This window comes from Equus asinus, chromosome 6 (genome assembly GCF_041296235.1).
Source record: "Equus asinus isolate D_3611 breed Donkey chromosome 6, EquAss-T2T_v2, whole genome shotgun sequence".
In the NCBI taxonomy this organism is placed as follows: domain Eukaryota; kingdom Metazoa; phylum Chordata; class Mammalia; order Perissodactyla; family Equidae; genus Equus; species Equus asinus.
Genome location: NC_091795.1, coordinates 79,170,919 through 80,218,780, shown reverse-complemented (window position 1 = coordinate 80,218,780; position 1,047,862 = coordinate 79,170,919). Strand labels below are relative to the sequence as shown.

At 42.4% G+C, this 1,047,862-nt stretch overlaps 25 protein-coding genes and 6 long non-coding RNA genes across 81 annotated transcripts; 17 read left to right on the top strand and 14 right to left on the bottom strand.

The window, feature by feature from the left end:
- Nucleotides 1-4,542: 4,542 nt before the first annotated feature.
- Nucleotides 4,543-12,961, bottom strand: SLC30A3 (solute carrier family 30 member 3). Its single transcript, XM_014850360.3, has 8 exons — nt 12,643-12,961; nt 8,949-9,130; nt 8,044-8,190; nt 7,794-7,947; nt 7,016-7,214; nt 6,662-6,767; nt 6,263-6,397; nt 4,543-5,369 (listed from the first exon to the last, which is right to left on the bottom strand). Exons 1-8 carry the CDS (start codon nt 12,735-12,737, stop codon nt 5,221-5,223), a joined length of 1,167 nt encoding a protein of 388 aa, XP_014705846.1. The 5' UTR covers nt 12,738-12,961; the 3' UTR covers nt 4,543-5,220.
- Nucleotides 12,962-13,654: 693 nt separating this feature from the next.
- On the top strand, nt 13,655-26,620 carry DNAJC5G (DnaJ heat shock protein family (Hsp40) member C5 gamma). Of its 3 annotated transcripts, none has more exons than XM_070512402.1 (6): nt 13,655-13,789; nt 23,850-23,965; nt 24,272-24,485; nt 24,682-24,826; nt 25,345-25,412; nt 25,611-26,620. In XM_070512402.1, the coding sequence occupies exons 2-5, from the start codon at nt 23,853-23,855 to the stop codon at nt 25,392-25,394; spliced, it is 522 nt and encodes a 173-aa protein (XP_070368503.1). In that variant the 5' UTR covers nt 13,655-13,789; nt 23,850-23,852; the 3' UTR covers nt 25,395-25,412; nt 25,611-26,620. The 3 variants fall into 3 exon arrangements, with proteins under 3 accessions (XP_070368503.1, XP_070368502.1, XP_070368504.1); XM_070512401.1 differs by lacking the exon at nt 13,655-13,789 and adding an exon at nt 14,105-14,288; XM_070512403.1 differs by lacking the exon at nt 13,655-13,789 and adding an exon at nt 22,911-23,033.
- Nucleotides 26,621-27,537: 917 nt separating this feature from the next.
- TRIM54 (tripartite motif containing 54) lies at nt 27,538-46,025 on the top strand. 2 transcript variants are annotated; one of them, XM_014850365.3, is made up of 9 exons: nt 27,538-28,089; nt 41,141-41,313; nt 41,853-42,024; nt 43,803-43,898; nt 44,584-44,817; nt 45,079-45,101; nt 45,212-45,336; nt 45,469-45,561; nt 45,888-46,025. In XM_014850365.3, the coding sequence occupies exons 1-9, from the start codon at nt 27,922-27,924 to the stop codon at nt 45,902-45,904; spliced, it is 1,101 nt and encodes a 366-aa protein (XP_014705851.1). In that variant the 5' UTR covers nt 27,538-27,921; the 3' UTR covers nt 45,905-46,025. The 2 variants fall into 2 exon arrangements, with proteins under 2 accessions (XP_014705851.1, XP_070368500.1); XM_070512399.1 differs by having other exon boundaries at nt 27,550-28,089; nt 45,082-45,101.
- Nucleotides 46,026-46,395: 370 nt separating this feature from the next.
- UCN (urocortin) lies at nt 46,396-46,938 on the bottom strand. The gene has a single exon (XM_014850367.3). It carries the CDS (start codon nt 46,936-46,938, stop codon nt 46,558-46,560), a length of 381 nt encoding a protein of 126 aa, XP_014705853.1. The 3' UTR covers nt 46,396-46,557.
- Nucleotides 46,939-48,152: 1,214 nt separating this feature from the next.
- Nucleotides 48,153-58,911, bottom strand: MPV17 (mitochondrial inner membrane protein MPV17). 3 transcript variants are annotated; one of them, XM_014850366.3, is made up of 8 exons: nt 58,830-58,910; nt 58,271-58,345; nt 51,218-51,333; nt 50,921-51,013; nt 50,720-50,815; nt 50,446-50,478; nt 50,131-50,183; nt 48,153-48,886 (listed from the first exon to the last, which is right to left on the bottom strand). In XM_014850366.3, the coding sequence occupies exons 1-8, from the start codon at nt 58,897-58,899 to the stop codon at nt 48,817-48,819; spliced, it is 606 nt and encodes a 201-aa protein (XP_014705852.2). In that variant the 5' UTR covers nt 58,900-58,910; the 3' UTR covers nt 48,153-48,816. The 3 variants fall into 3 exon arrangements, with proteins under 3 accessions (XP_014705852.2, XP_070368501.1, XP_044628060.2); XM_044772125.2 differs by lacking the exon at nt 48,153-48,886 and adding an exon at nt 49,467-49,683 and having other exon boundaries at nt 58,830-58,911; XM_070512400.1 differs by lacking the exon at nt 50,131-50,183 and having other exon boundaries at nt 50,245-50,478; nt 58,830-58,911.
- Nucleotides 58,912-61,337: 2,426 nt separating this feature from the next.
- GTF3C2 (general transcription factor IIIC subunit 2) lies at nt 61,338-85,014 on the bottom strand. 6 transcript variants are annotated; one of them, XM_070512385.1, is made up of 20 exons: nt 84,297-84,415; nt 75,828-75,957; nt 74,897-75,168; nt 74,412-74,733; nt 73,530-73,815; nt 71,550-71,644; nt 71,057-71,134; nt 70,813-70,911; nt 69,276-69,371; nt 68,991-69,102; nt 68,666-68,774; nt 67,007-67,032; nt 66,695-66,824; nt 64,657-64,801; nt 64,388-64,549; nt 64,108-64,195; nt 63,707-63,835; nt 63,029-63,181; nt 62,770-62,877; nt 61,338-62,469 (listed from the first exon to the last, which is right to left on the bottom strand). In XM_070512385.1, exons 3-20 carry the CDS (start codon nt 75,141-75,143, stop codon nt 62,251-62,253), a joined length of 2,604 nt encoding a protein of 867 aa, XP_070368486.1. In that variant the 5' UTR covers nt 75,144-75,168; nt 75,828-75,957; nt 84,297-84,415; the 3' UTR covers nt 61,338-62,250. The 6 variants fall into 6 exon arrangements, with proteins under 6 accessions (XP_070368486.1, XP_044628064.1, XP_070368488.1 ...); XM_044772129.2 differs by having other exon boundaries at nt 69,276-69,503; nt 84,297-84,413; XM_070512387.1 differs by lacking the exons at nt 75,828-75,957; nt 84,297-84,415 and adding an exon at nt 84,840-85,014 and having other exon boundaries at nt 69,276-69,503.
- A 3,399-nt stretch (nt 85,015-88,413) lies between these two features.
- On the bottom strand, nt 88,414-94,207 carry EIF2B4 (eukaryotic translation initiation factor 2B subunit delta). 15 transcript variants are annotated; one of them, XM_044772131.2, is made up of 13 exons: nt 93,830-94,207; nt 92,473-92,516; nt 92,015-92,150; nt 91,609-91,815; nt 91,248-91,330; nt 90,957-91,048; nt 90,600-90,714; nt 90,323-90,399; nt 90,061-90,163; nt 89,681-89,808; nt 89,365-89,542; nt 88,778-88,958; nt 88,414-88,653 (listed from the first exon to the last, which is right to left on the bottom strand). In XM_044772131.2, exons 2-13 carry the CDS (start codon nt 92,500-92,502, stop codon nt 88,454-88,456), a joined length of 1,530 nt encoding a protein of 509 aa, XP_044628066.1. In that variant the 5' UTR covers nt 92,503-92,516; nt 93,830-94,207; the 3' UTR covers nt 88,414-88,453. The 15 variants fall into 15 exon arrangements, with proteins under 15 accessions (XP_044628066.1, XP_070368492.1, XP_014705861.1 ...); XM_070512391.1 differs by having other exon boundaries at nt 91,609-91,812; XM_014850375.3 differs by lacking the exon at nt 93,830-94,207 and adding an exon at nt 92,899-93,032.
- SNX17 (sorting nexin 17) lies at nt 93,243-98,848 on the top strand. Of its 2 annotated transcripts, none has more exons than XM_014850381.3 (15): nt 93,243-93,377; nt 93,848-93,922; nt 94,883-95,000; nt 95,506-95,570; nt 95,852-95,962; nt 96,075-96,165; nt 96,317-96,404; nt 96,640-96,709; nt 97,001-97,093; nt 97,185-97,388; nt 97,526-97,651; nt 97,816-97,893; nt 98,044-98,118; nt 98,211-98,252; nt 98,344-98,848. In XM_014850381.3, exons 1-15 carry the CDS (start codon nt 93,315-93,317, stop codon nt 98,455-98,457), a joined length of 1,413 nt encoding a protein of 470 aa, XP_014705867.1. In that variant the 5' UTR covers nt 93,243-93,314; the 3' UTR covers nt 98,458-98,848. The 2 variants fall into 2 exon arrangements, with proteins under 2 accessions (XP_014705867.1, XP_070368499.1); XM_070512398.1 differs by lacking the exon at nt 93,243-93,377 and adding an exon at nt 93,417-93,542.
- A 108-nt stretch (nt 98,849-98,956) lies between these two features.
- On the bottom strand, nt 98,957-102,630 carry ZNF513 (zinc finger protein 513). 2 transcript variants are annotated; one of them, XM_014850378.3, is made up of 4 exons: nt 102,490-102,630; nt 101,803-101,952; nt 100,217-100,813; nt 98,957-100,127 (listed from the first exon to the last, which is right to left on the bottom strand). In XM_014850378.3, exons 2-4 carry the CDS (start codon nt 101,825-101,827, stop codon nt 99,301-99,303), a joined length of 1,449 nt encoding a protein of 482 aa, XP_014705864.1. In that variant the 5' UTR covers nt 101,828-101,952; nt 102,490-102,630; the 3' UTR covers nt 98,957-99,300. The 2 variants fall into 2 exon arrangements, with proteins under 2 accessions (XP_014705864.1, XP_044628069.1); XM_044772134.2 differs by lacking the exon at nt 102,490-102,630 and adding an exon at nt 102,201-102,401.
- A 343-nt stretch (nt 102,631-102,973) lies between these two features.
- Nucleotides 102,974-122,619, bottom strand: PPM1G (protein phosphatase, Mg2+/Mn2+ dependent 1G). Its single transcript, XM_014850372.3, has 10 exons — nt 122,233-122,619; nt 108,257-108,326; nt 107,676-107,761; nt 107,200-107,332; nt 106,102-106,517; nt 105,378-105,515; nt 104,799-105,033; nt 104,289-104,418; nt 103,901-104,003; nt 102,974-103,585 (listed from the first exon to the last, which is right to left on the bottom strand). The coding sequence occupies exons 1-10, from the start codon at nt 122,350-122,352 to the stop codon at nt 103,379-103,381; spliced, it is 1,638 nt and encodes a 545-aa protein (XP_014705858.1). The 5' UTR covers nt 122,353-122,619; the 3' UTR covers nt 102,974-103,378.
- Nucleotides 122,609-128,410, top strand: LOC106837052 (uncharacterized). 2 transcript variants are annotated; one of them, XR_006528927.2, is made up of 4 exons: nt 122,609-122,729; nt 126,502-126,695; nt 127,877-127,971; nt 128,267-128,410. It is a non-coding gene; the product is annotated as an uncharacterized lncRNA (long non-coding RNA). The 2 variants fall into 2 exon arrangements; XR_001399536.3 differs by having other exon boundaries at nt 128,215-128,410.
- An 8,253-nt stretch (nt 128,411-136,663) lies between these two features.
- NRBP1 (nuclear receptor binding protein 1) lies at nt 136,664-147,771 on the top strand. Its single transcript, XM_014850380.3, has 18 exons — nt 136,664-137,091; nt 139,850-140,079; nt 140,506-140,628; nt 140,805-140,906; nt 141,292-141,381; nt 141,534-141,574; nt 141,943-142,037; nt 143,543-143,626; nt 143,813-143,871; nt 144,033-144,131; nt 145,312-145,444; nt 145,624-145,729; nt 146,135-146,185; nt 146,283-146,418; nt 146,615-146,668; nt 146,756-146,819; nt 147,080-147,135; nt 147,219-147,771. Exons 2-18 carry the CDS (start codon nt 139,870-139,872, stop codon nt 147,321-147,323), a joined length of 1,608 nt encoding a protein of 535 aa, XP_014705866.1. The 5' UTR covers nt 136,664-137,091; nt 139,850-139,869; the 3' UTR covers nt 147,324-147,771.
- A 14-nt stretch (nt 147,772-147,785) lies between these two features.
- Nucleotides 147,786-149,490, top strand: KRTCAP3 (keratinocyte associated protein 3). Of its 3 annotated transcripts, none has more exons than XM_014850384.3 (7): nt 147,786-147,950; nt 148,091-148,275; nt 148,343-148,418; nt 148,723-148,799; nt 148,923-149,057; nt 149,164-149,276; nt 149,401-149,490. In XM_014850384.3, exons 1-6 carry the CDS (start codon nt 147,923-147,925, stop codon nt 149,269-149,271), a joined length of 609 nt encoding a protein of 202 aa, XP_014705870.1. In that variant the 5' UTR covers nt 147,786-147,922; the 3' UTR covers nt 149,272-149,276; nt 149,401-149,490. The 3 variants fall into 3 exon arrangements, with proteins under 3 accessions (XP_014705870.1, XP_014705869.1, XP_014705868.1); XM_014850383.3 differs by having other exon boundaries at nt 147,796-147,950; nt 148,359-148,418; nt 148,593-148,799; nt 149,398-149,490; XM_014850382.3 differs by having other exon boundaries at nt 147,804-147,950; nt 148,359-148,418; nt 148,593-148,799.
- Nucleotides 149,491-149,565: 75 nt separating this feature from the next.
- Nucleotides 149,566-181,788, bottom strand: IFT172 (intraflagellar transport 172). 5 transcript variants are annotated; one of them, XR_011504124.1, is made up of 49 exons: nt 181,595-181,772; nt 178,849-178,992; nt 178,519-178,631; nt 178,034-178,073; nt 177,664-177,729; nt 177,363-177,442; nt 177,067-177,154; nt 176,039-176,253; nt 174,745-174,868; nt 174,249-174,344; nt 172,927-173,088; nt 172,523-172,576; nt 172,195-172,298; nt 171,943-172,028; nt 171,072-171,137; nt 168,778-168,890; nt 167,758-167,925; nt 164,872-165,008; nt 164,525-164,632; nt 163,056-163,140; nt 162,670-162,762; nt 162,061-162,138; nt 161,570-161,818; nt 161,310-161,388; nt 160,980-161,100; nt 160,647-160,791; nt 160,031-160,120; nt 159,374-159,471; nt 159,066-159,201; nt 158,864-158,980; nt 158,126-158,268; nt 157,251-157,344; nt 157,034-157,098; nt 156,685-156,865; nt 156,336-156,445; nt 156,087-156,216; nt 154,157-154,255; nt 153,846-153,955; nt 153,653-153,716; nt 153,444-153,530; nt 153,029-153,145; nt 152,091-152,201; nt 151,778-151,972; nt 151,141-151,236; nt 150,863-150,922; nt 150,679-150,777; nt 150,218-150,371; nt 149,928-150,019; nt 149,566-149,717 (listed from the first exon to the last, which is right to left on the bottom strand). XR_011504124.1 is itself a non-coding variant. In XM_044772136.2 (49 exons), the coding sequence occupies exons 1-49, from the start codon at nt 181,631-181,633 to the stop codon at nt 149,628-149,630; spliced, it is 5,316 nt and encodes a 1,771-aa protein (XP_044628071.1). In that variant the 5' UTR covers nt 181,634-181,788; the 3' UTR covers nt 149,566-149,627. The 5 variants fall into 5 exon arrangements, 4 of the variants coding, with proteins under 4 accessions (XP_044628071.1, XP_014705854.1, XP_044628072.1 ...); XM_044772136.2 differs by having other exon boundaries at nt 151,778-151,897; nt 181,595-181,788; XM_014850368.3 differs by lacking the exon at nt 171,072-171,137 and having other exon boundaries at nt 151,778-151,897.
- Nucleotides 181,789-183,606: 1,818 nt separating this feature from the next.
- On the bottom strand, nt 183,607-187,100 carry FNDC4 (fibronectin type III domain containing 4). The gene is made up of 7 exons (XM_014850385.3): nt 186,648-187,100; nt 186,324-186,468; nt 186,122-186,237; nt 185,670-185,874; nt 185,106-185,195; nt 184,652-184,776; nt 183,607-184,219 (listed from the first exon to the last, which is right to left on the bottom strand). The coding sequence occupies exons 2-7, from the start codon at nt 186,442-186,444 to the stop codon at nt 184,184-184,186; spliced, it is 693 nt and encodes a 230-aa protein (XP_014705871.1). The 5' UTR covers nt 186,445-186,468; nt 186,648-187,100; the 3' UTR covers nt 183,607-184,183.
- Nucleotides 187,101-189,057: 1,957 nt separating this feature from the next.
- Nucleotides 189,058-208,419, top strand: GCKR (glucokinase regulator). Of its 2 annotated transcripts, XM_044772139.2 has the most exons (18): nt 189,061-189,242; nt 189,537-189,692; nt 189,847-189,915; nt 190,545-190,613; nt 190,996-191,069; nt 191,418-191,484; nt 192,713-192,807; nt 195,105-195,210; nt 196,411-196,529; nt 197,154-197,252; nt 197,489-197,586; nt 197,936-198,012; nt 198,391-198,487; nt 198,682-198,779; nt 198,874-198,957; nt 204,619-204,768; nt 207,436-207,570; nt 208,023-208,419. In XM_044772139.2, the coding sequence occupies exons 1-18, from the start codon at nt 189,183-189,185 to the stop codon at nt 208,191-208,193; spliced, it is 1,824 nt and encodes a 607-aa protein (XP_044628074.2). In that variant the 5' UTR covers nt 189,061-189,182; the 3' UTR covers nt 208,194-208,419. The 2 variants fall into 2 exon arrangements, with proteins under 2 accessions (XP_044628075.1, XP_044628074.2); XM_044772140.2 differs by lacking the exons at nt 204,619-204,768; nt 207,436-207,570; nt 208,023-208,419 and adding an exon at nt 199,498-199,760 and having other exon boundaries at nt 189,058-189,242.
- A 7,969-nt stretch (nt 208,420-216,388) lies between these two features.
- SPATA31H1 (SPATA31 subfamily H member 1) lies at nt 216,389-243,757 on the top strand. The gene is given in 6 exon segments (XM_070512380.1): nt 216,389-216,649; nt 225,122-225,200; nt 225,826-225,880; nt 226,089-226,184; nt 226,615-243,224; nt 243,227-243,757. Coding segments are annotated over 6 exon segments (17,382 nt in total). The 5' UTR covers nt 216,389-216,505; the 3' UTR covers nt 243,625-243,757.
- A 93-nt stretch (nt 243,758-243,850) lies between these two features.
- ZNF512 (zinc finger protein 512) lies at nt 243,851-274,205 on the top strand. 2 transcript variants are annotated; one of them, XM_014850389.3, is made up of 14 exons: nt 243,851-244,034; nt 244,565-244,623; nt 254,392-254,573; nt 255,259-255,354; nt 255,640-255,723; nt 256,381-256,505; nt 257,027-257,113; nt 257,797-257,895; nt 258,498-258,665; nt 261,060-261,254; nt 266,391-266,492; nt 267,422-267,484; nt 268,623-268,721; nt 272,213-274,205. In XM_014850389.3, the coding sequence occupies exons 1-14, from the start codon at nt 244,005-244,007 to the stop codon at nt 272,519-272,521; spliced, it is 1,698 nt and encodes a 565-aa protein (XP_014705875.1). In that variant the 5' UTR covers nt 243,851-244,004; the 3' UTR covers nt 272,522-274,205. The 2 variants fall into 2 exon arrangements, with proteins under 2 accessions (XP_014705875.1, XP_014705874.1); XM_014850388.3 differs by having other exon boundaries at nt 243,885-244,034; nt 254,389-254,573.
- A 2,727-nt stretch (nt 274,206-276,932) lies between these two features.
- CCDC121 (coiled-coil domain containing 121) lies at nt 276,933-280,307 on the bottom strand. Of its 2 annotated transcripts, none has more exons than XM_014850393.3 (2): nt 279,686-280,307; nt 276,933-279,229 (listed from the first exon to the last, which is right to left on the bottom strand). In XM_014850393.3, the coding sequence occupies exons 1-2, from the start codon at nt 280,165-280,167 to the stop codon at nt 278,275-278,277; spliced, it is 1,437 nt and encodes a 478-aa protein (XP_014705879.3). In that variant the 5' UTR covers nt 280,168-280,307; the 3' UTR covers nt 276,933-278,274. The 2 variants fall into 2 exon arrangements, with proteins under 2 accessions (XP_014705879.3, XP_014705880.1); XM_014850394.3 differs by having other exon boundaries at nt 279,682-280,306.
- A 5-nt stretch (nt 280,308-280,312) lies between these two features.
- On the top strand, nt 280,313-297,482 carry GPN1 (GPN-loop GTPase 1). Its single transcript, XM_070512379.1, has 14 exons — nt 280,313-280,462; nt 281,204-281,297; nt 282,911-282,950; nt 283,758-283,824; nt 284,539-284,576; nt 286,268-286,346; nt 286,555-286,649; nt 287,587-287,632; nt 288,297-288,443; nt 289,165-289,247; nt 290,809-290,848; nt 291,467-291,557; nt 295,418-295,525; nt 296,770-297,482. Exons 1-14 carry the CDS (start codon nt 280,352-280,354, stop codon nt 296,853-296,855), a joined length of 1,125 nt encoding a protein of 374 aa, XP_070368480.1. The 5' UTR covers nt 280,313-280,351; the 3' UTR covers nt 296,856-297,482.
- On the bottom strand, nt 297,458-309,699 carry SUPT7L (SPT7 like, STAGA complex subunit gamma). 3 transcript variants are annotated; one of them, XM_014850396.3, is made up of 7 exons: nt 309,562-309,699; nt 309,137-309,280; nt 308,284-308,384; nt 307,055-307,673; nt 302,930-303,254; nt 301,703-301,940; nt 297,458-300,156 (listed from the first exon to the last, which is right to left on the bottom strand). In XM_014850396.3, exons 4-7 carry the CDS (start codon nt 307,465-307,467, stop codon nt 299,894-299,896), a joined length of 1,239 nt encoding a protein of 412 aa, XP_014705882.1. In that variant the 5' UTR covers nt 307,468-307,673; nt 308,284-308,384; nt 309,137-309,280; nt 309,562-309,699; the 3' UTR covers nt 297,458-299,893. The 3 variants fall into 3 exon arrangements, with proteins under 3 accessions (XP_014705882.1, XP_014705883.1, XP_070368479.1); XM_070512378.1 differs by having other exon boundaries at nt 299,447-300,156; nt 301,606-301,940; XM_014850397.3 differs by lacking the exon at nt 309,562-309,699 and having other exon boundaries at nt 309,116-309,418.
- Nucleotides 309,700-309,714: 15 nt separating this feature from the next.
- Nucleotides 309,715-337,770, top strand: SLC4A1AP (solute carrier family 4 member 1 adaptor protein). Of its 2 annotated transcripts, none has more exons than XM_044772141.2 (14): nt 309,715-310,368; nt 310,588-310,783; nt 312,494-312,616; nt 313,397-313,457; nt 313,783-313,922; nt 318,622-318,782; nt 319,559-319,628; nt 319,997-320,183; nt 324,283-324,394; nt 326,505-326,742; nt 328,549-328,635; nt 329,339-329,406; nt 331,350-331,419; nt 337,434-337,770. In XM_044772141.2, exons 1-14 carry the CDS (start codon nt 309,715-309,717, stop codon nt 337,481-337,483), a joined length of 2,217 nt encoding a protein of 738 aa, XP_044628076.1. In that variant the 3' UTR covers nt 337,484-337,770. The 2 variants fall into 2 exon arrangements, with proteins under 2 accessions (XP_044628076.1, XP_014705876.2); XM_014850390.3 differs by having other exon boundaries at nt 326,505-326,745.
- LOC139045551 (uncharacterized) lies at nt 325,424-353,569 on the bottom strand. Its single transcript, XR_011504123.1, has 3 exons — nt 353,442-353,569; nt 326,242-326,307; nt 325,424-325,556 (listed from the first exon to the last, which is right to left on the bottom strand). It is a non-coding gene; the product is annotated as an uncharacterized lncRNA (long non-coding RNA).
- A 151-nt stretch (nt 353,570-353,720) lies between these two features.
- LOC139045550 (uncharacterized) lies at nt 353,721-361,920 on the top strand. The gene is made up of 3 exons (XR_011504122.1): nt 353,721-354,104; nt 354,814-355,044; nt 360,917-361,920. It is a non-coding gene; the product is annotated as an uncharacterized lncRNA (long non-coding RNA).
- Nucleotides 361,921-384,031: 22,111 nt separating this feature from the next.
- Nucleotides 384,032-390,987, top strand: LOC106837062 (uncharacterized). Its single transcript, XR_006528933.2, has 4 exons — nt 384,032-384,139; nt 387,411-387,545; nt 387,823-387,957; nt 388,171-390,987. It is a non-coding gene; the product is annotated as an uncharacterized lncRNA (long non-coding RNA).
- A 7,395-nt stretch (nt 390,988-398,382) lies between these two features.
- On the bottom strand, nt 398,383-505,449 carry RBKS (ribokinase). Of its 6 annotated transcripts, none has more exons than XM_070512373.1 (8): nt 505,317-505,449; nt 481,256-481,388; nt 469,633-469,696; nt 468,629-468,691; nt 465,594-465,758; nt 458,563-458,654; nt 453,097-453,285; nt 398,383-398,533 (listed from the first exon to the last, which is right to left on the bottom strand). In XM_070512373.1, exons 1-8 carry the CDS (start codon nt 505,409-505,411, stop codon nt 398,522-398,524), a joined length of 813 nt encoding a protein of 270 aa, XP_070368474.1. In that variant the 5' UTR covers nt 505,412-505,449; the 3' UTR covers nt 398,383-398,521. The 6 variants fall into 6 exon arrangements, with proteins under 6 accessions (XP_070368474.1, XP_014705889.2, XP_014705887.2 ...); XM_014850403.3 differs by lacking the exon at nt 398,383-398,533 and adding an exon at nt 415,837-416,393; XM_014850401.3 differs by lacking the exon at nt 398,383-398,533 and adding an exon at nt 417,670-417,973.
- BABAM2 (BRISC and BRCA1 A complex member 2) lies at nt 407,725-923,981 on the top strand. Of its 5 annotated transcripts, none has more exons than XM_070512370.1 (13): nt 407,725-407,792; nt 408,662-408,680; nt 509,150-509,301; nt 546,577-546,653; nt 591,184-591,278; nt 643,403-643,597; nt 665,678-665,752; nt 740,314-740,423; nt 833,802-833,901; nt 836,931-837,001; nt 839,830-839,912; nt 887,858-888,011; nt 923,657-923,981. In XM_070512370.1, the coding sequence occupies exons 3-13, from the start codon at nt 509,174-509,176 to the stop codon at nt 923,718-923,720; spliced, it is 1,152 nt and encodes a 383-aa protein (XP_070368471.1). In that variant the 5' UTR covers nt 407,725-407,792; nt 408,662-408,680; nt 509,150-509,173; the 3' UTR covers nt 923,721-923,981. The 5 variants fall into 5 exon arrangements, 4 of the variants coding, with proteins under 4 accessions (XP_070368471.1, XP_044628084.1, XP_014705886.1 ...); XR_011504120.1 differs by lacking the exons at nt 407,725-407,792; nt 408,662-408,680 and adding exons at nt 505,779-505,917; nt 843,219-843,319; XM_070512371.1 differs by lacking the exons at nt 407,725-407,792; nt 408,662-408,680 and adding exons at nt 505,834-505,917; nt 543,576-543,830.
- On the top strand, nt 407,756-416,142 carry MRPL33 (mitochondrial ribosomal protein L33). The gene is made up of 4 exons (XM_014850405.3): nt 407,756-407,792; nt 408,662-408,680; nt 410,404-410,510; nt 415,842-416,142. Exons 1-4 carry the CDS (start codon nt 407,771-407,773, stop codon nt 415,889-415,891), a joined length of 198 nt encoding a protein of 65 aa, XP_014705891.1. The 5' UTR covers nt 407,756-407,770; the 3' UTR covers nt 415,892-416,142.
- LOC139045549 (uncharacterized) lies at nt 792,315-861,495 on the bottom strand. The gene is made up of 4 exons (XR_011504121.1): nt 847,420-861,495; nt 827,419-827,537; nt 799,751-799,807; nt 792,315-796,593 (listed from the first exon to the last, which is right to left on the bottom strand). It is a non-coding gene; the product is annotated as an uncharacterized lncRNA (long non-coding RNA).
- Nucleotides 923,982-976,338: 52,357 nt separating the features above from the next.
- On the top strand, nt 976,339-999,856 carry FOSL2 (FOS like 2, AP-1 transcription factor subunit). 2 transcript variants are annotated; one of them, XM_014850406.3, is made up of 4 exons: nt 976,339-977,263; nt 987,290-987,541; nt 992,522-992,629; nt 995,098-999,856. In XM_014850406.3, the coding sequence occupies exons 1-4, from the start codon at nt 977,162-977,164 to the stop codon at nt 995,614-995,616; spliced, it is 981 nt and encodes a 326-aa protein (XP_014705892.1). In that variant the 5' UTR covers nt 976,339-977,161; the 3' UTR covers nt 995,617-999,856. The 2 variants fall into 2 exon arrangements, with proteins under 2 accessions (XP_014705892.1, XP_014705894.1); XM_014850408.3 differs by lacking the exon at nt 976,339-977,263 and adding an exon at nt 977,884-978,407.
- Nucleotides 999,857-1,028,308: 28,452 nt separating this feature from the next.
- On the top strand, nt 1,028,309-1,046,298 carry LOC106837071 (uncharacterized). 2 transcript variants are annotated; one of them, XR_006528941.2, is made up of 3 exons: nt 1,028,309-1,030,673; nt 1,044,643-1,044,764; nt 1,045,586-1,046,298. It is a non-coding gene; the product is annotated as an uncharacterized lncRNA (long non-coding RNA). The 2 variants fall into 2 exon arrangements; XR_011504119.1 differs by lacking the exon at nt 1,028,309-1,030,673 and adding an exon at nt 1,040,494-1,043,196.
- Nucleotides 1,046,299-1,047,862: the final 1,564 nt, after the last annotated feature.

Genomic DNA, 1,047,862 nt, shown 5'->3' with positions numbered 1-1,047,862 from the left:
AGGGTAATCTGCACATCTGCAACCTTAGTGCACTCTCACCCTGTCACCGTGCCTCCCAGACATCCTGTGTGACAGAGTCCTGATCCAAACCCTGCTCTGGTGCAGCCGGTGGGCGGGATGGAGGGGAGCAGAGGCGACCTCTGGGCCAACTTCACGGTCAGGGAAAAGCAAGTTTGCTGTTCTAGGATCTGAAACCTGCTTATTTTGGTAAGCTTTAACTGTCTTTTATTTCCTGGGTTTGGTTCCCTTTTGTTTCTCCCTAGGCTTTTGGCTACAATCATTTTAAAATTTATAGTCTATCTTGGTTGAGCCAAAGGGAACAAGAGAATGGAATTGGATGTTCAAACTGTTTGGGTCAGAGAGAAAGTCAGGCAGTAAACCCTGGGACCAGGTGCTATGGGCACAGCACCAAATGGGAGAAGGAAACTCGGACGGGCTGTACCTGGAGACCCACCTACCCAGTGCTTTCCTGTTCTGTTCTGGGAAGGTTTTTAAATTTTATTTTATTTTTTAAAAATTATTTCCTCCTTCTCCCCAAAGTCCCCCAGTACATAGTTGTGTATTTTAGTTGTGGGTCCTTCTAGTTGTGGCATGTGGGACACCACCTCACCATGGCCTCATGAGCAGTGCTAGGTCTGTGCCCAGGATCCAAACCACTGAAACTCTGAGCTGCCAAAGCAGAGCCCGTGAACTTAACCACTCAGCTACGGGGCTGGCTCCTATTCTGGGAAGGTTTTATGTTTTCTTTTAAGAATGGAAACTGTTCCATTCAAGGAGCCTGCAGCCTTTCCCTAGGAGCACAGCTCTAAGCTAGGGTAGGGGAGACTGTTGATGGCTGTACTTTCCTTCTCCCCAGTAGTGAGGCACCCACTTAGGAATCGACCAGAAAGTCTTCCAGGGGGCGTGGGAGTTCTCGTGCAGGAGGAGAGGTAGGGAATAGCTCAAGAGCAGCTATGAGATGTGCCCTTCCCAAGGGGGGCCACCATGGCCTCTAGACGGGTGCCCAGGGCAGAGGGTCAGCTCTGACATGAGGGAGACCTGTCTTCTGAGTGAGCTTCACCCAGGCCCAGTGAGGGCTGCTCCCTGGGGCTTTGGGATGCTGTAGCCAGAGAGCAGTGAGGGGGGTTAGGGCAGAGAGAGGGTAAGGGGGGGTGGGGCTGAGGGAGAGGCACAGGCTCTCACAGTCGTGGGCCCCTCCTTCGTCCCCATTCTCCGCACATGCTTTCTCTTACCAGTCCTGGAAACAGGGCCCACTTTGTCTGTGGGATCACTTGTGATCACGGCTGCATCTGCCACCCCAGGCTCTGCCCCACAGGGCCCTGGGAATGGCACCCCTTGGAACGTACTGACCAAGTGCTGATGAGATGGCCCTGGAGCTCACAGCAGGGACAGGAAGGCCCTGGGAACTCCCAGAGTTGGAGATGAAGAATCCTTCAACTCTAAAGGAAATGTCCTAAATGCAGTTCTCCACAGAGGTGGGAAAGTCTGTCAGGAAGATAGGCAGGGGTTTTCCTATCCTGACTCAGGTCCTGAGATCTCCTCCAGAGCCTTCGGGCTGCCTCTGCTATCACAGCATGGGCCTCATGGGGGCGCTCCTCTCCCTCTGACGGGGTCTGGCTCAAGGCAGCCAAGATGGGTCCCTAGCTCCTCCTTTAGATTGGCCTGCACTCAAGTCCCTGCAGGGGCAGCAGGGGCACTGGAAGGAGGTGGACACAATTTTATCACCCTGCTCTTCCTCCTGACCCCAGACCTGCTGGGACCTCAGCCCTCGCCCCTCAGACAGGAAGGAGCAACCTGTCCCAGGCCAGCTGGCCTGGCAGCCCCCAGGTGAGCAGCACAGTGAGGAGGGCAGGGCCTGCCCATCTACCCAGATGTTCCCCAGGCCCAGTCTCTGCAGCACGAGGCCTCTCGAATCCACACCCTCCCATTCTGGCTTTTCTGTCGGGCTCCTTGTCTGTCTCTCTCTTAAACACTCCTACAGCTACACTCTGTGTGACACACCTGTCTCCCTCCCTCCTGTCCACCTCACCCTCCTCTGGCTCTCCCTTTTCTCTGATCCCTCTCTGCCTCATGGCAGCCCTCCCCCCTCTCCTCCCCCTGGTTAATTAGCTGTGTAAAGAGCTGCCAGGGCTGGGCTGATGGATGGGCCCTTTCCTCTCTCTGCTCTTCCTCTGGCCTCCCCTTCGTCCTCCTCCCATTCTCTTCATCTGTCCCTCCACCACAGATTTTATCATCAGGGAAGGGCTCCAAGGGGAAAGGGCCTCTGGATGAGCAAGTGGAGGAGGTGGGTTGGGGAGATAAGAGGGGTGGTACAGGCAGCTCTTGCAGATAAGGATTTCCTGGACTCCCCCGGGAGTGCTGTATGAATGAGGGAGAATGCTTCTGATCCTCCGTCCTACCCTGTCCCTGACAGAGCCATGCCTGGAAGTGGGTGGAGAGGCAGAGTGGCATGAAGAAGGGCTGGGGACTTAGAGCAGTCAGAACTGAGTTCAAGCCTCAATTCTGACAGTTGTTAGCTGCGTGACCTTGGCCAGGTAAGCCTGTTTCTCCATCTGTAAAATGCAGATAATACTATCTCCCTCAAAGTGCTTTGCTCCAAGTGTAAGCTCAATCAATGTTGGCTCCTGTCCCTGCTGTCCCCTGAAATCTCTCCCCTGCATCCTGGGCTCCACCCAAAAGCTAACCCTTTCTTTCAGGCCCTCTATACACCAGGCACATTCACACCCACGATGTCCCGTAATTCTTTTTACAGTGAGGAAAGCTGGGGCACAGGGAGGCTAACAGAGTGTTAATAGAAGGCCGAGGCAGAACCAAGGAGCCTGAGTCCGGAGCCCCAGGATCAGAGTGCCAGGAGCAGCAGGTTGCTGGGATGGAGCTGAGAAAAGATTTGTTGAGAAACTCAAACTGGGCAAGAGCTTCAAAGGGGCCTGAGTGGGGTTGAGAGCCCTGGCTCTGCTCCTGCCGGTCACTTGCTGGGTAACCTTGGGGAAATCCTTTTCCCTCTCTGAGCCTCGCTTCCTCTTCCTCATTTTCCAGGGGTGTGGGGCAGAGATGGAAGGCAGGCTTTGCGAGACCTCTTTCTGCCCTGAACATTCTGTTCCCTTCCCTGCAAAGGGACTCAGCATTGTGAATATAGGGTGGGGCTGCCGCTTAAGGCTATTTACAGGGTGAAAATCTAGTCCTCATTTTCCCCATCCTCCATTTCCTCACTCTTCCCAACCCCCATCCCATCACTTGGGGCCTGTAATCAATGAGACGTAAAATGAGAAAGTATCAGGAACCAGCAAAGCATGGAAAGCAGCTGGGGCAGCCTCCACGTCGGCCACCAAGTCTGATGAACTGCCAGCGCTTCACCTCAGCCCAGCCTCTGGCGCCTGACTCAGGCCATCAGGCCAGCAGCGACTCACCCAGCCGTGGCTGGGCCCCCAGCTGGAAATCAGAGTGCAGAGGCCTATTTTCAACTAGTCCAAAAGCCTCACCTTAGAAAGAGTAATGAAATCTATGTGTATTGACACAGAACGATGCAGCCAGGGTGTATGCTTGAGTCATAACAGCAGGTTACAGGCTCTCGCCTATAAATGATCCCATTTATGTTATTATATAGAAGTGTTTGTACATATATAAAAATATGGGCAGAGAGACTCCAAACTGTGAATAGCAGTTATCTCTGAGAGTAAGATTGGAGGGGTAACGTTCATTTTCTACTTTATATGCTTTTCTTTTGTTGGACTCTTAAAACAAGCATATATTTATAATATGCTTTTATAATAAAAAAAGATAATTTTGTAGTAGAGATAGTTCCATTATGGGAGGGATGGCCTTGCAGAAATATGTATGGGCTAATGAAAGTGCTCAGTCTTTGCTTCAGGCTAAAATTCTTTCAACCTAGGCAGGGAAGGTCCGTGAATTCCCGCTGATCCAAAGCACAAAGTCTAAAATCAAAGCACAAAGTTTGATTTTTTTAAAAAGAGAAAATCAACAATCCCTTAATGAGCCTGGTTTGTAAGATCAAAACATGATTCTTGAGGCAAAGGGGGAATAATTGTAAGAGAGGTCTTCGGTGTCTGCCGCCCAAACCTGGACTCAGGGCCGGGGCACTGGGACTGAGGGCCCTCCCGGCACCTTACACCACTTGAGAACAAGGCCCACATCAGCACCGTGGTCCAACCACTCTCCCCCAAAGGGACGCAGCTTCCCTCCAACCAGCCTGAGGCCAGCGTGGCCTGCGGGAGCCTTTAGGAGTGACTCCCCAGGATCCCTTGGCTTCTTGCCTTCCAATTTTCTTCTGCAGCCAGGCCCAGGGCACACGGGGGCTCTCCCTGAGCCAAGGCCCCAGGCTCAAGCATGCTGCAACTAGGGAAGGTAGTAAAGGGCCTGGCGGGTTTTAGCCTCCATCAAAATGGATATTTGAGGGTGAAGAAGGTGGAGAGGCTGAGAAGGGGTAGGAGGGCTGTGGAAGTTCACTCCTGTGGGATTCCATCAGTTCCCAGATGACCAATTCTATTTCCCCCTCCTGAGGAGTCAGCACAGGGGCTGAAAAGATGCAGTTAGACACAAGTTTATTGGTGGAGCTGTGGCGGAGTCCTCCCTCTCTCTGGGATAGCCGAGGGGACAGCACCAAAAGAGGGATGGACAGACAGACCCCAAAACAGACACATGGATGGTGCAGACTCAAGAGACCATAGCACAGCCACACAGGCACAGAGACACACAGGCCACAGCACCAGGAAACACACACACACAAAGACAAAACCACAGGGCTAGAACACACGGACAAAGTGCACGCTTTGGGGCTCCTGCATAGACAGAGCGAGGACCAGATGGGGAGGGGGGCCCCTGCTGACCTCCCCCAGGCATAGGCACAACAACAGCACACAGACAGGCAGATGCCCCCAGCCAGTCAGCCAGCTTGCCACACAGACAAATGAACTGTATGGAAAGGACACTCTTGGCTCCTCAGATGGTGGGGAGCAGGGACCATGGGACTTCTACACCCCCAGTGCACTGATTCCCCCATTCAGCCTGACTCCCACCCCACCCCCCAACACATACTTTGGTCTTGCCCACTGGGGCTGGGGGCGGGGCAGTTGACAGGTGGAAGGAGGAAGAGAGTAAGGGGTACGGGCCCAGCTCTGTCCCTTCTCCATGAGCAGGGAGGCAGGTGCTGAGAGTCCGGGGCTGAACCTGGGCCTGGCAGTGGGGTGAGGGTGGGGCCGTGGCTCAGGCTTGGGGGGGCTCCCGGCAGCGCAGGCACTGGGCCATCTCAGGCTGGTACTGCTCCACCTGCAGGGTACAGCTAGAGAATCCAAACCGGGAGTGGAGCTGGGATGTGGCTTCAGCCAGGACAGCTTCAGGGTCAGCCGTGGAGTCTGCGGGAGAGTGATAAGAGGCAGCAGCTTCCCAGGGGAGTCCGGAACCAGGCAGGGGCCGAGATAAGGATGGGTGAAGGGGGACCCAGGGGCTGGTATGGAATTAAAGCCAGGATTGAATGGGGAGCTTTATATTCCTCCTGTATTGTACGAACAACGTGAAAACGTCAAAGAAAAGATTGAAAAGACTCACCCCTAATCAACCCTGCTAACACACCAAACTGTCCTTATTTTTCTATTCTCTCCTGCTCTTTTAGTATCAATATGCAGCAGTGTGTTTCAGTAGCCATACCACCCAATTTTCCAGGACAATCCAGATGTTAAATATTCTGTCCCATTGTCCCTCTAGAGTTAGTTACCATCAAAAATCCCACAAGTATAATATTTTTGGCATCCAAATTGCATGTCTCTGATTGCTTCTTGCATCTGGAAGAAACTCAAAAATCCTTTGTCAGCTTGTGAGTCACCATATATATTTTTAATAGCTGAATCATAATGTAGATATAATTTTATATTCAGCTTTTTTCTCTTAGCATTATACTGTAAACATTTTTCCTAATTGCCATACAGTCTTCATAATCCCCATTTTTAGTAGCTATGAGACACCCCACCAAGTGTACCTATCCTGCAGGCACTAGTGATCTTTTAAGGCTGGCTGATTCCCTGCACTACTTCAGGGAGGGTGAAACCTCCCCTAGAACACCCTGTCCAGGGCTCCTTGTCTCCAACATGCATGTGTGTGTGAAACAGAGACGGAGACAGAGAGAGAGATGGAGAAAGGTAGAGAGACTGAAAGAATTCCATTAATTCAGGCTATCTGCCTATGTTTGGAGGGGGAGGGGAAGGGAGAAATATTTCTAGGATGTAACCAGCTGGGGCCAGTGTGGACTCACCAATAGCCAGGTGTGCAGAAGCAACATGGTAAGTGAGCGTAAGGGACCACAGGTGCAGCTCATGAGTTGCCCGGACTCCTGGCACTGACAACAGTGTATCCCGCACAGGCTCAAACCCCAAACTTCGGGGGGTACCTGCAAGCAACACCCACCATGCCTTACTGTCAAGGCCGCTCCCGCTCAAGGGCAGCTCCCCACCAGACTCCACCTCCTCCATCCTGTACCTAGTCACCCTGTTGACCCCCGCAATTTACCCTGTGCCTAAATCCTCCTTCCAGCAATGGTCCCCATGACCCAGGCCTTCTCCCCACACTCTCTTCAGAGAAAAAGAGAGGCACCCAATGCTAAAATGAGGGCAGAGAGGACCCCAGGGGTGGGGAGTGGGGGCGTCTGATTTACCTTCCATGAGAACACGAAGAACATCTCGGAGGGTAGGAGCCGTGGATCCAAGGGCACAGATGGAGAAGAGGAAGGTGCTGACGGGGTCAGCTGCCTTGTACTGAGGCTGTGGAGAAAGAGTTCCCTAAGCCCAGTAAACAGAGAACTTTCAGAGGAAGATCTAGTGGCATCCTGGACAAACAGGACAGGAGAAGCCCCTAAGAATCCTACTGAGGAGAAAGGGACCATGACCTCAGGCCAGGACTCCAGGGGAGCAGGGAGCTGGAGTTGGGGAAGGGAGGCTGTGGGTCCTCGGAAGGAGGGGCTGGGTGTGGATGGGGGAGGAAGGCTGGCGCAGGCCTGCACAGACGGTACCTTGAAGTAGATGAGGACGGAGGCAGCCAGCACCCCAAGGCTCTGCAGGAGGTCCCCGAGCACATGCACAAAGGCCGCCCGGACGCTGGTGTTCCCCATGGGCAGGGGCTCCCCAGGCCCCTCCTCCAGCGGTGCATACTCTGCCCCCCTAGACCCGTGGCTGTGGGGGGGCCCAGCCTGGTGCAGCACAAAGGCCATTCTGAGGGGGAAGCAGAACAGCTCAGCCCAGGCGGCCTGCTCCCAGCCTCCTCAGCCCTGTTTCCACGCCTCCTCCTCTCACCTCCCCAGGACCCCCTTCTGCACCTATTTTCTCAGGCCCAGGAAGAAGACAACCTTGTCTAAGAGAGACAAATAGTGCAGCTTGGGGAAAGAATACTGGACTTGGTGCTGGAGACGTGGATTCAGATCCTGGCCCTGCCACAGAAATAGCTATGTGGCCTGGGCAAGTCGCCTGGTCACCTCTGGGGATCTATTTTATTAACTGTGTATGAGGGGTAGTACTACCTACCTCATGGTGGTTGTGAGCTTTAAATGAGTCAATACTGTTGAAAGCCCCTCGCAGAGGGGCTGGTACACAGTAGGCCTTTAACAAATGTCTGTTGACTCTGAATTTTAGGTCTCTATCCCAGTCCCCTTCTCAGGCATCCCCAGGGCAGAGAGTTGAGAACCGTGTCACGTGTTGCATGTCTGTCAGGGAGGGGAAAGCCAGCTCTCCCATCCTGGAGGAAGACCCCTCGCCCTGAGCCCCACATGGTGCCTGCTCCATACTGGAACGTACAGCAGATTGGCACAGACTGCGATGCTGGCGGTCAGCAGCATGGCACCCCCCTCGATGTGGTAGTCGCTGTGCAGCAGGCGAATGAAGGCCAGGTACAGGAGGATGCCAGTGACCATCCAGAGGGAGACCACAGAGGCCAAAGCCCCCAGAGTCTCTGCAGGGGGAGACAAGCTATCAGAGGCCTGCTCGGGACGCTGAGAGGTACCCTCTGACAAGATTGAAGGGTCACCAGGCCACGCAGGGGCCTTACCTGAGCGGTGCCAGCCAAAGGTCATGGTGCGGGTGGCTGGACGGGTAGAGAGCCAAAGGGAGAAGAGGCTGCCCATCATGCTGCCCACGTCTGCGAGCAGGTGGGCTGCATCAGTCATAATGGCCAGGCTGTGCGCCAAATACCCACCTGCAAGGGTAAAATGATGTACAGTGCGGTTCCATTTAGAAAATATCATGCAGTGTGTGTGTCTAGGCATGGAAAAGAGATTGGGGGGACATACACCAAAATGTGAATTGTGATTTTTCTCTGGTAATGGGATTACAGGTAGTTTCTACAAGCACACCTCATGTTATCATGCTTCGATTTATTGTGGATTGCAGATATTACGCAGAGGGCAAGACTCTCCACCAGTAAAAATATTACAATTCGCTGAAGGCTCAGATGATGTTTAGCATTTTTTAGCAATAAAGTATCTTTTAGTTAAGGTATGAACATTGTTCTTTTAGACAGAATGCTATCGCACACTTAATAGACTACAGTATAATGTAAACACAACTTTTATATGCCCTGGGAAACCAAAAAATTCATGTGACTCGCTTTATTGCAGTGGTCTGGAATCAAACCTGCAATATCTCCAAGGTATGCTTGTATTTTCTTCTTTTCACTTATCCACATTTCCTAGTTTTTCTACAACGACATATTTTAATAACAAGAAAATAGGACTTAAAGAGACCGGTTAACACTGAGAAGCCAGCCCTGGCCCTCAAGTCCCCTTGGTGCAGTCCGTCACCCTCGTCCAATTCCGGAGTCCTGGGCACCCAACTCCCCCATCCCAGCCATCTCTGTCTTCTCTGCCTCTCCACCCAGGAACATCCCTCAGACTCTGGATGGAGAGTTGCTTAGGCAGTTGTCAAAGGGATGGGGTTGGAGGGGCTTCAACTTACCGACCACCTCCCCAGCCATGAAGACACAGCACACAGCACAGGCAGCACATAGCTGCCTCTGCGCCTGAAGCCTCTCAGGGGTGAGACCCGGCTGAGGCAGAGGGTCCCTGTGGCAGTGGTGGAAGGGCATCTCCAAAGGTTTGGGCTGCTCGGAGAGGGGCTCTGAGGGCTCTGTGAAGAGACTGAGGTGGGCACAGGGTTCAACCTGGGGCCTGGCCCCCGGGCTGACCTGCTCCTCACTCCCAGGTCCTGGGTCCCCAAGACTGGCTTCATCAGATGTGATCCATCTCTCGCTCCTTCCCAAGGTCTGGTCAAACCCAGAAGGCTTGCAGACAGAGGACCACATGAGAGATAGGGGCTAAATGAAGAGCTCAGATCCCAGCCTCCTTGCCTTTCACACAAAGAGCCATAGATTTCCACACCTGGAAAGCACCTTAGAGATGGTCTAACACTTTATTAAAGACATTACAAGTATGAGGCTCAGAGATGGAGATGACTTATGAAGGACACACAGCTAGTTAGTGGTAGAGCTGAGACTAGACTCCAACAAAATCAGTTCCTTATGATAAGCACCATAAGGAATTCAAAATGAGCAGGACATCTTTCTGATCTTTGGAAGCTTTTGGTGAACCAGACAAATGTGTACCTAAATACTAAGATATGTAGCAGCAGGTAGCTATCACCATTAGAGTGGTTAAAGTGCTATCAGAGTTCCAAGGATAGAGGGACAGATTAATTCTGATGAAATCAGGGAAACAACTGAAGGAGGGAGGCACCATAAGAAGAGCCTTGAAGGATGGGAGGGCTTTGATAAAGGGGAGGTGAACACACCAAGCAGAGGCAATACACAGGGAGGGTGGTGTCAAAGTGTGGGCAGGACTCAGTACTGATCCTGGCCTTAGTGCCTCCCTCCCAGGTGCACCTCCCTGTGCCTCCACTCCCAGATCTTTTACTTTCCCTCTCTAGACATGCAGCTGAACTGTGGCCCTTTAAGAGAGGAGTGTAATGTTGAAACCCAAAAAGTCTGAGGCTCCTGGCCCAGAGAACTAATGGCCAGATTCCAAAGCTGGGGTTAGTCATGGGGAGGACAGAGTGCAGACTGTTATTTCCAGGGATGGTAGTGGTAGGAGCACTGGATTTGGAGTCTGCCACATGTTAGGTGAACCTCCAACCATACGCACCCTGTCACCTTAACTACACAGTGCCATAAGCCTCTGTTGACAAATGAATGGGGCTGAGGGCCTCACCGATGGGTGCCAAAGGCTGAGCTCAGGCTAACTGAGTTTCACGTCCAACGAACTACCTAACCTGAACCCCAGCAAGGAGAGAACCTTCCATAGAATAAAGGACCTAGATAGAAAAATACAGTCCTAGAAATACTCATGGAGGTGTGTCAGAATACCCATGAATAAAATGCAGGCTCCAGATAGCAAGGTGGTCATAGCAGTAAATCTGTGGGGAGGGGCGCTGGGGCCTTCTGGCTGAAGAAAGCTCTGCCAAGTGGGTGAATTGGAGTATGAGGGAGGTAGGGGGACATTTGGTGCCTGCAGGGAAAATTCAAGTATTGGTAGGTAGATTAATTTCTTGGAATTTCCTTCCAAGACTTAGAATCTGGGTGTGTATGACTCTAGGTGTGTTTCCAGAGGAGATGGGGAGATGAGGGTGGCTTCGAAACCCATCCTCATTCTTCAGTGAGGTGTGCCAGGCAGTGTATACACACTGAAGACCAGTCTAGTGGGAGAGACAGACGTGTCACAAACGACTTACTATGCAAGGAGAAGCTGGGGCCAGGAGGGTTATGAACAAAGGACTTTGGAGCACAGGGGAGGGAGTGAACAACTATAATGGAGGTGAGGAGAACGTCACAGGAGAGAGGCTGAAGATGAGACTTAGGTGGAGAAGAGAATGACAATGACAAGGTATAGAGCTTGGAGTGTGTGAGGAGTCAGGGCAAGGGCTGAGGAGGAAAGCTATCGGCTCAGAGGAACATAAAGGGAGATACACTGATTGATTGAACACATCTTTCCTGAGCCCCGAGATGACCTTGCCGATGTACTAGTCTGGGAGGAAGAGAGGAGAGATGGAAGGGTCCAGAATAGAGCAGGCCAGAGGCTCCCGGCACAAAATTTTTGAGGCGGGGTAGGTAGGTAGAGAAGAGCCTCTTTCAGAAAATACTGCAAGATTTGGTGACTAATGGTCATATGAGAATGGAGATGAGCTGGGTGTCAGAGATCCAGGTCTGAAGAGCAAACAGAGGCTGGGTGGCTTTGGGGCAGTGGGCAAGATGCCCCCCTGGCCCTGTAAGGCACAGCGCAGCCAGTCATCAAGGTAGCCACCCATCAACAGGCTGCTCCCTTTTGTTCTGCATGAATTGGGTACTAAAGAAGCCTCACTGTTGGTGTGTGAGTGGGTGTGTTTGTGGGGGGGCTACATGCTGTTTAGAAGGAAGGAAAGGCAGTTGTCTCTCCCTGGCCCTCTGAAACCCCCAACAAACAAAAACAAATAATGTTAAGCCAGGGTGAAGGGAGATGTAGGGAGGGGAGACAGGCCTCAAGCAAAGTCAAAAGGATATGTGAGGAGATGCCAGGACCACGGCTGGAGCCCCCACAGTCTGTAGTCCCCTGCAGGAAGGAGTCAGACGGGAAGTCTTCTCTCTCTTCTGCTAATCCACTCCCCCACCCACTCAGGTTTACAGCCCCCACCCAGAGAAAGAGCGAGAAACACACAGAGGCACCACGTCAGAGACAAAGGGAGAGGGGCTGGGAGGGGGAACAGAAAGATTGGGAAAGATGAGGGAAGAGAAAAAGCCTGAGACCCTGCCAAATTCTCGAGACAAACGGACGGTCAGCCGACAGACAAAATGGCCAGCGGAGGTGGCCGGGAAGGGCCTGGCGCGGCCGCTCCGCGGGACCAGGCGGGCAGAGCCGGCGGGCGCCGGGCGCGGGAGGCCGGCGGGACGCGGAGGCGGTTCTCCGGCCGCCCCCGGCCCGCTGTCCCGGCCGCTCGGCGCGCCTCATTTCACACCTCGCCGCCCCCGGCCCCGTCTGTGCGGAGCCGGGAATACCCCCTGCCGCCCAGACCGCACCTGCTCGTTCCTTGCCGCCCCCTCGCTTCCCCGCGGCCGCCCGCCCCCCAGGGGCCCGGAAGACCCACCGCGGAGCCCGGGCCCATTGCTGGCCCGGGCGACCACAGCTGGCCGCGGCTGGAGGGGGCGCCCCGAGCCCGGGCGCGCGGAGGGCAGGGCCAGGGGCCTGCAAATGGGGCTCCGAAGCCTGGGCGGCGAGGTGCTCCCGCCACCAGGGCCCCGGAGCAATGCGGACATCTGGACTCCTGGCGCGAACTCCGGCTCGACGGAGGGTTAGTCGCTCGCAGGGAAGTCGGACGCGGCGGGGGCGGCGGAGGGGTCCGGAGGCTTGGGGGGCGGGCCGGGGAGCCGTTTCGCGGGACCGGGAGGAAGAAGGTGGCCGGGAGCAGGTGTAGCGGGCTGTTGAGCGGCGAGGGTCCGGGCTGGCTGGGAGGGCCGAGGGAAGGGGGCTCTGTGCGGCCGGAGGGGACGGAGCACGGCGCCGCAAAGCCGAGGGAGCCTCGGTGCGCTGGGGCGGCCCGCCGGGGCCGCGCCGAGGGAGACAACGAAATAGACCGATGGCAGAAGGGTGGCACCCCCGGGCTGAGGGCCGGCCCAGGTCTGTCCTACCTCTTCAAACGCAGGCCGCCACCGGCGCCGCCGCGGTCCCGGGGGCTCACCAGGCGAGTGGTCTCCGAGCCCCCCGTGGCGGGAGAGGGTTCCATGTCCCTGCGGTCCTGACTGTCTAGGACCCACTGAGGGAGGGAAAGGCGGGGCCAGCCCCGCGCCAAGTCCGAGAGGCCAGCCGACCCCCGGACTCCCCGCAGGGCCGCGGGGCCACCAGAGTGGAGGGAACTGCGGCGACTGTGCGCCGGGAGTCCGAACTGCAGATCCCGCGGCCGCTGGAGCCCCGCCCCGCGTGGGGCGAGCTCCCCAAGCCCCGCCTCCAGGCTCCCCTGCCTCTCCTCCACGCCTAGGCCCCGCCCCCGAGCCCCACCCCAGAGCCAAAGCCCCATTTCCCTGTGCCAGAGCCAGGTCGGGGCGGCGGGAGCCCCCTGCGCCCCGCCGGGTTCTGGAGATCACCTCATCTCCATAGCCCCTCCCCTCGGCGAACTAGCCCCGCCTCCGCCCAAGCCCCGCCTACCGGCTCCCAGCCAAGCTCCTCAGGCCTGGGGACCTCGCCACCCACCTTCGCCCAAGGAATACCGCGCCTTGCACGCCCGCGCGGGTGCGTCGCCCCGCCACTCGTCACCTCTTGGGCCCAGGCCCCCACGCAGAGGCAGGAACAGGTGTGAATCCATTACCTATCTCAAGAGAACCAGAAAAAAAGTGGGGTGAGCCGTGAGACATCAGGGAGAACTCGAGGGACTCCGTCCAGAAATCTCTCTGAGGAGGATGTGGGGTCGGAATTAGTGAGCGAGATCTGCTGCCAAGCACTGTATGCTCATTACCATTTATTTTTATACAGAAACATTGGGTGACAAAAAGCTTCCTGCTCTCCTTCAATCCATTATTATCCCTATTTTTCTGATGAGTAAACTGAGTCCCAGAGGAAGAAGTGTCTAGGGTCATGCAGCCGGTGACTAAAGGGCTGGGCCTGGAACCCCATCCTCTTTCCTTTCTCGGTTCAGGGAGCCGCACTGGCGACTGAAGAGAGTGCGAGCCGAAGTCTTGTCGCTCAGAGGCTGGGGCAGCCAGAGGAGAGAGGAGCGGCACCACCTCTCCGGGGGCACAAGCCAGTGCTCTTGGAGGGAGCCTGCGGTCAGCTTGTCAGCAGGTGATTCCTTACCCCCGAACCTGTAGCACCTTCCCGGGCATTACTTCATTTTAACTAAAGTCCAGGGGAAGGAGTGACTTACAGCAAAGTCGGTGGGCGAGCCTGGAGTCGAAGCTTCAAATGCTCAATGCTCTCTGCCCCTCACGCCTGCCGCCACTGTAGAATGAAAGCTGGGTGGGGATCGGATGGTGCACTCCAAGCTGCGACACTCTGAAAGTAGTCAGGAGGAAAGGAAAGAGTGAGCATGGATGAGGAGGCGCGGAGGGTAGGAGTGGTTAGTGAGCCCAGGTAAGAAACCCATCAACCGCACCCTTCAGAACACACTGGGCGTCCTGAATTTAAGGTTCCAGGGATAGACTATCGGCCCCAACATTATAATGCCAAACAATGAGACCGTGAGTGCGTTTCCAAAAGAAAAAAAAAATACAAAACCCGGAGCACGTGCCAGATAGAGTGGTTGGAAGTGATGGGGTTAACCCGGGAGAGCTTCGCGGAGGAGGTAAGGCTTGAACGGATTAGGCAAGCTGGGCGGCGGGCTGGCTGTTCCGGCGGGGGAGAGTGCGGCTGGTGCCAAGGTTTGCGGGCGGCGAGTGCGAAGAGACCGTACTGCGCCGGGGAACGGTGCGCAACGGAAGCGCGAAGGGGTCTGCGCGCGCCCTGGGCGCCGCGCCTCCACCCACGCCGCGCCCCAGGCCCGCGCCAGCCTTTCCTTGGCGCCCTGCCTGCCACTCCTCGCCGACGGCCCAGCCCAAAGCCCACGCGGGGCAAGGGAGTGCGGTGGAGGTGGCTTTCTCTCTCCAACCTCCCCTATAGGCATGGGGCCTCAGTTCCCTCTCAGGTCATAGGGGAGCAAACTGAGGTGGCGAGAGGGGAAGCTACCAGGCAAGGTCATCTTGTGGTCCGCGTCAGAGCTGGGATGGAGCTCATGTCCTCGCCCGCTATGCCAGGGCCCCAGGCACATCTCGCCTGGCGCCGTCGGTTTTCGAAGCTCCGCACCAGAGCTGGGGCTTCCCTAATTCTGAGATCCTTGGAGCTGGGACGCAGAGGGGCCACCGCGCATTCCAGGGTTCGGATGCGGTAGCCTCGCCCCAAGCGTCCAGGGCGGGCGAGCTCGAGAATGGAAAGAAACTGCGGGGTCCCATGCGGGGAAGGGGGTTCCAGGCACACCTCAACCGATGACAACAGGGGACACGATAACAACAATGGCTTCCTCTGGGATTCCCTTCCAGAGCAGCCCACAGCGCGCGGACAGCAGCCCCGGGTGCCCGGGAGGGGGCGCAGACGCTGGCACGTGCCCGCCCGCCACAGGGCGGGGAGCCAGCAGGTGGGGACAGGAAAGGGGCGTCAGAGCAGACGGATTACAGGGCTGCCCTCCGCCGCGGCTCCCTGGGTATGTCGGCCCTTGGAACGTGCCGCCTCCGGAAACCAAGGGCACCGGCTGGGAGAATACCAACAGTTGCCTTTGCTTGGATTTGTATGCAAGAAAAGCCTAGGAGTGAAAAAGACTGCTTGCACGTGTTTCTCAAAGAGCCATCAAGCGGCCTTACGAAATCTTTGCAAAGGGTCCTCCTGAATTCCAGGCCTGAGGAAGGCATTCTGCAGGTGGATCTGACCTAGGAAGATTATGCAGGTGTTAGAAGGACAGCTTAGGACTGGTGCCTGTAGGGAATTGTAGTCTTGTAAGAACTATTCATTCAACATTTGCTGAACACTAACTTCCTGACATGAACCTTACCAAGGAAACTGGGGATTCCTGGTGAACAAAATAGACTTGTTCCCTCCCCGCCCCCCCCCCCCCCCCCCCCCCCCCCCCCCCCGGCTTTAACTTGATTGCAAGAGATTTCTGTTCTGCAGTCTTTTGTTACTGATTTACAGAGCAGAGGGTGGCAGAGCAGGTCAGAAGGGAGTTTCAGGGGGACCTAGGCTGGACCAGTTCATATTGGAAGAGGAGAACAAACCCTCGTGCTGAGGTCAGGATTTAGGCCAGGCTAGAGATCCTGAGATCAAGACTTGGAATCCAAGCATTGGGCAAGGATTAACATTTGAAAGGTCCAAACCAGGCTAAGGGGTCTGTGCCCCAGGGGGCCCAACTTCTACTCCCCTCTCTGCTCAGGTGTTACCTGCAGGGAGCCTCTCCTGACTGCCCTCTGGCTGGCTTAAGTGCCCCTCCCTGGTGCTCTCAAGGCCCATTGTGTTTATGTGATTTTAGCACTTACCACATTGTAACAAGGAAGTGGTTTCCTTCTTTGTCTCCTCAGGAGAGTACATGCTCCCTGAAGACAGGAATGCTCTTTCTCATCACCGAGTCCCCAGCGCCCCCTAGTAGCTCACACATAGTCCTAGATAAAGCCATCCCACAAAGGAGGAGCTGTTTGTCAGAATGGAAGCGGCATGGAGGAAGTAGGATTTTAGTTGGAGATGGAGAGGATGAGGGAAGGCTGTAGCTTAAATGTCTACCTCCCTGACTTTACGCTTCTTTTTCTTCCTTAGTACTTATCATATGGTAATTAAATTATTTGGGAATTACTTGTTTCCTCACTTGGCTTCCAAGATACCATAAGTTTTCCTCCTACTTCACTGACTGCTTATTTTCAGTCTCCTTTGCTGGCTCCTCCTCATTTTCTCAACCTTTTAATGCTGGAGCAGCCACGGGCTTGGTCATCCTCCTCTCTTACCTTCCAGCACTCACTCTCATGGAGACATCCAGTCTCAAGGCTTTAAATACTATCTAGAAGCAGCAGAAAGCAGTGGTTGTTGAAGCCGGATAATGGGGACATGGGCGATCTTGTACTATTCTATTTTTAAATGTGTTTGAAATTTTCTATTTAAAAAAACTTAAAAAATAAATGGTATTTATATGATGATGAGTCCAAGATCTCTCACTTGGAGCTCCAAACTCACATATGAAACATCACCTTGATCTCTCCTCTGTAACGTCTAATAGGCATCTCAAGCTTCCTTAGTCTAAACTGAGCTCCCCTCCATCACCCCCATCCCAAAACTTCTCTTTCAGCAGTTCTCCCACATCAGAACATATAACTCCATCCTTCCATTTGCTCAGGCCAGAAACCTTAGAGTCATCCTGGACTCCGCTATTTCCACCCCACATCCAATCTGTCAGCAAATCCTGCTGTCGCCCTTGTCCAAACCACCATCATCTGTCTTCTTGATTACTATAGTAGCCTCCTAGGTTGTCTTCCTTTTCCTACCCTTATTTCCCTGCAGTCTATTCTCAATCCAGTGGCCAGGCAACATAGGCCAGATTTCAGCACTCCCCATCTCACTGTCAGCCAAAGGCCCTCCAATGGCTGGCAAAGCCCTACACAGTCTAGTCCCCTCTGATCTCATGTCATACTACTCCCACCTCACTCCTCAGCCACTCTGGCCTTCGTGCGGGTCCTACAATACACCAGGCACACTCCCAGCCCAGGGCCTTTGCATTTCCTTATCTCTCTACCTGTAAGACACTCTGCCAGATGGCTTCATGACTGACCTAAGGACCTGCTTCAGGTTTTGATCAAAATAGCAACTTCGCAGGCCCTCTCTACTTATCCTTTTGAAAAATGCAATCTTTCCTCAAAAATTCTCTATCTCCAGCCCCTGATTTATGTTTCTCCATAGCCATTATTACCACCTAACATACTATACATTTTACTTTTTTTGTTTACTGTCTATTTCCTCCCACCAGAATGTAAGCTCCATGATGGCAGACATTTTTGTCTGTTTTGTATGCTGCTGTATCCCCAGCACCTAGAACAGTGTCTGGCACATGACAGCACCCAATAAATATTTGTTGAAGATATTAATGAATGTCTGTGTTCCATAGTAGGCTATAATCTATTAGAGCAGAAAAAGAGTTCGACCGATTATCATTGTATCCAAGGTACTAGGCATAGAGCAGTGCTCAATAGATATCTGTTGAGTAAGTGAATTGATTCATGAAAAGGACAATTCATGAAGGGAAATGGTGTGAGAGCAATGGGATAGAGGTGAGAAAAAACAGGAATATTTAGGGGGAAAAGACCACCCTGATTGTCATGGAAGGTTCACTTTAGGGCAACAGTAAACTGAGTTTGGAGAGATAAGTTGGTATCAAGTTGCAGAGTTCATTGCTGGATTTAAAAGGTTATTTTGCATCCTGTAGGCTATGAGCCAAGGAGAGGTAATGATGGAAGCGCTGCTTTGCACACATTGATCTGGTAGCAGTATCCAGGACAAAACTGACAGTAGGAAGAACAGTTAGAAGACTAGGACAACAGTCAGTGTGATATGGAAATCCTTTAACTGGGGGGCTTCAAGGCTGTGGGAGCCGAAAAGAAGGGACAGTTGAAAGAGGCATCTTGAGAAAAAAAAAAAAGACTTTTTGGCTTAAATTTGGGGGAAATAATGAGTCCACAGCCCAGTGATATTTGGGTTTTGAGCATCATCATTATCTTGGAAATAGTCATAACATTAACCTAAATAGAGAACCCAAGAGGAGCCACCAGTTTGGGGGCAAGATTATGAGTTCAGATTTTAGAGTGCAGTTTTGAGGCAATAGGAGGCTGGCATGTGGATGACACTAAGCTGACTCTAGAAGCATTGTTGTGACAGATGAAGCCATGGGCATAGCTTGGATCTCTCAAGAAGAGAGAGGGTACAAGCAGAAGCTTAAAGACTACACCATATAGAATATCCACAGTCAGGAGGTGAAGGAAGGAAGAGGAGCCAGCGAGGAGGACAGGAAACTGGCTGGAGACGTAGGAGGAGAACCAGCAACATGAAAAGATGTGAAATTGGTGGAGTTGAACAGAAAGGAGAGAAATGATTAAAGGCCCAAAGCCTCTTCCCGAAACATAGCCTGGTATTTGTCACTTTATTTAGACACACTGCCTGATATTCTACCAATTGTTCCTTTCGTGGTAGTAGGAATAAGACGGTGAGGCTATCAATAGTCTTTCTCACTATAAGCTGAATTACAGTGTTTTCATCAGACTGTTTTCCACCTAACCCTTAATGATGTGATCATTTCATGGAGGTAATAGTTTTTATTAGAAATGTTAAAAGGAGAGAAGTAAGAGGTAATTTTGGAGTCCTGACTGCTTGGAGAGGACTGCTGGGATATTCTGGATAGCCAGAGGGCAACATGAGGACATTGGGTAGAGGAACAAGAAAATGGGATTCTAAGAGGCAGGGAGAAGGATGTAGAAAGAGGATGGAAGGATACCAATGACAATTTGCAAATCTTATTAGAGGAAGGATCCTGATTTTTCCCTTCTTCCCAGGGACAAAATAAAAAGCAAATTCTCTCTTTCCAAAATTGGGACGAGACAAGATAGAAAGAATGATGATGATGATTATAATGACATAGCACTTACCATGTGCAAAGCACTGTTCAAATTAAATATTTAATCCTCTTAACAATCCTCAGAGGTAGACCCTATTATCTCCACTTTACAGCGGAGGCAGGTGTGCCAGTTAGCCTGCCCCTAGGTCTGCAGAGTCTGGGGATGCAGGTCAGAGAGGACAGGGTCATGAAGCAGCCTCTCCAGCTGGAAGCCCTCCACCTGCCACCCCGAGATGTCTGCCCCGAAGAGAACAAGCAAACTAATGGGGCCGGAGGTGGTGTTGGTCACATGTAGTATCTATGCCTTCAATTGGAGGAGGGAAAGAGGGACATTACCTGACACCCATGAAATGAAGTGACTATGAACTACAGCTAGCTCTGTCTCTAGACCTAGATTTTTTAAGTGGGAAGGGAGGTGGTGTGTATAAGGAGCAGTCATGGTGTAGACACTAAACTTGGAGTTGGAAGACTTAGGTTTGGACTTGACTGCTTGACCTTGAGTAGGTCAATCCTTCTCTCTGAGCCAAATTTTCCTCAGTTACAAAATGAAGGCATTGGATAAGAGTTAAGCCTCTGAGGTCCCTTCCAGCTTGAAAACTGTACAATTCTAGAACCTGGTGTTTGGGTATGACAAATTATGATCTCTCTCTCCCACTGCATATGTTCGAGCGCGTGATATTTTGGGTATAAATATGCCAATGTCTGCTGTCTGTATGTGTGTATTCCAGCTATATGACTAAAACTTTAGTTGTTTGTGGGCAAATAAGGGATGCTTCTTGGTTTTCTCCAAGAGAGACCAAATGGCTCTGTGAGGTAGTAAACTCTAAGATCACTGACTCAAGGTATGGCAGGAGGGCAAATGACTCCAGAAAAGGTTTTAGTCTGTAATTATTCTTTAGCAAAGTTATTTTTATTTTTTCCATTCTTTTTACAACCAAATATAATTCAGTTTTGATATCAACCCTGTGAAATGACACAGGTTTTTACAGAAGAGGAAAAAGAGACTCAGAGATTAAGTGACTTGTTCAAGATCACACAGCTTGTTAGAGCCGGAGCCAGAACTAAGATCTAGGGCTCCTGACTCCTGGCTTGTGTGTGCTTCCTATTCTGTGCTGGGTGTTAGAAGAGACCCTGTGCATAAAAAACAGAGTCAAAGGGGGTCTGTTTCTAGGTAAAGGCAAAGTGGAGAGCCTCTTTGGATGCCAGGCCACCTCGCCTGCTCTATTCCCACCTCTGCAGCCTACTGGCTGCAGTCACTTCATTCAGAGGAGAGGTTCAGAAGACCTAAAGATAATGGTTATTTCAAGGGCCACAAACTATGATTAGAATGTCAGAGGGCAATGATAAGCAGTAATAACATTCTGGAGCCTCTGCCAAGATGTGAAAGATGTTTACTAACTCTTCTCAGAGCCTAATTTGCCCTCTTTCTCTGGGCTCACTTCTTCAATAGGGCAGGGATGTGACCATACCACTTCTCAGGGCTGTGGTGAGGACCAAAGGAGATGATTAGGTAAAAGTACCTCTGAAAAGGCACACAAAAGTTTGCTCACTCATTCAACCAACCACCATTTACAGAACACCTACAATATCCCAGGAACTGTCTTAGGAACTGGAAGAAACAAGGAGCTCAGCGTCACCATTATTATCTCCCCTATGGCCTTTTTTCCCTTAAGCCCTGTGTCTCTTCTTGTCTAGTACCATATGAGGCAAGATGGGCCCTGTGGCCCTGTCGAATTCCTCAGCTAAGTGCTTTTGACCCATGGAATTCTTGCTATGTACCAACCTCTGGGCCTACCTGGAATCAGCAGAGGGCTCCCTCTGCTGTAGCTCATTCTACAAATCCTTAATTCACTCGTTGTGAGGCAGGCATGGTTCTAGATGCTGCGGATACAATGGGGAACAAACATACAAGGTCCCTGTCCTCGTGGAGTTCACTGTCTACTGGGGAAGGCAGAGCTTAAACAAATCAACATGCAAATAAATATATATTCACAAATCATGGTGAGAGTGGTGTGAGGTGGGGAGAGAGAAGTAGAACTCAATTTGGAAGGCCCCTCTGAGAAGGCACGAAGCTGAGATCCTCGAAGGATAAGAAGTGAGCCAGCAAATAGCCTGGGGAGGAGTCCTCCGGGCAGAGGGAGCAGGGTGGCCAAAGGCCCTTGACATGGGAGGGAACACGTGTCTTCAAAGATTTGACAGAAAAGCAGTGTGGCAGAGACCAGAGCAAGGAAGACAGTGGTACTTGATAGAGTTGGAGTGAGAGGCAGGGGCTGGACCACGCTGGGCCTGTAGACTGAGGTGAAGAATTCACTGTAAGTACACTTACTTCTGATGCCTTCTGCTCTCTTCCCAGTGCTAGTGAAGAAACGGCCTGGTTGTTTTACTAGTTCTACTAGGTGTCCCATGATGGTGATCTAAGTTTGGAGGTTAGAGAAATTTGGCATAGTACAAACCACCCCAAAAATTGTCAGTTTTAGCTCCTTCACTTCGGTAACTAACCTTTGAACTCACCTGCCCCAGAATCTATGAACTGGGTGGGTAATGCCAAAGATTTTCATCCCTATCCTCTACACTGATCACAGATCTACAAAGTAAAGGAATCAATTCAGTGGTGATTTTGCCTGTTGCATATGGGCTCCTTAGTTTGCTCAGATGGCCCACATCTCTTGGAGTGAAGGATTGATTTATCACCTAAAACCTGGAAGTGGAGGTAAATGTGCACAAGTAACTGTAATAAAGGGAAGAGAGGGATAAAAGCCACAAGAGGGGCAAAGAGAGAGATTACTGAAATAATAAATTCCTTCAGTTACATGTTATAGGAGCCATTGAGTGCTCCTCTGTAAAGAAAACCGATATCATGAAATGGCAAATATAAGTGGTGCAAACACTACCTCCTGTAGGAGACCACAGGAAGTGAGGCCAGGTAGAGAGAGGTGCTCTCATGCCCTGCAAGTGGGATGTAAATTGGTTAGGGATGTAAATTGGTACTTTTGGTACCTTTCTGGGAAGCAAGTTAGGAGTATGAATCAAAGGCCTCAAAAACATTTGCTTTGACCCAATAATTCCACTACCAGGAATCTACCCTAAGAAAAAAAAAGAGACATTTAAAGATTTATAGACAAGAATTTTCATTATAAGGCTATTATACCATCAAATGGTTAGAAACAATCCAATCTGGATTATATAATTACATTATGATACATACTCATGATGTAAAAGTATTTAAATCAAGTTTTTGAAAAACCATAGTGACCTTTGGACTCTGAGATATCGTTTCAAAAGAACATGCAAACTAATAATTACAATATAATAGGATAAACGCTTTGACACTGCAAGGTAGGTACAACTGGGGTAATGAAGGAAGGATTCCCAGGAATACTAACATTTGATGTAGGTCTTAAAGAATATGTAGGAGTTTCCAGGTGGAAGAGAAAGAAAGGACCAAGTGGAGACCCTTAAATTCAGAAAAAGAAGACCGGGAAGATAATACATCTCTCGAGAAAGTCTTGCAACAACCACACCTCTTATACAGCCACAGTCCGCAAGCTCATTATCATTCCGTTACTGAGTCGATGCGCCATGACGGTGATCGGGACGGGCGACCTCTCCCATGGGAGAGGACCGGATGCCTCTGGAGGCTGCGCCCAAACGTAGGCTGGAAACGATGGGTGGGGCTGAAACCGACTGTAGGCAGCCCTTGGCCGCTTGCCCCAGCAATCCCTACGCTGAGGCTTCCCGTTAGTGAAATAAGTCCCAGGGCCTCGTAGCCTCACCTCCCAGACCTTCCGGCGGCGCCAAAAAGCGACCAGAGTGTTGACGCAGCGCGCAAGCGCAGTGGGCGGCTGGACTCGGGTGAGAAGTTTCACGGCCTGATGGAGGTTGCATGAGGCCTACCGGGCTGAAGGCAGCCCCTCCGAGGTAAAGCGCCTGGCCGTGTGTGGAGTCCACGCGGAGGAGGACCTGGGGAACCCGAGCACTCTCCTCGGAGCTTGTTGCCTTGGTTCTCCGTGGCCGCACCCTCCCGAGCTCTCTCCCACTCTGGGGTTCTGCTCCCTTTTCCCTCGCTGGTCGGCCCCACGGCTGCCTCTCCCCACTTCCTTCTTCATCTCTTGAGTCATCCCTCTGTTCTCCCCACTGCCCCGGCTCTAGGGGGCAGGGGCAGGATGGTTTGAGAGGCGAGGCTGGGGGAAGAAGACAGTCTGTGGCCCAGCTGTGAGCATTGTCCTCTGTCCTGGCTTTTGGACGCTGACTTCTCTTAGGCAGCTCAGCTGCGGTCTGACTTCTTTCTCCCATGGCAACTGTGGATCCCTGATTCCTGAGCCACCTGTTAAGGGCTGGGGCGACGCTGGGCTTTCAAACCCAGCAATGAGCTTGGACAGGCCCAAGGCTGTGCTAAGTACTTAAGGTGCTAGTAGCTCTGGACAAAATCAGTTTCTTCCCATGGCGTGGACCTCCACCTGCTTACACCTCTCTAGGATGTGGGGTGTCTGGAGGTCTCTGTAGCTGAAGGACGCTGGGAAAGGTGAGGAGAAGATGTTCCTCTTTAAAATTTGAATTTGAACGTCTTTTCTGGTCACCTGCACGCTCCTGCTAGTCACAGATCCACTCACTTTGTCTTACACTTGTCCCTTTGTAGTCATTTCCCTGCCTAGCTCCTGAAGGCAAAGAGCTTCCTGTTCCTGGAAGTTCAATTCTCCGGGCCTCACCTGTAATATTTCTTCTCCTCTGACCTAGATCATGTCTCATGTGGATGAAGCAGCCCGCCGGCTGTCCAAAAGTGGGTCAACCCTCTATGCAGTGCTGGAGCTTAAGAAGGGTGCCTCACCTGAAGACGTCAAAAAGGCCTACAGGTTCACACCTCAGCCCCTCATTAAACCCCGGAATTTCCCCCCTTAAACGTTTTTCTTTCTCCCTTGCTTTCTGACCTATTTTTAAATCCCCAAGCCTTCACTTTGGGGCCAGATGGGGCCGTCCTCCTCTTCAGTGTGGTAGGGGAAGGAGTTTAGGCTTGGGCTCCTTGCCTCCATCATTTGTACCATGTCCCACGCATTCCTTCTTCACAATTTAGAGACCTTTGCCTGTCATTCATCCTAACCCTCCCTCCCCAGCCATTCCCCATCCTCTCCCCACCCTCCTTTTGGGTATTGCCTGGGTAGGAGACTGGCCTTGAAGTATCATCCAGACAAGAATCCAGGGAATGCTCAAGCAGCAGAAATATTCAAAGAGATCAACACAGCCCACGCCGTACTAAGTGACCCTAAGAAGCGGAAAATCTACGACCGGCATGGCTCATTGGGAATATATATATATGATCACTTTGGCGAAGAAGGCGTCAGATACTATTTTGTGATGAATAGTTGTTGGTTCAAGGTACACAATTCTTCCTAGTCCCTTAAGAATAAGGAAGGAGAGGCAAGCCTCCTCTTCTAGGACTGCTGACCCTCCCTTCCTAGGACAGATGTTTCCGTTGTCTCATGTTCTGGGTGCTGGGAGGATTGAGGGAGGGGAGTTTGAATGGAAATATAGAAGATCTGCTGGACTGAGGCCCTGCTTTCCTGTCTTGTAGACACTTGTCCTCCTGTGTGCTCTGCTCACTTGTTGCTGTTGCTGCTGCTGCTGCTGCTTTTGCTGTGGAGCACTCAAGCCACCACCTGAGGACGCTGCTAGGAGAAAACCCCAGCAGAATGTCCAGAGTCAACCTTCAAGGTCAGGTGAGAACTGTAGACAGGGACTGAGGTAAGAGCCGGCTTAGGAATGAAAGAAATAGTGGGGGGTGAGAGAAATGGTTGGGGGTGAATCTGTGAACCCCTAAATATGGGAGTCTCAAGTCGGTATTGGGGCAAGGTAAAGAAAGAGAAAGGGATACTCTCGGTTTCTGAGGGGCTTCTGCCACAAATTGGCAGCTTGAATGTGGTTTTGGCCTCTCATGATTGTTAAGGAAAAGGGGGTGGGAGTTAAGGTAAGGAATGGGATGAGAGAGTCTGCCTAGAAAAGGCAGTAGTTGAAGACAAGTTAGAGGATGCACCTTGTTGCGTTTCTCAAAAGGAGGGTAAAGTGTCTGAGATTATCCCCACCCTCAGACTTGACTTGAAACTGTGGGTTGACTGAAGTTCACACCAGTGCCACCTAGTGATGCTAATGTGTAACTACAAGGTAACTATTTTCTCATCAGTAGACTAAAAAATTGTTACTAAATATTTGTACTTGTGTTTTTCAAATTCCGTTATAGGAAACAAACAAAGTTCTAGAAGGCAAGATACTTATAGTGAAGATGATTAAAAGATGAAGAAGAGTAAGGTATGAAAACTGAAATGCAACAATAATTAAAGGAGGAGACAAGAATATACCCTAGCTTCAGATGAGTCGTTGGTGGAAAGTTTATATCCTTATAGTATGGACTGAAGATGTCTGTATCCTTCCCTATAGTGGGTTTGCTTTAAATTCCAGGTGACAATTCCTTCTGGTTAATAAGATGCCGACTTCTTCTGCCCCTAGGTGCCAACCCAGTGAGGGTGCCTTTTGCTGCCCAGCCCACTGGACACGTTGAAGAAAGGAGCAAGTAGCCCTGTTCTGACATTGACCCTGATTTGCCCCTCTTCTTGTAAGAATCCCAACTTCAGAAGCACTGATGGTGTCCATCCCAATGGAGATGCCATCTCTGTCCTTGATGGTGTCACTCACCCTGATGATACAGGGTCACTCAGCTACTCTTCTTTTTTAGCCCAGTTTTTTAGCCCCCATTTTAATCTGTTAGAGAGCAGCCCTCCCATCCCTACCCTTATAAGGTCTCAGGTGGTGGTGACAGACTTTTCCAGAGCATTCTTTTTCCTCTGCCTTCCTTGAGATTTGAGCCAATGTCAGCTGGTAGAGTCTCTGAGCCTCTTGGAATATCTCCACCAAGATCCTGATACCAAGCAGGGTGGATCCTGTCCCAGAACTGATGTGCCAGCTAACCCTCCTTTGTTACAACTCTGTCTACCAAACACTCTTAGCATCAGCCTCATTCCTAAGCCAGTATACCTTTCTGGGGCTCGTCTCACCTTCTTCTGGTGCCCATGCACTTGGCTTGCCAGCCTCATTTCATGCCACCATGAGTCAGCTCAAGAAAAGTCTGAATGCATTTGAGGCTTAGGGGTGGTCATGTCACCTTTAGATTCTCCCCTGTCTGCAGCTACCAGCACAGCACCCATTAGCATGAGTCCTGCGGGTCGACTGAAGTTCACGCTTCAGTGTTGCTTGCCTCCATCCTTTTTACCACATCTTAGGCAGGCTGATCACCATATATTTTGTTCTTAAAGCAGAGGCATGAAACGTGATAGGGAAAATACTGTACTTTTACAGACCCTTTCCCCACTCGTGCCTCTTGGTGCTGCCTACTTGGCATCCTCTCCACACCATTTATTTCCCATCCACCCAGGGTCAGAGCCTAGTGACCCCTCGAACTTTTCTCTCCTGACTGGGAGAAGAGCTAAGGAATGTTGGTAAATAAAAGAACTTTTGTCCAATCCAGTGCATATGTTGGGCCCAAAAAAGATAAATTGTGCCTGGGATGGGGAAAAAGTCCTGTAGGAGAAAAAGACAGAGGCGCGATGCTCCCATGTGAGGCCAGCCTGCCTTGGAGAGTAGGAGTCCAGGATGACTGCAGAGTTGGGGCAGAAGGTTCCCGGAGCCTTGTGATTATGGCTTTGTCAGTGCTCTAAAATTTCTCTGGAGACCAGTTCCCCTGGTGCCCAAAATAGGTCCCTGGCATTCAGGTCCTTTCTGCCCAGCTCGGCTTCTCTTGATTTCCTAACAAACTTAAAGTCCTTGGAGTAGCTCTGGTGATGTGGTCATGGACCAGAATCCCACACTTTCTCAGGGGCAAGCTCATGAGGTCATTCTAGGTCCTGGCACAACTGCCAGCTCTAGCCTCCTGAGCTTCTTTTCCTAGGGTGATATAAGAAAGGTCTGGGCAAGAAAAAAAATGGACCAGAAGTGTTGGACCAGAGCCTCTCTCTCTCTGGTCTCTGGTGCCATTGTTCTGAATCACAGAGGAAGAGGGCCAAGGGCACTGGCTAAGCCTTGGAGGCAGAAACTTGCACTGACAGTCCGTAAGGCTGGCAAGATCTTTCCTCCCACCCTGAACCACGTACAGTGCCTCGCGTCCAGGCCGATTTAGATTTTGTGTCACTGCCCTGGAGGAGGGGCCCGAGCCAGAGCACGGAGGTCAGGGGCTCACAGGAGTCTTCTGAGTGAGAGAGCCTGACACCTTTGCTGCCCACCTTTCCCCGTGAGCAGTGAAGCCCACCCCTGCTCTTGCTCAACGGAGTCACCCGTTCCTGAGTGAGTCAGGGTCACTCACTCGGTGACAGCTGTGGCTCGCCTTACATGAGCTAAATTGGGAGTTGGAATGTCACACAGATGCCCCTTGTTCCCCACCCCCACGTTAAAATTAATCTCCTCTCTGGGGCATGAGGGACAAACAGTGCTGCCCGTAGAGTGAACAAGAGTCGTTTGGGGAACAAAAGGAGAAATTTCCAGGGACATAGGCATTCAGGGAGGGAGGGATAGATAAAGCTACATGTGCCTGGCTGGAGTACAGAGCAAAGAATAGAGAGACAGAGAGTGTTCTGAAAACAGCTATCTAAAGACGAGGCGAATCGTTAGAGGAAGGGACAGGAGAGAGAGCAGAGCTATTTCAAGAGTGAGCAACAGAAGGGAACATAAGAATCCACAGACTGTCTGAAGTAAGCGAGGAAGGGTCCAGAGGCAGTGAGAGAAGGCCAGGACCGGGGCCAAGGCCAGGGTAGGCACGATCGCTGAGGGGATGAACTTCACAGTGGGTTTCAAGCCGCTGCTAGGGGATGCACACAGCATGGACAACCTGGAGAAGCAGCTCATCTGCCCCATCTGCCTGGAGATGTTCTCCAAACCAGTGGTGATCCTGCCCTGCCAGCACAACCTGTGCCGCAAGTGTGCCAACGACGTCTTCCAGGTGGGCCAGGGGTGGGGGCAGAGCCAGGTAAGGCAGTGCAAACTTGTGGGAGACTTCTCATTAGGTCAGAGCTGAGACCCCAGAAGGTGACGGGCAGAATGTTCTATGAGGTGGGTGGTGGCTGTCCTGGGTGAAGAGCAGAGGAAGAGCCAGGGTCATAGCAGATCCCAAAATAAGCATGAGTCAGCAGCTGCTATGCAGGCTGGCAAGTACAGCCTGTGCACGGAGAGCAGCTGGAATGCTGGTATCTACAGAGGAAAGAAGACCCCCATAGAAATTGGGAGGGAGGTGATCCTACATCAGACTATAGAACAGTCTTTTACTGAACTCTCCATTCCAGTTTGGAGTTTCAGATTTTGAGAACAATACGGAAAATCTGGAGAAAATAGCAATGAGATAATGAAACATTAAAAAATAAACACTATGAGAAAAGTTCATGATGACAGTGAAATTATTTGTATTTAAGGCAAAGTTTAACACACCCATCTTTAGGGGCAGAGTTAGACAGTGAGCAGAAGACTGGGAACTCTCCGCAACTAAAACTCAGGCCTGTGCGCCACTCCAGATTGGTCTGTAAAGGGGCCTGCTGGTTAAAAAGGATTGAGGTCACTTCAGCAGAGAAGGCAGAGATGAAATCTTACTTCCCAGAAATATAATGAGTTTGGATTTAGGCATGGTCATGGGGCAAAGCATAACTAATTCACAGATACCATTTTAGCTACTGGTTTCAAGAAGAAAAGCAGCATATCACAGGATGGTTTATTCCTAAGCTTGCTTTCTTGCCCTGTGCCACTGGTGTAGGTTCTAGTAATCTAGAAAATGGAACAAAGATCAGGGAGAGTGAGGAGAAGAGGTGCACACACACACAGACACACACACACACGCACAAAGACCTTGCAAATGAAGTAAAAACTCTGAATAGACCAGAGCTAGCTGGCTTACTATGCATGGGGCAATAAGGAACATCATGAACACATATTCTTCATCTATATCAGAAATTATGGGGAAATGTGTTGAATGCAAGTGATTTTTAACAACCAAGATAGTGCTTCCCTTTTAAGTTCTTTGGGGCAGCATGTTTGGGGGAAAACAATGGCCCAGCTAAGTCAAGCCATCCCCTAGCTGTGCCCTGTGACCCACCCTTTGTCTCTCTGCTGTTTACCATCTTCACTGAGTGCCCAGCCCCATAGTCTTTCCTGCCATCTTCCCATCAAGGCCCATTCCCATCTCCTATTCCTCTGCTTGTCCAAACCTGCCGTTATTTGGCTCAAGAGTGTCTCAGAGCCAGTGATTTTCCCTTTCTGGGGGCCTAGACTGACTGCTATGCCTGCTCAGCCCAGGCGTCGTCATGTACCAGAGGCTACGCCTTGTCCACCATCTTGGTTTTTCCCTTGCTCTGAACAGCTCTCTGAACATCCTTCAGGCTGAGATGCCTAGAAGGGGATGGTAAAAGGGTTTTGCCATTCTTTCTCATGAATTTGTAGTGAAACATCCTTTCATTAGAACCTGAAATATATGAATGTGAAGAGAAGTTTTGAAAGTGAAGATAACGTGTCCTGTAAAAAAGTGGTCAGAATATTCAAGTACAAGACTCACGGTATGATCGGGCAGAGGGACGCAGAGAAAGGTCTTGTATATGGAGGCTAAAAGATGTTTAAGTGACCTCCTTGTTCAAGCCTGTCCTGTGTATCCAGGCACACAGTTTTGGCTCCTTGAAGCTCTGGAATATTGATCTGGGCCCAGAGCGACCTGGGAATGGGTTGGGTCAAGCCCTGTGTAGAATATTTGGGAGATAACAGGGTTCCCAGGGCTTTGGGATGACTCTGTGGGTCTGGACTGACGTGTATCTTTTAAAGTGCAGAGTACCCCTAGGCCCTCTGAGGAGAGAAGAGGGAACAGCTCATTCCTTTGCTGCTTTATTTGGGACGGCCTGGTGGGAGGCTGACCCAGTTCTTCAGCTACACTTCTGTATATACATCTCAGTAGATCTCCCTCTGAAAGATGAGCATATTTAGTTTTTTCACACATTGCCTCCACATTTTGACAACTCTGGGCATAATAAGATTGTCTGTTTTCTAAGTATGGGGACAAGAATAGGACTTTTGGTTCCTCTATCTTAAAACCATTTATGAAGAATACCCTTAGAACGTTGCCTAGAAAGTTAACAGGACTTATAAAAGTGATACCAGTATATTATACATATATTTTTTTCAAACAGTATGAAAGTTTATATCAAGAAAACTGAATCTTCACCTCAGGCACTCAGTTCCCTTCTCCAGATGGAGGTAGCGATTGCCAACTTTCTTGGATTTCCTTCCAGAAATTTTCCATGGAGAGAGAACGTGTGTGTGTGTGTATATATATATATATATATATATATATATTTAAACTAGACCCCTTGTCTTACACCTGCCTTTGTTTACTTACTCTTGCTTAGTGGTTGTTCCATATTCACACATTCGTATCTGTGTCTTCCTTTTTAAATGGCTGTATAGTGTTCCACTGTGATGACTAGATCACGGTCTATTTAATCAATCTTCTCAAACATTTAGGTGGTGTCCAGCGTTTTGCTGTCCTGAAAACTGCTGTGATGGACAACAAACAAGAATTTTTGGGAATTGTGATTTTATAACATCAGGTTAACTAGAGAGCCAGGAAGGAAAATTTGAAAAATTAAAACATTTAATTGAAATGTTAAACAGTATTAAAGGTTTGGATGGAAATCATCCATTATCCTACCTCCTCCAACACAGTTATTTTCATGTTTGCATATTACTTTCAAGCCCTTGTCCCTATTCATATTTTTACATAGTTGCCATCACAATTTAACTAGTTTTCTTTAGAGCTGTAATACATCTCTCTGAATTTAAACAGAATAAAACACCATGTTAACCCCCTCTGATTTCTCCCTCTCTCCTTCCCCACATTTGCACCCACTCAGCTACCAAGCATTTTGACTAGAGGAAAGCTGTTGGGGTGGGAATTTGACACAAACATCTTCCCATGTGTTTCTGTATTTGTAAATTCTATTCACTCCTAAACTAAAGCAAGCCTTCAGTTTATTTTTATACCTGCCCCCACTTCACTGTGGGCACTTGTTTATGAGCTGCAACCTGTTGTAATTTAAAGGACAGCCAGAAAGCCTTGTAAGAAGGTTGTTCAGGAACAGCTTTTATGGAGGGTGTCCATTTAAGGAGCAATTTACAGAGTCAGGAATATCAAGACAGAGGCCGCCTTCTCTAATAAAGGGCAGTCTGGGAAAAAGATGACGTCTTTCACTCCACCGTGAATTCCACTTCTTTCTCGGTTAATTCTTAGGACCTGTTGTCATCAAGTGCAGGCCTGCTAGTGAAAATCCTACACAGCCTGCCTCTTCGACCACTTCCACCTGCTACTCAGGGCACTGGGACCTCCCCAGCCTGACCTTGGGCCAGTCTTCTTTATGAGAAATTGGTTCATTGACATTTTGTGAATTGCATTGACCTTGAAGCAGGATTAGGGATCTCACTTACTTTAGGGAAGAAACTTGGCTTAATGAGGAACACAAACCTAGACTGAGACTTAACCTTCCTGGGGGCTAGTCCCACTAGTTTCTTCCTTAATTTGCCATGTGATGTAAATCAGGCTATTTCACCCCTTCAGGGCTGTTTACACTTATATAGATTAGAAGGATGTTTTAAACTGATCTTTAATATCCTTGTAATTCTGATTTCACAAATTCAAGAAATATTATTATGAATTTCCATTTTTTAAGGGCTTTCCATTCTATTACTAGTCTCTCAGCTTGACTCACTCTTCTGCTTATCAGTCTTCCTTTCAGCCAGCCTCATTTCACACACCCCTGTGCCAGTCTCTTTGCTAGGTTCTGTCAGGCAGAGCCAGCCCTCCACTCAAATCCCTGTCCCACCCACAGCTCAGCTTTTAGCAACACCTGGATTCTCCTAAGGCTCTTCAACTTTTCTCCAAATGTCTGGTCTTCTGCCCACCATTTCCCCATGGTTTCTCCAGTATATTCTGAGGGTCTGGCCCAGAGGACCTACATGGTCCACTATTCATCATTGCCCAGGCCATCTGGTTGGGGGGAGATAGCCTCAACCTCCTTTGCATCCTGGACAGGTATCCTCAATTAGCATCACTCTGGATAGCCAGGGAAGAGGGAAAACATTCTGAGATAGATAAATATAGGTTTGATAGCGTAACTGCATTCACAGCGCATCTTTCCAGATGGGACATGTCTATTAGATGTTATGGAACATTACAAAGGTGCTAGAAGGCACCATACAGCCTAAAAGAGAGACAGCTTATGGCATGTATGCCACATAAAAGCCTTGAACATAACCTAGAATTTAATTCTATTTATTCCATTCCATTTTATCCTTCACAGTGAAGGAAAAACAGTTATTTCATCTCCAGTGGTTTTGTGTGCTCATGTATTTTTAAGGCATAGATTAGGATTATTACTATCCTAAATGCATGATGCCATTTGAGTTAGGATGGATGTTATTTCCATTTTACAGGGGAGAACACAAGGAAACAGGTTACAGCCACACAGAGGGACAGAGCAGGGACATAAATCTAGGTGTTCTGTTTCCTAGAATGATGGAATTTCCTCTACACATCACATCATTGGCACACGAAATTGTACTTTACAGTGCTGGCTTCCTTGTGTAAATGTAAGACTAAAAGGAAGAACAAAGACATTTATGTGTACACTAGACCTATCAGTTATTTCCCAGTCTTGAAATAGAAAGATAATCAGAAGCAGAAGATAGGTTTTTGCTCACTGGATATTAGTCAGCTGAGAAATCTTTAGCCCAAAGTAGAGACCGTCAGCCGTGGAGTGTAGTAAGGAGGTTGCCATCTACACCTTACTGTATAGAATTCCTATTTGTGGTGAGGCCAGCTAGGGATTTGCAATCAGAGCAGGAAGTAATCTCTTTTTGTACCATCTGCCCTTTGTCAGTTCGTGAAGCCTGTGGACCCTTTCTAAGGACAATATGTGTGTGGGTTTTTTAAGAACAATGTTTTTAAATGCATAAAATATATTACCTACGATTATAGAGAAAATCAGTTGCGTTAGAACACAGCATGCCTCCTCATGCATTCTTAACAGGGGTGATCTCTGTAATATTAAAAAGTTTTTATTGTGATTTGATTTTTTAATTTTTATTTATTTTTTGCTTTCCTGTAAAACTTCCCCCCAGCTTTAGTGAGGCACAATTGACAAAAATTACATATAAGATGGACAACATGATGAATTGATATATGTACTACATTGTGAAATGATTCCCACAATCAAGCTAGTTAACACATCCATCACCTCACATAGTTACCATTTTTTTGTGTCTATGGTCTAATATTCTCTTAGCAAATGCCAAACAAACAATATAGTATTATTACCTATAGTCACCATGCTGTATATGAGACCCCCAGGACTTATTCATCTTATTATTGAAACTTTGTGCTCTGTGACCAACATCTGCCCATTTCCCCCACCCCCAGCCCCTGGCAACCACGTTTCTACTCTCTGCTTCTGTGAGTTTGACCTTTTTACATTTGCAGTGTTAAAATTTAATGGGGAGGGGATGGCGATTAGGGAAAAGATGTCTAAAAAGTCTACTGGAAGGGGCAGTAATTTTAAAAAGCTTGAGAAACACTGGAATATAACTACCAAAATAAGTAGAACATGTTTGATAGAGTAATATATGTGCTTCTTAATTAAAACATTAAATAGTGAGGTCAAGCAGTGGGCCTAATAACTACTATAGTTTAGAAGTAGTGATAAGTGCAAATTATTTTTGGAGATTGGATCAACAACTGTAATGTTATATGAAAATACCTGTGATTTCTGTTGGTGACAAAGTCACAGATACTATTAAGACTACTGTGATTTGTTGCCTACCTTCAAAATTGGGGGAATTGCCCAATTTCTGCTAAAGGTTAATGAAAATAAAGATTTTTTTTTTCCCCAGCCAGGTTCACAGACCCCATGAATTCTTCTAGTCATGGATCTTTTGGGGGCTGTGATCCCCAGCTTGAGTACTCCTGCATTATAGGCACCAGCGTCTTCCTAAGCATCCAGACTTGAAATGCCAGAATTGTCTTTGACTCCTTCCTCTCCCCACAGCCCACTCACATCCCAGTGACTGCCCGGTTCTGCTGATTCCACCTTTGGCACCCCGTCTTTCCAGGATTGCTGCCACAGAGGGCAGGCCTCGTGACTTGCACTGACTTTGGCACGTGCTTCCCAGCTTATCTGTGCCTTTAGCCAGTCCCTCCCCTCCCATCTATCCAAATTACCTCTGTCAGATCAATATTCACTCTTATTTTCTCTCCCAGTTTAGAAATCTTGTCTACAAAATTAAGTTCAGATCCTTATGCTTGGATTCCTAGCCCTCCATGATTTTACCACAATTAAAAAAAAAAAACTCTTCATGGTAAAACCCACCTTTCTAGCTTCCCTCCATGATTCCCTCTGGTCTCCTGAAACTCTTTCCTACCTACCATCTCCTGCTACCTGTCTACCGTGTCTTCAAATGGTATCTTCTTAAACACCCCCTCGCTTGAACTAACATGGTTCTTCCCGGTTCCCCTAAGTGGTGTGTTGTCTTGTTGGCTCTTAGGGTACTCCAGCGCCCCTTTCTTAGTCACGTCACGACTGAGCATTACATTTTTAAACAGCAAAGCTTTTTTTTCCAAACCCCGAAGTCCTTGTACAAAATTTGGAAATTTTTTTTTTTAAAAAAAAAGGAAAGAAAGAATCACCCAAAATTCTATGATTCAATTAAAATTATTGCAAAAATGTTTTATTTTTCATAAAGTAATTCATGGTCTATACAGAGAAATTTGGGAAATGTAGATGGATAGAAAGAAGAAATTTTAAAAATCACCTGTAAATCTTATCACCCAATTCAAAATTGGGATCCTACTGTCTATAAAGATTTATATCCTGCATTTTCATCTAAAATCATGACGTGAGTATCTCCCCGTGTTGTTAAGTACTCTGTTAAAGTTAGTTGTACAATTCCATTAATAACTCATTAATCTTTCTTCTACTGTTAAAGAACTAGCATGTTTCTTATCTGAAAAAGCAATTTTATTGTTTATTCTAGTGGTAAGAATAATACAGATGTATTATATAAAACTGAAACCTTACCGATAATACCAATTGCAAAATGTAAGAACCCATCTAAACACACCAGGGCCATTTCAGAGATGGGACTTTAGGAACTGCTCACATCAGACCGAAAGAGGGCGCTACAGTGACAGCTAGGGGGAGGCACAAACAGAAGTGAGATACTAGATCACAAAGTCAGAGAGGGAGAGGGAGCCCACATGGTGTGAGAAGGGAGGGTTGTTATAAAAATCACCAGCTCCCTCCCCCCATCTCACAGGTACATACACACTGGTGAGGGTATCTGAAATTCCTACCATAATTATATCCATGAAGGCTCATTGCTCAGAGACCATCAGCCCTTGAAAGGACTTAGTGCTAAGTACAAATCCCTCTTTTCAGATCTGCAGAAATTGGGGCCATGAGGGAAATTATTTTCCCAAAGTCATAAATGGCAAATCCAAAACCAGATCTTCAGGCCAATGCTACCCTCCCCATATCATGCTGCATTAAATGCCCTCTGTTAAAATACAGAGATGTTACCAAGAAGGGGTAACAGTTTTATCCACATGTCCGGTACAGATGACTTTTTCAAAGTGGCCACCCAGCACCTGCAAAAGGTGTGGGACATAAGACAGATGAGTTTTGATAAGAGGAGGGAGTCAGGGAAGAGTTAGAGCAAACTTCCCAAACTTCATTCTCATGTCACCTTCCTGATTCTTCACCACCCGTACTACGATTGAATATTTCTCTGTAAAAGAACTCACATTTAAAGCTTAAATATTTACTTTATCCTCAGTCTAAGGGACAAAATCCATGAAAGTCACCATTTTTGTAGGCTGGTTATTTTTTCCAATATGCATTAAAATAAGCACATCAAAATTTTAAATGTCCATCCTCATACCTCCTAAAATCTTCATGCCTGTCATCAGTATGTATGCCATATTTTGAGAAACACTGAGTTAGCACATAAGTAGCACAGTGAGGTGGCGAAGCAACATGAGTGTTGTGCCATGAGCTAGAGGACCCTGAAAATTCCAAAATATAAGCTTTGCTGTTTTATTACTAGTCAAATTTAACGTAGTGCAAAAGAGTGTGTGTGTGTGTGAGCGCGCGCGTTTATATATATGTGGAGTTGGGTGTGGGGAAACATTGCTGAAGCAATCACAGAGGGGAAGGGATGTCCTGAGGTTAAGAGGAAAGCCAGCCAGCCAGAGGTAGCATGCGGCAGAAAGACTTGCACTTTGGAAGAGGGAAGGGACTCTGGGTTGAAGGGATGAACAGAGAAGCTGTGCTCAGCTGTGGTGTCTGCTTCAGGGCGCAGCGCCAGCCCTTAACCCAACTGTGAAGAAGGCAGAGGTGCAACCCTTCCCCATCACCTGCCCTCTGTGCTCTCTGGTTCTCAAAAAAAGTGTTCTTCAAACAAAGGATTTAGGGTGGACTGCCTGAGTGTTGATTGCCTCGCAGAGCCCTGAGTCCCAGGAGAATGGCAGCGATTAGCCAGTGGAATGAGCTGCTAAAGAAATTGCTTTGGCAGGTGGGGAAGTGGTGAAGAGGCACTGGGCCTCTCAGTCTACCTCAGGTCAACCCCCAAGATCCATCCTGACTTTAGGGAGTCTGGAGTAGGACCCTTGGCCAAGACATCCCAACAAGACCTGATTACTTTTTTTTAAACTTTTTTCTTTTTTAATATTGTGGTAAAATACATGTAATATAAATTTACTATCTTAACCATTCTTAAGTGTGCAGTTCAGCAGCATTAAGAACATTCACATTGCTGTGCAACCATCACCACTATCCATCTCCAGAACTTTCCATCTTCCCAAACTGAGACTCCATACCTGTTAAATAATAACTCCCTGTTCCCCCTCCTCCCAGACCCTGGCAACCACCAGTCTACCTTTTTTTCAAGGAAGATTAGCCCGAGCTTACATCTGTACCCATCTTCCTCTGCTTTATATGTGGGATGCCTGCCTCAGCATGGCTTGATGAGCGGTGCCATGTCCGTGCCCGGGATCAGAACCAGAGAACCCCAGGCCACAGAAGCAGAGCATGCAAACTTAACTGCTGCGCCACCAGGCGGGCCCAGTTCTACTTTCTATCTCTATGATCTTGACTATTCCAGGTACCTCATATAAGAGGGATTACACGGTATTTGTCCTTTTATGTCAGGCTCATTTCATTTAGCCTAATGTCTTCAAGACTGACCCACGTTGCAGCATGCAGACCCGATTACTTTGTCTCTGTTATTTTCTACTACAATCTATGTGACTTTTATCAGTATCCTAGATTCTGCTTCCTACTGAGTCAAATGTGAATTTTGTTTCTGTGTTGATAATATATTTTACTTGATTTCTTTCCTTAATTCTACCGCTCATTTTTCTTCTCCAGGTTTGATCACTTATATCTCTTCTTTTTTTATTATTGAGTTTATAATAGTTTACATCAATGTGAACTTATATCTCTTCTTTAATCAAAGATACTATATTTTCTTTCCTTAAAAATGTCAGATTGAAATTCTACTGTTTCTTGGAGCAGTTCTTCTTCTAAAGGGCATTCTTCATCTGTCCTTTGCTTGTCATGCTTTCTTTTCCCTATTCTTTTGGTATTATCTTGGCTTGCATCTCCTGGTGGATCCCTTCTGCTTATCACTCCTCTTTGAATAGGTTGGTTTTATCTGGGGCAGAGGGTGAATTCTGTACTCGACCCTCTGGCTACCTTGGCTTTCTTCCACTGTTCTCTTACATGTGAACTGGCTACCTGGATATTGTCATTGGTTTGCAATCTCTGTTTAAAAGTCCTTTGGCTTCCTTGGTGAATAGAGGGGCATGACCTGGATTAGTGGGCAGTTGAGTGCCTCAGTTTGGTTATGTTGCCTCAGAATATTTTTCACACAGAATCTAATGAATTACTTACCATGCAGGCATGTGTAGAAACATGGAAGGAAGTCTCTCCTGAGATTTGAGCTATTTCCTTTCTACAGACAAGCAGGTCATTCTGGTTGCGAGCTGGGCCCTTATAGCGTTGCATGACACACAGGGTTTTGATTCGATGGGTCATCTGTTGTTTATATCTGCTCAAACAACTTCAGTTCACAGTTGCACAGTTGATTTTTAGGCTGTTGTTTCTTTCCTTTGTGAAGGGTTGATGTGTGGCCCTTCATGACTCTTTTACTAAAATCTGTTTTGTCTGAGACTCAGAGAAATGAATGTTAGCTCTGGACATCGTCCTTCAATTGGCCTAAATTTTATTGTATCTGACAATATAGTATATCGATTTTTAGGACAGACTCTGGAGTTAGAGTCCCTGAGTTCAAACACTGGCTGTACCGCAATTATCTGATGACCAGGTGCAATTTATTTAACTTCTCTGAGCTACACTTTCCTATCTCTGAAATGGGACTAACAGTAGTACCTACTTCATAGAGTTGATATGAGTATCAAGTGAGTTAACACAAATAAAAGGACTTAGAGCAAAGCCTGGCATGAAGTGCTCGTAGATGTTAGCCATTGTTGTTATATTTCTTGTAGTCTAAGTAGGGGGCAAATCTTGATCTTCTCTACCATCTTTACAAGAAATTCTTGAGGAATGAATTCAGTAATATCTGGAAAGGCCATAGCACAGAGCTGAACACATTATAGGCCCTTAAAACACGTGTTGAATGTTAAATAACGAGTATAGAGAAAGGGCGCAGTGAGGGAGGGAGGAGGAAGGGAGAGGCTACCCAGGAGTTTGTCTTTGCTCTGGGCTAAAGCTTTAGAATATGCCCCTTTCCTCCCATTCAGACATTTTCTGAGCACCTTTGTATGCTTGCCACCAGCAAATCAAAGAGAAGTCAGATCCCCCCAGGAGCTTGCAGGCTTAGAGTTCTCCCAGCACCTCCTTCCTCACTTGGATTCCAAATATTGAAAGGTAATTGTATTAAGTAAACAAAAGCCCGGTAACCTTACACTTTAACCCATTCCCTAAATTCAACAATATTCATACAGTTGTAGTTATTGAGAAGGACAATACCCGAACACAGCCTTGGATAATCTCAAACTAATCCATTCCAGCTTTATGATGGGCTAAAGTGTCCAGTTCTTATAATTCTCAAGAAATCCCCCAAAATGTGATATTTGTGATACATCCCAGTAACTCTCCTCAAGATAGGTTGCCCACTGCACAATGGGGCTACATTTCCTGCCTTGCCTTCCTCTCTAGCTACCAAAGGTCAAACAAGACTGTGGACTTGGACGCCCTCTATGTGTTATAGGGCGTTACTGCACCCATACACGGGTCCCTCTGATGTATAGCATAAGGATTTGGAGAATTTTATGGAACCCAATTGCAAAAAAATACATCTAAATATGCAAAGTCACAGGTGACTATTCTCTCCATTACTCTCTTGGAGTCCGTGGTCTTTGAGCCAGTTAGGATTAGGTTCTGCTGTAAGTGACAGAAACCCCAAAATAACAATGGCTTAAAGAAGGTAAAAATTTGTTTATTCTCTTAAGTGAAAGTATGGATAGACAGTCCAGGACTGCCTCATCAGAGGTTCACTCCTTTTATCTTATTGCCGCTCTCACATATGGCTACCTCATGGCTCAAGAGGGCTGTTTCAATTTAAGCCGTGCCGTCTTCATTCCAGCCAGCAAGAAGGAGAAAAAAGGAGGAATAAGACATGCCCCTCCCATTAAGGATACTTACTAGAAATTGCACAAAACATTTCTATCTATATTCCATTGTCCAGAATGCAGGTACCTGGCCACATCCAGCTGGCAAGAAGGCTTGGACACATAGTCTTTATTCTATGTTTCTTACTAAAATCTCAGGGGCTCTATTAGCTACTATCCACAAACTGACTCTTCTCCAGACTTCTCTGCTCATAGTTTATGACCCCTCACACTTTGCACTTCTACTTGCACAAGACTTTGAGTGGCAACAATGTCAGCTCTTAGCCCAACTCCACAGGTCTTTTCAGTTCAAAAGCCACACATAGTCTAGCCACCTCAGCCTCTGTGTCTCAATTCCAAGTTCCTAGAGAGAAAATGTAATTGGTCTTGATGGGTCAGGCAATCACCTCCTCAATTCTGGATCAGTCATCTCCGAACTGGGGCATGGCAGATGGCAGGGCTCTCCCTTTTAGGATGGGATGGAGCAAGTTTTCTAAAAGGTGTAAGTGGGAGGAAGTGACGAGCATCTCTGGTAAGTCCTCCTTCTGAGCTTACCCCTATCATAACACCTAGCCCACGGGATGTAGTTGCCTGTTTGTTTGTCCTTAGGGCAGGGATGCATTTGTTATAGCTTACCCCCAAAGCCCAGTAATCCTGGAGCACTCAATGTTTGTTGCAGAATGAATAATCCAATCTAGTCCTTAATTTTACAGAGGTTGAATGCTTGCCCAAATTACCTAGGGCAGCACAAAAACCCAGGACTCCTGATATCCAGTCCCTGGAGTGACTTCCCAGAATTACCCAGCTGAATGTGGCTTGTCTGCCCCATTGTTCAGCAAGTGTCTCTGCTTGTGCCTCGGCCCAGGGCTGCAGAGAATCTTCCCTAGATGTGACCCATGAAAGCCCCAGGCTAGAGGACATTGGCTGCATTGCTCCGAGTCCATTTCCTGCCTGAGCCTTCCTGCCAAGGTCAATGTCTCCCCACAACTCCAAGCTGTCCCTTTTGGGAGATCCTGTCCTGACTAGGCCTTGACCAAAGCTAGGCTCTGGATGCAGGGACACTCAAGGAGGTGGGCTGAGTAATGGGGCAAAGGTGGGAAACGGGATCTCCATGGCCACCCGCCCTGAGCTGCTCTCAGAGGAAGGCTCAGCCATAGAAAAGAGCTGATGCTGCCTCCTCCACCATTCCCCTACTCCCTAGCCCCCGTTACCTTTCCCCTGCCTCTTCACAGTTCCTTCATGCCTCACTGTGCCTGTTCTCTCATGCGACCTGTCCCCACAGGCCTCGAACCCTCTGTGGCAATCCCGGGGCTCCACCACTGTGTCTTCAGGAGGTCGTTTCCGCTGCCCATCTTGCAGGCATGAAGTTGTCCTGGACCGACATGGTGTCTATGGCCTGCAGCGAAACCTGCTAGTGGAGAACATTATTGACATTTATAAGCAGGAGTCTTCCCGGTGAGCTGTCAGGGCCTCTTGTCTCTCTAAAGGGCGGGGCTGGGAACACAGCCGGGGGAACCATCAGGACCAGAAGGGAGGGGCTGAAATAATCAACCTGCCCCTTCAGTTTAGAGATAAGAAGACTGGACCCAAAGATGGGGAGGGACTTGCCCAGGTCACCCAGCTTAGGTGATCTCCGATTCCTGGTCAGTGCTCCACCTTCACTCTCTCCATCTGGGGAGGGGCTGGCGGTCCACCAGCAAGAGACTTGCCAACCCTCCATGACTTCCTGCCCTGTGGGACTTCCCTGCCTCCTAGAATAGAGACTATTCTTGGATCTAAGCCTCCTCTATCCCTTAGCTCTTTCTGTTCCTCAAATGAAGAGCACCATGGAAGTCACTCACCTGCCAAGCCATAGCACTAGCTGCAGGGGCAGAGAAGGTGGTGGTGATGGTTGATGGAGGCTGAAGAGAAGGTGATCATGGGACTCCCCCACTCTCTGGGCCCACCCCGGCCTGGACCCTGACCCTCCTGCCTTCTTGCCCACCTCCCTCCAGGCCACTACACTCCAAGGCTGAGCAGCACCTCATGTGTGAGGAGCATGAAGATGAGAAGATCAATATCTACTGCCTGAGCTGTGAAGTGCCCACTTGCTCTCTCTGCAAGGTCTTCGGTGCCCACAAGGACTGTGAGGTGGCCCCACTGCCCACCATTTATAAACGCCAGAAGGTATCAAGCAGCAGAGGGAGCAGGCATGTTGGGGCGGGGACATAGGACAGGGTCTCAAACTCAGCCTCTTACTCCACTTGGTTTTAAAGGTAGGCAGATCAGAGCTAAAGTCCCAGCTCTATGTGTGACTCAGTGTGTGACCTTGGGTAAGCAACTTGACCTCTCTGGGGCTTACTTTCCTCACTTGTAAAATGAGGATGAAAATGCCTACTTCTGAGAGTTGTAAGGATAAAGGAGATACTGGATGCAAGCAGAGACTTCGGTATGGTGGAACAGACACTCTCAAGGCCCTCTCACTATCACACAACTAGATTCTACATAAAACGTAACTTAAAAATTGTATTGGTAGGCACATAGGAAGTAAAGGAAATATCCAAGTAGGGGTAGGGTAGGGAGAGGAGGAGGGGAGAGTGAGCTGAGAACAGAACCTGTGGTAAGCACAGAAAAGGCAGGCTTTCCAAGAGGGCAAATGCTGGCAGTACTACTGGGCTAGAAAGATGAGACTATGTCTCCAAAGCCCTAAAAGTAGGGGGCCTGCAGTGAAGATGCCCAAGAATCCTGGTTAAACTGGAGTCCCAGGGACTAAAGTTGTCCGTTGTGCCACCTGGCTTTTGACAAGGCAAATGCAAATTCTGCCTGGAGGCAAAAGCCCTCAATTTAGGCCCTTGGGTTTTCCTTAGATTAAGAACAACAAAAAATTTAGCTCACAATTGAAGATACACAAAGAAATGTACCTCATGAGTGAAGTCAGCAGAAACAAAAATTATAGATTTAGACCTCTGAGGAATTCAGATATTGGAATTATTAAAGAATAGAAAGTCACTGTGTATAAAATGCTCTTTTAAAAAGACAGAATTTTTTTTTGTTAAGATTATGATAGTTTACAACCTTGTGAGATTTCAGTTGTACATTATTGTTAGTCATGTTGTGGGTGCACCACTTCACCCTTTGTGTCCTCCCCCCTCCCCCACCCCTTTCCCCTGGTAACCACCGATCAGTTCTCCTTGTCTATATGTTAACTTCCACCTATGAGTGGAGTCATACAGAGTTCGTCTTTCTCTGTCTGGCTTATTTCGCTTAACATACTACCCTCAAGGTCCATCCATGTTGTTGCGAATGGGACGATTTTGTCCTAAAAAGACAGAATTTTTAAGAAAGCAAGAATAGACTATCAAAAATGCAGATTTTGACAAAGAACCAAATAGAGGTTTTAGAAATGAAAATATGTGTTGAAATAAAACATTCAAAGGATTAATTAAATGAGAGATTTCTCTGAAGAATTAGTGAACAGGAAGAGAGGACTGGAAAAAAAAAACCCAGAATGCAGCACTGGGAGATGAGAAGATTGAGAATAAGAAAGTCTAACGTAAAGCTAATCGGAGTCACAGAATGAGAGAATAAAGAGAATGGAGAAGAGGCAATATTCTCCTAACAGATAATCAAGAAGAATGTTTCAGAATTGATGGAAGACACGAATCTACAGAAAAAGCATCTAGCCCAGTCCTGGCATTGGCTGGATATTTGGTGAATGTCTCTTCCTTTCTCATTCGGTGGTGAAGGACTTCCTTTCTCCACCTCCTTCCAAAATCCATACAATGTGCTTCCATATTTCTTGGATGGTTCTAAGCCCTCTAGATCTCTGGAATAGCTGCCCTGAAGATGCGCTGATCGTGGAGTCGAGGAAGCAGCCCTCTCCTCAGCAGCCCTGGCTGGAGTGGGAGGGGTGCAGCTGCAGACCAGGTCCTCCAGCCCTAACTGCTGGCCTGTGTGTGTGACAGACTGAGCTCAGTGATGGCATCGCGATGTTGGTGGCGGGCAATGATCGTGTGCAAGCAGTGATCACACAGATGGAGGAAGTGTGCCAGACCATCGAGGTGAGCCTGGGATGTATGGGAGGGAAAGTTTCTGGGCTCCCGGAAATAGATCACAAGTAGTGGGATGTGCTTAGCCAGGCTGCAGATTTGAATCCCAGCTCTTCTCCTCACTAGCTCTGTGACTTTGGTCCAGTTACTTTACTTCTCTGTGCTTTTTTTTTTTTTTAATTACATAAAATAATGATAATGAGAATGATATGGTAGCTACCTCACTGGATCTTTTTGAGAATTAAATGAGATATTACAAGTAAAAACCAGGGCCAGAGATATAAACAGCACTTACGAAGCTAGTTTAAAATATCTTGTTATCTGCAAAGAGAGTAGATCTTAAAAGTTTTTATCACAAGAAAAAAAAATTTTATAACTGTGTATGGTGACTGATGTTAACTAGACATATTGTAGTGATCATTTCACGATATATACAAATATTGAATCATTACATTCTACACGTGAAACTAATGTATGTCAATTATACTTCAATAAAAAATCGTGTTATTACTATTACTGAAACAATCTGGTAATGAGCAGTCCTTAGCTGGAGTTCTGGCTCTGCCACTAACTTGTGGTGTAATTAACAGGTCACTTTTCTTCCTGGCTATCTGTGACTTCCTATTTAGTGAGAAGTGGGACAAGTAACTGGGTGCTCCCTCAGCTATGAGGTCTCATCCTTGCTCCGGTCTTTCAGGACAACAGCAGGAGGCAGAAGCAGCTGCTAAATCAGAGGTTCGAGGCCCTGTGCTCAGTGCTGGAAGAGCGTAAGGGTGAGCTGCTGCAGGCACTGGCCAAGGAGCAGGAGGAGAAGCTGCAGCGGGTTCGGGGACTCATCCGCCAGTATGGGGACCACCTGGAGGCCTCCTCTAAGCTCGTCGAGTCCGCCATCCAGTCTATGGAGGAGCCACAAATGGCGCTCTACCTGCAGGTGGGCCCTGGGGGAGGGTGGCAGGCTGCATAGTAGCTGGAGTGGGGACCTGGGCACCTGGAGACCTGGGTTTGAGTCTTATCTCTGGTTCCTGTTTGCCCCAGGATGTTGGGTCAAGTCACCGTCTCTAAGGCCCTTTTCTCCTTAAGGAATTGGGACATACATCCCCACCTACTGCGCAGGACTGTGGTGGGCATCAGAAATGGGACTTTGCCAGAGGTTGGCACAGTGCTTACTCTCACCCTCCTTTCTTCCCTGCAGCAGGCCAAGGAGCTGATCAATAAGTGAGTAGGCGGAGCGGGAAGGGGGAGAAAGGGGCCGGGCTCCACTGCCATGGGGAGGCAGGTGAGGGTGCTGAGGCGTTTCCAGATGAGCCGCTGCCACCGCCCCGCAGGGTCGGGACGATGTCGAAGGTGGAGCTGGCAGGACGGCCAGAGCCGGGCTATGAAAGCATGGAGCAATTCACCGTGAGCGTGGAGCACGTGGCCGAAATGCTGAGGACCATCGACTTCCAGCCGGGTGAGGGGGCGAGGATGGGAGGGGGCAGCAGGCCTCTGGGACTGGCGTCCAGACCCTCTGGGTGGGGTTCAGGCCAGGCATGACGGCCAGAGAAGCAGAGACTCCAGCTCAGGAGGCCTGCGTTCGGCCCAGGCGCTTCCCGGGAGGAAGAGGATGAGGAGGTGGCATTGGACGGGGAAGAGGGCAGCGCAGGGCCCGAGGAAGAGCGGCCGGATCGGCCGGAAGGTGAGTGTGGCCTGAGGGGCCTGGCGGGGCCTGGCTAGTACTCTCCTGTCCCGTCCTCCGTGATTGTCCTCCCAGGTGCAGCAGGGACCGCTTGTAGCCCTTACTCCTTTTAAGTGCTTCCCAACTCCCAGCGGGAGAGGAGCGCCCCCTAGCGCGCGTGCAAAAGGACATTTTCTTTCCCGCCTCCCATTCCTCTGGGGCTTTGGACGACAAGGTTGGGTGGGAAAGTGGAGGAGAAATCCACGTGGCTGGGGGAAAGGGGTGAGCTGGGGTTCGGAGTTACTTTGTTTCTTTGGAGCGCCTGCTCACCGACTTTTCTTTCCCAGGCACAGTCCCGAAGTGACCCGCCCCCGGAGCCCGTGCCACCGGAGCCTGGCGCTCGGGTCTGCGCAGAGACCGCCGCGCCACCCAACTCGGCGCCCCGCCGCGGGGAGGGGCTCAATAAAAGGCTGTTGTGTCCCGACCGCCCCTCCTTTCACTGCTCCCTCTCTCAGCCTAGGCTTGGAGGCAACCCCATCACCATCCCGCCCTTCTCCAGATCTGTGACTATTTGGGGGGCGGAAGTGGAATGAACCCCAGTTGGGCACCTCCTTGATATCAGGCACGGATTCGCGAGCCCAGTGCCAAGGGAAAGGGGTCGGGGATGATGCGGCGGTAGCAGGACTTGAGGTCCTGGGGGACTTGGGGACGATGAGGACCACAGGACCTTGGCTGAAAGCCATTCTCGCGGAGCCCTCCTGCAGCACCTGGTTCCCTCCCGCCGGCCTGGGAGTCCCCACTTTCCCAACAGTTCTCACCCCGCTGGGCTTCCCGCGCCCCCACAACAGAGGCCAAAGGCTCTTCAGCACTTTTATTAAAAACTAGCAACGCAGAGAGTGTTCAGGGTATCCCTGGGCAGTTCTAGAGCTGTGGGACTGGGGCAGTTCCGGGCGCGCACTTCCTAGCCCAGGGGTGGGGGATGGAGGTCGAGGTTTTCGGGGCCCCGGACCCCGCAGATCACTTGCCCACCGAGTCGAATATGATGCGATTCTGCTCTGCGCGCTCCCGCTGGCTCTGCGTCCGCGCCAGCTCCAGCAGGGTCCTCAGCAGGTGGAAGGTGAGGTCAATGGACAGCGGAGGGTCGTCCCGTCGCGGCCGCTCGCCCGCGGTCCCAGATACCCATCGGCGGGGCCCCGCGCGGCGCGGGAAACGCTCCGCCAGCAGCAAGAGGAGCGCGCGGGCCCCGCTGCTCTGGTTTCGCACCCCGGGAATCCAGCGCAGACTCGGGTCCTGGACCCCGGCCTCCGTCACCTCTGGGCTCCACTGGCTGCTCCCCGAGCGCAGCTGTGCCAACAGCAGCAGCGCCGCCAGCAGCGCCGCGCGTCCCGCCTGCCTCATGGTGCCACCGGCCCTGGATACACAGGGGCAGCGCAGGGTGAGGTGCGCCTGGGACAGTCGCAAGTGGCGCCACCCTCCTTCCGGTGCACGTCCAGTGCTCTCGCCGGGCCCCTGCGGCTGCCTCCCGGTGCCCACAGCCTTCCCTCCAGCCCCAGCCGCTGCCCAGTCCTGTGCCACCCTTTTCTCCCTCCCTCCCTCTTGGCGGGTCTCGGTGGGTGAGCTGAGCGCAGCAGGGTCCTGGTGCTAAGGAATCTCGGGCGGACGCTCCGAGTCACTCACGGGTTGCCGGAGAGCGTCTGCACGGTGCAGGACGGAGCTCCAGTCTCGTCCCTCGGGGCGGGCTGAGGGCGCCTTGGGGAACTGGGGTCTGTCCTGGGACCGCCGCCAGCCTTTTATAGTGCCAGGACAGCTCCGACTGACGTCAGCGAGGAACATGCACTGACTGTAGAGCAATGACGGCCGCAGCTTCCACTCCAGCCAGTTGCGAGACCCCGAGGGGCACGCCACAGGACACGAGACTTCGCGTCTTTGGGGCTAGCGCTGGAAGCAACACCAGACTCAAGGGGGCGTGAGGCTGGCTGGAGTGTAAAGATTGCTCTGGGAGCCACGAAATTCCTTCACCCGCTTAGAACAGCCAGCAGTGACTGGAGGGCCGGTCCCCGGACTAGACTAGTCCAGATCTCCAGTCTTCTCTGGTACACGAAAGGGAGGCTGAACCGCGGGGCTGTCCGTGGTGCTGACCCTGTCCTCTGCCTCTAGAAGGGGCCGGAGACATTGGGAGAATGCCGTGCTGCTCAGACCCAGTCTCTTGCCCCAGCTATGCGTTCTGTAAACTGAGACGATCAGGAACACACGGCTGGCACTCAGCTGCCCCTTGGTACTCCCCAAGAGGCAGCTGAGGCAGCCTGAGTCTGCCAGGATTCTTGACCTTATTCCAGCTCCAGGATCTAAACTCTAGAGCTGTCTGACTGAGGCACCCTAAAAAGAGGGTCTCTGGCCTCAGGGTGCTTTCAGACCACAAAAGGCTGGTCCATCTGTTTCTGAGTTTGTCCCAAAGTGGTAGTTTAGACAAGTTAACACTTTCCTGGGAATCAGAGAAGCAGCATTTTTATATCTTTGATCTCCAGGTTAAGATCACTGGGTAGGAAATAAGGAAACATGGCGTCTTAGTTCATTCGAGATGCTCTAAAAAAAAAAAAAAAGCATAAACTGGGTGACTAATAAACAACAGACATTTATTTCTTACAGTTCTGGAGGCTGAGAAGTCCAAGATCATGGCACAGGTAGGTTCAGTGTCTGGTGAGGACCTGCTTTCTGGTTCATAGATGGCACCTACTTGCTGTGTCCAAACATAGCCTCTTTTATAAGGGTATTAATCCCATGAGGGCTCTGCCCTCATGCCCTAATCACCTCCCAAAGGCCGACCTCCTAATACCATCACCTTGGGCATTAGCTTTTCACCATATGAATTTGGGGGGTATTCAAACATTCACTCTTTAGCACTTGGGTTCAAGTTTCTACTCTGCCACTAAGTCATGATGTGGACAAGTCACTTCGCTTCTATGGACCTCAATGTCCTCATCTGTAAAGGAAGATTGGGCTTGGTGGTCTCTAAACTAAAGTTGACAAGATCATCTGGTTCAACAAATATTTATGGATGTGATGGGTTATAAGACCATTATAAAGGTTTTACTGATTTCAAAAGGAATCAGTTTACATTTTGGAGTGAAATGGGCCACTTCATGGTGCTAACCCCATTAAGTTCTGACTAGCAAATGGACCCTGTGAAAACTGATGTGCCCACTTTGAGGAGGTTGTCTGACCATTCCTGAGCCAATCAGCATCACTGCAAGGCGGAAACAACGGAGAGAGGCAGGCTTAGAGCTGATGTGCCTTCCAGGACAGGTAGGAGTTCCAGATAACAGCAACACACTGGACAACAGCCAACCTAAGGAACAGGAATGGCATCATGAAGAAAAGGAAGAATGAGGAGCAAGGGGGAAGAGATGGGAAGTGCAGTGAAAAAGGAGGGATTATCTCTGAGAATGTCCATATTTAGGTCTCTCTCCTTCAGCCCCCTATGGAAAGATGCATGGCTCAGACCAGAGGACAACCAGCTTAGGTTCTGGTAGTGTCCCAGAGCACTGTCTTCTGGACAAGAGCCTCAAAGTTAACTACCTCAGCAGCCATCTTGCCATGCATGGCTCTGCTATCCATACCCCTGTCCAGGCTCCTTCTAAACACACAAATCTGTCTGTCTTGTACCAGTTGAGGAGCTCTCATCTTCCAAAAATGTACTATCTGCCATCTGCCATACAAAATAGAACTTCCTTTTCTTTTTTAACTTTACCTTCCTTTAGTTTCAAAGAGTGTTGCAAGGACCCTAATGTTTAAGACTTGGTTCATAAGTCTATATTCCTTTTAGCAATGCTATTCATGTAAATTTTGACCACATTCCCCCTACAGAGTTTCATATTTTTCCCTGTTCTCAAAGCGCCCCTCACCTCCAATAATTTTAACTACTCATCTTGAGTTCCACTATATTTTTTATTGTGGTTTCAGCAACTACATTTATTATTAGGGTAAAATGCTACTTTGCAGTACAGTAACCCGACCAGGTTCCTACTTGGTTCTTTGGGCTACCTTTCTATCTAATCCAGGCTGCAGCACCCCAGGAACTGTCCCCGAAGCAAAGGTAGAGAGCTCAGGTGGGATGGAGACCAGGGGTGTGGAGCAGGACCCTCCCTAGGAAGATGAAGAAGGGCAATGGGCAGACACCCTGGGACAGGCTCTGTAATGATAAGAGGTTCTGAATAAAATGCTAGAGAGTCTGAGGAGCTCTGAACAGGGCAGAGTGTTCTGGAGGGTCTAAAGTAGTTCAAGGTTGGGGGCCGGCCCCACGGCCAAGTGGTTAAGTTCATGTGCTCTGCTTCAGCGGCCCAGGGTTTCGCTAGTTTGGACCCTGGGTGTGGACATGGCACCGCTCATCAGGCCATAGTGAGGTGGCATCCCACATGCCACAACTAGAAGGACCCACAACTAAAAATATACAACTATGTACTGGGGGACTTTGGGGAGAACAAGGAAAAATAAAATCTTTAAAGTAGTTCTAGGTTGAAATGAGAATCACTTCGTCTACAACTGTTCATAATATAGATCTTCCTTGAAGGGTAGGGTAGGGATCTGTCATACCTGTAATGAAGGGGGACCAGGTAGAAGTTGGCTAACTGCACAGCAGGCCAGAGCTACAAGAGAGAGAATGTAAATGTTGGGGAGCTGCCTCCATCACCTGACCCCCAGACTCACTGCCTTGTCTGGTCTTACTCCAACTTCTGTAGACAAGAACAAATTGAACAACCGGGTGAGCGCTTTCCTGAGTATGTGCCCACACTGGGAACAAGAGAGCAATCCCAACTGAGGGACTTCTATGTCAGGAGGACCCCAATCCCTGGGCACATCTGGATTCAAGGAAGCAGGAAAACAGGCAGTTGAGGTGTCAGCTCTTACATAGTAGTTGGTGATGAGGGCATCAGGATAATCCTAAGGAGACAGAGAAGGAACAAGTTAACACTTGCATTTCCAAGCATCTCTCACCTCCCAGTCTAAATATCACACATAGACTTCTGTTCGAAGGACGTATTTCTGCATCACACCCCCTCAGCTCTTCCCCTCCAGAGCCTGGGATCTAGCTGCACTTCACCTTTCTCATTCCACAAACCCTGCCTCATTCCCGACCTGCCAGTCTGCCAGCCAGAGATCTTCCCCACACTGTCCAGCTCACCCGCTGGAGTTTGGCCCAATTATCCTGGGCTGACAATCCATTGACTGCTCCTACCAGTGGGAGGAAACAGCCTAGAAAACACGGGGCAAAGCCCCCCTAGGGAAGAGAAATGAAAGTGCTGTGAGTAGCTGACCCCCAACACACCCACAACACACCCCCAACACAGCTCACCCTTCCCAACTCCCTTTTCCTTCTGCTCACCTGATCCAACAGCATCTTCTTTAGTGCATCCACTTTGGTGGTACCAGGGATGAGCCGGTCCAAAACCCTGTACCAGCCTCCTACTACAGGGCCCTGAAAGTAAAGCCCAGAGAGGGGAGCAGGGATGTAGCGAGGGGAGCTTTTATATCACAAAGTTTCTCCTTGAGTATTAGAAGCCAAATCCCAGAGGAAACAGAAACTCAAGGTTGGCTCAGATATGAGAGAGGCCAGGGGAAACAAAACAGAACTAAGACCACTGTCCAATCCACTGGCAGCCCTGCTGTGGGCAGAACTTACCACAAAGCCACAGCCCAGAGAGAACATGGTCAGAGTCCGGCTAGTCTGGTGTTCCCACAGACCTCTCCTCTCCACCAGTTGCTGTGAGATAACATCACCTAGACCCATCAGAGACCCTGTGAAAGGCATATGGGTGTTGTCAGGACACCTCCTGGGGATAGGCTGCCACTCCAAGGAGGGAGGTAAGTCCCCAAATGAGGCTCTGGCACTCTGAGCCCAAGGGCTTAATTCTGGGGCAAATGCTAGTCCCTTCCTGTTGCCTCAAGGATGGTGATACCTCTCCAAGGAGGGTGATATCTCATATGCATCCTGTTGGAAACTGAGATGGGCAGCCTTGAGCAGGCCAGGGCCTAATAACTCTGTATTGAGCAACAAAGGGAAGTCAGAGTCAGAAACTGCAGATAGAGCAAAAAGAATCTAAGGTATCAAGAGCTGAGAACCATGGACTGTTAGAATTGGAAAGGCCTTCCAGACAATTCCATCCAAACCCCTTATTTTAGAGATATGGAAATGAAGGTCTGGGACCTCACATAACCAGTAAGTGGCAGAGCCAAGGCAAGAACCAGGTGGCTTGACTTCCTAGACAGTGTTCTTTCCAGGACACCACACGATGAATAGATCATGTATAGAATGGTAAGGAACCCTGGGTTTTTTCCCCCAGTGCAAGGTAAGACCCTGACCGATGCCCTTCACCTTGGTTTTGGGGAGCTCTATTTGTGGAGAACAGCAAGAATAACTTTTTCTAAAACATGAGTGCTCAAATGGTCCCAGCAGGAAGATGACTGGTTTAGCTGGTAAGAGTCCCCACGAGGAAGAGTCCTGGTCACTTCTTAGCACAATCAGGTAAACCCAGACTTCCCCATTCACAACCTCAGATTGAGCTGGCAATAGGTATTATAGCCACTTCTCCCCCAGGCCTTTACATCCACTTCTCTTCCCCTCACTTGCACAGACACCCAGCTCCAAGCAGCACTAGTCAGATACCCACACCCACAAACCAAGACAGAAATCACCACTATTTACAGACCCCCTGTCAGTTATGGTGGCGTGATGGTTTCTAGCAAACATACATTTATAGGGCCACTTGGGAGTGACCATGTGATCTCCAGCTCGCCTGCCCATCTCACTGAGTAATGAGAGCCCCCCTCCAGCCCCATAACCACCACTGTCCTTGTGCCCTCAATTAGCACTGGGCAAACACATCCTTCAACCCAATTCCTTGGCCTGGCTGGCTCTGACGTCCGTGCTGGCTGCACACTCACTGCTCTTCCCCCGCACTCTCTGCACAGTCCTGCCCCTGAGCAGCCTCGTCAGAGGAAGCTGGGTAAGGCTGACAGCTAGGGCTGGGGCTGGAGCTGGGGCACCCATAGGTGACCTAGGCTGCTGGCACTCCCAGCCATGAAGCAGCTCTGGGACCCTCAGCACACCTGTTAAGGCAACCCTGCTTCCTCTCTCCCTCAAACTCCCAAAGTGGTGGAAGCTTTTCCCAGAACATGCCTACACACGACCTCCCAGAGGGCAAGGACAGAATCTTAGACATCGTTGTTCTCTTATCCCCTGCCACACCTAAAAGAGCCCTGGGCAGGTGCTCAGAAAATATACCAAGGAAATATGTCAAATGTATCACTCCAAACAACAGGACTGCTCTGAAAAGTCTAGCCCGAAGGACTGAAGGTCAGGCTCAAGGTGTGAGGACCAGTGGTACTGAGGGCTTGCTCCCCACTCATGCAGCCAGGACTTAACTCCCTCTCCCCCTCTGACAACTTGGGGTCACCAGCTGCACTACGGGGAGGAGGGAGCTGCTGTGGCCACGCATAAATGGCAGAGTGACCCTGAGAAGGCCCGGGCAGGGTGGAATAAAAAGGTGGTCACTTCTCAAATGAAGGGACTAACAGTTGAACATTCTGCTTTGGCAAGATGTTTACAGTTTACAAAGGGTTCCCACACATTTAATCATCACAAAAGGTCTGGGAGGTAAGGGGTCACACATCCACTTAATGTCTCTGAGAGATGAGGTGACGGTAAGGAGTGGAGTTGGGACCTGAACCCAGGCCTTCTCCCAGGGAGGAACAGGTCAGGGAATTCCCAGGACAGACTGAGACTTGGGCTCAGGGGCCAGAGGGCGCCAAGAGGCTCCTACAGCTGCTACTGGCAGGGGGTTCCTGCCCAAACAAGGTCCCAAAGGCCCACATATCAAAGACACTTCCTGGACTAATGCTCTTCCTTCCTCTTTTACTGCTCAGAATGTGACCACCTCTGGGGAGGGCAAGCAGCAATATTCCTGGGAAGGAAGGAGTCACAAAGAGAGGTATGTGTTTTCACTCTTCATGGTTTGCCAACAGTCACACAAGCTAAAGGCAGACCAGAAATGAAAACCAAAGTCCCTGACTTCTAGCCCCATAGTCCTGGCAGCCTGCAGCCTTTGAGAAAGATGGCTCCCAGGCCCCCAAACCACGCCCATCAAGCCTGAGGGACCACCAAGTGAAAGGGTAGCCACAGGAGTCAGAAGGTGGTGTGTAGCTCTGTAGCCCCTGCTAGTTCTGTCCATTTCTGACAGACCAGTGCCCAGAGGTTCCTCCTCTGCCTGCAGATCATCAGGCCTCCTGGCCTGCAGCAACTCCAGGGTGGTCTCCGGCTTTGGTCAAAGCATAGAGCAAGGCCTGCATTTCCAGTCCAAGTGATTGTTTGAACAGGAAGGGCTGCCATTCAGATTCTTCATTCCATCTTCCCCAACCCCAGGGCCCAAGCAGACCCAAACACCCCAGGCTCTGGGAATCCTTCTGCACATATTAGGTTGATCTGGATCTTCCGGTGCTCTGGCTCCCCTTTCCTTGGGCTTGTTTCCAGAGGGTTGAGGCTGGAGGCCTGCAGAGTCATAATGCCCCAGCCCCGATGAGGCAGGGCAAGGGGCTGCCGGGTAGTGGTGCCCCAATGCCAGGCTGGGCACAGAGCCCAGCGGGCAGATGCTGGCATGGGTGTGACATCATACCCCTGGGTAGGTGCCAATTCTCATGCCATCACTCGCCACCAGATCCAGCAGAGTAGCGGGGTGGGGGAAAGCCTACCTTTGAGCACAGATCTATTTGGGACCACTCCCTGCCCACTAGTGAAAAAGCCCCAACTTCATACCCTTTTCTTAAGCACAGGTCAGGGCAAATTCCCTATTTCCTCTATTTTGTTCCTCTTCTGGCTTTTGTGCATGGAGTTTTAAATGCATGAAAATAAAGTGTTAATGGAAGATGAGAAGGCAGAGGGGCAGGAAGTTGGAATGAGAAGCAGGGAGTCCTTGAGTGTAGGAGGCCTGGGTCAGCAGGTATAGGAACTGGCATGGGGCCAGTGGTGCTGTCAACACATTCCTCCCCAAAAGTCTCCAATAACTAAATAGCTGCCTGGGGCAGGGGCTTGGTCTGCCAGAGCCCCGAGGGAGCTGAAGTCCAGCAGTGAGAGGGGAGAGTGCATCCTCTTGGATTGGTCTGAATGCTCTCTCCATACCTGGCCTGAACCCGTCCTACAGCTAGAAATTGAGACAAACTGGAAGGTTCTGCAGCTTGTGAGGTATCTAAGCCCAGACAAGCTGGGGCTACACTTAGCATTCTGAGGCCCCAGGAGTCTCAAGTACAGGGCAGTACATTGGGAAGTGCCCCAGGTTCTAATGCTAGCTCCACTACTGACCATGTGAGACCTCAGTGCATGTCACTCCCCCCTCTTGCCTCAGTTTTCTTCTCTGTAGTATTAGTGGCTGGACTGGATGGTCTCTAATGCCTACTGAGCTCTCACTTCCTGGCTCAATTCAGATTCCAGGGAAACTAGTGTCTGCAGAAGCTCAGCTGCTCCCACAGCAGGACCAGGTGGCCTAAGATGGATGGAGCTGGGCCCTGGGCCCACTGGAGACCGGAAGGGTCCTCAAGAAAGAACAGGATAAGGCTGACTCAGACTCTGCAGAACACACAGCAGGCTGCCCTCCCCCTGATTCCGGCTTGGCCAAAACTGGGTGTGTCAGATACTTCTTTTGAACCATTTCAGATTTTCTTGATTCACTTCTCTCTTACTCCAGCCACTAGTGCAGTTCGATCTGATAGATTCCTTGCCTTAGGCCCATGCTACACCTGGGGCTGCGCTGTTGATGCTTTACCTGGGGACTATGCATGTGCAAACTGGTAGCACACAAGCATTAACATCCCATGTGATGAACCTTTGACCAATATGGAATGGGCGCTGGTGGGTAAAAGTTTCTCCTTTCTCCAGAAAAGACTATTCACCCATAGAGTCCTAAAAGGCATTTCAAAGAGCTTCTCTGTCAGTTTTAAGGGATTGAGTGGCCAGGTGCCCTAAGCAGTGTCCAATTTGATGATGCATCCTTATATCAGCTCTCCCTCTTCCCCCCATGGGATCGCTTCCTACTCCCTTACAAAGTACCTGCACAGAAGCTTCAGGCTCTGCTTTTCGGAGAACCAAGGCTAAGACAGTTATCCATGTTCAGATTTATGGCAGGTGGAACAAAGCCAACCCAAACACCACTATAAAAAGAATAGATTGTTGTGCCTGGGTTGCCAACACTCATACAAAGAGCCAATCCCTAGTGCCTTTTAAATTTATTCAGTATTTTTTGATTTCTAAAGCTTTTCACAGAGATAATCCCTACACTGACTGTGAGATCATATAACTAAACTCAAGTTCTAAATGAGGAAAACTGAGGCTCAAAGACATTTATTGACTTGTTCTGGTTCACACAGCTAAGTGCCATGGCTCTGAGATCCAAATCTTGATCTTCTAACCCCAAGTCTGAAATCTCTATTCTATTTTCCAGTGTGATCCCATGGGACCTTAGGAACTACTGTTCTGGGAGTCTAAAAACAGCTCAGTAAGCTAAACTTACCTCTTCCCTTTATTTGTAGTTTGATCCAAATACACTGAGCAGCAGGAAAGGAAAAGCCTGAAAGGTCTGGAAAAGTCTGAGGAAACTGCTACCTAGAGGTATCTTCAGGGCTGAGCTGAAATGTTGGCACAGCCTCAGGAAGACTGGGGGTGTGGAGCCACAAGGCTCGAGCAGTGACAGACCAGCACCCCAGTTCAGCCACACGTCTGCACTTGGGCCCCTTGGAGCTCTAGCTTCTGCTCATGTCAGCTGCAGATCCCTTGGGAGGGAAACACAAGGACTATCCTTCCCTCCCTATTCTTGATGGCCATGATGGGGAACCTTCCTTCCGGGAGTTAGGGGTCCTGAGGGAATTTGAGGCTGGGCAAAGGGCCCAGCGTGTCAGTTCCCATCACAGCCACACAGTCCAGCATGAGTCACCACACACGCAGCCAGGTGAGTCATGCAGGCTGACGGACACTCTGAGGACAGGACATGGGGTGGTTGGGCATAGGAGGCTAGAGAGGGGCCCAGGGAGGGGCAAAGGAGTCCATCCCTTGGCCAGTCACCTAGTGAAGTTTCTAGTGCTTATGTGGAGCTATTCCAGTAACAGGATCTCTGTTCCATCCTGGCTTCCATAGCCCCCCATCCCTTTCAAGAGTCTTGCTGTCAGAAGCCCATGGTCTTCATTAAAATTCTGTTCTCTTCCTCCAAACTAGGCAAGACCCCATCTTAACCTGATCACTCTTGCACTGCCTTGATAGTCATATCCTTCTAATCCTTCCCCCTATAAAACTTATTTATCTTTGTACCATCTGCTCTTACATTAGCTAATCTGCAAAAAGAAGATAGTAACAAATGCAGGTAAGTCACTGGGTTACCTTTGTGAGGTTGCTACTCAATCACTGGATTTGGAGTAAAAAAAAATTAGTATTAGTATACTGTATTAGTATTTAGTATTATGTAATTAGTATTTAATATTATGTAATTAGTACTTGATTAGTATATTGTTTGGGGATACATACATAGGTAGTAAAACTATTAAGCAAAGCAAAAGAATGATACAAACAAAACTCAAGAAAGTGATTATCTCTTGGGGCATATGAATTAGGGAGAGGCACTCAAGGGGTCTCAAAGCTGGGTACTGATACAGGAATATTGTTTTGATACTATTCAAACAGTGCACGTCTTAATTGTTCTTTTGTATGTTAAGATATATTTCAAGATAAAAAAATACTAAGGAAAATAAACTGGTGTAAGAGTCCTGATTCCAGCACTTATTAGGGTGTGATTTAATGTGGACTCAAGTAATCTTAGCTCGCAGACCTTTGTGGGGACCCTGTAAGATAATGTATTTGAAAGTGTTTTGCACACTGTAAAATCTTAGAGGAGTGTTTGTTACTGTTAGTTTTCTAAATTAAGGCCTTCTGGGGCAATGCCTTTCTTCTTAAGGAATGACTCCTCAGCTTTCTTTTTTTTTTTTAAGATTGGCACCTGAGCTAACAACTGTTGCCAATCTTTTTTTTGGCTGCTTTTTCTCCCCAAATCCCCCCAGTTCATAGTTATATGTTTTAGTTGTGGATCCTTCTAGTTGTGGCATGTGGGATACTGCCTCAGCATGGCCTGAGGAGTGGTGCCACGTCTGCGCCAGGATCCAAACCTGTGAAACCCTGGGCCGCCACAGCGGAGTGCGAGAACTGAACCACTCAGCCACTGGGCCGGCCCCTGATTTTATTTTTTTCAGGTTTTTAATTTTTCCTTCTTCTCCCCAAAGCCCCCTGGTACATAGTTGTATATATTTTTAGTTGTGGGTCCTTCTAGTTATGGCATGTGGGACGCCACCTCAGCATGGCGGATGAGCGGTGCCAGGTCTGCGCCCAGGATCCAAACTTGTGAAACCCTGGGCCACAGAAGCAGAGGGCGCGAACTTAACCATTCAGCCATGGGGCCGGCCCCCTCCTCAGCTTTTTGAGGACTTTCAGATCCTAGTTCACAGCTAGGCCAATTATGCATACCCTTTTCCTTAAGAACAGCCTTGGGGAGCCACCCTCCAAAACAGACTGGGGACAGCTTGGGATGACAGAGACCAAACCTTCGAGGGAGATGAACAGAAGAAAAAAAATGAGAGGTGCGGTGGGGTGAGCTTCTGCCTCCCAAATCAGCCTGCTCTGGTCCCACTCAGGTCCCAGAACACTCACCAGCTGTCAGGACCTGTACTTTCCACGGGTGAGCAGTCAGGGCCCGCTGGTATGCCCGCCAGAGTGCCATGCTTCCTGTCAATCCAAGAGGAGAGGGGTCACCCCCACTGCCCCTCCCCATAATCAGAGACGCTTGACTTTCCCTTGTGCCCACTCCCTCTCCCCACTTCCAATATGTCCTAAGGGGGCAGAGGCCTCAGGAGGGATGCTTCCTGGACAGCTTCCTGTCACTAGAGTCGCCTTAGACAATCAGGGGAGAGAGGAAGGCTGTGGGCGGCTATGGAATCCCGGTGGCAGCCACCTGCCACCCCACCCCCAGCCCGAAGCAGGGCCACCTGGGGTCCTCTGACCCGACCAAGGCACTCAAGAGGACAGGTTTGCTCTGGCTTTCACCCAGAGCCTGGTCGGTCCCCGCATTCACATTCTTAGTAGGAACAGCCCGCATCTTTCCTGAGTCCAACTCTACACGAGAAATAGAGCCTGGAACGGCCACAGGCACTGTGGGCGCTCGTGGCGCAGTGCACTTTGAGCCAGTGACTGCGGAACGCCGGCTACTCACCTGGGCACGAGCTCAGCCCCTCCCGCGAGACCTGAGCAGTCACAGACTTCCGCCACAAGCCCCGCCCCATCCGCCCGGCTGGCTAAGAGGCTTTCCTCTGCGCCCGGGGCAGGAGTGGGAGTGGACTGAGCAACTAACGCCAGTGGAGAGCGGCTCAACTCGGTCTGTGAGCGAGCCCTTTTCCAAGTGGACTGCACCAGGTCGTTGTATGGGGCTCGCCTTCCATATTTCCTTCCACCTGGGTCGGACCTTTGCCTCCGCCTCCCCTGCCCTCCCCGATGTCCGAGCCCCTCAACCTGGGTGGACCCTTACTGTTCCCTCGTCGCGGAGCTGGCCAGGGTCCTGACGTCCTTCTGTCAGGAATCGGTTTGGCGACTATAAGTGATAGATTAAGTGCGCGCATGTGCTGTTTTTTGTCCCTAGGTCTTCACTAGCCTCAATTGTGAGCTCCTGAATGGGTGGCACTGGGTCTTGTTCATATTTGTCTTCCTCAAACCAACTAATTCAGTGCTTTGTCCACAATAGCCTTTAGAAATGTTGCATGACTCCTCCGTGGAAAGCTAGGGATTATAGAACCTCAGGTTTAGGTACTGGTTTCATAACTAGCGGGCTATGCAGCCTTGGTCATCACTAGACTTAAACTTAAGGTTCCTCATCTGTGAAACGGAGGAGTTAGGCTATGTGTTTTTCAAACTGGGCCCCTCAGTTTTAAGGGTTTATGAGATGTTGGAGGGTGGGTATCACTACAGGTTCTTTACCTCAACTTTAAATATATATACTTATAAATATATATATGTGTGAGTGAGCCACTTTTAAACAAAGGGGCTCACAACAAAGTGTTTAAAAACCAGCAGATTAGGGGATTTCTTAATCCCTTTCCAGCTCTAATAGCCTAAAATTTTGTGAATATAGTACAACATCCTTTCTAGGATGATAGAAACTCCAAGATCCCTGTCAGACTAGCAGTCTTCGCTCAACTACTTCCAGGGAGTGCACACTTCAGGGGGCAGCCATATCTGACTCTTTCAGGCTCTCTACCTGGCTAGGTCCAGCCTCAACTTACTCAATTCCTATATGATTAAGGCAGTGAGAATCCTGTCACAGATACTGAAGACACAGCAAGGAAGCAAGAAAATATGTCACGTTTAACTACAGGCTGCTATGTGCAAAACACTGTGCTAGAGGAGTGAATTTACACTAGTAAACGTAACAGGAGACCGAACTTGGTAGGTTGGAAAGTTGTATTCTGAAGTCAAGATTGTCTAGGTTCAAATCTCAGCACCATTACTTACTACTTATGTGGCCTTATTCAGACTGCTTATCCTCAGAATCTTTCTTCATCAAGTAAAAGGGGACAATACCTACCTCATATGATTAAGTAACATAAGCAAAGTACCTGAAATAGATCAAGTGCTTAATAGACACTTGATTATCCTCTTTTCCTTCCTTCCCTCTTGTGAATACATGGGAGGGAGAGTAATTTTCACTGGAGAAATCTGGGAAGCTCCTTGGTGAAGGTGGGATTTGAGCTGGGACCTTAAAGGATGAATAGGTCTTTGGTGGAGACGGCGGAGAAAGGACACTCTTGGAGGGAAAAATGTGAGCAAAGGCACAAAGGTAGAAAAGTGCAGGAACTCATGGGTAGCATAAAGTGGATATGCTAGGAGGGAGGGTTGGAAGGGGAGTGGCCTGGGGAGAAAAAGGTTTACGGTAGTAAAAGAGAGCAAGAGCTGAAAGCATCTTCCTGATTTTCTTTTGGAGGTGGGGATGAGGGCAGAGACTCAGAAGCAGGAGCAGGGCTAGCAGCATCAACCTATGGCCTCAATAGCGTGGGTCTCCAGGTTCCATCTTTCCTACCACTGAGAGTGGGATTTCATGGTGTAGTGTCAAGGGGCTGCTGGGTAGAATAAGCAAAGCTTCTCTGCAAAGGAAGGCACTTCCTTATCGGTGAGCTTAAAAAACAATACTGGCATAATATGAGCTGGATCACAATAGGATGGTCCTTTGCAGTGGCATGAGTTGAGGTCCCTCTGCTGCTAATGGTCTGTGTTTCCTCCAGGTCTGTTTCCTCTTCTGTACAGGAAGGGAACTGAACCACTTGATTCCTTTCTTCTTAGAGAAGATTTTCTGACGTATGATAAATTCTCTACACTGAAGAAGCAGAAATCTGCTCCCAGATATTGGGCCAATCAGTCTAAAGTGCCACAGGGTCTAATTCCAGGAGGGCACTAAACTAATCTCCACGGCCTTCAATGGGAGCTGGCTGCATATTTTTCTCTGTTTCCTGAGGTCATCTGACTACTTCCCCTCAAGCCTCAAATAGTACTCCTATATATTCCAAGACTATGGTTTGCCTATTTCTCATTGCTGGGGTCTGTCTTTGCATAGGAGGCAGTACTGCAATCACTATGAGTCTGCAGCATCCCACAAGAGGACTCTAACAAGATGAGATATAACAATACATTACTGTACTTGGGTTCTAAACACCTCCTATAGAGAAAGCTGAAATAAAGTAGCTAAGCATGTTTAATAAGCCAACAATGTGACAATATCATGAAAGATCAAAAATCATGACGTGTAAAAGAATGGTTAAAGTAACTAAAGATATTTAATCTAGAGAAGAAAAGACTTGGGAAACACATGATAGCTATTGTTAAATACTTAAAAGGGCAGTCACAGGGAAGAATGACTAGATTTCCTAACACCCATGGTAAAATTTATAGAGATATACTCTCTGACTTGATATAAAGGAAGATTTTTTTTTTAAAACATGACTGTCTGGACTTGTTCACATAGGGTCAGACGACCAGTCATCAGGAATATTTCATAAGCAGGAGCAAGTAAGATCTGAGCCATTGTTCTATTGGTAGGGTGTTTCTGGTGTTCCTCAGCTAAAGAAGTACTACAAGCAGCTTCAGTTCAATAAATTACCATCACCCCCTCATGGGCCTGTGTGTTGGTTACTCTAAACAGGAAATTATGGAAGGCAGTAACATTGGATCCTGGAATACAGACAAACAGGCACCTTCATGCAGATACCCTTTCCAGTTCTCCAAACACCCACTCACATGTGGTCTCAAAAACACCCAGTACCTTTACTTAGCTTTACCCACTTCACAATATGCTCAATATGAGCAATTTGACTCCCAAGCCTAGGTCAGGCCTGAGTGTTTCTCATGAGCCATAGTTTTAGGCTGAGGAGCCTTGAGAGTTTGTGGAGGGAGAACCCCCCTGCCCGCAGGGGGCTGTGATGACAGAAGTCTGTGGAAGAAGAGGGCTCTAAGGAGTCCTCGGGAGGCAGGTCTAAAAGTCCAGGCCTGGCAGCATCACTGTCCAGGAAGGCCCCAGTTCCTATGGCTCTGTGCATGGGGGCCATTTGTTCTCGGCAGACTTCATTCCAAGGGTCCTGTGCGGACCATGACTAGGGACTGGGCAGAAGGCGGTGGCTGGTTAGAGGGAAGTCAGGCCCTTTAGTAGGGGAGGATGGTTGGAACATAGCACTGAAGTGGGCTCGGCTTTCAAGCTGCATACGGTGGCCCAGTGGGGAGGTGAGTCCACGGACAAAATGGATCCGAACCAGCCCTGACTGCCCCCCAGATACCAGCCATCCATAGGAGTCCAGGTTTGGGCTGAAACGTACCTGTGAAGAGAACAGAAAACAAAAGAGGTGCTCACAGTTGGTACTTTAGGGTGAGTCCTAGCTGTAAGAACAAAAAAATGAACCACGATCTGAAAAGACAGGACCACAATGGAATAAGAAAGGTAGGAATGAGTAGACAATGAATGAAGTACGTCTATCATGCTCTGGAGGGTGAGGTTGCTAGAGTTGTTTTCCCTTCTCAGCTGTCTCTGTGACCTTTTCATCTCCCATTTCACTGATCACAGGCCCAGAGTTGGGAGAAAACGAGAATGAAGGGTAGAGAAGAGACAAGGTTCTCACCTTGTGAATAGCCTCTAGCTGCAGCCTGTCCAGGTAGAGCTTTGAATGCCCCTCTCCCTCCTGCATGCGCAGCATTGGTTCTCTATGGAGCAGACCATGGAATGAACTCTGGGGAGGGAGGGTGTAATAGGAGAAAGAAAGTGAGCAGCTTCTTAGTCTGGCAGCTTTGCGCTGGAACTCCTTAGGATTCCCTAGTATAAAAGGACTAAAGTCTTCTACTTTTTCTAATGCCACACCCATTCTCCTGGCCTCAATTTACCAAATCTGTGTCTTGAAAGAGCAAGTAGTGATGGTTGACAGTTTCAGCATAAGTTCGAGCCTTGGGAGGGTTAGGGGTCCCAGATGAAGCACAAGAGTGGTCTTGACCTTCAGGACTGTCCTGATATGGCATCAGATCTGCTTTATATATAGGCTAGAAAGAAGACCATGAGATTAGGTTCTATAATACTGAAGATGGAATAAAAGTATAAGAGACAAAATTGAGGGGTTGGCTGGGTGGTGTAGTGGTTAAGTTTGTGCACTCTCCTTTGGCGGCCTGTGGTTCACAGTGGTTCGGACCCCGGGTGTGGACCTACACACAGCTCATCAAGCCATGCTGTGGTGGCCTCCTACATACAAAATAGAGGAAGATTGGCAACAGATGTTAGCTCAGGGCCAATCTTCCTCACCAAAAAAAAAAGAGACAGAGAGAGAAAATTGGTTTTGGGCAGGAGACTTATAGATGGAAGAAAGTACTATGTTTAAACATATGTTCAGAAGCACTAGGGTAGGGAAGATTATGTACAATTCTATACTAAGACTTTCAGGGACAATAGCAGGGCTGGGAGACCTAATACTAGTAGTTTGTACTCTACTACTGATCTGTAATACTAATTCGGGAGGCCATGGGGATTAGGACCCAACAGATGGTGCTGCTAATAAATATTCATATACATACGAATCTTCGCTCTACAGGTCGCTTGACATTTATTGGGTTCAGTGCCATATCAGGCAATATAGCTGCAATGAGCTCTCCGGATATATCTCCTGCGGCTATTGTCCCAAGCCAGTCGGATCCTGAAAGACTCTAATAGGAAGAGACAGATTTCTTTCATTCATTCATTCACTCACTCACTTATAGTCATTCAGTTCTGTGAACTGGTAACAACTGCACGGTCTGAGTGGGGAAAGACACACACATAAACAAAAATGAGTTTACCAGAACCCATGTCCCTGATGATGGTTACCACACACCTATCTTCTCCTTCTATCCAAAACTACTGCCTCTTCCTGACCACCACTAGGTGAGCAAAGGAATTGTTTTCCTGTGTAATGAAGATTTTGAAGAGAAGGGCTTACCCAGACGGTGCCTTTTCGAGGAGCAGTGAAGTAGGCCTTGAAACCAAGGTAACCAGCATCAATATAATGAATTCCACAGAGTCCAAAACTGTAGGCGAAAGAGAAAATAAAACCTTCCTTTTTCTAAGATTAGATTCATTTCTTCTCCCCGATTGCAAAATTCAAACTATCTCAGTCAAACAACTTTCAACCCTTCTCTCCCCATAACAATCCAGCACACTTTGCACCCCAACCCTTAGGGCCTGTTCCCAGAGCTCCTCTTATTTCCATCCTGCCGTACGAGGCATAGCAGTTGTCCTGAGCCACAGTGACACCATTATAGGGGAGAAGCCAGGCGAGCTCTGTACTCAAGAAGCGCTTGATAGAGTTTATTGGTTCATAAGGTCGTCGAAGGTCCCAGAATTTGATTTTCCGGTCACTTCCCGCAGAGACTAGGAAATGACTATGGAAAGGTGGGAGAAGAGAGAGAAGATCAAAGCTGAACCAATCTGGAAGAGTCAGCCTGTCCCAGTCTTTACCTCCCACATCCCCAAGTCTCTTATTCTATACCTGTTAGCTTTGCACCACTGAAGGGTACGCACAGCCTGGTCATGGGCTAGGAAACACTGGAAGGGGTAGAGCTTCAAGGAACCATCAGAGAGCCGTATCCGCTGCAGGGGTGAGTTAGTGGGAAGGTTCCAGAAAACCACCATGCCTGAGGTAGGGGCAGAATGTGTAGGTATTAAAGGCAGGTTCTCTCTTCCTTGCTCTAATTTCTTTCTCTGGGCTCCTAGGACCTTTGTCTTCTACCCTCAGATAGGATCCCTTATGAAAGGATATAGGAATCATCATTAGCTACCTAACATTCCCTCCAGGGTTTAAAGACTCAACCTGATATTTTAGCTCCAATTCTCATCAACAAAAAGTAATAGCTTAGGGGACTGGCCAAGTGGTGCAGCACTTAAGTTCAAACGTTGTGCTTTGGCGGCCCGGGGTTCGCTGGTTCGGATTCCAGGTGCAGGCCCATGTACTGCTTGTCAAGCCATGCTGTGGCAGGCATTCCACATACAAAGTAGAGGAAGATGGGCACGGATGTTAGCTCCGGGCCAGTCTCCCTTGGCAAAAAAGAGGAGGATTGGCGGCAGATGTTAGTTCTGGGCTAATCTTCCTCAAAAAAAAAAAAAGTAATAGCTTAGTCTGGGACCTGTAGTTGAAAGATAGGCTGAATGCACCCAGTAGCCTTTCCTCTCTACTAAATAGAAGTAAAGAGATTTTTAAAAAGCATAAACCTTCTAGGACAACGATTGACAAACTACAGCTCATGGGCCAAATACAGCCTGTCACCTGTTTTGGTAAATCAAGTCTGATTGGAACACAGCCACACCCTTCGTTTACCTAATGTCTATGGCTGCTTTCACTTAACAATGGAAGAGTTGAGTAGTTCCAACAATGGCCCAACAACCCACAAAGCATAAAATATTCACTATCTGGACCTTTATGGAAATGTTTGCCAACTCTGTTCTAAGACAAAGAGAACAGGCAAGGAGCAAAAGCAACAAAATGTAGAGGAACAGAAAGCAAATGGACAAACAGAAATGAACTCGGCTGACCCAAAACAAGCTGACCTCTGACCAGGCTGGCAGAGGAGGAGGTAATCAAAAGGATAACTTTGGTAAAAAAAATAAATAAATAACAACAACATGAATTAAAGAACAGTAAGAATTTCATAAATAATAACTGCAGAAAATATTTGTAGCTAAAACCTCTTTTATACATAAACTCAGGAAATGTATGAACCTTTCTTAAAAAAATTTACTGACAATGAATTATAGCTAAGCAATATAAATAATTCAGCAATGGAGGAGGAGACTGAGATGAAAGGACTGGTGGAGACACGAAATCATTTTAATATAGAATTAAGATTAAATAACGCTGGCAATTAAGACAAAACAGCATCGAGTATCACGCACTTTGACAATGTAAGAATAATACCACCAAAAGAAACACAATTAGAAGACGGAGAGAGGGATGATAGGAAGAAGTGTTAAGAGCACTAATCTCCTTACCTCCCTTGCAGAAAGTCTACCGACAATGTCTAAAAATGAAATTGTCACTTAACAACAACAACCTAATAACTCAAGCTACTTAACGTTATTTATAATCTTTTTTTTTCCTTTTTAATCTTAAAAGTGTCTTTAAGGAACCAATGTCTCTGTGGTAAAGGAACATTTACTGGGAGCTTAGCTAATCTTTCAGTTTCACTTGTCTTCTTCTTTAAAATTAAAGTATAATTAAATTTAATACTTTTCAATTTAAAATAACTTATAGCGTAAAATCTCCTTTTTATAAAACTCTTTCTCTCCATTGAATCTTTTTATCTTTATATATGCATACAGAACTCCATGAAATGATGTTCATCAACTCAATTATTTTTTCTGAGTAGAAAAATTCTAGTGACTTTTTTCTTCTTTGTATTTTTTTATATTGCTTGAATATTTATTAACTATATAATGCCCAAAACTGAACCAAAAGGAAATAACCACCAAAAACCAAGCATATATAAAAGTTTAAAGAGCAATAGCTCCTTACGTTTTGTTTTGTTTTTTACCATTATAGTATCCAGCAGCCAGGTGGTGGTGGGGCCGGGTGGGCATCCAGGCCAGGCTAAGGCACTGACCACACTCGGAGGGGTCCGAAGCTTGCACAGACCCCACCTGAAGGGTTGCCACACATTGTGCCTGCAAGGACAGAAGAGACAGGACTAGGGTTAGGGATACCCACTGTTTGGAACAAAGGCACAAATCAGTGTTCAATCCAGAGACTGGGGAGATTTTTCAGAGGTAGGAGACTCACTGTGAAATCAGTAAGGGGAGGCTCTGGAAGACGGAGCCTCGGCTAACGGAGCGAGTTCCTCACTCACCTTATAGATGGCGGGCTTCACTGCATCTGTGAGGGAAGAAGAGCAGTCACCGACGCTTTGGATCCAGAGCACTGAGGTCCTAATCAGGCCTTGCTCTTAGATCAGCACTTTCAATCATGACCTTCCCTTGAGCTCTTATCTTTCCACCATCAGAACATGAACCCATCTGTATCTGCTCATCTTCTTCTTTCCCTGTCACACCTGATAGCACCCTTCCTCCTAGCAGAATGGCTAGTTCCTCCACTCTGCTCTCTTCTAGTCCTCTCTCACCTTTTCTAGAACTCTGCTCATTTGATATCCTTCCTTTCTCCTGCATTATCCACTTTCTCTCTCCCTACTGGGTTATGTTCACATTCACACAAAAACGTGCACTATTGTCTCCTATCCAAGTCAAACAAACCAACAAAACGCTTCCTTTACCCCTTATTCACCTCCAGCCACCACCTTCATTTATTTGTTTTCCTTCACAGCCAAACTACTTGAAAGAATTTATACATTCTGTCTTCACTTCCTCACCTCTCACGCCCTCCTCAATCCACTCCTCCACCAGACCACCAAACATAGGATTTCTCAGGGTTCAAACCTGGGTGCCCTCTTCTTTACTCAGAACTATTGAAAAACAAATTCACCAAATAGGAGCTGCCTTTCCCTGACCCCTTCTTCTTGTTGCTTATCTTCAGCTCTATATTCTCTCCCTCTCTTTACAACAAAGAGTGTATTCATGTGTACGTGTGGTGGTGAGGGCAGGAAAGGACAAGGGGGGACACGAAGACTATGGCAGGGGAGACGAGTCCCATCTGCCAGCCTCAGCCTTTAACAGCTCTTTACACAGCCAATTAACTGTGGCAGCAGGAGGGAGAAGTCCTGAGAGCACAGAAAGAGAACAAAGAAGAGGGGGAGATGAAAGGTAATGTGTTGAAAGAGTGCAGTTATAAGACTGTGAAAGAGGGGCCGGCCCAGTGGCGCAGCAGTTAAGTTTGCACGTTCCGCTTCGGCAGCCTGGGGTTCGCCGATTCGGATCCTGGGTGTGGACATGGCACCGCTTGGCAAGCCATGCTGTGGTAGGTGTCCCACATATAAAGTAGAGGAAGATGAGCATGGATGTTAGCTCAGGGCCAGTCTTCCTAAGCAAAAACAGGAGGATTGGCAGCCGATGTTAGCTCAGGGCTAATCTTCCTCAAAAAAAAGTGGAACCAGCTCAGTGGCACAGCAGTTAGGTTCACATGATCTGCTTTGGCGGCCTGGGGTTCGCCAGTTTGGATCCCGGGTGTGGACATGGCACCGCTTGGTAAGCCATGCTGTGGCAGGCGTCCCACATATAAAGTAGAAGAAGATGGGCACGGATATTAGTTCAGGGCCAGTCTTCCTCAGCAAAAAGAAGAGGATTGACAGATGTTAGCCCAGGGCTAATCTTCCTCAAAATAAAAAAAAGTAACAATAAAATTAAATTAAAAATTAAAAAAAAAAAAGACTGTGAAAGACAGTAGCACTTGCAGGCTGCTAAAGAGAGAAGTCAAGAACAAAATCTGTAAAGTCAGAATGGGTGGTGTGACTGAGTAAGAGAGATTAGGCCTAGATGGGTTTCAGGGGAGAGGCACAGGCCCTGCTAAGCTCTGGCCACAGCTACAGTGGCCTCATTCCCCTTGCTGTGCTACTCACCTAGTGGCTGCTGAGCCAGCAGGGCCTCAGGATGGGGAAGACTGAACAGCAGCACCTTCCCATCTGAGCAGGCAAGAGCCAAGAGACCCAACCGAGGCAGGAGAGGAGCCTAGAGGGTGAGACCAGACGTGTGCTGAGGCTTGCTGCCTTCAGGCACCTCTCAGAAAACTTTTGAGGTTCTGGTCCCAGAAAATATGATACATAGTTGATGGAAAAACTCCATCCACCAGTCTCCCACCTCCCTTCCTCCAACTCTGAGAACGCCCAGGGCTTTTCTGTCCTGGCTCTGAGTTCTAGGGCCATTCCACAATCAACTGGGAGGTACCTTCCGAGGGGTGCCTGGAAGCTCCCATGCTCCACTGGGGCAGAATTTGAGGTCCCAGATGCAGCCATGGTCACACGCAATCCCATAGACAAAGTGGGCCCTGTTGCCAGGACTGAGGAGAGAAAGCATGTGGGGAGAATGGTTAAGAAGGAGGGGCCAAGGGCTGCCAGAGCCTGCATCCCCTCATCTCAACCCAGTCCAAGCTCTCCCCACCTGCTCTGCCCAGCTCCATCCTTCTCTCCTCCTCAACCACCCTCCCACGGTAGTGTCCCAGCCCCACCTCACCAGCTTTCTTGCTGCAAGGTCCCAAGGCCCCAGAGCTGGAGCAGCCCAGGACCCGAATGAAGCTGGCTCAGTGGGTGTGTCTCATTCATGTCAGGGCTGGAGAAAAGGGCCACATACTGAGAGGCTGCTGCCCCCTCTGGCACAGGGCACCAGTCCAGAGCCCAGAGTGGTCCCCCCGTGAAGAAGGACACATCCCAGCGCTCTGGGTGTGCTGTGATAGAGCTAAATCTAGAGAAAAGTGAATAAAGAAGAGTTAATTAGGTGAATGGATAAATAAACTGTGATACATCCAGACAATGGAATATTATTTGGCACTAAAAAGAAATGAGCTATCAAGCCATGAAAAGACACGGAGGAACCTTAAATACATATTACTAAGTGAAAGAAGCCCACCTGAAAAGGCTACATACTGTATGATTCCAACCAAATGACATTCTGGAAAAGGCAAACTTTGGAGCTAGTAAAAAGATCAGTGATAGCCAGGGACTGGAGTAGGGGGAAGGGATGAATAGGCAGATCTTTAGGGCAGTGAAAATACTCTGTATGATACCATAATGATGGGTACATGTCATTATACATTTGTCCAAACACATAGAATGCACAAGACCAAGAGTAAACCCTAAGGTAACCTACGGACTTTCAGTGATGATGGGTCATTGTAGGTCATCAACTGTAACAAATGTACCACTCTGGTAGGAGATGTTGATCACAGGGTAGGTTGTGTATGTGTGCGGACAGGCATACATGGGAAATCTCTATACCTTCCTCTCAATTTTGCTGTGAACTTAAAATTGCTCTAAAAAAATAAAAAAAAAAAAAAAAGGTGGGCTGGCCCAGTGGCATAGTGGTTAAGTGCACACGTTCCACTTCGGCAGCACGGGCTTCAACAGTTCAGAGTCCGGATGGGGACATGGCACCACTTGGCAAGCCATGCTGTGGCAGGAGTCCCATGTATAAAGTAGAGGAAGATAGGCACAGATGTTAGCTCAGGGCCAGTCTTCCTCTGCAAAAGGAGGAGGATGGGCAGCCAATGTTAGCTCAGGGCTAATCTTCCTCAAAAAAGAAAAAAAAAAGGTAATGAGGACAGAATGGGAGCTCCACCTCGAGCCAGTATGAACTGGCAGGAATATCAAGCAAGGGCCAGAATATCAAGAACAGTCTAGAGGTGAGAATAGTCCTAGCCACCATTTGTATTTTCCTCCTTTCCTTCCCCAAGTCTGTCTAGCTCTAGTTCACCTTCAAAGATGATGTGCTGCGCATTCTGGTTTACTAGTGTTCTCTTTAGGACCAGCCTGGCCAGGTCTATCTGAGTAGATGTGACCTTGTAATCTGGTTTGACCCTCAATTTCCCTAGCTTCTTGCAGTCAGTGATGAGCACTGCAGACTAGATAGGGTTGACCAGATGTAGCCAGGACTCCTACCCTTGGGACCAACTGGACCAGGATCAGGGAAGAACAGGGCCAATCTATCATCCCTTTCAACATTCATTTTTCCTATTTCTGTCTCCTCCAATCAGAAAAAGAGATGCAATCTTCACCTGTTTATTCGGTAGAGTGTGCCATCTTCAGGAAGTCCTTCACGTTGTACAGAAAACAGCGGAGACTTCTCCTCCTGCGGCAGGTAGGGAGCTGCCTCACTAGGGGAAGACAAAGGGAACGGCCTGAATTTGGAAGAGTATCACCCATCCCAAGATTCCCATTATAAATCTAGAGTTCTCTGTCACCCTTCTGTCTCCTGTGGTGTTACCCCTCCTAGGCTCTAGAAATGTCTCTTCAACTTACAGTTCAGATAACAAGTGCCACTTCCAGGCTAAAGGAATCCATTCTGCAAACTCCCAGTATGAATGTTTCTGTTCTCGGCTGGAGGAACAGAAGAAGCATTAATGAAGGAGGAGAAAAATTCTAGAGCAGTGCTGCCCAACAGAACTTTCTGTGATGATGGAAGTGGTCTATTATCTGTGCTGTCCAATATACTAGCTGCTAGCTCCAAGTAGCTACTGGGCACTTGAAATGTGGCTAGTGCAACTGAAAAACTGGACTTTTAATTTTATTTAATTTTTAAATTAATTTAAAAGGCCACATGCAGCTAATGGCTACCATATTGGACAGTACACCCTAGGGCTCTTGCCTTTGGATCAGTGCCTTTTAGTCATAAATGTCTTCAGTGTTCTGCCCTGTGAAAGCCTTCCATCTTTCCCACAGCCCCACTTCTAGATCGTCCTTTGCATTCCACCACACCCTTTCATCCCCCCAGCCCCCAGTCCCCAAGTCTCACTGGTCCTTGGTGAGATGGAGGCACTTCCAAACAGGAGCCATGATGTGATTTGGTAAGCCATTAGGAGCCACTCCCCGGCAGTGTGGCTTCTGCTTCTGAGGATCAAATTGAAGAGGTAAGGGAGAGAATTTTATAGGCTAGAGAAAGTCCCCAGGAGACAGCTTTCCCAGCTTTTATTTTTCCTGGCACTACTTCCCCTCTAACCTCTGCCCAATCACCACCTTAAGATTTATGTTTCAAACACTACAATGACTTCTCTACCTTCTGCTCCTACTCCTCCATCAAAACTACAAAACCTGTTATCTATTTTCTGTTCATCTTCCTCAGTGTCTCCATGGCATTGATTCAGAGGATTCCGATTTGCTTCTTGAAACTCCTGCCCTCCTGGTAGTCTCTCCTCTTTCCTACCTCTCTAATATTCCCTTGCACGCTCTCCCTCCTGATAGGTTTGGTCAATGATAGTATTTCCCAGAGTCCTGTCTTATTCTCAACACTCTATACACCTACTCCTGGTAATCTCATCCCATGTCCCATGGCTTTAACTACCATTTTTATGCCTGATTATCAAGTTTCATCTTTCTTCTTCTTCTTCTCCCCAAAGTCCCCCAGTACATAGATGTATATTCTAGTTGTAGGTCCTTCTGGTTGTTCTCAAGTTTACATCTTAGTAAATGTAAACTTTACCCAGTTTCAACTTTTCTACAAATTCTAGATCCCTACTGCGTGGTGCTGAGCCATATCAGAGCCTGAAGCAAAAGGAAAAATCAGTAATACAGTTCCTATCTGTTTAAAATTTTGATATTTTGTTCATCATAGATTTGTTGCATTAATTTTGATTTTTAAAATGTTGCATCAAAATATTTATCTTGATTACTGAAGGTTTTGGTGTTCCCTTAAGTGTGCACTTGAGACAAATAAGGCACTGGTCTCATATTTGTACATGACTGCCAATCAAATGTCTCCAAAGGGATGGCCCATGGCCCACCAGCACCTGTACCTCAACATGTCAGAAAGTGAACTCATCACCTCCCCCGCCCACCTTCACCCCTCCTGCGTCCCCCATTCTTCCTGTATTCCCAAGTTCAGTGTATGAGAGCACCATCTAAGCTGGAAACTCCCACTTGGTCCCTTCCTTCAACTCCCAACTCCTGTTAATTCCCTTGTAATCTCTTCAATCTGCCCCCGACCTTCTTTTTGTTCACTGCTTGATTCAGGCCCTCACTACCTGCGTAATTAAAGTAGTCTTCTAATTGTCAACTGCAAATTGACCTATTTTCCTAACTGATGTTATTTTTCTACTTAAAAATCTTTGTTGTATAGAGTTTCTGTTTGGGATGATGAAAAAGTTTTGGAAATGGATAGTGGTGATGGTTGCACAACACCGTGAACGCACTGTGTGACACAGAGTTGTATATCTTAAAACAGTAAATTTTATGTAAATGTCTATTTTACGACAATTAAACACACACAACCTTTATTGGCTCCTACCAATCTTAGTTTTTTCATCCTCTCTAGTTTAATCTCCCCCATCTCTTTACTCCAGGCCATATGCTGCAGCATAATCAATTTCTGGGAAAACCATCCTCTCTGGCACACTTCTATTCCTTTCAAGACCTAGCTCAACTATCATTTCTCTGTGAAGCCTAAGCAGTTAGTCACCCTTACTCTGTATACGTAAAGCCTTTTGTTCACTCCCGGTATAGCACTTATCACACTGTGAACCTTGTGAGGCAGGACTCTGTCTTATTCACATTTGTGTTTCCTAGCACAGAGTAGATGCTCAATATAGGAATGAATAATCTTATTTACTTACACCCTCAGCCCCACAATCTCAATTGTTTTTGAGGTTGTCCCTTTCTTCTTTTACCTATTTTGGCCAACATAGTTACTAGGCCAAAGCTTTCCTTCTGGACACCCTGCTGATCCCCTAATAATCCTACCAACTATTTCCCCATTCACTTTCTTGTCCATTCAGGTTACCCCTGAAGTAGGTCCTCGTGGGATGCTTCGAGGCACTGCAGGCTCGGGCTCGGAAGAGCTCTCACTTGGGGCCTCACTTTCTTCTCCATCTTCAGCCTCAACCTGGAGAACAAAGTCTTCGTCCTGTGCAGTATCATCCTCTTCTTCTCCACCTTGACAGGCTCCCTGCTGGCGGCTTTTCTTCGGTTTGGTAGGGCTGCTCACCTTGGGGCTCTCAGGACAGGACACTGGAGCAGGCAGGGCTGTTGAGAGCTCTTCAGCCAGTTCCTGGAGATATAGAAGTGCCCTGTGGGATAGGGTGGAGTCAGAGCCATACTCACAAACACTTAACTGAGAGCCCACTTTTCCAGACACTTGGCTGATTCTTATCTCACTGGATCCTCCCAGTGACCCTGTAAAGCAGCTATTAATTTCTCTTTCCCCTTTGACAGATGAAGAAACAGAAATCCAGGAAAGTTAAGTGACTTGGCCAAGATGTTTCAGATCACATATGTGGAATCTGAACCCAGGTCTTCCGACTCCAAGTCCAAAGCACTTTTCACTCTACCACAGTCAAAGATCATTGAGGAAGACAAAGAGAAAGAAGGGAAGGGCGCATTTATACTGATACATCTACTGGGCAGTAAAATTGCAATGAAGATCTGGAGGAAAGTGAAAAATGTGACAGGATACAAGACATGGAAAGAAACCTCCTAGATAGACAAATTTAGCAACAGATTAAAGTTGCTGTGGTAAGAGCTAGATTGCTCAAGTCCCCAGAACCCAGACACCACCCCTGCTTACCTGACACCTCACATAGTCTTCTCATCTCATCAATATGTGCCCCACCCTGATCCCTTCACCCCAACCTCCCTCCACCAAGCTGTGCCCCGCAATCCTTACACTTGGGCAGCCCTTCGGCGGGGTCGTTCCCCAGGAGGGGTCTCAAAGTCCTCAGGGGGCCTCTTTGGAGGTGGAGATTCTGGCTGATCTAGGCCTTTTGACAACTTCAGCAGTAGCAGCTCTGCCTTGGACTTTCGACCTCGTTTCTTAGGCATGGGGGTGGATAGAGGGTTGGATTGATCTAAGAGACCAGGAACCAGAGGGGCTGATGGAGGATTAGGTTGTTGGGGCCTTTTTGGGCCTTTCCGTGTCCTACCACCTCTCTTCCGGCCAGGCTTTGAGGCCCTAGGCTTTGAGACCTTTGACATCTCTGAAGGAAGATCTGTAGAGAAGAATATGGGTCTGTGAGACGGTACCAGAGCTCAAACCTCTTTGGAATAGATTATACCATACCCAGGTTTGTAAGATCCTGTGAGCTCAACCTGCTCTCTTTCATTTTAAGGTAAGCATGGGGAGATAAAAAGATGAAAGGTCAAGGTACATACCTTGCTGTTCCAGTCTGGAAAGGCTTTCCTGTTTTGGAGGGAGCCTCTTCTCATTAAGAGAATCCTCAAATCCAGGTAAAGGGGTAGGTAACGACATCTCTATGGAAGCCTCTGCACTGGTTGTTTCTGAAGAGGCCTTGATGTCAAACTGGTTTAGCACCTCTTGTCTGGGAGAGTCTACCACAGTCATGTTCCCCACGGGGCCGGCCTCCCCAAGGGCAGCACAGCCGACCCCGCAGGCATCCATCAGCAATCTCCTAAATTGGCTGCCCCTGCATATAGAGACATAAAATGAATAGAAGGTAAAAGTAATTTGCACTGGCTCAGACTTTTCTACTTTCTTATCTTTTCTCCCCTCACACCCCTACCCCAACCTGAAACCCAAGCTCCCTGATGATTCATTCATTCAACAATAATTACTAAGTATCTTCTATATGTCAGATACTATTTCAGGAACTGGTAATATGACAATAAGCAAGACAGACAAGGTCCCTGTCCTTGTGGAACTTACATGCTAATGGAGCTGACAATAAACAAACAAATAATAATAAAGCTACCATTTATTAAATGCTTCTATGTGCCAAGCACGGTACTAAGTGCTTTATTTACATTATTTAATTTAAAGCTCATAGGTTTCTTGTAAGGATATTGCAGTGAATGAACAATTATTTAACTCCTCTCCCTGAAACCCAATGAAATGAATCACCTCTCCCCCTCAAATAAAAAAAGAGAGAGAGAAACCACTGTTACGAATCTACAGTCACAACTTCCTAAAAGAGACTATAAAGAATAGCTGCCGGATACTATAAAATTAGATCAAGTTGAAGGAGATTGCCTTGAGCTAACTTCCATCCTTGTGAATATTAGTCAAACAACAGATTTATTTAAGAATAAGTAAGAGTTCTCTAGTGCCCTGCCATCACTCTCTTACCTGGATGGGAGAGATGGTAGGCTCTGAGACAATTAAGGAACATCCTACCACATTAAGACCTTTTCCACATTGAAGAATGGACTAAAAAACTGGTCATGAATCTTCATTTTCTTCAAACCCAGGAAATCAGCTATACAACCATGGACCAAAGTAAACCGACAGAGATAAATAAAACATTGATTATCAAACACAGAACCTGAGCAACACAGAACTCCACAAGCGCCCAGTTTTTGGCCAGAATAAGCTGCTTGTCTGTGTGACAAGGGGGAGAAATAGCTCAAATCCAAGGAAGGGACCCTCCATAGGTCTGTATATGTCTCAAGGATAAAGAATTCATCAGTCTCAGTGGAAAAGTGTGCTAATACAAATATCATAAGAAATATCATACAAATTAAAGTTCCCAACTGTCTCTCTTGAAGAAGCTAAAGTCTAACCAGATTATAAACTACAACAATAGCCAACCCTCTAACTCTGGTGCTAAGGATACAATATAACACCATGTGCTAAAGATGCAACGTAACAATACCAAGGTAAACAGAGTCAATAAGAATCCACCTACATAGTTCTTTGGTAAACAGCAACCCCTGACAGAACCACTTCATTCAAAATTAGTAATAAGCAAAAAGGATCCAAATGAGACCACATAAAGATATCACAGAAAGAATAAAAAGGACACAAACGAAAAAAGACGAAAAGCACCCTTTCAAAGAAAGACTCCAGAAATCAGAAGAAAATATCCAACAAGAGCTGTATACTTTCAAAAAAACCAAGGAATCCAAGAAACAAGAGATCAAAGAAGAAATAAAACAATGGCAAGGTACAAAGTGAGCTGGCATTCGGAAGGAAAGAAACTGAGTAAAAGAATTAAATCACTGAGGAGGATTGGCAGTAGTTAGCTCAGGGCTAATCTTCCTCACACACACAAAAAAAACAAAAACAAAAACAAAAAAACCAGAAGCCAGATTGGGGCCGGCCCGGTGGTGCAGTGGTTAAGTGTGCACGTTCCGGTTTGGCAGCCCAGGGTTCCCGGTTCAGATCCTGGGTGTGTGTGGACATGGCACCACATGGCAAGCCATGCTATGGTAGGCGTCCCACATATAAAGTAGACGAAGATGGGCATGGACGTTAGCTCAGTGCCACTCTTCCTCAGAAAAAAAGAGGAGGATTGGCTGATGTTAGCTCAGGGCTAATCTTCCTCGGTAAAAAAAAAAAAAAATCATAGAAATGAAAACCAGAGGAGAAACAGAATGTTGAAACTACACTGCTGAAAAGAGAATCAGTGATATGAAGGATAGGTTTGAGAAAAACCACAATGACTGCAAAGAAATAAAGGTCATTGGTGAGAAGACAGTATGGATGAAAAGAGAAAGTGGGGAGCCAACATATGAATAATTGATGTTCCTAAAGAAAAGAGAAGAAAAATGGGAATAGAAAAAAAATGTTCAAAAACAGAAGGAAATTTCCTGAAATAAAAAAAATTAAAAATAGGGGCCGTCCCGTGGCCGAATGGTTAAGTTCGCGTGCTCCGCTTCAGCGGCCCAGGGTTTTGCCTGTTCGGATCCTGGGCACAGACATGGCACGGCTCATCAAGCTGTGCTGAGGCGGCATCCCACATGCCACAACTAGAAGGACCCACAACTAAAAAAGATACACAACTATGTACCGGGGTCTTTGGGTAGAAAAAGGAAAGATAAAATCTTTAAGAGCCGGCTCTGTGGCCGAGTGGTTAAGTTCGCGCGCTCTGCTTCGGCGGCCTAGGGTTTTACTGGTTCGGATCCTGGGTGCGGACACGGCACCGCTTGTCAGGCCCTGTTGAGGCAGCGTCCACATCCCACAACAACTAGAAGGACCTGCAACTAAGATATACAACTATGTACCAGGGGGGTTTGGGGAGATAAGGCAGAAAAACAAACAAACAAACAAAAGATTGGCAACAGTTGTTAGCCCAGGTGCCCATCTTTAAAACAAAAACAAAAAAAAAAAGAAGCTGAGTAGTGGTGATGGAATAGTGTCCTCAGTTAAAAAAAAAAAAATCTTAAAAAAAAATAATAAATAAATAAAGTAAAAAATAAAAGAATACTTTCCTGAAACAAAGGAAGATCTCAGTCTATAGATCAAAAGGGCTTATGGTGTAAAAGGGAAACTAAAGAATCATCAAGACCAAGAAATATCTGAAGATACTAAATTTCTCCTATGAAGGGGAAAAAAAATCAGATCAGCCTCAGAATTCTCAGAAACATTTGATGCCAGAAGATAAAGAAACACTAGGAGAATCAAGAGAATTCTTTACTTAACTGGGATGTCATTCATGTAAAGGCAACAGGATGGCATTCTCAATATGCAAGTTTCTAGGAATTATAAATCTTAAGCACCCTTACTTAAAAAACATCCACTTGAAGCTCTAATTTAGCCAATGAAAGACAAATCAATACAAAGAACTTTCTAAGAGAAGTTGTGTTATGAAAAGATCGGCAGCTAAGCATTTAATCCAGTGACACATCAATCGAGTTTAAATAACCATGGTAACTACAGCTATAAAACAGACTCTAACTTAAAATTTTTTTTAAAGATTTTATTTTTCCTTTTTCTCCCCAAAGCTCCCGAGTACATAGTTGTATATATTTTAGTTGTAGGTTCTTCTAGTTGTGGTATGTGGGATGCCACCTCAGCATGGCCTGACGAGCGGTGCCACGTCCGCGCCCATGATCTGAACCAGTGAAACCCTGGGCCGCCCAAGCGGGGTGCGCGAAGTTAACCACTCGGCCACAGGGGCCAGCCCCTCTAACTTAAAAATTTTAAAGGCTGCACAATGTAAAAATACCAATGTTCTGATTGTAGTAGACTAAGACAAAAGAAGAAGTATACTAATTTTGCTTCTAAGGTTGATAAATTAAAAAATATAGGTTTATTAATACCATTTAGATGTTTAATAGACCTAAAAACAGTATACTATGCTGCTGCCAAAATACACAGTAGGCCATAAGAACCAGAAGCAACTTTTTAAAAGACCACACAATGAAAAACTGAAAATAAAGGAAACACACACAAAAGAAAAAAAAACCAACAAAGATCACAGAAGCAAGATAAAACATGTATTTTAACAACAAAAATGTATCAGATAAATTCAATCATTGAAAGAATAAAGATTTGGATTGACTTAAAAAGCCAAACAACTACATGCTTTTTAAGAGATGTCTCAAACAAAAGAACTCTACAAGCTGAAAGTAAAAAGGTGAATTAAAATATACAGAACAAAGGTAAGCAAAAGAAGAGAGGAGTTTTGATAGTAATAGCAATAGCAAAGCTGAATTCAGGGAAAAAATATTAAATGGGACAAAAAAGGAGCACTTTACAATGGATAAAAGTTCAAATCATATAAAAGACAGAAATGTCATGGACATTTAGACATCAAATAACATAGCATCAAAATACATAAAAGAAAACCTTCAGGAAATACAAGAACTACTTCTTTTAATTATTGACCGATCAAATATGTAAGGACAGAGAAGATGTGAATAAAACATTTGTCAAGGTTCAGTTACATAGAACAGAATCCTCGCTAGCCAGTTGAAGCTAAAAGGGATTTATTAAAGGGTATTAAATGGCTCACATCAGTGGTTCTCAAAGTGTGATCCTGGATCCATTCGTTAAAATGCAAATTTCCATTCCTACTCCAGGCCTACTGAATGAGAAATTCTGGGACGGGGTCAGCACTTTATGTTATAACAATCCCTTTAAGTGATTCTGATGCACACTCAAGTTTGAGAACCAGCTGCATAGAGGATCATTGGGAGGGGTGGGGCCAAAAACACTTAAGGAACAAGTGCTTGTCAAATTGGGAAGTTGTTTTACAGCTGCTGGTCCAAAAAGGTGGGAAGCCACCTGCCATAGCTGTTGGCTGTGTAAACAAGCTGCCTCTGCAATAATCAGAAAGTCACCTGACTAAATGGGGAAGACACTTCTCTGGGTCCCAGATCCAGAACCATATCACTGCCACAACCTGTATCAGCAAAATGCACTGCCTCCTGGTCTGCCTCTCTCCTCCCTAAACTCAGGTCCAAATTTGAGTTCTTCAAGAACACATTTGATTGGCAAAAGCTAAATCATATTGAGAATCTTGGGTGAAAAAAAATCCAGGAATGAAATTTCTAGCTTTCCAGAATCTCAAGTGGAGCTTGCTCATGCCCTCACATGCCACTTACCCCAGGGCAGAAAGCAGGATCAGTATCTTCCCAATTCCTCTCCAATGCCACTTTTAGACTAATAGCCCTCTCCATCTTATAAAAACCTTGTTCCTTGGGAAGCTCCTAACATTCAGCTAAACCACTGCTACTCACTCCACTGTCACATCCTGGACCTTGTCATCACACAAAACCTTTTAACCTCCCAAATCACTAAGACATCCTACTATCTGATCACAACCTCCCATCATTATAGCTAGACTGATCAACTACATCACTGTGTCTATTCTTCAACCATACCAAGCCACTAGCCATTGATTTCTCCAATTTCTCCCTGTGTGGGCCACAACTATCTAGTTTAGATTCCTTTCTTTTAATCAAACTCTTGTTGATATTATGAACTTCCTTTTTGTTCCACAGGCCTGGCAAAATTTAAGCCCTAGATGAACCAACCATCCATCTTCTCCACGTATGTATCTAAGCTGCCAAGCACTAGCAATCACACTTTCTCTTTATTCAGCTCCCACATCCTCTCCTCTCCAATATCTGATCCCCTGGTTCTCAGTAGATGACGTTGCCTCAGATTTCCAAAACAAAAACCAAAGCCATTAGATGGGATTACTCCAATTTCTTGTCAAGTAGCCTAACACTCCCTGCATCTGAACCCCTCATCCACTTTCTAAGGCCAAACCTTCCACTTGTGTTCTAGCCCCATTCTCCCACCTCCTACGGAAACTGGAGTTGTTTATCCTTTTCCTCTCTATTAGCTCCTTCCAAACTGCATTGAAATACATGTATAATTCTCATCTTAACACATATACAACTATCCTTCAACACATATTCTTCCTCCCTCTCACAGTCAAACTTTTAAAGAGTTGTCTGCCCTTGATGTTAATCAATCACCCTTCTTTATCCTAACTAGGATACTGCCCCCAAACCATCACTGAAACTAAAGTCATCAATAATTGCTGTGTCAATTAATCCAAGGGACACTTCTCTCAGTCTCGTTTAACTTGACTGCTCAGCAGCACTGACACTACTCACCACTGCTTTAGTGAAACATTCTCTTTTCTTGAGGAGCAATTCAAGTGCAGTAACCTTCCAGAGTTTCACAAATTTTCCTCGGTCTTTTACAGTTGTCTCACTCGCACCTATTTGGCAGCTTGTCCACAAACTCATCTCTTTTGTCTTTCCAAAGCATTTGACTTTTTGCTTTCTTTCTTTTTTAGAATTGTTTTAATAAAATTTTTAGTTGATACAAAATACTTGTAAATATGTGTAGAATATAAAGAATAACTATAAAACACCTGTGTACCCGCCACATTTCAACTTAGTCTTAAAAAACATAATAACTCTTTCACACTCAAATTTCTTTAAAATTTACATATATGTCACAATTATATAAATATAATAACAAATCAACTGACATAAAAAAATATTGGGAACCAATACAATGACTCGGCAAGAATTCAACTCAACTAGTGGGAGAAGAGTGACCAAGCCTACAGGAGAAAAGCCTACAGCCCTGGAGCATTCAGTGCCACGGGCATCAGTCGGTACATTTACAGAGAAAATGGGGGATGTCAGTTAACACAGGAAGCCAGTCAAACAGATATCAGTTAAAAAGAATTTCCATATATATCCTAAAGATATTCCATATCAGTGCATGTACATATATCTCATTCTTCTTAGATACTATCTGGTGTCCTATAGAATTACAGTTTATTTGGATATTCCTCATTTAATGGACAACTGGATTACAATATATTACAAACAATATTGCAATGAAATTTTAGTACCGATCTCTTCCTTAATGAGAAATTATTTTCCTGGAATAATCATCTGAAGTGCAATCACTGTATTGGGTTAAAGAGTATACACATCTCAAAACTTAACAGATAATGCCAAACAGCTACCAAAATGAAAATCAATCTATACTCCCACTAACTGTATATCAGTATGAATTGATTATCTAACTTTAACTTTTGCCAATCTGATGAGAGAAAGAATTCTTCCCTATTGTATTTATTTGCATTGTCCTCATAATTGAGGTCAGCAACTTCTTTTTATCTGTTGGACATCTATGTCTTTTATGAATTGCCTATCGATATAATTTGCCCAAATTTCTGTAAGACAAATCAATCTTTTCCTTACTGATCTGTAAAGTTTGTTATTATGCTGCAAATATTGTCTCTCTGTATCTACTGTTTAAAAAACTTTATTTATGGGGCTGGCCCCGTGGCCGAGTTCTCTGCTGCAGGCGGCCCAGTGTTTCGTTGGTTCGAATCCTGGGCGCGGACATGGCACTGCTCATCAGACCACGCTGAGGCAGCGTCCCACATACCACAACTAGAAGAACCCACAACGAAGAATATACAACTATGTACCAGGGGGCTTTGGGGAGAAAAAGGAAATAATAAAATCTTAAAAAAAAAAAAAAACTTTATAATGTTTCTTGCTAAACTGAAATTAAATTTTATGTTAAATTTCTCAATCTTCTCCTTTATGGCTTCTGTTTTATGTCTTAAAAAGGCACTTCCTACCCCACTAATATAAATATATCCAATTTTATTTTCTTCTAATATTTTTTCCAGTTTTGGATATTACACGTAGCTCTTTAGTCCATCTGGAATTTTCCTTACGATAAGTGATTTTCTTATTTCATATCTATCTTCCCTGAACGTTTTATAAGCTAGGAATCTTGTCTATCTGATTCACTTTTGTATCCAGAACCTGGTAGATGGTAAGTGCAATGATTAACCTTTGTTGATTGAATGACTAACTTGTCAAGGTACAAAAATCTCTTTAATAATTCACTTCTCTAGAAGACAGTAGCAGGGTATGGTGGCTAATTTCCGTTTATGATTTCACAATGCAGATTTTGGACACAAGTAAAAGAAGGGAGGCTTAGTAAGTTTGTACTAGAGTTTATAAAATTTTACATTTGCACCTCAACTGGTCTGGTTCCACGCTGCTCCAGGCTGCCAGCCTGACCTCCCCAGCCAAGGAAAGTAATTAGATAACACTGTTCCTCAAGTATGGAATTACTTTAAACATAGTTTGGTCTAATACACTGTTTCCCAAAGTGTTCCTATGGTACAACTGGTGGTATGCAAGATGATTTTAGTAGTACAAAAATGAACAATTTCATCTAATTGTGTTTTTATTTTACCTTGTATAAAAAAACTATAAATGGCCCATAAAACCCATGGTTTTATCTATGTTGCTCAGAACGAGACTAAAGCATTGAAACTTTAAAAATAAATCAGGGGGCTGGCCCGGTGGCACAGCGGTTAAGTGCCCACGTTCTGCTTCGGTGGCCTGGGGTTCGCCGGCCTGGATCCCCAGTGCGAACATGGCACCACTTGGCAAGCCATGCTGTGGTAGACATCCCACGTATAAGGCAGAGGAAGATGGGCACGGATTTCAGCTCAGGGCCACCTTCCTCAGCAAAAAGAGGATGATTGGCAGCAGTTAGCTCAGGGCTATTCTTTCTCAAAAAATAAATAAATATCAATTTAAAGAAAACTATTAAGAAAATAATAGTACAGTTGATAAGGGATAGCAAAAAAACGACGATGGCACAGGAATGACAAGCTTATATAACAATATGCCGCTAAGCCGAAGTCTTGGCCATACCCTACACCGCTCTAACAAAGTGAGTTACCAAAGGTAAGGTTGGAGTCGACACCTCTGTCTTCCCCAGCAGACCGCCGTGGGATAAAAGGACTAAACAGGGAAACATAACTGGCCCTTGGCTGCGCCAATGGGGTTGCAGCGCGCGGGGCACAACCCTCGAGGTTAGAAGAGCCTCATCGAGGAAAAGGCTGGGACACAGCAGAATGAGGAGATTGACCCGCTACCACTCTAGGGGTGATCGCCTGCCCTTCCTCAGTCCTGGCGTGGGGGCAGCTTTTACCACTAGCCTGTGCCGGAAGAAGAGCCCTGAGTTTCCAAAGCTGAGGACTACTGTAGGTTCGCAAAGTCGGAGGGACGCAATGTAAGCAGCGCTGGGGCCGGGATACAGGATACTGTGTTACGTACACTGCGTGGGGAAAGAAGGCAAGACCCGTGGTTAGTAGAGATGGGGGATGCACGGTTGCCACCGTGGGGAAGGAGGTGGGGGAGCATGATGGTTTCTGTAGGAGCGCAGGGGCTGGAAGTCGCGATGCTGTGCAGAGAAAGAATAGCGGAGCTGGGAGTTGGTCCCAAATATCATAGTGCTACCGAAAAAGAAGCGGGAGGAGTAATTGTGGGGCCCCCGCACAACCCGCTGCGGTACACTCACCCTCACCAAAGTCCTTCCGGAAGTCCAAGTTCGAAGATGGCGCCGCCTGTCTGGTCGCGGTTTTATGACGAAATCTGGTAGCTGCTCTTCATGGACGCACCCGTCCACCCCCCGCCCAGCGCATAAGGTAAACACGTGAGCTTGGTCTAGAATTTGTGCCCAAAGACGTTTTCTATTAGACTATGTATTCCATAATGCAGTGCGGCGAGAGTCCCCGAGCCCTTTCGGAGCGGGCGAAGCTCCGGGGCTTCATCGACACCGGGAACGCTGCATGGCCTGATGGGAATTGCAGTGTCAAGAAGGGAAGATTGACGCCTGCGCGGTGAGGGTCGTCGCGCCCCCGCGGGTTTCCCCGCGGCCTCTACGGGAGCCTCGAGTGTGCGGGCGCCCGGGCCTGGCTGTCGCTTCCGAGCGCAGAATGCTGGCTTCCTTTAAGACTACTGGGTCTCTGGCGGGCAGGGCCAGGCTGGATGTGAGAGTGTACCCGCAGGCCCGGCGCGGTTCGAGCCGAAGACAGAGACTGGGAGACAAAGGAATCCTTACCGCAGGTCGCCAGAGAATGACTCCCGTCTCCGCCGCGGGGCAGCCCCACAGATCCGGCCACTTGAGAAGTCAAAGATGGACCGGAGACAGAAACACAGTGAAAGGGGGCTTGGAAAAAGGGCAGGAAAGGGAAAGTACAGGAGCAGAAAAACCTGGCGTGGGGACGCTGCACTCGAGTGAGCCTCGGCCTTGGACCCTGGCCTTGGTCACACAGGCCTTGCCCCACTCCCTCCCTGGGAGATGGCCTGCGAGTGAAGAAAGAATGTAACAAACTTTTGTCCTTTCTTGTATAAATTTCACAGGTCTTCACATACTGAGCAGGAGAGTTCAGATATATAAATACAGACAGGAAGGGGTGGGGTAAACCAATCTTTCTCTTCCCAAATAGTCTCACCTATTAAATTCTCTTGGTTACACAAAACATTTAAGAAAAGCGTGGGAGAAGCTAGCTAAGACTTAAAAGTGGGAGTAAAGGAGCTCCCACACCACCCCTCTTAGTGGTCTAAGGGCAAGCTAAGGCTGCATTGTGGCTTAGGACCAACTTCTTTTCGAAAGCAGAAAATTCGGAGCAATTGAGGCTGCAGTTCCCCTAATACAACATATCTTCAGTGCTTGTCTGATGGCCAGCTCTAAGCTGCAAACATTTACTTCTATAATGAATCAATCTGTCTCCTCTCCATTCCTGTTACCTCAGATTGGGCTACCTTTGACTTGAACTACTATAAAATCTCCTTTTTATATTAATAAATGTATTTATTTTTGGAATAAGACATTCACATGGCTCAAAATTCAAGATACTTAGGGTATCAAGTGAAGACTCCCTTCCACCTGTCTCTAGCCTCCCAGACCACATCCTCACAGGCAATTATGTAATGTTTCTTGTCACAAGTCCAAGATATTTTAGTATTTATACACACATGGAAATACATATATATCTTTCCCTATTTTAATTCAAACAGCAGCTACACACACTGTCCTGCACCTTGGTTCTTTTAACTGAGTGTACCTTGGAGAGTATTCCATTTCTATACATAAAAACTTTCCTCATTCTTTGTTATGACTGCTTAGCATCTACTTAAATGAATGTAGTATAATTTAATTAGTCCCCCTACTAATATTAATGGATATTTAGGTGGTTTCTAGTCTTTTGCAATTATAAAAAATGCTGCTATAAATAACCTTGTATCTAAGTAACTTCGAACATGTGGAACTATATGAGTAGCATAAATTCCTCTAAATTTAGGTGCATTTGTAATTTTGATTAATAGGCAATCTTTCAAGTGATCAGTTTCTCTGCCTCTAATCTCTACCAGTTAACTTTCTAAAGCATAGAGCTGACCCTGTGGATCCTCCGCTTAATTTTGATAATTGAGTGGTATGCTCAATATATAAAAACCCATGAATTCATAATGATCTTTTTGAGAGAAAGCCAAAAAATCAACTACTCATTGTATACCACTGGAAGTAACTAGTGATCATTTCCTGAAAACTGGCAAGTAAAAGGAAAGAATTAAACATTTATCCTGTCTTTTCAATATGAATTATAATTTAGAATAACTAACTGATGAGAGCGAGTTCTTTATAGAAGATTATCAACTAGTCAATATGGAAAGAATGATACAATCAGGAAAAAAATCACCATTCTGCATCCTCTAATGAAATAATTCAGGCAACAAGCACCAGTGGATAGTACCACTAAAATGAAAGCTTGTTGGGAAACTTTAAAATTTAAAACTAAAACTGAACCCATTCAACACCAAAAACGGACCAACCAAACATTATTTGCCTCCTGATATGAGGCACAATAAAATACAATATAAAACACAATAAAAAGCTGGTTTCTGGAACAAGTCAATGTCATGAGAAAAGAAGGGAGGCTGGGGAGACTGCTTTTGATTACAAGAAACTTGACATAATAACCAAATATAATGTGTAGATTTGTTTGGCTCCTGATTTAAACAAACCAACTGTAAAAAAACCATTTTTGAGACACTCAAGGAAATTCGATTATAGATTAGACAACACTAAGAAAAAATTCAGTAAGTCTAATAATATTGTAAATTTCCAGATTTTTTAGAGATACACACTGAAGTTTGTAGGAGTAAAATCATATAATGTCTGGGATTTGCTCTAGAGTAATTTTAGCCAAGAAAAAAAGAGAAATGAAAAGAAAGCAAACGTGACAAATCTTGATAATTATTGCATCTGTTGATGGCAATTCTTTGTATAGTTCACTCTACTTCTGTGCTGCTTGAAATTTTTCAATAAAATACACACACAGGGTGCTGGCCTGGTGGCACAGTGGTTAAGTTCGCACACTCTGCTTCTCAGTGGCCCGGGGTTCATTGGTTCAGATCCCGGGTGTAGACATGGCACTGCTTGGCAAAAGCCATGCTGTGGTAGGCATCCCATGTATAAAGTAGAGGAAGATGGGCATGGATGTTAGCTCAAGGCCAGTCTTCCTCGGCAAAAAGAGGAGGATTGGCAGTAGTTAGCTCAAGGCTAATCTTCCTCAAAAAAAAAAAAAAATACACACACAACGGATGACTTTTTTTAGGCTAACCAAAATGGGTAGACTCACAATCTGGCCCCAACTTGACCTACCTTTGCAGCTTTATCACTCACTCTCCACATAAGCCTTGGTTCTAGTCTTACCACACTACTTGACACTTTGGGATTGGCTACTTATTTTAAGGTCTGTTCTGTCTTTGTGTTCAAGCTATTTCCTCTGCTGATCTGCCTTCCCATCCTTTTCCCATTGGGAAACATCTTATCCTTCAAAGACTAGGTCAGATGTTACCTGTGAAATCTTCTCCAACCTTACTAAATCTCCTGGATTATCCTTGGTTGCTTCAAAGAAACTCTGTTCATACTACTAGTAGAATTTATCTCATCCTGTAGATATTGTCTGTCTTCCTTTGCCATGAGGCATGCTCCTTAATGGCAGATAGCATGAAAGTTAAGGGCACAGTCTCTGGATCCAGAATGCCTGAGATCACCTGCTGGTTTAGTTAGTGGCCACGTTACCTTGGGCAGGTAACTTAACCTCTCTGTGCCTTAGCTGTGTTGCCTTGGCAGATAACCTCTCTGTGCCTCTGTTTTCTCATCTGTAAAATATCACTTCATAGAGTTGTATTAATCTTCCTAAATGGATAAAAAAGAGATTAGAACAGTTTCTGACACACAGTAAGTACTTAATACTAAGGATACTAAACATTCATATATTAATATATAATTATTTAAATATTAATATATCAATTTAATATAAATATTAATACAATCATAATACTAAAATACTAAAGATAGGACTCATTTGTCCTTAAGGTTCCTCCTCATATCTAGCTCAGTGTCTGGCACATAGATGCTCAATAAATGCTTGATGACTTGGATAGTTTTTGGCTTCCATACTGACCTTCACTTTGGCCCCAAAGCACTGGTATGGAGCTAGTCACTTGAGAGGGTCTCCACAAAGGTCGAGGTTGGTAGAATGTGCTAAGAGGGGTTGGAGAGTCTGGACTCCTAATCTAAGTGGTGGTGATGCTAAAAGAGATACAAAGGCAGCAGAGTTGCTGAGTGTAGGGAGTATGTCCTTTATTGACCCTGTGTTCCCCCACTCACTGGTCACTACTCTTGACTCGAAGGACAACAGGTACAGAACTGCAAGGGATCATTCCCAGCTCTGTGATCACCAGATCCACAAGCTCTGGGGGAGTCACATCATAGACCAGATTCAACAACCGTAGGGACGAGTGGTTCTGCCAGTTAGCCAGGGCCACACGTTCTCCTCGCTCACACAGCAGATCGTCAGGGTCATCTGCAATGGGAGGTGTATCCATTTAGGTACTTTTAGAAAACAAGTTGTAGTTCAACCTTGCCTGTCCCTCCCAAATCTTCTCAGGTCCCTGGAACCTTCTCTTATGCCCTTCTAGGCTCCTTACCTAGCTCATTAGAGACAAAGGCATCAGTCTGCACACGCTCACAGAACTTGTATGTCTCACAGCAGACCAGCACTGGCACATTATGGGCTCGTGCCACCAGAGCTAGCTGTGCCGTCCCTACCCGTGACATCACAGACCCATTGGCCAGGAGTGCGTGAGCTCCCAATAGCACCTTAGAAACCTATTTTGGAGAGTGGAAAGGGAGAGAAAATGTGATATGTGATCAATGCAAAATAAAGTTCCCCACTCCTGCCCACGACAACAATATTAAGACAATGAGTAACAAATCTTAATGATGGCTCTTCTTGGAAAACACCTGACCATTGACCCACCATACCACCCAAAGGAAAACTAAACTCTGAAGTTACTTTTGTCATGTTCCCTCTTGGTGGCTGCCAGTTTAATATAATGTTCTTGCAATAGCTAGACTGGGCAATAGCATGCTTAGATATTTTTTTCCTATTAAAAATAAACAGGATGTACAATCCTAACATTTCTAAGTAATTGTAACCTTAGGAAGGTGGGATTACGTCTATACTACTACACCCTCTTACTTCAATTTTGGAGTCCCTGTCCTCTGCCCTCACCTCTGGGAGCACATAGGAGGCTGCAGGAATCAGCAGGTAGGAGGCAGGGACCCCAGCACGGACCAGAGAACGTAGCGTGTGTCTTCCCTCCAGCCGTGGCCGGCTATCCACCACTACCACCCGAAACCGCCGGCCCTTAGTCCAAGCCTCCTGAAGAATTCGTGATACCAGAGATGAGCTGGAGCAAATGGAGAGGAGGATTCAGTTATAAATGTCACTAACTGATGGCCAGCTCATTTCTAAAGGGCAAAATGGTAGTCCCTTCTTCAGATCATTTCACTCCCCAATTTTCTCAGTCATAGGGTCTGGACCATACCATCCATATACCAGGATCACATCTCCATTACTGATCTTCTTATAAGCAAAGCGTGAAATTGCCTGAGATGCAAGCACAATCTTCTCTTGCACATACCGATCAATGGCTGCTCGAAGTTGTGACTTGGCCTAAATGGAGTGAGATGCTTAGGGAACAAGAAATGGACACATTTCTTCCTCTGACTATCATGCCAGATGTCTGAATATGTGTGTAATGATGGGCTCAAAGGGCACCCAAAGGTGGCACAAGTCAGACAGCTCAATCACTTCCTTAATCCTTGACTAGGACAGAACAGCCGCCTTGCCCCTCCTGGGAGCCCTGAACACGTTTCTCCGCTCTACTCCCAGGTGCATGCCTTGCTCATCCCTCATACTCATCACCTCCTCTTCCCGCTCGGAGCCGCTCACACTGGTGATCTCCTTGTTAAGGAACTTGATAGCATTGTACATGCTTGCTGACAGGGGACGGCACTGGGTCAGGAAACTGTAACAACATTTGCACTCTTTACCACTTACAAAGCTTTCACATTTTAAAGGATTTCTTTAACAAGAAGACAGAGAACAGAACAATAAAAATAGATGTAGAAGAGCAAAAGAAAAGGACTGGGCGAGGTGGGAGTGGACTTGAAGTGGTTGTCCTTACCTGAAGTAGGGCTTTAGTTTATTCACTAGGTCTCTTGAGAGTTCTTCATTGGGAGGTGTTGTGTAATCCTGAATCACCTACGGGGTACACAAGTTGATCAGCAAAATGCTCCCTAATAAAAGTCTCTGAAAGGCGGATAGGGTAAGCTTCACTGAGGAAAGTGTTCTGAGGGTGGAGTCACTGCCTCTCTCCCCCAGAGATTACTCTGGTGAGAGAAGCTGGGGTAGTGTTGGGGAAGATGGGGTTGGGTCATAAGAGGGAACAGGATGGGGCATACCTGCTGCAAGGCACGAAGCAGGGCAATACACCGGGCATTGGAGCCACTGATCAGGCCCTGGGAGTACTGCAGGCCGAGTCGCACCATGGCTGGGTGGATCACAGAGGATGGGATGCTGATGGGATGGCGGTGTCACACACATTTTGCAAGGGAGCTTGAGCACCTACTGCCCACCTGCCTGCCCCTGATGAAAAGGAACTTCCTTCACTAGCACCAGACACCCCCATTGCCTCTAGAGTTTTGCCTTGTGTTCATGCTTCTTCCCAAAGATCCAATCTCAAATTTCCAGTCACTTTCAACAAAAAGTTACTAAAACTCCTTAGACTTAAAAATTATGACAATTTTATACGATCCTACCTCATATACTGGGTCAGAGAGTTGTGTCTGCTGTACTGGGGTAGATGGGAGAAGAGACTGACTTTGGATCCATAGTCCTTTCGTGTAGGAACCTTGACAAAACAGAGGAACAGGACCAGTGGCCCAGAGATTAAAACTTATGGGATAAAGCTGGAAAGGAAGTAAAAAGTGAGACCACTTTGACTCAAATACCCATCTTTCTCCAGGGTCTCACTTTGCCCAGAGCACCTCTCCTCCCTCTATCCCATCTCTCTAGGCTCTTTCTGGCCACGCACCAAACCTACTTCCTACCTGTTGTCGCTCTGGTTTTTTAACAAGTCTTCGAAGAAGTGTGGGGTCATCAACCTGAGTGTGCTCAGGGACATGCTTAACTCCTAAAAGAAAATGATCACGTTTTCAAGACACTGTAGGTGATAATGAGAAATTTGCTTTTAGGGCATAAGGAACATCAAGAAAAATTGGACAAAGAGAGGGGAAGAACAGGGGAGAAAAGAGTAGAAGAAGAAATAGGGATAGGATGAGGTTGAGGGGAGAATTGGGAACGCTGGGAACCAAGGTGAAGAATGGGAGGGGAGAGCTATTTTACCATGGGGAAGCCTGAGCTAACATGAGAATCAGAATCAACAGAGATCTTGAAATGAAGGGAAGATACCTGAGGGGGTTTCTCCAGCTGTGCTGGGGTGGGCTGGAGGAGGGAGCCCTCCTTGTTCCCCTTTTCTTGCCTGTTTCAGGGCACGCTCAGCCTCCTGCTTGGCCCGCCGTTCAGCACGAAGTTCAGCTTTACTCCGACCAGCTGGAACTTTCTCCCCAGCAGTGCCCAACTGACTGCCTGGTCCCGGCAGTTCTTTGGTTGGGCCTACTAAAAGTAGAAGGAAGAGATGCCCAAGCCCTAGGCAGGTAATATCTACACCCCAGCGAAAGCATCTCTCCCTGCTTATCTAAACTTCTTCGCTCTTCACTTGCTCAAACCAACTTTGTCCTGTCTCCCCCTCTTCTCTCCCACCACATCCCTCTACCAGCTCCACGCCCCAGCCTTGTAAAAAAAAAAGCCCCCGCACCTTGACATTGGGCTGCAGATACAGCAGAGCCAGTTTCTGGTTCTGCCCCCTTTTCCTCCTTCCGTTTCTTCTTCTGCTGTTTCTTTTCCTTCCGAAGCTGCAGCTTCTCTTCTTGGGTCATCTCCCTCCCCCCTGTCTAAGACACAGACACAGAATACTGCTCTTCCCCCAACAATTCCAAAGGTGAATAAACACTACTGGGTGCTTACAAGATTCCCACAAAGTCCCTAATCCTCCATAACTCTCACCAGCTACCTGTTACAAGCTTACATCCTACAGGAACGAAAGCTTCTCCTCCAGGGTCAGAGTCACAAACCGTTAGGGCTGAAAGAACTGTAAAATCTCCTAGCTTTACCGAGAAATAAAGTGAAACACAGGTGAAGATTGGGGCGGAATGAAGCTGACACAGCCTTCTGCGTAGAGCGTGACAGGCGGCTTCAGAGGGCACCCTCACTTACCCCAGGCCGAGAAGAAAGCTCCGCCTTCATCCCAGATCCTGAGTCTGCATCAGAAAACAGGGCACAAAGTGAGCCAGAGAGGCTGCAGGAGGGTTTGGGGGGACTCGTAGTCGGCGTAGCTGGCTGCTGGGTCGGCATGACCAGGGCTCCGCCGCGAGGCAAGAGGCGAGCCCGAGATCCGCGTGGGGACGCAGTGCGCGGCAGGATCAAAGGGAAGGCGGGGGAGGGAGGAAGGAGGGGGCACCCACCCTTCTCACAGTGACCAGCCGGTACGGGGCGCAGGGCTGCGCCCGAGGCAGTGCACACCAGAGTCTGGCGTGGCACCGGAACGGAACCACAGGGCACAGAAAGGCTCAGGGCCCAGCAGTAGCCGTCTGGAGCCCGTCGGCTCGCGTACCTGTTTGCGCTCCCGGGCCCTTCACTCACCCTCGCGAACAGCCACAGCTACGGCAGCCATCACCCTCTGTCCTAGGCTCCGCCCGCCGCGAACACTGGAACTACAGCGCCACCTGGGCCTACACCCTCGGCGTGCAGCCACAAGCGGACTACCATACCCGACGTACACCGGGGCACCGCCCCCGGCTACGGGTCGCAATAAGGGCCATCTCAACTTTGGGCTCCAGTCCCGGCAGTTTCTTCTCGCCCTTTAGACTACGGTTCCCAGCATGCCGGGGAAGCTGCGCCCCAGAGCGGACGTCCCACCGCCCTTCCCACCTCCAATCTCAGGCCCTCGCCAAAATGGCGAGTGAGGCAGCGGGGACGCGCTGAGCAGCGGAGGCGAGCGTGCCAAGCCGCTGCGGCCCTCAGAGTCCGGAGCCCGACCGGGCCCTGCCGCAGGGAACATGCACTTTTCCATTCCTGAAACCGAGTCCCGCAGCGGGGACAGCGGCGGCTCCGCCTACGTGGTGAGGAGCGGCCGGAGCAGGGCTGGGCAGGGGCGGGGATAACGGGCCGGAGCCCTCTCCGAGCGGCCCCCGAGGCCTGGCCGCCACCCTTCGGGCCTTGTCCCAGGCCGCCGACTCCCGACGGCCTTACTGGGAGATGATATCACGTTTCAGATTCGTCCACAGGTTGCCCCAGCTCCTGTAGATCCTTTGTTCGGCCGCGTCGCCTCCCCCGGTTGGGCTGCGGCTACTTTGGTGGGCGTCACTGGCCTCTTCGGGAGGGAGACTGCGGCACGAGCGCACGAGTTTGACCCGGACTGGTCCTTGTGCTTTGGGACCTGGCCCTGGGGAAAACATACTGACAAACCCTAGGGAAGATCTCGGCGCGTTACTCAGGCGGAGCTGTGCGGAGGCAACTTCCGGCCAAGGTTCTCAAAGGGGTCTCCCAGAGCGTGCAACCCTAAAATGCTTACCTGCTTTTGTGTCCTCAGGCCTATAACATTCACGTGAATGGAGTCCTGCACTGTCGGGTGCGCTACAGCCAGCTCCTGGGGCTGCATGAGCAGGTGGGACTAGAACCCCTGTCTTGAGGCAGCATCAAGCCCTTTTCTACACCTGGGCATCAGAGTCTCCATTTCCCCCCTGGTCGCTTTCCCGTCGGCTGTAGTTTGTCTTTAATCATTGCCACGGGGGAGGATCTGGTGCTTTATCTTATCGGCTGACATTTCCGGGGAACTGCCTAAGAAGCTTATTGTCTGCTGCTCTTAACTGCTCCTTCCTATGCTCACGTCCTCCTTCCTGCTTCTCTGTCCCCAGTCCTACTTTAGCCTTTGCCTGTGCATGGAAAAACCGACCCACCCTCGCCCCCTGCTGCCAAAGTACATTCCTTCTGTCATCTGAGCTGCAACTTGAAATTCTTTTCCTTGCTCATACAAACCATTCACCAATTTCTTTCTGTGCTCTTTGGATCCTCTCAGTGCGTGTAGCTGTTGCAGTTATCCTTATGTATCTGTGATGCAATGTTTGTTCTCCTCACCAGATTGTGACCTGGTCAAATTACCCAATTTCTTTGGGGCTCAGTTTCTACAACTGAAAATGGACTGGTTGATCTGCAAAGTCCCTTTAAGTCCTAAGATACTTTGTGAACATATTTAACTATTACTTAACTGTTTGTGTATATAAATTTTCCTTATAAAGTCCTTTGTTGCCTGTGAGGGTTCAATGAACACAGTCTTGCTAGATAGTCAAGTGGTTCTCTAGGCCCTGGCCCCATACAAACCTTCCCCACACTGTGAATGGACTGACTTGTACACAGTAAGATAGGAAAAAACTTATATCTGGGACAGAGGAATGGCTCCCTTGGGATGCTACCTCTGCCAAAGGAATCATTTCCCAGATGACCAGGGTAATCAGGGGAGCAGGGACTGAGGGAAGGGAAGGGGAGCCCAAGAGAACATTGTGAGTGTAGATTGCCTCTTTTCATTTGCTATGTTTATGTGAAAGGTTGTATCTCTTTCTCCACGTAGCTTCGGAAGGAGTATGGGGCCAATGTGCTTCCTGCATTTCCACCAAAGAAGCTTTTCTCTCTGACACCTGCTGAGGTAGAACAGAGGAGAGAGCAGTTAGAGAAATACATGCAAGCTGGTGAGTGGTTGTAGGGAACTTCAGGCTGACTGTGTTGAGGACTGTGGGGAGAGGCTCAAAACAGCCGCTCTCTAGAAGGTGCTGAATTAATTCTGGGAAGCCTCTTCTTTGAGCTGTTACTTAACTAGCAAAAGTAAATAGCATTCAAGGATGCCCTGGGTACTAGCAGAGCAATTTGGGCACTAACATCTGTGAGAAGTACTAATATAACACGGAATAGTCTTAAAGCAATTTAGATTGGTGGAGAGAACTTAATTTGTATCTGATATACTTTAGATTAACATCCTTGGTATTTTCCTACTTCTATAGACCAATTAGATGGCAGCCAAGGGTGAGGCAGGTGAAGAATTTATGCAAACAGTGAGTGAGATGAGGCCAGCTAGGGGATGTGACAGGCCACCAGCAGCCCAGGAAATGGGGTCTGGGGGTACCTACCAGGAAGAGAACTAGGGTTAGCCAAGAGGGAGTCCTAAGTTACTGGAACATTGTTCTCTTGTCCCCACAGTTCGGCAAGACCCATTGCTTGGGAGCAGTGAGACCTTCAATAGTTTCCTGCGTCGGGCACAACAGGTAAGCCTTTGGGTGGGACCAAGATTTAAGGGAAGGACTTTCCTGTAGGGCCACATCATTTTAATGAGGTGGCTACAGAAGTGTCATCCTGGCACCTTTTTTTATGGATTGGGGCTTCTGCTGTACCAGTGAAATCAAGGAAACCCAGCCTGTAATTAAGCAGCTGAGAATAAAGATATCAGAGGGAGCTAGAAATAGAGAGTCGGGGATGGGTCAGAGCTGGGTGCTGGATATATGTTAACAAGGTGGTGCCTCCTATTCCTATGTGCGCTCACAACCAGGAGACACAGCAAGTCCCCACAGAGGAGGTCTCCTTGGAAGTGCTGCTCAGCAACGGGCAGAAAGTGCTGGTCAGTGTGCTAACTTCAGATCAGACTGAGGATGTCCTGGAGGTAAGGCACTTGTTCTTCACTGCCCTTCCTCTTCTTGCACCCCAGGGTCTCAGGCTTGGGGGTGACTGGAACCAGTCAGTATGATGAGCTGTACTTCCTTCCCTATCTCCAGGCTGTGGCCGCAAAGCTGGATCTTCCAGATGACTTGATCGGATATTTTAGTCTCTTTCTAGTTCGAGAAAAAGAGGATGGAGCCTTTTCTTGTGAGTTTCTTTGGACTTTACGGCTCCCTTGTGCTTCCAGTAGTGAATTTGCCTCCCTGTCTTCCTCTCAGAATGTGGCATTTCCTTAGGGCTTCTCTCTTGATTCCCTCCTCTTGAGTCTCATGGCATTTTTTTCTTTTTTAACCCATAGTTGTACGAAAGTTGCAAGAGTTTGAGCTGCCTTATGTGTCTGTGACCAGTCTTCGAAGTCAAGAGTATAAGATTGTGCTAAGGAAAAGGTCAGGGCTGGGCTTGGAGGGAGAGGGTGCTGGATTGGATTATTGGACCATGTGTCAAGACAGAATAATCTGGAGAAGGGGGTAGTGCTGGGTGTTTCTAGCAGGCCTCCCAAGCTTCCTCCTACTGTACCACCATTAGCCTGATAGTTCCAGATTGCTCCTGTTTTGCCCCTATTTTCCATTCTACCTCTTGCCTTACCCCAGCTTAGCCCCTTTCCACCCCTTGGCCTCACAGTTATTGGGACTCTGCCTATGATGATGACGTCATGGAGAACCGGGTTGGCCTGAACCTGCTTTATGCTCAGGTGAGCTTGGAGCTGCCTCAGAACCCTTCCCCTGAAAATGACTCTGGTGTCCTACTCTGCCAAGAAAACTCCTTTCATGTTTTTACTCCTAGTTCATGGGGAAGTTTCTAGCATACTATCAAGGCACCTGGCACAACCTCTACAATCCCTACTTTGATATTGTCAAGGACTCACTGTAAAGAGGTCGCTCAGGTGTGGGGCTAGGGGTCAGGCTGGACAGAGGTAACTGGACACTTTCCTTGGACCTCTGACTGGGAGCACCAAACCCCCCATGCCTTGTTTCTACTCTAGACAGTATCAGACATTGAGCGTGGATGGATCCTGGTCACCAAGGAGCAGCACCGGCAGCTCAAATCTCTGCAAGAGAAGGTCTCTAAGAAGGAGGTGAGCCCTGCCTCCCTGTCTCCTTCAAGGGGTTGCTTTCTCTGGGCTACCTCCATCTCCTGACCTGCCCCTCATGGTCACTGGGTTTCAGTTCCTGCGGCTGGCCCAGACACTGCGGCACTATGGCTACTTGCGCTTCGACGCCTGTGTGGCTGACTTCCCAGAGAAGGACTGTCCCGTGGTGGTGAGCGCAGGCAACAGTGAACTCAGCCTCCAGCTCCGCCTTCCTGGCCAGCAACTCCGTGAAGGTTCCTTCCGGGTCACCCGCATGCGGTGCTGGCGGGTCACCTCCTCTGTGAGTTGGGATAGGACAGGGAGGCCTTCAGGATAGGGGCCTGGCAAGCCTTGAGCTTTAGGAATGGGCTGCAGTGGGTCAAGGCGAGAGGGAGACTAGTCAGAATGAACTCAGCCTAATTCTCCTTCCTCTCCCAGGTGCCACTGCCCAGTGGAGGCACAAGCAGCCCAGGCCGGGGCCGGGGTGAGGTACGCCTGGAACTGGCTTTCGAATACCTCATGAGCAAGGATCGGCTACAGTGGGTCACCATCACCAGCCCCCAGGTGTGAGCCCACCCTCAGGCCTCCTCTGGAGCCCATTGCACCGTCTCTCTTAGATACCCAAGTCTAGGGCTTCCAGGACTCCATGTGAGTGGGAGCCCTTGTCTTAGGGGTGCTGGACTCAGAATGATCACTCTAGTCAGGCTGACCTCTCTTCTTGCCCTCAGGCTATCATGATGAGCATCTGCCTGCAGTCCATGGTAGATGAACTGATGGTGAAGAAATCTGGCGGCAGTATCAGGAAGGTAAGCAGCAAGCGTGGACCAGGCAGCTGAGTGGCTATGCTCTCCCTGCCTTTTGTCATAGGTGTGAGGCTTCTGAGAGGGAGGTGAAGTGATTGGGATTCCAAAGGGAGTGATCCTGCCCTTATCAGCACATCGTGTCTCCATCTCCAGATGCTGCGCCGGCGGGTGGGGGGCACCCTGAGACACTCAGACAGCCAGCAAGCAGTGAAGTCCCCTCCACTGCTTGTAAGTATTACTCCCTGGTCAGTACCCCAGCCCCCAGTCTTGTCTCACCTCCCCCAGTGAGGTCTGTGACACCTCTGCATTCTCTTCCCCAGGAGTCACCTGATGCCAGCCGGGAGTCCATAGTCAAACTCTCAGTAAGTTTCCCATGAGGGTTGGTGAGGCTTGTGTTGGTAGAGCATCTTAGGGAGGCTTGAGCCCTCTGACCCCACCCTGCCTTTGTTACAGAGCAAGCTGAGTGCCGTGAGCTTGCGAGGGATTGGCAGTCCCAGCACAGATGCCAGTGCCAGTGATGTCCACGGCAATTTCGCCTTCGAGGGCATTGGAGATGAGGATCTGTGATCTCCAGTGCTTGGATGTCTGCTCTCTACCCTGGAGGAATGTTCAGAAACTTGCCCTGTGCCTGATTCCCCCAAGCTGGGGGCTCTTTTCCTTCCTACCTTCCCCTTTCCTCCTCTCGGCCAGGGGCCTTCTAACCTACCTTCCCTTTCCCCCTGGGATGGCTGCACAAAGGACTATCCCCTCTCTTTTCAGAGCTGGCCCTCAATGCCAAACTAGCATTTAGTATTTTGCACAAAGTCCAAGGGACCATGGCTACCTGCCTTGGGGAGGAACCACAGCTCCCCCTAGCCTGCTTCTGGCTTCTTGGGGCCATGGGCCAAGGGGATGGGCAGAGGTCTGTGTATGGTCTGGCCCAGCTTCCCGTCATTAAACTCAGCCTGATTGCTGCCTACCTCTGGTTCCCTCTCACTGCCCCTGCTCCCCCCATCACAGCATGGACTGCTGTGCTAAGGGTGAGGCCGAGCTGTGCTTGCCACTGCCAACTCAGCATAGACATGGCTTTGTTAGTGTTTCCTTTATTATAAAGCACTGAAATAAGTTAAATAAACAGGTGGGAGGCTGGGCAGTCCCCCAGCCAGTTCCTCCACAGCCCCTGGGAGCAATAGAGGTAAATACAGGCCCTTCTCACTGAGCTCATGAAGTGCTTCAGTCAAGGCAAGGCCCCCTGGTCCACATGGGCCCCTGCCCATGGGGTTTGGGCTGGTCCATATAGTGCCTAGGTTAGTCTGTGTGGAGCCCCTGGCCAGCGGGGGTGGAAAGAAAAGGTGGCTTCTGGTCCAGCTGTATAAAACATACAGGAGAGTCAGGGCTAGTCCATAGGGCCCTGAGGGAGAAGGACCTAGTTCAGGGTGAGTCTGTATGGAGAGCCCGGCTACCAGTGGCACCCAGGGCTGAAGGACCCCGAGAGCTCAAAACGGAGGGAGGGCTATGAGGTGAGGCCCAGCCCTCAGAGGCAGAGAGGCCAGACCCTCCTGCCCCACCATGCCCATGCACCTTCTGGTGGCGTTTGTAGTTGTCCCAGTGGCCCGTGGTGTAGGCGCAGGTGGCACAGTGGAAGGGCTTCTCGCCTGTATGACGCAGCATGTGGCGTTTGAGGTTCATGCTCTGGTTGCAGCTGTAGTTGCAAAGGCTACACCGAAAAGGTTTGTCCCCAGAGTGGATGCGACCGTGACGCTTGAGGTTGGCCAGGTTGCCACAGGCATAAGGGCAGAGGGGGCACTTGTAGGGCTTCTCTCCTGTGTGGACGCGCTGGTGCCGTTTCAGATTATCCAGATGAGCAGAGGCATAGGGACAGCGGGCACAGCGAAAGGGCTTCTCGCCACTGTGTGTCTTCATGTGCCGGGCCAGGTGGTTGGGATAATGAGTAGCAAACGGGCAGAGGCTACAGGCAAAGCCTTTGTCACTGGGGCCCTGGGGCCCTCCACTGGCATCCCCTCCAGCTTCTCCTCGCATGCAACGCCCACACATGGCAGCTCCCAGCCGACTCCCCTCCCCCTCCTCCAGCTCTTGACCACAGTTCCGGCAGGTCCAAGGGAACAGCAGCTCTGGCAGTGGTTCTGATCCAGTCCCACATAGGCCCTCCCCTTCACCCCGCAGCTGCCCACAGTCTGGCAGGAAACTGGCACCACCTGGTGGCACATGCAGGCTCAAATCTGGAAGCAGCAGAGCATCTGTGGGGACAATGAAACCTGGGTTATGAATCCAAGTACCCTAGGGCCACCCACCCATGTGCCAGTTTCTTTGGTCCCTGGCTTTTTACCTTCAGGTCGCCGGGTCACTGCCCCCTCCTGCTCTGTGGGACTAGGAGGCCGGGTTGGACGTGGAGCACAGCAGTGGAAGCCACAGGTCGGGCAGGGAAGAGTGGGGGGCCTTGCATGGGTGCGCTGATGCCGCCTCAGGTTGCCCAGGCTGCTGCAGGCAAAGGGGCAGTGGGGACAGCGATAGGGCTTCTCGCCAGTGTGGGTGCGGGTATGTCGTGTCAGGTTGACGAGCTGGGCTGAGGCGTAGGGGCAGCGGCCACAGCGGAACGGCTTCTCCCCGCTGTGTATCTTCATGTGCCGCTTCAGGTGGCTCGAGTAGTGGGACACGAAGGCGCAGAGGCGGCATGAGTATAGTAGCCGTGGGGGCAGCGGGGGCAGCGGGGGTCCCCCACCCGGCCCTCCTGCCCTACAACACGGCCCCTCACATGTTGGCCCTCCCCACAGCCTGCAGGCTGGGCCTGGCCTCTCACCCCTGGCCTCCCCTGGACCCCTGGCTGGCTCCTCAACTTCACTCTCGGCACTTAATGCCCGGCCGCCCCCAGACTCATCGTCGCTCAGCCCATAGGGAAGCCCAGGTCTGGCTCCCAGAGAGTCTCCTGGTGAAACAGACATGAGAAGAGACATCAACATGGGGTAGGACCAGGCTCCAAACTCCCCTTCTCACTTGTGGTCTCCTCACTTGCTTGGCCCCACCCTTCTCCACTTCAATGATCCCGAAAATTAAATATGAATTGTCTACCTCTGAGCCTGGACTAACCTAGTGATGACAGAATTGTACCTAGTTTCACTTAATGGAAAAAGATCAAGGGCTCACACTGGACCAGAGAATGAAACGAATCAATAACGTAATTAACTGATTCTTGGTATAAGGAAGTAAAAATACACAAGGCAGAAGCCTGAGACATTTTTCCAAGCCCTATATCAGTAAGGTCCCTTTTAGTATGGAGCTGATTATAAAATAAAAACTATCTCAAAAAGTGAGGCAAAATTTGGAGGGAAGTGGAAACAAAAGTAATGCATGTGATACTACTACTAAGCCTAAAGGATGGATTCCCTCAATGACTTTCAAAAATATCCTGCATAAGTGAGTTAATAGTGCAGCACATTAGGATGGGGTGATGCTAAGATCGCAGGGAACATGAATATGGAAGGATACTTGAGGGTAGAGATTAAAACCTCAATACAAAAGGAGCTCATGCTGCAGGTAAAAGGGAGTTAGGTTAGACGTAAGTACTAGCTTGAATGAGAAGTTGCTTCCCTGAACTTCTTAAAAGTAAACTTACATAAGGAATGGACTAGGGAGCAAGACAAGGTTATTAAAAGGGCATTTAGTTTTAACCAGTTGCTCTGATTCGTTCACCGTATTTATACCTTCGGACCAGGCCCCAGAACTTCACCTGAACAAAGTGATGGAACTCACTGGACCATTAGGCAAATGAAGGAATCTGGCTCAAATCTAAACTAAACCAGCCAGACGTTGTGGCAGGAAACGGTGTTTTGCTCAGTGGCACTAAACCCTAATGCACCTCCTGAAGGGCTGGGGTTCCAGCAGTCACTAATCTTTAACCGAGTCCCCCAAACCCACCTTCAGAGTCTCTCTCAAAGCCCATGAGCTGGTCGCTGTTGCCGTCACCTTCCTCCTCTTCCTCCTCAAACTCCAGATCCTGGCCTAGTAGCAAATCACTCTCCAATACCAGGGACCCGGGTCCTTCGTCGAGGGAGTCTTCGGTATCCACTGAAGAGGGGAGGGAACTTGTAGATTCTCCCTCAGGAGCTGTGCCCATCATCCGCACCCGGGGAGCCAGCCCTCGAAGACCGTACTTCCCGTACTCGTAGACCCTCTCAGGTTCCCTTAATGCCTCTATGGGAAGCTGGAGTCCAGATCGCCCACCCCATCCCTCAGGAGTCCCCCTTCACCCCGACCTGAACCCACTCCACTGACCCCACCCCCACCGCCCCCCTCCGCGGCCCCTGACCCCTGACCTTTGACCCCCTCGCATTTCACGGGTTGCGGGTGGCTTTGCTTCCTTCGGGGCATCGTGACCGGCTCCAGCCCGACGCGCCTCCGGCCTGCGGCCGCCCGGCCCCGCCCCTCCCGGTTCGACCCGGCCGCCCGCCCTTCCTCTCAGGGCCCGCAGGTCGCCCCCATGCAGCGGCGCGGGCCCCGGGCAGCCCCCCGCCCTGGCCCTGGCGCCCAGCTCAGGCCGCTCCCGCCGCCGCCGCCGCGTCCATTCATGGAGCCCCCTACCCCCCTACGGAGACCAGCTGGTACCTCCGTACTCGCTTCCGCTTCCGCTGCCGCAGAGCCACACGGGACGCGTAGTCGGTAGAAAGCTGAAGCCGCAAAGGCTTCCACAGCATGACCAGGAAGTGATTGTAACGAAAGGAAGCGGGCGAGCCAATCAGGGATCAGATAGAACCGGGCCGGCCAGGAGGGCAGGAGAAGCCCTGCCCCTGGTTTCAGACTCAACGGCTGCCTGGCCTATCTTGACCCCTCCCCGGGGGAATGAGGAAATTATTCCTGACTCCAGGAGGGGGTGAGGACGAGCCGCGACGCCAGGCCAGCCTGCCAGCAGCTGGGAGAGTTACAATACCCGGGCCCCATCTCCCTGACACATACACACACATATGCACACACGCACACAAGCGCAGAGGAGCTCGGAAGATGCTACCGATGGGGCTCAAGTGTGAGGCCAGGGCACCCTGGGTGGCCCAGACAGGACGGCAGCAGAGAAAAAAGGACACCATGGGCACAATTAGGTTTTGGCCTTTAGTCTGAAAAAGTGTTGATTCAAAGTGTACAACAGAGAGCGGATGCAAGCGGCTGGGGGCCATGGAGCCGCTAATAAAAAAGAATGTCTTTAAATAAAGTTCACAGAGTAAAAACCAGAACCGCCAGTCCTTCCCTGCAACACAACAGAGCACAGGCACAGAACCGGTGATGAGCCCCAAGGAGCAAGGAGGAGGCTGGGGAGGACAGCAGAGGCTCCCAGGCTGCTGGGTGGAAGGAGAGCCCTCTTTGGAATGGGCTGAGTAAAGCCACCCAGCTCCCCCTGCACACCTTATAACCACTGCTAAGGCTAAAGGAAAAAGACAAAACTCAGTCCCAGGTCCGGAGGGGCTCAGAAAACAGTCTAGGTGGGCAGGGGTCTGGGCAACCGCTAGTCCCGCTTGGCCTTCTTCTTGTTGTCACTGTTGCCATTTTCTTCAGCCTCCTCAGTAGAAAGCACCCCCTCCAGTTTCCTCTTGCCACTCTCTGGCTGAAGCTCTGCTGTATTTCGGGGCTTGAAGCAAATGATGATGCAGGTCATGTTGTCACACCCTGTACCGTCCCCAGAAGTGTCAGGTGCCAGGCACTGATCCAGCAGCTACAAAAGGGACAGGGTAGCTCAGCTTCAGGGTTTGAACACCTTTCTGAGAACCTAAAGTGCCACAAGAGGGCTGGCCCTGCTGAGACAGGGTAGAGGAAGGAGGGGAATAGGCAACAGGTATCACAAAACACCACTTGCTAGTCTATGAGGCATAAGGATAAGTCAGGGAAATGAGGCAAGGTGGAACTTTCTAGTTGGGATTTGGCATCTGTCAGTAATTAATGCTATTCCCAGGCTCTGGTTTTAGCTCAAGTCAAAAGAGAAAACCTTGGCTGAGTAGACCAGACACCTCTCCTCCATCCTGGGACTCACCTCTTCTACGATAGATGACAATAACCGAAGCTCCCCATTTTCATCACGCTGGCTGATCTTTGATTGAATAAAGTCTATAACTTCCTGGCTGCTCATCACATTCCTGGGGTCAAAAACAATAGAATCTTCTTTAGTCCCACCAAGGCAGAGTAAAGGAGTATAGGTAGAGGTGACAGCCTAGGCCAATGTAAACACCTACAGAGACTATCCTCAGTTCTGCCTTAGGCTTGGGTGTCTCTATAACAAGAGGTCTGCCCAGGCACTAAAGAAAAGGTGCTGAATGCAGCCATTAAAGGGATGATAAAGCCAAAAGCAGCTGGCTCAAAGCCCGATAAGAGAAGTATGCTGCAGAAAAAAGGGAATTTTAGGGCATTCCACTGGTGCTCACCAGATGCCATCACAGGCAATGACCATGAATTCGTGGTCGTCAGTGAGAGTCAGCACCTTAATGTCAGGAAGGGCTGAAATCATCTGTTCCTCAGGTGGCAAGTTCTTGTTTCTCTTGTAGAAGTGGTCTCCTGAAGTAAAGGAATGGTTGGTTGATGAGTAGTTTGGGCACTTCCCACAGACTTGTGTTTGAGGCCAGTCAAGCCTTGCCATTCATTTCCCTTCTTTACAAAGTTCCATAATCTAGCGGAACAGAGAACTGCGTTCTAGTTTTTCTAATTTTAGCCCCGTCTTCAGGTTGCTGAGCCTTAAGGAAGTCGCTCACCTATCTTTTTCATTATCCAAAATGATACGTATCTTACCTATCTCACAGAGACATTTAAGAACAGAGGTCGTAGATACAAAAGTACTTGGAAAGGTACAAGGACTATGAAGATTAAAATTTGCTAGTAGGCAGTCTGAACAAAGAACAAGACCCCAGAAATCTTTCCCACAGTTTCCTAGCCCTTACCAATGGCTCTGGAGAGGTTGAGGCCCCCGTTGACTCGCCCATCCATGGTGACCTTGCCACCAGCATTCTTGATGCGTGCTAGCTCCACTTCATCCTCTGGTTTGTGGTCATAGGACATGTCTAAAGCTTTGCCAGCCTCAGACACCACACAGCGAGAGTCTCCTGCATTGGCTACAATCAACTGCTTCCCTCGTATCAGAGCCACCACTGCTGTTGTACCACTGTCAGAGCCAGGCTTAAGAGGAAGAAAGGGAGCATCAAAGGAGCTTCTGGACATGAGCTCCTCAGCAGTGCTCCCCTGACCATTTTCCTATGCCTTCTCCTCTCACTAGGACCACCAAGAGAGCTTTAACAAACAGGAGGAGCACAAATTGAATCTTTCCCGAGACTACAGCATGCTCCCTCCCTTTTCTGAGATAATTGTACCCAAAAGACCTCATTCCCCTTGCAGAATATCCCCCCCATGACATGACTTCAGTACCAAGATAGAAAGGAGATCCCCTGTCCCAAAATCAAAATCAGGGGATTCACATCTGCCTCTTGGCTTTTCCAGACTCACCGCCCCCCTTCCCCACACACCTCCTCTTTGCCTTCCATCCCAGGCACCATCATCTCCTCTTCTTCTTCTTCGTCCTCTTCAGCCTCCTCAGTGTCATCCTCATCTTCCTCATTCTCTGCCTCTTCACTGCTGTAGCCATCCTCTTCCTCACTGCATTCCTGCCAGAGGGATGACCCCAGGCTGCTGAGATGGGGATGACCCTCTGCTCCCCTCCCCCCAACTCATACTCAGAACCAAGAGGCCCTAGCTGAGCACAGGTCCTCAAAACACTGAAAGATACAACTATATGATCATCATGGGAAAATCTGGGAGAAGGGAGTGAGCTAGGATGGGCATAACTGATATCCTGAACTGGACTCAGCAGTCACTAGCAGGAAGCCCTGGGGAAGGTCAGGGCTGTCAGCCAAAACCACCATCCAGGCAACATGGCCAGAAAATAAGTTGCCCAGAGAAACACCCAAATATCCAAAAAAACAACAACCAACTTCCTGTTCCCTCTCTAGGAGACAGATTCTGAAAGGCCAGAACTAAATCTATTTGTTATAGTATCAATAAAGGAAGAGATAAGAAGGCTAATGGCACCTTGTTGGTGGAGAGAGAATGAATTCAAGAAAAGCTTGGAATATAGTGGGTCTTTGGGGATGGTGTCAAAATAGGAGAAGGAAAAGAGTCGAAAGCTATCCATGGCAACAAAACAGGCCCTATCTGAAAATTCAGCATCTGTCTGCTCCCACAGGCCCTTACCTCGCTGTCTTCCTCTTCCTCCTCCGCCTCATCTGACTCATCCTCACTGTCCTCAAAGAACTTGGACTTAGCAACTCGAGGCAGTTTCTCGGAGGCTGAAGAGCAGGAAGGCCCAGCCTCACCAGTGGGAGTGCCAGGCTCACCACCTTGGCCTGCCTCAGTCCCACGTTCCGAGTTGGAGGAAAGGCCTGTGTGGGTCTTAGCTGTGGGGCCATTTTCCTCTGAAGAAGTTTCCCTAGATGGGTCCTCAGGTCCTGCCTCCCCATTGAGGCCCTGGGACCCTGGTTCCTCGCCTGTCCCAGCTCCAGATTTGCTGTGGGGAGCACCCTTGTGACAGTTCTGCCCATAGCGTGTCAGCAGCTCTTCAATAGTCATGGTAGCCTCTTCATGCAGCAGTGCAGCCTCCTCATTGTCCACTGCAGGGAAGAGGCTAAATCAGCGCCCCCATGCCAGACTCCTCATGGGATCAGTCCCTCTCACTACCTCCACAGCCCTGCAGTCTTAGTTCCACTTCCCCACCACCTCCTACTCCTAAGGCTCCTCTCACTTATCAAGCCTCAGAACAACACTCCTTTGCTTCCTTCTCCTCAAGTACCATCTGCCTCCATAGACTTCCTTTGGTCTTTGTCTTTCACCCCCTTCTTAGTCAAAGGAACACTAGTTACTATATTTCCTCTATCACTTCTCATTTTTTATTGGTAAGTTGGAAACCCTATTTTGGCTGAGGACCCAAGAAGCCCACAGTGCTAGTCTAGGCCTATGGCCCAGGCTTAATGACTGGCTGCTAGGGTGAATGGCAGCTCCAGTCTTGAAAAAAGGTCATTTAAACATTAATAGGAACCAGAAAGACTCCATCACAGTAACAAAGGTAATGTATATAAAAATGTTTACAACTACAACAGTAGGCACTCAACAAAAGTTAATTCTCTTTCTTCTTTTCATAACCACATGTAGTACAGGAGAACATAGGCTTCTTTAATGTAAGGACCCCCCCAGGTCCCCATGAAGTCATCTTCCCTTAGAATTGATACATAAATAATATAAAGAATAGTTCTTTAAAATGCTGATTTCCTCTCAAACAAGGGATGCCACACTCACCATCATCTTCATCAGCTACTTTTTCTTTTTCATCCTCATCCTCAGTGGGTCGCCCTGCAATCTGTGCCAGCTCCTTAATGACTTCCTCAGTGGTCAGTTTGGCATCAATAGCCAAGAAGGCATCTTCCAAAGCCTGAATATAAGCAAAATAGTATAAAGCAAGTGCAGGAAAAAGTACAGTGGGCACAAAATGAATTGCCTATATATAATCCTGGGCACAAGGATGGAATGCAAAGTAGAATGTGGCCCACCACATTAGGAGACACTCTTATATAAATAAAAAACAGTTCATAGGTCTGGGCATTAACTAGGCAGCTCTAAAAAGGCCCAAGTGGGCATAAGCTCATTTTAAGCACAGAATTATTTAATAAGAAATGTAGTAAGAAGCCAGGTGGCAGTGAGAAAGGAAAAGCTAAGAAGTGAAAAACAAGGGAAAACCTATAGAAGTGAAGAATGAACACTGTAGGGAGACAGACCTTCTGTAGCTTGCCTTCTTTGTAGGCCTTCTGATCTTTGATGATATCGGGAAGATATTTGGCACAGTACAAGGCAACTTCTTCCCCTAGAAGAAAGGTCAGGTCACCCAGCGCACTGCTTCCCACACATAGAAAGTAACATAATATCTATATGCCATACTGGAGTAAATCTCAATGATTGAGGAGATGAGCATCTTCAGACAACTCAAATCTACTTGAAAGACAATGTTTAGGAAGTTCTGACCCAAAAAATAGATTTTACCATCACCTCTCTCAGGGCTATATTAATATATTTCTTGTCTTTTCTCACCTGTATACTTAGTTCTCAGTGAAAAAAAGATAAATGCTAATGTAGGAAGAGGCTTCTTGGATTAAAACAAGGCCTGGTGAGATTATGAACCAATACAATATCCTATAGGGAAGGAAGAAGGGCAGAGTAGAGAAAAACAGCACCAGGCAGGAAACGATATCTGAGGACCAGAACTTTGGAAATTATAAGAACAAAGGACCTCTTCTTGCCCCATAAAGTCTGGAATTGGGGTCCTAGAATGTTACCAATATGATTTGCTAAAGTTTCCTACCTCCATGTCCATCGTAGACGGAAAACATGGCTGTCTCACTGTCCAGCTCAGGAATACAGTTGTGAGCATCCTAGAAAAAAGAACAGCATAATTAGTATTTCTCAAGGTCAAAGGATATTCTTCCTTGTGCACCTCAGGTCATGACGATTGCCTTCACACCATAATCTCACTAACCCTTCCCTGGCTGACCTACATGGCCTAGAAATAAGAAAGGAAGATGGGATGATAAAATAAGAAAAGAAGTACAGGGTAGAAGAAAGGAAGGAAAGCAAGGGAGAGAACGGAGGGGGGAAAAGGTAAAGAAGGAGAGAGAGAAGAAGGGAGAGAAATGAATCAGGTCACTACCTCTGCAGTCTAGCAGCCTCAGCCTAGGAGATCTCAGTCCAGATGGCAGAATGTTTGGCTGTTGGAACTCTAGACCTGACCCTTTTGGATTTGTGGCAACTATGGGAAGAACCAGAATAAAGGATCTTTAAAGTCACTTCCAAACCAATTCTATGAACCAGTGAACTTCAAAGAAAATGTTAGGGAAAATAGCAAAAAGAGACCCAAGGGCATTACCAACCTGAAAAGTTTCTAGGAGAGTCCTAAGACAGACTAAGTGAAAGCATTAGAACTTTGCAAAACTGTATCCCAAAAAAGCACCATCTAAACAAATTATTCCCCTCTGTCTCAAAGTTTAACTCACTCAAGAAGTTACCCTCAGGCTAGGCAGAGGATATACTTACAAAAGAGTATCTTCCCAACAAATAACGTTATTAAACTACACTGTGTTTAGTACTTGTCAACTGGAATTTACAATGCCCCATATAATCAGTCTTCTTAATTCTTAACTCCTACCCCCAGCCGGAACTGAGATATCATTAGACTCTGATGGCATAACATATCATAAGTTTGCAATGGTTCTGCCATACCAACAATTTTGGCTGGAAGGCTGGGCTTGATCAAATACTTCTAATAATAAAACTCTGCCACCCCAAACTAATATTCCAGGCTAAGCCACAGTTCAACCAAGACTGTCAGATCTTGGTAAAAGTGTGCCTCAGCTGACACTGCCCCATCTTGGAAAACAACCCAACCTTTCTTTCAGATACTTTCTACAAACAGAAAGAATATAATCAACTATTTAGTTTAATTGATTAGCCTTATGTAAGTTAACAGTTCTCCTTTCTCTTTCAGGCATTAGCATTTCAAAATTTCTCACTGTGTTAATAGGAAATCTGAGTTCAGTGGTTTTTCTGTTGTCCCTGAAATAAGACTATGCTTTCATTACACAAGTCTAGAAAATTTATTTATTTGAGGAAGATTAGCCCTCAGCTAACATCTGCTGCCAATCCTCCTGTTTTTGCTGAGGAAGACTGGCCCTGAGCTAACATCTGAGCCCATCTTCCTCGTCTTTATATGTGGGATGCCCACCACAGCATGGCTTGCCAAGCGGTGCCGTGTCTGCACCCAGCATCCGAACCAGTGAACCCCGGGGCTGCCAAAGTGGAACGTGCGCACTTAACCGCTGCGCCATCAGGCCGGCCCCTTCCTCTACTTTTTATATGTGGGATACCTGCCACAGCATGGCCTGCCACATGGTGCCATGTCCGCACCAGGATCCGAACCGGCGAACCCTGGCCGCCGAAGCGGAATGTACTCCCTTAACTGCTGTGCCACCAGGCCCGCCCCTAGAATACTTATTTTAAGGTAGGGAAGCAGAGCATTGAAAAATAGCTAGTTTTGTATTTCCCTCTGATCGTCTCCAGAAGAAAATGCCCCAGAAGCTAATGGGCTGCCATGGATGGCTCTTGATGGCCTGTTTAAAGTCATCACCAACTGCCTCTTGGCCTCATCCTAAGTATCTGGAGAGCAGCAGAGACCAAATGCCATCTTCTCCCTCTTTCAATCACTCCACCACCAGCCATGCTGGCCTCTCTTCCCTCTAAGTCAGGGTTTATCTTACTGGGCCTTCCTCTCCTCTCACCACCATCTCAGCACCTTCTTGCCTGCCTTTATGATTGTCTATTGCCCCAGCATCCTCTACCAGTTACTCTCAGACTTTAATGTGCCTACGAGTTCTTTTGTTCACTCATTCATTCATTCATCAAATATCTGAGTATCCATTATGTGCCAGGATGAGTTCTGGGTTCTTGTGATATATCAGTGAATAAAAAGAAGACCCATACTTCATTAAAAAACTCACATTCTAATGGGGGATATACGGAATAAAAACAATAAATAGGTAGATCATATAGAATGATGGTATAATTCATATGGAAAGATGGTAGTGCTACGGAATAAAGAAAAAGTAGAACAAAGTAAGGAGGACTGGGTTGGATTACAGAAAAGCAGTGGGAGAATTAAATTGGCATGGGACACAGTGTAGTACAGGCATGCTAAACCCATAAGAAACTGTACCTCAGCTGTCACTACCTAAGTCATGCTGTGTGTCTAATTAGTTTCAGCAAAACAGTTGTGTCATATTAATGTCGATTTTAATTCTGTTGCCTTTGTAGTGTGGTTTGACAGAATGGAATTTATGTCCAGTTCTACGTTTGTACACATTTAAGTAACACAAAATTAAAATCATTTTACTGAATACTGGAGTTCCACAAGTATTGCTTTCCTTTAAGAAAAAAATCCATGGAAGATCTCCAAGACATTTTGTTAAATAAAGCAAAGTGCAGACGGATATATTTAGTAAGTTGCTTTTTGTATAAGAAGAGGGAACATAGGAATAGATATCTATCTTTTCATACTGTAATACTACAAAGATACACAGAAAACTAATAAAAGTGGTTAAGTGGGAGGAAATGAAGGTACAGAGGGATAGGAGTGAGACTGAACCATGAGAATGTTTAGCTTTTTCAAAAGTAAACTCGTATTTTAAAGACTCAATGTTTATTAGTAAAATTTGAGAAACTGGTCCAACTATTTCCACTTTTTTGGTAGAGTAGGGAGGAGCTGTCTTCACGTCCACTCCTTCCCAGTGGAACAGGAGAATCAACTGGTCTTTCTCTGTCCTGCAACGCTACTCTAGATCACAGCTCGACCATCTCTTTTGAACCCACAACTCTACTCAAAGCATCATTTTGATTCCCCCATCTGTTCCTCCTAAGAGCATGTGATCTTGAAGCAGAAGATCCATCCTCACCGAGCATACGAAAAAACACTTAACCTCAATAGCAATCAAAGAAATGAACATTAAAAACAGGGAAATGTCCTTTTGTGCAAATTAGGATGATGAAAAAGATTAACAATATCCAGTGATGATAAGAGCAAGGTAAAAACGCATTCTCATATCTTGATCAACAGGAACACAAATTAGTACAGCTTTCCTGCAGGGCAATTTGGTAACATGTACCAAAATTTCAAATGTGCACGCCCTTTAATCTAGCAATTCAACTTGTAAAAGTTTATTTTATAGAATAAGACGAGGATATGAAGATATGTATAAAAATGAAGATATGTATAAAAATGTTTATTACAGCATTGTTTATAATAAAATACAATTATAACCATCTAAATTTCCATGAAGAGATTAGATTACAAATGGTACATCCCTCCAATGGAATATATGCGGCTGTCAGAAATGATGAATATGTGTTAATTTGGAAATAAGTTCACAACATATTGTGATAAAAAGCAGAAAAAAAAAAGTACCTGTATGTATACGCTAGAAGTCTGGAAGATCACATATTAAACTTGGTGAAGACTGGGATTTGGATAATAACTATTTTCTACTTTTCTAAATTTTTAATTTTTGTACAATAATTGTTCCATTTTGAATAATGACAAAACAAATCTGTGCCCTGGCTTCAGTTGCCATGCTACCATATACTGCGTGATCTTTGGCCAGCTATCTCTTGGTGTGCCTCAATTTTATCCTCTATAATGTGGAATATCTACCTTACTCATATCATCACAGGACTATTGTGAGGATGATGCAATACACGTAAAAGTCCTCTGTAAACTGGAATTCAACATACAAATACATATATTCTGCTCTGAAATTCGGCACCTGGCTTACATTTTTCTTCTCTGTCCTTACTCTCAAAGAGGAATTGCCCACCATAAAGATTCATCTTATGCCTTGAGGTCTGTTCTAAGAACTACTCCACGTTACCTTCTCCTCCACTTGTCAGTGAGGCTTTGGATCTATATTGTCACTTGGAACTGTTGTATCTTCTCTAAGCACTTCAATTTCCCCCTTCACATCTTCGATCACAGCCTCCCTACCTTTACCCTTGCCTTTCTTTCTCTCTGTCCCTTTCTGAGCCAGAGCCAAGTATTTCAATGCTGTCTCCTGACAATTGAGAAAAACTAATCCAACCTTGTTTAACGGGACTAACTGCTTTCTTTACCTCTGAATCAGGGCCACTAAGTATTGCTAGTCATAAAATGTCATAAAATCATGTTGATTATGGTCACTACTTCCATTCAACATTTTTTTTTCTCTACTCTGCACTGACTCTTAAATTTATTAACCACAGCCAGTCACAAACCTTTTCCACACTGTTCAAGGTCTCGAAGCTATTCTCCTTTCACTCTCAGCAGATGAGCTAACTTCTTCACGTAGATCAAGGTCATATTTCAAGAACTACTTCATCTTCCCTATTCTACCACAAAATTTCTCCATAGCTTCATCTAACCTCTCCTTCACTTCTGCCTCAAATACAGTTATTTCTCCCCTCTTTCTAGATTAACATTTCTGCTTAAACTCCTAATCTCAAACCCTTCTTCAAGATCTTACTTCACAGAGCAGGCAAAGACCATAACAGTAATCCAAATAGTCAGTTTGCAGGCTTCAATTCTCCCCAACTATTGTATATAATTAAACAGTACAAACCATGTCAGCTTTCTTGAAAAGTTCTCTTGGGTTCTGTGAAGAATTACAGTTCTGTACCTCCAAACTGACTGTTTCTATAGGGTGTCCCTTCTCCACCTCAAACTTAACATATGTAAACAGGAACTCAGTAGTCTCCAAAAAGTCAGAGCTTCCTCTACCGGTCTTATTTCTGTCGATGGAATCTTAACTCTTCCAGGCAACACTTAACACTAGTCCTCCTTGACTTCCTGGCTGTCTTCCATTATCCATCACCGAGTCCTGAGGAGTTTTCCTTCATAACTTTGTTCCTGGATTACTTTACTTTTAATAGTATTTTAACTCCTCTCCTGTCTCTATTCTATATCCCCTGTAAGCTAGCCTACACATTTTCAGCTGCCAGATTAATCTTCCTAATATAACATTTTATTGCTAGAATCTTCAATGGATTCTACTGCATGTAAGATTAATTCCATACAACTTAACTGGCAATTTAAGGCACTCAGTCATCATTCTTACCAATCTCCATAACCTAATTTCTTAATTCTCATACCATTCCTCAAAAGAAACTACTCCACTCTTTTTTTTGGTGAGGAGATTGGCCCTGAGCTGACATCCGTTGCCAATCTTACTTTTATTTATTTTTTTTCCTCCTCAAAGCCCCAGTACATAGCTGTATATCCTAGTTGTAGGTCATTCTAGTTCCTCTATGTGGGATGCCGCCTCAGCATAGCTTGATGAGCAGTGCGTAGGTCTGTGCCCAGGATCCAAATCGTTGAACCACAGGCTGCTGAAGCGGAGCACAGGAACTTAACCATTTGGCCACCAGGCGGGCCCCAGAAACTACTCCATTCTTGACACTGACCACCCTACCCCAGCAAAGTAATAAGCATGCCTGCCTCAGACTCTTTCCTCCTATCCCTCCTTCTAATACTTTTTTCTTCTCCCACTTTCCTCCCCATATTTGTCCCCATTTATACTCTTTCCTTAAGGTCCAGTTAATCTCACCACCTCCAAGAGATCTTTCTCAATCATACCAATACTCTATGATCATTCCCCGCTCTGAACTCTTTTTTTTTTAAAGACTGGCACCTGAGCTAACAACTGTTGCCAATCTTCTTTCTTTCTTTTTTTTTTTTCCGTTTTTTCTCCCCAAAGCCCCCCAGTAAATAGTTGTATATTCTAGTTGTGAGTGCCTCTGGGTGTGCTATGTGGGATGCTGCCTCAGCTTGGCCTGATGAGTGGTGCCATGTCGGTGCCCAGGATCCAAACCGGTGAAACCCTAGGCCGCCAAAACAGAGCACATGAACTTAACCACTTGGCCACAGGGCTGGCCCCCGAACTCTTTTAATATATATTGTCTCTACCAATAATTTGACACTCAGCATAGGTTATTTGTATTGTTATCCAACATTCCATGGAGAAAAAGGGAATCCTAGGTCCAAAATTAGATTGCAAAGCAGCATGTGAGCAAAGACCGTCTAAATTTCTTTACAGCTCTGGCGTCTAACACTATGTTCTGCAACATAGCAGGACCTCCATGTTTGCTTATGCTGGTGAGTTCCCAGCTGCCTCAGGACAAACACCTTAAGGGTAATTCCTCCTTCATTTCCTACCCTAAACCTGGAAACATATCATAACATAACCACCATTGAGATGATGTGGAGGAGATGACTCAGAATAGAATTCACCTGAGTCACGGATCTTGGGCCTTGCCTTACCAAATCATCTATCACACAGACCCTTCTGACTTTCTAGACAACCAATGGATCTGTATTAATAAAGGCTTAGTTATCCTTCCTGATCTGATCTCAATCTCCTAAGGTTAAAAATACATCCACAACTATTCTCTGTATCACTGGATCAACCATTTAGAGTCATGATACATAAATTTATCTAAATCTTTACAAGTTAAGATAAAAAATTTGAAGGTGTTTGGGAAGGGAACTAAGTTTTTGGTTTTACAAAATCACATATTACTATCCAACTTTTAAAGTTATATGTATGTATTACCACTGTGCTATAGACTGAATATTTTGTGTCCCCCTAAAATTCATATGTTGAAACATAATCCCCAATGTAAGGGTGTATGGAGGTAGGGGCTTTGGGAGGTAATTAGGTCATAATAGAGGAGCCCTCATGAATGAGATTAGTGCCCTTATAAAAGGGACCCCAGAGAGCTCCCTTGCCTTGTGAGGACACAGCTAGAAGACAGCCATCTATGAACCAAGAAGTGGGCTTCACCAGATACCTTGACCTTGGACTTCCCAGCAGGATCTCAAAGAGATATCTGTACACCCATGTTCACAGCAGCTTTATTCACAAAGCCAAAAGGCAGAAACAGTTCAAGTGTCCATCAACAGATGGAAGGATAAACAAGGGCCAGCCCTGATGACCTAGTGGTTAAGTTTGGCATGCTCTGTTTCAGGAGCCCAGGTTCAGTTCCTGTGCACAGACGTACACCACTCACCTGTCAGTGGCCACGCCGACGCAGCAGCTTATATACAAAAAGAGGAAGACTGGCGGGGCTGGCCCCGTGGCCGAGTGGTTAAGTTCATGCACTCCGCTGCAGGTGGCCCAGTGTTTCGTTGGTTCGAATCCTGGGCACGGACATAGCACTGCTCATCGAGCCATGCTGGGGCGGCGTCCCACATGCCACAACTAGAAGGACCCACCACGAAGAATATACAACTATGTACTGGGGGGCTTTGGGGAGAAAAAAAAATAGCTACTTTAAAAAAAAGGATAAACGAAATGTGGTATATACATACAATAGAATATTATTCAGCCTTAAAAAACAAGGAAATTCTGGGGCTGGCCCAGTGGCAAAGTGGTTAAGTTCGTGTGCTCTGCTTTGGCAGCCCAAGGTTCGTGGGTTTGGATCCTGGGTGTGGACCTAGACCACTCATCAAGTCAAGCTGTGGTGGCATCCTACATAAAATAGAGGAAGGTTGGCACAGATGTTAGCTCAGGGACAATCTTCCTCAAGCAAAAAGAGGAAGACTGGCAACAGGTGTTAGCTCAAGGCCAGTCTTCCTCACACACACAAAAAAAGAAAGGAAATTCTGATACATGCTACAACATGAATGAATCTTGAGGACATTATGCTAAGTGAAATAAGCCAGTCACAAAAAGACAAATCTGTCTTTATATAAGGTACCTAGAGTAATCAAATTCATAGAGACAGAAAGTAGAATAGTGGTTGCCAGTGGCTGGAGGGGAAGGAAAATGGGGAATTGTTTAATGGGTACAGAGTTTCAGTTTTGCAAGATGAAAAGAGTTCTGGAGATTGGCTGCACAACAATGTGAATTTATTTAACACTACTGAACTATACATTTTAAAATGGTTAAAGTAGTAAATTTTATATGTATTTTACTGCAATTAAAAATAAATAATATTAAAAAAAATTCCCACAAAGAAAAGCTCAGTCCCAATGGGCTTCAGTGGTGAATTCTACCAACTACTTAAAGAATTATTACCAATTCTTCACAAACTCTTCCAAAATATAGAAGCAACAACACTTCCCAACTCATCCTATGAGGCCAGTATTATCCTGATACCAAAATCAGATAGACATCACAAGAAAACTACAGACTTAATATTGCTAAGGTAGCAATACTCAATTGATCCAAAGATTCAGCACAATCCTTATCAAAATCCCAGGTGCCTTTTGTACAGAAATGATCCTACAGTTCAAATAGAAATGCAAGGGACCCAGAAAAGAAGAAACAAGAAAAAGAACTAAGTTGGAAGACTCAAACTTTCCAACTTCAAAACTTACCACAAAGCTATAGCAACCAAGAAAGTGTGGTACTGGCATAAAAATAAGTATATAGATCAAAGAAATGGAATTAAGAGAAATAAATCCTCATATTTATGGTCAATTGATCTTCAACAATGATGTCAAAATAATTCAATGAGAGAAAAGAATAGGCTTTTTAGCAAATGCTGCTTGGACAACTAGGTATCCACACACAAAAGTACGAAGTTGGATACCTTTCTTACACCATAAAAAAAAACTAACGCAAATGGATCATAGACCTAAATGTAAGAGCTAAAACTATAAAACTCTTAATAAATCGGACTTCATCAAAATTAAAAACTTTTGTGTTTCAAAGGACACCAACAAGAAAGCAAAAAGGAAGCCCACAGAATGGGAGAAAATATTTGCAAATCATATCTTATAAGGGACTTGTATCCAAAATACATAAAGAACTCTTATATCTCAATAAAAAGACAACAAAGACAACTCAACTAAAACTGGACAAAGGATCTGAACAGAAATTTCTCCAAAGGTATAAATGGCCAATTAGCACAATAAAAGATGCTCAAACATCATTAGCCATCAGGGAAATATAATAAAAAACCACAATGAGATACCATTTCACACCCACTAGAACGGCTATAATAAAAAAGACAGGTGATAACAAGTACAGGGAGGACATAGAGAAACTGACACCCTCATATATTGCTGGCAGGAATGTAAAATGGTGCAACCACTTTGGAAGAGAGTTAGGCAGTTCCTCAAAATGTTAAATATGGAGTTACTATACAACCCAGCAATTCCACTCCTAGGTATACACTCAAAAGAAATAAAAACTCATTTCCACACAAAAAGTTGTACATGAATGTTCATAGCATCATTATTCATAATAGCCAAAACGTGGAAATCCAAACATCCCATCAACTGAGGAGTGGATAAACAAAATGTCCATAAAATGGAATAGTATTCAGCCATAAAAAGGAATGAAGTACTGATTGATTCATGATTCAACATGGATGACCCTTAAAAATATTATGTTTTGGGCCAGCGCCTTGGCTGAGTGGTTAAGTTCGCACACTGTGCTTTGGCGGCCCAGGGTTTCGCTAGTTCAAATCCTGGGCCTGGACACGGCACTGCTCATCGAGCCATGCTGAGGCAGCGTCCCACATGCCACAACCAGAAGGACCCACAACTAAAAATACACAACTATGTACTGGGGGGCTTTGGGAAGAAATAGGAAAAATAAAAAAATCTTAAAAAAAAAATTATGTTTAGTAAAAGAAACCAGACATAAAAGGTGACATATTCATGATTTCATTTATATGAAATGTTCAGAATAGGCAAACCCATAGAGACATAACGTAAATTAGCAGTTGTCAGGGGTTAGAGGAGGGGGGATAGGGAGTGACTGGTAATGGTTATCAGGTTTCTTTTTGGGGTGATGAAAATGTTCTAAAATTAAGGGGTGATGCCTGTACAACTCTGTAAATATATTAACCACTGAAATGTACACTTTAAATGAATATGGTATGTAAATTATACCTCAATAAAATTGTTTAAAAAGGGTCCTGTATACGCATTTTCAAGTACTATCTATGATTAAAAGTTGATATACTCCATCTTTGAACTAGATCTAGAGGGAAACAGAAAACAACTCCCCTGGAATCACTACTCAGGATATAGCATGTGATTAAATATCAGTGATGCTTTAAGTTCAGTTCTAAAGATTTGTGCTTCCAGACAGCATAATTTTTAATAGCAGCTTACAATGGCAAGGACTACTGATCAGATCTGTTAAATTTCTTTTTTTTTTTTTAATATTTTATTTTTCCTTTTTCTTCCCAAAGCCCCCGGGTACATAGTTGTGTATTTTTAGTTGGGGGTCCTTCTAGCTGTGGCATGTGGGATGCCGCCTCAACATGGTTCGATGAGCAGTGTCATATCCTCGCCCAGGATCCCAACTGGGCCGCTGAAGCAGAGCTCGCGAACTTAACCACTGGGCCATGGGGCCGGCCTCCCAGATCTGTTACATTTCTACACTCAAATTCAATTCCAAGATTGTACAATTCCAAGATGATAACCCAACAGAGGGTCAGGGATGGAGAAGCAGTAGTATCATCTGCCAGGGGATTGGGCAATAGAAATAATTTATGTGAAATATTCTTGAAATTTGAGGAATAAGTTCTGATTTAACTTCCAGTTGCTTGAGAACTTATAAAGGGACAGTATAGTAGAAAATAATTTCTCCATATTCAAGGGCATACATCTGATATCATTTCATACTATCTTTGAATTGTGAAGTATTGGTACTGCATGCTAATCAAATGAAAAGAATGCCCTTTTATAAAAGGTGCTTAACTGCATCCTAGACAAAAGAATTCTGATCTGGTTCAGTAAGTAAAAAATGCTTTAAGCTACAGAGATGAGACATCAATCTGAGGATCAAACAATAAATGCTCTTCAGCTTCAGATGCTCTCGCTCAAGTGGAACCCTACAGCATGGTTGTGGTATCTCATTTTATATTTTCCCCCATTAACATAATGATTGAAACTGTCATGCAGGTATCTTAAGAATTTTCAGCTCAACATTATCTATATTCAATTCTAGATGACCCCCTATGACCATTAATAACCCAGATATGGCAGCTAGCTTTCTCAAAATTATACTCTAGGTACTGATACTTTAAAAAAGGGCAAATATGATTTATAGAATTTTTAAAAAATCCTAACTCCCCACAGAAAGCAATTCAGTCACTTCCAGAGAAACTCACAACAAAAACTAAAAGTACCCTTGTCTCTTTAAGACTACATCAACTAAAACTGTTTTAGATTGGACTTCTCATTAGGCACCAAAAACTCAGAGCCTTTCCACACACATTTCTCAGGCACCCTTCCACAACCTACGTGTTAACCTCCAAAATACATACCTCAACCAGCTTGAGGGTCCCTCCAAACAATGGAGAAGGAAGAAGGGAAGGGAATATCAACTGTAGTATTCTGATTACCCCTCCTCAAAACACCCTGGTTCCACAGCAAGAGGGGCTGGAGAGGAGCAGAAAGTAGAAAGTGCCAGCTATGTCAGTTGCCATCCTTGCCTCAAGAGAAGTAGTAAAATAGTACTCCCTAAGGCCAAATCTATGCATCAGTCAGGATTTTAGCACCCTTTGTAATGTGTATTGGCATGACAAACTTACCTCAACTGAATCATTAGCACCAAGCAAATAACGTCAACAGACAATAAAATGGTAGAATTAAGCCTTAAAAGTTAAGAGAAACAGGCTTAGACTTTCTGAAAAGACAAGATTCCCTCAAGAGGCTAGAAGTCATAGTTATTTTCTTGCCATAGCAAAGAAATTATGTAATACTTTGGGAAGAAAGGAAACAAAGCCAGAAGGAAAAGTATCAATGCTGCAGAACAGGATCCCACACAGGACTTCAAGAGGATTCGATTAGGTACATCTATTCAAACAAAGTAAACTCAGAAACAGCATAACAGGCAGATTTTACAATCCTAAATCACTACCCCTCAGGAGGTAGATTAGGATGTAAGGAATAGTCTAGCAAGATCTCTACAAACCAAACAACCCCCAATGAAAAAAGTCATTTTCTAATTACCAGAGGAGAAACTAAAAATAAAAGGAAATGCCCTGCAGAGAAGAAGCAAACAGCACAAAATTACTGGGAAACAACTCGGAAAACTGAATATCGAAGCAACTCAATCACAAAGAAAACTAGAAAGAGTACCAAAGAACGGAAAAACCACAGTGGAGAGGAAAGTAGAAAATATGGAATGAGAAACCTGAAGAAAAAGCCTTACTGTGAGACCAAACGGTCACCTTGAATCTTACAATATTAACAGAAAATGCCATAGAAATGGAAACTCCAAACTACCAATTAACCCAAACCCCAGCCTTACATTAAGGCTTTCCTCGTGAAGCTATATCCAGATATTTCTATCAGTCAGACGACTACATTTACCAAGCACCCAGTAAGCTCAATACTGTGCACCACAGTGAAATATGAATGCAATACTTCAGGTTGATACAGATGATAAGTGTCTAGCAAGTGTCTTGAACAATTTCATCCAGGAGATTCTTTCCACAAGTGTCTTAACCTTTCTGGGCCTCAATTTCCAAGCTGTAAAATGTGGAAGACAAACTAGATGAGACGAACTATAGGATCCCCTCCATTCTTGAAATTGTATACCTAATGATAGAATTGTTTAAAGTCTGCTGCGAGTATAAAAGCTGAGTCTGAGAACAAACCATTTAAGTTTATACTGTCATTCCAGAGCTAACCACAGGGAGGAGTGAGGGATTTGAGGAAATTCCCAAGGGAGACGGTATTTGGCTGTTACCTGAAGCCCACCTACTAAGCAGGTAAACCCTCAATCCCAGATATAATTAGAGCATTTTCCTGGCCCCTCTGCCTGTATCTCACAACACTCTTCACAAAGACACCTCTTATACAAATCTGTCTCCCTTTCCTTCCTACCATAGTTTTCCCTGTTCTTTTTTGTAGTTTCACATCCATTTTGCCCAATACCACTCCTCTTTATCCAGAATTTTTCCATTTTTCTCTTTTATCCAGAGCGAAATTTTCTGGAAAAGAAAAATCAGCTCTCTGTAGGTTAGACAAAACAAAATTGATGAGATGATTGAAAATCAAGGAAACTATAAACTACAACGAGCACAGGCAAATGACAATTACCGCAGACGTTTTAGAGAAATCTCGAGTGAGAAAAAAACATCAAGCATAATAAAAAAGAAATTACAGTGATTGACACAACTCAAGTTTTCTAAAGGCCATAAAAGGTTCTGAAGAGAATAAAAACGAGTGACAATTCTTGGAGGTCAGGTCAAACCTCTGAAATTGACACTTGGTGTCCAGTGCCAGGCAACCAGGTGTCGAGAATTTGAAACAGACTATTTGCCCGGGCTTCCTTTCGCTGTCAAACTCCTCGCCCAAAGAGGCCTCTCAGATCACATATTTTTTTAAAAGTAGTCATTCACATCCATTCGCTTCTTCCTCGCAAAACTAAAGGAATAGTCCCTCTTTTCATCTTTACTCCCACACTAAACCGTTTAGAGCCTGGAGGGCTGGGCTGGCACGAGAGATGGCGCGAAGGCACGGGGAGAGGGCAGTCAGTGGGCGGAAGGTGCCTCTCCCCACATGGCCGAGCACTCGCCGCCAAGCTGGCCAGCGGCACACGCTCCCCAAACACCAGCAGCTCCCTCTCGGCCCCGGCCCCGCTCTCGCTGCCGCTGCCGCCCCGCAAACTGCCACTGCGGCCGCAGGCTCTCGATTCGGACCCTTCCCCGGGGATGACCCCATCCCCCCGCTCCCTTTCTCCGTCGGGTTCCCGCCCTGCAGCGGCCAGCCTGTGGGCCCTCCCGCCTCACCTCCATGGAGACGCGCCAGCCTTGCATGGCGGAGAAGCCGTAGGGCAGCGGCAGGCGCGAGGCGCCGACCCCGTCCCCGGAGCACTTCACCGTGTTGGGCTGAGAGAGGTAGGCACCCATGGCGGCGGCTGGCCGGCGGCCTCAGGGGCACGCGAGCGGAGCGCGACCCGTGCCGGAGCTGGAGCCCCGGGGGTGCGCGTGGCAGGAGCAGGCCAGGCCGCGCGGCCAACGCAAGGTGCCGGTGAAAGGCGCGAGGCCGGCCAGGAGGCGGTAACGGGACCGGAGCAGAGAGAGAGCGGAAGCGGAAACGGCGCCGCTCGAGACCCCGCCCGGCCGGCGCGGCGCGGCGCGGCGCTGCGGGCAGTCATTTCCTTAGCAACTCGCCCCGCCCGCGGGGCCAACGGCCCGCCCAACCGCCGCTCCCGCGAGACTGGAGCGGCCACGCCCACCAACGGCCGCGGCGTACCCTGAGTGGCCCCGCTGCCGGCACTTGGTCTGTACGTGTCGGTTGCTGTCCCCCCTTTCGTTCCGCGTACCCCGGCCTCTCGTGTGTTTGTCTGAAGTTCTTTTGTGTGGAACCCTGCGCTTCCGGTCCATCCTCCAGTGTGTCAGCCTCTTCTTTCCCCACCGCGCCCTCAGACCCCACAAAGCACGTCCAATTCTGTTCGATTAAAGTTAACTAGTATTTGTTCTGAGGGCACGAAGTACCTGGCCAGGCCTTGTGAGGCCTGTATGAGTAGACTGTGACAAGAGTCTTTTCTGACAAAAGAAAATGAAGACCTCGATCTGGGAATAATGTTAGAAGGTTTCAGGGTGAGGAAAGTGTAAACTGCGTTCCGGAGGACTTTTGAGGAAGCTGGCTGGCCTCCTTGGAAAGTGATTTTAAGTAGTAGTGTTAGATAGGATAGAGATGGTCATAGATGGATCAAGATGGGTGACTTGAACTTCACTGTTATCCTGGTGCAGCGTTTTAGGACTGTTGGTCTGGACTTTGTGAGCAGTGTAAACTGGAGGGAGAAAGTCTGGAGACTGGTTAAAAGGGCTCTTAATCTAAGCATGAGATGAGAAGGGCTGGGACTAAGGTGGTGGCAGTGGGAATAGAGAAGAAGGAACAAATTAGACAATAAGAAATCGACAGAATTTAGTAAGAGATTGGATTCAGGGGATGGAAGGGAGAGGAGAAATTCTCCAAACTGTGAACAGATTGATTCTTTTACAACAGAAAACTAATCACGGCTTTCTCCTGCTCTTCAGATAATCCAAATTCCTTACCGCAGTTTACCAGACCCGTCATGCTTAAACTGATTTTAGCATGTCTTTTCCACTTTCTCCCCATTTCCCCTACAACTCAAGCCTTCAGCAAGACTTCTTTGGGTTCCTCAAAAGCCATGCTTTCTGTTCCTGTCCTTTCACCCATGGAACACACACCTCCACACCTACCCCCTTTTATCATCACTTCCTCCAGGAAGTCTTCTGTAATATCCCTACACTAGTGTGTGGCCCCACTTGTCTTTCCTGATAGACTGTAAGTCTATATGAAGGCAGAAACTCCATCAAACTTACCATTGAATACCCCAGCATCCCTAGCACAATTCTCATCTGAGCTCATTTGTATTTAAATATTTGTTGAATGAATGAATAACACCAAGGATTTGACCCTGAATGACAAAAATTGGTGGAGCCATTAAGAATGGTGTGGTGTGGGTGTGTGTGCTAGTTTTGGGAGAAAGTGGTGGGTTCAGTTTAAGGTGACAAATAGATATACAAACATTGAAAATATTGGCTTAAATTTAGGCTGTGAGGCCTGCAGGTCATCATGAACCTGGATGAGACCTCTGACAAAGGCCATGTAAAGGGAACACGAAACTACTCAGCCTCCTTTTTTTTCCCCCTTAAGAATGGAATATGGCATTGTGGAAAAAGTGTAAATTTTGATATATATTACCTATGTGGTCTTTCACAAGTTACTTATTCTCTCTAGGGCTCAGTTCCTCATCTGTAAAACAGACATGAAATATCTAGTTTTCCAGATTGCTTTAAGGATAAGAGGAGTAGAATATAAAGTGCCAAGTTTGCATAAATGTTGCATTATTGTTCAATGACAAGACTACCATTTATTAAGTCTGCATATACACATGCTAAATATGGGATGGAAATAACATTATTACATTCACAAAAACTAGGAGATGGTCTGAAACAAAATGGGAGCAAAATAGACAAGGAAAAAAGTGGAAAAGGAAGTATGACTCAAGGAACAAATGAGGCACTGGGAGAACAGTGGTGTCTCAGAGACGGGAAATGGAGATACCAAGGAGGCTCATGGAAAGAGGTGAGGAAGAGACAAAGAATATGAGGATTATCCTCTCCCTACTCTGTTCCCATTTCCCCTAAACCACTATAGTACAATTCCAGGGACACAAAGTTTTCATGCTTTGGTAGGGAGCAAAAAATTTAACTGTAAAACCCCTCAAAACATGATATTCACAGATTGCTGTTCTTGAGCTTGTCTTTAAATTGTGAGCTTCAAAAATCTGACTAATTGAACATGGTAACAGAAGCAGCTCCTGAAAATATACCTTAGGGTCTGGCCTGACTGGAAAAAGGGTCTCTAAAATATATGGCAAGTTCATTCAACAACAAGGGATGAAGGCATGCATTGTTTGTTGTGGATAGAAAACAGCTAATTCTAAGCTTTTGGCAATTTCTACACATTCACAATTATATATCCCAGTATCACATTTGTTTTATTTTAAAGATTTTGTTTTTCCTCTTTTCTCCCCAAAGGTCCCCAGTACATAGTTGTATATTTTTAGTTGTGGGTCCTTCTAGTTGTGGCATGTGAGATGCCACCTCAGCACGGCTCAATGAGTGGTGCCATGTCTCGGCCCAGGATCCAAACCGGCGAAACCCTGGGCCGTCTAAGCGGAGCGCGTGAACTTAACCACTCGGCCCTGGGGCTGGCCCCTGTTTTATTTTAAAATAATCATTAGATTGCTTATATTTTCTTGCCTTTTAAATTAGTCAAACATTGAAGATAAACTGACAAATACTAGTCATTTTAAAAACCCTTTTTGTCTGTTTCTATTAGCCTCTTAGCCTCTTTCCAGTTAGCTCTCATGAGAAAAAAAAAGAAGGTGGCTTAAGCCAGCGTTTTTCAAACATGAGAAATTGTGAACCCCTGAGACATATTTCTGCAGATCCCAAGGGATTCCAGGGACCTAGGTGGGGCAACATTGTCTTAAAAGTTGAATGCTAACTTCAGAGTATAATGTGACACCAGTTCAATTGTAAATTTAAACATAAACTCAGTATCACTCAAAAATATAAAGTGTTAATCCAGATGATCCAAAATATGCTAATATGCTTATATTATGAAACTTAAAGCATAAAGTTTTAAGATTCTCACGGAAGACTCACAGCGCTTTGGAAATACAAGACCCCTAGAGGGTAACAGACCACAGATTGAGAAACCTGACTTGCACATGGAAGATGTTAAGTAGGATAGAATGAGAAAAGAGTGAGAAGTTGGGAAGTAGGTCCTCCAAGGCTCCTCCCCCTCCCAGGCTTTTCCTGGGGTTCCTAATTCTCTTTTTGACCCTTCACATACTTCCTTCATATCCTGTTTCTGATGACATTATACTATTCATAAAATATTATCTTTGGAAGCTCAGCAGTTTTGATACTATATTTCTTCCTGTGTGTGATTAAAAGTGAAAGATTGGTCTAGGAAGGAAGAAAAAAACTTGCGGGCAAGATTTAGGACTAAGAAAGAAGGAATACAGGTATTTCGAAGTTACTAGAAAAGAGAGCGGAAAGAGTCCATTTATGAGGTTCTGGGCTAGCACATACTCTTCTTTGTATTCATGTGTTTTAAAGCGTACCCAGTAAATGAAACTTCTTTTAAGGTCAGAGAAATGTTATATTTTACAGTTGCAGTTTTATATTTCTAGACGGTAAGACATATTCATTTTGAAACAGTCTGCCTTTACACAGGGAAATCACCAGAATGGGCCCTCTACACATGCATAAAGGAAGTACTCACCTTTATCCTAAAGAAAGTCATGAAATGACCATTAACCAAAAGTCAGATGTTTCAGACTGAGATGCTGGGGTTAATTTATTTATTAGTAATATAAATTGTGTCTTTTGCAGGACTGTGCCCTTGCAGGGAGAGAGAGATCATTTTTTTCCCCTAAATAAGAGTATAGATTGGAATGTCTCTTAAAATCTTTATTTGTTCTTAGAAGACCTATGTGTGTTTTTATCCAGGTGTTTACTCACAGGTGATCACAAAACTGGAGCCACCCTGAGGAGTGTGTCAATTTTATCTCCACACCTCACACAAGAGGACAGACTGGCCTGAACCACTGGTATCTCACAAAGTGGTGTTATGCACAGCCAGATTCTCCAAAGTCTGGAGTGTCAGTGATTCCTGGGATTGCATCAACCAGGCCAAGGTGGAGGTGAGTATTTCCTCCTCGCCTCAATACCTCAATCGGACCTTCTAGGGTGGCAATAAGCAGGCCTTGAACTGGAAAAGAAAGATTCTCTTTGGACTCATGCCTGTTGCTGGCATTAGGATTTCAAGATATGGCACAGACTAGAGATTCCTGTTGGGGGAAGTGGTCAGACTAAGCTGGCTCTACATTATCAGAAATCTGAAGAATAGCTACTTCTAGTAGCAGTCGTGGGCTGCTCTTTGTTTTTAATGTCTGTTCCTCTATGTCTTGTTGAATAGCCTGGACTGAGCTGAGCTTTGAGGAATAAAGTGAGGAGATCTATGTCCACTGGGATGGGGCTACATGGAGAGCCTGAAGGAGGTGGTGGCAAAGTTCAAGAGCAGCAATGGTTTGAAAGAAGGACAGTTGGCAAAAGCAATAGAAATTTCCAAAGATACTCTGTGGCACATTTAACCATTCCTTAGGGATTCCTCAAAATCCTTTAGTAACAGAACTCCTTTGCCATATTGGCTGCTGAGACCTGAGAACACCCAAATTGAGTCCGACGGATTGGCCCAGGAGAACCATAGTGTTGCTTAGGAGAGTTCTGCTTCTTCTTGTAGTCATGAGGAGAGCAAAAGTTCCTGAGGGTCACATCCAGGGTAACAAATGGCCTCACTTTGTAACCACTTGGCTCTCCAATTTGCTAGGGACTAGAGAACAAACAGCAGTAGTGGGAAACCTGCCATCTGGAATCCTGCTACTCTGTCCACCAAAATGGCTTTGTCTCCACTGGAAGATTGTTCTACCTACTCCTCTCAAATGGCTCTTTCCTCAGCTTTGATAGCTTCCTCACATGTATGTTTAGCTCAGTACTCAGCCAAAATCTTGAGAGGATCCTTCTGCAGATGCCATAGTTCTCTCTCTATGTAGCTCCACCCTTTCTGGTGCTCTGCCCCGAAGACGTTAGTCACCTTGGCCTCCCTCACCTCCAAACTCTGTCTTCTCAATGCAGTGAGATTGTCAGGCTGTGTTTGGATTTTCTCTTTCTACAAAGTGGCCTGGAAACTCTTTCTAGGCAGTAAGCTGGGGTACTCATAGGATTCACTTAATTTTTTTTCTCTTCTCTCAGGGACCACTATCTTGCACTGCCTGTTATCCAATGTCTGAAAACTATTGCTCATATATTTTGTCTCATTTTCTAGAGGATTAAGGCAGGAGGGTAAAGTTGGTCCATCTTATACCATCATGGCCAGAAGTGGAAGTTTTCCCAGGAAGTTTTATAAATTGTCATTTATAAGTAAGTCTTTCACTGAGATTGTGTGTTTTTTTAATTCCTTACTTGTTTCTGGTATAGCAAAATGTATTTTGTCCTCAGTCTCTACCAGTTTTACTGTTGTTTCATAGGTAATCTGTTTTTTCTCCTATCACTTGTAGCTTTCACAATTTTCTCTTTATCCTTAATGTTGTACAAATATCCTTATGGCATGCCTCAATATGTGTTTCTTTTATTAGTACTGAAAGCTTATTTTTAAAACTTCAGGACTGGGGCTGGCCCTGTGGCCGAGTGGTTAAGTTCACATGCTCTGCTGCAGGCAGCCCAGTGTTTCATTGGTTCGAGTCCTGGGCGCGGACATGGCACTGCTCATCAAGCCACGCTGAGGCAGCATCCCACATGCCACAACTAGAAGGACCCACAACGAAGAATATACAACTATGTACCGGGGGACTTTGGGGAGAAAAAGGAAAAAAATAAAATCTTGAAAAAAAAAAACTTCAGGACTAATGTCTTTCATCAGTACTTAAAAATTCTTATCTTTTATGTTTTTTAACATTGTTTCTCCATCATTTTCTTTATTTTCTCCTAGAACTCTCATTATACACATTGGGACTCTCAATCTATCCTCCTTCTTTCTTAACTATATATATCCTTGTGTCTCTGTATTGCATTCTGGGTGAATTAATTTATTCTTTCTTCAATTATACTCAGGTTAGAGCTCCTACTAACTTTTTATTTTCACCATTTTGTTTCTCTTAGTCCCAAACAAATCAGGCAAGGAGTTCCTTTGCTTGTTTTTGGAGAGGGCTTTTCCCAAGCTTGCTCCAATAATAAACAAGTATCCTTATCAGATTCTCTCTCTAGTTTTCTCATTTATTCTCTTAAGAAGGTTCTTCCTGGTAAATCTCTTCTCTTCTCTCCCAGATGAAAGAAACTTTGTAAAAACAAAGATTAAATTTCAAACTGAAAAGCCACAGGTAGGGTGAACAGAAGAAAATTAATGCCTATATTGGAAATCTTCAACTCTTACTACTAAAATGTGAGGCATATGTCACAAAACTTTTATGGTCCAATTTCCTATCTTCTGAAACTGGAGAGTCAGAGAAAAGGAAAGTTCTTCTCTGGATTGTTCTTTCCTCCCTTAACTGCTAGTTGAATTCTTATTCATCCTTTAAAACCCAGTTCAACAGACATCAGCCTTGTTCTCTGGGAAACCTTATGTATTAGTTTACTATGAGTGCTGTAACAAATTACCACAAATGGTGCCTTAATACACCGGATTTATTCCCTTACAGTTCTGGAGGCCAGATGTCCGAAGTCAGTTTCACTAGTCTAAAGTTAAGGTGTCAGCAGTGCTGGTACCTTCTGGGGGATCTAGGGAAGAATCATTTTCTTCTCTTTTCTGGCTTCTGGAGGCTGCCTGCATTCCTTGGCATCACTCCAACCTCTTTCTTCCATGGCATTTACATATTTTTCTGTGGTATTTATTTTTTTTTTCGGCTTTTTCTCCCCAAATCCCCCCAGTACATAGCTGTATGCTTTTAGTTGTGGCATGTGGGACCCACCTCAGCATGGCCTGATGAGTTGTGCCATGTCTGCACCTAAGATCCGAACCAGCAAAACCCTGTGCCACCAAAGCAGAGCACGCAAACTTAACCACTCGGCCATGGGGCCGGCCCTGCTGTGGTATTTATTATATTTATTTTTCTTCTGTAGTCAAATCTCCCTCTGCCTCCCTCTTTTATGGGCACTTGTGATTACATTTACGGTCTATGCTGATAATCCAGGATAATCTCCCCATCTCAAAACCTTAATTTAATCACATCTGCAAAATCCCTCTTGCCAAATGAGCTGATATTCACAAATTCCAGGGATGAGGATGTGGATATCTTTGGGGGGCATTGTCCAGCCTACCACCTCTTCCCGGGTATCTTTCTTACTCAGTCTATGGAACTTTACACACACTTCTGTTGTTGCTCTTGTTAAGTATTATAACTTTTTTGTTTACACAGATATCTTCCTAAATAAATGTGAGCTCTTTGAGGACAGGAACTTTGTCTTATTAATATGTTACCCTACTGCCTGACGTGGAGCCTGGCACACAGTCAGACTAGATAAATATTTGCTTAATTAAGTTGAATTTTGCTCTCTGAGTCAAGCCTGGCAGTACAGGTGTGAGCTGTAAAATAATGGAGTCTTAAACTATTAGTGCTAAAAAGGATCTCCAAATCCCTTCCTTATAGTCTGGATCTGTTTTTACAGGAAATAACTTTAGATTTAGTAAAGTTGTCTTTATTAACTACAACAGAGGTAAATTAAGTATATGAAAACAAGCAGAAAAGGTCTACTTTAGAGTTTTTAGCCCAGAAAAAGCTATGGAATGACCTGATCATTATTTTAAAATCACCACATCCCTATGAGATAAGACAGGTATTACTTTTATGTTAGTAAAACATAGAACAACACAAATAGTAAATGAATTTGATTTGAACATAATTGAATAAAATTGCGAGAATCAAATAATGTCAGGTGAATTCTTTGTTTATAATTTATTTTTCCCTTTTCTCCCCAAAGCCCCTCAGTACATAGTTGTGTATTTTTAGTTGTGGCATGTGGGACGCTGCCTCAGCATGGCCTGATGAGCAGTGCCATGTCCGTGCCCAGAATTCGAACTGGTGAAACCCTGGGCTGCCAAAGCAGAGCATGCGAACTTAACCATTCGGCCACAGGGCCGGCCCCTCAGGTGAATTCTTTTTTTTTTTTTTTGAGGAAGATTAGCCCTGAGCTAACATCCGCTGCCAATCGTCCTCTTTTTGCTGAGGAAGACTGGCCCTCAGCTAACATCCATGCCCATCTTCCTCCACTTTATCTGTGGGATGCCTACCACAGCATGGCTTGCTGAGCAGTGCCATGTTCAAACCCGGGATCTGAACTGGCGAACCCTAGGCTGCCGAAGCGGAACATGCACACTTAACCGCTGCACCACTGGGCCAGCCCCTGAATTCTTAATTTAGATGAGCTCTTTGGTTTTTTATTCCCCAGTCCCTCTATTTAACTATTATGTTTGTCTTAGAAGTTGACTCCATTTCTTATGACATGACAAAGGTATAGAACTAAATAATGTTTCCATTTCATAACATAAATAATGAAGCTCAGAGGCCTAAGTTATGAGGCAATGTCCCAAGGAATCATCCCTAGACAGGGATAAGGTGTGAGCTAGGGTAATGGTTACCATCCTTCAGCCTAATGACAGGCCAGGCTACCTGCATCAGAATCACCTGGGAAGATTCTTAGACATATAGTACCAAAGTCCTCCCCCACCCCTAGATCCAGATTCAGTTGATCCAGGGAGGGTCCTGGGAATGTGTATGTTTTAAAGTACCTCAGATAATTCACAATTATCAAGAAATCTAGGTTTCTCTTGGGGCTAGCCCAGTGGCCTAGTGGTTACGTTTGGCATACTCCATTTCAGTGGCCCAGGTTTAGTTCCCGGCCACGGACCTACTCCACTTGTCAGTGGCCATGCGAGGGCAGTAACCCACATACAAAATAGAGCAAGATTGCCAACAGATGTTAGCTCAGGGTGAATCTTCCTTAGCAGAAAAAAAAAAAAAGAAAAGAAAAGAAATCTAGGTTTCTCTTAGTTTGAGGTCCTACAGAAATGTAAATGCCTAGCTTGAGGTAAGGGAGCATTTTTGTCCCTTTGATTTTTTTTTTAAAAAGCCTCTTTTGGAAGAAAGGATTTACATCACATCCTTAGAAGAATTATCAGATTGGAGGTATGACTGGTGAGTTTCACATCGAGGAAGAAAAGCTTAGAGCAGAAACCCAGTACATTTTCCAATTTCCTGGAAGATTCTGGACAGTTTTATTGAGGTATGATTTTTACACCATAAGATTCAGTCACTTGGAATTCAGTGATTTTTAGTAAATTTATAGAGTTGGGCAACCAGCACATCACAATGCAAGCTATAGTCCACTTGGGAGATGAGGTCAGCAGGTCACTTGTGAAGCTTAGAATTAGGCAAGTAGATATGGGTAGTCTCAACACATTACCTTTCTTTATTCTACAATTATGTAATAAATTGTTCTCTGTTAAATGTTGTCTGTTTTTTGAATAAAATATATGTACATATAGCACAACGTTCAAAAGGCATAAATGGGTATATAAGAAGTCCCAACCTGTCACCCAGCCATCTGGTTTCTACTCCAGATAAATTGGTTCTTGAGGTGAATTACTGACCTGCGATGGAAATCTTTAGGCAAATTAAGTTTGAAATGACAGTGGAGCATCCAATATAATCTTGGAGTTTGGGCAAGAAGTAAGTGCTAGAGATAAATATATCATTCAGATGATATATTGGAAGCTCATCAATGGATATATTTTCTAAAGGATGGTGTAGAGAGACCAAAGAATATAACTTTGGGCACATTCATGGGCACACTAATAGTTAGGAAGGAAGAATAGAAAGTAAAGATACAGGAGAAAAAATTAGGATAAGGAGTTGAGAGAGAAATGAAATAAATCACTATTATAAAAGTAAGAGAGGAGTTTTAAGAACATGCTGTTCAGTGGTCCCAAATGCTAAAAAGGTCATAGAGAATGAGTTTGTAATAAACTGAGATTAAGGCTTCAGTAAAGATAGAGATAGGATGGGATTCACATTGTAGGAGATAAGCAGGACAATGGGATTTTCCTAATATATAAAGAGCTCTTACAAGCCAATAAGAAAAACATGATGAGCCCAGTAAGAAAATACACAAAGAACATGAACAGGCAAGAAACTAAAGAGAAAATGCAATTGGTCAATAAACATATGAAAACAATGGTGCTGGAACAACTGGACATCCATATGCAAAAAAAACAAATCCAGACACAGATCTTACACCCTTCACAAAAATTAACTCAAAATGGATCATAGACTTGAACGTAAAATGAAAACTATAAAATTCCTAGAAGATAACATAGTAGAAAACATAGATGACCTTGGGTATGGTGATGCCTTTTTAGATACAACACCAAAGACACAATCCATAAAAAAAATAATTGATATGCTGGACTTCAGTAAAATTAAAAACTTCTGCTCTGCTAAAGACAATGTCAAGAGAATTAGAAGACATGCCACAAACTGCAAGAAAATATTAGCAAAAGACACATATGATAAAGGACTGTTATCCAAAATATACAAAGACTCTTAAAACTTAACAATAAGAAAATAACCTGGTTAAAGAAAGGGTCAAAGACCTAACAGACACCTCACCAAAGAAGATATACAGACGGCAAGTAATATATGAAAAGATCCTCCTCATCAAATGTCATCAGGGAAATGAAAATTAAGACGAGATAGCGCTATACACCTATTAGAATGACTAAAATCCAGAACACCAATAACACCACAAATGCTGGTGAGGATGTGGAGCAACATGAACTCTCATACATTGCTGGTGGGAAGGCAAAACAGTAGAACAACTTTGGAAGACAGTTTGGTGGTTTCTTATAAATCTAAACATACTCAACTTATGATCCAGAAATTGCACTCCTTGGTATTTCCCCAAAAGAGTTAAAAAGTTATGTCCATGGGGCTGGCCTGGTGGTATAGTGGTTAAGTTGGCATGTTCTGCTTTGGCAGCCCAGGGTTCGCAGGTTCGTATCTCATCACAGACCTACACACGACTGGTCAAGCCATGCTGTGGTGGCGTCCCACATACAAAATAGAGGAAGATCAGCACAGTTGTTAGCTCAGGGACAATCTTCTTCACCAAAAACAAACAAACAAACAAAAACATTAAAAAAAAGTTATCTCCACACAAAAGCCTGCACATGGATGTTTACAGGAGCTTTATTCATAATTGCCAAAACTTGGAAGCAACCAAGATATCCTTCAGTAGGTGAGTGGATAAATTAACTGTAGTACATCTAGACAATGGGGATATTATTCAGCACTAAAAAGAAATGATCTATCAAGCTATGAAAAGACATGGAGGAGCCTTAAATGCATCTTACTAAGCGAAAGAAGCCAGTCTGAAAAGGCTATAAACTATGATTCCAACTATACGACATTCTGGAAAAGGCAAAACTATAGAAACAATAACAAGATTAGTGGTTGCCAGGGATGGGTAGGGAGAGCTCAGAAGATTCTAGGGCAATAAAAATACTCTGTATTATATAATGACAGATATACACGTGCTGTTATACGTTTGGCCAAACCCATAGAATATACAACAGCAAGAGTGAACCTTAAGGTAAATTATGGACTTTGGATGATTATGACAGGTTGATGTAGGTTCATCCTTGGTAAAAAGCATACCATTCTGGTGAATGATGTTGACAATGGGAGAGATTATGCATATGTGGGGGTAGGAGGTATACGGGAAATCTCTCTACCTTCCTCTCAATTTTGTTGTAAACCTAAAGCTGTTCTAAAAAAGTCTTAGGGACCATCCCGGGGCCAAGTTGTTAATTCATGTGCTCTGCTTTGGCAGCTCTGGGTACAGCGATTCAGATCCTGGGCACAGACCTATGCACTGCTCATCAAGCCATGCTGTGAGGGCCAGCCCCATGGCCAAGTGGTTAAGTTCGTGTGCTCTGCTTCGGTGGCCCAGGGTTTCGCTGGTTTGGATCCTGGGCGCAGACATGGCACTGCTCATCAAGCTATACTGAGGCGGCATCCCACATGCCATAACTAGAAGGACCCCCAACTAAAAATATACAACTATGTACTAGGGGACTTTGGGGAGAAAAGAGGAAAAATAAAATCTTAAAAAAAAAACAAGCCATGCTGTAGTGGCATCCTACATAGAGGAACTAGAATGACTTGTAACTAGGATACACAACTAGGTACTAGGGCTTTGGAGAGGAAAAAGAAGACAAAGATTGGCAACAGATGTTAGCTCAGGGCCAATTTCCTCAAAAAAAAAAAAAAAGATGTTTAACTTCTTCTAACTGAATACATATATGCAAATTAAAACAGCATGATATCTTTTTTTTTCTTAATATATCACTAAAGTTGAAAAGATTGGCAATACCCAATGTTGGTAAGGATGTTAGGGGGCAAGAACCCTAACATACTCTAGGTGGTATTGTTATTTGAGACCTTTCTGAAGAGCAAGTTGGCAATATCTATTCAAATTAAAATGTTCTTAGCCTTTGATTTAGCAAGCAATTCCACTTCTAAGAATGTAATCATTTTTGCAAGTAGGCAAAGATGTATGTAGTGGAATGTTCATTACAGCTTTATTTGTAATAATAAATGTTGGATACAACCCCAATGTCCACTGGTAGTTATTAAACACTGGCACATTTAGACAATGAAATATTCTACAATGGTTAAAAAATTAAAGTAGTGCTATATGTGCTGCCCTGGAAAAAAGCGAAAACAGTAAATTGAAAAAGATTATGTAGGGGCCCACCCAGTGGCGCAGTAGTTAAGTGCGCACATTGTGCTTCGGCGGCCTGGGGTTTGCCAGTTTGCATCCCTGGTGCAGACGTGGCACGGCTTGGCAAGCCATGCTGTGGTAGGCGTCCCACATAGAAAGTAGAGGATGATGGGCATGGATGTTAGCTCAGGGCCAGTCTTTCGCAAAAAGAGGAGGATTGGCAGCAGATGTTAGCTCAGGGCTAATCTTTATCAAAAAGAAAGAAAAAGAAAAACGGGAGTTTGAGGATGCCAATGGGTCCCCTATGCGCATTTGAAAAAAGAAGCTAGTTGAAAGGGAAAAGTTGATAATGCCAAGGCACAAACAGAAGAGAATGGGAAACGATAATGCTATTATCAACTGATATTTAATGAATGTTTACCATGGGCCAGGTGTTCCAATTGCTTTGGAACCCGCAGGGAGAAAAGGTTAATCCGGGAGTGGAGGAGGAACATCCTTTCTTTGAGATTGGAACAAAGTTTCTCAACCTCAGCTCCCTGAAATGATATGCTAACTTTGATGGGCTAATGCATTTTTAATAAATCTAAAATTTCATCCATAATTTTCATCCGATTTCTAAAGGAGGGTTTGAATCCTCTCTTTCAAAGGTAAAAGCATCAAGGAAGGAAGAAAGATTGATTTTTTAAATAAATATTTTGAAGTGAAAAAATGAGAGAGCTTTTGCCAAATATCCTTCCTATCAGTTGAGTAGGATTAGAGATTCCTTTTAAAGACAGTGAAATTTAGTGATTATGACATTCTCAAATTCTAATGATTGATTCATCCTCCTCCCTCTATAATACGTGTCTAATGGCAGAGTGAACTTCTATCCTTCAGGCTCTGCGTTTAGTTTTCACAGATCAATAGATTCATCCAGAATCTATCATCTTTTCTTTCCGCCTCCTCGCAATCTAAATTCTTCCAAACATTTTTTCACGGAAGTTTTCTTTGATGTATATTACTGTTTTGGATTCTGGACTCGGCTCTTAATCAACTTTCGGTAAGTAGCTTAATACCTCTGATTCAGTTTTTTTGTATTTGTCAACTGTCATTGAGTGATAATTTCAATTTCTTATTAGGATCAAATGAGATAACATCTGTGAAAATCCCTTGCAAAGTTTTGGCAAATAGTGCTATGCAATCAATAAACTTTAACTATTAATTTTCAGTGTCAACGTGTTCAGTAATTTTTTAAAGCTTTCTGAAGAATTGGTGTCCTGCGCGCAGTCTCGCTCCCAAATAATGAAAGTGGGCTGGGCGCTCCTCTTGGATTGAGGCTACGTCTTTCGCTCCTTTTGTCTTTCAGTCGGACTAGAACCGTCATGGCGCCTTCAAGAAGAGGGGGAAGGCCTTCCTTTCGCACAGCAGAAGCATCAGGAGCACCTGGACTGCACGGAGGGGTGGACAGAGAGACGACTCAGTCGAGACCGAAAATACCGTAGACTCGGAGAGGTCTCGGCCGGACAGGCTCAAGGGGAGGAGACCCGGTTGAAGACTATCCCTGCGAGCGACCGTCTACCCGGGGCACCGCCCACCCCGGCCGCCTTGTCCAATGGAAACCCAACGGCAGTGCGGCGCCGCTCATCTGTTGGTCCCGACGCCGCGAGGGCGGGGCCTGCAGTTCGGTTGCGCGGCGGAGTGCAGCTGTGAGGGAGTCTCTGTGGTCCCGGGCCCCGGAACCCGAGCTGGAGCTGCAGCGCAGGCTGCCGGGAGCGGAGTCGGGAGGTGAGCGCCGAGGGAAATGAAGGGAAGGCAGGGTTCGGCGAGAGGATGGGAGGATCGGCCTCTGCGGCCCGACGGGTCGGGGGGACCCTGGCAGGCGGGTGTCGAGGCGGCCCTGCTCACTCGGCGGCCCTGTTCACCCTGCGGCCCAGGCCCGGCCCGCCGGAGCCGACGGGCTGCCGCGGCCCCACAGTCCCTGCCTCGTCGACCTGCGCCGAGTGACGGCGGCCCGGAATTCTGCCGGCGCGGGGCCCTGGGCCCTGGCGTTCGTGCCGAACTGGGGCTGACGAGAGGCGGGGCCCGCGGCGGGGGCGGGGGCGGGGGCGGCGGCCGCGGCCCCGGAGGCCTGCGGAAGCGCAGCGTCTGGGCCGCGCCTGCTCGCGGGGGCTGCGCGCCGATTGCGCGGGGGCGTGGCCTGCGCCCTTGACGGCGCCGCGGGGCCGCCTTTGATGAGGTGGCCGCCGCTCACTCCCGGGGCCTGCCTGGCGGGCCTGCGCTCCCCTGCAGACACCCAGCAGGGCGACCTGTTGGAGTGTGCGGTTCCCTCCCTGAGCTTGCTTTACATCTGACTGGACAGTCCCGCAGGCCTCAGAGGCCCTCTTTGGACTGCTCAGGGGGAGGGCATCCCAGAGGCCTGTGGTGGCCTGCCAGCTGTTGCTACGGAGTTGAAATGCAGAGGGGCTGCACTCCAATAAATGAAAGTCTCGGAGAAAAACTTTGCTGGACAATCTACCTACATGGCTCAGAAGTGAACACGCGATGCAGCTCGGGGTGGCTGGAGGCGGCGAGGAGATTCCCTTTAGGGGCGTAAATGGCCTTTTCCATATGAGATCTCATTTAAACCTCTAAACAACCCTGGGACAAAACTCCCAGTGTTGCACAGGTTTCTTCATTAGTAGGGAAGTGCGGGGGATCTTGAGCATTGCCTTCACTTTGCCTACAGGGGAAAGACTGGGGAGGGAGAGGACAAGCACATTCCAACGGCATGTCTAGGACTGATGAAGGTTTGGCTTCTCTTGTGCCCTACTGTGGGTTCATTGTGCCCCGGGTCCAGAAGTTTCTTTTAAGCCCATTGGCTCCAGGCTTCTTGTATTAGAATTCCACTGGTATTTCCCATTGTAATCTAGCTGGAAATTTTACTTAGCTGTTCAGATTCAAGATGCATTCTATAAATATAGTTTCTCTAGAAAGTAACCTATATGAACTGTCGTACCATTTTCTTAGCTACTTTTTAGTGGAAGAAGGAAAATGATCTCTAAATCAAATTTTCTGGTAGATAGCTAAGACGTGTTATCTACTACGTGGATAGTAGTTTTCCTGGCTGGTTGAAGGAAATCTCTCTATGATAGGCAAGGACCCAGAAAATAACATAGGGAAATAACATCTTTCCAGATTTTCTCTGTAGTGCTTTTTTGTCCTCTGATATTTACTAGAATGTCATCTAATCAGAATCTCCAGACTTGGTTTCGACATAGTCTAGGTTGAGGACAGAGATGAGCAGAAGGGGGCATTCCAGAGTTCTAAAAAGAAATAAGGGCTTTTCAGAAAGATTGGTTTGTTCAGAGGCTTCTTCATTCTGAACTTAGAGGAGCAAATCTACTTTCTGGGACATTTTCATTCTGGAGAGCACTTCCTTGAGCCCAGCACACACAGGTTCTAACTCCTTCACAGCCTTTGTTTTTAGAGATATGGAGTAATATTCAGTGGTTGTCCTGTGCCTATCTGGACAAGTAAGTGACATTTAGCTTTTGAGAATTCTTTTCCTTCAAGTAGCCATGTCCCTGAGAAAATGTTATACTATATAGTACTTTTTCCTACATGGCAGTATGTTGAGTTATTTGTGCTTGAAATGAATGCCTTTGTTGGATCCAGTTCCCCAGAGAATGCAGCCTTTGAGCCATGTGAATGAAATGAAAGCTGAAAGTTTAAAGTCTTAGATCGTCCTTAAATTTGTGGCTCCATGGGTGTGAGTATCTCATTTAGTTTAGTCACTATTATATCTCAAGCATCTAGCCCAGTGCTTGGCCCAAATAAGTGCTTAATAAACATTTGTTGAATGACTGAATGAAAAAAAATGTTGCTAACCAATACCCATTTGCCACAGTCACATCACAGGGAAGGTGAGGTCATCAGGGATGAAGTCACTAACCGCTGCCAGTCACCTGGCCTAATAGTAGCCTCCCCTTGGACTGGCAGGCTCATTCTGTGTATAGGAGGGGTGGATAGTGAATGCCAACGTTAATTCTAGCAGAATAAATCAGCCGAGGGTTTCAGCTGAATAAATTGGCTGAGAGTGCTAAAGGTCCAGCCTTAAGGCTGGTTCAGTGGAACATTTTGGTATTTGCCATCATCTGTTCTGAATAGTGCCCATGTAGCTTAGTTCTTGAGCACAATGCAAATAGGGGTAGGTGAGGATTCACAGGGAAGGCTATGGGGTGAGTTAGTGCTGAGAAGGAATGGAGCCTCTGATTTCACTTCAATTTGGACCTTACTAAGGGGAGTTATACTGCCGTAAATCTTGTGTTTGCCACTTCTGGGTGGGTCATCTTCAACCAAGATAGCTCTCCTCTAGACTACGAGAGTAGTTAATGTTTCATTGTTCAGACAGGACTAATTCTGGTTTTGGATTTAAAGGAAACAAGGGAGGTATATGTTTTATTTTATTTTTAACCCCAGATGAAGTTATTAGGGGATTAAATCTTTATACATCTATCTTAACTCTCTCTGCCTTCTCCCTCCGACCTTGCCCCACCCAATGTAGGCCTGAGTGTTTGTTCCAGCATGTCGGAGGGGGAGTCTCAGACAGTACTCAGCAGTGGCTCAGACCCAAAGGTAGAATCCTCATCCTCAGCTCCTGGCCTGACGTCAGTGTCACCTCCTGTGACCTCCACCACCTCAAATGCTTCCCCAGAGGAAGAAGAAGAAAGTGAGGATGAGTCTGAGATCTTGGAAGAGTCACCCTGTGGGCGCTGGCAGAAGAGGCGAGAAGAGGTAAGGTGGTGGCAGTATTACTTTTGGAAGAGTGAATTCTAAGAAGTGAGAAGTGGAGAGGCAAAGTCTCAAAAGGGCAGAGGCTGGCCCCGTGGCAAAGTGGTTAACTTCGTGCGCTCCACTTTGGTGACCCAGGGTTTCACTCATTTGGATCCTGGGCGCGGACATGGCACCGCTCGTCAAGCCATGCTGAGGCGGCATCCCACATGCCACAACTAGAAGGACCCACAACTAAAAATATACAACCATGTACCGGGGGGCTTTGGGGAGAAAAAGGAAAAATAAAATCTTAAAAAAAAAAAAAGTCTCAAAAAGGCAGATCAAACTTCAACAGGTTGGAGCCTATGAGAAGATGATCGTATAGAGTATTAAAATGGAGGGTTCATGAGGTAACTTTAATTCCCTTTCATTTGAATTTCTTCTCAGGTGAATCAACGGAATGTACCAGGCATTGACAGTGCATACCTGGCCATGGATACAGAGGAGGGTGTAGAGGTTGTGTGGAACGAGGTACAGTTCTCTGAGCGCAAGAACTACAAGTTGCAGGAAGTAAGTAATGGTGAAAGGATGCAGCCTGTGGGGTGTTAAAGAGGAATTGGTGTTGGGAAGCTGACTGTGAGGAGAGTTGTCTTGGGTTAAGTTATTTCTTGGGAGGGATAGGGAATGGTTTTTGGGATTACAGTGCTTTCTGAACTCTGTTATCACACTGTCTCCCCTGTTCCCAGGAAAAGGTCCGTGCTGTGTTTGATAATCTGATTCAGTTGGAACATCTCAACATTGTTAAGTTTCACAAGTATTGGGCTGATGTTAAAGAGAACAAGGCCAGGGTAAGAACTTTTTCTTGAGCTTACTGCAGAGAGACTAGCTGCGTTTATTGTTTCTTTTACAGTCAGAAATTAAAACAAGGTAGTTTTGAAAGAAAACTGGAATCAGCTGCTGTGGAGATGAGAGTACGGCTTTGACCTATGCCTTTTGTCTGGTTATAGTCAGGGCAGAAATGAATGAACTTTCGTTTCCTTCTTTCTATAGCTTGTGTTGCTCAGTAGTTTTCATTGTCCTGTCAAAGCTAAGGAAGTGAAGCTAAGAACAAAAGGAGAGAAACTTTAAAAAAAAAACCCAGGCTTCCAAATTTAATATATATCTGCTGTATAGGTCACTAGGAAAAGGATCATTTCTACTGTAAAGCCTTATTTGTGTGCTTTGCCTCTCCAGGTCATTTTTATCACAGAATACATGTCATCTGGGAGTCTTAAGCAATTTCTGAAGAAGACCAAAAAGAACCACAAGACTATGAATGAAAAGGTATGGAGGGAGAGCAGACAAAGCTTTAGGCTAGTTTAGGGGTTTTAAAAGATTATGTTAATTACGAAGCTGGTCAGGAAGGGATGGAGGGAAGTGTTTGGAAGGTTAAGAGAGGAAATTACTCCTGACTGTTGGATCAAACTCTGTTCCAGGCTTGGAAGCGCTGGTGCACACAAATCCTCTCTGCCCTAAGGTAAGTAGGATCTGGTTAGTGTCTTGCCCATATTTATTCCTGATTTAGTTCCTCCAAGCAGATTTCAGGGCACTACTCTCTTATTCTTTTCTGCCTCTCCCACTTTCTTTGAGTCATGTTCTGTCAAGTTTAGGCCCCTATGGGTCTATTAAAGGGTCATCCTAATGCCCTAACCACGACACTGTTTCCCACCTCTTTCTCCTAGTGCTTATCCAGTTATTTAACTCATCAGGCATAATGGAGATTCAGAGTGTGGGGATTATCTTTGTGGTGACCAGCAGGAGACCAGGCCCTTGTTCCTCTTAACCCTTGGGTTCCCCCTGCCCTAATTTCCCAGTGGCCCCTCTAACAGCCCAGTGCCCCCACAGCTACCTGCACTCCTGTGACCCCCCCATCATCCATGGGAACCTGACCTGTGACACCATCTTCATCCAGCACAACGGACTCATCAAGATTGGCTCTGGTGAGGGGAGGGAGAGGTTCTGGGCAGGGGAGCCTCGGGAATTTGGGAACTATGGGGGTAAGATGAAAGGAATGGGGGAGAGCAGAGCAAAATTCTGAGGTATGGGCTGGTGATAAGAGGAAGGACCTTGCTAGGCATAATTCATAGGGAGAGGCCAGTTAATTAGTGGAGAGGGGGTATGGTCTAATCTTGCACCTTTTCGAAGGGAAATGGGTTAATAGAGAGATCTTGATAGTAGGTTGGGAAAGGGCAAGAGATGGGTGTAAGGTCTGACTTGAGCCCCTGGGGCAGACCCTACCAAAGGAGGTTCCAGGCTGTGCCTGCTGTGAGTGCTTTCATTTGCTGTGTATCTGTGTGCAGTGTATAACATTTCTGTGTGTTGTGTCTGTGTGTTTGTGTGTCCATTTGTCTGGGGCTTGGCTGCTCCATGGCTCACAACTTTTCTCTGTTTTCCTCCCTCCCGCTTACGGGCTGCTCTGTTCCCAACAGTCTTTCATAGGATTTTTGCTAATGGTGAGAGCTCCCTCTGCCCCACTTGGGGCTCTGTTTGTGCTCCCTCCGCTCTCCTTTGCGGCTGCCCAGTGCATGCAGTCGTGGGAGCAAGCTCTGTTCCTTTACCCGCCCTGCCTAATTATGCCTGCTTGGCCTCTGCCCCACCAGCCCTCCACCTGCTTGCCTTTCCATAACCTGCTTGTTCCGTGTGGATTCTGCCTGGCTGGCCACTTATGTCCTGGATTCTTATTCCCCCTCATCATCAGGCTGGTTCTCTAATTGTGCTCCCAGACTCTCTGTGACTTGTAGTCATTGTTTATGATCTGAGTGAGTCCAAACTGGGCCCTGCCCTGGTTCCTCGTTCAGTTCTGTGGCAGGCAATGTTGAGGAATAAGGTTAGAGCAGGGGTCTCAAAATTTTCGTGGATTGAAAGTGAAAGTGATTCAAGGGTATTGGTTCAATTTTGGGCTATTTTTGAGTTTCAGTCAGCACAAATGGGTAAGAAGGGGGCTAGCTACTTGGGTGTGTATTGTTAATCCTTCTAATCCATCTTTATCCAAGTTTCTGAGCTCTCTAATTATTCCACGTTAGGAAGGGCTGCCTGTGTTTTTAATGCTATTTGCAGGGTGGATGGAAGGACTAGATCAAACATTTTCCTGTGATCAGGGATTAAATGTACCTGGGCTTTGGGGAAGTTGAACAGGTCACAAGTGAAAGATTTTCCTTAGACTGTGTTCCTTGACTAACCCAAAGCCTGCATGTACCTGTTAGTTTAGTGTGGAGCTTTTGTTGCTGCTGAGTTCGGGACCTTAGATGAGAAGTGGTAGACCTGAGAAAGGGGAGGTAGGTGGTGTTCCTGCTTAATCTGTAGTTCATGATGGGAAACGGATAGGTTTGAGTCTTTTGAGGGTTAGAGACTTCAGGAGAGAATTGGGCTTTTGGGGGCCTCTCTTTGGAGTGAGACTATGCTTTGTTGATGGTGGTCAGATTGTGGGTATCTCCCCTACTCCCAGTGGCTCCTGACACTATCAACAATCATGTGAAGACTTGTCGGGAAGAGCAGAAGAATCTACACTTCTTTGCACCGGAGTATGGAGGTGAGGCATCCCAGTTTCTCTGCCTGTGCCCATCCCCCAGGTTTCCCACCTTATAACCTGAGGGACAGAGGTAACATAACTGAAACTTTCAGTCCTCTCCTGGCATACAAAAGGTGTTTTTAAGGCATTTCTGCTACTCCCTGCCCCCATCCTCTGACTCACCAAAGTCGTCTTTGTTTTCCCTAGAAGTTACTAATGTGACAACGGCAGTGGACATCTACTCCTTTGGCATGTGTGCACTGGAGGTTAGGAGACTGGGGCAGGGGTATTGAAAGGGGGAGTCAAATTAGAAGATGGAAGGGGGAAATGGAGGGAGGATGAGTAAGGTACTGGTCTTGAGGGAGTGATTGTGGGAGCCTTGAGGTTCTTAGGTCTCTACTTTTCCTTTTTATTTCCCTCACTGCAGATGGCAGTGCTGGAGATTCAGGGCAATGGAGAGTCCTCATATGTGCCACAAGAAGCCATCAGCAGTGCCATTCAGCTTCTAGAAGACCCATTACAGAGGGTAAGAATCTTCAGGATTGCTCCCTCCTCAACAGACTTCGAAATGTCTTCAGGTTCTTCTTCCTTTCTACCTACTGGAAATATGCTCTCTTCTAAGAGCAAGAGAACATAAAGCAGAAAGGACAGGCAAAAGCAGTGAACATTTCCCTAGGTGGTGCCTACCATGTTTTTTGTATACACACACCCAGGTTTAAGATGGGTAATACTGAGGTTGAAGGGTGTGTGTTAATTTAGGCTGTCTATATGGATGTAAACTACTTTGATGGTTACCTCAAATAATTGGCATACACTCTGAGACAACCATTTTGATATTTTTAAACAAATCAATCAGCTTGAATTAATCAAATCAGTCATTTGGGGTTTTCTATTTATATAATTTTAGTTATGGTACATGCTCTGAAATAATGAGCTAAGATTTAAAGACTATAGGGTTATGAATCAAGTAGATAGATTATAGTAAGTAGAGGCTAGACAGAAAGGTCCAAATAATAAGGACAGTTTGTAACTCAGATAAGTGTAAAAGGAAGCAGGAGAGAAAAGAAGGAAGACTAGTGGAAAGTCTTGAGGCTGGTGCGGAATAAGTTTCTAGTTCAGTGTTAGTGTGGGGTGTTCAAGTGGAAGATTAGATATATGACTTGTTGGCCTTTAAGACTGAAAGGAGGAAAGCAAGTTGTCATGGGACCTATGAGGTGGAAAAGGGAGTGGTTAGAGGAAGCTTGGGGAAATGAATTTAACACATGATTGGAGTGCACAAAGGACATTGTGGTACTGGGCTTGGGAAATAAAAAGGTGGTGAATATTACTGACACAACCGGTATATTTGGGAAGAGAGAAAGTAAATTTGGCAAGGGTTGGAGAAGATAAGCAGTGAGTGGGCTAATGAGACAGAGAGGTAGAAAATAAGGAAAAAGAAATCATGAGTTTGAATAGTAAAAAGAAGAGAAAGCTTGTAGTTGGAGAGTAGAAAAATAATTAAAACCAGAAAGACAGGGAGAGATACCTTTCATAGAATACCTTATAGTTTTCAAGGCTCTTTCAAATACCTTTAGCAATTTGTTCCCTCAACAGGTGCTGAGCACCTAGTATGTATAAAGCCTTGTGCTAAGTATAATGAGAGAGAAAGATGAACACAGTAGGGTGCTTGCTAGATGCCTGCTCCACTTCCTTGTTCCCATTTGTAGGAGTTCATTCAAAAGTGCCTGCAGTCTGAGCCTGCTTGCAGACCAACAGCCAGAGAACTTCTGTTCCACCCAGCACTGTTTGAAGTGCCCTCGCTCAAACTCCTTGCTGCCCACTGCATTGTGGGACACCAACGTAAGTCCCTTTGGCCCCCCTAGGAATTTTCTTATGGTCTGGAACCTTGTAACTATTACTGGCATGCTCTCTTTCCTCTTCTACTTCCAAAGGGATTCTTCACTCGTAGGACCCCTGTGCCTTCTGTGATATTAATCTGATTACCCCTCTGTAACTTCTCATTCCATCATGCCCTCCAGACATGATCCCAGAAAATGCTCTGGAGGAGATCACCAAAAACATGGATACCAGTGCTGTATTGGCTGAAATCCCTGCTGGACCAGGAAGAGAACCAGTTCAGACTTTGTGAGTAACTAACTGAAAGAGTCTGAAAGGGACAGATTGGTCACTGCTACCCTGAGCGTTCTGTCAACTATCCTTTTTTTCTTTTTTTTTGAGGAAGATTAGCCCTGAGCTAACTGCTGCCAATCCTCCTTTTTTCGCTGAGGAAGACTGGCCCTGAGCTAATATCCATGCCCATCTTCCTCTCCTTTATATGTGGGACGCCTGCCACAGCATGGCTTGCCAAGTGGTGCCATGTCCGCACCCGGGATCCAAACTGGCAAACCCCGGGCCGCCGAAGCGGAATGTGCAAACTTAACTGCTGCACCACTGGGCCGGCCCCTCAACTCTCCATTTTATGGGAATGGTTGAATCTGCTATTTTGCTTGTTTCCTTCCTTCCATCTTCTTGCTCTCTTTTCTCCTCCAGGTACTCTCAGTCACCAGCTCTGGAACTGGATAAATTCCTTGAAGATGTCAGGTGAGAGAAGAGTGAGAAGAAAGCCTTCCTTAGGAAGCAGGAGTGGGTGTCCTAAGGCATTCTCAGAGCCCATGTGACCTGTCTAATTTCCCTTTAGGAATGGGATCTACCCCCTGACAGCCTTTGGGCTGCCTCGGCCCCAGCAGCCACAGCAGGAGGAGGTGACATCACCTGTGGTGCCCCCCTCTGTCAAAACTCCAACACCTGAACCAGCTGAAGTGGAGACCCGGAAGGTGGGGCTATGTGGGTGTGGATGTCTGGTCATGGTGGGAATGAGAGAGGACATCTCAACGCTTTGTTCTTTAGAGGAAAGAATGCATTTCTGCTACCTGGCTGTCATGTCCTGTGGGCTGGAAAGGCTTCCAGTTGTTGGGGGTTTTTTACTGACTAGTCTCTACTCTAGTAACCCTCTCTGTCCCCTCTCTCTAGGTGGTGCTGATGCAGTGCAACATTGAGTCAGTGGAGGAGGGAGTCAAACACCATGTAAGGCTCAGGGCCAGGACTGCGTAGGGCTGGGTGGCCAGAGGGTAGGGAGGAGGAGCCTGATTTTCTGATTGTCCTATTCTCCAGCTGACGCTTCTGCTGAAGCTGGAGGACAAACTGAACCGGCACCTGAGCTGTGACCTGATGCCAAGTGAGTCTCTCCTTTTCCTCAGCATGGAGAGTCTACTAGTCTTATCTATGAGGGACATACTCAGGGGTGGGGAAGGTGACAGGGCACTAACACATTGACTCACATAGAATGAATATCTTAGTCCCTAAAATTGGAGGGTGGATCTGCCAATTTTGCTTGTATCATTCTTTCCCAGCCAGGGTAACCCGACTGGGGCTATTCGCAGGGCTCTGTGCCCCTCGCTCCCATGCTGTGCTCACTCTCTCCTGTTTCTCTGTCAGATGAGAACATCCCCGAGTTGGCAGCTGAGCTGGTGCAGCTGGGCTTCATTAGTGAGGTGAGGTTTCTGTCTTCAGCTGCCCTGGCTGCCTCCATTCTTCTCTGCTCTCAGCCGGTCTCACTGAGCTCTTCTCCCCCTAGGCTGACCAGAGCCGACTGACTTCTCTGCTAGAGGAGACCCTGAACAAGTTCAATTTTGCCAGGAACAGCACCCTCAACTCAGCCGCTGTCACCGTCTCCTCTTAGAGCTCACTCGGGCCAGGCCCCTAATCTGAGCTGTGGCTGTCACTAGATGTGCCACAGCCCTCCTGCCCCTTCCCCCCAGTCAGTATTACCCTGTGAAGCCCCTTCTCTCCTTTATTATTCAGGAGGGCTTTGGGGCTCCCTGGTTCTGAGCATCACCCTACCCCTTCTCCCTCTCTTCCTCCCCTCTGCACTTTGTTTACTTGTTTTGCACAGACGTGGGCCTGGGCCTTCTCAGCAGCCGCCTTTTAGTTGGGGGCTAGTAGCTGATCTGCCGGCTCCTGCCCAGCCTGTGTGGGAAGGAAGCCCACCGGCACTGGGGGAGCCGAGTTCTACAATCCCGCTGGGGCGGACGGGGCGGGAGAGGAGGGTGGTGCTGCAGTGGTGGCCCTGGGGGGCCATTCGATTCGCCTCAGTTGCTGCTGTAATAAAAGTCTACTTTTTGCTAAAAGCGTCGTGTGTGTTTGCGCCTTCCCCGCTAGGGGGCGCGGGGCGCGGAGGTTGGGCCTCCAGGTAGCAATCGGGCGGAACTGGCCTCTGGGAGAGCGAGGGAGGGGCCGGGACCAGGTAGAGCTGCCGGCGGCGAGGCGCCCGGGGACGGGATGAGGTGCTGCCGCCTCTGCAGATTCGGTAACTTCCGGCCCCTGCGGTCTCGTTCCCCTGCGCCTACCTTCGACCCCTCCTATAGCCCCTTGTTAGCGTGGGGCGGCCGCCCGGGGCCCCGCGGTTCCTCTCCGGGCTCAGGCCTGCCCCTCCCCCCTGCTTTGCAGACGCTGCCCGGGGCCCCCGGCTGCTTATGCGCGTGGGCCTCGCATTGATCTTGGTGGGCCACCTGAACCTGCTGCTGGGGGCCGTGCTGCACGGCACCGTCCTGCGGCACGTGGCCAATCCTCGCGGCGCCGTCACCCCGGAGTACACTACCGCCAATGTCATCTCCGTGGGCTCAGGGCTGCTGGTGAGCGCCGCGGGCGGGGTGGGATGGGGCTGCAGGAGGGCGGCGCGGAGCGCAGCGCGGGCCTCAGGCTTTGTGTCTTCCAGAGTGTTTCCGTGGGACTTGTGGCCCTCTTGGCATCCAGGAACCTTCTTCGCCCACGACTGGTGAGAGGGGATTCTGGAGCTTTAATGAGTAGGCCTGGAGTCAGGGAAATGGGGGCTTGACAGCTTCATCTTTAAGTAGGAAGAGGGGCCTCAAATAGAGAAACCTCAGGAGTCTACTCAGGGGGAGAGTCAGCCACCTCTAGGCTGCTCACCCAGATCTTGTGCCCTCATCAGCACTGGGCCCTGCTGGCACTAGCTCTCCTGAACCTGCTCATGTCTGCTGCCTGCTCGCTGGGCCTCCTCCTTGCTGTGTCACTCACTGTGGCCAATGGTGGCCGCCGTCTTATTGCTGACTGTCATCCAGGACTGCTGGATCCTTTGCTACCCTTGGACCAGGGGCCAGGACAAACTGACTGCTCCTTTGACCCCACAAGAATCTATGTGAGTCCATTCTCAGCCTTTTTGCAGTCCACATAGCCTTGGTCCTGCCCTTTTAATGTGCCCCCACTTTCCACTCCTGCCCTGCTCCCTCTTAGTCCCCCACCATTCCTCTTTGCCTTTTAGGATACAGCCTTGGCTCTCTGGATCCCTTCTTTGCTCATGTCTGCAGCAGAGGCTGCTCTGTCTGGTTACTGCTGTGTGGCCGCACTCACTCTACGTGGGGTTGGGCCCTGCAAGAAGGAAGGACTACAGGGGCAGGTAAGGAAGATGAACAGGAAGGGTTCATTTAACACAGATTGGCTGTGTTGAAAAGATGCTGAACTATAATTCAGGGCCAGAGTACTAACTCCACCCTCTTCTGCAGCTGGAGGAACTGACGGAGCTTGAACTTCCTAAATTTAAAAGGCAGGAAAATGAGCAGCTACTGGATCAAAATCCAGAAATCCAGGCATCACGGAAAAGTTGGGCTTAGGACAGGTAATGGGCCATGAGGACTGTGGCCTGGGAAAAGGGTGGGGGCAGGGAACCACTCTTAGAACTGGGTCGAGTCCTTTGCTATGCTGTTTGCCCTCTGACCCAGGCTCTCCCTCCTATCAAGCAGGTGCTGACCAGAGGCTCAGTCCACAGGGGTTTTCCAACTGACCCCTAGGATGATAGAAACAATTGTAATAAAAGAACTTTTTTCTTCTACTTGATTATGATTCTTTTGGGGGGAAAAGGACACTGGGCTGGTGTTGGGGGTGACCTTGATCAAAGAATACAGTGGTCTCAGTTACAAGACTTTAATGTGAGAGAATACGTAAGAAATTCTTCCCTGAGCTCTACCAGTTACTGAAAGGAAAAGCTGGTGCTGGGTAGCCCTCCACACCACTGACTGATGAATTTCAGCACATCCTGGCACACCGGGCTGTGGGAGGTCTGTGAGGACAAGGGAAGAAGATGAGAGGAACTCATTAGTGCTGAGAAAACATTCCTGATATAAAGACAATCAGCTCCATCTCAGTCTGGGGAGCAGGATTCAGGGCCTGCAGCTGCCTTCTTGACGATCCCACCCACCCTTCTGGTGGTTTGTTGTTTTTCTTCAGTGCTGCTCTCCCTACCCTCATCCTTCAAGTCTTCCTGTCTAACCTTGATAGCCATAAGGAACTTATTCCAGTTGTCCTTGTTAGCTGCTTTCCCTGGCCGCTTAAATTCAATTTTGTTCCTCAGAATGGGGTATCCTGTCGGGGAAGAAAAAAAAATGAACTGGGGTTTGAGAGGGACTGAGGAGGGAAAACAATGAGCAATTTTGGGTACAAAGTACGATGTTCTTGTCTTCTGCATCCTTTACTGAATCACAGTAAAATAGTTTCTTGATCCTGCCGTTTTTCCCTCCTTTCTACCCACCACAGAATATGAGGTGCTGTAGGGTTCTGTACCGGTAATGAGGCAGGGCAGTGCCCGAACTCCAGTGCTTGCTGCCACCAGGGAAGCTTCATAGGCACCGCGCTCATCCCGAGGCAGGACTTGTTCCAGCCGCTGGTCCATTGAGACTGTGAGCACCCAGTCTCGAACCTCTTCTCTCTGAGCCTCCTGGGAAGGACAGAGGGAGCAGCAGCTTCACGCAGGGCAGGGCAAGTGGAGGGTGGTGAGTGAGGGGGTTTGCTAAGCCATCATCCTGTGCACCACGTTTTACCCATAAATGAGTCTCCTTGGACTGGGGGTCACAGTCACAGCCTTAGCTTTTTCCTCTGAAGGAATGGTGAGGGCTGAGGCCCTTCCAAAGATGTTGCTGACTGATGCCCATTACAAAGGGTTGGGAAGACCAACCTAAAATGTCCTCTCTTCTCAGTGCACTCACACTGGTAAGGCCTCCCATTCTTCAGTCCTGTGCCCTTACCGGTATGTGCTGCTTGGCTGGGAGTGGCACCTCAAAGGGAATGTCTGTGTCCTGAAAGTCAGAGTGGTCAAGGGCATCCAGAGTGCCTTCTTCGATTGCCTGTGGCAGAGTGGGCAGCCATGAGATAGGCACAGCTCGTGACCGGCAAAACCTCCCAACCTCTGGACACAACTTGCCTACTCACATCAGTCAGATCCAAAAAGCGGTTGAGGAAGATGAATGCCATGTTCTCCCAGCCAACTGCCTGCAACACAGAAAAGTTGCAAGTAGGAGTGAGCAGCTGGGCTGGACACTGCTTTTCCAGGATGCAAGGGGAAGAATCCAGGAAGATACAGGAAAACAATATCTTCCATAACATCAGCCCACACTCAGCTCTGAACTACCTGAGCAGATGGGATAGTTTACTTTCCAACTTTTCATTTCCTTATTTCCTCGGCCCCACCCTTCCTTGTCCCAGCTCACCTTGGCAGCAACGCCTGCTTCATAGAAGGCCTTGTCTGCAGGTAGTAGTTGGGTGTGACGTAAGAGAGAAACAGAAAGCCTGGCGGCCACAGTTTCCTACAGATTAAAGTCAGAGCATTATGATCCTGGCACTATAGTGACTGGGCTACCAGACCAATATCTTATAACTAAGGCAACCACAGAACCAGAAAACCAACAATGAAAATTAAATTGCTCTGGATTTGAAGCAGTTCTGGGTCTTAGTTTTCTTCATCTGCACAAGAGAACTGGGCCTAGATTATTTCTAAATTTCCTTCCACTTCTAGAATTCTATCATCCTAGTATAGGAACTAAATGTACAATATACTATCATGAATAAGCCAAAGGTGTGTATATATTATAAGAGGTCAATACAGAAATCATGGGATTTGAATGCTTAAGCATAATGTGGCTGGAACAGTGTGAGCCCAGAGCTCTAAGAAGGTCAAAGGAGTACAGGAAGAAAACCATCTCAGCCAGGGTTAAAGATTCATTTAAAGAGAAGAGAAGCTAGGAGAGAAGTGGGCTGAGCTTGAGAATCCAGAACTTGAATTCATTCAACTTCATATACTGGAAGATGTGTCCATAAGACTGAATACTCCTTCTGCCTCCATCTCACCAGCTGTTTGACACTCTGGGCCGCAGAGCGAGTGGCATAGTAATGAGCAATCAGCAGCATCGTCTCGAACTCCTCATGGGCTGGAGAGTTCGCCTCACTGGACTTCACCAGGTTTTCACACTAGAGCAGAAGAGCCACAGCCTGGGTCAGGGGTCAGAGGATGCCAGGGCCATAGAGTGGTCAACTGATGGCCACCTGGACAGAGGAAGGTACAATACATCTGAGGGTAAAGGTTCATGTGCATGAAAGAAGAGACGAGGACAGGGACAGGTGGAGTAGCCTTTTCACTCTGTTGTTGACCGGACTTCCTCACCAGGTTGAAGAGGACATCCCGAAGATCAGCCCAGTTGTGATAGGCCTCAGCACTGTTGGTCCCAGGTGAGCTCACCATGTCAGTGAAGATCCTTTTGTAGATGTTGAAGTTCTGGAAGTAGAGGGGGAAAGGAGAGCTGAGTGAGAAGGGGCTAACTAGAAGAAAAAGTCAGTGGAAGTGGGGCCAAAGAGGAAAACAGGCTGTAAATATGTATGTGGAGAAGGAAGGGGACAATAATGCAGAAAGTGTTTATTATTTTTAGGGATGAGAAAGAAGAGTAAGAAAATAACTATTTCTTACTAATTGGTGCTTTGTGAGTGTGGGAAAATGTGTGAATGTGAATGCACAGTCACGGTGTTAATGGGCTAATATTCTAGAGAGCTGTGATGCTCAGATAGGAGAGCAGCGTTTATTCTCTGGAGGAAGTTAATAAGGCCCTAGAGGTGTGTGCAGGATTCCTCTCTGAAAGACTGTTCCCTGTGTATTAGCTAAGAGCATGGGGAGGTTGGGTGTTTCTTCAAAGGGTAAATTCTCCAGAGGCTGTATATTTCAGAAGAGACTAGGTGGGGTCTCTGGGAATGATACTAATGAAAGAATCCTTTGAGAAGACAGTTCCTGAGACGATGCGTAGTTCTTTTTTTTTTTTTTTAAATATTTTATTTTTTTCCTTTTTCTCCCCAAAGCCCCCTGGTACACAGTTGTATATTCTTCGTTGTGGGTCCTTCTAGCTGTGGCATGTGGGACGCTGCCTCAGCATGGTCTGATGAGCAGTACCATGTCCGCGCCCAGGATTCAAACCAACAAAACACTGGGCCACCTGCAGCGGAGCGTGCGAACCTAACCACTCGGCCACAGGGCCAGCCCCAAGATGGGTAGTTCTTGAAGAGAAGGTAAGACTTTCCTCGAGCAAACATTCGCCCCAAGGAGCAGGCTGGTACCTGTGGGTTAGCAGGGGCTCCGTGTTGCACATACAGGGCCAGTGCCTGGGCATAGCCACCTTCTCGGATCAGGTGAGTCGCATACAATGCTACGTACTTGTGCAGAATCTTGTAGTTCTGTCCCAGGGGTGAAGGAAAAGCATGGGGAGATTGGGATCAGTAAGACCAGACAGTGAGGGTTGGGTGGGGAGTTGAAGGTGTGGATTTGTTTAGGAGGCAAAGGGCATATACAAGCCAGGCCCAGGTAGGCCTTTGACCCCAACTTCAGAGTGTGAGAGACTGAACTCTCTGATGCTGATTAGAGATCTTTGGGGTTTGAGCTTTGGAGGGAGTAAGAGGGATACAGCTCTCGGGCAGGGGAGGAGTCAAGGGAAAATGTACAGAAGAGCTGGGAACAGGAGGAAAAGAACAGTACCTGCTTGGTAGCCGTGTCAATGCACTTGTCCCACTGGCCCTGCTCCACATACAGGTCCAAAGCAGCCACGACATCCACACCCACCAGCTATGGATCAGTTGAAAAGACACAGTTACATGAGGAAAGAGATGACACGAGGCGGAGAAGAGGGAGAGAATCTCTTGAGCCTCTCTGTGCCTTCTGCCTCCTGCTAACTCTGCAAGTCTCACCGAGTCCACTTTGCCCTGGTTCTTGAGGAACTCTTTATAATGCTGGTCCACATAGTCTTCATACCTGTGAAGATGTATCAGATCTCACATTTCATGGTCCAGGGACGCACACCCTTCCTGGGAGAACTTTCTCCCAGTCTTTACAAAAGGAAGTAAAAGAGAATTTCCCACTGAGGAGGGGTTGTGAGCTTACCGTGGATCTAACTCCTTGGCCACACGCTTGGCCTTGTTCCACTCCTCACCCTCAATGAAAGCATCGATCGCTTCCTTGACTAGGTCCAGGTTCAGATAGAGCTCTGCAGCCTGCATGGGGGGAAATCAGAGATTGGAGGCCATCTTTCCCCTTCACTCCCTAGTCTTTCCTCTGTGAGCTCTCCTGTTTCCCCAGAACTGCACGCCATGTGTGCCAAGAAACCCACCTCACACACTCTCCTGGCTGTAGATGTCACCATTCCACCCATCTCTGTAGAATCTATTTCTTTTCAGTCCCAGCACCCTACTTACTGCACTGTGCTTTCCAATTCCAATCAGCTGAGGTCCTACAGCCCGAACTACTTCCAGACTGCGTTGGGGAGGCAGAAACTTGATGGAGAGTTCGGCTGCCTGTGTGGTTGAACAGAAGATGGAAATGGGTAGGAGAGACAAATACCGCTGGGGCTCCTCGGCCTGATCTATTTTTTCTCTCCAGTTGCCAACTTTCTCTCTTGCACTCTCCCTCACCTTCCACGTTCCTGGGCAAAAACTGCCTCATGGTCCATTGTGCCTTTAAATGATCATCAGTGGACCTATCTGTTCCTCTCAGCTCATCTTCTTTCAGACACTCTCTTTGCTGTCTGAGGTCACTGCATTTGGTCCTGCCACCTTTGAAAAACTGGTTTCTCAAGTCTTTGTCACAAACAGAATCTTGGTAGCATGGTATAGAGAAAGAACTCCTAAAATATGAGTCCAGGGCATTCTGCAACTATTTGTGTTGGGCTTTTCTGAGCCTCAGTTTCTTCATCTGTAAGACTTATGGTGAGTGTAGATACGTACTGTCCAGAACAGAAGCACTAGTCACATGTGGCTAGTCCCAACTGAGATGTGCTGTAAGCTTAAATACACACTGGATTTCAAAGACACTTTAGTATGAAAAAAAGAATGTAAAATATATTGATTACATGTTGAAATAATAGTTTAGATATATTGGATTAAATAAAATATGTTAAAATTATTTTCACCTGTATCTTTTTTACTTATTTGAATGAGGCTGCTAGAAAATTTTAAATTACATGTGTGACTTGCCTATGTGACTTGCATTATTTTTCAGTTGGACAGTGCTGGTCTAGATGATCTTGGAGACACCTTCCAACCCTAAAACTCAGCAATTCTACAAACCCAAGTGTTCTATAAGCTCATTCTATTTCCATTCTGGTGCTGACATCCTGAGCAGATTTTAATTTCCATATGGTCCAATTTAGCTATAGTCTATGCTAAACCTCCTGGTCTTTCCCCCACCTATTCTTGCCTCTTTCTTTACCTGCCAAATCCTTCAAAGCTTAAAGTGCCCCCATCCAGGAAGCCATCCTCTGACTAATCCAAAGAAGGTATAGTCATACACAGACCCCAGTGGACAATGCCCGAGTAAGACACAGCAGATGCTTAGTAAATACTTGCTGATTAAAATCTGCTAAACTCATACAAGCAATCATCACTTCTTCTTTATACTTCCTTCCCCTCCAACTTCTAGGGGCTCTTCAATTACAAGGCCTCAGAAACCTAAGGGAAATTCTGCAGGGGCATCATCACACCAACATTTTATTTAGGGGGCTGATCAATCTTGCCCCCTCATAAGTCCTAATACCATATTTCCTGAATCCAAGGCACATCATTTAAACTACAGATGTATCCCGATTTCAAAGGTCCTAAAATGTGATCATATATATGTCTCAGAATTGATGAAACCTATTGGCTGGGCTTACTCTGCTAGAGGCTGCTTTTCAGGAGCTGCTGGGTAGAGGAGGAGCCTCTGCTTTCTTTGTGGCCTCCCTCTAGCCTCAGCTCCAAGGCTTGGATTTGCCCTTTCAGCTCCAGTCCCAGGCCCACCTCCTCCCTCACAAAGCCTCCTCAAGGCCCTCAGCCCACAGAGATCTCACCTTTCTCTAAACTCCACTTTGAATCACACACTTTAGTCTTCACTCAGATACAATATTAATTAATTGAGCCATGTGTTAGTCTAACTTCCCCCAATTTCTAGCTGTCAGAGTTCTATCTTATATCCCCTGTTGTAGCCTTCATAGGTTCTAGATCTAGCATCTAGCAAGCACTCATTACATACCTGCTACCTGACTGAAACAAAAAGACACAGGACGAAAAAGACGGATGTCTGAGAAGGAATGCTGGGTGTGAATGGAGGCCTGGGGAAGCGGAGGGCCAGGAAATGTGTGACAGGCCTCACCTTCATCCAGCACTTCTCCACCAGGCTGCTGCTTCCTGAGTCCCGCACTTTGAGGTAACAGTCGACTGCACGGCTATACTCTCCAGCCTGTTCCCAGTGTCGAGCTTGTTCCACTAGTCCCTCCATGCCCCTGTTGAGAGGAGAGTGCTTGTGACCAGGAATGGGGAGGGGCAGCATGGCCTATCCTGTGTACACCTTGTGACCCAGCCTCCAACCTTGCCAACATCTCCTGGCCGCCTGGCTTCATACCTGGCCCCCTTCTTTGTAGCCTCCCGCTCATACTCTTCCTGCAGAGCCTCCAGCTGGCCAGGCATGTAGTCCTTGCAGATCCGCAGGGCATCACTCCATAATCCAGCCTCCTGCTCAGATTTCCGGGTATGAGGAGGGCAGAGGCAGGCATGACAGCTTCCCACTGCCACACAGGTGCTATGAGCCACTGATCTCTGGGTCCTTGGATTCTCTCCTTCCTATTATCTCTCCTTCCCCCTCCCGAATGCTAACCTTCTGGAGCTCTCTCAGTACCAGGGGTCAGTGTAGCACTCTGTGGGCTCTCATCTCCTCTGACCCTCCCCTCAAGGCCCTGAATCCAGTGCCCCACCTTATAATAATTGAGGGCCAGGCCTGGTCTCTGGGCCCGAAGCAGCAGCCCTTCTGCTTTCTGAAAGTCCTTCTCCTCCAAGGCCCCCCGGGCCTGCCCCACGAGCACCTCGGCGACGCTGTCAGGGTCATGGGCCTCAGCCACACGCTGAGCTGCCTCCCAATCCTGGTTATGGACAAACCTGCTCCCAAATGAGATTGAAGTGTCAACAATGACAGGCAAACAGCCATGTCATTGAGGGGATATGAGATTTATCAGTACTAGGTTTAGATGAAGGTGAAGATGACAATGTAAGATCCTGGGGCCATGCCTGGGAGGACAGAATTAAGGAATTTATGGGGTAACTCACATGAGGACTGCTTCCTTGGGTTTACCAGCCCTGATGAATTCAGCTTCAGCTTCTTCAAATTTACCCTAGAGGGAGAGAAAGGCAGCCACACGTGATGAGGAGACTGGGATCACAGGCAACCCAGAGACACAGGAGGTTTGATGGGCAGTGGGCTGGGGATGGAAAGGAGGGCTCTGTGGTCAGGGTCAAAAGCAATGGAGAAGGACCACATCCATACCTCATCCTCCAGGTACATAGCGAATCTGAGATGAATCTCAGGGGTTTTGTGCTTGAGCGCCAGCCGAGAGAGTTCAAAAGCAAATTCAAAGGAGCTGAAATGGAAGGTGCAGATAAAGTATGCCTACTCAATACTTCCTTTTATAAGAGGAAAAGAGAAACAGCGGGCAAAAGAAAACAGAGACAGAGAAAGGACTGAGAGGAGGAAAGGGGAAAGATTAAGAATGATAGTTGATATGAAATGACAGAGAAGCACAGAGAGATGTAAAGGAAGACATGGATCAGAAGACACTTGGAAAGGCCTGTGCTTCCCCAAGACCAGCGGACTGTGAAAGAGTGGGAGGAAGGAGGGAGCAGGAGGGAGGAGGGAGCCTCGCAGCACTACCTGGACAGGGGTAGGAAGGGTTCTTGGTGCTCCCACCACCTCCTTCTGAGCCACATGCACATTAGCAGAAAAACAGTCTCTCAAAAACGAGTCAGGCTACCCTTAGTCTGACTGAGGCAGGACGACTACTGGTGTTCCTAACATTTGCTTAAGAAAAGTTCATTTTGCATTTAACAGAATCATACTTCCATTACTCAGAAGTAAGTCACTGGCTTAGTGCATTTTAGCTTTAAAAGCTGTTCTCTCTCCACATTTCTCCATAGACCAGCCAAAGATTAAACACTGTTCTGAGCCCCTGGGGAACAGGAGCAGAATTACTAATTCATTCTTGCCTCTCTGTTAAGTCCTTTCAAGGATCTCTCCCTTTCACATTTCTTCACTCTCACCTCAGTTTTTAGAAATGCTTTTCAGTTACCCATCACATTTCTTTCCCTATATGGAGGCTCTGTCTGGAACTAGGCCAATGGAGAGAAGAAGGCTTAGGGCCTCACCAGTTGTCAGCAGCGTGGTCAATAGCAGCTTCCAGGAGTCCCAGCTTATTAAGCAGTCTAACTGCAGCCTCTCCTCCCAGGCTCTTTGCCCACAGATAGGCCACATGTTTGTGGGCATTAGCTCCTCCATGAGCCTTGGCCACCTGTAAAGCAAAGCCACCTGGCAATCCTTCAACACAGGGGTACACGGTTACTCCCTTCTCATCTCTGATCTGACTTCAGCTTTGACAAGGATGAGGTACCTGTTCTAGAACAATAGGAAGAGGACTAACTTTCAGGGTCTCTTAACTTGCTTAGGGTCCAAGAATGGATTTCAGGTAGTCCACAAACCCTTAAAACTGTATGAGAAATACTGTGTATAGGTGTGGAGATTTTCTTTTTGTAAGACTGGCACCTGAGCTAACATCTGTTGCCAATCTTTTTTTTTTCTTCTTCTTCTTCTCCCCAATGCCCCCCAGTACATAGCTGTATATTCTAGTTGTAGGTCCTTCTGGCTCTGTTATGTGGGACGCTGCCTCCTGGCTTGATGAGTGGTGCTAGGTCAGCACCCAGCATCTGAACTAGTGAAACCCTGTGGCCACCAAAGCGGAGCATGTGAACTTAACTACTCGGCCACAGGGCCGGCCCTAGGTGTAGACATTTTTCAAAGACACTCACAACCAGTTTAGAATTAGATAGTCAGTTGAGAGTGGCAAAAGAAGGGTGGATGTACTCCTGAGTGTGGCCTGGAGTCCTTACCCGGTAGGCCTCTTCCCAAAGCCCATTGGACCGGTACATGTTCACTGTTGCCTTCCATTCCTGGGCCTCGAGGTAGTGATACTCAGCCTCTGGTAGTCGGCCTTCAGCCTCCAGCTCCTGAGGAAAGGTAGGTTAGAATAGAGAGAGGAGGAGGGGGAGCCTGTTTGGGGAAGAGACAGGCAAGAACAGGAGAAGGGCTCACCTTGCCCAGATGTAGGTGTGTATCACTGAGGAGATCTGGGTGGTGCTTCCCTACTAGCCGGATCATATCATCATACAACTTGTGCTTTTTGAACATGGTGATGGCAAGATCAGGCTCTTCCACTGTTACATATAGCCTGGGGATGGGAGATACACCTGGGACCTCCTAGACCCAGATTCCTGCTGTTAGGGTCCTAAGAGATCTTGTCACTGCTTTCTGGGCAGAAGGCACATATCCTCAGACCCTGTCCCTTCCTCCAGCCCTGAAGCCTCATCTCCCTCCACATCTCCTTTGGGGCCACAGCTCACCTTTCAGCCTCACGGTACTTGCCCTGCTTCTCCATCTCCTGAGCCTGGGTGATATAGAGCACTGACACATCTTCTGGTCTCATGCACTTCATCGCCAGCTATGTAGACGCACAGAGTCAGAGAAGCCTCACAGAGCCAGGTACCCCAAGGGAAGCGGAGGGACATGCAGAGTAGTCAGGGAAGTGAGGCTTCAAGGGAACCTGTTTTCTGAGGAACTCTGAACTTTCCCAACAACCACAGGAGTTTGGTTACTGCCACTCTCCTACTCAGTTCAGGGAATTCCAAGTCTGTAAGGAGCAGAGTAGGAACTATATTCTGCTAAGGCACGAGGGTCAGGGATACCCTTTGCTGGGGGCATACATTCCCATTACCTTACTCCTACTGTACCCACTGGGGTCTGGGAGCAGAAGCGAGAACGAAGTTACCAATGTGAACAGGGCTTCAGGAGTGGTACATCAGATTCTCCAGCTCCCAAGCCCATTCACTCTCTTCAGGTTTGGGAACAAAGGCCTCTCTTCATCCTTGCCTTTCCCGGAGGCTAGGGATCAAAGTTACCCAGACTATATTTTGGAACTCTTTCTCAGCTTTTAGGGGACCTGGTGAAGGGGGGAAGTCAGAAACTAAGGAAAGCAGCAACACAACCACCTCATTATCTACCTTGTGGGCTTGCTCCCAGCGGCCAGCTTGGGTGTACATGTCTATTGCATCTTTTGTCCGGTCTCCCTTAGTGTAGAGCTCCTCAGCAATCTGTAGTTGAGAGAGGTAGACGCAAAAGGTCAGAGCAGCAGCGTTAAAGCAGCCTGTAGGAGGAAAGAACAAACCTCAGCTGGGATGGAGGAGAGCCTGTGATACCATTATCGTATAGTAACAGTGAAGCAAAGATGACTATGGGTGACTCAGATTTTCTACTGTTTTGAAAAAAAGACCAGCTCAAAACAGTATGAGGAAAATACAATCAGCGTTTAAGAGGGCCTCAATTTCTGCAATGCCAGGCAATTCTATATGGTAACTACGTTGGAGTTATTCATGAAGAATCACTCATGCTGGCACACGAAGAGAGCTAGCGACTTACTTTCTGTATCTGGGAGAGGGGTCTGTGTCATGTTGGAATGAAATAGGGGAAGTAAATCTCTTTTTTTCTCATTCAGGGTGGTGAACTGTTGGGCCCCAGAAAGAAGGATATGTTGAGATGGCCCCCACTTCCTCTTCTAGATTCTCTCCCTGTTATCCTGTACTTCATTGCCTCAGGCTGCAGAAAGGGGCTCTGCCTCACCTCATACTCCTGCAGAGATGCATAGTGTTGGGCCACACGAGGATAATATTTGGACGCAGTGTTCCGGTCCTGTAGATCTAATATATAAATTGCCTTCTTCCACTGGCGGGCACCCAGGGCAGCCTCAATTGCCTTAATGGAGCACCTGGCATATTTAGGAAAGGCATAAATATGTGTGAGGAAAGAGAAAGATGGACAGAGGTAGAGACACCTCAAAAGCAAACTCCAACCTACATTTTGAGATCTCTTTTCTTTTAGGCCTTGGTGCCCTTACTTGCCCCATCACCTCTCACCTTATTCCCAAATCTCCTTTGCACCCCCATACCACCATACCTGGCTTCAATGTAATGATTAATGGCTGCATCAAGCTGCTTCTGCTGCACCAAGTGGTCCCCCCACGCCTCCTCCAGTCTCACCACCTCCACTGGGAATGCCAACCGAGCCAGCTCCACCGCTGCCAGAGATAGAGACAGCATTCAGCTTAGACTTCTAGGGAAGGGACTCAGGAAAAGTAAGACAGGGAAATGAGGTGTGGGATATAGGTGAGAAGTAGAGGAATGGAGAACTAAAGCCTGTCGACCTGGCTATAGATGCACAAAATAGGAGTTGGGGGACTGGGCAAGAGTCTACAACAGTGATGGATGGATTGTAGGTGGCTGGTACCTTTCATGAATGCGTTGCCTTTACAATAGCACTCTAGGGCACGCTGTGGATTTCGGATCTTCTCAAAAAGATCACCTGCCTGTTAACACATACCATATTACGACAATGATACCCCTACTACACAAAGAATCAAGTATCAGTCCCAAAAGCAAGAGACTTAGCCACCAGTCGGGAAGGGCTATGCACTCCAAGACTCCTCTGAGTATGAGAGGGGCACTGAGCCCTGGAGATAAGTGATAGGAATAGGAAGCCAGCCATACCCTTTCATACAGTTCCCCCTTGATAAGCGCTGCGGTGATGTGTTCTACCAGCTCTGTGTTGGCCAGCAGTTCCTCTTGGGTCAGCACCAGCCGAGCAGCTTTGGCAGGTAGCCCAGCTTTGAGGTAGAGGCTGATGGCTGCTAGCCCATCCCCTTGGCTCTCCTGCAGTTCACCTGCTCGCTCCTCTTGCTGTGTATCCATTAGCCACTGGTAGTAACCCCGGCGCAGCTTCTCCAGGGCTGGGTGCCCCTGGACATACAACAGAGAAGAACTAGAAGTCACACTGCTCCTTCCTACCCTGCTGCTTCCAGTGTTTCTCCAATCCCACTGCAGCAATGGAAACCCTCCCAGTCACCAATGTCCTAACTCCTCACCATATCAGGCCCCAGCCCCAACCCTGTTCTAGTTCCTATAGCCTTCTTGACAAGAGGAGGTTTCTGCTATTAGTGGAACCAAGATCTGAATAACTGTGGAGAAGACAGAACTGGTACCTTGGCCTCAGCCACAGCGATACACTCATCCCAACGGTGTAGCTCCTGGTACATGTCCATAGCCTCCTCAACAGCATTCTAGAGGAAGCCGGGCAGAGGAAAGAGGGACACCAAGAAGATACGAGGATGAGAAATCAGCAAGCTCTCCTGAGCCTGCCTAAGATGCCAGCCCATGTGGGCTAAAAGCCTCACCCTTTACTTATGTACAAGCAGAGGTGGATTTATTGTGCAAATAAAAGAAGCTAAGTTTTAGGGCACCTTATTTGCAGAGGCCCCTTCCCAGGCAATTTTTCTTAAAGAGGGTTCCTCAAATTGTATAAACTTCAAGGCCCACAAAACCTGGATCTATCTCCATGCACAAGAATTGCAAAGACAGGCTCTGGAGCACAGGGGGAGATAGTGGACTGTTTAGGAAAGAAAGATGTAATTATAAGGACTAACACAGAGGAGGAAATTAAGGACGATTGAAAGTACCTGTACAAACCTTTCTAAAAGTTCTCCCCAAACCTATGGAAGCCCAACTGACCAGTGCTCTTTCCTCTCCTGAGTTTGCCTTGCCTTTTTGCCCCTCTGATCCCCTCTTCCATATGGTTCCTCTTCTCCCATTACCTGTTCCAAGAAGATCATTTCAGCTAGCTTGTAGTTCTTCTCTAGCATGGCTAGACGTGCTCGGACCTGATAAAAGTCCGTTCCTTCTCCACCCTGCAGGGAAAATGGAAGTTCTGGTTATTCTGTTGGAGCTGCAGGAGCCAGTCTGTCTATGTGGGCTGAGACAGGAAGGCCAGAGAGACATGGAAGCTAAAAGACTTGGGAAAAATTTCACAGGGCTTAGAGGCTTGAGGTTTGGCAAGCAATTCTAAAATGGGCCAACCTGAGGGTGGAGGTGAGGTGGGCAGTGTAAATTAGTCACGACTGGAAAGCTAGGAATCATGGGGCTGAGTATTAAGAGAAATCTCAGCTTGAGAGACTGAATGAATTGGGGGGATAATACTTGCATATTCCCGAGACACTTGATCTGCAATCTCATTCGTCTCATGCAGGAATCGAGCTTTTGCTACATGGCCCAAAGCAGAAAAGCACCTATAGTATGGAAGCAATAATAGTAACTGTAATGTTATTATAGGATCATCATCAATTCATTGGCTCAGCAGATACAGACTGAACATCTGTAACGTGCCAGGCACTATTCTTGCCACTGGAGACACAAAGGGGATAAGACAGATAAGGGCCTTGATCGCAGGGAACTTACTTTCTAATGAAATCACATAATTAGTAAACAAAGATAATTTGAGAGAATAAAAAAGAAAATAAAATAGTGTGACATTATAGACAGTCACTGAGGTGACTATTTAAGTTGGTAGTCAGAGAAGGCCTATCTGAGGAGCTGGCATTTGAGCTGAGACCTGAATATAAGAAAAAGTCAGTCATGGCAAGATGAGCAAAAATTATTCCAGGCAGAGGGAACACCTAGTGCAGCAGGAGTGAGCTGGGCACACTCAAAGGGCCAAAAGGATGCCAGTGCGGCTGGAGACGAATGGGCAAGTAGGTGGCTGGTATGAGAAGGAAGCAGAGGCCAATATTGTAGAGCCTTAGGAAATGGAAAGGAGTCTGGGTTTTATACTACATGTAATAGTAAGCTCCTGGAAGGTTCTGAGCAAGAAAATGACATAATCTAATTTATGTTTTTAATACCTCAGCTGCTACGGGATAAATGGATCATAGGGGTATAAGCACAGATCAGTGAGACTAATTAAGAGGCTTCGCAATACTTCATGTAGGAGATGGGGCTGGTCTGTTCGAGGGTGGAGATGGTAGAGCTGGCCAAGAGACTCAGGATATGTTTTGGAGACCCTGGATCAGAGTCCCGAGAACTTGCTGATAGTCTAGCCACGGGGAGTATGGGGAAAAAGGGATCAAGGATGATTCCTAGCCAAAATAGTAGCTCTTTGCACAGATTCTCTGATTTTTTCTTCACTACCACTACCATTCTTCTCTACCATCTTACAAGGTAAATTTAATGATTATCCCCATTTTACATAGAGATAATCAAGAAACCAAGGCTTGGAAAGGTTAGTTAACCACTCTGAGTTTACACATGTTGGTAAATGGAGCCAAAATTTGAACTCCAAAGAGTGTCAGTCCCAAGCTTGTCCTATTAACTACACTCCTATACTATACTCGGAACATACACATCCATGCATGGATTGCAGGGTGTGGGTGTTCAAAACTTTGAAGGGGCACTTAGTTACAAGAAGGGGAAGCAAAAAACAATAAAAGACATACTTCTATAATCTAGGATGGGAGGATGTTTGGAATAAGTGTACTATGGAAGGGTTCTATGACATTTGTTGGCATGGGAAGGGAAGCAATGCCTTAACACTGAGCAGGAGCAGCCCACAGGTAAGACACCCACGTGCTCAGCCCTCCTGGCTGCCTGGCACCTCACTTCTACAGTCTACCTCACCTCTCAGCAATGTGTAGCTGCCTTGCCTCTAGTGCCAGTTTACTCAAGGTTTTCCACATTGCCTCTGTTTCTGGGGTCATTTCCAGAGTCTCCAAGAAGGCTGTTGCCCTGGAGAGGGAAGGAAGAAAAGCACAAGGGATGAGTCCAGGGTCAGGAAGACACGGAGGAATAGGGGTCATGGGGGAGGGGAGGGGAGGGCCAGGCATTTATTTGCCCTTCTCGTCCAGTCTCCTCCATGAATTGCCAGGTCGTTTTTAGATATGGCCAGTTTTACAACTCATCCCAGGTCCTCCTCTCTCAGAAGAGACTTTCCTACCACCTTGCTAGCTATCAGCCCAGCCCCTCACCGAGTGTAGTTGCCGTCATCAATGGCTGTTCCAAACTCGATAAGGCCTTCATCCAGTGTGTAGGCAACTGTAGTCACACCTTCGGTCACCATCACCTCGGTCTTTCCCCCGCCCCGCTCTAGACCTACAACATCACCCTGTAAAAATTCAATCCCCCCCACCCCACCCGAATACCAGGTTAGTGTTTCCACAAACTCAACTGAAGATCAGACCCACCCTCACCCAACCCTTTACTCTCACACTGAGGGAATTACAGTGGCTTTTGTTTTCCTAACATTTAGTTTCTCTCAAGCAGATAAAAATTCCTATCTATGATAATATCCTTGGGTTAAAGTACACTCACAGTTATGCCGGCACTAATGCCTGCAGGTAAGCTGGCAGAGTGTGGCATCCACCTCTGCTTCCAGCAGTACCATGAGTACATATGTCTAAGGGTCCTCCTGTTAAAATATAACTTGAACCTGGGACATACTTTTTAATGCATTGCTGGGTTCAAATGAAGAAATCACTAGGAATGCTTCCTACCCGCTCTTCCACCCTTCCTCTTAAAGAAAAGGAAGGAAGGGAGAGTAGGGAGGGAGGGAGAGAAGCAGAGTGGGAGAAAGAGAGAGGGGGAAAGAGAGGGAGAGAGAGAAGGGAGAGGGAGAGAGGGAGGGAGATGGGGAGGATGGAGGGGAAGGAGAGAAAGAGAGAGAGAAGGAGGGAGGGAGGAAGGAAGAAAGAAACAGAGAAAAAGATAAAGAAAGCTAAAACCTGAGCTTGAGAAAATGAACGGTGAGCAAGAGAGAAGAGTACAGTTGCTCTGAAGGCAAGCACAGTCTGAGGGGACTAAACCTTGGGTCCTCCTGCAGGATGGGGAGGCCCAATCTGAGAGTCCCTCATTAAACCTGACATCTTCTCTTCAGTAAAGGGAACAAAAGAGGTATAGGGCAGTAATATGCCTGATTCCTGCGGAAGCAAACACAATTCATCTCTGGAGGAAAACGTCCATTTCAGGCCCTTGGGATTCCAAAAGACAAGATCCAATGTAACATGAGCTCATAATAAAAAAAATACCAAAATACATGTTAACAAAACACTATAAAGGAGTAAATAATAACTATAAACAACAGTTTTGGACCCCCAAGGATTTCAGATATTAAAAATCACAGTTAAGAAAAAAAACAGTTACGGAATATAAAATAATCATGTGTGAAATGCTTAAAGACTTAAAAGATGAAATGAAAAATTAAGTAAGGAACAAAAGACTATCAAAAATAGGCAGATTGGAGAAAGAACCAAATAAAGCCTTATGAAAAATTTAATTTTTGAAGTAAAAAGCCTCAATGAATGGTTTAAATAGCAGATTAGACAATGATGGAAGCAAATTAATGAACTGAAAGATGTATCTTAAGAATTAACCAGAATATAGCATGGAGTGAGAAGGAGAAAGGAAATATGAAAGAGAGGTTAAAAAGGCAGAGAAGAAAAGACAAGAAATCTGATATATGCCTACTTAGAGTTCTGACGAAGAAACTGGAGAATGCGAGAGAAGCGACAATGTTTGAAGAGATAATGGCTGGGACATTTCCAAGACTGATAAAAATATGTGTACCCACAAATACAGGAAGCACGATATATACCAAGCAGGATAAATAAAAGGAAATTTATATCTAGACACATTGAAGTTAACTTCAAAACACCTAAGAAAAAGATTTTAAAAGCAACTAGAGAGAAAAGACAGATCACTTCTACAGAAAGGGTTGTTAATAAATTCTTAGACCAACAAAGGAAGTCAATCAAAGGGACAATATGTGCAAAAGGCTAAGAAAAATTAACTGTCAATCTAGAATTGGGTACTGAGTCCAAGTACCTTTCCAGAACAAAGGCTAAATTAAAAAATTTTCAGATAATCAAAAATTGAGTGTTTATCATCAAAAGACTTTCACTAAAGAAACTTCTAAATGATATTCTTCCAGAGGAAAAAGAATAACTCCAGAGGGAAGATCAGCAATGCAAAAGGAAAAGGTGAACAGAGAAACTGGCACTGTGATGATACATCTAAACAAATTCTGTCTGTATCATATAATAATGTCTAACTTTGGGGACAACAGAAGAGAAATAAAACAGTGGACAGCAATGGCAAAGGGGAGGTGATCAAAGTTAAAGCCTTTTAAGGTCCTTGTATTGTTTGCAGGGGCGGGGGGATTAGATGCTGATTAACTTTAAACTTTCTTAATTTAATGACCTGGTAACTGCTATAGAAATAGGATGTATAACCTCCAAACTGAAAAAGTGAAAAAAAGGGCATTTTAAAAAGGGCAAAACAAACCAAAAAATCCAACTTTAATCAGTCTAAAATGAAGCAAAAAAGAAAAAAAGAGATGCAGAAAAAGAAAGTATCAAGTGCTCTACCCACACCCACACCAGTCACTCTAGCCTAGCACAGAGGCCTCTCTTCTGTTTTCATAGCCTCCTCCCAGATTTTGGAAGATTACTGTGTGTGATGTTGTGTGGGACAGGAGAGAGGGTCTGATCAGCAGTCTGAGAAAAAAGGAACTCTGAAAGGCTTATAACAGAGAATCAGCATGCAAGGAGGTGTCATGGAACTGCCCCTCCTATCAGGGAGCTTCCAGCCTAAAGGAACTCCACATTATGACTGGGTGAATTCCCAGGGCCACTGTAATAGAGACCTATACTCCAAGGGTCTCATTTAATGTCAGGAATCTGAACAAAGGTGGCTCTGGGGCCCAGTCCACTGTGGGGAACGAGTCTAAGCTTCACTTGCCAACGCCATCACAGAGATTATGGTGGTGGGCTGAGAGAACCAAGTACCCTTCAGAGCCTCCCCAGGGCTCTAATTAATCAGCTTGACACTATGTCTGAGGTGCCCTGGTGTTGACATACCCTGATAGAGGACATGGTGACCCTCTCAGGTGCCTCAATGTTGTACCACACACACAGGCTGTTTCGGTTCTGAGCTACCAGCACATCACTTCCTGGGACCCACTGTACGTAGGAGCAGAAGTTGAGGATCATTGTCTTGGAGCAGCTTTCAATATCATATAGATGCAACTGAAGAAGGAAGAGGTAAATAACACAATTAAAAGGAAAGATGGGGTATCTTCTGATCTTGACCATTTCCCTAATGGTGAAATGTGTTGAGCTAATCCACCAGTCAGGTACATGCCAAATTTCAAAGCTTACTGACCTGCAACCCTTGAAGTTTATGCTGAGTTGGTATAATCTGACTCTGGCTAAATAAGAGATGACCAAAAGAGCAAAGTTCTACACCCTAGGAATTGAAGTTAGGCGAAGGTCAGACTTTCATTCTTAGAATAACTCTGGGCCAGAGTAACAGCCTGGATTACTAAAGCAAGGCCATCAGACAAATTAAATGGTTTGGAAACCTGTGATATGGTTTTTCACATCACAAAGAAAATGAAATGAAAAATCACCAGATAGTCTCCCTGCCCTTGAGGTTAAACTCTTTGGTGATACATATTGAGATCAGAATCAATAAGGGACTAGGAGACTGTCCTCAAGCCAGCTTCAATGCTGTCAAATAAAGGCAGCTGAAGAGCACTGGAGTAGTAGGCGTGGGCAAAGGCCAGCTAGGCGCGAGGAAAAGGAATGCAGGGGTAAGGAAGTTTCATGAGGGCGCAGACTGGTGAATGGTAAGACAAAAATCAACTTGCAAATTCCCCTCTTGACTTTGGTGCCATCATGATACAGTCTTCTCAAAGGTAATATAGGATGGGTTGTGATATCAGATACAAAGAATGTTGATTCTTCTGTGCCTTCTGCTATGCTAATGGCATAGCACCAAAAAATTATGTCTCATCCTGCCTCCCACAATCCCTGGTTGCACCTAGTACCACATCCTCTGTGAACCAGATATGGATAGGCCTTAGTAACCCTCCTCACACGAAGTTTCCGGTCCCTGAAGAGAAGCTTGTGCCCAGTCTCATTAAGTTCCAGCCAATCCACTCGGCTCTCATGGCTAATGGTGCCAATGTTGTAGCCACCAATCAGATCCACTATAGAGTAAAGGAGACAAGGTTAAGAAGTGAGATTCCACAGAATCACATACAGGGCATGAGGGAGCCTGCAAAAGACTGGCCTTACAATCACAGGTTGGGCTTTAAGAATGTCACATCAGTCTAGAGTATGGCACTGGGGAATGCAAATGGCCACTACAACATAATTTTGCTAAGATGTTAGGTTTCTTCTAAAATTGTAGAGGTTTTGTTTTTGTTTAACCCTGTAGTTAACTCAAAAGATCCAGACCCGTCAAGAAATGTGATTCCTCTTTGGGACTCTTGGAGTTGTATACTAGCTGATCAGAACTACAAAGCAACTGACTTCTGTTACTCCCCAAATCCCCTGGAAGGCAGCATTAAGTACATTAAGGATGAACCCCAGTTACAGCATACTGGTGAGAGAAAGCTGATGAACAAAATGACTTTGATGATCATATTGGCCCCAAGGAGTTACCTACACATTTGAGTGCCTATAATGTAAAAATATTGAAGGGCAAACAGTAGAGAAGGGACACAGACAAAACAGAAGGAACCTCTGAGTAAAGTTAGGCTGGTCAGTACAGAGGATGAATATTTTAGTTTGGTCTGAATCTTGTAGACAATATAAGAAACAATCACATTTAGAACAGACCACTCAGCATTGGCTAGGATGCTTTCAGGGAGTCTCCTGATCCAAGGCCACCACAGCTCTTATTGATATCCATTATTAACGAGCATGTGCCTGCCTGTTAGATGCGCTGAAGCTAAAGACCAAATGCCAGCTAACGTCTACAACTGAGAAGGCCAATTTAAAAATGAGTTTCCCTTTAATTAAAAAACAAAATGATAAAGCCATGTTTTAATGCCCAATCATAGAATCATAGAATGCTAGAGCCTGTGGGGACCCTATTTCTGTGAACGCTCTGAAATTATACACAAAATTATGTGTGTACGTATATTTTTCTGGGAGAGGATCTATAATTTTCATTAGATACTCAAAGGGGTCAGTGGCCCAAAAAGGTTAAGAAAAGAACTTTGTCATTTTACATACATTGAAGATGAGACCTACAGAGGGAAGTGACTAGTCCAAAGGCTCACAGCTCATTATTGCTGCTGGAACTTGGGCCACTGGACTATATTATTATTTCTATTACGAATACTTACATTTCTGAGCTCAGCAACCTGATGTGGAACATAAATTTCATGAAATGTAAAAATGCCTTCAGATCACACCCATATATATATGGAAACTTGATTTATGAGAGAGAACACTGCAAATTAGTGGGTGAAGAATGGACTTTCAATAAATGGTTAAACATATGGGAAAAAATAAAATTATATCCCTACCCACAATATGCACAAAAATAAATTCCAGGTGAAAAACAAAATTTAAAAACATTAAAATACAGCAGAGAAAAGACCTGAAAAATCACAAACTATTTCTTAAAAAGTGATAAAATGGACTACATCAAAATTAAAAATGTATGATCACTAAAAGACACCAAAAAGGAGAGAAAAGCCACAAGCTGAGACAAACTATCTACAATATAAACAACCATCAAAGGCTATACATGCATAGACACAGAACTCCTTCAAGTCAATGAGGAAAAGACAACCTGATTTTTAAAATAGGCAGTGAATATGAACTGCAATTCACAGAAGAAGAACTCCAAATGGCCAATAAACAAATGCACAATAAAAAATTAATACAGTGAGATATTATTTCACATACATCAGATTGAGCCAAATTAGAAAATCAGGCAATCTCAATTATTGGAGAGGATGGATGGGACGATGGGAACTCTAACTGCTGGTAGGAATGTAAATTGGCAGAACCTCTTTGAAGAGCAATTTGGAAATATTAAGTGAAACTGAAGATGAACTTCTTCTATGATTCAGCAATACCACTCTAGGTATAAACCTTAGAAAACTGAAACACTGTTAACAGTGAAAAACCAACAACATAAATGTCCATCAATAAGAGAAGAGAGAGAAGATCCAAGGTAATATAATGAAATGCTGGGATCTGACAGTACTGGGTATGGCTATACAAGTCATATTATTATTATTAAGAGCTAATATTTATTAAGTGCTTATGTACCAGGCACTAGTCTAAGTGCTTTTCATATGAGGTGGGTACTATTTTAGCCTGATTTTGTGAATGAAGAAATTGAGATACAGAAAGGTTAAGTAACTTACCTAAGATCACACAGGTAGTAAGTAGAGAAGTGAGGAAGTTTGACGCCAGAGCTCTGTTCCTAACAACTACAGTACACAGGTATATTATTCTCTATCCTTTTTGGAGAATACTATGCTATTCTCTATATTTTTCCTTTTTCTTTCTTTCTTTTTCTTTTTGAGGAAGATTAGCCCTGAGCTAACATCTGCCACCAATTCTCCTCTTTTTGCTGAGGAAGACTGGCCCTGAGCTAACATCTGTGCCCATTTCCTCTACTTTATATGTGGGATGCCTACCACAGCATGGCTTGACAAGCAGTGCAAAGGTCTGTTCCTGGGATCCGAACCAGCAAACCTCGGGCTGCTGAAGTGGAACATTTGAACTTAACCGCTGCACCACTGGGCTGGCCCCTATACTTTTTTCTATGCTTGAAACATTTCACGATAAAAAATTCACTATTAATATGTAAGATTTACAAATGTGAATGTTTGCAAAATGCAAAATAAAGTTTGTCATCACTAGTTACTAATGACAAACTATACAAAAAATAAGGCCTCTTCCAGTTCTAAGAATCTATGATCCTATGAAGTCTAAGCAAGAAAATTCATAAATTTGCTAACCATTCTTCTCTACAATTCACAATTTTCCAGCCCTAGATAGATGCCTACATGGGCAGGCCTATATATGTACCCATGTTTCTAGCTCTAGACATCTGGAGATAGACGCATACACATGGATTTAAACATTTCACATATCCACTGTAAGAGTGGGATCACACATTTACTTGGTGCCTCTCAGATTCCCGGATTCTCCACTGTGCACAATCGGTGATTTGCAAGTGCACTATAAACATCTATTCTGTTATTAAAACTATGAGGGAGTCTTACTCACCTATAGCAATAGTCTTAATATCAACAAGATAAGCCAGTTTCTTATTATCTTCCATTCCTTGCTGACACCTCTCATTAATACGGACACTGAAACATGAAGAATGAGATGAGGCAAAATGGGCTTAGGCAGTTCATCGAGGGCTCTGAAGCACCACACAGAGTGAAGTTTTTAGGTTAACCTGAGGACATAGGAGTTAGAAGTCAAAAAGGAATTCTTTTGGGTTTTAAAAATTTGAGAACCTCGGGGGGTTACCTGATGAGGTGAGGGTTCATGAATTCAGTACGTACAGAACCCAGGGTATCATTACTCCCATATTCCACCAGGGTTAGCTCTCCAGCATTGAAGATCATGCAAACCTGGGGATGAATGGAAGTGTTATATGGTGGAAAGGTTGCACGAAGAAAAACAGTAGAAGGAAGTGTACTGTCAGTTCAAAGCAACTCCCACTTTTCTCTTTATTCTGTTCCTCTGCCTATTTCACCCTCCTCCCTTATCTGCTGTCTGCCACTTGCCATCCTTCTAACACAGAAGCTAGAAGTAGGCTTATCAAGACGGTGATGGCGAATCACATTCTACTCACATTTTCATTTTCAAAGAAATACTTCTCATTGCCACCAGATCCCTGCCAAGCTACCTGTAAAGAGGGGAGAAGACATAAGAAACATGAGACAACTATCCAAGACAATGCTGAAAGAATGACAGGGTGGGAGGCAAAGAGAATGAGTTTGGGGGGGCTTTGAGATTGCACAGAAAAGGTGCTTTGCCAGATTTTGCCCATGTCCCTATGTTTCTGAGAGATGGCGTAAAAACAGTGGTGATTCATATTCTAGGATTCTAAACCTCCTGGGTGCCATTCCCTGAAACCACATCTCCAACACTAGAATGTCAGAGCTTCCCATGGAGATCTCCCCCTAGGAACCCTGGCCCCCCTGAAATAGCAACTCAAGATGCCCCATTCCCCACATCTCCGTTTTTGGTTCCTACCTCACTAAGGCGGTTAGTGTTCAGGTCCCCCAGCAGCAGCGTGTCTGACGTGTGGGCCACCAAGTAACGTTCCTTTCCCAGGATTTTCACCTCTTCCACCTCATAGCCATAGTGTGACTTGAGTACCACTCGGGTCCCCGATGATAGGTTCTTCACAATCACCTTGGTAAGGGACAAGTCTGAGTTCCCTAGGCTTCCCCCAACCCAAAAAAGGGATGAACATGCTGCGCCCTTTGCCCACCTCCACAGTGCTAAATATAGATAATATCTTGTTTCTTCACCTGGCCTAGGACATTGTTGGTAATAATGACACCTCACATTTATGTAGTGCTTTACTATTTATGAAATGCTTTCATATATTATTTCTTTTGATGCTCACAATATATATGGTTCTGAAAGTTCCACTGGGTAAAAACAATCACTCTCCCTGTGTTCCCACAGCTCTTTGTACAGACCTTTATGATAACTTTTACCACGGTGTACTATATTATTTTTTGATACATTTGTCTCCTTTGCTAGAATGATCTCTTCAATTAAGGGACAATGTATTTCAGATAATTATCTTTGTATTCTCAATGCCTAACACTGCTGCAACACAGAAAATGGATAAATGTTTCTGGAGAAAATAAAAGAATGAAGTAACCAATGAATAATAAATGGAAGGAAAAGATAGAGGTAGAGAAAAGAAAAAAGTGGGCTCAGGAATGAGGGAATTAACTTGCAACATCACACACAGTGAGTTCAGAGGCCCTAAAACAACAGAATTGGCCCTTGTAATCCTATTTATCATCCAGTTAACAACATATAGGTAGTGAAGTTTTAAACTGGGAGGATGTAAGCAGCAATCTCTGTACCCCTTAGGTCTGATGTCTAAACCTCTGCTCACAATAAGCTGGAAGAACTGTAGCATGAAAGTTGCCAGGGAGCTGTCCTGACACATTCTGTTCCCCAGAAGAGCTCTGCCAAAGGTTATTTTTTTTTTTTTTGAGGAAGATTAGACCTGAGCTAACATCTACTGCCAATCCTCCTCTTTTTGCTGAGGAAGACTGGCCCTGAGCTCACATCCGTGCCCATCTTCCTCTACTTTATGTGTGGGATGCCTACCACAGCATGGCTTGCCAAGCAGTGCCATGTCCACACCTGGGATCGGAACTGGCAACCCTGGGCTGCTGAAGTAGAACACGTGAACTTAACTGCTGTGCCACCAGGCCGGCCCCCAAAGGTTGAATTTGATACCGTGGCTATGGCCAGAAGGCAGGGAAGTATTACAGGATGAAAGTGCCGTGGCAAGATGTTGATGTGGCAGCCTATCAGCTGTTTACCTGGCTAGGGCCCACATACGTCAACTCAAACTTGTTCTTATAAATGCTCCTTCGGAGGCAGCAGTCAAACTGCTCCACTCCACCACAAAGTGTGCCCTAGAAGGGAAAGTGACAACATAAAGAGTAACACACATAGTACACACGCATGGGGACGGTATCTAGAGCTACTCTCAAAACCTAGGTTGAATTGGCAGTAAAAGGGCTGGTAGTTTTGGGAAGTACCAGAAGGAAAGAGGTGGGAATACAGGCCTCAAGGGCACCACATACTGAAGGGATGTAAGGGGGAAATCAGCCCTACCTATGCAACTCTCTGTCCCTTTTGGCCTTCAATAAAGTATGAATTTCTCTTCCCTGCCTTTAACATTGAATTTTTAGGTTGGGGTCAAAAGGGAAGAGGAGATTCTCTAATGTCAGGAGACAGTGCATTAGGATAAGGCAGGATTTTTCCCTAGTTTGGAGAAGTCAACAATGGAGAAAGAGGTCACTAGTAACACACCGCACACAGTCGTGAGCCATCCCATTTCCAGGCCAAGGCAGTGATAGTGTATAAGTTGGCAATCTCCTTGGGCTTTGCCTCTTCCCAGATGCTTCTTCGAGGGCTCCAGTTGAGTACCCGAAGCCTGAAATAAAGTATGTGGATTTTAGAAGAGATATGACCGAGCAAAAGAGTAAAAATGGGCTGATAACTGAAGGAAATTAGTCCTGCGTTATCAGAGAAGAAAGGAAATAAAAGAGAACAGGCAAGCTAGGGAGTCTAGTAGGAGAAGGACAACAAGGTTCAAAGGAAGTACGCTGGGAAAATCAAGTCAAAAGTAAAATGAGGTAAGAGTGATGAGAATGGAAAAAGAAACGAGATTGTGGCTGGTAAGAAAAATGAGCTGTTAGCAGTAGAGACACATGGAAAAAGAAAAGAGCAATGGTAGGAGTCAGGGAAGAAAGAAAGAAACATGAAGAGACACATATAAGATTGAAGGAGATAGAAAGACAGGACTGACAAAGATGGGGTTAAAAGTGCTTCAAGGAAGTAATGAGACCCAGACCTTAGCTGTTTCTCTACTCTTCCTTCTTTCATTCATTCACCAAACATTTGACCATATATCATGTACGAGATACTAATACAGGCACTGGAGATTAAAAAAATGAACACTATGGCCTCTTTCCAAGTGCTCTTCAATTTAGTCAGATAGGGGCTGGCCCCACCGCTGAGTGGTTCTCACGCTCTGTTTCGGCAGCCCAGGGTTTCACTGGTTCGGATCCTGGGCGCTGACATGGTACTGCTCATCAAGCCATGCTGAGGTGGCATCCCACATAGCACAGCCAGAGGCACTCACAACTACAATATACAACTATGTACTGGGGGGCTTTGGGGAGAAGAAGAAGGAAAAAAAAAGATTGGCAACAGATGTTAGCTCAGGTGCCAATCTTTTAAAAAAAAAAATTTAGCCAGATAGATACAAACACCAAATTATAACATAATGTGGTAAACACTAAGCCAGTCGTCTAGAAAGGGATGATGGGAACACAAAGAAAGCGGAGAGGAACTCTGCTGTGGAATCCCAGGGACAGGTATAGAGACACAAAGAGAGCAGGGTGCCTTTTGGAACTGCCAGCGTGCCAATGGATGGTGCAAGCAGGAAGAGGAAAGTGTACAAATTAAAACCTGAGAATCTCTTTCACATACGCTTGATTCTGATCCAGTATCCCACTCTAGCTGAGAATAACTGAGCAAAATCAAAGAATGTACACAGGAAAAGTAGGCAGAAGTAGTTGCAGTTGGAAAGGAGACCCACCTGTCATAACTTCCCAGCACAACAGATTGGCCCCCAGGACTTGCTGCAGCTGTGGTGAACTCCCGCTCCTGAGGGTCACGGCTATAATCAAACGTTTGTAGCACATGGCCTTCCTTTCCATAGGCCACAATCCTCCGATCACAGCCTGCAGCCACAATGCTGTTGGTTGCCCAAGCCAAGGCATAAGGTGGGCATGGGTGGTTAACCAACTTCCCCTAAGACAAAAGTAGAGGGTTTCAACCACTCTGACTCTAAGGACTCCATCCCAGGAATTTCTCATTCCCAGCATCTGACATGCTCACTCTGCCCAGCCCACATTGCAGAAATCTTTCTCCCAACACATGCTGATCCTGAAGACTTCAAACACTGTCTTTCTGTGTTATACTCACACACACATACATATGACATGTGCACACTTACTGACCTTGTGCTCAAGAGGAAACCTCAAAATACTTGTGTTGGAGATCTTTAATATGCACCTAATAAGGCCCCCCCAAAGGGAGCTGTCCTAAACATCAACCAATACTGTGTAGGCCCATGGGGAGCATATGGCTCTCATTTTTTTAGGAGGGATAAATTTAATTAAGTATTACACAAGTAATTCTTAATGTAAATGATTCAAATATTAGAGAATTATATAGACTAAAACATGAATGTTCCTTTTATCCCTCATCTTTTCCTTTTTCCCTCTCGAGAGTAAATCACTCTTTTCTTCTATGTATTTATTTACATAAATATATTTTTTACATAAATGAGATTGTTTTTCACTTTTCATTACTCTGAGTCTTTTTTTCCCTTTGTCTCAAGGACCCTTTCACCTGATTCACCCTTTCCTGTAAATATTAAGCTCTGGCCTCCTAAACTCAAATCCTCTCTGTGGCCACATCCAAATGTCTCTCTCCCTGAGGTTTTACTCCTCTAGCCTCCTCCCCCAGCACCTCTATGTAAATTCCTTAGATGTCCGACCTCCTCTAGGGGGGATCTTGGAATTTCCTTATCTCCTATCCCAGAGTATCCTTTATTCATACCTGTGACTCTCCAGAGCCTTCATCATCAAAGAAATACCTAACAATGGTGCCATCTGCATGACCAGAGAGAATTCCTTTCCCAGAACAACTGAAAAAGTAGAGAAAGAGGAAAGGAGAGAAATACAGGAAGAGTTATCTCACCAAGAAAGTCCCCTTTCTCTGTCAAACACTACCCTACCTGTGGTCCCTCCTACCAGTCCTCCCCATCTTTCATACTTTGGGCTCCCATCCCAGACTTCCTCATAGCTTTTTCCTACCATTGCCAAGCTCTTGGGATACCACTCTTCCTTACTCACTTTGTTGTCAGTGATACCACGTAAGAATCTGTCCCATAGATGGTAGATGATTTATTAGTTTTAGTGTTTGCTAAACGAACCTGAAAATGGGAGAATGGACACAAGTCTGGTTAGGCTACTTTCAATTTCACCCAGTTCTTAATTAAGAAAAGAAAAATAAATAATAAAAAAATGCCCTGGTCCTTACATATTCTCCCCCAGTACACAACTCAACCCTAAGGGAGAATACTAACCATATTCCTCTCTCCAGAACCATTATCCCCATCCACAACCTCTCCTGTGTTTCTCTTCCCTCCTTTACCTTCCCTTCAGCCAGTCCAAAGACAATGATGTACTCCGCTGGCCACTGCAGACAGGTAACAGCACTCTGTAAGGAAGAAATAATGAAAAAGGATAACCTTCTCTATGTAGGTTAGCACATTTATGACAACCTGAACCTGAACAACCTGCCACATGCCACCACCCCAATCACCTATAGGGAAGGAGAGGAGGGGACCCAACTGGGGCTCTAAGGAGGAAAGCAGATGATGAGCAGCCAGGCAGCACCATCCTTGCAGTAGGAAAAGTCAGATTCAGATGTTTAAAAATCCAATTCCTAGTTGCATTTATAAGCAGATATACTGATACATGGTTGCTCATCCTAGTCTCCCAGGGACTGGTTTGAACTTTACCGTCTGGATAAACTTGTTACAGATGACTTTCTTGTCACCCCTGCCAAATAAAAGGAGAGAAAGCATATTAAAAACCACTTCCATAAATAAATTGCCACAAGTGACGCTGGGAGAACGGAAGAAAGAGCAGATACCTTCCCTGGCCCACCAGTATTTCCTACCACTCTGCAGAAGCCCTAAAAGGAGGCATAAGAGGGAGGAGTCTGAGTAGCTTTGGAACAATAACAAAGACATAACATCACTCAGGGCTCCCCAGGATCTCAAAGGGCCTCCTTGCTGACCTTAGACTGGTTCCTCCAGGCATGGGATTGCAGAACACACGGGGCAGGCAAAGGTAGGGAAGCAACAACAGACTCTGGAAGGCCAGTGCCTCCCCTGCCCCAGCTTGGCTCCTCATCCTCTCTATTCTCCCTCCCCAGTGAGGCATTTCTTCCTGCCGTCCCCTTCTTTTCTGACCCACGCCATGTCCCAATCTCTATCCTCACCAATCTTCTCCAATCTTGTAGACATAGATGATGTTGTCGGTCTGTCCTATGGCAATTTTAGTGGAATCAGGAGAAAAAGCCATGCCCTTCACCATATAGCTCTTCCTGCCATACTAAGAGTTAAAAAATAAAGAAAAAGAAGTAATGAGTATATATGAAAGAGAAAAGAGAAGAAAAGGTGCATGTATGACTGTAATGGGCTTGAGGGATTTACACTGAGAAAAGGAGGGGCAGGCCATTGCCTATGACTATGGCTAGGAAGCGGGTTAGAAGGCTTTCAGGTTCATAAGGCCCCAAGAACAGGTTAAGGTACACAGGAGCCCTCTTCACCTTCATGTCAGCTGGTTTAGTGGAGAACTTATCTCTCCGCTCCCCATGTTCATCATACAGCAACACCACTCGGTCCACTGTGCAGACGGCAAATTTGGCATTGTTCTGGGACCAAGCCATGCACGTCACCTTTGCAGCTCCATCCTGCAGAAGCAAAGGGGGCAAAAATAAACCCAGGCACTGGTCTAGAATACCAAAAGCATTTCTAGTTCCCTTAGTTCTAGTGTGACTTAGGTCAATTTTCCTCCTGCATTTCTTGTTCCACTAGTTCTAGTCTGACTTTGGTTGATTTCCCGCCTATCACGGTCCTTAAAACAAAGAGATGAGTGTGATCCATCCTGGTCTCCAAGGCCATAAAACCCTGGACTGTGAGAACAAGGTGATTCTAGAAACCCATAATGCAAATGCACTAAGAGATGACACGCTAAACCAACTGTACCAATGTGTCCCTGCGATGGCCTCCTTGTTCCCCCATGTCCCAGGTCTGCTACTGAAATAAATTCAATTGGTCTGATAAGTTTTGGTCTTTAGCCATTCATTCAATTAATATTTTTTGAGTACCTTATTGAGAAAGACACTTGACCAGGGCTGAGACGGAGACAAAGATCAAAACAAGAATTGAATAAGATGGTGCAAAAACAGGAAAAGTCCCATAAGAGAGGTACATACAAAGCACTGTAATAGTTTGCAGAAGACAGATAATTTTATGTTTAAATAATTAACATTAAGCTTTGAAGAATGAGTGGGGAAATTGTCTGAGATAGAAGGAACAGCACGAGCAAAGGCAACTTCTGGTCAAGAAATAGTAATTTAATTTAGCCAAAAGTATCTTGTAAATAGCAGAATAGAGGAAGCAAGGCAGGGAAAACAGACTGAGGCCAGCTCAGGAAGGGTCTTCGAAGTGATGCTAAGGAGTCTGGGCTTACTTGGTAGTTAAGGGAGAGAGTGAAAGTTCTGAAACAGTAAAACAATCAGAGTTGAGATTTGAGATGAACAAGGCCATCTTGTTTTGTTCTTTTTTAACTATCCACTTCACCCAAATCAGAAGTGATCATCTCCCAGTGAATTATTTTTGCCACATCTGTCCCTTCTACCACCAGGGCTGGTCATCTACGGTTCTGCACTAAGGATTTTTCCCTCCTTGAAATAAAAAATTTAGCTTCTGCTCCAGTTGTTTGATCAATTACTTGGGCTCTAGAGCTCTGGCTTAAAGCATAATTGCTTTTCACTCCTAACTCACCAACCTCCAAAGTGAGAGGTAAAAAAGGCTTTTTTCATCAAAATCCTCAAACCAGAGTCAGAAAACAGCCACACCAACACCTTTATCACTCTCCAACTCTTGGTTACATTAGGTTAGAAGGGCTGAGGGCTCCTCAACAACCATTGCTGATCATCTTCCTTCATCATTTTGCCCAATCCTGGACATCTGGCCCTTTCCCGCATCATGACATCATCTTATTTTGAAAGACTGAAGGAGGATTTCATTTCCAATTAATCCATTAGGGTAAAGGAATCTTTAAATTACAGATTCAGCAATGAGCACAGCTCTCTTTTGTTCTAACTTCCTTCTATTCTCCTAAAGCCTCTGTAAAGTCTTCCTCATTCCCAAAATCAATCAATTCCCTTTTCTCTACAATATGTACCTCACAGAACTGTCGTGAGGATTAAGTGAGACAGGGAACAAAATAATAATAGCTAACCTTTAACAGCACTTCCCATAGACAGGCATTTTGATAAGTGTTTCATATGCATTATCTAGTTTTACCTGATAACTCAGGTAGATGCTGTTATTATGCCCCTTTTACAGATGGGGAAACTAAGGCAAAGAAAGGTTAAGTAATTTGCTCAAGTTTACATACACAGTTTGTAAGTGGCAGAACCAAGATTTAAATCCATGTTTGCCTCCATAAACCACAATCCTAGTTTTTTAACTTATGCTGCCCTGGTACATCTTAAACACTCGGTTATGGCAGATGTTACTCTCATTAGCTTTGCTCCATTTTGTCCTCTGAATTGTGAATGTCCTCCTTGTCTCTCAGTTTTCACAACGCTTTTCAGTTTACAATGTTCTTTTGTGTATTACTTCATTTAACTCTTACCCTAAATTCCTTAAGGTTGCTATTATCATTACTCCCATTTTCCAAATGAAGAAGCTGGGTGAATGCTTAGAGAGATTGTGCAATAGGGGCCAAAGTCAGTGGCATCAGGTCATTTACTTAAAGTAGTAGTGGTGCGAAGACTGGAATTCTGGTCTCCTAACTCCAAAACCCAGCCTCTCTTCACCATGTTTCTGGGCTCCTCCCCCAGTGCCCAGCCTCTTCTGAATCTGAGATCTTCACCATCAGAAGGAATGGTGAGGCCTTCTGCACTCCCTCTTTGGGGCTTGCACCTAAAGCGTTTATTTAATTCGATGTAGATTTATGTTCGTTGTTTACATGTGCGCCTCCTTCTCTAGTACAAGCCTCTTTAAGGCAGGGGCCATAACTGAGACAGCTCTGGATCCCTCAGAGCCCCAGCACTGGCTCTGGTGGCCACTGACGTTAAACGAAACGTAATGAAAGCTACAGTGGTTAGCGGTCCATCTTGCCTACTGAACACTCTATCGATGAAGCAGAATCCGAATTATCGCTACAGCCTTCCGTCTTCTGCACACAGTAGGCGCTCAACATTATTAAACTTCAGTCGTCCCCCATTTTTCTTGGAACGTTAAGGCGGGCGGGGAGGGAAGAGGCACGCATCTCCTCACCTGAGGGCTCAGCAGGGTCCTCAGGTGCTTCAACTGCATGATGAATACCTGTCTCTCAGACGCCACCAGACAGCGACAGCTCCCGTGGTTACCTGGACAACCCGCCACGCAGCCGCAGCGACACCCGCTTACGCAGATGCGACCAGAGCGCAACGCACGTCGCAAGGTCACCACGTAAACTCGCGGCGAAGCAAACAAAACGTGCGCAGGCGCAGTGGGCTCTAGGGCGGGACCCTCGAGAGGGCTTGATAAGCCCTCTCCTCGACCAACCCTGTCTCCGCATGCAAAACCAAGTTCAAGCCACGCCTTCAAGCCTTTAGCGAACTCTGGGTGCTACGCAGTCGTCGTCTTTCTCACTGACGTATGTAAGCGTGGCTGAGTGCATTCTTTTAATCCTCACAACCCTGGAGGAAAGCAGGGCAGTTGCCATTAGAGGCCTTTTACAGTTGACAGAATTGAACCCAAATAGATTATATGACTTGCATGGAATCACAAGGCTAATAATGATAGCTAACAGTGAATACTCAGTATGTGTCTGCCAAGTACTGTGCAAAGTGTTGTACATCATCATCTCATTTAATCTCAAAGCTACTTTATGAAGGGGATAGCATTATTAGATAGCATATATACCATTTTACATAATAGGAGACTCAGGATTAGAGGGGTCACTTGCCCAAGCTAACAGTCAGTAAAGGACGGAATTGGGGTTCAACCCAGAGCTGGTGCCTTTATAGACTCTTTATATTCCTTAATTCCCAGCTCTCTCTCTCCATGCTATGCTACTATACCTTGTGACACTTTCATCCTAAGACATGATGACGTGTCCAGAGTCTGAGAGATGAATTTTTTGAAACCAGTGGCCAGGGAGAGGTAAGGTACTCTACTTCTGAATTGGGTAACAGTGGATTAAAGACTGTTGCTTAGATCAGGATGTTTTTACGGTTTAGAGAGGAGGGCAAAACCAGAGTTTGGCTCACCTAATAGGTTAAAGTTAAATCCTGTGATACCTGAGGTTGGAACTTGGTTAAGTAGTGGATTGATCTTTGTTTGGACTGGGGTGTCTTTCAGAATTAATGGTCTAATTTCTTATAACATACCAGAGAGATCGAGATGCAGAAAAAGAAAGAAGAGTTACTCATAAGTCTCCTCTAAGGATCAGAGATTTAGAAGACCTGTAACCCTCCAGAAAGTGTAAGATATGCTGTCCAGACAGATGCTGGGTTCTGAAGCCTTTCCCCCAAAGTAGTTGCAAATGTCAACAGGTATTTCTCTCACTGGCACCAACCCTCCTTGGAACTTAGGAGTAGAGGACAGCCTCTATTTTCACAGGAAACAAGTAGGCCCCAGAGCCCAAATTATAATTCTGTTGACAGGGGAATTCCAACCCCTCTGTTTTATTTCCAGAATCTTCCTCTGGATATAGTGGCAGAGAGTGAATATAAACTCAATTATGCTTTACAATTATTATTGACTTTGAATGAACAGAGACAAAGACAGACAGAGACAAAAGGGAAAACGAGGGCAAGGAAGAGTAGGCATAGGAATGCACAGGATAGGAGCACGTGGCACTGAGGGCTCCATTAGTGTAGCTGCTCTTTCGTTTCTCCCAAGTCACATTCAGTCCTTTTCTGAAAATTAGCTCAGGGTTGATGGAGGAGTCAGAGGAACAGATAGTGAGGAGCTGGGCTGCTGATGTGGGCAGTGAAGACAAAAAGGCTCCTGGCCCTCTCATGTGACATAACCTTAGTTTCCACTGGTGCAGGAAGAATTTATATCTTCTTTTCCTCCCCGCCCCCTTCTCAACCAACAAAGCAAAAGGAACCAGGGCTTGGATTTTCTGTGCCCCTTTCTGGCCCCTCTGCACTCATTCCAGGCTAGAGAATTAAAGCAAACACCTTAAAATGAGAGTCTGCTCCTATCACATTGGTGGTGGTGTGAGGGGCCCCTGTGGTCAGGGGAGAGACAGCGGGGAAATGTCTTCAGCATACTATACAGTATACCATTCAGTCGGCTCCAGTTTGTCCAAGAACCTTTATTGGAAAAATGTCCAAGGGGTGAGATCACCAGCAGCTGGAGGGGCTGCCAGGTGAAAGGGGGAGCACCTGAGGCTCCATGGAAGACATTGGAGTAGTGCAGTGCAGCATCTGCCTCCAGGCCCAGACAATTCCTTTTATTTGCTGGGGGAGGGGGAGTACCCACAGAGACACCCCTCTCTTTAACCCAGAGGCAAGATGTGGGGGCAGCTAGGGATGCCAAGAGTCCTGATGCAGGTGAAATGGGGCCCCATTTGGGACCTAATGGGATAGGATTGAACAAAGGACTCTCCCCTAGACTTGGGGGATGGCAGGACATATTCCATCTGATACCACTCCCCAGGTCCAGGAGCGCAGATCCTAACAGACCTACCTTCTGGCCCTGCTCACAGTGGAAAGAGGATGGGTACCAGGCCTGAGATTGTGGGAGTGTCATTACCCTCTGGGTGACTGTGGGATCCTTCAGTCTTGAGCAGGTCACCATCTTAGGCTCTCCCTGACCCCATCCCCATCCCCAGGTTGTTAGTGCATCTGTGTTCTGGTTCTGTTTCTTCACTCATACATCGATGGTATTGATGGATGGTGACTTTTTCTGCGAAAGAAAATGGCTTGAGTCTCTAATTTCAGGAAGGTAATAGCTTCCTCCATCCCAGATTTCTATTCTCCCTCGTTTTTTCTTTTAAGACTGGCACCTGAGCTAACATCTGTTACCAATCATTTTTTTTATCTTTTTCTTGCCAGAGCCCCCCAGTAAACAGTTGTGTATTCTAGTTGCAGGTCCTTCTGGTTCTGCTATGTAGGATGCCGCCTCAGCGTGGCTTGATGAGCGGTGCTAGGTCCGCACCCAGGATCCAAACTGGTGAAGCCCTGGGCCACCAAAGCGGAGCATGTGAACTTAACCATTCGGCCACGGGGCCAGCACCCTCCATTCTCCCTCTTTTCCTGCCCCTCTGCCCTTCTCCCTCTCCCCAGCTGCTCCTCAGGGGCAAAATCACCCTTCCCTCCTTCACTGGCCCCACATCACCTGTCTTGTCCCCACTGGCCTTCCCTGAGGACTCTGTTCTGGCCCCTTCCCTTTCTCCTTGGGGTTGTTGTTGGAGTCGTTGTCCTTGATGATGTCATACTGACGGCAGAATAGCCCAATTACAGCTGAAACACAACAATACAATCTGAGCCTTGATCTCAACCTCCCCAGTCACAGCCTCGAAAGGCAGTGAGATACCCACACAGTTTCTAGAAAATCTAAGAAAATCCTTGAATTCCTCATGCCCATGCACAAACAACACCCTCTTAATCTTCCTGAGCTCCCAACAGCCTCTTCTCCCTCTCTTCAAACTTCTCCTGCTCATCTCCCTCAACTAAGCATCTCCCTGCCCTATTTTTCTCACCCCATTTTCTCCCAACAACCTTAACCACCTCTTGCCTTCACTGAGCCCCACTCTCTCAATCCCGGGTCCCCTGTCCAGATGCTTACTCACCAGCCCACATGAGCAACACCACCACAATGATGACCACTTCCCCCGTCTGCAGTGGTCGCTCTCCATCCAGACCCTCCACTGTGATATCACCTGAGAAGGAAGGAGAAAGACTCCAGGTTATGGGGAGCAGCTAGAGAGCTATATCTATGCAGACAGTTAAGGATGGAGATGCTGGGGATTAGAGTCAGGGTAGACTCATCACAGAGTTGCCCCTGGTAGCCCCTCTCTGGGACGCTGTTAGTGGACAGGTGGTTAGTGACCAAAAAGCAGGAGGGCTTCAGGTCAGGTACTCACTCATGCAGGCTGCATCTGCTGTGAACTGAGGTCGGGTAAAAGGAAGTTAAAAGCCCTCCCCCCAAATGATTCACTACCAGCCTGTCTATATCCAGTCCCCTGCCAACCTGCTTTCCTTCCTTTCCTGGCAGTACAATGAATTAAATCATCCATCTATTCATCTAAGCTAGACTGTTGCTTGCTTTGGGGAAGTAAACGGGAGGCTAAAGGCCAGGTAAAAAGCCACAGAATCCAAAGCTTTAGGGAGTGGGGAATAGCTGAGACCCCCACCTGGGCTTGAGCTGTTTGAGGGTAGCCGGTCAGAACCCTTGAGAGTTCGGAAGTGCACCCTGGGCCCTGGCGGGCTCTCTCCCCGAAGGCCGATGCTCCTGACCTGCACAGTGTAGTCGCTGTCTTCAGCCAGGCCCCAGAGGGCACAGGCCCGAGTGGTGGTGTTCACCTCCCTGATCACACGCTGCCCAGGGCCATTCTGTCGCTGCAGGGAGACGGGAGAGGAGAGCAGCTTCACCCCAGTCCCAGGTCACAAGGCTCAACCCAGGACTCCTGAACATCCAAGCACTCCAAGGGAGTAGGGTGAAAAGAGCAGCCTGAGCCAGGGAACACCAGCTCCGAGATTCTCCCACCGCTGGGAGCGGAATTTGGGGGTGGGGGGAGGGAGGTAACAGAAGGAATGTTCAGAGATCCAAGGACACAGGTTGGGGGAGCAGAAGGGTGATTCATACTTGCTGGGAAATGGAGTAGCCAATGACGATGTTGCCTTCTGGGACGTCCCAGGACACAGTGGCCGAGTTGGCTCTGAGGTGAGTGACTGTCACATTCACAGGAGATGGAGGCCGGTCTGTAGGTGCCAGTGTGTTAACAGGTTAACAGGTTCCACCCAAAGACTAGCTCAGGTTAACTCCCAATTCCTCCCCCTTTACTCACCTGCTCGCACAAAGCCCAGGTCACAGCTGACCAGCAGGAGGACTGTAGGGCTTAGATATGGGGACAGGGGCATCAGCGAAGCCATGGTCTCCACCAAGTCTGCTGGGAGACACTGGGGCATCCGCTTGACATCCAGGCGGGGCTCCTGGAGGTGGCAGGAGTTGTGGAGGGTCAAGGACTGGCTAGAACGCACGGGTAGGCAGCAGCTCTCCCGGGCTCCCCAGGGCCCACAGCAACCCCAGAGCCCCCCTCTTCCCCACGCCTTCCCTGCCCCCGCATCACCCGGGCGCCCTCTGTGCGCGGCTCTGCCCTGCCCACACTCACCTCCGCCGGTCCTCGCGGTCGGTCAGGCCTCGGGGGGCTGCTCGGTGCCCAGAGGGCGGCCCATCGCCCAACTCGGTGGCGCTGCCCCTACCCCATCCCGGCGCGGGCCCGGCGAGGGGGGCAGTGCGGGACCCAGCTGCGGGCAGAGGGCGGAGGCGTAGCGGGCGAGGGCGGCGGGGCTGCCCGGCCCCCAGAGCTCGGACCGGCCGCGTAGTCTGTCGGGGAGCAGGGGGCGGTGCCGGCGCGGCCTGGCGGCTGGCCTGGGTCCCCAGTGCGGGAGGCAGTGCGGCTCCTTCCGCCAGCCCCTGCAGCGGGATGTGACCGTCCCGGCGAGCCAGCCGCCGCCTTCTGCAGAGCTGGCCCCGCTCGCTCCGCCGCAGCCCGGCCGGGACGTGCGGCCCGCCCCGCCCCGCTGGGGTTCTTGCCGCGGTCATTCCCCCGCCCCCGGTTCTCTCAGGGCTCCTCCCACGACCCTCCCATTGGCGGCCTCCCGGGCCCCCAGCCCTTCAGATCCCGGCTCAATCCGCTGAGCCCGCGGGGGCGTGGGGGGAGGCGCAGGTGCGAGGGTCTCCGGCACCTGGGAGAGCCCCTCCCTCCGGATGGAATTAGCCAAAGTGGGAGTAGGAAGTCCACCTGCGGTGCAGGAGGGGACCGAGTGATGGAGATAATTGTTTTCACAATCGCCTACTTGTAGACTGCGTCAGCTTTTAAGCCTTTTCCCCATTCATAATCTGATATTGAGTCCCTTCACTCTCATTCATTCTTTCGTTTATTAAGCAAATATTTATCGAGCGTCTCCTATATGTCTCGCATGTTAAGAGCTGGAGATACAGCGATCATTAGGAGTGCTGGGTTCATAGGGGGACATATAAAGAGCAACGACCTATGTTTCTTTCTTAGCCCTGAGACTTCCTGTGTGGCCTTGGACAAACTGGCTAATCTAAGTCTCAAGTTTCCCATCTGTAAATCAGGGTCCAGAACCTCTCAGGGCTGTTGTGAGGATCAAATGAGACAATGTTGGAGCAAGGTGGTTATAAATCTTACAACACTGTGTGAGTGAGAGATTATTATTAATTTGCACCAATTTGTTAGTTACTTCATTCATTCAATAACCATATAATAAATCCTCAAGTTTTTTAATGCTTTGGTTGAGCATGAAATCTGGAGTCAGAACCTAGGTGTGAGTTCCATTTCTGTCAGCTGTGTGATCTTCAGCAACTAACTTCCCTGAGCCTCAGTTTCATCATCTGAAAAATGAGTGTCAATATTGTCTTCTTAGTGTTAATGTATCTAATGAGATACTGTATGTGAAAAATGCGTTGTTCAGTGTAAATAAATGATGGCTCGTATATTTAGGACAGATACTTTGGTTTCTAATTCTCATTGCAGTATTTCTATTTCTGTGACACTTTTCTCCTGTAATATCCAGTTCAGTGTGTGCACCCCTGGGGATCTGAAGCTTCTGTTGCCTTCCTTCTGAGAGGAGAGAGTGAAATGGGGCAAGTGGGGCAGGGAGAACTGTGTGTGCTGAGCATGTGATCAAGCCATGGCCCAGGTCCTCTGACCTCTGCTGACCCTGAGGACCCTGATCTCTGGCCTCCTGATGCATCCTGGTCCCAGAGCACTGGTGCCCAGGGATTCTTGCTGCCTTGACACTGGGCCTGGTTATTGTCTTGCACTTTCAGGCTGTAGCCCCTCCTGAGAAGACGGAATTGTGTCCGAGGTGGGTAGGGAAGGAAGAACATTTCCTCTACCCACTCTAGGTCCTTCTGGCTGGTCTACGAATTAATTGACATGAGACAGAATAACAGGAGAAAATCAAACAAAGCTTTATAAGATGTATATGGGAGAAACCCCAGGAAACTGTGTAGCTTGTCAGAATGTCCGGGGTTGTCATCTTAAATAGCATCTTCAGCTGAAGACAAAGGAGGATGTTGTAGGTAGTGGTTTGGGACTTCAAAGGGGAAGCAGGCAATTCACATGGAGATGGAAAAGCTAATGTTTGGTGAACAGAACTTTAATAAGAATGGGCTTAGCAAGGGCCCTCACAGGTTACAGATATCCAGAGTTATCTATGGTGATGGCCTGTCCTGGGGACAGCCTTTTATCTTAAATTTCTTTTAGGCAGTTAGGAGGGGAGGTCAAAGTTTCTTTCAGAGTCTTTCGTTCTTGAAAATAATCAAGGCAAAGAGACATATTTTGAGGTGGCCAATTCTAATCCCCCACAGGAGCAAGAGTAATGAACCTAGGCTCTTCCTCTTCAGGGGCAAAGCAGAGTCTGGGGAGTCTGGGGGCATGCAAAGAGGGACCTCCAGAGCTCCCCTCGGGGTGACCAGAGGGCTGAGGGCCTAGTGACTAAGAAAGGGTGCAAGCAGAGTTGCTCAGAGGGGGTGGTGCTCAGAGAGGCCAGGGTACTTGGGTTAATCATCACTGTGGCTCAGATAAGGCTCTGCCAGCTGGAAGCAGAGTTAGTGTGACAGAAGGGTTTGTGTGGCTGAAGAAGCAGGCACAACAGTGTGTCCACAGCGTGGGACCATGCCAGGCACAAAACGATTTCAACATGTGATTGAGACCCCAGAGCCCGGCAAGTGGGAGGTGAGGCCCCTTTTCCATGTCGGCCTTCTGCACTGATTCCTAGAGTCATTTCTCATCTGGACTTCCCTCCACCCTGGGTTTCCCCTCTGCCTCTCCTGCTTCCCATCTTCCTTCCTGATCTTCTTTCCCTAATGGGCCCAGAGTACCAAGTGCAGGCTAAATCCTTGGTATGTATGTGTTTGCATGTGGGCATATGAGTCCAAACACTGCCTGCTGACACTCCCACCTCCAGTTCAGCAGGCATGAATGAGGCTTTGACTTTCTGCCTGTATCCTTGTCCCCCCTTCCCTCTAGTTGTCTGGGTATGAGGCAGCCCTGCCAATCACAGAGAAGTCAAACCCACTGACCCGGGACCTGGACAAAGCAGATGCCAAGCAGATTGTTCAATTACTGGGGCAATGTGATGCTGAGATCTTCCAGGAGGAGGGGCAAGCCATGCCCACATACCAGGTGACCCAGACCCATCTCCAGGACATTGCAAATTTAGATGTCCTCTCAGACCAGAGTCCCTAATTTTTGAAAACCTGAGAGCCCCTCCAGCCCACCCCTCACCCCCAATCCACTATCCTTTTCTTGACTTCTGATTCCTGCCTTTTCCCTACAGCGACTCTACAGTGACTCAATTCTGACCACCATGGTACAAGTGGCTGGAAAAATTCAGGAGGTGCTGAAGGTACTAATTCTCCTTCTGCTCCCTGCCTAAACATCTGTGTCTCTCTACGTTTCTCTTTTCTTGGTCTCCATTTCTTGCTCTTAGAGATCTCAGTTCCTCTTTCTCCCAGTCCTCCCTCCTGCATCCTTATTGTCATCTTATTAATCAATAGTAATTATAATGACTATTATTTGCATAATACTTTATAATTGACAATGCACTTTCACACTCATTACCTTCACACAAACCTGTGAAGTTAGTGTTATTGTCTCCATTTTTTTTCAGATGGGAAAACAAAGACTTAGGATAATCAGAGTAGGATAACCAAGTACACTCAGCTAATTGCTGGGTAACACTGCTTTTATTAATTAATTAATTAATTTTTAGATGACAAAGCTGCTTTCAGTCCTTTCCGAGATCAGTAAGAGTTTGAATAAGTAGCTAAGCCAGAGGTGGGAGTCAGACTGAAGTTTCTTTCTCAAATCCAATGTTCTTTCTGCTACACCAACCTGCCTATGTTCTGTTCACTTTTGTGATAAGAGGAGGGTTAAGGAGTCTCTCCAATTCCTCTTCTCTTACTGGCAGAGAAAAAATATGCTTCTCCCAACCTGAGCTGGGCCCTAGCAACCTAGGCATTTTTCCTTTTTCAGGACCCTGAGGGGGGCCTGGTGGTGCTGAGTGGAGGGGGCACCTCTGGCAGGATGGCATTCCTCATGTCGGTAAGTACTCTGATCGCTGGTTTTCCTCCCTCTGCCTTCTTGGGGTGACCCTCAGAACCATAATGCTCATCATAGCTAAGCTCCTAGTTGAACTCCTCCAACCCTGACTCTCTTTCTCCATCAAAAGCTGATCTCACCATGGAGTCCCATTTTTTCTGAGCTCATCTGAGCCCCACCAGTCTGTTGCTGACATCTGTACATCCAAAGCACCCCCAATTAATCATCTCTAAGTAGCATCTTTAAGTGCCAGATTCCAAGCAGTACTGGCTTAAGCACTGGCCTAAAAGAATCATTATACAGCCTCTATCCTCTAGGTGTTGAAAATCCAAGATAATTGTTCCTTCACTACTGTTACTACTTCATATCCTCTCTCCCTTGACAGGTCTCCTTTAACCAGCTGATGAAAGGGCTAGGACAGAAACCTCTTTACACCTACCTCATTGCAGGAGGTGACACGTAAGTCAAGTTGGCCTATGCATATTTTGTTTGACCTGAATAGTGTTTTTCAGAAATTGAATTTAAATGCTTTTAGATGGAGATTGTGTCCAGTTTTCTTTGGTCCCCACCATTCCTTATTGCCTTACACTTGGCCCACTTCTCATACCTAATGTTGCCTGACTAGCCTTTGTAGGTATTTGAGTTTTTCACCCTACAGAGTGTCTATCATGGTGCTCAACAAATAGTAGATGCTCATTCAATGATAGTTTTCTCTTTTCATTCACTTCTCTCAAAGCAGCCTGCCCTAACAAACCATAGGCTTCTGCTTCCCAACCAGTGCCCCTGATCTTGAGTCTGTCTTCTTAGGTCTGTGGTGGCCTCTAGGGAGGGGACAGAAGATAGTGCCCTGCATGGGATTGAGGAACTGAAGAAGGTATGTGTTTTCCACTGACACTCAACCAGAGACCTCTGTCTGTTTCTCCTCATGGGCATATAAAAGCCCCAACATCTAGCCAAAGCCCATTCCCTCCCCTGGCCCTGGCCCTGACATCCCCACACAATAGTTTGTGTCCTAGAATCCTCCTGGTGGCTCTACTTTACCCATCCTCATCTCCTAGGTGGCTGCTGGGAAGAAGAGGGTGATAGTCATTGGCATTTTGGTGGGACTTTCTGTGAGTGTGAAGACAGGCTGGGTGGACAGGCTGGGTGGATCAATTTTACAGGGAAGAAGGGATGGGAGTGGAATAGCATGGAAGACAGTTTGACAAGGTGGGTGGTAGAAAACAGAAAGGGTTTGCACAAGGAATTTTGATTTTACTTTCATTAGGATCCAGTTGTATGAATGTGGGATGAGAGAGAAGGGATCCTATCTCAGAATAACCATGTATCGATAGGTTCAACAACCAAGATAGATGGACTTGTTCAGGGGTCAGCAAACTTTGCTGGCAGGTCAATCCAGCCAATGCCTGTTTTTATAAATAAAGATTTATTAGAACACAGCCATTTGTGTTTACATATTGTCTATGGTCACTTTCACACTACAACGGTAGAGTTGAGTAGTTGGGCAGAGATCATAGGGTCCACAAAGCCTAAAATATTTACTCTCTGGCTCTTTACAGAAAAAACTGACCCCTGGACTAGTCCCTTGCTACTTAGAGTGTGGTGCTCACACCAGCAACATCAATGTCACTTGGGATTTGTTAGAAATGCAGAATTTCAGGCTTCTCAGACCTACTGAATCTGAGTCTTCATTTTAACAAGATTCCCAGGTAGTTTGTTTGAGAAGTGGTGGACTAGATGACCTGAAGATTTCTCTCAACTTTGTAGCTCTCTGATTCTAAGAGTTCACTGGGCGGAAACTAGATTCCAACAGTGCTAGATATGGGAGGAGGCACACAAGGAGAGCAGGACATTGACCTCAAGAAGCTTACAGTTTGGTTCAGTAGTTTTCAAACTTTACCATGCAGAAGATTTCTTTGGGGGAACTTGTTAAAAACGTAGGTCCATGGGCTCTCCCCTTCAAATTTAGATCTAGTATGTCTGAACTTGGCCCTGGAATCTGCATTTCTAACAAGCATTCTAGGGGATTCTGATGCACATGGTTCTCAGGCAATGCTAGAGTAGCCCCCTCATCATGCCCTCCTCTCTCTCCTTACCATCAGGCTCCCTTTGTAGCAGGCCAGATGGACTACTGCATGGATAACCCAGCTGTCTTCTTGCCAGTTTTGGTTGGTTTCAATCCAGTGAGCATGGCCAGGTGAGCCTTCTGTATTGAAAGGTGGTGACTGGCCAGACCCCTGGGGGAAGCTGGGAGGGAACTGTTGAAATCCATAGCACAATCACAAAGGAGAGGGTGGGGTAAATATGGTCTTATTCACCAAATCTCAGAGTATTAAGGTGAATATGGGGTGTCCCTAAGCTTAGGAGAGTTTTTTTTCACTGATTGGTTTATTTATTCTCTTGTTTCAGAAAAGATTGTAGGCAGCTTACACAGGATATGTGAAATGCAAGAAAACATACATTCAAAACAGGGATTGGAGAGGCTAAGAATTCAGGGGCCAGAGGATAGAATGGGGTCAGGAAAATGTGTACCACAAAGATTTGTACTTTCATTTGAGGTGGGACCCAAGCATCTTTTCAAACCAGGAGTAGTGAGGGCTGAGCAGCCTCCTACTCTCCTTTGCCCAGCTCCCTTATTTTAGTGCCCACTCTCCTTCATCCTTCCAGGCACCACTTTGGTCCCCTCTGGCTGCTCAAATCTCCCCCCTACCCCACTGTTCCCCTTTCCTGAGAGCCCTGTGCCTTCAATTCATCTCCCTCTTATTCTCTATCTAAATAGTCACTTTGATCTCAGAGAAGGTCAGCACATTAAACCAATAGTGCTCAGGTGTGGTTCTGTGGATGCATTGCCTTCAAAGTGTTAAAAAAATAAGAAAGCAGATTCCTAGTCCTTTGTGTGAGAACTCTGATGTTGTAGGTTTGGGGTAAGGCCCTGAAACCTCTATTTTTTGAAGGCATTCCTGGAGATTCTGATGCACAGCCAGGCTTGGAGAACTCCGCTAAATAAACCATTGGAGTGGGCCACCTGATGAAGCTGTGGGCTTCCTGTCACTGGAGTGTTCCCGAAAAGGCTTGTTGATTAGTCAAGAGCAGATTTGTGTATTTAGTGGTTGTGTTGTGGAGAGGGACAGCCAGGTTGTTTCTGAGGTACTTTTTCAACTCCTAGATTCTAGGCTTGTAGTGTAATTCATACGAAAGTATAAATGAGTCTGAAATACTCTTAACCCTGATCCTTTTCATGGAGGATTCTCCTTCACCAAAAATGTATCTGCTGCAGTGGATGCTAATTTCAGGCTCTGTGACTAAGAGAAATGAAGGATTTCAAACAATGTAGGCGTGGAGATCTTCCAGTTGTTCCTTAAATCAGTAGCTCCCAATCTTGGCTGATCTTCAGAGTTGTCTGGAAAGCTTTTTAAAAACACAGATTTTGGGCCTCCACTCCAGAACTACTGAAGCTGCCACTCAGGGTTGGTGTGGTACCCAGAAATGGGTAATGTTGAAAAATAAAACTCCACAGGTGATTTTGATGACCAGCCAAGTTTGGGAATCTCAGTTTTAAACCATGCGATAAACACTGTTTCCTCTCTCTGCTGAAGTCTCCTCTGTCTTAGGTCCCTTGGAAGTGGTTTGAGGACAAATGATAGGAAACACTTTACACAGTAGGGATGTAATATGTGAAACTTGTTTGCCCTAGAAGTAATGCAGATAAAAATGGTTCAAGAAGGGATGGAAACTTTGTATAGATGGACTGATAAGGGGAAGCTAGGGAGGCCATGTATAGAGGTAACTCTTTGAGGTCCTGCCACAAAGGATGGTTAACAGATTATCCCCTACCAAAGCCAGCAGAGGTAACTACAGAAGACCATCATTCTTTGAGATACCATGGTTGCACCTAAGCAGACAACAAGCCTGTTGCTCTCTTGTCTCATTAGCACATTGTTTTGCTCCTGGTTAATTTATTCAAGAAATGTTTGCCAGCTGTTAGATGCTATGCTTCATACCTTGCAGCTTGATTCCCTCAGTAGGAACTATTATCCCTCCCTGATGTAGTGAGGGGTTATTATTTGGGGAGATTTCCAGAATATATTTACAGGAATGGGAAGGGCTTCTAATGGACTCTAAGACTCAAAATAAGGTGGCAATTTTGACATTCAGATGGCAAGCATTCCCCTGGGGGTCTATAGAGGGTGTGGCTAGTGTGGCCATGACAGTGGGACACGTGCAAGCACCAGGATACAAGAAATTCTGGTCTCAGGCTAGAACTGTAAACTTGAGTGTTGGCTTTGCTCTGGGCTTAAATTGCTGAATGGTTTACTCTCATCCTTGGGGTTCAGGGAGACAGTGCCCCTGTGAGCATCAGAGCACATCTCCCCAGGAAGTTGTTGACCTCTGACCCCAATCCCAATGTGGTCTTTGATCCTGACTCCAATCTGAGGCCCTTCCTTTAGATCCTCAAAGACAATCCCCCTACCTCTGTCTCTCCGTGGACCCCAGAAATGACCCCATTGAAGACTGGAGTTCAACATTTCGACAGATAGCAGAGCGGATGCAGAAACTGCAAGAGAAACAGGAAGCTTTTGTGCTCAATCCTGCAATTGGGGTAGGATCTCCCCCTACACTTGGCCCTGCCCTCACCTCGGGATGGCCTGCCACTTCCTTAGGGCCTCTGATTTTAGGTTCTCTTATAGCTTGTCTAAATTCCTGGCATTGTGTGTCAACCAAAATATTCTAAATCAAATCCTATTTTCTCATTTCCTTTTTCACCTTAAGATGTTTTATTTCTATCCTGACCTTGTTTCTTAAATCAGTAATCATTAAACACTTACATAGTCTAGGGCATTTTCTGTTTAAAGAAGCTCTTTGGCATCTGTGTGTAGAAAGTATTGAATAGAATGGTGAATTGCTTTATGTCTCTTTTATAGGTTTAAATTTCAGATATGAGCTTTAAAAAAAATGAGATGCAATTTTCTTCTTCTGCCTTTCTAATCCTCTCCAAAATTGGGGCGGGCCTTCTAAGCCTCGAGTGCTCTTGCTCCTTTTTTCTCTGGATTTCTCTGGATCTGCATCTCACTAGCATCCTCTGCCCTTTGACTTTACAAGGGCCTTAACCAGATCCCTGCCCCCACCCCTCTCTGCCAGTTGTGGACATGTCTGCGGCATTCTCCTTTATCTCCCTTTTGTGAGATAGGATGGCAGGAGTTCCATATCTTTCATCTTCCACATGCTCATCTCCCCTCCTCTTTGCAAGTGTTTACTTTTACTCTCCTTTTCTCAGACACTGCTTCTATCATCCTTTTTTGCTGTCATCTCCTTATCTGTTTGATGTGTTATGTATGTGAATCATTACAATGGCTGCCTCATTGGTCTGTCCAAAGAACATGAAAGGTGGTGTTTGGATTGACAAACTGCTATTAAAAAAATGGGGGACTATGGGAGGAGAAAGTTCTCAGGAAAAAAATCTCTCTCTGAAAAACCCTTATCCCCAGCTAACAGGAGACCCAATCACTGGGGCTTCCTCCTTAGAGTCCTGAATGTACCATAGAAATGACCAGAGGTGGCCTTTTCCCCCCTTCTTCTTCTCTCAGTTAAACCCTCAACCCAGCAGTCCTCCTCCCAGCACACTGGGATCACTAGCACCATCAAATGCATGCTCGGTGGCCACTAACCAGAGTGCATGTCCACTAACCAGAGTGCATGTCCAAGAACCACTAACCAGCCTGTGTGCCCAGTGGTCACTAACTAGTGAACTCCAGGGTTCTCCTTCCTCTCCCAATTCCTCCTGGTGTTGTCACCTCCTCAGCCTGAGGGTCTCAGTGGCTCCTCCCGGATGAAAGGTGGAAGCGCGACCAAGATCCTGCTGGAAACCCTGTTACTGGCAGCCCACAAGACTGTGGACCGGGGTATTGCAACATCTCAGAGGTAGGGAGGATCTGGATGAGAGAGATAAGAGTCAGGCAGGGGATGGGATAGTGTTTGTGGGGAAATGGCAGGTCCTGATCCAGAGATTGGGCTGGTGGCAACAAGACTGAGGCCCTGCCACTCCTCCCCTGGGAAATGAGCTGGCAGGGGGATGCTGCTGTTCTCACCATGCTGTCACAGGGTTTGGATTATTTCCGGTGGACCCTGGATTCCTCAGGGCCAGACCTAATCCCTAAGTCCACCTGGGCCATCCAAAGCTAACCTAGCTTCTGAGAGTCTTTGATATGGGGATGGTTCAGGTCATACAGGGTAGAGTTCATCCTGCCTTCTTCCCTTACCAGGGTCTCTAGCCTAGCTTCCAGACTGCTCCCTTACCTCCTCATCAAACCTCAGAGCCCATCCTCCTCCCAGTGCTCTCTTGATAACCTATCCTTCCTTCTGCTCTTTGGTGCTCTGCCCACTGAAGCGCTTTCTGCCCCTCCTGAACACAGTCTGGCTCTACTCACTGTGTCTCCACCAGGGACCAGCAGAACTTAGTTTTAAGGGAATTGTGCCTTTCCTGGGGTGGGAGGCTGTCTGAGGGGGCCCTGGGCCTGCCCTGGGAGCTGGTAGCCTTTCTCCCAGGTGCCTTCTGGAAATCCTGCGGACATTTGAGCGGGCTCATCAGGTGACCTATAGTCAAAGCCCCAAGATTGCCGCCCTGATGAAGCAAGCCAGCACTAGGTATGTGGAAACATATTTGGAGGGGGGAAGTGGCCTAGAAGGGAATGTCCTGAGAGCAGAGGAGACTCTACGAGACATGTTAACATGGTGAGGGGAACGGGCCTGCATGTTGAAGGCTCACAGTAGGCTTTTTGTTAGTTTACTACCGTGTTCTTCCATGTGCAGCTTTCTCTGATCGCTGGCCTTTTTTGACTGTGATCTCTCCTTTCACGTCCTGATCTCTGACCCATTCTCAGCCTAGAGAAAAAAGGCCGAGTGTATCTGGTTGGCTGGCAGACCCTCGGCATCATTGCCATCATGGATGGGGTAGAGTGCATCCACACCTTCGGTGCTGGTGAGAACCCAGTTGAGACTTTCTTCCTGATTCCTCCTGAACCAAACCAATTGGTCCGTTATCCAAACAGTTTCCTACTCCCACCTCATGGGAGTTCCTCATTCAATGTCCACCCTGCCCTATCTAAATAGTCATTTCAGTCAAATGCTCCTTCCTTTGAACCCCCACTCAGTCCTTGATCCCTTAACTCCCAGCCTTGTACTTAGCTGTGGCCTCACACGTGTGTTACTCCTCACCCTAATTCCCACCTGACACTTTCTTCCCAGCCCCATTGACATCCCCTCAAGCCTAGAACCTTCCTTTCCAATAAAGCCCATCACTCCTCTCTCCCTTTTCTTAAACTTCCCAGATTTCCAAGATGTCCGTGGCTTTCTCATTGGTGATCACAGTGACATTTTTAACCAGAAGGCTGATCTCATCAATCAGGTGGGAGGATGGTGGGACCTGGGGAAGTTGTGAAGATGACTGGTGTGCAGAAGGTGGGAGGAAAAGGGAAAGTGGAGATAGGTGGGCAGCACGATAGAACAGACAGTCTAGAGAAGGGAATGTGGCTTAGAGGTCATGAAGCTTTGGGGCAGCACAGTGTGGAAAGCTCTGGATTCACCCCCAAACCTGGCTCTAGTCTAGTGCTCTTCCATCAACTTGCTGTATAATCTTGGGCAAAACGCTTTACCCCTTTGAATCTCATTTTTTTCATCTGTAGACAAAAGTGCTGCATTAGATGTTCTCTAAGGCTCTCTTTAGTCTCCAAGTCTGTGCACTGGAGTTTTTCATAGGAGGGACTCTCATCTTCTTCTGCTCCAGGGTCCCCAGTTCTCCTTCTCCCAGGAGGACTTCCTAACCTCCATCCTGCCATCCCTCAAGGAAATTGACACTGTGGTCTTCATTTTTACCCTGGACGGTGAGAGGGATGATGGGAGTGGTGGGGTGAGGGGATGGAGGGAGTACAGTGACTCAGAGGAACTGTCATTTTTCTGGGTCTTAGGACACCTTCTCAGAGGGAGAGATGGGTATGTGTCCTTATGGACCCCAGAGGAGCAGGAAGAAGGGCTGAACAGCCAGCTTTTCAATTCCAATGCCCTCCCCCTCTCCTAGACAACCTCACGGAGGTGCAGACACTGGTGGAGCAGGTGAAAGAGAAGACCTCCCACATCCAGGCCTTGGCACACAGCACTGTGGGGCAGTCCCTGCCGGTGAGGGTCCAGCCTTGAGGAAGGGACCCTGGGCGGCAGTCACAGCAAGGCCTCCCTGGAGATGCCGCTCCTGCTCCTCTTTCTCTCTCTTCAGACCACTCTGAAGAAGCTCTTTCCCTCCATCATCAGCATCACGTGGCCACTGCTTTTCTTTGAATATGAAGGGAACTTCATCCAGGTATGGAGAATGAGAAGGTAATATCTGAAGTGAGGTGGTCAGAGGAGGAGGGGTTCCAGAAATTAGAAAACCCAAGGCTGGAGAGTAGAAAGCTTTGTCTGACTTCCACAAAGCCAGCTGGGCAAGTTCTTGTGTCACCAGGTCACTAGTCAGAATTTCCAAGGCTATGGCATTCAGTTCTAAGAATATGCAAAAAGTATAAGATAGGCTACCAATCACCTGACAGATACTCATTTGTACTTTATCACAAGTTAATTGTCATACTATAGTCATCCTCATTATCCAAGATCCTTTAAGGCAGATTTTTTGCAAGTTGCCCTATACTGAATTCACTGCACATAATGTTACGCTAATATAGTTCCTGCTTACTAACGAAATTATAATCCAGTACAAGCACTAATAATAATTATAGAAATAATCATCAGTTTGGGTGCACTTTGCAGTTTAGGGTTTGGAGTGGGCCTCAGGATGTCTAGGTGCCAGTTCAGCTCTACTTTGTGGCCCAAGGAAAAAAACCAGTTTTACATCTCTGGTCCTCAGTTTTCTCACATGACACCTGTCCAGGATCCATGGGGCAGAACCAAGGCCCTGAAGGGTTGCCCTGGAGAGACGTCGTCCCATCCATTATTGAAACCACCTCCTCCGGGAAGTTCCTGACTTGACCAGACAACAGCTGGCATTCTGCCTTACCTGCACTCAGAACTCATCGGAAGTCCCTCTCCCCATGAGCGGGGGATCCATGCTCCTTCCAATGTACATTTTTGTCTTCCCTTCCAAGTGGTGCTCATTTGTCACATCCTTACTTCTTGGCATGCTTTCCACATTCACTGTCTCCTTTGAGATCTCACATCTTCTAGGAAGTCTTCTCCAATTAAACCCACGTCATCTAGACCCCTCCTTTATGTTATATTCCTCTCCACACTTACAAGTTTCATTGTACAGCCCTAATACCTAATACACATATAGGCCTTTGTACTTTATAAAATATTTCATATATATTATCTAGTTCTCATAACAATCTCCTAAGGAATGTGTGTTTAATGTCCCCATTTCCCAGGTGAAGAAGCTGCAACTAAGAGATTATGGGATTGTAATCATGGCCAACACAGCTAAGACAGGAGTCAGGACTTGAACTGAGGTCTTGCGACCCTAAGTCCATGGTTTATTTCACCATAAAATATAAATTTCAAACATATCCATAAGTTGAGCCAGATTATTTTATTCATTCACTCAACAAATATTTTTAAGCACCTATCAAATGCCAGGTACTGTTCCAGGGATAGGGGATATACTGTGGAATATTAATCTGTGCTCTTTTAAAAAACTGTATTTTTAGGGGCTGGCCCTGCGTTGCAGTGGTTAAGTTCGGCACACTCCACTTCAGCAGCCTGGGTTCTTGGGTTCAGATCCCAGGCATGGACCTACCTCCACTCATCAGCCATGCCATGGCAGTGACCCACATACAAAATAGAGGAAGATTGGCACAGGTGTTAGCTCAGGGCTAATCTTCCTCAAGCAAAAAACCCCCCCAAAACCTGTATTTTTAAAGAAAATTGTAATTATATAACAAACATTTTTCTTGTGAAAACTTTAGAAAATGCAGAAATCCAAAGAAGAAAAAAGTCATCCATAATCCACCTTCTTCTAAAAAATCACTCTTAGACAAATTTTGGAGAATGTCTCATGTCCCTCTAGACTTCTTTTGTATGTATTTGTACAAAAACCCTACTTGACATGCTGTCTTTTACTTGCTTCTCTTCATTTAACATCATGAACACCTTTCTATACTAAGATATCTTCATTATCATTCTTAATGTCAGTGTAGTATTCTACTGTGTGGATATACCATAATTTGTTTACTCTAACCCCAAATGTCAGACATTGTAGGTAGTTTCAACATTATGGCTTTTGTTATAATGCTGCGCTGAACATTCTTAATCACACATTTGACTATTTCATTAGGATAAACCTCCAAAAATAGAATCACTGGGTCAAAGGGTATGTAAAATTCTAAGGCTTTTTGATACATATGGTCAAGTTGACCTCCAAAGAGGTTTATAAACAGATGAAGTGTAAAATTGCTTGTTCCTCCACATCCTTCAAATATTGGGTAGTATTGTTCTTTTTAATCTTCACTAGTGAGCAAAGCAAAAAAAAAGGCAAAGCAAAAGGCATTTTTTCATAAATACATACAAATATGTTTTTTTGTTTTTGTGGTTTTTTGCTGAGGAATATTTGCCCTGAGCCAACATTTGTGCCAATCTTCTTATATTTTTTAGTATGCAGGCCTCCAGCACAGCATGGCCACTAACAGAGTGGTGTGGGTCCACCCCCAGGAACTGAACCCAGGCTGCCAAAGTGGAGCATGCTGAATTTAGCCACTAGGCCACTGGGGCTGGCTTCCCATTTCAATGCTGTTTTAATTTCTATTTCTTTAATTACTATGGAGTTTGACTACTTAAAGATAAATTGGCCATTGAATTTTTTTCTTTATTTTGCTGCTTCACATCTTTTGGGTGTATTCACACACTCTTTTTTGGAGTATTTATTTTTCTTACTAATTTATAAGAGAGAGGGTATATAGCAAGAACAGTAGCCTCTTTTCCTGCTCTATACTTTGCCCCAGCTTATTATTATTTTTTATTTATTTTATATATATGTATATATATATATATATATACATTTTTTTTTTTTTTGAGGAAGATTAGCCCTGAGCTAACTACTACCAGTCCTCCTCTGTTTTCCTGGGGAAGCCTGGCCCTGAGCTAACATCTGTACCCATCTTCCTCTACTTTATACGTGGGACGCCTACCACAGCATGACTTGCCAAGCGGTGCCATGTCCGCACCTGGGATCTGAACTGGTGAATCCCGGGCCGCTGAAGCAGAATGTGGGAAATTAACCCCTATGCCATCCGGTCGGCCCCTCCTGTATTGTTTGTAGTTTTCAGATCCAAGATCCAACCAAGGATAATGCATTGAATTTAATTATCAGGTCTTTTTAGTTTCCTTTAATCTGGATGAGTTCCTCAGCCATTTTTTACGTCTTTCAGGACATTGATATTTTAGAAGACTAGACCAATTGTTTTCCAAAATGTACCTCATTTGGATTTCCCTGATTGTTTCTTCATTATATTCAGTTTAAATTTTTGGGCAGGAGTACTGCATAGATGAGGCCTCCATCAGTGAATCGCATCAGGAGGCCCCTGATGTCAGTTTGTCCTCTTATTGCTGACGCCGCGTTTGATCATATTCATGTATATGTATACATATGTATGTATTTGGCATTTCTTTCTTGTACAAGAGGTAGCATACTAGATATGCTTTTGCGCTTTAACTAGATAATCTAAAAATAACTCCATTTTGGTTTGTAGAGCTCTTCCTCATTGTTTTTACATTCATGTGCGATTGTACACGTGTAAGAGTTATATAGGGCATTTGGTTGTTTCCAATATTTTGCTATCACCAATAATGATGCAATGAATGTGCATGTATTGTTGTAACATTAGAAGTGTATCTCTGGAGTAAATTCCTAGAAGTATTAGAACTGGGTCAAGGATAAATACATACGTAATTTTGTTAGATATTGCAAAATTCCCTCCATAGGTGTTGTACCATTTTGCTTCTTGTGCCAGCAATATGAGAATGCCTGCTTCCCTACAGCCTCTTTGAGAGTTCAAGCTTTTGAATTTTTGCCAATCTGATAGATGAGAAATTCTATTTCTGTGTAGTTTTCATTTGTATTTTGCTTATCATGTGTGAAGTTGAGCATCTTTTCATATGCTTAACAGTCTTGAGCAAATCTTTTTCTTTGTGAATTGTGTGTTCATGTAAATACATGAGATATACTCGTTTTCTAATGGCATTATAATCTTTATGATCCCTTGATTTTGAGTTCTTTATAAATTAGAGACATTAGTCCTTTATTTCTGATATGTATTATAAATATTTTCTTTTGGTTTTAACCATGCAGAAGTCTTTATTTTAATTTTTCCGGTGTATAACTTATCAATCCATCTTTTACTGAATCTAGATCTTGAGACACAGAAAGCTCCCCCAGATTGTGAAGGAACTCCACCTGTGTTTTCTTCTAGTAAAAATGACTTCTTTTTTTGCATTTAGATCTTCAATTCATTAGGAGTTTATTCTCGTGTGTGGGATGAGATATGAACCCAATTTTGTATTTTTCTAAATGACTCTCCAATTGACCCAATATATATTTTTTAAGTTCATCTTTTTCTGAGAGATTTGAGATGTTACCTGTATCAGATACTCAGTTCCCATGTGCACTGTTTTATTTCTGGACTTTCTGTCCTGTTCTACGGGTCTGTCTATTGATGTGCTGGTACCATACTGTTTAATTATATAGGCTTTATGGTTTGTTTAATATCTGATAAGGTTAGTCCTCCCTTCATTATTCTTCTTTTTAATGATTTTCCTAGGTAGAATTGCTGCCTTTTTAATATATGAACTTGAAAATGCAGGTGTCCAGCTTCAAATTATGTAAACTTTAAAATATTTTTGTGTTAATGGCAGTTAATGGTATAAATGGTGAGTGATATAAATGGTTAACGATATAACTCAGATGTGATTGCTTTCTCTCCCGCAGGGCAGTCTGACATGCAGCCTACAGCATCAGTACTGCATACTAGCCAGCTTCATTCTGCTGGGTCAGATTTCTGCTCTGATACTCAGTGCCTTTGTCAATCACTTGTTAAGTATTTTCAATATACCCCCTGCCAGGGGTTTGTATGACCAGCTATTTCTGGAGTTCCAGAATAAGGAGGTAGAAGTAGCAGTAGCCTGTTTCCTCAGCCTGGTTAGGACCAAGTAATTAATTCCCTCAATTTCTTTACTGGACTCCTATTGTCCTCAAAGTGCAGTAATAGACGTTATAAGTGCAAGATATAAGGGCTAAGGACAGGTGATAATTAGACTCACAGTTCTGTGTGTTTGTACAACGTCTTAGTTTTCAACGTGCTTTCACGTACGTTATCTCGTTCATCCAGGAGATGGTTGTGGCAAAGCAGGAAATGCCCTCATCACTGACTCAGGAGGCCTGTCTGGAGGTCCTGATTCTGCGTCTCACAGTTACATGATGAGCTTATTCAAGTTAATTTACTTCAGACCTCTAGTTTCCATATACGTAGAAATGGGGTTAGAAAAACCTATTTCATAAGGTTGTTATAAGGATTAAATTGAATTCATTTTTCAACAAACACATATTGATCAGTAACCGTGTGTCAGCCATTCTCAAAAAGTCTGAGGCTCTGGAGCAGAATAAGATACCATCTGTGCGTTCAAGCAGCCTTTGGTTTAGCAGAATGAATCCCAGAACTTCCATTTCTTCCCCTGTCTGGTGACTGGGGAGCAAAAGGGAAGTTCTGGTAAGAGCAAAATCCTACTGTGGAAGGATTCAGAGAAGATATCTGTCTACTAGGGGTCAAAACCAAAAATGTGTGAAGCAACCAGTGTTGCCTGGGACAGTCCTGGTTTACGATAACTGTCCTAACACCTAAAATCTGGGCTGGTCAAACAAATTATGTCTGCATTTTGACCCCTGATTTTTGATCTCTGGATTCCTTCTGATACTAGGGCCTTGTTCTCCCTGCTGCCCTACTGTCCTCTAATTTTCAATACCCCATGTGTCTGCCCTATTTAGAAGTTCCAGCATGAGCTCAGCACCAAGTGGGTGCTGAATACAGTGAGTACGGGGGCCCATGTACTTCTTGGGAAGATCCTCCAAAACCACATGTTGGACCTCCGCATTCGCAACTCCAAGCTCTTCTGGCGGGCACTGGCCATGCTTCAGGTAGGACATGATGGGACAGGGCTGTTTGGGGCCTGGCCTCAAGGCCTAGGCTGTCAGGCTGTCATAGGGGGGCATTTTGCAGAGGTATGGAGATGTGTGGGGGCAAGGGCTGACTTTTCTCTTGTGTTTCTCCTCCTCTTTCCATCAGGCTCATCCTCCCCTCTATGGAGTGTTTGTGCACATGTGGGTGGGTGTTTGTGAAATTATAACTATTAGACAAGATTCTTTCAGTTATAAGTATGTGACAGAAATCCAGTTCATACTGATTTAAGCTAAACAAGATAAATGATTGGCTCATGTGACTGAACGGTTGCAGGGTAGCTAGATCCAGATACTCAAAACGATGTGCTCCAGAACTTTCAGCCCTTGGCCCTGCTTTCCTCTGTGTTGCTCTCATTCTCAGGCAGGTTTTCTCCATTAGGTGGCAAATTTGCCAGCAGCAGTGCCAGCCTAACATCCTACCAATTTAGCAACCTGAGTAGAGGGAGAGTTTATCTGTCCCTCTGGTTCCAGCAGATGCCTGGAGGAGTGCTCTCATTGGCTCATGTTGGGTCACATGCCCGTCCCTGCTGGAGAGCCAGTCACTGCTCTCCAGGGGAAAGCAGCTTTCTGCCCAGGCTTGGTTCATATGCTCTCCCTTCAAGATGGCAGTGGAGGAAGGGGTGGGAAGTGAGCCACAATCAAACAGCATGGCCTGAGGATGGGAGAGCAATAGTTCCCCAGAGGAAAATCAGGGTACTGATACCAGAAGGAGGAATGGATACAGAGCAGATAGCACAACAGATGATCATGAAAGTAGGGTTGCTAGATTTAGCAAATAAAAATATAGGACACCAGTTAAATTTGAATTTCAGATAAATAAAGAATAACTTTTTAGCATAAGTATGTCCCATGAACTATTTGAGACATACTTATACTATTTTTTTCATTATTCATCTAAAATTCCTATTTAACTGGGTGTCTTGTATTTTTGTGTGTGTGTGAGGAAGATTGGCTGTGAGCTAACATCCGTAGCCAATCTTCCTCTTTTTGCTTGAGGAAGAGGCCCTGAGCTAACATCTGTGCCAATCTCCCTCTGTTTTGTATGTGGGATGCTGCCACAGCATGACTTGATGAGCAGTGTGCAGGTCTGCGCCCAGGATCCTAACCCATGAACTCGGGGCCGCTGAAGTGGAGTGCACGAACTTAACCCCTACACCACCAGCCGGCCCCTAGTGTCTTCTATTTTTATTTGCTAAATCTGGCAACCCTACTTGAAAGGAATCCAACAATGAGCGCTTAGTGAACACCCGCCAGGTCCCTAAAACAACCTTCTCAAATGAGTAGAACCAACCAACCACCAGGAAAAAATGCTCTTCTAGTTGCTGGGGTTGAGGTGGGTAGGAGGAGCCAGAGGTACATATAATCCAGTTCTTGCCATCCCGGAGTGGCCTTGGAGGAAAATGGAGGAAAGACAAAACCAACATTTGAAACAGAGAACAATTAAGTGTCACATTGCATGATCCTTACTGAAGTCCAAAGAACTTCAAAGAAGGTAGAGTCCATATGCACGATAGCAGAAGAGAAGGTTCCATGGAAGAGCTGGTATTTGAGCTGGGCCTAGTGGTTATGCCTTGAATAGGTGAAGGACAGAAGGGCATTCTTGTTAAAAAGAACATTTACCAAGGCCCAGAAGGCACAATATGTCGGGGACACAGGTCTGACCACAGTGGAGAGTCAATTTACAGAGTAGTGAGGGATTATGAGGGAGCAGGAAGGGGAGAGATTGTGGAAGATTGAAAGCCGGACAGGAATTTGGACTTGCCAAATTTAGCCAGACCTGTACTGTCCAAAATGGTAGCCACCGGCCACATGTGGCTATTGAGTACTTGAAATGTGGCAAGTGTGACTGAGGAATTGAACTGAAAAATTTTATTTAAAAATTGAAGCAGTGTAATTTTTTAAAAAATTAAATGCAACTGTATGGTGTTGGTAGAACTATATTTCACTTCTTCATTGAAATTCAGCACCTGAATTGAGATGTGCTATAACTGTAAAATACACACTGGATTTCAAAGACGTAGTACAAAAATATCGTAAAATATCTCACTAATAATTTTTAATATTGTTTACATGTTGAAATAATATTTTGGATATATTAGATTAAATAAAACATGATTAAAATGTATTTTACCTGTTTCTTTTTAAATGCAGTGCTGGAAAATTTAAAATTACATATGTGGCTCACATTATATTTCTATTGGACAGTGCTAAGCTAGACAGAGGGGAGGGTGGTGACAAAATAGAAGCAGTGTTTGCAGATGCACAGTCTTGACAGCGGTGTAAAGGATGGACACAGTTAGGGAGGAAACCAGAGAGAGGAGTTCAGATTAAGATTACCAACCAATGGGGTTGGTGGGAAATGGCTGAAAATGTGACAAATTTGCTATTAATCCTCAGTTTAACCCAGCCAATCAAGACCCACCACTAACCCCTCTACCCCAATTTTTCTTTCTACCTGGGGATTGTGAGTTTGGGATTGCCTACAGGGATGAATTCTCTACAGCCTCTTTAGCCAGTCTTTGGGATCCCAGCCTCCCACTCTCCCGCTTCTTTCTCCTCCCTGAACCCCATTCTCAGCTCCCCTGGCCTTCTAGCTCAACACTGACCTTACCACTTCTTCCACAGCAGTTCTCTGGACAGCCCAAGGCTCCATGTATGGAGAGCCTCCTCCAGGTGATCCACTTCCCTCAGCCACTGTCGGATGATATTCGGGCTGCTCCCATCTCCTTCCACATCCAGGTTGCACATGAGAAGGAACAGGTACCCTGCTGACTGCTAGTCATTTGGCAAACACTTATTGAGTACTTTCAGTGTGTCGGGAACTTTGCTTGGCAAGGGTTTTACAAAGTTCAGTGACACTGCGCCAAGGAGCTCCCTGTTCATGGGGGAGACATGATTGTAGGTGTGAAGGGGTACTACTGGGATGCAGAAAAGGGGTCTTCAGTTCTGCCTAGGAGAGGAGTCAGAAAAGAGAGGGAAGAGGTCTTTGAACTGGGGTTTGAAGGATGAATAGGAGTTTTCTGGGCCCGAGAGAAGGTTTCTCTCTGCTCTTGACCCAGCTCATTACAATTTCTGGTCTTGATAGCTCCCTTCCATTCTTGCATCCAACCTGGTTGTTTGACTCCCAGACCAAATGCTCTAGCTGCTCCAGGCTTCTTCCTCAGATGACCTCACTTTCTCAGGCTTCAGTTCTCCCTGCCTCTTCCTTGCAGGTGATCCCCATAGCCTTGCTGAGCCTCCTATTCCGGTGCTCCATCCCTGAAGCACAGGCACACTTGGCTGCAGCTCCCTCCGTCTGTGAGGCTGTCAGGAGCGCCCTCACTGGGCCAGGTCGGAAGCGCAGTGCGGAGCCCCTTGAGACTCTTGAGCCTGCCCTGCAGTGAACCGGTGTTTCCGTGTGTGTGAAGGGGACCAGCCCAGCCCAGCCCATGGGGGCCTGCTGGGCCAGCAGCACATGTGGTGGGAGGAGAGGTACCCAGGGGCACCAGCAGCCCAGGGTGGAGAGAAAGAATCTCTCTACTTTGGAAGAGTTCTTGCTCCTGACTCAGTGATCTCCACTTTCACTGGCATATTCTGATTTCAGAAATAAAACTAAAAGGCTTGTTTTGGAAAGTTAAACTTCCACACTCAGTAAATCAGAGTCAATAGATCAGAGATGGGACAAGATGGGTGGGATGGGTTGGTCCCAATAGCAAGTTTGTTTCTTTACTTCTCCCCCCGTCCCCTAACCACATTAAATTGGCCACTGACCCAAACCTTATTCCAGCATCTCTACATCTCCCATCTCCAACATGTAGGTGTGCGTGTCATGCGCATGCACACACGCTCCACTCCTACACAGAATCACACAAACAAGGAGAGGCGGGAACTTAGGTAATTCCAGGGGAAGAGGGAAGAAGTTGTGCCCCCAACATAGGATACCCGGAAAAAAGACAATCCCCATTAATCATGACAGGATCCTTCTTACTAGAATGAACGCTACATCCACACATTAGACTATGAAGTGAGAGTTGCATCCCCTGCCCAGTGTTTGTAAGGGGAACGTAAGGGACTCTGGGGGTGCTGAACACCCTTTGGTGGTGGGACCCAATAAGCACTAGGAACCCCAGTCTGTACATTTTAGACTTCAGCTGTTACCTGTTTTGACAAATCAAAGGCACCCTTGCTCATCCCAGACCCATGCCATCTCTTCAGCGCCTATGACGTATGACTCTGATGGTAGAGGACTGGCGCCCCCTTGTGTGCGAGAAATACCCCGGTAATAGACACCCAGGCACTCGCTGAGGACAAAGCCTCTGTGAAGCTCACTTGAACCTTTAGGCAGGAGGGTGACTAAGGAGCCAAATACATTTTGGTTTTTTGAGGATAGAGTGACCAACATTTTAAAGGCCTCCACAGGGCCCTCCATATATCTGTGAGCCTCCTTCTTCCTGTTCTACGTCTACATTTACGTGGCTAACTTGGATCTTTAACCAACATCCCTTTCCTCAGCCATCACTCTCTCAGTGCCTTCTTAGTGGCATCCCTTTGGTTTTCATCCTCCACAAACACCTGTTCCTAACTCTACAACTCAAGATGGGTGAAATTAGGAAAGGATCCTGCAAAAGCTCTATGTTTCTCCTTACCCACAACTCTCTTCCATATGCTTTCACTGGGTAAATTCCTCTCTCATCTTGGCATCATGGGCAGGATCAAGTCAGAGAAGACACTCAGCTTTCCAGGGTCCAGGAAAGCACAGCATCCTTTGATCCTGTTGATGATGCCAACATGTGCAGTAGCACCACTCCCACATGTGGAATGGATATGGGTCTGATTTCCCCAAGGCTGGATGCAGAAGGACTCTAGAAGCCCAGAGTTTTTCTTTTTCCTTGCCAAGTAGTTGGATGGTACAAAGACATCAAGTGAATTCAATTCTTATACACTTTCATATGAGATTCAGGTGTTATGAACAAGGTGGAGTAGTGCTCACCTTGGGGGACTTTAGAGGCTGGATACGCTCTCTGGCTTGTGGAGGAGACAAAGGTGACTGAGATCTGATCCCTACCCTCTAGGAACTCACAAGCACATATGTCCAATTCCAATACAAGACAGAGAGAGCTGAAGTGGATTGGAACAGCAGGCTAGCTACAGAGAGCTGCCAGAGTTGTTTTGGGAGATTACAGGGTAGGCCAAGAATCAAGGAAAATTTTGGAAGAAAGGAGGTTGGGGTCAGGTGAGAGAATATCCAAAGAAAATCTGGGAATGTTTGGAGGCTTGCACTGGTGTGTGGATCCAATAACAGAGAGTCAGGTCATTGTCAGTGGAACCTGAGCTCTAAGCAGAGCTAAAGAGGTTCAAAGATTTTTTAGAACTATCCAGAGACAAATGGTAGGGTAACAACTTTTGCCGTTATTTGGAGAAAGCAAACATCTGAAGGCAAGAACAACTAGAGAGTAGTCTGTTGTCAACACAGGGCAGTAATTATGCTGAGATGACTAAAGGGTCTATCCTAGGAGACTGGTTGGATTGTGGAAGATGAAGGAAACAATTTCTTGCTACACCTATTTGCTGGATCAAAAATAAGAGGTGAAGGGGCAGAAGATATTTGGATACGACATATACTTCAAACTTAATATATAAAAAAGTGGAACCCATGATTTCTCCTCCAGATCAGCTATTCTTTTAATAACTTAGGTGGTCTTGAATATTAGACAGGATGATTCTAGGTCACATGGGAGAGTAAGGTTGAAGGAGGATGTTGGGACCAGATAGAAGACAAAGGGGCACCAACGTGGTTTCAGGGATGGGCCCTACAAGCACAACAAAATGTTTAAGATCCAATCCAAACTCAGGTATGGTTTGGATATATGTGTCAAATCCTAGGGCTGAGAGGACAGGCACTGCATTTAAGCAGTGTAAAGTGCTTCCATCCTGGAAGAGAGAAGAATTGGGCTTACCTGTAAACTGATGGCTGGGGTGCTATGGCATGGGAGAAAGAGATAGGAAGAGGAGCCTGGAGCATCTAGTAGTGCCAGAAAGTGAAGAAATGCTCATAAAAACAAAAGGATAGGGTCGTGTTAAAAGGACACAGGAGCCAACCTGAAAAAGCTCCCAATGACCAAATTTGGAAAAATTTGAGCAACAAAATAAATTATATAGTGTTGGACTATAACACAAAGTACAAAATAAGTATACATGAGTTCATACTGATATAACAAAATAATTGAATAAATAAATAAGAAGAGGAGACAAATCTTCCCCACACAAGAATTTTGAAAAATATATGTACATAGACAAACCCCCTCCAAGAGATGGAGCTTAATAACCCCTCACTCCCTAGAACCCCAGTGGGGCTAGACTTAGGGGCCTGTTTCCAAAGAACAGAGTATGGAAAAAGCAAAATAGTAGCTTCATAGTGGAGAAACCTGGCAAACATTCCCTTAATCAGGTAGTGGAGAATACCATCACCAGTTGATATCATGTACCACCTGATATGATATAATGAGACGGGCATGTCACTTCTGTGATGTTCTTCCCAAAACACGTCCTTAGTCTAAGCATAAGGAAAACATCAGCAAAACCCAAATTTAAGAAGATTTTACAAAAGATCTTCCCAGTATTTCTCAAAACTGTCAAGGTCATAGAAAGCAAGGAAAGACTGAGAAACTATCACAGACCAGAGGAGACTAAGGAGGCATGGCAACTAAATACAACATGGTACCTGGGTTGGATCCTGTACAGAAAAAGGACATCAGTGGAAAAACTGATGGAATCTGAATGAAGTTTGGAGTTTAGTTAATAGTAAATGTACCAGTGTTAATCATATAGATTTGACAGATGTACCAAAGTTGTGTAAGATATTAACATTAGGCCAAACTGGGTGATGGGTGTATGGCAACTCGCTGTATTATCTTTGCAACTTTTCTGTAAATCGAAAATTATTCAAAAATAAAGTTTATTAAAAAATAAAATTAATATTCCATATATGTGGGAAGGGGTAAATAGAGTTCAAATATTCCAAGGACCTTGATTTATCCATAAAGAGGATAAAGGTTTTGATTACTTTAAGAATTTGATATATTAAGTATGCGTGTTGCATTTTAAAAAGTATCCACTAAAAATGGGGCTGGCAAACATTTTCTGTAAAGGGATAAATAGTAAATATTTTAGTCTTTGCAAACCCTGTGGTCTCCATTGTAACAACTCAACTCTATGATTGTAGTGTGAAAGCACACATAGACAATACGTGACGTGAGTATGGCTGTGTTCCAATAAATCTTTTTTTTTTAATTTTTAAAATTTTTCCTTCTTCTCCCTAAAGCCCCCCCATACCTAGTTGTGTATTTTTTTAGTTGTGGGTCCTTCTAGTTGTGGCTTGTGAGTGGTGCTCAGCATGGCTTGATGAGTGGTGCTAGATCCATGCCTAGGATCCAAATCTGCGAAACCCTGGGCGGCTAAAGCAGAACGCAGGCACTTAACCACTTGGTCATGGGGCTGGCCCCCCCAATAAGTCTTTATTTACAAAAACAGGCTTCAGGCTAGATTTGGCCCACAGGTCATAGTTTGCCAAACCCTGCACTAAAAGAAAAAGAGAGAGTACAACTTCCAATTAGTAAAGTGGAAAATGGAGCAATTCATTAAAAAAGACTTTAGTTATCTAAATAAAAGGAAAGAAAGGACAGAAAAAGAAATATGAAACAGGACAAAATAGAAACTACAAAATAAACGAGTAGATTTTGATCCAAATACTTTAGTAATTACATTAAATGTAAATGGAATACATAATACAGTTAAAATCTGTTTTAGATGTGTCTCTTGTAAATAGTATATATTTAGGTTTTGTTTTCTATCCAATATTAAAGGCATAAAAAAGGTCAAAAGTAAAAGAATGGGAAAAGATAGACCATCCTAATACTGACCAAAAAAATTGCTATAGCAATATTAATATCAGATAAAATAACTTAAGGCAAAAAGTATTACTGGAGATAGAGGGTCTTCATAATGATCAACCATTTAATTCTGAGGGCTGGCCCTGTGGCCAAGTGGTTAAGTTCGCGCGCTCTGCTTCAGCGGCCCAGGGTTTCGCTGTTTCGGATCCTGGGCGCAGACATGACACCACTCGTCAGGCCACATTAAGATGGTGTCCCACATGCCACAACTAGAAGTACCCACAACTAAAATATACAACTATATACTGAGGGAATTTGGGGAGAAAAATCAGAAGAAACAAAAAAGATTGGCAACAGTTGTTAGCTCAGGTGCCAATCTTTAAAAAATAAAATTTAATTTACCCAGAATAAATTATGATTTTAAATAATTAAAATTATATGAAGCAAAAATCCATAGTACTCAAAGGAGAACTAAACAAATCCACAATCACAGAGGGAAATTTTACACACTTGTCTTAGTAATTGATGGAAAAAAGCAGACAAAAGCTTAGGAGTAATATAGATTTGAACATCAAGATTAGAAGACTTGACCAAGTGGACACAGACAGACACTATGTTTAACACCTGCAGGATACATCTTATTTTTAAGAATGCATAGACTTTTTAAAATTGACCATAAATTGGGAATAAAGTCTTAAAACATTTCAAAGGATTTAAATTAAAGTATATATTTGGAGCACAATCCAACTTTGTTAGATAACTAGAAAATCCTCATATGTCTAGAAATTTAAAAATGAACTACTAAATAACCTATGGATCAAAGAAGAAATCATTATGGGAAATAATGGGAAATTAGAAAATAGTTGGAAAAGAACGATAACAAAAATTCTCTGTATCATTACTTGTGGAACGAAGCTATATTAGTAATTAGGAGGAAATTTATATCCTCAAATGCATGCATAGTATTAGGGAGAAAGGGCTAAAAGTGAACGATCTAGACATTCATCTCAAGAAGTAAGTTAGGAAAAAAACCAGCAAAATAAATCCAAAGAAAGTAGAAGTAGGTATGTCAATTATACTTTATAAAGCTGGGGAGGAAAAAAGGAAGTAGAAGTAAGGAAATAAAGACAAAGGGAGAAATTATTGAAATAGAAAACAAACATACAGGGGCCGGCCCAGTGTCATAGTGGTCAAATTCGTGAGCTCCACTTGGGGGCCGGGGTTTGCAGGTTCGGCTCCTAAGTACAAGCCCAGCACCGCTCGTCAGGCCACGCTGAGGTGGCGTGCCACATAGAAGAACTAGAAGGACATACAACTAGGATATACAACTATGTACTGGGGCTTTAGGAAGAAAAAAAAAGAGAAAGATTGGCCACAGATCTTAGCTCAGGGCCAATCTTCCTCACCAAAAAGCACACCTGAAAAAAAAGAAGAAAACAAACATACAGAAAGTCGGCTCTTTGAAAGAATTAATTAAAATTGACAAATCTCTAACAAGATAGATCAAAGAAAAGGAAAAAAAAAGAGAGAGAGAGAGAAGACACAAATAACCAGTGTCATAAAAACCAAGGAGACACTACTACAATTGAATAAATTTATGTCAATATATTGGAAAATGTAGATTAAATGGAAAAATTACTGGAAAATATAATTCTCCAAAGCTGACTCAAAAAATACAAATTCTCAATAGTATTATAACTTTCAAATAAGTTGAATTTGTAGTCAAAAATCTTCACTCAAAGAAAACTCTAGATTTGTATGGCTTTGCCGAAAAGTTGTACCAAATGTTGAAGGATCAAATAGTTCCAATCTTATACAAACTCTTTCAGAGCATTAAAAAAGAGAAAACATTTCCCAACACACGAGTCTGGCATAAGCTTGATACCAAAAACCCGACAAGGACAGAACGAGGGGAAAATCACATGCTGGTCTCACTCATGAAAATAGATAAAAATCCTAAACAAAATATTAGCAACTGGAATGCAGCAATATATTAAAGACCAAGTGCCAAAGTAACTTCTGAAAATGTGTTCACAAGTTAATAATTATTAGTAATCAGAGAAATTTAAGTTAAAACCACAATGAAATACCATTACCACATACACTAGATTGGCTAAAATTAAACAGCCTGACAACACCACATGTTGACGTGAAAAGGGAGCAAGAAAAACTGCCATTCACCACTGAAAGTATTAATTGATGTAACACTTAAGAAGAACAGTTTGGCACTGCCTACTAAAGTTACACATACTCTGTAACCTAGCAGTTCCCTCCTAGGTAGATACTGTAGAGCAGGGATGCTCAAAGTGTGGCCCCTGGACCAACAGCATCAGCGTCACCTGGAAACTTATTAGAAATGCTGAATTCCTAGGCTTTACCCCAAACTCACTCAGTCAGCAACTCTAAGTATAGGGCTTAGTGATTTGTGTTTTAAGAAGCCCTCCAAATGATTCTGATGCATGTTAAATCTTGAAAACCACTGCCACTGAGAAATAGGAATATATGTCCACCAAGATACATGGACAAGCATGTTTTTAGCAGCATTGTTTATAAGAGTCAAACATGGAAAACAAGCCAAATGTCCATCAATATCATAATAGATAAGTAAGTTATGGATGGCTATATAATGTAATGAAATAAAAATAAATGAATCTCAGCTATACAAAATAGCATGGATGATTCTCAAATATAATGGTGAGTAAATGTTTAAGACACAAAGAATACATTTTTATATATATATAGAAAAAGGATCTTGTCAAACTGTACATACATGTTTCAAGAACCAAAACTGTACCTCCAGCCCTAATCTTTTGTTAGAACTCCGTGCTGGCATATAATTAGCACCTGCCACATAATGTGTGCTCAGTATGACAGGTTTCATGCTTTATAATTTTTGCAGTGACTGGAGAGTATTTCAGAATATACCATATTCATTTAACCACTTCCTTGTTGATGGACTTTTCAAGAATATTACTTTGGCTGCCCCAATATACTGAAAATTCTATGAGGTGAGAGACCATGTCTGTCTTCTCCTAAGACAGTGTCTGCTCTTCAATAGTTACTTAATTGATTTTCCAGATTAACTTCCCAATAAGAAAAAAAAACCCTGGCCAGTTTTCTTTATCTTTGTTATACAGAAATTTATTCCTTGTAAATTTTGTCTACAGTGAATTAACCCTAGGGAATCCAGTCAACTCTGGGTGTAACAACAAAATAAATATTCTAGACTTGGAAAATGAGACCATAGATTCTGGAGTAGAGTGATCCTCTAAGGTAATTTAATTTCCCTACATGACATCTCTTTTCTGTCTCAATGTAACAGCAACTGGGAAGTGTGTCAAGCCTTGGAATTAGGAAGCCATATATCTCACATTTTCTGTGAGTACCAGTTTAAAATATCCCAGCTTTCTTAAAGGTAATTGACCCTGTATTCTAATTTGTGATTTGGAACATATGATACCATACCTGGACCTGTAGGAAATGACTGGCTCCAGAGAAGATGCTTATAGGGCACAATAGACCACTTGGAAGGCCTCCTCCTTTGAAACCTGGCCTCCCCACCTTATCTCCTTTAGGATAAGGTGTCCAGCCTGATCCTAGGAGAGTTGTAAAGGAGCTCTTCCCAGAGCGTTGATTGTCAGAGCAGAGCCCATGGGCAGCTGCAGGAAGGAGCAGCAAAATGGGCATGGCTCAGAGAAGAGACTCAAGCTACATGCACATTGGCTGAATCCTGTCAGGTTCACCTTGGAATACCCATTGTGATGTCATATGGAGACACAGCCTTAAGGGAGAAGACTGTTTGGCTGAAAGGGGCATGGGGTTGAGTAATGGCGCTGATTTGGGGGCTGGCAATCCCACTGACACCATATGTCAGTTTTCTACTATTATTTGGTTTCCTTGTTTGGGGGCTTTGGGTACTGTTTTCCAGGAAACAGAGCAGGGAGCAGGTGGCAGCCAATCCAGACTCGGAGGTATGTGATGTAACACTCCCTTGAAACTCACTGCTCCCTGCCCCTGCAGCCATAGAAACTCCTACATTTTGGGCCATGGGAGGAGCTGGATGTGGGGGAAGAGGGGAGTTAACATAGTGCCTATGGATATGTTCCTATAAGTCACTCGCAATCTTTTTCCCTTCAATTCATTTCAACAAACCTTGAGCAACTATTATATATGGAAGCATACTAGACATTGAGGAAGAATAAAACACCATCCCCACCTTCCAAGAGCTCGAGGTGAAGTGGGGGAGACAGTCAGACACATATTTATATAACTCAAGGAAAGAGAAAGTGATAAGAGTTAACAGAGGTATAAACATTGCTGAAGAGATGGGAGGTAAAGAGAGTATTTGGAACTAGGGGGATCTATAAAATGCCTTCTGGGAGAGCTCAGGTTTGAGCAGTGCTTCAGAGGACGGGTAGGATTTTGAAGGTGGATAGAGTGGGTGGAAGAGAGTAGTGGAAGACTTCGCAGACAGAAGGAATAGATTGGGAAAAAGCATGGGAAGCAGAAGAGTGTTGGATGTGTTTGAGGAGAGGTGAAGGCACCTATCTGGATGGAGTGTAGAAGTGTAGAGAACTCAGTGAGAGAAAAGGTTGGAAAATTGATAGAGGTCATACCGTCAAGGGCTTTGAATGCTAGGCTGAAAACTTTATATAAATATTATTCTGTATGGAATTGAAAGACATCAAAGATTTTCAAGCCAGATAAAAATGTGCTTAGATCTGTGCTTTAGTGCAGTGCTTCTCAAACTTTAACGTGCATATGAATCACCTGGTGATTCTTGTTACAAAGCAGATTCTGATTCAGTAGGTGTGGGGTAGGGATTGAGATTCTGCATCTCTAACAAGCTCCCATGTGATGCTACTGCTGTTGGACTAAGGACCACACTTTGAAAGTGAGGCTTTAAACGACTCCAGCAAGTGTATATGGTAGTTCTCTCGTGTAGCTAAGCCAATAGGAGGCTATATTAATGATTTAGTGGGAAGGCGGGAAAAGGAAATGAATCAGAGCAGTAAGGTGGAGAAAGAAGACATGGATTCATTCCCCCAAATGTTTATCACCCACCCCCACCATGTGCAAGGCACTCCTCACACCGCTATGGATACAGCAGTAAATGGAAGAGACAAAAAATCCCTGCCCTCGGGGATGTGAAAGAGGAGGAGGGTACTGTGGTGAAAGTTTGGATGTGGAAAGTGAGGCAGAAAGAGAGGGAAGGGGCTGACTTTTTTTTCCTGATTGAATCTCAAACACGAAGAGTTAATTATAAAAATTATCATTGTTTTCCTATGAGGACTATACTCATCCTTGTGTCTAGTGTACTGCCTGGCATGTCATAAGTGCTCCATGTGCTTGTGAAATGAATGACTTCTCAATTTTAACCTTGAATGACTGACAAGATGATGGCATTTTAAACAACATAGGAAACATCAGACCGGAGAAGCTGTGAGTGTTGTAGGAGGCAGAAAGTGAACTATTACATTTGAAGTGCTTACAAAATGTATGTGGAGATTCATCAAGCAGCTCAAATTAATGGTCTAGATCTGTGCAGGCCAATCTGGTATCCACTGGCCACAAGCAGCCATTTAAATTTAAATGAATCAAAATTAAATAAAATTTAAAATTCAGTTCCCTAATTGCACTACCTACATTTTGAGTGCTCACACAAGGCTAGAGGCCATAGCGTATTGGACAGAGCCGATATAGAGCCCTCATCATAGAAAATTTTATTGGACGGCACGAGCCTAGGCTCTAGATCTTGGAAATAGATACGGCTATTGATATGTTTGGCCACAAAGTCCTTCAATTTTTTTCTCAGAATCATCTCTCAAACGCAGCAATCCAGAATCAGTGTCATTGTCTTAACTAGGACTTTATCTCTTGAACTATTTAGTCTCCTAACTGGTCTCCTACAAACTTTTTCCAGCCTAGAGCATAGACTCTGGCTCTGCAAAAAAACCCACAAACACAAAACCTCCCAGAGCTGACTGTGTCGCTCGGCTAAAAGCAACTAAACGAATAAAATCTCTCAGCATCCCACTGCTGGTAGCAGCATTCCCTAACCTTTTTGACTCTCAAACTTCTTTCACTGTCAAAATTTGTCAACTCCCTTAGGAATTTAAAAATCATTTTGTCCTTTTTTTCACAATATATAAGTGACGTTAAGTAAATAATATTTCATTTTACAATAGCATGTTTTTTAAAATGGCAAAGTTCATTTTAATATCATCTTTAAGAGTAAGCAACAGATGTCCACTTTTTCCCATGTAACAAGTGATGCATGATATTTGACCTGAAATTAACTGTAACGGGTATGAATTGTTCCACAACAGTTAGGGGTAAGAAACGGCAAATATATTTCTTTGTCTACATCAAATGTAGTCTCGCTTAAGCCTCCTATCACCGAGGTTGGCAAAAAGTCCAGTATGTTCTTCCTCCTCAATCTTTGTGTTGTGTAAAAACTCTGGATTTTGTGCAGTTTATCCAGAATAGCAGAAGGCCAGGTCCTTAAGCCATGGGAATAGCTATTGCATTTCTTCTTTGCCATCTGAAGGCAAAAACCGTGCCTCAACTCCTGTGTGCCAAGCTTGGTCACAGAGACCTTTGCTAAGGCTTCCAGTCAACTACATCTCAGCTCTTAACACCAGGAGGGCTACATTCGATGGGGCTCTGGGCCTCACTACCTGGTGAACCTGCAGCTTTCGCTGTTGTTTCCCAGTTCCAGGGAGCCAGCTTCCTTCTCTCACCCGTGGAGGCACTAAACACTAAACCTCAGGGACAATTCGGGTCAAAATCCTCCACAGGTCTAGTCTTTACGTGAGGGTTGTCTCTTAGATTCCTGCCAATTTTTTCAGCACTGAAACTCCCTGCTGTGGATTAGGAGAACCAAGACTGTAAGAACAAAGGCCTGGCTACTTTCTTTGGTGAGGGGAAACATTAGTTTTTTTCTCAGAAGGAGACAGTAATAAAAACAAAGTATAGCATAAATTACTCAAATCACTCTTCTACATAAAATAATTAATAAAATTTCCTACTACATATTTATGTAAGAAAAACTTTTTTTTGCCAACAAATATACTTCTTATTGAGGTACAATTATATACAATAAAATGCACAGATTTTTTTTTTTTTTTTTGAGGAAGATCAGCCCTGAGCTAACTGCTGCCAATCCTCCTCTTTTTTCCAAGGAAGACTGGTCCTGAGCTAACATCCGTGCCCATCGTCCTCCACTTTATACATGGGACACTTACCACAGCATGGCATGCCAAGTGGTGCCATGTCTGCCCCCGGGATCCAAACCGGCGAACCCCGGGCCGCCAAAGCAGAAGGTGCGCACTTAACCGCTGTGCCACTGGGCCGGCCCCTAAGATGCACAGATATTAAGTGCACAGTTTGATGCACAGTGCACAGTTTTGGTAAATTTATACACCCATTATCTAAGACACTGCCATAATCCAGGAAAGTTCCCTCCTGTCCCTTTCTAGTCTGTCCTCCCACTCAAAGGCAAACTCTATTCTGATTTCTACCATCATGGATTAGTTTGGCCTATTCTTGAACCTTGTAAAAATAGAATTATACAGTATATATTCTTTTGTGTCTGGCTTCTTTTGATGAGCATAATATTTTTGAGATTGACACACGTTGTTGAAAACAAATTTTAAAGTGACATTATATCATGCTTGTTGGTTTGGGGACCCAATGTATACTGAAATGTAGAATAAAATTTAACTACGTGTTGTGGCATAAATAGACAAAAAATTTGCTTTCATGACCCAGTGTCTGGACCTCTTGCATACTGCATTTTAAAAGTCAGTTGATTATTTTTTATAATTAAAATATACCTATATTGTATGATAAAGAAGGTTTCAGGATGTTAATTGCACATGACATATTGTTGATGTGGAATCCAATTTCCAATAGGAGAGGAACTGCTTGGCCATATGGTATGTATGTTTAATTTTAGTAGATGATGCCAGTTTTCTAAAGTAATTATACCAATTTACACTTCCACAAGTAGAGTATGAGAGTTCTAGTTTCTCCATATTCTTGACCACACTTGGCATTGTCCACCTTTCTCATTTTAGTCACTCTGGTGAGTATATTTGGTATTGCATTACAGTGTTAATGTGCATTTATTTCCCTGATGATTAATGATATTGAGAAACTTGTGTTTACTGACCATTTGGAAATTCTCTTTTGTGAACTGCCTGCTCAGTTCTTTTGCCGATTTTTAATGATTGGGGTGTCAGCCTTTTACTTATGGATTTGTAGGAATTCTTTAAATATTATGGATATGAGTCTTTTGCTAGATAAAAGTATTAAAAATAAATGCTCCCGTTCTGTGGCTTACCTTTTTACTCACAATGGTGTGTTAACGAACAGAAGTTCTTAATTTTAATGAAATACAATTTATCAATTTTTGCTTTTATGGTTAGTGCTTTTTTTTAATGTTTCCAATGTAAGAAATCTTTACCTACTCCCAGGCTGTGATGATACTCTTCTATGTTTCTTCTGGAAGACTTTTTTCTTTCACATTTAGATGTATAATCCACCTCTGATTACTTTTTGTGTATGGAGTGAGGTAAGGATCAGAGTTCTCTCTCTCTCTTTTTTTTCCATATAGATATCCAATTCCTCTAGTAGGGCAAAAACTAGGGTGAGATGAGTGAGGCAGTCATTTTGGGCACAAAATTTAAGGGACACCAAAAAACTTAGTAATCAAGATAATATTTAACATGCTACTATTAAAAAATCAAAATAAATGTGGAAAATCTATAATGACCAAATATTAAAATTTTAAATCTGACCTCACACTTGCATGACTCTGCCTCACTACCTCACCCTAACCCTAGGCCTTTCTTCTAGCACCATTTATTGAAAAGAACATCATTTTTTCATTGAATTGCCCTGGTGATGCTGTCATAACTCATTGAATTGCCCTGGTGATGCTGTCATAACTCATTGAATTGCCCTGGTGATGCTGTCATAATTATATGTGTGCATCTATTTCAGGACTCCCTATTCTATTACATTGGTCTATTTGTCTATCTTTGCACCTATATTCACTGTCTTTATTAATGTAGCTTTGTACTAAGTCTTGAAATTTGGTCGCAAAAATTTTCCAACTTTGATCTTCTAAAGTGTCTTAGCTATTCTAGGTTCTTGTCATTTCCATATAAATTCTTGAACCATGCTGTTAATTCTCACACAAACACATGTAGGATTTTAATTATAATTTCATTGAATTTGCAGTTCAGATTGAGGATAATTGACATCCTAAAAATAATGAGTCTTCTGATCTATGAATATATTTGTTTCTCCTTTTATTTAGGCCTTTTTAATTTTTTCAATAATATTTAGTTTACAATAAAGAGGGTCTCTTGAAGCTATTAAAAATGATTTTTTCTTTTTTATTAGAGAAATTTTCAAACAAATCAAAAGCACATAGAAGCATATAATGAATCTTCATGAATCCATCACCTAGCTTCAACTCACTTACCAGATTATTGTGAAGCAAATCTCAGATAATATAATTACAGTCATAAATAAATATATATATATCTCTAAAAGATAAAGACTCTTTACAAAGAAAGTACTTAAGTGCAATATCATTATTACACTTAAAAATTTAACAATGATTCTTTAATACTATCAAATATACATCAACATTTCAAATTCCAACTGTCTCATAAATGATAGGAATTATTATTTACAGTCTGTTTGTTTGACTCAAGATCTAAATAAGGTCCACACACTGAGATTATGTGTTGTGTTTCTTAAGTCCCTTTTAATTTGCAGATTCCCCACCTCCATTTCTTTCTTATATCCTTTCCATTTATGTATTGAAGAAATGGATCATTTGTTGTCTGGAGTTTGGCAGGCAGGACTTTGCTGATTAAATGCCCAGGTTGACATTTAACATGTTCCATTGTCTTTGTATTTCCTGTAAATGGGGAAGTTGGATGTACGACATAACAGAATTAAGTTTGTTTTTTGGGGGGAAAGATTATTTCATAGGTGATGATGATCATCAGGAGGCACATATGGTCTAGTTTGGTATCGTATTTTAAATGTCATTTTCTAAATGATAGTGATACTTGGAAATAAAATAGATATTTCTATATTTACCTTTTACCTAGAGACTTTGCTAAATTTGCTTATCAATCCTAAAAATTTATCTCTAGACGCTTTTCCAAAAGCATATTGTGATATTTTACACAATCATATTGTCTGCAAATGTTATTTCTTCCTTTCCAATCCTTATGCCTTTTATTGACTAGGACTTCCAGTACAATGCTCAATAGAAGTGGTGATAATGGAGATCTTTATCTTTTTTTTTTTTTTTATGGAGAGGAAAGTTTTCATTAACTCACCAGTTACGTGGAATGTTTGCTACATAGTTTTTGTAAATATTCTTTATCAGATTAAGTAGATTTCCTTCTATTTCTAGTTTGCTAAGAATTTTAGCATGAATAGCATGAATGGATGTTGAATTTTATCAAGTGCTTTCTCTGCCTCTATTGAGATGCTCATGGTTTTTCTTGTTTATTCTATTAATCTGCTGAATTACAATGAATTTTTAAAATACTAAACCAATCACGAATTCCTAGAATAAATATAACATGTTTGTGATGTTGTTCATGATCCTGTTTAAATATTGTTGGACTAAGCTTGCCTTTTGCCTTAGGGGCATTATCAGCCCAGGACCCCTTTTATTTTCAGTTTGAGGGTTCCTGGCTACACAGTGAGTATAAATTAGTATTCCAAATTAGTATGAGAATAGACTCTTGGTTAAAATTCTCAGAGAAGGCTTTTTTCCCCCACCCAGAGCTCTCAAGCTTCCTTGTCTGGTGGGCAGATTTTTTTTTTTAGCCACCTTTTTACTGAATGTGTGGTAATTTGAGAATTCTGGCTTTTTTCCCTGGGGTCTCAATTCCAAATACACACTTCATACAGGCCTTGCCTTTTGTTCCTACCTAGCTATTATCCCAAGTCCCTTAGTGACTGACACTGCAAATGACTTAGGACATTGAAGTATCAGCTGACTTTCCGCTCTTTGTTTTTCAGTTTTCTCTTTGTTTTTGGCCAGGAGATTTCTCTTATTCTCTTGTGAGGAGCTAAGTTCTGCTTTAAAAAAATGTTGATTGTATTTTATTCAGCATTTTCAAATGTTTTTTAGTGGGGTATTATTTAGGTCTGTGATATGTAGAGATCATTTTGAGATAAAAATATGGAAAGATCATTTGTAAATATATAAACCTATATTTCAACATCAGTTTTTCCTTGCTTGTTTTTAATCAATGGCACATGATGGACATAAATTAAATAATACATGACTAAGCATAAAATCAATTTAAAACTGTCTAGGGGCTGGCCCCGTGGCCGAGTGGTTAAGTTTGCACGCTCTGCTTCGGTGGCCGGGGTTTCGCTGGTTTGGATACTGGGCATGGACATGGCACCGCTTGTCAGGCCATGCTGAGGCGGCATCCCACATAGCACAACCAGAAGGACCCACAACTAAAAAATATGCAACTACGTACTGGGGGGATTTGGGGAGAAAAAGCAGGAAAAAAAAAAGAAGATTGGCAACAGTTGCCAATCTTTAAAACTGTCTAAAAGTTAAAACTTCCGCTGCAGCTAGGGCTATTCAACTGAGTGAGTGAATCATGAGCACATTCCTGAATACCTGGTAATTGTGTATGTAGGCTTTTGTAAAACACTCTTAGAAACTGATGTCCTGATTTAAAGGGAAGAAATAAAAAATAGTTTTATTGAAATTGTAACAAATGTAATTTTTGCCTTTAAAATGACCTGGAACACCTTTGCAAAAAACCCAGGAGTTTATACTAACTACTAGTTGGGAAATTCTGACCTATAGGACAAAATAAAAATTCCACAATTTGGCATAATCTGGCTTCCACCTACCTTTTCAGCTTTATCTTTCACTACTTGGCAAAAGTACACCTGACAATCATAACTTTCTAATCTCGGTGATGTTCCCACTTGCCTGGAATGCTCTTTCTTCACCTAAAAACTTTCTGCTGATTCTTCAAACTCCAGTACAAATGGCCACTTCTTGAGTAATTCTTTCCTTCTCTCCCAGGCAGTTGATCACCGTCCTCTGTATTCCCTAACACATATATTTCTGTTACAGCACTTACCACATGGTAGTGTAACTTACCTATTTAGACATCTGTTTTCCTACTAGTGTAAGTTTTTAGACTACAGGGATCGTATTCATCTTTGTGGTCTCACCACCCTATGCAATACCTAGAACTTAGTAAGTACTCAATAAATGATTCATGAATAAATGAATGAGGTAATTGTTGCTGTGGTTATGGATGCCAACAGTATTAATACTGGTGTTTATAAGATGAAACGAACTGTCAATAAACTCTAACCTAGAACATTACCTGATTTTATTTTTTCTTTTTGTGCCTCTCTAGACTTCAAAGCAGCATAAATTGAAAAAGATCCAGAAATTTACAGGTCAGAAAGACCCTATTTTTTATTCTTCAGCTCTATGCTAATGACAGATCAACTGTAGGTCTGCTTTAAGACTCTAGACTTTAATAGCAGGTGGAAGGAGGGAGGTTGAAAAAGATTATGTAAATGCAAGAAATGTGCCTATTCATTCTAGCATCTCCACTTCCAAAGAGATGTCAACAGCTCCATCATTCTTTCTATGCTTCCTTTCCCCATGCTTCCTTTCCTAATCTCCTTTTGTACAAAGTTCAAAGTATCAGGAGGGAAACTTGGTGAGATTGGAGAATGAAGAAGGGGTAACCACCAAGAGTTTGACGTGGGAAGTTTCAGTACTTTTTTCCCCTACCATAGACACTGGATAGACTGCTTTGGAGGAAAAGATATGTATTGTGACCTCTGTTTCCCCTACTCCAACTCCCTACTACCATGATTATTCCTGCTCTTCCCAATGGCTTACATCTACTACATGGTGAAGGCAGCATAGTTAGTTAAAAGACAAAACAAAACAAAACCTTGAGACCTAGGTTAAGTCTGAGCTGTACCACTAATTAGATTTATGATCTAGGCATGACTTCACTTTTGTTTCCTTATTGTAAAATAAGGGGGTTGGACTAGGTGATGTCAATAGTCATGATGCTAATAGATTCTTCACCCCTACACCCAGCTCCTCAGTGGGAAGAAAATCTCAGGATGGATTGCACTGATTCTAACCTGACATGGTAAGTCAAATTGATCTTCACTGTGTCTATTCTTTCTCTCTTCAGCCTATCCTATTGATAAACTCTGTAAAAGTTAGGAGTAAGACGCCTGGGACTCTGTTTTACTTCCCTCACTGTCTCCTTTCTAAGTTAAGTCTCTCCTCTTATTGATTTCTTACCAGTACTTCAATATCACTTCAATTACACTGACATACTCTGTTGTCTCCAGCTTTTCAGGACTCCCTGTGAGATGGGCCCAGGAATACATACTCTGGTCAATGGACAGGAGTTTTCAACACATCTTCCAATACCTGGAAAGTGCAAGGTCAGGGGATGTAGTTTCTAGGTGGGGATTGAAGGTTGTGGAGCTCTAATGAGGGAGGAAGGAGGGAATTGAAGAAGGAACGGAAGAAGGGAGAGATTAAAGGAGGGAGGGAGAGGGAGAAGAGAGTTAGTTAGTCAATCACTTAGCTAGTTAGTTTTGACAGTGGGGAAAAGTTCTGGCTTCAGAGGAAGTTTAAGAACCACTGGTCTATGGATCATTTCTGATTGGAATGGGGGGACAGAAGCCTCCCTTTGTGCAGGCGGAGGAAATTCTTTCCATAAGTAATTGATGTTGGGAGAAGCAACCTTTTTTGTTGTTGTTGTTGTTTTCCCAGGTCAAAATATTTTGCACTTGAATTGGCCATTATCTTTCCCTTTTCCTACCTTTTCCTGCTTCAAAGAAAATGGAAATTTTTCTCTTTATTTCTTAGATCAAGTCTTATGGAACTGTGTTTGCCTGAATCACAGGATATGATTACTTCTTCCTTCTCCTCCATTTTTGTGGCTCAGGAGCCTGCTCTACCCTGTTGTGACTGTAAGAAGGCAAAACATTCTACTGACCACAGCATCTCTTCTGGATCATCATGCAACAACTCCAGGCTGTCTCACCGTTCTGTTTTTTCTGAAAGAACCTGGCAATTCCGGAGACATAGTTTACCTATTTTCCCCCAAAAGCAACCTTCTGTGTTCAGGAACCTAGGCACATCCCTGCCTCCTTTTCAACTCTCAGAGCTTGAGAAGTCAAAACTATCTCAGAATTTGGCAACTCTTTCACTCTTAAGACCTCAAAGCTCTTTTATCAACTCTGTTTTTGAATCCCCAGATCTCTGCAAACAACAAGAGAAAACAAAAGATGAGAGAAGGAGCAAGAGTCATTTGACATCAGATCATGGGCCAAATTCTATTTTCAAGGAGAGACCGCAGTTCCCAGAATGGGCTCCAATCCAGCTCTCTCCTTTGGCTAGGTTGGAGTTAGAGGGACATATGGCTTGGAAGGTTTGTACTTTGCAGGAACAAACAGTTCCTCCACCTGTGAGGGAATCATGGGCAATGCTGAATTATTTAATTGAGGTACAAGGAAGAGTCCCTGAACCAGAGAAACCCCAAATCCAGTTATCTATGCCCATTCATCAACGCACTGAGCAAAATATCAACAATAAATCCCCAGGCCTTCCATCATTTCAGCTTCATGTGGACACTGGAGTGGAATCTGGATTAAATAGAACAGAAACAAAAATTTCACAGTCAGTTAACCCAGGTAAGCAGTCACAACCTGGGGATGGCCCCCAAATCCTTGGATCCAGGCCCTCAGTTACACCAATGGGCACTCCACCTCCCAAAAGTTTAGGAGTTGACAAAATTCAAAAGGAAACCACTTTACTGCAAAAGGACCCAAAACATGTGCTAGAGCTTAGTATAGAGCAGAGGGTCATAGGTCTTCCAGAAAAAAGGGTACAGCAGCATAAGACCCAAGTGACTAATGTGGAATTAACCCCAAGGGTACCATATCAAGTCACAGATAGCATAAAAATAACTCCATTGGCATTACTTCAAGTCATGGATTCAATGGGGATGATCCCAGAATCACATACAGAAGTGATAGAATCTATAGGTTTGTTCCCATGGCCACCAAATGAAGTTGTGAAACCAATGGAAGCCATGGAAACAGTGATTGTAAGCCCCAAACCACCAAATCAAGTTATTGAATCAGTGGAGGTAACCCCAAGACCTCAGCATCAAATTATGAAATCAAAGAAGATGACCTCAAGATCACCGAATCAAGTCACAGATAATGTGAAGGTAACTCCTGTGGGATTACTTCAAGTCATGGATTCTATGGGGATGATTAAAAAATCACATCCACACATCACAGAGTCAGTGGGAATGACCCCAAGGCCACAATCTCAAGTCATGGAGTCAGCGAAACTGAAGACATTGTTGGGCCATCAAGTCATACAACGAGAAAAGATGAGTCCAAGGCCACAATGTGCAGTCATGGAAACTATAACACCAGGGCCACAGCACAAAGTTATGCAATCAGCGGGCACAACCTCAAGGCCACAAAGTCAAATCATAGATCCACTGAAGAGTACTCCAGGGCCAATAAGCCAAAACACAAAATCATTGGAAATTATCTCCAGGCCATTGCATCAAGTCATGGATTACATGAAAGTAACTCCAGTGGCACTATTACAAACCATGGATTGCATGGGAATAATTCCACCAGCACATGTTATAGAATCTGGGGGTTTGATCCAAAATGCACAGTCTCAAATTGCAAATTTAACCCCAAGGGCAACTCAACCAGATGGTTTGACTTCTTCTAGCTTTCCAACTACTACTGGTCCACTTGGAGTTGTAGAATCTGTGGGCTTACTGCCAAAGACATCATCTAAAGTCATGGAATCAGTAGGGACGATTCCAATGCCATCACATAAATCCATACATTCTCTAAAGGTAATCCCAATATCAGTGGAGTTACCCATGGGAATGACCACAGCACCACAGTCACATGTTGTAGAAACTCAAGATTTGACCCCAAGGCCAATATCTCAAGTCAAAGAATCTCTGGAGTTGTCAACTCCTGGGTCATGGATTCAAATGCTAGGCTCTGTAGGGATGACTCCACAACCACATCATCAAGGCACAGAATCTATGGCATTAACCCCAGGGCCACCTCATCAAGTCATGGAATCTTCAAGGTTGACCTCATGGCATCAAACCCTGGAATATTCAGAGATGAGCCCAAGGCAAAGCCATCAAGTTATAGAAACTATGGGATTGACCTCTGACACATGGCTACAAATGAAGAAATCTACAGAGTCCACACAGTCAAATCATCAAATGATGGAATCTTTAGGGACAATCCCACAATCACTGGGTCAAGGCACAGAATATATGGGAATGAGCCAAAAGCCACTGCATCGAGTCAAAGAATCTGCAGTAATGACTACTACATCACTGCTTCAAGGTGTGAAACATATGGGGGCGAAGCCAATGCCACAACTTAAAGTTACGGATTCTATGAAGTTATCCCCAAGACTGCAAAATGCAAAATCTGAGAAACTGACCTTGGGACCAGAGTTGCAAAGTACAAAATCTGTAGATATAATCACAGGTTCAGTCTCACAAATGGTAAAATGTGGACAGCTGATCCCAACTGTGAACTCGATAGAACTGGCCCCAGAACTCCAACTGCAGAGTATAAAGTCTAATGAGTTGGCCCCCACACCACGGCTGCAAAGTGGGAAATCTGTGCAACCAGCCCCAGGGTCTCAGCTTCAAGGTGTGAAATCTGTCCAATTAACCCTAGGACCACAACAGCAAAGTGAAAAATCTGCTGATTTAGCCCCAGCGTCACAGTTGCACAGTAAGAAATCTATAGATTTGACCCCTAGTTCATGGTTTCAAGGTATGGAATATGTTCGTTTGGCCCCACCACCAGAGTTGCCATGTATAAAAACTGTGGAGTTGAACCTAAGACTACTACAGGAAGATATGAAATCTGTGGAGTTGGCCCCAAAGCCATGTTTACAAGATAAAAGATCTGAGGAGATAGCCCCAGTAGTACTGCTTAAAGATGCGAAAACTCTCCAAATAGCAGAATGTAGGAGGTTAATCCCTGAGACACAAGCAGAAGGTATAGAATATAAGGAGCCAATCCCAGGGGTACACATTCAAGCAGTAAAATCTGTAGAGTTGAACCCCAAATCAAATCATCAAAGCACAAAACCTGAAGGATTGACCCCATGGCATCAAGCTTCAGAATCTTTAGGGATGATCTCAGAGGCAGGATATCAAGAAGCAGAAGCAAAGTTGACCTCTGACACTTGTCACCACGTGAAAGAATCTATGGGGTGGATACAACCATCTTTAGGAAATACCCCAGGGCCATTAAGCCAAGCTTCACAATCTCTGCAGATGAACTCAATGTCATCCCAAGGTACTCTTGAGACAATGCACCAAACTGTAAAAGCCTTGGGGAAAACTCCAGTGTCACAACACAAAATACAAGAACCTCTGGAATTGGTACCAGGATCAGAGTGGCAAGGTATGAAATCAGAGGTGTTGACTCCAGAGTCCCAAGATATGAAGTCTGTTCATCTGAAGCTAGGACCGTATTCAGACATTGTGAACCATGAGGAGTTGATCTCAGAACCACAATTTCAAAGTGTGAAATCTGTGCCATTGACCTCAAAACCACAGCCCAGAAGTGTAAAATCTGAGGAGTTGACTCTAGGGCCGTTAACGCATGATAATAAATTTGTGAATTTAACTGCACCACTGGAAGAATCTAGGAGGTTAATTCCTGAGACACCGTTACTACACACTGAATCAAAGAAACTGACCATGGAACCATATTTACAAGTAATGAAATCTGTGGGTCTAACTTCCAGACCAAGGCATCAAGGCACAGCACCCGCAGAGTTAGCTTCTGAGATTTGGCCACAAGAGGAGGAATCTGTGAAGCTGATCCCACAGCAAGTCATGGAAACTTCTGGGATGATGCCTAGGCCACATTTTCAAAAATTTTTAGACATGACTCCAGAGCTAGGCTACCAAGACATGGAAACTGTGAGGCCACCTTCAGAAGATTTGCTCCAAGTGGTATTAACACAAAAACCAACAGGTCAAGTTATAGAATCAGCAAGAATGACTTTAAGGCCCCATCTTCAAGTTACTGAGTTGTCAGAGATACCCCTAACGTCAGAATATGAAAACACAGAAACTGTGGGGTTGGCATTGTTTCAAGCTAAAAACATCCAGGAGGCAATGCCAGTACGACCATATTTGGAAAAAGAAGCTCTGGAGTTGACTTTAGGACCAAGGATGCAATGTGAGAAATCAGAGCTACTACCGCAAAATTTGAAATCTGTGAAGTTAACCTCTGAGTCATCCCCATTAGTGGTAGGACCTAAACAGTTTATTACAGGACCAAAACCACATACTGAGGAGTTGACCTCAGAGCCACAGCTCTGGGGAGTAAAGTCCAGGCAGTTGGACCCAGAGCCACAATTAAAAGATGTGAACTATGTTAATTTAATTCAACAGTCAACTACTACTGGAGTGGGAGAATGTGAGAAGCTGATACAAGAGCCAGCGCGACAAAGTATAATATCAGAGGAATTGGCTAAGGGAGCACAGCTCCAAGGTGTGAAAGTGACCCTAGGGCCACAGCTGCAAAGTATCAGATTTCCCAAGTTATCTCCAGGGCCACTTCTTCAAGGAGAAAAACCTGCAGATTTAATCTCAGAGTCCCCACATGAATTGACCCCAGGTTTCCCAATGCAAGAAATCAAATTGTCAGATTTTACTCCAGGGCCAAAGCATCAAAGTATTATATCTGCACAGTTGACTCCAGAACCACAACCTCAAGGTATGACATTTGTGGAACTAAACTCAGGACCATGCTTGCAGGATGTCAGATTTTCTGATTTGACCCCAGAACCAAAGCATCAAGATTTCAAACATGTGCAGTTTATACAAGGAACACACCTTCAAGATACAAAGTCTGTAGGGTTTGTAACAGAATCATCTTTGCAGGTAAGCCAAGGGCTCCCAGTTGAAAATATGAAAGCTATTTTGTCTATAGACGGATCACAGTTTCACAGTGTGAAATCTGTGAAATTGACCTCAGAATTACAATTTCAAGGTATGAAATCTGAGGAACTGAAGCTAGGACCAACACAGCAAGATGTCAAATCTTCTGAATCGACTTCAGGGCCAAAGCTTCAAGGTGTCAAATTTGGGGAACAAACCCCAGGATCAATGTTTTATGGTCTAAATTCTGTGGAGATGACTCCAGAGTTAGGGCTTCAAGATTCTAAATTAGCAAAGATGTCTCCAGAGCTTCAAGTCAGGAAACAGGTGGGGCTTAACCCAGGGCCATGGCTAGAAGATGTAAAATTTTGTGATCTGACATCAGGAACTCAACCTCAAGGTGTGACATCCTCAGAGTTAAACTCAGGGCCACAACTACAATGTGTGAAATTTTTTGAGTTGACCCCAGAGCTAAAGACGCAAGGAGGAAGATCTAGGAAGTTGACCCCAGGACCTGAGCAACAAGGGGTTAAGCCTGAGATGTTAGTACCAGAGCCAGTGTTTCAAGGTATGAAATGTGTAGCAGTAGACAAAATGTCAAGCCTTAAAGGGGACATTTCTTCTAAATTAGTCTCAGAGCTACAAACACCATTTATAAAATCTATGACTATGACTTCTAGGCTACAGGTGCCAAGTGTTAATGATTCTGAGTTGACCAGAAGACTACAGTTACAAGGTATAAAATTTTCTGAATTGGTCCAGGGACCACAGTTGCAAGATGTAAAACCTGTGGAGCGGACCCCGACCTCAAAGCTTCAAGGTTTAAAATCCGAGGTGCTAACCCAAGAACTACAGCTGGAAGATATGAAATCTGTGGAGATAACCCCAGGGCCAAAGTTGGGAGGTATGAAATCTATACAGTTAACACCAAAGCCACAACTAGGAGATGTCAAATCTATGGTGTTAACCCCTGGGCCACAGAAGAGAGGTGTGAAAGTGGTGGAGCTGACCCCAGGCTCAAAAGTTCAAGGTTTAAAATCTGAGTTGTTGATCTCAGAGTTAGAGATAGAAGATGTGAAATCTGTGGCCTCAACTCCAAGACAATGTCTAAGAGGTATGAAATCTGTGTTGCTAACTCCAAGTCCACAGATGGAAGATGAGAAATCTGTGGAGATAACCTCAGGGCCACAGATAGAAGACGTCAAATCTGTGAAAATCACCCCAGATTCCAAGCTTCAAGGTGTTAAGTCTGTTGAATTGACTCTCCATTCAAGAATTCAAGAATTCAAAACTGTGGAGTTGGTCCCAAGAACACAAGTGCAAGATGTGAAAGCTGTGGAATTGAAACTTGGGCCAAAGGTGCAAGGTGAAAATTCTGTGCCTTTTGCACCTAAGTCATTGCTCCAAAGGCCTCAACTGCAAGGTGTGAAACCTGAGGAACTGACTTCAGAGCCACAAATGCAAGATATGAAATTTGTGGAGGTTACCCCCTGTGTAAAGCTTCAAAGCTTAAAATCGGTAGAGAAGACTCCAGATCCAGAGCTGCAATCTCTGGATTGTGAATCTGTGAAGTTGACCCCAAGGCCAAACAAGCAGGTACCTAAATCTGTAAATGTAACCAGAAGACAAAAATTTCAAGGAGCAAAATTTGTGGATTTAGCCCCAAGGCAACATTTTCAAGGGATGGCACTTGTGAATTTAACTCCTGGACCAGAACAGGATGGTGAGATATCTGTAATCTCACCAGAGCAGCAATGTGTGAATTCACAGCAATTGAGGAGAGGGTCTAGGTCAGAAGATGAGATGTCTTTGGGGTTAATTCCAGACTTAAAATCTAAAGGTGAGAAATTAGTAGACCTCAACTTTGAGTTACACTCAAAAGGTATGAAATCATTTGAATTGACTCCAGAATCAAATATTCAAGGTATAATACCTAAGGAGTTCAAACTTAAATCACAGTTGCAAAGCATAAAATCCCCCAAGTTGACCCCAGGCCCACTGTTGCACCCAGTGAAAACCTCAGAGTCAACTTCAGAGCCACAGCTTCAAGGTGTGAAAACCGTTGAGTTAAAACAAGAGCCACAGCTTGAAAGTATGAGATGTGTTCAGTGGATACCAGGACCTAACTTCCAGGATGTGAACTCTGTAAGGTTAAATCTTGGGTCACAATCTCAAAGTGTCAAATCTGCAGAGTTGAAATCTTTGATACAGTTAAGAAATGTGAAGTCATCTGAGTTGACTCTAGGGCCAAAAATTCAAGGTGCAACATATATGGAGTTCAACCTTGGGTCACAGTTGCAGAGTGTGAAAACCCCTGAGTTGCCCCCAGGATCACAGCCACAAAAAGGGAAATTGTTGGTGTCAACCTCAGAGCCACAGCTTCAAGGTGTGAAAACTGTGGAGTTAAACCAAGAGCCACAGCTTAGAAGTATGAAATCTGTTCAGTGGATACCTGTACCAGAGTTTCAAGGCATAAAATCTCTGCTAAATCTTGGGTTACAATCTCAGTGTGTCAAACCAGCAGAACTGAAACCTTTGATACAGTTAAGAGATGTGAAGTCATCCACACTGACCCCAAGGCCAAAGCTCCAAGGTATACCCCAGGAACATCAGCCGCAAAATTTTGATTTGAAACCTTGTCTTCAGGTTAGAAGTATAAAATCACGTGACCTGACTTCGAGGTCTAAGCTCTGTGATATAAAATCTCTGTTATCCAAATCTAGGCTTCACTTGCATGCTGGGAAATCTCCTAAGTTGACCCCAGGACCACAGCTTCAAGTGAAACCCTTACAGTCTTTCCCAGGAACACAGCTTCAAGGTGCGAAGTCTCCAGTGCTTACCCAAGAACCACAGCTTCCTGAGGTGAAATTTGGGGTATTAAGCCAAGGGTCACAATTACAATGTGATAAAAGTATAGAGTTGAATTCCCCACTACACTTGAAAAATATGATGTCATCTGAGTTGACTCTTCAGACAAAGCTTCAAGGTATGAAATCTGAGGATTTCAACTCTAAGCCACAGGTGCAAGGTCTAAAATCTTCTAAGTTGCCACCTGAGATGAAGTCCCAAGATATGAAATTTACTGAGTTAAACAACAGCTCACCGTTGCAAGGTATAACATTTTCTAAATTGACTGTAGGGACAAAGATTCGAGGTGTCAAATCTACAGATTTCAACTCTGGGCCATTGTTTCAAGGTATCAAATCTTCTGAAGGGACCTCAAAGACAAAGCTTCAATATGTAAAACATAATGAATTGAGCCCCAGTCCCCAGTTGCAAGGTGTGAAATCTTCTGAGTCGATACTGGGGACAAAGTTTCAAAAAGTGAAACCAGTGGAATTCAAGTCAGGCCTACAGTTGCAAGATATGAAGTCTTCTAGCTTCATCATGGGTATAAAGCTTCAAGATGAAAAATCTATGAATTCCAGGTCTGGACCACACTTGCAGAGTGTGAAATCTTCTAAAGTGATCTTAGGGGAAAAGCTTCAAGGTGTGAAATCTGTAGAAGTGAAATCTGGTCCAAAGTTACAAGGTGAGAAATCTTCCAATTTGAACCTAGGGAGGAAGTTTTCAGGTGTGAAATCTGTAGAGTTGGACTCAGGCCCACAGTTACAAGATATGAAGTGTTCTGAGCTGATCATGGGTATAAAGCTTCAAGACGTAAAATCTATGGGGTGCAGTTCTAGACCACACTTTCAAGGTATAAAATCTTCTGAGGTGATCCCAGGGACAAAGCTTCGAGAAGTGAAATCAGTGTTCAACGCTGGACCACAAATACAAAGTAAAAAATCTTCTGAGTTGACTCAAGAGACAAAGCTTCAAGATGTGAAATCCTTAGGGTTCAACCATGGTGCAAAGTTACAAGGTGGGAAATCTTCTGATTTAACCCAGGGGAGGAAGCTTCAAGGAGTGAAATGTGTGGAGTTCAACCCTGAACCACAGAGACAAGGTGAGAAATCTGACTTGACACTAAAGTGGAGGCCTCAAGATTTGAAATCTGTGGAATTAAAGCCTGTTCTACAGTTACAAGGTGTGACATCTGCTGAGTTAACACCAGAGACAAAGCTTCAAAGCGGAGAATCTGTGAAGTCCATCACCACACCAGTGTGGCAAGATATGAAATCTTCTGAGTTGACTCTAGGTACAAAGGTACAAGATGTGAAATCTTCAGGGTTCAACTCAGCCCCACAGTTACAAGATAGGAAACTGTCTATGTTGACACAAGGGGCACACCTTCAAGGTGTGAAATCTATGGAATTCAACCCTGGGGCAAACGTGCAAAGTGCAAAATCTTCTGAGTTGTGCCTAGGAACAAGGCTTCAAGGTATGCAGTTCAATACTGGACCACAGTTGCAAGAGATGAAATCTGAGTTGAGCATGGAGATGAAGCTTCCAGATGAGGAATTTCTGGAATTCAACCAGGAACCTAAATTGAAAGGTGGGAAATCCTCTGAGCTGAATCCAGGGCCACTGCATGAGTGTACAAATTTTATGGCATTCAACACTGGGCCAGAATTGCAAGGTGTACAATCTTCTGAGTTGAATCCTGGGCCAGAGTGTCAAGGTATAAAATCTAAGGTGTTCTGCCTTGGGCCACATTTCCAAGGTGTGAATTCTTCTGCATTCATTTCAGAACCAAAACTTCAGTGTGTAAATTCCATTGGATGTAACCCTGGGCCACATTTGCAAGGTGTTAACTCTTCTGAATCATCTTCAGTTTCAAAACTTCAAGAAAGGAAGTCTTGTGAGTTGAATCCAGGGACAGAGATTCAAAATGAGACATGTATAGTGTTCAACCCTAGACCACACTGGCAATGTCTGAAATCTGAATTGATTCCAGGGTCAAAGTTTCTAGGTGTAGCACCTCTGGAATGTAACCCTGGGCCACAGATACAGAGTGTAAATTCTTCAGAGTTGAATCCAGAGCCAAAATTACAGTGTATAAATTCTATGAAATACAAACATGGACCACGCTTGCAAGTAAAATCCTTTGAGTTGACTTCAGGAACAAAATGTCAAGATGTGGGCTCTGAGGTGAATCCAGGGACAGAGATTCAATGTGAGACATCTATGGTATTCAATTATGAACCATATTTGCAAAGTTTGAAATCTGAATTGATTCTAGGGTCAAAGTTTCTGGGCGTAGCACCTTTGGACTGCAACCCTGGGCCACATATGCACTGTGTAAATTCTTCTGAACTGAATCCAGGGCCAAAATTACAATGTGTAGATCCTATGGAGTGCAAACTTGGACTACCCTTGCAAGGCGCAAAATCTTTTGAATTGACTTCAGGGACAAAATGTCAAGGTATGAGATGTTCTGATTTGAACCCAGGGCCAGAACTTCAAGGTAAAAAATCTGTTATGTTCAACCCTGTGCAACATTTACAAGATGTAAAATGTGAATTGACTGCAGGGACAAATTTTGAAGGTATAACATCAACTAAGTTCAACTGTGGTGCAGAGATGCAAGGTATGAATTCTTCTCAGTTGAATTCAGGGTCAGACCTTCAATGCACAAATTCTATAAAGTTTAATCCAGGGCCACAGTTGCAAGGCATGAAACCCTCTGGATTGAACCCTGGCTCAGAATCTCAAGGTACAAAATCTATCTTATTCAACCCTGGACCATATTTCCAAGGTGTAAAATCTGCTGAGTTAACTCCAGGGACAAAGTTTCCAGAAGTCCAATTTTTGGACAACAACCTTGGGTCACAGAAACAAGTTATACAATCTATGTTCACTTTGGGCCCTCAGTTAAATGGCGTGAAATCTGTGTTATTTTTACCAGAGCCACTACTTGAAGATGTAAAGTCTGTTAAGATGAAGAAAGAGCCATTGCTTTGTGGTGCAAATTCTGTGAAATTGATTTCAGGCTCTGAGCTACAGGACTTGAAATGTGGGGTGTTTGCACCAGAGCTGTGTTTTCAAGATGTGAAATCTCTGGAGTTGAAACCAGGGCCACAACCTCAAGATGTGAATTGTAAGAATTTGATTTCTTGCCCTTGGCAGAAATCTATGATGTTTGTATCAGAGCCATGTTCTCAAGAAATGAAATCTATGAAGTCAAACCTATTGCCACAACCTCGAAGTGCGAATTCTTTAGGGTTGTCATCGTGCCTCAGCTCACAAAGTGTTAAAGCTGAGGTCTTTGTACCAGAGCCATGTTTTCAAGATGTAAAATCTGTAGAATTGATACCAGGGTTCCAACAGCAAGGTATGAATTGCCGAGAGGTGATTTCAGGAGGGCAAGGTGTGAAATCAGTGGTGTCAGCATCAGAACCAACTAAGAAGTTCATACCAGGACCAAGGTTGACTAGTGTCAAATTTTCAAATTTGTCTCCAGAATCACAGCAACAAGGTGTGAAATCGATGGAGTTTACTCCAAAAGCAAAGTTGCAGACTATAAAACATGTGAAATTGTCTTCAGTGTCTCTACAGCAAGACACAAAATCTGTGGAGTTAGCACCAGGGTCACTGCTTCAAAGAGTGAAATTTGAGAAGCTAACTCCGAGAACAAGCTATCAAATGACTGACTCCTCTGAGATAATCCCTAGGCCAGGGCATCAGTTTGTAAAATATGCAGAGACGATCCCAAAGCAAAGGCATCAAGTCCCTAAATCTGAGAATTTGAATTCAATGCCAATTTATCAAGTCACAGAACCTTCAGAAATGGCACAAAAGTTGGCACATCAAGGCACAGAAACTGTAGAGAAATCTGTAGGGTTGAACCCAAAGCCAACAGGTAAAGCCATGGAATCTTCAGGGATGCCTCTGGAGCTGGATCTTCAAATACCAGAATTTATTGATCTGTCTCCAGTACTAAGGGATCAAGGTTCTAAATCCTTAGAGTTAACTCCAGATAAAAGCTACCAAATCCCAGAAACTCTGGAGTTGCTCACTCAGTCATGGCCTCAAGTCAAGGATTTGGGGGAATTATATACAAGGTCACTACAGCAAGTTGTGGAATCTGAAGGGATGACCCAAGAGCCCAAGTATCACATTACAGAAACTACAGGGTTGACTTCCAAGGCTAGGCTGCAAAGGGAGGAATTCCTTGGAATGACTCCAAAGCCAAAAAGTAAAGCAACTGGATATCCAGAGAGAACTCCAAGGCCCGATACTCAAGCTCTAGACTCTGTGGAGGTGACCTCTGAGAAAAGACTGCAAAGGGAAAAATCTGTAGCATTGATTACAAAGTCATTACATCATGTCCCAGAATTTTCAGAGATGACACCAGGGCTAGGATACCAAGTTCCTGAATCTGTGGAGTCAACTTCTGAGACAGGGCTACAAGTGGAGGGACCTATGGAATTGATTCCAAAGCCATGGCATCATGTGGGATCTTCAGAGATAATATTAGGGTCAGGACATCAAATTCCAGAATTTGTAGGTTTGACCTCTAAGCAATTGCTTCAAAGGGAGGAATCTTTAGAGTTGCCCCCAAAGCAAACAAATCAAGTTGCAGGACAAGCAGAATCTGTAGAGCTCACCTCTGAGACATGGCAGCAAGGGGAGCTATCAATGGGACTAACACAGTCACAGAATCAAAGTATGAAACATTCAGAGATAGCCCCAGAACCACTGGGTCAAATTACAGAATTTATGAGGATTAGTCCAAAGCCACTGGATCAAGTCACAGAATCTACAAAGACACAGCTCCAAGTTGCTCAATCAATAGGAGTAACCCCAGTAGCCCCCCCAAAAGTTGCTGAATCTGTGACAGTGACTCCTGGGCCACCACTTCAAGTTGTGAAGTCTGTAACATTAACACCAGGGCCAACCTCTCAAATGAGAGACTATGTTGAGTTGATGCCAAAACTGCAAGATGTAAGACCTTCAGAGTTTACTTCAAGGCTATGGTTGCAAAATATGAAATCTAAGAAAATCACAGAGCCAAGACACCAAATTTTGGAAATAATGGAGTTGACAGGGTTTCAAATTGTAAAGACTATGTTAATCCCAGGGCCACCACTTCAAATTGTAAAATCTGAGGAATTAGCACCAGGACCAATGCCTCAGGTTGTAGAACCAACAGGAGTAGCCCTAGGATTGGGGCTTGAAGTAATGGATTGTTTGGATTTACTCCCAAGGCCACATCTTCAAGAACTGATAAAACCTGTAGAATTAACTCCAAGGCCAAAGGCTGAAGTGAAATCTGCAGAATTAACCTCACGGCCAACATCTCCATTTGAGAAACCTACAGTATTGACCCATGAACAAGGGTTTCAGCGTATGAAATCTATAGGGATAAAAGCAGGGCCTCCTCAAGTCATGGAATCTGAGGATTTGAATCTAGGACAAGTGTATCAGAATAGGGAATCTGAGGAGTTGACATTAGGGGAAGAGTTACAAGTAAGGAACTATTTCTCTAGGTTTCTATACAACTCTTCTAACTCACTCATCTCAAGCTCTATCAAAACAACATCTGATTTAGGAGGCCTTTGGGATTCTGAGATGCCAGAAGTATCAAGAACCTTGGATATAAAAAACCCTGGGAGAGATATTTTGCAGCCTGAAGAGTCCTTTATAGACCCTGCTATGATACAATCTTCAACACTTCCCTTGTCTTTTTGTAATCAACCCTCTGATAAGACAGCTAACACTGTAGAAACCCCACATTCTGAGATCCCAGGAGTAGATGTCACATCTCAGGAGAAGACTAAGAGTAAGCAGGTGGAGGAGCTAGAGAACTTTCTCCAAGCCCTCTCCCAACATCCACCACAAAGCTGGAAATCACCATCTAGGACCTTCCAGGCAGGATCAAGGGCTCGAAGAAGGCTTACCTGGTCTGTCCTGGGCAGACAACGGAATGTCTGGGAGAATCACTCCTGGAGGCAGCGACTACCTAGAAAATATCTCTCCAATATGCTAATGCTAGGGAATGTCTTGGGGACCATTATGGAAAGGAAGCTTCGTTCTCAAACATCTTTAACAGAAAAACCCATTGCAGATACCCGTCAATCTATTCAGAATTTATTTGGGGTTCCAGCTGAACTGATGGAATTTTCCCAGAGTCTGCTAGAGAAGGGTCAAGGTACTATTTCTTGGCCTTCAGTGGTCAAAAACTATATTCAGAGGCATACTTCATGCCAAGGTCATGAGAAAAGAATGGCCTTAAGGATGTGGACACGTGGCTCCATGTCCTCTATAATACAGCAATACTCTGGGACTAGAGTGAGAATAAAGAAAACAAACTCAAAGCTCAGTGATATATCCCAGGAAGTCATTCAGCACATGCCTGTTTCATGTACAAAGGGCCAGTTTCCTACCCCAGTAATGTCAGAATCTACCTTCAATATATTTTTCACTAGGAAAGATCCTGTTCCAGTGGAAGAGAGTGAGAACTCACAGAGTGATTCACAGGTGAGGATTTTTGAGTCCCAACACTCCCTCAAGCCAAGTTATCTTTCCCAGGACAAGACTGACTTCTCAGAACGGTTCCAGCTGTTACAAGATCTGCAGCTAAAAATAGCAGCAAAAATGTTAAGGAGTCAAATACCCCCCAATGTACCTCCACCTCTAGCTTCAGGTCTGGTCCTACAATACCCTATCTGCCTACAGTGCGGCCGATGTTCAGGATTTAATTGCTGTCATAAATTACAGGCTACTTTTGGGCCTTATCTTCTTATCTATCCACAGCTCCACCTTGTAAGCACTCCTGAAGGCCATGGAGAGATTAGGTTGCATCTTGGCTTTAGGTTGAGAACTGGGAAAAGACCCCAAATCCCAAAGTATCATAGAAAAGACAGATCCATCACACCAAGGAGTCCTATATCACCATCACTAAGGAAAGCCAAAATCTATGCTCGAGTCTCCAAGAATTCTACTTCTACAAGAGATTTCCAGTCTGGGTCTTCCCAGTCTCCTACTCCTGTACAAGTCCACATCAGGCGAAGGCAATGGGGCAGCCCTGACCTAGCAGGAAAGACAGAAATTAGAGATCTTGGGCATTATGAATTCACTCGAGTTCACTCTCTACCAGTAAGTGACTCTGAAAGCGATCAGGATGAAAGATGGGCTACAGTAAGAACCAAAAAGACCCATGATTCAAAATATCCAATGAAAAGAATCACCAAGAGAGTTAGAAAGCAAAACACAAAGTTCTACACAAACAGTAGAACCCTAATACAGAGTCCCTTCAGGGAATTACCAGCCCAGTTAAGAAGGAAGCAGAATGGAGCATCTCAGACAACTACTGCCTCTCAGACAACTACTGCCTCTTTACATAGACAACCTAAGAAATCCTCGAAACCCAAATTCATTCAGCTGCTTTTTCAGGGCCTAAACCAGGCATTCCAAACAGCACATAGAATGGTGGCTTTTTTTGAGCAAAAGCCTGAGAAAAGGACAAGACCAGATTATTTGCAGTCAAGGAAAAACTACCATCCAAAACAAAAAGCCAGAGACTATTGTTTATCAAGAGATATCAAAAGAGACAGGACGCCAGTTGTCAAGCGACAGCCAACTGACTCAGCCACTAAGCAGGAGAGCATATTGTGGGGAGAAACAGACCAATCCAGATCAGCTCAACAACCAAAAAGAGATAGCTCTTTCCGACACAGGTCTATCCAAGTGCCCAAGCCCACAGTTTCCCAAAGAAATACCACTTTCAAAACCACCTCAATCAGACCACCTTTGGGTGCCGTTCGATATGACAAGAGCAGCAGAGCTAAGAAAAATTTCTACAGAAATGAAATCTCTAGCCAGGAGTCCAGGAACTCCAAAACAAGAACCAGAGTTCAGGCCCAAGGGAGAATCCTCCGTGGTTTTCCCATGAAGAAAACCTCACATGGTCACCTTAAAGAGAAACCCACACACAAGGAACGAAACCATCACAGCATCTACAAGGAAAGAACCCCATATAATTCCTCTGAAAGGAGCCAATGCAGTCCCTCTGAGAGAACTGGTCGCAGCCTCTCTGAGAGGAGCCATCACCGTCCCTCTGAGAGGAGATGTCGCAGTCCCTCTGAGAGGAGCCAGCACCGTCCCTCTGAGAGGAGCCATCACCGTCCCTCTGAGAGGAGCCATCGCAGCCCCTCTGAGAGGAGCCAGCACCGTCCCTCTGAGAGAAGCCATCGCAGCCCCTCTGAGAGGAGCCAGCACCGCCCCTCTGAGAGGAGCCATCACCGTCCCTCTGAGAGGAGCCAGCACCGTCCCTCTGAGAGGAGCCATCACCGTCCCTCTGAGAGGAGCCATCGCAGCCCCTCTGAGAGGAGCCAGCACCGTCCCTCTGAGAGAAGCCATCGCAGCCCCTCTGAGAGGAGCCAGCACCGTCCCTCTGAGAGAAGCCATCGCAGCCCCTCTGAGAGGAGCCATCACCGTCCCTCTGAGAGGAGCCATCGCAGCCCCTCTGAGAGGAGCCATCACTGTCTCTCTCAGAGATGTCGCAGCCCCTCTGAGAGGAGATGTCGCAGTCCCTCTGGGAGGAGATGTCGCAGTCCCTCTGAGAGGAGTCATCCTTGTCCCTCTGGGGGAAGCCCTCGCAGTCCCTCTGAAAGGCCAACTGCAGTCTCTTTGAAGAAACCCGTCGGAGTCCCTCTGAGAGGAGTGGACACAGTCATTCCGAGAGAATCGGTCACAGTCCCCCTAAGGAAAGACTCAAGCACAGCTCCCCAAGGGAGAGGCCCAGACATAGTTTGTTTAAAGATTTCAGGAGTTACTCAAACATAAAAAAACCCCCCAAAGCAGGGCAAGTTTGGAGGCCTGAAGCTAGGAGACGAGAAGAGATCCGCCCCCATTATTCACCGACTCGCTCCGGTCTCCACCGAGTGCCCTTTCCTGGCTTCTTTCCCGCTCAGCCACTGCCTCCACTTTCCGCGCCCTCAACAATGAAAGAGCGTCCACGTCTCTCTACCTGGGGGGAGCGGGGCGGGAATGGGTCTGTAATTTCTCCATGATAAATAAAGGGGCAATCATTGATCTCCTTGTGCATCTAGGACCACCAGTCTTCAGACTTGGGGGAGATGGAGGGTGGAGGAACTTCGTCGCGCAAACGACTGGAGCGAGAGGGAGGGGTCCCGGGGTCAGATAAACCCCACCCACTTTTTCCCGGGTCCTACAACGCAATCCCGGGGCGGGGTCTCAGAGGCATCGGAGGGGGGGCTCGTCACGTGACTCACTCGGGCTGCAGCCCCCTCGGAAGCAGCCAGGCGGAAGTAGACGTTCCGAACCGGGCTCGGCGGCGCCGACTCCACATCCGGGAGAGGAGAGGAGAGCGGAAGTGGCGTTGGTCTGGCCGGAGCCCTTGGGTGAATTGGTTAGGCGTGGAGAGGGAGTGATGTCTTCCAGACTCGGTGCAGTCCCCGCCGTGAGTTTCTCGGTTTGACCGTTATGCTTTAGGGGTAGCGCTGTCGAGCCCGCGACACGCGGTACCTCGCTTTTGTCCCAGGCTCACAACTGGTTTTATCAGAGCCATCGTAGGCCCCACCCTTGTGGGTCAGATCTACCTGTCCCCCCTTATTTCCCCAAATCCCCACTTTCGGCTGCCTCTTCCTCTCCTACTTGGACTCAGTTCCTCGCCAGATTGCCATTGGTTTCTGTTCCTTTTGCTATCCCAGTACCTTCCATATCCGTTGTTCTCTCTTTTCACCTCCCTTTTAGAGCCTCTTATCTGGGACAGGGGTTTGAGAATGGAAGAGGTGAAGGCTCTGGTGTTGTCACCTGCCTTGACTCTCTAGGAAGATAGGACGGCATACTTTTCCTAAAAAGTCTTGCCGCCTTCCGTTTGAGGTAGTTGCCCCGGGAGAGCTTCATTTCTTCTGGGCACGGGGAATTTGTCTTTTTGTGGCCAAGGTTCAGAAGTCCCTATCATTCACTTATGTGCTTGCGATTTGCTAGACTCCGGGACCCACGTCCTTTAAGCAGCAGAGGAGCACGAGGATCGTGGGAGCTAAGAAGTAAGTGAGGTTTTGTGAGGTCCTTTTATAATTGTGTCGCCAGCGCCGTCCGATAGAACTTCCTATGATGATGAAAATGTTCTGTATCCGCACCGTCCAGTACTGTAGCCACTAGCCATGTATGGATTTTGAGCACTTGAAATGTGGCTAATGTGACTGAGGAACTGAATTTTAAATTGTGCTTAATTTTAATTAATTTAAATTGAAATAGCCACCTGTAGCTAGTGTCTGCCTGATTGGACAGTGCAAGGCTAAAGCTAGTGTGGGGGAGAAAAATCTAGCTTGCAAAAAAAAAAAAATACGAGTTATAGTAAAAATGACTCAGTAGTCCTGCATTTCTTCGGACATCAAATATGTACTCAGGAATACACTGATGATAAATGGGAAAGACTGATATGTGGGAGAAGACTGATGAAAAGACCCATGAAAAATACATGGGAAAAACTGATAAAAGTGGCTGTAAGAAATCCTTGTGTTTTCAAACTACTTGGCTTCAACAGTGGTGTGTTATTTTGTATACTGAATGAGCTAATCTTTTCCATTTTTGTTAATACAGAAAAGATTTTTGTTAACTAGATACTCGTTGGAAGGGATTAATTCATTCAGATAGCATTTACTGAGTATCGACTATTTGCCAGCTATGTAGTAGGTTAGATACAGAGATATGAAAAACAGAACTAACAGTCTAAAGGGGAGATAGGCAAGTAGATCAACACAATATGGTGTAATTAAGTATTTTTCAACCGGAATTTAGTATAGTCTTTGTGGAAGGAGAATGATAGTTTGGAAGGGAAGGCTTGCCAGTGCAAGTCACTCCTAAACAGACTTGAAAGTCAAGGAATAATTCAGTTAGCCGAAGGAAAAGGTATTTTTTCAGAAGAGAGAACAGAATGTGAACAGGTAAAAGAGTTTAATGAGATAGCAAGTGTGTAATTGGTAAAAAAATATGAAGATTAATGAACCTTCACCTGTTAATTTGAATCAGAATCATTGAGGTTAGAGTGTTGGGATTATTTTTTTTTGGTGAGGAAGAGTGGCCCTAAACTAACACCTGTTGCCAATCTGCCTCTTTTTGCTTGAGGAAGATTGTCCTTGAGCTAACATCCCTGCCGGTCTTCCTCTATTTTGTATGTGGGATGCTGCCACAGCGTGGTTTGACCAGCAGTGCATAGGTCCATGCCTGGGATCCAAACCACAAAGCCCAGGCCACCACCGAAGCAGAGCATGAGAACTCAACCACTATGCCACCGGGCCAGCCCCGGAATCCTTCTTTTTAACTGGCTTCCCAGAAGATTGTGAAATTTGAGAATATTGCTGAGAAATGAGACTAGTAGAGAGTAGAAGATCAAACCATGGAGAATATCACCTTTTAAGGATTGGGTAGAATAAAAGAAGGCTGTAAAGGATACTGAGATGAACTAAAATACTCTTCTAATGAAATCGAAATATTTGCGCCTATAGAATGAACTAGAGGTTCTTAAAAATTCTTGGTAGATCAGAAAGGAGTTGAAAATGGGTTAAACTTTTCATCTTTGTGATCAGATGCTGAGAGTGAAAGGTAGTGCTACAGACAGCAAATTATAAAGTCACTGCAATTATGATAATCATTGTTTGAACCAAAAGCTTTTTCTTGTCATATTTATGGAAAGGGAAGTTTGAGATTAATCTGGTTTTTAACAAATAATCAAATGCCTTGGTTTGATAGGTAGATAGTATAAAATACTTGAGAATTGTTTCTGTTGAGTCCTTGAAAAATAAAAGACAGAGACCTGGAGGGAGGGATTCCCTAACTACGTTGAATGAATCCCCAAGATGTTAATCATGCTGATGATCTGAAGTATTGATTTTTTTACTATGCTCATGCTTATTCATGAGAGGGGATATGGATATATCTGAGTCCTACACTGACAGTAAAGAAGTTCCTATAAAGACACTTTCGTAAGAGGAGTCTCCTGCAACTTGACTGTTAATGGCCTGGTGATACTATCAAATCTTTCTAGTAGAGTTTGTTCTCATTGTTTGGGATGGTGGGTTTTGTCCCTAGAGGACTGCCAATTCTCGTTTAAAAATTTTTAATACTTTTTTTGAGATATAATTGAAGTACAATAGACTGCACATATTTAAAGTATACGCTATGATCAGCTTTGACATGTAAGTACCCCTGAACCCGTCACCACAATCAAGGTAACATTTCCATCTCTCCCAAAAGTTTTTTCGTGTTCCCTTACAATTCATTTTTCCCTCTACTTTTGTCCCCAGACACCACTGGCCTGTTTTCTGTCACTGTACAGTGGTTTGCATGTTCTAGGATTTTATATAAATGAAATAATACAGTATGTTTTCCTTTTGTGTGATTTCTTTCACTCAGAATAATGATTTTGAATGAAAAATAGTTTTTATTGCTGAATTTGTGTAGACATCTACCTTGGTAGACATTTGGGTTATTCTCATTTTGAGGTCCTTACTTGTAATAAAACTGTTTTGAACATTTATGTGCAAGTCTCTGTGTGGAAAAATGCTCTCATTTCTCTGGATAAATACCTAAGATGGTATTTATTTGGTGAGATGGTATTTACCATCTTAGGTTGGTTGGGTCATATGTCAGGAGTATGTTTAACTTTTTAAGAAATTTCCCATTTTCCTGGAGACATGAACAGACATTTCTCCAAAGAAGATATACGGATGGCCAATAGGCACATGAAAAGATGCTCATCATCGCTGATCATCAGGGAAATGCAAATCAAAACTACACTAAGATATCACCTTACACCCATTAGAATGACAAAAATATCTAAAACTAATAGTAACAAATGTTGGAGAGGTTGTGGAGAAAAAGGAACTCTCATACACTGCTGGTGGGAATGCAAGCTGGTGCAGCCACTATGGAAAACAGTATGGAGATTCCTCAAAAAATTAAAACTAGAACTACCATACGATCCAGCCATCCCACTACTGGGTGTCTTCCCAAAGAGCTTGAAGTCAGCAATTCCAGAAGTCCTATGCACCCCAATGTTCATTGCAGCATTATTTACAATAGCCAAGACATGGAAGCAACCTAAGTGCCCATCAACAGACGAATGGACAAAGAAGATGTGGTATATGTATACAATGGAATACTACTCAGCTGCAAAACAGAACAAAATCATTCCATTTGCAATAACATGGATGGACCTTGAGGGAATTATGTTAAGTGAAATAAGCCAGTTAGAGAAGGATAATCTCTGTATGACTCCACTCATATGAGGAATTTAAAAATGTGGACAAAGAGAACAGATTAGTGGCTACCAGGGGAAAGGTGGGGTGGGGGGTGGGCACAAAGGGTGAAGTGGTGCACCTACAACACGAATGGCAAACATTAATGTACAACTGAAATTTCACAAGATTGTAACCTATCAGTAACTCAATAAAAAACAAAAAGAAGAAAAAAAAAAAGAAATTTCCCATTTTCCAAATTGGTAGTAGTAGTTTACATTCCTGCCAGCAGTGTCTGAGAGTAAGTCTTTAATTTTAGCTAATTTACTGGGTGTATAGTGGTATTTCATTGTGGTTTTAATTTGCAGTTTTCTGATGAATAATGATGTAGAACATCTGTTAAGTGCTTATTGGCTATTCATGTATCTTCTTTTGTGAAGTGTCCGTTTGTATCTTTTGCCCATTTTTAAAAATTGTTTGTTGTCTTGTTGAATTGTAGTATTTTTAAAAAATATATTCTACATGTAATGGTTTGTATTTCTTTTTTTTTTTCTGGGAAAGAGTCACCCTGAGCTAACATCTGTTGCCAATCTTCCTCTCTTTTTTTTTTCCCTCTCCGTAGCCCCAGTGAATAGTTGTATATTCTAGTTGTAAGTCCTTCTGGTTCTTCTATGTGAGCTGCCACCACAGCATGGCTACTGACAGATGAATGGTGTGGTTCTGTGCCTGGGAACCAGCCTAGGCTGCCGAAGTGGAGCTTGCCAAACTTTAACCACTAGGCCATCAGGTCTAGTTCTGCATTTCATTTTCTTAATGGTGTCTTTTTTTTTTGGTGAGGAAGATTGGCCCTGAGCTAACATCCATTGCCAGTCTTCATCTTTTGGCTTGAGGAAGATTATCCCTAAACTAATATCTGTGCCAATCTTCCTCTATTTTGTATGTGGAATGCTGCCACAACTTTCCCTGATGAGCGGTGTGTAGGTCCACACCCAGGATCTGAACCTGTGAACCTGGGCTGCCAAAGTGGAGTGTGCAAACTTAACTACTACACCACTAGGCAAGCCCCTTAGCGGTGTCTTTTGAAGAGCAAAAGTTTTAAATTAATCACTGTATTCTGTTAAAAAAAACTTTGCCATCCCTAATTGCAAAGATTTTCTCCTATTTTTTTTTTTTTATTTCCAATTCTGTCCCTTTTCCCCACATTTCTTTGGATATCACCTTTGTCTTAACTTTTTTTCTTTTTGGTTAGGAATATTGGTCCTGAGCTAACATCTGCCCCAATCTTCCTCTTTCTTTTTTTTCTCCCCAAAGCCCCAGTACATAGTTGTATATCCTAGTTGTAGGTCATTCTAGTTCTTCTATGTGGGATGCCACCACAGTATAGCCTGATGAGTGATGTGTGGGTCTATGTCCAGGATCTGAACCGGCGAAAACTTGGCTGCCAAAGTGTTCATGAACTTAACCACTTGGACATGGAGTCAGTCCCTCTCCTGTGTTTTCTTGTAGAAGTTTTATATTTAGGTCTATGACTCATTTAGAGTTAATTTTTGTGTATGGTGTGTAGTAAGGATCATTGTTAATTTCTTTCCATTTATATATCCATTGTTGAAAAATCTTTCTTTTCCTTTTTCAGTTGCCTTGGTATCTGTGTCAAAAATCAATTGAACATATATATGTGTGGGTCTGTTCCCTATTCTATTCCATTGATGTACATCCATTGATGTACATGTATCTATCTTTTTGCCAGTCCGAATTGTCTTAATACTGTATCATTAGAGCAGGTCTTGAAATCAGATAGGGTAAGTCATCTAACTTTGTTCTTTTTCAGAATTGTTTCAGCTATTCTAAGTTCTTTGCCTTCTTATATAAATTCTAGAATCAGTTTGTCAGTTTCTATAGAAAGAAGCATGCTGGAGTATTGATTGGTATTGAATCTATAGATCAATTTGGGGAGAATTGCCATTTTAACAATAGTGAGTTGTCTAATTTATAAGCATGCAATATTTTTCCATTTATTTAGATCTTCTTTAATTTCTCTCACCAATGTGTTGTAGTTTTCATTGTAAAAGTCTTGGATAGGGGCTGGCCCAGTGCCTAGTGCTTAAGTTCATGCTTAACCATGCTCTGCTTCGGTGGCTGGGGTTTGCAGGTTTGGATCCCTGGCGTGGACCTAGCACTGCTCGTCAAGCCATGCTGTGGCAGCATCCCACATAAAATAGAGAAAGATTGGTACAGATGTTAGCTCAGGGCTCATCTTCCTCACGAAAAAAAAGGCTTGGATGTCTTCTGTTAGATTTGTTCCTAGATATTTTATGTGTTCTTTATGTTATTGTAAATGGTATTATTTTTATAATTTTGTTTTCTAGTTGCTTTTTGCCAGCATCTAAGAATACAATTGATTTTATGTGTTAACCTTATATCCTGCCACTTGCTAAATTCATTTTTAGTTCTAGTAATTGTTTTGTAGATTCCCTGAGATTTTCTTTGTAAACAAACATATAATCTGCAAGTAGTTTTACTTTTTTCCTTTTGATTTTTATGCCTCCCCTTCTTTTTGTAAAAAACCTCACTGCAATGACATTCAATAATGGAACCATCTAGGTCTGGAGTTTTGTTTTTTTGAGAAGATTTTTATAAATTCACTTTCTTTAATAGATACAGAGCTTTTCAGATTTTCAGTTTCTTATGTCAATTTTGGTAAGTTGTATTTCTCAAGAAATTTGTTCATCTTGTCAATTTATTGGCATAAAGTTGTTGAAAGTATTCTCTTATTTTAATGTCTGTGTGATCTATGATAACAACCCTTCTTTCATTTCTGGCATTTTTTTTTCTTGATCAGTCTAGCTACAGGGTTGTCAATTTTGTTGATCTTTTCAAAGAACTAGATTTTCTTTGTTGTCTGTTTTAAAATTCATGAATTTCTCCTCTTTCTTGGATTTTTCCTTTTATTTACTTTGGGTTTACTTTGCTCTTCTTTTTAAGGTATCTTAAGATGGAATCTTAAGTCATTGATTTTAGATCTTCTTTCCAATATAAGCATTTAGAGCTTTAAGTTTCCTTCTAAGTACTGCTTTACTTGCATCCCACAAATTTTGATATGTGTTTTTTGTTGTTGTTCACTTCAAAATATTTTTGAATTTCCCTTGTGATTTCATTTTTGATTGGTGAATTTTTTAGAAGTAGATCATTGAATTTCCAGATTTATTTTTTATTTTATATATCTTACTATTCTTGATTTCTAATTTAATTCTGATGTGGTCAGAGAATATGTGTATGATTTTCATCTTTTTAAGTTTAAAGTTCATGGCCCACCATATGATCTCCCTTGGTGAATGCATAACGTGCACTTGAAAAAAATGTATATTCTGTAGTTGTTGAATGTAGTGTTCTGTAAATGTCAGCTAGAGCAAAGTGGTAATAGTGTAGTTCACATGTTCTGTGTCTTCACTGAAGTTTTGTCTAGTTCTATAAATTCCTGAGAGGAGGAGGTCTTAAAATTTTCTACTAAGAATGTAAAATTGTCTATTTTTTGCTTCAGTTGATCAGGTTTGCTTTGTATACTCTGAGCCTCTATTATTAGACACATCCAGTAATTATGTCTTCCTGATGATTTCTTACTTTTATCATTATGAAGTATCCCTTTTTATCTCTATCAGTACTCTTTGTCTTGAAGTCTGTTTTATTTGATATTAAAATAGCCTCCAGCCTTCTTGTCTTTGCTGACTGCATGGTGTAATTTTTCCGTCCATTTACTTCTAATCTATATATGTTTTTATATTTAAAGTGTGCCTCTTATAGGCAGTATATACTAGCATATTGCCTTTTTATTCACTCTGTCAATCTGGACTTTTAACTGAAGTGTTTAGACTATACACATTTAAATTAATTATGATATGGTTAGATTTAGGTCTACTGTTTTATTATTTGTTCTTTGTATCCTGTATTTTGTTCCTCTATACCTTGTTTTGGATTATTTGAATGTTTAGTGTCCCATTTTAATATATCTATTTGATTTTTAGTGCTCTCTCTCTTTTAGTGGTTGCTTTAGGAGTTACAATATACATACCTTTCCTTTCACAGTCTATTTATAGTTAATATCCTACCGCTTCACTTAAATGTAGAAGCCTCATAACCATATAGATTCCTTTAACCCCCTGCCTTCCAACCATTAAATTATAGCTGTCGTATCTGTTACATCTACATATATTGAAAATCTTACCTGATAATGTTAAAATTTTGCTTTAAAGAGTTTTTTATATTTACCCAGCTATTTACCATTTTTGTTGCTTTTTCTTCATTCTTAAAAACTCAGATTTCTCTCAGGTAATCATTTTCCTTCACGGAATCATTCCTTCCTGGAATAATTTTCTTTAGCATTTCTCATTAGAGCAGGTCTACTGACAACAAATTTTCTTAGTTTTTCTTCATCTGAAGAAATATTCCTAAAGGATGTTTTCACTGAGTATAGAATTTTGGACTGACAAATCTTTTCTATCAGGATTTTAAAGATATTGTTACATTGTCTTCTGTCCTCCTTGGTTTCTGTTGAGAAATCCATGATTATTTGAATCATTGTTCCTGTACGTAATATGTCAATTTTTTCTAGCTGCTTCCTAGATTTTTTTAAATCTTTGGTTTAGAATAGTTTCATTAAGATGTGTCTAAGTGTATTTTTCTTTGAGTTTATCCTATTGAGTGTTTGTTGAGCTCCTTGAATCGGTAAATTTATGTCTTTCATTAAATTTGGGGCATTTTCTGCCATTATTTTTTTTCCAAATATATTTTTGTGCCTCAATCTCTTTTTCCTCTCCTTCTGGGATTATAACACTTAAATTAGACCTTTCGATATTGACCCACAGGTTTTGGGGCTCTGTTGACTGTTTTTCAATTTTTTTCTCTTCTTCGGATTGGATAATTTCTGTTGATCTGTCTTCCAGTTCATAGATTCTTTCCTCTGTCATCTCTATTCTATTACTGAGCCTATCCAGTGAGTTTTTATTTCAGATATTGTATTTTTCAGTTATAAATTTTATTTGGTTGTTTGTTATGGTATCTAGTTTTCTGCTGATAACTCCTACTTTTTCCTTTATTTCACTTGTGTTTTCCTTTATTTCATGGAACTTAGTTATAATAGCTGCTTTAAAGTCTTTGATAGTTCCATCATCTGGATTATCTTGGGGTTGATACCTGTTTAGCATCTGTTCCTTTGAGAATTTCTCACATGTTCCTAGTTCTTTGTGTATTGCATAATTTTGGAATTTATTCTCACGATTGTATTATTTGTATAGATTCTGTCTTTTTAGAATCTTCTGGAGTATGTTGCTTTTTTTATTTTAGCAGGAAACCTGTTTAAGTTCAGATCATAAGTTCAGTCTTACCCTCTGAGGGCATTGGTTCAATCTCAATTTTATTCTTTGAGTCTTTGCTAGGATGGTTTAAGTCTTGTCTTGTACGCCAGGTCTGTAACCTAGCTCAGGGGTTAGTCTGAGACTTTTTCAGGTGTTTCAAATCTTATTTTAGTTCTCCAAGCTTTTGATAGATTTTGGGTCTGTCTCACAGTAGCAGCTCAGGGCTTAGTCTGAGACTTGTGCAGTTTTTTCAAATATTATTTTATTTTTCAAAGCCTTTGCTAAGCTGGTTTTGACAATATACATACCTGTCCTTTCACAGTCTATTTATAGTTAATGTCCTACCGCTTCACTTGGACCACACTTTGAGAACTGCTGCTCTATTGTGTCCTCATCTGCCTAGAAGATACTTTGTAGTTACTCAGTAATGTTTAACTATGTACTGACTAGTCTTAGATTTGGGGATTTGGGTCCAGCTGTATACCAGACTTCTGTGTCCACCTTAACTCATACAAGATAGCACCCTTACTTTAGCTATGGGAGCAAAGTATCATGTTGTCTCAGTAAGATAGGGCAGCCCTGTTATCAGGATTTAGGGAAGAGGCTAAGGGAGAAGGAAGATGGATCAGACTGGAGCCTACAAACTGTTTTTTTCCTTCTTTATTCTTGGGGATACTATTTAGTTATTGTCTTTTCTGTCAGAAATAGGGAGGCCTGAACATACTTGATTACAGATCTGGGGGATCTTCTGAAGGGTCACAGAACGCCCTGTTACTTTGACTACTTTCTTTTCTTTAATGAATCTAGGAGGGATTGCCTGCTTGGGCTGCAGAGTGATCATTTACATGGACTGCTTACTCTTTCTGATTACAATGAAGTGTAATAATAATTGTATATGTTGTGTTAGATCAACCATTGTAATTGTTAGAAGATTCAATCCAAATGCTGTTTTTATTATCACGCTTCTGAACATGATGTAATCTACACAGAATTTGAAATATATTACAATGTGCATATGAAAGCTATATAATGTTATAATCCAATGTTACTGCAATGAAAAGTAAATAAAAATAAAAATACTAAATTTCCTAAAAAAAAATATTATCAGGCTCCTTAGTTTTTTGCACAGGTAACCAACTGGCTTATCTTTAATGATGTAAAATAACTAATAAGAACTTTACTCCAGACCCTCCTTTGTGGTATATATCTTTTGTCGTGTTACTAGCAGGACCCAATGCTCCATAAAGGATAATAGTTTCCAGTACACTATCCCTCACGATGACTCCTTAAGCGGCTCATCATCTGCCTCTTCATGTGAACCAGTGAGTGATTTTCCGGCATCCTTCCGAAAATCTACCTACTGGATGAAGATGAGAAGGATCAAACCATCTGCTACTTCCCATGTTGAAGGTATCGGTGTCTTAATCCAAAGGCAGAGTACTCGCTAAAGTTATATTTTGAGGTAGCTGTTGTAAATGGCTTTTAAAGTATTAGGTACTATATATGTATTTCTCAGTAGTGATTAAAATTTTTAAGGTGTTAGGCTATCGCATTCTGTTAGCTTCGTGAACTTTGTATTTTACAGGGTGAACTTCTGCTGATCTTCTCTAGTTTATACTGTATCAGCTTTTCCTCTTCACATGATTTGAACTTCTTTCCCATTGTTCTAGTTTGATCCTCTGTTGAGGGTGTAGGGGCTGGTGTAAGGATTATTCTGGGTAGAATTTTCTTGATGATCATAGTCTCATAGTCATAAGGATCCTTAGTAGCCCTTTATCTTGAAGAATTCTCCTACTTCAGTGTTAGCCTCGGATAAGAGCAAACAAAGCACACTGCCTGAAGGCCCTTATTATTTATAGGGAACAATTGATCACTTGGAATGGAGAACAATATAAAAGGAAAAGGGGAAGTTGATTCAGTTAATGAAAAGTTATACCAACTTCCTTAAAAATGTCACAAATACTTCTGTGAGGCCTGTTCTTGCTGATGATCTTACCCGTTGATAGTCTTGTGAATGACGTTTTGAAGACAGGCCTAGATGTTCACTTATAAACCATACTGAGTTCTTTTGTTTGTTTGTTTTTGTATATTTCAGGGTCAGGTGGAGTATCAACCAAAGGAAAAAGGAAACCCAGGCAGGAAGAAGATGAGGACTATCGAGAATTTCCTCAGAAGAAGCATAAGCTTTATGGCAAGGGACTCACTTTGCTGATTCTTTTTTCCTGTGTGCCTGGGCTTTATTCTTTGAGGGTAAACGGGAGAGAGACCCTAGGTTTTGGCCCTTGAAGCACTTTTGAACCTTTTGAATTTTCTGACAAGGTTTGGCCTCCGTCCTGCCTTATTTTACCCTTTGCTTCTGTCAGTCGTTTGAGGGAGTGGGGCAGAGGGTGTTGAGAGTAGGAGGGAAGAGATTTGGGTACTAGAGAGGGGTTAGCAAAGGTGCGCTGTTGGGCTTCAAGTTTCTGTCTTGCATCAGGGAGGAAGCAGCGGCCTAAAACTCAGCCGAATCCCAAATCCCAGGCTCGTCGTATTCGGAAGGAACCACCAGCTTATGCGGCAGGTATGCCTTCTGCTGGGAACTTTGTGGGATCTAGTGCTCTCACTCTGTGTTTTGTTGTTGTTGGTAAAGGAATGATGTACCAAAGCGTTTCATTAAGGAGGGAGTTATTAAGGGCATGAGTTTGGAGGTCAGTCAGATACTCGTTCAAGTTTTGGCCCTTCATTAATTTTCTGACCTGCTTCTATTTGTTTCAGTTCTGCAAGCTTCAGTTTCCTGTCTCTAAATAGGGATAATAAAGGCAGTCAGAGTTGTTGTGAAAATTAAATGGGATAAAAACATTTAACAAAGTCTCAAGCACATAGGAAACACTCAGCACCTGGCTGTTACATGTCTCAGTATCGCATTACTGTATGCTGTATGAAAACTCACCCACTGTTAGTTATACCTCAATAAAGCTGTGAAGAAAATAGTGCCCAGTTTTTTAAACCACTGGGCGTTGGAGTGGTTCTCAGATGGTTTTTATCATGAGGGATTGAGGAGTTTAAGAAGCTCCTCACTGTCTGAAAAAAATTATTTCTACAAGTTGTACACAGCAAGAGCCTCTTCCCCAGGAAGAGGAAAAACCATTTTATGATACTTTTCCTAAGTTCTGGGATTGTGCTTTTTGTTTCTGGAGAATACTGCAGATTATAAGGTGTTCCTTTTTCTTCTTTGTAGGCAGTTTGGAGGAGCAATGGTACTTAGAAATCGTGGATAAAGGCAGTGTCTCCTGTCCTACCTGCCAGGCAGTGGGGAGGAAGACCATAGAGGGCTTAAAGAAACACATGGAAAACTGCAAGCAGGTTAGATATTTTGTGGCATTTCATAACTGTTACGATCTTTTACCCAAACTTTAGACCTCTGGCACTGTGGTGGATACGCTGATTACCATGGAGAAGCGGCAGCATTGTGTCATAGGGAAAACAGACTTTGGCCAGACTTGGGTTTGAATCTTCACTCAGCCACTTACTAGTTCTGTCATTTAGCTTTTTCTGTGTACAGCTTGGTTTCCTCATTTATAAAATAATTACTACCTTGTGTAGTTTGTGCGAGGATAAGAAAGAAAGAATACATGCTAAGTACTTACCCCTTACTTGGCAGATACTGGCAGTCAGTAAATGGTAGTTCTTATTATTTTATAAATGAGTTGCCTTTACTTCTTTGCTCTTGAGGATGTGACAGTGAGTTTGTGGGGTGTTGAGATTCATTGACTATTGAATTTAGAAAATAAAGGAGATACAGATGAGAGCATTTGGGTAGGATTTTGTGACATTCTGTTTCTCTCTTGAACAGCCTGACACTGAGTAATATTTTTTCCTTATAGGAAATGTTTACTTGTCATCATTGTGGGAAACAACTTCGTTCACTGGCAGGGATGAAGTATCACGTCATGGCAAATCATAATAGTTTGGTAAGTCTGCCTTCTGTCGTGTATGAGCCTATGTGGTATTTGGATGTCTTTGCTTAGGTGAGTATAGGTAGCTCAGTGGAGATGGCTAAGGCTCTGAGATTTTATAGGGGTGTGAATAAGAAGACCTTTTTTTTTTTTTAATTTTTATTTATTTATTTTTTTTATTTTTATTTTTTTCCTTTTTCTCCCCAAAGCCCCCCCGTACATAGTTGTATATTCTTCGTTGTGGGTCCTTCTAGTTGTTGCATGTGGGACGCTGCCTCAGCGTGGTTTGATGAGCAGTGCCATGTCCGCGCCCAGGATTCGAACCAATGAAACACTGGGCCGCCTGCAGCTGAGTGCGCGAAGTTAGCCACTCAGCCATGGGGCCAGCCCCAAGAAGACCCTTTTGATAGAAGAGTTATGCACAATGAAACCTTTGTGGAGAATACATAGGTATTTTGGGGTTTAGGTTAGCCCCAAAGGTTCATATGCTGGGAGACAGAGGCTTAGAACTCTTCTTTCCGTTACATTCACTTCCTTGTCTGTCTAGAAGATAGAGGAAGCCAGGAGTCAGATAGCTTAGACTTCATGGGCATCAGCTTAGGTGCTGGTCCAGTCCTTGATTCTCCTATGAAATAATTTTTTTTCTGTATCTGTCTTTTCCATGAATCATCTGCTTCTTTGCTTCTCTTGCTTTTTAGCCCATTTTGAAGGCCGGAGATGAAATAGATGAGCCAAGTGAGAGGGAACGGCTTCGAACAGTTCTAAAGAGACTGGGAAAGCTGAGGTGCATGCGTGAGGTAAGAGCCCAAGGACAGCAGCACCTTCTGTCTGGAGTCTGTGTCTGTCTGTTATTCTTTTCTATTTCTCCTCCTTCTCCCTTGTAGACTTGGTTCTGTGTCATCTTCCAGCATGAGAGTGGTTCCTGCTTTTTCAGGTCTCCTGTACTCATTAATAGTTCTTTATTTTCTTTCTCATCTCCAAAAATTTATTTTTCCCCCCTTTCCCTTTGTTCAAAGGTGTTTCTTTACCATCCTTTCTTTAGTGTGATGAAGAGGATCCTAGTAATCACACTGTGAGAAACTTTGATATTGCTGGGTATTTGGTGTTGGGGTGGAGTTGGATCATAGACCAAGGAGGAAGCTCTGACACAGAGGAGGTCCACAGTTCTGGTTTATTGAATGTTGACTAAACTGTTTGACTACCACCCTTGGGGGTAGATAGGATAGCCATTGGGCCAGGGACAAGGAAGGGTTATGCAAATGGGAAATGTTGGAGAGCATCTAGTGGTATTAGAGGGTCTATTTGTATGGTGTGGTTGAGTGCTTTGTGGCTGTTTAGAAATTTAAAGATTATGTCAAAAGATGTAAGATTATAGTTTAGGCCTCTCTCCTATGTTCAGAGTTGCTCTAGTAGCTTCACCAGCATCATGGGATATCTGTACCATGTCAGAAAATGTGGCAAAGGGGCTGCAGAGCTGGAGAAGATGACCCTAAAATGTCACCACTGTGGAAAGCCATATAGATCGAAGGCTGGACTTGCGTATCACCTGAGGTCAGAGCATGGGCCTGTGAGTACTGATTACTTTCCCGACCCTGTTTGGGGATCTATTCTCTGGTGACTGCTTACCCCTACATCTTCCCATACTTCCTTGTTTCCTCACTGGTATCCCCTTTTAATCTTTGAATGCTTTAGTTCTCTCTTCCTTGTGCTTCCTTTGTTCTCTTATTTCTGCCCTTTGAACATTTTTACGTTAGAGAAATTGAAGTTCAGTGTGTAGTCTGGGCAGAAGTAAACTCATTATTATATTATTAAATCTAAAGACATTCCTCCTTAGCTAGAAATTTTGTGGGAATCTGTCCAGCTGGTTCCTCTATTCCAATTTTTTTGTCTTCACTTTTTTTTCCCCTGATTACATTTCCAGGCTCCCCCACCTTGTGTTTTTTATAGAGTTAAGTTTCAAGGTATAATTTACATATGGTAATTAATATTCAGTCTTTTTAGTATACAATTATAAGAGTTTTGACAAATACCTACAGTCATGTAACCACAACCATCAAGATATAGAACAATTTGATCATCCCCCTAAAATTCCCATGTGTCCCTTGGTAGTCAGCTCTTCTCCCCAACCCCAGCCCCTGGCAACCGCTGATCTATTTTCTGTCCCTATAGTTTTGCCTTTTTCAGAATGTCGTAAGTGGAATCCTACCGTATGTAGCTTTTTGAGTCTGGCTTCTTTCACTGAGCATAATGCATTTAAGATTCATCCATGTGTTACATGTATTATTGACTTATTCCTTTTTGTTTTTGTCTAAAATTCCACCGTATAGATGTTTGACAATTTGTTAATCCATTCACCAGTTGAAGAACATTTGGGTTGTTTCCAGTTTTGGGCAATTATAAATAAAGCTGCTATAAACATTCACATAAAGCGTTTTGTGTGAAAATAAGTTTTAATTTCTTTGGGTAAATACTTAGGAATGGGATTGCCAGGACATATGATAAATGGATGTTTAACTTTATAAGAAACCACCAAACTGTTTTCCAAAGTGACTGTGCCATTTTTGGATTCTCACTAGCAAAGTATGAGAATTCCGCTTGTTTTGCAACCTTGTCAGCTCTTGCTAGTGTTGGTTTAATTTTTAAATTCATTCTTATAGGTATGTAGTGGTATTTTACTGTGGTTTAAATTTGCATTTCCCTAATGACTAATGATGTTGGCCATCTTTTCATGTGCTTATTGGCAATGTCAGTCTTTAGTGAAGTGTCTGTGGCAATCCTTTGTTCATTTTATTATTGGAGTTTTGTTGTCTTACTATTACATTTTGAATATATTCTGAGTTTTTCATATATTCTGGACACAAGTCCTTTATCTCACATATATATGTTTTGCAGATATTTTTTCCCAGCTTGTGGCTTGCCTTTTCATTTTTTATAGTGTTTTTCAAAGAGCAGAGTTCTTAATTTTGAGAAAATTCAATTCCTTTTTTCTTCTTTTATGGATAATATTTTTGTTGTGATATCTATGATATCTTTGCCAAACCCTACATGCCATTTTCTAGTACCACTGTAAAAAATCACCACAAAATTAATGGCTTCAACAACACAACTGTATTATCTCACAGTTCCTTCGGTCAGAAGTCCACGTAGAGCATGGCTTAGCTGGCTCCCCTGCGTCAAGCGTCACCAGGCTGGAATCAAAGTGTCAGTAGGGCCGTTCCTTTCTGGAGGCTTGAGGGGAGACTATTTCCAGACGCATTCAGATTGTTCAGGAATTCAGTTCCTTACAGATGTAGGACCTCATTTACTTACTTGCTGTAGGCCAGGAGTTGATCTTAGTTTCTAACGGCCACCTGCATTCCATGGCTCAGAGTCCCTTTGTCTTCACATCAGCAACAGTATTGAGTCTCTCTCATGCTTTGACTCTCTCCTGCCTCTTCTTCGGTCACCTCTTTCTTAGTTAAAGTCAACTAATTATGGACTTCAATTAGATCTGTAAAATATCATCACATCAGCACCTAGATTAGTGTTTGATTGAATAGGTGAATACTGTAGCTCAGCCAAGTTGACACATCAAAAAACCCATCACACCCAGGATCACAAAAATTTTCTCTCTTGGTTTCTTCCAGAAGTTTTATAGTTTTCGGTTTAACACTTAGGGCTATGATCCATTTTGAGTTAATTTTTCTGTGTAGTATGAGGTATGGGTTGATATTCATTTCATTGTATATGGATATGTCTTGACTTTTAACCAGTTTCACTTATTACAACAGAACAGATTTTATCCTGCTAAAAAGCTTTATTACCAGTAAAATATGCATTAAGATGGTGGAGCTTTATGCTAGTGGTTAGCAAGCTAGTAAATAGCTCTTTTGATATTTAAAGCAGGGAAAACAGCCTTTATTCCTTGGCTCTGATGGAAGCCACTTCTCAGGCCTGTGTTTGCTATGTCTCATTCTTGCAGATCTCCTTCTTTCCAGAGTCAGGACAGCCAGAATGCTTAAAGGAGATGAGCCTGGAGCCAAAGAGTGGAGGCCGAGTTCAGAGGCGTTCTGCCAAGATAGCTGTATACCACCTGCAGGAGCTGGCCTCTGCTGAATTGGCCAAGGAATGGCCTAAGAGGAAGGTGCTTCAAGATCTGGTACCTGATGATCGGAAGGTAAGGTAGAAACTTGTATTAATTTTGAATCACTATGTCTGATACTATGCTGACTACACAGAGAGGTCACTGCATTCGAGTGAGTACAAGATAAACAGTATCTCGCTTCTTTGTCCTTGGAGATGGAGTATGTCTGATCCAGCTTCAGTGTTTGGATTCAGGTGGGTCCTAAAGAGACAGTCTGTTTCAGAAGTTCCTTAAGGAGCCCCCTTAATTTTCGACCACTACCAGAGGGAACTTAAATTCCCAGGTTAGTGTTTTGCTTCATCTTTGCCCACTGTATTTCCACTTTGCTAGTTCATATGTAGTAGTTTATATTTAGTTTAGGTAAGTGCTTTCAGTTTGTTTTTGTAGCAACAGAGTTCCTCTTCCCATCTACTTTTTTTCCATCTAAAAGCTTATGTAAAACACCAGTATTTAAAATAACTAAAACCAGGGTTCCTCTGAGTAACTGGGAGTAGTGAGCCCAAAGCCTTGTCTACTTGGCCTTGGCCTTGATACTTTGTCATTCCCCGCCATGGCCCCAGGTGTACTTCTGAGGGGTGCAGAACCCAGCTTGGAAGCCTTTGGTTTAGAATAGGTCATAAAGGGAAGGAGCATTATTTGGCCAAGAGGAGAAAAGGGATATATGACTATAGGGTAGTCATGGGAAGGGGTTGGGGGATATAAAGTAAGAACTAAGATCAGAGCTAAGGACCAGTTACTCTCTAGGATGTCAAGAAGAATAGCTTAGATTTGGCCTCGGGCTTTGACCCATGTGAGAGGAATGTTATGTGTTATAACAAAACAGGTCAAATCCTAGAAGTTACCACTTCTCATTTGGCCTAAAAATCAGTCTTATTGGTGTACAAGGAGTTGAATCCTATTTTTTAATATCAGAGCATCTTTTATTGTTTCAGACTTATTGCTGCTTTTTTCCTGCCGTAGGCTAAAGTACATGTTTATCTAAATACAGTTTAAATGTGAATTTTGCACAGTGATATGTATCTTGTGATACTGCAGTCAAATTGCTTTTACTGTGCGTGGTAGGGAATTTGAAATAAATATTTGTTGGCTCATGGATAGGTTTTGTAGTCTTATCTAGCATGTAGTTTCCTAAAATCATCAGTTTTATATTTTTACAGTCTAGGGTTAAAGGCATTATTTTATTTTTTAAACATAAAATTTATTTTTTTGAATAGATAATATATTCCCATGGTTCAAAAGTCAGAATGATGATAAACATTGAGATATCTCACTCTCACCCCATCATTGTTCTATTCTGTCTCCACAGTTAACCATTCTTTTTAGTTTCTTTTGTGTCCTTTTAGTGTTTCTTGACGCAAATATAAGCAGTATTGTCTAGAAAAACCTCTTGTGTTTTCCTTTTCTCTCACACTACCACCACACTCACAGCACTTCTGACACCAGATGTGTGGGTTTTTCCCACACTGACGAATTTTCTGACACTAGTTGGATGTCCTACAATTTAGTTCAGTTCTGACACTATCCATCTGGAGTTAGCTTCAGATCCTACAAGTTAAGGGCTCAGTCCCACAAGACTGCCCCAACTTTAGATGCTAATCACATGTCCCAGGTTGTTACCTGTACTTCTGAGGCACTGGTTCCCATGACCTCCTTATTGAGTTTCATAATTTGTGAAAATGGCTCACAGAACTCAGGAAAACACTTATGTTTACTGGTTTATTATGAAGGATATAATCAAGGATACAGATGAACAACCAGATGAAGAGATACATAGGGTGAGGTCTGGAAGAGTCCTGAGCACAGGAGCTCCTGTCCCTGTGGAGTTGGGGTACACCACCCTCTTGGCACCTAAATATGTTCACTAGCCCAGAAGCTCTCCAAACCCTGTAATTTTGGGATTTTTATGGAGGCTTTATCAGGTAGGCATGATTGATTATTAACTTCATTTCCAGCCCCTCTCCCTTTGTAGAGAAGAGGGGATGGCGCTGAAAGTTCCAAGCTTCTAATCATGGCTTGGTCCTTCTGGTGACAGCTTCCTTCTAGAAGCCCACCAAGAATCACCTCATTACTACAAAAGGCGCTCCTGTTACCAGGAAACTCCAAGGGATTTAAGGATTTAGGAGCTCTGTGTCAGGAGCCGGGGTCAAAGACCAAGTATTAGCAGGAACTGGGGGCAGAGACCAATATATATTTCTCACCATTTCACAAATACATATTCCCTGTTAAAAAAACTTTTTACTTGAAATAATTTTAGACTTACAGAACAGTTGCAGAATTAGTACAAGAATTTCCATATGCTCTTTACCCAGCTTCCCTTCCCCTAATGCCAATATCTTACATAACCATAACTCAGGATACCATCATAGGATGCCATCAGGAGCCCACATTTAATTTTCTTTACTGTGTCTCCCTAGTCTCCTCCAATCTGCGACAGTTCTTCTGGTTTTCTTTGTCTTTTATCGTTGACACTTGAAGAGGATTGGCTGGTTATTTTGTAGAATGTCGCTAATAAGTGGTGTTTTCTCACAGTTAGGTTGTGGGTTGTATGTTTTTGGTAAGAATGCACTGAAGCAATGTCGGCCCTTCTCAGTGTATCACATCAGGAGGTATATGATGTTGATGTGTCTTTTTACTGATAATTAACTTTGACCACTTGATTAGGGTTGTGTTGTTCAGTTTTCTCCATGGCAAAATTATACTTTTCCCTTTGAATTTAGTGACTATTTCACAGGGAGATTGAGACTGTGCAGCCAACCTTGTCTTACCATACTTCTGTTCACTGACCTTAGGATCCATCAGTGGCCTGCTACAATTATCACTGTCATGTTGGCTTAAGATGATTTTCTGTTTCCATCATTTTTTTCTGCAATTATTAATTGGAATTCTATTGTGAGAAAGATCTGTCCTTTTCTTCTGTTAGTTTATATCAGTATGGACTCATGGATGTTTACTCTATGGGTTATAATCCAATGCTATTATTATTTATTTTGCTGCTCAAATTGTCCGATTTGGCCATCAAGAGCTCTTTCTGGTGGGCTTCTGTATCTTTTTGCTGTGACCCTGTCATTTTTTGAGCACTTTTTAATTCTGACACCATGAGATACTTGAGGTTCATCTCACATTTTTCTTGCCCCAGCTCTGGAAACTATTTCTCTAAGGAATTCTGGTCCCTTTTGTTGGAGAGTATATTTAGAAACCAAGATTTGAGCGCCAGGTATACTCATTCCTCCTGGAGTGTCATAGCTTCTGGGCCCTCTTGGTGGAGAGAGCTAGGATACATGTGTATGCATGTTCATACACACATACACACACCCTCTATTTATTTCTCTGTCTTTCTATCTACATATATTTAAAGCCATGGTACCTTCAATTCCAATCTAGTACCACAAGTTTCATTCTTGCCTTCCTCTTTCCTTATTTTAACTCCTTTCTCCATCAACGAGAAACCTGGCTCTCATTGTCTGTGTTTACTTTGCTCAGTCCTAGTGTAACATAAAATATTATTTCAAAATTGTTAACCCATACCCCTGTAAAAAACACATTTACTAACTAGAGAACAATATTTGTGTGTAGTTCTTTTTATCTTTAGTCTTAGAGTTGTATATAGTCAAAGTACTATTTTCAAAAGTTAACTTAGGTTGGGGTTCTTTTTCCTACCCCCTTCATTATGTTTCTCACTTGTCGTAAATAGGTTTCACATGTCACTACTACTACATTTGGGGTTCCTCCTGCATCCTATTTAAACTGTTGATTTATTTGTGGGGTTTGTGCAGCATTATCATAGTTCTAAAAGTCAGACCTATACAAAAGGGTCTCAGAGAAGTGTCACTGCCCCTCTTCCCATCTATCCTGTTCCCAGTCCCCTTTTATTTCCACCCTTTTCCCACCCTGCTCCCCCCAAAGATTACCAAACTCAGTAGTTTCTGGTTTGTCCTTCCTGTATTTTTATGGGATGGATGATCAAACACGTGAGTATTTTCTTATATCCCCTTCTTTCTTACTATAGATACCTTTTTCACTTTGCTTTATTTCGCTTAAAAATATATCCTGGAAATCAATCTAAATGTGTTCATAGAGAATATCCTCATTTCTTTTTTATGGCTGCATAAATATGATAGTTTATTATATGAATATAATGGTTTATATAAATAGTCCCTATCACCGTGAAAGGAGTTTAGATGGACCCACATACACTAACTGCAGAGGAGAGGAAATGCTTATAAATAGAGCCAGCCCTGTGCTCTGGTTTCTTTTACGGTTTACCAGAGGTTCTTTAGGCGACTACCTTCCTTACTTTCTCCCTTACCTCTATGGGCTTTGGTTCTGTTTTTCTGTCGCAAAGAATCAGCTTCTTTTCAGATACTTCATTTTTCAAGCAGGAGGATTGTTTATTCACCAGAAGTACAGCTGTTGCCCATGATGGACTTTGTAAGAACTGTCTCTACAGGTGCTATCTATTTTCTGGAAACTACAGTTATAGTAGTTGTAAGACTAACTTGTGTCAAAGCATGTAAAAGGAAGTGCTAGAATAATTCTACTTTTGCAGTCTAAGTCAGATTATAATTCTGTTCCCTAAGTTCCTCACATCCTTGTTTAGGTTGAATCTTAGTTTTTTTGTGTTAGAATTTTTAAAATATCAAAAATTACCATGATATCATTGAAGAAAAGTGAGAAATGCAGACAAACAGGGGAAAAGACATTAAAACCTCTCAAAATTCTACCACCTAGAGAATAGAACATTTTGATTTATAGGCTTCTAGCCTTTTACCCATGTACATATATTTCTATTGAATATATTATGTGTGTGTGTGTGTGTATATACATACCCTGTATATATATACATGTTATATTTATATATACTATATATAGTGCATATTTGTATCCCTCTCTTTTTTGTAGCAGATATTTTAACTGTCACTAGCTTTTTCTTAAAAAAACAGTAGATGAAGTATTATATCTGAAAGTCTCCTGTCCTCTGTTACAATTGAAACTATTTAAGACTAAACAATAGACAACTATACTTACCAGTTTCAGGAACTTTTCAAAGGTTTTACATGTTATAATTTTTTTTGTATATGAAAACATACTTGTGGAACTCCAGAATTGCATAATCTGCAGAGTTGTGGTTGGAAGTTGAATTCCTCCAATAAGATCTTTCTTGTCTTGTAGTTAAAATATACTCGCCCTGGGCTACCTACCTTCAGCCAGGAAGTACTACACAAATGGAAGTCAGATATCAAGAAGTATCATCGCATTCAGTGTCCTAACCAGGTGGTTCTTTCTCATTCATTTATTCAGTAAATGTTTATCAAGGATCTGCTATTGTTTCAGTTATTTATTCCTTCATGACAAAGCACCTGAAGACCTTAGTGGCTTAAAACATCAATTATTTTATTTGTTCACAATTCTGTAAATCAGTAATTCTCTCAGCATTCAGAGGGCAGTTCTTCTGTTGTACATGGCATCAGCTGGGATCTGCTCATGGGTTGCATTCAGCTGGAAGCTCAGATGGCACCTGAACGTCCAAGATGGCTTCTCTGCAGCTAATTCACTGGGACGTTGGCTCTCCACATGGCCTCTCTTTGTAGCCGATGTAGTTGGATTACCAGCAGGGTACATGGCAGCTGACTTTTCAGAGAGAGTATTCTGAGTGCATGAAAGCAGAAACTGCAAATTGCTTAACGCTTAGCTTCAGAATTTGTTCAGCATCATTTCCATAGCATTTGTTGGACAAAGAAATCACAGAGCTAACCCAGATTCAAAGGGAGGGTAAATAGCTCCACTTCTTGCTGGGAAGAGTGGCAGAGAATTTGCAGCCGTCTTTAATCTACCACAGCTGTATGTGCAGTACTTTGGAGAGGAGTAGATACACAAAAAACAGGAAACATTTGCACTAAAGAAAGCATATTAAAAAAAATCTAACCATGCAATTTTCTGTGTTTCTCTGTCAGAAGAAGTACCAGGGAAGGGAATGTTTTAAGCTTTTCCAAACAGCTTGTTCACCTCTTTTTCTTTTACCTTTCCTTCATTTTCCTTCTTGTTTTTGTGTCTTGCATGTGAATTCTTTTTCCGCTTGGTTTGTGGTGCAATTTATTGGGCTTCTTCCTCCAAATGTAGAGTAGGTCAGTGTAAATAGCCAGATTGCTAAGAGAAGGATGCCATTTTGTGTAGTGTTCACATTATTTCTGTTTCTTTTTCAGGGTTGTGAGGCTGTCTACAGTAGTGTATCTGGCCTTAAAGCTCACCTGGGCTCTTGTACATTGGTTTGTAACTTTCTGATGTATTTATTTTAACATGACCTCTAAAGTAGTCTGATGTGGAAGAGGATTCAGTTTAGGTGAACAGCTAATTGTCCTGTTTGCTATTATCTTCAGAGGCTGGTTTAGTTTTTTATGTTCAAAAGATTCTTGGTTTGTTATTGGGTGGGATATGCCAGGTTATGTCCAAAATGTAGAAAATCCCAATGTACTATAAGTCGTATCAGTGAAAGAATTTGGAGAAAAATGTATTAGTTCTGAGTCCCTACCAGGGATTTAACTTCTTCACCTGAGCCTCTCCCACACTGGGCCTGGCCTGGCTTATTGGGCCCTTAACTTTCTAGAATCAGCTTACGTGTGCCTGTCTGGATGGGTGAAGATCCTCTAAACCCATCTAAACTATACTGGCCTCTGGGGATAGGAGCTGGAATCCCTGGGTGTCAGGCTAACAGCCATTCACCTCACTGAATCTTTTCCATGTTGACCCAGGTTCCCTGCAACCCACCAGCCATGGGGATTACTGCCACTTTCCAATCCCATTCAGAAGTATCTCCTCACACAAAGTGAGCACCATGGAAACCTGAAGCTTCAGGAGGGGAGAGAGGTCTCAGTTCAAGGCAACAAGGGAGTTGTAGGCATCCCAACCAGATCTGTCCAGGAATGGTTAGGAGTTTGTCATCTTGATTTACGTTTCTGAGTCCTTAAACTAGGTGTAATGGATGGTACTGTTCTAATTCTGAATTTCCAAGGCACTCTTTGCAGCAGTGGATTATAGTGGGAAGAATTACACATTGGTGCCTCTGGTGAACTTCAGGAGTTTGATCATATTGGGTGAAGAACCAAGGGAATCTGGAAGTGAAGTGAAAGAAGCAAGGGAAGATAGAAAAATGTGACGTATTATAAGATAAAAGTAGGAGAACTTCGGGTCATGTTGAGGGGGAGGGGTGAGTGTTTGGAATAGAATTGTATTAGGATAGATTTATATGCTGGTTTTCTTAAATATATTGCTGTTTAGGATTTTCTTCCTTCTTACCTTTGCTGAAGTAGAATCCCCTCTTTTCATCTCTAACAATCCCTACACATGGCCCAGGTGTGTGTTTTTTAATTTACCAATAATTCTCTTTTCTTTCTCTCTTGAAAATAGGGGAACTTTGTGGCTGGAAAATATAAGTGTCTTCTCTGTCAAAAAGAATTTGTTTCAGAGAGTGGTGTCAAGTATCACATCAACTCTGTCCATGCTGAGGTGAGGTCCCTGCTTTCCCACAGTGCTTTTGTAATCCTGTGGACCTTATACATGCGCCGCAAGAGAGGTGAATTTTCTGCCTGTTTTTATGGGCTAGGACTGTCAACGAAAGTAACTCTAAAGTGGGTACCTGAGACGTTGGAGTTAAAATACTTTCTAAAATTAGATGCATGATTGTATTTTTCTATGAAAGCATTTGAAATCAGTGTGTCAGCATCCCTGAGCTCTTCTAATTCTGATATTCCAATTGAATCACGTGTTTGGGAACCAGGCTGAATTTACACCTTTGGAATTCTTATTTCACAGCAATCTCTATATTTCTCTTTTCTAGTATTCTGACATATTTGAGCAACCTGTTTTTAATGCTGTTTAAAATACTGCATAGAAAGAACTATAAATGACATTGTTGAGACAATTGGGGAAATTTGAATACTGACTATTCAATAATAGTAATGTGTCAGTGTTAATACTCCCAAATGTGATAATTGTTTTGTAGTTAAGCAGGAGAATGCCCTTGTTCTTAGGCAGATACATGCTGAAGTAGGTAGGGATGAAGTATCGTGTTGTCCACAAGTACTTGCAAATGGCTCAGCAGAAGAAATGAAGGAAGGAAGAAAGAAAAGAAGGAAGAAATAAAGGGAAGAGAGAGATTAGCAATGGTAAATCCAGGTGTTCATTGGACTATTGTAACTTTTCTGAAGGTTTGTAAATTTTCTAAATTAAAAAATAAAAAATTCCGTATAAAAATGATTTAAAGTTCAGAAGGTTAAGGGTTTTCTCTTGGGGAACGTTTAGTAGTAGTACAGGTGGACAGAGAAATTGTTTCCTGTGTAGTTAAATAGCATTATTGCAGAAGCTCAAGGAGTAGTGTCTACGTCCTTATGGAATGTCTTACTGCAGACACTGTTGTTGCCTGATGAGGAGAAACAGTGAGCGTCTTCAGCTGTTCTCTGCCCTCAGATGTAGTAGTTCTTAACAATGCGGGCTTTAGGTAGTGTCATCAAATGTGCTTCCTCTTGCTTTACTGGTTTAGGCTTTGGGAATCCCTTTCCATATCTGAGATTTCTTCTAGGCAGTCATATCTTTTTTATAATAATAGTGTACCTTTTTATGCTTCAGAAAGTATTTGGAAGATAATTATCTCCTTACAAAATCTGGCCTTTGTATAGTTAACTTATTCTCCAGTTTCTTCCTAAAAAGTTGAAACCAACCAAGCACTTGTTCAATGATTTAGGCCTGTATTTATGAATTATATGTAGTGGTAAAACATCTTTACTCTGTTCCTCCTCCTCTGTGTCACATTTTCTTACACTACTTTTTTTTAACAGAAATTTTCAAACACATGAAAATGACAGAATGCTATAATGAATAGGTTTAACAGTTACAGTGTATGCCCAATCTTCTTTCATTTATAACCACACTCACTTTTCTTGTCCCGTAGAGGCTTATTTTAAAGCAAAGGCCACATACCATGTTAGCTGCACATGCTTCTTTCAATATATGTGTCTAAAAATATAAGGACTTCTAAAAATACGTAACCACAACCATCATTACACTTAAAAAAATTAACAGTGATTCTTTAATGCCATATATCCAGTCATTATTTAAATTTTCCTGATTGTCTCATAATTCTTTTTCGGAGTTGGTTTATTCAAATCAGGACCCAAATAAAGTCCAATATACTGCATTTGTCTATTTTAATCTAGAGTGCACTATCTAATAGAAATGTAATGTGAACTGTGTACATAATTTAAAAATTTTCTAGTAACTACATTTTAAAAAGTATAAATAAAACAGGTGAAATTAACTTAGTAATGTATTTTATTTAACCCAATGTATCTAAAATATTATCTTTTTAACATGTAGTTAATAAAAAATTGTTAATGGGGCACTTTTTGTTCATACTAAGTCTTTGAAACTTGGTGTGTATTTTACATTGAAAGCATATCTCAATTTAGAGTAACCACATTTTAGGATCTCATTAGCCACATGTGGCTAGTGTCTCACTGGACATTGTAGGTCTAAAAGTTTCCCCTTTTTTGTTTTATTTAATGTTTTATTTTTGGTGAGGAAGATTGGCCCTGAGCTAGCATCTGTTGCCAGTCTTCCTCTTTTTGCTTGAGGAAGATTGTCCTTGAGCTAACATCTGTGCTGACCTTCCTCTGTTTTGTATGTGGGATGCCACCACAACATGGCTTGATGAGTGGTGTCTGTGCCTCGTATCCGATCCTGCAAACCTTGGGCCGCCAAAGTAGAATGCACAACCTTCACCACCACACCAATGGGCCGGCCCCTCCCCTTCCTTTTTTTAAACAAAATTTATTTGTTGAAGAAACCAGGTCATTTGTCACATACATTTACCCACATTCTGGATTTTGCTCATTGCATTCCTGTAGTGGTGGTCCTCTATCCTGGATATTTCCTACACAGTAATTATTAGACCTAGAAGACTAATCAGATCACCTGATTTAGACTGAAGTTTTTTTTTTCTTCAAGTATATTTTAGGGGCTGGCCCCGTGGCCGAGTGGTTAAGTTCGTGCACTCTGCTTCGGCAGCCCAGGGTTTCGCTGGTTTGGATCCTGGGTGCAGACATGGCACCGCTCATCAGGCCATGCTGAGGCGGTGTCCCACATGCCACAACTAGAAGGACCCACGACTAAAAATACACAACTGTGTACCAGGGGGCTTTGGGGAGAAAAAGGAAAAGTAAAATCTTTAAAAAAAAAAAAAATTTCATAAATTGGATTATGTTTCCCCCCAGCCCTTAATTTTTTTTAAACTGAGGTTCAGAGAGGTTAATTAATTTTCCCATCGTCAGAGAGCTAGAAACAGAGCTGGGACTTGTGCAAAGGCAGTCTGGCTGCAAAATTCATGCTCTTAACCACTACGCTGTCATGAAATAAAAATCTATGGCCCAGTGCTTTTACATCTCATGAGGAGATTTTTACAAAGGAGATAAATGGGTGGGATAATGCTAAGTAAACAGACTTAGTAGATCACTTAGTGAAGTACTCAAAATCATGTCTTACACAATAAATGCTTATCATGACTTGCTCTGTATTCAATTTCTCCAGTTTAAAATACAGAGTTCTGGGGCCGGCCCGGTGGCGCAGCGGTTAAGTTCACACATTCTGCTTCTTGGTGGCCCGGGGTTCGCCAGTTCAGATCCCGAGTGCGGACATGGCACTGCTTGACAAAGCCATGCTGTGGTAGGCGTCCCATGTGTAAAGTAGAGGAAGATGGGCATGGATGTTAGCTCAGGGTCAGTCTTCCTCAGCAAAAAGAGGATTGGCAGTAGTTAGCTCAGGGCTAATCTTCCTCCAAAAAAATAAATAAATAAAATAAAATACAGAGTTCTAGGCTATGGTTCCATATCTCTTTCCTCCTTACTTTGTTTTGCCCTAACCATGCCTCTTTTCAGTTCTCACCACACCCCTTTATGCTCTCCATCGTGTTTTGATTGGATGATGTTTGTATTTTGCCTCTGTAGGACTGGTTTGTTGTAAACCCAACAACAACTAAAAGCTTTGAAAAGCTGATGAAGATAAAGCAGCGGCAGCAAGAAGAAGAAAAGCGAAGACAGCAGCACAGGAGCAGAAGGTCTCTAAGAAGGCGGCAGCAGCCTGGCATTGAGCTTCCTGAGGCAGAGCTGAGTCTTAGAGTAGGGAAGGATCAGAGGAGGAATAATGAGGAACTGCTAGTGTCAACCTCCTGTAAGGAACCAGAGCAGGAGCCAGTGCCAGCACAGTTCCAGAAAGTAAAGCCCCCAAAGACGAATCATAAACGAGGAAGGAAATAGGCAGGCAGTGTAAAAGCGCTCCTAGGAGAGTGGATGTGATGCTGTTGTCACGGGGACCTGTGCTGGGAGGACTGAGTCATGGGTGCTGAGTGAAGAGAAATTTACTCTTGCAGCTGTTTGTTGTGTAAGGCTGTGACTTTCTCAGCTCCTTCCTCCTGTGTAAATTTCACTGTTTTCCCTCCTAATTCACTTTCACTCCCCGGCCTTCCCTTTTGGTAGGTTTTCCTGCTGTTCCTTATTGGAGTCCTCTTGTTTTTCTCTTATCTTGTCCAAAGAACTCCCTCTAAGGCCAACTATAGGCCCCTCTTGCCCTGTACAAGACTAAGAAATCTGTTTGGTTGTCCTTTCCTTCCTGGGGTGTAGAATGTTCTTGGAAACTCCATTGATTTAGTAGTCACTCCATCATGTAGCTTATAAAACAATTCCAAACTAATTTTTTAAAGCCATGCTGATTTATCATTTTGTATTTGTGATATAACAAGCCTAGAAGGTAGTACTCTTGTCACTCATGTAATAAGATTATTCTGTCTCCTTGGGAAACTAACTTTGTGGAGGCTGTTTGTTCTCTCAATATGGTTTTAGGATTGAAAGTAAGAAAATGGACTTAGAATGAAAAAACTAGAACATCCCTACACTGGTTTTACTGGGAAATGCTTTGTTTGTTTGAAGTAGCAGTGACTAACAAGACCCACAGGCATGAAAAGCAGCCTGAGGAGTAGTGTGTCCCAAACATTAAAATGACTGGGAAAGAAGCAAGTAGAAGAAGCAATAAATACTGCCTCAACTTTCTTGAGGCCTCCTCTGTTGCTGTGATCCAGTGCCCTCTTGAAGCTTGTTTTGCTCCCTCAATTTCAAGGACTGAGAAATATCACATTGCCTCTCATGTTTTGAAACAAAATCCTCTTCCTGGTAATGCCCCTAAGATTGGTAGCCAAGGTGCACATTCTTCCCCTGGACTTGACCTCACTAGTTACTCTGCACTCCACTAAGTCCTCATCCCTCCCTTTAGCCAACCTCTGAATTTTCTGAGAATATTGTCCTTCATCATCTTTTATATATGGAGTTCTGTCCTCTTTATATCCTGAGACTTCGACACCAGATGTAGATATTTATCTGGAGTTGGAAAGAAAATTTCTTTTTCTGTACCTCATGCCTACTTGATAATGTCTAATGGGCTATTTCTCATTGAGGCTAGCTTTCTCTGGAGCATTGGTTAGAGCAGCTCTGTTGTCGTGTTTCTAGATTCTCTTTCTCTTTTCCATAAATAATGGTCTTACATATTCTTGCCAATTTTTGTGGCATATGCCACATAAAAAGCAAGGGACCCTTAACCCTGATATGGACAAGTACTACCTTTTCAAATTCTGAAAGACTATTACCACTCTTTAACTCTGTTCTCTGTGCTCCTCTGTATAGCTTTAAATTGTGGGCTTTTGTGAAGACCACTTTCAGATAAGGGAGCATTGAAACCTGATTTGGATACTGCCAGAATAGGTAGTTTTGAAACAAGTGAAGGATGTGGTATATACACTCTACATTCTCATTGGCAGTTGCACCCTTAAAGCCCTTTCAGTAGATGAGGATTGTCAGGCAGGAGAAATGAAGAAGCTATGTTAATTTCTGGTGAGTAAGATTTGGGGAATGTTTGGCAATGACAAAAGAAATAAATGACTCTTGGTTAGAATGATGTTGCCAGTTGTTCATTGACTCTGACCTGTTACTTGACTCTTTGCTGACACGGCATATGGGGGTAAGAAGATGGCTAGAGATGGGAATGAATTTGAAATAAGTACCAAGTGCATTTGTCTCAGTAGTTCTTTAGCTTCTAAGATCTGCTGGTTAAAATGAATAATTTGAGACTAAAGTGAATTAGTATCGGAAACTTGCCCAATCTCATCCAGGGCCCTTGTAGGCACTCCTTCTGTTGTTCCTTCCTGAGGCCAGGGATCAGCAGGACTCGGTATAGACTATCCTAATCATACTATGAGTTTTAAAGGTTTTTTTCATTAGAACAATGAAAATACCAAGAGACAAAACCAAGAATGATTACTGCATTATTTTTATAGTAGAGAGATACTGGAAACAACGTGTAGAAGAAACTCTTAGCTCTTTCCACCAAAATGTGCTCTCACCTTGCAAAGCTAGAAGATTATAGGGACAAATGGCTAGACTGCATTTCCTGGCCCTCCCCCGCCCTTCTCCTGTAGTGAAGGAGTAGCCAACTAATTTCTCTCCAGTGGAATGTGACTGGAAGTGATGTATGTCACTTCCAGGTACTTCCATGCCTGCTTTCCACTTCCTCAGGCTAGATGCAGATGATGAGGCGGTTCTAGCGGATGGTAGAGCACAGTGGAAGATAGCTGAGTCCCTGAATCACCCTATGAAGGACCACTTGCCTACCAGGAACATCTGAGACTATTATATGAGCAAGAAATAAATGGTGTTTGAGACATTATACATTCTTGGGTCTCTTTGTTAGTCTACTCTAACACATAACCTAATTGCTCATCATCAGGAGAATGGATTAAACTGTGAAATAGTTATACAGTGGAACTATACAGCTATAAAATTAACTAGAGTTGCTTGTATCATCATGCATACATTGCAAAACCAGTGTCTGGGAAAAGCAAATTACAGAATACATCAAGTGTACCTTTTATATAAGGCTTAAAAACATGCAAAAACAATGCTCTATTGTTTTTGAGTATATATAAATATATTTTAATATATTTAAGAATAGCATGAAAACATGCCCAGGAATGATAAACACCAAATTTAGGATAGTGCTTCTGGGATCCAGAGGGACTATAAGGGAATTTGTAAGTTCTTATTTGTTAAGGTGGATAGTGAGTTTGTTATAGTTTCTGTTTTTTTGTATGTCTGAAGTATTTTAAAAAGCAGTTTACACGAACAAAAAAGAAAAACATATTTTGCTCACCCCCTTCTAAAAGGGAACATGAGAAATTTTCTTTGACACTTTTTTTTTATTGAGGAAGATTGGCCCTGAGGTAACAACAGCTGTTGCCAATCTTCCCCCGCTTTTTTTTTCTTCCCAAATCCCCAGGACATAGCAGTATATCCTAGTTGTAGGTCATTCTAGTTCTTTTTTGTGGCATGCCACCACAGCATGGCTTAATGAGTGGTGTGTAGGTCTGTGCCCAGGATCCGAACCAGCAAACCCCAGGCTGCCAAAGTGGAGCGCACAAGTTTAACCACTCAGCCATGGGGCCAGCCCTGGGACATTTTATTTCAGCTTCATCTTAATTTGATTTTCCCTTCACCATGTAGTCTGCTCTCCCCCATGTCTTCTGTTCACGTCTTTCTGTTCCTACTGTCCCAGTCTGAACCATCACCACCTCTTGCCTAGACAACAGCTTCCTAATTGGTTTCCTTCTGCTTTTTACTGGCTTGGATAGACGGACAGCTGTAGTGAATTTTTAAAATTGTATATCAGACCTCATTCACTTGCTGAAAGCCTGATGGTTTCCTAGCTCACTTAGAATAAAAGTCACTCCCTTTACCTTCTCCTACAGGGCCCTCTGTGCTCCTACTGCTGACCTGTTTAGCCTTGTCTTCCTCTGCTCCACCCGTGTTCTCTGACCGTTCCCCAACTACACGTTAGCAACACTGACCTTGCTGTTCCTTGAACCTACCAAGTTCATTCCTGTCTTAGAGCCTTTGCATTCACTGTTCCCTCTGCCTGGAATAGTTTCTGACTCAGTTTTTCACTGTAGGCTTCATTTTATCATTTAAGTCTTAACCTAAATTTCTCCTCAGAGGTCTTTTCCATCTAAATGCACTTTATGTAACATCACCCTGTTTAATTTTCTTCATAGTAAAGCAGACAAAAAGTAGATTGAGATCTCAGTTGGCCAACCTACTGCTCACTTGCTGGTATGGATTTCAGAGTACCTTTAGCAGATTCTCCCTTTAAAATCTTGGAGCCCCCAGGGCCTCACTCTGAAAGGGACAGCCACAAGCAGTACACCAGATCCATTATCTAAGATAACAGGAATTAAAAATAAACTGAGACAGATGGAAGTTACCCACTCCTGAATTAATTGGGACAGCAATGGCAGGAAGGGAATTAATAGAGTAATAAGATTCTCGATCCTTCTTTCCAACTCTGTTAGCCTTAGGTATATACTTCCCTATGGTTTTTTGCATCCGCAGAGAATAGGGCTTCAAATTTGTCTTGGATACTATGTTTTTCAAGTTCAGTCTTTCTGTATTTTCAGCTCATGAAGTTAAGTATTCAGGTTAAGGTGTCTGCATCCTGTCTGAAGTTCTACTTTCTGCGTTAAAACAGCCGTTTTATTATTTGCACTCTAGTATGAATAAGACATGCAGAAGCGGTAATGAGAAAAGTGATAAGTAGAAAATACATTGGAACAATAATAAAATCAATGGATAAGTTATAATTTAAAGTTTTTATTTTTAATAAAAAGTGCTTAATAACAAAGTATACATTTAACAGAAAAATTGTTAAAGCTAGAAGTTAAAGGTACATTGAGGGAGAATCATTTTTTAATCTAATTTTAAAGGAATTCACTTTACATACAGATAAAACTGGAAATTCAGGAAAATTATTTTGAAGTTTTTTGTCAAAGACTATTTCAGGAAGACAAAGTTGATTATATTTTCCCATAGAGGAGCAATGTTAAAATATGGGGTTATATTCCTATACTAGGATAAATCACTAGTCTAACCATCAATAGGTCATAAGTGCAAAAAATATAACTACCCTAAAAGTCTATACTAATTTAAAATACTATTCCCAGTTCTATTAAATAGGCACAAATATATGGCACATGTTAATTACAAAAGGCATTTCATGTACTATTAAGTGCACATATAGTAAGAAAATTAATAAAACTAAAGTACTATATTTAACATTATGTAATCTTACTTGTCATCTTAGAATTTAGGATGTTGCTAGGGAAATAGAAGGTACAGAACTCTTTAAAAAGTTGTCCAAATATTTTTAAACTTCCTTTTGATACATTTTCTGAAACAGAGGCACTCAGTCACCCCATTAATACTGGAAATATTTCTTTACAGAAAACATTTTCAAAAGTAAGAGTTGACCTAATATACATCCCTTTATCTTCTTTTCCCTTCTCAATTTACTCAGAGCTGAAATTGTAGGGGCTGCATCAGACAAAAGGCCATTCCACCTAGTGGTTATTGAACTTGCTGTTATTAGAGTACTTTTTCACTCCTGAGAAAACTACAGAAGGAGCTACCTTGTCGCTGGCACGAACTTATAAAGAGCTTAAAAACACTTTGCCTTTGTGTGCTGAGTTGGCCTAAAGGAATGAGGATAAACTGATATTGGTTGTTTACAGAGCAGAAAGCACTGCATAGTCAATCTGAAATGCTATCTCTCAATGGTGCTTTTTTTATAAAGAGATCTAACTTAGCTAGATGAAATAAATCACCCAATTGTTCTTTCACTTCCTCAAGGTGGTTTTCTTGAGCTAGTTTAACGTATGGATATTTGGCAAATGGTATTAGGTTATCTGGAGGTTTGAAGAACATCCTGTTTATTAACAAGAGCTAATTAAAGAAAAACCTAGTTAAGTGTAGCCAGTCGCACAAATCTAGCACTGCTGGAAAACACCTAATCCTTCACACTAACACATCATGATGGATATTTTACCATAGGAACCTGAAATCCAAAAGTCTTCCTAACCAGGTTTATGTGGCACCTAAGAATACCTGCTTCAGTCCTTAATCTGTTATTTTAGGAATTACTTTGGATTAATCCTTGATTTGGTGCCTAGGGGAGGGGTCAGTGTGGTCTTTGGAGCTCCCTGTCCTTTTGGGCACCAACTGTGCCTTCCTTGCAGTCGTTGCCTCCCCCTAATTAAGCACTCCACATACCACTGCTCCTGCTGCAGCTGCTGCTTCTGATTTTTTAACTGGCTTTGAGTAGCCTGCAACTCCTGGTATTGCTGGTTTAGCTGCAGGAGCTCCTTCTGTAACTGCTGGTTCTCTCTGTGGATGTCATGGTAGAACTCAAAACCATACCGCTTGGCTGCCAACTCCAAGTGCTGGGTCTTCCTTTTAAGCTCCTTTCTTTCTCTTTTTCCCAACTGCCTCATTTCTGGCTCACTCAGTTGTTTCTCCAGTAATGCTTTTTCCTGGAGGAGCTGGACCTGGATTTCCTGTTTCCTTGCTGCTGTCTCAGCTTGGGCTTTCTTTTTCTCCTCCAGTAATGTCTGCATTTCTCTCTCCTGTTTCTCCTTTACTATCGAAATATTACTCATTGCCTGCAACTGCTGCTTCAAATTGGATTGGATCTTTGCCTTCTGCAAGAGCTCTCTTTTAAGCAGTGAAGTTTGCTTGGCATATATGGAGGCTGATTCCTGTCTCCTTCGTTCAATCTCCCCACGTTTTTGTAAATAGTTGTTCCACAGCTTGTCAGGTTGCTTTCCATACTCCTCAGTTTTCTTGGTCAGGTATTCCAGAAAGAATTTGTTTTCAGCCTGGACAAGTAACTTTTCAGTGCATAGCTGCCTGGTTTTCTCCTTCAGCGGTTCCTGTTGGATTTGAGCTTGCTTTATTTGCTTGTTCAACTTCATCATTTCCACCACTGCCTTTTCTTTAAACCTCATCTCTGCCTTTGTTAGTTTCTCTGGCTTGACAAAGTTATTAATTAAATTATGATACGGTGGGAGAGAACTACCAGAATCCTCAGCAAACCTGAAGGAAGAACAAGCAGTTCTTAACGAAAATTTAGGAAATAAAAGAAATGCCCAAGTGTACTTTAATTCATACAAGAAAATATTTTTGAGCACCTATTATGTTCCTGACGGTGTGCAAGGCAAGGGGGCTACAACTAGGGGCAAAAATGACCAGAGTGGAGTTTACAATTTACAATATGCATTCACTACAATCCTGTTAAGATTTCAATTTTAAAGAGGAGAAAACAGGTTCCGAAAATTTAAGTGACTTGGCCACGAATTACACCACTAGCAAGTGGCAAAGCCCGGGTGTGAAACCCAGCTGTTCTGACTTTTACTGAACACTACAGCAGCTACGAAGGGCCACAGGAACAGACTGAGTGCTCGGGAGTAGGAATAAATTTCTGGGCTCTTTCACCACCTTTCCGGTTGCCGAGGGCACTACCGTGGAGGCAAGCCTCTCTTCAGTACCTACTTGAGCGGGGAATCCGAGCGTTCATCTCCAAGGTCATAGTGTGGTTCACCGAGGGTGACTGCCAAGGAGCTAGCGCTAGTGTCAGGGGCCGGCGACACGCGGAAACGGCGTCCCCGTGCGGAAAGTTCTCGCAGTTTCTCCTTTCTGTGCTCAACGGGTCTCGGGGCTGCCCAGCAACCTCCGGGGTCGCACGTCGCCCCAGGCCTGGCCCGCCCGGCTCTGAGCTGCTTAATCTCCGCTGCTGCCGAATAAGCGCTAGCAGCCGATTCTCTGACGGCTCGGTTCCTCGCTCCTTGGGGGCCGAAAGTGAAACACACGCTGCTCGTTTTCGTACTGCGGGGGCCCTTCCCTCGGGATCCCACCTGGTCTGGCTCTCCTAGGCACCAGAACTTGGCTCTTCCCAGGCCATACCCTACTACGGTGAGCGCCCCTTTTTCTGCCCCCCTCCACCATTCCTCCAAGCGTCTCCACTTCCCCGACATTATCACTAGTTGGCCCCAAAGCCGGGTCAGGACAGAAGGTACTCCGGCGCCAAGCCCGCCCCTTCGTCCTTCACTATCGGGTAGATTCGGTTGGCTGGGTTCTATCCTTCGCAGCCCAGAGAATTGTGGTCGTCTCTCTAGCCACGCATGTCTCTATGGTAAAGTGGGCGGAGCCAGGGGAAAGATGGCGGCGCCCGCAGCTGCAGCTGAGCCTCAGGCTTCCGGGGGTCCTCGGCCCCTAATGTGTCTGTTGGTGTTGGGAATGGCGGGATCTGGGAAAACCACCTTTGTACAGGTGACATACACGGCACGGGCGTACTGGGGGCGCGCAAGAGGTCATCTGTGGCGGGCGGAAGGCCAGGGAGAAAGGGAGGTCTCTCCGGGGAGTTGGAGGGTACCAGCGCTTGGCTTTCAGGAACTTGTCAGTAACTCCAGTTCCTTCCTCGGCGAAGCCTTCTCGGACGCTAGCCTGGGTGTATTAAGTCTCTCTTCTGTGCACCCTCAGTGCATACTTGGTACAACTTACCGCGTTGTACTGGAATTGTCTTACCGATAAAATTGCCAACTCCTGAAAGGGAGAGGCTTGCAAGTAACTCTGGCAGTTAATACAGTGCTAGCACACAGGTGTAGATTGGCTAAAGAATTATTTTTTGCGCGCCTACCATGTTTCAGGGACTGGGGATACAGCGAAAACGAGATTGACAAGGTTCGCGCTTAAATAGAACTAACGTTTTAGTGGAGGAGATAGAAGAAAACCCCACGCAAAATAATGTGATCAATATATAATTATATATATAATATGTAATATAATTATAAAATAATAAGAGTAGGGGAGGCTCTGTTAGATGGGTGATAAAAGTAACATTTCAACTAAGACTTGAATGTTGGAGGTGGACATCGGGGGCGAATATTTCAGGTGGAGGGAAATTAAGTGCAAAAGTCTTCAGGTATGGTCGATAAAGGAATGGAAGTTCTCTTTTGTCCCCTTATCATGCCCCCATTATGTCCCACCATCACTCTCCTCATATCTCTGCAGAGGCTCACGGGACACCTGCATAGCCAAGGCTCTCCACCTTATGTGATCAACCTGGACCCAGCTGTGCATGAAGTTCCCTTTCCTGCCAACATTGGTAAGTAAACTGTACAGAACTGTGTGCAGTGCCTCACAGAATGGAAAGCCTCCAGACTGCCAGTCTTCAATGCTTTCATTTTTTCTGAACTACCTTTACTTCCCTTGGATTTGCTAGAATCCATAAATAGCCTTCTCCCTTATTCACATCTTCTCTTTGTTTACTCCCTCTTCTTTCCTAAATTTCTTTATTTCCTTACCATTCACCTTTCTCTCTTCCTTCTTTCTGACACTATGTTGTCAGGCTAATGTTATTTGGGAAAATGAAGTGATAGAAAGTCGGTCCTTTCACTTCTAGGCCATAAACCCTTCAGCAGGCTCTGATACATAAACCTTTTTTATTTAGTTTCTTTTCTGAAAGTTTAATTAGAGTGTAAGGGTTCTTGTCTGGTACTTCACGTATTCATCTGTAGGAACCTTGCTTCCACTTCTAAAGTTACGTGGGAGAATGTGTGTGATTATGCATATGTGGGGTCCCTAGTTATCATCAGACTTTAAAAGGAATCTGTGACTATAAAAAAGAATTAGAATGGATGTGATCCAGTGTCATGATTCTTAATAGAATCTGGGCTTCCTGATTTCCAGGCTGTCTCTGTATGCTAATCATCTCCCTCCTTATCTCTTCTTAATCCTGTTAAGCTGCTTGTACCCTAAACATAATAATAAAGGAAGACCTTGTATTAAGAAGCAGAGATCATTTTGGTAAGAGTTTGGGAAAAAATTGCCCATCTTCTCACTTAAAGGATGGAATTCTAATACTTGATGGAGTAGGTCTACAAATTAGTAGATAGGTTTAGTTAGATGTTACTGGACGTATTAATTGTTTTCTAAAAATCATGTCTTGGGGGGCCAGCCCTGTGACCAAGTGGTTGGATTCTCATGCTCTGCTGTGGCAGCTGAGGATTCCCTGGTTTGGATCCTTGGTGCGGACCTACACACTGCTCATCAGGCCATGCTGTGGTGGCATCCCACATAGAAGAACTAGAATGACCTGTAACTAGAATGTACAACTATGTACTGGGGCTTTGGGGAGTAAAAAAAAAGAAAATCATGTCTGCATTACCTTTGTTACCAGTAAGCAATTAGTAAGAAATAAGTCTTTTTTCTTGACTTAGCTCCCTTTTTCTATGTGTATGGTCACTGATAATGTATTTAAGTTCTATAAAGCTTTTCTCCTTGTCTCAGATCATCTCTACCATAACTTGAGATCTCCTAACCTAACATTTTTCATGGGTTACATGGCAATTATCCTTTTAAGAAAGGAAACCAGTGTGAAGCTGGAGAAATTAGTGGAAGAGAATGCTGACAAGAGAAGCCTAAAAGACTAGTTTCAGTTTTTTGCTGATAGGGAAAGTACTTACAGGGCATCTTTTGCCCTTCTGTTCTTCTCCTCACAGTCTTGTTTCTTTTGCTATCACAGTTCAATGATCTTAGCTTAAAAATTTAGAAAACAAATTTAAAAGTGACTTAGATGCCAAGAGAGAAACTTATTTTTTTTCCTCAGAGGAAGCAGACATGGCTTGAGTGGCCTGTTGGCTTAGGCTATTACAGATGGAAGATCTCACACTATATTTTTTTTATATTTTAAATTCCAGTTAATTTTTTTCCCTCCAGATATTCGTGACACTGTGAAGTATAAAGAAGTCATGAAACAGTATCCTTTTCCTCACCTACTGCAGTGTTCACTCGTCTTTGGCCAGTTACTGTCTGTATTTTATGGCTTTGAAAGAATGTTTTTGTGTTTCCTTGTGAAATATACAAGCAAAAGCATTTGATTGCTTTAAGATAATTTTGGTAAGAGGATGGAAGGTGAATGTGGGGAGAGATATTGTAGGTGATTAGAAATACTATTTCAGCTTGTGATTTCAGTTTTCTTACCATCTTCCCTGGGCTGTTGTAATTAGCACAGAGAAAGAGAGGCAAGCTGATGATGTGTCTGGATCCCACAGGGTAGTATTCCCTTGGAGGATACATCTGTTGGTCACCACATCTTCAGACTAGGAAACTCAGAAGTGAGTAGGTTTAGTATGATCAACTCTTACTACATTGCTGTGTGAAATGTGTACTTTCCCTGTAAGTAAATCTAGGTAGGAACATTAATTATAATCAGCATGTTGCTTGATTAGTGAGGATCAGAGCAAGGAGTGTTATATAGATGATCTTAATGGCTAATGCCAGCAGGCTGTCACTGCCTGATGGATCTGTCTATTACATTTTGGTCACTTTAGTTTCTTCATTTTGACTGACCATCCCTAAAATGAGGAAGACCTTGATAATAAATGTTTTCCTATGAGGTTAAGGTTGTGTGGTACATACCTTAAGGTAGTCAAGGATTAGCTTGCCAATATCCATTCATGGAATGCTGATGTTATAATTCTGTTTATGTGAGTGATAGCTTATGTATGAATTTTATCATCTAAATTGATCTATAAGCAATTTAAATCCTCAGCTAAGTGTCTAGATATGGACTTGGGCCCAATGGTGGCATAGTGACCTCACTCAATCTCTTCGCTACAAGATTTGATCAGGTATGTCTGTCTTTACTTACATAAGCATGGCTAAAACCTGAGACTCTTAAATGCTTTAGCTTCATCACATTGGGAAAGAAGAGCAATAAACCAGGATGTAAATATAGAAAATAAGTAGGCATTTTGGGAGACAGAGAAGTAGGCTGTGAGAGGACGATCAACGTTGTGAGACACTTCACATTTAATATTTGTGACAGCCAATAAAACAGAAATCCAGGAAATCTGGGTTCTTTTCTTGATCTGTTATTAGCTTTCAGTGTTACCCTGTGGATAGAATGGTGGGTGAGGGAGTGGGATGGGCTAATAGGCATGGGATGCAAAGATAATGGGGCTTTTAACTTTTGACAAACAGTTGTCATCAGTTGGGTTTTCTTTGTCCCTTCTTCTGTGAGTGTTTTGTAATCATTAATTTTTTACCCTGATGTTATTCTATGAGACAGGCTATTAACATTTTACTGAAGCACCAAGAGAAATGACTTGCCAGTGACAGATCAAGTCCTCAGCTTCTCAGGTCCTTGCACTGTGCCCTAGGGTGTTGTAGTGCTGCTGATGTGGCTGTGTTTCTTTGGTTCAGTGAGTTTATTAGTGTCCTAAGAATGAGAATATAGAGATTCAATAATTAATGGTGCCTTGGAGGCAGGCCACCTTGGAGAGGGTTGTGTGATTTTTGTGTTGAAATTGGATCCTACTGGAATTGGCATCTTTTTCTTTTAGGTGATGAAATTTATTGAGAAGGCCCAGAACATTTCTAAGTAAGTGATTTCAGTTAATGCTAATATTTATTGCTCTTTAGTTGACACTAGGTTTTTTGAAGGATTTTGGGATACCATCAAGCTCTGAAAGGATGTAGCTTGAGATGAAACCATTAGAAATGAAAAAAAAATGGGCAAGAAAATCATTAAGATGCTATACGGTGTAGAGCTAAATTTAATAGTATCCCACCCCCAGTCACTTTGGTATATGCCCATGGCTTCTTAGGAAATATTTTGAGACTTAGTCCAAATTCGGTTGTCTACCTGCCTTCTCTTGGGAAACCATCCTTGTTGGCATTAAAGTCTCTGAAACACCTTTCTAACCCTTGTTTAAATGAATATAATTTACATGATTCAGAGAGAATAATTATTTTTTAATTTAAAAAGTATCAAAATATAAAATAAAATATGTTCTTATTATCCACAATTAACTGTTGTTAAATCTTTAACAGGTTTGCTTTTTTCCAAAAAAGAAAGATAATTAATTTTTGTAAAAAAGGATATATGCTCATTGTAAAGAATTCAAACCACATATAACATTTAAAAGATGAAATTATCCCTCACTAGATTCCCACTAGAAATAACTATCATTATTATTACTATCAGTGACTGTCATTCCACGTTTCTATGCATAGATAGAAGGATGGATGGATGGGGTGTTTCACAAAATTGGGATCATACTAGAGGTAGTTTTTTAAAATAATAGCTTTATTGAGATATAAATTCACATACCATAAAGTGCAGTCCTTTAAAGTATATTATTTAGTGGTTTTTAGTATATTTACGAAATTGTGCATTGATCACCAATATCTAATTTCAGAACATTTTCCTCATTCCCAAAAGAAACCCCGTATGTATTGGTGATTATTCCCTATTCCCCCTTTCTCTCGGCTCTTGGCTGCACCATTTTATATTCCCACTAGCGAAGTGTGAGGGTTCCAGTTTCTCCACATCCTCTCCAGTGCTTGTTATTGTCCTTGTTTTTCATTGTAGCTATCTTAGTATAAAGTGGTATCGCACGGTGATTTTGATTTATTTTTCCTCAATGATTAATGATGTTGAGCATCTTTTCATGTACTTATTGGCCATTGCTATACGTTTGGAGAAATGTCTATTCAAATTCTTTGCTCATTTTTAAAAGCAGCTTTATTGAGATATAATTCATATACAGTTCACCCATTTAAAGTGTTCAATTCAGTGACTTTTAGTATAGTCACAGACTTATGCATGCAACCATCACCATGATCAATTTTAGAACATTTTCATCACCTCAAGAAGAAACCCTGTATTCTTTAGTTATCACTTGTCTATCCCTCCATTTCTCTCTCCCCTCCACCTTCCTCAACCCCCACCCCAAAGCAACTGGATAGTTTCCCCAGAGATGTACGTTCTGGTTTTGCTTCTCCCTCATTTTTAACGCAATGTATTTCTATAACTATCACAATTTTCCCTCTGATCATTTGCAGCAATTTATGGACTGCTGCTCATGCCTATTAGCATGAATTTTGGACATTAAACATAGTCTAGGTGAATGTGGTATGCATTTTAAGAGCAATGGGAGGAAGTTAGACTTAGCAGTATGAAGAGGTTATTCTAATCTTGGATAACCAGATGTTTAATGTTTTGTGTGATGGAATATCTTTTAGCATTGCACAAGTATAATACTTATTTAATTGTTTTTCTTGACACAGATATGTCTTGATTGACACACCTGGACAGATTGAGGTATTCACCTGGTCAGCTTCTGGGACAATCATCACCGAGGCCCTGGTAAGTTTTCTAGGACTTGTTACTAAGAATAACTAGAGAGCTAGACTGGGTACGGATCTTTTTATTGCCTGACACCTTATATGGAAGGGAGTTACAGAGCTCTTCATACCCTGCCTAAAGTGGTTCTCCCTTGCTAAGGAAGGTAGGAAAAGTTTGGGGACAGGTCTTGAGCCGTCTTACTAAAGCTTTGATTATTTTGTGGCTTTAGGCATCCTCATTTCCAACGATTGTCATTTATGTCATGGACACATCACGAAGTACCAACCCAGTGACCTTCATGTCCAATATGCTCTATGCTTGCAGGTAATTGATTATTGGTGGGCATGGTATTACATCAAGGTATGAGGCCTCCTCTTCTTTTCTTTTGAGTCCTGAGTGCTTACCCCTAGACTTCTGCTCATTCAGATTTGCCACTCAGTTTAGCGGCAGTGAGTTGGGGAAGAGGCACATGTGTTGTTGGCATTCTCTTTCAGCAACTTCTCATCTTCCTCCCTTGCTTGTTATAGAAATAGGTGGTGTATGAATATTAACCTTCTGGTAGTTGCTCCTGGTTTAATGAAATCCAAGTCTAAAAAGAACAGAACCCTCTGGTCTAAGTGTTCCTTTTCTGTGTTATGATAGGTAGAGTGAGATTATAACATGAGGAGAGATTATGAATAAAAAGATTTGTTCATAATTCTGAAATGCATGGGTTTGCCCCAAGCGTAGTGCAAATAAGAGAGGAAGGACATGCCTCACTGGGCTATGTTAGTGCATTAAACCTAGGAGCAAGGCAGACCATTATTAAAGCTGAGAGAATTTGATCTGGGGGATACACAAAAGCCATCACCGACATTTGTCTCCTCTAATATGATTAGGGATGTCTCTTCTTATTAGATGCTAAAAATCCTAATCCAGATAAAAATCTGATGACCTTCACATTATTTTATTTTCATGTTAATTATTTAAAAGACAATTATTTGGTGAAAACAAGCAAACAGATACACAGAGAAAAAGGATCAGTATCAAAATATTACTCCAAGAAAGAAGGAGAGAGAGAGAGTGTGTGTGTGTTGCTTGCTTGATGGTGACGGTGGTTTCCCTCTTGAGAGAGGAAAATAGGTGCGTGCCGCATCAGAAGGGAGACCTATATTTAGAATCAACCCATTCCCCTTCTCTTTCCTCAGTTCTCACACTGACACTGGGCAAACAAGAGCTTAAGTGCTTTTGCTAATAATATGTCTTGATGTTTGATTTTCAGCATCTTGTACAAAACCAAGCTGCCTTTCATTGTGGTTATGAATAAAGTAAGTGGATCCTCCTGTTATGATTCAACATTTCTTTTCATTAGAACCTTGTGTTATCAGAAGGTTTGGGTAGGTGAGGATTATTTCAGATGCTAGAGAGCAGATTCAAGCTTAACTGAACCAAAGCCATGAGCACTTCTAGGAAAAAGTTTCAATCAAGTTGAAAGAATATTTATCACTGTCTCCCACCCAGAGTTATTTTAGGCTAGGTAGAGTAGCCCCTCAACCATGGCGTATAGGTTACCCCACAGAATCCAGGCTGTGTAAATCGGGGAGGGACTGCTAGTCTGTTGGAAGTGGCAATTAAAACATACAAAAACAAAACTTCCCTGTCGTTCGTTGATGGCGAAGATGCAAGAGACTACTTGACTTTAGAGCCTGGAATGTGGTGGCATCCACTGCAGCCATGGTCACTTGGTAGTGAATAGTGAAGGGTCTGCATCAACCAAGAGAACACGTATCTTAATTTAATTATTTACGCTATTCAGCAGTCTTGGCTCTTTGTGGCTTGTTGCAGTGGAGAAGGAAATGGGGGAAGCAGAGAAGAAAATATATGAATGATTGCTTTTTGCTGTCACCAGTTAATTAAAAAAAAATTTTTTTGCCATTATTTGGTGTCTAACCTCATGTCTGGTTGCTGATAGTTGACTTCTCTCTGGTACAGACTGACATCATTGATCACAGCTTTGCAGTGGAATGGATGCAGGATTTTGAGGCTTTCCAAGATGCCTTGAATCAAGAGACTACATATGTCAGTAACCTGACTCGTTCCATGAGCCTGGTGTTAGATGAGTTTTACAGCTCGCTCAGGGTAAACTTTCTCTTGCTCATACTGACAGTCTCTCCAAATAACCTTTTAACCCATAGGGCTGGCTTTGCAAATGTCTTAGAAAGAAAGTTCCTTACATTCTGAAAAGTAACTTTTAAAGCGTTGCTTATTTATAACTGGAGGTCTAAAAGATAAATAAGATAGACCCTACCCTCAGAGAGTTTATGGTCTAGTTGGGAGAGAAGGCTACACACAGAATTGAGACGTGATATATTGTGGTAAATACCTTGAGAAAGATTGTAAGTTGGGCCTGATGGTGGGGAGGGGCAGATCACTTTTTATGTGGGGGATTTTGGAGCATATAACATTAGAGGTATGCTTTGAAGGAAGGGTAAGATTTATGTAAGCAAAAGTAGGTATGGGCGGCAGGGAGTATGTTACTTGCCCAAGCAAAGGCATTGAGATAGTAATTTTTGTAGAGAATAGTCAGTGGTTTGATTTGATAGGGAATAGATAAAAAGTCCTGCTACTTATTCAGTCCTAATTATCTTGCTTTTTCAGTTGTCTATTTTTCATAGACTTATTTCCATGACTTTTGACTAGGCATGCTGTTTTGTTTTGTGTTAGCTTGTCTGTTTGTCAGAGGCTTTTTAAAGTATCTACGCCTCTTTTATGAAGATTTTATAACATTTGGACAAAATAACGTACACCATTTAAAAATATACTGTTGTTTTCTCAGTGGCATTAATGATACTTTTGGCAGGTGGTGGGTGTGTCTGCTGTTCTGGGTACAGGCTTAGATGAATTCTTTGTGCAAGTCACCAGTGCTGCAGAAGAGTATGAAAGGTGAGGATAAAGGAAAATCCTATTGCTGACATTCTTACTAATCCACAGTTCTGATCTGACAGCAGTTTTGCCAGGCAAAGCATTTCGGTTTTCAGTTGTATGTATTATTTGTCCTGCATATGTCTACTGGATCTGACCACTCTTAGGGGTAACAATTTTCCAGTACCTTTTTTTCTAAAAAATAAGAGTATAAAATCTTCACTGTATTGAATGATTAAGAGCAGGAATCATCAGACTTTTTTTGTACAAAGCCAGATAGTAAATAAATATTTTGGGTTTTGTGGGCCATATGGTCTCTGTTGCAACTACTCAACTCTGTCTTTGTAATGCAAAAGCACCTAGAGATGATTTGTAAACAAATGGGTATGGCTGTATTCCATAAAAATTTGTTTACAAAAACAGGCAGTGGGCTGGATTTGGCCTGTTTGCCCCACTGACTGATTCCCAATTAAGAACATGGACTTTGGAGAACCAGCCCTAATGGCCTAGTGCTTAAAGTTCAGTGCTTACCACTTTGCTGGCCCAGGTTCACTTCCTGGTTGTGGAACCACGTCACCCATCTGTCAGTTGCCATGCTGTGGCAGCAGCTCACATAGAAGAACCAGAATGACTTACAACTAGGATATACAATCATGCACCGGGGCTTTGGGGAGGAAGGAAAAAAAAAAAGAGGAAGATTGGCAACAGAGGTTAGCTCAAGGTGACTCTTTCCCTGCAAAAAAAAAAAAAAAAAGAACAGAGTTTGGAGTGAGACAGGCATGGGTTAGATTTCTGTTTCTTCCGCTTAATAAATGAGTGACCTTAGCAAGTTTTCATCATTTGTAGATCAGGAATAATAGCATTTATTGCTAAGGTCAGTGGTAGGATCATTTGAGAAAATATATCTAAAGTACCAGCACAATTGCTGACACATAGTAAACACGTATCATAATAAATGATGGTTAGAACTGTTGTCATGGTTAATACTGGAATTCCCTTTACCTAAAGGAAAGTGGAGTCAGAGCACCTATACACTTTCCTTAGGCCCGTGGCCTGATAATTGGCTGCTTACTAGCATGTTCCTTTGGCTTCATACTTAACAAGATCCTAACAACCTCACTGTGGTTTTCAGACACGTATTCTGATTTTGATTCATTAGACAAGGGTTTTTTTTGTGTGTGGTCAAAGCCTCAGGATAGACTCTTTTCTGTATCCTTTCATTGATGCCCAGATAAACCACATAATTATATAGTGGACTTCCTGAGCCCAACAGGCCTAGGTTCTTTTACTCATCTCACATGTTTTTCCAAATGAATGATGAGCTCATCAGTCATGGTCTCCAGAATTAATCTTTCCAGCCCAGCAGTCAGTCTGTTGTCTCTTTGCTGGTTTCAGGGTGGGGCAGGCACCTTGGCTTTAATTCCACAGGGGTAGAACCTCAGTGACTCCGACTTGTTACATCTGATGTTCAGTGAGGTAAGATCTACTGTTATTGTCAGAATCGTAGGAAAATAGAAGTGATCTGGAGGTGAGCAGGACAAATTATTAAGCAGAGGAATTTAGAAAGTGTTTCTGTTTCCAGGGAGTATCGTCCTGAATATGAACGTCTGAAGAAATCACTGGTAAGAGAGGGGGCTATTTGTGTATTTTAGGGCCACTTAAAAAACCACCTCAAACCATGTACTGATCCTCCTGCCATAAATGCTTTTGTTTTGGCTGTCATATCTTTTAGATGTGTGTTAATTTAAATTTGTAAATTTGTGTGTGTGCTGTCTCGATGCAGAAAGGCCCCTTAATTATTTTTCTTCTTTTTATTTGATTTTTCCTGTCATATATGCTAAGCCCTTGTGCCCCACCCCCACCCCCTACTCCAATGTCCACTTTAAGGTTAGTTGTAGAATTTTGTTTAAGAACTTGTGGTTCACAACTCTTATCCCAAATTTTCAGGTTTCCTGCCCCCACTGGCTTCATTGGGCCTTCCCATCATGTCTATTTGAGGGTTCTTTTGATTTGCTTTTGTGTCCAGTTTCTGAAACTTAATTCAGTTTGCAGAGCCCTCTGGTCTGAATTCCTGCTAATCTGGGTCCACACTGTTCAGTGTTTCTGTTCCCATATCAGCCATCCATTAGCTGCCTCAGAGTTTAAATAGCCTGTAGTATTTGTATAATGGGTCATCTCCAGTTAGAAGTCTGACATCTAACTGGGACTCCTTTTTTAATCTGACATTTTTCTCTCTACAGGCCAGTGCACAGAGCCAGCAGCAGAAGGAACAGCTGGAACGCCTTCAGAAAGATATGGGCTCTGTAGCCTTGGACGCAGGGACAGCCACAGGTATGGAGGGTCTATCGGTGTTAGGAACTAAAAGGAGGGTACACTTATTTAAGAGAGAGAAAGAGAAAAGGATAAAGTAAATGTGGTATTTTCTATCGATTGATCAATCGATCAATTGATCTGTCTATATCTAAATCTGTCTGTCTATCTATCTATCTATTTATCTATCTGTCTGTGTAAATCCTGGGTCTGCATTGTATTTACTTAAAATGTCTCTTAGTCTTCTTTGGTCTGGAATGGTTCCTTAGTCTTTCCTTGTATCTCATGACATTGACATTTTTGAAGTGTGCAGACAGACATAGTGGTATACCTATATCTAACACCTGTGTTAAAGAGGAATTCATGGGGCTGGCCCTGTGGCCAAGTGGTTAAGTTCTTGCACTCTGCTGTAGGCGGCCCAGTGTTTCGTTGGTTTGAATCCTGGGCGCACACATGGCACTGCTCATCAAACCACGCTGAGGCAGCGTCCCACATGCCACAACTAGAAGGACCCACAACGAAGAATATACAGCTATGTGCCGGGGGGCTTTGGGGAGAAAAAGGAAAAAAATAAAAAATCTTTAAAAAGAAAAAAAAGAGGAATTCACCATATATCTCTATCTATCTATCATATCACATTCACTTTATCCATATTTACTTTTCATATATATATATCTATATGATTTGGGAAGGCAAACCCCTGAAAGTTGTATACAGTTGCATCACTTTGGGTTATTCCTTGTCAGGTAGTTTTTCTTTTACTTTGGCAAGGTACTTGATATCTACTTTATTTTTTAAAAAATATATATATTTTTTACTGTTTATTTTGACTTAATTTCATATTAACAGAAAAGTTGCAATGAATAGTACAAAGAATTGCCATATAACCCTTCAACCAGATTCCCACAATGTTAATATTCTATCACATTTACTATATTCTCTTTCTCATATATGTATGACTTTATATTTTATATAGATATATGTATCATATATAATTTCTTTCTAAATCATTTAGGAGTAAGTTGCAGACACAGTGAGCCTTTACCCTTGAATACTTCAGTCTGTTTCCTAAAAACAAGGGCATTATTTTATATAACCTCATTGCAGTTATCAAAAATCAGGAAATTAACATTGATGCATTAGTTATCTAATGTATAGACATTATTTGGAGTTAGCCATTTGCCCTTTATAACAGGAGAAAATCCTGGATCTGCAGTGCATTTAGTTGTCATGTCTCTTACTCTCCTTTAATCTGGAATGATTCCTTATTCTTTCTTTGTATTCCATGACACTGACATTTTCGAAGTGTACAGGACAGTTATTTTATGGAATGTTCCTTGATGTGGGTTTGTCTGATGTTTCCTCATGATTTGATTCAGGTGGCACATTTTTGGCAGAACTTTACAGAAATGAAGTTGTGTTTTTTCCATATGTCATATCAGGAGGCACACAGTGTTGATTTGTCCCATTACTGGTGATGATAACTTTGATCATTTGCTTGAAGTGATATCTGCCAGATTTTTCATCATAAATTTATTATTTTTTCCTTCGTAATAAGTATTTTATGGGGTGATGCTTTGAGATTATATAAATATCCTTTTAATTTTAAAATGCTCACCCACTGGTCTTAATATCCATTAATGTACTAGGGACAGTATCCATTTTTGTGTCATACATGTTGCAGATATTTTCTCCCTGTTTGTCAGCTGTCCTTTGACTTTGTTCGTGGTATTATTTTGCCATGCAAAAGTTTTTATTTTGTTTTGTTTTGATAAAGTCAAATTTATTTATTATTACAACTGGATTTTGAGTCATAATTGGGAATCCTTTACTTACACCTCTGTTAAAGAGGAATTCACTTGTGTTTTATTAGAGAATTTGTAAAATGGTTTCATTTTCTGCATTTAGATCCCTGACCCATTTAGAGTTTATTCCTAGGTATGGTGTGAGGTACATATGATCTCTGTTACCTTTTTCATAAAGAGTTGTACCCGCACTATTTATTAAAAAGTCTGCCTTTGCCTCAATGATCTCAGATGCTACCTGTAACATATACTAAATTTCCATGTGTACTTGGGTATATTTCTGGACTACCAGTTTTATTCTTCTGGACTGTCTGTGTGCTTGCAGCATGCTGTTTTAATTATGTAGAGGCTCTATGGTATGTTTTAATATCTGCTAGGGCTAGTCCCCTTCATACTTTTCTTTTTTTACTGTTTCCCTGGGTATTCTTGCATGTCTATTTTTCCACATGAACCTAAGTATCAATTTATCTAGTTTGCTAAAAAAGCTCTTTGGTATTTTTATTGGGATTGTGTTATTTTCATGAATTAATGTAGGGAGAAGTGACATCTCTATGATGTTGAGTTTTCCTATCCAAGAACAAGGAATGTATTTATATTTGTCAAGTCTACTTTTGTGTCTTTCAGGAGTGTTTCCTTGTGTACATTTTGCATATTTTTTGTTACATTTATTTTAAGGATTTTATCTTCTGTTAGTGATGAAAATGGGATTTTCTGAACCATTATATCTTCTAACTGGTTATATTGGTGTATTTAAAGGCTCTTAATTTCTGTATATTAGTCTTTTTATCCTGCCACTTTACTGACTTTTTTAATTGTTCGAGTTAGTTTTGTCATTGATTCTCTAGAGGCTTCTCAGTTGGTGCTCATATTTAAATATATACACCCCACCCATGCATGCTTATTGATGAACTGATCTTTAAAGGAGTGAAGTTCTCTTCATGAAAGATATTGTTATACATCTAGTAGAGAACAGCAGAACCACTTGGAGGAGGAGATACTGGATACTGGCTGGGTTTACCAGTTAAGTGATCTTGCCTGTGCCATCCTTGTTGCACACCTCAGCAAAATAAATTTCTATCTGCCATGGTCCTTTGGAAAAACTCATGAATATGTGAAATGGCAAATGTTAAATTTACTGCTTGCAAAGGATCTGCTCTCCTCAGATAGCCTGTTCAAGATTGGGGGAATTTCAGTAAATTATTTGAGGAATGTCACAAGTATAGTTGCATAATTCTTAGTTAGGCACAGAATGAGGCATTGACTGTCAGCACACCATGTCATCATCCTGTTTCAGGCCCACAGGCCCCTTGAGGTTTGCATCCCTTGATGTTGCTGCTGTTGGCCACCCTTTTTCTCTAGCTGAGCGCTCTCAAACCTCTTAGGCTGCTGAAGAGAGTGGTCATGCTCCCATGTCTTTAGAATACTTGGCATAGGTCGAGGTTCTAGTAGAGACCACCTCCCGCTGAATCTCCTGCCCAGTAATTACTTGATTAGACTTTTTCTTGATAATCGGGACTCAGCCCTTATTTGGTTTCCCTGGGTTGGGAATTTCACCTCTACCAGTACATTCGATTTTCCATTTTTTCCCCTCTCTTTTTCTTGAATAATGCCCTGGCTCCTCTACTCTAGATCATTTCACCGTGTATTCTTTTCAGGCTCTCTCTCAACTTAAATTTCCACCAGGAAGCTTCCTTAGTTCTCCATACTTTTACCCTTGACTGACCAGCCCACTGGATCTGCTCAAATGTCTTTAGCCTTCATAGGAAACACCATAGCCTCTTCCAACCTGTCAGCTAGTAAAAATGAATGACGTTACTATCAAGACAACTACTTGAGAATCCTCAAGTTAAAAATGACCTTTTGGATTTTGGGGATCATGATAACACTTTGTGAACTAAACTAGTATAGAAATATTAAGTGGTATTAACATTACATTTAGAAGAGGTGGGATCCTGCCTTTTATCATGACCACTTTCATCCTTCCAATTGATAATCATAGTTACTTATTGGTTCATAATCACCTTTTTGAGGAGGCATATGTTCCTGACATGCTACTGATAGGTGTTTTCTCTGTAGACAGTTTATCTCCTGTGCTGGACCCTTCTGACTTGATCTTGACTCGGGGAACCTTGGATGAAGAGGATGAGGAAGCAGACAGTGATACCGATGATATTGACCACAGAGGTAAGAGGTGGCTGAGGTGGCTCTTGAAAACAGAATAGCTGCTTATCCTCACATTGTTTGCTTAGGAGCATCTTCTTGTTGAGAGAAGACCTTAAGCACACAACCAGTAACAGGGGAGAGAGGAGATGGTAAAGATATATTGAGAGTTCCTGGCCTTCCTACTGAATGGTTAATATTAAGCTGATTACAGGCCTTTTATTAGTCTCGTGTCTTCTCATCTTTGGGTCCTAACTCAGTTTGAAGAATCCAGGCTTTTTGTTTATTATAATTATTGTTTCAAGAACACGTAAGGAGGCCTCAGCAGAGCTAAATCCGTCAGAAGTGACTGTAACATTGAGGATAGAATGCTCTGGAAACCCAAAAGTCTTCCTTCCACTGAGCATAGTTTTAAGGCCTATGAGCAGAATCTCTTTCTTGAGACAGCCCTAAAAAAGGTCCTAGCTATGACCAAGAGCAAACTTCTCTTTACTCCAGTGTGTTGGATGCTAACATGTAAATTGCCTCATTTAATCAGATTTATTGTGGTAAATTTACAAATAGTAAAACCCACCCTTTTAAAGTGTATAATTTGATGAGTTTTAACACATATATGTAGTCTTGTAATCACCATCATAATCAAGATACAGAACACTTGCATCATCTCAGAAGTTCCCTGATGCCCAGTTTTAGTCCCTTCCTGCGTACCTAGTTCCTGGCAACCACTGATGTGATTTCTGTTCTTATAATTTTGCCTTTTCCAGAATGTCATAATTGGAATCACATTATTTAACTTGCATTTCTTTTCACTCAGTCTAATGCTTTTGTGATCCATCCATGTTGTTGCATGTGTCATCAGTAGTATGTTCTTTTTTTATTGCTGAGTAATACTCCATTATGTGGATGTACCACAATTTGTTCATCCATTCACTAGCTGATTGGCATTTGAATTGCTTCTAGATTTTGGCTATTGTGAATCAAGCTGCTATTTCATTCATAGGTCTGTGGACACGTTTTCATTTCATTTCTCATGGTTAAAAATATGTAGGAGAGGGACTTCATTTTAGTTATTTTATAAGGGAGGTATTCTCCCCACTTATATTTTGGGCAACATGATACATAGAACATGCTTTTGGGAGATAATTCCTTATTGGGACAATTGAACAGTTTTTTAGAAATACTGTATCTGATGGATTGGTGACAACAACTCTTATCCACTTATCTACTGGGAGAGTTTAAAAAGAATTGACTTTCTTTTTTCCTTGCAGTTACAGAGGAGAGCCATGAAGAGCCAGCATTCCAGAATTTTATGCAAGAATCAATGGCACAGTACTGGAAGAGAAACAACAAATAGTTTCTAGAAGACAAAATTTTGGAACACTGTGTGAAGGAATTATCCTTACCTCTGACTGGGAGCTAATATAAAGGACGAGTTTGTTCAGAATAGCAGAGTTTCTCTTAGTAGGGAAATCTCCTGACTTGGATGAAGCCAAGGATAGGAGACATTTGGATCTGGCAGGTAGATGCCACTTCCCGTTGGCCTTTCCCTTGGATTTCTGCAAGGAAGGATATTCTGACTGTTTTTGGATGCTGATATCCCTTCAAGTCTAAAACTTCAAGTTTTATCATTTGAAGTCAAATATTTTTGCTGCTGATGGATAGAAGAGAGAGAGAACTTAGTGTTCACGTCACATCTCTGTTAATAGGCTGGATCTATAGCCTCTACTGCCCCAGCATCTTGCCCTTGAGCCTGCTCCACAAGTTCCCCTCCTTTCAGCAGAAAGGCAGAGGGGAAATATGAGCTTGTCCAGAGTGGCAGTGCAGTCTCCTTGGCAACCAATCAATGTTGGTATGAAATGTGCCTCACACTGGGTAGCTCATTATAGAACACCAGCTTTGTCGAAGAAAGTGAGCAAAACATAATTAACGAGTAAGAATCCTGCTTTCAATGATGACTTGGATAAAGAGTTTTTTATTTTAACTTTGTTGTAAGCCTGCTTGTCATAATTTCAAATAAGAAAATTAATCATTGCAAATAGCTTGACTTCTTTTCAACAGAGGTTTAAAGCCACATGTCCAGACCGGTCTCAATAAGGAGGTGATGGTTACTCAAGTTTCCCATGTACACATACCTAGTAACCAGGTACAGAGCCAGGCCCTGTTTGTATTGTACTTTGAACTTAATGCAAAGTATCCTTGGTGATTTACTCAAAGGCCGTAGATTTGGGTCAGGTGCACATTCCATACATAACAGCCATGGTGAGGGTTTGCCTTGCCCCCAGAGTCCTCACAGTATCTTAAAACATAATACATTTCTCTTAAGGAGTTTTATCCCTGCCTAATCTGTATTCTAATTCAGTGGTTCTCAAAGTGTGGTCTCTGGACCAGAAGCATCAGCATCTCTGGGAAATTGTTAGAAATGGTACACTCAGAAACTGAATCAGAAACTGTAGGGGTGGGGGCTGGCAATCTGTTTTAATAATCCCCCCAGGGGACTGGTGCATGCTAATTTTGAGAACCAGTGCACTAACTCAGCCTGTGACATAATCCCAGGCCAGATGAATCTCAGGTATTGTTCCTCACATGACCTGCTTTACCAGAGTATCCTAACCGTGACCATTTGGTGCCTTTTCTCCAATTTAAACATTCTAAAAATAAAGTATTTTATTTTACCATGAATTATTAATTTCAATATTCTGTAACTGGCAAGAACCACAAGTCTAAAAGTTTGAACCTTTTCTTGAAGAGGAAACTCTTTGCACAGCAAAACTCTGAACACACCTGGTTTTTCCCCTTAGTGCCTTTGAATACTTTTTCCTTAAAGAATAACTTGTCTAGCTTATGCTATAAGCTCCATAAGGGCAGGGACAAAGTTTTACTCATCTTTGTATCCCTTGTACAGGACCTAGTTCATAATAGGTACTCAATAAATGTTTGCTAACTGAATGGATTAAATACTAGATGGCTACTTACATAAATAAAAAAGGGAAAATGAAGCTAAGCCTGGAACAGGAAGGGTCTGGTTAAGTGTGCTAAGTATGTACCATTAGGAAATTTATAAATGATCTGATAATTTAAATTATAACTTCATTTTGTTGCTGTTGCATTCATCTTTATTCTCAATGCCTGGGACATTTCAGGCACTCGATAATGTGCTAGTTAAAGCTGTGCCTTAATTCTTGGTCTCTATTAAAAGGGTACCCTAAATTTCACAAGACTTGTATTTTGCACCCAAAAACCACCAAAACTTAAATAGTGTTTAACATGCTGACATCCATTACCAAGGAATAAGGCACACATTTGCTAATTACTCATAATTATTCCAGTGCTACATCATTTTCTTAATAATTACTGTTTGAGACTATCAGATGCCAAGCAGGGCAGATACTGTGGTGCATGAGTAATAACAGTAAAGTTGTTCAGGACATGATGTAAAGTAGAAAGCTGCATATTGTTATCATTTTAGAGGCTGCGAATCCAGGAGAAGCACAATGTGCAGATGTAGAATCCTGACAAAGGAATGGACTGGTGTTCTGTGATGGCTAAGCAGATGCAACAAACGAGATAAGCACAAATCTGTCCTTGGACAGGTCCTTTTGCTTCATTCACAAAGGAGAAAATGAAAGAAACAACTGAAAAAATGTACGTGGTAATAATATAAAATATCTGAGTGGAAATAAAAAGGCTAGGCATAGATGGAGTAAGTCTAGAGAAGGAAGAAGAAAATTTGTGGATGAGATAGGAGAGGGCTGTCTGAATAAGCAAAATGGCTTATTCTGTCACCACAGATCTGATTTTATGAGACTTCATGGGCAGCAAAAACAGTTTTAAAAAGACTACTGATAGGTAAGTTGTGCAATGTTTGGCTATTTCCAGTTAGGTATTAGTACTGGATTTCTAATGACTTGGACCAAAAATGAAGCAAGTTAAAAGAAAAAATTGACATTTGATATCAGCATATATTTACTTGTGAGTCTGTTCAGGCACAGGTTTGAGGTTTATTAACATCTCAATCTTCACAACATCCCTGCAAGGTAGGTCAAAGCGGTGTGATTCTTCTCAGTTGTGCATGAGAAACAGCTCTAGAGAAGCTAAGTAACTTGTCTAGCCACACAGTAAAGACAACGGTCAGGGACAGTGCTTTGGTTTCCTGATTACCGTCCCAGCATCATGATCTGTCTGTGAAAGGTGGCTTGGTTGGTGTGGAAAACTACATAAAATGGATGTAAAAGTAAAATGCAAACTTGTTTGGTTAAATCCAGTTCCACTGAAATCAGGAAAATCCACTGTGTTTAAGAGTAAGAGTCAAATCACTGTTTATGGAAACAAATTTAAATATATCATGGTTTTCTGTTGGGTCGTACAGGTCTGGACAGAAAATCTCTTTTCCTTTTATATTTTCCTCATCCTCTTCTTGCAGCGCTGGTTGAAAACAGGGGAGGACCCCATAAGGCTATCAGTGGAGTGGGAACCATAGCTGCTGTCTGAGTCATCAGGGCTCTGGGGAATCCCAGCTTCACTCATGCCTGACATGGGCTCCTCGAACACATCACTGCCCAGCACGCCATGCCCAGAGACATTGCCTTCTTCACTCTCTTGAGGCTCCATTTTCACATGGGCCAGATTCCAAAGAGGGGAAGCATTTACCTCTGTACCTAGAAATGGAAGAACAACAAATAACTAATGTTAAGCCAAGGATAGAACAAAGGAGAATGAATAGACCACCCAGGGCAGACTGATGGCCCTTGAGCTCAGTTTTCACTCTGACTCTCTACTTGGCTGTAGAATATGGTTGTTATTCTCTGCTTCAAAAAGTTACCAATTCTGAATATCTTCCTTTTCACTTCTTCCACCCTCCTTTACCCCACTTCACCCACCGCCATTTTCCTAAACCAGGGAAGTAAAACTATGCAGGAGAAAGATTCCCTGTCTCCTGGCCCAAAGGCAGGCACGGCTATGGGGCTCTTGTTCAGTCGTTAAGAATGCTTGACCTTCCTTCCTTCCTTTTACGCAGCTGTCTTGTTTTCCAGTCTTTTGTTTGGGTCCCTGGTCCTCTCTTCCATTATGAAAAGTTAATGATCACTACAAAATGCTGGCAGCAGTTTCCAGGCTGCTAAAAAGAGACATGGCCCCTTTGTCTGCAATAGTTTCTCTTTGGCCCTCCTGTCTGTGTTCTAGCAATATTGTTATGTGGTTATTGCTGCTTCCATGGTGAAAGGCTTTCTGTCCAACACCTGTAAAAATGTGGCCTAATCCTGTTTTAGGCCATACTTGAGGATTTGCTATTTGTATCATTTGTGCATTAATGAAATGACAATTTATACTTGTAAAGAACTGAGTGTCTAGGGGTTGGCCCGGTGGCGCAAGTTAAGAGCGCACGTTCTGCTTTGGCAGCCTGGGGTTTGCCAGTTCGGATCCCGGGTATGGACATTGCACTGCTTGTCAAGCCATACTGTGGCAGGTGTCCCACATATAAAGTAGAGGAAGATGGGCACGGATGTGAGCTCAGGGCCAGTCTTCCTCAGCAAAAAGAGGAGGATAGGCAGCAGATGTTAGCTCAGGGCTAATATTCCTCAAAAAAAAAAAAAAAATTAAAAACTTTGTAAAAAAAGAACTGAGTGTCTAGACTAGTTTGCAACCTGACCTACTTAAGGATCGAGTCATCGTGGTTCCTAAAGTAATCAGAGAGTCTATCTACAAAAAAAGGCCAGCTGCCTCTAACTGGGTAGCTCTATTTCAATCCCTTTCAGCCCCAATTTGTTGGGGGTACTCTAGCCAGGAAGCCCAACTACTCAAACATCCTAGAGCAATTAATCTATCTGGAAGTTGTCTTAATCATTTGAGTACAAGCATCAGGAAAGACCAATACAGAATACTAAGGGAAGAAGGGAACATCTGCCCACCCAGCTGGGTCAGCTGAATTAACTCTGGTAATCAATAGGATAACACATAATGCATCTACATCCTAACTAGGAGTTATTTTAAAGAACGCTGGTAAAGCTGTGCTAATCCTCTCTTTACTAATTACAAAGAGAATGCTGGTATCTCGAGTTCAGTGAAGCTATATTTGTTTTTAGACTTTCCATTCTCCTGCCCACCCTCACTTTTATTCCTCCATCTTCAGAGCTTGATTCCAAAACACAAAAAGTACTGAGATTGGCAGATCTCCCAGAACCAAAGTGAGTAAGTTGATTCTTTTACTTGAAGCCTGCGGCGAAGCCTCGACCTCCAGGTTGGATGGGAAGCGCTCACTCTGAGCCCCAAGCACTCCCATGGGCAGTGACTGGTCTCCAGAAGCAAGGTCAACCTCCAGTTCCTCACTGACAGGGAAGGCGATGTCGCTCACAGGTTCCTCCTTGATCTTTACAGGCTTAGTGTCCTCTGTGGCCTTCTCAGGATTGACAATCCTTTCATACTCTTCAGAGAGTTGCTTACTAATCTGTTGGCAAGCAAGAGTCAAATTTTCCAAGGAAATGTTAACAGCAAGTTGGATAGTCCAATTATGACATCCCATGGAAAAGCCAACAGAATATGAATATGAATAAAGCATCCACTGCCAATAGAAGGACTTTGTTTAAGGTGTTGAATTTGCATTTGCAAATGATAAGAGATACATAAAGAAAATTTGTTTGGCAGAGTGGGTCATTAATTAAAAGTTACATAAAGGTGAAAAATAGACTACGTTAAAGATAAAGCAGAACTGGGACAAAAGATCACATTTTTGGCTATAAAAACTAACAGCTGACATATGTACCCTAGGTGGATAATGAATGGTGCAGGAAATCTGGATCACTTAGCAAAGACTCTTTTGTTGGGTGTTAAAATTTCTTATGATAGTTTAGATTTGGGGAAACCAAAACTGAACAAATGACTTGCTTAAGGCCACAGGGTTGAAGAGATTAGATTATTTCTGGTTCTAACCAAAAATGGTGTCTCTCCCCACTCCTCCACCCTTGGGCACAATATCACTTCACTCTGTGTTGTTTTGCTTTTCATAGCACTTAACACCATCTGAAACTGTTGTGATCATTATTTGTTTACTTGTTTTTGTTTCCCTCTCAGGAATGCAAACCTGAGGAACTTATTAACTGCTGTATCCTGTTCCCTCACCCACAAAAGGCCCTCAATAAATATCTGGTGAATAGAAGCATGCTAACCACATTTTCTCAGACTCCATATACCTACCTGTCTATAATTTCTTCCAGAGGAAGTATTATCAATAAATGAGGCCATTCATTGACTAAAGGAGGCCCGTGGGTCTGGTCAGGTCAGTGATGGGGTCAATGAAACACAGCTAGGGCCATAAGGAAAGCAGGTGAAGTCCACTCTGTTCCAAGACCTGTGCTCTGTGCTCTAGAGCAAGTGTGGGATCCTGCTGAACACCTTAGACTACACATCTTTATCCACTTCCCCTCAGGGTCGCCTCACCTGTAGCATGTAACTGTGATAGTCCTTGATGCGGTGCTGCCAGAACTTCTGGAGGGAGAGCACACTGCCAATGCCCACTTCATGGAATACCTGCTCCATAACGTCGGGGAAAGGAGTCTGCCCCAGCCGAGCCTCCCGATCCACGGCGAAGCGCAGCAACTTGGTGAACTTCAGGCAATACTCATGTGCCACATCAGTTAGGGTCTCCAGGACACTTTCATTAGCACACTCAAAGCCTGCATGGGCCAGGATTGTGGCTACTGCCTGGTAGAGGAGCTGCCGGCAGGAGTGCCAGCTGAGTTCAGTCACAGGTTCCCCTTTCCCACTGAAAGTGGAGACATGGTAGTGTTATTAGTGCTCTTGCAAAGGGGTGACCCGTCCTGTCTCCCTAGGAGTTTTACAATTCCAATCAAACCACTGGCCCAGCTTTCCAGGGGAATTCTAAGCAGGTTACATAGCCCAGTTTCATCTTGCTGCTGTCAGGGCATGTCTCAACAACCCACAGACATATCTCTGAGCTCCTCTGATTACATAAAGGTTGAATAGGCAATACATGTCTATAATAAACAGTATAAAGGGGTATATAGTGAAAAGGAAGTTTCCTTGTACCAACTGCTCAGTTTTGATCACTCTTAGGATCTGATTAATTTTAAGAGTACAGCTCAAATACAGCTCAGTGGTGCTCTAATTATTTCATCAGATATAGTTTCCTCACATGCCGGGCCATGTATGAACTTTCAGAAATACATGGTCCAAATGAGGAGATTCTTATATAACTACAACAGACTATTTGTAAAACTGGGAAAGCAACTTAATTTTATAAAAGCAATTTAAAACATATACAGTGTACAAAGCATTTTTATCCTATCCTCTGCTGTAAAATGGTAGAGTCCAAATTATTCTATTTGGCAAGTGAGGAAACTGAGGTTCAGAGGGGCTGACTTGCCAGTTGTTTAGATATTAGTAATAAGCGGTGGAGCTTCTGACTCCAGATCCCATGTTCTTCCTAACACACCATTTTGCACCTAATCACTACTGTAGAAATCCTAATCTTTGCAAGAAAAAAACACCTCAAGAAGCTGTCTGACTTCATAAAAATAACTTGTGTGTGTGTGTGTGAGGAAGATCCGCCCTGAGCTAACATCCGTTGCTAATCTTTCTCTTTTTGCTGAGGAAGGTCAGCCCTGACCTAACATCTGTGCCCATCATCCACTATTTTGTATATGGGATGCCACCACAGCATGGCTTGATGAACAGTGCTAGGTCTGTGCAAGGATCTGAAGCTGTGAACCCCGGGCTGCTGAAGCAGATTGTGTGAACTTAACCATTATGCCACCAGGCTGACCCCAAAAATAACTTTCAGTAAGCTTCTAATAATTTACCTGTCTCCTGAAATCTCCTATCTTCTGCCTCCCTCTGACAAAAGAAGTACATAGATAAAAATAAAATAGGGTACAGAAAATTACTCTTCCCTGGTCCATACTTGGTATGCGTTACCATGTGCTGTACGAGAATGCTTGAGGAGCTATCCACCTACTTTACTATTATCTGCTCAGCTGCAACTACTGCCATTCACATAATAGTTGAAAAATAAGAAAATCAACTGCCAAATAACTTTTCATTTACTATTTCCATTATCATTTCCCATAGCCAGCCTCCCTGGGCCAAAAGCTAAAGGCCTCAGAAGTGCCTAATAAACAGAGAGAGCTAAACCAGTATTGCTTTACTTGAGTAATATATGGACCTATTTCAAAGGAAAATAATTATTTTGGCACCTCCACAATTGATATAAATTATTTTTGTTACCTTTTTTTTCTTTAAAGGTAAAGGTTTCTTTTTTTTTTTTTCTTTCTGAGGGAGATTCACCCTGACCTCACATCTGTTGCCAATCTTCCTCTTTTTATATGTGAGCTGCCACCACAGCATGGCCACCGACAGACTAGTGGTGTAGGTCTGCGCCTGGGAGCTGAACCTGGGCCACTGAAGCAGAGCACACCGAACTTAACCACTAGGCTACCGAGGCTGGCTCCACAGTTCTTAAAATATGTATAAAACAAACCAGGCATAAACTTTTGATATTCATAGCTCCTCCTAACAATTAAAATTGGAAATTTGACACAAAACTACAAAATTCTAAATAACAGCATCCATTTAATATGAAGGATGATGTTATTTTGTTAAAACTAAATTGCCCTCAAAATGTAAATATGGTACTGACTGCTACAGAGCCAGTTTTTTGAAGTTGGGCATATCTGTACTAATATGTGCCAGGCAGGTAATCACACAGTTATCCCTCCTGTTTTCACTACTCCAACTTCAGAATCTTTGATTATGCAATGCACAATGACATCATCTGGCCTTCAGCTAGGCCAGCTGGAACCTTTATGTATAAGTCTATTTCTGCTCTTTCCTCATTAGTTTGGGAAACTTAAAATAGTAGTAATTATTATCATCAATAGCCAGATGCAATAAGTGATATACAATATTACTTATGTAGTATTTTTGCCAACATATTTAAATCTGAATCTAATCTTGAGAAAATAATCAGCAAATCCAGTAAGTGGAACATTCTACAAGACAAATGACCTGAACTCTTAAAAAAAAGATTACTACCATGTTTTTTAAAGAGGAGGAAGCTATTCTGGCTTAAAAGACACTAAAGAGGCATAACAACCAAATGCAATGCATGAATTTTTGTTAGGTCCTGGATTGGGGAAAAATACATCTAAAAAAGTTATTTTGGGGGGCAGGCCCTGTGGCTGAGTGGTTAAAGTTGCATGTGCTCTGCTTTGGCAGCTTGGGGTTCATGGGTTCGGATCCCGAGTGCGGACCTACTCCACTCATCAGCCATGCTGTGGAGGCATCCCATGTACAACGTAGGGAGGATCAGCACAGATGTTAGCTTAGGGCAAATCTTCCTCAAGCAAAAAAAGAGGAGGACTTGCAACGGATGGTAGCTCAGGGCAAATCTTCCTCACATAAACACACAAAAAGATATTTTGGGGATAACTGGATAAATCTGAATATAGACTTATTGCATGATACTATTTAATTAGTGTTCACTTAATTTGGTATGATAACGGTATTGGGATTATGTAGGAAATTTTATGTAGGAAAATAAAATTATTCTTATCATAAGGGGAAGAATTTAGGGGTGAAATATTGTAATATCTGCCACTTTAAAATATTTGGCAAAAAAGTGTATATGTATGTTTATATACATTTGTATATTTGTGTGTATATGTGTGTATACACACACATATGTGAGAGAAAGTAAATGTGGCAAAATGTTAAAAATGGGTGAATGCAGGTGAAGGGTATTTGAGTGTTCATTGTATTATTATTTAAACTTTTTTATAGGTCTGACAAATTTCAAAACAAAAAGAAAAAAAGTAATTTGGCACCCAACGCAAACCTACCCACTGAAATCTAGTAATAGCACTAGGTTATAATGCAGTCATTCAGAGGATCTGAAGCAGGGCTTCTCAAACTTAAATACACATATGAATCTCCTGGAGATCTTATTAAAATGAAGATTCTGATTTAGCAGGTATGGGTGGGGCCTGAGACTCTGCATTTCTAACAAACTCCCAGGTGATGATGATGCTGCTGGTCTTGGACCAGATTTTGAGTAGTAAGGATCAAGAACATTTTTATATCCTTATTTCTTAAATTGTGTTATCAAAATGAAAAGACACAATTAAAAAATTCTTATATAGAAGTTGTAGATTTCTAATAATATGAGAATAAGTCCATGAATTTCAGTTTGAGGACACTGAGCTAAACCCATAATATACATTTTAAGTTAAACAGAAAGACCAGACTCTGAGGACTATGAGGCCATGGCCTATTTACATACCAGTGTAGTACCTTGCTCTTAGTAAAGTACTTGGCACACAGCAGGCACTCAATAAATATTTGTTGCATCAGAAAATAAAAAAATACAGACTCTAGATTTGGAAAATCAGGGTTCAAGTCTTAGACTTCCCACTAACTACCTGAGCAACTTTGGCTAAGTCAATTATTCTTATCCTCAGTTTCTTCATGGACATATTATTACATGCTTAATAGGGTTGTTGGGAAGATTTTTTGAGAAAAGTAAGATATAGCAAAGCCTTGCCTTACCGATAAAAGTCACTCTCTGGGTCACTGTGCCGGATCTGGAATGGTGCATTGGGATTCTTACAATCTAAAGGAAGGAGGTCATCAGGAAGAGGAGGTGACCCAGGGCAGGAGGGGAGAGGTTCACTCTCTTCAGTCTTTACACCTTCCGTCTGTTGCTGATTCTGGGCCTGAGCTGTGGCAATGAGGTTGCGCAGACGTCGGTTGTGCTGGATAAGCTGAATGGTATGGATGGTGAGGCTGCATGGCTCTGAGGGGATGTCCAGCATAGTAGGGGGCTTGGGCTTGTTGGCTGAGGGTTGGTGCAGGGGTGGGTCATGGACTTCCACCAGACGGAACTCCCGTGGGAGCAAATCAAAGGAACTTCTGTTGGTCTGGCTTGATGAGATTGGTATCTCTCCCCAGTATCTCAACATTTTGGGATAAGAAAGGAAAAGCTTTCAAGTTAAATGTAGATGATATCCCAAACTAGTGTTTTTAAATCTCTGGCAACTGTAGGTTATAGGCTTCTGTAGTGAAAAAATATGAAGTCTAGCCAGTTATTTACTTAAAAAGTAGGCTGTTCAAGATGACTTAGAAAAGTGTCAGTGTCAGCAATACTGTAGGACCAAAGATGTACTCCCTGAAGAAATTAAGAGAAATATAACTGTTAGATGCCAGTCATCACAATCACATACAACGACAATTCATATTAGACTGAACCACAAGGTGGAATTTGCCTCGTTAGTAGACTAATATTTGGGGCTGTAGTGTCCACGTTTTCCATCTCACCCCCCTACCTCATTACTAGAACTACCATCATGCCCAATCCTGAACAATGTGCAAGGAAAGATACTTAAGTGAAACCTGGAATATTTCCCAGTATTTTGACACACCTGTCCTGGATCAGCAGGAGAATGGGGACTAGAGCTAAAGATAGGCAGAGGTGGTTCTTAATCTGTGTATATCAGGCCTTTTAACTGGTCCTGGTGAAAAAATTATAAACCACTAATCTAAATAGTCTTATGTGTTCAACTTCTGACATACAGAGGGAAGAAGCTGAGAGATTTCTGCCGCCTCTTAACTGGTATTCCTTCTTTTAGTCTCTCCTTATATCTAATCTATTCTCTACAGTGCTGCTAGACTTAATGCTTTTAACTCAGATCTAATGGCTTCCCGTTGTCTTTGGAAAAAGTCAGTCAAAATTCTTTGCCTTACCATTCAACAAATTTTACAAACTGGCCTCAACTCACCTTTTCAGATTCATTGCCCATATGTCTCTTCAAATTCAACAAACATTTACCGAATGCCAGGTATTATGTGAGGAGACAAAGACTCAGGCAGGATCCTTCACCTGAGGTGAGGGAGGAAAACAAACAGAACATTTCAGTATGAAAGTGTGTGGTAAGTGCTGTTCTAGAGGGGCAGACCTGGTGCACTGGGAGCACAAAGGAGGTGCTTCCTGGAGAAAATGACCACCTTAGTTCTAATGGTATCATACCACTCACTTTAAGAATGCCATGCATTTCCACAGTTGACCCTTTAAGCTGTGATCCCTGTCAGAAATGCCCTGCCACCCACCACATCCCTGGCAGACTTGTATTCATTCTTAAGTATAGCTTAACTCACCACCCTCCATCACCTGCCCAGTACCTCTCCCTTCATTATATTCTCACCGCACTTTGCGTGTCTCTGTCATAGCATATATCCCTGGATTTAAACTAGTACTTATCTCAATTTTATTCTCTCATCTGTCCCTCACAACCATGATCTTGGTACACGTCTGGCACACAGTAATATCTGGCATTTACTGAGCGCCTACTATATACCAGGCTTTGCCTTTACTGTTTAATTCAATTCTCCCAACTACCCTATGAAGTAGACGCTATTATTCTCCCATTTTCCAGATATAGAAGCTGATGCCCACTGTCTTGCCTAATGTCGGGAACGGCTGAGAGGGAAAATCAAAATAGCCTCGAGTCTGCACTCTTAAAAACTACACTATGCCGCCTCATTAACTGGTTTCGGAAAGAAGAACAGAATGAACGAACAAATGAATGAACAAAATGACAGAAAAAAACCAACCGCCCTCTTCCCTAACTTCACCGAAAGGAGCACGAAGGGCAGGCACCAAGCCGAAGCAACGCCCAAGTCGCTCGAGGGGGTCCTCGGTCACGGTCGGCAGGTGCAGGCGCCAACCACAGCGTCCCTGGGGTCTCCTGACGCTCGGAGCAGCCGGCAGGTCTGGACCTGGATGGAGGCACGGAGGCGCCACTATTCACTGCCGTGTCGCAGGACGGCACTGGGCGGCCGTACGACTCCGAAAGGCCGGAGGCCAGAGACGCGTCCGGCCCGGAAGGCTGGTTTGTTGATTAGTGGGGCAAGCCTGCCGGAAGCGCTTCTTCTCAATCAGGTAAGCCATAGGAAGTTATTACAATCCGGTTGCAACCTCTAAAGATGTCCCCATTCTGACAGCAGCCCAACCGCCTTTTTCTGTTTTTCTCTTCTTATGATCTTCCCGTGATACTCACCTCTTCACAACGCTGTGGGTCGCGAAGGAGCAACTCCACAAGCGCCGGCCAGAGAGGCCGCTGGGAGCTGGGGATAGGGAGGCGCGGAGAGGAACGTAGAGACCGAGGGGTGAGGTTTCCCAGGAACAGATTTTGAGGCTGCACCCGGTGAGGATGGCTGATGGTTCCGCTCAGTCGGAGCCGCTGGCTTCGCAAGAACTCAATAGTGACTTCAAGAAGCCAGCCCTGCCGGTGCCCCCAGCTGTGCGGGGCAAGGCCGCGGACACCAATCCTTCAAACCCTGAGGAAGTGAAGAAGGAAAGGCCCACGCCGCTGCTGGACCCCGATTCCGGGAAGCCTGATGTTCCCCCGGACAGCGGGGAGACGAGGAGTCCACCCGAGGAGCAGCCGCGGCCCGTCGCAGCGGCTCCTCCCCCTGGCGGCCCGGCCCGGGCCCCCCCTTACCGAGAGCCGCCGTGGGGCGGCCCTGCCACAGCCCCCTACAGCCTAGAGACCCTGAAGGGTGGCACCATCCTTGGCACCCGGAACTTGAAAGGGACGAGTTGCTGCCTTTTCGGGAGACTGTCTAGCTGCGACGTATGCCTGGAGCACCCTTCGGTATCTCGGTATCACGCCGTGCTGCAGCACAGGGCGTCCGGCCATGAGGGAGAATGCGACGGCCACGGGCCCGGTTTCTACCTCTACGACCTGGGAAGCACCCACGGCACTTTTCTTAACAAAACCCGCATCCCACCCCGCACCTATTGTCGCGTCCACGTCGGGCATGTTCTTCGCTTTGGAGGCAGCACCCGGCTCTTTCTTCTTCAGGTAAGTAGAAAAACCTAGAATTGAAATCTCTGGCGTGCACCAGGCTGGGTTCCTGAGCTCTTGAAGCTTTCGCTGAGGGAGGAGATTCTCCCAGTTAGCGATTACAAAAGTGGAGGAATGTGGCCTTTCATCTCCAGACCCCTATACACATTGCCATGTTTCTGAAAGCGAGTTCAACAATCCTGAACTCTAAAAGAACTCTTTCACTTGGTTCATCAGGGACCAGAGGAAGACCGAGAGGCAGAATCCGAGTTGACAGTAACCCAGTTGAAGGAATTGCGCAAGCAGCAGCAAATGCTGTTAGAGAAGAAGATGCTAGGAGAAGACTCAGATGAAGAAGAGGAAATGGACACCACTGAAAGGAAGAGTAATACTAGTAGTCAGGATGATGAAATGGGCTGCACCTGGGGAATGGGTAAGAAATTACAATTGCTGCCAGAGGTTAATATTTAAAATTCATTACTAGTGGTATCCTTAAATTTTTCTTTTTTATCATACAGGTTTTCATGATTCTATGAGATATATAAGACAAATACCGTTTGCATATGAAATTATCAAAGCCCAGAGAGATTCATTAACTTTTTTGATGTCAAAAAATTGAATTATGAGGGCCGCCCCTGCCAGTGGTTAAGTTGGGGACTTCCCTTCCGTGGCCCAGGGTTTCCCCGCTTTGGATCCTGGGCACTGACATGGCACCACTCATCAAGCCGTGCTGAGGCAGCATCCCACATAGCACAGCCAGAGGGACCTACAACTAGAATATACAACTATGTACTGGGGGGCTTTGGGGAGAAGAAGAAAAAGGAAAAAAACGATTGGCAACAGATGTTAGCACAAGTGCCCATCTTTAAAAACAATTATTAGAAAAAATGAATTATGGGCACTATGGCTTTCTTTTCATGTGTCTTACAATACACTCCATTGTTCAAAACTCTTCCTCCGCATACAATTTATTTTTACAATTTTAAAAAATAAGTACTGGCCTTTATTATCTCTGGAGGTGATGGAACTGTGTTACATTCAATCAAATAAAATGGAATGTCATTCCATATAGGATATTACCTCGAACTTTTTGTACTTTGTGTAAATACCCTGAAATGTGAAATAACGAGTTAGGGAAAGCTGGTCCTTTAGCCAAAGGAATAAATTGAATTTTCCATAACACCAGACATTTTGGAAGATGGGTCTTTAGGAGCTAGGAATATAAAAAGATAGAAAATGGCCTTAATATGTTGTTGGGAAGACAGGATAAGTATTATGAAATTACTTGTAAGTGCCAGACAAAAGCTAGAACTGTAAGTATGCTAGAGTAATAGTTCAGAGAAGGGAGCCACCACTGAGGGCTTAGACCTGCACTGTCCAGTATGGCAGCCACTAGCCACATGTGGTTCTTGGGCACTTGCAGACTGGCTAGTCCGAATTGACATGTGCTGTAAATGTAAACTACAAAGACCTAGTATGAAAAAAGAATGTGAAATATTCATAATATTGTTATATTGATTACATGATAATTTCACCTGTTTCTCTTTTTTAATGTGGCTACTAGAAAATGTAAGATTATACATATGGCTTTCATTATATTTTTGTTGGTCAGCACTGACTTAGATCTTTGGGAAAGCTTCTAAGTTTCTAAACAGAAGGGTTTTGAGCTGGGACTTGAAGGAAAAGAAAAGTAGTCCTTGGGAAGCTGAGCATTGGGAGTGGTATTTGGGGCAGGGATCAATGATTTTAAGGGAGTAATGAGTAGACCAGTCCATTTGGCAGCTATAACAAGCATTAGGAAATTCTGTTGGAGGTGAAATATTAGACCTGGGTGTGAGAGAACAAAAGTGCCAGACTGAGAGCTTAGATTTTTTTTCTGTAGAGAGTATGGTAGGTAATTTTGCTTTTAAAATATAGTGATGGAAAAAAAATAAGGTCCATGAAAACAAGTTTTAACTTGTCACACAATTGAGAAAACCTGAAGATGTTCTTACTGGTGGTTTTATGGTTGACCTTTCCAGCCCCATCCCTTTCTTTTCATGACCGATAACTATGTTTATGCAGCCTGAAAGAATAATGGGTGTCTTTCAGAAAGGCTCTTCTTGTGTCTGATTGTCTTTTCTTTCTTTCCCATATCCTGTAGGAGAAGATGCTGTAGAGGATGAGGCTGAAGAGAACCCCATTGTCTTAGAGTTTCAGCAGGAAAGAGAGGCCTTTTATATAAAGGATCCCAAAAAGGCTCTCCAAGGTTTTTTTGACCGAGAAGGTATGTAAATAGATTCTGATGCTGCCAGTAAAATGTATCCACAGCAGTGTTGTTTTCTAGATCTTCAGATATGCAAATACTGTATTTTATCTGCTCTCCTCCTTGTTTAGTTCTTGCCCTTGTGGTCAGTTGCTTCAGGTTTATTTTGAAAGTAGTAAAAATCTTGTCAGTCTTTCTCCCCATTTTGGAAAAAAGGAAGTACTTTTCCTGACTTGTCTCATTCTTCTCAGAAGATCCTAGACTTGGGTAGTGGAGAGATTGACCCAACTTCTTGTAATTTTTTGTTTCTAATTCACTTGATCTTTTGTAATTCTTGACATGGATTTTCATTTTATATGATTAAACAATGTTTCCACAGAGAATAGTTTTAGTAGAGATATTTTGAGAGAGCATCTGTGTGTGTGTGTGTGTGAATATATATATGAACTGGTTGTGTTCTGCACTTAACATTTATATTTCTAAATACCAGGCAACTGTGACGAATTAACAACTTAAGTGTACAACTTAGAAAAAGTGTGAAAGCTACTGTACAGTGGTCAAAGCTCTGAGTAGAGAGTTGATTGTTTTGATCTGAGTTTGCTTTTCTTTGCCTCAGGCTCATCCTAATTTTATTATCAGATCATAATCCCTAGGAATGAGAAGTGAAATGCTTTGAAATTTAGTATTCAATTTGGTATGGAAACTTGATATTCTTATTTAACCTCTGCTCTCTTTTTTCTTTGTATCACTTAATAATTTTCAGATGCTATTAATATTGTTTGGTCTTTCTTCCTCCCACAGGAGAAGAGTTAGAGTATGAATTTGATGAACAGGGACATAGCACTTGGCTCTGTAGGGTGAGGTATGTTCTTTTCTCATAAATGTCCATTTCTGGAAAGTGGCCAATTTCAGGTTTAATTTACGATTATAGACAATGACCCAAAGAGTAACTTTAGCCTTAATTTTAGACTATTCCTGAATTCGGGCCTTGATGGTTTAGTAACACATTGTTGAGGGGTGGGGTGGGATCAGTAAGAGGGAAGGAAAAGATTTGACGTCTCACCTTGGCAAGATGGAACAAAATGAACTGAGAGATTAAAAAACATGACTATTGTCACAGCATGTTAGTTTTTTTCATGAGAATTGGAGCTTAGTGCTGTGCTATAATTCCCTCCAAACTGATGCAGATTACCTGTGGATGATTCAACTGGAAAACAGCTGGTGGCTGAGGCCATTCACTCAGGAAAGAAAAAAGAAGCAATGATCCAGTGCTCACTGGAAGCTTGTCGAATCCTAGATACTTTGGGATTGCTGCGGCAGGAGGCAGGTGAGTATGTTTTTTCATTAAAAAAAAAAGAAAGAAAGAAAGAAGGAAAATTTAGTACAAAAGGTAACAAGACCTTTTTTAGGGGGAAATGTGAATTGTACAAAATTCTATGAAGTGACAAGAAAAAATTCCCTATCTCAATAGCCTAAGGTAGCCATTGTTTATTTATAAACAGACATTTTCTGTGCATGTGGATGTGTGTTCAGAACTAGATCCTTTAACAAAAAACAGATACGCGTATACAAATGCAGTTATATTACTTAGACTGTTTTGTGACTTATTTAACATGAGACTCTATCATGGATATTATCCATATCATTGCATTTAAAAAAAACTCTGGTTATGCCATCATTTATTAATAAGGCTTATGTTTTTATTTACTCTAAAATTAATTTTTATTATAGCAAAGTAATTTATGTGTAGTTTAAAATTACTAAAGGCTTAACACTAAATATACTTGTTCCTTATGCTGCCCCTCCCCAGTCTTCATCCTTAGAAGGCTTTTAACTCTTTCAATTATTTTTTCCAGCTTTTAAAAATATCCATATTTCTAAAAAACAAGAGTATACTATTATATTTTGAGCCCTCCTGGGTTTTTTTTGTTTTGTTTTTTGTTTTGTTTGGTGAGGAAGATTGTCCCTGAGCTAACATCTGTGCCAGTCTTCCTCCATTTTATATATTGGATGCTGCCACAGCATGGCTTGATGAGCAGTGTGTGGGTCTGGGCCTGGGATCCAAACCTGTGAACTCAAGGCCGCCAAAGCAGAGTGTGCAAACTTAACCACTATGCCACTGAGCCAGCCTCTTGTGTCACTTATTTTAAATGTTATCTATTGACTCTGTTAAATTAGTTATTTAGTATTTACATGATTATGCTTATGCAGAATGTTGGTCACAACTGAGCAGTTTTATCTCCTTGTTTTTCCTAAAGTTAATAACTGTTTGTTTTTCATGTGTTTGATTTTTTGGGGGTATTTTTTTTGGTCCCTCTTGCTCGTTCTTCCCACACCTTTCAATAGCCTTTCAGTGTATTTTTCTATATGGTCATTCACGTTAGGTAATTTATCACTTGTGATTTTTTGGGAGACACTTCTCCAAGGAGCACTATTCTCTCTCTCTCTTTTTTTTTTTTTTTTTTTTGAGGAAGATCAGCCCTGAGCTAACATCTGCTACCAATCCTCCTCTTTTTGCTGAGGAAGTCTGGCCCTGAGCTAACATCTCTGCTCATCCTCCTCCACTTTATATGTGGGACGCCTACCACAGCATGGCTTGCCAAGCAGTGCCCTGTCCACACCTGGCATCCAAACCCTCGAACCCCAGGACGCCGAAGCAGAATGTGCACACTTGACCACTGCACCACTGGGCTGGCCCCCACTATTCTTTTTTTTTTAGGGCTTCCTGCTCTCTAACCCTGCTGCAGAACTGTCATCTGGGACTTCATTTTGCTGTCATTCTTGAGATTTCCTTTGTGTTTCTCCAGGGTTGGATTTTCTGTTTCTCGATTCTCATATTTCTTGATTTATTCCATTGTTTTAGTAGAGCACACCTTCTGTAGTTTTAGCAGGTTAAAAGCTGACACAACAATAGAGGGCATGGATGATGATAGTTTTCAATGGATTTCACATCTTTCATTTTTCTTGGTCTACTGTCTCGTTTTGGTGGACATGCTCTCGTGGATTCTGAGAAAGGCTGTATAACAAGTAAACTTTATTAAACCCTCCATTCTAAAAGCATAATTATTCTTGCTTTACTCTTGGTTAATGTTTGGCTGGGACTAGAATTCTAAATTGGAAATAATTTTCCTTCACAACTTTGAAGGTATTGCTCTTATCATCTTACATCTAGTGTTGCTTTGGCCTCCTTAACTGTTCAGATTCCTGATCTATTGTATGTCATCTTTTTTCTCCAATGCTCGTTAGAAGTTTGTAAGAATGTCCGTTTGTTCCCAAGTTTCTGAAACTTAACTATCATGTACCTTTCTATGGGTCTGTTTTCACTCATTTTCTGGTATTTGTTGGATCCTTTTGATCTGGAAATCTTGACAGTACAGGAACATTTCTGGAATTATGCCATTAAGCATTTCATCCCTCTGTTTTCTCTCTTCTCTCTGGAATTTTGTTATTTAGATATTGAACCTCTTGGATTGACCATCTAAGTTTCCTGTCTTTTTTTTCCTTCTCTTTTCTATCTCTTGCCTTTTTGTTCTTTCTGGGAGATTTCTGCAACTTTATCTTTCTATTTTGCTATTGAGATTTTAATTTCCAAAGCTCATTTTTGTACTTTGAGTATTTCTTTTTAAAACATAATATCTTGTTATTGTTTAATGGATTCTCGTCTCTTTGCTAATCTGTTTTCTCCAGGTTGCTTTTTCTTTTTGTTTGGTCTCTATCCTGCATGTTAGAGATTTTTCTTAGGTGTTGTGTAGTCCTTGGTTGTATATTCTTATCTCGGGACACAAAAGGTGATTGACAGCTTGGAATATATAGGTGAGGCTTGTTAACTTTGAGCAATGCTATAGAATGATGTGGGTGGCCTTTTGTTGGGTAACTCCTCATGCAGGTATCCTTAGGTTTTTCCTCTTCTGCTGGCAAGATTCCCTAGAAAGGACTCTTTCAGTCCCCTGCATGAAAGGAGGGGACTGGCTGCCAGCACTCATAGAGCTAAGTGGTGGAAGATGGCTGAACGGGGTGTCAGCACCCTGCTCTCTCAGGACCCTGCTGGTTTTAGCATATAGTAGCCATGCCCTCAGCTGTACTGGTCAACCCACAGTCCAAAGACTTTCTGTGTTACCTTTTCTAGAGATTAACCCCTCTATTTTTTCTAGGGGTGGGAAGGAAGTGAGTAGGGGGGAGGATCTGTTTCTCAACAGCTTTTACTCAGTTTTCCTTTTTTTAAATCATGGCTATCTATCTCTGCTTCCACATCCTTTTGAGGATTCTGTAGTCTAATCAGAGTGGTTCTCAGCTTTCCCCACTGTTGTTTTAGGATTCATCTTTTTTAGTTCTGCTATGTTAATTTCAACTCATCTATCTGCTTTCTAATTTCCAAAAATTTGGTGTTGTGTCACCTCTCCTATTCTCCTTGTCCTTCTAGATTAGTGTCTTTTAAAAAAGATCGCTTTCCTGCAGTTTTAGTAGGGTATGGGAAGAGAGTCAAAATTAGATATGTATGTTCAGTGTAGCATCTTAACTGGAAATTATCAGGTTTATATTAATAAGGAATATTTTGGTTGCAAATAATAGAAACCAAATTCAAACTAGCTTAGGGGGAAAGGTTATTGGCTCTGGAAGGTGGGAAGAGTAGCTCACAGGATTGAAGGAAGAACTGCATGAACCAGGGCCTCAAGTTCTGGAATCAGAACTTAGTGCTACCAAACCAGAACTCAGTATCACCAGGACACATATAAGCTCAGATAAGCTGTGTGTGTGTATCTGTGAGTGAGCTTGTCTCATCAGGGCATGGTTTTATTTTGCAGACAAATTTTACCCCATGCAGAAAAGCTGGCTGCTTACAGCCCTGGATTTATATCTTCCCTCTTGAATAACCTCCTCGGAAACAGAGCCTCTTTTCTCCTGTATCTGAATATAAATATGAGGGAAGGATTGATCTGGCCTTGGTCACACGATTACCCCTAATTCAGATGGAAGTGGGGAGGAGTTCTCTAGAGGAAAGGGGGTACTTTTACCAGAAGAAGGGGAATAAGATGATGTAGGGTAGACAAAAAAGTAATGGCTACCATAGTACCCTGTTGATAGGTTTTCCAGATTTTCACTGTTACGAACAATGTTGCATTGATATCTGTAGGATAAATTACTATAAGTAGCTTGTTGGATCAATTACATTTTGTTGGATCAATTACATGTTGACAGATGTTGTAAGATTGAGCATCAAAAAGATTGTATCAATGTACATTCTCACCAGTTGTTTGACAGTTCCTTTCCCCATCCCCTTGTCAAATTGGGCATTGTTAATCTTTTAATGGTTTTTCTAGTCTAATAGGTGAGAAGTGATATCTCATTATTTTAATTTGTATTTTTTTAATTGTTAAAAAAAGTTTAACATCTTTTCAAATGTTTGTGGGCATTTGTATTTCTTTTCTGTAACTTTTTATTATTCTTTCTTAAATTTTCTTTTGGATTATTGGCCTTTTCATCATTTATCTTTCTCCTTTTTCGCTCATTGATTTTTGAGAGGTTTTTGTTCATTAAATAAATTAACCCCTTGTTTTAAATTTTCTATTTTGATAAAATATACGTAACATAAAATTTACCATTGTAAGCATTTTTAAGTGTGCTGTTCGGTGGCATTAAATACGTTCACATTGTTGAGCAACCATAACTATCATCCATCTCGGAACTTTTTCATCATCCCATACTGAACCTTTGTATCCAATAAACACTAACTTCCCATTCTTCCTCCCCCTAGTCGCTGGTAACCACTGTTCTACTTTCTGTCTCCATGAATTGGACTACTCTAGGTACCTGATATAAGTGGAATCATGCAATATGTGTCCTTTTGTGTCTGGCTTATTTCACTTAGCATAATGTCTTCAAGGTTTAGCCCTTTATTTTTATATGTAGTTTGGCAGCTTGTTGATTCTCTCTTTCAGTAATTGATGATATTTTAAGCTGCTTGCCTACTTGCCTTCTTTCTTTTTTTTTAAACATACTTCGTTATCACTTATTTTATCTACCTCTAGTATCTCGGAAAAGGAAAGCCAAGAACTGGGAAGATGAAGACTTTTATGATAGTGATGATGACACGTTTCTTGATCGGACTGGCCTGGTTGAAAAGAAGCGTCTGAACCGAATGAAGAAGGCTGGAAAGATTGAAGAGAAGCCAGAGACCTTTGAATCATTGGCAAGTTTTATTTATAGAAGTAGCAGGAGTGGTTTAATATTTTTAATAAAATAATGTATTGTTTAAATTTGTGTTACAATTAAAAATTTAAAAGTAGTGGCATTGAAATCTGGTACTGAAGTATAACTTTTGTGATCTGTAAATTTGGTGGTAACAAACAACTAGTCTTATCCAAGTTGGAGAAAAGTTTGGCTTGCTGCTGGAGACTCTAAGCACCTTTAGGTGGATATTGATCCCTTAATGAGCATTCTTTGGATATGATGTTACCCCCTCAAAAAAGAGGAGAAAGCTCCAAATTGGGACATTCTGAGGTGAAATTGACTTTAGGCTTCTTGCATCAGGAATCATGAAAGGAATTTTGAGGAGTATAGTTTGGTGGTACTCTTAAACTGTAAATCCTTCATGAAATTATCGTAAGGTGGTATGTGTTTTCACTATATTAAGTAGTATTCAGAGCTTAAAACTACCCAACATTAATCCTTTCGATTCTTCACTGAAAACAAATGCCTTGAGGTCTTTCTTTTGAGTAAAATAAAGTCTGTATTCCGTACATTCATTCTGTGTAATTCTGAGTTCTTTAATCAGAAATTAGTTCAATTAGAATGAAATAAACAAATGAAAAATCTTAACTCCATAAGGAGCAGGTTTAACTGGACTTCTGAATTAATCCTCTTAAAACTTGTAACAATAGTGAAAATAAGAGAAGGAAGATAAGGAAAACTACCATATTTTGAAAGAAGAAAAGCATTTGCTAACTCTTAATTCGGGTGTTACAGGTTGCAAAGTTAAATGATGCTGAAAGGGAACTCTCTGAAATTTCTGAGAGACTGAAAGCCTCAAGCAAAGGTAATGTAATGAATCATTAAACAAATATTTATTGAGCATCTGCCATATCTAGTGCACTATGCTAGGCACTGAGGCTACATTGGTTAATAAGATGTATCATGCGGAATATGGAGCCTTTCTAAGGAGCAACAAAGCGTTTTCGAACTAGAAAGAACTTTATAAATTGTTTGGTGTAACCTCTTTTTTAATAGATGAGGGGAGTGAAGCCATTGAGGCAAAGTCTCCCAGCTATAACCCGTCCTTATTCCTAATGTCAGTAAATGTCCTCTGTCTAGCTTTGTGTTAGTGACTTTTCTATGGAAACTTTGGCTGAATTTTAGAATATTTAGGGCCATCTTCTAAACACGTATTATCCCTTTCTTGGGCAGCTCTATCAGAGTCGTCATCTCAGGACTCTTTAGATGCGTTCATGTCAGAAATGAAATCAGGGAGTGCGTTAGATGGTGTGTCCCGGAAGAAACTTCACCTGAGAACTTTTGAACTGAGGAAAGAACAACAGAGACTTAAAGGGTTGATAAAAATTGTAAAGCCAGCAGAGATTCCAGAACTAAAAAAGTAAGTCTTAGTTATACTTGGAATTTTAAATAAGCATTTTTGCATAGATCACATTTTGAATTCTATCTTTGTTTTCTTAATCATTTTTGAATAAAAATAGAATATAAGAAATGCTTTAAAGCACAGAAGGCAGTGGTTTCATAACTAAACCCATTTCATTTGTGACTAAAAACCCATTTCATTTGTGAAGTATAGACTGCTACAGGATTTTTAGAGAAAACTATATTGATTTCTGTTTCACTGGAAGGCTCTGAATTTTTTTTTTTTTTTTGGTGAGGAAGATTGGCCCTGAGGTAACACCTGTTGCTAATCTTCCTCTTTTTGCTTGAGGAAGATTAGCCCTGAGCTAACATTTGTGCCAGTCTTCCTCTATTTTGTACGTGGGTCACTGCCACAGCATGGCTGGATAAGCAGTGTAGGTCTGCACCTGGGATCCGAACCTGTGAACCCAGGCTGCCGAAGCAGAACATGCTGACCCAACCACTACACCACCAGGCTGGCCCCAAAATCATCCTTTTGTTGTTGTTGTTGAGGAAGATTTGCCCTGAGCTAATATCTGTTGCTGATCTTCTTCTTTTTGCTTGAGGAAGATTCACCCTGAGCTAACGTTTGTGCCAGTCTTCCTCTATTTTGTATGTGGGTTGCCACCACAGCATGGCTGATGAGTGGTATAGGTCCACACCTGGGATCCAGACCCATGAACCCGGGCTGCTGAAGTGGAGCATGCCAAAATTAACCACTGTGCCGTGGGGCCAGCCCTGAAGTTTTTACTTAATCTTTTAGTGCAAAATAAACTTTTCGAAAGAGCAACATGCACAAAAGGCTAATTTCCCTAATATATAAAGACCTGTAAATGATAAGTAGACAACCATCCACCAAAGAGAAAAATGGGCAAAGGATATCAACTGACAGCCCACTGAAAAAGAAGTACAAATAGCTCTTAACTATATAAAAAGATACTCAGTGTTGCTCATAATAAGAGAAATACAAATACTACAATGTATACCATTTTTTATCTATGATTTTAAAACCACAGATGAAAAGATATGAACGCAGATTGTCATTTTAATGCTTGTATCTGTCATTCCTAAGAACCAGTTGACAATAATATATTTAAATACTTTTTTCTTTCCTTTTTTTTTTTTCTGAGGAAGATTTGCCCTGAGCTAACATCTGTTACCAGTCTTCCTCTTTTGGCTTGAGGAAGATTCGCCCTGAGCTAACAATCTGTGCCAGTCTTCCTCTATTTTGTATGTGGGTCGCCACCACAGCATGGCTGCCAACAAGTGGTGTAGCTCCGTGCCCAGGAACTGAACCCAGGCTGCTGAAGCAGAGCGTGCTGAACTTAACCACTAGGCCACCAGGCCAGCCCTTTAAGTACTTTTTTAAAAGTGTAATTTCTTCCTTTAAAGGGGGAGAAAGTGTAATCCCTGAGGTTGATTTTATTGTTAACTTTGATTTTGGGGAAGTTATTGGAAGAGATTAACCCAAATCCATTGCAGACATCCAGAAGATTTTTGAGTAATTTGCAAATAAGATTTTGAGAATAATTTTTCCCAGACTTGGCTAGTATTTGTGAGCGTGTGTATGTTTGTGAGAGAGAGAGAAAGAGAGGGAGTGCCAATCTTTCCATTTTGACAATATTTTAAAATTTTGTTCTGTATCATCTCAGCAAGTTTGAAACCTTTGAAAAGGTTGAGTAGGTTGTTGTAGAAATAAGTAACCCCCAATGAGCACAATCCAGGTGGGCATCTCAAAAAGTGGTACTGCCTAGGTGGGTTCACTCCCTTATGAAGGTAGTTAACTATAAAAAGTTTCTTATTTTCTTTAGATCTGTGCTGTCTAGTACAGCACCCAGGAGTCACATGTGATGTTAAAATTAAATAAAATTAAAAATTCAGTTCCTCAGTCACACTAGCCACATTTCAAGTGCTCAATAGCCACATGTGGCTCATGGCTCCTGTATTGGACAGTGCAGATACAGAACATTTCTGTCATTTCAGGAAATTCTGAAGACAGTGCTGCTTTAGTTTGTCAGTAAGCTTTTATTCAGCCCCTCACCCCTGTGTACAAAACCTGTAACTTGATGCTGGAGGCATTGCAGAGAAGAGTGTCTAGGTACTGAGAGGCACTTCTTATAGAAATGTAGAGAGAAAATGTTTCTGGAGCCGTTGATCATCTGTACAGAAAATTTATCCCCAAATTACTAGCAGGTTTACTCAAAGATTTATGTGTAGTTTGGATATTTAATATAGTGATCAGTCCACAAAAGTCTGTTCAGCCCAAGTGATATTTGAGTTACCTTACCAATAATGAGGAGGCAGGTTAGCACAGGAGTTAGACTTCATGGGTTTCATTCTCGGCTCCATCAATTACTTTTTGGGCATTTTGAGGCAAGTTATGTAACTTCTTTGATCTTTGCTTTCTTCATCTATAAATTAAAAGTAATGATGTTGCAAAGATTAAATGAACAGTGTTTAACAAAGTGATGGCATATATGTATTATTGTTGTCATCATTGTCATAATTTTTACTGTTTCCGTTATTACATGAGCAACTATTTGAAACATCTTTTTCGGGGAGAATAGGTAATACTCAGGAGGCATAGTCCAGGGTAAAAGTGAGTTTTAATTCCAGCTCTGTAATCCTTTAACTTGATAAGTCAGCCTGGTGGGGTGTTCTGAGCTAGACCACATCTATCAGTTTCCTCCAGAGCCTCCCCTCCTGCTCTCTCTGGATCTGCCTAGTTTCTCCTCCCTTTCCTACTTTAGATATTGGCCTTCAGATGCCATGTATCTTATTCCTCCTCTGCTCGCTTGAGTGTTGAACTTCTGAACTTTCCACCTAACATCTCCTCTGTCAACCACGAGCACCTCTTGATTTTGATCCCATCTTCTGCTTTTTCATCTCCTTTGGGTGTCTTTGCATATCTTCCAGGCCAGCCAAGCGGTTTAGTGGAGTTGAAAAATATCCGTGCTGCTGTTACCTTTGTCTTTCTATGCTAGGACCTTCATGAGGCCTGTGGGGAGGGGCTGTGAAGCATCATAATTTGGCAAAGAGTCTTTAAGGCCAGGCAACCAGCATTCTTCTGGTGGCCTTAGCAAGGCGATGGGTCTGTCTCTGGTAGAGAGAAAGGAGGTGAGGATAAGCCCAAGAGCCCCACTGAAGGGTACAATTTAAGTGAAAGAAGGCAGTAGTGGCAACTGGGGCTTCAGGGTGGAAAAGGATAGTCACTTTGCTGATGGTCACTGTGAGTCAGGAGTGCTGGTGCTGTCCTTATATTCCAGAATGCAGGGCTGTCCTGTGGTCAGTGTGAAGAAAGCATAGGGCTTTCTTCCCTCTGTCTCCTCATGCTACTTTGTCATTGTTACCTCTGACTACTCTCTGAGTTTCTTGTCAGCTCAACTGCCATCCTTTTTGTTTTTGCTCTGCTCTTTTTTCCCCATCCTTTTCTAAATTCTGCAGTCTCTTTTTGCTCTTTCTCAGCTTGACCCTAGTGGGCTTAGCTTTCATAACTATGTCCAGCCAATGAGACTGTTGACAAGCTCACCAGTTGCAGGGTCTCCCATTATGTCTTTATTATTACTCACCATACAGGATATCCTGCCTCCTGCCCCCTACCCACACACCACTTTTTTTTTTTTTTTTTTTAACTTCTGTGCTCAGAGCTGTTTTGTGTGGTTGTGGTAAGTGTGTACTCCAGGTAAGTAAGGCACTGTGAGTCCTCTTCAGAGGTTGGTGGAAAATGGGGCTTTAAACCATGAATCCATCTCCTGCCTCTTAGTGGGGATGGGGTCATGCTTATATTTTCTCCTTTGCCAGGGCCCTTTGTACTGTGGGCATCATTTTCTGAATGTGAAGTCATATAGCATGTTGCAAATTACTAGACCAAGGTAGCAGCCTCAGCTTACCCTTAATAGCTCTCTGTCTCTGACAACGCTTTGTTGGCCTGAATATCTCTTTCTTATTGGTGTATGCTTAGATGTTCATCTTGTGGCAATTTTTGTTTTGCCAGAAGTTTCTTTGACTGTGTCTTGATGTTTTTAGATAAAACCTTGGCCTTACTGGAATAGATATATATAATTATTCTTTCTTCTTAGGGCTGAAAGTCAGACTGCAGATGCACAAAACAAAGCTAAAAAGCTTACATTGCCTCTGTTTGGTGCCATGAAAGGAGGAAGCAAATTCAAATTAAAAACTGGAACAGTAGGGGTAAGTTGTGGGTCTAAGGTGTTAAACTTTTTGTTGTTGAGTTATCCTGAGCTAGTTTTCCTCTTTTTTTTCGAAGCTCAGATGACTTGTTCCATAGTAATGTGAAAAAGGACTGTTGGCTTGGTATGATCACATCTATCCCATGACTTGGTACTTGGATTTTTCTCTTCAGCTTAGGGTTATCAAGAATAGATGAATCAGTGCTGGTCTGGTGGCATAGTGGTTAAGTTCACGCACTCCACTTTGGTGGCCCAGGGTTTGTGGGTTCAGATCCCAGTTGGAGACCTACATACTGCTCAGCAAGCTTTGCTGTCGTGGCTCCCCACATACAAAATAGAGGGAGATTGGCACAGATGTTAGCTCAGTGACAATCTTCCTCAAGCAAAAAGAGGAAGATTCGCTATAGATGTTAGCTCAGGGCCAATCTTCCTCACCAGAAAAAAATTTTTTAAAAAATTGATGAATCATTTCATGCCAGTCAATTTGCATGTAACTGATTTGTAAATTAGAATACTAATTTATTAATTTGTGATGAATATTGCACTTAAGAAAGGGTCTCCTATGTTAAATGCTTTTTCCTGGTGGGTAGATGTTGTAATATTCAGACTCAACCAACATTTGTTAGTAACATAGTCAGTACACCTGGCTCTGCCATATGGTTTTCCTTACTTCATTTAATCCTTCCAACACCTTATGATGTGTGGGGATTATTGCCTCTCACAGGTGAGGAAACAGAGTCACAGAGGTTAAATACAAGATCACACCATCATTAAGTAACTAGACTGGCAAATCCAGGTCTTCTGTCTCCTGAGTTTTGTGATCTTTCTGCTATCCTCTAATACTTCACTGATATATGTTTTTGCTTTATGTACATCCTTATTTATAGATTCCGCTTTTAAAAGGTTTTCATCACCCCAAAATGCTGAACCTTGTGTATTAGGGTGCTAGGGCCGCCATAACAAAATGCCAAAGACTGTGTGGCTTAAGCAACAGAAATTTATTTTCTCACAGTTCTGAAGGCTAGGCGTCCAAGATTAATGTGTCAGCAGAGTTGGTTTCCTCTGAGGCCTCTTTCCTTGGCTTGCAGGTGGCTGCCCTCTTGTTGCCTCTTCAGATGGTTATCCCTCTGTCCACTTGTATCCCTGGTCCCTCTGTCCCTGTTCTTATAAGGACATCAGTCATATTGGATTAGGGCCCCTCTCTAACAGCCTTTTTTTTTTTTTAACTTAATCACCTCTTTAAAGACCTTATTTCCAAATACAGTTACATTCTGAGGTACTGGGTGTTGGGACCTAAACATATGAATTTGGGGGGACACAGTTCAGTCCACAACACTGAATTAGGGTAAACTTCCCTGTGGTGGCAGAAGTCTGAAGTGCCAGCCAAATGTTCTGAGTGGCTGTGTGGTTTACCTGAGGTGGAGGCTTCTCTGTGAGGGTGGTGGAGGGAGGAGGTACTGACGTTTTAGTTAGAAGAAAAACTACTAAAAAGCTCTCCTTAGAGGATTACTGAACTAAATCCTGTATTTAAAAAATGATATACTTTGGTACCTTCTCTCTATTCCTTAAGCTGTGATCAATCTTTCCTAATAATTACTTTTATTGAAAGGTCTTGGATGCTTGGCCTTATTCTTCAAGAAATGTCTTCCTTTTCTTCAGGATCTATTTTACTGATTTACGTGTGGTGTTCCCTTGAAACTGTGTCAAATCTAAAATGAAAAAGCTGCACTAATGATTTATTTCTTAGGAATGTGCGTCTGATTTACTCTCTAGAAGATTTTGTAATGAATTAAGATCTTTTAACATCATTAAGGGTAATAGGACAGAATTCCTGTAGCTGGTACTCACTTGGAATAAATGTCTTGGTTCCCCACAAACTGTTTTAAGTGTTTCATGTTTAATATTCTTTTGACCCTAAAAAGTAATAAAGATACGTGTTAAAGGTCCATAGATGAGTAAAATTTCAGGTTAAAGTCCTACTTTCAGCACACTCATGCAGGATTTATCAACCTAGAGAGGTTACATGCTACACATTTAGCTTAACTCCCTTGAAGAGATTTGTCTCTTTGTCATTATGTAGAAGTATTTGTTCATGGTTTTGTTTCCTCTAGAAGTTACCCCCTAAGCGTCCAGAACTCCCTCCAACTCTAATGAGAATGAAGGATGAGCCTGAAGTAGAAGAGGAGGAAGAGGAAGAGGAAGAGGAAGAGGAGAAAGAAAAGGAGGAACATGAAAAGAAAAAACTGGAGTCTGGAAGCAGCAGACTACAGCAGGAGATAGAGCCAGAAGCAGCAGTACAGGGAACAAGTCCTCCCACCGATAGCACATGTTCTGGAGAAACAAAAAACCGTGGTACTATCTTTCTTCTCCTTCTTGTGCTATTCAGTGGGGCATTGGCGTTAATTGTGGATAGGTTTGAAAAAGCAAAACCAGTTCTTGCCTGTGCATTTAGACTTTTTGATATTTTGTGATATGTGATATAGCTGACTCTTTGGGAACATACTTTCTTAGTCTTTCTTTGACTGCACATCATTATTTATCCTCATTGTAAAACAAGGCAGATATTTCCAGTCTATTCCAGAATTATGGAAAATTAAAAACTGTGGAATCTGAAACCACAGCTGCTGTGGACCAGTTCTGAGCTGCTGTTACTGTATGACTGGAGGGCAGTGGAATAGGGCAGAGGATGGGGCCTGATCAGGTGGTCTCAGGATAAGCCTCCCCTTACTTATTTTTTTCCCCATCCCTAAAGCAGAGGCTGAGCATAATTATACCCACTAGACATACCTCTCAGGAAGCATGATGTCCCGTTGTCCATGGTACCCAGCAGAGAAGTTCATGGTACCCAGCAGAGAGCATGTAGTATTCACCCACCTCAGCAAAGGTTTGATGAAAATTGACGAAAGAGAGAACTGATTGGTTTTTAAATGTATTTTCTTCTGATTGTAAAAGGAATGTATGTTCGTTTTAGAAACTTTAGATTATATGTAAAAGTCCAAAGAAGTAAAGAGAAATCTCCCTCAATCATACCCCCAAGGATGATTATCTTTTTAGTATTCTCTTATCCCATGTCACCTGCAGGGGTTGTTTTCCTGCAGGTTGGCCAGATTCCTTAGCAAGACTAAGACTGCACAGAAAATAGGGAGCATGAGAAAAACAAAAAAACTGGCATTAAGTGTGTGTGAGAATGCATGCATGTGTATTTCTGAACAAACCGGGCTTGTCTGCATAAAACCTCAGGCCTGGGACCTAGACCTTCTCTTGAATCACCTCCAGTTGTTGAGAAACAGAAAAGTTACTGTTTCCTCATCTGCGAGAGGTAAATCTTTTGTTTTTGCATTCTCCTTTGTTTAGTTATTGGCAAGATGCTTGGCCTTTTCAAAAAAAAGTACTTTTCCATACTTTTTTCTGAGTCTGGTCTTTGATCCATGTGTTGTGAGGGTGGCATATGAACAGGTCAGTAGAAAGGGGAGCAGTAAGTATTGTATTTTTTTGTTTAAGGCACCAAAGTAAATATGTGTGTGTAAAAATAGCAGATTTTAAAATTTGGTTTATAAGTACATTCATTAGTAAATCTGAAGCTGGTTAGGGCTTACTCCATGCCTTTTCTTTTTTTTTAACAACATTGGGATCATATTGTACATGCTATTTTATGACCTATTTTTTTCTGTCTTAAAACATTCTTTTAAAATGTGGTTTTAATAAGGGGCATAGTGGTCCATCACATGCATATCCCATTATTTATTTAATCAACACCCTATCATTAGACGTGTAAGTTATTTATTAGTTTTTGCTATTATAAACATATTTGTATATAGTAAATCTTGGTTCTGATCTCTGATTATTTTCTTTGAACATGTTCCTAGAAGTAGAATTTCTAGGCCAAGGAATATGTACATTTTTAAGGCTTTTGGTAAGTATTGCTAAAAACTTTTACCTCAGAGTTGGCCAGTTTTTAAAGTGGAAAATTGGTGGTTCTCTGTTAGTCGTCCAGAGGCACATTTATCGAAAACCTAATTAAGGTTAGTTGAAGCGAATGATAGTAAAACTGGATGATTATGTATGTAGTTAGCTTTTCTTGCTTTTGTTTTTGTTTTCTTGGTTCCCTACCATGAATTAAATAATAACCATATGCTTTGGTTCTGCCTTTTATAGAAAACATGTCTCAACTCAGCCAAGTGGAACAGAATAAAGATTATCAGGAGATTAGTGGAACAGCTGCACCATGTGAGGAAGCCTCAGGCAAGTGTAGAGCCGACTCCATTGCTGTTCTGCACACCAGCAGCCAACTGGTGCGTGGAGGAGGGGCTGGTGGCTGACCTGGAGCAGCCCAGAGAAGGGCCTTTCAGGCACTGGATAGATGCTGCTGCCAGGGCCCTGGACAAAATTGGGATCTATGAGAGGTTTATGTTTGGTGCCATTCCGTTTGCCTTTCTTGACTCCTCTTCTGCCTCCTGGGGTTCCCTGTCTCTGACCCACAAAGCACCTAATGCCTTCATGCTTCCTCTGGCTGTACAAAGGCCTCCACAGTTTTACATCTAGAGTTGAATATGTGCCTCTCATGGCAGTGATTCCAAAACTGTTAAAAGAAATTAGTTGAAAGGTTGGCCTATTAAAAGGACTGTGTTTTTCTGGTTTTCTGTTGCCTTTAATTGTAATGGTTAAACTGTAGAATAGTAAAGTCAGCCCCATTTTCCTTTACCTTTTCAAATCGTGTGATCATATTCAAGCTTGTAGAATAGCCTTAGGATTTGAAAACTAGGGTTATAGTGAGGGAAAATTCTTTCTTAATATAATCTTTACAGTAGTAGAAGGAACTTTTGAGAATTCGATTGTTACATGTTTTCTTCAATAATTAAGATGTTCTCTTAAGAGGAATTTTTCTTTTCTATTTTACTTATTCTGAAATAGCTATTGCCTCTTTTTTTTCTTTTTCTTAAATTAGCATCAGAGAATGAATATGAGAAAAGCAGAGATGAATTGAAGAAAAAGAAAGCTCCCGGTCCAGGCAAAGTAAGTACTTTAGTCATAATCTTTACTTTCTGGAAGTAAAAACAGATCTCCTTGTCGTAGACCACATCCAGAAGAGTGAATCTTTAGGAATTGTCTTAGTAGAGTTCCCAACTGCCTTTTACCCCATCTTCCAGAAGTCTGGGCTCTCTTTTATTTTTATTTTTGAATTTTTATTTTTTGAATTCTTTATTCTTGTCTCCATCCACCTTATTCCACCTTATTCCCTGTTTACATACCTCTTTTATTAATTTGTGAATCTTTCTTCGTATCCTAGTATGCCATACAAAGACACTTGAATAATATATTCTTATTTTCTTCCTTTTTTTTTTTGAGGAAGATTAGCCCTGAGCTAACATCTGCCACCATTCCTCCTCTTTTCACTGAGAAATACTGGCCCTGAGCTAACATCTGTGCCCATCTTCCTCTACTTTATATGTGGGATGCCTTCCACAGCATGGCTTGACAAGCAGTGCATAGGTCTGCGCCCAGGATCCAAACCAGTGAACCCCAGGCCGCCGAAGCAGAAAGTGTGAACTTAACTACAGTGCCACCGGCCCATCCCCCTTTATTTTCCTCCTTTTATTACACAAAAGATAGAATGTAATGTACTGCATTTTACCTCTTGATTGTTTTTACCTATCATGGAAATCATTGTGTATCAGTACACTGAGCTTCCTACTGTATGGATGTACTCTATTTAGCCAGTTCCCTACAGACGGATACTTGGGTTGTTTCTAGTTTTTCTTTTTTTTTTTAAGATTGGCACCTGAGTTAACAACTGTTGCCAATCTTCTTTTTTTTTTTCATTCTTCTCCCCAAAGCCCCCTGGTACATAGTTGTAGATTCTAGTCGTGAGTGCCTCTGGTTGTGCTGTGTGGGACACCACCTCAGCATGGCCTGATGAGCAGTGCCATGTCCACACCCAGGATCCAAACTGGTAAAACCCTGGGCCACCGAAGCAGAGCGCTTGAACTTAACCACTCAGCCACAGGGCCAGCCCCTCTAGTTTTTTATTATAACAGTGCTATAATGAATAAACTTGTGTATATATAATTTTGTATGGATACAGTAAGTTCCCAGAGGTGGGATTGCTAGGTTGTGTCAGGAGGTACCCAAGACCACCTTCAGGTCTGGTAATTCACAAGAGGCCTTACGGGACTCAGCATATGGCTGTACTCCCAGCTATGATGTACTGCAGCACAAGGATACCAAGCACAGTCAGTGAAGGGAAAAGGCACATGGGGTGAAGTCTGGGAGAAACCAAGCACAAGCTTCCACGGGGTTTTTTCCCAGTGGAGTCAGACAAGATGTGCTTTCCCCAAGCAACAAGTTGTGACAACTTGTAAAATGTTGCTAGCCAGCGAAGCTCAGTAGAGACTGAGCATCCAGGATTTTTAGTGGAGACTGATCACATAGGCACTTGCTGCCTGGCGTGTACCCAAATTCAAGAAGGAAAGCAGGTGTTCAGCATAAACCACACTGTTTTTACAAACAGTTTAGGCACAGTGAGCCATTCTTATCAGTTAGGGTAGTAGGAACCTTCCCAAAATCCACGTTCCCAGATGCCAGCCAAGGACCAACCTTGCAAACAGGCCTTTCAAAGGAGAGCAGTCAGACTTGCTGTGTTAACTCTTTTCTGCACCTAGATCAAAAGGCAAATGCCACATTTCCTTCTACTGGGGTTATACCATTTAGAACTTAGACCTGTGTTAACTGGCCCTTTTAAAAAATATCACATCACTCAGATTGACTGAAAATCAGCTTGTTGAGGCTTTACAGAAAAGAATCAAGGTTCAGAGGGAGAGAATGCTCTCCCAAATAGGTTACTTATGTCAAAATCATTAATGGAAACTATTCTTAGTTTTTGTTTGCTGACAGGCATAGGGACAGTAATTACTGAGTTAAAATTCTTTTGAGTAAAATAACCTGTGTTGTTTTTGCAGCTTCCACTAACACTTTCATCCAAATATCCAGAAGATGATCCAGACTACTGTGTGTGGGTCCCACCTGAAGGTAGATTGTTTTTATTTTTCTTTTCCTTTAAGATTTATTTATCTATGTTTTTGAATAGGTAATGTATATTTAAGGTTCAAAATAAGAAAGTTATAAGAGTATGTGGTTAAAAGTCTCCATTCTAGGGGAATAGGTAGATTAAAAGATCTGAAGAGACACGTAAAGAAAATATAATTTCTGGACCATGTTTGGATCCTTATTCAAACAAACAACTGTTAAAAAGATTATAATCCAGTCAGATAATTTTGACCACTAGCTAGAAACTTGATGATACTAAGAAATGTTTAACTTTTATTAACTGTGAGTGACTTTGAGTTAAATTTTTAGAAAATGTCCTTGTCTTCTAGGAACATGTTACAGAAGTGTTCAAGACGGAATGATATCCCAAAGATGAGAGTTGCTTTAAAATAATCCAGTGGTGGAGGCTCAGGGAAGATAGGGGAGGAGTACTAGACAAAGCAGGATTTGCCACATACTGATAATTGTTAAAGCTGGGTGCTGGGTGCATGGAGGTTCATTATATTTTTCTCTTTGCTTTTGCATATTCAGTAGCCCCCATCTTGTCCATGGGGGATATGTTCCAAGACCCCCAGTGGATGCCTGAAACCACAGATAGCACTGAACCCTATATATACTGTTTTTTTTCTATACGTTATATACATATGATACAGTTTAATTCATAAATTAGCCACAGTAAGAGATTAAAAACAATAACTAATAATAAAATAGTACTGTAACAAAATACTATAGTAAAAGTTACCATAGATCTTTGCAACCTCAGCATACGATTTTTTTTCTTTTCTTATTAAGTCAAGAACTTTCACCTTTTCACTTAAAGGAAGCACTTTACTGCTTCTCTCTCTTTTTTTTTTTTGAGGAACATTAGCCCTGAGCTAATTACTGCCAGTCCTCTTTTTGCTGAGGAATGGTGGCCCTGAGCTACCATCCGTGCCCATCTTCCTCTACTTTATATGTGGGACGCCTACCACAGCATGGCCTGCTAAGTGGTGCCATGTCTGCACCCGGGATCTGAACCGGCAAACCCCAGGCTGCCTAGAAGCGGAACAATGCGAGCTTAACTGCTGTGCCACCGGGCCAGCCGCATACTGCTTCTCTTTGGCATATCCAAATTGCCAACATCACTCTTATGTGCTTTGGGGCCATTAATAAGTAAAATAAAGGTTACTTGAATACAAGCACTGTGATACTGACACAGTCGATCTGATAACCAACCTGACTACTAAATGATTGACGGGCAGGTAGCATACTGGACAAAGGGGTAAGTCATGTCCCAAGTGAGACGCAGCAGGATGATGAGAGATTTCATCATGCTACTCAGAACGGCATGCAATTTAGAACTAATGAGTTGTTTATTTCTGGAATTTTCCATTTAATACTTTTGGACTGCAGTTGACCACAGGTAACTGAAACTGTGGAAAGCGAAACTGCAGATAAGAGGGAACTACTGTATTTTAAGTTTTCTTTAAAGTGACAGAAAAAGTCTTGTGGCTGTGTGTCAGGTACCCAGTTTTTTTCCTCTAAAGACAACCATATATCAGTTTCTTAGGATTTTTTCTGTATATTATATAAAATTCCTATGTAGGCAATAAAATACGTAATATTTCATGACTTTTTTTACACAAATGGAAGCACATTCTACACCTTGCTATTTTGTTACATATAGTGTATTACTTAACACTATATGGAGATCCTTTCATAACTATAGATTTTTTTAAATTAATTTTTAAATTTGTGATATAATTGACATAAACATTTTCAGGTGTATGACATAATGATTTGATATTTGTGTGTATTGTGAAATGATCACCATGATAAATCTAGTTAGCATCCATCATCATACATAGTTACAAAATGTTTTTGTGTATTATGAGGGCTTTTAGGATTTGCTCTCTTAGTGACTTTAAAGTAGGCAATACAGTATTATTAACTATAGTCACCATGCTGTAGATTACATCCCCATGACATATATTTTATAACTGAAAATTTGTACTCTCTGACTCCCTTCACTCATTTCCCCCACCCCTGACCCCCAACCTCTGGCAGCCACCAATCTGCTCTATCTGTGAGCTTGGATTTTTGTTTGTTTTAGATTCTACATATAAGTGATACCATACAGTATTTGTCTTTTCCTGTCTGACTTATTTTGCTTAGCATAATGCCCTCAAGGTCCATTTGTGTTGTCTCAAATGGCAAGATTTCATTCTTTTTTATGGCTGAATAATATTCCGTTATATATATATACACCAAATTTTCTTTATCCATTCATCCATTGGTGGACAGTTAGGTTTTTTCCACGTCTTGACTATTGTAAATAGTGCTGCAGCATACATGGGGGTGCATATATCTTTTTGAATTAGTCTTTTTGTTTTCTTTGGATAAATACCCAGAAGTGGAATTGCTGGATCTTATGGTAGTTCTATTTTTAATTTTTTGAGGAACCTCTGTACTGTTTTCCATAGTGGTTGTACCAGTTTACATTCCCACCAACAGTACACCAGGGTTCCTTTTCCTCATCCTTGCCAACACATATTTCTTATCTTTTTGATAACAGCCATTCTAAAAGGTGTGAGGTGATATTTCATTGTGGCTTTGGTTGGCATTTCCCTGATGATCAGTGATGCTGAGCATCTTTTCATGTACCTGTTGGCCATCTGTATGTTTTCTTGAAAAGATAGCTATTCAGATCCTCTGCCCATCTTTTAATCAGATTGTTTGGGTTTTTTGCTATCGAGTTGCATGAGTTCTTTATCTATTTTGGATATTAGCCCCTTAACAGATATATGATTTGCAAATATTTTCTGCCATTCAGTAGTTGCCTGTTCATTTTGTTGATGGTTTCCTTTGCTGTGCAGAAGCTTTTTAGTTTGATGTATTCCTACTTGTTTATTTTTACTTTTTTTGCCTTTGCTTTTAGTGTTAAATACAAAAAAATTATCACCAAAACTGTTGTCTAGGAGCTTACCACCTATGTTTTCCTCTAGGAGTTTATTGTTTCAGGTCTTAGATTTAAGTCTTTAATCCATTTTGAGTTAATTTTGTCTACGATGTAAGATAGTGGTCCAGTTTCATTCTTTTTCATGTGACTGTCCAGTTTTCCCGACTCTATTTGTTGAAGAGGCTATTCTTTTCCAATTGTATATTCTTGCCTCCTTTGTTGTAAATATATGACCATATATGTATAGGTTTATTTCTGGGCTCTCTATTCTGTTCCATTGATCTACATGTCTGTTTTTATACTAAACTGTTTTGATTACCATAGCTTTGTAATGTAGTTTGAAATCAGAGAACATGATGCCTCCAGCTTTGTTCTTTCTCAAGATTGCTTTGGCTATTTGGGGTCTTTTGTGGTTCCATACAAATTTTAGGATTGTTTGTTCTATTTCTGTGAAAAATGCCATTGGAATTTTCATAGGGATTGTATTGAATCTGTAGATCGCTTTAGGTAGCATGGACATTTTAACAGTATTAATTCTTCCAGTCCATGAGCATGGTGTATCTTTCTGTTTATTTGTGTCTTCTTAAATTTCTTTCATGAATGTCTTACAGTTTTCAGTGTATAGATCTTTCACCTCTTTGGTTAAATTTATTCCTAGATATTTTATTCTTTTTGATGCAATTATAAATGGGATTACTTCTTAATTTCTCTTTCTGATAGTTTATTAGTTTATAGAAATGCAACCGATTTTTGAATATGATTTTGTATCCTGCAACTTTACTGAATTCGCTTATTACTTCTAACAGTTTTTTGGTGGAGTTTTTAGTCTTTACATATATATTTCTATATATAATATCATGTCATCTGCAAATAGTGACAGTTTTATTCTTCCTTTCCAATTTGGATGGCTTTTATTTCTTTTTCTTGCCTAATAGCTCTGGCTAGGACTTTCAGTACTATGTTGAATAAAAGTGATGAGAGCATCCTTGTCTTATGCCTGATCTTAGAGGAAAAGCTTTCAGCTTTTTACCATTGAGTATGATGTTAGCTGTGGACTTGTCATGTATGGCCTTTATTATGTTGCGATAGGTTACCTTTATACCCACTTTGTTGAGAGTTCTTATCATTAATGGATGTTGAAGTTTGTCAAAGGTTTTTTCTGCATCTGTTGAGATGATCATATGATTTTGTTAGTGTGGTGTATCATATTAATTGATTTGTGGATATTGTATCATCCTTGCATCCCTGGAGTAAATCCCACTTGATTATAGTGTGTGATCCTTTTAATGTATTGTGGAATTGAATTTACTAATATTTTGTTGAGGATTTTTGCATCTTTGTTGATCAGGGATATTGGTCTGTAATTTTCTTTTATTGTGGCATCCTTTTCTGGTTTAGGTATCGGGGTACCGCTAGCCTTGTAAAATGAGTTTGAAATGTTCCCTCCTCTTCTTTTTTTTCGAAGAGTTTGATAAGGATCGGTGTTAATACTTATTTGAATGTCTGGTAGAATTCATCAGTTAAGCCGTCTGGCCCAGGACTTTTGTTTGTTAGGAGGTTTTTGATTACTGTTTCAATTTCCTTACTAGTAATCGATCTGTTCAAATTTTCTATTTCTTCATGATTTAGTCTTGGTAGGTTGTATGTTTCTAGGAATTTATCCATTTCTTCTAGGTTATCTAAGTTGTTGGTGTATAATTATTCATAGTATTCTCTTATGATCCTTTGTATTTCTGTGGTATCAGTTGTAATGTCTCCTCTTTGATTTTTGACTTTATTTATTAGAGGCCTTTCTTTTTTTCTTGGTGTGTCTCGCTAAAGATTTGTCAATTTTGTTTATCTTTTCAAAGAACCAGCTCTTAGTTCCATTGATCTTTTCTATTGTCTTTTTAGTCGTTTCATTTATTCCCACTCTGATCTTTATTTCTTTCCTTCAACTAATTTTGAGCTTCATTTGTTCTTCTTTTTCTAGATCCTTGAGGTGTAAAGTTAGGTTATTTGAGATTTTTCTTGTTTCTTGATGTAGGGTCTATCACTATGAACTTCTTTCTTAGAATTGCTTTTGCTGCATCCCATAAATTTTGCTGTGTTGTATTTCCATTTTCATTTGTCTCAAGGCATTTTTTGATTTCTCTTTTAATTTCCATTTTGACCCATTGGTTGTTCAATAGCATGTTGTTTAATCTCCATATATTTGTGAACTTTCCAGTTTTCTTCTTGTAATTAATTACTACTTTCATGCCACTGTGGTCAGAAAAGATCAGATCAGAAAAGATCTGATTTCAGTCTTCTTAAATTTATTGAGACTTGTTTTGTGCCTAACATATGATCTATCCTGGAGAATGTTCCATGTGCACTTGAGAAGAATGTATATTCTGTTTCTTTTACATGGAATGTTCTGTATATATCGGTTAAATTCATCTGGTCTAATGTGTTATTTAAGGCCAAATTTATAGATTTCTTGTTCTTTTTTTGTGGCAGCAAAGTTCTTTTTTATGGTATGGATATACTTTTATTTATTTAACCAGTTCCCTCAATGGATATTTGCTGTGGTTCTAGTCTTTTGCCATTACAAACAACTCTGCAGTAAGTAACCTCTAACATATGTAATTTTGCAAGAGTAGAGGTACATGTGTAGAAAAAAATTCATAGAAACTAACAGGCTGGATCAAAGGCTATGAAGATTTTTAGGATATTATCAATTGCATTCTACAAAGATTGTAGAGTTTATGCTCATACATACACCCTTCAGGCAATTTGTGAGATGCTTATTTCCCCACATGCTCATCACAGGTTGCTTTTTCTATGGAATGGGTTCCTTATATACTACTAATTAATAGAAATTAAGTTACTGGAAATGTTTGCTTTTTATCTGCTCATAAATGCTAGGGTCGAAATGAAAGACCGTATTTTGAAATTGTACACAAAAAGTAAATTTCTGTCATAGAAGAAACCTCTTTATTTGTTTTACTTTTTGTCCCACTGATGTCTAGATATCTTTTCCTCCTGATTTTAGAAGAGTGAATGTTTTTCTTTCTTTTTTTATACTCTGATCTAGGCCAAAGTGGAGATGGCAGGACCCATCTTAATGACAAGTATGGCTATTGATTGCTGCAGAATCCTAAATGAAGACCTTGTGGACCATGTGACATGGGATATTTGGGATAATATATCAAATTGAATGTCCAGAGAAAGGTGTTTAGATGATCATTTCTAACATCTGATGACTGGCCTTTTCCTCTGTGCTCTTCTTGACTTCCTAAATTTATCTACGCATCTGATTCTCCTGAATTTGGTATTTGTGTTTCAAATTGTTTGTATATGTATATAAAAAGGAACCATATATTTTGAGAATTAGTATAGTGAGAGACATGACTATTAAAATGAGAAGGTGATGTGGTGACGTCTCTTATGTTTATTTAAGGCCACAACATCTTTCATTAAGCTTTAGGGACTATGCTTTTCCTGAGCAATAGGGTGCTTCTGGCAGTTAGGCTCTAGGATTCACTGATACTATCTCCTCAAATAAGTGTTGAAATATGAGGTCATGCCGTGTGTGTGACCCTGGGTATCCCTGTCATTCTTGGAAATAAAAATAGATACATAGTGGGGACTTCCTGCTCCCTCCCACTATAGTCCTCCTGCCAAGTTTGAGAACAGACCCTGACTTATCAGTACACAGTTCAGGACCCTAGCACACCTCTTGCACTCAGGCATCAGTCCTGATAAAAACTCAGCCCTGTGAATGCCCTGGATTCTGACCAGTCAGATTAGTCACTCCTCCTCCTGTGGAAGGGTTCCAATAAGGTCATAGAATGAAAAGCTGGATGTGTTCTGCCCAGTGTGGGGCTTCTCAACTCTATGGAGAGGGGAATAAAAGTTCCGTCTTCTCTGGAAACATGAAAAAATGCAAAAAGTTGTCTTACCATTCTCCCACCCAACCCCCTCATCGTTAATGCCTCACTTCCATAGGAAAGGAAAGCCTAAGAGTAAACGCAAGGCAGAAAGCATGTGGATTAGGCTGAAGGCAGTCATGATGAACAGGGAGGAGAAACGCTGTTGCCCAGCTGAGGAGTGGGTGAGAATGGTGCTTTCCTAATATGAATTGTACACTATGCGCGAGATAGGCAGGAATCAGTAATGAGGAACTTCAGTTACCCTGACAGATGTGGGAAGTCTGGTTCACTAAAAGTGACATCTTTCATTTCTCAAAAGACAATACTGGTATTGGTATTATGAGAAACTTATTTTGGAGTTCATTTAAACCAACAGGGCAGAACTTGTTGATGAGGTAAGAAGTAACAGGAATTTGGGGGCAGTGACTGTGCCATCTTGGATCAAAACAGTGGACAAAGTTCTGAGCCAGATTAGTATGTTCAAAGACAAAACTCCTTAATCAAACAAAATGGTATCTGGGATCCTAATACTTGAATAGGTAAACGTATACCTGCTTTGGTTGAAGTGAGGGCACAGAGATTGGATCTGCACACAACACAGACATATGCACACACACTTGCATGCATCCTGTCCTCCTCACTCTGTCTCACGATGACCCTGAGGAATCCTAGGGGCCCCTCAGAGCATAGCCTGCCTCAGGAAGGCAGATTTCTAAATATTCTGGGGATGGTAGGTATGGTACCATGTTTAGAAACCCTGAAAGCAAATAGGACTCCATATACCAAAATAAAATATAAGTATGTAACTTGTACAATTAACATCCAGTAGTCAGTGGACTTTTTATTGCAATAACATTGGTTTATAACATTATATAAATTTCAGATGTACATCATTTTATTTCAATTCCTGTGTAGATTGCATCATGTTCACCACCCAAAGACTAATTACAATCCATGAGCGCACACATGTGCCTAATCACCCCTTTCAGCCTCCACCCCCCTTCCCCTCTGGTAACCACCAATCTAATCTCTGTCTCTATGTGATTGTTGTTGTTTTTATCTTTTACTTATGAGTGAGATCATACGGTGTTTGACTTTCTCCCTCTGACTTACTTTGTGTAGCATAATACCCTCAAGGTCCATCCATCTTGTCACAAATGAGTGGTTGGTGGACTTGATTGAAGAGACCTGCATGTGAGTGTTAGCTCTCTTTGACTGAGCTGGAGACTTTGGGGACATGACCTGCATTCCATGAACCTCAATTCTGTCATCTGTGAAGCAGGGACAGAAATGTTTCCTGCTCTTTGAACCTCAGGTTTGTTCTAAGAATCAAATGAGATAATGTAGAGGATGTGCTTCACAGGGCTTTGCAGATGTTACTCATTACAGACGGGAGACGAATCCCAGCATCTGGGCCTGACTCCTCGTCTGTGAGAGAGGAGGTGATATTAGATCAGTGATTCTCAACCGTGGCTGCACATTACAATCACTAGGGGAACTTTTTAAGTTCTTAATTCCAATGCTTGGACCCCACCTCAGATCAGTTTAACCAGAATCTCTGAGGTGATCCCTTTTAAAAGCACTCCAGGTGATTTGAATTTTTAGCCCATAGTGGAGAAACTCTAGAGCATGGTTGGCAAACTTTTTCTGTTAAGGGCCAGATATTTTAGGCTTTGTAGGACATACAATCTCTGTCACAACCACTCTGCTGTTGGAGTGCAAACAGCATAGACAATACACAAATCAGTATGGCTGTGTTCCAATAAATATTTATTTATAAAGATGTGTGGCAGGCTGGATTTGGTGCACAGCCTATAGTTGGCCAACCCCTGCTCTGGGCTAATTTATCTTCAAGGTCTCATCTGGCTCAAGATGTTCCTCATAACACCTTTAGGAAGTAATATGTGTCCCAGTTCATGGATATATGAAAAGTTCTATTCAAAAGGCTAATTATCCCTTCCTGAACTATATGGGTTGCACTTTTATGGTTACCAGAAATCAAGGTAATCCAGTCTCCTTTTCTCAGAAACAAAAATAAGGTTATTAGTCATTACAAACAATACTGTTACAGCAAGAACACAGTAGGTTAACCGTAAGCAAGGTGTCCCAGGTGAGTTGTCCTGGTCTCTGCAGAGTTCTGTATCATATCTGCCTCTATATTTAAAGAGCCGTTGGAGTGTTAGTGATGGTGAAATAATCAGATTTGGGCTTTTGAAAGAACACTCAAGCTACAGTGTGGAGGAAGGATAGAAGAGGGCGACAGTGCAGGGAGATGAGTTACAAGTCTGCTGCAGAAGTCCTGGTGGAAGATATGGCAGCTTGAACTAGTGGAGATTCTAGATGGAAAGAGGTAAATGGGTCCTAGCAATATTTTAAAAAGTAGAATGGCTGAGACTGACTGACGGGTTGTCCGGGAGTGAAGGGGAAGGAAGGCTGGAGGGTGATTCCTAGATTGCTGGCTTGCACTTCTGAATGGGGGATGGCATTATTCATTGAGATAAGGGGACACTGGAGGAGGATGGAGTGGAGGTGAAGGAGATCCTAAGTTTCATTTTGGACAAGTTGAGCTTGATGTCTCTTTGAGACATTTAAGTGACAATGTTCAGAAAGCAGTTGGATATAGAGGTCTGGGTCTCAGAAGAGAGGGCTGGAAACAAGCTGCAGTCTCCCACTACACAAAGCAAAGAGTTGGGAGAACCAGCAGGTGAGGTTAAGACCAGGTGGCAGGCAGGGATTTTTTAGGCAGACTCCAGTCTTCGACAGCTGATCCCCCTATTTTGGGTATTGGGAACCAAGTTTTTCTAGGTTATGATTTCATTTACTGGGGGAAAAAGGTAAATTAAGTGCCACAGTGAGCAGCATTTTGGACAGAAAAAGTCGGGGGTGTGTATTTAACATTAAAACAAGTGTTTTTGTCCACTTTAGGAAATTTCTAAGAATTTTGCACAGTGCCTGGTGCATTGAATAAATGTTTGTTGAGTGCCTGCTATAAAATTTTCCCTGGGGCCAGCCCAGCAGCGGTTAAGTTCACACGCTCCGCTTTGGCGGCCTGGGGTTCACTGGTTTGGATTCTGGGCGTGGACCTAGCACTGCTTATCAAGCCATGCTGTGGCAGGCGTCCCACATATAAAATAGGAGAAGATGGGCACAGATGTTAGCTCAGGGCTAATCTTCCTCAAAAAAAAAAGAAAAAAATTTCCCTGGAATTGTCCCAAACTAGGATAGGAAGTATGAAGCCTCACTATCTCCTTGTAGCCCTTCTTTACCCGTTACTTCTCCACTGGAACTGAATGGAGTTAGCCCTTTGGGGAAATATGAGGTAATTCCCAACAAACTTTGAAGCTATTAGCCACAGCCTTGGGATCTGTTGCTTTACTATTGAAATGCTGCCACCTCCCAGATAGGGTGTAACAAGTGGCCAGCAGCTGTGGACGGCTTCCTGAGAGTGGGAGCCAGAGGGAAGCCTCCCAGCCCTGTGGCAATCAAAAGCAGGAATCAAAGCCCCTGGGTTGGGGCGCGGAGTTCCCATACATGGTTTGGACCAAACCAGGTTTGCTAGACTGCTGGGAAATGACCTAAAACTCTCCTTGACCTTTGGGGGATAGGTCACAGCATCAAACTGGTATGGTCTCTTCTTGTGACAGGCAGCTCTTTGATCCTGAGATTCCTCACTTGATGTGGGCATTGAAAATAATTTTCGTTTCTTCTCTGCTTGCTGAGCAGACTTCGCCTGGCTTTGCTTTTGGAGGTTTGGCACAACCACAGTCCAGGGCGGGACTGAGACTTCTATTCCGTGGGAGACCAGAAATCTCCTCCCCCCGCCTCAGTTGGACCTGGCTGTGGTGAGGCAGGTTGGGGGTTCAGCACGTGAGGGGACAGTGGTTCCCACTAAGGGCAGCTCCACCTTCCTTATCCCGCATGTCAATCTTATTTCTCCATGTAGAGGTTTTAAGATTCGTCCCTCTGCATTGCCCACTGCCCTGACTCAAGCTCCCCTCACTTCATGACTCCTCCCAGATCTCCTTTCCTCTTGTCTCTGCCTCATCAAGCTCTCCTCCACGCCTCTGAGTTATCCTAAAATGCATCCCCTTTGCTCTGAAATCTCAAAAGGTTATCCATGTCCAAAGGGTGAGGTCCAAATTCACTTGAGGCTTTAAAATCCCTTATCATAGGATTCTTGTACTTTTTGATCGTTATAAACCCCTCCTCCCATGCCCTGGTCTCTTCCTTTCTGCCACCTGACCAGGTGTACCTGACACCCTAGTAATAATAGATTATTTGCCCCAAACACACCTTCTGCTTTTACTTCTTCCTGTATTTTCTATCAAGCTTTGCTGTCCATGGCCTCGAGCGTTGGTTTCCTTGTCTATTAAATAGAGAAAATACTACCTACCTCATAGTATTGTTAGGGAGATTGAATAGCTGAGATATCTATAAAACCCTTATCCACGCTTGACATATAATCGGCTCCCCCAAAGTGTAGTTATTATTAGTATCGTTGTGGTCTTCCTTGCTCATGTCTGCTAGGTAAGGGCCTACTCATTTTCTGAAAGTCCAGCTTAAGTCTCACTACCTTCAGGAAACCCAATTCCTGTGATTGTCACTAACCTCTCCTTCCCCACCAGCCCTATAGCACTTTATTTCTACTGTTATAGCCCTTACTCCAGGAGCCTGGCGTCTGTTAATTATATGTGTGCTTGGGTTATTTATGTTTGTAAGCTTTATGAGTTCTTGAGGACAGGAAATATATATCTTATTTTGTACCCCCACCCTTACCCCATGGCGCCTGCCAGTTCACAAAACAGATGCCCGGTTAACTGTTGCTTTAAGTGAGTGGGGGTTGGAGGGCAGGTCCTAGTCCTGGCCCTTCCTACCCTTGAGTTTTCTGGGCAGAGAAGGGACACCTCAGGCCGCCTTCATTTCCAGACCTTTCTGCAAACAAGCTGGACAATTTAGCAAGGTTAAAGCACACAAAGGCCTGGCTTCCTGTCCTAGTTGGGGTAAAACCAGGTGGAGCTACCCCTTCCCAGCAGGGAGCTTTGGTTTCCAGCAGCTGGCTTTAATTTGGGCTTTAAGTCCTCTGCTGGCCCTGGAAATCTCCATCTTGAGGGTTGGCTCTGGTTTCCTCAGGCTGTCACGCACACCCTCTCAAAAGTCAATGCGACTATGGCAGGAAGTGACCACAAGAGGGCAGTAAAGATCCATTACTATGCAGTAACTTGCACTTGGGGCTGAAAGCAAGAAGACAGATGTTTTAAAGCAGAAAAAAAGAGTAAGAATCAGAGAAGAAACGCAGGATTCTGAAATAGTTAAAGGCGGCAAGCTGGTTCAGCTCATCAACATCTTCCCAGGCCTAAGACCTGGAAGCAGCTTTAGTCAGGGACCCTGGTAAGGCCCAAATAGTGCTCCCCAAATCTCTTCCCTACCTATTTCTGGTGCTTAGTTCCACCTGGAGAAAGTCATAAAGCCAGTGTTCTATGGAGGGGTTTGGGCATTGCCTACTTAGTACTCACACACTCCATTAGAGCTTTGTCGTTTTTTACAGAGGATTTTTCACACCCATCTTCCCCCCACTTTTATTGAGGTATAATTGACAAAAATTGTATATAATTAAGGTGTACAACTCAATGTTTGATATGTCATACCCATTTTAAAAATCTGAATCTCCTATTAGTCTTAAAAAGTAAAAAGAAGAGATGCTATCACTTCTGTTTAAGGAAATTGGGGCCCAGAAACATGAAGTGACTTGCTCAAAGGTGTGCGAGTTTGCGGTGGAATGAAGTCTAGAGTTTCTCTGATTCCAGGTCCTTTGCTTATTCCTTCTAGCTTTCAGTTGTTTATGTTTGTAGCTTTATGAGTTTTTAAAGAGGAAGGACTACATCTTATTTATCTTTGTATCTCTGAATGGTGTCCCCTGAACCTTCAGGACTATGACTGGGTGTGTTGTAGAAGGCCCTGCCCCTTAGGAGTTGGATTCCGTGATCTCTCTCTTATCCTCCATGACTCAGTAATTCTGTGATTTTGAGGCACAGCCCTACCAACGACAGTACTGGCCCTGAACAATGCTAGTGGCTGAGCACTTCACCAAGGGCAACCACTTGGCTGCCAGCCTGTGACGATCCATTCTTAGTAATGCAGGGTGGGTGTAAGACAGTGGGACAGTTTCTCAAAGTGTGCACTAGAATCTCTGGTGTTATGACAGTTGACTTTAGGGGAGGAGGATGAAATGTTTAATTTTAGCAATTACACGTATAAATACATACATGTATTATTTATACATATACACACGTGTATTGTTGCTTAGATTGAGGTCATTTTTTTAAGTGAGTTTATTTAAAGAAAAACATTAAGTAAATAATAGTACGGTGGTATGCGACAAAGCAAAAAGCATGAAGCAGGTGTACCAAGGACTGAAATTCAGGGAGCCGTGATGAGGTGGAAAGATGTTGTAAGTAGAGTCACAAAACAAATTTCAAGTCTAGCTCTTTGACCCTTAAGCCATGCAACCCTGATGAAGTTGCTGACCTTAAATGAGCCTTACTTTTTTCATCTGTGAAGCTGGAAGAGAATTCTTTCCCTGCTTAACTCAAATGAGAATAAATGAAAGCACACGGAAGCCTGGGAAACCTCTGTGCAAATGTCCGGTGGTGCGAATATCCCAGTTCCCTCATTTACTAAGGTCTGTCCAGGACCTCCTCTACTGCCACAGAGGATGCCTCCCAAAATCCCAAGGACTGAGTTCAGTTCAGTTTCTTGTCCATTCCCAGGTCTGCCATTCTGAGGATGGAGACGAGGGAGGGGCTGGAGAAAGCCTGGAAATAGTCGGGCAACAAGTCCCAACACATGTCACTGTTTGCTTTGTCATCCTGATTCAATGACATCATACAAGGAAGGGAGGGAGCAGAAGGAGCTGTTCTCATCCAGATACCTAAGGAGGCTTCTGACATCTACTGTTTTCCTTGGCATGAGAGGAGCAGGCGCTGGGCTGTGATTTTTAAGGTCTGAGCTAATCTTGGAAGTGAAGGAGAAGAGCACCTCCCACTGCTGGCCAGACTCTGCTTCTTGGGGAGCTGCCTGGAGTAAAGGGGCAGAGGGGGCTACAATGGGTATCAGAATCCAGGCAGTTGCCCCTGATCCCTGGAGAGCCTCCAGAATACACGGTCTTGTCCCCAGGTTCTGAGCAACCTTAGCGCTATTTGGGTCAGTGCTGAGAGCTGGCATGTTGCCCAGTTAGGGAAAAAGAGCCTCAGGCTAGGACAGCTCCTGAATTGGTTCTTAGCCTGGTAACCATGGGACAGCCAACTAGGGTTGACACAGACTTCAATGACCCCAGGGGCCAGAGTGTCATTGTCACACACTCCTACATCCTCACACACTCGTAGTATTCAGTGAATGTTTTCTGAGCACCTACTACGTACCAGGCCTTTTGGAGAAGCAAAGCAGCCATGTGTATCAAGAGCCTGCGTAGGACCTTAGACCTACTAAGGACCTTAGAGTCGCCTTTTAGTCACCAGGATTCCCTTGTGTCATCCTTACCCCATCCCCTCTACCACCCTGGGCTTAATTAACGTTTAAATAAATTATTTTGTTGGCCACAAAAATTGCAGTTATTAAGTATTCATTTCTAAGTTTTTGGTAATCAAATATTTATGTAACTGCAAACAAGTGCTTCTGATCAACACAAGGTGATAATTAGCATTACTACACTGAATTAGTATCCAGTCAGACAAAAGCCAAGAAATTCAGCATTTTAGCTATGCCATTTATCCTGGTTGGGTTTTTTAAATTTAAAAAGTATCTGACAGACTACCTGGCAGTCAGTTCAAGGTTTTAGAGGTGGTGATGTAACTGCTGGGTTTTGAAGGATAAGCAAGAGTTCACAAGCAGAGAGAGAATGATGCTGCAGGCAGAGGGGGCAGGATGAGCCTGGTGCTGGGCCCAACACCTCCATCCCTGGGCTGATCAAGTGGATCGGGCTGTGGCTTGAACTCAGTGGGTGGAAGCGGAGGTTTGGAATACAGCTAATGAGGGTGGAGATAAGAACTAGAAATTTTATGGTTGAATGTTCTTGTCTTTCCACATCACAGACCTGGAGAAACCGAGGCAGGAAACCCCAGTGGAGTCCCTTTGATTCCCAAAGGCAGAAGGAAAAGACAGCAAAGAACAAGCCAAAACTCTGCCCCAGAGCTGGCCTGAAACCTGTCTCCCACCCTGGCTGCCCCACCCCTTAGCTCCAAGAGCAAACGATTTTTCTGTGATTTTTTGGCTCATCTTATAAATGTTCCAGAGTCAGAACAGGCTGTGCCATGGCTGAAACAAACGTGTTGAACAAATAAACAAGGCAGGCTGCAGGGCTGGGGAAAGCACTAGACAGGGAGCCCCGACCAGGTCCATGGATTCTGGCATGTCTGTCCTGAGCCTGGGCCTCTGCTTCTTCCTTCAAACATGAGAGGGAAGAGCATGGGATTTTTGGGGTCCCTTCCAGCTCTGTGATCTAAACAAGCTGCCCACAGAGGGGAAAACTCCAGAGCTGCCAGTTCAGAAGTAGCCTGCTTCCTTTTCACTACATAGTGCAGCTAAGGGCTGGGAGAGGGGAAATCTCCTCGTGGCAAATATTGAAACCAAGGGACACCCATTCACTTGTTCACTCATGAAACCCTATTGTCCACTCCGTGCTGGGTGCTGTGCTGCCCCTTTCCTCAAGGAGCCACATCGAGTTAGAAATGCACCAGCAGAGGAGAGAATGTCACAGTTCCCTGCATGCACCAGGATCTTGCCCACCTCAGGGCCTTTGCTCCTGCTCTTCCACCACCTAGATTGCCAACCTCTCCCTGCTTTTTGTTCTTCAGTCTCAGGTTAAATGTCATTTCCTCAGTAAGGCTTCCCCTGACCACCCTATATGTGATAGGGCTCCCCATCTCTTCTGCCGCCCTCCATTACTCATGTAGAATTTATGGCAGTTTGTCATTGCATGTCTGCCTGTTCATTTAGTCATTTATTTCCCATCTTTTTGACTAGTGTTTAAGCTAGGTGAGGGCAAGAATTCTGTTTGTATTTATCACTTCTGGACTCTTAGCAGCAGATGCATGTGGGATACGTGAATTATACATTGGCATGTGCCAGACTTTTCACATAGTCTACCTCATTTAGCCCTCTTGACAACCCTAAGGGAGAGGGGTTATTATCCACATTTCAGAGCAAAGAGACAGAAGTCTAGGGATGTTAAGGGGCTTGCAGTTGGCAGAGCTGGGTTGAACCCTGTGTCCAAGTCAGGGCTCTTTCCACTTCACCACACTGCAGGGGCAAATGACGTGATGCTCTGTGCCTGGCTCTACCTGACCCCTGGCTCCATTTTTTTCTTTTGCACTTTTTATTTTGAAATAATTTCAATTTACCAAAAAGCTGCAAGACTAGTACAAAGAACTCCTGTGTACCCTTCACTCAAGTTCACCGAATGAAAACATTTTGCTACATTTGTTTTAATATTCTCTCTCTCACTCTCTGCCTGTTTTTACATGTTTATACTTATTTTCTTTTCTTGAACTATTTTAGAGGATTGCAGACACTATACCTCTTTACCCTTAAATACTTCAGTGTTAATTTCTCGAGAACAGTGACATTCTTTTACATACAATCAAAATCAGGGAACTTAACATTGATATAATGCTATTATTGAATGTGCAATGCATATTAAAATTTATCCAGTTGTTCCAATAATGTTCTTTATAATGATTTTTTTTCTAGTCCAGGATCCAATCCAGGATCATACGTTCCATTTAATTGTCATATCTCTTTAGTTTTTAATCTAGAACGGTTCCTCAGCCTTTCCTTCTCTTTCACGACATCGATATTTTTCAAGAGTACAGGCCAGTTGTTTTGTAGAATGTTCCTCAGCTTGGGTTAGTCTGGTGCTTGCTCACAATTAGATTCAGGTTAGGCATTTGTTTGCAGGAACCTCACAGAAGTGATGCTGTGTCCTTCTCAGTGCATCATATCAGGAGCCACATGATGTCTGTTTGCTCCAGTCTTGTTGGTGTTAACTTTGATCACTTGGGTAAGGAGATGTCTGTCAGGTTTCTCCATCATAAAGTTACTGTTTTTTCCCTTTGTAATAAATAAGTAATTTAGGGTGAGATACTTTAAGCCTGTGAATATGCTGTCCTCATCAAACTTTTCCATCCATTGATGATTCTTGACTGAATCAATTATTAGCATTACAGTTTCAAAATCGAGACCTTGGTTCTGATTTTAAGGCTGGTGTCTTTATTGCAGGACAATAGGGTAGGATGGAAAGGAAGAGGGGGCAAGAGACAACATTTAGTTCTGTAAATAGTTGGTTTCTCAAATGTCTATCACGGAAAGTAGAAAGCGAGTGGTACTGACTTTCTAACCTTACTAAGAAAAAAACAGAAGAATCAGACTGGATTTTAAATGATAATAGATGTTACTTCCTAATGGAAGAATGATTTCCACTTACCTAGCACTTAACTAAATCCCAAACACCACACGAGCCATTTAGTAGACATGATTCCATTTAGTCCTCATAACAACTCTATGAGATAGTGTTATCTAAAATTTATAGATGAGGAAACTAAGACTGAGACAAGTTAAGGCATTTGCCTAAAGTCATACAGCTAGGAATTGGAAGAGCCTGGATTCCCACTAAGATCTGTTGGGCTCCACAGCTCTTGTTCTTTTCCATGGGAAGGAGCTCTGGGTCGTGTCGTGACATTCAGTATCGACACACATTCCAGTTTTCAACTAATTCCCAGCTTACGAGTGAGGTATCCTCCCAAAGTGGATGTTAAACTGGGGATCTGAGTCCTGCAAAGAGGCTAGTGAGCCCAGGGTAGTCATCTTCTGGCACCAGCCAGTGGTCCTGGACTATGAGCAGCCCCCTGGCTGGGAGCGGCCTGGCAGGATCTCCCGCGTGCTCTGCTGCCACCCCCTTCAGCCCAGGTGGCAGAGCCATCCCCAGACATTGACTCATCAGTTCCCCTCACCCAGCATTGCTGCGTCTCCTGTGCTTAAAAAGGCAGGAAACTGAACTCCGGTAGTTTAGAAAGTCTTTCAACAATAAGCTTGATTAAAAAGGGATTTTCCAGTTAACCCTGGAGAATTTCAATTAACCAATGCCTTATTGTATTCTAGTTCTTTGAAATGTGGTAATCTATGTTCGATGTGTATTTATGGTAAATCTTGTTAAACAGACCAGACGATTTGTTAAACAGGATTTCCCCACCATTTAGGATAAGCCATAGGACCACAGAAGCACTGAGGTGAGAAGTCTATAGGGATCTTTTAATAAGATCTATCATTGTACAGATGAGGAAACTGAGGCCCAGAGAGGGGATGTAACTTACTCAAGGTTACACAGCTCATTACTGACATACAGTAGTCCTCCCTTATCTAGGGGGATACATTCCAAGACCTCAGTGGATGCCTGAAACCACAGATAGTACCAAACCCTACATATACTATGTTTTTTTCTATACATACATACCTATGACAAAGTTTAATTTGTAAATTAGGCACGGTAAGAGATTAAAAACAATAACTACTAATAGAATAGAACCATTATAACAATATACTGTAACAAAAGTGACTGTAGATCTTTGCAACCTCAGCATACAATTTTTTTCTTTCCCTATTAAGTCGAGAACTTTGACCTTTTCACTTAAAGGAAGCACTTTACTGCTTCTCTTTGGCATATCCAAATTGCCAGCATCAGTACTCATGTGCTTTGGGGCCATTATTAAGTAAAATAAGAGTACTTGAACACAAGCACTGCCACACCAGGACAGTTGATCTGATAACTATGCGGGCTGCTAAGTGACTAAGAGGTGGGTAGCGTATCAGCGGGATCCACTGGACAAAGGGATGATTCACATCCCGGGCCGGATGGTGCAAGATTTCATCATGCCACTCAGAACGGCTCACAATTCAAAACTTATGAATTATTGATTTCTGGAATTTTCCATTTAATATTTTTGGACAGCAGTTGACCGAGGGTAACTGAAACCGTGGATGAGGTGGGACTACTGCAACGGTAACCAGAAGCTGCCAGTCCAAAGTGATTTCTGCCGCACCAGGAATAATGACAGCGCAGGAAACCTTCCTGTCCAGGGTTACCTGCAGGCTGAATTTAGCCTGCAGCTGTGTGTGGTTGTTCTGCACAGTGTTTTAAAAGTTGAGAAATTTCCCATAAAAATCCAAATTTGGTGTTTCTTTTGAAAAACTGGAAAATCTGGCCACACTGGGCCCAACAGCAATGAAAGGGGCTGAGGAGCAGCAGCCCCTCTAGACTGGGGACGAGGAAGCTAGATGCCATGTCCCACCACTCCTTGTCACCGCACACCGGGCCCACCTCGCCCATTTCATGACCTCCCGGACCCTCTAGGCATTAGAATTTGGGGTCTCTGCTTTCTGGTGAAGGGTGCTCCCTGGCTAATAAAAAAGAGGGCTTAAGTGAGCCAGAATGAAAAATACGGGATACAATGAGGAATCAGAAGCACTTGTGTTAAATGCCAGGGGGCAGCGCCAGGGGGCCCGGCTGGCCCTGGGCAAGCTCAGATCAGGGGCTGGGAAAGAGCTCCAGGAACTTCCCATTTAGGTGAAAAATGTGAAAAGCTAATAACAATAGGAGAGATATCACTTGGCAAAATAAAATGCACTGGCAAAGTGTATGGAGCAGGCAAGATGTGCTAAAGCAGTTTGGATAGTCAAGAAAGTTATAGTGGACGTGGGCCTTGATTCAGAAGTTAACCTGTTTTGTTTTTTATTTTTGTGAAGAAGATTAGCCCTGAGCTAAGATCTGCTGCCCATCCTCCTCCTTTTACTGAGGAAGACTGGCCCTGAGCTAACATCCCTGCCCATCTTCCTCTACTTTATATGTGGGATGCCTACCACAGCATGGCTTGCCAAGTGATGCCATGTTCGCACCCAGGATCTGAACCAGTGAACCCTGGGCCGCCGAAGCAGAATGTGCGCACTTAACTGCTGAGCCACTGGGCCGGCCCCCGTGAAGTTAACCTGTTTTAAAAGATGGAGAGAATCTGGGCAGAAAAACCAACCAGGAAGCTACTGTGACCATCAGAGATGAAAGCTAGGGTTGGTGAACGGAAGTGGGAAAGGGAAGGAAGAGACGGATGCCAGAGAGAGACCCCAAATGGAGGATAGACAGGATTTGGTGCCTTCAAGGAGGTGGAAGGAGAGGGAAAGAGAAGAGTCAAAGTTGATGGAGCCTTTGTGCCTGGGCAACCAAGAGAATGTCAAACCCCAAACAGAAAAGGGAAGCCAGGAAGGAAGCTGGTTTGGGGGAAGATGAATTCATTTCTAGATATGTTGAATTTGAGATGACAACAGGGCTTACATTTAGAGTTACGTTTATATAGAGAGTTGCCCATTATAATGGGCAGTTGAAATTGGGGACTGGAACTCAAGAGAGGTCAGAGCTGGCAGCCTAGAGGAGATAGCTGGAGCCACCAGAATCAATGAGATCCCAAAGGGCAGAGGACGGGGAACCGAGGGTAACATGATGAACCCTGGGTAACAGCCACCCTTAAAAAGGCTCGGAGGAGGAAGAGGAGCCAACGACAGAGAAGGAGCGAAGAGGCAGGAAGCTTGAGCTTGAGAAGAACAGCCCTCTACAGGGTCAGAACGTGTGTCCCTGAAGTCAAGAGGGCAAGGGCTGAGAAAAGGTCCCTGAATGGACAAGTAGGAGGGCGTCACACTGAGAATGCATATTTAGAAGTGGAGGCGACTCTGACATTCTGGAGACATCTGACCAGGCTGGGAGAAAGAACTGAGACGCGAAGCAGAGGGCACCCCAGAGGAGATGCAAGGTGAAAGGGAGGCAACTCTGAGGTGGTAGGGAAGGTGGCCACGGAGAGGAGGAGATGGGGGGTCCCTTTTTAACACCTGGGGGAACAGGGAAGATCCTGAATAGAGATCAGATTCCAAAGGCTAATTGCTGTATTAGCTGCTCTGTATTTGCCTGGAGACCGGCTCTTGACTTCTCACTCATCATTCTGGAGGTATCTCATCTCACATCACTTCCTAATTTTGGACTCATTTTACCTAACTGCGTTTTAAAAAACAAAACTTTATTGGGTGCTGCCCATTCTGAGGGGCAACACATTCGATCTGAGTGATTCAGAAGTAAACTGGCCTCTCCCGTGACAGAGAAGTCCCTTTGAAACATGCCTCCCCTTGCATCGCCTCACGTAGTCCTGTGAGAGAAGCTTTATCATGAGTTCCCTTGGTGCAAACGAAATGGAGGCTCATGAAAGTCGGGGTACCAAAGCTACTAAGCGTTGACTATAACCCGAGTCTCCCCGAATCCGTGTGCAGTATCCTCTCCGCACCAGACTCAGGCAGGAGCCAGGTCATGAACCAGACGGGAGATCCAGGGGCAGGCCCACCACCCCAAGTAAGAGCTTTACAACCCGACCTCCTAACTTTCTTTTGCCCATTTGGGGGTGAAATCCTTGCACATAAAAAGACACGTGAAAACACACATAGAGTAAATATAATGAGGCCAATTACGGGGGTGGGGTGAGGGAGAGGAAGGGACCAGTGAGTGTCATGGGGAGGAAACTGGCAAGAGGAGCCCCGAGCTATGGGATACTCATGGTGAGCTATGGGATACTCATGGCGTGTGAGCTGGGGCTTTTGACCTGGGTCCTGGGACCCCTAGGGTTCCACGCTCAACCCTGACATTATAAGCAAAATTATAAGCATTATAAGCAAATAGGCAGTGTCTATTTGTGTGTGCATGGGTTTGCAAGTGGACACTTTCCAGAGAGAGGGTGCATAGCTTTCATCAGATTCTGAAAAGGGCCCTTGTCTTTCCCCCCCCCCAAAAATAAAGTTGAAAACCACTGATTTGGAAGCATCTACAGCCCCCTTGGTCGATCTGGGACATAATGGTATAATTTATACCCGGTCCTTGTCATTTCTTCTAAATCCTTGCCTAGAAATATATTCTAGCTAGACGTTCACCCTGCACAGGGGGAAAACCTCTCCTCCTAAAAGCCTCTTTAGGGGCCGGTCCGGCCGTCTGAATCCCTGAATCCCGGGAGGGAGCAGCGCCCCAGGAGGGTCGAGCCGCCGCTGCCAGGGGGCGGGAGGGGGAGGCTGCGGGAGCCGGAGCGGATGTCACGGCTTACCTCAGAGCCCGAATTAGAAGGCTGAAAAAATCACAGCAGGAAATAATGCGGTGCCTAAAATAGAAGCATCCACTGGGAGGGAGGCTGGCGAGTGGGTGCCATTTGAGGCTCCTGCCGAGTCCTCCCCAGCGTCGGAGGCGTGTGGATGCAACCGGGCCAGAAAAGGCCAGAAAGGCAGAGGCTGCATTTCTGCTGGGGAAGTCGGGGTGGGGGAGGGTGGGAGGGGAGGGCCGTTTGCTCAGTAAACAGCCACCCTCGGAGGGGAAGGAGGGGCTGCCTGTTCTGGCCAGGGGCCCTACTTGTCCCCGGTGCCATCCCCCTTCGCCTCCCTCCTTCTTCCCCCTCCCCCACAGATTCCCCTCCCTTCTCCTCTTTGGTCTCCCACCTTCCTCACTGCCTCTGGCCTCCCCCTCCGCCCCCCCCACCCCACCCTGTACTTCTCTACCACCCTTCCCTCCCCTCTCCCTCCCCCAAAGCCCCCTCCTCTGTTTTCACCCACACCAGCCCCTCCATTTCTACTCCCTCTCCCCAGCCCTTGCTCCCTCACCTCCTAGTTTCTGAATCGAAATCACCTTGGCCTCCAGACGGGAAGCTACCTGGAGGCCCTTGGTGCCTTCCTGGGCAATCCAATCAGAGGTCATTCTAGGAGCAGGAACCCTCAAGGTCAGCCTCCACCTTCCCGACTTCAGAACCCCTTGCCGTCCCGACCCTCGCACCATCCTGCCTCTGTGAGCCTGCCCGAGCCTGTGCCTGAGGAAGGGCCGGCAGCACCTGGGCCCCTGCCTCTGTAGCGGTTGAGAGGAGCAAAAGCTCTGCCTGACACTGGGCTGACCTTCCTTTCCCGACCATGTCCACAGGAAGGCTCCTCAGAAAGGTGCTCTGACTGGCTGTGAGGTCTGCCAAGCAAGGGCCCTGGTGCTGCACATGTCGCTGAGACCCAACAGCCATATACAGAAATAGTAATTGGCAAGTACTTAGGGAGCATTTATACCTCCCCATTAACTCACAGTCTTCATAACAAGCCCCTAAGGTGGGTACTTTTATTATCCGCATTTTACAGATGACAAAACTGAGACATAAAAAGATGAATTAACTTGGCCATGTTTGCAGAGCTGGTCAGGGGGAAGAGCCAGAATTTGGCCCCAGAGATCTGACTGCAGGGTCCTACTCCTGCTAATTTCACACGCTGCCGTTGCTTCTCAGCTTAGTGCCCTTCTGCTCACCTTTTCTTTCTAAAAAGTGATTTTTGTTTATGGTTTTTTGTGTGGTTTTTTCCTGAATATAAGCATAACATATTTGAGATGCTAAGCATTATGGGTGCTTGGAGATTTCAGTTTTTAAAAAATCAGATATTCTTATTTTTACTTCTCAGGGTGTTTTTCCCCCAGCTGTTGCTCTACTGCAAACAAGCATTCTCATTTTTGCCAGTTTCAAATGCTGTGCGTCCTCATCGCCATCTGGAATGGAACGGGCATTCATTTGTGCTCGAGCACGCAGCCCCCACACATGCGTGTGCCTATGGTTCCCTCCTGCATCATGCCCTTGGCTTGCTCTGGGGTTAATGGCTTATGATTTGCCAATTTGCATGGAATTCTCAGGAAAGGTATGTGGCTAATGTGGCTTCACACAGGCTTTGTTCCCTGGAGGCTGGGAGTTATTGGAATAAGTGGTAAGAAATAGTGGCTGAGGTTGTGGGTGGGGACTAAGAGAAATGTCAGAATAAAATAATAATATAGTTAACATTTTTTAGTACTGACTAAATGCAAGGCTTTGTGCTAAGCATTTTACAGGAATGATCTCATTTAGAGTGACGGTAACCCTGTGACATTAGTAGTATCATGACCGTTTAACAGAAGACTCGAGGTCATGCAAAGCTTAGGGCTGGGCTTCTGATGACCGAACCAGCACTCTAACTGCAAATGATTAGGGGCTGCTGGTTTCTGCAAGTTTTTTTCTCCAATGTGGAAATATCTTTGTCATCTTGCTAATTATAAAAGTAATACATGCTCACTGTGAAAAACTAAACGCAGAAGTATATAAAGTAAAATATAGACGTCCTTCCCCACGATACCCCTCTGCATAGACTTTGACACTCTTATGCATTTTAAGGTAACTGGTATCACATTATCGTACTCTCCAGTGGACATCTTTACAGGTATCAGTACACTCGGTGATTATTTCCAAAATTCTCGAAGGGGAATTGGTGGGTCAGAAAGTATAAACATTTATGTTGTGGTCACTTGTTCAACTGGACATGGTATACAATGAGAGGAAAGGTGCCGCTAGGTCCTTGTATTGCTGGTGACAGTTTAGTTAGTATAATCTTAGAGAAAGCAATTTGTTGACATATATAGAGAGACTTTTAAAAATGTTCACACTTTTTACCTCAGAGCAGTTCCACTTTTGGGCATCTGTCTAACACCAAGAAATAAATAAATGAATAAGTAATATTTAGCATTATGATAGCCAAAATTTGGGCATAACTTAAATGTCCTTAAATAGGGGAATGATTAAATAAGTCATGAAAAAAAATTATGACCATCTTCTTGCTGGAATACTATATAGTCATTAAAAATGACAGTTATGAAGACTCTAATAACGTGGTAGAAATGCTTAGAATGTAAAGTCGAAGGAAAAAAGTAATACACAAAATGATATGCACATATGATTACAATTGTGTAACAAGACACTGTAAAGAAATAGTAGCAAAATGAAATCAATGATTATATCAGAGTGTTGGGATTAATGTGGTTTTCTTTTTCATTCTTTCTGTCATGTGGTTTGTTTTTGTAGTAAAAATTATATTTGTTTAAAGACTGGAAAATAGATGGAAATTATCAAAGGAGTCTGCTTCATTTCTCCTCTCTGGATTTGAGTTTCTACTTCTATAAAAGAAGCAGTTAGACTGGAAGTTGACGACTTTTAAGTGATCCCTGTTCTGATATTATTTATTCTCTGATACAAGCAGGTGGCTCTTTCTGTTACAGATTCAAAGCCACATTCGGTCTTCACACTGAAAATGGACAGATCAGACTAGACTGTGGTTTGTGACCATTAGCTCAGGCTATGCTTACATGTGTCGAAGTCTCCATGTTAATTCGATGAAGAAGAAAACGGAATGTTGTTTGAGTAACTCACAGATGTAACTCTAGGCTCAGTGTCCCCCCTGGAAGGGCCCCAGACGTGGGAGTCCTGGGACTGCATGTTTGAGCAGTGACTTCCTGGCCCATCCCAGTGTTGAGGGGCTGAGTCCCCTACTGGCTCCCTCATTCTCCCTTCTGTGAGCCAGGATGCTGATGGCGTGTGCAGCTCTCCCAAGGCCATACTGGCCCGCTCCTCTGCAGTGCAGGGCCTGCGTGGAGACTGTGTTTCCTCTGCCAGGTGGAGAGCAGCTTGAAGACAAGGACTGGGTTTTTATCCCCAGTACCTCAACAGGGAGTAAGTGAGGCAAGAAACCCTGTGATGTGGGGGACCCAGTAGGATTTCACTTAACCTGTGAAATAAGGGAGGCTAGCAGTCCGGGGAAGCATGTCATGACTTCACTGATCTGGAAGTGTGTGTGTGTGTGTGTGTGTGTGTGTGTGTATGTTTGGGGAAGGAGGGGCAAGGCTGGAAGAATGCCACTCTGCCGGCACAACCTTCGTCAGAGCCCTGGAAAGGGCTGAGTGGGCTCTGACTCAGCTCTGTGACTCACTCTCTGCGTTGTCGTCTCCATGCTCTGGGCACATCCTCTGGACCATTTCAGCTCAGCTTGGAGTGGAGGAGGCGAGATTTGTGCCGGCAGCTACGGATGACTCACCCTGCTGAGCTGGAAGGAAGGGGCCAAAGCCCCACTATCCTGCACCTCCAATCCCTCCCACCCCCCCAGGGGTTCCTATGCAGCCCCAGACCTCATGTGAGCTTATGGCTGCTCCACTAAAGGCCCCCCACCTAGGCTCTGCCCACCCACCCACACTGCCCTGCCCAAATTACCGTAATTTCCTCGGTCCCTTCACATGGTTGTTTCCTGTACTTCTTGTGGGCATCTGAGGTCAGCTCAGAAGGAGGCTGTGAGGCTTTCTGGGACCACCTAACTGCCATTTTGCTCTTCACCTCTCATGAAACTTTCCAGTTTACAAAATAGTTTTACATTCTTTTTCTCGTTTGATTTTTCCTGAGACCCAAGGAAGCCTGGCAGGGCGGTGGTTATCACCATTCTACAGGGAAGGTCGAGGAAGGGAGGTCAAAGAAATAGGAAAGGGATTCGTGAAGGGCGTTGAGGGCTGGGGTGGACCGAGGCTTGCCAGGGAAAGGGCAGGGCTATCAGGGAACTGTAAGGCGTTTGGTTGGACAGTTGACTGGGGAAGAGGGATGGTGCTGGCTGGTTTGTGACATGATAAGCAATATGCCTGATGGGGGTGGAAGACAGACAAGTGTTTTGATTTGATCCCTGGACCTGTGGGAAGCCGTTGAGGGGTTTCAGCAGGAGACCCTGGGTGTGGCGTGGCAGGGAGCCTGAACAGGGCTGAGCAGAGGCTGTCTCTGTGGTTCAGATGAAAGCGGATGGTCCGCCTGTGGGCAACGGCTCCTGGACTGGTGTCAGTCCATAGTGAACTGTATATATTTAGTCCACTGTGAAGGGGACTGGAGCTCTCTGTAGACGGTGACTGGTGCCAGGCAGTGGGTGAGAGGGACCAGGGAGGGGCGCTAGGGACACCGACATGTATGAGCTGAGCAAAGGCAGGTGTGGTCCCTGTGACAGGGCCTTCACAGGAGGAGGACATGTCCTAACGTTAAAGCCCCTGCCCCACCGCGACCTCCATCGATGTGGACAAGGCCCTACGAAGAGACATTTTATTCGTGCCTCACAGAGGCTCAAGGGTGAAATGACCTGAGGGGACCCCTGGTTCTTCTCTCTGTCCTGGTCCCTCTTCTCCTGCCACTGAAGGCTGGGCTGCACAAGTCACCACCCTGGAACTGAGGACACAGCCTTGGCAGGCAGCCAGCAAGTGGCCTCTTGGGAGAGTTCCCGGAACCTCCAGTGGGCTGTGGCTGCAGGCTCTGGGAAGGGGCTGGACTCCCTCAGCCCTTTTAGCCCTTGTGGGGGCCGGGGTATAGAAGGGGTAGAGTTTCCAGATAAAATATGGGATGTCCAGTTAAATTTGAATTTCAGATGAACAACAAACAATTTTTAGTATAAGTATATCCCAAACATTCCGTGAGACATACTTATATTTAAAAGGTATTTGATGCTTATCTAAAATTCAAGTCTAACTGGGTATCTGTCCTGTATTTTTATTTCCTCACTTTGGCAACCCATAGAGGTGCCTCACTGCCCCTGCGTACCAGGACCTTGGGGATTTTCCTTTGTCAAAGGCCATGGTAAGACCCAGCCTCTGCATCCCTCAGCCTGGCTTGGTACCTCGTGTGGGGCTCAGTCACATGGGTAGACAAGCTCTGTCCATGATGGCCTTCCAGCCTCTGGCTCAGCCCAGCAAGCATCTAATCCAAGCTACTGTGGCCTTCCACATGACAGTGGCTCCCCATCTGTGCCTCTGATCGTGAAGCCTAACAGATGAGGGAACCAGTGCTCTCCCGCTCTGGCCAGCAGCATCTGCCAAGGTGCTGCATTCAGGAACAATAGGTAACCCAGGAGCCTGCAGCCCTCAGCCAGCTGGCAGCTTGCATTGAGGGGCCAGGGCTAAGGACTGGAGGAAAAGGGGGCTGTAAGGTCTGCCCTGGGTCTAGGGAATGAAGGTAGTGAGTGGGGGGTGTTCGGAGGCCTACTGTTGGAAAGCCGCAGTGCCACACCTGGCCTGGGCTTTGTAGAGTTCAAGGCGCTTTCCCATGTCTAACCTCTTTTGATCCTCACCATATTGTTGTCAGGTGAGCAGGAAGGGTATTTTTAGCTGCCTCTCCTTTGTGGATGAATGCACTGGGGCTGAGAGCGGTTCAGTCTTTCCCCAGAGTCACATACCCAACATGTGAGAGTTGAGGCTTCACCCTAGCACAAAACAAAGTGATCAACGATGCTCCAACTCCAAGGAGCCCAGAGGTGATGCTCTGGGTAAAGTTCCTCCATCTCAACAGTAGGGGGCAGACCTGAGGCCTTGCTTTGAGAACCGGGTGGACAAGTCCACAACCCTGCCCTGGCCGTAGGCAAAGAAGACAGGCCAGCAGCTCTCACTGGTGGAGCTTGGAGAGCTTCCTCAGGATGCATCTTATCTCTACCCCTTCCCTCTCATGGAGAGGGCAGCAGAGATCTCAGTGAGGACCTCCTTGGGGCGGCAAGACAGGGTTTGAGTGCTGTGAGCGAGGTGCTGGGTAGATCGCAGTAGAGTCTTGGTGAATGTTGAACCAGACTTTGAAGGAGGAAGACAGCCACTGTGTGTGTGGCCAAAATTGCATGGGCGAAGTTGCATGTATTTATTCTACAAATATTTCCTGAGCATCCACTACATGCCAGACACCATGCTAGACACTGGGGATACCACAGGATAGAACAAATATGCACACACAGATGCCTTTCTTGTCAGATTGTCCTTTCTTGCTGGTGAGTTGATTATTTTGACCCCAGCAAATGTAATGCAAAATTCAGCCCCTCTACCAGCTTCCAGAAAAAACTTTCTCACCAAACATGGGGTGGAGGATAGGGGCATGGGAGGGTTAATTTTCCTGTGGATTTACCGGGTCATGGTGAGAGGCCATGTGGCTCCTCTCACAGCCGCTCACCTGTGAATCCTCGGTCTAAGTGACCCTTCTGCCAAGTCTCACTTTGGCTCTGCAGTCGTCCCGGGGCGCAGCTCCCTCCCTCCACCTCCCACCCCTGAGCTCCCAGCCTGGGCAGCCTTTCTCCAGCAGTTTGCTTATGGACATCCAATCTTGGGAAGGAAGACTTTTGTCTTGTTCCTCTCTCCCTGTTTGGCTTTGAAGGACACAGTCTCTTTCTGAGGTAGGGATGTTGTCCCTTCCCCATTTCTGCTTCTCAGAATTATTCCAGGGTGAAATGAGCTCTTATCTGAAAAGCGTTGTCCTCAAAACTCTCTAGCACCGTGATCGTGTCAACCAGAGACGCACTCAATGGGAGTCTTTCTCTCAGTGTTAGATGAGCCAGGGGAAGACGAGGCCCCAGTGTTTTACGAACTCGGGAGATGATGTCCCTATGGGAGTAAAGGCTAAGCTGCAACTCTTTAATTTTAGATTGGGTGTAATTTAGCACCTCGTTCTCTTTTGTTAATAAAATAAAACAGTAAACACACACTACCATCTTTACCATCAAAAGAACATTGACAGACTGTGTTTACGTGTTTATGGTGTGTCTGTCTCTAAGAAGCTGCAACTGCAATGTAGATTTTTAACAAAATGAGTTTTCACTCACTGTTGGGGGGGTAGGATAATTAAAAAACAAAAAGGAGGATGATTCTTCTACTGTGTGGTCTTTTCATTCATGCCTTCTTTCTCTTCCTTTTCTTTCTTTTTCCTTTCTCCCTTAAAAGAGAGACGTTGACCTATCTGTTAACATAGACCTCGGCCATCTGTGACAAGGACAAGGCAGAGAAACCCGTCCTAAGAGTGTCTGTGTTGACTCTGCGAAGACTCCAACCTGGGAGTCAGGCAAATGCTCCTTCTGTCTGCTGTGCCCAGGGCCTGGCTTGCTGCTCTGCTCTGCCCTCTCCGAAAGGACCTCCTGTGTGATCTGGACCCTAGAATACGGTGCCTAGGATGAGAGATGTGTGAAGGAGGAGAGCAAGGAAAGAGAAAAGAAAAGGAACAATGAGAGAGACTAGAGAATCAGGTCCCTTGTGAACTCAGGAACAAGGATAACAGAAAAAATGGTCATTTATACATTTTAATCAGGAGTTCAAATCTTTCGGCTGAAAGTAATAGAAACACAACTGTAATTAGCTTGAGCCTCAAAGGGGACAATGTTGGCTCACAGAAGCTGACCATGGGGACAGCAGAGAGGGAACAACTGGGTTCAGGGAGTGGATACCCTGGGGACTCATCCTCTCCTCTTGGCTGTTAGTTCCCCCACAGCTCTCAGGGCTGTGCCAGAGGAGGGAGCTCTGCCCGCCAGCTCCAGGTAGAAGGTTCTGGCAAACAGCGACACCATTTTTCCGTTGTCTGGTTTCAGAAATGTTAAACCTTGATACTCTCAACCATTGGTGAAGGAATGGGAAAACAGAGACCCTAATGCTCTAATATACTGCTGGAGGGGGTACAAATGGTCCCAACCACTTTGGGGAGAAATTTGACTACCTATTATGATTTTAAATGTGGGTACTATTGATTTGATGATGCCACTTCTCAAAATCCAGACCAGTAACTCTCACACATGTGCATAAGGAAATATAGGCAAGGATGTTATTTGAGGTGTTATTTGTAGCACAAAATTAGAAATAACTAATGTCCATTTTTATGGTATATTTCACACTCTGAAAATATGGAAACTGTTAAAAAGAATGAAATGTCTACTGACATAAACCCCGAAGCTGTCTTGATAAATGAAAAAAATAATTTGCAGAATGATACATACAATATGGTATCACTCAAGCGTAAATGAAAACAAAAACAAAAGCTTGAAATAATAATAGATATGTCTACATGTATGTTTATAACGTATATTTCTAAATGTCTCCAAATGCGTAGAAGACGGTCTGGTGAGGGACTGAGATTAGGAGTGAGGATTGAAGGAGACTGTCAGGTGTGAATTTTTTCGGTGATGACATATTTATGTATAGTTTCTGTATTTAGAATTAGAATTTAAAAGGAAAAAGCTATGGAAGCATTCTGATTGGTTCAACTTGGGTCACGTGACTGTTCCTAGCCCAATCCATGTGGCCAAGGGGCCTCTAGGGTTCTATGACTGGCGCCATCTGGGTTACCCACTCACCCCTGTGAACACTGGAGCAATACCCATGATCGGCAGCTCCTACTATCATTACGTGTTATAGTGGGGAGGGAGCAATTACCCCAAAGAAGGGAGGTGCTGTGCTGGGGCAGACAAAATGGTAAATCTCCTCTATAGTGAAAGCATTTGGGCCAGCAAACGGGGTTGCGTGTGTCATCCGAGGCTGAAATACTTTGTTCAGTATATTTCTATTACTGTATAGAATAAGGATTTGTTCTGCTCACCTCTATATCCCCAGAACCCACAAAACTTCTGGGTGCATAGTAGGTGCTCAGCTTAATAGATATTGGTTAAATGGAGACACCACTACTGTAGTCTATGATTATTTTAATAATCCACAAATGGACTAGCTGACAAAGGCAACTCCTTCCAATGCTCTCGGCAGGGGCAGAAGGGAGAAAGGAAGAGGAGGTCAAATTGCCCACTCAGGACTCCTCCCAAGGCCAAGGAGTCACCACGATACACACCTGGGACAGTCTGACGATGAGCTGGGTGAGGTGTGGGTTGGGTGGGGGGAGTGTGTCCTCAGTCACTTACACGTCTCATGATTAAGTGGTGTTTCCTCTTCAGGATACTGAGTTTGCAAATGTTCCCTCAGCTGATGATATTCTCGCCGATCAGCTCTGGGAGATGGGGCCACAAAGGAAGAGAAGATGGCAAAAAGGGCCGGGTCACCTAGAGTGGGTGACCCTTGTGGGAGTCACCTAACTCACCTGAAGCCTTTCCTCATCCGCAGAGTGAGGAGGATCTCCTAAAAATCTCTCCCTTAGCTGGTGCGGAACGCGTCCCTCTGTTATCTGTTGTGTTATAGACGTAGACGCATCAACCGAGACCCTGAGAGGGCTCATTCTTCTGAGGGAGCCCACCATGGAGAAAGAAGAGCAGAGTCCCAGGGACTGAGCCGTGGTGGGTACCCCAGAAGGGAAGGAAGGATTTGTAAAGGGCACAGTGAAGGAAAAAGAGGTGCTCCAAGGGGAAGAAAACCAGGAGCTCAAGGTCAGGAAAGCCAAGGATACCGATAGTGTTGACACTGGTGCTGTTGGAAGGAGCCCTTTGGGGCCCTGGAAAGAGAATTGTTCCAGAAAACAGGTGAGGCTGGAAGACAGTCTGCAGCGGAGAAAGAGGAAAATGGCTTCCAGTTCTCCTTTGAGAAGTGAGAGAAGGCATTTCCCTCGTCCTTGACTCTCCCAGCCGTACCTAGCCTGCGGGGTGGACCCTGGGAAGACTGACCGGGAGTCCTTCTCTTTTCCACCCCTCTCTTGGGTCGCTAGGGGAACAGCTGGCCTGTCCCAGGTCTCCAGCCATGGAAGGCTCAGTCCAAGCCCCAGGCCTGTCCCCAGCCCTTGTCACCTTCTCTGCAAGGAACCTGATCCTGCTGGGTCTTGCACCCACTCCAACCCCCTACTCCCAATGGGTTGAGGTCCTGCCTGGAAGGGCCTGAACAGCTGGCACCTTTCTTCCCAGGCCTGGCCTCCCCAGGGCATGATGGCAAGATGAGCTTCCCTTAGACAGGTCCAGAGCATGTATGCCCCAGGTTCTCTGTGTCTTTGACCATGTGGTCATCCTCCCTGGGTTCTCTCCTGCTGTGCTGACACTCCTAGCCTCCTCTGCTACTGAATTCCCAGAATGCTTCTCACCTGGGCACATTTCCTGAGTGGAGAAATAGGATTGTCTTTTTTTTTCTCCCCAAAGCCCCAGTACCTAGTTTGTATATTCTAGTTATAAGTCCTTCTAGTTCTTCTACGTGAGCCACTGCCACACCATGGCTACTGACATACAAGTAGTGTGGTTCCACGCCCAGGTGCTGAACCCAGGCTGCTGAAGTGGAGCATGCCAAACTTTAGCCACTAGGCCATCAGGGCTGGTTCTAGGATGGTCTTCAGACAGAGATTAAAGTATTATAATATTATATAAACATATACACAAATATATAATTTATAAATAGTATAGTGTTATAATATATAATATACACATTTCTGTATGTTCTATATTTTGAGGTTGAGGCTTTACCATAGATACACAATTTTGTATCTCCCCCATTTTTTTTTTCATGTAACACCAAATCGCAAGCACTTTTCCAGGCCATAAAAGACTTGTGAAGGCATTTTAATTAAGGACGGGAGAGACCAATGTATATTTGTAGGCAAAGGAGAAGGTGTGAGGGAGAGAGGGAGCTCCTAGGTGCCCCAGGGTGAAGGAGTTCAGCCAAGAGTCCAGGTAGGGTGGGGCCAGAAGGGAGGGCGCCAACATGGGCTGGGCTGGAGGTGTCCTGGATGAGGAGGCAGACTGCCCCTGCTTTTACTGTCTCTCCTGCGCTTGCCCCACTGACCCCCAGACAGTGACCAGGCAGTGAGTCCACATTCTTCAGGTTCAATGGATTTTCTGGTTGGAGAAACTTGAGAATTTTAATTGTTGCAACCAAACCGACTTAGTTGCTGAAGGTTGGGCTGTGTTTGACTTGGCTGAGTGGCTTGGCTGAGTCTAACTTGAGGAGCCAGGGGAGCTAGAGGTGTGTGTGCCTGGTGGAGACTAGAAACCCAAGCCAGATGGCCCATGAACCAAGCAGATCCCAGGATGTATTTCCAGACACCTTTCCTTCACTCCCCACCACCCTGTCCCCTCACCAGCCCTGTTGTCTCTGACCATCTTGACTCCCACAGCTGCGATTCTGCACCAACGGACACCTCCACCCTTGCTGTGGTCATTACCCAGCATTTGATGAGTGTCATTCATTCATTCAACAAATATTTATCGAGGGGCTGGCCCGGTGGTGCAGCGGTTGAGTTCGCACATTCTGCTTTGGTGGCCCGGGATTCACTGGTTCAGATCCCGGGTGTGGACATGGCACCACTTGTCAAGCCATGCTGTGGTAGGCATCCCACATATAAAGTAGAGGAAGATGGGCAGGGATGTTAGCTCAGGGCCAGTCTTCCTCAGCAAAAAGAGGAGGATTGGCAGCAGGTGTTAGCTCAGGGCTAATCTTCCTAAAAAAAAACTCCCCAAAAAACAAATATTTATCGAGCATCTACTGTGTGCCAGATACTATGTTTTGCTGTTGTTATAAGACACATTCTTGTTCTCAAGAAGCTTCCATCTACCCAGCAGCCTGCTCAAGGGACTGCAGAAATCATTGAAACTTTTGCATGGGTAATAGACCCTTCTGTGAACTGATGACAGCTTTGCATAAACCTCCCCTGAAAAATACACACATGCACAGAAATTTGCATACAATTGAGAGCACACCAATCTCCTGAAGCCCATTTATTTATTTTATTTTCATTTCTTTTTTTTTTTTTTGCTGAGGAAGATTCACCCTGAGCTAACATCTGTGCCAGTCTTCCTCCACTTTTTAGTGTGTGGGCCGCCAGCACAGCATGGCTGCTAACAGAACAGTGTAGGTCTGTGCCCAGGAACCGAACACGGGCCTCTGAAGTGGAGTGTGCTGAACTTAACCACTAGGCCACCAGGGCTGGTCCCTCCTGAAGTCCTTTTATGATTTAAGGGTCTGTGTTCCCCAAATTGCAAACACTTGATCTAATTTGACCCTCTCATTTTATAGCTCAGGAAACGCTAGAGAGAGAAATGACTTGTCCAAGGTCATACAGTGGGTTGGGGCTGAGCTGGCCATTGATGCCAGGACTTCTGGCTCCCCAGACACAGCTCCCCCAGGCCTCCTCTCCCTTCCCTGCTGGCTGGGAGACCCTGGCTGGAGAGGGGTCCTGGGCCAGTTCCATGTTCAGCTGCCAAGCCTCCAGGCCTCCCCCCTCCACCACCCCTCTGGCTCCTTGGGGGTGTGGACCAGTGGTCAGGAGCTCCCTAGTCGGTTGCTCTGACCCTGACCACCCCAACTGGTTCCCCCAGACGTCAAGGGAAATGTTCTGGAGGGAACAGGATGTGTTTTGCTGCAAAATCACTTGTCTCACAAGATGATTTGCATACTGGTGGGGACACAAATGTCATTCCCTGCCCATTTCCTCCCTAGAGAAAAGTGTTCCCATCACAGCTCCCCCCCGGGGAGGAGGCAGCTGTGTGGGCCCAGCCTTCGCCCAGGGACAACTTCCTGATGGGGGAATCAGACGTTAGTGAGGGCTTCTGGAAGCAAGGAGGCTGCTTTCTTGATCTCTCCCCACTCGCAGGGCTTGGCTGGAAGGGGGCTTAGCTCTGGTAAATAACCCACTCCTGGGATTCCCAGGGCCCTGGGCATCTCCCTTGCTCTTTATTACACTTTCTTGGAGTTAAATTATGAAGATTCAGCTGCTAGAAGAGAGGCTTGAGGTGATGTTAGGTGAAAAATAATACATGCTTAGTATTTGCTGTGTGCCAGACATTGCTCTAAGCAGTTTACTGTAAAGTTATGTAATCCTCACAACAACATAGGTGAGCTTGGTTCTATTATTTTTTTCCAATGTCTACATGAGCAATCGAGGTTCAGAGAGGTTAAGTAACTTGCCCAAGGTCACACAGCTGGTAATCTACACAGCCAGGATTTGAATTTAGCCAATCTTCCTCCTAAGTTGAGACTTTAAATACTGTGTATTAAGAGGGAGCATTAGAAGGTTGGAGGTCTATTCTAACCCTTGAAGGCTGTGCTGTAGTCCAGAAACATTGGCATGGCATTCGAGGCCCCTTATGATCTGGTCTCAGCCACGCTGCTATCCCTGCCTACCTCCTACCGTGATCCAGTACTGAAACAGTCCACGAACATGCCAGAGCCGGTCTGCACGTACTCTTTCCTCTGCCCAGACAGCGCTTCCCCGTTTTTCTGTCTGAAATGTCTCCTTATCCACTGAGAACCTCCGACAAGCCGTTCCAACGCCGGCAGGCTGAGTCAGGCAGCAGGCAGGCCCTTTTTTCTTTTTTTCAATGTCACTCTCATCAAATTGTCTTCTAATTATTGTCTAATAAGTCTCTCCCATGTCTAGATTTTGCTCCTAAGAGCTGGGTGTCTGTCTTATTTTCAGAATCCTCAGCACTAAACCCAGCACCCGATATGTGGTAAAGACTCAGCAGACGTCATTATGTACAGTGAACAAAGTGTGTTACAAGAGAATATGTACGTTATGCTAAGTATTGTATCATGTGTTCTGTGAATATATCACAAACCAGGTACATCCCCAAATGTTAAAAGTGATTTTCACAGAATTTGGGGGTTACAGGTGATTTTAACTTCTTTGTTTATATATCTGCATTTTCCAAAAGTTTCATAATGAACACGTATTACTTTTGTAATATGAAAGAAAAAATAAATTATTTAAAAATTGCTTTTGGGGCTGGCCCTGTAGCCGAGTGGTTAAGTTCGCGCGCTCCGCTGCAGGTGGCCCAGTGTTTCTTTGGTTTGGATCCTGGGCGTGGACATGGCACCGCTCATCTGACCACGCTGAGGCGGCATCCCACATGCCACAACTAGAAGGACCCACAACGAAGAATATACAACTATGTACCAGGGGGCTTTGGGGAGAAAAAGGAAAAAAATAAAATCTTTAAATTAAAAAAAAAATTGTTTTTGACTGAATAATAATAGCTAATATTTAGTAAGCACTTACCACATAGAAAAATTAAAAGCTTTCTGTGTACTGTCTCTAATTCTCACAACAGTTCTCTCTGGGAAGACTTTTGGCATCATTACCGTTTTACAGATGAGAAACCTGAGATCCAGAGACGTCAAGTAACTCACTCAGGGTGATACAATCAGTAAATAGTGGAGCTGAACCAGGAGCCCGGCTTGCCAGATCCCAGAGCCTGAACTGTGGCCTCTCTGCAGCCAGTCCCTAGAGGGATGATGAGTAGAGGGCTAAATCTCTCTTTTTAAAATGTTAACCTTTTTTTTTTTTTCAAAGATTGGCTCTTGAGCTAACAACTGTTGCCAATCTTCTGTTTTTTCCTTCTTCTTCTCCCCAAATCCCCCTGGTACATAGTTGTATATTTTAGTTGTGGGTCCTTCCAGTTGTGGCATGTGGGATGCCACCTCAGCATGGCTGGATGAGGGGTGCCATGTCTGTGCCCAGGATGCGAACCGGCGAAACCCTGGGCTGCTGAAGCGGAGTGCGTGAACCGAACCACTCGGCCACGGGGCGGGTCCCAAACCTTTTATTTTAAAATATTTTCAAACTCAGAACAGATACAAGAATAGTACAATAAACTCCTGAATATCCTTCTCCCAGAGTCAACAGTCATTAATATTTTGCCACATTCACTTTGTCACTCGCTTTCTCTCTCTCTCCATATATATATATTATTATTTTTATAACAGCTTTATTGAGGTATAATTCACAGCCTGTACAATTCATCCATTTAAGGAGTACAATTCAATGGTTTTTAGTGTATTGACAGGTATGTGCAACGATCACCACAGTCAATTTTAAAACATTTTCATCACCTCAGAAAAGAATGTGCCCTTCAGCTCTCTCTCCTCTCTGCCCCACTCGCCTGAGCCCTGAGAACCATGAATCTACTCTTTGTCTCTGTAGATTTGCCTTTTCTGGACATCACATATATATAGCGTCATATAGTATGTCCTTTTTTGTGATTTGCTTCTTTCCCTTAGCATAATATTTTCAAGATTCATCAGTACTTCACACCTTTTTATAGCCAAATAACATTTCAGTATATAGACATATGTTGCATTTTATTGATCCATTCATCAGCTGATGGACATTTGAGTTGCTTCCACATCTTGGCTGTTATGAATAATGCTGCTGTGAACGTTACTGGGCAAGTGTCTGTGTGGACATGTTTCCATTCCTCTTGGGCATACACCTAGGAGTGGAATTGCTGAGTGTCTGGTAGCTGTGTGCTTAACTGAGGAATAATAATGTACATATTATTATTATTATTTGTGAACCATTTGAGAATAAGTTGCAGACTTGCCTCTTTATCCCTAAATACTTTAGAGAAAACAAACCGAGGACATTCTTTTTTACAACTACATTTCAATGATCAAATTTAGGAAATGTAACGTTGATACAATATCACTTCTATTATATAGTCCATATTTGAATTCTGCCAAATTATGTCCTGTACAGCAATTGTTTTTCCTGATCCAAGATCAGGAAATCCAATCCAGGACCGCGCATTGCACTTAGTTGTCATTCTCTTTACTGTCTTCCAGTCTGGAACACTTCCTCAGCCCTTCTTGATCTTTCCGTTGTGTTAGAAACTGCGCCTCAGTTTCGGTTTATCTGAGGTTTGGATGGCTGAGTTGCCATTGTCCATTTGGTGGGCACTAAGGAAGGTCAAGCTGTGCGGCTGCAGACTGGAGGAGACTGGCTGGGCCCAAACCGCGGCTCCTTCCAACCCCAGGGAGGGCTGAGGGGCATGCTCCGAAGCTGAAGGAACCAAGTCAGACCTGGACCCAGGGACAGGGAACGGTGGAAAATTCCTCACCTGGAGGATTTCCTGGGAAGTGCCACAAGAAAGAAAGAGGCTCTCTGGGGGCTCCTTCCACACCCTTTCTCAGGAACAGCTAAGAGAGAGTGAGAGGGTGTGTCTCGGGGCCAAGTGCTTCCCGGTGCGGCTTCGCTGAGGGCTCCTAAGGCCTCGACCAGGCTTGGCCCCGCCTGGGAAAGGCTGCAGAGAGACATCAGGATGTCCGGGAAAGGGCGGGTGGGGGAGACCAGCAGGCCCAGTGCTAGGAAGGAGCTGCCCCTTTCTGGGAAGGACTTTGATGCAAGAGCCCACCTCCTAACCCCCCCTCTCCTGCCCCTGCACTCCTGCTTCCGGCAGCCCCAGCCTGATTCTCTGGAAGGCCCTGGGGAGGAGACTGCAGCCTGATTCTAATCAGAGGCATGAGATGGAGACTGGGAGCTGCAAGGCGGCTTGCTTCGCTTGGCCCTGAGCCTGTTTGTTCCGCAAGGACTCCCAGCCAACGGCCCCACAAACCTTTGCCAGAGGCCCTGTCAACATTACGGAGAAGAGCAGAGTCTTCAATCCTGCCCCACAGCTGCCAAGCAAAGTTCTACTTGAGGCAGCAGTGGCTCATTCATTCCTTCATTTTGCGGCTGAAGATCCCTGTTCTCACCCTTCCCTCGCCCTCTTGGGGAAGAGGCTCCGTGGGGTTTCCAGGTGGTGGTCCTGTGACCCATCTGCTTCTGTTGAGAGCACCTGTCTTCAGAGCGCCAGATGACCTGCCTTCCCTCAGCCCCAGGGCCTTGGGTTCCGGCCACCCCAGGGCCGAGCTGACCCCGGCCCAGTTTACAACGTGGGTGACAGACACCACCAGGGGAAAGGCAGATCCTGAGGGAGCCAGCCAGAAGGGAGTAAACAGGGAGAGGAGGAGGGAAACTAATACTGTGAGGACGTGGTGTGCCAAGAGACCAGCAGGAATGTCACAGTCATCGAAGTTCACACTCTGATGGCCTGCAGACATGCTCTGTTCTGTCCTCACAGGCTTTTGAAAATTGGGAAAGTTCACATCAAAGTCCAGATTTCTGATTTTTCTCAACAAATAAAATGATCTGGCCACCCTGAGCCTGCGTTCCACTCGGCAGCCGTGGCCGAGTCAGGACACCTTACCGTTGAGGCTCTCCTCACTAGTTCCGAGGGCACCTGGGAGCTCCTTCAGGCCTCACCACCACCCTATGAGGCCAGGGCTGTTCACCTCATTTTATACATGAAGAAAACAAGAAGAGACGGCAATAGGCTTGCCCAAGGTCATGGCCAGGGAGAGGCAGAGCCGGGAGCCTCACCCAGATTATCTGCCTCCGAGGTCCATGCTCTTTGCATCCCCTCAGCTCTGTCCTGGTCAGAGAGCTGGTCCTCCCAGCACCAGTTGGATGGGCCGCAGATGCAGATAGCAAATGAAAACCCTCTGGCCACCCAGGTCCAGGGCCTCCCAGGCCACAGCAGAGTCCTGAGCTGGGCTAAATAGCTCTCTGCTGAGGCTCTGCAGAGGCAGCACTTTACCAAAGTGTGGAGCAGGAGGTGCCTGGTCCACGGTCCCACAGCAAACTCAGGCAGGCGGGAGGACCCAGCACTTCCATGTGGCAGCACCGACCTCTGGTCAGTCTAGGGGTGTCCCCCTCCTGGCTTCTCTCGCTTTGCTGGAAGCAGGCTCCCGGGGGTAGCGTGTTGCTCCATTTGGCCTTTCTGCCACAGATGGTGCAAACTGATGGCACAACAGTGCCAGAACCGTCGGAGTCTGTAACTCACAGCACAGTCCGATCCAGTCAGGCTTCCCCCAGCAAAGCCCTCTTTCTGGTCAGTTGTACATTCTCCTCCTGGAAAGGCTGCTGGATGGGCCTCTCCAGGACTCCCTGGCTGTTCTAGGGGTAAATGGAGGGGCAGTACCTTAGGGTCACAGGGCTTCAGAGAAAGCGGGGAGACTGCTTTATAAGAATAGCTCATCTGTGTAGGGCACTCTACAGTTTACAAAACCCTTTCACATCTGGGTATATTATTTGGTTCTCACAGCTTTATGAGCCAGACAGAGCAGCAATTGGCAAATGTGAATCATGTAGGAAAGGGCACAGAATTCTGAGTTTCACTCTCACCTTGAGCAAGTTCATCTGTTTTAGCTTTTGTTTCCTCATTGATTAAAAAAGATTATAATCTCTCCCAGTCAAGGCTACTTTGCTTTTCTAATCCCAGGGAGTGCTGTTCACTTAGAATAGCACGTGATGGGTCCCCTCGGAATTGTGGAACTCCTCATATGCATGTTGTGAGGATTAAGTGACACAATTTATGTGCTAGCACAAGGCTTGGGAATTAGTAGGTGACTAACAAATGCTTGTCGAGTGAATGAACTGCTCACTCACTCATGATGGATTTTGAGGGGAGCTCACAGGAAGAAGGAAGTAGTATTTGCGCCCTGTGGCTGGTGTTGCATTTCCTGCCCATTTTTCTGTGTCTCTTGCCAAGTTGCCCTTTGTTTTAGGCCTCTGGGCTCCCAGCCGGCTGGAAGCACAGACTTATCTGTGGGGCCTGGAGAGCTGGGCCTGGGCTGGGTAATGACCAGCCTTCCGCTCACTTGAAGTTTCCGCTGGGGGGCTGGAAGCCACTGCATCCAGATGGCTAATTGCTTTGTGCCTGTTTCTGCAAATCACAGTGATTCACTGTCCCTGCTGAAAACGCTCTCTTTTCAAAGATTTAATGGTTTCCAAAATTAATTTAGCCTCATCTGTTATCCCCCTGCCCTTCTACACTGCCCCTCCCCCTAACGACCACCGCTGCCCCAGGATGGAACTTTCTGCTCCAGAAAGTGGCTCTCTCTCTGCAGGGCATAGCAGAGAGTGGTGGGGAGCACAGATCCCTTTCCAGGGTCACCTGAGCACATGCTGAGTGAGGAATTTTGGGGTAGAAGCCCAGGAGGGAAGGGCTAGTGGCAGTGGCACACTTATCTCCCACCATCCACATGCTTTGGCCCCCCAGCCCAGGTCTGACTGACACTCCTTGATGAAGAACTCCGAGAAGCCCCCATTTGTGCTGCTTTGCTTATAAAACTCCCAAAGATCATCTGTTTTGTACCTGTGAGCAACATGGTCAGTTTTGTTTGTTTTAGACAGCTCATTCTGGGTCCATGAGACCTTGAGGCCAGAAGTTTCGTGAGTTTACCTCCATTGGATTCTGACTTGTTTCTTGACCATCTTTGGGCCTCTGTTCTTCCCCGGTAACATAAAGCTGACATAATTTCTGCCCCTGCCCACTATTTGTTTATTTAATAAACATTTATGGAGCCTCTCTGTATGTCAATCATGTGCTAGGGACTTGAGGTACAGTGGCAACAAAGCGCCACAGTCCTGGTCCTTCAAGAACTCCACTCACAGTCTGGAGTGGAGAAAGAAAAGGCCCGAGGCCCGCAGGCTGGTACATGCTGCATTAGGGAAGGTCAGGGGGCCAGGGGAGCACCCAGTCTGGTGGTTTTCCAGGAAAGGCTCCCTGGAGAAGATGATGCCTGAGCTGAATCCTAAAGGATTAGGAGTTATCTTGAAGAAGAAGAAGAAAGAGGAGGAAGAGAAGGGGAAGAAGAAAAGATGAGCAGTGTTCCAGAGAGAGGAAACAGTTTACGAAAAAGCCCTAAGGCGGGAGGAACCATGGTTCCTACTGAGGATCTGCAAACCAGTGCAGTGTGACTGGCTGGAAGACAGTGAGAGCAGGAGTGGTGAGAAAGGTGGCTGGAGACAAAGGTGGGGCCAGAGCAGCAAAGGCCTTTTAGTGTCTTAAGAAATCATTGTGGGGTTCTAAGCACGGTCCAATGTGTGTTATAGAGAAGTCACTGTGGCCGCAATGTGGAGAATCAATTGGACAGGGTTAAGACTGGAAGTAGAAAGGTCTGCTGTGCAATAGCTTGATCTAAAAAGTATTCCAAGGGGCCGGCCCCATGGCTCTGTGGTTAAGTTCAGCATGCTCCATTTCAGCTGCCTGGGGTTTGGTTCCCAGGTGCAGACCTACACCACTCGTCATCAGCCATGCTGTGGCAGCAACCCACATACAAAACAGAGGAAGATTGGCACAGAAGTTAGCTCATGGTGAATCTTCCTCAGCAAAAAATAAAATAATAATAAATATATAAAAATAAAAATTATTCTGAGACTCTGTGTCAGATATCGCTAACCATTTTTTATGAAACGAACAAAATATCTTGATGGATGTATAAAATTTTCTCTAACCCTTTTGGATTTTGCTTTACATATTTCAAAGCTCTGTTGTTAAGTACATTCAAATTCCCAGTTATTGTATCTTCTTGGTGAAGTGTTCCTTTTATCAGTCTGAAATGTCCCACTTTGGCCCTTATAATGCTTTTTACCTTAAATTCTATTTTATTTTGCCCATCAATAAAGGATTAGCTGAACCAATCATAGTATATCTACACAGTGGAGTACTATACACTTGTGGAAAAGAATGAAGGCCATCTCCATATGCTCGTATAAAGTGATTTCTAGCATATAGTGTTAGGATGAAAAAGCAGAGTGGAGAAAATATGTCTGTGTTGCTGTTTATCTAAAAATATTATTCATCTACGTGTATGTGTTTGCTTATCTTTTAAAAAGTATAAGAATAAACTGTGACATCAAAAATAAATTAAAAAATAAAATGGTTCTCTCTGGGAGAGAGAGAAGAGACCAAGCAGAGGGGTCGTTGATAGAAGCTAGACTTCTCTGAATAGACGATCTGATGGACTTGACTTTGGAGCCATATAAATATTATACATAATTATAAAACAATTATATTAAAATAGAAAAAAGCAATTCTTAAAAAAAAGAAATGACTGTGTATCAAACTGGTGGCAAAACTCAGGGAATTATTTCAGGAGACTTAAAATACAGTAATTTGTGGCTGTGATGATAGCGAAACATACCCTTTAGTACAATCACAAAAAACCCTGGAAAAAGATTAAACTTCTTTTGGTAATCGTACTGTTAGTACTATTAACATTAGTATTCTGAAACTATTATATATAGGTAGGATGAAGCAAATAAACAATTACGTTAACATCATTAGGATCTAAAATTTTCAGTGTAAAAGAGATGCAAATATAAAAATCAAATAAATTAAGCGAACATCTAAAGTTTGAATTGGAAATATAAGTATGGACTTAAAATCAATTTAAAATAATCTATTTCCTAGTAGGGTCAACTGAGAAGTCCTAGAAACAATAACCAACCCTGTAACAATGAGCACCTCTAGCCCCCAGAGTGTGCTTTCTAAATACCATGACATGCCCCACTAAAAGGACTCGGGCTTCTTGGGGGAAATGGCTGATTACAGGATGAGATGATGTAGGGTAATGCTAGGATTTCGTCCACCCACTCATCTCTCTGGGTGCTGTTTTCTACAGAGAGTTCCTATGTGAATAGGTGGTTTGAGGTCTGTGTCACAGCTTCTCGACTGCCTACTGTATTCACTCATGCTCTCTCTAAAGGTCCACATCTATTTCTGGCATTGCCTCCAGTCCTGATGGGGGCCGCACACTCTCACTGTGGAACAGGCAAAGCAGACCATGAACTGGTCTAATGGTCTTCCTCATTCTCCTTCTTGGCCTGTTGGGCCCAGATGTGGCCTTGAGCTGAGGTTGAAATTAGAAGGTAGGAGGATGGGTCTGCACACACACTCCTGTGCAGTGGCATCAATTCTGCGGGTGACTCCTGTGGCAGCTGGAGCTCTTCTGTCCCATGCATGCGGGAGCAAGCATGAGAGAAGAGCTGGGTCCGCTTCTCATTGGTGGGGTGGGCTCTTGGTCTAGTTCTATTTAGCAATTTTAACAAAAATCTTTGCCCAAAAGCTGCGTCTTAATTGGCCTTGTTGCATGCAGCATTTCTCTGTTTTATTTTTTACTGATCTTTCAACCCTGCAAGTCCCTAAATTCTGGATTCATTGTTATCTTTCATCTTTTCTTGAAAACCAGCCAACTGTTTTCTAAACCTTTTCTTGAGTAGAACACTGTCAAATCAGATCATAATAATCAGGACACACTATTAAACATCGTTTCACAGCTTTTCACTTTGACACCTAAGCCTTCCAAATGATCACAAATGACAGCTTTTCAAATATTGCACCACTGCAACTCGTACGTCACCATTTTTCCAGCCTCCGGTAAAACTTTCCTCACCATCCTGTGCCCAACTCTGAAGCCAATACCACATATTGTAGTTGTTTTTCCTTTTCTTTTTTCTTTTGGTATGGCAGCACCTCAATTCTATGTAGCAATTTCTGTAATAGCTTTGTTGGTGTAATAAACATACCACACATAATAAAAAATTAAAGAAAGCTAAAAATTGTATTTTAAATGACATTAACATTGAATTAAAACCAGCTTTTAAAAATATTGGTTAATATTTCCTTGGTGTATCTTTTTCTATACCTTTATTTTTACCTGTTTTCTATTGTTGCTTTAAAACTTGTTCCTCTCTGACACAGTATCTAGCTGAATTTTGATTAAAAGATCTAGTTGGAAAGTATTTATTTATTTATTTTTTAAAGATTGGCACCTGAGCTAACAACTGTTGCCAATCTTTTTTTTTTTTCTCTCCTGCTTCATCTCCCCAACCCCCCCAGTACACAGTTGTATATCTTAGTTGCAGGTCCTTCTAGTTGTGGGATGTGGGACGCCACCTCAACGTGGCCTGACGAGCAAGGCCATGTCCGCGCCCAGAATCCAAACCCTGGGCCGCCACAGCAGAGCGTGCAAACTTAAGCACTCGGCCACGGAGCTGACCCCGGAAAGTATTTATTTTTAATTAATATATTAAATCCATATTTAAATTAATGTATCAATGTAAATTAATGTATTAAATCTGTATCTGCTTTTTTCCTGCCATTTATATACATATATATGTATATTTTCTATTTGCCATGCATTCTCTTTGCTTCTTTTTCCTTTTCTGTTAGATTAAGATTGTTTTATTCCCTTTATTTTACTCTACTAGTATTGAAATTATATATTCTATTTCTACTGTTTAATGGCTAGCCTTACATTTTCTAACATAAAAGCAAATTTATATTCTTGTAACAAAGCCTAAACTAATCCCCAATTCTATCCTGCTCTCCAGTAAGAGGAGGACCCCAGCTTGCTTTACCCTCCCTCAGAATTCTCCATCTTACTTTAAACACACAATTATTAACCTGTTGATTCTTGTTATTTATAGTCAATACTTAATTATATTTACCACACTATTTGAGTGTTTCTTTTTCTCATCAGAGCTTCTTACGTCTCATTTCTCCCTTCTGGGTCCATTTTTCTTTTTTCAAAAAAAAGTGTCTATGAGTAGTACAATTTCTCAGTGCTTGTGTGTCTAAAATTATCCTTGTTTCACCCCCACTCTTGAATTATAGTTTAGCTGGGTATACAACTCCAGGCTCACAGTGCTTTCCATTAGAACATCGATGCTGTACCTCATTCTCTCTCTCCTGTCTCTGTCGTGGTAGAGGAGAAGCCCATTATCAGGTTGATTGTTGTTCTTCTTTAGGTACTCTGTTCTTTCTCGTGGCTTTAAGAATTTGTTCTTCACTGATGTTCTCTGGTTTCACTACAATGCTTCTGTATTTCCTCATTCCTGAAAAATTCTCAACCATTATCTTTTAGAAAAATGCCTTTTTGACTATCCTCTTCACTTTCCCCATAATTCTTATTATAAGAATGTTGGCATCTTTTTTTATCCCATTTCTTGTATCTCTAGCTGTGATCTGAGACTTCCTGACTTTTTTAATTGAAGCATAATTGACATACAATATTCCATTATTTTCAGGTGTACCTCATAGTTATTGGATATTTGTATACATTACAAAATGATCACCATGATAAGTCCAGTTATAATCTGTCACCGTATAGAGTTAGTACAACGTTATTGACTATATTCCCTATCCTGTATGTTACATCCTCATGACTTACTGATTTTATAACTGGAAATTTGTACCTCTTAATCTACTTTACCTGTTTTGCCCACCCACCAACCCCTCCCTACTCTGGTAACCACCAGGTTGTTTCCTGTATCTATGATTCTATTTCTGTTTTGTTTTCTTTGTTGTTTTGTTTTGTTTTTTAGATTCTACATATAAGTGAAATCATATGGTATTTGTCTTCCTCTGTCTGACTTATTTCACTTAGTATAATATTCTCTAGGTCTATCCATGTTGTCACAAATAGCAAGATTTCATTATTTTTTATGGCTGAGTAGTATTCCACTGAAGATGTGAATTCCACTGAAGTATTCACATCTTCTTTATTCACTCATCTACCAATGGACACTTAGGTTGCTTCCATATCTTGCCTATTGTAAATAATGCTGCTGTGAACATAGGGGTGCATATATCTCTTCAAATTAGTGTCTTCATTTTCTTTGGATAAATACCCAGAAGTGGAATTGCTGGATCGTATGGTAGTTTTTTAATTTTTTGAGGAAACTCCATACTGTTTTCCACAGTGGCTGCACCACCAATTTACATTCCCACCACCAATGTGTGAGGGTTTGCTTTTCTCCACATCCTTGCCAACAACTGTTATTTGTTGTCTTTTTGATAATAGCCATTCTGACAGGTGTGAGGTGATGTCTCACTGTGGTTTTGTTTGAGACTTCCTCACTTCTATCTTCCAAATCACTAATTCTCTTTACCTATGTGTATTCTCATTCTATAGTCACCTATTCTTGTTTCACGTACAGTATTCCTTCAATTACTTCTTTAAGGGTTTTAAACATAACTATTTTAAAGCCCCTTTTATAATGTTCTTTATCTAATTCCTGGGTGTGTGTCCTCCAACTTTTGAGGTAGTGATGGTCATTCATGGTGCTGTAGTTCTTTATACATTCTGTGATTCTTGTGTTTTAGTTCATATTCTCTAGAAATTGTTTCTATGGGAATTTTCTTCTGAAAATGCTCTGGATTGGAGAGGCCTTCTTATAGACAATTTAATCATTATCTTTTCCCCAATACTATTGGATACACTGATTCTAGAAACTATGTCTTACAGTATTGTTTAGGTTTATAGTTTTACACTATTTGGAAAGTCCAAATTTAGACCCCACATCTGTGCACACAGCACAGACTGCAGGTTTCATTCTACTACAAGCAACTCTGATTCTACCCCAAGCTGCGGGAGGAGATATTGTGGTCCCAATTCATGGATGGATCATGGGCTCCTGGCTCCTGCCTTTATGCAAAGACATTAGCTTCCTAAGAGAAAGTGCTTGGGAGGGAAATATTTTGAATATTTGCAAATATTGAAAATGTCTTCCTTCTTCTGTTGCATTTATTTCATAGTTTGAATGGGAGTAGAATTTTGGGGTGAAATCATCTTCCCTCAGAATTTTGGAGCCGTTGTCTTCCAGGATCCAGTACTGCTTTGAGATGTTCACTGTGATTCCCAGGACTGTTTTTTAACTCTTGTTTTTTTTTTCTTTCTCAAGGTTTTAGAATCTCCTCTTTTCCCTGTTGTTAGGAGACTTCCTGAGACTTCACTGAGTGTCTTCCATCCTTTGGGTTGCCAGGCACTTAACAATCCTTTCAGTCTGGAGTCTCAGGACTTCCCTTCCAGGAAGGTGGGCTTTCAGCTTTGGAAAGGGAGGAGGATGAGATGGATATGATGCTTCATGACCTGCAGCTTGAGGCTTCCAGCATCACTTACCAGATGATAGGCCAAAGATTCAAGGGGCCAGTGACCAATCTCTATACCCACTACCTCTTTTAGAAAAGCTAATTTCTATTTTTACCAAAATATATTAAAATAATCAAATAGAACTTTTTAAATAAAAAAACTTTTATATAAAATCATCAGCCCTCTGCCCCTCCTTCCCTGTTTGCATTCTTCTTCCCTGGAGACACTTTCCACTGTTTCAGCTGTTTTCTTCTGATAATTTCTGCTTAAAAAATAATATGTTTATTCTGTTATTTCTTGATACAGCTCTGCCACGGCACCTGCATGGGAACCATGTTCTGTGCGGGAACAGCTCTGCCATGGCACCCTGGTGAGCTTGCACATTTCCAAACAGGCTACTAGAGCAAAGGGCTGAACTACCGCTAATCTGAGTCTTGGTGGAATGCCTTGTGATCCTCCCCCAGCATGAGAGGGTGGAAGCTATCTTCCCTATCTTCCTCAGAAGGCTGTCACAAGACAGCTTCTTATTGCCTTGAGTTCTGATGAGATAGAACTCTCTGTCCTGCCCTCCTCTCCAGGGCTATAGGTAATCAATTCTTTTTCTCTCTTGACTTTAAAATTTATTCTTGATGTTCTCTAGTTTCGTTATAACATTTTTCTATTATCTCATTTCTGGGAAATTCTCAAATATTCTTTGAAAAAATTACTTTTTTGTCATCCTCTCCACTTTCTCCCAGCATTCTTATTATAGGAATCTTCCCACTTCTTTTTTATCCCATCTCTTTTATGTTCCTGGCTATGATCTCGGAGACTTTCTTACTTCTATTTTCCAACTCACTAAAGCTGCATGCCTCAGAATAGAGCTGCAGAATATAAAACCGCTTAGTCACCATCTAGAACTGGCTCCTCAGCAACAGGTATCCCACAAGTCATGTTTCAGTTATCCAGCCCCTTTTGTTTCAGTGTCATCCTTTTTGGTGTATGGGACCAGGATCACAGGGAGCCAGCACCTTTGGCTTCTTCTTCTTGCTATCTCTGTGAGTGAAAAATTGCCTAAATCGAAAAGCGCCTCATTTTATCTTTACTGGTTGAATCAGTCAAGCCTTGCCCTTGCTTTGTCTCATATGGATGAGCTTGACAGATACTGTCTGTTGATTTTCTCCATGGTAATCGAGATTTTAGTTTTCTTACATTTCTCTTCTCTCATGTTCCCATATAAGTGTAGTATGATTTTTAAAAATTAAATCAATAGTCAATGTTTATTTTATTATGACTCTGTAAATATTGTTTACTGCTGAGCGATGGTATTGCATCATTACATTCACTCCAACTTTGTTTTTCCTGCAGTTAACAGTTGCCATAGTTTTTTGTTTAGTTTCTTTTTAATAACTATTGCTAATATGTTCAAAATGTTCTCCATGTATCTGTTAAACATCTAGCTATGTTTTTTCCAAATATCCAAATGTATCGAGTAATCTATCAATATCTTCCCTTCCCCCCACCTCCTCCTTCCCATACCCTCTGTTATCTTGCTTCAGTTTGGATGGGTTGCTCTCTACACCTGGGGCTCAGGTGTCATCTTAGGACATCCTCTGATCAATCTTCTCCTTTGTATTGCTCCTCTGTTTTCTAGAGTCCCTTTGTTCCTTGTTCTTGGCTTAGTCTTTCATTTCACTGAATCATATCCTTCACTATCTACTAAGAAAAGGTGTGTGGGAAGGAAAAATTTTGAGTTCTTACATATCTGAAGATATCTTTATTCCACACTTATCCTTTATTTGGATAAGTACAGAGTTCTAGGATAAAAATAATTTTCCCTCAGAACTTTGGGTGCCCGACACTACTGTCCCACAGCGCCCTGTACTGCTGTTGAGATGCCTGACGCCACAGCTTCCTACTCCGTCACACATGACGTGAAGCTACGAGGTTATTTCTTTTATCCTGGCGTTCTGAAATTCAAAATTATTACCTTGGTATTTTCCCGCCATTCTACTGGACACTTAGTGGGCACTTTCAACTGGGAGATTTATTTCTTTCACGTCTGGGAAATCTTCTTACACTATTATTATTTAAAAAATAGTTTTCTGTCCTTTGTTTTCTCTGTCTTCTGAAACTTCATACAGATATCAGGACTCCTTGAATAATCCTCTAACACTCTTTTCTCTCCTGATTTTCATCTAGCTTTCTATTCTGCTTTCTGAGAAATTTCAACTTTTTTTCCCTACTCTTTCGTTGAAGCTTTTATTTTAGCTATCACGTTTTAAATTTCGAATTGCTCTTGCTCATTCTCTGATCATTCCTTTTTCATAACACCCTATTCTTTTTCATGAATATGCATCTTTTTTTAGATCTCTGAGGCTATTCATTAAATGTATACATAAAAATTTTAAAAATCTTTTCTTCTCCTTACGCCATCTCTGCTTCCTCTGAGTCCGTTTTCTTTTTTCAACGTCTGTTTGCTTTGGTCTCTGTCTCTCACTTGGGATACTTTCTGCAAATTCCTGGTGATCCCGGGCTGTCCAGTCCCCCATAACAGCGAGTGTCAGTGTGAGAGGCAGCAGTGCCTGTGGGCAAGGATTTAACTGGCGGGCCTCACTCGGGCTATTTCATTGGGAGACCATGAAAAGTCGCTACTTAGAGGCCTTCTCTCTGGGGCTAGTAAATCTTCTCAGTGAGCTATCCTCCAGTCTACCCAGGGGATATGTCCCTGACAGTCCTTTCCGGGGTGGGGTAAGGGAAGGAGTCTGGCAGAGGGCCTTACTATTAACTTGTGGATCTACACTTAATCCTCCTGTTTTCAGCCAGGCAGCTGCCCTCTACGGTTGGTGGGATCTCTGAGTTTGGGGATACTCTGGTTCAATTTCTCTAAAGAAAAACCCTCCAGTCTCTGGCGGGGACATAGTTGCCCAACTGTGTGAGATTGGGAGGGGATCTAGAGTTGTAATTTCTCCATGTATGTCTCTCAACCAGTTCCCTAGAGTTTAGCCAATGCCTCAAACTCACTTCTTGCAGGACCTGCTGCCTTTAAGGCCCCTGCCTCTCCGGGCTCTGTGGGAAGAATCTGCTCACTTCTCACCATCAGTTCCTTCTCCAGGTCCTTCCAACTCTTAGTTTTTTCTACTCCACTAATTCAGTTACCATTCCTCCAGCCCTTTCGGTCATCCCCAAATTACTGAACTCTCTGGTCCACTGATGTCCTCATTTCCATTCAATGTATTCTCATGACTGTATACTTTAAAAAAAATTGCGGGGGCGGGGGTGTTGTCTATGGAGGGAGAGGAGAGAAAGGCATATGATTAATTTGTTATCTCTAACTGAAAGTTCATACCTACTTAAAAAAAGTGTTTCCAGATTTTATTAATAGTACATACTTTATAGAAAATTTGAGCATACATTAAAGCAAATGCTTATGATCCTACCATCCAGAAATAATCAATATTAGCATTTTGGTTATGATACAATTACCCACTTTTTAAAAAGTAAACTTTTTATTTTAATAGTTTTAGATTTATAGTGTGGGGACCTGGAATTGGCCACCCCAAGATATGTCTCTTTGGCATCAGGATTATTTGAGGCTCATTGCTTTTGATAAACTGGGACAGGCAAGGAGGCTCTGAGGAATGGAACTTGCCCTTTGTTAGGACACGTTTACATTTGTAAGGTAAATCTCTACCTGTAAAAGGTGCCTCCCTCTCTGTACCAGGAAGAAGAAAGGAGATGACCTTCTCTCTAGAAACTCTTAATCAATACCAAAGGCAAGAAACTTAAATCTGCATTTTATTGTGCTTCTCTGGTAACCTCCTGTAACTGACTTCCCTCCCCCTCCCAACATTGGCATTTCTTTAAGGATTAAGCATCTTTCCTTAGGCTAGGAACTGATTGCTGCCCTGTGAGCGCCCAGCTCCAGATGATAGACTTGCCTCCTGCTAAGCCCACCGAGATAGCAGACCATTACCTGCTGTGTCCATCAAGCAACGTGCTGACAGGGCAATCTTGTGACTATTATGGGAGGGACATTTCAATCACATGTGAAACACCCCGTTTGGGGGTATATAACCACTCTGTGTACCCCACTTCTTCAGTGCCCTTTCTTCCTTCAGGAAGAAAGGCCCCGGGCCATGGTTCCTCATAAAGCTTTGTTTAATTTTCTCTTGCTATTCTGTCTCATGTGAATTTAATTCGTTCTCCAGCCAGACGAACCCCCATTTGGGAAGAGGAAATGTCTTCCTCCCCTACAATAGAAAAATCACAAGGCTGGTATGGAGTTCTCAAACTGTGTATATTTCCTGTCCCAGTTCTAAAATCAAGCATTTCTCCAAGATGACCTTGTCATTTTATTGGAGAGTGGTACTGGAAACCAAGATCTGGGTACATTTGTCACAATTAATGAACCAATATTGATACACCATTATTAACTAAATCCAAACTTTATTCATATTTCCTTAGTTTTCCCCCAATGTCCTTTTTCTGTTGCAGGATCACATTCAGGATACTACATTATTTAGTCGTCATATCTCCTTAGGTTCCTCTTGGCTGTGACAGTTTCTCAGACTTTTCTCGTTTTTGATGACTTTAACAGTTTGGGGGAGTACTGATCAGATATTTTGTAGAATGTCCCTCACTTGGGACTTGTCTGATGGTTTTCTTATGATTAGCCTTGGGTTATGGATTTTTGCAGGAGGAAGACCACAGAGGTGAAGCACCATTCTCATCACATCAGATCAAGGGTACATCCTATCGACATGACCTACTACTGTTGATGCTGACCTTGATCACCTGGCTAAGGTAGTATTTGACAAGTTTCTGCACTGTAAAGTTACTTCCCTGTCCATACTTCCTCTGTGGAAGGAAGTTACTATGGGCACCCCACACTTAGGGATTGGGGAGCTATGCTCCACCTCCTTGAAGGCAGAGTATCTACACAAACTATTTGGAATTCTTCTGCATGGGAGATTTATCTATTCTTCCTCAGTTATCTGTTTATTCAATTATTTATTCATATCAGAATGGACTCATGGATATTTATTTTGTCCTTTGGGTTATACTACAATAATAATTTACTTATTTTTTGCTCAAATCGTTCCAGCTTTAGCCATTGGGAACTCTTTCAGTTGGCTCCTATGTCCCTTCATGTTCTCTCCGCCCATCATTGTGCAGTTTTTGAGCACTCTCTTATTGTCTGGCTCTATAACATGTTCCTGGGGACCAGCCCTGTTGCCTAGTGGTTAAGTTCAGTGTGTTCTGCTTCGGTAGCCCAGGTTCAGTTCCCAGGTGAGGACCTACACTACTCGTTGGCGGTCAGGCTGTGGCAGTGACCCACACACAAAATAGAGGACTATTGGCACAGATGTTAGCTTAGGGTAAATCTTCAGCAGAAAACAAACAAACAAAAAGCTCCTGGATCATCCTGCGTATTTCCTCTCCCAGTTCTAAAATCAAGCATTTCTCCAAGGTGACCTAGTCCTTTTGTTGGAGAATGGTATTAGAAACCAAGATCTGGGTGCTAGGTGTGCTTATTGCTACTGGGATGTCATTGCTTCTAGATCCTCTCAGCTGACGCAGCAAGGAAATGGCTAGGGGTACATATATCTATGAATACTTCCATGTGTAACCACCTGTACCTACATTAAGTTAAACATGAGTTTTCACTAATGTCTTCAACTCTAATTCACTACTGCATGGATCATTCTAGCCTTCTCCTCTTGTTTATCTGTAAACATCTACTTCAACAATAAGAAACCTGGCTCCCACCATCTGCCATCCATTTACTTAAATATTCAATTCCAGCATACATGTATTGTCAACCACTCACTTTTTAAAAGTAGGAATTTGTTTTAATTGTTCCAAAACTACTTATTTCACATGTCCAAGATTCCATAAAGGACTTTTGGTCCTCACAGTCCCTGATGGGTTCCCAGCCTTCAATTTGCCAAACTAAAATGCCAATTTTCATTTGATGTCATCTTCAGGCTTTGGGTTGGTTGTTATTCTCTGGCCTCTCCCATTGAAATGTCCTTCCGGAGGTCTACTGACAAGTGCACCCATCCCAGGCACCCCCTGAGTAACAAACTCCTAGTCTACCAAAATCCGTGCCCTAAATGGTCGACCAGGCCGTGTAAAAGGCAGGGTTTGCCTTTGCTGGGAGAGGGGAGTGTTCTCTACATTCTTCCTCCCTGTAGACAAAGTTCTCAGAAACCACGTTGGCTGCAATGAGAGATAGAGGTATCCCTTAAATGATGTGTTCTCATGTCACCACACGCCACATTGCCCAAGGAAATGCTGCTATAAATAGCATTTGGTCTCCTCCCCAGTCCACCTCAGCCTGGTTAACCAAGTGATGGAGACTTGGTGGGAAGACAAGAAAGCAGAAAAACAGATCGACCAAGAAGAGGAGAGGCAGAAGGACAATGAGGAAAGAGTTGGTGATAATATTAATAATAATATTTATAATTAATGATTAACAATTATTTACATTTGCAAAGAACTTCCACATGAATGGTCTCATTTAGTTCATTAAGTCTAACAACTCAAAAAAGTATACGTTTTTCTTCATTTAAACTATTTTATAGGTTAAATTGGCTTTTGTGGGTTCTAGATTCGGGGATAGGCATGTGACCCAAGCTGGGCCAATAAGAATTGGCCCTGGGATTATTGCTAAAACTAGTGGGAAAGAACCATGTTCTCTTTCTGTTGGGACTGTAGAATAAGTGGGGGTGGATGTTCACTGTATCTAGTTACTTGTTTGCTCATTTGTTTATGTGCGTGGAGGAAGAGCTGAAGGAAGTATCCCGAAATGTTAGCATCAATTAATTTTTGGTAGTATAATTGATGATATTTATGGTTTTTACACATTTATGTATTATTTATGTTTTCTATAGTGTATCACATTACATTAACATAAATTTTTCTGTTATAAATTATTTTTAATTATTTTATATTTATGTTATAAAATAATATACATATATGGTAATATATTTATAATATGTTGATCATATACTATTATATAAATAATAGATTCATGCAATTTTTACTCTAATATAAGGCAGAAGTGCTTTAACCCCCTCATGCCCATTTATTCCTTCCCTTGGTGACTGTCTCAAACCCAGTTCCCTATGCCTGGCAGAACATGCCTCCTTAACCTCAGGATGATCCAGCATCCTAGAACAACTTTCTCAAAATAAAGTATTTTACCTTTTCAAAGTATTTGGGAAAAAGAAAAATTTCAAAGTAAAACATTTAGGAACTGAGAGGCTCTCTACTGGTTTTGTGATATCCCGTCAGATCCTAGGCCTCCTCAAAGAACAGAGTGGAGAGAGGCTCTGCTCTCACAGGGCGCTCTCACTCCCAGGCTGGCTGGGGTGGGGGGTGAGGGGGGACATGGGGACGAGGCGGGGAGGGGAGGGACACACAACAATGACACACACACCAGGGGCAGATGCCCCGCTTTTACCTGACTTTGTAGTCCTTTTAGAAAGAGCTCAGTGGGGTTTGGACTGGCTTTGATGCTCTCAGTAGCCCCTCCTGAGAGAGAACAGATGGCAAGCCCCACCGAAAGAGGAACAACCCCAGGCCCAGTAAAGCCATTTCCTGGGTTCCCTCCTCCAGTGTCTGCGAGGACTCCTGGGGATTCTACACGGACCGGGATGTTCTCCCTGCCGGTCACCAGCTCAGTCCTGCTCTCTCCCACTGTGGACACAGGCCCCTCCCTCAACTCCCCAAAGCACAGCGGAGGCCCGGCTGCAGCACACAGCAAAACTCCCCATAAACCCTGAAAATGCCATTCATTCCAAATGAAAACCACCGTTTACAAATACAACGACGATGCAGGCCCTGTAGCTTTACATTGTTCTGAACTGCATTGTCTCTTTTCCAGAATAGGTTTAAGTTTTATCCTTGCATAATCCAAAGACCTATTAAAATATATTCCTAAAAACAAAAAGGATTATTCCCACAAGAGCAATTTGCTTCCACCTCCACAGGAGATGGAGGAACGGGGATAAAACCCCCAACCCGCGCAGTTTAGATTAGCAGTTTGTCCCCTGTTCTCACATTGCAGTTTTCAAAAATAGCAGAGCCCACTTTCTGCACCCTCCAGCGGATACCTATCTGGAAACAAAAGGCGGAGTCTGAAAGAGGGGCAAGGACTTGGCTGGCCGGGGACTATGGGAAAGACTCAAGAGGAGGGACAGAGGTCAGTGGACACAGAAAATGCACGTTTTCTCGAGACTGGGGCTTTACACCTTCAGAGTCAGGTATGGGGAGAGGGCAGGGTGAGTGTTCGTTATTTCTTCTTTAAAGGAGGCGCCTGGCATAGACCACTTCTCAGGCCTCTTCCAGCTCCAAACTCTCCACACCTCAAGGAGGTCAGGGAGGGAAGGGGCTGGCTCCCCAGGTGTAGGTTTCCACAGGCCTCTTCCCGGATTGCATCAGTGCTGCCAGAGTTTTCACTCAGTTCTCCCACCCCACAGGTGCCTACACCTCCCTCCGCCCCCTCCTAAAACTTCTTAGCTTCAGATAACACCCTTTTGTTCTCCTTGTGACTCCACACCCATGGGGAGAGGGAATGAGGAAACCTTCGGGGAAGTGCCACCTATCTGATGAAGGTAAGAGGCTGCCCTGCACGCTGCTGTGCCTTCCAGGGGAGCCTGTTCCCAAGGTTCCCCGCCCAGGTCAGGAGGCGTTTTGGGGCTTGGCTTCCTGGCAGGGGAGGCTTGAAGGCATTGAAGGGGCGGGGGTGCTGAGGAGGGAGGTGAAGGCCCTGGGCTCATAAATCTTCATCTTGGGCATTCATTAGGGTTTTTTTTTTTTTTTTCCAGGGAATCCTCCAGGGAAGCGGTGCGTGTCTTCCAGCGGCTTCTCACCAGACTCACGATCAGGTCCACACTTCTTAGCATGGCATCCAGGATTCTGCAGAATCTTGCCTCAGCCTTCCTTGCCAATCCCCTCTTCTGCTCTCTCTCCCCAGACCCACTGAGCTCTAGCTACATAGAACTATTACTATTTCCCTGAACATGCATTTTGACACCTCTGTGACTTCTTTGCATGTACTGTTTCCTCTGCCTGAAGTGCCTGCTGCGGCATGTCTTCTTAAAGAACTCCTATTCACTCTTCAGGACCCTACTAAAAAATCAGACGCCTCTTCAAAGCCTTGCTTGACTCCCCAGACAGGGTTGGTTGCTCTGTGCTCCAAGGCCTAGCATTCCTTCCCTTGTTCCTCACCCAGTAGGATAATTATTAGGATTTGCATGTTTATTTTCTTCCTAGTTGCTCCCCCAGGGCAGGGACTGTGTCATTCATCTTTGTAAACCTGATGCCAGGCCCTAATAATTACTCAGGCAATATTTGTGTAAGGCTAAACACCATTTCTGCTGGATTTGGAGTATTTTTTGAGCAGCATTAAGAGAATTTCTGTCACCATGGACGTCCCCTGGCCCACAGTGACATCTCTGTATTAGTACAGCATCAGTACGGCACTCCTCAGGTAATTTGACGTCTGATTGATTTATTTTACATATTAACCCACTGGGTTTCTGTTACCATCATAAGATGAAGAGACTGAGACGCCAAGAGATTGAGCAACATCGTGTTCGAGGTTACAGTACATGCGCGGCAAAGCTGGGACCTGAACCCAGATGTTCTGGCTGCGAGATCCACAAGATCTGACTACACCAGAGATTCGCAGTAAATGTCCTTTGACTCTGCAGATCAGCATCACCTGGGAACCTGATAGAAATGCAGATTGTTGGGCCCCACCCCAGACCTGCTGAATCAGACAAGGGTAGGCCCAGCAGTCTGTGCGTTAACCAGCCTTGCAGGGGATTCCGCTGCACGCTCGAGTTAGAGAACACCAGCCTACACTGTAGCTGCTCCAGCGGCTTCCCTGGAGCCAGAGGAGGGCGCTCCAAGGCCAACTTTCACCCTTAAACAGTCGTGGCATCTGGGAGGGGCAGGGGTAGCAGGCTGGGGTGGAAGGGAAGAAAACGCCTGGACTGGGAGTTAGAAGCCAGAGTTCTAGTCCCACCAGTTTTGCAGTTATTGGCTGAGTGATTTTGAGCACCTCTCTGGGACTCAGTTTTCTCATCTGTAAAATGAGATGTTGATTAAATGATCTCATCTCTGATTTCCCTTTACATTATGTTGTCCAGCTCTCCTTTGGAATTTGGTGTCTCTGCCAGGAATGGAATGAAGACAGTATGAGTGCTCATTTTTAATGGATTTTTCCCATACTTGGAAATTAATAGCCCCCAATTCCAAATCCTCAGACCAGCTATCCTCTACCTCCTTCCTTAGGGGCAGAAAGTAAGAGCAAACGTTGGAGTTGACTGGTGAAACCATTAAGCAAAAAATAGAAAAGCATTTGATGGTGTTGGTTGGGACTTCCCTCCGCTACCTGGGGCTCCTTCATGTGGGCCTTTTCCCTGATCCCTCAACAGTCACCTGCTTCCCCACTGTGACTCTGCCAGACCCCTTTGCCCACAGGCCATCTCCCTGTCACCCCAGAACTCGCGTCCTTTCCCTGCTCCTTTCTATGGGGTTGCCCGATTCACAGGCTCTTGCTTCCCCAACATTCTTCAGAGGAGGGAGAGGGGTGATGTGTCAGGGTGACTTACTAGGTCTGCTAGGGGCTTGGTGGCCTGATGAGGAGCCCCACGGACACACTGAAGCCCTATCCTACTGGTTTCGTGTGGACCTGAGGGCCCTCCCCAGGGCGCACCTCAGATGAGGTAGGGCTGTACCCACAGGGTACCCGGTGGGCCCAGCATTGGACTGGCAGCTGGAAAACCTGTCCACATCGGGCTGGAAAGAAGGGAGAATGCTTCTTGCCCCTTTGAGATGATTATGAAAATTTGAGACAAGTAATGGCATCGTAAAAGTAGAGCCCTGAATCAGAAAGGTGGGTAGAAGAATTTTAACCACTCAGGACCCGGGTGTCAGCAAGAGAACATGGCTGAACTCTCAAGTCCTCAGCGGCAGTTTTAGAAGTTGGTCAAAGAACCTGTCCCCTTCAGCAAAACCACACATGCCAGATAAACAGCCCGAGTGTCTGTCAAATCAGTATCACGCTCAGAGAGAGACTTTCGGGATGGTTTCCAGAGTCCAGGAAAAGCCTTAAAATGCAGGACAGAGGTGTTGCCAGCAGCCTTGTGTTAAAAGCCAAAGAAAGTGGTTATTAAACAAGGCCCCTGGAAGAGCTGGAGCCAGCGTAGACTGGTCATCAGCTGAAACTCACTGAGGCTGCTCTTCTCAGCTGCAAGTGACCCTCTCGGAGAGGCTGCCTACGTCCTGGATAGAGCATCAATGAAGCTCCACATTAATGAAGAATATGTCTGCACTCCAAACTTATCGAACTGTGTACATTAAATATCTTCAGCTTTTGTATCAATCATGTCTCAATAAAGTGGTTTTAAAAGAAAGAATATGTGTGTGAATTTGTGTGTGGTTATGGCTTCTAATATACCCTTTCTATCAACTCACATTCTCAACAGTTATTGATCTCAACCCAGTGCCGTGGAGCCTCGTGTTAACACCTTCGGTGGATGGCTGCTCTCTTTGCCCGTTCTGAGCCTCCCACGGTGGGCCTGGTGGTTGAGTTCAGCCTGGAACCTGGGACCTGCCTCAGTGGCCCTGGACTTCCCGGGATCCGCAGGGCTTGAAGGCCTAGGGAAGATGGAGGCATAAGTCAGGCTTCCTGGGACTGCTCCAGAAGGGCTCTCTCCTCTCCCTCAGTCTGCTCCTCTCCCAGCTCGGCCTGAAATGGGCCTGCTCTCCTGAAAGACTTGGATTAAAGACTTGGATTCTGCATATGTTCAGGATGGGTTTCAACCTCGCTCCTTAGAGTCTCCTAAGCAGCCTACTCTCTAGCTTATACGACTTCACAGACCACTGAGCACTCATTTCTGAGGCTGTCTTCCATCCAAAGACTGGCCAAGTCTGAACACATTGGTCCTCTAGCTGTCCCTGAGGTTGTGCAGGAGAGAGGAGACGTGGGCTGTAGTCTGAACAAGCTGATGCAGTCTAGCTCTGGGCCTTTGGCAGGTCGTTGTGCTTCTCTGGGCCTCAATTTTATCATCTTTAAAATGGGAGTGTTGTTTCAGCTACCCTCTGTGGTCTTCCACCTCTAACATTCTAAAATTCTAGAGCCCATCTTGGCCAAAACAGAAGGCTCAGAGGTCCTGTGCATCACCCCACACATGCCCAGGGAGAGGTAGACGGGGAGTACGTGCAGTATCAGGACAGAGGAGAGGACTCGGCCAGATGAGTACTTTCCCTTCATGGACTTGGATTTGAGAAGCGCCTGTTGGGTGGGGCCTGGCTGGAAGGAGTGAGACAGTCTCCCCCAGACCTCCCCCTGCCTGAGCGGTTGCCTCAGAGGCTGTTACTTAACTCTCCTTACCACTTTCCAGGGTGGGGCAGGGAAGGGCAGATGGGAGCCGCTGATGCAATAGGCAGACGCAAGCCTGTGTTGTTCTTCGAAGACGAAGCAAAGGTCAGCTGGGCTGGGTCGGGCCAACTGGGCTGCAGCTGCAAGGCCCTGCTCTTTGCAGAGTTTCATCTTCCTCTTCTCTCCTTGACTCTTTCCCCTTTTAACTTAAGTAGGGTTCACTCTCTGGTCGTCAGAGCGAGTAATTGATACTTTGTGTTAGGATTTACACACAGCCATTCACTTGTGCTCTTTAACCTGTAGTGGAAGAGAATATCCTTGCCTACTAGGAATGCACATGTTCACATGTATGGACACACACATGCTGCACACACCACACACACCCCAAACACACCCACACCATACACACACACACAGTGGAGGCACTCAGAAATGGGATGGTTGTTCTGAGAATCTGCTCCCACCAGACCGTTTTCCCCACGAGATCTTCCAGGAGGAAGCGGATCCAATCAGAGGATCAGAGAGCATCAGAAGATCTGGAAATTTCCTTTGTATAGCCAAAGCTTCAAAATATCCCGTAGGGTATGCCATTTCTATGCAAGGCCCCATCGATCAAATATGAATGAGACTCCAGGCTAGTTTCCCATCTCCCGGGGATCTGGATGCCCAGAACACAATAACTTTTAATCTTTTAAGTTAAAAATAATAATAATAAAGAGTCTGTGAGGGGGAAAAAAAGAGTAGGTGCATCCAGACCTTGATAAAAGGAAAATTGCTAAATATTGCACTCAAGCTACCTTAACAATGAACAACTACACTTCCATCATAAATTGCAAAGAAGTTGTCTTATCAAATCCATGCTTCAAGGCTGCACATTCCTTGCCAGAGGCTCTGGAAGGAAAGTCTAGTCCAGGTGGGCCCTACGGCACTCATTATTGTAATCATCATAATTTACTTTGTACTTACTATGCGCCGGGCCCTGTGCTACGTGATTAACATGAATTACCACATTTCATCCTCACAAAAACCCTATGACATAGAGTCTCTTATTATCCCTATTTTACAGATGCAGAAACTGAGGCACAAAACCTTAAGAAAATTGCCCGAGGTTACAGAGCTAGTAAGTGGTAGAGCCAAGGGGTCGATGTGGTTCCCCTGAGTCTGGAGCCTATGCTCGTAACCATCTGGAAAACTCATATACAAACAGAAGATTTAAGTGGGATAGAACCCTTCAAGTTACAAAAGGATTCACCAGAACGTTCTCTAAATCCCAAATTCCTCTATAGCTTCAGTCAATAAAATCTGTAATTTTATTTTACGGAGTTTGTTTTATGTCCAAATATAAGGAGCTCGTTTTTAAATGTAAAATATAGACTTTTGCTGTCTGGGAAGGGTGACGCCTAAGCCTTCCATCACGTCAGTTAATTCTGATATGATTAATTCTGTTAATAGTTAACTATTGACTTATTAGTACTGAATAACTAAATTTAGAAAGGAGCTTTGAGCAAGATAGTTTAAAATTTAAGTATGAATTTTATAGTTATACATTTGTTTGTATATATTCACACAGAATTGAATTTAATCAAATGGATACGCTGAAAGAGTGAAATTCTAGAGTTATCATAGCAGAGCGGGAGTTGGGGGTTTTCTTCTTGAATCAGCCATCAACTTGATTTATAGATGTTTTATCTCATTAACCTTTATGTCGTGGAGCTAATTAGTGACTCTGGAAACTGCAAAACACACTCGAAGCAATTGCATACCTCTTCAACTCCACCCTCCACCAAATTAAATTGGACCCAATTATTCCGAATCATAGAAGACGTTTTTGAAAGGCTTTGCCTCCTTCATCTGAAATGGCTCCCTGGAATGAAAATCAAACCTGATGTGGATTCTGATTTTCTCTTTTGGCCGCACACCATATTACATCAAAACCATTTGAATCCTTCAGAAGCTCTAGCTTCAGAGAGAAAGAAACATGTGCAGATTGTTGTGATTCTCCCTGTCTGGGTAAAGTTGTCCCAGGACCCTGTGGAGCATCTTGAGGATCTTGCTGCCTGCCTTCTGCCTGCTGGTGAGCATCAGGGTCGCCATGTCGGAACCCAGTCCTGTTCAGGAGGCTGCCATCTTGAGGATGGAGAAGGTCCCTTGGGTACTAACAGCACGACAGGCATCCTTTTGCTTCCCTTTTCCTGTTCTTGTTTCTGGGACCAAGACCCTGAGGCATAAGTAGTTACAGCCTTTCTTCCCTTCCAGTCTTCTGGAGGAGGATTCTGAGCTGCTTGGCCCTCCGTTCCTTGCAGTTGGATTAAGGTGATGGGCTGGGATGGAAGGATGATAGAAATTAAACAGGCTAAATTAATTTACTATGAAAGAGTGTGAAGCTACTCTCTGGAGAGAGACTGGGCTGGGTGCGGCTGTTGAGTGGGAGATTAGGTGAGAAAAATGGCCACTGTTTCAAGAAAATTAGTAAAGATTTACATTATTTTTAAGGCACTTGGAGTTCAACTTATGTTTCTTTTGACTAGGACACCACATTCAAACAATTTTCTGAGAGAGGAAAGTGATTTGGGTAGAAAAATCAAAGACGACTTACAGTAGGGTTTTCCAAATTTGCATGGTCTTGGAACAGGACTGTGATGCGTAGGGAGTGGTAGAGAGGGGCCTGTGGGATGAAATGTTATCGGATGGGGGCCCTTCACCTCCCTTGGATGTGTGGGTGAAGTTGAGGTTTCTTTTGGGGTGATTTCACATGAATAGCAAATCCCAGTGCTGGTGTAAGGTGACACCAAACTTTCATTTCTTTCCTTGGTTTAGTTTGAAAATGGACTAGATTGTTAGCGTATTTAAGAATTTTTGGTGTGGGTTCTTGCTCCTTCAGTGCCAAACTGATGTTCTAATGCCATTTGACATGTCTCGCAGCTGAGTGACTCAGCCCTGGCCTCATGGACCCTCCACAGGCTCTCCCTCCCTCAGGGGTGCAGGTGTGTCCCCACCTCGGTCCAAGGCCAGGAAACTAACCACAATCTCCTGGCTATGAGATGTAGCCTCCTGCCTTGAAGGCAAAACAGGGTGAAACACAGGCAGGCAGGATCCCAAACCACAGAAGCTCGAATTAGGTCATCCTTGTGAACATGACAACTCGCTCGCTGTCTCTCTCGGTCAACAAAAAGAGACATGGACCCCTTCAAACATGGCTTTAAGAGACTGATGATTTGCATGCGATGGTGACTTGCCATCCATTGAATGCTATTCCAAGCAACCGAGAAAGTTAATTAGCCATTCTTTTTCACAAGCCAAGAAAGGTGCAATGGCACATTCACACTAACTTATGGCAGGACATTTGAGTGCAGAAATTTAAATCACTTGTCTGGTAGTCAATGAGTACCATGTCTGATTTCTTTTTCCCTCCTCAGATGCACCTGGCAGCTTGGGGGACTGCGTGCTGGGCAGGAACCATCTTTCAAAGCCTCTGGAGAAGTTGCAGAGACACTCACAGGATTGTCCCTCTGTGGGACCGGGCTCTCTGGGACAGTTAGAATTAGGTTGAGGATGAGGTTAGCGGGGAGGAAGCAGTGAGGGAAAATTATTATTCCTTTGAAAATAGTTATTCAGGGGAACTTCGCCATGACTATGGCCATTAACATGTCATTTTACCAGACGTGGAAGCCAGCCCAAGGCAGAGGTATGCGAGCCCTTGGGAATGCACACTTACTGTTTACTCAGTTCATTTGCGGGAATCAAGAAAATGCTACTGCCTGATGAGAAAAAGACACTGCTTTAGAAGGCACTCTCCCATGTTCACAGTATGTTTAAAATAATTGCTAGGAGAAAGGGCCCGGCGTTTTGAAGAATCCGTCAGAAATCTTCAGCCTAACTTGTTCCTAGGGCAGGATGAGAATGGATTTATTTAGGCTGAAATCCTAACTTCTACTGTCAAGGTTATCCAGAAAGTCTGGATAATGCTACACACAGGAAAAACAAAAGAAACATTTTCTTTTCTAGGCTGGCTCCCCTGAAGACGAGGAATAAAATCACTACAAATATGAGTTATTGATCCCTTCCTCTAAGGCTAGTTAATAACAAACAGTGTTTGTTCTTTGTAGGATTTAATGTTTCCCCAACTGCTTATATCACATGGATTTTGGACTTTATCTACAAGAGCCATACTGGTTGCCTTTGACTGCAGGATATGTCTTACTGACATCTGTTTTAAATGGAGGAGAGAGAAGAGTGCTAGAATTGATCCTGACTGTATTAAATTCTGCCCATTTTAAACATGTTTGAGGCAGCTTCATGAAATCACTCCTATAGAACAGATGCGTTCTTTTTGGAACTGGGACTTCTCTGTCACCCACGTCCCCACTGGTTGGCTCAGTCCCTGGTTCTTATCGCAGACCTACCTGAGAAGGCCAGTGTATTTTCTTGGCTGTATTTCCACATAGCCTTTTAATCTTCACAGATGAGAAAACTTGACACACTTCTGTCTCACATGGCAGTGAATTCTTCTCTCTGCCAGCATCAGGATCAATCTTGTCCTGGGCAGAGGGCTAGAAAGACCTTGGCCCTAGTAGGCAGCATCAAGTAATGATGGTTACTGGCCTCACTCTAGCCTCATGCTCTGGCTCCAGAAACTGGACTCTTACCTCACCCATTTGCTTGACAAATATTTGTTGAGCACCTATTATGTGGCAGGACCACAAGTATGGCAGTAACTAAAACACATGGAAACCCCTGCGCTTCCCTAACTTCAACTCTGTTTTAAGGAACTGAGTTTTGTCCTTTCATTCCCAAGTTTCAACCTGGTTCCCTGATCAGTAAGTCACTTCTTCTAGAACAATGTTTCTCAAACTTGAACGTGCATACAGATCACCTGGGGATCTTGTTAAAGTTCAGATTCTGATTCAGTGGGTCTAGGGTGGGCCCTGAGATTCTGAATTCCTAAGAAGCTCCCAAATGCTACTGCTGCTGCTGCTAGGGATGTTGCCTGGGTTACACTTTGAGCAGCAAGGATGTACAGCTAGCAGCATTGGCACCATCTGCGAGTTTGTTAGAAGTGCAGAATCCCAGGCCTCATTTCAGAGCTACTGGCTCAGAATCTGCCCTCTGACAAGATGCCCTGGAGTTGAGAAACAATGACCTAGAACAATGATTCTCAAAGCACACGCAACATCAGAAGCACAAGAGAATTATAAAGTACCTGCGGGTCTCCATCCCCCACCCACTGAATCATATCATCTGGTGGTGAGCACCCCAGTGATTCCGATGGATACAGGTTTGAAAACCTTAAAGGCATTTTTGGAGGTCACTTTCCTAGGTTTGTGGGACTTTACAATGGAAAAAAACCTTGGAGATGATCTGGTAATCATCTGAGATGGTGTGCTCCTCTGATGTTATCATCACACCAGTCCCAGATAAGAAACCGGGGCCAGGTTCTTGACTAGGGTCTCATGGGTGGTGACTGGCGGAGTCGGGCCTTCAGCTTCTTCGAAGTTCTTCTTCCACCACAGCTGCCTCTCCTGCTGCTGCGATGCCGCCCAGCTTCCCACCCACCTCAGGAATGCCTCTCCTTGACCATGACCCAAATCTTCTCTTCCTCCAGCCGAGGGTTTTAGTCCATTATCTCCAAACCTCCACACCCTCACAGCTGCTTTCCTTCAGCCCCATAGATGCCATCCTCTCTCCACCCACGTCACCCACCAACCAAACCACATGTTTAATTGGTTGACTTTCCCCAAAGACCGATTCTGTCAGCCTTTTGATAATGTTTGCGGCTTTCCTTGGGGCAGGTGAAGTATGTGGGTGGGAAGGGTGTTGTCTGCTGGACTTCCATCCATCTTTCAGGAAGGCAATTAAACTTCTTGCTCTTTGTCTTCTCTTTCAGCATCCCTTTCACTAAGTGTTCTGCAACCTTCTGGAATGTATGAGAACACCACCTCTCTTTGCTTGCAGCTTCAAGACTTCCTCACTCTTTCAAACTGGCCATTTTCTTTCCTCCTCTCCCTACCCAGGTAGGTGCTGCTCACCATGCGAAGTTAAATGGACACACCTGGAACTTATGGTCTAAGCTAGGGGTCTTAACTTGGAATCCACAATTCCCTAGCACAATACTTTTCAATCTTGAGGGTACACTAGAATCTCCTAGGGAGTTTAAAAAACCCCGTGTCCAGACTACACTTAGATCAGTTAAATTAACAACTTTGGAGGTGGGAGGCAGGCATCAATAGTCTATAAAGCTCCCTGGGTGATCCCAATGTGCAGCCAAGGTTGAGAACCACTGGAAAGATCAGGTAAAATTGTCTCTGGATGGGTGTATGTGCATTTCCTGGAAAGGTGAGGCCATGGTTTTTAGCAGATCCTCAAAGGCTTCTGTGACAACTTTCTCCTTTCTCCCTTTCCAAGAAGGCTCAGAGATGATCTAAGATAATTAATAAGGAAGACGAACTTACCAATTATTAAGGTGTCGACGAAAATAATCCATAACCAATCTATAAATGAAAATTTGGGTGAGTTTATTCTGAGCTTAAATCTTAGGATTATAACCCGGGAGTCTTTCCACAAAGGAACAGAGCACTCCAAAGAAGTGGGGGTACACAGGGTGGTTATATACCCTCAAAGAAGGTGTTTCACATATGATTGAAATGTCCCTCCCACAATAGTCACAAGATTGCCCTGTTGGCACAGCACTTGATGGACACAGCAGGTAGTGGGTCTGCTATCTTGGTGGGCGTAGCAGGAGGCAAGTCTATTGTCTCCAGCTGGGCGGTCACAGGTGAGCGCAGCAATCATCTTCTAGCCTAAGGAAAGATACATAATCCTTAAGAAGTTGCACCTTTATCTCAAGGGCCTTTTGCTCTTGCCATAGGGAATCTCTAAAGCAGATATACAATGCATGCTCAACAACCTCGCTCAGGCCCTTTTAGAAAGACAAGGTCAGGCCGAATTAGGTTTACACCAAATGGCTTCCTCATATATTCCAATATATCCTATTACTTGCCATTTTTATTTGTCAAAGGAAACACCAAATACATGTGTAAACTAAATCACTAGGCATTAACATGCAGACCAGAGGAAATGTCTATCGTTGCTTCACAAGTGAAGGGGGGCTTTGGGAATGTTGTGTTTGGTGGGATGGGACTGTCCCTGCCTCTCTCCCAATTAGCCAGGAAAACGATGTGATTTCAGTTGCTGCCACTACAGAGACTTGATCACGTCACTAACTTCCTCCCTGCCCACAGAACCAAGGCCTCATCCCCAGCTATAACATCCTGGTTCCTTCATTCTCTAGCCCCAGTCATCCTTTCTAACTCCCCTCCCTCATTTCTTCACCCACTCTGGCCCCAGGAGGATGCTCACCGTTCATGTTTTTCGACACCTCTGTGCCTTTGCTTCATTCTTCCCCTGGTTCCTCCCACTCGCCCTGTCTCAGGCGGAGCTGGGAGGGGAGGTAGGATTGCAGAGACAGAGAGTGGTTGGAGGTAGAGTTCCCTGAGTATGGAAGATGCTCAGTTCATTTTTGTCAAAGTGAGTGGGGCGGCCACCTTGTGTTAGGAGCTCCTGCCTGGAGGACTAGGGGGATGATATACAGAGATTCAGGAGCTCTGGCCCTCAAGGGACTTAGATGCTGGGGAGGAGGCAGGCAGTGATCTTGATGAGGATTTTTAGGCTGCTTAATTTTAAAATGGCTTATGATGAGGATTCTTTAGGCTGGTTAGTTTTAAAACTACAGATGAGATTCAGGCTCCAAGGAGTGGAATTTGTTTGCCCCTTTGTTGGGAAACATTTACATTTCTAAGGGAAACCTCTATCTGTGAAGATGCGTTCCTCTCTGTGCCAGGAAGAAGAGGAGAGATGACCTTGTCCCTAGAAGCTCTTAATGGGGAAGGCAAGAACTTAAGTTGGTTGCTGTCTGGCAATCTCATGTAACTGGTTTAGGGTGGTGGCGTCTAACCTTTCTAACCTTTACTTAATCCGATTTGATTCTTGTCTAAAAGTCATGGGATCACCCAATGACCAGACCCCACCTGCACTGATACCATTTTAACTTTTTTCATGTTCTTTCCTTTGTCTTGTAAAGAGATGAATCATATACCTATGCCTTAAATTTAGCCCTAACCCACAACTCGGGGCAGCAGCAGGAGCTCTGACTGCCCGTGGGTCCTGTCCCCACACACCAGCTCTGCCTGCCCATGGGTCCTGTCCCCATGCCAGCGGGGGCAGCAGCAGAAGCTCTGACTGCCCATGGGTCCTGTCCCCATGCTATTCCACACTATTCTCTAAATAAAAGAGCACTACTGCCAGATCTTGAGAGTCTAAGAAATCTTTCTTTCGACTCCTCGGCTCACCGACCCCGCATCAATCTGAGGAGCGCAGGAAGCATCACAGATGCTCTAAGAGGAATCTGTGGAGGGGAGTTGTGTGGTAGGATGCAGAGTGGAGGGTCAGGAGAGACTGAGCCCAGAAAGGGACTGATACCCAGCAGGCTCCAGTGAAGAGAGATGGGGCTGAATTAGGAGGGTGAGGCCAAATTATGGAGGGCATTGAATGCCAACCTGAGGATACCCACTGCACACAGACTGAACCTGGTTTGTGCCCCCAGGTCTTCCCAGCTTTTAGTCTCACTTGCTCAGGAAGTCTTTGCTGTAATACTAACCTGTTGAGGCAGAGGACCCAATTTTGAAGCTGTCCCATCCGTCTGGAGGTGTCTGAGCTTGTGAACGTGTCAGCTTTTTGGAGGGAGCCCCAGCTTTCTCCTGCAGAGTCTCCCTGCCCCCACTGCCCACGTTCGCAGGCCCCTGGGACACGTCAGGGAGCCAGGATCACTGACCCTGTAGACAAGAATGGTGGCTGTACTTCCCAAACACAAATCAGGCAAGACATAGGTATGTCAGTGTGCTGGACAATGGGCAGTCAGGGACATCTCAGCACAACTCAGGAGGAGGGGAACAGCCTCCAGATCCTCAGGTTTGAATCCCAGTGCTAGCCACTGGGAATGTGGTGGTGACCAATACAACACAGACACTGTGTCTAAAGCCCTTCAAGAGTAGATATGCAATAAATGTTGTTCTTTTCCTCCATCTGCTTCCCTGGGCTGAGAATCCAGGTTAAATAGCTGAACCTTCTCCTCCCTTCTACACCCCGGACAAAAGAGGATGGCTGCCCCCTCCCCTAAGGACCACACCCTTTCCACTTGGGCTGCCAGGACGCTCTAATCGTTCTGCACTTTAATAAGCCACAGAGGGCTCATTATGTAAATTCAGGCAAAAAAACAGACTCCAAATCATGAATTACTTCTGTATTAATAAACATTTTAATTAACACTTACAAACTACCAACAATGTTAGGTGTAAATAGCAGGTGAATGCAGGTTGAAGTAATGAGACTAAAAAGCCACTGCTGCTTTTCTACTCCATTCAAGAATTTCAAGAAACAGTTCATATGGTATCTCCTTTTAAAAGAAAGCTTATAAATTCTCCTGAACCCTGAAACTATCGACTCTACACAAATACTTATCATTGTTTGCTATTTAAACATAAATATTTATTAATAATTTAACATTTGTATGATGCCTCTCAGATCACTCATTCATTCACTCATTCACTCAGCAGATAGTTAATAGATGCAGGAGGCATTGATCTAAGCACCAAGATATAGCAGTGAGTGAATCTTAAGTTCCTGAGCTTAAGAAGTTTACATTCTGGTGGACAAAGAGAGAATAAGGACATCAACAAGCACACAAAAAATATTAAATGGTGATGAATGCTATAGGAAAATATAAAGCAGAGTAAGGAGAATAGGGAGTGTATGTGTGTATATGTGTGTGTGTGTTGCTTTTTTACACAGGGTGGCCAAGGAAGGCCCCACTGGTTAGGCAGACATTTGAGTGACAGGATTTACTCATGGACTAGATATAGCACACGAGACAAAGAGGTGTAAAGCTGGCTCCCAGGTTTTTTACTTGAGCAACTGGAAAAATGGAATTGCCACATACTGACATGGGAGAAGCCTGGGGGATGTGGAGCAAGATTGGGAATTTGATTTTGGACATGTGACGTCAAGTAGGCAGTTAAACACACCAGCCTGGAATTCAGAGGATACGTTGGCACTGGAAATACAAATTTGGAAGTCTTCAACCCATAGATATTTTTAAAACTAAAATTAGGTGTGACCATTAAGGGAATGAGTGTGAACAGAGGAGAGAAGAGATCAAAGGACTGAGCCCCGGGCACGCCTCCACTGAGAGGTGGGTGAGGTGAAAACAAAGAATTGTTGGTGTGGTGGGAGGAGAACCAAGATAGTGGATGCCTGGACACCAAGTGAAGAAAATGTTTCAAGGAGGACAGAGTGAATAACTGTGTCAAACGATACTGATAGATGCTGAGTAAAATGAGGTCTGAGAATCGACAATGGGATTTGATATCATGGAAGTCACTGGGGCCCTCACTAGAGTGGATTCTACGGAGAGGAGGAAGGGGAGGGGGCAAAAGTTTGATGATAGACTGAGAGAGATACTGTCTGTAGTCTGTTCGGGCTGCTATAACAACATACCATAAACTGGGTGGACCATAAACAACACAAATGTATTTCTCACAGTCTGGAGGCTGGAAGTCAGAATGCCAGCATGTTCCAAGGTTCCGGTGAAGGTCCCCTTCTAGGTTGCAGACCGCCGACTTCTTGTATCTTCACATTGGGGAAGAGATCAGAGAGCTCTCTGGGGTTCCTTTTATAAGAGCACTAAGTTCATTCTAATCACTTCCAAAGCCCCACTTCCAAATACCATCACATGGGGGATTGGGTTTCAACATATGAATTTTGGCGAGGACACAAACATTCAGTCTATGGCAGATACTCTGTAACCTTTGTCCTGAATTATTTCTGAAGAGCTGTTTCTTATCTCTGAGGCAGCCCAGGTCTTGAGTGGTCTTCTGCTCCAGGCTGTTCCTGCTGCTGATAAGAAGGTGCCTGTAGGGGTTTCTCCTGCTAGGACCAGGCCTCTGCATGGTCAGACAGCCTGGGAAGGAAGTACATAGTGAGAAGTATGGCAGAAGGCTCCAGAGGCCTGTGGGTGGGGTCTGAAACTTCAACCTGGAATACAGAGCAATGGGGCTGAAAGAAAATGTGGCTGTTCCATTGTCCAGAGCTTCTGTGACCTGTGGAGTCCAAGGTTCTGAGGACCTCCCTCAAGAGATGAAACTTTATTTTACATTGTGAGCTCCTGAGACAGATTTCATTTGAATGAAGATTCCATGGTTTAAAATGAACCTTTAAATCCGCTAAAGTCTAGTCCAGTGGCTGTGCATTAGACAGTGGCTTCTACATATCATCCCCTATAAAAAGGAACCAGAGTACCTTGGAGAAATGGCAGATTCCAGGTCTGGGCCAGGGAAAGTACAAAGTTAACCTGAGACAGCTGGTGACAGAAAGCAAAGAAGGAAGTGTGTCAAAATAACATTGGACAACCTTGAAGGGGCTCCCAATGGCCAAATTTGGGGAAATTTGACCATCAAAAATAATAATGACTGATGAGGATTTTAGGCTGCTTACTTTTAAAACTGCAGATGAGAAGCAGGCTCCGAGGACTGGAATTTGCTTGCTCTTTGAGAGATATTTGCATTTGTGAAGGAAGGGGGGATGACCTTGTAGGGACCTGAAATTGGCCACCCCAGGATATGTCCCTTTGGCATCGGGATTGTTTGGGGCTGATTGCTTTTGATAAACTGGGACAGGGAGGGAGGCTCTGGGGAATGGAACTTGCCCTTGTTGGGACACATTTACATTTGTAAGGTAAATCTCTATCTGTAAAAGGTGCCTCCCTCTCTGTACCAGGAAGAAGAGAGATGACCTTGTCCCTAGAAACTCTTAATGGGGAAGGCAAGAACTTAAGTTGGTTGCTGTCTGGCAATCTCATGTAGCTGATTTAGGGTGGTGGCTTCTGACCTTTACTTAATCCGAGTTGATTCTTGTCTAAAAGTCATGGGATCACCCAATGACCAGACCCCACCTGCACTGATACCATTTTAACCATTTTTTCATGTTCCTTCCTTTGTCTTGTAAAGAGATGACTCACATACCCATGCCTTATAAAATTAACCCTAACCTTCAACTCAGGGCAGCAGCAGCGGCTCCTCCTGCCCGTGGGCCCTGTCCCCATGCAGCAGCCTGACTGCCCATGGGTCCTGTCGCCATGCTGGCAGCAGCAGCAGCTCTGACTGCCCATGGGCCCTGTCCCCATGCTATTCCACACTATTCTCTAAATAAAAGAGCACTACTGCCAGATCTTGAGAGTCCAAGAAATCTTTCTTTCGACTCCTCGGCTCACCGACCCCGCATCAATGACCATGGCTGACTATAAAACTGTTGACGAAAATAATCCATAACCAATCTATAAATGAAAATTTGGATGAGTTTATTCTGAGCTTAAATTTTAGGATTATAACCCGGGAGAGTCTTTCCACAAAGGAACAGAGCACTCCAAAGAAGTGGGGGTACACAGGGCAGTTATATACCCTCAAAGAGGGTGTTTCACATATGCTTGAAATGTCCCTCCCACAATAGTCACAAGATTGCTCTGTTGGCACAGCACTTGATGGACACAGCAGGTAGTGGGTCTGCTATCTTGGTGGGCGTAGAAGGAGGCAAGTCTATTGTCTCCAGCTGGGCGGTCACAGGTGAGCAGAGCAATCAGCTTCTAGCCTAAGGAAAGATACTTAATCCTTAAGGAGACGCCAACATTGGGAGGGGGAGGGAAGTTGCACCTTTACCTGAAGGGCCTTTGTTCTTGCCGTAGGGAAAATCTAAAGCAGATATACAATGCATGCTCAACGGCCCCAGTCAGGCCCTTTTGGAAAGACAAGGTCAGGCCAAATTAGGTTTATATCAAATGGCTTCCTCATATTCTCCAATATATCCTATTGCTTGCCATTTTTATTTGACAAAACAGTAAATAAAAATCCATTATAGTGATACTAAAAAATTAAAGAAAATTACATAAAAGGGAAAAACTTCTTTGTGACTATTGGAACTGACTCTTAAGCCAGTTTCTCACTCTGAATATTGGTAATTAAAGAAAACGAAATTAACATTTATCCTGCCTTTTTAGGAGGAACTATAATTCAGCTTCAGTTGATGATAGAAATCTCTTCTTTACAGAAGAAAACTAGCTAATAAATGAAGAAGGAATGATACAAGTTAGAAAATCACCATTGTGCACCTTCAAATGTAATTACTGAGTAAAAAAAAGATCATCAATGGATGTTAAAACAAGGAGGATAGGTTGTTGGGGAACAGGTTATTCTCATACGGCAAAGTAACACCCTACAGAAAACTGCAAAGAGAAAAATAACCTACTTGCACAATGGAGAGATCTAGAGATCGTCTAACGTAACACTATCGGTAGGACAACCTGCCATTCTGGACTTCCTGACATGTTGCAATAGGAAGGTGAGAGCATCACCTATGACATCCTTTTGTCAAAAATGTTTTAAGTGGAATCTACTCAAGCCTTTAGGTTTACCTTTTAATTTACAGGAAATACAGGGAATAGAAGAACAAATAAAATGATACCATAAAAAAAAATCAGACAAATCCAGAATATGGGACACTCCACAAGAAACTAGCTCAGTCTTTTTAAAAATTCAGTGTCAGAAAAAAATAAGTGAGGTGTTTTGTTTTAGACTTGAAAGAGATTAAAGATTTATGACAACTAAAGGTAATGTACGAACCTTGACTGGATACTGTTTTTGAAAAAAAAAAAGCTATAAAAGACCATTTGAATATGGTTTAGATATTAGGAAACATTAATTTTTTAAGGAATTAAAATAGTATTGTGGTTAAAATGATCTTGTTCTTGAGAGATATATACTTAAATACTTAGGGGTGAAAGGTTGTGATGTCTGGAATTTACTTGCACACAGCTTAGCAAAAACCCTATATATTATTATATATATATATTTTTTTATTCAATATATATCAATATACACAGATAGCAGAATGTTAACATTTGTTGACTTGGGCATATTGTTTGTTAATTATACTATTCTTTCAACTTTTTGTCTATCTTTGAAATGCTTCTTTATGGAAAACTGGGGAGAAAATACTGTACAGACTCTGGCTCACCCCTGGCATCTGGGTCTTTTAAAAGACCACTGGTGACTGGTGCACCCTCAGGGATGAGAACCACTGACCCAGTGTCCACATTCAGCATGAAACTGAGGTCTGAAGAGTTGAAATGACTTTCCAAGGGGCAGATCAAACACTAGAATTCATGTTCTTTGGCTTCCAGTCCTGTGTTCTTTTCTTATAAATCCTCTAAAGGGATTTCCTAGATAAGAAACCTTACCCTCTTGAACACCAGAAGCTCTTGTTTGCCAGCAGCTGAACTGCATAAGGTAAGGAAGGATTTGGGCAGCTAGAGGGTGCCCAGTTGTTGGAGTCAGGTTATTGGAATCATAAATTATTAGAGGGTTCTCAAAAAATTAAAAATAGAAATACCATATGACCCAGCCATCCCACTACTGGGTATCTATCCAGAGAACTTGAAATCAGCAATTCAAAGAGACCCAGGCACCCCTATGTTCACTGCAGTATTATTCACAGTAGCCAAGACGTGGAAGCAACCTAAGTGCCCATCGACTGATGACTGGATAAAGAAGATAGAGTATGTATATACAATATGATACTACTCAGCCGTAAAAAAGGATAAAATCATCCCATTCACAGCAACATGGATGGACCTTGAGGGTATTATGTTAAGTGAAATAAGCCAGACAGAGAAAGACGAACTCTGTATGACTCCACTCATAGGTGGAAGATAAACACATGGACAAAGAGAACAGATTAGTGGTTACCAGGGAAAGGGGGGTGGCAGGTGGGCACAAAGGGTGAAGTGGTGCACCTATACTATGACTGACAACAGTAACGTACAACTGAAATTTCACAAGGTTGTAAACTATCATAACCTCAATAAAAAAAATCATTAGAGGCGGAAAAAACCATTAAAGTTAACAAAGGCAAGGACGGTCCTAATTTAAAAAATTGGGTTGTATTGCATTGGAGAGCTAAATTTTCTCTTTTAAATAATTTTGTTACTTTCAATTAGGTTAATCCTTAAGATTGAATCTTATTTCACACATTTGTAAGATTTAATATACAAATAAAACCACAGGTTAGAAAAAAAATCCAAAAGTCCTGATTATTAGTTGGGAAACGAGGTTACTAAAGAAGTCCCTGGTGTTGAAGGGGCCCAGGTTCCTTGCAGAGACATCAAGAATTTAAGACGGCAAAGTGATAGGTCCCAGTGTCTAGTGGGAAGCGCAGGAGTCTTTGCAATCAGACAAGATCTGGTTTCAAATTCCGACTCTGCCATTTACTAGTTTTGTCACATAAAGCAAGTTATGTGAGCGCTCCCAATCTAAGTCATTCGGCCAATATTGGCAGACTGTGCTAGGTGCTTAGATACAGCAGTTAAGATGCACAGGGTCCTGCCCTACTAGATCCAACACAGGATTAAGGAACAGGGATATTCAGGCGGGGTTCTTAACTCTGAAGGACCTGAGAGTAGATCTTAACCAGGTGGAGATGGAGTAGTGTCGGGGGAAGCAAAATTAGGCAACATTTGAAGGAAACATGCGGCAGCCTGATAGCCTAGAGAGGCATGTATGAGGAATACATACAGTTCCTGCGGCTTTAATGTAGGTGGTTGCGATTATTTAGTGAAACAAGTATGAAAAGGACCTAATTGTGACCCAGAAGTAGGAGTCAGGGCCTGGGGCGCGAACCCTCAGTACTAACAAAGTCCATCTCCGAAACGGAAGGAGACTCCAACCTCCAGCGCCACGAAAGCAAAACACCCAGCGCGTGAAGAACACAGGAGAGAGGCGGGCTCAAGAGCCGAGGTTGATACAGGGGCCGCGGGGCGGGGGCGTGGCTGCAGGCGACTCCCGGATGTCCTCTTCCGGAACAGGTCTGTGCCCCGGAAGCAGTTGTTAGTTGAGGGATTTTGGTCTTTCTACGGAGACTGTGGGGGTCCCGTCGCCATGTTCCTGTCCGCTGTCTCCTGTAAGTGGGGCTGGAGGCCCCGGCAGCAGGGCGTACGGCGAGGGCGGGAGGCCGCGACAGGCAGGCCCCGGGACCGTGTGGGGCGGGGTGTGCGCGCTGGCCGGGAAGCTGCGGCCTCTTCACGCCTTCAGGACTACAGCGTCCGGCATGCCCCGCGGCCCTCTTCTGTGCGGGACGAGTGGGTCCTGGGGGTCTGCGGTGCTGGTTCTGGATTCAGTTGCGGTTCGCAGGGACTGTGGAGTCAGGTTAGCAGGAGTGGGGCGCTTTCCCCTGCCCTCCCTAGGGATGTATTAGCAGACTCACCGCACATCCGAACTGGGAAAAACCTCAGAATTTCTAGTCCACTCGTTTCGAACTCCAAAGATGCGGCGGCTTCCGAGGGGCAGTGATTTACCCTAGGTCCTATAGCTGGGCTGGGAAGGAAGTTCTCTCGCCCCCAAGACCTGCTTTTCCTCGCACTAGGCTGACTTCCCGGTTAGATGTAACTTCCCTTCTCCACCTGAGGTGATGGTTGTTGCAGTTTGCATAGGTTAACTTGTCAAACAAGAGGCTTGTTGCAATGCAAATATTTACACCTTAGAAGAGAGACAAAAGGAGCCGATCTTACTTTAGAAGGATTTAAAGGGTAACCAGTCCAACTGAAAAGAGGTTATGCAAAGCATTGCACCCAGAATTGTGTTGGTCTGATTGGATCTTTTTATCTTCCTTCTATAAAATCCTAAGGGGATCCCTAATAGCTAGGGAGTAGTTGGCATACTTAATGACTTAAATGTTTTTGGTTATTACTGATATTTTTATGAACTTTGCATGAGAAAGATAATAAATTGATATTTTTCTTTTCTTTTCCAACCTTTCCTCTCTACAAAAAGTTGCCAAGAGCAAGTCAAAGTAAGTAAAGGTTTTTCTTTTTTAAACTTTGCTTGTCAGATTCGTTAGTTCAGCCCCTGCCAATACATCCTTATATTAAACTAAGCGTTTGGCGTTGATTTTCCAAAAATTGGTTTGAGGATTACTTACTTGATGAATTATTTTGGCTCTATGAACTCTTTGAAAAAAGATTTTTCCTCCTGCTCTACTGACCTACTTAAGTGAATATTCAAATAATTTACTTAAAGGAGCTCTTGTTGTCTGGTTCCTAAACAAAGCATTAGAGTCCCTGTGCTTTCTTTGGACTACCACCATATTTCTGTTTCCTCAAATTGAGGACCATGGGCCATTTGTCTTGAGCCTGCTACTGGAATCTAGCAGAACAAGTGTGATTTGATTAAACTATAGAGCCTGTTTTAATGAGTTTTGTAATCCTTAGCATCCATGTTATAAGCATTCAAAAATAGCAAAAGATAAAGATTTCATGCTATACCATAGAGACTATAAATACTAAACCAGTATCTCATAGTAAATTTTGTAGACAATAACTGAAGTAAGATTTTCTGTGTTAAAAATAGGAAAATTCTAAAGCAGCCTTTGGTTGAAACCCCAGATACATCACAAATCCGTAAAACTAGGTTTTTTGGATTAAAGTTAATGAAAAATATGTATGTTAGTGTTTTTCCCCAATATGTTGTGATTCACATAGCTTTTCCCACAATTCATTTATGTTAGGATTTCCCACCCCCAGGTTCTGTAGCAGTCTCCTATGGCTTTGGTTTCTTTAGAAGAACTCCCTGTCTGTCATGTTCTTTGTATCCTGACGCTTATCATATACATCTTGCCTTACAGACCTTGGGTACACAACTCACCTTCTATACCATACTGTTAGTTCCACCAGGACACAGGTGCAGCTGTTTAGAGCTTTGCATTTCCATAGTGCTTTCCACAGAGTAAGCATTTAATAGGTATTTGTTAAATCTTTTTGAATGAATGACTAATTATTGTCTGTCATAATTAATCAGCAAATATTGTATGCCTCTTATGTATGAGACAGTGTGCTGAACATTGAAAGGGATGCAAAGATGTGTAATATATCTTAGATGCTTCAGATTCTTTTTGGAATTGGAAGAGAAATAAACTAGCATGGTCTACAAAGGGAGATGAGACACATGAAAAAGTAACAAGCAGTACAATGTATTAAAATGTCCATGAAGCAAAAATGAACTTTATGCTTTTGATGACTATAACTTAAAGAGAATATGAAGGTGAACAAGGTTTTGCACATTAGCATTGTTAAAGTTCCAATCCCTTTATTTTATCCTTTCCAGATTTTACTCTTACTGTTTGTCCCTGGAAGATAGGGCTCTTCTGAGACAGCCATCTTTATGATTTCCTGACTGGCCACCTAGGGTTACCAGTACTTTTGTATTTTTCCCGCTCCTGACTTCTCCTTCTGAGAGGTGGGTGTCTGAGTTTAGTCCCACAATGTGGTTTTCTTGTTCTTGCCACTTTGGTTAGGTCATTACCAGAGTACTCTGTGTAATGGAACAGACCTTGGGCATCAAACCCTTTGAAATTGTGGTTTATGGCAAACATAGGCTGTCTTAGAACTGAATCTTTTCAAGCCCAAGTGATATCCCACGACTAATACTGCTGCATAGGATTCTCAGAATGTGCCATCCCCCCATCACTGATTTTAGTCTGTTTCTTCAGCTTGTAATGGCCTACTTTTTAATTTTAGAACAATTCTGGTGAAAATGGTGAGCCAAGCTGGGACAGGTTTCTCCTTCAACACTAAGAGAAGCCGACTGCGGGAGAAACTGACTCTCTTGCATTATGATCCAGTTGGTAAGATTCAGAGAAGTTACTTCACAATAAATTCAGATGCTTTCAAGGCCTGTTGCCCTTTCCAGACTGATGCTGAACATGTCTGGCAGTTTTGTGGCCCCTTTGACACTGCAGCATTCATTCAGCGAGTATGTATTGAGTGTTTGTTAAGGTGCAGTTACTGTCCCAGGTGCTGGGATACACCAGGACACAAGACAGACTCAGTCCCTCCACTCTTGGCACTTACAGTCTGGTTTGGAAGGGGGAGAAAGGAAAAATGACAGATTATGCTAAGTGCTATGAGAGAAACAAATAGGATGCTGAGATGTAGGATGAAGTTGGGGGAGGTGGATCCCACCTTATCCTATCCTTTAGATAGAAAAGATCGAGAAAGCCTCTCTGTAGGAGATAGTTAACCAATGCTCTGAAGATGAGAAACCAGCTACATAAAGAGAATAAGTGATACTGTTCTGGAAACAGAAGAGTATCCTGAGAAAGGGATACTCTTCTGGGACCATTTGTCCAACAGTGGGAGTAATTAGGTCTAGATGTGAGTTAAAGGAGTATGGTGTCTGTGTAGTAGTGCTGGAGGCTAGGAATTTGATTGTCCATTTTGTACCATCTGCTAAAATGCCGCAATAAGTAGTATCTGCAAATGGTCTCAGTAGATAGAAGTAGTTGTCCAAAAGAGACAGGTGTTCCCAAGGCCAGATTGCCTGCTCACAAACAAGAGAGTCAGCACCTGATTGCCATTGGTGGGAGCTCATCCTGTTTTTGGATTTCATGAGCAGATTTATGCAAAATAAACTAGGAAACAAATTATTTTAAAACTCCAAGCCATTCATTTTATTTTTGTGCCCTTGCTTCTAAACAGTCCCTTTATAGTTGCTTCTTAATAAGTTCTGTACTGGAGCTTCTGGGTTGGTGAACATGTGGCGATTTGGGGAGGGTGGCCTGGAAGCTCCACGCCCCTTCCCCATACCTTGCCCTATGCATCACTTCCATCTGGCTATTCCCGAGTTACTGTCTCTAGGTAGATAGTGTCAAAATTGAATTCAATTGTAAGACACCCAGTTGGTGTGCAGAACTGGATTTGGTACCAGAATCTTATTTTCCAAAATTAATCCAATATATAATGAAAGACAGGCACTTAACCTCATAATCAGCTGTTTCATTAATTAAGAACAAGAACTGAGACTCTCGCTTCTGGCCAAGATGGAGTAATAGGGACTGAATTTACCTTCCCACCTGAAACAACAGCAACGAAAGGACAATATAGGCAACAAAAGACAGTGATTCCTGAGAGAAAGGAAACAAAACTAGTGCTTGTGAATAACCAGACAAAATGGAAAGTTCTGTCTTCTTTGCCTACCTACACAAGTCTTCATGTCTTCAGATGCCATGAATCCATCATAACACAAGCACCTGTACTCTCCAGGAGGTCTGAACCCTATCTTATAGGTGAGGAATCTGATGCCAAGGATTTTAATCAAGGACACATCATAGCTAAAATATGTGACAAAACAAAGGTTTGAACTCAGGACTGTGTGATTCCAAAGTTTGGGTCATGAACCAGTCTAAGTGGGGACCTGTTACTGAGCGATTTCACAGGAGGCTGAAGCTTCCTTACTGGTACATGACCTCTGGTTGGGCATTAGTGCGTGAATCCTGGCTGACAGCTACATTCGTAGCTGCTGTCAGAATTTGTAGAGAAGGTCTTAAATCACCATTCATTGTGCTGCATTCATCGGTGTCTAAGAAAAATAAAAATATCACCTTCCAAAAAAAAAACAAGGCTGTACCAGCATGAGAAGGCATTTAAAAAAGGCTCTAAGAAGCATAGTTGTCAGCTTAAAATTGTGTGAGTTCCATTTTTTAACGGAAATAAAGTTCCCTGCTGTTTTAATGGTGTTAAAATTCCTGGTCATTCTTTATCATAATAAAAATGGAATTCTAGGTTTGTACCTGATGATTAGGAGTCTGAATTTCACAATGATACCTCATATGGTGGAAAAATCACTAGAGTGATAAGGTATGTGTCTAGTCTCTGGGTTGCTATAACAAAATACCACAGACTGGGTGGTTTATAAACAACATAGATTTATTTCTCAGAGATCTGGGGCTTGGGAAGTCCATAATCAAGGTGCCAGCATAGTTGCTTTCTGCTGAGGGCCCTCTTCCTGGCTCATAGCTAACGCCTTCCTGCAGATCCTCACATGTTGGAAGGGCAAGCAAGTTCTGTTTTATAAGAGCATTACTCCCATTCATGAAGGCCCCACTCTCATGACCAAAGCACTTCCCAAAGCCCCACTGCCTAATGCCTCCATCTTTGAGGGTCAGGATTTCAACATGAATTTGGGGGGACACAAACTTTCAGACCGTACCAATATGATAGTGGATTGGTGTGGTGTTTTTCTCCCTCTGATTTCTTTGTATCGGCTGGTGAAAACTCCAAGTGATGAACTTTACAATAAAGTAATTGTTTTTCTAGCATTTTAGCTCCTTTGGAGTTTATTTTTAGGAACTTGTACAACATGGATAAATGTCGATTGAATAACTTTCTATGATGATTTGGGATTTTCATCCTTAGTATGGAGACATTAGGAACTTATTATTTGTCAGATTAAGTTTTGAGATTGGGAAAAGGATACAACCATGAACAGTTCTGATCGTAAGTTGAAAGTGGGAGAAATAGTCATATATAAATTTCAAACACATGATTAGAACTTTTCTGATAAGGAATGTTCTGAGCCTTGACAGCACAACTTTGTCTTTTCTGAAGAAGAGAATGTTCTGGGACAGCAGACTGCTTGGCTTTCTGCCCACCTGCTGAATGCCCTGCAGGCTTGCGTGATGATGTTTGCCTCGGGGCCTGCTCCATTGCCCAGGGTTCCGAAAGGTTTGGCAGTTCTCCCAGTATATCTCACTGCACTGACTAAATGGTTAGTTTAAGGGTAATGTTTTGTTAGTCTGCTTTATGAAGGAAATCAGGTAAGGAAATGGGAAAATTCCCAATTATTTGAGCATTTCATAGTATAATCTATGGCTAGAATCAACCTCTGTCCTTTCAAACTCCTTTTCCTCATATAAAACTAGATGCTAATTTCCAAGGAGGAAAGATTCAAGGCCGAGGCATAAACTTATTCAACTTTGTTAAATATGTGAAGATTTTTCATAAAGAAAATGAAAACTTGTCAGTTTTAATTCCTTGGATGACTAAACAAGACAATATAGACTTAATTGAAGCAGAATAGATTCAGGTTAGATGTAGGGAAAGAACTTGACAGATTCATTCTTCTATGAATTAAGCAGCAAATATTTTGACAGAAAATTAATTTGTTTATGATTGTGGATAGCAGTGTGTCATCTCAACTCAACTGACACATATTGAGTGTTCACTGTGTATCTGGCAACAACCCTGGGAGGGAGGAGTTATCCCTCTCATAGGAAAGGAAACTGAAGGTAGCGTATTTTGAGAAATTAGCCAGGGACTCAGAGCAGATAAATGGTAGAGCCAAGGTTTGAACCCAGTGTTTCTGACTCCAAGCGCCCTATTCTTTCTATTACATGGAGCCAAATTAGTCTTCCTAATTTTTCTTTTTCAATCAGGACCTTCCCCTATGGTCAGCCTAACATTCAAGGCCATGGAACCCCACTATCATGCCTACCTCCTTGCACCATTCCTCTACACCAGATGCCCATTCCGGTTTTAGTTCATCCAAATGCCGCTCCTCCTTAGGGGCCAAATTTTACCCTCTTTGAGGTGTTCCCTCACCATTCCTGTCCACTTTGATCTTTAGGTTCCTATGGGGCTCACCAGATATTCATACATGTCCCTCATGAAATACTGATGGATTAAGTCAGACTGTTCTGACAATTTTGTAAACTCCACATTGCCTAACAGTTCTGTGGACTTAAACATTCTTTGAATTAAGAGAATTCATGCAGTGAATGAATCAGAATTTTCATGAATAAAGCCTTACTTTGCTAATCTTAGTGACTCCTGTTCAGGATCATTTAAATAGTCTCCCGATTGGTTGTTAGTGACACAAGTTCTCGTTTACCCATTTTTTTAGTTCCATGTAGAAAAATATAGGGGAAATATTTCTTGCAATGAGTAACATTGATGGGAAGCCGTTTTGATTCTTCACTAGCATTTTCTAATGCTTTGTAGTTCTCCTTGGACTTTGAAGGCGCATCACTCCTACTTATATTTAGTCCTGGATGATTTGAAGTATATTAAAAAATCATGTGCAATGTAATGTATATTTTATTTTTATTCATATTATAGATAAAATTCTTTTGACTGATTAATGGTTCTTAAATCCAGTTGCCCATCAGCATCATCTGGAGGTTTTTAAAAATGTAGACTTCCAGTCCCACTCTCGATCTGCTGAACTAGAATTAGGGTGGGGTGGAGGTGAGAAGTCGGAATGGATTTAAGTAAGTTCCCTAGCTAATTCTTAATCATAGACAGTTTGGCAATCTTGTATACACAATGTCTATATTGATTGTAGAAGAAGAAAAAAAAACATAGCCAAAATCTCTTTATATGATAGGGATAAGTGAGAGGTTGTTATGTCATAGTCCTTTGAGTACCTGGATCTTCCTGGGTGCATTGTTTGTTTTTTTGGCAAAGAAGTAGGTAGTGTGTGTATGTGAGAGAGAGAGAGATGTTGGAAGTTAGGGAGTGCTGTAAGGCGTTATAGGAACTATGAAAACCTTAGGGCCCAGCAGTTAGTCTCCAATCTTTCATCCAGGCAGTTAGCACTTTTGTTTTGGTTTTGTTTTATAACTATACTCTGTTACATTTACAATAATGAGATTTTGGTTATAATAGTCATTCTATTACCAAACTAGAAAATGCATATTTGGTTATGTTAAACCTTCTCTGGAAAGTGCAGGGTTTAATGTGTACTTACTCTTTCAGCCAGGCTGCCTTTTCCTCTGTGGTCTGCTCAGTTCTTACTGCTCTTTTTCTAGAGTCCAGCTCCCAGTGTGTCCTTGCTTACCTCCTAACAGAGTGGACATTAACTGGGTGAAGACAGTTTTCCATTTTTTGCTCCTAATTTTCTTTTTGAATTTGAATATTTCACATTGGTTGAAATATGACCTTGTGGGTACCAAGGGTGCCATTGATTGGCTGGTGGACCCTTCCTTGTTTTCCTTCTCATTTTCTCTGGCCTCTGGGATTGAAGAACTGAGTTTGCAAATCAGCTCCATCCTCATGTCAAAGGAATAGTAGAATAAGAGAAGGAAGGGACAGGGCTCATGGTCTCATGTATTTTTTTTTAAAAAATGGTGATGATACTTTTTAGTTTTCTGCTACAACCCATTTTTCTCCTCCTACAGTGAGAAAAAAAGTCCTCTTTGTGGAACAGAAAAAGATACGCTCCCTCTAAACAATGGATTGAAAATGAATTTGATTTATAAATGAGAAGACTGAGGGCGGGACACTGATTCAAAATTCTGCAGCGTGTAATAAAAGAAGAGGAAATGGCACGGAATCACTGCCTCCTGTGATTTGAAAGCCATTGTGAAGGAAAACAATGCAGTGAAAGAAAGTTCTTCATATTAGGACATATATCATTGCATCACATTTATTTATCTTTCTGGATATTTTTATAGCCCTTAATAAAAAAATATTAAAATAGCCTGTGCCATTGTCTCTTAGTGATGTTTTCCCCCACTATTTGAAATTGGAAAAACAAGTACATTACTAAAAAATAACCATTGTTTCATATAAAAGAAGTTTTTCCATAATGAGACTTGTGCAAGAGTTTCCAGTTTGCTCCTCCTTGTTCTTCATAGAAAAGGGAGAGTCACACTCCAGAGTGATCTTGAAAAAACTTCCGTGTAGTAACAGAGATGGCAAGGGTCAACAGGGAAAAGAAGGGAGCCAGCCTTAAAACACAAAAGAAAACATGAGCACATTTTGTTTCTTGCTTATATAATTAGGAAACATGCTATTGGTCCATCTTCTCAAACTCAGGTCACCAATCAGTATTTAGGATTTTCTAGGAATGCTTTGGACTCCACTGTCTCCTAGATTTTTTTATTTTAAGTAAGAGGAGCTATAGTGTATTTCCATAGAGCCCTGGCTAGGGCTTCTAGGGCATGGTGTTAACACATAGCTAACTAGCTTGGAAATTCCACTGATAATCCCTAATGTTCTGGTAAGGACTCCTGCCCTACCCAGATCTATACACTTTCTCACTCAAGCTGTTTCCCACAAATCTTCAAAATTGCTCAGTTTTCTCATCAAATTTCTGCCTGAAGTTAAGAAGGATCAGCTCATATTTTGAGCTCTGTTTGTTCATGTCCTAACTCATTTAAAGTATTTAAATAGGAGAATGATAGAGTGCCCACGATGGCCACAAGCGTTAAGAAACCAATGCTGTTCCAAAATAACAGGTGTTCCCTCCCCGTGGCTCAATCTGTGTCTCCGGAGGAAATGCAAGAGCAGCTCTCTGGAAATGGAATTAGATGTCGATAGCTGTTGAGTCTTAGAGGCTTATGGCTTTATAGTCAGTCAGCCGTTTTCTGGCATCTTTTGTTGAAGCTCTGGTTCAAAGCAATAATAGGTGAGATCTTGCCTAGTTTTAGGTTGAAACTGTACATAACGGTCTTGGGTTACAGGAAGAATCCTTCACCTGATCCTAGCTAAGCCTGGTGTAAGGGGTCTGTGACATGCATGAACTATCTTTGAGAAAAAAAAAATTAACATCTAGCTTAACAAATAACTTGTCTATTCAGCACATGGGTTGAATGTGGCCCACAGGTGGTGTGTACATTAAAAAAAATCACTTGCTGATACTTAAACACTGAAAAATTTCAATAAATATCCAAACTTCTGGCTTCTCTTGCAAAACCAGCTTTGATAACACTCAGCTAAAGCTGAATATCAGCTGCCTCTCTTAGAAACTGCTTGAGCGGTCCAGTTCATGTGTTCTCTCCCCTTATTTAGCAGTCTCTGCTCTCACTCTAGACACTTGTCCACAACCCCTGCTCTGTGGTGTACACAGAGAATTCATAATCTGTTGGCAGTAGAATTTGCTGGTTTGTAAACTGTGGTAATGTTTGTACAGATCCTGGTCGGGGAATCCTTAATTCTGGTTGGCTCTTGCAAATGCATGAAAAGCAAAGAAGTCATCACTGTAAATAAATGAAAGCTTGAGGATGACTTAGTAAATGAACGTAATATTTGCAAAGAAAGGAGAAGAGGACATTTTATAGTAAGATGCTAGCTAAGAGTGGCCACCCCCAGTACATTTTATTTGCAGGTATATTTATTTTAGGGTTAATAGCAATCAGAACAGATGAAGTGGCAGGTCTTTTTTGTATGGATAAGATGACTGTGTCCCTGCAGCCTGGACGCTGACCGCTGCGATGAAATTGGATCTCTTGAGCATTTCTTCCAAGGACAGATTTGGGTAGTAAGCCAGGTAGAAGGCCAAAGCTCCCACAAAACTGTCACCAGCACCCTATAATTAAAAGCACAGGTGTGGAGATAAGCATGTAGTCTTCTGTTGCCCAAACTGTATTTTTAAAATATTTAAACACACTTTATATTTTAGGATAGTTTTAGATCTACAGAAAAGGTAAAAGGATAGTACAGAGAGTTTCCATGTACTCCACACCTAGTTTTGTTAACATCTCACATTACTGTGGTCATTTGTCACAACTAATGAAATAATACCGATATATTATTAACTGGGACTCCATACTTTATTTGGATTTCACTAGTTTTGCTTAATGTCCTTTTCTTTCCCAGGATCTCATCCAGGATGCCATATTATATTTAGTTGCCATGTCTCCTTGGACTCCTGCAGGCCCTGACAGTTTCTTAAGACATTTTTTATTTTTGATGACCTTGATGGTTTTGAGGAGGACTGGTCAGGTATTTTGTACAATGTACCTCAATTGGGATATGTTTGTTTTCCTCATGGTTAGACTGTGATTATGGTTTTTGGGAGGAAGACCACAGAGGCAAAGTGTCATTCTCTTACTCATTATCTCAAAGGTACACACTACCAACATGACTTATCACTGATGATGTTAATGTCAGTCACTTGGCTAAGGTAGTCTTTGCCAGGTGTCTCCACTGTAAAGTTACTTTCATCCCTCTTTTCACACTGTATTCGTTGGAAGCAAGTCACTAAGTGTAGTCCACAATTAAGGAGTTCCTACATAAATTATTTGGAATTCTTCTCTGTGGGAGATTTGTCTCTCACCTTGCCCCCATTTATTTATTCAATTACTTATTTATATCAGTATGAACTCAGGGATATTTATTTTATTCTTTGGGCTATAATCCAATACTACATTATTTATTTTCTTGCTCAAATTGTTCCAGCTTTGGCCATTGGGAGCTCTTTCTTTTGGCTCCTGTGTCCCTTTGACATACTCCCATCATTTTGGTTTTTGAGTGCTTTCTGAATTTTGAGATGCTCCAGGCTAATTTTATATATTCTCTGCCATAGCCCTAGAATGAGCCATTTCTCCATTAAAAATGGATGCAGGGGGCTGGCCCCATGGCCGAGTGGTTAAGTTCGGGTGCTCTGCTTTGGTGGCCAAGGGTTTCGCGGGTTTGGATCCTAGGCACGGACCTAGCACTGCTCATGAAGCCAAGCTGAGGTGGTGTCCCACATAGCAGAACTAGAAGGTCCTAGAATATACATCTATGTGCTGGGAGCTTTGGGGAGAAGAAGAAAAAAAGATTGGCAACAGATGTTAGCTCAGGGCCAATCTTTAAAATAAATAAATAAAAATGCATGCAGAAAGTGGTGAGAGCCATTCAGATGTTATTTTTAAACTAAATATAAGGACAAAACAGGTTTCTTTCCGTTTTCTCCGAAGCTCCAAAGGTCCGAGTTGGTGAAGGCCATATAGGAACCCTTGGAAATGCAGAACACCAAAGAAAGTCTGTTGATCTCTGCCTTCAGGCAGAGCAATACCTAGTAATGTGTTCATCTAACAAATGTATTTAAAATAATTTAAATATGGTTACACAATTTTACCTAAAAATCATTCTGGTATTTAGCAAGTTTCAGGGTTATTTTCCAGTTTTTCCCAGTTTGCTGGTTCCTTAGACCCAAGAGCCTTCCTAACAAATCTTGAGGTGATACTTCAGCCTTTATAAAGAACCTTAGCATGCAAGATTGTTTCAGTTGCAATTAAAACATTTAATGAGCTATGTGCCCAGCACAGTGCTGGGCACAAGAAAAGGAATAAAATCTATTGTGTTGTAAACTATTATAATCTCAATAAAAAGTAAAAAAAGAAAAATCTATTGTGGATTAAATGCTAAATAATGTGGCAGAGTTTATAAATGCTGTTGGATTTTAAGAAAGGGTTTGAAGAAAGCTTCCCTGAAAAGGGAGTCCTTACAGAATGAGACAGATTTATAGAGAGAAGGAAGGCCTCAAAGAACAAAGACACAGGAAGAGGAAGGAACAGAGTGAGCTCATGGGACAGTGAATGGCTTTAAGGAGAATGACATTTCCCCTTGTTTACACAGATAAAGCCGTCAATATTACCCCCACCCCCTCCAGGAGTCATAGTAACGCAGGTGTGAATTCAACACTTTCCTTCCTCCCATAAATGTTTTCCAAGTGCCTAAAATGTGTCAGGCACTATGCTAGGTGCTTTGCAATTGTTTATCAGTCTTTCCTGACGTAAACAATGGAGAAAGAGACAGACGGGGTTCCTGCTTTCCCTCATAGCAAGGCAACAAGAGAAAGGTCTGAAACCAGAGAAATTATGAACTGGGTGGAGGGTGTATTATGAAAACATGGAAAATGCCACGAGATATGAAGAGTTATGGCAACCTCTAAGATTCCAAGTCTTGATTCCTACTTACATCATATACAAAATTAAATTCCATGTAGATTTAAGGCTTGAATGTAAAAAATAAAACAGTAACATAGTAAGATGAAAATTTAGATGAATATTTGTATAACCCCAACCAGGGAAACCACAAGCAAGTCACTAGACCCAAAAGCCATAATGAAAAAGGAAAAGATTTTAATTTTATAAAAATTAAAAAAATTATATGTACAAAGACACTGTATATAAAGCCAAATGAAAAAGCACAGATTTGGTGAAAATTCTTGCAATACATATGACATATTCCTAATAGTCAGAGAATACCCTCAAATTGCTAAGAAAAAGGCAAATCCAGGATAAAAATGGACAACAGATATGGGTTCTGCAGTTTCAGAAAAGGAAATGTAAATGGTCAATAAACAATAAACATATGAAAAGATGCTCAATTTTAGCAAATAAAATGCAAATTAAAATAATATTAGGAATGTGGCAGTATTTGTTAAAATAAAAGATGAGTATGTCCTTTGATTCAGCAATCCTACCTCTGGAAATCTCGTACAGAAGTAAAAGCTCCTATAATACAGGGATACATATATGTACAAAGATGCCTACTGCTGTCTTGTTTCCAAAGGCAAAACACTGGAAACTGATTGTCTAGGAAATGGGAGAATGGACAAATAAAATTTGGTACATTCTTATCATGGAAAAGTATGCAGCTATTAATAAGAAAAGGTTAGAAATATATGCACATATCTGAAGAAATGCCAATTATGTAAGCCAAAAAAGGACATTTCAGCATCACGATCCCATTTGGGGGGAAAAAACAGAAGAGAGAAAAAAGAAAAACACCTATGTATACCAGTATGTGTATGTGGTTTTTTTCCCTAAGAATACAGAGAAAAATGAGGAAGGATATGTATCAAATTGTTAATATTTGGACTTATTATTTGCAAGGAATGGGGATGATTTTTTTTCTTTATGTACTTTTACATTATTATTTAAGCTGATTGTTATAAGCTTATAATATTTTTCCAAAAAAATTTAACAGAATAAAAATATTTCATGAATAGGTAAGCCATGCTTCTGTGCCTGCCTTACCTTTTTCTTTTCTCCTCCCCAAAGCCCCAGTACATAGTTGTATATTCTAGTTGTGGGTCTTTCTAGTTCTTCTATGTGAGCTGCCACCACAGCATGGCTACTGACAGATGAGTGGTGTGATTCTGCACCCAGGAACTGAACCTGGGCCACTGAAGTGGAGCACACTGAACTTTAACCACTAGGCCATCAGGGCTGGCTTGCCTCCCTCACCTTTAACTTGCAGCCTGACCAGAGCAAAGACACAGGGCTGAAAGCAAACCTTCTTGCATCACTGACAGACATCAGTTTTATATACTCCTGTTGGCTAGTGGGGTATTTGGCTGCAGACAAGATCTTTAAGAAAGTTTAAAAGGCATACTCATATCTGAAAAGACTCTATTGAAATCATTTACACTGCTTCCCATTATAGCCAAAGCCACAGAAACACAGTGCCTGGTAGAACTGTGTGTGTTGGAAGCATTATTTAGGCAACAATGATTTCACAACTTGATTTCCCTTCATTCTTAGTACTACAACACACTGTGTTGATAGAGACAGCAAAGGTTAGTCTTTCCTGTATTAAAAATAGGGAGTTTCCCCACAAAGAAAACTAAACCAGATGGCTTCATTGGAAAATTCTAGCAAATGTTTAAATAAGAAATAATATTAATTCTACTCAAAGCCTTCCAGAAAATAGAAGAGTCAAGGGAACACCTATAAATCACTTAATAGGGCCAGCATTACTGTGATACCAAAACTAGAGAATGACATTACAAGAAAAAAAAAAACCCAGATCAATATCCCTCATGAACGTAGATGCAAAAATCTGAAAAGATGTTAGCAAATTGAATAATAATACATTCAGCAAATAATAAAAATATTTAAAAAATTCAGCAAATTTGGAATAGAAGGTATAACTTGATCTTCTTGATAAAGAGCATTTATGAAAAATCTACAGTTAACATCATACTTAATGAGAAAGACTGAATGCTTTTCCCCTAATATTGGGAACAAATCAAGGATGTCTATTCTCACTACTTCTATTCAACATCATACTGGATTGCCTAGCCAGTGCAGTAAGACAAGAAAAAGAAAGAAAAGGCATATAAACTTGAAAGGAAGTAAAACTCTTTTTCTTTGTAGATGGCATAATCACCTATGGAGGAAATCCTAAGAAATCCAGCAAAAAGAGCTACTAGAAATAGTAGTAAACGTTTAGCAAGGTAACAGGACATAAGGTTAATATAAAAAAATCTATTGTATTTCTATATACTAGCAATGAACAGTAAGAAATTTAAATGATCAAAACAGTGCCATTTACAGTAGCCTCAAAAATAGGAAGTATTTAGGGTTAAATTTAACTGAATATGTGCAAGATTTAAACACTCTTACTATGGAAAGAAAGAGAAATTAAAGAAAACATAAATAAATAGTGAGATAAACCGTGTTCATGAATTGGAAAACCCAATATTGTTAAGATGTCAATTCTCCTTAATCTGATCTAGAGATTCAGTGCATCCAATAAAAATCTCAGCTGGCAATTTTTAGAAATTGGCAAACTGATTCTAAAATTTATGTGGAAATGCAAAGGACCTAGAATAGACAAAATAATTTTGAAAAAGAACAAAGTTGGAGGATTAAACTATCTGATTTCAAGACTTACCATAAGTTAGAGTAATCAGATAGTGAGGTATCAATGTAAGGATAGACATGTAGATCACTTGAACAGAAAACAGAGTCCAAAAATAGACCCACAGATGTATGGTCACTTTATTTGTAATAGGGTAATTCAATGGAGGAAAGGATAGTCTTTTCAACAAATGGTGCTGGAACAAATGGATATTCATATGCAAAAACATGTAACTTTACCTCACACCATACACAAAAATTAACTCCAAGTGGGCCATAGACCTAAATGTAAGCATTAAAGCAACAAAATAGAAGAAAATATAGGAGAAAATCTTTGTAACTCTGATTAGGTAGATTTCTTAGGACACCAAAAGGAAGAAACATTGAAAAAACTGATAAATTGGACTTTATCGAAATTCAAAACTTTGTCCTTCAAAAGAATATAAAAAGACAAGCCACAGACTGGGATAAAATATTTGCAAAACATATATTTGATAAAAGACTCTTACACCTCAATAATACAGCCCAATAAGACAAAAAAAAAAAAAAAAGAAAGAAACCAACAATAAAAATGGGCAAAGGATTTGAACAGAGATTCCATCAAAGAAGATATACAGATGGCAAGTAAATATACTAAAGGTGCTCGACATCATTAGAGACTAAGGAAACACAAATTTAAAACAATGAGATAACACTACATATACATTAGAAAGGCTAAAATTAAAAAGACTGAAAATACCAAATTTTGGAGTAGATGTGGAACAACTGGAACTTTTATACATCGTGGGGATGCAAAATATGACACTTGGAAAAGTTTGACAGTTCCTTATACATTCAAATACACTTATCATCTAGCCCAGCAGCTCTACTCTTAAGTATTTATCTCGGAAAAATGAAAACATATATCCATATAAATACCTATATGTGAATGTTTATGCAGCATTATTTATAATTGCTCCAAGTTGGAAATAATCCAAATGTCTTTGAACTGACGAATGGAAAAACAATCTGTGGTACATCCATATAATGGAATACTGCTTAGCCACAGAAAGGAATGAACTGCTAATACAACAATATGGGTAAATCTCAAAAGCATCCTAAGTGAAAGAAGCCAGACACAGAAGACTCCATACCATACTGTATGATTTCATTCATAGGAAATTCTGGAGAAGGCAAAAGTGACAAAGCAAGCCAGGCGTTAGAGAGTATCAACTGCAAAGGGGCTGCACAGGGAAATTTCTGGGGTGAGAGCAAGTTTTATATTATGATTCGTGGTTAAATGACTATATACATTTGTCAAAACTCATCAAATCATACACTTAAAATGAGTGAAATCTTATTAGGCTTGAAAATTATATCTCAATAAAGCTGATGTTTTAAAAAGGCAGAGGGAGGGGTCATTGAATCGTGCAGGAGTGTAATGTTTGAAAACCTTGGCAGTATTTCTTAAGTGCCCTGGGCTTACTACTGATTTTCTCTCAAGTGCCTGGTTGGGATAATTATTGAGACTTACTGTGGGCCAGGCTTAATGAAGTGTTATGATTGACATATTGGAACCTAGCTGTCCTTATGCTGAGAGCCCTGACTCTACCTCTGTTCTTCCACCATAAATATTTCTCTTTTTTCTGGCAGTGTGGCTTTGAAGTCAGATAGATTTGTATTTGAATCTTGGCTTTGCCACTTACTAGCTTTGTGACATTGGGAAAATTAACATAAATTCTCTATGACTTAGTTTTCCTAGAAATAAAAGGAAACTATTAACGTCTCCCACATAGGGATTTTGTGAATCTGTCATTCCATGCTTCTCAGTATTCTTACCCAAAATCAATGCACAGAACTCTTAACACATGTTGCTCCCACACTTACCTTTCCCCCCTATTCCCTTGACCTCCTTGCTCTTCTGTACACCCTGCACACAGACTGGGCATGTTCATTCCATCATGTCTTTCTCTCTGTCCTTCCCCCACCCCACCTTGTTCTGCCAAGTCCCCTTTGCTCTGTGTCTAGTCTGAAAGCTGCTGATTGTGCCAGTCATCTTTACCTTCTCTCGCCAATCTGCAAAACCTCTTTCCTTCCTTTCTTTAGAAGGTCTTGCTCCCTTATGTCTTCCAGAGCACCCCATTTTGCCACTGCTACTAAAAATACTTCAATAACGTATGTGTTCAACCTAACAATCTCTTTCTATTTCCTGTTTGCCTTTGTAGACAGCAGGGTATAGATTAAATGTTCCAGTCCACATCAAGAAAGAGAGCTGTTTGCAATTAAGTCGACCCATCCACAAAATGCAAAAGTAATTTATCTAAGAGATGGATTCCAAAAATAGTTGTTAACAGTCATATTAAAATTTATAAAGAATCCATGGGTCTATACTGATATTAAATAAATAAATGAAGAAATAAATAATGGAGAAGGGAAAATTCTTCCCTAAAGTAGAATGCCAACTAGTAAATAGAGAAGTTTGAAAAATCACTGCTTTGCAACCATCATAGTAATAAATGATTCAGATAAGGATCATCAATGGATGCATTAAAACTGAATGAAAGTTGGATAAGGGCAGGATATTTACAAATCTCAAAGTATCTCCCCACAGATGATCTATTAATTACAAAGGGAACAGGAGTAACTGTACAGGGGAGAAACCTGGTGGACACCACCTTGACCAAGTGATCAACATACCAATAATGAGACAAATTAACATCACATGCTCCCTGATGTGGGGCCTTGAGAAAGACATAACATCACTTGTGTAGTATTCCTGCCCCAAAAGCATAACCTAACTTGGATCATGCAGAAGCATCAGACAAACCTAAATTGAGAAAAATTCTATAAAACAATGAGCTTGTGCTTTTCAAAAAATATCAATCTCAAGAAAGACAAAAAAGGTTGAGGACTTGTTTTGTATTAAAGAAGACTAAAGCAACAGGACAATTAAATGTAAAACATACTCTTGGCTTGCTCCTGGGCAAAAAAACTATGAAGAACACTATTGGGACATTATTGACTTGTGCATATAAGATAAGATTATTTTATTTAGTGTTAAATTTCCTGAATTTGATAAATTATATTGTAGTTTTGTTATGTCCCTGTTCTCAGGAGATATATCCTGAAGTATTAAGGGATAAAGAGTCACAATGTCTGCAACTTATTCTCAAATCGTTCATCAAAAAATGTATGTTTATGTATTTTGAGAGACAGCAATAAAAGAAATGTGGCAAAATGCTAATAATTGGTGAAACTATGTGAAGAGTATATGGGACTACGGCAACTTTACTGTTTTACTTTTTGTGTGTGTGTGTGTGTGTGGTGAGGAAGATTGGCCCTGAGCTAACATCTGTGCCAACCTTCCTCTATTTTATATGTGGGTCACTGCCACAGCATGGCTGCTGCCGAGTGGTGTAGATCTGTGCCTGGGAACTGAACCTGGGCCACTGAAGCCGAATGTGCCAAACTTAACCACTAGGCCAGAGTGCTGGCCCCCTGTTTCACTTTTTTCAAATAAAAAATCAAAAATTTTATTAAAGTAAGTTTTAACAAAAGAAATTTTACTAAAGAAGTTTTAAAAATCAACATCAGTCACTCGTGAATTTGCAAATGAGCCAATTTCAGCCTCTGAATGATTTCCCTCTTTTTCTTAATTCAATTAAGGGGACATCTACTACAAGTTGGGGTGAAATGAACTGAGAGATGCTCTTTCTTGTATTTGGGAATACCCCATCTCATCGAAGCAATTTCCTTTGCAACTAGGGACTAGGCAGTGACACCCACCTGAAAGCTGAGGGGGCTGGGAGGAAAATTTTCTGGCTGTGACAGTGATTACAGAAAAATTGAAGTCTGGATGTTAGTGGCAGCACTGTTGTGATGGCATCCAGTGCCCATGCCAGTAGCACAACTGGTCACTTTTGTTTTTAACCAAGAACCTTGAATGAAGCAATCCCCATGAGTTAAAGTCTTATGAGAGGTCATAAATCTTGTCTAGTTCTTTCCTTGGTGACTCCCCAGAGTTATGCAATCCTTAAAAGTAGTATATGCTCAGTTAATGACTGCTGATGGATCAGCTCTCAGCTGCCCCAGTCTTGACCTTTGCACCAGACGTGAGATGGTGGGGGAAGAGGTGGTGTTCCATGGTCTTCTTCACAAAGAGGGCAGCAGTCGGGCCTCTGAGTCCAAAAACATGAAGTAGGGAGGCTCCTGGTTGACAGGGGCCATCAGTTCAAAGACATGAAGACCAGTAAATAGGATCTTAAAAGTCATATTAGATCCAACAGTGGAAAAGCTCTTTGAAATTTAAGCATGAAAGGGTGGAAAAGTACTACTTAATCTTCACAGAGGAATGGAAGGGTAAGGAAGGAAGTGAACTTTTACTGTTTGCTCTGCATCAGGAGGGAGCAAAGCTGGGTACTTTATACACACAACAATACTAATCTCATTTCAGCTGTACAATGACTCCCCCTGAAACTTGAGGGAACCAAGTCTTAGAGACATTAAATAACTTGTTCAGGGTCGCACGGCTAGTAAATGGCAGAGCTGCAATCTGCATCCAGACCCGGTTGATCCCAGGCTTTGTTCACATTACACCAGTAAATGTTTGTGGAAGGCAGGCAGGCAGGGAGGGAGGAGAGAAGGAAGGAAACCACTAAGCTAAAAAACTAAAAAGAATCTCTGTCCCTTTTGATATCTCATAATCCTTTGCACTTCTCTTAGGACACTTAAGACATTGTACTATTTTGTGTACAGGCCTACAGTCTGAGACAATTTGAAAACTCTTTGGGGGGTTACACCACATCTCTGTCCCCTTCGTCTTTCTCACTGCCTTACCCAGTGCTGTGGGCTTTCCTGAGCTATTGGCCCTAGTTCCATCGTGTGCTGCTCTTCCCGTGATCTCCTCCAAGGTGGCCAGATGAACCACATGTGACTTTCTGTTGTGTTAGTGAAATGGAGCTTAGGTCGCCACGGCTCAGTTACTTGATATTCTCATTGTTGAATCTGTTTATACCACAAGGCTTTCAAGTGCCAATAAATTACTCTGCTGTTGATTCGCATATTCAGTATAACTATTTTTATACATTGCTATGATTTTTTTTTTAATGGAAAGTGCTTTAAAAGTGGAAGCTGTATTGTATCACTGTGATTTTCCTGTAAGTGAAGTACTTCCCAATCAATCATTCTTGGAATAATGGAATGGTTCTCATTGATACAACATGATGGTTTTAACCTTTTACTGAAAATTATTTTTGTGCCAAAAGGGGTGAGGCATAATTCATCTTTCTTCAATAAAAATCCCCATGTGGCTACTATCCACTGCCTTCTCACAATGATTTCCTCTCGAGGAAGAGCTGTTCTTACAGAATCTGAAAGTCCTGCTTTCCCGAGGGCCTTCACACAGTTGGGTTCTGAGAAGCTATGGTCTCTGGTACCTGAGGAGGCAGTTGGAGTATCAGTGAAGTAAAATGACGGCAAAACCTGCTGCATGGAATACTTGAGCCTTCTAGTCAGGTGGGTGGGTGGAGGGGTCCAGGCGCTCTGCAAGGCTGGTGCGGTAGCGATGACACTCATGAGCAGCTGGTGAGAGGACCCCAAGAGGAGAATTTGAGAGGCGGGAGCTCCTGAGGGCAGCACCCACTACTAGGGTGTGGGGTTGGCGTGAGCAGCCTCTGCCGCCAGGACCTGAGGCAATGATGCCCTGGGGAGGCTGGTTGCCTTTCTCCTCCTTTTCAGATCATCCTCTCTGCCCAACTGCCTCATTCCCTATTCCCTCCCACTGCCCCTGGCCCACCTGAAGCCCTTGACTATGACCACGGGTCTGCTCCCTCACTGCACTTACCAGCTCACACCCTAGTCTCTCAGGGCTCTGCTGTCTGATGAGAGATAGGAGCACACTGATAGACCTCATGGAGCTGGCAGTAAATGCTTGAAAATGGCTGAAGGTGCCACTCCAGTGGAGCCCGCTACACATTAATCCAAGTCACAGTGGTCTACGTTAGCTCTTTTGGCTGAGGTTCTGCCAGAGTCAGGCTCCCTGCTGTGCATGCTTTTGCCTTTATTTCACAAGAAACCTGTGGAGGTAGGCGTAGTTGGGCTGCAGTGTATGGTTATATAAGGTGGCACTGCACAAGGGCACCCAGGTGAGGGGGCGACTGAGGGTCTGCAGGCCAGGCTCGGCTCACCAAGCTGTGTGCCTATTCAGAGGGGCACCTTCTAATTTGCACAAAGCGCCACAGAGGCTGGCAGCAACCCTGAGGGATCCTTATTTTAAAACTGAGGAAACTAAGATTCAAGGAGGTTAAAAAACTTGCCCAAGGTAAAAATAAAGGTGGTAAATGGCAGTCCAGAGTTGTACCAAGGACATCGGTGTGGAAATCCAGCAAAGAGCAGGTGGAGGAGCTATTTTGGGAGAGAGAGATTGGGCTTTTGGCTACTCCTCAAATTTTCCTATTTCCTCATGGGAAGAGCTTATGTTTTCTATAGTGATAAAGAATGACAGGGATGAGAGAGTGAAGACCGTGAATCTCTAATGCTGCCCCTCCATATGGTGTCCCATTTCCCTCTGTATGCTTGGGGCAGGTGTTGGGGAAGAGTCGGGGTGAAAAGGAAGCAAAGGTTTCAGGAAAGAATACTTCATATGAACAACCAGAGAGTGTAACCTGAGTGAAGAAGGAAGAGAGGTCAGGATGAGGTTGACAGGTCAGAAGAAAATGGAGGGAACTAAGGAAAAGTGAGAACAAGTGTAGGAGAAGAGGTGAGAGAGCTGGTCAGAGAGTAGGATGTGAGTTTATTCCTGCAGAACTGAAGCGGTGACAGGTATTAACCCTTTCCTGGGAGTCATCACAGGAGTGGGAGGCTGGAGTAGAGGTGGAGAGTCACTGAAGGTGAGGGCACCTAGGAACTATGAGACTTGGTGATGGTTCATCCTCATGGGACTGAAGTCATCCTATATGATAGTAGCATTGGGGTGGAAAGAAAAATGGCAACGTAGATGTCAGAGTCTTAGATAAACAGAAAATGATCAGGAAAGGAGGTCAAAGCTATATAAGCGAATTGCATGAGTCTCAAAGATGCAGGAATATCTACAGGAGGGTAGAAGAAGGATGGCTGGAAGCTGCAATGAATGTGCTTTGGGATCAGGAGCAGCTTTCACCTGGGAGGGCTGTATGGAGAGTTAAGGACATAAAAGAGCTGACTTATGAGGAATAGGACAGCCAGAGGGCTTAGGTGGAAGGTTTAGGAGGGAGAGAAGCATTGCAAAGTTGATCAGGAAGAAGCCCAGAGCAGGAAGGGACTCTCCTGGGTCCCTGTGTCTCTCTGACCCTCCTTCTTTGTCACTATCATGGGTCCTTCTTCCTCTGCCTGCACTGCTGATGTTGGTATTCCCTTGGGTTCTGCCCTTGGCTCACTGCCCTTCTCATTCCCTATAATTTCCTGGGTGTCTCAACTACTATGCAGTTATAGTGTCAACTGCTATGAATACCATGAGTCTTAAGTCAATATCTTTAGCCCAGATTCTCCTCTGTCTTTGGATTCATATATCTAACTACTTGTGAGTATGCTCGACCAGCCTCATGTCTCTTGCAGGCAACTCTAACTCAACATGCCGGAATTGAGCTCATAACTCTGCCTAAACATGGGCTTCTTCTTATCTTTTCAGCTTGTGGTACCTCCTCAGTGAAAATCTGGGGCACTATATTCAAAGCACTGTGTTTTCCCTGATTCTATGAGTCTGGGTTAGGTACCCTCCCAGATACTCCTGCCTTCCTCCTTGGTCTTCATCACTTCCACACCTCAGACTAGCGCAATACCTGGCTTACTGTCAAAATACAAGCTGAGTGAATCAAAGACTCTAAGGAGGATGGGTGCTGAGTGATCAGGTAAGGAACACACACTGTCCCAAGAATGCCCTGTAGGAGGGATGACAGTGAGACAGACTTATGAAAGCTCTAGTTTGCTAAAGTCTAGTTGATAAAAAAGTGGGTGAGTTGGAAGGCATGAGGGGTTGGGAAAAAAACCCATGTGATGAAAATCCCCAAGGTAAGAACTTGTCAGGCGGCTACAACAGATCCCAGACGATCTTGCAAGAATGATGTCAGCATGAGGCTTCATTTGTTAGGAATCTGTACCCACGCTGGGTGATTCATCAACCAAACTGCCGAGGGACCCTAACAGTTAAAGCTCTTGCATTCCTCCTCGATGTCTTAACACATTCCATCTGACAAGTAGATACCACTTTCCTTTCTTTTCAAAACCTCTCCCTACACAAAACTATTCAAAGCCTACGCTGTGGACCTGAATTCCTCAGCCAGGCTTGTGGTTTTAGAGGCCAGGGAAAAGGCAAATGGGATATAACATGACTAAATCCCAATTCAATGCACTATTTCTTCTCACTAATAAAGAATACTGCAAGGGGTTCAGGAAGGGAGAGAACAATGTACACCCCCGGGCCACTGCTACCTTCCACCTCCATGCAGGAGGGCTGCACCAATTGCTGAGGTGGCTCACCCTTAGGCTAGCTTGGTTGCAAGTCCTGCTTTGCTCTTGCTTCTAAGTTCTAAGAATGGGGCTTCTGCCTTGTTCCTGTTTGCAGGATGTTGAGGCATGAACATCTGGTTGGGCCTGGGAAAGTGAAAGTCATTCTTTGTCCTTAAAGAGCTAATCATGGACTGGCAGGAGACATGGTGTCATGAACCTTGGGGAAGCAGCACAGAGGAAACAAACCAACCTGGCTTTAAAACCTGCCTTCTCCCCTTTTTGTTAGCTGTGTCATCTTTTAAGATGGTAAATTCATTAGCTTTACACCTACAGTGAAGCCCCTCTGTACATACTGGGCAAAATGTTTCTCTCAACTGGGAACATGTTTTCTCAACTGGAACAATGTAGTAAATGGTTTGGAGTCAGACAGACCTGGGTTTAAGTCCTGATTTCACCACTCTGGCAAGTCACTCAATGTTTCTCTGACTATTTATCTGTAAATTGGGAAGCTACCTCATAAGGCTACTGTAAATACTGAATCAGATAATGTGAAAAGGCCTAGCACAGTGCCTGGAGCAGAATGGTATTCAACAAGGGTGGGATAGACTTGATGGTGTCATCTCAGAGGTCCCTTTTTTTTTTTGTAATGCTTTTGTTTCCATCTTTTTTTTAAAAAAAAAAAAGATTGGCACCTGAGCTAACAACTGTTGCCAATCTTTTTTTTCCCTGCTTTTTCTCTCCAAATCCCCCCAGTATATAGTTGTCTGTGTGTGTGTGTATATATATATATATTTTTTAGTTGTGGGTCCTTCTAGTTGTGGCATGTGGGACGCTGCCTCAACATGGCCTGATGAGCGGTGCCATGTCTGCACCCAGGATCCAAACTGGTAAAACCCTGGGCCTCCAAAGTGGAGCGCGCAAACTTAACCACTCGGCCACAGGGCTGGCCCCTCAGAGGTCCCTTAATTTGATAATGTTTTTTGGAAATGACAGCCCATGACCCAGGTCAGAAGGAGCTAGACAAGGGTTCTAAGGAATAAAGAGGGTCATGATCCTATAGATCCTAGGGCAAGGGGTTTATGCTGTGACTGGCTTTATGTTCCCGGCTCAGAGTAGAAGGATGAGGGCATCCAGGAATGCTCTTGCAGGCAGGAAGAGGCAGAAGCCAGTGTGCTGTAGTTCTTGGTTACAAAGGAGGCCAGGCTTCAGAGAGTTCTAGCAGTGGCCATCTGTATGTGCTGAGGTCTCTGAAATCTATTCCTCTGTGGAGGCAGGGGAGATACTTAATGAGACCTTTAAAGAGGTCAGGAGTAGGAGATTAAAGAAATGTAAAGTGAAGAGTATAAAGGTCCCTCTAGTCAGTGCAAGACTGGAGAAACCTGGTAAATTTCATGCTTTCATTTGGGGTGAATGAACAGAGAGGGAACAATGAGTGAGGCTTCTGGGGCAGGCCAAGAGCTGGGATGGGCTGGAAGACAGAATGGGAAGAGGGTGACCTGCTGGCAGGGAAGGCTGCGCACCTCCACCTGCACTGTTGCTTTGATGGAGGACCCCATTTTCCATCACAGCAGCCAGCCACTGGGCAGAGGGTTGCTGCCCAGGGAGAGGAGGTGCTGGCAGAGCCCAGAGGACAGCAGGCAGGCTAAACAGATGGTGCAGGGACAATGTGATTTTAGAGGACATTCCTCTAGCTGTGCTGGAACCTGAAGTTGGGGCCTATCCTGGTTAGTGATGGACACTGGGGGCCACCTGATCCACCTCCTCCGTGTGATTGACTTCACCACCCACTCAGGTGAGCAGAAAGAGAAAGGCCCTTCCTAGACCCTTCACTCCATCCAGGGCATGCATTCTCAGCTGGGGCAGTATCTCCTCCATGGGGTGAAAATTCATGCTTGCATGGAAGGGAGGGGGTTGTAGTAAATAAAACTTAGATATTACAACGATGTGTGGCTCTCTAAAGGGCCACAGTATGTAAACAAATATATATAGTGATACTAAAATTTCATAGGGAAAGACAGCAATTAGGAAAAAGAAAATCTTAAAAGTCTCTTTGGGGTAGGTGGGTGGTGATTAATGAAAAAATGTTTGAGAAACACTGAAGTAGGGCCTCTCACCCCAAAGAACTGCCAGTGGCCCAGCCAGGGTCTTCCAGCACATTAAGAAGCCCTCACTGGCAATCTCTCAATTGCAGGCACACTAGGCAGGTGTTGGTAGCTCCCTGCTTTCTTTCCACTGAGCCAGAAATTCCTACATCTCCCAGCCAGTTCTTCTCCTGTTTACCTCAATCTACAGTCTCCATGGCCACCAGTGAGCCTGGGCAAGCCCCAAGCCTTGGAGGGAGGAGTTTAACAAGGAGATTAAACTAGTGTGGCCTGACCTGTCTTCTTCCCAAGGCAGGAAAGTGCAAAGGTTCTCCCCTAGGCAGACGAGACTGAGCGGTCTGTCTGATAAACACACCATGAGATACGATGCTGCTTACACAAGAGCCCTGTTTCACAGCTCAAATCTGAATATTTTTATCTTCTCTTATCAGTGCATATTTACATCATAAGGATGAGGTCACATCCTTTCCACCCTCGACCTTCCAGCCTTCCCTAAACAGATCAGTTTAGGAACATCGAGATGGACAATGAGAATCTTGTTTTCTTATCATTATTGTGTAAGTGCTGCTGATTTTTATTCTAAATTAATCTGTAGGGAACATGGACAAATCATTATGTCATAAATGTCCATGACTTTGCTTTCTACTATTAACTACCTTAATTTATTACATTTAAATTTTAATTATTACGCTGAGATAGCCTGCTTTTAAAATACTCTGTGATTAAAAGAAAGAGCAAATATTTTGTGCCTTAATATAGTTCAAATGATCACTATTTCATATTAATCATGTATGAAATTGCATGCAGCAGTTTTGAGTGATTTTTATTTCTGTCTTTTAAATAGGCACAGTGTTTCCCCTGGCTTTACAATTTATTAGCTATTTGATTTTCTTTTTTAAACAGCTTTATTGAGATATAATTCACGTACTATATAATCTGCCCATTTAAAGTATACAATTCAATGTTCTTTCGTATATTGACAGGATTGAGCAACCGTCACCACAGTCTAATTTTAGAAATTTTTGTCCCCCCTAAAAGAAACCTTGTACCCATTAACAGTCACTCTTCATTCTTCCCCACTACCCCAGGCCTAGGAAGCACTAATCTACTTTCTGTCTCTATAGATTTGTTAAATAGGCACACATTTTTGAGCAAAATAATTTCATATTCTAATTCAATCATTAACCAATAGCTTATTCTATAATTAACCAAAAGTTTAATCACATTTAACCAATTAGATTCATACCTAATCTCTTGATCTGAGCTGGCACTTTGTGTGAAAAGTGAAGTTGATGTTGGCCTAGTGGGAACTGTTCTGTTACTCAAACTGCATTCCCAATAAGTACGAAGGCAACAGATTTAGCTTCCTTCCTGCCCAGATATGTTCACTAAACAGTCTGTAAAGTTTTTAAGTTAAATTATAAATGCACCAGGAACTTGCTGTTTAAGAATTCGTCTGTGGAGTTGTTTGTAAAAGCTAACCTCTAAGGTAAAATCCGCCCACATTCTTCTCAAGCACAGACACATTAACTGGTCTGGTTTTTAAATCTCGGTTTCTATAGATTTGATTTGCTTGAGGGATTTTCCTTTTGGTCTTCTCTGCAATGATTAATATGTGGCAACGGACACTTAGTTTCTTCCTTGAAGGTCATGACTCCCTTGCACGGTGGGGAAATGGGTGGTTTCAGTACAGACCCTTTAACCGCTAGCATGTGAGAAGTTCTGGTCATGAGAGCTTCAGTGCCCACAGATACAGTCAGTCCTTACCGATCATCACAAAGCTTTCCATAGAAAACAGCATGTCTGAAAATGGATATATTTTTCTAGCCCCTTGTAGCCACTAATCAGGCTACAAGTTTTTCCTCTCTTAACACCAGATAATTTGCTGGGCTGAAATGGCAGAATCTGAGACACATCCACCAAGGTGATAAATCAGTCATTATAAAGACAAAAAGGTGGATCTCGCCAAGGACATGATAAATATAGTATTGGCCTTTCCCCAACTCTTTGCCCTGACAAAATGCTCAGACTACCAGAATCCTGTCTGCAGAATGACATAACTTTCACTTTCACGTAGTACTTTCTGGTTTACAGAGCATGTTTGCAGATGCGATTCAAGTTGAATCTCATCACAGTGTGTGAGGGAGTTAGGGTGGGTCTTTCATTTTCCAGATGAGAAACCAAGTATAAGAACTTGCTCAAAATCAAACGGCTAGGTGGCAGAACTGGGACACCTCAGTTGAAGGTCAGTCTCCATTAAAACACTCCTCTGGAGAGGCTATACACGTACTCAACTTGGCTTAAAAAGATTTTGAAACTTCTTCTTTGGAATACCTTCAAAATCTGTAGGATATCTTTGAATATCCTCACTGAAGGCAATATTTCGTCTTCTAAGTAGGTGGTTCTCAAACTAGAGTATGCCTCAGAATTGTGTGGAGGGCTTGTTCAAACACATATTGCTGGGCTCCACCCCCAAAGTTTCTGATCCATTAAATCTGGGGTGAGGCCCGGGATTTGTGTTTCTAATGTGTTCCCAGGTGATACTGATGCTGCTGGTCTAAGGCTGCACTTTGAGAACCACTATCCTAAGGAATTTATTTCTGGAAAGAGTGAATCATTTAAAACCAAGTCTAGTGATTAAGGTGGGGGATCAAGCTAGAGAATTCCACCACTGGCCAAAAACAATGTGCAACTATAAAGAACAATACCAACTCTAAAGGAAATTCGAATAAAGAGTCCCAAAAAGGTTCTGAGCAATGGCAGTTTGATTGGACTAAATGTAACTAGCTTAAAGGGGAGAACAAGTCTTTTGGATGTGTGCTGAAGAATTCTTCTCCTGAGTGTTTAGGGACACCTTGCATAGTAGTACATGTGTGAGATGTTCATTATCAACCTTTTATTTTCCAGCTTTAGAAAAAGAAAAGAAACCATGGAGGTGACATTCATATTAGAGAGAATCACTGTTAAGGAAGAATTAATAGCTATTTACAGCAGCTGAACTAGTCGGACTGGTATAGCAGGGGTCCTTTCTACGCTGCCAACATAATGGATATGGAATATGAGAGAAAAACTTCGACTCTTCCTACCCTGACTTTTCTGTTGAGATTAGAATGGAAAAGGTGAAAAGATCTAATTTTGGATGCCAAAGATAAGCATGCTACATTTTATGGGGGAAAAAATTCCAGCAGAAAAGAATGAACTACATTAGGTACTTAACACTGGGAGTCAATCCTTCATGTCACAGCAGGGAAAAAAGGGGCGGAGGACTGCTTAAATATTGGTTCTAATTTTATTTTCAATTCTACATTACATTAAACTCTCCTTGTACTCCTCTCTAATTTACAGCAACTGCTGACACAAATTGGTGTGCCTTCTCTTCTTTGACATCAGTATTTCTCTTGAATTATGCATTTCCACCTGGAATGAGGTTTATGGGGCTAGAGCCTTCTTTCATTTAGATGGATGAAAACAGAGAAGGATCAATGAGGGGTTGAGAGCAAAATCAAAGTAAGGTGGGGCTGATGTATCGTTCAAGGCAGCATTTCATTCCCCAAAAAGAATGTCAGCAGTATTAGAGAATCACTCTGGTCTTTCAATTTTCAGCATATTAATTAAAAGTCAACTACTAGAGAATAAGAAAAACTCTACCAACTTGCATCCCAGAACTGACAGATTCTTCATTTATAGGTACCCTACAAGTATTTAGTAACTATTTGTAACAGATCATAATAACTGTATCACTTCAATTTGATCTAAAATTGAGTCAAAGGCAAGATATCACCTGCCTGATGCCACGTGTTTCACCCATCCTAACCTTCCCACATGACTGGACATGGCTGTGGTTCTGGCTACCTCCGAGGTCAGCACCACGGGCTGATCTGGCTCCATTATTGGTGACAAATGGCTCCTGGTCTAAGTCAGCCAATGGATCATATTGACAGAGGCCACTGCTGGCTCCATCTGGGGCCTGACTCAGGGCCTAGGGGCCACTCTCAGCTTCCAGTTGATGGGCTTTGGGTTGGCCAGTCACACCAGTATTGAAATGGGGCATTTTTATGAAGCTGTTTTGATCTATCACTTGCATAAAAAAAAAAAAAAAACTATGTAAAAAATGCAGGCATACTGTCTCACATCACCAAATAACATACAAAACAGACACCCCTGACCCCACCCCTGTTCTGCAAGCTCATGCCACCCTCAGCCCAAGCCTAGACTTTACACTATAAGCAATCCTCAGCCATCTCTGAAAACTCTTCCTCCACTTTTTATCTTTACCCATCACTCACTCCACCCCAGGAGTGGGAAATGGGGATAGGGTGAAGCTGTTTACTTTGTACCTTGCATGATAGTTTAGAAAAGAAGAGAAATTGTTTTATTGATAATTATAAAAATTTAATATGAAAAATGTTCCTGAATCAATATGGCCACACGAAAGCAGCTCAACCATAATGTTCTTTGGCTGAAACTGGCTGTGCTCAGCAGCCATGTCATGATGTCACTTCCTCTCCAGTATAGCCCTCGTTTGACCAGTGGTTGGCCAGCTTGAAAAACAAGTGAGGGTCTACTGTCAGTCTGGGATTCAGCCCTGCTCTGGTCATCTGGGAGTGGGTGCGCCATGAGGCCAGGAGCCCAGCAGGCTGCCAGGGCCCTCTTCAGGTTCATGGGCAGGGCCAGCAGGTGCTCAGCAGGCGCCGTGCTCGGTCACAGCCCTCCCTGCTCCTCTGTCTGGCTAGCCACAGAGAATGGCCTGTGGAGACTGAAAACTGGTTAAAAACCCCATTCTGGCCAAAATGTCTGGGTTGATTAATTTATTCTATAATTTAAAGAATTCCAGTATTAATGAAAGAGAAGAAGAATCCTGACTGCGAGCTAAAACTGGAATAGAAAAGGCCCATTCTTCAGGCAATATTAATGGAAGCTTTGTATATAAATAACTTTATATACTGGTGAATAAACGGCACTTAAAACTAAAATATCTTTTAGTGATTCACTGGGTTCTAAAGATTGGCCTTGCCTTCTCTGGTCAGTGATCTTATTTCTTTGTGGTTCCACTATTCTAGACAGAAAACAGTTAATCCAATATGACTTAGTATCTCACAAAAGACTCTGCTGAAACATTTTCTGCCAAATGTTCATCTTCTAACAGCTGCTTTTTTATTTCAGTGAGAGGTACTTGAAATAAAATCATTGTTCTCTGTGAAAATTGCATGCTAAATAATATAAAGCTACCAGATTATTAAATAACACAGGCATTTGATAATATTAGCACCAACCACAGGTTCCACTTCTGCTGATGCACAAAATTTTGAGTAATTAGTCATTGCACAATATTGTATTTATATCCTTTTTTTGCTTGAGCTGTTAGGCCACAAAATCAGCAGGCAGTTGCTGTTATAAGAGGGTTCTCTGGGTTATTTATAATGTTTCTGCTTCCTTATAGTTCCTGCTTTACTCTTGGGTCTTGGGCCAGGTCTACACTCTGAAAGCAAAGGAAGGAACTGAGCAATTGTTCTGTGAATCTAAGTGTGCTAAAAGCTGGTGTGGGTGATTCACACTACACTGTGTATGTCTTGGCTGGAATACCTGGTATTTTTGTCTACACAATCCAGATTCATCACATACTGGCTCATTTGTCACTTCGTCAGGAGGAGAGTGTGTAGTTACCTGAAGGCCGCGTTTCTATCAGGTGTAAGCTAGTGTGTAAGGCACAGGTGGTGGGGCGAGATATCTGAACCAGCATTATGTTGCAAAAGAGTTTCCTTCAAATGTGATTTACTTTAAATGAAAGATAAATTTCTGCTCCAAATGCTCTCTGTTGCATAGATCAGTCATTCTCCAAAATGGGGGTGGCAGGCAGCCAGGCACACCCAATGGAAGGGCACATAGGAATCACCTGAGCATTTCATTTTTTTTTTTTGTAAATTACACAGGCGTCTTCCTGTGCCATCTGAAGAGAATCACTCATGATATTAACTGTTTCTAATGAGAGTAGGTCTTAGCCCTTGGTGAGTCAGGGCTCAAAAAAATGTTGAGAACCATAGAGACTGGCAGAATGCTATATTTGTTTTGACCATGAAATAAGCATCTGACTTAGTCCTCTCCACCCCCCCTTTTTTTTTTTTAAAGAAAATGAACTACCATTATGTCCTTTGAATTCTTAAGAGTTCTTAAACCCACTTCTCAATATCCCTGTTGCCACCTCCCCAGCCCAGGCTGCCATAATCTCTCACTAGATCCACGCAACAGTCTTTGGATGGTTCTCCCAACTTCTAGTATTATAATTACCAATGTATTCTTCACACAGTGCCATGTTAATCTTTTTATAAAGCAAAAATTGGAGTGAATCCATCCCCTGCTTAAACTCTTCAATGGCTCCCCATTGCCCTAAAGAGAAAGTGTGAATTCCCACTTGTGGCAAATGAAGCTGTTCACAACCTATCCCTCTTATGGTTGCACCTCATCCTTTTTCACTCTTTCTTGTACTCTAAGCTCTTTCCAAACAGAGCTACTTAAAAAGGCACAAACATGACATGTTCTCTTGGCCCTGGGTCGTTTCATGAGCTGCTGCCTCTGCCTGGGTTACCCTTCACCAAGCTGACTTATCCTTCAGCTCACCTCCTTCCCTTGCCCTCTCAAAGCAAGCTCCCTGGGCTCCTCAGGCCAGGTGGGCCCGTCAACTGCATTCCCCAGCACCTCAGGTGCATCCCTATCACGGCACTTATTCTGACTGTGTGGGCTACATACTCTTCTAGACTTAAGCTCTTTGTGCCCAGGGACTGTCTTATTACACCAGTGACGCCCTATTACACCAGCGCACACCTGCTGTGTGGCATGCAGAAAATTCAAATAAAGTGTGCTGAATAAATGAGTACACAGTGGGGTGCTCCTCACCCCATTTTGCCATAATTTCCCACGGGGGTCTTTTCCATTTCTTAAAGGACTGTTTTCACTTCTAGAGGTCACTTTTGTTTCATCAACCCTGGAATTCCCAGGATGCTCCAAGAATAAGGTGACAGGCAGCCTGAGGATCCTGACTGTGAAGAAACCCTATTTAAGCTTCTCTTTCCAGCAGTTTTCAAACACATGAAGAATAGAAAAGATATACCTTATAGGGGTTCCAGAAGGAGAGAATTGAGAAAACAGGGGAGAAGCAAAATAAAAAACAGAATGGTTGAGAATTTTTCAGAAGTGATGAAAAACATAAATGCTGAGATTCAGGAAGAACAAAGAATTGTGAGCAGTATAAATAAGAATAAATTCTGATCTGGACTCATTGTAGCAAAACTGCAGAATGGAAAAGATCAAGAGAAATTCTTACAAAATAATACTGTCCTTCTGTTCAAGTGTGTTTCAAAGAGCCATGTTGTGATATAGGCTGAATCTTCATAGCACTAAGCATCTTAAGCAAAGAGGTCACATTGCGTTTATAATGTTTTATTTCTTTAAAACGACCTGAAGCAAAAATAGCAAACTGTTAAGAATTAACAAAGCTGGGTGGTAGGTCCATGGGTGTTCATATTATTTTCTATACTTTTCAGTATAACTGAAATATTTCATAATTTATAAAGAAGGAAGGAGAGGGAGGGAGGAAAGGGAGAAAGAAGGAAGGAGAGAAGGAAGGAAGGAAGGGAGGATAGAAGGAAAGAGGGAAAGAAGGTAGGAAATCTGATTGGCCTTGGGACTACTAAGGGTTGTAAGTTATTTGGTGCAAATTACATTCACTTACAACTTAATCTACACAATTAGATTCCCATATGCTAAAACTAAAAGTTACAGAGAAGACTATATAACTATGAACATTCTTTTCCCAATTTTGGTTTGTTTTGACGAAGGAAGGCAAAGGATATAAAACTTTCAGTTTTTAGAGAATCTTTCAGGGGAGACGTAATTCACCTAACCTCTGGACTCTCTCTATCTCCAAATCACGTAGCTTTTTCAGGGGTTGTGCTATAGTGTAGAGCACTCCCATGGCTTTTAAAGGAATGGAAGTAGGAGGAGGAAAGTGAGAGTGAGTAGTTGCCCCTTTAGACTCTGTCTTACTGTAGTACATTTTACTCACACAAACATGCACACATAAACACATGGAATTCATGCCACTAACAGGTCATTCACACAGAGCACACGTCATCAACCTTGAGAACATACAAAGTATACACACAACTAACCTACAACATACACATACTTTCATACAAAGGACAGACAGATGTTCAGCAAGCTATGAACCACACACCTGTTTTTTCATTTCTTTGTCCACCTCTGTCAGAAGCAATGGGCACTGAGGGCAATGGGCACAGTTTCAACTCACTGGGCTCTACAGTTTGGCTCCAAATGGTTTTTTCACCTCCTCATAATTTCAGGTCTACTCAAGAAGAATTACCACACAAGGGAAACCACTTAGAAGACCTACACTATAGTCCTGGCAGGTCTGCCCTCGAGAACGCTACCGCAGCAGCTTAGGAAAATGGGCAAGGAGCAGGCTACTGGCTCACTGCCTTGTTATCACACTGATATCCAGGACACTCAAGGAGCAGGGAGAAGTGGGGCTTAGGTGTAGGAAGCTGAGAACTCCTAATCGTAGATGGGTGAACAAGCTCCCACAACATCACACCATCCCTTCTTACTGGGAGGGAACTATGTCCTTTCCCTCCAATTACGTACCATTCAGGCCCACAGAACACTCTAGATCTAGATTTAGATTTTGCTCTCCTGACTTTGGTAAGGTTTTAACAGTCGTTTCTTCCTGTACATCCTACCTCCACCTCCAGGCCCCTCTTCTCCACTTCTATTGCTCTTTTTTTAGTCTCTGGCCATATTTGAGTTCTGAAGCAAGGCCAGGGATCCCAGGTCCCCTTGGGAGCCCCTAAGATGTCTGGCACTGGGCACATGTACATGCATGTCCAGTTCTGGCTGTGAGACAGTACTTTAGGAAAATGGAAAAAACAGCCTCACATTTGGCCCTGGTTCAATTCCTCAAAGTGAAGATGACATTTCTGGTAAGCAGTTACAATTAGATTTTTAGAGCCAGGGTTTTCAACTGATCACATGCAGGATTAAGAAAGATAATTTAAAATATTTAATTCTGCCTGATTAGCTAGTGAATGAGGTGACCTGCTGATGTGGAAGTAATGTAATAGAGCTAATACGGCCCCCTGGGCATGACAGATGTCTTGTGCCTTGTCAATCAGTCTCTTTAGCAATTACCTGTCCTCTGTCCTTTCAATATAGTCAGTGAACTTTTTGTCATCTTCATCTTTTCTGGCAGCCAGAGTCAGCAGAGTTTGCAGATATCATAACCATTTATTGATATCATTCCTAAGGTTAAGATGGCTATTTCAGAGCTTCATTTGGGTTTTCTTTCAGAGATGCCATTTACCCTCTATAACTTAATTTTTTTGGCCTGGCCTTTCTATAACTGCAGATAAAACAATCTAAGGACATGTTTTAACATGGGTAATTATTTTGTTTTCAAATCATTAAAAAAGAACATTTAATCTGAAATTTACTCTCTCCTTCGGCATGCTCAATTGTAGAATTTAAGGAATGTAAGGGATTCTGTAGATCCTCCAGGCCCCTGAGAACACTGGGGCTCAGTGAAGCTAAGTGACTCTTACACTACTTTCCCAGAAGGAACTAGAACGCTTTTGCTATTTCAGGAGGTCCTGTTATCATATGCCAAGCATTGTATTAAGCATTGGGGTGCTCCAAAAGAACTCTCTGGGCTTGAGGATGGGTAGGAGTTTGCTAGGCAGGGAACGAGGAGTGTTTTTCCTTTCCTTAAACTAGAGAGCTAGTTTGGGAATGTTAAAAAAGAGGAATTACATTTTCCCTAGCTCCTTTAGTTAGCAGTTCAGGCCTCTATTTAAAGAAGGTTAATGAAAAGATGATTTGATTATGGTCTCTAAGAGTGGTGCACCTCTCTTCTAGGTTTGCTCATTCAATGACAAGAATGAATAGCAGTGATCTGTACCCAAACCTTTGATATCTGGACTGGCATGATCCTGTCACACCGCTATCCGTGCAGTCCAGCTCCTTGCCCAGTATAGGAAGATGCTGGAGTTGAATAGCAGTGGGACCTAGGCTTCTCTCCAGTGATGTACAAAGCCAAGGTCAAACCCACTCTGCATAATACTGAATGATGCAAGCTCCTGGTATGTGCTACCTAGTACCCCCAAATGATCCAGGTAAAGTGAACAATCAGACACAAAAGGACCTACTAATGAGCGCTAAGTCTGTTCTGAGTGCTTACAGGTGCCAGGCACTGTTCGTAGGGCTATATATGTGTTATTGCATTTAAGTGAGGCTGCACTGTACTGCACAAAGCAGGCAGTGCATTTGCAAGATCTGGCAGCTTCTGAAGATCTAGAGAAATGGAGCAATTACAGAAGACTGTATCATGACAAGTGACAAGGAAAGTCAGTGCTGGAATGCCAAATAGGAGAGATTAAAGGCTAGGCAGACTGCCACCAAATCAAGAGGCAGAGTGGTGGGGTAGGAGTACATGGATGTTAGAGTCAGGCAGACAGACAGATCTAGAATTAATTCCTGGCTCCGCCAATTTACCAGCTGTATGGCTCTGGGCAGGTTGTTTACCTTTGGGAGCATAGTTCCCTCCTCTCTAAAATGGGCATTAACCCTGTTTTGCAGGGTTGTTCTGATCATATGAGATAATGCAATAAAGAGTCCAGCACAATACCTAGCACAGAGTAGTGCCTGCTTTTCATTATTAGCCAAAGAATCCTCATGTTCCCAAGAATCTGTAAGAATCAAAGAATTTCAGAGGTCGAAGATGCCTCAGAGATCCCCCACTCCAGACACTTCATGATTGGATGAACAACCTGAGCCCTAAATACGATGAGTCATTTGCCCAAAGCTGTCTGCTAGTTAATAACTAAACAGGATTAGAACTCAGGACATCATCTGTCCTTAGCCAATGGGACTGATGATTACAGTTGAAGGATATGCAAAACTCTCGAGATATTTCACCAGAAAGCTCATTTAAGCTGATCCTGTTAGTTCACTCCAGATTATTTTCTCCCCACAGAACAGCTGATTTTTCAGCATTGGCTTTAGCTCACTTCTGAAGCACCTTCATTTGCTTTCTTGTTTGTGTTAGTCTGCTCGGGCCACCATGACAAAATACCACAGACTGAGTGGCTTAACTAACAGAAATTTATTCCTCTCAGTTCTGGAGGCTAGAAGTCCAAGATCAAGGTGCTGACAACATAGGTTTCCTTCAGAGCCCTCTTCTCCTGGCAGGCCACCATCTTGCTGCATGCTCACATGACCTCTTCTTTGAGTGCACATGGAGACGGAGCAAGATTTTTGGTGCCTCTTCTTATAAGGACACTAATCCTATGGTTTCAGGGCTCCATCCTTACGACTTCATTTAATCTTAATTACCTCCTTATAGGCCGTATATCCAATTACAGTCACTTTGGGGGTTAGGGCTTCAACATATGAAGGATGTGTCCAAAGGATTGTGTTACATGTTTCTCCATCCCTCATCAGCCATTCCATTCAGGCCTGTTTCAAATAGGAGGTAGGTGAACAATGAAGTTTGTGAACTATTAAGTAGCTAAATATGAGACAGCACCTATAGCCTGGCCCCTTTTACAACTCCTCCAGGTGATCCATTAACCAAAGACCAAGAAATGTGGCAAATCCAAAGTCTGGATCATTCATTATATTATTAATTGTGAGAATGAGGGTTGAAGAGTTAACTGAGATATATAAGCAGATTCATTCAGAAAGAAAACTTGAACGTGGGTAAAGTTTCTTTGAAGATCTGCCGTGCATTTGAGTAACAAACAGAAACAGTGCAGCTTTGACATTTATTCTGATACTTCCAAAGGAAACTGTATAAAGTAACATATTTTGAGGGAAATTGCTTCTTTGGAAAGATTAAGAAAAAAACTGGCAAAAATGTGTAGTAAAATATCCAGAAATATCCAGGAAGCTCAAGTGCCCTGGACCTGAAAGTAATGTAGATCTATTTCTTTGGCATCAGGAGTCTATCCATTCAGAAGTCATCTTAAGCCAAAGGGCTGCTCAGCCTACTTATATGGAGATCTTGGGATGCTTGAGAGGTTCTTTATGAGACCAAGAGTGAACTGTGGCCAATTACTTGCTCCTTTGTGAGAATGATGCCCAGCACGCCCTTTGAGAAATGATATCACCTATCTTACTTGCTAGATGTGGCTCTAAATAGTTTTTTGCTATGTCCCAAAGTCATATTTACTCCAAATTTCAAAGTAATTCATGAAAAATATAGGCTTATGGAATAACTCAAACAATTCAGAAGAATAAAGAGTATAACGTAGAAGTCCTCTTTCATAATGCCTCCTCCCAACTCCCTCCCCTTCCCATGAGTAATGATCAAAACAGTTTGGTGGAGTTTTTTTTCCAGATTTTAAAATATGCTTTTACTTACAGACAGCTACAGTTATTTTTAAATAAATGGCACCATACTATTATAATTTGACTTTTCCTTACTGATGATTACGTAGATTGATCAATTTTTGGTTATTACAAACAATGCAGAAATAAACATTCTCATACAAATATTTGTATGTAGGAGCATTTCTGTAGGACAGACTCTTAGAAGGAGATTTACTGGGTCAAAGGGAAAGCATATTTAAAAAAATTGGTTGTCAGATTACCCTCTGAAAATATTGTGTGAATTTACATTCCCACTAGGATTGTATGAGAGGATGTTTTCTCCAATTTATTTGGACTTTGACATTATCAATCTTTATTTTTTGCTGACCTTATAGGCAATAAAGGGCACCTCACTGTTATTTTGATTTGCATATTCTTGATTTCTTGTGAGGTTGAACAATGTCTCATTTCTTTACTTTTTTTATTTCTTCTTCAGTGAATTGCCTATTTACATTATTCTAGAGAAATGTTTGATTCTTTTTGAGTTGTAGAGGCTTCCCATAATTATACATATGAATCTCTGCTGTTGCAAATATTCAAATTCTCTGTTAATAGATATTCAAAAGTGCAGGAATGTGCATGGAAAAAAATCTGGAAGGATTTACACTAAAAGGATAACAGTGGTTACATCTAAGTGGTAGGATCATGGGTATCTGATTTTCTTCTTTATACCTTTCTATTTTTCTCTGCTTGATAAGCATGTATTCATTTTATGAGTAGAAAGAAAAAAACCAATGGAGTGATTAGTGGGGTAAAGGTGATGAAGCCTCTCAAGGCAATTCTAAAAGAGGTTTTCCCAAGGTTCTTTGAGTAGTGACAGTCTCAATAGAGTCTTAATTCTCCTAATTCTCTTAATTAATTCTCTTAATTCTCCTAAGGTCAAATTTGAAGGAAACCAGTCACTTCCTGGATAATAAATTGATATGGCAGTTAAAGTTAGCATTATTATTTTACATTTAGCTCTTCAGCACCCAAGATTCTGTCACATTTTATGTACAGTATCTTACTCTCCCAACCCTTTTTCAGGTATTGGCAGTTAACAGTGAGGGGCACTCAAACATCTTGGCTGTAACAGAAGTCTCTGGACAAAAATGTTCAAAGGCTCTATTCAAGGACAAAAGGGCTTGGGAACTACAAAGACCCTTCAGAAACCCTACTAATAATTAACAAATGCAAAGAATGTATGTGTTTATCAGAAAGATGGAGGTGGCAGGAAGAAAGAGTGGTTTGCTGGGGTAGCACAGTCTAAGGAGGGTCACAAAGACTAACATGGCAGTGCCCATGTAAGAACTGGTGAGCATTCGGTCTTCTCAGCAAGACTATGGATAAGCAGGAAATAGCACCTTAGTTTTGTCTGAGTTGAGAAACACCTCTTAAGAGCACCTAAATTCATTGGTTCTAATTACATCTGGCAATATTAGTTTGGTTTTCCACTGGCAAGGGGGTGGGAAGGGTGTTAGGTTGCGGGGGAAGGTCACACCAGGATGGGAATAATGGCCCTTCAGATGGTGGGTTTTCAAAGACTGAACTGTCATTCTGGATGGTACCTCAGAATTGGACTAATGGGAACCTATCCTTAAGAGCAGCCTGGATTGCTGAAGGCCAGACTCCAGGATGAGGGGAACACACCATGGAGAGGTTACCTTAGAAAGCTGTGGATAACCCCCAGCCCCAGCAATCGCCCTACCCTCATGAGTACTTTCATGAAACTTTAACAGAAACTATCTCCACTTCCTGCTGGTGCAATCTCCAGTTTAGAGCTGATTCTCAAGGCCTGAGTTGTCCCTTAGGGGCATCTATGCAGCTGGGCTGATGCTGCCAAGTGCCTCACCAGCAACTGTGAATACCACAGGGCTCAAAGATAATGGATAGAAAGAAACGGGCATAAAGAATAGGTAAGGGGATCCCCCATGCCCCTGGCTTTGGATTACTCTCAGCTTATTTATATACTCCAAATTATGATGACTTATTATAAAGTGAGTGATTCTTGAGAAGACAGGTTTAGCCTATGGGCCGAATTCCTGAAATTAGAGTGTCAATGTAGATTGTTAAATCATAGAAACTATTTACATGTAGAAAAGCAATTTATATATTAAGAATTTCACAGAGCTTATAGGCCAAGAAAACTTAATGTTACAATATATTATATCAAACTAGCACAATAATCCTAAAATATTACCATGCTTAAAGGTATATAAATTATGGAGTGATTACTCAGCGCAATCGTGAACACAAGAAGGCAAGGCCCTAACCCTCAGGTTGGAAGGACTGGAGTGAGGACATCAGCACTGTGTCATTTTGAGGCTGAGATTCAGATAACATATAGAGATGGGAAAAGAGACACATCTGTCATGTCTTCCAAACTGAGCTGAGGGACATCTGCAGCTACTGCCACCATCTCACTCTAGTACAATGGGAAAAATGGATGTAAAAATAGAAGTGATATATCCAACTATTAACACTGAGGCAAAACGGAATATAGCAGTCTGCAGAAGCATTGACGTAGAATGGGCAATGGCTCCCTCCAGGGCTGGCTGTCTGTCTCAAGTGGACAATGTGCCAACTAACTAAAGATGTTTCCACCATCCATGCCATCCCCGATTTATTTATTTTCCCCCCAGCTTTATTGAGGTATGACTGCCAAATAAAAATTGTGTATATTTAGGTTGCACAACATGATTTTTTTTAAAGGTGTACATCGTAAGAGATTAGAAGGAAGACAAAAGCGAGAAGGTTACAAATCAACTGAGAGTAAGTCATACCCTCCTGACAGAAAAGTGAAGGAGCCTATTTGTACAGAAGAAAATGCCTCCCCGGGAGTTCCTCACCTCACCATGTAAATGATCTCCTCTTCACTAGACTTATGAAGAGGCTGAACAGTTGTGTGCAGAACAGGAAAGAATTTTCATAGAGAGAGTGCTGGATAAGGGACAAAGATAGCATAAAAAAAGCTGAGGGAGATTCCACACCCAGAAGATAACTACCCTTGTTTCCTGTGTCACCTCTGCTCCAGAGGACACTGAGAGCCCATTCAGTAGATTCAGTAGAGCAATTAAGTGGAAGATTCTTTATCACAAGAGTATCCAAACCTTAGTGAAGTGCCTAGATGGATCTTTTTGTTATTGTTGTTTGACCTTTGTTTTCTAAATTGAGATATAATTCAAATTCCCTAAAATTCACTCTGTAAAGGGGACAATTCAGTGGTTTTTAGTATATCCACAAGGTTGTGCAACCATCACCACTATCTAGTTCCAGGACATTTTCATCACCCCAAAGAGGAACCCTGTACCCATGAGCAGTCACTCCCTGTTCTCCCTTCTCCCCAGCCGCTGGCAACTGTCAATCTACTCCCTGTTTCCATGGATTTACCTATTCTGGATATTTCATGTACATGGAAGCATACAGTATATGACCTTTTATGTCTGGCTTCTTTCACTTAGTATCATCTATCAGTATTCCTTTTTATGGCTGAATAATATTCTATCATATGTATATACCACAATTTGTTTATCTATTCATCTGTTAATGAAAATTTGGGTTGTCTCCAATTTGGGGCTATTATGAATAATGCTGCTATGAACATTTGTGTATAAGTTTTTGTGCGGACATATGCTTTCATTTCTCTTGGGTATACACCTACAAGTAGAATTACTGGGTTATATGGTGACTCTAAATTTAACTTTTTGAAGCACTTTGAGAATGCTTTGCAAAGTGGCTACACCGTTTTACATTCCTACCAGCATTGTTTGAGAGTTCCAATTTCTCCACATCCTAGCCAACACTTGTTAGCTGTTTTTGATTACAGCGATCCTAGTGAGTGTGAAATAGTATCTCACTGAGTTTTGTCATTTAAAAAAAATCAAAGCCATCCATATCCATAGTTTAAAAAGACAAGGCTTAAAGTGTAAATGCCCCACTTCTCTCCACAACCATTTCCATGAGGCAAATACTTTAAATTCTTTTAGCAGTTTCTTCTGGTATTTATCTTCTATTTCTGATAATATGCTTATACTGCTACTTTTTTTTTAAAGATTTTATTTTTTTCCTTTTTCTCCCCAAAGATCCCCAGTACATAGTTGTATATTCTTCGTTGTGGGTCCTTCTAGTTGTGGCATGTGGGACGCTGCCTCAGTGTCGTTTGATGAGCAGTGCCATGTCTGTGCCCAGGATTCGAACCAACGAAACACTGGGCCGCCTGCAGTGGAGCGCGTGAACTTAACCACTCGGCCACGGGGCCAGCCCCAATATACTGCTACTTTTTAAAAATCAGTTTTAGATATTATCTCTTGACTTCCAACTATGGAAGATGAGCATTTAGTTCTCTTCTGTCATGTGCGCACAAATATATACTCACTTTATCCTTCCATCTTCACAATATGATTATAATCTCCATTTTTGGTTAAATCAATAATTGGCACTTACATTGTTATGACTATGCAGTCATAGCCACGTGACATACAAAGATACATTTACGTAATCATACTTTTTCCCCTTAGATTCCAGATGACCTAGAGAAAAATATTTGCTTCATTTTTTTTCATTTCCTCAGTTTTCTACATATTAATTACTACTTCAGCCTCAAATTCTGCAAGAAAACTAAAAATCTCTGGGGGTAGTCAAACACACTGGACATTCCACTATTTCCCTCCTTTTCCTTTTTTTTTGTTTCTGGGAGACATTCCTTCCAGAGCCCGCCATTCTCCTACTCTCATCTGGACTGACTGGTTATGGGCTGGCTGCAGAGCTGTTGTCCTAGAGCTTTCCCTCATCCCCCTGACTTCTCTCCATGTTGCACTGCCTGTTTCCTGGATCCCATATCTTCCTCTGTCTTAGTTTTATCCCTCAGTTTACAACAGCATATCTTCTAGTAGCTTCTTTATTCCTCTACTCCTCCATTACTGCCTTCTTCTTTTGTGTTAAGTAGATATTTTCTAGTGTACCATTTTAATTCCCTTGTTCCTTTTAGTTTTTTTTTTTTTTTTGAGTTCTTGTCTGAGTAACTGCACTGGTGATTCCAATCAACACCTAAATTTAAAACAATCTAGTTTAGATTAATACCAACTTAATTTCAGTAGCACACACAGTTGTTTATGGATGCTTTCATGCCACATGGCAGAGCTGAGTAGTTGTGACAGAGCATGTATGCATATGGCCCATGAAGCCTAAAACTTTACTATCTGGCCCTTTACAGAAAAAACTTGCCAATCCTGATCCAGTGCCATGAACTTCCTGATCCCATTCTCTATCTTCTGCCTCCAAGCACTAAGTGATCTGTTCCTCCTCTGAACGTTCACTGCGTTCTACCTTTTCTGAAATGTAAAAATTAACTACGAGTGCTAAGAAACCAAATGAAAGGGCAGAAACTAGTATCAATAACATGTGAAAACCTTCTTCGTGAACACTGCTGTATTTAAGAGGCTCACGGTTATAATCCATTATGATCTATGAAATCTGATCCTTCAACATGAAATTACTCTGAGGATTATTACTACTGATTTGAATTCGAACATTTCCAAGGCAAGTTTCTTCATCATTTAGTCCCATGCCCAAGCTGTTCATTTCCACACGAATGTTCTGTGGTGGGCATGGGTTGTTTTTGTCTGACCAGCATCCACTTCCCATCTTACGATAAGAGTTCTTTGATTTTAATTTGACACCAGAGATGGGGACACGACGTGGGACAGAGTGTGGGCAGGAAGCTGCCAGGGACCCTGCCTCAGCTCAAAGTCCACTACAAGGCAAGCAGGGCTGACAGGGAAAGAACGAGCGAGTGAGTCCCGAGGACACAGTTTAGCCTCTGCATTCTGCCCTACCTATGTACACCAAATAAATCCCCTTTTCTGGGTAAGCCCGTTTGAGTTGTGCTTCTGATGCTTATGAGCAAAAGGAGTCGTGACTGACACAGATACTGAAGGCAGAGGCTGAGCCACTTCTGGGTAGCCCCATAGTCCAACATCTTCACAAGGACCCTTCATTTCATTTTTAGCAAGAGAAGAACAAACTCTTCTGCTTTAGTTCAGGACCTGGAATAGTTTTAGTCTAATGCAGGAACAATTTCAGAACTAATAAGGAACCTCTCAAATTCAGGTTACTGTCCTTGACAAATAGAAAAAAACGAGTGGTTTCAGAAATGTCTCAATATGAAGAGAATAACAACACAAGTACAATTTATCAAATGCCTGATAAAGCACAATTTGAAAGGCAATCAGGATATAATTTCATGTTATAAAACCATTCCCAGCACTTATCTATTTTTTAAAGCATATTCGTTTCCAAAACTTCATCAAATCCCCTTAGGCTTCTTTTTTTGATAAGTGACCTATATTCTAAAGTCTTTTCTAAACCTAAAAACCAGAACGTAATTTTATAAATAATTATATATCAACTTCTTATAAATAAAAACCCTAAAATTTTTATTCTTCCTCAACTATAGTTTTGTGTCCCTGATGTTTACTCACTTTTATAGTTAGCTCTACTGAATTCTAGGCCTTAAACAAATAATTTTTGTTTTCTCTGCTTTAGAGGAACTCTGAGCCTTTTTTCTAACTTGCTTCCTTTTCATCCCTGCCCTGTGGCCGTGACTTGTCCACTTAATCCACTTGTCCTTAGCAGCACTTTGCACAAGAAGTGTCTGTGGAGTCCACAGGCCTAGTTTTGAACTCCTAGCTCTGTTACTTACTAGCATTATGATCTTGAGCAAGTTTCTTTCTTTTTTTTTAAAGATTGGCACCTGAGCTAACATCTGTTGCCATTCTTTTCCTCCTCCTCCTCCTCTCCCCCTCCTCCTTAAAATATATTATTTACTGAATGAATGAATAGGTAATATAGGTATAATTTTACTGCTATTCCGATTTTAAGGATGAGGAAACTGAGGCTCACTGAGGTTAAGTGACTTGTATAAAGTTCCACAGTGTGTTAGAGGTGGATTAAGATACAATTTTCCTGCCTGGTTCTTCTTCTCTTCTACTATATCAACTGCTAGGGCCTTTATTACATGATCCAAAAACTCAGTATCTTAGTTACTAAATGATGATTTTCACGGCCAAAAATGATTCTGAAATTTTAAAACCTACCGTGGTATCCACAGCCTTGACTTTCTCTGTGGGAATGTGCTTTGGGACAGGTTGTGTCTGTGACAGCATCACACATCCGTCGGCACCCAAAGTGATGATTACGACCTGGCAGCCCCTTTCCACAAGCACCAGTGCAGCCTTCCCAGCATCCGCAGGGCTGCCGACTGTGAGGCCAGTTAGAATCTCAGCCTGGAACAAACAAAAGGGAAAGGAAACAGTGGTGAGAAAAGTAACGTGGTCCACTTCCAGATTAGATTTGTTTTTCTAGAAAATCTCTCCCTTCATTGTGTAACAACCAATACAACGGGGAACTTTGATGGATACTGGCTCAGGGAAATAAATTAAAAAAACAATAACAACAACTACAACAAAAACTAGCTATAAAAGACATTCTTGGGACAACTGGGGAAATGTGAATATGGCCTGGATATTTGATGACAGAATAGAATTATTGATAATTTTCTTAGGTGTGATAATGGTATTCTGGCTCCTCTTAGGAGATGCAAGTTGAAGTATTTAGGGGTGAGGTATCATCTTATCTGCAACTTACTCTCAAATGATTCAACAAAAACAAATACACACGGGAGAGGGGAAGCAATATAGCAAAATGTTAACAACCGTTTAGGTGGAGAGTATGTGAGTATTCATTGTATGGCTCTTTCAGCTTTTTTGTGTGTATGTATGGTAATTTTCTTAATAGACACTTAGGGGGAACAAAGAGAATTCTTCAAAAGAAAGAAAGGAAGTGGAGGAAAGCACAAAGGAAGAGGCCACTGCCAATGGTTTTGACATAAATCATACCTGTAAATTTCACACCTAATGACCTAATTCTTCTAGGCCTCTCTTGGGCCGTAATGCCTTTCTCACATTGCTAGTTATAGCTTTCTATGTGCACACCATCCATTTCTTTTGTTTGCTTGTTTTTGCTAGAGAAGATGGAAGCAGAGTAGGAGAGGCACTGATATGGAGCAGAAGCAGCAACGTGCTGACCTTCAGGAGCCCTCCACCACTTACTAACTCTGATCTTTCCGAAGTCCTGGACAACTTGTGAAATGAAGGGCTTGCACAAGATCAGTAGGTCTCCTGGAATATAAAAAGGTCTCTGGCAGAAGTAGGGCTGAAGGGCTGCAGCCCTGCTTCCTCATCCCCTGGGTACCCCTCCAGCATCTCTGGGGAACCTCTATGGTTCTGAAATAGGTGGTTGAAAAGTCACTGGACTAGATGAATTACCTAATACTTTTGACTCAAGAAGTGTATAACCAAATTCTGTCTTTTATGTATTATGGTTTAACCATATACTCTCTCTTACCAAGAATGGGGCTATCCTTTCCTGTGCTTGCCCTGAATGTGCCCAGATTAACCCTTTTTGCTGCCTTTTATAAATCACCCCACAGTGTCTGCTCATTCTGGACTTCAGTTTAATGAACTTGACCACGTATCCTCCCTTATCATCTTTTTCACAAACCCTTTCAGTCTGAGTTGGTTGTGCTTTGAGGCCACTTTCTTTTTTTTTTCCCTAAGTTTTTCATTGATCTTCATTACTGGGATCACATGTCTGTTGAGTTGATGGTCTACTTTCAGAAACACTGACTTCTTGTGGTTTCTAAAAACCTTTTAAAAACTATTCTTTAATGAAATATCTTGAACATAAAAAATAATGCAACAAAGCCTCATGTTCTTACCATCTACCTTTAACAAATCTTAACATTTTACTTTATTTGCTTAAGATATTTTCCTTTAAAGAAGGTAAATGATATCTTCCATATCTACTATTTAGCAATGTGCTTTTTTCCTTTAAGGCTATTTAATTTGTGTTGACATATGTAGCTCTATTTCTTTTTTTTTAACTGCACAGTATTCCATATAGCAAATATATTACAGTTTAAACAAAATCTATTGTCCTTTACATGGACACTTTGGCTTTTCCATTTTCCCCTTTTACAAACAATGAAGTATTGGATATTCTTATCATTTATATGCAATCAGTCTTTTTTCCCTGGCTGTTTAAAAATATTTTTGTCTCTACCTTTGACTTTATGCTGTTCTGCTAAATGTAGAGAGTTACATCTGTTTACCTCACACGGTATTTTTAATACACTGCTGATCTGAGGACTCATGCCTTTTTTCAGTTCTAGAAATCACCTTGCAGTTTTCCCTCTACTATTGCTTCTCTTCAGTTCCCTCCATTCTTTTCTTCTTTGACTCTGATTAGATGTTTGTTGCAGCCTCTCAAGATATCTTTCATTTCTCTAAATTCCTCTTTCATATTTCAAAATAGTTTTCTTTCTGTGTTACTTTCTAGGTGAATTGAGTTTTCCACTTCTAGGTGAATTGATCAAGATTCTCTTTCAATTCACTAATTCTTCATTCTAGCCTAAAGTTTATCTCTCTAATGAGTGATTTAAAAAAAATTTCAATGGCTATTTTTCATTTTAAAGACTTCTAACTGATTGGTTTTCATCTTCACATGTTGTTGCTTTGATTCTATTTATTTTTTCTTAAAGATTGGCACCTGAGCTAACATCTGTTGCTAATCTTTTCTTTTCTTTTCTTTTTCTCCCCAAAGCCCCCCAGTATATAGTTGTATGCTCTAGTTGTAGGTCTTTCTGGTTGTGCTATGTGGGACGCTCCGTCAGCATGGCCTGATGAGCGGTGCCATGTCCGTACCCAGGATCCGAACAGGTGGAACCCTGGGCCACTGAAGCAGAGCACACAAACTTAACTATCGGCCTTGGGGCCTGCCCCCTCAATTCTGTTTTTCTTTCACAATTTCTTCTCCTTTTTTCATGAATGAGAGACTTAATCATAGTTATTTTACAGTCTTTTTTGCACTGTTTTATTATTTGAATTTCATCTCTGGCAAATTGATCTCTTCATTTGCAAGCTCACTTTGCTCACTTGGAGAGTCTTCACACTTCAGCTCCCACCAGGCTTATCCCTGTCTTTCCATTGGTTTTATAGTTGTATCTATCAGCCCCTGAGGGTCTCTAAACCAGAGCCAGGTGTTATATTGGCAATACGGAGTTCCTGCTCTGGTGTTACTGGTGATACTGCCTATCCAGCCACTAAGTCAGCAGTCGGTTTGGTTTCCTTCCTGATCAGAGGCAGTATCTCTGTCCTCCTATCTCCTCAGGTTGGGAGCCTTATCTATCTTGTAGTCTCGGGCAGCAGGCCTAGCAGCTTCCTCCACCTTTTTCCGTTAGCATGGGAGCCTTTGCCCTGCACCTCTGGTCTCTTGCAGTGGGCACTGCTCCAGGCTCCCATGAATGGCACACTTTTAGTGCCCATTACCTATAAGAGGCAAACTTCCTACCATCTATGCCTGCTTCTGGGAATGGAGTATAGCACACCCAGGGCTGAATGCTCTGAGATTCTGTGCCATTTCTCATCTGTGGAGTTTTTATTTGTTTTTGAGCTTGTGAGTATCTTTTCATTGTCTCTTTTATATTTATATATCAATGGTTTGTGCGTGGAGCTGAGGAGTATTTTAAAGCATGAATTTACATTATTATTGTGATTAGAAGTCATCCATAAGAATGTTAAACTCATAACAGTTTTCTTTTTTCCACTAAGTTTTTGAGATCAATTTTCTTAAAGACCAGAGTTTGTTCATTTGTTAATTCATTCATTCATTCAATAAGCATTTACTAGGGGCCAACTATGTGCCAGGTACAGTATAATGATGGTAATTTCCAAAGATAACTGTTTTAATATATTTCACATTGTATATGCTCTCTTCACATTGTGACAATGACAATCTTCTATTGAGAGTTGGAATACCAGGGTGGACTTTCCTACCTCAGTCAATACAATGGGCTGGAAGAGATGCTGTGTAACTTTCCAAGCTGTCATAAAAGCCAACATGTCTTCTGCCTGATTCTCTCTCTCAGTACTGGATCTTGGAACCCAGCTTCCATGTTGCGAGGAAGCCCAGGCCACAAAGAGAGGCCATGTATAAGTGTTCTGGCCAACAGCCAGTATCAACTAGCAAGTATGTAAGTGAACGAGGCTTCAGAGGATTCCCGTTCTCAGCCTTTGAGTCTTCCAGACCCCAGACAGTGTGGAGGAGAGACAAGCCACGCTGTGCCCTGTCTCAACTCCTGATGCAAAGAAGCAGGGAGGAACAATAAATAATTATTGTTGATGTAAGTCACTACATTTGGAGGTAATTTATTATGTAGCAGTGGATAACTCTACACATAGGGATAGCCATGGAGATACAATAGTGAAAACGACAGCTGTCTCTGCCCTCACAGGTTAAGTAATTTAACGGAGAAGACAGAAGTATTGAACAAGTAATTTGAGCTGTGATGAGTGTTTTAAGAATAAATACAGTGCTCTGTAAGTATCTAGCAGGGGAATCTAAGCCAGTTTGGCAGTTGAGGGTAATCTAACCTCTTATTGTGAAATGGTCACTATCTCCCACAATTCCTTTTTCCTAGCACAATGCCTGGCCATGGTGGTTGCTCAAAAATATTGCATAACCTATTGTGGTTTGTTAAAATTAGTTTCCTTGTGGCAGTCTTCTTTCTTGTTTATTTTATGTTCTAAGAGATGAAATTAACAAAAAGGCAGGTTGGGAAACCCTAGGAACATTCATTCAGTCTTTGAATCAAATGGAAAATTTCTATTATAGTTCATTAATCACTAACTTTCTCTCTCTGCATGATGCATTGTATAATATGTCCTCTCTTCCAACGTTGGGAGAGAGCTCTGGTCTAAAACTTGTCCATAATAGAGAGAAATACTGAAAATTTTTTAAAGTGCTTTACAATGACTGGTACAATATGAATACATTGGTATATATTTTATGCAGATCTACGCATTACATCCCTCGGATAGACTAAGAGTGGGCTTCCCACTTCCCTTGGAGGGGCCTCCAAGGTCTTTCCCATGGCATCAATGGAGAACCTATGTCTGCCCACCAATGCAGTCACAGGGTCTTCACAATAGAATGTAGCGAATGCTGCAGGGGTTGTAAAGTAATTAGGGTTGCTAGATAAAACACAGGATACCCAGTTAAATTTGAATTTCAGATAAACAACAATTTTATAGTATAAGTACATTTAGTATACTATTTGTTGTTTATCTGAAATTCAAATTTAACTGGGCAATCTGGATTTTTATTTGCTAAATCTGGCAACTTTCATACTAAGTAGTCCATAGAATATGGAGTAATTAAAAAAGAAAACAACACAGCAGTTGAGTGAGGGTAGGGAGGGGACTAAAATTAGCTGAGGTTTGATAAGTGTCACATTCTGGGGATGACTCAGGGAATCCTTTCTTTTCTCTAGAACTCACTAATTTCCTTTTCCTCACACCCTAGTCAACTGAAAAGTCTGTTTTTACTGGGCTCAAGAATTGACATGCAATCAAATTGATGTGGTTAGTCTTGCCTCTTTGCTTTATCCACCTGCATGAGAGTCTTTGGTTTCCCATGAAATGAGCAAAACCTTCCATCCTTACCTCAGTCTCATTGCAGCAGAACACATCTGAGAGCGTGTAGAACCGGGGGTCCAGGTCTGCAATGGCAGGTGCTGGATTGAACAATGTTTTCACTACAAAGGAACGGAAAAGGGGTTCAGCGGTTATCATTGTTAACATGGTACATTTACAAACATTCAGTAAGGAAAATCCCCAAGTGCAACCATTTTTCCCATTAGATTAAAAATAACCTAGAAAAGTCTGAAATCTCAATCTCCATAATAGCTTAGTACCAACTCCTTCTTATTTCCATTTGCCCTACTTTTCACTTTAAAACATTTCAGCTTCAAGGGCAAGCATCAATATTTACATCCAAGGTGATTACAAAGTTATGGCAAGGGGCAACGAGAACATTAAAGAATATTGTAAATGTTGTGGCATGAAAAGACATGTATGAATGTCAACATTCAAGCTGGTGAACATTTTTGTGAGTTACTTTAAGTGCTTAGTTGCAAGGCTAGTTCATAAATCCATTTTCCAGGAAAGAAAAAAGAGATAATAGGAAAGAAACAATGAAGAGCTTAAAATTTTCCTGGTAAGAACAGTAAGTAGGAAGTTCATGTACATCTGCATATTTTGAACACCCACATGTATGTCTTCCAAATGTATCACAATTACTCATGCAAACATACACACACAAAAGCTCATTGGCTTCTGTGAGCAATCTGGGAACATAAAGGAAAAATTGAGAAAGGGGGAGACATTCAATCAGAGGCTGAGAGCTAGCTCAGACTAGGAGACTACAAGAGGAAGATGGATGGGGATAGCAGAAACAAGGAAAATGAGAATGTCACAGCCATTACAGTGTCAAAGAAGTACATTTTTCAGAGGAGGAAAGTGAGCCTCAGAGAGGTGAGGTCATGGTCTAGGGTCATGCACTGGGACACAGTTCAGCTGGGTCCCTACCTGGGGTCCTCTAGCTTCAAGTTCAGTGTTTGGTCATCTCTAAAACAGTTGCCTCTCTAGGCCAGGACTCCGTCCATAGCAACACAAGCCCGGAATCCCAATTCGCATTTTAAAACAGCTTTTGGTGTGGAACTTTGTAGATATTTTTTTGAAAATCTTGAGAAATTACATTCACATGAAGATTTTATCCACCAGAGTACCCAGATAGATTGGTTGGTCTTCTTTTCCTCTACCCAGGTCCACTGACTTATGTGTTTGGTAACCCCAATTTACTATAGACCCATAGAGTTAAATCCTCTAGCTGCAGTTCTCAGAGACTCAGAACAGTGGTTCACAAACTTGGCTGCACATCAGCATCACGAGGAGAGCTTATTAAAATGCATGATTTCTGGGCTCCACCTCAAACCCACTGAATCAGAGTCTCTGAGGGGTAAGATCAGGGAATATGCACATTGACAAGTTCTCCAAGTGGCTCCCCCATGGCTAGCTTGGCACTGATCCATTTCACATTCTTGGGGAGATGTTATCAACACTTGGCTAACAGAAGCTGTCCACTACTTCCGCCTGCTGAGGCCAGCTAGTGTACTCCTGTACTTTGCTTGGTCTTTTTCGGCATTTTGTTTCGGTCAGTGGATCTTGTCCAGTGGTTTATAGACTAACTATTCCCACATTTTCATTATTTTAGAATCCAGAATGTCCACCCACAGAAATTCTATGGTATATTTTTGGCTGCTCATATTTTTGCACAGGGTTATTGTGCAGCTTAAATTAGAAAACAGACGTAAAAGCCCTGTGTAAACTGTAAAGTGTTGCACAAATGTAACGGATTATTATTGTCATTATATTGTCCTTTACACATAGCCCAACACCCCCGCCTGTCCACCCATTTCTTCTGTACTCTTTTGGAGTTTGTAGCCTGGCAACAATCTCACTGGTTTTGCCACTTCTGCAAGGCCTTATAGATGCCAATTATGCATAAAGGCCCTCACTACACAGCAATCTAACATATCCATTTACTTTTTAGGTTTTCAGAATGAATATATTGTTCCCTATTTTCCTCAAGCATTAAATTGAAACACTATTGCCCACCTAAAAAGATCTCAAATCTGCACTTAGCAGCATTTGATCACAGGTTAGAGCAAGCTACCAGTATGGAACAACACAGTAGAGCCATTCTTCTTATGAAAGTTCTATTTTATCTCAAGAGATCCCTGATCCAGTAACTCCTTTTCTAAACCTATCCCACAGAAATACACAGGCATGCAAAGATGAGGTACAATTAAGTTCATTCAGCTCTGTTTGTAACAGAAAAAAACAAAAAGAAACCTAGGCATCTATCAGAGAGGATTGGTTAAAAAAAATTACGACATATACGTTCCATGGAATACTCTACTGTTGTTAAAAAGAATGAAGTAGATCTCTGTTTTGTCACAGAAAGTTTTCTATATTTATTTATAAGTGAAAAAAGTCAGTTTTGTAATAAAATTTATAGTATGACCCCCCTCTTTTTTAACAAAACAAACAAAACATAACTATATGTATGTTTACATTTATACACTTACATAGAAGAGAAAAAATTCTGAGAGGTTACTCACTAAACTAATAAGTGATTAGTTACAAAAGGCTGATGGGAATAAATTTGACCACATATTAACTTCTGTATACTATGCAAAAACATCATTCTTAAAACATCTATATCTTACAGCAAAAAACAAGTGTACTGTGAATGAAATGATATAATGTCTGGGTTTTGCTTCAGAATAGTCCAAGGCTACAGTGGGGGGGGGGGGAGTAATGAGATGAGGTACACATGAAACAAGATTGGCCATGTGTTGACAACTGTTGAAGCTAAATGATAGTATATATGGGTTTACCATATTATTTTTTGTAGACCACATATATATTTGAAATTTTCCACAATAAAAACAAATTTTAAAGAAACAATTACATTGAATTTTAAGCAACAATTGCTGGAATGAGGACTTCAATTTAATTTGACCATAAATATTGTATAAAAATCAATCAAATCTTATTTGCTGAGGGTATTTTACTAAGGGAAAGCATTCTTACCAATACTAACAGGATACATAGGGTTAGAGTCTGACTAGCAACTGAATTTAGGGGAAAAGTGAAAATGCCATAAAGAAAGGACTCTCTTCGGCTCCACGCTACCATAAATAAGCATAAATACTTACCGTGATGAAAGAAACGTGAAGAATTAGTAGATGGAGTTAATCAAAGAAGAATGCAAATTTGTAATAGACATGATGGAAAAAAAATGATGTCATCCTGGAACCATGTAAAACTAGAGAGCACAGGATGTACCATGGAATAACTTGGAGCTGCAGAGGTGACTGACAGCACCCAACTGTAATTATTATTCATTACAACGTAAGATGGACTAAACTCCTGGTTGTCTTAACAGCATGTCAATGGCTGGCACAACAATGTCAGTGAGGAACTAGTGAGGCAGTTGTATAGGTGCAAAGACAGGAAAATGATGGGGAAGCTCTTAATGATGTCACACGTGGAGGGCAGGGGCTGGAGAGTTAAAAAGGCCCTAATAACCAACAAAGAGAAACAAGGAAGAAAATCACCCTAAGTTAAAGAAACCGTGGGAAGGCTGGAGTACCCAAAACACTGGCTTGGCAGTCTCTCACTCTGGGGGTTCTTTTCTATGACCTGAGCAGCAAAAACACTCAAAGCTTGGGCTATGTGCTAGACAGTGTTATTGTGAAAGTCAAGGTGGCTAGCCAAGAAGTTTTGTTTGCCAAATGGAAAAGGAGTAAAGTGGCACTCAAAGATACTTTGTACCCTACCTAGAATTTAATCTTGGCAATCTTACAATCTCAATTATTTATAATTGTTCCTGTAATGTTCCATTTGCTTTGAAATAGATATAAAGACCAGAACCAACATGCATAATTTCATCACAAGCAGCTGCAGCACCAGCTCTGCCGTGGGCCTACCTCACAGCATCATGACCTAGAGGAGCAGGGCTGCAGAGGGCTACAGATTCATTTTTGCTGTGGCAGGTGCTGTCTGTTTAAAACCAATGCTTTCATTTTGGGAAAGACAGAGATTTCTGAGACAGTATATTCAAACAGACAGGGGTCTTTTTCCTCTGTATTTTAACAATTGATATATAATCTAGTTATACAGTGCGTTTAATTCAAACTTCACTCCTTGAAAGTATGTAGGACAGAGAAGGGAGTTGTGATAACAAACCCACAGATGATGATGATGACGATGATGATTTTACCATCTTTCTTGTAGATGGAATAATGCTGAATAGCATATATGCAGCCTCCTGGGAAAATGGACAGGACACTCAGCACTCAACAGAACTTTAAGCTTTGCCTGCTCTGCTCTGTGATCAGTCTATTCACACATCGTGACATTAAAGAACTGTGAGAGCTCTCAGCCCAATTCTCTTGTTTCTATAGCAGAAGAAACTGAGGCCCAGAGCAAGAACTGATTTACTTGCATGAGGTCCCCCAATTGCTAGGTCATTGACTCTGAATTTAAAGCCATACTTCATGACTCCCAATCCAGCGCTCTTTTCATTGTACCACTCTTCTCTCATGTGAGAATGAAGATATATTAAATTCATTAAATTCACTCACTAACACACACACTCATGGTATAGAATCTAAGCTGCCTAACTACCAAATCTAACTGGTAACTATCAAATAGGGAACGGCTGAGTTCTGGACAGAGGAGAGTGTCTGCATGTGTGCTTGTGTGTGTGTGTTTTATGGGGGTGAGTAGGGGACATGTTGCTGAAAACGCTCTAGGGTCTCGTCTCTGTGACTTGAGCAGCAAAAACACTCAAAGCTTAGGCTACATGTTGGACAATTCTTGGACTTTACTTTTCTAGAGATACTCTTCGTAAAGGCTCAGTTCCTTGAAATCACTGAGATGTGGCAGTGTGGTCTAGGATACAGACCTTGGGTCTTGGAGTCTGAAATCCTGGTTTCTACACTGACCTTGGTTGAGCTAATTACTTAACCTCTCTGACTCTGTCTTCTCCTTCAATCTAGGAGAATAATGCCTGCCATATCTTTGTCATAAGGTTTTCCTGAGCATCAAATATAAATGAAAGTGCTTTATAAGCTGTAAAGTGCATATAAATACAAGGTATCACCACTTCCAAAATTACTATTTAAGAAAGCTCATGAAGAATTAATAGTTAGACATGTTGGTTCTTAGTAAAAATTTGAGGTAGGCTAGGTGGTCTTTGGCCCACCCTCACCTACTCCCGACCATTTCTGATGCCCAGGGTCCCTCAGCTACTCAACTGGAAGAGCTACCAGGCAAGTGATGGAGGAAGCATTTTTGGACTCCACCCAAATGACAGCCCCAGGTCAGGGTGCCTGCCCATGCGGGTAACTCTAGCCTCACCTGTGAAAGGTTAGATCCTCAACTGTGGTGGCTGTACCTTTCTCTCCTCCACAAGCTGGGTAGGTAACAGGTCATTAGACTAGGACAGAAGAAACAGTGATCTCTGAGAAGCAAGGGATAATAGGAAAAAAAGAGAAGTTATGTGAGAATATGCTTTGACCTATATAAAGAAAGACAGGAGCATGAATGAAGTGGCATGTTGTATTCATATCACCTGATTAAGATGAGTGCAGTGCAGAGAATGCTTATCACAAGCATTAGACTTTATCTGTGACACTCTGAGAAAATGTAACCAAATGGTTTTTGGCTTAGAATTCTTTCTGACAGCTTCGAGACCATTAAAAATACATTAAATGTCAGTGAGAATTTGCCACAGCATGTTGTTTTGCCAAGAGGAAAATTTGTTAAATCAGGAAATACATTTTAAAATTCTCTACAAAATCACTTCAGTAACTTATTTTCCATTTATTGCTATGTAGAACACTATACGCTTTGGGAGAAATCACTTATACACACACATGCGCGCACACACACACATACATTTACTGTTCTTTTTCTTCTTTTTTGTTTTTTAGTTTTGTATCTGGTTGAGAGTTTTATCTGGAAAAGTCAATGTGGTTCTCTCTCTGTTTTCTTCTTAATATAAATCACAGAACTATGGCCACGATATCAAGAAGAAGCCATTGTCTTAGAGTGCTACTTTTTACTTTTTTTGACCAAATGGTGCTGAGATCAGTATATTATCCTAATTTTAAAAAAAGAAGTGAAAGGGAGAAGAAAATTGGGATTTACTGAGGCTTAATACACCATGCTTGGCATCATATTTTATTTTATTTCATTCTTAGAACAATTCTGTAGGGGAGTATTTCTATATGCATTTAACAGACAAGGCTCAGAAAAATTAGATAATTCTGCTAAGAGCACAAAGCTTAAAAGGAATAGAAATGAGATTTTAACTCAGGAGATGCTTTCCCCAATAGTCAATGGTGAAAAAGAAGCAAATAAAAAGAAAGTATCTGGAGTTTTTAAAAGTTTGTTATTTGCTGGGGGTTAGAGAAGGGGAGTGGGTAGGAGAAGAGATGAATCAAGATTAGACATGGGTTGATAATTGTTGAAGCTGGGTAATGGGTTTCATTATACAATTCTATCTGCTTTTGTATATTTGAAGATTTCCAAAATCAAAGGTTAAACAAAACAAAAGAGCTGCTTAAAGGATGTTGACAACATAGAAAATATTACATATAAATAATCTTTTGTTGTTTATAGAAAAGATAAAATTTTACAAAAAGGAGAAAGAACTAATCTTCAATTCTTACACGTGTTTATCAAAATGTACCTGGGCAGTGATTGTACATGACATGCAGCTTAACCTCTGCTTCTCAGAATGGAAATCATTCCACTACTTAGAGTGTATCTTGGACAACGGGCTGCTTCAAAGAATCTAGTTACTACACGTAGTATTTCTGCTAACTGGATTGAAGATTTAGATCGTGGGATATCAGAAATGCTACTCATTATTTTTACCCTATTTGGAAGGTTTTTCTAACATTATCAAGAACCACCAGAAGACAGTGAATCTCACAGATGGGAGAAAGAATATTTTACTACAGAAAAAGTATTGCTTTGCTTAACTTGAAGGGTTAACTTTCATTAAGACAGCGATAAAAGCTTTTATAGAAAGAATGACAAATATGTAAAATCACCTCCATTGCTGTGGGCCATTGTCAGGGCTTCCAAAGAAGTTGCTGGAGTTACTTCTAGCTGGCAGATCATGACTTTGGCTCTGCTAATGGCATTGGCTGCTTCCCTCAGGTCTTCAGTATTCAAAAGTAAATTTGCTCCAGCCACAATAACGATGATATTCTGGCCTATAAAGAATTTCTACAGATTTATATTAAAAACCAAGCAGAGCCAAGCAATGATATTCTGCAGTGTTACAATCACCCTTACAAAGTCATTATAAAAAATGTGTTGTATTAATTTTAACATTTCTAGGTCATTCAGTTAAATTTTGTGTTCCTAATGTATCTTCTTTTATAATATCTCTGTAAGATTCAGATCATTCTGATTATTTTGAGCAAAGTCTAAAAAAGATTTCTATCAATATTCTTACATACAAAGAATATTAGCTTAGAAATGATATATAACATACTTTAATATTTTCTTTTATGGGAAATAGCTGGTACAATGTATGTGTTAAAGATTCTGAATCCTAAATGATAGATGTCATAATGATGAGTATAATTAGGAATAAACTTGCCTAATGCTAAAACATAATGCTCTGTAGTATGCAATCAGTTCATGTGTGTGCTCTAGGGTATTTTAAAAAGTAATTTTTTAAATAAAAACACATTTTATAATATCTAACAGATGGAAAATTATACCAGATAACTTAAGGTAGAGAGAGGGATATATGGCCTATACTGTACCGGATCAAACAGAAGCAGTACCGAGGAATCTTAAATACTCAAATACTCATCACTTGGGCCCACTCTCTACAGCTCAACCAAAATGGGGCATTTTATCTGTCGGGTGAACTCAAGAGCTGTGCTGTCCAACATGATAGTCATGAGCACATGCCACATGTGGCTACTGAGCACTTGAAATTGAGATGTGCTTTAATTGTACAATACATAGCAGATTTCAAAGACAGAGTACAAAGAAAACAAGGTAAAATATCTCATTAATTTTTAAGAACATTTTGATTACATGTTGAAAGGATAATATTTTGGATATATTGAGTTAAGTGAATATATTAGATTAAGTTGCTTTTTACTTTTTAAAATGTGGCCAATGGAAAATTTAAAATTATATATGTGGCTTGCATTATATTTCTATTGGGCAGCACTGATCTAGAGGAATGAGTTGCAGCAGTTATTTTTTGTGCTCCAGGCTGCTTGTGCTGATCTTGTATAGACATGACCTAAAATTACCTCTGAACACAGAACACATGCTAGCCTATCATCTTACCACAGATGTGCTGGTTGGCCACAAGGAGGACTGAATAAAGTGGGATGGTTCGGCATAAACCCAACCTCATTACTGGAAAAATTCAAAGTACCCACACACTGAAAGACAGCTTACCTCCTTCCTTTTCTCCTTCAGTGACCTCATTCTCTCTGCTAGAGTCAACTGCTGCTTCTGTGTTGCTGACTCCCAAATCTACATTTCTGGCCTGGCCCTGTCTGATGAGCAACAAGCCCAAGACTACAGCTGTCTGGTGGACATTGCCATATGGCTAGCTCATTTCAGACCTCAAATTTAACTTGTCAAAACTAAACTCTTTACTTTGCCACTCACTCCTTCATTTAAAGGAGCTGATTGTCCCCTCTCTGGATATTTGCATTAGCTCTTCTACTACGATCTAAACGCTCAAGGAGGGTATTACAATATGCTATAAACCAGACAAAGTCTTCCATAATAGGTGCTCAATACACAATATTAAATTATATCTTTGCATGGAAAATGCAGTATTTTGTTACAGAGATGAGGAAGAAACAGAACTCAAAGATATCCTTAGAACACAAAAAAGAGGTTTAAGACAGGGAATGAGCTGCTGCTGGCAGCAATAATTACTTAAGATAGAGTTTAAAGTAATGAACACAGATTGTCTATTGTTAGAAGGAAAACTTTTATCTACTGTCTTTAAGTGGAATACATTTTGTTGTTATTGCAACTGTGGGATCACCAAGTAGAGCTAAAAATACCATATCTTCTATGAGAAATGATCTTGGATAACTGCATTATAAGTAAAAGACATCTTGTGACAAATCCTAATTTAATACAAGGCACGCTGACTATCCATCATGTACTAGGTTCTGTCCTTGGTGCCCATGAAATTCCTTTTGAATATTAATTCTGATTTAAAAAATCGTATGTAGGTGTTTTTATACTTTAAATAGTTGGCAGAAATTATGAAAACTTTACTTGAGGGTAAAGGGAAGTTGCTGGGTTTTTTTCTTTTTTCTTGGTTGAAGAAGATTTGCCCTGAGCTAACATCCATGCCAATCTTTCTCTATTTTTTAGTATGTGGGCTGCCAGCACAGCATGGCCACTAACAGAGTGGTGTAGGCCCTGACCCAGGAACCAAACCCGGGCCGCTGAAGCAGAGTGTGCCGAACTTAACCACTAGGCCACTGGGGCTGGCCTGGAAGTTGCTGTTTTTAAAGACAAATGTTTCAACTATCACAAAGCCTTGTGACAGACATAGTTGTATATATAGACTTTGAGATTTCATTGCTGTTTAAAGAGCAGACAAAATTGAACACTAACAATAAGTTAGAAGTAATTAGTTGCTGCTCGCTTAGTAAATATTCTATAAATATGATTCATCAACTTTCTTGTGCACCTATCTATTTACATTTATTTACCTAGTGTAACTGAAATGACAGATGAATACTTAACTGTTTTAGAGACAAATGCCAATTCTGAGTTCACATGAAGGGTAATGAGACATTACAGGATATAAATATTATTTACAGGATATAAATATTATTTTGAGGCAACTATAATACTTCATATGTTTAGATGGACGATTTCATATTTGAATGATCAACCTGGGAAGTATGAAAAAAGCAAAACATTTATATTTAGATCAGAAAGACCATGCTTTAGGCCTTGGAGTGGTGGGTTTGGTAAGAGATCCATACATAGGATTAGGGTAAAAACTGATGCTTCTGCTCTAGTTCTGGAAATGAACTGTTTTATGAAATGACACTCCAATATGTGAAACACATACCTTCATTATCGACAATTATTGAAGCAGCTCCTGTTGCAGCATCTTTAGTTTGATATGTAAATTCTAAAAGAAAAAAGAAATTACAATCACATATATACAGCCTGGCATGGATAATCTATTTTATCAATTTCACTGCACTACTAATCCTTGGGAAAACTTTGAACCTTTAACCATCTGGAATGATAAAAAAGAAATAAGTATTTAGTGCTAATTTATACCCAGCACCTAAACAATAAGGAAAACAGAAGTCTTTACACTTAGTTGTACCTTTTCTCTACATTAGTAACAACCTGGCAAACCACCCCACTTCCAATTCCCCCAAATTATTCATAGTTGTATACATATGCATTTTTCTAGACCACCATATTTCATTTCTTCAGTGAAAGAAACGACAGACTTGAGATGAAAGATTAAAGGTTAAACCTATGAAATGAACTTGTTTGATTTTCTTCATTCTCATAAACTTTGCATCTCATCAAGAATTGTGGGCTGGTATGTAAATGGAAATGTTGATCAGGCAGCCTTCGACAGCAGCAAAGAGCCTTGAACTGGAGCCAAAGACCTGCATTCTAGTCCTGGCTCTAGCTCCAACTAGCTGTGTGCTCTTGGACAAATTCAGAACCAATCTGGCCTTCAGTTTTCTCTTTTGTGAAATGATGGTATCTGCCTCAATGGTTTCTAAGATCATTTCCAGCTATGACATTTGATGACTTTTCTTAAAGTATCTTTTGTGAATGGAGCACCTGTTTTCTCTTGTCACCTGCTTTGGAAACATTTCTACGAGATAAAGTTTTGTAACCTCCTATCATTTTATTCCCATCTGCAGGAATGTACAGGCAAGAATTAACCAGAAGACATTTAAGCAAGCTTTGTCTGTGTCGTGCATAAAAATTCTCTGGTCACTAGGGGAGGATCTAATGATTCTATTCTATATTCAACTTTTCTTGTAACCAGATCCCAGATGAAAGTTATAAAAACGAACTGAAAAAAAGATGAAATTTTACCTGTAGAAATATCATTCTGTTTTAAGTTTTCTATATAATCGTTGCCAAAAGAATCTTTGCCAACCTGTACCAAAGAAATGATGAACGTTAGATCTCTTACATTTAGTAAAATGCTACAATGTAGCTTTTGCAATACTTAGCATTTTAAAAGGGCATATCTGCACAGTACTTTATAAACACCAACTAATTAATCTTCTTAATGTAAGATGCTAGACTTGATTTCAGCCCAAAGAATTCTTATATATTAATGTTCCACTTATATCCTGCCTAAAATGTGAAGCATTTAATGACTGTCACAAGTTCTATAGCTTCAGTCTCATTTTGATCTTTTCATGTGGAAATTCCCACCGAGACAGAGCTGTCCACTATCGACAATCCTCAGTATTTATTAAGAATCTCAGTTGTTTGTACTTCACTATAAATGAGGGCATCTTAGTAATCACTTGCCTGGCGTTTTAGAATCTTATTTTCTCCCCTGACCCTGACATGAGGGGCAAAGAGGAGGGAATTTAAAGAGCCCTAGCTAACTTGGGTAACTGGGTGTAGTGGAATTCTGCTGCTTTTGCATTCCTAGTATCCGATCTAGTAATGATACTTCGATTTTTCCTTTGGATACCCATTCCTCTTCAATTCATATACATTATTAAGGTGGCACATTTGTTACAATCAGTGAACCTATGTTGACACATCATTATCACCCAAACTCCATAGTTTACATTAGGGTTCACTCTGGTGGTGTATATTCCATAGGTTTTGACAAATATATATGTAGACATGTATCCACCCTTATAGTATCATACAGAATAGTTTCGCTGCCCTAAAAATCCTCTGTGATCTGCCTATTCATCCCCCCCTCCCTTCCACCCCCTACCAACTACTGATCTTTTTGCTGTCTCCATAGTTTTGTCTTTTCCAGAATGTCATATAGTAGTTGGAATGACACAGTTTAGCTTTTTCAGACTGGCTTCTTTCACTTAGTAACATGCATCTAAAGTTCCTCCACATCTTTTCACGGCTTGATCACTCATTTCTTTTTAGCACCGAATAATATTCCATGGTATGAATGCACTGCAGTTTATTTGTCCATTCACCCACTGAAGGACATCTTGGATGCTTCCAAGTTTTGGCAATTATGAACTAAGCTGCTGTAAACATCCATGTGGAGGTTTCTGTGTGCTTGCCCTCCTATTTTTGTTTTTAATCAGCTGTCACCATTTAAATATTAGGACACTTCACAAAAACAAACCAATTTCCAGGAGATTCTGAAAATTAGAGCTTCTATAAACATTGGGCCCACATTCCTGCAAAGCAACCCAGCTAGAACTGTCCCAAAGGTGAGCACACGCTCTCTAGTTTACCACAGCCCCCACCTGGCCTACTGCAATTTATCTTGCCTGCTTGGCCCCTGTAGGCTTTCAGGCTTGCCACCTCTGAACTCTACTTCTACTTTTCTATCCTGCAGGTGAGCACTTTGTCAATGGATTATGTCTTTACCCAGGTCTCAGCCACTCCTGATGTGTCTGCTCTTCTGCAGAAAATTGTTTCTCTGGATATATCAATAGAAAGAAACCTAGAGATGCACTTGGGTCAAGATCCTTAATAAGTGAAGATAATATTTTCTGGTAAGCTTCTGGATTGTCTAGATCAGGGTTGAAAAATTTTTTCCTGTAAAGGGCCAGTTAAATAATATTTTTGACATTGCAGGCCACATGGTCTCTTTTGCAACAATTCAACTCTGCTGTTGTAGTATGAAAGCAGCCAAAGAAAATCTGTAAACCAATGGATTTGGCTGTGTTCCAATAAAACTTTATTTCAAAAATATGTAGTAGGCAAGATTTTCCCCCTGGGCCATAGTTTGCTGACCCATGATTAAATGCCACTTCTGATACTTTCTTGCTCAAAGAACACTTTTCCTTGTGCTCCTTTTCTGGATAAAATACTGATTAGGTAATAATCTCAAAAACAACATAAAAAATTCTTTTAAAAATTATTTTATTGGGGTCATATTGGCTTACAACATTGTGTAAATTTCAGGTGTACATCACTGTGTTTCAGCTTCTGTATAGACTGCATTGTGTTCATCACCAACAGTCCAGTTTTCATCCATCACCATACATATGTGCCCCTTTACTCCTTTTGCCCTCCTCCCACCTTCTTCTCCTCTGGTAACTACTAATCTATTCTCTTTATTTATGTGTTTTGTTTGTTTATCTTCCACATATGAGTGAAATCATACAGTATTTGTCTCTGACTTATTTCGCTCAGCATACCTTCAAGGTCCATCCATGTTGTCACAAATGGCACAATTTTATCTTTTTTTATGGCTGAGTAGTGTTCCATTGTTTATATATATCACATCTTCTTTATCCATTCATCCATTGATGGGCACTTGGGTTGCTTCCATGTCTTGGCTATTGTGAATAATGCTGTGATGAACACAAGGGTGCATACATCTTTTTGAATTATTGATTTCATGTTCTTTGGATAAACAGTAGTAGAATAGCTGGATCATATGGTATTTCTATTTTTAATTTTTTTGAGAAATCTCCATACTGAAAAAATATATAATAATTTCTTATTGGCATAATTTCTATCTCTACAATGATGAGTGTCCACTGCAAAGCGTTGCTGTGGGGAGAGTTCCCTGATGGAAGGAGGTCATTTACTAGAGGTTTCCTTCATGGGAGGCTGGCCACTTATCTACCAGGTAAGTGCCAAAGCATCCTATTTCTTAGGTCAGAGATCATACCAGAAACAAATTCTTTGTTCTCTCATCTCTTTTTTTCATTATTTAACTCTCTCCCATGGGCAATTAAGAGGTTATATAGTTGGGAAAGTATCGTTATAAGAAAGTTGTAGAGACTAAGAAAAAAGGCCATCCCTAGAAGTGTGGGGCCTGATACAAATTAGAGTGAAGAAACTTCTCTAACCTTTCCTATCAGTTTTATACAGGCGAAATCTGTTTAAGGTGGATGTCAAGGGCAGGTGATAAATGGTGGTGATAATACAAACATTAGGAAGTGCAGGGGTTAGGAGGAATCGTTGGTAGGGAGGAGGAACCGAAAAACATGCAGCTTTACCCTCAAGAAACTTATCATATTGGAAGGAAAATAAGACACAGAGAGGCAACTATAATACCAGGTAGAATATCACGTGCATCAGAGGCATAACTAGGCAGGGATCTCATGCTCAGGGTAATTGCATTTTGCAAGCTTGCTGCAGTTGCTCAGAGAACCACCTCACTGGCTATATCCCTCTGTGATGGTTATGGTTCCAGGTTTATTCTAATAGTGATTTCCTGGCAAGTCTGTTGTCTGGTCTTCTAAACTCTATGCGAGGAGTGGAACAAAATACGTTGCTTTTACCTTTGCTATTCTTTTGTCAAAAATAAAAATCTGGTAACTGAAAAATAATGGAAAAGTAACAACACTGCTGAGGATGAAGAGAAGTCAATTCCAGCTCCATTATTTTACATCTAGGTTGTTGTGATACATTACAAAGTAAAAGAAGTGATAAAAAGCCTAAGAATAGGAAGACAATATTTTCATTTGTGTCATGGAAGCCCCTTCACACTAGCTTGTGTGATTTGGGGCAAGCCACTTTAACTGTCTGTAGGCCTCAGTTTCCTTACCTGGAAAGTCACAGCAAGTTTGCTGTGAAGATAAAATAAAATAATTACGCATGAAAGCATGTTTAAAACTGTAAAGGATTAAGTAAGGGTTTGGTGCTATCATCACCATCATCGTCATCGTCATCATCAGGCTGCTTCTCTTGGGGGAAGGGGCAGGGCTACTGCTGCTTGGATTCAATCTTACAAACTACTTTCCTGCACATCTGGTTCTTCCTGCTGCTTCAATTCTTCCTGCTGCTCCCTATTTTCAAACAGAAGAGCACTTGATCATGGAAGAAAGCATGTGGGTGCATTAAATTATTTTTAAAATGAGACTGTATTACTACAATTATTCTAATAAAAACATATCTCCATTAATGGCTTGGTGTAACTAATGCTGTTCAATGTAATCACGTGTGCTGTTACTTTCCTGACAATAATACAGCCAACTCGGAGGGTATCTATGCCTTGGGAGTAACAGTTAAGCTTCAAGTGGATCTAAATCACACATTAAAATGTGGACAAAAAGCATCAGAGATCTGAGTCCTATTTCAAACAATCCTCTTTTTCTTTCTGAGGAAAGAAAGAAATTAGAGTTGCACAGATGACATGTGTGATGTAATACTAAAAGAATGCCATCTTCTCTATTTTCTCACCCTCAAAACCTCTTACACATTCATTTATTCTTCTGGACTTACTTCAAAAGAGGTTGAGAGAAGTGAACACCTTCCAGTCCCCTTTGCTTACTTCTGACTTCAAATGGAAGCCTCTTCCCCAGCAAGTGGAAATTGACAAGCAGAAGTCAGAAGAGTAGAACCCAAGGAAAGGTGTCATTCGTTGCTTGCCATTGAGAGCTGAGTCAAAAGTATCTTGAAAATGAAAAGGAAACAAATGAAAGCCCCTTGAAATAAGGACTGTTATAAAGGAAACTTCATAGGTATCTTTGGAGGCTTCCTTATTTTTCTGGTCACACTTTGGCTATCAAATTGATATGAAAACTTTAAATGTAAGTATCTTGGCCATGAGGCAAAATGGTGCATATGGAAGTCAGGAAACATAGAATCTAATTTCAGTTCTGCCACTATCAAGCTAATTAAAATTCTTTGCTGCAAATTGTTCCATCTGAGCCAGGCTCTAGAGTGGGACTGGTGTGAGATATCTCTGGCAGGCAGGAAACCAATAGTTCTCAACCTTGGCTGCACGTTAGTATCTCCTGAGGAGCTTATTAACATCTTGATGCCCAGGTTACACCCCAGACCAATTAAATCAGACCCTCCGCAGGTGGGACCATGGCAAGCTCCCCAGATGATTACACTGTGTGGCTTCCAGTTGAGAACCATTGATTGCAGGATTAAAGCTGGAAGAATGACTGTAAAGCTTTGTGTGGAAGAAATGAAGAGGGAGAGCACAGTCCCCCTTGGTCATGCGTTGGTAAGTCAACTAAGTGGGAGCACAGAGAAATGTGACCTGCAGAATCTGCTGGGGCCGAGGGCCCTACCAGTGTCCAACACTGGGATCAAGGTATTGTAAAGCCCAAAAGATTTTCTTGGCTTGTGTTTGCTGACTCCAATCTCATTTTGACGTGGCCCACGCTTGCTTCTCTTGCTTCTATCTTTCTAAAACTCATATTTGGCAAAAATGGATTTCTCTGTTTTTCAAAGTGGTCAGTAGAGGCACTATTAATTTGATATTATCTTTTGACTGGGTCCAAACACTATGTGAATACAATATATTCATTCTATGTTGTTGCCTTATGAGAACACAGAAGTCCTTTCCTCTCTCCTCCACCTAATCAAACCTCATGCAGCATTTTTTTTTTCTTGAATAAAAACTTCACCTTACGGCCTAACGTCTTTATTCTAGCCCTTGTTAATTCTCTCATTTCCAGAATTCCTAAAGCATTCCTAATGGATGCCATATAATTAAACATTTAATTGGATACCATCTTATATTGTTTGCCTAAACAATCTTCCTTCAAGTCTAGTCTTCCTAAAAGCTTACTGGAAACTTTAGCTTAGCATCTACTTATCTGTCCCTAAGCCCTGTGCGTTAAATGTTCTAAAGTATTTGATCATCTTAGTTGCCTGTTCTTTTTACTTGGGTCTATTTATCATTCTTAAAGAGACATGACTGCAAGCACCCATACTATTCTAGTTGTGGCTGCAGAAAGGTCTATCCAAGGTTTTGCTTCTAACAGCCCTCTTGAAAGCACTCTCACACTCTTTTGGCTGCAGCAGTGAAATAGTTTCGGGCAGAAAGATTCTGGCAAAACCACATAGTCTGAGGTAGGCTGTGTGAGCCTGTTCTGGGTGAAAGAAGCCAGGTCTTCAGCATCTCTGGACAATCACTTACACTTAAGATAAGGCAACTCACAGAACCCCAGATGCTCTTAAGGAAATCCTGGGCTCAGCTCTACCCTGAATATTACACAGCAGCACTGTTGAATGGAACTTTCTGCAATGATAAAATGTTCTATATCTGTGCTGCCCAATATTGACACTTGAAATACAGTCAGTGTGATTGAGGAACTCGTTTTTATTTTAATTACAATTAAATCTAAATAGCCACATGTCGCTAGTGGCTACCATATTGGACAATGCAGCTATAGAGAGATGTGAATTAGGATCATGGAAAACAAAAGGGCTGGGTTTATCAGGAGCAAGAGCATTTCCTTCAACTAAGGTGCTTTCTTTACTTTTTCCCCAGGAAGGCTCTCTTTGCATTAAGGGATAGCCAGTCAGCGGCTTCCACAGTCCAGAACTATGACCTGATGCTGAGGAGGGTAACTTCAGTTAGCATATCATAACAAACTTCTATATTTCAAAATGGTTGAATGGGCTGCTTGGAATCCTTGAATGGCAGAAAACATCTAGAATTCCAGCCATCAACATATATTTGAGGTAAATAAAACATAGAGGACCAAGATATCTTACCCAAGGTCACACGAAATTGAATATTCTGCTAAAAAGGTTATCACATATATTAAAATAGGTTTCCCATTTTCAAAGTTAGAATACATGAAAATATAATTAACACTAAAACTGAGTATAATTTAATTTTTGTGATTCAAGACATTTGTGACTTTTCAGTGCCTGAGGATCATAATGAATAGCAGGTTTAGAAGACTAAGCCGCATTTGTTTTCATATAACAAAACCCAGCAGTAGTTTTTTTGAATAAATCTCTCATATTAGCTTTTTAACTTGTCATTTGTGGCTTTATCATAAAAGATGAAAGAAGAATACATAAAATTCTACTTTAAGCTTGCTGGTTGTTTATATCCTAGATAAATGGATGTTTACCTTAATAATGGCCTTTAATATACAAAGTTAATGTTACAATCACTATTATCAGGCCTCCTTTTCTGAGAGTGGTGGTGAGTTTGTGGTAATCCAATTATTTCTTCCATTCTTCCTATATAAGGCACCTTTTACTTATTTGATTAGGGTCATTGAACCCCTGAGTGTGGATATATGGGCAGGCATTCCAGTCAACATAGCCAACTAGTTGTAGCCAGTCATCTTTCAACAGAGTTCAGCAAACAGATTTCACTTCATTATATATTACCTGGAAAGGCCCAGTGACTAAGTTTTGATCTTTGAAAATTAAAATCTCAATGTACGATCAGTTGATTGTCCTATAGGAATCTAACAAAACATTTACCTTTTTGGTTAAGATGATGGGTACTCCAATACACTGCTTTTCAAGCTGGGGTGAAGGCTCAGGTTTCTTCCCCCCTTCATTTTAAATCCATTGTAGACTAATAATTTTGTAAAATACAACAACAATGAAATGAAAACAAAAAAGTCACACAAAATACAAGGCCTAATTTATTATTACTATTATATTCAACAGCGATAGAATTACTGTCAAATTGCTATAACTGCTTCTAACCATTTACTCTCAATTTCTGTACTGTCCAGACCAGCATCAGTTTGCACCTGATGACTAGATTTTGAGTAGCATTGCTCTAACATACTGCCTCTGTTACAGAACTTCAGACCTGACCATTCTGAAAGGGAAACAGAAAGCTACTTGTATTAGAGAGTTTAGATAGTCTCATGTCTGAAGGAAGCAAAACCAGGTAATCTCTTGAAGGTCCTTCCAGTTTGCTGATTTCTGATCTGGGTCATTTGGGTCCATGCCTGCTCATGGCTTCTTCCACCTGCACTGGAAGGAAGCAGGGTCTCTGGGCTCATCTTGGGCCACTGCATATTGAGCTCTTTATTCTACCATGGTCCTCCTGAGCTGCCAGTTTTTGATGTTTAGAAACAACTTCTTTTTCTCTAACATTTAGCATGAGTGGAATGGAGGAGGAACAAACGCTTAAACAAATCAGATGAGGTCTTATGAAAGGTGTCCTAACAGGCTCTTTGCCCTGCCAAGAAGACTTTGATTTTCTTTTTCTTTCTTTCTTTCTTTTTTTATTGCCGTAACATTGGATTATAACATTATATAGCTTTCAGATGTACATCATAATGTATTTCGAATTCTGTGTAGATTACTTACGAATTCTGTGTAGATTACATCATGTTCACCACCCAAAAACTAATTATAGTCCATTACCACACATGTGTGCCTAATCGCCCCTTTTGCCCTCCCCCTTCCCCCTTCGGTAACCACCAATCCAATCTCCGTTGCGATGTGTTTGTCGTTGTTTTTATCTTTTACTTATGAGTGAGATCATGTGGTATTTGACTTTCTCCCTGTGACATATTTCACTTAGCATAATACCCTCAAGGTCCATCCATGTTGTCACAAATGGCTGGATTTCATCATTTCTTATGGCTGAGTAGTATTCCATTATGTATGTATACCACATCTTCATTATCCATTCGTCCCTTGATGGGCACCTAGGTTGCTTACAAGTCTTGGCTGTTGTGAATAATACTGCAATGAACATAGGGGTGCATCATTTATCTTTATGCATTTGTGTTTTCAAGTTCTTTGGATAAATACCCAGCAGTGGAATAGCTGGATCATATGGTAGATCTATTCTTAATTTTCTGAGGATACTCCATACTGCTTTCCATAGTGGCTGCACCAGTTTGCACTCCCACCAGCAGTTTGAGGGTTCCATTCTCTCCACATCCTCTCCAACATTTGTTGTTTCCCATCTTGTTAATATAGCCATTCTGACCGGAGTGAGGTGATATCTCATTGTAGTTTTGATGATTTTCTATGATATCTGCCTGGATGTTTAATCTCCAAACATCATCTTCAATTATCCTTGGAATGTAGTTTTGGCCCATGACTCAGTTGAATATTGACCACACAACTCTTAACTACTTGAAGAGTTTCATTATACATGTTTCACTGTACACATATTGATAGACTCTTGCTTAATCATCCTTGTCACAATATCTTGACAAATACTTCTCCTCAGCTTAATATAAGATGTTTTGCATGTGCCATCAAACAGGCTTACTTCATCAGAGCTTGAATTTTAGTTTGTTGCAAGGCAGTAGTAGGTAAGTTAATGTTGCTAAGAAAACTATAGGAAATTTTCTACCTATTTTTCTTTTGCTCCATCTGTTCATTTGTATCTTGAGTAATTTCGTGATTTTGGTTTCTACTTGGAACTTGTCATCTTTAAAAAAAACTGCTATAAAGCAGTTTGGCTAATTTGCCTAATAAAATATATTTCACAATGGAAAGAAACATCATGATTAATGGATAATGTCTATTATAAAAGAGATTTTACTTTTCTTCCTAAGAAGTCTAAGAATATTATGTAATTTGTTTAAGCTTAAATGAATCCATGTCTAAAGGTTCCAGATAATCTTGGCAATCTGTATAGGTTTTAGCTGCAGCCACGTTTTCTTTTCCTCTGTGTAGACACCCAGGCTAAATTCCACTGTGTAGCTAAACATCAGATGACTAGATCGGGGGTACAGTAGATATAAAGAACTTTCAAAATTGTGCTGGTGAGAACATGAACCATCACACACAGACTAGAATAAAACAAATAGCACCTCTGCTTTAATCAACCTCCCAAGTGGAGCATTTCCCAAAATACAGCCCCCTGCCTTCTATTCCTCTCACATGCACTCCTATGGGTTCATGATTCATTTCTCAAGTTCAGTTCCACAATTCAAATATTTCTATTTTGCATTTCTCTCTTTGCCTCAAATTCAAAAGACCTAAAATAAAACCAATCTCAAAATCTTCAAGTTGGATGAGATCCCAGGGGACATCCATTTTGACTTTAATGGCTACGTGAACAGCTTTTATAAAGCTTCCAAGAAGGGGTTCTCTAATCTCTCCTTTAACAGCCCCAGCTCTGGGGAACTCCCCTCTGCTCAGGGCAGCCATTTTTGGTACCTTGCTTCCAAAAGCAATTCTCTGTCTAGGTTTTCCCAGCCAGGAAATGATATCATCCTCTTTCCAGTTCCCAAGCCCCCGTAAGTCAGCACCATCTGATTACTCCCCAAACTCTTCATTTCTAATCAAGTATAGGATGGGTCAGCCCTAACATTTTTAATCAGCTCCCTCTCGTGGCCCCATAATTTCTAGCACATAATAGGTAATCAATAGTTATTGCTGATTAATTATTTTAAATCTATCAAGAACTCAACCTTAGCAAACAAAGATTTCTTACTTTGAATCTTGTGCTTCATGCGAGGTTTTTGACCAAACAGCCAGATGAGAATTATATCACGTTAATCATAAATTAGAAATCTACAGTTCATTAGTAGATGAAGTGATAATTATATAGTTTCTACATCATTCAAAGATTCCTGTGGAGAGAAGAGTGCTGTATGCAATGGGAAATGACATTTCAGAGAAATTTTGGTAAAATCACTCCAGTTCACAGGAGAGGGCTCATTCTTTTAAATTTCTCATATTTTTCTTATCTTCTGTTGTGCGGAACCAGTATAGCTTTCCTAAAATAAATAAATAGACTATCTTTTTTGATATACCAGTAATGCTAACACCTTAAAGTTTCATTAAAGATGCAAAAGTTGAACCTTTGGCAGCCAGTATTGATTTATTTTCCAATAATTTCAGTAGGATGGATAGAAATAGGATTACTGTATTTTACAGGTCATTTCTTTATATACCTGAAAAAAGAACTATGCCTAAAGATCAGTTATGTGTAGTTCATTAAGGCCCAGATTCCTTTCTGATCCAAGACATAGCATTAGAGGAAAATAACTTAGAGATGAGAAAATCACCAGTTATTAGAGCGAGTTTCCAAAAGCTCTGTTGCTGCAGTGAAACCTGCTAGAAACAGGATGACTCATGCTGTTGTTTAGAAGCTGGACTACAGAAACCCATTGGAGTAGGCTAATTCCCCTCACTTCTCACACTCCAGTTATACACTCATTAAATTCAAGGAATGCAGCATTAAGTTATTTGAGGACTGCTACTTCCCAGGGGATTCAGTGAGGTAGAAACCAACATAAAGGACAAGGAAGATTACTCTCTCCTACTTAAAATCTTTAAAAACAATGAACTTCCAAACCAATTGAAAACAGGTACTCAAACACATACATGCACATGCATGTTTACAGCAGCACTGTTCACAATAGCCAAAAGGTGGAAAGAGCCCAAGTGGCCATCAATAGATAAATGGATAAACAAATTGTGGTATATACAATGGAATATTATTCAGCCACAAAAGGAAAAAAGTACTGATACATGCTATAAGGTAAATGAACCTTGAAAATGTTATGCTAAGTGAAAGAAGCCAGACACAAAATGTCAAATATCATATGATTCCATTTATAGGAAATATCCAGAATAGATAAATCCTTAGAGACAGAATGCAGATTGGTGGTTGCCAGGGACTGAGGGGAGGAGGGAACAGGGAGAAAGTGCTTAATGGGTAAGGAGTTTTACTTTGGAATGATGGAAATGTTCTGGAACTAGATAGAAATGGTGGTTGTACAACATTGTAAATGTACTAAATTGTTCATTTTAAAATAATTATAAAAAATAAAAACAATGAACTCAAGTCTTAAGCTAGTTCCTTGCCTCTAGAATCCTCTCCATTGTACTTTACACTTACCTTGCACACCATGGACGTCTTTGCTCCAAGCCTAGCAGCTTGGACACACTGGTTGGCACCTTTCCCTCCAAAGCCGATAAAAAACTTATGTCCGTGGATGGTTTCTCCACTTTTTGGCAAACGAGAAGTAAGACTATCGTAATTTAAAAAGAGAAGGGGAAAAAAAGCACATTGGTAACTGCAAACAATTTAAGTTCTTCAGAAGAGACAGGGAAGGTTATCTGATGGAGCTCTAGTCTTAGCAATCAGAAGCAGGGAAGATGACCTTTTCCTTTAAGACCACGGTTGCATCACTATCGAGAATGCATCTGCTTGACAGAACTCCTCTCTCCCTCACTGCCCCACAGCTGCACTATTGTAGCTCTACTTCAGATGACAGTTCTTAGTGTCTGCACTGCATCAGGGTTGTCCATGGGTGCCTCTGTTTTCCATCTCGGGAAACTCTTGGAGGGAAGTAACTTCATATTCCCCCTTCCCAATGCCCAGCACAGAGCTTCATTCACAGCGAGACTTAATAAATGGGACCAAGTTAATGTGTGTTTCTGTATGGGTTTATGTGGTCACTTTAATAAGAAGCAGGAAGTGTACCATGATTCTGGTAATCATGTTCAGGATCTAAAAAGAAGAGGGAAGTTGCAATTCCAGGCACTAAAGAATCTCATGTTTCCTTGAGGGTGGGGTGGAAGTGGTATTTAGATAGCAGGATCAGGTTTCGGTCCTAGTCCACCCTGTATACCACCCATTTCATGTACTGAATCAAAAAGAGCATCTATTTTAAAAAATGGATTCTAAAGAGCTAAAATTTTTAAAGAGTAAAAGTTTCAAAATTTTACTACAGACAATTCCAAACATACAAAACTGGAGAAAATATTGACTTCCTCTACGCCCATGCACCCATCATCCAGATTCAACTATTGTCAACTCATAGCCAATCTTGTTTCAGTCTATACTTTCATCGACTTCTCCAAGAGCTAAGGATTTTTACTGGTATGTTACTGCCTAATGAGGATAGTATTAAATGAGGCAAAAAGTAAAAGGTTTATTCCAGGGTATGATTCTCATAACATTAAAAGTAGAAGATGTGAGGAAACAAAACCTTTGAAGGAGAGAAAACTTTAAAATGGAAAAGGAGTTCTAGGTAGAGGGGCAAGTGAAGAAGATGGGCTCAACCAGCATGAGGACTGGTTGGCCACAAAGAAGTGGGCCAAGAGCTGGAGGGAACAGATGGAGAGATGGCAGGTATGACCAGAAAGGTTAATTAGCTTTAGACAGGAAAAAAAGGCCAAGAAAGCAGTTGACAATAGTAAGTCAACTGAGACTCTACTCTGTTTCAGCGGATTAGAAATTCATATTCATTTCCCACAAAGGCTGTGATCTACCTGAAACCAGTATCTTTTTATATTAGAGTAACAGAAAAATGCCAATTCCGACAGGTTACTAACAGCCTGTTTGCAATGGGATGACATATGACTGACGTCAAAAACATATGATTGTGGAGGGCTGGCCCTGTGGCCGAGGGATTAAAGTTCTGCGTGCTCTGCTTCAGCGGCCTGGGGTTCACAGGTTCGGATCCCGGTGTGGACCTGCTCCACTCATCAGCCATACTGTGGAGGCATCTCAAATACATAGTAGAGGAAGACTGGCACAGATGTTAGCTCAGGACTAATCTTCCTCAAGCAAAAAAAAAAAAGAGGAGGACTGGCAACTGATGTTAGCTCACGGCAAATCTTCCTCACAAAAAAAATCCTCCCAAAAAACAAAAAAATATGATTGTTTCAATAAAGACCAAGTTTGACCTGTGAACTTCCTTTATTTAGTTCTAAAAGACTCAATAAACTTGGCTAAACTACTCTATTCCCTAGCAATGCACTGTCAAATATGGTTAGTTGAAATTCAAGAGACTCATCAATAATTTGAAAACATCCCACTCCACTCCTCCCCTTTTCAATTCTATTTTTATCTCGGATTCCAAATGCATTTATAGTACTGATGAAAAAAATATACATCTACAAGGTTCACTTATGAAAAAGGTACTCAATCAAGAGAAAAATGGTTTTAATGTAATGTTATTATCCTGTCATTTAATTTAGCAATGACAAGTGATGATGAGATTTTGATTTGCATCAGAAATCTTAAACATTTTAGGATTCTGTTATGAACAGGCAATGATGAGTAATCTGTGTGATTGAGTAACTATGTGAATTCTTGGCTTACTGATGCTGCTACAAACAACATTCATAACAACCTCAAAAAGAAAAAAATATCCAATGTGGCTAAAAACAGGCCAAATAATTAGTAAGACTGTCACTAAAGAAACTTATGACTTCCACTATATTAATACTTGGATGTGGGTCACAATTCACTGGTTTGAATCAAGTGTATTTTTATTATCAACTGTGGGAAATCATGAAAAATACACCATCAGATGATCACCGGGGGGCATGTGTGTGTGGGGGTGAAATCAGAGGCACAGTGTGTGTGTGTCTGATGTGGGAGCAGATGGCTGGGATTTAAACTCATTTCTAAATAACTTATATTAACGCAAGCACTGTGCTTATTTAGCCTTCACCGAAATTCCTCACTCCTTTGGAATTCTGCTCTATTCTTTTCCTTCTGCATCTTTTCCCTGCCCTTATCTCTGTCTTCCCTCAATTGTAGACTTGCCCTGCATAAGCACAGGGACCAAGTCTATTATTCTCCATTTTATCCATAGTGCCTGTCACTTCGCATGGGGTTAACAGTTTGCTGACTGAGGGAGTCTTTGTAAGAGTCTCCACTTGTCTCTGAAGGGTAGCAGAATATGCCACCCCAAAATATCCTGCTTTGATATATTGATGATTTTGAACTGTAGGAACTTGAAAACCAGCAAATGCAGGGAGAGGCTTTTTCTGAACTCCACTTATCTGCCTAAAGATAAGTTCTCCTAGAGGAACTCAGGGGTCATAAATCCCCTCGCCAGGAGTCTCATCAACCAGAGGACTGACTCTTGTCACAGGAGAGGAAAGCAGAAGTTAATACCACACACAGACAAACTTCGTCACAAACTATCATACCTCCCATCTATTCTTCTAAGGGCCCATCCATCTTTCCTAAAAATCATTTAATCCTCTCTAACAGGCCTACCTTCCTCTCTCCCCTCCCTATTAAAATGATATTTAATCCTGAATTCTAAGTTCCCTGGGTATCTCCCTGTATGCCTGAGAGATACAGGTTAATAAACTTGTGTTTGTTTTTCTTTTGTTAATCTGTCTTTTATTACGGGGGTCTCAGCCAAGAACTCAGAAGGGGAGAGGGGAAATTATTTTTCCTCCCCTGCATCTCTTTTCCATGTATCTCCTGTATAGCCTCTATTCTTACTTCTAAACTGAGGATGAGGGGGTGCTGATGAATGAGAAGGAGGAGACCGGCAGGGATGACTGTTAATTGTCTGGCAACAATTCCATGTTTTATCAGACCTTGCCCACTGTATTCCCAATATTAACAGCATTCCTCTTTTATAAGAACTGTAACCAGAACTCATAGTATCATTCCTTCATTCACGCATTAATTCAACAAATGTTAAATCAGTGTTTTCCAATTTACCTCCTACAAGGCAAAATAAACTTGCTGACAATACAATAAAATCTAACCCTGATGCGAGTGATACATGAGAGAAAAAACATGCCACAGAACAAGGAGATTAGTATGATCCAATTTGTGTTTTTTAAAAGGAAAAAGATCTATGTATATAGTCTCATGATATGTAAATGCATAAAAAATGAAAAGTTAATGACAAGTATCCATGAGAATGGTGGGAGTGGGGAGCAAAAGTTCACGTTTTACTTTACATACTTATGTATGGAGATATATGCAACAAGAACATATTTACGTATTATGGGAAGCCACTTGTTACTATTTTAGATTCATCAGGACTCCCTGCATCTTTCCCAGTCACCAGTTCTTCCTGGGCTCCAGCTGGCTTCTTGCAGGTGCACCCTAACAGAGCCTTGCCCAATGCCATTTCCTCCCATTCCAGAGTTTCTGTTTCTTTATGATTCTTCAGGCTGTTCTGTAGGACTGAGCAACGAGCTGCCAGTAGGGGTGGCCAACTTGAGCACATCAAGCATCTTTGTATGGGCTCTTCTTGTTTCCCTTTCCCTGTCCTTTGCTCTTCTTCCCTGGATTACAGTCCTGAATAGAGTATGTGCGCTTAAGGCTTTGCTTATGCTCTGCTTTCTGTTGAACGCAGACTAAGACAGTTTATTGCTTATTTGTTTTCTTGAAAATTAAACGAACTGGAGAGTGGAAAGTGGAGTGGAGAGCAACTGGAAAGTTAGTTACAAATAGGCAGAAGCATTTCTGAATCATAAATCCTAATTTACTTTGAATTAGGCTTTCCTATTTTTTTCTTATTAAAATCATGAAATTAAGGTCAGTTTCAAGAAAGGACCTGCATGAAGCACCATTCCCTGGATGAAAGCACTGCTATGATTCTCTCCAATCAAACATGAAATTTAGCAGGGTGCCAAAGACAGACAAATTAGAGGGCTCCAAGAAAAAAAGACGCAGTACTGGTAGAAATACACTGTTGCTACCATTTAAAAATTTAGAATAGTGTAAATTTCTGAATGAGGGAAAACTCAGAGAAAACCAGTTATAGGAAATATGTTTGAATTTAAAACAAATTCGTAGCTTTAAAAATGTCACGACATTTTAAAGCTGGACAAAAACACCCATAAACGTTCATGGCCCCAGTCTTCGAGGCCACCAGATGTAAGTTACAGCCCGCTTGTGTGAGGCAGGAGGCCTGAGCTACTTAGTGATTGCATTACCTTTGACAGCTTTTCCCTCTTTGAACTAGCTTCTTCTCTTGCAAAACAGGTCTAATAATACTTGTCAACTCCTTAAATGCCTGGGTTTTGTGCTCTGAGTTATTTCACTGACAGGTGTTATCAGAACAATTTATCAATTGCTTTTAACTTCTTGACAATGATGTGCTCGTTACAGATTCTCAGAGATGATTCATACCAAAGGAAGGAATGACCTGGTGAAACAGGGACGTGAAGTCTTTTGACCAAAGAGGTCACGCTAATACTGACTCCAGCCAAAAGTCAAGGAATATGTTATTTTGGCTTTTGCATTCCATACTTTCTTCTTCTGGCCACAAGCTTCTTGACACCCTGCATGCCTTTATAAGAGGATATTGTAGTATTAGTTATTAGCTAATTAAAATTCATTACTCTCATTTATTATTCCTACTGCCTGTATTCTTCACCCATGTCTGTTCTCCTCAGCATTTGTGTATGTCACATTTACAAGGATGAGAGTAATTTCCAAACCAAGTTAGTAATATCTAATTCTACCTCTGTAAAAAGAACTTAGCTTCCCTACAAAAACTTCATTCTGTGGTTCCTAAACCTAAATTTGCAGACATATACATGATTTATTGAAGGGAATGAAACATGAATTATGCTTTAAACAGTTCTTAACTGATTTTGATTTCTAACCCCATCTTTTCCTAGCTAACAAGTCTGTGACTAAAAAAGTCGTTTTGTTTGAAGATGCAGCTACTCTTAAATTCATAGAATAGATAAACAATACTCTAGTCAGAAGTAGCCAGCCTTTCAGTGTCACATCTGTGACCCTTATTTATTTAAATTTTGCATATGTGTGAAAAAATGTGCTAGGCACTGGGAGAGCCAATAAAGATGAGTATGTTATGGTCTTCTCCCATGTTATAGTCTTACATGGCTTACTTCATTCACCTCTCTGCTCAAAAGTGACCTCCTCAAAGAGGCCTTAAGGTGGTCCAGACCACCTTATAGGAGATATCTGCTTCTTAATTTAATTTTTGTTAAGTATTCATTCATTCACTCTGACAAGAAGCACTAGGTTTCTGGATCAGAGACAGCCTTTTAATTACTCATAATTGTGTTAATTCTCCATGTCCCAATCCCCCACAGGGTGACATGATGGGGGAAACCTCTAAATAATGAATTTTTGGAGTTTATACAGGACAGCTGACACAGCTGCTGCTCCTCCTCCCCTCTTGAGTAGGGATGGTGGGGAGGGAGAAAGAGGAGAGAGAACAGAACTAACATGACCTACTGACCTTTGCTTTGTAATGTAAACAATACCTCTCAGGGGAGAGGAGGGAAGGTCTCTGGGTTTACAACCCCTAAAGTGTAAATAAATGTGTCTAAGGGAGAAGTCACTAAATCTCTCCAGAGGTCTCTGACTTTCAAGGTCTGTTTGCCATTCAAACATTCTTTAATCCAGGTGCTAGCAATCTTTGCACAGAAAGCCCTGACATGCAGAAATGTGAGAACATTCATGGAGCACTGCTTCCCAACAATTTTCTTCATAGCAGTATCACTGTCTGACATTACAATACTCATTTCTTTCCTCTTTCCCTACCTTCTTTTGGGTTAATGGTACACCATTTCATCTTCACTATTGGTGTGTTATTAATGCTACCCCTTTCTTCTAACAACTGGTTGATCTAGGGTTACAATAAGCATCTTTATCATAATTTTCAAACATTACCATACCACTTTACTTATAAATGTAATTTTCTTTACAATAGGATTCTTCCATTTCCCCTTCCTAACCTTTGTGTTATTATTGTCATACATTTTACTTCTGAAATGATATAAACCTTACAACACTGTTATTACATAATTCTGGTTCCACCTAAAGAAACTCCTTCAATATTTATTGCAGTGCAAGTTTCTGGTGATAAATTCTCTTGGTTATTGTTTGGCTATTTGAAGGATACAGAATTCTATGTTGACAGTTTATTTTTCAAGCATTTTAAAGATTTCATTTTTTTCTGGCTTGCATTGTTTCTGACAAGAACTCTGCAATTGATCTTTGTTCCCCTACATGTAATGTGTTCCCCTCCCCCATGCTTTTAAGAGTTTGTGTTTGTAATTGGTTTGCAGGAATTTGATTATAATGTGCTTTGATGTAGTTTACATTGTGCTTATTCTGCTTGGGGTTCATTGAAATTCTTAGATCTATACATTTTTAGTTTTCATAAAATTTGAAACGTTTTCAGCCATATTTCTTCAAATATTTTTTGTGTCTCTCCTACTTTTCCTTCTTAGACTCCAATTACACATATGCTGGACTGCTTGTCTCATATCACAGAGGCTCTGTGCATTTAGTTCAGCCATTTTTTCTCTATGCTTCAATTTAATACTGTCTTCAAGTACAGTGATCCTTTCTTCTGTAATGTCTACTCTGCTGATGAGCCTGTCAAGTGAATTTTTCATTTCAGATACTGCAGTTTTCATTTCTTAAACCTCTATTTGGTTCTTTTATACATCTTCCACTTTTCTCCTTACTATATTCATGTTTTTCTTTAAATCACTGAGCATATTTATAATGGTGCTTTTAAAATCCCTTTCTGCTAATTCCACCATCCCTGTCATTTCTGTGTTGGTTTTGATTTTTTTTCTTGGTTATGGATCAAAATGTGATTCTTTGGATGAGTAATGATTTTTGATTAGATGCTCAATATTGCAAATGTTACACTGTTGAGTCTCTTTATTTGTTGTGTTTTTCCAAAGGGTTGAACTTAGTTTCTTCAGGCAGTGAAGTAATTTATGGATCTGTTAGATCCTTTTGAGAATCGTTAGGGTGAATTTAGAGTAGGCTTTATTTTAGGGCAAGTTTACCCCTTCTACTAAGTTGTGGTCCTTCTAAGATTTCTACTGAATCTTCCAGGGGTTCAATGATATCTCTGGCTGGAGAGAACTCAACACTTTTCATTCCTGTATAATTTCTGGGAAATGTTCAGCTTAGAGCTCAAGTAGTTGCCCAGCTTTGGGGAGTTTCTCTCTATGTATGTCTAGACTGAAGAGGACTCCTATGCATATTTCTGGACCTTTCTCTGATGAGCTCCTTCCTTTCCAGTACACATTCCCACAAATTCTAGCCACCTTAGTCTCCCTAAGGTATGAACTTGGTCTTCTCAACTCACTGCTACTGTCATGCTTTCCTTGAGTTTTTCCTCTCTGTGCCATGGTCAGTAACGTGTCTCCAGAACTCACTTTGTTTCCTTTTTCTTCTGGATAACACTCCTGTTGTCCAATAACTGAAACAGCTGCTTCATATATTTTGTCCCATATATGTCCCATTTTCTAATTATTTATGGTGGGAAGGTAAGTCTAGTAGTAGTTACTCCAACATAGTCAGAAGTAAATATTTGTGAATGGTCTACACCTTAAAAGATACTTATATAGATAGTTGGGATGACAAATGCCTATGTACATAATTAATCATACAATGAGGTGAGAGCAGGGCAAAAGTACTGTATATGACTGTAGCCAAGGAGAAAAGTAAACTGGTTATTAAACAGGAATATGGTAAGGATAACGGGGACAAAAAGGAGTCACATCCTTCTTCATTCTTCCAATGCGGGATAGAGGACTGAGTACAGAAGTGCCGAGAGAGGCATATAGGTAAAAATATTAAAAATACATTTAAAAATTAAAATACTATCTAATGTCAACTAATCTTTTTGAGTAATTATATATACTTTCTTACTCCCCCCTGAGAAAAGTCCTGGAGAAAGAATAGAAGCTTGGAAAGGGAGATACAGAATGAGCTAATTTCAGGATTAGAAGCTGTAGGAGGAAAGGGCAGGAGAAACATAAATGTGTGTATAGGGGATGAGGGAGTGGGGATTGGATAACGACAGGATGGCATTGCGTATGTGGGAAAATCAGGATGCAGAAAAACAGAGCAGAAAGGGAACTGGTGAGACTAAAGCATTTATCAAAGTTCCTAATGAAAAGCTTTTTAATTCATTGAAGATAAGCAAAGTATGAATAGTTTAAGTAACTACAAAACTAATATTTTATTTTCTATTTTGCCAATTAATTATAGTAAATTTTAAATTCCAAAACGACTTCTGTCACCACGTTGTAATTATATAGGCCACTTCTTCCTGCCATCTGCTGGTGTAGGTTAAAGAAATAGAAACGGAATTAATTTCATCCTAAGCAAAATATAATTAGGGGGATAAATCAGCATACAAAAAAATAATGTATTCTGGAATAAATTATTAAAAATTTTAATTTATCTACTATTTTTGGGTTTTGGTGCTCATGCTTCTTTCACACTCCCATCATGAATAATCAAGAGCTCAATATATATATTTGAGCTTCACAATAGGCTTATAAGATGGGTTAGGGTAGGTATTATCATCATTTCTGTTTTAGAGAGAAAGTGAGAATTCAAAAAAGTGATGGTGTATCAAAATGCACGTAGATGTTAGGTGGTTGAGCCTAAATTTTAATTCAAGTCTTCTGATTCCACTTCTATTGTCTTTAAACCACACTGTGCTACTTTCTTTGACAATCAGCTTTCTCTCAATTTTTTTATGAGAATTTTTAAGATCTGTTCTCTTAGCAACTTTCAAAATGCAATACAGTATTGTTAATGCTGTACATTACATCCCCATAACTTATTTATTTTATAACTATAAGTTTGTACCTTTTGACCCCCTTTATTCATTTTGCCTATGCCCCACCTCTGGCAACCACCAATATGTCATTATATCTATGAGCTTGTTTTTTTTTCTTAATTCCACATATAAGTGAGATCACAAGGTATTTGTCTTTTTCTGTCTGACTTGTTTCACTTAGCATAATACCCTCAAGGTCCATCCATGTTGTTGCAAATGGCAAGATTTCTTTCTTTTTTTATGGCCGAATGATGCTCCGTTGTACATATATATTTTCTTTATCCATTCATCTATAGATGAATGAATACTTAGGTTGTTTCCATATCTTGGCTATTATAAACAATGCTGCAATGAACATGGGCGTGCATATATCATTTCGAATTGGTGTGGAATTGCTGGATCATATGAATGTTCTATTTTTAATTTTTTGAGGAACCTCTGTATTGTTTTCCCTAGTGGCTGCACCAATTTACATTCCCACCAACAGTGGACAAGGGTTCCCTTTTCTCCATATCCTCACCAACACTTGTTATTTCTTGTCTTTTTGATAATAGCCATTCTAACAGATGTGAGATGATATCACTTTGTGGTTTTGATTTGTATTTCTCTGATGACTAGTGATGTTGAGCATTTTTACATGTACCTGTTGGCCATCTGTAAGTCTTCTTTTGAAAAATGTCTATTTAGATCTTCTTTTTCGCTATTGCGTTGTATGAGTTCTTTATATATTTTGGATATTTTTTTCTCTCAAGTTTGACTATAATACTGGACATTCAGTAGAAATAACAGATATTTGTTTAATATTATTTGAGCATAAAAAATAACAAAATCTATACTAAAAAAGACCTGTAGTTCATTCCATTCCTCTACTTCTTCTTTTGAATGTGGCACTAAGTGATGTTACAGGGGAAAAAGTGGTAGCCTTCACTACAATGTCATAATAAATTAGTGTTCACTCCTAAAATTTTACTTGTATTTCAAATCTCTTTGCATATCATATTCCCTATGCCTGGAAAGTTCTTTCCACTGCTTATTTGCTGAGCTAATCCATATGCGTCCTTTAAAATTCAACTCAGATATTACCTCCTCTAGGAGTCCTAATGTAACGGTGTGGGTTAGCTGGCCTGCCTCTGCTCTCTAGCAATCTATGCATGTTTCACATTCACTTCTATATCACTACGGCCTAAGACCGTGCTTATACACACCATGTGTCCAATAAACATTTGTTAAAACATATAATACGTTAATAGTGCCAGATACCATTTCTTGAGTGCTTACCATAGATAAATACTGCACTAAGCACTTTATGACCACTAAATCACTTAATCCTTGGAATAATCCAGTGAGAAAGTTATTATTTTAATTTCCATTTCAGAGATAAGAAGAATGAGAATTAGATTAAAAAACATACCCACGTTCACCCACTAGAAGATGGCAGGGCCAGGATTCAAACCAAGGTTGGTCTGAAAGACCCTTGGACCTGTTTATATTTCATGTTTTTATAATTTCTTGTGGAATTTCTGGTAGCTGTGCTTCTGAACAGCACTGGAGTTTTGCAAGCTGAACCAAGATGCTAAGATGGAAAGATCAAATAATGGTGCTCCTTTTCCCAGAGTTCAAAAGGAATTAAGTTAATGGACAGAATGTTCTCAAATTTAACTTTTTCTTCTTAAACCTTTGGGTATACCAAACTTTGTGTAAACTACAATTAAATAGAATATAATTTCATGTGAAATATGAATATAGTTGACTTAAGCTTAATATTCCATGGTATTCCACAAAAACCATCATGACTTGTTTGTGCTCTACAACCTTAATAAGTTTGAGAAACAGTATTCTAAAGAGTAGTTTATTGTAAAATAACATTTGAAATTAATCCAAATACATCAGAACTCATTAAAAGTGAATGGATACATTCTCCAGATAAAAAACAAAATATATCACAGTCATGAAAAACCAAAACAACCAATATAAAGACTAAAATCCAGTTATATGCTGTTTATAAGAGACACACCCAAAACAAAAAGGCAGAGAAAGTTTAAAACAAAAAGATGGGAGAAGATAGACCAGGCAAATATCAACTAAAAAAATCCTTGGACCGCTTTGTCTATATCAGCCAAAGTAAAAGGTTAGAGCAAAAAGAGATAAAGATGGTTACTACCTTTATCCAAAAGGTTAAATTCAGCAGGAAAAGGTAACAATTCTAATACAACTAATAAAATAGCAGATATATGTATGTATGTATATGTGTATATGTATGTGTATATAAATAAACATAAGTACAAGAAATTGACAAATCTATAATCATGGTAGGTGATTTGATCGCAATTCCCTAAGTAATCAACAGATCAAGCTGTAGACAAAAAGTCCGACCGGCCTAATGACTATATAGAAAATACCATGGCTAACACCTAACAAATAATAATTTTTCTCATAAATACATTGAACATTTACAAAAATTGACCAAGTACTAGACCATACATAAAGTCTCTTCAAATTTCAAACAATAATATATTTATAAAATATTTTCCGACCTTCACAGGTTAAATTAGAAGTTAATAGTTTAAAAAAAGCCTCCATATGTGAAGAGATTTAAAAAATGCTTTTAAATAACTGATGGATCACAAAAGACATAATAATGGTATTTCAGAAGTAGTGAAAACTAAATTATAACAACAAAATGTACCCTATGTTATGAATTAAGCATCAAACTTAGGAAATTAGAAGTACCACAGAATAAATCCAAAGAAAGTAGAAAAATCAAGTAACAAAGATAATAGCAGAAATTAATGAACTAGAAAAGACAAAGGAGAGGATCAACAAAGTCCAAAGTGATATCTTTAAAACATATAATAAAATGGAAACATCTGGCAAGACTGATTTGAAAAAATCATAAACAATATTAACACTAAAGAAGGAAACATACGTATAGAGACAGTACAGATTGAAAATATAATGAGACTGTACTGTAAACTACTTTATGCCAACAAATCTGAAAGCCTAGGTGAAAACTTCTTCCTAAAAAATATAAATGTAACATCGACTTCATAAGAAACAGAAAATATGAAAGGTTCTTGAGGGAAACTGAATCAGTAGTTAAAAACTTCCTGCTAAGAAAATAGCAAGCCTAGTTGGTTTTGCAGGTGAGTTCTACCAAACAATCAAGAGATAGATATGACCAATCTTACACAAACCTGTTCAGAGAACAGAAAAGGGGAAAGCACTCCCTACATTTGATGAGACTAGTATAACCTTGATACTAAGTCCAGACAAGGATGAATCACTCATGAATCCTGACGCAAAAATAATGAACAAAATATTAGCAAATCAAATCATGCAATGAATAAAAAAGATAATATACCATGACCAAGTTGGGTTCATTTCAGGAGTGCAAGGATGGTTTTACACTAGAAATTTACTAATATCTAATACATTAACAGATTAAAGGAGAAAAAATATAAGAAAAGCAGTAGATAAAATTCAACATCCATTCATTCATTAAATTATTCAATAAATATTTATTGAGTACCTATCACATAACAGGCACTATTCTGGGTGCTGAGGTTAAAGCAGACAAAAATCCCTGACCTCATGGAGCTTAGATTCTAGTGTTAGTAAAAATCTCTAACAAATTAGGAATAAAAGGGAAATTTCCTAATCTGATAAAGGGTATTGTCTTAGTGTGCTAATGCTGCTGTAACAAAATACTATAAACTAAATGGCTTAAACAACAAAAATTTATTTTTCACAGTTCTGGAGGCTCGAAGTCTGAGATCCAAGGTGCCAGTATTGTTGAGTTCTTGGTGAGGGCTCTCTTCCTGGTTATGTCCTCACAGGGTCTTACGTGGTACACAGAGAGAGAGACTCCTCCTCTTATTATAAGCACATTAATCCCAGCATGAGGGCAGCATACTTATGACCTAATCCAAGTCTAATTACCTCCCAAAGGCCCCTGCTCCAAATACCATCAAATTGGGAGTTAGGGTTTTAACACAGGAATTTTGGGGGGACACAAACATTCAATCCATAGCAGGTATCTCTACAAAACCTATATGAAATATAATAGAATCATCAAACTTTAAAAGAATTCCCTATAAAATCAGGACAAGGCAAGGATGTTAACTATCAGTGTTTCAATTTAACATCGTATTGGCGGTCCCTAGCTGTGCATAAGACAAGAAAAGGAGGTAAAACCATAAGAACTGATAAAAAACAGGCTTGTTTACAAATAATGTGGCAATCCACACAGAAAATCCATAGATTAGATTTGACAAAGTTGCCAGATATGATAAACATACACAAATGTCACTTTCATTTTTATACACCAGCAACAAAGAGTTAGAAAAAGCAATAACAAATATACCATTTACAACAGCCACAAAATGTAAAAGGGAATTAGGAATAAGTTTAACAAAAGCTGTACCATACTTTTATTGAGAAATGAACAAAACATAATTGAAAGTGATTAAAGAAGACTTAAATAAGTGGTTAAGAAGTCTCAATGCCAAAAACATTTCCCCCAGAGTGAACAACAGATTTAATCTATTTACAATAAAAATCCAAACAGGGTTTTCCATGGAACTTGATAAGCTGATTCTAAAATTCACGTAGAAGAGCAAAGAGCCAAGTATAGTCAAGACTATTCCAGAAAAAGAACCAGTTTAGGGGGCAGAGAGGGGACACTGTATACTAGATAACAGGACTTACTATAAAGTTACTTACTAGGAAAGTGTATGGTATTGGTCGATTAACTTATTATAAATTTTCTTAGTAGGAGATAGTATGGTGTCAGTGCAGAAATAGACATAGACTAATGGCTTAGCATAAAGAGTCCAGAGTCAGACTCACACATATTTGTAAACGTAATATATGACAGAGATGGAAATGCAAATTCACAGAGATTATTCAGTGAACAATGCTGGGACAACACACACACAAAAAAGAGTGAATCCCTATCTCACACCATATGTAAAGTAACAGATAGGTAAAGGGTTTAAAAGGCAAACTTAAAAATGTTTATAAGAAAATACAAAGAACATCTTTATGAACTTGAAGGACTTACCAGACACAAAAATTTGACAATAAAATAAAACATCAAGTTGTGACACAAATAACCATGAAAGAAATATACCTACATTATATTAAAAAGTCATTTGATTCAGGAGAAATGAAAACTTATGTCCACAAAAATACCTGTATATGAATGCTTATAGCAGCATTATTCATAATGGCGCAAAAGTGGAAACAACCCAAAGGTCTATCAACTGATGAATGTATAACTGAAATGTGGTATACCAGCACAATGCAATATTAGCAAAAAAACAAAACAAAAACAAAAAGCCTGAAATATGCAACATGGTTGAAACTTAAAAACATTATGCTAACTGAAAGAAGCCAGTCACATAGGACTGCATATTATATGATGCCATTTTTATGAAATGTCCCAAATAGGCAAATCTGTAGAGATGGAAAGTAGACTAATGGTTGCCTAGGGCTGGGAGAGATGGAGGGGTGGGAGTTGGGGGTGATGGCTAAGGGGTACAAGTTTCTTCTTGGGGAGATGAAAATGTTCTAAAATTGATTGTGGTAATGGTTGCCAATTTTGTGAATATACTAAAAGTCATTGAATTATATACCTTAAATGGGAGAGTTATACAGTAAATGAATTATATCTCAATAAAGCTGTTAAAAAAATCATTTGGATCAATAAGAAAAATTCAAACAATAGAAAAATGGGAAAATGATATGAACACATATTTCATAGAAGAGGAAACACTGATAGCCCAAAAATATGACTCAATGTTAACTTCTTTAGTATTTAAAAATTGCAGATTGAAATTTCAATATTGGAGATAACCAGGGCTGCCAAATTTGGAAGTGCAGATTATTCATGCAATAGGGTACCTGGTTGACGGAGCGGGAGGAGTCAAAATCTGGACTTTGCTCCTCTTGCGGCATCTGCCTAGAAGGGGCATTTTTTGTCATTTGCACAAAATTTTGTATGACTGGCAGCAGTCCTGGAGAAATAATTTCACAAGCATCAAGTTGGAAAAAATTAAAAAGTCTGATAATATCAAATACTGGGGAGGATGTGGATATCAAATTATGAATTGGTACCACCATTCAGAAAACACTTTGGAATTACCTAGTAGGAGAAACACACAAGAATATTCCCAGTAACCTTATTTATAATAGCAAAATAACTGGGGGAAAAGTTTATCACCAGTAGAATAAATACATTGTTGTATATTTACACAATAGAATGTTTATAGCAGAAACATGGGTAAATTTAAAAAATATTTGACAAAAATTCCCTAGGAATTTTTCAGCTCCATTTTAATCTTATGTGACCGCCATTGTGAATATACTTAGTGCCAATGAACTGTACACTTAAAAATGGTTAAAATAGTAAACTTTATGTTAAGCGTATTTTACCACGATAAAAAAAATAGATCTGAAAAAAATTCTAAGGACAATATTAGTCCTTCAATACATAAAATTGCATTATTTGCTTTTTTCCCCAGGGAAACTGTTCCCTAGTAGCACTTTTGAACACCTTCTTATCTGTTGCCAATATATGTCAAACTTTTGAAATGCTCCTCAAAACTTCACAATAATCTGTTAGTATTTGAGGGTCAAGAGATGTAAGTTTTAATCCTGGCTCCAGCCTCAACTAGGCATTTGCTAGGGGCAAATCACTTAACTCTTCCTAGTTTTGCTTCCACTAATTAAAACAAACAGGGTGCAATCAAAAACGAATTCAAGGTTCTTTCCTACTTTAAAAATCTCTAGTTCCACGGTGTTTATATTCCCCCACCACACCTTTACTACATTATAAATATCTTTGTTACATGGGTGGTTGAGTTTGTGTAGTTTCTGTTTTTTGAGTATTGGTGTAGAGAAACATCTGTTTTGTATTTTAGCATTCTATTTTATGTTTATCTTCTATCTTAGTTTCATTATCTTCAATAAATAGTTGTGAATTTCCTGAGCTAAATTTGTCATTAGTTTTTCCCTTATAATTATGAAAGCACATCAACATATTTTCTTAAATCTCAAAATCAAAATCAAATTTAGGTTTTTTTCATCAAGAGGAGATTTGACTATCTTTTAATTACCTGATAACATTTATTTATTTTGATTTTTAAGGAATATAATAGTTTTTCCTCCCTAAAAAGAAGCAAAGAATTCTTTTGATCCATAAGATGAGATTCTTTCCAAGAATTCCACTTTCTAGGTCTGGTCAATTTGGGAAAGCTAACTGCCAGCAATAGGGTTTGCTCAAAAAGGACCAGAGTAAATGCCTGATTTATGCCCATTTTACTTAACAGCTGTTTTCAACTATTTTATCCCCTAAATATTCTTTCTTCTTCTTTATCCCCATCGCTACTGTCCTAGTTCAGGCCTCATCAACTCTTGTGAAGACTATCGCTTTACCTTTCAAATGGGTCTCCCCGTCTTCAAAAACACCTTTGATGTCTTCAAAACATTGTGCCTTTGGCACCAAGTGAGCCATGTGAAATACAAATCTGACCATGTCATTCCTGTACTTTGAGCCCGTCAATGGCTTCCAGGGTCTACAGAATAAAACCTAAGCACCTTAACATAGCTGAGGAGGCCTTTTATGAACACCTTACATCTGATGCTCTACAGACCCAGTGGTTGCTGTCCTTGGCATACCCGGTGCATACCCACATCCTTAACTTTGCTCCTTTGTTTATCCCAGCGGGCCAGAATGTACTCCCTCCTCTTTTTTGCCGGGCTAGCACCTCCTTATTTTTCAAGACTTGGCTCAGGAGGCATCTCATCCAGGAAGATTTCCCTGTGCTCCCACAGAACCTGCAGCACTTACCATATCACGCTACAATGATCTATCTTTGTGTTTGCCTTCTTCTTTGGACTGTAAGTTCCTCGAGAGCAAGGACTATGTTTTACTAACTGCAGCATTCCTAGCACTTAGCACAGTCTTAGTATTTCAATATTATATATAAGTAATCAAAACACTGAAGCAACATTCATTACAAAGCCCTCCTTACCTTGCTCTCCCTAGAATACAGACAGTAGGGCAGAAAGAACTGGCAAAGGAATGGATTCTTAAAGGGACTGCTTAGTAATACCACACAGTAGGTGCTCTTTCTTTGTCATATGTAATTTACTTTTTAACATATATTTTCTTTGAAGTGACTCAAATTAGCAAATTTCCCATGAATGATTTCTTTTGATAGTAGGGAATTCAGTTGACAGAAACATGTTTAACAAAATACAAATTTAAAAACTGATTGGTAACTGATAAGCAACTTTCAAGACCAATTTAAGGAGCAGAAAGAACGATGAAGGATGATATTCTTCTAACATTGGGAAATGATGATACTTTTTTTCCTGCTTTTTCTCCCCAAATCCCCCCAGTACACAGTCGTATATTTTAGTTGTGGGTCCTTCTAGTTGTGGCACGTGGAACGCTGCCTCAATGTGGCCTAATGAGCGGTGCCATGTCCGTGCCCAGGATCTGAACTGGAGAAACCCTGGGCTGCCTAAGTGGAGCACGCAAACTTAACCACTCGGCCACAGGGCCGGCCCCAGCATGATATTTTTTGGACCAACATTTCTTTGGCTTTTTCTTTCCTGAAAATGTGACTGCAAAAGAGATTTTTCTGTTCTAAATATGACAAGTCAAGAGGCTTCCAGTGGAATACAGGTTAGAGGGTACTGTAATATGTCAAACACATATAACCTTTTCTAGGTACAGTATAAAATTTTGGCTTTTTCTTTTCTTTTAGTAATCTATGTCCAATGTTTCATCCATTTAGATGTAAAAGTTTCTAAATTCACTTATTCCACTATCCAATTAAAATCTTTTGAGAATTAATCATTTCCTGACCTGCCAAGGATTAAATTTAGGTGCTTGGTTGAACCTGAGCCTTATGTCTCAAGCCATCACTTTTAATTGGAGCATATGAAAGGATAACATAGGGTTTTAGTGACATCATAGTCTATTGTCATGGAAATGTAAACATGGCTTTGTATTAAGCTTGTCTCAAAGCAAGTTTTAGGGGTAGAGAGAGACTGGGAGACAGGAGATAAATTATGTAAAAAAATGTATCCTCTAAATGTTGGATTGCCCTAGAAGCTCGGCCCCTCAGTGATCTCATCCTGCCTCATGGCTTTAAATACCATCGATACACTGACGACTCTCAAATTTACATCTCCAGCTGGACCTCTCCTCTGAACTCTTCACTCATATATCTAACTGTCTTCCTGACTGCCTGAGTTGGATGTCTAATAGGCACCTCCAATCTCACATGTCTGCCCGGAGCTCCTGATACTGCCCTCTCCCTACCCAATTTGCTCTGCTCATAATCTGCATCTCAGCAAAGGTCAACTTCCTTTCCCATTTGCAGAGCCCATAGAACTTGGAGTAATCTTTGACCTACCACGAACTCCTCAGCAAATCCTGTCAGCTCCACCTTCAAAATATTATCAAGATTTACTTCTCCCCACTTGCTCTGCTTTCAAGTTACCATCATTTCTTGCCTGGATTATTGTGATTGACTCTGACTGGTCTCCCTGTTTCTGCCCTTGCTTTTTCTTCAGTCTATTCTCTCATAGACCCAGAGTGATCATATTAAAATGGAAGTCAGATTATGTCACACCTCTGCTCAAACCCTCGGATAGCTTTTCATCTCATCCCAGGTATGTCCCAACATCCTTTAATCATCACTTGCCCTCCTGCCTCCCTGACCTCCCACACTGGCCTCCTTGTTCACTGACCATAAAAGGCATGCTCCCACCTGAGGGCCTTTGCAGATTCCCTTCCCTTAAGTATCTGTATGGCTTGCTTCTTTTCTTCATTTAGGTCTTTACTGAAAATTGCCTTCTCAGTGAGGCTTTCTGTGGCCAATGATCTAAAATTACTCCTCCCATCCTCCTTTTGTGCTTTATTTTCCTTAAGAAGCATTTATCCAACATACTACGTATTTTACTTATTTCTGATACTGTCTGCCTCTTCCACTTGAATGTAAGCTCCATGAGGCAGGGGGGTTTGGCTGTGTTTTTCATTGCTGTATTCTTTGTACTTAGGGAAGTGCCTGGCACATAGTATAAACTCAATAAATATTTGTTGAATGAATAACTGAAAAACTGGGCGATACGTGTCTTAAGAAAAGATTATTGGTGAAAGCATGATTAATCAAGGTTTATGAACCTTACGTCTAAAAAAGTTCATTTGCTGTTGAGTTTTCATGGAAATCTACCTTTGGAGGAAGTTTGACTTTATTTTCTACAAGGACAGTCTTGATTTCTCTTATCTTTGTGATGAGGAACTTCAGAGGCGAGTGTTCAAGAAGGAAGAGAAAAATGATAAATACAGGTGGGTATTAAATAATATTTATTGTTTGCCATGTTGGATGAGCTAATGATTTTAAAAAATTATTAGTACATAGAACTTACTATTCATAGCTGACTGAAAATAGAAATGAGGAAAAAAAAGTTGCTCATTGATTGAATTAGCAGTGTCTGGCACATAGTAATGTAATATAAAAAGTGATTTGGACTTGGATGCGGTCCAAGAGGGCTTAGCTACTGAAGTAGTTTTATTTCTAAAGTGATTCTATAGTACAGGCATGAGTGTCCAGGCTACTTACAGTTAAACTTAGTATCTTCATTACTGTTCCTTATTTTATTTCTATCTTTAGACCTGAAAATTATAAATCCTTAGTTGTTATTCTTTATCAGCTCACTAAGACAACAATTACTGAATGCACAGACTACACGCTCTCAAATAAACTGTAGACGAGAAAAGGCAATAAACACTAGCCGAGTTAGAGGTAGAATGATAAAGATAAAGGTTGGGGAGCCTGGATTCCAGCTTTCACTATGCCACTAACTGGCTGTGTGATTTGGGGAGAGTCATTTAATCTTTCTCAGTTACTTCATCTGTAAAATGTGGAGGATGGACTGATAGGCTTCAAAGATCCTCCAAGGTCTATGATTTTTTTACTATAAGCTCAACCACTGTGGGAGGCAGAATAATGTACCCCATGCCAAAGATGTCCACATCTTAATCCTTGGCATCTGTGAATCTGTTACATGGCAATGGGGAATTGAGGTTGCTAATAAACTACCTTAAAATAAGGAGATTATCCTGAATTATGCAGTTGGGCCTAATATAATCACAAGGGTTTTTATAATGTAAAAGAGGGAGGCAGAAGAGTGTGCGTCAGAGTGATGCCATGTGAGAAAGACTCGACCAACCATAGCTGGCTTTGAAGATGGGGGAAGGGGCCATGAGCCAAGGAATGTGGGCAGCCTCTAGAAGCTGAAAAAGGCAAGAAAACAGGTTTCCTCTAGACCTTCCAGAAAAAATGCAGCCTTTCAGACACCTTGATTTTAGCTCAGTGAAACCTGTGCCAGACTTCTGACCTCCAGAACTGTTAAGTATTAAATTTATATTGTTTAAGCCATTAAGTGTGTGGTAATTTGTTACAGCAGCAATAAGAAACGAATACAATCATGATATGTACCATCACTAGCAAAGTTGGACCCAAATTTATCACAGATGCAGGGTTTTAATAAAAATTCTATACTCAAGCATTTTGTAAAGATCTTCAGAAGCAGAAGTAATCAGAAACTGTGAAAAGTTGGGAAAGAGTCTATAGGGGGATAAAACTTTTACTAGTGATTCATGTGAAGAGTAGAAACCTGGACATTTTATGAAGGAAAGAAAATGGCAGCAGAAGAGATATTAGGAAGGTTATCTACAACGGAAGAGCTTCTTACTTCTCTGGACCTCAGTTTACTCATCTATAAACTAAAGGGCTGGGATAAATAATCTCTAAATTCCTCTAGCACTGAAACAAGATTTTAAAATCCTGACATGGGCCTTTGACACCCTCCCTTCCCAAAGTCTGAAGAGTACTCATTTTGGAAAGCAGTATAATCATCTTCAATATCTGATGGTCAAGCTTCACAGAAAGCTCTGACTCACTTTAATACCAAAGTGGTTCTGATTTTTTTTTTGATTGGCCCTGAGCTAACTAACACCTGTTGCCAATCCTCCTTTTCTTTTCTTTTTTTCCCCTTCTTCTCCCCAAAGCCCGCCAGTACATACTTGTATATTCTAGTTGTAGCTCTTTCTAGTTCTGCTATGTGGGATGCCACTTCAGCATGGCTTGATGAATGGTGGTATGTCCGCACCCAGGATGTGAACCAGTAAAACCCTGGGCTGCTGAAGTGGAGCAAGCAAACTTAACCACTTAACCACTTGGCCATGGGGCCAGCCCTGTGGCTCTGAATTTTAACCTGGACACTCTTATTCAGGTAGGGTGCATGGGAAAATTGTTTAGCTTTCTAACTCTTCTGCCACTTCACCTATAAAAGTATGGTAAAAATTTGGTTAGATGGATTTTCTAAGGAAAGAATTATTTTAGATCTGAAGGTTTACTAAAAGTTTATTCCTTTGTGTAACTAAACTTTAAATATATTTGATGGAACTATTTTCTAAAATGAAACACATGCCCTATTTTTTTTTTTTTTTGTGGGAAGATTAGCCTTGAGCTAACATCTGTTGCCAATCCTCTTCTTTTTTCTGAGGAAGACTGGCCCTGAGCTAACATCCATGCCCATCTTCCTCTACTTTATATGTGGGACATCTACTACAGCATGGCTTGCCAAGTGGTGCCATGTCCGCACCTGGAATCCAAACTAGCGACCCCTGGGCCACCGAAGCGGAACGTGTGCACTTAACCGCTGCACCACTGGGCTGGCTCCCGCATGCCCTATTTTTAAATAAAATTTAATGAGTACCATATTATGTTTTCTTGAAGAGTCATTACTACTAACATCAATTACCATAGTGGGCTGTACTACAGTGATGCTCTAGACAGCAGTCAGCAAACTATGGCCTAGAGGCTGTTTTTCTAAGGCCTGGGAGATAAGAAAGTTGTTACATTTTTAAAGGGTTGTTAAAAAAAACCAAAAACAATGTGACCTTGGGGCGGGCCCAGTGGCAAAGTGGTTAAATTCGTGTGCTCTGCTTCAGCAGCCGGCTGGGGTTTGAGGGTTCAGATCCCGCTCGTAGACCTTTACAATGCTCATCAAGCCATGCTGTGGCAGCATCCCACATACAAAACAGAGGAAGGCTAGCACAGATGTTAGCTTAGGATGAATCTTCCTCACCAAAAAAAAAAGAGAAAAAAAAGAGTGACCTAGACCCTACGTGGCCTGAAAAGCCTAAAATATTTACTATCTGGCCCTTTACAGAAAGGTTTGCTGACTCTTGCTCTAGAAAAAGATTTGTACGCCTCTTCATGAAATTTCCACAACTAGATTGAACATTATGCTCTGTCACTACAGGAAGCACATCCATCTTGGCACAGTGTCTGACAAGGTAGCTCAAATATCTGCAGAAAAATAAAGGCTACTGGCATTTAAAATTCTTTTGTTCTTGTTCCACTCTCCTACTCACTCTCAGGTTTTTGGTAATCACATACAGGCCCCTAGCAGTCTCTCCCCCTTTCTAATCTTGGTCTGGAAGTTTGATAACCTAGCTTATAAACATTTTGAGCAATGTAAGCTTAAATTGGTTATGTGTAGACCCTGGAACTATTTTCTAAGTAAGACACAGGTGGTTGGTGCAGGAATTTGGTGACTTATTTTAATTGTCCTAAGGCCTTTTTACTTATTTCCAGGTTCTCTGCTATCCTTTGGAAAAGCAAGGTTGCAGGACAGATGAGGTCTTACTGCAACATGCCTGATCATTTTTTATTTTTATAATGTAAAAATAGCATTATATCTGAAAAGCTATTCACCATAATATTAAACTGAAGCACTTGGAGTGGCAGGATTTTCTTGGAATATCTGATTTTTTCCCTCAATGAACATAATAAAAGTTATATATCAGAAAAGCTATTTTCATTAAAAAAAAAAAAAGGAAAGGGAAAGGATCTCTCCATTCAATCTCAACGACTTGTTTCATTTAGCATGTTTTCTTTCATTATCTGATCACGTTTTTTAATGGTTGTAAATATTGTGTTTATGGGTTTTATTTTGACTCACATTTGGGTTGCTACAGGTAACCCATGCCAACTATAATACTACCGAAAAATAAGCTGAAATGAAATACCGCAGGAATGCCAACAATCTATATGGTGAAAGGTCTCTGAGCACCTTTTTGACCCCTACTCCACTCAATTTTTACAGCATCAGACGAATAATATCCAACCAGAATATAGTTTTAGGGTTCACAAAACACTTCATTGAGTCCTCACAACAACCCTGTGAGGTAGGCACATCTTCAGAGGTAAAAGGGCTTAGCCAAAGTCACTCGGCTATTTAGGGGAGAGGCTCAGTAGCCTGGTCAAGAAAACAGGAGCAGGTCTTTGGGGGCGTTTCTAGGAAGATTAGAGCTTCCTCCACACCCCGGCCTCTCTGTTCCTTCACCAGTCACTTACCTTGACACGCTCAAATTCTGCCTCTTCCACCCCATCAAGGCACACCGCGGGCTGGGGAAACCTGTAGCTCACACTCGCCCGCCCCCGAGCCCCGGAGCCCAGCCAGAGCGAAGAGCCCCGGCCGCCCCTCCACGAGCCGCAGGCTCGGCCCCGGACTAACCTGACCAGGTCGGTCATGCAGGAGCCCACCACCACCACCGCCGCCGCCTCCTCCTCCTCCGGCCACTGCCTTCCTGGGTCCCCAGCCGCGGCCATGGCTAAAACGAGGTGCTCTCCAACCCCAAGCTTGCCCTTTACCCTTTGCCCGACCCCGTAACCACAGACGCCGTTCCTACGCTCCCTAACAACGCGGGCCTTCCAACCGCCTCGGCGGGTCGCCCACCTGAATGCCCGAAATAACCCCGCCCACCAACTGTCCCGGTTCTTTCAGGGATTGTCTCCCTGCACCGCCTCTCGTTACTGAGCCCTCCTGATAGTTCCAGACTCCGCGCTGCTCGCCACGCACGAGGCACGGGCCGAGGAAAGAACTTTTCAGGCACTGCGGGGACGCCCTTCCGAGCGCCCAGCTCGGCGCGGCCGGGGGCGCGCACGCCGCCCCACTGCTGGGCCGCACAGGGGAAGGGGCGGGGCGGGGCAGGACGTCCGGGGGCGCGCACGCATCCGGCCCGCGGTGCGCGCGCAGGTCGGTGCGTCGGTCGGGGGCGCGCTCGGGTAACCTGTACCCCACGTAGTCGCCGGTTACCGATCGGACTAAGTTCCAGGTACCTGGACTGGGGCTGGTGCGGGGAGGTTGGATCCCGAGTCGCACAGGTGGCGCTGAGGACCGTGGTTTAAATTTGCCCAGGGCTTGCCTCCTCTTCCTATAGAGAAGGCCCTCGTTCCAAAGATGCCCTGCTCATCCCCATCACGCTGGTCCCCTCAAGAACAAGCCCCCGAGGCCAGAGGCTGCTCCTTCTCCATATTTAGCCCGCGCCCTGGTCCCTGATAACGCTCAGACTCTTTCTTCCTTGCCGCCTCATGAGGGGATGATACAATTTGGGAGAAAGGAGAGTGTCCCCTTTTAGATGCCCCCTAGAGTTGGGGTGGTCACTCCTTGGGTTTGAGCTGCTTGTTTTTCTCGAATGTTGCTCCTTAGAGAAATTGGTCCCCAGTGTAACTTCCCTCTTGCGCTATATGACGTCGACGTGACGCAGCAGGACGCCACCCCTTTCCGTTCCATGACGTCAGCAGGGCACATGCTTCCGTGTTTGTCATCCCATCTTAATTGCAAAAAACTAGACGATGCTTTAGACGTCTTTGTATTCCCCAGGCCGCGTGTCACAGGACCTTGTGTGACCCTGTTGGGCAGCAGTAAAATTGTTATTTCTGCATTTTTTTTTTCTGTACCACGTAAAAATCAGAGAATACTGATTGCTCAACTAGCATTCAAGGGAAGCTGGCCACTGTAAATTTTTGCCTATCCAGGATCTGTTATAGTGCTGTGATGAGTAAAAGCTCCTACTGGGGGATGATCTCCCAGCCATGTCCCTAGCTCAAAAGAACCGCGCCAAAGGACCATCATCTTTGTCTATTCCGTGACCTCTGGTTTTGGAGTTGGTATTTTTTTTCCCCTGTCTCAGAGAAGTCACAACACCTCACGGTTGAAACAGATTTTAACGCTGCATGAAATCTTAAACTGTCAAAAAATAGTGTTATGAATGTGCTGGAAACAAAGAGAGAAATTCATTCTTTCAGGTGTCATTCTAAGGTCATGAGAGTTACTGAATTGGAATGGATTGTTGTAACCTTAAGTATAATTTGGCTTCTGCAGCAGGTTTTTTCCCTTTAGTATTTGACTAGTGAATCACTCAGGCCAGTTTCAGCAGGAGGCCAGCAGTAGTCTAATTTGTTTCTAGTTGTAAAGCAACCATTAGTCTAAATGTTTGACTTTTTGCCCAAAGTTTACAAACGTACACTTAAAAAATTCACTTTGATGTTTTTCTCTTTGATAATGAAAGTTTTAAATGTTTATTTGAGAGGAAGATGAGTATAGTGGACTTTGAGGGAGATCTGGATTTGAATTCTGATCCTTCTGCTTGTTAGGTTTTTGACTTTGAACAAGTTACTTAGTCTTGCTGAGCTTTAGTTTTCTTATTTGTGAAATGGGAACAATAATATTAACCAGAGAACAGGGCTGTTGGGGGGAAGTAAATGGAATTACAGATGGAGATGGGTAATATAGTGTCTGATACTGAGTAGATGTTCGGAGTGTGTTGGTTGTGTTTCCCTTTTTCATAGAAATGAGAGATAAGATAATAATAGGTCTTATGGGAAAAAGCATGGAAGAATACTTTTGTAATCTAAGTGAGATCCTTTTGCTTTTTTCCGAGATGAGTATTTCTGTATTTGCATGCGATCTAGATAAGCATCCTTTCAAGAAGTGTGACATCAGTGGGTAGAAATAAAGGTGGAAATGTTGCAGAATAGAAAAAAATAGGCTTCAAAATGATAATATGGATTAGTATACTGTTCAAAGACAAATTACAGAAGTTATCCGTATCTCCTGTAAAGTGGAAATTCTAATAACTTCCTTACTGCCCAGGGTTGTGAAGATCAATGGCAGTAATGTATATGGAAGCTCTTTATAAGTGATAAAGTATTATGAAAATGTACATGATTTTTATGATTGATAATACAGTGCATGAGATGTTTATTCTTACTTTATAATGACATATTGGAGTGATGGAGGGGGGTCGTCTGTTCAGTGGTTGGAAGAGGGGCCTGTTTTATTTTTGCAGAAAGGATAGCTTTTACTGCCTCAAGGGTACTTCTGGGTGTCATCACTACATAGGGTCTCAGTGTTATTATTTTTGGAAAGATCACTGCAGTCCTTCCCTTTATTACTATCTGAAATGATTAAAACAGGTACTAGTTTTCAACATTTATCGTAGCAGGAAACAGTAAGTCCTCATATGGTATAATATATGAAAATGAGAACCAGAACATCATTTACTTGTAATTGTAACTTTCAGGAAATTAATTTGCTTTTGATGTGGGATTATCCTTTCAGATTGAGCAAGAAATGATGATTTAAATTGACTTATTCACCTCTGAAAGTAGAGGCTTTCATTTAGAAATCTATTAAGAGGAATTCAGGTACCCCCTCCCCCAGCCCTGTGGGTTTCCAAGTAATTTAGATATGATTTATTGGTTTTACTTTTGCGTTTTCAAGTGTAAGAACGTCCTAGTGCTTTACCGTCAAAGACTTTTAGATCCATGTTAGTTTGTGTTGCTTAATATCTGGATTGGTGTATGTTTTCATGATTTAATTAAGTTGAGTTTTGCTACATCTATTCCTCAAATACACTATCCTCTACCAAGTTTTTTGAGGGCATATTATCTCCTCTCCATACCGAAATATTTCCTTTTATTCATGTATTTATTAAAAACTGTTTATTGGATGTTTCGTTTATCTCTCTCCGGGGGAGAGATCACTAAGCAGGTAGTTATAATACACTGAGGAGGGATAGTTATTAAGAGAGGTATCTCAGGAGTAGTTTCTAGTAAGTAAAAATTGCAAGCAAGTTATGCTTGTTCTAGGATTTTATATAGTACTTTCAATCAAGTTCTTACTCTCTGCATTTTGTGTGTTAGGGGAAAGGATTGTCAGCGAAGGATTCTTAAGGTCTCAACTAAAGTAGAACCTGCCAGTTGTAAGACAGACTGGGACAACTTTAAACAGAGTGCAGAAATCAGCTTTGGAAAGGAGGAGAGAATTGGATTTCAACGGTTGCCTCTGTTCCTGAAAAGCAGCAGTGTAGTCTGTGTCCTGAGTGGTGAGCAGCAGGGAGTCAGTTTGTTCTGGAGGATCACTGGAAGAGGCTGCTATAAGACAGGAAATGAGGTGTTTATTCATGCAAGAGAAACTTCAGTGTGCTGTGCCAGTTTTCAGGAAGCTTGTTATATCTAGTTCCTTTGGATACTCTGATCACCATTCTTTCCTTCTGCTTTCAGTGGTGATTTGCAAGTCAAGTTAAAATGTCCCCAGAAGTCGCCTTGAACCGAATTTCTCCAATGCTCTCCCCATTCATATCTAGTGTGGTCCGCAATGGAAAAGTGGGACTGGATGCTACAAACTGTTTGAGGATAACTGACTTGAAATCTGGGTATGTACCAGAGCCAATCCAACCTTTACCTAATAATAAACCTTGCTTACCAGACGTGTAAAAATTGAACACCACAGAAATTCGTCAAGTCGTGACCTTCATGACTTGGCATGATGGTTCAGTTGGTTTTGTCCAGTTCTTGACATTTTATGTTTCAGGTGGTTTTATTTGTGTTGTGGGCCATTGCTTTATGATCAGAATGTTCTTGTCTTTTTTGGGGCATATCTCTTTGTTAACAGTGTGCCATGTGGTTTTTAGCAAGTGTGTTTTTCATTCATTGACTTGTTTTCTTGTTATGTCTTCTGCAATCCAGCGTATACTATAAGAGTTGGTTTTGAGATAATGAATCTGACATCATTTGATAATCTCTCCTCATAGGAAAATTATAATAGCTAAAATGAGTCATTTTTCACAACAGGGTTGAAATGGTAAGATCTCATGTCTAGAAATGTTGCATTAAAATAACCTAAGTTTTTATTTTGAAATAAATTTACATTTACAGAAAATTTGCAAAAACACTGCAGAAAATTAACATTCTTACAATACTATTAGTTGTTCTATAAGCCTTACTTGAATTTTACCAGTTTTCCCATTAATGTCCTTTTTTGGTTTAGAATCCAATCTAGGATACAAATTGATTTTAGTTGTCATATCTGCTTAGTCTTCCCCATCTGTGACAGTTCCTGTCTTCTTTGTCTTTCATGATTCTGACACTTTTAAAGATAGCACTGGTTAGTTATTTTGTAAAATGTCACTCAATATGGATTTGTCTAATGTTTTCCTTTCATTAGACTGAGAAACACATTTTTTCCCAAGAATACTACAGAAGTGATGTTGTACCATTTTCGGTGCCTCAGATCAGGGAGTACGTGACCTTCATATGTCTTGCTATGTTAACTTTGACCACTTGGTTAAGATTGTGTCTACCAGGTTTCTCCACAGTAAAGTTAACTGGTTTTCCCTTTGTAATTAGTAAGTGTCTTATGGAGTGATGCTTTGAGACTGTGCAGATGTTCTGTTTTCTCATTATACTTTTGTCCACTAATTTCAGCATCCATTAATGGCTGTTGCCTGTAGCTGTTACTGTGGTGCTTGTCTGAGAGTGCTTTTCTACTTTCCTTATTCCTCCCACATTTATTAATTTGAATTCTACTGAAAAGAAGCACTATCCCTTCTCCCCAAATTATTTATTTATTCACGTCAGTATTAATTTTTAGGTATTTATTCTATGGGTTGTAATCTAAATACTATCATCATTTATTTTGTTGCTCAGTTCTAACTTTTGTCATTGGGAGCTCTGTCAGGTGGCTTTTGTGTCCTTTTGACATATCCTCATCATTTTTTGAGTACTTTTTTACGAGAAATGTTGCATTCTTGTTCTCTTTTGGCTTTTCTTTTTAGGCTCTTTTATGTCTCTTTTTTTTTTTTAAAGATTTTATTTTTTTCTTTTTCTCCCCAAAGCCCCCCAGTACATAGTTGTATATTCTTCGCTGTGGGTCCTTCTAGTTGTGGTATGTGGGACGCTGCCTCAGCGTGGCTTGATGAGCAGTGCCATGTCCACGCCCAGGATCTGAACCAGAGAAACCCTGGGCTGCTGAAACACAGTGTGCAAACTTAACCACTCAGCCACGGGGCCAGCCCCTCTTTTTAGGCTCTTTTGCCGTCTACAACTCTTGCTGTTTCTTGACTAAGCTAGAGACTTGGATATGAGAATGTAGACTTATGTTCTTTAGTAGTGGGATAAAGAAGACTCAGTTGGACACTTCATTGGAACAGTAAGATGCTTTTTAAAAGATCTGGTATTGCCTTCAATTTAATTAATCAATGGGTATGGGGTTTCTTTTTGGGGGGATGAAAATGATCTAACGTTACATAGTGATGATGGTTATACAACTCTGTGAATATACTAAAAATGACTGAATTGTGCATGAATAAGGGTGAATTTTACAATTTGTAAATTGTATGTCAGTAAAGCTGTCATTAAAAAACCCAAACGTGTGAACCAGGGATGTTTACTGGCCTGAAATGGATAGAACATAAAGAAAGCTCTTTCTTTCTTTAGTTTGTCACGTTCTTTTCAGAGACATTGAAGACATGACAGGGGGCTGATGGCCGGAGGACTGGTGACTGGTTTGTATAAGAAGATATAAACCTGAACTTCTTACTCCTTTTATCAGTATTGTGAGAGAACAGTTGGGTTCATCAACATAAAGTCACTTTACTTCTTTTCTGCAGACTCCCCTTTTCAGTGCTCCCAAATTCCTGAATGTTTAGTTGAGTGTTTAAGTGCAAACAGTAGATCTGATGATAAATTTGAAATGAATCCACTAGACCTGGCAATGTCTGGAGTAGCTCTGTGAAAAATATTTGAAGTAGCATTTAATGACATTTTGTGTTTATGGAATTTACTTTCTTTAGATTTGAAAAAGGAGTAAAAATACCTCTACCTACATTAACAAAGCTGCTACACATAAAATCATGTGAAAAGCCTTCTTAATCTAGAGCATATTGATGCCTTTTATGTAGTACTTTTTTGAAAGATTCATGAAAGTTCTTTGTTTTTTATTTTCTTTTTTTTGGAAGGAAGATTGGTTCTGAGCTAACGTCTGTTGCCAGTCTTCCTGTTTTTGCTTGAGGAAGATTGTTGCTGAGCTAACATCTGTGCCAGTCTTCCTCTGTTTTATGTGGGGTACAGCCACAGCCTGGCTTGACAAGCTGTGTTAGGTCGGTGCCCGGGATCCGAACCTGCAAACTCCAGGCCACCAAAGCCAAGAGAGAACTTAACCACTACGCCACCTGGCAAGCCCTAAAAGTTCTTTAGAAGCCGTGAAGAGTTCTTTCTTCAATCCTTTCATCAGCCAAGGTGTGAATTCCTCAAATTTCTATAGCAAGGCAGTGACAGAGTTAGGGAATAGGATGGCTTCTTTTCCCGTGTCACTGTTGGCATTTCCGTTTCTCTTAGATCAGCAGCATTCACGGTTATGAGAATTGGGATCCGCATTTGTGAAATCTGTTAACTCAAAGGGGCATACCCTATAGGACACAGTGTACACGGAAGGTATGAAAAGAGGAGACTGATTTTTAGTGGTCCTAAGAACCAGTCTTGTTGCTATAGGTAGCAACTTGCCTTTGAGGAGATGAGATCAAAGTATCTATATTCTAGATTTGGCCCACTGGAGGAATAGATAGGCAAGGGTCTCTTCAAAGTGAGATTTTTTTTTTAATAGCAATTCATCTTTATTTCTCATGTGACACCTATGTCTTTCTGCCTTGTCTAGGAGTATGTGTTTTTCTAAAACTCCATTGCTAGGCTATCAGTATCTTAAGGACAAGGGTTCTGTTTAATTTATTTTTATGCCTCCTTAAGGTCTACCATGGTACCTTTCACACGTAGTAGTATGTAAGGGTTGAATGAATGAATGGATTAGATATTTTCCTAAAGATGTTGCTTAGTTTGGGAATAAGAGTGGTTTGGACTTATGGCTTGGAAGCATGTTTATTGGTCTGGTAGTTTATTGCTTAAATTCTGTTACACATAATCCTTTTAAATGACATTCCCTGACAAATGAGTTGACATTTTTGAAATTGCAGTAAAGTGTACTGGGTTATTCTTCTAGGTGGAATATATATTGAGACCTAGAGGGGTCGAATTTTTAATTTTAGAGAATTATTCCATGAGTTTACTGTTTATTAGCTCTCTGCTCTGTGTTAATTTGATCACAAGCATGTGCTGTTTGTAAGATGCCGTATATTGTCATTTTTAGTGATTTACTCATCTTGAAGATGTCTAAGAGTTCAGCATTCTGGAATGAGGCCTGGCAAATATAGCAGACAGGAAAGCAGAGAGGGCTTACTGCAACCTGTGGCAGCTGAGCTTTAATATCTTTTTCAGCATGTCAGTGACTCAACCTTAGTGGCACATGGCTGTGTTTGGGGCGTCTGCTGTGACATCTCATCCACATACAACTACCTGTTGCATTTTTGTGTATGTTCTGAATTTCATTACTTAGCTAAAAATAGATACCCAGTGTATTTGATTACTAAATAGAACAGTTTTAAAAGAGGAGTGTTGTAGGCTTTGAAGACTGATCTCACTTTGGCTGCGTCAGTCTCTCTAGCTGGCAGGCTGAACCTTTCTTTACAGCCTTGTGCGTAGAAGGAAGCTGCTGCCTGGGAGGCAATAGTTTAATTTTGAAGATGGGTGACTTTTAATAATTGAGTATCTAGTTGCTCATTTGGCTTTTCCATTTCACTTTCTTTTCTGTACTCTTCCCTGATGTTTTCCCTCCTGTGCAACTCTTTATATATTCATTAGGTATAGATGTATCCCTAAACAATATATAGTATTATTTTACATGTTTAAATAGTTTATACAAATGATATCATATTATATGTATTCTTCTGGAACTTGCTCGTTTTGCTTAGTATTAAGCAAAACTTAGTATTAAGTTAATGAGATTTAGCTATGTTAATACTTAGGGTTCTAGTTCTTTCATTAGCACTGCTGTATCATATTCCATTGTATGACTATGCCTCTAATTTTTATTCACTCTCCTACTGATTGACTTTTATGTTGTTTTAAATTTATTTTGACAAAGAATGCCATAATGAACATTCTCCCGCCTTTGCGCAAGAAGATACATGTGAGAATGTTTTCTGGGGTGGAGTTTTTTGAATTGGGTATGTTTACCCATTAGTGGTTGTAAAATCAGTTAAGTCACTCCGACTTAAAAAAAATGAATGAGAATAGAATGGAAACTATCAGAATGTGGCACGCATCAGAAGACTAAACACTGTTTTGTGAACTTTTGTTTCTTATATAAGTATGTGTGTGCTAGGTCACAATGAAAAATATGTATCTGATAATCAAAAAGATTTGAAAGCTACCCCTCTAGGGTATGTTCCTAGGAAGAGAATTGCTGGCTCTTAGGGTACATGCATCTTCTATTTTCTTGGATATCACCAGATTGTATCAATTTCTTTCTACCAGAAATAAATGAGAGTGCTCATTATTCTGTAGCCTCAACAATTCCCTGTGTTGTTAGACTTAAATTTTTGCCAAGCTGATGGGTGCAAAATGGTATTTTGTTATAGTTTTAATTTGTATTTCCCTGATTATTAGTGTAGTGAAGAATTTTATGATATCCTTATTGCCAATTCAGATTTCTTCTTTTGGGATCCTTTGCCTATCTTTTAAGTGGGTTGTTTGTATTTTTGTATAAATTTTAAAACATTCTTTACATATTTTGGATACTTATCTTTAGGCAGTTATGTGTATTACAAATATCTGCATTCAGTCTGTGGCTTATATTTTTAATTTGGTGCTACTGATGTCTAGAAGTTTTAAATTTAGTGAAGTCAAATTCATCAGTATTTTCCTTTTTAGATTTGTGCTTGTGTGTGTGTGTTTGCAAGAGAGAGAAAGGGAGCATTTGAAGAAATTCTGTCCTACTCAAAGTCATACATCTTCCTCTAAGAATTCTAAAGTTTTCCTTTTTTGGTCTTAAAATAGAAATTTATTTTTTCTATAAAATATGTTATGAGATAGGAATATAGTTATTTTCCCCCCATATGGATAATTGGTTATCCCAGCATCATTAATTGAAAAGGTCATCCTTTGCCTGTGGATCTGCAGTATTACCTCTGTTATAATGTCACGTTTACATCACACATGCATCTGTTTCTAGGCTTTCTGTCCTGATCTGTCAGCCTCATTGTCCTTGTGCCAGTTCCACACTGTCTTTTTTTAAAAATATTCACACCAAGCTAACATCTGTTGCCAATCTTCCTTCTTTCTTTCTTTTTTTCCTTTCGTCTTCTCCCTAAAACCCCCCAGTACATAGTTGTATATTCTAGTTGTGAGTGCCTCTGGTTGTGCTATGTGGGGTGCCGCCTCAGCATGGCCTGATGAGCGGTGGCATGTTTGTGCCCAGGATCTGAAAACCCTGCGCCACCGAAACGGAGTGTGTGATCTTAACCACTCGGCCGTGAGGCCAGCCCCTGTGTGCTGTCTTAACTGTTATAACGTTATAGTATTTCCTGATAGCTAGTAGCAAAAATTCTCCTCCTCCATCTTATTCTAATTCTTAAAAATTGTCTTACTTAAACATATATTCTAAATACTTTTTGATAACCTCATTTAAATAGTTACATACTGTTCTGTTAGGACATGCCATAATTCAGTTAACAAAAACCCTTCTTTTTAACTCATTGAGAAAAGGAAATGAAGGGAAACTGACCTGGTGAGGGGCTAATTGAGAGCTGATGGTCGGTAAAGCTCTTTCTGAGGAAATGACATTTACGTTGAATCATGAAAGATGAGCATAATTCACTGTGAAGAGCTGCGGAATTTGATGTAAAAAAGGGAATTCCATGTGAAAAGGCAGGAGAAGGCTTCACATGTTCAAGGATCTGCAAGGCCACTGTGGTTGGAATGTAGTGAGAGAGTGTGAGAGGGAAATGAGATGAGAGTCTAAAGATAGGCAGGGGCCAGATTATGCAGAGTCTGGTGGGCTATATTTGGAAACTTGGGTTTTATTCTGGGTGGAATGAGAGACTATTGAAGGATTTCAAGCTCAGTGACATGATGTTACTTATATTAAAAAAAAATCTCTGGTTGTTATATGGAAAATGGCTTATGCGGGATAAAGTAGAGTAGGTAGCTGTCCATTACAATACAAACAATAGAGTTTGTATGGTGGTGGCAATGGAGATGGAAAAAAGTGAATAGATTATAAGCTATTTAGAAGGTAGAATCATGAGGATGTTGAATTTGGGGTTTGAGAGAATCAAGAATGACTTACTCTTTCTGGGAAGCCTAGTGGGGTAGTGGTTAAGTTCGCGCAGTCTGCTTCCATCACCCAGGTTTGCAGATTCACATCCTGGGCATGGACCTAGTACTGCTCGTCAAGCCATGCTGTGGCGGCATCCTACATAAAATAGAGGAAGATTGGCACAGATGTTAGCTCAGAGCCAATCTTCTTGCACATACACAAAAAAGAATGACTTACTTTTTCTTAGCTTGAGTGAGTAGGTAGATGGTCATGCTATCTGCTGAGATGGGGAGGACTGGTGGAGAAACTGCTTTAGTCTGGATTTATTGTTGTCCAGGTCTGCCGTGCAGCTGTCATTGTAGGTTTGTTTCCCTTTGCCTCTTTTCTGTGTTGAATCTCATATTTTACTTTCTTGTTTTATTCTCTTGCTTTGTTGGAGCATGTACTCCAATAGCATCCTAAGAAAGGGAGAAGAGGAAGTTCATCTTTTGAGTTCCTGAAAATCTGAAAATATCTTTATTCTACTTTTAAACTTGATTGATAATTTGGGCAGGTATGGAAGTCTAGGTTGTGCATCATCTTCCCTTTGAATTTTGTAGGCCTTGATCTGTAGTCTTGGGGACCCCTAACACACATACTGTTGTAGGTTCATGGATGCAGTATCTTCTCTTCTCTGTAAGGATATTAATTGTAGTTTTTTTAAGAATTGAAGTATAATTGACTATAGTTTTGAAAAACATGTCTTTTATACCTTGCATTATCTCTGTTGTACTCTCTTTCATGTTGGTGGCTTTTCTCAAACTGAGGGTTATTGGCTATCCATGTTTATTAAAGAGTGAGGCTCCAAAATGTGTTTCAAGCTCTTTGTGTGTAGGTGGGCTTGTCGACTACTACCTCACAGGCACCTTTTTATGAGGTGATTGTTAGATTCATTATTTGGAGGTCTTTTCTCTGGGGCTATAAAAAATAAAAGTGCCTATATGGGTGCATATGTTCCTTTGTGTCAGCAAAATTCCAATTATTGGGCCAAAGAGTATGTAAATTTTAAGACTTTTGATATATTTACTATATTGGTATATGTAAGGATATATGAATATACATATAATTATGTTTCTTTCCAGAAATGTATTAATTTACACTCCCACCAAAAGTAAATGAGGATACTAGTTCCTCTACAGTTTTGATAATATCAGTATTATAAATTTTGTACAATTACTTGCTAATTCAATAGATAGAAATGGTATTTAATTGCTCTTTTATTTGATTTGATTTATTGGGGGGTGTGTGTGTGTGTGAAAATTACCAATTCATGACATTTGTCCATTTTTCTGGCGGGGTATTTGTCTTTTTCTTAATGATTTATAAAGCTTTTTGTATGTTATGAGGATTAACCCTTTGTCATCATAGGTATTACAGATGTTTTTTCCCCAGGTTTTCAGTGTCTTTCAATTGAGTTAATTATTCAATATGCAGAAGCTCTTAAATATTATTCACTTTTGAAGCAGTAATAAATGTATAGCATATAAAAAAAAGATTCAAAAAGGTATTAAGTAGAAAATAAGTCTCCCTTCCATTCCTTTTCCCTAATTTTCTTCTTTGGAGGTCGCTGCTCTTACTAGTTTCTTTAATTTCTTTCTAGAGAGATTCTTTGTAGATGAAAGCCCTCTCGTTTCATTTCTATCTGAGCAGTAGCCATGGTAGATTGTTGTAGTAATGGCACCTGATTAACCGTGCCTTTCTTTCTCTATTCTTCTTTGAAAAGGATTTTGCCCTTCCTTTCATCAACAGGTAGAGTCTCTTTCTTCATCCCTTAAATCTGGGCTGCCTTTGTGACTTGCTTTTACCGTCAAATGTGGTGAAAGTGATGTGTGACTTCTGAGTCTAGGCCTCAAGGGGCCTTTCAGTTCTGTGTTCACGCTCATGGAATGCCACTGTCACCATGGTCAGGAGTCTCCTGGTCTAGTCTCCTTGAGAGAGAATGGCTCAAGTACCCTAGCTGTTCTAGCTGTGCTCAGCCTCACTGCCAACTGAATGCAGCTGCATGAGTGAGCCAAGGAGAGACCAGGAGAACTGACCATCCAAGCCACAGATGGATGAGAAATCGTAACTTGTTTCCTCAAGCCACTAAGTTTTCGGGTGGTTTGTTATGCACCAATAGATAATTGGTATAGTAGCATATTATATATTCATATTAACTGTATATTTTGAAGATTGTTCCATATTAGTATGTCTGGGGCTGCTGCCTTATTTTTAATGCCTGCGTAATATTCCAGTGTATGAATGTACTAGAGTTTAATCAGCTATAATTTATAGACATATTTGTCTTTTGCTGTAACATGGAGTTCTAAAGAATTTCCTTTTATGTTTATCTTTGATTTGCCAAAACTTTTACTTATGTTCTTATCAAATCTATTTCCTTCATGGATTCTTTTAATATTTTGCATAGTTAATGCCTTTACCACTTTGAGACCACTTATATTTTCTTCCATTACAGTTTCATTTTTACTTGAAATTAATTAATCTAGAATTTATTTTGGTTTATAATATACTGTAGGAATGGGATTTTATTATTTTTATAAATAATCATCTAGTCCCAGCACCATTTATAAAATAAATCTTTTACTTATTCACTATTATGAAATGCCATCTTATATACTAAATTCTTATATTTTTTTCTGACTTTCTATTTCCTTTTAGTGATCTGTCTGTATTTGCCTTATGCAGTTACACAGCTTTCAATTGTTGTAGCTTTGTAATATGTTTGAATACTTGTGGTCTCAGTTGCTGGGATTTTGACGGGCATTGGATAAAACCATTTTATTTATTTAGAGAGAGTGGATGTTCTTACAACAGGAGTCAGCAAATTTCTGTAAAGGATCAGATAATAAATATTTTAGGCATGTGAACTTTATGTTGCAACTATTCACCTCCGCCATTGTAGCACAGAATCTATGACAATACACAAATTAATAAGTACATACATAATACATAATACATACATACATAATACACAAATGAAAAGTTTATTTCCAAAAATAGCTGAATGGCCCTTGCGTCCTAGTTTTACAATATTGAGTATACCTGCTTTGTAATGTTGAGTATACCTCTTCAGGAATATGGTCAGTCTCTCTTATTCATGTCCACTTTCATGTCTATAAATAAAAGTTTGTGTTTTCTTCATTTTGTTCCTGCACATTTACTGTTAACTTTATTTCTAGGTGTTTTATTCTTTGTCTGCTGTGACGTGGAAATTCTTAGTGGTTTATTGGCATATGTGAAAGCTAGTATAGAAGTTAGATTGAAGCTGGAAAATTTAATGATTCAATAATTTGTTATCAGAATACTTAAGAATACTTAAGAGTTTGGAGAAAGGAAAAATAGCCAAGCCCAGAAGAGCTAAAGCAAGACTGGGAGGAGGGACTGGGGGCAGCAAAAGCCAGAAGTCAAGGTAGGCAGAAGCTGGAACCCAGTGAGCCGTTTTAGAGGTGTTGGATGGCAGCATGATGTAGTGGTAAGCATGTAGGTTTTTCAGTTAATGAGGTCTGAGTTTGAGTCCTGATTTTACCACTTATTAGCTTAATGACCTTTGGCAAGTTACATGCGCTATCTATGCCTCAGTTTTGTTTTAAATGGGGATGATATTAATGATATGTATCATTAATAATAATGATATGTATCATTATTATATCACTGTATTATTATTGTTAGGCAGTGGGTAGAATCACAATGGAATTTCAGATTCAGGTCCTTTATAAAGAGTGAGTGTCCATGTAAGTGGTTTAAAGGAGCTGTCTAGTAAGACCCATGCAAGCAGAGCAAGGTAAGAGCTTGCGTGTATAACAAAAGTCAGAAATCATAGAGCAGAAAAGGACAGGAGAGCCAGGGACTTTTGTTTCTAGGCTAACTTTCTATTCCTGTTCATTGCTTTTTGGAAATCCACAGAGGCAGAAAAAAATATCAGTGTGGCTCACTTAGACCCTTCAGGTGGATGTAATTTGGAATATTTGATTATATTGAAGAATAAATGGGCATAGAGATGCCAACTTTTTTTAGCAGTTAGAACCTAACAGTTTTCAGCAATTAGTATAGATTGGACACTGATTGTCTTGAGCAGAGGCATGCAACAGTTCTCGACGGGGTTAAAGAAGCTTGTCTGCCAAGGCCTTGTAAGATGGTGTGCAGACAGGAGTAGAGAGCTCTGTTGCTGGGTGCAGAGCTAGTGTGAGCAGTGGGTGGGGTTGTGGACGTTACAGGGCAGAATTTTGGCTGGGGCTTAGGGTGCTTATCTAGGTGCCAGAACATCTAGAAACCCAGTGAACAGTGCATGATATTGATATTTTGAGTGCTATTACTACATCCAGGTTGTCCTCTAGGAATTACTTCTTGGATTTGTTTTACCCAGAAGAAACACAAGTTCTCCCTACTCCTCATGTCCCAGCCCAATTCTCTTTTCTTCTCTTAAATCTTTAACCTGGGTAGCTGCCTGGCCAGCTGCCTTCTGATTATAATAGTATATTACAGTAATATAATGTTAATCTAACAGTTAATGGGTCTTTTAACATTTCAAAGGGCTGTTACTTATTGTATGTTTTGTACATAGGATTTTTGGGGAAAAAAATCACAGTGGTGGTATTGGCTTTGACTCAGTGAACTCTGAAATCACTGACCTTGCTAGGATTCCACAGTCTTCCCACAGAGACTAGGGTGGTGAGTGCTAGGATAAATCTGGGTCTGCAGTTTTAGATGGTTATGAATCTTGGGCTTTTCCTGTCCTGCAGTGACTGCGTTTCAGGGTGACCTCATTTGGTATGGAAGTTGGGCTAGGGGAAGAGGTAGCGGGAAGTGGCCAGTCTAACATGGAGAGGGAAGGGAGTCGAAGGGTCGTTTAGCCTGTTCCCAGCTCTACTTTGCATTGTTCAAGGGAACAAAAAGTCACTCCACTGTTATCTTTGTCCCCTCTATTCTGCGCAATTTTAAGGTAGTGTTTTTTGACTGGTTTTTATTTCATTAGAATGACAAATTTGCACAGTTCTTTAGGATTAGATCAGCGAGGCTCTTTTAGTACATGTTAATAGGCATATAAATTTGTGTTAGGACTCCAAATTAACTATTCCTATGCCATCACTTGTATAATAAAGGACTCCTTATGCTCAAGTAGAACAGCCTCCTTTTCAGCTTCTGTGGTGCTTGAATAATCTTGCTTTTTGGTGTCATGTTCTTGAGAAATAATTTTGTAATCTTCCTTTCCAGGGCCATATTTCCTGAGTAATTTGGTTATCTTTCTAATGGCATGTTATGAAAGTTGTTTTTCCCATTGACCTTGCTTCTCTTGACTTTTTGAAAAATGTGTCCTTTTTGTTTTTTTGAAAAGGTTTTTATCTCAACCTTTGCTCTTGACAACTTATTGATAAGAGATCTTGAATCAAGTGGAAGTTTTGGAGAACATTTTGATGTTTCACTGTTAAGTAGGTATAATACCCTCAGGATGATGTTTTTTTTCATCTGTGACTCCTAAGATTTTTTCATTTAAAAAACATTATTTTTTATTTTTGTGTTTCAGTTAATTATTAACATACAGATTCAATTTGGTGCTTAGCACATTTTTTTTAGTGTGGTAAAATAAACATGCCATAAATTTACTGTTTTCACCATTTTTAAGTGTACAGTTCAGTGGCATTAAGTATGTTCACATTGTTGTGCAGCCATCACCACCATCCATTTCCAGAACCTTTTTAATCTTGCAAAACTGAAACTCTGTCCGTTAAACTCCCCATTCCTCCGTTCCCCCAGCCCCTGAAAATCACCGTTTTATTTTCTGTCTGTGAATCTGACTTCTTTAAGTCTTTTATATGAGTGGGATGATGTAGTATTTGTCCTTTTGTGACTGGCTTATTTCACTTAGCATAATGTCTTCAAGGTTTATCCATGTTGTAGCATGTGTCAAATTTCCTTCCTTTTTAAGGCTAATATACATTGTATGTGTATATATATACCACATTTTGTTTATCCGTTCATCTATTGATGGACGCATAGGTTGCTTCCACCTTTTAGCTCTTGTAAATAATGCTGCTGTAAATATGAGTGTATAAATATCTGTTTGAGTCCCTATTTTTAATTCTTTTAGGGGTGTACCCAGAAATGGAATTGCTAGATCGTATGGTAATTCTATGTTTGTTTAATTTTTTGAGGCATCACCATATTGTTTTCCACAGTGGCTGCACCATTTTACATTGCTACAGCAATGCACACGGCTTCCAATTTATTCACATCCTCACCAACACTTGTTGCTTTTTAAATTTTTTCTTGTTTTATAAAAATAATAAAAAAAATAATAGTCATCCTAATGCGTGTGAAGTGGTATCTCATTGTGGTTTTGATTTGTGTTTCCCTAATGACAAGTGATGTTGAATATCTTTTCATGTGCTTATTGGACGTTTGTATATCTTCTTTGGAGAAATGTCTATTCAAGTCCTTTGACCATATTTTAATTTTTTTTTTTTTTTTTTTGCTTTCGAGTTGTAGGAGTTCTTTAAATATTCTAGATATCAATCCCTTTTCAGATATATGATTTGCAAATATCTTCTCCCATTCCATTGGTTGCCTTTTTACTCTGTTGGTAGTATCCTTTGATGCACGAAGTTTTTCCTTTTGATGAAGTCCAACTTATCTATTTTTTCTTTTGTTGCCTATCCTTTTTGTGTCATATACAAGAAATTATTGCCAAATCCCAAGTTGTAAAGCTTTTCCCCTATGTTTTCTTCTAAGAGCTTTATCATTTAGCTTCTCTGGTTAGATCTTTCATCCATTTTGATTTTTTTTTTTTGGTGAAGAAAATTGTCCCTAAGCTAACATCTGTTACAAATCTTCCTCTTTTTGCTTGAGGAAGATTGTCCCTGAGCTAATGTCTCCCTCTGTTTTGTATGTGGGATGCTGCATGACTTGATGATGTATGTGTAGGTCCGTGCCCAGGATATGAACCTGTGAACCCTGGGCCGCCAAAGTAGAGTGTGAGAACTTAACCACTGCGCCTCGGATCCGAACCTGTGAACCCTGGGCCGCCGAAGCAGAGTGTGAGAACTTAACCACTGCGCCTCGGATCCGAACCTGTGAACCCTGGGCCGCCAAAGTAGAGTGTGAGAACTTAACCACTGCGCCTCGGATCCGAACCTGTGAACCCTGGGCCGCCGAAGCAGAGTGTGAGAACTTAACCACTGCGCCTCGGATCCGAACCTGTGAACCCTGGGCCGCCAAAGTAGAGTGTGAGAACTTAACCACTGCGCCTCGGATCCGAACCTGTGAACCCTGGGCCGCCGAAGCAGAGTGTGAGAACTTAACCACTGCCCCTCGGATCCGAACCTGTGAACCCTGGGCCGCCGAAGCAGAGTGTGAGAACTTAACCACTGCCCCTCGGATCCGAACCTGTGAACCCTGGGCCGCCGAAGCAGAGTGTGAGAACTTAACCACTGCGCCTCGGATCCGAACCTGTGAACCCTGGGCCGCCGAAGCAGAGTGTGAGAACTTAACCACTGCGCCTCGGATCCGAACCTGTGAACCCTGGGCCGCCGAAGCAGAGTGTGAGAACTTAACCACTGCGCCTCGGATCCGAACCTGTGAACCCTGGGCCGCCAAAGTAGAGTGTGAGAACTTAACCACTGCGCCTCGGATCCGAACCTATGAACCCTGGGCCGCCGAAGCAGAGTGCGAGAACTTAACCACTGTGCCTACTGGGCCAGCCCCTATTTTGAATTTTGAATTCAAAATTTTTGTGTATGGTGTAAGATAAGGGTCCAACTTCATCTTTTTAGTGCGGATATCCAGTTTTCCCAACACTACTTGTTGAAAAGACAGTCGTTTCCCCATTAAGTGGTTTTGGCACCCTTGTTGGAAATCATTTGACCATATATGAGAGGGTTTATTTTTGGGTTCTCTATTCTATGCAATTGGTCTATATGTCTGTCTTTATACCAGTATCATACTCTTTTGATTACCATAGCTTTGTAGTAAGTTTTGAAATTGGAAAGTGTGAGACCTTCAACTTTGTTCTTCTTTTTCAAGATTGTTTTGGCTATTCGTGATCCCTTGAGCTTCCACTTGAATTTTATAATGGCATTTTCTATTTCTGGAAAAAAAGGCATTGAGATTTTGATAGGATCACATAGAATCTGTAGATCACTTTAGGTAGTATCAACTTTTTAACGATATTAAGTATGCAGTGAATGCTGAATGTCTTTCCGTTTATCTGTGCCTTCTTTAATTTCTTTTAGCAATATTTTCTAGTTTTGAGTATTTGAAACTTCTGCCTGCTTGGTTAAGTTTATTCCTAAGTATTTTATTCTTTTTGATATTATTGTAAATAGGATTGTTTCCATAATTTCCTTTCAAGATTGTTCGTTGTTAGTGTATAGAAATACAATTGATTTTTGTGTGTTCATTATGTACGCTGCAACTATGCTGAATTCGTTTATTAGTTCTAACAGTGTTTTTGGTGGAATCTTTAGGGTTTTCTACATGTAAGATCATGTCTTCTGCAAACAGAGATACTTTTACTTTTTCCTTTCCAATTTGGATGCCTTTTCTTTCTTTTTCTTGCCCTATTGCTCTGGTTAGGACTTCCAGTACTGTTTTGAATAAATGTGGTAAAAGCAGGCATTCTTGTCTTGTTCCTGACCTTAAAGAAAGGCTGTCAGTCTTTCACCATTGAGGTTTTTTTTTTTTTCAATTCATGCTTTGTTCAAGCCTTTGGCTGGGAAGGCAAATTGAATTAAGTACAGTGAAGAAAGTTAAAACAGTGCTGAAATCGTGAACCTATTTTTGAGCTGTAAATTCTTAGGAAAATAGCTTCTCTAAAGGAGGCTGCTCTGAGATTCAAGTCAGAATATATGGGGGTGGGGGACCACCCTCATAGTTTTAGAAGCAGCTGAGGTTCTTAAAACTCAAGGAGGCTTTTTGACCTTTTCAGTCCGTGAAAGCAGATTTGCATTCACATCATATTTTTACCCTTGTAGTGTAAATGTATCTGAATACATAGTGTTCGGTGTAGGACTCAGGGAAAGCCATCAGGAAGAAAAGAGAGAAACCAACATCTGTAGACAGTTTGGGCTGAATACTAGTGGCTTTTAGTGGAGTTCTGCCTATCAAATAATCACAATAATGGTAGCAATAATAGCAGCTACCTCACCAGATCCTGTCCTAGGAACACTAGGTACATTACCTCTTGAAACCTGACATCATCATATGAGGTTTAGATGTTAGCATCTTGTTACAGATGAGGAAACAGTCCTGAGAGGTCAAGGTGAGGGTCCCAAGATAGTATATGGCAGTACCAGGATTTGAAACCAAGTCTGATTCCACACACCTTCTGCTTTCCCCGGAATTTGTTGTCTTTGTTTTGTTTGTTGCATTTTAATTCGGCAACTATATTTAAGCTTTTAAAAATATGGATCTTGACTCATTGTGGAATCAAGAAAGTCCTGATCATAAATAAAGTTACTTCATGTATATTCTTTGGTTGATTAATTTGATTTCTGAGAGGCTGATATCACTTCTGTAGCCTGCCCCTCTCTTAGCGCTGTCTTTCTGTGCTTGATTCTCTTTAAAGGCTGTAAAGGGCTGTGCAGAAATTGAGCCAGGCCTTTGTATCGTTAGCACTACTTTAGACAGAGAAGAGAGCCATTTATTGATACACTTGCTTCTATCCAGAGTAGAAACCTTTTAATTAAGAATTAGCAACCCAGGGGCTGGCCCCGTGGCCGAGTGGTTAAGTTCGCGCGCTCCGCTGCAGGCGGCCCAGTGTTTCGTTGGTTTGAATCTTGGGCGCGGACACGGCACTGCTCGTCAAACCACGCTGAGGCAGCATCCCACATGCCACAACTAGAAGGACCCACAACGAAGAACATACAACTATGCACTGGGGGGCTTTGGGGAGAAAAAGGAAAAAATAAAATCTTTAAGAAAAAAAAAAAGAACTTGCTGTATTAGCACATAGACCATGCTGACATTGCTTAACTCAAGCAACTCTCTATTGAGTAGTAAGGACAATGATATAGTAAGAGCTGTTATCATTAATAATGCTGTCATTGTAATGTAAGTGCTTTGAAAGATATTATCACATTTAACACTTGTAATAATCCTTTAGGGCAGATATGGTAACTGTGACTCAAGTAAGATAAATGACTTGTTCAGGGTTGCCTCTCTAGACCATGCCATCAAAAGCAGGGCTCCCCTGTTTTTCTCCATCCCAGGATCTGCCCTCTCATCAATCTCAAGCTTTCATTTATATGTGTATGTACATATGTATTTGTTCGTTTGTTTTTGCCTTAAAGAAGGCAGGGTTCTCATCCAGCATGTGAGCATACAGCTGGATCCTCAGTGCCTAGCATAGAACCTGGCACATAGTAGAAGTACAATAAGTATAAAGCTGGAAATCTGAAAGTAGATTTCATGATTCCAAATTCAGGGCTATATCACAGTTGTCTCCAGGGGTAAGAAATATTATTAAAGGATATTAGGGAAACAAAAAAGTGATTAATTGTTGCTACTTCCCTCCCCTGGACAGTAAAGGTTTAATCTCATAGATTTTTAAATTAATTAATTAATTTTATTGAGGTCATAATAGTTTATAACATTGTGAAATTTCAGTTGTACATTATTATTTGCCAGTCACCATATGTATGTGCCCCTTTATCCCTTATGCCCACCTCCCAACCCCCTTCCCCTTGGGTAACCACTAATCTGTTCTCTTTGTCCATGTGTTTATCTTCCACACATGAGTGAAATCATATGGTGTTTGTCTTTCTCTGTCTGGCTTATTTTGCTTAACATAATACTCTCAAGGTCCATCCATGTTATTGCAAATGGGATGATTTTGTCTTTTTTCATAGATGAGTAGTATTCCCTTGTATATATATGCCACGTCTTCTTTATCCATTCATCAGTTGATGGGCACTTGGGGTGCTTCCACATCTTAGCTATTGTGAATAATGCTGCAATGAACATAAGGGTGCAAAAGTCTCTTTGAATTGTTGCTTTCAAGTTCTTTGGATAAATACCCAGTAGTGGGATAGCTGGGTCATATGGTCTTTCTACTTTTAATTTTTTGAGAAATCTCCATACTGTTTTCCTTAGTGAATGCACCAGTATGCATTCCCACTGGCAGTGTATGAGGGTTCCCTTTTCTCCACGTTGGTATTTTTTGTCTTGGTGATTATAGCCATTATAATGGGTGTAAGGTGATATCTCATTGTAGTTTTGAGTTGTATTTCCCCAATGATTAGTGATGTTGAACATCTTTTTGTGTGCCTATTGGCCATCTGTATATCTTCTTTGGAAAAATATCTGTTCATATCCTCTGCACATTTTTTGATCAGGTTGCTTGTTTTTTGTTGTTGAGTTGTGTGAGTTTTTTTTTTTTTTTTTTAAAAGATTTTATTATTTCCTTTTTCTCCCCAAAGCCCCCCGGTACATAGTTATATATTCTTCGTTGTGGGTTCTTCAAGTTGTGGCATGTGGGACGCTGCCTCAGCGTGGTCTGATGAGCAGTGCCATGTCCGCGCCCAGGATTCGAACCAACGAAACACTGGGCCGCCTGCAGCGGAGCGCGCGAACTTAACCACTCGGCCACGGGGCCAGCCCCGCCTTTTTTCTTTTTTAACTTAATATAAGTGGAATTTGTATTCCACAAAATGGCATCTTATGTCTGGCTTCTTTTGTTCAGCATTATATGTATGAGATTCAGTATTGCTGCAGATATAGTCCTCTTTCTGACTGAGCAAGGAGTATTCCATTATGTGAACACAGAGTTTGTCTGTTCTGCTATTGAAGGGCAATTGGGTAGTTCCTAGTTTCTGTCTATTATGAATAGTGCTGCTGTGAACTTTCTAGTATATATCTTTCGGTGAATATAATATACATGATTGAACCCTCAGGATTTTAAATTAAGAGCTCCTCATTAAATAGAATATATATTTAAAAATTATTTCAGTTCCAAATTGTATCTATTAAGGCAGAAGGGAGGGAAGAAAGAAGTGGGTAGATAGAGAGGGATAGAAGGGAGGCAGAAGGACAATATGAGGGGGAGATAAAATCAGGGGAGAGGAAAAGAATATAGAGAAGAAAGAGTGAAGAAAACTGGAGGCAAGCATACAGCCATTGAGAGGGTCTCCTGAATACGGTGAGGTACTGAAACTGAAACTCTGTCCCAATCCTGAGTATGGACTTGAAGGTATCATTTCTTCTTGAAATGTGCATCTCCCTTTTTAAGCCTCGTTAGCTCCTCTCAGAGGCTCTTTGGCCTCTAAACCACCCATTTCCCTCCGTCTGCACTTTGAGCACCACCAACTCTTATCTAAACTAGCCTAGTCTCTTCATAAATATTTTAGCTCTTCTCTAATCTGTTTTCCACTCAGAAGCCATTTGTATTATTTTTAGTAAATCTAATAAATTTGTTTTAAATTAAAAATAAAAAAATAAATCAGATCATGTGCCTTGTTCAGAATCCTTGGATGGCTTACCTTTGCTCTTAGAATAAAATCCCCAAAAGCTTAATGATTTACTGTGTGATTGGGCTCTTCTCTCCTATTGAGCGTATCTTATGTTGCTTTCCCCGCGGTTCACTTCCTTCTGGTCTCACTGACCTTCTCTCCATTCCCAGAAGGCCCCAAGCCCTTTTCCAACTTGAGGCTTTTGCTCACCTTCTTCCTTTTCCTGGATCATTCTTCCACTCCTGTTAATCAATTTCCTAATTTCTTCAATGCTTCAGATTTAGCTTGAATGTAACTTTTTCAGAGTTTCGGAGGGCTACCCCAGCCCCTATCTAAGTTAGATCTCCTGACTGCGTTCTCTTGTACAGTCTATTTTAGCACTTACTGCAGTTTGAAATTATGTTTACAGCTGATTATTTATTTAATGCTGTGTTTACACTAGACTTTCAGCTCCATGAGGGCAGGCACCATGCCTGTTTTGTTCAACATGGTACACCCTGTAGATGACACAGAGTTAGCACTGAGTATTTGTCAAAGCTCTAAGAAACTGTGCTCTGAATGGAATGATCTCAGTGACCCATCACTTGGATGTATGGTCTGGGCTTCCAAAGTGCCAAGGTAGAACAGTACTGATCAGGACTGAATGGCAAGTGAAGAGTCAATTTACAGAAGAACACTGTATTGTGTTTGTATAGTGATTGTATTTGTGTAAGAAAGTCTTCTACACATGCATACATATGTATATCTAGATGTACAGAGAAAGATTTGGAAGGATATTTAACAAGCTCAATACAGCACTTAACACCTGAGAGGGAAGAGGTACTTAGTACTTTCATTTATGTATTACTAGCATTTTTTACAGTGAAAAATTTTTGCTTGTGTAATTTGTTAAAGAAAAAAAGTGAATATGGCTTAAATCAGTTTCTGCTATAGGAGTCCAATGGAGTGAGACAGCAGAAGGGGAAACTTGTTTTGGTATTAGGAGAAAAGACAGACATTGGGGTAGAAGACAGAAGAGATGGACTGAGGAAGAATGAAATGCAAAGGAAAGCAGCTTTGTCACTTCTTTGTGCTCTTCCCAGTATAGGTTTGTCATCGGGACTCTGTGTGTGAATGTATAATTTGTATTGAAGAAATGATAGAACTTTCAGTAACATTCCTGGAAAGAATATAAAATTGCTTTTACTGCGAATCAGATAGTAGACACTGACGAAGGCCAGCGTGGATTCAGATCTCTAAGTAGACACTGTCTGTTATGTGTATTTTCTTCTATAAAGAAATGAACAGTGAATGAATTTAGCATTTGTGAATAGTATAAAACTTTTTTCACAGACTGTCTTTGCCCTCAGTAAATCTATGAGGGGAGTTTTTATAACCCCCTTAAAGAATTCTTTTAAACGTGTGAGGATGTAAATCTCAGAGAGGTTAAGAAACTCATTTAGGATTACTTAGCTGCGAAGTGTTGGAGGCCTGGACTAGGTCCCAGGACTAGATTCCAGGTCTTCTCTACCAGACGTTATTATTTTTTCAAGAAAGCATTGGCCAGGAAAAGATAGGAATCACTTATTAATATAGTATACTGTAAAGTGGGCTTTCCAACCATCTGCATTTGTGAAACATCTTTAAATATGAACATGAAAAAACCCCAATTACTGGATAGAATTCAGATAGAAATTTGTTAGGTGAAACTAAAACTTAAATATTAGGAATAATTCAGTATTAGAACTCATTCAGTAGCTGTCTAAAATGGCAGTATTTTCTAGGCAATAATTTACTACAAATGGGCTGGATCTCAGAGCAGTAGATAATTTGTCAAGGGTTTATAGATGTCGACAAATCAAAGACTATGGGAGGTAATACGGTTTCATGGTTAGTACTGGGGCAGAAATTAAATCCATGCAGTTCTTTTTTTATCTGTTGCTGATTGACTCTTTGACCTAAATTCTCATACTCCTTCATTTTATTTTGTTTTTCCCCCCATTATTTAAGTTATTGAAGAGTTGGAAGCTTGAATGATGTTGCAAATCTTAACTAAAGTATGTAATTATTGGCATTGTAGAATAATTTCTTATAGCATAGCACTGTGTATTTGTTTAATTTTTCCTAAGGATAGGACTCATTATACTTTGTGTAATAAAAATATCTTTAAGAATTATTTATTGACAGGTTTTTAATAGATTCATTAAATCCATCTTTTTGCATATTTATGTAAGAAATAAAAGAATGTGTAAGTCAGAATAGGATCCTGGGGACCAAAATGGTTCAAATGGAGACTTGAGAGTCCAGGTAGATGGGCAGAATTGCAGAGACAATGGGTTTTTGAGCATGAATTCTGGATGCAGCAGGCCATTACTTTAGGTGTGGAGGCCTGGGATTTAAAACTGGCTATACTATCTTTAGACTTTCTAAAACATTATGACTGACTGCCACGGATTATGCCAGCAGTCGTGTTGCAAGATTGGGTGATCCCTCCAAATTGCATCATCAGATTTGTTAATATCTTCTTATAAGGAATGAATCCAAGAATATTTTGGAGCTACATCTGGATGCAAATGAAGTAGTGTTACAAATTCTGAGCAGTCAAATGGATAATCTGAGTATAAATTTTAAGCAGTTATCTATATTGATATTACTGACAATTTAGCAGAGATACCAAAAGAACACTTGAAAAGAAATAAATTAATAGTGTTTGTTATTGTAGTGGGGAAACCAAGGTGAATAGGGAGATTGGGGGACATCAAAGTAAAGCAGTTTATCTTCATATCCAAGGACCTTCAGTGTTTAACGGATCTTTAGAGAACTGTTTTTCAGACTGTCTTTTGTGAAAGACCAGAGTTTTAAAAAATTTCCAGTGTGTCACCAACTAATACTTTTGTAAAATATAATAAAAATGAATTACTAGAAAAGTGAAATAAAAAAGATGTATGAAATACAAGGCCAGCCTTTTTTATATTAGATTTGTCAGACTTAAAACTACTCTTACAAATTGCTGTAAAAGTTTCTAAATTCTTACTTTCAATTTCTGTGCTTATCTCATCACAGATTAGTAACAATTTATAGTTCAGCACTGGTCCATGGACCCTACTTTGAGTAGCAGTGTTCTAAAAGGGTTTTTGGATTCCAACCATCCAGGAGTTCGCCTTTTTAGAATTCTATCTCAGAGGTGAGACAATAGTACATTAGTGATCACTAAGTAATTCATAACTACACATTGGATAATCTGAGATACTGCTTTTTTTCTTTTAAAAGAAATATGGTAGAAGAAATATGGTAGATGGTTCTAAGAATGAAGACTTCTCTCAAATTACTAACATTTTCAGTTAGTTGGGTCAGTAAAAACTCAGAGAAAGTGTTACTTTGTTTATGTATTCTGCAATATACCAAAGAAGTCTGACATTTTTTTCCCCCTCCCCAAAGCCCCAGTACATAGTTGTATATCTAGTTGTAAGTCGTTCGAGTTCTTCTATGTGGGATGCTGCCACAGCATGGCTTGGTGAATGGTGTGCAGGTCTGTGCCCAGGATGCGAACCAGCAAACCTTGGGCTGCTGAAGGGGTGCCTACAAACCTAACCACTCGGCTGTGTGTCCGGCCCCTTAAAAAAGCATGACTTTTGAATAAGGAGAGAATGTGTACAGTACAGTCTTTTTTTGGTAAACACTCTTCCTTTATTCTTGCACATTTTAAAAATCAAACATTTTTGGCTATTTACTTGTTAAAGCTATATATGGATTTACATTTTATAAGTTACTGAACATCTAACACTATGTCAGTGACTTGGGTGGCATTTCAATTTTCTCTAATTGTAACTGATGAAGATTTATAATGACTGTGCTAGGCACAGTAGGTCAATTTTTATTAGTTTTTGTTAAAATATTATCATTTGCCGTTTCAAGTTTATTTTATGTAGTTCATATTAGATTTCATTTCTTTTTAAAAACTTAATAAAGAACTGGTATTGACTTTAAAAGTCATATTATGGTATAATATTGTCTTAATCTAGTCTTAGAATTACAGAATTTCAGAATTGGAAGGCATTAAACTCTAATGACCATCATGTGGTATATGAGCCTCTTCTCAGCTTCCTTGCCAAGTGACTGTCCAGGCTGTGCCTAGTATCTCAAGTCATGGAGAAACTCTCTGAGGCCCAAGGCTGCTCACTGGGCAGCTGATACTGTTAGAAAGTCCTTTCCTATGTTGACCTGAAACCCTTTTTTGTGTCACTTCTACCTCGTGGCACAATATAGAGCAAGCTTACTCGATCCTCCCTGTGACAACACTTCAAATAAGTGAAGACAGCTGTCATGTTTTGTATTTTTCTCTTCTGCAGGCTAACATGTAGCCTTTGCTTATACCACGTGATTTGTGTCCTTTTACCATCCTTGCTGGCTTCTTCTGAATGTGATCCAGTTAGTCTCTGTCCTTCTTAAAGTGTAACACCTGGAACTGAACGAAGTGAAAAGAAAAAAAAATAAATGAATAAAAAAGGAGATGTCTTATATGGTTTACTTGGAGAAATGTCAGTAATTAGAAAAGCAAACAGCAGGCTAATGTGTAAATTTTGGAGGAAAAAAGAATAAAGAACATTTCCCATTACACGCACACACAACAAAAAGATCTAGAATTCTCCGTATTTTGTAGAAGATCCTAAGAACAAATTGCATTGAGAATATCATTTTAAGGAACAGTAAGCTTTTTGCTAGCTCACCATCACAAAACATAGACCTGCTGAATAGAAAATATTATGTGATTCAAATCCAAAGGTGACTTGTGTCTATCAGGCTGATGAAATACACCAGCAAATTATTTCTTCTATGGTTAATACCCTATAAGAGTTTATTCAGAAATGTGTCAGGAATTATGTAAAAAAGATATACATACATTTTCAAGAGGATATTATTTAATTGTCCTAGTTACTTTAAAATATAGAATATATATAAAGAATTTATTAGGTATTTTCTCATAAAATGCCAGTTTTTTAGAATGCATTTTGAATCCTTAAAAACTGTAAGTTTTCAGTTTTTGGCAATGGCCATGCTTATTTACATGTACAATAATGATATTTATTTAAAAGTCTTCATGATTAAATTGCGTCATTTATTTGACATGCAATGTTTTTAAAATTTAATTTAGGGCCAGTCCAGTGGCGCAGCGGTTAAGTGTGCACCTTCCACTTCTCGGCGGCCCGGGGTTCGCCGGTTTGGATCCATGGCACTGCTTGGCAAGCTATGCTGTGGTAGGCGTCCCATGTATAAAGTAGAGGAAGATGGGCATGGATGTTAGCTCAGGGCCAGTCTTCTTCAACAAAAAGAGGAGGATTGACAGTGGTTAGCTCAGGGCTAATCTTCCTCAAAATAAATAAATAAATAAAATAAAATAAAATTTCATTTAGTTGTAAGAAGAAAATATGGTAGTTTTTAAAATATTAGAATCAGGAAGATCATTCTAAGTATATCACATACCTAAAAGCCATAAAACAAAAAGTAATAAATTAAAATACGTTTAAAAAAATCCTGACCAGTAAAAAAAAGGCATAAAAAAAGAAAAGCTATTTCCTACTTGTATACAGTGTATATATGCACACATACATATGTACATAGTTATTTTCCCTGTATGGGTCAATAGCTCAACCCTGGATTTAAAAAAATTTTTCTTTACATATCACCTCTAGGCGGGAAATACATGAATCTTAAATCTAACAAAATGTGTACAACAGTTACCTTCTCTTTTAAAAAAAAAATGTATAACACCTGGAACTGAATAAAGTGTTCAGAGAATGGTTTTGACCATTGTGGGGTAGAGTACTGTTATCTTCATTTTTCTGGAAGCCACGTTCCCTGGGGTTGTATTGGGTGGAGCTGTGTGTTGCAAACCGTTGGTAGGTTGTAACACTTTGGTGTGTTATGAAATCGTTTTAGTGGGTCTTGATTCGCATTTAAAAAAATATGGAATAGAATAGAATTGAATAAGAAATATCAGTGCATTTCATCTAATAAAGTTTAGTATTGTGTAAAATTTTTTCAATTTATATGTATACACGTATGTATATGTACATACATACGCAATACACATATGTATATCAAGTGGTGATATAAAATGGTGATTTGAATGTTTCTTACAGAGTGTCAAAAAAGTTTGAAATCTTCTGGTCTAGACTAGAGGTTTCCCCTCATTTTTCTCTGGCAACTCCTAGTCTCTTCTTGCTCTGCCTACCATTTAGATGCCCCGTATTGATATGCTTCTCTTTGTTCCCTTGGGGATTTCCTGTTGTGCAATATGAGAGGCCATATGGGCTCCATTAGGTTTGCTATAGGACCTAGGAAAATTATTTTACTGCTCTGATTTAATCTCATCATGGTTGGGCCCCCTCTGAGAATTTTTGTCCGTGGAATGAAGAAGGCATAGTAATGAGGGGAGGGGTCAATTGAAGTCTTTATTTTTTTTGTAATTCTGAAAATTATTGCCCAAGTGAAATTAAGGGTTTAATGAAAGTAGCGTTTGGGATAGACTCTCCTGCTCCATATTTTTGACTTTTCATTTTGGGCTTTTGAATACTCACAGTAGTTGTTATGTGCCAGGCACTGTTCTGAATACTTTATACGTACCAACTCACTGGATCCCCATAACAACTCCATGGAGTGTGACTGTTACGCCCATTTTGCAGATGAGGAAACAAAGAAGGAGACAGATTATTTAACTTTCACAAGGCGTTAAAATTCATAGTGTATAGTAACAGAGTCTCAAGGAGCAATCTAAGAAAAAATCCTCCCAAACCACCTAACAGCAAAAAAATATGTGGATGGCACATTTGTCCTCTTACCCTGTAATTCCAGAAAGGCTTGTAAAGCACGTGCTAAGACTTTTCATAATCACTTAAGTAGAAGAATTTGAAGATTTAAGAAATGTTTCTTCCCTCTTTAGAAAGTACCTTTCACAAACAGGAAAGGGAATCCTTTAATGACACTTCAGAATCCTAATTCTCCCTCTTGCCTTCTTCTCCACTCTTCCATTCTCCCTCTCATTCTCTATCTTTACCTCCACCTTCTCATCTGTTTCCACTACAGTTCACTCTTTACTTTTTCTTTCTTTTTTTTTTCTTTTCCTTCCCCTGCACCCCACCAGGTTTCTCTCTGTTCGTTTCGCTACCCTGCCTTGGTACTGTTCATATTCACTCAAATTTATATTTTATGAGAAAAGCATACTTTGAGCACCTAGTAAGTGTGAGGCACTGTGGAGATAGAAACCTTAATCAAACAAATATCATGAAAGCCAAGAAAGGAAGGAGATCAAAGCTCTGCTAGTTCATTCCCTTGAGAACCTGAGCTCTGCGTCAAGGTCAGTACTCTCCAGTCCTTCCCTGAAGGAGCAGGAGTTGAGATTGGGATTGAGATACATAGATACAAATGATATAAAATGCAGAGCCCCCAGAATTCAGAGAATAGGAGATACAGCCATTTAGAACATGTTTTGGGTCAGGGAATGAAAATGGTGGCCTAAAAAGGTTACAGAAATATTTTTACTGAACAAATTAAAAATGTTCAGTATAAAAATTATTTTTTATAGAATTATATTGTACCTTAAATGTATAGTAATAGTGTGTAAGCTGGCCTTGTCCCTGGGGATCTTAGAATATTTATTAATGTAAGAATTACCAGCATTCCCACGGTTGGAATAGGAATCAGTCCAGGACGTTTATGTAACTTGTTTTGACTTTGACATGACCTTGGAGTGTGCTTATCCTCTCCTCCTCCATTTGTTCACCTGCACTATTTATTCAGTAGTTATCAGGTGCCTCCTGTGCCAGCAGGTATGCTGCTGGGCACTAGGGATCCAAGATTTAATGCACTCTGTTTCTTTTGGAACTTTCAATATAGCAGAGTATCTGTCTCCTTGGTTTTGCCTCTATTTAAGGACAATTTCAGGTAAATATTTTTCCTTCCCTTAGCTTGACCAGATCCAACTCATTCTTAGAGGCCAGTCATATTCCAGTGAACCTTCCTTGATTACCCCAGCTAAAGTGGTTTCTCCCCTCTCTCAACTTCTTTTGTGCTTATTTTCTTTAACCACTAATTTGGCAATTAATCATGTTAATTGCTTTGTGACTTGTATCTATTGTTGTCTTGAATTGTTATTTAAATTATGCCTTGTTTGACTTTCATAGGTTTGATTTTTGTCTTCTGAACCAGTTCAAGGTTCTTGAGAATAGACACTCCTTTCTGTAACTCTTATGGTAGTGATCTCTAAACTTTTTTGATTATGCACCTCAAATAATTCAGTTATGAACCACCAATAAATTATATTTATTTAATTATAAAAATATATTTATACACTGTAAAACATATGTTGAATATGAATTAAAAAGAATGATATGAGATGAAATAAGCAACACTGTAAAAATAATTTATATTATTTATAATATGGTATTTTCATCTATCATACCTGAAAAAGAAATCTGAAAAAAATGTATAGATACTAGTGGAAGAAATGCAATGTTGGCTGCATACACTATGCCATAAGACTAATTTTCAATCCCATCCACCAGTTATGTGAAAAATTTTGTTGAACATTTGCCTGTGTTTGCATTACTGGTATTATTTTCTAGCCAGATTCTTTACAAGAATTGGTTTAAGCCACTTGTCTATTTTTTAAGGGTTTTAGTACAGTTAAAACTGGACAGTGGATTCCTTTTATCCATGAAGCACATCAGAGTATGCTGAAGGCAACTGAATAATTGAAAGTAGTACCATTAACCCCTCTGGATTGTGGAACTCCCACTCTTCTCTCAGGATACTTGAACAACTGTGTGAGAACCAAGAGAGGTGTTAGAGTCAATCTGTATATTATATATTGAAAGGATTAATTTCTCTCTCTATGTATATATACATACATACACACACACACACATGCACACACACATATATGTACTTTTTTCCCCTAAAATTTTCCTCCTCATCCCCGGTGGATTGTCTTACATACTCACTTGAATACAGACCATTGAACTATTATGTATAGCACTTTATGTACCCATCACAGTAGTGTTCAGCAAATACTTATAATTTTCATTTTGAGAAAATAAATATGTATCCCCAATCAGAAATTTCTGGAAAACTTTCTAGCTCCATAAGAGTTAAAAAGAATTCTATTAAAGAAGAAATAAAAATCATGAAAACAGGCTGTTTCAAAATGATTTACTATCATGGGAAAGGAAAATGTGAATTTGAATATGCAGGTGGCTGTGTTGATCCACTGGCAATAGAAAAGCCTACTCAAATTACTGTGATTATTACTAAGCCCAGACATAGTACACATTTAAAGCAGAGGTTCTCAAACTTGAGTGTGTGTCAGAGTCACCTGGATGGCTTGTTAAAACACAGATGGCATAGAACGTATTCTTACATCTTAATAAATATAAGAACATCTGTGTTACCACTGCCCAGGTCAAGAAATAAAATGTTGGCGTTGCCCCAGGAGCTGCCTATGTGCCTTTTCTCAGTCACCACTGCCTTCTTCCCCTGTAGATAAACCACTATTCTGACTTTTCTAGTCATCACTTTACTTTTTAATATTTTTATTAGTACACAAACACTGTAGTTTTTATTGGTTTTGAACTTCAAATAAATGGAATCATATAGTATGTATTCTTTCATTCATCGATATGTTTGTGAGATTCATCTATGTTGTTGCATGTAGGTGTAGTTTATTTACTTTGTTGCTATATATTATTTTATGATTATATCCCAATTTATTTCCTTGTCCTATGGCTAATGGACATTTGGATGTTCCACTTGAAATTACATTTTAATTGTTCAGTTTGGGGCTGTTTCAAAGAATGCTGCTCTTATTAACATTTTTGTGTGTATCTTTGGTGAGCATATGTGCACATGCTACGTTTGGGGTTATTTTAGGAGTAAGATTGCTAGATCATAGGGTCTGCATATATTTAGCTTTAATAAATACTATCCAGTGATTTTCCAAATGCTTATACCAATTTATACTTCTACCAACAGTTTATGAGTTCCCTTTCTTCTGCATCCTTGTCCACACTTGGTATTGTCAGTTTAATTTTAACTACCCTGATGGATGTGTTGGGGGACCTCATTGTAGATTTAAATTGCATTTCTCTAGTGACTGATTAGGTTAAGCACTTTTTCATATGTTTATGGGCCTGTTACTAAGTGCTCTTTCAGGTCTACTTTGTTGTCTTTTTCTTATCAATTTATAGGCATTCTTTTTCTTATCAATTTATAGGCATTCTTTACATATTCTAGATATGAACCCTTTATCAATTTCGTATGTTGCAAATATCTTCTTCTTTCTTAAAAGTGGCTTGTCTTTTCACTCTCTAATGGTGTTTTTTGATGAACAGAAGATCTAATGCTAATGTAATCCAGTTTACTCATCTTTTCCTTTATAGTTAATGCTTTATGCGAATTTTTGTTCATCCCAAGTTCTTGAAGATATTCTTCTAACTCCCCTCCCCAAGTTATCTTCTGAAAATATTTTTCTTTTGCTTTTCAACTTCAGACCTTCAATCCACTTGGACTTGTTTTTTGTGAATGGTATCAGGTGGGGGTCAAGTTTCATATTTTTCCCTAGAAGTATGTCTGGTTGACTCAGCACTGCTTATTGAAAACAATTTCCTTTCCCTATGGCTGTGCAGGGACACCTTTGTCATAAATTAAGTGTCCAGATATATGTGGATCTTGCTAGGACCTCTAGTACAATGTTGAATAAAAGTGATAAGAGTGGCTATCCTTATCTCATTCTCTATCTCAAGGGGAAAAATTAGCATTTTGTTATTAAATATGATGTTGCTGTAGGTTTTTTTTTTATAGATCGCCTTTATCATATTAAGGAAGTTCCTTTTTTTATCCTCGTTTGCAAAGAGATTTTAAAATCATGAATGGATGTTTAATTTTATCAAACACCCTATTCTGGACTTATTGAGATAAGCCTATTAATTTTCTCTTTTATTCTGTTAACAGAGTGAATTAAATGCATATATTAGAAAAGATGAAAGGTGGAACATTAATGAACTTAAGAGCTATCTCAAAAAGTTAAAGTATTTTTTCCTCCTAGTTAACTTAAAAATAGTATTTGAGCCCATCATCTACTGAAACCATATTGTAATTTAAACCCTGTTTTTGTTATAGGAACACCTACTAACATTTAAAAATACTCCCTACTCTAAAGTAGAGTTGAAATCTGTCATTTATAAATGGAGATATAGCATAGAAACTGGGAATAACAGTTGATGTCACATGAACTAGCAAACACATTTTTTTGGAATATTTTAATTTTATAATTTTTAAAACATTCTGAGCTGAGTCACTTATTTTGGTAATGGCATTTTGGAATCCTATGCTAAGAATTGAATCCATCACTTTCTAGTAGGGCCTAGAAATAGATTTCAGATTTTAGAGATGTAGAGGATATATTTGGTGTATCAGGAACATCATATGTCATCAAGTGGAAAGTTGCTTTCTCCTGGAAAATGATGTAAAAAATCTACCTCAGTTCAATTTTGCTGCCGCCTTTTACCAATTTTAATTCTTGGATCTCTTTGTAGAAAGTCCTAAAGTTGACCTAGTGAGTTTTGATATAGTCAACCAGATGGGCCATAATTTTTTTCTAAGGCTGAGAGTATAAGATTCTGTGAATCAGAAGTTCAAATGTCTTTGCAGAGAAAATGCCCATTTTATAGGTTATTTAGATAGCTGTTAAGATAGCTTATTTTAGATAGACTAAGAAGATAGCCTTTTTGCTTCTTTACTGCTGCAGTTCAGTCTAGAAAACTATGATAATTTTCAAACTGATTTAGTCTGAGTGAAGATAGAGTTAATTCAGAGAAAATAAATTAATTCTGTAAAATGAAAAAGTGGTGAATATTAGCTAACAATAATTCACTCTAATTTGTGGCTTAATAGTTATTTAACAGGCATTTATTGGTCTTTGAGCCTATTTTATTACATAGTCACCTGTTATTTTAGGTTGCCAAAGCTGAAGACTTCCTTCTCAGCTAATGTTGAATATTGTTAGTTAAGCACAAACGTCATTATCAAGAAAACAGGAAGCTATGTAGGAGAACATGCCAAATGGTAAATTAACAGTCAGGGTAAAGGAAGCTGACGTAGACTTGGGGAAGGAACCCTGGACTCATCTACTTTGTTCTTTTTAGGTGGCATGAAGAGTAGAAATGGTTTAAATCATTATTTTTTCCAGAAAGTATATGAAATAATAGGTTTAACATTAAGTTAGAAAGCATGTATTTTGCATTGTTTAAGAGATGCTAATGTCTTAAAGATTGTAGCATATCTTTGTATAACTTTGTTAATTCAGATTCTTAGCTGTCACTAAAATCATATAAAGTGTAGTGAAATTGCCAACTTTTCCTCTTTATAGTGATACTTTAATAATTTAATTCATATCTCAGTAACTAGGCACAAGTAATAATTTAAAGAGGATTCACATCCAATTTACCTTTCGCTATTTATTTAAAGAGTTTGCTAAATAAATTAAAAGTGTCAACATTGTAGAGCCTGTTTAATCAAGTTATGAGGGTCCTGTTCCCTCTTTTGCATCATTGACTTACATGTAAACAGTTCTTTTGTTATTACTGATAAATCGTTTTCTTTTCACTAAAGCACATGTGGTAGAACACTCTTTTTGGCAGTGTTTTGTCAGCTTTTACTTTTTGTTATTATAGGTACTTAATAAAATAGCATTTGTTGAAAAAATTTATAATTCACATTTTTCACTGATTCTGATGGTTTCTTCTTTAATTATTGAGAGATGATTTAGTGTGGTAGTTAAGCAAATGGGCCATGGAGCCAGACATCCTGGGTTTGAATCCCAGCTCTGTCACCAACTAGCGGGATACATTGCTTCTCTGTGCCTCTGTTTCCTCATCTGTAAAATGGAGGTAATAATAGCATGCATCTCTGAAGGTTGCTGTGGGTTTAAATAGTTTAATTAAAGAATTTAGAATCGTGCCTGCCACGTAGTAAATGCTCAACAAATGTTAGCTCTTGCTGTTATTATTTATTGTGAAAATAGAGTAATTTTAGGTAATGTCTTTAAATTTAAATTCTGGGTCACATGTACAGTTCTTCAAAGGGAGGACCTTCCACAAATAATCACATTTTTGTCTTTCTCAGAGGTAAGGAGGAGAGCGTCTTCCCAATTCCAGTTAAATCATCAGTTTTTGTCACAAAAAGTGCACAGGCCTGGGAGTCAAGGTTTATTTGTTCGTTCAGCAAAACTTTATCTCTGTACATAGTTGTTGAAGTATCCACACCCTGGACACCAATGCTAGATGCTGGCGATTTGAAGATGATTGAAAGGTGCCTACATCAGGGAGACTGAGATGTGGCCAGAGTGCCTTGAAAGTGGGTTCTGATGCCAGTGCTCCCACTGAGTGCCTGTGAGACCCTCTGGCCTTCACCATCATCATCTGTCAAATGACAATTTTTTAGTTTAGTTTATAATTATAAGTATATGCTAAAATTTTATCTGTGCTGGATGCTTAGCACTGTGGTAGATGCTGAACTGGAACGTTTAAAAAACTATAAAACAGTCTTGGCATGGAGAATCTTAGGATCTGGTTGGGAAAACAAACCACAATTAGAAAACAGGTAAATAATAATATTGGGAACCATGTGATTAGATGTAAAATAGGAGATTGTAGGGATGAGAGTATATGAAGGCCATTGTGCTTAGCATTTTACTGTAGTAATGGTTAGCTGCAATTTGGGTGATAAAGTACTAGAGTAAACTACCTGATTTGATGCCATCAAGAATTCCCACTTGCATAATTTGCAGATGTGATAGTTTATCTTCCTTTGTTCTCCCAAGTGTTAAGTTTTAAAATAGTGCATTCCTAGTATATTGAGATAATTAGAATTTAGTAAAAGATATATTTTAGAGCATAGTTCTTCATCCCCAAACTCTTTTTATGTTATGATGCTGGGATATGTCTTTTGGTCTTGTCACTGCTGTGTTCCCGTTACCTAGCACAGTGCCTGAAATATAGCAAGCACTCAGGAAGTACAGTTGAGGGACAGATTTGAAATTACATTTGAATTGTCAGCAATTTTCAAGTCATTTAAAATTAGTTTATTATTAAAAGATATTCAGTTTGGAATGTGGGTTTTTTAAACCTTAGATCTAAGTATGTGTTAGGACAAATTACTGTTAAACAAATATAATTTTAATCAAGACTGTAGCTTTTTATTTAGTAGGTTTTTCATTTTTGGTTAAGGAAATGTCTTTCTAGATGAGCGAACTTTCCTACTACATTAGTTATCTGTTGCTGACTTGTGATTTCAACTTGATGGGAGCCCTCACCCCAGAAGTGCCCAGCTGAGCCACTCCCAAATTCTGACACAAAGAAACTTTGAGAGATAATAAATGTTAGAAATGTAAAGTTTTGTGATACCACAATATAAAGAGTTTTATATACTTTGCTTGAAGACTGTTCCTCAGTAAATCACTCTGCATTCTTTCCTTCTGAAAAGGAGTAAAGCACTTTAGAAGAAAAAGATAAATCAAGCCATCATAGCCAAGTTTCTTTAGTCAGATATAAAAAGGATGTATTTAGCCTTAAAATATTTATGTAATTGTAAAATACTTCATGTTTATTATAAAAATCAAAACAATGCTGAGAGGTAATTGAAGAAAGGTAAAAATCACTCAAAATCTTGCTGCATTTTGGTGACTCTCCTTTTTGAAATCTATTTATGTACATAGACACACACACACACACACAGATGTTTTCCTTAAGTGGAATCATACTATTCATATGTATTTTTCATTCTTTTTAACCCATGCCCTTTTTGGATTAACAGAAAAACTAATATTCTCCTTTACAGATGTGACTTGAAATTTCACTGTAAATTAAATAATGTGACCAAAACCAATTTTAGACAGAGGAAATTTAAGAAGGGGGCACATTTTAGTTTAATCTTAAAAGAACCTTTAGGTAACATGACATTGGCTTGTTTCTCATAAATCTGTTTATCCTAGGTAATACAGAAGATAGAACATGACAGATGTTTTAAATAATTTGCTCAGCATTTCACTGAAGGAGAAGCAGTGCTGTATAGGAGAGAGACTTGCTGATGGCTGCTTAGCCTTTCCTCTGTTGCCTTGAACAGTCCAGCTCCTGGCCCCGAGTTTGTATATTGCAAAACAGAAGCCCTGCGGTTAATTGGAGAGTAGCCATTTTAATGTGGGCATGCTCTTTGGGGAGTGTTACCTCCCCCCACTTCCCCACTCCATGTAAGTGATCTTTCCAACAACATACTTTCTCTAAGGTAAATTTTGGTAAACTTTTCCTCTATCTTTTCTGTGATGTTTTAGTGGCCCTTATAGATTGGCAAGCCCACCCATTAATCTGGCTGTGCTTCCGTATAAGATTTGGGTGCCTCTCACACTTTACACTCTTGATTTCCCTTCTCCCTAGTCTTGCTCTTCTGCGAGTCATCCCTATCCAGTAAATGCATTTGTCACCATCGCCACTGCTGCTCCCCCAGTCCAAGAATCCATCATCTTTCTTGCCTGAAATGGATTCCTATCTGGGCTCCCTGTTTCTGTTTTACCACTTTGCAGTCTCTCTTTCCATAGAGTAGACAGGGTGATCTTTTAAAAGCATAGAACCAGATAATATTACTCTTCTTAAATCCTTGCTTTGTGCTTGGAATAAAACCTGAATTAATTGCCACCACCTACAGGCTCCGCGTGATCTGTCCCTTGCTTCCCCCTTGTCCTAATCTTTTGCTGTTCTCTCCCTCATTCACTCTGCTGTAGCTGTTTTGCCCAGATATATCAAGATTTCTTCCCCCAGATATATCAGACTTGTTCCTGCCTTCACGCCTTTGCACCAGCTGTTTCCTCTGCCTGGAATGCTCTTCCCCAGAACTTTGCATGGTTGGCCCCATCGTGTTATTCAGGTTTCGGGTTTCACCTCCTCCAGAGGTCTTCCCCAATCTTCTGGTGTAATGTAGCTCCTGTTTTAGTGCAGCACGCTATTTAATTTTCTTTATAACTTTTAGCGATCTTAAACCATCTTTATATATTTGTCTCTTGTTTATCATTTCTTCTTCCTTGCCAGAATTGAAGCTCCATGAGACTGTAGGTCTTGTCTTTCTTGTCCACCCTGTATTCCTAATGCTAGAACAATGCTCAATAAATCTTATCTAAGTGAAAAAAATCAGTGAATGAATCACTCAGATGGAGAAATGTACTTTTTAACATCCTAAGGTGGCTGCAACCAGCTGTACTTGTAAGGGAGGAAGGTGAAGGGGCAGAGCGCAAAAAGTCTTTTCGAGTTCTGGTTAAAGCATAAAGTAGATAAGGCAAAATATGGCTCAACAGTGAGTGTAACAATTCAGAACTAATTTCACATTGAAGAAGGCCGAGTTACTTATTCACACAAACTAGAATCGGATTAATCTTGAGGATTTCCTGTACAATTGATAACTTCAGTCATTAAGCTATATACATAGATTATTTGATCTTTAAGTCCCAAAAGACACAATCAAGTGAATAGTTTTTTAAAAAAATCATTTTAAAGCATTATTGGTTAAATATAACGTAAGAGAAAAAATTCTTAGTGTTCCTTGTAGGGTCATTACTGTCATTAGATTATGCTTTATGTTTTGTAATGCAGTAATTTGTGTGTTTCCATAAGTGTTTTCACTGTGCTGTGGGCTAGAAAAGATTATACTATAAGGGAAATATTTTAGTACCTTTAATAAAATGTGTCTTGAAGAATTTTTTGTTTTGAAAGGTAAAGGAGAATGTTTTCTTAAAACCTGTGAAAAATTAAAATAGGTTACGATGCAGTTACTGCCAGGACTTTGTTTTTTAGTTTATCAACTGATGTTTTTGTTGGCCCCTAAAGAAAAAGAAGAATCATCAACCTAGTGATTTATGTTAAATACATCTGAGTTAAAGTTTCTTTCTGGTTCTTTTCTCTTTACATTCAAATAGTTTTGGGAAAAAGCAATAGTAAATCTAATATGAAGTCTGAGTTTGTTTTTTGGAGCCCACAGTTCTCAGATTTATTTTCGAATGGCTATTGACCTTCAGAGGTCACCCAGGGAAGCTGTACGTTTATTCCAGCAGTGCTTCCATCCATTAAACTACTTTCGTAGGTTCTTTTTCAGAAATGCTTCAGAGCCGCTTTTGGAATTATGAAAGAAAATTAGCCTCCTTGTTTACTTTATGAATTAAAAACCTCATTTTTTAAAACTAAATTAAGACATATAACTTACTCATTTGACTTCATATTAATATTTTATTAATTTGTGAAGCCAATACTGCTGTTATGCAGTTGAAGTTATGACTTGTAAGATCATGAAAGATACATCGTAAAGTAAATCTGTGTAAAGAACAAAGAACATGTATAACTTGGTGAAGTAATAGATTAAAAAAAACCCAACAAGCTGTTGAGACCTGAGTGACTAACTCACCCTCCCTTTTAAATTTGCATTTTATCTGAAACTGAGTGCAGTGCCTTGTGCTCTCCTGCAGATGTAAGTTACTAGGTGCCAAATCTAGAGGAAGCGGCTTACCTACATGGAAAGAGAGAAAATCGTCTGGTACCAGAAAAAGGCCCAAAGTGGGCTCTTTTTAGTACTAACTGAGTGAAAGCTAAGAGTCTATATTTAAAATATGACCATAAAACTACTCTTCTTTTACAATTCTTGGCATCAGACACTACAGACCTGTTTTGAATGATATACCTGTTTTGAAAATCGCGATGCCCTTCTTTGAGAGAAGTAGTTGAAGCAGTGCTGGTGTTTGTTGTTAGAAGGCATGTAAGTTTTGTTGTGAGACAAATGAATTATTTGTTTTAGGGCGAGTCTTATTGTCTTGGCCTCCATGACCATTAAGGGCTTTTATTTTGTTCTATAAGCCAGTGTTTTAATCTTTTATCTATAAGGATCACTTTTAATTTACTTTATTAAATATCATAAATATTTGGGGGTTAAAGAAAATCTTTTCTTCTCTCTTTTTAAAGCTGCACATCATTGACTCCTGGACCCAACTGTGACCGATTTAAACTGCACATACCATATGCTGGAGAGACATTAAAATGTAAGTAAATAATGACTATTTTACTGAAAATGTAGATTACAGTGCTACTTATTGGACTTTGTGCTTTAGTTTTTGTTTCTGGCTGTTAAGTGTTATCTCCTAGGATACTTTGATCACTAGGATTTACCTTTTTTAAAAAATATGTCTTTCAATCCTAGGTCTAGTCAAAGTAAGGCAGTTGGCAAGGAATAAATTGTGGTCAAATAGACATACACAGAAATTCTTAATTTTTAGGCCTGTGCAGTAATTCTTATGTATTTTTTTCTCCATAGGGAGATCTTAGGTAATACCTCAATAAAGAGAGTCCATTGCTTTAAAATACCTGACCATTTAGAAACATTGTTTAGGTAAGAATGGCCGCTGTCCATGACTACTGATAACCCCCTTCTGGAACCACTGTTGCCAAGCACCATTGTCACTGATGTACTCCTGACTGCCACTGAGTATGAGAGTCCTACCTCAAAGACTCTTGGCACAGGTTAGGAGTGTCAACCTGTTATCTCTCTTATAGCAAGGATCAGAAATGTAAATGGCTGCAGGGGCCAGACCAGTAACATAAATGAGGGAAGCGGGCTAGATGTGCCAAGTTGAGGCACACCTACCCTGTCTCCAGGGGACTGCCTCTATTGATTTATTGAGAGAAGATGGAAATCTGAACTTTTATATGAATCTGTCAGTTTTAGATGTTGGCCACTTTTTAAAAATTAAAAACGTAGTGTGGGCCACCATTATGCAGGCCAAACCAAATGTGTTTGTGGGCTGCCTCAAATTGAGCTCTTGGACCGCTAGTTTGTGATCTTCATGAATAGTATGCAAGACCTACTGTTGTGTTTAGTCCACCATCTATAGCCTTTGTCTAGGCTGCATCAGGCCTTCTCTGCCATTATACCTGTACTGAAGCTCTATCTTAGTGTGGAAATGATGATAGCTTTGATTGGTTAGTATCAATAATCTCATCGGGAATTTTCTTTCTTGAACCTATACTTGTGGTGAACAGGCTATTAAAATATCTCTATTCTTAAAAAGAAGAAAAAGAACATAGATGTTAAAGATGGGACAGATCAGTCAACAGTGCCTTTCAGACCATAGACTGTGTTTTATCATTGTAGGCCAGGTGGGGCCACATCTTATTATTCTGTAGAATCACTTTATATTAGATTACCATATGCAACATGGAGTGAAAATTTGTGACATGCTAACTTGTTAACCTTGCATTATTAGGTCATTCTCTGGAAACCATTAAAATAGAGAAGAATTTCAGCTGCCTGAGGGTAGTAGGATAGATTAGATTACTGCTTTTTTGAAAAAAATTAACTAAATTTAAAAGAAATATCAAAGTTAATCATTCACATGGTTAAGTATATAAATAGTTCAGAGATTTTTTTATGTATGAAAGTAGTAGTTCTTTGTCCCATTTCTCCCCAGTCCTAGTCCTGTTTCCCAAGGGAATCACTTAAAATTTTTTTAAATTGTTTGAGTGTTTAGTTCTCTGGGGATGATCTCCATATATCTAAATAATATGCTTATGCCTCTGTTTCTTGACTTATCAATTTTAGATATTATTATCTTTTGACTTCCTGCTCAGATTCATGAGGCATCAGCCTGTTTTCACTGCACCCTTTGTCTTTCTCTCCTCTTCTGTAATGCAGTTATTTCACTGCTGTTGGTTCCTGTGTTGGTTACCCTGTACCTTTAAAATTGTTATAAGATCACTTTAGGCATTGTATTGTACAGTCAAATGAGCAGTCCCTAAAAATTCTTAGTAAGTCCCTGGCACACCATTAGCACTGTGATTACTTAAGCACAATCTCTATGCAATGATGATGAACCCTTTATGCTTCGATTTAGTTTCCCATTAAGAAACTATTGGATAGTGTCTTTTGGCTTCTTAATTTATAAGATGAGCTCCTTCACCTCCCAACTTTTGTCTTCTGTTATTTCCTTTGGATTGATAACTTATTGTCTGTTCTAAATCTGTGATTGTCTTCTACAACGAATTGCTTGAATGATTGCTCTGCAGGCCTGCCCCTTCCTGGTTATCACTATGGAATTTACCTTTGTTATTTTCTTGGATTTGACCTTGGTTTTTAGAATCTATGTATTGAAAATTCTGTTTTGTAGAAGTATGTCTTGGTAAACAGGTATCCCTTTATCTTGCTGGAATACTGTCTCGAATAACTTGCTCAGATTCCTCTCCTCCCTCCCCCCTTCCACCTTTCCTGTTGCCCTTCTACTAATTTTTTATTACCACAGTCATAATTACATATCTTAATTTCTAAGAGCTCTTTCTTGCTCTTGCTCTCTGTTTCACAACATCTTGTTCTTATTTTTCAAGTACAATATCTTAAAAGCTTTAAAAGGATATAGAGTTTTTAAAAAAAATTTTCTTCTGTTTTCCGAATTATTTTAAATTTTCCCCAGGGGTTGTGTTTTTGTTTATCCTCTTTTTTTTCCCCCCTCTGTTATTCTATAGCCATGCATTAAGTAAAAGGTGGTTTTTGGTTGTCCATTTATGTTAAGACAGACAATAAAACTCTGATTTGGTGGGCTGGCCCAGTGGTGTAGTGGTTAAGTTTGCACACTCTGCTTCGGTGGCCTGGGGTTCATGGGTTCAGATCCTGGGTCTGGACCTATGCACTGCTCATCAAGCTATGCTGTGGCAGCATCCCACATACAGAATAGAGGAAGATTGGCACAGATGTTAGCTCAGGGCCACTCTTCCTCACAAAAAAAAAAGACCAAAAAAACAACCCACCCCAAAAAACCTCTTGTTGGGTCTTCTGTATAGGTCATCAGGGCTTATTGAGTGTGTGGGTTACTGGTGGGCCAGCTATTAGTATGAGGAACCTCTGTGTGTCTTATTTTGGAGTTCAACTGTTCTAGCTCTTCCTCAAATAGGTTGTTCTATTTCTTTAGAAAATCCTCTGTATGTTTTTCTTGGGGATATACATCTGGCCACCATGCCATTTTAGGGGGATGGGTATATAGATTAGTCCCCGTGGAGCTTTTAGTTAAAACTCCCTGTTCTTATCTCTGTGTCTCCTTCTTGTGTCTCTGTACACTAGATGACTGCAAGTTTTTATGACTTTACCAGAACAGATGGCTTCCTCCTCATCAGTAGCCTCTTTTTCACTTTATTGCAGCCAAAGCTTTCTTTGCCCTGTCTCATTGAGTATTACTGTTCCACCTGCAGCTGCCTTCTAGGAATTTGTTGAAATGTCTCATCTCCTGGTTGCTACTCTCTTTCCTTCCTCTTTACTCTCCTGTTGTTTTGGATTTTTATCTTTCTGTTTCTTCACTATCATTTAATGGAAGAGTGGGTCTTAGAAGAGAGAAGAAATACATGTGTGTGGTCAGTCCACAGCCTTGAGCCAAAAATAATGTGACTTCACAAGGATCTTTCGAGCTGTATGAGTTTATGTTAGTAAGCATTTACTAATATCCTATATCTTCTCATTACTATAAGATTTTCATGGGAATCCTCTTATAACATTAGCAATTAGGGTATTTGGACTGATATTCACATTATAAGTTAATTATGTCTTATCAAGCTATTGCTTGATATCATCATTATGTACTAGGGCCTTAATTTAGCCGATAGAATGCTCTATAATTGAATAATAAGTGAACTTTGTATACTGAAGCTCTTGCACATTAAGTTGAGTCAAGATCCTAGCCTTAAGCATTCCTCAACCAAATAAAAGGAAAAGGCAATGATTATGGACACTATATTTACAAAAGTTCATTGAATCGGAAGAAGGAGTTTTTATTATTTCTTTCTTTCTGAAATTCTTGACGTTATTTAGGAAGGCTTTCTGAAGGGTGTTGGTCATATGATTAAGTTTAGTGTTGGAACCAAGGTATGACAGGGAGTGCAGAGCCGGGAAAGATTTGGTTTAACAGACTAGAGCAAAGTGATGTTATGAACAAGTTCTTTCTGGGCTTTGGGAAAGTATAGTGTTTAAGGTAACATTTCACCTCTTGCTTTAAAAAATTTTCTAAAAAACTCTTAGATTGGTACCCTTTGAGGTACCCCAGTGCTTCAGTATGGAGGCCAAACTATAAACGTCTTTAAATTTCCAGATGGAAATTGCTTTTAATGTCTGTTGAAAATGCGATAGAATCCTCAAAAATAAATGAAATTAGATAAATTATGAAACATGTCCTTATTCTCTGACAGTGTAAAAATTGAAAAATTTACATAAAGAAAATAAAAACAAACAAAGACATAGTTAAAACTCAAGTCAAGATCAATTAAACCATTTTTATTAGACCTGGTGTTTTACGAATCTGCCTACATAAATTTGTTCATATCAGTGATTATATAGCAAGGCTATTTTATTTTTCTTAATTTGTATAATGTTTAGGCCATGATTATTTAAAGTTTCTTTCTTTTTAACTGTACTTATTTTAAAATTATTTCAAAATTGATTCTGTTTAGGGGCCGGCCTGGTGGCGCAGCATTTAAGTTCACGTGCTCTACTTTGGCAGCCCAGGGTTCACTGGTTCGGATCCTGGGTGCGGACTTACGGACCACTTATCAAGCCATGCTGTGGCGGGCTTCTTCAGCAAAAAGAGGAGGATTGGCGGCGGGTGTTAGCTCAGGGCTAATCTTCCTAAAAAAAAAAAAATAATTCTGTTTACAGTTTTTTAATAAATGTTTCTAAGAGGAGTCTCTTGAGTCATGATGTGTTGATAGTAGGAGTAATGTACAGCACTTTGACATTTTATTAACCTCAGTAATTAGTGTAGCTTCACTCTGCATGGTTTAAAGTTCATGGAAGTAGATAATTTACTGTATCAACGAAATTATTGTAAAGGAATAAATCTTTTGTGGCAAATTAGGAATTTGTAAAGAATCTGTTTTTCTCTCTTAGAGAACAGCAAGATTTTGCATTGCTGTAAAATTAGTGTTAGACTCACTTCTTTTTTTTTTTTTTTACTCTATTTTATTTAAAAAAAATCTTGCAAGGACAAAGACTTTTACATGTTTCTACTCCGTCAAGTTTTATAACCTTCGGTCTATCAATAAGGTTATCGTGGTTAATTATCACAAGATTGGTGATTGAGTTCAACCTCCTATAACTAACATAATATTTCATCTTTAAACAAATACAATTCTTTACAAGAAATGTTTTAACAAATGTAGTTTTCTAAAACAAATATACATAATTGAAAGGTTACATAGTTTAATAATCCTTGGAAAATAACTATCACAGCAAATAGAAAAGCTCTTTGCCCTCTTTAGGAAACAGACCTAGAGTGAAACCTAACTTATGGTAATAAGAAACTGAATAAGTACAGATTTAAATTATATTCTATGGTAACTACTAGATAAATATTCTCTTTTGCCTTTATCTTTCTAAGCAAAGAGTAATTGCTAACTCAATGCATTACAATCTCAGAATGGTTTATGTAAACAACTTCTTTATCTAACGTTTCTCATTAAATCCCATTGAAAACTTGTGGTGTGTGGTTTAAACTATAATTTTAACCAAGGCTGAATCAAAGTATTTGGTGTTTAAAGTAATTTTATTTTATAACTTTAAGCTCAGTGAAGTTAGAGATGGAGTCTCTGGCATAGCAAAGATTTTCAATTAAATATTTGCTGAAAGGGACCGGCCAGTGGCACAGCAGTTAAGTTCGCATGTTCTGCTTCGGCAGCCCAGGGTTCGCTGGTTCAGATCCCGGGTGCGGACATGGCACTGCTTGGCAAGCCATGCTGTGGCAGGTGTCCCACATATAAAGTAGAGGAAGATGGGCATGGATGTTAGCTCAGGGCCAGTCTTCCTCAGAAAAAAGAGGAGGATTGGCAGCAGATGTTAGCTCAGGGCTATTCTTCCTCAAAAAAAAAGAAAATTTGTTGAAGGAATGGAATGAATGCATGCGTGAATTAATGAATCAGTGTTCAGATTTTTGTTGGTTGAAGTGTAGTGTTATAAAGAATGTGGCATTCTGTTACTGTATCAGTCCCTTGCCAACAGAAATTCAGTCTTTAGAAGTTATTTACTATACAAAGAATTTGTAATTGGAACATTGCTCTTAACAATTCAGAAAACAGGAAGGATATATAGTACTTTGCAGATTTGGAGTCTGTTTCAATTTTGTCTTTATATTTATATATTTTACTCTGCCCTCTTGAAGCAGATAAATGAAAATAGTGTGTAATTAAATTTTATATTTCAGAATATTTTATATGTTAGAAAACAGTTCTATAAATGTTTCATCTGTGAATAAAGGAAACTTTGTGCAGTTACTGAGAATGAGAGTGAAAGACAAAGAAGAGGGCATATTTCTACCCATGAATTCATGAATTGATGCCTACAGAATTACCCACATCCAAAATTAAATAACTGAAATAAAAAAGACCAGAAGATTACAGTACATTAGGAATGACGTTATTGTTTCCTCAGCTCTTTTAATGTGAAGAGACACTGTTGAGCAGTGAAAGAGTTGCTAGTCTGTGTAAGATTCTCATGGAAAATATCAAAGGATGTCTGAATTAAAGAGAAGTTCTTGAATTTCACGATTGTAGAAGAGACAGCTAGTACTTACTTAAACATGATTGGAAAAGTCAATCTACAGTGATAAAGATTGATTTAGATAAAATACATGTTAATATCTAGGATGGTGCCACTAAAAACATTGACCAATTATAGCAGAAATCAGAGAGGAAGATCAGTGAGCTTCATATAAATGCGTATTTGTAAAAATAGCCACCCTCGTCACGCTCTACAGTGCTTAGCTCTTGAAGAAATTACTGTTTGTGTTTTTGTGTGCCCTATTTAATAGGGGAGGGAGTGAGACTCTTTTGCTTATATTTTATTTCCAATCTTTAGCTTGTTACCTGGCATTTAGAGTGGCTCAATAAGTGTTTATGGAGTGAATGAACCATGTTCATTCTGTGGATCTAGCAATGATAGAAGTGACAGAACTCTGAAGTATTCTCAGTTTTGCAAGTTCTTTGAATAACACTATTTATGTAACTATAAAGAGAGATTATTGAAATATTTTAAGTTATATCAAGCAAGTCTGTGGCTGGTAAATCAAATGGTTTGCTAACATTCGTTTCAAATATGAAATTATCTTTTGTTTAAAATTTCTATTTTTCATACTAACAATTTATTTTAATCAGAGATTGTTTGGTTATAAGAAACCCATTGGAACAAACATAAATTAAAGAGTTTGTTTGTCTTTATAAGGAATTAAATGAATTCCATGGTGCCTAAGGGCAGGAAATATAGCCAGGCCTCACAGGGGCTGGAACCAGGGACTGCAAGGATGGTAGACACCATAGTAGCCAGTCAGCATCTGTGTCCTTGTTTGTCTCTTTCTCCTGCAGCGTATTCTATTGTCACTATATTCTCCAGATTTCTGTTTCTCCTCACATAGAGTAGAAATGGCTTCCTGAACCCACTCTGTGGTAACTCAGTTCAAGGCCACCAGAGACAGTCTAAGGTCTTTGAGCCTAAATTCCTGGGAGGGAGGGTCTGATTGGCAGCTTGGGCTGGGTGTCCACTTGTGATTCAGTCAAATGGCCAGGAATTCTGGGTCGTGTATTATCAACCTGGTTACTAGAGGCCAGTTTTAGCACAAGGTAAGCATGGGCTGGGCAGGTGCCCAGAGAGGTATCTATTCCACTGTTTCAGGAATTCTTTCTAAAGAGCTTCCAAATGAAACTATAGACATTTTCCCTTTGTCTTTAACAATAGAAGCAATACCGTTGTTTATCGTCTGAGGAATGATGAATATTTCAAAGCCGTTTGCAACAGAGTGAAGAAGTCATGCCAAAGAATTATCTCCAAAGGTTTTGAAAGACTTTTCAAAAGTTGAAAGACTTTCTCCGAGGAAAAGTCTTTTTTTTAGGGGAAAATGAAAAAAATAGATTATGATTGGGATAATAGATTTTCTCCCATGTTTGCAGAGGAGCCGTATAAAATTACTGTTTATTTCCAGGCTTCAATACTACATCACTAAATTTAAATTTTTATTTTTGGGGGAATGATTACAGCAAAATGTAGCTAATCTGAGAACTGCTATTAAATGGGACTATTTAATTGAACAGCGGTCAGACATATGCAAAGATTTTTTACAGACATATTGCAAATAGGGTTCTAGAAGTTCTACTTCACTGAATCTTGAAATTCAACTTCATCTTTGATCCTGTCTCAAGTGGTTTGACTGCTGTGTGTGTGTGTGTGCGTGTGTGTGTGTGTGTGTGTGTGTGTGTGAGTTAACACAGTGCTTCCTGCATCTCAAGTCTGTTACATATTACTGTGTCTTAGACAATCAGCATAGTAAGCTCAGAATGCTCTTTTTTTCCCTGCTCTATTCCTCTAAAATCTTTCTTATGCAGCATTGTAGAGATAGAGAGACACTGGGGCTGGGCACTGATGACTGTCAAACAGAAACTGGATACCAAACTGGTAGCACCTGAAGGACCCAAGTGGCGTTGTGATGTTTGTTGCATCAGCTGAAAGAGAGATTAAGGTTCTGTTGATTTAATCATATCTATGAGAATTTTGCACTTTGGTTTGTTCTTATACCTTATATTTTGAACTTTGGCCAGTAGGTCCAAAAGCTGGCTACCGTGGCTCTAGCTGTGGGCAATTTTGTTGGGATGACAATGTTGTTTTGTGTAAAATTTCTTGTATTGTTTAAAGTAACCTGTTTGGGAAGTGTTAACCGAGTAATCCTTCTGCTATAACCCCTCCTCTCTCCCCTTCAGTATCTGAGGACTGAATCCCTCAGCCTAGCATTCAAGCCTCTCACAGTCTGCCACTCCCTCCTTCCAGTCCCCCTAGTCGGGCTCAGCTGACAACAATCCAAGTCATAAGCCTACACAACCGATTGCTCATTGTACTTCTCAAATACCCTGCTTTTCCTGTTTCTGCTTTTGTTTACATTGTTTTGGCTTCAGAACGATGGACCAAGGAAATAAAGTAGCCTGACTGATTTGTGACATATTTGGTTCTTCATTTGCGCTCACAAATCTGCCATTCTACTGGATGTGCTCTCTAGGAGGCTCCTTGGCCAGCTCTCTTCTAGTCTCTAAGATCACCTGCAAGGAGAGTAGGAGTGAACCATTTTTACTATAATTCATAACAGTTGAGCTGAGTAAAAAGTTGGACACGATGTCCAGGGACTTAGTGCTTTGCATCATGCTGAGAGGCATAATTTTCCTTGGTAGCGTAGTTCATTTTACTTTTATTTTTATCTTTTTAAAAGATTCATTTACTTAAAGATTATTATTATCTAGCATTCAAGGTATTTTTAGAGGCTAATTAGGGAGGCAGGTCACCTTTGATTTAGTGAATGTTCTAAAAAAATGCTCATTGAAAGGCAAGTAAGAAGTGCTAATTTTGTGGATTAGACGTTATCTCTCCCTCAGATTTTGAGGATTCTTTGTCCTAGGATTTCAGAATATTTTATTTTCTTGGAATTCATGGAATGTTAGAAAAATTTGAAGAATAGCGACTTATTATTATTAATTTAAATTTGTAAAGTCAGTTATAGCTAACTATAGATATAATCTGGCTTTGATGCTGATTATAGTTTATTAAAAAATGACTGAGATAATTGCTAAACTAACTTACTGAGCATTTATTTTATAGAGTTAGGCTTGTTTATATACGTGATCTCATTTAATCACACAGTAGTGCTGAAATAGAAATTTATCCCACTTTTTACTATTAACTTTATTGAAGCATAATTTACAGTTAATATAAAATGTACCCATTTTAAGTGTACCGTTCTGTACATTTTGGCAGTTGTAAACACATGTGTAACTGCGCTGCAGTCAAGAACATAGAACATTTCCGTTCTCCGAAGATAGAGAACATTTCTTTCCCTCCACAAGTCAGTCACCTCCACCACCATGCCCCTAATCCCTGAGCCTTATCTTTTCTCTGAGGCTCTAAAACTGTTTTGCCTCTTTTAGAATTTCATGTACTAAATGGAATCATATACTATGTAGTTTTGGTGTATGGCTTCTTTCATTCAGCATAACGCTTTTAAGATTCAGCCATATTATTCCTTGTATCAGACTTTTGTTCCTTTTATTGCTGAATGGTATAACATTGTGTGGATATATCACAGGTTTTTTTTATTCATTCATTTATTGAAGGACATTTGGGTTTCCAGTTTTTGACTGTTATGAATAAATCTGCTATTATATTTTCATACATGTTTTTCTGTGGAGATGTGTTTTCATTTTCTTGGGTAAATACCTAGGTGTGGTATTGCTGTGTTATAAGCTAAGTGTGTGCTTAACTATATAAGTAACTGCTAAACTGTTTTCCAACGTGGTTGTACTATTTTACATTCCTGCCAGCAATTTATGAGCAATCTAGTTATTCCATGTTCTTGCCAGGATTTGATATTGTTGGTCTTTTTAATTATGTCCATGCTAATGGATATGTAGTGGTACCTCATTATGGCTTTAATTTGCATTTTAATGTACTTATTGGCTATTCACATATCTTTTATTGTGAAGTGTCCAAATCTTTTGCTCAATGTTTTGATTGAATTGTTCATTTTCTTGTTGAGTTATAAGTGTTCTCTATATAGTTTAGAAAGAAGTTGTCAGTTTGTCGCTATTTTCTTTCAGTCTGTGGCTTCCCTTTTCATCTTTTTAATGGTATCCAAGAGCAGACGTTTTTAATGTAGGGACCTGAAATTGGCCACCCCGAGATATGTCTCTTTGGCATCAGGATTATTTGAGGCTGATTGCTTTTGATAAATTGGGACAGGGAAGGAGGCTCTGAGGAATGGAACTTGCCCTTTCTTAGGACACATTTACATTTGTAAGGTAAATCTCTATCTGTGAAAGGTGCCTCCCTCTCTGTACCAGGAAGAAGAAAGGCGATGACCTTCTCTCTAGAAACTCTTAATCAATACCAAAGGCAAGGACTTAAAATCTGCATTTTATTGTGCTTCTCTGGTAACCTCCTGTAACTGACTTCCCTCCCTCTCCCAACGTTGGCATCTCCTTAAAGATTAAGCATCTTTCTTTAGGCTGGGAACCGATTGCAGCGCTCATCTGTGACCCCTCAGCCGAGGTAACACACCTGCCACCCCGCGGCGTTCACTGAGACAGCGGACCTATCTGCCGTTTCCATCAAGCGCTGTGCTGACAGAGCAGCCTCGTGACTATTGTAAAAGGGACACTTCAATCATATGTGAAACACCCTGCTTGGGGCTATATAACCACTCTGTGCACCCCACTTCTTCGTGCCCTTTCTTCCTTCGGGAAGAAAGGCCCCGGGCCATGGTTCCTCATAAAGCTCTGTTTAATTTTCTCTTGCTATTCTGTCTCATGTGAATTTAATTCGTTCTCTGGCCAGACGAACCCACATTTGGGAAGAGGAAATGTCTTCCTCCCCTACATTAATATCGATGAAGTCCAATTTAACAATTTTTTTTTATGGTTTATGCTTTTGGCTTCTTGTTTAAAGTCTTTGCCTATCTGAAGGTCTTAAAGATTTTCTCCTAGAAGTTTTATATTTTTACCTTTGACATTTTGGCTTTTGATCTATTTTACTTAATTTTGACCATACATATGTTAATTAACCATGTAAGTGTGGGTTCATTTCTGGACTTTACGTTGTATTCCATTGATATGCCTATCATATGTCCATCTATCATAGTCCATGATATGTCAAACATGTGTATTTACATTGTATTCTCATGAGATGTATGTGAGTACAACACTGACTTGATTACTATAGCTTTATAGTAAGTCTCAATCAGGCAGTGTAAGTCCTACAACTTTTTTTCCAAAACTGTTTTGGCTATCCTAGGTGCTTTGTATTTTCATAGAAATTTTAGAATCAGCTTATTAAATGTCTACAAAAATCCTGCTGCGATTGCATTAAATCTGGAGATCAATTTGTGGAGAATTAGCATCTTAATAACATTGAGTCTTCCAACCGATAGAAATGATAACTTCTCTATTTAGGTCTTCTTTAATTTCTTTCAGTATTTTTAAGTTTTTGGTGAACAAGTCTTGTACAAGTTTTGTTAAATTTTCCTGTAAATATTTCATTTTGTAATGCTAATTTATAGTATACGTTTTTTTAACTTTCTTTTTCTAATTCTTTGTTGCTAATCTGTTGATACTGTGAAAATTAATAAAAGGAAACCTCATTTAAAATGGAGTCGGGAGGCCAGAAGAGGGAGCTCTCATGTACCCCCACTCATTGCCCTCCACAGACCCCAAACAGTGAGAGGTGTACCTTGAGTCTCCAACAGGAAGTGGCCTACTTTAGTACCCTTTCTCCTTGTCCCCCAACAAGCCCAGCCAGTGGGAAAACACCACAACTCAGCCAATGAGAAACCATCACAATCCCAGACTCCTGCTCTCTTCCGGTGGACTTTGCTCATACCTGTCCCTTCTAACTTCCTTCTTTTTCTGTATAAAGTAACATTTTCTTTCCTTTGTTTGCCAGACTTTCCTGTGGTTGCCATAGCTTGCTTGTCCCAAATTGCAGTTCTCTGCTATTCTCAAATAAGCCCATTTTGTTGGTAAAATAACTGACTGTTTTATTTAAGGTCAGCAATACAATTGATTTTGGTATATTGACTTTCTATGTGGCTAAGTCCTTATATCCACTTAATAGTTCTAGTAACTTTTTTGTAGATTCCTTAGGTATTTTCTTAAAAAGCAATCACATCTCTTGTGAAGAAGATGGTTTTGCTTCTTCCTTTCCAATCTGTATGATTTATATTTCTTATTCTTGCTTTATTGAACTGAATTGGCCCTCTAGCACAGTGTTGAGTAGAAGTGATGAGATCAGACATCTTTGCCTTATTTTCAATCTTAAGGGGACGGTGTTTAGTCTTTCATCATTAAGTATAATTGTCAATTTTAGGTGCCGTTTATCAATTTGAGAAAGTTCCCATCTATTTTGACTTGCTGAGAGTTTAATTTTAATATTTTAGGTGGTTTTTTTTCTCTGTCTGTAGTGGTTTATCTCTCTCATTTGTTAATATGATGAGTAAACTGATTTTCAAATGTTGAACCAATGTCGCATTCCTGAGATTAATCCCACTTGATCATTATGTATTATCCTTTTTATGTAATGCTGTATTTGATTCATTCATATTCTTTTAAGGATGTGTACATCTATATTTGATGCTGTATTTCTGTATTTTTCTTGTAGTTCTGTGCTTGATTTTGGTATCAAAGTAATGCTGGCCTCATAAAATGAGTTGGGAAGTGTTCAGTCCTCCTCTGTTTTCTGAAAGTTTGTGAAGAACTGATTTTATTTCTTCCTTAAATGTTTGATAGAATTCACCAGGGAAGCCATCTAGGCCTGGAGAATGAGTGTGAGTGTGTGAATGTTTTTAATGATGAATGTAATTTCTTTAATATCTGTAGGGCTATCAGGTTATTTACTTATTCTTAAGTGAGCTTTTGGAGTCTTGTCTTTCAAACAATTTGTCCATTACCTCCAACTTGTTGAATGTATTGGCATAATGTTATTCATAGCATTCCCTTATTACTCTTTTGCTACCTGTGTGATCTATATTAATGTCCCCTCTTTCATTCCTGACATTGATAAATTGTGTCTTTCCTCTGCTTTTCTTGATTAGTCTAGCTAGAGGATTAACCATTTTATCGATCTTTTCAAATAACTAGCTTTGGTTTTGTAGATTTTTCTCTGTTATTCTGGTTTATATTTCATTGATTTATACTCTGTTATTTTTGAGAATCTCTGCTTTTTAGATCATTTAACTTAATGTAATTACTGCTATGGTTGGATTTAAGTTTACCATCTTGCGATTTATTTTCTATTTGTTGCATATGCTTTTCGTTCCTTTTTTCTCCTTTCCTTCCTTCCTTTTGGATTAATTAATATTTTAGGATTCCATTTTGTCTCTACTCTTGGCTTCTTAGCTTTATTTTTTTTCCATGGCTGCTCTAGTGTTTAGAATATGCATCTTTAACTTTTCACAGTTAAAGTTAAAAATATTATAGTTCTTCATTTATAATGTAAGAACCTAACAATAGTATATACTTCTTTTTCCCCTAACACCCATCCCCGCCACCGTCCTTTGTGCTATCGTTGTCATACATTTTATTTCTTCATATATTATAAACCTCACAGTGCTTTGTCTTTAGTAAAGTGTTGAAATATTTCGCCAATTTTTTTAAACTGGATTATTTTTCTTATAATCAAATTTTGAGAGTTCTTCATATATTTTGAGTATAAGTCCTTTATCAGATATATTATTTATGAATATTTTCTCCCTGTTTGTCTGTCTTTTTCATTGTCTTCACTCTTCCAAAGAGCGTGAGTTTTGATGATGTCCAGTTTACCCTTTTTTGGATCATACTTTTGGTGTCATGTAAGAAATTTTGCCTAACCCAAGTCACAAAGATTTTTATACTGTTTATTTCTAATCATTTTATAGATTTAAGTCTGTGATGCATTTTGAGTTAATTTTTGTATATGTTTCAAAGTATGGATTTTTCTTTTTTTTCTTTTTGGTATATGGATACCCATCTGTTTTAGTACTATTTGTTGAAAAGAATATTCTTTCTTTTCTGAATTGCCTTTTTACCTTTGTCAAAAACTAATTACCCATATATGTGTGAGGCTCTTTCTGGACTTTCTAGTTTGTTCTGTTGATTTATATGTCTAACTTTATGTGATACTACACTGTTTTGGATTACTCTAGTTTTATAATAAGTCTTGAAATTAAGTAGTATAAATACTCTAATTTTGTTCTTTTTTTCAAAATGGTTTAAAAAATTCTAGGTCCATTTACATTTTTGAATAAAATTTGGAATCAGCTTGTCAGTTTTCCGTGTTTTTTAGTATTGCCTGTATACGTGTTGCACTTCTTTTGTCATGTTTATTCCTAAGTATTTAATATATTTTGATGCAATTGTAAATTGTATTGTTTTTAAGTTTCAGTTTTTGATTGTTCATTGCTGGTATATAGAGATACAATTGATTTTTTGTCTGTTGATCTTGGATCCTGCAGCCTTGCTAAGCTCATGTATGAGTTATAGCAGCTTGTATGTAGATTCTATAGGATTTCCATGTAGAAAATTGTGTCATCTGTGCATAATGACGGTTTTCTTTCTACCTATCCAATCTGAATGCCTTTTATTTCTTTTTCTTGCCTTTGTCCGCTACATAGAATCTCTTACATATTGTTGAATACAAGTATTGAGACCTGACATTCTCGCCTTTTTCCAGGTTTTAGGAGAAAAGCATTTAATCTTTCACCATTAAGTAATGTTGTCTGTGTATTTTTCACAGGCGCCCTTTATCAGTTTGGGGAAGTTCCCTTTTATTCCTAGTTAGTTGAGAGTTTTTGTTTTGTTTTATTTTAAAATCAGAAATGGATGTTGGATTTTGACAAATACTTTTCTTCATCTATTGAGATGATCATGTGGAGTTTTTAAAAAAATGTTATTAATATGGTGGATTTCATTGATTGATTTTTAAATATTCAACTTACCTTGCATTCCTGGTATAAGCTCCAGTTGGTCATGATGTATTTATCCCTTTTATATATTGTTGGATTCAATTTGCTAAAATTTTATTTAGAATTTTGCACTTATGTTCATGAATGATGTTGGTTTGTAGTATTCTTTTAATGCTTTTTGCTAGTTTTGGCATCATAACAAATCTGGCTTCACAATAGAATGAGTTGTGAAGTGAACCCTTTTCTTCATTTTTTGGGAATAGTTTGTGAAGAATTCATATTATTTCTTCCTTAAATGTTTGGTGGAATTCACTATGGGAACCATGTGGGCCTGGAGTTTCCTCTGTGGGAAAGTTTTAAAATATAGTCATGCGATGCTCAGCGACAGGGATATGTTCCGAGAAATGCGTTGTTAGACGATTTCATGGTTGTGCGAACATCATAGAGTGTACTGACATTAAACCATCTAGACGGTATAGCCTATTACACACCTAGGCTTTGTGGTACTAATCTTATGGGACCACCGTTGGATATGCTGTCTGTCACTGATCGAAACGTTATGCTGTGCATGACTGCACTGATTAAATTTCCTTAGTACCTATGGAACTATTCAGATTATGTGCTTCATCTTGAGTAAGTGTTGGTTTTTGTCTTTAAAGGAATTTGTCTGTTTCCTCTAGGTTGCTGAGTTTATTGGCTTAAAGTTTTTCATAATATTCTCTTATTTAAAGAAAAATATGTAAAATCTGTAGTGATGCCACCTCTGCTTTTCCTGATATTGGTAATTTGTTTCTTCTCTCTTTTTTATCTTTACCAGTTTGGCTTATTTTTCAATTTATTCGTCTTCGTAAAGAACCAGCTTTTGGTTTTATCCATCTTCTCTGTTGTGTTTCTGTTTTCTATTTCATTAATTTCCATTCTGATCTTTAATATTTCTTTTTCCCTTACTTTGGGTTTACTTGCTCTAATTTTTCTAACTTATTGAGGTAGAAGCTTATGTCATTGATTTGAGATCTTTCTTCTTTTCTTTTTTTTTAAACTTTTTTTTTCTTTTATTTTTTTTAAAGATTTTATTTTTTCCTTTTTCTCCCCAAAGCCCCCAAGTACATAGTTGTATATTCTTCGTTGTGGGTCCTTCTAGTTGTAGCATGTGGGACGCTGCCTCAGCGTGGTTTGATGAGCAGTGCCATGTCCGTGCCCAGGATTCGAACCAACGAAACACTGGGCCGCCTGCAGCGGAGCGCACAGACTTAACCACTCGGCCACGGGGCCAGCCCCAAGATCTTTCTTCTTTTCTAATTTCAGTGTTTAGTGCTATAAATTTCTATCTAAGTACTGCTTTAGCTGTATCCCCTAAGTCTAGATATGTTGTATTTTCATTTTAATTCATCATATTTTCTAATTTTCCTTTTGACTTCTTTTTTGACCTGTGTGTCATTTAGAAACGTGTTATTTAGTTTCCAGAATTTTATGAATTTTTCAGATATCTTTCTTTTATTGATTTTTGAATTTAATTTCATTGTAGACAGAGAACATACTTTGTATGACTTACATCCTTTTAAATTTGTTGAGACTTGTTTTATGGCCTAAAATATGGACTATCTTAGTGAGTGTATAGCATCTTGTGAGGGTACATGATTGGTAACAATAGATGCCTACATTTCTATTAACTATCTTTGTATCCCAGGGTGATTCCCTTTTTTGCAAGATTATGGCACTGGCAATAGCATCTTCATATCACAAAAGAGGGACTCATACTTTTTCAGAGCAGGTAAAGCAGAGATTTTTAAATTCTGGTCTGATTTCAGAATAAAGGGTACTTAGGAAACTAGGTCCTTAATGAAGCATATAGTGGGCCCAGATTTGCTTCTATTTGTTTTGAACTAGCCCTTTTTCTTTATTATTTTGGCCCTTAAAGACATTGAACTGCCCTCATCACTAGAATATGTCAGACAGAAATTGGCCTAAGACCTTTTGGGGCATTTGATGACCATTTGAGATGGCATGGGAACTCTTGATCACTTCAGGCTGCATGGCAGGCTTTATGTGGTGTTATCTGATTGCTGATCTTTGTTGATTTTCACTGAGTCATTAGTCTGATTTAGGGGAAGTATGAGATTTCATATTTCCATTCTCCCAAAAGATCTGAGCCGTGTCTTAATTTCCAGGATATGATGTCAGTCATGTTAACTTGTATATATTGATACTTAGTAATATCTCTCTATGTTTATCTATCTATCTATCCATCTATATGTAAATGTTTGTTTATATGGCAGATATGACTCTTCTGTTTCTATTGAAATTAAAAAGTGATACTGATGTGTGTTATAAACAGCCTAATTCTTCAAAGAACAGTTCTTTAATACTGTTCCCAGGCTGGCATCAAACCTCCAGTTTATTGAAATCCTTCTTCACATTTTCAGAGTTGGGCAAGATAATCTTGTATTATTCAGCCAGTTCTGTATTAGCACATAAAAAAGAAAACCAGTAATGGCTTTACTCTTTACATTTCCCTTTTGATACCCTTCACATTAATACCATTAGTAACAACTCTTCCAAAAAAAAAAAAAAATCCTTGTTTTTCTTCTGCCTTTGGCTACAGAGCTAGGTTGTAAAAGTAAGGGAACAAAATGTTTTAGTAGGATCATGTCTTTAGTGATGGGGAATTTAGAGCCATTAAAGAAATAAACAACTTAACCAAAAATATGGCAAAATAGAAAGGTGGATGCTAGGGGATTTAGGAAGTTCCAGGGAGTTTTGTAGATTTCAGATGCTGACCACATACATCTAACTTGTGAGGGGTGTGAAGGGACAAGGAGAGAGAGAGCTGAATGGGAATAGGTTAGCGGAGAGGAGAAAGGAGTTTTTTTAAAGTTCTTATGCAGTCTGAATAACATTTATATTTTCCCCACTTCTGGGCCTTAGAAATTAGAATCTTTTCATATTTTTATTGTTCTGTGTGGTAAACCCTGTTTGATAGTGGTGCTGTAAGCCTAAGTCGATGTGGTTGCATTCAGTGTATAGAAAAGTTACAACTTCTCCTGCTAGTTCTTCCTTTGTATTTAATGCCTAAACGTCTCCATCTGGAGAAATGCCAATTTGCCACTAAATTTAAATAAATAAGAACATTTCTCATCAATAGGGGTGGCAAATTTAGCCCCTCTTTAGAGCACTGAGCAATTTATGACCATATGTTAAATACCATAAAACAGCTTTAAAGACTTGGTCCCTGGCCATTGCCAGATTGCACCGTAGGAGTACAGCAGCACTGCGAGGGACTGGGAATGCTTCCTCCGGCCCTTGGAGGCCTCAGTAACTCACTGATGTCACAGCCAAAGAGGCCTGTTTTCAAACATTCCATTTATGAAGGTGAAATACTAAAAGATTCCATTTTGGCATTTGGGTGCAAAGAAGGCAAGACTTCTTTTTGATTCTTAAGGGTCAAAATTAGTATGGAAAATGTTGTGTGGGAGAATGAGTAACTTGGCAGCAGTGAGTCCAGAAGGCAAGTCTAGGAATAGGTAGTAGATATCCTACTCGTTCTTTTTCTTGGAGCGTGAACTGGACTTTTATAAGGGGTAAGCAAACCAAATATCACATGTTTCTCAATCGTTTTCTTTTTGCCAACTTTTATGGAATTAATATTAATGTTCAAAACAATTTTTAAAATTTCATTTCATAAGGCTGCCAATTATAAGGATTTCTTTTCTTCCAGGAGTATGACTCATTATTTGGTGAATTCCAAATATTAGTTTTTCTTCTTGCCATCGTCACAGCCTGTGAATCATTTATGGCATTCAGTGGGCTCATGACTGAGGGAATGAAGGTGTGTGCCAGCAAACCTGTGCTTTTTGGTCAAGTAGTGCTATAAGACCTTAGATGGATTTTTAACACATGTGAGGAAATCCCTGATTCAGGCAGGGGGGCAGTGTTATTAAAGAGGAGTAGGTACCAGAAACCTGTGAACAAGATTTTTCTAACTGTTCTCTCTGAAGGCTAACTCTTCCTACAAAGGAAGTTAATGAAATTTGCCTGTCAAAGGTTCAGGATTTCTAGCCTTCTTGAATGTGTAAGTGCCAGCCTGAGGGCTGATTTCCTGTCAGTTCCTGTGTGGTTTGCACTACATCCTCTTTGCAACAGATCAGTATTTTAGGTCATCTATCATAAACTGCTATCCTGTAAATTCTTGTTGATTTGATCTCAGTTTGCAGAAGGCAGCTGGCATGTTTCTCTAGGAAGTGCAGCTGGAGAGCTCCTGTCTCCCTCTTCCTAATGCCAGGAAGTACACTATTGTTACTTGTCACTGCTTTCTTCCTTTGAAAGAACAAAAAGTCTTCAAACTTTGGCATATTCTAAAAGCGCTGGGTAGTAGTTTGAAATTACCTTTTCCATTTTGTTGATCTAGGGCAAAAACTGGAATGATCTTTGACAACACTTGTCAATCTTGTCTGGTTTTTCCATAACACAGATATGTGCATTAGTGGAAGTCCCGTCTTCACCCTCATTGCAAATGAAGTCGTGCATAAGTCTTCAGAGTTACATGAGGGTGATTTGTTTTGTTTTGGGCTTTGATTTTCAGACACTACGGAACACAGATATTTAAAGCATATTTCTTCACTATTTCATGTTAAGTTGAAAGTATCATTTTCGTTGTTCCTATTTATCATGCCATAGTGGGTGAACTATGTTGTAGAATTTAGAAAAGTGAGCAATTTTCCTCCTTTCTTATGACTCAGAGGTCACATTTGACAACTTGATTTTTTTAATGTAGAATGGGAATTGCCTTTAGCTCAGTTCATCTAAGAACCTGTTATATTATAAGGAGAATACAGATTCAAGCATGAGTTGTTTTAAATAGTGTCCTTAACAATCTGTCGTGGCACAGATCATTTCTACTTCTGATTCTTTTCATCTTTATGAAAACCCGTGTTCTGTAAGGTTTGACAATATCATTAGTGTAGCTCATGGTTTCTTTTGTGTTCTGGTTCTTGAGATGAATGAAGAGAAAGGAAAGATAAAAATTCTGCTGCTCTACCCAAAGAAAGTGAGCTTTCTGAAGGTGGATTTTAGTCAGATTTATGGACATCAGGCAGTATCATCATAGAAACAGCCCAGATCCTGATAATGCACTAAGAATGGCATGAAGGAAGAGATTTGGATTCAAGACATGGGAGAATTTTGTGTCCAGATTATTTATATAAAATAAAATCTGTAGTTTGTGAAATAATATATTGTTAAACTCTAGGGGTGGGAACCTCTGTGATCTCTAAGGTCTAGATGACCCACATGGTAGCAGATCAGGAAATGTTTATTAAATGAGTGAAATCTGGGCACTAAAAGAATATGTCTTATGTGGATAGTCTTTACTGGAAGGATACTACTTTTGGGATCGTCAGTGGGACAAGGGAGCATCTAAAGATTTGAGGAAGGACAGCATAGTTTCTCACCGAAGAAAGGGAAAGAAAACTATGAAAGGTTATATACATCTACAAGGTTGCCATGCATATTTAGAAAGAACCTGGAAAAAGACTCACACAAGTAGTTTGCCAACACTTGGGCTAGAATAGGACTAACCGGTTTTACTTAAAGAACAACTTTGTTTTAAAGAACAACTCTTAATAGATTAATCTCTTATTATAGAAAGATAATTATAGTACATTGGGAAGAAAAGAAAAGAGTCAGCTGAATTTGTCCTGAGACTAGCAGGGCTTTTCATTCTGTCCTTGGGATGGATCTGATAAGCAGATCATGAAATGATTAGTAAGACGTAAAATGTGTTGCTTGACAGTATGCCTAAGGTCTGTCGTAACTAAAGAATGAATGCTACTAAATGTTGAAATCAGACAATTTGGTCATCTTAATGTAGAGCGAATTGCAAAATTGATTCTTTTCCAGTTAATTTTTTTTATTGTTCTTATCTTCCTGTTTTTCCTTTTTTGTTTTTTTTCTAAGTGTAATTTCACTACATTTGGGTAAGACAAGTTACAGGCAGTTGCACTCAAACATCAAATTATTATTAGTATTATTATTATTATTTTTTAACCAGCTTTAGCAGGGCTGGCCATGTCCTCTAGAAAGAAAAGAAAACCCCCACAAATCTCAAAGTGCTTTCACCCGACCATGTACCCAGTCATTACTGAGTACCTACTTAGTCCAAATTCTGAAGCACAGAATTTGAGGGTCTCCATTGTTTGGCACCATCGTAACCTTTCCAGCATTCTCTCTTCTCCTTACCCCCTTCTCTACTAAACCAGAGGACTTTGACAGTCTTGTCTCCCACCTTCATTTTCAACTCTATGTGCTGCTCTCCCTTCTGAACATCTTGTTCCTGCCAGTGTCATCTACTCATCGTTCTTTGGGCACATAATTTGCCTTATACCCCCTAACTTTTGCTAATTCTTTCACCCTTACCTTAAGTTACCTCATATTTCTTTACCTAAGCCTACTATGGGCAGCACTAAGAGTGGACATTTTAAGAAAAAGTTGATTAGACTGAGCATGATTTTAGACTGAAAGGAAGTATTCAGCGTAGTAGGAGACTGGCAGATTGTCTGTAGATGGCCACAACAGTATCTCCTGTCCCATATGCTCTTCTATACTGTGTGTGAACTTACTACTCCTCCTTCAAGAGTTGGAGTATAACTTTCCTCCCTTTGAATCTGGGTGGGCTTGTGACTGTTTTGACCAATAGGCTATGATGCAAATAATGTTGTATGACTCCTGAGGCTGGGTCATAAAAGGCAAGACAGCTTCCGTCTTATTAGCAGGAACACTTGTGCTTGGAGCCCAACGCCACACTGCATAAGAAGTCTGACTACTTTGAGATTGCCGTGCTGTCAGGTAGCCAAACCACATGAAGAGGTCACGTGAAGGCACTGCAGTTGGCAGTTCTTTCCCTGGAGTTATCCTAGCCCAGGCAGCAGACATGTGAGTGGAACTGTACTGGACCCTTCAAACTAGCCTGTCCACTGGCTAAATACCCCTGAGTGATCTCAGTCAATGCTGTGAGGAGCAAAAGTGTCACCCATCTACATTCTGCCTATATTTCTAACCCACAGAATCTGTGAGCATAATCAAATGGTTGTTATTTTAAACCTGTGAGTTTTGGGGTTTTTAGGTAGCATTAGTAATTAGAATATAAACACTGAAGAACAGGAGCAGAACAAGAGCCCGTAGGAGGGTGGACGGGATGGGACTAAAAGCAGAGGTACAGAGGTGAAGTCTCCAGAGGGAGGAGGAAGAGACATAAGGATTAGGAAAGAAATGGGTAAATTGTGAGGAGAAAGGGTGGGGAATTCACACTGACCTATTATTATTAATTGTATATGTATATATGAGACTATATATTTGAATATATATGTATTTCTATTTATATTTGAATGAAGTTGGAATTGAGGTCAGCTGCCAAGACATGGAAGGTCTGGAGAGGGCCTGGCTGCCTGGTGGAGAGTATTGAAGACAGTACAGATTACCAGCCTTCATTGAGCTCCTGGCCTTTAACAAATACTCTTGTGAGGAAAGACAAGGCTTGGCATTAGGCCGCTATGGTCTGCCTTCCTCGGGAGAGCTTTGTGCACAGCATATACTGTCAGTGTGAAGTACGTTGAGCTCTTCAGAAGAAGTAAAGGTGATTCTCCCCAGAGGAGTGCCATGGACCACTGTGGCTCTGTTCATGAATTCGGAACCTCAACGTGACTCTTTAGGATTTCAGATAACCCAAAGCTGCTTGTGGTTTTGGGGAATGGAAGGGATCCCACCTTTAGAGTGGGGACTTTGATTTTAAGTAGCAGGTTTCTTGAGAGGAGAGGGGAACAAATCTACAGTTTTAGTTACGGAACTTCTGAGGGCTTTTGTCCACATTGAGGACTCAGCAAGTGTTGTTAATTGAGTAGTAGAATTGCTTCTATAAAAGAATGTTTTCTGTGGCATCCAGCGATCTGGCCACCAGCCACATGCAAGTCAGTTTGTTTCTGTGAAGGATTACATGCTCTACGTCTCACTGTACTCTTAAGAGTCTCGAAATCCTGCGAGTTTTAGATGGTTTTCTTCTGAGTAAAATATCTAATTTGTTGTTGAAGTCTTTTAATTAATGTTGTGTGAAGAGAGATGCTGGAGAACCTCATTGAAGTGCTATTACTGGATAAAAGAACACTGTGTTCGTGACGGGGCAACCATGATGTAGCAAACCTTTGCCTCATGTATTATAGTTAGAAGATAGAATTTGCCTCTGTGTTATAAGCAACTCTACTATATTTCAGTTAGTCTCTGTCAGATGCTTTCATTTCACCATTGCTTAATGTTTTATTTTTTATCTACTGTGTTGAAGTGACCTTGGCACTTCTGAGATGTTGTGACTTGTGTTTTGCTTATTTCTCCACCTCTTCCCTGAAAATTGCGGTGCATGTAGATAACTTGCTCTTAGAGACTCTGCTTGATTTGTTTCTCTCTGTCTTGCGTAATTTTCCTGGCAAGAGCGTGACTATCTTTGTCCTTTGTTATCATCAACTTAAATTTAAATTATCAAACAGAAAAATTGTCATTGTGATACCATTACTTTTAAAGAACTGTTCATTTTCTATTGCTGTATTTTTTAAAAAAATACTTTCAGCGAATTTTGGCTAGAGTTTATGTATCTTTAACTGTTCTTACTTTGGTAGTAGTTTTATGTTTTTTTTTTTAATCATTCATTGTTTCCAAAAAGCATTTTCCTATAACTACTTTTGAAGAATTTTAATTTATTCCTCCTGATTTTTCAGAATCCTAAATTTTCATGCATTTCAGTAGATTTTCCCTGCTTTAGCTTCCGTGGATTACGGGACTTGCTTTTGTTCATTGTTCGACTTGTTGTTTAGCTCTGTCGTGTGTGAACTCAAAGGATCTTTCATATCGCTTTTTTACATCTTTCTTGGTCCAGCTGCTGGGCATTTCAGAGTTATTTGACAGTAGGAAGTATTATTCTTTTTTTTTTCCATGAATTCCACAGGCTAATTCTTGGTTTTCACAAAGTTTCTGAAAGCTCCTGAGTGGGCTTTTGCACGCTCTTCCAAGCACTGTTTTGTGGGAGACGAAGCACAAGGTCCAGTCGGAGATTGTTCTTTGTATGCTAGTTTGCTTCTGTGCTGGTGCTCTGGTTTGTGCCTGTGGATGCAGTCAGCAAAAGACACATTGTTAAACAATGAACTCTGAATTGAAAGAAAGATTGGTGTGGTTTTTTTCCCCCATCTAGCATCGTCTGGTTATTTCTCCTGATTTTTTGGCAAGTGATGCTTGTCTGTATAAATCTGTGCCGCATCAGCCCTAATTTCTGCTTTGTATAATTCAGCTAGGAATTAGAAAGTATTTACAATCATGTAGCATTCCCTATTTTCCAAAGTGTTTTTACTTAAATCTCACTCTAATCTCCCAACAACTTTCTGAGGGCCAGTTACCCTGCTTTACGTATAAGAGAGGCTCACAGGGTTTAAGTGACTAACCTGAGGTCACATAACTGGGAAGTCAGGGACCCAGAACTCAAATCCAAGACTTCCAAGTACAAGCCCCGTTCTTTTCTCACCACAACCTGCTGGGAAATGTGGTCTTTATTACCACACAGTAACAATCTGCTTCTCAGTAAAAGCAGATAAGAGCAAATCAATGTGAATAATCAGTTGCTCACAGTAAGAAAGTTATGCAGGAAATAAGAACAGGCAACAGCATTGCTGATAGGAAGTAAACGCTGCATCGAACGCTAATGCCTTCTGCCATGCATCAGCTAGGAAAGGTGGTGGTCAGTTGACTAATATCTGATTGAGAAATTAACTGATAAACTTCCACTTGTGTGGATCTCTTGGACGCTTGAGGAGTAAAAGCTTGTGGTTGGTTGTTTTTGTTTTGTTTTTTGCTCGAGGGCAGAAATTACAAGCAGAAATTGGTGAAAATAGAGTCAGAAGTTAATCAGGTTTATGAGAAAGAAAAGCTCAGTTTCAGCTTTGAGATGTAGAGAATTGTCTTCAATGCTCTATTTTTCTGTGTGTGTCTTTAAGACTGGTTAGCCTGTGATCTTATTTTGTAGGTCCTGACCTAGTAACATGGCTTTATGATTCAGGTCTGTTATCTGACCTGATACATCTTTAATTGTGTTAATTGTATATTTTTGATACAACAAAAACTGTTGTTTAATTTTCAATCTGATTGTAAATTAAACAACAGTTTTTAACCACCTTCTAAAATCACTTGGGTGGTTTTTCTTTAATGTGGGAAAGATGAGGGAAGAAAACTTAAAGGTCAAGATAATAAGATGGACCAGATATGTATAGTTAAACTCTTTGGGCATTTGTGAGTGAAAAAATTGGGTTTTTATTTTAAAATGTACTTAAAATTTGTGTAGAAATGAAATTATCCAAAGACGTTAACCTTAGCATATGCTTTAAATATTAAGTACCCAGTTTTATTTTATGAAACAGAAGGGATCTGAAAGAAATTAGATATGATCAAAAGCAAATTTAGTTAAAATAGAATATTCTCCCCTCAACGTATTAGTCTTACTACGATTCCTCTTAAGTGACATGGATTTGTTAGAACTTACGTCATCCTAATAATTAACGGAAGTGAAAGAACTATACTTTCAGAGCTAAAGAGACCCTTTGATGTCATCTAATCTACTACCTATGGTAGCAGTTTCTTTAGTAGTATCCTTGGTAAGTAGATACATAGCTACTATCATTAATAGGAATCTTATTATTCATGAGACAGCATTACAATGCTCGTTCAAAAAATATTTTTGTCCTAGGGACAAAACAACTTTATTTCCTCATCTGCGTGACAGTTTTATGGTACTGAAAGGAGCACTCAGCAGAATTCTTGTTTGAATTAATTAGCCATACCAATATTCCTTTTATAATGGTGATGTTTTTTGAAAAAGAGAATTACTAGAATTACCAAATAATCATCAGAATGGAGAAATTGTGGATAATGGCAGCAGACTATAGATAAAGAAAAACATGGTCCCAATATTTAAAGAAAAGGAAGAGATAGATTCTTAAAATTACAGTTTAATTTTTGTATTGAGGTTGGGTAAGATTCAAGAGCTAATTATTAAATAAATGGTTTGAGAGTATTTAAAACATGTTATATCTTTAGTAGCCAACATAGGTGTACTTAGAAGCAAGTTATGCCAAATTAACTGTATTTCTTTTTTGATGGTAGATCAGCTGACATAGCAAATCATTTCAGCAGAAAATTTAACCATTTCCCTGTGATGTCTTTCTGGATATTTTATATTATTGAACCAAAAGAATAGTTAAGTAGATTTGCAGTAAATTGAGCAATCATTCGAAAGTCTCTAATGAAATACTCCAGGGTCATATTTTTGATTATGTTTTATTCAACATATTTGTAAATGATGTGGACATACTTGGCTAACCTTTGGAGGACACAAGTTTAAAGAGACCGATACTATGAGGTATGACAAACAAAATTTGAATTTATCTCCATAGGCTAGTATGTTGGATCAGAAACAAAAGGATGGAATTCAGTGGGGTTAAGTGTAAAGTCCCTTGCTTACGTTCTAGAAATTAGTTGAATAGGTAGAGGAAAGCAGTTACATGAAAAATGATCTAGGATATATAGTATGAACCAAAAATATGATGTGACTACTGAAAAAGTGAACACAATCTTGTGCTGCATTAACAGAAGCACTGGGTCTGCAGCTTGTAATGAGGTCCTTGTGCTGTGCCTGTAATGTAGTAGACCATACATGAGTCCTGTGTTGACATTTGGGCACCATGGTGTAGGAGGAACATTATCCGACTAGTGTGTGCTGGATAGAAATCATCACACACAGACAATGCTTGAAGAAACTGGGACTACTAGTTTTCAGAGATAGAAAGGACTAGAAATAGAGGCTCAGAGAAGTTAAGTAAATGGTCCAAAATGATATCGTTAGTTAATGGCAGATCCAGTTCTCTACACTTAGTTCAGGGTTCTTTTTACCCATCACATTTTCTTCTTCCAGAAAGTAAAAACAATACAGTCATACGTCGCTTAATGATAGGGATGTGTTCTGAGAAACATGTCGTTAGGCCATTTTGTCATTGTGAGAACACCAGAGTGTACTTAAACAAACCTAGATGGTGTAACCTACTACACATCTAAGTTATATGGTACTAATCTTATGGGACCATTGTCATATAAGCAGTTCATCATTGACTGAAACATCATTAGGCAGTGCCTGACTATACCACCAGGGAGAAGTTATGAGGAAGCAGATTTTGACTCTGCACAAGAGTTTTTAATAATTGGTGTTGTCCTCTAATGTAAAGAACTGCTTTGGGAAATAATGAGTTCTTTGTTATTAGAAGAATTGAAATAGATACCATGTAACTTCTTTACTAGAGATATTGTATGTTTTAAGGGATATTTTTGAGCTGTCAGAAACTGAGCTGGGACAGTCAACCACATTCCTCTTTACATTTCTTGTCCTGGTTAATTATTAATAATGCCTTCTTTCCCACTCTAGGGTGTTCCACTTTGGATAATAAATTGTATGGTTGCTTTTGCCATAAGGTCTCTTCCAGCTGTTTAAATCTGCTGAATGAAAATTATTTCAACATAAAATATGTTGGTTTACCATCTCAGATCAAGTCCTAGTGGCAGGATGTGGAGTCTTTGAGAAAGTCACTTAAAAATTTTTTAATGGAAAATTTCAAACTTATAAAAGTAGAGAGAATGGTATAATGAACTCTTTTCCATGTACCTGTCACCCAGCTTCACAATGGTCAGCTTATGGTCAGTCATGTTTTGTGGGTCTTCCATCAACTTTTTCCTAGATAATTTTGAAGAAAAGCAGAAGTGTCATATCACATCTTCCAGAAATATTTCACTATGCATCTCTACAAGATAATGTCTCTTCTTTTAAAACATAACTTTAAACTATAACTTTTTTTCATCATCGCTTTAAAAAATCAACATTAATTCTCAAATCTTTCATTACCAATTAGTATTCAGATTTCCCTGGTTGATATATACACACAAACACATAAACACACATACATATGTAAAATGTGTGTGTGTTTTACAATTTGTTTGGATACTGATAGATTGCAATAGGTTGCTCTGTTACTTAGGTGTCTTATTTACAGTCATCTCATCCTCCGTCTCCCCTTCTTTGCTCTGTTTTTTCCTTTTACTCTTCCTTCTACTTCTCTTCTTCCATTTCCCCCTCATAGTCTTTTTCTTCCTATTCTCCTTTCTCTTCTTCGTCCTTCAATTTTTTTCTCTATTCTTCATTGTTTTCAATTTATTTGTGAAGAAACTGGGCTGTTTGTCTCATAGTTTCCCTCAGTCTGAATTTTGATGATTTCAGCCCTGTGGAGTCACTTAACATGTTCCTTTGCTCCTGTATATCCTGTATGAATTGGTGGTTTGATCTAGAGGCTTAATCAGACTCAGATTTATTTTGGGGCAAAACTGTTTCACAGGGTAACATATTCTTCGATTAGGGCCTGTGTGTCTGGTTGTCTTTTGATGTAACAGCCTTTAGTGGTCTTTGCTTGGATCCATTAATTTGTTAAGAGTTACAAAATGGTGATATGCTATCATCTCTTCATTTATTAGTTGAAATAATTCTATAAAGAGAAGTTTTTCCTGATCGACTGTTTGGTAATCCTCAGTACAATTCCTTTAGAAGGATAGAACAAATGCTTGACTCTCTTCTTTTCTGGTTTTCAAAATGAGTAAGTTCCTTTGCATCTTTTATAGATACCTGTTGATTTTTAAAAGAATCATTAACTCATGGGCTTAAAATTCGATGTATTTAAACAGTCCATTACATTTGTTATTGATGCTTAAAGTGATGCATCTTTGGCTAGTGAGAGCCTCCTCATTATGTTCCCGAGTCTTATTGATATGACCCCAGAAGCCTTTGATAGCTCTCACTTTCTGTCATGATGGCATATTCTACCCTCATCTTGCAGGTTTTTTACTCTGGACCTCAGGCCAGCCTTTTCACTCTTCCTCTTCCTCCAGGGAACAACTGGGAAAGCAATTTCTTATAAGAAATTTCTTATAATTCTCTTAGAGTTCTTATAAGAAATTGCTGCACTTTGCAAAATTGTGTGTCTGTCTGTAGTGAGTTGCTGAGCCAGATTCTCCTGGGGGCTCAAGCTATGATTTGGTTTGATTAAGTTGGTACATCAGGCAGCTTTAACAGCTTGAGCCATTCTCCTCTGTTGTAAGTAACTTTGTTTGTTCAGTCTTTTGTTCCTTTCTTTGCCTTTTGGGCACAAGCATGCTGCCTTCCTTTGCTGGTTGTGGGCTAGAAATGGAAGTACGGAAACCCTGTCTCATGAACTTTAGTGACCCAGACTGAGTGTGCCTTCTTGTGGGGTCATCATTGAATGAGCAGAGCTGTCAGAGATAGGATTTATGGAAAAATCACACACAACCATGGTTAGATATTAAACGTTTCATTTCTCTAGGAGGAACATATATGTCTTCATTGAACAGCCAAATTTTCTGCCTTAGTTTGGATTCCCAAAACAGCAGAGTCTGAGACAAGGATAAATCCTTTATCTAATTAATCAGTTGTAAACATTTTGCCATATTTATTTATCTTTTTCTCTACTCACACACATGTATGCATATCTCTGCAGATATAGATGTATGTTTATATATCTAAATCTTTTTGCTGAACTATTTTAAGTTAAGTTGCAAACATTTTGATACTTTACCTCTAATATTTTATTTATTTATTTTTTTACAGATTGGCACCTGGGCTAACCACTGTTGCCAATTTTTTTTTTCTGCTTTATCTCCCCAACCCGCCCCGTACACAGTTGTATATCTTAGTTGCAGGTCCTTCTAGTTGTGGGATGTGGGACGCCGCCTCAACATGGCCTGATGAGAGGTGCCATGTCCACGCCCAGGATCCGAACCCTGGGCCGCCGCAGCGGAGCGTGCGAACTTAACCGCTCGGCCACGGAGCCGGCCCCTAATATTTCTATATATCTTCTAAAAAAAAGACATTTTTCTTCTATAGAATCTGAATACCCTTATCACACTCAAGACATTTAACATTGATACAATAATATTATCTACTATGTGGTCCATATTCATATTTCCACTGTTGTCTATTAGTGTCCTTTTCGCTTTTTCCCCCTTATCTGTGATACAGTGAACGATCATACACTGTATTTACTGCTTATATTTCTTTAATTTCTTTAATCTAGAACAGTTCTTTTACTTTTTTTTTTCTGTCATTCCTGATATCAACAATTTTGGAGAGTCCAGGCCTGTTGTTTTGTAGAATGTCATAATTTGGTTTGTCTGATTATCTCTTCATGATTGTATTTAGGTTAAACATTTTTATCAGACTTTCTTGATAGGTGATGTTATGTCCTCAGTGCAGTCATCACAAAGTCCACCATGTCCATTTTTTCTATTATTGGTGCTGCTAAATTTGACTATGTAGTTAAATTAAGGTGGTATCTACCAAATTTCTCCCTTATAAAGATACCTTCTTTTATTGCAATTTGTTAGTAATCTATGGGGTGATACTTTGAGACTGTGTCCTGTTCCCTGACAACCTTTTACCTAATGGTTTTTAGTATCCATCGGTGATCCTATCTTAAATCAATAACTTGTTTATAATTATTTTTATAGATGTCTTACCTCTAAGATCATATCTCCTAGATTGCAAGCTTTATTAAAGCAGAATCTCTTAACTCTTTTTCTGTTACTCACACTATCTAGAGTATAGTATATGCCTAATATTTCTTGAGGGATTGAATGAATTAATAAGTGAAGATTATCTCTCTAGAAAATGAGAAAAAAGTCTTCTTTTATCCTGCCAGTTTAATCCAAATACTCATTTATATACTTCTTTTTTTTAAGCTTCCTCAAGTATAGAATAATCAGTTACCATTTTTTATATTGTTTGACATTTCAGGATTTTTTTTCATGGTGTCCTCCAAATGACAATGTCTCCTTTTCTTTTCTGTAAATGCAAAGCTACTTACTCTGTACATTTAAACCAATCTTTTTATTTAGCTTACTGTGATATTTAGTTCACAGAAAATGAAATGTAAATGCATAGTATTCTAGAGGCTACACCTAAATCAATGCTGTGTGTGTATATAAAAGTCAAGCTTATTTCCTAAATTTTCCTTTATTATTGTTTTCTCAGTTTTTCACTATTTCATGATAAAGATCGTTATTGATTTGTTTTGAAATTATATTTCGTTCCTAACTACTTTTTAAAACTATGAACAAAATCATAGAAAGGTTGAGAAAGCTTACTTTATTTTTATGGTGTCAGATACATTGTAGTCATTAAAAAAAGAACTGGTAATAAATTGTATTAATGAAACAGTTTGTGAATATGCATTAGAAAATTATTAAGACTAAAATTTTCTGCAGTAGAATATGTATTACTCAATAAGGTAATGCTAATTCATAGCATTTGGCTTAAAATATTGTTATTTTATGTGCTGAAACAAGTATACAAAAATACAAGGTTAAAGGTTCATTTAAAACATATTATAACAGCTAAAGATGAGACACTATATCCATTTGCTAATTAGTCTAAATCTCTAAGAATCAGCAACATAGCAGATTCCCTCTGATATACCTAAAAATCATGTAGCTTAATTTCATGAGAACTGTCTTTTATTATAAACCAATGAAATAACGATGAAAGGGCATGTTTAACCTGGAGAAGAGAAGAGTAAAAGAAGAAGTCATTTGCAGATGATTTAGAATACTGCTTAGGGTAGAACTAGCATTAATAGGTAAAAATGATTTGTAGGCATTTTTTTTTTCAGTATAAGAAAGAACTTTTTCCAGCAACTAATAACTGCCCAGAAACAGAATGTGCTGCTTAATGAAGTAATGAGCCACATTGTACCTGAAAGTGGTCATGGAAAGTTGGATGACTTTTCCTACTTACTTTCCTGTCATTCCCTTCCTTCTCTTCTTTCTGAATCATTTGTTCCTCTATATCTATGCTGCCCAGTATGGTCGCTCCTAGCCTCCTGTGGCTGTGGAGTACAGTTGGCCCTCCGTGTCAGTGGGTTCTGCATCCGCAGATTCAACCAATCAAGGATTGAAAGGCCTATGATGGTTGCATCTGTACTGAATATGTACAAGACTTTTTTCTTTGTCATTATTCCCTAAACAATACAGTATAACAACTCTTTACATAGAGTTTACATTATAGTAGGTATTGTAAGTAATCTAGAGATGATTTAAAGTCTATGGGAGGATGTGTCTAGGTTAGGTGCAAATACTACAGCATTTTATAGAAGGGAGTTGAGCATCCATGGATTTTGCTAAAATCCCTGGAGTCCTGGGACCAATCCACCGCAGACACCAAGGGATGACTGCACTTGAAATCTGGCTCTTCTGAATTGAGATGTGCTGTAAGTGTGACACATTAGATTCTAAAATCTTAGTACTACAAATAATGTAAAATAGCTCACTAATAACTTTTATATTGATTACGTGTTGAAACGACACTGTTTTGTATATATTGACTAAATAAAACATATGAAGATTAATTTTAATTAATTTTTATTTATGGTTATTATTTATTTAATTGTTAAGATTAATAATTAGTTCTGGAAAATAAGGAGTAAACAGTGTCCACCCTATCTCTCTCACTGGTTACAATGAAAAACTCTAGAATGCCTAAGGAATACATACGGCAATTACCTGAAGACTCTGAAAAGTAAATAATAGCAGAAATACTAAGAAGAGAAATCAAAACTCAAGGAATAATCCATATAGAGGTTTGTTTCCTCCCTTCCCCCTTTTTTCTTTCATATGTCCTAGTTTAAACCCTAGGGCACCCCATGTCCTGGAACTATGCAGCAGGCGTGGACAGAAAAAGTTCTAATGAAAACCCTCTCTCTCGGGTCAGAATACCAAACAGGATGGAGTTTTAAAAACTCCCTTGGCCGCAACTCAGGCAAGCTCCAGTGATGAAACTGGACTCCCTCAGCAGCCTCTCAGACTCTTTTCCTTTGCTCCTTCACCTCCAAGTGGACACAGTCATGGGAAGTGCGCAGGAACATGGGGAGGCAAAACTCCCATTTCTAGACAGAGCACCAGGAAAAGGCAGCCCTGGGAGCCAGAGAGTATGGGGAAAATCACAGGGAGGAGGGAGCCAGAGAAAAGAATCCTTCAATTTGTGTATGAAGTGTCAGGCTTATCTTCCGGCTGCACATGTATGGAGCTGGACAGAACTGATGTAGCAAAGGCTTTGAGAATTGAACTATAGTGTAGACCAGTGTTCAGATTCCAGTCTGATCTCTAGGTGGCATATACTTGGGGGAAAGTTGGAATAGCAATAAGACTTTGAAAACTATACTGACATTTGAACCAAGTCCCCAGAAGATGGTTGACCACTTTCAGTCTGAACCTAAATTTATGCCAGTTCATTTGGCAACTTAAAATGAAATGGACAAATTCCATGAAAGACTTCCTTAGTCTTTAAGGAAATGCAAATTAAACCATATTGAGATGCCACAACACACCTGTTAGAATGACTAAAAACAGCAAGGACAATGATAACAACAACAAACTGACCACATCAAGTGTTGGCGAGAATGTGTAGCAACTGGAACTCTCATGGCATTGCTTGTGTGACTGTTAAATGGAACAGCCATTCTGGAAAGCAGTTTCTCAGTTTGTTTTAAGATTAAAGATACACTTTTTCCTATGACGTAGCAATTCCACTCTTAAGTATTATTTATCTAGAAATGATAACCATTTCTCTAGAAACGGAAATTTTATGGTCGCACAAAAACCTGTACGTGGATGTTTGTAGCAAGCAGCATTATTCATAATTGTCAAAAACTGGAAATAACCCAAAGGTCCTTTATTGAGTAAATGGATAAGCAAACTGTGGTACATCCCTCTAATGGAATACTAGTTGGCTATAAAAAGGAACAAACTGTTGATATGGGCCCTGAAATGTATCAGTTCATTTGGCTTAATCTCAGATGCCTTATGCTAAGTGAAAGGAGCCAGTTTCAAAAGGTTACATGCTGCATGATTCCATTTGTGTGACATTCTGGAAAATGCCAAACTGAAGGGACAGAATAGATCAGAGGTTGTCAAGGATGAGGGATGGTGGGAAAGTTTAACTACAAAGGGATAGTATGAGGAAATTTTGAAGGGTGATAGAATTGTTGTATATCCTAATTTTGGTGGTGTTTACACAAATATATGCATATGATTAAAAATCGCATAACTTTACCCAAAAAAGGTAAATTTTACTGTATATAAAAATTTAAAAAATAGTTAAAAATTTAATTTCACCCTTTTCATTTTACTCTCTTAATGTGGCTACTGATAAGTTTATAATTATGTATATGGCTCATATTATATTTCTATTGCGTGGCACAGCTTTTGATACTAGCAATGCAAAGAAAGATTAGATGTGGCCTCAGTCTAGAGATAGGGATCTGAAAGAAGCAAGTCTTACAAGGAAAGGAGGTAAACTTAAATGACTTCAGTCTTCCTCACTTCCCACCCTTTTTCCAGCAGATATTTCCCATCCTTTTTCCAGCAGATATTTCCCACCCTTTTTCCAGCAGATATTTCCCATCCTTTTTCCAGCAGATATTTCCCACCCTTTTTCCAGCAGATATTTCCCACCCTTTTTCCAGCAGATATTTCCCACCCTTTTTCCAGCAGATATTTCCCACCCTTTTTCCAGCAGATATTTCCCACCCTTTTTCCAGCAGATATTTCCCACCCTTTTTCCAGCAGATATTTCCCATCCTTTTTCCAGCAGATATTTCCCACCCTTTTTCCAGCAGATATTTCCCACCCTTTTTCCAGCAGATATTTCCCATCCTTTTTCCAGCAGATATTTCCCATCCTTTTTCCAGCAGATATTTCCCACCCTTTTTCCAGCAGATATTTTTTGAGGGCCTGATTCATGCAAATTATGCCAACTCTCAGATATGATAATTTTTTATAGTCTCTTTTCCTTGATACAGGAAAAGAAATTCTGTCTTTCAAGACAAAAGTGTGATGTATGATGGAATCATTGGTGGTATCTGAATTTGTAAGCAAAACAGAGTATTTCTTTGAGACACTTGATAAGTTTCTTTATGATATCCTTGTGATAAATGTTAAAGTTTGTAGTATTATTGGGTAGATATTAATGTTTAAATGATTGTACCCAATAGGTACTGATTAATTGAACTGTGGCTGCCAGAGAGTTTTCCAGAAGCATGTTCAGCAAATCTGTTTATAACTTGAAACTGGGAGTGCCAACCCAAACTTGGAATGGAATCCAAGAATATTATGATGTTAAATAGAGAGGTAAATCTAACAAGATTGAAATATAATAGGGATAAATTTAAAATTCTGAAATGGATTCTGAAATTCAGCTTAAGAATGAGGGATATGGGCTTAGCAGTAGTGTATATATAAAAGTCTTGGGGCTTTTAGTTGATGGGAAACATCATACAAGTCACCACTGGTGTGGCTGCCAAAAAGGCTATTTCAATTTGCAATGTTATGTATTAACAGAAGTTTAGTATCTAAAATGAAGGCCTGGCTTTTCTTATTTTATTCTGTGTTCTTTAGAGCACACCTGGAATCTTATGTTTAGTTTTGGGTATTATCCTCTAGGAAGGCTATAGACAAACTAGTACATTTCACAGAGGAGAGAGCAGGATGCTAAAGGACATTGAGACCAAGTCAGATGATGAATAGTGAAAGAAACTGGGATATTTAGTCTGGTCAAGAGGTGACTCATGGTGGGGTTCAAAGAGAGGTCACGAGAACTGCCTGCAAATAATTGAAGGGCTATGATGTTAAAGTGAAACTAGAATTGTTCCATAAGTTCCTAAGAACCAGCGGATGAAATTTTCAGACAGAGATGGAGAGAGAGAGAAAGAGAGAGAGGGAGAGAGAGAGAGATTAAATTTCAGTGTAAGGAAACACTATCAAGAGTTAGAGTGAAGTCTTGGAAGTGAATCACCTCTCCAAAGTCTTCTGTGACACTATGGTTTGAGCCTACCTTTCCTTTGATAATCTCCTTCAGCCTGGCATTTCCACAACGTTATTGTCTGACTCTTCTCATGCTTGGAGTTTCAGTAAATAATCATTTTATGTAGCCATTGATAGGAATAATTCTTCTGTCATTGGCAAAATTCTGATTATTTACCACTTGAATTGTTTCTTTGAAACTATGTTTTCCTGGCAGTTATTTAAACTTCAAGATGGACAAAATAGCACGATACAATTTCACTAGTAAGAAGGAAAGGAGCCTGTGGACAAGCTCTGTTCCTTCAGTAACTGGGCAGCAGGATGTACGGTCTACTCTGCAGATCTGGTGACTGGGCCTTCCTGAGATGGTGCTGGTACCTTCTAAAGATTGGCAGCTGCTGAGGCACAAGAGTGTAAATAAAAACTGTCTTGCACCTAGAATTTCTGCGATTTCATGTATGTGTTATATTATGAAGCATTGTAGATGTGTATTTTCTAACAGAGGAACATGTGCCCTCTTTGGTTCCACTATTGTAGCCTGGCAATTTTTAGGAAGTCATGAACATGAAGACTTGAAAAGGTAGTCGTGACACTTCTAGCCATTCTAGGTGTTTCATTTCTTTACTTTTTTTTAACCTTACCTTGTATCACCTCTGATCCTATTTTTGTTTCTTTGTTCTCTTGCCTACTCTTCCTTTTTATGAAAAATTGAAGTAAGCAGTATCCAAGTAATCTGTCCTCTGTGTTTGTATCATCTTCTCTGGGGTGAAATAAAGGAAGTGCGATGTTATTGCTCTTCTTTATGATTTGTGTTGGTCTTTTCTGCACCATCTCTGCCCTGAGGTCAGGTGCTATGTTTTCTTCTTCCCATATAACTCCCCAGGTGTCCAATATGTGCATCTGTGCATGGTGAGTTTTTAATAAATGTTCTTGACTGATTTACTGACTGTTCTCTATAGCAAGAAAACAATGCGACGTTTTATTCCAAAGAGGATATAGAGTATTGAGGCAAAGTGTTTCAGGAGTTCTTTAAGGTTGAAGGTAAGAGTTTGAGAAATTCTCAAATATGAGAGTGTGAGGTTCTGAAAGATATTTAAATTTGCTTCTTTGTTTTGAAAAATACTTGTATACTGTTTTTACTATATGTAATCTGGTAATCTCTGTTTCTAAAACGATCCTTTCAGTTGAGGGTGTGATAATTTGGTATATGTTGTTTTTTTTTTTGAAAAATTTATTCTATATTCTAATGCTTTCAGATGGTTTAAAAATTTTTTTAAATCAACTGAAATTTTTAAAAAATTAACATTCCCTGGTACTCTCTTTTAAAAGGACCTATTTGGGGAACTTCTTGAAAAATAAAGATCTTTATAAGTATTCATCTTATAAAAATAGTCTTTGTTTTTAAAAAGGGTTCATTGCAGAGTTCCTTTAAATGGAGAACTCCCCAACTGCATTTTCAAGATGATTTTATTTATAAAAGATAAATTTACTCATAACCATTGAGTAAACACTTTCTAACTTGTGTTTAAATTCAGATTAAACTGGGACAGATTTTTGCATCAGATTAAAAAAAAAAAAACAGCTTTATTGAGGTGTAATTTACATAGCATGCCACTTCACTCTTTGAAAGTGGACAATTCAGTGGTTTTTAATACATTCACAAAGTTGTGCCGCCATCAACACTAATTCCAGAACATTTTCATCACCACGAAAAGAAACCTTGTACTTGCTAGCAGTCACTTCTCTTCCCTCCCTTTCCCAGTCTCTAGCTGCTTTCTGTCTCTGTGGATTTATATATTCTGGACATTTCATGTAAATAGAATTATACAGTAATCAACAATACATGGCCTTTGTGTCAGACTGTTTGCACTTAGTATACAGTTTTCAAGGTTCATCCACATTGTAGCATGTATCAGTTTTTTTTAAATAGCTGATTAATATTCCATTGTATGTATATACCACATTTTATTTATGCATTCATCCGTTGGTGGACATTGGGTTGTTTGTACTTTTTGGCTATTGTGAATAATGCTGCTGCAAACATTGATGTGCAAGTTTTTGTGTAGATGTTTTTCCTTTTTCTTGGGTATGTACCTAGAAGTAGAATTGGTAGGTCATGAGGTACCTACGTGTTTAACATTTCGAGGAACTGCCAAACTGTTTTCCAAAGTAGTGGCACCATTTTGTATTCCCACCAGCAGTGTAAGAGGATTCCATTTTCTCCAGATCCTCACCAACACTTGTTATTGTCTTTTTAATTGTAACCATCATAGTGGGTGTGAAGTAGTATCTCATTGTGATTTTGATTTCCTTAACAACTAATGATGTTGAGCATCTTTTCATATGCTTATTGGACGTTTCTGTATTTTCTGTTGAGAAATGTCTATTCAAAATCATTTGCCCATTTTTAAATTGAGTTATTTGTCTTTTCATTGTTGATGCGTGTGTTCTTTATATATTCTGGGTACAAGTTCTTTATCAGATGTATGATTTGATAAATCATATATTTTCTCCCATTCTGTGGGTTGTCTTTTCACTTTCTAAATAATGTCCTTTGAAGAACAAAGGTTTTAAATTTTTGTGAAGTCCAGTTACCTAGTTTTTCTTTTGTTCCTTATGCTTTTGATTTCATATCTAAGAAACACTGCCTAGTTATGAAGATTTACTCTTATGTTTTCCTTAAAGTGTTTTATAATTTTTGCTCTTACCTTTAGGTCTTTGATCCATTTTCGGTTAATTTTTGTGTATTATGGGTGTGAGTTAGGGACTCAACTTCATTCTTTTGCATTTGGCTCTCCAGTTTTCCCAGTACCATTTGTTGAAAAAATTCCGTGTTAGCTGCTAAAACAAATAGTAATACACTGGGTGGCTTAAACAACAAATGTTTATTTCTCACAGTTCTGGAGCCTGGGAAATCTGAGATCAAGGTGCTGGCAGATTCAGTGTCTGGTGAGGATCTGCTTTCTGGTTTATAGACAGTCTGTCTTTTCATTGTAACCGTACATGGCAGAAGTGGGCAAGGGAGCTCTCTGGGGTCTCCTTTGTAAGGATACTAATGCCATTCATTAGAGCTCTACCCTTATGACCTAATCACCTACCAAAGGTCCCACCTCCAAATACCATCACAGTGGGGATTGGGTTTCAACATATGAATTTTAAGGGGATACAAGCATTCAATCTATAGCAGACTGTTTTACTTAAAAAAATGTTTAATGATGGTAAAATATAGATAATAACATTTACCATCTTAATAATTTTTAAGTATACATTTCAGTTGTGTTAAATACATTCACATTGTTGTACAACCAATCTCCATTACTCTTTTCACCTTGAAAAACTGAAACTCTGTACCCATTAAACAACAACTCCTCTTTCTCTTCTTCCCCCAGCTCCTGCTAACCACCATTCTTCTTTCTGTCTCTATGAATTTGACTACTCTAGGTATCTCATATAAATGGAATCATACATATTTGTCTTTTTTGTGACTAACTTATTTTACTTAATGTGCCATCCTCAAGGTTTATGCATATTATAGCGTGTATCAGAATGTTCTTTTTTAAGGCTAAATAATATTCCCATTGTTTGTGTATACCACATTTTGTTTATTCATTAATCTGTCAGTGGACACTTGGGTTGAATTGCTTCCGTTAGGCTGTTGTGAATAATGCTGTTGTGAATATGGGTATAGAAATATCTCTTTCAAATGCTGATTTTACTTATATTGAGTATATACCCAGACTGGAATCAGTGAATCATATGGTAATTCTTTTTAAATTTTTGAGGTAATACCATCTTGTTTTCATTTTTTTTTTTTTTTTGCTGAGGAATATTCACTCTGAGCTAACATCTGTTGCCAATCTTCTTCTTTTTTACTGAGGAATATTTGCCCTGAGCTAACATCTGTTGCCAATCTTCCTCTGTTTTGTATGTGGGCTGCCACCATAGCATGGCCACTGATGAGTGGGGTAGGTCTGTACCCAGTAACTGAATCCAGACCACTGAAGCAGAGCACGCTGAACTTAACCATTAGGCCATCGGGCTGGCCTGCCATTTGTTTTCCATAGTGGCTGTACCATTTTACATTCCCACCAATGGTGCATAGGGGTTCCAGTTTCTCTGCAACCTTGTTATATTCTCTGTCTCTCTCTGTTTTTCTTTTTCTTGTGAGGAAGATTGTCACTGAGCTAACATCTGTGCCAGTCTTCCTCTATTTTATGTGGGATGCCACCACAGCATGGCTTGAGGAGCAGTGCTAGGTCTGTGGCTGGGATCTGAACTTGTAAACCCCGGGCTGCTGAAGCGGAGTGCACAAACTTAACCACTATGCCACCAGGCTGGCCCCTCTCTCTCCTTTTAGTAGTAGTCATCCTAATGGGTGTGAGGTGGTGAAAGAACTCTTTTTGCCCTGTTGAATTGTCTTGGCACTGTCTTGGCACCCTTGTCAAAAATCAATTGACTATAAATGTGAAAGTTTATTTTCAGACTTTCAATTCTATTCCATTGATCTGTATATCTGTCCTTGTGCCACTACCACACTGTCTTCATTACTGTGACTTTGTGTTAGGTTTTGAAATTAGGAACTGTGAGTCCTCCAACTTTGCCCTTTTTCATGACTGTTTTTTGGTCATTCTGAATTCCTTGCATTTCCATATGACTTTTAGGATTGGCTTGTCAATTTCTGCAAAAAAAGCCAAGCAGAGGTTTTGATAGGGATTGCATGAAATCTGTAGATTAATTTAGGTAGTATTGCCATCTTAACAATATTGTCTTGTGATCCGTGAACATGAGATGTCTTCCCATTTATGTAGGCCTTCTTTAATGTCTTTCAACAATGATTTGTGGTTTTCGATGTAAAAGTCTTAGACTTCTTTTGTTAAGTTTATTCCTAAGTATTTTATTCTTTTTGATGCTGTTGTAAATGGAATTATTTTCTTAATTTAATTTTTGGATTGTTCATTGGTAGTGTATAGAAATGCAGTTGATTCTATACATTTATTTTGTATCTTGCAACCTTGTTGAACTTGTTTATTAGTTCTCATAGTTTTTGTGTGTGGATTACTTAGGATTTTCTATATGGAAGATCATGTCATCTGTGGATAGAGATAATTTTACTTTTTCTTTCCAATCTAGATACCATTCATTTATTTTTCTTGCTTAATTGCCCTGGTTAGAACCTCCAGTACAGTGTTGAATAGAATTGGTAAGAGTGGATATCTTTGGATCAGATTTTTAATGTTTAGTGGTTTGGAAATATGCATTACTGACAATATGCCTTTGAGAACTTGAAAATCTAGCTTTCTGTCCTCCTATAGTAACAAAAGTAATAATTTTTTTCTGTTGGAATTTAGCATGCTATTTATTTTTCAAACATCAAGGCACAATAAATTCTAGCTTGACTTTTTCCAAATCTTTGATGCCTCTGCTCTATTAACTTTATGAAAGTTTTTTCTAAAAGTCACTAAAGTAACCTACCTGTAAGACTTTTAAAAACATATCTATAAAGTATATATCTTCCTAAGGAGCTGTGCATGCTGGGTATTTTTGCTCAAATTTATTCCCTACAGAAAGCGGCGGAAGTAACTCTTCCATACTTTATTCTTTACTGTTGATTTTGTCAGTACTTATATCCAATTCAGAGATTAGAATTTCTTTCACATACTGAGCATTTCTTGAATATGTTCTGTATGTGTTGCACTTTGCCCTGTTGGAGACATGAAATAACTATGAGTATGTTTAGTCTTTGAATGCTTATAAGATATTTAGGAAGATGAAGTGGGTGTACTTACCTTGTACTGCTGTGTATTTGTGGTTCTGTGTATATGTCTTGTCTCCTTCACTAAATGTAAGCTCCTTGAGGATAACCATCTTTATATTGACATGGTGTGTATCACAGTGCCTCACATGTAGCATATGTTTAGTATGAATTTTAAAAATTAATGGAATAACAAAAACAATATAAGACTACAATTAAATACTCCTGTGAATGGCATAACCAATCAGTATTGTTGAATTTCAGAAGTAACAATGATCAGTGTGTGCCAGATTTATTAGGGAAGACTTCATGCGAGAAAAGGTAATTAAGTGGGCTCGTAGAGGATAGGTAAGAACTGAGCAAGGAGAGAGAGCATTTCAACTAGGTGTCATAGTATTTGGAGGTCAGCAAGTGGATCATATGGACTGGAATAGAAGATTGGTATTGGCTTGTGGATAGAGAGAAGGGTGGATAAATAAATAGGAATATTATATTTTGGAGGCATTAAATGCCAGTTTGAAAAGTTTGCTCTTACTCCATTTGACATTAGAGAATAATTGAATTTTTTTTTAAAGATTTTATTTTGTTTATTTTTTTTCCTTTTTATCCCCAAAGCACCCTGGTACATAGTTGTATATTCTTCGTTGTGGGTCCTTCTAGTTGTGGCATGTGGGACGCTGCGTCAGCGTGGTTTGATGAGCAGTGCCATGTCCGCGCCCAGGACTCGAACCAATGAAACACTGGGCTGCCTGCAGCCAGTGGAACTTAATCACTCGGCCACGGGGCCAGCCCCTGAAATTTTTTAAGCTAGAAGTTTTGGGGCAAAAGCAGTACTTTAAGAAAGATGTGCTTGGTGATAGTATGTATTATGGGCTGGAGGGAAATTGTTATCAGGAGACCATTTAAGAAGGCATGGTAATAATTGAATTCTTCTAGTCTGTTGACTCTTTAAGAGCAGAGTTCTTTGATTTTTAGTGCCTAGCATAGTGCCTATAGCAGAGTTCCAATATTTGTTCAATACACGCATGAATGTACAGACTATGTCATCTGGGCCTGGATAGAGCTGTTAGCAGTAGGAAGTGTTCATATGAGAGACATTTTGGAGGAAAAGTTGAGATGCCTTGTTTTCTAAGAGTATAAAGGATATGGGTGTGGTGGAAGATGACACTAAAGTTTCAGCGTGGGTGATTAGGAATAGCAGTGCCATCCCAAGAAATAGGAAAGTCCTCCAGGGGAAGAGGAGAGTAAAGAAAAGGGACAGTCACGATCATGTTTTTAGACTTGCTGAGTTTGACATTGAAATGCATAGTACATAGTTACAGAAAGGCTCAAATGAGAACTGAAGTCCGAATGTTTAAATTTGGGTATGACTATCAAGATGGTATTGTTTGAACAGTAAAATGATTGGACTCATCTAACTGTATGTGTATGCATGGGTGCAGAGCTTATGAGCATGTACACAAGTATACACACTCTTGTATACTGGAACCCAACATGGGTGTTAGATTGTTGACATACTAATCTATTTGTTGGTATTAGCAGAATGATGAGGACTGATTCTTGGGGAGAGCAGAGGGAAAAAAAAGGAGCTAAAGGAGATAGGAAAGGAACAGAGAGGTAGAAGAATTTACAACACAAATTTGCTAGGGAGACTTTGTAATTTGTCTTATGTTTCAAAATATACTAGTGATAACAACAGTAGTCCTCCCATGTCACTTATTGAGTGCTTACTATATGCCAGACACGATCCTAAGCCTGCTGTCTCTCTTTATCCTCACAACAAATCTGTGATGTCAGTACTATTATATCCCCCTTTTACTGATGTAGGAACTGAAGTCTAAAGAAGTTAAAACTTGCCCAAGATCGCTTGAGCTAATAAATAATTAGGAGACCTTGTGGATATAATTATGACTTTTTTGACTCCAAGCCAAATGTTCTTTCCAATATACCAAAGGTTTGTAAGTTTAATTTCTTCAAGGCAAGGACTTTATCATTAGAGAATCAGTCCCCAGTAAAGGCTTATTACGTAGCAGGTGGTGATCGGACAGTAGCATTTCCTGTGAAAAAAATCTGTGCGTACTTTGGATGTGGCTGCTACTACTTTATACTTGGGTATTTATATTTATAGTGTGTCAGGACATAAAACTTTTTTTGGTTGCATGTTGTAGATGTTAATTTAAAAGAGGATATCAGTTCTTTTATTGAAGAATTAATAATTCAGAAAGAGCTTTTCAAATTTTTTTGTTAAACTCATACAAACTTCTTTTAGAAGTTTTTCTGCTGCGTTCCTCAGAACATTCATACATTAGAAAGGAAATAAGAAGGGCCTGATGTTTTCTTTTGTTTCAGGGGATATCATTTTTAATGCCCAATACCCAGAGCTGCCCCCTGATTTTATCTTTGGAGAAGATGCTGAATTCCTGCCAGATCCCTCGGCTCTGCACGTGAGTATTGCAAGTTCATTCCGATGATCTTCATTTGTTGAAAGGAAAATAAAATTAGCTTTTGACAGTTGCTTAACAGATAAAATTGCCAAACATGTGGATTTTTTCCACCCCTTTTTTTTCTGTCCTCTGAAATAAGTACAACACTTTCTGTGCCAAAACAGTTTAAATAAGAGATTTTTTAAAATGCAGTTTTACTTTCAGACTATTTTGACTTAATGAAAGTCTCTAACACATTGGTTAAAATATTTTTACTTCAGCTTAAAGAGACATGTTGAAAACATTTTCTTTGTTTTAACTTCGTATTTCATGCCTGCAATCAATTTTCTAATGTTTACTAACACTTCATCACAGCGCTTGTTAGGGAAGTGTTTCTTGGCTCTTTGAGGCCTTTTTTGTATAGAAGTGAAAGTGGCAAATTTGGACTTGTATTGGCTTTATCTCAGTATTATTATCAGAAAGGTAAAGATCAGATTAAGTGTTCTTTATGAAGCAAGACCAAAAACTTTGTAGTTGAAATGAAATGTTTCTGGATTTAAAGCAGGGAAAGGGTTGGTGGTACTTGTCAGAGCACATGCGGTTTATATAAAAATTATGTGTTTTGCATGGCTGGTGGAGAAAAACATGTGCCATTTTGTTTAAAAGTTCTGACCAGACAAAATGTCTCTTTTTTTCCCTTCTCAAGTTCAATTTTGCTATGATGCCTAGACTAGAAGAGGTTTTATTGTTGTTCAAAACTAGGTTCTTAGTTTTATTTTTTTGGAAATTTTTTGTCATATTAAAGTTTTGTAATTAAAAGTTTTGATGAATTACTTTGAAATCTTGACCTGTCCCTTTTTTAAAAGGGAGATATTAAACAGGAAGTATTAATTCAAACCTAAAGAATTACCTTAAATTTTAGAACACAGCTGTAAAAAAAACAAAAGTTGGTAAGAGTAGCATAGGTTTTTTGCAAAATTTCTAATAATTACACATAAACTGTTACTTGAGTTGATTTTTAAAAAACTTGTAGTTTAAGTCTGGCCCCTTTAGATGCTGGCTGTTCTCTATTCACCCCATATTGAAGCTGAGGGGCTTCCCTGGAGAAAATGAGGCAGAAGTATCCCTACGGACTTTATTAAATCTGCCCAGTGAGGGTGGCACGTGTTAAATGCCAAAGATGTATCACAGGCCACGTGCTCCAGACATTTAAAGAAGGTTGTCAGAAAAGCCTTTGTAGTATAGGTGAGACTGGTACTCATGCTTGAAGAATGGAACAAAAGTCGGGAGCATGGCAGCGAGATTTCAAGTAGGGGAGATGACATAAACCAATGATGTGTATAATATATTGTAGACGAAGGTACTACTGCCAGGTTTGCTGAAATGTAAGTTAACATAAAGGAAGGCTAGAAAAGCTTAGCAAGATAAATTGGGATGAGATTGTGGAGTGCATTGAATGCTAGGTTAAGAGCCGTTGAAGGAAATGATAATTGAAGAATCATGTAACAGCAATGTGATCAATATGAGGGATTAAGGAGAGATTGAGGACTCTTGCAAAAATCCAGAGGGGAAAAGAAGGGGCTTTGAGCTAGATGATGCAAGAGGGAACACTATGACGGGTAAGAAGTATACATTTGTTTACAGCTGTTTTTGGAATTGTCTTTAAAATTTGCAAGTCATGTCTTCAATATTGGCAAGTAAAGTGAGAGTATAGAATTTACAAGCTAGAAAGGTTCATCTTATTCCACTTTTCTATTTTAGTATTGAGGAAATTGACCTAGATTTATATAATTGTTTTGGAGTTGATATTATAACTCTACCCTTCTGATATTTAGTCCCTGAGTGAAGTTATCACAAATGTTTTTGAGAAATTAGCTGAAAAAGAAGTGCCCCCAAATCAAAGCATTATATCTGAGAGAAAGATTACAAATCTAGGGGAACCACCTTCTCTTTAGCTGTAGTTAATCTGAGGCCTCAGGCAGGCTACCCAGAGTTTCTTCATGGACCAATGGGCTGGGAAAGCCTAGATAAGCAAGCAGGGTATACCCTCCACTAGCTGGGTGACGTCCACAGAGCCCTGGAGGGTGCCCTTGATGTTCACTGTCATCTGGCTGACACACTAGGACAGAATAAACGACAAGGCCTGATCTTCAGCAGACATTTGCCTGAGCGCAGCATGCCTCTGAAGGACTTTTCACTCAATTGTTAACAGATTCTGGTTTAATTCTTAGATTCACTTTAGACTTTTTCCTCCCTTCTTGAAGTGCTCAGAGCACAGTCACTAATAACCTGATTAGTCTGTATATGGTTCCAAATGAGGGGGGGATTACATATTTCATCACCCGCAGAGTGGAAAACAGAATGCCTAGACTTCTTGAATTTTTCCACTGAAGTACTAATTGTGGAAGGGAATGAATGTGTACCCTTGGAATCTGGGAGTATAGTTCACAGTAGCTCCTATGGCAAGTACGAATTTGCTGGAAGTTTCTGGGTTTTATCTTAAAACTTCATGAAAATTTTACATTTGATATTACAATACCTGTATTTTTTAATATAAAAGTCTATTAAATTGTAAATATCTGAGAAAAAGATGGACTCTCCAATGTGTCCCAGTTTGAGATATGTAATTTTAAAGAATATATGTGATCTTTTATTTATTCAATTTATTTAAACCTGCTCTTTTCCAAAAAAGGATTTGAAGTAGCTTAAATAAAGGATATACATAGGTTAATAAAAATATGTGAGGTACTCTAATCGGTCAGATCCTAGGTTGCCTCTTTCTTAGCTCAAATTCTTTATTCAGAGAGGTGAGTTCCAAAAAGGACTTTGAGATTCTTAGATGAATGGAAAATATTAGATAGCTACCAGATCTAGAGATAGGTATCTCATTGATACCAGAGAATCATAAAATCAGTGAGTTAGGGTCTCAGTGGTCCTGTGGTTCCCACTGCGGCTATACTTTAGGATAATTTAGGAAGCCTGTTAAAAATACAGATTCCTGGACCCCACCTGGACATACCAAATTAGAGGCTTTAGGAAGTCAAAGAGTCAGTAAATTCCCTGGGTGATTTTTATGTAGTTTGTGAACTGCTATTGGGAACCACTAATTGAATCCTTCTTTTACAGTAATATCTCCAACAGAAGACCATTTAGCATTTAATATTATTTCCAGTGAGGTAGCATTTTTCATTTTGGGGACAGCTCTAATTTTTTTTAATAACAGCTTTATTGAGACATAATTTATGTGCCATAAAATTCATCCATTGAAAGTGTGTAATTCAATGGTTTTTAGTATATTCAGAGTTGTTCAACCGTCACCACAGTCAAATTTAGAACATTGTCCTCACCCCTTCTATTAGCAAATAACCCCAAAACTATTAGCAATCATTTCCCTATTTCCCCACCCCTTCCCTTGTCAACTCTAGGCAATAACTAATCTACATTCTGTCTCTATGGATTTGCCTGTTCTGGACATCTCATATAAATGGAATCATACAATATGTAGTCCTTTGTGACTGACTCCTTTCACTTAGTATTCTGTTTTCAATGTAGTATGTATCACTACTTAATTTTTTTATTACCAAATAATATTCCGTTTTATGCATATATCACATTTTATTTATCCGTTGTCAGTTGATGGACAATTGGGTTGTTTCCATGTTTTGGCTATTATAAATACTGCTGTTGTGTGGACATATTTTTATTTCTTTTGGATATATCCCTAGGAGTGGAATTGCAGTGTCAAATGGTAACGCAAGTTAACTTTTTGAAGAACTCCAAGACTTTTTCCAGAGTGGCTGTACATTTTGCATCCTTACCAGCAGGGTGTGAGTGTTCCAGGTTCTCCACATCCTCACCAACACATGTTAATATCTGTCTTTATATATAGCCATCCTAGTGGATATGAAGTGGTGTCTCATTGTGTTTTTGATTTGTATTTCCCTGATAGCTAATGATGTTTTGTATCTTTTCATGTGCCTATTGGCCCTTTGTATATCTTTTTTGGAGAAATGTCTATTCAAATCCTTTGCCCATTTTTAAATTAGGTTGTCTTTTTATTGTTGAGGTGTAAGAGTTCTTTATATATTCTGGGTACAAGTGCTCTATCCAATATATAACTTGCCACAATTTTCCCCCATTCTGTGAATTGTCTTTTCATTTTCCAGGTACTATTCTTTGAAGGGGACAGTTTTACATTTTTATGAAATCCAACTTATATATATTTTCTTTTGTTGCTTGTGTTTCTGGTTTCATATCTAAGAAACCATTGCTTAGTCCAAGGTTTTGAAGATTTACTCTTATCTTTTCCTTGAAGAGTTTTAAAATGTTTGCTCTTTCATTTAGGTCTTTGATCCATTTTGAGTTAGTTTTTGTATATGGTGTGAGGTAGGGGTCTTGCTTTATTGTTTTACAAGCAGAGATCCAGATGGTCCAGCACAATTTATTGGAAAGACTGTTTTTTCCTTATTGAATTGTTTTGGCTTTCTTATTGAAACTCAATTAATTATAAATGTGAGGGTTTATTTTTGGACTCTCAATTTTATTGCCTTGATATATATTTTAAACTTATACCAGTACCACACTATCTTGATTGCTGTGACTTTGTAATATGATTTGGAATTGGGAAGTATGAGTTTTCCAACTTTGTTCTTCTTTTCCAAGATTGCTTTGACTGTCTTGGGTTCCTCACATTTCTGTATTAGTTTTAGGATCAGCTTGTCAATTTCTGCAAAGAATCCAGCTGGGATTTTCATAGACATTGCATTGAATCTGTAGATCAAGCTAAAAATTATTGCCATCTTAACGATATTAAGTCTTTTCATCCAGGAACATGAAATGTCTTTCTTTTTTTTAGTCCTTCTTTAATGTCTTTTAATAATGTTTTGTAATTTTTAGGGTACAAATTTTGTACTTCTTTTGTTAAGTTTATTCCTAAGTATTTTATTTTTTTGATGCTGTTCTAAATGGTAGTTCAATTTCATTTTCAGTTGTTTTACAATACAGTTGTTACTGTATAGAAATACAATTGATTCTTGTGTATTCATCTCATACCCTACAACCTTACAGCTCTAACTTTTAATATAAAGTTTTTCTTTCTACTGAGCAAAAACCTCTTTACAGACTTATGTTCTTTATCTTTTTCTACGTTTTTGAAGTAAATCAATTTGTTGCGGAAGCTGGATGATTATGTATTTTGATATTGAGGTGTGATTATAAAATAGTGACGTTACTTTTCTTTTGATCTCATAAACTGAACTTAAATCATTTCCTAACGTAGAGTGGAAGTAGCATTGCAATAAGCTTATAGTATTTCTGGGAGCGATTTTTAAGGTCAATACTCATAAATTCTAGTAGATTTGTTAAAAATTTGCTCCTTTGCTTTACATTATATATGCTAATAATTAATTAACCAAACCGTTTAAGTCAACATTAATTGAGTGTTATGACTTAGGGCCTACGCAATGGAGATAAAGCCTGAGTTCTACTCTTGATGTGTTTCCTGGCTAGTAGGGGGAGACAGATACACGACTTTATTTAATAGACAGTGTGAGAAGATCACGTAAATACAACATAGTACATAGCAGAGGGAGCAGTTAATTTGGTTTAGGAGTGGTTGTGGCAAGTTTTTTATACACCAATGATGATCATTCAGATAATCTGTGTCTAGAAGTATTTTTCAGGGACACTTAGAAGAGTTGATTCTTGATTTGAGTGGTTGTTATTACTAGAGCTTTTTGCTGTTTGCACTTTTGCTCTGAGCCTCAAATCCTAAGCATTTGCTGATAAAAGACCTGTCCCTGCAATGTAAGTTAATTTGTCAGTGGCTCTACTTTTACTGTATTCTGTCCTATGTATTTGCCATACTGTTTTCATGTGTCATTATGACTAAGGCGTTGACTTATTGGTGCCCTCCTCTACTAAGGAAAAAGCATAAAAATGAACAAAAGACAAATTGAGGAAAATCCTATCCATGGGTATTTATTGACTGCACATGTCTGACCAGCACTGTGTTATTTGGAACTGGACCTCAAGGAGGCTAAATTTTAGGGAGACAAAGATACATGAAAAGAAGTATACACAGGTATATAATTAAATGATGGAATAATTGGCACAAAGGAGTGCTAAGGGATAGTTACATAGTGTTTTCACATGCATTATATAGTGCGAGAAGAGAGGATGATCAATAAATTAAGACAGATTCCATTATAATGAAAAGGGAAAATTATTATAGGCTGGAGTTATGGGATTAAAATCAGAAGTTGGAACTTGTGCTGAACCCTATGTGATGGGTATGCAATAGGTGTTATTCAATTGCTTCTCTAACCTCCTCTCCTTCCATTCTATTCTTTGCTCACTGCTCTCCAGCCACACTTGCCTCCTGGCTATTCCTTAAGTATTTGAGGACACTCCCACCTTAGGACCTTTTTATTTGCTGTTCACCGTTTTCCTGCACTTCTGCCTGGAACTCTTTCCTCACTTCTCTGAATGGCTTGCCCTCCTTCTGTCTTCAAATGTCATTATATCAGAGAGGCCTTCCCTATACAAAATAGTAATAACACTCTTCCCTTTACTCTCTTATCTTTATCATGCTTTATTTTCTTCATTGCACTTATCATCATTTGATAAACTTTTGGTTACTTATTTGTTTGGTGTCAATCTCTGCTAGGGTGACCAATTTCCCAGGACTGAGGGGTTTTCTGAGATGTAGTACCTTTGCTGCTAAGATGGGAAAGTCCCAGGCAAACTGGGATAGAAGGTCACCCTGTTTTTTCAGGAAAGAATGGAATTTGTTCTGTTCCCTGCTGTATCCTAAGATCTGGAAGCGTGCCTGGTGTGTAGAGGTGCACAATACGTGTTTGTTAGATGAACAGGTTTCCTTTAAGGTTCTGTATTCCTAAAGGAACTTTTTGGTTTCTGAGACTAGAAATATGTTTTAGACAAAAATTTCAAAATACAAGAAAAAGATTCAGTTTTAGAGAAATTTGGGGGATAAAAATCAGCTAACACAATCTCTGAAGCAGTGATTTTCAGCCTCACTTTTGCAACACCATGTGGTATGTTCAGCCACCTCAAAGCATATTGTAAAATTCTCCCACCAAAAAGAAATAATGATAATTCACTTTAATTTAAAATAAACTTGCGTAAATGAGGAAGGGTGGATCATAAATTTAAGTGAGGAGAAGATGTTGCAATTATAGCAAGATTGGAAAGCACTGATATCTGACTTCGCAGTTTGAAGAGGTGAAGGTGATTTTGTGTAGGGGACAAGCATCTTCAGAGTAGGAAATAACCTAATGCTACCGCAGGTACTGCCCACTGGTTGTATAATTCCTTCACTGACCTTTCTGCTTGTGTAGAATGTAAGTGTAGAAAGAAGTTTTGGACTAACGCCTTGTCACTTCTCCCTTGCTCTTCACTGTGCTACCTACAGAAAGACATCTTTTGAATTTGCCCTTGCAAAATAGTGCCCATCCCCTGCAGACATGAAATGTATGCTAAGAATGCACTAAGATGGACTGCGTGGCCCACTATCAAAAAATGTGGTGCTGCTATTCCTAGATACTTCCATGTACAACATATTTTAAAATAGAATGTTCTGTCATTTTTCAAATATCTAATTAATGCCTCATTTGAGACCTATAAAAGACTCATCTTTAGTGCTGAAGCTGAATATAGTGCTCAAGACAGATAAGTAGACAGCCTCGCCGCCTCAGATGATAAGAGCAGGGATAGAGGTATGTGCATGGGGTGCTGTGGGGACATATAAGAGGAACACTTTACCAGATCCATGTACGGTAAGTGTCAGGGACTTAGAAACATTATTTGATTGTTTGTAAATAATTTACATTTTTATGTAACTTATTGAAGAAGAGCATACCTACAGAAGAGGGTACAGATCACAAGAGTATAGCATGGCGAATTTCCAAAAAATAAACACACTAGGTAACCAGCACCTAGATCAAAAAATGGAACATATCCTGTATCCGGAAGACCCATTCATGTCCCCTTGTCTCTCTGTGACCACCTTGCCCAAGAGTAAACAGTATGCTGACTTATATCACCATTATTAATTTTGCCTCTTTTTGATCTTTATACAAATGGAATCAAAATAGTTTGTACTTGTGTGTCTGACTTCTTTCACTCAACGTTTATTTGTGAGCCTCACCCGTGTAGTTTGTTGTTGTTGTATGCTCATCGCTCATAGTGTTCCATTGTATGAGCATACCACAGTTTATTTTTCCATTCTGCTATTGATCGACGTATAGATTATTTTCAATTTTTTGCTGTTATGAATAGTGCTACTATGAACATTCTTGTACATGTCTCATTGAATACACGTGTGCATTTCCAATGGGTGTATTCTGAAGGGTAGACTTGCTGGGTCACGTGGTATAGAAGATTAAGGAGAGGACTAATAATATATACACATATATAATTTTGAAGGCATGTGTTATGAACAAGGCTTTAAAAGAAGAGTTGTAGAAAAACTGAACATCTTGAAAGTATAAACAAGGTACATTGAAAATGAAACTTGAACAATTTATTAGTCTGAGTTCAATCAGGAGACAGAAACCGTACCAGTAATTTGAATAGGGAAAATTGAATGTAGAAAATTATTAACTACTTAAAGGAGTGAAAGAGAACTATAAAGAGTGCAAGAATAGTAGTTCTAGAGAGCAGCTATTCTAGGGCTGAGGGAGAATACTCAAGAAGGAGCAAACTTGGAAGACCCTTGGCTCACGTCTCCGCCTCACCTCCTGAGGCTGAGACTCTGACCTCCTCATTGGAGACGGTGTGGCTGCAGCCCATTGGCTGATGGAGACCCTTCACTTGGGGGTGCTGCAGGCCAGAACTGTGGTGTGGCCTACTGGGTACTGGTAGGCCAAGTCTGGTGAGCAGAAATGGGCTGGGGGCCACTTAAATCGACTGGAAAGCACTACTGGGTCTCCTGCCTGCCTCTGGCGGCTACACCATGGGAGCAGCTATGAAAAGTACACCAGAACAGGATAAGAAGCTCCTCCCTCTGTTATGCCTTGCACTGTCCCTCCGTCACTTTCTATTGGCAAGCTAAACATTGCACCAACTCGCAAAGGAAAAATGTTTACAGGATTCAGCCCCAGTTTCATAAACAGGACAAAGAAGAGTAGATTTGGGAGATGAGAGGCAATAAATGACTCGCACAACTAGATAATGCCAAACTTATCTTCCAGTTGATTGTTTTCTGCTGTATCTCATCTGTTGTTAAACCTGTCTAATGAGTTCTTAATTATAGGTAACGTATTCTTCAATTTTGTAATTCTATTTGATTCTTTTCTATAAATTCTTTGGTGAATTTATCTTTTCCCCCATAGTTTTCTCCTTTGTCTTACACATGCTAATCATATTCATTTTCAAGTCCCATGAGCCAATTCACATATCTGGAGTATCCTTGAGTCTGTTTGTTTTGCCTGCTTTTTTCTTTGGTTATCAATCATGTGGTTCTGTATTTAATGTTTCTGGTAGTTTTGAATGAATGTCGGACATTCCAGTTAAAAAACTTCAGAGGCTCCAGATGATGCCATTTTCTTCTAGAAAGAGAGTTCGTTGTCCCCTCTCATAGGTAGATAGATGTCATTTGGTCACCTTAATCCAGACAGGGACTGTGCTGAGTTGGGGCTGGTTCATGGCTTTGGTAAGGGTCTGTCTACCTTTGGTTTACTACTGTTCCTCAGGTAGAGCTCTTCAGGGTTTTCATCTGAGAGCCTACAGTGGTCAATGTTTATATACACTTTTAAGTGCCTTGGCCTATAAAATGTATGAAAATAGAATGCCATGTTATTTAGCAAATATTCAAATACCCAAACAGTGTGAGTCTTTGCCCTGATGGATCCCAAATTCTAAATTTTGTCTTGTAAGACTGCTGATGACTCCACTCTGCTTTTCACAGTAGTTTCTTAATTTTAGCTTCTTGCCCTTGGGCTCCCCAGAATGTCTTGTGGGGAACTGCCTGCATGTTTGAGGTCTCTCAAGCCTCTGCCAAGAGTTCTGATGACTTTTCTTAGTCCAGCAGCAGCTTTGTGACTGTGCAGAGTCTGAAATCTCAGGCTCCCTGTGGTGCCCGGAATTTGCAGATGTTCCCGAGGCGAAAGCAGAAGTCAGCTCTTCTCCCTGATGTTCTCTCTTATCTGAATTTTCAGGCCCTCCAGGTCTCACTGCTTCAGCAGGTATCAAATGCCTTTAAATAAGTATCTATATTTTATCTGACTTTCTAGTTGTTCTTACTGAGAGTGCTGGTTTGTACAAAGCTACTCCGTCCTACCTGGAAACATAAGTTAATTGTCTTACATTTTGAGAACGTATAATTTTACCCTTTACTTTTAAAGCAAAAGTACAAAAAACTTTAGTGGACCATAAAATACCACTCACCTTGTTGGCAGGAATACACACTTAATAAAGTTTATTAATAATTAGTAAAAATGTTTGATTTTAACAAAAATGTTCAGGAACATTAGTTAATAAAAATTAATAAAATGTTTGAAAACAGTACTTCTTCCTTTTTTATGAAAAACCTAGATTTTAAGTTCCAGTAGATTTTCCTAAGGTAAAAATTAGGGTAAACATTATTTAGAGATGGCATCTCTAGTTCTCTTGAGTTGAATGCAGTTTGGATTCAAAGGATACATCAATCTATGATCTAAGTTAATGTGAAAAAATTACTAGAAATTTCAATACGAAATTGGTTTATGTGCTGATGAATTAAAGACTCTATTTATACTTCTTTTTTTTGTTTTTAAGATTTTATTTTTCCTTTTTCTTCCCAAAGCCCCCTGGTACATGGTTGTGTATTTTTAGTTGTGGGTCCTTCTAGTTGTGGCATGTGGGATGCCACCTCAACATGGCTTGATGAGCGGTGCCATGTCCGCGCCCAGGATCCGAACCGGCAAAACCCTGGGCCGCCGAAGCGGAGCACGCGAACTTAACCACTCGGCCACAGGGCCAGCCCAAGACTCTGTTTATACTTCTGCCATTATCTATTTTTACTTATCAGCCATTGGAAACATTTTATGAGGTAGGAAGAGTGTTGATGTTGTTATTCTTTTTAAAATGTACTTCCTAAGGGGAGATAGTGGAAGGCCTCTGGTTTAAAAATGGTGTTTATGATTTCATCTATTTTTCCAAAGGTGTTGCTATTATAACCAATTGTGGATTGAGAAGAGGAATATTGATATATACAAATATGCATACACACATAATTTTGAAGGCGTGTGTTATAAACAAGGTTTTAAAAGCACAGTTGTAGGAAAACAGAACATCTTGAAAGTACAAACAAGGTTCATTTAAAATGTTCACTCTCATAAGACAAATGAAAAAGAGGTAAACCAAGTTATTTTTTAAAATCCAGTGGCAAATACAACATTTGGCAGATGTCAGTTTTGATTTACTTGATTGAATTTGTAAAAATGCTTTTGGGAAAATGAGGTACTGAGTTGAGTGTGAAGCATTTCAGCTCAAGAATTTGCTTATCTAGAGGAATTATTTAATGATTACTCTTGAAGATTATTTATTGTATTGTGTTGGTTGTCTCTGTTTGTCATCCTCTCTTTATCATCTCCTGTCCTCTCCTGCTCTCTCCTCAAAGTGTTGGATTTTTGAATTATGAGAATGTATTTTTATTATTAATAATGTATAAAATACAGGTAAGTACCAAGAAAAACAAATCTATAATCCCACACAATTTAGAGATGAGTATTATTAACATGTTATTAACATGTTACCCAGTGTTTTTATGTTATCTATGTCACATGTGCATATGCCCTTTACAGTCTCAATAATTTTTTCACTCTATATATTATTGTAAGCATTTCTCCTGTGACATTACAGATTCATCTGAAGTATCTTTTAAAATTGGCTTCTATTATTTTGACCTGTCCCTGTTGGTTAGTGCTTCCCCAGGAAAATACAAGATGTATCTCGAACTTTTTTTCCTTTTCTTTTTAAAATTTTATTTATTTTTTTATTGAGGTAACATTGGCTTATAACATTATATAAATCTCAGGTATACATTGTTCTCTTTTGAATTCTGTGTAGAATCCATCATGTTCAATGCCCAAAGACTAATTACCATTCGTCACCATATTGTCAATGTGCTTTATTACCCCTATTTCTTTAAGTTTGTTTCTCATAGAAAACAGCCACTTAAGGCTGTTAACTAAGTGAAGTGGTTACAATTTGTGAATTCTTAATAAGTAATAGTTGGTTATGGTTAATAACTTACTAAAAAAGTCTATTAAGGGGCCGACCCTGTGGCCGAGTGGTTAAGTTTGTGCACTCTGCTGCAGGTGGCCCAGTGTTTCGTTGGTTCATATCCTGGGCGCGGAGATGGCACTGCTTATCGAGCCACGCTGAGGCAGCGTCCCACATGCCACAACTAGAAGGACCCACAACGAAGAATATACAACTATGGACTGGAGGGCTTTGTGGAAGAAAAAGGAAAAAATAAAAAAAAAATCTTTAAAAAAAAAGTCTATTAATTCATCATCATACATCTAAAGTCTATGAACAAGGATTCTACCTATGGTTCTCTTAAGAAAATAAGGGTGAAATAAAGGTTTTAGCAAAATAACATCAAAATTGTTTTTGACGAACATATGTACAACATTGAATAGGAGACTGAGAACTCTACCTTTCAAGAGGACTTTGGTTTAATTGGAGCAATAAGATTTAAACATCAAAAGAGAAATATTGTAGCAAATTGCAGTGTGTTGTCACAGCATGTTATACATTCCTCTGTAGCACTACTCCTTTGTCCAGTAATTGTTTGTTTACATTTTTGTCTTCTCTGCCATTCCAAGAGCACCTTGAAGGTAGAGACTATATCTTATTCATCTTTAATTTGCCTAACACTTATTTGTGGTACAGGTACTTAGTAAGTACACACTTAGGTGTTTTTTAATGAATGAATATGGTAAGTATCACATTAATGGTGTAGGAGTTCTGATGAAGTAGTGATTAGTGAACCAATGCTGATCTGAGGCTTTATGGAGGAGGAAGGATTTTAGCTGGGTCTTCAAGCAGGAGCAGGATTTACAAGATGAACAGAGGGGATGGCACTGTAGGCGCGGAGACAAAGCTACAGGGAATCATCAGAAACCAAGGGTGGCATATTGGAAGCACTGAGCAAACCAGTTTCCTTGGAGGAGAATTTGCATATGCAAATAGTAGAAAGTACAGTTACAGAGGTAGATTGAAGCAAAATTGTAAAGGGTTTAGAATACATAGTTAAAGATTATCTGTTACTAGTTTAGGCTGTGATTTTAAGAAACTACTGCAGCCTTAGGTTTTATTTTGCTTTTTTAAAAATATGGTTTACACAGACATTGAAGCTTTTGTGAGATGTTTATGATCTGAAGAAGGTATTTTTCCCCCTGTGGTATTGAGGATTCCAGAAATTTTTGAAGCCTTTACTTTTTAGCCACCTGATGTTAAGTACACTTCTGGAAATAGTTATGAACTTCATGTGTATACATTAGTTTTCCAGAGGAGTCAGATTTTTATTGTACATTTTAAAAGAAAAATGTGTAGTTGATTGTTGATTATATTCTCTCAGAATCTCTAAATTGATCGCTTCTCATTCTCCACTTCTTTCAAAGGTTGGTCTTACAACTGGCTTACTTTGTGTGCTTTTGCTATACAGGGCCATATGAGAAAAGGGCTATTTATTTTTTAATAAACTTTTAATTTTAGAACTTTTAGATTTATGGAATTATTGCAAAGATAGTACAGGTATCCTTCGGTGTCCGTGGGGGATTGGTTCCAGAATGCCTGCAGATACCAAAATCCCCGGGTGCTCGAGTCTCTTACAAGATGGTGTAATGTTTGCATACAAACTATGCACATCCTTTAGTATGCAGTCATGTGTTGCTTAATGATAGGGGTGTGTTCTGAGAAATGTGTCGTTAGGTGATTTTGTCATTGTGCCAACATCATAGAGTGTATTTACTCAAACCTAGATGGCATAGCCTACTACACATCTGGGCTATATGGTTCTAATCTTATGGAACCACCATTGATTATGCAATCCGTTGTTGACCAAAACGTTGTTATGCCACTGTACTTTAAATCATCTCTAGATTACTAATAATACCTAATACGATGTAAATGCTATGTAAATAGTTTTTATACTGTATTGTTTAGGGAATAATGACAGAAAAAGTCTGTACGTGTTCAATACAGATGAAACCATCACAGGCCTTTCAATCTACAGTTGGTTGAATCCACAGATGCAGAACCGGCAGATACGGAGGGCGAGTTTCCCCTATTGTTAACATCTTACATCACTATGATACATTTGTGACCATTAATGAATCAATATTGCTACATTATTGTTATTATTATTTTAATAATTATTTTATTGAGGTCATATTGGTTTATAATGTTGTATAATTTCAGGTGTACAATATTATATATCAGTTTCTGTATAGACTGCATCTGTATAGACCAATAGTCCAGTTTTTGTCCGTCACCATACATATGTGCCCCTTTACCCCTTTCGCCCCCCTCCCCCCCCAGTAACCACTAATTTGTTCTCTGTATCCATGTGTTTATCTTCCACATGTGAGTGAAATCATACTCTGTTTGTCTTTCTCTTTCTGGCTTATTTTGCTGAACATAATAACCTCAAGGTCCAACCAGGTTGTTGCAATTGGGATGATTTTGTTTTTTTTATGGTTGAGTAGTATTCCATTGTATATCTGTATACCACATCTTCTTTATCCATTCATCAGTTGATGGCCACTTGGGTTGCTTCTATGTCTTGGCTGTTGTGAATAATGCTGCAGTAAACATAGGGATGCATAGATCTCTTTGTATATATTGTTGATTTCATGTTCTTTGAATAGCAGTGGGATAGCTGGATTGTATGGTATTCCTATTTTTAATTATTATTATTATTTTCTTTGCTACTGAAGATACGCCCTGAGCTAATATCTGTTGCCAATCTTCCTCTTTTTGTATGTGAGCCACTACGACAGCATGGTCTCTGACAGACGAATGGTTTGGGTCCACGCCTGGGAACTGAACCCAGGCTACTGGAGCCGAGTACACTGAACTTAAGCACTAGGCCACTGGGGCTAGCCTTCTGTTTTTAATTTTGTGAGAAATCTCCATGCTGTTTTCCATACTGACTGCATCAGTTTGCATTCCCACCACTAGTGTATGAGGGTTCCCTTTTCTCCACATCCTCTCCAACTTTTGTTATTTTTTGTCTTGTTAATTATAGCCATTTTGACAGGTGTAAGGTGATATCTCATTGTAGTTTTGATTTGCATTTCCCTAATAATTACTTATGTTGAACATCTTTTCATGTGCCTGTTGGCCGTCTGTATATCTCCTTTGGAAAAATGTCTGTTCATATCCTCTGCCATTTTTTGATCAGGTTTGTTTTCGTTGTTGTTGAGTTGTGTGAGTTCTTATAATTTTGGAAATTAACCCCTTGTCAGATATATGATTTGCAAATATTTTCTCCCAGTTGGTGAGTTGTCTTTTTGTTTTCTTCCTGGTTTCCTTTGCCTTGCAGAAGCTCTGTAGTCTGATGTAGTCCCATTTGTTTATTTTTCCTTTTGTTTCCCTTGCCTGAATAGACATGGTATTCGAAAAGATGCTGCTAAGACTGATGTCAAAGAGTGTACTGCCTATATTTTCTTCTAGAAGTTTTATGGTTTCAGGTTTTACCTTCAAGTCTTTAATCCATTTTCAGTTAGTTAATTTTTGTGTATGGTGTAAGGTAATGGTCTACTTTCATTCGTTTGCACATGGCTGTCCAGTTTTCTCAACACCATTTATTGAAGAGACTTCCCTTTCTCCATTGTATGTTCTTAGCTCCTTTGTCAAAGATTAGCTGTCCATAGAGGTGTGGTTTTATTTCTGGGCTTTCGATTCTGTTCCATTGATCTGTGTTTCTGTTTTTGTGCCAGTACCATGCTGTTTTGATTACTATAGCTTTGTAGTATATTCTGAAATCAGGGATTGTGATGCTTCCAGCTTTGTTCTTATTTCTCAGGATTGTGTTGGCTATTCACGGTGTTTTGTTGTTCCACATAAATTTTAGGATTCTTTGTTCTATTTCTGTAAAGAATGTCATTGGGATTCTGATTGGGATTGCATTGAATCTGTAGATTGCTTTAGGTAATATGGACATTTAAACTATATGTGTTCTTCCAATCCATGAGCATGAAATATCCTTCCATTTCTTTAGGACTTCTTGTATTTCTTTCAATAATGTCTTATAGTTTTCATTGTATAAATCTTCAACCTCCTTGGTTAAATTTATTCCTAGAATTTTATTCTTTTTGTTCTGATTGTAAATGGGTTTTTATTCTTGTCTTTTCTTTCTGCTAGTTTATTATTGGTGTATAGAAATGCAACTGATTTTTGTATGTTCATTTTGTACCCCACAACTTTGTGTAGTGGTTAATTATTTCTAATAGTTTTCTGGTGAATTCTTCAGGGTTTTCTATATATAGAATCATGTCATCCACAAGCAGTGAGTATTTTACTTCTTTTCCAATTTGGATGCCTTTTGTTTCTTCTCACCTAATTGCTCTGGCCAAAATCTCCAGTACTGTTTTGAATAGGAGTAGTGAGAGTAGTAGGCACTCTTGTCTTGTTTGTGTTGTTAGAGGGATGGCTTTCAGTTTTTCACCTTTAAGTATGATGTTGGCTGTGGGTTTGCCATATATGGCCTTTGTTATGTTGAGGTACTTTCCTTCTATACCCATTTTATTGAGAGTTTTCATCATAAATGGATGTTGGATCTTGTCAAATGCTTTCTCTGCATCTATTGAGATTATCATGTAATTTTTATTCCTCATTTTGTTAATGTGGTGTATGACATTGATTGATTTGTGGATGTTGAAGCATACCTGTGTCCCTGGTATAAATCCCACTTGATTGTGGTGTATGATCTTTTTAATGTATTGCTGTAGTCGGTTTGCCAATATTTTGTTGAGGATCTTTGCATCTATATTCATCAGCGATATTGGCCTGTAATTTTTCTTCTTTGTGTTACCCTTGTCTTGTTTTGGTATCAGTGTAATGTTGGCCTCATAGAATGAGTTAGGAAGCCTTGTGTCTTCTTCAACTTTTTGGAATAGTTTGAGAAGGATAGGTATTAAATCTTTGAATGTTTGGTAGAATTCTCTGGAGAAGCCATCTGGTCCTGGACTTTTATCTTTTTTTTTAGAGGTTTTTGGTTATTGTTTCAGTCTCTTTACTTGTTATTTGTTCAGATTCTATATTTCTTCTTAATGAAGTTTTGGGAGGTTTAATAAGTCTGAGAATTTATCCATTTTTTATAGGTTATCCAATTTGTTGGCATATAGTTTTTCATGATATTCTCTTATAATCCTTTGTATTTTTGTGGTATCTATTGTAATTTCTCTTCTTTCGTTTCTAATTGTATTTATTTGAGCCTTCTCTCTTTTTTTCTCAGTGAGTCTGGCTAAAGGTTTGTCAATTTTGTTTATCTTCTCAAAGAACCAGCGCTTAGTTTCATTCATCTTTTCTACTATTTTTTAGGGCTCTATTTCATTTATTCTGCTCTGATTTAGTACTTCCCTCCTTCTGCTGACTTTGGGCGTGGTTTGTTCTTCTTTTTCTATTTCTGTTAGCTGTAGTTTTAGATTACTTACTTGAGGTTTTCCTTGGTTGTTGAGGTACACTTGTATTGCCATATATTTCCCTCTTAGTACCACTTTTGCTGCATCCCATAAGAGTTGGTATGTTGTGTTTTCATTTTCATTTGTCTTCAGATATTTTTTGATTTCTCCTTTGATTTCATTGATCCAGTGGTTGTTCAGGAGCATGTTGTTTAGTGTCCACATATCTGTGACTTCTGTAGCCTTTTCCTTGTAGTTGATTTCTAGTTTCATAGCATTGTGGTCAGAAAAGATGCTTGATATGATTTCAATCTTCTTAAATTCATTGAGGCTTGCCTTGTTTCCCGACATATGGTCTGTCTTTGAGAATGTTCCATGTGCACTTGAGAAGAATGTATATTCTGCTGTTTTTGGATAGAATGTTCTATGTATATCTATTAAGTCCATCTGGTCTAGTACTTCATTTAAGGCCACTATTTCCTTGTTGACTTTCTGTCTGGATGATCTGTATTTTGATGTAAGTGGGGTGTTGAGGTCCCCTACTATGATTGTGTTGCTGTCAGTTTCTCCCTTTAGGTCTGTTAATAGTTGCTTTATATACTTTGGTGCTCCTGTTTTAGGTTCATAGATATTCATAAGTGTTATGTCCTCTTGGTGGAATCTCCTTTTTATCATTATATACTGCCCCTCTTTGTCTCTCATTTGTCTTTTTTATCTTAAAGTCAGCTTTGTCTGATATAAGTATGGCAACACCTGCTTTCTTTTGCTTGCCATTTGCTTGGAGTATCATCTTGCATCTCTTCACTCTGAGCCTATGTTTGTCTTTAGAGCTGAGATATGTTTCCTGGAGGCAGCATAATGTTGGGTCTTGTTTTTTAATCCATCCAACCACTCTGTATCTTTTGATTGGAGAATTCAATCTATTTACATTTAGAGTGATTATTGATGTATGAAGGCTTAATACTGCCATTTTATCTCTTGTTTTCTGGTTGTTCTATATTTCCATTGTTTCTTTCTCTTTGTATTTCTGATTGCCATTGCAGTTTGGTGGTTTTCTGTGCTGGTTTTCTCTTTATTTATGATTTCTGGCTCTGCTCTGGTTTTTTGTTTAGTGGTTATCATGAGGTTTGTGTAAAAGATCTCATAGATGAGGTAGTCCATTTTCTGATAGACTTTTATGTCCATTAGCCTAAGCAAGTTCCATCTCTTTCCTCTTCCCCTTCTGAGTCACAAATTATTCTTTTTTGTCTTGTGAGTTTGTGACTAAATTGAAATGTTTATAGTTATTTTTGATATTTTCCTTCCCTTTATCTGTTATGTTATCGTTAAGTCTTTACTAACCTATTGCGATATAGAGCTGCAATTTTCTGATTCTGTCTATCTCCTTGCTCAAGGTTTTGTAAACTTTTGCTTTTTTGTTTCAGATGAGAGGGCTCCATTCAATGTTTCTTGTAAGGCAGGCCTAGTGGCGATGACCTCCCTTAGCTTTTGTTTATCTGGGAAAGCTTTTATATCTCCATTGTATCTGAAGGATAGTTTCACTGAATAGAGCATTCTTGGCTGGAAGTTTTTGTCATTCAGTGTTTTGAATATATTATTCCATTCTCTCCCAGCATGTAAGGTTTCTGCTGAGAAATCCATTGAAAGTCTGATATAGGGGTTCCTTTGTAGGTTATTTTCTTCTCCCTTGCTGCCCTTAATATTTTTTCTTTGTCATTAACTTTTGCTAGGTTCAATATGATATGCCTTGGAGAAGTCTTTTTGCGTTGCTTTTCCTAATTGAGTCTGATACTCCTCAAAGACTTTTTCGTTTTTTAAAAATCTTAGTTCTCTCTCCTCTTCCACCTGAAGCATTTCTAGATTTCTAGCCTCTAGGCTACTTATTCTCTCCTCCATAAGGTCAGCTCTATTTTTTATGTTTTCTAGATTATTTTTTATCTCATTGATTGTGTTCTTCATATCCAGAATTTTCATATAGTTTTTTTTAAGGGCTTCAGTCTTTGGTGAAGTATTCCTTCTGCTCAATAATTTTATTCCTGATCTAATTGAACTATCTGAGTTTTCTTGTAACTCATTGAGTTTCTTTATGATAACTATTTTGAATTCTCTGTCATTTAGATTGTAAATTTCTGTGACTTCAGGATTGGTTTCATTTTGTGTCATTTTCCTTCTGTTCTGAAGCGTTACTGTAGTTCTTCATGGTGTTTGATAAATTGACCCTTTTGCTGGCATGGTTGTGGTAGTATCAGGTCACAGATTCCACCTGCCCTTGCTGGGAGGTGGGTCAGGAGCTGTGTTTTCTGATCTGCCCCACCTGCTGGATATTGTGCTGGTAAGGCTGCTCTTTGTGTGCATGGGCTGGCTTCAGCTGCTTGGGCAATCCCATAGGCATGCACAGGTGCACAGGTGGGGCCTGTGTGCTCCACTGGGGGCTTTACTCTCATCCAGGTGGGGCTGCCATGTTCAGCAGGGGACCTGCTGAGCTGCTGCACCTTCACTTGGTGGGAGGGGCTCCTTCACGGGGGCTGAGCTGCTGCCACTCAGTGGGGAGTATTCCCACTGTTGGGGCTGCTGTGGCATGGTGGGTGCTCCCATGGGTTGGGCTACCACTCCAAAAGTGTTTGTGTGCAGGCTGGGCTGCTCCCACCTCCTCTTACAGATGTGCTGGCTGCTGTGTGAGGACTCATGACCTGGATTGCTGCCACTGGGGAGGGGTTTGCTCACCTAGTTCCACTGCTTCCCCGGAATCCAGTTCACCCACCTTCAGATGTATGGCTGCATGGATCTCTCAGTCATCCTCTTGTGCTGTGTAGGGAATCCTCTGTTGGTTAATGAATGTCTGTTTAGTTGTAACTTAGAGGGGAGAGACAAAGGGAACAACTCAGTCCGCCATGATGGTGACATCACTCTTCCTAATACATTATTGTGTATTAACTAAAATCCATACTTTATTCAGATTTCCTTAGTTTTTCCCTAATGTCCTTTTTCTGTCCAGGATCTCATCCAAGATACCACATTATATTTAGTCCTCTTGTCTGTTTAGGCACCTGTAAGTTGTGACACTTTCTCAGACTTTCCTTGTTTTTGATGATCTTGACAGTTTTGAGGAGTACTAGTCAGGTATTTTATAGAACGTCCCTCAATTGGGATTTCTCTATTGTTTTTTCTCATTATTAGACTGTGGTCATGGGCTTTTGGTAGGAAGACTTCAGAAGTAAAGTGCAATTTTCATCACTATATATAAGGGTACATTTGTGCTATCAATTTGATTTACCACTGTTGATATTAACCTTGATCACTTGGCTTGAGGGATTGTTTGTCAGGTTTCTCTGCTGTAAAGTTACTCTTTCTTCTCTCTTTGCATACTGTCCTCTTTGGAAGGGGATCACTGTGTACAGCCCTTGCTTAAGGAGTGGAGAGTTATGCTCTACCTCTTTTTTTTTTTTTTTTTTTTGGTGAGGAAGATTTGCCTTGAGCTAACATCCATTTCCCATCTTTCTCTCTCTCTCTTTTTCCCTTTTTTTTGCTTGAGGAAGATTATCCCTGAGCCAACATCTGTGCTGATTTTCCTCTATTTTTTTGTATGTTGGATGTCTCCACAGCATGGCTGATGAGTAGAGCAGGTCTGTGTCCGGGATCCAAACCTGCAAGCCTGGGTCACTGAAGCAGAGCACAAACCTTTAACCACTCAGCCATGGGGCCGGCCCCCATCCTCCACCTCTTTGAAGGCGAAGTATCTACATAAATTATTTGGAATTCTTCTGCATGGATGATTTGTCTGTTCTCCCCCATTATTTATTTATTCAGTCATTTATTTTTGTAAGTATTGACTTACTATCTTTTTTACACTTTGGGTTACAATCCAATACTATAGTATTTATTTTTTTGCTCAAATTGGCCATTGCAAACTCTTAAGTGGGTTCCTGTATCCCTTTGCTATGCTCCCACCTTTGTAATTTTTTTGTTTTTTGGAGCATTTTCTTACTTTATGGCACTACAAGATGCTTTAGGCTCATCTTATGTATTTCCTGCTCTTGTCCTAGAGTCAGCCATTTCTCCAAGAAGCCCTGGTTCTTTTTTTATTTTATTGAGGAAGGGTATTAGCAACCAAGATCTGAGTGCTAAATGTGTTCGTTGCTACCGAGCTATCATTGCTTTCAGGTCCTCTCAGGTAACAGAGCAAGGAAACATACATATCTAGAAATACTTGTATATATTAACCATTTGTAGCTGCATTAAGGAAAACATGAGTTTAAACTGATGTCTCCAATTCTAATCTACTACCACGTGGATCATTCTAGCCTCCTGAAAGGGTTATTTTAAGGCTCATTTGTGTATGTTCTTTTCTCTGCCCTTTTGTAATATTATTCCTATCTGCTTGTTTGTTGGTTAATCCCTTCTAGAAACTGCATTGAGTCTGTACTATATTTAAACCTTTGTACTAGGTGTTAGGGATACAAAGATGAATGATTGATTGGTGTAGTCATGGTTCCTTCAATACATGTTTATCGAATACCTCTAATGTTAGGCACTGTGTTCAGTAGTGGAGAAAATCTGGACACAGATAACTATGATATAAGGCAGAATGTAATTGTGATATAAGGTAGACAAGAAAAGTAACAACAAAATTCAGATGAAGGAGAAATACCTCAGGAAGGGAAGTCACATGATGAATTGTAGGAGTTAGGACCTGATAGCATTCAAGAGAGGGAAACCTAACCAAACTGGCTTAAGTAAAAAGAGCATTTATTGATTCACATGACAGAGAAGACCAGGGGTAAAGTAGCTTCAGGCATGACTGTTTTTAGGGCTTAAACAATGTCATCAGGACTTTGCTCTGCCTTCTGCTCTGCTGGCATTGTTCTCAGGCCCTTCATAGCATCTCCCAATACCTCTAGGCCAACATCACAACACCAGAAGAAGAAAAGGTCTGACGTCAGGAACAAAAGTCTTAGAATGGGGATTTGTTAGGCTTGATGAGCCTCACTTGAGTCATCATATCCAAGAACATTATTGCTCTGGGGGATAGAATGTGCTGGTTAGCTTAGCTTTGTGCATGTGCTCCATCCCTTTCACACGTGTTGGTTTTGTGATTATTAGTTGACCTATACATTTTTCTTTTGTGAGCTTGTCTATATATTTCTTATATTTTACAATAAAAATTTTTTTAAAGAACTGAATATATTCAGCATACAAAAATTAATCAGCATAATTCCTCAGATTCAGGAAGTCCAGTTAATCCTAAGCAGGTATATATATAAAGAAATCCACTTCTAGACATATCATGGCAAAATTACAGAAAATCAAGGACAATGAGAAAAATCTGAAAACAGAAAACAAAAGTGCAACTATTAGGCTGTTAGTTGACTTCTTATAGCAACAAGGGAAGATAGAAGACAGTTGAATCATATCTTTAATATAATGAAAGAATACAGTGACAATTTAAAATTTTGTATCTAGTAAAAATAGCCTTCAAGAATTTAAGTGAAGTAAATACATTTTCAGGTAAACAAAAACAGAGAGTTCATCATCAGCAAACCTTTATAATTCTTCAGGGAGAAGGAAAAAATCTCTGTTAGAAGGTTAGAGATGCAGAAAGGAATGAAGAGCAACAAAATTTACTAAAGGGGGATAGCAGTAAAGAGGGTATAAAATTGTAAATCATCCAGAGGGTATTTTAACTAGAATTGTTTTATACATTTTGATGGGTGTTGGGATTTATGTTCCCAATGCACGTCATTTGGGCAAATATTAAAATTAAGTGACTTTTTCTTGGTCTTTACTGATTTGGCAGTAGGGGAGTGGGTGACTATAGGTTGAAAAAATAAAATGGCATTAAAGCTTGGCTTTGTGAGTGGATAACTTCCTGTTGACCATGTCTGCCATCCTTCTTTCTACTCTTATATTCTTCTTTTGCTTTGTGTAATACTGTGGTCCTTTCTTGGGGATGACTGGAGATATACTGAGCCTGAGTCCAAGCTCCCAAAGATTCTAATTTAGTTATTAGTCTAGGGTAGAGCCGCTGTATCAGTGGTTTTAGAAAGCCTTTTCTAGTGTACGACAAAGGCTTGAGGACTACAGGTGCTGAAAACGAGTATGGGTGAGACAGATCTGAATTCTAGTCTCAGCTTTATTAATTACTAGGTGGATTATGCTGGCCAGGATACTTAGCATCTCTGCATTTATTTATTGATAAAACTGCTAAAATTAGTACCCATCTGACAAGGCTGTTGTGAGAAATAAAGAAAGTAACATTTGAATGGGAAAATGGAAATAAAACTGGAGGTACAGAAGCCAAAATGACCAAGGGCAACATGTAATTATAACTATAGAGGGCTTAGCAAATGTTGATGTTTTCAAAGAAGTCCTCTGGTTTCCCTTTATAATTCAAAGCAGCTTATTCTGACTTTTGAGCTTATTCAAATCCTCATAGAAGTGAGGCTTGGTGCTTACTGGAAGTCTTTGGGTTTGGGATTATTTTGCTGTACTTGGGTTATCTGTGCAGAAATGGGCAGATTAAAAAGGGAAAAAATCTTATAAATTTTGAACCTGGTTCTAATGTATGCTTTCTCCAACATTTTTTAAAAGCAAAAGAACCTTAGCCATTTAAAAACATTTTTCAGAGAAATTATCTGCATCCGGCTGAGAATTTTATGCCAAACTGCAGCCCCCACACAAGCTTTGGAGAGCCAAGATATTTAAACCTGCAAAGTAAAGTGCCAGCTCAACCCTTATACTGGTCTGATGTAATCATTTAACCACAGAACGGTTTGTAGCCTTGAGTTGACAGTGACTCAGTAAACCTTGTATACATTTAAAAAATATTTTTGTTATTGAGATTATGAAAATACCATCGAAGCATAATATTATTATAAGCAAAACATTCAACACATTTAATATAGTTTCTTGAATATGTTTCAAGAAAATTTATAAAGAAGCCAGATTGAAAAGTAAAAAGTCTGGATTATTATAGATTTTTTGAAGGAAGTGGTAACTGATTACTTATAGTGTGTAAAATAGTCTACCAGAGATCATCAGTCACATTTTTAAATCATCAGTCACATTTTTAAATCAGAGGAGTCCTTTAAGAGATTTGAAAAAGTTAATTGGTAAGAATAGTGATTAATACAACAATTACATACGATTTGTGTATTTAAAGGATTTATTTATTTTTTAAATTTGGAGATGTTTGCAAGGTTCGTATGAACTTCACATCAGTCAGCCTCTATGGAAATTATTTAAAAATTGCCAGATTTGTTTCAATGTAGTTTGATTTAATGAAAACTAATTTATTATATTAAAAGTGTAAGTTAACCATTTGTTTTACTTTCTACCCCTACCTAGGTATTACTCCTAAACCCAAATTCACTAAATGCACTCATTAAATTAAAAGCATTTGAGTCAGGAAAAGGTGAAATAACTATTTCAAATGTTTGAATTTGTATGTTTGAATTGATACATGAATAGAACTGAATATTTTGGGATTAGCTATAGATTTATGTTATAAATGAATCTTTTTTAGTTCATATTGAATAAAATCGGTAGCCTTAATGTGTTACTGAATCAGTAAATCTGTAATAGTAATTTTCAAAGTTTTAAGACTGAAAATAAACATTGGAATACTATCCATTAACTTAATGACTTTAACTTCCTGAAGAGAGACTAGGAGGCATTGCTTACTTTTTGTTAGTACTTTTTGGACATTTTTGTTTATAACTATTAAAATTGTGATGTAAAATTTTGTGGTATTTTAAAACATGCCTTGTGAGAATTTTTATTTTCTAAGAAAATAATGCAATATAAGATGTTTGTAACATTTAAGATAAAGGATTAATGAACTTTTTGAAAATTGAGAAACTCTTTTAGCCAGATTAACAATTTAAGATTAGTTTTATGATATAAATTCTTTAACTTTTAGCATCATTTCATGACTATAAATTGGTAACTGTCCAGTTTTAGAAATCAAAGAAATTCTTAGAGTTTTTAGAAATCAAATAATTTTTAGAAATCAAAGCCAAACAAATTTTTTTATAACTATAGAATTGCCTTATTTTTAAGAACTTTGTATTATGGAGAATTTCAAACACATACAAAGTAGAGAGTATTATATCATGAATCCTCAGGGTTCTATCACCCAGCTGCCATAATTGTCAACTTATAGTCAATCTTGTTTCATCTGTACCCCATCCACTTACTCCCTAGGATATTATTTTGAAGCAAATCCTATACATTATGTCATTTATTCTGTAAGTATTTTGGTATGTTACTAAAAAAGATAAATCTTTTTAAAAGCATAACCAAAATACCATTATCTTGTCTAAAAAAATTAACAGAAATTCTCTCGCATCATCAAATAACCAGTCAGTGTTCAAATTTAAAATTGTCCGAGTCAAAAGCTATGCATTGTGATTAATTATGTCTTTTAAGTCTCTTTTAACTTTTAAGTTTTCTTCATCTCCCCCCCACCATTTGTAATTTATAGTTAAAGAAGCAGGGCCATTTGTCCTATAAAATTACCACGGAGTGAATTTTGCTGATTGTATTCCCATGGCATTGTTTAGCATGTTTCTTTGTTCCTCTGCATTTCCTATAAATTGGTGGGTGGATATATGTCCCAGATTTAGTGCACCTTCAACCACCTGGTACACAGTCACAAACCAAAAATAGCCCCTACCCCTCAAAAAAAAGAGGTTCTGAATTTTGTGATGATAGCTGTCTTAGGAACTGTGTGCTTTATGTATATGTGAGATACAGAGGCATCTTTAGTTTTTGTTTAGATAATTCTGTATAGTGCATGGCTGAAGATTAGAATTTACAATGACACTGGTTATAGCCATCTGAGACAAATGTATGTATAGTAAGTAAAAAGAACTACCAAAAGCAACAGAAAGATTATAAAAGTACAGTATCCTGGAGTCATTCATTTTAAGGACACATACCTCTATTCACTTAAAAACCCCTAATGATATCACTGTTTTTAAAAAGCTGCAATATAATATGTTCTCATAATAATGACCTTCATCAGGAAAGGTGAATTATGTTTAATATGGCTTATTTTAAAGAATAGTAGCACCAACTAGAGAATCAACAGTTTGGCACTTCAAGTATTGAAGAATTATGTATCATAATTGTAAAATGTGGTGTGGTAATCTGCAATCCTTGTTAATAATATATGTAGCATGTACATATTAATCAGTCATATAAAAATTACAGAAATTCTACTTTAACAAGAATAACTGGGAAATAAGCTATACTGGTTAATAAAATACTCAGACTCATAAACATTTACTGTATAAGCTGTATATAGATCACCAGTTCTCTTAAAATAATTGACTTTTTATAAAATGCCCTTTACACTAAAAGTAGAACCTAATTTGATCTTTCTTTGGTGATTTAGAAGCTTTTAAGGAACTGTTGACAACATCAGAATTGTTATTAACCTTGCTTGTCATTGTTTTCTAAGTGTGTAGTAGAGTTGATTAATGCAGAGTTCAAAACTAATGTTAGTTATCAGAGAATTATCACTGGATTAAGAAAGCCCAAAGGAGTTTTGTAACTGTGGTATACACAGAGTCAAATAAACAGGCTTACAGGAACCAGTATGCATAGATGTATCGGTGCGGCTGCATACAGAGATATATGTTTACCTGTGTGTACATGTCTACAAATTACTGTTAAATTTATAATGTATATTGTTAAACATATACACATATATACCAACTTGTGACACGTGCAGCCATTACCACTACTAAGGAAGCTGCAAATTGAAGGAATTTGATCAAAATTTACCAAGAGGAAATTGGCTCCAAGGCATAATGATTTTGGCTGGAGGAGATAGTGATCCTGGCACAGTATACTCTCTATTTCCTTGTGAGAGCTCCAAGATTAAAAGAATTAGCTACATAGAGGCAGATGCTTGGTAGTTTTCTGGAAGCACAATTATAAGGTTTATGAAAAACAGGAAGATCAACATCTCATGCAGGTTTTTTGAACTGGGAACTGATTTAATGTGCTATTTTGCACCCCATAGACCTTGTCTATTGAGCCATGAGAATTTGATTTTGTTTTTATAACTAGTTTTTTTTTTTTTTTTGCGTTCTTCTTTTCAGTGTGCTAGCCTTTGGAAAGAAATTAGATCTTAAAATGCTTTTAAGATAATATTTTTCAGACTGTTCAAACTTTTAATGATTGATGACTATAATTAGTCATGTTGCAATATTGTATTTTCAGAATTGCTGTCCAGTTTTCTTTTGTCTCCTTCCACTCATAACCGCAGATTAGCTTGGCTCCCAGAAGCCAGTATCTTTATTGACCTTGGAAAAATTTTAGATCCTTGAATTTATTTAACTTAGTTTATAATTAATTAAATAGTAGCGATCATTCACTTGACAAATAATTTAAGTGCCTGCGTTAAATAGTCCGTGATGTCTCGCACAGCCCTTGAACAAAGATGGATAAGATACTGTCCCTGTTCTCGGTTAGTTTACAGTCTGCTCAAGGGAAGGTAATATGAAGTAACTATATCACCCAGACAATCAGTCGTTCTTTGTGAACATTAGTAGGTGCATTGAATAGGAGAACTTTGTTTTTATCTTTAATTTTCAATTTTATCTTTTTATCTTTAAATTTCAATGCCCTAGGAACTTTAGCCATTCATTCTGCTGTATTTTGCTTATGTGACACCAATAAACACCTTATGTATCTTCCATAAATGAAGGAACCATGGGAGGAACTAAAACGTATCTTCAGGAAATGTTCTGAAATCTGAGTTCATGCATTGCAAACTCAGATGCCAAAAGGAGCTAGCCAAGTAACACAAATGAGTGAAAAAGGCAGATATAAAACAGTTGTAATTGGTGGGGATTATGATCTACTGAAGTATGTATGCTTTGTCTAAAGATATTCCAGTAAAAAATTAGTGTGGGTCAAGGAAAGCAGGTCTGCAGGTTGAGGCTGCCAGTTTGCAGCCCCTCTGTAATTCCTTATTACTAATGGAAGCATCACAAAAACATTTGATAGAAAAGATGGCGATTTAAAATTAAATGCAGATAAATACATGCAATTAAGAATGATCACACCATTTAGTAAGCTATTTGATGCTTTTTTTCTGAGGCATAGGTGACATTAAATAAGGGATGATGGGATCCTAGGAGGAGTGTGGAAGATATTATAGCTCTAGGCACATGAGAGGATCAAGTTTAGTAGAATCCACTACTGTAGGTGAAACAGGAATTAGCAAGAATGATGTTGGCTCTCCCATCATTGAAGTTTTTTTTTTTTTCTGGGTATGGATAGCCCTGGATTCCGAGTGTTAATTATTGTTAGAACTAGGTCAGGGCCTGGAGACACATTCTGTTACTTCCTGGGAGATGTATGGGCCAGTTCTAGTGGAAAACTCTAGTGGATGGAGCCTTTAGCCATCATTTAGACAGTGGATCTTATGTGAAAACCTAATGAGTTTATGTGAAATTATTTGGGCCTTTGATCACAATGAGAGTATTTGTCAGAAAGAAGATCATATTTTGTGGGTTTCTGCCTTGCTATTGGAAAGCCCGAACATGACTTCAGAAATCACAGAACAGGGGGCTGGCCTGATGGCGTAGTGGTTAAGTTTGCGTGCTCTGCTTCGGTGGCCTGGGGTTCACAGGTTCAGAACCCGGGTGTAGACCTACCAGCTGTTCATCAAGCCATGCTGTGGTGGCATCCCACACACAGAAAAATAGAGGAAGATTGGCATAGATGTTAGCTTAGGGCCAATCTTCCTCACCAAAAGAAAAAAGGAAAAACAACTATAAAAGAAATTCACAAAACAGATTCTCCAGGGCCAAGAGTAGTTGTCACTCCAGGCCTACTGAATCGGTGCTTCAGAGGGTAGGACATGAGAATCTGTCTTTTTAAGATTCTTCCACAGGTCTTTGATGATAGCCAGGATGGGAACTACAGCTGTAGGTAGAGAAGATTTCTTATACTTGCTGTAAGATATCAGACTTCCTTGGTCAGTGAAAGTTGTGTATTGACAGCTCTCTATTAAGGGATTTTTTAAAGAAAGTGATATTATTGATAAAAAGAACTCCATCCTGTTTGATGATAGTGAGTGGATGGCAATAGAAAGTGGTAACTTACCAAAGGGCTTTGGCAAGTTTCTTGAGGCATTTCACTGGGGGAGAATGTGTTCATGATTATTCACCCTGAGACCCAGGGAAGGCTGTTTGAATGGTAGAGTTTGGAACAGATGCTTTTCTTCAGGTGGCTGTGAGGGGCACCACGGTTTTGAAAGAACTAGTAAGTAATGGGGCTGGGGGCTGGAGAGGGATGGTGAGTTTAAGGAAGTGAAAACTGATGAAACTGAGCAATCACCCTGTATTGCTAAGTTGGCAAATGGTTTGAAGGCAGTTACTATGGCTGCTTTGCAGGGGCCCATTTTCAGCCTCTCTGAAGAGAGAATTTCAAGCTTGGCATGGAGCCAGCCTGCATAAGATTCCACAAGACAGTTTGTACGTGCTGATTATGCTTCAGTCAAGTGGAGGAAAGGTAAAAATATCTCGTTTACAGGACCTTGAAGCCCTCTTCTCTGAGTTCAGTGGTAATGAAGGACTGGCACGCTGCTAGTTTTCTACAGCCCCAGTACAGATGTCAATAATCAGAGTGTCCTTATCCGGTCTGGAACGGTTGTTCACTTTTCTCCTTTACAAGAGGTCTCACTTTATTACCCACTGAATCAAATACCTTACTGGTGTTTGAAAAGGTCTGGTATGGGGAACATCTCAGACACCTATTTTAGATCTATTTTAACTTAAATTCCTTGAATGAGTTGTAAGATACAAGAGCAGAATCTTCCATTGTTCTTTCCTTCCTTCCTTTTAATTTTTTCCTTAAGAGAAATTATTGTAATCATTGTTGGGTTAGTGAAAATAGATTAATACTCTATGTAGATTTTCCTGGAGATAAGGTAAGAATGTACTTAACTTTTTTCTCTGGCAGAAAACATACGGACTGCAACTGAATCTCTATTTTGGATTAAAGGGCTCCTGAATAGTTCTGTGGCCTGTTAAGAGTTCGTGCATCTCTTCCTCTATTCTTTCTCCTAGAGAAGATAAAATGGTGATGTGTTATGGTACATTAGCGCTCTCATTTGTTTTTCTTCTTCTTCTTCTTTTTTTTAAGTGACAGAAAATTTGATTCAAACTGGCTTAAACAATAAAGGAAATTAATTGGCTTACAAAATTTAAAAGACCGGAGGTAGGTTTCAGATAAGGCTTGGTCCAGTGGCTGAAATCATGTAATTTAAAGACCTAGTTTCTTTCTATTTCTTTTCTTCTCTGCTCTGCCTTCCACTAGGTTGATTTTATTCTTAGTCTTCATATCTACCCAGCAGCTTAGTCTCTTACCCTGTGAATACAAAATTGTTACTCCACTTCAGACTTTATATTCTCCTACCATGGGAAGAAAGAATGCTTTTATTCCTCAGAATTCCCAATTGATTTTTTTTTTTGAGGAAGATTAGCCCTGAGCTAACTACTTCCAATCCTCCTCTTTTTTCTGAGGAAGACTGGCCCTGAGCTAACATCCATGCCCATATTCATCTACTTTATACATGGGACGCCTACCACAGCATGGCTTTTGTCAAGTGGTGCCATGTCTGCACCCGGGATCTGAACTGGCGAACCCTGGGACACTGAGAAGTGGAATGTACGAACATAACTGCTGCACCACCAGGCTGGCCCCCCGATTGATACCTTTATTTATCTCCTTGGGTTTGATTGGGTATATGCCCATAGCTGACTCAATCGTTGATGCTAGGTGTATAGGAAATGCTGATGGGATTAAGCAGATAGGACCAATGGAGCTTAAAGTGGAGGTTTTTACTCAAAATCCATGCCTGAGAAAGGGGAGGGTGGTTTCCCAAAGGAAATTTGGGTTTGTGTTATCAGAAGGAGGGCAGTGGATGTTGGACATCCAACAATAAATGTCTCCTAAATATGAGTTTAGGCCAAGGACATTTTATAGACCTGGAGCTAGGAGGTAGAGTTTTTAAAGGGAGGATAAAGACACTGAAAGCTCTTACTATCCTATGCACTGTACTTTGTGAATATCTTTTCCCTTAGTTGATGGTCTACTTTCCATTGCTTTTTCTTTCTTGCTCTTACAGCTACCTGTGGCTCGTATAACAGGAAGAGCTTGGGGTAGCCTCTTCTTCAGATGGAGTTTCCCCTAATCGTTTACTCACAAATTGTGTTACTAGATGTTGGTAGTTTTAAGACTACTGGCCGTGAAGACTCAAGACTGGAATTTTGACTAAGAGGAAGAGAGTCTGGCAAATACCGCAGGTCTGGAATTAAGTCCAGGGAGCTCAGCTAAAGTGAGGAGAAGCAGTTACATAGTATAAATCATCGTAGCCCAGGGGCCCAGTCTAACTATGAAATAATCTAGGGCAAGGGTCAGATATCAGATGTCAGAGCCTGCGGGTGTTTCTCTAGTTAAAGATACCAACTTGGTTGAAGCTGTTTGTTCTCTGTCTTGTTCCATATTGCCCGTTCCTATGGGTCTCTTTGTGATTATCATAGTCAGAAAGAAAGGAGAATCTACTCTCAGTTCTGGTCCTGGCTGAGGCAGGAAAAGAGTTACTGTCTTGATACAGGAGAATGGATAGGGCTCCTATGATGTTGTGATTCGCCTATGGCTATGAAACATTCATTGCCAGCAAAGGGTCACTAAGCTTGAATGATCTTTCACTGTGATTTAAATGATTTGCTCCAAGCTTAAAATCTATAGGCTGAAATTGGGATTCTTAACCTTCTAAGTTTAAAAGACTCCTGAAGACATTTTCTAATGAAAATCAAAACCCTAACAAAATATTTTCTTTAACTAAATGATTGCAGTTAATTTCTTGTAAAGAAACACAGAAGCACACATTAACTTAAAATAAGCTCACACTGTTGTTTCTTGTAGTACAGCCAGGAAAACCAGTAACAAGCTGTCTCCTTCAAAATCGCATCCCTGGATGATATTCGAGCAACCTGGACAATTTAAATACATCCCCAGGAAAAACAATTTGGATTAAGCTAGAAATCATATTTGCTAGTTTCCTTTCTACCATTGCACCGTTGCCTTTTATTCTCAGAGTCTGAGTAGCGTTGATTGAGAAGGTGTGTAGTCTCAGTGACTCAGGTAAATAGCAAGTCATTTCAGAGGTACAGCTAATCTGGACCACAAAAGGATTTTTTCTTTTTCAGCAATTGTTGGATTCTTGGTGAACTGGATGCATGCTCAACTTAAAGGAATTTAAGTTTAAATTTCTATAAAACACTTTGTTGGCCACACAAAAGGATTTTTAATGTTCAGGGTTCATTAATCAAATTTTAATTTACACTGGCATTTTCTGCAAAATTGAACTTAATAATAATATTACTTATTCATACTTTTTTGAGAAATAGTCTAAAAACTTGAGCATTTTGGCCCCAAATAGATTTGATTTTGTATTTAAATGGTAGCACCTTAAAGTTGTGTGGATAAAGAAGAAATAGAGTGGGTTTAGTTATTATTCAATCCATCACTCTCCAGAGTGCTTATACTCAGGGGTTTTAGTGTTCCCAGTCTTAGTTCCATTTATATGTATTGTGGAAAAGATACCATTCCTATTCTCTAAGTGGTTATACTGTTACGAGAAGAAAGGCTAGTAGAGGTTCTGTGGAAGGTACTCTTTCCGTTCTTTTCAACCCTGTTCTGCTTGAGGGGGTTTCCAAGATAGGAAGGAATCTGCTCTCTACTTTCTTCCTCTTAATAAACACGGAAGGTTGGTCCAAGAGATGTGGCTTGAGATTCCTTCCTTCCCCTGCTCCCTCCCACTCTTGTTTCCTCCCATCTATCTACCCCCCAATTCCAAAGAAAGAAACAGAACTTAGAAATGTGCTGGGTAATCCTAGAGACCTATTTGAAGTGGTAATTCAACATCATGGGGGATTATGTGCTGATCGCCTTTTAAGAGGAACCAGAAGGTAATCTTACAGCAACTTCTGATGGGCAAGAAGAGATATTGTAATTTTTTGAATTTTCTAAATGGAGCCAAAGGTATAATTTTGAGATAGTTTTTGTACATTTAGATTAAAAGCATGCTTACCTGTAGAAGAAACTAAATAAGTAAAGTATACCAGTTCCCATGATTCTGACAACCTAGCACAAAATTGGGATGATAGAGAAATTCTGGTGTGGTGCACCAGTAGGGCATCCCTTGGTAGATAATTTGAAGATTCTCCAGAACTCCTCTGTTAATTGGAAGTTTAGCCTAGCTAACAACTGTGGATGAGGCTGCCTACTGAATGGCATTTTAGAAAGTTCAGATTTAAGATTCCTTATTTTGCTTTTTCTCTGTTATGAGTCTGTCAGTTCTAGCACTGGGAAAATCATATGGGAAAGTGATCTTTCAGCTACTAAGGTATCTGTGTATTTTGCCCAAGGCATTACCTTTTTTCCTTCTCAAGGATATGTAATTGTCATGTTCTATATTGACATTGAATCAGGATCACATTACCATTAGTGGCCAGAAGATTTTATTGATTGTAAGCCAGGGAATGAACTGCTATATTTTATCCTGCAAGGCAATAAAAAAGCCCTTTTAGGAAGATCCTAGGTCACAAAAAATTAAAAAAAAAAATCCAGATAAGTTGGTTGTTAGTTGAGAGTCAAGTCAGAACCTTGGAGAGCTCTAGAGAAAGTTGGTACAAAACCGCAGCTAGAAGCTTCCATGGCTGGCGCCAGACTAGATTTTTTTGAGGAGATGCCAATTCCACTTTGCTTATTGTCAAGATATATATGATTTAAGGAGACAGATCCCTTTTACTCTAAGCATGGACTGTATATTTGTAGACTAATTTGGCAACTTAGGGCTAAAGTCTTAAAAACTAGAGAGAATGATTTTCTTCAGCACGCCTTGTATGTCCTCCAGACCATTTTATGATTCTAGATTCCTCTTAACAGAGCTTCTGGGATCAAGATGAAGATGTTCACAAATGGGAAGGGCAGAAGGAACATAAGATTTCACTGAAGTGTTCACTATGTATTGGATTAGAACCATTTTTCCAAAATTTTGGTTTTTCAAATGATGTCTTAGGTAAAACTTGAACAAAACAAAAACAAAAACCAAACCAAACCAAATCAAAACAAATACAGAATGGCAGAAGTGATCTGGTTAAAGCAGCATTTAAGAGGTCTGGAGCACCTTCTACTTAGATTACTCCTGGCTCCAGCAGTAGCCACTCAACACAGGTTGCAAATCACCACGTTTCACTGGAGTAATTCAATTTGCTTGTCAGACACAGTTCCTAAGTGGGTGTGAGAATTTAATCTAACTACTTTTAGGAATACCTTTAATAGCCATATTAATTCCAGAAATGGCCTTATGTTGGTTGTCTCTTTAGCTATTCATTTGGATGTCAGAGATTTGTATCTCTTTCTAGTTAGCTTCAGTGCTTACCAGAACCCACTGAGTTTCAAAAACTGTAATTAACAAGAGCTTCAAACATCATGGCAACAATCTTGGATCTCAGACTCAATAGGCTCTGCTTAGAAGGATACAGAGAATTATTAAAATATTTGAAAATAAGGCCACTGAAGAATACAAAATGACTCTATTTATTTTTTTCCCTTACGAGTATTTATTTCTGTGAGTAACATACAAATTGTAGTGGAGCAGAATACAACTATGGTGTTGTCTCCCCTTCTCCACACCCCATTCTGTTCTTAATAGTTGAATCTTCTCAAAAATAAAATCCCAAAACGTTAACTACAAGTTAGGTATAACTGTAAGGGATATGATTGGGAGTGGTTGTCTTTTTTGTTAACCACATGACTATAAATATGTGAAGGATAGTTATATGGAAGTGGGAGTAGACTTGCTCTGTGTAGTCCCAAAGTGAGTTTTTCTTAATCCAACTTCCCTTTCATCACCCCTAAATTCATGTTATGTTAATTCTACTTTAAGAAGTTGCTGTATTTTAAGAAAGTATGAAAAAAATGTTTAAAAATAATTTCATTTAAATTATTTTAGATGATATATTAGAGGATTTCTACATATACATCTCTGTCTTTTTTTTTTTTTTGAGGAAGATTAGCCCTAAGTTAACTACTGCCAATTCTCCTCTTTTTGCTGGGGAAGACTGGCCGTGAGCTAACATCCATGCCCATCTTCCTCTTCTTTATACGTGGGACACCAACCACAGCATGGCTTGCCAAGCGGTGCCATGTCCACACCCGGGATCCGAACCGGCACAACCTGCGCCGCCGAGAAGCGGAACGTGTGAACTTAACCGCTGCATCACCGGGCCAGCCCCAACATCCCTGTCTTAATGTACAGTGTAGACATTCATTTTTGAGAATAATTGGTCCTCTTACAAATAGGTCAAATAGCAAGTTTATTTTTGTTATATTTTGTATTCTCTACATGAAGTGACATTTAAAAAATTCATGCTGTCCAGTTACAGTTCTGTTAGAAATGTAAAATGTCATTGGTCATTTCCTAAGACTTCCATTCAGAAGAATGTAACACAAAAGAGTTTTGGTTGAGAGAAGCGTAATAAATTCCTGCGATTGTGACGATTACATTATAGCATATTGCATGAGCTTTCTGGAAATGTTCTGTGAGGCTTGGAATTTAGGATTCCAAGTTCAAGGTTACTTAAAGCATATTTATTTAGGGTTGACTGATGCAAGACTTGTTCTCTGGATTGGCTTGAAATGAAATATCTGAGGTATGCTATTCTATTTTTTTAATTTATATTTTTCTGTTATGAAAGTGTGTACATGTGTTATGTTTGTGCATATACACATATATATGTATAAGATCCAATCAGGAAATTTGGAAAATATAGAAAAATAGGAAGAAGAAAAAAAAAGCTCTTCTAAACAGCTTGCAACTATAGACTTCAGTTGTTAACATTTCTTTTAGTACTTTTTTAAATGCATAGATTTTTTGCTGTGGAGGATTGGGAGGGGATGGGGATAATGGAAGTTGTGATCATGATGTGTATGTAGTTTTATATCTGTCTTTATTTAAAATTTTGATAAAAGTGTTTTCTATGCTCTTGCACAGTGTTTGTAAACATATTGGCTGCAGTTCCTTTGAATGGCTATAACAGTGTTTCAACTATTATTATCAGGAATTTAGGTTATTTGCAGTTTCATGACATTATAAATGACTCAGTGCATTTTTGTCTATGAAGCTTTTTCACCTCTTATTTTTGTTGTTTTCTTAGATAGATTCTCAGAAATAGGATTTCTAGGGGTATTGAGAATGAACATTTTTGAAGATTCTTGACAAAATATGTATAAACTGCATGAGCCAGTTTGCACTGTCATGTGTAAAAGTGTCCATTAAACTACTTCCTCAGTAGCATTAACTATTTGCTTAAAAAAGCAACTTAGCTAATTTAAGATGTAAACTTTGTTTCTCATAATTATTGCTGAGTTTTCTCTTCTCGTGGGGAATGCTGGGTGAGGCGCAGGCCAAATCAGTGAGTCTCATGAGAGCAAGAAGCAGTTTGTGGGGCTGAGGCCCTGTCTTGGAGTAAAAGTCAGGCTAATGAGTTCAAACTAAGACCTGATTCAAGGGGGAGTAGTTGAACCATGGGAGCAGGGTATGGAGCTTCAAAGAATTGGGGAGAAGGTGCAGAGTGAGCAAAACCAGAGGTGAACGGCAGGAATACCCAAGCAAGGTCAAACGCTGGTGCCTTGCACGGTCCCAGTGTGGCTCCTTCTGTGGGGTAGATGTAGTCGTCTTGGGGAGTAGAGGGATCTGATAGGAGGGGTTGTGAGGGAGACTTTCTTTGGTTCTTTATACTCTATGCTGTTGGGAAACATGCTGTTTCTTTTACCATGTGTGTATCTTACTTTTTCAATGAAAAATTAGTTTATGAAAAAGAAGAAACCAGAACAATTACATTTCTTTGATTATTAGTAAAGTTGCATACTTTTCATATATTATTCGTCAGTTTTGATTTCCTTTTATTTTATCCGAATGCCAGACAGTCATGCAAACATTTTTAGTGTGAAGTTTCAGATAATTTTTTGGTAGTATTTCAAATTTATTCCTGTACTTTATCTTTTGAATAATTGAAAATTTTTCTTTTAAGATTTATTCTTCTTTTAAAGAACATTTTTTTCCTTGGAAGATCTTTCCCCCCACTATTAGGCGGTGATGAGCCCAGGACTCATTTGCTAGTTTCTTTATTATCCTCGTCCATCTGCCAAAAGATGTGAACCTAGTACGCTGTTTCCCAACTTCTTTCATTTACTAGTGTCCTTGTGCATGTCTAAATTTGCTTCCGTATGGCTGAGAATCCATGTTTTCAATAATTGAGGTGTGAATTGGGGGTGATCTAGGGCTCTGAAGACTTCATCCCTCACTGTGTTTCTGACGTAAGGGCTCAGATAAGGAACTGAGGATTGCTCAGACTTGTTCAAGTCTGTGGGGCCAGTGATTTGGAAGTATAACACGTGTGGGAAGTGTACCGATGAGAGAGAAATGTGGGAAGGTTGAGGGTCACATCAGCAGGCACATCCGTCAAGTTAGGCAGCCTGCACGGGGGATCCAAAGTAAGGAATCCAGAAGCCATGTCGTGACCGCAAAGAGGCAGGTGCCAATTCTTTGGTTAGAAACTGCTATTTTGGGGCCGGCCCTGTGGCCAAGTGGTTAAGTTTGCGTGCTCCGCTGCGGGGGCCCAGGGTTTTGCTGGTTCGGATCCTGAGCATGCACATGGCACCACTTATCAGGCCACATTGAGGTGGTGTCCCACATGCCACAACTAGAGGGACCCACAACTAAAATATACAACTATATATAGTGGAGGGATTTGGGGAGAAAAAGCAGAAAGAAAAAAAAAAGATTGGCAACAGTTCGCTCTGGTGCCAATCTTTAAAAAAAAAAACAACTGCTATTTTGATGAACTGAATAGGGGGAGGGTTGGCAGATTTACATTCTATACTATCACTTATCCACACTTGAGTATCAGCAGAGTTATTCAACCTCTCGTTTACCAATCTTTAAAAAGAACTGGTGTAATACCTTCCCTGAACTGCTTCATAGGTGTTTAGTGAAAATGGGTAAAGTTTCATAGTAGTAGTAAATTCTTTTGCTTTTGTCTGTTTTCTGTTATTGTATTTGATCACTTTCTTCTAATGCATTTTTCATTCCTCATTTTTGAAATCTCTTTTCTATATTAGCATATGATGTGTCCTATGCCTTCTCTTCATGGTCATCCTCATTTCAGATTTCTTCTTTCATGCAAAACCCAAAATAAGTAGAATAAGAATTTTGTGAATAGAGAGAAGAATACTTGTTTTTCTCTTTTTTGTAATGAGGACTGTTAATTTATGCCCCCCCAACCTCAAGATGTTTTTGACACTTTTCTCTCTCTCTTACTCAAAAGAATGAAAAGTTCTAATGTTCTGCATTGTTAGACCTGTTTTTAAAATATGTCCTGGTCTTAGGAATGGACCAAAATCTTGCCTATCTTCTGTGTTCTCCCCTTCTGGACAAAGTGGTTCAGACTGCAAATTACTTAATAAGTAAAAGTGGTCACGTAGAAATAGTAGAAGAATTTTTATCTTGATGAGCATATCTTTACTTCTTTTGTTGGGGATGTTTTTCAGCTATGTCATTTCCCAGTGAAGTGTGCGTTGAATGGCCAAAGAGGTCAAATGCATTTCTATGATTGGGAGGTTGTATTTTAATGGAAAGGGACTAGTTGGCAAGTCTTTACTATGTATTTAACAATTAGGTTGAATCACTTGAAATGAATTCAAATTGGTAAGAGATGTTTGCCAGCTTATATGCTTTCATATATATATATTTTTTATTGTGTCGCTGTAGGCTCATAACTTGCCAAATAGCTAAAGAGAAATGCTGGAATTTAAAAATTATAAATTGAGGCAACTAAAGTTTTTTCTTTTTGTGCTGAAACAAGGACTTGAAAGGAATACTTCACCAAGAAATGGAAGATTTTATATTTTTCCTATTTACTGATGTTTAATGATAGCCAGCCCTCGTGGTCTAGTGGTTAAGATTTGTTGTTCTCGCTGCTGGGGCCCAGATTCATTTCCTGGTCAGGGAACCACACCACCCGTCTGTTGGTTGTCATACTGTGGCCGCTGCGTGTTGCTGTGATGCTGAAAACTATACCACTAATATTTCAAATACCAGCAGCATCACCCATGGTGGACACATTTCAGCGGCGCATCCCCACTAAACAGACTAGGAAGAAGGACCTGGCCACCCACTTCCAAAAAAGTTGGCTACGAAAAGCCTGTGAATAGCAGCGGGAGCATTGTTTAATATAGTGTCAGAAGGTGAGAGGATGGCACAAGAAGACTAGGCAGGGTTCTGCTCTGCTGTACACACGGTCTCTGGGAGTCTGAGTCAGCTCTACAGCACTAACAACAACAAAGGATGCTGAAGCTCTTTCTTCTCTGTTCATTGTCTTGATTTAAACGTCTCTTAAAACCTATCTTTCCTATAAGTAAAAGAGCATTTAGTGATTTCCTCATTGTCAGTTGGTCTCTTTAAATCAACCCTCTCAGTAGAGGAAAGTAATTATTATCCTTTTAAAGGATGCATTTCTTAACCTTTTGTTTGTTTTCTTTTGATAGAAGACTTTTCTGGTAAGATTGGTCATGATATTAATGAATGTGATGTTTTGATACTATATAAATGAAATGTGTCAACATTTGGAAGATCTGTGTAACTCAGTGAATCAGTATTTTCTAAATGGCCAAACATGGTGTCACAAAAATCATACATGAGTAAATAATACATTTAAAGTACAGGATACTGATTTCAAAGCATAATACAAAGCTATCATAATCAAAACAACCTGGTACTGGCATAAAAACAGACGCACAAATCAATGGAATAGAATTGAGAGCCTAGAAATAAAGCCACACATCTGTGGACAGCTAATTTTTGACAAAGGAGCCAATGACATACAATGGAGAAAGGAAAGTCTCTTTAATAAATGATATTGGGGAAAACTGGACAGCGACATGCAAAAGAATGAGAGTAGACCACTATCTTATACCACACACAAAAATTAACTCAAAATGGATTAAAGCCTTGATGGTAAGACCTGAAACCATAAAACCCCTAGAAGAAAACGTAGGCAGTATACTCTTTGACATCAGTCTTAGCAGTATCTTTTTGAATGGCTCCTCAGATGAGGGGAACAAAGGAAAAAATAAGCAAATGGGACTACCTCAAACTGAAAAGCTTCTGCATGGCAAAAGAAACCGTCAGCAAAGTGAAAAGACAACCTACCAATTTGGAGAAGATATTTGCAAATGATATTTCTGATAAGGGTTAATATCCAAAATATATAAAGAACTCATACAACTTAACAACAAAAAAGCAAACAACCCGATTAAAAATGGGCAGAGTATCTGAACATTTTTCCGACGAAGATATACAGATGGCCAGCAGGCATGTGAAAAGATGTTCAACATCCCTAATTATTAGAGAAATGCAAATCAAAACTACAATGAGATATCACCTCATGCCCGTCAGAATGACTATTATTAAAAAGATAAGAAATAACAAATGTTGGAGAGGATGTGGAGAAAAGAGAACCCTTGTACACTGCTGGTGGGAATGTAAAATCGAAAACAGTATGGAGATTTCTCAAAAAGTTAAAAATAGAACTACCGTATGATCCAGCTATTCCACTTCTGGATATTTATCCAAAGAACATGAAAACACTAATGCAAAAAGATACATGCAACTGTATGTTCATTGCAGCATTATTCACAATAGCTAAGACTTGGAAGCAACCTAAGTGCCCATCAATGGATGAATGGATAGAGAAGATGTAGTGTGTATCCACATGCATGCGCACATGCACACACACACACACACACAGTGGAATACTACTCGGCCATAAAAAAGATGAAATCTTGCCATTTGCAACAGCCTGGATAGACCTTGAGGGTATTATGCTAAACAAAATGAGTCAGATAGAGAAAGCCAAATATCTGCATGATTTCACGTAGGTGTGGAAGGTAAAAGAAGAATGAGAACACAACAACGACCATACACATAGATACAGAGAACAGATGGGTGGTTATCAGAGGGGAAAGGGCTGGGGGGAGGGTGAAAGGGATAAAGGGGCAAATTTGAACAGTGCCAGTTGGCAACTATACTTTTGGTGGTGAACACAATGTAGGCTATACAGAAGTTGACATATAATGATGTATACCTGAAATTTATATAATCTTATAAACCAATGTTACCTCAAAAAAAAATTAAGTAAATAGGGGCCAGCCTGGTGGTGTAGGTTAGGTTTGTGTACTCTGCTTTGATGGCCTGAGGTTTGTGGGTTTGGATACTGGATCCCAGGCTCGGACCTAGACACTGCTCATCAAGCCATGCTGTGGTGGCATCCTATATATAAAGAAAAAAATAGAGGAAGATTGGCACAGATGTTAGCTCAGCGACAATCTTCCTAAAATAGGAAGATTGGCAATGGATGTTAGCTCAGGGACAATCTTTCTCACCAATAATAATAATAATAATAATAATAAATAACAAGTAAAGTGCAGGATAAATGAATAAAATTTAATGTAAGAGTGTGAAACATTTATTAATATAGCTTCAGATTCCATATTGCAACTAACCTTTAAGAAACTACCACTTGCTGAGTTTTGGGGTAGTATCAAAGAAGAATATCCAGAATTATTTGAAAAAACTGTAAATACTCTCCTCTTGAGTAAGGCTGGATTACTTTCATATACTTCAGCCAAGATAACATATTGCAATGTTGGATATAAAAGCAGCTATGAGAATCTAGCTCTTTTATTAAGCCAAATATTAAAGAAATTTGCAAGACTATAAAACAATGCTGTGATATAGTAGATTTATGTTTGGGTGGTGAACATGATGTAATCCACACAGAAATCAAAATACATCATGATGTACACCTGAAATTTATACAATGTTGTAAACCAATGTTACTGCAATTAAAAAAACCCTAAAAATAAATAAAAACCTTTCAAGTTTTGAAGATTACATTAAAATTTAACTATACATTTAATGATCACTTTAATGGAAAAATAGAATGAATTGTTCTCAAGAAAAATAAAATGAATTAATAAATAAACATTTGAAAAGTTTCTGTTTTTATTTTTAATATAGTCAATTTTAAAAATAAATTATAGATTAATTCTATTTCTTTAGTAGAACATCATAAAAGTTGAATAATACATTTAATCTCAGGGTCAGAGTCTAATTTGAGATTAGTTAATCTAATTTCAAGTTCTATGTGTTTCTTTATGATTAAGGTACCATAACCTTTTTACCTTCCTTAAGCAAAATTGATAGAATCAAAGGATCCCAGAATCACAGTCTCTTTTTTTAAAAAAATTATTATTATTATTTTTAATTGCAGTAACATTGGATTATAACAATATATAGCTTTCAGATGTACATCGTAAAAGCTTTGTTCTTTTTTCTCAGGAATCCTTTGGCTATTTGGGGTCTTTTGTTGTTCCATATAAATTTTAGGATTTTTTGTTCTATTTCTGTGAAAAGTGTTATTGGAACTTTGATAGGGATTGCGTTGAATCTATAGATTGCTTTAGGAAGTATGGACATTTTACCTATGTTAATTCTTCCAATCCAAGAGCGCGTAATACCTTTCCATTTCTTTGTGTTTTCTTCGATTTCTTTCAACAATGTTTTATAGTTTTTGGTGTACAGATCTTTCACCTCTTTGGTTAAGTTTATTCCTAGGTATTTTATTCCTTTTGTTGCAATTGTAAATGGGATTATATTCTTAATTTCTCTTTCTGCTACCTTATTTTTAGTGTATAGAAACGCAACTGATTTTAGTATGTTGATTTTGTATCCCGTGACTTGACTGTATTCATTTTTGGTTTGGAAAAGTTTTTTAGTGGATTCTTTGGGGTTTTCTATATACAAAATCATGTCATCTGCAAATAGTGACAGTTTCACTTCTTCTTTTCCAATATGGATCCCTTTTATTTCTTTTTCTTGCCTAATTGCTCTGGCTAGGACTTCCAATACTATGTTAAATAAGAGTGGTGACAGTGGGCATCCTTGTCTGGTTCCTGTTCTTAGAGACATAGCTTTCAGTTTTTCTCCATTGAGGATGATATTTGCTGTGGTTTTGTCATATGTGGCTTTTATTATGTTCAGGTGTTTTCCTTCTATACCCATTTTATTTAGAGTTTTTATCATAATGGATGCTGTATCTTGTCAAATGCTTTCTCTGCATCTATTGAGATGATCATGTGATGTTTATTCTTCATTTTGTTAATATAGTGTATCATGTTGATAGATTTGCAGATGTTGACCCAGCCCTGCATCCCTGGAATGAAACCCACTTGATCGTGATGTATGATCTTTTTAATGTATTATTGTATTCGATTTGCTAGTATTTTGTTGAGGATTTTTGCATCGATGTTCATCAGTGATATTGTCCTGTAATTTTCTTTTTTTGTGTTGTCCTTGTCTGGTTTTGGTATCAGGATGATGTTGGCTTCGTAGAATGAATTAGGAAGCCTCCCCCCCCCGGCCCCTTCAGTTTTTTGGAAGAGTTTGAGAAGGATAGGTATTCTCTTCTTTGGATGTTTGGTAGAATTCACCAGGGAAGCCATCTGGTCCTGGACTTTTATTTTTTGGGAGGTTTTTGATTGCTGTTTCAATCTCCTTACTTGTGATTGGTCTATTCAAATTCTCTACTTCTTCTTGGTCCAGTTTTGGAAGGTTGTATGTTTCTAAGAATTTATCCATTTCTTCTAGATTATCCAATTTGTTGGTGTATAGCTTTTCATAGTATTCCCTGTCTTTTGTATTTCTGAGGTACCTGTTGTAATCTCTCCTCTTTCATTTCTGATTTTATTTATTTGAGCCTTTTCTCTTTTTCTCTTGGTGAGTCTAGCTAAGGGTTTGTCAATTTTGTTTATCTTTTCAAAGAACCAGGTCTTGGTTTCATTAATTTTTTCTATTTTTTTTAGTCTCTATTTTGTTTATTTCTGCTCTGATTTTTATTATTTCCTTCCTTCTGCTGATTTTGGGCTTTGTTTGTTCTTCTTTTTCCAATACCTTTAGATGTGCTATTAGATTGTTTATTTGGGATTTTTCTTGTTTGTTGAGATAGGCCTGAAGTGCTATAAACTTCCCTCTTAGAACCGCTTTTGCTGTATCCCACGGATTTTGGCATGTCTTATTTTCATTTTCATTTTCATTTGTCTCCAGGAATTTTTTGCTTTCTCCTTTGATTTCTTCATTGACCCAATCGTTATTCAGTAGCCTTTTATTTAATCTCCACATTTTTGTGGCTTTTCTGGTTTTCCTCCTGTAGTTGATTTTTAGTTTCATACCTTTGTGGTCAGAAAAGATGCATGGTATTATTTCGATCTTCTTAAATTTATTGAGACTTGTTTTGTGGCCCAATATCTGATCAGTCCTGGAGAATGTTCCATGTGCATTTGAAAAGAATGTGTATTCTGTGGTTTTTGGATGGAATGTTCTCTATATATGTACTAAGTCCAACTGGTCTAATGTGTCCTTTAAGGCCAGTGTTTCCTTATTGATCTTCTGTTTGGATGATCTATCCATTGGTGTAAGTGGAGTGTTAAAGTCCCCTACTATTATTGTGTTACTTTGTGTTTCTCCTTTTATGTCTGTTAATAATTGCTTTATATATTTAGGTGCTATGTTGGGTGCATAGATATTTACAAGTGTTATATTTTCTTGTTGGATTGTTCCCTTTATCATTATGTAGTGCCCGTCTTTATCTCTTGTTACAGTTTTTGTTTTTAAAGTCTATTTTGTCTGATATAAGTGTTGCTACCCCTGCTTTCTTTTCTTTGCCATTTGTATGGAATATCTTTTTCCATCCTTTCACTTTCAGTTTGTGAGTGTCTTTAGGTCTGAAGTGTGTCTCTTGTATGCAGCATATATATGGGTCTTGTTTTTTTATCCAATTGGCCACCCTTTGGCATTTGATTGGAGCATTTAGTCCATTGACGTTTAAAGTAGCTATTGATAAATATGTATTTATTGCCATTTTGTTACTTTTTCTGGGTGTTTTAGTAGTTCTTCTCTGTTCCTTTCTTTTTCCCTTGCTCTCTTCCCTTGTGGTTTGGTGGCTTTCTTTAGTAATATGTTTGATTTCTTTTGTCTTACTTTTTTGCTTACTTACTATAGGTTTCTGATTTGTGATTACCATGAGAATCCTATTTAATATTCTATGTATATAACAGTCTATATCGAGTTGATAGACTCTTTAGCTTGACCTCTTTCTAAAAGCTCTACGTTTTCACTCCCCTCCTCCCACATTTTATGTTTTTCAAATCATATATAGTCTCTTGTTTAGCGTGTGTCTATCCCTTACCCTCTTATCATTGAAATAGGTGAGTTTAGTACATTTGTCTTTTAACCTTCATATTATCTTCACAGGTAGTTGATCTGCTACCTTTACTATATTTTTACCTTTACAAGTGATTTTATCGCCTTTTTTTTTTGATAATTTTTTTTATCTCTATTTGTGATCATTGCTTTCCGACTTAAATAAATCCCTTCAGCATTTCTTGTAGAACTGGTTTCTTGGTAATAAACTCCTTTAACTTTTGCTCATCTGGGAAGCTCTTTATCTCTCCTTCCATTCTGAATGACAACCTTGATGGATAGGGTATTCTTGGCTGTACATTTTTTCCTTTTAGCACTTTAAATACATCATGCCATTCCCTTCTTGCCTGTATTTTCTTGGCTGAGAAGTCTGCTGACAGCCTTATGGGCTTTCCTTTGTATGTCACTTGTGGCCTTTCTTTTGCTGTTTTTAGGATTCTCTCTTTATCTTTAATTTTGGACATTTTACTTATAAGATATCTTGGTGTGGGCCTCTTTGGGCTTATCTTGTTTGGAGCTCTCTGTGCTTCCTGTACTTGGATGTCTGTTTCCTTCTTTAGGTTAGGAAAATTTTCATCTATTATTTCTTCAAATAAATTTTCTGCCCCTTTGTCTCTCTCTTCTTCTGGGACTCCTATAATCCAAATGTTGGCTTGCTTGATATTGTCCCAGAGTTCCCTTAGACTGTTCTCATTCTGTCTAATTCTTTTTTCTGTTTAGCTTGGGTGATTTCCTGTAGTCTTTTGTCCAGCTCACTGATCCGTTCTTCTGCATCCTTTACTCTGCTATTGAGTCCCTCTAGTGAATTTTTCATTTCCAGTATTGTATTCTTCATTTCTGATTTGTTCTTTTTTATATTTTCCAGTTCTTTGCTGATAAGCTCACTGTGTTCATCCAGTCTTCTCCCAATATCTGTGAGCATCCTTATGATATTTTGTTTGAACTCTTTGTCAAGTAGGTTGCTTATTTCCATTTCGTTTAGTCCTTTTTCTGTTTTTTTTTCCTTGTTCCCTTGCTTCGAAAGTATTGCTTTGTCTCCTCGTTATGCCTCTTTCTCTGTGCTTATTTCTATGTATTAGGTGAGTTGGCTATGTCTCCTGATCTTGGAGAAGTAGTCTTATGTAAGAGATGCCTTACCAGGCCCAGCAGTGTGCTTCCCTCTTATCATCAGTCCAAATGATCTAGGAGTGACCCCTTTGTGGGCTACTTGTGTCTTTCTACTGTGACAGGGTTACTCTTACTGCAGGTACCCAGGGAGTCTAGTCTTTCCTTCCCTGGCCAGCTGTTTGTAAATCTGGCTTGGGGAGCCTCAGCACAGTTGGCTACAAAGTCTATCAGCACACTCCTATTGCAATTTTCCTCTTAATTGGGTTGGTACCCGGTGTAGCTGGTTACTAGGCTCAGGGGCTTACAGTTGATAGGCCTCAGGCCTACAAGGCTGTTGTCAGTTCTCTTAGGAGTGCAGCTAAGTGGGTCTGGCCCTAGGCACTGTAGCACTCAATTGTTTCAGGCTTTGGAAGGTGGGGCTGATCCTTTTTATGGCTATTTGTGAAGCACAGGTCTTCTGCCGCTGATAAGCCTCACCTCCCAATGGACCACATGCACCATCAACACAGTCCTGGTCCATGCACACTTCCCATCCCCCTGGAGCGTACCCCAACGCTGCACTGCAGAGGCCCCCACCTCTCCACCAATGCCCCCCATAGTTCACCTGGTCCTCACACAGGCCCTGCCCAACAGAGGCAGACACACTCACCTGTCTGTAGAGGATCAAGGCACCCAGTCAATGCAGGTGGGAAAAGTAGCCTGAGGGCTTGCTGTTAGGTGAGGCCGGTCCCTAGGATGGGCTGCCTGCCCTGGCTGAACTGGATTAAATCTATGCTCTAGTGCGTGAGGCAGACCCCTGAGCTAACAGGCCAAGGAAAGAACCTCAATGCCTCCCACCGGGGTCAGTGTCAGCACGCCTGGACCAGGTCAGAACAGTGGCCCCCACCAATGTCTCAGTCTCTAGAGAGGTCCCTCCTCTCACCAAGATGTCCCCAGAGCCCTCCAGGTGAGTCTCATTTCACCAAAGAACTGTCAGCCTCCTCTCAGGTGATTTTAGGTTGCTGCAATGAGTGAGTTTGTGTGGGCCCTTTAAGACCCGGGTCTTTTCGGCTTTTGGCCAATAGCTTTTCTGGGGTGTCCTCGCTGCAGTTAATAGGCAGCAAAGCCAGACAGTAAGACCCCTGTCTCAGTTAGGCTGAGTCTCAAGGATGCTTATAGCAGTAGCACCCCCGCTCTGGACCTCACTCCTCCAGGGAGGGCCGTGTACCTTAGGGTGTCTCCTGCCTGGTCAGCTGAGAAGCTCCACTGCTCCCAAAGGTGGATTGTTTCCTCTCCAGCAGGAATTTCTGCCTCTTCTGCCTTAGTCAGGACTGTCCCTTGTTGTGGGGTTTCTTTTTATCCAGTTTTCAGTTTTCTATCCAGGGTAATTTTTCCAAAAATAGTTGTAACCTGGTTGTGTTCATGGAAGAAGATGAGTTCAGAGTCTGCTTATGCCCCCATCTTGACGAGATCTCCTAATATAGTCAGTTTAATCCGTATAGTTCATACATGCAGAAGCTCTTTGGGGTCCTCAATACTTTTTAAGAGTGTAAGTTTCCTGACACCAAAATGTGTAAGAACCTCTGGTGTAGTGCTTAAGTGGGGACTTGGAACCAAATTGCTTAAATTCAAAACCCACCTTTATTGTTTAATGGCTCTATGACCTTGAGCAAGATATTGAACTACTTTTTGCTTTAGTATCCTCATCTATAAAATGGTGTAATAATATAATTTATGAGGTGGTTATAAGGATTAACTTGAATGTATGAAAAATTCTTAGAACTTGTATAGCAGTCAGCAAGCTGTATAATTATCACCTGTTGAACCTTTGGAATGTGTTGGTGTTTTCCTGTATGGATGCTAACTTTCTAGGTTTCTAGAGATTGGGTGTTAACGTGGTCTGTTATCAATAAAGTCCCCTAATAGCCTCAACTTCTCCAACCATTTTTCCTCCAAGTCAGTGGTTCTCAATGTTTGCTGTACATTAGAATCACCTGAGGAGCTTTAATTAAAAAAACACCCCAATGCCCAAGACACACTTCCGATTAACCCAAGTAAACCAGAATCTGGAGTGGGTGATAGGACCCAAGCATTAGTATTTCTAAAGCTCTCTAGGCGATTCCACTGTAAGCACTGATAACCACTACTCTGAAGCCTGACCCTCTGCCCTGAGATTGTCTTTCCCTCCCTGTTCTCACATTAATTGTAGCTGACTCTCTCTCACACTCCTTATACCACTATGCCTGGAGTTGTGGTAGGTGTTTGCCCTGCTCTTTCTTGCTACTGAGGAAATTATTATTCCCTTTCCCTAACCTGTCCCATCCCCAGCTTTGAAACTCATGCCAACACCCTGTAGAACCCACCACTCCCTCCTTGTTGTTATCTAGAAACCTTCATTCTTTGAAGATTTTAGCACATGGCTTGTTACTCGCTCAGCATTATTGCCCTTGTCATGATTCCAGGTGATTTAATATTCATATAAACGATCCTTCCGGCACCCTGGTCTCTCAGTCCCTGACTTCCTCTCCTTCAGTGATCTTGTCCTCCACTCCACCTCAACCTTGTCAGTACCAATTACAGATCACCTCCGTCATCTCAGTTGCAAACATCCCATTCTCTGACCACACCTCCTGTCTTTTTAATTCATTCTTGTTAGTATCTCAACTCCAGCAATTCTTCCAGTTCACCAGGACCATTAATCCTTCCACCTTTTCACTAATTCTCACTTCCTTTATGAACTTATTTGGCTTTTTCCTGGCTTAAAGTCCATGGTCCAGGGGCTGGCCCAGTGGCACAGAGGTTAAGTTCGTACATTCTACTTTGGTGGGCTGGGGTTCGCCGCTTTGGATCCCGGATGTGGACGTGGCACCGCTTGGCAAGCCATGCTGTGGTAGGTGTCCCACATATAAAGTAGAGGAAGATGGGCATAGATGTTAGCTCAGGGCCAGTCTTCCTCAGAAAAAAGAGGAGGATTGTCAGCAGATGTTAGCTCAGGGCTAATCTTCCTCAAAGAAAAAAAAAAAGTCCATGGTCCATAATTAGAATCATTCCATTCCTATCTTTTTCAGGCTGAACCATCACCATTATGCTTATGTTTCTCTGGGGCTCTAGTGTTTACAGAGCATTTATCTATATCCGGTATTACCCTCTAAGATCTCTTGCTCTCTTTCTTTCGGTTGTACTTGTTTGGCAAAATCCCGCCTTTGTTAAATCCAAATGCCTCCTACTACACATTTTACCCAGGCAATGGAATTTATGCTAATTGGTCTCCCTTAAAAATCATACTTCTAACCACAGTGGGGCTTTTAGTGCTGTTTGGTCCGTTTAGGGCTGGTGCAGTGGCGTAGTGGTTAAGTTCATGTGCTCTGCTTTGGTGGCCCAGGGTTCACTGGTTGGGATCCTAGGCGCAGACCTACACACCACTCATCAAACCATGCTGTCCTGGCATCTCACATACAAAGTAAAGGAAGATTGGCACCGATGTTAGCTCAGGGCCAAGCTTCCTCACCAAAAAAAATAAAGAATTCTTCTAAATGAGTCTTCTGAATGACTATTTCACTCTTTCTTCTCAAACTTCTCATATCCTCTTCTTCTTCCTCACTCTTAGCTGATGACTTTCCTTCGTATTTCAGAAAGATATAAGCTCTCAGGAGAGAACCACCACAAGCTCCTATCACCACATGGAACGACCTGCATTCCTACTCATTTAGTTGGCCTTTCCTCCTGTTCCTATGGATGGCCCCTGTGTGCTCATTTCTAAGATCAACCCTCTAGGAGATCCCATCCCCGTCTATCCATTTGTTATCTTCTCTCCTGGTATTCTGTCCCCCTTACCCCATCATTATTATTTTCCCCCCTCTACGTACACATTCCATCAGGCTACAAACATTTGAGCAAAACTTTCCCTTGACCCTACATTGCCCTCTAGTTATCACTTGGAATTGTCTGTACTAGCTATGTGCAATTTCTTTCTACCTATTCTCTCTTAAACTCTCAACAATAAGGCTTTACTTCACCAGAATAGCACCTGTTGAGGACACTATTGACCTTCATGTCGCTAGACCCAGCAGTCAGTTCTCAGGCCTCCTCTTACTCATCACTGCCATTTGACACAGCTGATCACTTCTTTCTCCTTGAAGCATTTCCTTCACTAGGCTTCTTGGATGCATGCTGTATTTTTCTCAGTAGCATTTATCACCATCGGATATATTTCATTGTTTGTTTATTATTTACTTTGGCCCACTAGAATGTAAGTTCCTTGAGAGCAAGGACTTGGCTTGTTCTCATCACTGCCCAGAACAGGGTCTCATACATAATAAGATGTGATAAGTATCTGTTGAATGAATGAACATGAGCTTAATAACTACTGTATACTTGTCAGACTTTCCCCCATTCCCAGCTCCTTTCCTGGTCATAAGCTAACACAGCCATTTCCTTCCTCTTTTTCTCTGAACCTTGCATTTCCTAATTGTATTTTTCCTTATCTCAACTCCATTCCTATCCTTTTCAGGCTGAAACATCACCACTGTGCTTATGTTTCTGTGGGGCTCTAGCGTTTACAGAGCATTTATTTATATCTGGTATTACAGATGCAGATGGTCTGTGGATCTGAGTTGAGTGATGTTAGCATATAATGCTGAATTTAGGTGCAGATAGAAAAACATTAAAATTATAGAAGAATGAGAAACAAATTAAGTCTTCCAGGGCTAAAATTATGGTGTTCTAGGATATTTAGGTTTCTTGTTTTATTACTACCCTACTTTACACTTCACTGTTGCTGCCTACTCAGGATGGAATTCCTCCTTGATTTTCTGCGATGATTTTTAGGAGGCAGGAGAAATCACCAAGCTTAAAAGACCCTTCCGACTTCAGCCCTGAGTTTGTCGCTAATTAAGAGTAGTCTGTTCCTCTTAGATTTTCATCACTCTTTTCCTTTATATGGATGTACTAATGTGATACTGGGTTTGTGTGTACATTCCTTTTTAACTGTCTTTTATTTTTGGCTCCTGCAGAACCTTGCCTCCTGGAATCCTTCAAATCCTGAATGTCTGTTACTTGTGGTGAAGGAACTTGTGCAACAATATCACCAATTTCAATGCAGCCGGCTCCGCGAGAGCTCCCGCCTCATGTTTGAATACCAGACATTACTGGAAGAGCCACAGTATGGGGAGAACATGGAAATTTATGCTGGGAAGAAAAACAACTGGGTAAGGTTTTTCGAGAATGGAAAATCACTTCATCTGTAATAAATTAAAATAATCAATTCAGATGTCCATTTATAGTAAACCCTAGCCATTTCCTTAAATAAACAGGGTTTAGGTTGCCTATATCTTTTCTCATAATTTAGAGTTTGAAGGGACCTTAATGTTTATCTGGCTCATTGTGTTTCTCAAAGGTATCATCTGGGAAGTTGGTAAAATGTGGAGTCTCACGTCCCCAGCCCCAGATACTCAGAGTTCCGTGCCGGAGCCTGAGGACCTGCATGTATAAGAAGCCCCCATGGAGGTTCTGATGCTGGTGGCTCACAGGCCGCATTTTGAGACACTGACAAGTTTCCCCTGCTTTTCAGTGCCGAACTTCTCCAGTATCCCGGTCAGATTAAGAGAGATCAGTAACTCTGGAGGTAGCTAGCTTATACCGACCCTTTTATAATTTCTTTACATTGAATGATCCTTTTAAAATGTATGTCAGATCATAGCACTCCTCTGCTCAGAACTTTCATATACCTCTCTTTTTCTCTCATGGTAAAAGCCAAAGTCCTTCTGGTAGCATAAAAAAGCTCTAGGTGATTCCCGTCACCACTGTCCTCCATCCATCATGCTTCTCTCACTTCATCTCCTAGTTTCTGTCTACAAATATTCGGCTCCAGCCACCCTGCTGTGCTACAGACCCACCAGCTGTGCTCCTGCCCTACGTTCTTTGTATGTAGCTTTCCCTCTGTTGTCGTATTTCCCCTAGATATCTGCATGCCTAATACCCTTCCTCCTTAAAGTTTTTACTCATGTGTTATCTTCTCAGCAATGCCTGTGTTAACACCCTTTTTTTAAATAACTTTTTTGAAGTATAATTTACATACCACAAATTCACCTGTTTTAAGTGTACATTTCAATGATTCTTAATATATTTGCCAAGTTGAGCAACCGCTACCACAATCCAGTTTTAGAATGGCTCCATGACCCCAATAAGACCCTGCATGCACATTTACAGTTAATCCCACCCTGGCCCCAGGCAACCACTAAACTACTTTCTCTCTGTATAGATTTTTTTTCATATAATGGAATCATACAATATGTGGTCTTTTGTGACTGGCCTCTTTCATTTAGCATAATATGTTTGAGGTTCATCCATGTTGTAGCATGTGTCAGTACTTCATTTCTTTCTGTGGCTGGATAATACCTCATTTTATAGACATACCACATTTTGTTTATCCATTCACTAATTGATGGACATTTGGGTTGTTTCCAGTTTTTGACTATTATGAATAATGCTACTATAAACGTTCATGTACATTCTTTGTAACACTCCTTTTTAAAATTGTAACTTGCACACCCCTACCTTTACCCTGCTCTGTGTTATCTTTTTTGCTTCTTTTTAACACGTCATATAATTAACATGTTGTATTAGTTATATATTTCTGCGTAAAATAATCATTCCAGAATTTAGTGGATTAAAAGAATAACATTTATCATCATAGCTTTTGTTTGTCAGAAATCTGTGCAGACCCTCTGTTTCAGGGTCTCTCACAGGCTGCACTCAAGATAGCGGCCAGGGCTGCAGTCATCTCAAGGCTCACTGGAGGTGGATCCATTCTAAGTTCATTCATGTGGTTGTTGGTGTCGTTCAGATCCTTGTGGGCTATTGAACTGAGGGTCTCAGTCAGTGCTAGCTGTTGGCTAGAGGCTGCCCTCAATCCCTTGCATCTTCATGGGCCAGCTTTTAAGATGGCAGCTGGTTTCACCAGAGCAAGTAAGCAGGAGAGAGTGAGAGTATATGAGCAAGACAGAAGTCACAATCTTTATAATGTAGTCTCGGAAGTGACATCTCATCATTTTTACTGTAGTCTGTTAAGTCCAGTCTACACACAGGGGAAGAAGCACATAAGTGTGTGAATACCAGGGATCATTGGGAGTCACTTAGAAGCAGCCTACCACACTTATTTGTTATGTTTATTGTTTGTGTCTTCCCACTGGAATGTAAAATTCCATGAAGGCAGCGCTCTGTGTTCTGTTCACTGATACATCATAAACACCTAGAACAATGCCTGCCACCTTGTTGACATGCTGTAAACATTTGCTGAATGAATGAATGAACTCCAGCGTAGTTAAGCACAGAATAAGTTTAGGTTCCCTTCTCTCTATTAATTCTTTTAGGTTTTGCTTAATCTTCCTTTTCTTAGGTTAAATATGCCTCCCCCTCTTTTAGTCTTAAGCTTTTTCTTAAACGACATGGTTTCCAAGGTCTTATGCATGATTAGTGCCTTGGAATCAGTATGACTAAAATTTATCCTGGTTACAAATCATCTTGTTTGTTCAGTTCAGGATTTTTTGGGGTTTTTTTGTAAATTTATTTTGTTTGTTTTATTTTCATAAAAGACACATAAAATTAAATTTACCATCTTAACCGTTTCTAAGTATACACTTGGTAGCATTAAGTACGTTCACATTGTTGTGCAGCAGATCGCCAGAACTTTTTCGTCTTGCAAAATTGAAACTCTATACCCGTTAAATGCTAATTCCCCTTTCCTCCAGTCCTTGGCAACTACCTTTCTACTTTCTTTTCTTTTTTTTTAATTGAGGTAGCATTGGTTTATAACATTATATAAATTTCAGGTGTACATCATTATATTTGGATTTCTGTATAGACTACATTGTGTTTACCACCAAAAGTCTAGTTGCCATCTGTCACTGTGCAAATGTGCTCCTTCTCTGCATATATCTTTTCGAATTAGTGTTTTTTTGTTCTTTGGATAAATACCCAGAAGTGAAATTTCTGGATCATATGGTAGTTTTATTTTTTGAGGGATCTGTATACTGTTTTCCATAGAAAACCCTAAGGAATCCAGCAAAAAAGTATTAGAAATGATAAATGAATACAGTAAAGTTGGTACAAAGTAGAGCAGGGTACAAAATCAACATTCAAAAATTAGTTGCATTTCTATACACTAACAACAAAATAGCAGAAAGCGAAATCAAGAATACAATCCCATTTACAGTTGCAACGTAAAGAATAAAATACCTAGGAATAAATTTAACTAACGAGGTGAAAGACCTGTACACTGAAAACTATAAGACATTTTTGAAAGAAATAGAAGAATATGCAAAGAAATGGAAAGATTTTCCATACTCGTGGACTGGTAGAAGCAATATAAAATGTCCATATTACCTAAAGCAACCTACAGATTTAATGGAATCCCTATCAAAGTCCTCTTGACATTTTTCACAGAAATAGAACAAAGAATTCTAAAATTTATATAGAGCAACAAAAGACCCCAAATAGCCAAAGCAATCCTGAGAAAAAAGAATGAAGCTGGAGGCATCACACCCTCTGATTTCAAAACATACTACGAAGCTATAGTAATCAAAACAGCGTGGTACTGGCAGAAAAACACGTGTTACACACAGATCAGTGGAACATACTTGAAAGCCCAGAAATAAACCCACACATTTATGGACAGCTAACTTTTTGTTTATTGAGTTCATAGTAGTTTACAACATTGTGAGATTTCAGTTGTACGTTATTACTTGTCCATAACCATGTAAGTGCTCCCCTTCACCCCCTGTGTCCTCCCTCAGCCCCCTCCCCCAAGTAACCACTGAACTGTTCTCTTTTATGGACAGCTAGTTTTTGACAAAGGAGCCAAGAACATGCAATGGAGAAAGGAAAGTCTCTTCAATAAATGGTGTTGGGAAAATTTGACAACCACATGCAAAAGAACAAAAGTAGACTGTTATCTTACACCATACACAAAAATTAACTCAAAATGGATTAAAGACTTGAATGTAAGACCTGAAACCATAAAACTCTTAGAAGAAAATATAGGCAGTATGCTCTTTGACCTTGGTCTTAGCAGTATCTTTATTTTTTTGGTGAGGAAGATTGACCCTGAGCTAATATCTGTTGCCAATCTTCCTCTTTTTGCTTGAGGAAGATTTTCACTTCTTCTATTTTTCGTTTTTTTGTTTTGTTTCTTTTTTTTTCTTTTTGAGGAAGATTAGCTCTGAGCTAATATCTGCTGCCCATCCTCTTTTTGCTGAGGAAGATTGTCCCTCAGCTAACATCCATCCCCATCTTTCTCTACTGTATATGTGGGACACTTGCCACAGCATGGATTGATAAGTGGTGCGCAGGTCTTTGCCCAGGATCCAAACTGGCAAACGCTGGGCCACCAAAGTGGAGTGCGTGAACTTAACCACTACACCACCCAAGCTTGCCCCAAATCTTCCTCTATTTTGTATGTGGGATGCCACCACAGCATGGCTTGATGAGTGGTGTGTAGGTCTGCACCTGGGATCTGAACTCGCAAAACCCGGGCTGCCGAAGCGGAGTGCACGAACTTAATCACTATGCCACGGGGCTGGCCCCAGCAGTATCTTTTTGAATGTCTCCTCAGGCAAGGGAAACAAAAGAAAAAAGCAAATGAGATTGCATCAAACTAAAAGCCTTCTGCATGGCAAAGAAACCATCAACAAAGTGAAAAGACTACCACTTGGGAGAAGATATTTGCAAATCATGTATCTAATAAGAGGTTAATATCCAAAATGTATAAAGAACTCATACAACTCAACAACAAAAACAAGCAGCCCAATTAAAAAATGGGCAGAGAGGGGCTGGCCCCGTGGCTGAGTGGTTGAGTTCGCGTGCTCCACTGCAGGCAGCCCAGTGTTTCATTGGTTCGAATCCTGGGCGTGGGCATGGCACTGCTCATCGAGCCACGCTGGGGCAGCGTCCCGCATGCCACAAGTGGAGGGACCTACAATGAAGAATATATAACTATGTACCAGGGGGCTTTGGGGAGAAAAAGGGAAAAAAAATAAAATCTTTAAAAAAAAAAAAAATGGGCAGAGGATCTGAAGAGACATTTTTCCAGAGAAGATATGCAGATGGCCAACAGTCACATGAAAAGATGTTCAACAGCATTAATTGTTAGGGAAATGCAAATCAAAACCACAATGAGATATCACCTCATGCCTGTCAGAATGTCTGTTATTAAAAAGACAAGAAATAACAAGTGTTGGAAAGGACGGGCGGAGGGGAACCCTCATACACTGCTGGTGGGAATGTAAAATGGTGTAGCCACTGTAGAAAATAGTATGGAGATTTCTCTACTTTCTGTTTCTCCGATTTTGACTTTTTTAGATGCATCATGTAAATGGAGTCATATAGCATTTGTCCTTTTGTGACTGGCTTATTTTGCTTAGCATAATGTCTTTGAAGTTCATCCATGTTGTAGCATGTGACAGGATTTCCTTCCTTTTTACCGCTGCATAACATTCCTTTGTATGTATGCACCACATTTTGTTTATCCATTCATCTGTCAATGGACAGTTGGGTTCTTTCACCTCTTGTCTGTTGTGAATGATGCTGCAATGTATATGGATGTGCTACTATCTCTTTGAGATCCTGCTTTGAATTCTTTTGAATATGTCTTCAAGAATGGGATTGCTGGATCATATTGTTAATTCTGTTTTTAATTTTTTGAGGAACCTCCATACTATTTTCCATAATGGCTGCACCATTTTACATTTCCACCAACAATGTGGAGTTCAAGGTTTTAAACTGTTGATTATTTTGAAACTTGAATCCGTTCACATAGATAGTAGGGAAAACTTTATTGAATTTAGTTTATCCTCTCGTCCCAGCATTTCCCTTATTAAATAATCAACTTAATTGTCCTCTCAAAAAAGTGTGTTAGGTTAATTTGGCATGACCTCTTGGTGAACCTGTGTTGTCTTTAGTCCTGATAGACTCATTTGAAAACAGGAATCACTGTCAAACTAGTTGGTCTTTAGGTTTTAGGATTTTCCTTCCCATCCAATTCCCCTTTTTAATATTAAGGCTGAATTTATATATGTCCAGTTTCATGGTACCTTTTATGATCTAAGAATTTTTAAAATTATATTCGTTGGTTCAGCTAATATTTGAATTGCAATTCATCTCAGTGTAGAGTTTAAGCTTGTTTAAAGCAGCTAGACAGTTTGAATTTATAGTATTTTTAAAACTTTGTATTTAATAGTATTGATTCTCCATTCTTTACTTTCCCCAGTTTATTTTGAGTAGTTTGTAAGCATTAGGACAATGGTTATGGATTCAGGGGAAGTAAAGAAGCTGAGAATCCCATAATAAGGCAAGGTGGACAATAAGAGGATAAGCTTGCAGCAGACCAAGTGTAGGGAGAGCCTAGTATAAGTGGGAGCTGAGACTATAGAAGTAAAAATATAGGCATATGCGTTAGTTACTGGTCAAGAAACAGGATTTAAAGGTTAGTCTTGAGAGATGAAGCACATTTGGGCTTGGCATGTGGGTTCAGGAATATGTTGAGGGACGGCCTGCTAATGGAATCCAAATCCAGACCAAGAATCTGGACGATAAACACAGGATCCTGGCAGAAAGAAAGGAGCTTGATTTTGAGCCAAGATTTTTTGAATCAGGGACTGTATTAGTTTCCTATTGCTGCTGCAAAAAATTACCACAAACTTGGTAGCTTACAACAACACAAATTTGTTGTGGTATAGTTTTGAAGGTCAGAAGTCCGAACTGGGCCTCCCTGAGCTGGAATCAAGGTGTCGGCAAGGCTGTGTCCCGTCAAGGTTCTTGGGGAGACTGTGTCAGGGTGCCGAAGAAACTGGTAGATGTGCTCTCAGAGATATTAGCTGTGAGAAATTATAGAGAAGCAGAAAGATTCTAGAAGACTGTAGAAAGTAAAAACATACTAGAGATTTTTAAGAAATTACACTCAGGTCTTTAAGGGGATGATTTGCAAACATTTGAATGAGAATGCAGTAGTCAGTTGGAACAACAGTTGGGTAACCGAGAAATAGTCATGGCAAACTTATTTTACCCTTTTAAGGAAGGTGAATATCATAGACTTAGATTGTTTCATTTTTAATAAAGAATTCGGTCATTCTCCTTTAGTAGTCTACTAACTGTATGCTTCTTTCTTAGCTGTTTGACTCAGTGGAAGAACTACACCTAAAAGATTGGGTATAATTCTTGTCAGCCATCAGGTGTCTTGTGGAATGTCACAGGGCTTTTCCTTTGACCCTATCTTGTTCACTGTTTTATTAGGGACTTGAAACACATGCTTTTCAATTTTTCTGATAACAGAGCTTGGAAAGATAGTTATTGTGAAAGACTACAGACTCAACATTTAAAATTATTTTTGTATTTTTCATGTGCTGGAATGCTGCGCCAAACTCATAAGATGCAATTTCATAGGGCTAAGCCAGTGTGGGCCTGATGTACATATATGGAAAGTCTCCTATGCTAGGTTTTGGGTAAATAAAGCAGTATATCAGTCATGGCTTTTGCTCTTCAGGATGTTAAAATCCAGTTGAGAAGACTCAGTACGTATTTGTAAAAAATGAAATAGCAGTGCTGTATAGATTAAATCTGCAATGGAATACTCAGACTGTCTGAGAACACAGAAGAAGACCCAAGCACTAAGGTATGGAGGGACTAAGGATGATGAACTGGAAATCACCTAGGCTCTAAAGGAAGGTGGACATAGCACTATAGGTAGAGGAGGTCGATGGGTTATGTGGTTGGAGAAAAATTTAGAAGTATGGTGTATGTGGGGAACAAGAATTGTAAGCACACATATGATGGGTTTGCTGATCAGTAAATCACGTCTATTATGTCTTATTGGAGTATTGAAGTGTGAGGACATTTTTATATGAAATAAATTGCTGTTTATTAATTAAAACATGAAAATTAATATACCTTCCAGATATAACATTGTAAGAATCAATGTTCTTCCTGGTCTAAATGTAAATCCAGGTTTTTCACTTCTCCTGATCTGACTAGTCCATCTGATAAATACTTTCTATAATGAATCCAAGACTGTGCATAATTATTTAATACCTTTGGATTACAAAATCTTGTATTCATTTGAGGGGATGGTGACCACTTCTCTTCATCTTCATCATTATTGAATTTTTCTTTCTGCCACTTGTTTACATTCTTAACCTTCAATTTCTACTCTAAAAGTATGAGGCTCTAAAAAACCTGAAATACCTCTTCCATTTTACCATCAACTGGCAAAAGGGAAGTTGTAAAAGCCGTGTAGAAGAGGGAGAGGGCTCTGATCTCCTGGCCTTCTGATAAGCCTGCCACTCTGAAATACAGTGTTCCCTCCATAACCCCGCAAAGACACTTCTGTTTTCAGCCAAACTTTTATTTAGAGGATTTCAGTAAGTGCACATTTGAAAGTAAATATTAGGGGCTGGCCCCGAGTGGTTAAGTTCTTGCACTCCACTGCAGGCGGCCCAGTGTTTCGTTGGTTCGAATCCTGGGCACGGACATGGCACTGCTCATCGAATCACGCTGAGGCAGCATCCCACATACCGCAACTAGAAGGACCCACAACGAAGAATATACAACTATGTACCAGGGGGGCTTTGGGGAGAAAAAGGAAAAAAATAAAATCTTTAAAAAAAAAAAAAGTAATTATTACAAAAACCAAAAAACCTCTTTATTAATTCTTTGCCTTTGTCTTTTTATGAAGTCATTTCTTTTATTGCTTTGCCCATCTCCTTGAATGAGTAGATAAGAGTTTTGAACATTGTGTTCGTCTATGATGGTTTTATAATTTTTAGTGAAGACTAAGATTTTTTTCATCAGGAAAAAATATGATACATTGAGATGCATGCTTGCATGTTCAGAATGAACAACACTTATTATGTGCCTGCATGATCAGAGGTATTTTTTTAAGGTTTATTTATTTTTTAAAACCTTTTTATTTTGGGGGCTGGCCCCGTGGCCGAGTGGTTAAGTTCGCGCGCTCTGCTGCAGGCAGCCCAGTGTTTCGTTGGTTCGAATCCTGGGCTCGGACATGGCACTGCTCATCAGACCACGCTGAGGCAGTGTCCCACATGCCACAACTAGAAGAAACCACAGCGAAGAATATACAACTATGTACCGGGGGACTTTGGGGAGAAAAAGGAAATAATAAAATCTTTAAAAAAAAAACAAAAACCTTTTTATTTTGAAATAATTATAGATTCACAAGAAGTGACAAAATAGTACAGAGAAGTCTTGCATACCTTTGCCCAGTTTCCTCCAGTGGTTACATTTTGCATAACTATGGTACACAATCAAAACCAAGAAATTGTCATTGGTACAATGTGTGTGTATGCCATTTTATCACATGTGTAGTTTCCTGTAACTACTGCTGCAATCAAGACACAAAACTATTCCATCACCACAAAGCTCTCCCTCTTGCTACCTCTTTGAGCAGAGTTATTTTTAAGATTAGAATTTTTGTTTTTTGCTAAGGAAGGTTAGCCCTGAGCTAACATCTGTTGCCAATCCTCCTCTTTTTTTGCTTGAGGAAGATTAGCCCTGAGCTAACATCTAAGCCAGTCTTCCTCTATTTTTTATATGTGGGTCACCACCACAGCATGGCTGAGGAGTGTTATAAGTCTGTGCCCAGGATCTGAACCCATGAACTTGGGCCGCCAAAGCAGAGCATGCCAAACTCAACCACTAGGCCACAGGGCCAGCCCCCAGAAGAATTTTAATTTTGATGATGCCACAACATAAGCTACAGGTATTAAAATTATATGTCTTGTTTGGATACACTATATCAAAATAAAGGTACATTTTAAGCTTTCTCAATGAGTAAAGCCTAAGGTCTTATTTCATATTATATATATCAGCTGCCTTGTTAGCATTTCATGTATGGGTCTGTGCTTTCTGAGAACCAATAATTGTTGCAACAAAGGATAGTAAGCAAATTTATGAATTTTTTTTGGCTTTTGTTTTAATTCCCAGAACTCAAAGTTAGTTGATAACCTAATTTTCTTTTTTTTGGTGAGGAAGATTCGCCCTGAGCTAACATCTGTGCCAGTCTTCCTCTACTTTGTATGTGGGATGCCGCCACAGCATGGCTGATGAGTGGAGTAGGTCCACGCCCAGGATCCAAACCTGCACTCCTGGGCCTCTGAAGCAGAGCATGTGGAACTTTAACCCCTTGGCCATGTGGCTGGCCCCTATCACCTCATATTTTGATCAGAGGCACTTTTCTTTCCTGCTATGAAATGAATGTTTTGAGATGTTCTAAAATGATGTATTTTCACATATTTTACATATTAAGGCTCACCAGTGGGTGATCTGGGAGATAAAATTGTTTTTTAACAGCATATTTTTTCCTTTTGTGGGTATTTCCTTAATAGTGAGATATACTTGTATAATGGAGAATGTGAAGCAATTTCCCTTTTTTTGTTGTTGAATTTGACCCCAAATCCCAATAAGATTTTAAGAGTCTATGGCTTGTAAGTTAAACGCTAGCAACATTTAAAAATATTGTGCAGAAAAAGAAAGGAGCTATTTCATGATAATTCCTCACTTGAGTTAATGCTTTATGCTTCTGTCATCTCATGTTGCTGTGATACTACTTTTGAAGGGAAAGTATATGGCATGGTTAAAAAATAAACTAGGCATATTAAAATTTTTAAGAGTTTATTTGAGTAAATATTGATTCGGAGAGGTTAGGAGCGTTCTACCAGCAGGAGCTGGGGCGAGGTTTCTCCAGAGGAGACACAGAAGCAAAACAAGGATTGATTGGCTGTAGTTTAAATGGTTGCATCTTACTTGGGAAAGCCTAGTTGGCTGTTTGTGGCTGGTGGTTCTTCTTAATCTTGAGGCAGTTACAGGAATTGACTGGCTTAGGTTTCCGTTTGCTTAAGTCAGCTACCCGGGCATTAGAGCTACTTCAGTCTGAGGGCCTCCCGTTTGATTACTGTACAGCAGTGTGTGGTGGAGTGTAAGCGCCTCTAGGTAGAGGCTGGTTGGAAACGTGTTGGAGAGGAGAGTGATCTGGGCGCTAGGCGCTTCGGATTCTTTTATTTTTTAAAGATTTTATTTTTTCTTTTTCTCCCCAAAGGCCCCGGGTACATAGTTGTGTATTTTTAGTTGTGGGTCCTTCTAGTTGTGGCATGAGGGATGCCACCTCGGCATGACTTGATGAGCGGTGCCATGTCCGCGCCCAGCATTCGAACTGGTGAAACCCTGAGCCGCCAAAGCAGAGTGCACGAGCTTAACCACTCGGCCACGGGGCTGGCCCCAGAGCTTCAGATTCTGATTCTGTCATTAGTTGTGTGTGTGTGTGTGTGTGTGTGTGTGACTATAGATTTTCCATGTGTCACTTTTCTGGAAATAACTATTGTCACCTCAACCTTGACATAAAGATTAAATTAGGTCTCGCATGTGGGGAGCAAACAGAATTAAGCAAACATGGAGTTATATAATACAAAGTATTATTATTATTATTATTAGCCTTCTTTTGTAGATACTTGAAGTAAATTATTGTAATAAGTGCTCAATAAATTCTAGTTCAGCGATTGTTCCTGTATTATCTCCAAAGATGCTGTTAGTCGTCAGGTACCGTATGTGGATCAGTAGAAGCTGACATCACCAAGGTGCAGGTAAAGTGTGGAAAGCAAGGTGAAAGGGCAAGTTTTCTTAGGAACGAGAGTGTGAGATAAGAGAGAGCCTTTTTTTCCGGGAGCAGTTTTGATGGAGTTGTGAGGATGGGAGAACAGATTGCAGGCTAACAGGAAGGGAGGTGGAGAAGACGAAGGAAAGACAGTAGGTTTAGACAGTATTAGGAAAAGCGTATTGTCTGGAAGAGGCAGTGGAGCCCCAGGGTCATTCCCACTAACCTGGTGAGCCTTATCAGCCTTCCTGTCGGGAGTGTTGCAGGTTCATAGTATTTAGTAACTTAGCTAGGTCTTCAGGCATTTATGACAGGGAGTATCTAACTTAATGTGGGAATTGGTATTCATGGAAAAATGTCTAGAACTGTGCTGTCCAATACAGGAGCCACTAAGCATACGTCTGTGGCTGTTGAGCACTTGACACATGACTAGTCTGAACTGAGATGTGTGCGAATGTAAAATACATACCAGAGTTCAAAGAATTAGTACCAAAAAATCATCTCACTAATAATTTTTACACTGATTATGTGTGGAAATGATAATATTTTTGGATATATTGGGAGATTTTATTAAAATTAATTTCAATTGTTTCTCTCATCTTTTTAAATGTAGCTATTAGAAAATGTTAAATAATCTTAAATTACATGTCTCTGTGGCTCACGCTTGTGTATTGCATTATCTTTTCTTATACAGCAGTGGTCTAGAATGGTGGGAGAGGAGGGCAGGAGTGCTAAGAGAGGGATCGAAATATCCGAATGGTCTGGAAGTGGATGGTTTCTTCACCACTGGCCATCAGGATGGAGCAGTTGTTCTGGTGATGCCAGTCAGCCATATGTAGCAGGGGACACAAGGGGCTTCTCTCCTAATCCCCCTTCAGTTTCTGCTACTTGGGAGTTATGCCCTAATGGCATGTGACTTGTACATAGGGATAGACTTGTGGTTGCTCCTTTGCAAAGGGTGTAGTGTGGTGGTCAGCTGTGTAACAGCACACGCCTAGGAGCTGACCAGGTTTGTTTTTGTTTTTAGCCACATGGAACTATTATGAGTTGAACATTATTTACAATAAATGAACCCATGACAGGGCCTCACATTTTTATTGTTTTTGTAATAGAATTTGTTATTTTGAATTTTGATCCATATGTAGGTAAGAGTACTTAGGAAATAGTTTATATCTCAGGGTTTTACTTTATTCATAAAAACTAGTGTGTGTATATACCTAAATTACTTTACCTCAAGACATTAAAGGTAAGGATGATAGCTTTGTCAATCTTACTAACATTTAAAAGGAATTTTATTATCATTGTTTAAATAATAAAAGTATCAGAAAATTCAAGTTTCCTGTAGCAGCAGGATGCATCAAGTAGAAAAGACCTTTTTTTATGAAAGCATATGAAACACAGAAGAAATCCTTTCCCTACACCTCACAGAGTAGCGTGTGAGGAAGGACTGGAATTGTGCCAACTACTTGTATCTGTGAGGCCACTTGTTTGTTCTGCAATCTTGGGTGCTTTGCTGCATTTCCTAGATGGTCATTTAGATGTAGTGAGCATCCTTTGCACAGTTTTCTCAGCATGAGGGGAATCTGCAAGTGTCTTCAAAGGACCAGTTGACTCGGGTTTTTTTTTTTTTCTTTGAGGAAGATTAGCCCTGAACTAACATCTGCTGCAAATCCTCTTCTTTTTGATGAGGAAGACTGGCCCTGAGCTAACATCCATGCCCATCTTCCTCTACTTTATATATGGGACGCCTGCCACAGCATGGCTTGACAAGCAGTGCATACATCCACACCCGGGACTCGAACTGGCGAACTCCGAGCCACTGAAGCAGAATGTGTGAACTTAACTGCTGCGCCACTGGGCCAGCCCCTGACTCAGGTCCCCCCCCCGCGCCCCCCCCAAGAGTTTCCTAGTTTTTTGGTTATTTTCAATGAATTTTTGGTACCACTCACTTATTTACTGTAAAGACTTGGAAATAGTGTTGGTTAGATCAGGAGGCATGTAAGCCAACCAGAATTCTTGCCTGGGAATTTGGGGTTAGTACTGAGACAGTGTGCTTGGTCTCCTCATGAGTAACTGGTCTGTAACATGTAAATCTGGGAGCTTTTTTTTCTCATATTATCTAGTCAAAAGAATCAGAAAGTGGTAAATAGAGAGTAAGATGAAATACAGAGAGATAAGAGATAAGAGACAAAGAGGAAATTCTAAGGGTATTAGAGTTCTTTGAACTGAGGCCGGGCTGCATTTTTAATCTTAGATTCCATAAGATACCTCGTATCCTTTTAATAATCTATTTGTTCAAGTTAGTTTGAACTGGAATTCTGTCACCCTAAACTAAGAGTTCTAACTGAGTTGCTTCCAAAGCATCATGTGAATATCTCTGTTAAAGCATCACATTGTAATATTTTGTTTGTCTAGTCAAAATAGACTTTAAGCTTCATGAGGACAAAGACTGTATTTTGTTGGTTTTTAGATCTCCATTACCTAGTCTAGTACTTGGCACAGTAGGTACTAAGTAAATGTTTGTTGAATGAATGAGTGAATGGATAAATTATGAGCATCTCATAATGCTTTTAATTTTAATTTTCAAGTCTATTTTTAAAAATTTTTGAATGGGTGATATATTCATATTGTTCAAAAATCAAGATCTGTTAAAAGATACGTAGTGAAAAGTCTCTCTCCCATCATTGTCCTGTACCCACCCAAATCATTCTACCCTCCTTTCCTTCTCCAACCCACCACATGTAAGCACTGGCATAGTTTTTTTCTAGTATAGCTTTTCAGATTTTCTTTATGCACATATAAGCAAATATAAATACATATATTTCCTCCCTTTTATGCAAATGGTAACATATATTATATACTCTGTTTTTCACCTTGCTTTTGACTTAGGTCAAAGTTTTTTCCCATGTATGCACATAGAAAATTCCTTTATTCTTTTCTTTTTTTTTTTTTGAGGAAGATTAGCCCTGAGCTAACGTCTGCTGCCAATCCTCCTCTTTTTGCTGAGGAAGACTGGCCCTGAGCTAACATCCGTGCCCATCTTCCTCTGCTTTATATGTGGGACGCCTACCACAGCATGGCGTGCCAAGAGGTGTGTAAGTCCACACGCAGGACCTACTGAACCCCAGGCCACTGAAGTGGAATGTGTGAACTTAACCACTGTGCCACCGGGCCAGCCCCTCCTTTATTCTTCTTTTTACTAATCATATATTATTACATTGTATAATTCAACCATAATTTATTTAATCTGAACTCTATTGTTGGACATTAAGTTGTTTTAAATCTTTTGCTGTTATAAATAATACTGTAATAAATAATCTTATACATGTCATTTTGTATGTATTCAAGTATGACTGTAAGATAACTAGAAGTAGAATTGCTGGATCAATGATTATATGTGTTTATAATTTTATCACCAAAATGCCTTCCATAAAGTTTGTACCAGTTTATTAACCCAGCAGCCATATAGGAGAGTGGTTGTTTCTCCACGGTATTGTCAACAGTATATTAACATATTTGTAGGTTTCTGTCAGGTTTTACTTTGCATAATGGCCAGGTGACTCCTGCTGGACTAACCCATCCATGAATATCAACTGTAAGCTCTGGACAAAATATAAAGCCATGTGCCTGAAGGTCCTGGAGAGTGACGTAAAGCAGGCAGGTACTGGATGGGGCTTGATACTTGCAAGAAGGGAGAGCAGAGCTTCAAGGACCTAGGGGACAAAATCAAAACAGCTAGTGTGCACGAAAGTGGAGTCCTAGAAGGAGAAGAGAGGGGAATGGGAGCATGAGAATATTTGATGAAATAATGCCCGGAAATTTCCAAGTATGGTGAGAAACATAAATTTACAGATTCAAAAATCTCAGCGGATCCCAACCAAGATAAATGCAAGGAGAAAACAAACACGGCACATCGTAGTCAAAATACTGAAAACCAGACATAAAGAGAAAATCTTAAACGACCACAGAAAAATGACACTTTATATGTAGTTGAACAATTGAGTCACCACTGGCTTATCAAAAACAATGGAGTTGAGGGGCTGGCCTGGTGGCACAGCAGTTAGGTGCGCACGTTCTGCTTCGGCGGCCTGGGGTTCGTCAGTTTGGATCCCAGGTGCAGACATGGCACCACTTGACAAGCCATGCTGTGGTAGGCGTCCCACACATAAAAAAAAGTGGAGGAAGATGGGCATGGATGTTAGCTCATGGCCAGTCTTCCTTAGCAAAAAGAGGAGGATTGGCAGCAGATGTTAGCTCAGGGATAATCTTCCTCAAAAAAACCCCAAAAAACCAGAAAAAAAAATGGAGTTGAGAAGACAGTGCAATGATATCTTTAAAGTGCTGATAGAATTCTGCCAGTCTGTTTGGTAAAAAATCATATTCAGTTTAGTTTTAATTTGTATTCCTTTTGTTATGAATGAGGTTAAGCATTTTTTCATATGTCTGAGTTATTTGTAGTTCTTTTATGTATATCCTTTCCCTGTTTTGCATCTTTCTTTTCATTAAGGACATTAGCTCTTTGTATTAGACTTGAAAATACATTTTTCTCAGTTTGTCCATTGTCTTTTGACTTTGCTGATGGTGGTTTTTTTGCCATCTAGAAAATTTTTATTTTCAGGTAGTCAAGTTTATCTTTTCCTTTATGGCTTCTGAATTTGGAGTCATATTAGAGAGGCATTCTCTGTTGCAAAGTCATAAAGATACTCATCAATGTTTTCTTCTTTATGGTTTCACTTTTTACGCTGAAATCCTTAATCCACTTGGACTTTCTCCTGATATATGATGTGAATTAGGCATTTGACTTTAATTTTTTCCTAGATGGCTACCCAGTTGTCCCACAGCATCAATCATACATTAAATGTATTTGGGCTTACCTTCTGTTCCATTCATCTGTCTGTTGATTTAACACCAGTACTACCCTGCTGTAATTATTGTATCTTTATATTATGTTTACTATCTGGTGTGGCTATCCCCCTCTCAGTGCTTTTCTTCTTCAGAATTTTTCTTGCTCGTATTAATTGTTTATTTTTCCATATAGTCCTTTGACTCAGCTTTTTAAAGCTTCCCTCGAAGTAATGAGCCCCCAAACCTAGACGGGTCAGGTGTTCTGAAATGCGCTCTTAAAGCCCTCTGCCCCTTCTTTGACAGCATTTTTCATAGGTTTTAATGTATAGGAGTATTGTTTTGATTACTGTCTCCCTCAGTCACTAGACTCTAAGCTCTGGGAGAGCAGGGATTGTGTCTCTTTTACTTGTTATACTTGCAGTGCCTAGTATAGGGCCTGACACATTCTAGGCCCTTAGTCCATAGCAATGAATGAATGAATAAACCTTGAGCCTTGAGGTTGAGCTCTGACTCTTTATTTCTCTCTCAATGACTGTAGGCACGTATCTTGACTGTTCTAAGCCTCCATTTTCTCCTTTCTAAAATAGGTATAAATGAATTCTATCTACTGAACAGAGTTTTGGGAATAATTAAATAATATGTCTTAGAAAATATTTTGTAAAGTATGAGATGTTATGAAATTCTAATTAGACTAACTTTGGCTTCCCTTTTCACATGTAGTAGGTAATTATGCATTTGCCAAGGAACAATCTTCAGACTTAGGCTGTTGGTCGTCAGAGTCCAGTTGAAGAATCACCCTTACCAGACTGTCACCAGCGAAAGTTATAGTCATTCTTGAGTGTTTCTTAGCTTTTAGCTATCTAAGTGGTCAGAGCAATCAAGTTCAGATGAAAGTTTGTTAGTTGATAAGGGAACAGTCTCTAAGCAAGTAAGTAAAGTTTCCCTTTACAGAGCAACCTGGGTTTGGAATCCATTGTGTACAGGATGTCTACCTGTCACTTCCAAAAGGAGAAGAGAACTATTACACAGCTGCTGTGACCAGAAGAAAAGCTTAGACCTAATAAATTCCCAAAACTGAGTCTTGTTAGTTTAAGTTACTACTTGCCAATGTACTATAACTTGAAAAAAGGAAGGATGCACATATTTATTGCTAATGCTGGGGAAATTGCCATTAAGGCAGTTGGCAGAACGGCTGACATTTTAACAGTCATAGGTCAGATAATTTTTTACGTCTATCCAAGAAAAGATTTGACCAAGGAGTGACAAAAAAATCAAATTATTCTGTTCACTTGGCTGCATCTAAATGTCTCATTTTCAGCTTACAGGAAAGATTGCTATGGAAGCAATCTTTGACGTTACAACAGAGTGACTGTAAATTGCTTTTAATAGCTGTTGGAACTTCAAATATAAAAACACAGGAAAAGTCATTGTCTGAGGTAGAACTCGGAAAGGATTTTTCACTTGTGTTTTTCTCCTCATATAATGTTTATAACTCAAATTGTACATTAAGATGTCTTCTAAATCATCATTTGGTCAGTTTCACAGAGGATTAGCTTACAGGTCACCAGGAAAATCAGTGGCAGAACTGAAATCTGAATTCTCGAGTCTTAGTTTCCAATGCTGTTAGAAACAAATGCTAAGTTTTCTTTATTCTTTCAATGGCAAAATATAGAATGTATAGTAGGCTTGAAAGTTAGAGATCATAAGCACTTTTTATGGTTTCCAGTGGGCCAAATTCCTTTCACAATCTTGTTTCTTTTATTATGAGTTTGGTTGTGTAAGGCAGCCTATTGCTGATAAACACAAATTTATATTAGTCCTGGGATCACCATGTTTTTTCTTGTGAATTTAGTTGTGTAAATCAGTCTGTTGCCAATAAACACAAATTTATATTAGTTGTAGGATCAACATTTTGAGAAGGGATAAAGTCAGGATTGTCTGAGCATTTTTAAAAGAATGTTGGTCTAAAATAGCTAGTAGAATAAAAATATATTGTACAAACTAAAATAGGGCAGAAAGAGCTAAAATGCAGTGCATGGACTAAAATAACCAGCAGTTCAAATGAGTCCAAGTGCTAAATATGTAATTATCTTTCCTATTACCTTATATGTACAAGAGTTCTCTTAATTTTTTAAATCCCACATTTCACTCTTTTTGTTGTTGTTTTCAAAAAATATATATAAGAGCCATTGAGTCTAACAAAGTAAAAGTTTTGAGATTGCCATTTTAACTTACAGATTGACATTTTATCCTGGTAAATAGAAGTGGCTATTTATTGATTGGTAGGTGGTTTGCCTTAAAATTGAAAATGAAGAAGAAATGAGTTTGATTTTTGATTGTCTGTCTAACCAGCTCCCTTCCCCAAGCTCTTCTATTCCCATGGTACTTTTTAAAGACCTATCTCAACATTCCCAGAAATAATTTAACAAATGTTCCACATAGGTGTAGTAGCCATTTTAGTGTTCACTGGTTTTATGAATGATTGTTGCATATCCTACAGGGGTTTAGAAATTGCTCACACTATGGAGAAGAGAGTTTGGGTGACCTTTGATCAGTATTAGTGCTTAGTTTAGTACTAATTAGTTTGCTCCAGTAATGCTGACCTTCTTGCTCTCTTGAACATCCAGGCTTAGTCCTGCATCAACCCTTTTCACACTCGTTGTTCTCTTTGCCTAGGATATTTTTCCTCCTCATTCCACATGGTTTACTTTCCCACCTCTTTCACATCACTGCTCAATTGTTACCGTGTCACATTTCTCTATAAAGGAGCTGAATCCCTACCATCTAAGAGTTTCGAGCAAAGGAGGATCATAATCCGACTAAGGTGTTGAAAGGATTGCTCTGCCTGCAGTGATGGGAATAAACTGCAGGTGAAGAAGGGCTGAAGCGGTTGGGGGTGATTGCGGTTATCCAGGCTAGAGATAATAATGGCTCAGATCAGGTGGTTGTGGAGGTGGTGAGAAGTGGTTGGGCTGAGGATATATTTTGAAGGTAGAGTCAGCAGGATTTGCTGCTGTGTGGGATGAGAGAAAAAGATAGGAGTCAAGGATGATTCTGAGGTTTTTGGTCTGAGAGACTGAAAGAATGGAATTGCCGTCTACTTAGATGAGGAATAAATATCAAAGGAAGAGCGCAAAATCAGAATTTTGGTTTTAGTCTTGGTAGTTGGATAAATGAAACTTGTATTAGGAGAAGGTCTGGGATGGAGATAGAACATTGGGGAATCATCAGCATATAAATGGTATTTCAAGTTGTGAGCCTGGATGAGATCACCTGGGGAGCGTAAATAAATGAAAGAGGGCTTGGGATTAAGCCCAGGTGTACCTCAGTGTTCAGAGGTTGTAGAGACCAGAGGGAAGGCCAGTGAGGTAGAGAAGAGCCAAGAGAGAGTGGGATCCTGGAAACCAAGTGAAGAATCTTCCAGGAAAGGATTGATCAGCTATGTCAAAATGCTTCTGATAGAGAATAAGATGAGGACTGAGAATTGACCAATTGGATTTGGCAGTGGGGTGGTCATTGGTGACCTTGATGATATGTTTTGGTAGAGTGGTGGGAAGGAAAGTCTGACTGAGAGGGTTCAAGAGACAAAATGTAAATAAAAGACGAAATGTAGACCTCAAATAGACTAATTCTTTACAGGAGATTATTTTTTTTTGGAAAGTAGAACAGAGACATGAGATGGGGCCTGAAGAGGGGTGTGAAGTCAAGAAAGACTTTTTAAATGATGTTTGCATGCTGATGGGAGTAAGTGGGTAAAGGGGAAAAAATTGATTATATAGCAGAAAAAGAATGGGGACTGTTGTTGGAAACATGTATTCTTTGGTCAGTGTTCTTTCCTCTATAGCACTGTACGCAGCACTAAAGGGAGAGTTTTCTGTTTTTCTTCCCCAAATCCCAAACCCACACTGGGCTAGATGCCCCTCTTATAAGTGCCTATATAACTCTGTACTGTTAGATGTTGTCCTTGTACTTACCCCTTTCAAAGTGTGACCCTTTGGACTTAGGTCTAAAGAATCACACTTAACAGGGTATGTTAGTTCTAGAGTCCTTGAGGAGCTTAACGTAACACCAAAACTATACCTTTCTAGTAATCTTGGACTCTAATGGAAGGTAAGAATTGTTTATCATCTTTCACAAACCTTCTCTTCCCACCCACCTTGGTGAGCTGTTTGTAGATCCTTAGGGGGCTCTTGTCTCAAGCGTCGAGTTGTGAGAAGCCTGCACACATTGGTGTTCCATACTGAGTACAGCTGTTCAGCTCTAAGGATTAGTCCTCTTTCTCACCATGGCCTTCCTGGTGACTCTATCGGGCTTGCCTCAACTTTGATTCTGTCCATTTAGTTCTCTCATTTCTGCCTTTTCTGTCACAGGGTTAGTCTTGTGGCAATGGAGAAGTGCTCTGTCCTGAGCCAGAGGTCGATGTAAATTAAAAGATGTTGTAAGCTGTAAAACAAACAACAAACAGCTATGCAGATGGTAGTTATCATTTTTATCTTTTGAGCTCAAAGTTTATATTTCTGTTTGCATTTTCAAAGTTTTAGGTCAGAGTTTTAAAATTAGGGCCAGGATCTTGAAGCCAGTTGCTAGGGTGTTTGTAGAAAAGAGTGGTGACTGTTGTGGAATCTTCTGTAAGAGGTGTGCATATTTGCCTATGTGTGTTCATCCACCCATCCATAAAAAATATTTGTAAATGCTTGCTATGTTTAAAGATGTGTTTTAAGGAATTTGAAGTGCTTGTTTTTTTACAGAGGGAGGGGCAGTGGTGATCTCAGGAGCTCTTGAGTGGTCGCAGTGTGAAAAGGATAGAAATCCACTCTTTAGAGTAGTTCTGGGTCATCCCCAGAGTTTGTGTTCAGACCTATCATAGTGAAACACAATATTTCAAAATCCCAAGCTGAGCTGCAAGCTTGCAATGAGAGAGGCCGGAAGACCTGGGACCCTACTAGCTCAGCACCCATCTTTGTTGCCTTTGCACACGTTACTTGGAACCCCTAGGTGTCTGCATAGCCTAATTGGAAAACCTCTCCTCTACACTATGACAAAGTTGGGGGTTTTTCATGTGATTCCTTAGCTTTTCTCATCATAAAAATTTAGAGGGAAACTTTCTTATTTTACGTGAGTTTTCTATTTTAAAAAAATAGAAACTGTTATTTATGGCTTAGTTAAATGTTTTCAATCACCAAGCCTCTGTACATTTTTCCTACAGAGGCTAGTTCATAGGGAGAATTACTGAAAAATATTAGTTGATGATAATGATGTTAGCAGATTGTGAGGAGGTTAGAATCTTATTTGGGGTACCCACTGATGTACTGCTTTATGTGGGTAGAAGTTTGACCTTTATATGTACTTCGAGACACGCTATGAAGGATCGTGACATATGTCATTAGCCTGTGGGTTATAAATATTAGCAAAGTGGTCTGAATGCTTTAGTAAAAACAAATGAATTGAAGGGGCAGGTCTATCTCTATTGTTTGGATTAAAAAAATCATACATTCCTGTATTCTTTTTATATTTTAAAGAAACAAAGGGTAATACTACTGCATAATTTTATTGCACATTTAAAATGCAGATTTTAAAAATTCTAATTGTGCTTTTTTGTAACTAATAATTTAACACTTCTTTTTGATCCTCCCCTCCTTCTCCAACCTTCTTCTCTTGCTTCATGTTAGGAAACCCAAATTAAAGATGCCTGCATTTTGAACAGGTTGAACTTGTGGCCTTGGCTATAATTGTCACTTCATAATCGATTTTTGATTTTAATCTTATTATTATACCTTTCTTTCTACAGACTGGTGAATTTTCAGCTCGTTTCCTTTTGAAGTTGCCAGTGGATTTTAGCAATATTCCCACATACCTTCTCAAGGTAAAAATATATGATTATTAATATGAGAATATAAATGAGCTTTTTAAGTAATTATTTAACTATGAATATTTGTGTGACTGGTTTGCCAGCATTTTGTTCAGGTGATAAATTCTATTAAAAATATTTACTGCATGAAGATCCACTGAGTTACTTTGTTACCTAAAAGCTAAAATAGTAACCCTAAAAGTAATTTCAAAATGAATTTTCCTTATAAGATAAAATTAGTTTAAGTAAATTAAACTTTGGTGTGAAAAATCACCTTTAGTTAATAATCTTATTGGGATGAAAGACTCTCATAGAAATTGTCTAATATACATTCTGTCTTTAGGTAAGATTGCATGTTAACTATGCTGTGCTAAAGTGCATTTCATTTTCTTTCTTTATGTCAGCGGTTGATCTCAGGCACCTTCAAAATTGGGCTGTCCTGGAGAGACCCAGAATGGGGTTAGGCCAGTGTATATGTCATCCTTTAAAATGTGATGCAGGCAAGGTGTGGCTTGAGGAGCAGCTAATTTGCAAATGCTTTGCCAAGAAGAGGTGGAACCCAAGTGACTAGGCTGTGGTTAGTGTGAAAGAAACTAAATGGACCATGGAGCAAGTTCTGAACAGGAAGCCTTAGGACAAAGGCCTGGGTTCATCAGAAATGAGGATTTGGGTTGTGATTTAAGATTTGACTGGCTGCTCTCAGCCCCATATTTCAAGCTGTGGTTATATAGCTTTAGTCTAGTGTAAGAAAAATTTCTGCCTTTCTAATTTGATGTTGTTTAAAGAGTTAATGGTGGTTTTAGCAGTGTGGAGAGAAGACAGAATCCTTGCACAAGTTTTCTCGCGTATTGTAGTGGTCAATAAATAATATTAGATATTAATTTAGATAATGATTGGGAGTGTGGTCTGGTGGAATATAAACTGTAGACCATAGAAGAGATTAGGGAAGACTCTTTTTAAATATGTTCCACCCAAGGGGGAAAAATTATTTTCTTTTCCCCTTAGTAAAATGTGGGATTTTTGTGCTTCATTAAACTTTCATTTTTAGTTTCTAATTGACTGGTTTTCCACACTGAATCCAGGGGTTGTGAAGTCTGAGTAAGAATGGAAGTCAACAGTTTATATTAGTTTCTCTATACTCTTGTTGTGGAAACTATACATATTGGATCTGTGATTACCAAGCCTAGCTTTCAGCAGTTACTGTGCTTAATTAGAACAGCAAGCAGTCTCCTTGGAAACTCTTAGATCACAGACTCATTGACCTCCATATATTCCAGTTAAAATTCTCCTTCAGCTGATTTAAAGCCAAATTCAATATTATTCGTGTAATCACTTAAATCCGTAATTTACAGTTACAATATCTTTGTTTTGATTTATTGGGCCTTATCAGTTTGAATGGTTGTCCTGTTTATTTGAACTTGGTATTGCCTCTGCTCATGTTCTTGAGGGTCAGAAGAAAAAAAATGCCTCTTGGATCACGATATATCTAATATTTTTCTCTTCAAAATCAAATTTTCATATTTTCTATTCTAAGAGTTCTAACTTTATATTATTATGCCCTTATTTCCCTTGCCAGTCAGACAGGAGAAAGGTGGAACCTATCTGGCAAAATTGGAAAGCTTTCCACCTTCCCCTCTCCAAAGTACTTTGAAATGATTTTTCTCCTATAGGTGAAATGCCTACAATGCAAAACTAATGTCTTTCTGGATCTTTAGTTCATGCAACTGCAGCAACAAGGACAAAAAAGAGAATAAAATGACAACAAGGACAAAAAAAGAGAAACTCTTATATAACACAAAACAGCAGCAAAAAAAAAAAAAAAAAAAAATTACCTGCATACTGGAAGTAATCCAGAATACCTGTGGATGGTTTTAAGATATTATAAGTTCCTAGAGTTGTTGAATCATACGTAACCTTGGAACATTTGGCTTATTCTTAAAACAGAGTTTTCATTAGGAGCTGCCTTATATATCATTTACATTTAGATGCTCCTAATCTAATTACCAGGCTTATATCTGATGGTCTAAGTCTCAAAATAAACTCCTCAATTCCTAGGGTTGGGATGGTCTTCAGAGGCATCAATTTAGTTTTACCTCACCATCCCAAAGAAATGAAGGGTAAAGTAGAAGTTGTAAATATTGAGAAAGCATGGAATTTGACTACATACCCTACTGATTTACTACAGTGAAATTCATTACACTATGATGAAGCCATCATCCACTCATAAATTTCTATTTCCAAGTGTACCTATTTTATCCACTAATAGAATTCTTTGACATTAGGATGAAAAAGCCATTAAATATTCAGCGATACCATTTTGCTTAATATTGTACTCTAAGCGTATATGGTTCTTACATGGGATAGAGTGAATTTATTCTCAAAATGAATCCTGACTTCAACATCTGAATTTTATTCTTGTTTGAGGTAAATCACAGGGTTAGATAAATCATTTACATAAAAACTCAGTTGTTAAAACATACTTCTGTATTAGTTAGGATTCTTTAATTATGGGTGTTAGAAATCCAGCACAGATTAGTATAAATTAAATGGGAAATGTAGTACAAGTCTTCTGCCTCCGTAGCCTACATTGCAGGAAACAGATCCCATGTTGGACAGTCTACAGATAGGCATAGACCAACTTTCCCATGTCTGTCCCACTTGGGCCCAGGTGTGCACCCATGAAGTTCTCTACTGGTGTGTTAATGGGGAGAAATCGTGGTCCGCAGAATAAGGGGGAATTACTGATATGATAAAAATGTATGTATTCACCACGGTAACTAAACCAAAGAAAGATTGTTTTATACTTGTATATATATTTTCTTTTAAGGAAGAGCTAGTCATTAGAAGATGCTGTTCTTAATTTTTTTAGGATGTGGTGAAAATTGACTTATGTATATTCTTGTTTTGAGAATTATTAAACCCAATTAATATGATGCTAAGAAAGCATTGTGGTTTTTTTGGGAAAACCATACTCCATAGTGAGATAACTAAGGAAAGGTTCTAGTTTTCGACTAAAATTTTTATTATCTGAACAAGAAGTACTCAGAAACTAAGAATATGGTATTTTGGGGAGGAGAGAAGCTTACTTGTAAACATGATATGTGTTTGAATTAGCCTCTTAAAATAATGAGCCAGTTTTATTCAGAATATAGTGAAGTTAAAATCCTGTAGTTAGGACACCCTTCAGCAGCATCGTACGGAAATTTCTAGGAAAATTGCTGGATCTCACTGAACTAGAAGTCTAAATAGTAATTATTCCCTGCTGATAACATATATGACAAAAATAACCTTCAAAAAAAGTGGGTGTTAACTTTGTTTGATGAGACCATAATTGTTCATATAGTTGTCTTAGTCAGTTCAGGCTGTTATAACAATAACACCATAGACTGGGTGGCTCAAACAACTGATATTTATTTCTCACATTTCTGGAGGCTGGGAACTCCAATATCAAACCACTAGCACATCCATTGTCTGGTGAGGGCCCACTTCTTGGCTTATAGACAGCCATCTTCTCAAAGTGTCCTTGTATGGCCAAGAGAGAGAGCGTCTCTCTGGTGTCTCTTCTTATAAGGCCACTAATCCCATTCATGAGGGCTCTATCACATGATCTGATTACCTCCCAAAGACCCCTCCTCCAAATATCATCATATTGGGGATTAAGCCTCAACATATGAATGGGGACACTGAGCATTCAGTCCATAGCAATAGTCTAAATAGTTGCTGGAGTGTCTCTGAACTGGGAACTTTTGAGCCCTAGCCCCCCCCAGAAGCAGGACTGTGACCAATTTACTATGGCTGAAGGACTTGGACTTCTAGTTTCTACATTAGTCTTATTGGGAACATTTAACATCACATAATGAGCTCATTCATCCTGATGGATTGCTTGCTGCTATTTAGTCCCACTGTGGTATCTGAATCATGATACTATATGGAAATGAACTGAGGGTAAAAAGCTAAAATAGGCCATCTATGTCAGGAAATGAGGTTCTCATTCTTCTTATCTTTCTTTGGAAGCCACTGTGGCTGTATTGATCAGTCAGGGCACACTCAGTGCAGGATGGTGGAACAGAGGTCACTGCATCAAACAGAGACAGAAAGCAGGAATTAAGGTCAGGTTATCAAGACAGGTTCAGGGGCGTAGGATAGGCCGAGAGTCTTAGGGAGATAGTCAGATTGGAATCATACGTGGTCTAAGAAGGTCATTAACGTGGAGGAGAGCATCCAAGCGTCCGCGTGTGCTGAGGTTATTCTGTGTGGGATCTACCTCCTCGGTCTGACATTGGCCAGCAGGTTCATCTGCTTAATCAATCTGCTTTGTAATCAAACCTAGGTTAGCAAATGCAGATACTCACAGGCCAGGCAGGTACTGAAAAGGAGTGAATCTGGCTTGATATAATAGCATAGGAAAGGATGAGAACTGTAGTGAACTAGCAAGTGTGTGCTTCATCTAAGACAGCAGCTGTTACTCAGCTACAGAGTTGTTTCCATGTGAGAGTATGGGCCTAATGTTGCCAGATATGCAGATGTTATTAAAAGGAGCCCAGAATCTCAGGGTGGTTTTTTTTTTACATGAAAAAAAAGTCTGCTTTGTAAGTGATGGCAATGGATAAATATTTTTAAAAAATACTGCAGGCCAAATGGAATACCTCTGTGTGTTGGCCATGGCGGCCTGATAGCCAGGTGAGCTGCAGAAGGGTGTTCTGAAGAGCATCTCAGGTAGATAAGGTACAACTCCCCGTAGTACAGGGCGGTCATTGATTGCTGGAATATGACAGCAGTAAATGGATTGACACCACATTTCACCTTCAGGTGTGGAGACACTGATTCTGAACTAGGGAACCATTCTGTATTAGTCAGAGTTCTCCAGAGAAACAGAAGCAGTAGGATGTATATAAGAGGAGATTTATTATGAGATTTGGTTCACATGATTATGGAGGGCAAGAAGTCCCACAATGTGTTGTCTGCGAGCTGGAGAACCAGGAAAGCTGGTGGTGTAATTCAGTCCAAATCCAAAGGCCTGAGAACCAGGGGAGGTGGGGAACACTGGTGTAAGTCATGAAGTCTGAAGGCTGGAGACCAAGGGGTTCTTACGTTCAAGGGCAGGAGAAGATGGATGCCGCAGCTGAAGGGGGTGGGGGGGGGGGGTGGAGATAGAGAATGCACCTTTTCTCAGCCTTTTTGTTGTATTTGGGCCCTCAAGAAGTGGATGATGCCCACCTCAGTTGGTGAGGCTGGATCTTCGTTACTGAGTCTATTGATAAAGATGCTAGTCTCTTCCTGAAACACCCTCACAGACACACCCAGAAATAGTGTTTTGTCAGCTATCTGGCCATCCCTTAGCCCTGTCAAGTTGACACATAAAATTAACCATCACACATTCTCTTTATAAGCCTACTAAATTTGTGATTGGAGCCACTAACTGAAAGATAACACATGTATAATTTAATAGAGAGAGCAGTTTAGGCCTAGATTTTCAGGTATCCTAGGGCATAGAAAGTATGACAGATAATTTTGAAATTATCTCCTAAGGTATATGTTCTTGTGTTTGCATGATGATGTATGATACACTAGAATTCTATTGGATGCTTATTGGATACTTTTCTACCTTGATTGCTGTCTTATTATATGATAGAGATCTGTCTGAAGTGGCTTGGTTCCCTGATATTATTTTAGGAGTCTGTGGATAGTAAATTTGGGGAGATTGCATCTATTCTGCATAGTCTTGTCTAGGGAAACTTGTAAAAGTGGGCAAAAAGTTCCAAGGGCCCCGGGGGTCCCATTTAACTCTAAATGATCTCAGTTACCTTTAAGTCAGTGGTTCTCAACCTGGGCTGCACTGATACCCTCGCCCTACTCAGGTTAATCAAATTGGAATCTTTGGAGATGAGGCCCAAGTATCCTTATATTTTACAAGTTCCCCAGGTAATTCTAATGTGCAGCCAGTGTTAGGAAGTACTGCTTTAAGTAGAAGCTATGGATTTCTACTTTGGCTTAATAAACTCAGATGTAAATGGATTTATTGGCACAGTGATGGCGTGACTGCAGCCCTCTCTAGTGCCTCTAGCCTCATTTATCAGTGGGTACTAGTGCTGACAAGCTTTGAAGGGTGACAGTGAAGGAAGAGAACTAATCTGTATTGAATAAATGCTGTCTGTAGGAACTGGACTAGGTGCTTTATATACATCATCTTATTTAATATTCTTAACAACTCTGCAATGTAATTTTTTCCCCACCATTTTTTTAAATAGATAAGGACTCTGGAGGCTCAGCTATGTAAGTGGTCCAGGTAGCAGTTTGTGGAAGTGAAATTTATATGCAGATCTTCCTGGCTCCAAGGCCAGTGGTCTTTCCGACACACCAAACTGCAGCAAGAAATACTCTGTACTGCTAGGTTATTTTACCTTTAGTAGTCCAAATGGGAAGCTAAGTCTCTTTAGATCTGTCTTGAAGTAGAGAGAATAAGTGAGTTTGAGAAAAGACCTTAAATTGAGAGCTGCAGTGGTCTGTGTTCCAATATAAATCCGTCTGGAGTGTTTTTCAGAGGTGAGATGTAGATGGGCTCTCTGAAACCCTGAAATGGGTAGAGCAAAGATGGAATGTAATGTGTGTCACTGAATCAGGGGAAAGTGGGAGATGCAGTCCACAGGGATTCCAGGGCCAGCACAAGGAAGAGAGAAAGTGGGCAGCAAGAAGAGGAGTTAGTGGTGAAAATGGAAAAGAGGTGAAAGAAGGAGACATGGGGAGCCGAAGATGGCCTTTTGTGATTTTTAATTCCACGTTAAGACAATGAGAAGTATGCCACTGCACTGACCTGCAGTGGTGCTGAAACTCCCTCCTACGGTAGGAAAATTTGATTGTATTAATACATGAAATCATTTCGCTTTAACTTAAGTGAGGAGGTCAGGCTAGGCTTGGAATGGGAATGCCGCTGGAGAAGTTAGAGGCTGAGGAGGAAAAGATGGGATCCAGGCTCTTCTCTTTCCTTGATTTACACTATAGAGTGGTATTAAGGGGGATCTTAGTAGGTAGGACCCAGTGGATGGCAGAAAGAGAACCTTGAACAGGGATGGTGCCTGTACCCCGTGCCCAGGATTCTGAGCTGCTTATAATAACTGCAACAGAGTGCCCACAACAGGCTTGGTTCTTGAGTGCACTACCATGCAGAACCCCGAAATATTGATTTTGACTTAAAGTGGTACTAGAATCTGTAGGGGATTAGATAAGCAAAAAAAGAAGCACAAGGATAATCATTGTCCCCAAATACCTTATAATATAGTCAATTAAATATAGTTAACATTAATTAAAAAATAGTTCACTAATTTGTATGCTACATGTATAGTAGACCTTTAAAAATGTAAAGCTTGTTGTGGATTGGAATGGTTCGAGAAACCTGTGTGACCAAGTTTAGCCATAAACTAGACCTCTAGTGGGGCATAACTTTTAAAGATAGGAGAGGGAAAAGGGACAGCTAAGTTGTGGATGATCAAGTGGTGGGACCGTCTGGGCATATTTGATTTAGGGAGCGGGTGAAAGGTCTGTGGGAACCCAGAGTTGTAAAAGCCAAAAGTTTTAACGTATTAAGAAGGGAAGGATCAGATGCCATTGCATGAACAAGAATATAATATACCCAAGGAAAGACATTTGATTTGCTGGGGCCACAGGGATGTTGAGAGAACACTTCAGTGTAATGGTCAGGATAGAGATCAGATTATTGGTGTTAACGAGGATGTGAATGAATAGGAAATATACTCAGTGGGTATTTGACAAAATGAGTTGTAGAAATGGGATGGAAACTTGAAAAATTGAAACACTGAAGTGAAATTGTTGAGAAGAAACAACTCAAATTATAGCATCCTGGCCAAAACAATCACAGAGGAGGCTTTTTTTTTTTTTTTAAAGATTTTATTTTTTCCTTTTTCTCCCCAAAGCCCCCCGGTACATAGTTGTGTATTCTTCGTTGTGGGTTCTTCTAGTTGTGGCATGTGGGACGCTGCCTCAGCGTGGTCTGATGAGCAGTGCCATGTCCGCGCCCAGGATTCGAACTAACGATACACTGGGCCGCCTGCAGCGGAGCGCGCGAACTTAACCACTCGGCCACGGGGCCAGCCCCACAGAGGAGGCTTTTTAAGAAGTAGTTTTAATTCATGATATCCTTGAATATGATATTCTTACTGATATTTCTCTCTTTGAAAAATTTAAAGGAAATGTTGCTGGGGAAAACTCATTTCAAGTGGTGCTATCATTCTTTCATACAGTTAGGAAAATAGGTAATGGCATGTGTTAAAAAAAGTGTGTATGACAGTCACATTTTGTGACTTGTCATCAAAGATAAAGTTATAGTAAATTTGCAGTTTTGAAATTTCTCATTCTTCTCACTTTCCTTTAGGAACAGGAGAATTTTGCGTTCTCTGCACCCAGAAGAAGAGAATTAGGCTAATTAATCTCCCTGGAATTTTTTTTTTTTTTGGCTGAATTCTTGCATTGTCTTTTGTTATTTGGAATTGTTTGAAAGTCCGCTTACTTTCACATATTTACTAGGAAGGAAACTGATAATTTCCCCCAAATATTCTCTTTATTTAAAATCAAGCAAGCTTCTTAGGGTGATATATATCAATTATAGTTGTTTCTTAGCAAGCATAATATAGCAAACATTAAAAAGCCCTCTGATCCAGATAAATGACTATAAATTCAAAGGCTGACCTCACAAAGATTTTTCTCTGGACCACAGATTAAATGATGTCTCAGAATTTGAGATTTTTTAGTTTAGGGAATTTTTTGGATCCAATAAAGTCACACTTAATAAGGAGCTTTTGGAACTAAAGACTGTTATAACTCACTCTTCTGAAATCTGGCTTTAAAGCAAAAACAGTTGTCTGTTGCTTGAAAGACCATAAAGAATTCACAGAGAACCTTCATCCTATCTTGAAGGAAAGTTTCTGTGTAATTAAATAGGAGTGGACATATTTTTATAAAAGTAGGAATGTGTACCTGGAAGCAGGTGCTGTAAAAGTGGGGTGCTGTTTATTCCTGTAATAAGTCTGACTTGTCATTGCTAAATTGAGCCAAAATTTCTATTTGAGACTTAATCACAAAGAAAGTAGTGAGATGATCTGAAAACTTACTCTGTAGGGAGCTTCCCTTTATTCTTTCATTAAGTAGGGGACCCACGACTGCTTTCAGTTCATTGTCCTTGTACCACTTCCCTTCTCTAGAGAGAGAAGCAGAGCTTGGAGAAAAATACACTGGAGAGCAGGGGCCCCAAACATTTTCTCTAAAGGGCAAGATAGTGAAATTTTAGGCTTGTAGGCCATATGGTCTCTGTCACAACTACTCAACTGTGCTGTCATAGCATGAAAGCAGCTACAGACAGTATGTAAATGAACGAGTGTGGCTGGGTTCCAATAAAACTTTATTTTCAAAAACAGGCATGGGGCTGGATTTGGCCTGTGGGCAGTTGTTTCCCATCTGTTTTCTAGATTATGGAGGGGAGTATTTCTTCACAGAGGCACCTGGGGCATCATAGAAAGATAAGTGAAAAGGGATTTGGTCCAATGAGTGTGAGTGGTTTTTAATACCGTGCTTTCTTAGTTTATATTTTACCAGCATCTTCAACTTGGTTGAAGTCTCCCTCCCTCTTTCTTCCTTTCCTTCCTGCTTTTGTTCCATCTTCTTTCTTATTTTTAAATGATCTGTTAGTAACATATAGTGTACTAAATTCTCTTCCGTCTCAGTTTCCCCAGCTGTTAAAATGTGGTCAGGTACCACAACACCTGGTTGTTGGGAATATTAATGAGATAATGAATATGATGGTACTAATACACTTCTGAGCTTAGAGTAGATGCAGAATAGAAATGGTTTTGATCTTATTTAGTCATTTAATTTATATTTCAAAGTGTTGAATTTATTGTAGACTAGGAAGAAAGTATTTTATTGAATTTAAGATAGAGTTATGTTTATTATTTCTGGTTTCCTCTTTTCTGATTTCCCCCATCTGGAATTCAAAACTCAAATTTTCACTTGCCCCAAATTTCCAGATATAACTTATGGTAATTCTGACAGTAGTATATTTTCCTACTAAAAATGAAGAACAGTAATAGCTAGCTTCTGTGAACTTTCTCCTTTTGGTTTTCTTTTATTATTTTATTTTGCTTTTATGTTTCATGGTGTGCTTGTGTTTTTGTCTTTCAAATTGTAATTTTAGTATCTAGCTGTATCTCCATGATTATGAGTTGACCTGCTTTGCTACCCTGTCCCCATATATAGTGCTGGTCCTTCAAGTACAGTCTATTCTGCTACAGAGCATGCTTTAGTAACGTGAATTAGTTCATATATGATTGGAAAATAGTGGAAGCCTGTCAGTGTAATGCAGAAGTTGCAGTGGTTTCTAGTTGATTTTTCCTGGCACATTAATATTTTCATCAGTAAATAACAACAGCTGAATGCACAGTACGCTGATACAGATGAAGATAGTGAGCCGTGGAGTTATGTTGTAACTGCACAGTGTCCGTTCACTCCATATCCTTCCGCTTGGCTCAGTTTTGCCATACACTCTGTATTTAAGTATTTATTGCGTTGTTTCTCCATATCTTTGTGGCAAAGAAACAAATACAAGACAATGAGCTAGAGCTCTCCTTTTCTGGCATCGTTACATTTTGTCCAACATCTATGTCTCCACTGTAACTTCTGATGATGATATCCCTCTACTCTTTCCAGAACTCAGCAGTTTGAATCTTCCCTGGAGCCCCTTTCATTAAATTACCTTTACCTTTTTTAAAAGCCCTATGTTTACTAAAATAGCTCTTTATTTAGTAGGAATATAGTGTGTCATTTTAAGTATGTTTGTATTTTTACTGGGATTATTTTGGATTTTGTTAATGCTCTGGTTACAAAGTTGTACAGGCAACTGTAAGATAAGGTCTGCCCTTACCATGTTTTTCTCATGAGCCTCTTATTCTTAATGTGTAATTTACTAGAATGCATTTTTTTTTTAAAGGAATGCATATATCACATTACAACAGAAACACTTTAGCACAACCAGAGATTCTCTTCTTTTATAGGCTGAGCATCCTTAGTCTTTTACATTTTCAATATATGTCATAAGTTTTTAAATCTTTCTCTCTCCTCATGCTTCCATTCAGGAAGTTTTCTAGATTGCGAGCATTTCTCTTAAACTGTGGTGACCAGAAATAAGCACAAAACTTCAGATAGGTTTGATCAGGTGAATGTTCATCAGAACTCTGAACTTCAACATTAATTAGTGCTTGTTAAAAACCAAACCTCCTTGTCTTAGTAATTCTATTTTATGCAGTTGGTTTTTTTTTTTTAAGATTTTTATTTTTTTCCTTTTTCTCCCCAAAGCCCCCCAGTAGATAGTTGTGTATTCTTCGTTGTGGGTCCTTCTAGTTGTGACATGTGGGACGCTGCCTCAGTGTGGCCCGATGAGCAGTGCCGTGTCCGCGCCCAGGATTTGAACCAACGAAACACTGGGCCACCTGCAGCGGAGCGCGCGAGCTTAACCACTCTGCCACGGGGCCAGCCCCTGCAGTTGGTTTTTTAAGGCAAAGTGTAGACTAATACCTTCATATTGTCTTTTTTAAGTTTCTCTATTTTTTCAGCCTGTTTATGTAGGAGGTATTGCCACCTATAATCCAGAAAGGGAAGTATAGATTAGAACCAGGTAGCACAGTGAGAGTAACAGGAATTATGGGACGTGATCATTGCAATGGACCTTTTTTTGTCAGTAGCTGCTTTCTCTGTGATGACTTTCTCTCTACCAACATCATAGAGGCACCACCTGGCACCTGACCGGGGTAGTGTCAGTTTATGTCTGTCATCTGTTATTACTAAACCATTTTCATCAATCAGCAGACCTACAACTCAAGAGTAAAATCTGGTTAGGGGCATAAGATGACTATATAACAACAGTGATGCAAATCATAATAATTAAAGTAGAACTACAGAGTTCTTTAGTGGATTGGTGAGAGATTCTATCTGGTTGGGAAAAATCGTTATGAAGGAAGTGACGTTTGGGATGGGCCTGAAAGACTGTGCGTATTGATAGAGAGAAGCCAGAGAGAATGAATGAATATGATGTCAGGCGGCAAAACAGCCTGTGTGGAGAACAGTGCAGCAGTCCAGTTTGGCTAAATCATAGAACATGTGCACAGAGTAGTGAGAGATAAGAAAGGAAAGCATTTTAAAGATATAATGATATAGGAAAAGTCTTAAATATTCAACTAAGAAGTTTAGTGATTGTTTTGAATAGTACTGTGATTGGGATTGTATTTAGGAAGAGAAATCTGTCAGGAAACAATACATAAAATGATTGGGGAGGAGGAGGAGGGAAATGAGACTGATGGTCAGGGTTCAAGGGATGTGAAACTGAATATCAAGGCTCCAGGCGACCCACGTATCGTACTTGCTGAGGTATTCACACATACAACTGAGGTGCTTGCTCACCTAGTTCAATGATCACCCTGGGAAAATGAGGGAGAGCAAAGGATGCAGTCAGACCTTCTAGTCAGTGCTGCCCAAAGTGTGTCTGTTTTGGTTCATGATGAGATAAGTACAGAATTGAGAGTCTTTAGAAACATATAAAGCAGTTTGACAGAGTAATCATATGTCTGTTGACTGTAATGATAAAAATATTGGGTTTGCATTTTGATGTTTAAAAATTTTTTTATTTTTCTAATAACTCATTTTAATGCATTTTATGAAGGCATCAATCTGTGAAGGATTAGGAAAACAAAATAAAACAAAACAAACAATAACTGCTCCTTCAATGTAGATAGTTGGAGACGCACTGTTCTGGCCCCCACTATGCCTTCTGTGGCCCCTGGCTGCCATTGCCTGACCTATCCTGAGACACGACAGTCTTTTAAGTATCCTTGGGGTTTTTCAGTTTTGTTGTTTTTGCTGAGCTGGATAGTGTATTTACTATCACCTAATATTCCCCTCCCCTTTTTTCTTTATAAATGCATCCCCAGGATTTGGAGTAGGAACCTGCAGCCCTTGATTAGAATGTCATTTAATATAAAACTGAAAGAGAGGGATTTTTTCTTTCATGAAATGTATTTTCTTTTCTTTTTTTTTTGAGTAAGATTAGCGCTGAGCTAACATCTGCTGCCAATCCTCCTCTTTTTGCTGAGGAGGGCTGGCACTGAGCTAACATCCGTGCCTGTCTTCCTCTACTTTATACATGGGACGCCTACCACAGCAAGGCTTTTGCCAAGCAGTGCCATGTCCGCACCCGGGATCTGAACCAGCGAACCCCGGGCCACCGAGAAGCAGAACATGCAAACTTAACCACTGCGCCACCCAGCCGGCCCCTCATAAAATATTTTAAAACAAATTTTAACAGCACATTTATATTTTGATCTAGTTTTATGAAAAATAATGTCACAATGATATCCACTCTCTCCCATTTTTCTGAAGATCCATTTCTTTTCTTGAGTCGATTTACTGCAGGTTTGTTTTATATTATGACTGTATTATTGGAATGGGTGACACCCAGAAACAAGGTTGGTGTCATTCTTTGTTTCAGGGTTGCTTATAAAAGGTTTCGGCTCTCTTGAAACAGGATGAGACACTGATTTAGGTTTTTCAAGCTTTGTGCTAACTCTAGAAAGTAGTCTATAACGCTCTAAATATCTATTCAATATGTGGGTACTTCATGAAAATACTTCTTAGCATAAAATCCTGGACTGTTGATGGTGATGGTATCTTGTCTCTCTCCCATAAACCAACACTTCGCAAAGTGTGGTCCTGGGACTCCTGGTATCCCCAAGACCATTTCAGAGGTTCCACAAAGTAAAAACTATTTTCAGAATACAGTATTCCCTCCTTAACTGCAGTTTTGCTTTCCATAGCTTCAGTTATCCATAGTCAACCACAGTCCAAAAATATTAAGTGGAAAATTCCAGAAATAAACAATTCATAACTTTTATTTTATTTTGAGGAAGATTAGCCCTGAGGGAACTACTACCAGTCCTCCTCTTTTTGCTGAGGAAGACTGGCCCTGAGCTAACGTCCGTGCCCATCTTCCTCTACTTTATACGTGGGACGCCTACCACAGCATGGCTTGCCAAGCGGTGCCATGTCTGCACCTGGGATCCGAACCGGCGAACCCGGGCCGCCGAGAAGCAGAACGTGCAAACTTAACCACTGCGCCACTGGGCCAGCCCCACAATTCGTAAGTTTTAAATTGTGCGCCATTCTGAGTTGCGTGATGAAATCTTGTACCCTCCTGCCCCATCCTGCCCAGGATGCTATGTCACAGTGCCTACATCATTTACTTCACTTCATCTCATCACATAGGCATTGTATCATTCCACATTATCACAAGAAGAAGGCTGAGTACAGTACAATAAGATATTTTGAGAGAGAGAAAGAGACCACATTCACATAACTTTTGGTACAGTATATTGTTTTAATTGTTCTATATTATTATTAGTGATTGTTGTTAATCTCTTACTAAGCTTAATTTATAAATTAAACTTTATTGTAGGTATGTATGTATAGGAAAAAACATAGTATATATAGAGTTTGGTACTGTCTGTGGTTTCAGGCATCCACAGATACCTGGGGGTCTTGGAACATATCCTCCTGCAGATAACGGGGGACTACTGTAAAATTAACTATTTATTTCATGAACGAATAGTGGAGTTTTCCAGAGTCTGTGTAGTATGTTAGCATGTCATTATCATTCTGATGGCCAATGGCTTGTTTGCTTGTGTATTCTTTTATTTTAAAAATTTCTCAGTTTTTACCAAAACATATTCAAGAAAAGATAGATAACTTGAATAGTTTTATGTCTGTTATAGTTAAATAGTTAAATACCTCCCGTAAAGAAAACTCCAGGCACAGATTACTTCACTGGTAGGTTTTACCAATCATTTAATGGAGAAATAATACACAAATTCTACACACATTCTTTTGGAAAATTGAAAAGGAAGGAATACTTTCTGACTGATTCTATGAGGACAGCATTACCTGATAACAAAAACCAGACAGGGATATTACAAGAAAAGAAACTATAAATGAATCTCTTTCATGAATATAGATCTAAAATTCAAAATGAAATTTTAACAAATTCAATACAGTAATCTATGAAAGGGATGATACATCATGACCAAGTGGGGTTTATCCCAGGGATGCAAGGTAGGCTGAATATTAAAACATCAATTATATGATTCACCATATTAGCAAACTAAAAAAGAAAGACCATATGATCATCTCAATAGACACAGAGAAAACATTTGAGAAAACCAAACATCCGTTCCTGATAAAAACTCTCAGTAAACTAGGAATGGAAAGGGACTTCCTCAACTTGATAAAGGGTGTCTATGAGAATCCTATAGCTAGTATTATACTTAATGGTGAAAGACCAGATGCTTTTGCCCTAAGGTTAGTTGCAAAGCAAAGGTGTTTCTCTCATCCATTCTGTTCAGTACTGGAGGTTTTTAACCATGCAGTAAGGATTAAAAGGCACTCAGAGTAGAAAGGGAGAAGCAAAAACTGTCTTTATTCACAGATGATATGATTATTTATGTAGAAAAGCCTAAGAATCTACAAAAAAGCTTCTATAATAAGTGAATTTTGTAATGTTGCAGGATACAACATCAATATATAAAAATCAATTGTATTTCTATATACTAACAACAAATAATCTGAAGTTGAAATTTTAAAAATGTCGTTTACCATAGGATCACAAGTATGAAATATTTAGGGATAAATCTTACAAAAGATATGAAAGACCTGTATTCTAAAAACTACGAAACATTGCTGAGGGAAACTAAAGATGACCTAAACAAATAGATATACCGTGTTCATATGTCAGAAGACTCAACATTGTAAGATATCACTTCATCCCAAATGGTTGTATAGATCTGACTAAATCCTAGCAGGTCAAAACCCAGACGGCTTTTTTGTAGAGACTGACAATCTGATTCTAAAATTGTTTTTGAAATGCAAAGGGCCTAAAAGAGATGAAGCAATTTTGAAAAAGAACAAAACTGGAGAAGCTACACTCCCTGATTTCAAGACTTATTATTATAAAGCTACAGTAATTAAAACAGGGTGGTAATGGTCTTACAAAGACAGATAGATATACTTCAATGGAACAGAATGAAGTATCCAGAAATAGACCCACACATACACAGACAACTGATTTTTGACAAATGTGGAAAGACAAGTCAGAAGAGAAAGTATGATCTTTTCAACAAATGGTGCTAGAACCAAAAAAACCAAAAAAGCAAAAAACCGGAACTTCAGTTCGTACCTTTGAACCATATAAAATTTAGCTCAGAATATAATATTTCAAGAAGAAGACATATGATAAAACTGCCATAAAGCTATTATTTATTTATTTATTTTTAGTCTTAGTTTTAACTTCTAATGCACTAAATATCAACATAGCTAGCCCTTGTGGTCTAGTGGTCAAGGTTTGGTGCTTTCCCTGCTGTGGCCTGGTTTGTTTGCTAGTCGGGGAGCCACATTACCCATCTCTCAGTTGTCATGCTTTGGCAGTGGCATGTTGCTGTGATGCTGAAAGCTATGGCACCCATGGTGGACATGTTTCAGCAGAGCTTCCAGATTGAACAGAAGAAGGACCTGGCCACCCACTTCCAAAAAAATTGGCCTTGAAAACCCTATGAATAGCAGTGGAGCTTGTCTGATACAGAGCTGAAAGGTGAGAAGATTGTGCAAAAAGACTAGGCAGGGTTCCACTCTGCTGTCCACAGAATCACCAGCAAGTTGGATTCAACTGAATGGCACTAACGAAAATATCAGCATAGATAACACACATAAACTTGAGCTCTTTGGGGTTCTTAATACTTGTGAAAAAGGGGTCCGGAAACCAAAATGTTTGAGAGTTGCTGCTGTAGACTGTATAGCTTGTTGTATTTCCTAGTGGATTCATAGCAAAATATAAACATGTTCAGGATTGTAATGTGCTTAATAAAACTTCTGCGTTACCACTCCTGATAATTGTGTTAAAAAAGTATTATCAGCTCATACCAATGTAGAGTAAATCTGAGATCTTCAAAATTGCTCTTTAAAATTAATTCTGTTCATAAGCTGCCAGCATCTAGGTTTAGCAAAAGTATCATCGGTTTAGGTACATTTGATGAAAACTCAAGCACAGAAATCTGAAGTGCTTGTCCCCTCCAATTTCTGTCTGTCATTCCATGTTATGACTTGCAGGCACCTATTTATTCAAAGAGTATGTGGTTTAATGTCACAACTAGCATTTATAGAGGGATTTTGGTCGGAATCTTGCCATTGATAGAGAAGACAGTGCTGCGTATGTTTTTATTTAATCCTCACAGCCACACTATAAGGTGGCACAGTGGATAGCTGTTGTTTTTGTCTACCTAGCATCTCTCTTCCTCTTGTTCTTGTAATAGTATTCCATGCCCATTTTCTTTTCCCTCCACCATCCCTGTGATTCTGGTAGGACTGTACATTATAGTTCTTCTGTCTGTAAGGGATTAGTCCAGGGCTGGATATATCATCCAAGCTGGCGCAGTCAGAGTCTTTCCTAGAACATTCGAAAATTGAAGTAGGAAGAGGAAAACTTCTCTTTGCTGTGATGTTTATAAGCGGATGAATTGAGTCCGGGACTGCTGGCAGCCTTGTTCCTCACCATGTGGAAAAGCCCCTAGATCAGCACTGCCCAGGAGAGACATGATGCAAGCCATAAATGTGAGCCACGTACGTAATTTCTGGTAGCCACATTTAAAGAACTAAGAAGAAACAGGTGAAATTAGTTTTAATAATTTGCTTTATTCAACCTGTTGTAGTCAAACTATTATTTAAATATGTAATCAAAATTAAAATTATTAATGAGATAACTTTCTATATATATTTTGTACTAAGTCTTTGAAATCTGGTGTGCATTCTACTCTTTGCTCCCTCTCACTTCAGACTAGTCATATTCCAAATGCTCAATAGCCACGTTGGTTAATGTTTCCATACTGGACAGCGCAGCTCTACACAGTGGGAGTGAAGAAGGCGAAACGGAAAAAGAAGTAAAGATGAGAGATAGAGATTTAGAGAGAAAGAGTACTGTCAGTGGTGAGGTTTTTGGTTTCAGTCCTTGAGGGTTGAGGAGCTGTCTTGCCTTTAACTTCTGTAACCAGCTGTCCCTTGGAGTCTTTGAGTTTCTCCTATAGTTTTCCAATAAATAATCTTTTTTGCTTAAGTGCATATGATTTGGGTTTCTGTCATTTATAATCAGGAAAATCTTGACTCATACAGGAAGGCATTATTATCTCTATTTGTTTAAGAAGAGGGAACTTAAGCTAAGAGAAGTTAAGTGGGTTACCCAGGGTTATCTTAATTGTGTATCGCAGGGCCCGGGGTTCAGTCCAGGTTTGTCTCACTCACAAGCCCATACTCTTTCCATCACAAGAGATTGTCCTGGAAGCTAGAGCAGGCCCTGTTCTCTGCATAAAGGGATGGAACATTATTCTTACACATTCAATGCCCAACATAGTTCTTTCTAGCCTCTGATATAATGGAATTATGAAAATACTTCTGTTTTTGACAGGGATTTTTTGGTGGGAACGCATAGTAGTACTCAACACATTCTACCTCCATCCCTTTCTAAAGAGTGACTTCAGCAAGTCACTTGGCGGTGAGTGGAACCTACTTCAGTCCTGCATATCCTGTGGTCGCACACGTGCTGCCCTGTAGACTAGGGAAGTAATCCAACCTTGTTTGATTAGAAATAAATTGTAGCCTGTCCAGGAAACATTATTAGCATCTCTAAACTAAATTACGTCATTAAAGAGTAAGACTTTAGCCCTGTTACGGCTGTGTGAGATCTGTTTTTCCACCCTGAATAAAGTTAAGCAAGTCCTCATAATAATTTTAGAATGCTTCAGTCTTTTTTGGTTACCATAACTGATGTTGCGAAAAACTGGAAATCAACATGAGGCAATTCTTTTTGGTTTTTCAGAATCATCATTTTGAATGATTACAGTATTCTACTCTTCAGTTGAGAGTTGATCCATTTTAGCAAATTGTCATAAACCTATACGCTGAAAATTAACATGAATAAGGCTGAGGTTTTATGCTAGAATACCCAGACATTCTATAATCACAATAAAAAATTTGTACTTCATGTCACATAGCTAAAAGTTCGACTAAATTTATTTAACTCATCAGCACACTATCAAATGTTTTATTATTAGACAATAACATAACAATTCAAGGCAAGTTAACTTTAGTGGGAGTGCTATCTTGTTTACAGATTTGAGGTCTGAACCTACCACCACCATCACATCTCTCATTCAAAAAGTTCATCCATACCTCTTTTATGCCATGTGTTAAAAATAAAATAAAAATAATAGGTCACATTGAGAGTCTTCCCATTCATGATCCTGTCATACTGCTCTTGCTTCTGACCCACAGTTACTACAGCTGGCGGCCAATTCTTAGTGCCATAGGCATTCTGCTCATGAAATCTTGGCTATGACAGGTGTCATCCCTTGGATCTGGTTCTCCTTTAATCTCCTCTCTATTTTCTAAGTCTGACTAGTCTGATTCTTTTCTTTCTTAGATGTAGGATGTAGGAAAGGAAACTATATCTACACACACTGACCTAGTTTGGAGGGGCTTCTTGGGTAGCTGGCAAGGTTCTATTTCTTGATCTGGGTGGTTCTTTCAAGGGGGTTTGTCTTTTTACTAATTCACTAAGCTATAGACATTTTTTGAGTAAGTTTCTGTATTTGTGTTTTACGATAAAAAATGTAAGATAATAAAAATAAAAACAATATATTGAACATAGAGAGTTTTAAGGAATTATATCTTCTCTCCATTTGCTCCGCCTAGTTTTGTCTTTTGCTAAGAAACCCAAGGCTGTGAGATCTATAATATTGCATGAAAATCTCCTTTAGACCCTTCCTTGGAAAGGGGTCCATTCATCCATTCAACAAATATTTATTGAATTGTTACTGTGAGTCAGGCACTGAGGATATGTATGGTGGAAAACATGATAAATGTGATCTGTGTCCTTACTGTGCTTTTTAATCATGTCAGTGATAGCACAAGTTAAAAGGCTATTATTCTTTAGTATACTGTTTGGGAATATTGTTATGATTTATATTTATATCTGAAGCCATTGAGATTCTTCTTGGTAGACGTTTATTGATAGGTAGTATACTAGTTTTCTACTGCTGCATAATAAATCACTTCAAAATGTAGTGGCTTAAAACAATAAATATTTGTCATGTCATAGTTTTTCTGGGTTAGGAATTTGGGAGTGACTTAGCTGGGAGGTTCCAGCTCAGAGTTTCTTGCGTGGTTGCTGTCAGGATGTTAGCGGTGACTGTAGGTTTAACTGGGGCTGGAGGATCTGCTTCCAAGAAGGCTCACTCACATGGTTCTCGGCAGGAGGGCTTAATTCCTCATCACGTGGACCTCTCTATAGGATGCTTAAGTGTCCTCACAACATGGCCCCTGACTTCTATCAGAGCAAGCAACCTGGGAGAGTGAGTAAGGAGGAAGCTGCAGTGCCTTTTATGACCTAGTGTCTGAAGTCTCACACTTCATTAGAAGTGGCTTAAGTTCAGCCTACACTTAAGGGAAAGAGAATTAGCCTCTACCTCTTGAAGGTAGAAGTATCAAAGGATTTGTGGACGTATTTTAAAACCACCATAAGTAGGTAAATAGGTAGAGAGAGAGAAAGATAGATAAATACTAGGATCTAAAAGCTCATGAGCATTATATTATCCCTGTATCCCTCCACTTACTTACATCAACCTTATGTTCCAGGCATACTAAAAAATTAGCTTGAACATTTCTATTCTGTCTTGCTTTTGAGTCTCCCTCAATCTGGAATACTCTACATTACAATTTCTACCTGTTGAAATCTTACCCATCAGCTGTGGCTTTATACCACTGTCGCCTTCAGGAGGAGTGAAAGTTTGAGGAAAGGCTTAGAAATGGACAAGTTTGAATTCTGTTGAAGGAAAAACACGATTGTTGAGTGTAGAATGCCAGATTAAAGGGTTTGAACTTCATTTCGCACATGCTAAAAAAGTCATTTAAGGTTTTAAAACAGAAGCAGGGTATAATCAAAGTGGTGCCTTAAGATTTCACTGGGGCTGGCACAGGGAGGCAAGGAGCACAGGTTAGCGGAGACTGCAGTTCGTTTACTCATTAGCACGCTGTCAAGGGCTGTTTCCCTGAACAGCCTGGAAGTGAAGTGATACACTCACAGCAGTACAGATAGGAGGGAAAGGCTGATCTTTACGAGTTAGAGTTCCTTACGGCGGAAGTAGTCTAATTCATCTTTGTATTTCCCTGCATTCTAGAACAGTGCCCTGAACACAGTATATATTCAGGAAGACTTTGCTTTAACAAAATATATATATGTATGTGTGTATAGTATAAAGAAAATGATTTACTGGTTATGTAGATGAGTTCTTATTCAAGTGAACTCTACTTTTTCTACTGATTTTTAAAAAAGAAACGTGATTTAAAATTATAGCAGTTAAAATCTTAGATCTAAAGAAAATGTAAAACGAAATAGAATTCTAGAAGTCATTCTGTTTTTATTGAGTACATGTATTTTCCTTGGTATGAGGAGACTAGCCTAATAAAGAGTAGAAGGAGACTTCTGATTATGTAATAGCCGCGATTATTTTTATGGCTGTTGCATTCCAGTCTCCTTATGCAATATTTACGATGTATGTGTAACGAGGGCACGGAATACAAGTTCTAACAATGTTCACTGTAAATCAGAATCAAGTCCCGCAATGTCACATTTGGGAACTGGCTTGGCTGATGCAGACAGCCTTTGTTAAGAATGCATAAAATACTAAGTTTGTAACTCTGTGGTAAATCTGGATTTTAAGTTCTAAAATTTAATTACCCCCACACCTCATAATTAATTCTTCCAAGAAATTTTGATATTGGTTTAGTTGTGAAGATGGGGAAAAACTCATACATTACATTCTGACAAAAAAATGTTTTAAATATTGCACGAATGTGATGAGAACTTACAGCAGATTATGGCTACAAAAAATTATGATTCAGCCTGAAAACATAACCTATGGAAAATCATCAACTGTGTGGAATGAGCTCTTCCAGATGACAGATCTTACTAAGAAAACCTGCCAGTAAAAGAGAGAATGCTAGAAGAAAAAGAATCTCGTTGACTTTCAACATATGGCCCCGACACTGACATATTGTATAGTTTTTAGTGAATAGCAACCCAAAAACCTGGGTTTATAAAAACCAAAAAAAAAAAAAAATGCGTGAATTTAAAAAAATTCTGCTCTAATTTTTTTTCACAGGATGTTTTTAATTAGGAGCAAGTGTGTAACTGTGGATGAGAGTGATGAAGGGGTACATCTTAATTATATTTTCACCTTTCAGGATAATAGAGACTCCTAGCAAACTGAAAATAAAGATAAATATCCATGTAATTTATACACTAGTGAGAAAATTTCCATCATCTATTATCCTCATTATTGGTTCTCTCAGCTGCATACTCCATGCATTTGTTCTTCTCTTCCCCTCTCTTCTCTCCAGGGATCGATCTTTTTATCCTTTTCTTTTCTTCAGCCTTTCAACTACCACTTAAACAGAAAGGGGCCCTGCAGATTGTCTGGTTTGCTTCTTGGTGTTAGGCCAATTATACAGTATGTTTGAGTGTTCCGTGATTGTTAGCTCATGTATTCGTTTTCAATTTCATTCAGTAAATATTGAATACCTACTATGTGCCAACCACTGTACTAGAGAAACTTGTAGTTTACATTACACAATACCTCCAGGCCTAAATGTTACGTGTCAAATGACGAAACTAAAACAATTTAGTAACGAGTTTGATGTCCTTTATCCAAGGGAGAACAGTCCCTGCACTGGGGGAGTACAGGGCCTCACAAGCCGAGGAGCACTCTTCCCGAGGGATTCGGGGCAAGAGCGAGTTCTACAGAGGTTAGAGGAAGCACCGTGGAAACGGGGCACCATTGGCTAGGAGCTGGGACATTTCCTTAGAAGGCAGCAGGTCTTCCTTCAAGGGTCAGGTGAGACAGCTAAAGCTGAGTTGGAGGATTGTGACTTGTGTACATTAGGTTTCCTTGTGTTTCTGGTAAGTGCAGGCTGATTTAGGGTTAGATTTGTGACCATGGGCTGGGCCACTTGGGTGGCCTCCGTTTTGTGGGTCCCAGTAAACGAATTAACTTTATCACATGGAATAAACTTAAAAAGTTAAACCTACTTTAGGGCACAATTTCAAATAGTTTCATTAAACCTAACTATAATCAAATTGCTTTTTCGCTCCAGTTTTCTTTATTGCTTTAAGAAAATCTTTTAATTTGCACAAAGCTTTCTGGTGTCCGTTTCTGCCTGCTGTGGGGTGCTATGAAAACTTTCCACTTTGTTACCTAACCTGCCAAGTTTTTATCTATGAGAGCTCCTATTCTAATGCTCTATGCGTGTCTCTTTTTCTATGGAGAGAAGCCACTTTGTCATCTCCCACCTGCAATGGCCATAGCTTGGTTCTCTTCAGAAATCCCTAGGGAAGTGTTTATTTTGATCACTAAAAAAGAAAACTACAACGTTAGATCACATAGGAAGCGTCATCCTGACTGTGCTATCCCCAGTTCCAGAAAAAACTCCCTTACTACTGCAGTCTCTGAAGTACCCTCCTTAACAGTCTTAAACTGTCAACAACTTGGCTTTGCACTGGAAAAGATATTTTCTTAAAGAGATTATGCATTCCTCTCTTTATATGGACATTTAAAACCATCAGAACAAAACAGTGTTTCATATGTAAAGTTTATTGAACTTTACTTTCAAGTTAAGTTACACTCAAGATTTGTGCACTTTAGCTTTTCTAAGTTATACCTTAAAAAAAAAAGGGAAAGGTGTTAAATAACAGTTAAGCCCTGGGCAAGAGCTCAAACGTGTATTCAGATTGCCCTTGTCTGAACTGCAACTACACGCCAACTGCTTACCGGTAACCTTGGCAAGTTACTCAAACCCACTAAGCCTCAGTTTCCTTAATTATAAAATGAGAATAGTAACATCTATCCCAAATGTCACCTTGGTAGAGAGTTCTCCCTTGACCCCATGTGCCCTATCCCAAAAGTAACCACTTCCTCCCTCTAAAAGTAACCACTACCCTGAATTTTAGAAAGAAACCCTTGAGATCTTTTATGGTTTCATCACCCGAGTGCGTATCCCTCAACTATAGTTGAGTCTTACCTGTTGTTTTAAATTTGATGTCTTTTTAAGTCTCTTTTCATCTACAGATTTCTCCTTTTTTCCCTTTTTTTTTTTCCTTACAATTTTTTGTTGTAAGAACTCAGGTCATTTACTTGTGGAGTTTCCCATAGTCTAGATTTTGCTGATTGCAGACTCATTGTGTAGTTTGGTATGTTCTTGTGTATTTCCTGCAAATTGGCAGCTGAATCGAAAGGCTTAATCAGATCTGGGTTGAATGCCTTTGGCAGGACTATGGGTGGTGGTTATGTTCTTTTATCAAGAGGCATATAAATGTCTGGTTGTCACTCTTTTTGTGATGTTAGCAGCCATTGGTGCTTAATGCTTAGATCCATTAATTCATCGGGGATTGCAAAATGGCAATACTATAGTATTGTCATTCTCTATTTATCAGGTGGGATGATTTTATAAGGAGATGCTTTCTCTTATCTATCATCTAGTTATGCAGTGGTACAGTTCATATAGGAAAGGCAGGGTGAATTCTTCATTCTTTCCTGTTATTTGCTCAGTTTTCAAGATATTGAATTGGTCTGTCACCCTTAGAAGTTTACCAATTAAAATTGTTTATATATTCAAATTCATTTTGAACTCATGATTTTAAATATATTTGATGGGTTGAAATTCAAATTGTCTTACCTTTGGCCAGCAGTAACCTTTTCACATGGGTTCTTGGGTCCTTTTGACATGACCCTAGTAGTCTTTGATGTCTGTAATGACGAGATGTTTGAAACTCATCTTATGTGTTTCCTGACCTAGATCTGAAGCCAACCATTTTTCTAAGAAACCTGGTTTCTTTTAATGGGAAATATTTTACTTCACAGTCTAGACTTTTGGGATGCTCATTGCTTTTGGGATGATTATAGTTTCTAGGCCTTTTTATGGTACAGAGCTAGGAAATATATATTCAACATGTTTGAGAAACTTGTGTTATGAAAAATTTTGAACATTTCTCTATATCTGTACTCTACATATGTGTATATATATGAACATATATATCTATATGAACATACATATCTATATGTATATAGAGAGAGAAGGAGAGAGGGAGATCTATATATAATATATAAAATAATATATATATAGTTTTTCTTCCAGAAAATTGTATCAATTTACACTTCCTCTAATTTTTGTGATTGGTGTTCTAAGGCTTGGTTATACTTGGGAGCAAAATGCTGGGACCATTAGGAGTTGGGGTTGTGGACAATTCATAAAGAGTAGACATGGATTTATTTGTGACAGATTGCCATTCCAAGTTTTTTAACTCCAGCACTACTGACATTTTTGTGAGATAGTTCTTTTTTTGTGAGGGGCTGTCCAGTGCATTGTAGGATGTTTAGTAGCATCCTTGGCCTCCATCCACTAGGTACCAGTAGAATTTTCCTCTTGTCCTCTATTTGTTACAACCAAACTCTCTCTAGACATTGCCAAATGTCCCCTGGAGGGCAAAATTGCTCCAGGTTGAAAACCACTGAATTTTTCCCCCTATTTTTGTTTCTATAATGCAGATCTGTTTGTTAAATTTAATTCATAGTCCCTTCATACCAATTTATGTAATGATTAAATTTCTATAAAGTAGTTAAGTATTTTCTGTTGTATGTTACAGTAATTTGAGGGGAAAACAGTCTGGATATAGTTCCTTTGGTAAAGCTATAAGTGTTCTTGCCTTATTCCTTTAACAATAAAGAAAATCTGTGGGAAATGGAATATATTGAAAACTTGTTTATGAAACACAGTATTTTTTGTTGAGTTTTGTTCACTTTCAACCTAACATTCTTTAAACTTGGCGAAGTTGTCCAGCTGTGTTCTGCCTGTGCTTTCTCTGTGTGAAGCTGGCTGCCATGTCAATGTCCTCCCTTTGTCTTCTTGAGTGCATCTCAGGACCTCCAGAAGTGATGGTTCTTTGCTGCTGCTTTATCTGGCCGTGATTTCACTTAAGAGTTTAACACCCTCCCCCCTCACCCCCCTAAATCACAAATGAATTCAAAGAGCATTGTCTTGGAATTTTATTTCAGCTAGAAAATTACATATGTGGTGTTTCCATTGGAGTTGAAGCTGGTAAAGTTGATAGAGACCAGATCTTGAATGTTGTAGAGAGCAGACTGCATTTTGTCATTTTACTTTTCAGTCTGTCTGAAGTGGTATGTAAAGAAGTAAGAATCATTCGTTACCACAGCTTTCCTTTTGTGACAGGAGCCATGACAACAAAGTCCTTCTCTGACTCTGATTTCTTCTCTAGGACTCTAGCCTCTGCTTCAACTCAGTTCTTACCTAAGATTTAGGATTGCAAATACCTGTTCTAATGAAGAGCTAATCACAAACTCTGGGAGGTGCTTTGCCTGAAGTGGATGAAATGTCATCCCTCCGATAGGGTGATATTACCAAATGGTCAAGCCCACTTGACCTTCAGATTCTTCCTTGCACTCACTTTAAAAAAACTTCTTAGTCAGCTGTGCTTTGAAGTTTTCCTTTCTCTTTCTTTATTTATGTATAAACTCAAATTGAGAACTTTTTGTTGTTGTTGTTCAGGTTAGCATCTCTTAGGGCCATACTGGGTTCTCTCTAATCTCTATTCTAATATGAGGTGCCACTGATATCATTTATATTTCTTCATTCAGTAGATACACAGTACTTTAATTCTGAGAGTAGGGGCCAGGACCAATGCTTATGGAGTAAAACCTAAACTTAGCCCTTTGTAGATTTGTGTGTGTGTTTGTGAATAAAATAGGATTTTAGTTGGTGAATCTTCAGTAGAATGATTTCTCTTCCTGTGGACTTTTGCATTCTCTTTTTTCTTTACTACCCTCCGTGGTATTAGTAGGGGTGAGGGAAGATGAAAAGTGTAGAGTACTTAATGGAGGGAATGGTCACCTGAGCAGACAAGGACCAGTGGAAGGTACCTGTTTACCACCCAAAGACTCTCCATTGATTTGGATGAATTTGGAATTTCAGGCTTTTATTTGAGATGTAAACTTTCCTTGAGAATAGTAAACTTTATTTATACTTTTACTGTACATTTAACTAAATAGATATTTGAGACCATGCTTCTGCCAGGATTTTTTGAAATGAGAGGTTAGATATAGACCCGGTAAAAGGAGGACAGTTTTTGAAGAAGCTCCCCTCGGAGATGCCTAAGATAGTCAAGATTTTCCCACTTCGTGGACCTTTGAGACCACATCTGCATTGAACCCTGAAGGCTTTCTATACAACTAAGTTAAGAAGCCAGCTGTTGTCTTTGCCTGCCTCTATTTTTAATACAAAGTGCACCCGATACAGCTCATACAAGTTCTAACAAGTAAGCCTTTTTCTTGATCACAATTGAAACTGGCTCTAGCAGAGTATGCTAGGACACACAGTTGCCTGGATTGGACTACACCTCTGTTTAAAAGCTGAGAGGGCTGCTTTTCTTTCTTTTTTTTTTTTTTTTTAATGCAGATTGACTTGGCCTTCAGGCTCCCAACAAGTTAGTGATGGAGCTGTAGAAGTGGTGCCCCACCCCTATAGTAAACAGTGGCTCCCTAGTACATAATGGCCTTCCCTTATAGGCAAGGAAAATTTGTACTTAGTTAAGAAAGGATGAAAGTAAGGTTAAATTTGAAGAGCATTATACCTTCCTACTACCATTTCAAATCATAGCTGCTATAAAAACAAAGACTGTGTGTATGCGTTTGTGTGTGTTTGTATGTGCACACACAAGTGGGTACAGGGTATCTTTTTAGGGGCTGTCACCAGCTTTTGTTTACCATACAAGTCTCTGTGTCCTTTGACAGATATGGAAAATAATTTTAACTAATTCTTCAAATGCAGTATACAGTATTTGCCTTTTGTGCTTTAGAAGTCACTGTGGTCAGCGGCTAACTCAGAGTGAATGTTCTTTAGCATTTATGATTCCTGTAGCTATAAGTGAGTCATTTTCACTTCATTTGAATAAGACTCTCTTCTTCCGTATTGTCTTGTATTTTTTCTCATTTATTGTATAAATTTATATTGTATAAATTGTATAACATAGATTGTTAGACTTAATTAAATTTTTTTGAAGTAGAAAATTTCAGCCTGTGTTTGTAAAATTTTAGATTAAAAATGTTTGTGGAGGGGCTGGCCCAGTGGCGCAGCGGTTAACTTTGCACGTTCCGCTTCTCAGCGGCCCAGGGTTCGCAGGTTCGGATCCCGGGTGTGGACATGGCACCACTTGGCAAACGCCATGCTCTGGTAGGCGTCCCACATATAAAGTAGAGGAATATGGATGTTAGCTCAGCACCAGGCTTCCTCAGCAAAAAGAGGAGGACTGGCAGTAGTTAGCTCAGGGCTAGTCTTCCTGAAAAAAAAAAAAAAGTTTGTGGAAATAACTCCTGTTTCAGTAATTTAACATACCATTTATTCAAGATCACTTAAATCCTAGATAACCACTTAATATTTTTAATTAAGAATTTTATCATCTTAATTTTTTTTTACTTTGTATGAAGTATTACTTACATTACATTACATTACATAACGTACTTGCTTTGTATGAAGGTATTTCTGTACCATGAGCTCTTCAAAGGCAGACTTTGTGCCTTATTTATCTTTGTATCATCAATACCTAATTTAGATGATCAGCAATCTCTATCAACTCGACATATTCTTTCATTAATTGGAAACTGGCAGTGGGAGTAAATGACTTAGAAAATCTATGAATATTCTCTCATATAGTATCATCTTTCATTTTAAGAGGCTGAGCAGACCTTTCACCCTTTGGGTTTTGAAGATGAACACTAAGATTACCCAGAGCTCTGCCTACTTACTGACAATAGAATTCAATATAATTAATGGGGGTGGAGAGACTGGTTATTTATAAAAGTACATAAATGTTTGTAACAACAAAGCACAACCTTCTGTATTTGAATATCTTCTTACAGCATATGTAAGTATGCTTTTTTTAAGGACTAACGTTTTAAGAGAAGACTGCTGTTCTTTGTTCCAATATGTTTTATGAATTTAAAATATTTTTATAGAGTATATAAGATGCTATTAAAGTTGTAGTAACTTTTGGCTTTTATTCTGTAGTATAATTACCCTTGATTATAGACTTTAGAAGAGGTAGTATATAGAAGAGCTGTTTATCTCACAAAAGAATTCTCATAAGATTCTACAACTTACATTCTAAGAACAAGGGGCTGTTCTTTTTGAGGTAATTTAAATCTAAATAAATGTCATTTCATAGAAAGGTTAAGTTGTTGTTTGTTTTTTTATAAGGACGACTGTCTTTGGTTTTGAAGAACAAATATTCTTCAGCATGGTTTGTTGTGAACGCCCTGAATATCGGGTAGTGCCTTATTTGATCGTATCGCTTCGATTCCTTTCCTAACCTCCCTCCCCGTCCCTCAACCCCTCCCCAAAGAAAATACTCAGGAAACATAACAAAGGCACCATATCATGTTATCAGACTTCCTTTCCTTAGTTCTCTAGAATGCCAATATCTTGGGAAGGTAGGACGATGTTAAATGTACTTTTCATGAAATCTGTTATTATGTCAAGAAAATGAAATATTAGCAGGGAGCACTCAAGGATGAGCACCAGCTTTCTGGCTTGAGTAACTGGGCAATGTTGGTGCTGTTTACTTAGATGTGAGGATAGGGACTGAAGCGGGGTACAAGTTCGGGTGGGATGAGCAGGTTGTGAGGGGTTGGTCAAGAATTCCAGTTTGGATATGTTCATTTGGAGCTGCGTGGTAGACATCTATGTGGAGATGTCCAGTAGAGAGGATATGTGAGTCTGGAGTTCAGAAGAGAGGTTAAGGTGGAACTATAAACTTGGAAGTGCTTAGCATGAAGACATTACTATATTCATTAGAATGCCTTAGGTCACCTGAGGAGAAGGTGTAGGGAGCAAAGAGCCCCAAGTCCTGAGGAATGTTTAGAGGCCATCTTGAAGAGAAGCAGTCAGTAAAGGAGACTGACAAGGGTAGTTGCTGAAATGGTTGAAAAACTAGGAGAGAGTAGCATTGCAGAAGCTAAGCGAGGAGATGTTCCAGAAGAGAACATGGTCAGCTGTGTCTAATGCTGGAGAGCATTGACTGAGTGGAAAGCAATATTAAAACTATGGTGGCTAGGGGCTGGCCCCGTGGCCGAGTGGTTAAGTTCGCGCGCTCCGCTGCAAGCGGCCCAGTGTTTCGTCGGTTCGAATCCTGGGCGCGGACATGGCACTGCTCATCAAACCACGCTGAGGCAGCGTCCCACATGCCACAACTAGAAGGACCCACAACGAAGAATATACAACTATGTACTGGGGGGCTTTGGGGAGAAAAGGGAAAAAATAAAATCTTAAAAAAAAAAAAAAACTATGGTGGCTAGCCTCCTTGTTTGTCATTCATTCATTCATTCATTCATTCATTAGCTATTTATTAAGCAAGTGGTTCCCAACTTAGATCTTACAGTTATTCATATCTGCAGCATGAACCAGTTTTTCATCTCTGATTTTTATGTTAATTGAATATACAAATTAATATATACTCTCAGATAAATTGGGAAATATTGATCTCAACTTCCCTAGAAACTTACTTTCGAAGTAAGAGAAATTTGTAGAGAGAAAAAAGAAAAGTGACAGTAAAAACCATTTCTCAAAAAGCCATCAAGTGTGCCGAAGTAGTTTCAAAACAGAAGTTTTAGGATGATGGTTAATTGGGAAAGGTGACAGGGAAGGGGACGTAAGGCGGTAGAGAACACACAGGCACTTCTGTTGTATTTAATGCATTTCTTTATCTGCATGGTGGGTAGATTGGTATTAATTATATCTGTCTGGACTATTTCATTAAAGAGAAAAGAACTCTTACACATTTCTCTAGAGAAGGTCTTCAGATTTTGATGACTCCAATGACAGTGTTTCTTCATTTTCTTTTTGTTGTAGTACAAGTAAGGCAGGAATTAGAAGGAGGTAAAATAAAAGCTCTTTGCTTTCTTTATTAGGAAATGTAGCTTACTAAAGAAATCTTTTATGATTAATTATGGAATTGCAGTATTATTTATGTAAACTTTATTCTATGTAGTAAATAAGTATATTATTTCACTGTTGCTAAAGTATGACCGTTGTATATGTTTTTAAATAAAATTTTGTGGTCTACTGGTTAAGTTTGGGCCGCTCTGCTTCAGAGGCCTGGGTTTAGTTCCTGGGCACAGACCTACACCACTTGTCAGTGGGCATGCTGTGCTGGCATCCCACATACAAAATAGAGGAAGACTGGCACAGATGTTAGCTCAGGGCCAATCTTCCTCAGGAAAAAAAAAATTTGAGCTCTAGGCCCTTGTTCAGGTATCCTTCCTTTATAATTCTTTTCATAGGAATTTCAGAGGCTAATTACATTATTTGGATTTACAGTGCTTATTAAGGAATATAATTCTCTTTATTCTGAAGTAATAGTGGGTAGATTTCATTTTAATGATTGAAACAGTGTCAAAGACATTAGAAGGTAAACTCTTTACCTTTTTGTTCTCAAATGGACCCTTTTTGGAGAAGGCAGAATTATCCGAATGTTTTATTGATAGAAGTGTAAACATAAAAGTTATTTTATAATATTTTACAAATCTGTTACCTGATTTTTAGGTAACGTAGGCTCATAGTTACCTTTATACCGTAGATAGATTTCTACAGATTTAGTGTACATGTGTTTCACATAGCGAATTCTTAAAAAGAAACTACAGGAGCTCATTATTTAAGGAACCCTTCAGCCAGTCCTTTTATAAAATGAATACCTTTTTGTAAGTTCACCTTTTTAGATTAGATTTTTCAAAGTAGTTTACATTGGGTACGTTTTATCATATTTGTCCTTAATTAATGTTGTGACTCTGGGGAAGTTAAGAAACCTCTGTGAGTTTCAGCCTTCTTATTTCTAATTCCAGAATTAGACTAGATCATCTCTGAGGTTCAGCCTTAAAGTTCTGTGATGCTCATTTTAAAAATAACTGTACCACACAGCATTTAAAAACATTATTAAGGACGTGTATCCTTAAATGAAGGCAGTATTGAAGCATCAGGAAAGAGAGTGCGTTTGATCTCAGTGACCTGGGTTTGTTGTTGGGAGACTACTTGGATGAGGCAGAGGAATCCATAGACCACCTGCCTCAACCTAAAGGGAAGAAAGCCCCCGGAAATAATGGGGGAGATGGTACTGCTTTAGATGAGCTGTTTGTCTGCTGATAGCTTTTTTTTAAAATTGTGGTAAAATACATAAACATAAAATTTATCATCTTAACCATTTTTAAGTATACAGTTCATTGGTTTAAATACATTCACATTGTTGTGTAACTGTCACCACTCTCCATCTTCATAACTCTTTTTATCTTGTAAAACTAGAACTCTGCCCCTTAAACAGTAACTTCCCATTTTCCCCTCCCCCAAGTCCCTGGAAACCACCATTATGCTTTGTCTGTATGATTTTGACTACTCTAAGTGAAATCATACAGTATTTGTCTTTTTGTGACTATCTTATTTCACTAAGCATAATGTTCTCAAGGTTCATCCATGTTGTAACATATTTCAGAATTTCCTTCCTTTTTAAGGCTGGATAATATTGCATTGTATGTATATACCACATTTTGCTTATCCAGTCATCTGTTGATGGACACTTGTGTTATTTACACGTTTTAGCTTTTGTGAATAACGCTGTTATGAACATAGATGTACAAATATCTCTTCAAGACTCTCCTTTCAATTCTTGTGAGTATATACCCAGAAGTGGAATTGCTGAATTATGTTGTAATTCTATTTTTAATTTTTTGAGGAAACTTCATACTATTTTCCACAGCAGCTTTACTGTTTTGCGTTCACACCAAAGGTGCACAAGGGTTCTAATTTCTCCATATCCTTGTCAACAACTTGCTGTTTTCTATTTTTTGTTTTTTTGGGTTTTTTTGAGGAAGATTAGCCCTGAGCTAACATCTGCCGCCAAATCTCCTCTTTTTGCTGAGGAAGATTGGCCGTGAGCTAAACTCTGTGCTTACTTTATATGTGGAACAGCTGCCACAGCATGGTTTGATAAGTGGTGTATAAGTCCACACCCGGGATCCGAACCAGTGAACCCTGGGCCACCAAAATGGAGCGCGTGAACTTAACTGCTATACTACTAGGCCAGCCCCCTGCTTTCTGTTTTTGTGATAGTAGCCATCCTACTGGGTGTGAGGTGGTATCTCTCTCTTTTGATTTGCATTTCCCTAATGATTAGTGATGTTGAGCATCTTTTCATGTGCTTACTGACCATTCGTATATTTCCTTTGGAGAAATGTCTATTCATGTCCTTTGCCTGTTTTTGAATTGGGTTGTTTATTTTTTGTTGTTGAGTTTTACGAGTTCTCTGTATATTCTGGACGTTAATCTCTTATTGGATGTATGCTTTGTGAATATTTTCTCCCATTTTGTGGTTGCCTTTTTAGTCAGTTGATATTGTCTTTTGCTGCACAAAATTTTTAAATTTTCATGAAATCCAATTTCTCCGTTTTTTCTTTTGTTACCTGTGTCTTTGGTATCATATCCAAGAAATCATTGCCAAATCTAACGTCATAAAACTTTTGTCCTGTGTTTTCTTCTAAGAGTTTCATTGTTTTAGGTCTTACATTTAGGTCCTTGATTCATTTTGAGTTAATTTTTGTATGTGTGTTAGGTAAGCATCCAGCTTCGTTCTTTTGTATGTGGATATCCAGTTTTCCTAGCACTTTTTGTGGTGATGGTTCTTGAATAACGGTGAACCAAACAAGCAATCATGTTATGAGAGCTCAATCTGTGTCCTCAGGTGTTCAGTGCCCTATAGACCACATTGTTTAGAGCATAGTTCAAATAGAAAGAAAATTGCTTTTAAGACCATGGAAAATTACCTTGGCATTCTCATTTTAAGTAGCCCTCTACAAGTGTATTAATTGCATTATTTCGTTGAACTCCCTATTTGATTAACTAGTGACCTGATTTAGTAAACGTTTGTCAGGACATGTCTTCCCTGAAGATATATTAAGCTTGGAGCATGTAAGGCATCTTTTCCTCTTCAAACAGTGTTAAGTTAGGAAAGTGTTGTGGTAATATTGAGAGTACAATTGTCTAAGAACATTAAGAACCTTAGTCTGGATCTTTTGTAACCATAAAAGGCAATGTGTCATGCTTTCCTGTTTTGCATGGATGAGAAGGGAGTAAAAAACACCAAAAGAATTTTTATTGCATAGAAATATTTCCTTCCGAGCAGTGTGTGAAGCAATAATGAGCCTAAAAAACAATCTTATATAGTAGTGGGAGAGGAAGGCAGAGAAGTGAGGTGCAGTCACTCAGACTCGCGGGCTGGTCACGAAGCTCCTGACTCCAGCCAGGGTCCCTTCTGCCTGTCTGCACAGTGCCGCACCCTGGGCAAAGAGCCTTCGTGTGCTGCTTCTCACGGCCCTCTAAGACAGGCAGGACAAGCAGTAGCTTCCTCTCTTCTAAAAGAGGAACTTGTCAAAGTCTGTGGTGCAGATAATTGGTGAAGACTGGCTAGAGCGACGCTTCCCTAATTGCCAATCTGTGGCTAAGACCAGAGAAGTGTCCATTGTGTTGAGATGTTTTCTATGAGGCAAATTACTCAATATAGAAAATGTTGCTTTTAGAGTACCTAGTGGTAACTGAAACATTGCAGACCATCACCATTAAATAAGATTCGTGCACCTGAACTGGATTTGAAACCAGTCTAAAGTGGTTATCACACTTCAACACATCTTAAGAGGCCACATTTCCCACCAGTCTAGTTTACATTGGCGCTCTTGCATCTTTTTTTTTTTGTGAGGAAGATTGGTTCTGAGCTAACATCTGTTGCCAATCTTCCTCTTTTTGCTTGAGGAAGGTTGTCACTGAGCTAACATCTGTGCCAATCTTCCTCTATTTTATGTGGGACACGACCACAGCACGGCTTGACAAGTGGTGCCAGGTCCATGCCTGGGATCTGAACCTGTGAACCCCAGGCTGCCGAAGTGGAGTGTGTAAACTTCACCACCATGCCACCAGGCTGGCCCCTTCTTGCATTTTTTTCTTTTTTTAAAGATTTTATTTTTTCCTTTTTCTCCCCAAAGCCCCCCGGTACATAGTTGTGTATTCTTCATTGTGGGTTCCTCTAGTTGTGGCATGTGGGACGCTGCCTCAGCGTGGTTTGATGAGCAGTGCCATGTCCGCGCCCAGGATTCGAACCGACGAAACACTGGGCTGCCTGCAGTGGAGCGCGCGAACTTAACCACTCGGCCACGGGGCCAGCCCCCCCTTCTTGCATTTTTAACGCTATACTACTCCCACTTCTTTTCCTACCATTTCCCTTATTCCATACCTAAAGGAATTTAGGTTGCTGAAGAGAAATGACCATGAATCTCTTTTAAATCTCTTTTTAAGCTAGATTAGAAGAGACTCACAGTTTCTTTAGTTTGTTCCAGACTCATTACCCTTCAGTAAACCAAACCTACTTCATTCTCTGGGTGTGGAAATGATACAGCTATCAAAAAGGCACAGGGTTGTGTTTTATCAAATGCTCTTCTAAAGGTGTTTTTACATGCAGGGTTTATTTTTTAAACAATTTTCTACTATGTATAAGAATTAAGGTTATAATACATAATATGTTTTGTGCTTTTTAGTAATGAGTTAATAGTAACAAAGTGGAGACAGTGTAGACTCTGTTTTTTCTTCGGAGGTGAGGAAAAAAGATAGTGAGACCAAACAGTAACAGCTGCCTAAGATTTCATAATGTGACCGTGGCATATTAATGTGGGGGGAAAACCAAACCCATTCACTCTGCTATCAATAATTTGAAAGCAAAGAGCAGTTGTTCTTCAGCATAATGCCTTTTTCAGTTTTAGGTTCTAAGTGTTGCATTCCTGGGAAGACGTTACAGTGCGTTCTCAGTACAATGCAAATAAATATGTGGTGTTAGTTCTCTGATGTGGTTGAGAATTGGTATTGCATAGCTTTAAAAGAAATGTTTTAAAGATAAAAGAACGAAGAACAGAAATATGAGAAGAGGGAATACTTTATACCATCTGAATTCTATTAGTGGTTAAGAATAGCAAGGGCTGTTAAGTCACCCCTGGGTTCCAGTCCCATCTTTGTCACTGACTCTGACCTTGGGCAAGTTATTTAACTTATTCATGTCTTGTAGCCTCTTCTCTAAAATGAGTGTAATACTTCTCTTATAGTCTAGTTGTAAGGATGAAATGAAAATAATGCATGTCCACTTCATAAAGTGCCTAGCATATAAGTTGAGGTATCGGACAGTTGTTATTTTTGTGCTTCCTTAGTTCAAAGACTTTCAGGGTATTTTACTAATAGACTCTAAGCTTGGTTAATCCAGTCAACATTGCAGTGACTGGAAATATTCTTTCATCTGGAGACATAACCCCTCATTCTTAAGTCATTTTTCTGCTCCTCTATATAGATAGCTTTCCCTCTTGTCCTAAGTGAAAATTGATTCTTCTCTCTTCTGTGGAGGCCTCACCTTTTCCCTCTTCTCCTGAAGTGTTGAAAAGGTATTAAAATGTAATCATTTGTCCACTTGTACCATTCTCTTCAAGTGATCATGCTCACTTTGTCCACCCTAGGACTCATTACCTCCTTTCTAGATGACCTCAGTGCCTTGGTCATGCCTTTTCTCCATCCTCTGCTATCCTCCTGACCAATTTTGGCATGAGAGATGATGATTCATTCATTATTCTTCAGCCTACCAGACTCTTTCTACCTCTCTCTCTACTCTTCACCTCCCCTTTTTTCAGTACTGCCTCCATGGCCCTCCTTACCGTGTGCTTGGTCCACTGCATTAGTCACCACATGCTTTTCCCCTTTTTGCAGTCTTATGGTAGTAAGAAATTCTCAGAACCATACTGATTTGGTCCGCTACAAATTTGTGATTCTAATTTCATTTTAGGCCCTTGTTAAAGCTTTACGGTAATTTCTTATCAATGTTTTGGCATATTTTCTACAATGACTAATAAATATTTTCCATTCTCCCAATGGTTCCAGTCCTAACCAGCCCACCCTTTCTCTTGAGAGATGATCTTGCCTCTGACTTTACTGAGATTATTGATTTTTTTACTGTTGTGCATGTACTCTCATGGTCCCTGGGAGATGGATGAACAAAATGTTACATGGCAGCATTGTTTCTTTGAGGTCCAATTGAGCCTTTAAGTAGCCAGGTATCACTCTCGCTTTTGTTCCAGCTTTAGAAAGTGACCATCTTTGAAATAGATGATGTTTCTTTACTTGTGTGTATATATATATATATATATATATATATATATATTCAGTCTTTCGGTGATCTGTATTTACTGAGTACAGTGTCCTGTGTTAGGTAGGTAGTAAAAAAAATTAGAAAGAGAGTAAAGCACATAGTCCCCGCTCCCTTTCCCTGAATTGATAATGAGGGAAACATGCCTACATAATTAAAGTAAAACTTCATTATTATGCACTTGGTTCTAACCATGAATTTGTTTACCTTAGAGGTGTCCTGCCCTTTCTTGTGGTGTGGGGTGGAGCAAGATGGGACTTGATGGGTAGCATGGCTGTCTTTTCCTTCTGATTCCAGGGCTTTGATAGCTGTTATTGTACACATGAGTGATAGAGACGCAGTAGCAACCACACAGAATTTTTATACTTGTGCTAAGGACTTAGAGAGGATTTAAAGGCAGAAAAGTAGTAGAAACTACCAAATCGATTAGAATAGTGGGCCTGGAAAGGACTCTGTAAGGTGTGTTAAGAGGGAAATTAGAGCCAGGCTTGGAAGGGAGAAGTGTTACTTGATGAGGCAGTGTGCAAAGGACATCTCGGGGATGTGAGTGACAGGCAATCTTGGCTGGAACAGCTTGAGAGCAGGCCTTGACTCTGAGGAGAAATGAGTGCAGATAGGGCATTTCTCTAGAGGAAAATGTAACTGTAAACCATTGTAGAAGCTTATGGATAGAATTTGCCCATCAATGTTTTTGTGTTTAATTGTAGTTGAAAGTAGAACTTGGATGGGATCTATATCTCAGGCAATTCCTTTCCTCCTTTCTAGAGTTATAGGTCTTGAGGGAGCCAAGGAGTACGTGAAAGGAGAGATGTTTATCATGCAAATACTCTGGCTGTATTCCTTTGGGGTAGTTTCATGAAGAGATAGTGTTGATGTCTTATACATGTGCTATTGGCATTTTAATCTGTTGCTGGAGAGAGTAATCCTAGAAATTTGATCCATTGGAGGAATCCAGGGAACCAAGTTGTGGACTCTGACAGGTCTGGGACAGTAGTTTAGGGGCCATGGCCTGAGAAGCCCTTCTTCTTTCTCATAGTCTGTTAGGAAACCGTGATAAAGAGAGGCACCTAAGGTAACTTGTGTCCCCACTTTTGACACTTTCCCAGTCCTCTGTAATTTGTTTAAAAAGACAGAATGTGTATCCAGTCACCCCCAGTGTCATTTTACTTAGTGTAGTGTTAGAAGCAAGTGAAACTAATTTCTTCTTTATTTTTATTTAAGAGAATAAAAAGAAGATTGCTCTTACAGAATGAAGGGTAATATTACTAGAAACAGTAAAAGGAAAGCATTACCAATCCATTTTTATAAGAAACAACACTTTTCAACCTTTCTACTTTGTGCATTTCCTAACTTGAGTACTGCTTTTAAATGTCATATATAGTCAGGCGTAACATAGGGGATGTTTTAAATACCAAATTTCAGTTTGGGATGAATCGAACATTACGTGTATTGTGTTAACAATTACATAAATACAAATTGTTTTAAGGTGCATATTAAGCTTTATTGGGCAAAGAGATAAATATTTTGTCTTTGTTAATGTTTAACTCAAGTAACAGTAAATCTTTTAAGTCCACCAAAACATGAAGTCATTGCACAATGCGTGGTACGTTATAAATGTATTCCTCAGAAGTGATTTATGCATCTGACTTTTATGGCACTGAATTTCAAAACCTCATAAAGAAGTCATTTTAGAGAAATGTCATGCTGACCTGTTTTGAGGGAGAGGTAAAATTTGCCTATGTGATCAACTCCTACCAACTTGGCTTTCAGAGTTACAGATGTAGTTGAAGACTAACATATTGCAGATACTCAATAAATATTTGTTAAATGAATGAAATTTAATATATCCCTTGAGTTATGTATTAATGACCCCTCTAACATTCGAGACTTTTAGCCCCCATGACTGAACGTTTATTTCTTGTGTATCATGTTATTGATCCTTCCTACTGGGCTTTCCAAAGAGAACCTTAGTGTTTCTAGGACATTGCCTCATGATCATCACAAACTACTTGTAGTTAAAAATTCATATCGTAACATCTTTAATATATGGCAGTTTTAATATTTTGGCATCTCCTACACATTGACTTATCAGGGAAGATTATGTCTTTATTTTACTTTAAATGAAGTACTGTTTTCAGAGATGATTTCCTTAAATCCATCTGCACTGAAAAAATGTAATTAATCTGACATTTTGTAAAGGTTTCATTGAATTATATTCTTGTCTTATGCTGTACAAGGATAAGTACATATACGTTTTCAACTAAGATTAGCTTTAGGATGTGTTAAGGAAAAAAGATAACAGTACATATTTTATGATCACTATATTTTAATTAGTCAATTTTCAAATGAGCTTGTCCATCTGTAAATTGTAGATAGGATATGCCCAAGTGCAGAAAAAAATATGATTTTAGAGCTTAGACAAGTAGAAGAAAGAATTTTGAATATATCTGTGTGAAGCTCATATCTACCTATTTTTCTAGTCCTGTGATTCTGTTATTTAACTACTGTAAAACTTTACTTAGACAGACATAGCAATATAAGACCTTATTTAAGGTGTACTTTTCTCTTCAAATAAATAATTTCAAAAAAGTTTTTATGATAAGCACAAAAATGCTCCTATAAGTCTCCAATAAATGCATCTTCCTTGATTCCAACATAGTTTCTCGAATTGTTTCTGATGGCTTCACATATCTTCAAAATATCTGTAGGTCAACTCTTAATCACTTACTTTCTGAATTAGGAAAAAATGTTTCCCTTGACTTGGTTTTCCTTTACTCTGCCACCATATTTAAGCGGCCTTTTGGTTTGTTTTTGTTTTGAGAATACAACGTTAATTTTAATATCAGTTTAAGCAAATCTTAATTAGCAGGGAAGCAACCCTGCTGTTAAAAAAAACAAAAACAAAAAAACCCCTACTCATATAATTCGTTATAGTTTGTCTGCCTGTTCACTGTTTTCTTCTTTAGTGTGGGTAGAGAGAAGGTGACTGCGTAGATGCTTTGGACCCTTTCAACATGGAGATTCTCGTCTTTCAGTTCTAGGAAATTATCTTCTAGTTTTTCTTTGAAAATTTATTCCATTCCATTTTCTTTGTTTTCTTTCTCTGGAACTCTAGTTTGTTGGATATTGGACTTCTGGATTTGATTTTTTTTCTTTCGTTTTTTATGTCTCCCCTGGTTTTCTTTGCTTTTTTGATTCTGCTTTCTGGAAGATTTCTTTGACTTTATCTTTAATTTTTCCATAGAATTTTTAAATTTTGGTATTATATTTTTAGGACATTCTGTTTTGGTTTTTTTTATTTTAATTTTTCTCTTTTCTCTGAGTTCCCTCTTTTTGTGTTGGATGCTTTCCTCAAGAGCCTGGTATTCTTTTATATTTAAGAGTAGGGTACTGAAAGTCTGAACAGAAGCTCTGTGTGGGGGAGGGGAGAAGGAGGAGGATGGAGAGGGAGAGGAGGGATTATGTGTTTGGGGGGTGTCATGAGTACTCGTTAATTGAGGGCTTAACTCTGGGAAGATCAGACAGTGAGCTATCTTTTTCATTGGGAGATCCTCAAATGCCAGTATCGGTAGGTCTTTTCTGGGGTAATTTTTAATTTCTCCAGAGAATAAGTTTTAGGTCTCTTGCCTGGGGAAGGAGATGGGGTAAAATATCATATAGTACTGGCTGCTGACATTCTAGGAGTGAATTTCTAGTTTCAGCTCCATGATGTAAAGAGCTGGAACAACATAAATCACATTCTTACCAAAAGAGAAAAGCTGGACTGGCAAATTTTCATGAACCCATCAGAGAGCTACGGTCACAGACAAACGGCCACCCTGAAATCTGGAAAGAGACAGGGCCCTTCAGTGAGACCCAGGACATAAGCATTTGCTTATCTGAGGCAGAAGTCGCTGGATGCTTGTAGGAAGATATAACCAGAAATTTTGATGAATTGCTGGGAGCCAAGGCTGTTGAGAATATGAATTTTCTGGGGTTCCCTGTCGTCGAAGGGGCTCTCACTCTTTTGCAAGCTTATACAGACTTTGAATCACCCTTCTTTTCAGCCCTGCCTCTGACCGCAGCTTCCATAGAACCTAGTACCTCTGTCTTGCCCCTAGGGGCTTTCTCCATGTGAAGAAGCAAATAGCAATGTACTTCTCATCAGTATTGCCTTCTGCAGCTTCATCTGTCATCTTAACTGGAAGTCTCCATCACAATATACTGCTAACTGAAAATAACCGGTTACAAAAAAATGATGTACAGTATAAATCTCTCTCTCAAAAAAAAGTACCACTTACATACATGTAAGTCATATGTTGTTGGTGATGTTTTTCTTCTATTTGTATTTTCTAATTTTTCTATAATATTACAAATAAAAAATGTTTAATAGAATTCTCAGAAAACAGAAATATGTACTTGTAATTATTCACTACTACTTAAAAGATTCTCTTTCTGTTTGTTTTCTTCCGGCTTGTTCTCATCTGGGTGTTTAGGATAATAAATGACTAGTATTCCACTAAAACTTGCCATTTGGGGGCAAAAAGTGTTAACTGCAATAGATGCTAATAGCAGGACCCCAGGGATGCCTCAGAGCTCGCTGTTAGGATCCCCTGCATAACCCCAGGGCTTTAAGCCGAACTGCTCTGGAGCTGCAGGTGTGGAGGAGGATGGCCCTGCTGGCATGGCGAGTCACTACTCCAAAGCACAAATTAAATGTTTTTATTCCTCAGTAACCCTCTGAATCTTCAGGGCCCACCTGGAAAAATAATCTCTGTACTCACTGTAGTCTCAATATGGGCCTTATGGGATTCTGTAGCCACTTCATAGCCTTTAACTAATAGGCCATGCTCATGTGTGTGTGTGTGACTGTGTGTATATATGTATCTGCCTTCATGTGACAAATCTTAAGAGGAAAGGCAATCTCTTTCTTCTGTTTATCATTATGTCTCAAGTGCCTAGAACAGTCCGTGTCCTAGTAGGTTATAAAAAGATATTTGTAAAATAAATTCAGCTTTTTTTTTTTACTGAAAAGGGCAAGGACTGTTAAATGGTGAAAACATCATTCCACATTCCTTGATTTTTAAGAACTCTACCAGCCCCAAGTGTCCGGGACTCAGTGAGGAAAGACCTCTCCTTTATTCCTATAATGTGTATCTACTGAATACCCCTGGTTGCACAGGGCTATGATGGCTATGACCAAACCCGCACATCAGGCATTGTGGCCAGGAAGAAGTAAAGCTTGGTGAGCTAAGCCTATGGAGAAATAACACACATCTCAATACAAAAGTGAAAATCACTGTGAACCAGATTAATTTTTCTATTTAACAAGTATGTCTTGGCTGTCTCTGTCTTCAGTCACTGTTCTAAATGCAGGAGGCCCTGAGGTGAATTTAACAAATTCTCTGATATTGCAAAGTAATTTTAAGATACAACGTTAGGGCCTGATTTTCATTCTTTTCACGATCAGATTTTGGGCCAGAGGCCAAATGATAGATTTCTGTGTATTATAATAGATGATGAAATCCATAATTACATTTGAAGTTTACAGTAAACAACCTGATGAGAAAAAAATGGATAGTTATTTTTATTACCCTTGTTTTATAGACGAAGCAACACTTTTAATCCACTTTGAGTAACTTGCTCAGGCTCATAACCAGTAGTAGCTCAGAACTTCAGTCTAGGTCCTCTGACTTCAAATCTTATGGGTAAGAATACTTCATATTCCACTTGTTACATGGCAGGTTGGGTTGATTTTATTCTTATTGCATTGAAGTTAAATACTGTTAACAAATTTAGTCACAATAAATTAGCTTAAATGCCATTAATCTTTGTTTTGAAATTACCTAGCAGTTAACACTGTTAAGCTCTGTAGTACTTTGGTTTTTTTTGGTTTTTTGGTTTGTGTGTGTGTTTAATGAGTTAGCATTATTTTATAGAAAGATATGGGGATTTGAAGGTGCCCTCAGATGAGCTGACAGAGCCACAGATAGTACACATTAGGCAGGGGCTTTCTGTCTCCAGTGTTCAGATAATCTTGGAATAATTTTTACCTGTCCTTGTTAACAGGAATTATACTTATAACTTCTTAACTCCTAATGCATGAGTAAAAGGTAGTAATCAAGAGATGGCCAAATGACAGAGTGCTTACATCTGGCACAAAGAGCTTAGGTCCTTGAGAAAAGTAAATTACCTCTTGTAGCTTCTATTCTAGCTGTTATTTTTATGTCCTTATTGTTTTTCCTGTAGGTATCATCTATCAGAATACTTAATTTTGGACTCGAAATAGATAGGTATGCTTCTAGCTCAGGATCACTCCAAGGGGGTTATACTTTTTGAAGATCTCTGTTCTTTGAGATAGATTTGTCTTCTGGTTTACCTCTAGATATAGTCATGTGTAAATTATATGTACAGCCAACGAAATGGCCCATGGCAGAGTAGAATGATTTTGTTATCTGGAATTAGAGGACAAGGTTTAAAGCCCAGATTTGCCATTTGCTGTTAGTGTATCCCTGAGCAAGTTACTTAAAAGCTTTCTGAACCTGTTGCCTCACCAAGAAAATTAGGATAGTGCTATTTATCTTTCTATTTTCCTGGATTTAGGGAGAATCAAATGAGACACGTGTAAAACATATTCTTAACTGCCAAAATCTATATAAATAATGGATATCATTGTTTTTTTAATCTACCACGATGATGATATTTTCCTTATTCCTAAGCCTTAATAATATATTTCCCCTTGCTATACCACCTTTAAAAATTTAATTTTTTAATTTCAGATTTTATATAGGAAAGTCAGTTTGTTTTCTCATTAGCTCTAATATCCATCAGAACTCTTGTTTTCCAGCCCTCAAGCAATGAAAATGGAGCCTATGTCAGTCAGGACGTTGCTTTGATTAAAAACGGTGTGAAAAAAATACTAGCTCCTTTAATAGAGAGTCTTTTAACCAAATGGACACGTGAGATACTTAGGTGTTCCTGGCTGAGGGTGTCACGGTATTTTCTGTTGAACTTGCATCGGAAAGTGGGGGCACCCTTCCTGGTAGGGGTGGGATGTAGGGGCAGGAGAGTAGAGTATTTCGATGATTGTAGGGATGGGAAGGAGTAGAGATCTCAGTTCCGTCTCTGCCTTTGGTGTGAATGGCCTGGATGACGTTGGGAAAGTCATTTCTCACTTCTGGGACTGTTTACTCATCTTTAAAAAGTTGAAGATGTTAAAATTGATGATCTTTAAAGCTCCTTTCAGCTTTAGACTTTGGCGAGTCTGTGTCTGAATATCAAGGGAAGGTGGAAGAATTGTAATTGAACTGCAAATAACAACTTGAAGCAGTTTTCTTTGTCAGAGTCAGGGATGTATAAAGATATAAAAGGTAAATAAATACATGTCTTTGATATTTAACACCATCCAAAATTACCTCCGTGGTTTTGAAAGTTAAATGATTAGAACCAGGGAATATGGAGTTAAAGTGAAATATGGTTTAGTTTTCTCCTGATGCTAACTTGGGAAAATAATATTTTGCCAATAGATGTAATATGTTTATATAATAGTTTCTCTAATTGTCTACACACATAAAATTTAGCAACCATTCTCTGGGTTTGGCGTTTTTAGTCTACACATTGCTAAAATCAGCTACAAATTTCAGCCAATCAGGGTAGTTCAGTAGAACTGGTTATCATGAGGTCTGAATAAGTCTAATGCCAAAATCTATCTAGGACACTGCAGGGAGAAAGTTACAAACCATTATTTTTCATGTATGATCATAGATACAGAAAGCTTTAACAAAATATTAGCAATTAAAATTGAATGTTATATTTAAAAAAGTAACAGTACATCACGACCAAGTGGAGATTTTTCCTGGAGTACAAGGTTGGTTTGACTTTGAAAAATCAATGTAATTAACTACATTAATAAAATAAAGAAGAAAAATTATCTGATACATCACCTAAGTAGAAACAGGAAACACGTTTGACAAAATTCAATACTCATTCATAATAAAGAAAAACACTCAGCAAACTGTGCGTAGAAGGGAATGTTCTCAATCCAATTAAGGGCACCTATAGTAAACCTATAACTAACATCATACTTAATGAGGAAATGTTGAACATGTTCTCTCTAAGATCAGGGAAAAGGCAAGGATGTCTGCTCTTACCGCTTATATTCACCATTATATTGGATGTACTAACCAGTATAGTAAGGCAAGAAAACTAAATAGAAGATATAATGATTGGAAAGGAAGAAATAAAACTGTCTTTGTAGACAGTTATAATTGTGTATGTAAAAAAATCCAATGAAATCTACAAAAAGACTGCTAGAACAAAGGGTGAATTTAGCAAGGGCACAATGTACTTATTAGCAGAAAAACTGGAAAATGTAATTAACAACAATACCATTTAAAATAACATCAAAACCATAAAATACTTAGGAATGAATTTAATTAAAGAAGTGAAAGATCTCTACACTGAAATCTACAGAGTATTACTGAGGAAAATTATAGATCTAAATAAATGGAGGGGCTGGCCTGGTGGTGCAGCAGTTAAGTTCGCACGCTCCTCTTTGGCTGCCTGAGGTTTGCTGGATCAGATCCCAGGTGCAGACCTACGCACTGCTCCTCAAGCCGTGCTGTGGCAGGCATCCTACATATAAAGTAGAGGAAGATGGGCACAGATGTTAGCTCAGGGCGAATCTTCCTCAGCAAAAAGAGGAGGATTGGCAGTGGGTGTTAGCTCAGGGCTACTCTTCCTCAAAAAAAAAAGGGGAAGATTTACCATGGGGTGGGCCCCAGGAATCTTCAAAGTACCCCCTGGATGCCTTGAAACAGTTGCCTGGTTAAAGAATAGGGTGGAGTAGGTCTTAATTCTCTTGTATTTTGTACCTAACCAATCAATTTTAATTATATCCATTCTCCCTCCCTCCCTCTCTTGTTCTCTTCCTCTCTTTCTTTTACACACACACACACACACACACAGAATCCTGACCACTTGTGCTTATTTCTGCCACCCTCACTGGACTGTGAGGTCTTATAGGGAGAGGATCTTAGGATCATGTCTTCTTCATTCTCATATTCTCATGTCACATATGATATCATATATCTAGCATAGTCTCTGGCACATGGGCACTGAGTGAGCTATATAGGATCACTGCCCTTTTGCTGCCCTTTGTCTTCAGGTCATTCTTTATGGTTACCGTCAAAAAAGAAAAAGGTAACTTTTGAAGAACTTACACTTGATCTAAGATATAGTTTTTCCCTATTATATTTCGTCTCATTGAGTTTTAATCATTATCAAATCTTTGAATTATTTTGATCCAGATTTGAAGAGTAATCATTCTTTGTCCTTTAGATTTGTATAACATCTTACCATCACAAAACTCTCATTAACAGTGTTTTATATGCTCATCCCTATTTTTTCCATTCTCAGAGGTGGAAAGTAAGAAAGGTTAAGCCACTTGCTCAGGGTCTCATAGCTAGTGAGGAGTAAAGCTGGGGCGTGAACCCATGTCTTTTTATTTCAAAGTCCTCTTTACTGTGCCATACCACTCACCACCATCTTAGTTGAGAGTTTTGTCCCTCTTTTGAAGAAGACAGTGTGTCATCAGCATAGTGTCAGCACTCAGCTACCTTTATTCTCTGCATGGCCATACCCTGCCTTTGGGGCCTAGAGCCAGCTACCGTGTATACCTGTAACAGGAATAAATATAAAACATTAACTTCCTTGTGATTTCTTGGTTCCTTTTTAATTTTTAATTTAGCCTTAATCTAGTTTTCTTGTGATTTAATCATTCCTTTGTTTGTTCACTTGTTCATTCTTTTATCCATCCAGCAAATATTTATTGACCATCTACTATGTATTTCAGACACTGAATAAGTGGGGCTGAACCCTCAAAGTACTCACAGTTGGTGGGGAAACAGATAAGAAATCAATTATTATAATAATTAAGACAAAAGTACAGACTACCTTGTGAAATATTTGAACCCAATATGAGAATCAAACATGAATACTGCTGTGAGAGATTGGTAGCATGAATATGTGGGAAACCAGGGGATAGGGAGCTAATTTATGAAATGATAGCCAATTTTTTATCTGTCCTGAACCAGATTGGGGGATGTATTGAAATAGCCAGGAGTTTTTTCTAGCCTGTTCAGGGTAGGCCCAGATTGGATTATCGGAACAGTGGGCTGGCCCCTTCTCAAATTTAATTTAAAGGTTTTAAATCAGATTTGAGAAAGTTTTCTATAAAAAGATTGAAAAGCACAAATATCTATGTAGATGTAGAGAAAGAAGTGATAAAGTTATGTTTAAATTCAGTATTAACATCTGTAATGAAGATAGGGTTCCTACAATAAACACTTTATTAATTCAGAGACCTTTTCGGTCTTGTTCATGGCTGTGCCTGGCCCAGGGTAGGTGCTCAATAAATCTTTATTAAATGTCAGTAAATTCAAAGGCATTTAAAATATTTAAATATAGATAGAGAAGATTGTGTTAGCCACACAATGCGGTGTTTTAAGATACTCATGTTGGTCTGACCTCAGTATTCAATTTTTTAAAATTATAAACTTAGCATCCTTACAGATAAACAAGAATCTAATGAATATTTGACTATATTATTACAAGTTAAATGTAGGTTAAGTCGTATAATTATAGAATGTTAGGAGTAGAAGAGCGTTAGAAATCTAGTCCAACCTTAAAATTAATGTAAATAAGTAGGTAATACATTTACATGACTCAAAAATTAAAATATATAAACAGGTATACATTGAAAAAAACCCACTCCCATCCCATTGCCATGTATCCCATTCCCCTTCCAGTCCCCTATCAGTTATCACTTTTGTTACTTTCTTATGTATCCTTCTAGGATTTCTTTATGCAAATGCACACACACACACACGCACGCATATGTATATACACACATATTCTTATTTATCCTCTTCTTTATACAGAAGGTGGCATACTGTATACACTACTCTGCATTTTGTTTTCTTTTACTTAACAAATGTATCTTGAAAATCTTTTCATGCCACTATATAGCTCCCTCTTTCTTTTCTACTTTTTAAAAAAATGCCTAGTAGTCTATTATGTGGATGTACCATAGCTACTTTAATCATCCTCTACAGGTGCTTGGGTTGTTTCCAAACTTTGGGTATTACAAATCGTGCTGCAGGTGAATAACCTTGTATATGTATTATTTCCTGTGTTTGCTGGTATATTTGTAGGACACATTCCCAGAAGTAGGACTGCTAGGTTAAAGGATAAATGCATTTATAATTTTGATAGGCATTGCCAAGTTTCCTCCATAGGAGTGCTCTCATTTTATGGATGAGGAAACTGAGGCTTTGGGAGTTAAGTTATCCCTTAAGACTGGCAAAGCGAGGGCATACCTCTAGGAGGCCTTTCCAGACCAAATTTGGGTCAGATGCATTTCCTCCATACTCCTATAATACCCTTTATGTCCCCTAACAAAGCCTTTATCACATGTATTGTAATCGTTGATTTATTTGCCTGTCTTTCTGTCTACACATTCATCATCATAGCTCTAATACCTAGCACAGGACCTGATACAGAGTGGGTGCTCAGTAATTATTTGTTGAATGAATGAATGGGAACAAGTTAGATCTTCTGATTCATAGTCCCGTGATTATTATATTCCATTTCACAGTCTTACGCTCAACCTAAAAAAAAAGTCAGCTGTACGTACAAATAAATGCAGGAAATAGGGAGATGTATTTAGAACTCTTTATGTGAAAAAGATTTCAGGTATTTAGGATTCAGCCAGCCCTAGTAGTCTAGTGGTTAAGATTCGGCGCTCTCGCTGCCGCAGCGCAGGTTCGTTTCCTGGTCAGGAAACCATACCATGCTTCTGTCGGTTGTCATACTGTGGCAGCTGTGTGTTGCTGTGATGCTGAAAGCTATGGCACTGGTATTTCAAATACAGCAGGGTCATCCATGGTGGACGGGTTTCAGTGGAGCTTCCAGAGTAAGACAGACTAGGAAGAAGGACCTGGGCACCCACTTCTGAAAAAATTGGCCATGACAACCTTAAGAACAGCAGCAGAGCATTGTCTCATATAGCACAGGAAGGTGAGAAGATGGAGCAAAAAGACTGGGCAGGGTTCTGCTCTGCTGTCCATAGGGTCTCTAGGAGTCAGAATTGACAGAGTGGGTAGCACTTTCTTTCTTTCTTTCTTTTTTTCTTTATATTTAGGATTCACATGAAAAGAATTTGGGAATCAACTGTCAAAAATCTCAAGTAATACAAGACTTCATTAATGAAAGTGCTGTTTCCAGAACAAAGGAGGTGACAGTTCCAAAAGCTGTCTCTGGGGTTTTAAGTAGTATAATTCTGGGTACTGCATCCTAAGAGGCATGTAGGTGAAGAAGAGGACTAACAATAGAAGGTGATTAGGATAGTGAGGAATCTGAATTTCTACCAAGTATGTTTAAAGAACTAGGGCTGTTTATTGCAGGAAAAGAAACAACTTAAGGAACAGTTCTGTTTTTAGAAGCTTTGAAGAGCTTTGTATAATACAAAGGATTTTTCTCTAGTTTCAGAGGCGAGAACTGGAACTATTGAGTCAAACTTACATATTTGCAGATTTTAACTCAATATACTTGAGCCTAAAGATGAATGCACGGCCTTGTGAAATGTCCTAAATGGTTTGGGCTTTTGAGTTCTCTTCATGAGGAAGACAAAGCAGGTCAAGACTTGTGTAGAGTAGGAACTAGCCCAGCTAACACAAGGACTTTACCCTTCCAGAGAGAGGCCTCTTTTCCAGGGAGAGACCACAGAAGCTAGTGTCGATTTCTGTGGAGTTCATTCCTAGGGGTTGCAATGTCAGGAAAGAGTTTCTGAGGAAATGGGAGAGATCTTGGAAGTTGTGTCAGATCCTGTGAGTGAGGAATTCAGCACCATTATTAAGTGACCGAGGTCCAGAACTAGGTTTCAGTTTCAGTGGGTAATTAGTATGAAAACCAGCCATGCTCTTGGCCATATATGCTGAAGTCTGCATAGAGTGAGTACAGTCTGAGGCTCATGTGGGTAGTTCAAGGGATAAATCTATACTGAATACTGGATGCAAATAATAAGAGCAGTAATTAAGAAATAATATCACTTATTGAGCACTTACTATGTGCTAGGGATTTAGTGCTGCCAGTAGTCCAAAGAAGTAGATATTACTGTCTCCTTTTTATAGATGAGAAATCTGAGGATCAAGAAACTTAAATAACTTGTTAGAGTCAGACATTAAGTAGTGAAGTTTGGATTCAAACACAGATTGGATTCAAACTGGAGTGCGTCCTCTTACTCCCTGCACTCACTGCCTCTGCCTACATTATTCACTAATTGGAAAAGGGATTCTAATATGCCATGCCAGGCTTCCATTGATTCAAGGCCTGGATGGGTTTGAACCTAGTAGTCGTCCCTGCAGCTGGGTGAGCACGGTAAATGGGGCCTAACAGGAAAGTATTTAGGCAAAGCAAAGGTTAAATGTCTGACATCTGTCAAAAATGCCATTGTTTTAAGAACTGAATTGTGCATGAGTTTGGAAACCTGTTGACCTATGTTTAGACACTCATTTAGAAGCAGGGAAGTTACAACAATCTTTAGATAATGTTCGTCTGAAAAAGAAAAATTAAGCTATGATGGAAAAAATAAAGGAAAACTTCTTCTCCTGTGGGTGTGGGTGTGGAAGAAGGTGAAGAAAGAATACTAGGCAGTCTCAGCTTTGGGGTGAGCATGGGGGTTCAGGCAAACAATTCCCAAATCCTTTCACTTCTAACACCACGGAACTATCTCCCCAATTGTTTACATAGTTGTCATTTTTAAGTAGTTATAGAGTATTCCTTTATGTTAATATTTTATAATTTTATCAGCCATTTTTTTCATACTCTTAGATATTTAAATTCTCTTCCCATCCTCCCTTCTCCTTTTTATTCCCTCCCCCCCACCTCCCTCCTGTCCCTGCTTCCTCACTTTCTCTTCTTATTTCTAATAGCACTGCCATGAACATCTTGTACTAATTCCTTTTATTTTCTTTTGGATTATTTCCTTGGAATAATTCCCCAAAATAGAATTGTTGGGTCAAAGGATAAGGACAGTTTGTTACATATTTCAAGGTTGCATCCCGGAAAGACTAGACCAATTTATAATATTCCCAACAATGAAAATTATCTCCATGATTAATTTAAACTGTTTTCTCTGGGATGGGTCAGGCCCAGAACTCTGCCTTGGAAACTAACCTGATCCATTGGGTAGGATGGTCAATCTAGGAAGGTAAGAGAGACTGATTAAAATAATTGATGTTTTATTTCAGTCCCTAAGAGCACAGGCAAGAGCAAGGTGGGGCCATAGTGGTAGGAGATCTGTCATGCCTGGCAGCAAAGCACTCGGAGACAGGAAAATTTACTAGACAGATTCATTTACTAGAGTGCATAGAAAGAAAGTTCTTGACCGTATGTAACCAGGCAAGATCCACAAAACAACCAGAAAATCTGGGACTAGCTGGGGTGGCGGGTGGCAATATGGCAACAGGAGGCAAAGCTTTGTGTACTCCAACTCTGGCCTAATTGGATTTCTGTCATTTTTATTTATTTTTATTAAGTTAATAGTTACATGATGATATCTTAAACTGATCTTTCCTTGCTTTGTCAAGTTGTGCATTTTTCCAGGGTTCATGTTCTTGGACCACTTCTTTGAGTAAAATCTAGTTATTGACTCTTTTTATTTATATGCCATGGATAGTAACCTTATATATCACATTTGTCACATTTAGCCATTCTGCTTTCTCTGCCCTTTAGATATTTCATATTATATTGGTATATTTGATATTTGATATATTTGAGGGGATAGAAATTTTTTTTATATTTGAAAATGTCTGTGATAATATTTTACTTTTTTGGCAGTTGTAGAAATCTCTCTCTTGCATAGTTGGAATAAATATGCTGTTCTGTTTTCTTCTACATATATTTTCACTCTTTCGCCTGCACGTATGGTACGAGCTTAAGGCTCTGACTTCGTTCTTTGTACTTCTGTTTGTTCTTCGGCTGCTCTCTAGCACTTTTTCTTCTTTAATAGGATTGTTTCTGACTTAACATGTATTTAACCCTTTATATTTATTTATGAATTTTATTTTGACTTTTTTCTATTTCAACTAATACCATATCTTTTTTAAGAAATAATTTTTTTGGTAGCAATTTAAAATTTGATAGTTAACCACTATCGTAATGTCAGTGTTTTTTCTTTGGTATTCTCTCCACTTTTCAAACATGTGTTTTAGTACCAATATCAAGTTCTATAAAATCAGTGTTTTATTTAATCTACATAATAATTTAGAGAATGTTGTCATCTTTACTATATTTAGTTTTCCCAGCATGGAGCAAATTATATTTCTCTATTTATCCATCTTTCTTTAATTCTGCCATCAGACTTTATGTCATCTTTGAATAAGCCTCTAATTTTCTGGTTTAAATTAATACTCACTTATTAAAATTTCTTGTCAGCGTTATAAATGGGATCTCTTCCCCTGCATTTTCTAGCTGTGGCCCAGAGTACGTAGGTTTGTAGTAGCTTCAAGTGGATTTTTATCCTGCAGCTTCGCTGAAGTCATTTGTTAACACTAGTTATTTTAAATTGATTCTTATTGAGTTATATAATCATATAACTTTATAATTTGATATTAGAGAACTATGTCATATATAAAACATATTGTTTTCCTTCTTATGTTTATACTTTTTAATTCGTCTCCTCTCTAATACCTAATTGCCCATTCAGTGAAGTAACTACCCTTACTTCCCTAAGAACTAGGAAATAATGGAATCAGATTACCCTGTGAAAGGTGCAGCCATCATGTAAATAGATAAAGATATTAACATGTGATACTGTCTTGGGGAGGTGAAATGGATCCCAGGTAAGTAGTAGTAGACTTGTTTGAATGTGTTCATGTATCTGAAGAAAGAATGTATCAAACAAAAACTAGGGAAAGAATAGGAAAGCAGAATGTTGGAGAGTCAAAATGTGGCAGTAACTATTCCAGCATTATTCAAAATAAAGGATGAGTTAGCCAGTGAATTTTGAATAATCTGAAAGTGGAGATGGATGCAGGAGGATGTAGCTTACAGACTTTAGGCACTCAGTGGTCCCACTGACAAGGTTATCCTTAGGGTGAGATTGGTGTAGCAGGCTTTATTAAAGTGCAGTTCCTCTAACTCCCCTTCTTCTGACCCCTTGCTCATCTAGAAATCCACGTGAGTCTTCCTCATAGAAAGAAAATACACTGATATAGGGGCTTGGAGTATTCCACTCCCTGCAACTGTACTTTATCATTACAAATTAATAGACTGATACTATGGGGAAAGAATGCAGTAATCATATGAACTTCCAATATTTCAGTACCTAATTAATGTCCCATGGTGAACTAATGAGTTAGCATTCTGGTTAGATGTTACCTGCTCTTGGGCAATGGCTCTGCAGTTGGTGTGCAAACAGAATTGAGTTTCTGAGCCCAGAAGGCTCACCAAGAATATAAACTGTACTCCTGAGGCCTCTTGGAGAGAACCTGACAACCTGGTTGTAGTGTTTGCATTGCCAAAGGGCTCAGAATGGGTATTTTAGTTTTCTGTGAGCACTTAATGAAATAATGATTCTTACTACTTCCCCTCTTCATGTGACATATTATTTTCCTTGTGTTTAGTCATGCAGTCCAAGTATAAACTCTGCTTGTTTATAGTGGAAAATTATTTTAATATGGTCTTTGTTTTATTTATTTTTATTTAGTTATTATAGCCATACTCATAAAAAACAATTTGACTATCTTGTCTGTTTATGTAAAATAAAACTATATTTGCCTTGTGAAGTAGATTGAAAGACATAACATTCTTATCTATTTTTGGAACGTTTAGAAACATTCTACAGCAAACTCATTGACTATAGGCATCTTTTAAAATAGTAATTCCTAATAGCATTTATGTTTGTTGTAAATTGTCCATTCAAGTTTATTTTCTGATACCTCTCTTTTATCCTGTGGTAATTTTGAATTTTAATCTATTTCCATTTTATTACTAAATTTATTGGCATATAAATAAAATTTATAATGTTCTAATTAAAAAAATGTTTTCTGGTGGCCAGCCGGGTGGTGCAGCGGTTAAGTGTGCACGTTCCGCTTTGGCAGCCCAGGGTTCGCTGGTTCGGATCCCGGGTGCGGATGTGGCATCACTTGGCAAGCCATGCTGTGGTCCGCTTCCCACATATAAAGTAGGGGAAGATGGGCACGGATGTTAGCTCAGAGCCAGTCTTCCTCAGTGAAAAGTGGGGCATTGGTAGCAGATGTTAGCTCAGGACTAATCTTCCTCAAAATAAATAAATAAATAAAAATTAATTAACTAATTAAAAAACTTTTCTAATAGTCTTGATTTAATAATATGAATTTTTCTTCTTTGGATTGATTGCAGGGACTTAGCTTGTTTGTTATGTTTTTTTCTGCTCTTAGTTTTATTTTTTGCCTTTTCTACTTTTAGTTCGAAATTGTTTCTTTGCTCTTTTTCTAGATTCTTTTAGATAGATTTTTAATTGTTTTTATTTGTTTCCTTAGTAATCTAGACAGTTGGAAAATCTTTTGTTTAAGAGGCCTGATTTTCCTTAAGATGTCTGCCTGACTTTTGAAAGTCCTATTAGTTGAAATACTCTCTTCATGGTTATGTGTGTGTGGCCATTCCTGCAGTCTTGAGTAGATCGTTTGAGTAGTGCCTTCTAATCTTCAAACTCAGATAATTTCATTACAGATAAGTCTTTGGATAGTAATAATAGGAAACACAAACAGGAAGACACTGGTGAAGAGACTCTGATTAGAAGAGAGAAGCTATTACCTGTTGAGATTTTGTGCCAGCAGAGAGAAGACATCCAGGAAGTTAGTTGCCAAATAAAAGGCAGATGAATGCTGTTGGTCCATGAGGTGTAACACTGAATTCAAAGTCAAGGGGCTGTGTGTAGGCCTGGCCAAGCAGGGAGTAGCTTCTGACACTACCAGTTGTATTGCCACTCAATCATGGTCAGGAGGGACCAAACAAGAAATGGATTCTACACAGACAGGCCAGGATTTGCCAACACAGAGTTTACACACACAGAAGGCAACAGACAGGTGTCATTTCCAGGGAAATGGGCCAGGCTCAGTGTGCACAGATAGCAGGAAACAGGTGGGTCAGATATTCCAAGATGATCTGGGATAACATTGACAATGATGGTGGCCATAATGGTGGCTACGCTTTACACATGTTGTTATTGATAGAACAGTTTTGTAAGTGTTCCCATTTTACAGTTGAGGAAACAGGGGCTCATCCAGGTTTTAAATAACTTACCCAGCCAACTTGACATAGCAAGTGAGCAGTGGAACCATGATTCTCACTGGTCTATCTAACTCCGAAGCCTGTGATCTTTCTACTGCACCACATTTCCTGGGATCTAACATGCTCGGACACATTCACACATGACTTAAACAACTGACACAACAGGGTTAGAGCTGCTGAACCTAGGACTGAGGTTGTTTCTAGGTCTGGTTTTTCCACACTTTACTTAGTGTGTGTTAACAAGAACTAGCAGGTGTATGTTGGCAGTAGAGTGAGGCAGGGTCTCCCAAATTCCTGTCACTGAGATGATTATAATTCTAATGCTCCTCAGCCTAAATCTCTCAGCAGTGATAGAAGTGATGTTTTTGTAAGTTTATGGAGCAGAGTGAGGGCTTGAGAGACTGCCTTCCTAGGCTGTGAATCAAAGGGCCTCACCTGTGGTGGTCCTACTCCCTGGTCCATATGAGGAACCTCTGGACCTCCTGATGTGCCCCATGTAGTAAGCTACAGCCTGTGCAGGTTGCCACTCGGGTTGAGGAAAAATATTTGTTTATATTTATTTTTATCTCACCCTCTTAGAATTTCTACTGTTTGTACATGTTTTATAATGTTCATAATATATTAGTATAGCAGTTCGTGTGTATAGCTTATAGGTAAATACATATAGACATATTGATGTGGAGCTCACACATTTTTTACTGATGATCTGGATATGATTTTAAATGTTTGGAGGTCAGTGCTCTAGGACAATAGGCTCTAAACCTGGATGGGCTCCTGGTAAGTTAAAAAAAAGTTCAGATTTCCTTGGTCGCCCACGCTTACTGCATCTCATCTCCAGGGGTTGGGTCCAGGAATGTGCTTTTTAACTAGCATCAGAATTTGAACTGCTGTTCCTGGGTATGGTCCCCAAAAACTGTGTTACTACTTGTAGTTGCTGGAAACAATCTTGGTGCCAATTGTAACAAATAGACTGTTGGAAACCTGTAGTGCTTTGAAGACTGTTTATGAATTGGCTTACCTGTGTATAGTTTGTTATCGCCTGTTGAAAGGTAAGCTCCAAGAGGTGGGCCATTATCTGGCTTGTTCAGAACTTGTTCCTAGAGTAGTCCCTGACACGTAGGAGTGTTCAGTAAATATATATTGAATGAATGAGTAAATAATGAAACCCTTTTCCTGCTTTGTTTGGGTAATACATGTCCCTTCTTTCCTCAAATACCAAAGAAAGAATTGGTTTCAGCTGTGGTGCTATAAACTTGAATGATCTGATAAAGTTCTTGGTTATTCCACTGAGCTGATTGTAATTTTTTAATGTTCAAAGATTATGTTAATTCTCATATTCTATTGTATTTTTAGCACCATCAAAGAAGGTAGTGGTAGCTGGAGGTGATGTGGAAGTCTGCTTTTATTTCATTTCTCATTTCCAGTCCCTGTGTCTTTAAGGAAAGGGCTAAACTACGACTTGGTCATTCTCCAGATCCAAGAGGAAATGGATTGTAGCAGTTGTGCCTTTGTAGAGCAGATGTTTTGGTTGGAAAGGCTATCAACCATCTGACTCATAATAAATCCTCAATTCCAGTAAATTCCCAGTTTTCAGTTACAGTAGGTAGGATGCAGAAAAACAATGTCTTCCACTTTGGGATCTTTGAACTTGTTTTACATATTACCACTGTTCCCTGTGCATTACTGTATGTGAAAGGATGAAATACTAGGGGAGGTTAGAGTAATTCCAGGAATAGACTCAGTCAGTTGGTGTTTTTAACGGAGACCATTGGAAGTAAACCAAAGCCACTGACCTCCCTGACATAGTACTAATGACAAGAAACATAACTGCATTGAATTTTCCTATATGTTCCTGTGTTCAAATCATTTCTAAATTCTGTTAATTTGAATAATCTATAAACAAGCCTATAGTTTTGTTTTATGGAGAGGATTTCCTTTTTCCTTTTCCATAAAACTTTGAAAGTAATTATACGCTTCTTTATATGATATCTTGAATTTTAGAATATTTGTTTTATGGGAAAATTTACTCAATACATGTAAGCTTCTCAGAATTCTATCATAACCTTATATCCAGCATTCCAGATGGATAAATCAGAATTATAGAAATGATATTAAACATAACATATTTCGTATTATGAGTTTGGTTGAGGGAATTCATTATTGACTTAGTAAAGTGGCATTTATTCTCCTCCCTCTCTTTTATCTAGCAGTCAGTTTCTTTTTAAACATGATTTAAGTGAGAAGAATACCGTAATCTTCACAAAGATAGTTGAAGAATTCAAGGTCTCATTGCTTCTTCAGAAAGCCAGCAGTTCCATTTCCGCTAGCCAGGGGCCTGGTTCTGCTTTCTGAGAGCGTCTTAGGTGATCTCTTCCACCAATCGAAACATTAAAAGTTTGGGAGTAAAGAGTTCGCTTGTCCAGAACTCCTAACTTTTCCTAACATTTGGCTTTCTTATCCAACATCAAATTATTCAGAAGTAATACTATTTTCTTTATGCTCCTTCTGTGTCATTTGTTCTTTCCACTTTTAGCTGATTAAGTGGTCATTATATACTCAATAAACTCATTTAACACAGAACATTAAGAGAGCATTTTTTTTACCTTTATATTCTAAGGCATATTTGTAAATCTTCAGAATTGCTGTAGCATCTCTTCGGTGATGGAAAAGATAGAGTAAGTAGTGTCCCTGAATTCACCCACTGATGAAAACCGGGATGTGGGAGAGTCATGGCAAGACGTAAGAGGCAGAAGACTCTGACTACAGCATAAGGGAGAGAAGGCAGAAATAGTTCACTGAGAATGCGTCTCATTCATCTTTGTTTCTCCCACCGTGAATAGCATGGTGCCTTATATGGAGCTAGCTACTGGATTACAGTGGGAAAAGCATGGGCTATGGGTTAGGGAAGACTGAATTTGTTTTCTGATGCTCCATTTACTAGTTGAAGACTCTGCACATTTTGCTTAATCTCTTTGAGAAATTTTTAAGTCTGAAAAATGGAGATGACAAGAGTATGTATCTTAAAGGTTATAGGTAAGATAAGTTCAGGGGTGATATGTAGCACCCAGATAGAAGCAAGCTTCGTTAAGTGATTTTCTATAAGAAGCACTGTCAACTTAAGTTTGACTACTATAGACATCAAATCTTGATTCCAGGATCAGTAGAGGTGGCCATAACAGGTAGATAGCTATAACCATACCTAGCAAGATTCCTTAATTTGGGGAAAATAGTAATATTTGGGGAAATTACTAAATCCACGTCATGATTTGAGAATTAAACATTTTATTATGCAGTTAAGTGTAAATATGTCCCATAAAACTTGAAATCATGTGTAATTTTTTTCTGATTTAAAATTCCAGCTTCTCTCTTTTCTTTTATTCATGCCTAAGAGAATAATGTCTTTGCATGGTCTGGTCTGGATTTTATCATCTTTTAATTCTTTTCTTTATTCTGAATTTTGAAACAATCTCATATTTATAATAGAAATATAAGAACAGTACAAAGCTCTTTTTTTAACCATTTGAGAGTAAGTTACTGATGTGATGCCCTTCACCTCCAAATGCTCTAGTGTATTTTTTTTCTGCTTTTTCTCCCCAAATCCCCCAAGTACATAGTTGTATATTTTAGTAGTGCATCCTTCTAGTTGTGGCATGTGGGACACCGCTTCAGCGTGGCCTAATGAGCAGTACCATATCCATACCCAGGATCTGAACCAGCGAAACCCTGGGCTGCCGAAGCAGAGAGTGCGAAATTAACCACTCGGCCACGGGGCCGGCCCTTAGTGTGTTTTTTATAAATAAATACATTCTCCTACATAATTACAGTATAGTCATAACAATCAGGAAATTAACACTGACATAGCACTACTATCCAATTCTAAGATCCCTTCAGATTTACCAATTGTCCCAGTGATTTCCTTATAGAACAAGAATTCCGTTTAGAACCACATGTTGCATTCACTTGTCTCTTCAATCTGTAATAGTTCCTCAGTTTTTCCTTGACATTCACAACATTTTTGAGGATTATAGGCCAGTTTTATAAATGTCTCTCAATTTGGATTTGTCTGATATTCCATTGTGATGGGATTCCATTTATGCATCCATGGCAGCAATGTTATAGAAGTGATGCTGTTTTCTTCTCATTGCCCTCGCTCAGGGGGCACAGTCTGTTTGACTCATTACTGATGATGTGTTCACCTTGATCACTTGTTTAAGGTGGTGTCTGTAAGGCTCTCCACTGTAAAGTCAATTTTTTTCCCTTTGTAATTGGTAAGCATTTTGTGGAGAGGTCCTTTGAAACTATATAAATATCTCCTTTTTCATCAAACTTTAAAATTTACTTATTTATAGCAGTATGGATTCATGATTTCCCATCTTATTTAATGTATTATGGTCAGGTACCACCATTGTTTATTTTGGTGTTCACTATTATTCCTATATCTATCTGTATATATTGAACAACCATGTTCATACTGATACCTCTAATTCCAATTCAATATTCTGGGTTTGTTCTGTTTTTCTCTTTATACATATTTGTGATTTCATTCTTTGAAAGTGATAAATCTGATCCCCATTATCCTTAATATATTATTGTAATATATAGGTTACATGTATTATAATGCATAATATATATATCATATCCATCCCCCTATATATAACCAATCTCTCATTGTTGCTGCTGCCCCTCCCTCTTGTGAGCACGCTATTCACTCTGCTTGGGCTCGGACACCCTGCACCAAGTTGCTTTTCTATGGGGACATCCTTCTCACTCTGCTCTGGACCACCATAGACCTCCCTTCCCACCTCTTATTCAGCCTTGCCTTCCTTCAATCCATCCTTCCTAAGCTGTTACAATATTCTTTCTAAAACAATCTGATCATCTCATTACCCTGTTTGTAATCCCTTTTCGTGTTGCCCTTAAAACAAACTCCTTAGCTTAAATGCATCACGGTTGTTCATGATCAGGCCCTTCAACTTGTCCAGCCTCATCCTTGACCACTCCTCATTAGTATCCAGTATTTCAGCCTTCCTGAGCACTGCCCTGAATGTGCCATGTGCCTCTCTACTCCAGTGTCTTTCCTGTGCTATTCTCTCTTTCTTCCACTCCCTTATACTCTTTATTCCTTTAGAGCACTTAGATTCCTCCCAACTAAAAACATTATCACCTCCTTGAAAAGCCTTATGTGACAACCAGTTTTGCCTTCTCTTTAGCACTCCTCCCTTGTCCTGCCGCAGGTGCACACCTCTCTTATAACATACCTTTGTTCTAACAGTTTTAACCTAATGGTCAGTTTACTTGTTTGTTTTTCCTACTTGACTGTGAAAGTTTTGAGGGCATGGGTCCCTAGTGCCTTTTAGGTGGTGCCTTGCACATAGTGGGACATTAATACATGTTTGTAGAATGAATGAATCCTGAGGTCAGCCCCAAAGATATACTCAATATAGGAGGAGAATGGAAATAACTGAAGACAGAAGAAAATAGAAAAAATATGCTGCATATGTTGCCCAGGCTGCATAGGCAATATGAGTCCAGTCATAGTTTACCTGGGGGGAAAGCCCAGTTTAGGATATTGAGGCATTGGGAAGGTTTTTTGCTCTTGTGTTGTTTTTTAACATAGTGGTTTTTTTTGTTTTTTTTGTTTTTTAAGATAGTTCGTGAAACCTGCTTTGGATTGTTATACAGATTTTCTTGTACACTTAGCAATATTTGATTCAGTAAGTAATAGACCCAAGGAACCAAGGAGGCTCAGCCTAGTCTGCTATCTTAATTGAATTCTTTTATGCTTATTTAGTATAAACTTTTTTCAGTAAGTTGAATCGACATTCCAGTGTGAATTAGAAATGGTAAGCTGTTAATAGCTTCTCTGGAGAATTGCATCTTGCTAGGATGCCTCAGTACTTTCATCATTTATGCATCGTGAAATGTCACAATTTCTGTTCATAAGCACAAAACTGCAAGTGTTCGTCAATTGGTCTATCTTAAGCCTGTTATTAGTTTAGAAATTAAAGAAATATTCTTCACTAACCCAAACCAATGATAAAATCTAACTCAATTTATAGTTCTTCTAAATCTGGTCATCAGCACTGCTATAATTAGTAAAGTCCTAAATAACAAAACCACCTACTCAATAGTTAGGCTCAGTCCAACATTTACAGTTTTCCATTTCTGGAGCTTTTAATATATGTTCTTTCTCATTTGAATCTTTTTACTTTTTATAACTACATTCTCTTTGGGATCTTATATTTCCTTTTTGATTCACACAGACCTCATTTAGTAAGTGACAAAGAATTTTCAAGCAAGTTTGGATATAGCAAAATGATGTTGTGAAAAAAAGTATTGATGTAGGAATCAGCAGTCGTGGGTTTTGGTTTTGTGACTAATTAGCTCTACACATTAGGCAAATCACTTCCCTTATCTCAGTTTCTCCATCTGTAAATCTGTGAAATGTGGGTTTTGGAATCAATGGTTACAAACTTTATTTTTAATATACCGGAAACCTTTTTACAAATAAAATCTTTCTGCCAGTGCCCAGTATACAAAACGGAATAGTAGCTGCTCTTAAGACACATGTTCTTAAGATACACATGATCCCTCCTTCTCTTAGAACTCAGGGTAGCAACCACTGGGCCAGATCCCTAAGGGGTCCTTTTCACCTTTAACATTCTCTGATTTTATTTACCCTTCACTCATGTCATTTTATCTATGGCACATTTTCACCAATATCATTGACTCAAAGGGGATAGTGTCAGCGATGTCAGCTCTCTCCACCTGTCTGTCCCCTTTCCCTGGCTCCTCCATAGCATGTGGATGTGGCCACTTAGAATATTTGAGAAATACCTTATTGTGGTTTTCATCTTCTACCACAGTTCTTTCCTCCATTTAACTCTGAGTTTTTGGAATATGCCATAGATACTTATTTTTAAATCCTAACTTTTGTCTAAGCTTCATCTTTCATCATTAAGGTGATACCTTCCACTCTCTTAGCCCCACGCAAAACACAGTTCATCTGTTTTCTTCTGTTTAATCATAGAATGGATATTTCAATCCATTGCTTTTCAGTTCTCTCTCCATCTTTAGACCCATTTTCTTTTCCTTAAATACTAGTTAGTTCTCTAAGCCAGTGCTTCTCAGACTTTAATATTCTACAAATCACCTAGGAATTTGTTAAGTATCTCCCAGGTGAGGCTGATGCTGTTGGTCTGAGTAGCAAGGCTCCATTTATACAGGCTTCAGCTGCCTGCTGTTCGCAAAGGTTATGCCACACCTGCATTTCGGGCCTGCTGCTGGTCCTCTGTCTCTATGCATTTTGAACTAGATAGCCTGAAATATTGAAGAGGTAGAACTAGCTTCATTGGAAAATGTCCAAAGCTTGCTGTTTAACATGCAGCCTAGGAAAGCCAGAACCTCTTTCCCGGCCTTTTACCACTTTTAGAAGTTTTGCATTTTTCCTCTTAAGATACCCATTACTCTCCTGCTTTCTTTACCTCCTCTTTGTAAAAGCTTAGTGTCAGGAAAGAGTCTGATGAATTGATTCTCATTACATAGAAACAGTTGAGTTTTTCAGCCTTTCCTTATAGGGCTTTGACAATTAATCATGTACTGTCTTACGGGATCTCTCATTGAAGGAGAAGAGAAAAAACTTTTCTCCGTGTGTTTACATCTGCCTCTGAGTTGGGAGACAGATCCTTGCAATTCTTTTCTTCCTTATTGTGGTTATCAGAGTATCTTGCACATGGTAGGTAAATCATAAATGAGTATTGACTTAGTGATGGCACATGGTATGTTGTTTGGAAGTTTATTAGAAATGGACAAAGATTGCTCTTGCCTTTCTGTACTGTAGGGTTTGATCTCTCAGTTACATGTTTGAACTTGAATTTTCCTCTTATCCAGGGGATGATCTGAACCCAGGGGAAAATGGCTCATTCTGCCCAAACTTACACTACAGATTTATACTGGAAAGTCAAGTTAATAATTTATTTAGACCTCTGCTGTTTCTAGTAGGGAAGTCTGTTTGTGCAAACCATTTTTGGATCAGTAGTTTACTGGCAAGCATATGTAGTCATTCTTTCATACATATATTCATACATTTGTTTATCAAATATTTATTGGGTGCCTATTTTTGTGGTAGGCACCATACTAGGCACTGGGAACACAAAAATGAAGGAAACACAGCCACTGCTCTTAGGGAACTCAAACAGGTAAATGTTAAGAGCACATATGTAAATAACTTTAAAACACAAAAGAAATAATAAGATGTTAAAGACCTGTAGGATTTCAGAGGAGAAACCCTTACGACAGAGGGTGAGATCAAGAAGTCTCATAAGTAGACACGGCATCTGAAGGGGACTTGAAAGAATTGAGAGATTTGGGTTTGGGGAATGCAAGGCTTCCCCCATTCAGGATTGAGTGGCACAGTACAGACAAGGTGGAGTGATAGGGTGGAGGGTGGGCACCTGTTGCAGTTAGGGTGTGTCAACAGGGCAAGTGGAAAATGAGATTGGAAAGATCCCTTGGAGGGGCTTGAATGTCAGGAGGAGAGCTTTTGAGGCTGGAAGAAGGTGCAGTATTTACTGTGCTTCTCAGAGCTCATTTTCTACAAGGGAAGCATTCCTCCAGCCAGTTCTAGAGGGATATAGTTCTGAGCCTCTTGTTTTTTTAGAGCTCCTAGCTGCCCTTTACATTTTGCAAATAATATCAGTATGCAAATCAAAAGATCTCTGATTACTTCAAAGAGAGTCTAGTAGGCTCCATTCTTTGTTTTAACACCTGTGATTTGTGATGTCTCCTCTTAATGAGGGTGTGGTGCCAGGTGGCTGAAATAACTTGGAAGTAACCAATTGCCTAGTTGCCATGGGCACCAGACTGAGCCAAGTGACTTGCTTGGTGGGTGGGAGGGTGCAAAGGTGTTATGAGTTTCCAGGGTGCCTTTCCCTTCTGTCTTTACACAGAACCACCTGGGAAGAATCTCTAAACCCCGTATCTCAAAGCAACCTGGAGAGGAAAGGAATAGGGGGTAGCTTTAATAGTAGGAAGAATAGCATGGTAATGGAAATGATAATCAGACCAAGAGCCTGGAAGGAGTAAGAGAAGTGAAACCAACATTTATTCAGCCTGGTTCTGTACTTGGCACTTTTACATGCATTTACCAAAGCTGGGCAAATCTATTGCTTCCCATAATGCCCACATTTACCATATCATGTAGAAAAAACAAAAACATGTAAATTCTTTGTAAAAAATTTTGATTTTACTACATTAAAAAATCACCTTTTTTTTTTGCAGTTCCTCAACTGAATGGCAAAACATTTCATGTATTCAGATGGCACACTGCTATGGATTTTCTGGATTCAGCATTGGCGCCTCTAATACCTTTATGTTCACTGCGTGATGTTTAGGGGGGCTGTAGAGCAGGGAGTGCATGGTGTTCCATCCAAGGCCCAGGGTAGGTTACTGTGCTGTTTCAAGGCCACCAGATGAGAAGCAGTAAGTTCAGAAAAATAGCTGAGCTGCAGCCAGAGCCTAGTGCTGCAGGCAGATTGCTCTAGCAGAGCTTTCTTCTGGCACATGTGGAGGCATACAGCTCATCTCTGTCCTAAAAGCCCTTTCTGGTTCTCATTAGGGCCTGGCATTCCATAGTATGTAACAAGTAATCAAATGACCCAGGGATGAAAGTCTCTTTTTAGCACTTAATTCTGTAGATTTTGATTTGCCATCATTATCATCTATATTAGTGAGTTTAATAATTTACAAGAGAAAATGTTGGTTATAAGTGAAGGAAAACCACTTCAAACCAGTTTAAGCAAATAGGGCAATTTATTACTTTTCCAAAGCCAGGAGAAGCTTGAATAGCCAAACCACAGTAGGAGCAGGACACAGCTGGACCAAGAACCATGGGAACTAAGGGTGTCAGTACTGCCAGGACTCTTCTCTCTCATCTCTGCTTCACTCAGCATGTTGGCTTTATTCTCTCACATTACAGCCTGGCCTCTTCCATGTATGGGAAATATGGCTACTGACTGTTTCTTTTGCCTCTGTAAAGGGACTGGCCTACACTTGGCTCGCAAGTTCACAAATCTTAAGGAAAGGACCAGCCTCTCCCTGGACCCATGAGCTGTTTGCAGGAAGTAGGCACAGGCAGCTCGGTCAGAAGCTGTAGGGATCCACAGCTAGGTGCGGGAACTAGAAGGAACAGGGGCTGTCCAGGATAGGAGAGGGTGTCAGGCAAGCATATCACAGATGTCCAGTGTATCAATTACCACTTTAAATCTGTATTTTTCTATCCCTTACAAAAAGCTATGTAAACTATTTATGTAAAAACTTTATCTTTAATTTATGGAGACATACTGGGGATGTGGTAAATGGTGTTCATACATGTTCCATGTGTGCTTAAATAAAACTCACTATTGTTTTAACTTGTTTTGTTGGGCTCTTGGATAAAAGTCTGGCATGTGGTGTGTGTCAGTAGGTGTGCATTAAATCACAACTCAGAGATGTCTGAAGATGTGGTTCAGTGTGACTTGTAAAACAAACACAAAAATTGATGCTTATTTAACTAAGCTCAGCTTCTCATTGGACTCATTAAGAACACATTGTTAGGGCAACAGGGGAGACTCCACACTCCAGATTCTTTCTCTGAAGACGTTGGTGAGTAGAGAAGGTGGTGGAAGCAAGGAAACATCATTTGCTTCCCATAGAGGACCCTGGCTGTACTGCAGAGGCTCCCCCCACCCTCTCTGGCCTCCTGGAAAAAAGGCTCCATTTCACACACCTTTTAGAGTAATGCTGTGACTGTTCAAAGATAGTTGATAGTTCTCAAGGCTGTCTGTTAGGTATAATAACTGATGGGACAGTATTTGACCAACAAAATCTTGATTATCATTGTTTTAAAATAGCCAAGATTTTTTCCCCCTAAGTTTATTGGTACAACATGTGTTTCAATTTAGCTTTATAAACAGAAGCTATAACCAACATGTTAAGGGTAAGTACAGCTTCACAAGCAGATTTCTGCATAAATGAGAGCAGTGAAATGGTCTTTGTTTATGAAAATAATAAGCAAGATACTTTTGGAAAACATGGGCAGGTGACAACAGGACAACAGCTCTGTCCTGGTGTCCTGGCCTCACCCTCTAAGAGCTGGCTATTTCAAGAACATTGCAGTTATCCTTTCCTGACCTGAGACTCAGCTCTTTTTATTTTCACTGAGTATAGTTAGTTAATCGTAGAATATGCCTAACCACACATTACTGAAGGAAGGTTGACATTATGGCTTAGAACTCCACAGTCCTCATCAGTTTTCTTAGAGAAGCCATCCTCCTTTCTTAACTGAGTCTGTGTAAAGATATCAGACGAATACATTTTATTTGGCGTGGTGACCTTTATAGCCTTTAGTCTTTATAAACTTCAGAATTTTAGGGGGTTAGTCCCTTGGCCGAGTGGTTAAGTTTGCATGCTCGTCTTTGGCAGCCCAGGGTTTCTCCGGTTCAGATCCTGAGCACAGACATGGCACCGCTCATCAGGCCATGCTGGAGTGGCGTCCCACATAGCACAAACAGAAGGACCTACAACTACAGTATACAACTATGTACTGGGGGGCTTTGGGGAGAAAAAGAAGAAAAAAAAAAAGATTGGCAACAGATGTTAGCTCAGGTTCCAATCTTAAAAATAAAATTTAATTTCTTGCTCTGTAATTTCTAAAATTAAACATTAAAACACATAAAGCACGTACTTCCCAGTTTGTTTTGAATACCCATTATGTGCCTGGTACAGGCAGGATAGTCTATTCTGGATAAAAAGGGAGTAAGAAATGGTTCCTTAAGTTGCTCATGGTCTTTTGGAGCATAGAGGATTTAGACACCAAGTGGAGAACAAGTAAATGGATAGTAAATCTCTGATATCTTTTCTGCACATGGGTTTCCAAGTTTTTTTATCCCTTTCTTTGAGTATTGATACTGCGTCTCTTCTTTGTGCCCAAGAGCATGCTAGTGGGTACAGCATCGCGATTAAGAGTCCTGATTTGAGTCAACATATGTGGGTTCAAAACTCATTTTCACGATTTAACCTCTCTCAGCTTCAGTTTTTTCATCTGCAAATGAGAATAATAATAGTACCTACATTATAAGGTTCTTATGATTATGAGGTAATACATATAAAACACTAAGCAAAGTGATTATTGAGTAAACACTGAATAAAAGTCAGCTGTTATTATTGGACATAATAGGAAGTAGGAGATCTCTACCTTGGCCTCAAGAAATTCACAATCTATTTGGAACATAATATATATACTGCTTAAACAGCATGGGGAACTCATGAAGCAACATGGTGAAAACTGCTAAGGGCAGACATAGATCACATTGTAGTTGAAACAAATCTTAATGAGCGAGTGAATTTATAATGAGTTAAAGAAATTATAAAACCACACCAATTAAGAAAAGGAGAGGAAGAGCTTTTTGATAAGGAGAGACAAGTGTAAAATTCTTAGTCAAGATCTAGTAAAATACATGGAGAGTGGCCCAGTTTGCCTAGCCTATGGAGGGAGAATCTTTTTACTCCCATTTCTGTTCGGAGAAACCAAATCAGAAGTAACTTTCTTAAATGCTGCCTTCATAAGAGATATCAAAATATCAAAAGAATTTTTAGCTAAGAACTCAGTGTGTGGTGGAGATAGTGTGTAACCACGCCCTCAGAACACTTACCCCAAGACTGCAGCACTGTGCTGCGTGGAATGGAGGAGGCTCAGGCTTGGGAGCCACACCAGTAGGCAAAAGAGCCAGACAAGGACCCATTTATTGCTCTTCCTCATCTGTTTGGCTCAACTTCCTTACTCTTGGATTCATTTTGCTTTCTGACTATACTTTTTTCCCTGGCATTTGTGTATTTCCTAGCACTTAGATGAAGAAGAAATGACCTTATTTCCAAAATGAGCAGTGTCATAATTGGACAGAGACCCCCTAGCAATGAGACCAAGGTCTTATCTTACATACATCATTTTCCTTGTTCTTCAATGTTTCTTTTGCTTAGATTTAATTCCATTCCCAGCATATTCACTGTTATATCTTAATGCCGCTAGAATCCTAATTCAAATTTTGATTGGGGCCGTTTTTGTTGATATAATGCGATGAGTCAAGAGGACTTTTTATCCTAAATCTCCTGTCTTAAGTCATGAGAGGTCCCTGATTGGTCTCTGTAAGGCCATCTTTGACCACCCTCTCTAAACTTCCATTCCCTCCTTACTCCTTGCCCCTTTTCCCTGCTTTAATTTTTTTCCATAACATTTGTAACATACTATATATTTTACTTACTTTGCGAAATGTATGAATGAATGGTAGCACCATGGGAGTCTTGTTCTTTTATTTGAGAAAACTTGACTTTGAAAAATCTAAATTTATGTAATTTGATGACAAACCTATAGTACCAAAATACTGGGCCTCTAAAGTACACATCTTAGTATATTTTAAAATAAGATTCTGTTTTGGAAATTTTTAATTTGCTTGCAGTTTTTCAAAAACTCATAGCTTTTGTATAATGAGGTTCTTGCCCACACCCAGTTTTCAGTCACCCTAGGAACCGTGATTTATCCTGGGTCTAGTTTAATACCATTTTAAATATAACTCAAAATGGTTTTTACTTGATTTTTGACATTCTGTATAATAGCTTGTTTATAGTCCTCATGTCCATAAACTGGTTTTGCTAGTAATGGTATAGCTTTGTTGTAAGTCTTTTTGAATTGAGAAATACAGTGGCTTTTTTAAAGTCTTCCTATGCGACCTGTGGTTTATAATGTTTATTGTTCAGCTAATGTCTACCAGCAATTAGTTAACTGGTAGTTTGTACCTATATTGACGCTCATCATACAGGAGCTTGTTTAATGGCTGCTATCTTCACTGGAAAATTAGCATGTCAAAGGGATACAGCATACTGATAAATTGTACTTGCATTTTCTGTCATTTCCAAGGCTATTTGTTGTTTTTTTCTGCACTCTTTTGATATTTGCAAAAAGCCCCAATTGAGAATAGTTATATAAATAAATCATTATGACCTAAGCAGAATGCTAGCTCTTATTTAGACATAATAGGAAGGATGTATGGTTATATATTATAGAGAGAGAGAGAGAGATGTATCTCTCTCTCTCTATATATATATGTATATGCTAATAGATGGTTCAGATTTGAGTTTTCTTTAATAAAATCTTAAGTAGTCATAGATTTGAGGAACTGAAACATAAATAATGAGAATCCTTCTAACTGAAAGCATTTTTTATTTGACTCCATCATTTACTCATAGTCATTCCTGCATTAATTCAATTTTTTCAACCAATTTGCTATATATGTCCTATGTTACAGACACTGGGGATGCAAAAGTGAACAGGAAAAGCTCCCAGCCTGTAATGAACTCACCATCTAGTGAATATTCTCTATAAGCCATAGAAACCCCTTTCTGCTATAGCCAAGTGCTGAGCCAAATCCATTGTTAAATCTCAGCAAAATCCCATGGGCATCTTTGCCTCACCATATCTATGTCAGTGCCTGACACGCTTTTATCATGGTAGGAGGCAGTTTTCTTTTTTAGCTTCAGCAGATTCACCATCTTTCCCCCCATTTTAGCCTGCTGCAGTTTCCAATGGTACAGATAGAAAGCCCTGAAAATGTATACTTGTACAATTTTAAATGTCCCCTCCTACACTATAACTACCCTCTGTTTTCAAAATGCTGCCATTAGCGGTTACAATAATCATCTGTAATGTTAGCTTCTAAGAATCACGGTACAAGAGCTCCTTGTATAATTTCCCAGATGGGAAGGAACACACGTACAAGCCTGTTACAGTTGCAGAAACTGGAAACAGCACTGTGTGGATTTGTATTTTTGGAACTCTTTAGGCTTATTTAAGCACTCGAAGTCAAGCTTAGGTATCCATTAGGAATAAAATACCAATTCAGGGAAAACTCATGTGCTACTTCAAGGAGAATAAATCATATTAAAGTGGTTCGTAAAAGGAACTCCTGGAAACAACTATTTCATGCTCAGACTAATGTTTCGCGTGCTCTTTGCAGGATGCCGCATGATAAATGGTGATTATATAAACCAGGGTCCTTCCGTTTGTCTGGAGGACTGTCTCTGAGCATTGCTGTTCTTTGCTTTAGAAGCAGGGAACTGAGAGGGTAAAAAGTAGGAAAGGGAAATAATTATAAATTACCCGTAGGTTTGGAATGAAGCTACTAATTAGAAAGGTTTTCAGTGGCCCCTAGTTTTTTGCAGTGTTTTTTTTTTTTTCACAGGATTTTGTGACTTTTAGTCAGAGCCTTGACCTTTAACAAGGAAACTCAGTCATGGGGGAAAGGTATCTGAAAGTCAATGTTAGTTCTTTTTTTTTAATTGTCTTTCTTAAGGTGACCAATCTAACTTTAAAGAGGACTACTTCTATACTTGGATCATGAAATGAATTTGTCCCTCTGAATGTGAAGTTTTTCCAGCTCAGCTTCAACCTTAGTTTAGATATTTTATGAGTTTTAGAGTAACTCATAAATAATTATTATTTATATGTTATTATATGTTATTATAAATAATAACATGGTTTCCATTTGTTGAGACCGTATTTTTAAAATTTTCCATCTTCATTTTACAGAGGAATATTCAAGGTTGAATGCTTTATCATCTGTAAAAGAGCAAGAAGTGATAGATAAACTCAGACTCCCAGTCTTGGCTCTTTTAAAACCACTCGTTCTAGGGACCTTGGTGTATCATGGGAGGCAGGAGCAAGGAGTCAGTACTTAGTTTCCAGATATCACTGGTGACAGCAACTTTGTTAAGCAGGTTCCTGAAAATCACTGGGTGTGGAGAATAAAGGTTTGGAATTAACTTTAATTTGTTTACTGATTTATTCATTCAGCAAACATTGAGTGGTTTCTGTGTTCCAGGCACTGTACTAAGGTCCTCCTCTTACATGCTTCCTATATCATACCACCTAGAAGTGTACATATTCCACAGGTATTACAAATCTGCATGTAAAAACAAAATTATGACAGTGTTAGATGAAAACCTAGGGAAATAGTTAAATATCCTCAGAGTTACTGACCAGATTTAACTCTATAGAAGGCTAAATTTTCTGTGATGTCACAAGAGCCCTCCAAGCAAAGTAGAAAGTCAAAAGTTAGACAGAGAGAAAATATTTGTAACACATGTGGTAGATAAGGGTTAATAAACCTAATAAAGAACAATAACAAAAAAAGTCCAAAAACCTTTAAGCAAAATGGGCAAAGGATTTGATCAGAAATTGTATAGAAGAAAATGACCAATGAAAGAGTAAAAAGTTACTCAGCTTCATTCATTGTCTAAATTGAGATGCCATTTTCCAGTTGTCAGATTGCCAACATTGTATTAAAGAGTAACAACAGCCAGTGTTATCCAGTTACTCAGGATGAGCGGAAACAGGCCATCTCTCATACTTATGCAAATTCATGGGTCCAAATGTGAATTGTTGCAAAATTTTTAGAAAAATAACCTATTAAATTCTATTAAAATGTAAAATGCTCATAACCTTTGACCCAAGCAGCTGAGCTTTAGTTGTCTATTAAGAAATATAAGTCCTAATAGTAAAGGATATATATATACAAGGATATTTATTGTAGCATAATCAAGTGGGTAAGAACTACAAACAACCTGAATGTCCATTGCTTGGGAATGGTTTAATAAAAAATAAATGCATGCCATGGAATATTATGTGGCTATTTAGAAAGCAATTGGTAGAGTGATATGTATAATGTGATTCCGTTAGGGAATACAAAACAGAAAGTTAAAGAACTATTTCTATGCAAATGTGTGTGTATGTGTGTGTGTGTTTTTATGAGCATAGAAAAAGCTGTTTGAGGCTACACACACAGTTCTCATTGGTTACCTTGCCAAGTGAGTGTGGAAGAGCTTTTTCTTTATAAACTTTTGTATGGTTTGACTTGTTACAACAAGCCTAAATTTTTTAATGTAAAACCAAAAAATAATTGAGAAGTTAAAAAACAAGGAATGAAAAGGGAAGGGGGATGTGGTCAAAAAGACAGGAGAAGACCAGGAGAGTATAGTTTCTTAGAAGCAAGAAAAGAGTGTTCCCAGAGAGAGATCATCCATGTCAAATAATGTTTAGAGATCAAGTAAGATAATGACAGAGAAGCATTTGCTGTGTTTAGTGGATGCCTTTGGCAGAAGCAATCTTGATGAACTAGTAGGGTCAGAAGACTATTAAAGTAGGCTAAGGGATAAGTGGGAAGGAAGGGAGTAGAGACAAGGAGTGTAGACAACTCTCAAGTAGTCTGTGAAGAGGCAGAGAGATGTAAGAGAGAATACAGGGGACTATGTAGAGACCAGTATGATTCTTTTCTTTCTTTTTTAAATATTTATTTTTTAAGATGGAGGAGACTTCTGGTCCTTGTCCCTTTGTATACATGCCACACTTGTGCATCCTGTAGGTGCAATAGAAGGCAGAGCAAGGAGACTGACAGTGTTAGAGCTGAGCAGGATAAGTTTGATGACCAGCTTCCCAGGAAGCAGGAGAAAGAGGGGTGAGGTTGATTTTAGACAGAAGGAAGGACATCATTTCTGAGGTTCTCAATGCTCACGGGCAGTGATTCTTAAAGTCTAGGTTGGGACCCTCCTAGGATGGCCACTGAGCCCTCTTGAGGACCTATGAACTAATCTGGAAATATAGGTCAGTGAAAGATGTGTAATTCTATTAAGATTTTAAAGCATTTCTGTTTGACTTGGAGCCACTACCAGCCAAAAAAATTAAGGGTTACTAAAATTTGGTATTTGCAAATTAAAATCAACTTGCTACTAGAATTTGTTCTAATTCATTATTTTATTCAGAAGTCTGGCAAACACTCGGTGCTTGGCAATAATCGTAAAGCACGTAGTTGTAAGTCCCACAATTTTGATTCAGGACACTTCATCAGTGTATCATCAGTGTTGGCTTGAGTTGGTTACAACATTTGATTGCTGCCATTCTTGCTTTTTAATTATAAATCACAGTAAGTTTAGCTTTATCATTATGAGTTTAGTTTATTGTGGGTTGTTTGGCTAACCTCTCAATGTTTCTTGATACATATTTGGATTGGCAATGTTTTTGTCTTATAATATTCTTATAACTAGACTTTTAAGATACATATGCCTTGTGGTTCATATATAAATCATCGATGATCATTTTGCTAAAGTAGATGTGTACATAACACTACCCATAACTCTGCCATTTGCCATTTGCTTATATGGTGGCACCCTTCATAGTGTTAGTTTCTTGGGAATTTTGCTATTTAAATAACTTACAATATACTGTCAAGGTAGGTATAATAAAATTACTGGGTATTTTAAGATTTTGTTTTTTTCTCATGACTTAAGTCATTTTATAACATATTCTTCCTACGAAAAGTAAATTGTAGGCGATTTGTATATATTATATAAATTATAAGCCATTACATATATTGCTAGCAACATGTTTACTGCAATTTGTTAACTGTGCTTTCATCTAATTCTGTATCGTCACCAGATTCACTTTTCCCCTCTTGGAATGTGGGAACAAGTGAGATAGGTAGGGTTTTTTTCCCTTACTGTGGTGAGCTTGGGTCAGAAAGTTTGAAAGCTATCACTCTAGAGGAGTGATTAGATACGTGGCAAAGGATGTGTGGAGCCGCTAAATTCAAATCCACATAACTCACACCTCCAGCCTCAATGCCAGTGCACTGTAGGCTCATCAGCTAAAAGACGTTACAAGAGCAGGTACTGATGACATTGTGTTTTTCACTTCCTGTTTAAGGATGTAAATGAAGACCCTGGAGAAGATGTGGCCCTGCTTTCTGTCAGTTTTGAGGACACTGAAGCCACTCAGGTGTACCCTAAGCTATACTTGTCACCCCGAATTGAACAGTAAGTATCAGTGTCATAAATTTTTTGTGGCCTGGCACTTCTCCTTGTTAAGCAGACATGTCGCACTGTTTGTTTTGCTGCTCTTGAACTCTTAAAACGATTTCTCTTTATTGACTTTGTTTTCTTAAAGACGAATTGTATTAGGAGTTTAGACTGCAGAGGCTATGCGGTTAGTATCTGCCGCTGCAATCTGTGGATGAGTCCTAGTTGCACCCTTTGTGATACGAATACTGTACCTTTGTAGAGAGAGATGAGTAGGCAGACTGAGCCCAAAATTGTGACTCCTTCCAAACGTCCCCTGGGTACATAGGGTTACAGCCTAAAAGGGACAGCTGGACAACATCCCACCCAATTTCTTATATATTTGTAACTATTATAGTTATTTGTAAAAATGTAAGTAGTCTCCCAAAAATATTAAGCAAAAACTTATTCAGAAGTTAGTAAAGGTAATATTGAAAGCAGATAGCTTAAAATGATGATATGTTTTAATTATTTTTCTGTGTCTAAGTAGCTCTATATAATTTTACACAATATTCAGACTACATGGTACAAGTAGTTTGATGTCACACTGTTTTAACCAAATAACGTTACTCATTGGTAATGAATTTTATAAGAACTAACCTCACAATGTGCTTATTGTTGGCTAAAATGCCTTAGTAGCTTATCCTACTTCAAAGGAAGCTGAGATGCATTGAAAATGGATTGTAAGCAGATTTGGTGGGGAACTTCTGACAGGACAGATTTTTCATCAGCAGAGAGAGTTTTTACAGACTGATTGAAGTGTATTATTAAAATTCTCTGCAAGGCATTTAGTCAGGCTTGGCTGATTTGTGTCTGTGAGATGTGGTCACCATCCAACATTCATATCCTAAGCCGTTTTCACTCTCTCTGACCTTAGGTGCTCTAGTGTGTGAATCATGGACATACCATCTTACCACTGATCTAAGATGTAGCTGTTTATACTCAAACATGGAAGATGATGGGCATTAATAATCTACATACATTCTCCCATTTATTTATGTACCTCTGACAGCACCTAGAACAGGATTTTACAGAAGCAGGCGCTCAGTGAATATTTTAATTTCCATTTGAAAATACTAATCAATATCAGTAAGAGGCCAAAGGGTGTGGGAGGCAGTACAGTGAAGTGGTAACAGGCAAGGGCTCTAGGGTCAAGCATATCTGGTTTAAACCTGGGTTCTGCAACTTACCAGCTGGCAAAATATTTAATATCTTTGAACTTGTTTCCTCATCCGTAAAATAGGGGTAATACCTGTCTCATAGTGTTGTTTTGAGGATTATGTTAAATACTTTTCATAAAGCATTAATTGCAGTGCCTGGCACTATAGCAAGTAGAAGTTATTAATGTTATTGATCTAGTTCATAGGAGAAGAAAGAATGAGTGGTTAGCAGGACAAGTTGGGGCAGAAAAGGAGAAGATGAGTAAATAAGTGAGCAAATACTTGTTCTAGAGGACCCACTCAGTACGTATGTACTGAGTTAAATTAATGAGGTATTTTCGTGGTGAGAAAAGAGAATTATTAATGAAACAATCACAAGATGGTAATAAGAATATATCAGTTAAGCTATAGCCAAGAATTTGCCAGCTCAAAAAAAGAATTTTTCCAGCACCCATGTTATTTTCTTTGAAGTTACTACACCTAGTTTGCAAATAAACTTACTAATAAAATACTTTTGCCTTAAAATCTAAGATATGATGTGAAAAATTCTTAGTGAAGCATATGTTTTAAAAATTATTTCCTGTTTCTAAAAATCTAGCTTTCTACATTGCTCCCTTCTTCTTCTTCTTTTTTTTTTTTTGTGAGGAATATTGGCCCTGAACTAACATCTGTGTCAGTCTTCCTCTATTTTGTATCTGGGACGTCATCAGAACATGGCTCGATGAGTGGTGTGTTAGGTCAGTGCCCAGGATCTGAACCCACGAACCCCAGGCTGCTGAAGCGGAATGCACCAACTTAACCACTACACCACCTGGCTGGCCCTCATTTCTTCCCCTCTTTTTATGTTAAGAACTGGCCACAGCTGACTTTTCTAGATCAGCTTCGTCTTATTTCCCCTCAAGTAGCCTTTCCTTCAGCCAGACTGCATCACTTGAAGTTTCCTTAATTCACCTATACTCTCTTGCCTCTGTGCCTTTGCCTAAGCTGTTACCTCCGTATAAAATGCCCTCTAATGTCCTCTTCCTACTGGAATATTATAAATTTGCTAAGGCCTTATTCACATGCCATCTCTACCAACCATTCGCCCTGGGCACAATTAGTCTAGCCTTCCCCTGAACTCTTATGTTACTGAATTTGTATCACTCTTCCCATCTTCCCACCATAGATTAGTTAGTGATGTGCTTTTTTTTTTTTTAATCTTTCACTAAATTGCAAGCTACTTAAGGGCAAGGAATAAGTATTTTCCTTTCTTTAATGCCTTGCACAAATGCAATGTACAGTAAACAATAGCCTAATGAGCAGTATTCTGGGTTAATAAATAATTCTCACAAGAAAATTTGAAAATGCTTCACTGAGGGGTTTTACATTTTTCCCGGTTGATACAAATTGACGTAGTAGAACTGTATTTGTAATACCAAAGAAAACTATGAAAAGTTCTTATATCCTGAAATAGAAGTTTTAAAAATGAGGCTTTAGAGAAAGGTTAAAATGGAAAGTGGTGAACTTGTGACTCTATAAGGCCTTACAGATTTGCTGAAGTTAATATCTTTGGTTAACTCTTGCAGAGTTCAAAGCATAGAAAAGAAGTAATGTCATTTCAGTAAGGCCAAGGTTATAGGATAGATTTTAAGAACTGAGTGAAGAGGCATTGGTACTATCTTTGATATCGTGTTAAGCTGTCATTTGTTTTTTGTCTTATGCTATCCTGTCAACTCTTAATTATCCAGGCATTGATTACAGACTCAGACTTGGAGAGTTCTTTCAGGAGTCATGAGAAAAGCATCCCATGAGGACCCACCCAAAGCTGATGCCAGACACTTGCCCTAGCTGAGGCTTGTGCTCTTTTTGGCTTCTGCTGTGGCTCTTTCTAGGAAGTCCCAGGCCCCATGCAGTGCATTTCACAGGCAGTGGCCTAGGCAAGACCAGTAGCCTGATCCACATTAGGTAAAAATTGGCAAGAAAAGGCTTGCATCCTCACCATCTGCTCTCCGTGGGCATGGAACAATATCTTGAGCCAGAGAGATACGCCATTTCAATCTGGCCATTGTCTCTCTGCCCTAGCTTGTCTATGCGGCCGGCAAGGATATTATGCTCACGTTGACTAGTCTCAGGAATAGGAAAAGACTACTTTGGGGTCTTGTCATCACGTGTAAGAAAAGGGATCAATTTTTGTACCCTAAAGATTTCTAGAGATGTGGATACCAAATATCCCCAAATTAGATAATCCCCACAAAAGGGAACATTTGTCAGATATATTGGGTAGAAAACTCCCAAATATCTTATAATTTACGAAGCTCTGAAATGCTATCCCACTTCAGAAGTCTGTCTGTTCGCCCAGGGTCCTGGGATAGTTGCCTGGTGTTTCTGGTAGCTGGGACTCATGACTGCACGCCTCTGTGGTGTTTAGATGCCTGTTGTTTCCTGGTCTCCTACTGGGCGTGTATATATGGCTTGCAAAGTAAACGCTTCTGAGAACTTTGTGTTCTTTTCACACAAGGGACATTTATGAAATATGCATATTTCAGACTCTATACATTTGTTTTCCAAGGAACCCAGACCAGTCAGTTGAATTAGACACTAAGTTCTGTTCATTTAAAAAAAAAAAAAAATGGTAGTGGTGAGGTACGCAAAGGAACCTAGTGGTCAGTTATGCAAAACAGAGTTTGGTTGAACATTAGGAAAGGGGGGAAAAACAACTAGTTTCTAAACCAGTTGCCTTTTTGTCCTGGCAGAAAAGCTGGAATTGTGAGGTTACATCATCACAGCTGGCACTAAACATGCTCTACCTTTCCCTTTCCCTCCTTCTCAGACTGTTGGCAGTTCTAGCAATGACACCAGAGGTTAAACGGGCAGCAGAGGCTGCACAATTCTCTGAAAGGTGTGGGCCTTTTCCTTGGCTTGAGCAGTTTGTGGGAGTGGTTTGAAGAAAACCAGCTCGTCACTCCCTGTGCTGTTCCCACTCGGTGCATAAAAAGAAGGCTTAAGCCCTGAGGCAGACCAGGTGGCATCTTTCACAAGTACAGAATTTGTTTTTAGAAGTTTTTGTTGTTAAGTTACAGTCCGCCTTAGAAATAAGTACTCAAAGCTTACCAGCCCACAAATGCTCACCGTTAGTGGAGCCTGCGTGCCTGCAAATATACATGTGTTCATTCTTTCAGGCAACAAAAATGCAATGAAAACTGACCAAGTGAAAGGCCCTTTGCTAGGTTCTTCAGAGGATATCAAGATAAATGAAATGTAGCTTGTGCCCTTAATTTGCTTGTAATATAGTAAGGGAGATAAGAACAAATATGACAAGTTCCAACTTGTGTTTAGGTAGAAAAGACACGATAAGACTTGGCATCAGAAGCCCTCTGTTCCTCCACTACTTAGCTGGCAATCTTGGCTCAAGATGCTTAACCTTTTTGAGCCTCATTTCTTCTTCTATAAAGGGGAATAAATCTTCAGTTTCAGTTTCACCTTCTCCAAGGGGAGATACATATGAAAGTGTCTTCTCCAGTGTATGGCACATGGTCGATGCTCAGTTCCTGCTTCCTGAGTTGTATAAATACCTAAGAAAAGACTTACTAAGTACTGTAAGAATTCAAGGGAGATGGAGATCAGATTTCCATTTGACTTGGTGGAGAGGAGACTTTGGAATATTTTGGGAAGTCTGGCTCCTCCAGTGTAATGTGGCTTTTCTGGAAATTAAACATGTATTACTATAACGATGGTAAAAATGTATTTGTTTAGAACTTAAAAATGTTCAAATTGCTTTTCACTTTACCATCCCATCCCATCCTCGTGATAGTATTCCTAATGTGTGTTTTATAATACATCTTTTTCCCTCTATAATCTGGAATTCTTACATCTTCCCAGCCTGAACTTCCTTTTTCAACCCATTAAATTATGCTAAATTATGTTTCCCATGATTCCATCCCTAGACCTCTTCTGTGGCCTTACCTCTTTGTGGATGACCCCCAAATCTCCATTTCTAATCCCAAGTTTTCCTGCTTCCAGATCTGCTTTTCTAGCCGCGTGATAGACATGTCTGTGTGTTCAGTTGACACCTCAAATTCACAGTGTCTGAAACCAAACTCATCATTCCCCCAGCAAAGCAATGTTTCTTCTTCACAATCTTTAGATTTTTTTTTCTCCTTTTTCTCCCCAAAGCCCCCTGGTACATAGTTGTATAGTCTTTGTTGTGGGTCCTTCTAGTTGTGGCATGTGGGATGCTACCTCAGCATGGTTTGATGAGCAGTACCATGTTGGCGCCCAGGATTCGAACCAATGAAACACTGGGCCGCCTGCAGCAGAATGCGCCAACTTAACCACTCGGCCACGGGGCCAGCCCTCTTCTTCACAATCTTATTTCTATTCATGACACTCATTTTCTGATGTAGCCTGCGTGCTACATCTCAAAAGCGTAGGCATTGTTTTGTACTAGAAATCCTCTCTCCACAGTATCTCATTCTTGTCATTCCTACTGTCGTTACCTAGTTCAGTCCTTCAGTTGCCATGTCTCCTGATGGCCTTTTAACATTTCTGCTTATTTTAGTTTATCCAGCACAGAACTGTCACTGTCTTCCTGAAGTAAGTTCCGGTCATATAATGTCCTTTCCTTGCTCAGCACCATCAGTGCCTCCCTATTACCAGCTGAGTTAAGTAAATATCTCTCAGTCTGGCATGCCAAATATTCTCAGTCCCAACTGACCTTTCTACCCCAATTGGTGTTCTGTGTGTATCCTGTTGTTGAGCCAAATTGTGTTTTTTGTGATTTCTTATGAATGCACCTTATATTTTTTTCACTTCCATACCTTTGCTTGGGCTGCTTCTTGTATCAGAACATTGAATTTATCTCCCATAGGGTCTGTCAGAGCTCTGTCTATCCTTTTATATCTTCTCAATCACCATCTTCTCCATGGAACTTTTCCTGACTACTACCATCTGCCTCCCCAACAAGACTGCATTTTCCCGTCCTGTATTTGTGCCTCTGTTGTCATATTGTTTCCCTGGACTATACACTCCTCAAGGGTGGGCCTCTGTTTCCATCAGTTGAGGGCTGGTGAGCCACAGCCCATTTCTTGCCAAGCTGGCCCTGCCCTTGGGCCCTGCCTGAGCTCAGCCACAGCCCCCACTGATTGGAGTTCCTGGTGGGAGAGAAAGCTTTGAACTTGTTGGATCCCTGTGCCTGCAAAGGCAAGTGGTCTCTGTAGTCACTCTCATAGTGTGCCTTGTGGCTAGCCAGCAGGATTGTTTCCTCCATGGACCCCTGGCCCTCCTTCTGGGAAATGAGGCTTTATTTCATAGGAGGGTTTATCAGCTGAATCTTGGAGGTGGTAAATATGATTTTGATCTCATGTGGCCTCTCCAGCCTCCTTTTCCCTGCCTTTACCCCATAATGTGTCTGGCCAAATGTCTTGGGACATTTGGATAGCCTGTAATCCACAAAGACGGATAAACTGAAACTTGACTAAAGGGGGGGAGTTGAAAATTAAAATACTACTACTTAGAATTATGAGTGAGATTTACTGAGATTATAGATATTAAATTCAGATAAATCAGATAAAATAATTTTTTAAAGCAATGAGCAAATTCAGTATTTTGTGATCATATTTAAATTTAATACTGAATTCAGCATCACAACAGGATGGAAAATTTTCATTTGAGACGCTCAAACTATGTTTTAGAATAATTAGAAAAATTGTATAACTAACACAGATATATTTGAAAGGAAAGATAATTCTTGCCTTCTTTTTTTTTTTATCCTACATCAATTGTCTCAAGAAATGAGACCCCAGATCACTCGGGGTGATTTTGTGTCAGGATTTAAGTAATAGAACATCATAGTAAACATAGTTTAATTTAGCCTTACTCATGTTTACTTGAGTCACTGAGATAATCCTATAATAAATATTGTGCTCCTGGAGGTTTTTTCCCCCTTTGATAAATATACAGTCCTGAGTGTGCTAAGACAACCAGCTGTCAGGAGAAGATACGTATTTGGTTTTAGTGGAGTGAGCTATCTTAGCCTTTAGGGACTTGAGATGTTCGTTTTACTAGTCTGGGAGCAAGGCCAAAAGGCTTCTTCGTGACTTAGAATGGAATTCTGAAAAGTGAGTTCAGCAAGTTTTCATTAGTGAATTTGGCCTTTTGTCTTGCCTGTGCCTCCTAAAAGATCAAGAGCTCAGCCTGCACTTGGAAATATTGCAAAAAAGAACTAGAACAGAATTTAGTTGGGGGAGAAAATCAGTCAGCCCCAAAATATCATATTTTTGGAAACATTCTGGTGTAGAACTCCCACCTCACCAGCCGCCTAAGTTAGTGATATAGCAATGTTTTTATCTAGTTTTCTTTTTAGACAGAAAATACACCTTTAGAAAGATGTATATAAGTCTGTGACAACTCAAAGCTCATGGGCATATGTTTCTTAAACTTTTTGACTCTTCAGCTCTGTCTTAGATTTATTTCGCGTCTTTGGGCAGTTCTGTGCCTTGTTTCTCTTAAATGCTATTCTCCTCTCTACAGCATGATGATTAGCTTAAAACTATTACATATAATGTGTCTTCATTTAAAAAATCAGGCCTGCCACCTTTCTGCTAAACATCTCAAGGGTTTTGTGCAGAGTTTTTTCTGTAATGAAGATGAGAAGTTCATGATTTTCAGTTTAGCACTTTATCTCAGCAGCAAATCTCTGAACACTGATCACTGCTGTTTTAGGCAGTCAGCCTTCATTTATATTTATTCACAAGTAGGAAAGTGTTCCTCAGTGGACGATCTGAGATGAAGCATGGTAGTTAGCAAAAACATTAAGGCTGTATTATAGGTAGGAGCAGAGAAATTAGAAAATGGAAGAGAAAATGGCCTAAAATGTACCAGAACTGATGGAAGGCACCAATTCTCAGAAGAAGTACAATGAATCTCCAATAGGCTAAATAAAAAGAAATTGACACCTAGACACATCATCTGAAACTGCAGAACACCAAAGATTAAAAGTTTCCAGAGTGGACACATTATATTTAAAGGAATAGCAAATTGACACAGACCTCTTTGAATATCTGATGAGAGCCATGGACTTTGCCCCAGAAAAATATGCAGACACAAAAAGTTTAAATACAGTTTTGAGAGGAACACGCCTGCCCCTGAAGCCAATTCATAACCCTCATTTAAGATCCTTGTTCTGGATTTCAGTTCTGCATTTTTAATACCTTCTATACTGTCTCATGCTCGAATAATCACTGAAGCTTCAAATTTAATATCTAAAGTGTGAATTATCATCTGACACTACCCATCTCCCCTTCCCCAAAATCTATGCTTCTCCTATGTTCTGTATTTTCATTAATGACCTTACTATCCTTCTGGCGACTCCAGCATGAAAGCTAGGCATCCTGTTTTTGACCTTCCTCTTGCCCATTGTTTCCCATATCTACACAACTGCCAGTTGATTTTGCCACCATGTATCTTACTCTTTGCCAGATTAATCATTTGAAAGTAAGGCTCCATCCGTAGTACTCCTTGCTTAAACACTCTTAGTGCCTCTTTACTGGATAGGCGAGCAAACTGCTTGTTACATTGTCCTGTCTGAGAAGCCTCAGTGCCCGCCACACTCACAGCCCCTTGTATACCATGTACTCCAGACACCTGGGCCACAGGTGGTGGACCTGGGGGCAGATACTTCTGGAGAGTCTCCTTAATTTTTTACAAGCATACTTATGTTTAGAATTTTTTTATCCAACATCTTTAGGTATTTTGTAGCAGGAGGACTCTCTATATTATCTATTTGGCCATATTGTGAGATGTTATTCTGCACTGTCTTGATTGTCTCAGTTTTCTTCAAGGATTGACTATGGCTGTAAGTGTGCTCTGAATGATATTCCAGTGATATTCTGCTGTGTAGCTGTTGAAACTCTTTCCTGTTCTTCTTTACTTCTTGTGGTTTTTAGTAAACCTCTATCCTTGGAGATAGCTTATCTGAGCTACTGTCATCTCTCAGCTGGATCACTGAAATATTCTTTTAACTGGTCTCCTGCATCCACCCTTTCCCCACTCTCCTCCCGTCACCACATTGTAAGCAGAGTGGGCTGTCTACAACAAATCTGATCTCGTCGTTCTCTTGCTTAAAAACAAAGTTCATTACTTTTCCTAGTAAGTGATCACTCATCAGCTTTATCCAGCTCACTGCTTTCCCCTGTATCTCCCAGGCGTATTTCCTTTTTAACTACCTATATCTAGTCTGTCATCAAGTTCTAGCATTTCTTCTTCACTCTGTCTTGAAGTCTGAGCTCCTTCAAGTCGTTATTTCCTCCTGTTCTATCATTTCAGTTATCTTCCCCTTTAATCCTTTTTGTCAAACACTGGGTGGAAATAGAAACTATTAAAAAAGGTGGCATAAAATTATGAAAAAGATGGTCATCAATGCTATAAGATAGTTAGTCCCATCCCTTTCAAGAGGACCCATTTTTAATGTCAAAACCTTTTAAATAAAGGTGGAAGGAGGGCTTGACCACAAAGAGACAGCACAGGGGAACTTTTTAGGATGATGGAATTGATGTGTGTCATGATTGTGGTGCATGTATAGCTCGATGGATTTGTCAAAACTCATGGAACCGTGCATCACAAAGAGTGAATTTTACTGTGGGTAAAAAATAAATTTTAAAAATGTTTCATAGACGCGTACAGATAGAAGTAATACTTTTCAGTATTTCATGTTAACAAATGATGAATTAAATGCCTTTTAAATGAACTTGTGTTTTATTAATCACAGCAGCGGGTGTGTATATTTGAAAAACGGATGCATATGTACACTTGAATGTGCTGTATGTATATGGGTATAAACTCATGTGTATATACGTGTGTGTTTGCATGTGTGTATATACATATGCATGTACATATTTTTATATATGTGATATATTACACACACACGATATTTGTTTGGTTTTCAGATGCTTGGTGTCCAATAAATTAGTAAACCAAGTCTAAGGCCCCATAGTGTTGTGAAGCCAGCAGATTGGGAACGTTTGTTATAAAGGATGTATAATGATTGACCGTTTTTCTAAGAATTCTGTTGTTCATATTTATTGATATTTGCTTAAGAGCACATTTTAACTTCTTTCTTGGTCTCAAAATAGCTAACATAATTACTATGTTAGGAAGCAGTTTTTAACCTTATTGTCATGTCCCATAGTGGAGTATTAGATTCATGCAGAGCCCTGCCACTTTCACTCCTCTCTGCCCAACGTAAACACCGAGGTTTCTTAATTTAGCTCATGGTGGGGACAGAGGAACTCCAGAGGGAGCAAGGATCCAGGGTATTGAAACTAACACTGTGGAGCTTTCCTCTGGTGTTCGGGCCTCCGTGAAGCTCACGTGGTTCACAGCACTTCTTTTCCAGGGCTCCTGGCTCTCAGATAGTCCACTATTTTCTCATGTTTCTCAATATGTTTCTATCTACACAATGATCTGTGAATTGGTCTGTTACATTAATGTAATATCTTTTACTTAGTTTTCAGAGCAGAGTGTGGATATGCATAGGGGGTTATGTCAGTTGGGTTTTAAAAATAAAGTCGTTCTACCTCATCTTCTCCCTAAAAAACAATATGGTTTGCTGTGTCCACAACATGGTTTCAAAGGGTAATTATTTAGTACCAAAAGTAATGGCATGCTTCTTGATTACAGGTGTTTGTTGTAAGTAGGTAATGACTAAGGCTCTAAATGTGTAAAATTCACATATAAAGTAGAACCCTGTACACTGTTGTTGGAAGAAAGGTCTAATACCAATGTTGTCAGATTTTACTGTGTGAAGTTTTATTAAAGAGCATGTAATTTGATCCTAGTATGTCTGATTTTGATTCCCATAATACAGGGCTAATAATTATATTGGAGTTTTTCTGTACTTGTTAAAATTCAGACACGCTGTCTTTCACTAGGAGCACTAATGACTTTAATGAATGGAGAAGCCTTCAGTTTCAAACAAAATAAATGATGAGTTAACATAATGTTGTAAATAGGACCATAACAGGGAATGAACAATCCTGTCTGTGAACATTATCTTTTGTAGGCAGCTTCAACAAAATAGAGGTCATTCTTGAAAAAGACTAAAATCTTCTACCTTGCCAAATTTCAACTAAACTAAACCATTAATTTGAAGAAGTTATACATCAGTGGAAAATGTATTTTACTAACAATCCTTTTTTTCCCTACATGTGAAGAACTTTCCCCTCCCACTTCTTAATCCCTCCCCTCCCTACTCCACCCCAGACTTTAAAAAGTATGGAGTAATATTGGGTTGTTTTGTGCCAAGTTTTTTCATCCTGCACAGATTTTTATAGCCATGATTCTCTGAGAAAAGGAGTTTATGACCAAGTGGTGATAACACTTCCATGTTTTCATTTCCTTCTCTGTCCTAGTACTTTTTTCCTAACTTCAACTTTGTCAGAGTTAACATGACCAATCTAATATGTGTGTTAAAGCCAAAGAAAATTATTTTGAAAGCTTCTAAGGATTCATTAACTATAATATCATATATGATTTCTTAAACAAAACAGATTATACAGCATACTATTATTTTAAAATTTTAGGTTTTTCTGTTCATACAATAAGGAAACCCTTCAAAATATTTGTTTGTAGATATTATTTGTTTTGGTGATTGGTCATTATTGTTTCCACTCTGTTAGGGTTATTAACCAGCAACTGTTCGTTTACTTTTTGCATACTCTTTCTTAAAAATACAGATAAACTTGGCCTTGTTTGGTCTTGGTCAGTGGAGAATTTAATGTTAAGAGTCCAAATGGTAGAAACAACTGAACCTGGTCATCAGTAGGGAAATCACTTAAAATATTTTGGCATAGAATGAAGCAGTGAGGAAGAATTAAGTTGATTTCTATGTACTTAAGTGGAGAGATTTTTGAGTTGAAGAAAAAGAGCAAATATCAGAAAGATGAACAGAATTGTACATTTTTATGTTTATAAAAATGCTAAACGTCAAAACCGTAGTATATATTTTCTCCATGGGAGTGTGTGTGTGTGTGTGTGTGTGTGCTGGATACTAATAATAGTTAACAATTAGTGAGCACTTATGTCACGTTTTAACTCATTTAGTCCTCACAACAACCTTATAAGCTTACTTACTACTATTATCTTCATTTTATAGATGATGAAACTGAAAGTCAGAGAGGGTCAGAAACTTGCCTTTGTCACATACCTAACAAGTGGCGGTATCACCATTTGAATCTAGGCAGTTTGACTCTAACGGGATTGAGGGTAGAGATCAAAGGGAACTTTGCACTCTTGATAATGTTTTAATTTTTTTCCGGGTGAATCTAGGCATTTTAGTTATGAAATTAAAATTAATGTTTAAAAAAATTGAGAAGAATTAAGATCGGAAGAAATTGACTGGATATTTGGTGACTTACACAGTTTTTGGTGTAGCCTGTGTTTTGCATATAATAAATGCTGTTCTTTGTGGGGCTTCTGAACATTTGGTAATTGGCTGAAGTACTATTCTATAATCCCTCTCATTTACTGCATTTCTCATTTCTCAAGCTTGGCACTATTGACATTTTGGGTTGGATAATTCTTTTTTGCGGGGGGCTCTCTTGATCAGTGAAAGATGTTTAGCAGTATCTCTGACCTCTACACACTAGATGTCAGTAGCACCCACTAACCCCCCAAGCATGACATCAGCAGTTTCTATACTGTCCCCTGGGTGAGGGGTGGCAGAGCACACAAAATCATTCCCAGTTGAGAAACACCGGTCTCCTCTGATCACCCTGTAGAAGGCTTCAAGAGCCTGTTGGTACCTGTGCGAAGCTTTAGAAGTGTCTTTCATTCACAGTATTGAACTGTTTTACTTCAGTGTATGTAAAGGTCGTCAAGCCTAGGTCATGCCAAACAATTAAAAATTGGAGTAAAATCTTGGACCGTACAGTACTCTCAAGTTATTACTCTGTTCCTGTCTTACCCCTAAACTCAAAGCCTCTCAGATTTATGTGTCGTGTGTGCTGGACAGCCAGCTTTTAGAGTTTCTCCAATTCACTGTCTGTCTACCTCCTATCCTCCCTACTCTCAGGAAGGAAGGCCACAGCTCTCTACTGGGTACCATATTTAAAGTGTGTTTCTCCCTTTCTATCATTGATCTTTTTCCTACTTTCCATTCCACAGACAAATATTTCCTAGTCAGTTCTCAGTTTCCTCACAGACTTTGTTGATTAGAGCGGTTTTGCATATTTACATTTTTGGGCTGATTTTTATAGCCTTATTGGAAGAATCCCTCAACATTTTAGTTCGAAAGACTAACAGCTCAAAGACCAACAGGATACAAAATCCAATTCTGCCTTTTAGCCAAATTATCAATCATCAGGAGATAAATGTAGTTCAGTGAGAAGCAGAATCTTTGCCTCTGCTCTCAACAGCCACTTTATCTTCTTTCCTGGCCCACCTGCCCCTCCCATTGTGAGGAAGTCTCTAGTGAGACAAAGGCCAGCACTGGTTAAGAGCAATGCTTTGCAATAAGACAGATTTGGGTTTGAGAACCCTGACTGCCACTCTGGTTATGTGAACCTAGTGTAAATTGCTTAACTTCTCTATAACTCAGTTCCTTCATCTATAATCCTTAGAGAGTTTTTGTCAGATTGAATGAGAGAATGTGTATTAAGTGTTTAGCATAGTGCCTGGCACATCGTAAATGCTTGATACCTGGTAGGTTGCTGTTCTTAATATTATTACTGTCATTGTCATCAACATCATCATCATCTTCCTCCTTCTCTTGAAATGTTCAGGGACCCCAATTTTTGAAAATTCCATTCATGCTACACACCAGGACCTTAGGTAATATCAGTCACCTGAATTCATTTAGGGTAAGCTAGCGGAGAAAATGGAAAAATAGACATCTGAAGTGAGGGACAGAAACCAACTAAAGATTTCTATAAGGAAGCAGCTCTTGATGTTTTTGGGGTCACAGCCCCATTCCAAACTTGAGAATCCCATGATAACTATGATAACCCACAGCCCTTCTAGCCCAGATAATTCTGCATGTTCTTCAGAGGATTCATAGATTTCCTAAAATACAAGGCCAGGCTCTTTAGAACCCCTGAAATAAGAACCTCTTCTCTAAAGTTGCTTATTGAGATACCGGTGACATGTGCACTGGCCACTGCAGTCCGTGAGCTGGCCAAGGACAAGAATCACAGACAAGAGCAATCCAGCAAGCACTGAGCACTGACCGTGACACTGTGCCGAACACTTGACAAATGTTATTTTATTCAGTCTGCACAACAGGAATTACTGGCTCTCAATTACACGTGGGGCTATTGAGGCACAGAGGAGTCAAGTAAATATCAAAAGTCAACATGAGTTTGTGACAGTAACAGGATTCAAACCCAGATCCATTAGCTTCCAAAGCCTTTGCTCTTATATGCTCCCTAATGCTTCACTGGAGAGGGCCACAGACCACTGAGGGCAGTGCTGTGCTTCAGAGCATGGTCCTCAGAACACTGGCATCAGCATGAGCTTGGGAGTTGGTTAAAATTGGATTCCTAAAGCCACCCACATTGTGAATCTAAGGTCTGGGGACAGGTTCAGGAACCTGTGATTTTAATAAGTACCAGTGATTCTTATGCTCACTAAATGTTTGAGAGTCACTGGTCGTTCTAATGCCGTATGGCTTATGGAGAGTGTTGACAGAACTGAAACAGAGGAGAAAGACGAAGGGCAGACAAGAAGGGCTAAGAGTATGCCCTGCGTGTGCTCTTATCTTTAAAGACATACTGCTTTTGCTTTATGTCCACCTTTGCAGCTTTCATCTGGACCCTTACATTTTTCAGTTAATTTGGTCCAACCTTTCCCTTGATGGAATCCTGGCTCTCTCTTCCTGACTTTCACTGCTTCTTACAAGTTGTGTTTTCTGCCCAATTTTTTAATGAGATTTACCCCTCCTAAGGCCCACAGGGAAATGCACTATGACTGAAACCTGAAATTGTCAACCTGAGTTTAGGGCATTCTGTCATTCTTTTCCTCTCCTTCACTAATTTGCCTTAGCCTGCTATTCCTTTATTTTTTTTAATAACAGCTTTATAATTTATATGACATACAGTTCACCTATTTAAGGTATATAATTCAGTGTTTTTGAATATATTTGTAGAGCTATACAACCATCACTATAATTTTAGAACATTTTCATCACCCCAAGAAGAAACCTCATGCCCCTTAGCAATTACTCCCCTGGCCCCCAGCAACTACTAATCTACTTTCTGTCTCTGTGGATTTGCCTTTTCTGGACATTTCATATAAAGGAGTCATATAACATATGTGGTCTTTTGTGACTGACATCTTTCACTTAGCGTAATGTTTTCCCAGTTCATCTGTCTTTTATTGTATACTAGAACTTCATCCCTTTTGGACTGTTTTCATTTTTTGTCTATTATGACTAGTGCTGCTACAAGCATTTATGTTATAAGTTTTTGTGTGGACATATCTTTTCGAATCCCTTGAGAGGGATGTCTACTAGGATCTTTCACACATTTTTAAGTTGGGTTATTTTTCTTTTTATTATTGAGTTGTAAGAGTTCTTTATATATTCTAGATATTAGACCCTTATCAGATGTATGATTTGCAAATATTTTCTCCCATTCTGTGGGTTATCTTTTCACTTTCTTGATGATGCCCTTTGAAGTCAGCCACTTTTTGAGTTCCTACTGGCTACCTTCTACTATAAATGTATTTTAAAGTTTTCCCATGTGCATATTAAATATTTCCTACATTAGATCATTTATGTCCCTGATTGAGGATCCAAACTGCCATATCTTAGTTTCATAGCATTTAAATATACAAATCGTAAACCTAAAATAACTGATACAGGGTTCCTATCCAGAATAAAGAACTCCTTAAAATTAATAAGAAAATGGCAAAAAAAAAATGTTTTAGAAAAATGGGCAAAAAGCATGAACAGGCACTTCACAGACAAAGAGACATCAATGACTAATAAAATATGAACAGATATCCCATCAGTTGGCCACTTTACTCTCAGGTGGCTGGAACTATAAAGTGACTCTGGATACTGCTCAGCCTCTGAGATCTAAAGGCTGAACTGAGCTTTTGAACAAACTAGAAGGCCTGGGAAGTCTTCAACCCCCTAGTGAATCCTTTCTGATTCTGGCTTGGGGTCTAATCTTAAGAACTCTTACATGGATTAAATTCCCGGCATTTCTAGGAATTTTAAGAAAAGCCAGTATGGACTTTTTAATTCAGTCCACATTTAAAGGTGTTCAGGGGCCTGGCTTCGTGGTCAAGTGGTTAAGTTTGCATGCTCCACTTCGGCGGCCAGGGTTTGCCAGTTCGGATCCTGGGCACGGACCTACACTGCTCATCAAACTATGCTGTGGTGGCATTCCATGTAGAAGAACTCGAATGACTTGCAACTGGGGTACACAACTGTGTCCTGGGGCTGTGGGGAGAAAAAAAAAAGAGGAAGATTGGCACAGATGTTAGCTCAGGGCCAATCTTCCTCACCAAAAAGAAAAAAAAAAGCATACCTTAAAGGTGTTCAGGACTCCAAATGGGAGTCATAGAATTAAGGAAGTCTTCTAATTTCAGTAGATTGGACCCAAAACTGGACTAGAAAAAGAACAAAGTAGGATCTCCTCATCCCAGACCTAAACATTTGGAGCCTTTCTGGAGATCTGAGAGGAGAGATTTTAAACTTAATGACTTTTTTCTACGTAATCACTAACTGCTGGCATGCAAGACAACTAGAGCATCTCAGTTAGTTGCCGAGTGAAAAGAGTGGCTGTGTAGACCCTGACCTTGGCTGAAGGGTTCTGAACTCAAAGACTGCACTAGGCATGGAGCTTCCTCTCCCACGTACTTTTTGGAACACTGTCCTTTCTTAGAGTTTAAAGTTGCTTCCTTCTTTCTTTTAACAAATCATTTTTAACTTTCTTTTGCATCATTTGCTTAAGTTCACGTTTTTGTGATATAACACCCTCGTTAAACAGATTAAGAACTTTAAAAATATTATTTATATTTTTTATCCCTCCCTTTTTATCTTTTATTTTTAAAGAAGAAAGAATAAGTTGCAAGAAATATGTTAAAAATTGATAATTTTTCTCATTAGGAAATTCTTTTGGTAATACGACATGTTTCCAACATTCCAAGTGGATGTCATGCTCATTTTGTTGTGTGGTCTTGTCTTGTGCAGTGCAAGACATTTGGCATCCTTGGCCCCTGCCTGCTACATGAAAATCCCTCATTAATTGAGACCACTTAATATGTCCCCAGACGTTTCCATATGCCCCCAAAAGAGGTGCTGTCACTCCAATTGAGAGAGAAAGTAATAGCTTCTTTTCCTTTGAGGTCCAGATTATAAACTGAACACCTTGTTGGGTTGTTTATTTGAGAATCTTATTCCCATTCTTAGAAGGGATTTCTAGGAATCCAGGAAGTAGTTTGCTCTTACTCTGTGGTTGTCTGGCCTCTTAGTTTCAGAGCAGGCTCTCGTCTCTTGGAACGGAGCATACTGCAGAAACAGTGTCACATAGCTCAGGCTGCCACACATAGGTCTGGCTCTCCCCTTCCTTGGCCCTTCCCTGATATGGTGCCCTTTGGATTGGGCTGCACAGAGGCATCTGCTTTGGTGCCACAATAAGGTTATCAGAACTGTTTTTAAGCTTACTAATTTTTCAAGTGTGGGCAGCCCCCCACGAATAAGTTACATTTCAAATTGTGTGCATATGCTGATTATTTGGACTCTGGGACATGTTTTGCCATGGAAACCATTCAGTACATAGTTAGGTTACCAAGGAAACTGGATGTACTGAAGGAGTTCATCCAGCCATAGTGCCTGCCATGTTTATCACCACATTTTGAGGGATAAAACACAGCCCTTTTCCTTCTCATCAGTGGCTATAGCTTGCCTTGTTGGGGGATGGCAGGGAGTCAGCAGTGATCCAGTCACAGCTGACTGGGCAGGCTCAGTTCAACCAATAGAAGTCCAGATACCAAAAGGCCGCCAAAGCCCAGGCATATCTTCTCTCTACAAAGTGTAAGTGCAGGGTGAACAGTAGCAGAGCTGTCACTCAGTTCTGGATTGTGATCTGGAGCAGTGCTAAGCAACTTTTCCTGATTGCTTATGAAACCCACTCCTCATCCCAGAGCCAGGAGAACTGGAGCCACAGTGAGCACAGAGCGTCTGGAGTACTTTCCTTTCTTCCTCATGTTTCGAATGTCCTTGCAATAAATGATCGTCTCTGTAAGTCATCTGGGTTGACCCTGCGTTACCCAGAGAAAGGCGACCAGCCCAAACCAGACATGAGACCTGTCCACAAAAGCTTATTACTCGTGATCTAGATTCTTGAGTATTAATTGCAAGGCATTTCCCTGTAATATGTAACTCATTACGTTAAAGAAAGGAATTGAGAGAACACTAGGCCCATTGTACTGTTCTAAAGACGGGAATGGTAGCAGCATTATTATTGTTGTGTTTTCATTGTCTTTTTTGAAATTAAGCTGAGTATAACTTAAATATTTATTGTGCCTATTTATCACCTGCCCTGTCCGCTGGCCTGGTGGGTTATAGTCAGCCTGCCGAGCACTGGGTCCACAGTACTCAGCCGTTGGAGCCTTCACTTGGTGTCCTCCTAGTCAGGGTGATGGCTTCCACTCTCCTGTCTTGTCATCACCCTTCTGGGCTTCTTTATTTTAGTCTTTCATTTCCTATTTGTATGCTGGCTTAGTAACAGTGATTTAACTTTATGTTTATATTGCACTTCCCACTTGAGAAGTGCCTTCTCCACTATTATCTTTGCAAGCTAGATAGGGCAGGTATTGTCATCCCTGTTTTCCAGAGTTAAAATCAATACTCAGATACCTTAAAGGACTTGCCCAACTCTCTCAACCACTCCAGGCAGGTCCGGGGCCAGAAGCCAGTCTTCTTTGCTCTTTCCGCTGCAGCACACTGCACGCCTGGACGGGTGCTGCTCCCTTTAGCTCTGCTTATTCCTGGCTGGTAGCTCTCTTGGGACCCTTACTTCTGTGCTGACCATCTCTCGCAGGGGACTAAGCTTCCCCTCCTGGCTGCTCTGGTCAGTGTTCTTGGCACTTTGGCCCTAGCATACCTCTTACTTCAGCAAATTGGCACCTTAGGACAAGCCCCTGCCATAGCATATTTATTAGTGAATTGGTACCTTTGTGTATTTTATAAAGCAAATTAATGCCTCCAGGTATTCATCTTGATGATTAATAATCACTTTTTGTTTTATATAGTGTCTTTCCATCAGAAGCATATATTATCTTCCATTATAAAGAGGAGGTTAACTGGTAACACTGCTTGTCTAAAATCTTAACAATAACAACAGAAGAGGGGAGAAGGGAACTAATTTCTCTGAGGAGCTCATGAGAACCAGACACTGCACTGGTGCTTTAAGTATATGATCTCATTTCATCCTTGCAAAAAAACCTATGAATTAGGTGATGTTTTATATTTTACAAGTCAAGAAACTGTAGTTCAGACAAGCTAAGTAAATTACACTACAAGTAAAAAGTAGAGACATTATTAAAATCTAGCCTTCTCCGCTTCCAAGGCTCATATTCCATCTGCTATTGCATACACCTTCCCCTTGGGCAAAGAGCACCGTTTGCGGGGCTTATGGAAACAAAGATACAAATGCCTTGGACACTTGGTTTCAGAGTGGGGAAGGAGGAAAGCTGGAGTGCAGCCGTTTCTTTTTTCTGACACCCACCAGAAAGGAGCGCATTCACTCCTTTGTCTTTCCTCTAAAGATCATGGATCTGTTGACAATTGCTGTAACGAAAGTTTGAACTGGTAACTTAGTTGAACTAAGGTAAACTAACCGAGAGCAATCTGTAGGTGTTTTAGTAGCTGTTAAAGGAGGGTCCGTTCATACACATCACCCGTGCTGAGCAGTTAGAAAGCTGCTTAAAGAGCAGTGCTTGTCTCTTGGAGAGGCAGGGACGCCGGGGAGAGGACCAGCCTGGAAGGCAGGAGTGCTGTGTTCTGGCCCTGGTTTCTACCTCTGGCTGTGTGCCCCTGGGTTGTTAAGTCACCTCACCTCTCTGGGTTCCATTCCCCCACCTGTAAAACATGGGAGCTGAACTGGATGACCCTCCAGCACCTGCAGTTTTATCGGCATCCATAGCAATTTCTTTATCATGTTAGTAGGAAGAGACTCTTTAGAAAAGACTGAGACAATGATGAAAAACCTCTTGCTACTCAATGTTCTGGCCAATTACAGTTTCTGAAAGGAGCCTAGTGTTGACAGCTCCTAGAGGTCTGAGTCTTTTTAAGGAAAAGGGGGGCCATAGAAGGTAGTATTCTAATCAAATTTGTAGGTAAGATACTGATTGGTTAGTGAATGACTGGTGAGTAGTCTTGAAGGTTTTTAAAGGTGATTTTTGGCTTTACTTTGTAGGTTCTAAAGTAAACGTATATGAGGTTTTGGAATTTCTCGTGGACGCTATGTCTGCAGCTCCCTTCACTGACTCCAGGTGACTTGTGATGCCTCCTTTACGCCTACATGCTCCAGGCAGTTCAACTGCTCCTGAGGCATGAAATCACTAAGAAAGAAGGATAATTTTTTCCTGTAGAGTCAGATTTTTCTACAATAATTCTTAAATAGTGAGCTAAACCTAATAACTAATTACTACTATTTATATAATAAATATGAGAAAAACTATAATTTAGAGTAAGATAGTTCAAAATACTTTGATACAATTTGATCCCTTCCTTAATAAACTAGAATTTTTAACATTTGCTATTTAATCTATCTCTGGATTTCTCTGAATAGAAAATTCAGATGAAATCTTTTCTTGGAGAGGAGAGCGTTCAGGCCTTTCTTGGGACATCAGACCTGTTTAGGTCCTGGCAGTCTTCACACACAGCTTTTCCTCCCTTCTCATGAACACTGAACCCCTCACCAGAGAGTGGACAGGTCTGCATGGTGTGACCACCGGGCTGTTTACACAGCAGTTTAAGTATGTGATAAACCTCATCCTTCCAGGAGCTGTTTTTATTTTAAGAGAATGAGTTTAGAAGGAGTAATCCCAATGAATCTATCATCTTAGAATATATAAGATATATTTTCCTGAGGCATTTTGGCTGTATCGAACTGCCCATAGCATCATTCCTCTGCGTGCTCAAAAGATCCACACTTACACTTAGCAACCCATCTCTTAAAGGTTTAAAACTCCTGCTTTAAACAATTTAGAATGGAGATGCATGGATCCCTAAGGGCTTTGACCCCAGCCCCTCTGCCCCAGCATCCTGGAACTGCCAAGTCTTAGGCAACAAGGCTTTGGAACTTTATTGCCACATTTCACACCCTTCCCTGAGTGGAGCTTTTGGGATCCTGGTGTACACTGGGCAGCGTCTCAGCTCTGGCCACTGGCCTCAATACCAGCTTTGATTCCTCTTCCCCAGGGGAGAGGTCCGCCTGCTACAGGGGATCTTCCCCAAGTCTAGCATGGGTCCTTTTTGGTTTGGGCGGGGGGGGGCCGGTGCATTGCAGGAGCTGGGTGGTAAGGAGGAGCTGGAAGTCTTCACCTGCTTTACAGGGAAGGTGTCTGGGGTGACTGTTTGGGGAGGCAGAAATAGCAGGAGGGGAAGAATTGGAGAGAACCAACAATTAGGGAGAGCTCAGGATGAATGAAGCTGCTCACCCACTCTCAAATCATGCTATTACACCGACAGAAATGTTGGTATTTTGGTTTGTAAAAATAGTACGATACCAAAATACCAAAACCAGTATTGTAATCACAGGTAAATCTCTCTTGCTGGGGTAAGGAAGGGAAGACCTCACAGAAGAGGTGTGATTTGAGCTGAGTCTTAAAGGACAGTCACCAGCTACAAGGCACTGAGCCCTAATTGCAGATCCAGTTGATTTACCTGGTGACTACACCAGGAGTTTTTTTGTTTTTTGTTTTTTTTATTAAGGTTATGATACACCAGGATTTTTACATAAAATTTCTCTGCCATTCCTTGCCGATGGTTCAGTCTGCGCTTTAGTTGGGGGCTCAGGGGTGTAGATAGTTCTGTGGTTCTGCAAAGCCGGCCTCTGCTTAGTTCAGCTCCTCTCTTCTACCCCTGCTTGTCTCTGTGATAAAAGCTCCCAGTAATCACTTGAGCAGTTTTGTGTGTTATTCTTAGTGGGTAACACTTTGATACATTAACACCTCATAACATTTCACTTGGAGTTGTTTTTTTTCTCCCCGTGACTTTAGCATTTAAGGATGTAAAGACACATTAGGATTTTGGATCCTTTTTCTTGGACGCTCCTCCTTACAGAGGCTTATTCAAAAATGGCTGTTTTTGCTCATACTTTTTCTTTTAATTGGCATTAAATTGGTCCATTGTTTGTCACACCTGTTATCTAAGCTGCTAGTTGGTGTATTTGAAAATACAAAGCATGTAACATTTTTGCTATCTAAAAGACTTTTCTTCTTTATTCTGTTCATATACATGTGGATTTCTTGATATTGTATTTTTGGAACAGTTTCTCAATGCAGCTTCTTTTTTGGTCAAGACTTCAGAAGGAGTAGTCCAAATCTTAGCCATTTAAGTTGCTGTTTAATTGAAACTGTATTAAAAAGTAATTAATATGTTCTACTTGTGTTGCTGTCTTTAAGACCTCTAAATCTTTGTTGAATCCGAATGTTGATTCAGAATTTTGCTGTTTTATTAGATGACTTTCTGGAACCCCAAAGCGGTGCTTCTTGAAAGCATGTCAGCAGACCACCTGCACCAGCCTTGGGACTTGTTAGTGGTATAGATTCCTTGAATCTATCCCAGACCTACCAAAGCAGAATTTTGAGGGCTTGGAAATCTGCATTTTTAAAAGCTTCATAGGTAGTCGTATGCACACAGAGTTTGGGAACTTCTGTCTTGAAGTTGGCCCAGCATTTGTTTATTTGGGATTTATTGCCTAATTTTCTTCAGGACATATATGATTGAGTTTTGGCCTTCTTACAGTCTTTGATTTGAATTCTGCGAAGAATACTCTTAGGGAGGAATAGGGTCACACTTTCCCTGGTATTCAGTAGAGTTACAGAGAAGATTAGACTCCAACAATATTTTCAAAGCCCGAGTCACTGGACCCTCTTAGGCCTGTTGTGTATGGTGCTTGTATACAAGGGCAGCAGACCTACACATGACGCTTGGAAATGAACTTTCTGGATCACAGAGGACTGCTTAGTACATTAGACACCAGACTATAGCTAGTCTAAGCTCTGGAGTCTTATAATAATAGTAATTAACATAATGATACTTTGTCTTTCTCAAGTGTCTTTAAACTGAAGGCCTTAAAGTGCCATATTAAACATAGTATGCAACACCTGGCAAGAGAGGTCAGCGTTACGTTCCTCATTTTATTGATTCAAAACCCAAAGCTGAATACAAAAGTTTAGCTTGGACACTTCTCTTAGATAATGACACATTCAACTTAGAGAAACAGGAATATTTCAAAGGGAACATTTGTGATTTGGGAGAATGGGGAGTGGTGGTGGTAAGGTGGTAGCTATTTTGGCATTCTAGGGTATATATCCTGAGTGAAAACAACCATTTTTGGTTACTTTAGTTAATGCCTTTAATAACTAGAGATGTTTAGCTGGAAAACACCATCATTTTTCTTATTAGCATTTCTCTGCATTTTATAAATCTCATATTCCTTCTGCTTACTTCATCTGCCTTTCCTTTCCCTGGCCGTCTTTATTTTTTAGTCATTTATAGAGTCAGAAAATGCTCAAAAACAAAACAAAACAAAAAAGAACCTTCTAGAAGGGACCTTAAAGATCATATCATCAGCCCCTTTGTTTTACAGGACAAGATACTTGGGGACTAGAAAAGATTAAGTAAAAGACTTCCCCAAAATGTCCTAGAAAGTTTAGATATGGGACATATGAACATTGAAGTTACAGTCTCTTAGCAAATTTTAACTATGCAATACAGATGTCCCCTGTCATCCAGAAGTAGAGTGCGCCTGTGAAACCTTTCGTAATCCAAAATGGCTTAAAGCAAAGAAGCAATTATTATTAATTTATATGAGAAAAATCTTTGAACATTCCCAGACCAAAAAATAACCTACAAAATCGCGCATAAAGCCTAAAATAACACTAACATATAGTAAAAGCAGGAATCATATCTTAAATACACAGCCTATATAAAATAGAAATAATACATGGGCAGTGCAATTTCACTTACCAGAGTCGGGGAGACAGCGAGCATGCTGGAAAGCTGAGAGGTGGTGGTAGTGATGATGGGATGTTAAGCTGAGTCGTCAGAGGTTGGGGTGGTGGGAGGTGGGGGAGACGGGGGTGTAGCAGACAGAGGAGGAGGGTCATTTGTTAACATCTCACCCTCGTCTGAATCTGTCAGAGTAGGCAGGTCACTAACGTCCACACCTTCTGTGTCTTCCTGCCTCAATGTTGAAGGTCGAGGTTCGTCGTCTGCTATGGCTGCTGTGGAAGGCTTGAAATACAACAGCATGCTTGACTGCTTAGCCTCTGTGACTGCTCACTGCAAAGCAAACTGCTGTGTTCCCTCTTCACCTTTTTTCGTAAAAGTGAAAATCCTCTTCAGGTTTTTTTCGGTTGGTGAAAACATGTACTAATGTGGGTCTTTCGTAAAGGTGAAGTGGCGTAAAGCGAACTTTCAGATTGCGGAGGAAACCGTACAGTATCACCCCTAGTCACCATGTTTACGTTAGGTCCTCAGACTTTATTCGTCTTATAGCCTAAGTTTGTATCCTTTCATCATTCTCTCCCTATTCCCCCACCCCTGCAGCCCCTGACAACTCCTTCTCTACTGTTTCCAGAGTTCTTACATTTGTGTGTTTTATTACATATCTTTTCTCAAATGAGCTGGAGTATATATTCAATGAATACAGTTTAGAGTTGAGAATCAGTTCAGGTCTTTCAGAGATCCTGTTTAGTTATCACCATTTTTCCTTCCCATTTTTATTTCTTTTATCTCCTTTTCTTAAGCTCAACTTTTGATCCTATGCTATTACTACCTTTTAAATTTTCTCCCATTTGCTTTTTCTGTATTCATCATCTCTCTTCTCTCTCTTTGCTTTTATGATCTAATACTGTTGCAACCTAAGTAATTAAATATCCCAGAAAAATGAAATTGAATAAGTTTTTAAAAATCCTAAAGATCAACACTTTAGAAAAAGCAGACAATTAAAGGATAAAGAAAAAAGAAAAAGTACTGGGAGACTTCTGGAATGTTTGAGTTTGGTTTTTTAAGCACTTCAACGGCTGTAGAAGCAGGTAATCCTGTATTATCACAATCTTCAGCCTCCATTTGCTCAGCTGCAACTGTATGCATAACCAGCATTGCCTTTATGAGTGATTTATGGTGACTTTTGCCTTGCAAATAAAATGAAGAACAGTCCTAATATAACAGATTAAGAATTTGAAGAGAAGATAGGACATTTATTCATTTATTCATCAAATGATTGATTGATAGAGACCATTTCCTTATAGAGTACACTGTATTTTAATGCAAGCTGATGAGAATTCTGGTGATTTATGCGCTGTTGTTCTTCATCTTAATACTAAGATGATTGAACTAAAGGTACTCATTCAATGTAAAAGTGCTTGGGAAAAACTGAAAGGGCCATGCAAAAAGCCTTGTGTTAATTTCTTATTCAAAACAGCTTAGTTATATAAATATTTATTAAGAAGCTTAAAAACAAACATTTGTGTACTAAGGGCCAGATGCTGGAGATATACTGCGCTATAGGGAGAAAGGTAGAGACAGCGAGGGAATATAGTGTATTCATTTTTCCCTCCGAGGGAAAAAGTAGAGCCTGAAACAATAGCCATGTAGTTCCCCCTACTAACCACCAGATGGGGCTGTCAGCCATAGGCAGCTCAGTTGCTGTTCCAGTGGCCTTCCTATTGGATAGTAAGGGGTGCAAGAAGTGTGAAACTATTTGTTGTATGTGTGGGTAATTCATAACATGAGGTACCTGTATGTTAGGCAAAATATTTACCTATATTCTATACATCACTTCACAGTTTTTACCTCCTCTATCGGAGGAGAAAATTAATCTGATTAGATTTGTTTATGAAATAATGCTAGTTATTATTAATGCTTCCTTTTCTGATGCTTACAAATTTATTTTGGAGGCTAGTACAGACAGAGTTTTCTGAGTATATGTACCCAGAGTTGAGACAGCATGAGAAAAGTTATTTCCTATTTTCTCTGCCTATAATCTTGCCTTCCTACTTAATTTCTACTCCCCCTTCAAAATTCAACTCAGATGTCACCTCCTCTCCGAAACCTTTCTTGGCACCTTCTCCCATACAGTGTTGTGAGAATGCTCTCTTTCATACTCCCACATGGCTGTTTATGCTCTCTAATAATTATCTCATTGAATTGAACATTTTTTTTTTAACATATATTTTGGCCACTAGTTAGAAGATTCTTGGACCATATGTTATTTATATTTCTATACACACTGCTGAGGACAAAATCTGGAAAGTATCAGTCACAGAATAAGCACGTTTTAAGTATTTGTGAGTTATAGTTCTTCATTGACTATTTAAGGGATATTAAATTATTAATAGTTACTAAGCAGTCTTCTCTAGGATTATAAATAAGCTATGAGGAGTCAGCTTACAAAATAATTGATTTTAGAAGACTTTTAGCAAGAAGAACTTATCTTAAGAGGGAAAGGGTTATAGGGTTAGTTCCAAGGACCATGCAGTACATAAAGTTTATCTTATCTTACTATAGGTCTACTCCTAGTGCAACAAATGTATGGAATTTTACAATTTATTTGAAACTTTAGTTTTGTGACTTATTTGGAAAGCTTTTTTTTTTTTTACTTTAATAGAAAAAAAATAGTTTTCCTTAAATGAGTTTAAGTAGTCTAGGGACATCTTTGAGTAGTAGGCCAAATTTGATTCTGTATTATAAACTTTTAAGTGGAACTAATGGGAAAGTGTGATTCACTCCATTCAATTCAATTGATAGAAATATTTTTCAGAGCCAACTTTTCTTTAAAGTGAATTATGTATTTCTCTTTAGAACACAAATGTGTTGGTCTATAAAGTTTAGACTTCTATGAGAATGAAAATAATAAGCTCTTAAAGAAAACTGTAAGACTTTTTTAACTTATAAGAATAACATCCCAGTTATTTCCTTGTGTATGGAAAATTTCCATTTCTATGATCTTGACTGAAAAAGTTTCTCCTGGACAGTTTAGAAAACTAAAGAAAAGTATTTCATCATCTTCAGCAAACATTTATCAAGTGCCTGCTATGGGAAGGTCGCATTACCAGTCACTTGGAAAAACCCACTTATCCAAAGGTGAGACTCCTGGCAACCCCCTGGAAAAGAGCCTTGATCCTTGGACTCAGAGAAAGCGAGTCTGAGTAGCCAAAGAAGCTGTTTTCAAAATGCACTCAGCTATTTTGTTTTATATGCAAACTTGGTTAGCCTATTTTTACACCCATAGCGTATATGAAACAACAGATTAGAATGTAGGTAGGCTGGTATGGATAGACATGCTTTGATAACAACCAAAAGACAGCTATAAAAAGCAGAAAAAAAAAACCCAAAATACAATATATTAACTGACATGGTCAGTGATGGCTCCCCATCATCAATAGAGTTTGTACCGAAATTCGTTAATTCTGTTCAGCAGGTTGTTTAAGGACGTGAGCTCTGGGGCAGACAGGCCTGAGTTCTAATCTCAGATATACTACCTACTAATGATATAATCATGAATAATTTACCCACTATTCAAACTGAGCTTTTCTCTGTGTCAGAAATATCATGAGAACAATTTAAAAACAAACCAGAAAGATATCACAAATATAACAAAAGTTAACATCATTTCTATATAAATTGACCAGAAGAACACTTAAGATCCCTTTGTAAAAGGATAAAGAATAATGTCATTTGGTTTACAAAAGAAGAAATAAGACAACTAATGAATATGGAGCAATGTTCACCCTCACCTAATGATCCAAAAATTCCAAATAAAAACAACAAAATACTTGCATCAGGTGTAAATTAGCAAGACAGTAAAACATGCACATAAGCTCTAAATGAAGCTCACACAGGGAGAAAAGACAGAGATCCGAAGGAAGAACAAAACAACTGCTTGTATGATACTCACCGTAACAAGAAAGTTAAAAAATGTGGATACAGATGCGGGTATCTCTTAATAAGGCAGCTCCCACTTTATGCCTCACAGTGGCCCTAAAACCATCAGTAGCAAAAGGTGGTTTCTGGAAAGGGACTCCCTCTCACCATTCGGGATCTCTGTGGTACCACCGTTTGTCCCCTGTAAGAGTTTCTAGGAGTGTTCATCTCTTAGGATTGGAAATATTCACACTTATGTTTGTATTCTCCATTTCTTGGACCCTTCTGCTCTCTGTCTTCTTCATTATCTGGAAGCCAAATTGTTACTCTTTCAACGTTATGAAAAGGCAGTGCAGCATAGCTTGAGACTTCTACCCCACTTCTTGATCCTACTTGCCTGATGCAGCTTTTGCCTGCATTATTGTTATTTATTATTGTACGATTTATACTTTGGGTTTTTACATAGGGATTGTGGGAAGTTTTTTAAATAGAAAAAAATTTAAAGGTGGCAGAATAGGAAATTTCTTTTTATTCTCATTAGTGTGTTTGTCCTCTCTTTCTCTGTTTCAAGTTGTCTCTAGTGGTTTTAGCTGCCTGGCAGCCTCAGTTCTACTTTAGTTCATGCCTGGAAATTTTATTGGTATGTCAAGCATATTTTGGAGCTTTAGTATCATCAACAAGATTCTCTTTTCACTTGAATGGCTGCGAGAGAAAGCATTTGATCTGAAATTCCTACATTCTGAGGGAACTGATCTATGTCAAAGCATTTCAGGTGTTCATTTAAGAAAAACTGTGAAGTATAGTCTTTCCTTCATTCAACCAACATTTTCTGAGTCCCTATCAGATGTCAGGTCCTCTACTAACACTGTTTGGGTGGGAGTAGGGAGTTGTGGAATAAGGATGAAGATGTCCACCCCTCAAGACCAGCTCAGAAGAAACTAGCTGGAACAGTGCGGTGAATTCTGTACAGAAAGTACACACAAAGAACCACAGGAGCCCAGCTGAGAGAACAGTGAGCTCTATCTGCTAGAGGATCCAAGGACTCACACCAGGGTGGCTTCTGACTAGGACAATGAAGGAAGAAAAAAATGTTTCCAGGAGCTGAAGGAGAGGATGGGCATTCCAGGCAGAAGGGACATATGAACCAAGCCCAGAGGCAGGAATGTGCCTGGCGTTTTCGGGCATTGTGAATGGACCAATGTGGGTGTTTAATCCTGAGTGATCCTGGCTGTGGCTCAGCATGTGTCAGAATTTAGTCAGGTAAAGGTAATGCTCTAGAAGGGTTCACATCCTCAAAAAAAACCTGAAAAGCATTGGTGTTTAGTATATTCTTTCTTTCTGGGTCCTATGCACAGAGCTTACTGTGTGTTTAGGCTATAGCTGATGCCCCTCTGGATCCCTCAACCATCTGGCCAGCTGGGTTAGTGTCTCTCTTTACACATTATGCTGACAGCATTTGCCCATTCACTCAGCCACAGTGTTGGGCTATAGGGGCAGCAATTTAAAGGAGCCCACACATGTGCACCCACGCATAATCACCACCCACACCGTCACACAAATATGCTTTGTTGTGTTCCCTTCCATTATTCCTAATAAAAAGTGGGCCCCTAGGAGGTACTTTCTAAATATTTGTTGGCTTTTTTTGGCACAAGCAGTAGCATCTAGCACATGCAAATATTACGTACACATTTATCCAGAGAAGTGAATTAAGTGAACATGGAAAGGGACACAATAATTGTTTTAAAAAAAAAAGAGTAGTTAGATGGGACATCATAATGAAATAGTGAATCTGGACAAATGAGCCAAGGACATGATTTGGTGGGTGTTAGAAAGTGACAATGGTGAATAGAAGAGTTTGGAAAGTACAGAAACTTGTGGTCTAAGAGTTGTCAGAATCTGGTACATGAAAGATTTCTACTATCCATGATTTTTTTTTCTTTTAATTTAATGTTATTTAGTTAAATTTCGGAAGACCACTGCAAAGTTAAAACTGTTAGGCGTGGTTCTCTGTGAATTTATTAATGGTAGTTTATAATCATGATGATCCCAAGTTTTCCAATTGTGAAGAGCCAGCTTTCTAACACATTCCCATCAGAGGAAAGGCTCGTAACAGGAAGCGTTTAAACCAGCAGACATCTTCAGGGAATTATGGGTAGGCAGTTGTCTTTTTAAGTGGCTTACAAAGCATTTGAAAAATACCTTTGTGGGGCAAAGAGCACCTGTCCAACCATTGCCCTTTTTTGGGGAGGGACACTAGTTGGCACGTTCTTGTTTTGAGTTGCCTGAATCCCAGGGCTGTTCTGTGACCCCTAGGGTTCTTGGGTGGCTCCAGGGGTCTAGGTTGGTGCTGGAAGAAGCCGATGAGCACATTTCTAGTACAAATGACTCGTTTTGTTCTGGCACTGCTTAGAACTCAAACTCTCCTTCCACTTTTCAAGCAAAGGTTGGCCAGACCTCTGTGGCAAATCTGTCCAGGATCTTATCCTGAAACCCCTTGAGCAGCGCTGAGCCTTGCATTTATAGTACAAAAAGGAACACAAGTGGGTGTGTCCGTTTTGGCGCTTGTCCCCCTCCCGTTTGTTCTTTTGCGGTCAAAGAATCTTGCACAGCAGTTACTCAATGCCAGGCTGGCACAGCTGCAGCTAATTTAACCACTCATCTGTTGAGTGAGGTACTATTTCCATTTTGCAACTTGGGTAAACTGAGGGATGAGATCTTTACTTATTTGATTTAAAGCCAGAGATAAACTCTGATAGATCTAGGACCAGACATTTGGACATCCTTTTGTTTGCTTTCAGTTTCAAACATGGTTCACTAGATGATACTGTTTCCTACACCCTTAATTAGCATAAGTTTAAATTTTAGCTCTTGCAACCATCTCTTCAGACCTATTACTAATGCCTAAAAGGAATACCAGTGGTTTCAAATGAGGCCTTTTGAATTTATGTCAAGTGGCTAGGAGTTGCAATTGTTGAAATAGAAATTATTTAGAAATTTGAAATGTCATACTTTTGCTTTTTTCATGCTCCCTCTAGTAGGTATTTAGGCCAAGATAAGGAAAGCACCATCTTTAGGCTCTGACTGCATGACATACCTGGGCAGTAAAGAGAAAGGACACCTGACATGTATTCCACTTTTCTGCAGAAGGACACTTGTGAGAAACTAGAACTTGCATAATGGTTAAAATATAGACTCTAGAGTCAGACAGAGCTGGGTTTGAATCCTACCTTCAGTACTTACTAGCTGGGTCCTACTGGAGACAAGTTCCTTAACCTCTCTATGCATCAGTTTTGTCACCTGTGAACTGGGCATAAGGACAGTTGGGAGGATTAGCTGAGTTAAAGCATGTGAAGCACCGAGAGTAGTGTCTGGCTTATACTACCACACGGAAGTGCCGGTGAATGAGAGCTCTTACTGGCTTGGCCTGCTCCGTACCAGGCTCCTTGCTAGGTGCTGTTACGCACATTACCTCATTTCATTTCCCCCACCAAGCAGCCAGGTAATCCTCTTCCTTCCATGGCTAGAACAGTGTGAGTTGAACATTTGAATTTATAAGCATCTTGACTGAATATGACACTGCATTGGTGACATTTTTATAGCTGTCATTGCATGGTTTAGTTCCAGCATCTTTCAGCACATTCAGAAGCATCAACCTTTACATGTTGGGGCTTCTCCAGCAGCAATTATAGCCACAAATGAAGAAAAGCTATACATGTTCCCATGAAATACCATTGAGATTTGTGTCACAGGCCTCTGGTGACAAAGACTTGTTTAACTGCTAGATGTCAGCTTTTTTTTTTTCTTTCAGATAAAATTAAACTGTGGAGTAACTGTTCAATCCATAAGAATAAAATTGGTTTTTGATCACAATTCTGTAGAAAATCAAAACTGATACCAAATATCTTTATTTATAAGCATTTTTGTTTATTGTGAGTGTATGGACAGATAGAGTGGGGTGCCCCAAAGAAAAGATGTTGAATTGTGGTTTTTTGCCAGCTTTTGGCATTTTCCCCCTGGTGAAATCCTTGCTCTTCCCCACATGCCTTCCCACCCTGTAGCTACTCTCCTTTCTCTATGACCTTCTTCTGAATGTGAAGCTCTGAGTGCTGGTACTTGTTCCAGCCAACTCAGTAGGTGGACCAGGATAAGTTTTATAATTAGTTTTCTTAACAGCCCCAACTGGCTACTCTCAAAATAATTCTGTTAAATGTGGCCTCTTGCGTTATGTGGGGTAAGTCAGTAGCTGGCTATACCGAGAGACTTGAGAGATGTGGAGAAGTATATGCCTATAGGGAAAAAAGAGCACTTTTCTGGACTTGAGGTAAGTCACAGAAAATGTACATCTGAAAAAAAATCACATGACTTAGATGATCCAGGCTCCACAGTTAGCATGACTTAAACTCGTGTAGATCACACAGAGCTGGGAACAGAGCTCTAGGAAAGAAGGACGAGGCAGTCAGCCCTGCCTGGTATTTGATAAAATGCCAGATTTAGACGTTAATGCCTTGAGAATAATGAAAAACTGAGATCACTGGGCCTTAGAAAGAGAAAAGGGAAGTAAATCAGATGGCAGAGCAAGAGAGGTTTTGACCACAGCTAGAAAGAGAAATGAAGTCTGTCCCCATCTTGACACAATGTAATCCTGAGAGTGAAACTTGTGTAAGATGGGCTGGGCTGACGGAACTGGGTCAGAGGGCTCAGAAGTGGACCCATGTGGTCCAAGACTCTAAGGTGATGTGATCTTGAGTCATGAGAATGAGAATTAAAGGCACTCACCCCTTGGGGCTGATTCTCTCAAGGCACTGCCCATTGAAGATTGCCAGATCGTTCCCATCCAGCTTCATCTCTGGGCCCGCAGCTGCTCACCTCTCCTCGGTGAGGGAGGCAGAAACTTAACAGAGGATACTCGAGATTGGAGAACAATTTTCTCTTGGAGATCCTTTCTCAACAGAAACTCCTAGACTCCGACTGATTGCAAGGGGCACATCTGGTACAAGGAAACAGATTCTTTCAACTTACTGTACTTAATATCTTGATACCTAGGATCACGGGAATGGAAAATAAATGCTAATCCCTCTAAATGTGACACGTCTGGTCACTTGCATGCAGGCAATAAAAATATAGTGTTGGTGGAAACCTGTACAAATAGAGCAAGGCAGTTCTGCACGTACGTACGACTAGTATTTGCTCTTCCCTTCTGTGTGATTTTTGTCGTGTCAAACACAAATGAATGAGAGTCACCCCCCATACTCCCAAGTGGAATTAGTGGAGTGTGTCCTGGCCTCGAATAGGCCTCTTTCTGGGCCCCTTTCTGGGCTGTCTGAGCAGTGGAAGCACAAATATAAATCTCGGGCACATGAGGACACACACAGGCTGCAGAGCCCGTCAAGGGCTCTGTCGTGTTCCGAATGAACAGATGTTTATCCCACAACATTTTTCTTCTTGGGGTTTGTCCAGTGCATTAAAAAAACCCTGTTTACGCTAATTATTCCCTTTTGCTGCCTTTGCTTGTTTCGTTTTGCTCTTTTCTTTTTCCCATACATTAAGAACTATTCGTGTGAGGAAATTCTGCCCAGCTGCTTTCTGGAACAGACCCTTCCATAGCTTAACCAGGAACCCTTTGTTCTTGGATCGGAGTGGAGCTCAGATTGCCTTGTCACATGTATCTTGGCGCTTCTTCCCTGGAGTTTATAGGCTTTTAAAAATCCATTTCCTTTTTACCCCAAAGATGATCAGCTTCCATAACTTTTCTTAAAGTAAATCACTCCAGATCCCTTCATTATTTCAGGTTTTTCTCCTATGGTTCAGTCAGTATTTTATCTAGCAATCATTTGTTAAGCACATATTAAGTTTTGGTGAATACCATACTACTGTTCCAGGTATTAAAAGAGAAATTAAACCTTTTTCTCATTCCTTGGTTTGTTCTTTTTTTTTTTTTTTTAAAGATTGGCCCTGAGCTAACATCTGTTGCCAATCTTCCTCTTTTTTTTTTCCTTCTCCCCAAAGCCCCGCAGTACATAGTTGTATATTGTAGTTCTAGGTCCTTCTAGTTGTGGCATGTGGGATGCTGCCTCAGCATGGCCTGATGAGCGGTGCCATGTCCACGCCCAGGATCCAAACCGGCAAAACCCTGGGCCGCCAAAGCGAAGCACGCAGACTCAACCACTCAGCCGTGGGTCTGGCCCCTGGTTTGTTCCTATTTTCATTTACTTACTTATTTCCTTCAAGAAATAATTTTTTAGCTCCTACTGTGTGCCATGTCTGCACTGGGTGCAGTGGAATCAGTAATGAGCCAAAACAGACATGGTCTTTGCCTTCAAGGAATTCCCAGTATAGTAGGGGGAAAAGACATGTAAAGAATTAATTGCAATTCAAGTGATACATGCTGTAATAGTAGGGTGTTCAAGGTTCTTTGAAGAGTGGGAAGAATGTAATTGGCTCCGCCTCAGGCATCAAAAACAACTTCACAGAGTACCTGACGTGTGAGAGTATACTAGACAGAGAGAACAGCATATCCAGAGACAGGAGGTATGAAAGAGTATGTTTGGAAAATGATAATTGGTTCTGTGGGATCAGTATCTAGGGTGCAGAAACAGGACATACAGGAGATGAAGCTTCAAGAGTAGGATGGGCAGCCAGGTTGTTAAAGTCATTTTGCATGCCATGTGTAAAAATCTAGAGTATGTCTTGTAGAAAATGATGTGTGTGAGGGGGTGGCAATGAGGCTCTTAGGCAGAGAAAATACATACTCAGTGTTATGGGCTGAATTATGTTCCCCCAAAATCCATATGTTGAAGTCCTAACCCCTAGTATGTGAGAATGTGACTGTATTTGGAAACAGGGTTTTAAAAGAGGTAATTAAGTTAAAATGAAGTCATTAGGGTGGGCCCCAATCCAATATGACTGGTGTCCTTATAAAAAGAGGAAGTTAGGGCGTGACACACAGAGGGAGGACATGTGAACACACAGGGAAAAGAAGGCCACCTGCAAGCCAAGGAGCGAAGCCTCGCAGAAGCCGGCCCTGCGGGCACCTTGGCCCTGGACGTCTAGCCTCCAGAACTGTGAGGACATAAAAGTCTGTACTTTAAGCCAACTCCTTAAGCCAAATATGCAAAGAGAGTATTTAAGTAGCTTGACAAAGGAAAACGTTTTTAAGTATCCTTAAGGATTTCAGAAATACGTTTATTTATAAGTGATCCATGTACTAAATGACAGGTCATTTTTATCTATTTATCTATTTGTTAAAGCAGTTTGGTAAACCCCTTTGGTAGACAGCAGTGTGTTGGCTGAGATTCAGTTGCTCTATGTATTCCAAAGTAGTTAACCTACAGTACCTATAAAAATCAAGAAAATAATAATGTTCAGATGCTAAGTGTTTTTCCTACAATGTCTTATTTAATTTGCAATTCTACCTCATGAAGTGAGCACCATTAATATCTTCCACACTGCTGATGAAGAAACAGAGGCTTAGAGAAGTTAATAATTTTCCCAAGACCACACAGCTAATAAATGTCAGAGCCAAATTCTTCTATTTATATCAATAAGAGAGGATTTTCATTAATACTTGGAAAGACTTTCCTGGACCTCATCCAAGGGCTTTTTGTTATAGAAGAACTCAAGGAACCCAATGTAACGCGCTTTCACCCAAAAGATGTTCCTGTGGTCTAGCCTCTGAAGATACTTTTAAAGAAAGTCCAGTACAGAGTTGAACCATTTTATTATAAAGGACCAGAATTGCCTGTATAAGATGGATAAAATATATTGTTTCTATCTTTGGTTAGTATAAAAATTGTATCCTTTGTTACCAAATTGAGTAATTTAGCCAGAATCTAATTTTCTTGGAAGGCCGTCGCTCATAGGTTCAAGTAGTGTAATCAGAGTAGTTTTGTCAGCCGTGGCCCGCAACGTCTGGAAGGCTGCATGTGGCTTGGTGTGGTACCATGGGAGTTTGCCAGTCTGCTTGTATGGGCAATGATCACTCCAAGTGGCTGTGAATTTTTTCCTTTCATTTATCCCAACTTCTCCCCCTTTTGAGGTTTTGAAAGGTGGGGACATACAAAAATAAAATGGTTTATGGCCCAAGATCTGTATTACCTTTTCTGTCCAATGCATTGTTGAAGGTGATCAGTATATTTATGATTCTCAGAGGACAAGAAGCTTAATTCTGAGCAAGTTTTAATCTCTGAAACTTGTATCATAAATGGATATGAAGAACCTGCCTAAAAGTTGAATAGCTTCAAGTCAGACCTGAACTTGAAATGAGAATATACTAGTACCTTCACATTTTTTTTCCTTTGTGTCCTGTCTGGGCACAGATCTAATAACTTCTCCTATGGTCCAGGATAGTTAATCTCACTTCTGCTCCCCTGCTCACTTAATTTAATCAAACTTTCAGAAAGACAGCAACACTAGGTAAGGCTTCAGTCTTATTATTCAGTCATTTATTGGTTTGACACTAATAATCTCTTTTTTCCTTCTTCATGGTATTGGTGGGGCTTCTGAGCAAACTAAAGAAAGAGCTTAGCTCTGATATGTGGGTTTCTTATTATCTTACCACTCACGTCAAAGACCTGTATAACTGTATTTTATTATGGGTTTATTTAAAACTTTACTTCTTTTTATACCCCAGGAAGCATTGTGGGTCAGTTTTTAAGAGCCCTTTTGAGCTGTATATTGGAATTTTGTTTCAAGCTATGGTGACAAAGTAAGCCGGAAACATATTACTTTAACTATTGCTGTAGGTATCTTTGGTTAAGGGAGGGAGAAAACTACTTATATTTTAAAGACCTTTTATTTTACTCCACGTATGCCCAATATTGATGACATCGTTGCTTGTTACCTATTCTGGAAGATAACTTGACAACACGTGTTAAAAACTTTTAAAAAGTACATATCTATTCCAGGATTTCAGTATATTAATATAATTCTAACCTGGGCAGGGCCTTTAATTTAGCTTACAAGCATTTATTCACCTATCTTTCTGTTCTTTATGACCTCTTCAAAGAAACAATCTAAATATCCAGTAATAAGGGATTAGATAAGTATATTATGGCATATCAGTATAACAGAATCCTGTCATCCTTTTTTTTTTTTTTAAGGACGATTAGCCCTGAGCATATCTGCTGCCAATCCTCTTCTTTTTGCTGAGGAAGACTGGCCCTGAGCTAACATCCATGCCCATCTTCCTCTACTTTATATGGGGGATGCTGCCACAGCATGGCTTGATAGGCAGTGTGTAGGTCCATGCCTGGGTCTGAATCGGCGAATCCCTGGCTGTCAAAGCAGAGTGCACAAACTTAACCGCTATGCCACTGGGCTGGCCCCTGTCATCCATTTTAAGAAATAACTAATGGCATGGAAGTAGATTTATAATACAGGGTATTCCAAAAGTCTTAGTGCAATTTTAAGCTTTAATAACTTCAGAAGTATACGTGCTTCAAATTTTCAAAAGTCATTATTTGAAAGTTTAATTATTTAAATTTCTTTTATACTTATTTCACTTTGTGAATTTTGGGTAATTTTTAATGTTTTGTTTCACTTAACATTTGTTAGAGAGATTGAAACAAAAAATTAAAAATTTATCTACTTGAAATTTTACAAGTAATGAATATTTTATAATCTTTTTTTTTTTAACAAAGATTTTCTTTTCTTTCTTTTTTTTTCTGCTTTATCTCCCCAAACCCCAGCTGTACACAGTTGTATATCTTAGTTGCAGGTCCTTCTAGTTGTGGGATGTGGGATGCCGCCTCAACGTGGCCTGATGAGAGGTGCCGTGTCCACGCCCAGGATCGAAACCCTGGGCCGCTGCAGTGGAGCGCGCAAACTTAACCACTTGGCCACAGAGCCGGCCCCTATTTTGTAATCTTAAGCACGAAAATTATAAAACAAAAGTTGTGTGAGAATTTACTAAAGCAGACTTTTAAAATAATATGTGCAACCTGATTCCAATTAAGTAAAAATATATATATATTTGATGCATTGGAAGTGAAAAAGGAAGGCTATACATGAAAATTAGTAGTGGTTTTCTCCGGGGTGGTGGGATAATGAATTGTTTTAATTTTCTTCTGTGCTTTTCTCTGTTTTTCAAGTTTTCTTTGATGAACATGCACTAGTTTCTATTCAGAAAAATATTATTTAAATACTTTAAAGAATAGAGCCAATATTTTGACTTCTCTAATACCCACAGTATTACAATTAGTGTGTATAAAAAGCTAGGAATGTTAACTCCATCCACCAATTGCCATTAAAGTAATTAACTTAGCTATTAATGCTGAAAATAAAGACCAATTAAAATACAAGAAATGTTCCTCCCTAAAATAGCTGAAAGCTATGCTCCATATCTTTATGTTTGATTGATAATATCACATTTTTTTGAAGTTATTTTTAGGTGTTTGTGAACTATAACAGAATCATATAAACTTCAACAGAATCACGTAATTGTAAAAGGGAGATTAGAGGACTTTTTTGTTATTATCATTTTGTATTTTATGGTTCTAAGAGATTAAACAGAGATTTGTTTGTAGAAGCCATAAAGGGAAAGAATACAAGTTTGCAAGAAATTCATTTCTCCCTCAAGTTTTAAAACATTTTTTAAAGAAAAATCAAACAACATATCCATAAAAGGATATATGAATTTTTAAAAAATTTTTAAGTGAAGAAAACAATATAAAAGGATATACAGTGCAAAGTACATTTCCTACAACCCCAGGCCCCCTAGACTTCCAGTTTCCTCTCCCCAAAGATAGCCTGTTACAAGTTGGTGTGTCCTTCATAAGTATACAAATGGGTACGAAAGTATACTTTTTGTCACCTATTTAGTATCATACTATACATGGTAGGCTGCAGCCTTCTTTTTTTCTTAACTTAAAAGTATGTGGTAGAGGGCTGGCCCAGTGGTGTAGTGATTAAGTTCACATGCTCCACTTCAGTGGCCTGGGGTTCACAAGTTCAGATCCTGGGTGCGGACCTACACACCACTCATTAAGCCATGCTATCATGGTGTCCCATATACAAAATAGAGGAAGATTGCCACAGATGTTACCTCAGGGACAATCTTCGTCAAGCAAAAAGAGGAAGATTGGCAAGAGATGTTAGCTTAGGGCGAATCTTCCTCACCAAAAAAAAAGAAAAAAGTATATGGTAGAGATTGTTCCATATTAAGCCAGGTAGGTATCAAATCCTTGTTGATGGACATGAGTTTTTGTTTTGTTTTGTTTTGATTTTTCAGTCCTTTGCTATTATCACTAACAATGAATATCTTTGTATGTGCACTGACTAGTACTGTTTTAATAGTCACATCTGTTAAACGATGAGAAATGGTGGTGGGCTTCTCATCGTCCTATTGTACTTGATATTTTTCAAAGCCTGTCTTAGATATTACCTTATTTGCTTCATTTGTTTTGCCTTCAGAGATGGTTAGTTCTCCACTGCTGGAGGTGGTCAACCAGCAGGTGCTTTTACAAGGTTGCTGTGGAGAGAGGACCATTCATTTAATGGTTGGGGGTGCCTCTGGCTAGGGAGTGGAGAGGTGAGTCAGTCCATTCTTGCTTTCCTGTCCAATAGGTTTTCCCATAATAGAGGCATATTTTTCTAGCAATTGGTGTTTTTTACTAGCACTAACTGAAGATACTAACGGGGGAAAGGAGGGAATCTCATTGTGTTCTAATTGTTTCTCATGTTTAGTGCCCTGTCCTCATTTTTAACTGGACTGTGTGATGTGATTGAGAATTTAATTTACCCCTCGCTTGGGGCACCTCCCAGTTCCATATTAGTTAATAAATTATGTCATCGATACCAGACCTGGCTCTGCTAGGGTGTGTAGTAGTACCTGGAATGTTTAGCAATTTTTAAGAGACATGTCAGAGAAGGTTATAGATTGAGACCTTATTTTCTTCAGATTTTAAAATTAATTTCATTTTCTTCTCTTCAGCTAACTTAGAAACAGTGGCTGCTTGATTTCTTGGTGTGTATAATTTTAGAACAAAGGACTTTCTTAATGTGTTATATGCTAGTCAGGGTCTAGCCCAGGGGTGTAATCAGAAAGGAATAAAGAAGTCAGAGGGACTCAGGAAATGTAACCCTGCTAAAGATTGCCCGCCTCTTCTATGTTTTGTTTTGTTTTGTTTGGAAGTGTGTGTGTGTGTTTATGTTAGCCAGCATACCATCCTAAATAGAATTGACCATTCCTTTTTTCTGGCATCTGATAGCATGATCAGATAAGCGCATTTGCTCAGGGCTTTGGAGAACGTCTGCGATAATGTGCGTGGGTCTGTTCTCCTGATTTCTAATTGTTTGAGATTCATTTGTGTTACTTTTCTCATCACAAAGACAAGATCAGGTTCTTCTGAGTTTGGAGGATCTCCTCTGAATGGTTACAGAGTAGGGAAGATGAAACTGTGTTTCATCCCCCACCCGCCCACATTTAGCCCGAGCGTGCCCACCCTGCGTGTATCTGCTTCCTTGTTCTGCTTCAGTGTCCGTCTCCTTTGGATAAGAAGAGCACTGGCAAGGGCCTGGGCCCAAAGTCCAGGGCTGCAGGACTCTGCCCTGACATGTCTTTTTTTCCCCAGAAGATCTTGGAACTGCTTTTTCTATCAGCTTGTACTTCCCTGCAAGGAAAACCTTGTCTCAGCAAGGTGTGGCTGCTCTGAGTACTCTGTGTGTGTGTGTGTGTGTGTGTGTGTGTGTGTGTGTGTGTGTGTAATGGGGATGGACAAAGTGTTCCTGTACTCTCCTGTTGACTAGAAGAAGAAATCAACAGAGCATTCCAAATGGGCTTTCTCGGACTTGACAATTTAAAGCAATTTTAAAATTGAAAATCTCGTGTATTAGTCAGTTCAGGCTGCCATAACAAAATACCATAGAATGGGTGACTTAGCCAACCGAAATTTATTTCTCACAATTCTGGAGGCTGGGCAGTCCAAGCTCAAGGTGCTAGTCTGGTCAGTGTCTGGTGAGGGCTCTCTTCCTGGCTTGCAGACAGCTGCCTTATCACTGTGTCCTCACATGGCAGAGATAGCAAGCTCACCACATCTCTTCTTATAAAGGTACTAGTCCCATTGTACCAGGGCCTTACTTTCATGGCTTCTTCTCACCCTACTTACCTCCCAAAGGCCCCATCCCCAATCAAAGGCCCCATCCCAAAGGCCATCTCATTGAGAGTTAGAGCTTCAGCATATGAATTTGAGAGGGACACAAGATTCATTTCTTGCTTGAGTTAGCTTTGTGGGGCTGTTCTGGTGCAAGTTACCACTTACTTTTGGCAAAACCCTAAATGAGCAAAAAACTGACTAATGATATATAAATAAGTGACTCTGTTTACTTTTCCCCCTTTGGTGCATACAATTCACCATATAGTTCAAGCCTCTAGGCCTCACAAGACTTCAGGTCAGGACCAAGTAGGCTGCCAGATTCCCCAGATCCGAATAGCCCTGGGAAGGTATAAAGAGGGGATTTTTAAAACTAGCTATCTGGGAAGTCCTAGGGTTCAGAGCACCAGGATGGTGTACTCGAGACCATTGGGAGCAACTGTAGGGACCTGCACAGCTCCAGCGATCTGGCTCCTAGGTCATTGAGTGCAGCAGGGGGCAAGCTTCTGATCACACTGAGTGTGGTTTTAATGTGTGCAGACTGACCTCATGCTGGGGCCACAGCATCCCTGATCTTTCCTCGCTGTTTTCTTTAAGTTTAATTTTTTATTGAGGTAACGTTGGTTTATAACATCATATAAATTCCAGGTGTACACCATTATATTTCAACTTCTGCATAGATTACATTGTATTCACTATCAAAAGTGTAGTTTCCATCTGTCACTGCACTGATGTCTCCTTTTACCCTTTTTGGTTCCTTGCTGTTTTTAGATTTTTGTTGAATTGTTGTTGCATTGATGTGATATTGTCATTTCTGTTTGATCTGTCAGTGCATCACTTGATGGTGTACTGCCAAGAAATCAGTGACAGCTTTGTATTGCCAATGAAAATTGCTGGCAGCTTAAAGCATTCTATGGTACAGGTTGGTACATGACCTTCAGGTTTGCAAGCCTTGGACGTAATCCAGGAGAAAACAGAAAATGAAGACAGGATTGAGAAATAGGATTTATAAAGGTTAAGAGAGTTAGAAGGATGAAGAGAAAGGTAAAGATTAACCATAAACTTTCTTAGTATATAGGTATCTGAGTGAAAACAAACAAAATTATTGAGGAACAGGATCCCTTGCTTTAGAGTGGCACCTTCCAACCAATTTGTCTGTGAAGCACATTTCACTAAGGAGTTTTAATTTTCCCATTAATCTTCATAATAGAATCAGAAGTGTTGTTTCCATAGGAATGTGGAAAATAGGCCTTCGGGAAGGCCTATTCACCCATTCATTCATTCATTAAAAAAATATTTATTGAATGGCCAGCCCAGTGGCATAGTGGTTAAGTTCACATGCTCCACTTTGGTGGCCTGGGGTTCATGGATTCAGATCCTGGGTGCAGACCTACACACTGCTCATCAAGCCATGCTGTGGTGGTGTCCCACATACAAAAATAGAGGAAGATTGGCACAGATGTTAGCTCAGGCACAGTCATTCTCAGCAAAAAGGAAGATTGGCAACAGATGTTAGCCCAGGGCCAATCTTCTTCACCAAAAAAAAAAATATATATATATATATTTATATATTGGGCACCCACTATGCAGTGCTCTAGGCACTGGGGGGATACAGTAGTAAACAGAACAGACAAAAAGTCCTGTCCTCAAGGATTACATTCTAGCTGGTTGAGACAGACAATAAAATAAACAAGAAATATGGAGAAAAATAAAGCAGGGAAGAGGTTAGGGGGTGGGGTGGGCATGGAGGCTCAAGATGAAGTTGCTGTTTTGGATAGGCTGGTCAGGGAAAAGCCTCCCTGAGAATCAAGTGACATTTGAGCAGAAGTACAAGGGTGAGGCTGCATCTATCTGGGGAAGAGTGCCCCAGGAAGGAGAGTCAGCTGGCACAAAGGCCTGGGATAGGAGCTCACTGAGAGTGATCAAGGATCAGCACGGATGCAAGTGTGGCTGGAGCAGAGTAGGGACAGGGGGCAGTGGGGAAGATGAATGATGTGCTCTGATTATCATTTTAACAAGATCACTCTGACTGCTGTCAGACAAACAGATGAAAGGGGCTAGGGTAGATAGAAGACAGGAGACCAGACAAAAGACTCCTGCAAAGGGCCAGCCTGGTGGCACAGTGGTTGTTTGTGTGCTTCACTTCGCCAGCCTAGGGTTTGTGGGTTTGGATCCCTGGTATGGACCTACACACTGCTCATCAAGCCATGCGGTGGCAGTGTCCTACATACAAAAAATAGAGGAAGATTGGCACAGATGTTAGCTCAGAGCCAATCCTCCTCACCAAAAAAAAAAAAGAAAAAAATAGAGAGAGAGGGGCTCCTGCAAGAATACAGGTGAGAGGTGATGGTGGCCTTGAGCAGAGTGAGAGCAGTAGAAGTCAAGATAAGTCTCAGGTTTCTGGATATATTCAGGCAGTTGAAGATTTGCTGATAGATTGGATATGGAGTAAGGGAGGAATGAGGATAATTCCAGGGTTTTTGTTTGGTTGATTGATTTTTATTGGCTCAACTAGAAGAATGGCGTTGCCCTTTACTGAAATAAAAAACACTGTGGGTAAAGCAGGTTTGGAGTTAGGTTTCAGATGCGTTAAGCTTGAGATGTGTATTAGATTCGTGGATACATCAGTTAGGCAGTTGGATATGTGAATCTTGAGCTCAGGGGAGAGGTCTGGCCTGGAGATACGTGTTTCGGAACTGTTGGTGGATAGGTGGCATTTAAAGTTTTGAAACTAGATTAGCTCATGTAGCAAGCAAGCGTGAGATGGAGAAGAAAAGAGCGAATCTGAGCCCTGGAGCTCCAGCATTAAGCAGCCCAGGGCAAAAGTGAATGCCAAAGTCAGGGGTCAGCAAACATTTTCTGTAAAGGGCCATATACTGAATAGTTTATGTTTTGTGGGCCAGCTCTTCAATTGTGCCACTGTAGTGCAGAAGCAACCATAGGCAGTATACAAACCAACGAACATGGCAGTGTCCAGTGAAACTCTATGGAAACAGGCAGCAGCCAGGATTTGGCCCATGAGCCATAATTTGTCAACCCTTGGTACATCCCAGCAATTGCCTTTATGCCAGGACTTTTTCTTCTTTCTTTCTTAGAATGTAGGACTTTCTTTTATTCTGGGCATCCCTTTTGATTAGATAGCCATAGTGTGTAACAGAGCCAGGCTGTAATGTTACACTTTATTATTAAATTGGTCTGGCCTGACCCAGCCAGAAGAGTCTAAATTTCAAGATTTTGCTTTATGTTCTGTGCCTTACTATTTTTTAATTCACTTATATCAGGACGATTAGATAAAAATTACTGGAGATGTGAAGATGTCTAACCAACAGAGGTCAGTTACAGAAAGGGAGGCAGATTTGCAGCAGAAGACATTTAGCTTACGTAGAAGTAATAATTTTTTTCATGGTAAAGATTGTTATAATTTACCCAAGATAACTCATAGACTATCTTGATGTTACTCTTTTTTTTTTCATTTTCTTCTGGTTACTTTTATTTGAACACATATATGCATACATTTATTCACTTTTAAACAAAATTAGGATAATTTTTTTTATTTTCTTGAGGTCTTAATAGTTTATCACATTGTGAAATTTCAGTTGTGCATTATTATTTGTCAGTCACCGTATGTATGTGCCCCTTTTACCCCTTATGCCCACCTCCAACCCCTTTCCCCTCTGATAATCACTAATCTGTTCTCTTTATCCATGTGTTTGTTTATCTTCCACATATGAGTGAAATCATACGGTGTTTGTCTTTCTCTGTCTGGCTTATTTTGCTTAACATAATACCCTCAGGGTCCATCCATGTTGTTGCAAATGGGATATTCTGTCTTTTTTATGGCTGAGTAGTATTCCATTGTATGTATACACCACATCTTCTTTATCCATTCATCAGTCCATGGGCACTTGGTTGCTTCTACATCTTGGCTCTTGTGAATAATGCTGCAGTGAACATAAGGGTGCATGAGTCTCTGAATTGTTGCTTCCAAGTTCTTTGGATAAATACCTAGTAGTGCAATAGCTGGGTCCTATGGTATGTCTATTTTTAGCTTTTTGAGAAATCTCCATATTGTTTTCTATCATGGCTGTATCAGTTTGCATTCCCACCAGCAGTGTATGAGGGTTTGCTTTTCTCCACATCCTCTCCAACATTTGTTATTTTTTGTCTTGGTAATTATATCCTTTCTAACAGGTATAAGGTGATATCTTGTTGTAGTTTTGATTTGCATTTCCCTAATGATTAGTGATGTTGAACATCTTTTCACGTGCCTATTGGCCATCTGTACATCTTCTTTGGAAAAATGTCTGTTCATATCCTCTGCCCATTTTTTGATTGGGTTGTTTGGTGTTTTTTATTGTTGAGTTGTATGAGTGCTTTATATATTTTGGAGATTAAACCCTCATCAGATATATTATCTGCAAATATTTTCTCCCAGTTAGTGGGTTGTCTTTTCACTTTGTTCCTAGTTTCCTTTGCCTTGCAGAAGCTCTTTAGTCTGATGTAGTCCCATTTGTTTATTTTTTCTTTTATTTTCCTTGCCTGAATAGACTTGGTATTTGAAAATATGCTTCTAAGACCAATGTGAAAGAGTGTACTGCCTATGTTTTCTTCTAGAAGTTTGATGGTTTCACGTCTTACCTTCATATCTTTAATCCATTTTGAATTAATTGTTGTGTATGGCGTGAGATAATGGTCTGCTTTCATTCTTTTGCATGTGGCTGTCCAGTTTTCCCAGCACCACTTATTGAAGAGACTTTCCTTTCTCCATTGTATGTTCTTAACTCCTTTGTTGAAGATGAGCTGTCCATAGATGTGTGGTTTATTTCTGGGCTTTCAGTTCTGTTCCATTGATCTGTGTGCCTGTTTTTGTACCAGTACCGTGCTGTTTTGATTACTATGGCTGTGTAGTATGTTTTGAAGTCAGGGATTGTGACACCTCCAGCTTTGTTATTTTATCTCAGGATTGCTTTAGCTCTTTGGAGTCTTTTGTTGCCCAATATGAACTTTAAGATCCTTTGTTCTATTTCCATGAAGAATGTCATTGGGATTCTGATTGGGATTGCATTGAATCTGTAGATTGCTTTAGGGAATATGGACATTTTAACTGTATTTATTCTTTCAATCCATGTGCATGGAATATCTTTCCATTTCTTTATGTCATCATTGATTTGTTAAAAGATATTAGTTTTCTTTTGTTTTTGTTTTTTAAGGTTATTTCTACAATTTTGGGGTAACTTGTGTGCATTTTATAGTTTAAGGACAAAGACATAAATACATGACATTGAGTTCTCTTTTTGACCATTGACTGTAATTATCTATTTGCTTAGTAATTTCTTTTTAGCACTGAATAATATTTCGTTGTCTGGATTTACCTCAGTTTATTTATCCCTTCACCTACTGAAGGACATCTTTGTTGCTTCGAAGTTTGGACAATTATGAATAAAGCTGCTATAAATATCCATGTGCAGGTTTTTGTGTAGATGTAAGTTTTCAGCTCTTTTGGGTAAATACCAAGGACCACAATTGCTGGATTGTATGGTAATAAATAGTATGTTTAGTTTTGTAAGAAACTGCTAAACTGTCTTCCAAAGTGGCTGTACCATTTAGCATTCCCACCAGCAGTGAACGAGAGTTCTTGTTGCTCCACGTCTTTGCCAGCATTTGGAATTGTCAGTGTTCTAGAACTGGGGCATTCTAATAGGTGTATAGTGCTGTCTCTTTCCCCGAGATGTATAACGTGGAACATCTTTTCATATGCCTATTTGCCATCTGTATATCTTCTTTGGTTAGGTGTCTATTAAGGTCTTTGGCCCAGTTTTTTATTTGGGTTGTTTGTATAATTATCTGTTGATGGTCTTGGTTGGTTGGTTGGTTGGTTGGTTTAGGGGGCAGGATTAGGAATGTACTTCCAAAGAACTGTCACTGATGTATAGAAGATCCTTGTAACCATCTAAAAACTTGGAGTTTAGTAACAGATGTTGATAGTAAAAGTTTTCCAAAGGCAAGAATCAGGATTTTTATCCTTCAGAAAAAGAGTCTGCATATGCAGCCTTATCTGGTGTCATTTTGGGAAATTAGTCCATTAAGATGGCTCTAACATAATTGAATTTATCACTATGTATTGCTTGTCTAGGCAATAAATACGTATCTGTTGACAGTATCTAGATATGCTGATGCCAGTAATAAAGTTCCCAAGGACTGTGAGGACCGTCTGCCTTGATCTGGGCTTCTACTTCTGGCCTCATTATTTTGGAGCCCCAAAAGATGCAGTGTTACTGGGAACCTTGGAAGCTCTTCTGAAAGATTGGAGAAAGAACCACTGTAATCCTGCTTTGTGTTGCATAATGACTTCCTCTCTCCTCCATTCAGCATTTTTTGTTTTATCCACAGCCACAGATTTTCTGAAAGCCAAGTGTGGATACCCCCAATTGTTGTCTCAGATTTAAAGAGATTGTCCCCCGAGAATCTCTGTCTCTTTGCTTTTGGAGAGGATGGGATGTGTGGAAATGTGTCAGAGCTGATGACCTCCCACACGGGGACAGGGGTTCTTCTTTTAAAGGATATTGCAAGGTCTGTGTAGAAGCACATTTCCAGGGCACCGGAAGCATTGGGTGATTCTGTTACATTTTAGTAGGCCTCCACTCCTGAGGATCTCAAGGTTTCTGCTAAAATGTGTCACACATAGAATCATAGTCTACAGTGCTATGGTGAAACATCACTAGGGTACCCCCTCAAACCCCCAGGTGAGGAAACTGTGGGACAGAGACATCCTTCCCTTGTTCAGAGTCACATGGCCTAGTAAATGGCAGTGGTAGGACTAGGATTATCAAGGGTCCACGTCAGAAAGGATTTGGAGCATCTGTACTGTGGTTCAGGGTTCCCAGCCTTTAAACAGAGCACCAGCTTGGAGTGGGGATCTGGAGTTCTTGCAAAGACTCTGCAAATTCATATGTACACCAACTGATGTTTGCAGACTAAATAAATAATGTCTAACATCTGCATACCATTACTTTAAAAATGAATGCAGATTCTGCTGTGATTAATAAATTAGAATTTTATTTTCAACTATCGCTGCATCAAAAGTATCTTTTTATCATTATATATTTTCTACTTGCACAGGTTTTTAGAGTATAACTGCTGTCATTTGATTAGTCTGAGAGAGGTTTTGATGTGTTAAAATGTCCCTTATGCTTGAAAAGGTTGGGAGACACAAATCTAGTCCAACTCTCCATCTTACTCTACAGCCTGGGGCATTGAAATCCAGAGCAGTTACCTGACTGCCTTAAGGTTGTGGAGATTGTCAGTAATAAGGTCAGGACTAGATCCTGGTTCTTTGGGATCCAAAACGGAGTGATGTTTGTTTTTTAAGTATGTCGTTTATGGTTCCCATTAATCCAAAACATCCCTATGAATCAGGAAAATGCACAAAATACACTTCTTCCTTCAATATAAGTGAAGGTCATATATTGATGAAGCATGAAGTAAGCAAGCAATTGCAGCACATTGTGACAAATGATGGTGCCTGGGTTTACTTTTAGAAAAGACTGAACATTTCTCCAGCCCAGCAGCCACTTTATCATGGAGCCAATCACCTCTTCAGACAGCATCTAAACAAGCCTGACAGGTGTTCACTCCGTTATAATTTTTATGCAGATTCTGCTGACACACTGTCAAACCAGCCACACAGCTTTTCATGTTACTTTTGGATAGATGATGTTACACAAAAAGAAAGTGCATTGATTTGTTTGTGAGAGCTGAGGGCAGACACCAACATCTGTTAACCAAATGGTGGTGGTGTACAAAATGCATCTCCTGTTTATGTTTGTGTGTGTGTGTGTTTTCATAACTTTTTTTTTAAGAAAGGATTTATTTCTCTTGGGAAAGCCTAATATCAGAGAGTCACAGCATAGCTATTTGCTCACAAAGAAATGCGCACAACTCTTTCCTTCATGCTCTTATTCACACACAACTTCACTCCTAGTCTGTTGAGCACTGAACTTTGCGTTTGGGCACAGGAGATAAGCGTGCACTTGCTCAGCGGGATCAGCCTGCTTTTGTAAATGAAATAAATCTCTGGCTTACTGTGAGCCTTAACCAGAGATCCAGGCTCATGACTTGCAGAGATTACCTGGACCACCTTCTTTCTATTCAGTTGTTGAACTCTTTTTCTCTTTTCCCTCAAAGTAGTTTTAAAACTCATGAAACAATTAATGTGTAATGCCTTACCTATAGGAGATATTTATTATGAAATGAATTATTGGATGAAGTACACACACTACTTTGTGAGGTGGCTTTGAGTCACTTATTTTCTTAGGACTTTATTTTGATAATTTTCTTTTTTGGTTCATAATGAGATAAAAAAGATTTATACCTCTACTGTCCTGAAACTTTTGTACTACTCTTTCATGTTTATTGAGGCTTAAAAGAGTAAATAAAACTACTTAAATCATGGGTGATGGTAAGCCCTTTATGTTGAGAAATGGGTATTTGAATAGGTTAAAAAGAACATAAAGGCAGGTGTAGAAGATGCTTGTCAGCTAAAAAGACCCACGCAGTTTAGAGTAATAGTAATGTATCAGAACCTCATTTCTTATCAGAACATAATTCTATTATAACAAAACCCCAGAGAGATTCATCTGCCTGCAGACAGAGCCATACACCTGAACTCCAGGTGAGTGTTTGTGTTTCGGTCTGTTTCTAGGTGGAATGATCTCATGTTCTGCCCTTACCGCAGAATTGTGCAACACTGATACACACCTGTGTTTTGATCTTTCAAATCTGCCGTGGTTACATGTCAAGCAGTTTTAAATAGCTTCATGGATGCTCCAGAATGCACGTCTGCCAGAAACATTGTGGGGCACTGTTTTGGCACTGATTTGGACTCCTGTAGTATTAAACTTCAGTTATATCGAAAACATACTAGGTCTCGGATTCCAGTCTTACACCTGAGACTTTTTGTCTGATGTGTATTGGTACACAAGTAATTCTGGGCAGGGGTCAGGGTGTGAGGTCTTTCTAGTTATTAATAAAGAAGAGTGGAACACACTACTTAGAAAGTAAAGCAGATTAGCTGGATCACCACATTCCTTTTATTTTCAGTATTTATCTTAAATATTTGAAGTAATTTTTCCTGCTTTTTTAACATATCTTTTTCATAAAAGTTGTTTTAAAGGTCACAGTTTAAAGTGCCTGCTAAAAGAGTTGGTCTTATCTGAAATATCACTGATTTCTTTCCTTTAAAGCTGATGCATACCCAAAGGGACGATTTACTGTGGGAAATTGTAAGAAGGAGTAAAAGAGAGAGAGTTGAAGACAGGGCTTCTTATTTTAAAAGAGAGTGACTCAGGAATGCAAATTAATGCATTTCTATTATGTCTCCAAATCCATGGTTAAGTCCTACCTTGGCCTACCACCATATTTTCAGGGCAAAGTGTTGATTTGGTAAGTTTTTTTTAAATTATTTATTTTATTTTAACTCGTTAATGGGCATATTCAAAAATATACAAAAATACAATAGTATAGTGAACCTCAGGTGCCCATCACTGCACTTCTTTCATCTGTGGTCAGTCTTGTACCCCACTCACTTCCCAGTCCCAGCCCTGCCCCCCGACTTGATTATTGTGAAACAAACCCAAAAATATGCGGTAAGAATTTCTATCTTTATCTGGACATTTTAGAGGATATTACTGTCACACATAGAGAGCAAAAGGGAGACGAGAAGTACATTCTAAAGGAGAAAGTAAAGCAGAGGAGAGGAGAAGAGAAGCAAATCACATTGGAACAGTAGTGAGGAAGGGTGGTAGCCTATCCCATTATTCTGTACAATTTAATGTAAGATTGTGGATCATAAGGAATTCAACGTGTTTAATAATGGGGAAATAGGTTTTGCTTGTGCACGTGACTGGCTCTGTGGGATGTGAGCCTTGATCACTGACTAAGTTCTGTCAGGTGCACTTACCTGTCTGTCATGAGCACCTCTGTAACTCAGCCCTGGTCTTTCCTGCCTAGGAAAGTGGCAGTAGCAAGGTAAGTAAGCTCCTAGAGACCTGTAGAGAATGGCCGCCAGACTGAGCAGCTTGAGGGCAAGAGCCATGTTTGTTTGGCGTGACACTGTTGTGGCTTCCACAGTGCTTGGCAAACATTTGTTGAGTAAGTGAGTTCTTCCATCTGTGGAGCTCTCAACTTGAGTAAGTGGAGGAAGAATTGTAGAGGCCTTTCCACATACAGGTCCGCTCCACTGGCTTTAAAGACAAAGCAGTCACAGCGACCGTTCATGGGATTCTTTGGGCTTTGAGTCTTTTAGTGTAAAATTTTATCTAATCTGTTTATTCATCTGTCTTTCCAAAATCTGAAAAAAATTCTTCATAATACCCTCTGGCTTTTGCCAAAAGAATGGAAGCACACATACGTAATATAGTTATTACGATTCTTCTGTAATAGGACTTTCAAAGATGCTTTTTTACTACTTTAATTTAATTTAAAAAGACGCACTTCCCCCTACCTGACCCCCCTACCGTACCCCCGGCCCAGGCAGCAAATATGTACGAATTCTTTGGGACTGAACCTGAGGGTTGCTTGGGATCAGAAATAAAATGCGAATCCTCCATTGATTGTTCATGTTGTGGTTCCATTAATAACTGCAAATTTTATGATGTGGACTGGTGGATTTTGAACTAATGTTTCTTAATTAACCGTGCTAGAGTGACATGGTATATTTTGCCCATTTACATCTATCTATGACTAATTATTCCTATTTTCATTTTTAAGAGAATACTGGATGGGATACCCCTAGCACCCTGTAGTGAGTTTGGGCTAAGCAGCTATTTGTCAAATACAGTGTTGCATACGACTGTCACAGACATTTGCTTACACATTAAGTCTCTGTTATCTACAGCTTGCAAGATGGATTGAGATAGTTGACATGGAGAAACTCAGAAAAATTGAGACTTGCATAAGATGATAAATTGTAAACATAGACTAGATCCTAGTTATCTTATTTGCAAGTTTGATGTTTTAATCTCTAGACTAGGTAAACCTTGAAACATACGCCACTATATGATCTATAACACAATGCTTGCCTCATATATTTGCTCCTGTTTTCTCTCCTGCTGTCATTTCTGGGCATATATCACTTTCTCCATTCTATCTACACATTCATCTATGTGACAGTGACATAACGTCCCAACCATCTAACTGGCCTGCCACTTAGAAAACACTTCCTTAAACTGTCTTGTATTCTTTGTGGTTAATAAGCTTGAAACTGATTTACTATTGGGCGAGGAGGGAAATCCTACAGTTCAAGGGCTTGGAAACAAGTTGGTTACAGTCTTAAGCTATACTGAGAAATGGTTAGGGCCAGAATCCAGAATCCAATAATGGACCTGAAATCACTGAAAATAATTCTTGGATATCGAAGGGTAGAATTTGGCCTGTGTCTTATAAACAGCTGCCTATATCTAGTAAACACGTTCAGTCAGATGCTAACAGCTATTTGTCAGAATTGCACATACCCGAGACTGAAATGGAAAGTGTACAGAAGCCATCATGGAACTAGGCTTCCGCCAACAACAGGCTGTGGGGCCCTTTGAGAACTGCCATCTAGATATGTTGGGGATGGTCTCTGTGGTGCTTTTCTTCCTTGTGAGCTCCCTAAAGACAAGGAAGCAAATCCACAGTTCTTTGAACCCGTTAGTGCCTAGTCTACAGTTGAACACAACAAACATCTGCATACTTGTTTTTCATCTGCTTAATTGTAAGTTAGTATTAAATACAGATAGACTAGAGTTTCAGACAGGTTTCTTTTGCTGGACTTTATGAGTCCGTTCATTAAAAAAGGATTTCCTATTTGCCTGTCAATATTCCAAGCATTTTGGATTTACAAATAAGTATAAATCATGGTTTTTACTCCTGAGGGGTTGCAATTGTGTTAGACAGATAAGACATGTACAAGAAACAATTAAAGAACTCAGCAGCATATGTAACAAATGTCGTGTGATGCAGTTAGAGTGAATGTGCTGATTAAGTATTACAGGAGGTGAGAGCAAAAGGGAGAGATTAGTGTGGACCAGAGTCTTCAGATCCTGGCACATGGTAGTTACATAGAAAATATTAGTAGAACAGAAGGACAGGAGATTAGAGATAGGCAGAATAGAAGGAAAAGTTTACATCTTTCCTTTGAAAAAGGATTGTTTTTGTTAAATTCTGTTTATGATAGCATCAAAAATAGGAAGTACTCAGGGATAAATTTGACAAAAGAAGTCTAAAACCTAAATACCGAAAACTCTAAAAGAAAAATTAAAGAAGACCTACATAAGTGGGAAATATATTGTCGATGAATCATAAGGTTCAATATTAAGATGTCAGTTCTTCTCAAATTGATCTACAAATTCAAGGCAATCCTAGTCAAAATCTCAGCAGACTTCTTTGTAGGAACTGACAAGCTGGTCCTAAAATGTATGTAAATGCAAAGGATCAAGAATAGACGTAACAATTTTAAAAAGAGCATAGTTGGAAGGAGGACTTATACTACCTGATTTCAAGACTTACTATAATATTATAATAATCAAGGCAGTGTGGTATTGATATAAGGAGATAAAAATAGATAAATGAAACAGAATATTGAGTCTGGAAATAAATCCACACATATATGGACAATTGACTTTTGACAAATGTCCTAAGTTAACTCAACGGAGAAATGACAATCATTTCAAGAAATGATGCTGGAATGATTCAACAGCTATAAGCAAAAAGATGAACCTCAGTCCTTTCCCCATGCCATATACAAAATTAACTCAAAATAGATTGTAGACCTTAATGTAAGAGGGAAAACTGTAGAACATCTAGAAGAAATTACAGGAAAAAATCTTAGTGCCTTTGGGTTTGGCAAATATTTCTTAAGTATGAAATACAAAAGAACATGAAATATATAAGAAAAAATAAATAAATTGGATTTCATCAAAATAAAAATGTTTGCTTTTCAAAGATACTGTTCCAAAAACAAAATGGCAAGCCAGGAGACTGGAGAGAAAAAATTTCAAAACATATATCTGACAAAGAACTTTTATCCAGAGTATGCAGAGAACTCTTACAACTTAAGAATAAGAAGACAACAGCTCAATAAAATATAGGCAAAAAGGGTTTGAACAGGTACGCAGTTGTTAGGGAAATGCAAATTAAAACCACAATGAAATAACGCTATACACGCATTATAATGGCTGAAATTAAGATGACTGACCAAACCAAGTGTTGGCAAGGATACAGGGGACTGGAACTTTCATGAAGATATAAAATTGTACATCTACTTTGAAAAACTATTTGGCAGTTTCTTATAAAGTTAAACATACACCTGCCATATGACCTAGTCATTCTACTCTCAGGTACTTAGTCAAAAGAAATGAAAGCATATGTCCACACAGATGTTTGCAGGTGAATTTTCATAGCAGCTTTATTTATAATAGCCAAAACGTGGAAACAACCCAAATGTCCATCAACAGGTGATTGGATAAATAAATTGTGGAATACAGTGGAATACTTACTACTCAGCAATAAAAATGAATGTACTGTTAATACATACAACAGTGGATGGACTCAGAGTAATCATGCTGAGTGAAAGAAACTAGACAAAGAAGAGTACATACTGCGTAATTCCATTTATATAAAATTTTAGAGCATGCAGACTAATCTATAATGACAGAAAGCAGATCGGTGATTGCCTGGGGATAGGAATGGTATAGTTGCGGGAGGGAGAGATTACAAAGCGTGAGAGGAAACTTTTGCGGATGATGGATATGTTCATTATCTTGATTGTGAAGATGGTTTCTCGGGTATATACATATGCCAAAAGTCATTAACGTTGTACACTTTGAAAATGTGCAGTTTATTTTATGTCAGTTACTGCGCAAAGCTATAAAAAAAAGGTTTTGATTGCTTAATATGGTCATTTTCCTTTGACTGTTGACATCAGAGATATTTCCAACAGGAGCTTAGTGTCCCATTGATGTTGGTGGGAGATTATACATTAAGCCAGATAGAAAAACTAAGTCAATCACAATTTGTGGGTCTTTGTTAACTTGACTGAGTTTCTAGCTCCTGTTTTTAGCTTGTGTTTGCATTTATTTCAAAGAAATTGCTCTTGAGCAATAGTGCTGGTTATGGTACCCATGGAGAATAAATTGGGCACAGTATAAAATTATATTTGATTAGATTTTAATTTGTTCCATATAGAGGCTAATAATTCTGCACTCGTGAGTCCCTGGTCCTGAGTTGTTAGGCAGGGCGCTGGATTCATGCACTGTGCTAAGTGGACCCAAGTTAACCCTCAGCAAGGAATCTGAAGGCCTGGTCTCCAGCTCTGACTTTGCCACCAAAACTCGTGACATTGGGAAGACATGTGTCACAAAATCCCAGTTTCCTCATGAGTAAAATGAGAGTAATAATAATAATATCTGTCTTGCCTGCCTCTCAGAGTTGATATGAGAGTCACATCACCACTCTTAAAGCTGTAAAATGGCATAAAAATGTAAGAGGTTATTGTTACTTCTGTTGTCTTGCCAGGGATCTCATTGTCTGCTTATCCATTGCTCAAGAAAACTGAAGGTACATAATCTTTGCAATTTATGAGAAGGAAAAGAAGGCTATGTCATGATATAACTTCTGTGTAGAAACAGATGATGTCACTAAAATGTATAACACCATTGCCATGGACACCCCACCCTGCTCCTTCAAAAGCAGTTCTCTCTCTCTTCCCTCCTCTGCTTCCTCATTTTGCTTCATTCATTTAATCAACAGATATTTTCTAAGCACCTGCCAGGTGTCAGGTCCTGTAGGCAATAGAAATAAGACAAGGAAAAAAACAGATGAGTCACTGCCTTGGAGAAGCTGACGGTTCGGGGGAAGGGTGGGGGGCGGCGAGGCAGATTGTGGTGCATTTTGGTAAGTGCTATGAGAGGGAAAAGAAAGGGTGCTATGGAGCACCTGAGAGGACCCCTAACCCAGATTTGAGTAGTCAAGGGAAGGAGACATTGAAACTGAGACCTAAGGACAAGTAAGGATTAACCACGCAAAGAATGGGAAAGAGTGTTCCACTCAAAAGGAAGAGCATGTGCAAAGGCAAAGAGGCAAGCATAGTATGACTGGAGATTAGAGTGGAAGGCAGGTAGAAAGGGGATGGAACGGGGATGTTTTCCGGGGAAAGATCATATTGGGGCCTTGAAAGCCATGGTAAGAGCAGTGGGGAGCCATGTGGGGGTTTAAGCAGAATCGATTTGCCTGTCCCTGTCTCTGCAGTAGGCTTCCCGCTCCCAGCTCTCAGCATTCTTTGTGATGTCCTTTTGATCCTCAAGATTAAGGTTCCTGACCTCTGTCTAGGCGAGATTTTCTTGGATAGAACTTAACTTATGGTGACCAAACTGACTTTGTTTATATTGCTTTTCTGCCAAGAAAACAGAACCTCTCCAAATAAATGGTGATTATTACTTATGCTGGTTAGTGAAACCATACTTTTCAGTGTTTCCTTCACAATTTGTTTTATGATTGCAACATAGACATTTTAAATGGGAATCCTATACCAGAGAGAAAATGGTGCTCTAGCAGAGAAGGCTGGAAAGATTTGCATACAGGGGAAGCTCTCTGAGCTCAAATGCAATGAGGTATTGGGTTTTTTTTTTTAAACAGCAGGATAATTAATTTCTGTTTTCCTTTTCCCAAATATCACATTGGCATTGTTAAAACACCTTGGGGAAGGTGTGCTAGCTTTTGCAGGCCTCAGGAATACTGTTAAGAACGCGTCTCCAGTTTTTGCTTATTTGTACATGTGTTGGTCTTCCTTTTATCTTTCTATTTTATAGCTTTAGATTTCTTTGGACAGGGTCTCATACTATACTTTTCAAATTCCTTGGTCTCTTATAGATAGTAACAACATATAATCTTTACAGAATTTTCACCAGTTTATTGTTTGTTTTTATATTCAGATTTCTGTCTGGGAAAAAAATCCTATGACGTGAGAATTCCAAGGGGCAAAGGGCATGGGCCTTATTAGCAACCAAGGGAACACAGTTTCCATCCTTTGGGGTCAAGGGAGTCTATCAAGAAGGCCAGAGTGTTCAGGTATACTAAGATATCATTATTTAACAAAATATTGATGTCTATTTGGAATATATATATATATTCAGATGTGAACAGCCTGTCTTTGTAAAAGTGGCTGTCATTGGACATAAGGTCTCAGTAACTATATTTGGCATAGGCCATTAGTCATAGGCCACAGCAGAAATGAGTGCCAAGTTGAATATAACACATTTTTCACCCAAAATAGTTGAAAATTCAAGTCTGCCTAATATGCAGCTAGCTTTGGGCAAGTCTAATGCACACATAAAATATTAATTCGAGCAAGCAAAAAACAATATCCCCTGTGTATCCCAAAGACACTGTGAGAATTTGGAAGATGGTATACTGTGAGCTGCCATACTGTATAAGCAAGTGTCAGCTTCCGCCATAGTGAGCACTGTGCTTCTCACAATAGTGCATAATTAATCCAAAGTTAAGACTTTTTCACAAAAAAATTTTAATTTTTTTTAAGGTTAAGCATGCTTACTCTGTCCACTCTGCCATTAATTTGACCTGTGTTTGTGAGCTTGTCACTGACTCTTTTTTTAACCTCTGTTTCTTCATCCCTGAATTGGCATACCAGTTTACCAATGAAATGTAAGCTCCAAGAGGATGTGAGACTACATTTTATACTTCCAAGAAACAACCTTGTGGGGAGAGAAGAAAACACTGAGTCGCACTAACTCTTGGTTCAAAGCACAGCTTCAATGCGTATATGTCTTTGACCAACTTATCTAGCCTCTCTGGGCTTATTCCTTTATCTGTAAAAAACATAGCTAATAGTACTTAACTTACTAGCTTGAAAGAAGTAAAAGAAATAGTGTATGTGAAATCACAAAACAGAGGAATTTGTACTTTGCAAGTGCTCAGAATGTGCTTCTCCCTTTTACAAGTACCAAAAATACTCACTATGGAAAATGGGCATGTACATTGGCTAGAACATTTCCTCTTTACAATGATCCACCTGTCCCACCCTAAACCTGGATGGGAGGTAAAGATGGGATAAAAGAGATTGACTAGATAATTGCTGTTTTTGTTGGAAGGAATCAGGAAATTATGTCTACCGTAGCTGTAGTTGAAAGCACTAGTAACCCAGTCTGATTCCATGTCTGGATCATTTGGGGACCTTCCTGATGAAAAGTGTACATTTCACCTTGTTTCTCCCAGTCTATAAGATTAACTACTTGAACAACTCTTTGACTAAAAACTCTGGACATAAAATAGGATAAAATAAAAACTGAAAGAAAGTGACATAACCTCAAAGGCCAGAAATAATGTTTCGGCAGGAACCCAGTGGAGTAGGTTAGCACTGAAGTCAGTTTTCAACCCAAGGACAGCTGCCTAACCATGATGTCCTTGGACTTCAGTTCTGATAACTTACTGAATGTAAAGGACAGGAGCCAAATCCAAGGTTTTGCCCAAGGTGAGGAGTCCAATAAGAGGGATCCATATAAAATTGGGACCCCAAAGTGCAGTACCCTCCATGTAAGGATCATTTAGAAAGGAATCTGTACTACAGAAGGGGACAGCAAGGAAACATGCCTGCCTTGACCTTACTGTTGGGTAGAAGGGAGCAAAGCTCTCTTCTGAGAATTCATAAATACCAGCAGCTTTCAGGCAGGTTTGCAGCCTGTGTGTACACCATCAGAAGGTCTGAAAACCTTCAACCACAGCATTTTCTTTAACATAGTTTTGGATCGTTGGTACCCAACCTGCCTTCCTGCTCCACTTCCAAAGAGCCTACCCCCTCCTTACCTTCCTTGTCTTTAGCTCAGTGACTAAATACCAGGAAAGCCTGAGACTTGGTCTTCTTTCTACCTTCAGATATTAGAGTTTATATTTGGCTGAAATATTCTTCGTTAATATCAGTCTTACCTCAGGCCTTTAGGTAAGCAGAGACCCACTATGGCATCCACAGTCTTAGGTCTTGACCTGCAGGATACAAGTGGGAAGGGGGAAAAAAAGAGAGAAAAGAAGAGAGCTTTTTAATGGCCTAACTGTATTAAAAATCAGTTCTAACCATAACAACCCCCCAAAATAAATAACCCTAGAGAAGGTCCTTTGTGGGCTTTAGGGATGGAGGCCAGGGGGTACAGATTAACAATGTGAGAATTTTGGCAGTAGGACAGAGAGGGGAGCATTCTCACCAGGGCGAGACCCCTTGGGCAGCCAAAAGAGAAAGTAGATGACACGACCTTAGGGTTCCCCAAAGGCCAGTCCCACCAAGCACCCTGGGAATGCAGGCTCAGGAATGCCCACTGTTTAAGTAAGACTATTGAAAGGTAGAATTTTGGGTTTGTTGGCTTAAATTTGTGTACCTGTCACCATGGTTCTGTCCCAGCGTATCTTTTAGTGCCTTGCTTGTTTTTGTGCTTCTTGGATTCGTTTTTGTAATGCAGTGCTAATCCCCTTGCTGGGTCAGCAGTGAGGGCAGACAATTGATTTTGGAAGCATTGTGCCAGTTGGTGTAATCCCAGAAGCAAGGTGGCATGTGTTACATTACACGCTGAATTGACTTTTTGGCCGACACACAACCTCTGCTCTTTCATTACATGCTCGTAGCAAGTTCAATGTTTTATGTGCATATTCTTGGCTAGGCTGGCACAAGTAAGTGCCACCCAGCTCTTCCTGTTCCCAGCCTGTATTTGCTGTTTGGGCAGCTGTGGGTTTCTTCTAGCAGATTACAGTCTTTATTTCTACATTTTAAAATTTCACAAATGACGTTGTTCACCACTAGACACCCAACTCCTAGAATTGTGCTTGGCAAATAATAAGCATTCAGTAAATTTTTTGAACAAATTATTATTTTATATAGACTGCAGTTAAAGTCCAGAAGTTAAAACTGAGACTAGGTATTAGCTAAGGAGATAAGGGACTAGCGTCCTAAGCCAAGGTTGGAGAGGAGTTCAGGACTTGTGTTGTCCCTTTAGTTGGCAGTAAAATAGGTGAGGAGTAGAGAACAAACTAGTGTGCTGGATCAGGGTCAACTGTTTGGGTTCTAGGAAGGTAGCAGTGTATAGCAATTGAAATTGGAAGAGCCTGCTGACTGATGAGTTTCTGGCCAAAGTTTGGGAGCCATTGTCAGTAGGTATAGAACAAAATACCCTGGACAATTAGACCTAAGTGCTCCTTATCTAGGAACTGATGCTAAAGCAGAGTATGGGTAGAGCTGGGCAGTTCCTAACACCTTTTTATTTTGTAAAGTAGATATTAGGAAACGCCTGTTTGTTCTGTATGTGTTAATAAAAGTGAACTGCTAATCACAGTTAGCACTGCTATCTTCTCTACTAAATGTGTGAAATGTGCCTTTTCGGGAAATACAATACACATTGCACTCTTGTTTACCTTCTTCATAGTTGATTTAGAATCTACTTTCTGAACAACCTTTCCTATCCACTAGGCTATTGACAGTGAACAATACTAAAAGGAGAAGGCAGGGCAAAACATTGGATCTCTTCACTAAATTCCTTTGCCTCATTAGTCATTGCCAAGTCTTCTGCATTCATCTTTCACGGATCATCATTCGCCATTTGCCTCTCGCTAAGTACAAGTGTCTCTCCGTTGAATATGTTTGTACCTTATTACCTTCTCTAATGGAAGGCTAAAAAGGCTAATTTGTTAGAGAAGTGAATGAAATATAATGTTATCTATAGATATTAACCCTCTTCTTCACTCCCTGTTAATAAAAGCAGTATATCATCCCAGATGGAAGAAAGGACCGTGAGCTATCCACTTGTATCCATACTATGTACACACTCAATTAGCCTGAGGGGTCAAGTGCGTATTAGTAGGCAGCTGGGAGTTTGCTGAAGCAATTAATCAGCCTTGTCATCTATAAATAATAGTTTAAATAACTTCCTCTTCTTGCTCACTTGACTGAAACAGCCAATCAAATTCAAACAATAGATAGCATCATTGACCTTTTTAAAAATAGGCCAAAACTACAAAGTTTGTCTTTTGTTATTAAAAACTCTAGGCTATATACAAGTTTACCAAGTTTTTGTGGATTTTTTATGGGGGGATAAATTTCAATAGTAACCAAAAAGCTGTGTCCTATGTTCCACTGGAAAAAAAATAGTATACCATTCTGTATTAAAGTGTCTTTTTTTCTTCTTGCAGATTTAACTATCAGGAAAGAAATCCTAGTATACAAGATGATAGCAGAAATAAACAAGATGCCAGATTTTAGAGATGAATTTGAATTTCATATTCTTTGGTCCTAATATCACATAATGATTGTTTTTACCCAAAAATACCATATGGCTAATGTGGACCCAATCTCCTCAACATTTGTTTGCTGCCTTACGCACACATTTTCATTTATATTTCTTTTTTTGTATATGGAGCTTTGAGGAGGATGCCAACAGAAATGATATTTTTGAGGAAGCCAGTGCCCACTCAAAGAGGATATGATGTTGGCTTAGGTGTTACATGGTGCTCTAAATCTCTGTATGCATATGGAGCAGCCTTTGGTTTGTGGCTTTAGTTGTCACCAAGAGACCATTGTTAGTTTTGCTTAAAAGCTCTTCTGTTGTGTTTAGGTGGATTTTTAATATCAAGGGAAAGAAAAAAAGTCAAGAACAAGTGTGACCAAACGCTTAAGATTTGGCTCTATCAGGAGTTTCATCTCCATTTTGTGGCCTCAACTAATCCTCCACAGCTTCTTGCCAGGGATTTCTTAAGTCTTGAGACTTATAAAGATGCTGGCAAGAAACTGTACTGCATCAGCAGGAACAGGTTGCAAAATGAAGACAAAGCCTCTGGCAAGACATGGAGGATTGATAGAGGCCAGGCCACAGACTAGAGCTGAAGCCCCACGTGGTGAAAGATCACTGTACAGATGCAGAGACGAGATGTTCCTCCATTTGGGGAGTCATGCAGGGTGAGCTACCGGGCCCAGTTGGCCAGGGGAACAATTGGGAACAGCAGGCCAGGGGCACCCTTTGCCAGAGGAAGTTACAAGCTTTTAGAACTGGGTGTGCTCAGAAGTCTGCGAACAATCTCTGGATGCAGTTCACACCCCTGCTCTAAGAAAGAGTGTGAGACCAGCTGGAAAAGCACCACTGGGTCAGAGAATGAAAATAAATTCTGGAAAAGATACCAGAAAGATTTGGCTAAGTACTACTTTATGGAGTACAATTCATGACCAGGGTACTTACTGTGTTCCTAATACAGGGTTATTTTAGCCTTGCTCTGTTAGTAGTCTTCAACCCTGACCCTCCTCTCCCCCTCCCTGTCTCCTCCCACCACTCCACCTGTCCCCTCTTCCTGTTGCCTCCCCTCCCTCCTTCCCTTCCCTTTTTGTGCCCCCTGCCTCCCTTTCTTCCCCCTACCTGTCCCACTCCCTCCTCCTCCTCTGGTTTAAGAAGTAACTTTTCTCTCCGTAGCTCTGTCAAGGACTGCTTATATTTTTACAATGTTGAGTAAGAAGTTTCTCAAAGGATAGAAAATTCTACTTTAACTCCATCATCTAGTTGCTTCAGAAACAGCGGGTGGAATGGATTTGCCAAAGCTGGACTTAGTAATGTTGCTCTAGTTTTATGATGGGAACGTTTTAGTTGGGGCTTTTGTTAATTTAATACATGCATCTGGGGAAAGAGTAGGACATGGCATTATGTAACTTGTCCATAATATTATCTTTAAATATCAAAAAAATTGAACCTATAAGTCAGAAAATCAATATCTCATCCTTTCTTTAGATGTAACAAAAAAAGAGAAGAAAAAAGAAAACAAGTCTTAAATGTAATAAAAACCTTCCACAGGTAGTACAAAGTAAAGCCTGTAAAACACAACGCGAATATGTGCCTTTAGTGCTTCAAACGTGGGAAAAAATTTCTCCCATTCTTTTTTACCGCAGTTGATTATGGGAAAGTGTCAGCATGCATTTTGTACCTTAACCTCACCTGTGTCCTTACACACCCCGTAGAAAGAATACATTCTTCCTGATGAATCATGTGGGACACATCGTGTCTTGTGTATGGGGTAACAATGTGCCAAAATTAACAAATACCGGAATTAGGAAAGTCAAAATGAAGCGTCAGAGTGAGCTAAGGTGACAGGTTGTACTTTGACCTTTATAATGAATTTACTGAATTTTATTCTTTTAAGTCTCTGAATGTGTTCTGCTAGGGTTGCCTTATATTTTAGGATCTGGGTTTTTCATTTCAAAACATTTATCAGTTAATTCTATACGAAAATGATTCACTTCTAAAACCTGCTGTGAAACAATTTTGATCTACTCCAGCTGTTAAAAAACAAGCAACAACATCAGTATTTTTTACTTGCTTTAAAGTCTTTTCTATTCTGATCCCCATCACCCCATAGCCTATTTTATTCCATTTGTCTACATACATCAATCAGTAGTTTTAGGAAGAACTTCATGGATGAGTATTAACTAGTTCCTGACAATGATTTTCTAGTTTTTTGTGTAGGTGTGAGTATCTGTGGAACCTTGGAGTAAAGAATTGAATCTGTTGCCTTGGTTGGTTAATAAAGCACATTATCATCACCACCTTCTGTGCAAGGCCCTGCTTTTGCTTTCTTTTTTACTTCTTCACCCCCATCTCCATTCTATTCCCATTCCCGTTAATAATGTTCTTCATCTGCCCTTAAAAATATACATAGTGTTGGAGCTGGCCCGGTGGCACAGTGGTTAAGTTTGCATGTTCTGCTTTGGTGGCCCAGGTTTCGCCGGTTCAGATCCCAGGTGCGGGCCTACGCACTGCTTATCAAGCCATGCTGTGACAGATGTCCCACATAAAAAATAGAGGCAGATGCACACAGATGTTAGCTGAGGGCCAATCTTCCTCAGCAAAAAGAGGAGGATTGGCAGCAGATGTTAGCTCAGAGTTAATCTTCCTCAAAAAAAAAAAAAATATGTATGTATAGTGTTGTTTTGTGGACTTTACATAAATGATGTTTTTCATTTACATAGATTACATACTGAGGTTCTCATTCTATTTCTTAAATTCACTAGGCTTTATGCTTTTAAGATCTTTCCTTTTATTTCTAGGTTATTGAACCTGATTGCCACATGAGGTTCCATACCAGGCATCCACCACAGTTTTGTTATCATCCCTGTAGTGATAACCAGCTCAGCTGTCTCAGAGCGCTGGGGTGAACATCCTTACGGCGCTGCCAGATTGCCCTTCCAGAAAGGCTGTGCCAGTTTAGACTCTCATCAGCAGTGCTTGAGAATGCTTGTCTTCCCATGTCCTTGCCAGCAATTTGTATTATATGAATTTTAATTTTTGCCAATCTTTATCACATCTTTAATTTTTATTTCTCTGATTACTAGTAGGCTGATCATCACTTTATTTGCTTTCACCCATTGAGGTTTCCCCTTCTGTGAATGCCCTGTTCATATTTTTTGCCTATCTTTATCTTATTTCTTGTCTTATTGGTTTGCTCGAGTTCCTTATATATTTTAGATATTAAGCCCTTGTTTTAGTCTTTGCCATTATCTTCTCCCTGTAAGTTACATATCTATTCATTGTCTCTGTCATGTCCTTCTTTGAATGGAAATCATTATTTATCCTACTTAAATTTTTATAGCTTTCTGAGAAAAATATAATTTTGTATTTACATTGAGCAGATTGGCAGTAGATGGTATGAAAATTATGATGTTTAGGCAGACCTTAGAGAATTCAAGAACCAGCCTGATCTCTGAGACAGAAGCAGTGTGTCGAATGCATTTCCTGGGAACTTTCAGGGAGACGTAAGTGCTGGGGGCTCAGCAGTCATCCACAGCACACACCAGAGCTTGAGTCTTCTGTGGGGATCATACTGGCTCCTTGGAATATCTTTGCTCAGCCTACATAGGAACAGGGTCATTTCAAATGCCCAGATAATTACAGAGAGATTAGTCATTAAATTCTAACTCAGTCTGAATTTTCTTTCACTCAGTAGGAAATATTTGAGTATAAAGATCTCATGTTATTTGGCCTGGACCATGTAACTACTTCTTGTCAGTCACACAGGAGCAGAGTTGACAGTGCCATTTCCAGGTTGGCTTGGTGAAAGCCTCTTTTTTATCAGATTCTCCAGTCACTCTCTTCTTCAGCCAACCTGGATCACTGAGTCATTGAATAGAAGACAGCCGCCCAGGACAGTCACTCATGCATGTAGCTAACTTTCCATAAGCTTTGCTGTGATAAGACACTGACATGTAGGCAATTATTTGTTACTGCAGCATTAACTAACCTGTCCTAACTATTAAAGTAGGTACTGTTATTACCTACCACTTTATAGCTGAAGAAGGCACAGGGAGATTAACTTGCCCAAGTTTCTCACATAGTAAGTCTGACTCCAGAGTCCCACCTGCCAGCTTCAGTGCAGTTCTTCCTCTGAAATTAATGTGATCTCAAGTTTAAGCTGAGTTAGGTCCCAACCCTTTCGTAGAGTATGGAGTGAAGCTAAGTAAATTTGCTTGTTTTCATTAAACAGACATTACTAATCTGCAGCATTTACACATGATTTACAATGGTTATGTATGCATATAAATCTATTCCCCCAAAAGAGCACTAGAATAATTTGGCTACTTCCAGAAGAGTAAATATTTTTACCAACACTTCAACTTTTAAAATTATAACAATTATATTGCTGACTTTCTTTCCAAATTGGGCAGTTTGTTCAGATTATTCCATAGAAAAATAAATTAGGACTCAGGAAAGCTTTCAAGTAGGACATACATGGGAGGAAGCATGAAATTTTGAAGGCTGGAGGCATTTCCAGGTGAAAGGGTCTGGCAATGAGCAAATACATTCATTTTTCAGTATTTATCAAGCACCTACTATATACCAGCTACTCTTCTGGGTACTTGGGATACATAATTGAGCAATACAGACAAAAATCTGTGTCCTCATAGTGCTTGTATTCTAGCAAAGGTAGGAAAGAATAGGGCAGGTACTTAGAAAGCTGCCAGGTTGCAAGAGAGGAAATAAATCGCAGAGGTAGATAGGTATCCTATGGAACTCAAGTGCCAGCCAGAGGAATTTGTATATAATTCAGCTGGAATTAGAAAGCCAAGAGTCTTCTATCAGCATAACCTAATCAGAGCTGAGGAGTAAGACTCCACTAGGCAGGCAAATTCAGGACTATGAGAAAGATAAGGAATGAAGAGTAACCAGAATTGTTGATATCTTTTCTGAGTCTTCATTTTTCTCCTGGGCTCTTGCTGCTGCTGCTGCTGAGGATACTGATCGATGAGTTGGTGAATGGGGCCTGAAACCCCATCAGTTTCACTAGCCCAGCTGCTCTTCTTGCCAAGCCAATGCCTTTTGGCACATTCCTCAATCCAGAGGAAAGGGCATCTTTTCGTCATTAGTCTTCACGGGAGAGGGGAGTCCATCTTTTTATAATTTGCATAAAGAATTGTTTTATGCCCGCAGCAGCCCTGATTAAGTGGCAGTGCTAGGATTTGACTCCAGGCCTACCTAACTACAAACCCTGTGTGATTTTGCCACTATTTGCTATTACAGCGCTCTTTACCACTATTTACTACTATTACAACAACTACCCCCACTGTTACTACTACTGCTATGAGGGAGGAGAGGGAAAGAATAGCATCTGACATTCCATGAGTGCTCGCTGTATGCCAAGTACGGTATTCAGGGATGTACATACATACTTCCACTGGAACTTCGTAGTCTCCCTCTGAGGTAGGTACTGATACTAGCTCTCTAAGTTGCAGAATGGGGATTGAAGCCAATCTTCCTGACTCCACATCTGTTACCCACTATTCTAGTATCTGCCCTGAATACTTAAGGAGGATGTATCTCAGAAGACAAAATTGCTCCACTATTAGAAATCAAATAAAATAACAATAACAAACTGTAAAGCAGCAGACTTGAGCAGAGGACAGCGTAAGTCCGGTACTGTGTCCTGGGAGGTGCCGAACAAATGTTTAACGTGATGTGCGTACAACCATCTGGAATGCTGGCACTTGAGGAAAAAACTAAGATTAAGTTAGAGGACAGTAGCTAAAGATTGTTGTGGAAATTCTGATGGTGATTTTTGACACTTTCAAGAGAGTTTAAGTTTAGTGGGAGAGACTGACTGTTAATCAGTTCTAATTTCACCTCCTTATCCATAATATGAGTATATGTCTAGTTCGCTACTAGTTACTAGTAGGCTCCTCCTCTGTGATTTAGGTCCCTGGTTGCTGCTGCTATTGTTTTCATTTCTGTTTGTTTTGTTTCTTTGTTTCACAAATGGAACAAAGAAAGAGAATACACTTTTCCTGAGGCAATTCATCAAGAATTGTAAGTGAGAGGGGGAGGTGTGAAAGGCCGTGCGTGCGTGCGTGCGTGCGTGTGTGTGTGTGTGTGTGTGTTCTACAGAAGTGTGAGAACGGGCTTGCTCACCTGCAGCAGATTTCACTGAGCTGTGATAGGAAGATACTTGCCAGCAGGTAGTTAGCTCCTGATACTGCTCTCGAGAGTTCATGCTGGTCCAGAACAACTGGCTGCGATCAGAACAGACTCATGATGGGACAGAGGGAGGGGGCCCAGATCAGATGTTGTGTCTATACAGGCCATTTATGTTTATGGAACATTTCCTAATATAGCAGTTTTGAGACCTTTTAAAAAATTTTAAGTTAGCAGAAACTCCCCCTTTGTAACTCCAGTTTGCACAACTCAAATCAGAACCCAGCGTGGTGGGACTCTTGTCTGCTTACTCAGTCTTTCAATATCCGAAAGGGGTGCCTGAGGCTCTGCCTTCTAGACAAATTCTGTTTTTCTTGGTGAGGAAGATTGGCCCTGAGCTAGTATCTGTTGCCAGTCTTCCTCTTTTTGCTTGAGGAAAATTGTCGCTAACATCTGTGCCAATCTTCCTCTATTTTGTATGTGGGACACCAACCATCACAGCATGGCTTGATGAGTGGTATGTAGGTCTATGCCCAAGATCTGAGCCCGCAAACCCTGGGCCGCTAAAGTGGAGCATGCAAACCACTCCACCATCGGGCTGGACCCAACAAATTCTTCCTTTATTGTACATTCCCTACAATTTCAGTTTCTTTTTTCTTCCCTTGTGTACCTGCCTGAGTACTCATCCTTTTCTCCTATTCTTCAGACCATTATGTAAGTTCCTAAGCAGTTATATCCTAATAGTTTTATCCTCTAGGTATTTGCATAGGATTTGGCAAACCTACCCAGGTGAGCAGGGGCTCTGAAGTTGACAAGTGGGGTGATGGGATAGCAACTTCTAACAAGGTGTATTTAGCTGCATCAGTTCCTGGTGAACTAATCACAGGTTTCGCTCCTCTTTCTTCCTTCCTACGCGGTACCCTTTTTCTGCTGGGAGACCTGAAGCAAGGGGCAGGCGGTTCACTGGCTCTGTGTTCTCAGGCAAGCCGTTTAATGTGTCTGGGTTTTGGTTTCATGAAATGTACAGTGAGGCTAAATTAGATCTGAGGTCCCTCATGAGTTACTTGCAATAATGAGTTTTGATATTCGCAGCCAGCTGAGTTGGCCACAGTTGCTATCACACCCCATTCCCACAGCTCAGAGATCCTTTACAGGCTAAATATGGGCAAGCTGGGTGTGTGTGTCCATAGCAAGAAGTCAACATCTCTCTCCTGATTCTTCCGTAGAGTGGAGGTGGAGTTGGGGTGACGATTACTTTGTTTATCTCTGAAGCAGTGTTGTTTTCTGCAGTAGCTGCATTGGGTGGGGAAGGTTATGATTACCTATTAACAATCTGCTAGGATTGGCATCCCACAAATTGGAGGTGGGGACTTTGCCAATAATAGAAACTTTGGACTTTAGCCTGATCTTCAAATTCCCTGTAAAAGGTGTGGCCTGAGGGAAAAGGATTACCTTGATAAGGAGCAGTAATAGTTCTTAAGTTTCTAGATACTGAATTATAAGCATTGCTAACTGAGAGGGAGGAAGGAAGGCCTGCCAGATGAGTAGAAGATGATGTATGTGCTGTAATTGTGTTGTTATTGTTGTTACATTACTCACTCGTTCATTCAGCATGCATTCGCTGAACAGCCATGTGTCAGATCCTTGTTCAGCCACTGAGGGTTCTTTACTCCTCAGGGCCACGACTGAGGACTGTTTGTTTTTTCTCAGGCATTTGGCCTGCAGTTAGGATTTCGTGCCTTTGGGAGGCAGTGATTTTTTTTGACCACGCTACATAATGCAACCCTGGGGATCGAGATTTAGACGTGTTTTACCTGAGAGAGATTCTAGTATGATTTTCCTTTTTAGAAATAAAATTATTTCATAAAATAATTAACCTTAAACTCTAAGGCTAGATATCTATATTTTAAAGTATTTGATACAGAGAGAAATCTCAAAGAAAGCAGAAGTCTAGGTATAATTAAGTCTTTATTCACACACCTTTAACTGTTCTAGTTGTTAACCCTGTGGTTCCATTTCTATAGTATCTGAAAGAGGAACTCTCCATTCTTTTCTTACACTTCCGTCTTTCAATGTAGAAATCCCTGGGTTTGTACATGGCTCATTGGCCTTTGTGGCTTTCCATAATGTCATTTCATATCTTTAACACTTTAGCCTCTAGAAAAAGAAAAGCCTGCAGGGGGAGCTGGGGTAGCGGAAAGCCTCTCTTCTCTGGTTCTCTTCCTCTACTTTCCTGTCTTTTATTGGTTTATAAGTATTCAGTACCTATTGCGTGCCTTGGATGGAGCCAGGCACAAAGACAAATAAGAAAGATGTGTTTCCACCCTTCAGCTGCTCACAGGCTAGGGAGGGAGAACAGCATAGGAAATAGTAAATTACGCTACACTGTAGAAAGTGCTGTGTTTGAGTTATGAACTAAGTACACTAGAAGAATAGAAGAGAGTGCTAGTAACTTCCTGAAAGTCTAGGGAGTACCCTTTCACTGAAGTTTGGTGATGGTTGAGCTAGGTATTCAAGGAGGCTATGGAGTTTGCCAAGTGGCAAAGGTGGTAGCAAGAGATAGTATTTCACCTTCACAGCTCAAGAAGAGAAGATGCCAAAAGCATGTACTCCATGACTTTTTTTTCAGTGAAAAAGAAATTATTTTCTGTTTTTCCCCCCTAAGAAAGAGAGAGAGTCATGAGGAAAAGCAAGGGCAAGAAAGCGTCCCTCCTCCTAATAGTTAGCACCAATAGAAGCTCCTGGATTAGGTGTTCCATGAAACTGAAGACCAGTAGCAAAGCTTAGTCATTAAATACTTTTGGCCAGTCCCTTAGAAATGAATCTCCAAAAGGACAGGAAGAAAAGTACTTCTTCAGAGCAGATTTCTTGAAATGATTCTATTTCTTTTAAACAGAACACCTAACAGAGATTTTGGGACAGAGTTATAAAGTGATTTCATCTCCGTGTTAACTCTTAATTCCTTATGCAAATGAAGGACAGTGGTAAAGACGGTTCTAATATTTTAAATCTGTTTTCAGAATGATATCTGTATGATTTGGTTCTCCAAGTTTACCATGATACTTTTCTTGGATTGATAATAAAATGAGTTTGCATTCCCTGAGCAAATAGTAGCCAAAACCTTCAGAGGGTACCACAGGATTTCATTCTAATGTTGTCTGAATTTCCTATTGGTCACCAAAAGAGAGAGTAGTCAGCTTGGTTTTGGAAACTCCAAGAGGTCACCTGCTGTCTTTATGTTAAGTTAGGTTGGGACTTAAAAATAATTTCTTTAAGAAAGTTTTCAAGCATACACAAAACCAGAGAACGTAGTATAATGGACTCCAGATGGTCATCCTCCATATTTAACATTTGTCATACTTCATCTATCTGTCCTCTCCTCATCGTCTGTTTAACCTGAATTCCTTTGTCTGTATGTACACACATGTGTGTGTAGTTCTGTGCAGTTTTATCCAATGTATAGTTTTGTGTAACCACCACCACATTCATGATCCAGAGCAGTTATATCACTGCAAAAGAACTCCTTTTGTGCTATCTCTTTGTATTTGCATTATACTTAGGTATTTTATTTGTTTATGTTTGGAGAGCAATTATAAATGGTATTGTGCTTTTAATTTTGGTTTCTGTATGTTCATTGCTAATATATAGTAATATGAATAATTTTTGCATGGTAATTTTGTATCCTACAACTTTGTTGAATTCGTGTATTAGTTCTCTGAGCTTTTTGTAGATTCCTTGGGATTTTCTACATAGACAATTGTATTGTCTGCAAATAAGAACAGTTTTATTTTTTCTTTCTGATCTGTAGCCTTTTATTTTATTTTCTTGCCTTATTGCATTGGCTAGGACTTCCAGTACTGTGTTGAATAAGGGTGGTGAGAGCAGACATTCTTACTTTGTTCCTGATCCTAGCTGGGGAAGCATTCAGTCTTTTACCACTAAGTATGATGTTTGCTGTAGGATTTTTGTAGATATTCTTTATCAAGTTGAGGAAGTTCTCCTTTATTCCTAGTTTGCTGTGAGTTTTATCATGAGTGGTTGTTGGATTTTGTCAAGTGTTTTTTCTGTATCTACTGATATACTTATAAGATTTGTCAAGTGAAATCTATCCTGTAACTTCTGCCTTCCCCAAGTACTCATTGCAGGCCCCACATTGCCAGTGGTAAAATATCTAAAGAGGAAGAAGATTCCAGAGAAAGCAGTTTGGGGTATGAATTCCTGTTATTGTTAATTCTGCATTGATAAATGTCAAGAGGAATTGATCAGATGCTTGTTGAAGGTCTGTCCTTTGAGGTTCTTTCCTTTCTTAGCATTGCTGTAATATTTATTGAGGCAGGTATAGAGCAGAAAGGTTAAGAGCATGTACTTTGGAATCACTTGGATCTAATGTGGCCTTCATCATTTACTGGCTATGTGTGACCTTAAGCAAACCACTTAATGTCTAAGTCTAAGTTTTCTTGTCTGTAAACTGGGGCTAATAACTATCTCATGTTGTGAGGATTAAATGAGGTAATATATATAAAATGCTTAACACATAATAGACATTTAATAAGTTTAGCTGTTGCTGTTATTGCTACAGCATTCATATATTTAACAATAATTTATTAAACTCTCTTACATTCAGAGCCCTGTGCTGGGCATTTGGGATGAGGCAGAGTTATATGAAGTACAGGTTCAATCTTAGAAGAATGTGCCATTTAATTTTCAAACATCTCATATGTTTGAATAAATGAATGAAAACTTTCTTCTCTTCCATCCGTTCAAGACCAGTCAGTCTTTCTTCCTTAACTTTCCACTCCTTCCCTTTGAACCTGTCCTCTCTTTTTCTTTTTCTCCTTTTCCCTCTCCTCCTCACTTCCTTGTTTTTTGGTAGCAATCAAGCTGTCCTAGGCAAACCAGTTTCTACCCCTCCACTCTTGCCTACTCTCATAGAAATTTCCTCTTTCTCCCTCATTTTACTTTTTCAGTTTTTCTAACTATATTTTAGGCCATCTTTCTCTTTAATCTCTTCTAATTCTTTAGAGAAACTCAGGACAGCCCAGAAACCTCAAGACCACCCCTCCTCATGGTTACTCTCCTGTTTCTGAGCCAAAAATGACCATGATCATGACTAAGCTATCTGAGAGACACCTGAATCCAAAGTAATAATAAAAAAAAATAGTGACATTAACCTCTAAAAGACTTGATTGTGCCCAGAATTCCTTAATAGAATCTCCACTAATTTTTCCTCTTCTCTCCCCGTTTTCTTCTAATTAAACCTTCTTTTCCTCAAATAACAGGATCAAGATAAATTAAAAGCTCCAACTTAATTTTTGTTTAATTGCTACATTTCAAAAGAACTCATTTCTATTGTTTGCTCAATGCAAATTTACAGTATTTCTGCCACTGTGAATTTTTAAAAGCTTTAGTGATTGGCCTAAGAGTCTATCCTTCTTTACAACACTATTTCTATAGGAAAATGCATTCCCTAACTCGTCACAAACAAGCCAACTTTGGGAACCCACTTTGTTGGTAAATGGGGCACTCCCTGTACTAAATGTTCCAACTTGTAGAGGATTGCAATCCTTTCAGGTGCTTGAGAGAACCAAACCAGCCTGTAAGTGCAGTATTTGGTTCATCCTCCTTGGAAAGAAAAGCATCTAATTAGAGTTGCCATGACAACTCTGTTTTCATACAGTATACAGACCTATTGACCTGAAGTTAAGACTGATGGAGCACATGTACATGTTGTGATGGAAATCGTCATCCAAGATCTTAGAGTATTGGCTCCATTTCCCTTCTAGCTTCTTTACTAATTTATGCCCCTAACAAGCATTTATTAACCACCTATTGAGTGGAGAGCTTATATAAACCCATGAAATATCTACCATAAGAAGAAAGAAATGGTATAAAACCCTCTCATGGACATAGAATAAAATTCAAACACCTCACCATCACCTCCGTCTCTGGGCCGCTCCCAGCACAGCTGACCTTCTCCTCCACCTTCCCTTGGTTCCCCCACTTTGGCCACATTGGTCTCTCTCTGTGCTTCAGGCACTCCAGGTTCATTACCACCGTTAGGCTTTTGCACTTGCTGTTCCCTGTACCAGAAAGACTCTTTTCCTCCAGACGTTTACTTGTTTGGCTCCACTCTGTCGTTTGGGTCTGTTTAAATTTATTTTCCTCAGAGAGGCTTTCCCTGATGGCCCTAAAGTTGCCTCCTACACCTTCCCACTCTCATAGTCATGCTCTTCGACATAGGATATTTTGTTTCCTTCTTACTTCTTTCTATTCTCTTCAGTTATTTTATTTATCATTTTTTATTGCATTGTCTGTCTCATTAGAATGTAAATTCCATGAGAGCCAAGAGTGGTATTTGTCTTGTTTCCTACCATGTCTATTAATATTTGTTGAATGAATGAAGAATAGTGATTGAATTTTCCTAGTGGTCAGAAAGGCTTCAGATCAGCTTTGGTGCTCTGCAATTGAAATATCATAATTTTTTTTCAATTAACCTCTTTTTTAATAGATTAATAGCATATCACTTGCTTGTTGTATAATTCTCTAGAAAGGCCAAAAAATAAATGTGTTACTGAAAAATAAAAAATAATAATAAAGTGATTAAAAAGGGGAAAAAAGTAAAGGAAAAAAAAAGGCTTCATGGATTGGCACTCATTTAAGTGTTTTGGAAAAGATCATGGATATGGTTTGGCAGAAATAATGGCCAGGAGGCTTTTTGTGTGTGAGGAGTTATCTGTATTCATGAGTCCTGTGTGGAAGTCAATAATCATTTGTTCCATAAGAGCATTTTTGAGTGTCCAGCTGACCTGTAGTGAAGGGATCACTTGAAGAGTGAGCATGAAGGAAGCTGGATAGATGGAATTCATGTTGTTAAGGAGGCAGTTCCGGTTTGACCAGAGAGATGCAGGAGGCCATCCTAGATTCAAGAAAGTAAACACTGGGTCTAAAGTAGAAAGAGCAGAAAGCCTAACATGCTTAAGCCATTCTCTATTTGCAGAAGCATGTCTAAAGTTGTAGAATCTCAAGGTTGGGGGCAGGAGGAGGAGGGGCCAGTTAGACTAGTGACCCAGAAAGTTTGAAAAGAACCCTTTACCTGCACCTTCCTCCAGGGCAAATTGGGTTTTTCTTCTTCTCCTCCTCCCCCTCCTACTCTGCCTCCTTCTCCCCCCACCCCCGCCCCCTTGCCAAAGCCCCCCAGTACATAGTTGTATATTCTAGTTGTAGGTCCTTCTGGTTGTGCTATGTGGGACGCCGCCTCAGCATGGTCTGATGAGCTGTGCCATGTCCGTGCCCAGGATCTGAACCAGCAAAACCCTGGTCCTCCGAAGTGGAGCACACGAACTTAACCATTCAGCCACGGGGCCAACCCCCAAATTATTTTTTTAAGTTCATTAAAAGTGTGAGCTTTCAAGAATTTGACAGTAGATACCACTAAATGAATTTACTTTTCAGTTTGGTTTGAATGTTGATTCTCTTTCTTATGAAAGAAACAAAGTACATGAGTATTGGAACTCAATGATAATAAATAACATTTAGAACTATGTATGAGGCACTTGCTAAATACCTTACATGGTTCTTTAATTTGCTTTTCACAGTAGCCCTGTGAGCTTTGTTATTATCCCCATTTCACAGATGAATAAACTGAGGCTTAGGGAAGTTTTAAACAACTTGGCCCAAGGTCATTATACTAAGTGGCCAAATGGGATTTCAAATCCTCATGGCCCACCTGATTCCAGAGCAAGGGCTTTTAACCTCTTCATACTTCTGGCTTGTTCACAATTTAAGCTAATTTTTTTAAAGTTTTTATTTCATATCATGTTATGTATCTCCATGTTTTTATTTGGGATGCTGATTTTCCTTCTAAAAATAAATTACTTGTTGTTTGGTCCACAGATACTTATTGCTTACCTACTATGTTCAAGGTATTATATAGCATATAAACAAAGTTAATTGAAAAATCACTTAGCCAGTTATACATTGCATTACATTAGAGAAAATAAAACTCATTGAACTCCTATTTTTTTTCCCTAAAATTCTCTTTGTGTATCATATAATAGTGGATCTAACATAAGAATTGAAAGGATAGTTTATAGGGTTTTCTGGGTAACTTTTTATGTTGATATTTAAACTTAAGAGAAAGAGTTTCAAGAACAGAATGAGGAGCTGCCTTATGTCTTTTACCCAGTTTCACCAGTTGTTTACATTTTGCCCCATTTGTCTTATCATTCTATGCATTCATATTTATATATTATGATTATTTTTTTGCTCAGCCATTTAAGAGTAAGTTTGGGATGTCCACTTTACCCTAAATGCTTCAGAATATATTTCCTGAGAGCATGGACATTCTCTTCCATAGCCACAGTGCAGCTATCCAATCAGAAAATATATCATTGACACAGTACTCTTGCCTTATCCGTAATCCATATTCTAATTTTATCATTGTTCCAATAATATCTCTTTTAGCTATCATTTACCCTGGGCCAGGATCCAATCCAGGGTCACACATTGCCTTTCGTTGTCACGTCTCTTTATTTTTCTTTAGTCTGGAATGATTTCTGTCTTTCTTTATCTTTCTTGACCTTGACAGTTTTGAAGAGTACAGGCCATTATTCTGTTCCTCAATTTGGGTTCATTTGTTGCTTCCTCATTAGATTCAGGTTATGAATGTTTGGTAGCAGTGCTGCAGACATGATGTGTCCTGAGAGCAACGTACACAGATGCACATGTCAGTTGGTCCCAGAATTGGTGATGTTAACTTGGATCGCTTGGTTCAGGTGATGTCCACAAAGATTCTTTACTCTAACATTACTAATTTTCTCTCTGTCATTAATAAGTTTGTGGAGAGATATGTTGAGACTATGTAAATATCCTCATCAGACTTTCACTGACTAGTTTTAACATTTATTGATGATTTTCTAGCTTCATCATTCTGTCTACATTTATTTGTTGGCTTTCTACTGTAAAAAAGAGCTTTCCTCATTTATTTATTTATCCATTTATCTATTTGCATCAGAAAGGATTTATTGATTCTTTTTTTTTCAATGGGACATGTACCATTACTGTCATTATTTATTTTGTTGCATAAAGAAAGATAACCTTGTCTCATTTCCTTTCAAAAACAGTTGTATTTAGTGCTGTATTAGATATCTGTTGCTGCTGTAACAAATTACCACAAATTTAGCAGCTGAAAACAACACAGATTTGTTACCTTACAGTTCTGTAGGTCAGAAGTCCAGAACAGTTAGCACCGGCTCAAGTCAAGGTGCGAGCCAGCGGCATTCTTTCTGGAGGCTCTAGCACGCAGTAGAGAATCTATTCCCGGGCTCACTTGGGTTGCAATAGCAGTTTCAGTCCCTCTTGCGTTTGGAATCTTTCCTGTCTCTTCTGTTGTCACATCTCTCTTACCTACTCTTTTGTTTTCCTCTTCTACTGTTAAGGACTCAATGTGATTAGATTGGGCCCATCCGGATGATCCAGGATAATATGTCAAGGTCCTTACCCTTTATCACATCTGCAAAGTCTCTTTTGCCATGTAAGGTAACCTGTTCATAGGTTCTAGAGATTAGGGCACGGACACCTTTGGGGAACCATTATTCTGCCTACTGTAAACGCCTACCCTTGTGCAAGGCTTGTGCTAGGAGCTTACTTCTACTTAATCAGAGAAAACTTCAGGCAGAGGATTACAAGCAGAGAAACTGTTCAGTGAGAGATTGTTTCATGTTTGTTAAAGGAGTAGGCTGGTGGTCAATAGTGGGAGCTGAGAAGAATATGTAGTAGTGACAAGGCCTCAACCCTTTGCTTGGAGGGTTAGGCAAACTGTTGAGGAGCCAAGCAAGCATGAAGGGCTTCATGTCCAAGTGTCCCTGTTGCAGAATGAAATTGTGGGGCTGCAGGCTGCAGGGACTTCAGTGCACCCGGGGCTGGTGAGAAAAATCCTATTGGACAGTCATGGCTCAGTGTTCCTGTTACCTGAATTTAGTATTTTCCTTTTTCACAGCACCTAGCCTTCTGCTTCTGAATAATGTGCTTTCACCAACTAGTCACTATTTCTTAATTTTGTTCCAGAAAGTTTGTACATTAAGATTGGATCTTTCAGGTATTATATGATTTCTTGTAAAGCTTTCTTTAATAAGACATACTCCTAGCTTTCTAAATCCAAATATCTGCCTGACTGCCTGCACCATTGCATTAGACCAGAGTGGAATGATGGAACTAAGAGAGATTTCAGAGTTAGTTTGTCCCATCCTTATTGTACAGATAAGAAAACTGGACACCAGAAAACTAAGTGATTGCTCAAGCCCCCACAGCCGGATGGTCTGTGGTGGGAGGCAGAGTGTGGGGCACTGGGGAAAGGTGTGGCTTTAGAAATTAAATGGCCTCGTTCAATCCAGTGTCCATCATTTACTGACTGAGTTAATTGAGTCATTTACTTAACCTACCAGGTCTTACTGTTTATCTGTAAATATATCAACCCTTCAGGGCTTTTGTAAGGATTAAATAAAGGTAATAAATGAAAGTTCTCAGTACAATGCCTGGCTCATGGAAAGTGTTCAATATGTGTTAGCTGTTATTACTGGTCTTCTGAATAGTAGTAGAATTTGGATGAATAATACGGAGTCCCAAAGTCCTTGGGAATTTTAGGTTCCCAACCCCAGAACCAAACTATGAAATCTTCTGCGCCACTCAGGTACTTCATTCATTCGGTCATTGTCCTTCCCATTCCACCCTCACTTGCCAAGTTCAATACCTTCTATTCTTCACATTCACTTATTTTTATACCTTAGTTTCTCTCTTTCTCTCTACTGCAAAGGTAATATGTGCAAATTACAACTTTCTAATACCAACAGAGAACAAAGTACACAGGGTAAAAGGTCATCATTGTGTCTTACTGTAGCTCCTCCTTAGTCTGGAGGTTACTCTGTAATATGATCTCCTCATCCCCAAGTGGGAAATGGAATAAAAACCCTTTCCATTTGGATTTCCCTCAGTTAATCCAGAATTTCTATCCTTTCATCACGACTGGCTCTCTCTATCTCCCTCCCTCCCTCCCTCTCCCTGTTCTCTGCCCCACACTGAAGCCTGAGGAAGGTCTCTGAGATACCTAGGCAAACCCTTTTCTCTCTGAATCTCTCCCTTTCTGCCTGTTTCTTTCCATTCCCATCTGGGGGATGGGCTCTTCAGTGCCATATCCTTCTCCTTCCTTATGCTGGGGGCTTCTTTGACCTGGGTGGTACCATCCTCTTCCTCAGGACAGTAAGCCTTAAGTCTTCACCCCAGTGAAAAGGCAGAGGGAAAATATGATTTATTGGGAAATGCAAAGTATGTAGATTTAGTGTTTTCACAATGTTGTCCCTGTTAGCTCAGTTTCAGTTTTTCTTGTTGTTGTTGTTGCTTTACTTTAGCCACAAAAATGATATATTACATACTATTCTGCAACTTGCTTTTTCCTTTAACAGTATGTCATGGCCATTTTCCTAAATCAGGACCTGTAGGTCTCTCTCATTCTTTCTAGTGGCTACATGGTATTCTATGGGAAGATTTCACTCTAATGTATTCAGCTCCTCAACTGACAGATATTTCAGTTGTTTGAAATTTATTGTTTACATTTGTGGTTTGCTCTTACCCACATGAACTTGTCATTTATTCTCTCCAGGATTTGGCTTCAGTCCTCACCCTTCTGAGGATGCTCCAGTCTCTCACAATATGCTGGATCCATATGTTGAGTCTAGAGGACATAGTTGGTGTGTTTGCTGCTCAGGTGATGAGCGTGGTGCAGCTTAATAGTTGGAGGATGTGATGAGAGTGAGCTTAAGGGCTCTCCTTGCTCTGGAGCAACCCTGATCCCAAGTTAGTTCCTAGTGAAGTGAGAAAGCACCCAGAAAAATGAGTTGTCCTGAGTTCACTGCAGCCGATATTAAGAAGCAGTCTTCGTCTGATTGGGAAAGAGAGGTGCTGATGTGAGCCTGAGGCTGCTGGGCCCCTCCTGAGTGGCTGGAAGCTCTGTGCTGGACCGCTGAGACCTGCATACCTTGATACTCAGGGTTTGCCAAGTGGTCCCAAACTTGTGGATACCTCTCTGCCTTTCTCCTCAAAGACTATCAATATCCACATAGACTTCTATGGGATTGTTATTTCTGGAGAGTATTCAGGACTCCTAGAGTTAGAGAGTATCTTAAACTGAATCCTTATACCAGGGATCCATTCAGCTGGCTCTTCTGTGTGAATCTGGATGAAATTACTTCAGTCCTTTGATGCCTCTGCTGTGCTACTGACACGTTCATATACTGCAGAGTCAGGATTCAGTAGCCATGGCTCAGCTGTACAACTTTTTAAATAAGTCGTGTTCACATTCCCCTCTATGCTGTTAATATTGCTGTGTTAGTAAATTTTGAGTGTTTTGGTTTTGAAAGCTTAAGAAAATAGTAGTAATCAAAACTCTGAAGCAACCAAGGAAGTAAGTTGTGAACAAGTTATTCAGCCAACCTCAATTATGTTTGGCCAATTACCCTGGCATTGTCCTTGTCTACACTTACCAGAATCTGTTCCCTTCCCGACTAAAACTTTCTGCTTCTGTTGCACTTTGTGCCACTGGGTTAAAGAAGGCAAACACATCTGCCTTCTGGAGTTATCAAGTTCTCTCAAAACACAGATTTCCCTGAGCTCCCTGGACAGGGCCCCTCCTCTTGGGCCTCCTGCTGCTTCTCCTCAGGCCCGCTCTGCAGGCTTTGTCAGGGAGCATGGAGGCCCTTGTTTACGGCCATGGCTGTTTTGAATCATCTATTTTAGAGAATTTGATAAAAATAGTATTTAACCAATGGATATTTTTTAAAATAAAAGATACAGGTAAATAAATTATGATATTCAGAAATAGGCTCCCAGTTTTGCACAGATGGATATTAATAGAACTGAACTCCTACTTTCTCCATTAGTAAGCAAACAAGTTATTTAGTAAGATAAAATGTTTTTTAAATGACAAGAATCTACTGAATACATGTTATTTTTGTTAAAATTCTGACTCTGCTTATGGCCTCCTCAATCCCTCACCTCTTTGAATTCCCAGCTGTTCTTTTTCTTTCTTCCTTCCTCCCTTCCTCACTCCCTCCCTCCTTTCCCTCCTTCCTTCCTTCCTTTTTAGTGAGGAATATTGGCCCTGAGCTAACATCTGTTTCCTGTCTTCCTCTTTTTTACTTGAGGAAGATTGTCACTGAGCTAACATATGTGCCAGTCTTCCTCTATTTTGTACAGGGGATGCCGCCACAGCATGGCCCAATGAGCAGTGTGCGAGTCTGCGTCTGGGATCCGAACCCATGAGCCCTGGGCCACCAAAGTGGAGTGCACAAACCTAATCACTACACCACTGGGCTGGCGCCCCCAGATGTCCTTTTACATCACCTTTTCCTCAATTCCCTCTCCCCAGCATGCTCCAGAAAGTGGCTCCTCCTGCTTTCCAGGTGGCTTTTGGAGCATGCTGCTGGAGGGGTGGTGGTTCTGTGGAGGGGACATTTCCTGGGGCAGTAGCTGGCACCTCAACTGCAGCAGTGGAATGTGGAGTAAGGGGGTGCTTCTAAGCAAGCATCTGCCTGCCGTCCCCACTTCCTTCATTATCCACTGCCTTAACTTTATCGTACTCTCTGTCCTGTTGGGCAGCCGTGGTGATGTGGTAGGGAGGAGGAGCTGGAAAAGGGGCATCTGAAATGACATGAATGATTTGGCTTTTAAGGTGGAGCTGGGGCCAGGCTGAATGTTGCCAAAAGTGGAAGACCAGCAATTTCACCTATTAGCTGAGAAGGTCTTTAACTCCTAAGGATAGAAGACTTCTCCTTCTGTAGGTTTGATGCAGGGATTCTCATGCTGGGCAGGGAGCAGTTGAAAAATCTATCCTTTTAGTCCATATCAGAACCAACTGCTGGGTTTTGTTTTTCGTTTATTTAAAATTACACATTTCTCCACCCTGAGATTCTAATATACTACCCTAGAACAGGGACAGGAGACCCCTCCCTTCCCTTCCCTTCTACCCCTTCCCTTCTCCCCAGGAGACTCTCTGGAGGGATAACACGTTACTTAGGTGCGCTGAAAGAGATGAAGGTGGAAAATCACTGCCTAATGGCTTGTCTCCTGGCTGTTTATTTATGCTACAGATGATGTTCGAGAACAGGCTAATTTCCAACATTAACCAAAATGGCCTGTGAATCATGCCAATCACATGTCATATTCCATGTGAATCAAACCAAAACAACAACAAAAAAAACCTTACCTTCATATTATGAAGTTTAGTTTACCAAGTTAGTCACAAAAGATAAAATCACTGCATTAAAAGTGCTCAACCTCTAAATGGTGTTTTCATTTATGATGAATATTAGCCAGCTGTTGTTAAACATTAACTATAACATGTATAGGCTGAGGACATGCAATAGTGACTTCCAGACATTTTGAAATTGTAGCACTTAGTGTTGTCCCTAAGTAGTTTATATGTTGGACACATGTTTTTAGTTTAAAAAAAAGGAAAACCACTTCAACTTTTCACAAGCCCTTTTGTGATAACTACAGACATCATGAGTGTCAAAGGGCCAGACACGGGAATTGCTGCCAGTAAGCTAAACGTTTCTTGTAAATTTCTGCAAATGAATTCAGTCTAAACTTTCTATGGCTTACTAAAATTTGGGGTGCTTTGTACTTCAGTCTGTGGTACCTGGAGTGATTGTCCCTCTTGTGATGGCAGAAGCACGGCTACATAATGCTTAAGACGCTGCTTTAGGCCTCTGCTGACAACTCTGAGCTGTCACAAAACTTTGAAGGTGTGGCCCTCGCACCATCAAGAGCCAACATCCCATCCTAAGTACAGGCCTAGCCTAAGGTTAACAGTAAGACCAACATTTTGTTGCTTCATTTTCCTATTAAGCTCTGGGTTGCTGATTGAAGCAGAATTCCAATGCATTGACACACCGCCACATTGTTAACACGATAGGGAGGATTTGATTATGGGAGAACAAGTCCAAAAACTGTAAATTGAAAAAAAAAAAAATTGGGGGCCTTGCTTCTCAAGGCAGCTCTTGTGGTTACATTCCTTTATTTGATGTGGTTCCCTCCTTCTCTTGTGCCAAACGGTGCAATGTGGAAAAGTGATGAACTTGCAAAAAAGCGCGAGGGAGGGGCCAGGGGGAGATAGGGAGTGCACTGTTTAGTAACAAGAGAAAGAAAACAGAGCTTAGGGATCAAAGACAAAAGTACCTGTTTCTCCAAGCAGGAAGAAGAAAGAAATGCAGGATTCCTTTCCCCATGCTTGAGCCCCAGCTGACGCCTTTTAGGCCAACCCAGGCCCAGCACAGTAGACAGGAGGCCGCAAGCTGCTCAAAGAGAAGAGCAGCAGCTTGAGGAAGTCAAGGCTGAGTGCCGTGGGTTACCAAGAACAGCAGGGTTAACCAGGGAGGGCCCCAGGGAAGAGGGGTGGAGAACAAAGGCTGCCTTCCATCATCAGATTATGGGACTGAACACGTTTTAACACCAGCCAACCTTGGAGGCAAGTCCTAAGACAGCATTGGAATCTACGGGAGGAAGAATGTTTCCATGCAGGAACAGGATTTTATTTATTTACAATTTTCAGGCTGGGGAGCTTTTCTATGTATGGTTTGTGACTACCCAAAGTGACATTTTCTGAGTTTTAAAATTATCTCTTTTTGCACTGTGAAAAGAGCATATATGATTCATCTTAATATTTCTGAGGATCAGTCACCAACTAACAGCTAGTATTTTAGGTGGGAGGAAGGCTTTTGTAGGCAGCTTTTTCACCTAGCATAGAAGTAAAAAGCACCAGAATATTCCTCAAGCTTCATTCGAAATCATAGAAATAGCTCTCTCTTGCACAGTTCCAATCCAGTATCATGAGAACTCCCACAGTCCACAAATTGCCTAGTGTTCACCTCATCCTTGCCTGAAAAAAGGCTAATGCTTGTGGTTTACCTGCTGATCAAATATAGTTTCTTAGAGGTTTAATCAAAGAAAGGGCCTGCTTTTCACTTTTGCTAACCTAATCTAGGTCTTCTTGCCTATATTTCTTCTTAGATGTTTTTCCTGCCTTCAGCATCTGTAGAACTGCCAAGTGATCCTATAATCCTAGATCAGAGTCAGCAAACTGCAGCCCACTGGGCAAATCTGGCCTGCAGCCTGCTCTATGGCCTGTGAGCGACTAATGATTTTTACATTTTTTAAATGGTTACAAAAACATTTAAAGAATAATTTGTGACTCGTAAAAAATTATATGAAATTTGCATTTCAGCATCCATAAATAAAATTTTATTGAAACACAGCCATGCTCGTTCCTTTACACATTGTCTGTGGCTGCTTTCATACTGTAGCATCAGAGTTGCGTAGTTGCCACAGAGAGACCTGGCTGCAAAGCTGACGCTGTTTACTACCTGGCCCCTTACCAAAAAGGTTTGCTGACCCCTGTCCTAGACCCTTAAAATCTTCCTTTCACATTGACTATTTCAGAAAAGATGTATACATTTACTGACTTTTAATGTTCATTTTGGAAATTTGACTCCCGTATCTTTCCCTATATTCATCCGACTTTAATACCACAAGTATTTATTGAGTGCCTACCAAGAACTTGGCATTATTCTTGTTTCTGGTGTAATAGCAGTAAACAAAACAGACAAAGATCTCCATTCTGGAAGAGTTTATATTCTAGTGAAGGGTGGGCGGGTGAGACAGTGAACAGGTACAATATGGAGAATGTCTTATGGCGATATATGCCATAAAAAAGTAAAACAAAGAAGAGGGGATACCGAGGATGGAGGTGGGTTGTTTTAAATAGGTTGTTCAGGAAGCCTTACTGAGAAGGTGACATTTGAGTAAGACCTGGAGCAGGTGAGGAAGCAAGCCCTGCAGATGGCTGGGAAGAAAGTTCGGGCAGAGGGAATAGCAGAAGAACTGGGGCAGTGCCCTGAGGCAGTCCCAGTTTATCCATGGAGGCAATAATCCAGATGAGAAGTTGTGGTAGGTTGGACTGGGCTGCTTGAATGCAGAATGTGAGAGAGAAGAGTCAAGAATGACTGAGAGTTTGGGTCTGAGGAACCAATAGGTTGGAGCTGCCATTGACTGAAATGGGATGAGTGAGGAGCAGTAGGTTTTGCAGGCAGGATTTGCTTGTAAGCAGGTTAGGTCTGAGGTGCATTTTAGACATCCACGTGGAGGTGTTGAGTAGGCACTTGGCTGTATGAGTCTTGAGTTAAGCAAAAGTCTGAGCTAGAGTATAAATTTAGAAGTTGCCAGTGTAAAAGAGATATGTTAAGCAATGAGACTGGCTGAGATTCAGTCTCATACCCCAGACTTTTCTTTATCTCCAGGACATCTCTCCTTCTGTGACTAAACAGAACTTTTTTAACCTCTAATTTTGTTTACCACCCAGTTCACCATTGGCATGCATCAGGATCTACCATCATATCTTCTTACTCCCTCTCCAGGCAGATGCCCTTTTATCAGTAGATATCCTGAGCAGCCTGAAGTGTGAAATATGCTTTTCTCATTGGGGCAAAAGCTGCTCAGTGTGGTGCAGGACCCACGGTCTGCCGTCCGCAGAGTTCCTAGCCTTTGATCCAGTGCCCTGCCTTGTTGAGTAGTATCTGTGTCCTCCTTACTTCCAGCCCCAGTCTTGATATGACTACTCCCTTGCCTTGCCTTCTGTAACTACACTTCATTTTGCCCGTGTATACACTTAGTGGTAATCACTTCTTTTCTAGTTGTGTTTCCATAAATATCTTATCTCCCATACAACATGTCTATATTTTCTTCACCTTCCTCTGGTCCACAGTGCCTTTCAAATAGTCAGTGACCTAATGCCTCAGGGATGGGAGGCAAATTTGCTTTTACCGCACTATTCCCCATTCCCAGTCCCTGTTGTGCATCCTGAGAGTGGGCTACAAAGCAGTAGTTTGAGGACCATTTGCACTCACTAGGGAACCTGTTAAAATGGAAATTCCCAGGTCCCATCTCAGACCTGCTGAACCTAATAGATCAGCTTATCTGGGGTGAGGGCTGGGTAACAGGTTCCCCAGATTATTCTTAAACAATCATGAAAAACACTAGTTCAGAGAGAAGATGACAATCTCAGTTTTACTGTTTCCGGTCTTAAGACCTTGGAAAGTCATCCATCACAAGCCTCAGGCTTCTCATCTCTACAGTGACCATATTAACATTTGCTACCTACTTTGTAAAGCTGTTATAAAAAAACAAATGAGGAGCACTTTGGAAACAAATTGTAAAGTGCTACGTACGGGCCCTGGCTAATCTCATCTTCTGGTGTCTTTTCATTTTCATGTGTGTGCAAGCCGAGTACCAGCTACCTACAGATTAGCTCTTTGAGCACAGAGACCAGTAACATGTGCATGAGATTGCCTAATGTTGTTTATGTGCCTGAGCCTTTAGTAAATGCCTGTAAACAGGAACCAGGTGGATACCCTTCTCTGCCCTGGTCAGGCAGAGGGATTTTTTTCTAATTCTCCACAGCTTCCTTTGACCATCATTCAAACCTGTGTGCAATGAGGAGGAAAGAGTTATAAAAATGCTTATGGATTTAGTCTAGGGTAACTATTGTATGCATTGATTCTTTTTCCCAGCTTTATTGAAGTATAATTGACAAGTAAAATTGTAAGATATTTAAAGTGTACAACATGATGATTTGATATATGTATGTATTGATTTTTTTTTCAGTAAATGTTCTCAAGGTAATTCATAGGAAAAATAACCTCTACTTGAATAATAGAGCAGTAAAACCATTCACTGGAGCCTCAAAGTTATAAATTTATACAAACACAGTAAATTCACTCATTCCTGATGACTGGTATTTTAAAAGCGTTCTTAAAGAAATTGTGATGGAATCAGCTGTAGGTAATAGGCCAGGAATCAAGATGCAACAAGAGGAAAAAAGCTTTTCTCTCCCTTAGCCTGTTCATGTCTTGCGTGGCCGGGCATCATTGTAAGTAGTTCATACCAGATCTTAATAGAACATCTGCTGAGTTCATTGTTGTTTTGGGGGGGGTGTACTTAAGTGCTTTTCCACATGCCAACAAAATCCTGATGGTGGACATGTGTTAAGATTACTGTCCCTTAAAGGCTTTTTTGAGCTGTTAACTTGGTTAGCATTCATGTCATATTGTGTTTGCAATTAAATATTCCCACCTTTTGCATTTCTTTAAATGTAAAGTTTCCTTGCTTGCATTCCACTTCCTTTCTGCTGGAAAGTGTCTATCAAGTTCTCTGGCCCTCAGAGTTCTTCCAGGTTTCCAGGGGTTCATTGCCTGGAATGAAAAAGGCCCTGATCACTTCAGTTCAGGTACCTAGAATTTGATAAATGTTCCTGGAGACAGCCTCAGGGTCTCGGCCAGCCCAGGCACCTCCCTGAAACACCCAAGCATGAAGGAGCCCAGTGACTCTGACATGTGTGGAACCAGTTGGCAGGTCCGCACATAGGGATTCAGAAGTCACAAAAGTGATAATTGAAGACCTGAGAGTGGGGTATATTTAGGTCAGAGAGACCTAGATTTAGATGCCTCTCTGCCATTTACCACCTTTGTGACCTTAGAGAGGTTATGTCACTTATCTAAGCTCCAGTCTTCTCATCTGTAAAATGGGATAACACCTCTCGTGTAGATTGGTGTGAAGGAGAGACGATATTGTGAAGAAAAAGCACTTAGCTTAGTGTCTGATACATAGTGCTTCATAAATGGAGCTATTAGTCACTATTCCATTCTGTTGAGAATTCATTTTATCAACTAAATCCCTCATATTGCCTTTTAAACTTGCTTCATGCGTACTGTGCCTAAGCAAAGAACAGCTGATTCAAATTGTCCATGTAGAATGCCTTCACATTTTTAACTTACTCTATTTCATAATTCCATACCTTCTAAGTAATTTAACTTAGCAATTTCAGCTTCCTTAGAGTTTGCTCCAGGGGAACGTTTTCCGAGTGTTTAATCGTATTTATTGTTGTCTCAGAATATTTCCATTTTCTTATGTCCCTCTAAAAATGGGAAACAAGAAATGGCATACAGTGCTCTAACAAAGGCCTGATTTATGCTGTGAAATATGTTTAGTGGAAATATTAGATCAGTCACAAATGTAATATGGCCAGGGCGACATTGATGCTTCAGTGACCTCTCATCCAGTGTGACTCCGCAAACTTTCTCCTACTTCTGAACTGGTCATTCTCATCTTTTATTTTCTTCTCCTGTTACACTCATTGAGATTTTCCCACATCAAATTACACACTGATTTTGTTTAACTGAGGGATCGAGAGACTCTTGAGATGGCTCAAAGTTGAGTCTGTAAACTGGTGAGACAAGGCTGACAACAGTTCTAGAAAATGCTTTACTAGGAAAAAGAAAATTCAGTTAGAAAAAAAAAAAGAGTCTCTCCTTAATGTAGTATTTGTGTATGTCTGGGTTTTCAGAACCTATGTATGACTTTTCTTTTTTCCTACCAAGTTGCCTTGTTGTGACATATGATATCTTAAGAAAAAGTGAGACGACAGGGTAATGAATTTTATGGATAAAAGCTTTTTTGAGGATAATTTCAGTCACTTATACCACTGTTTGAGTATATAGGGGGATTAGAGTTTTAAAAATTTCACACCATCTTTCTATGAAAGAATTTCTGGTGAAAAAGAACATAATGTTTGCAACCTTTTCTGCAACTTCCTTGCTGGGTAATCTTGGACAAGTTACTTAGACTCTTAGAACTTTAGTTTCCTCATCTGTAAATTAGGCTTATTAGGTCTAGTGGGCAGGGTGGTTGTGAGGTTTAAAGATAATGAAATGCCTAGTAGAGTGCCTAGCAAAAGTGGATACTCGATAAATTACAGTGACTTTTGTTTTATTGTAATGGCTCTCCTGGCAGGGCACCAGGAAGTGTACTCTGACATTACAGAGTGCCCCAGATTCCTGAGGTCTCTAGCATTCCTCTACCTTGAAGAGAATTAACAGTGGTACCCTAGTCGCGTATTCAGAATGGGAAATTCAGGTCCTGAAACAGAGTTAGGTATACAGTTAGAGATGGTTGAATTGAATTGAAAGCTCATCTTTCCTTAGGATTTCTTTTAGCTTGGGAGCTAGAGGCAGCTTGTGTCCCTCTACCATCCTGGAAGTTCCCCATTTCCATGCTTCAACCTCCAACACTGCCCTGAATTATACTGTGGAGGAGGCAACCAGGTCAACTTCCTCTCCCTCAGATCCCAATTCAGAGGCAAAGCAGAACACTAAGACTGATCCAAGTGTCTCTGACAGCACGTTGACATGACCCTTGGACATAGAACACCCAAGCAAGAGGCATTCTAGCATAATAAAGTCTCTTGGAGTGCTTGATGCTATTTTAAGATCAGTGTAACTCTAATTGTTACTTTAACTCTTGAGAGAGGGATCTTTTTGAGAGTAGTGTTATCCCCACAGCACTGATGAGAAAGTTGAATAGAACCAAAGAGAACAAACTTGGCAGAAGCAAGAATTATAATTGAAAATCACTGGCCCTTCTGCTTTTCTCCAGTGCCAAATCATGTTTTGCTTATTTTATTTGGCCAGTAAGGCAAAACCCTACACGGGGAGTTGCTGTTCCGTAATGGGTTAAAATCAAAACCCCATTGTCCCAAGTCAGGCTTTCAGACAGGCTGACTCCCTGCATTTTTCCATGTCAAAAGGCTCAAAAATATTTCCTTTGTGCTGTTGCACTATAGCCAAGTCAAGTCTTCAATATTAAAGACCCTCCGAGTATTTGCAGACAGAGCAAAGTTCACTAAGGGCTCTGTTAGTTTTATTTGCATGGAAGATAATACTATTAATACGTTTAACATAGACATGTCTTATATTGGACTTTTAGAGCCAATGAGGCGGATCCGGAAATGCTTTTCTGGCTACCTTTTGGTCTGTTTACATTGTTGGAAAGGTTTCTCAAACTCTGGCCTTGTCCTTCTTATTTATGTTCACAGATTCCGTTTCAGTTCTAAGTATTATCAGCCAATTTCGTGTTTCATTTCAGTCCATAAAGAGATAGAAAGTCCTTTCTCATCGAAACAGCCCTTTTCATTCCTTTCTCCTCCCAAGTTCAGCCTGAGACCCTGCTGCACCAACTTACTTTTTCTCCCCTTTTACTCCTGCTTTCTCACTCTGTGGCTCTAGAGATCAGAAGAATCAACTGCAGGTGGTCCCTTTCATCTCCTCCTCACCCCCTCCCCCACCCCACCTCAGTCACTTAGTTGGTTAGTCAGGCCCTGCCTTCTCTCCAGCCAGCCCCGGGTTCCTGGGAATAGCTCAGTGAGCCCCAGAATCTCTGCACAGCGTGAGTGTTCTGTTCTACATGCTCAGCCCAATATTTTTTGATTCATGAATATTAAATAATTAGAGATCACAAGGCCTTACCTCCATCCTGCACTCTTTAAAAACATAATAGCTCTTTTATTTCATGGCACTTGACTTTGTTTATTCAACATGATCAGGGCAGCATTCAGGCTACAGCAAGCCTGTTAAATATTTACCCAATTGGCGGGTATTTATACATAAATCAGCAGCATTATCAGTATGTGACTCTGGAAGTCAGGTTCAGTATCAGCACAAGCTAAGAAACTACTGAGTTAAATAAAGGGTGCAACAAGTATCTTTTTAAAAATAAACTGTCATTTAAAACTATTCTTCATAGTATCGGAAGTGCTTCGCACCTTGAGGCTTAGCCTGCACAGCTAACTAAGTCATTCACAATTAGACATGACAGAGTGATTGGTCCCTCACATCCAAGATCCAGTGAATCCGATTGTTTGATGGTTGGAGTGGGAGAGTACTGAGGTATGAGCAAAATTTAGGGAAATGCTTGCTCTGTTGCTGTGTGGAAAATTACAAAGGAAGGTGAGCTGTACATCACAGTGCCTGCTTCAGTGCTGATCTGAGTGCTTCTAGAAGCCCTCTAACCATCATTGGAATCCTGACACAGCTTCATGGTAGCAGACTCGCTGTTTCTTCCCATCCCTGTAGCCCTTTCAAGATTAAAAAACACTGCTCTCGGGGAGCCACATAATTCAGCAGTAACAGCATAGACTCTGGTGACAGGCAGACCTGAATGCAGATCTTGGCTTTGCCGTATTCTGGTTGTGTGAACCCAAGCAGATTTCTTCTGCTCTCTGAGCCTTGATTTCTTCAACTGTAAAATTACTGTGAGAATTCTCATTGAATTGTGGGGAGGATTAAATTAGATAATGGGAAAGCACCTAGCAACAATTGTTGGTTCTTGATAATCACAGAAGCAGAGCACAGAGAGGCGGGCCTGGCAGCAAAGCAGCCAGTCTTTGGATTTCTTCACACCTCCGCTTCTGTCCTCCATCATAGGTCATTTTTGCTTAATGGCTATATTTCAGAACCCGAGAGAATTTCAAGTTTAGAGCATTACCCACAGACTATTTTATTCCTTGTGTTAAATTTAATGAATGATTTAGAACTTATCCTGTAATGTTTTATACAGGCCAAAGCCTATTACAATAATTTCCAGGGAACTGTCCAAATTATTTTATTTTTTGGAGTTTTATTAGGCTAAGGTTTATCTCTCGAAGTAAGCTGTGAGAAGACTGGATCTTGGTCCTCTCTGTGCTATACAGATATTTCACCAATAACTACAGGATATAAATATTGGATTTATTTTTCTTGTACTATAGAATTTTCTTCATAATCAGTTTTCCATCCTAATGGAACCATTAGAACCTTTCCAGTTAGATGTATGCCTTCTGTTTACTTTTGCATACAAAAGAGGGGACAAAAAGCCACCTTCCAGTTCACAAGACGTCATAGGAATTTTCCTACCCTCCTTCAGAGTTTAGGCTAAACCTAATCCGATGTCTACTCTGAAAGCTGCAAACGGAAATGATGTTCTTGCTGACGCTGTGCAGTTGCAGCGTGCAGATGATTCATTAATGTCACACTTAGTCAAGTGCTGTCTTATAGTTTTCTCAGTTGTCACAGTTGTTGTGCTTTTTAGGTATCCTCCGAGTAGAAAACATCTACAGAGAATATTTCCACTCCATATCAGCTTCCTCACATCACCTGGGATTTTATTTGTTTTTTCGGATTTTTCATTCTCATAAATAAATAAAAACATAATATTCATTTTACCAGAAAAATTAATTTCAGAAATCTGTAGTCAATAGGGATCCAGGCTGACTCTGGAGTCTTTTCAGTGATATATATATATATTGTTCCCTGTATCACAAACTACAGACTGAGTCTGTCTGCTCTAAACTGTTTGGGAATGATAAAACTGCTTCAACCTTGTAACTGTGGGGACTTGGATAATGAAAAATCACAGCATTAAGGGATTTTAGAGGTCTTTTTACTTCCCGTAATATTTCAGAGAGGCTTTAAGGGGCTTACAGAAATCTATACATTAAAATAAAATTCAAATAAGAAAATTAGGACGAAAGGAAAGTGAGAGTAGGAAAGAAGATGAAATCAAGATTAAGGATGATATACGAAATGCATGCTGTAAGGTTCTGAACAATTTCTTTTAATAATCGTATGCTGGTTAATTTAAACTGGAAAAGAAATCTCCATGAAAGTTCTGGAAACTATTTCTGGATCAATATTGTGTCTTAGTGCTTAGATTGATGATTTTTGACTGTATCTTCTTGTTTAGATGAATTGAATATCAATGTCTGCTTGGACTAGTTGCAGACTTCCTACCCATGTTGGCCCATAGACATAGGACCAGGTAGCACAGTATTTCAGAAAGTGTTTGATTTAGTTGCCACCATTTAAAAATTGAGAGATTAAATAATCTAGATTCTGGCTTTACTTGAAAAATTAGGATCCCGTAAGACCAAGCTTGCATTCCTACACGTCAGAGATCAGCTAGAGCTGAGCAGTGGAGACCCCTTCCCACTGTGCATAGAATCTCCAGTTCATTAGAGTCCCCACTCGGTTCCCTCCACGTCTCTACGTCGCCTGCTTGGGCCGGGTAGACCGTGGAGTTTACAAGCCCTGCCCTAGACCACCTGCCTCACACTGAAAATGAGGAAACTAAAGCCCAAGGAGGTAGCAAAGCTGGTTAGCTGAGAACTGGGCCCCTCAGTACACCATTACAGTGTTGCATCAATTCAGTTTAGTTCAGTTAAGGTGTTTAATGAAGGACTTATCTTTGCCCAGCACTGAATTGGGCGTAATGAATAGTATAAAAGTCTGCTTCAACAATAGGTGCAACCCATTAATGTTGGTAAGACGTTTACCTGTGCCAATCAAAATTTGCTAATTTGTACTGTTGCATGATAGGATCATTAGTTGTTATTAATCATTGGTTGTTAGTCGTGTGTGACATGAACATGCTGATTTAATATTTTAGTCATGTATAGCGTGAACGTGCTGGTTTTAAAATGGATTAAAATATAGAAATGTAATCATAAGTGAAGCCCATATTTCCAGCACCATCAGTTCTGGCAATTGGTGGGCAGACTGATAAGAGAAGCCAAGTCTATTTGAGGTATCACTTCTTAAGTTCCTGGAGCCCTAAGAGAAGTGTTCATTGTACTCTTGTCCTTTCAGTGCACTTGGAGGCTCCTCAGCCCTTCATATCCCAGCTTTTCCAGGAGGAGGATGTCTCATTGATTACGTTCCTCAAGTATGCCACCTGCTCACCAACAAGGTAAAAGCAAGCCCCCTGACTCCCCAACCTTGTGAGACTCCTTCCTCCAGTACAGCACGTACCCAGCATCATCGTGCAGGCGCCATTCTCTGCGCCCCATCTTCTTGGTTTCAACCTCCATCTAACAGCAACCTTTCCTACTTTGAATTACAGTTCATCATTTCTCTATTTCTTTGCCCTCCTTCTTCCTTTCCTAAGGATTCTGACCTCCTCTTCCAGTCTTATCTTCATCTCTTAAATGTAGATCTACTCTTTCTTGAATTTCCTTTGTGCCCTAAGCTTTTGATAGATCTTGCACCTTCTTACGGTTTTAAATTTTTGAGCTCCTTCATTTCCCAAGTATCTGGCGTGTGTGAGCGTGTGTGTGTGTGTATGTTTGCCACTAGTTAATATCAGGGTAATTCTATAGAGCTGCCTTCATCTTTTTCTGCTTTTCTGTACCTCACTTTTTAATAGTCAGTTCTTGATTCTCCCTGTCATGTCTTAGCAGTTTGCCAGAGTCCTGCTCCTAGGGGCAAGATTTCCAGGTCAGCTGGTCGTATAGTCAGGCACATCAGATTCTCTGAAGCTTTCTCTTAGCTGCATTAATGAGCCATTACATTGGCAAGTAGCTGAGTTTACATTAATGGTTGTTGTCAGTTCTAAAAAGTATAAGAATGTACTTGTTAATGTCTAACCAGTGTATTTAGCTGAAAATTGGTGATATTAATCCACAAGCAATACTGACTTTCTTTCCTCTCCCACATGGACTGACTCAGTTTGCTTAATTCCCAAAGTGCTGTTTTCTTAGCCCCTATTGACTTGTTCACATTGGTTTGGAAAATAAATCTTTTGTCTCTTTCATTCAAAAGATAGCTCATCTCTCTATAGAAAATATTTTAAAAGTACAATAGTATTTCAAAGGCTTCAGTATTATTTTTTAAATGTCAGAGAAACTAAAATCTGGCAATTCTGCAGTCTGTGGGCTTGGCACAGATTCTGGGGCATTTAACTCTCGTGGAGTGGTTGCTTCTCATTGGACCAAATTCCCCAGCCTCTGTCCTCCTACAAAACTGGTCAGAGAACATAATTCTTATTTACATTGTGGGACTTTGCACTGCCTTCAAATCTGTGTCCCAGTATTTTAGAGAAAAATGCAAATATGATCTTCCAGAACTGAGAAGAAAAGGCTTTTTTAAAGCTCTCCAATTGAGATTAATTTCTAGTCATACATTTTCATCAAAAAAATTGTAATACTGTTTTCCCAGAAATACAAGAATCAGTTTTTCTTATCTGGTTCCCTTTCATTAATTTTACTTGTCTTTTAAAATTGCTGTTCTTCTGCTCGCTACAAACGAGGACAGAATGGGCTGCTTTTAGAAACAATCTCTTCAAATGAATTTCCATAATTACATTGGAATCTATCTTTATAGCCAGTTTTGTTGTGGGTTTCTGTTAAAATGATTTTCTGTTTTTAAAATCAAGTATACAGAACTGTTTTCATCCCCTTTTTAAACAAAACCACTTAAGCAAACTTATCATCTGTTTTTCTTTTCCCAAAATAACATTTCTGATCCTGCATTAAGCCTGCAAAGTAAGAACTGTTTTTATAAATCAACATAAACCCCTATTATATAAATAGAATTGTTTTGCTTTTAAAGCGACCAGCATGGCTATCAGTACCAATTGTGTCAAGGTTATTTCAAGCTCTTTATCTCAAGTTTTTGTTAGCCATGGAAACTCATTGTGGCTGCAGCCAATATAAACAATTTTGGGGGGTCCCTTTCTCCTGCTGTTTCTTTCAGCCATTATGAGGACATTATAAGAAATGTATTTTTGTATTAGAAGCTCATGGGTAAATGACTAACTTTCAGATGCTTAGCTTAATGAGTTCACAGGTTTTTTTTTTTTAATAGAAACTCATTTGGTGATAACAAGGAAATATAAAAAGGTAAAATAAAATCTCCTATTGTAACACTCCTTATTCTGAATATTAGGAATTTGAAAAGAAAGAATTGAGCATTATTGTGGCTTTTCAATAGTAGTTGTAGCTCAGAATAACCTAATAGCCCCATTTGATGAGAGGGAGCTCTTCTTTACAGAGAATTTTAGCTGATAAATGCAAAAGGAATGATAGAATTCAGAAATCACCATTTTTCAGACCCTAATGAAATAACTGATTCAGACAAGGATCTCTAACAGATACTAAAACCATTAGGGAAAGGTTGAGGGGAACTAGACTTTCAGGTGCTTCAAGGGGTACAGCCGTGGATTACTCACTATCGCAAAGGGGAAACATCACTTACAATGGTGTGGTCTGCTGTCATCACCTTAACCAACCATCAAACCCCGTATCACCTATGAAGTTTTCTTGCCAAAAATATTTAACCTGAATTTAATCACTCCTGTAGCTCTAACTTTCAATTTATAGGAAATACAGAGGGTAGAGGAAAAAGGAAGGAAACAACCAGAGAATCTAGAATGCAGAACACTCTCTGAGCAACCAGCCCAATCTCTTTGAAAAGTCCATATCATGTATGTGTGTGCGGCACACACATAGGCACATGTACACACACCCAGGAGGTACTATTATTCTAGAGTAAAAGACTTTCTAGATTAAATGCCTGATCCCTGATTATACCCTGTTTTTCTAAAAAATGTTTTGGGGACAGTTGGGAAATTTTGAAAATAGGGTACTAGGTAAATTCAAAGAATGATTGCTAAAATTGTTGGGTATGATGATGGTATTGTGGTTATGTAGGAAAATGTCTTGTTTTTTGGAGATGCATGGTGAAGTATTTAGGGTGAACTGTCATGATGTCTCTAATTTCCTTTTAAATGCTTCAGCAAGATTGATGGATAGGTTGATAGGTGGGTGGATGGCTGGATGAAGCAACGAGGCAAAACATTCACAGTTGTTGAATTTAGGTGGAGGGAGTATGGGTGTTCATTTTACTATTCTTTCTACTTCTCTGAATCTTTGAAATTTTTCATAGTAAAGCATTTAAAAATTTCCTACTCCACTTTTCAGCTTTGGGTTTCTATTCCAGGTGCAGTATGTGATTCAAGGATATCACAAAAGAAGAGAGTATATTGCTGCTTTCCTCAGTCACTTTGGCACGTAAGTTCTTTTTTGTTTAAACCATATATCAACAGTGCCCTCACTTCCTGATGACCCTAATGTGAGGGCTTGATTAAGAAAACAGCACTTAGTTCTTACATATGATACGTTTTCAATGCCATTTTGATTCTTTTGGGTATGTTGCTTACACTAAAGCTCCCAGGAAAACATTTTTTTAGCATTCTTTAGCAGATAGCAGAATCCGATTCTTCCCTGGTGCAGCCGCATGAGTAGCCTCACACATAGCAGTAACAATGGTAGCAATCCCTGCTTGTTGTAGAGAGCTTTACAGTTTGCACGGTGCATTCACCTCCATCGTGTCACAATAGCCGTGAGGTGAACCAGGCGGGCATTATTGACACATTGTACTGAAGAAAGCCCTGAACAGAGAAGTTCACTAACCCCATTGACGTCGTATATCTAGAAGAGAGCGCGCCAGAGTGGGAACCCCGGTTCTCAGGAGTCAGGTCTCCTCACAGGACTCCCACTCCAGACAGTGCCACACAGATTTGGGAAGGAAATCAAGCATTAGACACCAAAGCGATGACTCACACTTGGGATCGGGAGCTGGAAGAAGGCACCGAGAAGGAAAAGGAAGTGTGTAACTGCAGTGACAGGGCAGGCTCTGCGCCTGCTGCTGTCCCTGGGCGTTCACCCCTTCCCTCAGGTTGCCAGTGGCTCTGCTGCTCTGCAGCTCTGTTTCCTGAAATGATGTCGGAGGTGTTATCAAGCATCTGCTCTGGGCTTAGCTCAGTGGGAGAGGGAATGCATTTCCCTTACAGTCTTCTTTCGAAGGTAGAGCATTCTACCCCTTTGGGGAACTAAGCCCTGAGGAGTTTAGTGGTCTGGTTATATCCCACCTTATTCCAGAAAAAGTTTATAAATATATAAACATGCATACAGCAACACAAAATTAAAATTTTAAATAAGTAAATGAAAAAATTAGGGCAAAAGGAAAGTGGGTATAGAAAGGAAAAGGTGAAATTAAAAATAAGATTGGCCATTCCCTGGGATATAACTTTACAAACTGTAGATAATTGTAAGCAAAATTTCTGAGCCCTCAAAACAATTTCAAGAAATTTTCATATTATCCATAGTCTAAACAGTATGACCGCCTCTTACAGGAGTCTTTAATACTTAAGATTTTTTTCATCTTTGTTTATGAACATTTTAAGAAAGTACTTATGATACAAACAGTGGTTAATATATGACACCGTTAGTCTTCTAACTTTTGAGTAAGATTATCTTTAGTATATATAATTGAAAACGAAGAGGCTAGCACAGTGACTCCAAAGTAGGGTGCACGCACCCCAGCGGTGTGTGCCTCACATCACTTCATTGGCATACAAGGAAAATATGAAAATTGCATTCACATTTGTTTTTAAATTTAATTCTTTTTTAGTGTACATTTTTTGTGTATGTTTTCTTATGCATGTAATGCGGTAATATAGCACAGTCACGCACCGCTGAACGACAGGGATACATTCTGAGAAGTGCATCGCTAGGCAGCTTTGTTGTGCAAACAAAACAGAGTGTACTTACACAAACCTAGATGGTATAGCCTACTGCACATCTGGGCCATATGGTACTGATCTTATGGGACGACTGACATGTGTGCAGTCTGTCTTTGACTGAAACATCGTTAGGCAGCACATGACTATAATACCTTATGCAACCACTAAATTATATACAAGCACTATATCACTGTACTATATACATAATTGAAAAGGATTCTGTGCTTGTTTTTGCTTATGGGACGCAGGATCTAAAAAGTTTGGATGTCACTATTGTAACATTGAGTTAATTATAAATCATGAAAAGAAGTAGAAACTGATGAATAAAATTGTTGACTTAAATCAGAAGATCTGAATAATGTACCAGTAGTCTTTGAGCAAATCACTCAGCCTTTGGTGTCTTAGTTCCTTTACCTTTACAATGGGTGCAACTATTCCTCCCTACTTAAACTGGGAGGCTGTCAGTGCTAACCGTCTGATTGCCCTGACTCAGCTAGGGAGAAGGCATCCTTAAGGATAGCAAACGCCTCCCTGTGTGAAGGAGAGAGAACATTATTCCTGTCCGCAGTGTGAGGTTAGTTATTGTCACATTATGGTGACATCCTAAAAGTACTCAGCTCTTGAGGGAAATGGGGAAAGTGAACCAACCAGAATTCTGCCCAGGCCCTTCAGCCTTAGGAGCTGTTCTCCCTTGACACATGAGGTGTGCATCTGCCATCTGAATCCAGCATCCACCCAACTAACATTGCTACTTTGTCTTGAGCCCAGTGAGGAGGACAGAGGGGCACAAGTGAAAGGATTCCAAGTACTTAGGAAGAAAATAATATATAATCCTAACCTTAGTCATATTGTCATTGCTCCTTACTGTTTAGTGCCTAAGTGAAAGTGAGACGTAACAATCACTGTACAGACAGTAGTGTCATTGCTGACCTGATTTCTTAATTTGTCCTTTTACTCCTAACTAGTAACTAATATTTACATAGCATTTTATGGTTTATATTATTTTTCACAACCCGTATTGAAGTTTGAAAATATTGTTATATTTGTTTTACAGATGAGGAAACTGAGGCTCCAAAGGTTAAGTGATTTGCTTGAGGTCGTAGTAGATAGTAAATGGCAAAACTGTAACTTAAACCCCTCAATGCTGTCATTCCAAATTCCGTGTCCTTCCTGTGGTAACACTCACTCACCTTAGATGCCTCTTGGATACAATAACTCTGACTTTTGGAATATATTCTTTACTTGGCTCCATTTCTTTTATACCTTATTTTTATGAGGATTTTTTGTTTGTGTGTGTATGTTTTTATTACCTAGAGGTGTCGTGGAATATGATGCAGAAGGCTTTACAAAACTCACTCTGCTGCTGATGTGGAAAGATTTTTGTTTTCTTGTACACAGTGAGTAGACTTTTGCTATTAGCATGTCAGCATACATTTGAAAATGTACTAAACCACATGTAATAATGAGTATGAGAGCCTTTAGTGTCCTGACTTGGTTCCTTTTACTTTAGTACATTTACTGCATGGTCTTACCTCTATCTCTAGACCAGTGTTCTTGACCAGGTGTCATTTGCCCCTCTGCAGTTGTTTGGCAATGTCTGGAGATGTTTTTGATTGTCATGATTGGGCAGGGCGGTGTCGAGAGGGTTGTTGTTGCTACTGGCATTTAGTGGATAGAGCTCAGGGATGTTGTTAAACATCCTACAATGCACAGGACAGCCCCCCACAACAAAAAACTTGAGTGCAAAATGTCAATAGTGCTGAATTTAAGAAGCCCTAACTTAGGCAGATTTCTATTTCTCAAAGCTTCTTTCCAATATCATAACTTTCAGGATTACTCAGAACATACTTGCTTTGATCATTTGGGTATCATCCTTATTAAGTGACAAGACTACAACTTTGAAAATATATAGTATATATTGCAAAGGTGAGACAATATTTTTATGTATTCCTAACATCACTTTTCAGTTTTATTCCACATTGTAGGCATATTTAAATGTTTGTTGTGTTAATCTGTCAGTCAGTAAACTTTGGTCCAGCTTTCTCCTAATAGATAATTTAGAGTCTCTTTTGTTTATTTCTTTGTTATATAAGAACCACTGACCCATGGTGCCAGATTCAAGTTGCAAGTCAACCAAGACCTTTATTCTTTAGTCATTTGGTATGTAAAATGCCGGTCTTCAAACCGAAGGCAAAGAAGTTCCAGCTCTCCCTAGTCGAGTTACAGAAAAGCAGTGGATTTAGATTGACTTCACTCAGTAGATAGAACTACCCTAGACCTTAATAAACTATTTCTTCCTGAATAGAATAGAGGAATAGTTTAACTTTGGCCCTATTTAGCCAAGCTACCCAGTAGTGTAAAGATATTGACTTGGGGGGATTTTTCTTCCCCAGCAGATTGACCTTCTTGGTTGTGATTTGCTTAGACTAAAATAGTTCTTAAATTCATTTGTCTTACCTGATTTCACACCAACAGACAGTAAAGGAAGAAACCCAAAAATGTCTATAGAGGCAGAGCGAAGAAAGCCTGTAATTCAGACTTTACCGTGGTATAATCCACATGGAGAGAACTGGGAGTTGCCTGTGCTTTTAAGGAGTTGGTTCTCCCTGCCCTTTAGGTGTTTCCCAACGAAAACCACCTTGTCGTGCAGTGCTTCATACTGAGCTCTGCTGTATAGCTAGTCATTAATTGGCACCATCCTTTCAAATGCACCTGAAAAATGGAAGCATATCTCTTTGTATTAATTATGTGTACAGATAAACAGAGAATTGGAGAGGTAAAGTTTTTATTCTTGGGTCTGCCTCCAACTAATCACATGACCTTGTTCAAATCACTAGGAAAAGCCTCCGTCTGCTTTAGTTCCCTCATGCGTACACTGGGGATCTGGTTGTTAAGTCCTCTGGAGACGTCAGCATATGGAGCTTAACCTGTTATACGGGGCCAGGTAGAAGAGCAAGCCTTACGATCAAGGCCTCCTGGCAATTCCTCTTTGCTCACCATCTTCTATGGGCTTACTGGTACTTCTAGCCTCCACTTTTGATTCTGACTTTATGTGTCGCTGTTTTGGTTTTCCATTCTGAGTCTTAACTCCTTTGTGAGATCTCACTTCCTATTTGCCACATCCAATTTGCCCCACAATCTTGATCCTAGTGATTCTGTTTCTAGCCTGGTACCCAGCCCCAGATCCTGATTACATCCTTGGTTTGTCCCTCATGACTGTGGACAGTTGCCTGTGTGGTAGCAACAGTCAGAGGCCTCTCAGAGTGGCTGTGGGAGAAGGACACAGGAGAAAGGACACATAGAAGGACAATTGCAAACATTAAGTTAGATAAATGCTTCAACTAGTTTCTTCATCCCAAAGTGGCATGATATCTCAGCTCTTTCCTCAAAATTACTTTGGTCTCCTAGCCATGGTTCTGCTTTCAAAAAACTTGGTGTCAGATATAAGGGAAGAAAGATTTTCTTGGCATTGTTCTTTCTAACCTGTTTTCCATATGCAACTCAAGAATCACTATTCTGTTGGTGGCTAGCAAGAGTGACGTGCAAGGATGGAAGAGCATTCACCTCTCCACTCCTGCCAGCTCTCTGTCAATGCATTCAGTGTTATAGCAATTCTTGTTCCTTTGGAAAGTCTATTCTCCAAGAAATATCTTCTCCATGGTACCATATGTCCAATATTTCTTGCAGCTCCCTCTCCACTTTCCTATCTTAGCTTTTCCTAAGTTCAAGTCATATTTTCACTTAGTTTTGATTACCTTCTTCAGAAACTTAGAGCCCCCAGACACTCATTAGAACAGCTACAGGGACTTTGGGATTCATTTAATTACTTTTTCCAAAGTGTTTCCTCAGGCTATTATTCCTTTCCTCCCCAGGCTACTCTGTCTCCTTGTCTCTTAGCATCACTACCTACACTCTTGGCTCTTTGGCAGATAAGACCTGTCAGTGAATCAAGGGACTGGATGCGTTTCCTGCTCCGTCAGCTCACAGCCTGTCTTTAAATAAATAATTTCCACCCTTTTGCTTCTTTCTTATGTCTAAAATGTAGGACTTGCTACATCAGAGTGAGCTTGGTTAGATAATATGTTTTATTCAGTCATGCAGTTATGCATCTGACACTTACCTTCCTTTGGAAGCATCTGCTTGTTCGGCTACAATGCCCATGGGACCACTTGTTCTCTTTTTTCTTTCCATGAAGATAGGGAGGTGAATGTTGGGTGGCAGAGACTTAATGATAGAAGATTGCTATGAATTATTCTGAGATCTCAAGAACATGAAAAAAAGAAGGAAGTGCCTAGAGATGGAGCCAGTCTTCTGTGACTGGCTCCACTACTCCATGGAGATTGAAGACCTGGCAAGACACCAGTAACATCCCTGCTCTCCCCCCTGGCTCTGTTCTGCCAAGGCCCAGGAATATGGCTGTCTGTAGGGCAGATGCTGGTAATAATTCTAAGCATTTTGGACGCTAGAGGAAAGAGGCACTCCTCTCTTGAAGCAGACAGCTCTGACCTCAGACTTTGCCAGAGCATGCGGAAGCAAGAATGCCTTAGAGGAAAATATTGTGCATATTCTGGGATCTCTCAGGAGACACTACAACTTCCTGGCATTCTGGCAGTTGCAGGAGTGGGGACTGTGGCCATGGGGTTTTTTCATCCATTTATTCCTCCTTTCCTTTCTTCATTCACCCATTATCAATGTATCACAAGACTGGGGACCACAGCAGGATCAGAGACTTGCTCCCATCCAGAAGCTGTTTTCAGGAACGTTTCCTGGCCATCACCTAAGAATGATTAATAGTGGCTGACAGGTAATTCCATATTTTCCAAGCTGTTTTTACCTCTGGAGGTGGACATTATCTTTAAGTTAGCAGTTTTTCAGAGTGCTGGGTGACAAGAGAACCAGATAGCAAGGTACAGTAACACAGAACAAAAGTAACCACTGGGGAAAACATCAGCTGTTTTTCATGGGGCCCAGTCAGCTGCACTGTGTGTAGATCCAAGTAGAGTAGAGTAGATCCAAGAGGAGGCAACTGCCTAAGGTAGCAGGGTTGCTGTCTGGAAGGGGAGGGTATTGGGATCTGTGACTTCAAGGCAAGGGAGAGAATCTGTGATTGTACAAGAAACTTTCCTTTCCCATTGCCTGTAAATCCTTGGTAAATGACCCTTTGTGTCATCCAGCTTGGACCATAGGCCATATCTCCCTGGCAAAATACTTGTTAGACCAAATGTAACCATTTTGGCTGTTCCATTTCATTTTTTTCTCTTCTCTGCCCCTAACCCAATCAGTTTAACCCAATTCAACTGAGTTCTGAGTTTCCTGAGAACCTACTAAATGCTCGGTACTATGGTAGGTCCCAGGGGATATAAGTAAATAACTCAGGCTTGACCTTAAGACACATAGAGTCTAGCATAAGGTTGGCAACTTACAGCCGATGGGCCAAATCCCACCCTCAGCTTCTTTTTATATGGCCCTTGAGGTAAAAATGGTTTTTATGGTTTTAAAAGGTTGTTAGGGGGAAAAAAAAAAAAAAAAAAAGGAATAGACAACAGAGATGGTAAAGCCTAACATATTTACTCTTTGACCCTTTACAAAAAAGTTTGCCAACCCCTGGTCTAGTTGATGAGAAAGGAGATCAGATAAAGCTGAAGTATGGGGGCTGGCCCAGTGGCACAGTGGTTAAGTTCATGCATTCCACTTCAGTGGCCCGGAGTTAACCAGTTTGGGTCCTGGGTGCAGACCTACACACTGCTTGTCAAGCCATGCTGTGGCGGCATCCCACATATAAAGTAGAGAAAGTAGAGAAAGATGGACAGGGGCGTTAGCTCAGGGCCAATCTTCCTCAGCAAAAAAAGAGGAGGATTGGTGGCAGATGTTAGCTCAGGGCTAATCTTGCTCAAAAAAGAAAAAGCTGAAGTAGAATGGTAAGCATTTTTTAAAACAAATATTTTGTGAACTTACCTACTATATGCAAGGCACAAAGTGATGTATGACCAAGAGAGAACTTCATATGTTATTTATGTAAGAGAGAGATGTAGAAAAAGAGAGAGAGAGAGACTCTCCCTAATGGAATCTAATGAGAGAAATAGACAATAAAGAAGTAAACTAACAAATAAATAAATTTCAAATGGTGACAGATACCATAATGGAACAAAGTAGAGCTCTATGAAAGAGACTAAGAGGGAGCTTTTGTTAGGATGGTCAGGGAAGACTTCTTGTAGGAAGTGACATTTCAGCTGAGACCTTAATGAGCAGCCATTCAGAAAGTCAAGGGTGGAGATTCCAAGGAAAGAAGTCAGCTTGTACAAAGAGCTTCAAAAGGCAGCAAAGAGCTTTGCTTGAGCCACTGTGGCTCAGTAAGCACAGGAAGCGAGGACAGAGTCATGTAAGATGAGGTTAGAAGGAAAGTCAGGGCCAGATCAGCTGGTGCCTCATAGGCCATTTGTATCAGTTATGATTAAGTAGTAATGAACACTTGAAAAACAATGGTTTAAGCAAGATAGAAGTTTATTTCTCTGTCATGTATAGGAAGTCTAAAGGTAGGCAGTCCAGAGCTGGAATAACAGATCCAAAGGTCACAAAGTACCCAGGTTCCTTCCAGCTTTATACTCAACCCTCCATCGGGTATGGCCTTCTTGCTCACAGTTCAAGAAAACTGTTGGAACTCCAGCCATCACATCCACAATCCATGCAACAGAATAGAAAAAAAAGTTGGAAGGGTACAATCCTTCCTATTTACTAAAGCTTCCAAGAAGTCTCATGTACCACTTCCAGTTACATCTCATTCTTCCAGAATGTATTCATATTGCCTCAGCATGTGAGCTAGGGCAGGCTGGGAAATGTAGTTTTTTAGCTGGGGCAGCAAAAGTCCAACTGAAATTTGGAGTTCTTTTGACTCCAATGAGAAAGAAAGAATGGATTTTTTGTAAGCAACTGCTAGTCTCTGCCAGACCAAGGCAAGGAGTTTGGATTTTTATCTAGGTCAAGATCCCATCAGGAAACAGCATATCACACGGTAACTAGGGGAGAATTCAATGGAAGGACTGTATTCAACCATGTAGACAGAGTTAAAGAAAATAAAAGGGGATGCTTAGCAGTAGCAGGGAGTCGTTACCTAGGCCTGCATGGCCAATAGGAGAGCATGGTTACCAGAAGCTTAGACAGAGCTATAGCTGTAGCTGTAAACAAAGTTTCCTAAGAGGAGCTGGGGAGGGCCTTTGGTAGACGAATGTAGCTTCTGCTAACCTGTAGCTGTGCATAAAGGGCTATGTCTCCTTTCAGTTTTATTGGTTTTGTTGTTAGGTACATGTACATTTTTAATTGTTATATCTTCCTGATGTATTGACCCTTTTATCACTGTGGAATGTCTCTCTTTGTCTCTAGTGATATTTCTTGTCTTAAAGTCTGTTTTATCTGACGTTAATATACTCATCCCAGCTCTCTCTTATGTTTAATATTGGCTTGGTATATCTTTTTCCATCCCACTGCCTTCACCCCTTTTTTTTTTTGTCTTTAAATCTAAAGTGTGCCTCATGCAGGCAGCATATGGTTAAGTTCTGCTTTTGTATACATTTTAACAGTCTCTGCTATTTTATTGGAGAATTTAATTCATTGACATTTAATATAATTATTGGTATGGTTGGATTTGAGTCTGCCATTTTGATAATTTTTTTCTCAAAGAAAAAATTCCTTCTTTGTTCCTCCTTCACTGCCTTATTTTGTGTTAAACAGATGTTTTTAGTGTACCATTTTAATTCTTCTGTTGATTTTTTTACCTACTTTTTCTGAATTGTTTTCTTAGTGGTTTGTTCTAGAGATTGCAATATGCATTTTTTTTTTAAGATTTTATTTTTTTCCTTTTTCTCCCCAAAGCCCCCAGGTACATAGTTGTATATTCTTAGTTGTGGGTCCTTCTAGTGGTGGTATGTGGGATGCCGCCTCAGCGTGGCTCAACGAGTGGTGCCATGTCTGCGCCCAGGATTTGAACCAATGAAACCCTGGGCTGCCTGCAGTGGAGCGTGCAAATTTAACCACTCAGCCACGGGGCTGGCCCCCTGCAATATGCATTTTTAACAGAGTCTACTTCAGATTAATAGTGACTGAACTCTGGTAAACTATAACAATGTTGCTCCTTTTCCTCCCCCTCCTTTGTGCTATTATTATCATTTTATTATATCTGTATATGTTATAATGTAAACACAACAATATAGCTTTTTCTGTTATTGCTATAAAGAATCTTATATTTTCAAAAGAAACTAAAGAATAAAAGAGAAAAAATTTTCTTTGTATTTTGCTCTGTCCATTATTCCCAGTGTATCTTTACAGGACTTTGGTTGCTCTGTTCCTCCATTTCATAGTTGTTACAGTGGATGCACAGGGAGGGGGCAGGGTTTATCTGGTCCAGCTGATGATGAGTTTCTTGCTCTGATTTTTTTTTTTTCAGTTCCTGAGCAGAGTGGGGTGAACTCATCTCTGTGCCACGGAAACAATGTTTTGTAGACTATTTAGCAACAACAAACAAGACAGCTAGTAGATAATTCAATAAAACCAAAACTGTGAGGTTTCTCAAAACTTTCTTGCTTTTTGGATACAAATCACATTTTTATAGAAATAAATAGATTAGAAGAGCAAATCAGAATCGGTAAAATGATTAAGATTAGAAACCACAATGTTATGTATTAGACTTCATTTCAAACCAAATCTATAAAAAGTGTGATATTGTTTTAGAATTAATGTGTTTGCCTCAGATCAGGCGTATATAAAGATTTGTGGTTTAATCTTATCATTTCTAGTAGTAATAACTATCAAAGCAGCAAGAACTAAAATCAATTATAAACAAAAAGTGAAACCAACCAGTTCTCTATATTGTTCAAAATGATAAAAGAATATAGAAAAAGATAAAAGACTTACTTTCTAAACGCCTTTTTGCTTTGATTATGAGAACTATTGGGTCCTTTAGATACTTCAAACATTTTGGTTAATTTTTATCCTGGACTTCCTTGAACGCGGTTAGCTCTGCTAGGCAAAGCGGTTTTCGTCTTTTGATTACACACACAAGCACACCCTATTCACAGTTTACGACTCAAATGGCTCTAGTCCTTTGCCAACCACTGTCGCTATTTTGATTCAAATTGAAACTTCTGTTTCGTCTTTAGAATCTGCTTCCAGAAAGTCTTTTGTAATTTCTGGCGCTGATTTGAGAAGTATTTCATTAATCTTCATTGAGAATATTCTCTTCATTCTAATACCTTGAATTTACGTGACACCTTTTTAATGATCTTAAAGGACTTCTTGTGAGGAAGGAGGTTGTAAATCAGATGCACAATACCATGCAATGATTTTTCCCTGTACCCTCTTCTATACATTGTATGATTCTTTTCAGCTATAATTATTGTAATTGCTAAAGTGAGTTTATCTGATCAAAGAAAGGTCACGAAAACTCTTTCAGTGATTTTGACTTAAAAACATCTGCAGCTACTTTGAAATTAACAATTTGTAACTCAAGAAGGCATCTAATTCAGTGAAAGGAAGCTGTTTACACAGAGGAACTTTTATAGTAGTGCTCTAGTTCCGTATAACCTTTTCTTAGAATTAATTTTAAAGTATTATGGACATTGATGAAACACGGGCATTATTTTGGTGTAAACTTTTGCTGTTGTTGAAGATAATAGTTATGTAGTAATAACAGTTAACAGATATTGAGTGTATACCACGCTCCAGACGATGTTCTCAGTACTTTTCATATATTATGTTCTTTAATCCTCACACCATCCTTCTGAGGGTAATTCCTAGTAGTGCCCCATTTTGCAAATGACAAAACTGGCACAGCAAGAGTAAATGTATTCACTGTGACAGAGCTGGGATTTAAATCCAGGAAGTGATTCCAGAGCCCATGTGCTAAACTACGTTGCTATACTGTTTCAAATCATTGGTTGGCAGTATCCCTGAGTGTATGATGAATCTGGAAAGCCTTTGGAGCTTCACAGTAAGCCCCAGGAACCAACCATGCACTAGTTGGAAATGCGTGTAGACTGTCTGATCTTTCAGGAACATGAGTGGACGTCTCACCAAAGACATTACTGATATGAAGGCAGCAAGACATCAGGCTGATGTCGCTGCTCAGTAGTGGGGACAGGTTGTCCAGCTATAATCCCCTGCCCAGTGGAACAAATATACTGGCTCAAGTGGGGTCTCACTCTGTAGCCATAGAAAGAGCAAAACTAAGTGGCTTAATTGAAGAATTAACCAGCTACTGATTATCAAAAACTAGATTTAACCTGTTTAGACATAGTGAACGTGGTCAGTTATAATGGTTCATTACACAAAGGTCCCCATGCAGACCTACAAAGTTAAATGCTACCAGAGCCAAATAGGCAATGTAGATGTGGGAGTGGCCCCAGTACTAAGACAAGAGGAGGTGGAACTGGCAAACTGCATGCTCCTTTATATGATATGATTTTTTTTAACAGAGTACTGTCCAAACATTTCTATGGGCTGGATCTATCCTGATGGCCTATGAATCTTTTTACAAAAACACTTTTTATTATAAAAATTTCTAACAAAGATAAAAGTAGAGAGAAAAATATAATGAACCTCAGTGTGCCCATCACCCATACTGGGGTTTTGTCTGCACTGTTTCATTGATCCTTCCCTCCCTTTTAATTTTTTTTTCCATGGAATACTTTGAAGCAAATTTGAAACATCACTTCACCTATAAAAGCTTCAGTATATATCTCTCATAGATAATGTTTGTTTTTTTTAAAAAGTATCCAAAATAGCGTTATTAGATCTAATTCTTTAATATCATCTAATACCCAGTCTGTGTTCAAATTTCCCTCTGTCTCAAACATGTTTTTTTACTCCATGCCAGGGGTTTTAATGTTTTCTGTGCCAAAGACCCCTTTGGTGAGTGGATCCATTCTTCCAACAGTGTTTTAAAATGCATAAAGCAAAATATATAGTACTACAAAGGAAGCCAACTATATTAAAATGCTACTATCAAATCTTTAAAAAATTATGATACAGTGGTAGAAGAGCTCCTTTGATAGCACCTTAAATAACAATGTCCAGTGGCGAATCTAATAACCACTGCAATTTGGAAGAGTGATGAGCGTAAAGAATATTTTAAGTGTGCGTAGCACCTGCAATGTGATATAAAAATATCTGTGATTTCTGTTGGTAACAAAGTCAAGGTGCTGCTTATACTGCTACAGATTGTTGCACATTCATAATTGGAGGAAATGCTAAATTTCAGTTAAAGATAGTGAATATAAAGATACACATTTTTCCTATGCAAGTTCCAAGATGCCCTGAATTTTATCCAAGGACCCTTGCAGAGTGGGAGGAGGTGAAGGGAGTGCATGGACCTCAGATTGAGAATCTCTGAGAACTCCTTGTGTTACAGAGGTGGGATGTGGCTGAGTCCCTCGTCCGAGGCCATGTGTGATGTTAGGGGAAGAGTAAGACTAGAAACTGGGTTTCTTGAATCCAATTAATTGTTTTTCTTATGTCTGAATGGCTCAGTTCCAAGATTCCTAGACAAGGTAAATACTTTTACAACAGTGTATTGTATTCAGTATTGTACTGCTGATATCTTCACACTAGCCTGAAGAACTGAGTAATGTTCAGCATAAGGTAAACATGAGAAAATATAGTGCTGAGATTTAAGGTTTAAGGACTTTTCCCTTTGCATATCTTATGCTTCCTAATTTCACAAGTTCAACTTTCGTAAGTGCATGGGGAATATTTTTTCCCATCTTTTTTGGGGTGTAATTTACATATAGTAAAATTTACCTATTTTAAGTGAATTCTTCAATGAATTTTGATGACTAATTACAGTCATAAAACCAGCACCACAATCAAGACATAGAACATTTTCATCACCCTAGAAAGTTTCTCGTGTGCCTTTGCAGTTGATCCCCTCCCTTGACTTCCAGCCCCAGGTAGCCACCGATCATTTTCTGTTATAGAATGTATAGAATTTCATAAAAATTGTATCAAAGAGTATATAGTAATTTGTATTTGACTTCTTTCACATAGTGTAATGTTTCTGAGATCCATCCATATTGTTGTATGTGGCAATATTTCATTCTTGTTTATTGTTGAACCATATTCCATTTTTCCATTCCATTGTTTATCCATTTACCAAGTGATGGACATTTTATTTGTTTCTATTTTCTGACTATTAAGAATAATCCTCCTATGAACATAATTCAAGTACAAGTCTTTGTGCAGACATAGTGTTTTATTTCTCTTGGGTAAAAACCTAGGGGTGGGAGTACTGAATCATAAGGTAAACGTGCGTTTAACCTGGTGATAAACTGCCACACTGTTTTCCAAAGGGCTGTAACTTGTTACATTCTCACTAACAGTGTCTGAGAATTCCAGTTCCTCTACATCATCTCTAGCACTTGCTATTATCAGTCTTTTTAATTTCAGCCATTATAGGGTATCTAGTAGTATCTCATTGTGGTTTCAATTTACTATTCCCTAATGACTAGTGATGTTGAGCATCTTTTCATGTGCTTATTTGCCAAGTAAGTTATTTTGTGAAATGCCTGTTCAAATCTTTTTCCTATTTTTAATTGGATTGTCTTATTTTTGAGTTATGAACTCTTTCTATGTTTTAGGTAGAAGCCGTTTGTCAGTTACACGTGTTGGCAATTTTTTTTCCCAATCTATGGCTTACCTTTTCATTTTCTTAACTGTGTCTTTCAAAGAGCAAAAATTTTAAATTTTGATGGTCTATTTTATTATGTTTTAATTTTATGGGCTGTGCTTTTTGTGTCCTGCTAAAGAAATTCTTGCCTAATCTAGTTCAAAAAGAATTCCTACATTGTTTTCTTCGAAAAAGTTTATAGTTTTAGCTCTTAAATGTAGGTCTGTGATCCATTTCAAGTTAATTTTTGTATATAGTGTGAGGTAAGGGGCATAGTTCTTTTTTTTTCTATACTAATATCCATTTGTTCCTGCACCATTTGTTGGAAAGACTGTCCCAACCCAGTAGGACAGGAGAGCTGTACGAGCGTTTCAGGCAGAGAGGCCAGCATGAACAAAGGCACTGAGGGGAGAAATGGTGGACGTGAGGAGCTGCGAGTGGTCTAGAATTTCTCAAATGCATAGTGGATCCTGGGGAGTGGTGAGAGATTGAGCTAAAGAGGCATTCAGAGCCCAGAACTCAGAGAGCATTATATACCAGGCTGATGAAATGGACTTTATGCTGAGGATGGCAAGGAATTATTGAAGAGTGCTTAGTAGAGAAGTGGCATATATTTGCTCATAAAAAAAGAGATTATTTTGATATTATGTAGAAGATGATTTGGAATGGGAACCTACAAAGATAGTTTAGGCAAAAGATGATTAGACCTAAACTAGAGCAGCTGTAGTAGGGATGGAAGGGAAGAAAATGTTTCAAGAAATATTTTTAAAGTAAAACTGGCAAAACTTAGTGATTAATCCCAAGTAGGTGAAGGACTAAGAAGAATTAGGATGATTCCCAGATTTCTTCCTTAGGCATCTAGATAGCTGATGATGCCATCATTTGAAGCAGGGATTGTATCAGGAGGACCAGATTTAGCAATGTTGAGCCCAATTTGGGATATGTTGAGTTTTATGAGCCACTGGATATGCAGGTGAAGAATGAATGAGTGAATGTTCACATAGAACAAATGTGTGGTGGAAGCTCTCACCAGCTTAACCTAGAGTCCATTCCAGTCTGGAACCCCTGGGCATCCCCGGTTAGGAAGATTCAGAGGTATTTTCCCTGACTAAACTCTCAACAAACGGGTTCAGTCATATTCATGCCAGACGGGATCTGGTTTGGAACTTGACACCTTGTTGAAACACTTTCCCTCCTGTAGAGGTGGTCCAGAATCTTGAGATGGCCTGGCCTAGGATGTACTGAAAGAGGCTTTGGGGAGTAACTTCTGGACTGAGAACGACCCTTGGCTAAATTTAAACCTTTGCCTTCAGGCAGGTGAAGGTGAAGGGAATGTCACAGCACAATTCATCTCATAAAAGGACAAATACTATATATTCCACTTATATGAGGCACCTGCAGTAGTCAAATTCATAGAGACAGAAAGTAAAATAGAGGCTGTTGGGGGCTGGGGAGACAGAGAACGTGAAGTTGTTGTTTAGTAGGTACAGAGTTTCTATTTGGGAAGATGAAAACAGTTCTGGAGATGGATGGTGGTGATGGTTGCACAACAATGTGCATGTGCTTAATGCCACTGAACTGTACACTTAAAAATGGTTAAAATGGTAAGTTTTATATTACATACATTTTGTCACAATTTAAAATTGAACACATAAAAGAAAACAATTCATTAGTAGGTAGGCATCTTATTGGCAACCTTTCTTCAGTCTCAGTCAACCTGGCGTTTTTTTCTCTATCTAATCCATTCTCAGTCAGAGCTTACTGAGATAAGAAGTGACCTCTAGTGATAGATGATAATAATAATAATGCCATTGTTATACGCAAATAATATTATTTATTGAATGCTCATTCTGTGCAGAGTACTGTGCTAAGTACTTTACATTAGTAATTCCATATAAATCTCTCAACAACCTTCTAAGATGGCTGCTTGTGCCCATTTTACAGTAGAGGAAACAAAAGCACCTAGGAATAAAGTAACTTGCTGGAAGTCCCATAGCTAGTAGCTGAAGGAAACAGCATTTGAATGTGTTGTTAACACCTTTTGATTCTAGAACTCTTATTCTCAACAGTTCACTAAAGCTTCCCAGTCCACGTGCTGGGGCGCACTGCTGGGTTGGGGATGGGCTACTGATCACTCCAGTCCTTGGGGGAGCTGGACCCCATGGTCAGCGACAAATCCTGCCATTTTCTGAGTACATGCCGTGATTTGAAAGAGGTTGGGGAGCACAGTACAACACAACACTGCCTCTTCTATAACAATTAGCAAACCCTAGATATGTGATCAGGAGAATCCTAACCCTAGTAAGCATGATGGGTAAGGATCCTAATTCCTAGATCCTTTCTGCAAATGAGGTCCTACAGGGTGCCCCAGTGTAACTTCTGATGCTCCCAACTGTGAATCTGTCTCTTTGTACTGTGAGTCTTTTGAACTTTCTCGAGTGTTGAAAAGGTGGATTAAGGATTCCCTATCTCCAGGGAAACCATAGTACCTGCCAGTGATCAGCAAACTTTGCATACAGGTGAGCCTAGTGAAGATAATCGCAGAAGGGAATCTATCAGGGTTATTGAGGCCAGGGAACTAGCAATTACATTCCCATTTTAAATGCCAACCACCCAGCAATCTTTGACCTAAACCATTGTCTCCTCTCAACTCTGTTTCCCAATAAAGATATAGATTTAGTTCCATGCATTTTTCCAGTTAGTCTTTCAGGTTAGACATAGAGTCTTATTTAACTTTGTAAGCCTGAACGTTTGTAGAAATGGGTTTTGCTTTTTTATGTACTTCTAGGTGACAGCTGAATTTAACTCCATGAACATTTAAGCATATTCTTTGTGCCAGGCACCATACTGAATACTAAAGATATAGGGCTGAATGGGCCGTGTTCCTTTTCCAAAGGAGCTCACAGTCTAATATAGTCAGATTCTCTGAGGCTTTTTGCCACTGAGCACTGTCTTTTTTTTTTTTTATCTCTTTGGCTGTGCTAATATTTCTTATTTTTCATTTGACTGTAGCTTAGAAACCTCATATGTATTGTAAACTCTTTCCTGCGTCAGACAAATTAAAAGAATTTGCAAAGTTTATCCTTAAACTCTTGTTTGATTGAGACCTCAGAAATGAATTGTGGTCTCAACAAAGCATCTTCAAATGGCACAGCCTTTGTTTTATGCTGGAAGAATGGAGTGGGCCAAAACCCTCAGTTCAAACTGTCCCGCCACAGTCAATGAGAAGGTAGAACCACTTTGATGGGACAGGGCTTGAACGCTGTATTTACAAGAAGATGAAAACATGCTTAGTTGGCCTCTAACCAAGGGGACAGAATACTTCAAAAGACTCATTCTTCTGGGAGGTGAACAGCCTAAGATTGCAGGCTCAGTGGACTCCACAGAGAGTAAACAAAAAGTGACTGTACACTCTAATGTTCAAAGACAGTTTACTCCAACATCATTCATTGTTTTCATTATTCCAGAGATCATGGGGCTACAGAAAACCAACACAATCAGAAAGAATTGCTTCTTGATTTCAGCTAGAAAGTCTTTTGAAACACCCAGATTTAACTTTGGTACTCTGAGAGCATTAGTTTTTTAAGCCATGCGTAACCCAGTGAGGTACTGACTAGTCATTATCGTGCAGAAGTGGGACTAAAGACCTCAGCTTCTGTTTCTGACCTCATTTTGTCGTGTTGAGTGAGTTAGGTCGCCTCAGCGTCCCCATATAAGGTCCTAATATAATGAAATCTGCTGGTGTTCTTAAACAAGTCAGCTCAGGGGCAGAACATTGAGAAGCAGGGGAGCTGCCGCGCTGATTCCACCGCCATGACTCCTGGGTGTTTCCAGTTTGGGGGGCACAGGAAGGAGGTGGGGCTTGGCCAGAATTCTCTGGCTTGTGCAGGCTCGTTCGTTCTTTCACACGTGTGCGTGGGCACACATACACCTCCGTGATATCACTCAGCTAACTTCGTGATCCTGCAACGAAGGCAACTGTCCCTCACACACACACCCAAAATACAGGGACCCTCTTTAAGAATATTCCTTTAAAATTTTTTTATCTTATTGTTTGAATAGGCAATATAGTCACCTAGCTAAAAAAAATACACACCGTGAAAAGTCTCACCCTCACCCCTGCTCAATCTACCCTGTTCCTCTTGTTAGTTTTTTTAATTCAGCCTTGCAGAGTTTCTTTATATGACTAAAATAAATACAGGTATATATTCTTAATTTTCTTCTTTCTTACATGAGAAGTAGCATATTACACACCCTGTCTGAACCTGGAACAGGTATTTTTGATGTCTTGTTACCATGGATGTACAACTCCTACCCTCCCCTCAGTCTTAGTTACTGAGTTAACACATCGACTCAGAACCTGTGGCTTTCCAGCTTATAAATCTAGGTGGGGTTTATGTTATGCATCTGTCAGTCCCAAGTTGTTATTAGAAATGTCTCTTCATTATCCAGTGTAAGACTTTCCAATATTTCAGAGTGCTTTCCCACTTATCATCTCATTTAGTTTGAATCTCCTAAAACCCCATGAAGTTGGTGGGGCAGGTATTGTCCTTGTTTTTAAGGTGAGGAAGTCAAGGGTAAAGGGTTTGCATTGGGTTACACATCTGGGTCTAAGGGCCATCCTCTGTTGCTAATGCCACTTTACTTTTCTGTTTTCCAAAAACTGGAGAAACTGCTTTTCATAGTTTTATTAATACTTCTCCATATTTACCATACAGTCTTTTATGGTTTTTAAAAACTTTTTATTTTGAGATAATTATATATTTACATGTAAGTGTGAGAAATAATCAGAGAGATCCTGTGTATCTTTTACCCAGTTTCCTCACGTGGTAACATCTTGAACAGCTATAGTACAGTATCAACAACTGGGATATTCACATGCACAAGGTCAAGATGCAGAACATCTCCATCTCCATAAGGATCCCTGGTGCCATTTTATAGCAACACCTCCCTCCCTCCCTCCCTCCCTCTGTCCCTCCCTTCCTTCCTACCTCCCTTCCTTCCTTCCTCCCCCACACTTGACCCCATCGTACACGCACATGCACGCGCCTGCGCGCACAAACACACACACGCTGATGTATTTTGAAATGGAGGTTGTATTAGTCAGGAAGGCCTAATGGCTATAGCAAGCAACCCCAATCGCTGTGGCTAACACAGTAAACGTTTATTTTTTGTGCTATCAGTTTAGTGGTGGTCCTTAGGGAGTGGGAGGAAGGCTCTGCTTCATGAAGGCATTCTAGGACCTGTCTAGTGACTCCACCATCCCCTATGGCCTCAGCGTCCTCTGTTGCATCTTCTGCCTCAGGCCAACAGGTCAGGAGTTGTAGGGACCAAGTTTAGAAGTGGCATTTATCCCTCTGATCCACAATCCATTGGTCAGAATCCAGTCATTTGTCTCCACCTCACTGCAGGATGACTGAAAAATTTGTTTGGCTATGCCCAGGAAGAAAAGCGTTTAGGAGCACATGTACAGGAATAGTCATGGTGGTGGTGTTAGTTGTGGTAAAAACTAGAAAAAACCTAAATGTTCGCTGATGGGGGAATGGATAAATAAATAGTGTTAAACTCACCCAATAGAATATTATACAGTTGTGAAAATGATAAAACTATCTCTACATACAATAAAGATGAAATCTTAGAAACCTAACATTGACTGAAAAAGTCACAGTATGATAGAAGTTTTTCATAAAAAGGTCAAAAACAAGCAGAACCAGACAATATGTTATTTAGGGATACAGAAATATGCATTAAAACCATATTTTTAAAAACAAAGGAATGATAAATAGATATTTGAAGATAGTGGTTCTCTCTGTGAGTGAGGCAGGGAGATTGAACAGAGAAAGGGAGCAGTCAGGTGGCCTCAGCCTGTAGGTTGTGTCTTTGTTCTGAGAAGGAGTGGAGATTTATGCGTGTTCTGTTTTTTCACTATGTTACAGAACTTGAGTGTGTGTTACGAGTATCTTTGATACGTGTCAAATATTATGGTAATTTTAAAAGAATGAACTAGAACACTGTAATTAGTAGTAGTAAAAATAAATTTTTATTAGTTATAAGAATGTGACAAGGAACAGATCCATCACTTGAAAAGGTGACTCATGTTAATTAGTGTTCCTAATGCTGTGAAAGTGACCCACTTTGGACTGGATCTACCTGAGATCACAAATGTTGCTGGCCCCCATGGTTTGGATCAGCCCCAGTGCCCTGGTAAAAATCCTATCGGGTTCATGTGCAGTTTTCTTAAATTTCCCCTGCAGTTTCCATTAAATCAGTAACCCTCATCCATTGAATCAGTCATCTTCAGAATCTTCAGAATGTGTATCGTGTCTTGATGTTTACTGCAGAAATCGTTCCCTGCAGAGAAATCCTGCAAAGTTATATTGTGAACTTTCCCAATGAGAGGCAAGTTTTATATAGGTAAATTTACTAAATACGATCCCTTTCAAAGTATCTCATACCTACAAAGATGTAACCAAATCCAGCATTCAGCAAACAGAAGCTAAGGCTTGTAACAAACAGGAGTAATTGCTGTACAGTTATCACAACAGGTACATGCCCAACTTCCACGGCAACCAAATTACTTAATAAACATGTCAGGTCTTCTTATCTTAAAATGAAGGACCTAAAGGAAGCACCATGGTGATAGTTGCCAGCCAGGATCCCTCCGTTATCTGGCTGCTGGCAAACTGTCTGTAAATAATCAATCCAGAACAGTCCTCTGGGTTGTTGTTTTCTCCTTCCCGCTCCCTTCCTCCTCTCTTCATCCCAAGTTTCTGCATTTGTACTCTCCACCCTCTGTAGGGGATTCTCTGCTCTCTGCACCCGGAATGAGTCAGCATATGGATACATACCCACCTTTCCAGGGAAAGGGACTGAGGTTAGCAAAAAACCCAATCTGTCCAACCACAGATAAAAATCAAGGCATTTTATAGCAACCCGGTTAGCTCAGCAGCCACACTCTGGAACAGGCAGTACTGCTCCTTTGGGAAATACCTAGCTGGGGAGTGACTTTTGGTTTCCTGGGTGAAATGTTCACTTCTCAGACAGCAAACCTTTTGTAAAAAGAAACAGACTCCGTCAAAACTGGGTGGTGACGAGATAAAGGCGGGCCACTCCTGTTTGAATGTTTGTCATTTTGGTGGGGATTTTGTTTAACAAGGTGCCTACCTTATCTGTCTTCTTTTAGATTTATAGCTCCAGAGCCCATAAAAGAGAGGCCACAGATGTGAACATGGGCTGTGGAAAGATTGAAAACAAACCTAGGCTATTCAGTAAAAATCATCTTGAGATATTTTGGATTTTGTTCTTCTTGTTGTTTTTTTTACAGAGGCTCTGACCGTACTTGACTAATAGTACTTGGCAGTACTTGCCTAACTATACGTATTATGAAAGTGCTGGAAGGAATATTGCCTTGGCATTATTTGCTGCAAGGGTGCTATTTTCCATTACTTTGCCCTGGAAAACAGGGTTAAGTTCACTACATTAATTCAATTAAAAATTATTTATTGAACCCTTGCTTGGGCCAGGCACTGTATCAAGTGCATAAGTAAGATATGATCCCCTAGGGGCCGGCTCCGTGGCCGAGTGGTTAAGTTCGCGTACTCCGCTGCCGCGGCCCAGGGTTCGGATCCTGGGCGCAGACATGGCACCGCTCGTCAGGCCACGTTGAGGCGGCGTCCCACATCCCACAACTAGAAGGACCTGCAACTAAGATATACAACTGTGTACAGGGGGGGGTTGGGGAGATAAAGCAGAAAAAAAAAAAAAAGATTGGCAACAGTTGTTAGCCCAGGTGCCAATCTTTAAAAAAAAAAAAAAAAGATATGATCCCTCCCTCATGGAACTTAAAATTAGAAAATCATCAATATATCCCACTGTTCCAGAAAATAATATTAAAATTATCTCTTAAGAAAGGGCCAGATCTAGGAACAAGCCCTTTAAGTGGTGGTGTCTGGCACCTACTTTGGGGCCTTTATGCTGTGAAGAAGGTTTTGGCCACTGCTGCCATTGGTCATGTATGTGATTGTACCTAAACTTTGTCTTCTCACTCCTGAACCAGGAGTCAACCTGCTGTTCACCCAGATAGCGTGAATATTCCATCCATCTCTTGATATCGTCTGCTGTTTCCATGGAAGAGAAAGTATCTTGGCCCTCACTCCAAATCACACTAGTAGTTGTCATTTATGGGACACTCACTACGAGATGATCACTGTGCTAGATATTTTATGTGTGTTATCTTGTGCAATCCTTACAACAGTCTTGCCAGATAAAAATCAGGATTGCTGTTCTGCAAATGGAAAGGTAGGAAACAGAGAGGATAGTAACTTGCATAAGATTCCATAGGTGGTAAATGCAGAACGATTAAATCAGGTCTCAAATGTTCCAACTCTGAGCCCTTTCTGCTCTGCCTTGCTTTATCTTACTCATACAATGATGTAGTGCTATTATTTCTTGATTCTTATAGTAGTATGCTCTTGCCCTGTTTCCCAGGGTGCATGAATGCCAAGTTGACATATACAGATTATGTTCCAGCCCTTTGGACATAAAAAAGGATGTGGAGCATCTTACTTGGTTTTCCCAATTTAGAAGATAGCCATCCACAGCTAGATCTCAGTGGAATGCTTAACTTGTCTGGCAGTGTTTGAGATAAAAGGAGGCAGCTGCTTCACATGTATGGAATTCTTCAGAAGAAAACAGGCCCAGGGTCTTAGAGTTTTAACCTATCATCCACGTGACGAGGTTTTTGTAAATGCTAGGTGGTTGGGTGTGTTTGATCTGGTTGAGCCTCAAGCTGGACCAGAGCCACCACCTGCCACCAGGGCCACTTCCTGCCACATCAGGGAGATTGTTCCTTCAAGGTCTTGCCCACCTTAGTGATCCAACCTCCTTTCCTCATGACGCTGGGCCTCAGGGGACGGCTGCGCTTCCCACTGCAGCAGTGTTACGCGGTCACAGTCTTCAAATAGTTCCTGGCTTTCTTTTTCAAAGAAAGAAATTTTGAGGGATCAACCTGTCAACACGTTGTGAAGGAAACAAGCCTCTTAAATGTCCATGCCCTTCTTTTTCAGCTTGATTGAGGTATAATTGAGAAGTAAAAATTGTATATATTTAAGATATATAACTTGATATATGTATGCACTATGACATGATCACAGTCAAGCTAATTAACATATCCACCACCTCACATAATTACCATTTTTTTCTTTTCTTTGTGTGTGTGTGTGTGTGGTGAGAACACTTAAGGTCTACTCTTCTAGCAAATTTCAAGTATACAATACAGTATTGTTAACCATAGTCTCCATGCTGTACATTAGATCTCCAGAACGTATTCATCTTACATGACTGAATCTTTGTACCCTTTGACCAATGTCTCCCCGTTTCCCCCTCCTCCCCAGCTCCTGGCAACCACCATTCTATTCTCTGACTCTGTGAGTTTGACCGTTTCAGATTCTGCATATAAATATGTGGGATCATGCAGTATTTGTCTGTCTGTGTCTGGCTTACTTCACTTAGCATGATATCCTCCAGGTCCATCCATTTTGTCACAAATGGCAAGATTTTCTTCTTTTTAAAGGCTGAATAATATTCCACTGTGTGTGTGTATATATGTTTGTGTGGGTGTATATATACACACATTTTCTTGATCCATTCAACCATTGACAGATATTTAGATTGTTTCCCTATTCTGGCTATTGTAAATAGTGCTACAACAAACATGAAAGTGCAGATGTCTCTTCAAGATACTGATTTCATTTCTTTCGGATATATACCCAGAAGTGGAGTTGCTGGATCATATGGTAGTTCTGTTTTCACTTTTTGGAGGAACCTCCATACTGTTTTCCATAGTGGCTGTACCAATTTACATTCCCACCAACAGTACACAAGGGTTCTCTTTTCTCCACATCCTTGCCAACCCTTATCTCTTGTCTTTTTGCTGAGAGCCATTCTAACAGGGATGATGTGATATCTCATTGTAGTTTTGTTGTTTGTTTTTTTTGCTGAAGAAGATTCGCCCTAAGCTAACATCTCTTGCCAATCTTCCTCTTTTTGCTTGAGGAAGATTTGCCCTGAGGTAACATCTGTGCCAGCCTTCCTCTATTTTGTATGTGGGTCATCACCACAGCATAGCTGCTGACAAGTGGTGTAGGTCCACCCCCGGGAACTGAACCCAGGCCACTGAAGTAGAGCACGCTGAACTTAACCTAGGCCACCGGGCCGGCCCCAATCTCACTGTAGTTTTGATTTGCATTTCCCTGATGATCGATGTTGAGTACCTTTTCATATACCTGTTGGCCATCTGTATGTCTTCTTTTAAGAAATGTCTATTTGAGTCTTTTGCCCATTTTTTATTTTTTGATTTTGATTTTTAGTTTTTAAAGATTGATTGGCACCTGAGCTAACATCTGTTGCCAATCTTCTTTTTTTTTCTTTCTTTCTTTCTCCCCAAAGCCCCCCCCCAGTACATAGTTGTATATTCTAGTTGTAAGTGCTTCTACTTGTGCTATGTGGGATGCTGCCTCAGCATGGCTTGATGAGCGGTGCTAGGTCTGTGCCCAGGATCCAAACTGGCAAAACCGTGGGCCACTGAAGCAGAGCATATGAACTTACCCTCTTGGCCACAGGGCCAGCTCCAATTTTGCCGAGTTTTTAGTTGGGTTATTTAGTTTTTTTGCTGTTGAATTATATGAGTTCCTTATATATTTTGGATATTAACCCCTTATCAGATATATGGTTTGCAGATATTTTCTCCTATTCCATAGGTTGCCTTTTCACTCTGTTGATTGTCTCTTTTGTTGTGCAGCAGCTTTTTAGTTTGATACAATCACACTTGTCTATTTTTGTTTTTGTTGTCTGTATTTTTTGTGTCATATCCAAAAAGTCATTGCCCACACCAGTGTTAAGAAGCTTTTTCCCTATGTTTTCTTTTAGTAGTTTCATGGTTTCAAGTCTTATGTTCAAGTCTTTAGTCCATTTTGAGTTGACTTTTGTATGTGGTGTGAGAGAAGAGTTCAATTTCATTCTTCTGCATGTGGATATCCAATTTTCCCAGCACCGTTTATTGAAGAGACTATCCTTTCCCCTTTATGTTTTCTTGGTAACCTTGTCAAAGATCAGTTGGCCATAAATGCATGGATTTATTTCTGGGCTCTATATTCTATTCCAGTGGTCTATGTTCATGTTTTTATGCCAGTACCATACTGTTTTGATTACCATAGTTTTGTAATATGTTTTGAAATCTGGAAGTGTAATGCCTCCAGCTTTGTTTTTCTTGCTCAAGATTTCTTTGGTTATTTGGGGTCTTTTGTGGTTTCATATGAATGTTAGGATTTGTAAAACTTTCTTTAAATCATGCCATTGAGATGCCGATAGGAATTGTGTGAATCTGTAGGTCACTTCAGGTAGTATGGTAAATGTCCATGCTCTTTATAGCAAGTGTTCCATTGACATATAGAAACTGAGACAATCCCATGGTATTGGAAAGGATTTTAGATAAATACAGAAAGCATATATCAGCCCGAGTCTGTCCTTTCTGGAGCTATTAGTTAAAAGGGAGAGCCATTAGTTAATGAGCCATGCAGGTTAACTGTATGATGTAATATTAGAAGACTCTACTTTATCAGTTTGAAAATGGCAGGTTTAACATGGGTTTTCAAATTTCATGGATGTATGCTCAAGCTTGGTAATTACCCTTAGCTTATGACATTTATGCTAATCAGTAACATTTAATAATTTCAGATGATCACTCATCTAGTTCTAGGCACATGGTGGATTTTCAAGGTGATTCCTACTGTCAAGGGCATTAACTTTGGGTTGGCATGTGCGTAGAGAGAGTGTACAGATACAGCAAATACAAACGCATTTTAAGAGGGGAGGAGAAGGGAGAGTTATGTTAGCTGGTAGAGAATTTGGAGAATTCTTTTGGGAGAACATCCCAGAGATTTTAAGATTTCATTTTGAAGGTGGGGTATGGTACGATGAACAGGAGACAAGAGATTCCTTCTAGTATTTAGACCAGTTACTATTCACAAAAGCAGCAATGGAGGTCCATGACTGAACTATGTTCAGAACTGTAATTCAGAAAGCCTAATAGATATCAAACACTTATTCATGATAAAGTTATACAAGCTAAATGAGATATCGAGTTTTTTGCTTTGGTTTAGAATTGTGTCAGCTTGGTTTAATAATGTGGATATCTCCTGGGAAAATGGTCATTAAAGCAATTTCTTTTAAAGCTTGTAGCTTTAGGGAGGGAAATGGAGTGGAGGATGAATCCCATATAATAGAAGGGGCAACAGTGCTTAGGCAAAGGCTCAAAGAGAAGGGAAGGCTGACTTGGCTCAACTCAAGGATTCAGGCCTCAGTGTAAGTGAGAACAGGCACATGAAGGTGTGGCTTGATAGAAGTGTCCATTTCTTCCAAAGGGTGGTTGGAGGTGTAGCAAAAAGCTGAGAATTAGACAGAGATTTATTCTGTTTGGTTCAGAGTCAGTGGTCATCACACAGAGTAAACAAATAGTTCTTGAGCCTCTCCCCTGTCAGTACAAGGTGATAGGAGATGGCGCCTGCCATCCAGTTGCTCATTGTCTAGTAGGCAATCTGTGAGAGCGAGAAAGCCCACAGTGGGATAGGGGCTTCCAGAGTTCTGTGGAACTGAAGAATGTTCTGAGGAAGCTGGAGAAGGCTTCACAGAGATGTCATTTGAACTGGGGACTGACAAGGCTGAAGTAGCATGTGAAGTGATGAAAGCTATGGAGATGGGGAGACCAGGAGAGCCCAGCAGCACCAGTGCTCACTCAGAACTGGGAGAGCATAATGCCCCCTCAGCACAGGAAGTCATCTTCACAGCCACTGCTCTCACTCTGTCTTCTGGAATGCCACAAGACTTTTACTCTGGCTGGTGAAGATAAAAGATAGGAGCTAACACAGAGAGCTGATGCAACATTCCAGTCTAAGAGACAGTTTTTATCAGATTCCTTGGATTGAACATTGGCTCCACCCAGCTCTTAATGGCAGGACCGGACTCTGTGAACTGAGGCTCCAAACCTTGGAACGGTGTGTGATTTCTCCTTCTCTTTTACCCTCTTTATCCACTTGGGCCCCACATGGTGCGGTGCAGTGCAGTGCAGTGTGTGGTTCCAGCTCCTACCCTACATCAGAACCCCTCAAAGCCTTGAAAAGTTTTGACACCTGAACACCTCCTTGCCTTTCTCCTCCCCCCTCCCCTCTCCATTACTGGGTCAGAATCAGGGGTGGGGGCTGGTTGCTGAACTTGTACGTTTTAAAAACAGCATCCTAGATAAGTCTGATGCACAGCTAGTCTTGAGAACGACACAGAGCCTCACAGTCAGAAAACCCGAGTTGAGTTCCAGCCTCACCACATACTGACCCTGAGACTGTTTCCTCATCTGTAAAATGGGGTTAATGCTTATGCTGCCTACCTCGCAGGATTTTGTGAGGATTAAATCACATGTAAGCAAATTGGAAACCATGATGTGCTATTGAAATATAAGGTGCTCTTTATCCCTGTGTTTGCCATGCCCATGCCTCCACCCTAGTTTATAACCAGTCGCCTCACTCCGGGATTATTTCACTGGCCAGCTGGTTTGTCTGTTGCTCCTGTACCCTGCCACCAAATTAGTCGGATTGAAACACCACTTTCATTTGTTTCTTTCCTGCTCAGACGCACCCACTGGCCCCTCTCAGTCAACAGGCCCACCTTACCCATTAGGCTTTCGCTCTCCCTCAGCCACTTTTAGTCTCCTCTTTGCTGTCTCTCCTGACCTCCGTGTCTTTCTTGCACCATTTCTTAAAATCTGTCTCTAGTTTTCTCTCTAACCTGATCACCCTCATCTCAATCTGAATAACATAATAATGAGACTTGAACATATATTATCTTGGATGGTTCTTTAATTGTCATGTGTATTTGCTTTATTTTTCTGGTTAATTTGCTCACCAGGGTCCAATACTATGTCTCAATGATGTTTTAAGTTAAGTTATTATTATGGATGGTGCCCTGCGCAGTGTCAGGCGCTCGGCAGTGGCCCAGTAGCCACGTGCTGAGATGGGAGGGCTGGGTGGTCAGGGCACACTTGACCTATAAAGCATTCACATTTACGGGGTGTCTTTACATCATCACAACCCTGAGAGAAGATGGTTATTCTCCCCATTTGCTAATGAGAGAAGAGAAGCTTAGAGAGGTTAAGTAACATCGAACTTGTGGGGATGAAAGGGCGGTAAGAGGATACTGTGCTGGAGGGGAGCCAGAATGTGACAGAGCCCAACAGGTGGGGTACAGAGTGAAGGAGAGCTCCTGCAGGTGGTGTGCAGGCCACACTGGGCCTTGGGGCAAAGGCTGAATTAGTGAAGACCTAGCAGAAACAGCTAGATTCGACGTGCTGCAGTAAGTGCCACCAGGATGAAGAGCAGAGCCCAGCTGACTCCAGCTGGCCTTCCTGGGACAAGTCAAGTGAACAAGACTCAGGAGGGATTTAGGTAACTCAGCTTCTGTCCTGGTTAGAGCCAAGCAACGGGCTTTGCAGTCCATTTCCTGGGGAATTTTCAAATGAGCCAGTGATTTTATCTTTCTATTCAGGAGCACCCGTGTGTACTGGGAGGGACTGTTCACATGGCCATCCAATTGAGGCCAAGTGGTCTGGTCTCTTAAAGGAGAAGCTGCAACAGCAGTGGAAACATTCTAGACCTAAAGGTATCAGTAACTCCCTTCCTGACCAAACACTGATGAGAAACCTTTCTAGTGTGCTCTGCTGAAGCCAGAGTGTAGATTAACAGCGCTTTGATATTTCAGTATCGCTGCCTAATTTCTGAAGGTATGAGCTCCTTGCAGGTAACCTGTTCCTGCCTCCGATTAAATTCATTGTACTTATTGCCTAACTGGGACAGGCCTAGGGTGGGGCTGGTGAGAGCTGGCAACACCAGGCCCAGAAAGGTAAGCTAAAGACCAGCAGGCAGGCCTGAGGGTTGGACAGCTAACCAGCAAACGGGTGGAGTACCAAAGCTTAGTTGTGTGGCTGGGGAATCCAGGGCGTGGTGAGGGAATCAGCCACAGGGCTAGTAAAGATTAATGTTTAATACATATGCATTTATTAGCGTGGCTGGGTCTTTTGTCAAAAATGTCCTAACTTCACAGTTCAGGATTTTAAAGTGAATAAGTTTGCTGATATTTCCCTTTCAGTGACCAATAAGCACCCCTTACTGAAAGAAAATTGCAGAGTCTTTGATTCATCTTTAACCTGAAATATTAAAATTCTACTTTTCATAAACTCTTAGAAATAGTTTTCAAAGGATTCGTTCCCTCACCCTACCTCACAGCCCTGCCCAAGGCAAGGGTTTGGAGTAAACCCTGTTGTCGTTAAAGCATTTGCTGAAACCCTCTTCCCTTCCCCAAGTCCACCAAATTTTGATCTCAAAAAAAGCAAAGGGGCTAATATGACAGTAAGGTTTGTACCTTCACAGGTAAACATTACAGTTTAGCTGGGTAACATGTGGAAGCTTGTCAGGTCAGAGTGACGCACTTGCATAGATGAAGTTATTTTTAGAGATGTAATTTGTACTGTTTAGAAAAGAATAAAGAGATGGGAAGAGGCTAGATCGCTCATTATAGTTTACAGAACTCATGAACTCAGCATCCATGCAAAAGATGACAAAGCAACTGGTCGGTTGGTACTTTCTCTCAAAATTTTACAGACGTGAGTCACCCACTTTAGATTGCAGACACAGCATCGAGGTCCCTGTGACTCAGCTCCCATTTAGAGAGAGCACCAGAATTCAATTCTGATACACTTTGTAGTTAAGTCCTGAGGAAGTTACATACCAAAGCGAAATATGCCTTTGTACCACAGCCGTCGGGTGTTTTAGCCGGGATTTATCCAGGAGAGATGATTTATCTTCGTCTCTGGGCTTTGGAAGAATCTCTCTGTGACCCGTGCTGGCTGATGTGCTCATTCAATCTGCTGCTGTACAGTGCTGTGCCACCCTCTTCCTGTCCGGGTCCCTGACCCGAGTGCACCTCTGTCCTAAGTAGCCCTCTCAGTCGCCCTTTCTGCGCTAAGATGTCCGGTATCCATCTTAGTGTGTGCATGTGTCTGTGTGTGTGTGTCTGTGTGTGAAAATCTTCAGCCTGACATAGTAAAATTCTAGTTTTCAAAAGCTGGCAGAAATAGCTTTCAAAGGCTTACTCCCCTACACTGTGCCTGTGTCAGGAATTAGAAGAAATAAAATTCATATTTCTTGAAGTAGTTTCTTATATTTTTAAGAAAAACACACACACACACACACACACGTGTGTATACACACTGGTAAGCATTCTCCCTGTGTAAGCAGACTTGTGAAGCAAATGCATTGTTCTGTCTGCGGGGCTGCTGCTTTGTTCTCAGGCGCAGGGCTCTGCTGGCCAGGTGACCCTGGGGGTGCAGCCACTCACTGGGGTCGCCCCCTTGCCACTGGCACGTGCTGATTACACAGCCTGCTCCAAGTTAAGCCCTCAGAACATGACCTGTCCTTTCAAACATCTAGAATATGGTCCTTTGCAGTTTGTAGATGTTTCAATAGATTATTCACGACCAACAAAGAATTTTATATTTATTATTTTTTATCAAAGAAACATAACTTGGTATGTAAACTTGGTTACAAAACCAAATATTGCAGAAAGACATATAAGGAAAAGCGGGAGTGCTCTGCCCCACGCCTGCTCATTGACAGTCACTTTTCACCACTCCTGTCAACCAGCAGTTCCCTCTGCAACTGCTTCATTCCTCACCTGCTGCGTCTGTAGCACCGTTACTAAGAACGTCAGGGCATGCAGAGGTTACAAATTTCGTCCTGTTGTCAAAGAGAAAGTCTTGTGTACACTCGAGTCAGCTCAGCAAACATTCGAGTATCTCTGTGGACTGAGCACTGTGTTAGGCCCTGTGGTCACAGAAATGGGGAGATGCACTAAAATGTCTGCAGTCAGTGGGGGAGCCTGATATGCAAATAGGCTAATACAACCACTGTGTGGAAAATACGCAGGAGTATAACACAGGTGTATAAAACCCCTACTGGGGGGTTTTACAGAAACATCCTAAAGCTGCACCTTTAAGTGCAAATAGAAATTTGCTGTGGAGATAACAAGAAAAGGATGTCCCAGGCAAAGAGAACAGTGTGCTCATGGACTGATGTCGTGCATTCAGAAGATTGGGAATAATTCATAAAATTGCATTTTTAGGGTATGTGAGTTAAGGGAGTAATGGAGATGAGACAGGAAAGAAATGTGTCTGATTATGAAAATCCTTGTATGTAAGGAATTCAAAGTATGTCCTATTTCTGATGGAGAGCCTTGGAAGAGTTTTAAACAGGGCTGTGAATAGAGTCAATAATATTGTAATAACTTTGTATGATGAGAGATGGTTACTAGACTTATCGTGGTGATCAGTTCGTAATGTGTATCATGTTGAATCACTATGTTGCACACCTGAAACTAACATAGTATTGTATGTCAACCATACTTCAATATAAATAAATAAATGTTTCCACTGCTGATTAAAAAAAAAAAGGATGTGACATCTCAATTACGCTATAGATCTAATGGCAGAGTGGAGGATGAATTCAAATGGGAAGAAACCGGGGGTTGGAAAACCGCTTGGGATAACTAGCCCAGGCAAGGTAATATGTGGTACTACAACAATGGGAGTCAGAGGGAGGGCAAAGGACAGATTCTAGAAATACCGCAGAGGTAGAATCAGCAGGACTTAGTGAACACTCAGATTTAGGGAGTGAGGGAGAGGGAGAAACTGCAGATTACTATGTAATTCCTGGCTATGATAGCTGAGCGGAGAGTGGAAATTTAAGAAGAGGACCAGAATTTGGCGGGAAGGCAATGAGTTTGAATATATTGAGTTTGAGGTGTTCATGTGATAAGCAGGTGGAGGTATTCGGTGAGTAGCCGAAACTGTGAGGCTAGAAGCTTGGAAGAGCCATCATGATTGCTGCAGGTGTGTGATCCACGTAGCACGGGATGGGTGGAACTGCCCCAGGGCGAATCTGTAATGCGAGGACTGAAAAGAACGCTGAGGGAGGCAACAGCTGGTGGAGGGCAGGAGATTCTGGATGGAGACTAAGAATCAGCAGAGAGGTAAAATGAGAACCAGGAGAGGGGGGCACCAGCAAGGCAGGAGTGGCAAGTGAGACAAGAATGAAAAGCATTTGCTTTGGTAATTAGTGGTCATTGTACACATTGTTGGAGTAGTAAAAGAAACATCCATGCATTAGAGTGAAGGGGCTGTAGCTTGTAGGAGCAGTGGTCAAGAGGGGTACTTCTTGGGATAAGAGATTCTTCAGCATAATGAGAAAGAACCAGTGGAGGAGAGGTTGAAATTTAGAGAGATCATTGAAATAGCAAAACCCTAGTAGTGGCTTAAGAGTATGGAACTTGAAACAAAGGTCAAGGAAGAAGCTTTGGACAAGAAGGAACTCCACCTCCTCTGAGAAAGAAGAAAAGGGATGCAGACAGATATTGGGAAGAGGTGTGGGAGGGAGGAAGGGCCAGGAAATGGAGATATTTGGCCTTGAGTGTCCATTTTCTCTAAGTTAAACAGGATTATCTCCTGAGCAAAGGGATGGGATTAGGATTTTTAGAGAGACAGGAAGTTTTGGAATAGTCATCAGAGCTGACACAGCAGACCAAGAGTTGTTTAATTCATCTCTATATTATCAGCACCTAACAGTGCCTGGAATATAGTCAGCACTCAAAAGTGTCTCTGAATGAATGAATTCTTTAAATTGTGGTCAGAGAGTAGGGTTTTAGAAGTTATTACTTTTCAGCTGGAGCACAAATAGATGAGAAGGTTCAGGTTGTGGCTACAGGGAAGTGGGTACTGGATAGGATGCCCTTGTAAATGCTGAAGTTATACCAGATGATTACAGAAATCAGAGTGGAGAGGAAAGCTTGAAGCAGGTGCAGACATTCTCAGAAACGTTTGTGTGTAACCACTAGACTGAGTAGATGACAGCAAAGAAGTCAACAGAGGTGACCTAACCAAATGGTAGGAGCTTCAAAGGGGATGCTTTTTTGCAGGGGCAAGGCTGAGTGTGTAGACAGGTATGGGAAAATGAGTGGCTTCTACTCAAGGGGGTGGCCAAAGGGAGAAAGCCGGGTTTCACTTGAGACAAGGCTGTGGCAGGAACATTCTGAGATAAGAATGAGAAGGTGACTCCTGGAGTCAATGCAGAGGTAACCAGCATGTGGTAGACTGGATGTCTGTCTAAAGAGGATCCAGGGTAACAGAGGGCATTAGGGAGAGTCAGGAGGACAGTTTTGTTTTGTTTTGTTTTTAATGGAAGATGGGCCTCATTGAGAGTGAGAGGTTGGTTAGCTAGGGAGGGAGGTGGATGAGAAAAGATGTCTCTAGGGTCTGCGCAGGGGCAGTGAGTGAGAAGGCAGCCTCGGCAGCACAGAAAGTCATGGTAGAGAACTTGTCAGTGTCCAGAACTCTGCCAGACCCTCAGAGAGCCACAGTTCACCTGGTCAGATTGCCCACTAGGCTACCTCTACAAGCACACGAGTTCCAGTAGAGCTACTAAAGAGGCCCGGCCTGTCCCAGCTCCAGAATGCATCAGCACATCTATGGCTACTCTGACCAGAAGCTGTACTTCAGTGCCTCTCAAAGCGTGTGCTGCAGACTGTTGCTTATTACCTGACTGTGAAGAGACATACAGAAATTGAGAGTAAACATTTAGAACCTTGTATAGCAGTTTGACCTTGCTGTGACGTCCAAGCACGTAACTGGTTTTTTTCAGTCATTCAGTTTTATTGTATTAATCTGTGACAGATTGGAAATTCAAACCAAACCAAACTAGGCCTTACTCATCGCAGAGAATTTACAAAGCACAGCTCTACAGCATTTCCACTTCAGCCTGAGGCTCTAACACAGAAACACCTGCTCCTCAGATTAGGCCCAATGGCCTGTCACTCTGCTCTGGTCCTCTGGTCCCAGTGACCAGCACAGTCTGTCCAACCACAATATTTCTTGGCCCTAGAGTTCAGCCTCTCCTGAGCAAAATGTGGAAGAGAGTGAAACCGTCAGGGTGCCACTGAGTGGTCCCTGGGAGCCACTGTGGAGTTTGAGCTGTGCTTTCTCTGCCACCACCAGGTGAATAGGCAGCTTAGGAGGCAAAGCAGAGTTGTCCCTGGACTTGAGGTTTAGTCTGCCAGTCACCTCAGGACAGTTCGGCAGTCGTGTGCATCAGCAAAGCAAGGCCGTGGATCTTACTGTTCACTTTGTATTACCTGCTAAAGAAGAATGCCTCATATGAAACAAAGAAAACAAAGCCTGACAGCAGCTAGTCAGTCTCTTCTCCTGAACCCCAGTGCCTTTAATCCATCCTCCTATTTTAGAACTTCTCACACTATACTGTAATTATTTTGTTTACTGCCTTTCCCCAATGATGAGCCCTTTAGAGTGGAGTTAATTTTTGCTTCATCTCAGAATCCCCTCCCCTTAGCACAGGGCTTAGTGCAGACAGGGCAACTCAAAGGCTTATAATGAATTTACAAACTCACATACTCTTTTCTTACTTGGCTTATAATAATGCATTTGGTCCTACTCTTATACCAAATCATAATTGACTTTTAAATAATTAAAACCCCGTAGGTCATACTATGACTATGCTAAAAGAATCCTTAACTCTCTCCAGTCAAGAGCCCCATGCCCAGGAATGCTCATGGTCACCATCTTTGAGTTTCAGACAAGCAGCTCTCTCTTCTCTTTTTGTACAAACATTAAACTGCCCTGCTCCTTAAACCAAATACGTACGTATATACACATATGTGTATTTATATAGAGGTGTATGTGTGTATACATGAAAAAATATGGCACCACTTGGTAAAGCATTCCTCTAGACTTGGGGTTCCCACACCTCTCCTCTGGATCTGTATTGGTGCCTGCTTAGGCACTCCTTTGCAGATTTCAGTTTAATTTTTCCATAAGCTAAGGTCGAGTGATGACTTAACAAGTCAAACATTTAAAGAATCAAACCTGTTTTTTCATGGAATCAATTAATAATATACCTAACGTGAACCATTTGGCTTATAGAAACAAAGAAATTTCCATCACAGTGAGTATTGGTAAGCGGTCATGAATAAGGTGGGGCTGGTGAGAATAGCTGTTTGATGGTAAGGGCAGCAGGCCGCATGAGACGGGATTAACTGTTGAGTCCACCTCAGGCTTGGCTGAGGTGTAACCAGGTTTAAGGTACTTTACTTTAAAGCCCTTTGGAACGTCCCTCCCTCTCTTTTTCCTTCCTTATCTGATTCTTTCCATCTGTTCTTAAATGCTCTGTATATGTGAACTTCAACTTCTCTATTCAAACTTTAGTCTTTCAGCCAGAGCCTGATGGGCTGCACCACACCTTTAGAAGAAAAAGCTGGATAGGACCTCCCCTGAGCTGCTCCCATCAGCATTCAAGAATGATATTTTTATCTGGGAGACCTTGGTTAGTCCCTTCGGGCTAGAACAAGGGGTAGAATTAAGGTAATTAAGCTGGCGTCAGTGTGTAGGACAGATAGAAAAGCAATTCCTGGAGGCAGAGAAAGCTTTGTGAACTACTTCAGGTGTGAATTGATTAGTATTTGGGGCTGACCTAAAGTGGGTGTGGGAGACCTAATGCACTTGTTCCTAGGTTTAACTAAGAGTATATTCAGTGTGTAAAGTAGGTTGCTATTTTTAAAAATCTACGTTCCCACTTCTGTTTATTTACAGTGGAATTGAATGTGGCCCCCCCCAGCATCATCAGTCCCCTCCCGGTAGGACAGTGCCTTGTGGACAATCCTCCCAGGATGTGCTGTCAACAGTGAGCCTTTCCAGAGATGGAAATAGCAGAATGGAGTCAAAGGTTTTGAGCTTGGCAGAGTATTAGACCCAATCTGTGTGTGAGTGAATGGGAGGAGCAAGCTGTGGCTTTTATTTCAGACATGTACTATAATTCTTCCCTAGTTGACAGCAGAACATCCACTTGGCTTCAGAACCCCTGGGTTTAAAATCTGAAGACCTGAATTCAAGGTCCAGCTCTGTCATATGACTATAATTCTAAACAAGCTATTTTCTGTTCCTCTTTCACTGTTCTTACCTATAAATGGGTATTAGGCCTACCTTGAAGATTGCAGATGAGACGATATGTGTAAAAACGTATTTAAGCCATAATATGCAGCTTGTATTATGGCATTCATGGAGCCTCTGGAATTATCAGACTGAATCAAAGGTGAGCGGTAAGAGAAGGATACGGAGGTTTGGATATGAAGGATATGAAAGTCATCAGAGGATATTGATAGATGAGACTTTCTAAAGGAGGAAGGCTGAGGGCCAAGCCTTCAAGGTTAAGTCCCTCAGCTGAGCTTTGGGAGTGAGGGGCTCTTAAGCAGACGGAGAAAAGAAGACAGTAAACATTTTAAAAGGAAGGGAAGTACAGATCGATACAGTGTTATGGAAACCATGGGAGAAGAACAGAAGTGAGCAACAGTGTCAAATGCCATTAAAACCCCCTAGATGTGGCCATAAACTATTTTCCCAATCAAAAGGAAGAAAAAAAGGAAATTGAAACATCAAAAATAAAATTTTTTTGAAGTCAGAGCTCATTGTACCCTTGAGCATAGCTTAAGTCTGAAAGACAAACACTTCATATTCCTCCTCCTGGTCTGTGAGGACTGTGCATGTCAGTCTTAGAGTTTTATGCACTTTCTTGATCAACAGCCAGAGAACTTACTTGCCCATAATAACCCCTGGCTGAGATGGTAGACGAGCCAGAATGCCCCTGAGTAGAAACTCCTTCCAGGATGTCAGAAATAAGCAGTAAATCTAATTTGTAGTGCTTGTGGTGGAAAGAACATAGGCTCCAGACCCCCATGGGCCAGGGCTTTCCTGGCCCCATCTCTTCATGGCTGCAAGTAAGTTCTCGGGTGGCCCCAGGGTCAGGCTTGCTCTCTAGTAAAAAGGGGCAAGAGAGAATTGTGTGACAGAAAGGACAGAGCACACTGTAGGCATTCAATAAATGTTGATTTCCTTCCTTTTTATTAGCATTTAAAAAAATTGTTTTTTAGAATGAAATGCAAAACAAAAAACCACCTTGCCTGTTTTCCATAGAAAGAGATTTTGCAAATTTGAGTTAATGAAGAACCCAAAGTCATGCTGTAAAGTATGTTGAAGCTGTGGTTATTTTGCTCCTGCAGGGAGGTTTACTGGGTTACAAAGGCCTGGTGCAGTGTAGCTCGCTGAGCATGAGGTCAAGACCCTCAGGTCCTCTGTGAGGCTGCTCAGCAGTTCACCACTCTGTACCACAGGCTTCTCAGTTACCGAATGGACAGATGATTTCCAAGGTCCCTTTCTGAACTGTGGTTTAACTAGCATGTCCTCTGTTGTGATACACATGGAGATTTTTAAGTAAATATCTCACCTATCTGCAGCTTAGCTCTGCTCTATAAACAAACCTGTGAAAACGCAGCCAAGAAGAAGGGAGTAGACTAAAGAAGGGTCACAAAGTCTGTGTGTTTTACTCACAGGGAGCCCTCCAGGCCTGACTCTCATAGCTTCTAGTAAACTTACTCCACTAGTTCCCAAGTTCCCAGCAGGCAGCTTAACCTCCCAGAGAAGGTCTGTGGTATAAAGGTATAGCTTAACCCATAGCCTGGGCTGGGATGTGAGAATGGAGGGAACCAAGAAACCACAGACAGCAGACACTGGACACTTAGTGTACGGACCAGCATGCCTGTTTCAGGCCTAGTTTCATGACTCTGTGGCCCACTGTAAGAGTTACTATTCATAATTTTGATTTTGAGTCATTTAAAAAGGATATGGGAGCAGTAAATGTGAAATCTACTTTAGAAATATTTCTATCAAAAACAGTAAAAAAGAAAAAAGTTTTGGAGTTCCCAAGAATAAATCCTCAGTTTTAGGGTATGAATGTGCTTTTCTTAGGATAGCACTTATCCAATACCTTTGCTTGAAAATGATCTTATTCCTCTAAGTTTGGATGGAGAAGTCAACCAACTCATTTAAGTCAAGGGCTTCCCTCAACATGATCACCTTATGTTTACACAGTTTATTCAAGTTAGATAGGAGAATGTGACAGTTTAAAAACATCATTTTAAACAAATTATACCTTCATCTCAAATGAAATTTTTCACTGGAATTGCTATCAAGGAAGAGGATGAATTTCCATTCCCTGCTGTACCTTCCACCCATTCTCACAGGAGAGAGAATGACCCAGGAGCTGGCCGATACAACAGCAGCTAAACCAAAATCAGGATAATTCGCAGACCAAAGAGTAATCTTTAAATATAGGAAGATTGATTATATTTCTCGTCTTTTCAGAGGACAGAATCACTCACAAATAAGTAGTGGAGCGAAAAAAGAAAAAAGCCTTTACCTTAAAAGCAGCACCTGTGAGAATGGGGAGACTGCTGCATTATCAAAGCACAAAGAAAGCTGTCTGACCAAGTTTTCTTCGGGTTTCTCTGTTCCAGTGTTTGCTGGTCTGTGGTCAACTTTGCTGCAGAACGGCGTTTGACCTTCGATTCTTGAGGGCTATGATTTTTTTTATTTTTTGAAGGAAAAAGATTGTAGAATTAAAACTGAAGAGTTCCTGAGGACTCCTGAATTTGCCTCAAATAAAACATGGGCAAAACTAAATTAGAAGCTTAATTGAAAGAACATGGTTACTTTTCATCTATGGGTGGTATTTTCTCATCTGGAAGTCAGACTGGAAAAAGAAATAATATAGACCCAGGTTTGTTTGTGTTTGTAATTGCTTCCAAGGGAAGGTGAGTAATAACAGGTATCATTTATGGATGTCTGCTGTGTGCCAAGTATTCTGCATATATTCATTATATCATGTAAACCAGCCAGCAGCCTTGCAAGGGAGGTATTATCCCATTTTAAAGATGAGAAAACCTAGACTCAGAGAGTTTAGTAAACTGCCTGAGGTCACCCAGGTAGTAGCTGGCAAAGTAAGAATCAATCCCACATGTGTCACATTCCGAAGATCATATTCTTTCCGCCATACCGTTGCATTCCTTTAGGCTCCAACCTTCATTCATTGAGCACTTTCTGTGTGGCAGACACTACGCCACATACTTTATTTTCAACTTGGAGGTTAGAGTTTGTCCAGTTTTATGGATGAGAAAGGTCAGTTAATCTGCCAAAGTTATACAACTACTGAGTAGGACCTGAGTTGCCACCTCCAGAGTACATGCCTTCTTCCCTTAAACATTCAGCTTCACCTAGACGAGCTATTTCCTGTCCATCTCACCAGACGGAATTGAACCTAAAGCAACCAAAGAATGGAGTGGCTTATCTTTGAGCATTTCCACCTAACCTCGTGGATCATCTTCCTATAATTTTAATACCCCAGCATAGTATATATCTGGAACGAAGAATTCTTGGAAAGTATAACATGCAGATAAAAAATAGATCAGTGAAGGTTTCTGCATGTCATGAAGGGGAATGACATGGTGACCAGGGCTTCAAACACTGTCTTATGAGGAAACACATAGTCACTCTTGAGGGGCATGGTTTCCAAGCGCTGCCAGATATTTGACTTAAACTGTGTCCCACCCCAGTCTTATGCCCAATCTCAAATCTCAGGCCCTACTGTATGGATTGTCCACATAGGAAGTTAGAGTTGTTTGAAAGAAAATGGACTTCTCCTGTAAACTGCTAACAGTCCATTATCAGACTCCGCTCAGAGCCTCCCTTGACTATAAGGGATGAACAAGTAAGTCTTAAGAGATGTTTTATAAAGAGGAATAAGTTCCCATACTGAGAAATGAATGACTGGTTCTCCTCTAATACTAATAATAAACGTTAACTTATTTTTTATTTGTGCATTATATTTTCTAAAGCATTCTCCATTGTGGAGGATTTATACTATGCTGGAAGTATTTAAATTTTAGGAAAATATCTGATCCACTGAAGTGGGTGGTATGGGATATTTCCTCTAAAAATGTGCAAGGGTAACACTGCTCATAGAAAAATGTCCACATTCCTTTGCTTTTATTCACAGCTCTCCACAGTTTTGAAATCTTGTCCAGAGACCCTCAGCACCAGCGTTCTCTCCTCTCATCCTGTATTCCCTCTACTCTGATCACCCCTCATTCCCGCTCTCTCTCTGCTGTGACTGCTCAATGCTGTTCCCTCTGCCCGGAATTCCCTCACCTTCCTCCCTCCCTTCCCAGTCACAGTCTTCCCTCTGCATCTGCCTATCAAAAGCCTAATTGCCTTTTAGCCCTGCTCATCTAATAAGCCTTCTGGAAGCCCTTAGAGGGATTATCCTTCCACCTCATACCCCGTGCTGGTTACCAGCTCTATTATAACCCTCATGTTTATCTCCCTTCCCAAGAACAATGAAGGTCAAGTGTATGCTGGCAGCGTGAGGAGGAGAACCTGGCCTTTCTCAGCTTGGCCTCCCTAGAGCCAGCATGTAGTAGATGCTCCAGGAATGCTTGTGAAAACGGATACTTGTTGCTGTTTTCTCTAGAATATAAAGCTCATAACCAGATCCTTAAAAAAAAAAAAAAAAAAACTAGGTTAGTTTCAGAATTCTTTTTCTTCATAAAGCCATGTTATTCAACCTTCTCTTTGGAGTAGTCATAATATTTGCAAATTTGTACCTGGCAGGACGTTCTAATTTTTCAACGCTGGAATTTAAACTAACCAGTGTCAGTCCCCCTGCTTTAACCACAGACACTGCGTTTGTCCTTTTCCTTCTAATCATCTTCATTTGGTACATCGTCCATGAATTTTTGAAATTAAAAGCTTATGATTCTTTAAAGACTTTGCCCAGTTTTTAAGTGCCAAGGGTTTTGCATTTGGCTATATTTTAATTTATTTAAGGATTCTTTTAATCAAATTCTTCCCTAGTTTAGCCAGATTTCTTTTTTAATCCTCCCAGGCCAAAAGTTTATTTATTGTGACTAAATTCTTTTAAAGATAGAAGTTAAAACAGTATTAAATGCTATTTATAGCATTCTCTCTTGCTAGTTTCTTTCTGCATCTCATAAAAACATGTTTCTTTTCTTGCATGTCTAGTGCAGTCAACATTTCCTCACTTTTATGATCTGTGCCAGTCGCTAGATATATACAGACTGTCCGCTGAGTGTCTAGCCCAGTATTACACATGTGGAGGATATGAAAAAATACCAGGTAAACTTAACTGTTAGCAGTCCAGCTGAGACTGGATTATGTGGACGTGGAGGATAGAGGAATCACTGAATGGCAGAGCAGGCAAGAGAGGCTTCCTGGAAGAAGGAGGGGCTTGGACTGTGTCATAGAGTCAGAAGCAAGAGCAGGTTGAAGGGACTGAACACGGAGCCAGGCCTGAGGAAGTTCCAGGATCCAAATGGGAAGCGTACCCAGAGGACACAGAAACCAGATGGCATGGCAAGGCAGGAAGCGCAGAGTGCAGCATGCTGTCCCTTTCCAGGCAATGTGGGTCCTCACTTCTAGCATGGGGCCTGCAACATGGAATATGCTCACTAAACATGTGATGGATGAGGGAACACATGGACCAGGGGAAGCAGATAGAGAAGCACAGGGACAAGGAAGGGTTCCCATGCGGGGGACCCTTGGTCCTGGCCTCAGCCACTAATATGCTTCTTTCAGCCTGGTGAGGGCCAGCCCTGAGTGGACCTTGTTTGGGAGTATAAGTTGGAAGCATTCAGAGTTCTAGAACAGAGGTGTTTCCTACAAACTGAGCCTTGATGAGCAGAAACCCAGATAAACTCAGAAAAGGAAGGAGGGCCCTCCAGGTAGGGAGACCATCTTGGCTGTGGGCTTCCCAAGGCCAGAAGGCTTCCCTCATCTTTGCATCACCCATTCCTCTCCACGTATGCAAAAATGAGGGGAGTGGTAGGAAAGAAAGTGAGATTGGTAAAATAGGGCAGATTATGGCTTTTCTGAATTGAATATATGTGATAACAAAAGAGCCAAATAAAAAGTGGGAAATTGTTATGTCTACACAATATCGAAGCTTTATTGATCGCTTCCCTCTCTATGGATGTTCCCCAGACTTCAATTCTGATCCACTTTTAACCTTCTAGAACCAACTTGAAGTCCATCTCCTCTGCAGAGCTTTCACTCAAGCAGGGTTCCCCCTTCCTTTGCACAGACACCGTCTGCGCATGCCTCAGCCATCGCCTGAACATGCCGAGCTGCAGTCGCGCGTTTACCTTTCCAGGTCTCCTTTTGCAGCTCATGAGCTCAAGGACATGGACACCTTCCTTCTTCTCAGCACTCTGTCTTCCAGTTAGTAAATTTGGCGAGAAGAGAAGAGACAGACAGGAGGGACCCAGCTGACCTGCTGATTTTGCCAACCTGACAGTATTCTCATAAGACAGTCTACCTCTTCTTAGGTACATCTGTAAGCTGTATTCCGGGTTTTATGTACCTTTTTCTTCTATGTTTTTCATTTTCTTTACCACTTTGGCATTTTTCCCCTGAAGACCATTCAGCTTTCCTGACCCTCTTAGTTGTAGAAATTGCTCCCATTTTTAAAAGTAGTATTTATTTGAAAAAGATCATATAAAACATACCTATGTACTTTAAAGACTAATAAAACCACTCGACTTCAGAAATAGGGCATAGAGCCAGTATCATAGCAGCCCTGTGCATGTCCCTCCCGCAAGTAACCACTACCCTGCACTTTGTGAGCCATATTCTTGATGTTATAATAGCTTTACACCTACTATGTATCCACAAGCAATATATTGTTGTTTTTGGGGGGTTTTTTTTGAACTTTATATAAATTGTTTTCTGCTGCTGTGAATATCAATGTCTTCGTTTTTTTAAAAACTTTTTAAAATTATAAATACTTAAAGCTCATACAAGTGTGTAAGGAGTACAAAACAAATACCCATGTGTCCCCCTTAGTCAGATCTTAATATTTTGCTAATTGCTTCTGGTTTTTGTTTTGTTTTGCTTTGCTTTGCTTTTAAGAAATAGCACATCATCATTTTCATTGAAGCCCCTTGAGTGCCCGTCCCGGGTGCATTCCTGTCCCTCTCTCCTACCCTGTTACTCCTAGATGTCCTTAGTTTGGTGTTTATCGTTCCTATGCACCTTTTTGTACATTTCCTACATAGACATTTACAAACAGTGTGTAATAATCTATGTGTGTTTTTGAACTTTGTAAGTACATATTGAACAGTATTCATCTGTAACTTGCTTTTTTCACTGAACATTGTGTTCTCGAGATTCATCCATGTCGGTACACGTAGCTTTAGCTCACTCCACTGAATATTCCACGGTACAGTTAGCCAATCGCACCTTGGTGGACTTTCCAGTTTTTGTTATCACAAACAATGTGACAGCAAACCTTCTCCTACCTATCTTCTTATGCACATGTGGCAGTATTTTAGAAATGAAATTGCTGAGTTATGAAGTATATATTTCTTCACTTTCTCTGTACAAGAAGTTATAAAAATTTACATTCTCATCAGTGAATGAGAATTCCCAGTGCTCCACGGCCTTGACAACACTTGAGTATTATTGGGTTTTAAATTTTTTGTCAGTCTAATGGGTATGAAATGGAATCTCACTGAAGTTTTAATTGCATTTCCTTTAGATGCTCCTTTCTTTTAGTTCAACGAGCATCTTTGAGTGTCTGTCCTGTACAATGCACTGTGCTAAGTGCTGGCAGTATTAGAATAAGTAATTCATGGCCCCTGCCTTTAGGAGCTCACAGTCTTTGCAGTGATTCCTATCTAGGGAGGCATATCAGAATCACTCAAGGTGTATTTTCAAAAATCAGAGGTCTGAGGTGAGGCCCAAGCATCAGCAATCTTCATTCCATGGTGATGCCGATACTCACTTTGAATTGAGAAACTCTGATCTCGGGGAGAAGCCTAGCTGATTCAGTCTGGGTTCGTTTATGTGGGCAAGGTGAGAACCTGGCTCTTCACTGGCCAACTCTATGGCATCCCTTTCATCTTGAGATTCTTTTTACAATTTTATGTGTGTCCCCTTGAGTCTTGGAATGAGTAATTTGTATCTATAAAGTACCTCAGAAGCAATTGCTAAACAAAATATAAGCAGGGGCAGATTTCCTATAACTTCAGTTCTCTGAGTCAGCTGAAAATCTGGAAGGAAACAACAACAACAGGAGAAGGAGGAGACGGTCTGAACGTGCCTGAGGCACACAACCCAGAGCTCACGCTCCATTACTCCAGCACCTGCTCCAGCCAGGTTCTGGTCTAGGGGTGGGGAGGCACTGCACCTGACTGTTGGGGACCTGAGACACAGGTGGGATAAAGTAGGCAAAAGAAAAGAGAAGAGGCAAGAGAGAGAGATAATACTAAGACGGTTGGCCTTGGTGAGAAGTGGCAAAGGAAAAAGCAGCTGGATAAAAAAGGAAACATAGTAGAGGATGTTTATAGTCAGGGGGCACACTTCGTGTCACACCCCGGGAGCCCTGGAGACTTCCGTATACCACACTAAAGGCACATCAGCTCTTAACAGTGGGCAATGAGGGGTAGGGGGTGGCAGGAGTGGCTCTTAGGTAGGAGGCATTTGGAAAGAGCAAGCTAAGTCTTCCATAACGCTTGAGGCCATCACCTATAATGATTTTTTCATATGCTCTCTGTCATCAAGAAAAGGCTAAAGTATTTTCAGTATATTATTTTTACTGAGATGTGAAGGTATGTACAAAGTTTAGGAAGATTTCCATCAAAATAGTTAAAACTCAAGCACTGTGAAGGCTTATGCTGTAGTTACCAAAAATTTCACTATATATGGGACAGTCTGTAAAGCCAGATGAAAAAGAAAACCTCAGGAAAAGAAGAGGAGTAAGGAAAGGAAACAAATGTTTGTTTAGTACCTGCTTGGTATTTATTCAGTCCTTTAGGCAGCACTGTGAGATTAGAATTCTTGTCCTCATTCTGCAGATGAGAAAGTCAGGATTGAAAGAGATGACATGTTTTGACTATGGTCTCACCACAAATAAATGGTGGGGCTACATTTGCACCCATTTTTATCTGACTCCAAAGACTGTGCTTTTTTCTGCCTTACCATGCTATCTCCTCCCATATTAGGGTTTTTAGAATTTACAGCAAAATTCAAGAAACTTCAGGCTTTAGTTTGGTAATATTAAAACCCCAAAGGTAACCTGTTTACATGATCAAATCACACAAAAGATAGTGAAAATTTGAAACCAGTTTAACAAAATCTGGTTGATGTTTAGTCTCCCTGTCACTTAAATGAAAGGCAGTTATGGTAAAAGGAGACATCATTTAATTTTTAAAGCCTTGAGTAGGGATACATCTGAATTGGAAAGCTTTACTTTTATATTTCTTGTAGGTGAGTATTTTGGATATGTGCTGTTTAACTTTCTAGTGGTTAGAATCCTGTGTCTCAAAGGTTTAGTTGTAGTTAGTACGGTTGGGGGTGGTTAGTAAATAAATGGCAGACTTACCCAGTTGGTTGTGTGCCCACTCTGGGAGTAGCAGAGAATGAGATATGTCCAAACTGCTCTTAGGAAGAATCAACCTCAGATGGAATCACCGTTGGAGGGAGGGTTTACAGCAAGTCAACATGGGGTTAAAACTATCTCCTAATGAGGCTTCGAGGAACTGGAGAGGCCTGGGAGGATTGGAAATGGGGACATAACCATAACCACCACACAGTGAATCCATGAATATCTTCCCTACTAACCCAAGAACACGGGAATATATAGTTTGGAAGGTTGAGAGAAATGAAATAATGGCTGACTTGTGAATAATGATGAAAATATTTGATGATGTGACTCCCAGGGAAGCAATTATGGTTAACCCCTCATTTGTTTGGCATTTTCAAGGGTTGAACTGACCCACATAACTGAATTTTCCAGACAACTAAAACTTTCCTATTTATGTGCCTTGAATGTTTTTTAACCATTCTTGGTGGAAATATTTCTGAAATAGATTATACAATTATCCTGCCTTCTTGACTAGAAGCTGCAAGAAACAACATTTCCTTAGATGCCTTTGACTGCAAGTCTGGGAAGACCTGATTAAAAGAGGTTTAAATAGTTAGGACTTGTAATCGTCCCACATTAACAAGAAATCTAGTTCCAGGGGTGATGAATTCGGCAGCTCAGTGATGTCAGGCTGACTTTCCTATCGTGGTCACAAGATGGGTGCATATCTCCAAGCCTCAAGATCTCACGTGATAAGATCTAAGGCAAGAATGAAATGGGGGCTTCTCCTTACACGTGTCTTTAATCAGAGAGGAAAATATTTCTCAGAAGACCCCTAGTCGCCTTCCCCCGTGACCCATTGGCAGAACTGAGTCACTTTTCCATGCCTTGATTTTATAGAATGGCTGAGAGAGTGAATATCCAGCACTTTCAGATCCTGGAGTGGAAGGAGGGCTCTGCCCATATACAACGAGGATAGGGATGGCTGTTGGGGAGGCAACCAGGAGTGTCTGCCACGGTTGCCAAGATTGGGGGTGAACCTAACTTACTGCACAGCGATAGCCTGAGGGATGACTGAGCTTTCTCTTCCCACACTGGCTCCAGACTGGGCTTCTTTTTGATTTCCTGAGTCTGCTTTTAGTTATTAATCTCTCTCCTTCCTTTGTGTCAGACTGCTAGTTATCACTACTTGCTGTTAATGTGCCGTGTCCTCATCTTGCCATAATTAGATTTTTTTCCTGGAAAAACCATATAAGCAAAGTTGTTAGAACTGTGCCTGAAATGTTCTGAGTGAGTATCTGACAGCTGTCCTGTGCATCAGACACGTAGTGTGGCGTTTCTTTTGGCTGTTCAGGGTCATTTTTCCATTGTGGAGGTTTTTGGAGAAGTGAGGAGTTTCTAGAGTCTTGTGAACTTAGATACGACTTTAATGGGGAAGTCTTCTCATGGGGAAAGGATTTGTATTTAGGGGCAGTTAAGCTTCTTTACTAGAGGAGGGAAAACTGCGTCTATCCATCTGAATCTCAGCAAGGTTTAGAGAGAGGCAGCAAAGTGTACAGGGGCTTTCTGCTCCCTCTCAAAGGGATGGTGGTTGCCTGGAGATCACCACCAGCTGCCGGGCTGTGACCAGTGGAACTCGTCACTGCAGCGACTGTCCAGCATGAGGCAAGCCGGTGCAGAGCTTGATTATTCCTGCCTCTGCCAGGGCGTCGGAGCCCTGTGAATGAGTCCTGTGAAATGCCCAGGTTGTGCAGAATTAGAAGTGTTTGGGTGTGACTTGTTTCAACAAGTTCTTGAAGAAAGGAATGCTTCGGAAATGGTTATTGAAATTATACAGAACAAGTGAGGACCATCCCTTCTGTGGGTGGAGGGCTGACCGAATTCCAGTCTCTGTGTACAGGAGGAGGGAAATAGGGAGCAGCTGTCAAAGTAATACTGACAATGAATAACTTGAACCAAAGGGAATGATTCTACTTCGGAAATCAAACCTGAGCTAGTAGGCGGGTTGGGTTCTAATGAAGCGAATGGTTGAAATCTTCAGTTTTGGTATAGCTGAAACTATGAGCCCAGACTGCCTAGAACTCCAAGGGTCCCTTCAGAGGAAGTCAGCTGTTTGAAGGCCTAAAGTCGTTATGTTACTCTGTATCAGAAAATTGTGAGTTAGCCTATAGGCAAATGTTAGGTGACAAAAACATTTGGGGATAAGGAAAACAAGTTTAGGTTTTTTTTAATTCCGACTAATTTGTACCATTCAAATCATTCTTAAAAGAAAAATGCAAAGTATTTCTCATAAGTATTTTAGTTATTAACTTTTTCTTATGCATAGAACATTTTTAAAGAAGCCATCCTTTTGTTGACTTCTGACTGATAGGATACAGCTTAGTTAATTGGGCCAGATAGTTATATGTTTCTAATTTTATTTTCTCATATGTGAATTAACATGTGGATTACTGATTTTATCTCTGAAGTACTCTGAGCATTCCTGCTCCCCTAATATTTCAGCCACTGTGTTCAAATTTTAATATTCGCTTCAGCTACACTTTTTTAGAAAAATCTCCATGGAGAAATAATCATGTAATCAATGCTCTTTTGGAATCCTGGTACATATGAGCATATAGCATATAGCTGGCTGGCAATTTTTTTTTTAAATTAGAACCACTCATTGCCCAGGTAAATAAATTTGCATTCACATTTTGAATTTGTTCTGATCTTAATTGAGCAGTTAGGGGGTCAGAGTGGACGGTTCAGAACTAGGTGAGAAAATCATTTTTTAGCATATCAAACCAGCAACTCATTTTCTACAAAACAAAATAACAGGAACAAAAAAATATAATGCATTTCAAAGCCTAAAAAAGCTAGTAGCTTGAGAGTCGTGAAGCCTGCAGTATTATCTGTATTACTTTGATACTAAATGGTGACTATATTCACTTTAAATTTGTAAATTTTGCCTTTGAATTCTATTATTTAAAATTATTGCTTTTTTGAAGGGAAAGTTACATGATAAATACTTTCTACCACTGCTATTGGTGATTGCTTTGGGGGTTCATCTGAGTCTTGTTTTATATTTGGAAATTTGTGTATAATATAAACATAACTGAAGTCAAAGTATACACGAATAGACATTTTTTTCTAAAATTAAGAGGAGGAAATGAAATAAGTAATGAGAAAAGATATAAACTTGATTTTAGAAAGCAATATTTATCCAAAATGACTGAAGATGTTATAGATCATGCTTTGTAATCTGAAGAGATTCAAAAGGGTTTTTGAATTGAATTATTTATAATTTGAGTCAGTCTGTTTTTCATATTGTGTATTGTTCCTATATATTACTAAATCTCTGTTTTGGCACAAATAGACATGTATTGAAAATGCACTGAGGCAATTGGAAAATGTGACTAAAGAGTGGACATTCAAAGTCTTGCCGCTTTGCCTTGGTGGTGGTGTGATTCACGCATAGAAACCCCCTGCAGCCCTGAGTCAGAGTCAAATACAATCAGAGGTCTGCGAGGCCTCACCGACTGGGCAAGTGTTTGTTTCTTGTTTTTTTTAAAGTTTGTTGCAAACCTAACTTTTCCTTCAAGAAATCATTTTGGGTGCCTAGAGGGCCCAGTCCAAGTCAAATGTCACCCTCAACTGGCATAGTGATAGATGCGTAACTATGTAGTATGAGGGGTTTTTTGCATATATTTGCCTCATGTAGCCAAAAAGATGAACCTTGTACATTCTTGACAGTAGAAACTTTAGCTTACTAAATTATAGTTATGACGTAGTGCATGTGTTGTGAGCAGGTTGTACCAGTATGCTTAAGAGCAGGAGGCAACATGGCCCAGTAGAAGGAGCTTGGGATTTAAGTCCTGGACTCGATTTGAGTCCTGCCTCTGCCCAGCTACGGCATGAGCAGTTTAATACGCCTCTTGGAGTCTCAAGTTTGTTCATCTGTTAAATGCAGATGGTAGAAATAATGTCTGCTTCACAGAATTATAAGTATCAAATTAGGTAAAGTATGTAAAAGTAGTCTGTAAAGCTAGAAAATTCTATACACATTTTTCTTCTTTTTTTATATATATTAATATGCCTGTTCTTTGTCCTGGAAGTGGATAACATTCACACAAATATACGTTATATGTCTTGAGGAATGTGCTATTGAAACAGTTTGTGGGTTTTTTTTGTGTGTTTTTTTTTGAGGAAGGTTAGCCCTGAGCTAACATCTGCTGCCAATCCTCCTCTTTTTGCTGAGGAAGACTGGCCCTGAGCTAACAACCATCCCCATCTTCCTCTACTTTATATGTGGGACGCCTGCCACAGCATGGCTTGCCAAGTGGTTCCATGTCCGTACCCGAGATCTGAACCAGTGAACCCCAGGCCGCTGAAGTGGGACGTGCAAACTTAACCACTGTGCCACCGGGCTAGCCCCAACAGTTCATGTTTTTAATGAGAGTCTGCATCAACTTAAAACAGAAGTCATTTCATTTTTAAAAATTGAGTTACAGAACCCCAAAATGAACAGATAAAGCACATAATACTTGTTAACAGCAAATATTAAAATCAGTCAATACTCTAACAGTAGACATATGTAGTGCTCAGATTGGTCCTTGTTGCATTTCATTAAGGAGCTCCCACTGGTTTAGGAGATACATCTGGTAACACATATGGAAAAATGTAAAACTGCCGAATATCAAAATTCACTGCTTGATTGGAAGTTAAGCGATAACTCTATCTTCTCTGGTGGCCCAGTTGCCATATCCTATAAAAATAGAAAGATTATCACCTGCCCTCTTGATTCGCTTTCCAAATCCGTTCTTTAAGGACAGCCTATGTCCCACCTCTTCCATCAAATTCTAGATGAGGAAGACACAGCCTAACCTTTGAAGAGTTTATGCTATAACAGAGACTTGAAATAGGCATATAACTAACTCCTGCATGGAATATTGGACAGAGTCAGTGCCAGGAGTTCAGATGGCTAGAGGGGCTCAACTTCTGTAGCTGTTTCATGGCATTCTTCAGCACCTACACATTATGCCTCACATTAGTTAAATTTTCATTTATGTGTCATTTGCCTCTCTACCTAGGTTGTAAACTCCTTGAAGGCAGGAGAGGCACCTTGTATTTCTTGGTTCCTCTCTCCATACCTTTTACCTAAGCTTCAACCAGTGTTTGTGATTCTGATAGAATCTTGTATCTAACATTGAGATTTAGCCAAAAAAGTGTAGTAAGATACGTTTAAGACCTAACTTTCTTTTCCTTTCTTCTTTCTTTGCAGTTGACCTGCCCCTGTTTTTCCCTCGAGACCAGCCGACTCTCACATTCCAGTCCGTCTATCACTTTACCAACAGTGGACAGCTTTATTCCCAGGCCCAAAAAAATTATCCATACAGCCCCAGATGGGATGGAAATGAAATGGCCAAAAGAGCAAAGTAAGTGAAACCATTGTTATTTCCTACAAACAGGAACGTTTTGTTTATCTAGTCCAGGGGTTGGCAAGCTACTGCCCACAGGCTAAATCTTGCCATGCATCTGGTTTTATAAGTAAAGTTTTATTGAAACACAGCCACGCGCATTTCTTTGCTTATTTTCTATGGCTGCTTTCATGCTGCAATGGCAGAGTGAGTAGTTGCAACAGACTACATATGGCCTGCAAAGTTTTGGTCCTTTACAGAAAAAGTTTGCCAACCCTTAATCTAGCCTCATCAGATAGATTGCTTTTTTTTTTTTTGATGAGCGATAGGATTTATCTAACATTTACCTCTCTATTTAGATTAGAGAATAAATACTAGATAAGAATTGGAATTGTGGATAAATGGCATCAATGATAATGTTGGCAGCTACTTTCATATTTTTTAAAATGGAAAATTTCATCTGACAGTAAGCAAATAGAATTTCTGCTTAGTAGTCAATACATGGATGCAGTGCCTAGTGTTTCATATGGAACTGTAATGTCTTTGAAGGTACACAGTGAATTATATGCCTCACTGTATCTCTGCAGCCATTACCCGAAATAGGGCCTTCATCTTCCTCAATTGAATAAATTGCTACACATATAGATTAGAACTATTAAAATCTCTGTGGAAGTAGATTGGGAATTTGACAGAAGTTGCAGTTAGCTAGAGTTTAGAATTTAGAGATACAGCTATTGCACACAAACCTCTTTGTGGAATGCTTTCACCAGTCATGTGGAATAGGTAAATGTAGAAATATGCTCAGTATTTTTTATAGGTAAGACTTTAGTATCCAGAACACCAGTCTTCCTAGATTGAAGCAACAGTGGATCAAAATCATAGTTTCCAAAAATAAATCATAGTTAAAGTGGCAGGTGGTTATTACTTTATCACTCTGAACAGCCATACACTCACACCTGTGATCCCAACTGAAAGATGATCAGATCCAAAGAATCACACAAATGAAGAATGTCTGTTAAACATCCTCTTCATTCGCTCATCCAGTATTTATTGAGCGTCTACCATGTTCCAGGCACTGTGCTCCACACTGGGGATACAGGGATAAACAAATTAGAAACTGTCCATGTCTTCATGGAATTTATAGCCTGACAGGAGAGATCAAAGCCTTTATCATATCAAACTTCTGACAGTTTTAAAGTACCTACTAACAAAACCTGGCCTTCCGGACCTAGAAGCTCTTGATTCGTAGGACTTCTTGCTCTTGCCTCCTCCTCCATGAGACCTCTTTCCCTCCCAGCAGCCTCCTGGCATCTCCTATTCTTTCTGTGGTGCAAGACCACCTAGAGCAGGATTGGGGCTCTTTTAAATAATGGCAGAGCGGTTTCTCTAGAAATCCAGACCTCCCCAGATTCGTATGTGGAGTCCAGAGCTGTTGCTATCTGAAACTTCAGTGTGCCCTTTCTCCTGCTTTATCCATGATGCCAAGTCTGAAATTCTGTTTAAGGAAAAAACCAAACATATGCAAATATAACTAGTAACAATGATTAAGACTTATATATCTTGAAATAGACTTGAACAAAGGGATTATGAGGTAAGTTTTATGTTTGAGATATTGCAGTTGTTTAATTTTCAGGGCTTTCCCTGTGTATACATAGGATCTACCCTCAGAAGATGGGTTGTTATTTGTGGTATGTGCTATGGAGTCTGAATCAGACATGTCTTTGTGGTTTCCATGGCAAAGCTGTCTGGATGTGTGTGTGTGTGTGTGTGTTTCTTAAGTAGACATTTTAGCATGTATGAATTGAGTCTGTAAGGAGTTGCAGACCACGAGCCTGTGATTTCAGTATAAGAATATTGTAAGTGAAGCCTGTTTATCTTAACAGATTGGTTCAGAGTTGCAGGAGACATTTGCTTTATGTTAACACCAGTCTAAAGAAAACATCTGAAGTAATGTTAAAAAAATCTGCTTTCCACTGTAGTGAAGATGGATCCATTTTAAATGTAATAAAAGAGAAAGCCAGCAGCGCATACTGGAAGAAGAAATAGTTTAAAAGCTCCCTTCTTAAATCGAACTAACTTCCCTGGGCTGTGTCAGAAGGCCGGGTGGTGGATAAACACACCCAGAGAACTGTCCTCCAGTACAGACAAGATTGGGGCAGAAGGTTGGAGAGAAAGGACAGAAAGAGAGAAAGGTCAACTGCAGCATTCCTTACACGCCCTGTTTCTTTGTCCTGTGAAATATTGTATGTACACAGTGCGTAAAAGGCTATAATTCACTTGGAGAGCTCTGCCCATGACATAAACACTCTCACGGTTTATGAACAGCAGTAGAGCCCTTTGAGTGGAGTCAGCTGTTTATTCCCTCCTGTAGAGCAAAAGTCTGCACATGTGCACTCAGAAAGGCCCCTTTCTGGTCTGGCAATGACCAGGGCGTTTCCTACAACATGTGCTTCTTGCTCTTGGCTGATTCTGTCCTCACAAGTGAAATATCCTGTACCGCTGAGCACAGGCTTTTGGGTCATGCGTGCCCCGGTTCCTCTCGCAGGTTCTAATCCTATAAGCTCTGTGGCCTTGGGCAGGGCTGTGAACTTCATCGTGTAAAACAAGATGACTCCTCCCTATTGGATGGGCTTGATCTAAAGGGTCAGTCACTGAGGGGACATATGAAGACCCTTGGGTTTAGCTTCTGCTTTGTCCCACCGTGCCTTTGCTCACCCCTTTCTTCCTGCCCTCTTTCTGCCCCTTCAAATCTACTCATCATTCAATGTTCTTCCTTATAGCTTTCCCCATCCACGCTGACTTGCAGGCACCCCTTTCCCTCTTCCTGGTCTCGGTTGACTGTTGGTGATATGTCATATGCTGCTTTGAAATCCCTTTCGTATTTTTCTTTTATTTCTCACATCTTTGTATATGTCTCATTTCCTTAATCAAATTGTGAGTTCTTTGAAGGCAGGGGTTTTGCATACCTTTTCAAGGATATTTATTGCAGTGTAATTTATATGCAATGTAATTTACATCCAATTAAGTGGACAGATTTTAAATGTATCTTTGAATGGAGTTTTGACAAAGTTACCTTCTATCCTTTTCCAGTTAGTCTCCTCACCCCCAAGACAACCGCTGTTGATTTCTATCACCCTGTTTTTCCTCTTTTAGATAATTCTTACAAATGGAATAATACAGATTGTACTCTTTTCTGTTTTTTGTGTTCAGCAAAATTATTTCAGATTTGTCTGTGATGGCATTCCTTTTTTACTGCTGAGCAATATTTCATTATATGAATATACCATAATTTATTAATCCATTCATCTGTATATGGATATTTGGGTTGTTCCCACTTTGGGGATTTTATTAATAGAGCTGCTATGAACAGTCTTATATAAGCCTTTTTTATAGCCACATGTTTTCAATTCTGTGGGTAAATATCCACAGAATGGGAGTATGTGTATGATTAACTTTATAAGAAACTGACAAACACTTTCCGAAGTCATTATTACCAGTTTACACTTCCACGGGCAGTATGCAGGGTTCCAGTTGTTCCATAACCTTTCCCACACTTGGTATCATGAGTCTTTTTAATTTTGGCTATTCTAGAAGCGATAAAGTGATACCTCGCTGTTTTTTAATTTTGACTTCCTGACGATTAATGATGTTAAGCATCTTTTCATGTGCTTATTGGTATATCTTCTTTTGCAAAGTGTCTGTTCAAATTTAGCCTTTCTTTTTCCTTTTTTTTCTTGAGGAAGATTAGCCCTGAGCTAACATCTGCTGCCAATCCTCCTCTTTTTGCACGGGGAAAGTGGCCCTGAGCTAACATCTGTGCCCATCTTCCTCTTTTATGTGTGGGATGCTGCCACAGCATGGCTTGGTAAGTGGTGCTAGGTCCACACCCGAGATCCAGACCGGCAAATCCCCAGCCGCTGAAGTGGAGCACTGGAACTTAACCACTATGCCACAGGGCCAGCCCCAAATTTAGCCTGTTTTTAATTGGGTTGTTGGTCTTTTTATTACTGAGTTTTAAGAGTTCTTTATATATTGATCAGATATTACAGATATTTTCTCCCAATCTGTGCCTTGCCTTTTTCATTTTAACAGTGTCTTTTGATGAACAGAAAATTTTTATTTTTAATGAAATCTACTTTTATCAATGTTTCCCTTTTATGTTAATGCTTAATTATTTGTCTACCACAAGGTCATGAAGAGATCCTCCTATGTGTTTTTTCTAGAAGCTTTGGTTTTGGTTTGATGTTTAGGTCTATGATTCATCTCAAATTAATTCTTGTGTATGGTATGAACAAGAGGCTGAAGTTCATTTTTTGTTTATGTATATCCAGGTACCAGCAACATTTCTTGAAAAAAACTTTTCTTTCCCTGTTGCATTACCTTCATGCCTTTGTCAAAATAAATTGACCATGTGTGAGTGGGTCTGTTTCTGGATACTCCGTTCTATTCCATTGATCTATTTTTCTATCTGTATACTAACACGAATATTTCTTAAAATCGGGAAATGTAAATTTGCCAATTTTGTTCTTTTTGAAGATTCTTTTGGCTACTTTAAATCCTTTGCATTTCTATGTAACCTTTAAAATCAGTTTGCCAATTCCAACCCCAACTCCCCCTCCAAAAAAAAGCCTGCTAAGGGGCTGGCCCTGTGGCATAGTGGTTAGTTTCGTATGCTCCACTTTGGTGACTCAAGGTTCACAGGTTTGGATTGCAGGTGCCGACCTACATACCACTCATCAAGCCATGCTCTGGTGGCGTCCCACGTACACAATGGAGGAGGATTGCAACAGATGTTAGCTCAGCAACAATCTTCCTCAAGCAAAATGAGGAAGGTTGGCAACAGATGTTAGCTCAGGGCCAATCTTCCTTACCAAAAAAGAAAAAAAACAAAACCCTGCTGAGATTTTGATTGGCATTGAATCATTAGATCAACAAGGGAAGAACTGACATTTTAACAACGTTGAATCTTCCATCAGTGAACGTGGTTTTATTTAGGTCTTCTTTAATTTGTCTCAGAAATGTTTTGAGATTTTAATGTAGAAGCCTTGCATATTTTTAATGTCTTTGCTTTTATTGTAATTGACGATTTCTTTAGACTTTATTTTCCAGTTGTTGCTAGAGTATAGGAATACAAACGATTTTTCTGTATTGACCTAGTGTCCTGTGACATTGCTAAATTCACTATTGCTACTGTTCTAATAGCTTTTTTATAGATGTCTTAGAATTTTTTACCGAAACTGTCATATCATCTGTTAACAGTTTTATATCCTTCTTTCAAATCTTTATGATCTTTATGTTTTTTAATTTCTTTTTCTTACCCATTTGCACTGATTGGGAGCTTCAGTACAGTGTTGTGTGCAAGTGGTGAGAGCAGACATCTGGCCTTGTATTTCCAGATTAAGTTTGATGTTAGCATTAGGTTTGATAGTGATGTATTTATCAGATTGAAGAAATTCCCTTGTATTCCTACTTTGCTAAGAGTTTTTATCATGAATGGGGGTTGAATTCTGTAGAATACTTTTTCTGCTGCTATTGACATTATCCTATGGTTTTGCTCTATTCTATTAAAGCAATGAATTACATTAATTAGTTTTTGAATGTTGGACCAACCTTGCATTCCAGAGATAAATAAACCCTTCTGTCATGTTTTATCCTTTTTTATATTATTAGATTTGTTTTGCTAAAATTGTATTAAGATTTTTATGTCTATGTTCATGAGTGATATTAGTCTGAAATTTTTTTCCTGTGTTGTCCTTGTCAGATTTTGTTAACAGCACTAAGCTCGCTTCATAAAATGAATTGGCAGGTTTTCCTTTCTCGTCTGTCTTCTGGAAGAGTTGTATAGGTTCAGCACTATTTTTTTCCTCAATATGTTGATCGAGTTTTATTTGTGGGAAGAAATTCAGTGTCTTTACTAAATATAGGGATATTCAGGGTTTTTAAATTTCTTCTTGTGTTAGTTTTAGCAAGTTGTGGGGTTTTTTTAAAGGAGTTTATCCATCGTGTCTAAGTTGTTGAATTGATTGGCATAAGGTTGTTTCTGATATTCCCTCATTTTCCTTTTAATATCTGTAAGAGCCATAGTCATGTAACCTCTTTCATTCCATATAGTGAAAATTGGCATTTTTTTCCTCTCCCTGTTTTTTAAAATAGTCTAGCTAGGAGTTTATGAATTTTACTAATCTTTACAAAAAGCAACTTTTGACCTTCTGGATTTTATCCATGGTTTGTTTTCTATTTTATTAATTTGTGCTTTTATCTTTATTGTTTCCTTCTTATTTTCAGTTTATTTTTTCTCAAGCGTAGGTTATTGATTTTAATTATTTCTTCTTTTTAAATATAAGCCTTTGAAGCTACAAATTACTCTCTAAGGTTTGCTTTAGCTGCATCCCACAAATTTTGATATGTGGTTTCTCATTGTCATTTTTTTAGAAATATTTTCTAATATCCCTTGTGATTTCTTTTTGAACTATGGGTTGTTTATAATTGTGCTGTTTGAAATTCAAGTGTTGGGGATTTTTCTAGATATCTTGTTATTGATTTCTAATTTAATTCGGTTTTGGTTGGAGATCATAATCTCTGATTTTGACCCTTTGAAATCTGTTAGAGTTATTTTATGCCCCAACGTATGTTCTGTCGTGGTAACGAAAGAGAATGTGTGTCCTGCAGTTTTGATGCACGGTCTTCTGTATACATGTTAAGTCAACTTACTTGCCATTGTTATTCAAATCTTATATATCCTTACATTTGTGTGTGTGTGTGTGTTTATTATATCAGTTACTGAAAAGAGAGGTTAAAATTTCCACCTATGATTTTAGATTGTCTCTTTCTCCTTTTAGTTCTGACATGTTTGCTTTTTTGTGTTTTAAAGTTTTGTTATTTAGGTATATATATATTTAGAATTCTTATGTCATCTTGATAAATTGGCATTCTATCATTATGAAATAACTCTCTATTCCTGGTAGTACTCTTTGACTTGAAGTCTGCTTTGTCAGATATTAATATAGTTGTACCAGATTTCTTATGCTTATTTTTTGTATAGTATATCTCTTCTTTATGCTTTTTTTCCATCCTATCTGTGTCTATATTTCAAGGAAACCTTTTGTAGGTTGTTTTTCTTTAAATCTAGTCTGATAATTTCTGCCTCTTAATTGGAATATTTGGTTCATTTACATTTCATATAGTTAATGAGCTAATTGAGTTTGTCTACCGTCTTTCTATTTGTTGTTTAATTTCCCCTATTTGTATATTTATTTTTTATTCCTTTGTTCTTCCTTTCCAAATCTTCCTTTTGATTTGAGTATTTTTTTAGTACACCATTCTCTCTTCTGTTGGCTTTTTAGCTATAGCTCTTTGTATCATATTTTAGTTATTAGTACACTAAAATACATCTTTAGCTTATCATAGTCTTCCATGAATTAATATTATAACACTTTAAGAATAATGTAGAAACCTAAAACAGTGTAATTCTCTTTATACTTTCTACTGTCCTTTGTGATCTTATTCTCATGTGTTTCATTCTACATATTTTATGAATCCCACAAGACATAGTTATTACTTTGGCTTTTAGCAGTCAGTTGACTTTTAAAGAATTTAAGAAAAGAAAGAAAAATCACATTTTATTTTATTCTGTAATTTACAAATAAAGGTAGTGGAGAATCATTTCCTTTCCAAAAAAGACACTTATTTTTAAATGTCTTCCTGAGAGCAAGCCATCAGAGACCATATCCAACCTGTATGTAGAGGACCCCGAGACTCACAGTCATCAAGGAAAGAGAGCTACACCTGCAGGACAAAAAGCTACCTCCGCCTGCACTGTCACTGCACCCTTTACAGTGTGCCGTCACGCACTTCATGGGATCATCACTGCAGCCCTGTGAGGGGTGTAGTGCAGAAACCCTCACTGCCCTTCATGCAGATAAAGAAACTGAGGTTCAGAGTGATTAAGTGACTTACCTAAGGACACACAGCTAACTTCTAGTGGAGTCAGAGCTCAGCATACGGCCTCTTGACCTTTTTTGCACATCCACACCCAGAAGACATGGGTTCCCCATTTTCTTTACCACTTTTTCAAGCCTCCCTCCCCAGAGGCCTGGCCCTTAAGTAACATAAATACAGAGAGGAAATGCAGGTGGCAGTTAAGAGCACCGACCCTAGTCAAGACAGAGCTGGGCTTCAACCTGTCTCTGCCACTCACTAGCTGTGTGACTTTAGGCAAGTTCATAATCTCCCTGAGTCTGTGTCCTTATAAAATAGTGAAGCTAGTTTAGAGGGTTATTATGAGTATCAACTGGGGTGTGTGGTTTTCTGTTGTTGATTAACAAATTACCACAAACTTAGCTTAAAACAGCACAAATTACTATCTCACAGTTTCTATGGATCAGGAGTCTGGGACAACATGCTTAAGTTCTCTGTTCAGGGTCCCAAACAACTAAAATCACAGTGTCCGCTGGGGCTGCTATCTCCATTGAGGCCCATGGCCTCTTATACGTTCATTCAAACTGTTGGCAGAGTACAGTTCCTTACGGTTATCGGACTGAGGTCCCTGTTTCCTTACTGGCTGTCAACTGGAGGCCATTCCCTGCCACATGATCCCCTCCATTGTCAAGTCAGCAGCGGTGCATCAAATCCTTCTCATGTTTCCAATCTCTGACTTCCATGTTGCTGACCTCTAGCCCCAGATTTGAAGTTCATTTGCTTAGGTCAGGCCTACCAGTTAATCTCCCTTTTTTAAAGTCATCTGTTCCACATAATATAACCCAGTTACAGGGACAAAATCCATCGTTTTCACAGCCCTGGGGATTATACAGGAGGTGTACACCAGGGGATGAGGAATCTTGGGGGTCATCTTAGAATTCTGCCCACTACATGGTAAGGTAGGTGAATTGTCTGGCATAGAGTCTGGCATGTGGTGGGCATTCGGTAAATGTTAACTATCAGCAGCATCATCCCTGGAGGAAAAAAAAAAGATTTTTCATTAAAAGATAGCAGAGTCAGCATTGCTATCTTCACATGCACCCTGGTGAACAGTCCCCAAGCCTCAGTGACTTGGCCAGAGATTCTTAAGTTCTAGGCTGCGCTGTTCCTGGCTGCTTTCCCCTGTGGTTGTGTCTACTTGGTGCCAGCACAACCAGTTTGAAAAGTGGGAAAAGATCCATCCTTCAGTTGTTTAATCTACATAAAACCAACCATCACTTAAAAACAATAACTGAACCCACCAGTTAGCTACCTTGGTATCTTGTACATAACTTTACATCTGTCTAGAAGAATGAATCAAATGATTTCTTATAATCCTTTCTAATCTGACAAATCTATGAATATGCGGAGTGAGTTTTCCATGAATTTCATTGTATAAAGTATCAGATTGATTTTAGAGGCCTAAGTAGGTTCTTAGAATAGAATTTAACCCCAAAACTACCTACTGCAATGGCTTGTCACACATTAAATCCATTATATAAATGGAAATACTAAAACATATTTCAAAAAATAGCTTCTCAGTCAACACATGGGAGTAATTCATCCTGAACCTCCTCAAACCATTTGTTGTTTCTCTTCTTTCCTCAAGGTCAGAAAGAGATGTTATTTTTTTATTTAGAAACCCATCTGAATGCTCCGAAAGCAATCCATAGTTTCCCATATGTTACACTTCACCATGCATACTTTTATTATTTGTCATCCAATTGTCTTCGGAGAATAACTTTCTCTTTCAAGAATTTAAAAAAACGGTACATTCTGGACTATATCAATTATTTTCCATTATTGATACCTTAGTATTCCCAAAGGCACTGTTTTCTTCCAACTTCTCATTAACTGCCAAAGGCTTCAATCCAGTCTTATGCATTAGTCCTTTAAATAAGAAAGATCAAAATAGATCTTCCCTCCTTGGTTCAAGAGAAGGAGTTAAATTTCCCCAGCTGATTTGTTCCCCATCCTCACACCTTACTGTGGCCTCTGAGGCCCCTCTGGACCCCTGGGATGCCAGAGAGCACAGTGAGGAAATCCCAGTTCTAAGAAGGTATTTCACCTCCTAGTCACAGGGGCCCTGAGGCCTGAGAATTCTTTGGGGCTAGAGTAAGGCTGGGGGAGGGGTGTTCCTGAAGTGTAAGCGGTTATAACGTGAGGCTGTTTTTGTGTTTCTTTACCCAGAAATTAATCACTCACTTCTTCGCTCCCTTGTTGGTAGCTCCTTAAGCCAGCTCAAATTATGCTTTGTCTTTGCTGAGATTTCGTGGTGTCAGGCAGTCCCTGTACTTGGTAAACTGGCCGGAGGGAGTCCTGGCTGAACCAGCTTTGGAACCCAGGTATCCTGACACCACTCATTGTTAGGGAAAACCCGGTGGGGACTTTGTAACCCTCTCCCTCTCCCTGGACCACTAGTCTCTCCTCCACCCCACAGCTCACCCCGTCCCTCCCCTTGACATCTGCATTTCTGGAGCTCCTACCTGGCACCCAAGGGTATGGGGACGACCAGGAAGGTAAGAATTGTGACCAGCTGTGATTGCTCACCCCCACATCCCCTGTGCAAGGGGGAGCAGCTGCAGAACTGGGCCACTCTGGGCAGGAAGGGTCATTGGCAGCAGGGAGAGCACTGAGGAAGGCAGAGCAGCTAGGGTTGAGCTCCCAGGACGCTCTGCCGCAGGGACCCCTCTGGGTCAGGCCTTAGTGACAGCACCTGGGAGCCCAATGTCTGCTATGATTCATGGGTTTTCTTTTTTCTTTTGTTTTGCCTTGAGTTTCCTCGGAATAGTTCCCTTTAAGAAAATCCCAACCTCATCTTAGCTAAACTCCCCTGAGGAGAGAAGAGGGAATTTTCCAGGCCCAGGCTGACCTGATCCGAGTACCCTGAGAAGACAGGAAAGGAACCAGTGGGGGTGAGCCCACCAAGGAACTGAGGACGGCCGAATTCGCCAAAGCCCTCCGCTCAGCCGCACACCCGGGGCTGTGTGGGCAAGCTCATTCTCCCCCTGGCTTTAGAAATACAGAAGCTGTGAAGAGAGAAATAAAGCAAATAAGTCATATGGAATTATTGGATCCTCAAACTCTCAAAAAGAATCATTTTGAAAAGTATCTTCAAGGGAATAGGTTTGTTTTTCCTTTCAGAAGCGAGAGCAACAGAGATGGGGAGGAATCCAGATCTGCCTGACATCCAGGCATCCTCTCCAAATTGCGTAGGTCAGAGAGAACATGTTATTTATTAGAACCTGACATCTGTTGCTGTGAAAAGATAAGCTCCACTAAAAAGCCTGGCCATCCATTACTGCTAATACAGCCCTCATCCTGGATTACCATCCTTTCAGCCCGCACAGACCAGGCTGTACCAGGCACAGGGCGTTTACAGCCCAGCTCAGCCTCCTCGCTCCCCTTCAGCAGGACCCCTCTGGCCATCTTTTCCAGACCCACCATCTGGGTTCCTAGGTTCCTTTGATTCCATTCTTTGGCCCCTTTGAGGGCTGTTGTAAGGCCTTAACCCCTTCTGTCCATCCTGCTTTCTCAGTGGCAAACAGGGTTAGGGTTTACTTTTTGGGCTCAGTCACGCAAGCTAGAAGGAGCTGCATGTGGAAAGACTAACTGGAAGGTCAAGAGGTCTTTGTCAGGGAAATGAACTTAGTTGTGCCTTTGTAAGAGCTACTGAGAGCTCAGGCTTGGGTTCCCATTATCCCTCCCAGCCATTGGGAAAATGCTCGTGATAACCAAGTACACCTACTTCCTTGTTTGTGACTTGCGGTCTTTTGTTTTCCTTCTTGGAAAAATAGACAGATGTCTTATAGAGTCAGAAAGGAAAGGGTAGAGCAGTTGGTTTTGGACTTTTATTGGATACCAAAGTAGAAACATACGCTTATTAATGGAACCAAAGTTGCCTTTGAACTGTTGGAAGAAGAAACATACAGTAAGTAAAGAAAAAGCAAAGAATAATGGCTGGGCAGTTAGGAGACCTGGGACTCATCTAGAGACCATTATTAATTTCCTGTGTGATCTTGAGAGAGACACTTCACCTTTCTGAGCCTCAGCACCCTCATCTGAAAGTAGTAGCTGATGATCACTAAGCTCTAATATATTTCTGGGATTTTGAGTGAAATTGTGTTTAAGATAGTTAGCATACTTTTTTATTCATGTTGAGAAAATTCCATCTCTGTTGCCAGAGGTCAGACACAAATTGAAAACATTACTAAATGGAATTAAGTACACTATGTACGTGATGGTTTTTTGTACAACCCGAATCTGATATTTATAGAACACTTCAGTTGCAGAACGTGCACACATATGCCCTGAACACACACCCAGTAAGATAATTCTAGATGTAATACATTTTCAGATGTCAGGTTAAAACAGCTTCTTGGGAATCAGGCTTGACTGTTCAGATGTGCATGTTGGGTTCTGACAGGTGCCGCCAGGGCTGCTCAGGGCTGTCATGTGTGATGTGGAGTCCAGCCAAGGCGGGAGGGCCAAGCCGCTTGTTTCTATCACTTCTCATTAAGGCATGAATTCTAGAAAAAAAGGAAGCATCAAAGAACAATCAGAACCGTCCAGTCTGTGCACATCATTAATGACAAGCAGAGGCCTTGCTTCTGCAGAAATGGGATTCTGTCTTGTCTGTTGTCAGATCATTCAGCACAGGGGCCACCTGTGAAAATGAACTAGATTCATGCCTTGTTAAAAACAGAAGCTTTATAAAGGGGAGCAGGAACAGGGAGCAGGTACTGAGGCAGTTACCACTACTCCAGTGACCTGCAAACTCCATGGCCAGTAGCAGAGCTAAGCTGGATGAGCAAGCAGGAATGCTTCGAGGAAGGTAAGTATGACAATGGGGGCCAGTCTCAGGACATGGAACATGGAGGGAACCTTAGAGATCATCTACTACAGTCAAGATTAAGTATGGTAAGCATTAACCATTATGGTCTAATTTAAATGAACTATTTGGTATAAAACTCTTAGCACAGTTATTGGCATAGACTTGACATTCAATTTACCATTTGTATTTCCTGGAAGAACTTATTCAAGGCCATGTAGAACCGAGATTAGAACCCTATGCTCCAATCACTGGTCCAGCATCCAGCCCAAGCCACCTCTGACTTCCCACCTTTTCTCTGCATGTTTCTTGCTCTCTTGCTCACAGAAGCAGCACAATGGAGTCAAGGGGTGGAGGTTAGCATGCCTGCATGCCTGTAGCCATCCACCTGCCCATAGAGTGGCCTGGCATAGGAACTGTCTTCCTAGTGGCTCACCTGGGAGGCTGAGGGTTGCTGTGGCCATGGGGAAAGCCCAGGGTAGTGTGGAGCTGAAATAGCTCTTTTGAGACTATAAAGTATGACATGGAGTACCTTTAAGGGAAGGTAAACATTCCTGTGGCCAAACTTATTACTAGAATCAATGGGAAAAATAAGTAAAGGGGTATTGTAATGGAGCAGGCCAAAGGAAAGAGACTGCTTCACAGCTGCCTCCAAAACAGAGGGAGCTGTGCGTTGAGAAGAGGACGAAAAATTCCAATGACTATTGTCTTCCCAGACAGACAGAACCTCTGGCACTTAGTCATGCCTAATGGAAAATGGAAACCAAAAAAGCAGAAATGAGGCAGGAGTGATCTAGCCCAGTCCATGATCCAAAATCACTTCTGAGGAGAAAAAGTGGTTTGCCTGCTTGTGTGCCCTGGATGGTCAGGGCTAAGTTGCCAGGTAGAGATGCCATGGCCATCAGAAGAGCAGGCTTTAGGGCAGCCATCATGTTAAGAATCAAGCGTAACAATGGTTTCTGCAGTTAAGTTATCGCTAGTAATTCATTCAGCAAACACTTAAGCACTATATACACTATATACAGAGTATGTGCAAGCACTGGGGACCATAGCACGTGTGCGCACGCACACGCCCACGCACGCACACGCACACGCCCACGCACGCACGCACACACACACACACACACACACACGGTTGCTGCCCTCCAGGTGCTAAAACTCATCCACCTGTTTTGAAAATCCCCAACTACAAAGCCTACTAATTGATTTTTGGAACAATCCCTCACTGGTTGAGATTCCATTCTGACAATGGGGCCATCCATGGCAGTAACTACTCAGTCACTGAGTAGAAGTTGGAATTGCAAAGGGAGAAGCTCTACAGCTCTCCTAAAAATCAAAATCAAAATTTAGAAAACCAGAATTTTCCATCATTAATCATTTTGGGAATTGGATAATCCTTAAACTGTCATTCCAGTTATCCAGAAAAGTGAAATTTATGGTAACATATATGTAAAGGCAAGACTATGTTGCTTTCTCAAAATAAAGGATAATGGTTCATCCAGTCCTTCCTGATCATCTTATCAATGATAATAATAATAAATGTATATTGAAATCTTACACTGCATTAGCACAGCTGTAAACGCTTTATATATTTTAACTCCTGTAATTCTCATAAAAACCCTATGAGCTAGGTCCTGCCATTACACTTATTTTACAGATTATGAAACTAAGGCCCCACAAAGTGAAGTGACTCGTCCAAGGTCACAGACTAATTTAGCATGGGTACTGAGAATATACCTTGTGTTTCCCAACGTTTAGACTGGCATTCTGCTCTTATAATGCCCTGCCTCTCTTCCTCAGATTGATTGCCTGAGTTATCCCAAATTCGCCAGGCAACTAAGCTCAGCCGTCTGTTCAGAACTGCAGCATCTCTAGGCTCTCTGCCTTGGTTGACACACAGGTTTTGGCATGCCCCAGTGTGGATTCACAGTGGCAGACATTTTGATTAGGTCCAGATCATCAGTACATATGTAGTGAATTCCAAGTAGGTATCGGGCCCCATATTAAGTGATGTGTGGGACACGGTCTGCCTTTACTGAACTAGAGGTGGGATGAAAATTCTGCATAAATAACTCTCTTATAAGGCAGCAACCTGTGCAACGTGCAGGTGAAACACAGTGGGAGTCCTGAGGAAAGGAGATGATGTCTGTTGCCTGAGATCGAGGAAGCTGACATTGGCAATGGGTAGGATTTGATGTGTAGAGATGAAGGGAAGACATTCCTGCCAGAGGGAACAGAGTGCTCAGAGGCCCAGAGGCCAGGAAGCACAGGGGTTCCAGGTAGGTGAGTGTACATTGAAGAGGGTAGTAACACATAAGGCAGGTAGCGGAGTTCTGCAGGGTGGAGGGAACATATGCTCTGGAATCAGACCAACTAGAATTCAAATCCTGGTTCTACCACTTTCTAGTGTTATTTTGTTACATCTGTGGACATTGGTTTTCTCATCTGTACATGAGGGTAACCATCCACACTCACAGGGGACTGTGGGTGTGAAAGGGGAAAATGATTTTAAATGCCTGGCATATTGTTGATATTCAGTTAAGGGTGGCTGTTGTTATTAACTGCCGTGCTCAGACATTTGATCTTTTTTTTTCTGTAGGCAATAAGGTTTTTCTTAAATGAACAGATTACATATTGATACAATGATCTGCCTTGATATAGATATATAAATCATAATAGATCCGTCTTGGCCTTCGAAATATTAAGAAAGGCAGTAAAAACTAAGTTCTGTGGTCATGCTCATGGAACACTGTAAAGGAACATTGTCTTGGGCCCTTTCATCCCCTCTTTACCACCTCAATGCCCAGGGCTTTCAGAGACCCATGCTTGTTCTCCAGAGTTAAAGTTGTCACTTTTAGCAATTAAAAATACAGGATACCAAGCCTGGCCCTGTGGCATAGTGGTTGAGTTTGGCACATTCTGCTTCAGCAACCCAGGTTCACAGGTTTGGATCCCAGGCGTTGACCTACACCACTTGCCATGCTGTGACAGTGACCCACATATCAAGTGGAGGAAGATTGGCACAGTTGTTAGTTCAGGGCTAATCTTCCTCAAGCGAAGAAAAGAGGAAGATTGGCAACAGATGTTAGCTCAGGGCTAATCTTCCTCAGCAAAAACAATTTACAGGATACCCAGTTAAATTTGAATTTCAGATAAACAACAAATAATTTAGTAAACGTATATTCCGTGCACTATTTAGGACATACTTATACTAAAATGTTATTTGTTGTTTATCTGAAATTTAAGTTTATGTGGGCATCCTCTATGGAGGGACAGCTCAAGAACTAGGCAGAACAGTCTGCCTGCCTATTTAGGGAAGAAGGACTCACCAGCCTTCTAGTCTTCTCCCTTGGATGATAAAGGCTCCATGCAGCAGACTTTATCAGTGCCTTCACATCATTCCTGGGGAGAGACATTAAATACTGATGGGTCCCACCATGTGTGTTTGGGAGTGGGAGTAGGGCTAAAGTGGGGAAGGATGTCTTGTACCAGTCCTCATATATCCTTGGCCCTCTTTCTCCAGAACATTCCCCCAGACAATTGGTAGAATGAAGACAGCCTTGGTGGTCTGATAACTTATCTCATGGAATAAGAGCAAGCCCTCTTTCACAGAGTTTCTTCTAGGAACATCGCTAAAAGTGGGCACTTTAGCTGTCTCTTGTGGTGTGAGTGACTTGAGATGCCTTAGCAGGCGTGGTGGTAACTGACGAAATGCCCCCTCCTCTGGTGAGTCCGAGGATCACAGTGTTGGACCTGGAAGGACAATCCAACTGCCTCACTTTGGAAGAGAAACAAAGAAGACCCAGAGAAGAGAAGTGCTTGGCCCCGGGTCACACAGCTATTCAGAGCTGGAGTCTGAACTTAAGTCTGGGTCTGCTGCCTTGGGTTATTCAGTAATAATTTCGGGGATCTGAGAATTCCAAGCACGCTTGTTGGGTTGATTTCTGAACATTTTCTCTGGATTGCTTGAGAACAGTAGTCTAGATCTCCCCTTGGCCGCGTTGTCCTCTGGCGCTGCCACACTCAGCTGTATGCTTGACTCTTCATCTCCTTCAGGCAGAGTTTGTTGAGCCCCTAAGAGCGAGATCACTACTGGTGGGGAGTTCACGGCACTTTCTAAGACCAGCTTGATCGTGGCCCTCCCCATCAGTGCCTCCTTGCTGATCTCTTTGCCCCACCCTGACCAAGTGTTCTGTGGTTGAGATGGAAAAATCCACTTCAGAGCAGATGGCTTTTAACCTCAGTTTCAGAGGAATAATTTGTCCACGTAATATGAGGTGAAAATTAAAACAAAGCAGGGCGTAGGTTTGAGCAAAACAGCACCCTTGGGCTTAAGAGTGACTTTGACCTATTCTCCCAGACTGGGATGATTATCCGGCTGCCAGAGAGTTCTTAGAGGAATCACTTTATTAAATAGTATCACTGGCGAGGTGGTATTAGCCCTAAGACCAGCTTTATCTGCACACTCTGAAAGCAAACCTGACCGTGCAGGCAGAGCCAGCCCACGTGGAAGCCCGGAGCAGCGATCATGGGATCTTCCACTCTTTTTATTTTCTTGTTCTTGCCACAACCTGTCATGAGACCAAGAAAACTTGTTTTGAAAATGCTTGACAGCCAAAACAACCTGTTCTTAGCCCTGGACGAGAGGGTTTGTCCTCTCTGACCATTTATGCACTGTTAGATGTTGGACTAGCTGCTGACTGGAAAAAATGAATTTGCTGTTTTCTTCTCGTATTGTTCACAGACAAGTGCCAGTGGCTCTCCAGGTCTTTGTTTCCCTTTTTTCCCAGCCCTTCACCAGAGACATTTTAAGACAGCCTTAAACAACTGGTGAATGAATGTTCGCAACATATACTTATGAGGATCTAAGCGATAGTTACATCTCTGCAAGCTGAGCTTGATATGTGGGTTGTCTTTCCTGATCCTATTAGATTTTTTTTTTAAAGCTTGGCACCTGAGCTAACAACTGTTGCCAATCTTTTTTTTTTTTTCTGCTTTTTCTCCCCCAAATCCCCCTAGTACATAGTTGTATATTTTTTAGTTGTGGGTCCTTCTAGTTGTGGCATGTGGGACACCACCTCACCGTGGCCTAATGAGCAGTGCCATGTCTGCACCCAGGATCTGAACCAGCGAAACCGTGGGCCACTGAAGCAGAGCTTGCGAACTTAACCACTCGGCCTTGGGGCCGGCCCCCTCCTGTTAGATTTTAACCTGTGATTTCCACTGGCATTTTGGTTCTCACTGGTGAAATTAACCACATAAGTCAAAGTCTCCAGTTATCCCAGTGGCTAGTTTGGCTTTCCAAACTGGTGTCTCTAAGGCCTGCAGCAGTTATCTCTTTTATTCTCACCAAGCCATGCAGGTCTTGTTCTTGTATGGTCTTGGGTGAGTCCTGTGATGGTGAAGGAGTCACTGCACTGCTCCTCTGCAAATAGAGGGGTTGGACTAGATAAAGAATTAGCAAACAATAGCCTGAAGGCAAACCTAGCCAGCTGCCTGTTTTTATAAATAAAGTTTTATTGGAACACAGCCACGCCCATTCATTTACATATCGCCTGGGGCTGCTTTCACTACAAGGGCAGAGCTGAGTATATGAGTAGAATATATGAGTATATGAGTAGAGACAGAGTATATGGCCTGCAAAGCTGGAAATACTTTCTGGCCCTTTACAGAAAAAGTTTGCTGATCCCTGGACTAGATGATCTTTAGAATTTTCAAATCCAACTTTCTATGACTTTTGAACTTGTGGCAGTTGTTTTACAGCAAGAGCTCCTGTAGTAACTAATAAGGGGCTAATTAGAACGGGGCCTCTGTCTTCCCTGTAGTAGTGACAATACAAAGCAGGCTTTGAGATTGTTGAAATCTACAAAGGGTAGGGGCTTATTTTGCTGTATGTCTGTGTTTGTTTATTGGTCTGATGGCTCTGGCATCCATGCTGTCTACCAGTTTTGGAAAAAAAGACACCCCAGCTGTGTAGGTCTGACTGCATTCAGTGGCTTGTTCAAAATGCGACACCCTTTTGTACCTACATGGAAGAGAATGCTGATTCATCTGCTTGATAACCATGGCAGGAAAGGGAGCCAAATGCTACCTTGAGAACCTGTGCGGCTGCCCAAACCCACCCCACCCCTGGTCTGTCTGTGTTTGCCTTGGTCTCCAAGTCTGAGCAGTGGAATGGGCTAGTAATAACTCAAAGTGATGGGGTAGATTGGTGGCTGTGGTGAGAAAAGCAGTAATGGGTCCTGAAGATGCCTTAAAAAATGCAGAGACTGGGAAAAAAACTAATCCTTTTTTTTTTTCCTTTGGTGAGGAAGATTGGCCCTGAGCTAACATCTGTTGCCAATCTTCCACTTTTTGCTTGAGGAAGATTGTCACTGGGCTAACAGTTGTTCCCATCTTCCTCTATTTTGTATGGGGGATGCCACCACAGGATGGCTTGATGAGTGGTGTATGGGTCTGTGCCCAGAATCAAAACCTGCAAACCCCAAGCTGCTGAAGCAGACCACGCAAACTTAACCACTGTGCCACCGGGCCAGCACCAAAAACTAATCTTTTTCCCCCAATGCCAGTACAAACAACATTCTAATTTATACACTTTGCATCCAGTGATGTACAGCCCATACCCATGTTCCTTCCAGATGCATAATAGAGAAGCCAAAGCACAGAAGTGAAGGGACCTCTTATCAGGGCCACACTGGCCTTTAAAGAACTTTTGTGCAAACTAGAGAAAACTGTCCCCGTTGGGTTGGTGCAGAGTTCAACTAAGGAGCTTTGGAAAGAAAAATCTGTTTCTCTGGGCACATAACCCTGGGAGAGCACACAGCTTAGCAAGTGGAGCAGGGGCTAGAGTTCAGCCCCCGCTTATTCCCTTGGCCAGAAGCCTGTGTGCAGGGCACGAGCTGCGCCCCCAAATGCAGCAGCCACTCCTCATACCTGGTATCTTAGAAGTCTGTGGAGTCTGCTCACAGGGGCCTTGCTGGCCAACAACAGGTTAACTCTGTGTGGCCTTGTTTTTTGAGACCACAGCAGCCTGGGCTGGACCTGGCATGCCCATTGATACCTGTCTCCACCAGCAGCACTGCAGTTCAAGGGTGGCTCAGAGTCTCAGGACTGAAAGATGGGTGCCCCATGGCTACAAGCACAGAGACTTGGTCCTCTCCCAGCAGGCACCAGAGGCCCTGATCTAGTTTAGGTGCTTATTTTGGAAAGCCCACATCTTGGCTCTTCTTTGCCAACTACTGACCTAAAACTGGCTCAGCTTAAGGAATGCACATGATTTTCCACACAGTTATATCTCAAAGGTAATATGCTACAGTACAAAGAAATGTGTTAAGAGGTCCAGAATAGACAAGCTCATGGTGGTAGAAACTGACCTCACTCCCGAGGCATTGGGTTACGCGTTACCCAGTGTGTGCAGTGACGACATTCCACCAGGACACCCCCCTCTGCGGGGTGTGTTGTCAGAGTGGTTTTGAGAAGGCTGTTATGAACTCTGCATGGGTGAGACGGCTTTGCGGTCAGATCTGATTTCCACCTCTCAGCTCACGTTGGAGATTGTATTTGGGCCAGCCATGTGGGCAAATTTTGAAAGATTCTTAACCCACGGTTTTCATTCTGCATTTATCAGCGGTTCCCAGTAGATCAGAGGCTAGAGGATTAGGAAGAAAGAGAGGCTAGGAGCCCACAGTAGCTGAGGACTCAATATCTGCTTCCTCTCTCTTTTCTTTGTTCTGAAAGACTACTGGGAACAAGAGGGAATGTAGTTTGTCACTGTTTGGAGCCCCTAAAATGTTCAGAGCACTGTGCTAGGGAACGGTTAGTGTCCTTGTGGACAAGAGCACTTCTCTCTATGCCCTAGAAAGACGTGCTAGGGGGGATAGAGTGGGATGTGGGCCTCAGGGCTGCACCCTGTGGGGAAGGGTGAGGGTAACCCTGTGAAGTCCACACTGGGGAATTGCCCCATACTCTAGCATGGGACCAGGGGCCCAAGCCTGAGAGAGGGAAATCTCCCAGTCTGCAAATGTTTCCAATTTTAAAAACTTACTACTCCAGGGGCCCGCCCGGTGACACAGTGGTTAAGTGCGCACATTCTGCTTTGGCATCCCGGGGTTCGCCGGTTCAGATCCCGGGTACAGACATGGCACCGCTTGTCAAGCCATGCTGTGGTAGGCGTCCCACATATAAAGTGGAGGAAGATGGGCATGGATGTTAACTCAGGGCCAGTCTTCCTCAGCAAAAAGAGGACGATTGGCAGCAGATGTTAGCTCAGGGCTAATCTTCCTCAAAAATAAATAAATAAAAATAAATAAATAGATAAAAAACTTACTACTCCAAATCACCAGGCTTCTGGTGATGCCCCTCACTTTTAGCTGCAGAGGCTATGGCCAGACATGGGGCTGGGAGCAGAGTTCAGCAGGGCCCTTCGAGTGGGACATGGGTGCCAGAGACCTTCTAGTGGGATGTGGGTGCCCAGGACCCTTCGAGTGGGACAAGGGTGCCAGAGCCCTTCAAGTGGGATGTGGGTGCCCAAAGGCTTGCCCTTCCTTCTCTAAGCCTGTGGCCACAGAAGGCACAGGAGGCCCTTCAGGGCTGACAGTGGGCTGTTGCAGAGCACTGGCTGGTATCCAGACCCCACTCTGCCTTTACCACGTGCCTGACCTTGGGTAAATTACCTACTCTCTCCAAGCCCATTTCTTCATATATCTAGTGGGAATACAGTAATGGTATCTATTTCATACACGTGATTGTTGCTTGGATTAAAATGTGGTTGTTTTAAAAGTGTATTATAAACTGTAAAATACCAAGTACGAAGTTAGTTCATTTGCTTACTCAACAACTTCTGAATGCCTGCTAGTGCAGGCACTATTAGGCAGTAGTCCCAGGTGTCCCAGGCCCCCTTGTAAACAGGAGCTATTCAATAAATGTTTGTTGAATTAAACAGGAGCTTCTCCGAGGGTGTTTATGTGCTATCTCGTGAGAGGGGAGGGAAGGAGGAGAGGAACCTAACAGGGTGTGAGTTCTCCTGGTGCGTCTGGCACTGTTGCCTCACAGCAACTGCACGAGTCCTATGGGCCCATCGGAGAGAAGTACACAGAGACTCAGAGAGGTTAATTACCTTCCCCAAAACACACAGGTACTAAGTGACAGACCTGTATTTGAATTCAGTTCTCTCTGATTTCGAAATCCATGTTCTTCCCTCCAAATCAGATAGGAATGGTTGCAGAGTGTTCTTGCCGCAGAGGGACACTGGCAGGTTCCCTCTCTGACCCAGTTTTCTTCTCCCAAATATCCCCCAATTCAGTGAAGGAGGCCAAATCCAAGCCAAAAATGTTCACCTCTGATTCTAAGGCAGAAAGCGGGACTCCTGTGAAATCAAAGCAGAATGAGGCTCTGTCACCACAAGCCAGACCTCATGTTCACCAGGGCACAGGTTTCAGGAAAACAACAGCCCTTGATGCATGCTCGAAATTCCTTCCATGGTAGGCCACTGTGAGGAAAATCTCACCCAAACAATATACTCTTGGCAGAGGGAGGGTGAGTGTCTTTTCAGGCACAAAGCTACCAGCAAGGACCCAGTAATCATTCAAGGGAGTTGTCGGTTTCCCCAGAAGATCTAGCGCTTTTTTTTTTGAGGAAGATTAGCCCTGAGCTAACTACTGCCAATCCTCCTCTTTTCTCCGAGGAAGACTGGCCCTGAGCTAACATCCATGCCCATCCTCCTCCACTTTATATGTGGGACGCCTGCCACAGCATGGCTTGACAAGCGGTGCCATGTCCGCACCTGGGATCCAAACTGGCGAACCCGGGGCTGCCAAAGCGGAACGTGCGCACTTAACCACTGCGCCACTGGGCCGGCCCTGGATATAGCTTTTTGAGATAAACTTAGCAAAGGATCCCATTTGCTCCTCTGCCCCCGCCCCAGTCCTGAAGCCTCCCTTGTCTCTAACTCCTTGGAGAGGAGGATGATCATGGAGCTCTTGTCCTTATGACACTTCCCAGCTCAGTACTTGATGCATCCTTCTCTCAAATTTAGCACCAAGTATTTATTCTGATAAAGAAGGGTGAAAAAAGAAAGAAAGAACTAAAGAGGTTATTGTCCACCTTGGTCTCCAAAAACAGTCCCTGCAATTGACAGTTATTGCCTAAGCTTAAGAATAGATTTAGGAAAGAAGGATATTCATTCATCCAGTCAGTCAGTCCTTCATTCAACAGAAAACTAGAGTATTTCTGTGTCATAGAGGTAGAGCCCCCAAAAATGAACACAGAAGTCTCTAGGGTCTTCACCAGAGGTAGAAAAAAATCTAAAGAGCTACATTTAAAGCTGGGCAGACCCAGGGCTCCCAAGCCAGCAACACTCGAGGAACTCTTGCCCACAGCGCTCAGGAATGCAGCCTGGCCTTGGGGCCCAGAGTGCATGGTGGAGGCCTCAGTTTGTAAGGCCATCCTTCAGTTCGTAAGGCCACTGAACCTCAGCAAGCATGAGCCACCAAGCTCTGCCCAAGGATGACCACAGAAGTAGACCATGTATATACAGGAAACATCAACCAGCAGCCCCAGACAACTTATGTAGGATTGTTTTGTTCTAGGAGGCAAAAGTAGGACCCATGAGTGGGTTTCCCAGGGGATAGATTTCAGTTCAGGAGAAGGAAGAACATTATAACTGTTAAAAATGCCTTTATGTCATGAGCTCTCGCTCACGAAAGGTGTTCAGGCAGGGGCTGGAGCATCACCCCTCAGAAGTGCTGTTAAGAGCAAGTCCTGCCTTGGACAGGATCCTGAGATCTCTTCCAACTGTGAGTTTCTCTGATTAGAACCAAATGACTGGCTCAACAGCTCGTGCGATGGAGCTTCAGAGGCAGGACAAATGGCTGTGGGTAGGACAGATGGCTGTGGGCTGGGGTTGGCGGCAGCAGGCTCTGTGGAGGGCCTGATGCTTATGCCAGGCCTTGAGGGTGGGTACGTTTGAGAAGGTATGGAGACCCCCAGCATGTTGCATGGTTCAGGAAAGTACCCTTTACCTGCAGAGCAAATGGGCTCCTACTTAGCTGGCTCCCAGAGTTGCAAAGAAGAATTAATTATTGTTTGTGATACACTTTAAGATCCCCCAATGAAAGACCTGTATAAATGCAAATTATTATTATTATTATAGTCATTAAAGGTGCTAGACGTCTGGCCTGCTGGATAATGCCCTGGCGTAGCTCTGAGCAGAAAAGCAAGCAAACTCCAGGCAGAAAGTTTGCTTTGGTTGTTCCAGAGCAATAGCAGTAAGAAGGAGTAGGCCAAGGATGGCGTGGCCCATAACTGTGAAAGTGAAGCCACCCAGCTCCCATCCAGGGTTAGCATGCAGCTTTCTGCTCTAGGAGTCATGTCTGTGTGTTCCCCTAGGGCCAAGGCCCTGCTCATGTTCATTCCTTGATCCTCACAGGAACCAGCCCTTTACTAGCATAGGAGCGAGCCATGAATGAGTGAATGTTTGGTTGTCTGTTGATCTGAAGGATGGAAGGAAGATGGCCAGGATGGATGCTGGTCATCCATTCTTGGGGTCCTAAGTCACATCTGGAGACAAAAGGGAAATAATATAGAAACCTCAGACATATGCATTGCCTCTGACTGTGCTTATTAAAGCTCTTGAGGGAACCCCTCTAGCAAAGCACAGGGAGAGGTCGTTTATTAATTACTGCTTCCACTTAAACTGTCTCTGGCTAAAGTGGTTGGCCTGATACCAAAGCAATAATAATAATAATGGATAATAGTATATTAGACCTGGAAGTGAACTTAGAAGCCATCCCTTCACTTTACAGATGAGGCATCTGGGACACAGAGAGGTGAAGTGCTCATCTAAGGTCACGTAGCAAGTGAGAAGCAAGCCAGGATCACAGCTGAAGCCTCCCCATTCCTAGTCCACAGCTTGATTGTACTGGGGTAATAATACCTCCCGTTTTATAGCACTTTACAAACTTAGTACTTCTCAACAACCTGGAGAGTTTTAAGATGCCAAATGACTTTAATGTTAAAGGAACCTTCTGGGGTACCCTTTGCTCTTCTGGGGCCCATTATTTAGAGAGCATTTATGGTGCCTTCCATGTACACTTAGGTGGATTGCAAATGCCTTTCTTGTGCTTTCCTTTCCTTCTCCCAGACACTCAGAGTAGGCCTCATTCTTCTTTATGGTGCAGTAGTACTTCCAGGAACCATATGGGCAAGCGAGAGGCAAGTCAAGTTCATCCCTTTTGCCCCTTGTTATCACAGTCATAATTCTACTGAAAAGCCACTCAATGCAGGTCCCTAGATGAGGGTTAAAGATACCAGTCAACACCTCTGGACACACAGGGAGGATCATTTGGGGGGGCGTTGTAAGAACAAATGTAAGTGTAATGGGAGTTGGCAACAAGTAGCTCTTGAAATACATTATGGGCTATTGGCAATTCCAGTTTTAATGGAGGAGACTACAGTATAGCTATAATGATGTTTGGGAGGGGGAGGATCACCAAATCGAAGACAGTTAGAAATCATCTATCTCAGTCCCTCATGGTGTAGAGAAGGCAGCCGAGGAGTGACTCAGTGTCATACAGCAGACCCAGAGGGGAGCCCTGGCCTCCCCACACGGTCGCCAGCACTCTTTCCACTGGAAATCATGGCGGTGTGGAAAGAATGTGCACTTTGGAGTCAAGTAGCTCTTGGTTCAAAGATAGCATTGCCACCTATTAGCTGTGTGATCTTAGAAAAGTTACTTTGCATCTTTGAATTATAGATTTCTCACTGGCAAAAATAGAGATTATAATAGCTACCTGATACCTATTAGAAGGAGTAAATTCAAATAATATAGATGAAAGCAAATAGTATGTCATCTAGCATGTAGTAGGCACATCCCTTCCTTTATATTCCTGGCTTCCAGACTATTTTAACCACAATCCACATAAGACATTTATTTTATATCCTAATCCAGCATATATAATTGAAACAAACTTTCAAGAAGAAATATTTCTCCTTGCCACATATGATGCACTCTGATTTTATTTCATTTTATTTTAATGATGATCAGGACCCACTAAATTGATTTCACAACCCTCTAATGGGTTACACCCATCGCTTGAACCAGCCTGTTTGGTGCGAGTATCGTTTATCCATGTTGTGTGTATGTCCCTCCTTTCCTTCCAGTCCTTCCTTCCTGCCCTCCCTCTCTGTAACTGGCACACAAGGCCACAGAGCTACCTGTCACCAGCAGGTGCAGGGCCCTGGGCTCTTGCGGAATGGAGTGAGCCAAGGAGGCAGGTGAGCTCCTCCTCCTGTGCTCCTCTGCACCCTCGCAGCGCCCTTCAGCATGATTGAGAGGACCCAGAAGGCCCTCCACCTGCCAAAAGTTCTGCCTCCTGCCAGCCTGCCGTGGAACTTTCCCATACTCCAGCCCAGCATAGCTCGCCTGAAGTTCCTGTTAAGCCCACTGCACCCCAGAAGGGAGGGTAGGCCTTGGGCACCCTCTCCCATTGAACAGTTTCTTCTTTTGGAATTGCTACTTCTCCGTCTGTAAGCCCAGAGAGCCAGGCATCTGGGGAGATTATCTCAGCTGCCAGGTGGGGGATTAGATTGAAAAGGAGAGGGGTCATGGCCATCCTTGCTGCCCCTCCCCTAGATCTTCAAGGGATATCTGAACACCCAGTGAGGAGGGCAGACAACCACAGTGCTGGAGTGACCAAAGGGTGTGCCCAAAAGGAGCAGGCTGGGACCTGAGCAGCTGTGGGGACATGAGCTGCAGCCTCTAGCTCCTGAGAGTCTAGTGGGAGAAACCAGATTGACAACGAGGCAAACAACACTGAAAAGCCCCAGAGATCTTCTCTGGGAGGAGAAGACGGTTTTAGGCCCCAAAGAGTTGATCTCTAAGTGTTCTCCCAGTCCTTTGGAGGTCTGTCACCTTCCTGTGGAGGCTGATGCCTGGCAATGCTGAGCAGAAGCCTTGAAGCACAATCCCCGCTGGGCTGAGACTTGGGGCCTGGACCCCACACTGGCCAGGACCCACACTCTGCATGGTCTGCTCGGCTGGGACCCTAAGCATTTCCTCTTTAAGGTCTGTCCTTTGGTTTTTCCCCTTTTGCTAACTAAGAAGGGGAGGGTAATCTGTGACCTTGGCAGTGACTCACGGCCATCAGACAGGCGACCAGCTTCTCCCCAGAGCCCTCCCTCTGGCCGGGCCTGTGGAGAGATCCCCGCATGGCCGTCAGCAGCAGCCAGTGCTGAGGTCCTGCTCATGCAGCCCTAAGCAAAGTTAGCAGAGGACTTGAAGTGCCTGCTGCAGAGGCACTTGCCATCTGAGGCACACCAGGCAGGTGCAGACAGGGAGACAAGATGACCACAGGGCTACAGCTCTGCTCTGGCATCCCAGGCCCCAGGCAGCACCGCAGTGCTTAGCGCCCTATGCTCACTATCTGGCCTCAACCTAGCTAGGCGTACCCCCATCCTTTCTCAGTGGTCACACTGCCAACCCCTCCCCCCAGCCTCTCATCAGGTAGGTTCATGGTGAAAATAGCATCAGCCTGAGAGTAGAGATAGGGAGGACTGGTTCAGACTCTGCCTACTAGCTCTGGGGCCTTAAGTCAGCCCGTTGGGGCATTCATTCCTTCATTCATTCATATACCAAATTGACCTTCACCTGCTGTGAGGCCTTAAGGAAAGTGAGCCCCATGGGGCACTAAGGATGAACCATCCCCAAATTCTGCCCCCAAGGGGCTTACAGAGAAGACCTGTGCTAACAGCTATAATTATGTGCCGTGTTAGGGGGACCCTCAACTTCTCTGGCCCTCAGTTTTCCCTTCCCTGTAATGATTTGACTATGTGACCTCTGAGGTTTCTTTCTGTTACAAAATTTTATAATGCTAAATTACATCTTTAAATAAGCCGAATGTTTACATTTGTTTGAGAAATATTGGGCTGCTGTGTGTTGGGCACTATGCTAGAAGCTAGGATGCAGAAGTGGATGAATGTGACCTGTGGGTCTTGCCGTCAAGGAGCGTATAGTAGGATGGGGGAGAATGGCTGAAATATGATAGATAGATGCATGCAGAGATGGAGCCCAGAGGAAGGAGGCAGCTCTGTGGCTGGGGGAAGCTCAGGAGCCCATGAGGTCTATCCTGTCCCTCCCTCTCATTTGGCCAGCTGGCATCTTCTGTCCTCCTCCACCTTCTCATACACTGCACCAGGGGATGCCAAGGGAACAGGGATGCCTGCCCCCAGGGAGCAAGGTCTGGCCTCTGCATTTGCAGAAGCCAGCTGCAAGCGGCTTTAGCCCAGAGGACCTGGCCAGGCTCCAGAGGGCTTCCTCAGAGGGCCTCAGAAGGAGAGAACCACTAGGTAATTTTGATCGTTTTAGTAAGCGTTTAAAAATACCCTATGATTTAGTAGGAGCCAGATTTCATCCCAATACTTTGATGTCTAGAAATGGATCCCAGTTGGTTGGTTGTTGAAGTCCTCCTAAAACAGCAGTTGATTTAATTCAACACACACTGAAACTACGGTCTCGGCCGTCTCACAGGCGAGGAGCCCGAGCTGCAAAGGAGACAGTCTTGACCCCGTCTCAACATCAAACTCAAGGAAGACCAGGGCGGGACCTGAGGTTGGAGGCCCATGTGCCCTGGAATCCAGCAGAGGGGAGAGTGATTCTAGCTGAGGGCAGGGCCTCTGCCTGATGCTGTGAGCGTGTGATACTGTGCTCTCAGTGTAATAACAAGCCTTTGTGTCACTCAAGTGTGTTAATTTTCTTGTTTTGCAAGTTTAGACCCCCTAAAAATAAACCAGGCCTGCTCAAGTGTTGGCGCGTTTAGGGAGGCTGTGTACGTGAACCAGTCACAACCTCTTGTTTGTTGCTAAAGACCACACTAGAGAGCCATGCTGACCTCGCCCAGGTCACAGCTACAAAATAAGCTCCATCATGCCAGTCACTTGCTCACCAAGTCACCCAGAGTTGGATGCACCGTCTTCACGGGGGCCTTTGGAAGGTTTGGGGTGAAGGGCACTGAAGCAGAACTGGGTCTCTTTATAGAGATCCTATTATCAGGATGACCTTTTGACACAAGGAGAGTAACACCAAATGAGTCAGTATTTACAGTGGCCATTCAGGACAATGAGGACAAGGCAAGACCACGAGGAATGATTAGCGAGACTGGTCTTTCACTATTTACAGGGCTGCTTTGATTTTCAGACCACAATCGGTTTTCATATGACTGATTGAAAACATGTGCCAGTTGAAGTCACAGCTGCAGAAGAAAACTGGAAAAAGAAATGAGCCTTAGATGTTTGGGAACTTGCCTCTATTTGCAAAAATGAATTCTGACTTGATTTATATGTCCTTGATTTCCTGACAATGAGAGTCATGTCCCTGAACCACTTCTCCCACCCCATCCCACCCCACCACTAGATTGGCCTAACTCCAGCAAACATCATAAGGCTCATCTTATGATTACCCAAAGAAAAGCATCTTGAAATTCCAGAAAGAGATTACTGAGTCCTGTTTTGGAAGAGGGCAATTATTTAGGCTCTTACAAGATAAAAGGCCCCAAGGAGACAAGGCTAAAGGCAGCAAGACCATAGGGTCTCCTCTGTGTGGTCATGCGGCAGTGGGAAGATGAGCTCCAGTGGGAAAACGTGCTCCAGTGGGAGACGTGCTCAGTGGAACAATGTGCTCCAGTAGGAAGATGTGCTCAGTGGGATGATGTGCTTCCATGGAACAATGTGCTCCAGTGGGAGACGTGCTCCCGTGGGAAGATGTGTGCTAGTGGGGAGATGTGCTCCAGTGGGGAGATGTGCTCCCGTGGGAAGATGTGTGCTAGTGGGGAGATGTGCTCCAGTGGGGAGATGTGCTCCAGTGGCACTGGGATTAGGGTAACATTGGGCAGGTGTCTTGACTAAACTTACTAAGCTTCTGTTTTCTCACCTGCAAAATGGGAGCATGACTCCTGCCACACTCGAGAGTGTTAGGAGCGCCAGCTGTGCAAAGCTTAACCTGCTTTATGTGGTTCCTTCCCTTTCCACAGAGTCCCCAACCTCTTTGGGTTTTATTATCTTTGTTTTTATTTTCATTTTCTTAAAGTTGTATTGATTCAGATTTTCAGATATTGATTTCATGGATTTTTATCCTTTTGAAAAGATCCATTGAATAAATAATTCAAGAATGGAGAAACCCTGTTGACGAGACCTTGTTGAGCAAAGGCTCCTAACTGCCTTCAGCCCAAGGCTGCTGAGGATTTCCCTGATGGTGCCCTGTCAGAACTCTCTTCAGTGCCCCTTCCCCAGAACACATAGATTACTTAATTTTTCAGGCGTTGTTTCCCCTGACAACTTCTTACGGGCCCTCCCCTCTGTGTGAGGGCAGAGGGATGGCTGAGAGGAACAGCTTCCATCAACTGCCTGTGGAGCCACTAAATGTCTGCTCGGAGCCCTGCAGTGTTCATCACTAGCCCTGCCCCGTTTGTGAAAAAGTATCCCAGGTAATAACAATACCTCCCACCACCACCTCACGGCTCTACCACCGCCCCTGGTGTGTTGGGCCCTGGGTGTGGCTAGTGTCCTAATTTAACAGAGGAAGAATCAGGACACAAAGAGATTAAGTGACTTTGTCAAGGTCACATGGATATCTCAGAACCATAACTGGGTGTCACTAAGAGATCATCAAGTATAAATCTTCCTGTTACAGGAGAGGAAACTGAGTCCCACTTCCAGTTGACAAAATGGCCAGGCTCTGGACTAGAATCTGTGTCTTCCACCTCATGGTTCAATGCTCTTTCCACCTGCCCCATTTTCTCCCCTTTGTGGTACATGTTATCCTGGACAGAAGAACATCTGCTTGAGGACTGGACCAACTTCAATACCCCCCATCATGGGAGCCAGAGCCCCATGATTCTTAAACATCCCTCTCGATCCCACAGCTGACCTCCTCCCTGACCAAGCCTTTGACCAGAGCTGCACACAGGATCACACCCAGCAGGCTTGGGCAGAAGACAGCAAGGCATGTGTGTGCCTCTCACTGCTGAGCTCATCATTAGATACCACACGTATGCCACTAGCAGCTCTGGACTGGTTTCAAGAGATGCACAGTATCCCAACAACTTTGGCTGGGTGTCCCACCCCAAGACTGGTCATCTCTGTGCCTCCAACTGCCAGTTTAATATGATAAGTGAGAAGTGATCCAAGAATCCACAGGAGAAAGGATGAACTGAGAGCAAGGACCCTAGGACCTCTCTTTCCACACAGGGGTTCCCTCTTTTGCAGCCACACATGCTCTGGCTATTCCCACAGACTCAGAGTCTCTCCCTTCAGACCCAGCTTGCTCCCCATGGTAACGGTTGACATCTATTGATCATCTACTATGCCAGGAGCCAGGCCAAGTGCTTAGCTGGACCATCTCATGTAATCCTCATGGGGATCACCCTTTAAGGTAGGCAGCATTATTCCCCCTTTTTAGTTGAGAAATTAAAGCTAAAGAAGTGAGTCACTTGCCCAAGCAATACAGCCAGTAAGGAGCAGGGCCAGGCCTTGAGCCCGGGTGCGGCTGGCTGCAGAGCCCACACTACACCACCTGTCCTCACAGCTACAGGGCCTTCAAGATCATCAGGCCCAGCTCCCTGCCTTGTAAATGAGGGATCTGACACCCAGAGAAGGGAAGAGATTTACCCCTGAACCCAACGTCCAGAAAAGTAGACCCACTGAGCACCCCAGTTCCCTGACTCCTGGTCTGAGGGGTCTGTCTGCTGGGCCCCCTGCCGTGCCTGTGAGCTGAGGCCTGGACCCGGAGCCACTCCTGCTCTGAATTCGTGGAAAACTTACCCTGCCTCGGCCTGGGGTCAGTTCTTTAAGTTTCATTCCCCTAACTTGAGACTCTGGAATTGGACTGAGTTGTGATTTTTTAAAACCCAGAGCAGAGGGACTGGGATCAGTGAAGAGGGTCAGAACCTCATGTTGTCCTGAGGCATATTTAGCTCTAATTTGGTCTAAAAATAAACTCCCTTCCAGCACGAGCAGAATGAGGAGCTTGACTGACTCAGGGCCTCTCTCCCCGCGGGCCCTCTTGGCCAGTTAACAAGGAGACGGGAGACCTTCCCTCCCCCACCGTGTAACACACTTACCCTTTTAAAGCTTACCATACACTTGGTCTGTGGGTCAGAGTTTTTAAAAAGGTTACAGATAACTAGTGCTGTTGGCAAGCTATACTCTGGGCAGCTCTCCATTTTCTCTGATAAAAAGTGAGATAAATTAAAACAGCACTTGAAATCTATAAATGGGGGGGAGCCAGTTGTCACTTTCCCCTTGCCCTCCTCCCCCTTCTAAGCCGACTCCATGAGGCTCTGAGCTGTGGAGCACTCAGTGACAACAGCTGGTGGCATCAGGCCTTTAAATAGCCCTTCTCCACACTGCTTCCCCTTGGTGTCACGCAGTTTGCCCTGGCAGGGAAAACCCAGGAGAGAACAGGAAACTTCAGAACTTTCTGAAGAAGGAGAGAGCTCGCTGTGAAGCATGCTCGCTCTTGCCAAGACCTTTTGGTCTAAGGAACTCGTACTGTTGCAGCCCCTTCCCCCAGAAGTTTCCAAGGAAAAGCTGAGCTGATAAGATTTGCTTTAGGACACAGTGTGACTCTGGGCCTAAGGACAGAGAGAGAGGGAGAGAGCACCCTGCCCCAGTGCCCAGGGCCAGTTTCATCAGTGGCCAGCACGTTCACTCCTCAGGTGCCTATCACAGGGCCCACAGCCTCTCCCCTAGTGTCCTCACCTGTAACTTGGGGAAGGGGCACCATCCTGCCCAGTGGTGTTGGGGTGGGTCACACTCCACAGTGTACTTCAAGCAGTGAAGCAAATGCGGTGGAGGCTGGCAGCAGCCTGTCAGTCTCTGACCCTCTGGAGAAGGGCCACCAGGCTCTCCTCAGGGAACACACACGTATTGCTGGGGAAATAGCAGCAGGTGAAACGTAAGTGAGGAATGAACATCCCTCATGTTGGGTGGGGGCGGACAGTTGACAGTGTCCCTTCCCACAGGTTGTCCTGTGTGAGCGTCATATCAGCGTGGGTGACCCACCCCTGCTCACCATGGGGAAATAAAGTGCAGGCTTCTCTCTTCCTCCAGCCTCGCTCTGGACCCAGGGCTCTTTCCACCTCACGCAGTCCCCCTTCCATAAGGACGGCTGTGGCATGGCGCAGTGGGTGGGCCAGGGCTTTGAGGTCATGAGTCTCAGAGAAGGTGACGGTTTGGCTGGCTCAGGACCGTGTTGAGCAGGATGTAGATGGAGGAAGGTGTTTTATCTTTCTTTTTCATTAATTGTTGGCATACTTTGAAGTTTGAGAATGGACTGCGTTTTCTTCTTCAGTACCTAAATATTACATTTGTCTGCTTTCTAGGGTTACTCTTTCTCACCTTCTTAAACAGTGTGTAATGGACATGCTTTAACTTCTCACAGAGTAGTAGCCATCAGTAGTTACCTTAATTCCATCCACAAAGGCCTCATGGAGTGCTCTCTATGAGCAGGCTCTGGGGTCACCAAGAAGAGAATATACTCCCTGCTTTCAAGGACCCACAGTGTAGCCTGGCCAGCAAGACACGTGCACATGTGACACATGCCCTGGAAGAAGCACAAAGAGTATCTGCATGCAGGGAAAGAAACTTCTGGTGACCAGGGAAGATGGAGGGGAGCAAGGGCATTTGGCCTGACCATAAATAAAGCCCAGAGGTGGAAAATGATATGTGTGAGGAAGAGCAAGTGGCCAGATTGCGGGGTGTGAGGGTCATATCCTGGACCACTTCAGGGGGACTATGACATCCCCCAGTTGCAGTGGGGAGACTGAATTGCAGTTTTGCTGGGAGAGGATCTTAGCTTTCTTAGCTTCTCAAAGATGGAGGATTGGTGCATGATCCCAAAAACATAAAGGAGGAAAAGAGCAAAAAAAATGTTTTACATATTGGAGGCAGATGGCAAAAATCATTGAGTGCCTCTCTGCGAGTCTAGGGAACGTGAGTGATCTTGGTTGGGGTTTGTGACAGACCCGCACTCTAAGAAACCTTAGCTAGTTGCAGCAGGGAGGCGAAATAAGCCTTGTGTCCAGGGGAGAAATGGGCTCCTCCAGTGGTTTGTTGAAAATAACAAGCCTGGGAGCCAGGGAGTGTCAGGACGGATAAAGGGACATTGAAGAGGAAGAGGAAGAACCTTCAGGATGAAATCACCACAGGGATTTAGGGAGAAGTAGAAACTGAGGGTTCTGATACAGAAGTACAAATGGGCCAGAGCACTTTCAAATACATAATATTGATGAAAACTTCATTTGGAACATACTGGTTGAATTTCAGAGAGACATCCAGGTCAGAATGTCCCACCGGTGATTGGAAATGTGGAACTGGAAGTTTGGGAGAGAAATGAGGACTGGAGCCCCAGATTGGGTGGTTCTCTGCTAAAGATGATCTGAGCCTGAGAGTAACCACACTGTGTGTGAGGGGAGTGGAGAGCAGGATGGGAAGAGACCCAAGGAGAGAGTGCCTCTGGGAGTGGGGAAGGAGTGGCAGGGAGGGCAGGAGAGAAGAATGAGGTCTGTGATGTGTAAGACACAGGAAGAGAGCTTCCAGAGAGGGGAGCCAACATTTAGGTGCTGCAGAGAGGCTGTGGAGGCTAGGACTGAGAAAGCCAGAGCAACATGGTGGGACGTGAAAGGGGTTTCACTTGACTTAGTGTTGGGGGAGGGTGTCATTGATAACTGCTTGTGTGACCCTGTTGAGTGGTGTGGGGCTACTTGCCCCTACACTGAAGGATCGCTGTTTGAGGCCTTTGCAGTACTGTTGGTGACAGGTCTTCTTGGTGGCCTTTCCTAGTTCATGTCACAGTTCTGAGTCAGCCACTTCTGGAGAAGTAAGGTGTGACTACTCTGATCTCATGGGATATGGGAGAGGGAGGAAGAACTAGGAGGCAAGCCTGGGTGACCAGGGGCATGGGGTGCCCACCCCGACCTCTCCAGCTCCCTCGCCCTCTACTTTCTACCTCACCCTTTGTCTTCTGGCGGAGCTTGTAGTTCCCAGCTCACAGCAAGCTGTCCCATGCCCCCAAGCCTCTGCTCCTGCTCCATCCTTTGCCTAAACACCCGTAATGCCTACCCCACATCTGCCTTCACTGGCTGCCCCAGACCAGTGCCTCATAGGACCTTCAGAAATGCCCTTACTACCTCAGTTGGTATCACTTATGTGTCTGTCTCCTCCTCTAAGAGCAGGCACAGCACATGCCCCTCTCCTGAAGTAGAATGTGGAGCCCTCTTCTACAGATTCAAATCTGGGCACCAGAAAGGCCACATGGTCTGCTCCAGATCCTGTCACTAGTCTGTGACTGACCATGGAAGGTTCTCTTGATACCCAGCCTGGCCTTCTTCCCAGTAGACTAGACTACACATAGGTTTGGAAATTAATGGAAACCATGGATCACTTGGAAATTCTATTTATTAGACCCTCTTAGTCTGTATGGAGTCAAAGATCCAAGAGAGTGAAAAGTGCAACCTCTTGATATTTCAGATCATGAAAACAACTGGGTGGTTGGCTTGGTCACTCTCTGGCTTGTAGTTTGGATCAAGCCCTAGTCTTTGGCCTGGGGAAGGACAGACAGAACCTGAGTACTGATGTCTAATAAGAACTGGCATGCAGGAAGGTCTGCATACAGGCCCTCTAAGTATCCATGCAAGATAGCACAGTAGTGAAAAATCCTTGGAAAAATCCACAGGGCTTTGCATCAGCAGGGAAGGAAAATCCAACCCAAGATGCATGAACAATAAATAACAACTGTTCTGAGTTAGGTTGAAAGCTCTTGAGTTGCACTTTTTTTCAAGTTGTTTGTGCTAACCACAATTTTTTTTCTCCCCCTCTTTCCCACCAGGGCTTATTTCAAAACCTTTGTCCCTCAGTTCCAGGAGGCAGCATTTGCCAATGGAAAGCTCTAGGAAACACCAGTGTTGAGAGGTGGCCAGCCAGACTGCTCTGTCCACATGCGTGTCAGCACATATGGCCGCTTCCTGGAAGCCACTTGGAATGTCTTCATGGCAGCATTTTGCTCACACAGCAGCTTTGTGCGCCCCAACTGGAACCTCAACTTGAACTGGCTGGCAGTAACCTGGATCCTTGAATTTCCCACTTCTGGTTCCTCCCTCCTTGTTTCCTTCAGTATATTTCTTAGTTGGGAGAAATAAAATCACAAATCACGAGACAGTGTTTTTCCAGGGAAAGTAAGACATCATAAATGCACACACCCTTATTCCAAAGCCTTTGTCTCTGAGACCTCCTTTAAGTTTTAAGATTAAACCCCCTCTTTGCTTTTTTTCCCCTAAAACTAGCGTCCTCTGTGTGTGTGTGTGTGTGTGTGTATGTGTGTGTTTTACACCCCAACATTTCCCAAATGAGGCAGTCCTCCATTGGAAAATGCGCTGCCTGAATGAACCTGACCAACCTGCATGGTTTCAGCCACCCAGCCAGCCAGGCCCAAGGCTGGCCTATGGAACGACTGGGTTCCACCGCCAACCCTCCCTCCGTGTGTGTGCTGTCTGCACAGCCCATCCTGACCCAGGAGGCAGTCATTAAAGTTTGCTGACTGTGTCAGTGAATCCACCCCCTCCCGGCTCCCCTCCCTAGGCTGATGGGAGAGCTCTTTGGGCTTATGCATCACTGTGCACATTTTACCTAGAAGACACAGGTTGGCTCTCATGGGTTGTCACTGGTGTGTATGTGATAACCGGGCCCATCCTGGCATCCTCAGGATGGATCCATAGCCATTCAGCACGAGCTGGGGAAGATATCCTGAGCAAGCTCTGTTTTTCCGAAATTTATGGATCTTGTTTCCACCCCACACACAGCAAATGAGGAGCCAGCCTAGGAGTGGGAGGCAGGCCTCTCCAGACCATCACACCACTTGCCTTAACTTCCACACAAGGTGACAGCCACCCTGACTGCTTTACGAGAGTTGCCATTTAGTTTACCCTTATTCCATCCCAAAGGCTTTCATCACAGGGAAGTAGGACTGTGCACAGAGGTGACAGAGACAAGCAGCTGGCCTGTGCTGCCTGTGCTCTAACCTCAGCCTGCTTCCCCTCCCAGGGGAGGTGAAGCCCTGGCTCCACCTGCTGCAGGGCCTGCACAGGCTTTCACCTGGCCCGCACTGTTCTCTTGGAGCCCCATTTTCCCATGAGAGCCTGAAAGGGAACCAGCTCGGGGCCCTGTGAGGCCTGGTGAGGGACACTTTTCCTTCCTGTGTTCTCCAGCACCCAGGAATGTTCTCAGGAGCTCAGAGAACAGCTTGAACAGACCTCCCGGCTTGGCTACCAGCTGGAATCTGTCCAATTCTGGGTTCTTTCACCGCATGGGGACTTTGCCCCCTGCCCTGAAACCTTGGGAATTCCCATGACAGAGAACAGGCCAGTGTCCTGTGTCCGCACCCAGCTCTGCCGTTAGCTGGCAGGGTGACTGAGTAAGTCCCCTCTCTGTGTAATGCAGGACTCACCTCATCAGAATCACCCGGGAGCTTTTTCAAGAACCACTGCTCTAGGCCCCCTGCACTTCTGCTGACTCACAGTCTCTCCCCGGGCCTGGGCCTCTGGAGGCTGACAAAGCTCCCCAGGTGATTCTGATGAGCGGGTGGTCGTGACCCCCAAGCCAGCTGACCACTCGAGTCTCTTCTGACCCTGGCCAGCTGACTGCGCCCTCTGCCTCAGGGCAGTTGTGTGCCAAGCTCCACTCTCTGCTGCATGACACTGTCATTTAGAATTGCTGTGCGACGCCCCCACCATGGAAGGACATGGATTGGGCTCGCTGCCTGCAGAGCCAAGAGTTGACTGAGTCAGGGTTTGCTTTGGACCCAGTAGGAGGTCCAGCTGCAGTTCTAGCAGAGGCAGTAGGGGGATGGGGTGAGGTCACGTAGCCTGGACCCTTGACGTTTCAGATAGCCAGTTAGTGGTGACAGCAGTCAGTAGTAGGCAGTGTGATCTGGGAATGGCCCCCGTGTCTCTGCCAACCTCTAGGGGTCCACATATGCTCAGGCTGGCCTGATCCTCAATGATACGCCCTGAGTCTGCGTAGCAGGCACAGTCTGACTCGGAAGTGCTGTCACATGCTGGATCTCAGCACATCTGTGCAGCAGACCTGTGAAGTAAGAGAGTGAGTAGGGTTGTCCCTGTTCCACTGATGAGGAAACAAGGTCAGAGAGGTTAAGTGAGTTGACTGCAATCACCAGCCAGTCAGTGCCAGAGTCAGGACTTAACCTGGCTCCTGGCCCCAGATGCAGTGCCCTTCTCACTTAGATCCGTGACTCTAGTAAACAAATGGAGACTGAGCTTTTCTTTCCCAGTAAAGGATGATATACTATGTATAGGTTTGTGAGCATGGAGAGTATGTGGTTTCTAGAAAGACTTTCAGCCCTCTTAGCACAGGGGGAGGGTTTGGATTGATTTTCTTAGGGGGAACCAAACAACAGAAATTGACAATAGCCACTTCATGTTTCAAGTGCCAGGGACTCAAAACCAGTGTTTGCGAGATTTTTCTCTCTCCCTGATAGCAACCGAAGCAAGTGGTGCTTGTGAATGGGCAACAGTCAACTGTACGTTTTTTAAGCACTTCTTGCTAGTTCAGCCGGGCATCGAGCATTGTACCCGCACACAGACTGCAGCCGAGGACTAATTAGTAAATGGCTATAAAAGGCTTTGAAGAGGAAAAGTGCCATATATGAGAGCACATTATTATTACCTCGTAAATCCTGTCTCCAGCTTACTCAGCCCTTGTAATTTCAGTCAAGTCTTTAGGTCAGCACAAAGAAAAGGACTCAGATGTGTTTACTAATAATACCTGGATATGAACAACACATCTCCTGGGGGGACCCGGGAGGAGGCACAAGAGACCCAGGCAGCCAGAGGTCGCCTCCTCCCAGCCTTCCGGCTTCCCCAGGACCCACCACCTGCCGCCAGCCAGTGCTCCATTAGAAAAGACCCATTTTCTTCTGGGGATAAACTAGAAAGAATCTGAGCTTGAGGAGGAGAGACACACTTGAATCCTGGCTCTCCCCACTTAGTGCCTGGCAAATAGTGAACAAGCAGTTCTTCAGTGGTTTAAAAAAAAAAAGAGGAAAAAAAGGAGGGGGCCCTCATTTGTGCTGTTTGCCAGTTTCCATGGTGTAAATATTCCCACTATGACCAATTTCAAGCTCAACATGAGGCCACGGGACGCAGCAGGGAGGGTGGTGGTGCTGGGAGCCTCTGCTGGGGTGGGTGGGCTCCTGTGTGGGTGTTTACTTCATCTCTCTGAGTTTTGTTTTCCTCATCTATAAAATGGGAATAAATAATATCTGCCTCCCAGATTGTGAGAATTAAATGTAAAAAGTACATAAAGCAACAAGTACAGTGCTTGGCACACCAAAGTGAGCAGTATTGGCTGTTATGATTGCCGACCAGAAAAAAGGAATTTCTGGTGTTGACTTTGGCCTTTCTCTAAAAAGACAGAATGCCCCTGTTCAAAAAAACCTGTCAATGAATGTGGCCTTTGGAAGAGTGACCCCATCTAGATTACTAGGAAGACAAAATGATGAATCATCTTGATTGTAAGCTATGAGAGATTCCATGTATCTGGGGGGGGTTCCCTCCACCCCCATCCCCACGGGACTTCAGGCTTGGCGGTGCTTGAGCACAGACAACCCAGTGACCTGCTTATTCGCCCCGGCCCCTGCTTTCCCACAGGCAGGAAAATCAGAGCAGCGCAGGTCACTTTTGCTTCGGACTCAGTTTCGGTTCCTGATGGCTATGGACTCTTGTTTTGAAGTCACAGCCTTCAGAGAAACAACCACATTCGGTTTGCCTCTTGCTTGGGCCTATAAATAGCACTAGCCCTAGCACCTGCCCCAGTTCTTGGGGGCTGGCCCGGCCCACAGTTCTCCCTAACATGAATGTTAAGAACAGCGGCTAATGGTAAAGTGGCACCTAAGTCCATTAGTGGCATCATAATTAATTGGTGCTTTATAAAATGAAAACAAGAGAAGAAACATCACCTTTTTGTTGTATGCGTCTATGGTGCCTGTGTGGAGTGCAAGGAGAATGAAAATTAGGGGACTAGACCGGATGCCAAATAGAAATAGGGAGCTGGGTGGATGGTCATGGTGGTGGCTGCCTTTACTGAGCCTTGACTGACACTCTATACTAGCTACTTTCTATGTGTTGTCTTTTTTAATCCTCAAAACAACTAAATGAGGTAGGTATTGTTATCCCCATTTTCTAGATAAAGAACTGAGCCTCAGAGAGGTTAAATAACTTACCCAAGGACAGCAAGCAGGTATATTTACTTATTCATTCATCTATCCTACCTTCTCTGCCTCCCCTCTTTCTGTGCCTCCTTGCCTCCCTCCTTCTCTCCCTTTCCATCCCCCTTCCTGCTACACAAAGGAAGTGAATCCAGGTCTTTGTTTCTTTCCACTTTTCCTATCCAGCTTCCCTAAATGCAGAGAGATTTATTGAGCGTCTACTGTGTACAAGGCCCTGTATGAGACATTCATGTATTTGTTTTCGCCATTTTCTCCATGAGGAGAGGGGCTTGGAGTGGTTGGGACTGGCTGAGATCAGATGGAAGCAGGAGTCAGGCCCAGCTCTGCCAGGTCCCAGGCCAGACTTCACCACAGGGGGTCTGTGTCTCTGCATCCAACTAACATGTACCTTGAAGCAGTCTGGATACGCAGTTAGGTCTATTGTATGGATGTGTAAATGTATATAAATACCAACTGACTTTCAGATAGCTAAGCCAGGACCAGCCCACAGCTGGAAAAAATCTGACTTCAAAGCCTGTGCCATATTCTCAGGTAAAAGTCCAGAACATATTTGGTTGAAATAATGGCCTAATATCCGAGGAAAACAAGATGGAAACAGTTGTTGCAATTATTAGGGAAAATTTCCAAGGTATTACCAAAGACAGCAGGATTCATGAACTTATTCCGGGTTAAATATGAAATCTGCAAGGGTTGTTTCCTAACATAGCTCGTGTTACCCTTCATCAGGCTTCCCACATTTGCTCCTTCATTCTTCTCTGATCCCTTTGGAAGAACCACACTTTACAAGCCTGCAAGGTCATGCTTGGGGTCATGATAAATTATGACTAATTATGACAATAAAGTAGCCCCACAAGCGACCCAAGAATGACCGAAATGACCCTCTGCTCTGGGCCAGCTCCCTTTGCACCACCTTGGGATGAGCCAAGTGGCGTGTGGAGGGTGCGACAGACACTCGTTCCTCCGAAACAGCCCATCACCCCTTCTTCTAAGCCCCCAGGGAGCAGAGTCCCTCTACAGAGGTCTCCTCGTTCCAAAGATTCTCTTTGGAATATGCCCTCTGAGCCAGTTTAGGAGCCACGCAAGAAAATCCATCCCTTTCAATTCCATGATCACACTTGTGCTACAAAATGGAATTACCTAGCTCCCAATGATCTGGGCAGGTGCTTACAGAGTAGAAGCCAAGAGGGTGCCAGGCACCCTCTAGAAACAAGGTGGTAGGTGGGTGTTAATGGTGTCAGCTGACCTCTGGAGCACCATGCTTAATATTCCAGGTCCTGTTTTGGGTCCTTCATACCCACGGCCTTCTTGGTCTTCTGACCCTTCAGAGAACTAGGGCAGGCCATCACAGCGGAGAGCCAAAGGAAGGCGTCAGGGCTCTGATGGCAGTTCCTGCTAGGCCAAAAATCGTTTGTGTATGGCAATGTCTGCAGAATAAGAATGTCACCTCCCCTGGGTACAACTTTGAAGGAGTAAGTAGTCATTTTGGTACATAAATTCAAGTATGTTTGTGGAAGGATTTTTACCTTGAACTCACTTCATAGCCCAGCTGGGGGCTGGTGTCATGCCTGGGGAGGGGTCCGGGTTCAGATCACCCTTGGGGGAGACTGCTCACCCGCTGGTTCCTTCGCTGAGAGCGCATACACACCCACTCTTGCAAACAGCCAGGGCTTCAGATGACCCTGATACCCCTTATCCTGCCTCAGTGCCCACTCCCCGGGGCTCAAGCACAGGCCCACATCGGGGGAAGACTCCTCGCCCTGACTCCACGCTGGAGCTCTCCGCCTGCATGGGCTTGCGGGTTACACAACCTAGCCAGCTGCCCCCGCCTGTCTCTCCTGACCTCCTGCCTGCGCTGACACCCCAGGCTGCCCTCTCCGGGACCTCCTCTGTCTTTGCCCGCTGTCACCCCAGCCACCCAGGCGCAGTGGCCCCCAACCTCACCCACTCCAACTGCCGGCACTCAGCAGGCAGCAGCCGCGGGGGAGTAACTTCTTCGGGGAACTAACCAGACTAGAGCCTCGCTTCAGTGAAACCAAGCCCTTGACTAATTGGCTTGTTGTTGGAGATGAGGCCCGTGGGCTCTGGAGCCAGCTTGCCTGAGTCAAATCCTGCCTCCACCACTTACTAGAGGCGTGAACTTGAACAAGCCTCTTGACCTCAGTTTCTTCCTCTGTAAAATGGGGCTACTATGTCATGGGGCTGGCCGAAGGGCTCAGTGAGTTTGGACATCTGACATGCTTAGACCAGTGCCAGCATGTAGTAAGTACTCGGAGAAGACTCTCTTACTGTTATTGCTGTTTAGGTTTTGCACAGTTTATGCCTTGACTCTTCTTTACTCCTTCCTTTCCTTTCATGTTGCTGCTCTTAAGCTTCAAGCGACCATTAGAAAAATCCTTTTTTCCCCTGCCTGACAGTCATGTAGATGCCACTCCCTGCTGGGGTGTCTGCCAGCCGCCACGCCTCCACCGGCCCCACCAGGCCCGCTGTCCCCTCCTCTCCTCTCTTCCCTTCCATCCAACTCCTAGCACCCCTTGCTTCAAAAAGCTTTCTTTATTAAAGTGCATTTATTAAGTAATCATTTATTCCCCCCCTTTCAACCAATGGCTTATAGACTTGCTTGCTAGGGATTCCAATGAGACTGGAAGTTTCCTCACTGAGGGGGCATGTTTCCAGTCAAAACTAGAACACTGTATTAGCCAGGGGTTCCTTCTCGCTGGTAAACATACAATAAACATTAGCCTTCCTTAAAATCTTGACCGTCAATCATGGCCCCCATTACTGCTTTCCAGACCAGGTTGGACAGATTGGAAAGCCTGGTCTGCCCAGGCCAGGCCCTGGGCTGAGGGTCGTGGAATGTTCACGGTTTACTTGGAGAAGGAGGGTGGATGTACCACGGAAGTACCCACAGCTATGGGGAGACGAGGCGCTCCCTCTCTGGCACCCACTCGCTCCCATGTGAGCTGTCCTGGTCTTGATGGGCAGCCCCCAGAGTGAGAAGCAGGTTTCCAGGGCTAGAGAGAGTAGCAGCCCCCAGAAACTTTGAGGAGTGTCCCACACCCATGGAAGGGTGGCCAGGCCTGCGGAGGCCGTAGGGAGAGGCCCAGGGCCATCCCGGAGCCAAAGGGCCTTGACCAAGACGGGCCTAGTGCGAGCAGGACACAGGTGAGCCCACGAGTCTGGGCTCCGACAGGTTAGGGTAGAATAAACAGACGTAAAGTAGAACGGAAAAGCTGGTGCTGAGCCAGGAAAGCCTCCATCCCTTCCACACATTTACTGAGCACTTTCTGTGTGCCCGGAGGTGGGAGCTGCTTCCGGGGAGAAGCAGGAATTGAATCTTATTTATGCATTCGGCAGACATCTGTCGAGCGCCCCCTCTGTTGCTGGCACTGGGACTATACAGATAATAAGACCAGCCCTGCCTCCGAAGAGCCGAGAAGACAAGACAAGTACACACCCCCACCACTGACAGAGAGGCAGTGATAAGCCTCGAGGGAGAGCAGCAGATTCACACTGCTTACTTCCAGCCCAGGCAAATCAGGGACAGCTTCCTAGAGGAGGGGCCAGCTGGGCTCAGATTCAGCCTCTTGGCCCCCAAAATATTTTATCCCTTTTCCTCATTATGGTGGTTCCATATCCTGGTGGCCTCTCCAACTGGGGTGAGGAGTACAGGATGCCTAATTCACACGTACTCATTGATTTATTGAGCATCTCCTTGATGTCAGACGTTCACTGTTCTAGATACTGGAGACAGCAGTGGGTAAAGCATAACAATCCTGCCCTCGTGGAGCTTCCATTCCCATCAGGGGAGAGAGCATGAATGAGACACATAGTAAACTGTGTGGGATGTTAGAAGGTAAGAGTGGAAAAGACAAAGAGGGAGGGGTGGGAGTGCACTTTCCACCAGGTGGTCAGGGAGGCCCTCACAGAGGAGGTGACCAAGACCTGAAGGAGGGAAGTGAAAGGGGCAAGGCATGGTCCCCACTTCCCCTCCCGGAGCCTGCCCCTTTCCCAGGCCCAGTGTGGGCTTGCCTTGGACCCCTCCAGAACCCAACCAGCAGAGTAGTCCCTGAATCCAGAACCCCCAGAGGGGGCAGGCAAAGAGCAGAGAAGCAGGAGGACTGGGCTGAGTCCTGGCTGGCCGCTCAGACCACACGGGGCAGGACACTAACTTCTCTGAGCCTCGGGTCCCTCGTCTGTAAAATAATGAGCCCTCTTCACAGGCTGGTTTTGAGAGTAAGGCAGATAAGGCCTGGGGATGCTCAGGGAACCAGGAAATGTCACAGCTGTGTAAGCAGTTTGCCACTGCCACCACTTAACACGGCGTCCCCGCTGCTGCCAGGGTGGGGCAGGGGTCTGGCGGAGGTGCCCTGAGGACATGGTGAAAATACCACAAAGTTCAAAGGAAATGGGTGCTAACGCCCATCCTGCCGGCGCTCCCCAGCCCTCAGCCGCCCTTAGCACTGCCCTGGCACTGACCTGCAAGGAGGAGGGGAGAACAGAGAGCAGGTGTGCCCCGTCAGCCAGCTTCTCCTCCCACTCAGCTCTAGAGCACCTGAGGCAGGCAGACAGGGTCCCCTGGGTGCATGAGAAGGGCCCACAATGAGTCCTGCCTGAAAGCTCTGCTTCTTGGGCCCTGGATCAGCCCCAGGTGGGTGTGACCCGGAAGGTGGGCACGGGAACAGGTGTCATAGAGCAACAAGCTTCCAACCCTCCACGTCATTCCCATCACAACTGTGAGTGTTGATGTCTTTCTTTTTTCCCATTATGAAAGGAGCAGACAACAGAAATCGCCCATAACTGTCCTCCTAATATAACCACATTTAGCGTGAAGGTGTTTGACAGTATGCAACAAATATTTCACACCTATTCTGTGGCAGGAAATGATATCCGAGCTGAGGTCTGAGGGAAAAAGGAGTTTCCTTCCAGTCTTTCTTCCTATTCGTTTTTAACATGTTTAAAAACAATATAACACAATTTTGTATCCTGTTTTGATTTTTACTTAACCTTGTTTCATAAGTGTTTGCCATCTCGCTACAATCTTCACCACCATCTTTGGAATATCTACTTCATATTTCTCCATAGTTCACACCACTTCCCTTATTTTTGGCCATTTGATTTATTTCTTGATTTTCCCTATTACAAATATATTCCGTGAATAATTACTTAAACCTACTGTAGGAAAGGCACTTGGACAAGACTAACACAGAGCCATCAAATAACAAATGACAGGGGGAAATGAGCGTGGTGCTGGGCCAGTTCATGCCTCAGAAACTTCAGAGCAGGGGAAGGTGGGAGAATGTGCTGGAAGGTTCTGGCAGGGTGGTGGAGGAAGCACGGAGGTAGGTGCCTCCAGCGAGACAATGAGGAGAGTGTTGTGCCTCCGGCTGATCTGAGGGTGTGGAATGAGGAGATGTGAGGCAGGCGTTGGAACGGTTGGCTCATGAAGGCCTTCTCAGGAAGGCCGAGGTGTCCAGCTGCTGCAGGAGGAAACAGGGAGCCCCTGAAGGTTTGTGAGCAGGGCAGGGACAGGATCAAAGTGATCCTTAAGGAAGGTTCATCAGTGTGTTGGCTGGAGGTCAGCCAGGAAGGTTGGGAGGGAGGCTGGGCCAGCAACTTCTGAGGGAATCGCACTTGAGGTGGGGCTGGGGGTGAGGGGAGGGCACTGAGCAGGGGGAGGTACTGGAGAGGAGTGAATGGACGAAGTGGAAATGAGGAAACACTTGGAGACGGCTCCTCAAGCTCTGAGATCAATGGGCACAGAGCATGAGCAGGCGAAGGTGGCACTGCCCAGGCCACACACCTGGAGGCCGCAGCAGGGAGGAGCCTGGGCCCTCCGCCTTCCCGACTCCCTTCATGCCCTGGCAGTGGGAGCAGCCTGGAGAGCGGGCCTGGGGGCAGGCCTGGGTGGGGGCACCAGGGAGTGCCCTGAAACCCAGGTCTGTACAGACAGGTGTGGGCATGAAGGTGGGAGGAGCTCCGAGACCTAAGGGAAGGCCTTTGGAGCCTCCGAGAGTGGTGGGGATGCCCTCCTCTGCCAGCCTCTTGCCAGCCGGAGCCGATGGGGGGAACACAGGGCTTGGCTTGAACATAGCCCAGACCCCCAGGAGGGAAGGCAGCCAACGGTCAGGGTTATGAGGCCAGGTCCGGAGCCAAAGAGGTGCAAATCCTTGCTAAGCCACTCACTGGCTACCTGACCTTCACCTCTCTGAACCTCAGTTTCTTTGTCTATAAAGTGGGATGATAACAGCACCTCCTAACAGGCTGGTTGTGCTGATTGGGTAAGGTAATGGACATAACATACCTGGGATGTAATAAGCAGCCCGTGGATGGGAGCTGCTATTACTATTATCACTATCAGTCAGGAGCCCTCAGCCCACCCCTGCCACCAGCCCAGCCACACCTGGCCAGGCTGGGAGGCTGCAGGGGGCAGCTCAGGACCTCAGTGCCAGCCTGGCTCACTCAAGGCCAGGTACCATCCCCAGGCCCGGCACATGGCTGAGGTCTCCCTGAGCTTCCCCTGAGCTTCTCCCGTGAAGGCCCTGGCTGCTGGCCTCAGTATTGGGGCACTCCACACCCTCTTCTAGAACACCTACTATGTGCCAGCCTCTGTGCTGGACACTGAGAACTCACCTCCAAGAAGCCTCAGACCTGGCCTGCCTCCCACACCACACAGAGAAGCAACAATGTTTCAAGGAAGTTCTGGAAGAGGGAGAGTCTGTGTTGAGGTAAAAAAGACTCCGACAGATTCTAGCTAGGGGATCAGAAAACCTAATTTGGGAGAGATGGCACTTGTCTGTCCTAGGGGCTTTGACTGACAGGAATGGGGAAAGAACATCCCAGATGAGGGGGAATGCCAGGGAATCAGCTGGGCGGGAGGAATGGTGCCTGGCCCAGCAGCTGGCTGATGGCGATGATTCCCATCTGCTGAGCAGAAACAGAAACCCTGTGCCAGCCCCAGTCGGACCCTTACCCACATCATCTCTTGCCCTCAAATGACCCTCAGAGGTAACATTTTCATCCCGATTTTACAGACAAGAAAATGGAGGCCCCAAAGAGCAAGTGCATGTTCATAACGGGCATTGCCCAGATTAGAGCTCTGTCTGTCAGCCCCGAAACTTTATGATGCCAGGCTCCCTCTCACAGGCCTCAGGCTGAGAGTTAGGGGGTCTGAGTGGAGGAGGAAAGGAGCTGAGTCGGGAGGCCTTCGGGTTGTCATCCACTCTGGGAAGGGTCATGGTGCCCCCCAACCTGGAGCTCTTTCCAAGTCACCTCCCTGGGACACAAGAGACGCCGGCAATGGGGAAAGGCCTGGCGTCCAGCCCTCCCCCTGCACCTTACCCCCTCAACCCCTTCTCTGCTTCTCTTGACCAGTGCTTGGGTCCCTGGGCCTCTGCTCCTGCCACCCTGTGGGAAAGGCGGGTGGCAGGGAGCCTTACCCGGCGCAGTGGGCAGCCTTTACTCTGGCATTTATCAACGGTCACCTGCTGTCCCGGCTCCTAAGGGCCATCGAGACTGTCTGGTCCAACGCTAACATAAGTGAACAAACTGAGGCCCAGAGAGAGACAGGGACCCAGAATGAGGATACAATCAGGCCCAACTCCCAGTTCAGTGATTCTTCACTTGCCTGTTTGACTCAGACAAGGCAAGGACCAAGCAGGATGGCCCCCATCACCACGGGGCAGGGGTGGGAGCACAGTGGGAAGGAAGACCTCGGAGGCCCCAGGGCAGGGTGCTGGATCTGCAGAGGACCTTCCAGGTTCAGGACCACCTTGTACAGTGAGGAAGTGGGGATGGACATGGGCACCATTGCGCAGGGGCAGGGGGCAAGCGCATGGCCAGCCCCCCATCTACTCAGCAAACCTGGGCCTGGGACTGCAGCTGCCCAGAGGGAGCACCTTTGTCTGGTTTTCCCACAGACCCTGTAGGGACCGCCTGCAGCCCTGACTTGCGTCACCTGCCCCATTCTGGGCAGTGCCTGCACCTCCGACTGTTGGAGAGCCCGTTCACCCACAGGGAGGGCAAGAGGGGGCTGTGGCACCGGGAGCAGTGGCCAGGCCCCGGTCCGATTTCCTCCTTCCTGCTGCCTGGTCTGGGAGCTGGGATTCTGCTTCTGTTTCCAGAGGCTGGTCCTGCCCCCAGGACTGTTTCCTCACATTGTGCCCATTCCTGTAAGGGCCACGGGCACCTGCTTTTGGCCCCTGCCTCTTCCCACCCAGGCCCCTGGCCCTAGCCTGGCTGCCAGAGCCCCACTGGGCCTGCTCTTACCCTGGAGGGGGGCTGCTGCACCAGTCCAGCCGCAGTGGGCCTGGCAGCCTCCCCGCCCATGCCGTGGTGCACTGTGTCCCAGGGCCCCGAGGCCGGTGAGTACATACAACCATGGGCCAGAGCTGTCTTCCCTCTGCCTTGTGAGCTATGTGACCTTGGGCAAGATCATCCCCTTGAGTCCTGGTGCCAGTGTCCACCCCCCTTCCCCAAAGGATGCCATGAGCTGTGGACTTGACAGAGGTGACTGCCTTCTGCCTGGTGGGCCTGGACACCTCCTCTCCCCCCTCTAACTCCTCCTTCATCCCCTCCTCCCCTTCACTCCCTTCCATTATGAGGCTCAGGGCCGCGGTGACCAGAGGCTGGAGAATGGTGTTTTGTGTTTGGTGTCTCCTTTCTTCCAGGGGCTCAAAGCAGTTTTATAAGCGTTAATCTCCTTCATCCACCCTGGCTGTTGTCTTGTTTTCTCTTTATATTTTATTATTAGCTGAGGTGTTCCCCCAGCCAGGGGAAATTCCCCAAGCCAGAGGTGGAGCAGGCAGAGGACACCTCCCTGCCAGCACAGCTGGGACCCGAGGCCAGATCAACCCCGGGCTGGTGCCCAACTCTTCTTCTCCTGCATCTGCCTTTGGCCAGGTATTTGTCCCCAGCTCCCAGCACAGCCAGCAAGGAAGATGTCCCTGGGAAGCCACTGATGAGCTTGAGGTGTTGGACTGAAAGGCAGCGAGGTGTGGGGAGAAGAGCGCTAAATGCGGGGGCGGGAATACTGGGCCCTGCCAAATGCTGCTGTGTGACCTGGGGCAAGACACTTTGCCTCTGAACCTGGTTTTATTGAAATACATGACAGAGGAAGAGATTCGAATCAGAGTCTATGAAAGTGCTCTGTACGATAAAGCTCTGTGTAAACGTCCAGGGCGTTGCACCCACCTATAGGACGGGGTCTTGGAGGAGATGGCCCCATGGGCACATTAGCCCAGAGTTCTCACTCAGATTCTGAGATCAAAGAAGCCCATTCCCTCCTCCTCTCAGAGCCCTGAGCCTGCACCCCTTGGCCCAAGTGGCCAGAGTGAAGGACAGGGGAGAGAGGTGGGTGAGAAATCAGCTGCAGGTGCCCCCAGATAGACGGCCTGACCTGCAGGGACTCCTTCTAGAGCTCCAGCCATAGGCAGTCTAGATTATTCATGATCCCTCAGACACAGGTGGGCCTTCAGAGCATGTCCATCTGGGGCAGGGATGCTGTCAGCCCTGCTAGTGCCATTTGGCCCCCAGGGCCACCCTGTCAGGTGTGTGGTTTGCTGGTGTGGTGCTGGCCAGCCCCGAGGAAGGGTGCATTTTCTGCACACAGGGTTGCTGCCTGCTGGCTAAGCCTTATCCTCATGGGTGCCCAGCCTGCAGGGAGGGGCGCTTCATTCTAATTCATACTAAAGTGTTGGTGTCTGGTGGAGGCCTTGCCTGCCTGGGACGCTTGCCAGGGCAGGCCACGGGTGGGCAGCCCAGCCGGGTAGGGCAAGATGCCCACTATCCCTCTCCCCAGTGGGCTTCCCTTGTCCCCTCTGCCCATGGCACCAGAGCCACCCCAGGGCAATGGAAATCATTTCAGCATTTCCTCCTAAACAAATCGTTATAAAAACAGCACAGGATCCCCAATTCTTTGTCCAGAATTCCAAACTTCCAAAAGCTCGGAAAACCTAAAGTTTTTCTCACAACTTATTTTACAGTAAAACCTGGCCTGATCAGACATGAGGCTGCCTGTAGTCTCCATTTTTCCCACTTACAGTGAATGGTCACAGGTGCTGACAAGGAGATACCGACGTGCTTGATCATCAGGTGCTGCCCCGAGCTCTGGGATTCTGTACGGTATTGGAATGTGTATTAATATTCCCTTTCTGAAAATCCAAAAACCTATAAACTCTACCAAAGCTTCCAGATAAGAAATCATGGGTCCGTAATAACCAGCACTTAGCATAGGCTTCGCGATACCCCAGACACTGTGCTAAGCACTCCGCAGGTATCGACTCATGTGATCCCAACAACTCCTCAGCATAGTCCCGTTTTCTAGATGAAGAAACGGAAGCTGGGAGGTTCAGTAACTTTGCCAAAGTCACATCGTTGACTGAGGGGTGGTGCCAGCATTTGGGTCCAGACAATGTGGCTCCCTGCTTTTCCCCCCACGCTGTATAGATGGGGAAACTGAGGCCCTGAAGCAAGAAGGGACTTGCACAGGATCATCCTGCAACTCCTAGGGGGAGCTGGGCCCAGGTCCTGGAGCCCGTAGCCATGCCTGTGGTGGTGACTGGGGGCCAGCCAGGGGTGGCCAGTCCCCCAGCTGCTGCCCAGGAGCTCACAGCCTGCTTTGGCTGAGTTTGTCCAGCCCATCCGGGAGGAGCTTAAAATAGAAGATGTTCCCGTGGAAAGTTTTAAGATTTCACTGGATTAAAACCAGATGACCCTGTGCAAACAGACCCCACCAGCAGGCGCAGGGTCTGGGCGTGCGCTGAGCTCCCCGTGTCTGTTCCCAGCCTGTGCCAGGGAGGAGAACTGCCCCGGGGGTTCAGAGAGACCAGCTATACAGGACACTGGGTGGGACAGGAGGGGAAGGAGTGGGAGACCCTTTTCTCTGCTGGGAGAAAAGCGTCCCCAACACTCTTGCTGTCTCCATCTCTTTTCCCAGTTTCTGAAGATGGATGGAGAACTCTGGGAGAGCATTCCCCCATTCGCATATGTTCCCAGTCATTTCGTTATCCCTCCACTGACTTGTTCTCCCACGAATTCGCTCCTTTATTTGCACACGTGCAGTCATACAGCAAACATACAGAACATCCTCGATGTGGAGGGGTGGCTGCGTGTGAAAGACTAGGGACATAGTCCTACCCTTTGGGAAGCCCCAGACACACTGAACAGTCATCACAGCAGGGCCAGGGTTTATGCTGGGGACACAGGAGCGACCCCAGGCTGGTCAGGGAGGGCTTCACAGAGGAGGTGATGAGTTGGAACCTGAGGGAGGGAGAAGAAGGGGTGTTCTGGGCCAGGGGACATGCTTGGCTACTCAGTAGGCGGGTGCACAGGGCGCATAGAGAGAGCAAATAGTGATAAAGGAGCAGGAGGTAGGCATGGACCCCCGTCAAGTTGGTCCTGAGGATGCAGGGGAGGCGGGAGAGGATTTCATGTCTTCCTGGATCCAGGTTGATGTAGGAAGACTCCTCACCTGCAGTTGGCCACGTGAAAGTGACCTGAGCAATTTCCACATCAGTCTCCTCTGGGGCAGGGACTCTCCCTGTCACCTATGTAGCCCATCCCATGGCCAGAGCCGAGCACTTTAGGCTGAGCCAAGCTGACCCCAGGGCTACAATGGGATCTGCTGTGACACTCCCCTGTCCTAGAAATCAGTCTGCTGCTCCCAGAAGGATGAAGCCATCAGGGAAGTCTGAGCCTGAACTGGGCTTCATATGACATCAAGAAATGATTGTTAACTTCATCGACAATTGCTACGACTTGGCCTTGTGGTTACGCAACACAAACTCAATCTGTTGGCGACAAGGACTAAAGTATTTATGGGCAAAATAATATGATTCTGGGATTGTTTTAAAATACAAAAAAAAGTGGGATGGGAAGTGAAAAAGATTAGAAAATGTCGATGAGTGTTGAAGCTGAGTGGCGGGCTCACGGGGCGTCGTGTTACTCCTTTGTTCTTGTATGTTTGGACTTTTTCATGATTTTATACAAAAGCAGGGAGAGGAGCATGTGAGCTTCTAGAGCTCCAACCCCAGGAGCAATTGAAGCGGGGCGGACGCGGCCTCACTCATCCCACCTTGGAAGTGGACGGGGTCGGGATCCTCGGAGAGCACAGGCCAGAGGGGCCGCAGGGCTCTGACTTGGATGATGGCACCCCAAGTTGCCCAGGTGATGACTCCCCAATCTCTCTAATCCCCACATCCAACCAGTCACTGGTCCTGTTTATTCTACCTTCAGAATCTCTCTCAAATCCACTGACCGGCCCCATCCTCTCTGCTCCCCTGAGTCAAGCCCCGGCATCTGGCCCCGCCTGCCCCAGCAGCCCCGGGGGGACTCCCAGGCTGCCCTCCTGCCCCATCAGGCCCTTGCGGCCCACTCCACCCTGGCGCATCCCAGGCCTGCACTGGGCAGGAAGGGACAGTTAGGTCAACAGATGGACGCTTAGCCTGTCTGCGGGCTTGGTGCTCTGGAGGCTGATGAGTTGAAAAGGCCCTAGCCCCTGGGGAGCCCAGGTTGGGAGATGGGACACTGACGCAGACAGCAGTGCCCAGGGATGGGGATCCACACAGGCGCCGTGCTCTCTGAGAGCAGACCTTGGGCAGCGGTCCTGCCGGGATGCAGAGCGCTGCGTTGGATGGCTTCCACAGGAGTCAAGGGGCTGGTCATTGGTGGCTGACCCTCACCGTGCTGGCCAACTGGAGAGGTCATTGTGGCCACGGCAGCCAGTGCACACAAGGTTGCCTGAGGGCCTGCAGTGGCCACATGTCTGGCCTGTGTCACCCAAATTTGGTCTATGAGTTGGCCCAGGGCAGGCCTCACCCAGCCCTCTGCTGGGATGGCAACTATGACCTGGGGACCTGGCTCTTCCCAGTTTCCAGAGCTGGGCACTGCAGCTGGGCAGCTGGATGGCAGGGCAGTGTGGAAAAAAGCTACCCACCCCCCAGAGCGGCCCTGATTAATCACGGTGGTAGGAGGGCGAGCGAGGAGCATTCTGAAGGACTGAAGGAGGCAAACCTCTTCCCCTGGGTCCCGGCTGCCAGCCCAAGTCTGGATGATGGAAAAGCATTCCTGCTGATGCCTTCAATCTCCACCCAGACACTTAATAAAGAAAATGGTTCTTCGTGCCTCCCAAGCAGCCACACACAGCTTGGGCAGGCCCCACAGGGCTGTGAAGGCCCAACAACTTGACTTTCCCAGGCCCCTCCTACCCAGAGCAGGGCCCAGGAGGCAGTTTCTCAGTCACGAATCCGCCTGTGAGGCCGGCTCTGAGCCTGGGCCTCCAGCCAGGAGCGTGAGCAAGGGGGAGCTGGGCTCAGATGCCGTCCCCAGCGCCTTCACTCAGGGCTCACTGCCCTTGGCCCTGCTCCTTCTCCACCTCCGAGTTGCCCTTGGGCCTGGCAGTCCAGCTTGGGGTCCTGCCTGCTTCCACTCTGGGGCCCCAAAAGCCACTTAGCTGAGGCTAGCTCCTGACGATAAAGGAGCAGAGGACAGGCTGACCAGAGAAGAGGGTGGCTGAGGGCAGGGGCAGAGAGCAGCTGTCCAGGGCTCTGGCTGTGGAATGAACCCCAGGAGTGCAGGAAAGGTCTCCCCACCCCAACCGGGAGCTGCAGGCAGAGGGGGCAGGCAGACAGCTGTGGCCACCTAGGAGTGATTTGTGATGACCAGCAATGACTTTGGGGACAGTGTTGGGGGGTCTGGAGGCCCTGCAGCCAGCCCAGCCTGCAGCATAGACACCACGCCTGTTCCGGCTGAGCTCCGGGAGCCCAGGCCAAGGACAGAGCTGGCCCTGCTGGTTCCCTCCCAGGCTCTCCCGGAGACCACCCACATGGGCTCTATCAGCTAGGATTATTCTCCAGATCTTGAGCTCAGCCCACAAAACTGACAATCTCTGAGCTGCTCAGGCCTTCTTCTCTGGAACTGCTTAATCCCAACAGCTGACCCGAGAAGGCATCTGGACCACAGGGAGGGATGCAGGAGGTTGATGTAGAGTAGAGGAGGATGGCACGGTGCTGGAGAAGCTCCCGCCTAGACTGGCCTTTGACCCTCTGAGAGGATCCCAGGCCTGAACCAGGGTGGGGGCTGTCACCCAGCACCCGTTTTGCCCTGCTCTGGCCCTAATCTCTCTTTCCAATAGCACCACCTTCCCAGGCCCTGGGCTCTGTCCCAGTAGAACTATTTGAGGTTCCTCACACATGCACCATGAACGTTGGTTCATGGCGGTCATCACTTGGGAGTGCCATTTACTTTGTCTCTGCCAGTCTAAATCCTGCCTGCCCTTCATGGGGCCAGCTCCCCAGTATCCCCTCCTCTGCACGCTCAACACATCTTTCTGGAGCGTAAGTCCTTCTTCCTCGGGTCTGGGTTATTGGTGTGCTGTGGTCAGGTCCACGGTGCTACAGTCTGACAGTCCCAGGTTCAAATCCCAGCTCTGCGACTTCCCACCTGGGTGACCTTGGGCAAGAGACTGAAGCTCAGTTGGCTCATCTATAAAATGGTAATGATGGCCACTTCACAGGTTGTTTTTTTAATAGGAATTAAATGACACGTGTGTGACATGTTTTGTGTGGGGCTTGGTACATAGTAATGCTGGGTAAATACAGTGATTATGAACACTGTGGTGGCGGTGGCAGTGGCTATTGTTCCTGTCATTATCTTTGAAGAGTATAGGCTCCCTGAGTCTTTTTGTCTCTGTATTCTCTCCCCTCCCACCCATCCACTACGTTCCCTGCAGGGCCCAGCAGAGTGAGTGTGCTGGGCACAGAGTAGAGGCCCAGTAAGAATCTGGATCAAGTGTAAGGGAGTGCGGCCCCACTGGGAAGGCAGAGGGCCATCACATTCCCCAGCAGTGGATGGATCTGAATGGAGATGGCTCTCTGTTGCTCTGGCCGCCCCCAGCCCCAGCCTGACATCCAAGCTTCTCATGAGGAGGCCCCAGCTCGGTCAGGGCCCCTCACGCTGGGAGTGCCACTGCACTCCGAGTGGAAATGGTCTTGTCCTATGAGCCCTGGAGACCTCTGCTTCTCTGAGGAGAGGTAGCTTCTTGTCTCCTTTCTACACAACATGCATTCCTGAACATCCACTCTGTGCCAGGCCCATTGCTGACTAGGGCCTCGGGCAAGTCCTAAACCTCTCTGAGCCCTGGGTCTGTCATCTGTCAACTGAGCACTCTATAAATTACCTACTTCAAAGGGTTGTTGGAACGTTAAATGAGATAAAAAAGCCCAGAGCGTGGGATGAGGTGGATATTCAACAGATGTGAGCAGCCCCTTCCTCATCCCCCGGGCCTGGCATACCTCATCCCTTGTCTGGTTGGCAGCAAAGGAGACTGGGGAACGGGTATGCCCTGGTCTGAGGAAGGGGAGGTCTCCCCGGGCTCAGGCTGCTGCTGTCTTCTTGCCCCACGTGGAAGATGGCTCAGGGCCAGGTGCTCTGTCACCTGGAGCCCAGGAGGTCCAGCCCTGGGGAGGAGTTAGGGGGCACTAGCTGCCTTTCCTCAGGGGCCCCAGCTCCTGCCCTGAGCCTGATTCCCACCTTCAGAGAACTGCATCTGAGCCTACGCCAACCAAAGGCCTGCCAGAGTGCTAGAAAACCCCTTTCAGCCATCTCAGGTCACCCTGACCCTGGGCCAAGCCTGGGGACACCTTCCCCGGCTGGGCCACTGCCCAGCTGCCCTCTCTGAACCTTCAAAGGAGTCACTGCAGGCACCATTTCCCCCAGGACCAGCCGAAACTTTGAGCAGTAAAGTCTCTTCTGGTTTATCTGGAGGAAGGAAAATGACGTCATGAGGTAAACCGCACAGCATGAAACCACGAGGCTGGGTGCCCCAGTGATATTTGCTTTTCAGCAAAAGTCACTCGTGTGCACAGAGGGACAGAGAGCCTGGGCCATTCTGGTCAGAACGTGGCCAGGAGGACAGAGGGAGATTTTCAAACATGGAACCACAAGAAAGGAGAGGGCCTCCAGAGAGGCTGCGCGTCAGAGGCGGGCAGAGCGGCTTCCTGGGGCGCTGTGGGAAGGTGGCCCGCTGGGTGGGGCGGCTCCACGGGCCACTCGCTAGGTCCTGGGCTTGGCCTCTGAGGTTCTCAGAATCCTGTTTACCATGGTAGGCAGAATGAGTGACAATAATAATAATAATAATAATAATAATATCAACAAGAAGTACCATTCACGTGGGTCCATTACCCTGTTAGCTCCTCAACCACACCCTGGGAGACCAGACCCCATGAGGCAGACATGACCCCCATGCACAGACAAGGGAGAGGAGGCTGGTGGGCCTCGGCTCTGGGCTTTCAAACTCGAAACCACAAAGGCTGACAGGCTGAGTGTCCATCTGTCCTGTGGCCCAGGTTTAAGTCGCAGCTCCCACCCACTAACTGTGACCTGGAAGAGCCCCCTTACCCTCTGTGAACCTCAGGGTTTCTTCATCTGTCCAGTGTCCTGCCTCATAGGTAAGAGATTTCCTAAGATGAACCCTATTCTTCAATCTCATTCTGTTACTCTGTCAATGCTCTGAACAGGTTTCTCTGGGGAAATTGGCTTCAAAGAGTAGGCCTGAGCCCTGGTTCTGGTAGCCTGGTGGGCGGGTGGGCAGCCGGCCATGTAGTGAGGGTCAATGATAGCTTGAATGAGGACAGGGAGCTGCCTAGATGACCAGGAGGATCCTCGCTTTCCTCAGGAAGCTCAGGGTGGGTGAGATCCCTGATCCTGCAGCCCAGGCTGTCCACGTGCACTGACCTGTCCCAGACCCCAGGCCCTTTACCTCAGAGTGGGGCCACAGCTCTGGTTTGACCTGCTGTGAGGGCCTACAGACACTGCTGTCTCAGGCAGGGGATGGGAGGACTCAGCGCAGGGAGTTGGCCCAACCCCTCCTCTCACGGGCCCCCTGATGCCAGCGTTTCTTCATTGGGGTCACAGCTGTTTGGGCTAAGGCTCATCGTTTTCAGTTCTTTTCCTTTATAGTGCAAATACCCCATGGGGGAGGCAGCACTTCATAAGCCCCCACTGTCAGTGCATACAGACCACCCAGCACAAGCCTCTCATTTTACAGAGGAGAAGACTGAGACCAGAGAGGGAAAAGGGTTTGTCCACAACCATACAATTAGCTGACGGCAGTGCAGGAGCAAGAACCCAGGTGTTCTCTCTTTTGTTATGGGATTGTCCCTCCCCTGTCACAGCTGTCATCATCCCAATATGAATTACCATCAGCTCCTTCCCAAGACACCACCAGCTGCAAGCAGAGGACAAGCTTGGGGTGGAGGACACCCACGTGTGTGCGGAGCTGAGACAGGGTCTCAGGGGACCAGGAGCCAGGGGAGGTACCAAAAAGAGACGTAGCCTCTTCTTCTACTTTCCCAGAGCCAACTCGGCACCTTACGTGTGAGGATTAGTCATAAGCAACCGCTTGATCCCAGAAGTCATAGTTCACTGTGTTGGTGTCACAATGATGCTTTTCTGACTCATGGCCCAGGACCACACAAAGCCCTGAGGGATCAGCCGGAGATCCCACTGGCCTAACCAGATGTTCTGGGGTCTCTCTTGCCTGCAATCTTCTTGGCTGGTGGCTGGAACTTTAAAGAAAGAGATCCATGGGCAGTGGGAAGAGTGGACTGAGAGGCAGGCAGCCGGGGGCCCGCCCTGCGTATGCTGGGGGTCAGTCTCAGGGCCCTGGGAGTTCTCTTCCCTTCCCCAGAGTGTTTCCCTGTGCGTAAAATGGAAGGTTGGATCTGATGCTCTCTGAGCTCCTTCTCAGCTGGGTTCTGGCTCAGCTGTTCCCAGCGAGGACAGGGCAATTTGCTCATGAGGCCTGTGCCCTTCTCCTAGCCCCAAGCACTGCCGGAGCTGGAGCCCTGCTACCCTGATCTCATGCCCTCTGGTCTCGCTGGGATCAGGCTGCCCCACCCTCAGAGCTCACCCTCTGCTTTGGCCCAACCAGAAAGAAGAGCCGCGGCATGTCTAAGCTGAAAGGCCTCCCAAACCCCTGAATCCCACCGTTTCCCAAATGAGCATAATGAGGCCAAGAGAGGGCAAGGCACTTATCCAAGGCCACAAGCAAGCTGGGGACCAGGACCACATCAGCTGCCCCATGGTAGTGCCCGAAGGAACCCTCTCACGGGAGAGCAGGACGCAGCCAGGTAAGAAGGACCCTTAGTGCCACCGTCTCCACTGCCATCCTTACCAGCACCTGCACTGTCGCCTGTCATCCTCCTCCTCCTCCTTGGCACTCATGGACTTTTTCATGCACTCATTCTCGGAGGCAGCAGAGTGCTAGGAAGAAGGAGGATGCTGAGCCAGGAAGCCCGCGGGACCTGAGTAGGCCTTTTTTCTCACTGCGCTTAGTCCCTAGGCTGTAAAATGGGGATGCTAATAAACTCTTCTCACAGGGTTGTTGGGAGGCTTAAGTAAGTCGATACTGTAATGCTTAGAACAGGGCCTGGCACGTAACGAATACTCGGTAAATGCTATCGTTCATTCATTCATTCCCTCATTCATTCATTCCTTCTATCCTGCCTGTTTCCAAATAGATTTGAGATGACTCACCATGGAAAACACAGACATAATAGGCCTTTAAAGTAAGGTTAAAAGAATACGATGCTAGGGTTGAGGAAGAGAGAGTTGTCCCAGAACCTTGGGCTGAGCATGCTACCGCGTCTGCGCACAAATTCCTGGCAGTCTTGTCCAAAATGTACTGCTGGTGGTGTCAAGCTCTTCTTTTCTGATAAAAGGAAGCATGTCAGCTTTTCAGGAGAATAGGATATTTTTCTGGTTCAAACTTCATAAATGGCATTAAACAATGCAGTGAGCAGGGCCCCCCTTCGCCTCCCTCTCCACCATTTTGAATTAATCTTTGAGAAACTTGGGGTCTCCTCTTCATCCCATTCCGCTCCCCACCTCCAGAACCTGAGGAAACCGGGGAACTGGGGACCCAGAGCTGCTGCCCTAAATCTAAGCCCTCAGCCGTCCCAGGAGATGGTGCTCGGGGGAGCATGAGCTGGCAGCTTCCAGCACCAGTGGGAACTTGGAATTAGCCAAGTCGCTGAGACATGAAGGGCCTTCCCTCTGAGGCTGCGTGAGCCCCCTCCCAGGGGCCACTTCCCAGCAGCCAGAGCAGTAAGTGCCCCAGGGAGGGGGCCTGGGAATGGTCACCGAGAAATCCCAGAGCTGCCCACACACTTCCCCTTCTCTCAAATGCCAGGAGGATCCCTCTGGCAGGCAAGGGGAGAGGTGAGCAAGGCACCCCACACTGAGTCACTGGAAAGATTAGGGGACCTGGTGGGCAAGTGTCTCACTCTGTCTCCTCCAGGACCCCTGAGGGGAGTATGGTTCTAGGTGTGGCCTGAGACCATCTCCACAGACTTAGGCAGCTCCAGAGAATGGAGGCTTCGAAGCACCCCCCTCCCCTGGCCCTCACCCCCAACCTCCAGAGCACGCATGCACATGAGCAAATGCATGCACACGCACAAACACACACACACTTCACGAGGGCACTGCTGCCCAGTTTGGAGGACAATAGGAATCTGCCTCATCTGCCAGAGCCTCATGGAGCTCCCAACTCTCACCCACCTCTTAGCTCACAGACTCTACCTGAGTGACCCCTCCACTCTCCTTGCTAATCCAGGCCCCCAGGGTGTTTTCCCAGCAACGTGTGGGCTCCCACCCTTCGGTGTGGGCCTTTGTGCAGTGGGAGACTCCCCTTGTTTGTGTTCTTTTCTGCAGAGAGCAGGCAGAGGAGCCCATTGCCAAGTGTACCCACTCCTTGGGCCACTGTCCACTGGGGCCCTGAGCACAGCTGTCCCCCATCTCTGTTCCCCTCAGTTGGCTGGAGGAAGCAGAGAAGCTGGCCCAGCAGCTGGCCTCAGAGCTCTCCCTCTTGGTTGTGGAAATGCCTTTGGTGCCAGAATGTAACTGGCCAGGACATGATGATTCGCCCACTTCAAGGTCTGCCCATACACCAGTCATGAGAACAGTTTGGCTGGAGGGGTTTTTGAGGGCTGATGCTAGACATGAGTGTGAGGGAAGTCCCAGCTGGTCCTTGGACCCATCCTATAAAGCTGGTATCACAGGGAAGGGTGGTAATGGAGGGGCTGGGGGGGCTGGGCTGGGACAGTGTTGGATTTAGGCTTGGGGCTTGGGTGGGTGGTGGGTGGAGTTGCCAGTCCCTCCTCTCCAGCCCCATTTGGTCCTTATCACCTCTTAAGTGGACTGCCACTATAGCCTGCTCACGGGCCTCCCTACCTAAACCTTGCCCCATAATCTGCTGCCTGAAGGAGCATGTAGACCATGCCCTGTGAGCAGATCAAGGGCCAAGGCTCTCCCTGGCTCATAATCTTCAATGGCTCCCCATTGCCCATGGGAAACAGAAGACTCTCAAGGCCTTGCAGTTGGCCTCAGACACATTTCCAGACCCCCCTTCACCCCCAACCCCTGAGAGCACCCTCTGCCTCAACCGAAAGTCTTGGGCTCTTCTGGCTCCAGGCCTCTCCCTCCCCTGGACACTCCTTCTCTCCCTCCCCTCAAGGCACAGCCCAATACCCACCTCCTCCATGAGGATTTGCCTGACCCATCACAAGGGAGAGCATTCTGTGAACTCTTGGCATTCAGTCGTTGGGGAGAAAACCCAGTTTGGGAGCCAGATAGGCCTGGGTTAGAGTCTCAGCTCAGTTCTAATCACATTGACTAGTTGCAAGTCACTTAACTTTTCTGAGCTTCCATCTTCCACTCAGTCAATAGGAATAAGGCCCACCCTGCAGGGTGCCTGGGGGTGCTGGAGGCTGAGAGGCATTTGCTAATTTGGCCTTCCTAGTGTCAATTCCTCTTTTGGTGGTATCACCTGGGGTGTCTGTTGGATATGTGGTCCAGGTGGGGCTGACCTCACTCCCTGGTTCCAGTGTGAGCACAAGGCCCAGGCCTGGCCGATGAGACTCTTCCATTGCCCTGGCCACAGAGGTAGATTCCCAGAGCTGGACAGTTGACCCAACCAGGCCAGTGGGAATCATACTTAGGACTTTAGCTGGAGTTACTGAAACTTTCTTTCCATCGGATTTGCTAGGCTGATAAAAGAAAGCTGGAGCCTTTAGCCAATGTTGGGGGTTGAATTATGTCCCCCAAGTCCTAACGCCCCTTGAATGTGATCTTATTTGGAAACAGGGCCTTTGCAGATGTAAGTAAGTTAGGATGAAGCCATACTGGATTAGGGTGGACCCTAATCCAATGAGTGGTGTCTTTATAAGAAAAGGGAAACCTGGGCACAGAGACACACTGGGAAAGGGTGCATAAAAGGCAGCGATGGGAGCGATGCCTCTCCAAGCCGAGGAATGCCAAAGTTTGCCAGTAACCACTGGACGCTAGGAGAGAGGCACGGACCAGTTTCTCCCTCAGAGCCTCCAGGAGGGACGGACTCTGCCAAGGCTGTGATTTCAGACTTCGGGCCTCCACGGCCCTGCGAGAATCGCCTTCTGCGTGTTAAGCCGCCCGAGTTTGTAGTGATTTGTTACGGCAGCCGCAGGAAACGAACACAGCTGCCAAATGGAGAAACTGTGCCCGAGACTGAAGCCAACACCGTGGAAATCAGGGCCGCCGATGCGGACTCCTGGCACTGTGACAACACTTGGATCCACCAGTGGCTGAAGCAAGAGGTCTACTGGACTTTTCAGTTACATGAGCCAATACGTTCTCTATTTTACTTAAACCATTTCAGCTGAGTTTCTGTCTCTTTCAACTGAGGCCTGCCTAATACAGAAATAATGGATGTAAAACGCACAGCACAGGGCCTGGCCATTAGGAATGTCTGTACAGTTATTATTATTGCTGTTGTTGTTGTTATTTCTATTCTCAAACTGAGCACTCTCCAGAGCAAGGGCCACTCTCTTTTGCTTGTGTTGCAGAAGGAGTTAGAGCGTAGGATGTTCCTTAGAGAGTGGCCTTGGGATCAAGCCTTGTGGACAAGGGGCAAGGACGTAGGACTGGGCAGAGGGGTGCTGAGCAGGAAACCCCAACAACAGCCTCAGCCACCCCCATGCGTGTTCCAGAGCTAGAACTGCCCTCCAGACTCCTTCTGCATTGGGCCTTTATATGCTCGAGTCCATCTGTCTGAAGCTGCGCTGCCCTGGGAAAGGGTGAGTTCTCGGGAGAGGCAGCTCCCTGCAGCTGAGGCCATCCCTGCAGGGGCAGATGGCTGATCAGCCCTCTCGGCAGCTGGGGCAAGCAGTCCTTCACCAAAGGGGACCTGAGAAGGCCATCACAGCACCTTCACTTGGAGCATAACTCAGAGCCTGCCAACCAATAACTATTCATTGCTGAAAACATTCATTCATTCATTCATTTAAAACCCAAGGTTGATGGGGCAAAGTCAGGTGTCCTGGTGGTGTGAGTGAACAGAGTCCTTCAGGAGGGGGGTCCTGGTGGTGGTTGTGCATGGTTGAAACACCACTACGGGGTTTGGGGGGATGAAGTCAGGTTGAGCGTGATCAGGGTGAGTGGTATGGCCTTGCCTGGCACTGAGTAGGTCCAAGTGCACTCTGAATGTTCAAGGTGCTGTGGGCAACCATTTCAATTGCTTTTCTAGAACTTCAGGCTCCTGGAGCTATGATATTTCTCTTCCTTTCTTATGTTGGTTTCTTTGCGTGTAGAGTGGAGTCTGGAGGCTGGCCAAGCCCTTAAAGGCTCCTTTCTTGAGTCACTCCTGTCTCCCCAGGCAGCTCTTCCTACAGCTGGGGTGTCCCCCAGGTCCTAGTCCCAAATAGGGGCCTCCTGTGCATGCTCCACAGAGCCAGGGCGTGGTGATCTGTGCTGGCTAGCACCCTGGCGGGGCCAGCCCCCAGCCTACTCCTCCTGAGAAGCCAGGCCCCCCCTCTTATCAGATGAGAAACCAAGACAGAGAGAGGAAGCTAGTTGTTTAAAGCAACAGTCAGTGGTTGAGCCAGGAAGCAGGTCCCACTTCTCCCTCCTGGGCCTTCCTCGTGCACAGTGCAAACCACAGCTCCAGCCACACTCCTCTGTCTAAAGAGTGTCCAGCCCCTCTTCCTGCAGCTGCTTTGTGCACATGGCTGCCCCCTCAGCACAGCGTCCCAAGGGCAGGGGCTGCCAGGTGGCATGCACCACAGGGGTTAGCCCAGTGCCTTGGCTGAGGGTGAAGTAGCGCTCATCACCCCTCCCGCGGCTTCTCCAGGAAGTGGGGGAGCAGCCAGGAAGGGCCTCTGAGGCCACTTCGTCCTGCCCCCCACCCTCTTCCCCTATCACAGGTGAATCGAAAGTCCAGGTCCCCGAGGTGAGACCTTCCTGAGGCCACACACTGAGTCGTCAGTGGGGGTAGAATCCACCGCTTGTCCTGTTTTCCCTAAAGTTGCTCCCCTCCCTGAGTTCATGAAAAGCCCTTAGCTCATTTTATCTTATTTCCAAACGGTCTTAACAGAGAACAAGAATTGGTTTTATTACACCAACTAGACCATAAACTTCTTGAGGCTGGTTTGCCAGCAGGAAAGATGACGGGAAAGGCAAATCACTTCCCCTGTGCCTCCCCCACCCCTTTTGACAACCCAGACTGTTGTCTAAGAAGGTGGCTCTGTGAGACAGATGAAGGTCGTTTTGCTCTGTGAGCACCTGGCTGACTTGGATGTGCAGAGAAGGGTCTGGAAGGAGTCAGGCAGGAGGAGATGGGGAAGCTGAGTGGGCTGCCTAACAGAGGGAAAGGCCTCTGGAGAGGGCCCAACCAGGAGGGAATGGGGGGTTAGGGGGAGAGAGGGTGAGGGCAGAGGTGGGGAGCCTGTGATAAGCCCAGGCCCGGGACTTTGGGGCCGTGCAGGGGGAAGGGCAGCTGCAAGTCTCCCCACAGTGAAGCGACCCAGGGCATTGGAAGAACCTGAGCGCACTCTGCTCAGTTGGAAGCTGTTTGCCTCTCTGTCCTCCCCGTCCACTCCTCAGTAAAAACCTCCACACACCGCCTCCGCACCTCCAGAAGTGGAGAGGGCTTCTGACGGAGACAGAGGAGGGCACAGATGCCATGCCTGGGTCCCCACAGGATGGCAAGGAAAGAGAAACGCAGAGGTGGGGCCCAGAGGCTGAGGGGCCCCCACAACCTAAGGCTCTGCCTCACCCCGATGCTGAGGGATCTGCAGAAATCCTGGGGAGCACCCTGGATTCCTTGGAACCTGGTGTGGGGTTTTCATGCTGATCTTGTGTAGACATCAGGGGCCCAGGAGACCCCAGCTGCCTCTGGGTTACACCTCCATTTTCTGATTTACTCTTTTCCACCTTTCTGTGGGAACTGTTATTTTCCCCATTTTCCACCAGAGGCACCTGGGGCCCAGAGAGGTTAAGTAACTTGCATGAGACCCGCAACAGTTCGTGGTCAAACTGGGAATGAGAATCCAGTCCGTGCCCCAGAGTCCAGCCTCTTTGTGCTAGTTGCCCTACCCTCTGCCTGACCCCACTCCCGCCCCAGACGCTCACTAAATACTTGTGCACTGCATGCGGAGGGGACCAGGGCACAGACCCTGGGGCTCCATAGATTTGGGTTTGAATCCTGCTCTGACACTTACCAACTCTGTTACTTCAGGCAGGTCAAACTCTCTGAGTGTCAGTTTCCTCATCTGTGAAATGGGGCTTCTGACACAGGCACATGCTAGGTGCTGAATGAGTGTTAATATCATCATCATTACTACTCACCAACCAGAGCCCTGGGACAGAAACCCTCCCCTGGGAGATGCTCGTGCTGCTGAAGGAGTTGTACCCTTCCTGTCCTCCTTTCCCTTCCCTCCCTGGCTCTGTGATAAGGTGTTTTTAAGCCTCCACGGTCACCCTGGCTTTTCCTAAATGCCCTCTCCCTTGAGGCATGAGGGTCCTACCCAGGGGAGGGGCAGCCCTGGTAGGGACCCTAGGAAGGGCCAACATCTTTACAAAGCTCCTGGCACAGCCTTTGGGATGAGGACTATGGCCAGAAATGGGTGGGATGGAGGCCTGTGGTAGTGGCTGGTTGTTAGTTCCCAGCTTAAATGGGGAACTACAGAGCCCACCCCCTAACCACAGGCAAAAGACCCACGCCTTTCACTGCCCCTCTGCCATGGAGTTCCCAGTGTCTGGATCACGTTCCTGGATCTAAGGCATGATGGATTACCACCTGTACGGACTGAAAAACCCACCCTTGGCCCCCCTTCCCTTCCTGCTCCTCTGTCTGGGCTGCAGGAATTGAGGCCCTGGCTGGGGCCCCTTTCTCTTCCCCTTTCTGCCCAGGATCTGCTCAGGATCTGCTTGTGCTCTGAGTGGCCACCAAACCTGCAATGTTAGGCGGTACTGGGCTCAGGGCACTGGCAGGACTCAGTGGCCGGGGGTCCCAGCACTGATGCCCTTTTCCGACTCCAGGAGGCGTCGTTACTCATTTTACAGTTGAGGCCCAAGTTTGCCCAAGTCCATGCAGCTTGTCAGTGGGGCCACTGGGATTTGAGCCCCAGGACTGGCTGATGCCAAAGGCTGCCTATAGGATCTGGAAATGGGAAAGGGGAGGAAGAGGAAAAAGATATTCAGGTCTGCCTGTGAGCAGAATGTGTCAGTCACATTTCTTGTGCAGTGTCTGGAAATGCCTTTTAGCATCATTTGAAGAACATTTAATTACTTAGTACAAATAATAACAATAGTGAGTCCACGAGGCTAACTTTGTGCCAGGCATATCTTTGAACTCACTGAATTGAACTGGTCCTTGGGTTGAGATTCAAAAAGCTGCCCCTTTCTCTGTAGCAGTTCTGGCCATCCTGATCACTGCCTCCCCAACCCTGGCCTCCCAGAGCAGGGCCTTTACCTTCCCTGGCTCCCCTCTTCACCTGAGCCCAGGAAAGGACAGGGCAGCACCGAACCGTTGGTTCTGTATCAGGCTATGTCATCTTCATTAACAAGAAAATGAAGCTGCCTTCCTCCTTGGGGTCTTCTCAGCCAGCCAGACCACCATCCTCCCTCCCCGCTGTTGCAATCTCCACTGGCCTTCAGGTCATAACCCCACGCCCTTGGCACTGACTCTTTGCCAACTTCTTGGCCTCCACCTGTGGAGATTTCAACACCCAGGTGGGCAGTCCATCCAGATCCTTGCCTCACAGTTTCTTTCTTCCTTTTTTTTTTTGAGGAAGATTAGTCCTGAGCTAACATCTGCTGCCAATCCTCCTCTTTTTGCTGAGGAAGACTGGCCCTGAGCTAACATCTGTGCCCATCTTCCTGTACTTTATATATGGGATGCCTGCCACAGCATGGCTTGACAAGCAGTGCCATGTCCGTACCCGGGATCCGAAGTGGCCGAACCCCAGGCCGCCAAAGCGGAACATGTGAACTGAACCGCTGTGCCACTGGGCCGGCCCTGCCTCACAGTTTCTTGACCAGTTTCTGGCTATCAGCTGTCCTTCAGCAAGCCACCCTCAGCCAAAGTCTGAGTCTTGATCCTACCTCGAAGGGCTCCATTCTTAAGAGTCCCACTTCAGACCTCTACTTGCTGCGCATCCACCTCTCCTGTGTGCCTTACAGGGACCCCCTCCACGTGCTTTTCTCCCTCTTCTCCTCCTTCCTTCCCTCCATGGCTCCAGGACCCCTCATTTCTGTTGTACACTTACTTGCATTCTGTTTCTACCCCACCTACACCGCCAGCATGCGACCGACACAATAAGAAAAGGGAATTCCAGGCTCTCCTCATTTATGAATATTGATGAACAATTTCTAAATAAAATATTAGCACATTGAACTGAGCATTACATTATAAAAAGTACATCCTGATCAAACAGAGTTTATTCACGGAAGGTGATATGGTTTAACACTGTTAAATGCTATATTATAACTCATATTAATATTTATCAAAAGAGGAAAAACAACTTGCCCATTTAGATGGATGCCAAAAAATGTATTTTATAAAATTCAATAGCCATACCTGCTTTAAAAAAATAAGCTCTTAAATTTATTGAAATCTGGAAATTTATTGAAAACTGAAATAGAAGGATTCTTCTTTAATGTGGTTTTAAAATATCTACATCAAACTAATAAACAGAACCATGTGTGACGCTGAAACACCAGGGATATTGCTACTAAAGTCAGGAACAAGAGGAGGGTGCCAGGATTTGCCACTGTTCTTTAATATTATTCTGGAACTGACAACCAATGCTATTGGTTGGAGGCAATTGCCTAGAGGCAATGATACCCCAGGAGCAATAAGCCATTAGAGCCCAGATCTTAGTTTTAAAATAGCATTCTCCACTGAAAGGAACAAGAGCTAATGGCTGATCCCAAGGCTAAAGCAGGGAAAATATAAGATGAAATTAAAACATCTTTTTGTGCCAGAAAACAGTCAAAGAATAATGAAGACATGTCAGAATGACACAGAATGCCTGAAGGCTAAATCTGGGACAATTTGAGCATCAACCTAAATAGTTATGGCAACAGATTACAACCTTTTGATTAAAATTAAAATCCGTGAGTCCATATTGATATAAATGAATGAGTGAATAAATGACGGAGAAAGGAAAATTCTTCCCTTCAGTAGAATACCAACTAAAGAGTGTAGAACAAGTGATGGAAATAGATATTCACCATTTGGCCACCATCATATGTGTGGTTGAATAAGACTGGAATGGGAAAAGTTTGGTGGGCGGAGATTTGATGAAGAACAGGATTTTGGTGTCATCTTGGAGTATCTCCCCACCATACACTTACCAAAGACAAAGGAAAAGATGTTGAGTTCATGGTGGAGAAACCTGGCAGGCACCAACCTAACCTGGTGATCAAGGTTAATATCACTATGGGTGGGACAGGTCAGTAACGCATGCTCTGATGTGATGCCCTAAGTAGACCACAGCGTCATTTCTGTGGCGTTCTTTCCAAGAATGCACAGCTTGAGAGTGGACACGAGGAAACAATGGATAGATCCAGGTTCCTGGATCCTGGGGGACATCCTACAGAGTGAATGGCCTGTACTCTCTAAGACCGTCAAGGTCATGAAAGACAGGGAAATATTGAGGACGTCTTCCAGGTGGAAGGAAACTAATGAGGCATGCCAACTAAATATGACTCGGAATCCTGACTTGGGCCCTGGACCAGAGAAGGCATTGTTGGGACAGTTGGAGAAATTGGATGGGGTCCATGGGCTCAGTGATGGCATTATACTAATTTGATTTCCTAATTTGGAGGGTTGAATGATGATAATGAGGAGAGGGTGTTGTTTGAGGAAAATACAAACTGGAGTATTTTGGGGTCATGAGGCATCCTGTCTACAACTTGTTCTCAAATGGTTCAGTGAAAAAAAAGAAGGCAATCTATACATATATATGGAGAGAGACACAAATAGAGAGACACGGCCCAAAGGTGGTAAAATGTTAATCAGAGAATCTGGGTGAAGGGGATATAGAAGTTCTTTGTACGGTTCCTGAAATGTTTCTATGAGTTTGAAGTTATTTCAAAATAAATTATTAGTGAATAAACCTAATATCCCAGGTTCCCCTGCAGATGGCTTTCACACAGCTCTGCCAACAGGCACCACTGCAAATGTGTGATGCCCAACGCTCACGAGGTCTTTGACGTCAGCTTAACTGCCCCTTTCTTCCCTGAGATAGAATTTCCAAACTTGTACCACAGGCTTCGGGCCCTCATCTGTCTATCACTCCCTCCGCTTTTGTCAGATGACCTAACCCCTATTTTTCAGAGAAAATACAGGCCATCATGAAGGCCTCTCCAAATTTCCCTAACTTACCTCTACACCCTTCCTTAACATTTATTCTGAACACACTGCAGTATGGTTCATTTAACCCAAACCTTCTGACAGAGGGTAAAACTCCCCTCACTATGGTGTACTGAGTACCAGGTCAGGTCCATGACTTTTTCACCCGCGGAGACATCTCTCCTGGAGGTCTCCATCCTTTGGCTCCAGTCTGGATAGGGTGCTCTCTGTGACTGCCACACAGCTGTCATTTAAGACTGCTCTTCACACTCACCTGTTTAGATTTCTGGTTTCCTAGCTCTCCTCCTTTTACCCTTGTTTTGGGAAAAGTACATCAAATAACAGCTTCCAGTGAAAGGATTCACAGGAGGTAAACTTTTTTTGAGATTTTACATATCTGAGATTTTGTATATATTTTTCTACAGACACACTTAGTTAGTAGTTTGAGTATAGATTGAAAATCATTTTCCTTCATAATTTTAAAAACATAGCTCCATTGTCTTCTTGCTTTCCACATCGCTCTTGAGAAGTCTGATTTCATTCTAATTCCCGATTCCTTGCTTCTGACCTTCTTTCTTTCCACTCCGGAAGTTTTTAGGTTCTTCTCTTTATCTTCACTCTGAAATTTCACAATGATGCTCCTCAGGCTAGGTCTTTTTTAATTTATTGTGTTAGGCACTTGGTGGGTCCTTACATATTGGTCACCCATGTCATTAGTCCTGGGAAGTTTTTCTTGTATTATTTATTATTTCTTTGATGACTTCTCCCCTCCAATTTCTCCACTGTCTTTTTCTGGAATTATCTTTTTTATTTTTCCTTTTTTCTAATTTTTTTGCCTTTTTATTCTATTTTCTGGGAAAGTTTCTCAAGTTTATCTTCCAATTTTTCTATTGGATTTTTTTTTAGTTTTTCTATCACACTAATTTCAAAGAGCCCTTTATTTTCCAATGGCACCTTTTTTTTTTTTATATCATCTTGTTCTTATTTCACGGATGCAGTAGCTTCTCACATTTCTCTGAATATTATAGGTCATTTTTGAAAAGGTTTCTTGTGCTCCCTTAATAGTCTGTTTGTTCTCTTGTTAGTTGGAGGCAGAGGCAGGCTCAGAATGCCCTGCTCAGGCTCCCAGCCAGTGCCTCCATCCTGAGGCTTCTCTTTCTGCCAGCTCCTGCACCTCTTATATTCCCTTCCCTTCCTCAAAACCTACCCACCTAATACCCATCTAAGGTTGTCCTTAGCAACCTGCTGCCACTTCTCAAGGAAACATCTAGGGAAAGAGCCCTACAAATACAGTTGTGGGAGCGGGGCCTCAGCCCTCCTCTCCGTCTGTGTCAGGGCTCTATTGGAAACAAGGGTTTCATAGGAATTTCTGGTAACTGAGAAAGACCAATGAAGGAACTACTTTGGGTGAAAAGGACCCCCCAGTTCCCTCTCTATGGTACCAGGTAAACCCCTTCTCTCCTTGTGGAAACAGGTCTCAGGGGACAGCAATGTGCAAGAGCTTGCTTGAGCCAGCTTAAGAGAGCCAACTGCTTGAGTTTCAAGAATTTGATGAGCTGGTTGATACCACATCGATAGCCTGAAGTCAGCCATGGTAAGAGTATTTACATCATGGAAATTGGCAAACACTAGACATCAGGGTTTTTGTTTTGTTTTGTTTTGTTGAGAGCTTGTTATTAAAGATTTACCAGCACACCGCTGAATACCAGTGTCCCTGATTCAGTGCTCTGGTTCCTAGGGAATGGGGTTGAGGAGCAGGACAAGTGCCTGGAGTTGTGTGACACAGCAGCCCTGATGGGGATTCATGCTCTGGGGCTGGGTTTCTGTTGAATACCTCTGCAGCTTGCTGCATTAATGCATTGATTTTACTTTATGTACTTGGGTTCATGGCTTATTATGCAAATGAGAGCAACCTATCTTCAAATACCAGTTCTGGGACACTTTTTTTTTTTTTAAATAATCACCACTTCCACATCGGGCACCAGGGAGCCAGCCATAAGCACCCGGTGCTCCTGATTGTCTCCAGGAAGCAAATGGGCCTCCTGCCGAACAGGCCAACCAAGGACGCTCCTGTCCCCTGAGCCCTCAGTAGGGCTGGCAGCCTGGCACCCCCTGCCTCATCAGTCTCAGAGCCTTTGCTTCTTCCCCTGTTGAACACCCCTGGAGAAATAGCTCAGAGAGACGGCCTTGGCTCACCAGAGCCTGAAAGTGGTCCCACCCTCTAGGTGACAAGAGAAATTCGGGGACTAAGACAGAAAGGGAGAGAGTGTGCCCAGAGCCCCACAGCAATGGGCTGCTCTGGGTCTTGACTCTCCCTGCCTCTTTGTGCCCTCTGCTTCCATCTCTTGCTGCTGCCCTCCTTCTGGTCCCCTCAGTGCCAGCTTCTGCTGCCCACCCAGACTGGAGATGGGCCGCCCCTGGGCACACCCTCTGGGGACAGCGAAATAGAGAGGGGAAAAGTCAGGGGAACAGGTAATGAAGTGCCGACTCTGAGGCCTTCACCAGCCCCTATGGACCCCAGCGGACTGGTCCAAAGGAAGACGCCGTGTGTACCCTCGGGGCCGGGGTGGTGTGTGTCGGGGGGCGTGCAAGAGCCAGGGCGGCAACAGATTCTAGGAATACAGGGCTGGCTTGTATCCCTTCTGCCTTGCTTTAACTCCTCTCTGTGCCTTGGTTTCCCCATATGTGAAATGGGACTAATCACCCTGAAAACATCCCTGCCAGGTACTAATTACTGTCTGTAAGAGACTTCAAGATCTTTGAATGGAAATAACAGTACTAATAATGGATAATAATACTCTGTCCTTCCCCAGAGCCTTTCATCCATGGATCTCAAAGCCTTTTACAAACCTTAATTAATTCTCACAACACCCCAGTCAGGAGGCTGATGGTCATTAGCCCTGTTTTACTGGTGGGGAAACTGAGAGAAGCCAGGAGATTGGTTTGAGGCCACACAATAAGTTGGAATCCCCTTGAGGGTTAGAACTCACAGCCCCCGGCCCCCGGGAGAGGCTCAGACTATGTGGGCTTCCATCTAGTGCGGCAGTGGGCAAGCAGGCTGATGGGGCAGCACGGAGCCTCCGAGCCCGCCGGCCCCAGGGGATCTGCCAAGGGAAGTCTGGGCCACCGGGCTCTGGGGAGATTTGGGGAGATAGGAGGAAGTCTACAGGCATGGGTTTTGCTGGCTTGGTCTAGTGATCTGGAAGAGAAATAACATCTCTAGGGCACTGTGTGTGCCAAGGCTCCGTACAAGGGACTTTTGTTACCTGGTCTCGTCCCACCTGTGAGGTAGGGCATAATGTTCCCATTTGACAGATGAGGAAACTGGCTGACAGAAAAAGCCAACATTTATCCTAACCTACTGTGGACCAAGCAACTTGCTTTTGCTTCATTGTCACTCATACATAGCACAATCATTTTAGAGATGGGGAAACTGAGGTTCCAGTGAGAAACTGACTTGCTTAAGGGTGTGACCTTAGACAAGCCATGTTCTTCCACAACCTCTCCCTTCCTCCACCCCACCCCCAAGTCCTCAGAGGCCCCCAGCCCCCTAAACCCTCCCAACCACAGCCAGTGAGGCTGAATGAGATCATGTCAGGAATGGCTTTGAAGTGCTCGGAGGCAGCAGCTCAGGTCCTCCCAGGGGAAGATGAGAAGCTTCCTGTCCTGGGCTCTGTGTCATCCCACAGGGAAGTCCTCAGATGAATGGAAACAGCAGGGGCACCTGGGCTGACCAGGGATCACTTGGGGACAGTGGCCCCTGTGGGCTTCCCTCCAGGCCTCTGGGGCAGCCTCCCATGTCTGGACTGGAGGTCTTTCTGGGGAGGACCGTGCTTCCCGGGACAGAAGGCTGAGGGGGTACCTCCCCACCGGCACAGGGCAGGGAGAGTTTGAGGCCAGGCCACGTGACTGGGCAGCTACTGCCCCTCTCCAGGGCCCAGTGCTCCAAGGGGTTGACCTAGAAGACCTCTGAGGTCCCATCCAGCTCTGACAGCCCCTAATACCCTGACTCACAGCCACACTCTCCAGAATCTTGTCTGTTGTTAGTGATGCCACTGCCTGAGCTCAAAGACTTCATTAGAAAGCAGATTTATCCCAATGACAATGGCAGGAGCTTTGGGACTGAGCAGGGTTTCGGGAGACCTGGCTCCAGCCCCTGCCACAAACATGCTGTGTGGTCCCAATAAGGGGCTTCTTGCTCCTTGACTCAGTTTCCCTGTTGGTAAAAACAGCAGTGGGGAATGCCAATGGAGTAACTCCTGAGGGGGCTTTTGAAGCCCAAGGAAAGAAATGCAGGGGATGGAGTGTCAGCCTCCGTCTTGGTGAGCGAAAGCCTTCAGGGAACTCAGTGCTCACACAGAGCGATGGGGTGCAGGGTGTGGGGTGGGGAGAGGAGGGTGGAGGGATCTTTTGAGGACAATGCTAAAAGCGCCATTAGTGGTTTTGCCCACAGCCTGCTTAATCCTGATAGAAATACTCTCTAATATTTGTCTAGCCTTTTACCTAAGTTAGCAAAATGCTTTATCTCCTACTTTCTCTTTCAGTCCCCCTCCACACCTGTGGGAGAGGTATACTAGTTCTCCCAATTTAGAGATGAGGAAACTGAGGCTCAGAAAGATGCAATAATCTGCTCAAGGACACACAGGTAGTAAGAGGCAGATCAAGGCCCCCAACCCAGGTGTCTCTGAGCACGCTTCTCTAGAAAGTTCCACACCACAGAGTCCCTCCTGGAACCAGTACAAGGCAGGCCTGTCCCAGGGACTGAGGGCCTGGATCACAGAGGCCACTTCCTTGGCCCTTTTTCCTTCTCCAGAGGCCCCTTGGGGTGGGGGCTGCGTCTTCAGGAGGAATCTCAGATCATGAGTCCAGGGCGCGGCCAGCAGTAGGTGGGAGGTGCTGGAGGCTGTTGGCGGCTGGGCAGGGCGGGGCAGGGCAGGCACTGGGAACAGCATGACCTGGACAGTGTGACCCGCGATAATTGAGCCTGGCATGCAGTGGCAGCAGTGGCTGGGAGGTCCCTCCGTGCCTGGGGATGGCCTTGCTGAGGCTGGGGGCCTCCCTGCCTCCCGCCCTCCTGGTTCTCCTTTGGCCACCACTCGGCAGCTTCCAGGAGGCGATGTTCTTTCTCCCTCCCAGCAGATCTTCCCTGGAGAGCCTGCTCAGACCTGCCCTCCTCACAAAGCTCAGTAGCAACTCCCTGGGGCAGAAAATGTCTATTCTGAAAGCAAGACAAGAGTTTAATTAAGCCCTAAACATGCACAGTTGAGCCTGAAATTAGGGTGGTGAAGGGAGGGGAAGAAGGCAATCGAGGACAGGGGGGCTTCAGCCCAACCCTGCCCCAGCCAAGCAAAACAGCCCTGCAAGCGAACATTTACAGAGCCCGAAGGCTTGGTTACAAAACATTTCTGACCCAGAAAGGGGACAGTGCCATGGTTCCCTTCCCCGTGAACTCGTGCGTTGGGTGGGTCTTGGGGTCAATGGAGAATTTGGAAAGTGGAAAGAAGGAACGAGGAAGTAAAGAGACGCCACCTCTAAGACTCTCCAGGGTCTCTGGGGGGCTGGTGGGGGTCTTCCCCACCCTGAGGGCCAACTGGGCTGTCAGGGAGCCGGTGAGACAGCACGCACAGGTGTGCCAGGCTTGGGGCTCCTGCCCAGCTCCCCGCTTAGCTTGACCCGGAGGGCAAAGCTCATGCTGCTCCCCGAGGAGGAAGGCAGTAGCCAGCGCTGATGTGCCCGATGGGCTGGGCTCTTGGCTTTAGGGACAAAGCAGCAGAGACTTGCTTTACGAACAGCTGCAGGCATTTGGGCAGTCAGTGGCTGTGAGGGGGTTATTGGCGTCAGCCCCTCTCTCTCCTGTCCCCAGGTCTCCCCAGATTGCTGCTGAGACAGTCAAAGCACAGCCTCCTCCTTTGCCTGGCAACTGTGCCTCCTTTGCCCTGCAACTTGGGTTTGGCCGTACCGTGCCAGGGACTAAAGGCAAGAAGAGACGGGCAGGCGGGCGTGTTATCGCTTGTCTCGGGGCAGAGAGGCGGTTTCGACAGAGCCCCTGAGTGCGTGTAAATGTGCATGCGTGTGGCAGAGTGAGAGAACGGACTGTATGCAGGGGTGAGTGTCTGGCCCTCCTTCCCTGTGTGTATCTGTGGGGGTGGGGGGTGGCATCGGGCTGATTTCTGTCCCTGAGGCAGGGCACCCGAGGACAGAGGGTGGATCCGGCTTGGTTGACACGGAAGCTCCTCTCATGGCCTTGCCTGACAGGCCATCTGATCACTCAGTGGAGATGGCCTGACCCACTGGGGGCTGCTTGGGGGTTCTTTGACTTTAAGGGACACTCTGCTAAAGAGACCAAAGTGGTGCCTTTGCTGGCAGCTATGCGAAGCCCCAGCCAGGGTTTGGCCACTAAGCTGCTTCCATTTGCCCTTCCTAACTTGGTCTCATACCCTGATGGCTTCCACCTCCTGGGACAGGCAATCCTGGCACAGCTTTCCCAATCCTGAATCAAAGGTGTCATCGAGGGGTGATGACCGGTGGGCAGAGGGTCAGGAGTGGCCCCAAAGGTCATTAAGTGAGGCCTCCCTCACCCGTCCATGCCTATCACTCCTTGGCAGCACCCTCGCCTCTTTCAGTCTCCTGTAGCTGTCATAACAAATTACCACAAACTCGGTGGCCTAAAACAGCAGAAATTTATCCTTTCACGGTTCTGGAGACCTAAAGTCCAAAATGAAGGGGTTGGCGGGGCCTCTTCCAGCTTCCGGTGGCTACAGCATTCTTAGCTTTGGTAGCGTCTGTCTGCTCCATCTTCACATAGCTTCCCCTCTGGGTGTATGCTCTCCCTTTGCCTCCCTCTTATAAGGACACTTGTCATTGGATTTAGGGCCGACCCAGATAATCTGGGATGACCTCCTCACGTTGACAGCCTTCACTTCATTATATCTGCAGAGACTCTTTTTCCAAATAAGGCCACATTCACAGGTTCTGGCGATTCGAATGTGGACATCCCTTTTCGGGGGTCACCATTCAACACACTACACCACCCAGCGGTCAACCAGCTGTGGCTGGGACACCTCCTGCAGTGGGAAGCTCACTACCTCATCAGTAGGCTCAGTTCACATTCAGACGGGTCTAATTATTGTAAAGTTCTTACTTGCATGGAGTTGAAATTCTACTTAAAGGAACCTCTACCCATTGGCCCAAGTTCTGGCCTTCAGAGCACATAAAATACAGCTAAATAAATAAACTCTCTATTCCCACTACTCCCTCCCCCAGTTACAATGCAAAAACAAAATAAGAAAAAGGATGAGCCAGCTTAGTCCTGATGTCAGGGATAGTGCACAGACCCTGGGGTCAGGAGACCTTGACTCACGGTGGCTCTGTCCCTAGGAGCTTGTGCCTCAGTTTCCTCACCATAATGCCAGAGAGCTGGCTGAATCACCATTTCCATGGACACTTTTGGGAAATGCATCCTGAATATTCACAATTCTCACTGGCAAATTAAAGGCTCTGAGAAGTCCTGAGTAGAGGAACCCATTTAAGTCAGTATTTTCCAGACTTATTTGACACAGAGTCTTTTTATCAATGACCATCTTCTTTTACCACCCTGCAGAATTTCTGTGCTGCTTTGGGAAACAAGGTCTCTCTGATGCCTGAGGGTCTTTTCCAGGCCTCTGTTGAGGTCAAACCAAATGGTTGAATTCAAGTTCATTCTCTTTGGTTCCCATCCCCAGAGTTGTTGCGAAGCATTTTGCTGGAGGTAACAAATGATCAATGACAGGATGAGAGTCAAGAATCTGGAAAACGAGAAGCCCCTGCCCCAAGCTGCAGACAGCCAGGGTGAGGTTGCGGGATGCTCTCCTCCCAGGGGCCCCAGGCGGTCCCTGACTGGCACCAACCCACCGGCGCCTGTGGGAGGAAGCCAGGGGAGGAAAGAGCATTTCCGCCACTCTGCCCCGAAGGGCCCGCTCACCCGTGAGTCCAGACCTCACCTCACCCTCAGACGCCACCTGCTCAGCCCTCCCTAACCCCTCCCTTGTTAGGTAACACCACCTCTGAACCTGACTCTTCCTGAAGCTTTTGCTGAAGGTCCCAACTAAATCCCTTCTAGCTTTACCTTTGCTGGGGAAAACAAATCTCGAAGAAGTTGGGTTTTATGAAATGGGAGGAGAAGAATAGCTGGGCCTCCCGAGGGAAAGACAGAGCTGGTGGGGGAAGAGAAGGCCTTGAGGGGTGTGTCTCAAGGGGAAAGGGCAGAAAGCAGGAGGATGGGATGGGTGGGGGTGGGGGTTCCAACCCTGGGCCCAAGAGAAAGCCAGAAACGCTGAAATGGAAGCCAAATAAGGAGAATGGAGTGGACTGAAAAGGCCACCAAGTTTATTCCCCTGCCCCCAAGTGAGACTCCCCCTGGGCTACTATCCTCTCCCGTCTTTAAGACCCCAGAAGGGGCCACTCAGCTCAGATCCACCTGGTCCAGAGTCCCTGTTACCTGACAGTTCGTCTGCAGCTACGGGCTCACCGCGCTCACAGACGCAGCTTCGGGTCTGTTGATTACGGAGCGCTCAGGTGTTGCTACTGCGCTGGCGGCTTTCACGCGGACAGTATTTAATCCTCACAACCTCTACAATTTTACAGGTGAAGATACCAGGGTCAGGGAGGTTTAGTATCTTGCCAAAAGTCAAGAGGCAAAGCAAGAACAGGACCAGCTCTGTCTGGCTCCCAATCCTACCCCACAGCTTTCAACATTGTGTAGTAATGCACACAGCCTCTGGATCTTGATGGCATGGGCAGTTCTCCCTTAGGTCTGACCTGAGTCGCTCCTACCCTCACCTGAGTTGGATCTGATGGATGGACCATGTCAGTAGGTTGGAGCTCCTCTCAACCCAGCCTGGAGAGACATGACCCATCCTCTGGTACAGGTAGTAGGCTTCCAGTTACTGGGGTGGGGAATGTTTGCCTTCTGTTAATGAAAAGAAATAGATGTGATAATAAATAAATGCCCAACCCAGTGCAGTAATCGGTGTCCCTAACAATAAGGCTCTGTGTTTGCTCTCGGCCGTGGGTTATATTCACTGGCTGTAGTCACTGCTCAAGAGCCCCTGGGCACGTCAGCCAGGGTGGGGCCCCAGGCACACTTACCAGGGGAGGGGAGCAAGGCTTCCTGCCTTAAGCTCCCAGAATTCACCCTGGGAAGTGAGGCTCCTGTAGACCTGCTCCAGGGTGCCGCAGACCGGAGGGAGGAAAACACCCTGGGCTCTGCTGTTCATGGGGAAATGGTGCCCTGTTCTTGACATCAGGAAACTGACGTCTGGTCCCAGCTCTGCCTCTTCCACCCTGGGTGACCTGAGGCAAGCCTGTTTCCCTCTCTGATCCTCAGTTTCCATATCAGTATAACGGTGGTGAGGTTGCACTAAATGATCTCTCATGTTCCTTCCAGCTCTGACATTACAGGACCCTGTGGCCACGGCTCCTCCCAGAGTCCCTTTCTGCTTTAATTATATGGAGCCCTAGCTGGTGGGTGGAAGACCTCAGAGCTCCAAGAACCCAAGCCCTTCCTTTGTGAGGTGGCTGGACATCCATTCCTGCCTCAGCTTCCCTGAACCCTTCCTTTCTTTCCCACTTTCTGTGGCTCTCATGTGTACAGAATTTCCCAGTTTGTGAGACATTTTCAGAAACATTTTCCCATTTGAACCTCACCGTGACCTTGCAAGAGAGGCAGAGAAAGGAATGCAATGCTTTCAGCATTAACCATGTGCCAGGCCCTCCCCATGTTGCTTCCTTTACTCTTCCCCATAACTACAGAAATCCTTTTGGGAATAAGGCAGAGTATAAATAAATAGATGGTGGATGGGTATTTGGATAAATGCATACATGATAATCCTCCCCACGGCCCTGAGATTGATGTTATTACTGTCACCACATCACAAGGGAAGAAAGAGAGGCTCAGAGGGATGCAGTAACCTCCCAGCGTCCCTTGGCTCTCAGGCAGCAGAATCAGGACTGGAACCCAGGGCTCTTTGATCTAAGCCCGTGGCCTCTTCTGCACGTTGAACTATGCACACATCAGCATCCTTCACTCCACTTTGCAAATGAATGAATTAGGCGTGTAGAGATGAAGTGACTTTCTCAAAGTTTTGCAGCTCTGAGCGGCAGAGCCAGGAATCAAACCCTGTCTTTTGCCTACAAACCTAGGGCTGCTTCTAGAAACATCACAACCACCTCAAAAGAAAAACCAGTGGAGTCCCTTCCTCCTTTTCTTCTTCCTTCCTTGCTTCCTTCTTTCCAGGAACATCCCCTCCCCTCTCAAGTGCTTCTGTGTCCCACGCAGGAAATCGCATGATGTGCTCGCTTGTGCAGATAACAGAGGCACCGCTCCCGGCTCTGTGTGTCTTTAGAGGCATCAGGGGGTGCGGGTCCCATGCAGCAGCCCATGTGCCCAGTGACCCACAGCAACAGATCCACAGGGTGTCAGGGCGGGGTGTGCTGACACCCAGGGGGTGCTCAGCAGGGGCACTGGCAGACTTGGCCCCACTGTGTGGGTGTCGTCCTTGGGGTGTCTGGCTGAGTCTGTGCAGGTCTGCCCTCTCCATCTGAGCACACCCCAGACAGCTGGAGTGGCAGGAACTGCCCCAGTGGGAGCATTGAACTTGGCCTCTTCCCATCCCCCAGCCCACTGCGGTCCCTGGCTCCCTCTCTCCTCTCGGTCTCCACTCTGGGCTCTTCCCACTCTCTTCCCTCCTCTACCCTGCCACCAGGGTGATCAGCTTAAAGCTAGATTTTTCCAGTTCAGGCTGCAGCCTATTATATATGTCCCTTGAGTCATTAAAAAAAAAAAAAACTCCCCCCTGAGGGTAACATTCAAAACTGTTCGGAAAACAGGCTTACAAGCAAAGTTCAGATCATGTCTTCTCTCTCTTCTCAAGAAATTATCAAGGGAGGAGTCATGTTTGCTTCGGACTGCTTTTCCTCTCACATGTATATCACAATTCAGATCTCTCCCCCTCTCATACACACACACACACACACACACGTGTCCCCTCCAGTCTGCCTGACCCTGCAAGGGCAGCTACTCTCTTGACTTCTAACATAGATTCCTTTTGTCTTTTTTAAAAAAATGTATATAATGGAACAATACAACAGGTATCATTTTGTGTCTGGCTTCTTTTGTTCAGCATTACATTTGGTAACTATGTATCTATGTGTAGTATATACATGCACAGATATGCATTTATGAATCTGTATGTGTATACGTGTACGTGTGAATATATGCATGTACACATACATGCATGTGAAAAATATATATAGAATTTGTCCCCCCTTTTCTTGCTTAAATATTTTAAATCAAACCCCAAACATTATGTCATTTCATCCCTATGTTCCTCAGTATGCATCTAAAAAACATGGATATTATCTTACATAAGCACAATGAATACTATTATGCTACCTGAGAAAATTAAAAACAGTTCCTGGGCATCATAAATATCCAGTCCATATTGAAAATTCTCAAATTGTGTATTTATAAAAGAGATTCACAGCTACAGGTGAAGCTCTGACCCCATCATGCTCCTGCCTCCTCTCCTCACTCCACAAGTTGGTGCATATGAGCGTTGCCTTTGGAATGACATCCAGGCCACAGGAGATTCCTGAGTCTGGGGCAGAATTCACAGAACTGTCAGGTCAGCTGATTCAGACTCCCATCTGGTTTCTGAATCCCCTTTAGAACACACACCAAGTCCCAGCCTCCTTTTGAACATCTCCCTCAAACTTCCCAGGATATTTTCAGGCAGTAATACCTTCCTTAGCTGAGGTCAACTCTTCCTCCCCCAACACCAGCATCCACCATTAGCCCCAGCCTTGTCCTCTGGACCCAGACCACATAAGCCTAGTTCTTTTTCCACAGGGAATACCTTCAGGTATTCTCTCCTCAACCCCCACCCACCCAGGTTACAAATTTTAGACCGTTCCCCTGGTCTCAGTCAATCTCATCAATTTATTCTTGCCCATGCATACTCATACTTTCCTGAACCTGGACCCTCCCTAATGCTGTCTGCTCTGCAGCCTCCCCTACCTTCACCTGTCAACATCCCGTCAGACTCCTGAGACCAGTGTCACTGCCACCATCTTCAAGGCCTTTTCTGATGGGTTCCGTCTGATGCGCTCTCATCCTCTGCATTAACTAGAGAACCTTGGCAGCTGCCTTGCAGCATTTATTATGTCCTGACTTGTTTTAGAATTATTTGAGAATCTTTCTCATCCCTCACTAGATTCCAAAGTCTTTAAAGACAGCCACTTCTTCACCTATCTTTGTTTTTCTTGAAATGTTGAGCCAACAGTAAGTGCTAACAGTAGGTGCTCTTTATGTGCTCATTGGTGTGTTAGGACTCCAGGTTACAGGTGACAGATACCCAACTCAAACTGGCTTAAACCAAAAAGGGAATTTCTTGCTGTATAATGGAAAGTCCAGGAGTACAACCACTTTAGGCACAACGATGTTCAGGTGATCAAACAATGTCATCAGAAACTTGTTCTCCATCACATGGCCCTGCTGCCCTCTGGGTTGGCTTTATTCCCACCTCTCCCTCAAGCAGTAGTAAAGAATGTAGTCTCCCAGTTGAAAAGAGAGTGCTTCTTTTCCGAGGGCTTCAGCCAAAGCCTCAGGTCTGACTCTTAAAGGCCAGTCATGGGTCATCTGCCCAATCCTGAACCAATCAGTAAGTGCAGCCAGGGAAGAGGGGTGCTCTATGTGGCCAGCACTGGATCTTGGGTTCTTATGTCTTCCCGAGAGCTCAAGAGTAGGGTCAACCTATGGCATGTGGAATGGGGAAGCGGAGGTCCCCCAAAAGAAAATCAGGGTACTCTTACCAGAAAAAGGGGGACTAGGTGGTGGGCCAGCCAGATGACAGAGATTCAACAGAGCTGAAAGGAGCCCTGGAACAAGCACCTGGCCTTTCTCTGGGCTCCTTTGTGGGCCCACTGTGTAGAGGAGAAAAGCAGAAGGCCTGGCACATGGGAGTCACGACACTGGGGTCCAGCCCTGTGCTACATGCAAACTGGTGTGACCTTGAGCCCATGACTTAACCTCACCTGAACCTCAGTTCCTTTATCTGGAAGATAGGGCCAGTAATGTGGGCCCTGTCTACTGCATAGGATACTGCATCAGCGGACAGGATCAGAGGAAATCCTGGTGGGGGGTGTGTCTGTGTGCATAGAGACGGTTTGTAACGGTTCAGAGCCATGCTCACGGGAAGATTCATTAACACCTTCCGTACTGGAAGTTTGAGGCCTGAATGTACGTGCTCAAATCCCAGCCCTGTTTCTCTTTTGCTCTGGAAACTTGGGTGAGTTCACCTCTCTTGACTTCAGTTTTCCTCATCTGTTGGCCGGGGATAATAATTGTCACTACCTCATAGGGTGGTTGTGAGTATTACCTGAGTTCATATATATGACTCAATTACACCACTGTCTGGGGTAAGGTAAGCCCTATAAAAGGTTTTTATAGGTGTCACCATTGTTGTTGCTTCATGACCCTACTATTTTGTGCATTACTCTTTATTCTTCTCAGCCGGGTTGTAAGCTGCCTGAGGGCAGGGCCCATCCAGGCCTCAGGCCTCTCTCATGCTCTTGCTTCCCCAGTACATGCCTGGCAAATCCCAGGGCCAGGCGGATGGATGGCATGAGAGCCTGGCAGGGTCCCCGGCTCTGACTAGGTTAGAAGTGATGGAGCCTCCTAGGCTTGGGTGTAGGGCAGGAGCAGGAATGCTCATGCTGAGGTCTGGATGGCTGCTTCCCCCTTTGCTTCTAGATCCTCAGAAGACAAGGGTGAGAGAGATGCGTTTCCAAGTGGGACGTGAAGACGCCTGGCAGGAGACATCCCCGCAGGAGGAGCAGTGGGAACGAGTTTCCTTCTTTAGGACTCTGTGCTTCCCTTGCCCTACAACAGACCCTATGTTCAGTCCAGCCTCTTGGTGGCAGACAAGGAAGCAGAGGCCCGGAGATGTCAAGGGACTTGGCCCAGGTCACAGAGGCAGCCATAGCAGGGCCGTCCTTGGACCTCCGTTTCCCAACTTGAAGCCCAACCCAGAGCCTCCTCTCCTTGGGCAGATCTTAGACCCAGATGAAGAAGTGAGGGAAGCTGTCCTGTTCGTCCTCTCTGGACCCGACAAACATTCCTACAAGGGGTAACTTTTGTTCTGACTCATAAAGATATTTCTGAATAATAGCACTGCTCACTTTATCTCTGGAATGTATCCGGCTTTTAAAAAAAAAAAAAAAAACAACAACTGGGGAAGTACTCTTTTCCTGCAGAGTCTTTCTAGGGCAGTGACTACTCAGTCTCCCAGGGGCTGTGAGCAGGTGGCCAGGAAGGCCTCATTTGCATATGCTTTCTGAGAAGTCTCGCACAAACTTCAACACAACTCTAAATGTGGTCTAAGGCAATGAAAAGGTTTTGTTGTTGTTGTTGTCCGCTTTTTTTTTTTAATTAAAAGTAACATACAGTAAAGTAAACAGATTGCCCTAATCTTAGGGGAGAGCTTGATGAATTTTACTTTATTTTTGCTGAGGAAGATTCTCCCTGAGCTAACATCTGTTAGCTGCCAATCTTCCTCAATTTTGTATGTGGGTCACCACCACAGCGTGGCCACCCACAAGTGGTGTAGGTCCACGCCTGGGAACCAAACCTGAGCTGCTGAAGAAGAGCTAAAGCAGAGCACACCGAGCTTAACCACGAGGCCATGGGGCTGATCCTGATGAATTTTTTCCTTGCTTACAGGTGTAACCACCCCCCAGATGCAGAATGTTCAGTTTTAATATTACTACTATAATTGCCTCAAGAGGCAGAGTTTCTCGACTCCCTTGTTTTCATTTCTCCTCTTTGGTGTATATACCAAACATCAAATGGGAGTCATGGTGCATGAAAGTACGAGTCATGTCGCAGAATACTGAAGCTGGGAGGGTTCCCTTGGAATCTAAAGGAAGTCATGGAAGGCCACGAGGAGGGAGTCAGCATTGTTTATTCATCCGTCTCTTTCCCCCAGAGGCTGATCTTTTTTTGATCAGTGGTTCCCAACCTTTCTTCTGCCCCCACACCTGAGGGATACAACCCATTTCTTCCAGATGAGTGGCTCAGTGTACCAGGGAAGTTTAAAGGGAGAGGAGGTGCGGTTTGAAAAAGCAGGTTATTCTGACGTTCACCCCCACTCGGGGTGAGGTGTGAGACTCACAGATTGACTGTATTTCCCCCATCCTGAAATGCCACCCATGAGCAGATTTGTCTGGGTTCAACAGCATCTACACTGGTTATTCCCCACTGCTGAGTGTGGCTTCCCCACCCCTACCAGATCCACCGTCCACCCTTCCTTGGCCTTCTCTGGGCCCCGGGAGGCCAACGTTGGTGGACTGCCTTTGGCCAGAGGTGTGGGGAGGACATGGGGGAGATGGGTCTGGTATCCCTTCCCCCAACCTCTTCAGCACTCTCTTAGGCAGTGGCTGCTTCTCTCCATCCTGCCGCGTGGCGCTCTTCCACGGCCCCAGTGCACACTAGGCTCTAATAACACTATTTCCTCCCCTTTTCAAGCCTAGCAGCAGTCGCAGTTTCCAGCTGTTACTAGGTGTCACAAGATTTCTTCTTGTTCTCTTAGCCCTGCCCACACCTCTCTACAAGAGTCTCCATTAAGGCCTCTTCCTTTGAACCATCCGGGTTGGTCTGTTTCCTGAAGGTCTCCTGACTAATCCAGAGGTCCACAGACAAACAGAAAGGCTTCCACATTAAATAGTCATTGGTTATAAGATGCGCTGGCTTTCAGAAATGTTAAAACATCATCAAAATGTAGAACTTCCTCTAGGGAAATGATGGCAGATTTGCCCAGGCATGATGGATGGATGACTGTTTATCATTAAGGAATGGAGTTTGCTTCTGACCTGTCCAGCTGGGAGCATGGGTCAGGGCAGAGCGCTGAGCGCAAAGTCAGGTGAGACAGGCTTGAGTTCAGGCTCTGACACCCACAGGCTGAGAAGTCTTGAGGAGGCTGCCTTGCCTCTCTGTTCCTTTGCCTTCTCTTGGGCAACCCAGAGTCACCTCGACTGCTGTCACATCCCTAGCAGGGATGTTGTGTGAGGACAAGTGAGGCCAAGTATGTGAAAGGGCTTCATGAACTGTCCAGCTCTCAGATGTGGGGGCCAGCGCAGCCCACAGCTGGCAGCCATTCTGGGATTCAAGTCAGGGCCCCAACACTGAGCTGGAGGGACAAAGGAGGAAACTGGCAACTGCAAGGCAGGGAGGTCCCAGAGACCCAGAGAGGCAATGAGAAGACAGACTAAGATACACTTTTTTCCCCACCACAGCTTACCTCCTCCCCTGCTCTCACTCCAGTTGATCTTGCCTTAGCTGAGTGATTCCTCAGAGAATTAAGGAGCACCTATAAGTGTAGGACAAAGTCATGCACTAGATGAAGTCCATGCTTTCTGGAGACCAGTAAGAGAGAAACAAAGACATTCCAGTAGGAGGCTGGCCATGCAGTGTCCTGGGTAAGAGGAAGAGCCTGGTGTCACAGAGGCCCAGCTCCACTTCCAACTGGGTCACTAACCCACTAACCAGTTCTCCTGGACAAGTTCCTTACTCTCACTTTCTTCATCTGCAACCTGGGAATAGTACCCACCTCAAACGTTTGTTGGGAGGATTGCACGAGACAATCCCTGTAAAGGACTCAGCTGGTGCCTGACTTTGGTAAGCCCCCAGTAAAAGTGGGCCTCTATTCTTCTTAGTCTGTTATTCTGGGGAGCCAGAGGACCCTTTCTAAGTGAGTGATCCTGGAATGATTCCCCACGTAGAGGGCAGTGAGCTCTGTTTGGAGGCTGAACTCTTGGTTTGGCAGCCAGAGTTCGGCCGAGGCACCAGCCAGACCAGCCGGTCAGTCCCCGCAGCACCAGGGCGCAGCTCCGTGTGTCTGGCGCTTCGGGGACAAAGCTGAGGGCCGACTGCGGAACGCAGGCCTCCCGGCGGGCAGAGGGAGCCAGCGCAAATTCTGGAGCAGGGGAAGGCCGGGATCAAAGCGCTCCGAGGCAGGCCGGGGCGCACCAAAGGGAGGCTAGCGACTTGCATCAGCACAGATTCCGTGATGCTCTGCAGACGTCTCGGGGCTGCTGGGCTTTACGGGAACCCACAAGAAAGGAAAGGGCCGGGGAGCAGGCTGGGCGGGGGCTGATGAGGGAGCGAGGGTGCGCTCGCCCGCCCGCGCGCTCCCGGCGGCGCCTGCCTGGGTCTGGGCGCGCCCGGGACGGCGGAGGCCGCGGAGGAAGCTCCGGCTCCCTTTCCCCCTCCTCCTTTCCCCCCGCATTACTGGAAGGACTGTGTGGGAGAGACCCAGAAGCACCCAGATTTTCGAGCGCGGGGTGGGGGAGGGCCAGGTAGTCACTGGTGTTCAAAGGAAAACCAAAAGCGCGTATGTTCGCGCCGCTTCGACAAGCGCCTGCTCCCGGGAGGGTCCTGGACGCCCCGGCCGTGCCAACCTTTGCAGCCCCCCGAGACCTTACTAAGTCGGCCAGGGGCCTGTGTGGCGCAGGAGACGGAGAGGCGAGTGAGAAAGTGTCACGATTTCTTCTGTGCTCCCCCCACACAGTCCCCACCCCCAGTTTTCTGGGTTTTGCCGCTGCCGCTGGGGAAAGGGCTGATCGGTTTTGCGTCAAAGGACTGCATTTACTCAGTCCTGCTGGAATAGGCGTGTAAACACCCCGGCAGGCTGGACGCAGGGATGAAAAAAAAAAAAAAACCCATGCACCGCGGCCAGTGTGCGCATCCGCCTGCCCCGCACCCCTCGCCTGGGTCTGCAAGTTGGAGACTCTGCCCGGAGGGCAGCAGCGGAGGTTCGAGGAGTCTGGCCAGCCTCGCCTCGCCTCGCCTCGCCGCGCGCGTCCTTGGGGATGGAGCTCGGGACAGAATGTGTTTTATAGCTGTAAACAATGACCCCGAGTATTGTTTGGGATTACCGTATTTTAGGGCCATTAGGGCGGCCAGATGCCGCCAGCCGTCCCGGAAACGCCAGCGCTTTATATAGAGCCCAGGGAAAGCGTTGAGTTCCTGGCTCTATTTTTCTTTCCTAGCAACACCCCCACTTTATAGATAAGGAAACTGAGGACCGGAACTGTGATGTGTTACAGTGCACAGCTCTTCACAGTCTTCACTCATCTTCCCGTTGGGTCCTCACGAGGACCGTGTGGACGTACAGATGACGCCGCTTAAGAGTTGGGTAAACTCAGACTAAGGCAGAGCCTGGACCAGAACCCAAGTTCCTTGACTCCTGGTACAGTGCTCCTCCGGGTCATCTCTGCAGGACTGACGTTCCAGAGCTGACGAGGGCCTTAGAGCGTCATCTGTGCCAATCTCTTCATTTTATAGGAGGAAACTGAGGCCCAGAGAAGTTAAGGGACTCGCCCAAAGTCACAGTCCGCAAATAGCACAGCCTGGTGTCCGTACTCCAAGGCCTGTGCTCTTTACCCCGCACCTTGCCCCGCCCCGCCCAGCGAGGCGGGAAGACCCAGGAGCCCGGACTACTTGCTCCCTGAACTTCGCTCCAAAACAGCTGAAGACAACATTGGGGCACACCCTGTCCCGGGCATCCCTCCTTCCCTGTTTTTTTAAATAAAATACATAACAACCTGGAGTTTGCTTATAAGGCCCGATTACTCCTATTAGATGCGACCCAAATGTCCGGCATAGAGGGTGGCCGCAATGTCTTGACTGGTTAATTTCGTCTTCAAGACTACTCCTAACAAATTAATTGTAGAGCCGAAAAAAAAGTAGGGGGAGCAGTGGGCAGCCAGCCACCGAGGGAAAAATAGGCTGGCCCGCCTCGCCCGGAGGCGCCGCGCCCCGCCAAGACCCGGCCGCAGGGCGGCGCGGGAACCCTGAGCGCCCGGGGCGCCTGCTGCACCGGGCGGCGCCGCGGAGGGCGCCGACGACCGCGCGCGGCCGGGCCCTCCCTGCGAGCGGCTCTGCGTGCCCGGCTCCCGGCCTGGCGGTGGCGCCGCACTGAACCGCCTGTCTCGCTCTTCAGGACTGTGATTATTTCTAAAACCCGGCGCCGAGGCCCGCGCGGCCGCTCTCGGGGGCCCCGCCCCGCGCCCCTTCCCGGGGCGGTGGAGGTGGGTAGGGGAGGCCGCGGCGCGCTCGGGAGCAGGCGAGGGAATCCCTCTCCCTCCACGTCACCCGAAAGCAAGGGAACCCGCACTCGCATCCTCTAACGCAAATGACCATCTTTGGCAACGTGCGCCAATGGAACAAACCAAGGGCGCTGGGCCCGGGGGGTGGGCGAGGGCGAGGAAGGGCCCAGGGCTGCCTCGGCTCCCCCAAAACGCGCTGGCGGTCCGCTCCCACCCCCGCCACCGCCTTCCTTCCTCGCACGGGGTGTGCGGCTGGCGTCAGCACGACCGGGAGCCGGGGCAGGGAGGGGAGCTCTGCGCCCGCCTCCTCCCGCGCCTCTTCCTCCTCCTCCACCTCCTCCTCTCCCCGGCCCCCCTCCCCCCCGCGCTCCTCCCCGCAAGGTGGAGTCTGGAGTTGACGTGAGTGAATCCACATGGTGGGGGCTGGAGAATAAAGAGTGTGAGTTGAACTCGTGCCATTGTAGTGACTCATCTCGGGCTGAGCGCAGGGGCTCGGAGCGAAGCAGCGAGCAAGCGAGCGGCGCTCGGCGGGGACAGAGAGAGGGAGAGAGAGGCGCGGACGGGCGAGGCGGGCCCGTCCGGGAGCGGGCGCCGGCGAAGGGGTGCAGGTCCGGGCGCCGGAGCCACGGCACGGGGAGCGGGGCCACGTCCCTCTCAGCGCCGGCTCAGCGTGACCCCCGCGGGCCGCGGGACGAGTGCAGGCTGCCTTCTTCCCCTAGACAAGTGTCCGAGCCGCTCCGAAACTCCGGCGGCGAGTCGGCCACAGGAAGTTTATTCTCAGCTCCTTTTCTAAAAGGAGGAAATAGAAGTTTCTCTCAGCGGGCAGCCTTTCTTTTCGCGTTTTCTGCCCTGTCTGAAATCGAGGGCCCCCCAGATCTGGCAGACGCGACTTGCCAGGCTCCTATTCTTTTTTAATTTCCAGTTTTTGATTGAGCCGGAGGTCCCGGCTGGGCTCCGGCGGCGCGCGGGGGCGGGAGGGCGCGCGCAGGGGAGGGACTGAGGGACGCGCCGACTTTTTAGAGGGAGGGACTGGGTGGACAACCGGTCCCGCGGCGCTCGTAGAGCAGGAAAGAAGTGCAGTGCGAGGCACTCGGGGGGCACTGTTCCCGGGGTGTCGTCGCCTCCCGGTCCGCGCTCGCCGCCGAGGGGGAGAAGTCCAGGAGCGACGACTAGAGCCGGAGGCACGGCCGGCAGGGAGCGAGCGCGCAGCAGCCGGTGCGCGGCCGCGGCGAGGGCGGGGGAAGAAAAACACCCTGTTTCCTCTCGGGCCCCCACCGCGGATCATGTACCAGGATTATCCCGGGAACTTTGACACCTCATCCCGGGGCAGCAGCGGTTCTCCTGCGCACGCCGAGTCCTACTCCAGCGGCGGCGGCGGCCAGCAGGTAGGTGCGGGCCCCGAGTGCACCTGGCGGCGCGGGCGGACCCCCGCCCTCCTCTCGCCGCCACTGCTTCTTTTGCTTTTTTTCTCCTTTCTTGGCTTGGCGAGAAAATACCCACGGGCCACCGTTGTGAAGTTCTGGATTTTCGTCTTGTGTTGCCCACCCCTCCTATCCCACGCCACCACTTTTTTTTTTAACTGGAGCGGGCAGTGGGCTTGACGAGCCAACAAACCCTTTCCTTCACACTACATCTCGTCCAGACAAGCTCCTGGAATTAGAGGCCCCGTTCCCGGGAGCCTGTTACCGCCTCTCTCAGGAATCCCCCCCCCCCCACCCCTCTCTCCGTGGTGGACAAAAAAATCTTTGCATCCACTGGCCGCTCCCGACATCCAGGGACCCTATTCCTGCAGGAAAGCCGTCTCTCTTCTCGTATTCTCCGTCAGTCTTAGTTAATTTCTGAAAGAGGCTGGGGACTAGGAAACATTGTTGGACTCCTTCAAGTAATCTAGTGTGAGGGCGAGGGTTGCCGCTCTGGGAATCAGGTGCGAAGGTCAGGAAGGAGGAGGTCAGCCTTGATTGGCTGGGGCGGCGCCTAGGTGCCCCGCGCCCATACGTCTCCTGTTAGGGTCGGAGCAGGAGCCTGCACTCACACCAAAAGGGGCGCCTTGAGGGTCCAGGGTATCTGGAGCAAGCACGCCTGCAGAGAGAAGTCGGGGGAAGAGATCTCGCTTGGGCTCCTGGGTGGTTCTGGAAGCAGAAAAACAACTTGTTTCTAAAGCCGTGGAACTGGTTTGCTCTGGAGGGGTTGTGCATGCGATCCGTGTGTCTATAAATACCAGAAAGGTGCTGCTGGGGTGCTTGCCTACTGCAGCGGGGCCCCGCCAGGTCTGTGAGGGAGCCGGCTTAGCACACAGGGCCACTACAACCTGAAGCCCTCCTCAGTCCCATCTGCGGAGTGTCTGGCCAAGTTGGCTGCAGCAGGAGCTGCTCTGGTAAGGCGGTGCCTTGGCGTCTAGAAGCCAGCCAGCCAGGAGGGCCTGGGGTGGGCTTCCAGGGAGGACTGGACTCTGCTGGAGAATAAAATGGAAACACAGTTCTCCGGGATCTGAAGAGGGACACCTTGTTCCAAAGTGATTCCCCATACCTGGTGAGTCCCCCAAATGGCTTCTCCGGGTCTTCCCTCTACCTCCCCTGGTCCCCATAAGCACCCACTCTAGAGAGCCTAGTCTGTGCATTGCGGGTGCAGTCAGTGCACCCCTAATAATGAGCTCTAAGGTGATGAGTTTCAAATCTTGTCCTAAAAGTGTTTGGTTTTGTTTGCTTTCCAGCCCCGTTGGTGGTTTGTATTGAATCCAAATACCATTAGGCAAAGGATTGGAGTCATTTATACCCATTCCCTCACTTTCCTATTCAACAAACCCCAAAATGTCCCTCTCTTCCTCCTGGAATCAGAAAGGGATCGTTTGATTTCTTGTCTTTTCCTTTCGTTGCCATTTCTGTGTCGGTCATCATTGAAATATTGCAGTCTCGCCGCCTGTCTTTGCTCAGACCCTGGGGCCTGGATGGGAAGTCAGACCGGACATCAGTGCCCCGATTCAATAATCTGTGTCACTAGGGCTTTGAGCCCAGGATGTGAGCGGAGGCAATTCCCTGTTTTGGAAGAAAATCAGACAGGAAACCAGTGCTAGGAAGAAGGAAGAGAACTCCATCCAGCAGAGTGTAATGGGGCCTCATTACCGAAGCAAAAAGCAGCTGTTGGCTAATTCCTAGCATGCTGTAACACATGAGGATTTTGCAATTAGTAATAACTAGTGCACGGGGTTCTCGAATATATGCCTGCCCGTTCGGCCCAGCAGCTTCCAAGCCAGAGGGACTGGCAAAGTCACGCCACTTTAGACAAGTTGTCCAGTCCTGGGGGAGGGGGTGGTTTTTTCCATCATCTCTCCAACTTTGAGCAAAGCTGTTGTGTGGTCCTAAGGACTGACCTGAGAGGCTTTTGTTACCTCAAAAGTCTGTGCTGGGACTCCACCCGATCTCGGGCTCAAGGTAACTTTATTACATATGCGATAAAACCCGTAATCACTTTATTTCTCTCAGCTTCCTTTATGGGGCTACTTTTCCGGCAGTTAGTGATGGGCCCTCCTCCTTTGTGGCGTCTCAATGGGCCAATCAGTGGACGAGTGCTCGCTGGTTTTTCCTTGGGCAAGTGGATATGATTTTTTCCTGATCTCTTTGTTTGTGGGGTCCAATGTTCCTGATAAGTTTGTTGCTAGTTTTACTCAACCCAGAACTTTCCTCCCCTCTCTCGCTTCATAAAGCTTGATCTTCACACATGGCCATGAGTTCCAGTGACTTGGGGGGGGGCAGGCAGATAACTCTTTGTGAAAACCTCTGTTTTTGTATACGGCAGGAACTTGAAGCATGAGAAATATTTCCTGTTCCAGTTATAGTTTTAATCTCAAAGGTTGGTCTTTGGTGATTCTGTTTTGTCAGTAATAGTTACATACACCTCCCCCTCCTGGCTTTTTCTTGTTGTTGTTGTCGTTTTCTCTCTCTCCTAACTTTCCTAGGAAAACACCTCCCAGATAGATGCCCTGCCTGGCTGCTGGACTATTACGGTTTCAGGCCCTGAGCATTACGCAATCCAGCCAGTTACACAAACATAGGTCATTTCATAACTTGTTTTCATCAGCTGGGCCCCCTTTTAATGAAAAAACAAAACAAAAACAAGACCCAGAACTTTTCCAAGGCTGCCATTTGTTCCTCAGATAACTTGTGAAAATAAATCAAGGGAGACAGTTCCTTTTTAGAATAAAGGAATACCAGACTAGCCCTTCTCTTCGGCAACCACCCTTTCCCAAGACACACACACACACGCACACACAAAATTCCCCGGAGTGAACTTTTGCCAACTGTACCAGGCTGGGACATTCCTCACATCAAAGAACTTTTACCAGAAATGACTGTGATTCCCAAGTCAGCCCCAATCATATCTCTCTAGTGCCCCCTACGGGACGTTCTTAGAAGAACTAGCCGGGAAATGTATTTTTCCAGCCCCAGGGACTGTTAATTTGGTGAGTTTTCCGAATTCTTAGGATTTTTCCTTTTTAATTCAGGACAAATGAATGCCACATATTTAACAGTGGTTAACTAGGAACTGCTTGACTACGAAATGTAGTTTCTTTTAAAATTTTGTTTTGTTCTGAATAAAACCTGGTTGAAAAAGGAGTGCTTTTTTTCTTTCCCTCTTCTGGTGTCTGTCTGTTCATTAGGCTGCCAGCACAATGCCTTCATATTCTCAAGACTTGTTTTCTTGATGTGTTTCTTTAGGACACTGGGAATTGGGTGTGTGTTGGGAGGCGGTCTTCAGAAATTATGGGAAGGTGGGAGGTGTATATTAAGGCTCTGGTGCTTTTTTCTTTTGCCTTGATCTTAAAGATGTAGATTACGATCAAACAGAAGGTTATCCCAGGAATTTGACTGTTCCATTGATTCTTGATGGTGGAACACAGCCTCACTTTTTCATCATGGTGAATGGGGTGAAAAAGCCATCATGTATTGTCTGAGTGGCAGTTGAATTTTCCTGACCAAAACCCTGAGTGCATTTCCATTTCTTTATTTCTACCCGCCTTATTTTTGAAGGTGAGTGTCAAGTTAGGAGCCTCATTTTTCTTTTCTATTTTAATCCAAACCCACCAGAACTCATACGTCCAAATCACTGTTGTCCCCTTCATAATTGTCTCTTGAGGAGACTAAATACTTATTTGGATGCTGTGGCTATTAGTCAGACTCAAAAGGTTTTACAACACCCCTCTTTTGGATTTGCCTTCAGCAAATTCTTTTGAAATCCTCCCCTAATAAATCTTTGTCCTTTGAAGGTGAATTTGATATTTGGAAATTATCAAAAGATCAGACACATAAAGAACCAAGTCTGACATAGAAGGTCTGGGTGGTCCGGCTGGGTCCAAAGCAGATCGTGACCCCAAGTCCTGTTGGTCTCAGTCCCAGGAGTCTGCTTGGGAGAGCAGCTGCCAAGACAGGGCACAGCAAAGCAGGCACCTTTGCCATCAATACCTTAGATTTTCTTCCTCTGTTAAACAGGAATAAAGATACCGAATTCCTGAGAATTCAGGAAGCTAACTTTCTGTTCTATTTGTTGAAAGTAAGAAAAGAAAGTAGCATCATTATTTTGTGGCTATGTCTCATGCATGTTGTATGTGGTATGTTTTGGTGGCCACAACATTTCAGAATGACGGCAGCTGCCCAGATTGAGGCGAATCTATCTGTTCCGAGCCCCACTTGGTAACTCTATCCCTCTTTGACTCACTGGGTCAGAGACGGAAGATGTAAGAGTTCCCCCGCCCAGCGCCGTGTCAGCCGTGCCATGGCCGTAGTCACTGTGCTGTGGTGTTGGGAAAGTGAGAAGGTATGCCCTTCCCGTCGAGTGCAGAGCTGTCCGGGGACTGGTGGGGGTACACAAGGGGTCCACAGAAAGGTGGAGTGAGTTCCCCAGTGCTTTGGAGTGGGTTTCTGGCTAAAAGGGTCCTGGGAGGAAAGAACTTGGGGATAACTCCACATCGGCCACTTCCTTCCTGACCTTGCTTTTGCTTTTCTTCCCTGCTGTTGTTCACCCTGGCAGTTAGGTGACAGAGGATAGCGTGTTTCTTTCAAGTGAACCTGGGAAAGAGAAGAAGGTGACAGGCCGGTCACCAGAGATAGTGTTTGTGTACTGTAAAATTTGGAGAAATCATGAGTTGTTAGCAACCATTTCCATTGTGACATAAGTGGCTTTCCTCAGATAGGAACGAAAGGTGGAAGGTGAAAGTGATGTCCAATGCAGAATCTGTGAGGACTGGTTGAAATCCATATAGAAGGCTTTGGAGAATATCCCAAGTTCATTCAGTAAAAATCTAGAGCATTTGAGTCAAACTGGACCTCAGCAGGGGTATTCTGGGGCGTATGAGGTGGCATTTCCCCTTACCTTCTCTTCCCCTGAGCCAGTCTCCTGCAACATTGGGATTTTCCTTTTCCCCTGCAGGGAATCTAAAAAACGTAGTTCTTAAGAGGAAGAACCGAGTCTCCTCCCAGACATGCACAAGTGTACCTACCTGCCTGCTGAGGCAGGTCACGGGTGTTCATGGGGTTCATGGCTTGAGCGTTTGTTGGCCCAGTCGAGAATCAGTCTGATGGAGAAATGCCTGGCCAGGGGGATGGGCCAAGAATGCAAACCCTAACTTCCATCTCAAATGCCATTTCTGCGCAGTTCAGGAGTCCCTGGGATAAGTCGTGTCCCATCCATGTCTGCAGGAAATGGGAACCCTAGACCCTTCCTTCTATTTCCTAGACCCTTCTGTAAAAGGCCATGGTTGTGAGCCTCATTTCTGAATCCAAGGCCCTGCTGCAGAGTTCAGAGAGGTCGTTTTCCCAAATCAGCAACTGCTGGGCCTGCAGGGCCCTCTCTGGCCTGATGAAGCTGAGTGGCCCTAGGGCCTTGTGTTCTGAGCTGTCTTTCTTACAGGCAGTGGGAGGAGAACACACACACACTTACTGAACAGCCCAATGGCACCCTTAAATACAGAGTGCTGCAGGATAAAGGAACTTCTGATGCCCAGTGACCCACCACAAGGCTTGTAAGGGCTCGAACTTTGGTTTCCGGGTCTGGAGATTGAAGTTAATGGGTGAGAGTCCATTCTTTGGCCCCCTGAGTTAGAGGAACAGTTCTGAATTTTTGCTTTCTCGTTTTCGCTCTTTATTCTTTTTCCCCCAGTCTGAGCATAGGAGATGAGAAAGATCCTCTAGGACAGGGGTTGCCAAACTATGGCCTAAGTATTTTTGTAAATAAGGTTTAATGGAACACAGGCACGCCTATTTATTTATATATTGTCTGTGACTGCTTTCACGCTACAATGGCAGAGTTGAGTAGTTGAGACAGAGACCGTATGGCCCACAAAGCCTAAAATATTTACTATCTGGCCTTTTACAGCAAAAGTTTGCCCAACTCTGCTCTAGGCGGTCGGTGGGGGCCGGTTTGTCCTTTTATAGGCATTCTTGCCCACCCAGAAGTCAACAGTTAAATGAGGCATTTGGAGGCTCTGCCAGGCTGGAATGCCACACAGCCATCTAGCATCTTCGATCCTGTCCCTAGAGGAGGAGCTTCCAAGGGTACTGGAGAGCCCCAGGGGAGTCAAGTGAGGTCCCGGCTCCCCTCCCCTATCCCCCCACTCCCAGCACACCCTGGGGCCAAAGTAGGGATCCGACTGCCCTCACCCGCAGCTGGGAAACCCTCTCTTGGTTTCTATTCAGCGCTAATCCGTTCGTAGAGAATCATGATTTATGCCCAACATGACATTGGACTAGTTCTTGGGTCTGTTGGCCTGGGAGAATGCCAGGCTAACTTCTGGGACCGCAAACTCCTAACCTCACTTCTTCTCTCCTACCCAGTGTCGCTTTCTGAATAATACCTTCTGAGTTGAGACAAGACATGTGCCAGATCTCACGTAAACTTGTGTGTGTGTCTCAGAGAGGCTCCTCTGGGAGACAGAAACCTCCTTTATCAGAGCCCCAGTCCCCTCTGGGGATGGGACATTGTTTTCCTTGCAGTTTAGAGCCAGCGTGTTATCCAGATGGCTTTACCTCCCTCTGAAACAAGTTGTACATGCATTTAGAGGCAGTCATTACCTACTGCCTTGTTTTTATTGCTGTCTTGTTTTGTCTAGACCAAGCCATTGCTGCAAGGAATCTGGCTGGTGGCCGGGGAGCACATTCTGTGGACCTGCCATCACAGAGCGAGTGGACTGGAGGGCCCCCAGAGAGGGGCTGAGAGTCGTCCACTTGTTCCTAAGGAACCTTAGTCTCCAGACTTTGCTTCAGGTTTTTTGCTGGCTTCCCCTAGCCTGAAACAGGTGCCCTTTTGTTTGTTGGAATGAGGAGTGAATTTCTTGGGTGCTTTCCTGAAAGGAAAGCTGACAGTTCCCCCACAGAGGTGGAGGGTCACATTAAACCATCATGTTGAATGCCTCCCATGCTCTTCAAACCCAGAACCTGACTTGGGGAGAGAAATGGAATAAAAATGTTGGGTGCTTCCCAGCAGTGGGAAGCTGGCACTTCTCCCTGGAACCACCCTGTGCAGCGCGCGCAGACACAATAATGATGCGTGATGATGGTGGTGATGATAAGGACGCCACCTTCCATTTGTTTGGAGCAGTGTTTCTCAACCCTGGCTGCACATTAGAGTCTCCTCAGGCATTTTTTAAAAATACCGTATCAGAACCTCACCCCAAACCAGTTATTTTAGAACTCTAATGGTAAGGCTGGCTCCAACATTGGTGTTTTTAAAAAGCTCCTAGAATATTCTGATGTACAGCCAGGGTTGAGAACCATGAGTGTGCTTGTATAGCTTGTGATTCCAAGTAAGTACGTATTTAATCCTCAAGACAATGCAGTGGGTTTGGTATTATTATTCCCCTTTACAGACAGGTAAACTGAGTCTTCAGCCATTTGCCAAAGGCAAAGCACTTAGTGGCTGAGCCAGGCCTCAAAGCCAGGCACCCCCCATCCCGCCCCTGCCATCCAGCAGCCCGAGAGGAACAGCTGTCTGGGCCTTAGTGCTTCTGCACGCCCTGGCCGCACCCACATGTTCTCAGTACTCTGCTTTCTCGCAGCCCATCCCTGGATGTCCCTTTGTTTTCCTTGAAGATCATTTCCCTCTTGGATCTTTCCTTCTTCACTGCACCCTTCTCGCCTTCACACACGCACACCTGTACACACTTGCTTCTTTTTTTTTTTTTTTAAAGATTTTATTTTTTCCTTTTTCTCCCCAAAGCCCCCCGGTACATAGTTGTGTATTCTTCGTTGTGGGTTCCTCTAGTTGTGGCATGTGGGACGCTGCCTCAGCGTGGTCTGACGAGCAGTGCCATGTCCGCGCCCAGGATTCGAACCGACGAAACACTGGGCCGCCTGCAGCGGAGCGCGTGAACTTAACCACTCGGCCACGGGGCCAGCCCCGACACTTGCTTCTTTTCAGTCAGCTCTTGATAAAAACCCCAGTTGTCTTTGCCTTCAGAGGTGCAACTCAGAATCCATTGCCCTGGGCAGCTCCTCTCACAGAATCCCAGAATCCACTGCGCTGGGCCGCGTTACTTACGGGATCCCAGGATCTGCTGCACTGGGCTGTGTTCCTTACGGGATCCCAGGATCCGCTGCGCTGGGTGGTTCTCTTCACTGGGTGCCCTTGGCCTGGGGCCCCGGGCAGTCTGGGAGGTGAGGTAGCCGCATTCCACCACCCAGACTGCGGGCAGACAGCTGGCAGGGGAGTGAGCGAGAAGGGGCCCCAGCTCCGTCAGCTACAGTGAGGTACTCTCAGCTTCACATTACACAAAGGAACCCAGCTGTTGTTACTGGGGTAAAGACAGTGGTGGTGGCAGCTGCCATTGCTGCTAATGCTTCTAATCCTGGTTGGTCTGACTGAGCCAGAATAGAGGGGATGCTATAGCGTCCATGCTGATTATAGCAGAATTTCGTTTGGAGCCAAACAGACCACTGGGGTCTACTGGGTGAGAGGCAAGGTATGTTAGGGACCCTCGGCAGGGATGAGCTGATGCTCTGTCTGGGGAAGTGGGTGTGGATACCAGCACTTGGGGCTGGATTTTGAAGAAGAGAGAAGCAGGGCTACAGAGGCTTGTATAGCACTGTGCTTAAGAGCTCCGGCCTCCTTGTCAGGCTGAACTGAGTTTGAATGCTGACCCCAATGCTTATTAGCCACGTGGCCTCGGGTAAGTTACTTAATCTCTCTAAGCCTAAATTTCTGTCTCAAAAATGGAGATAATGGTGGTTCTTACCTCAGAGGGAGGACTGGTGAGATCATCCGGGTTAAGCACCAGCATGGTGCCTGTCATTAGTAAGTGCTCAGTAAGCGTGAGTTACGATGGTTGTCATCACTTCACCCGCCAGGTTGGGGGATAAAGGACTTGCAGAACGTTTTTGTGGAAACAGGAATCGTCATCTGCGGAGGAGGCTTCCGTTAGGGGAGCTTTCCCCTGAAAAGCTGGAAGTGGGGGTCCTTGCCATCTCCCTCCTCCTCTCACTTTCTAGTAGCTGCCCTGAAGAAAGGTCAAGCTCAACTGCTGAGGAGCATGGCCCATTTTAGCTTTTGTACTCTGTCATCATCCTATATTTTAAATAGAATACTTCCTGCAGCATGTTCCAGAGAGCTCTGCAGAGTGGTCTGGGCATAAATTAAGAGACAAGGAGAAAACTCTGAGCTAGCAGCACCGAAGTTTCCCACAGACGCATCTGTGAACCTGGATAGACAGTTACGTAGAGAGGGAGAGAGACAGACGCAGTGTGTCCGTCCCAAGCAAGATAGAGGTGAAGGGCAAGGAGGAGGGACAAGGACAGCAAGGGGAGTCTAGCCACAAACGCTACCACTTTTCAGTCTCATGGGTTGGAGGACACTTTTTCATGGACCTGATGTCACCCTAATGGGGTCACAGCCCCATCTTGAGCCTGTTTGGAATGTAACAAAAGCGGGCACAGTAAGCTTCCTGGTGGTCTTTGTTGCTCCAAAGCTATTGGTGTGCAAATCTCAAGGTGTCCTGAGCTGGTACCTGGGGGATAATTGACAAATGGCTCAGGGGCTCGGGAGAGCTCAGGTGGGTGCCCTCCTGCAGATGTGGGCATAGCTGGCCTGCAGGGCTGCAGAGAGGGCCTGCTGAGTGTGAGCTGCTAGGGACCACATCTGTCCTAGAAGTCACTGGGATATGACTGCATCCTCCTGAGCCACCTGGGGATGGAGTTCCCCGGACACCAGTCAGGAGATGCATCCCATCTGAGGCCCCAGAAACAGTTAAGATTCCCCTGAGTCTCGGATGTGCAAGACTTGCCTGGACTTGTCCAGAGAAGCTCACCTGGTGTCCTGACCTTGCCCCCCAAGCACTGGCCCTACTCTCTGCTGGTTTTTGCCTCCTGGCTCTGCTTATCCTGTTCTGCTCAGTATTGATTGGCTCAATCACATTTTTCTCCTCGTTTCAGAAATTCCGGGTAGATATGCCTGGCTCAGGCAGCGCCTTCATCCCCACTATCAACGCCATCACGACCAGCCAGGACCTGCAGTGGATGGTGCAGCCCACGGTGATCACCTCCATGTCCAACCCGTACCCTCGCTCGCACCCCTACAGCCCCCTTCCGGGCCTGGCTTCTGTCCCCGGGCACATGGCCCTCCCGAGACCAGGCGTGATCAAGACCATTGGCACCACCGTGGGCCGCAGGAGGAGAGATGAACAGGTATAGCTCAGACTAGCGCGAAGGAACCACGTTTGTGGCTTTCAAGGCCTGGAACACAGCATTTTTATGTACCCTGGTGGGGATCAGGGTTAATGTTCTGGGAGCCCTTGGGAGAACAGGGAGCTGGGGACCAGGAGCATGTGACCCTCATCATTGGAGGCAGAGCTGGAGACCTGAGGATCAGGCCTCGCTCAGTCATCTTGCCCATGTCCCTTAGAATCTGAGTCTCAGTTTCTTCAACTGCAAAATGGGGATAATGGTCCCTGCCAGCCAGGACTTGCTGCTGCTTGAATGAGATCGCGTGTGGGAAAGCATGTTGTAAGTGATAAGGTGTCAGTGTGAAGGACTGTCAGGACCTGCCTATGGTGGTGTCCTCTGACCCTTGGCAGAGGGGCTATGTGACGAGCAGCCAGTGAACCCTGGCTGGGAGCTCTTTTGGATTAACCCTTAACTCTCATGCGGTATCTGGTACAGACAAGACACCCAGCAGACCTAGAGGGTCATGCTCAAGGCCGGTAAAGCCCGCGGTCCTTGCCATTCCTTCTCAGTGTCCCAGGCCTCCAAGTCAAAGCAGGAGCCCATTTCAAGTGCCTGAAATGCACGTTCCACAAGTGCAGTGACTCTGGGGTCTGAGGAGTCTGCTCAGCTGCTTAGCTGACTGGGGGGTGAGGGTGGGAGGTCAGGCATCAGTCTTCTTTCCCTCAAGGGGCTCAGCTTTGAGAAGGAGTCAGCCTGGTGGGGCAGGATGCCAGAAAGTGGCGGGGCCTCTGTTCTTTAAGCAGCATCTACCCAATATTCAAAAGGCCCATTGTCTATATCAACAGTAGGCCAGGGCAGCGATGGGCCCCCTGGTTCCAGAGAAAGAAACTGGAATCATGCATAATTCCAGAAAGGAGGGAATGAGCCTTCAAAGAGCCCCATCTGTCCCCCTTCACAGATGACACAGCCAAGGCCCAGACACGCCTGCCCGGGGCCATTTGGCAAGTGAGTGGGGAAGTCTGGACTAGAACACGGTTCTCTGGACTTCCTGTGCCGTGCTTTTTCTACAATTCCATGCCAAGGGAAGGGAAAATACTTTAGTAATGGAATTCCTTTTTCAGATGAAATGTTACCTGGAGAACTGCTCCAGTTACAGCATTGGAACCTCCCCATTTCAACCACTGTCCACCTCCACTCTGGCATCCCTTGGCCCACAATGTTCCAATACAAGGACCTTGCAAACATGGTCCCAGTGGATAGTCAGGGGTCCAGTGCCAGTAGTCCCCAGGATACTTAGAGTTACAAGGACTGCTGCTGCAAGGAACCAGAAGCTTTCACAGGAGCCCTGTTCCTCTGAGGACAAAGCTGGGCCTTGTATCTGCTATGTGCTGGTTTGTTCTGTTAGCAGCAGGCCCCAGTGCAGGGTGACATGGGGAAGTGTAGGTAACAGACACTCACAGGTTACAGCTCACGGCTGCCATGGAGCTTCTGCTGCTGTGGCAGGGGGCCAGTAGTTCCCCTCACTGTTGCTGTCCACGACTGCAGTTGTAACGATCGCAGGAGCAGTGACCATAATGTCCTTTATAAATATGCTTCCTTCGGGGAGTCCAAGGTGCCTAACTTTATAGTCACTGATGGGCTGGATTCTCCCTGTATGTGAGTGACCCCCGAGCAAGAGCCAGGCTCGTGAGGGGCTCTTCTGGGCTAGCAGGACAACAAAGCAAGATGTGCTGGACACTCTTCCTCCTTTTCTGGGCCTAACTTACACCAAATTTAGAAGTTTATATCTGGAAGAGACGTTGGAGACCAGCTTTTCTAGTTTTCCCTCTGCACCCATTTTACAGATGAGGAAACTGAGGCCCAGAAAGGAGAGGGCCCTGTCCAGAGTCACACAGTGAGTTAGTAGCAGAGCCAGGACTGGAATCTGCCTCACTGACCTTCAGCCCTGTGGTTTTCCCATCACAACACCTAGGTGTGCCCTAAGACAATCCGTCTGGAGAATTTCCTTCCTTTTTTTGAGAGGGAGGGAGAGAACCAGGAGCATTTTATCCCACTGACGTTAGAAGTTCAGATGATCATCCGGTAGCGTGGAGGAAGCTGGGCGGTAGCGTCCTAGAACCTGGGCTCTTTGGGTTCCTAGGCCTCGGGTCTTTTCTCTGAAGCTTACTTCCGCCTTCGGGACCTCCCCCAGGGGGAGGAGCCTGTTACCAGGAGCCAGCCTGGTGCCTCACTGTCGTCCTCCTGCCGGAGGAGGCTCCCTCTGAGGCCAGTGTCAGTGACTGAGGAGGCAAGGAGGGGAGGGTGTGTGGCTTGTGGGTGAGTACGTGGTGGTGCTGACACACTCAAGCTGTAACCATGTTGATGTCACTGCCCCTGAACACTTCCTATGCTGACAGCTCCTTCAAGTTGCCCCACACCTCACCAGATAGGGGAGAGACTTCTAGGCTGATCAGGAGGGCAAAAGTTGTCCAGAAGCTGCCAAGGGGGAAGGGGAGGCCAAGGTGGACCACGACCAGCTCTCTGTCTTTTCTGCCCCTCATCAGTGGGGGATGAGAGGGGCTGGCTGGGCCTCAAGGGGAGCCTGAACCCAGGACTGCAGCGAGGCCATCAGGCCCTCCTGGTAACTCTGGTGAGTTCGGGTTGACAGGTTTAAGAGCAGCAAGTATTCAGGACCTTGGCCAAGTGGCCTCGTGACCTCAGCTGGGCAGCTGATCCCCACACAGAGCAGGTTCCTGAGTCTGTGGACTCTGGGTTTCCAGTCCACTTGGACTCTCAGGACTCAGAAAAACCATCAGAGAGGAGACCTCTGAATTGGATCTTCTTCTTTCTAGCACTTTCTAGTTTAGAGAGGGCTCTCCTACTGCATCTCAGCTGATCATCACAGAAACTTTGTGGAGGGCCAAGCAGGTCTTATTAATCCATTTTACACATGGAGAATCTGAGGCTCAGGAGTTCGGTCATTTGTCCAAGGCTGCACAGCCACTGTATCTGAGTGTTGCTCCCTGTCTGCCTGGTGTCTGTCAGAAGAGAGGGTGTGGAGCCTTTGGCCCTCCCCGGGAGACCGCCGACTTCAGAGGCTGGGACTGAGGATGGGGCTTAGAAGGGAAGTGGAGCCAGGATTCAAATTTGGGAGCCTAAGATCAGGTCTTTGGAAGCAACCTGAAGACTCACAGGGATGTTAACGGCTGGACAGGCTCCGTGCGCCCCACCTGGAGGCCGCTGCAGGGGGCAACGGACACAGTGAGAGAGGAGCCCGTGGAAAGGGGAAGCTGGGCCCTGCTCTTCATCCCAGTGAGGGGGGCGCTGTAGAGGAGGTGATGGAGCATGATCAGGGTGTCCTTGGAGTGAAGGAGGTCCCCAAGGCAGACGCAAATGAGCAGGAGCACGGCTCAGCCAAAGCCTGGGAGGCAGAGATCTGAGATACCAAGAGACCCTGGAGGTCTCCCCAGCCTGCGGGGCTTCCTGCCTCCCTCTGGGCTACGTGCCTTGATTGTTGGAGGAGGATTTGAAAGTCTAAAAGATGTGATGAGCTTCTGTGTGCTCAGATGGCCTGATGCCTTAGAGAGACTTCAGGTCTGAGCAGTCGACTGACACGTTTTTCCTGCCAGTGTTTGGAGCGTTAGATGTGGGTTCTGGCACCTTGGGGCCATGGGGTCACCTCAGTGTTCACAGGGATGAGATTGTCTTCTCCGATGCTCTGCCTTGCTTTGCTGTTCAAGACGTCACAGCAACAGGGCGGCAGGGAGCGTCCTGGGGACTGTGACCTGGGCCCAGCCAGGGGAGTGGCTCCCACCGTCATGGGGTGGCCCGCAGTCAAGGCAGCTTCCCTCGATGGGGCAGCTTCTGTCATCTCCTCTAAAGAATGGCTTTGGCTTTTTTCCCATGTATCCTTTGAAGGCAGGACCCAGATCTTATTCTCCTTGGAATCTTCTAAGCCCCCAGCCCAGCACTTGGTACAAAGTAGATGTGCTGTTAATGTCTGATAACGGAATGGGAAGGTCTTTGCTCTTGAGTGGTTTTCTGCCTTGGTCCACAGCCATCTCCTTGTGTCTCCTCTGCCTGCGAAGAGCACTGGGGTCCCAGCTCTGGAGGGCTCCACGTAGATACAGCATCCGCCCTGCTTGCTGGAGCAGCACTCTTGCCCTGGGGCATGAATCACAGGCCCCTCACCAGCCTCAGTGTAAGGAGCTGGATTGTAAGCTCATGGGGATTCTGTTTGTTTGGTTCACTGATAAATCTCAAACCCCTCCAACCTGCCTGGTGCATAGAAGTGCTCTGTTGTTGAGTGAATGGATGTGTGGGCAGCAAGATTTAACATGTCTGAGGGCTCCTCCTCCTCTTTCCCATCCTCTCTTGCCTCAGGCTTTACCAGGCACACTGGTGAGTCCTCAGGTTCAACCGTGAGCAGCTGGCACTTGAGGGCTGGCAGAGGAGGCCGGCAGTGGGGTGGCATACTTGGACCTCCCTCTGGCTGCAGAACATTCCCCCCGGGTGGTTCTTACTCTGGGCCCAGCTACTTAACCAAATGGGGATCGTGAGGCTTGCAGAGCAGGCAGAGTGATGGGGAGGAGTAATTAGCCAGGGTTTGGAAGAAGCTGCTTAAATGGGTGGGGCCAGGCCTGGCTGACACAAGAGGACTTTGGGGGAAGCAGTCCCAGCTCCTCTTCTCTGACCTTGGCGCTGAATCAGGGCTGACATGACAAATGCTGCCATCACACTTGGGCTGGTGAGTCCCTGACCCATCACTGCCCTCTTCTCCCGTCGAACACAAGACATCACCTTCCAGGGTGGGTTCAGCTCTGAGTGCCCTCCCAGGAAGCCAGACAGCAGTGAGCTGCGTGTTCTGGGACCTCTGAGCCTGGCCACACTCCTCTTGTCTTCCTGCCTCCCTCCACAGACCCACAAGGGCTTCTTGCCCTACTTAACATGCAGTTAAAAAACCCAAAAAGCTGGTGAACCATTTACCTGAACCTAATTGTGATCCTTGACCTTGGCCTTTAGCTGTCCCCTGAAGAGGAAGAGAAGCGTCGAATCCGGAGGGAGAGGAACAAGCTGGCTGCAGCCAAGTGCCGGAATCGCCGCCGGGAGCTGACAGAGAAGCTGCAGGCGGTGAGGAGCTGTGTGTGGGGTGGGAGCACTCCTGGGTGGGCTGGAGCAGAGTCCCAGGGCTCCTGGCCCTCCCACCTCTCTCCTTGCCCACTAGTGGCCTAAGATGAGTCAGTGGAGACAGAAACATTCCTTCCTTTGGGCACATGGCTTAGCATTGCCCTGAGTAAGGAAAAGAAGAGAGGGAGCAAGTGGCCTTTGGCCCCAGCCTGTGCCCAGAGAGAGAGACCTGGACAGCCTCTTCAGGGCCAGCACTGTTTCTCACTCAGGGTCTGAGCGTTCCCTGCTGTCAGACCTGCTGGGGCTCCTGGGTGAGGGGTGGCAGAGAGTATGGACATCACCGGGCTGCAGGAGCCAGGGCAGGCCCAGATGTGTCCCCTCCGGGGCTACTTCCAAGGTTCCAGCCACTCCTGTGCCTGCCACCAGCAGTACTGGGCCAGCCTAGCTTAAACAAGCTGGTCTGCGGAGGGAAGACCTGCTGTCTAGGCTCCCGCACCTCTGCAGGCGTCCTGATGCTCTCTGGGTCTCTTGGGGTGGGCCATGTGCCAGCTGAGTGGTACTGTCTTGGGATTTTCTCATATCCTTTAAGGACAGAGGGTTCCTCACCTCTGCTGAGCCTGAAGCTGTGACCTTGGTACCTCATTCTGCCCTTGTGAGTCCCTCTCCCCTGCTGCCTGATTGCCCATTTCTGGAGGCCCATGACCCTGCCCTTCCCTCTCAAAAGCTTGACCTGACTGATGTCACATAAATCCCTCCAGAGCCAGCCTTCCAGGATGGGCCATATGCCATGTGGAGGAAGCCTGAAGCCAGGACTGACTGTCCTGGGTGGAATGTTTTCAAAGTGAGATGAGGGAGACTCTGCCAGTGATCCCTATAGTGGCCAGGCAGGATGTGGCTTTAGAAAGCACAAATTACCTTGCACATCCCATCGCTTTATTTAATCCTCCCAGGTGCCCTGCACCTGTGTCGGCTTCCCTTTGTCCATCCTGGAGCCCTCGCTCTTGGGTATTGAATGTGCACTGTGTGAATTCCGTGATGCCTGTAGGGATGTGCCATGGAGACGTTAGTTAGAGACGGGCAGGATGAGTGGGAGTTCTCTGATGCCAGAGAGGTGGCTCCATTAGTGACAAGCTTTCCTCGGGGAGACTCCCCAGGAAAGCCGGCCCCACCGCTGACCTTTCAAGGAGCCAGGCCCTCTGGGTCTGCCCAGGGTGCTTCCTTACCACCAGCCCCAGAAGAGCCCCGCCCTCCGAGGCCCCTCTGCTTTCCTCCCTCCCTCCTCCAGAAGCCTCACACCCTTCTCCCCCGCCTCCCCACCCCCAGCCCAGCCACCCAGGCCCCTGAGCCACATCCTCCACAGGAAACCTCTCATAAGCTCATGACGTTCATCAGACCCTTGAGACAGATGGAAACTTTTTTTCACTCCGGAATATGCTGTACTCTGCTTAGTGAAGCTCCGGCCTGTATCATCTCATTCTTGAACAGGAATCTGTGTTAGGGAAAAAGTTGCGAGGAGGCTGGTGACACACACCTTTCATCTTCCATATCTACTCCCTCCACGTGCATTCACTGCTTCTCTGGCTTTGTGTGAAAGGTGGGGGCTGAGGTCCTTGCAGCGGGACCCTGCCATCCTCACATGCCTGCTCAGGCTGCCAGGTTCCTCATCTGTTAAGTACAGATGCACTGAATGTTCTCCCAGGGTTCTGTGAGTCCTGAAACATGTGCTTCAGACACTAGAGCAGAAAAGGGAAGAGGGGCTGGGATGATCCAACCAGGACGGACGGAGCACTTCCTACCAGCCAGGCACGGTCCCAGGCTTGTGCGTGCAGACAGTCTCCACGGTCGTGCAGCTTAGAATTTAGCATGTATGCATCCACAGGCAGGCTTCATGTGTGCTACCTGCCTCTAAATCTCACTGTTACTCACCCCTTCAAGGGTGCCTGGTGGGGATCCTGGCATCAAGTCAGTCAAGCATAGTAGCATATGGATTCTGGAGTCAGATACACTGGGGTCAAATCTGGGCTACCCCACCTGCTTGCTCTGTGACTTTGGGCAAGTTACTAAACCTCTCTGAACCTATTTCCTCATCTGCAAAAGAGTTAATGATAATACCTGCTTCAAGAAACTGCTAGAGGATCAAATGAGATCCTGCCTGTGAAATGCTTAACATGGTGCCTGGCACAAAGTCCGCACTCTAACATGGTGGCTACGATTTTTATTTCATGTCTGCTCCAAGCCGGCTTTCCTCCTCTCTCCATCTTGAGCTTTAGAAATAAAAGGACTTTTGAGTCTCCAGATGACTCAGAACCGGTGGGCTCTGGCCGGGTGTGTGAGCTGGCTGCTTCCATCGTTGGGCCTGAGGACATTGCTGGTTTTCCCTTTCTTGCCTGGATTTGAACTGCCCCCCTGCCCTTTCCCTAGCAGGTCCCTGGCAGGTTGCTGTCCCTTACTCACCTCTCTTCCCCCCATAGGAGACAGAGGAGCTGGAGGAGGAGAAGTCAGGCCTGCAGAAAGAGATTGCCGAGCTGCAGAAGGAGAAGGAGAAGCTGGAGTTCATGTTGGTGGCCCATGGGCCTGTGTGCAAGATCAGCCCCGAGGAGCGTCGATCGCCCCCGGCCTCTGGGCTGCAGCCCCCGCGCAGTGGGGTTGGCGGAGTAGGTGCCGTGGTGGTGAAACAGGAGCCCCTGGAGGAGGACAGCCCCTCATCCTCATCAGCAGGGCTGGACAAGGCCCAGCGCTCCGTCATCAAGCCCATCAGCATCGCTGGGGGCTTCTACGGGGAGGAGCCCCTGCACACCCCCATCGTGGTGACCTCCACGCCTGCCATCACTCCGGGCACCTCAAACCTCGTCTTCACCTACCCCAGCGTCCTGGAGCAGGAGTCGCCCGCGTCGCCCTCTGAGTCCTGTTCCAAGGCTCACCGAAGAAGCAGTAGCAGTGGGGACCAGTCATCAGACTCCTTGAACTCCCCCACTCTGCTGGCTCTGTAACCCAGCTCCCAGTGGGTCCTCGTCACTGCCTCCTTCCCAGGGACCAGCACCTTCAAGTGCTCCAGGACCATGAGGGCAAGAGGGGGACCCTGCCAGAGAGCTTCCTGGCTCTGGGGAGACCCAGGTGGGATTTGGTGGGGAGGCATCGGAGGACTTGGATATCTCTTGGAAGTCATGGGACCTCTTCCCTCGTTCATCTTGCAAAGCAAATCCTGTTTCTTGAAAAGCTTGGAGGACTTGGTTTGGTGGACTCAGGCGTCTCTCTGGCTTCTGAAGAGCCTAAAGCTGGTGTGGACCGTTCCTGTCCGTTTGTTACGCTATGTCTCTGGAGTGATGGTGTCCTTCCCCACCCCACCAAGCATGCTCAGTGCCTTTTGGTTTCACCTTCCCTCTATTTGCCCCTTCCTTCCCCTAGTGTCAATTTCACTGCTTCTTGGTTTTTATCAAATTTGCCATGACATTTCATCTGGGTGGTCTGCATATTAAAACTCTTCATTTCTGGAGATGGCGCAGCAGGTGACTCTTCTACTGGGGCTGACTTGTCCGGAAGGGGACAGTCAATGTGCAATACAGAACCTTCCCTCCCCTGACACTCCCCGGTCCACCACCATCTTCAGAACCACCAGCAGGGCTCCCTGAGCTCACAAGGAGATGCCACCATCACTGGGAGGCTCAGAGGACCCTTCCTCCCCATCCTCAGAGACGGCTCTTGGAGGAGCGGCTTGGCCAGAAGATGGGGTGTGAGTGAGACAGCCGGGGCGTGGGTTGGGTTTGCCAAATGCCTAATTACCAGGCCAGAAATAGTGGCAACAAGCCACATGGGTGTCCTAGGCAGCTTCCTTTCACCCTGTGTCTTGAGCAGGACGTCTCCTGTGATTACTGCCTCGCCATTCTGCCCCTGGATCCTTCTCTCCAGACCAGGGAGGCGTCCCTCTCCAGGAACCATGCATCACTCCAAGTCCCTGCTGGCTCCGCCCTCCCCCACCCTGGCTCTCAGGGTGATGCCACCCATGGAGATTTAATGAGCGTGGGCCTGGACCCTCCCCAGATTGCTGCCCGGGGGCCCCTTCCCAAGCCTCAGAGGAGCCTTTGCTGTGGATGGAGAGGCAGAGGAGCGAGGAGGAAGGCAAGTGGAGTGAGATCCGCCTCACAACAGCCCTGGCTCCTGGCTTGCCCTGCCCTGGCTGCCTGGGCCTTTTCTACCCTCTGTGGGCATCTGCTGCCTGATGGATCAAGTGCTTTCTCTTTTGTACTGCACTCCCTCATCCCATTGTGCTCCTCGGGTCCAGTCAGCCAGCTGTGAACAGCTGGCCCAGAGCTGTTGCCATGGCTTTCGGCTTATGCGCCATTCCTGGGGGCTGCTGAAGTCGGAGATAAGATGTGTTGCTTCCCACTGCAGGAGAGTTGCCCCCTCCCCACTGGGTGGGAGTAGGGTGGGGAAGGGGTCCTCCCGGCCTCCCTCGAGAGCTCAGCATAGCTCAGCGTGGTTCCTGCCTCCCACTGCTCTGAGCCTTTTTCTCCCTAGGGCATAGCTCCTGCTGACCTTCCAGAACTGGTCCCTGTTGGGCTAGTGCTCTGAGGGAGACCCTGCTGTTGTGGTTCAGCTCTAGAGATCATTGTATGATAACTTAAAACTATATAGATGTTATTTAAATCAAACCCAGTGGGGCTTAAGTTGCAAAGTCAGACTCGGGGAGAGTGGTGATGCATTCGCTCACCTGTTCCCTGCACAGACCCAGGCCTCCAGTGCTGGTCCTTATTAATGTCCATCCTCCGCTTACCATGCACCAGACACATGGAATGGGACGGCGGGTGCTTAAATACGCAGCCCGCTATGACTGGGAGTGACATGGGGAAGGATGGGCCACGCAGAGAGAGGAGATAAAAAAAGAAAGGATTTTGTCCAGAAATACTTAAAAAGTGTTATTTCCCACATTCTTCCTGGTTTCCCAGAGGTTCTGGGAGGGGCATACCTAATAAGACTGGGTAGTTGGGTTTCTGGCTTCAGATTAATCAAAGAAGCAGAAGTCAGCCAGGAGTGGCAGGAGATGGGCAGAGAAAACGGGTGTGCTCAGCGCTGAAAGGTTTAATCATCTCAAGAGGTATTTGTGGCCAATTGGGAGCGATTTGCTTCTTTGTGCATCTATATATATATATATTTCTTAAATGAAGCTGCTTTCTGGTGTTTTATTTCTAAAAATCCCTTTATGCCCCACTTTGCACAGCGCTGATTCCAAGACAGGTCACAATCTGTGACTTAGGCCAGACTGGACATTCCTGACACAGAGTTTGGCTTTAGTTCAGGTTTCAAGCTGTGTTGGCTTTGGGACCGGCAGAAGGCAAAACCCCAGCCCCTCCCCAGGGCTTTGGAGGTCTCCAAGCTACGTCCCCATTCAGGACCCTCTGGCTTTGTTTTCCAAGGTGGTTTGGCTTCCCCAGAGCCTGAGATGGTTTGGGGAAGGCTGAATATCCACACCTAAATCACGTGCATATCCTCAGTTACTTCCTTCTGGCTTGTTCTCCAAGCTCAGGCACACGCACACCCTTGCTCCGGAATCGCCGGACACCAGGCTCGCTGCTTCCTCCTCCGTGGCTCCAGCTAAGGAAGCAGCTGCAGTGGGGGTGCCTCTGTGCTTGGGCTGGGAGCTGCTGTCCTTCCCCTGTGTCCCCAGCCGTTAGGCAGCTGGCGTGGACTCCAGTTGGGCTGCAGGCAGCTCTGGGACAGCATAGGGCAGGCACTCCTTGACAGGCTAGTGTGAAACACACAGTCCTCTTGGCCACCTGGCTGGCCTCTCTGGGCACAGTCCTCTTCCTGGCCCGGTGGATAGGGACAGCTGCTGACACAGGAAAGAGAGGAGATCCCATGTGAAGCTTGGGAAATTGCCGGAGCCAACTCAAAGCAGAGAATTCACTAGGGAGGTCTTCAGAAAGAAAGCATTGTTCTGCCTGTGTGAAAGGCCAGGTGTGTCTACGGTGGCCAGTCACACGAGTGTCTCAAAACCAAGAGCCATCAGAGGCTGCTGCTTCCCTTTCTCAGGCTTTGGGGAAAGGAGTCTTCTCTCTGCTACCACTAGGCTCCAAGCTTCAGGGTGGGTGGAACTCTATAAGCATTGGGACTTTTCTCCCCTTTTCTTGATGGACCAACAGTGCCCCATGCAATCTCACCCTTTAACTTTCAGGTTGATTTCCTTTCCTGGTCAGACATCTGCGTGGCCCCTTTAAGAAGGAAAAGAATAAGCACCTACTATGTGCCAGGCACTTTTATATATGTCTACCCTCTTTAGGATGAGACTAAGGGTTGAGGGCATTCCTTATGAAAGGTCCCTGAATAATGGGCAAACAAACACACCTGGAGGTGAGATGTCTTTCTTCAAAGATCTGTGGCAACATTGCCTTCACTCCGAAGTTTGTTTCAAAAACTCATCCCCTACAATTTCCTCTCACCTCGGAACTTCTTTCCCCTCCACCTTGTGATGTGCTCCTTTGCGCTCCTCAGATGGTTGGAGGGGTAACCACAGTCCTTATAGAATTTGTGGACCAATAGGATATGGTGTGTGTAACTTTCTTTTAAAAACATGAGGGGTCTTACTACTTTCTGCTTGTTGAGTCTTCTTGGCATTCATCTGAAAAGCTAGCATCTCACTATTTATTGACAGGTTGGGGTGTGTGTGGTGTGTGTGTGTGGGTGTGTGTGGGTGTGTACATTTCCAGGTGTGTCCACGTCCTCCTGCTGCTTTTAAAAAGGAAGCCCAGTCATCGCACTACTCATTTGATATCTTCTCATGCTTCTAGTGTTTTAGCCATCCGTCAATAAAGGGTTTTAATTTTCCAGTGCTCACATGTTCAGGAGGGGCTGGGTCAAATTTTGAGTGGGGTATGGGAAGGCGAGGGGGAGAAGAAATTGACATTTATTTTATTATTTATTTTAAATGTTTACATCTTTGTGTTGTACCAAGACCGAATAGAAACAGATAGCATTAAAATATCCAGTTCCTCTCTCCCTCTCTTTCTTCTTTATTATATTTTTTTAATTTAGGCTAATGATGCTTTTTTGTTTCTAAAATGATTTGTGACTTGTGCTGTATAAACTGTATGAAATGGTTGTTTTTAAAGATGGATTGTCATTCCTCTGGGGACAGTGGTCACCAAGAAGTCTACATTGTAAGAGAACACAACGAAAGATCCTACACTGTTCCTCAAAAACTATTTTCTCTGTGTGATTAAAAGTTTATTCCATTTATTTTAGTTTGTGATTACTTGATGTCGAGGAAGAAAATATTCACTTTTGTACAAAGAATAGGTGTCAGGGTGTCTTTCCTCCAGTGGGACATGTATATATAGCATTTTGGTATATAGTGGAAAATCATAAGCTTCGTGCTTCTGTATTTGAGATATGTCAATGATGTGGCATCAAGTCTGCTATAAGATCCGGAGGCAAACAAGTTGTACAAGATTCCTCTCGCTCTATGGGGAATTGAATTACCTTTCTGAGCACCCTCCTTCTTTTTTTCAAGTATTGGTGAAATGGTTGCATTGGAAAGGCTTCTAAATACGCCTCTCCAGGCAGGACCGTGAGTTCAAAAATCTTTGTACAGGTTTGAAAATTGAGGAGTCGCTCTGCTCTGAAGCATCTCTGGTGGTGTTTTTTGTTGTTTCATTATTTTACGGTAATACAAGCCTACAGTATTTGCACTAAAGAAAGCTTGTTAGAAAAAGCTCGCTGCTATGGAAGAAAGAACATATTAAAACGTTTTTTTCCTTTGCGATTTTTTTTTTTGGTTAGCTTTTCCACTTTTAATTGAGTAGCATTTTGTAGAATAAAATGAATTAAGATCGAAGAGCTTCTGATGGTTGGTTTGTTCCGTCTTTTCTTCCCATCTCTCCTGTCACTTCTCTTTTTCTTCTAGTCTTTTCCACCTTTGGCCTTGTGGGGAGAGTTGGTCTCTCTGGTGGGTTGGGGGAGGGGCTCAGGTAATGGCTCTCCTGGAACCTCTTTCTGCCAAGCTGTGAGTGGGCTGTTGGGAGGGGCCCCCTCCCTTCTTGTGCTGCTTCCTCCTCTTGACCCTCTCCCCCTCCTCCCAATCCTGTTTCCCACTCCTCAGGGCCTGATTCTCAGCCAGCTGTTAACTGCTGCCAAGGTGTGAGCCAATAAACAAGGTACTGGCCCTTCCTGGGGTATTTTATTTGAATAGGTTGACTCTGGAAACCCAAGAATCTTCAAAGAACCAGTTAAATTTCTCTCTCAGATTGTCCAGGTGGTCAAATGAGATCATGCGCAGGAAAGGGCTCTGAAGACAACCAAGGTGTGCAATAAGAGGGATGATCACATCTCCAGATTTCCTTTTGGAATAGACCCAGGTTGTTAGGTGTGGAACTCTCAGAAGTGTCAGCCCAGGCCCCGTTCTCCCGTAGACCAGGAAACCTGGAGTGAGTGGGAATATCTGTGCTGGGGGCTCTTTCCTTGCAGTGTAAATGGTAGAGAGGCACACCTGTCATTAGTTAATGCTCGTGGAAGTTGGCAACTGTGAGAATTAGCCCTGAAATTGCACCACTTGCTCCAAATCTGCTTCAGACAAGCTCAGCGTGCAAACCTCATTCTCTGGAGGACCCAAGAGCACTTGGAGGGTCCCTGAATCTTAGGCCTGCCCCCACTGTTGAGGTTTGGAGAAAGCCATTTAACCTCTCTGAGCTTTGGTTTCCTTGTCTGTGAAGGGGGAAAGTAATGATGGCGTTATAAGAGCCCCCACATGGGAAGGAATACACTATTTCCTACCTTCCCTCTTGAGAGGGCCCAGGGCACTCAGAAGTCTCAGCCCTGTACCTCCTAGTGACCTCTTCTGCCTGAGTAGACAGCACAGAAAGAGTCTGGGGTGTCTTGGTAGTACCTGCATTTTCCTGAGCAACTGATCAACTCCTTGTGGTGTTGAGTGTTAAGGAGGCAGATGCTCAGAATGTCCCCGTTGCCTTTTGTAGGCTTGGGGATTATGCTGTCCAGAGAGAATTATGTGCTCATGTGTCTGTGCTTGCCTCTCATGCCTAGGCACTTCCGTAACATTTTTCCTCTTCCAGTAACACTTCAAAATCTCTTTCGTTTGTTTAAATTTCCACCTCTTCACCCACGTGGCAATTAGAGAGGTTGATGATTGCCAAGCACTTATTAGATGGAGTCATAAGCAGGCCTGCTTCTTTGCGCAGCTGTAAATGCCTTAAAAGGATCCAGACAGCTTGTCAGTCTTAAAAGAAACAATAAGGGGACCCCTCTGTTGGGTTCCCAAACCTAACAGGGTCTGTCGGGGAATTTTGCAGTCACTGCTAAGTTTAGTCTATCTTGGTCCAAACCCATTCAGTGACCTGGGTTCATCGTAAACTCTACTGATTATATTTCCAACAGAGTTGGAGTTTCAAGGGTTAAGCAGAGTTCTCTCCCTCGGGAAAGATGTCTTGGTGAGGGATTCCTGGGACTAGACTCTTTTGCTGGACCTAGAGTTCCCCAAGTGAACACAACTTTATCACTAGGATTTTTTGTTCATTGGACTGCCACTGCATAAGGGAAGAGAAATTCCTTTTGGAGCCAATATTTTCCAAGACATCCAGCAACATTTGTCTCTTGGGCTCCTGAATGGGACCATGTAGGTGAAGGCATATGAAAAGGTATGAGTGCTAAAATAAGGAAGAAACTTAAGTAGTTAAAACCCACAGACTTTGGCCGTAAAGTTGACGGATGCAACTTGATTATAGTATAGCCACTGGGGTCTGGGCTCCAATGCCATGTTTGAAACGGAAGGGCGTGATTTCCCTTTGGGCCCTGTGTGTTTAAAGGATGGATGGGATGCTCGTATGTGGGCAGCCCAGCCCCCACTAACCCAGGGACCTGCCAGGTTCATACGCAGCAGGCCCCAGTGAGGAGGCGGGCTGGTGGCCTCCCTGCCCGGCCAGCCACACACCTGATCCGAGACGCTGCTCTTGCACCTGCCCTTGCTCTTGCTGACAGAGTCTGTTCCTCCTCTGACAACAGAACGACTGTTTCCCAAGAAGCTGGAGCTGTTAGGACAAGTCCACCCACCCTTCTTTACAGTCAGCCCTTGCCTTCCCAGAAGTTCCCTGGAGTGGAGAGACACTGGAGCCATGACTCTGCCCTTTAGCCAGGATCCTCCTTCCTCTCCGCTGGACCCTGGTGGACAGACAGTCCTGGCGAAGTGTATGGGGCTCTATCCACAGTCTGCAAGTTGTCTCTGGAAATTTCCACTCGTTTAAAGGAAAAAAATAAAACCCACTGCAGGCCCCACCTCTGGAACTAGAAAGTCTTTAATCGCACTGAGCATCTTCACAAGTCCTATGACAGCCAAAGGGGAAACAACCCAAAATACAAGACTCAGTGATTTTGGCTTGGTTTGTCGTGGTGCTGAGTCAAGCGTCTCTGGGGACACTTGCAGGACAAGGCTCTGCTTATACATGGGGGACCTCATTCCTTACCCAAAGGCAAAGTTTACAGGGTGCTGTGGGACCTTAGATCTGGGGCTGTTTTGGAATGTAGCTGCCTTGCCCTGTAGGACATGTAGAAAGTATTCAGCATTATTTAGGTGACATGTAATTTTTTTATTGAGGTAAAGTTCACATAATATAAAAGTAACCATTTTAAAGGGAACAATTCAGGGACATTTAGCACCTTCACAATGCTGTGCACCTACCACTTCTGTCCAGTTCCAAGACATTTTCATCACCCCAAAGCAAACCCTGACCTATCAAGCAGTCACTCCCCCTTCGACCCTCTCCCCAGTCCCCGGCCACTAGTGATCTGCTTTCTGTCTCTGTGGATTTATATTTAGGTAGCATTTTTGAGAATCCCAATGACTCCATTTTCTGAACTAAAAACAACCATGAGACATTAGCATGGAAAATAAACTAATAGCTATGAATAGTGATAGAGTTTCCTCTTAATTTTAGCATACGCCTTCTCATACATGGTCTTGTTCAGAAGCTCAAGAGACAAATGTTGCTGAATGTGGTGGAAATTATCAGCTCCAAGGAGAAATTCCTTTCCCGTGACTCAGTGGCGTGTCTGGTACACTGGCAAATACAGTCGCTACCTTGACCTGCTGCATAAGGCACGCATTTGTTTCTCAAGTAAAGATGGAATAGACCTGAAAAGACAGACTTTGTTCACTGGTGAAAACAGACACCTTTTTCATGTCATAAACATAGGAGAACTGCATTTAAATTAATTTAAAAAATTAATGTGTAGATGGAGATTGTCACTGCCATATTCTTGTAGGTATGAGGGAGAAAATGTCTCATTTGTTCAAAAATATTTCTGTGTCCCTACTAAGTGCATGACACCATGGAAGTCACCATTGGGGACACAGTTGTAAGAGACACTATTTATACACGTGTTATATAAGATACCTCTTTGCTTCATAGTCAAATGTTTTCATTGTTTGGCCTATGGCAGGTGGGGGGGTTTCAGAGAAGATTCCTCCATGGGAGGGGCCCTTTGCTGGAAGGAGGAGTGGACGTCTGTACAAGATGGAGTGGAGGGCAAGCATGCCCAGCAGAGGGAACAGCCTGAGCGAAGACTCCGTGTGGGAGGAAAGTGTGGGCAGCTTTGGGGATTGGCTATCTGGACATGGGCTGATTTAGGGGATGATGGAACTTTAACCTGAGCTCTTGAGGGCCTTAATGACAGGCTTGAGTCTTTTTGTCAGTCAGTCAGCCCAGTGTGGCGCCTATTTGTGTCGGGCAGTGTCTTGTGAGCTGTAGAGGTGACACGGAAGCAAGCCCACACACGTACGCACACGTGCATACACACCCTGCCATCGTCTAATGGGGAGGATCGAATGATTACACGTTCACTGAGTGTCTCAGAGATGTGTAAAGTGTAGTGAGTGCAGGCACCACCGGGATTTTCCCTAGTCGGGCTGGGGGCGCTTCCCAGAACTAGTGGCGTTTAAACTGAGACCCCAAAAGTAAGTGGAAATGAGAGCTTTATTTTGAGGTATTGGGAGCTGCAAAGGGTTATGAATGGGGGAGAGACACGGCCTCAGTCACACTCCAGGAAGATTAATGCAGCAGCAGACATGCAGGACTGGGGTGGGGCTGGGGCAGGGGTGAGGAGGTTGCGGGGAAGGAGGCCAGGGGCGGAGAGTCTGTGAGGAGGCCCTGCCGACAGCCGAGGAGAGAGCCAGCGCTGGCAGCGGCGTTGGGAGGGCAAAAAGGCACTCCTGGGGAGTCCAAGATGTCTGGATCCAGGAATAAAACCTGGGGGGCAAGAGGAGGAGCTCGGTGGGGATAGGGATGCCTAGTTCTGAAATCAGTTTTCAGAATATTAATGCAAGCGGCTTGCAGGATTTGCATGGGTTCGAGGCAGGTCTGCAGCTTGTAGCCCGGATAGGAGAGTAGACCCAGGTTAGGAATTTCTTTCTGGAGAAAATCACTCAACTTTGCAGACTGATGCCACCATCAATTCATGTCTCCATGAATTGGCCTGGGCCTCGGCCCTTTGTGTTTTCCTGGCCAGTTCTCTCTCTCATCCTCCAGAAGGGGTGTTCAAACTGCCTCCTGCCTCTCAAACCTTCCTCAAACCCCCTCACTTTCCACAGATGATGTCACCTCCCACTTCACAGAAAACAGAGGCCATTGGAAGGGGATCCTCATCCTGCCACCACTAAGTCTACAAACCTATCAGCTTGTCTCCTGCCTTCCTTCTTTCACCTGCTTTAACAGAGAAGGGTCCCTCCTGCTCCCTAAGGCTCATTCCTCCACCCAGCTCTAGGTCCTCCCACGCTCTTTCTTCTCAGGGACCATTGCCAATCAGTTTCCTCCTCTTCTTACTCTGTTGTTGACCTTCACCTCCCCAAGGGCCCCTTCCTTGACCTCACCTCCCGTTTCAGCTTCCCAGCTGAGAGTCTCAGAGGAGTTATCTTTTCTTGCTGGCCCACTTCCTCACCTCCCTCTCTTGCATCCGCCCACTGAAGTCTGCTTCCACGCCCACTGCCCTGAGACCACTTCCTTGTGACCAAATCCTACAGACACGCCTCAGCCTGCATCTTCCTTGACCACCACCCAGCAGCCGGCACTGCTAACCACTCCTTCTTTGAAATGCCATTTTTTTGGCTTCCTCCTTCCGGCCCTTAACGCTCATCTCTCTCTCACCACCACCAAGCCCTGTCTCACCTCCTAGATATATTTCAGATCTGAATGTTCTATCCAGCCTCGCTGCCACTATCCTCATACAAGCCCCTATCATCCCTCATCTGGACAAACAGTCACCTCTAATCCCCTCTCTGCAGCCAAAACACTAAGCTGATTTTGTGTGGTCACAGTCTATTTCCTGCTGCTGCAGGTTCTGGGGCCCCATCACCAAACTGATGATATAAATCTGCTACAAGCCTGTCATGGAGGTATATCAATTAGGATTACTTTCAGCTGCCTGTGACAGAAAACCCAAATAAACAGAACCTCGAGCACACAAGGTTTTCTTCTCTCTTATAAAAGTCTGGAGCCAGAGGTTGAGGGCTGGTCTGATGGTTCCATGAAGTTTCAGGGACCAGGTGGTTTCATGAAGTTGTCCTCCAGCTTTTCCTTCTTGTCCATTCCCAAGATGTGACCCTAATTTCCATGGCTCAAGTTCTAGCAACCTCTAGCCATCATATTTGCTTTCCAAGAAGCAGTATGGAGGAATGGGAGAGGCGCTTTCCCTCTCCCTGTTTATTTTAACTTCTTGTCTTTTATGGAGACCTCCCTGAAAAACCTTATGATATTTCTGCTTATTTTTTTATTAGCTAAGACTGACTCGGAAGGCCCAAGCTAGCTGCAAGGGAGTCTGAGAAATGTAATCTTAAGTACAGCCTTAGTAATATGCAACCTTAGTAATAGACCTGGGGGTTGTATTATTAAAGAAGGAGAGATAGACACTGTGGTAAGCAACCAGCAGTTTCTGCCATAGTCTGCCCTTTGGCCACCCAAAAATTCATGTGCTCCTTTTCCCATACATTGGATCATCTCCTTCCCTCCCCAGGGGAGACAACCCCAAAGCCTCATGCCAATCAAGGCCCAGGACCATCAGGTAATGTGCAGTCCTCTCCTTGAGCTTCAGATGTAGCTCCATATGGTCTGAAGACATATAAACTAAAGGACTCCACCCCTTACCCCATATACCAGGTGGAATAGGAACAGGATAAGGGCAGTAAAGACTCCCATTCAGAAGAGAGAAGCATAGGGAACACATCAGACACTAAAAAGTTCAGTGCCAACGGCCTGGAGGACCGAAGACCCCCTTCCAGGCGGTGGAATAAAATTCTTGGTTAATCCATCTGGCACCCTGTTCAGCGATCTGGGAAGCATTCTTCTGTTTGTTGTCTGTGTCTCTGGGCTTTTACTTCTGGAAAGTTCTTCCTGGTTTATTATTCTCCCTGGCCACCCTTAAAATGGGCATTGGCCAGTATGCCCCCCAGGGAGCTTCAGAGTGTTCGCTCCCTGGGACTTCAACTGGAAGATGGACAATTAGGACACACCTGCTTCCTCTCTGCCTCCTCCCCAATATCCTCCTGACCAGAGATCAGGGCTTTCTCCTCCATTCTCTTCTTTAGGTAAAACTCTACAATCAATTCTGTTAGGCTCACTTCTTGATGTCTTAAAGAGGAAGTTAAAGGCCTCCAGAATATCCTTAACAAACACTGTCTTTCAAGACTATTGTTTGGCTGAAAAATCTTATTTTGGATGTCAGAAACTAAATATTACTTATCTCTTACTGCGTTTTTTTCTTTGATAATCCTAATTACACTTCCAAGGCAAGCAGATGATGGTGCTGACCAGAAAGAAGGTCACATGCACAGAAATGCAAAAGAGAAATGCAAGTAATCCTATTTTTCAAAATAGGATACCGCTTACATCATTGAAGACTTCCTATTTTGCTCAGGGTAAGTCCAAAATGTGTAAGAGTGTTCTTTGGGGTCTGACTCCTGCCTACCTCCCCAGCCTCATCTGATCAACTCCTAGCCTCATACTTTTCACAACAACCACACTGGCCTTTTCTTTTCCTCAGCTTCTTCAACTCATTTTGCTCAGACCTTCCTAAAAACTTAGTGTAAAAGCACTAAAAAAGTCTGGAAGTCTGTTTGCCTGTCTCTTTAATTGACTAACTCCTGTTCATTTCTCAGGTCTTGATTTAAGGGTCACTGTCTTGGGGAGTATCTCCCTGACCCATGGCCTCCCTCAGAGCACCTTGCACTGCAGTAAGTTCCTCTGTTCCCCATGGGAACGTCAGCTCCAGGAGAGCAAGAACAGTCTGTTCTGTCCGCCTGCCACATCCTTAGGTCATCAAAATCTCTAATCTAGATTAGAAAGATGAGTTTCTAAACTATAAATCTGCTTAAAACCCTTCAGTGGTTCCTGTTTGCACTCAGGTTAAAGTTAATCTCCTTTATGGAGCTTCCAAGACCCTGCATGATCTGGCCCCATCTCCTCCCACCTGTCCCCCCTCCCTCTCAACATCATCTACACTGAAACATCTTTCAGCGTATTAAAGGGGCTGATCCTCTTGCCTACAAGTCTGCAGATGCGCTATGCCTGATTTCCAGTATAGACAACTCTTATTCATTCTTCAGCTCTTAGCCAAGAGCTGTATTGATTGATTGGTTTACCAGTTAATTCATCCTGTTCTAGGTGCCAGGAATTATGCTAAGTGCTGAGAAAACAGGGTGAACAAGATAGACCGAGCCCCTATCCCCTCCATGTTATCTTCTCTGACCATCCTCACCCCGAATCGGGGTTACACGTCTCTCCTCTGGGCTTCCCTGCTCTCTGAAAAATCCCTAGCCGTATCTTATCACACTTTTGTAATGACGGGCTTTACCGTCTCCCCTGCTAGCCCATGAGCTATTTGTTGAATGAATCTATGAACTGTCAAAGTCTTCTGGTTGTGTAGTTAAAGGAGATAGGAAATGGCATAGAACGGATGAGCTGGGCCATAGACATTGTGGGCCAGGGTCACAGGACAACGTGGACCAGAGGGCAGGGACAGAGGCAAAGGCAGAAGAAGAGGCCCCTGCTCCTCCTGTTCCTCAGGAGTTACAGAAAGTGTAGTCTGAGACAGACACAAAAGACCACATGTGTGATTCCGTTTATTCTATTACCAGAATAGGTAAACCCAGAGACGCTGAGTGCAGGTTGGTGACCGCCGGCAAGAGGGAGGACGGTGGAGCCATAGTTTAGCAGGTACGGAGTTTTCTTTTGGGGTGATGAAAATGTTTTAGAACTAGGTAGAGGTGGTGGTTACACAACATTGTGAATGTACTGAATGCCACTGAACTGCACACTTTTAAAATGGTTAATTTTCTTATGTGAATTTCACCACAATAAGAAAGAAAGAGAAAGAGAGAGAAGGAAAGAGAACAAGAAAAGAAGGAGGGAGGGAGGGAGGAAGGAAGAAATTGGAGTTGGAGTGAGGGATGGGTGTGGGGGCTATTTCTTTCCCCACTATTTCATAGTGACTCCTTGGATGCTGGGGCTGGCTGGGTCTGCTCCTACAGGAGAAAGGACCTCCTGGTTCTCCTGCAGGTACAGGTAAGCTTGGGACACCTGGGCACTGGCCCCTTATGCACCCAGGCACTGTGCAAGAGCATCACAGGTTTCTCAGCTGCAGGGACTAGAAGGCGGGCTTGCCTGGACTGGGCAGAAGAGGAATGCTTCAGGACACATCTGCGCCAAGAACTAGGTCTCCAAAGCCACGTGAGTGTGAGTGTGTTTGTGAGGGCAAGACATTGGCTTGAGGGGCAGTGTGGTCAACCACCCAAAGCGTGGGACCAGAGGGGTGGCCTTGCTCTGCCAACTAATGGCTGTGTCATCTTAAGCAAGTCACTTTTCATTTCTGAACAAAAATAAAAGCCACAGTTGTTGCTGGTGGGAATGCAAAATGGTACAGCCACTTTGGAAGACAGTTTGACAGCTTCTTGCAAAATTAAATATATTCTTTAGGAACCGGCAATGGTGGTCCTAGGTATTTACCCAAATGAGGTGAAAACTTATGTCTGCACAAAACACTGCACACAGATGTTTATAGCAGCTTTGTTCATAATTGCCAAAACTTAGAAGCAACCAAGATGTCCTTCAGTAGATGAATGGATACATAAACTGTGGCACATCCAGACAATGGAATACATTTTAGTAGAATTAGTGGAATTTAATGGAATATAATATTCGGCACTAAAAAGACATGGGCTATCAAGCCATGAAAATACCTGGAGGAACCTTAAGTGTCTATTACTAAGTGAGAGAAGCCAATTTGAAAAGCTACAAACTGTATGACATTCTAGAAAAGGCAAAACTATGGAGACAGTAAAAATGTCAGTAGTTGCCAGGGGTTGAGGGCAGAGGGATGAATAGGTGGGGCATAGGGATTTTTAGGTCAGTGAAGCTACTTGTATGACACCATAATGGTGGACACGTGTCATCATACATTTGTCAAAACTGATAGGACATGAACCCTAATGTAAACCATGGACTTTGGGTGATCATGCTGTGTTATCAATTGAATGCGTGTTCATCCGTCCCAACAGAGGTACCGCTCTGGTGGAGGATGTTGATAGTGGTGGAGGCTGTTCATGTGTGGGGCAGGGGGGATATGGGAACTCTCTGTACCTTCCTCTCAATTTTACCGTGAACCTAAAACTGCTCTAAAAAAATTAAGCCTAATTAAGCCAAAAAAATGGGACTTGAAAAAAAATAAAAATAAAAGCTATCACTGTTGAGTGCATACTCTGCACCAGCAGAGCACTGGCCGAACGTCACAGCCACTCTGCGTCTAGTCCTCACAGCCATCCCCAGCTTCCGGATGAGGACGCTCAGGATCTGAAGGATGGGTGACTTGTCCAAGGCCACCCAGTTGGTCATTGAAGAGCCACAGGCGACTCCACAGTGAGCTCTTGGCCACTTTGCTGCCTCAGGTGACTGTCAAAATGATGATGATGATGATAACATCCCTTGCCTGAGTGGTCCTGAGCATTAACTGAGCCCTGGGTGAAAAGGTCCTTTGTAGAGGTTTTCATGGAAGTTATTATGTTATTGAGTGGAAGACTAGGAAGGTAGCGTGTAAAGGTTATGTGTAATAAGCTCTTGGAAAGAAGAGTTCAGTGTAAACTCAAAGCAGTCGCCCTTCTCAGGCCTGTGAGAGCAGGAGATGTTGTGTGGGTCGTGGAGGTGCCAGAGTTCATCCCCACCCCATTCCCTGAACACCTGGCCCAGAGCCCAGTCCTCAGTCAGCAGTGAGATGGAGTGAAAAGGAACCCAGGCAGTTCTTCCCAATTCTTCGTGCTGCAGATGGAGCACAGAGCTGACCCCAAGGGATCCCGGTGTGGGGTGAACAGCCCTGACTTTGGAACTGGCCATTCACAGGTTTAAATCTCCTCTGTGTCACTCATTAGCTGAGAGACCTTGCACAAGTTCCTTAACCTTCTTGAACTTCTAATTTCTCATCTGCAAAATGAGGATTCAAATACCTACTTCATAGAGTTATTGTAAGGATTACGTGAGATAATGGGCTTAAAGTGACTCAGACGTAGCAAGCCCTGGATAATGATTAATGCTACCATTATTCAGCCATCCTTCCTTATTACAACATGAGGGAGGTGGAGCCCAGAGAGTGGAAGCAACTCATTCAAGGCCACACAGCTAGCTCGCGGCAGGCCTGAGCTTCCTTGGGGCCATCGTGTCCACCCCTGCCTTGGTCAGAGCTTGTCTGAGAATCCCTCTCTGATCAGAAGAATCGATAGCCTGCATTTCACGCCCTAATCGGCTGCTCCCCACCCTCATTCGGCAATGGAATCAGAAAACCACAGGCTGCTACTATTTCCCAACTCTGTTGCTCATTTGCCGCAAACTGGGTTGGTTTGGTTGAGCTTCCTGCATGGACGTTCCGGCCCCCTTCATGGCAGATGGGCCTCCCTGTGGGAGATGTCTGGGCTCCAAATGAATGAATGAATGAATGAATGAATGGCGTCAGCACACCTCTCCCTCTCCAGGAGCGATTTGAGCGTTCCAAAGCCCCCAGCCTGCTGGACCTGCAGCCAGAATCAGTATCCAGATGCACCCTCCCCCTACCCCCCACCGAGGGGAACCGGGCCCGTCAGTGTTTCTCTGACTTTGTGACACCTATCCCCTCCTTCTCCAGTGTATAGCCCGGCACGCAGATCTTTTGTACAATTGAAGTGAATTGAGAGTAACTCCATATGGAGAACTTCTCAACAGCTCTGGAGGGAATGGCAGGCGCTTGGGCACTGTGACACAGAGCTGGGAGCTCTAGGTCCCAAGAACTGTCTCCAACACCCAAAGCCAGCACAGGTGCCTGGGATTCCTGGTGTCTCTGCTACTCTGGAACCTCTGCTCTCTCCTCTCCCTTCCCCCGACCCCAGGGGCCACGGCTACTGCCATTCAGAACCCCCACACCCTTCCTGGTGCTGGGGGCCCTGCTGCCGGAGCCACCCCTTGGGCATAGGAGCAGGCAGGAGCAGGTGACTGGTGGAGGGTGGGGATAGGGTGGATCTTCTTATGAGGACACCAGTCAGATTGGACTAGGGCCCCACCCCACTGGCCTCATTTAACTTAATCACCTCTTCAAAAGGCCTATCTCCAAATTCAGCCACATTGTGAGGTAAGGGGGGTTAGGGCTTCAATATAGGAATCTGAGGGGGACACAATTCCCCCATGACATGTGGATTATCTCACTCAATCTCCACAGTAACCCAGTGAATTAGAACCATTATTATCCTAACTTTACCTATAAGCAAACAGGCACAGAGTGGTTAAGTTACTTGCTCAAATTTACACAGCAAGTTGGTGGCTCAGCCAGGACTGAGAACTGCCTGTTCAGTCCTTTGTCCATTTTTCTACGAGGGAGTTGTCTGTTCTTTTTGGTTTGCAGGGTTCACAGGTGCCCAGTAAGCACTGACTGATTGAAGGAATGAGTGGGAGCAGCTCCTGGGGCTCCTAGAAGAACGTGGGCCAGGCTGAGCCAAGCCTGAAGTCTGGTTATGCCCTCTCCCCCTCAGGTTGGTGGTGAATGCCTCCAGGGGAAAGCCAAAAACCAAGCAGGAGGTGGGTGGCCAGGAGGGGCGGTGGTAGAGGAAAGGTGCCGCCCTCTATTCACCAACTGAGCACAATCCTGGGAGGTTTTCTGGAAGAGGAGGATGGCCTGGTTTCTCCTAACCCCTAGGGAACTATGGCAGACACTTTTGTAGCTTTGGGTACCCCAGGGACAGTGCTGGGACACTAGTGTCAAAGCTCTCCACCTGCCGTTGCAGACCCTGGATTCCAGGTACTCAGACGTCCCACGAGAGCTCCTCCTCAATATGAAAGATCCCAGCCAGCTACAAAGGAGAGATGGCCAGTGACTTGGCCAGCTGTCTCCTGGATGCAGGTGGCTGTCCAACACCTATGACCGGGGCGGGGCGGAGCTTGCCTGACCTGGCCTGACTCATTTTGGTCTCTGTGGCAAAGGGGACAGCTGCCCATGAGGCCCAGGCAGGACTCTGGCTGGCTACCCTAATTAATGGGAATATCCCAGTTACCTCTCAAGGAGGGCAGATGATGGCCTCAAAGCACTCAGCCCTCAGAGCATGGAGCTCCAGAAGAACCTTCTCATGTCACACCCTCAGCTTGCTGTTGTCTGGGGGCTACCATACACCTGCATCCCTGCTTCTTGATCCCATCTCCCAACTCCATCCCAGTCTGTTACAGCAAGAGGTAGAGAAATTGAATAACTCTATCTTGATCCAATATGGCACTTGTAAAAAGGGGAATCCAGGGTCCCAATAGAAGCTGAAATACTTCCCACTTCAGATCATAGGTTCTTGGTGTGAAGAAATGTGAGTATCATGTAGTCCATTCTTCCCACTCAGCAACCCAGTGGTTGAACTTCCTCTATAACATTCCCAGGGAAGAATGGTTACCCAGTCTTTGCTTGAACTCCTCCAGTAACGGGGAGCTTATCACCTTACAAAGCAGCCAGTAACATCCTCAGGCAGTTCTCACAGCTGGAGAGTTCATCCTTACACTGGTCCTTCCTTAAACTGCATCCTGTCTGCTTCCTGCTCCTTCCATCCGTGGTCCCCACAGAAGATGACCATTGCCTGTTCCCTATGGCTTTTCAAGATCAGAAGGCAGCTAATGAGTCTCTTCTTCTAAGAAAGAACATCGTGGGGGTTAGCAGAGGAAAGAAATCCAACCCTTTCGATCCTCAGGGAAGGTTTGCCCTGAGTTCCAGGCTCGCTGCAGAGAGGCATTGTTTTACCATCCTCCTCTGTGGACCGGCACATGGGCCCAGGGCACAGTATGGTGGGTCTCTGGACCCTTTAGACTGCAGATTCATAGCCTTGCTAGCTAAGGAGGGTCTTATCCTACTGTCTGAGTCCCAGTGGAGAGTTTCTGGTTCCCTAGGGCCTGGAGAGAGGGATGTGGTGTCCTGGAGAGAGCACTGTCCTTGGGATTTGACCTTCAGTCTCCCTGTCCTGGTTTTACCACTTCCTGGTTGGGATCCTTTAAACAAGTTGCTTAAACTCTCTGAGCTTTAGTTTTCTCCTCTATAAAATGGGGAAATACCTTATTGTGTTGTTATGAGGATCAAATGACATCACATATGGAAAAATGCTTTGTTAACCAAAACATGCTCTTTGAATGAGTAACCAACTCAAGTGGTAAGTAATGGGGCTTGTGGAGCTTGGGGCTTCTTGGGTCTGGGATTTCTCAGTGGATGAAGGTCTGGAGCAGAGCTGGCTTTAAGAGGACTTCGGACTCCTCCTCGAGCTCTGTGGCTGGTCCTTGGCACCTTGAGTGGCTCCCCATTGCGGGGCTCACATTCCCCCATCCCACATGATCCCCATAGGGCCTCTGTGCCCATGTCTCCAGGAGAGGACTCTGGCCCAAGTGCCTTAGCCCTGTCTTTGGAGACCTGGACAGAGTGGATAAGACTCACGAGGTCGGGGCTTGGGGTGGGGGCCAGGCAGAAGGTAAAACGCGGGGCCCCCTGGCTATCAGTCAGTTCTTCTGTCCTCTTGGGAGGCCCCGGGACGGCCCACCCAGAGCTGGACCTGCACAGCCTCTGCTCATCACAGCCCACCATCACTCTCTGCCCAGCCTTCAATTTAGACAGAGGTTAATTCTAGTGCTCCAATTAGAATGGATTTTATTGAGAGAAGCAATGGAGGGATTGGGAGTAGGGGAACCCAGCCTAATGACAGTGGAGGAATTATGAAGTGACAGGATCTCATCTAATCCAACCCCTCATTGGACAGACAAGGCCCCAGGAGGGGATGGCTATCCCAGCCAGATAGTGGCCGGGCTGGGTCTGCTGGTTTGGGGCCTCCCATGTCCCAAGTCGGGGCTCTTTCCTGGAAGCTTCCTTGGCTCTCTGCAAACTGTGGGCCTCCAGTGTGTGGCCTGTGACTCCATCTTGGCTCTCTGGGCAGGCCCAAGTCCTGTGACTGGGCAGAGATGGCTGCCACCCTCCCCCTCCCCATGTCCTGGGAGCAGAAATGCTGGGAGCTTCCACAAATAGCAGCATGTCGCCACCCGTCTAACCCCAATCCGGTTTATCCTGAGTTAGCAGAAACACCTGTGAGACGTACTTCCCAGGTGGGGCCGGGCTGTGCAGCCCCTTCCTTCCTCATGCCACATGGTGCCCCGGGGCTGGCAGCGCTGCAAACGAGGGGGGACCCTGCAGGAAGGGGAGTGAGGTCTGGATTGTCTTGAGGGGGTGTGAGATGAGGTGGGGCTCGGGGGCAGGTAGCCTTTTTCGGTTGGAAGCACATCCCCACCCCGAGGTGCCAGCACCCATCCCAGGGGACAGCAGCAGGGGCTGGCAGGGGCGTTTGCCCAGCTGTGGCCAGACTCAGGGCAGGTGCTGGGCTGTGCTGGCGGCCTCCTCTCTCGGCCTGCCCCGTCCTCTCTGCTTGGGCTTCCCAGCTATAAAGCAGGAACAAGTCCCATCCCTTACCTGCCCGGGGGGACATTGAGCAGGAGTGAGATAATGTCTACACAGCTCAGCTCTCCACCGAGGGAGGCAGCCTCTAAACGTGGCTATTTTTACTGTCTAGAGCCCTGCCCGGCTCCGTCGGGGGGCCCCTGCTGCTCCCTGGCCCCCACAGAGACCCATGCTAGGCATGGCTGAGGGACCTCCTGAGGGCCAGCACCCAGCTCTCTGGGGCCTGAGGCCCTAGGCCTGGATTAACTCCTCACAGCCCACTTTTCAGGGTTCAGGGAGCCTCCGCCCGCTCCTGGCATTCTGGTTCAACCAGGAGTCTGGGCGGCTGGGCGTGGCTGGGGCCTAATGAGCAGGGTGTGCCCCGAGGAGTTGTTAGGAGCAGCGCGACAGCTGTGGGCAGGTCCCCACCCACAGCAGTGGGTGGACCGGCTTGCACAATAGTCACCTGTGCCAGGGGCACAGCATGCTTGCCAAGTGTTTATTTTTAAAAAAACAAATACTCAACTTTGGTGGTGGGGGTGGAGAACGTTTCTAAATATTTAAACGACATCATGCTAATACTTTTAAATCCCCAAATTTATTGTATCAGGAAAGCTGATGCAAGTTTTTAGGATTTCCACCAATTGCAAAGACCGTAGAATGTCAACACTGTAGCTGGGTTCTTGTCTCCCTCAGCAAACCCCTTCCCCATGATTTTCAAAAGGAAGAGACTTCTGCAATCACGGGGAATTGTGGGCAGGGGGCCTCACACCTTGGCCATCCTCCACGCCTCTATCAGGAGGGGTTCCCCGCTCTCTGGCTCTCTGTGGACATGTATTACCTGCAGCTCAGCAGCCTGCTGTCCTTTCCTGTGTTGAAAATTTCGCTCAGGAGGATGGGGTTCCTGGGGTTTCGTGTGTAAGGTGTCACTAAGATCTCCCGCAGCTCGTGGAGATTTGGACCAAATCAGTCCTCCAACTAACGGCCAAGAAGCTGCAAGGTGCTGTCCACTCACCATCGTGTGTCTTTGGGGGACCATTTCTCTGTTTTCAAGAAGCCACATCCCCTGCCTTGCAGTAGAGGTGAGGTTGGCTGGTATGTGGGCATGGGTCAGTCAAGAGCCATTGCCGAAATAGCTGTATGTGCACCTGGAGCCCGGCCTTCCAGGTCCTGCTGTGGGCTGGGAGTTTAGAAACTGGATTGTGGAATCAGAGGGCTCAACAGGAAAGCTGTGGAGAAGAAAATGGCAGGTGGGCCCGAGAAGAAAACAGTGATGGTAAAAACGTGTTTCTGAACCTCGGGTGGATGCGGCTGGGTCTAGCAACATAGTGAGACACTGGAAACACTAGACTTCTCAGTGGGATGGGGCCTGCAATAGAGACTGTTCCTCTAGAATCTTTTTCCAAATATCATAAGCACCCAGGCCGCAGGGAGGGCATCTGATAAATATAGTCAGTCAGCCATTTCCTTCATCAGACAGTTTTGCGGTTCACTATGGCAGGCTCTGAGGATCCCAAGAATCAAGTGATCAGTGGGAGATCTCTTGTCAGCACAGCTTCCCGTCTAGCTGTAGCCCAGTCTCTCTTCTGAGCCCCAGACCCTGTCGAGCTGCCCACCTGACACCACTCGTCCAGTCTTTAGGGGGCAGTGGGTGGACACCATCACCTCTGCTGGAAACGCCCTTGGAATAAAATGCAAACCTCTTCCCTGTCCCCCCAGCCGCCTCAGTCCCTGTGCTCCAGACACAATGGCCCCTTCAGGCTCTAGGACTTGCTAAGCTCGTTCTTCCATCTACTTCTGCAACACACTCTAATTGCTATTCTTACTCCTATTTTTCCAATTTATTTCAGAAAAATTGAAATCTCATCTTCCCTCTTCTGGGGAGCATTCTTCAGCCAAGCCCTTTACATCTGTCTCAGTGGAGGGAGTTTCCATCTCCAGCAAGGGAAGCAGGTTGTGGGAAGGACCTGGAGGTTCATCGCTAGGGTAGGTGACAGCCATAAGTGTGGGTAGAAAGTCTAGAGGAAAATCAGAAAATCAGAGTAGGAAATCTGGATAGTTTCTTCAGTCTTAGAAGGAGTGAGGGAAGGGGGACAGAGGCTACGCCTAATTCAACAGGAGGCCTCAGGCAAGTCCCCTCCTCATGCTGAGCCTCAATTTCCCCATCTACAAAATGGGAATGATGAATCCCACCTCTCAGGGTTCTGTGAGGACCAAATGATATAACCCTTAAGAAAGCTTTTAACACAGACCTGACACGTGGAAGACTAATACACACCAGCTTTCTTTCCCTTTCTGACAAGGCAGCAGTCCACTCCAAAGGCCAGGAGAGTCTGTTAGCACCCCCAAAGCATTTACTTCCCCCAGGGCACTCTTAGGACCAATGATGAGGTAGCCTAATCAGTAGGGGTGACGGGGACTGTGAAAACTGGGTGTTAACGAATCGCCCAGCGCCGTGGCCAGGATGCTTGTCTCTTAATTAGCCTGAGTTAACGAACAGCATGATTCATGATTCACTGCTTCTCAACGATGCCCTTTCTGTTTGCCTTCCTCCCACCTGGGCCTGACAGCTGCTGCCACCCCCATTCCACCGTCCGCATCACCCCTCAGCCATGCAGCAGGCCTAGCAGTCAGCCGCATGTTGGGGGTTAGCTCTTGGCCCCCCGCCCCCTAGCCCTGCCCCAGTCTGGCTCCTGGACTGGCATAGCCAGAGTAGAGGCCCCTCCAGTGCTGAGGAATTCAGCTTAGAAAGAAGGCCCTGAGCTAGTGTCCCCCCAACACACACGTTTTTTTAACAGATGACAGACTTGGCAAAGGCCATATATGGTGTCATCGGTGGAGTTCAGGTTCACGGGCTCATCACGATCCCTTCACCGACTTCCTCTCTTCGGCCCTGTTGCTCACAACACACACCTGAGGCAGGGCCTTCTCCTTGTATGTACAAATCTCTAGGGGACTGGCTGGACTTATGGGGCCAGGTTCTCAGAAAATGGGTTCATGGGAGAGGTCTCCTGAACCTTCCAGCTCCATCCCTCTCTGTCCTCTGGGGAGCCAAGGTGGGCAGAGACCAAAGTTTGAAGGGTCCGTGATGTTCCTCAGCCCTAGAGTGAGGCAGCCCTACAGAGAGGCCTTCATGTCCACACTGGCACTCACTTACTGCTCCACCGCCACCAGCACCACCTTCCATGCTCACTGCTTAATAAGTCACCGCCATGACGCTGGGCTGGCCTGCATGGAGAAGATGCAGTCTGAGTGCACAGGTATAGCGACGATGGAAATAGAGAGCAAGGTCAACCTCTGGAAAATTCAAGACTCCCTCCCCAAAATCCACTTTCTCCTGAATGTCTGCAAAGTAAGCAAGATGTTGGGCATCATAGCCAGACTTGCAGAATGACCTTGTCCTCTGCCTGGGACAGAAAGGAAGGTGGGCAGACCCAGCCTCCCGTGTCAGGGAGACTCACGTGGTGGGTGTGGACCAAAGGGCTTCAGGACTCAGTATCCATACAGGTCAGCCCCTTTACTGAGCCAGGTCTGCCCGGCCCAGAGATGTGGGAGGGGCCCAGTCACGCTGACCACCACCCATGGACTGTGTAAGGTGGTGTCCGGGTCCAGGGAGTGGAGTGGGAATGGGGGAGAGCCAGAGTGAAAAAGACCCAATACAGAGACACAAGAAACCAGGCTCTTTAGGGCAGATTTCATCAGGAAGTTGTTCTGGAACTTCTTTGTCCCAGTAACACAAGCCATATCAACAAATGAGAACTTCTCCCCTTCAAAACCCGTCATGGTGCAATATAGAAAGTTGTGACACTGTTGGGAGCCTCTAACTGCCAACACTCGGAGGGCTAGGGCTTGGGTGCCTGAGAGCAGGCTCACAGCAATGCTTGCATGTTTTAGGTTTTTTTATACTGTATTGTGGTAAAATATACATAACGTATGATTTACCTTGCCTCTTCTATTTCAAGATACTACATAAATATTGTATTAAGGAATTAAGTTGTTTGTATTTGAATCCTCATGCATAAGGTTTGTTAGGTTGTATGTGGTAGCATATGTTTTTTCTTTAAGTTGTGGTAAAATACACATAACATACAATTTACCTTCTTAACCATTTTTAAGTGTATAGTTCAGAAGTGTTCAGTATATTCACGTTGTGCAACCAATCTCCAGAACTTTTTCATCTTGCAAAAGCGAAACTCTGCACTCATTAAACACAACTCCTCATTTCCCCTCTCCCCAGCCCTGGCCACTGCTTTCATTTTTTTTTTTAGGTGTACTCTGCATATGGTGAGATGCATAGATCTTAAGTGTAAGATTCAATGAGTACATCGTGTAACCACAAAACCAGTTAAGATATAGTATATTTCCATCACCCCCACAAAGTCGTCTTATTCCCCCTTTGTTTCTACAGTATTATTAACTATAATCACCATGCTTCAATCCCCATCCTCTACCTCAAGGCAACCAATGTTCTGATTTCCATCATCATAGATTAGTATTGCCTGTTCTAGAACCTCACATAAATGTAATCATACCACATGCATTCTTTCGTGCTGGCTTCTTTCTTTCAACATACTATTGTTCAGATTCAGCCACGTAGCAACTATCAGTCATGTAGCATGTAGCAACTACCATCATGTAGTTTGTTTATTTCTGTTGCTGAGTAGTATTCCATTGTATAAAGATACCACAATTTGCTTATTTACTCACCTGTGGATGGACATTTTGGTTGTTTCCAGTTTTTGCTATTATGAATAAAACTGCTGTGAACATTTTTGGACAAGTTTTTTTGTGACTATGTGTTTTCATTTCTTTCGGGTAAATACTTGGAAATGGAATTGGTGAATCATAGGGTAGGTGTCGTTTAACTTTACAAGAAACTGCCAAACAGTTTTCCAAAATGGTTGTAACATTTTATGCCCCCACCAACAATGTCTGAGTTCCAGTCATTCCATGTCCTCACCACCATTTGGTATTGTTGGTCTTTTTAGGTTTAGCCTTTCCAGTGGGTGTGTAATGCTGTGGCATAGTGGTTTTAATTTGCATCTCCTGATTAACACAGTGATGTTGAGCAATTTTCACTTGTTATTGGCCATTTGTAATCTTTTGTGACATGTCTGGGCAAATCTTTCTCTCTCTTTTATTTACTGTTTGCTTTTTTTTGTTGTCTTTTATTATTGATTTGTTGGTATTCTTTATATATTCTGGATAACAGAACATTGTCAGATATATATTTTGTGAATACTTCTTTGTAGACTGGCTTGCCTATTTTCTTAACAATGTCTTGATTTTTAAAATAATTTTGATGAAGTTCAATTTATCAATATATATTTTGTAATGGTTTGTGCTTTTTGTGACCTGTTTAAGAAACCTTACATTCTGCAAGGTCATGAAAATTTTCTCTTCTGTTCTCTTTAGAAGCGTTATAGTTTTAGGCTGTGTGTTCAGGTCTATAATCCTTCTTAAAATAACTTTTGAGTGTGATGTGAGGTAAAGGTCGATGCTCATTTTTTTATATACGAATATTCGGTTGTTCTAATACCACGTAAAATTAAAAAGTCTTTCCTCATTGAATTACCTTGGTGCCTTTGTTGATAATCAGTTGATCATCTGTGTATGATATACTTCTGGACTCTGTTTCCTTGATCCCATTGTCTATTCTTATGCCAATACCACATTGTCTTGAGTACTGTAGCTTTACAGCCAGTCTTATATCAGGCTGTGAAAATCTTCTGTGAGATAGCGTGTTTTTGAAATACCAACCCATTCCCTCCAGTATGTATCCTTTGCCCTTCTCACCACTCAAGCAGTTCTGTGCTGATTGACAGAACAATCCCAAGGTGCAGGGTACACAAAAAAGGGGGCCTGCCTGGCTTTGATTTTGAAAGCCCAAGTCCTTAGGGGAATAGAGACAAAAAGTTTGGGGAAAACAGCATGGTAGAGAGCAGCTCCCCCCTCCACTTCCAGTCAACAACCTTCTAAGACTAGAGAAAAATCCCCTAGGCTGGATGGAAGGAATTAGAGAGAGTGACTATGCACCCCTGTGTCTGGGGTTAGGATCTCAGGAGTCATTGAGACCTCAGAGAGGCATGAGGTAGTCTTGCAGAGCCTCCCCAGTCTCCAAAGGCCCAGGAGCAGCAGAATGAGTCCTAGACCCTCACTGTGGGCCAGGGAGAGCTGTGCCCTGATGGGGCTGTGCGTTGGAACAATGACCCTCCCAGCAGAGGTATGGACAGGTGGCCCTGAGAAAGTCCCCCAAGGCATTGGCTCTCTGTGAACCTCCCAGAAAATCAGTCCTGACCATAAGACAAGGGGAAGGGGGTCATGAGTTGACTGTGATAAATGTTTTGTCACTCTGGTGGAAAAGTGTCTCAGCTGAGTATAGGAAAGGAAATAAAGTAATATCTCTTAAACATCTGAATTTATTGCTTAAGGTTTATTCTGGCTTTATATGGAAATTGTAACAAACTACATTTATATGGTTAAGGTTAATGTTAATAAAGAGTGATGATGGAGGAGAGGACCCATCATTTCTGATGGGAGAGGAGCTGGCAGGGAGTAATCAGGGAGCGCCCTGGCCGGTCCGTTTACCTGCCCCACTTATGTTCCAGCCCCTTCATTGGACCTCAAAATGCTACCAAACAATTCATCCTCATAATATGTACTTCTGTGTTCTAGTTCCTCTGTCCTGAAATGCCTTAATAAAGTCCTTCCATTTAATGCATCACTCTCGTCTTGAGCAATTCAAAGGACATCCCTGTGGGTCCCAAACAATATCTCAAGATCATTATGGAGCAAAGCTTAGAGGTGAGCTCCATTTCCCACGTGGTAGTGACTGTCTGGGGAGCTGAGGCTCAGAGTGAGGGCAGAGTCTTGTCCTGGTTGCAGAGAACATTGAGGTGGGGCTGCCTTGTGCTTCACAGTCCTGGCGTTATTTTCCATGCCATCCATGTCCTGACTACGCCCATCGTAGGTATGGGGAAACTGATGCTTCAGCCCTCTTATTAAGTGTCAGGGCAGTCTTGTTGGCATGTTGTTTGGTTTATATTAGCATGTTCAGCTTGTACCTTAACTCCAGGAATGTAAAATAGACATTTCAAAATGCCTTGAGTTAATACATCCCTTTGCTGTAATCCCATTTCCACCAAGTGTTCAGAAATGGGACACATGGAAAATGGAAAATAGACCAAAAATAGTTGCTTGACTGGCACCATGGACTAGGGTGTACAGGAGAGAGTAAACACACACACCCACTGCACACACGCACCCTGCAGGTTGGGCCCTGGATTAAGGCCCTTTCAAAGCAGCCAAGGCTGAACTGCCAAGTTGAGGGTTGCCCCAGGCCTGGCTGTGCTGGGGTGAGGCCCAGGGTGCTTGGGTCAGAGAAACACAGTGTCCTGGAGCTCAGTGAGAGCCCCTGCACCCACTGTCCGGAGGCCAAGAAAGGTGTTGGGGCTGTCACTCCATGCCGAGAAGGCCGTCATCTCTCAGGGGTTGCAATAAGGGGAACAGGTCAAAGGAATTCTGGCTCATTGCTAATTAAAGCCTAGCTCCTCTCTAGGGTCCTGTGGTCTCCTTCTCCTAGCACAGGGTCCCGGCACATGTCTAAGTGGCCCTGCTCAAGGGAGCACTGAACTCATTCACCCTCCCAGCAGTTGGGCTGTGACGCGCATGGGCCTCTTACTCATCCCGAAGTCATCGGTCGTGTTTCCAGGAGTATGAGTAATTTGGGGAGGGTAGGGGAGAGGTGATGTTGAAGAGGCAATGTGGCCCAGAATGAGCCCTCATCCCTATTACTCCAAAGCTGAAAATGCTACTCTTTTTGAGAAAGGATACATCCTTTATCTGGTCCAAAGTGTGGTGTGTGTAAGTCTGTGTGTGTGTTTGTAGAATGCTGGCAGTTTAAGGAAATGGGAAACCAAAGTAATAGGACTTCTCCCTTCATTCCTAGGCAGCTGACAAAGTGTCATCGCTCAGAGGAGGGATGCCAGTAGGGTACCTTTCAGACTTATTAATAAGATATGAACTTACATTTGTCTAGCATGTTATCCCATTTCTCCTTGCTAGCAGAACTAAAGCTCAGGTCACACAAGTTGCTAATGTCCCACCACTGGGAGCTGGGATTAGAACTCAGGTCCCTGGACGAGTCCAGCCCCGCACCTCTGGACCATGAGAGCTTCCTCTGAGCAGAAGGCTTTGCCAGCCTTTAGGCTTCTTTTCTCTGCAAGATCAGCTTCCCGAAGCTAGGCTCAGCCTGGACCTGACAGCTGTCCCCACCCTTCGCTGCACCATGCTCTCACAGAGGTCCCAGCAGTAGGTGCTCCTGGTGAACTTCAATTCCAGATCATTTTTCCCTCCTCGTGCTCTGGGGTTTGATGGTCTGCAGGGTAGAAACTTCCAAGGCAATACCAGGGGGAAGAGCCAAGAGACCACATGTAGAATGGAGAGTTGGTGAGCTGGTCAGCCAAGACCGTGAGAGGTGACCGAGCCCTAGGAGTTACATATAGGTATGTCAGCTCCGGATTGGCCGAGGAACCTGGTGTCTTAACCCTGTGCCTGAGTTTCTTATGTTTCCTGCTACATTTCTCCCCAGAGAAAGGTTGGAATGCATCCTTAGTTCCTTGGAAGAAGATCTTGCAGGAAACACACCTGGAAACGGATCTCCCATTTCATGAGCACCTGCTGGGTTCCTGGACCTTGTGCTGTTTTACATGTATTACTTTTTGGATCTTCACAAAAATTCCCTGTGAGGCGGGTAGCAGTATCTTCATTATACCGATGAGGATACTGAGGCTTCAGAGCTTATGTAACTCAGGCTACATCACCCAGGGAGGCAAAATTGAATCCAGATCTGACAGCTCAGTGCTCATTCCACCAAGTCATCCTGCCTTAGAAAGTCGCCAACAGCATAGGAAACATATCCTAGACCACCTCATCTCAGACTAATCTCAGATCGTGATCAGAGAGAATGACGTTGTCATGGGGGAATGACTTCTTGAGACCAGAGCCTATTATCAGCTGAAATGTGTTCCCTCCAAACTCATATGTCGCAGTCTAATGTGATTGAATTTGGAGAGAGGGTGTCTTTAAGAGGGTCTTTAAGTTAAAACAAGGTCATTAGGGTGGGCCCTAATGCAAGGTGACTGGTGTCCTTAGGAGAAGAGGAGATTAGGACACAGAAACATAGAGAGGGAAGACCATGTGAAGACACAGCCGAGAAGGTGGTCGTTTGCAAGACAGAAGAGGGGCTTCAAAAAAAACCCAACCCTGCAGATATCCAATCTTGGAATTCTCGCCTCCAGAACTGTGAGAAAATACATTTCTGTGTCAAGTCACCCAGCCTCTGGTACTTTGTTATGGCAGCCCTAGCAAATTAATTCAGAGCCCACTTTAGCGATTGTGTCTGTGTTCCTAGCCCCTGCACACAGTAGGCGCTGAATCCACCTTTGCTGCCGGGCTGCAGGGAGGAAGCGCCATGAACAGCGTGCCTCGCCAATAGGCAGAGAGAATTCAAATTGCGATTTTTGCAACCAGCCTCTGTCGTCCTGTTGAAACTTCCTGTTTCTGAGGAACAGAGATTTTTACAGATCCCGGAGGGCATCCAGTAAACCCAGCAGCTATTACCAAATAATTCTGGTTTTGATGAACTCAGCAGGTATGAATCAGAAGGAGGCAGGCAGAGTGGCGTTTCTCTTGAAATATACCCAAGGTTAAACATGAGAGGGAGAAGCAAAAATAGGCTTAGGGATTTATTGCCAGCAAGGAAATATTGGCAATAGCAGCACCCCAGGCCGGGTGGAAACGGTCTTTCCTTCCTTCTACGTGGAACTGCAGCCACCGTGGGCCTAGGCGAGGCTGATGCTGCTGTGGTTCATGCAGAAGCAACCTCTTGGTATCCAGGGGCCCATCCTCATGGTTCTCAGCTGTGTTTCCTATTCAACAAAGAGAATTCCAGGGGTGAGGGTCCCTCAATCCTCTTGGTGGGCTGTGGCCTAGAGGAGGACCTGGCTCCAATTCCTCCAGGAGGGAGCCCTGGTGGCTTCCCCAGAGACGTGGAGGTTTGGGACAAGGAGCATAGGGGTCCACACAGGTAGGAGCCCCCCAGCTCCTGACTCTGGGAGCTCTCGATCCCATGATGGGATCAGACAGGGCTTGGGTAAGAGGGTCGAGATGGGCAGGCCACACATCACAGTGAATCCTGGCTGTTTTAAGGGCATCGCCTGAAACTGGCCATGGCTAGGGAGGAGGTGTAAAATATCGTGGAAAGTGAGTTCAGGCTGGAGGTGCTAGGGAGGCCTTTTGGTGGCTGGGTTTGGAAGCAGCTGAGAGCTCAGACAGCCCTGGCTTCTGATTCTGGCTTTGTCACCTATTGGCTGGGGGCCTGGGCAAGTTCGAGTGGCTCCCCCACCTCAGCCTTTTCATCCGTCTCCTGGGGGAAATCAGATGCACCTCTGTGGGTCACTGGGGGGTGGCATGAGGTGATGTGTGATAACACCAGCGCATGCCAGGCCCCTGTAAGGGCTCCGTAACTGGAGCCAGTCCTGTCTCCTGAGTGAGCCGGTCACCCTTCTGTCAGAGGCACAGGAAGGGTCTCCTCTCCCAAGAGGGGATCTGACTGTGCTGTCCTGGGTTTACACGTTCGGGGTCCTCACTGCCAGGAGAACAGCGTCTTAACTCTGTTAGGATCTCCCTTCCTTTACATCTTCCATCTTATTTCTCACTACCTCTCCCTTCACCCTCTCAGGAACTACTTACAGTTCCCCAAACCTCCCCACCCCCAACCTCCGTGCCTTCAAGCACGATGCTCCTTCCTCTGCCCAAAACTCCCTTCCCCTCCCTTCGTCTGGCTCCTGCCTACTCCTCCCACGACTTATCCCACACATCCCCTCCCCACCTTCCCCTTCCCTCCTGGGGGGCAGTCTTTCCTGGCCACTCCATCTGAGTGGAGGCATGCCCCTGGTCTCCAGTCACATCTCCCTCTGCCCCACCCCCGCACACCCACACTCTACAGTGGAACCATCTTTCCCTTCCAGGCCACGAGTTCCCAGGGTCCTGTCAGTTATCTCTCCCTACCTGGTGCCTAGTCCAGTGTCTGCAACATAATAACAGCTCAATAAATGTGTGTTGAAAGAATTAATGACTTGCTAAATGAATGACTTCTCCTAGATATGGGGGCCAGTCTCATAAATGAGTCACAGGGCCCCAGTCACCGTGCCTTGCCCCCACCCACTGACCTGGGTGAAACACTCCCCGTGATGACGTCACTAGTTACCCTTAATTCTCAGAATCACCCATGCCTTCTTCTTTCTTCTCCTTTTGCTCCTATCTGCTTCTCATCCCCCTCCTCCTCCTTCCTTCTCTTCCTCCTCTGGGGGTGGCACAACTAAATAAGGCAATGCTCCCCAGGGCTGGTGTGTTGTCATGTCAGTTATGATTCTCAGGTGATGATGAGGTAGAATCCTGAGACTGATCCCCAGATGAGAAGGTGGGACAGATAAGATTCCTGTGAGATCCCCAGGACTGGACAGACACAGAGACTCTGCTGCAAACATGGGACTGTGGTGCTCTCTAGTTAAGTCAGGAAGAACCTGGGAGGACGTAGGTGGGAGAAAGAGAAGGGTGTTTCACTGAGAAGGCCTGGGCTGACAAGAATGGGCATGTGGTGTGGGAACCTGGCAGAAGGATTTGGCCTCTTGAAGCCTCCACATTCCGAGGCATCCCTGGGTCCGGTGGGGGGTGGGGCAGGCACCACCTTTGCCCGCATGCTCATGCTTGGCTGCCCACGATCATCCTCTCCCAACCCAACTCAGATAATCAGGCCAGAGCCCAGAGGTGACTGCTCCAGCCATGAGCCCCCACCAACCCCAGGGGACACTCCTGCCTCTTTTGCCCTCCTTTCCTTTGCCCTAAGACGCCTCCCATTTCATTAAACGTCATGGAGGTGTTTCTGGCTTAAGTTAAGAAGAGTTGGCCATTCAGAGCATCCCTCTAGATCACTGCCATTTTCCTGCTATGTACTTTTCCATGAGAATGAAAAAGTAAATTAGGGCCCTGCTTCTGGAAAATTGATGTTTATAGGATCATGAAGAGAACAGATGGGATATTTGTGACTCTTTTAAAAAAAAATACCACAAATATCTAAATAGAAGGCAGCTTCTGGAGAAAAATAGAAGGCTGGAGAAAAATAATGTTATAATGAATAAAAGGACTGTTACCTCATGTATCCAGTGGAAAATGTATAGGATGAATTGACCCAAAAAAGTTGGTTTTTAAATAAGTAAAAGTAAATGAACCCAAGAAGGGTAGATAAATCAAAGGGTGCTTCTTGATAAGTTCTTAAGGGGCAGAGGGGTGCTCGTTGGCCACAAAGCAGCACCCCCTTGTCTGTTTCCTCACTGGACAGTGACCCTGGAGGGCACAGGCTGTATTATCATCACTCTCTCGGTCCCCAGTGCCTGCATGGGACCTGGCACAGTCCTGGCACAGTAGGTAGGGTGACCATATAATTTATCATCCAAACTGGGACACTTCAAGAGTGAAAGGAGGCTATTAATAATTCTGTCAGGACAACAGTGGTAATCTGGGACAAATTGAATGAATGAATGGTAATCTGAATGAACAAATGAATGACTCTTTAAAACGTTGAGATTGTTGGCACTGAGGCATCCATGACTTCCTACATCTATTGATGTCACTGTCAAACATAAAATTCATCTGTGTGTACCAGATTGCGTTTTAAAGTCCATCTTGTTCTTCTCTTGCAGATGAGGACCCCTCACTACAAAGAGAAAAGCTGGGTCGGGACTGAAGGCCCTGCTGGCACTGCTCAAAGCATCCTGCACCCCCAGCCCTGCTTGCTGGGGTGGTAGGCACCGAGCTAGGCACTGTGTGTTCTTTATTGCACTTAATCCTCACAGTAGCCTTGCAAAATACTCTTATTACCTTTTGCAGGTAAGTCAGCTGGGGCTTAGAGAAGTTAAATAAGGTGCCCAAAGTCACAGAGCTAGTATCAGAGCTGCAACCCATGCCCCAGTCTGTTGGACACCAAAGTGTGTGGTTTTAATAGTCCCTAACCCTGCTTTTGTGCGGCCTCCTCTGGGAGAGAGGACTTAGAACAGAGGCCTGGGGCATCCCATTGAAGGAAGCAGGGCTGCTCCCCACTGCTTCATGCCTCGGTAATCTCAGGTCCAGCAGCTGGAGAGGAGTTATAGGCGCTGGGGCCAGGGCGCCGTCCCAACGGGAACAGAGAGTTTGCCCCCCTGGAGGCCAATCCCGTATCCGATTGCAGGGAGGAGTCCTGGATGGGCAGTGGCGGGGCCAGGATGGTGGGCTCTTCGTGGGTTACAAGTGGTCCAGCCCCACCGGAGAGGATGCTGAGACCTGAGCTTGCGCCTGAGCCCTTATAGCTAGTGAGGGTGGGTCAAGGAGGAGAAGGCAGGTCCCAACTCCTAACCCAAGGCGCTATCAGCCTTCCACCTTCTGCCTCCTGCCCTCCCCACTCCTACACCCACCGCTGTGGAGGTTCCTTGATACCTGCCCTGGCGATTTTTTCCGACTGGCCATCTGCGGCCCAGTCATAGCGCATCAGGAGAGCAGGCCCTGTGGTCTGAGGTCAGTAGCCCAGGGTGGACCATGCCACACCCGAGAGCCCGAGGAGAGAGTGGCAGGGACCTGGACAGGCTGAAATGGAGGAGGGAAGGCAGTAGGAGGACTCCTCTTCCCTCAAGGATTCCCAGATCCCTGGGACACTGCTGGGCCGATGGGGGTGGTGAGAGGAGGTGGGCCGGGCCGGGCCTAAACCAGGAAACAGTTCAGCCAGGACTCTGCTGGGCACTGTCCCACCTCACTCCTGACCCCCGCCTCCACCTGGCGCTCCCTCGGAGAGGCCTTGTCGCTGGCTGCCCGCGGGGCGCCGGCGGGGAGCCCGCCAGCCGAGCGCAGCTCACTGGCGCCCTCTAGTGTCTGCCTCTCACAGCCCACGTGCCCTTCTCTCGCAACACGCACAGCTCCCCCAGCGGCCCGTGGACAGTCCCCCAAAGCTATCATTTATCTTCTGAATCAGGACCCTTCTGAGAGAGGGAGGGGCTCTGATAGTAATGATACTGGGGCAACAGACATGAAATAGGACTGTCCCAGGCAATCGGGGCGTCTGGTCACCCCACCCAGGTCAGAAGTGCCCCCTGCCCACATTCTAGAACCATCTTCGAGAGCCGTCCTGTTAAGTAAATGAGATAACATGTGAAGTCCTTAGCAGGAGGCCTGGGAGAGTAGGTGATCAATGAACATGTGATCAATAACCATTAGCTACACTTGGTGGTAAGAATGGTCTACTTGGTCCAGCTCTGGGGGCCCACTTCCAGCAGGGTGATCAGAGGAAGCTGCATCCGAAGCTCCTTGTGAAGCAGGAAGGAGGACTCTAAATTCTAGAGGCTGGCACGTGGTAGGAGGGCGCATTGTGGGGCTCAGTGTGTGTTGGTAGATAAAGCAAACCCAAAACATCAGCCCGTGATTAATCAAGACATCCCTCCCCTTGGGATTTTGGGTGTTGTTGGGAAGTCTGGAAGGAAAACCACCCTTCCAGCAAGAGAAGGACGTTTTGACACAGTGCCTTTTCCCACTGGTGTTGCAGATGGCCCTCCCTCTCCCCACCCGTCCATCCCCCTTGCACCAGGGTTACAGATGACCTCTGCTCTGCTGGGCCCTCTCAGTGACTAACACAGGCAAGTGTGTGGGCCGCCACCTGTCCAGGCTTCCACCGCACCCTGCCCCCTCCATTTCCTCATCACGGCCTCGTGGCTTCTGGGGGCCAGGCCTCAGGGAGGTGTGGTAAGTGCTGACTCCCCAGGGCTCCTTGAGGTGGGCTGACGCAAGTTGGCTGGATCTGTGACCCCGCAGCAGGTGGGGCCCAGTAGGGGGACTTGAGTCTTACCTTCGGGGAGCCAGCAGTTGCAGGGGAAGCAGTCCCACAGACAGATAAATCTAGTGGAAAGCCCGTGTGGTCAGAGCCGGGGCAGAGGGACTGAAGCTGGCTTTGGAGGGCAGAAGAGGGAAGGTGCCCAGGACCAGAGAGCACAGAGAAGATCCTGCAGGATGGGAACAAAGCATTCCACAGGTGAGGTGAGGTGAGGGCCTGACAGGGCTCAGCTTGGGGGCTCCCAGGGGGAGAAATCTGGGGTCACTCTGTGTGTCTGTGTGTGTGGAGGTGTGATTCAGGAGGCATATATGAGACTGGCAAAGTCAGGGAGATTTGGGGGCTGGGGAGATGTCATTTTGAAGGGTTCTCCGTCGTGTAGGGATGACAGGGCAGGTCTGGGGCCTTGTGTGGGAAAGGGAAGAAAGCTTTGTGTTGGTTTTTATGTCCTCAAACCAGTTTGCCCACATCCTTGGCCTCTGTGCCCGTGAAGGACCTGTTTGGAGCTGTGCGTGTCTGGGCCTGAGGGGCAGCAGGCCTACGTGAGGCAAGCGGTCTCTCCGGGTGCTCCCGCCTCGGGGTCACCGGCCACTGTTGGGGTGGAGGATGGGTCCGTCTCTGCCCATTGTCCTGCCCCTCACTCAGCCCCCCACCCAACCCCAGCCCGAGGTACGGGCCACAGGCTCAGCCTCGTGCTTCACCTTTTCTCTCCTTAGGGCCTTGTCCTAACATAAGGCTTCCTCCTCCTGCTCACACTCAGAGCTTTGCACAGCCAGCAACACACACACACAAGCCTTGGGTCTGGAGCAGAAAACTGGGGTTGAGATCAGCTGTGCCATTTACCAGCTATGTGGCCTTGGGCAGGTCAAACTCTTTGAGCCTCAGTTATCTCATCTGTAGACTGGGGCTAATAACACTTAATGGTCCTTATCTCAGGAGGTTGTCATGAGGGTCAAATGGGATGATGCTTGTGTAAACACTTTGCAAAGGGCTCCGCCAATGGGAGGGATTATTACTGCTATTTTCATACCACACACAACCCAAACAAATGCTCGCCCAAGAATGGAACACATGCTCTGGGCGCCGCTCCTTTGCTCATTCAGAAACTATTGAGGATGCTGTGCTCCTGGCACTGTTCTCGGCACACGGGCCATGCAGATAAGTAAACACAAGATCCCTGCCGTCTGGGGCTTACGTGCTAGGGCAGGAACTGCCCCACACCCCAGCCTACCCAGCACACACTCTGACCTCTCTCCTGCATCCACAAACCCAGCCTGAAAGGTGAGGTAGCATTGGGCCACTAGGAGTTCTCTTCCTGAGTAACTCACAGTCACCTGACGGCCTGGCAGAGCCCTTGAGTAGAAAAACAAGGTCACTCTGATACTTGCTAGAACACTCAGAGCTTTGTAGCAAGAAGAGAGCTCAATGATTGTCTAATTGCCCATCTTACAGATGAGAAAATTGGGGTCCAGAAAAGTTTAACTGCCTTGCCCTAGGTTATGCAGCTGGTCAGTAACACAATCATTCATTCAGTCAACAAACAGTTACTGAGCTCCTGCTCTGTGCCACCCACTGTTCTGGGCTTGGGACAAGGCTCGGCCTTGGTGGGGCGTACATTCTGTTAGGGGGTGATGTAAAAGAAACATGTAAGCCAGTAAGCTAATTTCAGGGAGTCATGAGTGCTGGGCAGAAAACCAGGTAAGATAATGGGAGGGAGAGTGACTGAGGCTTGGGTGGTCAGGGGAGGCCTCGTGAGGGGGTGACATTTGAGCCGAGGAACTGAGTGGAGGACGTGAAGGATGCCGGAGAGCCCCTCCCTACTCCTCACTTAAAAAGCAATGGAAGCCTCTCCATCCTGCCCGTGGGAAAAAGAAACTTCCTCAGAAGAGAGAAGGGGCTGTGAGCTCTCCTGGGGAGAGCAAGGCTTTCTGAGCCTAGAGCTGAGTGACCAGCGTGCGGAGAAGGAGGCCCTCCTTGCTACACAGAGCTCAGGTGTCTGGGGCACTTTTGTAGGTTTTAATAGACTCTATTTTCTAGAGCAGTTTTAGGTTCACAGCTAAATTGAGCAGAAAGTACAGAGAGTTCCCATAATCCCCCTGGTCCCACACATATCTCTGCCCTCTCCTCACACAGCCTCCCCTGCCATTAACGTCCCTCACCAGAGTGGTACATTTGTTACCTCCTGTGACCCTACACTGACACCTCGTTGTCACCCAGAGTCCACAGAGTACATGGGGGTTCACTCCTGGTGTTATCCGGTCTCTGGGTTTGGACAAACGTATAATGACCTGTATCCACCCTTACAGTATTGTGCAGAGTAGTTTCACTGCCCTGAAAATCCTCTGTGTTCCACCTGTTCATCCCTTCCTATCTCCTCCTAACTCCGAGCAACCACTCAGCTTGTTACTCTCTCCATAGTTTTACCTTTTCCAGAATGTCACATATTTGGGGTCATACAGTATGTAGCCTTTTCAGACTAGCTTCTTTCACATAGTAATTGGCATTGAAGTTTCTTCATGTCTTTTCATGGCTTGATAGCTCATTTCTTTTTAGTGCTGAATAAAATTCCGTTGTCTGGATATAGGGGCTGCTTTTGTTTTGTTTTTGCTTTTTTGTTTGGGTTTTTATCTCGCTTTTCCTGCAGCAGTTTGAGCCTGCAAGCCCTTCCATTCCCCAGTGATGGGGTGGAAGAGGAATGTTGTTCTGTGGTGCTTGCCGCTTGCCTAGCTGGGAAGGCTGTGGCCTCTCTGGGCCCCAAGCCTGCACTACCCCCGGTTCCCCGACAGGTGGCCACACCACCCTGTTCTGGCTGGCTTCTAGCTGGCAATGACTGAGCCGACAGGGTGTGACCGGGAGAGGGTATGAGGGAAGCAGAGAGAAAAGATGGCTGTGCCCTGTGAGCCACCTCTCTCACACTCTCCCCAGGCAACTTGAGCAGCTGAGCTATTTTCTTGGTTTGGGGAAGGGAGAGGACCTGGAGCATTCTGCCATTTCTGTTCTTCAAGGAAAGAGAAGTTCTAGTGCGTGGCCCTCACACAGTCCTGTCTTCTAGAAGACTAGAAATTTCTGGGAAATCTGGTCCTCACAATGGAATCTGATCTCAAGCAGGTAGTTCTCTGTGCAAAGAGCCCTGTTTGCCTGGGGAGAGCCCCCCGGGGTGGGGAGAAAGGAAGCTGCTCTATTTGCTCCTGCAGCTGGCAGCCTAAAGGGGAAAATGTTTCTGGTAAAGGGGCTGCCGCCTTTTGTCAGCAAGACTGGACTGCAGCAACAGTGAATGGATACACAAAACCTGCTATATACGCACAATGGAATATGATTCAGCCTTAAAAAGGAATGAAATTCTGATAAATGCTATATATGAGTGAAACTTGAAAACATTTTGTCAAGTGAAATAAGCCAGACACAAAAGGACAAATATTGTGTGGTTCCACTTATATGAGGCACCTGGAGTAGTGACATCCATAGAGACAGAAAGTAGAATAGAGGTTGTCGGGGGCGGGGTGGGGGGGGACGGGGAGTTAGTGTTGAATGGGGACAGGGCTTCAGTTTGGAATGTTGAGAAAGTCCTGGAGATGGATGGTGGACAACATTGTGAATGCACTTAATGCCACTGAAAGGTACACTTAAAATGGTTAAAATGATAAATTTTATGTTATGTGTTTTTTACTACCATAAAAAACTTAATAAAAAGAAAAGATTGAACCAGGATCATAAGGTCCACAGAGCCCATCTTGTTCTTTCACCGCTGTCCACACAACCCCCCTCTTCAACAATCTGACATGGGGTCCTGCAGCTTCCACCGAACACTTCAAGGATGGAAGTCGCACTACCTTGAAAGAGCATTGAACCCCAAGGGGAAAGACGTGTGTTGCTGCCTCATAGCTGAGACTCAGCATCCTCATAGATCAAATGGGAAAATAAGACTGGCCCTGTCCTACGTTACAGAGCTGTCACGGGACCGACGAAGCGATTACGTATGAGAGTACTTTGTAAACTCTAAAGCATTCTATTAGATGAGGGATCATTGGCGTTACCATTCTTATTGCCTCCCTAGATCATTGGCTCCACTTGGGACAGCTCTAATTGTTGGAAAGTTCAGGTGGAACTGTGAAGCAGCAAAGGTTGCTCTTACTATCACTTCACCTCTTACGTATGTTTTAGAATGTCCCTCTCCTTTTAGCAACTTCATACTCCATCCCAACCCCTTGTTATGGTGAGCAATGATAACCTTCTGCCTATATCTTGTCCTTGGAAACTGTGTTAGGAAAAACCCACTTCTCCTGTGTGTCTCCTTTTCTCTCACACTTCTAGCATACTTGCAACACTTCTGGCACCAGATGTGTGTGGTTTTTTTCCCCATACTGAGCAATTCTGCCACACCGGCTGGGCATCCTACAATTTAAGTCAATTCTAACACTGCCTACCTGGAGATAGCATCAGCTCCCACACGTTAAGGGCTCAGTCCCACAAGGTTGCCCACCTCCCCACTTCAGATGCCAGTTGCAAGTCCACCATGCTGCTGACCGATTGGCTACAAATCAGAGGTTCCCATGACTCCCTCCCTTGGTTTGAGTAATTTGCTAGGGTGACTCACAGAACTCAGGAAAACTGTTTACTTACTGTTTACCAGTTGATTATAAAAGGATATAACTCAGGCACAGCAAGATGGAAGAGATGCATAGAGCAAAGTATATGGGAAGGGGTGAGGAGCTTCCATGCCCTCTCTGAGTACGCCACTCTCCCAGAACCTCCATGTGTCCACCACCTGGAAGCTCTCCAAACCTGTCCTTTTGGGATTTTTAGGGAGGCTTCATCACGTGGGCATGATCGATCATTAACTCCAATTCCAGCCCCTCTCCCCTCTCTGGAGAACAGGAGGTGGGTCTGAAAATTCCAGGCTTCTAATCTTGGCTTTGTCTTTCTCGTGACCAACCCCCATCCTGGAACCCACCAAGAGTCACCTCATCAGAACAAGAGACACTCCTATCACCCAGGAAATTCCAAGGGATTTAGGAACTCTGTCTCAGAAACCAGGGTCAAAGACCAAACATTACAACAAAAGATGCTCCTAGTGCTCTTATCACTTAGGAAATTACAAGCATTTCAGGAGCTCTGTGCCAGGAACCAGGAACAGAGACTAATATATATATATTTTCTATTATCTCACAGGAACAAGGTACCACCTCCTCCAGAAAGCCTTTCCAGATACTTCCTCCCCCTTCCCTCACCTGAGCCGGATGGGGTTTTGGGAGCTGTATGATTCAATGAATATATGTGAAATTATGAAGACCTAGGTTTGAATTCCACTGCCATCATTTACTATGTATGTGACCTTGGCAAACACGTCACCTCTCTGGGCTTCAAGATCTCTCTGTAAATTAACAGCAATACATTATTTAACAGGATGGTAATGAAGATTAGATGATATAACCAACAGAGCTAGAACTTGGAGGATGCTCAATAAATAATAGTTTCCTTTCTTTGAACTCTCAGAGCCCTTTGTCTGAGCTTTCAGCCTTGCATTATAGGTATCTGTGTCATTCATTCATTCATTCAACAAATGTTTAATTGAATATGAAGGCCATGAGTGTTATGAAGAAAACTAAAGCAAGATAAGGGAGGAAGAGAGTGTGTGTTGTATCACTAGCTTCTTTAAGATGGTTAGGAAAGACTTCGCTGATAAGGTCTTATTTAGGCAGAGAACTGAGGGAGCTAGGCTTGTAGATATCAGAGAAGAATATACTGGGGGATGAGCACAGTTCTTGAGGCAGGAACATGCTGGTGTATTTGAGGAACAGCAAGGAAGCCAAGGTGGTCAGATCAGAGCGAGCAAGAGAGGGAGGGAGTGAGAGCAGAGCCATAGGAGGGGCCACATCACCTGGGGCCTTTGTAGACTGTGGTAAGGACTCTTGTTTCTTGGTGAGGTGGGAAGACAATGGAGAGTGCTGAGCAGAAGAGTGAAAGAACTAACATAGGTTTTAAAAGGATCCCTTTGGCTGCTGTGTCCTGTGCCATTGACTGTACACAGGGTAGAAATAGGGAGATTGATTAGGAGGCTATTGCAGTAATTGAGGCAAGAGACTGCGTGCCTTGGACCAGAGAGGCCAATGGAGGTAGAAAGAATGATCAGATTCTGAATATATATTGATTTGAAGGTAGAGCCAAGAGTACTTACTGGGGTGTGAGAGAAGGAGCTAATGACAAGGGTTTTGCCTGGGGAACTGTGAAGATGGAGTTTCCATCACTGAGATGAGCAAATCTACGGGAAAAGCAGGTTGGGTGGGTGGAGCGGGAACTAAGAATTTGGGTTTGTGTTTACCATTTCCCATGCTGTTCATTAGTGTCTAATGATTTGATTTTCCCTCTTGTATTGTTTCCTTTAAGCCTGAGAACTTTCTTTAGCATTTTTTGTAGTGAAGATTTGCTAATGGTGAATTTTTTTAGTTTTCCTTTATCTGGAAATTTCTTTATTTTACCTTCACTTTTGAAGGATAATTTTGCTGGATATAGAATTCTGGGTTGAAAGTTTTTACTTTCAGTTCTTTAGAGATACTGGTCCACTGGTTTCTTTTCATTTTTTGTTTTTCCGGCTTTATTAAGGTATAATTGACAAAATTGTAAGATATTTAAAGTGCACAACATGATGATTTGACATATGTATACATGGTGAAAGGACTTCCCCATCAAGTTATTTAACATATCCATCACCTTGCATATTTACCTTTTTTTGGGGGGGGGCGAGGTGAGAACATTTAAGTTCTCCTCTCTTAGAAAATTTCAATTATGTAATGTGGTGTTATCAGCTTTAGTCAGCTTGCTGTACAGTAGATTTTCAGACCTTACTCATCTTTGTACTCTTTTACCAACTTGTTTCCCCACTCCCCAACCCCTGGCAACCACTTTTCTACTCTCTGTTTCTATGAGTTCAACTCTTTATTTTATGTTCCACATGTAAGTGATACCATGTAGTATTTATCCTTCTTTGTCCAGCTTCTTTCACTTAGCATAATCCCCTCCAGGTTCATCCATGTTGTTGCAAAAGATAGATTTCCTTCTTTTTTAAGGCTGAACAATATTCCATTGTATCTAGATACCACATTTTCTTTATTCATCTGTTGATGGATACTTACATTATTTTCATACCTCAGCTATTGTGAATAATTCTGCAATGAACATAGGAGTACAGATATCACTTCAAGATGACAGTTTCGTTTCCTTCAGATATATACCAGAAGTGAAATTGCTGGATCATATGGTAGTTCTATTTTTAATTTCTTGAGGATCTTCCATACTGTTTTCCACAGTGGCTGTACTAGTTTACATTCCCACCAAGAGTGCACAAGGGTTCCCTTTTCTCCACATCCTCACCAGCGTTTTTCTCTTGTCTTTTTGATAATAGCCATTCTAACAGGTGTGAGGGGGTATCTCACTGTGCTTTTGATTTGCATTTCCCTCATGATTAGTGATGTTAGCATCTTTTCATGTATGTTTGGCCGTTTGTATATCTTTTTTGGAAAAGTGTCTATTCAGGTCCTCTGCTCATTTTAATTGGGTTATTTGGGTTTTTTTCTATTGAGTTGTATGAAATTCCTCATATATTTTGGATATTAACCCCTTATTGAATATTGGCCTCCATTGTTTCTGATGAGAAGTCAGGGTCATCTGAGTTATTTTTCTCTCTCCTACAAGTAATGTATCTCTTTTATGACTACTTTCAAGATCTTCTCTTTATCTTTGGTTTTCAGCAGTTTGACTACAATGTGCCTAAAGGAAGTTTTCTTTGTATTTGTCCTTCTTGGGATATGCTGGGCTTCCTGAATATGTAAATTCATGTTTTCCACCAAATTTGTTGGAAATTTTGGCTATTTCTTCAATTTTTTTTTTCTGTCTGCTAGTCTCTCCCCTTTCCTTCTGGGATTCCAGTTACACATGTTGGACATTTTGATATTTCTTAGGCCTCTGAGACCCTGTTCCCTTTTTTCCAAACTCTTTTTCTCTTTGTTCTTCAGATTGAATACTTTCTACTGATCTAACTTCAAGGTCATTGACCTTCCCTTATTAAGCCTATCCAGTGAATTTTTTTATTTCAAATATAGTCTTCTTCTAGAATTTATAGTTCTAGAATTTTCATTTAGTTTTTTAAAAATAGAGTTTACTTTTGCTGAGATTTCCTATCTTTTCATTTGTTACAAACATATAATCTCTAACCTCATGAAGCATAGTTATAACAGCTACTTTAAAATTGTGATCTGCTAATTCTAACATCTGGGTCATCTCTGAGTAGTCTCTGTTGATTGTCTTTTCTCTTGAGTGTGGGTCACCTTTTCCATTTTCTTTATGTGTCTAGTAATTTTAGGGTATTCTGGACATTGTGATTGTTAAGTTGTGAGACTCTGGATTCTGTGACATAGCTCCCCCAAAATGCTGATTTGTTTGTTTCAGGAGGCAATTAACTTAATTGAATCAAACTGTAAACTGTCTCTTGGGCCACAGTATAAGTCTCAGTTTAGTTCTTTGATTTTTATCTGGGCCTCTTAAGCCTGTGTCGTGTATGCATGGTTTGGGAATTGGACAGAGGTTATATACAGAATGTGTGGTTCTTCCTTTCTGAATCTCTCTTCTCCTGGATTCCGGCCCTCATTTTCCAAAGGCTGGGGTGGGCTCAAACTCTATTCTTTGATTCTTCAGGCCAGAAGGACTGCAGATCTTCTATCATTTTATCTGCCCTGTGTGACCTGACTGTGGCCTGTCTTCCGGCTAAAAGCCATAACAAAATGGGAAAGTCATCCTAGGCATTCACTTTTTCCAAATGTTGACTCCTCTCCAGAAACTGCCTGCTTTTGTTCACTCTACAGGGCCTTCAGGTAGTTGTTTTCAAGTTTTGTTTCATAGTTGTCTTCAGGAATTTGTCTAGGAGTTTTTCCAGATGCTTACTGAGCTGCCCTGGAAATGGAAATCTCAGGAGTTTCATTTTAGACAGCTTAAGTTTGAGACGTCCATTAGACATCCACATGGAGATGCTCACTAGCCAGTTGGAAATGCACCTGGGTTTCGGAGAGAAATCACTTAACGTTTGGCATGATCTCGGTGGTGTATGGAGTCATGGGAGTGGGTGAAATCAACCAAGATGTGAGTCTCCCTGCAGAAGAGAAACAGGCCCAGAACGAAACCCAGGTGTACCGTAGTGCTCAAAGATCATCATGAGGAGGAAGAATTAGCTAAGCAGGTGAAGTGAGAGTGGACAATGAGGAAAGAGAAGAACCAAGAGAGTGTTGACTTGAAGTCCAAGTGAAGAAAGTATTTCAAAAAAGGCAGAGTAGTCAACTGTATCAAATGCTGCAGACAATGATGAAGATTAAGAACTGACTTCTGGACTTAAGAACACAAACGTCATTGGTGAATTGAAGAATAATTGTTTTGTTCAAGTGGTTGAGTCAGAACTCACTGAAATGAAGAACTGGAGTCCAGGAGCATGGAGAAATCTTTCAAGGAATTTTACCATCAAAGAGAGAAGAAAAGTGAGATTGAAGCTGGAGGGGAATACTACATAAAGAGAAATTTTGTTTTGATTTTTGACATTAGGAAAAATTACCCCATGTTTGTATTCCAAAGTATGGAATAGTTGAGAAGGAATAATTGGTGTATCAAGAGACAGGGGATAGGACTCTGTGTAAAGGGGAGAGTTGGCCTTAGAATCATGAGCAGCTCATTCATAGCAACTGGAGGCAAGTAGAGAAGCTGTTGCATATTAGATATGATGAGAGTGGGGAGGACTGTCATGAGAGGATGCAGAATAGGGGGAAGTCAAAGCAGCAGCAGGCCAAAAGAAATCTCCTTTATTTTATTTATTTCTTTACTTTTGGTGAGGAAGATTGGCCCTGACCTAACATCTGTTGTCAATCTTCCTCTTTTTTGTTTTTTTATTTTTTTTTTTTAAAGATTGGCACCTGAGCTAACAACTGTGGCCAATCTTTTTTTTTTTTTCTGCTTTATCTTCCCAAATCCCTGCTGGTACATAGTTGTATATCTTAGTTGCAGGTCCTTCTAGTTGTAGCATGTGGGATGCCGCCTCACTGTGGCCTGATGAGCAGTGCCATGTCTGTGCCCAGGATCTGAACCAGCAGAACCCTGGGTCGCTGCAGCAGAGGGTGTGAACTTAACCACTTAGCCACAGGGTCGGCCCCCAATCTTCCTCTTTTTGCTTGAGGAAGATTGTCTCTGAGCTAACATCTGTGCCCATCTTCCTCTATTTTATATGTGGGACACCACCGCAGGATGGCTTGATGAGCGGTGTGTAGGTCGGTGCACGGGATCCGAACCTGCGAACCTCAGGCCACCAAAGTGGAGTGCACGAACTTCACTACTACGCCACCGGGCCAGGAAATCCCCTTTATTTTTTCAGCCAGTTTGTGTTGGATTTTGTGTTGCTTAGAACCAAAATCATCCTGAATGATAAATTCAGTTGTTATAAATCTTTCAAAAGTGAATTGTCATAGACCCTCTAGAGCATTATTATTTATGAGAAATGACTACAAAGCAGTTAACTTTCATTTTAATAGACAGATCATAAGTTCTGAGTCCAAATGGGTTTTGCCATTCTTTCAAAAACTTCTGGGAGGCTATTCCAAAGAGTATTGCCACAACTCAAAATATCTTTGGACTCTGTTTTGTTTTAAATTACTTTTAAAATCTGAGTTACATGTTTTGAATTCCCTCAAAGATGACAAATTGTGGCCTTTTGTTGGTGGATTTGGTATTGGAAATAGATAAAAACTAGTTGGAATTGAGTCTAACAAATGCCTTTTTAGGTTAAAACTTGTTTCACAGAAGTCCAGTGTAATCTGGAGCCTGAGCATGGAAAAGAAAGCAGAGTCTGTCCTTTTGGAGTAAAAAGCATCTCTTGGATGCCTCTTGGTAAGCCTGACCGTTCAACTTTGTGGAATATTTTCAGCAGAAACCATTCTGATGTCAAGGAAAACAGTCGCTGTGAACTTCGTTTCTGACACGCAGGAAGTTAAATTTTCTACTTGGAGGCTGTATTTCAAAGTCTCAGTGGGGACACTGGTCGTCACTCAGACGTGTGTGATGCAAGAGAGCCACAGAAGGGTCTGCTCTTCTCGCTTATCTTTCACAGCGTGTCTGCATCTTCAGCTAAGCTAAAGTGACCGGCAGGCATTTTGACTGCTACTTTTCCTGAAAACTTTATGTTCTTCTGAAGAAACTACTCAAGCAGTGTTTGGAAATGTGGAGTGAGAACTGGACTAGGAATCAGAAAACAGGGCTCAGTTTGGGCTCTTGCATTTGTTAGCCATGTAACCTTGCATGAGAAACTCATCTGTGCAACAATTTCCTCATCTATAAATAATAGTAATTCATAGTCCACCCTGCGAGATTAAAAGGGAAAGGTTTAGGAAAGCCCCCAGCAGCCTGCAGTAAAGGAATTATCTTTCTCAGTTTCAAGTCCTGGCTCGAGGATACTAGCTGTGTGACCCCAGGCAAGTTACTTTTAGCCTCTCTATACCTCAATTTCAGTATAAAACAGAGGTAATAACAGTACCCACCCAAGAGATTTTGTATCAATCAGGGTTTAGTGCAGAAAGCATCAGAGAAACAGTTTCTGCCTTCCTTCCTCGTTCCAAAACTCAAGCAAGTGCCTCTAATTGGTGGAACCTAATTCATAGCCAGAGCCTCGGCTGCAAGCTGCTTTCCAGCCTCTGCAGTGGGAAGGCACCTGGAAGGAGGATGGGACGGGGGCTGTGGAAGCCAATCCACACACACCAACCAAGTTATCATGAGGTTGAAGTGAGATAATATATATAAGGGCTTCATAGGTGTTCAACAAATGTCGGCCACAGTTAGTTTCAGCACATAGCTGGTGCTTGAAATATGTTTGTTTATTCATTCAGAATGAACCAGAATATAGTCTACTCTGTCTAGACAAAGAGCAACACTTTACCCTGTGGACCCAGGTTTTTGTGGACCCAGGTTTTCCCACAACACGCTAGAGGCCTGGGTCTCCCTATTTCAATCAATATAATTTAGGCTTTAGACACAAGTGTCTGGTCTACAGTGAACTGTTGCTGCCCTTCGTTTCACACGCGGGTGGGTGGGGGTTGGTTGAATGGGGAAGAGGCAGGAAGGAGACTTGCATTTCACTTGCAACGAGAAGGGTCTACATTCTTTTGTGCCTTTGAATTTTGTAATATGTCCATATATTACCTATTCCAAAAAAAAAATGTAGAAAAATTTGAGTGTTTGAAGCATTTGCTGATTTATTCTTGGCATTTGACTTCAAGACAAGTTCATCCTGGGATCAAGCTGCATGAACCATACAGCATCCTGGCTTTTAATCCCCATTCAAGGCACTTGCCGTGAATCAGAGTGGGTAGAAATGGGAGGTGACAGAACAAGCTCCAACATGAAAGGCAAAAGAAATGGGAGGTGACAGAACAAGTTCCAGCATGAAAGGCAAAAGTCGTTGTATAACTCTGCCCCAGCTCCAGTTCTTGTAAAATGACATCTACACCTAGTCCAGCCCTTAGGTGAGTGACAGCAGAGTACTTCTGCCGTACGAAACTCATGGCCAGGGTGTCTTCCAGGGAAGTCCTTGAGGAGCAGCTGCTCCTGGTGGCCAGTTACTACAGGGAGAACAGCCAAACACAGCTCTGCCACAGGCCACACCATTGTTCCTGTTTAGGTCCATTCCTTCAGTTTGCAGATAATAGTAAGTATTTCTATTCAACAGATAAGTAATTCAGGAGCCTGGAGGGAGAGGGTATGGACTATGCAGCTAATTCTATGCCGTAACTCAGGCACCTACACAGTGTTGGGTGAAAGGCATGAAGGGGCTGAGATGGAAGGGTCAAGGGAACAGATCAGGTCATGGGCAGACTCCAGAGGCATCATGGGTGCAGACGCTGCCAGCTCAATCCTGAGCTGAGATGAGAAGTGTGGGCAATATGAAAGTGTCAGGATGGTGACTGTGATCATGGAGAGGCATGTCTACAAGTGGCAGGACACTCAGGGGAATGATCTCATTCAAGAAGACTGACAGCATCTTCCCAAGGAAAGCCTGGGATCTGCCTGTGCCTTCTGCTTCTGCTTCTTCAGTCAGGGAACGGAGCCCGTCAGAGGTTGGTCCTGGACCTGGCTGTCACCTTGTTCCAATCAGGACTGCACTCGGTTGGCATCTTGCTCTGAGCCTGACCTGATAAAATTAATCTGAGACAAGATTCGGCCCACGGAACAGGGGTGCTCCCACTGGAGAGCTCCACTAGGAGCTTTCAAACTATTTTTCACCAATTTTACATCACAATTCAGTGCTCACACATATTATATATGTACTCACCCATTATTGAAAAAAACTTTAATGAAACAGTTTGAACGAATTACTTGTAACGTACTTTGATATTTTTCTTTTTTTTTTTAATGCTAGTTACAACAAACCAAATTGATTTCATAACTCAATTCAGTTCGAATGGGTTCTAACCAGTAGTTTGGAAAACACCACTTTAACCATATAAACTAATCAGGTCTGGTCTGTCTGATTCTCACAGGGTGGTGAGCCACATGAGGGTCCCAAGAAGTCTCATAACAATTGATTTTCTGGGCCTATCTATCCATTCCCATAGTTGTGCATACATGAACTTCAGAGCACATTTATGTAAATGTACACTTTATCCTCCTCAACCTGACCTCAAACTTTTCTGCAAACCGAGAGCCACAAGGCTGAACTTGCCACTTCATTCTTTGCTTCTCTGATCCATTACAGACAGCGCTCCACTTAGTCCCTGTGGTAGTTAAAGTATTCGGATCAATGAATGTTAGGGGTGAGAGAGACCTGAAGACTCATTTAATACAACCACCCCTTTGATGCATCTCAGACTCCAGTCTCTGCTTGCATTCCTCCAGAGACAGAGAGCTCACAACTTATTGAAGCAGCCCTTTCCATCTTTGGACAACAGCGATTAAACCAAGATTTGTCTTCCAATGGTTTCCATTTCTTAGTTTTTGTCTCAAAATTAGTGAGTCAATGCATATTCTTGGAACAATGCCTGGCAGAGTAAGCACTAAAGATTTCTCCCTAGTATTATTAATAGCGTCTATGCACTAAGGTGCATTAACAGTAGTAACTAACTTTGCTCACGTGACTGTCCTTTTATATTCAAAGGAGGGCATCACGTTGCCTGGATCTTCTCCCTCCTCTGTAAACATCCCCAGTTCAGTCCGTCCTTCCTGGCTTGGCATGGTTTCCTGACCCTTCACATCCAGCTCGCTGTCCTCCTGATGCAGGTGGGTCTCTAACAGGTTGGTGCTTCTCTGAAAACACAAGCCTTCAGAATTGGACACCAGGCTCCTCATGCAGGACACCAGGGCGGAGAACAGAGGCTCTCACCTCCTGTGACCTGAGTGCTTGGCGACTAACAATGCTGCCCAAGATTACAAATAGCCCACCTCAGAGCAGAGAGTGGCCTGCAGGCACAAATAATGGAGGAGTGGGAGGGGTGGCACCCCTCCCTCCGGAGCACATTCCCTTGGGGAAATCAACAAGCTGGCATCTGGGAGGAACCAGGCCTGCAGGAGAATGGACACCCAGGAAGAGCTAAATATCTGCAGGCTGCAGCAGGTATCTCAGACTCCAATACCACAGGGAGAGGAGGCAGCACTGGGGCCCAGAGGAGCTTGGGCAGCACGTGCTCCAGCTAATGGGGGAAGCAGTTGCTCTGCTCAGGCCAGTTATTGTCACGCAGGAATGTGGACCCTCGTGTTTCAAGATCACGCAGGTTTTCCAAAGAAGCCAGAAATAGGAAGTTTTAAATATAGAAGCATCCCATTTTAAAATGTCAACTAACTAAAAATTTTTTCAAAATGTTGTGTGAGGCAGCAGTATCTGGGCTAAACCAAACCACTGCTACCCTCTGTTCTCCTTTTGGACCTCTGTCATCTACCTGGAGAGTTGGGGCGGCTGGGGCTGGGTGGACCCTGGTCACTGGCCCACCCACCTTTTCCTCCAGTCTCTCCAAGCAGCCAGAGTCCAATTTGGAACAGCTGCTCTGTGATCTGGGCAGCCTGAGGGAGCTTACCTGAGTCTCACACCAGTGTTTTCTGGGCAGGTGGAGAGAGCAATGGAGCCTGGATTACCACCTGGCGGAAGGCGTCATCCACCCCCACCACAGGGGCAGGAACACTACTGCCTGTGAAGAATCCACCTGCTTGCTGGAGGAGGAGGAAATCAGGCTTTCCTTGGCCTCTGGCTTCCTGAGTGACTTCAGACTCTCCTCCCGATGGCTCTGTTTGCTGATCTCTTTGCAAAGCAGTGAACCAGGAAGTGTTTGTGTTTTCAGATGTAAAACATGCAATGACAGGATCAAAATGTGGTTGCTTATAAAATTTTAGGCTCATTTTGGGATCCACAGACTCATAGACTTTTAGAGCAAAAGGGGACCTTTCAACCAGCTAGCTGACCAAATCAGGTAAACTGAGGCAGAGAGTAATTTGCCTAAAGTCTTGCTGCTGGTTCCCTGGCTCCTCCCAGTGCCTTGGGAAAATGAACTGTAGCAGCCCCTCACCGCATCCCACACACTCGCACCCTTCAAGCCAGCCTGAGCAACTCACCTTAGAGATATTACTAAAATTTTTTATATTACTTTATTTTAAAATAGTAATAAAATTTTAATAAATATTATATGCAAAACATGAAATAATGTGAGTTTCCAAAAGGTTTAAAAATTCTTCGCAAATTGCATAATCTGAAATCTGGTCCTACAAGTGAATTGTAAACTGTTTATGCTTTGTCACATGGTTAATACAACTTTAGCTGGTAAACAGAAACTACTACCATATGTTGTCCGGAGTGATTTTAGTTTACAAGCGCTTTAAAATGTGCAGGTTTTCAAAATGCGTCTTTCGCATCCAGTGAACTGCCTGGTACTCCACTGAACGGGTCTTACTGTTCTCCCAATTGGACCAAAGCTGCTGAGGCCTGAGAGCTCTTGGGGATGCGGGAAACATCACTGGCTGCCTTCTCAACAGCCATTCCTCTTTTTTACCTTGTGAGTAGAATCCCAATTTTGTTTAGCTATTGGTCCACAATATGTTCAAGGAGCCCTAAGAGGTGAGTTGTGCTTGGTCCAGGCCAGTGATGATAACCTCATCTCCTTTGGCAATGATTAGTTTAAGAGTAGTGATGATGTGGCCCAGTTCTACCTAGTGAGATATGAGGAGGAGTCAGCTGGAGACCTCTGGGAAAGATAGCCTGTGACAAAAACAGACATACACCAGAAAAGCTGCAATTTCTTTCTACCTTTGGACATTGTTATGTAAAAATGGGATGCTTGGAGGTGTGGCAGCCATTTTGCAACCATAAGGGAAAGCAAAGAGAATGATAGAGAACACCTACTACATGGCAAGTTGAAACATGTGTTTCATGGCAATAACAAAGAGACAAAGAAGAAAAAGACGTAGGCACAGAAAGATGAGGCATATAGAGCCAGACCTCCCAGCAAGTCAGGACTAAAGCTGGAACAACATCAGGTTCCCACTCTTAGTCCCTAAGCTTCTTTCTCCTTTGCTGGGTTTGTAAAAGAAACACATGTACTTGGAGTGGGAGCAGAGGACATTCAGAAGGTGTGGGGATGTTGGGGGCCCAGAGTGTCCTGTGCACACTGAGGGGAGAATTTGGGACTGTCCTTCATGTGCCACATACCACAGCAAATGTGCTCTGGAGAAGACACAAGATGTTCATTGTGCCCCACAGGTAATGTATGGAGTTCTGTGATAATGTGAACCCCCCGCCCCGGCCCCGGAAATTAAGCCATTCATCAATTCACTCAGTCGTTTCACAAATTTGCAAAATCCTGACTTTGGGCCCCACCTTGTGCTTCTTCTTTAGAGGATGCAAAGAAGCAGAACACAGACTTGCTGCCTCTTCGGAGCTTGCAGTCCTGGATAGGGAGAGGAATCATGCCTGCAAATAATTAGGAACCCAGGCAGGACCAATCACATACCAGATGAAGGGACCAGGCAGCCAAGGCTTGGCAGTTCAGAGAGAGGAATTGTCCCTGGGACCTGGGCAGTCAGGAAGGGCTTCATGGAGGTGAAGGGCAAGAAGACGAAGGAGTCAGATGCTGGAGGTTTGGGGCCCGGAAGACAGGGAGAACGGAGACCCTCAGACAGAGTTTTGGATGTCAGGAAAAGGAGCCTTCATCCTACTTCTTCCTTATGCCAATGGGGGAAGTTCACATTCTAGGTATGAATCTACCTTTGAATTCATGGCTTCCTTCATTTCAACACATTCTTATTCAGCAGCCACTGGCAAATGGGGTTATAGAGAGGCATCCCTCAAGGAGCTCTGCGTCTGTGTTCAGGCAGACCTGTGATCATCCAAAGAC

Coding starts and splice junctions, on each gene's coding strand:
- ZNF512 (XM_014850388.3), top strand. CDS start 244,005: ATGTCTTCCAGACTCGGTGCAGTCCCCGCC. Junction 257,114..257,796: donor TGGCAAATCATAATAGTTTG/GTAAGTCTGCCT, acceptor CTTGCTTTTTAG/CCCATTTTGAAGGCCGGAGA. Junction 261,255..266,390: donor TGGTACCTGATGATCGGAAG/GTAAGGTAGAAA, acceptor CTTGTCTTGTAG/TTAAAATATACTCGCCCTGG.
- UCN (XM_014850367.3), bottom strand. CDS start 46,938: ATGAGGCAGGCGGGACGCGCGGCGCTGCTGGCGGCGCTGCTGCTGTTG.
- MRPL33 (XM_014850405.3), top strand. CDS start 407,771: ATGTTCCTGTCCGCTGTCTCCT. Junction 410,511..415,841: donor CTTGCATTATGATCCAGTTG/GTAAGATTCAGA, acceptor CTCCTCCTACAG/TGAGAAAAAAAGTCCTCTTT.
- SUPT7L (XM_014850396.3), bottom strand. CDS start 307,467: ATGTTGAGATACTGGGGAGAGATACCAATCTCATCAAGCCAGACCAAC. Junction 303,255..307,054: donor CCAGAGAGTGACTTTTATCG/GTAAGGCAAGGC, acceptor CTCCACTTTCAG/TGGGAAAGGGGAACCTGTGA. Junction 300,157..301,702: donor GGCTTCGCCGCAGGCTTCAA/GTAAAAGAATCA, acceptor TTCCATTTCTAG/GTACAGAGGTAAATGCTTCC.
- SLC30A3 (XM_014850360.3), bottom strand. CDS start 12,737: ATGGAACCCTCTCCCGCCACGGGGGGCTCGGAGACCACTCGCCTGGTG. Junction 9,131..12,642: donor GGCGGCCTGCGTTTGAAGAG/GTAGGACAGACC, acceptor TGCCCACCTCAG/TCTCTTCACAGAGCCCTCAG. Junction 7,215..7,793: donor GCAGTCTGTGCCAATCTGCT/GTACGTTCCAGT, acceptor CTTCCCCCTCAG/AATGGCCTTTGTGCTGCACC.
- BABAM2 (XM_070512370.1), top strand. CDS start 509,174: ATGTCCCCAGAAGTCGCCTTGAACCGAATTTCTCCAATGCTCTCCCCA. Junction 591,279..643,402: donor CAGATCCCTCGGCTCTGCAC/GTGAGTATTGCA, acceptor TGGCTCCTGCAG/AACCTTGCCTCCTGGAATCC. Junction 833,902..836,930: donor GCCACCTGCTCACCAACAAG/GTAAAAGCAAGC, acceptor TTTCTATTCCAG/GTGCAGTATGTGATTCAAGG.
- GCKR (XM_044772139.2), top strand. CDS start 189,183: ATGCCAGGCACAAAACGATTTCAACATGTGATTGAGACCCCAGAGCCC. Junction 190,614..190,995: donor GGATGGCATTCCTCATGTCG/GTAAGTACTCTG, acceptor CTCCCTTGACAG/GTCTCCTTTAACCAGCTGAT. Junction 191,485..192,712: donor GGATTGAGGAACTGAAGAAG/GTATGTGTTTTC, acceptor CCTTACCATCAG/GCTCCCTTTGTAGCAGGCCA.
- DNAJC5G (XM_070512401.1), top strand. CDS start 14,256: ATGGGGTTAACCCGGGAGAGCTTCGCGGAGGAG. Junction 23,966..24,271: donor GACGTCAAAAAGGCCTACAG/GTTCACACCTCA, acceptor TTGCCTGGGTAG/GAGACTGGCCTTGAAGTATC. Junction 24,827..25,344: donor GAGTCAACCTTCAAGGTCAG/GTGAGAACTGTA, acceptor ATTCCGTTATAG/GAAACAAACAAAGTTCTAGA.
- IFT172 (XM_044772136.2), bottom strand. CDS start 181,633: ATGCAGTTGAAGCACCTGAGGACCCTGCTGAGCCCTCAG. Junction 172,299..172,522: donor ATTTCTTTGAAAATGAAAAT/GTGAGTAGAATG, acceptor ATTCATCCCCAG/GTTTGCATGATCTTCAATGC. Junction 160,121..160,646: donor CATCTCTGCAGGAGTATGAG/GTGAGGCAGAGC, acceptor TCTCAACTACAG/ATTGCTGAGGAGCTCTACAC.
- PPM1G (XM_014850372.3), bottom strand. CDS start 122,352: ATGGGTGCCTACCTCTCTCAGCCCAACACGGTGAAGTGCTCCGGGGAC. Junction 107,762..108,256: donor CGTCTACGATGGACATGGAG/GTAGGAAACTTT, acceptor CCTTTCTTCTAG/GGGAAGAAGTTGCCTTGTAC. Junction 107,333..107,675: donor AAGAAGGCAAGCTACAGAAG/GTCTGTCTCCCT, acceptor GCTTATATTCAG/GCTTTGGAAGATGCCTTCTT.
- NRBP1 (XM_014850380.3), top strand. CDS start 139,870: ATGTCGGAGGGGGAGTCTCAGACAGTACTCAGCAGTGGCTCAGACCCA. Junction 140,629..140,804: donor AGAACTACAAGTTGCAGGAA/GTAAGTAATGGT, acceptor CCCTGTTCCCAG/GAAAAGGTCCGTGCTGTGTT. Junction 143,627..143,812: donor CTTTGCACCGGAGTATGGAG/GTGAGGCATCCC, acceptor TGTTTTCCCTAG/AAGTTACTAATGTGACAACG.
- MPV17 (XM_070512400.1), bottom strand. CDS start 58,899: ATGGGGCGGGGCTTGTGGCGGAAGTCTGTGACTGCTCAGGTCTCGCGG. Junction 51,014..51,217: donor CTCTGGGCTGTGGCTTTGTG/GTAAGTTCTGCC, acceptor CTTTACTTTCAG/GGCCCTGTAGTAGGAGGCTG. Junction 48,887..50,244: donor GAGTAAGACCAGACAAGGCA/GTGAGTCTGGGG, acceptor CCTGTTCCTTAG/GTTGGCTGTTGTCCAGTGTG.
- FOSL2 (XM_014850406.3), top strand. CDS start 977,162: ATGTACCAGGATTATCCCGGGAACTTTGACACCTCATCCCGGGGCAGC. Junction 987,542..992,521: donor GCAGGAGGAGAGATGAACAG/GTATAGCTCAGA, acceptor CTTGGCCTTTAG/CTGTCCCCTGAAGAGGAAGA. Junction 992,630..995,097: donor TGACAGAGAAGCTGCAGGCG/GTGAGGAGCTGT, acceptor TTCCCCCCATAG/GAGACAGAGGAGCTGGAGGA.
- CCDC121 (XM_014850393.3), bottom strand. CDS start 280,167: ATGTCGGGGAAGTGGAGACGCTTGGAGGAATGGTGGAGGGGGGCAGAA. Junction 279,230..279,685: donor CGCTCGGATTCCCCGCTCAA/GTAGGTACTGAA, acceptor TTCTTCCTTCAG/GTTTGCTGAGGATTCTGGTA.
- SLC4A1AP (XM_014850390.3), top strand. CDS start 309,715: ATGGCTGATGGTTCCGCTCAGTCGGAGCCGCTGGCTTCGCAAGAACTC. Junction 313,458..313,782: donor ACTTGGCTCTGTAGGGTGAG/GTATGTTCTTTT, acceptor AAACTGATGCAG/ATTACCTGTGGATGATTCAA. Junction 320,184..324,282: donor GAGATTCCAGAACTAAAAAA/GTAAGTCTTAGT, acceptor CTTTCTTCTTAG/GGCTGAAAGTCAGACTGCAG.
- GTF3C2 (XM_070512387.1), bottom strand. CDS start 75,143: ATGGATGCCTGCGGGGTCGGCTGTGCTGCCCTTGGGGAGGCCGGCCCC. Junction 71,135..71,549: donor CTCCATCTCACCAAGGACCA/GTGAGACTTGGG, acceptor CTGTTCCTCCAG/CCGAGAACAGAAACATTCAT. Junction 64,802..66,694: donor GGCTGCTGGATACTATAATG/GTAAAAAACAAA, acceptor CCCCTACCTCAG/GCATGGTGGTTTTCTGGAAC.
- FNDC4 (XM_014850385.3), bottom strand. CDS start 186,444: ATGCCCCAGTGTCTCCCAGCAGACTTGGTGGAGACCATGGCTTCGCTG. Junction 186,238..186,323: donor CCTGGGCTTTGTGCGAGCAG/GTGAGTAAAGGG, acceptor TGGCACCTACAG/ACCGGCCTCCATCTCCTGTG. Junction 184,220..184,651: donor GGCCAGTGGGGACAAGACAG/GTGATGTGGGGC, acceptor TTTCTTTCGCAG/AAAAAGTCACCATCCATCAA.
- RBKS (XM_014850401.3), bottom strand. CDS start 505,411: ATGGCCGCGGCTGGGGACCCAGGAAGGCAGTGGCCGGAGGAGGAGGAG. Junction 469,697..481,255: donor AGACGTCCATGGTGTGCAAG/GTAAGTGTAAAG, acceptor TCTTTGGTACAG/GTTGGCAAAGATTCTTTTGG. Junction 458,655..465,593: donor AATGGCCCACAGCAATGGAG/GTGATTTTACAT, acceptor GTTCCTTTGTAG/TGAAAACATTGTTCAATCCA.
- TRIM54 (XM_014850365.3), top strand. CDS start 27,922: ATGAACTTCACAGTGGGTTTCAAGCCGCTGCTAGGGGATGCACACAGC. Junction 41,314..41,852: donor TATAAGCAGGAGTCTTCCCG/GTGAGCTGTCAG, acceptor ACCTCCCTCCAG/GCCACTACACTCCAAGGCTG. Junction 44,818..45,078: donor AAATGGCGCTCTACCTGCAG/GTGGGCCCTGGG, acceptor TCTTCCCTGCAG/CAGGCCAAGGAGCTGATCAA.
- GPN1 (XM_070512379.1), top strand. CDS start 280,352: ATGGCGGCGCCCGCAGCTGCAGCTGAGCCTCAGGCTTCCGGGGGTCCT. Junction 281,298..282,910: donor TCCCTTTCCTGCCAACATTG/GTAAGTAAACTG, acceptor TTTTCCCTCCAG/ATATTCGTGACACTGTGAAG. Junction 290,849..291,466: donor AACGTCTGAAGAAATCACTG/GTAAGAGAGGGG, acceptor TTCTCTCTACAG/GCCAGTGCACAGAGCCAGCA.
- EIF2B4 (XM_014850373.3), bottom strand. CDS start 92,610: ATGCCGACCCAGCAGCCAGCTACGCCGACTACGAGTCCCCCCAAACCC. Junction 91,816..92,014: donor ATCTGCAGCCCAATGTCAAG/GTGCGGGGGCTT, acceptor TTCTACTTTTAG/TAGGCCCAACCAAAGAACTG. Junction 91,331..91,608: donor AGCTGGAGAAACCCCCTCAG/GTATCTTCCCTT, acceptor ATTTTCTTTTAG/GAGTTAAGCATGTCCCTGAG.
- KRTCAP3 (XM_014850383.3), top strand. CDS start 147,923: ATGAGGTGCTGCCGCCTCTGCAGATTCG. Junction 147,951..148,090: donor CTGCCGCCTCTGCAGATTCG/GTAACTTCCGGC, acceptor CCTGCTTTGCAG/ACGCTGCCCGGGGCCCCCGG. Junction 149,058..149,163: donor AGGAAGGACTACAGGGGCAG/GTAAGGAAGATG, acceptor CCTCTTCTGCAG/CTGGAGGAACTGACGGAGCT.
- ZNF513 (XM_044772134.2), bottom strand. CDS start 102,255: ATGCCCCGAAGGAAGCAAAGCCACCCGCAACCCGTGAAATGCGAGGGG. Junction 101,953..102,200: donor GAAATGCGAGGGGGTCAAAG/GTCAGGGGTCAG, acceptor TCCCCTCTTCAG/TGGATACCGAAGACTCCCTC. Junction 100,128..100,216: donor AGTGACCCGGCGACCTGAAG/GTAAAAAGCCAG, acceptor TTGTCCCCACAG/ATGCTCTGCTGCTTCCAGAT.
- SNX17 (XM_014850381.3), top strand. CDS start 93,315: ATGCACTTTTCCATTCCTGAAACCGAGTCCCGCAGCGGGGACAGCGGC. Junction 93,378..93,847: donor GCGGCGGCTCCGCCTACGTG/GTGAGGAGCGGC, acceptor TTGTGTCCTCAG/GCCTATAACATTCACGTGAA. Junction 97,652..97,815: donor TCACCATCACCAGCCCCCAG/GTGTGAGCCCAC, acceptor TCTTGCCCTCAG/GCTATCATGATGAGCATCTG.